Below are 1,153,433 nucleotides of genomic sequence, written 5' to 3'. Positions count from 1 at the left end.
GACCCCATGGACTGCAGCCCACCAGGCTCCTCCGTCCATGAATTTTCCAGGCAAGAGTAATGGTGTGGGGTGCCATCACCTTCTCTGAAAGGTATCACTCCCTTACAATTCAAGGCTTTGCTTGTACTTTCCAACATCAATATTTTAAAAGTATAAGCTTAATACTTTTAAAGCTTGGAGGAGCTGTGCTTGTGTTTGTGTGTTTGGGCGTGTGATATATGTGATACATTTACATATGTATCATATATATGTGATACAGACATACATATGCCTCTGTCAATTTTGAAACTATTCTCATTGTTTGAAGAAGAGCTCATATTCAGACTACATTCATAAGGGAACAAACATCTGTTTAATATAGGGCATGCAGCCACAGTAGTATTGTTAATAAACATGTAGATGTTTCTTGTTAAGGACTAGCATATTGAGTTCTATATTTTAATTATTTTACCAAGAATATTACATACATTGTATTATTTTATACATTTATTAAATCATTTAACAAAATTTTATTATGTGTCTGTTTTGTGCCAGGCAGTGTTCTTGAGGCTAGAAATAAAATGATGAACTGTGGTACTGAATAAATTTCACTCATCTAGGTTTCCTTTTGAAAACAGAAATGTCATGGGTATAATTAAATGATTTATTATTATTTATCTTTATATGTGTTTATAGTTATGCTTATATTAAAGTTGTTGTTTATTTGCTAAGTCGTGTCCAGCTCTTTGCAACCCCATGGACTGTAGCCTGCCAGACTCCTCTGTCCATGGGATTTCCCAGGCAAGAATATTGGAGAATATTGAATGTTGGAGTTTGCCATTTTCTTCTCCCGGGGATCTTCCCCATCCAGGGAGCGAGCCTACATCTCCTATGTCTCCTGCAGGCAGATTCTTTACCCACGGAGCCATTACAATACTAAAACCAGTAGGAGTGTTGTTTTGTTACATGAATTCTGTTGCCATTGTTGGAATGACTTGTTATACAGTGACACTGGAAGCACAAAGAAAGCCTGGCAAATGTTTGTGACATTAAGTTGGTAGTCAGGATTTCCAGGGGCAGCAAGTCACAGACACTATGTTTCCTGCTCTTTTAATCCAATTTCCCATAAAGACCATTGAATAAAGTTCACCGTGTATATCATTTGGCAAATAACTGGATTGGCTCTGTGATAATCTGCTTGATTCTTCTTGTGTCTATTTTTTAATCTGTAGTGTTTAGTGTTGATATTTGTTAGTTATTAATTTTAGAGTTGTATGGAAAAGTAAATACTATATGAGGGCTTCCCAGGTGGTGCTAGTGGAAAAGAAGCCACCTGCCAATGCAGGAGACGCAACAGATGCGGGTTCAATCCCTGGGTCAGGAAGATCCTCTGGAGGAGGGCACAGCAACCGACTCCAGTGTTCTTGCCTGGAGAATTCCATATACAGAGTAATTTGGCAGGCTACAGTCCATGGGGTCGCAAAGAGTCAGGTATAAATACTCATATACATTTTTATATCCTTGGTCATAGCTATAATGTGTATACACATTAACTGACAAAAGTAAGTACTGTACAATGTCCTATGGGAGTGGTGGCATGTTTTATAGGAATTATATGTATATTCTGCAAACACACTTTTTTTCCTGAACTTTATGAGGTAAACTACAAGTTATATTATACATTATGGCTCTTTTAATATTGTGAATTTTCTAACATGATTACAGAAGTTATACAGTTCACAAATTTACATGGATAATCTACCATTTGTTTAGTAATTTCATTAGTTTTTGATCTTAAACTTTTCTTGCATATTTATGTGTATATACTTTAAATAATTTTTAAATAAAAGAACTTTCTCATTATGTTAAGTAACTGCCTTAAACATGTTATGTTCAAGTAGTACACTGTATTTTGTGTAAATAAGAACCAACTAGATTCAGTTTAAAAAAATAACTGGTTTTAGGAGGCATTTGGCTATGTGCTCAGTTGTGTCAGCTCTTTGTGACCCTGTGGACTGCAGCCCACCAGGTTCCTCTGTCTGTGGAATTTTCCAGGTGAGAAATACTGGAGTGGGTTGCCATTTCCTTCTCCAGGGGATCATCCCAACCCGGGAATCAAACCCACATCTCTTGCGTCTCTTGCATGGCAGACAGATTCTTTACCACCTGTGCTGCTGGGGGAGTCTGATATTATGAGAGCCCTAAAAAATAACTCAGAAAACACTAATTGGAGAAGAAGGTTCAGTTTATCCTTTTCATGTCCACATGAACTCTGCGGCTGTTTTTTCTTTTTACTTTTCTTCTACCGTATGAGGATAGTAAAAATAATAGCTTCCAAACAAGGTGACCGAGGTTTTCCCTTCCCTTCCTTTCCTCTGTTGAAGAGATTGAATGGAACCACAGTGACCACAGTGACTGCCAGCTGCCTGGAGACAGGTGCTCAGGGACTCACTCTGGCCCTGAACCTTGAGAACAAATGTCAGGAAATGCTTTTTTTAATGTCAAGATTCTGGTTGTATGGATAAAAGTAAGTATTGTGTGATTTGGTAAAGGCTTGCACCTACGTAGTCGTTCATTGTGAAAGGAAACCCTAATTTATTGTTTCATGTTTAATACAAGGCATTTTAATGAGTACTTTTTGGTAATAATACCCAGGAGCAGAAAATCATTGGCAAAATTAAGTTGAAACAGGCCAGATATGATCTTTTTTCTTGTTCAAGTAAAATGCAATTTAGTCCGTTTAAGCTTGAGGGATATCTTCCCTGTCGACTGCTGTCCCCTCAAAGCCAGGCAAACAAGTCCAACTTAACCTACTCCCCTCTGCTTCCTCCCTACCCCAGCTCCAGTGACAGAATTTATAATAAAACACACTGCAGCTGTTTGGAAGTCTGATCGGAGTATTTCTCCAGAACTTCTCCTCTCCACAAACCTTTATTCTAATCCATTTAGAATGGATTACATGTGTGTGTGTGTGTCCCTGGCTTTTATCCTTTTGGCTTCATATCTAGATTTTTAAATCTCTGTACTTCCTTTTGATTGAATAGACAGCCCACTTCTCTACTGAAGTCCTAAGTTGAATGACGTTCCATATTCAGCACAGCCTCCTAGCCGAAAAGGATATCCTAGGATATCCTAGGAGTTATGTCAGTAGATATCTTCCTAGACACCAACAGGATATCCCAGCCCAACCTAGGTCTCAGGACTCCAGACCACTCTGTTATTTTATCTGAAAAATGGACTTTCAGCTGCTAGGCCTGAAGCCTTCAAGTTTTAACCAGTAGTACACTAATTCATCTTGTTGGCAGAGGACTTCAATTGCAGAAGCAACCTTTTGTACTAATCTCTACAGTCAATCAACAAATATTTGCTAAGTGACTACAGTAAGTCAGGTATTGTGCGATGTGTAGGAATTCAAGAGAGCCAAATAAATAAGAACTTCTTCCTCCCTGCCTGAATTCTGAATAATTTAAGAAAAAAACCAGCACAGCAGATAGAAATAAAAATATCACCTCTGTTCTCATAGAGCAGGAATGAAGGCATAGATTCATGAGAGAATCAAGTGGGCTGATGAACTGAATCTCAGAATTAGAAATACCTATTCGCATGGTCCCTCCAGTCCTAGACCAGGACAGAGCTTTCCTGCTCAGGAACTTATGTCCTAGAGGGGAAGTGAAAAACGCCCTCTTGCATGCAGGCAGCTCCCAAGAGAGAAAACAGTACAACTGAGAATGCCCAATTGTTCTTCCCAGTTTTCATTTCTCTTACACAAGTGCACACTCAGTCGCTAACTCATGTCTGACTCTTGTGACCCCATGGACCGTAGCCTGCCAGGTTCCTCTATCCATGTGCTTCCCAAGCAAGAATACTGGAGTGGGTAGTCATTTCCTTCTCTAGGGGATCTTCCCAACCCAGGCATCAACCCCATGTCTCCTGAATTGCAGGCAGATTCTTTACTGCTGAGCCACCTGGGAAAGTCCTCTCTTACATGAGGGATGTGAAAAGGGACAGAGAGATGCCATAATTGTGCACGGGGAACTATATCTCCAAGTCATCCAGGAGTGGAGTAATGGAATTCCCTTCTGACCAAATGCACTGTGGATACAGTGGTGTACAGATGTGGTCCGTCCCCTCATGGAGTTTATAATCCAGTGGGGGAAGGCAGATATTAAACATGCAATTACAAATAATGAAGAAGGATGGAATATTTTTTTCCTTTACCAGTTCTTTTGTCTCTCTTATCTGATTAAGACTGGGTAAATACTCCAACCTTAAGATTTTCTTTTGTGTTCTTTAGTCTAAATATCCTGTTGCTATTCATAGTCTTTCCTTACATTAGACACAGTGCAACTGATTGTCTCATTTCACTAAATTATAGGCACTTTTCCAGGTGGCGCTGCCTGCCAATGCTGCAGACGTAAGAGACACGGTTCAATCCCTGGGTCAGGAAGCCACCCCAATATGCTTGCCTGGAGAATCCCATGGCCAGAGGAGCCTGGTGGGCTACAGTCCATAGGGTCACAAAGAGTTGGACACGACTGAAGCAACACAGCACACATGCATAACCACTTTTCTGACATCCTGGAGATTACACCCAGGAGTGCTGTGTGTTCCAAACTTTTCAGCTTTGTATTTGCAATCTCTTAATTTCCCCTTAATTTTGGGAGCTCATTATATTCATTGTGTGTGGATTTTTACAAGTTTAAAACATAGATTTGTTTTCTTTAGTTTAAAATTTGTGGGCAGCCCTTGATGGAAACCAAGTAGATTTTCAGAAATAACTAATCTTTATCAGTTTGTATTGAAGATATATGATTAATTTGTAAAGGATCAATGATTAAATGGTTTATACTGTAAAGAAAGACAAGGCACATAGGAAATGTTATCAAAGCTGTAAGTTGAAGGAAGTGACACTGCTGAAGTCAGTCATAGGGCTTTTAAAATTTTTTTTAAAAATTTCACCAGGTGTGAGGAAATCCTTTGGAAAGCTTTGGTCATTTCTGATAACTGAATGATTTTAAAATGGTAGATTAACAATAGTTGTTAGAATGGTAAAAATGATCAGCAGTGATTGGTAGATTAAAATGGTTGAATGTTGTTGTTTAGTTGCTAAGTTGTGTGTGATTCTTTGAGACCCAGTGGAGCCCACTAGGTTCCTCCATCCATGGGATTTCCCAGGCAAGAATACAGGAGTGGGTTGTCGTTTCAAATAGGAATTTGCCAGTTGTTTCTGCATTGGCTAATCAGCAGAATATTTGGTGATATTCTATTCATTAATTACAGAAATATTTATGTTACACTGAAACATATTTTAATTTAAAATTGAGAAAGATAAGTAGTAAAGTGTATGGAGATCAAAATATGAACGATTTTGTTTTTATGTACTTTAAAATTCCAATAAATTCTACTATGCCGGTGCTATGCCCAAAAGCATTACACGTATAAGAAAACAATTTAGATGTAATTATTTGGAAATCTGTTTTTCCTTCTGTTTAGGTGGATATTGTTAAAACTTTAGTGTTTTCTTTTAGTACATGTGTGCATGACAGTTTCTTGAGCGACTTAAACTTTGCAAGATGCGTTGTTGGAATTTTATGAACCATTCATAAATAAAAAACAAGTATTTATTATTATCCCATGCTTTCCATCCTATAGTCAACAAATCTGTTGTCTCCACATTCAGAATGTGTTCTGAATCCAACCACTTCTCTTCTTAACTGCCTTTACTCTCTTCATTCAACTCACCATCACCTCTTAGCTCAACTAATAATGAAGAAAGTGAAGTTGCTCAGTCGTGTCCAGTTCTTTGCGACCCCGTGGACTGTAGCCCACCAGGCTCCTCTGTCCATGGGATTCTCCAGGCAAGAATACTGGAGTGGGTTGCCATTTCCTTCTCCAGGGGATCTTCCTGACCCAGGGATAGAACCCAGGTCTCCTGCATTGCAGGCAGATGCTTTAACCTCTGAGCCACCTGGGAAGCCAAGGAAAAGTTAAAATTTTACATGACCTCCTTCTCCTTCTGCCTCTGTAACTCAGCTTGCCCCTTGCAAAGTCTAGATCATGTAGGTCACGTAGTCTCAGAAAGTGGGGACCTGCAATGCTAGGAGCTGGAGCTTATCTCACTCATCCTTGTCCTACTCTTTGCAATTGTCCAGCCCCTGCAAACCTGCTTAGTCATGCCTGTCCATGTAAAGGTCAGGAATCCCCCTCCGCATCTTGACTACTGTTCCTGTGCGCATGAAACCCCTTAGTTTAAACCAGCCTATTAACAGCTAGTGTTGCCCACTACAGTCTGTCTATGAAAACTCTGTAATCCCTTTGTTCGGGGCTCAGAGCTTGGAGTGTTAACTCCTCTGGGCCTGCTGGCATAATAAACCTGAGTTCTCCAGCTCTCTGAGTGTGGTTCTTGGTTTCTCGAATACTGGTTTCTGCAACAATAACATCCTAATTTCTTTTTTTAATTGGAAGATAATTGCTTTACAAAGTCATGTTAGTTTCTGCTGTACAATGAAGTGAATCAAGTATATGCATACATATATCCCCTCCCTCTTAGACCTTCCTTCCGCTCCCATCCTACCCTACTAAGTCATCACAGCGCACTGAGCTGAGCTCCCTGTGCCGCACAGCAGCTTCCCACTAGCTATCTGTTTTATACATAGTAGTGTTTATACGCCAGTTCTGATATCCTAATTCATTTCATCCTCTCCTGTGTCCACCCCACCTGTGTCCATTCTGTATGTCCATATCTCTATTCCTGCCTAATTTGTTTCTTTGTCTCTTGCTTTTTCCATTTACACTGTAAAGTGAAAGTGAAAGTCACTCAGTTGTGACCCCATGGACTATACAGTCCATGGAATTCTCCAGGCCAGAATACTGGAGTGGGTAGCCTTTCCATTCTCCAGGGGGTCTTCCCAACCCAGGGATCGAACCCAGGTCTCCTGCACTGGAGGTGGATTCTTTACCAGCTGATCCACAAGAGAAGCCCATTTACACTGTGGTCTCCACATATTTCCTGCTCCCAGAATGATCTGCAGATGTGAGCCAGGGTCTGTCAAATCCTGGCTTTCAGTTCTGCAGCACTTCCCATTACACAGAAGACAATTCAAAGCCCCTAGCACACCTCCCAGCTACCCCTCTGGCCTCATTTCCTACTGTTCTTGCTTTCTTTCCAGGCTTCCTTGCTGTTTTTTGAATATATCATGTTCTGTCTTAACATATGGTTCTTCCACTGGTTATTCTTTCTGCCTTGAATATGCAAAGTTCTTTGCTTAAAGGCCTCTCTGTTCTGTCCCTGCAGATGGAATATAGCCTTTATGTAGCAGGAACTTCTTGCTATTTTCCAGCTCCTGGTATAGGAGTCACTCGATAAAAACTGCTAAATGGATAAACAGGCTGATGACAAAATCAAAGCCAACATTCTATACTGTAGAGATGGCCCAGATAAAAGACAGTAATGGTGATGTGTAAGGAGAGCTTTCATGCTCTTCAATGCTTGTAATGTTTAAGTGTACTGTAGAAACTAGTGAGTGCTAAATAGTCCGTGAAGCTTTGGGATATAATGATGAAAGAAATGATGTGCTTTAGGTTGTTTAGAAATGAGAGCAAAGAGATGTGAAGATGAAAAATTAATCAAAGAAGATAAACCAGGCCATTTAGTTCTTTACAATTATTACGCACTTTAGTCATAGGTATTCCCTCTTTTGCCTTTCAACTCTATGTAAGGTACAATATGTCATGTCTTTTTATGATTGTCTAAGTTTTCTTAGAAAACTTAAAAATCATTTATATTCTTGGTACTTCCCCCAACTCTTTGTAATGGTACTTAAATTTTTTTAAAAGTAAATTTTCTGTATCTTCCTCCTATATTAAATCTATGTTTAAAGGATAACATACAGTCAAAGAAGGGAATACTTACTATTTTATTCTTTATTGAAAGCAAGCAAAATTTCATGGTTTTGAAGTCATATATAGATGGTGATTGCAGCCATGAAATTAAAAGACGCTTACTCCTTGGAAGGAAAGTTATGACCAACCTAGACAGCATATTCAAAAGCAGAGACATTACTTTGCCAACAAAGGTCCATCTAGTCAAGGCTATGGTTTTTTCAGTGGTCATGTATGGATGTGAGAGTTGGACTGTGAAGAAAGCTGAGTACCAAAGAATTGATGCTTTTGAACTGTGGTGTTGGAGAAGACTCTTGAGAGTCCCTTGGACTGCAAGGGTATCCAACCAGTCCATCCTAAAGGAGATCAGTCCTGGGTGTTCATTGGAAGGACTGATGCTAAAGCTGAAACTCCAATACTTTGGCCACCTCATGTGAAGAGTTGACTCATTGGAAAAGACTCTGATGCTGGGAGGGATTGGGGGCAGGAGGAGAAGGGGACGACAGAGAATGAGATGGCTGAATGGCATCACCGACTCGATGGACATAAGTTTGAGTGAACTCCGGGAGTTGGTGATGGACAAGGAGGCCTGGTGTGCTGCGATTCATGGGGTCACAAAGAGCTGGACACGACTGAGCGACTGAACTGAACTGAATAGGTGTTTTAACTCATTTATTTGTGGTTAATGGTTCATCTTGAGTTGACATAAAAGTACAATGTTTATTGGGTCACATCTAGATCATATTCTTCTGAAATTAATAAATGTTGCTCTTCCAACATTAAGATGTTCTATGGAAAAATGTAAAATTAAAAAACCAGGAAGGGAGTTGAGTTTATCAATTATTTATCAACCTGCCCATCGTATGTCAAATGGAAAAAGAGGCTCAAAGAATTAGTAAGAGAACAGGTGGTGAGGTTCTAGCCTTGCCTGAACAAAGCTTGCTCCCTCGGACAGCAGGGAGATCCTGACAGCCATTGTTGCCACAATGCACAGACAGACCTTTGGAAGACTAAAGGATTTGCCACTTGCTGGCCACTTGGCCTAGAGTAAATACACAATACCTCTTTTTTTTTTTTTTTTCAGCTGAAGATTTTTTATTTAAAAGTGATAGAAATTTCCTGAGGGTTCTTACAGTTAGAAACGATTATTATGGGATACTACTAGATTATTAGACTCAATATAAATATTAAGAACATTTAGTAAAATACATTTAAGTGGATTAATGTGTTACAAAGTCAGGTGTTGTGTACTAAAAAGCTAGAATTTTAAAAATCAACCTTGCTAAACTTCAAGTTTCTAAGATGCAGTATGGCAGTGGATAAGGTTTTATTTGTCTTGAGGAGTTATTTTATTTGTTTGTATTTTTAGGCATTGTGAAGTGGAAAGAACTTCGACGTCAGGAGGCCTGGGTTTTATTTCTGACATTTGCTCACTGGGGAGCCATAGGCAAGGCATTTATTTATTTATTTATTTTTTCCAGTGAATATATTTTATTTTATTTTTTTTATAGTTTTTTATTTTTTTAATTTTAAAATCTTTAATTCTTACATGTGTTCCCAAACATGAACCTCCCTCCCACCTCCCTCCCCATAACATCTCTGTGGGTCATCCCCATGCACCAGCCCCAAGCATGCTGTATCCTGCGTCAGACATAGACTAGATCACTTTCTAACACCGCACACAAAAATAAACTCAAAATGGATTAAAGATCTAAATGTAAGACCAGAAACTATAAAACTCCTAGAGGAGAACATAGGCAAAACACTCTCAGACATAAATCACAGCAGGATCCTCTATGATCCACCTCCCAGAATTCTGGAAATAAAAGCAAAAATAAACAAATGGGATCTAATTAAAATTAAAAGCTTCTGCACAACAAAGGAAAATATAAGTAAGGTGAAAAGACAGCCTTCTGAATGGGAGAAAATAATAGCAAATGAAACAACTGACAAACAACTAATCTCAAAAATATACAAGCAACTTATGCAGCTCAATTCCAGAAAAATAAACGACCCAATCAAAAAATGGGCCAAAGAACTAAATAGACATTTCTCCAAAGAAGACATACGGATGGCTAACAAACACATGAAAAGATGCTCAACATCACTCATTATCAGAGAAATGCAAATCAAAACCACAATGAGGTACCACTTCACACCAGTCAGAATGGCTGCGATCCAAAAATCTGCAAGCAATAAATGCTGGAGAGGGTGTGGAGAAAAGGGAACCCTCCTACACTGTTGGTGGGAATGCAAACTAGTACAGCCACTATGGAGAACAGTGTGGAGATTCCTTAAAAAATTGCAAATAGAACTGCCTTATGACCCAGCAATCCCACTGCTGGGCATACACACCGAGGAAACCAGAATTGAAAGAGACACATGTACCCCAATGTTCATCGCAGCACTGTTTATAATAGCCAGGACATGGAAACAACCTAGATGTCCATCAGCAGATGAATGGATAAGAAAGCTGTGGTACATATACACAATGGAGTATTACTCAGCCGTTAAAAAGAATTCATTTGAATCAGTTCTGATGAGATGGATGAAACTGGAGCCAATTATACAGAGTGAAGTAAGCCAGAAAGAAAAACACCAATACAGTATACTAACACATATATATGGAATTTAGAAAGATGGCAATGATGACCCTGTATGCAAGACAGGAAAAAAGACACAGCTGTGTATAACGGACTTTTGGACTCAGAGGGAGAGGGAGAGGGTGGGATGATTTGGGAGAATGGCATTCTATCATGTATACTATCATGTAAGAATTGAATCGCCAGTCTACACAATACCTCTTAAGGGAGCAGTTTGTTAGAAGAAGGATGGACTCTTTCAGTCTTGTACCCAAAGGGAAGAAAAGTAAAAGAACAAGACTTCATGGAAAGGAAGCCTAACGTATGTCTGAGACTGCATTTATTTTATATATATATATATATATATATATATATATATATATATATATATCTTCTGAGCACTTAAAAAAATCTTAACTCAATTCTTATAACCACAAAAATTTTTTTCAATGATTTTATGAAGTATGTAGTATTGAAAGAGTCAATTCCTAGGCAGGTTGATAAGAAGTCCGGGGTCCCTGAGGAGGAGAAAGATGTCTGGAGCTCTCAAAGTGAGATAGGGGTCTGGAATTCTCAAGAAGGAGGAAAGGACAAACATCTTTTTTTTTTTTTTTCCCTCCATTCCTTAGTCTTAGTCACATAAAACTTTTTTTTCTTTAAGCCTGGAACTGATGATTACACCACACACTCAGTTTAAACTCTGTACTAAGAATTATATAACAACAACATATCCTGCTTGAGGAAAGTTTCTCCTTCCTGAAAACCTTCTGGCTAATCCTGTTGTCTTAAAATGTAAATTATGGGAGTGGGTCTAGTAAGATCTTTACAACCTTGAGACATTCTTTTGATCTATTGTAATAACTAATTTAAAAAGTATATAACTCCCTTGCTCACACTAGCGAGGGGGGCATGCTCGATTCCCCTTCTGATGTCAATGTCAGAAACTTTCTCTGTCCCTTTTTCACTTTAATAAAACTCTGCTACACAAAAGCTCTTGAGAGATCAAGCCTGGTCCCTGGTCCCTGGTCCCTGTTCCCGAAGCTAAATCTTCTTCGGATATCACGAATCCAATACCGTTCACCATAAGCTACCAGTATCATTATTCTTATTTTACTGATGAGAAAGCTAAAGCACAGAGAAGTTAAGCAGTCTGTTCAAGGTCACACAGCAAGTAAGAAGTAGAAGAAGCAGGGATTTGAGCCTAGGCAATCTGTCTCTGGATTCATGCCCTTAATGCTACTCTCTGCTGCTTCCCACACTGACCTAAAAGTGTGTTTCTCTGACATCAGCCAGCAGCAGAATCACCAGGCAGAAATTAAATGGGTCACAGTCTCCAATGGAACTTATGCCTGTCTTTTGGTAGTGATAACCCAAGGACTTTGTACTGCTAAGTTGCTGCTGTTGTTCAGTTGCCCAGTCATGTCCGACTCTTTGTGACCGCATAGACTGCAGTACACCAGGCCTCCCTGTCCCTCACCATCTCTCAGAGTTTGCGTGAGTTCATGTCCATTGTACCGGTGATGCCATCCAGCCATCTCATCCTCTGACGCCATCTTATCCTTCTGCCCTCAATCTTTCCCAGCATTAGGGACTTTTCCAATGAGTTGGCTCTTCGCATCAGGTGACCAAAATATTGGAGCTTCAGATTCAGCATCGGTCCTTCCAATGAGTATTCAACATTCATTTCCCTTAAGATTGATTCGTTTAATCTCCTTGCTGACCAAGGAGGGACTTCTCCAGCACCATGAAGGCATCAGTTCTTTGGTGCTCTGCCTTCTTCACAGTCCAGCTCTCACAACCATATGTGACCACTGGGAATACCATAGCCTTTACCTTTGTTGGCAAAGTAATATCTCTGCTTTTTAACACACTATCTAGGTTTGCCATAGCTTTCCTTGTACTGCTATAGATACTGCTTATTTTTATTTCTGTATTTTGAGTGATCGTATTTATTTATATATTTGCTTACTTTTTGCTTTTTAAAACTTTTATTTCTGTAGTAAAAGATACCTAACATAAAATATACCATTTTAACCATTTAAAATTCAATAGTGTTAAGTATATTACATTGCTGTGCAATCTCCAGAACTTTTTCATTTTGCAAAACTGAAACTCTATGCTCATTAAACAACTCCCCATCACCCCCTTCCTCCAGGCCCTGGCAACCACCATTGTACTTTATGTCTCTATGAATGTGATTAATCTAGGTGCCTCATATAAATAGAACCATATAGAATTTTCCCTTTTGTGACTGGCTTGTTTCACTTAGCATAATGTCCTCAAGATTCATCCATAATGTAACGTGTCAGAATTTTCTTCCATTGTAAGGCTGAATAATATTCATCATATGTATACGAAAGTGAAAGTTGCTCACTCATGTCTGACTCTTTGCTTTGACCCCTAAACTATACAGTCCATGGAATTCTCCAGGCCAGAATACTGGAGTGGGTAGCTATTCCCTTCTCCAGGGGCTCTTCCCAACCCAGGGATCAAACCCAGGTCTTCTGCATTGCAGGCAGATTCTTTACCAGCTGAGCCACCAGGGAAGCTATGCCACATTTTGTTGATCCATTAATTTGCTGATAGACCTGTGGCTTCCTTCCATCTTCTGACTACTGTGATCAATGCTTCTATGAATGTGAGTATGCAAGTGAGTTTATTCATTTTAAACATTGTTTTCATTTTTATTAACTAGGTTACTGTGCCCAATAACTACTTTTTATTTCTACCTTTTAAGTTTTTCTCTGTTTAAAATATTTTTATAGTCCAAATTATATTTGTTATAGAAATTTTGCATTCTTTTTGTGAATACTTTTGTTATTAATTTGCTGGTTTTGTCTGTCTCATTAGTTTAACTTAGTTTCACGTATAAAATAAGGAAGCTCTACTGGGTAAGAGATTTTTATGTTTTTTGTGAACTTGAGGTAAGAGATGTTTGAATATTTGAGTCAAATTTTATTTCTTGACTCTATTTGAAATATATTTTGTTTGTTTACCTATGAGAATACCCAAATGTGATCCAAAACAAATTTAAGCTAACAAAAACCTCTTAGCACATTAACATATGCTGTCAAGTTGGCACACTCATCATAATTCAATTATTCATCATATGTTTATTGAGCTCCAACTTTATGCCACCACTGTGCTAGGTGACAGGTGAATTAGCAGTCATGGCCCATATCCTCAGAAGGGCTTTGGTCCACAGGTGAGACACATATTAAAAATAAACAGACACATAGAATACATTATTGCAAGCTGTGATAAGGTCTGAGGGGAAAGAACAGGGAAGAGTTAGTTAGAATAATGAGTGAGAGTTTTATTTAACAAGTGGAGGGCTGGCTAGGAAAGGGCTTTCACTAGGTAAAAGTGGGAGCTCAATACCAGGTCAGGTTAATGCAGAGCAAAGAGTTGGGCCAACTGTCTTTTGTTTGCCCTTCCAGATCCATCCTCCCCCTTTCTCTGCCTCTCTCTTTGCTCTGGGCAGCTGACCTGAACAGACTACAATAGGTAGTTGGACTTCAGTGGTTCTCACCTGGGGAGTGATTTTGATCCCCAGGGGGCATTAGACAGTGTCTGTAGACATCTTTAGTTGTTGCGATATCTCATGGAACGCTGCTAAACACCCAGCAATGCACAAGGCTGCCCTGCTTCTCCATGTAGAATTACTGGCCCAAAATGATGCCTTAGTTCCACGGTAGAGAAACCCAGAGGAGGGAGGAGAGTAATTGTATTCTGAGGGATTTTGTTCCACTCGCTCCTTCCTGCAGAGTCTTCAGTTGGCTGTATCTCTTGCCTGAAGGTACCTGCTCCTTATGAAGGCGAGCCTCTGACTGACTCTCCTTGTTACTGAGTCTAGGAGTGCTAAGCACTAACCCCTGTGGTTCCTCTGTGGTTTAGTTGCTCAGTTGTGTCCAACTCTTTGTGACCCCATGGACTGTAGCCCACCAGAGTCCTCTATGGGATATTCCAAGCAAGAATACTGGAACGGGTTGCCATTTCCTTCTTCAAGTTGCTCTGTACCTCTATCTTTGTATATAATCCCTTTGCAAATAAACTCACTTTGAATTATTCTTTTCAAATGTGCCATCTCCTTGTTGGGACCCCATGGCTATTTCTAATAGAAGAAAGGACCTGTGTGAAGACTTCAGGAGATAGAGTCATGGGAGGGAGATGCTCCTGTTAGAGTTGCTGCACAAGGCGGAGAGGAGGGACACATAAGCATTGGCTTTTCCTTTTAACCCTCATCTGACCTCCTGTAGTGCCGCCCCCTTGGCTATCTCAGTCAGAAGACAGCTAATAGGAGTGTCCAGAAAATGCAGACTACACGAGGCAGGGAAGGATAAGGAATGGATCCAAGGCAAATACAACACAAATAGGCTTGCACAGGGAGGGTAGGCCCAGAATAAGAACATGTAGGAGGTTACTGCAGTGGTCCACAGGGAGCTTGACGGTGTCCTGGATTGGGGTAATGGGGTAGAGTGATAGTGTAGAGACAGAGAGAAGGGAAACAGCTTCTCCCAACATCTTTGGATGCATAGTTCAGGGAGCACAAATGTAATTGCTATAGGACCCCTAAGGGTATGGAGTAGAAGATTGTGTGTGTGTGTGTGTAAGCCTATCTGGAAACAGCAAACCATCTAAAGAAGTAGTTGTAGGCAGGAATACGATCTTTGCAGATTCTCAGAGATTTCAAGAGAAATCAGAAATCCAGATATTTTTATATCTACAAAAAATATTTGTGTATTTCATAAATTAATAAATAGCATGCTTACTTAAATCTACCAGAATTTTGTAAAGGTTTCAGAGAACAATAGATAAAATTTTCTTACACTGCAACAATTTCAGGGAAAAAAATAGCTCTCCAATGCCATGAATGCAAACTAAACGGACAAGTCTTTCTGAAATAATGTCAATATAAGAGCACAAGAAAATGCACAAATAAACATAAGATATAATTGAAAGTGAGCTCTGAAATGGCACACTTAAGATTTTGTGCCATCTAAGAAATGCAACAGATTTTTACCATACTTTAGGTGACCTACCCTGCTGCTGCTGCTGCTGCTGCTAAGTTGCTTCAGTCATGTCCGACTCTGTGTGACCCCATAGATGGCAGCCCACCAGGCTCCCCCGTCCCTGGGATTCTCCAGGCAAGAACACTGGAGTGGGTTGCCATTTCCTTTTCCAATGCATGAAAGTGAAAAGTGAAAATGAAGTTGCTCAGTTGTGTCTGACTCTTCTCGACCCCATGGACTGCAGCCCACCAGGCTCCTCCATCAATGGGATTTTCCAGGCAAGAGTACTGGAGTGGGGTGCCATCGCTTTCTTTGGACCTACCCTAATGCTCTCTAATTCTTATTTTTGTTTTTAATTTTTTAATCAATTATTTTAATTGGAAGATAATTTCTTTACAATATTGTGGTGGGTTTTTGTCATATATCGACAGGAATCAGCCGCAAGTGCACGTTTACCCCCATCCTGAACCCCCTCCCACCTTCCTCCCCAGCCCATCCCTCTGGGTTGTCCCAGAGCAACGGCTTTGAGTTTGATGCCTCATGCATCGAACTTGCACTGGTCATCTGTTTTACATATGGTAATATTCACATTTCAATGCTGTTCTCTCAAGTCATTTCACCCTCGCCTTCTCCCACAGAGTGAAAAAGTCTGTTCTTTATATCTGTGTGTCTTTTGCTGCCTTGCATATAGGATCATCATTACCATCTTTCTAAATTCCATATATATGCATTAATATACTGTATTGGGGTTTCTCTTTCTGACTTATTTCACTGTATAATAGGTTCCAGTTTCATCCAACTCATTAGAACTAATTCAAATGCATCCTTTTTTTTTTTATAACTGAGTAATATTCCATTTTGTATATGTACCACAACTTCCTTATCCATTCGTCTGCAGATGGACATCTAGGTTGCTTCCATGTCCTAGCTCTTGTAAACAGTGCTGCAGTGAACATTGGGGTACATGTGTCTCTTTCAATTCTGGTTTCCTCAGTGTGTATGCCCAGCAGTGGGATTGCTGGGTCATATGGCACTTGTATTTCCAGTTTTCTAAGGAATCTCTACACGGTTCTCCATAACGGCTGTACTAGCGTGCATTCCCACTAGCAGTGTAAGAGAGTTCCCTTTTCTCCACACCCTCTCCTCTCCAGCAAGAAACACAGATTTTTAAGTCAACTCTTTCAGTTTGTAAACAAAGGCAATTAATTAAAAAACATACTATGAACTAAACGGAACTAAACTGGAGTCTAGATTGATGAGTTTACAACATCCAATGTACAACTTACATAAACTAATTGTATTCTATAAATGAGACATAGGATAAAGTTTCTAGCTCTGCTTTGATTGCTCTCAGAATCTATGAGTCAGTTTCAGAAAAGAAATGTATTAAAAAACTATATATATATATATACATATATATATATATATATATATACATATACAGAACCAGATTTCCTGATGGTAATAACAGGTCCATGGCTGTCTTCCATCAGTCAGGATTGAAAATATCTGATTCATCAAAAAAGCCGTGTTGCATTCACCAATCATTTTTACTATAAACAAATGGTACAAACTTAAATCTGCATAACGTATTTGTAATGAATTAAACATTGCCGTACAGATTTTATACACTGGACTCTGTGTGAGATTTTGCTTAGAAAAAGAAAAAAGGATTTCATTAAGAAAATAAAAAACAAGTTAGACTAGATAAATGCACTAAGGGTTTGTGATTGGAAAACTGACAACCAGAAGGCCTGAAGCTCAGGGCTGAAATGGTTAGAAAAACCAATTTGTTAGCAGCAGTCCTTATGTGTGACTGGCCTGTTCTCTTTGTTAAAACTGGGACTAAAGCACAGTTGAGGGCTAAATTACTCCAAGCAAAATCAACAAATAATTGTGACATGCTGTCTCCAGAGAAGTGTTGATGCCAGGGAAATCAGACCTACATAGAGAAGTAGCAATTACAAAACTGGAGACTCTAAGCCAACAGGTAATAGACCTTGACCAAACCGCACTTTAATAGAAAATAAAAAGAAACCAATAACCCCAAAGTTCCCATCTCTAACAAATCAAATTGCTCGCATGCATTTTTGTTCCTTTTTAGCTGTTATTCCAAAGCAATTTTTGCAATACGGTAGATGCTGGTCCAGTAGTCATGTGTGGATGTGAGAGTTGGACCTAAAGAAGGCTGAGTGCTGCAGAATTGATGCTTTTGAACTGTGATGGTGGAGAAGACTCTTGAGAGTCCATTGGATTGCAAGGAGATCAAACCACACAATCCTAAAGGAAATCAACCCTGAATACTCATTGAAAGGACTGTTGCTGAAGATGAATCTCCAATACCTTGGCTACCTGATGTAAAGAACTGACTCAGTGGAAAAGACCCTGATGTTGGGAAAGACTGAAGGCAGAAGGAAAAGGGGATGACAGAGGATGAGATGATTGGATGGCATCACTGACTTGATAGAGATGAGTTTGAGCAAGCTCTGGGAGTTGGTGATGGACAGGGAAGCCTGGTGTGTTGCAGTCCATGGGGTTGCAAAGAGTCGGACATTACTTAGTGACTGAACAACAACAACAAATGCTGGTCGTTAGAGTTGTGATACGTGTTGTTAGAAATTTAGGTTTCTTGCCTGGAGAATCCCATGGACAGAGGAGCCTGGTGGGCCACAGTCGTTGGGGCTGCAAACAGTCAGACACGACTTAGCAACTAAGCAACAACAACAAGAACAAATGCTGGTAGGAGAGTTGTGTGATCCCTTTCAGACTCTAAACTAGTATTGTGTCCTCTGGGCTGGGTCTTAGGAAAATTCTTTGGGCCCTAGGATAAACTCCCAATTTCTTAAAATGGGAAATAAGCTATCTGTCCCCTGCTTTTCCATTGAACATCAACTCTAACCATGTCAGCACTGGGCTCTTGTGCCCATGAGCTCTTGTGCTCCAACAATACTTCAGTACTTTCTGTCATCAGAATCCGCCAGTCTGGCCCATGCTATCTTGGGCATGATTATGGGGCCTCTTTTATACTGAAAGTTCTTTTAAGCCTACATTCACCTGTTACTTACTCCAAGAAGCCTTTCGTACCTGCCAGGTAGGACTGATTGTTTTCTCCTTTGTAACTCATGGAACATGCTTCTATTTCTTGCCAAGCTTCTCAAGGGCTCGGTCCATGACGGATGTATATGTATCTCTCCTGTGTCTATTCCAGTTCCAGCTGCAAAAGTGCCAGGTAGATGTTTAGTGACTGAGTGATATCTCCTTTTTATAGACTTCAATGATGTCAGAGCATCCTCGTGTGTGTAAAATTATTACATTCAGTCTTTCACCACATAATTATTGAGTGTACCTACTATGTGTCAGGCACTGTTCTGGGTGCTGAGGATACAAATGTATCCTCAAATGTAAATAAAACATTGTCTCCATCCTCAAACATTTTAAAGAAGACAGAAAATGGACACATTAACACTGAATATATCAGGAAGCAGTAACTGCAGTACAGCCACCGAATAAGGGATAAATGTACTGTGGGTTGCTATTTTAGGCAGGTTTATCAAAAAGTCCTCTCTTGAAGCCCTTCCTATGAGGTCTGAATGAACTGAGGTACAGATAATACACATATTAAGGAATAGAGTCTTAGAGAGGATGAACAGCAAATGGGAAAGTTATGAGATGGAAGCATTCTTGACTATTTCGAGAAACAGTAAAGAGGCTGGAAGGACAAGGGAGGGAAGGAAAGAAGGGTAGAGAATGAGGTCAGCGAGGGAGCCAGGAGTCAGAGCCTGGTGGACCACGATAAGGAATTTGCATTGTGTTCTCAGCGTGGTGGAAGCTATTGTGTATTTTGTGTGGTGAAGAGACGTGGTATAATTGATCACGGTGGTTGCTCTGGGGAGAACAGACAGGACAGGAGCAGGGAGAAGCTGGAGGATTGTTTAGTTTGCTAGGGCTGCTGAAGTAAAAAATACCACCAGGTGGGTGGCTTAAACCATAGAAATGTACTGTCTCACAGTTCCGGAAGCTTCAAGTCCAAGGTCAAGGTGTGGGCAGGACTGGTTCCTTCTGAGGCTGTCAGGAAACAATCTGTCCCAGGCCTCCCTCCTTGGCTTGCAGATAGCCCTTTTTTCCTGGGGCCATTTCCCATCACCTTCATTCAGTGCATGTCTGCCTGTGTATGGATTTCCCCTTTTTATAAGGACAGCTTGTCTTTAATGGATTAAAGTGCTAGTTGCTCAGTCATGTCCGACTCTTTGCGACTCCATGGACTGTAGCCCTCTAGGCTTCTCTGTCCATGGAATTCTCCAAGCAAGAATATTGGAGTGAGTAGCCATTCCTTTCTCCAGGGGACCTCCCTGACCCAGGGATTGAACTCCGGTCTCCTGCATTGCAGGCAGATTCTGCACTGGGAGTGTGGCGTCTTAGTTACAGGACCACAGATCAGGAAGTCCCTGATCACATCTTAACTAATTGTATCTGCAAATTATCTGGACTGTATTTCCAAATATAAGATCACATTCTAAGGTACTGGGGGGGTGGTTAACATTTCAATGCATCTTTTTTGAGGGGAGCACAATTCAATCCATGATAGAAACTTTAAAACATCTGCTCCTTGTACTGTTCATGCTTGATTGTTTCATTGATTCATTGTTTTTCATTCACTTTAAAAATGTCCATTAAATGTTTCCCAGGAACTCTTCTAGCTATGTAGGATATCGACACAAATAGAAAACATTCCTGCCCTAATGAAATGTGCCCTCTAAGATACATATTCCCTCCTCCTCCCAGTAAGAGTTTAGGTCATCTGGCCCTTGGTTTGGAGAAGGCAATAGCAACCCACTCCAGTACTCTTGGCTGGAAAATCCCAAGGACAGTGGAGGTGGGTGGGCTGCCGTCTTTGGGGTTGCATAGAGTCGGACACGACTGAAGTGACTTAGCAGCAGCAGCATCAGCCCTTGGTTCTGGTCCCTCTCTCTCCAAGGCCTGCAGCTCAATTGCCAACTCCTGACAGCAGAGGCTCTTTGGGAGGCTCTGTAGGTAGCTGTTGAAGAGTTAAAGTGAAGTCGCTCAGTCATGTCCAGCTCTTTGGGACCCCATGGACTGTAGCCTATCAGGCTCCTCTGTGCATAGGATTTTCCAAGGAAGAATACTGGAGTGGATTGCCATTTCCTTCTCCAGAGGATCTTCCCAACCCAGGAATTGAACCCGGGTCTCCCACGTTGTAGACAGATGCTTTACCATCTGAGCCACCAGGGAAATCCCAGGTAGGTAGCTGTAGTTGATCACTAGTCTCATTGTTAGGTCAGCTTCTCTCCAGGACTTGGGAGAATCACCTTCTCCTCTTCTGGAAATCTGAGTCTTCTGGGTTATGGAGTAATGCAGCTCGGCTGGGAGTTGTTGCAATTGTGAACATCTGTCTTCAGAGATTTGTATAAGAGTGGCTTTAAGTCAAGGAGAATCTGGATGGCCTTCACCTTCAGAGTGCTAGTGCCAACCCAATGGGAAGACAGTTACTAGGAAGTGGAGAAGCTTCATCAAAAGCCTCCGCAATCTCTTTAAGGTAGCTACTTTACAGGGAATGACTGGCTGCCATAGAATTCTGAAGAGTCCATGGGCTTTAGTTATTTATGATATGGACACTCAGCCTTGGAAATGGGTTCCTGCTGTAAAGCCATCACATTTCTCATCACCTTTGATGGGCTACTCTGGAGCAGAAAACCCCAGCAAGGGTAGAAAGAACCTAAGAGAAGAATTTCCCACAGGAAGTTTGTCTCCAGAAGTCATCTTCACTCTTGTGGTCCACTTGTGTTTAATTTAAATTATTTTCTCTGTTTTCAAAAGACATGGCAGAGTATGTTCTCCAAAATATTTGTTTGAGAGATTCTGCATTAGTTTTGGGGAAGTGCATGGTTGTTTCTTAGCATATCGGATGCTAGGAACTTTAGGCAACTGTCTTAAAAAGGGTATGTTTAATTATATAAGTCCTCAAGTAAATATGATTTCTCCCACCCCCTTTTTTTCTACCAAGCTCTATATTAGCTACTGGGGATGATGGGATGTCTGGGACACGGTCTCAATAAGCATTCTGTCTAGTTGAGGAGGTAATCTTAACAGCGGACTTAGGCATGTACTTTAGGCAAGAATTGGACTGTCATAGTTCCTTTTCATGAAGTCTGAATATGGTGAATTGGATTACTCATTTTTAGGAAGTTTTTTGTTGGGTTTTACTGTGTTTACTTAGCTTTAGGGCTCCATTTTTTGATGCCTGCATTTCCAGCTGTAAAATCAGGTTTCTCTTATGCTATTCACTTAGCTAAGATAATGACTTATTGTATGTGTGTTGTTGTTCAGTTGCTAAGCCATGTCCAACTCTTTGCAATCCCATGGACTGCAGCAGGTCAGAGTTACTTGTCCTTCACCACCTCCCAGAGTTTGCTCAAGCTCATATCCATTGAGTCAGTGATACCACCCAACCAACTCATCTTCTTTCGTCTAGGGTGTTGTATGTGGTGGGCTGCAGTCCATGAGGTCGCACAGAGTCAGACATGACTGAAGCGACTTAGCAGCAGCAGCATGTGTGTTTTTTGATGTTATGGAATGTATTTTGACCAGATTTTGAGTTGGCAGTAAACAAGTTAAAAACATTTTGTATAACACTATCTGACTAGACTGAAAGATGAAGTCCTGAGACTATCTAAGGAGGAACAGAAGGGAATAACTTCTTTGATTTTGGAATGTTTGCCTTTATTTTGAATGCTCACTGGAGTTTGAGTAGGCAAATCTCAATCCTTCTTACCAAGTGAGTGTGAATTATGTTTCATCAGTAGGATAGGATAAGGCAGGATTTCCTTGGTGGTCCAGGGCTGAAGAATCCACTTGTCAAAGCAGAGGACGTGGGTTCGATCCCTGGTCCAGGAAGATTCCACCTGCTTCAGGGCAACAAAGCTCAGGAGCCACAACTTCTGGGCCTGCGTGCTGCAACCACCAAAGCCTGTGCACTCTAGACCCCATGCTCCGCAACAAGAGGAGCCACCACAGTGAGAAGCACACTGCAGCTGGAAAGCGTAACCCCCTGCTTGCTGTAACTAGAGCAAGCCTGGGCAGCAATGAAGATGCAGTGCAGTTAATAATAATAATAACAGCAGCAATAACAATGATAAACAGAGGAATGGGATAAGGCCCAGAATAGAGGAATAAGTGTGAAAGCCCATAGTACAATGCTTGGCGTACTGCAGACACTGTTTTGTGTTAAACTGTTGTGGGATTGAGGGAATTAATTTGTACTTATATCTATTGCATTAGAATGACAATACGTTCGCAGAATTCATCACAGAAAATCGTCTGAGGTTCACACAGGAGGTAAGGGAATACTTAAACACACTGGATTGAGAGAGTGTTTTCTACTGGACTGTTAAATTTCTTGCAAATTGAATCTAGTTCCCACTGAATTTTTATTGGTCTTGTAACTTGAACTTCATTTCTGGTTTGTCTCTCCCAAATGCATCACTAGAAGCGGTTGCAGTCTCTTGGTGTTGTTTGTGACAGTGAGTAACCTAGCCCATTTCTGCGTTTCAAGTATTCCTACTGGTGTTCTATATATCTTTAGTCAGCAGTCTCTTCATTACTCTAAGCTAGTTTCTTCTCTATATCCCTACAAATTTCCCGCAAACTACATTGCTGACTACGCTTATGTATGTTGTGCACAGGTGTGTTTGAAGGAAAACTTACTTCTGTTTTCCTCTGCACATGCTCACCACAATTTTGAATCATTGGTGTAACTTTGTGTCTCTGACCAGTGCGGCACTGGTGTCACTTCTGATAATGTGTGGATTTGCCTAAAACCTTTGCTGAAAAAAAAAAGCCTGTCACCTTCCTTACAGAGGAACTCCAGGTATTCTATTAGCTACTGCTGTTTCTCAGCAGTTCACAGCCATATCATATATTTTAAAAGCTGTTTTTACCCAGTTACACTACATCTTTGAAGGGCTTCTTCTACCTTCCTGTTTAGGGGTTTCTCTGCTTCTGCTCATAAGGTTTTACTGCCCTGACAATTTTCCATGTGTACCATGTGAGGCCAAAGGACTGATGCTTTCAAACTGTGGTGCTGGAGAAGACTCTTGAGAGTCCCTTGGACAGTAAGAAGATCAAATTAGTCAGTCTTAAAGGAAATAAACCCTGAATGTTCATTGGAAGGCCTGATGCTGAAGCTGACTCTCCAATACTTTGGCCACCTGATGTGAAGAGACAACTCATTGGAAAAGACCCTGATGCTGGGAAAGACTGAGGGCAGGAGGAGAAGGGGACGAAAGAAGATGAGTTGGTTGGGTGGTATCACTGACTCAATGGATATGAGCTTGAGCAAACTCTGGGAGGTGGTGAAGGACAAGTAAGTCTGACCTGCTGCAGTCCATGGGATTGCAAAGAGCTGGACATGACTTAGCAACTGAGCAACAACAAACCATACAAGGCAACAGTAACAACGGGACATGATTAGTGCCCCTATTCTGAATGTGTGCAGACTTTCTCTTTGAAGGATACTACTTTTATAATTAAAGCTCATTAGCATTTCCCTTCTTACTCTCTCAATGTAGGAACTTCAATCAGATAGGCATGTATTTAAATCCTGATGCATCTAGTTATTAGCTGTGTGATCCTGGACTAATGACTTCAAGTCTTAGTTTTCTTGTCTATAAAGTAGGGGCAAGAATCCTACCTACTGATGGGATAGTAGTGAGGACTATGGTCACGGAGCATGGACTCAAGCACACAGTGGCTTATCGAGAAATGTTGGTGAGACGTGTGCTCAGTTGCTCAGTCATGTCCGACTTTTTGCGATGCCATGAATTCCTCTGTCCATGGAATTCTCCAGGCAAGAATACTGGAGGCGGTTGCCATTCCTTTCTCCAGGGGATCTTCCCGATCCAGGGATAGAGCCTGTGTCTCTTGCATCCCCTGTGTTGGCAGGCAGGTCCTTTATCAGTAGCACCTCCTGGGAAGCACCTGTTAGTGAGACACTGATCAAGAAATGCTGTGTGATTGGAAGTGATGTCTGTAAATTTAACCTAGCTCTTGAGACAAAAGTATGTTCTTAAAAGATAGCAGCAAAAATAACTGTAAAGATGTTTGTGAAGATATTAGGATAAAATGATAAAAACTATGAATTATTGTTGTCAAATAATGTTTTTTAATGACTCAAAAAGCCAGAACTGACTTCAGCCATGGATCCTCTTGTCTCTGCCTTACATTTTCATTTGTAATACAAATGTTTGATTTGCATCTTTGCCTTGTAAGACCATCTGGTTGAAGATTTTCTGTTTCTCCCACCACTTTCCTACTCTCTTCAACCAGGGAAGTATTATATCTTTACTCTCGTCTAAATGTGATATGTTTTCCCTCGCTTTTAAGCTCATTGTCCTTAAATCTCCAACTGTCCAAATTCTATTCATTGCTCGAGAATCATCTTAAGGCTCTTTCTTTCATTTTGCTGAAGAACTATAATTATCATATTTTATAAAAGAGGAAACTGAAATCTGGAGAGCATCTGCCTGCCCAGCACCTTCTAGATGGTTCATCATAGTGGAATTAGAACTTAGATCTCTGTTTTTATTGGACCATGCTTCTTCTGAATACACACAGGATTTGAGGTCTATGCTTTTAGCATAGAGCCCCATGTTAAGGTCTTCCCTCTTCTAACAAGAGCGTCCACTGTTTTATCCTATATTTAAGGACTTAGAGGTTTTTTTTTTTTTTTAATCTAGTGGGTCAGTCTTGACTCTACAATAAGATCATGAGTTTCTTTTTAATGGGTACCACATCTTGCACTTCTTTTCCAAATCTCCAACACAGGGTTTTGTATTTGTATGTTACTCAGTGATTTGCTAATTGAATGGACTTTAATTAAATTATAGAAATGTCAAGCAGTTCCAACAGCTGTGCTTTTTTTTTTTTTTTTTGCTTAGTTTTCTTGATCTGGTTCTCTATTTCTTGTGAAAGAGTATATCTCTGAATATCTGCTGACCAAGTAGCTGAATTTTCTCTGGGAAATTTCCAGGGAGAATTGCTGATGTCCTGAATAGCTTCTCAAGTGTAGACTGGCAGGTAGGCTCAAATTCCTTCAAGTTTATTATTAGTTCCATAGTGCTGCCTCAACACCGCCAAGTAGCACATGGTCAACTACACCTCCTCTTGTGTATCTACTTTAAGAATATTATCTAGCAATAGAAGATGAATGCTCCTGGGGCACTGGACAGTGTTCATAACTTACAAAGTCATAGCAGGAAAATTTTTAAACTTTTTATTTTATATTGGAATATAGCTGATTAAAAATATTGTGATGGTTTCAGGTGCCCAGCAAAGTGACCCAGCCATAGAAAATGGCAGACCACTCCAGTATTCTTGCCTGGAAAATTCCATGGATAGAGGAGCCTGGTGGATTACAGTCCATGGGGTTGCAAAAAGTTGGACATGACTGAGCGTGCACACACATAACTGATAACAATGTTGTGATGGTTTCAGGTGCACAGCAAAGTGAGTCAGCCATACACATACATGCATCCATTCTCCCCCAGACTCCTCTCCCATCCAGGCAGTCACATAATGTTGAGCGGACTTCCCTGTGCTATACAGTAGGTCCTTGTTGCATACCAGGACATTTAAATTTAACTGTGGGTTACATATATCTTATTGTGAATAGATTCAGTTGACTATTTCTTGACTGTCATGTGCCAAGGGTTGCCAGGCACTGTAATATACATTATTTAATTTGATTATCACAAAAATTCTGTGAAGGCAATGTTATTACACCCATTATGTCAATGCTTAAATTAAGAAGTAGAGAGGCTGTGTGGTCTGTGCAACTCACACAGATAGGAAATAGGATGTCTATTTGAACAATAGATTAAAGCAAAATCTGTTGGTGAATCCAATACTCTTTTCACTATCCAGTATTTCAAATGAACTTTAAAAAGTATTTACACTTTATTTTGTAATTTAAAAAATGTCTTCAGCATAGATCCACAAGACGTTCAGCATAGATACACAAGATGTTCATTTAATTTATACTGTCATCATTGCTCTTTGTGAATTTAGATAATTTTCAAAATTGGATTCTTATTTCCCCCTCTCTCTCTTGAATATACTATTTCAATAAAGGTTGAATGGCATCTTTAGGAAATTCCTACAGATGTGCAAGGATGGAAGTGTGGACTCATTTTTGGTTAATAATTTGAAAATGTAGCAAGTGTAAGCTATATATATAAGTTAATATTGATGACTATTGGTTTAAAAATATAAGACCAAAGAGATCAAATCCTGTATTATATTACTAACTCTGGTTACTATTCTTTTGATTGCTAGGATACTCTTACCATGCATTACTATTATGTAGCCTGTTGCTCTATCTCACAGACCCAGAATTCACTCACTAATTTTGTGGTTAAAAAAGTCTTCTTACATCAGTGTTTAAAAATAGGCTCTCCAATATTAGGAAATTTCATTTAGTGGTGATAGAAGATCTATATTTATAAAAAGGATATGCTAACATTTTATCTTAAATTTGATTACAAAAATTTGAGCTTGCATTTTGTCTCTTGGCCTGTGTCAATGACTATTTGCTTTTTGAGTACTGTGGTGGCAAGTCAGAGTCAGTGGTGAGAACAGCCTTTGTAGAAAGCTTGCCGTTTATGACAATAAGGGTGGACCTTGAGGGCTTTATGCTCAGTGAAATAAGCCAGACAGAGAAAGACAAATACTGCATGATAGTGCTTATATGTGGAACCTGAAAAAAAGTGAACTTACAGAATTGAGCTATTACAGAAACAGAATAGAAAAGTGATTTCCAGGGACTGGAGGCTGGGGGAAATAGGCAGAGCTTGGTAAAAGAGTATGCACTTTCAAAAATAAGATGAATAAATTCTGAGGATCTCATGTATAACATGCTAACTGCAGCGGAGAACGCTATATTGTAGAGTTGAAATTTGCTAAGAGAGTAGATCTTAAACGTTCTCATTAAAAATAAAACACAAATATGTTGCGTTAGGTGATGGATATGATAATTAAATTCAGTGGGGAGAATATTTTCACAATGTACACATATATCAAATCTGCACATTGTATACCTTAAATATCTTACAATTTTGTCAATTATACCTCAGTGAAGCTGGAAAAAAAGAATAGTCCTTTTAATAAAGATATGAATTGCGACAGAGTTGTAAGAAGTTCAATTTCTAGGCCAGACTCGAATATAATCCATGCTATCTCCATGCTTTTGTTGTGCTTTGGGGGCACTGCAGTAAAGCAGGGATAAGGAAAATTGAAATTCCTACAGATGTGCATGGATGGAAGTGTGGATAAACCTGAGGCTGTCTGGGAAGAATAGCTCTTTCTTTATCTCATACACCAGCTTCTGTTGGGATCTAAGGACCGGCAATTTTCTGTTAGCATTATTGTTCAAGAGACAAATGCTCTAATTAGATTTTTAAAGCTGTTGCTTAAAACTACCTGAGGAAGTTTAAGCTAGTTTGCTATTTTTTAGAAATAGAATCCCATAATTATTGTAAACTAAATCCAGATGTTCGAAAAAGTCTATCAGGCTACTGAAAAGTGGCCTATAACTACTATTTTCCAAGCAGCAGGTATTCTCCATTTATAATCAAAGTGTGTTTAACCACAGAGGGACATAATTTGGCTAGTTATGGGTGTTCCCACTGAAAAAAAAATCGGTGCTTTTATAAGCTTAATAAAAATTGGTTCAAGGTACATTTCCTGCCACTGAAGCCGTGCAATAATTCCCTGTCCAGTAGGAAAAAACTTCAGCAGACCAATATCTACTTCCTTTTGATATGAAAACTATTGTTTCCTGAATGCAAATTTGACTCCTAAGCAGGAAGAAAATTAAAAGTGAATGCAATCTGTAGAATTGCTCAGTTGTGTCCAACTCTTTGAGACTCTTTGAACTGTAGACCACCAGACTCCTCTGTCCATGGGATTCTTCAAGTAAGAATACCAGAGTGGGCTGCCATTTCCTCCTCCAGGGCATCTTCCTAACCCAGGGATCGAACTTGTGTCTCCTGCATTGCACACATATTCTTTACTTGCTGAGCCATCTGGTAAGCCCATAAGACAAACAGTGAACTCTGATATAAATTATGGGTTCTGTGAATGATAATGTATTAACATTGGTTCATCAGCTGTGACAAATTTACCACATTGATGCAAAATGTTAATAATGGCAGAAACTGCATGGAGAGGGAAGCAGGGTATTTCGGATTTTCTGTATTTCTCTGTACAATATTCTTATAAACCTAAAACTACTTTAAAATAATAAAGTCTGTTCATTAAGAAGAAAAAGGCATCCACAGGTAGATTCTTTCTCTTTTTTGACATTGAAAAGTCACAAAATTTACTCTTTTAAAATAAATTAGTGTTCAATTTTTTTTAGATATTAAGAAGGGGTGGCAAGAATACAAAGAACTATACAAAAAAAGATCTTAATGACCCTGATAATCACAATGGTGCGATCACTCACCTAGCACCAAACATCCTGGAGTGGGAAGTCAGGTGATCCTTAGGAAATATCACTACGAACAAAGCTGGTGGAGGTGAAGGAATTCCAGCTGAGGTATTTCAAATCCTAAAAGATGATGCTGTGAAAGTGCTGCACTCAATATACCAGCATATTTGGAAAACTCAGCAGTGGCCACAGGACTGGAAAAGGTCAGCTTTCGTTCCAATCCCAAAGAAAGGCAATGCCAGAGAATGTTCAAACTACCACTCAACTGTACTCATTTCACATGCAAGCAAAGTAATGCTCAAGATTCTCCAAGCAAGGCTTCAATAGCATGTGAACCAAGAACTTCCAGATGTTCAAGCTGGATTTAGAAAAGGCAGAGGAACCAGAGATCAGATTGCCAACATCCACTGGATCATAGAAAAAGCAAGAGAATTGCAGAAAAGCATCTACTTCTGCTTCATTAACTACCCTAAAGCCTTTGACTGTGTGAATCACGACAAACGGTGGAAAATTCTTAAAGAGATGGGAGTACCAGAACCCCTTACTGCCTCCAGAGAAACTGGTATGCAGGTCAAGAAGCAACAGTTAGAACCAAACATGGAACAATGGATTGGTTCCAAATTGGGAAAGGAGTATGTCAAGGCTATATATTGTCACCCTGCTTATTTAACTTCTATGCACACTACATCATGCAAAATTCTGGGCTGGATGAAGCACAAGCTGGAATCAAGATTGCAGGGAGAAATATCAGTAACTTTAGATATGCAGATGACACCACCCTTATAACAGAAAGTGAACAGGAACTGAGGAGCCTCTTGATGAAGGTGAAAGAGAAGAGTGAAAAAGCTGGCTTAAAACTCAACATTCAGAAAATGAAGATAATGTCATCTAGTCCCATCACTTCATGGCAGATAGATGGGGAAACTGTGGAAACAGTGGCAGACTTTACTTTTTGGGCTCCAAAATCACTGCAGATGGTGACTACAGCCATGAAATCAAAAGACGCTTACTCCTTGGAAGAAAACCTGTGACCAACCTAGATAGCATATTAAAAAGTAGAGACATTACATTACCGACAAAGGTCCGTCTAGTCAAGGCTATGGTTTTTCCAGTGATCATGTATGGATGTGAGAGTTGGACCATAAAGAAGGCTGAGGGTCAAAGAATTGATGCTTTTGAACTGTGGTGTTGGAGAAGACTCTTGAGAGTCCCTTGGACTGCAAGGAGATCCAACCAGTCCATCCTAAAGGAAATCAATCCTGAATATTCATTGAAAGGACTGAAGCTAAAACTTCAATACTTTGGCCACTTGATATGATGAACTGACTCTTTAGAAAAGACCCTGATGCTGGGAAAGATTGAAGGCAGAAGAATAAGGGGACAACTGAGGATGAGATGATTGGATGGTATCCCTGACTCAATGGACATGAGTTTGAACAAGCTCCGGGAGATGGTGAAGGACAGTGAAGCCTGGTGTGCTGCAGTCCATGGGGTCGCAAAGAGTCAGAAACAACTGACTGAGTGAACAACAACAACAACAACAACAACAACAACAACAACAACAACAACAAAGATATGATGGCCACCCACTTCAGCATTCCTTCCTGGAAAATTCCATGGACAGAGGAGCCTGGTGGGCTGTAGTCCATGAGGTCGCAAAAGACCCAGACACAGCTGAGCACAGATGGCACAGCCCCTGCTTTTGGCAATCTAGTCTCGGCACCTGTGAGCTGTTTTTGTTTTTTCATTTGTTTAGTTTAGATTCCACATATAAGTGAGATCATGTGTATTTTCTTTCTTATTTCACTTAGCGTGATTCCTTCAAGGTCCATCCATGTTGTAAAAAATGGCAATATTTCATTCTTTTTATGGCTGAATAATATTCTGTTGTATGTGATTCTATATATATATATATATATATATATATATATATATATACACACTATATATGTGTGTGTTAGCTGCTCAGTTGTGTCTGACTCTTTGAGACCCCACAGACTGTAGCCCGCCAGGCTCCTCTGTCAATGGAATTCTCTAGGCAAGAATACTGGAGTATGTTGCCATTTCCTTCTCCAGGGGATCTTCCCAACTCGGGAATCAAACCCAGGTCTCCTACTTTGCAGGCAGATCTTTTTACCATCTAAGCCACCAGAGGAACCCTGGGGATCTTCCCAACCTAGGGATCAAACCCGGGTCTCCTGCATTACAGGCAGATTCATAACATCTGAGCCACCAGTAAATATGTGTGTGTGCATATATGCACACTATGTGTACACCATATCTTCTTTATACATTTATCTATCAGTGGATACTTAAGTTGCTTCCGTATCTTAGCTGTTGTAAATAATGCTGCAATGAATATGGAGGTGCATGTGTCTTTTCAATTTAATATTTTTGTTTCTTTCAGAAAAATATCCAGAAATGAAACTGGATCACATGAGGGACCATTAATACTTTAACACAGTATTGATCGGGAAATTTTTGCAGAAATTAACACCCGAGGCATTAGTATATCTCTGGTCAATAATGTGTTACATTCCACTGAAGATTATTATGGCCATGGTAAGATGTTGGCCATGTGTTTCCTATCCAAGTAGAATGATAAAATATATTAATTAAAATTACTTTCAAAAAGATATTTTGTGATATAAATTTTGATTTAATTTTAAGAAATTTAAATAGTTGTTTTTAACCTCAATTTTTCTCAGTGCTTTTATTATATTTTATTTGAACTTTTTAGTTTGTTTTGGGGTTAATGTTAACTGGTCAATAGCTGGTTAACAATGTTGTGATAGGTGAACAGCGAAGGGACTCATCCCTAAACAGATATGTATCCATTCTCCCCCAAACTCCCCTCCCGTCCAGGCTGCCAGATAACATTGAGCAGAGTTCCATGTGCTGTACAGTAGGTCCTTGTTGGTTATCCATTTAAAATATAGCAGTGTGGACGTATCTCTCCCAAACTCCCTAACTATTCCTTCCCCCACCCTTCCCCCCAGCAACCATAAATTCATTCTCTAAGTTTATGAATCTGTTTCTGTTTTGTAAGTAAGTTCATTTGTATCATTTCTTTGCAGGTGGGACCTTTAATTCTCATCTGAGGGTTCAAGTCCATTCTAAATTCTGGAATAGGGAAGTCAGCCTTCCCTGTTTGCCTAAGCCTGAGGGATTTCCTGGCATGTGGACTTGCTAAAACCTGGGAAGGCCCTGGCAAATGAGAACCAGTTAATCTCTGCTCTGGGACCAGTTTTGGTAAGAGACCTTCCTTCCTTGAAAGTTGGTCACTCGTGTCCGAATCTTTGCGACCCCATGGACTACATGGTTCATGGAATTCTCCAGGCCAGAATACTGGAGGGGGTATCCTTTCCCTTCTCCAGGAGATCTTCCCAACCCAGGGATCAAACCCACATCTCCCATATCGCAGGCGGATTCTTTAACAGCTGATCCACAAGGGAAGCCCAAAAGACCTTAGTACAGTAATTGGTTTTACCGTTATCCCCCAGACTTAGATTTAGAAATTAAATTCCTACTTGGAAGTCCAATCTCACTTGATTCCTTTATGTTCTCCTATCCCTGAGGTCTTTGCCATTTATTGTTCAGAAAACCAGGTATTGACCACCTTCATTTCCTTCAGTTTTATTCCTGTGGCTGAATAATAATCCCTACAGAGCAACCTGGGAATTTAGTTCTTGCCAGGCATCTCTTAAAAATCTCTTTTTAAACATCTCATTTCTTGTTTGTCAGGCAAATCTCCATCAATTGTTTTCCTCACTTCAGAGGGATTGCTCTGTCTCTTAAGATCCTGGTGACCCGGAGTCTAGCTGTTTCTATTTCTTGGTCAGCTTTGCTGTGTTGTCCAGTTGCTCAGTCATGTCTGATTCTTTGCAACCCCACCGACTGCAGCACATCAGGCTGCCTTGTTCTTCACCATCTCCCGGAGCTTCCTCAAATTCATGTCCATTGAATCAGTGATGCCATCCAACCAACTTGTCCTCTGCTGTCCCCTTCTACTCCTGCTCTCAATCTTTCCCAGCCTCAGGGTCTTTTCCAATGAGTCGACTCTTCTCATCAGGTGGCCAAAGTATCAGAGCTTCAGCTTTAGTATCAGTCCTTAAAATGAATATTCAAGATTGATTTCTTTTAGGATTGACCAGTTTGATCTCCTTGCAGTCTAAGAGACTCTCAAGAATCTTCTTCAATACCACAGTTTGAAGGCACCAGTTCTTTGGCACTCAGCTCTTTTTATGGTCTAGTTGTCACATGCATACATGACTATTGAAAAAACACATAGCTTTGACTATATGGACCTTCGTTGGAAAGTAACACCTCTATTTCTTAATATGCTGTCTAGGTTTGTCATAGCTTTTTTTTCCAAGGAGAGATAGCAACCCACTCCAGTATTCATGCCTATAAAATCCCATAGACTGAGGAGCCTGCGGGGCTACAGTCCATGGGGTTGCAAAGAGTCAGACATGACTGAGTGACTTCACTTCTCTTCACTTCAAGCATCCTTTAATTTCATGATTTCCGTCACCATCTGCAGCAATTTTGGAGCTCAAGAAAATAAAGTTTGTCACTGTTTCCTTTGTTTCCCCATCTATTTGCCATGAAGTGATGGGACCAGATGCCATGATCTTCGTTTTTTGAATGTTGAGTTTTAAGCCAGTTTTTTCACTCTCCCCTTTCACCTTCATCAAGAGGCTCTTTAGTTCTTCTTCACTTCCTGCCATAAGGATGGTGTCATCTGCATATCTGTGGTTACTGATATTTCCCCCTGCAATCTTAATTTCAGCTTGTGCTTCATCCAGCCCAGCATTTTGCATGATGTATTCTGCTTAGACATAAAATGAGCAGGGTGACAATATACAGCCTTGACAAACTCCTTTCCCAATTTGGAACCAGTCCATTGTTCCATGTTTGGTTCTAACTGTTGCTTCTTGACCTGCATACAGGTTTAGCAGGAGGCAGGTAAGGTGTTCTGGTATTCCCATCTCTTTAAGAATGTTCCACAGTTTGTTGTGATCCACACAGTCAAAGGCTTTAGGGTAGTCAATGAAGCAGAAGTTATTCTGCAGTTCTCTTGCTTTTTCTATGATCCAATGGATATTGGCAATTTGATCTCTGGTTCCTCTGCCTTTTCTAAATCCAGCTTGAACATCTGGAAGTTCCTGGTTTATATCCTGAGCATCACTTTGAATGCTCAGATGTAATTGCAAGATTACTGAGAATCTTGAGCATTACTTTACTACCATGTGAAACGAGCACAATTGTTTGGTAGTTTGAATATTCTTTGGCACTGCCTTTCTTTGGGATTGGAATGAAAACTGATGTTTTTCAGTCCTGTGGCCACTGCTGAGTTTTAGAGTGCAGCACTTTCACAGCATCATCTTTTAGGATTTAAAATAGCTTAGCTAGAATTCCATCACCTCTACTAGCTTTGTTCGTAGTGATGTTTTCTAAGGTCCACCTGACTTTGCACTCCAAGATGTCTGGCTCTAGGTGAGTGATCACACCATTGTGGTTATCTGGGACATTAAGATCATTTTTGTATAGATCGGTGTATTCTTGCCAGCTCTTCCTAGTATCTTCTGCTACTGCTGCTGCTGCTGCTGCTGTTAAGTCACTTCAGTCGTGTCCGACTCTGTGCGACCTCATAGATGGCAGCCTACCAGGCTCCCCTGTCCCTGGGATTCTCCAGGCAAGAACACTGGAGTGGGTTGCCATTTCCTTCTCTAATGCATGAAAGTGAAAGCGAAAAGTGAAAGTGAAGTCGCTCATTCGTGTCTGACTGTTAGTGACCCCATGGCAGTCCATACCATTTCTGTCCTTTATTGTGCCCATCTTTGCATGAAATGTTCCCTTGGTATCTCTAATTTTCTTTTTTTTTCAAATTATTTTTTTTAAATTTTTTAAAATATAAATTTATTTCTTTTAATTAGAGGTTAATTACTTTACAATATTGTATTGGTTTTGCCATACATCAACATGAATCCGCCACATCTCTCGTATTTTCCATTCTGTTATTTTCCTCTATTGGTCTGCTGGGGTTTGTAAAGTCAGGACTCAGGTATAGGACCAGATTTGTAGGTTTAGGCACTCTAACTTATTGTTCATTTAGCAATTTTCTTCTTGGGAATTGACTTTAATTTTTTGAAAACAGCAACTTAATTTACACTGAGTGAATGCACTGATCTTAAGAGTTAGAAGTTGAAAAGTTTTGACAAATGCTTACATCTACATAATAACTAACACCTCTATTGAGATGTCGAATATTTTCATCACTACATAAATTTCCTTCAGCTGTGTGGCTCCCTCAATCATAGTTCTGATTTCTGTCACCATAGAATATTTCTGTCTGTTTTAGAGCTTTATGTAAACGGATTTATATACTAAACACTCTTTTGTCTAATTTTTTTTAACATAGCATATTTTTGAGATTCATTTATATTGTTGCATATTTCCATAGTTCATTCTCAAAATGTGATATTCTCTTACTGAGGACTTTTTTTTTTTTTTACTGAGGACTTTAAATGAAGAGTTTTGGTTTTATCCAATAAGGAATGAAATATATTTAAGTGTTAAAAATTAGCTTGTATTAGACGATCTAATTTTAGGAAATTATTTTTTTTCTATGCTGTATAGAATAGACTTAAAAGAACATTTTAATCATCTAAATATTACTGAAATGAATAGGTGGAGCATTAAAGCCCTAGTAAAATATACCTCAGTGCAATGTTGGCATCTACCACTGTCATTTGTGAAATCAAGAATTAACACCTAATAGAAGAAATATGAATAGGTTTTAACCTATTCATAGTTATCATTCTTTTTTTATTGCTGAAACAGTATGTTATTATATGAATATACCATAGTTTGCTTACCCATTCTTCCGTTGATATACTTTGGGTTGTTTCCAGTTTTTACCAATTATAAATAAAGCTGGAATAAACATTTAAGTGTAACTTTTTTTGATAGACAAATATTTCTGTTCTCTTAGGTGACTATGAATAGAATTGTTGAGTCATACTGTAGGTATATGCTTATCTTTAAAAACCACCAAACCATTTCCCAAAGTAGTTTTACCATTTAATATTCCCACAAGTAATGCAAGAGAGCTCTGATTTCCATACCCTACTCAGGACTTAGTGTTGTTAGTCATTTCAATTTTAGCCAATTTTTTTTGTGAGTGTGAAATGGCATTTATGCAGTTTTAATTTGCATTTCTCTGATGACCAATTCTGTTGAATACTTTTTAATATACATATTGACCATATATATCTTTGTTTGTCAAATGCCTGCTCAAGACTTTTGCCCATTAAACAAAATTGTTTTTATCATTGAGCTGTGGGATATTTTTTTAAAAATCTAGAAATTGTGAATATCAAGAGTATTTTCAGACATGTTTATCAAGAATATTTTCTTCTAGCCTGAGGCTATCTATTCATTTTCTTAATGGTTATTTTGGAAGCTTTTGATTTTGATGAAGTCTATTTTTTTTCTCCTATCATGGTGAGTACTTTCTGTGTCCTAAGAAATCTTTGCCTGCTCTGAGAACAGACAGCTGTTTTTTCTTCTGAAAGATACATTTTATTCTAATAGCTTTACATAGTTTGGCTTTCATGCTTCAGTGTAAATTTACCTTGAATTAATTTTTGTGTTTGCAGTGTGTGGTAGGAGTTGAAGTTCATTTTTTCCTCATTGATATACAGTTATTAAGAGTTAACTTTTGATATCAAAACTTAGAATAAAGTAAATTAAAAGCTTGAGTGCCAATTATATTGTGCTATAAAGTCGTTTGGCTAGTTAATACATATTTTTCTTGAGACAAAGTTGTCTTGTAGGTTCATTGCCAAGACTAAAAATTAATAATCAACTGCTTCTTGTTGAACTTGAAATTAGAACAAAGCAATATCCAAAAACTTGTCCAATGGATGAAAAAGAAAACACACAAGACTTTTTTCCCCCCTTGATTCCCTCCTAAAATGAGGCAATCTGATGAGGTCCCATATGGTTTTATGATGTGTTTCAGTGGATCAATCATTGCTTAATTTGTATCTGTTGCAAGTTGTATCTTTTCTGTTAACATATGGAAGAAGCTCCTTATTCATGTATGTATGCTAGTTCTAAAACATAGTGTCAAGTGGTATAAAGCTCAGTCTTACTTGGTTGCAATACACAGAAACTCACCTCAAAGTTATTTAAGCAAAAAAGGAATCTGATTCAATTATGTAACCTGAGATGCCCAAGGGTTGAGCCTGGTTAGGCCAGATATGTATTGAAAATTTTACTTATGTAAAAAATATTTTTAAACAGGTTAAAAAAAAGAGATAATTAAAAAAAGTGGGAGTATTCCATTATTCTGAACTCTCACTCTAGAAACCTAATATTTACAGATTACTGCTCTAGATTTCATAATCTATGACATCTATATTTAAGCACCTATATTTAACATTTAACAAACTATTAATATATGGAGACAAAAATATACTCTGACAGTCAAAGATAGGGCAAATTACTTAAATAAAATTGAGATATCTGCCCCAAATAGTAATAATGCAATTTGTATACATTTTCTAAAGAATTATCCAATTAAAAAAAAAAGAATCCAGATTTGGTAACTCAGATTATCAGTATTTTCTTTCTAAATTCAAGCTGCAATCTCAGAATTAGTTTGCTGACTTTGGTTTAGTTGGTATTTATTTAGGATTTCTCTGAAAGATAAGGAAACAGATAAGAGGGATTGTGACATTTCAAATGTGGGACCCAAACGCTCCCTTGGCCTCCGAGGTTATTACCATCCTTGTTTGCTTTGACACTTAGAGGCACGACATGCCTTTGTGCTGTTTGCAAAAAGCTGGGTGAGTTGAAAAGCATAGATTGAGTACATTTCCAATGGTGTTTGGGTCTGCAAGCATTTGTTTTCTGAGCGCTGCCGAGTGCTGGGCCAGGGCTGCATGGAGAGAGCTGTTTCCGTTGCGCAGACTGGCTGCCTGATATCCTAGGTGCTGGTAGCGGCCGCCAACGAACCCTGCTCCTTTCCATTTTGCCAGGTCCTCATTTCATCGGAAAACACGGTAGCTGCAGACGCACAGAGACTTTTTCCTCTTCTTTCCCCCCTCTGCCCCCTCCCTAGACCTCTCTGGGCCTTGACGTCACGTGTGCTCCTTTTGGTTGCCATAGCAACCCCATTCCCCAAGCCCTCTGTCCTCTCCTCTGGTCGGTTCCACAATGGTACAGGCAGCATCGCGCTGCACAATGGTTTCCAGGCAGTGAGAGAGGGTGATTCAGCAAGCCACTCTTCGTCTTCTTTTTTTTTTTTAAACCTCCCCTTCTCTTTTTAGTTTTATGGGGGTGGTTGGTGCTTGTTCCGTACTTACCTTTTTTCTTTCCTTTTTCATTTTTACAGTATTCCATTTTTCTCCTCACCCCTCAATTCCTAGGGGCTCGAGTGACTTTACGTTTGGGTTTTCTTGGCAATCACCTGTCCATCATTAATTTTAAACAATTTCCCCACCTCCAAACAATCTATTCCTTATTACAGTTTGGAATGTGGTTAATGAGAGACAAGTAGGGAGGATTTCTGGGGCAAACACTGCTGGATCAGGATCGTAGTTCTCAAGCACGGAATGGTAGGTGGCTCTTTGCTCATTCTGGGTTCTAACCGGTTTTTTGGAGGGTGGTGTGATGTCTATTGATTGCTCCTGGTGGGGCGGGAGAGTGAGCATGGGAGAGGGGGGCAGAGATGGGGTGGATAGGAGATTAATGAAGTGAACTACCTCTGAGGCAAGAAGCCACCAGCCTTTCCTTCTGTGCCGAGCATCTCTCCTAGGACTTGGGCGTGTTGAAACCTTTCTGTTTGGAGTAAGGGTTGGCAGAGGGTGGGAGGGAGAATTTTTATTGTGACCAGGGGTTTTTTAGACCAATGCAGAACTGCAAAAAGGAAGAGAAAATTAGAGAGAGAGCGAAACAGCTGTGCTTGTTAGAAGTGCTTGCCTTAGTCCCATATTTAAGAAATGCTGTGGGCTCCATAAAACATTAAAAAATCACATCTTTAAGTTATGCGTTTATGCTTACTTCATGAGATGTTGCGCTTAAAGAGATATTTGGGGGCATATTTACAGATTTTAGTTAGGGAATGGTATTTTTTTATCTTGTAGTTGCAAAACTAACAGCATTACTCTTGCAGAGAGACCCGAGGCTAAATCTGAGCTGGGGAGAGGAACATAGAATGGGAAGTGGCGGGGGGGTCAGGTTAAAGATAAGAGGAAACATTGGCACTGCAGTCATACAGGTAAAGGGTTCCTTTAAGAAAGTGATCTAGTCAACAGCAGGCAGCATTTTTTTCTTTATGGCATGGTTCCCAGGTACTCTGTACTGGGATACTGTGTCCCCTAGAAATGTCAGAGCCCATTTGGGAGAAAAAGATCTATCATCAGAAAGGACCAGGGCAGTATATTTAGCAGAAATGATGTCTTTGTGCCTGCAGCAAAATAAATGTGATTTATAGGAAGATCTTCAAGAAAATCAAGACTAGAGCCATTTCAAGAAAATTACAGGCATGTTTCTTCCCCCCCCTCCTCTCCATTTAAATCTAGAGACCAAGTCTCTGCTTTTACCCCCTTAAATGCATGCATTCCTAGGGTACTGCAATTTAACCACAGCAGAAGAACGGCTTATCCCATGGCAGCTGGCGCTGAGGCAGTCACAAGGTTGTTTACACGGGCTGTCTTTGCTGCAGAGCTCCACAGCGTCTGCACAGCCACCCTCCCTGCCTTGGTGTGTTGACAGTAACTTTTATGAACGGACCCAACAGAGGCAGGCTGAGTCCTATGGGACAGGCCACAGTTTAGACGGAAGGAAATTGGGTCTAAGCACACCAGGCATTGCCAGTCCGAGGTCCGATTTCTCCCTCTGACCCTCGTCTGCCAGTTGTCAGACCCTGGAAGATCTCACAGAACGCTGATGCATGTGTTAAAATGGTTGCAGGAAGGCCCATGACTCTCAGAGAGGCTTCTGTAAATTTCTGCCTTAGGTGAGTGTTTGTGTTGTACATCTAGACAGTGATGCTCACGCTCATGGATGAGCTCGCCAGCTTCCGACTCCACTTTGGAGCCATCGGATTATAGGGGTCAGACAGTTTGGATGTAGCAGTTTTGCCATCTCTGGGTTTGTATTCCTTCCACCACCTTGATCTCACTCTTAAAATTGACACAAAGTACTAAGTTAGCTTATTTGATCACACAAAGCACACTGGGTTTTCTCGCCCTGACAACTGAACTGGAAAATCCAGTGACAAAGGTGGTATGACCTTAGATATTAAAAGAGTCTTCTTGCTTCCTCATTTGCGCATCACTCCCTCTCGTTGTTGCAAGGTGTCTTTAATCTGACAATCTCCTGGTGTTATAAAATCTTCACAGTGTGGGTGAAAAGACTCTTGATGATGAGACAGTAAGAAATGATACGTCCAGTGGGAAAGACCAGGTGCTGCCTCCAGCTTCCTGCTTGTCTACCCCAGAACAGCATCTGCTGTGGGGAGGAGCGTGTTTGCCAGGCTGGAAGGGGATGTTCACGAACGGATCCCAGAGGGACCAACTGTGTTTTTGCTGTCATTGTCTGGTATGTCTGCAGCTATTAGTGTTTAATGGTTTCATAGTGTGTGGTCAATATTTTTCAAGGCTGAAATGAACTGAGAATGGATGGTGGATGCCCTAAAATATGTGTATATTTAAAAATTACAGGAAAATTCATAGGATTTCCCTTGTTACTATATCCTATAGGAATATCATAAGCAAAAGGAATCTGCCTAGTTTTTAAGTAATGTGATAAAGCCTCCCATATTTAAAGGGAGGGCTTTTTGTTTTTGTTTGTTTGTTTTTTGTGTGTGTATGACTTTATGTAAGTGAATCTTAGTCTTTGAATACAGATGATCAGGGAAAGAAGGCAAATTTGGTGTCTCTTGTTAAGCATGAGGGCAGATGCTCTGCCCTCCTGATCTAGTTCTGGCTGCAGGTCCCATTTGTAGCTATACGACTTTACATGGGATTGGTGTGCTTAAGTCAAATGATTGCTTGGTTGCTAGTGAGAATAATGAACTCAAAGCAAGAGAGACTTGCTTCACTTAGAATAAGAAGTGATAAATTGACATTTTAAATTCTTTCTCCATTGCCCCTGTTTTGTCTTGTAGTCTCTTTTATGCTTTTGGTTGGACGTTGCAACACTTATGCAAAAAAGAGGCACAAAGTGTCTAAGGATGACACAAAGAGGTATAGTGCCTTATTTGCTATAGGCTGAGGGTTTCCTTCCTACCATACTTGCATCTCTTACAGCTTCTTCCGAGGACTAAGGACTTGTGGGAAAAGTTGGGCCCATAGACTGCAGGGGGAGATGCTTATTGATAAAGAACAGAATCCATTTGCTTCTTTAGCATATGAGAGATATTTATTGCATTGCATAAGTCTGAAATAAGACACTGTTGCTGATTCAGATACAAGATCATGCTGCAAATTGATTGAAAATTTAATTTGGATCTGGAGCCTGGATTTTCAGAAATGTACCTGTCTGTACATATTTTCATAGCAGACTTGTAAGGGTTTTGACTAAAGATATTTCAGTTTGAGTACATTTTATCCTTATAAGAAAATCAAGGCAAAGAGGGAAAAGTGGAAAGCCTGTATGTTTTGGGTTCTGTTTCCCCCCACTATTTAATGAAAGAGAAGTCTGTTTCTTAATTGTGAATCTTGGTAGAAACTCTAAATGGAGACTTCAGGTGATATTTGAAAATTCTTAAATTAAAAGAAACATTTTTTAGTTTAAAAAGTGGACTGCAAGTTTCTAATTATTTTTGATAAAGGATTTTCTAGTTGAATTGACATTTTAGATTTATAACAAGCCTTTCTCACTGGTCTTATCCCTGGTGACTGTGAGATGTGAAACTCATAGGCTTATAGAACTAATGCTCCTAGGAATGGAAATTAAATTTTGAGTGGAGAAAGAAAGAACTGAAGTTTCCTTAGAAGCATTCCTAACCCATAGCTGCTCTAAAACCTCACATGGCACACAGGTATAAAATGAAATTCTTCTCCAGGGCAATTAGGCATTTGCAGAGTGGCCTGCATAATAACAAACAAGACTTCTGCTACATTGTGTGTGTGTGTGTGTGTGTGTGTGTGTGTGTGTGTGTGTGTATGAGTAAGTAGGAAAACAAACACATAACCCAGTACTGACTTGTCTTCATAGATGTAAAACCCCCTTCTGGGTTTTGGATGTTAACCTGCTTGGGTGCTTCATGTATTTTGTGAAAATGAGTTTCTTAAAGTAATCATCCTCTTCTCATACATTGGAAATAGGATCTGAAAGCCCGGATAGAGAAGTCAGGCTGGTGTGTCTGTTATTTGGCAGTGTTCATTCAGCGTCTGTGCTTCCTCCGTCATAGCACTTATCCTGGAGCACAGTAATTGCTGCTTCCTGGGCTTCACGTATTCACTACTCAGTTATAATCTCTGTCAGGCACTGACTGTGTCTGCCTGGTGCATAGTAGGGGCACAATCACTATTCCATGAATGAAGGTATCCCATGCACAGAGTTATCTAAGTACTATGGGTGACAGAGTTTGAAACTGTAACACAGCTTCTGGGCTTCCCTGGTGGCTGAGGTGGTAAAGCACCGGCCTGCCATGCAGGAGACCTGGGTTTGATCCCTGGGTCAGGAAGATCCCTTGGAGAAGGGAATGGTTACCCACTCCAGTATTTTCCCTTGGGAAATCCCATGGACAGAGGAGTTCATGGACTCTCAAAGAGTTAGACATGACTGAGCAACTAACACACACACATACAACATAACTTCTGCCATTAGGGAGCTTATAGTCATTTAGGGAGCTGAGGTTAAATAACAAATGTGGTATATGAGCAAGTGTCCCTATTCAACAAATGCAATAGGGATTCACAGGAGAAAGAAATTCACCCCTTCTGAAATGGTGGTAGGCCATGTTGGGATGGGGAGGGCAGGAAGATGTGGTGGAGAAGTCCAACAACAGTCCTAAGTACTTGGCCTGGAAGGGAACTCTTGCTTGGAACAAGTGTGTGTGTGCTCAGTCATGTCTGACTTTTTGCAACCCCGTGGACTGGAGTCCGCCAGGCTCCTCTATCCATGGGATTTTCCAGGCAAGAATACTGGAGTGGGGTGCCATTTCCTCCTCCAGGGGTTCTTCCTGATTCAGGGACTTAACCTGCATCTCCTACCTTGGCAGGTGGGTTCCTTACCACTGAGCTACATGGGAAGCCCTGCTGCTGCTGCTGCTAAGTCACTTCAGTCGTGTCCGGCTCTGTGAGACCCCACAGACGGCAGCCCACCTGGCTCCCCCGCCCCTGGGGTTCTCCAGGCAAGAACACTGGAGTGGGTTGCCATTTCCTTCACCCAGGGAAGCCCTAGAACATAGAAACTGGCCCAGTCCTGAGATTTTTTTCCAATACGAAGTCAAAAAGTAACAGTGACAGACTGAAGTTACAAACCTACTTCTGTAGCTGGATCAGATTATGGAAAAATGTGCATAAGGCCTCTTTCTAGCTTTACACCAGCTTCAGTTTTTAACATTTTAATTTATTTTTTGCCTTCTTTATTAAATAATTTTTGTTGGAGTATGGTTGCTCAAATTCAGTTTAGTTTCATTTTATTTCACACAGTTCAGAAAATTTTCCAACTTCTCCTTTATCGATGACTCTGTAATGCATTTTTCCATATGAACCCATTGTTCTTTATGAGGAGCAGACTGTGCAGACATGTAACAGGGAGCTTATAGTTGAAGCTGAATAGGGTGCCTCCTATCACAAACTCAAATCCATGTCGACCAAGGTAACAATTACTAATTGGGCTTATGTTCAGATTTTAAAATATCCAGCTACTCTGGTGATGGCCACACCAGAGTTCTAGTGTTTGATAAATTTGAACAGAGCGAACTACGTTGAGATTTTATTCCTTCCCCTTGTGTGCTCACTACCCATCCCCCAACGTCTTTGTTAGTCTTTTGATTTTTCTAAATGCTGGTGAAATCCCCACTGAAATGGTAAAATCAAACTTGATTGTGTTTTTGCTTTGATTTTAGGCTAGCGTGAGAAACACCCACGGCAACACCATCTCAGATCTCTGTTATGGCGACTCAGGCAAGAAGCTGTTGAATTAGACCCATTTCCTGTAGATGAGAAACCGTACAAGCAGTGGTGAGTTGCAAACTTAAAAATATTCCTTAGCAGGAAACATGTGATCTATATAACCAATTTAAATATTGCATATGATTTAGTGTGTGGATCTGAAGAAATACTGCTCCCAAATCATGTCAACTAAAGAGGTGAAAATCAGTGTTTAACTGATGCTGTGGTGCTATGCTATTAATACCACGTGAAGGAGCTTGAGGTCTTTAGGTGCATAAGTGCGTCATACAGCACCATGATGCTACCACCCTGGATGATGCTAGTCTAAGTAAGATGATTGCAGTGAGCAATTTCCTGTGGCTGCATAACAGTTGGATATTTACATAACAGTATTTTTCGGTGGCATTTATTATCTGCAACATAATTCTACATTTTACTGCTTCATCTTCTCTAGTAGAATATTGGTTCTGATCTAAATTCTAACACTTAATTCCTTTCAGGAACTTATATGCTTGTATATGGGGCTTCTCAGGTGGTGCTAGTGGTAAAGAACCCACCTGCTAATGCAGGAGACACAAGAGATGCTGAAGACACAGGAGACGCTGGTTTGATCTCTGGGTTGGGAAGATCCCCTGGAGGAGGCCATAGCAACCCACTCCAGTATTCTTGCCTGGAGAATCCCATGGACAGAGGAGCCTGGTGGGCTACAGTCCATATAGGGTTGCAAAGAGTCGGACATGACTGAAGCAACTTAGCATACACACAGCATGCGTGTACATATATATGTGTATATAAGATATATGTGATATATATTAACATAACATTTAGATCTTTAGACATAAGGGAAGAGAAACCACATCATAGTTTTATAAAACTCCATTTGTGGACATTATAGTCTACAAATTCTTTGCTTAATAAAGATAGTATTAAAAATAGATCCAGCTGCTTTGCTATTTGGAATCATTTTAAAATCTTATTATTTTATAAAAATACCAGCTCACATAGGCAAAATATATTTTTTAATCAAATACTTGATGCTTCATAGTTGCCAGTGTCAATAATCAATAGACTCCAATGGAGATGAACCAGGTATAATCTGTCAAAAAACATCTCTGAGAAATAGATTATGACAGTGATGCTTGTAAGACTCCAAAAGAAGCTGTTCTGAACGGGGGATCAATATCTCTCTTTCATTTGCTCAGTGGCTTATATAACTCTGGGTATATAGGCTGCCCTATGAATCAATGCATAACCCATAACTGTGGAGTATTAATGAAATTAACCTTGTACTTTTTTCACATCATGATTCTCATTACAGTCTGATTATGATTACATTGAGGAAGCAGATATAATAGTCATCACTTTGCTGTACTTAATCAATATGTGTTAAATGAGTGTTTTTTATGACTGAGAAACATATGTAATTGCCAGTAATCAACCATTTTGATTTCAAACAAGGGTGATTATTTTTATGGCTGAAGTTAATCTTTTGAGTTACAGGTCACTCCCAGTGATGTCGAAAATATATATTGCCCCCTCTTAAACATGTATTCATTAAGCAAACATTTACTGAGAATCTGCAGTATAGATATCATCCTTTGCACTTGGGATAGATGAAAAAGACAGCACATGCTTTAAAGGAGCTGTGTTTAAAGTATGTGACACTTATGATAAAGTATGTCATTAAAAAAGGGAGTGATTTCTAAAGAGTGGGGTACTTATCCACTGCTATTAAATGGGTAGCCATCCAGTGCTGAAGGAAGTGCCGTAGAGGAGAGTCTAAGACAGATGGGATGGGGGTTTGGAAGGGAAGGCTTCCCAGAGGGAGCAAGATTTTAGCTGAATGTTAAGGGCAATAAGAGGTTAGCTAGAAGAAGGGGAACAGTGAGAACATTTTTCAAGGGCCTAGAGACTTGAGGGAGTATGACTGATGGGGGGAGCTAGATGTCATTTACTGTGCTGGGGCATAAATGGGTATGGTAAAGATAAAGCTGAAGAAAGGTACAGGAGATATAACATGAAAGGGTTTTAAAGACAAAGCTAAGGAGTTTGTATTTTATTCCACAATAAAGAACCTTTGAAAGATTTTAAGTAGAATGATGCGATGAAACTTATTTTTTAGAAAATACCATGTACTCTAGATCCCATGGACGGAGGAGCCTGGTAGGCTGCAGTCCATGGGGTCGCTGAGGGTGAGACACGACTGAGCGACTTCACTTTCACTTTTCACTTTCATGCATTGGAGAAGGAAGTGGCAACCCACTCCAGTGTTCTTGCCTGGAGAATCCCAGGGATGGGGGAGCCTGGTGGGCTGCCATCTATGGGGTCGCGCAGAGTTGGACACGACTGAAGCAACTTAGCAGCAGCAGAAGAGTACATAAAACAAATTCAGTTAAAGAATAATTACAAAGCAAACCTTGTATAACCAGCAACCCACTTCAGTGTTCTTGCCTGGAGAATCCCAGGGACGGGGAGCCTGATGGGCTGCCATCTATGGGGTCGCACAGAGTCGGACACGACTGAGCGACTTAGCAGCAGCAGCAGACTCCCAGTAAGCCCTTTGTGCTCCTTTAAGACCTCGTGCTTTTCCTTCCAGAGGTAACTACTACTTTGCCTTTTGTCACTTCTCCCCTTGCCTTTCTTTGTAGGTTTTCAATCTTGTAATCGTGGTGAAAGAAAGTGACAGTTGCTCAGTCATATCTGACCCTTTGTGACCCCATGAACCACAGCCCATCAGGTTCTTCTTCCCATGGAATTCTTTGGGCAAGAATGCTGGAGTGGGTTGCCATTCCCTTCTCAAGGGTATCTTCATGACCCAGGGATTGAACCTGGGTCTCCTGCATTGCAGGCATATTCTTTACTGTCTGAGCCACCAGGGAAGGCCATGGTAGTGTGTGTGTGTGTATATATATATATATATATATATATATATATATATATATGTATATATATATATTCTTAATCACTTGATTTTGTGAAACCCTCTAGTGAAAGTGAAAGTTTCTCAGTCGTGTCTGACTCTTGTGACCCAGTGGAAAGTGGAATTCTCCAGGCAAGAATACTGGAGTAGGTCAAACCCACATTGTAGGCAGATTCTTTACTAGCTGAGCCACCAGGGAAGCCCAAGAATACTGGAGTGGGTAGCCTATCCCTTCTCCAGCGGATCTGCCCAACCCAGGAATCAAACTGGGGTCTCCTGCATTGCAGGTGGATTCTTTACCAACTGAGCTATCAGGGAAACCTGTGAAATACTGTAAGGCTCATGTTAATGTATGTAGTTTATTCAAGTAACTTAAGTAGTATTTGACTCTATGACTACATCAAAATTTACTTATCCATTTCACCGTTGATAGACATTTGGATTGTTTCTATATTACTTATGTGTGTCTGTCTATGTATGTTGTTGTGTTCAGTTATTAAGTCCAGCTATTTGCGACCCTATGAACTACAGCATCCCAGGCTTCCCTGTCCTTCACTATCTCCTGGAGTTTGCTCAGATTCATGTCCATTGTGTCCACGATGCTATCTAACCATCTCATCCTCTGTCATTTTCTTCTCCTTTTGCCTTCAAACTTTCTCAACAACAGGGTCTTTTCCAATGAGTCAGCTCTTTGCATCAGGTGGCCAAAGTATTGGAGATTCAGCTTCAGTATCAGTCCTTCCAATGAATGTTCAGGGTTGATTTCCTTCTGTCAATCCAAAAGGAAATCAACCCTAATTATTAACCTGAGTTATTTATATATAAATGTACTAAGTAAATTTTAATAACTACACATATTTATATAACATTAAGTATACATATGGTACTTTTATGCACATATATTGTTGCTCATAGATTCTAGAGTACATGTATAAGAACTTCTCTAGGATACATATCAAGGAAAGGAACTCTTGAGTTTTGGGGTTTGTGCACATTAGGTTTTTCTGCTGCTGCTGCTGCTGCTAAGTTGCTTCAGTAGTGTCTGACTCTGTGCGACCCCATAGACGGCAGCCCACCAGGCTCCCCCGTCCCTGGGATTCTCCAGGCAAGAACACTGGAGTGGGTTGCCATTTCCTTCTCCAATGCATGAAAGTGAAAAGTGAAAGTGAAGTCACTCAGTCATGTCCAACTCTTCGCAACCCCATGGACTGCAGCCCACCAGGCTCCTCCGTCCATGGGATTTTCCAGGCAAGAGTACTGGAGTGCATTGCCACTGCCTTCTCCAAGTTTTTCTAAATAATGCCAAATATTTTTCTCAATTGATTGCATGAATTTACATCCCCATCAGCAGTATATAAAAAGCTCTATATCCTCACCAACGCTTCATTTTTAAGTTCTCAAAATTTGCTGATCAGGTGGATACCTAATTGTACTTCATGCCACTCATGAAGTAGTAGTTTGCATTTGCTGACTACTAAAGAAGAAGAATTGTTTTAATTTTTATTGGCCATTTGCTCTTCTGTTGTGAAGTGCCTGCTCAAGTCTTTATGAGACTAGTCTTTCCGAATGACAACTAGCACTTATGGAGTTCTTGCTGTGTAATAATCACTGTGCTAAGCACTTTACAAACATTTAATTCTCATATCATCCCTATGATTTATAGATAAGGAAACTCAGGTTTAGAGAGGTTAAATAAGTTGCTAGCAATCACGTAACCAAGAAGCAGAGGATTTAGCATTTAAGCCCAGGTCCTTCTGACTCTGGAGTTCTTCAGTTTCTTTTTTTTTAATTTATATATTTTTGGTTGCTGTGGGTCTTCATTGCTGCAGTTGCTTCGTTTTCTCCAGTTGTGGTGAGCGGGGCTACTCTCTAGCTGTGTTGCGTGGGTTTCTCACTGGAGTTGTCTTCTCTTGTGCAGCTCAGGCTCTGAGTGTTCAGGCTCCAGTAGCTGCAATATGTGGGCTCAGTAAAGACTTGTGGGCTTGAGGGTGAGGGCTCAGCAGCTGTGGGGCACGGGCTCAGCTCCTCCATGCATGTGGGGTTTTCCCGGATCAGGGATTGAACCCGTGTCTTCTGCATGGCAGGCGGATTCCTTACCACTGAGCTACCAATCAGTTTCTTGAATCATGTTTGCAAGGGGTTTAGATTAGAGCCAGGGGACTTATCAGCTACTATGGCAGGAGCTCAGCTAAAGAATAATAAGGGCATAAACCAAAGAATCATCAGTAGGACACAAGCGCAAATTAATTGAGCCCAATAATGAATGTCATAGGTGAAGAGGGAGGATTTTAAGTCTCAAATTTTCAGACCTGCTGGCTACGTAGCTTCAAAGTTAGTAATACAATGTATATTTAAATATATTCTAGGTCTTGTGATAGGCTTTAAGAATATATTTGATGGTTGCACTATTCACTGAGAGATGAATTTAATTCATAGGATTATAAAGTTTAGGGTTTAAAGAGACCACAGTGTTTATTTGGGTCAACTCTTTACTGTTTTAAAATGTGAAACCTAGTGTGAAAAGAAGTTAAGTGTCTTGTTCAAGATCACAGGTTACTGTCAGATTAAGAATAGACACCTGGATGACAAAGAATGCAAAGAAATAGCAACTTTTTTGATTTTTTTAAAATCAATAAGTTAAAATAAATTGATCTACTTTATCTCCTAAACATTTCTCACATCCATTCCCTTTGAAATAAATCTATTGCTAACAGCACAAATTAGGGCCTCATCATCACTGTGAGCAGTTTTATTTAAAGTAGTCTAGCATATTATCTTCTTGCTCATGATTCTGCCAATGAAACCTCCAGATCTGATGTGCAGTTTTTACTGTGTAACAACCCAGCTTACTTAGATATGCTCCATTGCCTATGTAATAAATTCCCCTCTGCTTAAAATATACCATACTCCTGTCTACCTCCAATTTAGCAGTGAATATCTCTCCAATTACCTGGGGACACCAATGCGCTTCAGTTTCATCACACACTCAAGTGTATTTCTTCCGTAATTTACTTCATATTGTCTCTTCCGCCTGTATTCACTCTCTCCATCCTTTACTTAGTCATTGGCCATTTTTAAAGACCTTTGCAATTCGAAGAATGATCTGGGGACCAACAGCTCAAACACTGTCTGGAGCTTGATTAGAATCACAGCATCTCAAGTCTCTCCTACATCTACTGATTCAGAATTTTTCCCACAAGATTCTCAGGTGGTTTTGTGTTCGAGAGGCGCTGCTTAGACTCACATTAGACTTCATCAGATGTTATCTCCTTCCAGAAACCCTTCCTGAATCCTTCCATAAGGCTGAGGTGTTCTCACTGCAGCCTATGCATGTCTGTCTCACTGCATTTTGTTGTTCAATTGCTCAGTCACATCCACCTGCTTGTGACCCCATGAACAGCAGCGCGCCAGGCTTCCCTGTCCTTCACTGTCTCTCAGAGTTTGCTCAAACTCATGTCTGTTGAGTTGGTGATGCCATCCAACCATCTCATCCTCTGTCTCCCCCTTCTCCTGCCTTTAGTCTTCCTGAGCATCAGGGTCTTTTCCAATGAGTTGGCTCTTCCCATCAGGTGGCCAAAAGATTGGAGCTTCTCACTGCATTACTACAGTGTTTTATTAATTGTTTAATGTCTATCTCTCCACCTTAGCCTGTGAGTAATTTGAGCCAGATCTAATTATCTTTGACTTGTCTATGCCTAGCACAGTGCCTGATACTTGTTAGTACTGCATGAATATATGTTGACTGGTTGATAAAGCAAAGAAGGCTGTTAGGCTGCTTTCCAGATTGTACAATTTCCAAATTATATCCAGAGGTACAAATTTTGATGCATTTTTTGGTAGTCTAGTTATTTTTCTACAAGTACCTTGGGCTATATTTTTTCTGCTTGTTATTTTCTTTCTCCTTCCTCTGTTTCTTTTTCTTTCTTTCTTTCTATTTATATATCTATCCATATCCATACATATATAGAGAGAGAGCTTCTCTTCCCAGGTGGCTCAGTGGTAAAGAATCCCCCTGCAATGCAGGAGATGCAGGAGACGCTGTGTTGAGCCCTGGGTTGGGAAGATCCCTAGAGGAGGGCATAGCAACCCACTCCAGTGTTTTTGCCTGGTGAACCCCATGGACAGAGGAGCCTGGCAGGCTGCTCTCCACATTGTTGCAAAGAGTCGTACATGACCGAAGCTACTGAGCATGCACACACCATGTGTATATATTTCTCTATGACTTTGTGTCATGATTTAAGGAGCCAGAATGTCCTCTGGTTCTCAGTTCTCATGTTTCTGACCCTGATATAATGTGTGAGTTTCCCACTTACTCCTTTGGTTGAAGACTGTTCCTATTACAATAGAAATCTGATGAGAATTCCCTGGTGGTCCAGCGGTTAGAACTTGGTATTTTCACTCCTGGGGTCTGGAGAATTGGTTGGAGAACTAAGATGCCACAAGCTATGCTGTGAGGCCCCCCAATATTATGAGGTAAAGTGGCTGGAGAACTAAGCTGATAAACTAACCTCAGTTAAAGTATGATTGACTTTAATGGTTTGAATATAGAAAAAATTCATGGTTGGTTAACTGTCTTACTACATTAACAGAAGACTATGTTAAGGAAATGGAATATGTAGGAAAAGTTATTACGTGGAGAGGGAATTAAGAGTGGTTTGAAACAGAGTGCTTTGTCAGGGGTCTAGCAGATTATTTAAAATTTTTCATTACATTATTTCTGGAAAAGGAAGAGAACTTGATGTTAGATTCTCACTGCAGCTTTGTCATGAATTAATACCTGTTGGGTCAAGTCTTAACCTGGTTGAGTTTCAATTGTGTATGAGGGAGTTGTGATAGATGATGTTTAACTTTCTTTCTGACTATAAAAATTATATGGATTAAATTGTACAGAGTGAATTAAAGCATAGATTAATGCCCCGGAGGCCAGGCCAAGTGGAGTACCTTGGTGAGGGTGGCCTTGGTCAGTGAAGGGACTTCATGGGGATGACAAGCAGCGTCACGGGCAGCTGAAGGGGAAGAATAGGCCAGAGAGAGATTTAGAGGACCTTGAAGATAGACTTGCCTATGCCCAATTTTGCTTTGACCCATCCCCATTTATTATCTTTGGCTTAATTCTACCCATTCTCACTCTAAATCTAGGGATAAAGTATTTTAACTATAGAAAGTCCCCTCTAATTATTGCGATTTTATTATCTGTAAGGAAGATAACTTATGCATACACAACCAAATTGACTGCATCTCTTTTCCTAATTTGTATCTTTCCTTATTTTAAAATTATCCTCTGATATTGAAGGATTAGTGTGCGTAAATGTTTGTTCATTTATTTATGAGAAGATTCTTTAAAACTTGGTCTTTAAAATCATGGTTTCTAAGCTGTATTTGGGATGTACCAACATATCAGATAAGACTACTGGCATCTTAATCACCTTAGAAATCATATCAATGTGACACATTTACTTAAAGGTTAATGATTTCAGTGGACAGATTACTGTGGTAGAATTTTTGAAGAATGAAGGAGACACATCTCCTTTTCCCTCCTTCCTTCCTGTTTCCCTTCCTCTCTCCATCCCATCCTCTCTTCCCCTCCTTCCTTCCTTCTTTCCTTTCTCTCTCAAGTATTTATTAGCTGCCTCTGTGCTAGGTGCTCCAGCTTCAATAATAAATTCATCTCACATGTAGGATGAATAGTTGCTTTAACAGAGGACAAGTTCGGGAACAGTGCAATTACAAATCACTCAACTAATCACTCAGACCTTCTTGACTGGGGCTCCACAGAAACACATGAGTCCCTGCTCTCTAAGGTAGCCGTTCTCAAGCTTTGTGGCCTCAGGATTCCTTTACACGCTCGATAGTTGTTGAAAAACCTGAGGAAGTTTTGTTCATGTGCGTTATATCCATTGGTATTTGTGTGCAGGCCCAGTCACTCAATCGTGTCTGACTCTTTGCGACTCCATGGACTATGGCCAGCCAGGCTCCTCTGTCCATGGGATTTCTCAGGCAAGAATACTGGAGTGGGTTGCCATTCCTTTCCCCAAGGGATCTTCCTGACCCAGACATTGAACCCACATCTCCTGTGGCTCCTGAATTGGCAGGTGGATTCTTTACTGCTGTACCACCTGGGAAGCCTCCCCCTACCATTGGTATTTACAGTATCAGAAATTAAGATATCAGTTTGAAATACTTCAGTAAGTAAAATGTAACAGTTATGTTAGATATGTTAGATATGTTAAATAAAAGTAATGTATCTTTGAATGAAAACTGCCTTTTACAAACCAAAAATAAGTTAGCAACAAGCTTGGTATTGCATTTTTGTTTATCTGTTTAATGACTGGCTTAATGGAAGACAGCTGAATTCTCTTATCTACCTATGCCTTCAGTCTGTGTTATATCACACACCATGCATTCTCTGGAGGACTGTATCACAAATCTGAGAGAAAAATAAGAGTGAAATGGCAAACTGTGTCTTAAGATTATTTGGAGTTAGTTTTGACCTCAGGGGCCCCTCTGAAAAAGGCTTGAGGACCTTCAGGACATCTATATATGATACTTTCCTGGAGTAGGAAATGGCAGCCCACTCCTGGAAAATCGCATGGACAGAGGAGCCTGGCGGGCTACAGTCTATGGGGCCGCAAAGAGTTGGGCGTGACTGAGCACATGTATAATACTTGGAGAGCTACTTTTTAAAAAAAGTATTTATTTACTTATATTTGGCTGTGCTGGGTCTTCATTGCTGCAGGCAGGCTTTCTTTAGTTGCTGTGAGTGGCGGCTTCTTACTGCGGTGGCTTCTCTTGTTGCAGAGCCCAGGCTCTAGGGTGTGTGGGCTTCAGTAGTTGTAGCACATGGGCCCGGTAGTTGCGGCTCGAGGCTCTAGAGTGTGGGCTCAGAAGTTACCGTGCACCGGCTCAGTTGCCCACACAGCATACGGAATCTTCCCAGACTGGGGATTGAACCCATGTCCCTTGCATTGGCAGGCAGATTCTTAAGCACTGAACCACCACGGAAGTCTGGAGAACCACTTCTAAAAAGCATCTGTTGTATGCAATGAGTTAACATCTCTTTTATGACCTAGAATGGCATCTTTCGTGGAGGAACAGAAACTGTATAGTGTGTTCGGTCATTCAAAGGAGAAACTCGGGATGAGAAATCCTGTAAGATTGTAACCTCTGTGAAGGCAGAGATCTATGTCTCTTGTTTCACCTATTAGCTGTCACAGGGCCTGACACCTTGTTGACTCTGTGAATCTCAGTGATAGAACATTCTAAGATAGCTATATACCTTTATAAGTCACAGTAGCCCCAGGTGGAATTCAGCGAGTGCAACAAATAAAGGTTAAATGGGTATTGTGGAGTTGGAGGGAGCAGCCGTTTTTAACTGAGGCGTTGCCAGGAGGGATTCATGAGGAGATGGCATCAGAGTGGAAGTGGGAAGGTAATTTTAGCAGTCAGCGTTGGAGTTAGAAAGGTTACTTCTAGAAGAGGCAATAGAATGAGTAAAGAAAAGAGTGAGCTTGGGGTTCTTAAGTTTAGGCTTATGTGATACAGGCACAGAGGAGATTGAAGTCAAACACGGCTGGGAAAAAGTGTGGGGCCAGATTAAGGGAGCTCGTGAATGATCTCTGAAGGAATTGGGTCTGTTTTCCATAGACCAAGAAGAGCTACCGCTGTTTTCTGAGCAGAAGAAAATGAATCTGGCAGCAAGACTGAGAATGGTTTGAGGAGGAGAGAGGATGGAGGTGAGCTGAGCTGCTACAGGGAGGGAAGGAATGAGAATTGAAGAGGAGGTGGTAAGAATGGGCAGGAAAGATCCAGTAGATAGAGAAGGTACCCATGTCCAGATAATTTGGAGTAAGAAAGGCTTCCATCAGTGAAAAAGGGGAATGCCAGGTTCCTTTTGATTCATTGTAGACACAGCCACAGTATTAGTAAGCAGTTATAAAAAGGTCCTTGGGCTTTGGTTTTTCCATATGTAAAAACGCAGAAATGGATTTCTTGTCTGTCTGTGTCACGAGAGTCCATGGAAGCATTAGTGAACTCCTTCATAGAAAAGTGCTCCACTAATCTAAGCCATCAATAATAAAAATGAGAATGTTTGCCAGGTGCTTTTGCTCCTCTGTTGAAGGCTTGCTATGCAAATATGAAATATTGCCTGGAACTATTGTCATTGTTAATAATAGTAAAGTCATTATCACGAAATGCCTACACAGCAAACTGATTCTCTGTCAATTCCAAAGTGAGATGACAAAGCCAGGCATTGAAGTCCCTTCTGTTTTGTTGGTTATGAATCTTGCTTATTGTAAACTATTTTCCTGGTTAGGGAAGACATCCTTTTAACAGCATTTGAATCTCATTGTATCTCATTACTTCCATCATTCTATTCTGCTCAGGTTTCTTATCGCTATCGGGAGCCTCATTATCCTGAATTTTCTCTCTGCAGATAGAGGTGTACAGCAGTGGATGTGTCTGGTACTTGCATCTGTGCTCTTGTTAATTGTGGCTACTTCCATTAATTTAACACTCAGCTGTATAGCATGGTGCTCAAGTATATAAACTCCAAAGTTTAAACCATCTGGTTTTAAACCCAAATTCTATTACCTCATGTGAATGATCCTGGTTAAATCACATAATCTCTTAAGCTTCAGTTTTCTTATTTGTAAAATGGTACTATTAATAATAATGCTACTGATCTCATACAATTATTGTAAGGGTGAAGTGAAGTGAAGTGAAGTTGCTCAGTCGTGTCCGACTCTTTGCAACCCCATGGACTGTAGCCTACCAGGCTCCTCTGTCTGTGGGATTCTCCAGGCAAGAATACTGGAGTGGGTTGCCATTTCCTTCTCCAATGCATGAAAGTCAAAAGTGAAAGTGAAGTCACTTAGTCGTGACCAACTCTTCGTGACGCCATGGACTGTAGCCTACCAGGCTCCTCTGTCCGTGGGATTCTCCAGGCAAGAGTCCTGGAGTGGGTTGCCATTTCCTTCTCCAGGGGATTTTCCTGACCCAGGGATCGAATCCGGGTCTCCTGCATTGCAGGCAGATGCTTTACCGTCTGAGCCACCAGGGAAGCTGTATGTAAAATACATGAAGTGCTCAGTAACTGCCGGGTTTTGTTTTAGTTTTAGTCAAATTTATTACTATTATCATCAACATGTCTTCTTTTTTAAATCAGGTTCTTTTTGTGTGTTTTGTTAATTCATTATTTGTTTACTGAGTTAATTTGTGACCACACAATTGATCATCAACCTTTTCTTTGCTGAGAATAACATTCTGAAGAATGCCCCGAATCTTAAAAATGTTTCATTATTTTGTGTGTATATATATTCATAGTGGGCTTTCTTTTTGCCTAGCAAATCAGGTGTGTTTAACTGTGCAGTGAATAAAGAGATCTGATGACTTGTTCTAATCACCTGACTGGTATTATTCCTCATGGCACAGTGTTGTCTTCCTACACAATCTTTCTATAAAAAAATTTGTTAACCATCCTCCTTCTGAACTTTTGTGTCTTATTCAGTCTGTTCCCAAGATCTGTAACAGTATGTTTCCATCCTGGCTGTGCATCGTGTCTCTCGGGACTTCTAAAGGCACCCTCCCGTATGAGCTCGCATGCATTGAGATCCATTTGAAACATACACCAGACCCTTTGTTCATACTGTTGAGGCTTAGTGAGTTGTTTGGGCTACAATGAAACCTTGGCTCTGTTCACCAAACCAGGGCTTATTTTTATAATTTGCTTAAATAGTTCAAGAGTTATAGGATTACTGTGGTCCTGCTCAGCACCCAATCAGTTGTTATCCATTACAACTGATGCTTATCAGTTCTCCTCTTGTCATAGCTGTGTAGACTGAATAGTCATCCACTATCTCTCTCTCTAGACTGCCTGTTAACTTCTATGGGACAGGAGATGCATGAAGGTAATGGTCCTGCTTCCTATGAAAAGTTGATCCTTATTCGCTAATAGTGAATCTATTCAAACTGTAGAGGATAGAACGAAAATGACTACTGAAAATAGCTGCTATTAGAGGTGGGAAGATGATGGAGTAGTAAGGCAAATCAGAATAAATTAGCATTTAATCAGTTCCTTCTTTTATGATTCCAACATTGAGTATCTGTCTTAATCGTTCTGGCTCAGAAATTGTTCAGATGGATATACTAGGAAGGTTTTGGATATACTAGGAAGGTTTTCTTTTTGAAAATTGTGATGCTCAATCTGATATTGTTGTTGTTCAGTCACTAAATTGTGTCTGCATCTTTGTGGCCCTGTGGACTGTAGATCACTGAAATTTAAATCTAGCACCTCAGCTCTCCCCACCTTTCAGTAGGAGCTGCACTTACTTTAGCCATCTGCCAGTTGTGTGATCTTGGCCATGTAACCTAATGCCTGGCTTCTTGGTTTTCTCATTTGTAAAACAGGCACAATAAATGCATCTGTCCCATAAGGTAGTTTTGAGAATTTTACTTAATTTTCACAAGAGATATAAGGTATTCTGTAGGAGATTTAAAGTTATTAGAACAAAGCCTGGCACAGAGCAAAACTTCAGTAGCTATTAGCAAATATTATTACCCATCTGAAATAACATGATGGTTTAGAACCTGATTCTGGAATCAGACTTACTTGACTTGAGTCCCAGTCCTGGCACTTAACTGCTTGGCTAATTTGCAGTTCAGTTCAGTTCAGTCACTCAATCGTGTCCAACTCTTCGCAACCCCATGGACTGCAGCATGCCAGGCCTCCCTGTCCATCACCAACTCCCAGAGTTCACTCAAACTCATGTCCATTGAGTCGATGAATCCATTCAACCATCTCATCCTCTGTCATCCCCTTCTCCTCCCGCCTTCAATCTTTCCCAGCATTAGGGTCTTTTCAGATGAGTCAGTTCTTCGCATCAGGTAGCCAAAGTATTGGAGTTTCAGCTTCAGCATCAGTCCTTCCAATGAACACCCAGGGCTGATCTCCTTTAGGATGGACTGGTTGGATCTCCTTGCAGTCCAAGGGACTCTCAAGAGTCTTCTCCAACACCACAGTTCAAAAGAATATATTCTTTGGCGCTCAGCTTTTTTCATAGTCCAACTCTCACATCCATACATGACTACTGGAAAAACCATGGCTTTGACTAGACGGACCTTTGTTGGCAAAGTAATGTTTTTGCTTTTTAATATGCTGTCTAGGTTGGTCATAACTTTTTTCCCAAGGAGCAAGCGTCTTTTAATTTCATGGGTGCAGTCACCATTAGTAGTGATTTTAGAACTCAAAAAATAAAGTTAATTTTGTTTAATTTTGGACTCCTCTATAACCTCTCTGAGCCTCTGTTTCATTGTTAATTGGGACAGTGGTAGCATCTCCTTCACAAGATTCATGGGAGGAATAGACAGAAATCACATTGCATCTTTCATTGAATATTAGGCATCATTTTTGTAATTCTTATGACACACGCATTATGTAGTAATTGTAATAGTAAATGCTCATAGAGCACTTACTCTGAGCCAGGCAACATCTCAAGTATTATTATCTCGCATCATATTAATATCATCGCATGTATTATCTCATTTATTCTTCCCAATACCTTAGAGTGAGGCAGGCTCTATTACTGTGCTCCTTTTACAGATGAATAAATTGCGGCACAGAGAGGTCAAGCAACACGTTCAAGATCCCATAGTTGCTGAAGGTGGAGCACAATCTGAACACTATGCATTGCACTTTATTGTCTCTTATGACAATAAAGAAACAAGTCGACTACAGTGTCTGGAGGGTGAAGTTACACCGTTAGGCTAATGACTGAGGCTCTCCCTGTGTCCCCCCTCTTTCAAACCCTACCTCTATTCATATGGCCAGATAAACCTGACCAAAATGAAGATTGATAAGTAGCACTGTGAAGACGAGGGGCTTCCTGGGTGGCACAGTGGTAAAGAGTCTGCCTGCCAATGAGGAGACTCAAGAATTGTGGGCTTGATCTTTGGGTTGGGAAGATCCCCTGGAGGAGGGCATGGCAACCCACTCCAGTATTCTTGCCTGGGAAATCCCATGGACAGAGGAACCTTGCGGGCTACAGTCCGTGGGGTTGCAAAAGAGTTTTACGTGACTGAGTGACTGAGAGCGCGCGCACGCGCACGCACACACACACACACACACACACACACACACACACACACGGAAGATGAGAAGGTGAGGCAGTTCATAAAAGGGGGACCTGAATTCTCTGTGGTTGAATCTAGAAGGAAAGCCTCCAGACCTCCTTGCGCCAGATAAACTCTCCTGTCCTGGGTTGAGGTGGGAGGGCAGGTTTACTGAAGATTCTCATCTTGTTTAGCTCCAGCCTGTCCCCTTTCTCTGCTGCTGCCTTAGTCACTGCATGACTGTCTGAAGCCCCAGGCAATCACATACATTTCCTATTTACATATTGATAAGGAAAATCAATATTATTTATTGTCCTTTGTCCTCTGTATGTTCCTGGCAATGGTTGAAGTGACTTTGCCCTGTGCTGTAGACGCCCTTAAACTCTGTATAACAGAATAATGCCTGACCGCAGAGTGTGAGCCAAAGGGCTTGGGCTTTCAAGTCCTACAGATCTGGTCCAAATTTCCAATCTGACACTAGGAAATTAGTTAACAATCTTAAGACTGACTTTCCTCATCTATAAAATGGTTATGTTTTACATATTCCATAGTTTTTGAGAGAACTGAATGTAAAACTTTTTTAGTATAATGTCTTGCTACAGCAGAGAATTGCATTTTGTTATTGCTATTATAACACTAAAACTTTTAAAAAGATTGGCTTGCTTTGGATCATTGCCAAGCAGTTTCATTATTGAAATAACTAAAGAAACTCAGTTGTTATCATGGCAAATGCCCTGAGGTACTTTCAATAAAATAAAATAATTTTATTTTCATCCTTATTAGCATGCATGCTCTGGGTGACCCTACTAGGTTTGGGAAAAGTAAGCTGTGAAAAGGGTTTAGGGTTGTAAAGTACAAGAAAAAAGTGAGTCTATAAAATAGTACTCTGCTGTTTATTTATCTAAGTGAAATAATGTATACAGACACATTTTGTAGATTCTTAAATCCTTTGCAAATGTAAGATTAAAAAATAATTTCCATAGGAATTCTAACAAGAAGAAAAGAGTGGAATTAATTAGCCTAAGAAGGCAGGGTGAAGAGGAGATCTTAAATTATATGTTAAGGAAAATCAGTTCAGTTCAGTTCAGTCACTCAGTCATGTCCGACTCTTTGTGACCCCATGGACTGCAGCATGCCAGGCCTCTCTGTCCATCACCAACTCCCAGAGATTATTCAAACTCATGTCCATTGAGTTGGTGATGCCATTCAACCATTTCATCCTCTGTCATCCTCCTCTCCTGCCTTCAGTCTTCCCTAGCATCAGTGTTTTTTCAAATGAATCAGTTCTTCTCATCAGGTGGCCAAAGTATTGGAGTTTCAGCTTCAGTATCAGTCCTTCCAATGAATATTCAGGACTGATTTCCTTTAGGAAGGACTGGTTGGATCACCTTGCAGTGCAAGGGACTCTCAGGAGTCTTCTCCAACACCACAATTCAAGGAAACCAGAATTTGAGCAGTTGGACACTTGCTGACTCTTTTGCGACCCCATGGACTGCAGCCCACCAGGCTCCTCTTGTCCATGGGATTTTCCCTGCAAGAATACTGGAGTGGGCTGCCATTTCCTTCTCCAGGGTATCTTGCGACCCATAGAAAAAGGCAACTAGGTAAATCTTGAGAAAGCATATATGATAAGCATAAAACTAACTGGTCTGTTAGTATTTGAATATTTGGGCAGATGAATGGGAGCTTGCATGCCAGGTAGAGGATTCTGGATGATACTTTAGCCTCAGTGCATTCCCAGCATCAGTGCTTGGTCCCACAGACTGGTTCATCTGGTGATCGAGGGAAGTAGAGAGCATTTTCTTTCATTATATGTGGACTGACAATTGCAGATAAAGTGGGTGCTCTGTGTCAGCTCTCTCTCTTTTTTTATTGGAGGATAATTGATTTACAATGTTGTGTGTCTCTGCTGTACCACAAAGTGAATCAGGTATAAGTATACACACACCCCCTCCCTCTTGAGCCTCCTCCCACCTCCCCCTCCATCCCACCCCTCTAGGTCATCATAGGGCACTGAGCTGAGCTCCCTGTGTAGTATCCAGCAGCTTCCCAGTAGCCATCTGCTTTACACGTGGTGGTGTGTGTATGTTAATGCTACTCTCCCAATTTGACCCACCGTTCCCTTCCGCACCTGCTTTGTGCCCACATGTCATTCTCTCTGTCTTCTGCACCAGCTCCTGACTGATGTGCTGATATAATGACTAGTTGCAATAGTCCCTCTTCTTGGGTTGCAAACTTGCTGGATTATACAATCGTGTCTGATGCAGATGTCCACCATCTTATGGACTCAGAATTTTTACCACTTCCTATTTCCTCATCCTCTCTGTGGTGTGAGGCAGTTTCTTTTTTCTGACTCTCAAACACCAAGGGGCTTATAACCCACTTTGTTCTAGACAACCACTCATGAGAGTGTAGACAGAGGCCTTGAGCAGCACCTGAAGTATCCATCTGAAGAGATTCAGGTATGATTTGCCTTTCTTGGGTGATCAAAGTAATTATCAACCTCTATCCCAAGTGCAGAAAACTGCTTCCAAATTTAATCTATGAACTTCCAGATGTTCAAGCTGGATTTAGAAAAGGCAGAGGAACCAGAGATCAAATTGCTGACATCCATTGGATCATAGAAAAAGCAAGAGAATTCCAGAAAAACATCTACTTTGCTTTATTGACTATGCCAAAGCCTTTGTGTGGATCACAACAAACTGGAAAGTTCTTAAAGAGATAGGAATACCAGAGCACCTGACCTGCCTGCTGAGCAATCTGTATGCAGGTCAAGACAAGAAGAAACAGTTAGAACTGGACATGGAACAACAGACTGGTTCCCAATAGGGAAAGGAGTGCGTCAAGCCTATATATTGTCACCCTGCTTATTTAACTTCTATGCAGAGTACATCAGGCAAAATGCTGGGCTGGATGAAGCACAAGCTAGAATCAAGATTGCCAGGAGAAATATCGATAACCTCAGATATGCAGATGACACTACCCTCATGGTGGAAAGCGAAGAAGAACTAAAGAGCCTCTTGATGAAAGTCAAAGAGGGAGTGAAAAAGGTGGCTTAAAACTCAACATTCTGAAAACTCGGATCATGACATCTGTTCCCATCACTTCATGGCAAATATATGGGGAAACAATGGAAACAGTGAGAGACTTTATAATTTTGGGGGGCTCCAAAATCACTGCTAATGGTGACTGCAGCCATGAAATTAAAAGATGGTTGCTCCTTGGAAGAAAAGCTATGACCAACCTAGACAGCATATTAAAAAGCAGAGACATGACTTTGCCAACAAAGGTCCATCTAGTCAAAGCTATGATTTTTCCAGTGGTCATGTATGGATGTGAGAGTTGGACTGTGAAGAAAGCCGAGCGCCAAAGAATTGATGTGTTTGAACTGTGGTGTTGGAGAAGACTCTGGAGGGTCCCTTCCACTGCAAGGAGATCCAACCAGTCCTTCCTAAAATAAATCAGTCCTGAATATTCATTGGAAGGACTGATGCTGAAGCTGAAACTCCAATACTTTGGCTACATGATGGGAAGAACTGACTCATTGCAAAGGACCCTGATGCTGGGAAAGATTGAAGGAGGGAGGAGAAGGGGATGACAGAGGATGAGATGGTTGGATGGCATCACCAACTCTATGGACGTGAGTTTGAGTAATCTCTGGGAGTTGGTGACGGACAGGGAGGCCTGGCGTGCTGTAGTCCATGGGGTCACAAAGAGTTGGACACGACTGAGCAACTGAACTGAACTGAAACTTCTTGCTACATTAAACTAACCATGTGGAGGTAAAGGTAATCTGGATGCACCATGAATTGCCCTGTGATTTACCATAAGTTACCATAGGATAGGGTTATTCACTCAGCAAATATTTACTGAGCACTACTGCATGCCAGGTCCTCTTCTAGGTGTGAGGATACAGTGATGAATGCAGTGGACTAAAAATCGTCTCTGACTTTATGACCTTATGTTCTGGATGAAGGAGACAGAGAGTAAACCAGAAGAATGAATACAATATATTTTGTATCACATGTTGGAAATGGTCAAGGAGAATATTAAAGCAGGGAAGTGGATTGGATAGTGTGGTGGAGGGTTACAATTTTAGGCAGGGTGACTAGTGAAGGCTCCCTGGAGTGTTATTGAACACAGACTTCTTTTGGTATGTCCACAGGAGCATATTTCCTCTCTGTGTGTGATTCTATATTTGTCCCTCCCAAAACTGTATACTTCATAAAAGTGGAAGCATTTCCTGGGTAAGTTCTCTACATGTTATCTTCCTGGATAATACCATCTATCCAAGGGTTTGCGGGTGCCTCTAATTTTTTGCTAGACCCTTCAGACAAGTTCTCAAGAATCACTTATAGGAGAAAGTAGAGTTGTCAAGCTTTAGTTAAAACATTCAGTTCTGCTTAAGCTGGGTTTCAAACAGTTAAGACCAGGTTCTAGAGTTAGTCACAATGGTTTAGCTCTCCCAAAATACACAGATCACTAAAAGAAAGCAATTTAAACTTTAAAAATTATCTCTCTTCCATGAAATTGATTCTGCCCTGACTTAGAAATTATCTGACATTAATTTATAAAAGTAATTTCATGTTCTAGTTGTTTTCTAAAGGTTATTGTATGGCATTTTTTTGTTCGTACATTTATTATTTGCTCTTACACTGGTTTCAACAGAAATTATGCTTGTCTTTTTATGTTAGAAATTTTTTGATATGCGTTTGATTTCTTTTGACAATTTCCTACTCAGGGGGCGTCTCTGACATTTTATGACTTGTGTAAGGTATTATCTAGTGCAGAGAGAGACAGAGATAGAGAAGAAAAAGAAGAAAAGAGTGAGAGGAAAAGAGAACAAGAAGATAAAAAGCAAAATGATTTAAAAAAAATCCCAACTTATTTTTTAGCCTGTCACTTCTATCTGTAGGAATATTATCTGGTTCTTTGTTACCTTATACTCTAGGGCAGGTTTTAAATTTGAAAAATCATTTTTCACATAGTGTTTATATACCATTGTTTTCAACATATTTGCTGCAAATGGTTTTTAGCTTTAGCTTCTAACAGTTTTGTGATCTTTTAATTTGAAAAGACTTCTACACTTCAGATAGTCTATCACATACAGACAATTATTAATAACTGTTGAAGGGCTTTCCAGGTAGCGCTAGTGGTAAAGAATCTGACTGTCAATGCAAGAGACTCAAGAGACACATGTTCGATCCCTGGGTCAGGAAGATGCCCTGGAGTAGGAAATGGCAACCCACTCCAGTATTCTTGCCTGGGAAATTCCATGGGCAGAGGAGCCTGGTGGACTCGCAAAGAGTTGGACACAACTAACCAACTGAGCATGCACGATCAAATCAAAGCATGTGTCAAACTTTATCCCAGGCGTGAGTTACCTTTCACTGGGTCAGTTATTGAGATGACATTGGAGGTGCAGGGTTGATGTGTGGAGACTGGCAGTGACAGGAAGTGCTGTAGAGAAGCTGATTTTCTACCTGTACAGGTGAGTGCACGTAGAAAATCGAACTATCTTTTCTCCTCTGCCCTCTTATTTCTTTCTGTTAGTAATGATCTCTCTGTGTATACACAGGCTTCCCTGGTGGCTCAAATGGTAAAGAATCTGCCTGCCAATACAGGAGACCCAGGTTCGATCCCTGGGTTGGGAAGATCCCCTGGAGAAGGGAATGGCAACCCACTCCGGTATTCTTGCCTGGAGAATTTCATGAGCAGAGAAGCCTGGTGGGTTACAGTCCATGGGGTCACATAGAGTCAGACACGACTGAATGACTAACATACACATATATATCTATACATATATACATATACACATACACATTTGAATGCCTGTTATTATAGACATTGAGCTCAGAGAAGGTCTTGTCCTTGTAAGATCAGAGTTTGTGAGGGACACAAACAGTTCACTTCATAGCATGTATCACATTTTGTAAATATATAAATTATATAATTTATTTGAATATTAACTTTAAATATTTATATAAATATAAATATTACTGGGAGGAGGGCTGAAGCATTTTTTGTGAGCATATTACAAAAGTACTGAATATAGTTTAGGTGTCAGAGAACATCTCCTTGAGTAAAGTTGGCTGGGTAGGAATTATCCAGATAAAGGAAGGAGGTTGGTGAAGTGGGAGAAGGTTTTAGACTGAGGCAACAGCATCTGTGAGAGTCTAGCAGTGACAAAGATTTGAAGAGAGCTGCTGTTGCTGCTGCTAAGTCGCTTCAGTCGTGTCTGACTCTGTGCGACTCCATAGACGGCAGCCCACCAGGCTCCCCTGTCCGTGGGATTCTCCAGGCAAGAAGACTGGAGTGGGTTGCCATTTCCATCTCCAATGCATGAAAGTGAAAAGTGAACGTGAAGTTGCTCAGTCGTGTCCAACTCTTCACAACCCCATGGACTGTAGCTCACCAGGTTCCTCCGTCCATAGGATTTTTTAGGCAAGAGTACTGGAGTGGGTTGCAGTTGCCTTCTCCCTTGAAGAGAGAGAAGAATGCAAATGAGACTTAAGAAACATGCAGGTTCCAGGTTCTATCATGAAGAGCCTTACGTGCCATATTCATTATGATGATAGAAGAGCTGGAAGTGAAGGGTTGGAGGCATGATCAGATTTGAGGGTTAGAAGAAAGCTGCCTTTGCCATATTGGAAAATGTTTAGAGGAGGGTAAGTTCAATGGTGAAGAGACAAGAAGGCTGTTGCAATGGTCCAGAGAAACATAGTGCCTGGACTAGGCGCTGTTAGAAGACAAGAGGATGGTTGTGTTTAAGGGATATTTAGGAGGAAGATAGAATCTGTAGGACTTGTCTGCATTTGGAAGATGAGGGAATGACAGAGGCAGACACGATCCCTGGTTTCTGGCTTGAATGACTGTGTAGTTGGTGGTTGCTGTTTTAGAGAACGGGAACACTGGAGGAGGAACAGGCCTGGAAGAAATATGAATTCATTTGTGGATGTGTTGAATTTGAGATATCCGGTAGGCAGCTGCATATGGACGCTTAAAGTTTAAGAACTAGGTGTGGGCTGGAGATGACTTTCAGGCTTTATCAGCAAGTAGCAAGACCCTGTAGCTGGTGGGGGGAAGGAGAGAATCTAGGAACAAACCTTGATAAACACAAACAAACAGGGACCAGAAAAGTAGGAAGAAAACTCTAATAAAAAATGATAAAATCTAAAATCTATATGGCAATTCCTGTGTGTGTGTGTAAGTGTGTGTGAGTGTGTTGGTCGCTCAGTCATGTCCTACCCTTTGTGACCCCAGGAACTGAAGCCTGCTGGCTCCTCTGCCTATGGGGTTCCCATGCCAGAGTACTGGAGTGGGTAGCCATTCCCTTTTCCACGGGATCTTCCTGACCTGGGGATTGAACCCAGGTCTCCCTAATTGCAGGCAGTTTCTTTACCGTCTGAGCCATCCGGGAAGCCCCCTAGTTACTGTGGGCCAGGCATTATTTTACGTGCTGTTTCATATATTAAATCAATTTCGTCATCTTGACAGTTTGGTGCTACTGCTATCCTTCATTTTATGGATGAAAAATATGTGTGGAGTCCATATGAGGTTGTGTGCCTTACAGATTGTCACAGAGCTGGTGTCTGTCAGAGCTGATTTAAGCACGGGTGATCTGATTTCAGTGATGTGGGCTCTTTCTCTGTGTCTTTATGTTCTGCTGAATGCCGTGGAGTTGTGTTGCACAGAAACTCTGGGCAGAGAGGGAATCTAGAGCCATGTCACTGCCTAGAGGCCAAGGAAGATCAGGGCTGAAAATTGTCCATTACGTTTAATGACATTTGTCACTAACAAGAGTTTGTTTACTGTTGAGATGGCCTGAGAAGGTAGATCATAGGCTGAGGATCTTGTGGGAGATGAGGGGGAAAAGACAGCAAGTGTGGAGGGTGTTGTCCAGCAGTTTGACAGGGAAGGTGAGGAGAGAGGTGTTAGGAAGTTCTAGATGGCAGACTTGGAATAGGAAAAGAAGTTGCAGAAAGAACTTGCTTTTGGAGTAGAGCAGCGGGGGGTTCTTTATGATGGGAATACATTTGAGAAGCATTGCTTTTTCTAGAAGGCTTCTCAGATGGCTCAGTGGTAAAGAATCTGCCTGGCAATGCAGGGGATGCAGGAGACTTGGGATCGATCCCTGGGTCAGGAAGATCCCCTGGAAGAGAAAATGGCAACCCATTCCGGTATTCTTGACTAGAAAATCCCGTGGACAGAGGGGCCTGGCAGGCTGCAGTCCATAGGGTCACGAAGAGTTGGATGTGACTGAATGTGCATGCTTTTTCTAGAAGGAGGCAGGTATGACCTAAAATAATCATCAGGCAATCCTTGATTATAAATTAGAGTTCTGCTGCTTTTTAAAAATCTTCACAGCCACACCGTAATTAGTTGATTGTCATTATCCATCAGTCGGCAGCATTAAATTTGGATGCAAAACCTATGGCCTTCTCTCTTGAGAACCTTGGAAACAAATACAGGATACAATTGTAACCAGACATAAATAGAGTGCTCTCACCTAGGACAAATGACAATTATATTTTAGTGCATTTCACTCCACTTGTTTGCTTCTTTCCATTTATTACAGATGGCAAGAATTGCCTTGGGGAAGTTTCCCTAAAAATTGCTTTTCCTTACTAGCTTCAAATCAGGTTTGGTTTTGACCCTTGGCTTTTGTCTTTGAAGGTCAGTTGGACCATCATCTCTGCTATGACCTCCAGGCCAATAAGGAGCTCTTGTGAAAGATTTTGGGGAAAGTTACAGGATGAAGTGGCCTATTTGTCTATGGGAGAATAGGGCACAGAGAAATGTCACAAATGACAGAGTGGTACTATGTTGTATCAAACCACAGCAGTGCCTTCATAATAAAGGTAGGACGGAACGTGTTCTTTAATGTTCTATGGAATTTCACGGGTGGTATTTCCTTATTCCATTATGCACGCGTGCTAAGTCACCTCAGTCATGTCCAACTCTTTGCGACCCTATGGATTGTAGCCTGCCAGACTCCTCTGTCCATGGGATTCTCCAGACAAGAATACTGAAGTGGGTTGGCATGCCCTTTTCCAGGGAATCTTCCTGACCCAGGGATCGAACCTGTGTCTCTTATGTCTCCTGCATTGGCAGGTGTGTTCTTTACCACTGCCACTACCTCGGAAGCTCTTTTCCATGATAGCTGAATTATAGAATTTTTTTTAAAACTGAATCTCAAGAATGTATTTATTCCACAAGTTTTTCCCCCTATCTAAAATCCACAACATGAATTTGATGAGTCTGTGAAACTTTAGAATAATTTAAAAAAAATCTTCGCAATGGGGGAGAATGATTTATGAAATGATGCATTTAAGTGGGAGCCTTCTCCGGTGGCGCAGGGGTAAAGAATATGCCTGCCAAAGCACGAGACACAAGATACATGGGCTTGATCCCTTGGTCTGAAAGATCCCCTGCAGGAGGAAATGGCAACCCACTCCAGTATTCTTGCTGAGGTAATCCAGTGGACAGAGGAGTATGAAGGGCTACTGTCCAAGGGATTGCAAAGAGTCGGACACAACTGAGTAAGTAAGTACTAGCACAAGCATTTCAGTATAAGTTGTATTTAATGTAAAGTTTTATTTAAAATAAAGCTTATTTAAGGCTTTTAAAAGTTTATTTAAATGGAAAATGTGTTTAAGTGTGGTTTTATTATCTTAACACTTTAATTTTGTTGTGTTTGTGTTGTTTTAAACATCTATAGTACATTTGCATATTATTTAAAGGAAAAAATAGTGGGCCATAAGTAGAGTCTTGCTACAAGGGTGTACCTTTTTAGGAAAAAATGTAAGGTTGTCAGTTAAATCATTTCAGATGCTAAAATGGATCCCAAGGGAAAAAGAAAGTAAGATTAATGACAAGAAAGACATAGTCAAGGATTAAGTGAATTTCAGTTATAAATCCAGGAAAAGCATAGGCAAAGTCAGTTAGAGAGTCCTTTTTTCTTTAGTAGTAGGTAGTATTTTTTTCCTTCCAAACAGGCTTTGTAGATAATTATACTTGCTGAATCATGTGTCACACTGAGCATTTCCTCATAACTATGAAATGTCTTTCATGAGGTCCATTTCATGATTGAGTTGTTGCTCTTAAGGAAAAAATGCTTGAGCCTTTCCCTGTTGAAAAGCCTTCAATGACTGTTTACTTGAGGAAATTCTCGATACCCAGTCTTTGTCGGAGGAAAAACACGCGATGAAGCCAGCTGAGAACATTTTTCTTTTCGGTTCAGCGAGGTCGTGAGAAGGAAGGAAGGCCTGTGCTTTCAGGTGGCGCCTCTTAGAGTCCTTTTCTGAGAATCATAAACAGAAGTGGCTCTTTTCCCCCGTGTTTGGTTTATGCTGATGAGACTCTGTTCTTGAGTTTACAGGCTGATAGAAGGGTCCAGAGGGGACTCTGTAATCACATTCAAACTGGAACTTGGCCACACATCATGTTTGAGAAATTTCCTGTATTCAGAGAAAAGTGCGGAGTCTGCCCCGTGTTCTGTGTCTTGCCCGTGTGCTGTTAAGCGAGGGGAACGACATTCCTTCTCTGCTACTGTTGCTGTCTGCCTTGAATGCAATTATCTACACCTTTGGAAAAGCCTGTTTTTCTGGCTCCTGCTTTGATGAACTTGAGGAAAGCTATAGATTGTCTTTGATCTCAAGATCTTTCCTGGTAGATTAAGTCAGCCTTGAGAGAGGAAGGCATTGTTCCTATTGTCTTCACACTTCATTTTCTAGCTTCCTTGTAAAGATGAGTTTTTAGCTCAGGTGTTTATATATATACGTGAAAGTAAAAGTTGCTCAGCCGTGTCCAGCTGTTTGCAACCCCATGGACTATAAAGCCCATGGAATTCTCCAGGCCAGAATACTGGAGTGGGTAGCCATTCCTTTCTCCAGTGGATCTTCCCAACCCAGGGATTGAACCCAGGTCTCCTGCATTGCAGGTGGATTCTTTGCCAGCTGAACTATTGTATTATATATCTCTCTCTCTATATATATATATATATACACACATATACATATACATACATTTTATATATACTGACCAGGGCTTCCCTGGTGGTTCAGATAGTAAAGAATCTGCTTGTGATGTGGGAGACCTGGGTTTGATCCCTGGGTTGGGAAGATCCCCTGGAGAAGAAAATGGCAACCCACTCTGGTATTCTTGCTTGGAGAATCCATGGACAGAGAAGCCTGGTGGGCTACAGACCATGGGGCTGCAAAGAGTTGGACATGACTGAAGGACTTACATTTTCTTTCTTTCACTTTCATAGTGACCCGAACTCTCTGAGTTTGTAGATTTATTTGCAAGCCATTCACAATAATGGTAAACCACTTGCCAGTATTTCTGTTTTCTCTTTGGTAATTTTTTCAAACTTTTTTTTTTAATTCAACAAATACTTATTGAGTAGCTAGACATTGTGCTATAACTCTAGGATGAAAATGAGTAGTATACAGTTTCTACACGTGATCTCTTGGTATCCAGAAAGAACACCAACAAGCGTGTTTAACATATTTAATTAGCTTAATATTTTGACAAAAAGATTCAGACTTCTACCCATCATTATGACTGTGTTGAGTTAACATAGAAATGGAAGCAGCCCGCTTAGTAGTGATCCCTGTAGCTCCTGAGTCGCTCCTGGAGTTTCATTCAGGTGTGGAAGAGTGGATAGAGAAACACAGTGACAAAGATGTAGTTTATTTGGGAGCCTCCTGCGTGCATCTGTTTTTGATTCACTTGTGCGTAGTTTGTGAATTCCATTAGGGCGAGGAGTTTAGCTAGCAGGTGCCTGAGGTTCTCATGAACTTCTGCTTGAATACAAGGAAACTGAAATAAGTGCCATATTATTATTGTATCAGTTCCCATAGAAAGATACTGATTATTCGGAGCAACACAAAACAATACACATTTATGTGAAATCTTATATATGTAGACGCTCATTTTCAGGGAGAAGGACACCTCTGTACACATATGCACAGCAGGGTACACATATGTTCTTCTGTGCTGTCTCTGGTGACCCCTCATAACTGAACTTTCCTGAATTAGGGATATAAAAATCTACTAAATGGAAAGTCTAGGAAATAGTTGCCTCTGTCAGTCCTTATCCAAGCAAGATTTGTTTTACTGTCTTCACTGCTTATGAGATTTATCACTTTGGACACAGCTGCATTTGAAAACAGTAGAAGACTTTCTTAAAATAAGAGTTTTTCCAAAAAGGTTCATTCTTCCTACCTCCTTCCCTCTCTGTTTCCTTCCTCCCTCCCTCGCTTCCTTCCTTCCTTTCTTCATTCACTCATTTTGGGCAGGTAGAAATGAGGTGACCTGTAGAGACCAGAGAGGGAGGTTATTCAGCAAAACTAGGGGAAGAAGCTGAGCGCCGAAGAATTGATGCGTTTGAACTGTGGTGTTGGAGAAGACTCTTGAGAGGCCCTTGGACTGCAAGGAGATCCAACCAGTCCATTCTGAAGGAGATCAGCCCTGGGATTTCTTTGGAAGGAATGATGCTAAAGCTGAAACTCCAGTACTTTGGCCACCTCATGCAAAGAGTTGACTCATTGGAAAAGACTCTGATGCTGGGAGGGATTGGGGGCAGCAGGAGAAGGGGACGACAGAGGATGAGATGGCTAGATAGCATCACTGACTCGATGGACGCGTGTCTGAGTGAACTCCGGGGGTTAGTGATGGACAGGGAGGCCTGGCGTGCTGCGATTCATGGGGTCGCAGAGACTCAGACACGACTGAGTGACTGAACTGAACTGAGGGAAAGAAGACAAATTGATGACTTGGGATCTTTGCAAAGGGGTCTGACAGGAGGTGCAGTGAAGAACGAAGTGATGAAAATAGGCCTGGAGAAGAGAAGTCACGGTGTCGTAAGCCCCAGACAAGGATCTCTTTTTGCTGAGCCTGTCCTTGCCCATGGTAACAGGCTGTGGATATTAAAAGGCATCTTCCTCTTTATTACACAGTGCTGGTTTCCTGCTTAAATAAAAGGGTAATATAATAGTGTAGTTCAGTATCAAGATTAATTGCGTTCTTAAAAATCTCTGTAGTAGTAATAATCTAAAAAGGGGTAGAACTAGGAGATCAGTGAATTAAAAACATGTTCATTTATCTAGCTGGTTATGATATGTTTAGCTATGTTTATATTTGTGGAGTGTGTTTGATTGCAAATAGAATTTATAACAATAAACATTAAATAAATATTGAGAGTTTAGAAAAAGTAGCATTTAAAAATGTACAGTGTTATGCTACTTAATGAAGCATTGTGTAAGACATTGCAATCATGTTGTCCTTCAAAGGACAGTATTCAATGCAAGAGTGAAACTTGTAAATATTTAAGCATTTGTAAAAGAAAATAGGGCTATCAGTAACTCAGGGAAAAGTGTCAAACACTATAAAGTAGAATTCTTTAGGATTTTAGTGGTTAAAGTTGCATGTTGGCACTGACTAAAGGAAAAAATTTATATTTTTTAAACTTCAGCATGAGATCATTTTTTAAACCCTGAGGTGGGATAAACTATGTGAAAGTCAAAAACAAAAATCATGGTACTGTGTATTTGGTAAACGTTTCTTGGAATACTCAAGGTTTCCAAGATTTGTAAAATTTAATGAAGTATTTGACTTTCAACCAGATGGATTAGATACCATGTGAAATAGAAAGATGCCTCCTTGTACATCTACTCCCTCTGCACAGTTATAAAAAGGTTCTTAAAATAGATTTAAGAATGCTGAAAGTAATATAATAAGGAACAAGGTGGTTAAATACTTACACAGTGAAGATTTAAAATCAAGTAACTGTATATATTTCCTGTGCTCCCAGGCACACTTATATAATTGTTAGCATAAATAGTTTGCTCCATATTTCTTTAGTGATTTTATCTCCCTACTGAATGTGGTTTTCTTTTAGTTCTATTATTTGTTATTGCTTAATTTCTTTTCCAGTGGCAAAGAGAGCTGTAGACTTGTTCTTGGTAGATTTTTCAGCTAAAAATCTAGTGTGAGCTGACCATGTTTAACTCCAGAGGTGTACTACTCTAAAAGGAATTTAGGCTACTATATAGCGGGCTTCCTTTTTCAGTGTTTAGGAGGAGTTGCAGGGGGAAGGGAGAAGCTATGAGAAGCCTTCTCTCCATTAAATGTCCTCTTAACCACGGCTGCCTCAGCTCAGCCCCAAACCACTGCAATTACCTCCCTCCCAGACTCTGCCTCAGCTCTGTCAGAGTGAATTTTTGAAAAAAGATTAGACATGTCTCATCCCTGCTGACATGTATCCAGTGATTTTCTCCCATAAAGTCCAAATTTCTTACCATGGTAACCAAGTCTCTTCATATTCTTGCCTGCCACGTTTCCTGATTTCCCGGCCTGTGTGAATCTAAGACTCTGGTTGTTCCCTGAACAAGCCATATCCTTTCTTTCTTTTTTTGGCTGTGCCATGCAGCATGTGTGGGATCTTAGATCCCTGACCAGGGATCGAACCCATGCCCTCTGCATCGGAAGCAAGGAGTCTTAACCACTGGACAGATAGGGAAGTCCCCCATCTTTTTTCCTTGTTGCCATGTCCTTTCATGCATTTCCTTCTGACTGGAGTCTTCTGTGCAGCTAATTTCAGTCTCTGCCTGGGTAAGTCACATTTATTTTGCAGTGTCCCTGTCTCTGTGAAGGCCTTTCTGGGCATTTTTACACTCAGCAAAAATAGTACTCCCTTTTCTTGTTCCTCATAGCTGTTTTGAGGGAGACATCCTCAGAGACAGGGCTGTTTTCTTCGTACAGTCCTCTGCGCATGCTATCTGAACATGCTAAGTGCTCAGTTAATTCTGCTTGACAAAGGAATAAATTCTATATAGACTTTTTGATTTATAAATTCTTTATGTATTCTTTTCTCAGCGATGATTTACCCACTTGATACTGGTTAGATATGTACTAGGAATCTTAATCAAACAATTGTTTAAACTAAGGAATCAAGGTGAAGTGAATTAACGTGCAGCATTTTACATTAAATTGTAAAAATTGGCAGGTTTTTTTGGCACTTCTTGGCACTTCTTTACATTGCAGCTATAATGAAAATTACAGTGTTTTTATATATGTATTTTGCAACTTTAAAATATATACTATAATATTACTGACTATAGTCACCAGGCTATATGGTACATCCCTTTATTTATTTTGTAACTGGAAGATTGATGTCTTAATCTCCTTCACCCATTTCGCTGCCCCAACCCAACCCTTTTCCTGCTGGTGACCGCCCTTTTGTCTTCTGTGAATTTTGTTTTGCTTGTTTTTTTTCTTTACATTTCATACAGAGGTGAGATCATATGGTATTTGTCTTTTACTTAGCATAATATCTGCAGGTCTAGCCATGTTATTGCACATGGCAATATGCCCTCCTTTTGTATGGCTAGTAGTATTCCATTGTGTGTGTGTATATCACATCTTCTTTATCTATTCATCCATCAATGGACACTTAGGTTGATTTCATATCTTAGTTATTGTAAATTTTGCTGCAGTGAACATAGGGCTGTGTATATCTTTTCAAATTAGTTTTTCCATTTTCTTCAGATTAATATCCAGAAATGGAATTTCTGGATCATATGGTAGTTCTCATTTTAATTTTTGAGGAATCCCCAAACTGTTTTTCATAGTGGCAGCACCAGTTTACTCTTCCCCCATCTTTTATGTTTTTGAAGTCGCATTTTACCTCCTTTTTATTTTGTGTTATAACTTAACTGATTATTTTAGTTATAATTATTTTTAGTATTTTTTGTCTTTTAACCTTTGTACTATCTTCCTAAGTGATTAATTCACTACCTTTACTATGTATATTGGCCTCTACACAAGGGATTTATACTTTCATATGTTGTCAACTAATTAATGTTCTTTTTTTTAATTTAAAGAAGTTCCTTTAACATTTCTTGTAAGGCTTGTTTAGTGGCAATGAGTTCTTTCAGCTTTTACTTGTCTGGAAAATGCTTTATTTTCTTTCAGTTTTAAATGATAACCTTGCTAGCTAGAATATTTTTGGTTAGTATTTTTTCTGTTCAGCACTTTGAAAATATTGTTCTGTTCTCTTTTGGCTTGCAAAGTTTTTGCTGAAAAATCTGCTGGTAGTCTTATGGGGGTTCCCTTGTACGTAACAAGCTGTTTTTCTCTTGATGCTTTAAAGATTCTCTCTTTATTTTTAGCTGTCGACATTTTAATATGTCTTGGTGTGGATCTTTTGGGATTCATCTTATTTAGATATTTCTAGATTTCCTGAAATTGGGTATCAGTTTTGTGCCCCAGGTTAGAAAAGTTTTCAGCCATTATTTCTTCAGAGTCCCGAGTGCTAACCGTTACACTATGGAATCCACAGCTGTTATTTTTTCAAATATGTTTTCTGCCCTCTTCTCTCTTTTCACCTTCTGGAACTCCTATAATGCAAATGTCATCTGCTTGATGTTGTTCCACATGTCTCTTAAGCGATCTTCATTTTCAAGAATTATTTGCTCCTTTTTTCTGCTCTCTCTGTGTAAATGTCACTGCTCTGTCTTCTAGATCACTAATCCTTTCTTCAGATTCATCTAGTAGAGTCTGCTGTTGAACCCTTCTAGTGTATTTCTCAGTTCACTTAGTGTATTCCTCAGCTCTGTGACTTCTGCTTATGACTATTACTTGGAACTATTTATCGGGGAAATTGCTTATCTCTGTCTCATTAAGATTTTTTCCCCTGAGGTTTTTTTTTTTTTTTTTTTTAACTTGGAATATATTCCCCAGTTTCCTTATTTTGCTTGACTCTCTGTGTTTGTTTTTGCATGTTAGGTGAGCGAGCTTCCTCTCCTAGTCCTAACAAAGTGGCTCTGTATAGGAGATGTATCTTTCAACTTTGAACTAGCTCTTGGGTGTCTCTTGATCCGTTGTGATTGTCTAAGAAGCCTGATTTATTCCTGAGAGGTCTCAGTTGTTGAGGGTGTGCCAAAACCTGTCAGTATTCCAAAGAGAGGGATTACAGTTTGCACCTAGTTTCAGGCTGTTTGGAAGCCTGGCTTTTAAAGTGTGCAAACATATATAGTCCCATTTGGGGGACTTCCCTGGTGGCTAAGATGGTAAAAAAAAAAATCTGCCTACAATGCAGGAGATCCGGGTTTGATCCCTGAGTAGAGAAGATCGCCTTGAGACAGGGATGACAACCCAACTCCAGTATTCTTGCCTGGGGAATTCCATGGACAGAGGAGCCTGGCAGGCTACAGTTTACAGTCCCCGGGTTCACAAAGAGTCAAACTTGACTGAGGGACTAACACTTTCACACTTTCATGGGATTACAGTTATAAACCCTGTTTGCTCCAGACCAAGTGATCTGGCGGCTGACCCCTGGGCAACAATTGCAGAACTTGGGGTTTCAGATGAGTGTCTCCACTCCTTTCTGAGACATTCTAGTGAACTTCTGAGAACTCTCCTGGTGAGTTCTAGTGAGGTAGAAGAAGAGTGCAAAGCTGCTGTCACCTGGCCTACATTCCCTAAGAGCATTTCCGTACCCTGTAGGTAGATGCGTGGCGTGCCTGAAGTCTGCCCCTCAGGCTGAAGCTCCAAGACAAGTAGACAGGCTTTTTTCCACAGAAAGACTGAGGATGTATTTCAGTCTGTAGTTTGTGCAGTGCCCTGGGACTGGTAGCCTGCTAAGAACTGTCTCTCCAGTTATTTAAAGTCCTGTAGGACCCAGGCACAGAAGTCCCCCAGTCACCAGAGCCACATGATCAAGGAGCCTCTTCTTTGTGTGCTCCTCCCAGCTTTGGCACGGCAGCAGGAGAGTGTAGGGCCGGGGCGCACCTCCTGGATGTGTGCATTGCTGGGAGAGCGCAGGGCTACTGAGTGCCCACTGGTTCTTGCCAGGCCATGGGAAGGTGCAGGCTGCATGCCTGCTGGCAATATCAGGGTGGAGGGAGAATGCAAAAATGATCCCTTGTGATGCCTTTGTCCCCAGAGAGGGTCCCAGCAGGGTCCCAGCAGGCCCCCATCCCTCTGGCAGACATGAAGATTAGCAAATAAATCTCTTTCACATAGAGTCCAGGTGCTTTCCAAACTGCTGCATTTTCATTGGTCCCTGGGGTGAGTGAGTCCACTTGCAAGCCCTTTAGGAGGAGTATCTCAGTTCTCTCCATCCCTTTAGGTCACCCGGACATGAACCTCATTGGTTTTCAAAGCCAGATGTTTTGAGGGCTTGTTTCCCTGATGCAGATCCCAGTGGCTAGGATTCTTGATATGGGGCCCAAATCCCTTTCTCTTCAGGGAGGGGCTCTGGATTTGTGAGACCCCTTCTGATCCTGAGTTGCTGTGCTGGGGGGGGGGGGGGTTCTCTTTTGTGAGAGACTGTGTCTTTGCCTCTCTTACTCCTCTCAATGTGGCCCTTTAACCAACTGTGACTTCTTCAGTTTTACTTTTCAGGTCTTTTTCAGAGGAAATTGTTCCATACATAGCTGGAGATTTAGTGTGTCCATGAGAGGATATGAGTTCAGAATCTTCCTATGTCACCATCTTGGACTGCCCCTTAAATTTTATTTAAACACTAGGATACAATTGCATCTTTTTGAAATATATTTGAGTTCCTAGATCTAAGCATGTGCAATTTATAATAATAAACACTCATAAGTAATGAAGGCTGTGTCTTATAAAATTTAAGACATTTCTAACACCACATTCATGTCTAAGATTCTTTAGTAGTACTATTTGTTGATAATGCTAATTCAATAAATGAAATATGGAAAACAGCAGAGTATAGTGGTTAAGCAAAGTAGCCTTAGAGGCAAACTGTTGAAATATTGGCTACACCAATTACTACTTGAATAACTTTAAGATGTTACTGTGCTTAAATTTCTTTTTCCTTTAAATGGAGACAATATTGGTGAGACATCGCTTTGCCGACAAAGGTCTGTATAGTAAAAGCTATGGTTTTTCCAGTAATCATGTACGGATGTGAGAGTTGGACCATAAAGAAGGCTGAGAGCTGAAGAATTGATGCTTTTGAATTGCGGTGCTGGGGAAGACTCTTGAGAGTCCCTTGGACAGCAAGGAGATCAAATCAGTCAATCCTAAAGGAAATCAGTCCTGAATATTCATTGGAAGGACTGATGCTGAAACTGAAATTCCAATACTTTGGCCACCTGAAGCAAAGAGCAGACTCATTGGAAAAGACCCTGATGCTGAGAAAGATGGAAGGCAGGAGGAAAAGGGGGCAGCAGAGAATGAGATGGTTACATAGTATCACTGACTCAATAGACATGAGTTTGAGCAAACACCTGGAGATAGTGAGGAACAGGGGAGCTTGGGATGCTGAGTCCATGGGGTCGCAAAGAGTTAGAAACAACTTAGCAACTGAACAACAATTGGTAACTTTCCTTATATGATGATTTTGTGAATGAAGTGAGTTATTTCATTTAAAAGTAACTAGGTTCCCAGTACAGGTCAATAAGTGTTAGCTGTTATTAATATTCCTCAATTACTTCACCGCCTGCTCTTCCTCTGTACTCTGTCGAACCTCACTTATTTAATTATTGGTTTAGGGTGTATTTAGGAGTATTTTCCATTTCAAATTGCAACTGTTGGGAGCTTACAGGGACAGAAGGCTGCACTAAAATGACGACAAAGGGAGAGATAGGAATTAGAAACTAAATCAAACTCCTCATTTCCTTTGTGCAAATGTTGTCTGAAACAATATGCAGGTTAGAACACTGTGCACAGAGTGCAGTGGCTTTAGTATGAGAGTTTACAGAGGCTATAAACCAGAGAAAGAATTTTAAAATGCACAGTTTTTGCTATGAAGGGCAAATTTTGTGAATGTGTGTGTGTGTGTGTGAATAAAGATATATGTTTTAGGGGGTGCTCAGACTTATGAGTAGGTAGAAGAAATTCATAGATGAGAATTCCTCAAAAGAGGAGTGACTAAAAAATGAGGGGAATACAGGCTCATTAGTGATGCTCTTTATGATGAAATTTTTGCAGTAGATGTTATAGGCAATGCAAATTTCTTTCATTTATAGAGATGGAATATATTGTTCTATCTATAACAGTTTATTTGGCTATTACATGCTCAAAATGAACAGAAGATAATTCCTCAGAGGAAGGAGAGATAAACTCAAATAAATGACACTCAGTATTTTCCCAGCTTGAATCATACCTCTGCCTAAATGTCATCTTCTTTACTGAATATCTCTTTTTAGTAACTGTCTGAAAGGCGTGAGTGCATGCTCAGTCGTGTCCAACTCTTTGCCACTCCAGGGACTGTAGCCCATCAGGCTCCTCTGTCCATGGGATTTTCCAGGCAAGAATACTGGAGTGGCTTGCCATTTCCTCCTCCAGGGGATCTTCCTGACCCAGGGATCGAACCTGTGTCTCTTGCGTCTCTGGCATTGGCAGGCGGATTCCTTACCACTAGGGCCACCAGGGAACCAAATATTATGAAGATGATATGGTGTAAGGAATCTGAAAACAAACTGCTACTTGTGTTCAAATCTTTTTTTAAAGCATTTCAGTTTTTTTTAAAAACAGGTTTATTCACGTATGTATGTATTTTTGGCTGTGTGGACTCTTCTAGTTGTGAGTAGGGGTTACTCTCTAGCTGCTGGTGTGCAGGCTTCTCACTGCAGTGGCTTCCCCTCGTGCGGAGCACAGATTCTATAGTGCTCTGCCTTCAGTCGTGACACATCCACTCAGCAGTTGTGACTCCGGGCTCCAAAGCACAGGCTCAACAGCGGTGGCACACAGGCTTAGCTGCTCTGAGCCACGTGGGTTCTTCCTGAACCAGGGATCAAACCTGTGTCTCCTGCATTGGAAAGCAAATTCTTCACCACTGAGCCACCAGGGAAGGCTGTGTTCAAATCTTAATTCTGCCTTTTACAAGTTTTGTGATTTGGGTATGTTTTGACCACATCAAACCTCCACTTCCTCTACAAAATGGAGATAAAATTAATAGTACATAAGAGACAGTGTTGTTGTGAGGACAGAGATGATGAATGTGTGGTTCTAGTATTTGGCATACAATAAGTGAGCAAAAATATTAGTTATTTGGTCCTCAGGAGCCTCCCAGGTGGCTCAGACAGTAAAGAATCCACATGCCAAAGCAGGAGACCCAGGTTTGATCCCTGGGTCTGGAAGATCCCCTGGAGAAGGAAATGGCAACCCACTCCAGTAGTCTTGCCTGGAAAATTCCATGGACAGAGGAGCCTAGCGGGCAATAGTCCATGGGGTTGCAAAGAGTCGGACACACAACTGAGCTACTAACACTTTCACTTTTCACATTGAGCGTGTAGTGTGGCCCTTCTTTTAGGCCCAGATGTTGGTACTGCTTCTTCTAAATCTTTACTGGGAACTTTCCACCTCAAACGAAGAGAACCTGTACAATATTTTCAATTTTACCACTTAGAATTGGTCTATAAAAGACTATGTAATAGTTCAATCCTGCAATCTAGTGATGGCAAAGAAATACCCCTGTAACCTCACTTGGATTTCTTAGAAGGAAGATTATTTCTCTTTAGATTAAGATAAGCATTATTTTCATGCAGGTTTTTCAATGTATATTGTCTTTGGTGGTTTGACTCTCTTGATCATCCCTAAATCAACTTATGCATCCTGTTCATAACAAATAATACCCTGCTGAATGTAATGGTAAAATATTTTTTGATAATTTTATTGTATAGCACCTTCTGACCGGGCACCGATGCCACGGAGACTCTGACAGGGAACTTTATATGTTATTAGAATTCTTTTCTATTATTCTCCCTAGAATTTTCAGTTATGTTTGGTCTGCTAGAGGAGAAATTATGATTGTAAAATCTGATAGATCTGGTTTCAGCTTTGATTCTGACACTTACTTATTGTATAATCTTGGACAAGTTAGTTTTCCAAGGCACTCAGGATGATTTGGTGAAGTTTAAATGTGATTACATACATAAAACACTTAGTTTAATGTCCGACACAGTGTTGGCAAACATTATTTCTAGTTTATTTTGATTTGTGCCATGTCTGGCCTGCCCTGCATTTATAATAAAAATGAAACATGAGACCACATTGAGAGATTAAGAGATTACACAGATTTGCTCCTGAGGGATCATAAGGAAGAGAGAAGGGAGAAAGTTTGCCTTTCATTACCAGCATTTTCTTTGCAACATATATGGTGGATTTCTGCTGTATCTCCTACGATAGGTGCTTAGTTGCTCAGTCATGTCCAGCTCTCTGCAACCCTTTGAACTGTAGCCCACCAGGCTCCTCTGTCCCTGGGAATTTTCAGGCAAGAATTCTGGAGTGGATTGCCATTTCCCTCTGCAGGAGATCCTCCTGTGTCTCCTGCATTTCAGGTATATTCTTTATGCCTTGAGCCATCAAGTCCACCTCCTGCCATAAATAAATGCTATTTTTCAAAATGAACTCATTTTTCCTCTGAAATCTGAAAATTAAAATTTGCCTCTTTCCTGACCTGAATATTTCAGATTTTGAATGAGCTTGGGGAGCATTCAAACCATAATTACTAACTTTTAAATTCCCCAGGAAAGAGAATGGGACTTCTCTGGGTCCAAGGCAAAGTCTCTAATGAGGTGCTGTGGTTGTACTGGGGGTAATTCTTATTTGATATAAACTTTCTGTGACAAGCAATAACCTGTGGCTGGAGCTGCTGACATCTCAGAACAAGGTAGTCAGTCATATGAGCACGTGTGGACTTGAATTCTGCCATAGGAGTGATCCCCAGTTACTGACTTTTCCTTCCTTTTAAGCTCTGTAAGGAGGTCAGACTCGAGTAGAAGGCTCTTAGACTTCTGCATAGGCATTATTCAGGTTGGTTTGCCTCCTCCCTGCCAATTAATTTGTGTTAGAATTCATAACTTCACATCTTTTTGGAGCTGCCTTGTTCTCTGAGTTCCATAAATAGAAGCTCTGCAGAATGTGTGGTGGCTGACTAGATTATGTTCTGAAATATTTCATGTATAGGGGACGTATTCTCCTGAGATGTGAGAAGCTGAATCAGAAATTTCAAGGACAAACAGATGCAACTTTTGCCATGATTTTTCTGATCTGTAAACAAAAATTGTTAAAAGCTGTTCCTTAAATAGTTTCTCATGACTCAAAACATGCTGTAGCACTGTTTAAACGTGTGCAGTAGTTTGAGGCTATATTTTAGCTATTATGGATGAAGGTAGATGATTTTATGGAATTATGAACTTCCAATAGAATTTGACTTCCAATAGAATTTAATATTTATCTGATAACTCTTTCCAGAGTTTCATTTGAAAAGGATAAATTATAAATGAGACAGAACATACCTGTCTTAGAATTACAGAACAAGTTTACAATTAGAATGCTTAGTAAACCAACCCATATAGATTCTTTATTACCCAAAACGCTATGGCAATGGTGCTATTCTTTCTGGCAACAAATATAGATATTCTACTTGATTTGATATTAGACTGTTTGGGAACTTGGACCAGAAATAAGTACCAACACTGAAAATGTGAATCAAATTAAATCACCGCAGGTTCTCATTCAAGTTCGAAATGTAATAGACTATGGGTTTCCCAGGTGGCGCTGGTGGTAAAGAAGCTTCCTGCCAGTGCAGGTAGACAGAGGAGAAACGGGTTTGACCCCTGGGTCGAAAAGATCCCCTGGAAGAGGAAATGGCAAGCCACTCCAGTACTCCTGCCTGGGGAATCCAATGGACAGAGGACCCTGGTGGGCTATAGTCCATGGGGTTACTAAGAATCAGACACCACTGAAGCAACTTATCATGTATGCATGCACGTACACACAGAAATGAGCAAATGCCACATATCAGAGGATTTTGTTCCCCTGAAGAGCCAGTTTTCAAGCATTTGTTAGCACTCCACAGTCTCTAATCTATGTTCACATACCTGTCAGAGACTTTATAACCCACAGGGCTACTCATGACCATGTGATCAACTTCTCAGAAGGCATTAAGGCAACACCAAATGCAAACATTAAAAACGAAGAGTAGGTGCCCGCACAGAAGTCTCAAGTGTGCAACTTTTATTGCCGTGGGGAAGAAACTGATATTTTATTTTATTTTTTTAATATATATCAGAAGTTATTAATTTTTTATTTTAATTTTTTAAAATAAATCTAGGTGAAGAAGCTTTAATGTAACTCTGCATTTGAGGCTGAGTGATTTCTATCCACTTCATTTTGGTTATTTGATATTATCTCTCTCAGCATCAAGAATTTATGACTTTACGAAAGTTAGACCATTTCTCTACTTACCTTAGAAAGCAATTTTATACATAAACATAAATAAAACTAACAGGCAAAAAATATTCTGGTATAACATTCTTGGAAGGTAATTTGATAATGACAATGTGGTATTAGCAAGTTAACAGTGTAAAGTTTACATTGTGAGATTTAGTAATTCACTTCTAGAATTTGTGTGTATAATCAAAAACTATATAAGGATATTCATTCAGTGTAATTTACAATAGCAAAGGTTATGTGCAGCCTACTAGGAAGTAAAGAGCCTCCATGTGCTTATTGTTATATGTATGGAAGAAACTCTGGACTATTGGATCTCTCTGCAAAAGGGAAGAGGAGAAATTGGCATCATTTAGCAAAAAAATGTAGTCACAATCTTAAAGTCTCATGTGCTCTCTGCAAGATAAAAAAATTCTTAGTGGCAGTGTTGGAGATGGAGGTCCTCAAACTCCATGCAAGAATTATCCTGAAGGTCCTATAATGTAAGGTCAGTGCCATTTAAAAAATGCTTGCAGCCATAGCATAGAAAAGATAATGATTCACCTAGGATTACCTATAAAAACCAATGTGTGTGTGTTAGTCGCTCAGTAATGCCCAACTCTTTGTGACCCCACGGACCGTACCTCACCAGGCTCCTCTGTCCGTGGAATTCTCCAGGCAAGAGTACCCTAGTGGATTGCCATTCCCTTCTCCAGAGGAACTTACCAACCCAGGGATCGAACTCCGGTCTCCTGACTTGCAGGCAGATTCTTTACGGTTTGAGCTACAGGGAAGTTATAAAAAAACCAATATGTAAGATAATAGTGAGCCTAAGATTTCCATCTTATAACTTTTTTCTGCTTAATATTATTTTATCTTTAAGCTTCTTAATGCTCAGCCATTTTTGTTGTTCTTAACACATTTATACTATTCAAGCAGTAAAAACATGTTGTATTGCTATCATGTTAGCAGAACTGTTTGCTTTTGAGGACAAATATGTGAAGTGCTTCTTATTGTGTGTGTGTATGTGTAACTTAAAACTGTGTATCATATGAAAGTGATAGGTGAAGGTCGCTCAGTCATGTCTGACTCTTTGTGACCCCCATGGACTATACAGTCCCTGGAATTCTCCAGGCCAGAATACTGGAGTGGGTAGCCTTTCCCTTCTCCAAGGGATCTTCACAACCCAGGGATCAAACCCAGGTCTCCTGCATTGCAGGCAGATTCTTTACCAGCTGAGCCACAAGTATATCATATAGTGCTTGGGAATTGACTTCCTGATACTGTTTGTCTCTGGGCCTCTTTCTGACTCGAGCTCTCACAAGAAACCTATGTAACAGCCCGTATTAAAAGTAATGTGACTTGTGCCACAGTAGGAGGTATGGAGTAAACAATTAAAGCTGCTTTCATGAAAAGCATTCCACAGCAGGAAAGGAATGAAGAATCTTCTTTGTGAAGAAAAGCACTAAATCACACAGGGAGAAATTAGGGAAACAAAACCCAGCAGAGAGCAAGCCATCATAAATAGTGCCTTGAGGAAGTGAACAATGTTTTAAAAACAGGACTCAAGCTTACGAAGCTGAAAATTTGAGTGGATTTTTGGGTTGCCAGCAATTTTAGAATCAACTCCCTTAACATTATATTGGCATCATATCTATGTTGCTTGTAAGGAAGTTAGTAATAGAGGAGCCCACGGCTATCAGAAGCCTTCACACTTTATCAAGTCACTTAGTCATATATTGGGCTTCCCAGGTGGTGCTAGTGGTAAAGAATCCACTTGCCAATGCAGGAGACAGGAGTCACAGTTTCGATCCCTGGATCAGGAGGATCCCCTGGAGGAGGAAACAACAACCCACTTCAGTATTCTTGTCTGGAGAGTCCATGGGGTCTCAAGGAATCAGACATGACTGAGCGACTAACACTTTCACTTCAGCAGTCAAATATTACTTGGTATATAAATGGAGGGGCTTCCCTGATGGCTCTGTGGTAGAGTCCGCCTGCAATGCAGGAGACATGATCTGATCCCTGGGTAGGGGAGATCCCCTGAGAAGGGAAATGGTGACCCACTCCAGTTTTCTTTCCTGGGAGATCCCAAGGACAGGGGAGCCTGGGGGGCTACAGTCCATGGGATCACAAAGAGTCGTACCCAGCTTAGCAACTAAACAACAATAATAAATGGAGCCCCATACCTAAGAAATATATTCCCTGTATTTTTGAATGGAAGCCAAAACAGAGGGTATTAATGGATGTGCTCAGGGTGTTACCAGCAGACTCCAACAGTTCAGAATTGAGTGGTGCAGCAGCGAATCCCAAGGCCAGCACGTGGCCTGGCACACAGCCTTGCCAGCTTAAGTTCCATCTAGTAAGCACTTAGTGTGTGCCAGGCACTGCTCGGATCTCTCCACATGTCTTAACTCATTGGCTCTTAACAGTTCCATGAAGAAGATTCTATCAATATCACATAGTCACTGGCAGGGAGAGAGGTTGGGAACTTGCCCAAGGTCTCACATTTGGAATTTACTGGAATTTGAATACAGACCAACTGTCTCTGGGTCCGGTTTTAACCATTACAAATGATTTCCAGCTCATGGCCAGGAAAGGGAAGGTCCCAGTGGTTGGGTTTAAATTTACATCAGTGTGGCTGGAAGAATCTCCTTTACGAAGCTCTCCTGCAGACTGTTGAATGCAGATGGTAGGTATGTGAAGGCACTGTGGCCTTGGTCCTTGACTTCTGAGCAAAGGCCCCCTTCACCTATGACACCGATGTGACATTTATGCATGGAGGCGACAAGATATCTGCAAGCCAGAGTTCATCTGACCATAATCTGCCTGTGGCAGTGGTGTAGATGTGGCCATTGACTAGCATCAGTGGAGAGTGTGGGACTGCACTTGAGCCTCAATTGTTTTTCATTTTAGTTACAGAGTTTCTAAATTAGAAAGCAAGTTACAAAATAAACAGCAAAAAACTAAATTAGAGGGCAGATTCCAGGGCCAACAGAGAATACTCACCTGCAAGATTTTGGATTTGAAATGATTCCGTTTCACTTTAACATGAGGAGTATGGTAATTTTTTTCAATTTTATAAATGGAAGAAATTTTAACATCCAAGGTTTTCAGCTACTGCTCAGCATTATATGGCTGCTGCAGCAGCTAATGACCATACCAGTGCTTAAATAACACCTGACTATGTGGCAGGCAGTATTCTAAGGACTTTACATATGCTAACTCAATCATCATCCACTTTGTTTCCAGTGTTATGAAATGAAGTCCGCTGAGTACAATTTAAATATTGTTTAATTGAATGGCAGTTGTTTTAGCAAAATTAGCAGAGAAGGTAGATGGTGTTTCTTCTTCAGTGGTATGTTTTCTTTCGAATCCCAGATAGGTTTGAAAAATCTTCTCCTTGGTCAGGACAGCAGGTGCATTATTCCCCCTGCCTATTCTAAAGTAAGCTAAAGGCTTGACAGCTCATCAGGTAAGTAGCTTGTGAGTACGATTTTTGTATAGATCACCTAAACAGGCTATTTATAATTTAACTAAATCATGCCGTGAGACGTATCCTCACTTACAAAAAGGGGGATGACCTCTAGAAATTCATGCCAGAGTAGAAGCACAGAAGTATTATATTGCATACAACCATGTCCTCTTACCAGTCTATTGTCTTTCCCCTCCTTTTTTCCCTTTTCTCTCTGTAATTTTCAAGTTAAGACAGCAATTCAGCAAAGAAAGAAGACTACTTATTTGAAGCTGTATGCAGAAATATTGGATACTAATGTCAGATATTTCATCTCTTTGGAATAAAATGTAATGATAAAATCAATCTGTTTTCTTTCCCATAAGAAACTCATTCTTATCTTTTTCTTCCCCTTGAGGTTTAAGATGTTAAAGAGATATCTCAAGATGGCAATAAATGAGACTTAGATCCTATTCTAATGCCTACTTGACCTCTAGTCTGAAATTCACAATGTTGAACAACTTCTTTCTTCCAAATCAATTCATTTCCTCTTTGTACTTTCCTATTACTATTAATAGGATCACTATTTCCCTAATGGTTTAGGGGCAGAATCAGAGTCATTTTTGAGAGGTCTTTCTTAAGCATTATATTCACCTGTTGGTACGTCATATAGACTCTTACCTGGAAAACGACTTGTGTCTCCGTAACTCCAGTTTATGACTCATTCATTCTTTGCTTCCTGCCTCAACTGAAATAGCAGAAAGTTTGTTGTTGTTGTTTAGTTGCTCAGTAATGTCCCACTCTTTGTGACCCCATAGACTGGAGCCTGCCAGGCTCCTCTGTCCGTGGGATTTCCCAGGCAAGAATACTGGAGTGGGTTGCCACTTCCTTTCCAGAGGATCTTCCAAACCCAGGGATCAAACCCACAACTCCTGCAAGTCTCCTGCATTGCAAGTGGATTCTTTATCTCTGAGCCGCTGAGGAAGCCCTAACAGACAGTTACTGATGTTTTACTTCCCTTCTCCAATCCACCTGATGCCTGACTCTCCGATCACTACTTAACATTTTTTTAGAAATTATTTCCTCTTGCCTCCAAAATGAACTATAGACTTTTAGACCAGGAATTCAAGGATCTTTACAATAAGGCACCATCATTCTACTGTTCCTGTTTGACTTCTCCTATTTATGCCCAACAAGTCTTATCCTCCAACCAAACTGGGCTCTTCGCCATTTCATGAACATGAATCATGTTTCTATTTCCTGTCTTTGTTTTTTTTTTAACCCATTCCTCCCCTGCCGCCCCAGGATAACCTCTCTTTCTATGTCTACTTTTTGAAGTCATATCTGCCTGTTTGTCTGTGTCCATCACCTCCAACTCTCTCTCATTTTCCCAACCTAAAGTCCTCCCTAAACACTGGACTGGAAGAAACAGAAGCTGGAATCAAGACTGCCGGGAGAAATATCAATAACCTCAGATATGCAGATGACACCACCCTTATGGCAGAAAGTGAAGAAGAACTAAAAAGCCTCTTGATGAAAGTGAAAGAGGAGAGTGAAAAAGTTGGCCTAAAGCTCAACATTCAGAAAACGAAGATCACGGCATCTGGTCGCATCACTTCATGGGAAATAGATGGGGAAACAATGGAAACAGTGTCAGACTATTTTTTTGGGCTCCAAAATCGCTGCAGATGGTGACTGCAGCCATGAAATTAAAAGACGCTTACTCCTTGGAAGAAAAGTTACGACCAACCTAGATAGCGTATTGAACAGCAGAGACATTACTTTGCCTACAAAGGTCCATCTAGTCAAGGCTATGGTTTTTCCAGTGGTCATGTATGGATGTGAGAGTTGGACTGTGAAGAAAGCTTCTTGAGTGCTGAAGAACTGATGCTTTTGAACTGTGGTGTTGGAGAAGACTCTTGAGAGTACCTTGGACTGCAAGGACATCCAATCAGTCCATTCTGAAGGAGGTCAGCCCTGGGATTTCTTTGGAGGGAATGATGCTGAAGCTGAAACTCCAGTACTTTGGCCACCTCATGTGAAGAGTCGACTCATTGGAAAAGACTCTGATGCTGGGGGGGATTGGGGGCAGGAGGAGAAGAGGACGACAGAGGATGAGATGGCTGGATGGCATCACTGACTCGATGGACGTGAGTCTGAGTGAACTCTGGGAGTTGGTGATGGACAGGGAGGCCTGGCGTGCTGCGATTCATGGGGTCACAAAGAGTCGGACTTGACTGAGTGACTGAACTGAAGTCCTCCCTTGTCTCTATGAATCCCCATAGCCCTCTGTGAAAGTGAAAGTGAAGTGAAAGTTGCTCAGTTGTGTCCGACTCTTTGCGACCCCATGGACTATATATTCCATGGAATTCTCCAGACCACAATACTGAAATAGGTAGCCTTTCCCTTCTCCAGGGGATCTTCCCAACCCAGGGATTGAACCCAGGTCTCTCACATTGCAGGTGGATTCTTTACCAGCTGAGCGACAAGGGAAGCCCATAGCCCTCTGTACTTCTCTTAAAATTCTTTGTATTATAATCAGTGCTGCATTTCCCAGCACACTTCCAACTCCCTAGCCCCACACACATTCATATGTATAAGGGTTTCTTATAAAAAATATTAGGCCATTTAAATGGAACTGGGGTACTATCACCCTAGGTAGCTCTCAGTTACATGTTGGTAAGACTCAAAGATCTGCATTTAACCTATTGAAAAGACAGTCTGAAACTGTGTGCAGTGTGAACCCATGGACTCTTTCTATCACAAGGTAGATGATGTAAGGATGTATTTATTTTCTAATTAATGGAACTGTTGAAAATTTCTTAAAATTTAGCTTGATTTTTACCATTGTCGGTCAGCTGAAGATTTTTTTTTGCCCTAGTAGATGACACTAGTTATGCTTCATTATCTTTTCTGGCCATCCTTATGGCACATGGTTTATGAGTAGAATGACTGCACAGACTCAGAAGGTTATTAGACCCATGCTTGAATGATAGACTTGAAGATGGCTCAGTAGTAAAGAATCCACTTGCCAATGTAGGAGATACCGGTTCAATCCCTGAGTCAGGAAGATTCCCCTGGAGGAGGAAATGACAACCCACTCCAGTATTCTTGTCTAGAAAATTCCACAGACAGCAGAGCCTGGCAGGCAACAGTCCATGGGGTCACAAAAAGTCAGACATGACTAAGCACGCACGCACGCAGCATACATATATCCCCTCCCTTGTGAGCCTCCCTTCCACCTTCTCATCCAGCCCTTCTAGGTCATCACAGAGCACCAAAACCACTGCCGTTCTCTTCACGCATCTTGGAGGAAAACACAGTTATCTTGTGAAAATGCATTATTTGTATTAATATTTAATGGATTTATTATGGCTATTTGAACCAATAGACATATAAAACATTTATTAGTTTTTCTTTCTAAACTGGTAAATCTGATAGACCTAATGATCATAAGCAGAAGTTCTTTGGAGTTCTCAGTTATTTTTAAGAGCGTCTGGAGAAAAAGTTTGATAATTATATTCATGTATATAAAATAAAGTCCCAATATTATCAAGCAGATTGTTTTTGTTTATGATAACTATTACATTGACCTTTGAACCACAAGGCTTTGAACTGCATGGGTCCACTTTTATTTGGCTTTTCTTCAATAAATTCAGTACTATAGAATCTGTAGTTGAATCCACAAATGAAAAACCATGGATATGGAGAGCCAAGTGTACAGTTATATGTGGAATTTCCACTGTGCTAAGGGTGGATGACCCTAATCCATGTTGGTCAAGGGTCAACTGTATTTTAAATTGTGGTGATATTAGGCATGAAAATTGACTTTACTTCCTTGATTTTTAAAAATAATGGGTATTAATAGAGATTCTTTCTTGCCTTAAAAAGAAAATGAAGTGTCAGTTTTTATTTTATTTTAATTTTTATTGAAGCCCTAAGTAAGTAGTAACAATAAAATCATGTATTTTTCCTCTTGCTTTACCATATTTCAGGATTACCTTTTCTTTAATTCTTAATTATTTTAATTTTAGTATGTGACTATCATTTAGTTACTGAAAATGATCTTTATATTCTTATATAATGGAAGTATAAGCTTTCTTGAGGGAGTAATCTTACAATAATTCAGTGATAATTTCTTAAGTTCCAGAGTCTACATGGCTTTTTCCTAAGGTAGCATTTATGGAAGGAAATATGGATAGAAATAGAAACTTTTTTGGGAGACATTTTTAAAATTTAGAAAACAGGAAAAAATTAAATATTGGATTAAGAAACACTCCAAAACAAGCCATGTATGCAGAAATTGCAGATTTGAATAAATTTAGAGTCATTAGTAAGGAAACAGAAAACATCTTTTAATTTAACACTTTGTGTCAAATCCTTCAATGGCTTTCCACCATTTGAGAGCCAAATCTAAACTCTTTAGCAAGGCTTGTGAGATCCTTCATAATTTGACTCCAAGATCCCAGTTCCAGTGTGGGTCTTTTCCTCATGGCTCAGATGGTAAAGAATCTGCCTGCAGTACAGGAGATGTGGGTTTGATTCGTGGGTCAGGAGGATCCCTTGGAGAAGGGAATGGCTACCCACTCTAGTATTCTTGCCTGGAAAGTTCCATGGGCAGAGAAACCTGGTGGGCTATAGTCCATGGGGTTGCAAAGAGTCAGAAACAACTGAGTGACTGAGCTTGCACATATGAATTTTATATATGGCGGGGAGTAATATTTTTAACTTTTGGAAAAGTATATTTTAGTATCTGCCCCTTCAACTTCTATGTATAAACTCCCAATTATTCTTTAAGATGGGGCTCTGTGGTGGCTCAGTGGTAAAGAATCCACCTGCCAGCACAGGAGACTCTGACTCCATCTCTGGGTTGGGAAGATTCTCTGGAGAAGAAAATGTCAACCCATGCCAGTATTCTTTCTTTTTTTAATTTATTTTTTAATTAAAGGATAATTGCTTTACAGAATTTTGTTGTTTTCTGTCAAAACTTAACCTGAATCAGCCATAAGTATACATATATCCCCTCCCTTTTGAACTTCCCTCTCATCTTCCTCCCCATCCCACCCCTCTGGGTTGATACAGAGCCCCTGTTTGAGTTTCCTGAGCCATACAGCAAATTCCCATTGGCTATCTATTTTTACACATGATGACGTAAGTTTCCATGTTACTCTTTTCCATACATCTCACCCTCTCCTCCCCTCTCCCCATGTCCGTAAGTCTGTTCTCTATGTCTGTTTCTCCATTTGTAAATAAGCTGTTTTAAATAAGTTGTTTATAGTAAATAAATTGTTCAGTACCATTTTTCTAGATTCCATGTATATGTGTTAGAATACGATATTTATCTTTCTCTTTCTGTCTTAATTTACTCTGTATAATCAATTCTAGGTTTATCCACCTCATTAGAACTGACTCAAATGTGTTCCTTTTTATGGCTGAGTAATATTCCATTGTGTATATGTACCACAACTTCTTTATCCATTCATCTGTTGATGGACATCTAGGTTGATTCCATGTTCTGGCGATTGTAAATAGTGCTGCAGTGAACAATGGGATACATGTGTCTTTTTCAGTTTTGGTTTCCTCAGGGTATATGCCTAGGAGTGGGACTGCTGGGTCATATGGTGGTTTTAGTCCTTGTTTTTTAAGGAATCTCCATACTGTCTTCCATAGTGGCTGTATCAATTTACATTCCCACCAACAGTTCAAGAGGGTTCCCTTTTCTCCACACCGTCTCCAGCATTTATTGTTCGAAGACTTTGGTGATGGCCATTCTGACCAGTGTGAGGTGATTTCTCATTGTAGTTTTGATTTGCATTTCTCTAATAATGAGCTATGTTGAGCATCTTTTCATCACTCCAGTATTCTTGCCTAGGAAATCCCATGGACAGAGGAGCCTGGTGAGCTGCAGTCCATGGTATTACAAAGAGTTATAAGTGACTGAGCGACTGAGCAACACAACATTTCTTTACAATACGATGAAAGTACCTTCATAGTAGGTCCTTTCCTATTTCTGTTAGCAAAATTAACATTTTTACCTCATAATGCTCCCATCGCACTTTTAATCTACTTAAATCTATTTTAATCTACTTCGACCACAGCTCTTACCAAATTGGAGTCTATCCATCTATATTTCTGTTTTCCCCACTAGACTAGCTCTTCAAAAGCAAAAAACATGCTTTATTCATCTTTGTATCATCTACTTTTTTGCCAAGCATTATACCATACAACATATAGACATTTGCTTGGTAAATGTTTATTGATGAATGAAAGTAGAAATCACAGAAGAGGGTGATGGGCATGTTTTAGCATTTGTTGATGAGGGGGAATAGGCTTCTCAAGGCAAAGTCCCAAATAACTCTTTTATCTGTAGATTTTATGGGAAAATATAATTCAGCATGAAATTGAAAAGAGTTGAAAGAAGATGCTCAATGAAGCCAGAATGACCTAGAAGAAATATGGATTAAGAAAACTGAGACTTAGAGGCTTGCATTATGGCTTTTTTCCTTGATTGCTGCAGTCCAGACATTTTTTTTTCTGTCATATTTTATATATCTGTAAACTAGGGAGAATAATTATCATAATTATCAAGAGAGGAATTTCCAGAAGGGGATATTTGAGTGAAAAGTGGGCAAGAGGCAGTCTAAGCTCATTTCTTATAAGTGAGAATGAAAGAAACTTAAAATAAATATGACTTCTTTTTTTACAATTTGAAATATGGAGCTATGGGTTGAATAAAATTAAAAAGTGACTTGATTCTTTATCCTGAATTTAGAAAAGTCTTTAGGATTCCCAGTTTTGCATTTTTAGGAGCCAGTTTTTGGCCAAATAAGCAACCGTTAGAATGAAGAGATAGACTTTTTTTTGTCAGATATTTTGCATAATTGAATTTAATTGTGTTTGGATACCTTAAGATATTTTTATGAATGTTTGGATATTTCTTCTGAAGCAAAGAGTGATTTCTCTTATTTACTTCATAAGTAGTTCACTTACAAATAGTAGACTTAAAATTCAGCAGTAAATTCTGAATTTATGTCCTGGCAGGTAAGAGAACCCAAACTATTTACTAACACAGCTCACTGCTGTTTCCATAGCAACGGGGGCCAGTTACTGTCAGCCCAGTCTCTTTGACGGTTGACTTCCGCCATGAACTCTGTGTGCTGCTGCCAAATGTCTGGCTTCTGTGTTTCCTGTTCCAAGCAATTGTTTCTTATTCTGAATACTAATGACCTGTCTATAAAGGCTATGTGGTTCAATTCCCCTGAAGATGGGCCTGTGAGGATATGTGGAAAAGTAGTGAGCTTTTTGCCTGTAGTGGATTAAATACTGTATGTAATTGGATTGTATGTTTCCAAACCAGCTATGCAAGTAATTTATTAATAATGGTACCTTGCTATTATTAGGCAGCTGGGCCTCAATGAGAAATGACAGTACATCAGTCATCATTGTGTCAAAGACATTTTCAGGAAGTTTCACAGACCCAGGCTGGTCAGCATCGACATGTGAATCCAAACGATTGTGCCCATGGTTGCCAGTAGAAAAATACATTTGCAACTGAAGTGCTTTTTTTTTTTTTTTTGCTGTTTAACATGTTCATATATTGATTGCTCTGAAATGGAGAAAAAGCAGCTGCCTGAAATGCCAGTGAAATGGTTGAGAAATTTAAAATGAGAGGGGGAAAAAAATAGAGCATTTGAATAGAGAAACAAGCTAAGCAGTTTTTGCTCTTTAAAAATGAAGCGTACTATGATTTTGAAATTTTATTTATGTGGTGGTTATCAGCGTAGGGAACTGGAATCCTTTTTGGCTACCCCAACCCTATACTGGGAATCTGAAGACCAGATCTGTCTTAATTATGTTTCTCTCTAGAGCCTAAGTTCCTTGAGGGTAGACTGTTTCCATCACTGCATTCCTGACAGTCGGCACAGGGCCTGACACACACTGTGTGTGCATTCGTGCGTGCTCAGTCACTCAGTTGTGCCTGATTCTTTTGTGACCCCGAGGACTGTAGCACGCCAGGCTCCTCTGTCCATGGAATTCTCCAGGCAAGAATATTGAAGTGGTTTACCATTTCCTACTTCAGGGGATTGTCCTGGCCCAGGGATTGAACCCGCATCTCCTGAGTTTCCTACCTTGGCAGGCAGATTTTTTTTTTTTTTTTTTTTTACTGCTTAGCCACTTGGGAAGCCCACAACACAACGGAGTGCTCAATAAATATTTAATGAGTTAGATGGAACTCAGTGAAACCCCTGCAAGAAATTTCTGGTATTTAAGCCGGTCAGGTTTCCTAGAAGACGCTGTTGGACTCTTCCTTTCATTGAAGAGCCTATAGCCGCCTATCATGATCCTCGCTTTCGGGTATCAGCTGTGGTGCTTCCATAGTCAGGTACTTAGGGCTGTGGCCCAAGTGTCTGTTCCCAACAGACACCACTCAAAGGCAGCTCTTACCATCAGCACTCTCCCTGCCCCCATCCACCCTCCCCACCCCCAGTTAATGGAGCCAATTAGTCACAGATTTTGGTGGCATCATTTGTCATTTCTGACTCTTTGGCCACCTCTTCTTATCACAGAACTCCCAGGAGCTGTTTTATACAGGTACTTCCAAGGGTGTTTTTGTGCCAAATTCTGTCCCTAGTTTTCCACTGAGGATTATTTTGTCTCAGCCTCCTTTCCCCTAGTTCCCTGCACCTCCCCTCCAGCCCCGCTGCCCTGAGGACATTGGGTGGTATCTGGAATTGTTTTTTGGTTGTCCCATGTGGCAGAGGATGGGGTCGGATGAGGAGTGCTACCAGCATTTAGTAAGTAGAGGCTAAGGATGCTGCTAGACATCCTACAATGCACAGGACAGCTCTCCAAACCAAGACCTTTGGGGCATGAAATGTCAGTATTGCCAAAGCTGAGAAATCCTGCTCTGATGCTTCAAGCTCTTTCATGGACCGTGTTCAGAACCCTTCCGAATTATGCCTTCTTCATCTCCATCCCCCTCCCCCATGTTTTATCCCTTTCATGAACATCCATGCTTAGTTGAGTCACACTCTTTGTGACCTCATGAACTGTAGCCCGCCAGACTCCTCTATCCATGGAATTTTCCAGGCAAAAATATTGGAGTGCATTGCCATTTCCTTCTCCAGGGGATCTTCCCAACCCAGGGACTGAACCCACGTCTCCTGCATTGGCAGACATATTCTTTACCACGGTGCCACCCGAGAAGCTTTTCCCCCTTAAGTCTGGCTTATTTTCTTTTTCTTTAGAATAGCAACTTTATTGCAATAATTTATTACAAACATTGTAACAGCCTCAATTCTTTAATATCCTTGATTCTTTACTAAATCTACTTGCTCCCCACTATTGAATAAAAATATGTGATGTACTTTCTTCAGGGCCTATTAAAAAAATACATACTGCAACAAGTAACTGTTAGCATTGTTTGTGGAGTCTCACTTGTATACAGATTCTTTCAGGGGAGGACAAATAGGACTAAGGATTTAATAAAACATTAGGCTGAATCAGTTATCGTGGGATTTAAATCTTCAATAGTTTTTTATAGATGTGGGTGATAATCACATTTGCTGGGCATTTTTTTTTAAACATCTTTTCTTTCAGAAAAAAAAGAATAGCAACATACTGTCAGATATTCTTAAAGTTCTGTACTAATTCTAATTCTTGTTGGCTTATTTTCTTATACTTAAAAAATTTTTTCTTTACCTCAAGAGGTTACCATGGAAACAGAGACTCTTACAGAGACTCTTGTTTGCTACCAGAGTCTGAACTCAGATACGTGGTTATCTTACCAGTAGCTCCAAATTCCAGAGAGTAAAAAGGCAAATATGCAAATTGAGTGCCAGGAATAATCAATCCTGAATATCCCATTGCTTTTAAGAGAAACATAAAAAACAAAGCTCTACAAATATGCCACATAGAGTTTTGAAGCTGCTATAAATAATAAATATTTTATATTATTCTAAATCTTTTCTCACTGCAGAAAAATTTAAAATTGGGTATTTGTGTATTACATGAGATTCTGAAATGTAAATGTGGTTCAGTAATCTTAATAACATCATTTTTAGGTTGGGCACTTTTTGTCTTTGAAAACTCTAAATTGAACTGAATGATATTATTGGTAAGTTGCTCAATCATGTCCGACTCTTTGCAACCCCATGGACTGCAGCATGCTAGGCTTCCCTGTCCTTCACCATCTCCCAGAGTGTGCTCAAACTCATGTCCTTTGAGTTGGTGATGGCAACCAACCATATCATCCTCTGTCATCCCCTTCTCCTCCCGCCTTCAATCCTTTCCTGCCTCAGGGTCTTTGCTAAAAAGTCAGCTCTTCACATCAGGTGGCTAGAGTATTGGAGCTTCAGCTTCAGCGTCAGTCCTTCCAATGAATATTCAGGACTGATTTCCTTTAGGATAGACTGGTTGGATCTCCTTGCAGTCCTAGGGACTCTCAAGAGTATTCTGTAACACCACAGTTAAAAAGCATCAGTTCTTCACTGCTCAGTTTTCTTTATGGTCCAACTTTCACATCCATACATGAGCACTGGAAAAACCATAGCTTTGACTAGACAGACCTTTGTTGGCAAAGAAATGTCTCTGCTTTTTAATATGCTATCTAGGTTGGTCATAGCTTTTCTTCCAAGGGGCAAGCATCTTTTAATTTCATGGCTGCAGTCACCATCTGCAGTGATTTTGGAATCTAAGAAAATAAAGTCTGTCACTGTTCCCATTATTTCCCCATCTATTTCCCATGAAGTGATGGGACTGGGTGCCATGATCTTCATTTTTTGAATGTTAAATTTTAAGCCAACTTTTTCACTCTCCTCTTTCACTTTAATCAAGAAGCTCTTTAGTTTCCCTTTGTTTTCCGCCGTGAGGGTGGTGTCATCTGCATATCTGAGGTTATTGATATTTCTGGCCATCTTGATTCCAGCTTGTGCTTCATCCAGCCTGGCTTTTTGCATGATGTACTGTGCATATAAGTTAAATAAACAGGGTGACAATATACAACCTTGAACTGTTCCTTTTCCAATTTGGAACCAGTCTTTTGTTCCATGTTCAGTTCTAACTGTTCTTCTGTTTTAAAAAGAACTGATCACTTTTATTCATGGATATGGGGCTAAAGGAGTTCTCAGGTGGCGCAAGTGGTAAAGAACCCACCTGCCAATGCAGGAGACATGAGTTCAATTCCTGGGTTGGGAAGATCCCCTCCAGGAAGGCATGGCAACCCACTCCAGAATTCTTGCCTGGAGAATTCCATGGACGGAGAAGCCTGGTGGGCTACAGTCCACAGGGTTGCAAAGAGTAAGACATAACTGAAGCAACTTAGCACACATGCATGGGGTTCAAATTTCGGTTCTAACGTGGAAAAGAGATAATTGCCCAGTACTGGATAAACCTTTCCAAAGTTTAAGAAGGGGATATTGATTGTCATTGTTTAGTGATTTCAGTGACATTTAAAGGGAAGGAAGCTTTTTATTTTAAAATTCTTTATGTGTGTTAACTATTTAATCCTCGCAAACTTCTTATAATAAGACACGTATAATATCTCTTTTGAAAGATCTGAACATTGTTTACCATATAATATGCTAATTTAGCAAATACATGAACAGTGATTAAGGGTAGTGTATCTGCTCTCAAATACTATAATTAAATCCTTTTTCCAGATGCTTTCTTTGTAAATAGTAAAACATAGTAATTTCTAGTTTTTGTCTTTAACCACCTAGTCTTGATGGTTTAAAAGAAAGGAAATCTGGAAAATAAATTTATAAAGTATTTGGATAAAATAATATTAATATTATATTATCATATCTATGTGCTGCCAAAATCAAGTCTGTAAACTCTTCTACTTTTAATTTTTATTTAAAATACTTAAACAGTTCTCTTCCATAAAGATTCACATACTTAAAGTTGCACAATAAATAAGGTTTTATTATTACAACTTTTATTCTGAAAAACTAACTTTTTTGTTTTTGGCTAATTACTGTTTATTGTACTAATAAATTGATTCAAGTTATAGATACATAACAAGGAGGTCATATCTCACAAGTACTCAAACAAACAGTAGGCCCTTCAGGTTTCTTTTTCACAAGTTGAAAGCTAGAGGTTGTGTTAGCACTGACTATTAATATTGGCTTCAAAGGGGGAAAAAAACAGAAAATATCTTTCTACTTTTCTTGCCCTCTTTGTCCAAATCCAGTTCTCATGCTTCCTACCCTCTTCTCTCCATAAAGAAAAATAGAGAACTAAATCAAAACCATTCCACCCATCATCTGCCTTACATTTTAAAGTTGAGTACAAAGGAAGAAGAAAGCAAAAACAAAAAGGAAAGTGATGGAGAGTGAAAGTATGTTTGAGTCAGTCCCTGAGCATTCAGGAAATATCCAGTTGGCTGTCTGAATTAACTTTGATCGTATACTAATGACCAGACATGGGTTCCCCTGGTGGCTCAGTAGTAAGGAATTTGTCTGCTAATGCAGGAGATGTGGGTTTGATCCCTGGGTTGGGAAGATCCCCTGGAGAAGGAAATGGCAACCCACTCCAGTATTCTTGCCTGGGAAATACTGTGGACAGAGGAGCCTGGTGGGCTACAGTCCATGGGGTTACAAAAGAGTCAGACACGAATTAGTGACTAACCAACAACAATGACCAGAAATAAGGCTTATCAGTAACCATGATTAGGTTACAATAAGCAACCAATGTTTACTAAGCATTTACAATGTGCCTGGCACCGGGATGCAGTGGAACACAGTTTCTACCTTTGTGAAGCTTCCAGAATAGGAGATAGTGGAGTAGTTCCTAGTTCAAGCATGTGGGTAAGTATTTAGTGTCTGCAAGGAGTGAAGGCATGATCAGGGAAGGGCTTCAGGTATTTACTACGGCTCAGCACTCCAGTCTTCCTGCTGGCTGGAGGAGGGTCTCCGTGGTGGTTAATGGGACGGTGGCTTGGCTCATTAAGATTCAGACCTATTTATTCTATCATTGAGTTTCATTCTTATATTTTAGAAAGTTTACTTAGTCCATTCTGTACACCAAAATTTTGAGAGGCATTCAATAATATTAATATTGATACAGCTCTGGAAAAATCTGCAAACTCTTGGCAGAATGCAAATAAGAAAATAGAACATGATAATTGAGTGTGACTATGATGAATATTGCTATGGGTAATCTAGAGTGCTCTGGAAGAGGTCAGCAAAAAACTTAGAGAGGAATTGATATCTAAGCTGAATCTTACAAAAACATGGAATTAAGTAAGTCCAGTGAAATTATGGGAATAGCATTTTGGGCAGATGGAACAGCTCAGACAAATGAGAACAAACATTTGATTCAAGTAAGAACACATACAGAGAATCACTAGTGGTTCAAGTGACTATGGGTAGAGGCAAGGAGATGTAAGCCTCGAGTCTGGAGAGATAAGAAGGGGCCAGGACATGAAGACATTCTGTGTCACCTTAGGGAACTTAGGGTTTATCCAGATGAAAAGAGGGAGCCATTGAAAAGTGTATCAGAGGGAAGGGTCATTAAAAGATTTATATTTTACGTCTGTCACTCTGGCTGCAATGAAAGGAATAGAGTTGAGGCAAGATTAGATATAAGAAAGGTGCTTAACATCTATGGAAACAATTACAGGATCAAAGTTCTCATCAATAAATATTTTTAAATAAAATTATTCATATGTGTGGTGGTGGGTTAGTTGCTAAGTCATGTCCGACTCTTGCGACCCCATGGACTGTAGCCCACCAGTCTCCTCTACCTGGGTATTCCTAAGCAGGAATACTGCAGCAGGTTGCCATTTCTTTCTCTGGGGATCTTCCTAACCAGGGATCCAATCCACATTTCCTGCAATGCAGGCAGACTCCTGCATTGCAGGCGAATTCTTTACTGACTGAGCTGTGACGGAAGCTATTCAAATGTGTACACATATAAAACTCTATATAACGTCTATGTGTTTACAATTTTTATATAACTATAAAGCCAGCAGATTTACAAATGAAACATGAACCAAATTAAAAAATATTAAGGTTTGAATGAGCCGTATTAAATGAACAAGACAGATGGTGTGATTTTGCTGAAAATAGATCCCTGGTATTAAGTGTTAGGATAGGAAGTTGTGTTGGTTTTTTTTAATTTCTGTGTTTTGCTTATTTACGTGATTCTTTGAGTATGATTATTTGAGTCCTCATTATAGTTACTGGTTTCTTTTTCCTCTTTTAGAAATAAATCATTTTAAAATGACAATCTCTTATTTTGATAACCCCAAAATGTAATAGTATCTCACAAAGTATAATACTAAAAAGTTAAAAGTACTGTTTAATATGACATATTCTTCACTGCATCTTCTTGTTATTGACCAACTATTGCATACAAATATGGCATCTGCTCAAAAACTTTAACTTAAAACAAATGTTTGATGATGATCCAGCCCAGGATTTTTTGTTTTCAGTGTTTATTATGTTGCTGTATGTGATGTGAAGTCTTAAGTATTTGCACCCCACTTTCCTTTTTTGGCTTTTGAACTACTGTGAAATATGATGCCAGAAACCATGATATCATTTAGCCTTTCATTGACTTGAGTTACTAATTTATCTATCAGTTCAACTTTCCCATTAGGTTAAGATAATTAAAGTAAGTATTTTAACACCTGTGTTTTTTATGGCGTAGAATAAAAGCCTTAACTTATTAAATAACACAGAAAGCTAAATCTTATTCTATAATGTCTATTTCATTTACAAGATATGTTCGTAAAATAGAAGTTTGCCTTTATAACTGGTAAAAAATTCATATGGATATGATAATACCTGATGATTTTCATATGACTTTAGAAACAAGCCAATCTCATTCATCCAACAAAGGTCTACTGAGAGCTCACCATGTGCCAGCAACTTGTATTGCAAGTTGTACAAGAGACAAAGCAGATAACGGAAGCCAGAAACGCTTATAACTCTTTAATTAAAACGTTTAGTCAGTGGCTCTTAAACTGAAGTACCTGGACCAGTGCATCGACATCATCTAGGAGTTTGTCAAAACTGCAGATGCTCAGGCCTCATCTTGGGCTTATGAGTCAGAACCTCTGAGAGTGGGGTCCACATTCAGTCTTTAACAAGCCCTCTAATGGATTCCCATGCTCACTGAAGGTTAATAACCAAGACTTTGGCAGGTTGAGATTGATCTCTTTTAATACTAAGAATACAATAAGTCATTTTTTCTAAAGGCAGAGGTCCTAGGAATAAAATTTACAAAGAATGTCTTAAGAAATAATTAGAATTGCATATGCAGGGTCATCAAATGACTAAGATGTAAGAAATTCTCATTATTAAAGAAGAACTCGTAGTAGAAACTATTAAAAATTCTAACTTTAATGAGAATTTGATTGTGCTTTTCTTCTTAGAGTGGATTAGGTCCCTTCTGTAATCCAAGTCTTTGGCATGTGGTTCCTTGTGCCATTAAATAGTTTATAGGCAAAGAAAATCATGTTTGCATTCCAGTCCTAGGTTCACCAGTCAGTGCTGCTCTTTATTAATAATCTTTTCTCATTTAAAGAAAAATCTCATCAAATAGGGAAATTCTTACCGGGCCCTGTCTGGCTCTACTTTATCTGAAGGGTGAAGCATTTCTTCACATCCTGACTCACAAAAAAGTGTCCATCTCTCCTTTAAGGGTTCAGTGTCCAGTGTAGGACCACTCAAGGTTGGTTTCTTAATGCTCCTCAGATGGTTCTGTTCTCCCTTCCCACTCCTGAGACCTTAGCCCTACCTTCTTTTTCAGTTAGTCACCGCTGAACTTTCCTCTCCTCTCCTCTCCAATATGGCCTTAACTCATCTATGTAGGGCTCCTAATGTATGTAATCTTTAAGAGCAGGAAATAAAAAAAAGTTTGCATTGCTACCAAATTTTTCTGTTTTGTATTTCTGTTAGAACCTTAGAGTGTTTTGGTTTCTGTGTTGATCAGGGGAGGGAAAAAATAGTCTTTGGTTTACTAACAAGAGAGAAAAGGAGCAGGGAAATGCTGAGAACATACAGTTACAAATATGAAGATATATAGTGATGTCAGAAGATATAATACCAAAAGATGTGTCACGTTTTTATAAAACTTTATTTTCGATTTCTTTTGTGTTGTGATAGACTGTCAGTGTACATTGGAGCCAGAGTTATTTTTCTAAAATATTCACTTGACATATATTCTTTGACCACTTATGATGTGCCAAGAACTGAAATACCTGTTAGGGAGACAGCAAATGCAGGGGAAAATAAAAGTCTGCCCTCATGAAGATTATAGTTTAGTGAGGAAAATTGACCAAAGCCCACCAGAAGAAAGACCACACACATTAAAAGTGCATGTTAAGTTGCTTCCATCATGTCCGACTCTTTTTGACCCTGTGGACTGGGCCCGCCAGGCTCCTCTGTCCATGGGATTCTCCAGGCAAGAATACTGGAGTGGGTTGCCATTCTCTTCTCCAGGGGATCTTCCCAACCCAGGGATGGAAACCAAGTCTCTTATGTCTTCTTCATTGGTGGGCGGGTTCTTTACCACAAGCAGAAGCAAGGAATATGGTGAAATATTCTATGGAGAGGTTCCCCAATGGCTCAGTGGGTAAAGAATCAGTCTGCAGTTCAGGAGACGCAGAAGACGTGGGTTCAGTCCCTGGGTCAGGAACATTCCCTGGAGGAGGAAATGGCAACCCACTCTAGTATTCTTGCCTGGAGAATTTCATGGACAGAGGAACCTGGTGGGTTATAGTCCATGTCCATGGGGTCACAAAGAGTCACACAACTGAGTGACTAAGCACAGCATTCTATGGAGAAAAATAAAGCAGGCAAAGAGGCTGAGAAGTAAGTTGGAGAATAGGGCTTTAAATGGGATAGGCAGGGAGGCCCTCCCGGAGATGGGGACATCAGAGCAGAGACCTGAGGGAGTGAGGGAGCAAGTCAGACACAATCTGGGCTCCTGGCAGAGGCATCAGCCAGTACAAAGTCCCTGAGGCCTGGGGCCAGAGGGGGATGTAGTGGGTGAAATCCTACTGGCTCGGTGAAGGCTTTGTCATTCTTTGCAATTTCTCCTTTCAGACATTCAGACATTCATAATCAAAAGTTCCATTTGGAACTTTTAATGTCTCTCTTTTAATGTCTCCCGTTTCTCTCCCTATTATGTACATACCTTCTCTACACTCTTGAGCCCATTTAAGGTCCTTGTCTGTTCATTTCACCTTTTCTGCCATTCTTGGGTCTGTTTCTGTTAACTGATATTTCCCCTCCTGCTTAGGAGTCATATTTTTTTCTGCTGCTTTACATACCTGGTAACTTTTACTGGATGTAGAATTCTTTGAACATTGTGCTGTTTTATTCTTTGATGATGTAGGCATGCAAGCCAAGGGGATAGACGTGTTGGGCTTGGTTTTAGTGCACAGTTAAGCTACTTTAGATCACACTGACCTTTTCAAATCTTGCTTTTATGTTTTATTTTGGCAGGTCCACAGCAGCTTTGGGGACTTCTCTGGTGGGTCAGTTGGTTAAAAATCTGCCTGCAGTGCAGGAGACCCAGGTTCAATCCCTGGGCTGGAAAGATCCCCTTGAGGAGGAAATGACATCCCACTTCAGTGTTCTTGCCTAGGAAATCCCATGGACAGAGGAACCTGGTGGGCTACAGTCCATGAGGTCAGAAGAGTCAGATACAACTTAGAGACTAAACCACCACCACCACAGCAGCTTTTAATCTAGGGCTAATTTAACTGATTACTCAGGTGACAGCTTTCTGAGGACTCTATCCAAGTTCCATGGATTATCAATTTTTTCCTCTCTGGTGCATGAAGAGGCAAACTCCTAATCTGATTTGATCTCCGAGAGTTTCCTCAGGAGGATTTTTTCCATGGTTGTGTGGAGTGTTGATCAGCATCCTGAAAAATCTCATTTCAGAAGAGAAATCTCTTCTCTGCAGCTCGCCCCTTTCTGGCTGCCTCAGCCCTCTTGAATTCCTCTGCTGCAGGAGACAGTGAGATCCTGAGCTTCCTGTGCTCAGTTGCTCAGTCGTGTCTGACTCTTTGCGACCGCTTGGACTGTAGCCCACCAGGCTCCTCTGTCCATAGAATCCTCCAGGCAAGAATACTGGAGTGGGTTGCCATTTCCTCCTCCAGGGGATCTTCCCGACCTGGGGATTGAACCCACATCTCCTGCATCTCCTGGGAAGGCAGGTGGGTTCTTTACCACTTGTGCCACCTGGGAAGCCCCGGGGAACTTCCTTAGGCTTCTCCCTCGTGGCTCTAGAGTTGCCTCTAGGCAATAACTTAGAGAAAGTATAAAGATCACTTCAGTTGTTTTTCTCCTCTTACGGGTCACAGTCTTGCTCTGGCTGTTGTCCAATGTGGGAAAACACCAACAACTTATTTTCACAGATAAATTTAATTTTTTTAAAGAAGGAGAGCAATCCTCTTGGCTCTTAATCCCTCACGGGGAAAAAGTTATATGAAGTCCCAGTATAACTTCTGATTGCCCAACACATGGGCCAATTAAAAGCTTCTCAGAGTCTAACCTGTTTATATATTTATAATGTGAACTCTGAGCCACACTTAAAAATCTGTGTGAGAGAGTAGCATTGAAACATATACGTTACCATAGGTAAAATTAGATAGCCAGTGGGAATTTGCAGGGAGCTCAAATCCAGCGCTCTGTAACAACCTAGAGGAGTGGGATGGGGTGGGGGGTGGGAGAGGACACCTGTATACCTATGGCTGATTCATGTTGATATGGCTGAAACCCACATAATACTGTAAAGCAATTATCCTTCAATTAAAATAAATAAAGAAAACCTGTGTACAGTGGAAGCATAAATTCTGCCATGTATTTCAGATTGGGTTATCTCAGAATAAACCCAGAGATAGTGACTTACATGCAGAGTGGTTCGTTTGGGAGGTGGTCCCAAGAAACACACATGGAAGAGTGGGAGCAGGGGAAGAAGACACTAAATGGGGTGTTATCAACTCACTCACCAGATTTGGCAATGGACTCGGGCCTGCAGAAGTGGAATAGATACATCACGCCTCAGAGCTATCAAAGCCGGGGAGGAAGAAAGCTGGGTATATTTCTCTGGACTCCTCATCTATCATTTGTTGAGAAGCACTTCTGTGGGTGTTGACTGCATGCCCAGTTTTTTCTCTGTGTGGTTGAGCACATTCCCTGTGGCCAGAAGGAATGTCATATATTGAAATCATAGACATAATTGCCTTTGTAGGTGTAGAGAGAAGGAAATAGTTGGGAACCTCCGAAGTGGCTCTTTTGACAAAACATATCCTGTCAACTTAGTTTTATGCATCTGTACCTTTCTCATGAGAGGAGATGGAGAAAGCAATGGCACCCCACTCCAGTACTCTTGCCTGGAAAATCCCATGGATGGAAGAGCCTGGTAGGCTGCAGTCCATGGGGTCGCTAGGAATCGGATACGACTGAGCGACTTCACTTTCACTTTTCACTTTCATGCATTGGAAGAGGAAATGGCAACCCACTCAAGTATTCTTGCCTGGAGAATCCCAGGGATGGGGGAGCCTGGTGGGCTGCTGTCTATGGGGTCGCACAGAGTCGGACATGACTGAAGCGACTTAGCAGCAGCAGCAGCATGAGAGGAGGAGTATAGCTTGACAGCCTGGACAGGAAAACAATACTAGTGAGTTATGTGAAAAATAGTTATAAGATCACCGATACCATAGTCTTCTCTGAGGTGATTTCATTACCCCTCCCACCCCTGAATTATCTCCTTTGGCTTGTCAGCACTGTTCAACATGTCTATTATTACTGCTACACTGCAAACACACTTGACCCCGGGAATCTCTCCATTCATTTACTTAAATGCTTTTTCCTCCAATACGTTATTGACAGAATTAAATGAGGATTATGCTTTGACAGTTTAAGAATTTGTGCTGGAGGTGTGGAGGGAAGGATTGTATTTTCTTAATAGTCATAGAAGTCAATGTCATATTACTCTTTTCTTGGACAACAGTTGCACACATTTCTGTATATTCTTCTGAAGTTTTCATTAGAAATAGATTACTAGATGCCATTTTTTAAAAAAGAGAATTCTAACTTTAATCATTAGAAAATATTGATGGTTGCATGGTTCCTGATTAATTGGTCAGCTTCCTTATAAACACTCTTCAGACTCAGAAACCTTGTTAAATCTGAGAAATTTCTCTCTCCATGGGTTCTGTGGTTCTGTTAGTGAATGGCCATGGCAGCTTAGGAGGATTTGAGAAATGCTCTGATGTAATGGTGGTCTTGTCTGAGGGAAGCATGATTGCCTCAAGTTTTTTCCCCCACTAATGGATAGACATTTCTACTTATAAAAAGTTTATACTATAAGTATAAAATTATTAATAAAAATTACATAACCATGTAAATACTTATTTGCATTTGACTTCCAACTGTTTTATAAGAATTTGTAGCATTAACCCTTGAAAATTAATTTGTTTTCCCTTCTCCTGCTGTAAGCCAGGGCATGGGGTTCCTTGGAATCTTTTCAGTTTGGAAATTGGCAAGTGCAATGGAATATCATACAGAAAGTGGCCAGTACTTAGAAATAAATTATCTGAAAACCTAAAAAAAAATGCCGAAATGTTGTAATTTACAAGATTTTCATCCCAGCATCTAGCCTTCCAGCGCCACATCTCAGTTCGAAATGCCAAAGCTAAATGTATTTCTTTAAAAAAAAAATGTATATAGCTCCACTGTCCCCCTTTGCTCAAATAAAACCTTGTACTTTTTCTGTAATTACTGGGCCAGTGATGAGGTGTGCTTGGATGTTTTCACTAAGAACCATTCATCAGACCATCACATCTGCTTCTTCAGTGTAGGCTGGTGAGATGTGTAATTCAGCTACTTAGAATTGGTTGACTGAGGACCTTTAAAGCATTTTAACAGCTACTTTTTTGAAGCACTGCTTTCACGCAGATAGATCATAACCCCTGCTAGATCACATTCTTTAAGGGAAGTGGCTGTGTTCATTTTGCTTATTGTATCCCTGGTGTCTAACATGGTGCTGAGATGTCAATGAATATTCAGTGAACAGATGACTCAAGTCTCAGACTTTTTCTGGCATTGTGCTCCCCATCATGCATGGGTAGAGTCTGACCCAATTCTCCAGCTGTCTGGAGACACAGTGCAAAAACAGGTAAAACCAACAGAAGCTTAATAAAAGTGAAGGGTCAGGAAGATCCTCTGGAGAAGGTCTAGGCTACCCACCCCAGTATTCTTGGGCTGCCCTGTGGCTCAGCTGGTAAAGAATCTGCCTGCAATGTGGGAGACCTGGGTTGGATCCCTGGGTTGGGATCATCCCCTGGAGAAGGGAAAGGCTACCCTCTCCAGTATTCTGGCCTGGAGAATTCCATGAACTATACAGTCCATGGGGTCTCACAGAGTCAGACACGACTGAGCGACTTTCAGTTTCATTTCTTCATTGGTTTTACCTGTGTTTGTACTTACGGCAATATTGTTCATAGCTTTCCTGTTTACAAGCCTTCTATCACCATCATACTGAATGTTCCTTGAGAGTGGCCACCCTACCTTATATATCTTTTCATTATCAAGTCTATACAATGGTTTACATAGTATCTGGTAAACTTTTAACAAGCTAGTGTTTCAACATTTTCAAGAAATATGCAAGTATCTCTTCCTTTATGTATTTGCTTTTCACTAAAGGAAGATAGGTCTGTGCCCAAAGGTAAGCTTTGATTTGAAAAGAAAGGAAAAAAGGCCAAATTTGTAGAGCTCCTAGATCTGATGTAGTAATTGATGGATTTGTCATTCATTCAATCAATATTTACTAAGTGCTTAGTGTCAGCTGGATACCAGGCACTGTTCTATGTCTAAGGAAACAGCAATGAATAAAAAAGAAATTCCAGTCTTTTCTAATGGATTTATTCTTGTTGAAAGATAAACTGCCCATGTTAAAAATTTTAAGCACTTATTTAAACAAAAAATTGATTTTATTTGGGCAACATCTAATCTGGTAGATAGAAAGGAGCTCCAAAAAATGCTTGTTCCCTAAGTTGTGTCTGATTCTTTTGTGATGTTATGGACTATAGCCCACCAGGCTCCTCTGTCCTTGGGATTTCCCAGGCAAGATTACTGGAGTGGGTTGCCATCTCCTCCTTTAGGGGATCTTCATGACCCAGGGATCAAACCCATGTCTCCTGCATTGGCACGTAGATTCTTACTTCTGAGCCATCTTGGAAGCCAGGGAGCTCCCAGGAGCTGTACTAAGTGAAAGACTTTTATCAGCAGAAGGGAAGGGGAACAAGGAAGTTATCCTAGGTGAAAAGTAGGTGGGTTATAGCAAGGTTACTTGCCTTTAGGGAAGGGCAGGGATCTATCAGGCAGATTACCTACCTAGTGCTAAACAGCCTGTTCCTGATGGACTGGGTTTGAGATTTTATTTCTGGAAGAGCTGAAACTGTAATTAAGTAAAGTCTCAGTTTGGTGGCCTGGGGCTTGGCCTAAGTGACTCTATTTTGTGTCTATTGCTTGTTCTTTAAAATTCTAAGGAAGAAAATGGACAATAAGTAGAACATCTAGTCTATTACATAGTGAAAAATTGCTAAGGAAAAGAAATAAAGTGGAGTAAGGGGATACAAGTAACTGGGAGAGTGGGTTGACATTACTGATGGTGTGGCCATTGCCAACATCATCAAGAAGGTACTTTTGGGTAAAGACTTGAAGAGATTGACAGCAGTGTGGCCATCTGGAACAGTGTTCCAAGAAGAACAGCTTGTTAAGTCCAATGAGCAGTTCTTCAGTTCTTATGACTTCTCCTTCTTAGCAGCACTCCACGCAGTAGACCACTCTGCTACCATGATGCCACTCTTCTCTTCTCTTAATCAGTAATCTCCTTTGCTGGTTTCTCCTCATGATTTGGAAATGTTGGGGTACTTTGTAGCTCAATCATCATAATTCTATTCTTCTTTTTCCACTTCTTGTATCAGCTCATCCACTCCTGTGGCTTACTACACACGATACATCTAAATTTGTGTTTCCAACTCTGACTTTTCTGACCACTTTATCCAGACCTTGATATCTCACTGCTTACTTGACATCTCATCTACATTCATCCCAAACTTAGTATGTCCAAAATAAAACTTTTGATTCTCAGCGCTGCTTCCCAAACCTTCACCTTCACCTTTTTTTTTTTTTTTTGCCATCTCAGTAAACGGTATCATTGCTCATATTGTTGCTCGAGCCAAAACTTAAGAGTCTTCCACAAGCCTTTTCTTCTCTCACCTCTCATAGAAAATCCACTGGCAGGTCCTGTTGGATCTAACTCTGTATGAAAATATATAAAATATGTTTGATTTACTGATACTCTTGGTATGTAAGAATGTTTTTGTATCATTATAAAATAATAAATTGTGTATATATGTGATTTACATAATCATTATAATATAAATATGGAAATATAATTTATGACATTATTTATTAATATAACCCATGATATAGTGACATAAGCATACATGTATGTGTATCAGTTCAGTTCAGTTCAGTTGCTCAGTCATGTCCGACTCTTTGCGACCCCATGAATCGCAGCACGCCAGGCCTCCCTGTCCATCACCAACTCCCGGAGTTCAGTCAGATTCACGTCCATCGAGTCAGTGATGCCATCCAGCCATCTCATCCTCCGTCATCCCCTTTTCCTCCTGCCCCCAATCCCTCCCAGCATCAGAGTCTTTTCCAATGAGTCAACTCTTCGCATGAGGTGGCCAAAGTACTGGAATTTCAGCTTTAGCATCATTCCTTCCAAAGAAATCCCAGGACTGATCTCCTTCAGAATGGACTGGTTGGATCTCCTTGCAGTCCAAGGGACTCTCAAGAGTCTTCTCCACCACCACAGTTCAAAAGCATCAATTCTTCGGCACTCAGCTTTCTTCACAGTCCAACTCTCACATCCATACATGACCACAGGAAAAACCATAGCCTTGACTAGATGGACATTTGTTGGCAAAGTAATGTCTCTGCTTTTCAATATGCTGTCTAGGTTGGTCATAACTTTTCTTCCAAGGAGTAAGCGTCTTTTAATTTCATGGCTGCAGTCACCATCTGCAGTGATTTTGAAGCCCCCCAAAATAAAGTCTGACACTGTTTCCACTGTTTCCCCATCTATTTGCCATGAAGTGATGGGACCAGATGCCATGATCTTCATTTTCTGAATGTTGAGCTTTAAGCCAACTTTTTCACTCTCCTCTTTCACTTTCATCAAGAGGCTTTTTAGTTCCTCTTCACTTTCTGCCATAAGGGTGGTGTCTTCTGCATATCTGAGGTTATTGATATTTCTCCCAGCAGTCTTGATTCCAGCTTGTGTTTCTTCCAGCCCAGCGTTTCTCATGATGTCCTCTGCATAGAAGTTAAATAAGCAGGGTGACAATATACAGACTTGATGTCCTCCTTTTCCTATTTGGAACCAGTCTGTTGTTCCATGTCCAGTTCTAACTGTTGCTTCCTGACCTGCATATAGATTTCTCAAGAGGCAGGTCAGGTATGTGTATAGTAACATGAATACAAAAAATTATCTTCTAATTTTTTTCTCTCTGCTTCAACTCTTGTTCTCTGCCTCTGCCTCTTCATAGTAGATTCTCTATACAGCATCTAGAATCATCCTTAAAAACAAAAAATGTGATCATGTCAATCTTTGACTCAAAAACCTTCAGTGGCTTTGTATCCTCCCAGAAGCCAATCCAGGCTCCTTATCATATCCCACTGGCTCTACATAATTTAGCAGCCTTTTATCTCTATAGCCTTCCTTGTCACTTTCTACTTTTCTGTGGATGCTCCCTTTGCCTGGAACATTCACCTGAATATGCTTAATGTCCTTTCACTTCATTCATGTCTGCCTAAATGTCACGTCAACACAGAGACAATCCCTGACACTAGCTAAACGTGGAACACTGTCTATCTAAACATGGAATCCTCCACCAGTCTACATTCCCATGTCTTATTTTACTGTTTTTTATAACCTTCTTTGGAAGGACTGATGCTGAAGCTGAAGCTCCAATATTTTGACCATCTGATGTGAAGAGCCTAATGTTTGGAGGAAAGCCTAATGTTTGGAAAAGACCCTGATGGTGGGAAAGATTGAAGACAAGAGAAGAGGGGGGCAACAGAGGATGAGATGGTTGGATGGCATCACTGACTCAATGGAGATGAGTCTGAACAAGCTCAGGGAGATAGTGAAGGACAGGAAAGCCTGGCATGCTACAGTTCATGGGATCACAAAGAGTCGAACATGATTTAGTGATTCAATAACAAATAACCTTCATCATTATATGGCAATATGAAAGTGAAAGTGAAAGTCGCTCAGTCATGTCTGACTCTTTGCGACCGCATCAACTATATAGTCCATGAAATTCTCCAGGCCAGAATACTTGAGTGGGTAGCCTTTCCCTTCTCCAGGGGATCTTCCCAACCCAGGGATTGCATCCACGTCTCCTGCATTGCAGGTGGATTCTTTACTAGCTGAGCCACAAGGGAAACATGTGGCAATATAGTACATATTTATTTGAATTTTTAATTTATTTTGAATTTTAGCTTCTATAGCCCCCCCCCCCCCCCCCCCCCGGTTTATAGCCCTATCATAGCATTTTAAAAACTGTATCTTAGTTGGAAGTTAATTTTTTCATTTATTGGATTGTAGACCCTTGGAAGGAAGTGGCGTTAACATTCATCTCTGGTTTGCCAATGTTTAGAAAAGAACTGGGCACATACGGGTGCTACAAGTGTATTGATGAATTAATGATTACTTAGTATCATTGTTTCCTAAAGAAGCAATTCAGAGAATCTCTGGTGTTTCCTCCAAACATTAGGCTAGTAGCATTGTTATGATCAACAGCCTTGCACTGGGTTAAATGCAGCTTATTTCTGGTTTAGAAAATGGTTAAATGATGTTCTGAGGCTATATGAAATTTTAGATTATATTTTTTAAATGTATGCAGTTTTCCACCTGACAAAGATGCAGAGTTTGTCAACATTAAGGCAGCAAATGCAGAGTTAGGAATCTCTGATTTTGTAGAATTCAACATGGTGATCATCTAATCCAATGCCTTATTTTATACACAATGAAGCTGAAGGCCAGAACTCTGGAGGTGACAAAACTAAGCCGAAAGCTATAGTTGGGATGTCTGGATCATAGTCCAGTTCTTTCCTCACTGTGCCATTCTTCCATCCGTACTCAATGTCCTTGATCTTGGTGCTCACATCTCCAGTGGTAACCTCAGAAACCAGCATATATCCAGCCTCTTCATACTATTGTTTTTATTTTCTTTTTCATATTTATAGGAGCCCCAGTGACCCAACTCAGTGACTCAAACTTTTTATCACAAGAATATGAACAAGGCAGACACAGATCTGATTTTTAGATAAATTCCAAGCTATAGCTTGGTTCTAGATACCATCAATATTATTGAAGACCATTCTTAACTTGAATTATTTCTGGTAGTGATTGCTGTTCAGTCGCTTAGTCATGTTTTTGCAACCCCAGGGACTGCAGCATGCCAGGCTTCCATGTCCTTCACTGTCTCCCAGAGTTTGCTTGAACTCACATCCACTGAGTTGGTGATGCCGTCCAACCATCTCAAACTGTTGCCCTGTTCTCTTCCTGCCATCAATCTTTTCCAGCATCAAGGTCTTTTCCAGTGAGTGGGCTCGTCTCATCAGGTGGCCAGAGTATTGGAACTTCAGCTTCAGCATCAACATCTGGTAGTGATTAGGCTTTTGTTTAAAAAGATATTAGGTATATTTATGCAGTGGTGTGCAATTTATGGATTAGTGGGGATAATTTTAAAGTAAGCATTTAAACAATGAAAATCACATTATGCCTCAAATATTTAGGGACAATAAAAGTAACTTGACTCTCTTGAGACTTTTTTTAGAACACCTGATGCTAAGAGATGTAGAATAAACTGTTACTCATGACTCTTTTCTGAAAGAATAGCATCTGTGTTTCCTATTTGGTGATGCATATTCCTAAGATTAAAATATAGAAAAGGGCAAGAGTATATTTAGACAGCATGTAGAGTTCATATGGCCCATTTTTTGGTTAAAAAAAGAGACCCCCAAACCCCAAACCCACAAAACAACAAAAAACAAAACCCAAAAAAGTTCATGCATAAGACATTTTGACAGAAATAGTTCATGATTAATAGATGCTTAGAAAACTGAAAACTAGAATCACTCTAGTACAGTCTGCAATGCTTCTGTTTAACTGTGATAAATATAGACAACATTAAAAAAACATTTTTATTGATGGATTGTAAAAGGAAATACTGGATTTATGGGTCTGTAATCCTAGAAAATGGGTTCAACTATTTTAAGCTTTCCTTGATGATCCTTTTTCCTCCCCCAGCTGGGTAAGTGCTCCTCCTTTGTCCTTCTGAACACCTGGAGCAAATCATACTACTTTCTTCATTGAATTGAAATGGTGCATTTATACTCTGGTCTTTCATGAATGCAACTGAGGGTCCCTGAAGGCAGATCTGATTCTCTATTTCTGTTAACAGTGTATTTTACCAAACAGGCTCTAACTCGCTCTCCATCCATCAGTTTGCAAATCCTGTTGGTTCAGCCTTTAAGATTTCTTTCCCATCAGTCTTTTCTGACACTGAAAAGTATAGTCAACCAGCAAACCGAGTTACCATGCCTAAGGCTACTCTTAGGTGGGTAGCTCAAAGGGGGAGCAGGCTCTAGAGATGACAACCTTCCTGCCCACCCCATCTCTCATGGACCTAAGGAATTCCACAGCACCCTCATTCAGCACAGCCTGAGATTAAGAGCAAGAGCTCTGGAGCCAGGCCACCTGGATTTGAATCTCTGCCGTGTCGTTTACTAGCTCTGCCACTTGGCTGTGTGACTTTGGGTGAATTTCTTCACTTCTCTCTGCCTCAGTTTCCTTATCTGTAAAACAAAGATAATAATAATGCTAACTCATGTATTTACTATGAAGGATGAAGTTAAATGAGTTTACACACACACACACACACACACACACACACACACTTGTTCTTGTTCAGTCACTAAGTCGCATCTGACTCTTTGTGACTCCACGGACTGTAGCCTGCCAGACTCCTCTGTCCATGGATTTTCCAGGCAAGAAATACTGGAGTGGGTTGCCGTTTCCTTCTCCAATACACACACACATCTAAAGGTATATATATATGAAGGTCTTCCTAGGTGGGTCAGCGGTAATGAATCTCTCTCCCAATGCAGGAGATGCAGGAGACACGGATTTGATCCCTGTGTCAGGGAGATCCTCTGGAGGAGGAAATGGCAACCCACTCCAGTATTCTTGCCTGGAAAATTCCATGGATAGAGGAGCCTGGTGGGCTACAGTCCATGAAGCCACAAAGAATCCGACAAGACTGAGCAACTGAGCTCACAGCACACACACACACACACACAGACACACACACACAGACACACAGACACACAGACACACACACAGGCACACACACACACACAGACACACACACAGACACACAGACACACACACAGGCACACACACACAGACACACACACACACACACACACACACATACATATGAAGTGCTTAAAACACTGCCTGATACAGAGTAAACACTGTAAGTGTTAGTTGTTGTAATTGTTATTATTTATTACTTTTCAGTAATACTACTTCTCTGGGCAGTGATGGGAAAGAACAATAATAGGATCTCTATGAGAATGAGGTGGTAAGACCATGTCACCAAAGCCCTGTTGAGACACACTGCTTTAGGTTGGAAGGCCAGTGCTGCCCAGGCACTGAAAGTCAGCTTCAGATGGAAAGCACGGGAAGCAGTCCAGTTACCATCTACTGCTGTATGGATCAAGGGATTCATGCTAACCGTGATGTGGTTTAAGCTTTCAAGGTTCTTTCACAGTTCTTTCAAATATTAGGCCTCTCTGAAACTCATGAATGAGAATGACAACTGATATAACCACTGATATAACTGATATAACCACTCTCTTCAAATAAGACAATTTCCTTGAGTTTTAAGTAACTGGAAAGAAATCTCAGTGTTTTTAGAGGATGCAAACTTTGTTGAAGACTATCTTTTAAAAGCAAAATTCCATGATTTGGTTAAAAATAACATCTCACTGGCTTTCTCTAATACATTCATTTCCATTTTCTAACTTAAATGTCTATAAAAACAGATGGAAACACAAAAAAATCACAATAGGAAAGAAAACAGGGATTGGCAGTTTATTTTTTCTAGATTCCAAGGGACTTTCTACTTATTGCAAGGCCATAGAGACTAGACTGGGTAGTCTCCATTGCAAGAGAGAAAAAAGCTTGCTCTTCTGAAGGAAGGTGTGAAGACCCTTTGTTTCTTAGTCACTTCATACCCCAAGTAGTTGAATGCCATCATCCTTCTGTTATCCATGTGATGTTCTCTATACCCACATGGACGCTGACTCTGCGTCTGAATCAATGAGGAAAACAATAACAATAATATAAATAATAGTGGTGATCATCATTGTTAGTATTCACCAAGCTCTTGCTGCACACGCTGCTGCTCAAAAGATTGTTCACTTCAGGTCTTTGTTTATGCCTCACAGTAACCTGTGAGGCAGGTGGTGTCATTCCTGTTCTCTAGATGAGTAAACAGAGGCACAGTGTGCCACAGAAGACACGCTTGAGAACCACTGACAAAATGCAGAGGGAAGGGACAATGAAATCACAACTGCGCAGCTGATGGATATGGAAACCAGGGAATGTAACGCTAACCAGCCATGGAGTAGAAGTCATTCAGAGGAGTGAATGAGACCTGTAGACTTAAAAAATATTCACAACCTAAAAGTTGAGAGTTATGTTTTATTCGGTGGGAATTTCTAGGACTTAAGCCTGAGAGGTGGCATCTCAAATAACTCTGAGAGAACTACTCTGAGGAGGTGAGATGGGGGAGCCAGGGTTACAGAAAAGTTTTGCAACAAAGGATAGGCAGTCTGAACATCAAAAGCTTATTGTAAATTAAAGAAAACCAGTTATCCCAAGTTAAAGCATTTAGCCCTTTCTATGTATGAGAAGATGCAAGAATCTGGGCTCCCTGAAATCATTCCTTTAATATGCATCTCGGCTGTCTGGGGCCAGTATCCTGTGTTTTCACAACCTGAGCTTCCTCAGGGCTCACCGTGGGGAGTGGCTGTAGTCTGAAGGCTACTAGATGGGCGGGTAGTCTTTCCTTCCTGAGTTCCCTCAGGGCTCACCAGCTCACCATTTTTGGCAATGACAATTGCTGATGACTGTGACATCCTTTGTTTACTGATATGGCAGGAAATATCCCATTTCTCAAAACACTTGAAATGGAAGCAGTAACTTTCCCTGGTAATAAATGCTCTGAGCAGACACAACTCTCTGCTAAGGAAGGAGAGGCAGCTGAGCAAAGTCACTGGGGCCAGGCTGTCTAGATTCAAGTTCTTCCTCTACCACAGGCTGGGTAATCTTGGGCCAGTTACTCAGCCCTTCTAAGCTTCAGTTTCTTCATTTGTAAAATGGAGATGATAATGATAGCATGTTCCTCATATGGTTTTTATGAGGATTAGATGAATCTTAATGTAAAGTAGTACACAAAACTGTGACACAGAGTAAGTCTCCGATAAGTGAGAGCTATCATCATCATCATTATCACTGAATGGGTAAAAATGAAAGGGAGGCGAATCCACAGTCAAATAATTTTGGGAGTTCTCATTAATTGGGTTTGTTTACTGCATGTCTGGGGTTCCCAGGTGGCGCTAGTGGTAAAGAACCCGCCTGCCAATGCAGGAGAGAAAAAGAGACGAGTGTTTGATCCCTGGTTGGGGAAGATCCCCTAGAGGAGGGCATGGAAAGGCACTCCAGTATTCTTGCCTGGAAAATCCCATGGACAGAGGAGCCTGGCAGGCTACAGTCCATAGGGCTGCAAAGAGTCAGACACAACTGAAGCGACTTAGCACGCATGTACTGTATATGTCCTCGTAGCCTTTCATATGATTACCTAGATCCTAAAACTTCAAGAGGGGGATTTTCTGAGTTATTTGATCACAGAACCTCTTCCCCCTTCCTCCTCCTTTTTTTCCTCATGCAGTATTGCCGCGGCCAGCACAAGCAAGAGTTGCACCTGCACAGGGAGAGAACGGAGCGTCCCCGCTAAGAAAAATAAGAGATAGAGACAAAAGATGGGGTTGAGAGGATCAGACCACAAATGGCTGATGCCTTTTTTTATTAGGCTACAATATTTATAGGATAAAATACGTGACTTAAGACATGCACAGGATTATTTTTTAACCTCAGGATACAATCACCAGACCCTTACCATTGTGTACAGAGCACTATAAGATTATCTATCTTACATGTTGCAGAAACAAGACATCTTGGGGCCTTAAGGGCTATAAAAATTCTTGAGGGTGGCGGGACAGGGAGCTTAGGAACGTGCCTAAGGCTCTGCATATCTGCCGAGCAGCTCCCAAGACTTAACCCTTTACGGGCGGTCCCCCGCAGCTCCCCTCTCTTTATTATTTTTTAAAAGCTCCATAAGATGTCGGTGTTGCAACATGTTTTTATGTATCAGAATTTTCACATGTAAAAATTTTTTAACAATACTACGAATAAAACAAGGAGCCAAACAAATCACGATAAGTACAACAGTCAAAACCACGCCCACAGCAATTATGCTTTGCCACAGTGAATGCAGGCTAGGGAAGTTAGAAAATAAATTTTGTAAAAAATTGTTGACAGTATCAGCTATATTTAAAGTAGCCTTAGGAGAATTTTCAATATTAAGGATTTCATTATGTAATTGCAATAGATCTAGAGAAACATTAGTATTAAACCAAATTCCTTGTAGATGTTTCTTCACCTTATCCCACGGAAAGTCAGATGCATTATAGGCCTTTTTAGTAACACAAATCCATTTATAATTAGCATGACATTGAATTTTCATACGAAAGTTAATGCTCTGAACTTGTTCCCCTAGAACTCTAACCACATCATATAAAGCTGATAATCTATCTTCTATTTTTTTATCTATATCTTCTTGTGTTCCCATTACTTTAGTAACGTTATATGACAAGGAATCTACAGTATGAGCAGCTTGAATGTATTGTGCTAGAGATACAGAAGCGGTAACAGCAGTTGCTATAAGGGTGATTAAAGATACTATACCCAGAACAATCAGGCTTACACTTCTTTTAGGGCGGCTAAGAGCCGTGTTAATGCGTTGTAGCAATTTTAAAGCAGTCTCGTCATACCAAGCTTCAGTTATTTTAACTGGTAACATTACAAAAGCAGGTTGTTTTACTATTATAACTTGTTCTCCTTTTTTAACACCTCTTATGCAATTGGTAAGTATGCAATTAGAACAATTTAAATGATAAGTATTCAATGACAATGTTATTTCTATATGGCCTTGTATCAACATGAATGGGTAAGGGACACAAGCTCGGGGATATAAATACCCCGTAACTCCTACATTACCATATTTACTCCCACTGATATTGGGTTGCAAATATAGACTATTACCATGACCAAAGGCAGCCAAAAGTTTCCACAGTTCTGTTTGATATACATTAGCAGTGTTTACAGAGAGAATGGGTGGATGCTGTCCTCGATTTTCAGGAAAATCAGGTTTTCCCCCAGGTGCCCAATCTCACAAAAAGGTGGTATTTGCATTGTTGATGTTGTACACCGAGGCAACCCGGGCTCGACATAAAGTCCAAGGAGTGTCTATTCCTATGCGGATGCTTAGATGTTTGTCACAAAACGGAGTGTCGAGAGGTCCAGTTCCGTCACGGTGCGATCTTTTTCCGGTTTTTTCATCAATGTCAGAAATAGTCACTCGAGGATAGGATATATCAGCTGACACCTGTATACAGTGAGGATGTTGTAATTGATAAGAAAAGCACATAGGATATTGCGTAGTAAGACCATAAAAGGAGATATTGGCTTGCTGAGGGGAAATATGAGTGTCTGATTTTCCTCCTAAAAGACTTGTGTCGTTGACATAGACAGGTACTATTTCTTTATCCCATCCTAATGATTGAATCATAGGCGGGTCAGGAATGTATGCCCAAAAAGCCGTAGCCTCTCCGTTTTGTATCCGCTGTAACAATAATAATAACATGATCAATATATTTGTAGGTGTCACTGGAGGTTTGTATACCTTGCTGCCGATTAACATCGGCTATATGAGCACACTGTTTAAAATATTCAGATTTCCACAATAAATAATCTCCCCCCGAAAGACAAGCTCTAGCTATTTGTTTTTAATCATTTGGGGGTAGATTTTGAGTACCCAAATTTTTTATCATAGCAACAGTGAATGGAGCGGTAGGACCGTATTGTGAGCAAGCAATCTTTAACTCTTTTAATTGTTTGAAAGGCAGCGCTTCATAGAAACGCTGGTTGTTATGTTCAAAGACAGGAAAAGCAAGAGAAAAATTGGAGACAACCTCACCAAGTCGTTGTGCTTGTCTTAATGCCTTTTGTAGCGGAGACACAATTTCAGATGGCGGAGGAGGAGGAGGCCCCGGAGGGGGATCGAGACCCGCAACAACAGAAGGAGCATAGGCAGGGGGAAGAGGTGGAGCAGAAGCGGATTTTAAATTGTTATTAGGAAACTTAATTCCTGAGTTCTGTAAAGCAACAGTGAGATTTTTTAAACATTCAACCAATTTATCTTTAGATGTTAACGCCCCCTTTTCTTGTGCTAAAAAACCCCAGTCTTCTTGATGGTATTTAGCAGCCCCTTCGTCTAATTTCACCTCATCTGTGGAGGAAAGTGAATCATCATTATCCGAAGGACGCGATAAGTTACAAAATGGAGGGTCACCTTCAATTCCCTCGGGAACAGCATACTTGGGCTCCGAATCAGGAACATGAAGAGGATTTTCTTCCTGTTTTAAAAAATTTTCTAAACGTTTTAATTCATCATTATCAAAGTCCAAGCAATCACGAATTAGTGTCCAAAAAGATAAAGTTTCTACAGGAACCTTTTCAGGGCCATGTAAAGTATAATGAGTCCGAATTTGTTCCCCTACCTTTTTCCACGTCTCTAAACTTACTGTGCCTTCTCTGGGGAACCAAGGGCAGACTTCTTCAATAAATGAAAGAAAATTGATTAATTTAGGTTTGGAAATAGTAATTCCCCGGTGTTTTAACATTACAGATAACATATGTGCAAACAATTGACGACTATGCGTCTGTCCCATATTTATACTCTCAACTATATACCTTACTACTCCTCCTTAATTTAAATCACTTGTATACTTATATACTCACTCTTTTCAGCTTAATAAGAGTAGTGGCGAGGAAAACTGTCGATCTGCCCCACGTTGGGCGCCACCTGCCGCGGCCAGCACAAGCAAGAGTTGCACCTGCACAGGGAGAGAACGGAGCGTCCCCGCTAAGAAAAATAAGAGATAGAGACAAAAGATGGGGTTGAGAGGATCAGACCACAAATGGCTGATGCCTTTTTTTATTAGGCTACAATATTTATAGGATAAAATACGTGACTTAAGACATGCACAGGATTATTTTTTAACCTCAGGATACAATCACCAGACCCTTACCATTGTGTACAGAGCACTATAAGATTATCTATCTTACATGTTGCAGAAACAAGACATCTTGGGGCCTTAAGGGCTATAAAAATTCTTGAGGGTGGCGGGACAGGGAGCTTAGGAACGTGCCTAAGGCTCTGCATATCTGCCGAGCAGCTCCCAAGACTTAACCCTTTACGGGCGGTCCCCCGCACAGTATAAATGATGTCTTGTGGGGGATTGGTGTTATACAGAACAGAGTCTGGGAAATTTTCTCTGAAAGTGAAAGTGAACAGTGAAAACGTTAGTCACTATTTGCCATCCCATGGACTGTAGCCTGCCAGGTTCCTCTCTCCATGGGATTCTCCAGGCAAGAATACTGGAGTGGGTTGCCATTTCCTCTTCCAAGGGATCTTCCTGACCCAGGGATTGAACCCGAGTCTCCTGCATTGCAGGCAGTTTATTTACTGTCTGTGCCACTATTTGGAAAACCCAACTGGAAGCCCAGTTTTCTTTATTTCATACTTATTATGCAGAAGAATAGAAAAACAGAGGAGAGAATGTCTTTCAGTGATCACCTGCACTGTAAACAACTAGCCATCAAAGGCCTTTTAAGCTTTATGAAGCACCGTGAATGCCTTCTTTATCCAGCGTACAAAACCATGTATCTAAGCTCTCAAGCCTTGCCAACATCATCACCTTTAACACTGAAAGTTTTCTCAGCACATTTACAGAACATTGTAAAAAAAAAAATGTGTCAAAATTGGCATGGCTCCAGCCATCTCCAGTCTGGAGGTTTATTTTGTGAGTGCAGGCTAAGTCGCTTCAATTATGTCTTATTCTTTGTGACCTTATGGACTGTCCTTGGGATTCTCCAGGCAAAAATACTGGAGTGGGTTGCCATGCTGTCCTCCAGGGATCTTCCTGACCAGGATTCGAACCCACATCGTCTATGCCTCCTGCATTGCAGGCGGATTCTTTACCACTAGTGCCACCTGGGAAGCCCAGAGGTATCACCCTATTATAATTCCCTTAAAGTGTTTGTGGTCCATTGCTCATTATCATGTCGTAAAGACCCTATTCCCTTATATGTTGGAATTATATTTCTCTAGTGCACTCTGCTTTTATATTAACATTAAAAAATACACTATTCAAAAGTCTTATTTTATTTTTTGCCCCTAGAACTGCTGGCAGCTTATATTGATCAGTTGGTGTTCTATTTAATATTTCTGTATCTGATGACATATCTTACATGGCTTTCAAGGACTGGGCATGAGTTTATTCAGAGAGAAGTCAACTAGTTTCTATAGGAATTATTCCCACTGTACCCTATTAAGACTAATCTGGATTGGGGAAATATAATTAGAAATGAAATCTCCTGACATTCCAATGAATCTTCTCTATGTAGAAAAGAAGGAAAAAGTTTTATTATTGAATAAATATTAAATCAGGCTGAGATGCACATCACAGGCAATCTGCTAACGACACTGCAAATGGAGAAACAAACCTCACCCTGTTATACAGCTAGGCAGATACAATCCACTGCATACATGTTAATTGTCTTTATCAAAAATAAAACCCAAAACTTCTTGTATCTTTATGACAAGCAGGAAGTGGTGTTGCAGGGAAAAGTAAATTGTGACTCCCTGTTGGAATTATTTCTTTGACATGCTTTCTGTGGCTTTTGTTATTATAATCATACATAATGGCCTGCCTCAGAGAATTCTGCCCTTCCGCCTGAGTGTTAAACTAAAGTGCCTTTCTTCAGAATCCTGCCTACCTTTAGAAGGCAGGAAGGAAGAAATGAACATATCCCCCACCAGAGTTTTGCCGTTCTAGGAGAAATTTGCAAGATTACTGTCCTTTTGGCTTTGCTTCCTCACCTCCCCCCTCTCCCCCCACCCCATCTCTGTTCTATAAAAGAACTTGGCGTGCAGACTCTGAGAAGATGGTTTTTTTCTGTAAGACTTAAGTCTTCCATCTTCCCAGTCAGCTGGCTTTCCGAATAAAGTCCTGTTTCTTGCCTCAACACCTTGTCTCCGATTCATTGGCCCGTCACGCGGTGAGTAAAACGAACTTGGACTCGGTAACAGTACCATCATGAAAGTGAACACCTAGGCTTAAATTCCCTCATAGGCAGAGAGCCAAGTGCCATCCATCCTCCTAGAAGTTCACATTTCAAAGAAATGATTCTGAGCCCTCTAAGAAATACATTCCTGAGATGCAAAACTGACTTAAAGCTTTTCAAGCTTTTTTAAAGATTTATATACATCTCTAGAAGACAGAGAAAGCAGTTTCAATTTCAAGTTTTCTAAGGAAGATGCTAAAGCGAGAGGGAGAAGTACTCTTCCTTTTTGGCACTAGGGAAAATTTAAAATAAAGTGTTTTTTTAGATCTGTATTTACCATCGCAATTTCCCATTTCGTTACTATTTTATAGTTGCAGTACAGTTTTAAAATTATCTCCAAGACTGTTTCTACTTTTTGCAGTTGTATAAATATGAAGCAAGTCTACAGTAAAATGCCAAACCATACAGTTGTTAGAATTACAATAGAATGAATTAAAAAAATTAATGCAATATTCACCTTGAGGGAATATCTTTAAATATATCATATTAATGGTATGATTCTTGACTAGACTTCCTGATTCTTAATTAGCAACATGTAACATTCTTGTTATACATTCATCCACAAACCATTGTGTAGATTTTCCTTTGTACTTTCAAATGCTTAACTAATTGAGTGCTATTTTGAGTTTCTTGTGAAATATTACCCAATCTGAGCCTAAAAGTGTGTGAAATTGTTAATCGTTCAGTTATGTCTGACTCTTTGTGACCCCATGAACTGTAGCCTGCCAGGCTCTTCTGTCCATGGAATTTTCCAGGAAAGAATACTGGAGTGGGAAGCCCTTCCCTTCTCCAGGGGATCTTCAGGAATCAAGGGTTGAATTCAGGTCTCCTGCATTGCAGGCAGATTCTTTACCAGCTGAGCCACTAATTGGATATTCTAAAATTCTAATTAACAGTTTTTTGTGAGACAAATACATTTCTTTGGAGTTCTTATCAATCACTTAAGCAACATTGCATTTACATGGTAATCTAGGCACCTCAGTAATTATTCCATCTTCTCAAATAACTTTTCCCACATGCAAAACAGGATGATAGCCATAGCCACTCTCTAGTACAGAGTTTTGTTATGAAGCATCCACTAAAGATACAGATTGAAATTTTACTGTTTAACATATAATGCGTTGTCCAGAGAACAAACTCAAGCCTAGGGGTCATTTCCTCTATTGGTTCAATCAATAGTTGTATCCTTATTTGTTGTTGTTCTTCAGTTGCTAAGTTGTGTCTGATTCTTTGCTACCCCATGGACTGCAGCATGCCAGGCTGCCCTGTCCTTCACTATCTCCTGGAGTTTGCTCAAACTCATGTCCACTGAGTCAGTGATGCTATCTAATCACCTCATCCTCTGCCACCCTCTTCTTTGCCTTCAGTCTTTGCCAGCTTCAGGGTCTTTTCCACTGAGCTGGCTTTTCGCATCAGGTGGTCAAAGTATTGGAGTTTCAGCTTCAGCATCAGTCCTTCCAATGAATATTCAGGATTGATTTCCTTTAGGATTGACTGATTTGATCTCCTTTCAGTCCAAGGGACTCTCAAGAGTCTTGCCCAGCACCATACTTCAAAAGCACCAGTTCTTTGGTGCTTAGCCTTCTTTATGGTCCAATTCTTACATCTGTACATGAATACTGGTAAAACCATAGTTTTGACTATATTGACCTTTGTTGGCAAAGTGATGTCTCTGCTTTTTAATATGCTGTCTAGGTCTGTCATAACTTTCCTCCCAAGAAGCAAGCATCCTTTAATTTCCTGAGTAGTCACTGTCCACAGTGATTTTGGAGCCCCCAAAATAAAATCTGTCACTGCTTCCACTTTTTCCCCTTTCTATTTGCCATGAAGTTATGGAACCAGATGCCATGATCTTAGTTTTTTGAATGTTTAGTTTTAAGCCAGCTTTTTCACTCTCCTCTTTCACCCTCATCAAGAGGTTCTTTAGTTCCTCTTTGCTTTCTGCCATTAGACTGGTATCGTCTGCATATCTGAGGTTGTTGATATTTCTTCTGACAATCTTGATTCCAGCCTGTGATTCATCCAGCCTGGCATTTTCCAAGATGTACTCTGCATATAAGTTAAGTAAGCAGGGTGACAATGTACAGCCTTGTTGTACTCTTTTCCCAATTTGGGACCAGTCCATTGTTCCATGTCCTGGTTCTAACTGTTGGTTCTTGACCTGCATACAGGTTTCTCCGGATACAGTTAAGGTGGTCTCTTTAAGAATTTTCTACAGTTTGTTGTGATCCACAGAATTAAAGGCTTTAGTGTAGTGAATAAAGCAGGAAGTAGATGTTTTTTCTGGAATTCCTTTACTTTCTCTATGATCCAACGAATATTGACAATTTGATCTCTGGTTCCTCTGCTTAGGGCTTCCTAGTGGCGCTAGTGGTAAAAAATCCACCTGTCAATGCAAGAGACCATGCAGGTTCGACCCCTGGGTCAGAAAGATCCCCTGAAGTAGGAAATGGCAACCTGCTCCAGTATTCTTGCCTGGAAAAATCCCATGGACAGAGGACCCTGGTGGGCTACCTTCCATGGGGTTGCAAAGAGTTGGAAATGACTGAAGCACTGCGCCTTTCCTCAAGGAGCCTACATTCTAACGCGATTTCCTCTTCAATTTATTGTCTCAAACACCAACTCAACAAACTTCATTTCTTTTCAAAGTATGATTTAAGAACATTTGATATGTAAGGGCACTTCTCCTCCCACAGTTTAGGAATTGGATAACAGTATCTGAACACACACACAGTACCAGGGCATGCACCCAGCATGTTTGTGGTTGGCTGCAAGTATTAGAAAACAACAATTGCCAAGTTGAGCAGCAGAAGGAAGGGCTTGGGATGGCTCACAGAGCAGCAGCTGCTTTGGAGAACCAGGATGGGAAGATGACCAGGAAGCCAAAAGGTAGTCAGTTGAGAGTCCATCTAGGGAGGGTTTGTTTAGATGTCACGACTGGGAATTTTCTGCCCTTTGACATGTTATTCTTTCTGAAGTGAAAATTCCAGTCAGCGATATTAGGTTAGATGAGTCAAATTCTAGTAATATTGGCTGCATTAGAGCAAAGGCGAAAAGGGAGGGAAAGTTATTCCATTTTGCTTTTGTTGGGAGAAGGAATTTTCCTTTATTCTTCGTGGGTTCTTTTGGCTGGTCTAATAATCAAATTGACATGAGACAGATTAACAGGAGAAAAACAAATTTAATCTTGTACGTACAGAAACCTCCAAATATATGAGGGGTTCAAAGACAGGGTAAAAAGGAGTAGATACGCCATCCTGAGCTAAGAAATGAGAAAAGGATTGAGGCTTCAACTGGAAGGAGGGTAATTAACAGCATAACAAGAAAAAGAAGAGATGCTTGATAATTAGATGTTTGCTCCCTGATTCTGGGAAAGATTGAAGGCAGGAGGAGAACGGGACAACAGAGGATGAGTTGGTTGAATGGCATCACCAACTCCATGAGTCTGAATAAACTCCGGGAGTTGGTGATGGACAGGGAAGCCTGGCGTGCTGCAGTCCATGTGGTCGCAAATAGTCAGACATGACTGAGTGACTGAACTGAATTGAACTGCCATGCAGATGAGTCACTCACATAAAATTAATCTCTGGCAATAATTTCCATTCTGGGAAAGACTCCCACCCCTCAATTTAAATTCTTTAGATAGTTAGGGAGGGACAGAAGTCTTTCTTGAGCCCACAGGGTCTGGATTACTTTTAGCTTAAAATGATCTACTTGCCAAGCTGGTCCATTTTATGGAGGCTCATTCTGAACCCCTTCTCTGTCCAGATTGGGAGACATCACTGCTTCCAGACTGTTTTGATGTTTCTGTCGAATGGTGCTTACTTTTGCACACACTGTTCTGTGCTTTGCACATTATTTCATTTATTCTCACAACAACTTGATTTGGCAGATATTATTCTTCCCATCTGTACAACAAAGGAACTGGGCACAGGAAGTTCATTTATTTGCCCCAAATCACACATTAAATGATAGAGATAGAATCTGAATATATGCCTTTTTCCACGTTCCTCAGTCTTGCAAAGACAAGTGTTCAGAGACTTAGTATCAAAAAGAAAGAAAGAGAAAATGATAGATCAGCAATCAACAACTGTCTCTTTCATTTGATGATAAAATATATGCTTTCTATTTTTTCTTTATTTTGTATATTGTAATTCCATGTAACTTTTTAAACTTGTAATGTTTGTATAATGTTATATTTTACAGAAGATTTGAAAAGATAGTACAAACAGTTCCCATGTATAGTCGTAGCCTCTCTAAGGTTAACACATCAGATAACCATGGCACAATGAGACAAGCAAAGAAATTAGCATTGACACATCATTATTAACAAACTACAGACTTTGGGGCAGGCGGGGGATAATTTAGGAGTTTGGGATTAATATGTATACACTACTATATAAAATGAAGGTAAATGACAATTATTAATATATAGGACAGGGAGCTATACTCAATATTTTGTAATAACCTATAATGGAAAAGAATCTGTATAGCTAAATCATTTTGCTGTACACCTGAAACTAACACAGTATTATAAATTAACTATATTTCAATTTTAAAAAATGCTTAAAAAAGAACCGCAGACTTTAATTCTATTTTCTTAGCCTTTCTACTAACATTGCTTCTCTGCTCCAAAAGCCAATCCTAGGACCCTACATGGCATTTACTTACCATATCTCTTTAATCACTTTCAATCTGCCCCAGAGCCTTTGTCTTTCGTTTTGTTTTTTCTTTAGTTCTCTATGACTTTGGTACTTTAAGTACTTTCAAAATACTACAAAGTATTAGAGTATTGTTTTGGATCTTGTGTGATCGTTCTTATAAGTAAATTGAAGTTATACATTTAGAGAAATAATGCCCTTTTTAGTGCATTCATTCAGGGAGTTTGTAATATCAATGTGTTCATTACTGCTAGTGATGTTCAATATTGCTCAATTAAGGTGACATGAATTTGAGCAAACTCTGGGAGACAGTGAAGGACAGGGAAGCCTGGCATGCTGCAATCTGTGGGGTTGCAAAGAGACATGACTTTAGAGGCTGAACAGTGACAACAAGATGACTATATTTAACTTTTTAATCATGTTTCTTTTCCTTTTAATAAACTGCTAAATTAACTTTTTTTTTGAAACTTAGGTTGGATTAACATTTTCAATTTTAGCAAATTTTATTTATTTTTCTTATTAGGTTTTGTTATACTGTGGCACCTCTAACCATATGGATTCCTGGATCAATAATGCATTCTTGCCTTTCAGTGTCTAAGTTTCTGTGATATAAAACATAATCTGTTCCTTAAGCCACATGTAACTAAATGCTCTATCTGGTGTGTAATAAGCTAAGTGAAAGATGAGTAAGTACTCTGCTCTGTTCACACTTTGGAGTGGATGCCACAGCCAAAGGTAATCTTTATTCTGAAACGAAATGTAGTACCACACTAGGGAGTTAGGGAATTATAGTCAAATCTGTCCATTTGATGAGTATCCAAGCCATTTCTTTTGCTGTTTTTGAAAGCTACATTTATTAGTAAGGCCTTCAGGCCAATTTGGCTATTAGCCTAGGTTTTATGATACTGTGTATAGCTCATTAAAACAATCCTCCATACGTAAAATTGTGCATCTGTCTTTTGATATGAGTAAAACATTCGCCAAAAGAGTGATATGAATTATTCTGGAAGAAAATAATTTTGCAGTCATCTGTTTATAATTTGTTTGTTTTGGTTATAATTTTAAAAGTACCCATTTAAAAACCATCATAATTTTATACTTTTGTGTTTAATATCTATAATAAATTTATACACATGTAAGTTTTTCTCATGTTAGCGAAACAATCTTTAAGCGCTCCTTAGTTTTTTGCAATCTTAGGAGTATTATTATGTGTTGTTTGTGTGTGTTTGTTTCCTCTTAAAAATAAATAGTGACATCTGCTCCAGTTCTCCAACAGATACAGAAAATTTTTGATGTTTGGTAAACCATTTCCTGCCAATTATATTTAGATGAGTGATAGTGAAGTTGTGGCTAAATGTAGAAAAAATAAAATTATATACTTGTTATAAGCCACTATTTTGTATGCTAGCAATGCTTTTATATTTATCAACTCAGGACACAGGAATGTTGGTTATTCAGCATTGCATTCTGGTATACATTGCTTTTGCAAAAAACGTTAGCATTTTTTGTTTTTAGGTAGAAAAGAATAGCTTTATTACTTTGCCAGGCAAAGGGGAGTATAGGGGCTTCTGCCCTTGAAAACTGTGTGTCCCCCCACAAAATTAGCATTTTTAAAAGTTACATTCTGCTGTGTCATCTAATAGCATAATCACTAGCTTTTATTTCAATGCTTAAGTACTTTAAAAAGCATGTTAGTAATCTTAGTATTAAATTTAAGTTTGTCATATGATTTCTTTTAAACAATTTTATTAGTTTGTTACTACCAAGACTTAGGATCCCCAGAAAACTGGCTTTCAACCTTAATATTTGCGAAGTCTTAAAAATGAAAAAATAACAGTTTACTTCCCAGGATTTGCCACAGATGATATACCTATACACTATTATTTCCTTTTCCTTTTTCTTTTCAGTGAGTGATGGGGAAGTGGAAAAAGCCATTTGGCAACAGGGAGCTAGACCGAAAATTAAATGTCCTTGTAGATCATTTTAGGTTTCTGGGCAGATTAAAGAGCCCTGACTCAGAGTGTGCAGTAGTGGTGTGCTGAAGCTGCCTTGTCACCAGCTTCAGCTGGTTCTAAGAACCAATTGTTAAATTCTAAGGAGTTTTGTCATCCAGTTATGAAACACAGTCATTATTAAAAATTAAATTGTATAAACACACAAAAAGTACGATTCATAACAAATTAAAAGTTCAAGACATCATTTCCTGGTTTCTAAAATTACTTTTTACTATTATTGTGTTATTGGTGTTCTTGAGGTTATTTGTCTTTGAAATACTCTCTAATACTGTGGCACTGCACGTCTCTGCCCAGCTCTGTATGCAGGGCGTTCACATTGGTAGTTTGATAAGCTCATGATTAACAATATGAGTGTGTACTTCCATTGTTGTTTGCCCAGTCACGTCCGACTGTTTGCGACTCCATGGACTGCAGCACGCCAGGCCTGCCTGTCCCTAACTGTCTCCCAGAGTTTACCCAAGTTCATGTCCATTGAATTGGTGATGCACTTTCATAAAGAAAATGAGATATACTGGAAGACTATGTGATTTGAAGACCATACCCATCTCCTATTATTAGTGACTTTTTTCCACCAGTCAAGCACGCTATGCTCATATCTTTCTCAGGTTATCTGAGTTTCCTGTTGTATTCTTTCTACCCAGAATGCTTTTCCCTCAAATATACCCTGTCTCTTTTTCCCATCTGAATTTATATGTTGTCCCTTCAGAAAGACTTTATCTGATTGTCCTATCTAAAATAGCCCACCCTTGCCTGTGAGAGACAAATTCAAAATAATTAAAAATTATTTAAACAAACAAACAAAAATAGCCCACCTTGTCCTGTCTACCCCTTGACCTGACACATTTGCATTTCATCACCCTGTCTCTACTTTTGTTAAAACTTTTACTACTTGTTAAAACTTTTACTAGTACTTTGTTTGTTTACTGTTTTTCTCCCTTACTCTAATATAAGCTACTTAAGGGGAGGAATCTTCTATGATCCTTTTATTTCTGATTTTCAATGCCTAAAACAGGACTGAACACACAGTAAATGACCAACATTTTTGTTTTTTAAAAATAATTTAAGATTTGGATAGACTATATCAGTAAAAGGCATCTAAATTAAGATGAGGATTGGGAAATAGAATTCCATGGACAGAGGAGCCTGGTGGGCTGCAGTCCATGGGGTTGCGAAGAGTCAGACACGGTTGAATGACTAAGCACAGCACACAGCGTGTTAAAATTCTAGTTGGAGATGGAGTTTGTACATTGCATTAATTATGCTGTACTTATCCACAGAAATAATGCTTCCAAAGCAACACTAATTACATGAATGAGAGAGGGTTTTATTTTAGGGAACAGCAGCATATTCAGATTTTTTTTGTGGCATTTCTCCAGCTCCAGAAGCTAGCTGTCAAGAACTCTTTTCTTTCCCAGAAGACTTTTGTAAGGTGGAAGCTGAGGCTGCAATTCTATCACAAGCTGAACTTTGTATAAAATGAGCAAATAAAATGCAAAAGAGCATTTTCAGTGACTTTGATGATGGTTGCTATTTCTAATATTTTAGAGCCCAGTCAGGTTTATTGCTGACTAAAAAGTGTGACCTGGAGATAGATAGCCTCTCAGTAACCCATAATGTCCTGGAACATTTGGTTCATAAACTGAGGAGGAAAGGGTAAGCTGTTGCTAAGAGGAGTGGTGTGAAGATTGGCAAATATTTGGGCAAAGACCTTTATTTGTTATTTCCTTAGAATCCCGTGGACGGAGGAGCCTGGTAGGTTACAGTCTATGGGGTCGCAAAGAGTCGGACACGACTGAGCGACTTCACTTTCACTTTACTTATACCACGAATAGGTTTTAAGCACTGATTTTGTGTCAGGCTGTGTTTTAGGTTGCTAGGGACACAATGAAAAAAACATTTTCTATTCTCAAACGCTCTAACGGGGCAGTAAGGCAAACAGACCATTGCAATACAGGGTGATCAGTGCTAAGGTGATCAAGTTTGAAGCCTTTGAAGACCACAGGAAAGAACCAACTAGCCCAGATTTCTAAAGTCTGTGAAGTTGATCACATGATCATGATGTAGCATTATGGATTATAAAGTCTTTGGTATATGAACATAGATTGGAGACAGTGGTGTGCTAACAAATGCTTGAAAAGTGGCTCTTCAGAGGAATGAAAGCCTCTGATGTGTGGAGCTTGTCCATTTCTGTGGTGTACATATTTCCACTATGCTGATTTGAAAGCTACCCATATGATGTCCCTGGGCTTCTCAAGTGGCACTAGTGGTAAAGAACCTGCCTGCCAACGCAGGACACGTGAGACACAGGTTTGATCCCTGGATCAGGAAGATCCCCTGGAGGAAGGCATGGCCATGCACTCCAGTATTGTGGCCTGGAGAATCCCATGGAAAGAGGAGCCTGGCAGGCTACAGTCCATAGGGTTGCAGAGAGTCAGAAATGACTGAAGTGACTTAGCACCTGTGATGTCACTAAATGTGAAGATAAGAAGGGATAAACAGTTTGCTTTAATGGACTGATAAGAGCAGGTTTTCTAGTAATTTGATATGAGAATATCTCTGGCTGGAGAAGACAGAGTTGAGGTTTAGAGACTAGTTAGAGGCCACTATATTAAACCTGGCAGATTATGTGATCCAGACTATGTTGGTGAGATCTGAGCAGGTTGGAGAAACTTTTAAGGGATAAGGAAGCAGTTTAGAGGAATAGCTGAGGGTTAAGGCCATATATTAAGAACCAAATTTCCAGTCCAAATCCTGGTCATTGCCCTGAATTAGCACTGTGATGCTAATTCACTGTGATACTAGGATGCTAGTCATCCTAGCCACCCGAGTTTCAGTGTCTCATTTAAAAATTGTGATAGAGATAGTACCAGATACTTTGGGTCATTAAGAGGAATAATAGAGTCAGGACACATGAAGTGCTTCAATCAATAAATGTTATCTTTGATCAATAAAGCTTATCTTTAGCAGTAGAGGAGATATTGGTAAGTAATGAGTAGTGTGTTAGTTTGTGGGCCAAAGGAGAAAAGAGGAGTCAAGATTGACTTGTAGTTTTCTAGCCCAAATGAATAGGTAGATAGAGATGTAATTTCCATAATCTCCCAAGTGGACTACTAAGGATGGAAACAGAATTGGGTGTATAAATAGGTGAGGAAGTACATTCTAGGGAGTTCCAAACTGGGTAAGTTTAAGATCATCTGGGGCTTTATGAATATAGATTCTACACCATGCTGGGTTTTCTGAATTGACTTTCTCCAAGAGAAGACCTAGGTATCTGAATTTTTAGAGTGTTCCCGAGGTAATTCTGGTGAAGGCAGTTCATAGAACAGCATATCGCTCTACTTCTGAGGAATATTTCAAGAATTTAAATTTATAAAGGGCATTATAGAAGAAAATAGCTCAAGGAAATTAAAGAATGAAAACAGGAGAGAGCTAAACATGTAATTCTGATGGGGAGAAGTGAGCAGACACAGGGTATTTTGAAGTTGCAGAAGAGAGTAAATGATAGAGGAAGCTCCTGGACGATGAAATAGGATAGATTCAAGATGAAAGGAGGCTGGTCAGATGCTCCACTAACCAAAGGACATCAGAAGGAATGAGTGTGGATGCAGCTACATTTTTTTTGTGGCTTTTGGTTAGGGTTAGAGTTATGATTTATGGAGCTAATTTGAAAAATTCCTGTCTACTGGTTTGATGGATGCTAAATTGCCTCTGGTATTAATTTCCCTTGTATTCTTATTAGAAATAGAATCCTCCTTAATTTTAGCAAGGCACATAGCCTCCCTTACAGCTAATTGTGTTCTGTGATCATATTTGGGCTCATGGGATGTGACTGGAACAATGTGTGAATCTTCTGGGGAAGATAAAGGGGCTTGTTTCTTCCTACTCACCTCCACCTGGTTGAAATGGAAGTCAGTCTTGGACATTTTCGTCATGTAGGGTCATGAGTCAACATTTGGGGTCCTGGCGGTTATCCTGAGCAGAACCTAGATTGTCTGCCCATTTACTTTTGCATATTATGTCAGAAGCAAATAAGCATTTGTCTTATTGAAATGCTGAGTTTTACTGCTAATCCTTGGTTGTGGCAACATATACTGTTGCAGAGACAAACTCTGTATTCTGTGTGAGTGAGATGACATTATTTTCTGAGAATGAAGAATTGATGGAAAAGGGTATGAAGTTTGAAAAGAATGAAATTAGTTTGAAATAATGGTAAGTGGGAGATGGAATAAAAGAGACAGGTACTAGGAAAATATGGAAACATTGCCTGGTCATCTTGAGAAACTAGAAGATCATTGATTATGGAAAAATATGAGTTAATTAAATAACTGAACAAAACAAGGGAAAAACTCTTACAAAGAGTTTTCATATAGGCCCCAAATTTCTATCAGAAAGGTTCACAAGACTTAAAAAAATATTTCATGAAACCAAAATATCAAAAGTATATTTTCAGTGTTAACAATACTCATTGAACAAACCTATACAGATATCGCTGATAGGCTTGCTTGACACTGAAGTCAAATAGGCCTTGAGTACTAGCGACATTTAAATGCCAAATCAAATATGAATGAAGTGTTAGGAAAGTTGAAATTAAGTAGATGGAAATGCTTTAACCTAATCATGAGAAGTTTTGTGAAGGGGATGGCTTTTTAGTTAAAACTCAAAATTCATATATCTTTATACTTTGGAAACCAGAGCACATATTTTTATTCTATACTTCTTGTACACCTTTTCTAGAGGCAATAAAACCATATTTGACTTCAGGATCTTTTAGGTCTGGACTGATATAGCACGATGGGGATCTTTCATAAGTTGAAACTTTCTTGGGTATCTACTATCTTTTGGGCCTTCACATCTGATAAAATGTGATTTTAAATGTGATGGTCCCAGTATGGACCATGTAGAATTAAGTATATGGAGTTGCTCATTAGAAGTAGACTCTATCATTTTTTTTGGTCACAGATTTCACTTTTATCTTATCTGAAAAGTTACATAGATTATTTTAAGTTGTGACTTTTAAAATATTCTAGCAAGGGTTATAAACCTAGCAGCCCTATGTTTTACGTAAAATTAGCTAGACTCTTATTCTTTACGTATTGGGTTGGCCAAAATGTTCGTTTTTCCATAACACTGTATGGGAAAACCCAAACAAATTTTTGACCAACCCAATAGACATGGAGATAAGGGTTTTAATATTTTTGCTTATCTATCAGGCAGTATAATTGAAAGTGATCTCTTTAAGCATCCATTAGATCAGAATTGTATGTTTATTTTGTGAAAAAGCTGGTCCACGTTCACCTAGTAACTGTACCAAATGATTACCATTTGTTTAATTTTTTTTAATCAAGACCCTTTGTTTCGGAAAAGTGGAGAAAGTTTATAATGCCAGTAAAGTCAGTTTTGAAGAGGAATAAGATGTGTCTGTACATGTAAAGCCTTAGAGAGGCTTGGTGTACCCTGGGAACATGTTTTAATTTGGGAGACAGAGCCCTAAGCCAAATTCCTTAGTATCGTCAATTTAATTGAGAAAATTGCTTAACCTCAGTCTTTCTGTCAAGTTTGACTGACAGATGACTACTATCTGGAGGTGCACTGGAATGCTGAGTACCTTAAAATACCTTGAGACTTTTCAGAAAGAGGAGATGTGTATGTAACAGGGACAGAAGATATCAGTGTGTGAGGAGACATGTTTTTCTCTATTCCCCTGCCTAACCAAGTTACTATGCACATTCGCATAATCTTTAGAGGCTGAACAATAGAATTAGGGATAAGTATTTGCATGAAGGTATTGCCTTGAGAAAAAAGAGAATAGCAGAGGATAACAAGGAAGCAGGGAAAGGAAAGGGAAGTTCCCATCAAGAGACAGAAAGGGAAGGAGGTTTAGGAAAAAGAGTAGAAAGTGAGTGTAGGGAGAGTTTAGGAGTGGGAGAAAAGGGCAATCAACAGGAATGAGAAAGAAAGGGAAGATTTTAAGAAAACGGGTTGTAAATTGACTCCCTTTTAATAGTTTTCAAAGGGTCCACTGGGAATTGAAGTTACTTTTAATTACTTTTGGTTGCTGCTTTCTCTTTCTTTGAATATGACACTTTGTACCAGGTATTTGAGGGCTTCCCTGGTGGTTTAGCAACAAAGAATCTGCCTGCCAATGCAGGAGATGAAGAAGACACCAGTTTGATCCCTGGGTCAGGAAGATCCCCTGGAGAAAGAAATGGCAACCTGCTCCAGGATTCTTACCTGGGAAATCCCATGGACAGAGGACCCTAGCAGGCTACAGTCCATGGGGTTGCAAAGGAGTCAGACACTACTTAACAACTAAACAACACCACCCAGGTATTTGAATTTTATATAAAAATCACAGAAGTTATAAATTCAGTTCTTATTTTGAAATACTTTAGAAGGGTGCCATATCAAAATCAAATACGGTGAAGGCAAAAATTTTTATACAGTATTAATATCTGATTGCTCAGAGAGTCAGACTTGGTGACTTTTGGCAAAAAATCAGATTCTCTGGAGATCATAGACACCACTACAAAACTGTGTTAGTTTCTGCTAAAGTGGTTTCTGGACTTAGTGACCATGAGCTAGTTAATGTCTGTGTTAGAAAAGTACAAGTGAAACATGTTAACTCTTCTCCCTTGGTTGACTTTATTAACAGGATTTTGGAAAAGGAAGAAATGTGAACTGTTATTTTGAGAGATTTTGGAACTCTGTTAGTAGGTGCAGCTTATGTCTTGGCTTTGTTAACACCTCAGGAGCAACTGTCTTACTTTTGTTTGGCCTTAGGCAAATTAATTTTGTGCTCATACAGCTTTTATTTTCTTTTTATTACAGTAGAGCTGCGGTTTTCCTAAGGTCAGAATGCTGGTGTATACCTTATTGTAAATAAAAATGGCATATTTTGTATTCCTGTGGCTGATTCATGGTGGGCTTCCCTTCTGGCTCCCTTGATAAAGAATCCGCCTGCAATGCAGGAGACCCCAGTTAAATTCCTGGAGAAGGGATAGGCTACCCACTCCAGTATTTTGGGGCTTCCCTTCTGGCTCAGTGGGTAAAGAATCCACCTATAATGCAGGGAGACCTATTTTTGATTCTTGGGTTGGGAAGATTCCCTGGAGAGGGGAACGGCTACCCACTCCGGTACTCTGGCCTGGAGAATTCCATAGTCCATGGGGTCGCAAAGAATCAGGGTGATGTGTGGCAGAAACCAACACAATATTTATTCCTCCAATTAAATAAAAATTTTAATAAAATAATGAGATCTCATAATTAGATATGTTGAAGTGTTAGGTTTTACTTCGTTATTTTATTTTGTAGAATTTTTAAAAGCCCGTCCGAATAGCATTGTGTTATCTTTATTAAAAAGAGATCTGGCAGTTAACTTAGTCTTTAGTCCCATGGCCAGGTAGCAACTGCATGACTGCATGTTTTGGTAGATTTCTGGGTAGAAGTTCAAATCATTTGTCAATGTCATGCATTTCATAAGAACAGCAGCTGATGTAATCCACTCAATATGCATGTTGACTGAGGATATGTGAGACCTTCTAACAAAACTCCTGAGCTTGAGCCATCCAGAAAATATCCTCAGAAAAGGTAGAGTTTGGCCAGAAGCAAATGGCAAAAGCAGTTTGCCCTCTCCAGACCCATGAACCTTCTTAGTCTGCTTCTGTTTGGACTATTCTTGTGCAGACAGAAGCTATATTAAAAGCAACAACAACATTAAAAAGAAATCTGGCAAAATGTAAAAGGGAAAAAAAGTAAGTGCTGATGTTAGGTATATGTGTTTTTATGTTTCTCACCTAAAATTTTAATTTAAAATTAATAATGAATATAAATATATGGAAAAAATAAATCTCAAACTCTATTTCACATCATATAGACATTAATTTGAAGCGATTATTGATTTAAACAATAAGCTAAAGCCTTAAAACTTCTGCAAAAAATTTTAAAAATACATTTTACACCTTGTGGATAGATATAGCTTTTTAGATAGGTACCAGAAAGCATTAATGATAAAAAAATAATGGTGGAAAAAAAGAGGATAAATTCTGCTTGCCCATAGATAACTGCTAGGAAAATGAAAGGGTAAGTAAGCCACATACTGGATGGAAATACTTGCAATACAAAATCTGACAAAGGGCTTGTTCCCAGAGTATATTTTTAAAAATTATTATGAATCAATAATAAAATGACAAACAGGCCAGTTGAAGAAATTGGGCAAAAATTGGAATAGACAAAAAAAGAAGATATAGGAAGGGCCAAGAAGCACTTGAAAAGGTGTTAACATTGTTGGTCATCAGGTAAATGCAAATTAAACCACAATGAAATACCATATTATGTCTGCTTGAATATCTATCACTGAAAAGCTGACTACACCAAATGGGTTATGCGGACAACAAAATGGGTCATCTTTGAAAAGCAGTTTGTTAGTTTATTAAAAAGTTAACATAGATATACCTATCTCAGTTCAGTTCAGTAGCTCAGTCGTGTCTGACTCTTTGCGACCCCATGAGTTGCAGCACGCCAGGCCTCACTGTCCGTCACCAACTCCCGGAGTTCACTCAGACTCATGTCCATTGAGTCAGTGATGCCATCCAGCTATCTCATCCTCGGTCGTCCCCTTCTGCTCCTGCCCCCAATCCCTCCCAGCATCAGAGTCTTTTCCAATGAGTCAACTCTTCGCATGAGGTATCCAAAGTACTGGAGTTTCAGCTTTAGCATCATACCTTCCAAAGAAATCCCAGGGCTGATCTTCTTTAGGATGGACTAGTTGGATCTCCTTGCGGTCCAAGGGACTCTCAAGAGTCTTCTCCAACACCACAGTTCAAAAGCATCAATTCATCTTATCTATTAACCAGTAATTCCTCTCCTAGATGTTTTTTAACAAAGAGACATGAAACATTTTTCCACAAAGAGACCTGTGCTGAGTGTTCAAAGGAGCTTTATTCATAATTGCTCCAACCTGGAAACAACCCAGGAATTTCAACAACAGCTTGAATGGATAAACAAATGGTGATTTATTCATTCAGAGGAATAATACCCATGAATAAAAAAGAATCGACTATCGATGGATATCACAACAGGCATAAATCTTAAAAACATAATTCTGAGAAGTATCCACCAGGCACAAAACATTATACACTACATGTTTTCATATTCTGAAGCACAGGAAGAGACAACACTCATCTATGGTGATAGAATTCAAGACAGTGGTTGCTGAAAAGATGTGGGGTGGTCTAGAAATGAGATGATGGAACTTTATGGGATATGAGAGACATTCTGTATTTTTATTGGAGTAGTGGTTGCAGGATGTAAATATGTATCCAAAAGCATTAAATTATGCACTTAACGGTATTGTTTAAAAATTGAGGTATAGTTGTTTCACAATATTGTATTAGTCTTTGCTGGACAATCAAGTGAGTCAGCTATGTTGTTTAGTCACATATGTGTACATTTATCCCTTGCTTGGACCTCCCTCTCACCCCACCCCATTCCACCCCACTAGGTCATCATTGACCACTGAGCTGAGTTCCTTGTGCTGAACAACAGGTTCTCACTAGCCATCTATTTTACATATGGAAATGTATGTATGTCAGTCTCAATCTCACCGTCATTTTTATCTCAATTAAGATTTTAATTCTTAATTATCATAGTGTTTCCTAAGTTGTACAGGAAAATGGGTCAAAGGAATAAGTATGAATAATATCTGGTCTTGAAGTCAAAGGTACGTAAAAGTCATTTGATTTAATCTTCTGTTTTATCAGTATGAGTCAAGGAGTATAAGCCTTTGGGACTTAGTAGGACCTGGATTTTCCCTCTTAATTTCATGTATTTTACAACTATCTGGATTCCAGAAATTTTCAGTTAGCATTTCCATATCCTTCTGCACACAACATTCTAGTTACCTAAATTTAAATTGCAACTGCAAATAGTGGTTTCTTATTTTTGCTCATATCTCACTTTGCTTCATCCTTTCTTGTTTTAGGCAAAAAGTAAATAAAAAAATTCTCTCTTAAGAAATACACTAAAATGTTGAGAATCCAAGTTAATTGTCTCATTTTATGAGTTAAAATCCTGAGCAACTTTAGAACAGTAAGATCCTAAATTTCTAGTTGGAATTTTTCTATATTATGTTTGCTTTCCATTTCTGTACCCAAATGGGTGCTGTATAAATTGGTCCATTGCTTTTAAAATATTTTGATTTTCTTGAACAGTTTTTAAGATATTTTATAAGCACTGCATTTTTCTTATTTAAAGTTGTAAGCTTTCTCTTATAAATCGATGTAGTAATATGTTTATAATATTCTTCATGATCTTTGCATTATAATATGCAATGATTCATAAGACAGTTTCTGAGTAACATATTTTACTTTAAAATTTAGGCTACATTGATATATAAATATCTTTTAATTTGAGTTTCCTTGTTAAATATTTTTACTACTACTTTACAGGATTCTTGCTATTATATGACCTTAAGGACACCAGATATTGAATTTTGCTCATATCATAGCAACTGTATTAGAATGAACTTTAATTGCTTTCTGATAATCTTTATTTTGTTATCTAGGGTTTTGTTATTAATCAGTCTGAGCCTGGGTTTGGGTGAGCAGGTGTTGGCAAGGAGTGTAGTACTTGACGTAGAAGTGCTCTCTGAATAGGAGTAGACACATGGAGGGAAAAATATGAATTAATAACTGGGCTGCATAGAGGCAAGACAGTAGGAACTGAGATGCAGGGCCTTGAGTGCTGAGATAGGATGTACAGACTCAGTGTGTTCGTAAGCACTCAAGCGCTTTCTGAATTGAATTATTAAGACCTAGGAAGCGAGAGGAAGAACTTGAGTGCAGTGAGGTAGTCATGGTGATAAAAAGGGAAGATTTTAAAAGACCAGATTTGCATTAACTGGAAGAGGAGATTTGAAGCGTTGAGGCTAGCAAAGAGAAAGTTGAATTTGTCAAAATGACAGGAACCAAAAACATTAAGCAGTGCAGGCAAACGTCATAATGACAGAGCGGCATACTCACTATACAGCCTAATAGCTCACGCTGCATTAAAATAATTTATGTAGTTTGTATTTAGGAAGTTTGGAGAGAAATGCAGAGAATGTCACATTACATTGCTGAAATTTATTTATTTATCTATCTTTTTCTCTCATAATATGGGTATTTTATTACTTTCACCTTTGTATAGCCTCCGTATTTTGAACAGAGAAAAGTACATTTTAGCTATTGGGTAAAGAAGTGTAGGTGGCTCAGTGATCAAGAACCCACCTGCAATGCAGGAGATGCAGGTTCGATCCCTGGGTCAGGAAGACCCCTTGGAGAAGGAAATGGCAACTCACTCCAGTATTCTAGCCTGGGAAATCCCAGACAGAGGAATCTGGTGGGCTATAGTCCATGGGGTTGCCAAAGAGTTGGACATGATTGAGAGACTAAAAAACAACAAATTCTGGTAGACATTATGAAGTCAGTAATTAAATCATGACTGTATGTATAATACCACATACCACTCCCTATGGTAGACGCTGCAAATATAATGGAGAACCACATAGAAGTAGTCAGGTCCCTCAAAGAGTTTACATCCTGAAGGCAATGGCACCCCACTCCAGTACTCTTGCCTGGAAAATCCCATGGATGGAGGAGCCTGGTAGGCTGCAGTCCATGGGGTCGCGAAGAGTCGGACACGACCAAGCGACTTCCCTTTCACTTTTTACTTTCATGCATTGGAGAAGGAAATGGCAACCCACTCCAGTGTTCTTGCCTGGAGAGTCCCAGGGATGGGGGAGCCTGGTGGGCTGCCGTCTATGGGGTCGCACAGGGTCGGACATGACTAAAGTGACTTAGCAGCAGGAATAAGACAGTAGAGGAGACAATGACATGTAATTCACTCATTCACCTACTGATAAGTTCTACAAAACATTAAACATTTGGGTAATGTATAGAAAAAGGGAGGGATTGGCCAGTAACTCTGTCTAGAGCTGGCAGGGAAAGCCCATGGGAGGATGAAATATTTCCGTTAAGACCTGAAATGTAAGGGGAAAGCAGCCATAATGAAGACCTAGAGAAGGAGTTATTCGAGGAGAAGGAACATCGAAAGCAAATAAACAAAGGTGGAGATGATCTTTGCATGTCTAAGAAAGGGAAAGAAAGCCCACCTGATAGGAGTGCGGTGGAGGATGGAGGGAATGAGATCCGAGAGGCAGCCCAGGCATTAATGAAGCACCTGTGGGCTGCAGTGATGATGTTAGATCTTCTTCCAGCTGTAATGAGAAGCCAGAGAGGTGGGGAAGGGATGTACTCTGAACTTATGCTTCAGAACTATCACTTGGTTGTTGGGTGGACATCAAGACTGGGGCAGAAAGCTGTTGTAGTGGTCCAGGTGGAAGTTCCTAAAGGCTTGGGATAGAATTATGGCAGTAAATATGATTAGAAAGTGGCCCAAGGTGGAATTGATTTTTATGGTGGCTTAATGTGGGCATGGCTTCCTGAAGAATTGTATGTGGGGTCTGAGGGCAAGGTGGGACTAAAGATGACAACATAGGCTTTTCACTTGAGCAGTTGGGGGAATAATGGAGCTATTTAGAGAGATGGCAAATTTGGTGGAGGATGTAGTGTGTGTGTGTGTGTGTGTGTGTGACTGGTTCTATTTTGGCTATGTTGCTGTTTTGATGAGTTAATTTCAAGAAATATTTTCTGAGCATGTTATAGATTCCATTCACCATTCCAGATGCTGGGAAAAGAGCCAGAAGGAAGTAAAGACTGTCCTCCATAGAGATTACATTGTAAGATATTGTTGTGTGTGTGTGTCTGTTAGTCACTCAGTCGTGTCTGACTCTTTGTGACCCCACGAACTATAGCCCACCAATCTTCTCTGTCCATGGAATTCTCCAGGCAAGGATACTGGATTGGATTGCCATTCCCTTCTCCAGAGGATCTTCCCGACCCAGGGATCAAACCCTGGTCTCTTGCATCGCAGGCAGATTCTTTACCGTTTGAGCTACAGGGAAGTCCAAGATATGGAAAGATATGGATAAATATAAAAACAGAACGGGGATGAGAGCACTGAAGGTGGAGGTAGCCTTGCAATTTTTTAGTGTGATCACGGAAGGTCATTTTAATAAGGTGATATTTGACCAGGCGTTTTAAGAAAGCGAGGGTACCAGCCATGTGGATATCTAGGGTAAAAGAGTTTCAGGTAGAGAGAACAGAAAATACAGAGGCCATGAAACAGGTGTGTTTTGACTTCTTAGAGAAATGGCATTGAAGGCAATGTGGAATGAAGAGGGGATGGAAGGATAGTAGTTGATGCTTCCAGGAGAGGCCAGGCACCCCAGGATGTGGGGGACCATGGACCATTGTAAGGACTGCTTTTGACTCTGAGTGAGAATCTAATGGTGGATTTTGAGCAGAGGAATGCAGATTCTTTAAAAGCAGTCTATGTCCGATGCAGGATACAGCATGCCTGGGGCTGGTGCATGGGGATGACCCAGAGGGATGTTGTGGGGAGGGAGGTGGGAGGGGGGTTCATGTTTGGGAATGCATGTACACCCGTGGTGGATTCATGTCAATGTATGGCAAAACCAATACAGTATTGTAAAGTAAAATAAAGTAAAAATAAAAATTAAAAAAAATAATAAAATAAAAAAATAAAAGCACCACTTTGGTCGTCATGTTGTATGCAGTGCCTGGGGAGGCAAGGACTGAGGCAGAGATTAAGAGGCTATTTTGATCATTTAGGCCTGAAGTATAGGATTAGGAAGGTAGTAGGCAGGATGATGACAGGTGATTAAATTATGGAAAAGCAGAGCAGATAGTATTTGTTGACAGACTGGATTTGGGTAAGTAAGAGAAGAATCAATGGCTGCAAGGTTTTGGAAAAATGAAATTGCTGTTTACAGAAATGGGGAAGACCTCAGGGTAGGTAAGTTTTTAGAAGAAAAGCAAGTATCAGTTTTCTGGGCTTTTTTTGAGACATCTTTAAACACATAAAATGTGATGTGGAGCATGTGTATGCAAGCACACATGCCCACACACACATCCTCTAGACTTCAGTGGCGAAATCCTGACTTCAACTATAGATCCAAATGTGGGAGTGATCAGCATTAGATGATATTTATAGAAGAAACAGAACGAGGTACCTTAGGAAGGAGAGGAAAGGTCTGAGGACTGAGGTCCAGGCACTTCAATGTCTGCAAGTCAGGAGGTGAGGAAACTGAGGAGATACCAGTTAGGCAGAGAACAAAGAAGCCAAGTGAAGAAATTCTTTCAAGAAGGAGAAAATGATCAACTGTGTCAAATGATGCTGATAGATCAGGCAGGTTTGGGGTCTGACATTTTAGCATTAGATGTGGTAACATGGAATCACTAAAATTTGACAAGATCTGTTTCAATGGGTGGTAAGGGCAAAAGCCCAACTGATATTGGTTCAAGAGGAAAGGGGAAAAGGAATTTGAAGACAAGAAATGGAGACTTTCAAGGATTTTTGTTGTGAAAGTACACAGAGAAATGGGATGGTAGCTAGAAGGGGACATGAGTTCAACAGACACTTTTGTTTTGTTCTATTTTTAAGTTGGGTAATGTTAACACACATTTGTATGCTGGTGAAAGGATTCAGCAGAGCATGAGAAGTCGCCATTGGAAAGGCCTTTGAGAAAATGAGAGCATAATAGAGCAAGTGTTGGAACACAGAGGAAGGGTTGGCAGATATCTGAGCAGCAATTCTTCTGGCAGTAGAGCAAGAGGAAAGGCAGAGAGAATGAGCAAGAATTTTTGATGGAAAGATGGGGTAGGTCTTTGATTATGTTTGTTTTCTTGAATTATGATATAAGACTATTAGGTGAGAGTGGAGCAGAAGAGGTTTTTTTGTGTTTTTGTTTTTTTGAAGATTTCAGAAGAATAAGAAGAAGGAATGAAAATCATCTGGGAGAATGGAAATTGACTTTTTAAGAGAAGAATCATGAATTATTTCTGGCAATACCAAGAAATGTGGATTCCAGTTTGAAGTGCAACTAATCAAGGTGGTCAGGATTTTTTCCAAAAGTGTTCATTTGTTCAGGTTCTGGCAAGAATGATCGGATAGTTGTGTTTAACAGAGGCCAAGGTTTCTCCAGGCAGATGTGATAAAGGAAGAGTCTTCCCAATTTCAGTAAACAGCAACTCTATCCTTCCCTAACCTTGGAGCCATTGTTTATTCTCCTCTCTTCCTTTTCCATTCCGAATCCAATCTGTCAGCAAATCCTATCAGAGAGGGATTATGGTTCTGGACCATGGATGAGATGCTGAATAAAGGAGAGCCAAGATTATGGTGGAAGGGTTGGAAATGAAATGCCAGAGGGGTAATGGATTGGAGATCCTGAGTGAGAATGGGAAAGTACTGGTAAGGATTGCTAGATGAGTGGTTTCGAGGCAAAAGTGGTATTTTGAAATTGAGATTTGGAGGTTCTGTAAGTATTGATGATGGGTAATCCGTGGCTCAGTGGTAAAAGAATCTGCCTGCCAATGCAGGAAATGTGGGTTCAATTCCTGGGTCAGGAAGATCCCTGGAGTAGGAAATGGCAACCCACTCTAGTATTCTTGCCTGGAAAACTCCATGGACAGAGAACCTGGCAGGCTACAGAGTCCATGGTGTCGCAGAGTCAGACATGACTGAGCAGACATGCTCAGTCCTTGAGAGTAGAGCTTTGTGCGATTGGTGGAGAAAAAGTCACTGGAATTAAGGGAGACAAGGAACTGAGAGACCAGAAGATTCGTTGGTGGATGTTGAAGTCACTGAGAATGGTGACAGAAAACAGTGGGCAAGAGTGAAACAATGAGTTAAATGCTAAGATAATTAGTAAATAGAAGAGAATGACTGAGAGTTGGATTTGTGACCCCCAAAAGAAATGAAAGTAGACTATAATGAAACAGGCTTCAGAGACTTAAGATTTTGAAGGACAAAGAGGGAAAATACTCAGAAAAAGTTCTGAGAAGGAAGGAGCAAACTAACTTTACCTGAAATCTTTGAGAAACATGGGATGTGAAACAAACTAAATCTACCACTTGAGAGCACTGTAAGGGAAACCCCGAGGTCAGTCACAGCAGGAAGGTGGAAAATTGTCTGAGGTCACAGGAGGGAGATAAAAGGCTGAATTGCAGAGAGCAAGGTGGAGGGGCGTCGGTGCGTAAGGCCAGGTTAGGGCATGTCCAGGGCAGAATGGGGATCAACCTCCTTGAGAGAGAGAATTCTGGGAATTCCAGTGGCTACTGAAGGAAACAGGGACATGATGAGATTTGTCCTGCAAGCCTCAAAGCAAGTGGTATTTGAAGACCTCAAGAGGCTGACCTCTTCCTTGAGGAAAAGAAGTAGCTGACAGGAGTACTCAGAGAATTAAGATCTCAGGACATCTTGAGACACTGGCAAGAAGAAAAAGGATGTGATGGAATAATTACATTTATGTGGCTTTTGATTCAGGTGCTCTGTTAGAATTTTTCTTTTGTCTACTTATCAAAAGTCAGAGGGCAATTTTATCTTTGCAGAAGCAAATTACAGCATTTGAGGGGGAAAAAAAATCTATACTAAAATAATAACTTCTATGGGCTTTTTCATTCAGGACAGCATTTTTCTTGTAATTATGAATCCATTTCTGGCTGATTGCACCCATTTATGCTTGAATTACACACCTGTTAATTTGTTTCATCTAATATTCAGCAGAGCAGCCTGGGGTTGGAGACTAAAATGGTCCAACCAACTTGGTTGCTCACAGAAATCCGAACTTTGATATAAAAAAAAGTGTGGTACATAATACATACCCACGTCCCCAATGATGGATCTGATCAGGATTGAAATTAAAAAACTTATACTTTGGGGGGGGCATGCTACTTTTTGCTTTGTGTTTTTAGTATTTTGTGTTATCTAGGTCTGATTCTATAGAGGCAGACAGTATTCAATTAAAACTCTAGAGGATTAAGTGAATTTCAGAGTTGCAAACAGAATGAAGCTTCTCAAAATCCTGGTCCATTTATGATTCATGAAGATTTTATTCACACATACTAGTCCATCAGGAAGCAAATATAAAAGCTTCTTTTTTTATTTTACATAATTTGAATAGATATTTATATGGTATATGCCAGTTGCTACTCTAATTGATTTAGGGTGGTAGAGAAAGTAGGAAGATGTTTATTAGGCTTAGAGAATGCTACTTAATCTGTTTCCAGATGTTTCTGATGTCATCAACCTATGGGTACAAATGGGATGAAATTCAAACGCTCAAATGTTTGTCATTATTATTGTTACTATTCTAACCATCTGCATGTATAAACCCTTGAAATCTCTCAGCAGTAATGTGAAGTAGGGACTGTTATGATGTCTGTTTTACTCATGAAGAAACCAAAGCACTGTTTATTAAATAACATGCCCAAGGCTATACAGCTGTAAGTGCTAGGCCAGCATTTAAATCTGGGGGCTGACTGCAGAGCTCAGCATCTTATTACAGTATTGCTGTATTATTTCACATACCATGGCAGTTCTCAGCTTGGTACCTGCTGAAAGAGGACCCCATCTTCCAGTTACTAGACATCTCTTCTCTTTTCTTTGGGTGTTTTGTATGCCCAGCCAATGTTAAAGGAAGCTCCACAAAGTTCCTCAGATGTTGTCTTGAACCAATCTGCCAACACTTTTTTATAACATTTCTTTTTTTAATTTCCACCTTCCCTTTATCCTTCTCTTTATTTATGAAGCTGTCTTGTTTTCAGATGTGAAAATGCTGAGTTAAAGATGTTGTCCCTTGCTGCCCAGGAAACCAGCAATCCTCAAGGTCAGAGCAAGCTTGGCATTCATGCAGAAGGGGTAATGAACCTTGCCTCAACTCTGGGTGGCACATTGACAGTAAAACAGCACTGCTTGTGGGCATCATTCAAAACAAAAACAAAAACAAAAGATTTCTTGAAAATAGTTTCTGCAGTATCTATCTCTAATGCCTCTCTCCATTTCTGCTCCAGGTAAGGGGTGGAAAGAGAATTCAAGCATTCTCCTAATCTTTTTTCATATATCCTCCTTCAGTGCCCATGTATCATAAACAAAATGAAAACAAAATGAAATGATAACCCATACATGTTGTTTTCCCGTCACCAAAGCCAATCCATTCTTTAGATTCTATCAGTGGATACTCAAGGGAGTGGCCCATGAATTCCACAGCCTGGCAGGCCACCTTTGGGCATAGTCATTTCAGCTCAGTTGCTCAGTCGTGTCCGACTCTTTGTGACCCCATGGACGGCAGCATGCCAGACTTTCCTGTCCATCAATTCCCAGAGCTTGCTCAAACCCATGTCCATTGAGTCGGTGATGCCATCCAACCATCTCTTTGTCTGTCGTCTCCTCCTCCTGCCTTCAATCTTTCCCAGCATCAGGGTCTTTTCCAATGAGTCAGTTGGGCATAGAAGGGGCTTTGAATTCCTTTACTTTATGACAGAATATTTTTTAGGTTTTTGGGTGAAGAAATGCTTCTGATTGGGCTCAGAATCTCCATGACCCTTAACTCCATGACCATCAAAAGCTAAGAGAAGGGGGACTGACTTAAGAGGAAAGAAGCACAGTAAGAAATTCTATTCAACTCTTGAAGATCTGGGTGTAGGGCCAGCCTGAGGCACAAATGTGAATTAGGTGATGTTTATTTTCAATGCTCCCAGCCCCATCCTCTCAACCATTCAGTTCCTTCCTTGTTGTAAATCTTTATTAGAATCAGGAAAAAACAAAAGCAAATATAGCTAGACATTTCAATTTAATGACTTTTTGAATTTTAAAGTTATCTCTAGTTATGAGAGGATAGACTTCTGTATTGTCAGAGGAATTTCAGACATCATTGAAGGGGATTAGAATGAAGGGCAGAAGATTTTAAAAAATCCTTTTGGCAGCCTTAAAATGATAATTTGCAACCTACCAGCTCTTCTGACTTTAAGGCTGATATAGTAGTGGGACTTTTAAAAGCTTTTTCTAATGCAGACCAAGAAGTTAAAGAGAAGTATCTTGTTTTCTCATGTTCTTGTGTGGTGTGAAACTCATTTGGCTTGGAAAATTTTTTACTCTTTGAATGTTTGCACTTGAAAGACCATATTCTTAATTTGGACTGGCAACTATGCCAAACATCTTGGCAACTTTACAAAAAATAAAGCTTTAATGTTAAAGGAAAATCATACACTATGAAGCCTGTCATAATATGTTACACTGATAGGGGAAAATGGAATTAATATGGTATTTCTTGTTAACTTCAAATTTCAAAATTTTTTATTATAAGCCAGAAGTAGAAGTCTTGGATACATAACTTTTCTTCTGTTTAGTCTGGAGCAACTAGAGGCAATAGAATATTTACCTTCTCTAAGCAACAATTATAATCAGTAATTGTAATCATTTGATATTGTGAGTTTATATGAGAGAAATAGGCAGTGAAGGATTTTTGCACCTAAAAGCAAAATTTCAAAATCTCTGTATGAAGAATTGATGCTTTCAAATTGTGGTGCTGGAGAAGACTCTTGCGAGTCCTTTGGACTGCAAGGAGATCAAATCAGTCAATCCTAAAGAAAACAACCCTGAATATTCATTGGGAGGACTGATGCTGAAGCTTCAATACTTTGCCCACGTGACGCAAAGAGTTTACTCATTGGAAAAGACCCTGATGCTGGAAAAAATTGAAAGCCAAAGAAGTAGGGGGCGGCAGAGGATGAGATGGTTAGATAGCATCACTGACTCAATGGACGTGAATTTGAGCAAACTCAGAGAGTGGAGGACAGGAGCCTGGCGTGCTGTAGTCCACGGAGTTGCAGAGTCAGTCAAGACTTAACAATGGAACAACAACAAATATAGCTGAATGGATCTTTGAAAACGATCCCTTTGTTGGCATGAGCTTTATAATAGGTCTTGGGTTTTAAATATGTTGCAATAATAACATAATCTACCCCCTTTTTTCAGTGCATGTTACCTTTTAATATCAATGTACATCATCTTCAGTGTTTGTTCAAATCTTGCAAAATAGGTCTCATTCTCTCTGATTTCCAGAAGAAATGGGAGCTCAGATAGTTCTCTTGACTTGCTCAGGCACCAGCGAAGTGCCACAATGAATATTCAAGCCTTCGTCTATCTGGACCTAAATCCTTGGCTCTTTCAACTATATCCAGCTATGTCTCCAAAGCAAAAATTAATCCCTGACTACTTGTCATAACAATATATAAGGGGGAGTGGCTATAAGGGCATAGGCAGTTAGTTTGGGCCCAGAAAAATACAGTGAGGTCTTGAGGGGTTGGGTAAGTAAACATCAAGGGTTAGCATTGATTGCAGCTAGATTAGACCAAGTTTGGAAATATGGGAGCACTCAAGGTAGGTCATGACTGGTGGCTGAAGCAGGTGGATACATTAAGAGCAGGAAAATTATTATAAGAAATCTGAAAAATAGCAGAAGCAATGGTGATTCAGTCAGAGTCCTGCAAGACAGTGTACTCACATTTGGTGTTTTGTGGATATTTAAACAGAGACTAATTTAAACATATGGACATAGTGTAGAAAAATAATGAGATGGTATGATCTCCTGAGGAAAGTAGACAGGGAGCTATGACCATGCCTAAGCCTAAAGGGGTTCAGTTCAGTTCAGTCGCTCAGTCGTGTCCAACTCTTTGGGACCCCGCGGACTGCAGCACATCAGGCCTCCCTGTCCATCACCAACTCCCAGAGTACACCCAGACCCATGTCCATCCAGTCAGTGATGCCATCCAACCATCTCATCCTCTGTCGGCCCCTTCTCCTCCTGCCCTCAATCTTTCCCAGCATCAGGGTTTTTTCAAATGAGTCAGCTCTTCGCATCAGGTGGCGGAAGTATTGGAGTTTCAGCTTCAACATCAGTCCTTCCAATGAACACCCAGGACTGATCTCCTTTAGGATGGACTGGTTGGATCTCCTTGCAGTCCAAGGGACTCTCAAGAGTCTTCTCCAACACCACAGTTCAAAAGCATCAATTCTTCGCTGCTCAGCTTTCTTTATGGTCCAACTCTCACTCTCTACTAAAGGGGTTAGGGGTTGGTGGCTCCTGAAACCTGGAAATGTGACCTTTACAGTAGTAGCTTCATAGTAGCTGTGACTTTTACAGCCACTCAGTGATGACTGTGACAATGGCCTCCTCATGATGTGCTCCACAAGGCAGGAGTTGGTGAAAAAAATATCCCAACCTCCGGTTTTGCGAATGTCAATAAGTTGTGTCTGACTCTTTTGCGACTCCATGAATTTTAGCCCACCAGGCTCCTCTGTTCATGGGATTTCCCAGGCAAGACTTCTGGAGTGGGTTTCCATTTCCTTCTCCAGGGGAACTTCCTGACCCAGGAATTGAACCTGCATCAAATTGAACCTGTACTGAGCCACCAGGGAAGGCAACTTTACCCTCCCTCTAATCTCTGTGGTGCTCCTTAGCAGTTCAACAGGAAGCAGCTGGGCAAGGCAGTGAATGAAGTGCACCCTGGCCATCCTCCTGGACACAGGGCAGATGGAGGAAACTGGAGAGGAACTACAGAAGTGCAGGTAGAAGTTCCCCAGTGCAAGAGGTCAGGCAGAGGATCAATAAGTGGATTGAAGATCAAGGAGACAGTCGAGCTATGACAACTGAGTTAGGATCACTCAGTTTTCCTCAGTTAGGAAAACTGAGTTAGGATCAAATGGGGCTTGAGAGCTGAGGCTCTAATTTCTTTCAGTCATTGCATTGGTGAGAATCATTAACTCATTCACTCATTTATCTATTTATTCACTTACTCAACAATCTTCAGTTTCTATTAGATGTCAGGCATATGGTTATTGTGTTAGGTAGAGTACACAGTATGAGTCCAGTTAATGAAGTATGTTATAAAGGGCAATCAGAAGCATCTTCCTGGTGTGTTTATTCATTATTTATGTGTTGTTCTGTTATCTGCCATTACTTTACTTTAAGCTCTCAAGGCAAGGCCACGGCTTTTTTTTTTTTTAAGTTCCACTGAAGAATCAGATTCATAAGATGACCATAAATCATCCATGGCATCAAATTCACTTAGAAGGGCATGGGCCAGGAACGCCAGCTGGGCAGCAGGGCAACATCAGATATTGCTCTTTTGTGAGACCAGCCCTTGCAGAAATTCCTGAAGTCTGTACAACAGTTTGAACTGTACCATTTGATTTCCCAGGTGACAGCTCAGGTTTGAAAGAATGATTCTCAGATGGAGCAGGTGTCAAAGTTCTCTTGTCTTTAAAGCCCCCTGTTCCACAGGAGCCAATATCTCTAGTAACAACTCCTTAGGCAGGGCTCCTCCAGCCTTTGCAAAAGACATGCCAGTTACAAGAGTCTAAAACTGTCAGGCATTTATCATTCATTTATAGTTTTTCCCAACCCAGATGCAATTGACCAAGCATAGATTATTTTTACCATAAGCAATGCTACCTGGTAACTTAGTTGATATATCTCCTCTATCAGGTTGCCAAGGTAACAGATCTAAAAAGTGAATTGAATGTCAAATTCGAAGAGAGAAAGAAAAAGAGATTTTGTTAACCCTTTGCCCCACATATTATGCTTCTAATTAGTGAGAAAGATGTGAAAAAGGGCAGGAGACAAGGTTCTTAACTGGGCTAAGGTTTCAAACATCAGAAGACCTATTCAGCTCCTGTTACAAAAAAGAAAGCCCACATTCCATTTTGTAACAGCAGATGATTTTAAATAGCCAGTGAGCCAACAGGGTCTTCCAAAGAGATGGTTCATGATGGAACATGATGAATTATTGTTTTGACTATTATTATAAGAAGAGCATTGAGCAACAGCTAGTTCTGTATTCAGGCAGCCCCTTGAATTAGTTGATATCGTAATGCTTAGTTTGCAAAGTGTGTGTGTTAGTTGCTTGGTTGTGTCTGACTCTGTGATCCCATGGATTATAGCTCACCAGACTCCTCTGTCCATGGAATTCTCCAGGAAAGAATACTGGAGTGGGTTGCCATTTCCTTCTCCAGGTTTGCAAAGTGAAAAGATATGAAAAAGATGATGTGTTTTTTTCTGTGCCCTAAAAAATGTGCTAATGTGAAATAAGTCAGAAAGAGGAAAACAAATATTGGATATTAATGCATATATGTGGAATCTAGAAAAATGGTACAAATGAACCTAGTAGCAGGGAAGGAAGAGAGATGCAGATGAAGAGACCAAACATGTGGGCTGGAGGGGGCAGGGGTATGAATTGGGAGCCTGGGAGAGTGTATATATGACATATATACACTAATGTGTAAAATAGATAGCTAGTAGGAACCTGCTACAAAGCACAGGAAGCTCAGCTCAGGGCTCAGTGGTGACCTAAATGGGTAAGATGGCGAGAGGGCCAAGAAGGGAGGGATTTATGTATACATATAGCTGATTCTCTTCATTGTATAACACTGGAAAGCAACTATACCCCGATTTAAAATATACTGTCATATTGCCTTCCAAACAATGTATTAGCATGGCCTTTCATATATGTGCCACATGTCTCATGGCCTCTCCTGTCCTAAACCATACTATACTTCTCATCATGTTGCATTATAATACTTTTGTGGAAAAATTTGAGCTACTGGACAATAACCCTGTGAAGACAGTAGTCTTATCCGTCTCATCATTGCATCTGTGACATCTAATGCAGTGGCCTGGTAAATACTCAGTAAAGTGCATGGTAAATACTCAGTAAAGTTTGTTGAATGGATGAGTGAATAAATGAAAGACCATAACGGCAATGCATGCTATAGTGGATTAAAACTTTGGACCAAATTTTTCTTATGGGCAAGTGCCTTTGTTAAATGGCATTAAAACTTGATTTTCGTAGATTTTTTTTTTTTTTTTTTTTTAGAGAGAGCCAGTTATATCTGTTTCCTTTTAAGGATGACAGATGAAAATTTATCCATTAAGTTGGTGAGGAATGCAAATAAGATTTGAGCTGTGTGTTTTTCTTTAGTGCACTACTATAAGAATATTTGTCAGGATGCCTGAGAGCTCTCCTCTGAATATTAGTAGACTTTCAATGTTATCTCTAAGGTCCCTGCAGAGTAACTCTTAAGACTCAACAATGAAATTCAAATCAGAGAATCCACTACATGAAGGAAATAGCTCCTCAAATCCATTTAGGCAGTGATGCAGTACAAATCCTAACTAAAGAAAGAAACCACTTCTTGGAGTTTATCATTTACTAGATTAATAATTTTATTTTATTTTTGTTTATTTACTTTTGCTAATTTTTATTGGAGTATAGTTGGTTTGCAATGTTAATTTATGCTGTACAGCAGAGTGAATCATCTATCTGTTGTTGTTCAGTTGCTAAGTTGTGTCTGACTCTTTGTGACCCCATGGAATGCAGCACGCCAGGCTTCCCTGTTCTCACCATCTCCTGGAGTTTGCTCAAACTCGTGTCCATTGAGTTGGTGATGCTATCCAGCCATCTCATCCTCGGCCACTTCCTTCTTTTCCTGTCTTCAGTCTTTCCCAGCATCAGTGTCTTTACCAATGAGTCCAGTCTTTGCATGATGTGACCAAAGTATTGGAGCTTCAGCAACAGTCCTTCCAATGAATATTCAGGGTTGACTTTCTTGAGAACTGACTGATTTTATCTCCTTGCAGACCAAGGACTCTCAAGAGTCTTCTCCAGCACCACAGTTCAAAAGCATCATTCTTTGGCTCTCATCCTGCTTTATGGTCCAACTCTCACATCTGTACATAACTACTGGAAAAACCATAGCTTTGACCATACAGACCTTTGTTGGTGAAGCAATGTCTCTGCTTTTTAATATGCTGTCTAGCTTTATCAGCTATACGTTTGCATATATCCCCTCTTTTTTAGATTTCCTTCCTGTTTAGGTCACCGCAGGGCATTGAGTAGAGTTCCCTGTGCTATAGGGTAGTTTCTCAATAGTTATTTATTTTATACATAGTATCAATAGTGTATATGTATCAATCTCAGTCGTCCAGTTCATCCCACGCCCCCCTTTCCCCTTGGTGTCTGTATATTTGTTCTCTACACCTGTGTCTCTATAGACTAGTAATTTTATATCTTACATTTGAGAGTATTTTAAAACCTGCAAAAAGACGTTTTTACATGCTATCTTAACTAAACCTTGATTTTTGATATGAAACCTCTATTTTATAAATGGCAAACCCTCAAAACACAATTTGGGCCCTGGAACTAAACAACCTAGATTTGAAACACGAATGCCAGCTACAAAGTGTGATCTTGGATAAGTTACTTCTACATTCCTCGGTTTCTTCATCTGGAAATTGAGAAACACGATGGTGCCTGTTGTGTAGGGTTGTCATGAAAATTGAAAAATGCAAAACTATTAGAAAAGTAAACAGCATATAGTAAGTACTCAGTATGTATTCACTATTACTGACTCGCTTGAAGCCAAACAATTAAGTAGAAGTAAACTTTGAACCCAAGTCATCAGTTTTTAACTTTAGTACTCTTTCCCCCAGTCCACAGTATATGTATGTTATTTATTTAAAATTTATTTAGAATAGGGTATGCTTTGCCCATGTCACACTTTTCTGGTGTTTGGAGATCATGCTACATGGTTTTAATTATATGTTTTGCTTCTGAAATGCGATCATCTTGGTTAAATTTATTAGATAATGGTTGCTAGTTTATGGCTTTCATTTGTAGACACAAATGCCTTGGAGGGTAAATTAAAAAATTTTTTTTTCTCTATAAGTACTTGTAACAGGAAATTCAGTATACTGAGTCATTATTTTCCTGATTATCAGAATTATAGATAAAATATCACTGACAGTTGAGACCAAAGGTTTCTTTGATCTACCCATAAATATTTCCCTTTCATACAATTAGAATTCTAAATCTCTAGATGTGGTTTGATCACTTCCTGGTTAAATAAAACATAGGTTCAATTTCACATCCAGAGTATCATTCACCTCCACCATGAGATTTTAGGTAAAATATTGTGCTTAACTTAGAAATGATACTTTACAGAAGACATGTAAATACATAGCTGGTGAAGGGTTGTAGTAGGTTGGAGTTTGAACATGTTGAGTTTGAGTTCCCTATGGGAACTTGAAGTGTAGATGTGTAGGAAGAAGTGAGATACATGGGTCTGAATTCAGGAGAAAGATATGGACTCGAAATACAGGTATTTCATGTTTAACATAAGGGAAGTAGCTCAGATCCTAACAGTGGCTGAGATCTCGCAGGGGAATATGAGAAAGGGGCCTATGGACGGAAGACTAAAAGTTAAAGAGTGCATAGAGGGGGTTGCAAAGGAAATGAGAAAGACAAATCCAAAATTCATGAGAAAAACCGAGAGAGACTTTTGTCCTGGAAACCAAGAGACCGATTCTTTCTACAAATAGTTTTTGAGTTATTACTTTGTGTGAGATGCTGAGATAAATCGGGGAACACAGCAGATAAATTTCTTTGTTGCTAGGGAGAGATAGACGAAAATATAATAAATAAGTAGATTCTATATTTTGTTGAAAGATGAAAATGCAATAAAACAAAATAAAGCAAAATGTAAGGGGGGCCGAGAGTGCAGGGGTCAGTGTTGACATTTTAAAATCAGGTAACCTAGGTAGGTAGATAAGAAAGTGGCATCTGAGTAAAGACTTGACGGAAGTTAAGGGAGAGAGATATAATTTCTAAAAGGATACAGTAGTCCATATGTTTCAGAAGGTTAAGTAAGGTAGTAGTTGAAAAGTTTCCATTTGATTTTTAGAGTCAATGTTACCTGGACAAAAGGAAGTGTGGAAGCATGGGGAGAAGGTAGAAGGTAGATTGCCTTGGTAGAATAAATGTAAGGTGAAGGATGTGAGGGAAAGCACGTGATCCTCTCTTTCTAGTGGTATAATTATGAAGGGAAAGGAAAAACAAAGTGGTATTCAGACATGTAGGTTAGTAAATATTTTGTTTAAGAAAAATCTTGTTGTATTATTAGAGGAAAGACTTGAACATAATTATAGACAAAGAGAGGGTGAAACCAGAATAGAAGAGATTAAAAATCCAGTTGGGCAAGATGGTGTGAATTTATAGGAAGAGATATCTATATACATGGGAAATGAGGGGAAGAGAATGGACTCTAATGGGTTGGCCAAAACGTTTGTTTGAATTTTTCTGTAACATACTATGTTGTTATTTGGTTGCTGAGTCATGTTGGATTCTTTGTGACCCCATGAACTATAGCATGCCAGGCTTCCCTGTCCTTTCCTATCTCCCAGAGTTTGCTCAAACTCATGTCCATTGAGTCACTAATGCCATCCAATCATCTCATCCTCTGTAAGATGGTATGGAAAACCCCAAACTAACATACCTCCCACTCAATACATGGAGAAAGATCTCTTCTGCTGGGACAAAAATGAATAAGGAAGTGTTGTTCAATCACTGCTGCTGCTGCTGTTGCTGCTAAGTCGCTTCAGTCGTGTCTGACTCTGTGCGACCCCACAGCCCACCAGGCTCCCCCGTCTCTGGGATTCTCCAGGCAAGAACACTGGAGTGGGTTGCCATTTCCTTCTCCAACGCATGAAAGTGAAAAGTGAAAGTGAAGTCGCTCAGTCGTGTCCGACAATCACTAAGTTGTGTCTAACTTTGCAACCCCAAGGAAATATTGAGTTGCTTATAAATAATTTAGTGTTGAGGGGAGGCAAATGACAACTTTAGTTTTTTCTTGGAAGTAGGGAATCAATGCTGTTTGTTAAAAATGATAAAGTAGGGTAGAAGCGTGGGATGATTTCACACAGCCACTGTGGGACAAGGAATACGATGACAAGAAATGCAGAACAATTTTGAAGGTACAGTTGAAGCTGGCCTCCATGAATTTTTCATACGCTTCTTCTTCCTGATTGTGCATTCTGTCTTTTCTGTAGTACGCCTTATCAGTCTAGGCATAGAGGAGGAATAAATAGGCAGCCAAATTGATCCAGGCTTGAGGTTTTGCTTGGTACGTGTGATGAATTGATTGAGAGAATGGGAGTTAAGGGGTTTGGTGAGATTGAATTTAAAATGATGCTTAGGTTGCTCAGAAAGAAGAGAGAAAATAAATAGGAGTAGACTGATGAATTAGAACCAGTTGGAGAGATTAAAGGGCAGAAAATATGGAGTGGTGTGAAGGAACTGGAGATATGAGAGGATGTGTAGTTCAGTGGATTTGACATCGGAAAATGGGGCAGTTTTGACTGATACAAATGCTTCAGATGAAGATGCCTAAAGCAAAGTGGAGGTGGGTAGTAAATGGAACCGAGAAGGACAAAGAACTGGGATGCAAGTCTACTGGATGGTTAGCAGTGTGAGGATCGAATTCACCCAGCACAGCTGCAGGGGTTAAGAGGGAGTCTGTGAACCTGTATGAAGTTATTGCTGACTCAGTGGAAAATTGCAATCAGTAAAAAAGAGGGAGGTGATATATGGATCACATAAGCCCTGTAGAATGAGTTCATGAGATTTAAGACATTCTGTGGGACTCAGAAAGACTGCCTGGGAAATTCACTGTCAGTGGGTATGATATGTAGATTCGGTATCTGTCCTTTCTAGTAGCAAATTAAGCCTCAGTTGATCATAATCCAAACCAACCTAAAACGATCCATTAATTAGTTGGGCTTTGCTTCTTCTTCCTTTTTGGGTGAGATAAAATCGTAAGAAAATAAATTATTATTAGGGTTAATAAAAATACCAATTTATTCGTCATGTATAGTTGAGAATATATTCATGCTTGCATCCTATCTTTTCTGTAATTCTTTAAAATAGTACAGTGAAACATGATATGCACAAAAAAGGCAGAGTAATATAGCACATGGCCAGTTACCTGATATAAAGACCTAGTGCAACCATTATCAGTGGAATATAGTACATAAAGCTTCAGATATCCAATGATATATATTTGAAAAGAATGTGGTTATTTGCTCAGAAGAAATATAGGTACTTATTAAATAAATTGAAATATTTGTTCATTTTGCAATATATATCCTGTTCCTATGAAAATAAAAGAAGGAAAATTATCTAATTTTATGGAAATATTCAGTTTTCAGAATAAGCAAAATGGAAACATAATGTAATTTTGGCCAATTTCAAAACAGGAGTGGAAACTTTTATAATATGATTTTACAGCTATAATTTCCTCATTGTAACTAACTCCCTAAGTTTCTGATTATTGGCAATTAAAGTAAACAGGCAAATTTTAGTTAAATGTATATTTCCACTCTCCTCTGAAGAGGATATTCAAGCTGTGGACACAGTTATGGCTTTTTAAAGGCACCAGATCAGTCTGTCTCTATGTAGGAACATTGGTTGATTGGAGAGATGAAAGCCATTGATAATGTTAAATAAAGCACAGTAAAAATTATTTGTGAGAAAGAATGGGGACAATTTCTTGGCTCTTATGTGCTTGCTGTATGTGAGGTTCCCAGATGCAGAAACTTTTGTCCAGTACCTATAAATGTGTAACTCAGCTTACTTACCTGATACCTGGACTCCCTCCTTTCCATTTGTCTTCTCCATTCTCTTTCTTTGTATCTTCTGGCAAATTTTCTGTTGAGGGATTATATATTGTAAAAGTCACTCAGTGATGTCAGACTTTTTACGACTCCATGGGCTATTCAGTATATGGAATTCTCCAGGCCAGAATACTGGAGTGGGTAGCCTTTCCCTTCTCCAGGGGATCTTCCCAACCCAGGGATCAAACCCAGGTCTTGTGCACTGCAGGTGGATTCTTTACCAGGGAAGCCCAAGAATACTGGACTGGGTAGCCTATCCGTTCTCCAGCAGATCTTCCTGACCCAGGAATTGAACTGGGGTCACCTGCATCACAGGTGAATTCTTTACCAGCTAAGCTGACAGGGAAGCCTGGTGTCTATCATGTGCTAAGTATATGTTGGTGTTCCCAGGGGCACTAGTGGTAAAGAACCCAGTTGCCAATGCAGGAGACATAAGACATAGGTTTGATCCCTGGGTCAGGAAGATCCCCTGGAAGAGGGCGTGGCAACCCACTCCAGCATTCTTGCCTGGAGAATCCCATGGACAGAAGAGCCTGATGGGATACAACCCCCACATCTCTTCCCCCAGAAAAAGAAAATTCAGTTTGTATCAACTTCTCTCAAATTTTGCAATCAAAAAAAGCAGAGAGAATCATGATTTCTAAAATATTTCAGTATTCAGATGTAAAAGCCATCATTCAAGACCAGATTGTGGTTTTAATTAGATCTAAACGCAGGTCTCCAAAGTCCTTTCCCTGTTGCATATAAGAGCAGATGCAGTGGAAAATGTCTTAAGGCGGCATTTATGTGTTGATAAAGGAAGAGCGTTCTTCCATTTGAGACTATCGCCTTCTGCCGCAGCATCCTATCTAGATGAAGCTATTATGCAGGGCAGGAATAGAGACGAAGAGGTAGAGAACGGACATATAGACCCAGTGGGGGAAGAAGAGGGATGAGTTGAGAGCAGCATTGGCTTATGCACGCTACCAGGTATGGGATAGGCAGCTGGTGGGAAGCTGCTGCATAGCACAAGGAGCGCAGCTTGGTGCCTGTGATGACCTGGAGGGGTGGGATGGGGGAACTGGGAGGGAGGCTCACGGGGGAGGGGAGGTATGTATACATATGGCCGATTCAAGTTGTTCGGCAGAAACCAACGCAACATTGTAAAGCAATCATACTCAAATAAAACCAAAGTATATACAGACTAAAACTAAAATGTTACATGCATTGAAGAAGAAGTCAGGAAGAGTGAGACATGTTATAGACTGAAAACCTCGATATCAAATTCCGTTCATGTTCTTCATTCACTGACACCAAGAAATGCATTTTGAAAAACTATACATTAAAAAAGCAGGTGCACTAATTTTTCTAATTTTTTAAACTGGGAAGTAGTGATAGTCCCAGGCGAAACCAAACCAGAACACCTTCTCACCCACTTCCATCCTCTATCCTATTCAGGCTTCCATTTTAGTCGTTTTTGTTTTTGTTTTTTTTTTTTTTTCTGTAATGAGAGTCTCTTTATCATTGTTTATCTTCAGAAAATAGGATTTCAAAAATACATTACTCTGATTAACATATTAATTATATTAATTAAGCAGATTGGTCGACTCAGTGATATCACTCATATATTGCATCCTTGTAGAGGAGCTGTATTTGTATGTTAGTTTATCTTCTTTTGAAAAATAAGCATTATTTTAAGCATTTTGATACTTTGGGGAAAATATTTTATTTTTTTAATTTTATGTTTATTGTAAAGTTTTTTTAAAAAAGATGTTTACTTAACATTGAGAATTGTAGATTGCTGTCTTTGCTCAGTGATTTGAAGAACCAGAATCTTTCTTAGACTTTGAGCAATTATTTGTTGTGATGGGTAACTCCTTCACTTCTAGGGGTTGCTCCCTGAAGTTTTACTTCAGTGAGAAAATTATTGGTCAGTTGGTTGAAAACAACACTTTAACTGCATGATTGAGCTTACTTCTTCCCAGCTATGATTTCAACAGTTACAGCATTGGTCACAGAGGAAAAATAATAGTTTCCTCCAACACTCAATCTGTCATGTCCCCTGGCTGTGTTGTGGCTCATGACTGCTTGTGAAATTAATCAGCTTGGCTCTTTGAAAACATGTTTCCTGGACACTAGTACATCGTTAAGGCCCCAGGAAGCTTGTCCATGACTTGTTTACAGCAGTGACTGCATTTCCAGAAATTGTGTAATTGACTATTTATTCTTTCTTTGCTACTTTCTCTATTCCATAACAAGGAAATTTAAAGACAGGGGATGTCAAATGACTCCCCTATAAAATTTAGACTTAATTTAATTAAAATTTAAGAAATAAACTTGATTCTTTATTTCAAAATTGGGTAAATATTGCCTCTTTCTAATTTTTTTCACCCTGAAAGTCTCTAGGCTTTCAGTCGGTTTTAACAGCAGAAACATGGTTCACTAGGAATAACAGCTATTTTTATGATACACTTATCTTGAGACTGTATAATCTCCTTCTGCTAACGTTGTTTAAAATAGAACATAGAATAGAGCTCGTCTGTCTGAGATCTTTTAAAACCTCTGATGAGAATACTTAAGATGACCACAAGTACAGTACAAGGATTGCTAGGAAATCAGTCGCTTGCCTCTGCGATTGAGTGAGCGTAGTCCTTCAGTCATGTCCGACTCTTTGTGACCCCATGGGCTGTAGCCTCCAGGCTCCTCTGTCCTTGGGGTTTTCCAGGCAAGCATACTGGAGTGGGTTGCTATTTCCTTCTCCAGGGGATCTTCCCGATGCAGGGACTGAACCCTGGTCTCCTGCATTACAGGCAGATTCTATACTATCTGAGTCACCAGGGAAGCCTCTGTGATTATTGGACAGAAATGTTTATTTCAAAGCTCTGTAGGATAGACAAACAAATGTATTTAACTAATGGCCACAGCTCCGTGGGCCTGACAAATTCCTTTCAGAAAGTCTGTAAAGATCGTCATTCCTGTGAGCATAACTGGATAATTTACTACATGCTTCTGTGTGCTCAGTCATGTCTGACTCTGTGACTCCATGGGCTTTAACCCGCCAGGCTCTTCTGTCAGTGGGATTCTCCAGGCAAGAATACTGGAGTGTGTTGCCATTTCCTCCTCCAGGGTATCTTCCCAACCTAGGGATTGAACACAAGTCTCCTGCGGCGCCGGGGTCCAGCCCCCGCAGGATCCAGGGAAACCCGAAGGAGAAACAGCTTCGGCGATTGCGATTGATTTAGAGAGAGAGATAAGGAAAGAATGTTGAAGATACGAAAATAGAGGAGAGAAAGAGGCTGATATTCCTTGGTTTACATAGAAAGCCAATAAAACTCTGAGACAAGAAGTTTGCCCTGTTCACGGAGGCCACAGGTGCCCTCCCGGTCTCCCGAGGGAATGAAGATACAGAACGTCTTCCCGTTCAGGTCTTAGAAACCTGGGCAGATAAGTGAACGCAGGGAGCCTCTATGCTCCAAGGGATCAGCCTGAAAAAGAGAGGGAGAGGGAGAGAAAGAGAGAGAGAGAGAAAGAAAGATAGAAGAAAAAACATGGGGTGACCAAGCTGTTTTGATGAGCGAGGCCCAAAAGCTTTATTTTTCAAAAGGTACTTTTATACCTTGCCTTATACATAGAGGGAAATGAAAGATGCAAGGTCATACAGAGTCAGCCCAAACATTCCAGCAGTTTTGCCCTTATCGAAAGCAGGATTTTTTTCTGCATACCTTTCCCACAAATGATGTTGTGTACAGTATCTTCTGGCCTTGGAGGCCTGTGAACATTTTACGACCGACCGTCTTTTGATAAAGGCTGCTCAACCATAAAACTTATTTACCCTCAAAGTGTTTTTTCTTCATATTTCTAGTCTATGTCAGCCTCAGAAAATGCCAAAGAGAGTTACGTTTTTCACAGAGCAAAGGTGCAGTGAGTTACAAGAAAGAACCAATTAGCGCAAAGATCTAATGTGGTTAATTTCAAGGCTACAGTTGTTTTTCTTACATTCTCACTATGTTAACTAATGCATTCCCAGGGGCACAGTGGATAAGAGATATGGGAACTTAGCAACAAGCATTGGCCCAATAATGAAATCCTACATCAGCACTACTCTAATAACTTTTAACTGTTTCAAAGGCTCTATGTTTTAGGCTTTCCGTGCCTCTCACAGTTGGAGGCTGTAAATAATCACATGCATAGCTGTAAGAGTCTGGATATACCTGCCGAGCAAGCTAGAATGCTAACAGAGGGGGTTCGATTTGAAATATTCCTCTCATGTCCAGGAGACTTATTAGCTATAGCCCTAAGTTGATTTTCTCCAGAGAAAGGTGGTCAGGGTTAGCCCCCTGTTAATGTCAGAGGAGTTGGTGAAAGTCATGAAATAGTAAAACAGACAGATTCTGGTTTTGGGGTAGATACTCGAGGAAGCCTAGAGAGCCCCTTGAGTCCTGAAGCTTTGCCTAACAGTTCTCTTCCATGTGACCCTGTCATGGGGGTGATCTCCCGTGGCGGCTCCCAGCACTGCGACTCCTGCATTGCAGGCGGATTCTTCACCTGCTGAGCCATGGAGGAAGCCCACAGTTTTACCATGGAAAGACCTTAAAAGGTCAGTTAGCCAATCTTCCTGCTTTTGGATAAAGACAAATGATAAGAAATAGTCAAAGGTACTATTCTTAGCTGCCCTACTTTTGTGCACGTGTTCTGACCTCACTTCATGTGATTTCCTCCTTTTTAGACATGAAGCTTTTTTTAGTGCAGTCACTTAATATCCTTATTTAACATTCCCATTAGGGTTCAATGATGTGTAGGCTATACAGTCAGGAGTGAGTTTGTTAAGGCTTCATTGTATAATCATAATGTTTTCTCAGATTATTCCCTCAGGTATAAACCTCTTGGCTGAATTTGTCTTTAGAGTGCCCACTTGGTCAAGAAATCTCTCTTAAAAATATCTGAAAAGACTCTTTAGTGTGGGATTCAGTGTCAATGATTTGTTGGCATTGGTCAAACCCACTATATGGCCAAAAAGCTGTATCCCACCATACTGATCAATGCGTTTGCAGGCTGACCTGGTTCAGACTGACCTGCAGTCCTTTCCAATCCTTTTTCTCTCTTGCTTTCATCTTTCACTATAGAGGCTGGAAAAGGTTTCTAAAAAATTCTCTCTCCCGCCTCTTTTGCTAAAAGGGGCCACCCCTGGGACACAGTTCTGCCCAAGTGGAAGTCTGCTAAGACTGTGTCTCAGAAAATGTCACTTTTTAAGTTAACAGGGACTGACTTGGCGAGTCCGGTCCTCCACTGCTTGTTTTAGCAGCTAACAAGGATGAGCCTAGAGTTACAGCAACCATCTTGGGATGGTTCCATTCCACCCAGCACAGGGGAATCACAGAAACAAGGGTGTTACATAACTGAGCTTCTAGATCAATGCCAGCAACCACCTACCTCCAGATGGCTTTTTAAGTGACAAAAATAAATTTCTATTTAATTTCAGCCACTGTTTCATTATATGTACCTGAAAGTATACGGTATATGTATACATACATATATATACTTATAATGTATAAATATAACAAAGTTCTGGGTTTCTATCAGTTTATCCTCACTAGGGATCTGATAAGAAGCTGGAGGTTGAAATGGCAAAGAGATTTTTCTTGGACCCAGTCAGATTTCTTCTCTTTTGTTATTTTTGTTTGCTGACTCAAATTAGTGTCATAATTGCCTGTGCTAAATTCTACTTTTTAAAACAATTTCAGAACATTCTAAGTCTTTCAGAATTAATTCAAAATTTAGATTTTGAACAGAATCTTTACTGACAGCATTTCTGTCTCCTCACCATTGTGATACCGAAATTTATGATTTGTTCTTTGAAATATTTAATCAGATTGACAATTCAGCTGCTCTTTCATCTAAAAATAATGGCGTTGCTGCTTGGGGGGTCGTCACTAGTCTGCTTCACTGTTGCCTCTCACTGTGAGAGAGAGTGAATCTTCGCAGTTGACCCCAAATTACATTGAATGGAGATCTCAACCTAGGTAGGAAAGAAGAGTTGCTTGGTGGGGTCATGCACTCTATGAAATTTCCTCTGTGGTACCATCAGAAATATTTTCTGGCTACCGCCACTTGAGATTTTATTATTTAACCATTTCCTGTGGACTTAGTTCTAAAGCTACATTTGAATAAAAATCTGCAGTGCTTATTATGCATTTATTAGGTGCCCAGTAAAAATATAGTATTTATATGCTAAGTGACAAAATTGAGATTAAAAGAAACTTTACTGATTTCTCTTGTTTGACTCTCTTGACTCATTTAGAATATAGTTTGTATATAAGTTAAGGTTGTGAGTCAGCTTTACAGGAAGAAGTTAGCAAATTAACATTGTAATTGAAATAGCCAGAAAATTTCAAAGAATACATCAAAACTAATTGTGGAAGAAAAGTTTAGGAAAATTAGTAAAGTAACATGTTCAGTTCAGTTCAGTCGCTCAGTCATGTCTGACTTTTCAACCCATGAATCGCAGCACGCCAGGCCTCCCTGTCCATCACCAATTCCTGCAGTTCACTCAAACTCACGTCCATCGAGTCAGTGATGCCATCCAACCATCTCATCCTCTGTCGTCCCCTTCTCCTCCGGCCCCCAATCCCTCCCAGCATCAGAGTCTTGTCCAATGAGTCAACTCTTCTCATGAGGTGGCCAAAGTACTGGAGTTTCAGCTTTAGCATCTTTCCTTCCAAAGAACACCCAGGGCTGATCTCTTTCAGAATGGACTGGTTGGATCTCCTTGCAGTCCAAGGGACTCTCAAGAGTCTTCTCCAACACCACAGTTCAAAAGCATCAATTCTTCGGCACTCAGCTTTCTTCATAGTTCAACTCTCACATCCATACATGACCACTGGAAAAACCATAGCCTTGACTAGACGGACCTTTGTTGGCAAAGTAATGTCTCTGCTTTTCTATATGCTATCTAGGTTGCTCATAACTTTCCTTCCAAGGAGTAAGTATCTTTTAATTTAATGGCTGCAGTCACCATCTGCAGTGATTTTAGAGCCCCCCCCAAATAACATGAAGCACTAACAAATTATGATTTTCAAGAAAGTAATACCAGAGATTTACAAATCACTATTAGGGTCTCACAAATGCTGTACTGGTAATTAAATACATCTCTTGAGCTTTTTGCATCTGGTCTTGGATGGAGGACTAGAAAAGCCAGAGAAACACAGCTTTGACTTTTTTGTTGTTGTTCAGTCACTCGGTCATGTCTTACTATTTGCAACTCTGTGGACTGCAGCATGCCAGCCTTCCCTGTCCTTCACTATTTCCCGGACATTGCTCAAACTCATGTCCATTGAGTCAATGATACCATCCAAACACCTCATCCTCTGTCTCCCAATTCTATTCTTGCCCTTAATCTTTCTCTGCATTAGGGTCTTTCCCAATGAGTCAGCTCTTCACATCAGGTGGCCAAAGTATTGGAGCTTAACCTTTTGTTTGGCTGTATTAATTCAACTGAGGGTAATGCAGCTTAAGTGAAGTAAAGTATGAGAATAAAAAACCAGAAAGACCTTTGAGACTAAGCCAGGGCTGGAGCCCTAGAACTTGGCCCTTTTCTTACTTTTTTGAAGCACAACATCACTTGGAACTTTCTGCCATTCTCAAACCTTCCCAGCACTTGTAGTCATAGGCTTCTGATCAGATGCTTCCCCTAGAAGTCCTTTTCTCTGCTGTAAAACTCCTAGTCAAGGATAAAATGTTAAGCCTTCTGCAAAACATTCATAAAGACTTCAAAACATTTTGATTTCTATCCTGTATGCTCTCAGGGCACCTGCACAGCTTGTGTACACATGCAGAGTTTATATATTCTAACACCATCACATATTATGGTAATTTGTTGATTTATATGTCTTTCTCCCTTCCTAGATATTAATTCTGTGAGAGTAGGAGCTGTGACTCATTTATCTCCCTAAACCAGGACCTCACAATGCCTGAGACAGAGTAAGTGTGCAATAAATCTTTGTCAAGTTGATGAGTCTCCTAGAAAGGGAATGACTCAGCAGTAATTTCAGTGGCGGTAACATAAATGTTGCATTACCACAGGTCTTAGGATCAGGGTAGGGGGAAAATCAGTTCAGATTAAATAATGATTTTTAGCAATTTAGAACTTGTGCATGCATACTTAGTCACTCAGTTGTGTCTGACTCTTTGCGGCCCCATGGACTGTAGCCAACCAGGCTCCGCTGTCAATGGGATTTCTCAGGTAAGAATACTGGAATGGGTTGCCATTTCCTCCTCCAGGGGATCTTCCTGACTTAGGGATCAAAACCCTGTGTCTTCTGTATTGTAAGCAGATTCTTTATCTGCTGAACCATCAAGGGAGCCCCTAGAATTTGTTTATAAGGTGCTTAATCATGCCAATATTTATCAGCTACCTTCAGGTGTAAGAAAGAGACATCTTGATTCAAGTTGGCTCAGACAATAAGGGAACTTGTTGTCCAAACAAAAGAAAGTACTGAGACAGAGCAGGCTGAGAGTGGAATGAAATCAGGACTCCAGCTTCATGACTTCAGGATTCTTTTGGCTCCTCCTCCTTCCTTCCTCTGGGCTTTGACCTCAGACTGGCTTTCTTCATCATTGGCAGGTGGCTGCCAGCAGCATGGGCAGTAACACACATTCTTTTCTGGAGTAGACCTCCCTTCTTATCACAGAGCAAATACTCCTCCCTTTAGGCTGATTGGTTCCACTTAAAGTGAAAGAAAATCAAGTTGCTTAGATGTGTCCGACTCTTTGTGACCCCACGGACTGCAGCCTACCAGGCTCCTCTGTCCATGGGATTTTCCAGGCAAGAGTACTGGAGTGGGTTTCCATTGTCTTCTCCAGGGGATCTTCCCAACTCAGGGATTGAACCCAGGTCTCCTGCATTGCAGGCAGACACTTTACCATCTGAGCCACCAGGGAAGTCCTTAAGTTCCACTTAAGTTGTGCATTAGCCCTGACTATTATGATATTATGATTGCAATGTAGCCCTGGTTTCTTTAAAAATATTTTCTGTAATTCATTTGCATATAGGATTATTTTAGTAGGTAGCATCAGGGCCTCAGTAGAAGGCCTTGTCCTGTGAAATATTCTCCAGCACATCTACTCCCATCCTTAATATTCACAGTATTTGAATGAAGCAAAGATGAGATGCTTTCCACGGTGGGATGGAAGCTGGTTTGGGAAGCAGTCTCTAGGAAGACTCAGCCAATGACTCTTCTCACCTGCCAATCGGATGTGTTCAGATGGGAGTCTTAGTCAGGGACATGGTCACTAATGCCACCTGGCAGGTTCCTGAGAAAAAGAGTGAGGACTTCCTTTCTGCAAACTGCTCTATGGTATGAAAGAGGTACTAAATGGGATGCATTTAGCTCCTGTGAAAAGTAACTCTGGCAGTGAGAGAAGGTGAATTCTCCCCAGCTAATTACGGTCATTTTGTGAATACCATGTCACTTCCTGGAAATATATTGGTTGGCCCAAAAGTTTGTTCGGGTTTTTCCATGAAATGTTACAAAAAACCCAAATGAACTTTGGGGCCAACCCTATAGTAAATATGGAGAAGAGTGTGGCACCCCACTCCAGTATTCTTGCCTGGAGAATCCTGTGGATGGAAGAGCCTGGTGGGCTGCTGTCCATGGGGTCACACAGAGTTGGACACGACTGAAGCGACTTAGCGTTAGCATTATGATTGACAAGGAAAGCCATTTAATGAACCCAGGTGGCACTAGTGGTAAAGAACCCACCTGCCAGTGCAGGAGAAATAAGAGACACGGGTTCCATCCCTGGGTCAGGAAGAGCCCGTGGAGGAGGTGATGGCAACCTACTCCAGTATCCTTGCCTGGAGAATCCCATGGACAGAGGAGCCTGGTGGGCTATAGTCCATGGGGTCACAAAGAGTTGGACATGACTGAAGTGACTTGAATGCATGCAATATAGTTGGAATGACTGTGATTGGCTTACTAGTCTGGAGACTCTCTTGAAATTGTAGGAAATTAACTTCCCCCAACCAAGCAGGCTGAGCGTGGGAAGGTGTGAAGGCTAAGAGCACAGACAGCCCCACTGCCTGCATTCAGATTTCTGCCTCTTCTGCTTACCTGCTCTGTGAATTAGCACAAGCTAACTCTAACTCAGATTCTTCATTTTTAGTAGGAGTGATAACAGTACTTACTTCATAAAGTTACCCTGAGGTTTAGTGTGTCATTAGATGTAAATTATTAAGAAACAGAGAAGGCACTACTGAAGTGTTAGCTCTCACTTTTTGATTATTTAACCAAAATTGGTGTTATATTAAAAAGGTGAAAGCAATGAATAGATTCTATGTAGGCAAGCGGCAATGGTCATTACGTAAGTTTTTGTGTTCTTTATCAAGTTAGCTGTTGGGCCAGTGTGTGTTCTGTAATTTATTGTTTAGAGCCATGTACACAGTTATACTGAGAAAATCAGTGTCTTCAAAGCAACTCGAATATAAGATGTAAAAAGAACTCTTACAGGGACTTCCCTGGTGGTCCAGTGGTTAAGAATCCACCTTGCAGTGCAGGGGACTCAAATTTGATCCCTGGTCAGGCAACAAAGATCCCACAAGTCACAGAGCAATTAAGCTTGTGAACCACAACTACTGAACCTACACACGACAACTAAAAAGTCCCTGTGCTGCAACAAAAGATCCCAAATGATGCAACAAAGATTCCATGTGCTTCAACTAAGACCTGATGCAGCCAAATAAATAAATAAAAATATTAAAGAGCTCTTACAGTTAGTATTATGTCATACACACAGGATTGAAAGAGATAGGTTACGCAAGCAATTGGATATCCTAAGAAGAGATTGTGTCAGTGTCCAAGGATTAGGGAGTCTTCTAGAGTTTCCCAAATTTCAGTGTTAAGTTTGACAAGAAAATTTCTTAGGCTCAAAGAGACCACATGATGCCATTCAAAATAGAAAAGCCAGGGACACTTAGGCTCAGCCCTTTGATTATCCCTCTGAAAGTTACCTTTTAAACTGGTTGCTGTCATTTTATTGCTCTCCAACACGTCTTCTGGGAACCACAAAATGCACATATGCACTCTGTATGGTACTTGATAGTCCCTCCCGGATGTTCGCAGGAAGTGTCATAAGCCACATTATGGTTCTTAAAGGACACTGTATTTATTAGAGTTGCTTCTAAGCTGGCACTTCACTTATTAATGCTGAAAGGTGTTATTAAGGACTATTGTGAATTCAACCACTAGAAATGACCTTTTGTTTGATGTATATTAAAGAGAAGCATAAGATCCAGTAAGTATTCAGTTCAGTTCAGTTGCTCAGTCGTGTCCGACCCTTTGCGACCCCATGAATCGCAGCACGTCAAGCCTCCCTGTCCATCACCATCTCCTGGAGTTCACTCAGACTCACATCCATTGAGTCCGTGATGCCATCCAGCCATCTCATCCTTGGTCATCTCCTTCTCCTCCTGCCCGCAATCCCTCCCAGCATCAGAGTCTTTTCCAATGAGTCAACTCTTCGCATGAGGTATCCAAAGTACTGGAGTTTCAGCTTTAGCATCATTCCTTCCAAAGAAATCCCAGGGCTGATCTCCTTCAGAATGGACTGGTTGGATCTCCTTGCAGTCCAAGGGACTCTCAAGAGTCTTCTCCAACACCACACTTCAAAAGCATCAATTCTTCGGCACTCAGCCTTCTTCACAGTCCAACTCTCACATCCATACATGACCACAGGAAAAACCATAGCCTTGACTAGACGGATCTTAGTCAGCGAAGTAATGTCTCTGCTTTTCAATATGCTATCTAGGTTGGTCATAACTTTTCTTCCAAGGAGTAAGCATCTTTTAATTTCATGGCTGCAGTCACCATCTGCAGTGATTTTGGAGCCCCCAAAAATAAAGTCTGACACTGTTTCCACTGTTTCCCCATCTATTTCCCATGAAGTGATGGGACCAGATGCCATGATCTTCGTTTTCTGAATGTTGAGCTTTAAGCCAACTTTTTCACTCTCCTCTTTCACTTTCATCAAGAGGCTTTTTAGCTCCTCTTCACTTTCTGCCATAAGGGTGGTGTCATCTGCATATCTGAGGTTATTGATATTTCTCCCGGCAATCTTGATTCCAGCTTGTGTTTTTTCCAACCCAGCGTTTCTCATGATGTACTCTGCATAGAAGTTAAATAAGCAGGGTGACAATATACAGCCTTGACGTACTCCTTTTCCTATTTGGAACCAGTCTGTTGTTCCATGTCCAGTTCTGACTGTTGCTTCCTGACCTGCATATAGATTTCTCAAGAGGCAGGTTAGGTGGTCTGGTATTCCCATCTCTTTCAGAATTTTCCACAGCTGATTGTGATGAAATTGCAGGTGTCTCAAATATAAGAAGCTTTACCTTTTGCATAACCCTTGTTGCAGTGTCTTCTCCGATTTCATGTTGTCATTCATTAAAAATGATTCTACGTGGATGTGTTGTAGTGTCACAGATTATTAAGATGCACAAAATGGTTGGCATTATTTTTCTAAATGTTTTAAAAAAGTATGTAATACTTCTCTTTTTCATACAGATTTTCTCCCCTAAGCTTTATGCTTCTTTAGTTGTAATGTAAGAATTATAAAGAACACCTGGAAAAGTGTGTATCTGTATAGCACTGTGGATGTCCTAGTATAGGTCTCTACTTATGTGACTTTAAAAAATATAGCTGTGTTGGGTCTTAGTTGTGTCAAGTGGGATCTTTGCTGTAGCGCGCTGGCTCAGTAGTTGCAGAGTGTAAGGTTAGTTGTCCCACAGCATGGCACGTGGATATTAGTTCCCTGACCAGGGATGGAACCTGCATCCCCTGCACTGGAAAGTGGATTCTTAATCTCTAGACCACCAGGGAAGTCCCCACTTATGTGACTCTTAAATACATGCTTCCATTTGGTCCTCTTTGCACTCCAGCATTAATCAGGAAACGAATATTTATTGAGTTGCTACTACCTGCCAGGTAGTGTTCCCTGTATAGCAGTGAATCGAAAGTCACACCTGCCATTGTGAAACTCACTACATTCTCGTGGGTTCAGGAGGAAGTTAGGCTTACAGGGGAGGACAGACAGTAAACAAGCCAAGAAAGAAACTGTAAGTTTGCAAAGAACAGGGCCATGGACTGAGCAAAGCAGGAAATAGGGATTCAGAGTACTAGGGCTGGCAGGTAATCACTTCATTACCTAGGTGATCAGGGAAGATGTCAGTGGGCATGTGATGTTTGAACCAAGACTGGAAGCACCCTAAGGCAGGAGATACAAGAGAGTTTCAGATGGAGCGAAGAATGTGTGCAAAGGTCCTGAGGTGGGAGTGTGCCTAAGGTATCTGGGGAGCTACTAAGAGTGTCTGGAGTGGAACAGGTGAGGTAAGGAAGAGTAGAGAACAAGCTTAGAGACTCTGAGGGTGCCAGACTATCTACCCTGATAGAGAGGATTTGGGATTTGACTCTGAATGCATTTGGAGTCATTTGGGGTTTTGACCAGGGAAGAAAGCATGGTTTCTCTGGTGACTGCGTATTGAATAGACCAAATGTGCATGCTAAGTTGCTTCAGTCATGTCCAACTCTTTGCAGTCCAGGCTTCTCTGTCCATGGGATTCTCCAGGCAAGAATACTGCAGTGGGTTGCCATGCCATCCCCAGAGGATCTTCCACCTCAGAGATCAAACGTGTGTCTCCTGCACTAGTAGGCAGATTCTTTATGACTGAGCCACCTGGGAAGCCTGAGGTTATGCAGAACGTTAAAGTATTTTAAAAAATACACATCAGATCACATCACTCTTCTGCTTTAAATTCCTCTGTGTTTCATTTTGTGATATGAACTTTCTACCTTGGCAGTTGACCTTGATGGCTACTCCATTTCTTCCAAGGGATTCTTGCCCACAGTAGTAAATATAATGGTCATCTGAGTTTAATTCACCCATTCCAGTCCATTTTAGTTCACTGATTCATAAAATGTCAATCTTTTCTCTTGCCATCTCCTGTTTGACCACTTCCAGTTTGCCTTGATACATGGACCTAACATTCCAGGTTCCTATGCAATTTTTCCTATTGCTCTTCATAGCATCAGACTTTGCTTCTATCACCAGTCACATCCACAACTGGGTGTTGTTTTTGCTTTGGCTCCATCTCTCCATTCTTTCTGGATTTATTTCTCCACTGCTCTCCAGTAGCATATTGGACACCTACTGACCTGGGGAGTTCATCTTTCAGTGTCCTATCTTTTCGCCTTTTCATACTGTTCATGGGGTTCTCAAGGCAAGAATACTGAAGTGGTTTGCCATTCCCTTCTCCAATGGAGCACGTTTTGTCAGAACTCTCCACCATGACCTGTTCATCTTAGGTGGCCCTACGCAGCATGGCTCATAGTTTCAATGAGTTAGACAAGGCTGTGGTCCATGTGATCAGATTGGTTAGTTTTCTGTGCTTGTGGTTTTCAGTCTGTCTGCCCTCTGATGGAGAAGGTTAAGACCCTTATGGCAGAAAGCGAAGAATAACTAAAGAGCCTCTTGTTGAAAGTGAAAGAGGAGAGTGAAAAAGTTGGCTTAAAACTCAACATTAAGAAGATTAAGATCATGGCATCTGGTCCCATCACTTCATGGCAAATAGATGGTGAAACAGTGGAAACAATGACAGACTTTATTTTTTGGGGCTCCAAAATCACTGCAGATGGTGACTGCAGCCATGAAATTAAAAGAGACTTGCTCTTTGAAAGAAAAGTTATGACCAACATAGACAGCATATTAAAAAGCAGAGACATTACTTTGTCAACAAAGGTCCGTCTAGTCAAAGCTATGGTTTTTCCAGTACTCATGTATGGACGTGAGAGTTGGACTATAAAGAAAGCTGAGTGCCGAAGAATTGATGCTTTTGAACTGTGGTGTTGGAGAAGACTCCTGAGAGTCCCTTGGACTGCAAGGAAATCCAACCTAAAGGAAATCAGTCCTGAATATTCATTGGAAGGACTGATGCTGAAACTGAAACTCCAATCCTTTGGCCACCTGATTCGAAGAACTGACTCATTTGAAAAGACCCTGATGCTGGGAAAGATTGAAGGCAGGAGGAGAAGGGGACGACAGAGGATGAGATGGTTGGATGGCATCACCGACTCAATGGACATGAGTTTGAGTAAACTCTGGGAGTTGATAATGGACAGGGAGGCCTGGTGTGCTGCGGTCCATGGGGTCACTAAGAGTCAGACACGACTGAGCAACTGAACTGAACTGACGACCTTGGCAGTATTAATCACATTATAATCTGACCTACGTTTCTATCTGTCCTTATCAAAGGCCTCAAGACTTGACTCCCTTTGCCAGGCATATTCTTTTCTCTCTTTTCCAGTTGGCTCACATCTACTCATCTTTCAGGACATGTGGTAAACTGAATAATGTTCTCTCACTCCAAATATCTACATCCAGATTTCCAGAACTCATGACAATGATACCTTACATAGTAAAACACTTTGCAGGTGTGATTGAATTTAGACTCTTGCCATCAGGCTGTTACCCTGTATTATTCAGGTGGACTCAGTGTAACCACAAGAGTCCCTATGAATTGGGGAGGAGGGTCAGAGTCAGGAGAAAGAGATTTGGTAACTGAAGCAGAGATCAGAAGGAGAGAGATTTGAAAGTCCTACATTGCTATTGACTTTGAAGATGCAGGAAGGTGGTCACGATCCAAGGAGTGTAGGAGGCCCTAGAAGCTGGTCAAGGCAGCTGATGCTCCCTCAGAGCCTCCAAGGGGAGCTATCTCAGCCAACACTTTGACTTTAGCCTGGGGGAACTGACTGTGGACTTGACCTCCAGGAACTGTTGTTCAGTTGCTCAGTCGTGTTCGACTCTTTTCAACCCTGTGGAGTGCAGCACAACACCCTTCCCTGTCTTTCACTGTTTCCTGGAGATTGCTCAAACTCTTGTCCATTAAGTTGATGATGCCATCCAACCATCTCATCCCCTGTTGCCCCCTTTCCTCCTGCCCCCAATCTTTCCCAGCATCAGGGTCTTTTCCAATGAGTTGCTTCTTTGTGTCAGATGGCCAAAGTATTGGAGCTTCAGCATCAGTCCTTACAGTGAATACTCAGGGTTGATTTCCTTTAGAATTGACTGGTTTGATCTCCTTGCTGTTCAAGGGACTTTCAAGAGCCTTTTCTAGTACCACAACTCAAAAGCATCAGTTCTTCAACACTCAGCCTTCTTTGTGGTCCAACTCTCACATCCGTACATGACTACTGGAAAAACCATAGCTTTGACCACAAAGACCTTTGTAGGCAAAATAATGCCTCTGCTTTTTAGTACGCTGTCTATATTTGTCATAGCTTTTGTTCCAAGGAGTACGCATCTTGTAATTTCATGGCTGCAGTCACTGCCCACAGTGATTTTGGAGCCCAAGAAAATAAAATCTGTCACTATTTACATTTTTTCCCCCTATTTATTTGCCATGATGTGATGGGACTGGATGCCATGGTCTTTGTTTTTTGAATGTTGAGTTTTAAGCCAGATTTTTCACTCTCCTCTTTCACCTTCATCAAGAGGCTGTTTAGATCCTCTTTGTTTTCTGCCATTAGGGTGGTGTCATCCACATATCAGAGGTTATTGATATTTCTGCCAGCAGTCTTTAAGGTATTATGCTTGTAATAATTTGTTGTAGCAGCAGTGGGAAATTAATAGGGGACATAAATCTCTCTCTCTCTCTCTTTTGTAGTGAAACAAGGAGGGAAAAGAGTACACTACATATGACTAGACACGCAGGTGCTCTCAGAGAGAGTTACATATTCATAGCAGTTTGAATCACCTATGTGGGGCATTTCTTCTGGGATTCCTTTGGCCAGTCAGTTTGATTTGGCTTATTCTAAGTCTGTGTTGGGCTTATCTCAGGATCCTCCCATGTGCAGGCATGCATTGCTCAGCCGAGATGGATTCCAGCAAAGAGGCCTATGGGTAGCTTTGGCATCACTCCCCTTTTGACCTTCAAGGAGCTTTCTAGTCAAGAAGGTCTCCCTGACTTTGAGAATGAGAAATATGTGGTCTCTTTGCTGGGCAGGGCCCAGCCTCCTCTCTCAGTTGTCCTGTTGATATTTCAGAGTTTCTGTCCTCAGAGAATGAACTCCAGGGCTCACCTGGGGTGGGAGGGGCATCTTCTCTTTCTGAAACTTGTCCTCAGCACTGTTCACCTCCAGCCCTGCTGACTCAGGTGCTGGAGTCCAGCAGCGCCTCGTCTACTCAGCTATCAGCACTTTGCTCACCACTTTGCAACTGTTTACTTGTCTGTCTTTCTCTGGACTGTGAAAGATGCTTGAGGGAAGTGGTTTTTGTTTTTGTTTTTTTAACCTCATTTATCTTTATATTTTCAGTACAAATCACTGAACTTGGCAAATAGTGGATATTCAATAAAAGATGAGTGACTTTCCATTACTATGTGATATATGTCAATTACCACTAACAGAGAGTAGAAATGCATCTTACTACATTTTAATGAAATATAACAAGTATATTGAGAAGTGTACAGAGCCCAAGTGTGCAGTATGATGGATTTTCATGAGGTGAACACATCCACATCATTAGCCAGATCAAGAAATGAAACATTGTGGGCACCCAGGAGCCCTCCTTGTGTCCCACCCCTGTCCTGACCTCTAATACCAGGGAGTCTGTGCAAACAAAACATATTTTTGATAGGAATTAGGAATATTGAATTTCAAAATGAATTTCCCTTTTGATCAAGTAAGGGTGGTCAACAGAAATGTTTGAGACTCAGATAAAAATCTTTCCTTCTAAGGCCTCAGTTTCTTCATCTAGAAAGCAAGGGGGTGCCCAGTAATCTCAGTTCATTTCTGTGTGTGAGTCTAAGAATTGGTTTCTGTTATGTCTGGGTGAATTTGATAATGCAGGAAAATTGGATTTTATCATTAAAGCTTGTATGTTATTAAATTATAGGAGTAATATGATATAATCCAGATTCTTTACCTGGAAAATGAATGTAGCACCAGAGTAGAGGAGCAGTGACTGGTTATGATTTTTATTTTTCTTGGTTCCTCTCTTTCTGCCTAATCTGCTGTTGCATGCTTTTAGTAAATGCATGAAGGCATCTGCCTACTTTATTAAGTAAATAAGATGGTTAAAATTTTTCTTACAAAGACATGGACTTCCTGAAAAGGTCTTAGAGATTGCTGATTTCAGTCTAATATTATAACTTCCCCCTTAATGTACAGGACAGTGTTTCTAGAGTATTCTAAACTTTGAGAGCTAGAGGATTAACCCTGGGGTCAGTGAGTAAAAATCCATGTTAATAAGGAAACTGACAATGATGATATTAAATAGAAAAGTTGATTTGTTCAATTGTTTAGAAAAGAAAACAAATTCTCTTTACTTGTTAATAGATTTGTCAGAGGATCACTCATTTATTTTACTAAAGTGTTTTGTGTTGAAGATTTGGGCTAGGTATTCATGGTTTAAATGAAAGTAGTCAAGATACTATTTTAAAGAAAATGAAAGTGAAAACCAAATATCTAACAAAGACATAAAAAGAAAATGGTTCTTATTTTGTAAGTAGCATTATAATTTATATCAAATTCAACTCAGAATTTTGAATATAACCTATCCTGAATTTTGGAATATATTTTTGTAAGAATATTATTGTCTATTACTCAAAGGATGATAGAAAAAGTACTACTTATTGAACAAATAATATATATCAGAATTTTTACATTAATTTCTTATTTTTATGACTCCATATGTCAACCCTGAAACAGAGATACTATTTTTCCCATTTTATGTATAAGTTAATGGAAGCACTGAAAGATCAAATTCAAGGTCACATAGTTAGTTCACTGTGAGTCCTGCATTTTAGTACAGAGACACTGACTCTATAGTTTCATTTTTTTAAATTTTCTTCATGCTAGGCAGCTTCACTCTGATACATATTATGATTGAGAAGACAGTCATTTTACATATGATTCTTGGTTTTAAAGGAAAAGCCTTGGCCTATTATCTTTTTTCCTCTTCTTTCATCTAAAATCAGTGTCACCTAGAATGTGTAACTTGGAAAGCACACAACCTTGGGAAACACAATACCGTATCCTGGGCTTCTGAGCATCTCTTCTTGGTTCTTGCAATGACTGCCACAAGGATGGGTAGGTTAAGAGAACCTGATCAAAGTGAAATGGTCAGAAAAATCTGTGGTTGCTTTAGAAGGTGCCTAGGGTAGAAAGGTGCTAAACCAAAGGGGTGAGAAATAGTTCTTTCCAGCCTGCTGTACAAGGTGGTACCTTTCCACTTTTTTTCAGACTCAGGGGGTAAGGATAGCCTTGAAAATCCACCACCAAAATGTTAGTTAGAAGAAATCAAGCGTTGAAAAACATCATGCTCTTTTATTCCCATTAATAGAATAGAAGGATAAGTTGTGGTTTATTTACTCAATGAAATCTTTTACAATAGTAAAAATGATACATTGAGTGGCATGCACCAGCATGGATGAATTTGGGGAGTATAATGTTGAGTGAAAGGAAAATTTCAAAGATTGTATATAATATGATTCTAGACTGCCAAGCACTTGCTTGTCACTGGTGTGTCAACTTTCAAAGGATGCTCTCTGGGGAGGGAGATTCATGCCTGGAAGAAGCAAAATAGCTGAGACATACCTATTCAGCCAAATCTTTGTGGCAGTCACTCAGAAAATTTATTTTCCCTAGAATGTTTTTAAACTAGTTCTTCCCCATACTATGAAAGTGAAAAATGAAAGCCAAAGTCATTCAGTCGTGTCTGACTCTGCAACCCTACGGACTATAGAGTCCATGGAATTCTCCAGGGCAGAATATTGGAGTGGGTAGCCTTTCTCTTCTCCAGGGTGTCTTCCAAACCCAGGAATCAAAGCCAGGTCTCCTGCATTGGAGGCAGATTCTTTACCAGCTGAGCCACAAGGGAAGCCCAAGAATACTGGAGTGGATAGCTTTAACTTCCAGTTATTCCTATAACTAGGCCTTATGTAACCATCAGTTATTCTGACTTTACTGAGTACTTAGATTCTGTATTATAACATATGTATTCCTGAATTACCCAAATTAGTTAAATGTATGGTTTTGCTCCTTGGGTCTTTGTGCTTGCTGCTTTGTCTATAGTTGACTACTGGCTGCTCAAAAACAAGGGCCATGACTACTTTGTGCACTTTCTGTGAAACCAAGAGCTCAGAAGATTGGAACATAAGCCTGACCTTTCTATTTCTGACATGATTCTTGGAAGATATTTAACCTCTTTGGGTCTTAGTTTCCTTAGCTTCAAAATGGGAATAGTAACTCACCTATTTACTATTAAGGGGCTTGCATTATGTAAAAAGAAAACTCTTGGAACCCCAAGAAGGGCTTTGAGGCTTGTATACATGAACAGTTTTCAGCCCTGCATGGCCTGTCATGTAGCCACCACTCCAGAAAGGACAGACCAGGAGTCACTTGTCTATGCTTTTCTTCATGTTTTTTCCTTTGGCTTTTTTTTTTAAACCAATAAAGAGGCATATGAAAGTAAATAAAAATTAAATAGAAGAGGAAGATAAAGGGAACTTTTATTACATTTCTTATTATGCATTCCCTAATACACATTTTTAGAGTATCTAGTACTCTTGCCTGGAAAATTCCATGGATGGAGGAGCCTGGAAGGCTGCAGTCCATGGGGTTGCTGAGGGTCGGACATGACTGAACGACTTCACTTTCACTTTTCACTTTCATGCATTGGAGAAGGAAATGGCAACCCACTCCAGTGTTCTTGCCTGGAGAATCCCAGGGACGGGGGAGCCTGGTGGGCTGCCGTCTATGGGGTCGCACAGAGTCGGACACGACTGAAGCGACTTAGCAGCAGCAGCAGAAGACTGAGGCAGTGGTTTGAGTAAATTACATGGTTGCATTTAGTGTGAAGATACATACTTAATAAACTCTGTTATCTATTTTTGCAAAATTGTTTTAATGTCTTGTGGAAATGAGTATAATCCAAATGTCTACCTTAGGTGTTATATTTGTGTAGACTGTGAACAGATCTAACCGATAAATTTGCTCATGTTTGTAGTACAGTCTAGCGGTCAGCGAACAATAGACCATGGGTCAATTTGGTCCACAGCTCCTTTGTAAAAATAAAGCTTTATTGGAACACAGCTATGCACTTTTGTTTATGTACAGCAGAGTTAATAGTTGTGACAGAAACTGCCTGGCCTAAAAGCCTAAAATATTTACTAATACTTTGTGATCCTTTATAGATGAAGTTCGGTGACCCCTGGTATAGACCAGTTCCAGTTAAAAATGGCCCCATTTGTTTCTCTGTAATGTAAGAGTACTTGATTCAGATATAACCTAATGTCTGGGATGCTAAACTTCTACGAATGGGACTGGCTTCATGGATACTTGGCTTAAGACTCTATTGCTGCCATCTTGAAATAATAATAAATTTTGAAAGGGGGCCTGTGTTTACATTTTGAAGGGAGCCCCACACCTTATGTAGCTAGTCCTGTCTAAAAACATGTATTTTTATAACGTTTAGAGTCAAAAACATGAGGGGAAATGATTAGTATCCCTCTACTTGGGATTCCAGGTGGCTCTGGGGTAAAGAATCCACCTGCCAATGCAGGACACGCAGGAGACACTGGTTTGATCCCTGAATTAGGAAGAGTCCCTGCAGGAGGGAATGGCAACATTCCAGTATTTTTGCCTAAAAAATCCCATGGACAGAAGAGCCTGGCAGACTACAGTCCATGGGATTGCAAAGAGTCAGATATGACTGAGTGACTGAGCACATCCCTCTAATTACTTCAACAGAAGTTGCAAGATTTAGCTAATAAAAATACAAATGCCCAATTAAATTAGAATTTCAAATAACGACCAATAAATAAGCTTTTTAGTATAAGTGTGTCTCAAATATTGCAGGTATTTTATTTGGATGTTCAACTTCTACACAACTGGTAAAATCTCTCTAGGGATGATAATAAATATGTATCTTAAATATCTACAGCGCAATTATGGGATATACTACAAAAATCATTTTAATAACCAGGGTAATATATTAGGCTATTAAAAGTCCCCTCCTTGCATTTTGACTTTCTTGTCATCATTAGTCTTGGGTGAAGATTCTAATGCTTATCAGTTCATCTTTTCTGACAAAATATTCAGCTGGAACTAAAATTGTAATATTCCTTCAATGTGTCTTTTCTAGTTATCTCAGCTTTAGATTTTTTATATTAATTTATCTTAATTGGAGGCTAATTACTTTACAATATTGTTGTGGTTTTTGCCATACATAGACATGAATCAGCCATGGGTGCACATGTGTCCCCCATCCTGAACCCCCTCCCACCTCCCTCCCCACCCCATCTCCCTGGGTTGTCCCAGAGCACCAGCTCTGAGTGCTCTGCTTCATGCATCAAACTTGCACTTGTCATCTATTTTATATATGGTAATATACATGCTTCAATGACCACTTTTTCCAGGACTGTTAAATTGCCTTTCATATCTGAGCAGATAAAAAAGGTAATTAATAAAACAAAAAGTAGCCTGAACAAGTATTTAAAAGTGCCAAGATTTTATAATTTCCAATAAAACTAGAGATGATAAAAATGTTGACTAGATGTTAGGCAATATTTTAGGATTAAAATCATTGCGGCAGTAACATTTTGCTGAAATTCAAATTGTACAAAAATAAAGGTGAACAAATCAAGGGTGGTTTTAAAGAATTAATTTATAAATTAGTTCTACAGTAGGGAGTTAGTAAGGTGAGCTTGTACAAGTACAGTTTCCTTAGTACAGAGGTACTGTATTAACTTTGATGTATTTAAATATTAGGCTTATAAGTGATATGAATCAATAATTCCAATAATCCTCTTGATTCCTCACTTTCATAGAAAGTAGAATATTCACAAAAATAATTCTGAGATAAAATTAGTAGAGATAGTTTATTTCAAAAATTAGCAGCGAACAGTAGGCTGTCATGATAGGCAAAGGTACTTCATAGTCTTTTTGAATGTTTTCTTAGAAATGAGTAAGGGAAGCTCTCTTTATATGTTACATGTTATTTTCTTTAAGTGGTAAAATTTAAAATCATATGGTAATTCATGCAGTGACATTTCACATGCTTAATCTCCCATTTAAGAAAGAAATTAATAACCTTCAAAAAGAAATACAGTCCTGAATGGGAAATATATTTTGGAATCAACCTAACTGTGTTATTTTGGTTTTTTAAATAATCACTTATATATAAAAACTGAGAAACACTTTTTCCCAAACTGTGATTGATTATTTTCAGTTCTGATAATTCAGAATTATTCTCTGAGCATGTCATTTTAATTTTGTCAGAAAATTATATTATGCATGTGGTTTTCATAAAATAAAATCCAAAAAAGTTACATTTATCATCTTGCAAAAAGTAATAAAGTTCCTATATATTTCATGTTTTTAATCTGGTCTTCAATGAAAAGCCAGTTATTTCTCTGCATTTTAAAAAATTAATTTCTTTGATGTGGACCATCTTAAAAGCCTGTATTGAATTTGTTGCAATATTACTTGTGTTTTATGTTTTTTTTTGGCCCTAAGTCTTGTGGGATCTTAGATTCCTGACCAGGGATCGAACCTGCACCCCCTGCATTGGAAGTCAAAGTCTTAATCACTGGACCACCAGGGAAGTCCCGTCCTTGCATTTTTGTTGTTCAGCTGCTCAGTCATGTCCGACTCTTTGTGACACCATGGATTGCAACACACCAGGCTTCCTTGTCCTTCACTGTCTCCGGGAGTTTGCTCAAACTCAAGTCCACTGAGCTGATGATGCCATGCAACCAGCTCATCCTCTGTCGCCCTCTTCTCCTCCTGCCCTCAGTCTTTCCCACCATGAGGGTCTTTTCGAACGAGTCAGCTCTTCGCATCAGGTGGCCAAAGTCTTGGAGCTTCAACTTCAGCATCAATCCTTCCAGTGAATATTCAGGGTTGATTTCCTTTAGGACTGAGTAGTTTGATCTCCTTGTCCAAGGGTCTCTCAAGAGTCTTCTCCAGGACCATAGTTCAAAAGCATCAATTCTTCAGTGCTTGGCCTTCTTTATGGTCCAACTCTCACATCCCTACACAACTACAGGGAAAACCATAGCTTTGAATAGATGGACCTTTGTCAGCAAAGTGATGTCTCTGTTTTTTAATATGCTGTCTAGGTTTGTCATAGCTTTTCTTCCAAGGAGCAAGCGTTGTTTAATTTCATGGCTGAAGTCACTGAATTTTTGATGAATATCAAAATATGAATAATTTTCTTCACAACAATATATCAGTTTCTCCTGATGGATAGTGTTTGGAGAGTGTTTACCTACAAAGACAAGTGCTGGAGAAAAGAGTTTTGTAAGTCATTTCTATATGATTAATCCTTGATAAACATTGACTAATATGCTAGGGCTTTCCCTTTTAGGTGTGGGTATTAGGTAGATTAATCTTGATGGCTCTGCATGCATATTGCTGCCATATGGTCTTTTCACAGTGACTAGTTTATTATTTTATTATAACCAAATTTTAGCTCATTGAAGATATTTTAATGATCCATAATTCATATATCTGGGAGTGTAGGCAGTAGATATGAACAAATTAGACTTCATATGGCTCCTGGAGTGTGAATGGGTCCTTTGTTCTTCCCATTAGGATTTAACTGGGATTTTTATGTTTAAACTTTACAGAAGTTCAGTGGGGTATTGGTGGACAATCTTTAGCTGCCTTGCAAACTCAAAAAGGAGGTTGAAAATGTCAATATATGGAGAATTTATTTAAAGTTTTGATTTTTGCTTTCTCTCAAAAGGCAAATTTAGAGGTGCTGTAGAATTTTAATTGCTGCATGTTTAGAACCATGCATAGTCTTGTTTCTTAATAAAATGAGTATCATTGAAGCATGGACTCAACCTGTAATTTGTAGTCATTGTTATTCATGACGGATTCAAATTAAGACATAAAGATAGGTTGACTGAAACCATACCTTACCAGGAGTCAGTATTCATTTATTCAGCAAATATGTATTGTGTGTCTACCATTGTGTCTGGTCCTGTGTAAGGTGCTAGGTATACAAACACGAATAAGAGGTATCCTCTTTTTCCAGATGCCCATTGTACAGTGAGTAGCAGACATTGTAATTCTAAGGTAAAGAGAGTGGCAGAAATATACCTGTGGTATCTTATCGTTGTTGCGGTTTAGTCACTAAGTTGTGTCTGATCCTTTTGTAGCCGCGTGGAGTGTAGCCTGCCAGGCTCCTCCGCTGTCCATGGGATTTTCCAGGTACCTTGGGAGCATAGTTTTCCTAGTCTAGATCTGGTAGGAGTGGTCTGATGAGGCTTCTAAGATGAATTTATATCTTCAGTGAAAGAAAGTATAAAAATAAAACAGAAGTGTGTGAGAGAAGGATTTCAGGCAGAAGAAATTGCATGAGGAAAGGAGAAGGGAGACAGAACATGGTATTATATGATATCAGAAGCAGTTTAAGGTTGTTAAAGCAAAATGTGAGGTGAGGATGGGAAGGAGGTATGTCTACAGAGGTGGACAGTGTCCAGTCTGAGGATCAGAGAAGGGAAGGTGGAAAGATCCATATCATTATTACTTTTTGTTTCTTTTTTACCTATTCATGTAAGAATAACATTTTTTGAGAGTCTCTGAAGATTTTTGGTTTGGCCATACATAATCTCCAAGGGTGGTCTAAGTGTCTTTTAGGACAACCCCTATCTTATAATCAATTTTGCTGACAGATGGAAAAATAATCTTAAAAACCTGAGAATAATACCATCTACGTGTCTTTTTTCAAATAGTTTTTGGTGTTCTGCAAAGAAGATATTTACATTTTGCTACCACCAGAACAAATATGGGAGGAACAGTGTGAGAAAGGCCCTTTCTCAATTTTGGTTCATTGTGGGTTTTATATTATCATGAGTGATAAGATGAATTGTGACATTCACAATGTGTTATTATTGGACATAAAATGTTTTTTTCAAAAATCAGGTAAAATAATGCATCAAGTATATTGAAAATGTGCTACCAAGTTTAGCCAGATAAATTGAATTTACAAAGCCTTGTGAGTGCACATTTCTCACATGGAGGACTTATGCTCATTTGACACGATATTGGTAAAAGTTGAAGGACAGCCATATCAGACTCTTATGGAATTACTTCTCACTATGGAAATGGTCTTCAGTTATACTTGTAATATAAAACACAGAATTCTCAAATATATTGTGCTAACATGAAATAGAAAATTAAACACCTGGCACATCTGTCATTTCTTGTTTTCTGGAACTATTTTTAAAATTCTTGAGGAGAAATCAAAGTGATAGCTTCCTCCTGGATTCTTCCATCAAGGATCACTCATTCTGAAACTGACTGAAATAATATTCGATTACAGGACTGAATCAAAATCTTAAAAGAAAAAATACGGTTTCATGCTCTTTACTAACCCGTGTGTCCAATAAAGAAGTTTCAAAATATCTTTACATTCTGGCATAATGTACTATTAATATAATGATGGGCACTAAAATAATAATCTTTCAACCTATCACTAATAATGTGCTTTTTTCTTCTATTTTAAGATTTAATTACACCTGAAATGAACACCACATTGTAAATCAACTATACCTCAATAAAAAGTTAATTTTAAAAATGTAATTACATTTGTCCCCATTGTATCTGACAGCATCTAAGGACTCTAAAATGTACCACGATCTTAAAATTGCTCTCTGAAAGTCTGGTAAAGTCTGGCTTTACATGGGGAGTAAGCCTTGGATATTTAGACACCCAGGTGATAGAAACTTGCCTGATAATTATCATGTGGACCCCTACAAACTTAGATTATTTTTTCATGAAATCATGCCTGTTTGCCAAGCTCACCTCAGTTAGAAGCAAGTGTGTGAGACAAGCTGAAAGCCAGAAAGCCCCAGGTAGTGAAAAGTATTTTTTACCTTAAAAAAAATGAAATTCCATGTTTATTTAGTGCAGTATAAGGACCGCTTGCATTACACTGTCACAAGTAAAAGGGCTTTCTTGGTCTACTCTCAGAGAAATCTGTTGTTAGGAGTCTCTCTTCTTTCCCTTTTGAAATATGCGTATATGTATGCGTATGTCTGTCTTATCTAGATCTGTTTGTATCCACATATGTCTGTGTTTGCGTGCTCAGTCGCCCAATAGTGGCTGACTTTTTGTGATCCCACGGACTGTAACCTTCCAGCTTCCTCTGTCCGTGAAATTTTCCAGGCAATAATACTGGAGTGGATTGACATTTCTTATTCCAGGAAATCTTCCTGATCCAGGGATTGAGCTTGCATCAACTGTGTCTTCTGCATTGCAGGCAGCTTTTTACTGCTGAGCCACCAGGGAAACCCCTATGTATATATATATATATCTAACAGACTGTATATGTGGGCTCAGTTGCTTCAATCCTGTCCCACTCGTTGCCACCTATAGCCCGCCAGGCTCCTCCGTCCATGGGAGTCTCCAGACAAGAACAGTGGAGTGGGTTGTCATGCCTTCCTCCAGGGAAGCTTCCAGATCTAGGAATTGAATTCGTGTCTCTTGCATTGCAGGCAGATTCTTTACCCACTGAGTCACCTGGGAAGACCAACAGAGTATATATCCATGGAAAAATTTGTAGAGAATATATAGGAGAGAAACTTAACTATGATGCTTAGATCAGTAGGCACCAGGAATACAGAATCTTCTAGAAATGGTTATTACTTTTAAATATGACTAGGCAAATCATATGTTAATATTTTATTAAAAATTATGAAGTATAAGAATTCCAAAATAGGAATAAATGATATATTTGTTCATTCCTATTATTTTACTGATAAAATAAGGAAACTGTGTCAGGGTCACAAGACTGTTGTCAGGTTTGGAGATGGATTCAGGGACTCATAGGACTGAGTATAGCCATACTCACAGCCAAGATTTATTAGAGTGAAAGGAAGCAAGGCAGGGTCAGCAAAAGAAACAGACAGGTGGGCTGACGTCTGAGGGGAATCACATTCCAGCTTCCTAAGTCTTGCTTCTTCCAGCAGAGTCTCAGAGGACCTGACTAATCCCTCCAGCAAAAAATTGTGACAACATGGCTACTGGGGAAGCTCACTGAAGACTCACTGCCCAAGAAGTCTAGTCACATTGTCCTGTTTGCCTGGTATGTACCAATACTGAGAGTCTCAGAAGGAAAGCACGTGTTCGGCCAAAACCACATTGTGTGTACACACAATTTTGGCATGGCCAGTTCTAGTAATGGTGGAAATGTGCCTCAAATACAAGTTCCCATACTTCAGCCAATGGCCCAACTTTCATGCAAGCCTTTTTAGGATTAGCAGTCTCAAGCCTGCTATTGGATTCCCAGTTGGCACTAGTGGTAAAAAACCCACTTGCCAATTCAGGAGACGTAAAAGACATGGGTTTGATCCCTGGGTCAGGAAGATCCCCTGGAAGAGGACATGACAACCCACTCCAGGATTCTTGCTTGGAGAATCCCATGAACAGAGGAGCCAGGCAGGCTTTGGTTCACAGGATCACAGAGAGTCAGACATGACATGACCGAAGTGACTTAGTATGCACACACGGCCTGCTACTGACTGTTTCCTCCACAGAAACCAAATGTATTAAACTATTTAGATTCTTGTGTGGGTATTTAAACTGTTTTTCCCTCTAGGGTATTAATATACTTTAGCAGTTGAATTTCCACACTAATTGGGAACAGTCAGCTTCAAGGTTTCTTTAGGCCAACTAAACATCTGCTGTCTGTAAGTTTTAGATTACTGCAAAATAAACGAGGCTTAATTTTCATTGCTATAGAGAGTCATATTTAAGATATTACTTCTATAAATGGTGAAGGCATTAATTGTGAGTAATTTTTCCTTAAATGTCCATTTCAGAAGATGAAGTTCTCTGAACTTAACCTAAACTTAGAAGAAAACACAAACTGAGGTATATACCATCCTCTGCAGTGATTACTGGTATTTGGTTATTGACACTTGATCTTCTACTACTCAACCTTCTTCAATTCATTCTTCCTGCTGACTCCGAGTGATCATTCAAAAACACAAGTCTGCTTATGTTTTGCTTACCCTGAAACCATTTGATGGCATTGACTGCTCTGAGTTTCAGGCCCTCAGATTTCCCTAAGCTCCCCCTGTCCTGTGTTAGTCCTGCCTGGAATTCTCATCACTATCTACTAGTTCACTTCTCATTCTTCAGCTTTCAGCACAGATATCAGTTCCTTAAACTTCCTGTCTAGGATTGATCCCATCCATTATAACAGACAGGTCCACCCAGTATCATCGACTTTTCTTCCCTGGAACTTGTCACAATTGAAAATTAGCATTTCCTGAAATGGCTTTGGTCTGTTTATGTAGTATATATTCAATAAATGTTTTGTAGTATGTATTCAATAAATGTTATTTTTTTAATATTTATTTATTTGGCTGCCTCAGATCTTAGCTGTGGCACATGGGATCTTCATTTCTTGTGTGGGATCTTCCTTTGCAGTGCAAAGGTGCATGGGCTTAGTTGCTCCACTGCATGTGGGATCCTAGGTCCCCCAAACAGGGACTGAACTAGCATTTCCTGCATCTCAAGGTGGATTCTTAACCACTGGGCCACCAGGGATGTTCCACAAATGTTTGTTACATGAAAGCTCAGGGAAAGCTTTGTTTCTATATGTACTCAGATCATCAGAATTGAAAAATGAAAAGTGAAAGTGTTTGTCTCTCAGTTGTGTTGACTCTTTGTGATCCCATGGACTGTAGCCCATCAGGCTCTTCTGTCCATGGAATTTCCCAGGCAATGATGGTGGAATGGGTTGCCATTCCTTTCTTCAGGGGATCTTCCCAACCCAGGGATCAAACCCAGGTTTCCTGCATTGTAGGCAGATACTTTACCATCTGAGCCACCAGGGAAGCTCATCAGAATTGAGGTAGAGATCTAATTCTTACAAATGGAATTTTGGGTATTACAAAATGTTAAGTAAGCCATAGTTCAAAAAAGTTTTAAAATAAAAACTGTGGCATGTTTAACCCATTAATGTAGAGGGGTGTTGTGCTCAGCCTGCAGAGGGAGGCTGTACACCCACCCCAAATTTGGTTCTTATGTTGAGTAATGATGCTACACATGTACTGAGAGGGTACGAAAAGGCTTATTGCTCATATAATGGAATTGTTGGGGGACAGCAGGGTATGTTCCTAAGCAGGTTCAAAAATGGCATGAGAAAGCACGGGAAAGAGACTGGCTTGGGGTTTCTTTATGGTTGGGGGTGAGAGTTTCTTTATGCATGGTACAGAGGTTGTGTGATCCAAATGTCCTGCTGGTGCCAAATCAGGGAGCATCTGGTGCTTTCTTATCAGCTTGCCTGGAAGTGGAAAGGGGGTGAGGGGTGAGGGTGGAATAGGGTGGGCCACTTCCTCCTGCAGGGAAGTGATAAGGGGCCCGGGTTTGACGCAGTTCTGTAGCAAGGAGGCCTCAGTGGTGATGCGATTCTTGCAGGTTGTGCTTCCATGACTCAAGGCAGCTGAGTGTGGAGGATCTTGGACTCAGACCCTGTGAGAGCGCCTCTTTTCAGAAGAGTACTGAATACAAGCAGCAAATGCCACTCTGATGGAATGTAACTGAGGAGGGCAGTGTCTTGTGCCACAGTCCATGGGCAATTCCTGTCCATCACAAGTGGTCCAGAGATTCCAGGAAATGAGATTAAAAAATTACTGAAGTCTTTGCACTGAAGAAATCTCAAGAAAGCAGGGGGCACTAGTGGGAAGACCTTCTGTATTGCAATTTGGATAGATTTTAGAGCCTTTTTTTGGGAGGTCCCATTCTAGATGGGCTTATTTGTAAATAACAGCATAAATGGGTTTGAAAGTGAAAGTGTTAGTTGCTCAGTCATGTCTGACTCTTTGCAACCCTGTGGCTGCCAGGCTCCTCTGTCTATGGAATTCTCCAGGCAAGAATACTGGAGTGGGTTGCCATTCCCTTCTTCGTGGGGTCTTCCCAACTCAGGAATTGAACCCAGGACTCCTGCATTGCAGGCAGATTCTTTAGGAGAGCCCTAAATGGGCTTAAGTAAAAGTGAGGCATATAGTGTGTCCTGAACCCAGAAAGGCATAAAAGATGCTGGGCTTGTTTAACACTGAGTGCTGAGGGTTAACAACTGTTTCTTGATAGAGATATAGTGAAACTTGGCTTACCAAATAATTTTCAGGAATTTAACTGAGATGGTGGGAACTTCTACTTTGTGTGGGGCATCCCGTTTTTTTTGTGAGCTTGTTTGTAAATGTTTGTATGTCTTGACTAAGTGTTTCAACTGAATCTCTTTGGAGAAAAATGTCATCAGTGTGATATAACACTTGCCCCTGGAGAAAGCTGGATAAAGTTTAGACTTTGCCACAAACACTGTATGTCATGGCAGGACAGTTGAAGTATTCAACCATGGGTAGCCAGGATGTGTGTTCTGTCCCTTCAAAGGTGAAGGCAAGCTGTAAACTGTGACTGAGAGGCTGTTGAAATAGGCACTGAAGACAGCATATTAACCAAATCTATAACACCAAAATATGCACCAATAGCTGATTGGATTCATCCAATCAATAATTTTAATAGTATTGGGTGTGGAGACCTTAAATGGGTAAGACTGTGGTATTAGGTAATAGTAATAGTAAATATTAGTAATCCACCCTGAGGTGCTATTCATTCATTCAGATTTAAGAAAAACCCAAATCTGGCTGTTGATGAAGGAATAGGGGTCATTATCACCCTTTTCCTAAATAGGTCTTATAATAGTCCTCTAAGGGGAAGGTCCATGGAGTTCCTTTTTAAGAAGCCAGTTGCGAGTACCAAAGACTTAATTTAATTTGGTTCAGAGTATCCATGACCTCTGGAAGATATTTTAGAGCAGTGGACATCATGTGTGCATTTGTGCTAAGTTGTTTCAGTTGTGTCTGACTCTTTGTGACCCTATGGACTGTAGCCCACCAGGCTTCTCTGTCCATGGGATTCTCCAGGCAAGAATACTAGAATCAGTTGCCATGGCTTCCTCCATGGGGTCTTCATGGCTATGTGAAATTTAGGCAAAGAATAGTTCTGGTGGTTAAGATGAGAATGGATTCTATCTCTATTTTATATCTTATAACTTTCCTGTGAGTATAAAAAATACTTTGTATAAGTTTAGTAGATGCCCTGCTGCTTCTGCTGCTAAGTCACTCCAGTTGTGTCCGACTCTGTGTGACCCCATAGACGGCAGCCCACCAGGTTCCCCCGTTCCTGGGATTCTCCAGGCAAGAACACTGGAGTGGGTTGCCATTTCCTTCTCCAATGTATGAAAGTGAAAAGTGAAAGAGAAGTCGCGTAGTCATGTCCATCTCTTCGCGACCGCATGGACTGCAGCCTACCAGGCTCCTCCATCCATGCAATTTTCCGGGAAAGAGTAATGGAGTGGGGTGCCATCGCCCTCATTTAAATTAATTTGAGTCCCCAAATTGATGGAGCCTCATTTAAATTAATTTGAGTCCCCAAATTGATGGAGGTCGTGAGAGTCTTTGAAAAACAAGGAAATCAAAAAAAAAAAAAAAAAAAAAAAAAAAAAGGAAAGAAAAACAAGGAAATCAAACCAGCCAATCCTAAAGGAACTCAACCCTGAGTATTCATTGCAAGGCTGCACTTTGCTGGAGCAGCTGTGAAGAGAGACTCCATGTCCAAGGTAAGTGAAACCCAAGTAAGACGGTAGGCACTGAGAGAGGGGATCAGACGGCAGACAGACTGAAACTACAATCGCAGACAACAAGCCAATCTGATCACATGGACCACAGCCTTGTCTAACTCAGTGAAACTATGAGCCATGCCATATGGGGCTACCCAAGATGGACGGGTCATGGTGGAGAGGCCTGACAGAATGTGGTCCACTGGAGAAGGGAATGGTAAACCACGTCAGTATTCTTGCCTTAAGAACCCCATGAACAGTTTGAAAAGGCAAAAAGATAGGACACTGAAAGATGAACTCCCCAGCTCGGTAGGTGCCCAATATGCTACTGGAGATCAGTGGAGAAATAACTCCAGAAAGAATGAAGAGATGGAGCCAAAGCAAAAACAACATCCAGTTGTGAATGGAACGGGTGATAGAAGCAAGGTTCAATGCTGTAAAGAGCAATATTGCATAGCAACCTGGAATGTTAGGTCTGTGAGTCAAGGCAAATTGGAAGTGGTCAAACAGGAGATGGCAAGAATGAACGTTGACATTTTAGGAATCAGAGAACTGAAATGGACTGGAATGGGTGAATTTAACTCAGATGAACATTATATCTACTATTGTGGACAGGAATCCCTCAGAAGAGATGGAGTAGCCATCATGGTCAACAAGAGTCCGAAATGCAGTACTTGGATGCAATCTCAAAAGCTACAGAATGATCTCTATTCATTTTCAAGGCAAACCATTCAATATCATGGTAATCCAAGTCTATACTTGACCAGTAATGCTGAAAAGCTGAAGTTGAACAGTTCTATGAAGACCTACAAGACCTTCTGGAACTAACACCCCAAAAAGATGTCCTTTTCATTATAGGGGGCTGGAATGCAAAAGTAGGAAGTCAAAAAACACCTGGAATAACAGGCAAATTTGGCCTTGGAGTACAGAATGAAGCAGGGCAAAGGCTAATAGAGTTCTACCAAGAGAACGCACTGGTCATAGCAAACACCCTCTTCCAACAACACAAGAGAAGACTCCACACATGGACATCACCAGATGGCCAACACTGAAATCAGATTTATTATATTCTTTGTAGCCAAAGATGGAGAAGCTCTATACAGTCATCAAAAACAAGACCTGGAGCTGACTGTGGTTCGGATCATGAACTCCTTATTGCCAAATTCAGACTGGAATTGAAAAAAGTGGAGAAAACCACTAGACCTGTCAGGTATGACCTAAATCAAATCTCTTCTGACTATACAATAGAAGTGAGAAATAGATTTAAGGACTAGATCTGATAGACAGAGTGCCTGATGAACTATGTATGGAGGTTCGTGACATTGTACAGGAGACAGGAATCAAGACCATCCTCAAGAAAAATAAATGTAAAAAAAGCAAAATGGCTGGCTGGGGAGGCATTACAAATAGCTGTGAAAAGAAGAGAAGTGAAAAGCAAAGGAGAAAAGGAAAAATATACCCATCTGAAGGCAGAGTTCCAAAGAATAGCAAGAAGAGATAAGAAAGCCTTCTTCAGTGATCAATGCAAAGAAATAGAGGAAAACAATAGAATGGGAAAGACTAGAGATCTCTTCAAGAATATTAGAGATACCAAGGGAACATTTCATGCAAAGATGGGCTCGATAAAGGACAGAAATGGTATGGACCTAACATAAGCAGAAGATATTAAGAAGAGGTGGCAAGAATACACAGAAGAACTATACAAAAAAGATCTTCAGGACCCAGATAACCACGATGGTGTGATCACTCAGCTAGAGCCAAATATCCTGGAATGTGAAGTCAAGTGGGCATTAGAAGGCATCACTACGAAGAAAGCTAGTGGAGACGATGGAATTCCAGTTGAGCTATTTCAAATCGTGAAAGATGATGCTGTGAAAGTGCTGCACTCAATATGCCAGCAAATTTGGAAAGCTCAGCAATGGTCACAGGACTGGAAAAGTCAGTTTTCATTCCAATCCCAAAGACAGGCAATGCCAAAGAATGCTCAAACGACTGCACAATTGCACTCATCTCACATGCTAGTAAAGTAATGCTCAAAATTCTCCAAGCCAGGCTTCAGCAATACGTGAACCGTGAACTTCCAGATATTCAAGCTGGTTTTAGAAAAGGCAGAGGAACCAGAGATCAAATTGCCAACATCCACTGGATCATCAAAAAAGAGAATTCCAAAAAATATATCTATTTCTGCTTTATTGACTATGCCAAAGTCTTTGACTGTGTGGATCACAATAAACTGTGGAAAATTCTGAGAGAGATGGGCATACCAGACCACCTGACATGCCTTTTGAGAAACCTGTATGCAGGTCAGGAAGCAAGAGTTAGAACTGGAGATGGAACAACAGACTGGTTCCAAATAGGAAAAGGAATACGTCAAGGCTGTATATTGTCACCCTGCTTATTTAACTTCTATGCAGAGTACATCATGAGAAATGCTGGGCTGGAAGAAGCACAAGCTGGAATCAAGATTGCCAGGAGAAATATCAATAACCTCAGATATGCAGATGACACCACCCTTATAGCAGAAAGTGAAGAAGAACTAAAGAGCCTCTTGATGAGTGAAAGAGGAGAGTGAAAAAGTTAGCTTAAAACTCAACATTCAGAAAACGAAGATCATGGCATCCGGTCCCATCACTTCATGGCAAATAGATGGGGAAACAATGGAACAAGTGGCTGACTTTATTTTTTGGGGCTCCAAAATCACTGCAGATGGTGATTGCCGCCATGAAATTAAAAGACGCTTACTCCTTGGAAGGAAAGTTATGATCAACCTAGACAGCACATTAAAAAGCAGAGACATTACTTTCCCAACAAAGGTCCATCTAGTCAAGGCTATGGTTTTTCCAGTGGTCATGTGTGGATGTGAGAGTTGGACTATAAAGAAAGCTGAGCGCCGAAGCATTGATGTTTTTGAACTGTGATGTTGGAGAAGACTCTTGAGAGTCCCTTGGACTGGAAGGAGATCCATCCAGTCCATCCTAAAGAAGATCAGTCCTGGGTGTTCTTTGGAAGGACTGCTATAGAAGCTGAAACTCCAATATTTTAGCCACCTGATGTGAAGAGTTGACTCATTTGAAAAGACCCTGATGCTGGGAAAGATTGAAAGCAGGAAGAGAAGGGGATGACAGAGGTTGAGATGGTTGGATGGCATCACCGACTCGATGGACATGGGTTTGGGTGGACTCCGGGAGTTGGTGATGGACAGGGAGGCCTGACGTCCTGTTTTCATGAGGTCTCAATGAGTCGGACATGACCTAGCGACTGAACTGAACTGAACTGATGCTGAAACTGAAACTCCAATACTTTTGCCACCTGATGCAAAGAGCTGACTCATTGGGAAAGACCCTAATGCTGGGAAAAATTGAGGTCAGGAGGAGAAGGGGTGATAGTGGATGAGATGTTGAATGGTATCACTGACTCAATGAACATGAGTTTGAGCAAACTTCGCTGGATAGTGAAGGACAGGGAATCCGGGCGTGCTGCAGTCCATGAGGTTGTTAAGCATCAGATATGACTTAGTGATTGAACAACGTGAGAATTTGACAGTTGGTGCATTTCAATATTTGTTAAAATTGATTCAGAACCAACATTGTAAAGGCATGAAAGCTAATTATTTTCCTTTTATCTTTTTGTTGTATAAATTTTCTTTTTAGTAAAATTTGGTGTTCCAGTTAGTCAAGGTATGGACCTCTGTTTCATTTTTTGTTTGTTTGTTTCCATCTCCTGTATTAGTTTTCTCTTTATGGTTGTTGTGTTCAGTATACCTCAATGGAAAGGTGGTCCTCTATACACTTCATATTTGTGTTTCTTCTTTCAGAAGCCTCAAATCAGTATCTGAAAGATTAGAGTTCTCCTCCATGTCAATGGTTACTTTGTGGAATTTAAGAAATCCAGGTTGATGTTGTGTTTGGGTTAACCCTTGGCTGTGTCATGGGGCGGGGCATGGGGGGGCGTGGGGGGAGCGTGGCTGTTTTTCTTGGTAATCCTAAGGTAAAGACATTTATTGTTGACAGAGGTATAGGCAACAGCATTAGCAAAGGCAGTTAATAGTGTCCTAGTTTCAGCCATCTGTTCTTAGCATGGAACCTTAGAGTGGAACCTTAGCATGCCACATAGTAACTGCTTTTCCTCCACACAAGAGATCAGCCAGGGGGCCCATCCCTTGTACAGGATATTGGTCTTTCTCCTGAGCACTCTACAGCAGGGGTCCCCGAACCCTGGGTCAGTACCACGTGTACTTGTTAGGAACTGGGTTGCACCACAGAGGGTGAACAGCAGGTGAGTGAGTGAAGCTTCATCTGTACTGACAGCTGTTCCTCTTCACTCGCTTGACCCCCTGAGCTCCGCTTCCTTTCAGATCAGCAGCAACATTAGATTATCACAAGAGCATGAACCCTAAATGTGCTTCAGTCCTTCCCAAACCATACCCCTTGTCCCGTTTGTAAAAAAAAAAAAAAAAAAAAAAAAAATTGTCTTCCACGATACCCAAAAGACTGAGGACTGCTGCTCTAAAAAAGGGCCAGTTCCTCAGTGAGACACACACTCTGAGTCTAGCATCAGTGGCATTGTGTGCTGGAATCAAGACACTCACAGATAGGTCCAGGGTGAGACACATGATCACAGTCATTTTAAGGTGGGCCCCAATTCCATACTCCTGTCCTAAGTGCCAAAGAGTGAAATTTCTGGTGCAGGTCAGTTGAATCCACAACAGAAGCTTGAGCAGGGACTCAGCAAATGCAGCAAAGAGAGGCACAGCTCAAAGCACAAGCTAGTCCACAGGCAGCAGAGCTAGTTAGCAAGCCTAAGCAAGAGGAGAAAGACCTCCCCCAACCTTCCTGACCCTACCATCGCTGGTTGATTATCATTTGGACGTGCCTGCTGGGTCAGTTGTTCTGGTCACCCTGAAGAGGAGAGATGGATCTCTCACCCGATATTTGCTTCAGATGTTAAGACTGATGATACCATACTTGCTTCAAAAAGCTGTGCAAAGTTTTGTATGCATACTAAGTTGCTTCAGTTGTGTCTAGCTCTTTGTAACCCTGTGGACCAGGACTTGAGTATTTTGAACTTCCTGACATCACCAAGAGAGGGGGCATCTGAGCTTTCTTCTCAGTTTTCCTACATGTGGGGCAGGAGGGGAGGGGAAAGGGGAAAACTGGATAAGTGTCAGCAATCAAGCATCAGAAATGGAATCAGACTCTGTTACATGCGTGGGAAAGAGCTGCATGTATATTTCTGAGTCGCCTGTTTTGGTATTAGAGGTATGTACCTTTATAAGGAAATGTTGGGTGTCTCATTTTTATGTAAATGCTACTTTTACTTTTGTTCAAAACCATGCTGAGATAACCTTTTTTGCTCTTTTTTAACTCAAATTTTATATTATCTGATATAGAAATTTAATAATACTGATTTACTAAGTCTGTTATTAGCACTGCAGACTTTAATTACTATTCTGTAAGTCCAGTTCGAAATCATGAATTCCATCTGAATTTTATTATATTCTCATACAGAATTCATCTGGGAAGTCAGCCAACCAGAATGGGCATGTGCATATAAGTTTCTCATTTTGGACAGTCATTATAATTTATGACTTACTATGCCCACACTGTGTGAATAGTTCTTAGAAAGGTCAAACATAGAATTCCAACAGTGGGCACATTTAGGGAGAGTTCTCATAAGTATTCTCTTTTTCAATTATGTGGATGAACTTGGTCAGCTCTGGCCATGCAGTTTGAAGTTGTGGTTTGGCATCATTCTTCTAGAAGCTGTCTATTGGTATGGATCTTGTACTGCACCACATTAATTTTTTTCAATTGTCTTGTACAAATAGAATGCAAATTCAGTGAAGGCAGGAATTCTTTCATTGTTTGATTGATTCATTGTTACATCTTCAGTGCCTAGAACCATGCAATAATAGCTGCTGAATGAATATTTATAATTGAGTTCCTTGATAAGCACTCTGTCCCTCTTTGATAATTAAAAATGCTTAATTGTGATTTTGGTAAATTATAAGCTCAATTTCAAGTTCAACATCATGGTGTTCCTCAAACCAAGAGTACAATGGTAATTAAAAAAATATATATATGGAAAGTACTTTTTTTGGTGACTGTTCAAATTTATATTAGGACAGGGTAGAAGGACTCATAAGTAGAACAATTTGTTGAGCACATAGAAGTGTATGTATCAATTATGTTTACTTGGCACATTTGACTTTGAGGATTTAGAAATCTTACATAAGCCCAAGGAGAGGATGTATATTGTAGTCAATCTTTTGGGGACTAGATATACAAGATTCTTGCTTTAGATTGTCTTTCCTTTTCAGGAAAGGACATGATCTTTTCTTATGGTTTTTTAGTTGCCATTTTCTTATATAACTGGCAGGATTGTACAGTGGATAAGTATAAGAAAGAAATATGGATTCAGATACTCATGTTCTATACTAATTCTGGTTTTACACAAATATTTGACTTTGGGCAAATTACTTACCCTCTCTGTGACTCAGTTTGCTACTCTGTAAATTGTGACTAAAAAGAATATCTATTACATAGGGTTATCATTAAGATTGGAGAAGGCAATGGCACCCCACTCCAGTACTCTTGCCTGGAAAATCCCATGGATGGAGGAGCCTGGTAGGCTGCAGTCCATGCTAAGGGTTGGACACGACTGAGCGACTTCACTTTCACTTTTCACTTTCATGCATTAGAGAAGGAAATGGCAACCCACTCCAGTGTTCTTGCCTGGAGAATCCCAGGGATGGGGGAGCCTGGTGGGCTGCCATCTATGGGGTCGCACAGAGTCGGACACGACTGAAGTGACTTAGCATCATTAAGATTACATGAGATGATGCATGTAACATATTTAGCATAGTTTTGGGCACATAGGATAAGCACTCAGTTCAGTTCAGTTCATTTTAGTCACTCAGCCATGTCTGACTCTTTGCAGTCCCATGGACTGCAGCACGCCAAGCTTCCCTGTCCATCACCAACTCCCGAAGCCTACTCAAACTCACGTCCACTGAGTTGGTGATGCCATTCAAACATCTCATCTTCTGTTGTCCCCTTCTCCTCCCAACTTCAGTCTTTCAAAACTTCAGAGTCTTTTCCAATGAGTTGGTTCTTTGCATCAAGAGGACGAGGTATTGGATTTTCAGCTTCAGCATCAGTCCTTCCAATGAATATTCAGGACTGATTTCCTTTAGGATGGACTGGTTGGATCTCCTTCCAGTCCAAGGGACTCTCACGAGTCTTTTCCAACGCCATAGTTCAAAATCATCAATTCTTCTGTGCTCAGATTTCTTTATAGTCCAACTCTCACATCTATACCTGACTACTGGAAAAACTGTAGCTTTGACTAGATGAACCTGTTTTGGTAAAGTAATGTCTCTGCTTTTTAATATGCTGTCTAGGGGTCATAACTTTTCTACCAAGGAGCAAGTGTCTTAATTTCATGGCTGCAGTCAACATCTGCAGTGATTTTGGAGCCCCCCAAAAATAAAGTCAGCCACTTGTTCCACTGTTTCCCCATCTATTTGCCATGAAGTGATGGGACCAGATGCCATGATCTTAGTTTTCTGAATGTTGAGTTTTAAGCCAACTTTTTCACTCTTCTCTTTCACTTCCATCAAGAGGCTCTTTAGTTCTTCTTCGCTTTCTACCATAAGGGTGGGGTCATCTCTGTATCTGAGATTATTGATATTTCTCCTGGAAATCTTGATACCAGGTTGTGTTTCATCCAACCTGGCATTTCTCATGATGTACTCTGCATATAAGTTAAATAAGCATGGTGACAATATATAGCCTTGACGTACTCCTTTCCAGTTTGGAACCATTCTGTTGTTCCATGTCCAGTTCTAACTGTTGCTTCTTGACCTGCATACAGATTCCCAGGAGACAGTTCAGGTGGTCTGGTATTCCCATCTCTTGAAGAATTTTCCACAGTTTGTTGTGATCCACACAGTCAAAGGCTTTGGTGTAGTCAATAAAGCCAAAGTAGATGTTATTCTGGAACTCTTGCGTTTTCGATGATCTAACAGTTATTGGTAATTTGATCTCTGGTTCCTCTGCCTTTTCTAAATCCAGCTTGAACATCTGAAAGTTCATGGTTCACATAGTGTTGTACTGTTGAAGCCTGGCTTGGAGAATTTTGAGCATTACTTTGCTACCATGTGAGATGAGTGCAATTGTGCAGTAGTTTGAGTATTCTTTGGCATTGCCTTTCTTTCAGATTGGAATGAAAACTGACCTTTTCTAGTCCTATGGCCACTGCTGACTTTTCCAAATTTGCTGGCATATTGAGTGCAGCACTTTCACAGCATCATCTTTTAGGATTTGAAATAGCTCAACTGGAATTCCATCATCTCCACTAGCTTTGTTTGTAGTGATGCTTCCTAAGGCCCACTTGACTTTGCATTCCAGGATATCTGGCTCTAGGTGAGTGATCACACCATTGTGGTTATCTGGGTCATGAAGATCTTTCTTGTATAGTTCTTCTGTGTATTCTTGCCACCTCTTCTTAATATCTTCTGCTTCTGTTAGGTCCATACCATTTCTGTCCTTTATTGTGCCTATGTTTGCATGAAATGTTCCCTTGGTGTCTCTAATTTTCTTGAAGAGATCTCTAGTCTTTTCCATTTTATTGTTTTCCTCTATTTCTTTGCATTGATTACTGAGGAAGGTTTTCTTATCTCTCTGTGCTCTTCTTTGGAACTCTACATTCAAATGCGTATATCTTTCCTTTTCTCCCTTGCCTTTGGCTTCTCTTCTTTCTATCTGTAAGGCCTCCTCAGACAACCATTTTGCCTGTTTGCATTTCTTTTTCTTGGGGATAGTCTTGATCCCTGACTCCTATACAATGTCACAAACCTCTGTCCATAGTTCTTCAGGCACTCTGTCTATCACATCTAATCCCTTAAATCTATTTGTCACTTCCACTGTATAATCATAAGGGATTTGATATAGGTCATACCCCAATGGTCTGGTGGTTTTCCCTACTTTCTTCAATTTAAGTGTGAATTTGGCAATAAGGATTTCATGATCTAAGCCACAGGCAGCTCCCGGTCCTGTTTTTGAGAGTCGGACATGACTGAAGCAACTAGCAGCAGCAGCCCTCTGATGGATAAAGATAAAATGTTTATGGAAGCTTCCTGATGGGAGAGACTGACTTAGGGGGAAACTGGGTCTTATTCTGATGGGCTGGGCCATGTTCAGTAAATCTTTAATCCAATTTTCTGTTGATGGGCAGGCCTGTGTTCCTTCCCTGTAGTTTGACCTGAGGCCAAACTATGATGGAGGTAATGAAGATAATGGGGACCTCCTTCCAAATGTCCCATGCACACATGACTGCACTCAGTGACTGACCCTGAAGCAGGCCACCACCAACCCATGCCTCTGCCGGAGACTCCTGGAGACTCATGGTCCTGTCTAGGTCAGTTTCTTGTGGGCACTGCTCCTTTCTCCTGGGTCCTGGTGCACACAAGGTCTTGTTTGTGTCCTCCAAGAGTCTGTTTCCCCCAGTCCCGTACAGGTTCTGATGGTTCTATGGTGGGCTTAATGGTGACCTCCTCCAAGAAGGCTTGTGCCGTACTCAGGTCTGCTGCACCCAGAGCCCCTGCCCCTGTGACAGGCCACTGCTGACCCTTATCTTCACAAGAGACACTCAGACACAGTTCTGGCTCAGTCTCTGTGGGTTGGGTGTGCATTTTGTGCCCTTCCCAGGTCTGAGCAGCTCAGGTGACCAGGTTCTTGGCGAGCATACTGACCCAGGTGGACCATGTGTCTTAATCACCTCCCTGGTCCAGGCCGCGCAGTTTCCTGGGTGTGTCATGAGAGCACCATCTCAGGTGCACTGTATGTCTCTTCTAGAGAGCTGATCTCAGACTATGACCCTCCTGGCAGATGTCAACCATCCAGGATCTCAGGAAGACCTGGTTAGCAGCTGGGAGCCTGCTCACAGTGTGGTGGAAGGTGCCATCTCTGTGACTGAGATGGCAGCAGCCTGTTGCCTTCTGGCTCTGACTGTAGGAAGCCTGCCTCTCTGCCTCCAGGTGGGGAGGGGCTGGTATGCAGCTCTCCTTTGGTATTTGCTCAATCCTTTGTTCTGTGAGTGGGTTAGAGCCTATCAAGGGAAAGTTCTCTTTCTGCAATTAGGTATGTATTCAGTGGGTTTTTTTGTTTGTTTTATTTGTTTGTTTTATGTTGCCTTCTGAGATTTGAAAACTCCCCACAGACCTGCCTGTGAGAGGGCTTCCTACTGTGTGGAAACTTTTTCACAACTCCTTCTGCAGAACAGTTCTCCATCCCTAACTCTTTTGTCTTCTTTTTTGTCTTTTATATTTTGTCCTACCTCCTGCTATGCTTTAATTTTAACTGATGTGTATTGTTAAAGTAGCATGTGCTTTCTTCTTACACTTCCATAGCCTCATTTTAAAGCACAACTTATTCTTTCATTTAATTTGTACAGTCTCTTAATTTTCCTGTTTCAAATTTCAAGGAAAAATATAGTTGACCCAAATCACAATTTTGAGCCAGAACACAAGAGGTTTGATGTAGCTCTCTACCCTAGGTCAGCCCAGTCCAGTCAGCTGTGATGGTAGGGTTGGTGCAAAAAGGTGCAGAATATGGCTGCTTAGACAGTAGGAGCTATGGACCTAAGGACCAACATAGGTAGTTTAGTAACACATATGCCATTATACACATCTACAAATACTCATGTATATGTACTGCTTGTTTTTAAATAATTGCCTGGATAAAATATATAATATCAATTAAACCACTTTATTGATGGAAATTATGATTATTTAATGATGTAAAATATATTTATACAATTGGTTTATGTAAAAAAAAATTGTGTTTTTTTCCACATTTGGGAATACTTAATCCATTTGATTTTGAAAGTATTTCAAAATTGAAATAATATTTATATTAATAGAGGTTGAAGCTTATTTGGGAATATTTTTATATTTATTTATGCAACTAATTCATTAACATACAGATTTTAACAAATAAAAAGCATAATTGAAAAGAGATTAAATGTGGCTTAAGATAAAGAGGGTGTGAATATCTTAGATTTGTTTTGCCAATTCAGGCTAATGTTGTTGTCTTTAACTGTTGTGTCTTTGATAAAATACATTTTTATGGCAATTTTATTCTGTTTGTATTTTGCAGCTGAATATTTCCATATATTTGTAGCTTAGGGTAACATTTCTTAGTACTAGGACTATCTAATTTGAACTAAAATTATCTCAAGACAAGTAAAGAAGATCTTCTCTTGTACATTTCTAGTTCTGTTCATCTGGATAACATATTATTGGACTTAATTATCCAGTCAAGATATCTATATGTGAAAAAAAAAAAAAAACAAACACACTAGAAGTCTTCAACTCAGGATGTTATGAGAATGATGATAAAATTTGTTGAGAATGTCAAACCAATTTTCCTAATGAGATCAACATATAATTGAATATAAAGAAGTAAATAGATTCCGGCAGTTATCTCCACTTCCTCTCCATTAAGGAGCTAGTGATAATCTTTAACCATTGACTGAGAAAGTCCTTGTATTGGACCTAATTGTAACTTTCCTAGGTACCATGTAGTTGGTTTTTTTTTTTTTTTTCTATATAGTTTCTACCCTGCAAAGATATCTTTTTTGCTCTTGCTAGTTTAAGCAGAAGAATTCGGTAAAAGGGCATTAGGTGGCTTATCTTATGGATGACTGGAGGACCAGTCAAGAACCAAAGGTGATGAGCAGAGGCAAAAAGCCAAAGAAAGGGATGTTTCTGGACTCTGGTGCTTCTGAACACCTGCTACCACTGCCCTCTCTCGTTTCCAATACTGCCCAGCAATAATCTCCATCTGATGCATAGCTCTGAATTACTTCCTTACGATGACTGTGCTTAGATCACTGACCACATTCCATCTTACAGGAGGCAGGCAAAAGAAATATTTTCCCCCTTTCCACTTTAGTAGGAAAAAGTTGGACCCATTTTCTATGCCAGGGATCTTCCAGACCCAGGGATTGAACCTACATCTCCTACACTATAGGCAGATTCTTTTCCACTGAACCACTAGGGAAACCCCAAAGTTTGTACGGGATTGGCCAAGAAGTTCCGTAGGGTTTTTCTGTAACACAGAAAAACTTTTTGGCCAACCCAGTAGATATGCATAAGTGAACAGAACAACATGCATGTCACGTTTTTACCCAGTTTTTTCGAATGAGCATGATTAAGGCAAGCTTTGAAGTGTCTCCCATTGAGTTACTTACAAGGACAGTCTCATGCAGTTGACATTGTAGTGATATATTATGCAGTAAGAAACTTGATAAGTCATTTTGGCTAAATTTCTCTACTGAGTTTTTTTTACCCTGTCTTTTCAACTTTGATTTATGAGATAGTTTAGATAAAATGATTGTCGACAAAGTCTTTAAATTTATCCGAAATAAATGCAAATTCTTTGTGCAATAATAGTATCTCATTATCCATATAGCAATAGATTATCAAGAATGTTCTAGACTTTTCCTTGGAGTGTGAACACTGCAGGCAGTTGGCATCTCCCTGTCCCTTTTTCCTCAGTGGTCTCTATCCCAGCAGAGCTATCCAAGGTCTGCTTTTAAGTCAAGGAAAGGGAGAACTTTCTTAAACATGTTCAATCGAGAGGAAAGTGGTACAAAATGCTAATCCTTAGGCATATCAAATTGTTCCTTCACAAGTATCTTATGTTGTCAGATAATTAAGATACAGCTGAATCTATGACCATATTCAAAGGTTATAGAGAGCCTAGAGATTAAGACAGAAATAAATTAGGTAAAATAAACAAAAAGAGAGATATTTGCCTTGATCCAAACATTAGAATCCTAGATAGAAATGCCATAACAAACACAATATACTAGGCTGAAAATGTCACTAGAAGAAACATTAGCTACTGTTTTTTATTCAGAAGTAATTGCAAAAATTTGAACTTGCTTTTCTAACTTTAAACTCAAATGGAGTTTAATATGTATACATACATTTGCTTCTAGATACTAACCAGTTAATTATATGATCAATGTATATAAAAGAAGAAAATAAAATATTCCTCTGTCACTTTTCATACGTTAAGACGAAACGGAACTTACAGAAGATTCATGGCACCACTGCCTTTTCTTTCCTGACCCCACCCATCCACTTATCAAAGTGTTATTACTTTCAGAAAGAGAGTGGATATAATTCATGATTCATATCTTCTTTTGAAATCATATTACTCCTATAATGATCTTATATTTTACCACATTACCCATTGTTAAAATAAAAAACATATAGGTTCAAAATGTTAGTATCTTGTGAAACTTGAATTTTTGTTTTTGTTCTTTTTATTTAACTGTGAATGAAACATTCAACCTGAGTAGCTCTCATAAGTGGGGCTTCCCAGGTGGTGCTAGTGGTAAAGAATCTGCCTGCCAATACAAGAGATTCAAGAGATGCAGGTTCTATCCCAGGGTCTGGAAGATCCCCTACAGTAGGAAATGGCAACCCACTCAAGTTTTCTTTTCTGGAAAATGCCATGGACAGAGGAGCCTGGCTGGCTATTGCCCCTGTCCATGGGGCCGCAGACTGCTGGACATGACTAAGCACATACACAGCTCTTGCAAGTGATGGCTAAATACAGGTCAGCTTTCTAATAGTGCTTTTTTGAACTTTGTTTTTTGTTGTGACATTTCAACTAATCATGAAATATCATAGATGAAATTAAAGCAAACTAAATGTGTATGGCATAACATTTTATTTTGTCATCAGTCATATTAAAATACCTTTTTGTTTGATTCAGTTCAGTTCAGTTCAGTCGCTCAGTTGTGTCTGACTCTGTGTGACCCCTTGAACTGCAGCACACCAGGCCTCCCTGTCCATCGCCAACTCTCACATTTCACCCAAACCCATGTCCATTGAGTTGGTGATGCCATCCAACCACCTCATCCTCTGTCGTCCCCTTCTCCTCCCGCCTTCAATCTTTCCCAGCATCAGGGTCTTTTCAAATGAGTCAGTTCTTTGCATGAGGTGGCCAAAGTATTGGAGTTTCAGCTTTAGCATCAGTCCTTCCAATGAACACCCAGCACTAATCTCTTTAGAATAGACTGGTTGGATTGCCTTGCAGTCTAAGGGACTCTCAAGAGTCTTCTCCAACACCACAGTTCAAAAGCATCAGTTCTTCTGCGCTCAGCTTTCTTTATAGTCCAATTCTCACATCCATACATGACCACTGGAAAAACCATAGCCTTGACTAGATGGACCTTAGTCAGCAAAGTAATGCCTCTGCTTTTTAATATGCTGTCTAGGTAGGTTGGTGTTCTTTGGAAGGAATGATGCTAAAGCTGAAACTCCAGTACTTTGGCCACCTCATGCGAAGAGTTGATTCATTGGAAAAGACTTTCATGCTGGTAGGGATTGGGGGCAAGAGGAGAAGGGGACAACAGAGGATGAGATGGCTGGATGGCATCACTGACTCCATGGATGTGAGTCTGAGTGAACTCCGGGAGTTGGTGATGGACAGGGAGGCCTGGTGTGCTGAGATTCATGGGGTCGCAAAGAGTCGGACATGACTGAGCAACTGAACTGAACTGAGGCTGGTCATAACTTTCCTTTCAAGGAGTAAGCATCTTTTAATTTCATGGCTGCAGTCACCATCTGCAGTGATTTTGGAGCCCAGAAAAATAAAGTCAGCCACTGTTTCCACTGCTTCCCCATCTATATGCCATGAAGTGATGATTACACATTTTTTAAAACAAATAGTTTGTTGGCATTTATGTAGTGTACATTTTAAAATAGTTTTTTCTGTGCAACTTAGTATATCATAATTTATTTAGATTGGATAGAGATAAGATTTCTAAACATAAGCTTTGCAGAAGCATGTGCAGGTTTATGCTGTAAGATTAGGAGATACACTGTTGTTCATATATGTATTTCTGAAAAAATATTAAACAATTAATTATTTTAAAAAGCAGTTAGCAGGGAACTCTCTCTGTAGATGATTTTCAGTAGATGTTTTTTGCCTTCTCTTTACTTCATTTCATAATCTATGGGTTACACTGCTGCTGCTGCTAATTCGCTTCAGTCGTGTCCGACTCTGTGCAACCCCATAGACAGCAGCCCACCAGACTCCCCCGTCCCTGGGATTCTCCAGGGAAGAACACTGGAGTGGGTTGCCGTTTCCTTCTCCAATGCATGAAAGTGAAAAGTGAAAGTGAAAGTGAAGTCGTGTCTGACTCTTAGCGACCCCATGGACTGCAGCCTACCAGGCTCCTCCATCCATGGGATTCTCCAGGCAAGAGTACTGGAGTGGGGTGCCATTGCCTTCTCTGATGGGTTACACTAGCAGGTAATTAAAACAATTTGAATGCAAGAAAATAAATATTCTACTTAAAGAATATAAAATATTTTTTCTATGAAATAATTATCTAAAGAAAAAAATCTTCAAATTGTCTCCTAATTTAATTATTATTAAAGAAAATACTTTTTCTAAAAGGTTAAGGATTATTTGGTTAAACCTGCTGCAATCTTTGTAATAACCACAAGACAATATCACAGTATATTACTACATTTCCTAAAATTACAGACATAGTGTTCTTATACTTGGAGGAGGAAATAGCAATCCACTCCAGGAGTCTTGCCTGAAAAATTCCATGAACCGAGGAGCCTGACGGGCTACAGTCATGGCGTTGCAAGAGTCAGGCCCAACTGAATGACTAAGCACACACATTGTTCTTATAAGAAACATACTTTTAAAATACACGCTCTAAGAAATTAATTTAAAAGAATAAATTGAGGAACATTTGATCTCATGTGAATTTATGATTTATTCTGCTGGAATAAATGGGTTGTGATATGAGTTTGTGTTGGTCATATCCCAAGTATCCTCCTTTTCTTTCTTTAATATAAAGAAATATGTTACTAAATGAAATGAATAGCTGTTTATATTTTTGATTCCTTAAATTTTTGGTTTATATTTTAAATTAATTTTCATTGGATTATCAGTCAGTTCAGTTGCTCAGTCATGTCCGACTCTTTGCGATCCCAAGGACTGAAGCATGCCAGGCTTCCCTGTCTATCCCCAACTCCTGAAGCTTGCTCAAACTCATGTCCATCGAGTTGGTGATGCCATCTAACCATCTCATCCTCTTTCGTCCCTATTCTCCTCCTGCCTTCAATCTTGTCTGGCATCTTTTCCAATGAGTCAGTTTTTCGCATCAGGAGCGACTTCACTTTGACTTTTCACTTTCATGCATTGGAGAAGGAAATGGCAAGCCACTCCAGTGTTCTTGCCTGGAGAATCCCAGGGACGGGGGAGCCTGGTGCGCTGCCATCTCTGGGGTGGCACAGAGTCGGACACGACTGAAGCGACTTAGCAGCAGCAGCAGCAGCAGCCAAAGTATAGTTGCAGTATAGTTGTTTTAAAATATTGTGTTTTTACTGTACTGCAAAGTAAATCAGCTATAGGTATACATCTATTTTGTAAATCAGCTATAGGTATACATATATTCCATCTTTTTTGGATTTCTTTCCCATTTAGGTCACCACTGTGCATTAAGTAGAGTTCCCTGTGCTACACAGTACTTCTCACTAGTTATTTATTTTGTGCATAGTATCAAAAGTGTATATCTGTCAGTCTAAGCACCACCTTGGTATCCATATATTTGTTCTCTACCTCTGTGTCTGCGTCATCTTTCTAGATTCCACGTATGTGCTTCCCAGGTGCCAATGCAGGAGACATAAGAGAAGTGGGTTCAGTCCCTGGGTTGGGAAGATCCTCTGGAGAAGGAAATGGCAACCCACCCCAGTATTCTTGCTTAGGAAATCCCATGGACAAAGGATTCTAGTGGGCTAAGGTCTCATAGGGTCTCAAAGAGTCGGACACTCATGGAGCAATTTAGTATATGATATTTATTTTTCTCTTTCTGACTTCACTGTTTGATGCTAAGTCTATCTGGGCTGTGCTTTACTTTAGAATTTAAAAAGATTTGGCTCTGCGAGATAGGATGTGTGCTAATTGTGCCTGCAGCAAGAGGCTAGTCAGAGGAATCTGTCCTGCAAACCCGAGGTGGAAGGAGGGCATGAAGAAGACAAAGAACATGGCTTTAGTTTTGCGCGCGCGCGCGCGTGTGTGTGTGTGTGTGTGTGTGTGTGAAGCAGAGCAGTAGAAAGAAGTTGGTGGGGACAGAGGGATGTATGAATAAAAAGAAAGGGTGGTAAGCCTTATCTCTGGGGCTTTGTGTGATGATAAATGAATATGTTCCTACTAGGAGAGCTGGCTTGAAGTCCTGGGTAAAAACTGCTTCCTCTGTACTAATCTCTGCTTCAGAGTTTATGGTTAATTATTTTTACAAATCATTTCCCTCTTGCCCTCTTCACTCCAATTCAGCTGCTAAGTGACTGGAAGATAAAGTGACCTCTGAATTTATTCTTCTCATTACATTGTTAGATTTTTTTCCGCATCACTTAAAGGATGGATTTGTTCGTTGTAAGTTCAACACCTCTCAAAGATTCAAGTTGACATTTCACCTAATTAATAGCCCCTGTTGGCCTAGTTATTCTGCGGATGCATAATTAAGGCAATAATGCTACTTGTTCAGTGGAATTGGATTTTATTTTGCCTTTTAAATGGATTGCCCAAAGGTTTATTGCTTTTTCTGCCTTAATGCCTATTATTATGCCCATCTGTGTTAAAATAAACATCCTTAGAAAATTCCATCCTTAGAAAAATTTTTTAAATTACTCTAATGGAAAATTTTGAACTCTGAGGATTAAAAAAATATATGTATATGAACAGTATTTTAATTTAATGGGAACTCATTAAAGGCACTGATTTTTACTTCTTATCTTTGTGTTTTTTTTTTTTTTTTTACCTCTTATCTTTGAATTGTTCACTTTCGTACTTGGAGTCCTCTCTGTAGCACCTGACAGAGTGGATACTGGATATATACATATATTATTCATTGACTTCATGTGCTAAGAATTCAAATTTTCCTTTTAAAGTGAAGTTAGTATAAAAATGGTTGTACATATCATAAGTAATTCTGACTAAAAATCAAAATAAAACTACAAACATTGTTTTTATTTTTACTCTTTGGGACTTGTAGTCTGTATGTATTATCCTCTGTGATGTGAAATGTTATTTACTTATCAAATCAAATATATATATAAAGATCCATAGTTAACTCTTACTATATAAAAAACATTCTGCTCCATGCTTTACAAATATTGTTAATGTGGAATCACTAAGGAAAAAAAAATCATCTTTTCCCTTACCTGGGGCTTCCCTCGTGGCTCAGAAGGTAAGGAATCTGCCTGCAATGCAGGTATTCAATCCCTGGGTCGGGAAGATGCCTTGGAGAAGGGAATGGCTACCCACTCCAATATTCTTGCCTGGAGGATTCCATGGACAGAGGAGCCTGGCAGGCTGCAGTCCATGGAATTTCAGAGTCAGACACAACTTTCTTTTCTCTTTACCTCAGGTAACTATTTAGAAAAAAAGACCACCTGTAGTTCACACTTGTACATACACACAAACCTACAAATGACTGTGGGTGAATGGAGCATGCAGATGTCAGATGCTGAGTTTTCTGTGAATATGATGATGGCTGTGGTGGTGGGAGGTACATAGGTTTCTTGCAGTAACTGAGGAGCCGAGCTTTACATTTCTTGATATTTAGATGGAAAATGTCATGACAAACAAGATATAACCAGGCAAAAAAAAAAAAAAATAGTAGTTTAGATCTCATACCTAGACAAAGTAAGTTTTGTGATAATGAGATCTGAAATGGAGGTATCTGTTAAACCCACTAGAACCAATTCAAGAAATATTTTATTAGATTTATAAATTATGAGGATAATGAAAAATCTTGTTTCTCTGTGTTAATGTAATTGTATGTGGGATAGTTTAGAAAAATAAGTAAAACACTTGTGTCTGGGTGCAAGCCCCATATACATGAATTTTAGGAACATTTAGAAGAGGAAAAAAATCAGTTGCTCAGAGGCTATTTTTGTTGTTGTTTAGCCGGGTCCAACTTTTTTGCAACCCTATGGACTTTAGCCTGCTAGGTTCCTCCCTCCACGGAATTCTCCAGGCAAGAATACTGGAGGGGGGTTGCCATTTCCTTCTCCAGGGGATCCTCCCAACACAGAGATCAAAGCCTGCAGGGATCAATCTCCTGCATCGGCAGGTGTGTTCTTTACCGTTAAGCCATCTCAGAAGCCTCAGAGGCCATCACTGGTATATTTAAAATGTTTGCCAGCCAACATTTAGAGGAATCTTAACCTGTGTTTACTGCATAGCATTTGGGACATTTGGGTTAGAGTCCTTATTGCCTCGCTGATGAGGTATATGAATTTGGAAGATTTAGTAACTGTTTACCATTAGGCCTCAGTTTCTCATCTGTGAAAAGAAGTTGCTTAGATGCTTGCTCTGTTTTATTTTGCTTCAAAAGCTTTGCATCTGTTATTTTACCATATCCTGTAATAACATTTTTCCTTATTAAAAAGAGGTAGTCTTCATTGTAGAAACTGGAAAATACATAAAAGCACAAAGCACATTTCTAGCTCTGTAAAGTTATATTCATATCTATCCATATCCATTTAGTTTTTAAAAGATTGAAGTTGTTGCTGTTTAGTCACCAAATAGCATCTGACTTTTTGCGACCCCATGGACTGTAGCCCACCAGGTTCCTCTGTTCATGGGATTTCTGAGGCAGGAATACTGGAGTGGGTTGCCTTTTCCTCCTACAGGGGATCTTCCCCACCCAGGAATCGAACCTTTGTCTCCAGCATTGGCAGGCATATTATTTACCACTGGGCCATCAGGGATGCCCAAAAGACTGAGGACATATTGTCATATATTCTGTTATGTTTTTCTACTTTATAATATATTGTGAACATTCATCCATCTTATAATTTATAAATGCTTAAATGGAATTATGATATATGCTTTTACAGTAATTATTTTATTAACCCATTTTACTGAACACTTTAATTTGCAATTATTTCACTATATATAGTGCTATAGTGAACATTTTTGGAGATTAATATTTGTAAGATATTTGATTATATCTTTAGCACAAATTCTTAGGTATAGAATTATTTGTCTTAAATGCATTTTTAAGCAATTGAATACCTGTTGTCAAGCTACCCCCATAGTGAATGGATATACTCAACAAGTATTTATTTAATGCTTATTTTATATTGGGTAAATATGAACAAAGTATTGAGGAAAATGAATGTTTGGGAAGAGGAGAGCAGGGTAACTCTGTTTCTTTGCATTTAATATTGTTTCATCAAAAAAAAAATTCTTTGATTTGGTGAGTAAAGAGTGAAAAGTGAAACTGTTAGTCACTCAGTTTGTGTTTGACTTTTTGAGATTCCCATGGACTGCAGCCTGCTAGGCTCCTCTATCCATGAGATTCTCCAGGCAAGAATACTGGAGTGGGTAAACATTCATTTTTTCCAGGGGATCTTCCTAACCCAGAGATGAACCTGGGTCTCCTGCTTTGCAGGCGGATTCTTTACGATCTGAGCCACCAGGGAAGCCCTGGGTGAATAAAATGCTATCTTATTTTTTATTTCTTCATTATAAAGATCAAAACCCTTTAAAAATTATTTTGGTAGCCATTTTTGTATTGGGATTTTCTGCTGTACTTACTACCTTGCTTGGTGTCTGTATCTCTCTTTGGTGAAGGAGGAAGATGATCTCCAATATTATTTAGTTCTCTTTCAACTGGTTGCCAATCATACTATGTCTTATCATCAAAATTAGAATTTTTCTTATCAACATTAGAGCACTTCTCTTTCTATTATATGTTGGTGATAAACTGATCTCTTTTGTTTGTATGTTTTATTATTCTCATTATGTTAGTTCTATAGTGTGTTTTAATTGGTTTATTTCTAAAACATCATTTTTCCTACCCACTTTATTTTATGCCCATCTGTCTTCCTTCAGTCCAATCATTATTTTCAGGGGATTCTGACTCCTTTCTCTAATTGTTTTTAAGATTTTATCACTGTGTTGGCTGTTCTACAGTTGGTCATGCTATTTCTAGGCATGGATTTATCCTTATCTATCCTGCTAAGCACTTCATTATGTTTTTCAGTTTTTAAGAATTAAATTCAGGTTATTACTTCATTATTACTTCAGATATTACCCCTTTGTATTTTCTATGTATTTGCTTTGTTCTCTCTGGAACTCCCATTATATTTATTTTTGACCTTATATTGCATATGTCTCTCAATCTTTCATATTTTTCATCTCTTTATTATTCTGTCACAGATTTCTGTGAATGTCCTACCAGTTCATTAGCTCAACTGTTTCAATTTAACCTGTTTAATCTATAAGGCTTTTAATTTAAAAGCTACATTTTTCACAATTTCTATTTAGTTCATTTTCAAATCTATCCATTCTTTTCTCTTTTATCATATCAGTAGCTTATTTCTTATGACATTTATTTTGAATCTTTAATTATTTTGCTCATTCCTACATATGGTCTTTCTGTTTTTTTCTGTCATGTCTGAAATTCTTGTGGTGGTAATATGTCTTTTATAGTATCTGACGATTCTCGCTTGTGATGTTTGCTTTCCTCATGATATTTATAGAAAATATATGATTCCTCTTTTAGTGTTTTTTTCTTTTCTCTATCATTTTCGGTACCTGGTAGCTTCCAGTGGTGTGTTAGTAAATGTTTAATTATAAGCTTTTTGAGAAACAGTGCTCAGGTTTGTAGCATCTCCCTAGCATAGCCAATTTTAAACGACTGAAGTAGTGTCATTGAGCATGGAGGTGGGAAGAGATGTGCTCACTCAGATTTTGTAAGCTTATTAACTTCAACATCACTGGCAGTTTTCCTTTTTTACTACAAATTTAGCTGTCTGTTAATTTTTTGTTATATTTTACCCAGCACATGTAGAGTTTTATGATATGAGTTTCCATTAGCTAACTTTACCAGCTTTCCAGGACTGGAAGCAATGCTCTATGTCCAAAATTCAAAAAGCTAAAAAATGTTTGTACGTGTTATAATTCTTGAGTTGGTGAATTTCACCATTTCTACATCTTTTATTTGATATGTTCTGTCTCTTAATACTCCACTCCATTTCTTCTTCTTTTGCCTCTTTCCCCCATCTCTGGTTGCAAAACAGTCAGACACGACTTAGCAACTAAACAACAACAAAATCCCATCAACCTGTCAATCCCAACAACAACCCATCTCTTACATTTCAGTCTCTGTTGCTTTATTTCTGCTAAATAAGCTTATCAGAGGACTTCTGTGGAAGGAATCATCTTGTTATATAAACAGTATTTTAAGAGATACTTAGCTTTTAGAGGTAGACAAGCACTGATTCCTTGAAAGGAGATAGCATATTTCCTGAAGTTAATTATGTTCTCCTAGATGTTTGTGGGAAGAGTGCTCTCATCAGAGGCAATCATTTTTGTAAATGGTGAGATGGTAAATATTTTATACTTTGCAGGCCGTATATTCCCTCCCCCAGTTCCTCAGCTCTGCCACTACAGTGTGAAAGCAGCCTTAGATAATATGTAAATGAATCAATGGGCTGTGTTCCAATAAAACTTTATTTATAAGCAGGTAGTGAGTTGAATTTGGTCCATGGACTACAGCCTTGCTGAGCCTTGCTCTAAATGATAGTCCATGGATGTAAAGACTTAATAATATTTTAAAGTGAACATATAAACAGTTGTTAATAGAAAATTAAGTTTAATTTCATTTTCTATATCAGTACTTGGAAAGATAATTACTAGTTTTAAGATATAATTACTTTTTTTCTGCATATAGTTGGGAGAATTGTTTTGGGCATAGAAGAGGCAGTGTTTTTTGTAATTAACAGGGACTTTGTATTTTAATATTGTACATATGCTTGCAGGCTATTAGTCATTTATAATAAATGTGAGATGTATGAAATACAAAAATTATTTACAAACAATGAATTTGTTGTGTACCAACTCAACTTGGCAACTGCTGGACCTTAGGCTATTTTTGGAATCAGTAGTTCATTTTGTTTTCCCCTGTGTATATTGCATTTCAGTGACAAACCATGGGAGCCTGGAGCTGCCCAGAACAATTTGATTTTTTCATCTGCAAAGATTCTTAAGCTTCCTGTGGTTTAGCTGGCACATCTCGCATACAAAAGAATTTAGGTATTGATCTAAGCTATTAAAACACATCATAGTTACATTCTTTTATAGCAACTGCTGTGCACCAGTTTAGCCTAATGAATTCTCAAATGTATCTCATTCATACAATTTGGTCTACTGTTCTGCTCAGAGTAGCCATTAACTCCTATAGCCATGTAATGAGGAGGAACTCAGTAGAGTACATGGCAAGAAATGAACATATGGGGGTTTTCCCAAAAGAACAACCCAGTAATTGAAAGCACTAAACTCCCCCAGTTATCATCCCCTCCCTTTTCAAGCTATTCATAGATACCAAGATGCTCTCACTAATTCCACTGCAGACTAATGTCAGGATAATGCCCTGGCCATTTATGCTGTTTCTATGTAATGGTGCCAGATGTTCTCTACCATGCTATCAGGAAATATAATTACCAAACTAGCTTTCTGTAATTCACTAGAATTATCATACTGAGTGTCCTTTTTCCTTTAATGTCCCTTTGTAGAACAAGAAGCTTCTGCCTTGATTTAGTGACTTGGTCATAGGTGCTATTAATACATTTGGAATCTTTATAATGCAAACCAGGAAAGGCCAAGATGCTTGCTTTTCATAGAAAGATTATTCATTCATTAAAAATTAAAATACATTGTTCATTTTAGGTGGGTGGGCTGGATGTTATTATTTCCCACATGTCCAGTTCAGCAGTACAGAACAAAAACATTCCTGCTTGGTAAGATTTCTGAGGTTGTCTTTGCTAGGCTCTTTCATACTTTCACTACTGCAGACTCCTTGTTACTAATTTGTTTGCATCAGGTTTACTGAAAATTCACGGGTCTCAATATGAGAAGATAGTGAAAATACTTAGATTTGTGGTAGAGAAGGAAAGAAGTTGTTTTCCTTTGTTTTTTTTTTTAATTCAATAAACATTTATTTGACATCAACTACACACTAAGAGTGGAGAAGGCAATGGCACCCCATTGCAGTACTCTTGCCTGGAAAATCCCACGGACGGAGGAGCTTGGTAGGCTGCAGTCCATGGGGTCGCTAGAAGTCCATGGGGTCGCTAGAAGTCGGACACGACTGAGTGACTTCACTTTCACTTTTATGCATTGAAGAAGGAAATGGCAACCCACTCCAGTGTTCTTGCCTGGAGAATCCCAGGGACGGGGGAGCCTGGTGGGCTGCTGTCTATGGGGTCGCACAGAGTCGGACACGACTGAAGCGACTTGGCAGCAGCAGCAGCATACACTGAGTAGTGCTCTGTCCTGGTGGTGTGAGCATGAATAAAACATAATCATTTTCCCTAAAGGTCATAGTATAGTATGGAGCAAACATATGAACAGTTACAGTATTAGAAGATACTCATAATAAAAGTATGAACAAAGTGCTGTGAGAAGAAGGATAAGACTGAGTGGCCGGGAGAACATTTCCCAATTTAATGCCCTCTACGGGAAGATCCCCTGGAGGAGGAAATGGCAACTCACTCCAGTATTTGTGTTTGGAAAATCCCGTGGACAGAGGAGCCTGTCAGGCTACAGTTCAAAACGTCACAAAGAGTGGACAAGACTGAGTGAGCACGCGCGCACACACGAAGTAGTGAAACAGCAATGGAACAACCCTTTGTTTTTTTTTTTGATGTAGAACATTTTTAAAGTCTTTATTGAATTTGTTACAATATTACTTCTGTTCTATGTTTTGGGTTTTTGGCCCCAAGGCATGTGGGATCTTATCTCCTTGACCAAAAATCGAACCCACACCCCCTGCATTGGAAAGTGAAGTCTTAACCACTGGACCACCAGGAAAGTCTTGGAAAATCATGTTTTAAATGCTGAAAATGAGCATTTAGAAAATGGAAATGAAATAAAAATGCCATTTATAATAACATGAAAATATAAGAATATAAGTGCTTAAGAATAAACTTAGAGGCATGAAAGGACTACACATATAGAATATATGATTAAATATAAAGTACTTTTCATTGTAAATTCTTAATTTCTTTAAAACAGAATGACTTAAGCAAAGGAAAAATAATAGCAATGTGCTGTAGGGTTTATAAAATATGTATAAATAAAACATATGATAATAATACCTTAAAGGACTAGAGGTGAAAATTGAAGCATACTATTGTTAAGTTTTTAAAACTACGTGTGTGGAGTAGAATAACATTATTTGACTCTAATTTACTAAAAATTAAAAATGAAGATTGCAAACTCTAGAACAACACTGATTAAAAAAAGAAAAAGAAGTATAACTAATAAGTTATTATGTAAAATGAAATGGGAAACAAAACAATAGTCAATTCTTACAGAAAAGCTCTTCCAGAAAATTGGGATAAAAGAATAAATACAAAACTAATGGCTTCCCAGGTGGCACTAGTGGTAAATAACCCGCCTGCCAAGCGGGAGACATAAAAGATGTGGTTTTGATCCCCAGGGAAGATTCCCCTGGAGGAGGGCATTACTACCCAGTCCAGTATTCTTGCCTGGAGAATTTCATGGACAGAGGAGACTGACAGGCTACAGTCTATAGAGTCTCAGAGTTGAAACAGACTGACACGACTTAGCACACACACATTCAAAACTAATTGTATGATGATGGACTTAACATTCATAATTACTTTAAATGAAAATGGATACGTGGATCTGTTAAAAGGCAGAGATTATCAGCAAGTCATCACTTCTATTCAATGTTGTTTCAGAGGCAGAACAATTAGGTGAAAAAAAAAAAGGCATACTGGAAAGGAGAAAGCAAAAACTGCCTTCAATGAAGACATTTTTGTGTGTAAAGAAACTCCTAAACTATCAGCAAAATATTTACTAGATTTAGGTGACTCAGACAGGAAAGAATTCACCTGCAATGTAGGAGACCTGAGTTCAATCCCTGGATCAAGAAGATTCCCTGGAGAAGGAAATGGCAACCCACTCCAGTATTCTTGCCTGGAGAATTCAATGGACTGAAGAGCCTGGCAGGCTACAATCTGTGGGGTACCAAGAGTCGGACATGACTGAGTGACTAACACACACATAATAAGTGAATTTAGCAACCCTCTAAATATAAGGTCGCTTACAAAAATTGACTTTATTTTTAGAAGTGAGTGTTTAGAAAGTGAAAATGAAAAGGTCATTTATAATTGCATCAAAAATATAAATGTTTAAGAGTAAACTTAAAAAACATATAAGGTATATTTATATACTGTAAACTGTAAAATATTACCAAGATAAAGTAAAGAGTACTCTAGTCAATGGAAAAATATACTATGATTGTGGTGGATAGAACACTCAACATTAAGATATCTGTTCTTCCCAATGCAATCCAAAACAACATTTTAGAAGTTTTTCTTTTTTAATTTATTAATATTTTGAAACACTAGGCTGATTTTAAAATTAACGTGGAAATGCAGAGACCTCGACTAGTCTCCCAAATAAAAACAAAAATTTGAAGTATTTATCTAATTTTAAGACTATTATAAATCTACAGTAATCAAGACAGGATGGTGTTGGGTTAAAGACAGACAACAGATAAATGGAATAGAATGGAGTGCTGAAACAGACTTACACTGGTACGGTCAATTGAACCAAGGCAGCAAGGCAACTCAATATGGAAAGGAAAGTCTTTTCACCAAGAATGTTTGAGCTGCTGGGTATCATTAAGGAAATAAAAGTGAATCTCAACATGTACATCATAGCATGAATTGAAATTTATTGGAGAGGTATCACAGACCTAAAAATAAAAAAAACCGTGTCAAGCTTCATGAAGAAAATGTGCAGGAAAATCCTAATAAACTTGGGGTGGCCAAAGATCCCTAACAAAACCAAGAAAACACTAATAATTAAAGGAAAATAAATTGTAAAATAAATTTCATAAAATTATTATTTACTGAAAAACAACATTAATAACCTGAATATGTAAGCTACAGACTGAAAGAAAATATTCATAATACATGTAAGTAATAGTAAACTTATACCCGAAATAGAGAATTTCTAAAATTTCTATAAAAAGACAAGCCCCTTCCCCCATCTACAATCCCACCAAATGGACAAAGTACTTGAAAAGGCACTTCACCAAATAAGATAAATAAATGGCCAATAAACACATGAAAAAGTTGTGAACACTATTAGTCATCAGGGAAGTAAAAATAAAACTAATAGTGAAATAATACTAAACACTCACTAGAATGATTAAAATTAAGAAAACTGATAACTCCAATTGTTGGCAAGGATGTAAAGCAACTGAATTTTTATGCATTGCTACAGTGGGTAGACAATGCGTCTAACAGTTTTTAATAAGTTAAATATATCCTTATCCAATGACCCAACAATTCTTTCTTTAGATATTTTCCCCAAAGAAATGAAAACATATTTGTGCAAAAATACATGTACATAAATGTTCATGCAACATTATTGATATCCAAAATATAGTAACACCTCTAATGTCTAAAAGTAGAATAGATAAATGCACTGATACATTTGACTCAGCAACAAATGTAACTATTATTGATATTTATGCCAACACAGATATATTTAAAAGCATTTTGCTGAGCAAAAGAAGCCCAATCAAAGAAAAAAGAAACTACATACTGTAGGATTTCTTTTCATTTGTTTCGTATGCTTATGATATTGTGTCACCTTGATGCTTGTTTCTTTGAACAACCATTTCATTGCTTTGTACTCAATGAATTTACCATAGTTTACTTATTCATTGGTCTTTCTATGATTATTTGTTTTTTCCTAGTATTAGTTTTTATTATTTATTTTACCATTACAAAAGTATTCTCATGAACTGTCTTTTATATGTATCCTGGTAGCAAAACACAAGAGTGTCTCTGGAAATATGTGTAGAAATAGAATTGCTGGGTGGTAGGGTATGCAGAAGTTTATTTCATAGTGCTATTTTGCCCCTAAAATTGGTTATTCCAACTGCCAGTTGTGTATAACTATCAGCAGTGTATAAACATCCCCATCTGAGCAACTGCTTTGTAAAAACTGAACATCATCATACTTTTCAGTTTTTATCAGTTTGATAGGTATAAAAGAGTATCTCAATGTGGCTTAAAATTATACGTATATTTATGAAAGCTTTTATATTTCTTTTTCTATGAAATGTAATCCATGTTTTATTGTCCATTCTTCTTGTGGATTCTCTGCCTTTTTATTCTTATATTTTAGGAGCTCTTTATAGAGGGTAAATCTTCTTCTGGTTATGTGTCTGTCAAATATCTTTTCTGAATTTACAGGCTACTTTTTTACCCTGTCACATTTTTTCATAAACAGAAATGATATAAGTAGTCTGTTTTGTCAACAGTTTCCTTTATAAGGTAGGAACTTACATATTTTTTTAAAATTTTATTTCAATTGAGGATAATTGCTTTACAGTAGTGTGATGGTTTCTGCCATACGTCAACATGAATCAGCCACAGGTATACATATATGCCCTCCCTCTTGAACTTCCCTCCCAACTCCTACCAGCAACTTGCATATTATTTATGATGTATTTTTCAGACATTCAACTACATTTCCTTCCATATTATTTAAAGTTTGGACTTTCTTGAACAATTGTATCCATCTGGAATTGTGTTTTGCATACAACGTGCAGTAGAGATTGTCAAGAACTTTTAACAGTCTAAGACGTTACTCTACCTGCAAGCTAACAAGGTAGCCTGCCAGAGGATGCTGGGGCAGAAGAAACGCAATTCCCGAGTCAGGTGAAAAGTTCTTTACTACTCACATTAATGGCAGGAGCTACAGTGCCAGTTTCTCAAACCCAGTTCCCGCACGGTGACTCAAGGAAGGTCAGATGACTACCGCACATACAGTGAGTTGTGCTACAGAAGAGGGTTACCCAAATCTCTTGTAGTGGGAGGTTAGCATGCTTTACCTTTAACCTAGAGGGTCACCTTGTCTATATTATATTGGATAATAAATAGTAATAAAACCTGCCTTATACTCCAGAGAGTGGCATCTTTTGCTTCCAAGGCTGTTTTTTCTGTAACTATCCTTGAGAACATAGTCTGGAATAAAGGCAGCCAGCGCCTCTGCCTGTAAGACTTGCCCAAATAAGAGAAGCAACTCTCTCTTAGCAAAGGGTGTACGTCCTTTCTCCCCTTGCCCCAATATTCATGACTAATTGTCTCTGCATGGTTTAATGCACAGTTTCATCTTTCCCCATGTATGTTTAATATGATCAGGTTGAAACATCTACATTAACATAACATTATCCTTTTGATTCCATGTATGTAAGCATCTGTTTCTGGGCTCTCTGATCTATTAATCAGGCTTCTCTGATAGCTCAGCTGGTAAAGAATCTGCCTGCAATGCAGGAGACCCCAGTTTGATTCTGGGTTGGGAAGATCCTCTGGAGAAGGGTTAAGCTTACCCACTCCACTATTCTTGGGCTTCCCTGGTTGGCTCAGCTGACAAAGAATCTGCCCACAATATAGGCGACCCCTGCTCCATTCCTGGGTTGGGAAGATCGCCTGGAGAAGGGAACAACTACCCACTCCAGTAATCTGGCCTGAAGAATGCCATGGACTGTATAGTCCATGGGATTGCAAAGAGTCAGACAAGACTGAGACTTTCACTTCCACTTTCACTTTCTTTCCCTGGTGGCTCAGATGTTAAAGAATCTGCCTGCAATGCAGGAGGCCCCAGTTGGATCTCTGGGTCGGGTAAATCCCCCGGAGAAGAGAATGGCTACCCACTCTGGTATTCTTGCCTGGAGAATCCCATGGACAGAGGAGCCTGGTGGGCTACAGTCCATGGAGCCACAAAGAGTCAGACATGAATGAGCAACTGTCTCAGCATCAACACCATATAGCTTTACAAACTACAAGTGAAGTGAAGTCTCTCAGTCATGTCCAACTCTTTGCAACCCCATGGACTATAGCCTACAATGCTCCTCCGTCCATGAGATTTTCCAGGCAAGAGTACTGGAGTGGGTTGCCATTTCCTTCTCCAGATTATATACTACAGCTTTATATTAAATCTTATTGTCTGGTAGAGCAATTCTCTCCCAACCCCCTAAAATATCCACCTTGTTCTTCAGAAATGTCTTATGTATTCTACTCCTTCCATTCTTCTTTGTATTTAAAAAAATCTACACACATTCCAATGTAAAAGATAAATCTGTGTGTGTGTGTGTGTGTGTGTGTGTGTGTGTGTGTGTGTGTGTGTGTATTTGCAATTCTGAACTTCTGGAATTATTTTGCTTGTTTCAGAGTTTTGTTTGAAACTTCTTGTAGTAAATGTTATGCAGGTGTTTCCGGTATGACTACCCGTCACAGATCAGCTCCAAGCTTTGGCTTCTTGCCTGCTGCCCTCTAAAAGCTAAGGTTCTGATCTTCAGACATCAGCAGATGGTCTGAGCACAAGTGACAGGTTCAGCTCATTTACTTCTCTGCGTGGATCCTTTCACTTTGTTTTCAGTCTCGCAGAATTCTTCTTACCTTTTTTTCTCGAGCAGCTCAGCTATGCATTTAAAAAAAATATTTTGTCTCTTTCATCTAACCTTTTTAACAATTTTGCACTGAAAGTGGTTTTCAGGATATCTAGCCATTCATATTGCCTGAAACAGATGTCTTTGTCAATAGTGGTTTTAAAATTGTTTAATCACAGAATTGTATCATTTGCATAATAAATATTCAATAAAGTGTGTTTAATTGAACTGAATAAGATTTCAGTTGGATTTTTGTGATGCTGCCTCATCATTTCCAAATAATCAACACCTAATTTGGCACTTCCACCATTAGATTATTATCCTCTCCTTAAAACTTTAGGAGTTTTAAGAAACATACAGAAAATAATACACTTGAAATCTTTTCTTACCACCACGATTAAACACATGTTAATATAGTATCTTTTTTACTCTATGGTTATATGGTTAGATAACAAAGCAATTTATATTATTTTATATACTTCAAAATTTTACACTAATAATGATATTGATACTTTTTTGAAAGATACTTTTTCCCCATTCAGCATCAAGTTTGAAATATTTATCTATGGTGATACCCTAAGCTCTGATTCAATTACTCCAAGTCCTGTCTGTAGTTTTATTATAAATTAAATTTTATTTGAGTGTATGCTCAGTTGCTTCAGTCCCGTCTGACTCTTTGCGACTGTATGGACTATCGCCCACCAGGTTCTGTCCACGGGATTATCTAGGTAAAAAAACTGGAGTGGGTTGTCTTTTCCTTCTCCAGGGGATCTTCCGGACCCAGAAACTGAACCAGGGTCTCCTGCCTCTTCTGCATTGCAGGCAGATTCTCTACTGCTGAACCATTGGAGAAGCCCTTAATTCTACAATAAATATTCTTATATATATTTTCTTGAGCATATATTTGATATTTTTAAGAATTAGAAGCCTAGAACTGCAAGTGCTCTGTGATAAGATGTGCTTAACTTTGACCCCATGGACTATAACCTACCAGGCTCCTCTGTCCATGGGATTCTCCAGGCAAGCACACTGGAGCAGGTAGCCATTCATTTCTCCAGGGGAATCTTCCTGACCTAAGGTTCTAACCTGGGTCTCCTGGATTGCAGGCAGATTCTTTACCATCTGAGCCACCAGGAAAGTCCAGAACTGAAAGTGCTCTGTGATAGGATGTAGTTAACTTTAACATATTCAGTTCAGTTCACTTCAGTCGCTCAGTTGTGTCCGACTCTTTGCGACCCTATGAATTGCAGCACACCAGGCCTCCCTGTTGATCACCATCTCCCGGAGTTCACTCAGACTCACGTCCATCGAGTCCGTGATGCCATCCAGCCATCTCATCCTCAGTCATCACCTTCTCTTCCTGCCCCCAATCCCTCCCAGCATCAGAGTCTTTTCCAATGAGTCAACTCTTCGCATGAGGTGGCCAAGTACTGGAGTTTCAGCTTTAGCATCGTGCCTTCCAAAGAAATCCCAGGGTTGATGTCCTTCAAAATGGACTGGTTGGATCTCCTTGCAGTCCAAGGGACTCTCAAGAGTCTTCTCCGACACCACAGTTCAAAAGCATCAATTCTTCGGCGCTCAGCCTTCTTCACAGTCCAACTCTCACATCCATACATGACCACAGGAAAAACCATAGCCTTGACTAGACGGACCTTAGTTGGCAAAGTAACGTCTTTGCTTTTGAATATACTATCTAGGTTGGTCATAACTTTTCTTCCAAGGAGGAAGCGTCTTTTAATTTCATGGCTGCAGTCACCATCTGCAGTGATTTTGGAGCCCCCCAAAATAAAGTTTGACACTGTTTCCACTGTTTCTCCATCTATTTGCCATGAAGTGATGGGACCAGATGCCATGATCTTCAGTTTCTGAATGTTGAGCTTTAAGCCAACTTTTTTGCTCTCCTCTTTCACTTTCATCAAGAGGCTTTTTAGCTCCTCTTCACTTTCTGCCATAAGGGTGGTGTCATCTGCATATCTGAGGTTATTGATATTTCTCCCGGCAATCTTGATTCCAGCTTGTGTTTCTTCCAGTCCAGCGTTTCTCATGATGTACTCTGCATATAAGTTAAACAAGCAGGGTGACAATATACAGCCTTGACATACTCCTTTTCCTATTTGGAACCAGTCTGTTGTTCCATGTCCAGTTCTAACTGTTGCTTCCTGACCTGCATACAGATTTCTGAAGAGGCAGGTTAGGTGGTCTGGTATTCCCATCTCTTTCAGAATTTTCCACAGTTTATTGTGATTTAACATATTAGGTATATTCAATTTCTTATATCTAGTCTTTATGATTGTGATGATATCCATCAGTATAGATGATAAGCCCTTTTTTACCTTATTTCATTTAATATTTGCAATTTGTGAAAAGTACCTAGCACTGGTCTGAAAAGGATTATGCCAAATATATGTTGTGCATGACACCTTGTGTATAATTCAAATTATGCTAAATTTTATAACTGTTAAATAACAAATGATTAGGTGAGTTAGCAATTCATGCCCCCCTTTTTTTCTGTAGGTATTTATGAGCCTCCATTTATTGTACTACTGCTGTGAACCAACCTTGGATGTGAAAATTGCCTTTTGTCAGGTGTGTGTTCCTTACAGGTAAAACAAGGTACAGTATATTCCCTTGTATTTCCATTTTGCCATTTCATCTTGCACATTTCACACTAAAGTTAGTGTTTATGTAGAATTAAAAGTAGCCTACGGAGTAGAATTGGATGCCTAGATTTTTTTCCGCTAGTTCATTTATCCTCGAATAGGAATGAAGAGAATTCTTTTTAATGATTGTAAATATTGTACTTAATCTCTGTATAAAGTGATTTCTTACTATATTTAACACCATTAATATGTCTTTTTCAAATCCTTAAAATGTGGTTTAAATAATCAAAATAGCTGAAATAAATGATGTTATTTTTCATCCAATGACTGATGAGCCCCAAGTAGAGTGTCTCCAGTACTCAAATATAACAGTATGTAGTTAGTGCTTAGTTTGGGCTTCCCTGGTGGCGCTAGTGGTAAAGAATCCACCTGCCAATGCAGACGACACAAGAGACAGGGTTGTGGTTCCTGATTGGGAAGATCCCCTGGAGAAGGGAATGGCAACCCACTCCAGTATTCTTGCTGGGAAAATTCCATGGAAGAGAGTCTCATGGGCTACAGTCCATGAGGCCGCAAAGAGTCAGACACAACTGAGCACACACACATAGCCCTTAGTCTGTTTTTCAATGCCCTGTTCTAGCCAGTAGTTGGGAGAAAATAAGACTAGCAGCAATAACGACAAATAAAGATATCTCTAACCTACTAGTGACAAGGTAGTATACACGGACAATAGAAGGTCTGCACTCTTGTATTCATACAAATGATATTCTTAAGAAAAAGTCTACCTGAGGCACTGGTACCTACTCTAAGTATGTTTAGGTCATTCTGACTTAAGACTGTGGTCATTGTATCATTAATAGAGCTCAGTTTTACACTAGGAATTGTTATGTGGCTGGTAAATTTTATAGTAGCTCTAATCATACTCCAAGCAGAGAGCACTTCCATTTTTTCTGTAATGATTTTTGCTGTATTTTCTCATTGAGATGGGTTGTATACACAGAATGACATATGTCCCTTGGAAGGCAGTTTAAAAAATAACTCAAAATAATATTATTTTAATACAATATTTTCTAATTCTAGAAGTAACATGCTTATTATAGAAAATATAGAAAAGTACAAAGGAAGCAAAACACTGGTAAATCTACTCTCTACGCTGAGCGTAGTTAGAATTTCTACAGAAAAATAAAATGCATTATGTTCTATGAGTAGGATTTACTGATCTATTTTATCTTCCTGGCCTCTAAATTGTTGTAGTGCCAAACATTTCCAGGCTTTCAGATGATTTCTCTAATAAGAACTCTGGATCTGGAGTGAAGTAGGTCAGAAAGAGAAAAACCAATACAGTGTATTAACATATATATATATGGAATTTAGAGAGACAGTAATGACGATCCTATATGCAAGGCAGCAAAAGAGACACAGATGTAAAGAACAGACTTTTGGAATACGTGGGAGAAGATGAGGGTGGGATGATTTGAGAGCATAGCATTGAAACATGTATATTACCATATGTAAAATAGATGACCAGTGCAAGTTCCATGCATGAAGAAGAGCACTCAGAGCTGGTGCTCTGGGACAACCCAGGGGGATGGGGTGGGAGAGGGGTTCAGGATGGGGGACACCTGTGCACCCATGACTGATTCACGTCGATGTATGGCAAAAACCACCACAATATTGTAAAGTAATTATCCTCCTTTAATTAAAATTGAAAAAAAACATCTCTGAATCTGAGCAGCTTGGGCTAGAAATTCTAAATCTGCCACTTACTTAGCCATTCACTTCTGAGTTTGGGCAAGTTAGTTAACCTTACTGTGCTTTGGTTAATAAAAAGGGAAGAGGTAATAGGTTTATAAGAATCAAGCAAGTTCATACTTGCAGAGCACTGAGAATATGTTTTTGTTAAGTAGTTAACTAAATCTTCACTAAATTCATGCTCTCTCTTGTGGGGCTGTCATTTGAATCCTAGTGTTTTAAATATTATCAATACCATGAATACTCCCCAGTTATACCTCTAGCAAAAGCTTTCCCTGAAACTTGGCTCATATACCCAATTGCTTGTTCTACATCTCAGCTCAGATGTCTAATAGGTGTAGAAAATGACACATATACCAAACCAAATCCTTGATCTTTCCTTCAAAACTGCTCTGCTCTAATTCAGTAAATGCTAAACTCCTCTTTCCAGTTGCTTAGAGCAAAATCTTCAGAATAAGCTTTTGGACAACACTTTGCATCCAATCTGTCAGTAAATTCTGTTGGCTCCCCTTTAAAAGTATATCTAGAATCTTACCAATTTCTCCATTACCACTTTGATCCATTCTGATGGTAAGACTAGAGATCCCTTCAAGAAAATTAGAGATACCAAGGGAACATTTCATGCAAAGATGGGCCCAATAAAGGACAGAAATGGTAGGGACCTAACAGAAGCAGAAGATATTAAGAAGAGGTGGCAAGAATACAAAGAAGAACTGTACAAAAAAGATCTTCACGACCCAGATAATCACAATGGTGTGATCACTCACCTAGGGCCAGACATCATGGAATGCAAAGTCAAGTGGGCCTTAGGAAGCATTACTGTGAACAAAGCTAGTGGAGGTGATGGAACTCCAGTTGAGCGATTTCAAATACTAAAAGATGATGCTGTGAAAGTGCTGCACTCAATATGTCAGCAAATTTGGAAAACTCAGCAGTGGCCATAGGACCGGAAAAAGTCAGTTTTCATTCCAATCCCAAAGAAAGGCAATCCCAAAGAAAGGCAATGCCAAAGAATGCTCAAATGACTGCACAATTGCACTCATCTCACACACTAGTAAAGTAATGCTCAAAATTCTCCAAGCCAGGCTTCAGCAATACATGAACCATGAACTTCCAGATGTTCAAGCTGGTTTTAGAAAAGGCAGAGGAACCAGAGATCAAATTGCCAACATCCGCTGGATCATCGAAAAAGAGAGTTCCAGAAAAACATTGATTTCTGCTTTATTGACTGTGCCAAAGCCTTTGACTGTGTGGATCACAATAAACTGTGGAAAATTCTGAAAGAGATGGGAATACCAGACCACCTGACCTGCCTCTTGAGAAACCTATATGCAGGTCAGGAAGCAACAGTCAGAACTGGACATAAAACAACAGACTGGTTCCAAATAGGAAAAGGAGTACGTCAAGGCTGTATATTGTCACCCTGCTTATTTAACTTCTGTGCAGAGTATATCATGAGAAACACTAGGCTGGAAGAAGCACAAGCTGGAATCAAGATTGCCGGGAGAAATATCAATAACCTCAGATATGCAGATGACACTGCCCTTATGGCAGAGAAAGTGAGAACTAAAGAGCCTCTTGATGAAAGTGAAAGAGGAGAGTGAAAAAGTTGGCTTAAAGCTCAACATTCAGAAAACGAAGATCATGACATCTGGTCCCATAACTTCGTGGTGAATAGATGGGGAAACAGTGAAACCAGTGGCTGACTTTATTTTGGGGGGCTCCAAAATCACTGCAGATGGTAACTGCAGCCATGAAATTAAAAGACACTCCTTGGAAGGAAAGTTATGACCAACCTAGACAGCATATTAAAAAGCAGAGACATTACTTTGCCAACAAGGGTCTGTCTAGTCAAGGCTATGGTTTTTCCAGTAGTTATGTATGGGTGTGAGAGTTGGACTATAAAGAAAGCTGAGCACCAAAGAATTGATGCTTTTGAACTGTGGTGGTTGAACTGTGGAGAAGACTCTTGAGAGTCCCTTGGACTGCAAGGAGATCCAACCAGTCCATTCTAAAGGAAATCAGTCCTGGGTGTTCATTGGAAGGACTGATGTTGAAGCTGAAACTCCGATACTTTGGCCACCTGATGCGAAGAGCTGACTCATTTGAAAAGACCCTGATGCTGGGAAAGATTGAGGGCAGGAGAAGGGGATGACAGAGGATGAGATGGTGGGATGGCATCACCAACTCAATGGACAGGAATTTGGGTAAACTCCGGGAGTTGGTGACGGACAGGGGGACCTGGAGTGCTGTGGTTCATGGGGTCGCAAAGAGTCAAACACTACTGAGCGACTGAACTGAACTGAACTGATTCTGATCCAAGCCTGGGTTATTGCAGGAGCTTAAGGGGTTTACTCTCAAAACTTCATCAAGAGATATATTTGAAAAATATAAGTGAGATCACGTCACTCCTTGGTTACAAACAAAACAAACAAAACAGAAAAACCATTTGGTCAGTGAGATGTCTTCCCACCTCACTAATGGTAAAAATTCTTAAAATAAATACCTAGCCCATTTGCCTTGGGTATTGCCACCTAGACACGCTTCCTTAAAATGCTCTTCCTTTATTATCCACTTGGCTCACTCATTCACTATCTTCAGAAGTTGGCTCAAATATTCATTTTTAAAGGAGTCTTTCCTGCTTATCTATCTAAAATTACCCCTTCCTACTCCACACTGCCTATCTCACACTTCCTACCCAACTTCTTTGTCTTCTATTTTGTCCCCTCCATGACAGCTTTTGATATATGTGACTTGCATGTTGTTTCTCTCTGCTGGAATACATTTTTCGCTTGGGCGTGGAAGTTTTTCAGTGATGTGCTGTGAGCTGCCACAGGCTGACAAGGCTCACAAGCATTGAGCGTGCACACCTCTTCCCTGCTCTAAGTTCAGTGATGTTGGGTTGGTAGATGTGTCATGATAGGAATATGTACATTATGTAAATAAACAATTGGTACAGATGAGTCCTCTTCCCTCCCCCAACCCCAGCCAGTTGTTGAATAATTATAGCACATAGTTGGGATTTTGTCTCTTCTGCACACAGCTGTGTTGTAGTGCTAACAATAATATCTGGCAGAGGGTGGGCTCTCACCAAATATTTGCATAATGAATGAATGACTGATACATGTTTGGTTAATGCAGTCAATTGCAGCTGTGATAGTGCCCTGGTGGAAAACGAGCAGGCCTGAATTTCTGGTTAGAATATCTGGACCATTTGCAAGCTTTATGATTGTAAGCCATTTCCTTAGTGTCCATGATCCTAGTCATTTATCATGGGCATTAGCCCTTAAGAACCAAACCAAAAACAAACAAAAAAAGTTTATTTTTTTACATATTTTGAGATTAATCTGAATTTAAGAAATTATCAAAAAAATCTTAAAACTTCAGCCATTATTTTTAATCCAAAAAGTTTCTGTGTAGGTTGAAGTTATTTTTAAATCATCTCCCCAAATTTGCGTACAGATTCAGAATGTCTATTTCTAGGAAGAGTTCTTAAAGAGTTTAAAGCAAAGGAATAAAGAGAAGAAATGAAGCATGAACTTTTTTAATGGCTCTGATTTTTTTTTTTTGCTTACTGTGAACTTTTAATACCTAGAAAATATACATGTGTATTCTATAACTTAAACCCTAAAAATATCATAGCAAGCAGGATATTTCTAGGTGTGACTCAGAGTGCTTAATTTACTTTCCATGTAGAATTTTAATGTGATGATGTTTATTTTTTCTTTCCTGTAGCTGTGTGCCTCATTTACTATTCCAGCAATTTAAAGAAAATGGTGTATTTATTTTCTCTAAATGAATACAGAATTTATTTATTTGAGTTTTATTTATTTATTTGCTTGAGTTTTCTTTCAAACTGTGTGCTTTGGAAGCTTCTCATTTTATGAGACATCTCATGGATCCCTGGTATGCAGCGACATTTAACACCATGTACAGTAGGGTTAGCTTGTTCCCAACTTCTTGCCTCACAGGTGGTATGTGAACAACTTTAAGTAACTTCTCAACAATTAGGGATCGAGTATATCCCAAATGGAGTGCTTCCCAGGTGGCTCAGTGGTAAAAGAATCTGCCTGTCAATGCAGGAGGCATGGGCTCCATCCCTAAGTGGGAAGAGTCCCTGGAGAAGGAAATGACAAGGCACTCCAGGATTCTTGCCTGGGAAATCTCACAGACAGAGGAGCCTGGCAAGCTACAGTTCATGGGGTCACAAAAAGTCGGATGCAGCTTAGTGACTAAACAATATCCAGAATCTAGGTCTCTTGAATCTTAACCTCTGGCTTTAAAAAATTATATCATATTTCCAGGTTTCTCACTGTTATAAGAAAGAAATCACAGAAAATATAGAAAATAAAATTGCCCAGGTAGTTATCAACAGTAAATATGTCAGTTAACTGTAGTAATAACCTTATTTCTTTGTTAAATTATTTGAAGAACATGAGATTCATTGAATTTTTAAGCTACTCCTATTCATTTCTTCTTTTTTTTTTTTTTCTTTAAAAACATCAAGCAGCTTTTGTAGACAGGAGGTTTCTTGCTCTATTATGGGGAGAAATTTGTCATAGACAATAAAAAACAATCTTAAGTTTGCCCTTGTATAAATCATTTACAAAATGTAGACCAATAGGGAATTGAAAGTGCCAGAACTCTTGATTCTCCAGAGATGTAGGTAAGCCTTCTTAGCCTTCTTTTCTCAATTGAATAGAAAAGTGAAGAACTGTTAAATTTCACTCTATGAATTAAGAAAAAAATCTGTGAAAATTGCTGTTTTTGAAACTCTGGTGTACTGAATAGATGAGTCATGGTTTTAACCAAGAAAGATATGCACAGAGAGATAATGTACATTGGAAACCACATGCACACCCACTGGTGTCTGCAGCATTCACCACATCCCAGTTTGTGTTACCATTGGATGTACAGGTTTATGCTTTCCCAGCTCAATGGTGATGGCCTCTAGCGTAGGGCCAGGCATCCTTATCCTTGTCTGCCAAGCCCAGACTTCTACCTTAATTCAGGAAATGCTCAATAAGTGCTTTTTGAATAAGAAAGGGTAAATAAAAACTCAGAAAAGCACTAGTAGAAATTTGCTCACCTTTGAAAATCAAGTCAATTTCTCAACATCTTAACATCTTGATAAGTGCATATCAGTTCAGTTCAGTCCAGTCACTCAGTCGTGTCTGACTCTTTGCGACCCCATGAACTCTAGCACGCCAGGCCTCCCTGTCCATCACCAACACCTGGAGTCCACCCCAACCCATGTCCGTTGAGTTGGTGATGCCATCCAATCATCTCATCCTCTGTCATCCCCTTCTCCTCCTGCCCTCAATCTTTCCCAGTATCAGGGTCTTTTAAAATGAGTCAGCTCTTCACATCAGGTGGCCAAAGTATTGGTTTCAGCTTCAACATCAGTCCTACCAATGAACATCCAGGGCTGATCTCCTTTAGAATGGACTGGCTGGATCTCCTTGCAGTCCAAGGGACTCTCAAGAGTCTTCTCTAAAACCACAGTGCAAAAGCATCAATTCTTTGGTGCTCAGCTTTCTTTATGGTCCAACTCTCACATCCATACATGGCCACTGGAAAAACCATAGCCTTGACTAGATGGACCTTTGTTGACAAAGTAATGTCTGCTTTTTAATATGCTGTCTAGGTTGTTCATAACTTTCCTTCCAAGGAGTAAGTGTCTTTTAATTTCATGGCTGCAATCACCATCTGCAGTGATTTTGGAGCCCCCCAAAATAAAGTCAGCCACTGTTTCCACTCTTTAACCATCTAATTGCCATGAAGTGATGGGATTGGAATATATTTAATTTGTATTTTGGTTAATTTGTTAATCACAAGTGTTAATCTAACATTTATCTAACAATTTATCAACTTATTGCCCTATCCTATTATTGATGCTCGAGTTGGTTACAAATCATTTAAAATGATTTCTTGATTTTCCAAAAGCCTTAAGAGACAGGAGGTTCATGTTAGTGAGTCAACAATTATGGTTTTATGTAACAGTGGAAATAAAGAGACTGAGCTCAGTGATCTGCTTTTTTGCTGTGACACAGAAACTCTTTGGGCTTTCTTCGCATGGAGACATCTACACATCGAATGATTATTGATTGGAGACACCTACATATTGAATGATTATTGATTGGCTCCATCATTCATTTATTCAACACATCTTTATTGAGTGGGGTTCCCTGGTGGCTTAGATGGTAAAGAATCTGCCTCCAATGCAGGAGACCCATGTTTGATAACTGGGTCAGGAAGATCCTCTGGAGAAGGGAATAGCTACCCACTCCAGTATTTCTTGCCTGGAGAATTCCACAGACAGAGGAACCTGGAGGGCTACAGTCCGTGGGGTTGTAAAGGGTCAGACACAACTAAGCGACTAACACACTTCTTTACTGAGTAGCTCTAATATGAACCTATAACTTGTAGAAATTAGGGGTACAGGGTGGGTCTTGTTACTCTCCTCAAAGAACACACCATCTAGTCTAAAGCACAGTAGAGAGTAGCTTGGCTTAAAATATAAAGAAAACTTCTTCCACTTTGAATTAAAACCTCAGTGATAACTATGGGCTGAACGATAACAGGTCAGAAAAGGAAACACCTCAATACTTATCAGATGCTTACTATCTGTGAGGACTACATTAAGACTTTATCTCATTTAATCTTTACAATGCCACTAACTACCAAGACAGAATTCAATTATGTTTTATTCTGGGGTTGGAAACCTGAACCATTTTACTAGAATGTCTTTATCCAGTCTCATCATGGAATTTTGACATCTTCTATTGGTTATACAGAATTTTAACTGAACTGAGTAGCAACTAGGACTCAGAACCAAAATACTATAATTAATTGCAAAGAAGCCTAAGATACTATTGGTCACCAGTGGGAAAAAAAGAAGACTTTTGTATAAATTCCAAAGGATAGTAGTGATGTATAAGGTCTAAAATATTACTGGGTAATGACATAAATAGCAGTCTCTTTCTAGAGTTCTTAATGTCAAAATTGTTTTCAGTGTCTTCAGAAGTTAGTGCTTTTTGGTATAGCCCCTTGTTAGATATAATGGCCAAGACTGAGCATGCTGAATTTTCTAGTTAAAGCAATGCTTTTCTTAATAGATATAAAATATTACAAGATGACTAGGTAACTAAATTTTATTTTGCTACTCTATGTCTGGATAACGAATGTGCTATGTGTGTATATATAGTAATAATAATTTTCCTAGCCACAAATGGTGGCTGTTCTAAATAAATGAAAACTTAACTTTTAAACAGATTTCAAAAGAATGACTTTAGTGTTACATTTATGTCTTATATCTTGGGCAGGCTTTTTTACAGAAATTTATTAAGTAATTATTCCAGTTAGTAAGTAGACTCCGTTATGCTACTAAATATTATCTAACACAAATATATAGATCCTACCTAAGATTTGGTTCTGTAATGATAAACTTCTCTATTGGTTTATGTGAGTATGTGTTTGGTTTGCTTGAAGCATGTAAAAGTTCAGGCTTGACTTCTTGTTGAATGATCTTAACCTGAATGTAAATGTAGCTCAATATTATGAGAGCAATTATGGTTGAGGTAGTAATCAGATTAAATGAAGTTATTGCTTATATCTGACAAAATAATTGTGCTGTAAAAGGTCCCAGAATTATCTGTGGTTTTCAGTGTATGGTTAATAATGCTCTGTCAGTTAGGTTCACTTGAGTTCAGTCGCTCAGTCATGTCCGACTCTTTGCAACCCCATGAATCGCACCGTGCCAGGCCTCCCTGTCTATCACCAGCTCCCGGAGTTCACTCAGACTCATGTCCATCGAGTCAGTGATGCCATCCAGCCATCTCATCCTCCATCATCCCCTTCTCCTCCTGCCCCCAATCCCTCCCAGCATCAGAGCCTTTTCCAATGAGTCAACTCTTCGCATGAGGTGGCCAAAGTACTGGAGTTTCAGGTTCAGCATCATTCCCTCCAATGAAATCCCAGGGCTGATTTCCTTTAGGATGGACTAGTTGGATCTCCTTGCAGTCCAAGGGACTCTCAACAGTCTTCTCCAACACCACAGTTCAAAAGCATCAATTCTTTGGCACTCAGCTTTCTTCACAGTCCAACTCTCACATCCATACATGACTACTGGAAAAACCATATCCTTGACTAGATGGACCTTTGTTGACAAAATAATGTCTCTGCTTTTTAATATGCTATCTAGGTTGGTCATAACTTTTCTTCCAAGGAGTAAGCATCTTTTTATTTCATGGCTGCAATCACCATCTGCAGTGATTTTGGAGCCCTCAAAAATAAAGTCTGACATTGTTTCCCCATCTATTTGTCATGAAGTGATGGGCCCAGATGCCATGATCTTAGTTTTCTGAATGTTGAGTTTTAAGCCAACTTTTTCACTCTCCTCTTTCACTTTCATCAAGAGGCTCTTTAGTTCTTCTTCACTTTCTGCCATAAAGGTGGTGTCATCTGCATACCTGTGGTTATTGATATTTCTCCCAGCAATCTTGATTCCAGCTTGTGTTTCTTGCAGTCCAGCGTTTCTCATGATGTACTCTGCATATAAGTTAAATAAGCAGGATGATAATATACAGCCTTGACATACTCCTTTTCCTATTTGGAACCAGTCTGTTGTTCCATGTCCAGTTCTAACTGTTGCTTCTTGACCTGCATACAGGTTTCTCAAGAGGCAGGTGAGGTGGTCTGGTATCCCCATCTCTTTCAGAATTTTCCACAGTTTGCTGTGATCCACACAGTCAAAGACTTTGGCATAGTCAATAAAGCAGAAATGGATGTTTTTTTTGGAACTCTCTTGCTTTTTCAAAGATCCAACGGATGTTGGCAATTTGATCTCTGGTTCCTCTGCCTTTTCTAAAACCAGCTTGAACATCTGGCAGTTCATGTATTGCTGAAGCCTGGCTTGGAGAATTTTGAGCATTACTTAATGCTCTGTCAGAAAAGCACCAATTTGTGGATTCCACTGTAATCTATATAAGTGTTCCTAAGAAATCAACTAATTAGTGGGTAGATATTCTGTTCTCCAGGGGATCTTCCCTACCCTGGGATTGAGCCTGAGGCTCTTGCATTACAGGTAGATTCTTTACCATGTGAGCACCAGGGAAACCCAATTCCTTAAATACAGTATTTTAATTTCATTGCCTTTCTGGTGTAAGACTTCAAAAAATAAATTAAGTGACAGTTTTGCTCTTCTGCAAAGCTATTATTGAGGTTGGGGTTCAAAGGCTAAAATTTTAGCAAAGGTGAAATTTTTCAGTAGGTTAAGAAGAGTAATGTCCATTTTCTTTCTGAGTTCTAAAAACAGTACTAATCAGGAATATGTTATTCAACTATTCTTTTTTTATCTTCTCTAAAGGTAAATATTTATCTGGTTATATACTCGATACATCTCTAACTCATTCTGAAAAAGCTCAAGATACCTACAAAATGCATTAGGTGGCATCTGCCACTTCTGTTTGTAATCCCTTGGCCAGAAATGCCCCAGTTGAATTGCAAGGGAGGCTGGGAAATGTAGTAGAGCACATGAGTATCCACAGAGAACTGAACTGTCTCCACCACAAATGATAGAAAAATATTTTATTCCCTGGCCATTCTGAAACCTGTTGGCTGTACGCTGATTTTATAGCAGTGTCTTGAGACACTTTTAAATTAAAAGCTAGAAATGATTAAGCTTGGTGAGGAAGTCATTATAAGCTGAAAGTGAAAGTGAAAATTGCTCAGTTGTGTCCAACTCTTTGTGACCCCTTGGACTATGCTCTCAGGTCAAACTGTATTCTCAGGTCAGACTGTATTCTCCAGGTCAAAATACTGGGGTGGGTAACCTTTCTCTTCTCCAGGGGATCTTTCCAACCCAGGGATCAAACCCAGGTCTCCTGCATTGCAGGCGGATTCTTTACCAGATGAGCCACAAGGGAAGCCCAAGAATACTGGAGTGGGTAGCCTATCCCTTCTCCAGGGGATCTTCCCAACCCAGGAATCAAACCAGGGTCTCCTGCATTGCAGGTGGATTCTTTACCATCTGAGCTATGAGGGAAGTCCATTATAAGCTGAAATCAGCCAGAAGTTAGGCTTCTTTTGCCAAAAAGTTAGCCAAGTTGTGAATGCAAAGGAAAAGTTCTTGAAGGAAATTAAAATCACTACTCCAGTGAACACATGAATGATAAGAAAATGAAACGTCTTTATTTCTGGTATGGAAGAAGTTTTACTGGTCTGGATAGAAGATTTAGCCATCCACAACATTCCCTGAAGCCAAAACCTAATCCAGAGCAAGGTCTTAAGTTCCTTCAATTCTACAAACGCTGAGAGAAATGAGGAAACTGCCAAACAGTCAGTCAATTCAGTTCAGTCACTCAATCGTGTCCAACTCTTTGCTACCCCATGGACTACAGCATGCCAGGCTTTCCTGTCCATCACCAACTCCTGAAGCTTGCTCAAACTCATGTCCATTGAGTCAGTGATGCCATCCAGCCATCTCATCCTCTGTCATCCCCTTCTCCTCCTGCCTTCAATTTTTCCCAGCATCAGGGTCTTTTCCAAGGAGTCAGTTCTTCACATCAGGTGGACAAAGTATTGGATTTTCAGCTTCAACATCAGTCCACCCAATGAATATTCAGGAATGATTTCCTTTTGGATTGACTGGCTTGATCTCCTTGCAGTCCAAGGGACTTTCAAGAGTCTTCACCAACACCACAGTTCAAATACATCAGTTATTCGGCACTCATCTTTCTTTATAGTCCAACTCTCACATCCATACGTGACTACTCAAAAAAATCATAGCTTTGACTAGATGGACCTTTGTTGGCAAAGTAATGTCTCTGTTTTTCAATATGTTGTCTAGGTTGGTCATAGCTTTTCTTCCAAGGAGCAAGGGTCTTTTAATTTCATGGCCGCAGTCACCATCTGCGGTGATTTTTGAGCCCCCCCAAAATAAAGTCTGCCACTGTTTCCACTCTTGCCCATTTATTTGCCATGAAGTGATGTGACCAGATGCCATGATCTTATTTTTCTGAATTTTGAGTTTTAAGCCAACTTTTTCACTCTCTTCTTTTACTTTCATCAAGAGGCTTTTTAGTTCTTCTTTGCTTTCTGCCATAAGGGTGGTGTCATCTGTGTATCTGAGGTTATTGATATTTTTCCCAGCTATCTTGATTCCAGCTTCTGCTTTATCTAGCTTGGTATTTCGCATGATGTACTCTGCATATAAGTTAAATAGTTTGATGGTAGCACAGGTAGGTTCATAAGGTTTAAGAAAAGATGCCATCATCTTAACATAAAAGTGCAAGGTCAAGTAGCAAGTACTGAAGTAGAAGCTGCAGAAAGTTATCCAGATGACCTAACTAAGATGATTAATGAAGGTGGTAACACTGAGCAACAGATTTCTGGCATTGTCAAAGCAGCCTTCTATTAGAAGAAGATTCCATTTAGGATTTTCATAGCTAAAGAGGAGAAGTCAATGCCTGACTTCAAAGCTTCAAAGGACAGCCTAACTGTCTTGTTAGGGGTTAATATACCCAGTGACTTTAAGTTGAAACCAATGCTTGTTTATCATTCTGGAAATCCTGGGGCCCTTTAGAATGATGCTAAATCTACTCTGCTTGTGCTCTCTATATGAAAAAAAAAAAAGCCTAGATGGCAGCACATCTATTCATGATATGGTTTACTAAATAATTTAAGCCCACTGTTGAGACCTAGTGCTCAAAAAAGATTCCTTTTGACATATTACTGCTCATTGACAAGCTCACCCAAGAGCTCTGATGGAGATGTACAGTGAAATTGATGTTGTTTTCATGCCTGCTAGCACAGCATCCATTATGGAGGTCATGGACTGAGGAATGATTTCCACTTTCAAGTCTTATTATTTAAGAGATTTTGAAAGGACAGAGCTGCCATAAACAGTGATTTTTCTGGTGGATCTCGGAAAAGTAGATTGAAAACCTTATGGAAAGGATTCACTATTCTAGTTGTCATTAAGAATATTTGTGATTCATGGGGCAAGGTCAGAATATCAATTAAACAGGAGTTTAGAGGAAGTTGATTCTAACCCTCCTGGATAACTTTGAAGAGTTTGAGACTTCAGTGGAGGGAGGAACTGCAGATTCTTGCAGTGAAAAAGCAGGAGAATTAGAATTAGAAGTGAAGCCTGAAGATGTGACTGAATTGCTACCATCTCATGATAAAACTTTAACAGATGAGGAATTGCTTCTTAAGGATGAGCAAAAAAAGTAGTTTCTTGAGAAGGTAGCTACTCCTGGTGATTTTCTTTGAAGAATGTTGAAATGGCAACAAAGGATTTAGAATATAATGTAAAAATAGTTTACATTCAATATCACAGTAATCCAAGTCTATGCCCTAACCATTAATGCTGAAGAAGGTGAAGTTGAATGATTCTATGAATACCTATAAGACCTTCGAGAACTAACACCTCGCAAAGATGTCCTTTTCATTATAGGGGAATGGAATGCAATGGTGGGAAGTCAAGAAACACCTGGAGTAACAGGCAAATTTGGCTTTGGAGTACAAAATGAAGCAAGGCAAAGACTAATAGAGTTTTGTCAAGAGAACACACTGGTCATAACAAACACCCTTTACCAACAACAAAAGAGAAGACTCTGTACATGGACATCACCAGATGGTCAATAATGAAATCAGATTGATTATATTCTTTGCAGCCAAAGATGGAGAAGCTCCATACAATTAGCAAAAACAAGACTGGGAGCTGACTATGGCTCAGATCAGGGAACTCCTTATTGCCAAATTCACACTTAAATTGAAGAAAGTAGGGAAAACCACTAGGCCATTCAGGTATGACCTAAATAAAGTCCCTTATGATTATATAGTGGAAGTGACAAATAGATTCAAGGTACTAGATCTGATAGACAGAATGCCCGAAGAACTATGGGGTGAGGTTCATGGCATTGTACAGGAGGCAGGGATTAAGACCATCCCCGAGGAAAAAAAAATGCAAAAAGGCAAGATGGTTGTCTGAGAAGGCCTTACAAATAGCTGAAAAAAGAAAAGAAATGAAAGGCAAAGGAGAAAAGGAAAGATATACCCATTTGAATGAATGCAGAGTTCCAAAGACTAGCAAGGAGAGATAAGAAAGCCTTCCTCAGCAATCAATGCAAAGAAATAGAGGAAAACAATAGAATGGGAAAGACTAGATATCTCTTCAAGAAAATTAGCGATACCAAGGGAACATTTCATGCAAAGGTGGGCACAATAAAGGACAGAAATTGTATGGACCTAACAGAAGCACAAGATATTAAGAAGAGGTGGCAAGAATATATAGAAGAACTATACAAAAAAGATACTCATGACCCAGATAACCACAATGTGAACCCTGGCCTAGAGTCAGACATCCTGGAATGCAAAGTCAAGTGGGCCTTAGGAAGCATCACTGAGAACAAAGCTAGTGGAGGTGATGGAATTCCAGTTGAGCGATTTCAAATCCTAAAAGATGATGCTGTGAAAGTGCTGCACTCAATATGTCAGCAAATTTGGAAAACTCATCAGTGGCCACAGGACTGGAAAAGGTCAGTTTTCATTCTAATCTCAAAGAAAGGCAATGGGAAAGAATGCTCAAACTACCCCACAATTGCACTCATCTCAGATGATAGCAAAGTAATGCTCAAAATTCTCCAACCCAGACTTCAATAGTATGTGAACCATGAACTTTCAGATGTTCAAGCTGGATTTACAAAAGGCAGAGGAATCAGAGATCAAATTTCCAGCTTCCGCTGGATCATAGAAAAAGCAAGAGAGTTTCAGAAAAACTTCTACTTCTGCTTTATTGACTATGCCAAAGCCTTTGACTGTGTGGATCACAGCAAAGTGTGGAAAATTCTTCAAGTGATGGGAATACCAGACCCCATGGCCTGCCTCCTGAGAAATCTGTATGGAGATCAGGGAGCAACAGTTAGAGCTGGACATGGAACAACAGACTGGTTCCAAATAGGGAAAGGCGTATGTTGAGGTTGTATATTGTCACTCTGTTTACTTAAATTATATGAAGGATATATCATGCGAAATGGCAGGCTGGATAAAGCACAAGGTGTAATTAAGATTGCTGGGAAAAATATCAATAACCTCAGATATGCAGATAACACCACCCTTACGGCAGAAATCAGAGAACTAAAGAGCCTCTTGATGAAAGTGAAAGAAGAGAGTGAAAAAGTTGGCTTAAAACTCAACATTCAGAAAATAAAGATCATTGCATCTTGTCCCATCACTTCATGGAAAATAGATGGGGAAACAATGGAAACAGTGACAAACTTTATTTTTGGGGGCTCCTAAATCACTGCAGATGGTGATTGCAGCCATGAAATTAAAAGACCTTTGCTCCTTGGAGGAAAAGCTATGACCAACCTAGACAGCATATTAAGAAGCAGAAACATTACTTTGCCAACAAAGGTTTGTCTAGTCAAAGCTATGGTTTTTTGAGTAGTCATGTATGGATGTGAGATTTGGACTATAAAGAAAGATGAGTGCCAAAGAATTGATGCTTTTGAACTGTGGTGTTGTCCCTTGGACTTCAAGGAGATACAAGCAGTCCATCCAAAAGGAAATCATTCCTGAATATTCATTGAAAGGGCTGATCCTGAAGGTGAAAATCCAATAATTTGGCCACCTGATGTGAAGAACTGACTCCTTGGAAAAGACCCTGATGCTGGGAAAGATTGATGGCAGGAGGACAAGGGGATGACAGAAGATGAGATGGTTGGATGGCATCACCGACTCGACATGAGTTTAATCAAGCTTCGGGAGTTGTGATGGACAGGGAAGCCTGGTGTGCTACAGTCCATGGGGTAGCAAAGAGGCGGACACGACTGAGTGACTGAACTGAAGTGTAAACTTAGTTGATAAGGCAGAGGCAGTGTTAGAGAGGATTGACTCCAATTTTGAAAGAAGTTTTACTGTGGGTTAAATGTTATGAAACTGCTTTGTATGCTACGAATAAATCATTTGTGAAAGGAAGTCTGTTGATGTGGCAAACTTCATTGTTGTCTTACTTTGAGAAATTTCCACAGCCCCTCAATCTTCAGCAGCCACCACCCTGAGCAGTCAGCAGTCATCAATGTCAAGATAAGAGCTTCCACCAGCTAAAAGACTATGATTCACTTCATGATCGTTGGAGTTAGCATTTTTTAGCACTAAAATATTTTAAAATTGAGATATTTATTTTTAGATACAATACTATTGCACACTTAGGAGACTACAGTATAGTGTAAACACAACTTTTATATGCACTGGGAAGCCAGAAAAATCTGTGTGACTCTTTGTTTTATTATTATTTTTTTTAAATTATGGTGAACTGGAATGAAACTTACACTATTGCCAAGATATGCATGTGTTGCCGGCGTTCCATATAAAAGGACTAAGGCTAAGATTGTTAAAAGCTTGCCCAAGGTCTCACAGTAATGATTCTTAGATAAAAGTTGTACTGTTACCCTTTGCTGAAGTATTCAGTCTAGGATTTCTCAAGTGCAAAATGAAAATACTTAAATCTTTTGTGTGTGTTTTGTGCTGATTTATTATACACTTAACACAGCATCTGGTCCTAATATAAGCATGATACTTAGTAGGTATTCAAGCAGTATTAGTTATCTTCCTTTATATACAAGGAACAGGCAGGCATAAGCCATGCCTGTCCTGTTATTGATTACTATTATATGCTTTTTCACATAAGTGAAAATAGTGATTAAATAAAATTTAAGTCTTAAGAGTTTTTATTGCATTACTGATTTGTAACAAGCCATTGATTCCACAGAGTAAGAGTCTCTGGGAAAGTGATATAGATTCCATACTTCAGTCTTCCTCTTAAAGTGGAAACACTTCAAGAAGTTGAATGGGGAAAATATGCTCTGGACAGAACAAAATTTATTTCAGTTCAGTTCAGTTCAGTCGCTCAGTCGTGTCCGACTCTCTGCGGTCCCATGAATCGCAGCACACCAGGCCTCCCTGTCCATCAGCAACTCCTGGAGTTCACTCAGACTCACGTCCATCGAGTCCGTGATGCCATCCAACCATCTCATCCTCTGTTGTCCCATTCTCCTCCTGCCTCCAATCCCTCCCAGCATCAGGGTCTTTTCCAATGAGTCAACTCTTTGCATGAGGTGGCCAAAGTATTGGAGTTTCAGCTTCAGCATTAGTCCTTCCAAAGAACACCCAGGGCTGATATCCTTTAGGATGAACGGGTTGGATCTCCCTGCAGTCCAAGGGACTCTGAAGAGTCTTCTCCAACACCACAGTTCAAAAGCATCAATTCTTCGGCGCTCAGCTTTCTTCACAGTACAACTCTCACATCCATACATGACCACAGGAAAAACCATAGCCTTGACTAGACAGACCTTTGTTGGCAAAGTAATGTCTCTGCTTTTGAATATACTATCTAGGTTGGTCATAACTTTCCTTCCAAGGAGTAAGCATCTTTTAATTTCATGGCTGCAGTCACTATCTGCAGTGATTTTGGAGCCCCCCAAAATAAAGTCTGACACTGTTTCCACTGTTTCCCCATCTATTTCCCATGAAGTGATGGTTAATGCAAAAATAATTCTGCTTTTACATTTTGGACTTTGCTGTTAGATACTGAAATGCATTCTTAAATAAATATTATGCTGTATATCATTTTAATGTGCATTTCTCACTTTGTTATTTATTTATTTTTTTTGCTAATGACTTATTACTTGCTGTTTCTTTTATATTTATTTTTAACTAGGGGAATAATGTAGGCCAAAAGCAAATTCAAGTGATTTTCTTATTAGAATTCAAAATGGGTCAACTCGCAACATCCGTAAGGCATTTGGCCCAGGAACTGCTAATGAAAGTACAGTGCAGTGGTACTTCAAGAAGTTTTGCAAAAGAGATGAAAACCTTGAAGATGAGGAGTGTGTTGGCTGGCCATCAGAAGGTGATAGCAACCAACCGAGAGGATCATTAATGTGATCCTCTTATAACTACACAAGAAGTTGCTGAAGAACTCACTGTTGGCTGTTCTATGGTTGTTCAGCATTTAAAGCAAATTGAAAAGGTGAAAAACCTCAAATACGTGGGTGCCTCGTGTTGTTGCTCAGTTGCTAAGTTGTGTCTGATTATTTGTGACCCCATGGACTGTAGCACTCCAGGCTTCCTTGTCCTTCACCACCTCCTGGAAGTTTGCTCAAACTCATATCCAGTGAGTCATCCAACCCTCTCATTATCTGTCATCCCCTTCTCCTCCTGTCTTCAATCTTTGCTGACTGAAAATCCAAAAATTTGTTCTTTTGAAATGTTATCTTTTCTTATCCTACGCAAAAGCAATGAACCATTTCTTGATCAGATTGTGACATGCCACTAAAAGTGGATTTTATACAACAGCTGGCAATGGCCAGTTCAGTGGTTGGACCAAGAAGAAGCTCTAAAGCACTTCCCAAAGCCAACCTTGCACCCCCCAAAAAAGGTCATGGTTACTGTTTCGTGCTCTGCTGCCCATCCGATCCACTACAGCTTTCTGAATCTTGGTGAAGCCACTACATCTGAGAAGTATGCTCAGCAAATCGATGAGATGCACCAGAAACTGCGACTCCTGTGGCTGGCATTGGTCAACAGAAAAGGCCTGATTGTTCTCCACAATGACGCCTGACCACATGTCACACAACCAATGCTTCAAAAGTTGAATGAATTGGGCTTTGAAGTTTCGCCTCAGTCACCATATTCACCTGACCTCTTGCCAACTAACTACCACTTCTTCAAGCATCTTGAGAACTTTTTGCAGGGAAAATGCTTCCATAACCAGCGGGATGCAGAAAATGCTTTCTAAGAGTTCATTGAATCCCAAAGCAAGGGTTTTAATGCTTCGGGAATAAGCAAACATATTCCATGTTGGCAGAAATATGTTGATTGTAATGGTTCCTTTTTTGACTAATAAAGATGTTTTTGAGCCTAGTTTTAATGATTTAAAATTCATGGTCCAAAACCACAATTAGTCTTTTAGCAACCTTAATCATCCTTAATGTCATTAAAGATTATCTCAAATCTCCCCTTTAAAACTCATATGTAGACTATGTGATTCAGATTTTAAATGGATTCAACACATGCCTTTCTGGCATAACAAACAGAGTAGCAGGCATTGTTCCTGCTGACTTTATATTGCAATCATGGAGGGACATCATGAGCAATTCAATATATTGGTCATAACTAGAAGACTAAAGAGCTCATTATCACTTGTGTCAAAAGCAGAATCATCACTTTTGGCAGATAGTTTTCAGTATCCAAATATCAATGCTAAAATACTATCCAACTGATTGACCCGTTCTTTTTCTGGAGATGTGTTTTGTAGTGGACTCATCTTGGCTATCCTATTGAGCTAGATCGACATCACATCCAGAGCATCTTCAATAGTGCCTGGCACAAAGCATTTAACACCCACTCCAGTATTCCTGGGCTTCCCTGTGGCTCAGCTGGTAAAGAATCCGCATGCAATGCAGGAGACCTGGGTTTGATCCCTGGGTTGGAAAGATCCCCTGGAGAAGGGAAAGGCTACCCACTCCAGTATTCTGGCCTGGAGAATTCCATGGACTGTATAGTCCATGGGGTAGCAAAGAGTCAGACATGACTGAGCGACTTTCACTTTCACTTCAAGCATTTAACAAATACATTTTCTGGGCAGCTCTGAAAATCCGGATTTCCATCACAGCACAAGGCTGTCTACTTCAATCCTGAACTTCAGTCACCAACACAGGACTGTCTACTTCAATCCTGAACTGTTCAATGAACTTCAAACTCCAGACTGAGACAATTGATCAGTGAAAGAGTAGGATGTGTTACTCATTCATCTCTCTTAAGCTCTGTTCCTACAGCTCAGTTTTTCATAAGAAAATGACATCACCATTCTAAGTTATTTTAGCTGAACAAATGAATAGTAAAAGAAAAGCACATGTTTTGGATTTGGACAAACTTCAATTCATATTAATTGGTACAACTATTAATAATTAATAGTTTCAAGACTTTGAGCCAATTAATAACTCTATATGCCACTTCCCCCACCTGTTGTTAGTGCTGAATATAGTATTTAACAGAATATGAAGTCCACCTTTACTTGGTAAGTGATTAATGCTGGTTCATCTTTCTCCCCCTGCCTTATTGAGAACTGATATCATATGGCTTGTATGGAGCAGAGTTCCATGTCTTTGATGAAAAAATGTTATATCTACTGCCTATTTGTTGATTCCAGGGTTATATAAAGAACTGTTGAATATTTTTTCCCTTACAGTTGAGTGCTGGAGAAATTTTGCTTTTGCTATGAACTATTGTATGATATACTTCATGAAATTAACAAATCAAAACTTGCCACTCACTGTGGTTGTGTTGTTGTCATGCTTTTCTTTGGCATGCTGTAAGCATGACACTAACTTCCGTGTTCCAGACAGTAGGCATTTGTAACTTAAGTCTTCTGGTAAAACTGTCATCTCTCAGCCTGCTTTATTTGACATTTGCTCTTAAAAGTGGATTTCATGGTTTTATTGCTTCTATATCTTTTATGGTGAACTGCACAAATCCTTTTTGAAACCACACAGAATATAAATAATAAATGAATGAAAGAATAAAATTGCTTGGTTTTATAGATATTAAGTGCAGAATTAATCCAGGCCTGATGGTCTTTTCAGTTATATCATTCAAGAGAAACAAAAGAAACTTAACATCTAAAAATTCTTAAACCTTAATGCTTCCTGCTCAGGAAATGACTGGCAGTAACATTGGCCAGCCATGCACAAATGAAAATGGGGAGGGGATGGCATACGAGTTATTAAATTTGAGAAAAATGCAACCAAAGCTTTGGACATTTGCAAGATAGGATCAGTAACGTGGGACTTTTTTTTTTGCAAACTCCGAAGCAATATGCTAGCCATTGAACTGATGATGGGCAATCATGAAACAAGGCCCCCCTCCCTTTTTTTTATAGTTCTCTGTAATATGCAGTCTTTTCACAGAACAGGTTCTATTCAGATTTCCTTTCTGCCTACCAAACTACCAAACTGCTAGTAACAAAAAGTCTTCTTTTAATTTAGCTTAAATATTTTTTTTTTTTTTTTTTGGCAGATGGGGGACAGGGAGGAAATGAGTTTGTTTTGAATTTTCTCAAAGAAAATTTTATTAGGTCTGTATCAAGTAAATTGTCAAGTCATTTAAATATAAGATTAGTATTTGGTGAAAGAATGAGTTAAGTACTCTTAAAAATAATTTAAGTCAATAATAGAATAGACTATCCTAAACCTGTAGTTATTTTGAGCTGTATTGATCTCCAAATGTTATCACTGTGATATTTATCATTTTTAATGTAATATTTCTTATTTATAATTAATTTCAACATCTTAGCTTCTTCTCTGAAAGAGACTTTTCATTTTGATGAGCATGTATGAATAGTTGTGAATTTCATACATTCCTCCCATGTTTTATATAAATTTAATATGAATAGGTCATGGAATGTTTATTTCCATGAGATAAATGAGGTAAAGTTGACTGAGCACTATATTGCACCTGTGAGGTAGGAGAACATATCCTAGGGAATACGACATCCGGGCCTGTTATAGGGGTGCTGGTACCAAGGAAAGTCATCTTGGCATTATTTTCAACTTCCATATCCTTTGTTTACTTGGGTTGACCTGCATTTCTTTGAGTTTTGGCCTCTCCAACTGGCCCTCTTTGAGTGGTGAGATCTCTTACATCTACTGTTCTTCAAAATAGTGGTTCTTGAAGTTTGTGAAGCTTGTTAGAAATACAAACTCTTGGTTTTGTCTTAGTCCCACTGAATCAGAAAATTTTCAGTGGGACTCAGCAGTCTGTTTTATAAGCTCCTCAGGAAGTTCTGATCTATATTAAAACATCAGAATCTCTGCCTTAATCTATTGGCCTTAAACTAAAGTCATACCTTTCCAATGGGCTTTCTGGGTGGTGCAGTGTTAAAGAATCTGCCTGCCAATGCAGGAGACTCAGGGGATGTGGGCTCTATCCCTGGCACAGGAAGATCCCCTGGAGTAGGAAATGGCAATCCACTTCAGTATTCTTGCCTGAGAAATCCCGTGGACAGAGGAGCCCGGTGGGCTACAGTCCATGGAGTCACAAAGAGTCAGATATGACTGAACGTGCACTCATGCCTTTCTAATATGAGTTTTTGGTTCTTTTCCTTCTTGGGTTCAAATCATCAGTTCTGGGATATGAACCAAGAATATATTAAAATATACAACTGGTGAAAAATCTCTTCATCACTGATCATATTTTCTATAGTGTGCTTAATAGCATATTTTCATAGGCACATTTTTAAAGAAGAGTTTATATTTGACCTTTATAGTCATGACAAAAGAGACTGCATGGAAATTAAGGAAAGTGTGTGTGTGTGTGTGTGTGAATTCACAAACTTCACAATGATGATTTTCAATCTTATTGTTAGAAATTATATTCTCTGAAATGAATAAAAAAGGTCACTGAGTAATTTTTATTTTAGAAAATGTGTCAGGGCATTAGGTATTTCATTTGAATACCTTTTATTTGTTTCTTTTTGACAAGGAATACTTTTGTAGCTAAAATTTTGCTCTTAGTCTAAACTCTTTGATTGTTTTAAACATTTTACCAAACTACCACTAAGTCCATTTATAGCTTCCCCTTTATGTGAAAAGTCCTGCTCCAGGCACGCACTGGGAAAAATTATAGGGTACTTCTCAGGTGGGTCAGTTGCTGGGATGAAATGATAAACTCCATTACATAGAACTTGGCCAGCTGGTGACCTGTCTGAGTACCAAGACTTTGTTAGTCCTTGAGTCTGGAGCAGTGGGTCTCTTTCAAATACTTGAATCTGAGATACAGGATAAATCCTTGTCCTAACTAGGCATTCTGGTTGCTAGTTTGTGCTTGCCATGGACAATGGAATTTGGCAATATGTAAAGACACAGAGTGTGTTCCTTGATGTAGATGCAGAAATATTATTTCTGCTGTGTAATAAGTGTTTCACTTTGCCAATATCTCAGGCAGAGCTGTATGATCTGTTTCACAGGCTTCAGGCAGTCCTTCTCTCCAGGGTGTGATTCTAAATATCCATCAGAACACTTAAAGGGCTTATTAAAGCAAGATGTTGGACCTCAGAGTTCCTGATTCAATAGGATTGGGGTGGGAGTGAGGCAGTCGTAGTGCTAAACAAGCCTGCAGGTGATGCCAATATGGATGCTCCAAGGAGGACACTGTGAGAATGATGTTCTAACGCTGCCTTTCTCAAAGTCAGATCCTCAAATCAGAACCCCCTGGACTGCCTGCTAATCTCCCAACCCTCAGGACTATCGTGATGGCCTGAATTCAAATCTCTGAGGTGTTATGTCAGTGATTTGTATTTGATCAAGTACCCCAGGTGGTCCAGACACACATTCACATCTGAGAACCAGTTAGAGGGGGAGGACTGGGAATAAGGTTAGCCAGAGAAAACCCAAATCAAGTCTTCTTTTCAACATAACCAATTTTAAACCATGGCTTGGCATTTGTGGTTGTTTTATACGTAGTAGTTGAATGAATTAATGGTAATGAATGTAGGCAGGCACAATTAGTTGCTACTCTGTTTGCTCCCAGCATCTTTTCTTTATTCTGCTGTAAGCTACATCATCCACATTTTAACTCCCTGCTTCTTTGACTGTCTTCATTTAGGCGGGGACTTTATCTTTCTGTTCTGTCTCTAGTGTCACAGGTCTGGAACAAAAGGATCATTACATAGGATCTCTACACACGTAGAGTGCCGTTGGAATAAGTGACATTCCAGAGGTGAAGAGAATACATGGGGGAAGAAGAAAATAGATTACTTAGGTTTGATGAGACTAGTGTATGCTAAGAATTTTGTGGGTGGTCAGAAATAGAATAGTAAAGAATGTAAATGACAAATGGCAAGTCAGGCATTTCTTCCCAAATAACCTTGATGGGGGGCGCTTCCCCTGTGGCTCGGTGATAAAGAATTCACGTGCCAATGCAGGAGACATAAGAGAGGCAGGTTTGATCCCTAGGTCGGGAAGATCCCCTGGAGGAGGGGATGGCAATCTGCACCAGTATTCTTGCCTGGAGAGTCCCATGGACAGAGAAGCCTGGTGGGTTATGGTGCATAGGGTCACAAAGAGTCAGACATGACTGAAGTGACGTAGCACGCATGTACAACCATGACAGATGAAATTCGTTTGTTAGTCGAATTACGATTTATTTAACCTTTCCTAGTTGAGAGGAAAAATGACTTTATTAGGGTTACTTTGCCAATATGTAAAAAAAAAATCTAGAGTAAAAATAGGTTATAGATGTGGAGAAGAGTTCCTGATACTGTGGTTGAAATAAAGGGTTGTCATAATGTCCTTGTATCTGTTATTGTCCACACCCATTGTCTAAATTATAAACTCTATTTAGTCTCCCGTGAATGGGCTTACAGTGCTCTGATTCTTAATAGTCTTGTTTAATTTTCTGTTCTCTGCTTCATAGACTACCTCCTGAATTTCAAACCTCTCATCACTGTATTTGTAAATGACTTGAATTTTCAGTCTCTGTCCGAACAACCTAAATTCCTAACATAGTCCACTCTGTTCTTTGAGGTCTGTGTGCATTGGTACTGGATTGTTTCTAGCACATGCATCCCAATCATAGACTGCTTCTGTCACGAGTATTCAGTCTCAAGTCTGTCTGCGGTCTTAATATTCTTGCACCAGATTCATGGATTTTGCCACCATGTCCGCACATTCCCCACTGTATTCTCCTCATTTGCATCATTGATGCTGCTTGCCCCTCTTCCAATAGCATACTAGGGCAAATTAGTTTGTACTTCCATTTCAATTTTTTAATTAGAAATGAAATGCCAAAAATGTCTAGGGATATATGCAATGGAATATTACTCGGCCACAAAAAGGAATGCATTTGAGTCAGTTCTAGTGAGATGGAGGAAGCTAGAGCCTGTTAAACAGAGTGAAGAAAGTCAGAAAGAGAAAAAACAAATTTGGTATATTAAGGCATATATATGGAGTCTAGAAAAACGATACTGATGAACCTATTTACAAGGCAGGAATAGAGACACAGACATAGAGAACAGATTTTAGACTCAGCCAGGGAAGGAGAGGGTGGGACAAATTGAGAGGGTAGCATTGACATGTATGCACCACCATATGGAAAACAGATAACTAGTGGGAAGTTTTGTACAGGAACAGGGAGCTCAACCCAGTGCTCGGTGACAATTTAGAGGAGTGGGGTGGGGTGGGAGTGGGGGAGAGGTTCAAGAGAGAGGGGGCACATGTATTCTTATGGCTGATTCATGTTGATGTATGGCGGAAGTCAACACAATATTGTAAAGCAATTATCCTCCAATTTAAAAATATTTTTTAAATGTCTAGGGAAATGATTTTATTATCAACTAGAATTTCAGAGCCTGAGAAGGTTTAACTTTTCTTTCATATTATGTGAGAATTAGATTTTCTGAGGTCAGTGTAAAAACTGTACAAAGACCTTTAGTTTAGATTCTGGGCTCAGAATATTAAAGCCAGTTTTGTTTTATTTTTCACTAGTTAAAACTTTGGCATGCTCAAAAATTATAAAGGACATAGAAAATTATTCACTGTGCAGGAATGTCCCATTCATTATGAGTGGGGAATGTCCCATTCATAGACCACTAGTACTGGTTGATAAGCCACATCTCCTATTATTGTGGCAACCAAAATATGCCCACAGGTCTCCCAAATGCCTGCTAAGGGTTGGCACCACCTCTAAAGAGAACCATTGGTTTAGATTGTTCAGTTGTCAAGTGCTGGAACTTGGAAGGAACCCATGGGTCATGTGCGTGCTCAAAACCTGAACAACATCAGCAAAAAGGAAATGAATGACTTTTTGGATAGGCATCCACCAATGTGTGCCGCAAGGAAAAGGATGGATAATATTCTGTAACGTCCCTTCTCACTAGAGAATCCAAACTACTTAAAGTCATAGAAAGCAATGTAAGATCATTTATGCATAAACAATAATCATGGATAATGGATATTTACATTATATATGTTCATAAATCATGATTCAAAATAGCAATTTCTTCAATTGCTAAATATAATTAATAGAATTTCTCTTAATGATAAATGAAAGATATAACAATTGAGATACTTAAAATCTAAACTTGAAATAAATAAAAAAGCTGTCATGTGGTATTTTAGAACAGTGATAGTGACTAAAATCTCTCAATGCAGGACAGTACCACTTTTGGTATTATTGAGAGCAAAAGAAGTCAACACTATTTAATTCAAATTTTCCAAATTAAAATTGTGCATTATTTTGTATCTCATTTCTTTCTGAGAAAAGGATGTATATACAACCTTTTTCTAAGGCAAATTAGCCCTCATTGCTCTTTTTCTAAAAATTTAGTTTATTTATTTGGCTGTGCCAGGTCTTAGTGGTGACATGTGAGATCTTTACTTGTGGGATGCCAACTCTTTGTTGCAGCATCTAAGAGTAGTTCCCTGACCAGGGATTGAACCTGGACCCCCTGCATTGAGAGCACAGAGTCTTAGCCACTGGACCACTAGGAAAGACCTAAATACATTCTTTTGTTCTTCTTCATATGGCTGTTACAACAGATGATCAGGGAGCATCTTTGAAGTATTAATATCTAACATAGTCTCTGGGGCCAGTATATGTTTGGTAGGTGTTTGCTGCATAAATAAATGGTTTCAGTGAAACATTTCAGAAAAGATGATGCAGATCTAAGAATATTTTATCATAAATAGTTTTAACATTGAAAACAAATTTTTCTTTGCACATTTCTAAGCTCTTTTACTCCAGATTATCATGTGTGGGCTAATAGATATTTTTTCCTGTGTGAAATGTGGGCTTATATAATGATCACAGATGACAAAGTATTAGTAATCACTGAAAGAACAGGCTTCTCTGCAGCTCATTGCCATTCTGGCTGTTCACTTGTCTCACGTTTTCGTTGTTCTTTTCCACAGGGATTCGATAAACAAGTGGATGTGTCATATATTGCCAAACATTACAACATGAGCAAAAGCAAGGTTGACAACCAGTTCTATAGTGTGGAAGTGGGGGACTCAACGTTTACGGTTCTCAAACGCTACCAGAATCTAAAGCCTATTGGCTCTGGGGCTCAGGGAATAGTCTGGTAAGTACGATGGATTTAACTTCTATTTTTAGAGGGAACCAGCTGCAAACACACGTATACAAATAAATAGTACGACTTGAGATGCGAAATATCCATTCTACCAAAGCAAAATAAGTTTATGAACATTATTAGAAATGTATTGACCCATTGGTTAACAATATGTACATCTTTGCTTGTGATTAGCTTTTTCCTAGTTAAAATAAAAAATCCATTAGACAACAACCATAGAAGAACCAAGAAAACCAGAGTTTTTGCTAAAGCATTTCAAAAATCTTATTTGGATGTTCTCACAGCCAGAAATGAGGAAATATGTGTTCAGATAACCAGAAAATAAAATTATCTACTCTGAAGAAGTATAAATGAGATCTCAAATGTTTCAGTGACTTTTAAAGTTTAATGTTCAAAATTCAGTTGCCTATTAGAAAAGAGGTATTTAAAAAATGTTTGTTGAGTATTTCCAAAATGGAAAGATTTGGGGCTCCTTGGTAACCATTCTTTTTGTGACATTTTGAGTGGCAAATTGAAATGATGACAAATCAGGATTTAACTTACTGATTATAAAACTCTTGCAAAAGTGATGATATCAGATTAGTAAGCATTTTTTTTATAGTTTTAACTTGTAATTTAGCAACCAAATATATTTAGTGTGAACTTCTTAATGTAATGTTCAATTTTGTGGCTCGCAACTATAAGTAAAAATTTAGGACAATGCATTATAAGTATACATGTATATTGATATTTATTTATAAGGGATATTTACTTATAACAATATATTTATTTGTTGTATAACATATTAGGGATATCTGTTTAAAAACACAAATATCCCTTTTAAGAGATGAATAAGATGAAGGTGAAATAAACATTATTTTAAAATAGGTAGGTTTTTAAAAATAATTTTATGCATTTTATGATTTATTTTTGGCGGTTCTGGGTCTTTGTTGCTACGGAGGCTTTCCCCTCATTGCAGCGAGTAGGGGCTACTCTGTAGTAGTGGTGTGTGGCTCACTGTGTGGCTTGTCTTGTTATGGAACATGTGCTCTAGAGCTTAGGCTCAATAGTTGTGGCACACAGGCTTAGCTGCTCCACAGCATGTGGGATCTTCCTTAGTCAGGGATTGAAACTGTCTCTCCTGGATTGGCAGGAGGATTCTTTGCCATAGAGCCACCAGGGAAGCTCTCAATTTTGTTTTGAAAATCCTTTCTCCCCGTCTCGTTTGATATATGTATTTTTTTTCATATTTCATAAGATGATCATAAAATCTGATTCACTTCACTCTTTTAAAAATGTATTTTTAAGACTATTTTTAAGAGTAGTTTTAGATTCACAGCAAAATCAAGAGGATGATTCAGATATTTCCCATAGATCCCTAGCTCGTACGCATGCATAGTATCCCCTGAATCAACATCCTTCACAAGAGTGGTACATTTATTACAACTGACGAACCTGCACTCACATGTCATAATCACCAAAGCCCATAGTTTGCAGCAGGGTTCACTCTTGGTGTCATACGTGCTATGGCTTTGGATAGATGTAAAATGATATGTATCCATTTTTATGGTATCCTATAGAGTATTTCCACTGCCCTGCCAATCCAATATACTCCACCTGTTTATTTCTCTCTATATCCTCAACCACTGGCAACAGTTGATCTTTTTACTGTTTTCATAGTTTGCCTTTTTCGGAATGTATAGTTGGAGTCCAACAGAATATTGGATTGGCTATTCAGATTGTCTTCTTTCACTTAGTAATATACACTTAAGTTTATGCCATGTCTCATTTATTTTTAGCAGTGAATAATATTCTATTGTCTGGGTGTACCATAGTTTATGTATTCATTCACCTACTCTTAAGACATCTTGGTTGCTTTTGTTTTGGCAAATATAAGTAAAGCTGCCTTAAACATTTGTGTGCAGTTTTCATGTGGATATAAGTTTTAATTGTTCACTTCATGTTGACAACACATTTTAAGCTCACTCTCAATGCTTCAGTTCAGTTCACTTCAGTCGCTCAGTCATGTCCGACTCTTTGTGACTCCGTGAATTGCAGCACGCCAGGCCTCCCTGTCCATCACCAACTCCAGGAGTTCACTCAGACTCACGTCCATTGAGTCAGTGATGCCATCCAGCCATCTCATCCTCTGTCGTCCCCTTCGTCTCCTGCCCCCAACCCCTCCCAGCATCAGAGTCTTTTCCAATGAGTCAGCTCTTCGCATGAGGTGGCCAAAGTACTGGAGTTTCAGCTTTAGCACCATTCCTTGCAAAGAAATCCCAGGGCTGATCTCCTTCAGAATGGACTGGTTGGATCTGCTTGCAGTCCAAGGGACTCTCAAGAGTCTTCTCCAACACCACAGTTCAAAAGCATCAATTCTTTGGTGCTCAGCCTTCTTTACAGTCCAACTCTCACACCCATACATGACCACAGGAAAAACCATAGCCTTGACTAGATGGACCTTAGTCGGCAAAGTAATGTCTCTGCTTTTGAATATGCTATCTAGGTTGGTCATAACTTTTCTTCCAAGGAGTAAGCGTCTTTTAATCTCAGTGCTTAGTCAATGCAAATGGCAGAAGTGCCTGGCTGGTATACTACTAAATCATTTACTAGCACTTAAACTTCATTTATCAAATATACCAAAATTTTTATTGAAATTCACCCAGGGAATTTCAGTCTTTGCCAATGTCAATCAGTAGCTGTTTTTGCGATTTGAAGATGGAATATTTTAATATTTTAAAATAATGGGCCAAAACTTCATTGTGCAGATATTTTAAAAGTTAGGTAATTTTTTATTTTTAACATTTATTTATTATGGTGCAAGGTTCCAGGTCAACATCTTTGTGACACAAAATGTCACAGGTGGCACAGTGGTAAAGAATCACCTGCCAATGCAGGAGATATAAGAGATGTGGGTTTGATCCCTGAATCAGGAAGATTCCCTGGAAAAGCAAACAGCTCAGAGCTCAGTATTCTTGCCTGGAAAGTCCCATGCACAGAGGCGGCTGGCAGGCCATTGTCCATGAGGTTACAAAGAGTTGGACACAACTGAGTGACTGAGCACACACACACACACACACACTAGGTTGCAGGTGAACTTCTGTATCACACAAAACAATTTCAAAGTGTGGCAGACAGAATAATGGTTCTTCAAATAATCCCCAGAATTCTTAGTATGTTATCTTATTTGGCAAAAGGAACTTTTGCCATATAACTTTAAGATGAATGGGGCGTTAAAATGGGGGGATTGATTATCTTAGAATATCAAGGTGGGACCATTGTAATCACATGAATTCTTAAAAATGGAAATGGAAGACAGAAGGATGGATAAGAGAGATGAAAGGAGAGAGAAGGGAATAGATATTCAAAACATGACAGGGGCTTGCCTTGTTGCTGGTTTTGAAGTCAGAGGAAAAGTGTCATGAGACAAAGAGTAGGGCAGCTTCTGGAAGCTGGGAATAGCCCTCAGTTGCCAATTAGCAAGACAATGGAGATCACAGTGATACAACCATGAGGAACTGAAATTTGCCAGCAATACCCAAATGAGCAAGGAAACAGATTGTTCTCCAGAAAGGAACTCAGCCAGCTGATGTCTTGACTTTGTCCCTGAGGGACTCATGTAGGACCTCTGACCTGAAGAACTGTAAGATAATAAATTTATGTTCTTTGAGTAGCTAAGTTTGTGGTGATTTGTTGTGGCATTAACACTAATACATACTTTATAATATTCTACTATTAAGATGATTGCTATAAATCTCCTGAAAAGCAGACACACCGAACTATTATTTTCAAAGGAAGGAGTTCAGAGTGCCTTTGTCAACTGTCCCCAAACTGTGAAATTCCTTTTTTCCTTCCAAGTTGCATCTTTTACCCTAGATTATATATGACCAATGTGAGGAGGATAAAATGTGCTTGGGAGAAACCAATATTAATTGTTCAGTTCAGTTCAGTCGCTTAGTTGTGTCTGACTCTTTGTGATCCCATGAACCGCAGCATGCCAGGCCTCCCTGTCCATCACCAACTCCCAGAGTCCACCCAAACTCTTATGCATTGACTCAGTGATGCCATCCAACCATTTCATCCTTTGTCGTCCCCTTTTCCTCCTGCCTTCAATCTTTCCCAGCTTCAGGGTCTTTTCAGATGAGTCAGCTCTTCATATCAGGTGGCCAAAATATTGTAGCTTCAGCTTCAACATCAGTCCTTCCAATGAACAGCCAGGACTGATCTCCTTTAGGATGGACTGGTTGAATCTCCTTGCAGTCCAAGGGACTCTCAAGAGTCTTCTCCAACACCACAGTTCAAAAGCATCAATTCTTTGGTGCTCAGCTTTCTTTATAGTCCAACTCTCACATCCATACATGACTACTGGAAAAACCATAGCTTTGACTAGATGGACCTTTGCTGGCAAAGCATTATCTCTGCTTTTTAATATGCTGTTGGAGTTGTTCATAACTTTCCTTCCAAGGAGTAAGAGTCTTTTAATTTCATGGCTGCAATCACCATCTACAGTGATTTTGGAGCCCCCCAAAATAAAGTCAGCCACTGTTTCTACTGTTTCCCCATCTATTTGCCATGAAGTGATGGGACCAGATGCCATGATCTTCGCTTTTAGAATGTTGAGCTTTAAGCCAATTTTGTCACTCTCCTCTTGCACTTTCATCAAGAGGCTCTTTAGTTCTTCACTTTCTGCCATAAGGGCGGTGTCATCTGCATATCTGAGGTTATTGATATTTCTCCCGGCAATCTTGATTCCAGCTTGTGCTTCCTCCAGCCCAGTGTTTCTCATAATGTACTCTGCATATAAGTTAAATAATCAGGGTGACAAGATACAGCCTTGACATACTCCTTTTCCTATTTGGACCCAGTCTTTTGTTCCATGCCCAGTTCTAACTGTTGTTTCCTGAGCTGCATACAAGTTTCTCAAGAAGCAGGTCAGGTGGTCTGGTATTCCCATCTCTTTCAGAACTTTCCACAGTTTATTAATTATTAGTAAGGCTTAATTTGGGCTTCCTTGTGGTTCAGCAGTAAAGAATCCGCTTGGAATGCAGGAGCCACAGGAGATGTGGGTTCGATCCCTGGGTCAGGAAGATCCTTTGGAGGCATTGTGTCAACACACGGCAGTGTTCTTGCCTGGACAATCCCATGGACAGAGCATCCTGGTGGGTTATGGTCCATAGGATTGCAGAGAGTCGGACACCACTAAAGCAACGTAACAGCACAAGGTTTAATTTATTTTTTAGATTACATGTTTATGGTTTCTCCTACATTCTACTGTGTGGTTTGGATACCACTTGGAGAGTAGGAACCCCATTTAAGAGGTAACTGCATCCATGAAGAATTTTCAAAGTAAAATAGAAAATAAAACAGAAACAAAAATTCCTGTGAAGGAGGAGAAATAGCAGATGGAGAAAGTAGAATGATTCCTGGATACCTTTTTAAAATGGAAAGTTGTAGAACATGAGAAAATTTTCCCAAGACCCTCAGTTTGGATGCTCCAATCTTCATTGGTATCATTTCATTTTCTTTCAAATAAAACTACCACAAAAATCAGGAGTAGTATTAAGAGGAAGTTAATAGATTTTTAAAGATTAAAAAATAGACCCAAAGCACCATTTTGCTCAAGAAGTTAACAGATTGTCCCAGAAACATTTGAAAATCTATTAGAACTAGTACTCTTGCCTGGAAAATCCCATGGAAGGAGGAGCCTGGTAAGCTGCAGTCCATGGGGTCACTAAGAGTCGGACACGACTGAGCGACTTCACTTTCACTTTTCACTTTCATGCATTGGAGAAGGAAATGGCAACCCACTCCACTGTTCTTGCCTGGAGAATCCCAGGGACGGGGGAGCCTGGTGGGCTGCCGTCTATGGGATCACACAGAGTCGGACACGACTGAAGCGACTTAGCAGCAGCAGCAGCAGCAGCTAGTTGCTAGTGTTAGTCACTCAGTCGTGTCCAACTCTTTGCAACCCCATGGACTGTAGTCTACCAGGCTCCTCTGTCCATGGAATTCTCCAGGCAAGAATACTGGACTGGGTAGCCATACCTTTCTCCAGAAGATCTTCCCTACCCAGGGATTGAACCTGGGTCTGGTACATTGCAGGCAGATTCTTTATCATCTGACCCACCTGGGAAGCCCTTTATAGGGTACATTGGGCCTCTGTTTCTCCTTGTACAGAAATGAAATCATACAAGGTCTTAAGTATAGTAATTGAAACAAATTTCAGTAAATAAAATGCCCTTGAGTACAATTTTTACTCCAGTAAAATCAGTAAAATTGATGATAGCTTTATCAGCAAACTTGTCAATAAAAGGACACCTGAATTCCAAAATATTAGCCTTGGAATTTCCTGAGATTAGAGGAAAATAAAAGTAGCGAAGACGAAGATGAAGGGGCAGAAATGGGATAATGTATTCCTCTCCATCATCTTCCAGTACCGTCCTACCACATGCACAGACATGATCCCAGCACATTCCCTTCTGTATATGTATAGAGTTGCCTCTTCCTTGTCCCTCTTCCTCACCCTGACTTTGAGTTATCTCTGTGTACTTATTATAATTTGGGTTTGTGATGTGCTCTTTTTCTGGAAGATCTACTTTTGTATTAATTTGTCCTATCTACCTTCTTTATATTTAATTGTTTTTTCTGTTGCCTTTTGTCAATGGTGAGTTCATCCACTTCTCTACGCCAAAAACACATTTATTCCCAACATGCTTGCAAAATCCACACCTTTCCTCTGTTCATGGAAATTCAGATTTGCGTATTTTGAATGTCCCACGTAGGGTTGCAAAGAGTCAGAAATGACTGAAGAGACTTAGCACACACACATGCATGATCCTGAGTAGACTAAGTGGGAGAAACTGGAAACTGGGAGTGTCTGGGGTCCCCAGAAGGAGGTGGAGGGCAGACAATGTGAAGCAGATGATTTATTTTATTTTAATTAGAGCAGGAATAAGACATGGAGGAACCAATTCCTCCTCCTCCAAATAGGAAATTCATCATCAATTTTTTTTTATTTTGGCATACATCACTATAAAATTCTCTGTATATGTATAAGAAGGATTTTGCTTTTCAAGTGATCTATTGATATATTAATACTTATGTCACAGAATCTCCATTCTCCTAACTTGTTTAAAATGGACTATCTTTTCTCCTGTTCCTGTTACCTTCAACTTTTTTTCTTATATGTTATTTCCTCCCTTTGAATGGCTTCATTGCTTACTTACTATCAGGAAAATAAATAGGCAATAACTAAAGTATTTTCAAAAGGAACTCACCATTACCATGCTATTTTTCATTCACCATAGATAATAGACCAAATATATCATTATTTAGAATCATTAAATAAAATCTAATATAAAATCTTTAGAATAAATGAAAAATTTCTTTCTACCACTGAGGAAAATATATTATCCATTGAAACAAAAAGAAACTGATGACTTTCCTTCTCCATGTGAACAAAGAAGTCTTCTGTGCCTTCCTAGGTGGGGAATCATAAAGTGATCTATAAAATGTGGTTTTAACAACAGTAGTCAGGAGCCAGATGAACAAATCATTTCAGAACATCTTTTCAATCATCAGAAGAGGATCTCATTAGCACTGTGTCTGCTACCAGCTCCAGAACAAAAACTGAACGTAGGAAGAAATCAACAGCAGGGAGTTCATTATCTTCTCTTACTTCAGTTCTGCTGTTGCTTGTCAAACCCAGAAAACATTTCTATTTTCTCAGTTCTTTCTGCAAAGATGATTTAAAGTGACAGTGAAATGGTGGCAAAATTCAGGTCAGTCAAGTTCAGCAGAGAAGACTTGCCAAGTTTGATCTGCCCCTTAATCGAAAAGAATTGGTTATACAGTTTTAAATGACAGGAAGTATTTTAAATGACATTTTCTTTCCTTCTTGAGGTTGTGCTATTTATTATCTGTGCATGTATGCTAGGTCACTTCAGTTGTGTCTGATTCTCTGTGACCCCATGGACTGTAACCCACCAGGCTCCTCTGTCCATGGAATTCTTCAGGCAAGAATACTGGAGTGGGTTGCCATTCCCTTCTCCAGGGGATCTTCCCAACTCGGACTGAACCCACACCTCCTGCATTGGCAGGCAGGTTCTTTATCGCTAGTGCCACCTGGGAAGCCCCTCTTTATTATCTACATGTAATCAAATTGTAAGCAGTCCCAATGTAATTTTGCAAGATGATATGTTACAGGATATTTGTGTCAAAGATGTAAGCTGAATGCTGAAAAAGTAGAGACTTATAGTGGCTTATTATAAAAAATGTGTACTTAGAAAATTAAATATTTATTATACACTGTGTATTAACTAAACTTTACTGAAATTCCAATTAGAACAGGAGAACATAGAGATAGAAGTAATTGTAGTCATAAGATGCCCTGGTAATAATGCAGTGAGTTAATCAATTTTAAATTAGATACATATCCATATGTGTATATACAAAATGAAGAACACTGGAGTGGGTTGCCATTTCCTTCTCCAATGCATGAAAGTGAAAAATGAAAGTGAAGTCGCTCAGTCGTGTCCGACTCTTAGCAACCCCATGGACTGCAGCCTACCAGGCTCCTCCGTCCATGGGATTTTCCAGGCAAGAGTACTGGAGTGGGGTGCCCTTGCCTTCTCCATATAACAAATACATAATTTATAACATATTGCATATGTATATGTTAATATAATTTACATAATTTACAAAAATGTAAAAAATCATTTCTGGTGATTGTCCTTCAATCAGAGGTCTATAGCAATAAGCTCCCGTGCAGATAAACAATCTAAGATTTAAGTTGCCAAACATGTTCAGCAGAACATCGTGTGTTCATGTATTCTTATTTCATCACCTTCCTTTGATAAGTGGACACTGGTGAGTACAGTGAGCCTGCCTAGCAATGTCCTATCACCCTGGTCAGGTTATGGATCCGGGAGACGGTGAAGTACAGGGAAGCCTGGCGTGCTGCCGTCCACAGGATCACAAAGAGTTGGACACGACTGAGTGACTGAACTGAACGGAGACTGAAAAATTGTCTAGAGTTCCTGTACTTGTGGCTTTTTAAATCTGTTTAGTATGGGTGTGATCTACATGGAAGGAGGACAGGGATAGAAAACATTCTGTAAGAAACTCTGTGATGCAGAAAACTAAGTCAGTTACGGCATTTTATCTCATGGGCCCATTCTTGGCTCAGCATCTGAAACTGTAGTTATATAATTTTGGTACCTGTATACAGATACATATGTGTTGGAACCTTGTTTACCCTCAAATAGGATTTAAAGTGATGAGGCCATACTATTGCACGGGAAGCTCTACTTAATGCAACATGGTGATCTGAGTGGGAAGGAAATCCAAAAAGCAGGAGATACGTGTATATGTTGGCTGATTCATTTTGCTATACTGTAGAAATTAACACAGCATTGTGAAGCAACTATACTCCAATAAAAATTAAAAAGAAAAAAAAGTGGTGGAAAAGATAGATGTGACTTAGTATCCATCTAACCTTTAGGGAAGATGGTCACCATATGCCTCAAAGTAGAATCTCCTTAAGGGTGATGATATAATAAGGCATACAACCTGAGTTGATTGAAGACCTCCCCTGTGCTTTAGTAGGGATAAAAGGAAAAGGGGTTTTCTTCATGGTTTGTTTTTCTAATTGTGGAACATAGTTTGTTTAGATGGTTTTCTTCATGGCTTTTTAAAATTGTGGAACACAGTTTGAATCTTTGCCATCCTATTTTCACATAGTACTTATAATAATAATAATAATGAGTTGTATCCTCAGTGCTCAGCATGTCTAACTCTGTGACCGCATGGGCTGTGGCCCACCAGGCTCCTCTGTCCATGGAATTCTCCAGGCAAGAATACTGGAATGGGTTGTCATTTCCTCCTCCAGGAAGTCTTCCCAACCCAGGGACTGAATCTGTGCCTCCTGCATTGACAGGCGCTATCTGGGAAACCCGTAGTAAACAGAGTTACTGTGGGTAGGCCAGAGCTCTATCAAAAACCAAACCAAGACAACCAAGAACCAGCCCCCCTAAGAATTTCTGAATTTGTTCAAATGCTCAAAATAATTACTGACAATCATCAAATCACATTATTAGAGCATCAAAATCCTTGAATTTTCTTCAAATTATAGTAGTTTCTATGTGCTTTAAAAAGTGAGTTATGGGAAGTCTCCCCCTTTAGATGTTCATTTTTATTAAAAAAGATATTATTGGCTCACTGATGCTTTTAGCAGCTTCTCTCATCTTGATGATGAATTGGAGCTCTTTTATCTAGGCTCTGATTTAATCACCCTTGAAATTATGGCACACATTTACAAAATGACTGGCAAAGGTTAAGGAATATCTGTAGATATACACCAAAATAAAGGAGTTTTAACCTTGTCAAGGTTAGGCTGTATGATGGAAAGATATTCAATATATGTTTATTGCTGATTGAGATTGGGATGGAAGTTAAGTAAATTATCTGAATTCTATAAAATATTTGTATATTTAAATACTCTTGATTCAATTAAAGATTTTTTTTTTGTTTGTGTGTGTATGTGCTCAGTCATGTCTGACTCCAACTCTTTGCAACCCCAGGGACTGTAGTCAACTAGGCTTCTCTGTCCATGGAATTTTCCAGGCAAGAATATGGGAGTGGGTTGCTATTTTCTCCTCCAGGGGATCTTCCTGACTCAGGGATCGAAGCCTCATTTCCTGCATCTCCTGCATTGCAGGTGGACTGTTTACTGCTGAGCAATCCAGGAAGCCCTACACATATTTTAAGATACCTCATATTATCATGCTCAGTCATTATAATTATATTTCAGAATAATTGAATTTCCCATTGTGCTTTATCAGTGATAGAATTTATCATTCAGTCTTTCAGAACTCATCTGTACTCAACTGTGAAATGGAGACATTGGTATCTCAGAGGACTCAAACAGCATAAAACAAATTAGATATATGAGATTGCTTTATAAATCTGATGTTGTCATGAATTTTAGTAGATTTCAAGGAAGGTAGACAATGTTACTCTTCTGTCAATGGAAAATTGCAGAAAGTCAACACATATAACCCAAGACGGCTGATTGTAACAGTTGCTTAGACTGTGCATATTGTTTGCCTATTGTAGTTGAGAATATGGGATGCAAAAAATAACTTATGTAATGCTCCATAATGGAGTCAAGAAAAGCCTCTGAACCTTTTCATTCCTATCTTTCTGAGTTTCAATTAACCAAGGATATTTACAATATTTACACAAATTTTAAATATTAGTTTTTAAATTTGCAACATGGTGACACAGAGTCAGCTAACCATCTTGAAGCACGGAATTTGGATAGAAATGTTTTATGGTAATTAGGTTGATGGTATGAAGTGAGACCATCCAGAGGGTGATTAGGCTTCCTGCATAACACAAAAGGGGACTGATCAGTGGGTCCCAGATGATGGTTTTATTTTGCTTCTGGAAACATCACTTTTGATCCTGTAGTGCATTTTTCTTCTGAGAGTTCCTAATGAGCCATTATACTAAACAATGCAGCATTACTCACACATTTCCATTTAGCCTCTGACTAGGGGACATGATTGCCTTCTGATCCACATCTGGAATATCAGCACACTTTTGTGTCTCTGTTATTTTCCATTATTTTTACATTTTAGACCCTTAATTGCAAACTTCTTTTTTATTTTTTAATTAAAAAATTTCCATTATAGTTTATTACAGGATACTGAATATAGTCTCCTGTGTGTAGTGGTTTTTTTGTTTTTTGTTTTTTTTTAAATCACAACCTTCTTGGTATAAGGAGCATTGAGCTTCAAATATTGCCTTTTGTATTGGTAAGACAGTTGAGGTTGTGATGGTACAATACGACAGAATTAGACACTGTATTCTCCTGCTGTATTTCAGTTTTTCTTGGCCTTGTTGCCTAGCATAAGCCCTAAATATTTACTTGCTCTTTTACTCGACTAGTGATTAAGACTTATACACATTACCTTCTTTCCCTTCACTGAGAAAAGGTGGACTTTGAGAAACCATGGGTAGAGGAGTTTCGTAGCAGCATGCTTTTAGAGAAAACATTATACAAGTTCCATATTTCTGTGTGTTAACCATAAAGTACATGTGTCCATACTTGTAAATATATAATTGCCAGTGCAATAAATGATGGCATAGCTTGTACATAATCTTAAAACTATGTTTGATTTTGCAATGTGTTATGGACATTTATTCTGAATCCTGTCTTTCTTTAATAAACTTGCAATTAATTTATATCCCTGTTGTTAAAATGGACAGTGAGAGTTTGTAGCTGAGAAACATTTTTATTGGCAGAAGGGATAAGTAGTTATTTAAATTCCATAGATATTTATTCACTTATGCATGAATGAATCTTCTCTGTAAATCAGTTTTTGATATAAATGCTAATGTCCTATCAGGAGAACTATTAATAATAAACAAATGAACTATTTTTTTTCAGTTTCTACTTCAATTCCAAAGATTAAGAGTTTAAGTGACACTAATTCTTATTTCTTTTAGGATCTGTCTTCTAGGGCATCAATAGGTATTTTCATTGCAAAGCTAAAATTAGTTTATGGTTCATGTACTCCTTTGCTAGATACATTCTGATTGTTTGGATTAGAGGGCATTCACAGTTTTATATATAAACTATAACCTAAATATAAGTGAAAAAGTGAAGGGGCTCAGTCATGTCAGACTTTTTGTGACTCCATGGACTATTGCCTTCCAGGCGAGAATACTGGAATGGGTTGCTATTTCCTTCTCCAGCAGATCTTCCAAACACAGGGATCAAAGCCCTGTCTCCTGCACTGCAAGCAGACTCTTTGCTGTGTGAGCCACCAGGGAATCCCTAAAAGATTAATCTTGTACTATCTTGCATGTTCAGAAAGAAACATCATTCTTCATAGAAAGGAGACAATGTCTTCAGTTAAATTAAATTATGCTCAATATAGATGGGCTTCCCAGGTTGGCTCAGTGGTAAAGAATCTGCCTGCTACCAGGAGACACAGGTTTGATCCCTGGGTCAGGAGAATCAGCTGGGGAAGGAAAGACAATCCACTCCCATAATCTTGCCTGGAAAAGCTCATGGACAGAGGAGCCTGGTGTGCTGCAGTCCATGGGGTTGCAAGGAGTCGGACACAATTTAGAGGCTGAACAACAACAAATAACAGATGGCAATTGCTGTTCCTCAGATTTCATAGATTATGCTGAGTTATTGGTCTTAGAGATCTTTCCATTCTATCTGTAGATTAATATGACTTTAAAAGAAAAAGGAGAGCAGGTAGGTGTTATAAATTTGGTAACTAAAAATACTAAGGCTGCAAGGAGCTTTTTATAAAGCTTGGCCCCCTCTCTTCTGCAGAGTCATGCTTCTGGCCCATTCCAGCATCCTATTCTGTTTATAGAGTTTGAGCTGTCTTGCTAATCACGGATTTGAGTATGGAAGCTGAGGACAAAGGAAGACATCTTTTAGAAGTCTGAGAGACAGCCCTGTCATTCCCTGGTTCCGCTCTCTGTTCCTGGACTCGTTAAATGTATTTGAAATACTTGACCTTGTCAAGCGACTTGCACTTTACGTGTCCAACATTTTGAATCCAGCACTGAACCATTGAATTTTAAGCTTCTCGATATGATGGGGTAGTCAGTCACCATCAGAGAGGGAATTTAGCCACTTCATATGACATGGGGCTTCTTTCGTTTAAAGACATGTACTTTAGAGACCTCTTAGCTATGCTCCTCTTTGTCTATGTTCACCTTTACTTTTTATCATTAAAAATGTTTTCCACGGAAGATTTCATACATCCGTTCATAAAATCAAGATTGTACTCCCAATCCAGAGAGCTACAATGCTGAATATATTTTACACATTTTTTCACTGGGCTCACTTGGGACTGGAAAATATAGCTGGGGAAGGATGCCCTGCACAACTGCACACAGATGAGGGAAAAGTGTAGGGGATGAAACCCAGGCTGCTCTTCATCCTCCCAGCAGTGTGCCCCTTGGGGGAGGTCCCCTGTACCCCAAGGAGTTGCCTGCTCCTTAGTCACACACCACACCTGAGCTGCTATTGAATGAATGAACTTTGGATTTCAGGTGATCCATGAGGGAAACATTGAAAGACTGAGAGCAAGAGGGAAAAGAGGCAAAGATCGAGGGCAAGAGGAGAAGGAGGCCACAGAGGATGAGACGGTTGGATGACTCAGTGGACATGAGTTTGAGCAAACTCTGGGAGATAGTGCAGGTCAAGGAAGCCCGGCGTGCTGCAGTGCATTGGGTTGCAAAGCGTTGGGCATGACTTAACTACTGAACAGCAACGAATGAGAGAGGCTCAATTTGCCTAGCAAAAATAGAAGTTGAAGAGTGAGTAGTATGCAGTGGACATCTAGTAAATTTAGGAGGTGAAATAATTCCCTGGTGGGGAAATGGAAGAAAATGGCGAGAAATAGGGAGCAGAGGGAAATTAAAAGTCAAATTGTTGTTGCTCCCTATGCTGTTCCTTCTCGTACCTTCTTTCTCTCCCTGTATGTCCTTACAGATGTCAGTCTCTCAAGGTTTCCCTGTTCTCTGAGTCTGTCACCCTCCTGCTAGATTAACATTTTTCCTATTAAGTCTGGAGCCATGAAAATAATTTCAAAGACTGTATAGGAGGCTGTCTATTTTCTTCCCTCTCTGTCTCCTGCAGCTCTCTGTTTTCCAAACCCTCATCCTGGACAGCCCCACAAGCTGTTTTCCTCCTGCCAAAGCCTGAGCCCAGCTGGAGAAAACACATAATCACGCTGATTTCCTCCATTATAAGTTTATGAGCTTCATCCTCAGCTGGGCCCTTGATGCTGCTTAGCAATCCTTTTACTTACATGTCTCATCAGCCCCCTATCCCATTTCCCATGGTGACCCTTACCATCCTTTTATGACTGTTATTGCAAGCTCCTGGTTCCACTTCACCCACGCTATTCTTGGTGGAAGGCTTGCCTCCTACTTCCTGGAGAAAACAGATGGCCTCAGTCAGGCATGTGAGCTCTCAATTTCCCCTTCCACCTCCTAACTCTGTCTGCAGTCTTCTCTCCCAATTTGTTCCTCTGTGAGGAGCTCTGGAGGTGGGCGCCCACCAGGGTTCTTAATTTCATTCCTTGCCTCTGGGGTCTGCCAGTAGTTCCCTGTCTCGCTTCAACTATCTCTTCTCTAGTAGCTTCTTCTGCCCCAGACCCTCGAAGACCTCCCACTTGATTCTCATGTAAAAAACGTTATTTAGAATGTGCCTAATTTCTGCTTCTTGACTCTCTTTTCGTCATCGTCAATCTTCTGGATAAAATACTCTACATTTAGGGACTCACATACTGTTTAAATTCTCATGCCACAGACAGCCCCAGTTATAGTACCATCACACCCTCAGATGGAGTAGGATGCTATAGAGAAGGCTACTGTTGACCCCTAAATAGTTAATAAGCCACCAACTTCTTTTTCAGCCCTCGTTTCTTTACTTCTCTTTAATGTTTGGAAATAGTAAGTATTCATTTAATTCTTCTTGAGTGTTGTCTTACTTTGATTGTCAAACTGGGAATTTTCAAAATCTGCCCTTTGGAATTGGATGAACAGAGCAGCGCGTGAAGTGCAGAGTGGTGGTTAAGAAAGCAGACTCGAGCCAGACCGCCTGATGGGGATCTTGGCTCGGTCTTACCCATGTGTGACCTCAGTTACTTCATCTGAAGATGGGGACAGCAGAAATATGCATGTATAGGGTTGTTGTTAAAACAAGTTAAATTAGTTAACAGAGTGTTTGACTTTAGTAAGTAGCCAATACATGTTGGTTTTCATTAGTGTTGGCTGGTCTGGGTCACGGCCAGTTGCTAAGGGACTGGCTGGATGGAGAACTGTATTTGATAGTGTAATGCTCAGAAAGATAGGAAAAGAAAAATCAATCCAAAGTTCCCGAAGGCAGATTGGAATCAGGAGCCAGAGCAAAATGAGCAAAAAGGCAGGTACTAATTCTAAATCCTATGGAGAGGGAGATTCTAAAGGGGGAATGGAGGCAAATGCCAAAACCGGTATGAAGCTGGATCAAAATGGGAGAAGTTTGGAAAGAATGGAGTGAATCTCGGACAAGTGTCATGAATATTATTGGCTGGTGGGTGAGTGGTTGTGATGTTAAACTGGGTTGAAGCCAACTGTTTCCTGGTCCCTTCCTTCTTCTCTAACGAAGAATTATCTATCTCTTTTATAAGTAATTTTTCTCTACTTTTCAAATATTTGTGTGCTTTAAATGTTCGTCCAACCTTGGCTTTTCATTTCCTCTGACAGTTCAATCCCTAATGTTTTCCACGTTTATATTGTTCTGGCTACCCCTTGTTTCTTTTTTATTGATATAATGTATATTTAGTCATCTACTTCAAATATACATTTTTATTGAGGTATGATTGTCATTAGTTTCAGGTATATAGCATAGTGATTCTATATTTGTGTATATTTAGCAATGATCATCACAATAAGTCTAGTTAATATCTGTCACCATTCATTGTTACAAAAATGTTTTTCTTGTGATGAGAACTTATAAGATCTACTCTCTTAGCAACTTTCAAATATGCAATACAGTATTATTAATTATAGTTTAAAATGTGAGTCATCTATTCAGTGATCAGAGGAGCCAGGCTGGTGAAGGCTCTGTCATATTCATCCTGTGGCCTCTAAGGTCTCCAGACAACAGCAGGGGATAAAGCATGGAATTACTCTTATTGCACAGGCCCAGAAGTGGTGTGTTTTCCTCTGTTTACAGTCCAGTGACCAGAGCTCAGTTACATGGCTGTTTAGGAGGCTGAAAATATCATCTAGCCATGTGCCCAAGAAGAGGAGGGGGACTAGGATTTGAAGTCTTTACCTTATTTTATTGTTTTTATTATTTTTTTAAAAAATATAAATATAGCTTAAACAACAGGTATATTATTGCTGGGTATATCATTTCCAAGATTGATTCATTCAGAGGCCCAACAAATGTCATCAAGCACCCAACCTAGGTGCTTTCTGCCTTTTCCCTTTACCATCCACAGAATGTAGGTTTTCACTCTCAGAGTTGTCCCTCATGGTCACAAGATGGCTGCCATAGCACCATAAATTGTATCTGCAGATAATTTCATCTAAAGATAGAAAAAGGAACATTTCTCATCATGCCCCCTGCATCCACCCTAAATGTCTATCACCCACCTGAATCCAGTGTCAGTGCCTCTCTGATATGCTTCCACACCACTCCATGTTTCTTTGATCAAATCATCATCATGCCGGATTTATGTTGTTTCTTTGTAGTGTTGTATTTCCCACTTGACTGTAGAAGCTCTTACAGGCAGAGACTGGCAAACTTGATCCCAGCTGTATTTCTAAAACCTACCACAGCCCTGGCTTAGAGTAGACACTTAAAAAGTATTTATTGCTGTTTTCTCTTCTTCATCTCCTGTTCACTCCCCAGCTCACTGGAATCCACTTCTGTGCACACTGCTCTGTGGGAACTGCTTTTGCTAAGTTCCCAGTAACCAAATGACAAAGATGGCAAGTACTCGTGGGTCTCTTCCTCTTTGGTTTGGCACTTGCTACTTCATTTTGGCACTCTCTTATTAAAGGTTTATCTTTGAGTTTTTCAGCTTTACCTTCTCAATTCTTATGTGGATTCCTTTCCCCTAAAATTTGCTTGCAAAGGAGCACTCTTGAGTATTCAATGCTTGCTTTACACAGATCAAGGGAAGAGTGTATTTTTAAATACAGGAAAGTCTGTGTACCCCATCTGATGGGAAATGCTGGATGCTGGAGAGTGAGTGTGTGGAGAGGAAGGTGGGTAGCAGAGAGACAAGTCTAGAGAAGTAAGAGAAGACAGAGACAGATGTAGAAACAGAAATAGTGAGAGAGAAACCAGCGACAGATGCACAAAAGGAAGAGTGAAGATGGAGAGATGTGGGGGCACAAAGAGGTGGCTGAGAGACCCCCAGAGAACAGAGAGAGGCAGAGAGCCCGAGGATACCAGCAAGTGAAAACAAATCTGTTAGAGAACCATTTCTGAGGAAACAAGACGATGCTAATGGGATTAGCTTTAAACAGAGATAATAATTCTTCGTGAAAGAGCGAAAGTGAGAAAAATGCTTTTTTCTTGCGTTTATAGAGAAGCGTCTTCGATATATTGTGTAACATTTCCTCCCTAACGTTGCTTTACTCTCAAATAGAGGTAGAGATCTGAATGGACAAAGAAGTCTTTTGACCATGCAGCTACATATGAAAAGGCAATTGAAAGAAAAAGTGGGACAAAAGAGAATAGCATTAGTCACAAAGCGGTTCTTATAAAATTGCCACTGACTCAATGGACATGAATCTGAGCAAACTCCAGGGGAGATAGTGAAGGACAGGGAAGCCTAGTGTGCTGCAGTCCATGGAGTAGCAAAGAGTAGGACACAACTTAGCGACCGGACAACTGTTTCTTTGCCCTTTGAGGAGGATGAAGCTTATTAGTTGAAGTGCATTATGATTAATAGCTTTTCTTTTGGTGAATAGGATAATAGGTAGGGAATGGAAACAGACTCTGCGACCATGTCCATGACTTATCTGATGATGTTCATAGATCTCTGCTTCTTTTACACCTCATTCCAAGTTTTTAACATCTATATTAATTTATCTTGTCCTGAAAGCAAACAAGAAGTTTCTAGATCTGATGCAGAATATTGTTACTTATAGCAACAACTGCATCGGTTACCCACGTCCCCTTTCAGGGTTAAGCTATAAAAGCCAAATATTACCCTGGATATGCAGATGGGTTTGTGAAAACAAGAAGAAATTATGAATCTTAGAGTTTGTATAGGAAACGCGACACAGCTGCAGCCTTCTCCTTCTAAGACAGAGGGTGGGAAGTGGGGAGGGCAGGAGAAAGTGAGCGAGAGATCTAATGTCCCTAATATGAAGAATCTTCTCCAGGAAGAGAAAGGAAAAGTCTCTATTTAACAGTCCTTTGGAATGTAAAGGATGGTTCTGATTTTCACTTGCTTTGAAATAAAACACATTTTTTCTTGGGAAGTCTCTATTTATTTACTTTTTAATTTTCAAGGTCTGTGCTTGATCAAATTATTCCCTCCAAGTTCACATATTTCTTTGGCATCACGATTTGAGTTCCTTTTATCACCCACCTGAAGTTCCCTTCTTTTTGAATGACAGTTTTTAGATAAAAAGTAAAACACCAAAGGAATCTGGGTTTAAAATCTGCCTGAACTGGCACAACATCATCCCCATATATATTAGCTGAGTGACTGTACACAGATTACTTACAATCTCTGATCCTTGTTTTCAGTGTCAGTAGAGGAGCATAAAAAGTGCCAGGCACAATCTTTGGGTGCATAGTAGATAGTTAATTCCTGAAATTCCATCCTTAACTATGGCAAAAAATTATGAGAAAGAAAATGAACTTCCTCTAAAAACTAAAGGAACTAGCCATATTTTTCTTTTTTCTCTCCCAGGAAAAGAAAAATCCTACAGCTGAATTTGAGAAAACAATGATATTCAATGAAGTAACTAACAGTAGCACATATGTCATTTATCATGTTAATTGATTTTTTTGGTTGGAATCTTTAACAATTTTGAGAACTGAAACAGATGGAGAAACAACACTTCCAGCAGTATATTTCAGACTTGACCTATCCTTGGGTTTCAAAAGGGCAGGATTGGTAAGAGTCTCTGGAAGCAATTGATCTGCCAAATATGGACAGTTTATATTTATATTTGGGTCCGCCTATTGATGCTTCAAAACATTGACCTAATTAGGAGTTCTAAAACAAAAGATAATCTAGCTATATTATCTGGGTCATCAGAAGGATGAAGTTTGTATTATTTTCTTGATAGCTTGCTTGCAACCCTTTCATAATTGAGTTTTGTTTTTTCCCATGGGACAATTAAATCCCAGCTGGCTAGCTTCCCTTTGTCCTTGTTCTGTGTCAGAAACTGCAACTGATTTAGAACGGAGTGAAAACTTATGAGCAAGAAGATCTGGATGACTAAATTCACTGCTACAGCTTTCTGATTTGAGGTCTGTCTTGGTCATCTCAGGCTGCTATTACAAAATACTGTAAACTGGCTGGCTTACAAACACCAGGAATTTATTTCCCACAGTTCTGGAGAGTGGAAGTCCAAGGTCAGTTTGTCTGCATTGGTGAGGGTTCAGTGTCTTATGAGACCTTATTTCCTAGTTCACAGATGGCTCTCTCCTCAGTGTTATCACCTGATGAAAGAGGAAGCAAGGTCCCTCCAGACTCTTGGAAGGACACTAATCCCATTTATGAGGTCATCCCTCATGGTTTCACTGAATTGTCCTTACCTCCCAAAAATCTCACTTCTTAACATCATGACATTAGGGGGTAGGGTTTCAATGCATGGATTTGGGGGATACCAAACATTCAGTCATAGCAAGTCCGTGGTGGATACACACTGATGTAATCCCCAATGAGTCAAACCCTTGTATAACCTTCCCCTCTTGGGAGCAGATGGAACCTGTGTCTTATGTCTAGTCACTTAAGTATGACAATGGTGATAGATAGGATCATCGCTTCCTTGATTAGGTTGTAAGACAGTCTTAGGAGACTGAGTGAGATGTTTTCCTGCTGGCTTTGAAGGAATGAGCCATTATCTGGTAAGTGGGTAATGAGCCTCTGACTTGGAGGTGGCATCTAGAAGCTGATAGGAGCCTCTGACTGACAGCTAGCAAGAAAGTAAGGACCTCTGTCTTACAGCCACAGAAGAGTGAGTTCTTCCAAAAACTACGTGAGCTCAGAAGAGAATCTTGAGATCTAGAAAACTCCTTCAGCTCTCCGACATCTTGATTTCAGCTTTGTGAGATCCTGAGCAAAGGGTCCAGCTAGGCTATGCATGCCTGGAATCCTGACCCAGGAAACCCCTGAGATGATAAATTTTTTGTTATTTTAAACCATTAAGTTTGGGGTAATTATTATGCAGCATGTAAAACTAATTCAAAGTCATCTCGTTTGCCCTCTGAGGATTATTCAGTTAATCCTCATAAGTGGATGAGATTCTTGGAAGGATGATATCTTAGAAATGCGTCAAACATACCTACATTCCTGCGTGTGGAGGATTTTACACAAATGGCTACTGACTCATTCATTTTCTAGTGCTGGAAGTAGGTTTTACACTGTTAAACTTTGCTGCAATCAGGAATTCTACAGCTATTTTACTTAAATATGCACCTTACAGGTTAATGTGGAGGAAAGTGAAAGTGTTAGTCACTCAGTCGTGTCCAACCCCATGGACTGTAGCCTGCCAGACTTCTCTGTCCATGGATTTCTCCAGGCAGGAATACTGGAGTGGGTTGCGATTTCCTTCTGCATGGGATCTTCCTGACCTAGAAGATAAACCTGGGTCTCCTGTATTACAGCCGGACTCTTTACAGTCTGAACCACCAGGAGTCACTTACTTACAAAGAGCATGTTTAAAGGGAAATAAGCCTTGTCTGACAGAGTTTTCCAAAGAATACTGACTCCCTGGTTTTGACCTTCCTCTCACTACTAGGGAGTTCTCAGTGAAGATATTTAGATGCAACAGAATTGTTAGTTTGTTATGGGGTGGTCTGATGGTTGTATATAACTAAATGAGAATGACCAAGTCCACACTGAAAAAATAAAAAAGATAAGTACTTCAGCATGTAATTAATATAACATCAATTGAATGATTATAGACTTTAATATTCAGCATATATAGATTTCAGCCTAGCTGCTGCCGCTTCTTAGCAATATGACCTGAAGCCCCAGAACTTCTTTCCTTTTTTGCAAAATGAGATAGTAATACCTACATCACAGGATTATGTGAGGGTATGTAAGGATTAAAATGTATAATATAAGTAAAACACAACATGCATTATGTGACACAGATGCTCAACAAATTCTGGTTCTGTCCCTTCCTAGGCCCAAACTGACACACACACACGCACATACACACATGCACACACACTCAGACTCACAAACATGTGCATACCCACACCACAGATACATAAAAGAACTCTTTGATCTGGATTGAAAATTATTTTCTATTCTGGCCCAATCTTGATACTTCATTTTGTCTTACTAAATGTGAATTGTGCTTATCTGTTTTTATTACATCAATATTATAGTAAAAGATGCTTTTCTTTAGCACTGCCCTATTAGATTGTTCAAAGTGCATTTTAAAAAGTCTAATCTATATCAGTAAATTCTACAGAGATTTGTTTTGTTTGTATTGAACACAGAATTCTCCCTGCTCCTTACTCCCAATGAAGAGATAGACCTTATGACAGTTTCCTCGCGTTCAGGGATCGATTATCTTGTGTCACAACACCTGTGGTGTGAGCTGCACCGCTTAGCATCTTGTTCAGTGGACAAGTATCTCATGTTCACTGTGGACTTAATTTCTTGTAAGATACTAGCAAGGCTTCCTAGGTGGCGCTAGTGGTAAAGAATCCGCCTGTCAATGCAGGAGACACAGAGACACAGGTTCAATCCCTCAGTCATCCCCTGGAGTAGGAAGTAACCCACTGCAGTATTCTTGGAAAATTCCTGGAAAATTTCATGGACAGAGGAGCCTGGTTGTCTACAGTCCACGGGGTTGCAAAGAGTTGGGTACTAGCATCATTTTTTGTAAATGGTATCTTTTTTATAAGATGGTTTCATGGTTCCTTAACTCAGTCTTGGTCATTAACCATGCTGAGCCTGACTTGTATGTTTTAGTACAGCTGAATCTTTAGAACATAACACAGAATCTTGTAGAACTGATGTTGCAAATAAGCCATGTATCTTTGGGTAAGTCAGTTGTCTTCCTTAGGCCTTGATTTCCTCTTTATAAACAAAATGGATTCAATGATTAGAAGTCTTGCTAGCTAGAAATTAAGTCTTGCTATGTAGCCCATTTGCTGTTTATGGAAATGTACAATATGCTTTTTCTTTCCTTTTGAAAACTGCTGCTGACAAGCACAGTGCTTTTAGCACTTAGGAAAGTATTTATTGTACATCTGTTAGGAACCTTGGCTTGGGAGCATGGGAAGTAATTGCCAAGTCTCAAGCCTCTGCAGCCAATAGTTTGTGTCTATGTATGTATACTTGAGTGTGTATCTGTCTGCCCATACTCATGCCCACATGTGTTGTGTACATTGCAGCCAGTAGGAATCTGAATGTGTACATAAATTTCCTTTCCTCTAAATGATGAGTAGAATATATAGTCTTATTGCCAAAGGTAAAATTTCTTTCATTTTCATGGCTTCTTATTCTTTGGAAAATCTGAAACACTTGAATGTTATCATCAGCTTGCAGATCAAATACAAGTAATAGACCAAAAAAATGTGTGTGTTTGTGTGTGTGCGTGTGTGTGTGATGGCAGTGGGATAGAGGGGATGGGGTAGAGACTGATGTTGTTTTGCAACATTTGATTACTAATTGCTATTAAGAGAGTTGGACTGCGAAGAAAGCTGAGCACCGAAGAATTGATGCTTTTGAACTGTGGTGTTGGAGAAGACTCTTGAGAGTCCCTTGGACTGCAAGGAGATCCAACCAGTCCATTCTGAAGGAGATCAGCCCTGGGATTTCTTTGCAAGGAATGGTGCTAAAGGAGAAACTCTAGTACTTTGGCCATCTCGTGTGAAGAGTTGACTCATTGGAAAAGACTCTGATGCTGGGAGGGATTGGGGCCAGGAGGAAAAGGGGATGACAGAGGATGAGATGGCTGGATGGCATCACTAACTCGATGGATGTGAGTTTGAGTGAACTCCGGGAGCTGGTGATGGACAGGGAGGCCTGGTGTGCTGCAATTCATGGGGTTGCAAAGAGTCCGACATGACTGAGCGACTGAACTGAATTGAACTGAAGGGGCGTCCCTGGTGGCTCAGACAGTAAAGAATCCACCTGCAATGCAGGAGATAAGGGTTCGATCCCTGGGTTGGGAAGATCCTCTGGAGAAGGGAAAGGCTGCCCACTCCAGTATTCTTGCCTGGAGATTTCCACAGACTGTATAGTCTATGTGGTCACAAAGAGTCGGACATGACTGAATGACTCACTTTCATTCTCTCTTACACATAGGAAAGGTATGGTTGTTGAATCTAGAGCTAGAAATACTTAATTTGGCGAGAGGTTGACTTTTCAGGGAGATAGAAAATATCTTCAAATATTTGAAGATACCTGTGTCCATAAATCAGTAATGTACTCCATTTGACTCCAGAGAACATATATAGGGATTAAGAGGAGTTGAATTTGGTTTTAAGAAAGAACTTTATCAGAGTCAGAACCATTCATCAATGGGCTGTCTTCTTTGTGAAGATGTAAGCAATTGGTTACTGATAGTATTTAAGCAAAAGCTGGCAGGATGAATCTCTCTCTTTTTATTGAAGTATAATTGATTTATAATATATTAGTTTCAAGTGTGCAATATAGTGATTCAATATTTTATAGATTATACTTCATTTAAAGTTATTATAAAATAATGGCTATTTTTTCTGTGCTATGCATCATATCCTTATAACTTATTTATTTTATACATAGTAATTTGTGTCTCTTAATCCCATATCCCTATCTCACTCTGCCTCTGTCCCCTCTCCCTACTGGTAATCACTGGTTTGTTCTCCCTATCTGTGAGTCTGCTTCTTTTTAGTTATATTCACTACTTTGTTGTATTTTTTAGATTCCATATATAAGTAATATCATATAATATTTATCTTTATCTGACATTTCACTAAGCATAATACTCTGTAGGTCCATACACATTGTTGCAAGTGGTAGAATTTCATTTTTTATGGCTAAGTAATATTCATATATATATGAATATTACATACATGAATATATATGAATATTGATATGTATATATATATGAATATATACATATACCCCCATCTTATTTATCCATTCATTTGTTGATGGGCATTTGGGTTGCTTCCATATCCTGACTATTGTAAATAATGCTGTTATGAATGTTAGAATGCATATTTCTTTTCAAGTTAGTGTTTTCATTTTTTTTCAGATATATACCCAGCAATGGAGTTGTTGGATCATATGGTGGTTCTGTTTTTAGCTTTTTTGAAAAACCTCCATTCTGTTTTTCATAGTGAGTGCACCAAATTACAATTCCACCTCTCTTGGTCTGTGTGTGGGTTGGAAAATAATTTCCAGACATGAGGCATAATGAGAGCAGAGGAGAGTTTACTAGAATGAGAGACACTGTTAGAACAGTGGAGAGGCTCAGGGGAGAGCTGACTGTTAAGAACAGTGGGCTAGCTGAAGGGAGAGCTGACCTTTTCATGGGTCAGTAGCCAATTTTTATAATCTCAAGACTAAGAAAATTCCTGCTGGAAGAGTGGCATTAGGTGACTGGTTAGGGTGGGTGTTTTTACCTAATATGGGATTATGGATCTGGCTGGTTAGATCAGGGGTGCTCATAGCAATGGTTGTTATGGTGCTTGGTCAGTTCCATAGATGACACTGGTGCAGGGCTCTGCACCTGTGTCCTTGGTATAGGGCTCCACACCACTGACGATATACTAGGGTTCCTTTTTCTCCCTGTCCTCACCAACACTTGTTATTTCTTTTTTTATAATAGCCATTCTGACAGGTGTGAGGTGATATTCATTTTGATTTTGACTTGCATTCTTTGATGATTCATGATTTTGAGCATTTTTTTCTTATGCCTGTTGGTCACCTGTATATCTTCTTTGGGAAAATGTCTATTCAGTTCTTCTGCTCTCATATTTAGTTGGGTTGATTTTTTTCTTTGATATTGCATTGTATGAGATGTTTGTATATTTTGGATATTAACATCTTATTGATCATATCATTTACAAATATTTTATCCCATTGAATAGGTTGTCTTTTTGTTCTGGATTTGTTTATTTTTACCTTTATTTCCTTTGCCTTAGGAGATAGATTTTTAAAAAATGTCTACAGTTTAGGTCAGCATGTTCTACTTATGTTCTCTTCTAGGTTTTATGGTTAATTTTTTATGGCTTTCAGCTTGCAGTTGGTCCTTAATCCATTTTGAGCTTATTTTTGTATGCGGTGTGAGGAAATGTCCTAATCTCACTTTTTACGTGTATCAAGAGCTGTCTACCTTCCCCAGCACCAGTTATTGAAGAGATTATCTTTTCCATTGTATATTCTTGTCTCTTTTGTTGTAGACTAATTGACTGTAAGGGTATGGTTTCATTTCTGGGCTCCCTATTCTGTTTTTGGTCTATAATTCTACTTTTGGACCAATACCATGCTATTTGGAAGAGAAAATGCCAACCCGCTCCAGTATTCTTGCCTGGAAAATTCCATGGAGGGGAGCCTGGCGGTCTATGGTCCATAAGGTTTCAAAGAGTTGGACACGGACATGACTGAGCGCACATTCACGCACCATGCTATTTGGACGACTATCTCTTAAGGATATTCTATTCCACATAAAATTTCTTCTTTTGGTGGACTGTTGGATTAAGTGGGTTAGTTTTCTTCCCATTCTAAGTTTGTGTAGATTTTTTGTTACCTTAGAGACATTATTTGTAAGCTATCAGTGTTTTTAAGTAGAGAATCTGCTCCTAGAAGATGGTTAAGGTAGTGCTATGTTTAGCTCTGGAGCAGGGTATATCCTCACTTCATGCACCACATAGTTGGTAATGGCTGAATATCAGATTGAGTTGCAGTGAAGATGTCTTGACTGTACACCCAAAGTCTGAACCTAAAATTCCGTCCAGAATGTTAAATTCATATGTTTAACACCCACAGAAAGAATTACTTATTCAGATTTTCTCAAATACAAAACTGTAGACACATGTTTCAGTTTTTTCCAGCTGGTGTAACAAAATGCCATAAACTGTGTGGCTTAGACACAACAGAAATTTATTTCTCACAGTTATGGGAAGTTCAACTTGCCTGATGGCTCAATGGTAAAGAATCTGCCTGCAAGGCAGGGTGGGGGAGATCCCCTGGAAAAGGAAAAGGCAACCCATTCCAGTACTGTTGACTAAAAAATCCAATCAACAGAGTATTCTGGGGGGTCTACCGTCCATTGGGTTGCAAAGAGCATACATGACTGAGCATGCATGCAAACTAATGGAAATTTCAGAATTGAGATGCCAGAGGATTTTGTGTCTGGTGGAAGTTTGTCTTCTGGTTCATAATTGGTATCTTTTAGTGACAACCTTACATGGCAGATGGCAGAGGGAATTTCTCTGGGGACTCTTTTATAAAAGCATTAATCCAGTGTATGAGGGCTCTGCTTTCAGGACACAATTACCCCCTAATGGCCCCACCTCCAATCAGCATCACGTAGGCATTAGAATCTCAAGATATGAATTTGGAGGAAAGTGAAAGTGAAGTGTTAGTTGCTCAGTCATGTCCGACTCTTTGTGACACCATGGACGGTAGCCCACCACCTGCACTGGGTGAAGCCTGATACATTTGACACTAACACCCAAAAGATGAAGTGGGGCTTTATGCTGCCCACCCAGAATCTCTTTATTACTGCCCAGATTTCCCCAGTGACCCATTGGTTGAGGCTCTGTGTTCCCAATGCAGGGGGCATGGGTTCAGTCCCTGGTTGGGGAAGATCTGCATGTTATGCAGCCAAGAAACAAAACAAAAAGTATCTAAACTTTCCACATTTGGGCTTCCCTGGTGACTCAGACAGTGAAGAACCTGCCTGAAATGCGGGAGACCTGGGTTCGATCTCTGGGTTGGGAAGATCCCCTGGAGAATGGAATGGCAACCCACTCCAGTATTCTTGCCTGGAGAATTCCACAGACAGAGGAGCCTGTGAGCTACAGTCCATGGGGTCACAATGAGTTGGACACGACTGAGCGACTAACACACACACATGCAGTGACTCGAGCTCTCTGAGTTTTACTTATTGGGGCCTCTCAGGTGGCACTAGTGGTAAAGAACCTGCCAGCCAATGCAAGAGATCAGATGTGAGTTCCATCCTTGAGCTGGGAAGATCCCCTGGAAGAGGGCATGGCAACCCATTCCAGTATTCTTGCCTGGAGAATCCCATGGGCAGAGGAGACTGACAGGCTGCAGTCCATAGGGTCACATAGAGTTGGACATGACTGAAGCAACTTAGCACTCAGCACTCAGAAACTCTAGCCCATTACATTTCTACCACTATAGGTGACAATTTTATTCCTTTTTCTGCCCTCAAAACTCGAACACCACTTTTCCTATTCTTTCTTTTAGCAGATGATCTTGCTTCCTGTTTCACTTCAAAATTAAAAGCCAGTAGAAATGAACATTGGCAAGTTCTTCACCAATGTACTGTCATCTAAACCTATTCAGGTTACTTTTCTGGGTGATGCTGTACAGCATTTTTCCTGTATAAATTAATCCCTACACTTGTATAAACTAGTCCTGTGTAAACTGGATCTCACATCATTTTATCATCTTTAGCAATTGTCCTTTTGCCATCTTCCTTAAAACTAGACTTTTCCATCTGTGTATTGTATTTTCTTCTCTTGTTTTTTAGCTAATATTTTCAGTTTGTATTTTATTCCTGTATTAGGTCATCCCTAATATGTCACAGTGCTTTGAGTATAAGAAACTGAGCTTGTATACTTTTTTGTATATATCACAATAAATCATTGCAAGATTTTGCTTAATTTTCTACCTGGCAGAATTTAACCTTCTTCTCTGAAGTTTTTTATTTTATCCAAATAAAAATATCTAATAAATAAAAACAGAAACTTGACAGATTAGTAAACTTATGTTGAGTGAATAAAGAGATAGTCCTGCAACAATTTTAAATTAACTTGATTTTAAAAACTGTTAGGTCAAATTAAAAAGAAATGTTACAATGGAATTCCATTTCCTTATTGTGTGTACCCAAAGGACAAAGAGAGGTATTGTTTTTAATAATCCTAGAGGATGTAGAATTTGTGTTCACATAGTTTCATCTATATTAAGGTGTCCCAGAATAGATGATTAATACAAATGCATATGTATGTGTGTGCGCTTGTGTACACATGCATACACGCAGGCATATATACATACACAATGCTTTAATCTTTACCGGTGACACAGAAAGAACCTTTGCAAGAAGAGAATTTTTGTTATTGTTAAAGTGACTCTTGTACATTCTGAACTCAGACTGCATCACAAAAAGAATACATAAATAAATCTCTTTTCCATTTTGGTGCTTTATGAGTGTTGGGTGTCTTGGGTTCCTAAATTGAGCACACATAAAACCGTAAAAGCAGGATGCAGTGGGAGTGCTGTTAACACCAGCTCATCAGGAAACCCATTTGGGGTCAGTAAGCAGATTGCTAATGATACCAACTAACAGGAAGAAGGTGGAGATGGCAAGAGGCAGGCAATCATTTAGAAGTAAAATCAATACTTGTACTTGATAGGTGTGTTCCTTTTTGGGTAGTTCTGCAAAGAAATTCCAATGTAGAGTCTTAAAGGGCCAATTCTCTATCACTGTTTAACATTTTTAGGAAGATAGGTTTTGTGAGAAGAATACCTGATAGACCAAACCTATGCTGAACAATCTTCTTGTTTGTTTAAAGCAAACAGAAACAACTAACCCCAGCAGAATTTGCTAGCCATTTATCTGATTTTACCATGTTTCTCAAAGGAATTGATCACATCAAAAATTCGTTATTTAAAAATATGCTTTTGGTATTTCCTGGAAGCTCAGTTTTCATTTCTTTTCAAGGAGTAAAGCTTTAATGGGGAGCAGTTTATCCCCAGTTCACTCATGTGCTAATTATTTCATGAGCAAGTTCTTTAACCATTCTGAGTCTCAGTTTCCTTAGCTCCACTAGTTTGCCAATGTTCTGTAAAAATATGGCAAGTTCACTAACATCTGTCCAGATGAGAAATGTAAATTTTAGTTACTATCACGAAGTGATTTTTCAAGGTTCTTTCAATTATCTAAATAAATATTAACTATCTGTTGATTGAATGTATACATGAATGAAGAATGAACTAATTGTGAAGTAAGAATCAGACATCTTAGAGTAATGGCTTGCAAATGTTTGTAGTTTTGACTTTAACAATAGAGATAGTAAAGGGAACCTAGAAAATTCTAATAAGAAGAACTGGAGGAAAATTAAGAGAGCTCACAATGTTGCGGTCATATAACATCAGTTACATTTTTATTTTTCAAATGTGTGCTGTATTTCTATATATTTATAATAATGATGTCAAATTTTTATTTTGAAATGATTTTAAAGTTGCAGGAATAGCAAAAATAACCATATAAGATCATAATAATACTTCATAAAATTTTGGTGAGGATCAAATGCGCTAGTAAATAGAAAGTTTTAAGAACTTTAGAAGAAAATAAACTGGGAGGAAAACTGCTTGAAGCTGATAAACGCTGGTTGTTATCATTAAGTTTCAGTTTTGTCATGTCAATGATGGTGGTAATAAGAGTGCCTTTTTTATAAGATTATTACACGCATAATACTTAGCAACCTGGGGTTTTTCCTGCCTAAGTTAGTGACAACCTGTGCTTTATAGATAATAAAACTTATTGTAAGAAACCCCATTTGAGTTTCTATGATTACTTAAATAACATCCCCCTAAAATTGAACTGCCTATGCATAGTTTTTTGTTTTGTTTTTTTTTTTTTACCTAGAGTTAACACTTACATCAAGTCTTCACATTTCAGATTTACCTAGGCTTCCCATCAGTATCTGTCAATGTGAGGATGAACCTCGTTGATCTTTCCTAAAGTGCATCTGGTAAATTATTTGACATTAGGAAAAGGTTTACCGGTGGAAGAAACTTCAGTCACCTTATTGTTGTCTAGAAATGCTAATCAAATTTTGGTGGAAAGAAAACAGCCTAGATGTTACTCTCCCATTTTCGAACTTTGTGGTTCAGGGTAAGGGGCTGCTTGGGGAGGGATACTGATGCAGCTTGGCAGGAATGCTCAGAGCCCCATGATAAATATGGCAGGCCTGCCTGGAACTCAGATTTAATGTAAAGACTGAAGTATTAATGAAGAAGTGAAATTTTATATTAAATATGGATATATATGGGATTAAAATACTATATGAATTTTAAAGATGAAACATATGACTTCAAGAATATCTATAAGTTAGTTGACTCTTGTTTTTATAAATCTGAGATCAATAATTCATTTTGCTCTACTATTAGGAGTATTTCAATCAGCAATTAGGTTACTTGTTGAAAAATACATGCCAGACACTGTGCTATGCTCTCAATGCAAACAAAGGTGAGCACGTCTCATTGCAGCATTACTTACCAAATACCTAAGTTTCATTTGGCTCAGCTGATAAAGAATACACCTGCAATGCGGGAGAGCTGGGTTCGATCCCTAAGTTGGGATGATTCCCCTGGAGGAGGGCATGACAACCTTCTCCAGTATTCTTGCCTGGAGAATCCCATGGACAGAAGACACTGGTGGGCTATAGTCCATGGGGTCACAAAGACTGACTGACATGGACACGACTGAGTGACTAAGCACACAGCACCTAATTGATGGATGAATTGATAAAGAAAATGTGGTATCTATACACACATACACACACAATGGAATATTATCCATCCATAAAAAGAAGGGAATTCTGCCATTTGTGTCAACATAGATGGACCTTGTTAACAAGGTCAGAGAAAAACGAATACTGTATGATCACACTTATATGTAGAATCTAAAAAAATTGAACTCATAGAGACAGAAACAGATTGACGGTTGCCAGAGATGGGTTTAAGGGTGGGAAGAGGGACTGTTGAAGGTGGTCAAAAGGTATAAACTTCTAGTTATAAAATAAATCATGAGAAGTAACACACAGCATGGTATCTATAGTTAACAATATTGTATTATATTTTGCAAGTTGCTGAGACTAAGTCTCACCATAAGAAAAATTTGTAACTAAGTCAGGTGATGAGATGAAGAGAGATCTCTAGTCTTTCCCATTCAATTGTTTTCCTCTATTTCTTTGCATTGATCGCTGAGGAAGGCTGTCTGTCTCTCCTTGCTATTCTTTGGAGTTCTGCATTCAATGGGTATATCTTTCCTTTTCTCCTTTGCTTTTCACTTCCCTTCTTTCCACAACTATTTGTAAGGCCTCCTCAGACAGCCATTTTGCTTTTTTTTTCTTGGGGATGGTCTTGATTTCTGTCTCCTGTACAATATACTGAACCTCCATCCATAGTTCATCAGGCACTCTATCTGTCAGATCTAGTCCCTTAAATCTATTTCTCACTTCCACTGTATCATCATAAGGGATTTGATTTAGGTCATACCTGATAGGTCTAGTGGTTTTCTCCACTTTCTTCAATTTAAGTCTGAATTTGGCAAGAAGGAGTTCATGATCTGAGCCGCAGTCAGCTCCTGGTCTTGTTTTTGATGACTGTATAGAGCTTCTCCATCTTTGACTGCAAAGAATATAATCAATCTGATTTCAGTGTTGACCATCAGATGATGTCCATGTGTAGAGTCTTCTCTTGTGTTGTTGGAAGAGGGCATTTGCTATGACCAACGTGTTCTCTTGGCAAAACTCTATTAGCCTTTGCTCTGCTTCATTCTGTACTCCAAGGCCAAATTTGCCTGTTACTCCAGGTGTTTCTTGACTTCCTACTTTTGCATTCCAGTCCCCTATAATAAAAAGGACATCTTTTTTGGGGTGTTAGTTCTAAAAGGTCTTGTAGGTCTTGATAGAACTGTTCAACTTCAGCTTTTCAGCATTACTGGTCAGGCATAGACTTGGATTACTGTAATATTGAATGGTTTGCCTTGGAGATGAACAGAGATCATTCTGTCGTTTTTGAGATTGCAGTCAAGTACTGCATTTCGGACTCTTTTGTTGACCATGATGGCTACTCCATTTCTTCTGAGGGATTCCTGCCCACAGTAGTAGATATAATGGTCATCTGAGTTAAATTCACCCATTCCAGTCCATCTTAGTTTGCTCATTCCTAGAGTAGATGTTTACTCTTGTCATCTCTTGTTTGACCACTTCTAATTTGCCTTGATTCATGGATCTAACATTCCAGATTCCTATGCAATATTGCTCTTTACAGCATCAAACCTTGCTTCTACCACCAGTCTCATCCACAACTGGGTGTTGTTTTTGCTTTGGCTCCATCCCTCCATTCTTTCTGGAATTATTTCTCCACTGATCTCCAGTAGTATATTGGGGACCTACTGACCTGGGGAGTTCATCTTTCAGTGTCCTATCTTTTTGCCTTTTCATACTGTTCATGGGGTTCTCAAGGCAAGAATACTGAAGTGGTTTGCCATTCCCCTCTCCAGTGGACCACATTCTGTCAGACCTCTCCACCATGACCCATCCGTCTTGGATGGCCCCACACGGCAAGACTAGAGATCTCTTCAAGAAAACTAGAGACACCAAGGGAACATTTCATACAAAGATGGGCTCAATAAAGGACAGAAATGGTAGGGACCTAACAGAAGCAGAAGATATTAAGAAGAGGTGGCGAGAATACACAGAAGAACTGTACAAAAAAGATCATCACGACCCAGATAATCACGATGGTATAAACACTCACCTAGAGCCAGACATCCTGGAATGTGAAGTCAAGTGGGCCTTAGGAAGCATCACTAAGAACAAAGCTAGTGGAGGTGATGCAATTCCAGTAGAGCTATTTCAAATCCTGAAAGACGATGCCGTGAAGGTGCTGCACTCAGTATGCCAGCAAATTTGGAAAACTCAGCAGTGGCCACAGGACTGGAAAAGGTCAGTTTTCATTCCAATCCTTAAGAAAGGCAATGCCAAAGAATGCTCAAATTACAACACATTTGCACTCATCTCACATGCTAGTAAAGTAATGCTTAAAATTCTTCAAGCCAGGCTTCAGCAATACGTGAACCATGAACTTCCTGATGTTCAAGCTGGTTTCAGAAAAGGCAGAGAAACCAAAGATCAAATTGCCAACATCCGCTAGATCATCAAAAAAGTAAGAGAGTTCCAGAAAAACATCTGTATCTGCTTTATTGACTGTGCCAAAGCCTTTGACTGTGTTGATCACAATAAACTGTGGAAAATTCTGAGAGAGATGAGCATAGCAGACCACCTGACCTGCTTCTTAAGAAACCTATATGCAGGTCAGGAAGCAACAGTTAGAACTGGACATGGAACAACAGAATGGTTCCAAATAGGAAAAGAAGTACATCAAGGCTGTATATTGTCACCCTGCTTATTTAACTTATATGCAGAGTGCATCATGAGAAACTCTGGACTGGAGTAAGCACAAGCTGGAATCAAAGATTGCTGGGAGAAATATCAGTAACCTCAGATATGCAGATGACACCACCCTTATAGCAGAAAGTGAAGAAGAGCTAAAAAGCCTCTTGATGAAAGTGAAAGAGGAGAGTGAAAAAGTTGGCTTAAAGCTCAACATTCAGAAAATGAAGATCATGGCATGTGGTCCCATCACTTCATGGGAAATAGATAGGGAAACAGTGGAAACAGGGGCTGACTTTATCTTTCTGGGCTCCAAAATCACTGCAGATGGTGGTTGCTGTCATGAAATTGAAAAGACGTTTACTCCTTGGAAGCACAGTTATGACCAACCTAGTTAGCATATTGAAAAGCAGAGACATTACTTTCTCAACAAAGGTCCATCTAGTCAAGGCTACGATTTTTCCAGTGGTAATGCATGGATGTGAGAGTTGGACTATAAAGAAAACTGAGCACCAAAGAATTAATGCTTTTGAACTGTGGTGTTGGAGAAGACTCGAGAGTTCCTTGGACTGCAAGTGGGATCCAACCAATCCACCCTAAAGGAGATCAGTCCTGGGTGTTCATTGGAAGGACTGATGTTGAAGCTGCAACTCCAATACTTTGGCCACCTGATATGAAGAGCTGACTCATTTGAAAAGACCCTGATGCTGGGAAAGATTGAGGGCAGGAGGAGAAGGGGATGACAGAAGATGAAATGGTTGGATGTCCTCACTGACTCGATGGACATGGGTTTGAGTAGACTCCGGGAGTTGGTGATGGACAGGGAGGCCTGGTGTGCTGCGGTTCATGGGGTCACAATAGTTGGACAAGACTGAGTGACTGAACTGAAGTGAACTGATGAGACGAATGTCAGTTAAACTTACTGTGGTGATGATTTTGCAATATAAACATGTATCAAGTCATTTTGCTGTACACTTTGGACTAATACAGTGTTATCTGTCAATTATATCCCAGTGAAACATTCAGAAAATGAAGATCATGGCATCCGGTCCCATCACTTCATGGGAAATAGATGGGGGAAACGGTGGAAACAGTGTCAGACTTTATTTTTTTGGGTTCCAAAATCACTGCAGATGCTGACTGAAGCTATGAAATTAAAAGACGCTTACTCCTTGGAAGAAAAGGTATGACCAACCTAGATAGCATATTGAAAAGCAGAGACATTACTTTGCCAACAAAGGTCCATCTAGTCAAGGCTATGGTTTTTCCAGTAGTCATGTATGGATGTGAGAGTTGGACTGTGAAGAAGTTTGAGTGCCGAAGAATTGATGCTTTTGAACTGTGGTGTTGGAGAAGACTCTTGAGAGTCCCTTGGACTGCAAGGAGATCCAACCAGTCCATTCTGAAGGAGATCAGCCCTGGGATTTCTTTGGAGGGAATGATGCTAAAGCTGAAGCTCCAGTACTTTGGCCACCTCGTGTGAAGACTTGACCCATTGGAAAAGACTCTGATGCTGGGAGGGATTGGGGGCAGGAGAAGAAGGGGACGACTGAGGATGAGATGGTTGGATGGCATCACTGACTTGATGGATGTGAGTCTGAGTGCACTCTGGGAGTTGGTGATGGACAGAGAGGCCTGGCGTGCTGCAATTCATGGGGTCGCAAAGAGTCGGACACGACTGAGCGACTGAACTGAACTGAAAACTCAAGTAAAAAGGTGATCAAAATTCAGGTGGCTCCTGCCCTCAGTGGACTTTAAAGCAAGCAGCGTGGCAGATTTTTTTTTTAAGTCAAGCTAACAATTTTTGTAACAATTTATGAGGTTCTATCAGTTATTTTATTAATTCTGTGTTACTTCAAGTCATTTTCTTGATAAGTACTAAAAACGAGCAGGATTCTCAGAAACAAAGTAGTGTGGCAGGGACAGCCCCATTTACATAAAATGAGACTATGCAGGTGGGGAGTTGCAGGTTGTTGAGAAGCAAGAGTTAATCTAAGGAGACCATTTAAGGGGAGTCTCTGCACTACATGTAGCACATTATAGTGGACATGGAGTTAGAGTTAAGTGGATTAATTTGAAAATTTTTATTGGAATTAAATACAGACCTTCATGAATTGGGTATGCAGAGGAGATGAGAAGAGAAAAATCAAGATGACTTCTATTTTGAATAAATGGTGTTTAAAAGAGAAACAGATGAAGAGAAAAATCAGAGGTTTCTTCAGTTTATGGGCATATTAATTTTCAGATAATTCTTAGACTTTTAATTAGGGGTGTACAGTAGGTAGCTGTATATGTGAGTCAGGAGCTTTGCGACAGACATCTTAGCTAGAGATAATATCTTGGCATCTTGAGTAACCAGCATTAAATTAAAATATGCTGCTTGGTTTATTTGAACTTTTGTTCTTAACTTATACAGTGCTATCTTCCTAACATCTTTAAACCTCTAGACATAAAAAATTAGCAACAGCAAATATAATTCCATGCAACAAACATGTAGGGTATACAGAGCTAAATCCCTCAAGATTTTGACCATTAAGAAGCACAACAACTCTGAGGATAGCAAGAAATATATTAGAAGGTAATGTATGATAATTATACCATAATGATCATACAAGTAAACTGTTGCAGATACAGAAGTCAGTTTCATAAAGATCAGCCAAATGTCAGAGTCAGGGAAGTGAATTAAAAAAGATAAATAGTAGACAAAGAGGAACAGGACCATAACAAAGGAAAGAAGTCCAGGGACCGTAAAAAATAGCTAAGACACCTTTTCAGAGTCAAGAGATGCTGGGGGTCATCCATAGTTGACAATGCTGTGCCAGTCGTCAGACTATGGAGGGCAGTCATAAAGCCAGAAATGCTGTGCTGGGCCAGGCACAGAAGAAGAGAGAGTAGGCCCATGGGCTGGGCAGTGAAGCTTATTCCTGACATAATTATATATCCTGTGTGCAGGAACCATTTGCGAGTCCTGTGGGTCACCTAATGGATCTCATTAAGCTGCAGGTGTCAAGAAATAGTACCAACCTCTGAGCCATAGGAACATCCTACTGTCTTTAGTTACATTAGTTTTAGACATAGCACATTTTTTATTATAAGGCCAATCTGAGAGGTGGCATTTCAGAGTAGAGTTACTTGCACAAATAAAAATGATGTGCTCAGTAAATGCTCAGTCCTTAGCTAACTCTGCCATCATCTAGGTTCTGACACTCACCTAACCTATATGCACTTAAAACTATTAAGTAGAAATCAGACTTCAAATTTTATTGCCAGGAAACAGCCAAAGATAAGAATGTAACAATAATCCTGGAAGAGCAATTCCTTGCTTCTGTCTCTTCCATCTTGTGGAAGCAGCCTGCAAAAGCCTCTTCAACAAGAAGCACAGTGGCCATCAGTAGCAGGGGACCATATCATTTATCTCTAAATGGGGAAATTTTTGGCAGTGAGAAGGCACTCTACAATACATTAGTGGATGTCAAAGAATTGTGGTTGCTGGAGAAGACTCTTGAGATTCCCTTGGATAGCAAGGAGATCAAACCAGTTAGTCCTGAAGGAAATCAGTCCTGAATATTCACTGGAAGGACTGATGCTGAAACTGAAGCTCCAGTACTTTGGCTACCTGATGCAAAGAACTGACTCATTGAAATAGACCCTGATGCTGAGAAAGAGTGAAGGCAAAAGAAGAATGGGGTGGCAGAGGATGAGATGGTTGGCTGGCATCACTGACTCAATGGATATGAGTTTGAGCAAACTGGGAGATGTTGAAGGACAGGGAAGCATGCTGCAATCTATGAAGTCTCAAAGAGTTGGACACAACTTAGTGACTAAATAACAACTTTAACATTAGAGCTGTTTGTTCTAAATTACTTAAAATAATACAAATAAAAATTTAATATGTGTTTATATTGATAACCTAAATATTAAAAATATAACATGAGAAGAATGATTATTCTTCATTTATTCTCATGTGCTTTTATCAACTGAAAATTCATTGCCCTCTCTGTCTCTTATACAATTTCACTGGTATTTTTCTGAAGGAAACTTTTTTCAAATATGATTTTATTATTTGATTTGTTCAATTTCTTTCTTGCGTCAGTTCCTTTCACCACATTTCAGTGTGGTTCTATTTACATGTATTATTTGTTTATATTAATAGCTGTTTCCTGAAATTTCAAGAGGTGAAGTATAGGGATGCTCCATTTACTGAGTACTATCGTTAAAGATTTCTAAGTGATTGTGAAAAACAATCTGAAACTTAAGAATTATTTACTAAAAGTTGTTTTTCAACCAGAATCATAAGGGTTGCTAAGAAAATGCCAACTGCCTTCCAGAAGCATCTGTATTTTTTCATTCAACATCAGCTTTTTCTCCAAAATTTTGTAATAAAGTTATTTTAACCATTTATACATTCTATTTTCAAATCTTGGCACATACGCAAATTTTATTTTGATTCATAGAATATTTCAATTTGCTTGAACTCAAATGTGAATTGTTTTTATATCACAACCACTGTTCTATAGAAAATCAAGCTAAACTATAGTATAGTTTCTAATATACTATATAAAATCCAACTATTATTGAAAAGTTCTGATTTTATATTTGAAGCATTTGGCATAAAGCAGATAAAATGATGTAAAGCAGACATAATTTAAATGCCTTAAGAATTATTTTTCTGTGGCAACACATTAATAAACTTTTGCTTAATTTTTTGTACATATCCAAAAATACACCTTGATATAGAAAATAAGCAAAATCAATTTAAAATTGTCATTTGACCTAAATGAAAAGTCATAGTTGAAATGCATTTTAGGTGCATGTGTTAAATCATTGTCTTTGGGCATGGCCTTAAAATAATTACTAATTTTTGAAATAGATACTGATGTTTCTTTAGGAAAATTATTTTCTAGTTTTCATTTAGTTATGCCCAAGAAAACATGAGAAATGAAAATTCAGCATATGGTATTTTAATTAAACATGCAGTCTCAATTTTATTTACTTTTGTCAAAAGGGTTTTATTGCAAAGTTAAAAAAGCTTTTACTAAACACTAAAAGATAAATAGTTATCAATTGATGCCACACACATGGCAAAGTCAATGTAGCACAGTTATTCTGACTAATCTCTATAACCTCATTATAGGCTTTATAGCAGGCTGATCAGCCTCTTTACTCCCAGATATTTCTTATCAAGCTAAACTGTAATTTTAAACTAAACTCTTTCCTACTGAGTTTATCAAAGAGTGGCACGGTAGCTCTGTGAATTTTGTAGGTTAAGTCATGGACCGGATCACATATGGTGGTGCACTTAGTGGTCACTAAGGGCAGCAGAGTGGGCATGAGACAACTTGTTACAAAGATAAAAGAAAAGCAAGAGAAGCAGCACCTATCATTCCCTCTCACTGAGATGAAGCAGCTTCTAATCGGGAGCCTTCAGTTCTTCTCCAACGCCATCATCTCAATTTCCGAGAATATTGTTGCCTTGTGCTTAAGACAGTCATCCTCTTCACGTTCATCTATTTTTGGTGGTGATGAGTTTGTTTAGCTAGTCCCCCATTCTTCATCCATGTGGTAACTCTTTATGTGATCTCCCACAACACTCGTTTGCAGGGAGCTGTAAAGTTCTAGTTCAGTATCTAGTGTTTGGAAGAGCTGCTGCTTTTCGTCCTGTCTTTGAGGGTTTGGCTTCTGAGCCCTTTGCTGTTTATGCTTCGACTCTGTTGTCCATCAAGTGCAAAGTGTATTTTTTACATTTGCTTTTATGGCACAGAGTTGCCTGCAAGGAGATCCAACCTGTCAATCCTAAAGGAAATCAATCCTGAATATTCATTGGAAGGACTGATGCTGAAGCTGAAACTCCAGTACTTTGACCACCAGATGCAATGAGCTGACTCATTGGAAAAGACCCTGAGGCTGAGAAAGATTGAAGGCAGGAGGAGAAGGGGACGACAGAGGATGAGATGGTTGGATGGCATCACCGACTCGAGGGACATGAGTTTGACTGAACTCCAGGCGTTGGGGACAGACAGGGAAGCCTAGTGTGCTGCAATCCATGGGGCCACAAAGAGTTGGACATGACTGAGCGACTGAACTGAACTGAACTGCCTTACAATGTTGTCTTTTTCTCTACTGTACAGCAAAATGAACCAGCCATTGTTGTTCAGTTGCTCAGTTGTGTCGAACTCTGCAAACTCATGAACTGCAGCACTCCAAGCTTCCCTGTCCTTCACTGTTTCCTGGAGTTTCCCCAAATTCATGTTCATTGAGTCGGTGATGCTACCTAACCATCTCATCTTCTGCTGTATGGCAAAATGAATCAGGCATACAAATACATGTATTTCTTCCTTTTTGAGCTTCCATCCCATGCAAGTTTATCACAGTGCATTAAGGAGAGTTCCCTGTGCTATACAATCAGTTCTCATTTTCTATTTTATGGGGGGAGAAAAAAAAGTAAAAGAGAAAGTCGCTCGGTCTTGTCCAACTCTTTGCGATCCCATGGACTATACAGTCCATGACATTCTCTAGGCCAGAATACTGGAGTGGGTAGCCTTTCCCTTCTCCACGGGATCTTCCCAACCCAGGGATCGAACGCAGGCCTCCCACATTGCAGGCGGATCCTTTACCAGCTGAACCACAGGGAAGCCCAAGAATACTGGAATTGGTAGCCTATCCCTTCTCCAGTGGATCTTCCCAACCCAGGAATCAAACTGCGGTCTCCTGCATTGCAGTGGATTCTTTACCAACTGAGCTATCGGGGAAGTTTTATACATAGTATCAAAATTGGGTGCGTGTCAATTCCAGTCTCCCAGTTCCTCCCACCCCTTATTCACCCCTTGGTATCCATATATTTGTTCTCTATGTCTGTCTCTATTTCTGCTTTGCAGATATGATCATTTTTACCATTTTCTATGTTCATGTATGCATTAATATACTATATTTGTTTTTCCCTTTCTGACTTCACTCCGTATGACGACACTCTCTAGGTCCATCCACATCTCTGCAAACAACCCATGTAGATAATAAGGCTTGGTCATCTAGGTTCAGGTCAGTTCAGTTCAGTCGCTCAGTCGTGTCCGACTCTTTGCGACCCCATGAATCGCAGCACACCAGGCCTCCCTGTCCATCACTAACTCCCGGAGTTCACTCAGACTCGCTTCCATCGAGTCAGTGATGCCATCCAGCCATCTCATCCTTGGTCACCCCCTTCTTCTCCTGCCCTCAATTCCTCCCAGCATCAGAGTCTTTTCCAATGAGTCAGCTCTTTGCATGATGTGGCCAAAGTACTGGAGTTTCAGCTTTAGCATCATTCTTTCCAAAGAGATCCTAGGGTTGATGTCCTTGAGAATGGACTGGTTGGATCTCCTTTGTTGCATATGAAGTGGCTTTCTTGGTGTTGAGCTTTGAGCCCAGACACCTTCATCTGCAATGGGGCACTGCCTTTTGCTTAGAAAAAGATCCTGACAAATGCCACAGCTTATTGCTCTATTTGACCATGAGTTACTACTAATCTAGAGCCAGACATCTTGGAATGTGAAGTCAAGTGGGCCTTAGAAAGCATCACTATGAACAAAGCTAGTGGAGGTGATGGAATTCCAGTTGAGCTGTTTCACATCCTGAAAGATGATGCTGTGAAAGTGCTGCACTCAATATGCCAGCAAATTTGGAAAACTCAGCCGTGGCCACAGGACTGGAAAAGATCAGTTTTCTTTCCAATTCCAAAGAAAGGCAATTCCAAAGAATGCTCAAACTACTGCACAATTGCACTCATCTCACATGCTAGTAAAGTAATGCTCAGAATTCTCCAAGCCAGGCTTCAGCAATACGTGAACCGTGAACTTCCTGATGTTCAAGCTGGTTGCAGAAAAGGCAGAGGAACCAGAGATCAAATTGCCAACATCCGCTGGATCATGGAAAAAGTAAGAGAGTTCCAGAAAAACATCTATATCTGCTTTATTGACTATGCCAAAGCCTTTAACTGTGTGGATCACAATAAACTGTGGAAAATTCTGAAAGAGATGGGAGTACCAGACCACCTAACCTGCCTCTTGAGAAATCTGTATGCAGGTCAGGAACCAACAGTTAGAACTGGGCATGGAACAACAGACTGGTTCCAAATAGGAAAAGGAGTATGTCAAGGCTGTATATTGTCACCCTGCTTATTTAACTTCTATGCAGAGTACATCATGAGAAACACTGGACTGGAAGAAACACAAGCTGGAATCAAGATTGCCAGGAGAAATACCAATAACCTCAGATATGCAGATGATACCACCCTTATGGCAAAAAGTGAAGAGGAGCTAAAAAGCCTCTTGATGAAAGTGAAAGAGGAGAGCAAAAAATTTGGCTTAAAGCTCAACATTCAGAAAACGAAAATCATGGCATCTGGTCCCATCACTTCATGGGAAATACAAAATCACTGCAGATGGTGGCTGCAGCCATGAAATTAAAAGACGCTTACTCCTTGGAAGAAAAGTTATGACCAACCTAGATAGCATATTCAAAAGCAGAGACATTACTTTGCCGACTAAGGTCCGTCTAGTCAAGGCTATGGTTTTTCCTGTGGTCATGTATGGATGTGAGAGTTGGACTGTGAAGAAGGCTGAGCGCCAAAGAATTGATGCTTTTGAACTGTGGTGTTGGAGAAGACTCTTGAGAGTGCCTTGGACTGCAAGGAGATCCAACCAATACATTCTGAAGGAGATCAACCCTGGGATTTCTTTGGAAGGAATGATGCTAAAGCTGAAGCTCCAGTACTTTGGCCACCTCATGCGAAGAGTTGACTCGTTAGAAAAGACTCTGATGCTGGGAGGGATTGGGGGCAGGAGGAGAAGGGGATGACCGAGGATGACGTGGCTGGTTGGCATCACGGACTCCATGGACGTGAGTCTGAGTGAACTCTGAGAGATGGTGATGGCCAGGGAGGCCTGGCGTGCTGTGATTCATGGGGTCGCAAAGAGTTGGATACGAATGAGCGACTGAACTGAACTGAATTACTGCTTGTCAAATGTTGTGTTCCCCAGAAAATACACTTAGAGATGGTGATCACATGCAGGAGATTTATTAGTGAGTGTTTTGGGGATTTACAGCAGTGGAAAGGAAGGGAAAAAACAGAGGCAGAAGTTCAGCTGCAATGGAAACTCATTGGAAGCCTCTGCTGACCCTACTGGGAATTCTGAAGAGGGAATGAGCCTTCTTTGCTCTCCCGAGTTGGCGCAAGATGGCCATGCTTTCATAATCCTGGATTTGTTAGTTGCTGATTGCAGGCTGCCAAAGAAGAGAGTGTAACTTTGATTAGGCAGCTCTTTTCAGCTGAGGTTACAACCAGAGAGGACTAAGAGCTGCAGGGCTGTGTGCCAGCAGTGTTCCCAGCAGTTGGATACAAACAAAGTCCTTTGTTCCTTAAGGGGCGTCTTAGTGGTTCATGGCAACACCTACACTTCCCTTGGAAGAACTAATGGATTTCTGTTATTGGCTTCCGTTTTCAACATGTTTAGAAGCAGAAAACCAGAAATCAAAAGTGTCTATGGCCCATGAGAGTTATAATGTAGTCCTGAAACCTGGACATGCCTATTTTTAGAATTTCTGTTACATGATATAATGAATACATTTAATAATTAAGTCACTGTTGGTCATAATTCTATTGCTCGCTATCTAAAGTGGTGATATAGACAATCTTATTTATAAAACAGAAATAAAGGTAGAGAACAAACATATGAATACCAAGGGGAAAAGGAGGGCAATGGGATGAATTGGGAGATTGGGACAGATGTACATATACTATTGATACTGTCTATAAAATAGATAACTAACGAGAACCTACTGTATAGCAAGGAAATCTTCTCAGTGCTCTGTGGTGACCTAAATGGGAAGGAAAACAAAAAAAGAGAGAATATATATACATAGCTAATTCACTTTGCTGTACAGTAGAAACTAGCACAGCATTGTAAAGCAACTATATGCCAATAAAATGTTTTAAAAAAAATACTTCTATGAGTTTAAAACTTTTTAAAATTTTATTTTATTTATATATTTATGTCTGTGTGTCTGCCTGCATTAAGATATGAATGCAAATAAGCCAAGATGACCATGAGCAGAAAAAAGTGTCTCTAACAAAATATAATCAAAATGATATAGCCAAGCAATTCAATGACAAATTAATCAATCAAAAAATATCAACTGCTGACTTTTGATAAGAGGGTTAGGGAAAGCCTGTACTGAGGAGGTGATGTTTAGGCTGAAACCTGAATCATAAGATGGAGTCAGGCTAGTGGGGATGTGGGAAGAGCATTTCTGGCAGGAAAGAACAAAAGCCCTGATGCAGAGGTGATTTTGTAGGCTGGCCTATGCATTTTTCTGTGGTGGAATCAGTGTCTTGATAGCATGGCTAGGAACTCTAAAGTTTGGGTGTAAAAGAGATATTTGAGGGTACTGGGTAGAGACTTTTTGATAGTTTTCAATTAAAGTCCAGGCCTTTGGTAAAAGCCAAAGTGAGAACATAATAGTAACACGGGGACAGAGCAGTGAAGGGTGCAGAGTAGGGTGCAGTGTGTATTCCGGGACAGAATTTGGCTTCCCAGCTGTGGCTTGAGAATCTTAAGATGCTCCAATGATAAGGTGTTTTTAATTTTTATTTTATTAAGACATAAAGCTCTTTTCATCCTGCCTAGGGATTTTTGGTTTATTCTTTTTAATTTTCTGTGCACTAACATATTAATATTGATCAAGAACATTTTAAATGTGATAGGGAAGGGGAACAAGAGAAATTATCAAATAAATAATGATGACTTAGGAAGAAGAAAATTTTGCGAAAGGTCGTCTACAGTTGCTAGAAGGAAAACTGATTTTATGTTTAAAACAGACTTGGCTACAAGGATGTGTGTGTGTGTGTGTGTGTGTGTGTGTTTGTTTAAATATATTCAAGGAGGTAGACATAACTTTATTGCATCATAAAACTGGATTAAATAACAGGAGCATACCAACAGAAGGCTATATCTTTCTTTTATGAATAAACCTGGTAGAAGTGGAGGTGAGATAGTACTGTGTGTCAAGAAATTTCTTGAGAATTTTCAGTAAAGTTACCAGAAAGTTGCTAGAAGTTGTTGGAAAACCTTTATAAAGATTTATCTCTTTTTCACCTACATGAAGAAAAAAGAAAAACTACTGAAAGAAATAAAGTAATATTTTATAGACCAAGATTCAAAAAAAGGAGGACTTAAGAGTAATGGAAAACTTTCAGACATTAATTTATGACTATGCAGCATCAGTGATGCCAACTTGCAGATATATTTGCTAAACTGCTGCCAGTAATCACTGAGAAATTACAGAAAATGGAAAGATAGTAGCGTCAGCCAAGGTTCATAGCAGGAGACAGAAATACTGTAAATAAGCAAAGATTTAATTCAGTAAATTGGGTGCATTGGAAAGCCTGGAGAAGTGGACTCTAGTCTGGGCTTCCTGGAATGGCTTCCAGACATAAGAGAGCTTAATCACCAGGGGAGCGCCAACCCTGAGATTATCCTAGAAAACTTGAACTTCCAGAGTACATGATGTAACCAAGATTTGAAAATCACAGAGCTGGAACTGTGTGCTCATTATTACCATCATTGCTACTCCATCAGGCTGGTGACTGGAAACCAGTGGCTTGGTGGCCGGACCCTTAAGAGCAGTAATGCCTCTGCTTCAAATGCTCCCCTCCCCCAGGAACCTGGTGCATGGCATGAATTTTCACTGCTTCAGAAGAAAATTTCAGGTCTTCTTGAGACCAGGCCTGCCAACTGAGAGGTGATGGAAGATGACCACCCTTGCTTTTGCCTTACGAATCTCCCATGATTGCATCTGCGTGGCAGGACCATATTGGAATCCAGAATACCAGCTGCAAAAGCTTCTGGGAATAGTATGTGTGTCTTTCAAGTCTCTTCAGTAGAGGAAAGCATGATACATGGGGTTAAGTGGAAGCTCAGTGAGCCAAACTACCATGTTCCATACAACTGTAGATAGGCAAACATTCTTATTTCTCTAGAAGGAAGAAAGAACACATAAAAGACATCTGCTGAACTTGACATTGGCCCTAGCATTAGTTAGAAAAGAAAACCTGTGACCCATTGAGAAAGGATGTAGTGATCACTGAGAATAGGAGTTTCATTAAAAAGAGATCACAGCAAATAGCTTATTAAAGTGGTAGCTAATGGAACTGTATGGCTATGATGTATCTGGATTTTAAAAAAGCTTTGGTCCCAGACTTTTATATCGTCGGACAAACTTGTGAAATGTGGTCAAGATGGTAGTATAACTGATTTGTAATTAGTAGAAAGATTAAAAATTGCTAATTAGTAGATATTATATCTATCCAATTATAACACATAAATATAAAAAAGAATCTCTATATATTTTATCCTACCCTACATCATACAATGACTCTAGCAAGGATATTACCAAGTCCAGGCTTACTTTGCTCACTTCATGACAGGCTAATAAAATTGGGAGATGAGGTGTTGAGGCAAGGAATAGCAATTTTGTTCAGAAAGCCAGCAGACTGAGAAGATGGCAGACTAGTGTCTCAAAATAAATAACTGTCTTGTCAGGGGCCTGGATGCCAGTTTCTTTTATAGAAGGGAAAGGTGGAGGAGGTTAGGAAGTAAAGTAAAAAGGCCCAAAGTCTTTTAAATATCTCCTGGAATAGCCTGCCTTGGGGAGGGGATGTGTTAATTTCTTCTTTCCTGTAGCCATTCACAGGTCAGGAATGGGTCAGCTATTCCTAGACACTTTGGTTTAACCTTCAGGCGGAGGGGCAGGGTTCCCTGAGGCAGGCCATTATATATAGACAGTATCCTTTTAGTAAATAAAAGCAATGGGAAGCAAAGGTTAAAGTAAAAGAAACAGATCCAGCATGGAGTCAGATTTTGTTCCTCCATGTAACAAAGACATTGACTTGAAAAGCAGTAATAGTCATTGTTTATTGAGTGCACACTCTAGGCGAGGCACTGTAGATACATCACCACCTCATTTACTCCTTATAGCAATCTTATCAGATTGTTATTATCTCCATTTTTAAGTATGAGGACATTGATACCAGAAAGTGTAAGTGGCTTGCTCATACTTCACATCTGTTAAGCAGTAGTGCTGATTCAGACCTAGAATTGTTTCAAAAAGAGGCACCAGATGGAGAGAGAACTTTACAACACTTCTAGGAGAAACTGGCCAGAACCTGCCCAGATCCCCAGAAGGTGACATTTTCTCGGTCATCCCACATGGGCCTATGGTGTTGCAGGATCTGTTCAGTATCTCAGGGACTCAAACGCACATTGATGAGCTTTACTAAAGGCTCACACATAAAACCAGATGCCAATATTTTAAATTACAAGAAATTCAGTAGTCAAGCTAATCAAATATGGGTGGATTTCTTGCATGTAGGAGTCTGAAGGAGAGCCTGATGAGCAGAATTTCAACTGCAGAGGATAGAATCAGCCTATGGAGACAGACTAGATTGCTAACTGGCCTAGGTCTGTGACTTCTACAGTGCGGATGTCCACCTGGCTGACTGGATGGCTGGACCAACATCAGTCAGTCAGTGTTAGTCGCTCAGTCATGTGCCGGGGTCCAGCCCCGGTGGATCCAGGGAATTCGAAGGGTGGACGGAGTCGGCAAGGAAAACTTATTTATTTATTAATATAAGATTGGATTAGGAAGAAATAGTGTAATAGGAAGATTAAGTGGAGAGAAGAGGCTGATTAACTTGGGTTACGTGGAAAACCAATAAAGTTCCAGACAAGGAGCCTGCACCATCTACGTTAGGCCGCTGGGCCCTTTGAATATTGGAGAGTGCCCCGCCTTGGGCTCTCTTCTCTTATGGATCTTAAAAGCCGGGACAAGTAAGTAGACATAGGGAGCCTCCACGCCCCAGATGGGAATTCAGCCTGAAATTAGAGTAAACAGGAGACACGGGAAACCAGTCCAGCGACTGGCTCTCCTTCTATTGTCCTTCAAGGCCTTTTATACTTTTGATTATACATAGAGATCAATGGGTAATACAAAATTATGTAGCGTTCGCAGCCCAGACTCTTTCTGTATATCTTTTTGTATACAAAAGGTCTCAGGTGATTTACATTATCTTCTGGCCAAGAGGCTTGTTAACACTTTTTGGCTCTTTAATGAATGTTAATTTCATTTCCCCTGAAGTGTTTTTCTTTAATTTGCATCTCCTTAAAGCACTGAAGTTACATCTCTATAGAACAAAGGTGCAGTGGGTTATAACAAAGAAGGTACTTAACTCAAAGATCTAATGTTGCTAATACCAGGTCTACTACTTGTTTTTCTATATACCAACTGTATCTAAAAATAAAGGATATGAAAATTTAGCAGCAAGTATTGGCTCAACAAATGAAACTTTTAATCAGTCCTATTCTAATGACTTTGACTCCTCGGAGGCCCCTACATTCCTAGGATGTTTTAAGCTTCCTGTGCCTCCTGCGGTTAGGAGGCCTCAAACAATCACACGCGCAGCTGTACAGTCCTGCAGGCAGGCTAGAAAGCCATCAGAGGGGTTTTTGGATTGAAACACTCTTTCAAATGCAGAAGACTAAAGCCCTGAATTGACTTTTTCCAGAGAATGTCAGAAGAGTGGAAAAGCAGGCAGATTCTTATTTTTTGGAGGGTGGATGCTCAAGAAATTCCAGGGGGGAAACCTGAGGTCTGATTAGCCTTGCCATCAGAGCTCTGCCGCATGACCTTGTCACGAGTGGAATTCCTCACGCTGGCTCCCGGCAGTCATGTCTGACTCTTTGAGACCCAATGGACTATAACCCACTAGGGTCTTCTGTCCATGGTATTCTCCAGGCAAGAATACTGAAGTAGCTTGCCATTTCCTTCTCCAGGAGATCTTCCCAATCCAGAGATCAAACCCCAGTCTCCCACACTGCAGGCAGAATCTTTACCATCTGTGCCACCAGAGCCCAACATCAGAAGGCATTATTTTGCCAGGCAGTACCAGAATTTGCCTCTCTTACTCCTTCCCTGGAATGTTAGGTCCATGAATCAAGGCAAATTGGAAGTGGTCATACAGGACATGGCAAGAGTGAATGTCGACATTCTAAGAATCAGTGAACTGATGGACTGGAATGGATGAATTTAACTCAGATGACCATTATATCTACTACTGCGGGCAGGAATCCCTCAGAAGAAATGGAGTAGCCATCACGGTCAACAAAAGAGTCTGAAATGCAGTACTTGACTGCAATCTCAAAAATGACAGAATGATCTCTGTTCATCTCCAAGGCAAACCATTCAATATTACGGTAATCCAAGTCTATGCCTGACCAGTAACGCTGAAAAGCTGAAGTTGAACAGTTCTATCAAGACCTACAAGACCTTTTAGAACTAACACCCCCAAAAAGATGTCCTTTTTATTATAGGGGACTGGAATGCAAAAGTAGGAAGTCAAGAAACACCTGGAGTAACAGGCAAATTTGGCCTTGGAGTACAGAATGAAGCAGGGCAAAGGCTAATAGAGTTTTGCCAAGAGAACACACTGGTCATAGCAAACGCCCTCTTCCAACAACACAAGAGAACACTCTACACATGGACATCACCTGATGGTCAACACTGAAATCAGACTGATTATATTCTTTGCAGTCAAAGATGGAGAAGCTCTATACAGTCATCAAAAACAAGACCAGGAGCTGACTGCGGCTCAGATCATGAACTCCTTATTACCAAATTCAGACTTAAATTGAAGAAAATAGGGAAAACTACTAGACCATTCAGGTATGACATAGATCAAATCCCTTCTGACTATACAGTGGAAATGAGAAATAGATTTAAGGGATTAGATTTGATAGACAGAGTGCCTAATGACCTACGGATGGAGGTTCATGACACTGTACAGGAGACAGAAATCAAGACCATCCACAAGAAAAAGAAATGCAAAAAAAGCAAAATGGCTGTCTGAGGAGGTCTTACAGATAGCTGTGAAAAGAAGGGAAGTGAAAAGCAAAGGAGAAAAGGAAAGATATAAGCATCTGAATGCAGAGTTCCAAAGAATAGCAAAGAGAGATAAGAAAGCCTTCCTCAGCCATCAATGCAAAGAAATAGAGGAAAAGAACAGAATGGGAAAGACTAGAGATCTCTGCAAGAAAATTAAAGATACCAAGGGAACATTTCATGCAAAGATGGGCTCGATAAAGGACAGAAATGGTCTGGACCTAACAGAAGCAGAAGATATTAAGAAGATGTGGCAAGAATACACAGAACTGTACAAAAAAGATGTTTATGACTAAGATAATCACAATGGTGTGATCACTCACCTAGAGTCAGAATCCTGGAATGTGAAATCAAGTGGGCCTTAGAAAGCATCACTATGAATAAAGCTAGTGGAGGTGATGGCATTCCAGTAGAGTTATTTCAAATCCTGAAAGATGATGCTGTGAAAGTGCTGCACTCAATATGCCAACAAATTTGGAAAACTCAGCAGTGGCCACAGGACTGGAAAAGGTCAGTTTTCATTCCAATTCCAAAGAAAGGCAATGCCAAAGAATGCTCAAACTACCACACAATTGCACTCATCTCACATGCTAGTAAAGTAATGCTCAGAATTCTCCAAGCCAGGCTTCAGCAGTATGTGAACCGTGAACTTTCAGGTGTTCAAGCCAGTTTTAGAAAAGGCAGAGGAACCAGAGATCAAATTGCCAACATCTGCTAGATCATCGAAAAAGCAAAAAGTTCCAGAAAAATAACTATTTCTGCTTTATTGACTATGCCAAAGCCTTTGACTGTGTGGATCACAATCAACTGTGGAAAATTCTGAAAGAGATGGGAATACCAGACCACCTGACATGCCTCTTGGGAAACCTGTATGCAGATCAGGAAGCCACAGTTAGAACTGGACATGGAACAACAGACTGGTTCCAAATAGGAAAAGGAGTACGTCAAGGCTGTATATTGTCACTCTGCTTATTTAACTTATATGCAGAGTACATCATGAGATGCGCTGGACTGGAAGAAACACAAGCTGGAATCAAGATTGCCGGGAGAAATGTCAATAACCTCAGATAGGCAGATGACACCACCCTATGGCAGAAAGTGAAGAGGAACTAAAAAGCCTCTTGATGAAAGTGAAAGAGGAGAGTGAAAAAGTTGGCTTAAAGCTCAACATTCAGAAAACAAAGATCATGGCATCTGGTCCCATCACTTCATGGGAAATAGATGGGGAAACAGTGGAACCAGTGGCTGCCTTTATTTTCTGGGGCTCCAAAATCACTGCAGATGGTGATTGCAGCCTTGAAATTATAAGACTCTTACTCCTTTGAAGGAAAGTTATGACCAACCTAGTTAGCATATTAAAAAGCAGAGACATTACTTTGCCAACACAGATCCTTCTAGTGAATGCTATGGTTTTTCCAGTAGTCATGTATGGATGTGAGAGTTGGACTGTGAAGAAAGCTGAGCACCGAAGAATTGATGCTTTTGAACTTTGGTGTTGGAGAAGACTCTTGAGAGTCCCTTGGACTGTAAGGAGATCCAACCAGTCCATCCTAAAGGAAATCAGTCCTGGGTGTTCTTTGGAAGGACTGATGCTGAAGCTGAAACTGCAATACTCTGGCCACCTCATGTGAAGAGTTGACTCATTTGAAAAGTTCCTGATGCTGGGAAGGATTGCTGGCAGGAGGAGAAGGGGACGACAGAGGATGAGATGGCTGGATGGCATTACCAACTCGATGGACATGAGTTTGGATAAACTCCAGGAGTTGTTGATGGGCAGGGAGGCCTGACATACTACGATTCATGGGGTCGCAAAGAGTTGGACATGACTGAGCAACTGAATTGAACTGAACTGAACTCCTTCATAGGCTGACATAACTAATTGCTATTCTTTATTTAGATATTTTAATGACTTGATCTTAGTTATTTTTACTTTAAATTTAGTCTTTCTCTTTAAGGTGACTGTTCTGATCAGTTTCCTCCTGATACAATTTCTTATCTGCAGGAAGCAATTTCACTTCCTCTATTTCCAGACTCATTGTTACCCTTATACACTACATATAAGATGAAGGCCCATTTGACTCTTTCCTTTCCTTGTGCTGCCATTGGTAGGTTAACAAGATCAAACACAAGAATAGAAGTGCCAGTGTTGAAAGACAGAGTCAAATAGCAGCATAAGATTTTAAGAAGACAGTATTTCTAATTAGCATAGGTTCACTGTGAATCAATAGTGTGTGATACATTTATCAGTGGAGCTAGGACAGATTCAACTGTTATATTAACTGTCAACAGAATGAATGAGCAAGTGAATGTATGAAGGAGTTAGCCTTTCTCTGCTCGTCACTGATATGACATGCTTAGAGGAACAATGTCACTTTCAGAGATCGACAGACTGGAATATATTCAGCAGAAACTGACCAGATGGCAGTAGGACTTGAAATCACATTCAGACAAATGGAGTAGGACATTGGTGATATTTAGCTCAAGAAAGAAAATACTTGGCGGGGGGGTGGGGGGGGGGCGGGGGAAGGCGGGTGGGTGGGGGGCGGTAAGGAAAGCTAGGAGTTATTGAGTGCTTACTGAGTGCTGATAGATTAGGCCAGAGATTGAGTAGAGTCTTCAGTGGATTTCAGTCATTATAGGTCTGTCAGGATGAAAAGTCCTGGAGGAGGGCACAGCAACCCACTCCAGTATTCTTTTCTGGAGAATTCCATGCACAGAGGAGCCTGGTGGGCTACAGTCCACAGGGTCTCAAAGAGTCGGGATCAGCTGAGCAACTAAGCACAACACCACACAACATGATGAAAAGGGAGGACTTTATTTTGAGTTGCCCTGGAAGGCAAGGCTGAACGTAGTTATTAGAAATCAAAGAGACCATTCTGTTCATTAGAATGATGATGTTTCTAACCCTTGAAATTGTCCAGCGACAAAGTGGGTTGCCCTTTTGTCTAGGAGTCCAGGTGTTTGAAGCTGCACAAGCAGAGACAGGTCAAAATTTGATGAAGATATTTTGGAGAGGAATAAATATATATGCAGGCATGGACCAGATGAACTCTAAGGCTGTGTCCAAACTTATCTTGTAAGTCTGTCATCCTGTAACACAGCAATCATTTTCTTTATCTTTTAGTATAGAGAATGGAACTCTACATGGTTAATGTCATTTTCAATACAATATATCAGTAGGATACTGGTTACTGCCTTCCTTCCTGGAAACTAAGACAAAATCTAGTACAGTGCAAATTTGCAGGGATGGAAAAAACTTTGTAAGTGGGCTAATTAGATGTAATAGCAAGAAGAGACTCACTTCCTCATTGACCCCTAGACCCATATACTTTGCTTATGGCAAAAACATTAAGCAAGGTAAATTATTCTTAAATGGTTTGAAAGCTTCAAATGTTAGTAGCATTCATTTCTGTCTTTGTATTTAAATGCAGTTATTTATGCTTCTGAAATTCTCTCTGATTACATTCTGTATTTCAAGCTCTGTTATCATTAATGAGTGTACTTGGAACATCAGCCCACCTGTGCATTCAAGGCAATTAGCATCATGCCTTAAAAACTGGTTCCTGTGAATGGGGAAAAATGAATGTCTACTTAAAATAATCAAAGAACAATAAAGTTTTATAGCTAAATATCACGTATTAATAGATGAGAAATTCAAGCCCCTTGAGATTAAATGCCTTGCCACAGTCACGTGGCTAGTGGGAAATTTTCTTTTCTTCTTTTGTCCCCAACTCATTGATGCAATTACATGCTGTTTTCTTAGCAAGATACCCTTTTTTTTTTTCCTAGCGAGTAGAAGGTTTCTATACTAATCACTCTTATGTCTTTATTTACAGTTGATTGACATGTGCCTTGAGAAGCAGGTATTTGAGTAGGATTCTAAACTGATGTTTTCCTTATCCATACCCTTAGCTGGGTAGGTAGGAACTGTAAGGGCTCCTTTGTTCTTAAATCTGGATTGCTCTTGGATCTCTGCAGCGCTGCATATGATGCTGTTCTTGACAGAAATGTGGCCATTAAGAAGCTCAGCAGACCCTTTCAGAACCAAACGCATGCCAAGAGAGCCTACCGGGAGCTGGTCCTCATGAAGTGTGTGAATCATAAAAACGTGAGTTGGTATTTTAAACTGCTGGCGGTGGGAGGTGGTGAGATTGGGAAGAGAAGATCAGTATGCCAACTTGAGTGGGAAAAGCTTTCTTTACTTTCCAATTTTTGCCTCTTAAGACTGTTTATCCTGCCCATATGCTACATTTGCTTTCATTGTCCTCACAGTAGCTTTCTGCTTAAAAATCATCTGAAAACCATATGGCATGGAAGGACTGAATTGGGTAGATATTTCCCTGTTAAGAAATTAACCATTGGATGCATGAAACAGGGCACTCAAAGTCAGTGCATTGGGAAAACACAGAGGGATGGGATAGGGAGGGCAGTGGGAGGGGGGTTCGGGATAGGGGACACATGTACACCAGTGGCTGATTCATGTCAATGTATGGCAAAAACCACCACAATATTGTAAAGTAATTAGCCTCCAATTAAAATAAATTAATTAATTTTAAAAATTAATATTTGGTTTTCTTACTCCAGATTAACCAGAAAACTTCATGCATTTCCAGAAAAAAAAAAAACCCTCCAGAAAAAGCAAACAAAAACCAAAAATATCTTAAAGAACAATATGCTATATTTCTTTACAACAATTTAAATTTAATTATTAACAGGTGAAGATTTTTATCTCCTTTTACTTTTAGCTATAGTCTGGCAGTGGCTGCCAACTGTTCCGTGTACACACTGTGCTTTGGCATCTTGCTTTTGGTAGGATGGGGCAAAGGTGCAGAGACATCTGCAAAGCATTCAGAACAGGTTTGTTCAAGAACATTGCTCAGGGACTTCTTTGGAGGTCAAGTGGTTAAGACTCTGTGCTTCCACTGCAGTGAAGAACTAAGATCCCACATGTCTGGCAGTGCAGCCACAAAAAATAAAAGCATTTTGCATTGAAACTCAGTAGGGAGCACCATTACAGAGCTTTCTTCACTTCAGAGTATAATCTTCAACCACAAGTAAAGGCCTCTAGAATTCTTCCTGTGCTCCTGTTCTTCTTAGTAAGGATGAATGGGAGATAATTCTTCTTTTAATAAAGACAATATTAATAAATAAATCATAATAAATATAGTATATATTTTGTTGCATATAAACATGTAATAAAATAGATTACTATAAAACTGTAATATTAACTGCTTACAAAGTTCTTCTTGAATATGAATCAAATCACAGAATATATGAAATTATGAGTACACTTTTATAAATAGGTGAATTTGTCATAAGGTGCTAAGTAGAAGCAAATATATGAGTGTATATAGTTGAAAGATATTTGAAATAAAAATAGAAGGATTTAGGCCCAATGATAGTGTTTCTTTTTCCTCAATTTCTCTACTCTAATGAGTTTTTAGTTCAGTTACTTGACAAATACTTGTTAACTGAATAAAAGTGCCAGGTATAGATTGCACTCTAGATGCTAAGAATACAGCAGTGAAGATAAGAGAGACCAGTCACTGCCCAAGTGATTCTCATGTTCTACTGAGCAGAGAAAGGCAGTCTGCAAAATAGGCCTATCTATGTATAGAATGTCTATCAGGTAAAACAAAGCAAAGAAGGAAGAGAAAAACTACTGGTCAGTGCAGAGTGGATAGGGTAACTCTTTTATAAATAGGTTGAGCAGGAAAGGCCTTACTAAGAAAGAGAAATTTTATGAAGTGTAAGCTCATCTCTAGTTTGGCCAGGCAAGGAACATGATACTACTAGGAAGGAATATAAAAATGACAGAAAGGATGATTCCTAAGAAAAATCATTCTACTAACATAAGTTCTTCTTTGAGTACGATAAGTAAAGGCAGGAGCAAGATTAACCACATGATCAAGGCAATCTATTTTTATGATAGCAAAGAGGATGAGAAATACCACAGGCAGTGGAAGATGGATAGACAGAAATGATGAAGCAACTACATGGGAAGTTTTGATGGTTTTTGTTTTCATATATTTATATTTCCCTAACCCTTCTTCCAGCCCTTATAATGCAATAAAGACATTGTGGAGAAAGTCCTGCTTACTTTGCCAATTTGAGGGACTCATATTCCCCAATCTTGACTGGACTATGGGGGTTCATGTTTATGATATTGGAAAAGGATTTCCAAATTGAAATAATGATTTTAAATGGCATCTGATATGCTACTCCATTTATCTGTGTATGTATATAGGTTTGTATATATGTATGTATATAAGCCTATGGAAATAAATTTCTAGAACTTGTTACTAGTGAGGAAGTTCACTTACAACTAAACGTAAATTCTACATTAGTGCTTATAATACTAACTAAAAGCAGTCAGAATGCAGAACTCTGTTAATGCTGTGGAAAGTAATGTAAAATATTGAAATTATGCCAATTAAATGTTTAATAATAAAGAAGACAATCTGTTTAGAAAATGAACACTCTTCTAGGAAGTGATTGCTGGTATGATAGTGGGGTCATTGATTCATATCTGTGCAGCTTAAGATGCTAGCATAAAAAGGAACCAAATCACATTCCTGCCTGAAAACTGTCAAACTAAAATGGAAGTACCTGTGATGATCTGTTTCTAAAGACAAGATTTTTAATTGGTTATTAATAAGAATTAGGATTTACAAGGGATCAAAGGAAGAACAGAGGAGAAATTCTAAAGGAAAATCAAACACAATGAAGATGTTACAACAAGGGCATGGTAAAAAGGAATACAATAATATATAGTTGGGAGTTTACCTTTTAAAGTAATAAACCTTGATTTATTTAAAATTTTAATGCTATTTTCTATAAATTTAGATTACCTAGATTCTCTATTCACCAGATAATATCGATTAGCACTTTTTCATCTTTAAGAGTTGTTTGTATGTTTGTGTGTGTGTGTCCTATACACAGTCACTAATGTTTTCATTTGAACAAATATCAAAATAAATTGATTGGGAAAATCCCCTGGAGGAGGGCATGGCAACCCACTTCAGGATTCTTGCTTGGAGAATCCCATGTACAGAGGAGCCTGGTGAGCTATAGTTTATAGGGTCACAAAGAATCTGACATGACTGAAGCAACTTGGCGCACACGCAAAATAAATTACTTTCTAAGATTGATGAAGTAATATAAAAACAGGCTCACAATATATGTTCCAAAGAGATCTGGAGACGTTTTTCAACACAAACCATAACTAAGTATACAGAATAGCAAAGCACTTTAATCACAAGTTTGAAAATATTTTGAAACAAACAGTTTTATTTCTATGTGCATATTCCATACTGCAAGGTTGCTTCAGAATAGATCGTCTTGTTTTTTGATACAACCATCGCCATGTACATATACCTGTGCATGTGTGCTAACTCGCTTCGGTCATGTCCGACTCTTGGCAACCCCATGGACTGTAGACCACCAGGTTCTCTCTCTCTCTATATATATATATGCATTGAATAGTATTGTGATTTTTTTTCAGTAGTTTATCAACAAATGAAAACTACTGAAGACCTAAATCATTCCCTAAATTGACTGCGTTCCTCAGATGTTGAAAATGATTTTGTTTATTGCTTCTTGTTTGTGTACCACTTATGAACTTTATTGAAATTCATTAGTTCATGTTTTGCTGCTGCTACTGCTGCTAAGTCGCTTCAGTCGTGTCTGACTCTGTGTGACCCCATAGATGGCAGCCCACCAGGCTCCCCCGTCCCTGGGATTCTCCAGGCAAGAACACTGGTGTGGGTTGCCATTTCCTTCTCCAATGCATGAAAGTGAGAAGTGAAAGTAAAGTCGCTCAGTTGTGTCCGACTCCTAGTGACCCCAAAGATGTATAAATCTTCCACTTATTTTTGTTAAATGGTTGCGTCCATTTTATGAGTAGAGTGTTGCTTTCTATGTTTTCATTTTTATTTCCCACTGGCACATTAATACAGAATATTTAGCTGAAAGAAAATTTTGAGTAACTTGTGTATGCAATTGAGTTGCATAAGACTAAGGTTTTTTCCTTTTAAAGTTTACTTATTCTGTTTACTATCTAATATATTAAATAACTAAAGCAGGAGAACAAAAAAGTTCAAAAACCAGAATTTTAATAACTTTAAAAAATACATTTGCCTTTATTTATTTTTTTTTTCACAACAAGTGTTTTATTATTTCTCGTTTCTGTATTTTTATGTAGCATCAATTTATTTTTATAATACTTTATTTCTTTTTTTTTAAGTTTTTTATTTTTTTAATTTTAAAATCTTTTACATTTGCCTTTAAATTCATCATTGATATCACGTAAGACATACCTTTCCCCACACATACCATTGGAGTTTTAGTTTAAATAGTACTGGAGTGTGAATGAAGTAGGCGCAAAAGAAACTAAAGTAACAACACACGAAAAATCTTGACTTAGAATACCTCCTGACTTAGAACATCTCCTTGACGTAGAAAGCAAACTTTTCATTTGGAGGAAGACATGGGCTTCCCAGGTAGCACTAGTGGTAAAGAACCCGTAAGAGATGCTGGTTCGATCCATGGGTCGGGAAGATCCCCTGGAGTAGGATGGCAACCCACTCCAGTATTCATGCCTGAAGAATCCCATGGACAGAGGAGCCTGGCAGGCTACAGGCCATGGGGTCACAGAGAGTTGGACACCACTGAAGCAATTTAGCACGCACAACCCTTTCACATAGCCTTGCCATGTCCTGCTGGGTATTTCACTGATGCTTAACTTTCCTTACATGGTTTTTTCTCCTTTTTTGTTTAATTGTATTATCACCTTGTATTTACCAAGGAGAACCACACTCTAGAGCAATATCACAACTATGTACCTTCTCTGACTCTTCTGCTTAAGAATTTGAGCTTTTTAATCACATTTTACCGAAGACAGATCATATATCCTTTCTGAGTACATTTTTCTATGAGACAGTTCTAGAAAAATTTTCCAACTTTTCTATTTCCATCATAGTACTAATATGTGACTTTGAATGGAATAAGTCCTTGTTTAAACATGCTTTTCAAATAATTATTTTTCTCCCTTTTTCTCTCTCTCCTCCCATCCCACTGTCTCTTCTCAGATTATTAGTTTATTAAATGTCTTCACACCCCAGAAAACATTGGAGGAGTTCCAAGATGTGTAAGTAACACAACTCATGAAGGAAGCGGGAGTATAACATCCAAATAACACAAGTGACATTGCCAGGAGTCAAATGAATGAAATCCCTTAAGAACTGCCAGCAAATGAAAGGGATCCCGCAAATCTCATTTTCTGGTGTTTCTTCCTGGAAAGACGGTTCTGCTATTTTCTGGCCTTCGGATTCTTAGTGTTTTGTTGTCCCATGTTCTTGGTTCAATCAGAAGCAAGGAAGGCTTACTATTTATTCTTTATTTTTATTTATTTTTAATGTATTTTGTGAGCTTTCTAGAATGAGTCACTTCACTTTGAGAAATATTAATGGTGGACATGATAAAAAAAATCATCCTTAATCTATTTTTGTGGTGTCTTGGATTTTGTGCAAAAAAAATTACCAGGAATATAGTGACTATAAGTGAATCACAGCATGTTGTCTTTTCTTTTAACACAGATACACTGCATTTAATGGAAAATTCTATTCTGAAATTTTTTTCTTATTTGTAATATTAATACTCAGGAAAGAGTTCAGGGAATTCAGGGTAAAGTTGAGAACAAAATGAAGAGAGAAACTACACAAATAGCAACCACACACCCGTAAATGCTACCTCTATTAGCACCTTGGTGGTAGAGTTACCACGGCTATCACGCATGCAATACTTGCGCGTTTTTTGTATTCTTAATTCGGTCAGAGGTTGAGCTGGGAAGTTTGGGAGACTTCGAGATTTAGGAGAGGATTCCGACTTGTTTGAAGGACTCCGTGGGTCTTGTGATTTGAAACTAACGATGTGGATTTACCTTCCAGTTACTTAGTGATGGAACTGATGGATGCTAACTTGTGTCAGGTCATTCAGATGGAGTTAGACCACGAGCGAATGTCATACCTACTATACCAAATGTTGTGTGGCATCAAGCACCTTCACTCTGCTGGGATTATCCACAGGGTAAGAACACAGTCCAGAATTATAATGAAGGTGCTTGTGGAGAAGACAAAGAGCAACTGTAGGTTACGTTCTTTAGGTAGGGGAGCTTGGTTAAATATAATGTACTTCATTTATTTTACTACAGAATAAGCATATAGCTCACTAACGTGTAGGAGGAAACATGTAGCAAGCACACTGTAGCTGATTTTGTTTAATGTTTTGTTTCAGCTCACTGAAAGTCAGCTTATGAGACTTCTCAGAAATTCTGATTGGCAGAGGTCATATGTGCAGCTGAAACAAGACAACTCCTTTCCACTGTTTGTTCCTGGTCCCATAAAGACAGCTGCCCTGATCTGCTCTTCTGTCAGGCCTAGAAATGAAATATAAACTAAAAGGCTTATGTTGCTGTAAAGAGAAACTTAACAGATGACAATCGATGATTCTTTTTTTCCTAAAAACTTCTTCCCAAGATGAGCCAAAAATTGTAAAAATGATGCAATTATCTTCTGGGTTTAAAAAACTTTCTGAGGATATTAAAACAAAAAATCCCAGACCTAATTTTAAGCTTCCTTGGGGCAGTACTGTTTGGCTTTACATAGGGCTCTACAGCCAGTGGGGAGGCCCATCAGTGCTATTGCAAGACTGCCATGTTGATTGAGTAGATGGACATCACATGTGCCATTTGATGTTAGTTTTTAATTTCTTCTCTTGTTCTTATTGTCAGGACTTAAAACCAAGTAACATTGTAGTCAAGTCTGATTGTACATTGAAAATCCTAGACTTTGGGCTGGCCAGAACAGCAGGCACAAGCTTCATGATGACTCCCTATGTGGTAACACGTTATTACCGGGCCCCCGAGGTCATTCTGGGAATGGGCTACAAGGAGAACGGTAAGGATGCCTCTGAGTAGCAGCCACAGAAACTGTAAAGAAACTAAGTATGTCAAGAGAGAGAGTGTTCTCTCTCATGTATATGAATTTTTTAAAATAGGGCTACTGGCCTTCATAGTCAGAAGTTTTCAAAAATTACTACTAAGAAGAATCAACATGAAGGATGCTTCTAAGGAGCATGCATAACTAGAAGAACATTGACATGTTATAACTTGAAAGAATGAAAAATAGAGTCTGATTAAACAGTCGTATGGATACTGATGAGCACGCATGCTGTAGATATTCAGAAACACTGATATTTAGAAGGCAGCTGAGCTCAGCTCAGCTTCAATGTATGAAGAAGTATACATTCTTCATATTTAAACAGGAAGAAATCCATCTATTGCATTTTACCATTTGGCTTTATGTCATGTCTTAAACTGATGTCTCTAGTCCTAGGAAAAGACAAACAAAAAGATACCACAAATCCTCGGAGCAAGAATCTTCACACATGCTCAATGCATAGTCATTTTATAATAATCCAAATTGTTCAAGTTGGATACATACTGTTCTGTAAGTAATAGTTAAGGTAGTAATTACCTGGTAAGCTTTTATAAATTCTGAAACCATACAGAGAGAAAAATATTAAATTTTACACTGCTGCTTTCATAAAGAAAATCTAGTATTCATAAACACTTGCAAAGAAAAGGTAGAAAGAATCTTCAAAATATAGTACAATTTGATTTTATTAAAATGAAGATTTATAAAAATACTTATTAGAAAGCACTGCACTATATTATTTTGAAAGAATAGTCCTAACAAGTAATGAGGTGTATTAAAAAAAATCCAACATATTCAGGAAATAAAACTTTTAAAGTAGAATTGTATATGTATACTTAATATACCTTTCATGCTTATTTTGATATTTTATTCTATTAAGTTATTGGAAAGCTGTAAGCTCTATAGAAATAATTATCATTGTATTTTTATGTGTAGGTGCTACAGAGTACTTTTATGAAAATTCCCTGGCCACCAAAATTTTGAAAAATTTCTCGTGCTCCTTCCAGATTAGAGGAGAGCCAGTACTTTTGTGCATTTGTGCAGAGGAAGGGGAAAAGTTCTCAGGAAGGTCAGGCTTACTGTGGTGAACAGTGGCAGAGTTCTGTTTCCTTTTGACTTGGAGGAGGAAAAAAATCTAATCCTGTTCCAAGGCAATACTACATCTAACTTATTTGGAAAAGCAGATAGTTGTATACATTCTTCATATTTAAAAAAATATCAAAGTGGGAACTAATTTTAAAAATTCAAGAATCTACAAAAATCTGTAGAGAAGTCTGAATTTGCTATTAATGATTTTCAGATCTTTGCTGAACACAGATGGCATGTGATTGCATCCCTTGTCCTTCCCTCACTAGAAAGGATTGCAAGTTTCTGCCTCCATTTTTTGGCTTCTCTGGATCTGTGGAGAAAGCATACCTACCACCCTTGTGCTGCTCTCACCCACGTGTGGGATGAGGGTTATCATGCACAAAATCCCGCTTGCTCCCACATCAGGCATGCCAGCTCTCCTGTGCACCGAACCCTGCCTTCCTTCCTCAAGGAGCGTTTTAGCCTAATGTTTTTGCCCAATTCCCTTCATCCTTACTAAAAAGCGAGTTGGAAGAGGGTAAAGATTAGTAAGAGAAGGTGAAGTATGTTTCATTAACAAGCATGGCAACGGAAACCAACATATGTGCATAACAACTTTTTAACACCATTAATACTCTGTTTCCTTCATGACTCCTTTATACATGTGCAAATTAATTATATGTCTTTTTTCTTGAGATATATCAGAAAGGAACTCAAACTGATATTTATAAGAATAACTTCTGAAGGAAAAATTAAGTCCTGAATATTAGGACTTAATCAAATTTTCAGTGTTTTTTTTATTCTTCTTAAATTATTTTATTATCTATAATTCAAAATAGCAGTGTTGTTTTTCATAAATAAGAGAGGCCAACATTTCTCAAGTGATTAAAATACATTTCAAATTAGTAAAAGAAGTCACTAATACTTCTGCCTTTAAACCATAGTTTCAGCCATTTCCTAGTTTCTTGGATTTGGCAGCATGTACCTTATTTTGGACCAAAAAAAGATGATCTCTAGTTGCCTTATTCCATGTAATTGGGTAGAATAGAAAATGGAAATAGCCACCCCTAAGAGCTGATTGAGAGTATTTTCTCTTCCTCCAGAGAATGACATTGAAAACCCTTTGGTGGCTTTGAGCTGTCACCTGACATGGAGATAAGTTTGGTTGAGCTGGTGCTGGTCCACATTACCACTTTATGGCACTGAAGGGTGATCTAAGACACTCACAAAGCAATTTTTAAAACTCGAGTTCTTCTACTAGACATGGTTTATGTCATATTACAGTGCTGGTTTTAATTCACCTGTTTGGCCAACTTTTGGTGGGAGACAAAAATTTGTACCTTCTAATCAAACTGTTCTTTTTCCTCCTCCTTCAGAGATCAATTATCTTAGTTAACTTTACTTTCCTCCCTTTTCTTCACCTCCCTCTCTCCTGTTCTAGTGGATATATGGTCTGTGGGATGCATTATGGGAGAAATGGTGCGCCACAAAATCCTGTTTCCAGGAAGGGACTGTATCCTTGTACCTTTTGCTGCAGCTTTACCTGTTTTGTTCTCTCTCCCTTTAAACACATAATGATTTTACCAGGAGAGTAAAGATAGAAGCAAAAAGTTGGGTAAGTGGTGTAACTGTGATTAAAAAAAAATGATTATTTCTATAATCTGACCAGTACTGAAGACTACCTATCTCAATAGTTTAATTACATTTTTGATGGTTTTTTTTTTTTCTTAAATTATTTTATCTATAACTCAGAATAGCAGTGCTCTTTTTCATAAATAAGAGAGGCCAACATATCTCAAGTGATTAAAATATATTTCAAATTAGCAAAAGAAATCACTATTTTCAAGTATTACCCATCTTTTTTCTAAATCCATTTTATGCTTCTACAAATTTAGGCATGATCATTTCTCTTCTTGCCAACATCTTCAGCTTCTGTCCACACCTTTATTGGTTTGAATTACTCTCAAAACTATATCCTGTCTTAAGGCATATCTTCCTTAAAACATGAACTTCCACATTTAAAAATCATAATTTTAGTCAACTTGCTGGAGGCCAGGTAGGTTTATAATAGGCTTTCCTTATTTGACTTGGAGATGTGACTTAGACATAGATAATTGCTTTTCCAGTGAAATTTAGAATCAAAGAAATGAAATGTACAATGTGGAGGATGTAGTCAATTAAAAAAAAGCTGTGTTGCTTTGCTTTATACCACTGAGTCTTTAGCTAGATTTCATTGGGGATTTTTTTTGACAGATATCTCTGATTTGGAATTATTAAATGAGCTGGTGATATGAAATATGATAAGGAGCCCAAGTATAGATGTGAAAGTCAGTGGGGAAGCTACATAAAGATAGTATGTCTTGCTTAAGTTAAATTTTACTTAAATATGGGTAAATGATTTCCACATGAAATATGCTGAAATTAGTTCATTTTCCTATAATTAAAATTATAATTTAATGCCAGTCGTGACCATATTTAAAAATTAAACTAAACCATAGAAATCCTTATTGAACAATGGATTATATACACTCTGTGTTTTTGGGTGAAATTGTTTCATTAATCTTTATATGAAATTAATCATTTTGTAATTAGAGCTTACTACCAGTAATAAAGGGATCAGAACACTGAAGTAACTTCACTAGACCATGATGATCAGACACAAGTTTGGGGGCTGATGGAGCTTATTTATGGGGAGAAGACTCATATCAATATTTTAGCATAATGAAATGATTTCAGCATTTACTGGAAGTAATATCAAAGTTTCAGTTCAGTTCAGTTCAGTCTCTCAGTCGGGTCCAACTCTTTGCGACCCCATGAATTGCAGCATGGCAGGCCTCCCTGTCCATCACCAACTCCTGGAGTACACTCAAACCCATGTCCATTGTGTTGATGATGCCATCAAGCCATCTCATCCTCTGGCGTCCCCTTCTCCTCCTGCCCCCAATCCCTCCCAGCATCAGAGTCTTTTCCAATGAGCCAACTCTTCGCATGAGGTGGCCAAAGTACTATCAAAGTCTAGTATATGCTAATTTATACCTTGACTACTTCCAAGATTCTTCACAGACAAAACAAAAAAACAATCTAAGTGAATAATTCATTTAGAATTATTCAGAGTGATTTCCGGTGAATTTCTCTGAGGCTGAAAAATGATGTTATAGTACTCTGTCATCATAATCAAAGTTATTCTTCTCTCTGAACAAAACTTTTTAATGTTCCTTTTAAAAAAATCTGTATTCTAAGTGAAAATATTAAAACACCTTGAAAAATTGGGAGCTCTTAGGAAATTACCATTCACAACTGAAGTTTTGGCTATTTCTCTGTGTTAAAATTGTTTTTTCACTTTGAGGAACATTGTGTGGGTTTCTTGACTATTGACACGACCCAGATGATATCACAAGGTAGTTTCTTGATGATTAAATTAAAGTGTTGGCAAAATACATACATACATATTTACTTTTCCATTCATTAGTTTGCTAGCTTTTGTAGTATCCAAAGAAACATCTAGAAAGTATTTGTTTTTATTGTGTAAATAGTTTCTTAATATTATATAAACATGCACTATTATATACTCAATTTTCATTTGTGGTTTTTTGATTAAAACCTGCATATAGGTTGACATAATAATAGTATTACTAATAATTCTTCAGTCTATGATGAATTTCAAGTTAGAGAACAATAAATATGCCAAGTCACTTATTTTCTATTTTCTTTACATAGTCCAATGATCATATGAGGCATCAAAGACTACATTTCATTAAGATCTTGTTTCTATTAATAATAGCTTATAGTACAGCAGTTTTATGATACTTTCTTGGAAGTTTGTTTGTCTGTTGTTTGTTTTTTTTTCAAAGAACTATCTAGTCACTGACTCCTTCCACAGCCCAACCAGGGCATGGTATTTTTTTTGATTACCATAGTCTCATATAATATCAGTATAGTTTATATATACTCTAATATCAGTTCTTTCCTTAAACCTGCATCTTTTTTTAATTAAACTTTTTATTTTGTGTTGGAGTACAGCTGATTAACAATGTTGTGATTGTTTCAGGTGGGACTGTTCTGAAAAAATGGGACTCAGCCATACATACACATGTGTCCATTCTCCTCCAAACTCCCCTCCCATCCAGGCTGCCACATAACACTGAGCAGAGTTCCCTCTGTTATACAGAAGGACCTTGTTGGTTATCCACTTTTAATAGATATGCTCTTTCTACCTTTTTATTTCTATTCTACTTCAAATGGTTGCACCTTTTTTGAACAAGGTCAGGTGATATTCCTTTATTTTGAGCTCTGGCTAGAGTTCTCTGGATCTGGGGAATAATATAAATAGGCACACCATATTCATTTGAAACTTCTAGACCTCAGGCATATTATGTCTGATTAAAGCTGACAGTTGAGCTGCTAAAACACTGTTTCTTGCCTTTCCCTCTGAGGACATGAGAAATTTCAGTTAGAAAGAAAAGAGTATATATATAATCTTCCCAAGAAAACAGGTTATTAAGGAAGAGGGAATGATTTACCATAATATTATATATTTGAAGAAATAAAGAAAATATCCTCAGATTAACTAAATATCACATCTTTCTAAGCTTGAAGAAATGAAAATTAGGGATAATCAAGGTAAGGTGAACAAAAATTGGAGATTGTGGATTATTATATCCATCTAGTACAGATAGATACTTTTAATCCTTCTTCCCTCTTTGAAATAACTTTGCTTATTTCCTAATAATCTTTTGCAACTAATAAATTTTGTTATAGTCTGAGTCTTCTACCTAATATTACAGTAATATAACATTATCTCAAACAATACATACTTTATAGTCAGGGTTTAAAAATAGTCATTCTTCACATTCATAAACAAATTGCCAATAATCACAGACCTTTGAAAAAATAAGATTTAACTTCTTTTTCTTTGTATTTGCTTAAGAGAATATTTTTCACTGTGAATTTGTTAATACACTTCCCTTTACTACTTTAAGAAAATCTGAGTAAGCTGAAGATTCTGAGATGATCTGAACAGATGGAAGAAAAACAGAGTTAAGAGGAAAATTCTTCTCCCAGGAAATTTAGAGGAGGCCAGAGTATTCTAGGGGCTTCCCTGGTGGCTCAGAGGGTAAAGCGTCTGCCTGCAATGCAGGAGACCTGGGTTCGATCCCTGGGTCAGGAAGATCCTCTGGAGACGGAAATGGCAACCCACTCCAGTATTCTTGCCTGGAGAATCCCATGGACAGAGGAGCCTGGTGGGCTACAGTCCACAGGGTCGCAAAGAGTCAGACATGACTGAGCGACTTCACTTTCACTTTCACTTTCAGAGTATTCTAGAGTGGGGGGGGGGGGGGGGGGGGTCTCAAACCTCCAGGATCTAAAGCCTGATGATCTCAGGTGGAGTTAGTGTAATAATAATAGAAATAAAGTGCGTAATAAATGTAATGTGCTTGAATCATCCTGAAACCATCCTCCTCCCCATCCCAGGTCCATGGAAAAATGGTCTCCCATGAAACCAGTCCCTGGTGCCAGTAAGGTTGAGAACCACTGTACTAGAGGGCAGGATAAGGCATAAATGGGATAAAAGAAGGTCAGAAGGCTATATTGAGAGGGGGCAGAAAGTAAGGGAGGACACAGCGAACCAGCTTTGGTGGTAGAACAGGAAAAAATAAATTGAGGTGATGGACCTCAATGACTTGGAGAGAAGCATTTGGGTGACCGTGCACATAGCTCCACCAGGACTGCCATTTCCCCCAGGAGCCCCTATCCCCCAGAAATAGATATCAGTGCATTTCAGTTCAGTCACTCAGTCATTCCGACTCTGCAACCCCATGAATTGCAGCATGCCAGGCCTCCCTGTCCATCACCAACTCCCAGAGTTCACTCAAACTCATGTCCATCGAGTTGGTGATGCCATCCAGCCATCTCATCCTCTGTCATCCCCTTCTCCTCCTGGCCCCAATCCCTCCCAGCATCAGAGTCTTTTCCAATGAGTCAACTCTTTGCATGAGGTGGCCAAAGTATTGGAGTTTCAGCTTTAGCATCAGTCCTTCCAATGAACACCCCAGACTGATCTCCTTTAGGATTGACCGGTTGGATCTCCTTGCAGTCCAAGGGACTCTCAAGAGTCTTCTCCAACACCACAGTTCAAAAGTATCAATTCTTTGATGCTCAGCCTTCTTTATAGTCCAACTCTCACATCCATACATGACCACTGGAGAAACCATAGCCTTGACTAGATGGACCTTTGTTGGCAAAGTAATGTTTCTGCTTTTGAATATGCTGTCTAGTTAGGTCATAATGTGAACTTACAGATGTTCAAGCTGGATTTAGAAAAGGCAGAGGAACCAGAGATCAAATTGCCAACATCCACTGGATCATTGATAAAGCAACAGAGTTCCAGAAAAACATCTATTTCTGATTTATTGACTATGCCAAAGCCTTTGACTGTGTGGATCACAATATACTGTGGAAAATTCTGAAAGAGATGGGAATACCAGACCACCTGACCTGCCTCTTGACAAACCTATATGCAGGTCAGGAAGCAACAGTTAGAACTGGACATGGAACAACAGACTGGTTGCAAGTAGGAAAAGGAGTACGTCAAGGCTGTATATTGTGAGCCTGCTTATTTAACTTCTATGCAGAGTACATCATGGGAAACGCTGGGCTGGAGGAAGCACAAGCTGGAATCAAGATTTCTGGGAGAAATATCAATAACCTCAGATATGCAGATGACACCACCCTTATGGCAGAAAGTGAAGAGGAACTAAAAAGCCTCTTGATGAAAGTGAAAGAGGAGAGAAATAGATATAGAAAGGTTTAAAAGCATATTGCTTTTCCTTATCCCTCTACAGTTCTGTAGACAGAGTACTGGAAGGTCTTTAAAAATAAACTGAACTAATTGACAGAGTAAAACTACAACAACCAAACAGATTCTTTAGTCATTACTGTGCTATTCCATTCCAACTGCCCTTAGCCTGATTGGCTCTTAGGACGAAATGCATGAATAATGATAACTTATTGTGGGACTCTCTCCCTTCAGCAGTCAGATGAGACTCCAGAGCATAATGGTTCCAAGAGCTGGCTCTGGTCCTCTTCATTTTAGTCATAAATGATCTCCTAGGAGTTTCAATGTATTTTGTATAATACCTCCTTTGCCAGCCTTACAGAATTGCTGTGATGATATTATATATATATATTATATAGTATATATATTTTATATCATCATTAGATGTTTAGATGTTTACAAACATACATATTTTGCGTGCTAAGTTGCTTCAGTCATGTCTGACTTTGCGACTCTATGGACTGTAGCCCACCAGTCTCCTCAGTCCATGGAATTCTCCAGGCAAGAATACTGGAGTGGGTAGCCATACCTCCTTGAGGGGATCGTCCTGACCCAGGGATTGAACTGGTGTCCCTTATATTTCCTGCATTGGTAGGTGCATTCTTTACCACTAGCGCCACCTGGGAAGCCCCTTACAAACATACACATATCTGTAAATAACTTGAAAATACAAAGAACTCCAATTTTTATGGCATGGAATTAGTTTAGGGGCACCTTAGCCCAAATATAACCTTCAAATTGAATTAGATAAACTATTAAAAAATAGAAATAACCAAAAGACCGCCTAGAAAAAAAATTCTCAAGTGATGAGAAACCAAAATTATATGTGAATTAGACAGTAAAAGGAAAGAAAATGAGTAGTTCATCAGTTACTGAAGCACTTCTGCAAGTTGATGTGTAAAATGAAATGAGGATAATTACCCCAATCTTCAGGGAACTTGTATTTAATTTGGTGATAATGTGAAACATTCAGAACCAAGAATTTACTCTGTGTTCATCAAAACATGAAAAGTTTAAAGAAAAAAATTATTTTTTCAGCATTAGGATTTCTTCAGATTCCTCATTTATATACACTGCAGAATTATAGAGATTTTACAGATGACAATTTAAAATATTTTGGTGCAATAAAAAATGACTTAAGCCTTTTTATGGCAGAGTATTTTGAAAATTATTAGTCTACAGTTTTATTTATAATTTAACATAAAGCTAAAGTTTTTCTTCTTTATAGTAAGTTTCAATGGATTTTATTCTGTTTCATTAAAAAAGAAAATCAATGGTATAACATCTATAAAAAAACATTAAAAATTAATATGATGCCATAGAAGTTATAAAGGAAGAAAAACAAGTTGAATAGCTAGATCCAAGGAGAAAAATCTTCCTCTGTTTCCTGGAACTAGAATATTTAGCATTGTGTTCCATGAATGTTTTTTATTTTTCTTAGTTAGATCCACAGGTGCAAAATAGGTACATTCACAGTTTATACATATTGGTAGTTTTTCATAATTCTATCTTTGCACTAAAGTTTAAAACAATGTGTTTTTGTAAAATATCTAATTAAATTTTGAACTTTTAAAGCAAACATTTTAAAGAAATGGTGTTCTGATTTTAGAAAACCATATTAAATCTTCTATTGTACTTTGAAGTGCTTGTTGAAAGATTTATCAAAACCCATTGTCTGAATCCTATGCTAAATGAAGATATAATTAGGTTAAAGAGAAAAGCAGTGTGGTCTCATAATTGTGTTACCAGAACCGCATAATCTCCTAGACAGGAAACATTTGTCAGGTTGCTGGATAGAAGCTGAAAAAATATAGTCCAAAAATATTTCATATAGTCCAAAAAATATTTCATCATAAATCACAAATCAAGCCACTGGGGTGTGGGAGTAGCAATAAAGTGCTCTCTATATTTAGATTTAAACTGATACAACCTTGTTGTTAAGTCATGTCTTACTCTTTGCAACCGCATGGACCATAGCCCACCAGGCTTCTCTGTCTATGGGCTTTCCCAAGCAAAAATACTGGAGTGGGTTGCCATTTTCTTCACTAGAGGCTTCCCTGGTAGATCAGTGGTAAAGAATTGCCTGCAAATGCAGGAGATGCAGATTTGATCCCCAGGTCAGGAAGATCCCCTTGAGAAGGAAATGGAAACCCACGCCAGTATTCTTGCCTGGGAAAGCCTATGGACAGAGGAGCCTGACAGGCTACAGCCCATGGGGTCACAAAAGAATCAGACATGATTAAACAACAACAACAATTTAGATTTAAACTGTTATGACCTATATTATTTTATTTCTATCTCTTGACTAGAGTAGAAAAATGATAATTTAGCATAATCTAATGCCTGACAAATGATACACGTGAGATTTTCTCCCTTAGAAAACTGATAACCATATTTTAGTAACATCAAAACTTACTAAACATTCCTTTTAAGGAAAGTAAATCAGTTTCTGTGTGCCACAATTGCAAATGAATCTGCTTTCTCTGGAAATACTGATGATGAGAGGAAGGTAATGATCAGAATCATGGAAGGAACTAGAATTCTGCCTGGATGGCATTAGTGTACAAAAATCTTATGGAGACTCACATACCATATCAGACTGTCTCAGAGAGCAACAAAATCCAGTTTCCAACTGTGATTGAATTTGCCAGTTTCTTCTAAGGTCTATGCACAGTCGGTATTCATTGGAATATCTTGAAATTTTCATAAAATAATCCAGTCTTATCTTGATAAGCATATAGATGTATTAGTTGAGGGAGGGCTATCACCCCTCATCCCCAAAGGATTTAAAAAGATCTAGTACCAAATTCTTTTATTCCCTATTTCTTGTTTTAGTTATGATGACTAATTAATAAAATCCCTCGCTGGTGGCTGTTGCAATGACATTCTCTTGAAATTTCATCCTGTCTTGAGTAATAAAAATCTATATAAACTCATATGCATCTACTCCCCTTTTGTAATTTGTAATGGTGGTGGTGGTTTAGTCATTAAGCCACGGCCGACTCTTGCAACCCCACGTACTCTAACCCACCAGGCTCCTCTGTCCATGGGATTTCCCAGACAAGAATACTAGAGTCGGTTGCCATTTCCTCTTCCAGGGATCTTCCTGACCCAGGGATTGATCCCTGAACCTGGGTCTGCTGCCTTGCAGGTGGTCTCCTGCATTGCAGGTAGATTCTTTACCAATTTAGTTTCCAGGCCAGCCATAAAAAAAAAAAAAAAAGTGAAATCGCTCAGTCGTGTCCAACTCTTTGCAACCCCATGGACACCAGGCTCCTCCGTCCATGGGACTTTCTAGGCAAGAGTACTGGAGTGGGTTGCCGTTTCCTTCTCCAGGGAACTTCCTGACCCAGGGATCGAACTCAGGTCTCCCACATTGCAGACAGACGCTTTCTGTCTGAGCCACCACTTGATCTTAGCCAAAAGGCCAAGGCTTAGCATTTCTGTGGCATAAGCATGGAGAGTCTATAGGAATAGTGAATTGTGAGGAAAGTTAAATGGAAACTGGAATTTGGAGAGGTTTCCAGGGTATTATAACTCCGAAAAGGTACATTAAATAAAGCAAGTGGAATTCAGTATTTTCATCAGGAGTTCAGATCTTGAGTTTGTATCTCTGCATTATTTTCACACAAAGGCTTTGTGATCTATTAAGTCTATGTAGCTTCTATCATGAAGATATATTTCCAAAAATGTTCTGCTTTTACTTTAGAATATCTGTATCCTGCAGAGCCGCATAAGTGAGAACTGGGAGACACAGTAGTTATTAAACCAACAACTATCTAGAGCCAAGTGAGACTGAAGTAACCCCAGGACTGAGACTTCCTGTAGGGCATCTGTTGGTACTATCGTTGCTGTTTAACAGCGTTAGGTGAGGGAGAAGAAAACACAAGGGATTCTAGTCTGAAAGAGGAAAATTTGTCAGTTTTGCAAGAGTGGTCAGGGGTCACAGATTCTATTTTAAGATTATTATTTGTATTAGAGAACAAGATAATTCCGATTTAGATAATGGAGAGAAATTCCATGGAGTCAACTGTGATTTAATACGTGGAGTGCCTTTCAAAGTGGTTTCAACAGTGAAAAGGATTGCCCAGTGAGTGGTATACTTCCCTCATTGGAAAAATTTCTTAATTATGATATTAATATAAGATATAGTATAATAGTATATAAATATTAAATGAATAAGCCTTCTCTATGTATATTTAATTCTAATATATATATAATACATGATACATAACAAACATTTATTGACAACTTACTATATGCCAGTCAATATGGAAGGATCTTTACCAGGCATAATCCTTTTAAGTCAAAAAATTTTTACATGATAAATGCCATCCATGTTTTAGAGGATGAAAAGAGAGAGTCAGTAACTTGGCCAAGTTGATACATTTAGAAGGCTTCCCTGGTGGCTCAGACAGACACAACACAGAAGATCTGAGTTTGATTCCTGGGTCAGGAAGATCTGCTGGAGGAGGAAATGGCAACCCACTCCGGTATTCTTGCCTGGAGAATCCCATGGACAGAGGAGCCTGGCAGGCTACAGACCATGGGATCACGAAAAGTTGTACATGACCAAGTGACTAACACACACACATACGGTTAGAAAGCAATGGCACTGGTTCTGCAGCAGAAAAAAAAATGAATATCTGCCAGAGATAACATAAAAGAGACATTTTTTCATTACATAAATAAAGAAATAGATGGTTTTTAACTAGCAGATAGGTTTGGGGCAGAAATAACCTTTTTCCAAATGTTTAAATTGATGCAGGCAAGAGAAAACCTTGCTTACTGAGCCTTTAGCTCTATCTCTTTTTTTAAAAAAAATCTATCTCTCCCACAATATCTCTAAAAAATAGATACATGGTAAATAACAACTTAGACTGGTCACTTTGATGATAAGAATATTTGCAATTCAAAAGCAAATTTTGTTTAAGAGAATTTTTTTGCCCTTTAATCAAAGTGCTCACAATACCAACCTCTTGTGAGACATATTATCTTGAATTCTAAATGTATTAATAATAAAGGGATGCACAACTGTTTGCTCTATCTTTTCCTGATCTTTTTGCATGTCACTTGCTTTCCTAAAATGGAAGCAAGACAAATTTGCTTCTCTGGGTATGCTTGTCACCTTCATAGCCATAACCGTTTCTTTGCAGTGATAACTCTGTTTAGGTATTTGGTCAAACTTTGCATTTAACCTGAGTGAGACCTTCACCTGGGAAAGAATCTCGAGGAAATCTGTAAGGTCACTGCCAAATTACAATATATAATTGGAAGAATAAGTGGAGCAAAATTCTAGTGTGCTATCTTAATGTCTTTCCCTATTTGTTCCCCCTCAACTTCCCTTATTCTTCCAGGTTAATTTTCCTCATAAGAATGACCTATCTTTCTTTCTGAGTTTTCAGTAGGAACACGTGAGTAACCAAGGACAGTTAGAAAGCAATTGTTTTTATGAGACTAAGACAAACCTTCCTGTTTAAAAACATATTTCTTTGGTGGGAGTCAATGAAACTGAACCAGCCTATTCAAAAACACTCATTGTTGAACTGGCATTTCACTTCCGGAAATTTATTCATATTTATAAATAACAGTAAGTGTGTTTTATAAAAGAAACCCTTTCTTCTGAGGTTGCAGGCAGCTCAATCTTTCTTTTTTTTCTTTCTCCAAGTATGGTATACAAAAGAATGAAAGAGAAACCAATTTGCATGTTTCCCACATTAACACAATCTAGAATAATTTACAATACAAATCAGTAGGATTCTAGGAGATGAATGCAAATCAGACCTTTTAAATCAGAACCTAAATTAATCATTGCATTATAATTGCAAAGTAATATTATCATACATTAGGTGGCATTGAATGGCATGGTTAGTTCAGCTGCATAGCAGAAAGGGCCCTGACATTCTTGTGTTCTTCCCACCCCACTGTTTTAAAGCACTCTTAAGTGTTTTAAAGCGCTGTTATCCAGTCAGCAAAAGGTCAGACCATTGCTCCAAGGCCTGGGTAGTGAAGTGTTTTTGTTTATTTGCTGTTCTATTCCTGTCTTCTTGTTTATCTTCATTTCATTTTTGTTTTCAGTTGACATGTGGTCAGTAGGGTGCATCATGGGAGAAATGATAAAAGGTGCAGTGCTGTTTCCTGGCACTGATCGTATCCTTCTTAGAAGCCAGGGGTCTCTATGGGTAATGTTTTCAATCAATTCCATTAGGTCTCCAGTATAATACTATTGATGGTATATCCTCACTGCCCTTAGAGGGGTTCTATGAAACTCCAATGTTAAATATTTACCAGCTGGCATCATGGTAGAGTAACCTTGTCTCCTAGCAAGATTGTATGTAGATAATATTGTAACACATATGAAACATTCAATTACTATCAAAAGATCTGCCTTAATTCAGTCTTATGAAGCTAATAACAATAATATACTCTATTAGGTTTTACTGTTTTTTGTTGTGAAAGTGTTAGTCACTCAGTTGTGTCAGTTATATCCATAGATAGATAATAAATGACAAAATCTTTAAGTTTTAGACTAAAGATTTATGCTTTTATACCATAAGAAATATTCATTTGGCATGGAAATCTTTTATCAGTTAAATTTATGTTCACTCATAAATGCAATCAGTTTATTATTAACACATATTCAGAGAACATTCATATGAATTTCCTTTTAAAAATGATCTTCTAAAATAATTTTTCTCATTTCCTTAATGTCTAGGAATAATAACTCCATTACTGCTTTTATTCTCTCCACCTTATCAACAAGTACAATGATTAAAACCTCATTAATTAATAATGATTATATGAAATATCAAAGAAAACAAATGTATATCACTTGGTTAAGTAAAAGTGATCTCTTAAGCAGCTAATAATTAGCATGTAAATGTTCTATAGGCTTTGCAGTATTAAAAAAATATGGAGAGTGTGATTTAGTGTATGGGTTTGTAATAACTTATTTTATTTAGTCAGTTAAGTATCCTACTCAAAAAATATTATGTCACAAAAATATTATGTCATTATCATACTAAAGATAAAATGATCATTAATGATCACCATTCAAAAACAAAATTGAGCCTATAATAATGGGGTTTTAATGTATAAAGTAAATCTAATTAATAAAATTGTAGCCTAACCATGTAATTAGCCATTTACTTTGAAGATTAATATGTAACATATATTAAGTTGCATGCATATATTCTCTGTATTAGTGGACAAATTTACAAACTGACTGAATTAGGCACTCAGTTTTTGTGGATAAGAAGCCTAACATGAAATGTTTAATTTAGTTAAAAATAAAACTACACTACTTTTAACTCTATTCTTACTAAAAATATTTTTTTAGTTTTATATGACACACATTTATTTCTAAAAAATTTATGCCTGTTTTGCAGAATTGTCTTCTGCGTATACATTTTGCTAAATAGTATCTATAAATTTACCACATTCATGTTTATGTTAATACTCTTTAAAAGTATGTTAGCATGATAAAAACTGAATTCCTTCAGATTGAAAAAAAAAAACAAGATTTCTCTGATACCCTGTGGATAATAAACTTGAATTTGGACTTTGAACGTGAATATGAAACAGTTAATGCCTAATTTTTAGACATTTGATAAAAACAGACTCAACTTTGTACTCTTTGATATTTTAGAAGTTCATTTTGCTTGAATAATTGATGATTGAAATGAATTATTTGCCACCTATAAATTAAAATGATTAATTTTCATTACTTTTCTTATGATTTTTATTAAAGAAAATCAAATCAGATTTCCACAACTGAGTTATTAAAACAGATGAACATTTCTTAAAATCCACTTTTTTTTTAAGTTGCTTGGTTATCATTTCTTAACTTGATACCAAAATCCCTTATAAGTAAACCTTTGGGTTGCTGCTAATGTTAAAAAGTCTCAGACTGTCCTTTCAATACTTGAGCTTGGTATTTTTATTTTTGGTTATTTATGGAGCTCTTGTATAGGGATATATTTGTAAATTTTGGGAAAGGCAAATGGTAATTATTAACTAAAGCATCTCCTCTGAATGTCAGATGTGGTCTTTTCATAATTTTAAACATGTTGGTAATTTCAAATCAGAATTTTTCAGGCAAACAAATTATGAACACTCATTATTATAATGTTAAACTCTTAAAATACAAGACAGATTACTTATTTTTTGAAATGCCCTATTATTAAACATGACATCTGAAAGTGGCAATAAAATTATATTTAATCTACTAGATATATAGTATGTGTAGTATACATCTATACAATACATTGTAAGCAGTCATATTATTTTTATTTAACATATCATTTATATGAAGACATTCTCAAAATAAATGATTGATAAAAGTCAGTGCAATATGAGCTATACATGTCTTCTTAATATATAAAATAACAATAAAACTTAAAAATATGGTCTTATACCCTTTATTTTTTATACCTAAACAAATTCACATTATTTTAAGCCTTGAGAAATTTAGATAACCAAAAGCAGTTCTTAAAATTTAATGCATTTTTATGCTACTTTATTCATAGCTATATTTTTGTGTTGTGTGCTTAGTCACATAGTCGTGCCTGATTTTTTGCGACCCCATGAACTGTAGCCCACCAGGCTCCGCTGTCCATGGGATTTTCCAGGCAAGAATACTGCAGTGTGTTGCCATATCCTTCTCTAGGGGATCTTCTCAGCCCAGGGATTGAACCCAGGTTTCCTGCATTGGAGGTGGATTTTTTACTGTCTGAGTCACCAGGAAAACCCTTTATTAGTAGCTGTATTTTGATATATTTTAATTAAATTTTTATTCAAATCAAACATATTTAACTTTCTACAGAAAAATCAGAATTCAACTACTGAGATACTTTTCTATTAGGAGGTCTCCTAATGAACTTCACCCTGGCAGACACTTTTACTTTGAAATTACAAGATATATTATGCAAGTGAATTAGAAGACTATTAAATTCATAGCTTTTGAAAAGATCAATAAAATGAACACACATATATTACCACTCAGGTTATAAAACTAGAACATTATCAATACCTATGAACTTTTTGTGTGTGCTCCTGGTCAGTTATATCCTCTCTTCCCCAGAGGTCACCCCATTCCTAAAGGCATGTTTTTAAAATCTCTTGGACTTTCCTTATATTTTTATCACATACATATTTATCCCTAAACAACATATCATTTCAGTTCAGTTCAGTTGTTCAGTCTTGTCCAACTCTGCAACCCCATGAACCACAGCATGCCAGGCCTCCCTGTCCATCACCAGTTCCTGGAGTTCACGCAGACTCACGTCCATCAAGTCGGTGATGCCATCCAGCCATTTTATCCTCTGTCATCCCCTTCTCCTCCTGCCCCCAATCCCTCCCAAAAGATCAGGGTCTTTTGCAATGAGTCAACTCTTCACATGAGGTGGCCAGAGTATTGGAGTTTCAGCTTTAGCATCAGTCTTTCCAATGAACACCCAGGATTGATCTCCTTTAGGATGGACTGGTTGGATCTCCTTGCAGTCCAAGGGACTCTCAAGAGTCTTCTCCAACACCACAGTTCAAAAGCATCAATTCTTCGGCTCTCAGCTTTCTTCACAGTCCAACTCTCACATCCATACATGACCACAGGAAAAACCATAGCCTTGACTAGACAGACCTTTGTTGGCAAAGTAATGTCTCTGCTTTTTAATAAGCTGTCTAGGTTGGTCATAACTTTCCTTCCATTTAATTTTATCCATTTTACATATTGTGCTATTATTATTTCGTGACTTGCTTTTTTTTTGGACAGCAAGCTTTTTTTGAAGTTAGCATTATATTTTTAAGATTTATCCATGTTGATACATCAGAAATAGTTCATTCATTTTCATTGCTGTATAGCAGTCCTGTATATGAATGTTCTATTAATACAATAAATCTGTCTGTCTATAAATAGACTTTGGAATATATTGAGTTTTTGTTTTTACTTTTATAAACAATGAATATATGTTTCTAGGAGCACATGGACAAGATCCTTAATGATGAATGCCTGGGATCATTGTTTTTTAGTTGCTGAGCCATGTACCATGCCGCTCTGTAGGATTTCCCAGCAGCAATAAGAGTAGATTGCCATTTCCTTCTCCAGGCGATCTTTTCCACCCAGGAATTGAACCTGAGTCTCCTACTTGGCAGGTGGATTCTTTACCACTGAACCATCTGGGAAGTCACACCAGAACTCATAGGTGTGCTCATTTTAAGCTTGACTGTGTGTTGATAACATCAGATTGATTTCCAGAGTAACAGTATATATATATATAAATAACTGTCTACTCCACACCAAACCCACTCTTGATATCATCAGATTTGTTTCTAAAGTTGTTAGCAATCTCTTGGATGTAAAATCCTATTCACTGGAGCTTTTATTTATATTTTCTTTGCAAGCATTTTTCCTATTTACTGGCCATTAGTATTTCCTCCTGGTTATATATCTTTTGTTTTCTACTACAAATTTTTTTTAATTTTTAAAAACTAATTTGTAAGAATTCTTTATTTATTGTGGTACCTTTGTCTATTTTATGTGTTGAAAATATGCTTTCCCTTATTTAGAATATTTTGCCATTTTATTTTATATTGATTTTGAAATTTGCTTTTTTATAGTTCATTTATTTATATGTCATTCTTAAGAATCCTTTGATGCATTATATTTTCTTTTAGTTTTGGTGTGAATATTTTAAAGTTTAATCTTTTATATTTAAGCTTCTAGTTCACTTGGAAATGATTTTTGTGTATGGTGTGAAAGAGGAATTTCATTTCCAGTTACTGACTGAGGAAGAATAGCTAATTCTTTCTTCATTGTTCTATAATGCTGTCTTTGTCATAAGTTTTCACATTTAGGGGGAAAGGGTGTTAGATTCTTGGCTCTGTATTCTGTTTCATTATGAGGTGTTTTTTTTTTTTTTGTCTATCTCTATACCACAACTACCCTTTCTTAATGAATACAAGTGTATACTACACACATATCAGATAAGATAAATATCTTCCTTCTTTGTCTTCTTCTGAAGTACCTTAGCTATTAATGAGCCATTGCTTTTCCTCAAATATTTTAGAATTGGCTTGCTAACTTCTATAAAATGATCCCTATTTGCATTTATTTTGGAATTGTATTGAATCTATAGTTCAGTTTGTGGAGAATTTCTGTTTTAATTCAGATAATTTTTATCTCTCTCCTGAATACACAAGGATCCTACCACATACTAATAATTTAGATCATTACTGTACCAATTTAAATATGCTATCTATGCTCAGTATTTTAGTTTTTTTCTTTGAACCTCATAAATTGACATTATCATTTGGTTATGTAAAGAGTTTGTTTAGATTTACCCTTATGATTATAATTTTCTTGGCTTATCAGTATTTCTTGCAATTTGACCATTTACTTTGGAATTATTTTCTTTCCTTCTGAAGTACATCCTTTAGAAGTTCTTTAGAAGTCTTTGATGATAAAGCTGTTTTCTGATTGTATTCCCTACTAGAAAGATAGTTTTGTTGGATATAGAATTTTAGATTGAGAGTTATTTCTTTCAGCATTTTAGAAGTGTTTTTCCACTGGCTTTTTCTTTTTAATATTAATGTTGAATAATTAGCTGTCAGTGTGATAGTCATCTTTGCACATACTCTGTCTTTTATCCCTTCTTTCATTTAGGAATTTTTTTTCTTGATCTTTGGTTAGTTGCTGTTTCTCTCCCAAGTAACTAGGTCTCAATTTCTTTTTATTTACCTCTCAGAATTCCCTTTGTTACTTAAATTTCAACCTTTCTCCAATTCCTGGAATTTCTCAATTGTTGTTTCTTTGAATACTTTATCTCCCTATTCTTCAAGTTATCTCCTTGAAAAACTCTAATTGAACATAAAATAGACATTTATTTATTCAACAAATATTTTGAGCACTTTCTATGTGCTTATACCTAGGGATATACATGTAAAGAAAACTGATAAAAATCCTTGTCATCATGAAATTTAAAGTAAAAGGCATGGTATACTAGAGGGTGTTAACAACTAAGGGAAAAGAGGGATCAAAGTGCTAGGATGGAGGAGGCAGGGATTTTCTCCTTTCTTTTTGAATTGAAACATAAAAGGTTTTGTCAAGTATGCCTCATATAGCATATTTTCTTTACCTCATATAAACTTCATTGTCCCTTCTAAACCTTTTTCTTACATAGTGTTATATCCAGAAATGAGTGTAATCTTTCAGAGAGGTTTTCACAGAACAGAGTAGAGAGTTACCAAACTGTTAAATAGAATTTTGTATTTCTTTTAGTGTTGGGAGCTGTTTGTATCAGCTACTTTGCTTAAAGTCATCTTACTTACCAATTTTAAAACATCTCAACATTTTTCAGCTATAAAATACAGATGTCAATTTAAATGATTTCCAAGACATCTTTCAGTTTCAAAATGCAGGTAGAGTCAGATCTAGTCTTCATGAGGCCAGAATATAATGCAGTTGGAGGAAGCTGTTACGTAAAGAAAAAATTAATATTACAAATACAAAACTAGGCATAGAATTTTGCAAGGGACCTGTACAAATGAGTAGCCCTAAGGATTAACCCTCAATAGTTTAATGAAAATTCTACATTGTGATACATATTAACATATATTGAATTTGCTTATATGTGAAATGTCTCTTCAATATTTTTTGCTTTGTAAATAAATATAGATTACAATGATAAATAGATTTATTAGATGAAATAGATTATGCTGAAATGCATATATATCATGCTTCAAATATCAGCCTCTGGATATTTCTTGTTCCACAGTATTCCATGAGCAATCAGCTTCCAGTGATTGACAAATAGCCTTTTAATCAAACTGTCAGCTTTGACTTTTTCAAAGTGTTATTAGCTTATAATATTTCCCCTTCCTGTGCTCATTTATAATGAAAACAGATGTTAGTTATAATTTTTCATTGTCACTTATTCATATTTCTAGAATTTGAGGGGGACTATCAAGATGAAAATAACACTTTTCAAATGAAAAAAAGTAAAAATGTCTTTAAAGTAACAAAAAACTCAAGACAGAACCATGAAAATCTGAATCCAGACCTTTGTCATATGAATATAGATATATTTCTAGCCTGAATTTTACAATGTCCTCAGAAGTGAGAGTTCTTTGAGAAAAATTTTATCATAGAAAATTATGGAGTAATTACTGAAAAATAGTAAAATAGTTTGAACTTATGTTGAATAGCTTTTATGCTTCCTATGAATAGCACTCCATATAACATGATATCAACCTGCATTTTTATGATGGCAACATGTAATTCCAGTCCTTCTATAGGTGTTCATGAGGAGAACCCCTTTTTCCCTGCATAGAGCTATGTGTGACACATGTCATAATTTCTCATGGTCTTTTCGGGAAAGTGACATGCGGAAAGGGAACAAATATTAGGATTTTTCTTTCCTTGTCATGTTTCCATGTGAACAACCCCTAAGTTTTCCATAGCAAAAGGTGTGGAATAATATTTTGGTGAAATTGACCCTAAACTAATCTGTGTCATAAAACTGAAACAGGTTAGTACTTTATTCTTAGATCTGGACTTACTTTTTCACAAGATATTGTCAGTATTTCTCAAATATACCAGGGGCCACCTGGATTGCAATTACTGTGATGTTTCTTAATGATATCATCTCAAACATATGCATTCAGAATCTTGTAGATCAATGGGGAGAGGGGAGTGATCTATATTTTTAAAAGTTCCCTAAGTTATGAATATTCAGTTTGGAAGCTGCAGTTTTTTATCATGATGCCTAACACGTGGCATGCATACCTCCACCCCCTAATGCACATTCGTTGAAGGGCTAACATAAAGCCACCCAATAATACACAACACAGTGCCAACCAGGTAGCTGCTTGTCTTGCAAGAAAAAGTAGTCACTCCTGGAACTTTTCTAAAGACAGTACTCTTATACAATATTATCTTTAAAAACATAGTTAAGAATTTGGGGACAGACACTGATATTCTTTAGGTTGTGAAGAGATGTCAACATTTTTGCACAGAATACTGAATATAAGGCTTAGAGCAGAGTAAAAAGCAAATCTGAATTCACAAAGATGTCAACTCTGGAAACCATATTCATCATAAGAAAAAGTAATCAATGGAAAAACAAAATGGAGATAAAATAATTCAAAGGGCATAGAAGAATGAAGCTACTAACAACTCTTTATGATCCCACTTGAAAGAAAAAGTGAAGTCATTAAGTCACATCTGACTTTTTGTGACCCCATGGACCCCATGGACCTACCAGCCTCCTCTGTCCATGGGATTTTCCAGCCAAGGGTGCTGGAGTGGGCTGCCGTTTCCTTCTCCAGGGGATCTTCCCAGACCAGGGATTGAACCCGGGTCTCCCGCATTGCAGGCAGATGCTTTACCATTTGAGTCACCAGGGAAGCCACTTGATCCCACTTGGTAGCCTCTGAAAGCTTAAATGTACATGGTATAAATTATGACCCCAAATTTTCAGAAAATATTAAGGCATTATTCATACATTAGGCTCAAGGCAGTTTGTTACATATTTCAGAAAGTTTCTCAACCAAGGAAGTTAATGTAAAAGAAGGACATTAAATGTAAGTTCTTGGCTAACTGACAAAAATTAGCTGGAATGATTTCCAAACTTAGGATTTCAAATAATCACTTTTACAATCCATACTTTGTTTCTTTCATCTATTACAATACTACTTATTGAAGACATTAGTAGTAGTCAATAGTTGTACATTATCTTATCGTACTCTATTTAAAAAAACAAACTTTTTAGTGTAGTGAATTTAGAACTAGATGAGAATATTGTCAAATAATTCCTACTAGATGACATTTGAAAATTTTTATTAAATACATTTGATAATTATGTTGTATGATGATTTCTGAACTAGTAGATCAAAAATATATATGTTTTGCTTTTTTGATGACTGCACATGCTGGAATCTATAGGTACTCACATAGTAGAAAAATGATGATCTATTAGTGTCCTAAAACAGAAATTGTTTTACAAAAGTTTTTTGGTCATTCTTTTAAAAAATATTTACTATTTTAAATTAACACATAATCATAAAAACCTAGTTAATATTTTCTGTATTTTTAAAAGTATAATCATTGTGGAAATCTGATGATTAAAAAGTTCTTTTAAAATATATCACCTTATTTTCTATTTAAGTATTAATAAAATTAGTTGTTTTACGTGAGTAAGTTGGCCTAATAGATTAAGAAAGCAGTTTCAGAGGCATTCTTTAAGAGGGATTGCCTGTGACAAACTTACGATCAATTTTATGGCAAAATTAAAGTAATATTTACTACATCAGTTCCAGACTTGGTCTTTTTTCTATTGAAATCCTTGGGACAAGACCTGGATTACTATTTCTAGTATTGGGTTGTATTTGTTTAATTATGATTATAGAGAAAACTCACATGGTTAACTAAGCACATAGTTGTTAATGTACAACTAAGCACATAGTTGCTTAGTTAACAACCACATAGTACAAATACAACCACATAGTACAAATACAACCACATAGTTGTTAATGTACAACTATGTGGTTAATGTACAACTAAGCACATAGTTGTTAATGTACAACTATGTGGTTAATGTACAACTAAGCACATAGTTGCTTAGTTAACAACCACATAGTACAAATACAACCACATAGTACAAATACAACCACATAGTACAAATACAACCACATAGTATTGGGTTGTATTTGTTTAATTATGATTATAGAGAAAACTCACATGGTTAACTAAACACATAGTTGTTAATGATGTAACCCTGTGAACACCTGTAAAACATGTACTTAGTGCTTAAATGTACTAGTCATGTTTTGGGGAAGAAAGAGCTTGAAATGGATTGGTTAAAATAAAGGGCACACACTTTTAAAGATCACTATACCACATATTTACAGTTAGAACAATCAAGTATTTCATTGCCAATAATAAAGATTAGTGTTTCTTTTTGGTAAACCATTACATCAAGGACCATAACAGTATTTCATCTAAAGAGCAATCTAACATAGGAAGATGTGCTGAATGCTTCTAGAGACTTTAATTATAACTTTTAATAATAAACATTTTAATAGTTCTTGTTTAATTAATTCCAGGACGTTTGACTCTCCTTAAACTTCCCTGGTGGCTCGGCTGGTAAAGAATCTGCCTGCAACGTGGGAGACATGGGTTCAATCCCTGGGTTGGGAAGATCCTCTGGAGAAGGGAACGGCTATCCACTCCAGTATTCTGACCTGGAGAATTCCATGGACTATATCGTCCATGGGGTTGCAAAATGTCAGACACGATTAAGTGACTTTCACTTTTTCTGAAAGTTTATTGTAAAAAGGCCATGCAATTGTTTTGGAAATGTTACTTTATTTATTTATTTTTATTTTTGCCATTATCATCCTTCTTTATTATATAATGTGTAGATAGTATTTAAAATTTCACAATATGCCTTTATCTTAATTAATGTAAATAGCTAAATGACAAGGATAGCAAGGCAGAAATTACATCCTCTATGTTTCCATATGAAAGAATAAAAGCAATTCACTTTTTAATTAAATAACTGTATCAAGTGTTTGTTACTCAGTAGTGTCTGACTCTTTGTGACCCCATGGACTGTAACCTGTCAGGCTCTTCTGTTTGTGTAATTCTCCAGGTAAGAATACCAGAGTGGGTAGCCATTCCCTTCTCCAGGGGATCTTCTTACCCACAGATCAAACCTGGGCCTCCTGCATTATAGGCAAATTATTTACCATCTGAGCCACCATACTGTAGCTAAATATAATTATACTAGTGTATTGGGAGTATTTTGCTAACTTTGTTAGAAGATTCCTTTACAGAAAATCTGATAACTTCTCTGCCCTGATCAAATCTTTAGAACTCTCCGGAAGTTTGATCACTGATTAAATTATGTCTTGTTAGGACGTGATAACTGAACAGTATTAAAAAGTAGATCTCTTTTCATAATTTACAGTGTAAGCATTGAGGTTTATTTAACTGTATTAATGTTTTCTATTTAAAATATATCTAAGTAAATCTAGCTTACCTATTATCAATAGTACTAACATAAGTTTTTGTCTGAATAACTTTTAACTCTAATCTTTTGCATTTTTTTACTTTATTCCTAATGATTCTCATTTACTACTATATATTCTCATATACATGGTAACTGAGATGAATTTTTATTGAGAGATGTTCTTGTTTAGTTATTTCTGTCATTTTGTAAAGGAATATTCTTCAGTTTTCCCCACTCTTATTTCATTTCTTGATATTACACAATCATACATTTTTTCATCTTAGTAACTGAGAGGATATATAATTTAAATTTTATTCAGTAGATTATAAGAGAAATAAATAGAAGAGCATTTGCAAATTAGCATGGTTTTACCTTTGTTCAGTCACCTATCTACATTGTATTATATATTTATTTTTGTTAAATATAGTTAATTTTGTCAGGACTGTCCATCATTTTTAGTCCAATGCTATAGAAAAACTAGGGGCAACGATTTTACAAATCTTAATTAAATAATATTATAGTAACATTCCCTGAACTGTCACAAATTGCATTAGCAGAAATGAATTAACTTTACACTAAAGATAGAGTTATAGAATTAGCAACATTGGAGACAACACTGCCTATGGTATTGGATTTGAGAATTTCTAAGGCCTCTGTCTTTCATTGACACATGGCATGGAAATCTATTTGAAATCAACTTCTTCCAGTTGACTATTCAGAGTTTTCATGCGTGGTATTTATTGTTCCCAAGCTCTAACATATCAAATATCTATGAAAGATGAAAAAAAAAAATCTCAGTCAGTGGGTGTGCATGTCAAAGACCCCCAGTTTTGGAAGTATTAGTTTTCATAGAGAGGTAATGCTTTTCTTATAAAATTCCCCATGTTTAACATGCTTTTGAAACACAGGCATTTGGATGAAATCTGTCTTGAATTGAACATCCTATGTTTACCTTCATATTTCATTGAATATTACAATATTCAGGATATAAGGCACTATTATCAGAAGTAAGAAAATGGGTATGAAACTGCAACTGCTTTGATAAACAGAATCTTTTAAGTCTTTGATGAAGAGTTAATAAGTTATTATCATACTGATTCTATTTGTAATGTGCATGAGTTGAAAAAATTAACAGATGAGGAAATTTCCCATTTTGTAGAGAACAAGAGGAAAAAAGAATCTTATAAAGAATTTAAGAAAAATATAGATGAATCTTATAAAATATTTATTCATCTGTCATTTTTAGAAAATAAATGGAATAATTTCATGATAATATTATTATATGTCATTATAATTTTTCTCTTCCAAACTACATGGCTATATAGAAGTTTAACTCAAAAAAAGAAATTCTTGTGTTATTTAAATACCTTTCCATTGACACAACCCAAAGACTCTTTCATGATATCATATTTTGTTAAGTAATGCTAATTCCTCAAAAGTGTATGTGTTCTCAAAGTGAATTTAAAATTCCAAGAGGATTCACTGCCTGACAATTTGATTTTATATGTTTGTCCGTTGTTGTTTTTTAGAACTTCTTTTGTGTTATCGACTGTTCAGAGTTCTGAGAAGCAGTTAGTCTCCCAACTAGTGAAAGGCAAGAGCTGGTGTCCTGCACTTGTTTTTGCCCTTAACTATTCAATTCTCAGATATTGACCAGTGGAATAAGGTTATTGAGCAACTAGGAACACCATGTCCAGAGTTCATGAAGAAATTGCAACCCACCGTAAGAAACTATGTGGAGAATCGGCCCAAGTATGCAGGACTCACCTTCCCCAAGCTCTTTCCAGATTCCCTCTTCCCAGCGGACTCTGAGCACAATAAACTCAAAGGTAAGCCCTTCAGGGATAACTTCAGAAACCCCACGTGGGTGATGCAGACCATAGACACACTTCTCCCAGTGCTGGGAAAATTGAGCGCAGGAGGAGAAGGAGGAGACAGGGGATGAGATGGTTGGATGGCATCACTGACTCAATAGACAGGAGTTTGAGCAAACTTAGGGAGATAGTTAAGGATAGGAAAACCTGGCATGCTGCAATCCATGAGGTCGCAAAGAGTCGAACACGACTTAGCAACTGAACAACAACCTTAATTTAAGAAGAGGTATTTTTAAAAGATCCTCATTACAAAGGGAGCGTAATCAAGGATTTTAAAATTTTCTGGATATCTAGAGAGAAGACTAGTAATAAAGTGTGTGACAGTGGTATGGGTTAACTATTCACATATTTAGAACCTAAAATTACTTTGCAATGTTAATGCTAAAAGAACAACATTATATAGACATTGAAGCAATTGTTCCAGTTATTTTTATATTCTGGAAAATATTTTCAACATAAGATTTTCATTGTAAAATCTTGAAACTATAGATGTTTGAGTTTTATTTGTATTTTACTAAATGCTTAACCGTTTTTTATTTTAGAGTGACAAATGAGATTTTTACTTTCACATTTTGTTTTCAACATAAAGACTTTCATTAATAAGTAATTTTTTCTACTACTGTGTCTGCCATTATGAACTTTAGTAATGAATCTTAATTTCTTACCCACAAAATGGGGATCATAACGGCTTCTTTATAGGATTCAAGACATAGAATAAATTTGGCAAGGTATGAAGTATAAGTAATATTTTAATTCTTATTCTAACTTATGACATTTCAGAAATTGGAGATATGAAGCAAATCTGATTTTTTTCCTTTGCTGGGGGAAGGAATCCTATCCCTTAAAATCTGTGTGAACCTGGGCGAGTTATCTAATCTTTTTGTATCTTCTTTAACAAACTAAAGCAAGAAATGTCTATCTTATAGGATCATTGGGAGGATTAATTGAATAATTGGTCAAGCACTTAAAACACTGGCTGTCTCACACTAAATGCTCAGTAACTGTTAGATATAAAAAATAATAAACCTTTATTAATAATAAAATGAATATTTCCAGGGGATCTATGTTGTTGTGTAGTTGTTATGTTGTCTGACTCTTTGTGACCCCATGGACTGTAGCACACCAGGCTCCTCTGTCCTCCTCTGTCTCCTGGAATTTGCTCAGATTCACACCCATTGAGTCAGTGATGCTATCTAACCACCTTTTCCTCTGCTCATCTTATTCCTCATCTTATCTTTTCCTTTTGCCTTCAATCTTTCAGAGCATCAGGGTCTTTTCCAATGAGCTGGCTCTTCACATCAGGTGGTCAAAGTATTGGAACTTCAGCTTCCCCTGTGACCCCATGGACTTTACAGTCCATGGAATTTTCCAGGCCAGAATACTGGAGTGGGTAACCTTTCCCTTCTCCAGGGGATCTTCCCAACCCAGGTATCAAACCCAGGTCTCCCACATTGCAGGCGGATTCTTTACCATCTGAGCCACAGGGGAAGCCCAAGAATACTGGAGTGAGTAGCTTATCCCTTCTCCAGAAGATCTTCCTGACCCAGGAATCGAACCAGGATCTCCTGCATTGCAGGTGGATTCTTTACCAACTGAGCTATTAGGGAATCCCCCCCACCCCGCCCCGCCCCGCAAAAGGACACACACTCGTGAGATTTTACTGCAAATTGTTCAGTGGACAATTAATTAGTTACAGATTAAATGTACAGACTTAATTTATAGTTAATATAGAATTAAATGAGGTGGAGAAGCCAAAATATAGTGTTACAACTTCCCAGGGTCATATTATCTTCTCTAGACTTCCATCTTGTGGTTTTTAAATTAAGTACAGTGTTGTTTCTGTGTCTGTGACACTTTCGTTGCACAGTTGGGTTTCTCCCTTCAGCTACCTGTACTACTCTCTGAATTTTATAATTATTGAATTATAATTATAACGCAAAATCAGCGAATTATAAAGAATTACACAAATAATCAAAGGGAACAATTTATTCTACTATTGTTTAAGAGTGTAAGACATTTACTTGCAAACAAAAGAATGAAAGATGAAGAATTAAAATCTTTTCCTCTTCCTCATTTTGTTCCCTACAAGCAGTAGTGATCATTGTTTCTTAGTGAGGTGATTTGGTGTTCCAGTGGTTCATTCTTCCATAGATGAGGAGACCACCCCAACCCCTACTCTTCCAAGAACAGAAATGTGGGTGACATGAGAACCCGTGGAGTGTGTGAGTCTGGATCAAAGAGGTCTTGAGCCAATGAAATAGACACAGACCTATTAGGTTATCAGTCAGAGAAACTAATACTGAAAATCATTGTATATTTCTGTAGTTTTGTCACTCTTGTCAACTTCAAAGTGTCAATTTGGAAGTAGCAGAAATTAAGTGTTTGGAATTGAGATCCCCAGAAAAATGACTAATAGAAATAAAAAATCTTCCAGTAATTTAGTGATTTTTAAAAGATATATAATTAGTATAAATAAATGTGAATATTTTATTAAAATGTAATAATACAAGAAATACAAATGCTGTAGATGTGAAAATTAGATTGCCACTTTTTTTTTTTTAACAGTGACAGACTATTATCTTGGGCTCCCAAATCACTGTGGACATTCACTGCAGCCCTGAAATTAAAAGACGCTTGCTCCTCGGAAGGAAAGCTATGAGACATTTTAACTGTAGTATAATCAAAATTATGAAACAGTACATAAAACTAGAAGGGAATACATTAATAATAAGAATGATTGCTTCCAGATGGTGGGGAAGGTTGGCTTTTCTGGATTTTATGTTTAATGTAATTTCAAAATTTTATAATTAACCATATTTCATTAATAATAAACAATTGCTAATTAAAATTGGTACATATTCATGAATTCAAACACACTGCCTTTTTCCTAATTTAGCAAACCAGTTTTAGATTTTCCTTTCTTTAATTTGAAGTTTTACCATGTTTGGAATAAATTGAATATTTTCACCATAAAAATTTCCAAATCAGTTTGGATCCTTATTTTCTGAAACATTTTTTGTATTTTCGGATATGTTTAGAGCATCCTTTAGAAAAGTTAGGGACTTCCCTGGTGGCTCAGATGGTACAGAATCCACCTCCAATGCAGGAGAGCATGGTTCGATCCCTGGGTTGGGAAGATCCTCTGGAGAAGGGAGGGGCTACCCACTCCAGTGTTCTTGCCTGGAAAATCCCATGCTCGGAGAAACCTGATGGCTACAGTCCATGGGGTCACACACACACGATCAGACCTGACTGAGCAACTAATACACTTCACTCAGCAATGTTATTAAATAAATACATTTACTGATTATCACTGTGCAAAATTTTTGTATCCCTAGCATCTGAAACTGTACCTGGCACACAGTAGATGATGTATATTGAATAAATTGAATATTGAATAAAGAAACAAGATTCCCTGCATCAATTTGTTTACTAAATCTTGTGGATTTTTTTTCTCAGAGTTGGCCCCTTCTCTCAATCCTTGAAGCTTCTGCTTCCATTAAAGTCCTCATTATCTCTCCCATTCTCCAAGTCACCTCTAACTTCCTTGCCTCCCTCCAGATACTGCTTTGTCCTTTTTTGCAGCTCTGAAGTTTTCAAATGAGTGGTGTACACTCACTTTGTTTCCTTTTAAAAAACAATTCTTTAAACTTTATTTTTAATTATGCAAGCAATACATGTACGAATTTTCTTCCTCTCAGAGGTACCTATGATTTTCAGTTTGTCTATGATCCTTGCAGAATTTTTCTATGCATTTATAACCTTAAATAAAGAGAGAGAGAAATGTTTGTTGTTTTATTGGGAAGAGGCAGATTTATACAGTGGCATCAGGATCTATGGGTCATTCTGCATTTGTTTTTTTCACTTAATACTATGTCCATGTGAATACATCTGAAAGTGAAAGTTGCTCAGTCGTGTCTGACACTTTGCGACCCCATGGACTGTAGCCTGCCATGCTTAAAACTGCCAAACTTACTTGGTACAGGTGGATGACTCTTGAGAGTCCTTTGGACTACAAGGAGATCAAACCAGTCGATCCTAAAGGAAAGTGAAAATGAAGTCGCTCAGTCGGGTCTGACTCTTTGCAACCCCGTGGACTGTAGCCTACCAGGCTCCTCCCTCCATGGGATTCTCCAGGCAAGAGTACTGGAATGGGTTGCCATTTCCTTCTCCAGGGGATCTTCCCGACCCAGGGATTGAACCCGGGTCTCCCACATTGTAGACAGACACTTTACCGTCTGAGCCACCAGGGAAGTCCCTAAAGGAAAGCAGCCCCAAACATTCATTGGAAGGACTGATACTGAAGCTCCAATACTTTGACCACCTGGTGAGAAGAGCTAACTCATTGGAAAAGACCCTGATGCTGGGAAAGATAGAAGGCAAAAGGAGAAGGGGGTGGCAGAGGATGAGATGGTTAGATAGCATCACCAACTCAATGGACATGAATTTGAGCAAACTCCAGGAGATAGCGAAGGAGAGGGAAGTCTGGTGTGCTGCAGTCCATGGTGTTGCAAAGAGCTGAACATAGTGACTGAACAACAGCAACATTTAGATTGTTTAAAATCTTTAATCTTTGACCAATGCTGCAGTGAGCATCCTTTCTGGATGCTTTTCCTGAACATGTACAATTGTTTCTCTAGACTGTATACCTAAAAGTAGAACTGTTGGGTCATAAGATATTCACATTTAAAATTTTAAAAGATACCCCCAAATGTGCCCTCTAAAAAAGCCTTTATCAATTTACACTGCAACCAACATGAATGAGATTATTGAATATTATGCCATGTTTTGTGTGTATTTGATGGATAAAAAATATTTCATTGTTTCATTTTGCATTTCCCTAAACACTTGGTGAAGTTAGCTGATGTTTGGAAGGAAGGTGCTAACCGACTTTTTAAAAAATATTTTTCCCTCCAAAAAATGTCCTTGCCAAAATCAAAATTTAACAAATTTTTTTCTTCATTCATTTTTTTCAGCCAGCCAAGCCAGAGACTTGCTGTCAAAGATGCTAGTGATTGACCCAGCGAAAAGGATATCAGTGGATGACGCCTTACAACATCCATACATCAATGTCTGGTATGACCCTGCTGAAGTGGAGGCGGTAAGGTTTAGGTTTATTTTATTTTCTTTCCACAAACAAATCATAGTAACTGGGTGCTCCATGGTGTGCACTGAAAGAGAGTTAGAATCCAAAAGAATTCTCAAAGGGCCTTCATAAAATTGCTAAGTCACAAAGCTACTACCTTCCCTTCTAAAAGTTATTTTCTTCAACTTATGTTTTGAGTTGCATTTCTTTTTCAGGATTTCCTATGTGAGATGGTGATTCAATCCAACACCTTGGCTATTCATGACATGCTTCCACTAGTTTTTGTTAAATTATTAATACCACCAGTATCTCCTTATGTTTAATGATCAGTCTCTCTTGATGCAAACTAAGTAACAAAAAATGTAATAGAGGATAAGTCTCTTTGCCTCTCTTCCAATCAGGTGCCTGGTTTTAATAAACTGTGGTACTAAGAACATTTATTCTTTTTAATTAACTTATTTATTTTAATTGAAGGATAATTAATTTATAATACCATGATGCTTTTGCCATACATCCATGTGAATCAGTCACAGGTGTACATGTGTTCCCCTATCTTGACCCCCGCTCCCACATCACTCCCCACCCCATCCCTCTCGGTTATCCCAGAGCACTGGCTTTGGGTGCCCTGCTTCATGCATCGAACTTGTACTTGTCATCTGTATTACATATGGTAATGTACATGTTTCAATGCTGTTCTCTCAAATCATCCCACCCTTCCCTTCTCCCACTGAGTCAAAAAGTCTGTTCTTAACATCTGTGTTTCCTTTGCTGCCTGGTGTGTAGGATCATCATTATTGTCTTTCTAAATTCCATATATTTGTGTTAATATACAGTATTTGTCTTTCTCTTTCTGACTTACTTCACTCTATATAATAGAGTTTCATCCACCTCATTAGAACTGATTCAAATAGATTCCTTTTTATAGCTGAGTAATATTCCATTGTGTATATGTACCACAACTTCCTTATCCATTCATCTGCCGATGGACATATAGATTGGTTCCATGTCCTAGCTATTTTAAAAAGTGTTGCAATGAACAATGGGGGTACATGTGTCTCTTTCAGTTCTGGTTTCCTCAGGGTGTATGCCCAATAGTGGGATTGCTGGATCATATGGCAGTTCTATTTCCAGTTTTTTTAGGAATCTCCACACTGTTCTCTCAAGTGGCTGTACCAGATTGCCTTCCCACCAACAGTGTAAGAGGGTTCCCTTTTCTCCACACCTTCTTCAGCATTAACTGTTTGTAGCCTTTTCGATGATGGCCTTTCTGATCGGCATGAGATGATACCTCATTGTGGTTTTGATTTGTATTTCCCTAGCTGAGCACTGAAGAATTGATGCTTTTGAACTGTGGTGTTGGAGAAGACTCTTGAGAGTCCCTTGGACTGACAGAATTATGAGTGATGTTGAGCATCTTTTTCATGTGTTTATTAGCCATCTGCATATCTCCTTTGGAGAAATGTCTGTTTAAGTCTTTTGCCCACTTTTTGATTGGGTTGTTTGATTTCCTGGTCTTGAGCTGCACAAGCTCCCTTGTATATTTTGGAGATTAATTCTTTGTCAGTTGTTTCATTTACTGTTGTTTTCTCCCATTCTGAAGGCTTTCTTTTCACTTTGACTATAGTTTCCTTCATTGTGCAAAAGCAAAACATTTAGATTATAAAGTTTTTACTAGGCCACTGGTGCCCTCGTGAAGCTTTGCATAAATTATATGAGAAAAAATGGGTATTTCAATAAGGCCACTGTCTCAGGTTGGTTCTAAGTGGACTGCCATAGGAAGGTATATCTCCATACTTTCCATCGAGACATAGTATAAGAATCTTCTCAGAAGCATAACTCTGTAATTTTTTGCCTATCTCCTTTTCTCTGAGTAGATCCAGGGCTGCTCAGGAAACAGGGCTATTGTTTTGCCCATGTGGGTTCAATAGGCCTCCCAATAGGAATGTCCTTCTGTCCCTCTTTTAAACTTTACTACCAACAGTTTTTACCTTCTCCCATCAAAATCTCACATTCTTTGAAAACTTATGCTAAATGATCTCATTTCCCTTTAGTACCTTTCATAGTACCTTCAAATTACTTTGTTTGAGTTGGTCATTTATTTTCCATTTGAAATACTCTTTCTATTTGTTTTCTTGTGAACTTCACTATACACAAAGATATTCTGGCCCAGCTAAAGCTTGCTTTTTTTGGCTTTTTTTGTTCTGCTTCACTGTGTCAGAGATGCTAGGTTCAAGCTGGCATTAATTCTCATCCCTTCTTCATTGGGCAATTGAGAGCTGAAGGATGAGAATAAACATCAGATAGAATCGAACTTTATAGACATGATATTAAAAAAGCAACTTTTCATAGTAACCCAGTTCTTAAGCATTACAAAATTTCTGAGAAAATAATTCAGTGATAAATGACTTTCCTGTATGGGAACTGAGATATAACATTCTAACATTTTCTTAAGACCTTCTTTCTTAAGCAGCTTTACAATGATGATGAAATTTTAATTTGCTTCAAATTAATTTTAGTCACTTTACAAAATTTTGTTGTTGTTCAGTCAGTCAGATGTGTCCAACTCTTTGCAACCCTATGGACTGCAGCATACCAGGCTTCCCTGTCCTTCACCTTCTCTCAGAGCTTGTTGAAACTCATGTACATCGAGTTGGTGATGCCATCCAATCATCTCATCCTTTGTAATCCCCTTCTCCTCTGGCCTGTATTTCTATTTTACATGTTTTCTAAAGGATGCATGAGCTTCCCTGGTAGTTCAGCTGGTAAAGAATCTGCCTGCAATGCAGAAGACCCTGGTTTGATTCCTGGGTTGGGAAGATCCCCTGGAGGAGGGCAAGGTAACCCACTCCAGAGAATCCCTATGAACAGAGGAGTCTGGCAGGCTACAGTCCATGGGGTTGCAAAGAGTCGGACATGACTGAATAACTAAGCACGGCACAGCACAAATGATACACAGCCATACAGTTTGATGAGTAAAACCAATACTATAGCCTCAACACTTGGAAGCAAATCTTTTCTCCTAAACTCATAATGTAAGAATCATTGCAATCACTGCAGATGGTGATTGCAGCCATGAAATTAAAAGATGCTTACTCCTTGGAAGAAAAGTTATGACCAACCTAGATAGTATATTCAAAAGCAGAGACATTACTTTGCCGACTAAGGTCCGTCTAGTCAAGGCTATGGTTTTTCCAGTGGTCATGTATGGATGTGAGAGTTGGACTGTGAAGAAGGCTGAGCACCAAAGAATTGATGCTTTTGAACTGTGGTGTTGGAGAAGACTCTTGAGAGTCCCTTGGACTGCAAGGAGATCCAACCAGTCCATTCTGAAGGAGATCAGCCCTGGGATTTCTTTGGAGGGAATGATGCTGAAGCTGAAACTCCAGTACTTTGGCCACCTTGTGTGAAGAGTTGACTCATTGGAAAAGACTCTGATGCTGGGAGGGTTTGGGGGCAGGAGAAGGAGGGGACGACAGAGGATGAGATGGCTGGATGGCATCACCGACTCGACGGACGTGAGTCTGAGTGAACTCCGGGAGTTGGTGATGGACAGGGAGGCCTGGCGTGCTGAGATTAATGGGGTTGCAAAGAGTCGGACACGACTGAGCAACTGAACTGAACTGAACTCAAAGAGTTTTAAAGATGTGTACACAGAATGTAGCAAATGAACCCTTGATACTACCTATTTATTTCCAATTTATTCTTATGTGAATTTGCAGTTGATTTTTTTCTAGACTTTCAACTCAGTTTAGTTCAGTTCAGTTCAGTTGCATAGTCATCTGACTCTTTGCAACCCCATGGACTTCCCTGTGCATAACCTACTCCCCGAGTTTGCTCAAACTCATGTCCACCAAGTCAATGATGCCATCCAACCATCTTGTCCTCTGTTGTCCCCTTCTCCTCCTGATTTCAACCTTTCCCAGCATCAGGGTCTTTTCTAAAGAGTCAGTTCTTTGCATCAGATGGCCAAAGTATTGGAACTTCAGCTTCAGATCAGTCCTTCCAATGCATATTCAGGACTGATTTTCTTTAGGATTGACTAGTTTGATCTCCTTGCAGTCCAAGAGACTCTCAGAAGTCTTTTCCAACTCCACAGTTCAAAATCATCAATTCTTCAGTGCTCAGCTTTCTTTATGGTCCAACTCTCACATCTGTACATGACTATTGGAGAAACCATAGCTTTGACTTAGATAGACCTTTGTTGGTAAAGTAATGTCTATGCTTTTTAATATGCTGTCTAGGTTGGTCATAGCTGTTCTTCCAAAGAGCAAGCGTCTTTTAATTTCATGGTTGCAGTCACCATCTGCAGTGATTTTGGAACCCAAGAAAATAAAGTCTCTCACTTTTTCCATTGTTTCCACATCTATTTGCCATGGAATAATGGGACCAGAGGCCATGATCATCGTTTTTTGATTGTTGAGTTTTAAGCCAGCTTTTTCACTCTCCTCTTTCACCTTCATTAAGAGGCTCTTTAGTTCCTGCTTGCTTTCTGCCATTAGGGTGGAATCATCTGCATACCTGAGGTTACTGACATTCCTTCCTGGCAATCTTGATTCCAGCTGATGCTTCATCCAGCCTGGCATTTCTCATGATGGACTCTGCATATAAGTTCAATAAGCAGAGGGTTAATATACAGCCTTGACGTAGTCCTTTCCCAGTTTTGAACCAGTCCAGGTTTCCCTCTGGTTCTAACTGTTGCTTCTTGACCTGCATACAGGTTTTGCAGGAGGCAGGTAGGGGGTCTGGTATTCCCATCTCTTAAAGAATTTTCCACAGTTTGTTGTAACCCACACAGTCAAAGGCTTTAGCGTAGTCAGTGAAACAGAAGTAGATGTTTTTATGGAATCCTCTTGCTTTTTCTATGACCCAACAGGTGTTGGCAATTTTATCTCTGGTTCTTCTGCCTTTTCTAAGTAAAATCCCTAAAATTAAATATTCTCAGTTTAATTCTAATGCTCTTAAAACGGAAAAAAAACTAGTGTTCTTACAACTAAAAACTAGAATCTCTTCCAATCTCTCATTCTTGGGAAATACTTCAAATATATTCCTGGCATAGAATGAAATAATGAAATAAATAAGAGAAAGTATGATGTAGATATATGTGAAAATTAAGCATGAGTTTTTTCTCTGATGATTTTTGAGGTTATGCTGATGAAATTTTAGATAAACATAAATTATTTGAAATTACTGCTCAGTTATTTTGATAGCTGGAATCATGTTGCATATATATTTTTCCTTATATGTAATGTAATGTGTATAATAGGTTTTTAATGGATTGTGGCCTAGAGTTTAATTGGAGTCATAAAGTCTGTATTTGTAATTCACTTGTAATTATGTTGCCTATAAAAGAGACAGTTGCTTAGAATCTATAACAGTATATTAATGAATAGTTTCAATGGGTTTTTAAATTAATTTTATCTTCTTATGAAAAATTCCTCTCAAGTATAGAAAGATCAAATTTAGGGTACTTATAAGGCTAGAATCTTTTTCTCAGTCATTTCAATATTGCCAAAGTAAGCATCTTTGGAGGAAAAGAGGGGCAAGTAGAGGGAAATAAAGGAGAAAGTGCAAAAGAATATGATGTCTTCAGGAAAAATAGAGGTAGAGAAATGCTACGTGTATTAATCAGTTAATCATACTACAAGCTATCTTATCACATTTCCAAAAGTGCCAAACTACCAAACTGAAAAGCAGAGTGCATATGAATGCTGTCATAATGCGAAGAGAGAAAATTATTCATGTAACAATGAAGTTGAAAGTGTAAAAAGGTGAATGTCAAGGTTAATATTCATTTCTTTGTATAACAGAACATCAAATTTGAAGTCAGATCTGTTCAGATTATTAGCAAGTTCTTATTCAAGTAATGTTCAGAGCAACAGAAATATGTTCCTCAAACACAAAGGGCACACTTACTGTCAATACTTTTTCAGGAAACGATTGGGAGGTATTCTCGCTTTCAGTATTCATTAAGAAGAGTTCAGTATCAGACATAAATGCCATTTAGTTGAGTTGTTTGCATCATCACAGATGTGGAAAGATGCATTAGGTTTAAATTCCTGTTCTGTCACTTACAAGCTGGGCTAGTTTAAGTTTCTTGTCTCAACTCTGTTTTCTTAACTAGGAATGGAGAACAATCATACATATTGTAGCATGTTCTTCAGGAATTTAGAGTTAATGTAGATAAAGTACTTTGTACAGTGCTTGGTAGCCAGTAAATATCACACAAATTCTTATTCTCATAATCATTACTATTAGTATTATGATTTTTACTTGCATGCCTTTGCTATGTGTGGGGTGTGTGTGTGTGTGTGTGTGTGTGTGTGTGTGTTAGTCACTCAGTCGTGTCCAACTCTGCAGCCCCATAGACTGTAGGCTGGCAAACTCCTCTGTCCATGGGATTCTCCAGGCAAGAATACTGGAGTGAGTTGCCATTTCCTTCTCCAGGGGATCTTCCCGACTCAGGGGTCGAACCCAGGTCTCCTGCATTGCAGGCAGATTCTTTACTGGCTGAGCCATCAGGGAAGCCTGCTCAAGCCTTTGCTACCTTTTGATATTCAGAAAAATAGATATATTTGGTGAAAAAGAGGAGCTGTTCAAGAAACTATAGAAATACTCTACATTTTAAGAAAATCACTAAAATCCATCTAGTTCCTGTAAGATTTTAAATAGTTGGCTTTTATTTCTTTCTTTATTTTGCTGAGGTAGACCTTCCAAGTGTAAGAAAATCCAATGCCATTAATTTAAGCCAACATAAAGACAAATTATGGGGCTTCCCAGGTGACTAGGTGATAAAGAATTCACCTGCCATTGCAGAAGATGCTGGTTCAGTCCCTGGGTGAGAAGATTTCCCTGGAGTAGGAAATGGCAACTCACTCCAGTATTATTGCCTTGAAAATTCCATGGACAGAGGAGCCTGGTGGGCTACAGTCCATGGGGTCACAAAGAGTCAGACACAACTGAGAATGCAAGCATGCATGCAAAGATAAATTACATTGTTTACAAATATTCATTATAACTATTGGTATCTTTAAGAAACTAGCATATAGTCAGGGCAATTTTAGGGAATCAGCTTGACATTTTCTCTGTGCTCTGTTGGAGGGAAATACAGAGACAGTAGGGATCAGCTGCCTTGTTTCTTATCCGATTCCTGAGTTTAGAGACCCTGCTAGGATATAAGGTGACTCTCCTTGCAACCCCTGAGAATAGGCATATGGATACACGTTAGGAGGACTTTTGTGAACTGCAAGCTAAGGAGGAGTCAATTAACTCTGTCTCAGGGTATATAAAAAAGTAACTTAAGAAGAGGATGAAATGTGACCTTTTTTTTTTTAAACATAGTTTTAACTTTTTCAGAAACTTCTGAGCACCCTATGGAAGCTCATGAGTATAGGAAACTTACTAAGGGCTTCTGTAATTCTTCTGTGTTTGGAGGAGGGATGGGAGGAAGGAGGGAGGGGGAGGACGATGCAGGGGAGGAAGAAGGGAGGAAGAAATGTTTGGCCACCAAACCAAAGACATCCAAACTCAAAGGCATCATCATAGGACTTCCCTGGTGGTCCAGTGGCTAAGACTCCATGTTCACAATGCAGGGGGCCCAGGTTCGATCACTGCTCAGGGAGCTAGATCCCACATGCTGCAACTAAGAGTTCACATGCCACAACAAAGATCCCAGAGGAGCCAAATAAATAAATACTCAAAGTAATCATCATGAGGATCTCAATTAGGAAATTACCATGTTAGAGAAGGACATCCATTTCTCAATTCATGATAAAAAGGAAGGCTTCTGACCTGATACTAGAACTGTTGTCTCAGGGGGTACTGCTCCTGGGGGCCAGGCTCATGGCCAACCGTGATCAGGCCCACTGTTGGAAGGCTCTGTCTCTGAGAAGCCCAGATACAGTCCTAAATGGTCAAAACATCACTCTGGGAATCTGGACAGAGGGACAGGTTGAACCAGTCAGGCAGCTGGTATCTGAGAATTCTGCCCTCCAGTTGGCAAGCCACAGATACTTGACCATATAGAGGAGGAGTGGCAGGCAACCCAAACCTTCTGCCTGGAGATTGAGTCAAAGTGACAGGAGAAAATGCTGGAACAGAGGCTTGAAACATGGGCCTCAGCTGAGGATGGACTAGAGAGAGAGGTTGGGAATACAAATATACCTGCCATCCATATAGAGATCAAGGGGAAAGGTGTGGCTAATCCAATCCAGTGTCAGTGGAGTGTGATTAGGGAAGCAAAGCCAGTGCTGAGATTATTTGTTACTTCTTATCTAATTCAAGATTAATTTGGGAATTGGGACAAGGCTGTGTGGGAATTTAATCTACCTATATAGACTCTAAGTTAAACAACCTGGTTGTCAGCTCTCCAGCGAGAGAATAACCTGGGAAACAGAGTAATACTTACATGTATTAGTGCTGAAGTTCAATTAAAATAAGCATGGTGAAAATGTAAGCCCAGAATAGTCAGTACTGTTACAAATTTACTGTTTATAACATAAGGTAATTAATAGAGCATTAAATGTTTTATTAATATTTACTATTACATTGCTCTAGGGATTATGTTATTTTTGTGAGCAGTGAAAGTATAGGAACAAGCTAACCTGACTATTATAAACTCTTTTACTGCAAGACCATCATAGATATCATGCTCTTTGAGCAGTGTTCAGCTCAGTTCAGTTCAGTCGCTCAGTCGTGTCTGACTCTTTGCGACCCCATGAATCGCAGCACACCAGGCCTCCCTGTCCATCACCAACTCCTGCAGTTCACTCAAACTCATGTCCATCGAGTCAGTGATGCCATCCAATCATCTCATCCTCTGTCATCCCCTTCTCCTCCTGCCTCCAATCCCTCCCAGCATCAGAGTCTTTTCCAATGAGTCAACTCTTTGCATAAGGTGGCCAAAGTACTGGAGTTTCAGCTTCAGCATCATTCCCTCAAAAGAAATCCCAGGGCTGATCTCCTTCAGCATGGACTGGCTGGATCTCCTTCCAGTCCAAGGGGCTCTCAAGAGTCTTCTCCAACACCACAGTTCAAAAGCATCAATTCTTCGGCACTCAGCTTCCTTCACAGTCCAACTGTCACATCCATACATGACCACTGGAAAAACCATAGCCTTGACTAGACGGACCTTAGTCGGCAAAGTAATGTCTCTGCTTTTGAATATACTATCTAGGTTGGTCATAACTTTTCTTCCAAGGAGTAAGTGTCTTTTAATTTCATGGCTGCAGTCGCATCTGCAGTGTTACTCTCTGACATTGTTTTATTTATCTTGTCTGCCTTTGTATCTTATTGGTCATTACCAAAGTGAGCACATGGAAGAGATGACCAACCATACAGGAAATATGCACTCTTTTTAATCTTTTTGTGACATAGATATGTAAATTTTAATGTTGTATATGTCTAGAAATTTATTCAAGGTAAATCTTAATTGAGAGCTTAAAGGTCATTGTAGAATGTTTTCATGCTACAGTTCATCCAATAGCAGCATCCAGAATATCAACTCTACAATTACAAACAGCGACAGGCACACAGATCAGAAACCATGAGGAGGAGAGTAGAATAGGGCTAGGTATGGAATCAGAAAGCATTGAAAAGAGAATCAGAAGCCTGTGTTAAAGTAGCACAGATTCCAGAGCTTGGTGTGAGGGCTGGCTTAGATGTGAACAAATCACCTAGGGCAGGGCAGGCACATCAGACCACTTCAGGAGAAACATGTACTCTAAGGTCAGAGGTCTGAGCAGATACCACCCTACAGGGCATTTATACAGAGGTAAAGATAAGAACATTTTCTGATCATAGGGCAAAAGTCAAGAGCAGATATGCTTTTCTCTCTCTCTCTCCTTTTAAATTGTAACCATATTTAACTGTACAGTTCAGTGGCACCAAGTACATTCACATTGTTGTACAACTCTCACCATCATCTATCTCCCGAATTTGTCACCTTCCTACACTGCAACTCTGTCTCCATTAAAGATTAACTCCTCATCTCCCTCACCCTCCCCACTCCAACTCCACCTTCTGGTCCCGGGCATCTACCAATGTGCTTCCTGACTCTATGAATTTGACTTTCTGTCATTGTTCAGTCACTTAGTCATGTCCGACTTTTTGTGATCCCATGGATGGCAGCACTCCAGGCTTCCATGTCTTTCACCATGTCCCAGAGTTTGTTCAAACTCATGTCAGGATGGATGGCATCACTGACTCGATGGACATGAGTCTGAGCAAACTCCAGGAGTTGGTGATGGACAGGGAAGCTTGGCATGCTGCAGTCCATGGGGTTGCAAAAAGTCGGACATGACTGAGCAACTGAAATGAACTGAACTGAACATGTCCATTGAGTTGGTGATGTCATCCAACCATCTCATCCTGTGTTGTTCCCTTCTCCTTCTGCCTTCAATATTTCCCAGCATCAGGGTCTTTTCCAGTGAGTTGACTGTTCGCATCTGGTAGCCAAATTATTGGAGCTTCAGCTTCAACATCAGTCCTTCCAATGAATATTCAGAGATGATTTCCTTTAGGATTGACTGGCTTGATCTTGCAGTCCAACGGACACTCATGAGTTTTTTCCAGCACTATATAGTCCCATCACTTCATGGGAAATAGATGGGGAAACAGTGGAAACAGTGTCAGACTTTATTTTTGGGGGCTCCAAAATCACTGCAGATGGTGACTGCAGCCATGAAATTAAAAGACGCTTACTCCTTGGAAGGAAAGTTATGACCAACCTAGAGAGCATATTCAAAAGCAGAGACATTATTTTGCCGACTAAGGTCTGTCTAGTCAAGGCTATGATTTTTCCAGTGGTCATGTATGGATGTGAGAGTTGGACTGTGAAGGAAGCTGAGTGCCGAAGAATTGATGCTTTTGAACTGTGGTGTTGGAGAAGACTCTTGAGAGTCCCTTGGACTGGAAGAAGATTCAGCCAGTCCATGCTGAAGGAGATCAGCCCTGGGATTTCTTTTGAGGGAATGATGCTGAAGCTGAAATTCCAGTACTTTGGCCACCTCATGCGAAGAGTTGACTCATTGGAAAAGACTCTGATGCTGGGAGGGATTGAGGGCAGGAGGAGAAGGGGATGACAGAGGATGAGATGGCTGGATGGCATCACTGACTCAATGAACGTGAGACTGAGTGAACTCTGGGAATTGGTGATGGACAGGGAGGCCTGGCGCGCTGCGATTCATGGGGTCGCAAAGAGTCAGACACGACTGAGCAACTGAACTGAACTGATATAGTTTGAAGGCATCAATTCTTCAACACTCAGCCGTCTTTATTATGGTCCAACTCTCACATCCATGCATGACCATTGGAAAAACCATAGCTTTGACTGTATACACCTTTGTCAGCAAAATAACACCTCTGTTTTTTAATATGTTGTCTGGATTTGTCATAGCTTTTCTTAAAAGGCCACATTGGGTTTGCCCCTGCTCACGGCGTGTGTGCTTTCCATGTCTACACTGCTTAGGTGCTAGGTTGCTCTGCCAGGAACTGTCTGAGGCCAGCCCTGGGTTGTATGCACTTTCCAGGTCTAAGCTGCTCAGGTTCAGGTAGTTGGGTAGTCCTCAGAGGCACAGACTCGGTTGTGCCTGCGTTTTGTGCCCTTCCCAGATCCAAGCAGCTCAGGTGACCAGGTGTTCGGCGAGCGCAGTCTCTGCGACTTATCACCTCCCCTGTCCCTGCCGCTTGTTTTTCTGGGTGTACAACCAGCGCACCTTCTCAGGCGGATGTTGACTGTCCAGAATCCCAAGAAGTCTTGGTTAGTAACGAAGCCTGCTTGCAGTTTGGTAGATGATGCCTCTCTGGGGCCGCGACTGCCCCCTTCCAGCTCTGGCTGCCCTCTCCTGCCCGTCACTGGAGGGGGATGGCTGGTCTGCAGCCGACTAGCTCTGCTCAGTCCTTTGTTTTGTGAGTGGGCCTGATGGTGTCTTAGGTTAGGGCTTTTCACGTGGTAGTTATCCCACAGTCTGGTTTGCTAGCCCAAGCAACCTTATTTCCCTCAGGTTGCCCTCGGGGCATTCAGGCCGGGTCCTTACTCTAAGCAATGCAGCTCGCACCTCCCTGCCCAGACCCCGCTTGCTAGTGGCGGATGCAGGCATCAGCACTGCTTCTCCACTGGGGGAGTTACTATTGGGCACAGTAATCTGTGGGTTTTAATTATTTATTTATTTTTCCTCCCAGGTATGTTGACCTCTGTTGTTCCAAGGCTCGCCACAGACTCGGCATTGAGAGTGTTTCCTGGTGTTTGGAAACTTCTCTCTTTTTTAAGACTCCCTTCCCAGGATGGAGCTCTGTCCCTACCTCTTTTGTCTTTTTATCTTTTATATTTTTTCCTACCTCCTTTTGAAGACAACAGGCTGCTTTTCTGGGTGCCTGATGTCCTCTGCCGGCATTCAGAAGTTGTTTTGTGGAATTTTCTCAATGTTCAAATGTTCTTTTGATGAATTTGTGGGGGAGAAAGTGGTCTCCCTATCCTATTCCTCTGCCATCTTAGGACCACCCCCCCCATTTTTTGAATGTTGAGTTTTAAGCTAGCTTTTTCACTCTCCTCTTTCACTTTCATCAAGAGGCTCTTCAGTTCCTTTTCATTTTCTGCCATTAGGGTGGTATCACCTGCATATCTGAAGTTACTGATATGTCTCCTGGCATTCTTGATTCCAGCTTGGGCTTCATCCAGCCAGGCATTTCACATTATGTATTCTGCATATAAGTTAAATAAGAAAGGTGACAATATGCAGCCTTGATGTACTCCTTTTCCAATTTAGAACCAGTCCATGGTTCCATGTCTGATTCTAACTGTTGCTTCTTGATCTGCATACAGGTTTTGCAGGAGGCAGGTAAGGAGGTCTGGTATTACCATCTCTTAAAGAATTTTCCAGTTTGTTGTGATCCATACAGTGAAAGGCTTTAGCATAGTCAGTGAAGCAGAAGTACATGTTTTTCTGGAACTCTCTCGATTTTCCTATGATCCAATGTTTGTTGGCAATTTGATATCTGGTTCCTCTGCCTTTTATAAATCTAGCTTGTAAATCTGGAAGTTCCCCATTCACTAGGAGTCAGCTTGAAGGATTTTGAGCATTACCTTGCTACCATGTGAAATGATTGCAGTTGTGCTGTAGTTTGAACATTCTTTGATGTTGCCTTTCTTTGGGATTGGAATGAAAACTGATTTTTTTCCAGACTTGTGGCCAGTGTTGAGTTTTCCAGATTTGCTGGCATATTGAGTGCAGCACTTTAACAACATCATCTTTTAGAGTTTAAAATAGCTTAGCTGGAATTCCATCATCTCCACCAGCTTTGTTCATAATGATGCTTCCTAAGGTTCACTTGACTTCGCACTCCAGGATGTCTGGCTCTAGGTGAGTGATCACACCATTTGGTTATCTGGGCCATTAAGATCTTTTTTGTATAGTTCTACTATGTAATCTTGCCACCTCTTCTTCATATCTTCTGCTTCTGTTAGGTCCGTATCATTTCTGTCCTTTATTTTGCCCATCTTTGCATGAAATACGCCCTTGGTATCTCTAATTTTCTTGAAGAGATCTCTGGTCTTTCCCATTCTATTGTTTTTCTCTATTTCTTTGCATTGATCACTTAGGAAAGCTCTTTTATCTCTCCTTGCTATTCTCTGGAACTTAGCATTCAGATGGATATACTTTTCCTTTTCTCCTCTGCCTTCTACTTCTTTTTTTTTTCTCAGCTATTTGTAAGACCTCCTCAGAAGCTTTTTTGCATTTCTTTGATTAGGCACACTTATACTGCAGAGGAGAAGACTCTGGCTTCTTACCAGGAAATCATGAATACTATGCCAACCTGAGTGTCTTGGCAAGAGAGCATTTCTCATTGGGTTTTCAACAGAATATGTGTACTCCCTTGTGTACGTTGGTATCACTTTTTAGTTGTTTGTTGTGTGGCTGAGGAGGAGCCTGCAGTTTGTGGAGCCAACGCTAGACAGCCCATGCATGGGGACATGAGGGACTCAGCCATCTGTTTTCCTTTAGGTTGTTTTCATGCTACCTTTTTGTTGCCAAGCAGGTAAAACACACCAAAAAAGGCCACTCTGTCATTCTTTCTTCTCATTCTCTTCTTGGTTGGTTCTTTGTTCTTTGTCTTTTCTTCTCTTATTAGCCCGTTTTCTTTATCCAGCTCCTACAGAGTTATTCACATTTGTTTTGATTATTTATTAACAATTTAGTATTTATTCACTCTGTAAATATTTATTAAGCCCAAACTGTGTGTCCCTCACTGACCTAGCTTCTGGTGATTCAGCAGTGAATTAAAAACAAAACAAAACAAAAATAGTGCCTGCTTTTACTGATCTTCTATTTCTCTTAAATATATCTTGAATATTCATTTAATAGCTAATGAAGATTTTTATTGATTGGGAATTTTATAACTTATCATCTCTGGACCTGAATGACTCCAAATGTGGGTTATCTACCTTACTTGACTATTTAACTTGTTTAGTATGTAAGATTCTGAATGCAAGAAGAATCTGTAATAGTTGTCCTTCAACGTTAATCAGGAATAACTAGATAGCAATGACCATCTTCCAATCCTTGACCTGATGTGCGTCAGTTACTTTGAAACCTGTTTAACAAATTATGATAGTCTATCTCTAGCTATGATATTAAAAAAACTATTTGACTTTGAATACAAATCAGTGTCCAATGTATGTTTTAGTAACTGTAACACATAGATTATTATTGAATAATCAAAGAATCCTGAAGTTGTCATACTAAGTAAAGACTTCATGTGTAGTTTAAAGGTTCATCTATAAATATATTGGCTATCTGGGGCCTTCCAAACAATTCAAGTTATTGAGGATGATGGTGGGAAATTATTCTCCTTTTCTACTTCTAATTCTCCTGAATATATAGTAAAAGCTAGTATTATTTGATTACAAATATCATGTATTAACTTTTTCTATTACTTACTTCATGAATGAGTTGTTGTTCATATTATCTTTATCTTCACTAACTATGGTTTAACCAGCTATCTTCTACCAAATTCTCTTGAGTCCATAAACGTTCCTAAAACAATGTGGTAAAGAATAGGCTTATAAATATTTTCATTTATAAATGCATTAAATGCATTCTGCAAGACTCAGAATGAATGTAAATTTAGGAATGAGAAAAATGTGAGCCACTGTGAATATGAACTTGATGCGCCTCATGTTCAAAGAGTCCCTCAACAGTTTACATTTTGGTGATAAACCACTGAATAAGAGGTATATGTGTTTGCTTCAAATATTTTACAATCTCTTTACTAATTCAGTGAGTCTAACACCATTAAACATGAAGTATCTAGAAGAGATGATATAAAAGAGTTATAAATGAAAACAACTCTCTATATAGGCTGTGTCTCTCCTATTGAGGGGAAAGGAGATTAAAGTCTTTGTAACTGACATTTCTCTTTGGTGAGTAATATCAAAAGGTTAGGCCATATCTTCAAGACAGCTTCTGAATAAGTAATCAATCTGAAATTCAGAAACCACTGTTTTTTGTTTCCTGATTTTGCCTGGGGAATATAGACACATGCTTAAAGGGTTAATGGGTGTTACTTTTTTTTTTGCCTTTAGTGTGCCTGAAATAGAAGCCAGTTTGAATATGAAGTTTATGATATAAAATTTAATAAAAACTCTCCACTATTAATACAAAGAAAGAACTTTTACGTATATAAGTAAACATGCGTGCATGTTTGGTTGCTTCAGTAGTGTTTGATTCTTTGAAATCCTATGGACTGTAGCCCACCAGGCTCCTCTTTCCATGGGATTGTCCAGGCAAGAATACTAGAGTGGGTTGCCATGCCCTCCTCCAGGGGATTTTCCTGACCCAGTGATCAAACCCGCATCTCTTACATCTCCTGCACCAATGTAATAAGATAACTAGTGTCTCTTAACATTTAATGGACAAAAAGCCTTCAGTGCTTTTCTTTAAAGGAAAAAAGACTATACGACACTATGTCTCTGACTATGACCTGGGATTTTACTGGTGATATTATTACTAGTTTGCTTCTTGATGTTAGGTACACTCACTTTTGGTATGAAAAAAAAAAATCCTTTTACTTTTCTTTAGATAATTTCAATCATGTTGTTGTCTCCCCTTGGATTAAAATTTGGAAAACTTATAGAGTTTTTCTTTTCTTATTTGCAACTAGACATAGTGCTATATGTAATAAAGAATATAAATTGAATTTTCCATGAAAGTCCTGGGAGATTGTATAAAGGAAATTGTTCTCAAAAAAGATTTTCACATTGTCTCTAGCATTTTAAGAATATCAAAAATGATAAGTTCTCTTAAATATGTTCATAAGTAGGGTAAACTGCCATTTCAGAGGGAGGAAAGAATAATTTACAATGGTTCCTCAAATGCCTAACATCATGGGTTTCATTTCCTTAGTATGTTAGCATGCATTATGTGTTTTAAGTGTGACAATCAGTCTAAATGCTTCCCAAGCATTTGTCACTAGTCTGGTCTATAATTTGGGTTCAGGTCACTTGTGACCTTTTGCTGTTTTTTGTTTTTACTGTGTGATGTTGTAAGGTGAAACATTTTTATTCTATTCATTCCATTCTAAAATTGCCATCATTTAAATTCTTTTTTTTCCAGACTAAATGTTCCTCTGAATTCTTTTCAATATGATTTATTCTACTCACAGGGAGTTATTAAATTGGCTGAATCCTTCTCTCAGCTGTTCTCTCCATCTGTCCTGACACAAGGACTACCTCTTTCAGTCTTATGATTTCTTATTATTGCAGCAGGCATCACGCTGGGAAAAAGCTAGTGCGACTCCCTGGCAAGCTAATTTGAGAAATAGTTTAGTGCCATCTATCTGGCACAGAAAACCCTTTTGTTGTGGAGTTGAACTCTGAGTAGGTCTGTTATACAGAGAATGTATATAAATTTAGAAATAAGAAGGAAGAAACATGAGCTTACAATGGATATGAATCTGATGTACTCTGATGACGTATTTAATTATAGAAAGAGTGACGTGTATTTTTGGATTCTCGTTTGCTTGGTGAAAGTTAAATCAACGTCTCTAATTCCTAATATCTGCCATTTGTGGAATTCTGCATTTCCATCTGTTCATGCTGGTGTAGTCTTTTCAGCAGCAAAATGTGAGCAGTTTACTAATTGCCTGCTGGAGAAAAATATAACTTACAGTTCATGTGCCCAGTGCCTCAGCTGTTAAAGTGAAGATATCTTTTGAATCACATTGGGATTGTTTTGATGCCATGCTGGTGGGAGCTTGTCAAAATGTTTGTTGTAGATAGATTTAGCCACCTGCTCTTAGAGGCCCCTCTCCCTACATGACTTACAAGAAGAATATATACTTCACTCAAACACTAATTCATTCATCTCTAATTTTAGCAAATGGTTCTACAGAAGAAAAGCCTTCTTGACTTCAAATCATTGGGAGATTCAGAGTTCACTGAATGTATATAGTTCTCAGGTGTCAAAACTGGAGTGGTTGGAGAGTTTTTTCTCAGGAGATACCTGTTTTGCTGACTGGTAGAGTCTGGAATCAGGCTTTTCTTTTCATACGTTACTTTGAACACTTTTGTTGTTGTTCTGCCCCTGTCGTGTCTGACTCTTTGTGACCCACACAGACTGCAGCATGCCAGGCTCCTCTGTCCTGCAGTATCTCCCAGAGTTTGCTCAAACTCATGTCCGTTGAATGAGTGATCCCATCCAACCATCTCATCCTTTGCTGCTCCTCTGTGGGGCCCTTTAGGCAGTGAATATTTTTAATTTCTTGAATAGACCACTGGAGGAGAATTCTTTTAAAACAAGGAAAGGGAACAGAAAGTATCTTTCTAGAACATTCCACAGCCAGTGATCTCTGAAAGCCTGAGTTACAATGTCCATGTCAGCTTCTCCCAAATCTACATTTTTTTGTTTGTTTGTTTGTTTTCTCCCAGATGACTTTAGTTATTGTGAGATCCACCCACTTCACTCACAGGAGTAAGCATTTATGAGAGCATATTTTATTTTCTTAATATGTTCATCCTAGAAAGAAAGATTCGGAGAAGGCAATGGCACCCCACTCCAGTAGTCTTGCCTGGAGAATCCCATGGACGGAGGAGCCTCGTAGGCTATAGTCCATGGGGTTGCTGAGTCGGACACGACTGAGCGACTTCACTTTCACTTTTCACTTTCACGCATTGGAGAAGGAAATGGCAGCCCACTCCAGTGTTCTTGCCTGGAGAATCCCAGGGACAGAGGACCCTGGTGGGCTTCTGTCTATGGGGTCGCACAGAGTTGGACACGACTGATGCGACTTAGCAGCAGCGGCAGCAGAAAGAAAGATTATTCACTGTGGCAGATGCCACAGTTCAGTTCAGTCACTCAGTCATGTCCGACTCTTTGTGACCCCATGAATCGCAGCACGCCAGGCATCCCTGTCCATCACCAATTCCCGGAGTTCACTCAGACTCATGTCCATCAAGTCCATGATGCCATCCAGCCATCTCATCTTCTGTCGTCCCCTTCTCCTCCTGCCCCCAATCCCTCCCAGCATCAGAGTCTTTTCCAATGAGTCAACTCTTCGCATGAGGTGGCCAAAGTACTGGAGTTTCAGCTTTAGCATCATTCCTTCCACAGAAATCCCAGGGCTGATCTCCTTCAGAATGGACTGGTTGGATCTCCTTGCAGTCCAAGGGACTCTCAAGAGTCTTCTCCAACACCACAGTTCAAAAGCATCAATTCTTCGGCGCTCAGCCTTCTTCACAATCCAACTCTCACATCCATACATGACCACAGGAAAAACCATAGCCTTGACTAGACGGACCTTTGTTGACAAAGATGCCACAAGGTAGTATAATTCACAAGCTATGAGAGAATAAAAACTAAATTGTTTACACTTTCAGAGCTGCCTATAAGAGATAAGCAAATAAGTTAATATTGGAACTTGTAAGGTTTTCTGTCAGTGAAAACTTACCAAATTTTGTAGTAAGAGGAAGACTAAAGAGGAAGAAAGAAAGGCCAGTCAGAAGAGAGAATCTCTGCTGGACAGCTTTGCCTTGAGATAAGTAGAAGTCATAAAAATCACTCATCCCTAGGAAACCTAACTTACTTGGTAATTTGCATTCCGGCTTTGTTTAACTACCCACTGTGTTACTGAAATAATCAAACTAGGCTGTTTCTTTTCCACAGATTTTTGTCTGTGCTAAAAGAATATCCTCTAAACTACTGTGTTTATAAGTTCAAGTGCAGCTGTGAGGCATTCCTGCCCACCCTCATATCATTATGAGTGCTTTCAATATAGAATCTTTGTTGATAAAGAAACTTCTACTGCTGTGCAGAGTTGGGGATATTTTCTGCAAGGCACACATGTTAATGATTACATAAAACATATATGAATTACATCTAAATTAAATTACATATATAAATCAGTATGTATGTAATTTAAAGACCACCTATGTTCTATTTGGGCTTCCCTGATAGCTCAGTTGGTGAAGAATCTGCCTGCAATTCAGGAGACCCTGGTTTGATTTCTGGGTCAGGAAGATCCTCTGGAGAAGGGATAGGCTACCCACTCCACTATTCTTGGGCTTCTCTTGTGACTCAGCTGGTAAAGAATCCACCTGCAATGCAGGAGACCTGGGTTCGATCCCTGGGTTGGGAAGATACCCTGGAGAAGGGAAAGGCTACCCACTCCAGTACTCTGGCCTGGAGAATTCCATGGACGTATAGCCTATGGGGTCTCCAAAGAATCGGATACAACTGAGGGATTTTCACTTTTACTTTCTGTTCTATTTCTAGCAGTAATGCTTATTTGGTGGGTTGTTTGTTGCTAAGTCATGTCTGACTCTTTTGTGACCTCAGGGACTGTAGCCTACCAGACTCCTCTGTCCATGGGATTTCCCAGGCAAGAATACTGGAGTGGGTTGCTATTTCCTTCTCCAGGGAATCTTCCCAACCCAGGGATTAAACCCACATCTCCTGCATGGGCAGGCAAGTTCTTCACCACTGAGCCACCAGGGAAGCCCATTTGGTGGGTAGCCCTGTTCAAGTTTCTAAACCTGTTCTGGTTTGCTACTTAAAAAAACTTTTTCTTTGTCCTGTGTCTACCAGATCCAAGGAAGTTTATTTGTATGATGAACTTTTAAAAAGTATATTCTCCTTAAAAAAAAATCCCTTAATACACACATGCCAGCATGCACAATTCAATGTAACAAATTATTTGTACAAGTGTTCTATGTTAAGCACCATTCCATAGTTAAAGAGGCACAAATGAGGGAAACATTTTTCTACTCTCCTGAGCTCATGATCTAGCCCTAAGCTCTCTTATTCTGGCATTCATTTATCCCTAGAGGTTCCTTGGATGAGCCTCAGAGGGCTGGTGCAAAACATACTGAAATTATATGCCTATAATTATGTGTGTACATCTTCCTAGGGATATAGTTCATGAGTTTTATGAGATTTTAGAGTTTTTACCTTCAATGTTTTTAAAAAACATTAGTCTGATTCAGAAAGCTTTGGATGAGGGAGCCACAAAAATATGTGTAATTGACTATTAGATTTGGCTATCAGCCATAGCTGTAGCCAAAAGAGTTAATGCCCTTCTTAAAAAAAATCTCAGGTTGTGCCCTTGAGGTAATTTTTATTTGTATAGAAAGACCCTTCATCTACAAACGTTCTACTTTTTTTAGGTGGGTGTTCATGGGAGAAAGGATAGGTAAATATAAGCACTATGCTTGCAAATTTTATTATGATATTTTAAGTTTATTGAAGATATGAAAAGGTTTTCTGTGTTTTTAAGCAAGTTAAAAATGACATTTTTTTTCTAAGTAGAATTAATAGCCAATGTCTACTTTCCAAGTAGCTAGCTCTTTTCTTGTGCTATGGAACTTTCAGAGGTTCAGTTAGCAGTTTGGTATATAGCTTCATGATGGCATTGTTCTGCAATGAAGAACAGATCTCCTGAGAATGAGCCATTCAGTTTTCTCCATACTTTGCTTCCATTTTTTTTTTTTTCCTCCTAATTAAAGACTTCCTTCCTTTGCACTATCTATTTTTCTCCCACCATGTTTGTCTCCAAAGATTTTTGGAATTTTGCTTATTTTCTAAGAAAGTGGATATGTTGTTTATTGCAACATAAAAGAGAAATAAACAAATGAACAGCTAAAACACATAAAAAGGCCTAATTTCTTCAGTATGCAGGGGGCACCATAGGGTCAAGTTAGTCAATCATCTTGTTTTAAAATTCATGCTTAAATTTGGTTATGCAATCAAGGTAATGGGCTTCCCTGGTGACTCAGTGAGTGGTAAAGAATATGCCTGCAGTGCAGGAGATCTCCTGAAATGCAGGAGCTGCAAGTTCGATCCCTGCGTCAGGAAGATCCCCTGGAGAAGGAAAAGGAAACAGCAACCCACTCCAGTATTCTTGCCTGGAAAATTCTATGAACAGAGGAGCCTGTCAGGCTATGGTCCATGGATTCACAAGTCAGACATGACGTAGAGACTAAACAACACCACATGCTATCAAGGTTAGGAGATAAATTGAGAAATTTCACATTGTAGGGAAATAATAAGAAACTATAATCCTTAATGGTCCTGAAAACAATTGTGTGGTGCTGTGAGAACAAAGCTATTAAACCTGAATGATGTTTAGTTTGGCTTTTTTAGCCCCAAATGAAAGCTATAGAGATGAAGTCAGCAGAACTCTTCTAAGACCAGAAGACTATAGTCTGGAAATCTGAGGAGCTGTAGAATCAGAAAAAGGGCGGCCGGGAAGCACTCTTGAGTGCTAAATCATGGTAACCTTCAAATTCAGGGAAAAGACTGGATCTGAACATTTTCTTCTCACATGTGGAACCATTGCTTAGGCCCTGGGGCATCCATCTTGCATGAGGAGAGGGTGGAATGGATTCACCCAAGGATGACACAGAATACTGAAAAGGTTATACTCCCTTTTTATAAGTCTATTAAAAGTTTATGGTCTTTCACAGAGTATGTAGTATAATAAAATTATTATGTCCCTTTCTAATGGCAAGACAGTCTGAAGAATGATAAAAACCACTTCTATTACTTGCTGCAGGTTTAATTTGGGATTTACAGTGTCATTTGTGGAATATTCACCCACAACATGTTGTAAAAGAATGAAATTTATTGTTTATGCAAATGCTTTTAATTGATAACCAAGAGACATTCCCCACAGTTTCTAATTCCAGGGAGGATATTATTTCCATCTTTATGTACTTTTTGAAAACTGAACTCCTCACGTTCCTCTGAAAGTAGCAAGGGATAAAATAGCTATGCTTTGGGCACTTTTTCTGAAAATTTCTTATTTTAAGATGTTTGTTACTATGGACTAAATCTAGCCAAAGCGTTTTTGGTGACTTCTTTTCATGACATATGCACCAGAATGCTGTTATCATGTTACAGCAATCTGTTACCATTTCTTTTTCTGAAGCAAGCTTGCTCGTGTTCCCGGCTCCATTGCCTTGGACCTCCTATATAATTTCAAAGAAAAGTTTATCCCTGGCCAGAATTCTCACACATACGCTCACAGAGAAGTTCTTAAGTATTGAGTAGCTTCCCCACAAATAGAAAAATGAAAGTGAAAGTCACTCAGTCGTGTCTGACTCTTTGTGACCCCATGGACTGTATCAGTTCAGTTCAGTTCAGTCGAATTGCTCAGTCGTGTCTGACTCTTTGCGACCCCGTGAATCACAGCACGCTTAGAATTCTCCAGGTGGAAATACTAGAGTCTTTCACTTCTCCAGGGGATCTTCCCAACCCAGGATCGAACCCAGGTCTCCCACATTGCAGGCGGATTCTTTACCAGGTGAGCCACAAGGGCAGCCCAAGAATACTGAAGTGGGTAGCCTATCCTTTCTCCAACAGATCTTCCCAAAACCTGGGAATTGAACTGGGGTCTCCTGCATTGCAGGTGGATTCTTTACCAACTGAGCTATCTGGGAAGCCCCCCCACAAATAGAAGGCTTAGCAAAAATATAAACAAACAAGAACAAAAAAAGATTTGCAATGAGTTAATTTATAATATTGAGGCATATAACCTAACTTCATCAAACCAAGGGGTTCTAGGCAATGGGAGGAAACAAGGAGTTACAGAGTGTGGAGACCAAAGTCATTATCTGGGGGATAGCAGAGCACAGTGGAAACCACTCATAGTCCACAATTAGACCTGGACTCAAGACTTTATGTTACCTTTAATTCCCTAAGTTTTCGTTGAGTTTCAATCACATATAGTCATTGAGGGTTCATTAATTATAATTATAAAATTACTTAATTCTTATTACTTAGTTTCTTATAATATAGTAGTGTTGATAGACAAGTAAATTAGAAATTTTGACCTCTCTGGTAAATTATATTAAAAAGAAAGACAAAGCACTACAGAAGCCAAAAGAACAATGAATTTGTTGTTGTTCAGTTGCTAAGTCAAGTCTGACTCTTTGGGACCCCATGGACTGTAGCATACCAGGCTCCTCTATCCTCCATTCTATCTTCGAGTTTGCTCAAATTTATGTCCATTAGATGCTGTCTAGCCATCTCATCCTCTGCCGCCCCCTTCTCCTTTTGCTTTCAATCTTTCCCAGCATTAGGGTCCTTTCCAGGGAGTTGGCTCCTGGTATCAGGTAGCTAAAGTATTGGGGCTTCAGCTTCACCATCAATCCTTCCAATGAATATTTCCTTTAGAATTGACTGGTTTGATCTCCTTGCTGTCCAAGGGACTCTCAAGAGTCTTCTCCAGCACCACAATTCAAAAGCATCAGTTCTTTGGCACTCAGCCTTGTTTATGGTCCAAGTCACGTTTCTGTACGTGACTACTGTGAAAGCCACAGCTTTGACTATACGCACATTTGTTGGTAAAGTAATATCTCCATTTTTTAATACACTGTCTAGATTTCTCATAGTTGTCCTTCCAGGGAGCAAGCATCTTTTAATTTCATGGCTGCACTCACTGTCTGCAGTGGTTTTGGAGTCCCCCCAAATAAAATCTGTCACTGCTTCCACTTTTTTCTCTTCTATTTGCTATGAAGTGATGGGACTGGATGCCTTGGTCTTAGTTTTTTGAATGTTGAGTTTTAAGCCAGGTTTTTCACTCTCCTCTTTCACCCTCATCAAGAGGCTCTTTAATTCCTCTTCACTTTCTGCCATTAGAGTTGTATCATCTGCATATCTGAGATTGTTGATATTTCTCATGACAATCTTGACTCCAGTTTGTGAGACTTTCAGAAGGAAAGAAAGTCTTAAATGGATCAGAAAGGATGGGGAAGTGTTAGCCAAATGAAACAGAGATTGAAGTGTAGAATCTTCTATTCAAAGGAATCAACCTGTTCAAAGACCAAGAGAGAAAAAACATTTTCTTACAGTTCTTCTCAGGTAATTCAGTGTGACCAAGGAAGGGACCAGGTCAGGAAGCACCTTTAAGTCATTTTTAGAGAGAACCCACACTGAAAACAGAAAGAATGCCTATAGGAATATTGATCAGAGATGTCTGTTGGGTTGACCATTCTTTCTGACTGGTGAGGTGGTGACTATTATCAGAAAGAACAGTTAGAAAGCTGGTGAAGTAGTTGATATAAAAGATGATGATAAAATGAACTTCAGTGGCAGTGAGGATGAAAAAAGAATGATAGATTCTGGATGTTTTTGGTGGTATAATTGTCACAACTGATCTTTATCTATGAATTTTCCTATCTAACAATGTCAGTAGATAAGTATTATATGTGAAAATGCTCAATAAATTTGAAAATACATGATGTTACTAAAGAGGGACTGTTTAGTTTGTGAGTGTAGTAAAAATAGTTTCAACCTAATGGTCTTAACCTTTATGACATAAGGGAAATGAAAATGCATTTGTGTCTTATTAACAAAAAGCTTAATTATAATTTTCTTTTTCATATTTCATTACTGAATGAAAAGGCATGCTCTTTTTTTAAAAATAAAATCTATTATGTGAAATGTTTTAAGAGGAAAAATAGGGACAATAGTTGTGCCTTATATTAGGTCATAGTTCTCTATGATTGTGTTTGTAAGGAGGAAACTTGTGTTCTCAACCTGTATCTTCCACAGTGTACCTGAGAAACAATCATCAAGTCATCAACATGCAATAAGACAATTAATATCATTTTCTTGTCTGTGCTCTAAGACTTGGAGGATCTCAGTTCCCTGACCAGGGATTGGTCACAGCAGAGAAACCTGGAATCCTAACCACTAGGCTATCAGGGAAATCCCAAGGCAATAATTCTTTATGGGATGTGTGGGGTATGCTAGAATCTTGTGAGCAAATCAATAGGAAATAATCCTTCATCATTAGGTGATTCTGTTCCTTAGCCAATCACCTACCCACCCACCCCAGCATCCTGTTCCCACCGTATGTATATACATTAGAAATGATTGCTCTAGGAACAATTTGAAGACAATGGTTTTGTCTCTTTCAATTGCATCATCTGTGCAACTACTTGTTCTTAGCACACTGCAAGTTCTCAGAATAATTAATTAAGGAAGTGTTTTAATCACCTTCATATTGACTACTTTATTTAATCTTCCCATCTATATTCCTGTTACCCCCGGCAAAAGAACCCCTACCACTATTTCTGGGTACCATTATTCCCATTTGACAAAATTTAGAAATGACTTTTACACAGTCCACAGCTAAAAACCTTGGTTCTAAACCAGTGGTTGTTGCACTATGTCATGATTTTCTTTAAAAACATCTATCATTCAAAAATAAATTTAAAAAAATAAAAAAATAAAAACATCTATTATTCTTCATAAAGGAAATTCTTTAATAATATTTGTATTGATGAAATTTAGAATAGAAATGAAATTACAATATTTGCTACTTTTTTCCTGATAACCATCTTGTGTTTATAAAACGATACATGAACATTTACTTATATAATGTACCAAGTGTATTGAATATAGATGGGTCATGTGCATGTGTGTTAGTTGCTCAGACATGTCTGACTCTTTGTGACCCCAAGGACTGTAGACCGCCAAGCTCCTCTGTTCATGGAATTCTCCAGGCAAGAATCCTGGAGTGGGTTGCCATTTCCTTCTCCAGGGGATCTTCTCCATCCAGGGATCAAAGCTGTGTCTCCTGCATTGCAGGCAGATTCTGTACCAGTGAGCCACCAGGGAAACCCAAGGTAGGTAGAAGAAATAGTAATTACTAGATTAGCAGAACTCTTTATACATGATTGAAAATTTTCACTAATCCCAAATCTTTATGTCATGTTCTTGGGCTCCCCTTGTAGCTCAGTCAGTAAAGAATCTGCCTGCCTGCAGGAGACACTGCCTGCCAATGCCTGAGACACAGTAGATTTAGGTTTGATTGCTGGGTCGGGAAGATCCCCTGGAGAAGGCAATGGCAACCCACTCTAGTATTCTTGCCTGGAAAATCCCATGGACAGAAGAGCCTGGTAGGTTCACAGTCCATGGGGTCACAAGAATTGGACATGACTTAGAGACTAAACCACCACCACCAAGATTTTTCAGAGAGATCACTACTAGGAAAGACAGAAAAGCAGAAACTTGTAATTTGAAAAAATGTATACTTTAATAAAACTATTTTGTAATAGGAAAAAGATGAATTTTTATGTTAAAATACAATAGCATTCTTTTAATGGCAGTAAAGAATAGGCACATCAGTTTTCCTTAATAGAGTTTCTAACTATGTTTCTTTATTCATTGTGGATTCCTACTGGGGCTGCTCTACTCATTTATGCTCACTAGAGGAGTGTGGTTTTCTCTGGTAAATGTCTCTAGAATGAGTTGCTATTGAGTCATGTCACTGATAGGGAAGTGCTGAAAGGCTTTTATCCCCTTGTTCCTTTTGCTTTTGCTTTGTGACTGTCCAACAGAGGTGCAAATGGCATGTGACCTTAAGAGGCTGACTCTTTATATTTATGTTCGATGTGTTGACTTTTCACCCAGGATGTTTTCCTATCTCCTTAATTTTGTCCTATAACATATGATGGGGGTTAATATGGCCTTTTGCCTGTGGTAAGCCTTGCAGTAAAAGCTGTTGCTTCTCAGAATTTTAAGTTAACGCTGTTTTTCTTTAGAACCCTCCACATGCCATCATCATATCAAGTACAATGCTGAAATGGTCCATTTTTAGATCTGTCTCCCCAACTCCACAGCTCTAATGCTCGCTGTGAGCACTTTTTGATTTACTACTAAGTGTTTCTGTCTGGTGTTTTTGTCACATACTTATGACCACTAGCCAACTTTGCCACTGAAGGCAAATGAGTGGTTGATAGGTTGATTTGATAATTTGGTTTCAATGCCAGTTACAGGTAACAGAGGTGACTAGTAATTCACAAAAGTCTTTGAGAGCATTGATTACCAATTATTTAGCTGATTCAGATAAAACAACTTGTTCTCAAAGGTATCTTAACCAAATTTATTGCACAATATTTGAAGATGGAGGCAAAAGGAGAATCAAGATCCTTCCATCTCTCTCCAACCCTAAATGGTTACCTGATTCATGACGACTGTAAATTTCCTGAAAATGGTGACTTTTTTTTGTTGTCTGATAGTGGAGAATGTGACATTGGACAAGTGAAGTCGCTCTGTTGTGTCCGACTCTTTGCGACCCCGTGGACTGTAGCCTACCAAGCTCCTCTCCATCCATGGGATTTTCCAGGCAATAATATGGAGTGGGTTGCCATTTCCTTCTCCAGGGGATCTTCCCGACCCAGGGATCGAACCCGGGTCTCCTGCATTGTAGGCAGACACTTTACCATCTGAGCCACCAGGGAAGTGATGTTGGAGAAAGCAATGGCAACCCACTCCAGTACTCTTGCCTGGATAATCCCATGGATGGAGGAGCCTGGTAGGCTGAAGTCTATGGGGTTGCTAGGAGTTGCAACTTCACTTTCACTTTTCACTTTCATGCATTGGAAAAGGAAATGGCAACCTGCTCCCGTGTTCTTGCCTGGAGAATCCCAGGAATGGGGGAGCCTGGTGGGCTGCCGTCTATGGGTTTGCGCAGAGTGGGACACGACTGAAGCGACTTAGCAGCAGCAGCAGCAGCAGCAGCAGTGGAGAATGTGATGTAGATTGAATTTGGGGATTTGGCACAGAATCTGACTTAGATGGTTTGGTGAAGTATAAGGACTGGGCATGTGATGGGACACTTAAATGTAGTCCAGATGTGTAGCACCAGTTACACACGTTACATGGATTTATTGATAAGAACTAGCATCATTCCTTGTCTGTTTTTTTTTTTTTACTTCCAGGGAAATCTGAAGAGACTTACAGCAGATTTTTTTTTTTTTATCATAAAACAAATCCACATGGTTTCCCTCCATTATTTAATTTAGTCCTTTGCTTAAATGTCTTCTCAAAGAAACCTTGTTGTATCTGTTATATGCTGAGTACAATGTTTGGCTCTGGTGAATGAAGATACAATCTTTATCCTCCAGACTTTGTCCCCACAATCTAGTGAGAAATAAAACCACTAAGCATTAAGTGACCAGTAGTCCAAATTTTAAGCTTACTGAAGCACATTGAAAAAACTCAACTCAAAATGTGAATTAGGGAAGGCTCTTTGGGTGATTTTACATGAAATTTAGGTGATTAATATCTAAATAGATGTATGAAAAATAAAGCAGAAGTCATCCAAATGAAAGAAAGGTAGAAGAAAATGTTGGCAAAAAAACTCAGTCGAGAGAGGGTTGGGAGAACCGCATATCTTTGGGGGTGACTTGGTGGAAAAGGTTGAGAAACAATCGGGGCTGATAAACAGGGACCAGACAAGGAAGAAACACGTCATGGGGGAGCGTGTGCTCTATCCTAAGGGTGAAGGGGAGCCATTCAAAACTACTATGTATAAAATAAATAAGCTACAAGGATGTATTGTACACCACCAGGGAATATGGCCAATATTTTCTAAAACTGTAAATGGAGTATAATCTATGAAAATTATGAATCACTGTGTTGTACACTTGAAACTAATATAACATTGTAAATCAACTATTCTTAAAAAAAGAAAGCTAGCAAGCAGAACACTAACATTATCTTATTTGAACTTCTGCAAGTTCACTCTCAGAGGATGAGATGGTTGGATGGCATCACCAATTCAATGGACATGAACTCAGGCAAATTTCAGGAGATGGTGAGGAGCAGGGAAGCCTGGCATGCTGCAGTTCATGGGGTCACAAAGAGTTGAATAGGACTTGGCGACTGAACCACAAAGTCCCTCTGTACACAATGTGAGACTCGAGGAGAGAAAAGGGAGTTGGAAGGTTGGAGGATAAATCTGTAATAACATAGGTTAGAACTAATGGCAGCCTGAGAATAGACATGAGCAAAATATTTTTTAAATTTTGTTTAAAACAATTTTACTGAAGTATAGTTGCTTTATGTTGTGTTAGTTTCTGCTGTATAGCAATGTGAATCACTTATGCATATACATATATTCCCTCTTTTTTGGATGTCCTTCCCATTTAGGTCACCACAGAGCATTGAGTAGAGTTCCCTGTGCTATACAGTAGGTTTTTATTAGTTATCTCTTTTATACATCAGTTCAGTTCAGTCACTCAGTCATGTCCAAATCCTTGTGACTCCATGGACTGGAGCATGCCAGGTTTACCTGTCCATCACCAACTCCTGGAGCCTACTCAAACTCATGTCCATTGTATTGATGATGCCATCCAACCATCTCATCCTCTGTCGTCCCCTTCTCCTCCTGCCTTCAGTCTTTCACAGCATCAGGGTCTTTTCAAATGAGTCAGTTCTTTGCATCAGGTGGCCAAAGGATTGGAGCTTCAGCTTCAGCATCAGTCCTTCCAATGAATATTCAGGAATGATTTCCGTTAGGATTGACTGGTTGGATATCCTTGCAGTCCAAGGGACTCTCAAGAGTCTTCTCCAACACCACAGTTCAAAAGCATCAATTCTTTGGCATTCAGCTTTCTTTATAGTCCAGCTCTCACATCTGTACATGACTACTGGAAAAATCATAGCCTTGACTAGACGGACCTTTGTTGGTAAAGTAATGTCTCTGCTTTGTAATATGCTGTCTAGGTTGGTCATGGCTTTTCTTCCAAGGAGCAAGCATCTTTTAATTTCATGGCTGCAGTCACCATCTGCAGTGATTTTGGAGCCCCCCAAAAATAAAGTCTGACACTGTTTCTACTGTTTCCCCATCTATTTGCCATGAAGTGATGGGACCAGATGATGTGATCTTAGTTTTCTGAATGTTGAGCTTTAAGCCAACTTTTTCACTCTCCTCTTTCACTTTCATCAAGAGGCTCGTTAGTTCTTCTTCACTTTCTGCCATTAGAGTGGTGACATCTGTGTATCTGAGGTTATTGATATTTCTCCCAGCAGTCTTGACTCCAGCTCATGCTTCATCCAGCCTGGCATTTTGCATGTTGTACTCTGCATATAAGTCAAATAAGCAGGGTGACAATATACTCCTTTTCCTATTTGGAACCTGTCTAACTGTTGCTTCTTGACCTGCATACAGATTTCTTAGGAGGCAGGTCAGGTGGTCTGGTATTCCCATCTCTCAGAATTTTCCACAGTTTATTGTGATCCACACAGTCAAAGGCTTTGGTGTAGTCAATAAAGAAAAAGTAGATGTTTTTGTGGAACTCTCTTGCTTTTTCCATGATCCAGCGGATGTTGGCAATTTGATCTCTGGTTCCTCTGCCTTTTCTAAATCCAGCTTGAACATCTGGAAGTTCACAGTTCATGTACTGTTGAAGCCTGGTTTGGAGAATTTTGAGCATTAGTTTACTAGCATGTGAGATGAGTGCAATTGTGTGGTACTTTGAACATTTTATATATATATACTTTTAATTTTACTTTATTATATCTATATTTACATATATATGTTTTATATGTAGTAGTGTATATATCACTCCCAATCTCCCAATTCATCCCACCCTCCCCTATTTCTCCCTAGGTATCGTAAATTTGCTGTCTGCCTCTGTATCTGCATTTCTGCTGTGCAAAGAAATTGATCTGTACCATTTTCCTGGATTCCATGTATATGTGGTCATATATGATATTTGTTTTTCCCTGACTTATTTCAGTCTGCATGGAGGTCATTAGGTCTATCCCCAGCTCATATTCATTGTAAATATGTATCATGTCTTCTTTATTCATCCCTCTGTTGGTGGACATTTAGAGTGCTTTCGTGTCCTGGCCATTGTAAACAGTGCGTCAATGAATGCTGAGCTGCATGTATCTTTTTGACTCATGATTTTCTCTGTGTATTTCCCAGGCAAAAGATTCAAGACACTTTTAGAAGCTAACAATAAACATGACTTGTAAATGATTAGATTTGAGGTATAGGATGGTAGGATTCAAGAGGGCATACATATAGTAGTTGATTAATAAATATGTGTTAAATGAACAAATGACAATAATTTATGACTTGGATACTGAGTGATTCATTGTGCAATGACTTGGTCTTTATGATTAAAGAACCATAGAAAAATTTAGCTTCCAAGGAATAGTAAAGAGAATTTCCACTTTCAAGACATGATTAAACTTTTTAATGGGTGTAAAGCTAATGAAGTTGTGACCTAACATCTGAGAAAGCTCTAGAATAAAAATAAATAAATAAAACTGAATTTAACTTCCTTATCAAGCCACTGGAATGTTGTTAAATTAAGTTTCAAAATTACACTCAGTTTGCATTATAGTTACAGTTTGCACTATTAGCTTTTAAAATTTCCTCTGGTCACTTAGTGCTCTGGTGTCTCTGAACAACAGTCGTGCTTTCTGTATGTAACACATTATATATAATACCAAGCTTTGCACAGTGCAAGTTCTCAAGAGAGGTGTGCTGAATTGCCTGTTATGCATGTGAAAGTAGTCTCCTCTTGAATAAAGCAGTATATGAAACTCTTTACAGGTAATTAAGACATGGTAAGCTAGGTGATTTGCCCAAGCTCACTTGTCTTCCTAGTAACAGAGTCAAGGTTTCTCTGAGCCCTGTGCACTTTCCAATGTTCCTGTGAGTTCTGTGACTGTCAGCAAAGACTGAACCTGATTAAGAGATACAAATCTGGGGTCCATTTTGATTACAATCCACAAATCTCTGTTCCTGTTCTTCAAAACCATAGCACATGATGATTTCTGTTCACAAAACATTTTTTTCTCCCAAGAAATAGATATCTTTGAAGGCTAAGAGGAAAGCACTTACTTTCTCTTGAATATTTTCTCTTCAGTTCAGCCGCTCAGTCCTGTCCGACTCTTTGCGACCCCATAGACTGCAGCACGCCAGGCCTCCCTGTCCATCACCAACTCCCAGAGTTTACTCAAACTCATGTCCATTGAGTCGGTGATGCCATCCAACCATCTCATCCTCTGTTGTCCCCTTCTCCTCCTGCCTTCAATCTTTTCCAGCATCAGGGTCTTTTCAAATGAGTCAGCATTTTGCATCAGGTGGCCAAAGTATTGGAGTTTCAGCTTCAACATCAGTCCTTCCAATGAGTATTCAGAACTGATTTCTTTTAGGATGGACCTGTTGGATCTCCTTGCAGTCCAAGGGACTCTTGCATCTATACAAATGAGGCCCACGTAAGCAAATAACAAAACTTGCCTTGATTACTGTGTAAGGATTTAGAACAGAGGTCCTAATCTTGGCTACTTGTTAGAATTACTCCAGGAGCTTTGAAATATCCTGGTGCTAAGATCTCACTCCAGGCCAATCATATGAAAACCTCTGGGGGTGGGATTAAGGAATCAGCATTTTTAAAGTTCCCAGTTGATTTCAACATGGAACCGAAGTTGAGAGCCCCTGGTGTGAGAGCAATTTGATAAAAATGTTGAACTCGGGCTTTTAGTTAATGTTTGCTTTTTGTTTTTTACAACCACAAGGTGGCAGTATGACAATACAGTGCACATACAGGTCCTTCTGTTGCAGGGACTTAAAAATTTGAATCAGTAATGCTAATTAATAGCATTTTGAGGGTTCCTCCAACTAGAGACAGCATTGACTTTTTTCCCCTGTTGTTCTCTCTTGCTTTGGTTGGTTAAGAAAACTTTTAAACAGAAAACTTTGTTTCAACAGGTTAAATTAGCACGAACTGTTCTTTACCGTCTGATCCACCAGGGAAGCTCCATATAATAAGCTATAGTTGAGTGGAAAATGCAAAAAAGAAAACCCAAACAGATTTTACATTCAGATAGACTTGGGTTTAATGCTGCCTGTGCTGCTTACCGATAGACTGTTTAATCTCTTTGTGCTTTAATTGTATGCCTAGATACGGAGGACTGTTACTTGGACGAAATGAGGTAATATGTGAAAATCAACTCTATGTGAATGGTACTAGGATGGGGATGATGTCGAGCATGGCAATGAGAAAGCTGTGATAGAGTCAGTTGCACAAAGTCCAGAAAAGCTCAGGATATGGCGCTTTCTCACGTATGGTCTTTTTCTGCACGGGCATTTCTTTTGTGGTGTGTGTCCCATCTTTTACTTTCCTCTGGCAATTATACTAATACAAATAAACATGCTCCAGCTGCCTTCATTTAAAGAATAAAGAACCAGTCATTATTTTTTTAAAATACACCATTAGCAATGGAAGTATCTTCCACCAATTTATAGTGAAGTTTCTGTAAAAAATTAGACTTTGTTCACAATTACTCTGGTTCACGTCTCAAACCTTAAAATTGATGCTTTTGAACTGTGGTGTTGGAGAAGACTCTTGAGAGTCCCTTGGACTGCAAGGAGATCCAACCAGTCAATCCTAAAGGAAATCAGTCCTGAATATTCATTGGAAGGACTGATGCTAAAGCTCCAATATATTGGCCACCTGATGCAAAGAACTGACTCATTTGAAAAGACCCTGATGCTGTGAAAGATTGAAGGCAGGAGGAGAAGGGGACTACAATGGATGAGATGGTTGGGTGGCATCACCAGCTCTATGGACATGAGTTTAAACAAGCTCAGGGTATTGGTGATGGACAGGGAGGCCTGGTGTGCTACAGGCCATGGGGTCGCATAGAATTGGACAGGACTGAGCAAGTGAACTGAAGATCACCAATGACTTCCTAAGGGCCAAGTCCAAAGAAAATTGGCAGCTTGTGCATCTTTGACATTTGAATAGACTATAAACACCCTCCTTCCTGATACATTCCCCACGGATCACTGTGATGACACCCTTCCTATTCTCCAGTCACCACTGCTGTCTGAGTTCTTTGCTCTTCCCTTGAACTGGGGATCCCAGGAGTCCTCTCCCATAGCCCTAACTTCTTTTCTCCAGGGGAATCTTTGGCTTCCTTGCCCACCACATGAATTTTAATTACTATGAATGACTGTCAAATCTATGCATTGTTACACATGGCTGTCCTGAACTCCAGATCTATAAATCTAGCTGTGGATTTAGATTGGCATTTAGACTGGCAACACAAAATTCACATGTCGAATTTTGAGCTGGACCTAGCCCCTGTCACCCCAAACTGATTCCTCTTTCTTCCTGACTTCACACCTTTCAATCCACGGTGTTACTTTCCACCCAGGTGATTGAACCAAATCCCTAGGAGTCACTGTACACGTCTCCCTCTTCAAATCCAAATTGTCAGAAGTTTCTCAGTTTTTTACCACCTCCTGCAAAATACTTTGCAACAGTGTTATTCAGTCTCAGAAGTCTTCACTTCTTACTTCACACTTAACGCTTTCACACATATCAGTCTGACTTCTGCACCAACACAACTCTTGTTAAGGTCACTAACTGTTGTCATTCATTCTTCCCTGTTCATCATCCACCCCTCCCTTACAGGATGCTCCCTGAGAGCACATCTTCAAATGATCATCTGCTCATGAATCCCCTTCTCAGCGCCTCCTTGAGGACCCAGTGCCGTGGGTCTTAAAAAAGAATTAATCAGATTGGTTTCCGGAGACAGATTTTACTAACCTTTTTTCCCTCACAGTAGAGTACTTTCAACTCATCAGACTTTTAAAGGGCATTTACTTCATCTGTAGTATTAGAATGTTTAATTTCTATTTAAGAGCACAGACGTACTTCCTCAAACTTGTCTAAGCAATTTAAAAAATCAGCTGGTAAGTATTACAAGCTGCCATTTGTCTACTTGGGCTTTCTGGTGGCTCAGATGGTAAAGAATCTGCCTGCAATGCAGGAGACCTGGATTGGATCCCTGGGTTGTGAAGATCCCCAGGAGAAGGGAGTGGCTAACCATTCTAGTATTTTTGGCTGGAGAATTCCATGGGCAGAGAAGCCTGGTGGGCTAAGAGTACATGGGGTTGAAAAGAGTCGGACACGATCAAGTGACTAACACTTTCACTTCACTTCATTTGTCTATCTACTTTTCAAAGGCCAAGTGCTGTGCTCCGTCATATCTGACTCCTTGCACCCCTATGGACTGTAGCCCACCAGGCTCCTCTGTCCGTGGGATTTTTCCCAGCAAGAATACAGGAGTGGGTAGCCATTTCCTTCTCCAGGGGATCTTCCTAATCCAGGGACTGAACCCATGTCGCTTCCTCCTCCATCTCCTACATTGCAGGCAGATTCCTTACCGCTGAGCCGCTGGGTTGTCTACTTTTGGAGGCAATTATATTTTTGGTGATTGGACACCACATCATTGTTTATTGCATAGACAGGTCACAAAATAGAGAAACACTGTGAATCTCAAAAATAACTATGTTTAGTCATTTTTTAATAGTTGTCATAGTGCTGTTATACTTTTATTAATGTGGTAAATTTTATAAGACTATTAGAGGGACATTGAATTTCATTGTGGATAACGAACTGTTCTTGGTACTACAGGGAATATAAAGTTTTCAGAAAAAAGTTTGTTTAGTCGCTAAGTTGTGGCTGCATTTTTGAGACCTCATGGACTGTAGCCCACCGGGCTTCTCTGCCCATGGGACTTTCCAGACAAGAATACTGGAATGGGTTGCCATTTCCTTCTCCAGAGGATCTTTCTGATCTAGGAATCGAACCCAAGGCTCATAGAACATATCAAACACTGTCATTAGCCAAAGAAACAAACATATCATTTAGTGCTGTGTAAAAATTATTCAATATAAATGTTTATTTCCAGTCAAGAGGCTAAAATTTTAAGAAGTTATATTCTTCAAAATTTTTAAATACATTTGGAAAGCTTACCTCTGTATGTGTTGAGTCAAGGAAATTTAAAAGCAAAATTTTCACATTTCTTTTAACAGTTTTTCTGATTTCATTTTGTACTAAAATACATTTATCTTGGTTGAAGCCTTACCGTAAATCATGCATGCCTTGGTAGTGCTCAGACTGCAAAGGTTAATAAGAAAAAACAAAGCATATTTCACTAGGACAGAATATAAGTTTCTTTGATCCAGCTACTGAATTAATAGAGAGAGCATACATAGAAAGACAATTCTATTTAAAGCTTTCATTGGCATTTTCAACAAGAGAGCAAACACACACGGAGAAAAAAGGTCGAACAAAACCATCCTGTATGCTGAAATAGGATAAAATAAGCAAAAAAACAAACACCAGCATCTTCATGATTGTCATATGGTCAGAACATGACTGATATGGAAAAAATGTTAATTCAGGGCTTAAAGATGACTACAAAGAACAACTTAGTGCAATTTAGCTCTTTCATATCTGGATTCATGTGTGGAGAGACCCTGATGTTGGCCAGGGTATTGTAACAAAAAGCCTTTTGGAATATGTATTGACTACTCAGGTGGTAGCTGCCAGATCCAGTTACATGTATAGACTGACAGAAAATGGGAACAGAAATCAGAGTGGCATCCTTAAATTTGTCATTAATGAAAATGTTCTGTGGCTGTTGAATTACTCTGTTTAACATTTCTTCAACCCTAAGAATTCTTCATTCTATTTTTTCTTTTAAGAGATAATATATTTTATTTGTAACTCTGCCACTAATGAACTCTATTCAGTTCATTTCAGTCCCTCAGTTGGGTCCAACTCTTTGCAACAGCAGGGACTGCAGCACACCAGGCTTCCCTATCCATCACCAACTCCAGGAGCTTGTGATGCCATCCAATCATCTCATCCTCTGTTAACTGTATGACCATGGACAAATCACTTATGACCACCAAGTTTTCATATTCTCATTTGCAAATTAAATGAAGGTGGCACTAGATAATCTCTCAACCCTCTTCCATCACTAGCTTTCTATGATGCTGTTGATAACAAAATTATCTTCAAGATTAAGGAAAGAAGAATTCATACATTTTACTCAGTTAAGAAAAGTGAAAGTCGCTCATTCATGTCTGACTCTTAGGGACCATATGGACTGTCCATGGAATTCTCCAGGTCAGAATACTGGAATGGGTAGCCTTTCTCTTCTCCAGGGTATCTTCCCAACCCAGGAATCAAAGCCAGGTCTCCTGCATTGTAGGCAGATTCTTTACCAACTGAGCTCTCAGGGAAGCCCTACTCAGTTAAGAACTATTACTTAAACGTATGATATAAAACCTTGAATCTGTCACACAGAGTGAAGTAAGTCAGAAAAAGGAAAACAAATATTGTATATTAGCACATATATATGGGATCTGAGGGCTTCCCAGGTATCTCAGTGGTAAAGAATCCCCCTGCAATGCAGGAGACGTAGGTTTGATCCCTGGGTCAGGAATATACCCTAGAGAAGGAAATGGCAACCCATTCCAGTGTTCTTGCCGGGGAAATCCCAAAGACAGAGGAGACTGGCAGGCTACAGTTCGTGGGGCTACAGAGTCAGGCATGATTTAGCCACTAAACAGCAGCAGCAGCATATAGAATCTAAAAGATGGGCTAGATGTACAGATGAATCTGTTTACAAGAATAGAGACACAGATGTAGAAAATGGGCACGTGGACACAGAAGGGGAAGTGATGTGGGAGAGGGGCTGGGGGAGTAAGACTGACGTATACGCACTGCCATGTGTGAGATAGGCAGCTAGTGCGAAGCTGCTGTGAGCACAGGGAGCTCAGCTCGGTGCTCAGTGATGATGGGTGGGAATGGGGGGTGTGGGGGAGGGAGCTTCAAGAGGGAGGGGATATATGTATACTTATTGCTGATTCTTTTGAACTGTGGTGTTGGAAAAGACTCTTGAGAGTCCCTTGGACTGCAAGGAGATCCAACCAATCCATTCTAAAGGAAATCAGTCTATTATTCATTGGAAAGACTGATGCTAAAGCTGAAACTCCAATACTTTGGCCACATGATGGAAAGAAATGACTCACTGGAAAAAGACCCTGATTCTGGGAAGGGTGGAAGACAGGAGGAGAAGGGGATGACAGAGAATGAGATGGTTGGATGGCATCACTGACTCAATGGACATGAGTTTGAGCAAGCTCGGGGAGTTGGTGATGGACAGGGAAGCCTGGTGTGCTGCAGTCCATGGGGTCGCAAGGAGTCGGACATGACTGAGTGACTGAACTGATAGCTGATTCACATTGTTGTATAGCAGAAACCAAGACAACATTATAAAGCAATTATATTCCAATTAAAAAAATGAAGTTGCAAGAGAGAGCAACTTGTACCTTAGGAGAATCAACTAGGAATTTAAATAGATGCTGATTAAAAAGATCTCTTCAGCAAGAAATCATGCCCAGCCATAAGAACTCAAGAGATTGCCCCTCAAATCCATATTCCTTAATTTTAATCTTATTATGTAGAAATGTACTCTTTTATATACTGTCTGGCAGTACTAATATCTGAGTTTCAAATTCCCCAAAATGCAGAAAATGATAGAAAATGCTGACTTGTTGTCCTTGAGCAGGAAAGGGTACAACTGCAAGTGTTGAGACTCCAGTGGTAGAAAAACGTTGCAGTTCAGTTATTTTCTCCACCCTCCCAATTGCAGTATCCCTGACATCCCTAATAGGCATATTTCAGCATTGCCAAGTAGGCTGCTCACATAATTGTCCTCCAAGCACTTATGAGAGTGAAGGAGCTGAGGGCTATTAATAACTCTGAGGACAGCAAGCACACACGGTGACTGTGTTGCGCAAGTTGAGAAGTATAATCCTATGTATGCTTCATACAAAAACCCTCTGTACTTAGGTTTCTATTTTGTTTTACAAAGATCTTAATTTAAATATTGTTTAGATATTGTTTCATTAATCCTTATTTTAGTTTCATCTCAATTACTATTTGCTCTGAATCATTCTTCATATTCTTAAACTTTTAATCAAAAGTCTATCATTAATTAAATTTGTAACTTCAAGATATTTTTTAAAAACTTTTTTGAATCCTAGTTTCCTGATTCGAGGATTATTACACTGTATATAAAAGCCTAGTGTATGGTATCTTCAGAGAAGGCAATGGCACCCCACTCCAGTACTCTTGCCTGGAAAATCCTATGGACAGAGGAGCCTGGTAGACTGCAGTCCATGGGGTCGCTAAGAGTCGGACACGACTGAGCGACTTCACTTTCATTTTTCACTTTCATGCATTGGAGAAGGAAATGGCAACCCACTCCAGCGTTCTTGCCTGGAGAATCTCAGGGACGAGGGAGCCTGGTGGGCTGCTGTCTATAGGGTTGCACAGAGTTGGACACGACTGAAGTGACTTAGCAGTACGGTATCTTCTCAGAAAAAGAAATATGACTTCCCTTATTTAGATATAGAAGAGACAGAATTCAATATAGAAGAGATAGAATTAGATATAGAAGAGTGATATTCATTTATGAAGCCCTGCCTCCCAGGTGGTGCTATTGGAAAAGAACCCACTTGCCAATGTAGGAGACATAAGAGTTCGATCCCTGGGTTGGGAAGATTCCCTGGAGAAGGGCATGGCAATCCACTTCACTATTCTTGACTGGAGAATCCCATGGTTAGAGGAGCCTGGCAGGCTATAGTCCATGGGTTTGCAAAGAGTTGGACACGACTGAAGTAACTTAGCACATACAAAGATGGTTAGGGGAGCAGATCTAAGAGCATTGTAACTTTTCTTTAGTGTCACAATGTCACAATCTATTCTGCAGTTCCTTTATGTCTTATTCTTATACCATATCCATGTTAGCATTGAAGGCATTTCTTCTATATTGTTCCTGTCTTTTAGGTGCTAGCTCGTATTAATGTTCCCCACCAAGAATCTATCTGGATCTTTCTGAGCATGATGGCAATTTTGAAGTTTGGAAACCCTGATGGGTTTCACAGGCATGCTTTCTATCATGCCTTTCTGGTGTTTTCAAAGCCAAAATCTTTACTTTATTTATAAGAAACTTCCAATTACTTCTTTTCTTTTTTTTTGAAACTCTCTGGTCACTTCACCTCTATAGCAATATTCTCATTCTCCAAGTATTTCTGTAAATGTTCCTTTCCCCTCGTCTTGTTTCCCCCACCTCCTCCTTCTTTAACTCCTCTTCCTCTGGCCAAACTTTAAATTTTGGTGTCTGACAGGGGCCCATTTTGGCCCTTTACTCTTTCTCCCTGCCTTGACTTCAGCAAACTCTTCTTGCTGATAGTCTCAAATAAATATGTCTCTAGCCAATGGCATTTCTGTGAACATCATATTATATGTTTGATTATCAAATAACCATCTCTGCCCACATAACACTAAGGCTCATTTCTCCATCAATCTCATTTTCCATTTTTTTTACTCTCTATATTTTCAGTTGACTCCACCAATATTGCCATTGTCTAGCTACTGTGCTTAGAAATCAGTCATTCTTTCCCATCACACACATTCCATCGAAAACAAAATTCTAGCAATTTGATTTATTAATATTTAGTAAGGATTCTTTTTTAATTTGATTTACAGAATTTTGTTGTTTACTGTCAAACCTCAACATGAATCAGCCATAGGTATACATATATCTCCTCCCTTTTGAACCTCCCTACCAATTCCCTCCCCATCCCACCCCAAGAACTAAGGATTCTTGAATCCATGTTTTCTATCTATTTTTACCTTCTCCACCCCAGCCAGACCTTTTAATGTTTTTTTCCAGATGGTACAGCAGCTCCCTGACTCTTCTGTGTGATTTTAGTTGTGTCTTTCTAGATTCTGGCCATAGATTTGGCCATGCTGTTCTCTTTCATTCTTTGGTGGGTTCTCCCCCATTAGAAAAACATCTTCATTTCAGTCATGGTACCTGAAACCGTTCTTGATCCAGCCTTTCTCTGACCCGTCTGTTTTTCTAGGCATGGCCCTCTTGTCCCTTCTGACCACATAAGTTATAGTTTATGACCACAGATGCCTCTGGTTCTCTTGCTGTGTGTGTGAAGCTGAGCAGAGAAACATACACACACCACCACCACCATTCTCAGCACCACCGTCCTCACTACCATCATCATTCTGTTTTCTAGATTCTGTGGCCTAGAGTCATCTTTTTCTTTTCCTCACTTTACCTTGTCAATATCCAAGATATCTTTTCGCTCACTGAACTAGTACAAGTGTCATCTACTCCAAGAAGAAAAGGTTTCACTTAGGGTTTCTTCACTCTGCTCCCATATACCACCTACGTATTTCCTTTATTTTTCATGTTGTATGTTAATTACCTGTTTTGCATAAGTCTTACCCTGCTAAATTCTGAGTTCCTTGAAGTCAGCAGTCACATTATTCACTTTCAAAATATCGATTTCTAATATAGCCTAGCATACATATACTGGGTGCCCCAAACCTTTATTGAATGAATGAATTTAATAAATGAGTAAGTCAATCCCAATATCTACTAACTCACAGTTACTTGTATTTGGCCATGTGTTTATCTAATTTAACTGAAACCATTTGTACCTGTATACATGGTGTCATTAATATAAAACATATCTAATCCATATTAACTTATGATATGCAAGCTATATGAATTCCTAAAAGAATTTAAAATAGGTAAGCAGAGTTCAAATCTTCAAGAGGAAAGAAATCATCAGTCTCTTGAAGAATATGCAAAAGCATGCATGGTATAAGCCCTAATAACTCTCCATAGATTATTCTTAATTTCTTCTCATCCTTAATTTTCTCACATCTCAATTTGTTCAAATCTACTGCACTTTCTTAAAATACTCTCTGGGGCACTTCTCAGGATACCCACTCCTCATTTCCTTTTTATTTAGAATGTTACTTGGGAAGAGAGAATCCTTCCTGTTTAGTAAGCTGGGGAAAGGGAACAACAGAGCAATAGACCCCTAGCTTCATCTAACAGGGAAATGCAGGGAGTGTATGGACCACTGCATGCTGACAATAGCTGTCTGAACACATGCATATGTATGCTGGAATATGACATTACTCTTTTTGGATTATTGGTCAGTTACTATTTTATATTGCTATGTAGAAACATCTTTATGTGAAGTACGCTACCATTGCAGGTGATCGAATCCCCTATTTTAAAACAGACAAACAAACAAACGTGTTGCTCTTTCAACCATAGCGCTAATGCAGGTGTGTTGAAAGCGGTCCTTTTGATTTGTTGAAGGGTAACATCTTGGACTCAGTACTCTGCTTTCTTTCTTTGTAGTTTGTAATTGGAGCGTAATACTTCGTGCTTTCTACATCAGCAACAGCGGTCTGCTGTAGCTCCAAGGAAAACCTCCCTCAAACAGTTTAGTTGCAAAGAGAATATGGCATTCATGAGCTTTGGCAGAAAATAACACTCTTGAGCCATGTTCCGTTTTGAAACTTGAAAAATCCACTGCTTGGAGAAGTCAGCCACAAAGCATCCTGAGCTGAGTCTGTTGTTAGAGGAGGCACTAACAGTGCACAGAGATCAGGAGTGCGGGTAGAGGGGGAGTGGGGGGCTCTGGGAGCTTGTGTGCCTCCCTGCTGGGGAGCCTGGACAGGGCTCACTTAGAGAAGACCTCACTATGGCTTTATATAAGCTCAGTAAGAGGCAAAGCAGAAAACCTGCCACTTGGGAAAAGTGTCTTTCCATAACCAGAGTTTGACTTTGTGTTAGCTTACTTAGATGACATTTTCACAAATTATAAAAAATAACCTTATTTTACTCATGCACTCATTAAATCATCATATTTCTATGACTGGTGCATGTGTGCTTAGTCGCTCGGTGGTGTCTGACTCTTTGTGACCCCATGGACTGTAGCTCATCAGTGTTCTCTGTCCATGGGAATTCTCCAGGCAAGAATACTGGAGTGGGTTGCTATGACCTCCTCCTGGGGATCTTCCCAACCCAGGGATCAAACCCAGGTCTCTCGCATTGCAGGAGGATTCTTTACTGTGTGAACCACCAAGGAATCACAGTCGCTGGTTTAAAACTTTCTGTCCCAGTAGCAATCGTAGATTTTGAAGGAATGTCTGACCTCATCAGTAGCTGTTTCTCAGTAATTCCATATGGTGTTAAGCTGCCCCACAACAACTGGTCAAAGTCTTTCATTTTCATATCCAACTCCTTCTGTGATATGTGACACTGGCCCAGCATGCTAAGACTAAGGGGAGTGTTCCTGTCTGTTATGATGCAGGCTGCCAGAAATTCTGCACACAGTAAAGAAGAACCATGATACTAGGGTGCTGCCCACAGGTCAAAGACCTTCCCACGGAAGCCAGAAACTTTCTCTGAAGATCTTGTCCAAAGTCTTCCTGTGATAGCCATTGTGAAGGAGGCTGTCCTCAAAATGAACAGGCTTCACAGGTGGCTCAGCAGTAAAGAATCTGCCTGCCAATGCAGGAGACGCAGGAGATGTGCATTCAAACCCTGGGTGGAGCAGATCCCCTCAAGTAGGAAATGGCAACCCATTCCAGTATTCTTACCTGGAAAATTCCATGAACAGAGGAGCCTAGTGGGCTATAGTCCATGGGGTCCCAAACAGATATAACTGAGCAACTGAGTGTGCACACACATCCTAATAGACCTGAGTCACTTTATTGAGCAACTGTTAGTTTCTTATAAAAAACTGCTGCTTTTGGAGCTTTGGACAGCATGAATTCTGGGGCCCCTGTCTCATGACACCAGACGTTTGCTGCTCTTTTTATTTTCACTGAAGCCGTTTTTGGCCAAGATACCTCCTTCTCTCTCATCCCTTTCTTTCTCCAAGAGATTTTTTTTTTCGTTTACCTCTTCCTTGAGCTGAATTGGAGCTACCATGTCACCATGATAGAATTCCCTAGGTCCAAGATTTGGGAGGAGAAGGTTAAGGAACCTGTCTGAGATCTCCTTCCTAAAAGGCACATCAATTTGTGAAAATTTCTCCTTTTCCATATCCAAATTCCTCAGAGCAAGAGGAATGCATATGTTAGGCCAAAAGTTCCGTCATATCCTTTTCCTCGAGTGGGTTAACTCGGACCACTCAGAAGTCCAAGGTGAGTGAACCTTGAACCCCTCTAGAGAACTGGCCGTTGCTTCTGAGGGGAGGAAATATCCTAAACCATTTAAATATAGGGCACCAAGCTATGTCTAAAATGTCTTATGATGCTTCAAAAAAATAAAAATTGATTAGGTCTAAATATTCCTTTATGATGGAGGCTACTACTAAGGTCTGTTGAGAGGCATTGAAGACTCTTCTTCACAAGGGTCTAAAAATGGAACAGAATCTTATCAGTCTGATAATTTTAGCAGGGTTCTGTTAGAGGCTAGTGAATGGACAAAATGCAACTGCTGCGTCCTTGTTATCAAGTGTCTTGTTTGCTTTCTAAATAGAGTGAGTGCATGCCTGCTCCATTGTTTCCAGCTCTTTGCGACCTCATGAGGCTCCTCTGTAAAGAGGGTTTTCCCAGCAAGATACTGGAGCAGGTTGCCATTTCCAAACCGAACATTAATTGGTAACACTTAAGTTCTGAATCAGATTTTGGAAAGTGAGCTCTCGGGTTTTGGATTCTGCTGCCTTATTTGTTAGCAGCAAATATTGGCATATAAATGAATCCTTCATAAGTTTGTTGGGGCAATTTAAACTTCTTCACCACTGTAATTACTCCACAATTTATATGAGATTCTGATCATCCCTAAAATCAGTGAATAGCAAGATATTCTCCTTCACTGTAAGAGTTTATTTTTAGGCTATTATAGAAAGCTTATTGTCTGTTTTTTTTTCTCCCCACAGCCCCCACCTCAGATATATGACAAACAGCTTGATGAGAGAGAACACACCATTGAAGAATGGAAAGGTGATTCTACTGCTTAATTAAGTGTACTTTTTCTTTTCTTTAAACTCAGAAAATATTTTTAAGTCTTTTCCTTTTAAAATGCTTTAGTAACTCCTTCTGTGATATGGTTTTCTAAGGGCTATCCTCTTAGACCATTTTCAAAACTCCTAAACTTCATCTGTCTTTTCTTACTAATAACAATATTACATTTACTCAAGAATGAAAGGAATTAATTACTGATGCATTTTAAAAAATAGTACTGATTGTCAAAATATTTGTCACAGTGAAAGTCAAGCTTTAATTTAAAATTTCAGAATTAAACATTCTAAGTTTGTACATAAAATTATCACATTAAATGGATAATGTTATGCCTGAGATGGTTTTAGGCATTATAAAATAAAAGAGTGAATATGTGAATTCACTCACTCAATTTATAGGACTTGAGATTTTAAATGAAAATGTATGTGTTCAAGCAACTTATTTCTCATTTAAAGTAAGAAAACAGTGAGTGAATATATTAATTACCTTTTTTTTTCAACAAAACTTTCCCAAACACATACTATATGGTCAAGATCATACTCAGGATGAAACAAAGCAGAGAAGAATTGCTAAACTAATATAAATAACCACAGAGTAGAATAAATATGAAAAAAACAAATTCAGTTTATAACAAATGATTAGCTCAAAATGAGGAGGAAGAGAAAGAGTGCATCAGAAAGAAAGAAATGTTTGAGCTACCTTGAAAGAATTAGTAATTCTAAGTTGGGAAAATAAAAAATAGAGGAAAATACTAGAATGAAAATATAAGAGGAAACCAAAGGGTAAGAATGAGCAAAATGTGCTATAAAGATAGTAAGCAGAATCCACTGTTCAAGAGATCATATTGAAGAGTATGGAAAAATGAGCTCATGTAAACAGTAGATCAGATTTTAAAAAATGATGAGAATGATAGACAGAAAAAGACTTGATCTAAATAAGGACCAGAGCGCACTCAAAGGTTCTTGATTAGGTAAGTGATAGGGTGTAAATATCACTCAAGGAGGATAGACTCAATTCTGAAAACTGGAGGAAAACCTATAAAGGATGGTGATTGTGTTAACTGTGAGCCACTGCAAAGCAGGAATGAATTGCACAGAGTAATTTTTAGCTAAAAGGGATAAAGTAAAAAGAAATGAATATATACACATTTTTATCTCTAGCAATGAAAAAGCCAGAAATGGATGCCAGTTTGGAAATGAGGGTAATAATTTTTTTAAATGTTGGATTTTAGGCAAGTTTAGTTTTACAAATCCAAAATTTGAGTCTGGAAAAAAAGATGAAGTAAGAGTTGGAAATAGATAGAAAGTAATAATTTCAAGTCACGAGAATATGTGCATCTCTTAGGGAGAGAACATAAAAGAGAAATGGATGTTCAAACTGAGGCATTAAAATCCATAAGAGATAAAGTCAGAATGCATCAGAAATTCCCCACAGAATTCAGAAAATAAGTAATGTGTATTCTACATACATTGATTTGGTCAAATGCACTGTTGAACACCTATGTTTGCCAGGCTCTGTGCTTTTGCAAGAAAATGGGGCTTCCTAGGTGGCTCAGTGGTAAGGAATCCACCTGCCAATGCAGGGGACTCAGGTTCAATTCCTGGGTTGGAAAGATTCCTTAGAGGAGGAAATGGCAATCCACTTCAGTACTCTTGCCTGGAAAATTCCATGGACAGAGGAGCCTGGCAGGCTACAGTTCATGGGGTCGCAAGGAGTTGGACACGACTGAGCACGTAAAAATAGAAGAGTAAGAAATTCCACTTGATTTGTAATTGACTCAATCCCATCAAAATGTTATTATTTGTTATTAATGACTTTTTCTTTGGGAGAGGAGAAAACTGATTTTCATAACACTGATAACTTTGTTGCAGAACTTATCTATAAGGAAGTAATGAACTCGGAAGAAAAGACTAAGAATGGCGTTGTGAAAGGACAGCCTTCTCCTTCAGGTACTCACTCTCAATGAATAACTAATAAACCAGTCCTTGCATATTTTTTTGGCCTTAAGGAGAGATTGCAGTCAATAATATTGCTTATCAAGCATATGAACCAGTGTCACCTGTTTCCCTCTAATGATTTCAGTCTCGTTACTTTTGATGGTTAGTGTGGCATTTATTCTGACTATAATGATTTAGCATGCGTTCTTTCAGAACTTTAAAATACCAAGGAATCTTAAAAAAAATATTAGCATAAGCTGATTAAAGAGTGGCTTGGCAGCAGCAGCAGCTCCTCATCAAAATTCAGAGCCATAATGCCCTCCTGATCACCAAATCAGTGTGGAGTTCAGGAATCCCTCCAGCCAAAACCTTTTCCTTCATTCACTCTAATGTTTACTCTTCCTAAGGTTGATGTGACAGTAGTTGAAGCCTTAACCACAATGGGGTCCACTTAAAGTCAGTACAGAAAAATCTTTCCATTTGTAATCTACAAAATATAACACACATTGGTACATATGCGTGGGCTTCCCAGTGGTAAAAAAATCAAAAACAAAAACAAAACCTGCCTGCCAACATGGGAGACATAAGAGACACGGGTTCAATCCCTGGATTGGGACGATCCCCTGGAGGAGGGCATGACAACCCACTCCCTATCCTTGCCTGGAGAATCCCATTGACAGAGGAGCCTGGTGGGCCACAGTCCATAGGGTAACAAAGAGTTGTATACAACTGAAGCAACTTAGCGTACACACATGTAATACACATATTTTCCTGAGCTCACCAATGAGCTTTAGGATGACTTGAGATAATTTACTTACACTTTTTAATGCCAATATATTTTTCCTAAGACCCATGAAAGAGAATATAGAAATAGTTTTAAATAATGTAATGACTTTATCATCAGCTTTAAACAACACTCAGATCATGCTGGCAAAACCGTAGGCTGCAAATTATTACCTTAGAGAAAAGTAGATTTGGTGTCCTACTTTTGATATATAATTTTTCCCATGCAATTTAAATCATTTCAGGAAACAAAATAGGATGAGTGAATCAATTCCTCCTGCTGATATTACTCTTTAAGTTTGCAACCCACAACTACTATGATACCCAAACTGATGCTGTTCTGTTATGACATGTTTTTCTCACTTCTAGACTTAGGGAAATGTCCAATTCTATGTCAAGTCTTTCCTTTCATCAAAGAAGGTTAAAGGAATCATCGAAGTTGGTTGTCTGCCCACCCTATTTATTCAACTCAACCTCTACATTGATACAAGTCTGTAGAAGCTGCTTCTTACTTACCTGCCTGTTCTATCTGCTGCTGACTAAAGAGCCCAGAGACTGAATCCAACAGCAAGATGCCACCTGCTAAGGCATAAAGACTCCCTAACTTAAGAATTATCATTATGATCAGAATATGTTTTCCTATAATCATTAAGATGTTGAAATACCAGAATCCAGTGAAGGGTGACTTAGCATTTCAGGAAGTGTTGAAAGTGAAAGTGTTAGTTGCTCAGTTGTGTCCGACTCTTTGCAATCCTATGGACTGTAGCCTGCCAGGCCTCTTTATCCATGGAATTCTCCAGGCAATATGGGAGTGAGTTGCCATTCTCCTCTCCAGGGGATCTTTCTGGCCCAGGGATTGAACCCATTTCTCCTGCATTGCAAGCAGGTTCAGATTCTTTCTCTACCTCTAGCACCATCTAGGAAGCCCTATTTCAAGATGTGAAAGTGAAAGTTGCCTAGTTGTGTCTGACTGTTTGCAATCCCATGGACTGTAGCACACTAGGCTTCTCTGTCCCTGGAATTCTCCAGGCAAGAATACTGGAGTGGATTGCCATTTCCTTCTCAGGGGATCTTTCCAAGCCAGGGCTTGAACCTGGGTCTCCTGAATTGCAGGCAGATTCTTTACCACTGAGGCACCAGGGAAGCCCCATTTCAAGATGGGACAGGACAAATTTCACAGTTTCTTCTATTTATCTTTCTTTTTTCTTTTTTTGAAACGGTAAGGCACATTTTGTTTTATTTTTACTTTACAATATTGTATTGGTTTTGTCATACATCAACATGAATTCGCCACAGGTATACTCGTGTTCCCCATCCTGAACCCCCCTCCCTCCTCCCTCCCTGTACCATTCCTCTGGGTCATCTCAGTGCACCAGCCCCAAGCATCCAGTATCCTGCATCGAACCTGGACTGGCGATTCATTTCATATATGATATTATACATGTTTGAATGCCATTCTCCCAAATCATCCCACCCTCTCCCTCTCCCACAGAGTCCAAAAGACTGTTCTATACATCTGTGTCTCTTTTGCTGTCTCACATACAGGGTTATTGTTATGGTCTTTCTAAATTCCATATATATGCATTAGTATACTGTATTGGTGTTTTTCTTTCTGGCTTACTTCACTCTGTATAATCAGCTCCAGTTTCATCCACCTCATTAGAACTGATTCAAATGTATTCTTTTTAATGGCTGAGTAATACTCCATTGTGTATATGTACCACAGCTTTCTTATCCATTCGTCTGTTGATGGACATCTAGGTTGCTTCCATGTCCTGGTTATTATAAACAGTGCTGTGATGAACACTGGGGTACACGAGTCTCTTTCAATTTTGGTTTCCTCGGTGTGTATGCCCAGCAGTGGGATTGCTGGGTCATAAGGCAGTTCTATTTGCAAACTTTTAAGGAATCTCCACACTGTTCTCCATAGTGGCTGTACTAGTTTGCATTCCCACCAACAGTGTAAGAGGGTTCCCTTTTCTCCACACCCTCTCCAGCATTTATTGCTTGTAGACTTTTGGATCGCAGCCATTCTGACTGGCGTGAGATGGTACCTCACTGTGGTCTTGATTTTCATTTCTCTGATAATGAGTGATGTTGAGCATCTTTTCATGTGTTTGTTAGCCATCTGTATGTCTTCTTTGGAGAAATGTCTATTTAGTTCTTTGGCCCATTTTTTGATTGGGTCGTTTATTTTTCTGGAATTGAGCTGCATGAGTTGCTTGTCTATTTTTGAGATTAGTTGTTTGTCAGTTGCTTCATTTGCTATTATTTTCTCCCATTCTGAAGGCTTTCTTTTCACCTTGCTTATAGTTTACTTTGTTGTGCAGAAGCTTTTAATTTTAATTAGGTCCCATTTGTTTATTTTTGCTTTTATTTCCAGTATTCTGGGAGGTGGGTCATGGAGGATCCTGCTGTGATTTATGTCGGAGAGTGTTTTGCCTATGTTCTCCACTGTTTTATAGTTTCTGGTCTTACATTTAGATCTTTAATCCATTTTGAGTTTATTTTTGTGTATGGTGTTAGAAAGTGATCTAGTTTCATTCTTTTACAAGTGGTTGACCAGTTTTCCCAGCATCACTTGTTAAAGAGATTGTCTTTAGTCCATTGTATATTCTTGCCTCCTTTGTCGAAGATAAGGTGTCCATAGGTGTGTGGATTTATCTCTGGGCTTTCTATATTGTTCCATTGATCTATATTTCTGTCTTTGTGCCAGTACCATACTGTCTTGATGACTGTGGCTTTGTAGTAGAGCCTGAAGTCAGGCAGGTTGATTCCTCCAGTTCCATTCTTCTTTCTCAAGATTGCTTTGGTTATTCGAGGTTTTTTGTATTTCCATACAAATTGTGAAATTATTTGTTCTAGCTCTGTGAAAAATACCACTGGTAGCTTGATAGGGATTGCATTGAATCTATAGATTGCTTTGGGTAGTGTACTCATTTTCACTATATTGATTCTTCTGATCCATGTACATTGTATATTTCTCCATCTATTAGTGTCCTCTTTGATTTATTTCACCAGTGTTTTATAGTTTTATATATATAGGTCTTTAGTTTCTTTAGGTAGCTATATTCCTAAGTATTTTATTCTTTTTGTTGCAATAGTGAATGGAATTGTTTCCTTAATTTCTTTTTCTATTTTCTCATTATTAGTGTATAGAAATGCAAGGGATTTCTGTGTGTTGATTTTATATCCTGCAACTTTACTATATTCATTGATTAGCTCTAGTAATTTTCTGGTAGAGTCTTTAGGGTTTTCTTTGTAGAGGATCATGTCATCTGCAAACAGTGAGAGTTTTACTTCTTCTTTTCCAATTTGGATTCCTTTTATTTCTTTTTCTGCTCTGATTGCTGTGGCCAAAACTTCCAGAACTATGTTGAATAGTAGCGGTGAAAGTGGGCATCCTTGTCTTGTTCCTGACTTTAGGGGAAATGCTTTCAGTTTTTCACCATTGAGGATAATGTTTGCTGTGGGTTTGTCATATATAGCTTTTATTATGTTGAGGTATGTTCCTTCTATTCCTACTTTCTGGAGAGTTTTTATCATAAATGGATATTGAATTTTGTCAAAGGCTTTCTCTGCATCTATTGAGATAATCATATGACTTTTATTTTTCAATTTGTTAATGTGGTGAATTACATTGATTGATTTGTGGATATTGAAGAATCCTTGCATCCCTGGGATAAAGCCCACTTGGTCATGGTGTATGATCTTTTTAATGTGTTGTTGGATTCTGATTGCTAGAATTTTGTTAAGGATTTTTGCATCTAGGTTCATCAGTGATATTGGCCTGTAGTTTTCCTTTTTTGTGGCATTTTGTCAGGTTTTGGTATTAGGGTGATGGTGGCCTCATAGAATGAGTTTGGAAGTTTACCTTCCTCTGCAATTTTCTGGAAGAGTTAGAGTAGGATAGGTGTTAGCTCTTCCTAAATTTTTGGTAAAATTCAGCTGTGAAGCTGTCTGGACCTGGGCTTTTGTTTGCTGGAAGATTTCTGATTGCAGTTTCAATTTCCGTGCTTGTGATGGGTCTGTTAAGATTTTCTATTTCTTCCTGGCTCAGTTTTGGAAAGTTGTACTTTTCTGAGAATTTGTCCATTTCTTCCACGTTGTCCATTTTATTGGCATATAATTGCTGATAGTAGTCTCTTATGATCCTTTGTATTTCTGTGTTGTCTGCTGTGATCTCTCCATTTTCATTTCTAATTTTATTGATTTGATTTTTCTCCCTTTGTTTCTTGATGAGTCTGGCTAATGGTCTGTCAATTTTATTTATCCTCTCAAAGAACCAGCTTTTGGCTTTGTTGATTTTTGCTATGGTCTCTTTTGTTTCTTTTGCATTTATTTCTGCCCTAATTTTTTTTAATAGTTTTTAATTTTTTTAATTTTAAAATCTTTAATTTTTACATGTGTTCCCAAACATGAACCCCCCTCCCACCTCCCTCCCCATAACATCTCTGTGGGTCATCCCCATGCACCAGCCCCAAGCATGCTGTATCCTGCGTCAGGCATAGACTGGCGATTCAATTCTTACATGATAGTATACATGATAGAATGCCATTCTCCCAAATCATCCCACTCTCTCCCTCTCCCTCTGAGTCCAAAAGTCCATTATACACAGCTGTGTCTTTTTTCCTGTCTTGCATACAGGGTCGTCATTGCCATCTTTCTAAATTCCATATATATGTGTTAGTATACTGTATTGGTGTTTTTCTTTCTGGCTTACTTCACTCTGTATAATCGGCTCCAGTTTCATCCATCTCATCAGAACTGATTCAAATGAATTCTTTTTAATGGCTGAGTAATACTCCATTGTGTATATGTACCACAGCTTTCTTATCCATTCATCTGCTGATGGACATCTAGGTTGTTTCCATGTCCTGGCTATTATAAACAGTGCTGCAATGAACATTGGGGTACATGTGTCTCTTTCAATTCTGGTTTCCTCGGTGTGTATGCCCAGCAGTGGGATTGCTGGGTCATAAGGCAGTTCTATTTGCAATTTTTTAAGGAATCTCCACACTGTTCTCCATAGTGGCTGTACTAGTTTGCATTCCCACCAACAGTGTAGGAGGGTTCCCTTTTCTCCACACCCTCTCCAAGATTTATTGCTTGCAGATTTTTGGATCGCAGACATTCTGACTGGTGTGAAGTGGTACCTCATTGTGGTTTTGATTTTCATTTCTCTGATAATGAGTGATGTTGAGCATCTTTTCATGTGTTTGTTAGCCATCCGTATGTCTTCTTTGGAGAAATGTCTATTTAGTTCTTCGGCCCATTTTTTGACTGGGTGGTTTATTTTTCTGGAATTGAGCTGCATAAGTTGCTTGTCTATTTTTGAGATTAGTTGTTTGTCAGTTGCTTCATTTGCTATTATTTTCTCCCATTCAGAAGATTTCTTTCCTTCTACTAACCCTTGGGTTCTCCATTTCTTCCTTTTCTAGTTGCTTTAGGTGTAGAGTTAGGTTTTTTATTTAACTCTGTGCTTGTTTCTTGAGGTATGCCTGTATTGCTATGAACTTTCCCCTTAGCACTGCTTTTACAGTGTCTCACAGGTTTTGGGTTGTTGTGTTTTTATTTTCATTCATTTCTATGCATATTTTGATTTCTTTTTTGATTTCTTCTGTGATTTGTTGGTTATTCAGAAGCGTGTTGTTCAGCCCCCATGTGTTGGAATTTTTAATAGTTTTGGTTCTGTAATGGAAATCTAATCTTACTGCATTATGGTCAGAAAAGATGCTTGGAATGATTTCAAATTTTTGAATTCATCAATGTTAGATTTATGGCCCAGGATGTGATCTATCCTGGAGAAGTTTCCGTGTGCACTTGAAAAAAAGGTGAAATTCATTGTTTTGGGGTGAAATGTCCTATAGATATCAATAAGGTCTAACTGGTATATTGTATCATTTAAAGTTTGTGTTTCTTTGTTAATTTTCTGTTTAGTTGATCTATCCATAGGTGTGAGTGGGGTATTAAAGTCTCCCACTATTATTGTGTTATTGTTAATTTCCCCTTTCATACTTATTAGCATTTGTCTTACATATTGCAGTGCTCCTATGTTGGGTGCATATATATTTATAATTGTTATATCTTCTTGGATTGATCCTTTTATCATTATGTATTGTCCTTCTTTATCTCTTTTCACAGCCTTTGTTTTAAAGTCTATTTTATCTGATATGAGTATTGCTACTCCTGCTTTCTTTTGATCTCTATTTGCGTGGAATATCTTTTCCCAGCCCTTCACTTTCAGGCTGTATGTGTCCCTTGTTTTGAGGTGGGTCTCTTGTAGACAACATATATAGCGGTCTTGTTTTTGTATCCATTCAGCCAGTCTTTGTCTTTTGGTTGGGGCATTCAACCCATTTACGTTTAAGGTAATAATTGATAAGCATGATCCCGTTGCCATTTACTTTATTGTTTGGGGTTCGGGTTTATACACCCTTTTTGTGTTTCCTGTCTAGAGAGTATCCTTTAGCATTTGTTGGAGAGCTGGTTTGGTGGTGCTGAATTCTCTCAGCTTTTTCTTGTCTGTAAAGCTTTTGATTTCTCCTTCATATTTGAATGAAATCCTTGCTGAGTACAGTAATCTGGGATGTAAGTTATTTTCTTTCATCACTTTAAGTATGTCTTGCCATTCCATCCTCACCTGAAGAGTTTCTATTGAAAGATCAGCTGTTATCCTTATGGGAATCCCCTTGTGTGTTATTTGTTATTTTTCCCTTGTTGCTTTTAATATTTGTTCTTTGTATTTGATCTTTGTTAATTTGATTAATATGTGTCTTGGGGTGTTTTGCCTTGAGTTTATCCTGTTTGGGACTCTCTGGGTTTCTTGGACTTGGGTGAGTATTTCCTTTCCCACTTTAGGGAAGTTTTCAACTATTACCTCCTCAAGTATTTTCTCATGGTCTTTCTTTTTGTCTTCTTCTTCTGGGACTCCTATGATTCACATATTGGAGCATTTCATATTGTCCTGGAGGTCTCTGAGATTGTCCTCATTTCTTTTAATTCATTTTTCTTTTTTCCTCTCTGATTCATTTATTTCTACCATTCTATCTTCTACTTCACTAATCCTATCTTCTGCCTCCATTCAGTTCAGTTCAATTCAGTTCAGTCGCTCAGTCATGTCCAACTCTTTGCAACCCCATGAATCGCAGCATGCCAGGCCTCCCTGTCCATCACCAGCTCCCGGAGTTCACTCAGACTCACATCCATCGAGTCAGTGATGCCATCCAGCCATCTCATCCTCTGTCGTCCTCCCGCCCCCAATCCCTCTCAGCATCAAAGTCTTTTCCAATGAGTCAACTCTTCTCATGAGGTGGCCAAAGTACTAGAGTTTCAGCTTTAGCATCATTCCTTCCAAAGAAATCCCAGGGTTGATCTCCTTCAGAATGGACTGGTTGGATCTCCTTGCAGTCCAAGGGACTCTCAAGAGTTCAAAAGCATCAATTCTTCGGCGCTCAGCCTTCTTCAGAGTCCAACTCTCACATCTATACATGACCACTAGAAAAATCATAGCCTTGACTAGACGGACCTTAGTCAGCAAAGTAATGTCTCTGCTTTTGAATATGCTATCTAGGTTGGTCATAACTTTTCTTCCAAGGAGGAACCGTCTTTTAATTTAATGGCTGCAATCGCCATCTGCAGTGATTTTGGAGCCCCAAAAAATAAAGTCTGACACTGTTTTCACTGTTTCCCCATCTATTTCCCATGAAGTGATGGGACCGGATGCCATGATCTTCATTTTCTGAATGTTGAGCTTTAAGCCAACTTTTTCACTCTCCTCTTTTACTTTCATCAAGAGGCTTTTTAGTTCCTCTTCACTTTCTGCCATAAGGGTGGTGTCATCTGCATATCTGAGGTTATTGATATTTCTCCTGGCAATCTTGATTCCAGCTTGTGTTTCTTGCAGTCCAGCATTTCTCATGATCTACCCTGCATATAAATTAAATAAGCAGGGTGACATTATACAGCCTTGATGTACTCCTTGTCCTATTTGGAACCAGTCTGTTGTTCCATGTCCAGTTCTAACTGTTGCTTCCTGGCCTGCATACAGATTTCTCAAGAGGCAGGTCAGGTGGTCTGGTTTTCCCATCTCTTTCAGAATTTTCCACAGTTGATTGTGATCCACACAGTCAAAGGCTTTGGCATAGTCAATAAAGCAGAAATAGATGTTTTTCTGGAACTCTCTTGCCTTTTCCATGATTCTTCTATTTGTTGCCTCCAGAGTGTTTTTTTTTATCTCATTTATTGCATTATTCATTATATATTAACTCTTTTTTATTTCTTCTAGGTCCTTGTTAAACCTTTCTTGCATCTTCTCAATCCTTGTTTCCAGGCTATTTATCTGTGATTCCATTTTTATTTCAAAATTTTGGATCATTTTCACTATCATTATTTGGAATTCTTTATCAGGTAGATTCCCTATCTCTTCCTCTTTTGTTTGGTTTGGTGGGCATTTATCCTGTTCCTTTACCTGTTGGGTATTCCTCTGTCTCTTCATCTTGTTTATATTGCTGCATTTTGGGTGGCCTTTCTGTATTCTGGCAGTTTGTGGAGTCCTCTTTATTGGGGAGTTTCCTCACTGTGGGTGGGGTTGTACGGGTGGCTTGTCAAGGTTTCTTGGTTAGGGAAGCTTGTGTTGGTGTTCTGGTGTGTGGAACTGGATTCTTCTCTCTGAAGTGCAATGAAGTGTCCAGTAATAAGTTATGAGATATCAGTGGTTTTGGGGTAACTTTGGGCAGCCTGTATATTGAAGCTCAGGGCTGTGTTCCTGTGTTGCTGGAGAATTTGCATGGTATGTCTTGCTCTGGAACTTGTTGGCCCTTGGGTGGTGCTTGGTTTCAGTGTAGGCATGGAGGCATTTGATGAGCTCCTGTCGATTAATGTTCCCTGGAGTCAGGAGTTCTCTGATGTTCTCAGGATTTGGACTTAAGCCTCCTGCTTCTGGTTTTCAGTCTTATTTTTACAGTAGTCTCAAGACTTCTCCTTCTATACAGCAACCATTGATAAAACATCAAGGTTAAAGATGAAAAGTTTCTCCACAGTGAGGGACACCCAGAGAAGTTCACAGAGTTACATGGAGAGGAGAAGAGGGAGGAGGGAGTTAGAGGTGACCTGGATGAGATGAGGTGGAATCAAAAGAGGAGAGAGCAAGCTAGCCAGTAGTCACTTCCTTATGTGCTCTCCACAGTCTGGACCGCTCAGAGATGTTCATGGAGATATACAGAGAAGAGAAGAGGGAGGAAGGAGACAGCGGTGGCTAGGAGGATACAAGGGGGAAAGGAAAAGGAGAGAGACAGATCCAGTCAGTAATCAGTTCCCTAAGTGTTTGCCACTGTCTGGAACACACAGAGATTCACAGAGTGGGTAAAGAGAAGGGGGAGGGAGGAGACAGAGGCGACCTGATGGAGAAAAAGGAGAGTCCAAAGGAGGAGAGAGCAGTCAGGCCAGTAATCTCACTCCCAAGTAAAAATGGGTACTGAAGATTGGGTTTTTAAAGGTACAAAATTGATAAAAACTACCAAAAAGCAAGGATTAAAAATCTAGAGTAGAGGTTGGATTTTCAAAAATACAATATTATAGAAAAGAAGAAGAAGAAAAAAAAACAAAGTCACAAAAAATTATTAAATATATATATATGAAGTTTGCTTTAAAAATAGAGTCTTAAAAAATAAATAAAAATAGTCTTTTCTTGAAAAGTAATAGTAGGTTATAAAAATGAAAATTAAAGGAGTAATAGAGGACTTAAAAATTATAAAAAGTTAAAAAAAAAGAACAAGAAGAAAAAAGAATGATCGTAAAAATAGTAAAGATATATCTAGGACTTTCTCTGGTGTTGTTGTGGGCAGTGTGGGCTTAGTTCATTTTGGATAGTTCCTTGGTCCGGCTTATATTTCTCAAGGTCTATGGGCCCCTTCCTATGTAGTCGGTACTAAGGACAGGGTTTTAATCTATTGCACCTGTCACTTCCAAGGCGGTTCCCTCTGTTTTAGCTTCTTCTGTTTGCTGGTCTCTTCAGTGCCTGATTTCCACCCTGACACAAGGGGGGCGGTGGGTGGACACTTTTTTTAGGCTCACTTGTTTAGTCGCGCTGTGGGGAGGGAGGGACGGTGCAAACAAATAACACTGACGTGTGCTCGCAGTGTCTCAGCCACGCTGGGCCTGCCCCCGCTCATGGCGCACACAGCTCAGGCCCTAGGTTGCTCCGCTGGGAACCCTCTGAGGCCGGCCCCGGGCTGCATTCACCTCCCAGGTCTAAGCCGCTCAGGCTCAAGCACTCAGGGAGTCCTCTGAGGTGCAGACTCAGTTGGGCCTGCGTTTCGTGCCCTTTCCAGGTTCAAGTATGATAACCCACTCCAGTATTCTTGCCTGGAAAATTCCATGGACAGAGAAGCCTGGTAGTCTACTGTCCATGGGGTCGCAAAGAGTCAGACACGACTGAGCAACTTCACTTTCACTTTCCAGGTCCGAGTAGCTCAGGTGTTCGGCAAGCGTGGTCTCTGCGATTTATTGCCTCTCCTGTCCCTGCTGCTTGGTTTTCTGGGTGTACAACTGGTGCACCTTCTCAGGTGGATGATGACTGTCCAGAACCCCAAGAAGTCTTAGTTAGCAAAGGAGCCTGCTTGCTGTTTGGTAGATAATGTCTCTCTGGGGCTGCAATTGCCCCCTTGCGGCCCTTCCAGCTCTGGCGGCCTGTCACCAGAGGGGGATGGTCTGCAGCAGGCTAATTCTGTTCCATCCTTTGTTCTGTGCGCGGTCTTGGCGGTGTCTTATGTTCGAGCTTTTCACGTGGTAGCTATCCCACAGTCTGGTTTGCTAGCCCAAGTTAGTTCGCTCTGATTACACTCCGGGCATTCAGGCCCGATCCTTACTCTAAGCACTGCAGCCGCGCCTCCCTGCCCAGCCCCCGCTTGCTAGTGGCGGATGCAGGCATCAGCGCTGCTTCTCTGCTGGGGGAGTTACCATTGGGCAAGTAATCTGTGGGTTTTAATTATTTATTTATTTTTCCTCCCTGTTATGTTGGCCTCTGTGCTTCCAAGGCTCGCCACAGAGTTGGCAGTGAGAGTGTTTCCTGGTGTTTGGAAACTTCTCTCTTTTCAAGACTCCCTTCCCAGGATGGAACTCCCTTCCCGGGACGGAGCTCCCTCCCTACCTCTTTTGTCTCTTTTTTTGTCTTTTATATTTTTTCCTACCTCTTTTCGAGGACAATGGGCTGCTTTTCTGGGTGCCTGATGTCCTCTACCGGCATTCAGAAGTTGTTTTGTGGAATTTACTCAGCGTTTAAATGTTCTTTTGATGAATTTGTGGGGAGAAAGTGGTCTCCCCGTCTTATTCCTCCACCATCTTAGGACCACCTCCCCACTACATGATTTTAAAGGAAAATATTCCTGGCTTGATTTTGAGACATCATATGTGTGATACATATTATACAACATATTTGTGTTTGGTGTTTTTATTCTTTTATTTATTTAGCTAGCTATTATTTATTTTTGGCTGCAGTGGGTCTTCATTGATGCCCATGGGCTTTCTCTAGTTGCAGTGAGTGGGGGACTACTCTCTAGTTGCAGTGCATGGGATTCTCATTGAGGTGGCTTCTCTTGTTGTGCAGCATGGATTCTAGGGTGCACGCACTTCATTAACTGTGGCATGAGTGCTCAGTAGTTGTGGCACATGAGCTTAGTTGCTCCGAGGCATGTGGAATCTTCCTGGAACAGGGACTGAACCTGTGCCCCTGCATTGGCAGGTGGATTCTCAACCACTGGACCACCAAGGAAGTCCCTGTGTTTGATATATTTCCGTGCCTTATGCGGAGACATAGGACACCCATGTGCTGGAGCAATTATTCTAGCTCATGAGAGCCACATGTGTACATCTGAGTTTTTTGACCTCATATTGTAGCTTGAAATCCACCATGCAATATTTAAGATATAGAAATTGGCTGACTCTCCAAATAAAGGCATTCTTAACCCCCCTGAAGAGCCAATTGCTAAATTTTTATTGGCACACCACTGTGTGTGTGTGCATGTGTGTGTGTGTGTGTGCATGTGTGTGCATGTGTGTGTGTGCATGGTGTGTGTGTGTGTATATATATACATACTCCGGTATCCTTGCCTGGAAAATCCATGAACTAAGGAGCCTAATGGGCTACAGTTCATGGGGTTGCAAAGTGTTGGACATGACTGAGCAATTAACACACACGCACAGATACACGTGCAGTAAATTATGCTGGAAAGAGAAAGCTATTACTTAGGAAACTTTTGAAGATTCAGCCTTATTGCATTCCTCATTATAATCACCTTTTCTCAGGAATGTTGCGTATCACATTTTATTTTGTAAATAGCTGAGATGAAATAATATTACAACATAGACTCCCTTAATATTCAGTCATGGCAACACTGGAAACCCAGCAGCAAGGGAATAAGTTAATGCAGTTTTTCAGTGACAAAATTGTTCTAATACCCAAACTCATGTTTTAGTGATGCTTTTAAAATGTAAATAGAAAGTTAAATGTGCATTTGCAGAATAATACAGAAGCTTGAAATTTACTGATGGAATTGTTGTGTATCAACAAGAAATAAATCTAACCCCCAGATACACTTCTAAATAAATAATTGTATTCCCTTCTACTATCTGATTTCACTTGCATAGTGATTTATTTTCAAGAATAGCATGAGTGCTTGCTTTCTGAATTGATTTGTAAAGATTGTTGAGGGAATAACAGCCCATGAATAGAAATTAATTTTCTTCTAAAAGCATTTACTATAGAATGTCAGGGCAAGAACAAACTAGAAGGTCATCTAATACAAAGACTCTCAGTCTGTTCACCACCCTGTTGCCTGAGACGTAAACCTCCCGGAAGTGACAATGACTCACTGAGCTAGGGATGCTTAGCATCAGGATGGGTAGAGATTTCTAAGAATCTCTAAATGGAAGATAAAGCTTTTCCAGTGATTTTAATATATAGCCCCTCCTTCTCCTCTACACCTTATGGGAGTGTGTTCCTCCCAATTAGTTGCAGATCTATCCCAATAACTTTTTCTATTTAAAAACCTCAGCCCCTAAACCAACTGAAGCTGATGGCCATGAATACAGAGAAGGAATACATCTCAGTGGTTACAAAAAATCTAGTGGTTCTCATAGCACTTTGTGTCTCTTTTTATGTTTGGATGGGTTAAGAAAATAATTTTATTTAAAAAAGAAGAACAATATTTTCCTTGAGACTATGAATGCCTTTGGCTAGATAACTTCTAGGCTTCCCAGGTGGCTCAGTGGTAAAGAATCTGCCTGCTGGTGCAGGAGATGCAGAAGATGTGGGTTTGATCCGTCGGTTGGGAAGATTCCCTGGAGAAAGGAATGGCAACCCACTCTAGTATTCTTGCCTGGAAAACCCCACAGACAGAGGAATCTGGTGGGCTACAGTCCATGGGGTTGCAAAGAGTCAGACACAATGGAGTGACTGAGTGTGTGCACGCAGATACACACACAAATTTTAGCTGGTAAATTTTTGTAAGTTCATCTCAGTTCAGTCACTCAGTCATGTCTGATCCTTTGGGACCCCATGGACTGTAGCACCCCAGGCCTCCTTGTCCATCACCAACTCCTGGAGCTTGCTCAGACTCATATCCATTGAGTCGGCGATGCCATCCAGCCATCTCATCCTCTGTCATCCCCTTCTCCTCCTGCCTTCAATCTTGCCCAGGATCAGGGTCTTTTCCAATGAGTCACTTCTTCCCATCAGGTGGCCAAAGTATTGGAGCTTCAGCTTCAGCATCAGTCCTTCCGATGAATATTCAGGGTTGATTTCCTTTAGGATTGACTGGTTTCATCTCCCTTCAGTCCAAGGGACTCTCAAGAGTCTTCTCCAACACCACAATTTAAAAGTATCAATTCTTCAGTTCTAAGCTTTCTTTATAGTCCAACTTTCACATCCATAAATAACTACTGGAAAAAAAAATAGCTTTGACTAGATGGACCTTTGTTGGTAAAGTAATGTCTCTGCTTTTTAATATGCTGTCTAGGTTGGTCATAGCTTTTCTTCCAAGGAGCAAGTGTCTTTTAATTTCATGGCTGCAGTCACCATCTGTAGTGATTTTGGAGCCCCCCAAAATAAAGTCTGTCATTGTTTTTATTGTTTCCCCATCTATTTACCATGAATTTATGGGGCCGGATGCCATGATCTTTATTTTTTGAATGTTGAGTTTTAAGCCAGCTGTTTCACTCTCCTTTTCACTTTCATCAAGAGTCTCTTTAGTTCTTCTTCACTTTCTGCCATAAAGGTGGTGTCATCTGCATATCTGAGGTTATCATGTCTTTCCATAAAACCTAAATTTTTTTCAGGTAATTTTGCAAGTAATTACTATTTTTTATCTGTAACTCTACTAGTATTTTCAGTTAATTTAAATGACATATTTATTGACAAAAATTTATAATGCTTTACTAACAAAAAATGTTTTATAAAAAAGTATGTATTTTACTGGTTTCTCTGAAAACAAAAAAGGAAGAGTGGTATTTATCACATTGCTAGGATATCCTGGGCAATGATAAGTCCAATTTAGTTCAATTTAACATGTTGTCCCAAACTGTTTGGCAGTAAACTAACAACTTGAAGCCAAAATATTTGTCTGGAACCTTCTAATTTTGTTTGGTTTTATGGTTTAAAAATTTATTTATTGTTTACGTAGAAAAGAGACTTGAGAGGATCATTCAGTAAAGCCAGAGATGGATACAGTTGAGAAGGCATATAGTATAGTGCAATAGAAAAAAATCAAACAGAAGCAAAAGTTTTCTTTTTTTAATAACAGTGTGGGGTTTAATTTTTAATAATGATAGGGTTTGATCCCTGAGTGAGGAAGATCCCTGGAGAAGGGAATGGCTACCCACTCCAGTATTCTTGCCTGGAGATTTCCATAGACAGAGGAGTCTGGCTGGCTACAGTCCATAGGGCCGCAAAGAGTTGGACACGACTGAGCAAATGAGCATGCATGCATGCAAGCAACCATCTCTTTAAAAAAGATGGACTGATTGTAGAAATAACTAATTTCTATTGACTGCAGCCATGAAATTAAAAGACGCTTACTCCTTGGAAGATAAGTTATGACCAACCTAGACAGCATATTCAAAAGCAGAGACATTGCTTTGTCAACAAAGGTCCATCTAGTCAAGGCTATGGTTTTTCTAGTGGTCATGTATGGATGTGAGAGTTGGACTGTGAAGAAAGCTGAATGCCGAAGAATTGATGCTTTTGAACTGTGGTGTTGGAGAAGACTCTTGAGAGTCCCTTGGACTGCAAGGAGATCCAACCAGTCCATTCTGAAGGAGATCAGCCCTGGGATTTCCTTGGAAGGAATGATGCTAAAGCTGAAACTCCACTACTTTGGCCACGTCATGGGAAGAATTGACTCATTGGAAAAGACTCTGGTGCTGGGAGGGATTGGGGGCAGGAGGAGAAGGGGACGACAGAGGATGAGATGGCTGGATGGCATCACTGACTCGATGGATGTGAGTCTGAGTGAACTCCGGGAGCTGGTGATGGACAGGGATGCCTGGCGTGCTGCGATTCATGGGGTCGCAAAGAGTCAGACACAACTGAGCAACTGAACTGAACTGAAGTGATTATGTGATCAATTTCAAGCTACTGATATGTCATCTATGAAGGCAAAATTGGAAAGAAATGCCAATAATTGACTCTCAAAAGCCACTAAAGCCACTGCAGCATGCTGCTAGACAGTACACAAGATTCCCACCACCCCCCATAGCACTATATAGAGAAACTCTTTACATACAACATGAGAATGTAATGGGGAGTTTATAGAGGGACTCTTAGAAGAGAGAACCTCTTTTTAATGCATTTGTGCTACACAGAGTCAGCAACAACAATTTATGGAAGCCTAGAAATATGATTGATAAAGATTCTGAGAAATGAAAATCAAAACTACAATGAGATATCTCCTCACACCAGTCAGAGTGGCTATTATAAAAAAGTCTACAAGCAGTAAGTGCTGCTGAGGTTATGGGTTAAAGGGAACCCTCCTACACTGTTGGTGGGAATGTAAATTGGTACAACTACTATGAAGAATAGTATGGAGGCTCCTTAAAAACTAAAAATACAACTACCATAAGATCTAGCAGTCCCAATCCTGGGAGTATGTCCAGAGAAAAACATGGTTTGAAAGGATACATGCATGTCCATATTCATTGCAACACTGTTTACAATAGCCAAGACAGAAAGCAACATAAAGATCCATCTACAGATGGATGCATGAAGAAGATTTGGTACACATATACAATGGAATGTTACTCAGCCTTTAAAAAAAAATGAAATAATGCCTTCTGCAGCAACATGGATGGACCTGGAGATTATCATACTAACTGGAGGGAGTCAGAGAAAGAGAAATATCATATGATATTATCTAATAAATAGATAAAAGGGATGTATTCATACAGTAAAATATTGTCATAAAAATAAGTGAAGTATTGATACAAATGAATCTTTTGAAAATATTAAGCTGTGTGAAAGAAACTAGTCACAAAAGACACATATTGTATGATCCCATTTATCTGATATGTTCAGAACACACAATTTTATAAAGACAGAAAGTAAGTTACTCATGGCCTAGGGTTGGGTGGTAAGAAATAGATTATAGGATTTCTTTTGTGGTGATGAAAACTCTACAAAACTGATTGTTGTAATGATTGCACAACTATGTGAATATGCTAAAAATATTGAATTATACAAATTAGATTTGTGAATCATGTCTCAGTGAAGCTGTTACGAAAGGCATATGGGCAATATTTTATATTTCAAATTAAAACTAAATCTAAACTCTAGTACTGTGATTTGAAAATCATCCATAGTATAAGAATATATCATTCAGGAGATGAATAGACAGTAATCTCAGTCTGTCAGCCCATTCTTTGATCAAGCCTTTATTAAAATCCTGCATCTAGTTTTAATCTCTACCCTTTAATAATTATGTGGAAAAATTAAAGATGTTTCTGAGAAGCCCATCGCGGTAATGCTCAGTTATTAGAGACCATTGCTGATGAAAGAATATGAGGATGTTGGTATAATTTAATCTAAAATCAAAGGAAAAAAACAGAGCTGGGCCGTTGGGTTGTTTAATCAAGGGTTGTCTGCTGGCCTTTGAAATCTACTAGTATATGTCACGAGAGGAAATGAAGTAGCTCTGCACCATATCTGTAAAGGATATAATCAAATAAAGCTGGAATGAATTGAAGCCAGATAATTTTACGTTACTTGTGTGCTTACTGAGCAACTAAGCACACATTAGGTGGCCAAAGTATTGCCACCTGATGCGAAGTACTGACTCATTGGAAAAGCCCCTGATGCTGGGCAAAATTGAAGGCAGAAGAAGGGGAAGACAGAGGGTGAGATGGTTGGATGGCATCAGCGACTTGATGGAAATGAGTTTGAGCAAGCTTCGGGAGTTGGTGATGGACAGGGAGGCCTGGCGTGCTACAGTCCATGGAGTTGCAAAAAGTCAGACATGATTGAGCGACTGAGCTGAACTGAACTGAACTTTACGTTATATATTTTTATGATAATAAGAGTAAAAGTATTTACAAGAAGATGTTAATAAGACAGATTTAAAAATATAGAGACATTTAAGATTGGGGGAACTGATACTTTTAAGAGTTTAAATAACATGAAATATTGCATAGGTTTTTTGGATAAGAAAATACAGGATACAAAAGGATATATATGAAATGATTATACTTAGAGTTCCTAGCAAAAAGACTAGAAAGTAAAATATCAAAAGTTTAATAGTTCTTATCATTAATTTGAGGATCAGTGCATATTGCTGTCTTTTTTCCTATATTTTTTATATTTCTCATAATTTGCATAAATATGGTTATAATCAACAAAGAACAATTTTAAAAGGATCCATATAATTTGCCTTAGTTTAAGTATGTGTATCCTCTCCAGTTACTGCCACATTTTAATCACCTACCTACTCCAGGAACAAGGAGATTGTATTAAGTTCTCTACTTCATTAGATTTTTTCCCTAACGTATTAGATGTATTTGATAATACTACTGTGACTTATTCACAGGGATATATGATTTTCACCAAATACATCTCACTTTATTAGATGCTTATACTTCATATATTTTTAATAGTGAACTATTTCACAAAACATGCATTTCACCACCCGTATCACTTGAATATAAAGGCTCTATAAATAGAAAAAGTGATTGGACTTTCCGGGGTGCTCTGGTTTAATTCAGTTTTATGATCTCCCCTGTGTGGTTCTTAAAACTACTATAGCTCAGTAAGTATTTATTGAGTGATTACCACGAGCAAGTTTCCCCTCAGAGTTTCAAAATCTTTGTATTCCTACATAGCAGATCAATTAAAAATTTTTTGTAGTTCTTGTTTGGAGATTCCCAGGTAAGCAAGCCTGATGAAAAGTAAACACACTCAAGAGGCTGACTGTGGTTCTGACTTCTGTTCTTTTTAACTTTCATCCACAGTCCTACCTGGATTTGCCTATATGGATTTTAAGTTTGATGTCAAATTAATGATGGTGTAATAATATTTACTTAATATACCTTGCTTTCTTAAAACTGTAGCCTCAAAGTAATTTTGATCTCTGGGAATTACCTCAGCCTACTATTTCTGGGATAAGAGGCTTATATGTGTTTGTTTTAAAAGTTGCCTGAGGGAGTTCCCTGGCAGGCCAGTGGTTAAGACTCTGTGATTCCAGTTCCTGGAGTGTGGTTTGATTCCTGGTCAGTAACTAAAATCCCACCTGCTGCCTTATGCAGGGGAAAAAAAAAAAAAAAACACCTCTTCCTGAATTGAAACCATCCAGGTTCAGGTGATTACTTTAAAGGTGTTCACTTATTTGCCCTCTTTATAGAACTGTGGTCTTCAGCCTTTAACATCAGTCTCTGGGAGCTTTTGAAAAATGCAAATGCCTTGACTCTACCCAAGACCAGAAGCATTACAATATGGGAGGTGCAAAGGGTGAACGGGGTGTTTAGTGGAGTTGTTTTTTTTTTTTTTCCTTTTAGAAGCATTAGAGGTGATTTCTAGGGTAGAGCCAGACGCATTACAATATAGGAGGTGCGAAGGGTGAATGGGGTGTATAGTGGAGTTTTTTTTCCTTTTAGAAGCATTACAGGTGATTTCTAGGGTAGAGCAGAATTTGACAGTTATTGCATTGTTGTTATTTAGTCACTCAGTCATGTCCCACTCTCTGCAATACCAAGGACTGCAGCACAACAGGCTTCCCTGTCCTTCACGATCTCCCAGAGCTTGCTCGAGTTCATGTCAGTGATGCCATCCAACCATTTCATCCTCTGTCATCCCCTTCTCCTGCCTTCAATCTTTCCCAGCATCAGGATCTTTTCCAATGAGTCAGTTCTTCCCATCAGGTGGCAAAGTATTGGAGCTTCAGCTTCAGCATCAGTCCTTCCAATGAATATTCAGGGTTGATTTCCTTTAGGATTGACTAGTTGGATCTCCTTGCAGGGACTCTCAAGAGTCGTCTCCAGCACCACAGTTCAAAAGCATCAGTTATTCGGTGCTCAACCTTCTTTATGGTCCACCTCTTACCACCATACATGACTACTGGGAAAACCATAGCTTTGACTATGTCTCTCCTTTTTAATATGCTGTCTAGGTTGGCCATAGTTTTTCCTCCAAGGGACAAGTGTCTTTTATTTTCATGCTGCAGTCACAATCTTCAGTGACTCTGGGACCCCAAAAATAAAGTCTGTCACTGTTTCCATTCTTTCCCCATCTATTTGCCACGAAATGATGGGTCCAGATGCCATGATCTTCACTGTTTGAATGTTGAGTTTTAAGCCAGCTTGTTCACTCTCCTCTTTCACCTCCATCAGGAGGCTTTTTAGTTTCTCTTTACTTTCTGCCATAAGGGTGGTGTCATCTGCATATCTGAGGTTATTGATATTTCTCGCAGCAACACTGATTCCAGCTTGTGCTTCATCCAGCCCAGCGTTTCTCATGATGTACTCCACATATTATAAGTTAAATAAGCAGGGTGACAATATACAGCCTTGATGTACTTCTTTCCCAATTTTGAATTACTGCATTAACCCTTGAATAACTTGTGACCAGGGACACTGTGTTGTTATCCTCGTGTTCACAGTCTAATGTACTGCTCTGTGTTAGTGGTTCTATGAGGACTTGTCGAATGAATGATGGAGCAGACATCCCCTATCTAGGGTCCCCAACCTTCAGGGTCTAATAATGCCTGATGATCTGAGGTGGAGCTGATGTAATAATAATAGAAATAAAATGCACAGTAAAGGCAAGGCACGTGAATCATCCCCAAACCATCCCCCCTTACTGCTCTAAAAGGTTGGGGACCACTGCCTTATCATACGTGCACACACTTGGCCGCTGAGTGACATCCAGCTGAGTCTAGTTCCAGGTTTAGTCATGTCGGTCTTCGTTTTCTTAGCACAGGTGCAGCCGTGAACAGCAGTGAGAGTCTCCCTCCTTCCTCATCCGTCAACGACATCTCCTCCATGTCCACCGACCAGACCCTGGCATCTGACACTGACAGCAGCCTGGAAGCCTCGGCAGGACCCCTGGGTTGTTGCAGGTGACTAGCCGCCTGCCTGCGAAACCCAGCGTTCTTCAGGAGATGATGTGATGGAACACACACGCAGACACTCACGCACACACGCAAACGCAGACACACAACGACAAGAACGTGGCAAGGGAGAGAATCCGAGTCTAAAATTGAAACACATCTTTCAGCCTGCTTCTTCTCCAGAGTTCTGTATTGCAGCTAAGCCAAATGTATATTTAACTCCTAGTTGCTCTTGCTTTGGTATTCTTCCAATGATGCTTTTACTACAGAAAGCAAATCAAACACAATTAGAGAAGCCTTCTCCATAAAGTGTAATTTTAATGGCTGCAGAACCAGTGACCTGTAACTGCCCTTTCAAATGGCATGATAAGGTGTGCAGTGGCCCCATCCAGCATGTGTGTGTCTCTATCTTGCATCTACCTGCTCCTATTGGCCTAGTCAGATGGATGTAGATACAGATCCGCATGTGTCTGTATTCATACAGCACCACTTACTTAGAGATGCTACTGTCAGTGTCCTCAGGGCTCTCCCAAAACATCACGCACTGGGGTACCACATGGTCCATTTCATGTGATCTATTACTCTGACATAAACCCATCTGTAATATATTGCCAGTATATAAGCTATTTAGTTTGTTAATTGATTAAGCTGTATGTCTTATAAGAAAATGTGTAAAGGGTGGAATATGGGGAGGGAGTGAGTTCTCTTGGACCCTTGAAGATGTAGCTTCCAAATCTGAACTGATTAAATGGCACCTGTAAACCAATTTGTAGAAAGAACATATGTGATGCTTATGTACAGTGCGGGGTGGGAGAGGGTAACAGTTTCCAGGTACTGAATGGTTTGACCTTTCGAAGGAAGGTAGGCATAACAGCTGAGGGTCTTTTCTCTGATAGTGAGTGGGTAGGAGAGGCTAGGGTAGTGTGGCCACGTGGGAGGAAGAGCTAAAGGAAGTATGACCCAGATTCTAGGAGACGCCGACATTCCTGTTTTAGAAAGGAGACCCTCATTTGTTGTTTGCAAATTATGTGTCACAACTGAGAAGAGATTGGCAGCTAGTGAGGCAGGGTTAGTGTGTCCATATCTGATGGGAACCCTTCTCTGAAATAGAGGGGGGCTGCCTCTACATGGTATCCCTAACAAAAAATGAGTTTGCCTAGGCTATTTTTAGATTGTGGGTTGTGTTTTCCATGACTGTGCTATTTTCCGTGTTTATACCTTGTCAAGGTTTTATTTTGAGAAGAAATATTACTTCCCTCTTCTGGAATTAAAAAAAAAATTACTTAAAAAAAATACCCAAAGCCCAGGGCGATCCTCAGGTTAGCATTTGAAAACATCCACAGACATTCCTCAGGGGTTTCCCCGACTCCTTAACGTGGCCAATGTCTCATGTTTATTTTTTCATAAATTTCACCAATTCAAGAAGGGCTGATCATCTGAGTTTTGTACCACAAGTTGACGTGACAGCAATAACTCTGCCCATAAGTTACTGCTGCTAAATAGCTTTAGCAATAGAGTGTCTTAAAAGCCATGAAGCATTGATGTCAATGTTTAGCAAAATCTCCTGAACTTAGCTCAAAAATAAATGAAAGTGCTTTCCCAGGCACTTGAAGGAGGCACTGTGAAACATCCTGGTTCCATACAAGGCGATACCAGGATAACTTCTCAGCAATAACAGGACCAGGTCGACCCTTCTCCTCTTATTCACTCTAGTGAAGTATCCATCACAACTGTTTGCACTCTGACCATTTTGGTGCTCACCAATGTGGTAGTATTTCAGCTGAAGAAGAAGCGAAACACACAGGATGGTTGGTTGAGTGTGAGATGACGGGCAAAAGGAATCCCTCTGAAAACAGAGCAGACAGGAATGCCAGTGCTCTGAAAACTGCCTTAAACACAATGATAAGGAAGCCGTATCTCTTCCTAAGCAATAGAATCGACTCCCACCATTGCCACGGGAGCAATGCTGCCATTTACCAGGGATTGCTTAGCACCATAGATTTCATGACAAGAGGTCATTTGTTCAAAATGGAGAGAAAAATTATTAGACTGTGCAGCTTGTCCCCTGGAATAGAAGTGGCCCAGTGTCTCTATCTTGCTGCCCTTGCTTTTGGTTAATGTTGCAGACAATCTTATTGGGAAAATGCTTCCACATTCACATGAGTTCTCTCAATTTTCTTTGTGTCACACTCTCTCAACCCTCCCTCTTAGTCCCCCTCCCCCTTTAAGGTTTCTCTTCTCTGCTTTCCTTTTTGTTTGTTTATCTCCTTTCTCTGTGCTCTTGCTATACTTGCGGCGTCTCCCCTCCTGGCCCTTTAACCACATGAGATTAAGTGCAGAGAGCACGAAGCTGTTGAAAGAGAGTGAATCCCAGGGAGAATTTCATCAGCCACAAAACAACACCAGGAGACAAAAGGAAATCTCCAGCCAGTGTCTTCAAACCACTCGACAGTTAGACTCTCATGTATGTGGAAGTGATTTTTTTTTTTTCCACTCAGATGAAACCAGGCAAGAACTACCTAAAGTCCCCCTCCTTTACTTGCTACTTCCACTTGCTACTTACTTACTTCTCTAAACTCGACTAGTCTGGCCTCTCTTGTTGTCTCTTGGAAACGGGTTACCTTTAGCCAGAACTCCCTCCAGTCAAGGAAAAATGGAACAACCTTTATATTGAGATATCATGTATTACAAAGCAAGCTAAGGGTTAGCTTCTTGACAGCTTCTACAATTAATTTTCCTAGATTATCAAAGCAACAGGCGATAGGCCAACAGAAAGAACCATCATTGCAGAAGTCCATCCACCCTTCACAATCTTGGGTCCATTTTATTAGAGTCACTTCAGGAGGTGATTATGTTGTTACCAGATCCACAGAATATACTATGTTCTGCACTGAATCTTCTTTTCTTGAAAAAACAATTATTTCTGGTGCAGTCACCCATTCCTTCAAAAGGCGTCTGTTTTTCAGGTGGGGGGGGGGGGGGTGTCAGGTCACTCAGGAAAAGTGAGATTCCTGCCTATGGTTGGGGTTCCTTTCAGAATGCGAAGTTGGCCTGACCTTCCTTAAAGGGCAAGTAGTTTCATAGTGATCCTTCAAGAAATGTTTTGTAGTATTTTACAGGAGGGATAGCTACATGCCCATGTGCAGGAGAAACTAGATTTTTGAGAGAGCTTGGCAAAACCACCACCACCACTTTGATATTTCTATATATATTCTGTTGGCCAATGTGTCCAAAAGAGATACACTGGCCTAATAACCAAATTTCTTCTTGTGGAATAAAAACTGATAATAATCTTGCATCTTTAAGAATCTGATAACTGAGCTTTGAGAGAATGTACCCCATAGGTGGACCAGGGCCTGGTCTATTACCTCCACTTGGAGTAAACTATTTAATTGAAGGCCAGGGAGCTGTATAGTTTTTTCTCAGTCTGTTATCATTATCAGAAAACTATCACCTAAGGATGCTGATAGCAGCTGACTGGTAAATCAGAAAATAGGCCTTGACAAATAGAATAAGTAGAATAGGTGAGTTTAGATAAATCCTTTTTATGACTTGCCAGGGAAGGGGTGGGGGGCAGAATGAGCAAAATGGACTTTAAAATTTTAAATAGTCATTGCAAAATCTAAATTATTCCAAATCTATTTCTGTGTAATTCTCAACATACGATAATCTAAATCTTAGAAGCATCATGCTCTGTGATGAATGCTATCAACCAGGTTAGCTGAAGAGAATTTATCTTGTATAGCTCAGAGAAAGGGATTAAATAGACTGAGGAATCTTTGATTCCAACCACTTTGGGTCTGAAGAGAAATCTCCACCCTCTACCCTGCTCACAATGCACAACGTGCGTATTTTCCACAGAGATTATTGAACCCAGAATGGAAACTCTTTCTCTAAGAACAACAATCAACTGATAATGTACATAGTTACACTAATTATTTTCCATGTGATTAAAATATAAGATTTTATCTCTTTTAGCACTTGGACAGTTTTTTGGCTGTCTGAAATGGCTCACTTTGACTCATTTCCTTGGTCAACAAGCTGAAATGGAAGATCTCTGTATATGAACTCCTGTACATCTAACTTTTGATTATGTGGGACCAATGGCCAGTATATCCTAATGGACAGAAATCTCCCACCCCTAGTTAGCACTGAACTGTTCACCTTGCCATGTATATCTTGCAACAAGACCTAACTTACACCTGCCTGTTACTCTGCATGATTGGACTCCAAAGACCATTACAAATGATGAGAATTGTCCTGTGTCTGTGTTTATGAAATGAACTTAAAACACACACACACATTCATACACATCTCACCTTTATAGTTCTAGATCAACACCGGGAAGCAAAACTACGCACATCCAGTTTCTTTGCAAGGTCTTAATGGTGAGAATTGAAAGTCAGCCTGATAGATCAAATGCACTTCAGTGATGTTTAATAAGGATTGAAATTATTTAAATCATTTATGTCCTTTCTCTTTTTCATTTTGTGTGTTTTTTTTTTTTCCCTTTTTTATTTTCAAGATGTTGGTGAAACAAGAGGATGAATGGGGGGAGAACTTTGGCTTTTTTGAACTCTTTGTGGGTGGATATGAAGTTGATACATTGTGATTTCTGTTTCTTATGAACTATTAAAAAACAGAGCAAATCTGCTTCTAGTAACATAAAACCAAATCCAAACCCAGACTGTTGGAGTTTGCCTGTTGCTAACTATTGTTGTGCTGCTCATTGTCTTGGGTTTTATGTCCTGACAGTAGCTCTGAAGCATATCACATGATTTCATTGTGCAGTCTGATTGTGCCAGGGAATAAATGAGAAATGAGGAGTGACCTACTTTCTCACTTTGGGTAATGAGTGTGTAATACATATGTGACCATGTAGAAAGCTCTACTTTCATTTGAGATTAGTTTCTTCTAATCTCATTACTCAAGAGAGAGGTCAAAGTTGTTGTCTGTGTGTGTGTGTGTCTACATGGTAGTTAACCTTACTCCTCAGTGAATTTATGATTTTATGTCTTGATAAGGTCACCAAACCCATGTCAAGCTGGAAACATCTGAAAAATTGAGGAATGGCCTTTTATTTCTGTAAATACAATGTTTTATTTAACCAGCTAACCATTACAAAGAAAATCTGGAAGATAAACATACCTATTCTTTTGAGTTAACACAGTTTAGTTTGGGTGAACTCCGGGAGTTGATGATGGATGGGGAGGGCTGGCGTGCTGCGATTCATGGGGTCGCAAAGAGTTGGACACGACTGAGTGACTGAATTGAACTGAACTGAACCTTTTATATATGAGAAAAATAGAAACCAAAAGCCATTTGTTATCTCTGGCATAGCTTCAATTTTAAATCACATATCTTTACTCTGTTAATAAAATAAGTTTAAAAGTGGCCAAGTATAGGTACCTGAAAATACAATATTAAGAAGGGGAATCACATTCCATAAGACTGCTTATGGAGAAAAAGGATCAGAAGGAGTTATTGGTGCATACCAGGTGCCATGAAAAGTTACCAAATATGTGGGTCATTTTGACTGCATTTACAGTGAGAATAAAAATATCTTGAAAACTACCTTTCTTGCTTGTGCAACAGCCATTCTAGAAGGAGGATTCTGTTTGCTCAGCAGTTGCACTGGGTTACACTCAAGGTGGACCTCCCTGGTGGCTCAGATGGTAAAGCGTCTATCTACAATATGAGAGACCTGGGTTCAGGAAGATCCCCTGAAGAAGGCAATGGTAACCCACTCCAGTACTCTTGCCTGGGAAATCCCATGGACAGAGGAGCCTGGTAGGCTGCAGTCCATGGGGTCACTAAGAGTCGGACACAACTGAGCGACTTCACTTTCACTTATACTCAAGGTAGAGGTTTTTGACCTTATGGATTTATCAGAAAGCTACTTGTTGCATCCCTTTCCTCTCCGAAGTTTGAAAGGCATACCTGGAAGGCATTTGCAAGTAGGGAAACACACTGAAAATGCTATTGTCTCAGATCAGTTCACGTCGGGGACCGCTGAACATGGTGAGTCATCTCCCCAGGTCCAGACTGAATTCGGTCTGTTCATCCTTTTAGATCAGTGTCTTCTCTTTTGTTACTGAAACAAACTGTAGACATGTACAGTTCCTAAGCACGTGAAGTGTGATGGTACATACACAAGAATCAAACCTCACTTTGGAATTTCCCATCCTCTCTTGTTATATATTAAAGACTTGTTTATCATAGTATAAAACTTAATGTAAAATAAGTCTGAAATGCCATTGAAAAGATTCAAATTTTACTCCATGGTTCACTTCCTTGACACTGAACTTCTGGTTCTGCCCTTCTTTTTCTTATTTTTGCCCAGTGATCCATGTTGTCTGCAACTCAAAAGCAGATATAAAATGTTATTCATCTTAAAAACTCTCCACACTCTTCCTAGAAAAGTGTATCTCTCACAATTTGCTTTCATGAACACTTTTATATTTGCATTTGTCAAAGGGTTATTTATGAACAACTAACTATACACAAAATCAATTTTTATAAACCAAATAATATCTTACATGGACTGAGGAAACTATTGATATTAAAGTGCTTCTTTTATAAAAGGAAGACTTTCAAAAAGCAATTGCTTATTTCTTAATGTTAGTATTTTGCAAACTTGGATTTGGTGCAAATCAAGCTCTCAGAAAATTGCTCTAAATTTCTAATTTAAATTCTGAGTTACATTCGTAAGTGGCACATTCATTCACTCCAAAGCCATTTGTTGAACATCTCTCTATGTGTCCTTGGTAGGAGATGAATACAACATAGTTCTTATCCTCACAACTTCAGAGTAAATAAAGCTTAACAGTTTAAAAAAAAGTGGTTGAAGCAAAATATCTTTAACTCATCTATTACTTTCTTTGAAAATAATAATGTGTTCAAATTAGTGGCATGATTTGAATGATTCCATTTTTATTATTCTCTTAAAGCAAATGAAACACAGAATCTGCTTCTTTAGATGTTATCATTTTGTCTAATTGTACATAATTACAATTAATGAAGGGCTTCCCTGGTGACTCAGCAGTAAAGAATTCTGCCTGCCAATGCAGATGTGGGTTGGATCCCTGGGTTGGGAAGATCTCCTGGAGAAGGAAATGTCAACCCACTCTAGTATTCTTGCCTGGGAAAACCCATGGACAGAGGAGCCTGGGCACAGTCCATGGGGTGCCAAAAAGTTGGACAAGACTTAACAACTAAACAACAACAAACAAATTTCAGTCTTCAGAAAAAAGGAGAAATGTGATGGCATTTTGATACCTTACCAATGACTTGTGATATTTGTATCCTGAGGGACAAATAGATAAGAGGTTCAGAGGCTAAAAAACAACAACAAAAATAGCATGGATGCTTTTTTCTACATAATATAAAATTCATTTTGATACATGTTTCTTTCGAGAGCTATTGGGCCTGAATGCTGAGCTTGAGGCTCATATTTCAAAATATCCAAGTGAGTAAATAACATCACAGCAGATACTGGAGTCTCTCTGCACTGATGTTCTCATAGGAAGCCAAATCTTTGAAATTTGTTCAGTCTGTGAGGGTCGTTGGGGCCCTAAAATAAGGTAGAGTTTAGTCATTTGTTACTTTCTGTTAGAAACTCCAACTCAGAACATCACGGAATATGTGAACCAGAAACTTGACATTGAACTCTGAACATTCACTCACTGACCCATGCCACAGATATTGATTAAGTACTTCAGTCTTCTCATGATTGTTCTATGCACACTGAAAAAGTGAAAGTGAAAGTCATTCAGTCATGTCCGACTCTTTGCGACCCCATAGACTATATAGTCCATGGGATTCTCCAGGCCAGAATACTGGAGTGGATAGCCTTTCCCTTCTCCAGGGGATCTTCCCAGCCCAGGGATCAAACCCAGGTTTCCCTCAATGCCGATGGATTCTTTACCGGCTGAGCCACAAGGGAAGCCCAAGAATACTGGAGTGGGTATCCTATCCCTTCTCCAGCGGATCTTCCTGACCCAGGAATCGAACCGGGGTCTCCTGCATTGCAGGCAGATTCTTTACCAACTGAGCAATGAGGGATGCTCAAGGTCCTGTATAGCACTAAGAGAACAAAGTAGTTAAAGGATAAGGCATGATAAGGGGTATCATTTAGATGAGGTGATCAGGGCAAGGTTCTCAGGTGATATTTGAGCAGAGACCTGAATAAAGTGAGGGAATGAGTTATATTAGTATCTGAGGGACAAGCAAGTTCAGAGGCCTTGGAGTAAGAGCTTGTTTGTAGATATAAAGAATGGGTCTTGTGAGTAAAAGGCTTCCCCAGTGACTACTCAGTGGTAAAGAATCTGCCTGGCCAGTTCAGGAGACTGGGGAGATGTGGGTTTGATCCCTGGATCGGGAAAATCCCTAGGAGGAGGAAATGGCAGCCCACTCCAGTATTCTTGGCAGGAAAATTCCACGGACAGGGGAGCCCAGTGGGCTGCAGTCTAGGGGATCTCAAAGTGTCAGACAAAACTGAGCACACACTACCTCTTGTGAATAAAGCAGAATGGACAAGAGAAGTGTGATAATAAATGAAATTGAAGAGGTAGAAAGAGTAAGAGCATGACAAGATCCTGGGATTTGATCTATCGTGGGAAGATGACGGATAGAGTTGAGCATGGAAATGCCATAGTATTTCTTTTTAAAAAGTATCTCCCTTGCTGCTGAGTAGAGAGAGGAGGTTAAGAAAAAAGACCAGAATGGAAACAAAGAATCCATTGTAAGGTGTATCAGGAGTCCAGAAAAGCATGATGGAACTTGGGCTAAGAAGAGCTGGTGCTGAGAAGGAGTTGGAGTCAGAGTCTAATTAAGGATACGTTGTGAAGGCAGAGTTGACAAGATCTGCTGATGGATTGAAATGTGATACGGAAGAAAGAGATGAAGGAATGATTGTATTTTTAAGAAATCTAAGCTGCAAGGTAAATGATGGTGCGGTTGACTGAGAACGATGGGCTAGGAACATATTTGTGAAGAAATTCATATTTCTTGTTGGAAATGTCAGTTCATTAGATACTCATATGAAGTAGCCGGAGTTTCTACGAGGTTGGAGGTAAGAAAGAAGTTGAACGGAAACATAAATTTGAGAGTCATAAGTGTCGATTGAAACAAGGAGATTATAAGAGGCTTAAGAGGTTGAGGGTAGATGAAGGAGAGTCCAAAGATGAATGTTTCTCTTGTTCCAACATACAGAGGTCAGGAACAGGAGGGTGTTCTAAAGAATGTCTAGTAAAGCAGAGGGAAAGCCAGGAACATGTGCTGTCCTGGAAGCCAAACAAAGTGTTTCAAAAATGAGGGAGTGGACACCACAGACAATGTCACTGAACAGCTAAGATGGAGACGGAAGATAGACAATTGGACTTGATTTTATGAAGGCCATGGCTGACCTTGACTACGGTAGTTTCTCTGCAATTTTGAGCAAGAAAGCATGATTCCACTGAGTTCAAGAGAACATGGGAAACAAGAAGTTAGAAATGAGGTCAGAAAATTCAAGTTGTTTTTTTTTTTTTTTTTTCTGAAGAGTGAAGCAGAAGAATGATGTTGAAATTAGACATATGTATATATAGATAAGATGAAAGGATTCTTTAAAGTTACCAAAATGTAAGTATGTATGGATGGGCTTAATAGTTAAGAGCAAAACATCTAATGCAAGAGAAAGAGTATCTATTTGAAGGAGCGATATTCTGGAATAGGAGAGGTGTGCTCTCAAAGAGGAATCATTGGCCTGGGTGGAGCAGGCAGCACGGTTTTGGGAACAAGAGCTAAGATGGGTGTACAGTGCAGGTGTAGTTTGTCTGGTAGATATGACGATGAAACATTAAAACAGGGACTTCCCTAGTCGTCCAGAGGTAAAAAACTTCACCTTCCAATGCAGGGAGTGTGGGTTTGATCCCTGGTTGGGGAGCTAAAATCTCATGTGCTTTGTGGATTTTTTTTCCCCCTCAGTAAAAAGAGGCCATCGGTAAGTAAGGTTATATAAGTAAGATTATCAGCTGAATATGAGGATAGAAAGAGCTCATGGGGCTTATGAAGTGTGAAATAGATCTTTAAAATTACAAAAATAAGTTATTGGACAACAATGAGAGGGAAATGAGCCATTTTTATATAAGGTAGACAAGTCAGTCAGTGGTCTTTGCTCTTCAGCCACGTTTAGTTTTTTAGATGAAGGTTAGGAGGAAGCAGAAATTGAATTTAGCCAAAGTTGAGTTCTTTTCTTTGCTTCCCAGGTGAGTGGAGTGGTGGAAGAGAAGGTGAAGGGATTTGAGAGTGGAGTGTGTGAGCGCATACTCAGTTATGTCTGACTCTTTGGCACCCCACGAGCTGTAAACCACCAGGTTCCTTGGTCCATGGAATTTCCCAGGCAGGAATACTGGGACGGGTTTCCATTTCCTACTCCAAGGAATAAATATGATGGAGAGCCACAGAAGCTAAGTTGGTCAAGAAGGGAAGTGATGCCATGAGGGATGGCATGAGGGGATAATAATTTGGGAAAATTTAGGCAAGTCCATGGCTCTGAGATACTTTGGGAGTATTCAAGAGTTGTTGGAGTGATGGTGCAAAAAGGAGTGATCTAGAAAGAGAAGAGGTGATAATCAGAGATTGGATGCTTGGTGACATTTTGGTGATGGTGCAGTTATTTTTAGGCTGTATATTATCACCTCACTTGTTTAATTTGTATGCAGAGGACATCATATGAAATGCTAGGCTTGAGAGTCCCTTGGACTGCAAGGAGATCAAACCAGTCAATCCTAAAGGAATCAGCTCTGAATAGTCACTGGAAGGACTGATGCTGAAGCTGAAACTCCAATAATTTGACCATCTGATGCAAGAGCCGACTCATTAGAAAAGACTCCAATGCTGGGAAAGATTGAGGGCAGGAGGAGAAGGGGATGACAGAGGATGAGATGGTTAGAGAACATCACCGAGTCAGTGGATTTGATCAAACTTTGGGAGATAGTGAAGGACAAGGAAGCTTGGCATGCTGCAGTTCATGGGGTAACTGTATCGGACACGACTTAGCGACCCAAGAACAGCAACAACTTTTTGTAACGCCATGGTGTGAGGTCAACCTTGGGCATAGGTGGCTGATGTTTGGGCAGAGGAGAGTAAGATTTTTCAGGACCGAGTAGGTTGAGGACCTGTTTGGCCAGAAGTGAAGACAAACAGCTGATTGAATGCTAAAAATACTCTTTCATGTGACATGTACTTCCAAGAAGGTTCTTAGGGAGGTGAGAGGATCAACGCTCCAAAAGGAGCTATAAAAAGCAAAGAGAGACCTTCCTCTCCGTCAGGCTAATGATAATTGTGGGAATTATCATTTGTGTTGAATTGTGTTGTGGGAAGGAAAAATAGGCCATCCTGGAGAGGGCTGCAGGACAGCCATGTCTTTAGGACATAGCTGCTTCAGGAAAGATGTAGAGGGGACGCTGGCAGATCTAGAAGGTGTGATGGAAAGGTTGGGAGATGGGGGAGGGATCAGAGTTTGAAGCAAATGTGAGAATGTGTTGAGCAAGACGGGGATGAGCTCACAGGCAGAGACAAGCGACATGGGCCATTAGCTACTTCGATGAAAAGTAACAGAGGGTGAGGGCTTCCCAGGTGGCCCAGCAGCATCCATCTGCCAATGCAGGAGTTATGGGTCGATCCCTGGGTCAGGAAGATCCCCTGAAAAGGAAATGGCAACCCACTCCAAGAATTCTTGCCTGGGAAATCCCATGGGCAGAGGAACCTGGCAGGCTATAGTCCATAGGGTCACGAAAGAGTCAGACATGACTGGGCAACTAAATGGCAACATCAACAGAGGGTGAAGTGTTCTTCACTTCTATTAGCCTGTTCTATTCAATTAGCCTGTTCTAATTGGCTAAGAGTCGTTAGCCAATTCTAATGACTCTTGTGGAGGCAGGGAACGTGTATGTTGGGAGGAAAGGGCTAGGATGGACTTCGTGTTTTCACAGATTCTTTAAGGGCTCCCCTCAGAGCCAAGAGATAGCTTTGCTCCAAGCAAATAGTCCAACTTGACTCTTCACTCAGACAATTCAGTGGTTATCCTGTTACCTGTACTCTCCACTTAAGAAAGGGACCCCTAAGATAAAACAAAAGGGCTTCTACCCGTGTGGGCTGGTCTCACCTGGGCTTGAGCCTCAAGGGGCTATGATGACAGCAGGTACACATAGTCCATAAATAAAGAGTGTCATTCAGCCCTGGACCTGAGCCATAAATGGGATGTTAAACAACACACTTTTCATTGGCTAAACTTTCCGCTCAAAGCTCTAGAGTAGGTTCAGTAAAGTCAGGCTGCCTGGGAAACTGTTCGTTATCCAAGTCACTTGGCAACAAGAGGCCGTTCAGCTGGGCAGTGCTAACACTTGGCTCATTTCCCACTGGTCCCATTAAGAAGACTATAAAGAGAATAATGAAAGAGACCTCCAGGAGCCAGCGATCCAGCACTCTTTCCCTGTGGTTTGTGAATTCAAACAAGGCAAAACACTTCGCACCCTGGCTGCTTCCTTTGAATAAAAGGGTAGAAGCCGCCTGGGACCTAAGTGTGTTTTCAAGTCTCACAGGGTGCAAGAAGGTTGTTAGGTAGAAGGCCACCTCGACGGCACAGGCTGGATAGGTCATCTTGTGTATTTGAAAAGGCCCCCTCCCTAGAGTCTGTAGCACAAGCACCTTCATACATGCTGTTCCATGTGTGCTCCAGGGAGGTCCTGGCTCCAAGCTGCCCCCTGTCTGATTACCTCCAACCCATCCTTTAGGGCTCATGTCATAGCCATGGCTCTCCAGTGCCTTGCCCAGCCTCACCTCTGTGATCTTTTCACATCTGCAATACTTCTCATGTGGAAATTATTGTAAATTAGGCTGAGCACCGAAGAAATGATGCTTTTGAACTGTGGTGCTGGAAAAGACTCTTGAGAGTTCCTGGGACTGCAAGTAGATCAAACTAATCAGTCCTAAAGGAAATCAACCCTGAATAGTCATTTAGAAGAGCTGTTGCTGAAGCTCTGATACTTTGGCCACCTAATGCAAACAGCTGATTCATTGGAAAAAACTCTGATGCTGGAAAAGATTGAAGGTAAAAGGAGAAGGGGGTGGCAGAAGATGAGATGGTTAGATAGCCATCACTGACTCAAGGGACATGTTGTTGTTCAGTCACTAAGTTGCATCTGACTCTTTGCAACGCCATGAACTGCAACACGCCAGGCATTCCTGTCCTTCAATATCTCCTCGGATTTGCTCAGATTCATGTGAATGAATCTGTGAATGATTCATGTGAATCTGAGCAAACTTAGCCTCCTGCTAGTCTAGAATGTGGAATCCTTCAACGAATATTCACTAAAGGTGATGCTAATATGACTGTAGGCATGTTCACTGGCCCACATCCTTAGGCACTTTCACCGTATTTTACCTATACCTTTAATGCCCATTGTCTTCCTCTGTGTCCACATAGACAAAATTGGTGGACAGTTAGTTAGAGGTGGTTCTTTAGATTTTATTCCCAGATCATGAATGTAATTGTATTAATTGCAAATAGAAAGGATGCTTTCGGCATGCCTCTTTCTTGTCATCAATCTCAGCAGGTCATCTGAGAAAAGGTAAAATTAGAGTCTTTGAGACAGGGTCGCAATTACACCCTCTGCTGCTGTGCATACTAGTGTTTCATTGCTGGTCAGTTTTCCAAGGCCAGAACCTGGCTATGAGCTCCAGAAGCATCCTTTTAACAGGAGTAATTCGGGGGCCAACAGCTACCATTTATAGAACACTTAATATATGCCAAATACTGTGCTAATCACTTATTCATGCCTCAAAAAAATCTAATAAGGAAAAGATAGTATTATTATCCCAATTTTACATAAAAATGGACAGGCTTGCAAACTTGACATAACTACTAAGCTGCAAAGCTGGAATTATGATCCAGGTCTCTGAATGCAAAAGTTCATGCCTTTTCTCTTCTAGGGTGCTACACCAAGAGGGCACAAATCTGCAATGTAAGGAACACTGGGGTTTGTGGTTGGCTCCCTGGGGCTTCCTTGGTGGCTCAGCAGTAAGGAATCCACCTGCCAATGCAGGAGGCATGGGTTTGATCCCTGGGTCCATGAGGTGCCCTGGAGAAGGAAACGGCAACTCACTCCAGTATTCTTGCCTGGAGAATCCCATGAACAGAGGAGCCTGGTGGGCTACAGTTCACGGGGTTGGAAACGACTTAACAACAACCCCAGTCTAGGCTGAGCACCGAAGAATCAATGCTTTCAAACTGTGGTGCTGGAAAAGACTCTTTGAGAGTTCCTAAGACTGCAAGTAGATCAAACCAAACAGTTCTAAAGGAAATCAACTAAACAACAACCCCAATCTTTAATCCGCTCCTGCATTTCCAATGAGAGATAATTATATCATTAAAATTATGGTGCTACTAATTATATGAATTAATTTTATAATATTATATCATATTAACTATATCGTTACAAAGAGATTTAAACTCTTACCTAGCATTGATCTAACTTTGTAAAAGGAATCCTCAGCGTGTGAATAAATTGGAATGACATTATTTAAATTCCACTTGGAGTTTTTAGTCACTTCATGATAAATTTACATATGAAATCTACACTTTAGTTAGCTTGATGGCATGGGCATTTCTATTTTAAATGTTCATTAAAGGATACACAGCCATATAGTTTGATAAGTCAAACCAGTACTATAGACTCACTTGGAAGCAAGTCTTTTTTCCTGAGCCCGTAATGTAAAAATCATCACAGTTGTCTAAAGAGTTTTAAAGAAATGTATACAGAATGCAGCAAATGAACCCTCAACACTACCTGTATATTTCCAATTTATTCTTATGTCAATTTGCATTGATATTTTTCTAGGCTTTCAGCTGAATTAATATAAAAACCAATAGAAATCCAGATGGACATTGCTCACAGCATGCATTGACTAAAGATTGTCATCCCTGAGATTTATAATTAAAATTAATAACAGTATCCCTCATAAAGCAAAGACAAAATTTACTGCTAACTCTCCATGCTGATAGTCTGTGGCATAATAATGGTGGAGTGTGTGTGCTCAGTCTTGTCTAACTGTTTGTGACCCCATGGACTGTAACCCACCAGGCTCCTCTGTACATAAAATTTTCCAGGCAAGAATACCGGAGCGGTTTGCCATTTCCTGCTCTAGGGGGTCTTTCCAACCCAGGGATGAGATCTGCATCTCTTGCATCTTCTGCATTGGCAGGCAGAATTCTTTACCATTGCTTCACCTGGGAAGCCAGTGATGATGGAGGAGGAGGCACTTAAAATCAATAAGATATCTTTCTGGTGCCTTAAGAAACTCCATTTATCAATAGAGTTATCAATCAAGTTACGTGGCAGGCACTTGGATATGCCCAGGGCACATCACCTCAAAGTAAGGGAGTTATTGTCTTCACTTTACAGATGAAAAAACTAAGGCTCAAAGGTTGAATAACTTATCATTATTTTGCATCTTGCCTAAGGTATATTCAGTCCAGTTCAGTTCAGCTGCTTAGTCATGTCTGCCTCTTTGCGACCCCATGGACTGGAGCTCGCCAGGCTTCCTTGTTCATCACCAACTCTGGGAGCTTGCTCAAACTCTTGTCCATCGAGCCAGTGATGCCATCCAACCATCTCATCCTCTAGCATCCCCTTCTCCTCCCACCTTCAATCTTTCCCAGCATCAGGAGCTTTCCCAATGAGTCAGTTCTTTGAATCAGATGGCCAAAATATTGGAGCTTCAGTTTCAGCATCAGTCCCTACAATGAATATCCAGGACTGATTTCCTTTAGTATGGAATGGTTTAATCTTCTTGTAGTCCAAGGGACTCACAAGACTCTGCTCCAACACCACAGTTCAAAAGCATCAATTCTATGGTGCTTAGCTCTCTTTATGGTCCAACTCTCACATCCATATGTGACTACTGGAAAGACCATAGCTTTGACTAGATGGACAAAGATTTGACTATGTGGACAAAGTAATGTCTCTGCTTTTTAACATGCTGTCTAGGTTGGTCATAGCTTTTCTTCCAAGGAGCAAGCATGTTTTAATTTCATGGCTGCAGTCACCATATGCAGTGATTTTGGAGCCCAAGAAAACAGCCCACTGTCTCCATTGTTTCCCCATCTATTTGCCATGAAGTGATGGGACTGGATGCCATGATCTTAGTTTTCTGAATGCCAAGTTTTAAGCCAGCTTTTTAATTCTCCTCTTTTACCTTCATCAAGAGGCTCTTTCATTTCTCTTTGCTTTTTGCCATAAAGTTGGTGTCATCTGCATATCTGAGGTTAGTGATATTTCTCTGGTAATCTGGATTTCAGCCTGTGCTTCATCCAGCCTGCATGTACTCTGCATATAAGTTAAATAAGCAGGGTGACAATATACAGCCTTGACGTACTCCTTTCCCAATTTCCAACCAGTCCATTGTTCCATGTCCTGTTCTAACTATTAAGATGCTTACTTTTGTATGGTTCTCAGCTTCCTGCAATTACCATTCCACTTTGCTGCTTCCTAAATTACTTTTTAACTTGGTGAAGAAAACAATCAGACATGGAAAAGGGTAAAAGAGAGATATATATAAATAGGGAGCACAAAACACAACTAACCTTCCATTGAGATCTTAGGAAGCTTTAAAGGGGAGCTGACATTTGATGGGAAATGCTGGGCTGGATGAAGCACAACCTGGAATCAAGATTGCCAGGAGAAATATCAGTAACCTCAGATATGCAGATGACACCACCCTTATGACAGAAAGCAAAGAACTAAAGAGACTCTTGATGAAAGTGAAAGAGGAGAGTGAAAAAGTTGGCTTAAAGCTCAGCATTCAGAAAATGAAGATCATGGCATCTGGTCCCATCAGTTCATGGCAAATAGAAGGGGAAACAGTGGAAACAGTGGCTGACTTTATTTTTGGGGGCTCCAAAATCACTGCAGATGGCGATTGCAGCCATGAAATTAAAAGACGCTTACTCCTTGGAAGAAAAGTTATGACCAACCTAGACAGCATATTAAAAAGCAGAGACATTACTTTTGCCAACAAAGGTTCATCTAGTCAAGGCTATGGTTTTTCCAGTAGTCATGTATGGATGTGTGAGTTGAACAATAGAGCTGAGCGCTGAAGAATTGATGCTTTTGAAATGTGGTGTTGAAGAAGACTGTTGAGAGCCACTTGGACTGCAAGGAAATGCAACCAGTCCATCCTAAAGGAAATCAGTCCTGAATATTCATTAGAAGGATGGATGCTGAAACTGAAACTCCAATACTTTGGCCACCTGATGGGAAGAACTGACTCATTTGAAAAGACCTTGATGCTGGGAAAGATTGAAGGCAGGAGGAGAAGGAGACGACAGAGGATAAGATGGTTGGATGGCATCACCGACTCGATGGACATGAGTTTGAGTAAACTCTGGGAGTTGATGATGGACAGGGAGGCCTGGCATGCTGCAGTCCATGGGGTCACACGACTGAGCGCCTGAACTGAACTGAACTGACATTTGATTTGGCAAAAAACAAAAACAAAAAAATACACGGTTGGTGTGTGCCAGATAGAAGGAAGGCAGTCAAGATGCGCACAATGATAAAAGGTGGAGGGACTTTGCGGGTGGTCCAGTGTTAAGATTTTCCTTTCAATGCAGGGGGTGCAGGTTGGATCCCTGGTAAGGAATCTAAGATCCCATCTGCCTTATGACCCCAAAACAAAACAAAAACAGAAACAATTTTGTAAAAACTCAATAAAGACTTTAAAAATGGTCCATATCAAAAAAAATATTAAAGATAAAGAAGGTGGAACGTTTCAGAGGCATGAGATAGCATTGCAGGTATGGGGGGAAGTGGCAGGATCTGAGACTGAAACTGCAGGTTAGAGTCATATATACTGTGTGAGGGGCATTTGAATGTTATTAACAAGGCTACAATGGTCAGAAGGATGACTTAGAAAGAGCAGTCTGAAAATGAAATACCAAAACACAAGGGGCTGGGTAAGATGATTTCATCAAGAGATGGGCAGAATTGATCAAAGCGAGCAGATGAAAAAGGTGAGGATGGGTGGACTAGACAGTACTTGATGAGTGAATGTTAACATGAAGAAGAGGGTAGAGTAGAGATAAATTCTAGTTAACAGTGATGGAGTCCTTCTTGTATACTAGGTATTGTCCTCAACCTGATATAAGCTACCTTGCTGAAACCACATAAGTCTATGAGAGCAGTGTTTTTATTATGCCCAGCCATTCTACAGATGAAAAAAGAGATGCACAGAAGATTTAGTAACAGCTGGACAATTGGAAAAAATTTGAACATGGGCAGTTTGCATAATCTTTGATTTTTACTGTTGTAACATACAGCTTCCTATGAGTCTGTGGTTTTTGTTAACTAAGGCAGGGACTTGGGAAAAGATAAGAGATCATTTTTGCACATATTGCATTTGAATTTTCTATAGGATATCCAGGTAGGAGTATCTTGCTACAGAATTGAAGAAAGAGAGAAAAGGGAACTAAAAGGAACTATTGCTTTAGAGACAGTGGTTAATACCAAAGGACCACATAAGCTTGCTCAGTGTAAGTTTATAAACAAAGGCAGCACAGTGACAAGAACAGAGGTTGTAAAGGTTAGTGTCCTCTTGAAAATAAATACACACAGAAAACCTCCAAACAACGCAAATCCCATAAACTCAAGTAGTATTTATTTCTAATTATGCCTTTTGTGACTTTGTCTTCTAGTCTGAGAAAGATTTATTCACTTTGCTTCTCAAAATCATTGTCTTATTTAATTGTGAAGAATTTTTCTCTCCAATCTCCAGCTCCAGAGAGTCCTAGAGAGTCTGGAAAGTTATCATTAGCGATGCTCACAAATTTATCACCATCGGACTTTTAAAGATTCACATTTTAAAATTATTGTGAATAACTATGCTTTAATAGGGAAGGACAATATTGTAAAAAAAACAAATTAGAAGCTAGATAGTTTCTTCCAAACTGTCTCCTCCTTCTCCTGGTCCCTTTTCCCTCCATCACCTCCCTCTGGCTTCAAACTACCTTTGCCAGCTCTCGTTCGGAAAGGATCCTAGATGGTAACAGAACAGTCAGCCTGAGCAAAAGAAGAATATAAGGCACATACTCCAGCAGTTTAACTGAGAGAGACGGTAATACTATTTCACTGTTTGCATTTCCAGAGAGCAGTTCAGGGTAGGGCGAGGTTGGTAGGGATGGGGGTGGAGTAGAGGACGGGTGCTCAACGTGGACACCATAATTAGCAAACATTGTTTCTCAATTTCCCAATGGCAGAAAGAATTTTCTCTCATAACCATCCAGCAGAAAGAGTAATTCAAGGCATGACTACTTAAATGCTTTCTTCTTTTTTTTTTTTTTTTAATGATTTTCCCCCCTCTAAAGTGCATCCTGCATAGGAGACATGCGTCTATGGCATGGGCAAGACAGACCAGGGGACTTAAGAAGGAGACCTTTTTACTTAATCTAAAAGTTCCTGTGTCAAACCATCTCACCAAGAAAACTGAGCAGTGTCAAGGGCAGAATTCATAGAGTGATTCAAAGTTTCCTGGGGATTCCATCATATTTTATAAAATTATTTATATTTCTCTTTTTGGTCACGGAAAGGTCTATTGGCACAAACAGCACAGCCACAAAGTATTCTTTTGATTTTAATAACTCATCTCATATATATTCTTATATATTTATATATCTGCTTATCTTCGTTTCCTCAGCAAAGGGGGAAATAAAAATATTGATCTATAAAATAAGCTGATGATAACACAATGCCAAAAATAGCTTATGTTAAGTGCAAGGGGTGAAGCTTGAAAGCAAGCTAAATTGCAATGACATACTGATTTAACATTTTAAATACAAGACTGGCAATAAAATAATTCTTGAGATATGCTTCTTGTTTTTAGTTTACTTTTTAAAAACTACTCTATATACACATATCCAGTTTTAACACTTAACAGTAGCATTATGGGACATGATACAACTTTGGTACACATTGAAGATATGGGTAGGTAATGTCTATAAATGATATGCCCTCCCCAGCTAGAACTCTGTACAGCCAGGTGACCAGCCACCTGGTCCCATATAATCTTCCCACCAGAATCCCCAGCGTCCTTCCCAGGGCCGCTCGAGACAGCGGGAGAGAGCACCCCTCACTGGATCCATATCGTGTTTCCTCTCTCGGTTCTCCTGGGTTCCACTGTCAGCTCCCCAAACGTGGAAAAAAACTGCTCCATCTCTTTCTGAAGCATGTCATTTCTTTTCTCTGCATCTTCTTTTGCCCGTTCGGCATTTCGCATTTTGATTTCTATCATTGTGAACTTTTTCCTTTCTTGATCCAGTTCATCGTGGAGGCTCATCATTTCTGTTTCCAAAGTCAAGTTTCGCTGTTCTAAGCTGCACAGGGTGGAGAAGGAATAAGAGATAAAGTAATTTTTTTTTGAAATGTAAAAAAGTTTAAAAAAATATTTCCTAAACTCTGTCTCTGCAATGCTTCAGAAACTGGAACGAGCCCTTTCAAATCAGAGAATCAAGGTCCACTGATTAATACATACATATATATATATTCTTCTTTTTCTTTTTTTTTACTATTTTGTAACATGATTCACTATCATTTCTGCCAGACCCCAAGACCTCTCTTGGAAGTACTTCGTTGTCATTTGATAGTGAATGAGTGAATTTCAGCACAAAGAAGCCAGAGACCAGGGTCATCGTGCAGCACAGAATTTGGCAGAAGCAGGAGGCAGCCCAAACTACAAAGCTTCCTGAGTCATTAAATGTAAATTTGTCTTCACTAAAAGAAAGGGGAAAGTCTGATAAAGTTGTAAAGAAAAGAGGGCCATCAAATTTGCTTTCTACCAAAGGAAAAAGAGTGACAGTGAAAATGTCATTGCTAGAGAGAGTAAGTCCACACGGCATCCCTCTTATAAAAGTGGTTCTAAAAGTAGCCACCTTACATTAACAAGAGAAGCAGAACTTACATGTGTTGAATAAGTAATTCACCTGACATTTAGAGTCCACTTAAATAGCCTGTTAGCTACAATTCTGTCTTCCAAGTTAACATATCTTAAGATCACTATACAGTAAGTTCCCTCCATACAAATGAGTTCTGTTCCAAGAGCACATTTGCAAATCCAATTTGCTTGTAAGTCCAAGAAACAAAGTTAGCTGAGGTATCCAACTAACACAACTGACTATATAGTACTGTACTATAATCAGTTTATCATACTTTTCACAAAAATAAGACATTAAAAATAGAAAAAAACCCATTTTTAACCCTACAGTATAGTAGCTTGAAAAGTACAATAATACAGTACAACAGCTGGCATGCAGGGTCTGGAATCAAGTAAACAGGCAAGAAGAATTATTGACTGGAGGAGAGACAGGAGGTAGAAGATGGTAGAGCTGAAGGATCACCAGCAATAGGAGACAGAGGGCAAGCTGCAATTTTACTCACACCTGACATTAATGGAATGCACATCTGCATCTTTGAAAGTTTACAACTGCAAGGTTCCTATACAGGGGACTGGGGCTTCCCTAGTGGCTCAGAGATAAAGAATATGCCTGCAATGCAGGAGACCCAGGTTCAGTCCCTGGGTTGGGAAGATCCCCTGGAGGAGGGCATGGTAACCCACTCCAATATTCTTGCCTGGAGAATTCCATGGACAGAGGAGCCTGGTGGGCTACAGTCCATAGTGTTGCACAAGAATGGGAAACGACTGAAGTGCAGAGTTCCGAAGAATAGCAAGAAGAGATAAGAAAGCCTTCTTCAGCGATCAATGCAAAGAAATAGAGGAAAAGAACAGAATGGGAAAGGCTAGAGATCTCTTCAAGAAAATTAGAGATACCAAGGGAACATTTCATGCAAAGATGGGCTCGATAAAGGACAGAAATGGTATGGACTAAACAGAAGCAGAAGATATTAAGAAGAGGTGGAAAGAATACGCAGAAGAACCGTACAAAAAAGATCTTCATGACCCAGATAATCACGATGGTGTGATCACTCATCTAGAGCCAGACATCCTGGAATGTCAAGTCAAGTGGGCCTTAGAAAGCATCACTACGAACAAAGCTAGTGGAGGTGATGGCATTCCAGTTGAGCTATTTCAAATCCTGAAAGATGATGCTGTGAAAGTGCTGCACGCAATATGCCAGCAAACTTGGAAAACTTAGCAGTGGCCACAGGACTGGAAAAGGTCAGTTTTCATTCCAATCCCAAAGAAAGGCAATGCCAACGAATGCTCCAACTACTGCACAATTGCACTCATCTCACATGCTAGTAAAGTCATGCTCAAAATTCTCCAAGCCAGGCTTCAGCAATACGTGAACGGTGAACTTCCAGATGTTCAAGCTGGTTTTAATAAAGGCAGAGGAACCAGAGATCAAATTGCCAACATCCGCTGGATCATGGAAAAAGCAAACGAGTTCCAGAAAAACACTTATTTCTGCTTTATTGACTATGCCAAAGCCTTTGACTGTGTGGATCACAATCAACTGTGGAAAATTCTGAAAGAGATGGGAATACCAGATCACCTGACCTGCCTCTTGAGAAACCTGTATGCAGGTCAGGAAGCAACAGTTAGAACTGGACATGGAACAACAGAATGGTTCCAAATAGGAAAAGGAGTATGTCAAGGCTGTATATTGTCACCCTGCTTATTTAACTTATATGCAGAGTAGATCATGAAAAACACTGGACTGGAGGAAACACAAGCTGGAATCAAGATTGCCAGGAGAAATATCAATAACCTCAGATATGCAGATGACACCACCCTTATGGCAGAAAATGAAGAGGAACTAAAAAGCCTCTTGATGAAAGTGAAAGTGGAGAGAGAAAAAGTTGGCTTAAAGCTCAACATTCAGAAAACGAAGATCATGGCATCCGGTCCCATCACTTCATGGGAAATAGATGGGGAAACAGTGGAAACAGTGTCAGACTTTATTTTGGGGGGCTCCAAAATCACTGCAGATGGTGATTGCAGCCATGAAATTAAAAGACGCTTCCTCCTTGGAAGAAAAGTTATGACCAACCTAGATAGTATATTCAAAAGCAGAGACATTACTTTGCCAACAAAGGTCCGTCTAGTCAAGGCTATGGTTTTTCCAGTGGTCATGTATGGATGTGAGAGTTGGACTGTGAAGAAGGCTGAGCGCTGAAGAATTGATGCTTTTGAACTGTGGTGTTGGAGAAGACTCTTGAGAGTTCCTTGGACTGCAAGGAGATCCAACCAGTCCATTCTGAAGGAGATCAGCCCTGGGATTTCTTTGGAAGGAATGATGCTAAAGCTGAGGCTCCAGTACTTTGGCCACCTCATGCGAAGAGTTGACTTATTGGAAAAGACTCTGATGCTGGGAGGGATTGGGGGCAGGAGGAGAAGGGGACGACAGAGGATGAGATGGCTGGATGGCATCACTGACTCGGACGTGAATCTGAGTGAACTCTGGGAGTTGGTGATGGACAGGGAAGCCTGGCGTGCTGCGATTCATGGGGTCGCAAAAAGTTGGACACGACTGAGCGACTGAACTGAAACTGAACTGAAGTGACTACGCAGCAGCAGCAGCAGCATGTAGCACACTTGCTGTATTCTATATATTAATAGCTGTATTTTATATATTGATAGCTGTATTTTATACATTGATAACTGTATTTTTTTAGATGGCTATATTATTTTAGATAATTTCCTAAAAAATAGAGTTTTCTCCATAATCACTAAGTTCCAAAACACAACTTATTATTTCTGTTGTTCAAGGAGGAACATTAAGCACTTCTTTATTAGATGATATGTCTTAGTAATAGCTGGCATCTTAATTTCTCCTGTTATGAGTGGAAGTTGCAAGTGTATGCTTGAATTTGCCATGCTACTGAAATGTGAGAGGCTAATGCACACTTTGCACTCAAAAATCTGATTATTCTAATAATTTTCAAATTAAAATCTCAATTATTTTTCTGCTCTGAAATAATGAGTCCCATATGTTATTTCATCCAGATAATCATAAGAACATTTAAAGATGAATCTGCTCTCCCTTTGTAAGCAACTAAGATATTTTTTTAAAAAAAGATCACATTCTTTAATGAATTTAGAAGGCCATTTTCATCACATGATCATGTGTTTTACATAAAAACCTGGTAGTGTGCTGGTTCTCACCCAGAACTATTTCCCAATATATTCTCTTTATATGCTTTGTAAAGTTATTTGTTTTAGAAATAGAAAAAGTTGGAAGAAACTCAACCTTTAATATCAAGGAAGACTATCCTTTAAAAATATACTAATGCATTTGTACATATCAGGCACCTGTATGAAACTTCCTGGAATCTAATGGCTGAGTTGAAAATAGAAGAAACCCCTCCCATTGCAAGCACAGACTAATGTTGGAAAAATATGTTAGAGAAGTATTTTTAAAATACAAAGTTAAAAAAATAAAAAGAGCATCTTCAGGTATCAGAACCAAGGAAGAAACAAGTTTAGAACAGCAAGTGAAAGCACATGAAGGGTATTTGTCTCAGACAGAAGCCCTAGAAGCTGCAACTAGGTTTTTACTTTTCACATGGGGAAGAGGAGATCTCCAGTGTAAGAGAAACAGAAGGCTGAAAGTGACTCAACCAAGAGTTTGGAACATCAATAGTCTTTATGGCAAAGAGACTACAAAAACTCTACTCATGGGCTGAGTGAAGTGACAGAATTGAATCAGAAGAGGAAATAAATAAATGAGAAAACAGCTTTGAGAAAAACTACCTCATGGAATGAAATGCCTCATGGAATGAAAAAAGATGAAAATTTAATATAAGAAAGAGAAATTAACCAAGATGGAGAGGGAGAATGGACTAAGAAGGTCCAACCTACTTTAGTAAGGGTTATAGAGAGAAAATTCAGAAAATGAGGGAGATGAAATAAACAAAAGAGGAGATGGATAAATGTACTCCAGGATTGAAAAAATATGTCTTCAAATAATGATACACAAAACTTGAAACAATGGAAAATATATAGCAAGGAGTTATTAATCAAAATAGAAATTATATAGGAATATTAACATCAGAAAAATATTTTGGGCAAAAAGTACTATTATTATTATTTTATGATAAAAGGATCAATTCATTAGGGGGATATAAACAATTCTGAACTTGTATTCATCTAGTTCTATAGCCCCAAGTTACTCAATACAAAATATAACAAAATTATAAACAGATAAATCCACAAGAATTAGGAAATTTTAAGAAACCTTTGTTAGAAATTATAGATATAGCAAATAAAATTTAGGAGAAATGCAAAATATTTGAACAGCTTGATTAACAGATTTGATCTATTGGTTATATATATAATCTCAAACCAATAATAAGATAATACTTCTTACCAGACCAAACGACTGATATCTATAAATGAATTGATCTGACCACAGTATGATAAAGGTAGAAACTAATTTGAGGGAGGGAAGAGCATTAAACTCATATGTTTAAAAACTAAAAATCATATATATATCAATGATTGATAAACTAATATCTATTTATTTCTCCATGATCTAGCTGTCTATCTATCTAGGGATGTATGTATATATGTACACACATATCTATCTATCTAGTCTCAATACTTGTAGAGTTAAAAAGGAATTGAAAGAGAAATATATAACTTTAAACAGTAATGATCAATAATTAGAACAATTACTTCTTATACTTCCTGGCTTGGTCATATGGCAGATCCTCTATCCTGTTTTATCATGGACCTCTTCCTTTGCTTGTCAAGTCAGTAAAAATGCCAGTGAAAGAGGCCAATGAGATGACATTCTGTTGAAACATTCTTTTATTTCATCAAAGTCTCTGAAATGCACCACAGACTCAGAACATAAATGTAACACCAATGTTCTCATAAATGAATGTGTACATTTGCAGCTGTTCAGAATAATGTATGTTCTATCTTAATGTAAGTTTCAAGCGTCATCTCTTGCTTTCCACTGCTAAGTGCTAATTTACCATCATGCATTGGCAGCAATTCAGAGATTTGGTAGCCATTGGTTCCATAAACTACATTCAGAAAGAAGAGTAGCCTTATAAGATGATAACTCTATTTTTTCTTCTTATTTAAGTCTCCTGTCACTTGGCATTATTTAGAAAAATTCGAACCAAGCTTCTGTTTCCAATAAAGTAATTTTTCAATCTAACATGTAAGTATTTTTATTTATTTTTCCATAGCTCTTAAAAATATGTATCTTTTGGCTTGATAATTGATAAATGGATGGGAAACATTAAAATACATGAAGGTCAACTTTATATATAAAGAAAACAACCATGTGTGGTTTAGGGTCATGGAAGCTGTTGAACAGGACAAAGACATTCACGTACCATGAGGATCTTAGAACACGAAGGGGTCTACCAACCAAGGCACAGCCTGGGACTGGGGCTGAGGCCCCTAGAGGGGCTACTTCAGGCTGAACTGAGCCTCAGACCTGCTCTTAAGAGTGCGCGTCCTTCCCCTATACTACACTGAAAGGTGAACAGAAAAACAATCAGTTTTGTAATTCCTGTAACCCTGGTGAAACTGTGGAGTGTGTTGATATTCAGGTTTCCAGCACAAGACTGTACTTGTGGGGCAGCGGCTCCATTTTCTGTATAGCTGCCCCTCAAGACCTAGGAGCATCTGATAGTCAGGGGCATTGTCAAGGCAGTATGCTCGGCCAATGCCCCTTATCTTTCCCAGGTTACCTCCTTGAAGTTGCTAAGCCAACTCTTCTCTTGGATATTTTATGAGAAGATGTCAACTGGTATCACTTAGGTTTCAGCACAATGGTTTCCTTATAAATCATATTTTTTTGCTTCCCATTCAGGTTACAAGTTTCCTGTCTATATGAATATACTTCATGCTATCACGTTTCTCACCAACTTCCCTGGATTCCAATCTCAGAGTAAAAGCCAAAGATTAAGATGATTTTGAAGGTTCTATGGTACCTCTCTGAACTCCTTGTCCATCCCACCTCAGGGCATTTCCACTTCTGCTGGATATCTGCATCATTGCCTCCCTACACTTAGAATTACACTCAGCAACACTTCTCACCCCTCTTCCCTGCTTTAATCTTCTACTTAGCATAGGATCAGTTAACTTATTTATCTGTCTCTTCCAGGGGACTGTAAGCCTGTTTCACAAGGGCTGAATTTTTGTCTTCTTTACTCACTGCTGAATCCTTGTGGCCTGGTCTGAGCCTGGGAGAGAGCATACAAGCATTCACCCCAAGCATTCAAACATGGAAATAATGAACAACAGAGATCTGTTTATTTTCCAACTTTTCTTTGCTCTCATTTCATCCTCTTCCTGTGATAACAGACTCCTTGTTCACCAGACATCCCTTACCACTCCTCTCCCCAGCTTTTGAACCTAAATCCATGCTTTTACTAATAACAAGAGGTAGAATTACTGAGCATCTGCTCTGTCCTGGGGACAATGTGTAATGATTTCTTAACATGATTTTGAGGTTGGTAAAGAATATGCCTGCAACGCAGGAGACCCGGGTTGGATCCCTGGGTTGGGAAGATCCCCTGAAGACATAAATGGCAACCCACTCCAGTATTCTTGCCTGGAGAATCCCCATGAATGAAGAGTTGGTCACATCTGAGCAATTTTCACCTTGAGGTAGATTACTACTAGAATTTTAAAATTTTCACATTGGGAAGCTGAGACTCACAGAGATGAAGTGAACTTTCCCTGAGTCTCACTGCTTACAAATGGCGAAGGTAGGACCTGAACCCAGGTCTCTGACTGGAGTTAGCGGATTTAACCCAGGCGAGCCTGTCTCACAGGAGGCTGTCGCACCCTCTCTGGCCACTAGGGGCTCCAGGTTTTCCTCACCTCTTTATCCTGGACTCATACTCTATCTTCTGTTTGGTCATTTCCTGTTTCAGGCTGGACACTAAGCTGTGCAGGGCGCTGTGGTTGCTGGTGTTGTTGCTAACGAAGGTCTCACTGTTGTCGCTGCTGCTGGTGGCCCGACTACTGCGGCCGCCCACACTCCTCCGGTCGCTTTTGTTTTCATAGTCCGTGGGGTGGGAGAGGTCGTCCTGCGGGGGCCCATCCAAAACGGGGTCCTCAAAGTTCCCACCGTAAAAGTCTTGCTCCGGGCAGGTGGTGGTGGAGGAGCGGCAGGAGGTGGAGTTCTCAGGCAGGGAGATCTCACAGGAGGAAGTAGACCAGGTGGCGCTGTCGACGCTCTGCTTGTCGTCGAGGCTCATCGCCGAGAACTGCTGGTGGACGTTATCGTAGGTGGAGAGCCTGTTGTGCTGGCCCGACTCTCCTGCTTGCTCTTTCTGCTTATTATCCCTCAGGGTCACGTAGCCATTGGGCAGCCAGCTCATGCTGCGGCCATTCCCGGGGTTCCCCAGGGTATCAGAGTTCAAGATGCCCATGCGCACGGTTCCATTCTGCACACTGTGGGTGCCCATTTTGGTACCAGACCCCTTCAGGGAAGAGGTCCTTCTGGTCTGTAAGCTCCCATTGGGAGTGGTCTGGGCTTTCTCGAGTGCTTCAGCATTACTGCTGCTGAAGGACCCATTGGTGACAATCCCACTGCCCTTGTTGAAGGCAGGATTCTTTTTGACCATGAGAGGGGGGCTTCTAGAGACATCCAGCTTGTGGATGCTGTTCCTGGGGCTGTTGGTTTTGCTGCCTGGCAGAGCTGTGGGGGATCCATTATCCATGCTGCTTCTTTGGGGAGACTCAGGCTTGTCCCAAGAGCACCGCCTTACGGGACTGTCCTTGGTATTATTGTTCTCCTTGTTCTGTAGCTGCCCCATGACAGCTTTCTTCTGAAGGTCATTGTTGTTGTTGCTCACGCCATCCTGGGGCTTGCTTTGCAGCTCTGCATCTTTGGGGAAGAGGCGATCATGTTTGCCAATCATCACTGACATCAGCTGTTGGACCACCACAGTGCCTGGAATTGCGAAGAAAGCGAAGGAGTATGAGCAAAACAGTTTTGACTTATCTCCTATTTTGAAAGTGACTTTTAAAGAGCCATATTTAGGTGCACATTCGGCATTATTATTAGCAGTGCCAAACTATGTTTTTAATGATGACAATAACAATTATTGTTGTTGTTTGGTCACTAAGTAGTGTCCACTGTTTTGTGACCCCATGGAATGTAGTCCACCAGTCTCCTCTGTCCCCGGATTTTCCAGGCAACAATGCTGGAGTGGGTTGCCATTTCCTTCTCCAGGTTAGGGAGACAATAGCAATTGCAGCTAAAAACTTCTTGAACATTTAACATGAACTGTATTAAGCACTTTACTTTTGTTAGTTTAGTCGGATTTTTTTAAAATTTTATGAATAGATACTGTTATTATCACTATCTAATAAAGGTTAAGTAACTTGACCAATGTCCCAAGCTATGAAGGAGAGAAAGAAGAGGTTAAAACCAGAATTAACTAGTTCCAAAGAACAGGCTCTTAATTGGCACACACCATTTCTTGTAAGTTTGACATTTAATTACGAAAAATCTTTCTAAAGAAGTCACTGTGATCTCTCATCTAACTGCCTCAAAATATCAAGGTAGTTTAATGGCACCTTGAAGTGGAACCTTCTACAATCCCTAGTGGATATGTGGTCTGTCTTCATAATATAGCAAGTAAATGAAACTCCATAAAACTCTTGCTCAGCATTCAAAAGTTTCAGGGCATTTTAAGTGACATTAGCCAAAATGGTGTAATAAAGATGTACGAGAATCCTCTCTTCCATAAAAGTAACTGACAAAAATGTTCCCAGTCAATATATTAGAAATTTGGAAATTAATGAAAGGCTTGCTGTAATCTGGAGAGTGTTAATTTAAAAAAAAAATGTTGACTCTTGGTAAAGAACAGCAAGCTCTGTAGTGTTTTAACTCACCCTATTCCCATCCTCCTTTTTGCAGTAGCCTTGAAAACCAACAACCCTCAATTTTAGTGGGAACCAGAAGTGAAGCAGCCACTGGAATGGAAAAAGCTGGTTTGGAACTCCTTCAAAGCCCCCTTCCCAAAGAATTGTAATTTGACTTGTTTGGTGGTTCCCTGGAAGACCCCACTCAAGAGGCTTGTCTTCATTTTGTCTGACTAAGGAGTTGACTAGAATGAACAACATTTCTCAGGGGCATTTGTCAAAAACAATTAGGGGCTTTTTCATTTAAAAGCATGTTTGCCTGAAGCAACTGGATAACAGTTGAAGACAAAACAGGCTAAACAAAAAGCTTAGAAGGAAAATCTGAAGAGATTTCCATAGGAGGTGTTGAAAGCTCTGTTATATACTTGAAGATTCAGAAGATTATGTACATGTATGTATAGGGTTCTGTGTATACCTAGGGCTGTGTGCACACTCGGGAAAGAACTGAGAAGACCCCAAGGTCTTATTTCCAGTTGATCCTGGAGCTCTGCACAAGCAGGACCAGAATGCTAAAGCAAAGTTGTAAACTGCCTGGCTGAATGTCAAAAGTCCGGCCCAACAAGCACACGGGGCCCCTTGGTAAAGAATGGGAGACTTACTGGCCTAACTCTAATTCTGAATAGGAAGAAATGTGTTATATCCATCTATATCCTGCACATTTCTGTCATGATTCAAAACTTCTAACATATTTAGATCAGGAATCAGCAATGTGTCAGGTCTGATGCTGGCTAGTGCTGCTCAAACGTAAGTGTTCATAAAAATTATCTGGAGATTTTGTTAAAATGTAGATATTGAGTAGGGCATGAGATTTTATGTTTCTAACCAGCCCCCTGGAGAAGGCAATGGCACCCCACCCCAGTACTCTTGCCTGGAAAATCCCATGGACCGAGGTGCCTGGTGGGCTGCAGTCCATGGGGTCGCTAAGATCGGACATGACTGAGCGACTTCACTTTCACTTTCCACTGTCATGCATTGGAGAAGGAAATGGCAGCCCACTCCAGTGTTCTTGCCTGGAGAATCCCAGGGACAGGGGAGCCTGGTAGGCTGCTGTCTATGGGGTCTCACAGAGTCGGACACGATGGAAGTGACTTAGCAGCAGCAGCAGCAGCAACCAGCCCCCAGATGATAAGACAACAGTGATAACAGAATAGTAGCCTTGGTATTGCCTAGTGGGCTGCACACAGACCTTCTGAATCATAATTTGCATGTCAACAATATCCCTAGGTGGTTCCTGTGTGTGTTAGAGTTTGAGAAACTGTGTTAGGTGGAAATGTTTCACTTAAACATCTTCTAAGTTAATATTCTCATAAGGCTTTGAGATGGCTTCGGGTGGCACTAGTGGTAAAGAACCTGCTCCCACTGCAGGAGACATAAGAGACATGGGTTTGATCCCTAGGTCAGGAAGATCCCCTGGAGGCGGGCATGGCAACCCACTCCAGTATTCTTGGCTGGAGAATCCCATGGACAGAGGAGCCTGGCAGGCTATAGTCTATAGGCTTTCAAAGAGTCAGACATGAGTGACTTAGCATGCATGCAAGGCTCTGTGATAAGACTTCATGTTTTTCAAATGAGAAAATTGAGATTCGGAGAGGTGATGTATAAAATTATATGAGTTCAGAGTGGTTGTGATCACCAGGCCAATCTGAAGGATCCATGCAGATTTGGGAGTCCCCCTGGACTACATGTTTCAACAGTTCCCCCAGGCTCATGTAATTTTATACAGGTTGAATTTAAATACCATACTACAAGCACTTGTGTCTTCATAAGAAATGGATAAGAATTCAGTTTTCCTTCAAAGGTACCTAGGTACTTTGATATATATGCGGGAGACCTGGGTCCAATCCCTGGGTTGGGAAGATCCCTTGGAGAAGGGCATGGCAACCAACTCCAGCATTCTTGCCTGGAGAATCCCATGGATAGAGAAGCCTGGCCGTCTACAGTCTATGCGGTCGCAAAGAGTTGGACACAACTGAATGACTAAACAAATAAATACGCACACACACACACAGCATTCTAAAATGTAGTTTCAATGTGTATTTTTTGCAGTGAATTACTTTGCACATGTATCCTTCAGTACATGTACAAGATATCTGTGAGGTATATGATCAGTTTTGACAAACGACAGTCCTGGAAACACTATCTAACCATTTTATAGATAGTCCCCTTGTGTCCTTTTGTAGCCAATCGCCTACCCATGGCAACCACTGATCTGCTTTCTGTCACTATACTTTTCTTCTTTTCTGGAATTTCATATAAACACAATTATAGAGTCAGGTCTTTTATCACTTAGCATAATGCTTTTGTCATCTTCCCATATTGTTATTCATGTATCAGTAGTTCATCGTTTTCATTGCTGAGTGTGCCTTAGTCACTCAGTCATGCCTGACTCTTTGTGACTCCATGGACTGGAGCCCACCATGGAATTCTCCAGGCAAAAACGCTGGAGTGGGTAGCCATTCCCTTCTCCAGGGGATCTTCCTGACCCAGGGGTTGAACCCAGGTCTCTTGCATTGCAGGCAAATCCTTTGCCATCTGAGGGAAGCCCAGTTTTAGTTTCCATTGATGAACCAATATTGATATATTATGATTATTAACTAAGGTCTATAGTTTATATCAGGCTTCCCTGGTGGCTTAGCAGTAAAGAACCTGCCTACAATGCAGGAGTTGTACAAGATGCAGGTTCGATCCCTGGGTCAGGAAGATCCCCTGGAGGAAGGCATGGCAACCCACTCCAGTATTCTTGTCTGGAGAATCCCATGGACAGAGGAGCCTGGCAGGCTGCAGTCCATAGGGTTGCAAAGAGTCAGACACAATGAAGCAACTTAGCATGCATGTATGCGGAGTTTATATTAAAATCACTCTCTGTGTGATCTGGGTTTTGACACATGCACAGTGTCATATATCCACTATTACAGTATCACACTGAATAGTTTCATAGCCCTGAAAACCTTTTGTGCTCCAATGATTCCTCCTTCTTTTCTTCCTCAATCCTCTATTGAATCATTAGGATTTCTTTTAAAAGCTTTGTAGAGCTTGGTCCATAACTTTTAACATTATCACCAAGGTAAGACCCTCTTGAGGACTCTATGCAATGCCTAGATGTCAGGATTTTCTACTCTGGTTGTGGGAAATACAGTTATTTCAGGCTTGGTGTGAGGCCCAGGAAAGCCTCAGACAACTGATTTCTGGCACTCTTCCCCATAAAGTAGCACGGAGTCCCCTCCTGCAAGCAAAAATCAATTCTTAGGTAAAGACTTAAGGGATATCCTCTTCAGATCTCAGAATAATATCTGTGTCTAGTTTTCTCTTTTTTGCTGCTTACTTGAGTTTCCCATCCTCTAATCTTACTCTCAAAGCTCGCCAAGACCGGCACATCAGTGCTACTACTAATGCCCACAAGAAGGAATGGTACTCTAGCAGGGAAACCTACTGAAAATAAATAGAAGTAACTTTTCATTGTGATAAATAATTTGAGGTATCTTGTAATATAGAAAACAAGAAATTCTTCATGTTTCAACCCAAAGTAAATAAGCAGCATTATCTTAGAGGCCCATGTTTTCTGCCTCTTGAAGTCAGTCCAATAAAACCAGAACTAATAAAAATATATTAACTTAGAAGCATAACTATTTGAAGTTTCAGAAAATTGCATCAAACTCAGAAAGTGAAGTAGCCTTTTCCAGTTCTTGTGTGATATTTTACAGATGATTTATGAAAGTTCTGTTAATTTTTCTCATGAAAATATGGAGGAAATGTTTAGTAACTTATGTTTAGTAAACTCCTCAAAAAATGCCTGGCTCTCAAACATAAGATTTTACATTTGAAGAACTTGAGTCCATAAATGAAATTACCATGGATTCACTTATTTCCTTTGTTTCCTCACAGGAGAATAGGTTCAGGACAATCAAGAGACAACTGACTGTTCTTCTGATGATGATATATGATAGTAATTCACTTACCCTCCATAATGGTCAAGGGATCTTCCACTTTGGGACGCAGGATGTTAGGGCCAAAGACAGTGGCCAAGTTCTGCACACTCATTTTGTTAATTCCTGAATAGGACTGCACTTCATCCAAGAACCTGTTGAGTAGAACAGTATGAACAAAACACAATGGGGTCAAATTTGTCAGTGGAAAAAAAATGGGTTATCGGGAAATTTATGAACTGGAGTCTGTTCAAAGACAATAATGGACACACAGTCACTTAGAAATTCAAACATTCTCTGCCAGATGTGAAGAATATATATTGCAAATTTTTAAGTATCAGAATCATAAGGGATCATATAAAATATCTGCTCTGGCCTGGCTTGGTTTCCCCTGTCAGTCACAGGAATGAGTGTGTTTGGATAATGCTAATGTGGACTTGAGATTCAAGAATATGAATTTCTTTCTTATCTCTAAGTAAATATCCAATTTATATACATATTTAATTGGAGAACTATAAAAATAAGCTTGGCTGGTACAATCTCTTATTTCTGAGAAGAGGAATCAATCCCCCTTTGTGGGTCAATTTGTGAGCCTCAAATTTATAGTCTATTAAAAAGTGACATCAAACATGATTTAAATTAAAACCTCGGTTCTACTGATATGAGAAATTGCAAACACAAATTGTTTTAACTTGTTAGGTGCTAAAGAATAAGAGCCATGAAATAGCCCTTTCCTGGAATGATTTTAGTAGCAGAGATTGTTTCTGCAATCTTTCAGCTTTTGTTCATTTCCCATCCCCTCTTCATTACTACAAGAGCTTCTATTAATTCATGGCTTATTGATTATACCAATGAGACAAAAAAGAAGCAAGAAAAATATTTTTAGAAAACTTACTTTGTGTGTTATTTAAAATAATGTATTTCATTCTGTGCCAGTCATTGTGCTAACTTATTAAATTCTCATAGCATCTCTGTGTGAGCTAAATACTATTATTATCTCCATTTTACTGATGAGACACATGAGGCACCAGAGAGGTTAAGAAACTTTTCCAAAGACACAGAGTTAATAAGTGGCAGAACTGAGACCTGAACCCAGGTGATCTTACCCTAGAGTCTGGGCTGTTGACTACTATCTCATGAGTTTCTAAAAAGGTGCCTATTTCCACATGTTCATGACTCTTATACATCCTAAATTACAGAAAAATCAAAGGGCAAAAAGTCAAACTACCATTTATTATTTGAAATAGATGAAATTAGTAGTGTTGTGTGCTCACTCAGTCATGTCCAACTCTTTGCGACCCCATGGACTGTAGCCTGTCAGGTTTCTCTGTCCATGGAATTTTCTAGGCAAGAATACTGGAGTGGGGTGCCATCGCCTTCTCCAGGGGATCTTCCTGATCTTGCGCTTCCTGTTGTCTGGCACATCTTTTACCACTGTGCCACCTGGGAAGCCTTATTGATCATTAATCCCTTTGTTTAAATTTAATATGCTTCATGTATTTCAACTATACTCCAATAACATTTTAAAAATAAATTCAATGTGTTTCAATCATATATATTTGATTTCTTAAGTAGCAGCACAGACATGGGACATGCCATCCCTGGCCTTACACATGGTCATTGACAGAGAGTATTTCGAGGCACAATTAGTGTTCTAGCAAAATTGAGTTACAATGTTTTCTTCAGTGAGTCTTGAGAGAAATGGGAAAAAATAATATATATTAACATTCATCATATGTATAAATATATATGCATATAAAATTTTTAAAAATTTATTGGAGTATAGTTGCTTTACAATATTGTAATAGTTTCTGCTGTATAGCAAAGTGAATCAGCTGTACATATACATATATATGCCCTCTGTTTTGGATCTCCTGCCCGTTTAGGTCACCACAGAGGACTGAGTACAGTTCCCTGTGTTACACAGTAGGTTCTCATTACTTATCTATACGTAGTCTCAATAGTGTAATATGCTTCATGTTTAAAACAATCATGTGAAATGTGTGCTTTCACTACCCTTTTATCTATTAGGATGCGTAGTCTCAAAGAGGAGAAGAAAGTTGCATAAAAACACGTAAGTAGTCAGAGGTAGAATCTGGACTCTTAGACAAATGATTCTCATGCAGGCTCCTACAAACAACTTTGATGGAAGTTCAAAGCAACATATCTTTAATATGTAGAGGTCAGAGAGACTTGAGAAACAACAGATTAGAAAATCAAGCAATTTTAGTGCTCAGAGAAACCTTTGAGAGCACCTTGTCAAACTTCTTAATTTTACAGAGGCCAACACTGTAGCCCAGGGCAGTTAAGTGATTTTTGTTGTTTTGTTATTTTAGTCACTAAGTCATGTCCAACTCTTTGTGACCCCATGAACTGCAGCCTGTCAAGCTCCTCTGGTCATGGGCTTATCTGGGAAAGAATACTGAAGTGGGTTGCCATTTCCTCCTCCAGGGGAATCTTCCTAACCCAGGGACTGAACCTGCGTCTCCTGCATCTCCTGAGTTGGCAGGCGGATTCTTTACCAGTAAGCCACCAGGGAAACCCAACTAATTTTTATTCATTGTCAAAATGAACTATTGTCAGTATAAATACAGTCTTTTTAAATTCCATTTTGTCTTTAGGACAATTCTTACCTGCAAATATACTTGAGAAGGTTGTAATTGACCACTGGCAAACTCTTCACTTGCTTCGCTAATTCTTTAACACCCTGAGTATAAAGAAGAGAATGTGTGTTATCTAAGTGTTGACCTTGGAATGAAAGTACATGGGAAATGGGCATGCAGTTTTTTGTTTTGTTTTGTTCTTGTTAGTTTCACCTATTACCAGTGATGGATCCTGTCTTAAAAACTTGCCACTATCACAGAGAGCATTTCAGAAATATTTTCAAAAGATGTGAAAGCATTTCAAATATCTCTGTGAGTACTATTTGTGGAGAAACAGATTAAACATTTTTAACATTTGTTCACAACTGACTGAAAAGGAAAAATAGACTTATTTATAGTTAGGTTACTTGGGGATCCTTGGTGGCTCAGAGGTTAAAGTGTCTGCCTGGAATGCAGGAGACCTGGGCTTGATCCCTGGGTTGGGAAGATCCCTGGAGAAGGAAATGGTAACCCACTCCAGTACTCTTGCCTGGAGAATCCCATGGAGGGAGGAGCCTGGTAGGCTACAGTCCCTGGGGTCGCAAAGAGTTGGACACGACTGAGCGACTTCACTTAGCAAACCACAAAACTTAAACTTAGTAGCCTTAATATAGTGAGAGTCCTTCCAATTTTTAGCATTTAGGGGGCAGTGTGGCAAGGAGTGCTGATTTCATTTGTTCAGCTCTACTTTCCCTTTTGATGAGAGAGAGGATTGTAAATGGGACCTGTGTTAGTGAAAGTGAAGGTTACTCAGTTGCATCCAACTCTTTGCAACCCTATGGACTATACAGTCCATGAAATTGTCCAGGCCAGAATTCTGGAGCGGGTAGCCTTTGCCTTCTGCAGGGTATCTTCCCAACCCAGAGATCGAACCCTGGTCTCCCGCATTGCAGGCAGATTCTTTATCAGCTGAGCTACTAGGGAAGCCCAAGTGTAAAAATCTAACTGTGTAAAAATCTAACAAGTATAATAATCTAACTTTGTGTAATGTCAATATTTAGCATAGTGGAAAACAATCCAAACACAGGGCAAAGGAAAATTTACAGGTTAAAGATAAGGAACACTGACAAAACCCCCAAATAATAGCATTTTAAGAAATTGCTGCATCGACTTACAGCTTCCTCTTCTTTGCTGAGCAGTTTGGCACAAGACAAGAAGTCTTCATACTTGGCATAAGGAATAACCGGTTCTGGGAGTTCTCGGAGATACAGTTTAAGAAGTGATGCCACTGTGTGTACATCTGTGTTGCTGTGGGGATAGAAGTATGAAGATTTTTTTGGAGTGAACTTTATACGATTTGATTAATGTTTCATCAAATATACATCTAAGAGTCAGACTTCTGTATTCTGTTGGCAATTAAATTAGTCAATGCAGCTTTCAAGAGGCACATAGTTAGGTAACGCCTATTAGATGCTACCACAGGTGGGGAAGAGAGGGACCTAGAGGGACTTGGAATCCTCAGTGGGGTTTGAAAATATTAAAAAGTGTAAACACTCATCTTTTGTGTGTATCTGATGTTAAACAAGAATGTTACTTTCATAAAACAATGAGAATATATGTACCAGATTTTAAATAAAATGTAATGAAGCATACCCCAAATGCCCAATCTCCATATGTATGTGATCAGTTGTCTCCAACTCTTTGAGATCCCTGTCCCAACAGGCTCCTCTGTCCATGGAATTTTCCAGGCAAGAATACTAGCATGGGGTGCCATTTCCTACTCCAGGGGATCTTCCTGACCCAGAGATCAAAGCTGTCTCTACATCTCCTGTATTGCAGGCAGATTCTTTACCCCTGAGCCACTGGGAAAGCCCTACGTGTATATTAATTAATACAAAATAAATTATCTCTGGATCCTAAATTCATTTCTTATTCTCTAGAATACATTGGTGATTGGTTATAGACACATGAAGTTTAGTAAGGCATGTTCTAACCTTTTAAGAAAGGCTCATTTTAAAGATGGTTCTCAGCATGATTGCTTGTCTAATAATCTAAGATAGCTGGGAATCCTTGGAGTCTTTTAGAAAGCAAAGGGAGGTGCTACAAAAATAAGCACTGAAAACTCAACGTGTCCTTTGTGTAATGTGCAAAATTTATTTTTATTTTCTGCTGAATACAAGAGTAACAGGATAATCTGGTGAAATATTAATTTGTATTTTGTTCTCTGTATCCCCTGTTAATCCATGAAGACGGCTGACAGCAGAGATAGGAAGAGGCAGTTGTTTGTTTTGGGGATTTTTTGGGTTTCCTTTTCCTTTGTTTCTTGGGGGCTGGTGGGGAGAAGGAGCATGGGAAGGAGAGGTGGTGGTCAGGGGGAGGGTGAAAGGTCAATTGATTCCCAGGAAGTGGGAAGAGCAGTGGTGAGCAAGACCAGGGATTCTGTAAGCTGTGGGAACAAACACTCCACTCCCTGACTGCTTCGGGAAGTGATGAGTCGCTGAAAGGTCTTTCAGAAGCTGGGATCCAGGCACTGGGACTTCCTGCCTCCGTGGCTATTCTCTTGCCCCAAGGGTGACACAGAAGCAGAGTTGACTTCACAGTTCCACAGGGACTGAAACAATGGGCATCTCAGTTCTCAACTTTGGACTCTCAGTTTGATTTCCTCAACTATTTCCCCCGCATCTATTCTGTAGTGGAAATTACAGAAAACACAATGGCTAGGACCCTAAGGAATATTCTAGCCTGCTCATAATTTATAATCTGGTGGGGGCAGGAGACAGAAAGTAGAGAACACAGGTGATGCAGGCTAAGTACCTTCAGCTGTGTCCGACTCGTCACAACCCAAAGGATCAAAGCCCGCCAGGCTCCTCTGTCCACGGGATTCTCCAGGCAAGAATACTAGAGGGGGTTGCCATGCCCTCCTCCAGGGGATCTTCCCTACCCAGGGATCAAACCCGTGTCTCTTTTGTCTCCTGCATTGCAGATGGGTTCTTTCCTGCTAGTGCCACCTGGAAAGCCCTAATAAAAACAAGCCAGTCAGTCAGTTCAGTCGCTCAGTTGTGTCCGGCTCTTTGTGATCCCATGAACCGCAGCACACCAGGCCTCCCAGTCCATCACCAACTCCCAGAGTTTACCCAAACCCATGTGCATTGAGTCGGTGATGCCATCCAACCATCTCATCCTCTGTCATCCCCTTCTCCTCCCACCTTCAATCTTTCTGAGCATCATGGTCTTTTCAAATGAGTCAGCTTTTCACATCAGGTGGCCAAAGTATTGGAGTTTAAGCTTCAACATCAGTCCTTCCAATGAACACCCAGGACTGATCTTTAGGATGGACTGGTTGGATCTCCTTGCGGTCCAAGGGACTCTCAAGAGTCTTCTCCAACACCACAGTTCAAAAACATCAATTCTTTGGTGCTCAGCTTTCTTTATAGTCCAACTCTCACAGCCATACATGACCACTGGAAAAACCATAGCCTTGACTATACAGACCTTTGCTGACAAAGTGATGTGTCTGCTTTTTAATATGCTGTCTAGGTTGGTCATAACTTTCCTTCCAAGGAGTAAGCATCTTAATTTCATGGCTGCAATCACCATCTGCAGTGATTTTGGAGCCCAGAAAAATAAAGTCAATAACACAAGTATCTAACTGCAAGTGTGTGAATGATAATATGGAAAAGTATTGGGTGCCATCTAATAGCAAAAATGACTAATTCAGGAGTTGAAGTGATGCTTAGGCTAAGATGTGAAGGAGTGTAAGAATGAACTGAGAATGAAGAATAAAAGAAGCCATTCTGATTAAAGCAAGGCAGGTAAACAGAGCCCAAAGTGGGAAACTGACAACACGCTAAGGGAGAACAGACGTCAGAGGATGAAGTCTGAGCAGAAGGGAGCATCTTCAAAGACCATGGGACTTCATCTACCTCAGAATTACACAGGGCAAGGGCTGAGGTTTTCCATTTTAACATCAGAGCTGGTTGGGGCTGGTAGGATATACTGTCAACCATTTTACAGATGCTAAAATGATGGGGGTGTTCTCATAGGACCTATCTTCAACCAACTTTATTCTTTTTACAATTACAGAAATGAATTTTTTTCTATTATGTTTCTAATAGACAATATAGAAACCATCTTAAAGGCTAGTAAAGAAAATAAAAATCATGTTTCTGGGACATCTTAAATACTGTGTTCAAGTTCACGTATTCCTAAAAATACTTTCCAAAATATTTTTTGAAAAGATAGACATAAAATAATCTTAATGGTAAAGCAAAATAAAAGATACTAGTGTTTTTTTTTCTTTTCTGGTAAGTTACTCGGTTTCATACAGTCCACAGCCCCTCTGTGTTTCTCTAGATATGCAGTAAAGCACCAGCCCCTTGAAAGCACAGTCATGAGCAATAACAGCACCACAACCTGCAGGATATGCAGCACCATCTATTATTGCAATGAAGCATTTCCATTTTTTGATTCCATTCATACCTAGTCCACTCTAATCCAATCCAATCTGTGACTAGGTTGTTGGGTTGTGTTGCCTTCAAAGTTAAGGATCCTTCTAGATCCTTAGAGAAATGATGTAAAATGAATATAACTTCAATGGGGCTTCCCAGGTAGCTCAATGGTAAAGAGTCCATCTGCTAGTGAAGGAGACATAAAAGACTTGGATTTGATTCCTGGGTACAGAAGATCCCCTGGAGAAGGAAACGGCAACCCACTCCAATATACTTGCCTGGGTAATTCCATGAACAGAGGAGCCTGGGGGGCTACAGTCTATGAGGTCGGAAAGAGGTGGACACACCTGAGCCACTGAGCACACGTGTGTAATTTCAATATATGGAGTATATCAAGTATAATTTATAGGCTCATATAAATAGAATATATAAAATGTGAATTAAATGCAATAAATAAATGAGACAATAATGATAAATAAGAAATATATATTGAAGAAATCTGTTTGTGTTTCCAAGATGAACTATTCATTTCATTGCCTGTCCCCAGGCACACTGTTTTTAAGGTAGCTTGCCTGTTGTCATTGTTTAGTTGCCAAATTGTGTCTGACTTTTGCGCTCCCATGGACTGTAGCCTGTCAGGTTCCTGTCCATGGGTCTTTCCAGGGAAGAATACTAGAGAGGGTGGCCACTTCCTTCTCCAGGGGATCTTCCCCACCCAGGGACTGAATCCGTTTTTCTTTATCTGCTCCTCTGGCAGGTGGATTCTTTGCTACTGAGCCACCTGGGAAGCCCAGCTGACCTGTTATTTCCTGTATTATTTTGCTTCTAATGAAGTTGAGCTGTAGTAGTGAGGACCTTTGAACAGTAGGTGGCGCGAAAGCAAAGTTAGACTAATGGCAATGCTGTGAAAACTGAGGGATGAGAGAGTGCAGAATCATTCTTCACCCACTAGCAATTTTCTTAGCACCAAAGCTGCAGGAATGCTCCAGGAATAGAAATATCTGAGCTATGAATCAAGATAAGAGATGTGAACCGGGATAACTATTTTATTCCTTCCCTACAGTGATACATTAATTAGTTTCCAGCATTATAAGTATATACCTGTACTCTGCTGGTTATATAAAAATGGTAAGAAAAAAATGACAAATATGTTATTTTTTATTTCAGTTAGTAAAGGCTATTACTTTTTTTTGCTTAAAGGCAACAACTTAAAAATTTATGACTTTTTGAGATGCTTTGCTAAATTTAGGTTATTTTGTAGAAATAGAGACTTCCTTTGCCTTGTGCTCTCATTTTTAGCTTTGTCCTTTTCCCACTGAACTTCCCTTGTGGCTCAGCTGGTAAAGAATCCGCCTGCCATGCGGGAGACCTGCGTTCGATCCCTGGGTTGGGATGATCCCCTGGAGAAGGGAAAGGCTACCCACTCCAGTATTCTGGCCTGGAGAATTCGATAGACTGTATAGTCCATGGAGTCTCCAAGAGCTGGACACGACTGAACGACTTTCACTTTCCCACTGAATGGAAGAAAACAATTGTTTCAGGAAGACTGGAACGTGTTTGTCAGTTCCGGTTCACCTCAAGAGGAGCCCAGTCCATCCTCCCTACTTGCCAGTAGGCTACTCACTGCAACGGGAAATCTGATGCTCTGAAAGATCTCTTTGTATATCCATTCTAAAAAATAGCTACCTCCCGCATCTAACTCTACAGCCTTGTATCTCTTACTGAAAACCCACTATTTTGCCTAATTAATATTTGCTTTAATATGTACAGTCAATTAAGTACATATCCATGGTATGCATTAATTGCTCAAAGTATCTTATGCGATACGCTCTTTGCCTTAGAGAAATATGTTCTACAACAAAGTGAATTGACTGTATTAGAATAAGAGTCAATATACGATGGGGAGTTAAAATCCCTAAACTGGTTAATAGTAGTAGTAGTAGTAACAATAATAGTAACAATAGCAGCAGCACACACTTATACACATCCGTCCCTGTCTCAGGTCCTCAGAGTAGTCCAGTGAATCTCTTTAAACTCCACTTGGGGAAACAAACAGGAAACTGCACAGAAAGCAAATTGGGGCTAATCACTGAGATATGAGGGGTTTTGGATTTTTTTTAAGAAGCTCTTTTGAAAAAATATTTTATTTATTTTTGGCTGCCTGGTATCTCACTGCTGCACGTGAGCTTCCTCTAGTTGTGGCGAGCAGGGGCTACTCTCGTTGCAGCGCTCAGGCTTCGCACTGCGGAGGCTTTCTCGTTGCTTTAGAGTTCCGGCTTTGGAGTTTGGGCTTCAGTAACTGTGGCACATGGGCTTAGTTGCTCTGCGGCACGTGGGATCTTCTCCCACCAGGGATCGAACCCACATCTTCCACAATGGCAAGTTCATTTTTTTACTGGACCACTAAGAAAGTCCCAAGATGGGGGTCTGGGTGGTTTAAAAAATCGCACTCTTCGTAGAAATTCAAAACTATCTGCTAATGTAAATTCATTACCCAGACCTCAGGTCTCTTTCACTCACCTGGTAGTAAAATCTGTTTTCAGAAACTAAGTTAAAAATTGTGCACGTCGTATCCAGTGAGAGCAAAAAGACCACGGCAGGCCCAGGGATCCCGAGTGAAAGAGCTGTCAGGCCAGAAGATGCTAGCGTATGTCCCTTAATTGTTCAACAGATGGAGTTTGTTTCACCTTAGATTGGACTTGGACTTTAACTCTGGATTCTGTGGCGTTTTTTAAAATCAAGCCTGATTTCCATGCAACTTTCTATAAATGCCCCAATTTTACATTCTTGCAGGGTCTTCCTTTGGTCATTTTGAGATTGTTCTATCATTCACTCACCAAATAGTTCTTGAACACCTACAGTGTCTACTGCCTTTCACCCATCCTAGGTACAACAGACATGAATAACATAGATCTTTTTTGTCCCCCTTGGGCTTGTGTTGCTAACCCATCACCATCAACTTCCCTGATAGCTTAGTTGGTAAAGAATCCAGCTGCAATGCAGGAGATCCTGGTTCGATTCCTGGGTTGGGAAGGTCTGCTGGAGAAGGGATAGGCTACCCACTCTCTTATTCTTGGGCTTCCCTGGTGGCTCAGCTGGTAAAGAATCTGCCCGCAGTGAGGGAGACCTGGATTCAATCTCTGCATTGGGAAGATCCCCTGGAGAAGGGAAAGGCCACCCACTCCAGTATTCTAGCCTGGAGAATTCCATGGACTGTATAATCCATGGGGTCACAAAGAATCAGACACGACTGAGCGACTTCCGCTTTTCACTTTCATCACCATCAACACATTTCCATACCATGCTTCATTTGTTTGACTTAAACTTCTTCTGTATATACCAGGTGGAAAGTCCCTGCCAGGTGTGTGGTTGTAAGAAGTATTTTATACTTTCCAGAAGTTGCTTATTTATAATCTATGTACAATATAGGCCTCTGACTAATCCGTGATAAAGGAATCTGACAACAATCCCTCTTGCTCATCCTCTAACCCCACTTCCACCTTCCCTGGTAAACAGACTCACGCATATAGATGAGGAGAATGCCACAGTGATTACAAGTATAATACCACACAGATCAAAACCTTAAAAATTTTAAGCCTCAAAATCAGAAGTGGGAATTTTTCACTGTGGATACTATGTACAGAACACACCATAATCCGTTGATTTAAGTGACTAAAGTGAATTTCCAGTGTACCAAACAGTAAATTTATTAAAGTTATTGCAAAGTTCTTTGCAACACATACAATGAGATGACCTAAGATCTGCTTGGAATTAATAAAAAATAATGTAATAACCATCAAATCGCAGGGAGACTGTATATGAGACTGAAAAGTTCAGGAGCATTACCAAGATGAAGCCTGCCAATAAACTGTCTAAAACTACACGCTGTTCTGTGTGCCAAATTCACCAAGACATAGAAAAGTGAGTCCAAAGTCAGTAGGCAGTTCCAAACTAAACATTTACAAGATAAGTCTGGTTCTGTTCTAGCTTTTCTTTTCTTTTTTAATGTATCTGTCATAACCAGATACCAGTACACTTTTTGGCAGTAAAATCTGAATCTGGTTAGACTGTCTCGCCTCACTGTAGTTATGTAAGAGTCACTGCTGAATTACATACAACACCAAAGGACAGTTTTATCCGTCTGGACCACACTGAATTAGTGCTTGTCTCCAAGAAGCCTCCAGGCTTAACAGCGGTGATGGCAGAGAACTATATGATGACCCTTGCTATGGACTGAACACCTGTTTCCCCCAAATTCATATGTTGAAATCTCAGCCTCCTATGTGATGATGTTTCGAAATGGGACTTTGGGGAGGTAATTAGGGTTAGACGAAGTCATGAGGGTGGGACTCTGGTTTGATGGGATTAGGGTCTTTATAATAAAAGGCACAGGTAAGCTTGCTTCCTCCTCCACTTGCTCTTGTGCACATGCAAGAGGAAAGGCCAGGTGAGTACAGGGTGAGAATGTGGCCATCTAAGAGCCAAAAAGAAGGTCTTTACCAGAGTCCACTCATGCTGGTATCCTGGTCTTAGACTTTCAGCCTCCAGAGCTGTGAGAAAATAAATTTTTGTTGCTTAAATCACCCAGTGTGTGGTGTTCTATTAAGGCAGCCTGCGTGCATGCATGCCTGCTCAGTGTCTCAGCTGTGTCCGACTGGAAGAAGCACAAGCTGGAATCAAGATTGCTGGGAGAAATATCAATAATCTCAGATATGCAGATGACATCACCCTTATGGCAGAAAGCGAAGAACTAAAGTGCCTCTTCATGAAAGTGAGGAGACAGAAAAAGCTGGCTTAAAGCTCAACATTCTAAAAGCTAAGATCATGGCATCTGGTCCCATGGCAAATAGGTGGAGAGACAGTGGAAACAGTGGCAGACTTTATTTTTTGGGGCTCCACAATCACTGCAGATAGTGATTGCAGCCATGAAATTAAAAGATGCTTACTTCTTGGAGGGAAAGCTATGACCAACCTAGACAGCATATTAGAAAGCAGAGACATTACTTTGCCAACAAAGGTCTGTCTAGTCAAGGCTATGGTTTTTCCAGTGGTCATGTATGGATGTGAGAGTTGGACTGTGAAGAGAGCTGAGTGCCGAAGAATTGATGCTTTTGAACTGTGGTGTTAGAGAAGACTCTTGAGAGTCCCTTGAACTGCAAGGAGATCCAACCAGTCCATCCTAAAGGAGATCAGTCCTGGGTGTTCATTGGAAGGACCGATGCTGAAGCTGAAACTCCAATACTTTGGCCACCTGATGTGAAGAGCTGACTCATTTGAAAAGACCCTGATGCTGGGAAAGATTGAAGGCGGGAGGAGAAGGGGGCGACAGAGGATGAGATGGTTGGATGTCATCACCGACTCAATGGACATGGGTTTGGGTGGACTCTGGGAGTTGGTGATGGACAGGGAGGCCTGGCGTGCTGTGGTTCACGGGGTCGCAAAGAGTCGGGCACGACTGAGTGACTGCACTGAGCTGACCCAGTGAGGTGCTAGGGAACACTACAACAGCAATCATGCAGTGACATATATGTTGTGGGCTCCCCAGGTGGCACTAGGGGTAAAGGCCCCCCTGCCAATACAGGAGACACGTGAGACAAGGGTTCAGTCCCCCGGTCAGGAAGATCCCCTGGAGGAGGACACGGCAACCCACTCCAGTATTCTTGCCTGGAGAGCCCCATGGACAGAGGGACCTGGCGGGCTACAGTCTATGGGACTGCAAAGAGTTGGACACTATTGAAGCAACTTAGCGCACACACACACACACACACACACACACACACACGCACACACATCTATGTTACATTGAACAAACACTGCATGCCTTAAACTTACACAATGTTTTACGTCAATTACATCTCAATAAAAATAAATTTTAAAAAGTTTTTTCAGTTACAAATTAATCAACATATAGTAAAATGAGTTAATATGGTCCTTATGACTTGGGATCCAAGGTCCAATGTTATGTCCAAAGTTAACTTGGAAGTAACACTCACACTCATGGTGCATCATTTTACTATAAATAACATTTTGTGTGTGTGTGTGTGCATGCGCGTGCTCAATCACGTCCAACTTTTTGTGATCCCACAGACTGTGGGTCACCAGACTCTTCTGTCCATGGAATTTTCCAGGCAAGAATACTGGAGGGGGTTGCCATTTTCTTCTGCAGAGAATCTTCCTGAACCAGGTATCAAATGCACGTCTGTTGCATCTCATGCACTGGCGGGTGGATTCTTTACCACTGTGCCACCTGGGAAGCCTCATAAATGACATTAATACCATACAAACTTGTCGTATGCTATGAAAAAAAATTTCCCATAAATTTTCCCCATAGAAAATAAACCTGAGGTCAAAAAGTCACAAAGATTTTATTAAACTAAGACTCTATTCATATTTATAGTGTATATAATTCCTTAGAATAAGCATAAACCTAAAGAATTATTTGAAGGTCACCAATGATATGATTAGAGATAGTCTGTTTGCAAACCACAGAGATTCTGCCTGTGTATTTACATATTATATATACTATATATATATATACACACATATATATACATACTAATACACATTAAGGTACTACAAATGCAAATAAGCAACATGTAAAACCAGTCGGTGTTGAAGACATTAATAAGGAAACAAAGTTATGTTAAAGAAACTTTGGTGGTTAGTTTTCAATAACTAGAAAAATTATTTGTTATACTTAACTCTGAGTTGCAAGGAATTAGGCATGATTGAGCACACACACACACACACACAATATTAAAAGTATGCACTATGTGTGTTTGAATGTTACTTCTAAGTTAAATTTGGATATAACATTGAACCTTGAATCCCAAGTCACCAGGGCCATATTAATTCATTTTAATATCCATGTTGATTAATTTTGTAACTGAAGCATATTTGTTTACTTTATTTTTAGTGAGATATACTTGACATATAACATTGTGTTAGTGTAAGGTGTTATTCATAGAGTTTTTGACGATGTATCCAATTGGTTTTATGGTGTGAAGAAAACGAATCAAGACTCTCCCTGATTGACTTGCATGTTGGACTTTGTTTTCTCTCAGTGCCAGAAGAATTTTATTATATTTATTCAGAATTGTCTCAGGAGAAAGCTCTACTCTTTGACATTGCACAGAGTATCTATTGTTGCCAATGGAAGAAGTAGCTAGTTTGCTACGATTTTTAATAAACATAGGCATTTCTAATATAGGTTGGGAGTCACGATGGAGTAATATCCACACGTTAATACTTTCTCTGGCTGTTCTGTGAACTATGATTTCCTAAATTCATGAAGTGTGAAATATATGCCAGGAAATGCATGAATGATTTAAAAAATTAGAAAATTATTGTCAATTCAGATGACCTATTTTCAGGTGGATATAAAGAAACCACTCATAGTAAGTGACACAAGAAAACTCATCGACAGATATTTTAAAATTATATTTAACAGATTGCACTTATTATTCATTGGATTATGTGACTACAGTTTGAGAGAAGCGGACTAAGATACTTCTTGTTCACTTCACATTTACCCCAGTAATGGCTCAGGAAAAAAAAAACTGGAAAGAATAATATATATTTGCTAAGCAAGACCATCCCAAAGAAAATGAAATGCAAAAAAAGCAAAATAGCTGACTGAGGAGGCCTTACAAATAGCTGTGAAAAGAAGAGAAGTGAAAAGCAGGGGAGAAAAGGAAAGATATACCCATTTGAATGCAAAGTTCCAAAGAACAGCAAGGAGAGATAAAAAAAGTCTTCCTCAGCGATCAGTGCAAAGAACAGAGGAAAAGAACAGAATGGGAAAGACTAGAGATCTCTTCAAGAAAATTAGAGATACCAAGGGAACATTTCATGCAAAGATGGGCTCAATAAAGGACAGAAATGATATGGACCTAACAGAAGCAGAAGATATTATAAAAGATGGTAAGAATACACAGTAGAACTATACAAAAGAGATCTTAATGGCCCACTCACCTAGAACCAGGCATCTTGGAAAGTAAAGTAAAGTATGCCTTAGGAAGCATCACTAAGAACAAAGCTAGTGCACATGATGGAATTCCAGTTGAGCTATTTCAAATCCTGAAATATGATGCTGTGAAAGTGCTGCATTCAATATGCCAGCAAATTTGGAAAACTCAGAAGTGGCCACAGGACTGGAAAATATCAGTTTTCATTTCATTGCCTAACAAACGCAAAGAATGCTCAAACTACCGCACAATGGCACTAATTTCATACACTAGTAAAATAATGCTCAAAATTTTCCAAGCCAGGCTTCAACAATACATGAACTGCAAACTTCCAGATATTCACGCGGGTTTTAGAAAAGGCAGAGGAACCAGAGATCAAATTGCCAACATTCGCTGGATCATTGAAAAAGCAAGAGAGTTCCAGAAAAGCATCAATTTCTGCTTTACTGACTATGCCAAAGCCTTTGACTGTGTGGATCATAATAAAGTGTGGAAAATTCTGAAAGAGATGGGAATACCAGATCACCTGACCTGCCTCTTGAGAAATCTGTATGCAGGTGAGGAAGCAACAGTTAGAACTGGACATGGAACAACAGACTGGTTTCAAATAGGAAAAGGAGTACGTCAAGGCTGTATATTGTCACCCTGCTTATTTAACTTATAAGCAGAGTACATTGAGAAATGCTGGGCTGGAAGAAGCACAAGCTGGAATCAAGATTGCCGGGAGAAATATCAATAACCTCAGATATGCAGATGACACCACCCTTATGGCAGAAAGTGAAGAGGAACTAAAGAGCCTCTTGATGAAACTGAAAGAGGAGAGAGAAAAAGTTGGCTTAAAGGTCAACATTCAGAAAACTAAGATCATGGCATCCGGTCCCATCACTTCATGGCAAATAGATGGAGAAACAGTGGAAACATTGTCAGATTTTATTTTTTTGGGCTCCACAATCACTTCAGATGGTGACTGCAGCCACGAAATTAAAAGATGCTTACTCCTTGGAAGGGAAGTTAAGACCAACCTAGACAGCATATTAAAAAGCAGAGACATTACTTTGCCAGAAAAGGTCTGTCTACTTAAGGCTATGGTTTTTCCAGTGGTCATGTATGGATGTGAGAGTTGGACTACAAAGAAAGCTGAGCACCGAAGAATTTATGCTTTTGAACTGTGGTGTTAGAGAAGACTCTTGAGAGTCCCTTGGACTGCAAGGAGATCCAACCAGTCCGTTCTAAAGGAAATCAGTCCTGGGTGTTCATTGGAAGGACTGATGCTGAAGCTGAAACTCCAATACTTTGGCCACTTGATGTGAAGAGCTGACTCATTTGAAAAGACCAGGATGCTCAGAAAGATTGAAGGTGGGAGGAGAATGGGATGACAGAGGATGAGATGGTTGGATGGCATCACTGACTCAATGGACATGAGTTTGAGTAAATTCTGGGAGTTGGTGATGGACAGGGAGGCCTGACATGCTGTAATCCATGAGGTCGCAAAGAGTTGGACCTGACTGACTGAGCGATTGAACTGAACTAAAGTACACTATGATTATGTAATTATCCAGTGAGATGTGAATGATGATCTTTCACATTTTTTGTTTATAATGAGGTATGCCATCTTTCCTAACATCTGACTCCTCATGTACAGACATGAAATATTCTTTCATAGAGGCTTTATACAACTCTACCAGCATTCATATCTTGACATTAGTAACTCTATGTACCTGAGACTGTCACATAGCTCCTGCTGGCTTCAATTGTACCCAGCACTTGAAACATTATGAGTTGTAATTTCACTTTCATGTGGTCTTTGAAATCCTGGCAAACAGTTAATGAACGTGGCTTAGCTAAGACAGAGAAGTTACAGCTGTGTTTAGTTACTTTACAATTTTATGTTGTCTGCCTACATATTTTTCCCTTTACTAAACTCCACAGATGGAATTTCAGGAGAAACAAAGGAAATGTCATCATCATAATACATTCAACAATTAATCTTTTTTTTTTTTTTCTGAGAGATTTCAGATTATGCAACCAAGAATGTTCCAGAGAAGCATTGTTGATGTTCTGATGCTGATGGGCATATGCTAAAAATATCTTTTAAAATTCCCCCAACAGCATTTAAAACCCACGTACATAATTTAATATTTTCATTTAAAAAAAAAAACAGAACTAAGTATCATGCATAATTTTTCTACTTATTGAAAACTAAATAGCAACCAAAGTTTCCTTACTATACCTTTTTTTCTTATTAATGTGTATTCAACACTGACTCTTTTGCGTGTTGCTCATTTATTTTTGTAACCATCAGAAGTTTGGGAATTTTTGGAGGAGGGGGTGCTGAGTGGCAATGCATGTGGGATCTCAGTTTCCAACTGTGTTCCAACACATGCACGGGAAGCACAGAAGGTTAGTTAACCACTGAACCACCAGGAAAATCAAAATTTTGGAAGATTTTGATTATCTGACTCTAGGATAAACAATACAGGAGGCAAACATTCTTTTCCAGAATACTTATTTTCTTCTAATAAAGTCCATAATGTAGGGAAAAAAATCTTTGTAAAGATTTACAAAGGAGATGGATAAAGGTTTAGTTTTACATTGCTGAATCTATAATTCATAGTCCTAAAAGGAATTTAAATGGATTTTCTGGTATATCCATGTGACTCTACAAAATCAACACTGAAAGTGTTCAAATCCACTCAAAACTTGTCCCTCCTTTGGACACTTCAGTGGTCTTTTATTACAACACAAAAGCATTCTCCACATGTGAGCTAAATGATACCATCCCAGTTGGGGCTTCCCAGGTAGCTCAGTGGTAAAGAATTTACCTGCCAAGGCAGGAGATGCAGGAGATGCAGGTTTGATCCCTGGATCAGGAAGATCCCTTGGAGGAGGAAATGGCAACCCACACCAATATTTTTGCCTGGAAAATTCCATGGAGAGCAGAGGCCAACATTACAGTCCATGGGGTTGCAAAAAGTCAGATATGACTGAGTGACTGATCACACATGTATATATTGAGGGAAAGAAGAAAAAGTTTTAAAAGAATCCAATTATATACTTATTGTGGATCTCACACCAAAATGTTGTTCAGCTCTTTGTTGGAAAGGATACTTTACTACCACATATACAGTAAATCCCCTATATTACAGCTCTTCGAGTTGTGAACTTTCAAAGATGCAAACACATATTCCATCCATGTCAGTGTGTGCCTGATAAGTAGTGTTCAACTCTTTGTGACCTCATGGACTGTAACCTGCCAGGCTCTGCTGTCCAAGAATTCTCCAGGCAAAAATATTGGAGAGGGTTGCCACTTCCTCCTCCAGGGGATCTTCCCAACCCAGGGATCAAACACACATCTCTTGCATTGCCAGGCAGATTCTTTACCACTGAGCCACCTTGGAAGCCCAATGTCAGGCATGACAGAAATCACAGCTTGTCCTCCATTTCCTATTGCTGATAATCCTTCGGCTCTACCATCTCCCACCCCCTTCTCCCTCCCCCAGTCAGTAACTCTTCTTGCCTGTTCACTCAACACCAGTCCCTGTAGGCCAGCTGTTATAGTGTACTACTGAACTTGTCAAGGTACTGTACCGTAAGATTAAAAATGTTTTATTTTTGTGTGTGTGTGTTTTTAAAGTATTATTTGTGTTAAAAGTATTATAAACTTATTACACTATAGTACAGTATTTGTGTTAGTTGGGTACCTAGGCTAGGGCAGGAGGAGAAGAGGGTGACAGAGGATGAAATATTTGGATGGCATCATCAACTTAATGGACAAGAGTTTGAACAAACTCCAGGAGATAGTGAAGGACAAAGATTTATTGAATGTCTACATTGTGTCAGACACTGTTGTAGGTATTAGGGGAAAAAAGATGATCAAGAGTCTTAAAATTCTCTACTTTCTTTGAGCTCATGTTTTAGCTACACATGCAGAGCTTTGCTTTACAAATATAGATTTTTAAGTGAATATCAACAGTGAGATCCTCATGAGTGTGTATATGTAGGCTTTCAATAGTTCACAGATGTTTACCTTAATTCCCATAATACAATTGATTCTTTAGCAATTTTTCAACCATTTCCTTATAATAAATTATCAAGATAATCAGAAAATAAAAAACGATATGCCTTCTAAGATGTATTTAAGAATGGCTCATACGCATATAAAATGATACACAGAATCAGTGACATCAAGGAAATGCAAACTACAACAATGAGATACCATTCCACATTCACTAGAATGTCTAGGATTAAAAAAAGAAACACTCATACATTGCTAGTAGAAATAGAAAATGTTACAGTCATTTTGGAAAACAGTTTGGCCATTACCCAAATGTTCAATACAGATAAAGCCTAGCAATTTCACTTGTAGGTGTGCACCAAAGAGAAATGAAAACATGTCCACGCAAAATGCATATTCACAATATTATTTCTAAAAGCCAAAAAAGCAGAAGCAACTGAAATATCTACCAACCAATAAATGAATAAACAAACTTTAGTATATCCACAAACTGAAGTTCTATTCATGAATGCGAAGCAACAAACTACTGATATTTGCTGAAATATGGATGAAGTTCAAAAGCATTATGCTTAAGTGAAAAAAGCTGGATGCAAGAGACCATATATTGAATAATTCTATCTATACAAAATGTCCCAAAAAGGGAAAATCTATATAGAGAGAAAGTACATTAGTGACTGCTGGGGAGGAAGGGCTGCTACGAATAACAATAAAGGGTACAAGAGATGCTATTTGAGTGATCAGAATGTTCTAAAACTGATACATGGTAAGAGCTGCATAATGTGGGAAGTCTTTTATAACGTGGGAAATCTGTTAAAAATCACTGCCTTGAAATGGGCAAATTGTATGATATGTAAAACGTAACTCAATACATTTATTTCACAAAATATATACTTTTAAGGGATGTACTTTCACCAAACTCCTGCAAGAATATTTGCAATCTGACTTACAAGACACACAAAAACATATTTTCAGAATATAAGACCTTATAGGTATCTTATCTGTTTCAGTAGGAATTGCTATAGAGATTTCAAAACTGAAAAGAAGATATTCTGTATTAAAACACCGAAGAATTCATAGTTAAGCACAATTTCTGTATCTATGTGTTCAGGCATATTACTTTTCCTTGTCACGCATGCATGCTATGATGCTAAGTCACTTCAGTTGTGTCCAACTCTTCGCGACCCCATGGACCACAGCCCGCTAGGCTCCTCTGTCTATGGAATTCTGCAGGCAAGAATACTGGAGTGGATCGCCATGCCCTCCTCCAGGGGATCTTCTTGACCCAGAGATCAAAACTGTGTCTCTTATGTCTCCTGCATTGGCAGGAGGGTTCTTAACCACTCATGCCACCTGGGAAGCCCAAAATGTTAAAACCATCATCATCAATGTCATGATACTCAAATGACAATAAATAAGCTAAGTGCCTTCTTCACATTGTACCATTTATTCCACTTTCGTTTTGGTTTTGTTCCACAATGGTTTTGTTCCACGTTCGTATATTTTTAAGTGCATGAATACAATTGAGGGGGTTCTTAGGGATTATTTCCATTTTACATACAAGGACACTAGGAATTTGGAGAAGTTAAGTAACTAGTCTCATATTGTTAACATGTGAAGTAAATGGTGCCTGCTTCTCATCAAAGTCTGAACTCTTATTCCACCACTGTTTCTTACAAATAAGTACACAGATGCCAACTGACAGATATGCCACATACTGGGAAAGTTCTTGGTTAATTGGCTATTTTTTTTTTTTTCCATCACTCAATCAGGTTAGTGGAAATGAGCTTAAATTTATTCAAAATTAAACTGAAAGGAAAGAGAAATTCAGGTCCCCCACTTCAGATGTATTGAATTGCTAGTCTATGTCTGACGCAGGATACAGCATGCTTGGGGCTGGTGCATGGGGATGACCCACAGAGATGTTTTGGGGAGGGAGGTGGGAGAGGGGTTCATGTTTGGGAACACATGTAAGAATTAAAGATTTAAAAAAAAAAATACATTACCAAGAGAGTAAGCATAATGGAACATGACAGATTTCCAGCTAACAATCTGTCTTACATAAAGTATTTAGTAAGTATTCATTTGAGCAAGTATTTTCCACATATGAAATATTTTCCCTGAAGCTCATTAATTTTTCAGACCTTGGTATGTTTACAAGAGGGTTTCATGAGACTCTTGCAAGTTACACCCATGGTTCAAATTAGATATGAAGCCAAACATTCAAGGAAGTAGGCCTGTCAGTACTGGCACAGAGTGGACTGTACTCCCCAAAGTATGGTTGTTGTCCAGTCACTAAGTCATGTCAGACTCTGCAACACCGTGGACTGAAACACACCAGGCTTCCCTGTTCTTCATTATCTCCGAGAGTTTGCGCAAACTCCTGTCCATTAAATCCGTGATGCCATCCAACCATCTCATCCTCTGTCACCCCCTTCTCCTCCTACCTTCAGTCTTTCTCAGCATCAGGGTTTTTTCCAAGGTCCTGGCTCTTCACATCAGATGGCCAAAGTATTGGAGCTTCAGCTTCAGCATCAGTCCTTCCAATAAATATTCAGGGTTGATTTCCTTTAGGATGGACTGGTTTGATCTCCTGGCAATCCCAAGGGACTCTCAAGAGTCTTCTCTAGCACCACATTCAAAAACATTGGTTCTTTGGTACTCAGCCTTTTTCATGGTCCAATTCTCACATCCGTACATGACAATGGGAAAAATCATAGCTATGACTATATAGACCTTTCTTGGCAATGTGATATCTTTGCTTTTTAATATTCTGTTTAGGTTTGTCTTTTCTTCCAAGGAGCAAGCATCTTTTAATTTCACAGCTGAAGTCATTATCCATAATGATTTTGGAACCCAAGAAAATAAAATTTGTCACTGTTTCCACTTTTCCCCCATCTATTTGCCATGAAATGAAGGGACCAGATGCCATGGTCATAGCTTTTTGAATGTTGAGTTTTAAGCCAGCTTTTTCACTCTCCCTTTTCACCCTCATCAAGAGGCACTTCCAAATCAAGTGCCACATGGACAGGACATTAAGTGATAACAAATGACACAGTAGCAACACTAGTCCATTTTTGATTTGCTATTCCTGATTATTATATCAAGTAGGAAGTACCAGTTGGGGTTGAGAAGTTCTCAAGTGCTTCTGCCACCTGCCAATCTTCACTTTCATCAAATAAACAGAGCTTCCAAGGGTCAGAGTTTTCCCAAAGCAGCTATATTCAGATAGCAATTAATAATATGCTTTGTGGCCTTTGCACTTGTACTATATTAACCTTGTATTTATGGCAAGTGATGCTGTTTTTAGGGGGAAAATATCAAGTTTCTTTTACAATGAAATTGATCAAAAATAAAAACAGTGAAAAAAATTTAAGGAAAAACATCAGAAAATCAAGCACAGGTGTTATAAGAATATGGTCAAAGTCAGGATAGTCCTATGTCATTCAACAGACATTTGAAAAGTACTCTAAAACAATGGTTATCAGTCTTGTCAAGCCACCATAATATATAAGAACTGCATCAAAATATAGAAGTGTTAGGAGCTACCATAGCTAAATAGATGCCCAGAACTTTGGAGGACTGACTTCCTTCTGGACTTGGGAAAATCACTCAGTTGCTGAAAATAAGTAGCTAATTTGCTGTATATAAGTTCAGAGCTTGCTTTAGGTGAACTCCTGAGTCTGTTCTTTGCTTTTCCAACTCTACCTGTTCTTATGCCCTCAAGCTACTATTTTCTTTCTTCACTTTCCACAATTAGGCTCAGCAAGATCTTTGATTTACACTATGATACAAATGCTTTATGTCTGTAGTATGTCATCCAACTCCACAGTGCTTCAGTTTTCACATGGATCGAAATACTGTTGTTCAGTTGCTAAATTACATCTTACTCTTTGTCACATCATGGACTGCAGCACACCAGGCTTCCCTGTCTTTTACTGTCTCCTGGAGTTTGCTCAAACTCATGTCCATCGAGTTGGTGATGCCATCCAACCATCTCATCCTCTGTCGTCCCCTTCTCCTGCCTTCAAAATCTTTCCCAGAATCAAAGTCTTTGCCAATGAGTTGTCTCTTCCCATCACGTGGCCAAAGTATTGGAGATTCAGCTTCAGCATCAGTCCTTTCAATAAATATTCAGAGTTGATTTCTTTTAGGATTGACTGGTTTGAGCTCCTTGCTGTTCAAGGGACTCTCAAGAGTTTTCTTGACATCAAAGCAAAAGTATAGGGATGTACTTTTTAGGCTGTTGTACAATTTCAGACCCATTTTAGCAGATAGGAAATATTTTATTTTACACATAAAATGTATTCCCCAGAAAGTAATTTATCTTTCACGACAGTGTAAGTAAGACCTGTTTAGCCGAATCAGAACTAATACACTGCTCCCCGTAGTGCTTGATGTTAATATTTGCCTCCATTTCCTATATTAGAAAACTGAGGCACCTCACTATAAAGAAACAATTTTCCTCCAACCCACACTTCTGCAGCCCACTGTCTGTCTACCATGTCCCAAGTTGTGGTTAGAACATCATGTGTATAAGAATGTATATAAACATTATCTGAGGATTTGCCTGAAATGCAGATTCCTAGGTATCCTCAATCCTTTTAAATCAGAATGAGAGCCACTGGGGTCTGGGCATCTGGACCTTGAGATTTCTCTCTGGGTCATTCTTTTCCAAAATAATGTTTGAGAATCTGTAGTGTATCCTTTTCAAGTTCACTTTTTATAACTCAGGTCAGTAAGGCTAAAAATTATATGGCTACCCAGAGGGTAAAATTAAAATGGGTCTGGTTTTTCTTTCTCCTAAACTTTAGGTTATTTATTTATTTATTTTCATTTTCATCTGTAGACTTGAAGTTTGTTTAGTGATCCTGAATCAGTCACGAACACAAATGAAACAAAACAGAAGAGTAGGAGGGATGAAGGCAGAATGAGCTCAGTATAAGCCGGAGGGCAGTTGGGATACCTCGGACAGCAGCTGTCTTATGGGATTCTTGGACAGAGTGTGTAAAATTGCAGGCTTCTGCAGCCTTCTGTCTTAGCTCTTAAAGGTGGTGGTATAAGTGTGTAGTTATTTTGTTGCTGAGCAATTAATGCTACAATGTGACACCCACATGGCCATTTTTGACCCTATCTTCCCAGCTCTTCCAAACTGCATCTTCTTTAACAGCTGATACCATCTGGAGAGCTTTGGAAACAAAATAGCACTTGGCTCCTAATCTGGTTTCACACATTCTGCATTTCATTTTTGTCCCTTCAATGTGGGGAAGTTTAACATAAAATGTTATATTTTGATTTGTTTCACTATGAAACAGAAATAATTAAGAAAAGAATGGTTAGGAACTCCAACATCTGTTGTTTTTTACAGTTGACATAAACTGATTAAATACAAATTCTTTCAGGTCAGTGAAAGTGTCCTTTCTCACAGACTTCCCTTTGGTCAAGGAGTCTGTGGAAATACCTCATTTAAATGTAGGAACAAGTCATTCATACATAAGGTCTCAAACCTGGACCTCAGAACTGGGAAAATAGCATTTGATACCATTAAAGAAGAGCAGAAAGCGCCTGGTCTCATAAAAGCTGGCACATGCACATGCAATTTCTAAATTCAAGCAGTCTATGTTCTAAGTTTCTCTTTCTCAAACCATCTTTTTTTTTCTCTTATAACACAAGATATTTCCTTTCATTCAAATATGAAATATTAACTTCCAAATGGATCCACAGCTTCAAAAGCACAGGCTGATTTATGGACATAGATGCTTAGCAGTGTACGACTGATGTAGGCAAAACACTGAACACAACAACAAAGGAGAATGAGACAAGCCCAAATGATGGTAGGAGGAATTACTATCAGTTCAGCTCGGCCGCGCAGTCGTGCCCAACTCTTTGCAACCCCATGGGCTATGAATTATTATATTATCCCTAAAATTGTGTTTATGAAAATTACTTAGTGACATGGAAAGTTTTTTATGATACAGTGTTAGCATGAAAAGGCAAAATGCAAAAACTGTGTGATTCCAGTATTTATGTGTGTGTGTATATATATATATATATCTGCATTTAGATAAATCTTTATTTTTATTTAGTACATATCAACTTATATATATATAAAACAAGATCTCTCTGGGTTTTTTTGTTTTAAAATATTCATCTTTCTTTCTTATATGCGTCTATATTGTATACAAAATGTTATAATTTAAAATGTGATTTTAATAATGTTTATATTAAATTTTAATAGCATTATACTTTTATAAGTATAAAATGTTATCTAAAAAGCTTACTTTAAAACTCAAATTTTTGAGCTTAATATTAGAGCTATAAGGTGATGGCACCCCACTCCAGTACTCTTGCCTGGAAAATCCCATGGACAGAGGAGCCTGGTGGGCTGCCATCTACGGGGTCGCACAGAGTCGGACACGACTGAAGTGACTTAGCAGCATAGTACTATTAGGCCTTAATATTAAAATTAGAGATGGTCTTTGCAGAATTCCTGTGAGATTTTCTTTCCAGATTTTAATAAAGATAAAGATGAAAGCTAAATCCGGTTGACTCTTTAGCAAAATATAAGCTTTGTTAGAATAAACAGGGGATACTGTTTATTCATTCTTATTCTTTAACATAATTCACAAAGAAAAATTTCTGTACTTTGCTTTATATACTAATATCTAGTCAAAACATTGCACAAGATCTGTATTTTTAAACATATTCTTTTTTAGATCACTTTGATGATGAACACTGGTGAGAATAACTTGAACTAGTAAATGTTCCCAAGCAGTTTGCCTTCACATCCCCCCAAACTGAAACCTGATCACATGAAATTTTAAACTCAGCCAGTTCACTAAAAAATCTGATGGGCTGAATACTGTACTTGAACACATTTCCAAAAGTAATTCACTCTCCTTGGAAAATTATGGATTATTTATTCCCAAAGAATATAGTTTACAATTACACTTGGTTATAAACATGTTACTCTTTTTATTTCATGGTCCATGTATCTGGGAATTCTTTTTTTTTTTTTTTATCAGCAGCAATTTGCATATCTGCCTCCCTATGACTGAGGGACACAAGCTTAACAATTTACTTATCAAAACAAGCATATTCAGATTGCTAGAGTGTGATAATATGATCTCTTTTGATTTTCATCCCTAGCTCCTGATCAGAGCTCCTAAAACCCTTGTAATTTCCTAAATTATAAGAATATAGAAGCATCTTTTGTTATTTTCTTTTTATCCCCGGTTCCTAAAATAGTTCTGGAATGAGGAAAGAGAAAGGAAAAATTCTTCGTTATTCCTACCAAGTTCTTTCAACTGTGTCTGAACTTACTTAAGGCATCCTTGAGAAAGTTCTTGAGGAGGATGAAGGGTGGAGTGGGTGAAGGGTGGTTGCCAGAGAAACCAATCAGGTGAATAGAGGGTTGGAACCTTAGCCCCAGTGATTAATCAATCATTCCTATGGCAAGAATACTGGAGTGGGTTGCCATTTCCTTCTCCAGTGGATCTTCCCAACCCAGAGATTGAACCCATGTCTCTTGAGTCTCCTGCATTGGTAGGTGGATTCTTTACCACTGTGCCACCTAGGACTGAAATCCCTGTGTAACGAAGTCTTCATAAAAATTTCCTCACTGAAGGGGTTCAGAAAACTTCTAGGTTAGTGAACATGTCCAAGTGTGAGGAAGGTGGTATAAGTGGGGAGGGTGTGACTGTTCCGAGCCCCTCTGCCATCCCTGCCCTATGCCTCTCTTTCATCTGTGTTCCTGAACTGTATCCTTCTATCACAAACAAGTAATCTAGTAAATGGACTGTTTTCCTGAATTCTGTGAGCTCTTCTAGCAAATGGTTGAACTTGAGGACTCTCAGATTTATGGCTGGTTGGTCAGAAGTACAGGTGATAACCTGGTGGGACTCATGATTGATGCCTGAAGTGGGTGGGGGGTGGTGAGACAGTCTTGTGGAAACGAGCCCTTAACCTGTGGGGTCTGAGCTAACTCTGGGTAGTTATTGTCAGAACTGATTAACTCATAGGATGGACAGTGGGTGTCCATCAAGAACTGGAGAATTTGCTTGTTGTGGAAAACCCACACATGTGGTGCCAGAAGTGCTCTGTGAGTAGATTAGTAGAAAATATTAGTTTTCTCTCACAGAGTGATTTTTTTCTTTCTAACATGTAAATAAAATCTTTCCATTGGTTTGTTAAGTGTCTTTCAATGGATTTCCATTTCACTTAGAATAAAAATGACATTTCTTATTATAACCTACTGCATTGTTCAGGATCAAACTCTTTCACCTCATCTCCAAGGACGTCATTGGTAAATATTACCCAAGATACATGGAGGAAATAATACAACCTACATCTACTTTTTTTCTGAAAATAGAGGTTGAAGGACTACTTTCCAGCTACTTTTGAGACCAGAATTTCTTTGATAACAGAAGTAGTCAAATGCATTACAAGAAAAGAAACTGCTGAGTCAGCAACCATGATGCAGATGGGTTCAAAAATCCTCAGCAAGTTGTTTCCAAGTCAGGTACAGCAAAATATTAAGAGTAATACATCACATCCAAACGTGGTTTATTCTAGGAGTGCAAAGATGGCTTAACATTTGAAATCCACCTCATTAACATAATTCAACAGAAGAATCATAGAATTTCTACAGTAAATATGGGAAAAGTGGACTTGATAAAATTCAGTTGTCAGTCATTATTAAAACTTAGCAAATCAGAAATAAAAGAGCATTTTCAAACATGATAAAGGGCAACTACACAGAACTTATAGCTACCATCATGAACAATAGCAAAAAACTAACAACTTCTCTCTATATATAAGAAACATGTTCACTCACCATTCTAGTAGAATAGTTTTTAGCAAGGACAAAAAGTCAAGAAAAAGGAATACAAAGCATATCAAAAAAGAATAAATAAAACTCTCATTATCTACAGTCAATAAGGTCATGTATAGAGAAAATCATAAGATCTAAAAAAAAAAATCCTCTAGCATTTATAAATAAATTTGTCAAGTTCATAGGAAAAAATCTCTCTATAAAAATCATATTTATATAATCTAGCAGAAGAAATTAGAAAATTAAACATAAAAAGCAATGGTATATATCAGAGCATTAAGGATGAATGTAACAAAATAGAGCAAAATCTTACAGTGAAAATTACAAAATACTGCTGAAATATGAAAAGTCCTAATGATACATTGAGATGGGCTATGTTCAAGGATTAGAAGATTTCATATTTTTACACTGTCATTTTTCTCCTAATTGATTTCTAGAGTAATGAAATATCTATCAAAATCATATAGGCATTTTTTTTTTGTAAAAATTGACAAACTTACACTAAATTTTTTAGAGATATGCTAATGTTCTAGAATATACAAAGCAGTCTTTTTTTTTTTATTTTATTTATTTATTTTTTTAAAATTTATTTATTTATTTTTTTTAAATTTTAAAATCTTTAATTCAAAAGCAGTCTTGTAAAGAACAAAGTTGGGGAACTTACTCCACTTTATTTCTAGATTTTAAAGCTACAGCGATTTTCTCTTAAAATAACATCCCCCAAATTCTTCCTTTCCTGAACATGTGTGCCCCTTCTGTCCACTCTGGAGTTTATTTCCCTTCCCTGAAATCTAGGCTGCCCCTGTTTCGTGACTTGCTTTGACCAATGCGGTGCTTATAAGCTTCCATATTCGCTCTCTTAGAAGCCTGAGCCATATTTCACTGAGTCTGATTAATCTGATAGAGATAAAAGTTGCATGAAGAGACGCTCTACTGGATGTGAGACTTCAAAGAGAGAGAGAGGACCATGCAGCCTCCAGCAATCTTCTGTGTATGCTAAGTTGCTTCAGTCGTTTCTGACTCTTTGAGACCCCATGGACTGTAGCCCTCCCAGCTCCTCTGTCCACAGGATTCTCTGGGCAAGAATATTGGAGTGGGTTGCCATGTCCTCCTCCAGGGGATCTTCCCTACCCAGGGACTGAACCCATGTCTCTTACGTCTGCTGTGTTGGCAGGAGGGTTCTTAACCACTGGCGCCAGCTTGGAAGCCCAGCTAGCTTAGTCCTCTCAGATAATGCTCCACACATGTGAGTGATGCCTTCTTACATCCTTCAGACTTAACTGATCTATATTAACCAACACCACATGTTGGAGAAATGAGCACATCTTCATCAAGTCCTGCCTGAATTGCTGATTTACGAACAAGTGATTGGTTGTTCTTGCTGATGCCACAAAATTTTGGGGTCAGTTCATATACCAGGGTAGAAATCTGACTGAGCAAATGAGTGACACTCCTTTTTCTCAAAGCAGGCTAGTAACATCATCATATCATGCCTTATGCTGAAATATTCTCTATAAGTCTCTTCTACATATTTTCCAGGGAACAGGCGGTTTCTGTAGATACACTTCAGAAATTAGAAGATAAGGACATTTTTGTGCAGCATGAAATTAACTGAAAGACCTTTCGGATTAAATTTCTGATTATAAAAGTTAAGGTTTACTGAATTTATAGTATAAAAAAGAGGAGTACATTCCTCATCATTACACAAAATTAATGTTTATCTTTTTTATATTTTCTTTAGTCTCAGTGCATTGATGCATTTTATGAAAAAATGCATTTTTTGCAATTGGGATCATATTTTATATAAAGTTTATTGTTAGCCTATAGTTATCAGGAAATAATTGCTTACAGGGCACATCTCTTCTTAGAACTACCCTAAGACATAAAATAGACCCTTATTCTCACATTTAGCAAAGATCTGTTATCAGAAACAAACTTCAGATACTTAGGAGAATTTTTAATAAATACACTTTACTATTAAGGTCATCTGCATGTACTGAGATGATTACATAAATACAAAGAAAAAGGCCATTGAAATGTATCAATGTCACATGAAGTTCATTGTACAGAATATTGTTTTCTCATAATGTGTTATTTTATATGAGAATCCCACTGATAAACTTTTTTCTAATTTTAGCACAAAACTTTACATTTCTCCTAGATGAACCATTGTTTATGTATTCTAAACAGGCCTGAACTATGGAACCACTGAACTTTGGTTTTTTTCAAAGTATAGACTAAGACATGAGGCTCCCCTACCAAAAGTATATCTGCATTTTTGAAATGTATTCTCTGACCTTAGTTTTGAATTCATTTCCTTACCTCTCCATTTAATTTTCTATCAGGGAGGATTTATGAATCTTTATAAACTGTGATACTTTTTGTAAAATTAATTTACCTGTCTTATTTTTCCATTTATCATTATATAATTAGCATTTTCTAAACATTTCAATAACTAAGCAACATTTTATTATAGTAATCATGGTACAGCTAGAGATAATAGATTGGTGTTCATTCTTCGGTATTATAGAAATTATAAGAAACAACTCTGCACTTCAATTTTTTCACAAATTTGTTTTTTTTCTAGGATTAGGCTTTCCTTAAGGGGTCTTGAAATATATTACCAAATTTCTTTAGAAAGATTACAATGATCTCTACTCTAATCATGAGGGTGCATACCTCAGCACACCTTGCAATCATTGAGTAGTATTATTGTTCAGGATTTTGTTAATGTGACCAGTAAAAGGATATCAAATGAGTTAACATGATTTATTATTATTATTATTAGCAAAAACCCATACTCTCAATGATGCTTCCCTTACCTTGTATCAAGTATTCAAGAGTCTTTTGGTCTATTTGTTCTATAGACCTGTGTCTATCCATCTGATAATTCTATACTTTCAAAGAGAAAGTATACTACACGATTACCTCTAACAGTGGGAAGTCACAATATAAATGTTCAACATTACTGAAGTAGTTATATGTGACATAGCTGCAGAGTGAAATGATTATTACAAATTATGCTTACAGAGTTTGCCAATGATCAGATGTTAAATTAGAATATGTTGGCATAAGGGCATTTCTCAACTATCGATATGAAAAGAAAAACTTGTTTCTGTTGAATTTAAAAAAATGAAGAGGTAATTAACAAAATATTTTCAGTGTTCAACTCAATTAGTGGAGTTATGGGTGTTTTATGCATTCTTCACTATAACTTTCATTGTTTTCTAAATTGTACCAAGCTATATACTTTTCCTTGCTTCCTTGCAAATCTATTCTAGATTAGGGTGGGGCTATATATTTAAGACACAATGCTTTTAATTACATTGTCAATATCCCAAGCTGTTGATCAACACTTTAAATATTCTTTATCTGAAAGAATTCAAAGAAACATCAAACAAGAGAAGACTGCTATTTTAAAAATTCACTTTTCCAATGTGAAAGTTTAATATTTGATTTGAGAGCAAAGGAAAAGAATAAATAATAATGTTTTAAGGGGGGAAAAGCATAGCAGAGAAAGACACCTAATACCACATTTTTGATTCTGTAACTTAATAAACACAATCCATCTTTGTGAGGCCATATAATTCATCTTCTAAACTGTGAGAATATCAATTCAAGTTACACCATTTCAGCTCACAGCAATCTTTCAGGTTAGTTAGTGTCTCAGTGAAGGATGATTAGTAAAATCTTGAAGTCTACCTGTCAAATGACGGCTTCTCTCCACAGTCAAAAGCATCCTGAAGTTCCTTCACGAGGTTAGCCTGGCCTGGCAGTCGGAAGAGACCCTCTTCCTTCAGCCCCCTTTGTCGGATGAAGTCCACACACTGCTCCACCAACATTGGAGCCAGGCGGTTCCCATATCTCTTCTCATAGCGAACAGTATCTTCCAATTTCTGTCCAAAAATGCCTGGAGAAATAAAGGATCACAATGAATTCAAGAAATTCATCTGTTCCTAATATATAAGTTTAAGCAGCCTCTGGGAGATAGTGAAGGACAGGGAGACCTGGCTCTCTGCAGTCTATAGGGTGGCAAAGAGCTGGACATGACTCAGCGACTGAACAACTGCTACTACTTCTTTGTTCTAACTGCTGGACCACAAGAGAATTCCCCTCTCTTCACTTTTGTTTTCTTTTTCTTTTTTTAAATAAAAGGGCACCTTTTGTTTTCAATCAAGTGATGATGCCATGATTATAATCAAGGTGATAAACCATGAAAAGAGACACAGAATTTTCACCCATATAAAATATTTCAGGCAGTGTCTGCTTTTTAAAATCTTAAACTATTAATTTACTGGAAAGAAAAAAAAAAATTGAATTATGAAGCTCTGTGTTCCAAAAGTGAGGAGACAGGGTCATGGTGGTTTTTCCTAACAGGAATGAGTATCTGATTACATATTGTCTAGAATTAGCAGCACATGGGGGTAATAAAAATCAAAACCATTTTGACCAATTTTATTCATTATTTTTAAATACTTACAAATGATGCATTTCTTTGTGCATGCATTTGGGGCTGAATATCCCCACTCTTAATCCTTGGTACCCCACTGATTAAGAAACAATGCCTCTAAAATATACTAATATGAGTTGGAACTTGGAAAAATAACCAACCAATGAGAACAGAGGAAGAAAAGGAGCCAAAGCAAATATGATTCCAATGTTCCCAGATGGGATGAATATTACTGAAAGGTTTTAATGGCCTAATGAGTTTCATAAAGGGGGAAGAAAAATTAGTTGTGCATGTTGAAACTATGTAAGACTCCGGAATGTTTGGGGAATTATTTCAAAACCGTTAAGTTCAGGATTTAACAATAAGAACATATGCTTTACTTCTCTATCGGTAAAATAATTAATGCAAGGATTCAGTAAAGTAAAACCATCACATTCCATGCAATAAACACTTGCTACCAAAGAGAATATTCTTAGCCTAGGCAGGAAGAAAAACACAACGAATGAAACTATTCTCCACCTGGTATCAAGTTTAGCACTAACAGATTCCTTTTAAGAAAAAGGGTTGAATGATCTGATATTAATATTTAAGTGCATATAAAACAACTGGAAATTAGCTGAGATTGTAGACTTTACAAGAAGTTTCTCGATAATGGTATGTTAAACTTGGAATCCCTGATCTCTGGGTTTTCTGTTACTTGAAGCAGTGTCCGATACTTTATGAAGTGGTGATAATGATTTGAAACTATTTTAGTATTTTAATAACAAAGCTTAAAAATTGATTATGAATGAAGAACACTGACTCTTTCTCTATGGAGCACTTTCATGCTTTCTTGCTTGGAATGTTTGGATTCTATCCCAAATTAAGGAGATAGCCTTTCAGAGGCACTTATAAATTAAATTTAAAAAAATAATGTTAACATTAGGGAATAAATCTTCTCTATATGATTTTTCACTTTTTTTTTTTTTTTTGGACTGACACATTATTAACACATAAGGTATCTCCCTAAATCCAGCAGAAAATCTATTAAAGATGTTCCAGTTCAACCTCAATGTGTGCTACAAATGAGAACCAAACTTCCAAGATTTAGTTTTACACAGTAATGAAAAACAGTCAAGCATGCTTTTCTAATCAGGGTTCCTTTATTCCCCCAAAACTCAGGGAGGTGATAAAGGATACAGTAAGTTTTGCTTTAGATGGGTATTCTGGTTTTCTTTTTCTCCCCCTGTTACACATAGGCTTGCCTGTATGATAAGAATTTTCTTAAGTAGAGCAACAAACTAAAAGCCAAGAGCCCCCAACATTCATTCATGCATTAAGTACCTAACATGCACTAAGTTGTTGACATGTATTCTCTTATTTCCATAATAAATATACATGGTAGCTATATCATACCTGATGAAACTGAGAGAGATTAAATACATAAGGTTAGTTACACAGCCGGAGAAGACAATGGCACCCCACTCCAGTACTCTTGCCTGGAAAATCCCATGGATGAAGGAGCCTGGTAGGATGCAGTCCATGGGCTCACGAAGAGTTGGACACGACTGAGCGACTTCACTTTCACTTTTCACTTTCATGCATTGGAGAAGGAAATGGCAACCCACTCCAGTGTTCTTGCCTGGAGAATCCCAGGGATGCGGAGCCTGGTGGGCTGCCGTCTATGGGGTCGCCCAGAGTCGGACACAACTGAAGCGACTTAGCAGCAGCAGCAGCAGTTACACAGCACCAAGTCGCAGAATGGAAATCCTTATCTAGACTTAGCCTTACAAATCTTTGCTTGTCTCTGAATACTTGTCCTCTTCCTCTTTATTTAACTCAATTATCATGTGTTCTCATTTTCTAGTAATTTAAAATATTAATAAATTCTAAAAGTGAAGAAAACAGTGTATCTTTTCTGTGCTCTGAAATATGGTAATAGCTAGGCTGTATTTATGTATGCCAGGCATGGGTACAAGCAGTTTATCTGTACTTCTGTTACTTAAAACTCACAGCATTCTAGGAGGTAGGCACCACCATTTACTAAGGAGGAGGCTAAGCACAGAACAATTAAGTAACTTGCTGAATGTCACAAGGTAAAAGGTGGAACCAGGATTTGATCAAGGCTGTTGAATTTCAGAGGGACTGTGTGGGCATAAAGGATAAAAATTGAGTTACAGAGGAAGAGCCAACTCATCAGGAAAAGACCCTGATGCTTGAAAAGATTGAGGGTAGGAGGAGAAGGAGGGCAGAGGATGAGATGATTGGATGGCATCACCAAATCAATGGATATGAATTTGAACAAACTTTGGGAGACGGTGAAGAACAGGGAAGCCTGGAGTGTTGTAGTCCATGGGGTCACAAAGAGTTGGACACGACTTAGTGACTGATCAACAATAGAGGAAGTAACCTGCCTTTTACTAGTTTTCTGGCCTCAATACCTGTCATCATATTAAGGGTGGGGGAGGAGATTTCTGTTGAGAAAATGAAAATCTGGGGGAAAGGCGGAAGAAAGGAGAAGGAAAAATTCAGCATCCTGGCCAACAAAATGATTTCCTTAATATAAAGAGCTATACCCATTTAGCAACAGAATATGTAAAAGAGTTTTAGAATGTAGACAATATGTACACATGCTTAGAATAAAAACAGTAATTTTCTGCTGTTTATCTGGTCTTGCAAAGATTTAGGTAATGATTAGTTGTATACCCCCAGTCTGTAGCATTAGAAATAGAATGTTCCAAAGGTCTCTGACTTACAAAGGTAGATGGTGAATCAACTTCTGTATAAGAATTTTTTGTTTTTGGTGTGGAAGCCAGGGAGAAATTGTGTGCTTAGTCACTCACTCATGTACGACTCTTTGCGAGTCATGGACTGAAGCCTGCCAGGCCATTTGTCCATGGAGATTCTCCAGGCCAGAATACTGGAGTAGGTTGCCATGCCCTTCTCAAGGGGATCTGCCCAACCAAGGGGTGGAACTCAAGTCTCCCTCATTGCAGGTGGATTCTTTACCATCTGAACCACCAAGGAAGCACAGGGGAAAACTTGAGTTGCAGAAATAGAGAATGGAGCTAAGGGCACAGGTAGAGAGGGAAAGGGAAGGAGCAATGAATGGACAGATTGGGACTGACATATATACACAACCATATCTAAAATAGATAGCTAGTGGGACCCGCGGAGAAGGTGATGGCACCCCACTCCAGTACTCTTGCCTGGAAAGTCCCGTGGATGGAGGAACCTGGTGGGCTGCAGTCCATGGGGTCGCTAAGAGTCGGACACGACTGAGCAACTTCACTTTCACTTTTCACTTTCATGCACTGGAGAAGGAAATGGCAACCCACTCCAGTGTTCTTGCCTGGAGAATCCCAGGGATGGCGGAGCCTGGTGGGCTGCCATCTATGGGGTCGCACAGAGTCAGACACAACTAAAGCGACTTAGCAGCAGCAGCAGCAGCAGCGGGAACCTGCTGTATAGCAAAGGGGGCTCAGCTCTGTACTCTGCGGAGACTTAGAGAGGTGAGACTGGGGGTAGGGTGGGAGGGAAGCTCAAGAGGGAGGGGATAAATGTATACATATGGCTGATTCACTTCATTTACAGCAGAAACTAACACAGCATTGTAAAGCAATTATACTCCAATAAAAGAAGCTGTTTAGCTAGAACTTGAACATTTAAACTTCAAATTTTAAAATTAACAACAACAAAAAAGCACAAAGGTCGTGAGCTATCCCCAACTACTAGCATGAAGAAGAGGACACACTGATTAGTAGATTATTAACAAGAATATTCCCTGTAGTGTGAGTCTTGCAAGCAGTTCCAGATATGCCCATGTAAATTCTCAGAGAGATTTCACATTCCCTAACAAAAGCATCCTTGGAATTTCTGGGTGACAACAGCACGTTATGCGTATTTCCCCCTGAAGTACATTGATGGTGTCATAAAGCATCATTCAGGACGTGACTTTCCACTAGACTGAGAAAGTAAATCACACAGGTGATTTTATTATATCTTTGGGAGGCTGTTTCAGCTGGAGGGAGACACAGAGAGGAAAAAAAATATGAAGAAAATCTAAATAGCTTCAGGATTTGTGAGGTTCTTCCTTTACATGTAAATTATATACTCCATAGCTAGAGGCAGCCTGCGGCATTACTGAATGTGATCAGAAAAGTATATTCAAATTCTACTTATTGCATAAATAAGTAAATAAAATACAAAGCCAAACATCTCTGGACTCCTCATGCTTTGTAATTATTCAGTCTGTTCCTAGATTCTGAACTAAGTATAACACTGGCTCCATTTCATCACTTCCTGCCTTCTTGCTGATCTGTTACAATACGGCGTCTGACACCGTCATTTCACTAAAAGAGCTTTCAGAATAATTACCAATAACTACCTAGTTGCAAAATCATTGACAGATATATTTTTTGCAGTACTTTATGGTTCACTCCCTTTAAAACCATCAATCTCACTCTTCTTACTGATACTTCTCACATCTTATGGAATTCTTGCCTTCCAGAACATTCTTTTCAGTCTCCTTCTTGACTATGCAATCTACTACACCCTTCTTATAAGTTTGCTGGTTGTCTGGATTCTGTCCACAGCTTAGTTTTCACCTCATTTTACACAATTTCTTTGTTGGATTACACTCAATCTCACAGTGTAACAATTGTTCCCAGATTTGTATCTCAATCTGGGCCCCTCTTGCACTGGATTTCCAAGTGTCTATTAGACCCCTAAACATGAGTATCTCAAAACATTGGCAAACTCAAAATTTTTAAAACTGTGTGAATTCTTTTTCTTCAAAACCTGACATACTTCCTATAATCCTGATTTTGGTTCTCAGAACCAGTGATCCCCCCCAAATATTTGAAGGGCCATCTGAGAATGGACCTAGATTGCACCTTCCTTCACAACCCTCATTTAATGGCCACATCAGTCCCTTCCAAACTCATTGCCATTAGATGCTGAATACTTCTTAACTGACTTTTATAGAGCCAAGTTCCCAAGTCAGGCAAGTGTTGCCATAGTGATAGTCATAATATTTAAATCAGATCATGCCACTTTTTTTGTTTAATTTCTTCCAATGGTACCCACTGGCTAGCCAAGCTCCTTTTCATGAAATGGGTGTGTGCTCAGTCGTGTCCGACTCTGTGCAAACCCATGGGCTGTGGCTCAACAGGATCCTCTGTTAATGGGATTTTTCAGGCAAGAATACTGGAGCAGGTTGCCATTTCATCTTCCAGGGGATCTTTCTGACCCAGGGATGGAACCTGCATCTCCTGCATTGGCAGGTGGATTCTTTACCACTGAGCCACCTGGAAGCCCTTTCATGAAATATAGTCTCTGTAATCCAGTCTCTGCCGCTTCATCAACAATCCAATCAATAGGCATTTAGGTAGCACCCTTTCCATGCTGGGTGCTGGGCCATATTCACCCTCATTACTGCTGCTCCCTCAAAAACAACCTACTCAGTAACTATATTGAACTATTTATTGTTTCCTATGTGTGTTATGACTTATTATATCTTTGGGTGTCTTGGTACAACATAAGTCTTATTGTCAAGAGTCAGCCTAGGAAAACTTATCCTGAAAAAGTCAACTCATATAATCTCCTATGTTAAGTCCTTATAAACATTCCCTCATACCCATCCCAGTCACAAACTTGTTCTGTTTCTTTCTTTGATTTCTTAACATATCACTTTCTAATTATTTATTTAGGTCCTTATCCACATTGGACTAGTTCCCTACCAGTCAAAAATGGATTGTTTAAAAAATAAAAAAGGATTATACTTTCACAATTATTATAAGAAGACAATAGTCTACATTTATTACTATTAAAAATGATGCTTATACAGTTTATACTACTATTTATTTTATAAACTGAAAGGGAATTTGAGTAAATTTCTTAAGGTTCTGCAGACACAAGGACTGAACTGGGATTTGTGACAGATATGAAGGACTCCAAGGCTCATAGTTCATTCTATCATCGTGTCCTGGTATGAATGTTTGTGTCCCTTTCAAGTTTCTATGTTGAAAATCTAATTCCTATGGGAACGACTTTTGGAGGCAGGGCCTTTGAGAGATGATTAGGTCATGAGTATCACTTCCCCTTGGTGGCTCAGATGGTAAAGAATCTGCCTGCAGTGCAGGAGACCCAGGTTCAATCCCTGGATCGGGAAGATCCCCTGGAGAAGGGAATGACAACCCACACCAGTATTCCTGCCTGGAGAATTCCATGGACAGAGGAGCCTGGTGAGCTACAGTCCATGGGGTCAAAAAGAGTCAGACATGACTGAGTTACTAACCCTTTCACCTTTCACCCTAGGTCATGAGTAAAAAGTTCTCATAAGTGGGATCAGCATTGGGTTGGCCAAAAAGTTAGCTTGAGTTTTGACATAAGATGTTATGAAAGACTTGAATGAACTACTTGGCCAACCCAAACACCTTTATGAAAAGGACCCCAGAGAGCTTTTTCTTTCTACTCCTTGAGAATGTAACAAGTAGACAGTCTGCAATCCAGAAGAGGGCTCTCATTGGAACCCAGTCATGCTGGCTTTATCTCAGTCTTTGAACCTTCATAACCATAAGAAATAAATTTCTGTTGTTTAGAAGCCACCCAGGCTGTGGCATTTTGTTATAGCAGCTTGAATGGACTTAGGCACATTCTCTTGTTCCCTGGAACTCAATACCAAAGTGGATAAGGATTGAGTGTTCCATTAAACATCTGTGGAATTAATGTAGGCATTAAAACAAAATATTCACCCCCTCAATTAAAGGAAATAAATGAATAACTCCAAGGTAAAATGAAACTTATCAAGACTTCACAGGTTGTGGTACTGATTTCTACAAAAACTTGAAAACCAAAAAAGTCTTTGTTGATGGAAAAGGTACAAGTTAGCGAATTTCTTGGTCATTACATAAATGTTCTACTATCAACTATTTTTTAGAGTTCCCTGACCCTCCCATTCCATAGATTACCACCAAGTCATACAGAGAATTTGCTTTTACTTATATTTGTGCTTACTGCAACCCTGCTAGCAGAATAAGACTTGGCGTGACCAGGATTGTAGTAATTTTCAATTAAAAATGAACATATGCCCATGGTAAATGGACAAATCAAAATAAAAGAAATAGTACAGAACTAAGAAGCAAAGTCAGCCAAAGCTTAGTTTGGTCTCTCACCAGTAGTTTCCAAGTAGCCAACAAACCTTACATGAAAAGAAACCTTTGAATTCAAGAAGCTCAGAATCTATATAACCACCAATGAATTTGGTAAAAGCTTGATTCTCCTTGTCAGAATGGGGAAGAAGGGAGAAAAATAAAGTTTTGAAATAATTAAGAAAGTGTAACAATGTGAAAATAGTGACCTGGTAGCATTGGTCTTAGACCAGCAGAATAATTAGCAGAATAATTAAACTCATCATTTACATCCAGGTACCAAGCCACAGAATTTACATGCATTTTCTTATTTGACACTCACAGACATTCTCAAGGGCATCTCCCTTCTATAAACAGACTCAGAGATACAAGGTTACCTAAAGTCATACATACAGAAAGCAGTAGATCTGAGATATAAACACAGGCCTATATGATTGTAAAAGTCTTCCTCTTCTACTGGATTATATTAATTCAATTCAGACATACATTTTTTCCCCCCACAGGAACACTGACTACTCTCTTAGGATCATGTAGTAGAAAATGTCTTTCCATAACTTCCAAAGATCAAATCTGGTTTCACGTGGTTCATATGAATCATTGCCTTTCCAGATGAACCCATAGTGAGTCTTCTTATTCATAAGCTCCTCAGAATTCACACATAATTTGTTATAGTGCTTTTTACAGATTAAACAATTACTTTTATTTATGCTTCCTTATCCTCAAGGAGGGTGTGAGCTCATAGATTCCAGGCAGCCTGTTTTGTTTGCTTTCTCACCCCCAGAATCACTCGGTAGGTGATTCTGTAAAACTGTGATGTGTGAATTGATGAGCTATTAAGCACCACTGAAATTATATGGATTTAAATAGCAGCATTCTGTTGGACAAATCAATTTCCAAAATGTGATTATAACTTCCAAAATATACAATTAACTTAAAAAATTATTGGTTGTATTCATTATTACTATAAAGATCTTCTATTCTGTTATTGCCTGTGAACTAGTAGGTTATAATACTGTACATCACCGTAAATAAATAAATCTTAAATCGTGGATTGAAAAGACCTATCGCTATTTTTAACTTTCAGAAGAAATAAACAAATACATATATAATATATATGTCAACACACACATACACATATACATATGTACACACACACATATATATATATCTTATCACAAATGTGTTTAACAGCACTTGAAGATAGATATGAAGATAAAATGGCCTGATGGCAGCATGCAAGACATATATGGGAGGTACAGTAGATAAGAATCCACCTACCAATGCTGGAGATATGAGTTCGATCCCTGGTCCAGGAAGATTCCACATGCTACTGAGCAACGAAGCCCGTGTGCCCCAACTATTGAGCCTGTGCTCTAGAGAAAGGAAGCTGCTACTACTAAGCCCACGTGCCGCAACTACTGAAGCCTGAGCGCTAAAGCCTCTGGTTTGAAACAAGAGAGGCCACCACAGTCAGAAGTCCACGCACCACAAGTAGAGAGCAGCCTCCACTCCCTACAACTGGAGAAAAGCCCACGCAGCAATGAAGATTCAGTGCAATCAAAAATAAATAAATTTAAAACAGTAGATATAAGGACTACAGAGTAAAGAATACAAGAGGTGAACAGAGACAGCCTGATGAAGAAGTGAGAGCCAACAATGACTTGAAGAAAGTGTGGACAGACTGCAGAGGAGGGACAATGGACAGAAGCAAAGCAGTAAGAGATAGGTTCAGGGAGGAAAGTGGGGCCTGTCTGGGGAAGTGGGAACAGTTGCAATTGCTTAGAAGGCCTTGATAATTACATGAAATAGTCAGGACAACCTCCTGGGAGCAACAGGAACTCATAAAACATTTCTGAGCTGTGGAACACTGCATAACAGTACTGTTTCAGGAATATCAGTTGGATGTCCCTTAGCAAATTAACTGTATGAAACGTGTGAACAATATTGAGGGTAAAAAGAGGTGAGGAAGGATGCTGCCTTGAAGAGCCACTTTTAAGGTTAAAATCAGTTTTGTGCTTCTAAGATGCTTGTTCCTTGGAAGAAAAGCTATGACAAACCTAGACAGCATATTAAAAAGCAGAGACGTCACTTTGCTAACAAAAATCCATCTAGTCAAAGCTATAATATTTCCAGTAGTCAGTCAGGTATGGATGTGAGAGTTGGGCCATAAAGAAGACTGAGAACTGAATAATTGATGCTTTCAAATTGTGGTGCTGGAGAAGACGCTTGAGAGTTGCTTGGACTGCAAGACCAAACCAGTCAATCCTAAAGGAAATAATACTGAATATTCATCGGAAGGACTTGTGCTGACGTTGAAGTTACAACACTTTGGCCACCTGATGTGAAAAGTGGACTCATTGGAAAAGACCCTGATGCTGGGAAAGATTGAGGGCAAGAGGAGAAGGGGACAACAGAGGATGAGATGGTTGGATGGCATCACTGACTCAAGGAACATGAGTTTGAGCAAACTCTGGGAGATGGTGAAGGACAGGGAAGCCTGGCGTGCTCTAGTCCACGGGGTGGCAGAGTCAGACACAACTTAGCAACTGAACCACAACAACTTACAATAGCCAATAGATGGAAGCAACCTAGATGACCATTAATAGATGAATGGGCATAAAGAAGATGTGGTGCACATATATTAATGCAATGAAATATTATTCAGCCATAAAAAGGAAGAATCAGAGTCAGTTCTAGTGAGCTGGATGAAACTAGAGTCTGTTATACCAGTGTAGTAAGTCGGAAAGAGAAAAATATCATATATTAATGCATATATATGGAATCTAGAAAAATGGTATTGATGAACCTATTTGTAAGGCAGCAGTAGAGACGCAGACATAGAGAACAGACTTATGGACACAACGGGATACGGAGAGTGTGAAATGAACTGAGAGAGAAGCATTGAAACATATACCACAATATGTAAAACAGACAGCCAGTGGGAATTTGCTACATGACCCAGGGAGCTCTGTGAGTCCTAGCAGGGTTGGATGGGGTGGGAGGTTGGAGGGAGGTTCAAGAGGAGGGGATATATATAAATACATATGGCTGATTCGTGTTGATGAATCAGAGGACAATGCTAAAACCAACACAACATTGTAAAGCAGTTATCCTGCAATGAAAAATAAATGAAAATTTAAAAAGTCAGTTGTGTGCTGGAAACAACAAAGGCACAAACAACCAAGGTGATGGAAACAGAAATGAAGCTGAAAGTATATAAAAAAGGAAAAAGCAATAGATTGCTGTTAAGTTGCTAAGTTGTGTCCAACTCTTTGTGACCCCACAAACTGCAGCCCTCCAGGTGCCTCTGTCCATGGAATTTTCCAGGTAAGAATACTGGAGTGGGTTACCATCTCCTTCTCCAGGGGGTCTTCCCAATCCAGGGATCTCATTCATCTCCTACATTGGCAGATGGATTCTTTACCACTAGTGCTACCTGGGAAGCCCACAGAAGCAATATGGCATGACCACTAAATAGTTATTGGAGATGGAAATGGCAATCCATTCCAGTATTCCTCCCTGGGAAATTTCATTGACAGAGAAGCTTGGTGGGCTACACTCCATGGAGTTGCAAAGAACTGGGCATGGTTTAGATACTAAAGAGCAATAACTAAATGGCTATGGTATGTGTCGGGGGAACAACTGGGGAATTAATGATGACTTATTTCCAAGAAGAGAGCAACTCGAGAAATAGACAGGATAAAGTTAGGGCTTAAAATTGTACTTTAGTATGTCCTGTGATCACAACAATTGTAAACTAGCCAGCCCTTTCTAACTAGAAATTTCACTGACATCAGGACCCAAAATGTTACGCACCCCCAGGTAATCAAAAGATCAGTTATGCTCTGTATATTCAATATTAGTCTTATGGAGGCAAAATAATAAAGTTTCAAATAACAAAAAATACATTCTCACGTTTATCTCAGCAGAACATAAATCCAGCAAAGCACCACTCTCCCCAACTTCCTGCCCAATAGATGGTTCACATTCCCTCGATTTTTAAAACCACTGGGAAAGTAAGTTCTGAGAACCTTGTGTGTGTGCGTGTGCGTGTGCGTGTGTGTGTGTGTGTGTGTGTGTATGTGCGTGCACGTGTGCTCAGTCGCTCAGTTGTGTCCAACTCTATGTGACCCTTTGGATTTTCCCCACCAGGCTCCTCTGTCCATGAGGATTTTCCAGGCAAGAATACTAGAGTGGGTTGCCATATCCTCCTCCAGGGGATCTTCCTGACCCAGGAATGGAACCCATGTCTTCTGCGTTGGCAGGCAGATTCTTTACCACTGTACCACCTGGGGAGACCCTTATTAGTACCTAAAGAAAGAAACAGAGATGGAAAGAATAGTAAAGGACAGAAGAGGTCTGAAAGAGAAAGGATGGCTGAGCAGTGAGTTCCACTGGCTCAGTACAGAAGCTGCAATCCCCCCAGACCTCTGGAAACTTCAGTCCAACTCCCCTCTGCATTCTGAAAGCCTTTCCATTCTGTCAGCCTAGCCAGGACAACAGAGAGAATATGTTTAAAATGTGGATCAGGAAAAGCAGACATGTCACCATTTTTCACTTCTGGATGCGTTCCCATGATTCCTGAAAGGATTTCAGGGGATGCTTTCTAAGAGGCTTGAGAGAGGAACTCTGAAACCCCCATCCACTTCTAGAACTCCCAGAGCACCCAGGGGATGACACAAAGAACAAAACGACACTCTTTTCTTAAGGTAGCGTGGCTTGGGAACCTGGGATTGAAAGAAAAGTTCATTCTTTTCAGTGCAGGACCTTGAATAAAGATCTAACTCTCTGCTGGACGCTGCTGCTGAAGGGCCTGGCTAGTGCAGCACAGAAACAGTCTCAGCCACAGCCTGGCACTTTTTCCCCCAAAGCCCCACTGCCTATCAGGCTGAGCAGTGACCTGGGAGAGGCTGGTATGCAGGGCTCAGCAGAAGGGGAGAGGGAACTTAAAAAACAGCTGAAGGCTTCCGGTACCTCTCCTCTGACAGTGACCAGAATGCAGCTTTGTCAATTAAAAATCTGTTAATCCTTGACTCAAATGCTGAACATTCCTCAGATTACTAAGACTTCGCAGAGGCAAGGACAATCCTTTAAAAATAGCCCACGGGAGATGATAAATGGACGCCATTCCCACCCTGTGGCTGCCCTTTGCTAGCCTACCCCTTTTTTTTTTTTTTTTTTTCAGCATTGCCTTCCCTTGCTGATGTTTCAGGAGAGAGGGAAGAGGGCATAATGAATAGCAGGGCTAGCCAGGATTCTTGGAGAAGTGCTATAGCTCATGACAAGACAGAAAGTGCAAAACATAAAAAAAAAAAAAAAAAAAAACTTTGTGTTTCAAAGATAAAGTAATTGCTCCCCAGAACATTCCATGTTACAAATGAGCAGCGATAACCTGGAAATTAGACCTTCTCTCCCTGTTTGGATAAACCGAATTTAATTGCTGATGGGTGGAGGGACCAGAAGAGGGGATGTCCTTGAAGCAATGAATTCCTAGCTTTTTTCAGTTTCATTGTCAATTTCTCTATCAATGATGCAATCTTACAGTAACCACAAGATCTCTAGAGATCTGTAAAATATGAGACGTATCTCTCATTTAATTGTCTTTGTGGATGAGAGAGCAATATACATTAACACCCAATTCCTTGCTTATAATATATGATAATGATCACAACCAGATACTAACTGCTCAAAGGAAAAGATTCAGAAGGAACGAAGGTTTAGTTTTTAAAAGTTACCACTATATCCTGCTTTAAATACAGCTTTTTTCTTCTATTTTGTGTTAATTCCTAGATAGAGAATGTTAATCAATGGGCAAATCAAAGAAAAAAGGGGAGAAGGAACAACATTAGATGTTACTCAAATCAGCTCCTGATTAAGTTATTAACTTAGCATACATGACTTTAAAATTTTAATAACCTAGCCCCAAGTTAAATAATAATTTGATTTAATTACTCCCATTTTTAAGTCAAAGGAAATTTTAAAATATTTTGATACATAAACATTTTCTAGAAACATTCTTTATATATATTTTGTATCCTCTAACTCCCCCTATGCAAGTCATTTCGGAAACAGTTTCTTTTACTGATCATAAACTTATATTTTCCCACTCCTGTTTCTGATCGTTCATATCTTTGCCCTCTCCCAATGCCACCTTCTGATATATTTGGAAAGTCAAGGTGACCCCTATTTCTAATCAGTGTTAATCAATATGATTGAAAGCCTCCTGAAAAAGAGTCACTACAGATAGTGATTACTAAAATTTTCTCTTAAGGGAAGGTGAGGCAAGGGCAGGCAGACAGAATCAAAACGATCTGATGGGAGCACAGGACAGGGACTTGACAGGGACTCATTTCAAGGGGGAACAACAGGGCTGCTGGGTGTGGGTCTGGGAACAGCCCAAGGCAGCCTTGCGGCCTCCCCTCAGCATGGTGGGGCCAGCTTGCTTGTTCTCCGGCTGTCAAGGTGATCCCATAGGACCACCGTTCTTTAAGCCCCGCCCACCCGGCCCATTCACAGACAGTAACAAACAAATCAATAGGCGCCTCCAGAAATCAGTGCAGACAAGCAAAACCACCTATAAACCACTCTCGCGCAGTTTTAAACTCTTGGTTTCCAAACTCTCATTTTATCTGAGCATAAACTGACCTTAAAGCATCAGAAAATATCTGTATCTTTTCTTTTTTAAGGACATGAACATATTATCTACCTACCTTTCCGAAAACTAAAACACCGTTTGATTCTTCGGTATGTAGTTTTAGGAATGAAAGAAGTAGACGCCAAGGCACCCGAGGGGTGCTCCCCAGTATTTCGGTCTTCAGGCATCATACAGGCCCAAAGTTCTGAACCCGGTTCAGGCTTCCTTTAAAACCTGCCTCTGGGCGACCTCAGGACCCCAAAGCCACTCCACCTCATGTTTGTTAGGTTTGAAGTGCGGTTTCTTAGAACTTGAAGATTTTGATCAGCCAGGTCTTGAATGGGGGATAAGTTACCCCCTCTCATTTCCTTCTTTTTTGGCCCCCCAAAATAATAATAATAATTTCCTTTTCTCTTGCCTAATCCCGAGAGTTCTGGAGGCTGTTTCTTTTTAAAGTTTCTGCAGACATTCCAAAATGTCACGGCAAAAAGAACCACAGCAAGCAAGCTGCACCTTCCATTCAGACAGCAGGATTGTTTAATTTTTTTTTTTTTTATTTTTTAATTGAGAACTGGCTTCTCAGCTGGAATTGGGCGGGGGGGTACTGAGATTCCTCTGGAAAGGTCAGCAAATAGCCATGAGCAGGGGGCGAGAGGAACAATGACCACAAGGCCCCTGAGGGATATACTTCAGGACGGTCCTTGCCGGCTCCTTTCATCTGAGCAAAAGGGGAGGCTGATAATGGCACCTTCTCCAGAAGGCATTTCGATGCATGAGAGATTCTTTTGAAAGAACTCCCTTGGTCCTTTTACAGCACCCCTCAGCCTTTGATGCTCTCGGCGGGCTTCTCCCTTCTGTTTTTAAACTCCCGGAGCTCTTCAGGGAACTGCCACGTCAGAACAGTCGAGTGCCCAATTCCAGGAAAGCTCCTCGGAGGATCCCTGTTGGAGGCAGCTGCTTCCCCTCGTCCCGCTCCTGGTCCCCCTTTCTCAGTGAGAGCTGGGCGGGAGCTGGCAGGGCTGCAGCCGCCGTGACCGCGCCGTGGCTGCGGCTGCCTACAGTGCCCGCGGTCACATGCAGCAGGTGCAGTCACAACAGTGGGAGGGGGAGGAGGGGATGCCACGCGGCGTGTGAACCCCTGGCTTCTCCCTCTGACTTTGCCGCTGCCTCCCCTGGCGGCTCTGTTCCTCTACATACCTTTACAGCTGGCTGCCTCAGCCCCAAACCATCCCCACGGGGGGTCAACTTTTTGACCCTTCCTTTCTGCATTTATTCCGTTCCTACACAATATTTTTTTTCCAGGATTCTTTGCCACTGAGCCTATTTCTGAGTGCTGATCTCAGTGTGCGTATCATTAAAACCTACAGGTGTAGGGACTTCCCTGGCGGTACAGTGGTTGAGACTCACCTTTCAACCCAGGGGGTTTGGGTCCCATCCCTGGGCAGTGAACTAGGATCCCACATGCCTTGTGGCCAAAAAAAACACAGAACATAAATAACAGCAGCAATATGATAACAAAGCCAATGAAGACTTTAAAAATGGCCCACGTCAAAAAAATGAATAAATAAATCTTCAAGAAAGCAAAAACTATGTGTGTGTTTATATACACGTGTGTGTGAAACAGAAAAATATTCAAAACGTATCAACAAGTAATCTGCTAGTATAACCACAAAACAAGTTAACTCCTTTACATATATATATTTATTTCTAACTAAAACATGTTCTTATGTGTTTATACATTTATATATTTATTTCTCTGCCTGTGGTTTGAAAATTGATCCTGTTTTTATATTTTCCCCAGCTCTTGCATGCACCCACAGCACCCCAGCCCCCACATCTACCAACCCCCTTGGTCCTAGTCACTGAACAATTGACTGGCTAGGTTAATCATTCATCCACCTGGCTGTTCCATGAGCAGATTTGGAATGCTAGTGCTTTAACCCCAAATGACCCCTCAGGCCTCTGGGTGCCTTCTGAGCCTTTCAGCAAGAGTGTTAAAAAAGCTGTGAGGAATACTACACAAAGGTCCTCCCTTGAGAAACTTCATTATCATTACTCTGATGAGCATGCCTAGATAGGAAAACTTCTGTTGGAAATCATTATTATTTCTGTCCTGTGGTTCAAACATTGTTTCTGTTTTCTCCGTCACAGCAGCATGCTAGGAAAATAAGGAACCGTGATGTACAGAACTCTGTCCACCAAGACAGTGGCAGTGCTGGAGGCAGGCACCTAGGTGCCTGAAAGCATCCCTCCTCTGAGCCTTGGTATGGAGGGAACGCATGTAATCATAGGACTTTGGAGTTGGACTGAATCTTAGTTGAAACATTTTTCTCCAGTGTTATTTCACAAGTATGGAAACTAGAGGTGGGAGTAACACCACTTTTGGGAAACCACACAGTGGTCTGTGTCAGAGGCAGGACCACAGAGCTTCTTAATTAACCCCTGCTTGCCCACATGCTAGTTATTCATCATGAGGATTACATTCAATATTTTTACTGCCTTGATACATCTCTGACTCAAGTCTTTTCGTAAGGAGACAGAAATAAACAGGAAGAACCTGTTTTAGTTAGTAGCTAAAATTAGGCTCTGCATTCAGGTCTAATGAACAGCTAATGGAATTCTCACTCTCCCCAGATCCCAGGGTATGTACCTCCATATACACTGCCTCAAAAACAGTGAAAAAGGAACCCAGAGAAAAAAGACAAAAACAAACCAACAAGACAAAAACAAAACCCTAAAGTTTTCCAAAGTTAAATATATGTTTTGACATCCCAACTTTTGGATTTGACTTTTAAGCAGATACCATGTACTTCTCAGTGAGCAATACGAATAGGGAAGCAACTGTTTATGAGGGGAAGCTAATCAGGTAACAGAAAGTAGAAGTATCTAGATTCAATATTGAACTAGGTTATCAGGTTTGGTTGTTAAGAGAGGATGTGTCCTTTTTGCATTTCCACTGGTTCCTTTCCTTCATCTCAGTATTCATCATAAGTTTGTTGTATTTCATAGGAAGAAACACCAAAGTCCTATATTTTATGATTTTCACTTAGTTTTTAATTTCTAAATATTGAAAAGCAAGGCAACTTCCTCAGGTGTTGCCTATATTTTAATTAAAAGTCCAATATAAAAACCTTAAAGAAGAAATATTTTACATGTAAAAACAACCTGAACAAGGTGAGCTCCAGTGCCTCATGAAAAACTGTAACTGTTTAAAAACACAGGCTGTCAAACTGCAGTTACAGACATTGAATTGTCATAATTGCTTTTCATTGGAGAATACATTGCCCTTTCCTATTTTCATCATAGAATCCAAGATTATTAATCCCAAATAAATACCTGTTGGCTTCCAATCTCCTTCCCACTGCTCGAAGATGGTTGCTGTCATTGATTAAATGGCATCCATAAAGACTTTTGGAAGGTGACTTTTTACCCTGATTTATCATAGTCTATGTAGTACCTTTGGATACATCTTCAATGTATTTATTGCAAAGAAGACATTTCATTGTCTATAATTGCAGTTCCCCCATCCCAGCCCTAAGCAATTAGTAATCTACTTTCTGTCTCTATAGATTTCTCTATCCTGTACTTTCATATAAATAGGACTATAGTTCAGCAGTAAAGATTTGGCCTGTAATCCAGGAGACGCAAGAGATGTAGGTTTCATACCCACGTTGAGAAGATCCCCTGGAGAAAGGCATGGCAACCCACTCTAGTATGCTTGTCTGGAAAATTTCATGGACAAAGAAGCCTGCTGGGCTATGGTCCATAGTGTTGCAAAGAGTTGGATTAACTGAGCATGCATGCACATACACATACAGTTCCTTCTGACTCGCTTCTTCCACCTAGCACGTTTTCAAGGTTCAATTGCACCTCATTTTTTCTATGGTTGACTAATCCATTGTATGAACATACCACTTTCTGTTTATCCCTTAGTGCATTTCCACTTTTTGGCATTTAGGAATAATGCTGCTGTAAATATTGATGTACAAGCTTCCCAGGTGGCACAATGGTAAAAAATCTGCCTGCCAATGCCTGAGACACAGTAGATTTAGGTTTGATCGCTGGGTCAGGAAGATCTCCTGGAGTAGGAAATGGCAACCCACTCTAGAATTCTTGCCTAGAAAATCCCATGGACAGAGGAGCCTAGTAAGAATTGGAGACAACTGAATGACTGAGTACACCAATATTGATGTACAATTTTCCGTGTGGACATACATTTTCATTTCTTTTGGGTATACACCTAAGATTACAAATGTTGGGCCATATGGTAACTCTATGTTTAATCATTTGAGAAACTGCCCAACTTTTCCAAAACAGCTACATTTTACAGGAAAATAGGGAGGTTTCAATTCCTCCACATCCTCACCAATACTTGTTATTATTGAACTTACTGATTCCAGGAATCCTACCGTGTATGAAACAATATCTCATTGTGCTTTTGATTTTTATTTCCTTGATGACTAATAACGCTGTGCATCTTTTCATGTGCTTATTTGGATATTTGGATATTTTCCTTGCAGAAATGTTTATTCAGATTCTTTGCCCAATTTTAAATTAATTCTAATTGAGTCAAAATTTTGATTTGCCTTTAGTTTTGAGTTGTAAGAGTTATATATGTATTCTAGATACAAGTGCAAAATCAGATTTATGATCTGGAAATACTTCCTCCCATTCTATGGGTTGTCTTTTCACTTACTTGATGGCATTAATTCAGATTTCTTGAAGGACTCAACTATACTCATTCTACTTATCACACTTTTAAACACTCTTGTTTTTTATGTACTGAATAATATACTATCAATAAAACAGGGACTTGTAATTGTGGGCTTCCTAGGTGGTACTAGTGGCAAAGAACATGTTTGCCAATGCAGGAGACATAAGAGACGCTGGTTTGATTCCTGGGTTGGGAAGACCCCCTGGAGGAGGGCATGGCAATCCACTCTGGTATACTTGCCTAGAGAATTCCATGGACAGAGGAACCTGGTGGGCAATAGTCCATACGGTCACAAAGAGTCGGACATGATTGAAGAGACAGCACACGGTCCCACAGTAAAAGTAACAGATCACACGATTGTGCAATAAAGCAGGAAGCTCACTAGTCAGAAGACACAAGGTTTCTTCCTACTTATATCACTCATGATATGAAACTTGAAAGTCATTCTTTCTCTCTGGGTCTTAATGACCTAATCTACAAAACGTGAGGTTGAACTAATGGGGTGATTTTAAAATATTCTTAATCAGTGAAAAACTCAACTTATTTTCAAAGAAGTACTAAGTAGAACCCATATATATATATAGGATAAAGGAATTCTCAGTCACATAAATTTATTGTTTATTGTCCAAATTTATCATATTTCTTTAAAAATAAATCAGTAAGTATAGAGGAGCCATATTAATACAAACACTTGAAACAAGATTTTTGGTAACAGTTGCAACCTTCTATCAGGAGTTTGGTTCTACATGCTGTAATAACTTTAGAAAATTCTGACTTTAAGATGAGTCACAAAAGATTTCTTGCAAATTGAATGAGTAAGAGCTTGGTGTGCAATCTCTTAACACTTTTCAATTAAACAAAGAGGGTAAGAGAAGATTTATTCTTCAGACTATGGTTTCTATTCTAAGTGCTCTATGTTAAAATAGATCTCTTTAAAAGTAAATTTGAATCAAGCATTTGCAAAATTTCTGGAGCATATCCCATAGGATAAAGAATGTAAACCAATCAACTACTAGAGTTCCAGGTTCATAAATTTGAAGATTAATACTTAAGAACCAAGAGTATTTGTGATACCCCTCTGCTGACAGGACTTGTTGTGGCCACCGATTTGGTGAAGTAAACTGGATCTCATTCATTTTCCTTATGAAAAGGACAGATGGAAGAGGAGGAAAGGGAGAAAGTAACACACTTGATGGAAATAATCCCCCAACAAAAGTACCATTTTCTACAGATATTAAGAATCCTCCTGAACTCAGGAGCCCCAAAAATCTGATAATGGAGGGGAGAAGAATGTCTTTAGGAACAACACAAACTGAAAATACATATCCTTAGTATTCCCCATAAATCCTTGACCCTGAAGGTAACAGCACATGTATCTCTCATGAATAATCATGAAGACACCTCTGCTAAGGGATGCAGTCTTAGCCCACCAGCCTCCTCAAACATTTTGAAGTCACTTATTAGCCATTTTAGTATATGAATAGGGTGACCACACAAATTGCCATCCAAACTAGGACACCATGAGAGCGAGAGGCAGCACTATCAATAATTAGCCTGGGACAACAGTTGTAAACCACACTGTTACCAGGCAAACTGGGGTGAATGGTCAGCCTCTCCTTTTCCCACATCATGCTAAAGGACCAACAATTTTCAGAGATGTACCATCGCTTTTATAAAATATCAACACATCTTCCATGAATCTTCACTATTTTAACTTTAACCTAACTTTTCAACTTTTTAAACGAAATTTTTGAAGTTATTTTAAAATATAATGAGGTCAGTCATTAAGAAGCATTGATATGTTAAGGGAAAAACATTTCACATATGAATTCAGGGTGCTGACAATACACAAAAGAGAATATAAAATAAATACAAAAGTTGCAGTTGCTTTATTAAATATGCATTTGATTTATGCCATCTATTTTAACTACATCAACATAAAATAATTAGGTTTTACTGTCTTAGAAATACATGTTAGTTATAGATGAATATTTTGGGGTCCTTATTTCTTTGGTTCCATTTACTGAATTTTCTGTTGAAATATGTTTTTCTGTTTATATCATTTTATTTTATAACACTTGACAGAAAAATCACATCTTTTATCCTTCCTTCTTTTAGCTCTGTTCATAGCACCATATACCTTATTCTTCAAATATGTATTCTTTATACTGCATAAATAAGATTAAAAAAAAACACCACACATTATCCAATCCACAAATGCTTTCCTGATTTCAAAGATTTTTTTTTAACTCTGTTAATTAGCAGATTCTCATTCAATGCTTTGCCACTTCTATTTGATACCACCGAGCATCTGGGGGCTGAAATCTCATCCAAAACTAACAGTCAAAATGGTTTTTGCCCTGTATCTACATGCTATTAACTAATCCACATTTATGGTATCAGGGTCATATATATTGTTAGTACAATATAAGAAGGAACAATCTAAAACAAAAGAAAAATATCATATCTTTTTATAATTCAAAGTATTCATGAAAGAAATTTGGTTACTAATGATATTTGATCCAAATTCCCAGGTGGTGCTGGTGGTAGAGAGCCTGCCTTCCAATGCAGAAGACATAAGAGACGTGGGTTTGATCCCTGGGTTAGGATGATCCCCTGGAGTAGGAAAGGGCTCCCCACTCCAATATTCTTGCCCAGAGAATCCCATGGACAGAGGAACCTGGTAGACTACAGTCCATGGGGTCACAAAAGAGTTGGACACCACTGAAGCTACTCAGCACACATGCAAGCATCTAGAAGTTACTTAGAGATGTGTCTAAAAACAAATAAGTAGTTTACTACTTACTTTAACATTCATTCATATGAAAATAGGAGTTGATAGTGACACTGGCTTGGGGAAAGGATGAACAGGTTTGGCCAACCTTCCTGTTTTTCCATGATTTTAAAATATACTCACCTCCTCCAAATGGTCCCCAGATGACTCGGCGGATGGACTTGACCCAGTCTTCCATATCATTCTGGGTACTCGCCATAAGGAGATAGCTCTCATGATTGGCTGTCATTCGATCTCGATCGCCTCCTGTAAAAAGACAGGAACAGTTACACATGAGTGTGTGCTCAGCCAAAGTTTCCTCATCAGCTGCCTCCGATGAATCCCTGAAACATAAACTGTACCTAATGCAGCTAGCACTAGGTTCAACCCAATGAATTGAAAATATTTACCATGGTTTCAGCATGGGGAAAAAAAAAGAATCTGCTTAAAAGGGAAAGGCTCTTATGTTTCCAAGAGAAAGCCAGCAAACAAATGTCATTCCCCAAACAAAGCCTAGCTTTTTGTCCTAGCAACAGCCCATAGGCCTGCATTAACTCAGAATCCAGTCTATTCACACTGCACTGCTGAATAAGGAAAAATAGCCAAAGCAAAATGAAAGATGGAGAAGTGGTCCACAGAGCCTGAGCTTTCATTCCAAGCAGGAACTGAATGGTCTGCCTTTGCTCGGCACACACAGGGAGGCCACCAGGACATCATGGCTGAGAACAAGAGTCCCAGGAGAGGGAAAGAGCCACAAGTGAAAATCTGACCCAGAGGTTTTGCCTCTATTTTTCTCTCCTGGAAAGGGGAGCCTCTTCTTGATCACACTTTCAGGGAGACAAACAAAAGAAAACAGAAGCCTGGCCAGTCACAATGGCCAAATCAACATCCCAAATGGCCCTCCCACCTAAGAGTGAGCTTTAGGAAACCTCAGCAGTTAACTGCTTGCTTGTTGTTGTTCAGGTGCTAAGTTGTGTTTGACTCTTTGCAATCCCATGAACTGCAGCATGTCAGGCTTTCCTGTCCTTCAATATCTCCTGGAGTTTGCTCAAACTCATGTCCGCTGAGTTGGTGATGCCCTTCAACCATCTCATCCTCTTCGCCCCCTTCTCTTTCTGCCTTCAATCTTTCCCAGGGTTTTTCCAGTGAGTTGGCTCTTCGCATCAGGTGGCCAAAGAATAGCTTAAGCTTCAGCATCAGTCCTTCCAATGACTACTCATGGTTGCTTTCCTTTAGGATTGACTGGTTGGATCTCCTTGCAGTCCAAGGGACCCTCAAGAGTCTTCTCCAAACCACAGTTCCAAAGCATCAAGTCTTTGCCTCTCAGCCTTCTTTATGGTCCAGTTCTCACATCCGTACATAACTGTTTGTTGGTTTCTCTTATTTCCTCCTCCCCCTCTCGGAAAGACAACACATACACTTTGAAACCTGTATAATCTTTGAAATCAATCTTGAAATGCTAGTGGTCTCTGAAACATTTTTATGCTTAAAGGAGTATTTCTGAAAACAAGTATCTGAGACTGAACTGCTTCACTCTCTTTTCTCATGACTAGCATTGTTCACAGAAGGAATAATTAAGAAATTGGATCACTAAATACTTAATTCTGAATTCTGATAATACATCAGTATTATTCGATTTCTAAGGTGCTCCAACTATCTATGCACAATTTAATTTTCACGAAGTGCTGGAAAGGTGTAGCCTTGGTTTGGATGAATTCATACCCAGTGTTATATTTGTTTAAGACGTTGTCATTTGTTTGTAAGTGATCAGAGCCGATACCAACTGTTTTAATTCACAGCCCTTTAGTCCTGAGAGCTGGCTATCACACCTTGCAACTGAAGGAGCTCAAAAACAGCTTCTTTATGAGGAGCTTGAGGCTCCAATTTACAAATCCCATCACTCCCTGTTCCTGCACATCCAGCCTCATATGCAAAGCTCTGAAAACTAGAATTTTAGTTTGTGTTCTCTGAGTTTTATACAAATGTCCTGGGTTGAGAAATATGATGTTTCTAGCATGATGCAAGTTAACAGAATAGGTGAGAGGTTAGAGAAATGAAATAACTTTAAGCCAGTCAGTAGAAATGCCAGCATTGGTGTTTTACATTTCAATACAATTGAATTAGGGGGTGTGTGTTGGGGGGGGTGAGGGACAACATCGAATGTTTCCTAAAGTTTTTAAATCTCTTGAATAAACAAGAGGAGCCTTTTCACTTTGAAGAGAACAGCTCACTATTAGGGAAACAATGACCCCCTTACACTTCTAGGTCTATCCTAGGTCAATCCTCACTTTAAGTTACTTGTATCTGAAAAAGTATAGTTCAGGATATCAGAGAAAACCCTGCTGAAACTGCAGTTATATTTTCTACTAGCAGTGTATCTTCTGGGAAATCACATAACTTCTGGAAACTCAGTATTTTCAGTCATGCTTTAGAAATAATAGTCTCTAATAAATTTTTTTGTGAAAATCAAATGAAACAAAGTTAAAATACTAGTACTGTGAGGCTGAAAGAGAAATTCTGAAAATATTCATTCATTCTCATTTAATTGCCTCCTGTATCTACAAATGCAAAAAGGACATAGTACATCTAATTTGTCCTCAGAGATACACAAGTTGAGTATACTACTAAGGGCTTAGGAACAATTAGTCAATAATACACATACACAGGGGCTTTTTTTTTAGAAGGCTTTCTTTGACACATAATAATGCACATTAAAATTGTCTACGTGGGAAAATTTGATAAGTCACTTCAGTCGTGCCTGAGTCTTTGTGACCCCATGGGCTGTAGCCCGCCAGGCTCCTCTGTCCATGGGCTTCTCCAAGCAAGAATACTGGAGTGGGTTGTCAAGCCCTTCTCCAGGGGATCTTCCCTGCAGGAAAGTTTACCGCACATTAATATGCATTTGCATGACTGTGTGACATAAGTAGCAGAAAGAACTAAATGACAAAAGAAAAAGATGCTTCATTTGGCATGGCATAGTACTAAAACTTCATTCTGTATCTGATCCACTTATAAAAAACATTACCATATTGAAATCAAAATATTTTAATTATTGTCTTTGCCTGGAGGATGCTTAGCAATTCAGACAGCAATATCCTGCTGTGTCACTCCCAACCCTGGCAGAGAAAGTCCTAGTAATGAGAGTGAGCAAAAGCCACTGGGGTGTGTTTCTGCCTGAAAACAGGGAAATAAAAGAGAATGATAAGCACTACTGGCCATTATCGCCTGACTTTTCATTTGATTCTGTGTCTCTGCCAATGATACTGCGTGTCTGACCCTGAATCTCATTTTGACTGTCAATCACAGATGTAAAATCCCACCTGTGAATTTCACCCATGGATATAGATCTTGATTCTTCAGTTGAATTAGCAGAAGAGGGGGAAGAAGATTTAGAAAGACTTTTCTCTATGGGTCTCAGTGGAAATAAAAGACTCATTGCTAAGAATGTGATTAAAACAATTGGAGACATTTATATAGACATGAACTAAATTCTCTGCACCAAAGGTATGTGATTTCTAACTGGAGAAGCCATCTGTTCCTAATTCATGATCCTTCAATTCTGAGAGTATTGTGTTCTGAGAGTACACAGTTCTGGTACAGTGCCTTGCCATTGCAGGGACTCAAAGACAATTTATTAAATGTATGATTTGATAAATGAATAAGCTCAATGTTGACTTTCAAGGATTTGGATCAAGTTTCACTCTTAATGTTCCATTTAACTATTTAACCTAAAATTCTTCAAAAGGTGAAATTTTAAAATGCAGCCTTAAGATGTAACTATCACCAGAGTGATAGTTTGATAATCATCTTCAACCCATGTATATGTGTATATATATGGATATATATTATAATATAACTGGTGTACATTTTCCATTCATAAACTCTGCTTGAACATAAATATTTATATGGTGCTATTTTTATTTTTTAAAACTACTTTTTAGATATTAACTTGGGTTGGTAGCAGTGCTTTGGTGCTAGTGTTAACAGTTCAAGCATTTGATTTTAAATTAACCAAGTAGGTCACATAATTCAGTTTTACTTGTTTATATGTAATTGAAAGCATGTGTACATTTCATTGGGATCTTCTGAATATTTGCATTTAATATGAAGTTTTTCCCTTCCCCCAAATAAAATAAATTCTCCAAAATAAAATAATTGGCATGATTAACTTTTGCAAAAATTAAAAAGTAGATTAAGAAAAGCCTAATGAACTTAATAGATTAAGAAAAAGCTTAATGTAAAATTCAAGTGTGTGTGTGTGTTAGTTGCTCAGTCACGTGCAACTCTTTGTGACCCCACGGACTGTAGCCCACCAGACTTCTCTGGGATTTTTTCCAGGCAAGAATACTGGAGTGGGCTGCCAATTCCTCCTCCAATGGATCTTCCCTACCCAGAGAGAGAACCCACATCTCCTATGTCTCTTTATTACAGGTGGATTCTTTACCCCTGAGCCATGAGGGAAGCCCAAAGTAGATGTACAGTTATTCAATAAATAAATACAAATATTTACTACATGGAAACTTCAGCCCCTCTTATAATGACAAAATAGTAATTTAAAAGATAATACTTTTGATGAAAACCTCTGTGAAGAGGTTAAGAGAAATATTGGGAATGGTATACTGAGATATATATGCTCACTGTTGATAGGAATATGGGTAATATTTCTTTTGATGAAATCACTAAAATAAGATTTTGAAGAATATTTATTAATATGAACTTTTAATACACAAGAGAATGTGCAAATTATATATATACACATATGATATCTCTATTTTCATATAGATAGAAAGCCAGATAAATAAGATACTAGATTGAAATGCACAATAATTTTAATGATGATTATCTGTGAATGCTAGGATTGGAAAAATTTTGCTCTCTCTTCTGTACTGTAATACAGAAAATATAGTACTTCTCTGTATTTTCTAGATGTTCAGCCATGTGTTATTTTATAATACATACATTACTTCAGATGTTCTACCATGTATTATTTTATCGTCAGAAAGAAATTATTGCAAAGAAGAAATGATAAGAATTGTATGCTCATGAATTAATCAGCAAAAATTCCAGGTGAGCTGGAAGGTAATTATGACTAACTTCATTTAGTGCTGCTTAAAATTGTTCAATTTTGAATTTTCAGAATTCTCAGTAGGTTATTTACCTGTAATCTCTTTCCCTATTTCCCAAAATACATCCCTGAGTATATTCCCAAGAGAGGATTTGGGACAGCAGATCAACATTGCTCAAAGTATAGGCTGCGTCATGTAACTAGGACTTTCTCAGTAAAATAGACTGCTACCTTTCTTAAAGATTATATTTAAAGAAATATTTCGCTGAATTTATTGTGTGGAAATTTCCAAAAGCAGCCACCAAAGTAGGTTATTTTCCCTTGGAGAATTAACTGTAAATTGTTAAAATTATGAACTTGAAAAGCAAAATGATCAAAGTGAAATATTTTATGTGTATCAGCTCAAGTAAACAAACTTTTAAAGATACACAGTGAACTACTTCTTTGTGTTTAAACTTTAAAACAACTTGCTCAAGGGAAACATTTGGGTTCAGTTTCCAAGCAGAGTTCATGGTACAGACCTGAGGACATTTTAGTGAACACCTCTGATACTGTTAATAATTTCAAGGGCAAAATGTTTCCTCATTCCCAATTACAGATCAGTTCAGACTGAGACCTAGTGTACTACCCATTTAATTAGAGCTTACAGAAAATATTTTAAGTGTTTCAAGTAGGGTTATTAATTTTTATACATATGACTCCAAGGTCTTAATTTTTTAAGCATTATTTTCTTCAACACTCAGTCTGAGTCTTCAGTAGTAGTAGAACTCTAATGATAAATTGCAAGATAAAAAGTAAATTATGAAGCACATCAGTGGAAAGTTACTGAAATAGAAAGACATTTCTTCCCTTTTATAGAGAATGACATTTGGAAAACAACCAGTGTCCTGTGAACTACAAGCAACAAATTGTAGGTTTCTATGGATACAATCATCTCAATAAACAACAACAAAAGAATAATAAAATAGCATGTAATTTACAAAATAAGGCCAGAGAACAAATTGGACTCACATTCAATATCATTTTTATTTTTTCATGTGTATTATAGAGACATTGTTCTCTGAAAATTAAGAGTTTTGGTATGTTTTACTAATCATAATTTTTACAAGTATTTTTTCCTCCAAGGTTAATTTCAAAAATATCAGAGTGGTAAAATTTCAATGCATTTTGTCAACAGAAACTTTACATTAATCTTTAATGAGATCTTCAAAATGTTAATACTCTTAAACAAGAAAATGAGAATTACTCAAACGCCGAAGGCTGTACCATCACTCTGTTTGTAGTCTGCTGCCAGGACACGGCAAATACATTACTAAATGTCTTACATTATAATAAAATGAATGTGACATTTTAATTTCATGACTACTTTATAATATTGTTTTACATACTTCTTATACTCCTTACTAGATCATATTCTCTTTGGAAGAAGGAATCATCCTATCACTTATAGCTACATTATGTGTAAGCCAAAAACAGCTGTAAATGCACATTTATTAACCGACTATGATTGGTATTTATTATTTATGGTACACTTCTAAATTTTTCTAATAATATTTAAAAATGATTTATTTCGAGAGTCTGTCTATACTTGGCTAGTTGTGGTTGTTCAGTCACAAAGTCATGTCCAACTTTGTGCAACCCCACAGACTGCAGCACACCAGGCCTCCCTGTCCTTCACTATCTCCTGGAATTTGCTCAAATTCATGTTCATTGAGTCTGTGATGATATCTAACCATCTCATCCTCTGTCATCCCCTTTTCCTTTTTGCCGTCAATCTTTCCCAGCATTAAGGTCTTTTCCAGTGAGTTGGCTCTTTGCATCAGGTGGCCAAAGTATTGGAGCTTCAGCTTCAGCATCAGTCCTCCCAGTGAATATTCAGGGTTGATTTTCTTCAGGATTGACTGATTTGATATCCTTGCTGTCCAAGGGACTCTCAAGTGTCTGTCTTCAGCACATTTCTAAAGCATCAATTCTTCAGCCCTCAGCCTTCTTTATGGTCCAACTCTCACATCCATACATGACTACTGGAAAAACCATAGCTTTGACTAGACAGACCTTTGTCAGTAAGGTGATGTCTCTGCTTTTTAATATGCTGTCTAGGTTTGTCACAGTTTTCCTTCCGAGTAAGCATCTTTAATTTCATGGCTGCAATCACCACCTGCAGTGACTTTGGAGTCCAAGAAAATAAAATCTGTCATCACTGACACTTTTTCCCTATTTGCCGTGAGGTGATGGGACCAGATGCCATGGTCCTAGTTTTGTTTTCTTTTTAAATGTCGAGTTTTAACCCAGCTGTTTCACTCTCCTCTTTCACCTTCATCAAGAGGCTCTTTAGTTCCTTTTTGCTTTCTGTCATTAGGGTGGTGTCATCTATATATCTGAGGTTATTGATATCTCTCCCTGCAATCTTGATTCCAGTTTGTGATTCATCCAGCCTGGCATTTTGTATGATGTACTCTGCATATAAATTAAATAAGCAGGGTGATAATATACAGCCTTGACATACTCCTTTCCCAATTTGGAACCAGTTTGTTGTTCCATGTCTGGTTGTAACTATTGCTTCTTGACCTTCATGCAGGTTTCTCAGGAGGCAGGTAAGTTGGTCTGGTATTCCCATCTCTAAGAATTTTCACAACAGTTTGTTGTGTGGAGACACAGTCAAAGGCTTTAGCATAGTTAATGAAGCAGAAGTAGATATTTTCCTGAAATTCCCTTGCTTTCTCTATGATCCAACGGATGTTGCAATTTGATCTCTGGTTCTTCTGCCTTTTATAAATCCAAAGTGTACACCTGGGAGTTCTTGATTCATGTACTGTTGAAGCCAAGTTTGAAAGATTTTGAGCATAACCTTACTTGCATGTAAAATGAGTGCAATTGTCCAGTAGTTTGAAATTCTGTGACATTGCCCTTCTTTGGGACTGGAATGAAAACTGAACTTTGCCAGTCCTGTGGCCATTGCTGGGTTTTCTAAACTTGCTGACATATTGAATACAACACTTTAATAGCATCATCTTTTAGGATTTTATATAACTAGCCTGGAATTCCATCACCTGCTAGCTTTGTTTGTAGTAATATTTCCTAAGGCATACTTGACTTCACAGTCCAGGATGTTTGGCTCTAAGTGAGTGATCACACCATCATGGTTATCCAGCTACAGATATAGAAAGTATTGACCTAAAAATTCTATACCGTACAAATGATTTCTGATTACCTTTCTACAGGCTTCACTCTAAAAAATGTCCAAATATGTGATTATCAGAGCAAAAGTGATGCCTGGATCAAATTGCAAAGACAGATAATGTGCTTATGAAGAAGTACTGAAAAGTGGTTAAGAGTTAAGACAAAGAAGCCGGATTCAAGTTCAAATTACTGACTAGCTATGAGATCCCTCAGCTTTAACTGAGGGTGATGAGTACCTGCTTCTTAGCATTATTGTGAATTAATCAGATAAGTAATACCACAAAATATGTTGTATAGTGTTTGGGATGTAGAATACCCTGCTGTTATGACTGCCATGTATCATTGCACGCCTGCTTAGTCATGTTTGACTCTTTGTAACCCTATGGACTGTAGCCTGCTAGACTCCTCTATCCATGGAATTTCCCAGCAAGAATACTGGAGTGGTTCTCCAGGGGATCTTCCCTGATCCAGGATTTGAACCTGCATCTCTTATGTCTCTTGCACTGGCCAGCAGATTCTTTACCAACTGCACTACCTGGGAAGCCCCACTGCCATGTAAAATTCAAACAAAGTTTTTTGATAAATTAATTAAATATTTATAATTTTAATCCTTTAAAATGCAGGAAAGTAGATTACTTTTGAAAAGTATACATATATTCTGACTAAAGCTATGTCAAAGCTATGGTGTTTCCAGAAGTCATGTATGGATGTAAGAGCTGGACAATAAAAAAGGTGGAGCATCGAAGAAATGATGCCTTCGAACTATGGTGTTGGAGAAGACTCTTGAGAGTCCCTTGGACAGCAAAGAGATCAAATCAGTCAATCCTAAAGGAAATCAACCCTGAATATTTATTGGAAGGACTGATGCTGAAGCTGAAGCTCCAATACTTTGGCCACCTGATGCGAAGAACTGACTCATTGGAAAAGACCCTGATGAGGGAAAGACTGAAGGCAGGAAAAGAAGGGGATGACAGAGGATGAGATAGCTGGATGGCATCACCGACTCAGTGGACATGAGTTTGAGCAGACTCCAGGAGATGGTGAAGGACAGAGAAGCCTGGCATGCTTCAGTCCATGGGGAAATAAATGGCAACCCACTCCATTAAGAGTACTGGAGTGGGTTGCCATTTATTTCTCTAGGGAATCTTCCCAACCCAGGGATCGAACACTGGTCTCCCTCACTGCAGGCAGACGCTTTACTGTCTGAGCCACCAGGAAAGCAACTTAAGGAAAGTCCTTTTATAAGAAAGTAACCATTGATTTACCTTTTAGGGAAATGTTAATTTTCATATTGGTCATGTTTTAAAAGTACAATTGTGATATATTTACTTTCAAATGATTAATTAAAATTTTAAAAACTTATATAGACATAATTCATATTTCCTCTAATTTTCCACATTGCTTGGACTCATTCTTTCAAAAACCTACTATTTGTGCTGAGTACATTAATTATAAAAAGTGATACAATTTTTTTACATTTTGGGTAGCTATTTTCCAGATTGCATTGAGCTGTCAATAGAAGCTCAATTTAAATCCAACAATATATTTTGACTCACTTGTGTCAAAGATTCAGGATCTAGTCACTTTCTTCACAGTATCTAATTAAATTCTGGTGATGAAAACTTCTGAGAAATTAAAGTAGAACATTTCTTTGGAAGAACCAAAATATGTAGACATTTGCCTTTTAATTTAGCTTGGCTTACTTTGGGAGATCAGTGAATTAAAAATCTTATCTGATTGACATAGAAGGCAGGCAACGCACCGAGAATAAATGACATGTGTATTCGGATCAGAGTTACTCTGACAGTGGTGATACAGATGGGAGTTACAAATGAAAGCAAGTCCTGATGCAATAATCTACAAGTCGTAGCAAATGAAATGCCATTCACGGTTTAAAAAGCAAGGCAGAGAGGTTTTGCCTTGAATGAATCTAAAATGAAAAGTGTTCTTCAATAGGGAGGTCCCTTAACAGTATAATTGATGACTTTAATATTGGGGAATATTGAGAAATTTTGGAGAAATGTTTTGGAGTTATATTGAATTTTATATTCTATATGAACATAACAATAAACTTTTTATTGCAGCATTTCTCAAAGTGTAATGAAACTCGTATCCGTCCAAGAGAATAATAGGAAACAACTGAGAACTTGTTAGACACGCAAATACTTGGTCCCAAGCCCAACTGAATGAGAAACAGTGGTGGGACCCAGTAACCTGTGTTGTAAGGTGCTTGCCAGAAGATTTTGTTGCACCATAAAGTTTAAAGATATCAACCATGAATATTCATTGGAAGGACTGATACTGAAGCTGAAGATCCAATACTTTGCCACCTAATGCAAAAAGCCAACTCATTGGAAAAGACCCTGATGCTCGGAAAGATGGAAAGCAAAAGAGGAAGGAGGCAGCAGAGGATGAGGTTCGGTAGCATCACCAACTCAATGGACATGAGTTTGAGCAAACTCCAGGTGATAGTGGAGGACAGGGGAGCCTGGAGTGCTGCACTCCATGGGATTGCAAAGAGCCAGACATGACTTAGTGACTGAGAGGCAAGAGAATTTGTTATAACAGGCAGAACGTATAATTTTAGAATTGATGCGTTTCAACTGCATTCATTGTATTAGCTTGCATCCACGTCTTATTCTTTCATTGACAGCCAGTAAGCCAAAAAGTGTTAAGCTTTAAAGCTATGAATCACATAACTTATCTAATTGCTTATTTGCATTGTAAATGATTAACACTCTGCAACTAGTTTTGCAAGGACCTGTCATTCAAGTTGGAATTACTGAGTCTATCAAATTTGTGGGCCTCATGCATTAAAGATACTATGCTTTTATCAGAGTAAACATTAGAGCTTTTATTTTTTTCACTTGAATACAGATTCATTATACCTCTTTCCTTGGTTCTCAGAGTCTGAAGAATGAAACAGAACATTGAATCTGGGGTAACATACCATTTTTGAAAATCTAGATTTGAACCTTGAAAAAATTATAAAAATCCTCTCATCTTGTTGTTTAGTCACTCAGTTGTGTCTGACTCTTTTGTGACCCCATGGACTGTTGCTCCCCAGTCTCCTCTGTCCATGGGATTCTCCAGGCAAGAATACTGGAGTGGGTGACTGTTTCCTCCTCCAGGGGATCTTCCTGACCCAGGGATTCAACTCACATCTCTGTATTTCCTGCATTGCAGGCAGAGTCTTTACTGCTGAGCCATTGGGTAAGCACCACCCCCCAACCCAAATCCTCTCATATCCTACTGATATCATTTTTTGAATAGTGCAAAAATGCAGGATGAATAATATTATGACAATTTCAAGGTAAATTACCTTTATCTCCCGATTTTACTTGGTTTCTACAACTACCCTAAGAAATGAAACAGACCATTCATTCATTTATTCTATTAATATTGATCGAGCACCTGTACTGTGTCACTCTTCTGAGGATATAGCAGGGGACAAAACAAAGGCTGGAGTTCATGGGAAAGATCTGGACTGAAGATACAGATTTGGAAGAGTCATCAATGTGATAATATAAAAAGACATAGAACTGGATGAGGTCCCCAGGGAATACTGTACCTAGACTAGAGCAAAAAAGTTCAAGTGAGCTCCAACTTTTAGAGATTAAGAAAAGGAATCAGATTGAGATGATGGGAAGAGAAACAAGAGAGGCTGAGTAAAGAAAGTGATCAGGTGAGTCAAACGTTGTCGAGGGCATTCAAGAAGATGAGGAGTTAAGTATAGACCACTAAATTAGGGGAAGCAGGGGTCACAGATTAGACAGCATGGAGCTTATTGGTGACCTTGAAAGATCAACTAGGCCAACAAAAATAAAATCACCATTGGAATGTGTTCATCAGATCATGGAAGAAATTGACATGTACAAAGTGCTATATTTAAAATTGATAACCAGAGAATTCTCTGGTTGTCCAGTGGTCAGGACTCTGGGCTTTCGTTGTCAAGAAGCTGGGTTGAGTCTTTGATCAGGGAAATAAGATCCCATAATCCAGTGGTACGTCCATAAATAAATAAATAAAAATGAGGAAACCAACAAGGACCCACTGCATGGCAGCACAGGGAACTGTGCTCAGTATTCTGAAATAACCTAAATGGGAAAAGAATTTGAAAAAGAAACTCCCGGTGGTGCAGTGGTAAAGAATCTGACTGTCAGTGCAGGAGACACAAGAGACATGGGTTTGATCCTTGAGTCAGGAAGACCTTCTGGAGAAGGAAATGGCAATAAATTCCAGTATTCTTGCCTGGAGAATTCCATAGACGGAGGAGCCTGGTGGGCTACAGTCCATTAGAGTCGCAAAGATTCGGACATGACTGAGGGACTAACACTATGGGAGACAGAAAACAGAAATGGCCAATATAAACAAGTCTTCTAGGCATTTTAATGTATAGAGGAGCAGAGAAATAGGGGTGGTGATGGGTGAGCAGGAGAGTTGTGAGGATTAAAGGGATTTAAAAGGAGAAATATTTCAGAATATTATATTCTTACTGGAATTATTCACTGGAGAGGGAAAATTGATGATGTAACAGAGAAGAGGTTTAAAGACTTATCTATATTTCTTTAAAGCTGTGTTCAAAATTTCTCATCATCTCTATGACAAACTCTAGGTCCATCCACGTCTCTACAAGTCCCAATTTCATTCCTTTTAATGGCTGAATAACACTCTGTTGTGTATTATGTACCACACTGTCTTTGTCCACTCATCTGTCCATGGATATTTGGTTGCTTTCATGTCCTGGCTATTGTAAACAGTGCTGCAATGAACACTGGGGTGCATGTGTCCTTCTGAATTATGGTTTTCTCAGAGTGTATGCCCAGTAGTGGGACTGCTGGGTCATATGATAGTTCTATTTTTTAGTTTCCTAATGAATTTCCATACTTTTCTCCATAGTGGCTGTATAGAGTGAAATAAGTCAGAAAGAGAAAAATGATATATTAATGCACATACATGGAATCTAGAAAAATGGTACAGATGAACCTGGGCAGGGCATAGAGATTGCAGGGCAGGGATAGAGATGCGGATGCAGAGAACAGAGGTGTAGACACGGAGGTGGGAGGAGGAGGGGTGAGTTGGGGATTGGGACTGACATATATACACCACCATGTGTGAAATAGCTAACTCATGGGAAGCTGCTTACATCACAGGGAGCTCAGCGCGGGGCTCTGTGCTGACCTAGAGGGTGGGATGGGGGTGGGGGGCGGTGGGAAGGTGGTCCAAGAGGGAAGGGATATGTGTACACAAATATCTGATTCACGTCATTGTACACTGCAAACGAACACAACATTATAAAGCAACTACACTCTCATAAAAAATGAAAATAAAAATTTCTCACTCTTTATGAATCTCTAATAAGGTTTGAAAATTGATATAATGCGTTTTCCCCCAAAGTGTATTAATTTCAAAATATATAAAACATCTAGGAGAGAACCACTGAAAGAAAAGAAGTGACAGAGGAGCTGTTTTACTCACATTTCTGCCTGAGAGCAGCATAAGGAGGGACTAAGCTTATGTGGAAAAGTCATTTTTTAAAGTTAAATTTTACTATCTTTATTGGGACACAATTTTCAGCTTATTTGCTCAATAGGAAATTTCTGGCAACTTAATTGGGATGATATCCTTCATACTCTATTAGTTTTAATTGCCACAGATGCTAACTGCCCAACTTTATATAGCAGTGATTACATAAAATGTGTTTTGATACAAACAAAAGAATTGATATCTTAAAATGCGATGATGCATAACTCAAAATTAAATTATTTAATTCAACAAATGACAATGAGTAATCTTGGTGATAGTGTAAAATTAAGAATAACTCTGATTTAGGTTTTAATGTTGTTCTCTTAAGCAGCTAACATTAACTTTGTGATCAGAAGAGCTCAACTGTACATCGTGCTTTATTTCCCACAGTTTATGAATTTTCTGTTTTCATGAGGTTTCATGTATACATGCTTGGGAGGGTAAGATAAAAAATTTGTCTTAAGGATCTGGAATTTGAACCTAGGCTTTCAGGTAAAGACACTACTTCAAAGAGCACACATTTGTATAATGTGTCAAAAGCCTAAACAGACAAGATCATTTGTATTCTGAAACTATTTTCACTTCCATTGGCAAGGATACCTGGGAATAATTTCCTAATTCACTTGATATAAATATTTTTGTTGTTGCTTAGTTGCTCAGTCGTGTTCAACACTTTGTGACCCCATGGACTGAAGCCCATCTGACTCCTCTATCCATGGGATTCTCCAGGCAAGAATCCTGGAGTAGGTTGACATTTCCTTCTCCAGGGGATCTTCCTGACCCAGGAACCAAGCCCACATCCCCTGCACTGCAGGCAGATTCTTTACCACTGAGCCATAAATATATTACACATTAATTATGTGGTTTCCTTAAGTTTAAGCAGTTTCCACAATGAATGGCGAAAAGATTCTGTATGTTCACACAGTGTCTGGGGTTAGGGGTGTCATCTAATAGTCCCATTCTAATTAAAATAATTCCATGATCCTACAGAAGACTTCCCCGGTGGCTCAGACTGTAAAGCATCTGCCTACAATGCAGGAACCCTGGGTTGGATCCCTGGGTTGGGAAAATCTCCTGGAGAAGGATATGGCAACCCACTCTAGTATTCTTGCCTGGAAATCCCATGGATGGAGGAACCTGGTAGGCTACAGTCCATGGGGTCGCAAAGAGTTGGACACGACTGAGCAACATTTACTTTACTTACAGAAGGAGTAGGGACAGAAAGACACTATTGCTCCCAAACTGACTACAGACATCGGAGTTTCTATAAAGAATACTCTTCCATATCTGCTTCTTAGTCCAAATTTAGAATGGTTAATACTATCAGAAGGGCTATGCAACACAGAATTTCACTTTTAGTTTTCATATTGGTGACATGAACACATTTTAGGATGATTTCTTTCAAAAGAAACACATATGAATATACTCATAACTGCACTCAGGTTGATTATAGATCATTTAATCTAGTCTTTAAAATTTAACTCCTTGCAGGCAAGGCTTCATAGTAATTCAGTTTTACACATTTCAAAAAGTTGAATTTCCTTTCATATTCTCTAGAATTAAAAATGTTCACTGCTTACGATATGTTGAAAGTGAAAGTTGCTCAGTCATGTCCGACTCTTTCCGACCCCATGGACTGTATAGTCCATGGAATTCTCCAGGCCAAAATACTGGAGTGGGCAGCCTTTCCCTTCTCCAGGGGATCTTCCCAACTCAGGGATCAAACCCAGGTCTCCCGCATTGCAGGCAGAGTCTTTACCAGCTGAGCCACAAGGGAAGCTCAAGAATACTGGAGTGAGTAGCCTATCCCTTCTTCAGTGGATCTTCCCAACCCAGGAATTTAACTGGGGTCTCCTGCATTGCAGGCAGATACTTTACCAACTAAGCTATCAGAGAAGCCCTATGATAGGTCAGCATATCAGTTGTCAATATAATCAATATAATGATCATTACAGTCAGGATTAATAAGTCAGGTAGGAAATTTTATTATTAAAGGAAGGTGTAGGATCACTTCAAAGTAAATCAGTTGGTGAAGAGATGATTTAAAGCCAAGTAGAGTATGTGCTGGCAGAATTTAAGAATCCCAGGGATGGGGGAGCCTGGTGGGCTGCCGTCTCTGGGGTCGCACAGAGTTGGACATGACTGAAACCACTTAGCAGCAGCAGCAAGAGTATGTGCTGGCAGAATTTAACTAACTTCAGAATTTTTGAAAGGAAAATATTTATGGAATCCAAATGCTTAAATATAATAGGTTGGCAAGTATTCATTATCTACTTGGAAAGATTTTGGTAGATCTCTATGATTGCCTTGGGAGGTGACCAGAAGTATTAATTACTAATGAGAATTAAATATATTGTACAATTTAAAATGATACAGGGATTTCAAGTAGTATCTTTTGTTATTGTTGTTCAGTCTCTCAGTCATGTCCTGACTCTTTGACAATGTGTATTTCAGTTCAGTTCAGTTGCTCAGTTGTGTCTGACTCCTTGTAACCCCATGAAGAGCAGCAGAAATCTAATTTGTCAAATTCGTGTTTATTGAGCTTTAAGCAAAAACATATAAAAGTTATTTTTAATCATAACATAATTTATTAGATTTATATGTAAAATAGGAAAAACTGGAACTACAACTGAAGGCTCAGAAAACTCTAGGGTTCTACATCTTTAATTAATGGAAAACTAATTTAAATACAATTATTCTTGCCTTGTAGCTCACATGATAAAGAATTTGCCTGCAATGCAGGACACCCAGGTTCAATCCCTGGGTTGGGAAGATCCCCTGGAGAAGGAAATGGCAACCCACTCCAGTATTCTTGGGAGAATCCCATGGACAGAGAAGCCTTGGTGGGCTACAATCCATGGGTTGCAATAATCGGACATGACTTAGAAACTTAAGTATACCACCATAGTATTGAGGAATGTTTGCCTGAGAAAAAGCAAAAGTGTTAGTCGCTCAGTCTTGTGTGACTCTTTGTGACTTCATGAACTGTAGCCTGCCAGGCTCTTCTGTCCCTGGAACTCTCCAGGCAAGAATACTGTAGTGAGTCTCCATTCCCTTCTCCAGGGGATCTTCCCGACCCAGGAACTGAACCTGGGTCCTGCACTGCAGGTGGTTTCTTTACTCTCTGAGTCACCAGGGAAGCCCAGCACCCCTCTTAAATGATTTCTTTTTTTTAAGTCTTGCGTGAACACTAATTTTAAAGCTCAGAAACACATCAAATCTATCTTACTAAAATAGTAAACTTTCTGTTTACTCCAAATTAGATTGAATCTGGCTAATTATATCAGAATTATTATAGAAAGGTTTTCTTGGGCTTCTTAAAAAGTCAGTTTTATAGTTTTCAATATCATTAAGTTAGCAAAAAAATGAAAATCTGAAAGTCTCCTTTAAAACTATGGCTCCCATAAACATTTGCAGGCTGAAACATAAATATGGAGTCTTATACCACTTATAACAAATGAGAACCATCTTGAAAGAACCATCATAAAGCCAAAATAACTTAGAATATTTCAAGAATTCCTTCCTACTTCTCAAAATAATCTGTAACTACTTCCAAAACCTTAAAAAACAGTGACTAGCCTTAGCAAAGAGAAGTAAAATGTTCACTTAGGACAACCGCAGAATGTTCCAAGTTCTCATAATTATTCACTAATCTACTATGTTAAAAAGTAAAAAAAAGAAAAAGTACCACCTCACTTTTGCATGAATTTTGGATAACTGAGTCCAAATGAGAATTTAAAGAGGAACAAAGGCAAGGAAAAGCCCCTAGAAAAAACTCTCAGATCTTTCACATTGCATTCATTTTTTTGTTATATATTATCTTTCATATCTAATACAATATCCACTTCTTTGAATTCTTAAAGCTCTACAATTTTCTAGACACACGCAATAAATTAAAATTGATCCTGCCTGCTGATAGATTGATGCTATGCATCTCATAATTTTAAATTGAAGAGCAGTGAGCCAGAATCCATAAGTCAATTCAACTCAGCATACCATTATTAATTAACGTTTAATGAATACCCTCGGGTGTCTGCAGTAGCATTTGAAGTCAGTAAACCAGTTGCTGTTTGGGGGCATGTAGTCTAAATCATATATAATTACCAACCTAAATCTGGCTAAACTCTGAATACAGATTGGCAGATCGATGGGTATACTGTTAAACTAGAGGGAAGGTTCCAAAAAAAAAAGAAAGAAAGAAAGAAAGAAAGAAAAATGAGAAAATAGTATTTTTTCAAATATAATGTATGAAAGTCACCAAAGAGGTAATAGATATATGCTATATATCCTGATCTTTTGTGTGGTAGGTGGGGTATCAGAGCAAGAGAATAAAATGAATGGACAGATACACATCTCTTTATACATATACATCAAGACAGAAAAAGAAAAGGGATATAAAGCCAGTTATTTACTGAAGAAGAAAGTTTCATAGTTGAAAGCAAGACTAAATCAAGGTCACTGAGTTTCTCTTCAGTGTTAGGAGAAGGCAATGGCACCCCACTCCAATACTCTTGCCTGGAGAATCCCACGGATGGAGGAGCCTGGTAGGCTGCAGTCCATGGGGTCTCGAAGAGTCAGACACGACTGAGAGACTTCACTTTCACTTTTCACTTTCCTGCATTGGTGAAGGAAATGGCAACCCACTCCAGTGTTCCTGCCTGGAGAATCCCAGGGATGAGGGAGCCTGGTGGATTGCCATCTATGGGGTTGCACAGAGTCGGACATGACTGAAGTGACTTAGCAGCAGCAGCAGAGTTCATTAACACTTCAAAGTTAGCAAATTCCATATTCTAGATAATGGAAAAATCTGACCCTTTTCAGAAGATGTGAAGAAAGTAAGCGAGAACTAGCTATGAGAGTTGTTGAAAGATCTTTCTTGAATAACATAATAGAAGATTAGAGACTTACATGACTCCATTCACTGAACATTATCATTTATTACTCTTTAATATGCATGTAGGGGCTTCCCAGTTGGTGCTAGTGGTAAAGAACCTGTCTGCCAATGCAGGAGACTTATGAGACATGGGTTCAATCCCTGGGTTGGTCAGATCCCCTGGAGGAGGGCATGGTGACAGTTTTCCTGCCTGAAAAACCCCATGGACAAAGGAGCCTGGCAGGCTACAGTCCATAGGGTCACAAAGACTTGGACACAACAGAAGCAACCTAGCACACATTCGTGCGTGCACAATATGCATACAAGCTTGACCTAGAGTATATTGAAACCCACCATGAAGACTTCTTTACGGTTTACAACATATTTAAAAGGAATAAATGAGAAAAAATGGGGAAATTATTCAGTACCCAAATTATCATTAGAGGCCAGCAGAGAACAACCATACACGAGACATGGTGGAATAACTTACCGACTATTGTGTAAGTGATCCACCACCCAAGCCGAAGTTACCATGTGAATCCAAGTTACAAAGTTATTTTGTTGATGATTCGTTTGTTTGCCCTTTAAAAAATTTTTAACTAGTTGAAGTACAATATTGTGGTTATTTTCACATGTACAGCTTCATCTTCTTTTCCATTACAGATTATTACAAGATACCGAAAATAATTCCCTGTACTATATGGTAAATTCTTGTTGCTTATTGGTTTGTTTGCCTTTTTATCTATAGTTTCTCAGCCTAATAACAGGTTATTATTTTGTAATCTAGAATAAGAATTTGGACAGGGGAGCCTGGTGGGCTGCCATCTATGGGCTCGTGCAGAGTCAGACACGACTGAAGCGACTTAGCAGCAGTAGCAGCAGCAGTCTCTGTGGCTAAAGGGAGTACTTCTAACAATTAAATATAACTATTGGTACTTTTCACACATTGTCTCATTTAATCAATAAAAGTAACCTGTGAGGTAAGAATTACTATGTCTCTTTTACAGATGATAAAAAATGAGCATCAGAGAGGTTTTGTTCATTTACCAGCTGCTAATAAATAGAGCTGGGGTTTGAACTGCTTTCAGTTTAGCTCCAAAAGCCAATTTTCTTTTCCTATTATTCTTGATTTCTTCAGAATCATGCTATGCTCTTTCAGAAATCACCTTGTCCTCTCTGCATAGTATCTCCTTCCTCTTTTCTTCATTAGAACAATGAGAGATCTTACCCAAAGGAGAAACCCTGCTGCCTTTCCAAATAAAGTTGATTCCTCACTCCCTGACTTCCACAGCACTCCAAATGTATCTACTGGAGAAGGAAATGGCAACCCACTCCAGTACTCTTGCCAGGAAAATCCCACTGATGGAGGAGCATGGTAGGTTACAGTCCATGGGGTCGAAAAGAGTTGGACATGACTGAGCGACTTCACTTTCTTTCTTTCTGGCATAGTACATGTAACATTTTGTTATTAAAGTTGAATGGCATCACACAAACATTTGACTTAACTGAATTAAAAGTCTGTGTTTACTATTAATTTTTAAAGAAAATATTACTCTTGGTGGTAAAAATTTTCAAGTATCAGGGCAGGCTCCATTAAGAGATGATGTGCCAGATATTGTCTATGAGTCCCTTCAGATACACTCTGCACTTTTCCATCCAGACTTCTGCCCAGAGAGACTAACTTGCATGGATAATAGAACTAGGTTCCAATCCTTATAGTTTTCCCATTGGATTAGGCCAAAATAAAGAGCTAACTCAATGCAACCCCAGAGCTAAGGAATCAGGGAGATAAATACTCTGATCTCACACTTCTATCTCACCTCCAATCTGTCTCCTGCCATGGCTGCCTGTTGGCCAAAACTGATACTGCCATCTTTTTCCAGGCTCACTATTTGCAAATAACTACTCCATGATTGGAAGATTCCTGAGATAAACGAGAAGCAGCTAAGCATCACTTTTTGGATAAGTTCATCATCAGCAACAGGACATGACATGGCAAGCACCAAATTACTTAAGGCCATTGACACAAAGATGATTGTCACAATTGTTCGGAAGTAGTATGCCTTCGAATAGGAGAAATTAAAAAAGTATATGACTCTCCACTTTCTGTTCCCAATAAAAGCAGGGGCATTGTGGGCAAATACAATGATTACACATATACAAATGCATACATACACTCATATATACGCTGGCTCACACAAAGGCACTTTTGCTGGTAACCTTGTATCAGGCAGGAATTCATTTGCACATAAGCTTATAATGAAGAGAAAATATATAATATTAAAATCATTCAGGGAATCAATTTCAACGAGTGTGTAGAAGTGCAAGATTTTTGATAACTATGAAGATAATATTTCTTTTCATTTAATTCATCTGGACAGATCTACTTAGGTTTCATAAAGGGATTCATGTGGGTAAAATATATTGAACATTTAAATATATGCATAATTTTAAATAAAATAAACAGATTTATTTGGCTATCCATGTTTGAGTTGACATGGGAATTCCAAACGCTAACTTGGCCACAGCGGGGCTATTACTTTTTCTTAGAATCTGAGAACATATTAACACTAGGAATATATTAACAACTGCAAAGAAGAAAGGTGGTAAAATGAAAATCCAATTCAGAGGTTCAGAGTTCGGTCAAGACTGAATCATTATTCCACTGAAAGATGTCTGAGCAAGCAAAATGTCATGCAAATCATATTTAATTTTCATTTTGCGTCTACGATTTAGATTTAGTAATCAGAAGATTTAATAATCAGTTAGTTCCTTGCATATTCAGTCTCCTTTTTCACCCATATGTACCTTCCTGCCAGGATTTTAACTTTCTCCTTTAGTCAAAATAGAAATAATAATAATATCTTTCTGATTTATCAAGAATAGCAGAAACTGGTAGGTGAGAGACTCTTCCTTGACTAGGATCCCTATTTAAATATAGAAAACATAAATTTCATATAACTCAGCCACATCTCTTTTATCCTGCCCCTCATGAAATTTTGGCAGTGAATCAGTCTATTATCATCATCTTCCAATGATGTTGAGAACTTTACTGTCCAATATTATGCACTAAAAAGTTCCAAATGCTACCAATGACGAAACTTTGGGATCTATTGTTTAGTTACATGAAATATGGGGTCAGTATGGTGATGTTTTTTCTACAATTTTCCATAAATTTTTTCAGTTTTCTGCTTATGTTAGTTTGTACAGCAAAAATTTTAATGGTACAAAATTCAAGGAGCATCAAAGTACATAGTAATCAACATAAAACACTTCACAGAAACAAATTAATATTTTAAAAACCCATCATGAATGAAATATCAAAATAAAGACACCATCACTATTACTGATTTTTCCTTTTGCCTTAGGTTCCAATATCAGTATTATTGATCCTAGCCCAATTAGTTTGAATGTTATCAATCCCAACTATTACCTTATTTCTAAACTCCCATTTCTGCTAACCGAGCATACTCCCTGCCTTCCATATGACAAACCCTTTATTTGACTCTGAGAATCAGCAGAGAGAGATATAATCAGCTTTGTTATAAAAATGATGGGCTTCCCAACTGGCTCAGATGGTAAAGAACCTGTCTGCAATGCAGGAGACACAGGAGACGGAGGTTCAGTTCCTGGGTCAGGAAGAACCCTGGAAGAAAGGAATGGCCATCCACTCCAGTATTCTTGTCTGGAGAATTCCATGGACAGAAGAGCCTGGTGGGCTACCATTCATGGGGTTGCAAAGAGTCAGACATGGCTGAGTGACTAACACTTATGTAAATGATAAGCTTTAGTATGCTGGAAAAATCTATAATATGCACCTTGTGTGCTGGTAGCAGTTACCATCATTCTGAAATGTTTGTGATAGGTTTTCACTGTCTTTCTTCTGGAAGAAGACTGAAAAAGCAAGACAATTCCTGCATAGTCTGTCTTTATTGTAAACTCCTGCATACAATACAGTTCCTGGGCTAAACAATGTCTTTGGCCTCTAGCACCAGGTTAAATACAGCTTAGCAGTAACCTTGGTGTCAAGATGAAATGAGCCGATGGCCTTATTTCAGCTCCTTCTTGGCAGATGTCCAGTGTGCTAATTGGCACCCAGGTGACAGCATCATGACACCAACCAAGGTGAACTGAATGTGTAAAGTAACCCATGGATACAATTGTAGGTCATCTACAAACTTGAAATCAGACATACGAAGTTTTATTTTTGCTTCACTAAATGTAAGGGGAAAACTGACTGCTTTCTGACAATCCTGCTAGCATTATAATTTTAAGCAGAAGATTCTTTATATGTATTGAGGATAAGGTACAATGATGAGCTTATGATCCAAGGAAGATTGATGCTCAGTGCAAACCAAAGGCAAAGGGAAGCATCTCTTCACACAGAACACATCTCAGGACTCTTCACTTACTTTCTTAATATTTTACATCAGATTTACTGTATAAAAAGCACAGAGTTGTTTAATACAGTGGAAGAAAGAACTGGAACAAAACAGGGCAGGGCAGATAAAGGAATAATAGAGAAAGGAGATAAACAGTGTGAATACAGATATAATACCCAAGTCCATTATCTCACACACACACCATTATCACAATTTTTTTAAAGAAATTCTAAGCAACAGATGATGTTGTCTGTAAATATAAGAGGATTTGAATAAAATTTCTTCTACTTCTACTCAGTGTGTCTAGCTTAGTGACTGGTCCATGTGAAGTGAAAAGACACTGATTAACAAATCACCACCCTTTTTTCTCCCTTTTTCTAGAGGTAAAACTAATGATAACATTTTCCAATGTTATGGAAATGCTTCCTTTCTTAGAATTGTGACCATATGTCTACCTCCAAACCCAAAACGTCTCTAATATCTTTCCCTAGTGGAAGAAAAATACAATTATAATTCAAACTTCTTCTGAACATGTTCAGTTCAGTTCAGTCGCTCAGTCGTGTCCGACTCTTTGTGACCCCATGAATCACAGCACGCCAGGCCTCCCTGTCCATCACCAACTCCCGGAGTTCACTCAGACTCATGTCCATTGAGTCGGTGATTCCATCCAACCATCTCATCCTCTGTCATCCCATTCTCCTCCTGCACCCAATCCCTCCCAGCATCAGAGTCTTTTCCAATGAGTCAACTCTTCGCATCAGGTGGCCAAAGTACTGGAGCCTCAGCTTTAGCATCATTCCTTCCAAAGAAATCCCAGGGTTGATCTCCTTCACAATGGACTGGTTGGATCTCCTTGCAGTCCAAGGGATTCTCAAGAGTCTTCTCCAACACCACAGTTCAAATGCATCAATTCTTCGGTGCTCAGCCTTCTTCACAGTCCAACTCTCACATCCATACATGACCACTGGAAAAACCATAGCCTTGACTAGACGGACCTTTGTTGGCAAAGTAATGTCTCTGCTTTTCAGCATGTTATCTAGTTTGGTCATAACTTTTCTTCCAAGAAGTAAGCATCTTTTAATTGCATGGCTGCAGTCACCATCTGCAGTGATTTTGGAGCCCAAAAAAATAAAGTCTGACACTGTTTCCACTGTTTCCCCATCTATTTCCCATGAAGTGATGAGACCAGATGCCATGATCTTTGTTTTCTGAATGTTGAGCTTTAAGCCAACTTTTTCACTCTCCTCTTTCACTTTCATCAAGAGGCTTTTGAGTTCCTCTTCACTTTCTGCCATAAGGGTGGTGTCATCTGCATATCTAAGGTTATTGATATTTCTCCCAGCAATCTTGATTCCAGCTTGTGCTTCTTCCAGCCCAGATTACAATAAATTAAAAACTCAAGCAACCAATTTTGACAAATTCTCTGTCCCCAACCTCTGACCATAATTTTAGATTCTATTCTCTAATTAAAGGCAATAATTTTTAAAATTATTTATTTTAATTAGAAGATAATTACTTTACAATATTATGATGATTTTTGCCATTCATCAACATGAGTTGGCCATAAGCATACGTGTGTCTCCCATCCTGAATCCTCTCTCCATCCTATCCCTCTCTGTGGTCACAGAGCACTGGCTTTGGATGCCCTGATTCATGCATCAAACTCTCATCTGGCCATCTGTTTTACATATGGCAATGTATATATTTCAATGATATTCACTCAAATCACCCCACTAAAGGCAATAAATAAGCATTTGTAATTTGTGTTTTTACCAGTCTATTTGTAAAGCCTTGTGATATGAAAAGGAGCACTCACCAACAAAGTGTTTTTGTTTCTAAACTTCAATTCAGCAGATATCTAATAATATGGTGACAAGAGCACTTTTAGTAGTTTAGCTCCACAGAACCATTATTCTATTCAGGGAACAGGCACTTAAGCCACTGAAACAAAACACTCATATGTACTTATTTGCTTTCTTCCCGATTATTTCATGCAGTCAGAAAATAAATCATACAAATGTTGACTTAAAAAAAGAATCACAACCTAAAAGTTGAGTTATGCTTTATTTAGTGAGAATTTTTAGAACTTCAAGCCTGGGAGACACCATCTGAAATAACCCAGAGAGAACCGTTTTGAGGAGGCAGTGGGGAGGGGTTAGCTTATACTGAAATTTGCAACAAGGAGTAGATAGTCTGAACATCAAAACATTATGATGTAAGCTGGTGCTCTGGGACAAGCCAGAGGGATGGGGTGGGGAGGGAAGTGGGTGGGTGGGTTCAGGATGGGGGGACACAGGTGTGCCCGTGGTCAATTCATGTCGCTGTATGGCAAAAACCACTACAATATTGTAAAGTAGTTATCCTCTGATTAAAATCAATTAATCAAAAAAGGATAATTGTTAATTAAGGAAACCAGATATCTCAAATTAAGAAATTTAGTGCTTTTCTATGTATGCAAGATGCAACAATCTGATGTTCAACCAGAAATCACTGAAATCATTCCTTTCATGTGCATCTCAGCTGTCTGGGGCCAGCATCCTGAGATTTGATTTTTCACATCCTTAGTTCCTCCCTCACCGTAGGTAGTGGCAGCAGCTCACTGTGGCAGCTCACCGGCTGCCACATAGCAGGCACTATTCTTCCTGGGCTCAGAAATTCATATTTGGAGGGCCGGAATCCCTAAGGGCTGTGACATCGTTGTTTATTGATATGGCAGGATATACTCCATTTCACACAAAAGTAATGTGACTCTTCAGTATTTAATTTTTAGACACCAGTTAGGCAATAGAAACATTCCATTCATAGGTCTAAGTGGAGGTAAACTGTTTTCAATAGCTTTGAATGTGGCACATTCTCAAATATGTTATAATCATATGGCATTAGAAAGCAGTACTGATATAAACAACAATTTGGATCTTTTCCAATTTTATTCAGCAGCATTTCTCAAAGGACATTCTGGAGAAAATAGATTTCACAGTCTAGTTTTATACTCAATATTTTGTAATAACCAATAAGGGAAAAGGACCTGAAAAAATACATAGGTGTATATATATATTTTATAGCTGAATCACTATGCTGTACACCTAAAACTAACACAACATTGTAAATCAACTATGCCTTAGTTGATTTAAAATATAAAGTACCATTGACAGAAAAAAAAAATTATCCAGGATCAAATCCATCTGAGAAACTACAGGTTACACTAAGGTAAATAGAGTTAATTTCTGCAGGATTTCCCAGAACCTCAATATTTAAAAATGTTTTACAAAAATGCCAAGAAAAGATGATATGCAGATGATACCTCACATCTTGATATTTGAGGATATGGCCACAAATTTGTATTTTTAAAAAAGCTCCTAGAGTAATTTTGATGTTTTAAAAACCCTATGTTTTTGTTTGTTTGCTTTTGTTTTGTTTGGTTTTAGTTTTTCAGGAATACTTCAAACTGTCAGCAGTTTTAAGTCTTGAGGTGGTACTTCACATTACAAACAGTGGAAGTTTTCAAATATATCTCTCTATAGAGTTAACTTAGTAAAATTTTTACACTTATTGAACTATATTCTGGAAGGAGAACACCAAAATATTATGGCTATCCAGCACAAGAATCCTGAGGTGAACCAACTATAAGATTTTTAATAAGAACCAAAACTAAAAGCTCATTTTTAAGTTGTAATAGCCTAGCTTCAGTAAAATCAAACGTAGTATATATATCAGTGCTTTTAGCATTGCCATAGGTCCAGCATATATCAGAAGAATTTTAGATTTTAGATGCTTTTGACCAAAGATCAAAATATTCAGTTAACTAGAAAAATTCTTTGACCTTGCTCTCCTCTCTTACATGCAATCTAGAAGTATACAAAGTTTCTCATTTAAGAAAAAGTTAAACATAGTGTTTTTGATATTTTCAATAAATTCAAAAGAGAAATATTTTTCAGTGTACTTTCAGTTACATCCTCAGTTGATTATTTTTAAATCATACATGAAAATACCCTGTTTACTAGAGACAAAACAAAAAAAACACAACAAAAACTGAGGTGTGGGACAGAACAATTAAACCTTTCACCAAAGTGCGGGTCAGTTTCAACTAGAAACTTTTATGTTTTCATCAAATTTCAAAACTCTGGTCACATCTGATTAATATTTTGTTCCAGACAGGATTGATCTGCTTTTTAAAGTAGATCTGTGACTCAAGCCAAGGGGAACATGTTACAAACAAGGGCAACCTATGATTACCAGACCATGATTACCAGACCATGGATGTTTTATTTTCTGCTCTCAGCCAACCTTAAAAACGAGTGGCCAGTTAAAAGCTGAAAGGTTATTTGAGACAGAGAACTGTGATGTTGTATCAACCTACATTGGAATGTACAAGTATAAAGACACTAGATCCCCTCAATGTGATCATTTGGAAACCAAACTTCCTGGGAAAGAAAATATCATAATCTCTAAATTAGATGGACCAGTAGGCTTCATTTGTTAACTCTGTGTGCTGCCTGGGTTAATAGAGACTTTAAAATCTTCAAGAGTCTCCACCACAATGGAAGTGTTACACATTAAATATACCCTGAAGAGTATGATGCAGTCAACATAACCCAAATGCCATATATAGTTTGGTAAACAAAGAGTATTGTTGCCTGGAGAATCCCATGGACAGAGGAGCCTGGTGGGCTACAGTCCATGGGGTTGCAAAGAGTCAGACACGGCTGAAGCGACTACACAGACACGCACAGAGAGACTGCCAACAGAATGAACCATCTCTTACGATCAGTAAATCTACAATAAATATTTACTCTCTGTTTGGCAAACAAATAACTTCTTGGCTGCTAACTGAGATTCTTGAAGGAGCAGGAGTACAATAAAGTTGCTAATGCAACTACTGTATTATTTGGCTTAATTACTTTCCCATGAAAGTTTTCAAGTTACTTGCTGAGTAAATAAAACGTGCTTTTCAAGGAGGCAAACTATCACCTAGCAAACATTATCAATCCTATAATATAATGTCTTCTGCCTAGGATTCTAAAACAGCAGGTAAAAATCTGTTCACCCATCAAATGGTCTGCCGAGTCTGCTCCATCTAGTCTGCTATGTGACAGGTAATCGAAATGTAAGAAAGATTTCTTACAGTTTCAAGGTTCTTTTCAGTTATTTTTTGCTCTATGATTTCCCATAATGGATCCTGACAAGAAACAAACCATTACAACTTTCTATTTCTCCTCTTTCAATATGAAGGAATGAAGTTAAATTGAAGAGAGATCTCCGTAACATAAATAATTGCCTTTGATGATGGGCAACTCAGGTTGGTAAATCATTTATTTTTCTTATTTTTTCTGACATATTTCTAGAACCCAAAACAAATGAGAAAATATGACTAACCTAGAAGAAGTTAAGTAATCGGTCTTGGAAAGATTTCTTCAACCAAGAGAAAAACAAGGTGACTGCACTTCATATGTTAAAGCTGCCATGAAAGTGAGAGCTGCTCAGTCGTGTCTGACTCTTTGTGACACCATGGACTATACAGTCCATGGAATTCTCCAGGCCAGAAAACTGGAGTGTGTAGTCGTTCCCTTCTTCAGGGGATCTTCCCAACTCAGGGATCGAACCAGGGTCTCTTGCATTGGAAGCGGATTCTTTACCAGCTGAGCCACCAGGGAAGCCCATAACATATTAAGATATGTATAAATAGTAAAAGGTTAACTTTGCCTTTAAGAATGAAGGTCACTGTCGGCACTGAGAGGTCATATGGTGAGTGTAATCAAAAGGGAAAAGTCATATTTATTGTACACCAACTATATGCCAGCCAAAGCACTGTGTTTGGCATTTTTACACATTTTACTGTATTTAATTCTCCCAATAATTCTGCAATAAAGGTTTTATAATGTCTATTATACAGATGAGATTGAAGTTCAGAAACATTGAGTACCTTTTTGACATCCAAGAGTCACTTGTTACTGGGAAAAGTACTTATGTTCACTATGCTCAGCTGGCACAAAATAGTCTTACCTAAAACAGTCTGACCATAAAATACACTTGCTTGAATAATACCACCAAAATTGTCCTTAGATAATTTGATAGGAGATGACTGTTTAAGTTATCATGATTTTGTATCAACAAAACATGATGTTGCAGAAGTTTAGAATGATGTAAGAATACTCTTCTTCCTACTGGGAGCAAAATTGACTCTATTTTCTCTAGATTAGCAACATCTTTCCTTTGAGTACACCCCAGAAGATAAACAACATTTCTAAGGCCTGAAGGCTTAACCTTGAAAATTAAAAATGTACTCATAGGTGAAATTTTTTTTTTTTTGCCAAATGTGGTTAGAAAAAGAATAAAGGAGAAAGAAAAGAGACATGACAGATAGAACCTTGAGGACAGTTGTATGCCATACAGAAGAGAGTGATTTTAGAGTATTTATTCTGCAGTTTATGGATGAGGACAACTTTATATTTATATATATATAAAGAAATACCTATATAGGATGTAGAATTTTCATAAGCTTGGCATAATAAATAATATATAAGAGAGTTTCTTCACTAGCTTCCCTTGGTGTCTTGGGTAACCAATGTTCTCCATTTCCCTCTATAAAACAGATTCATTTTTCCTCACAGGACTTGAATAAGTTTTGTGGCTGGCTTCCTTCTTGTAGATCTGTCTAATTCTGCTTCCATCAGCTGGGTAAATTGTGTTTCTTGCAAGTCAGACTTGTTGCAAATGCCAGGGAAAAGTTATTCAGTCAGGAAACTTGCATAACTTGCTATAGCATTTCATAAATTTATTTGACCTAAAAACATTTACTTCACTCTAATACTTACAGAAAAATGGTCTGATGTACTCCGTTTCATAAATATTACTGTGTAGTATATGTAACCTGAAGCGATCAAACATGGAGGCAAAAAACAAAGAGAGGTGGTCCTATGAAAATGAGTTTAAGGATTTGTTGTATAAGACTGACATAAAGTCATTATTAAGTTAGATGTGATGGACGTGAGTCTGAGTGAACTCCGGGAGTTGGTGATGGACAGGGAGGCCTGGCGTGCTGCCATTCATGGGGTCGCAAAGAGTTGGACACGACTGAGCAACTGAACTGAACTGAACTGAGCAATACCAAAGTAATAATTGGTTTTTTCTTAAAAAAAATCACACCTCAATATATTGACCTGACTTTAAAAACAAATCATAGAAATCTAGGAAGATTCTGAGCTTATATTACTTTGTAAAGAAACTGAACATGAAAATTGCAAGTGCTAAATTTTGCAAGTGATGAAAAGACAAGAAGAAAACCAGTCATTATGTTCCTATTCAAAGAGCCCAGTCTCACATCAAAATTGGGAACTGCATATACACTTAAATGTTTTAAATTGATACAATCGTGTATGTCCTGTTTCACAGTTCCCTACTTTAGCCAACATTTTCAGTGGATTAATTAACTGAACATCTTCTACTCCAAACATAGTGGTAAAGAGAGTTTCAACTGTATGGCCATGATACTCTACAAATTTATCTTACAGATACCCGCTCTTCTTTCTAAAGGAAGCTGTCCTTTTCTATTGCAAGAGAAAATCAGCAGTGTAGAGTTCAAGCATGAGTGGAATTTGGAAGACTGATTTTGTTCAATGGAAAGGCATCAGGTCTGGAAGCCCGCGCTCAGCATTTCTGGGACCCCAGCAGAATCTCGTGACCCTGTGGTGCCAGGAACACTCTTTCTTCTGTATGAAGAAAGTTTTGGTATTAAAAGTGATCTGCAGGATAAGACAACTTTAAATTCCTCGTATTACTTAGCTTTGCATATAAATGAATATTAATTGCATTTGCTGCATACTTTATTCCTTCTCAGACTCAGCCAAAATGATCGGCCAATCCATCCTGAATAGTTAAGAGAAGAAAATATGCTGATAGGAAGGATGCATTTGATATTGTGTGTGTTAGTCACTCAGTCGTGTCCAACTCTGCGACCCCATGGCCTACTTTAGCCCACCAGGCTCCTCTGTCCATGGAATTCTCCAGGCAAGAATACTGGAGTGGGTTGCCATTTCCTCCTCCAGGGATCTTCCTGACCCAGGGATCGAATCGGGTCTCCTGCACTGCAGGTAGATTCTTTACTGTCTGATTCTTTCCCACCAGGGAAGCCCCATGTGATATTGAAAGTGAAGTTGCTCAGTCATGTCCAACTCTTTGCGACCCCATGGACTGTAGCCTACCAGGCTTCTCAGTCCATGGGATTTTCCAGGCAAGAGTACTGGAGTGGGTTACCATTCCCTTCTCCAGGGGATCTTCCCTACCCAGGGATTGAACCCAGGTCTCCTGCATTGTAGGCAGACACTTTACCCTCTAAGCCACCAGGGAAGCCCTCATGTGATATTGAGAACATGTAAATATATAGATTAGCAGGTGGACATTGTCAAACAGCTGTTAGAAATAGCTAGACTATGTTTTTTTGTTCAATAATTTCTGTGTTTGCTCCAATTTTGCTTTGCACCACAGGCTGGACGCATAAGCACTTTAAAGCACACATTCTTTTTGTTCTTCTGGTTTCTTTATCATGTTAGCCATTTTAATGTTGCAGAACTTAGTAGACATTGCTCCATTGATAATTTTATAATCTTCATTATTCTGTGAATATCTTTATCATGTGAGGCTTGTTACAGTTTAAAAATATTATCTTAATGGATATGGACTACTTTAAATAGTATTATATATTACAGATGGCGATCTGAAGTTCAAAGGTGTTTTGGAATTTTGAAGAGTATTGAAATTAGACTTAATTTACTGTTTGGTTTAAATTTAATTTTTCCTGGAAGCTGACCAGATGATATCTCAAAGTAGATTTTGTTTCCAGAACTTAAATTATTTTCCCCACATAATCTCAGCCTTATGTCTTTATCACTGGCTACTATCTTACTACCTTTTCACCTTTAAAGAATAATTTCTCCATCTTCCTTTTCCTTGTTGATTTTACCTCTGCATAATGGAAGTCGTCATACAAAAAGTAAAGAAAAGAAACAGTGACCTCTGAAAGTGTGCAGATGAAGTGAAGATAGGAACTGAAAGGTCCTCCTGAACAGTGCCTGTAACACAGCCAATCCAATTACTGATTAACTGACCTTGTCCCCAGAGCAAAGGAGGTACACTGCTATTTTAGTTACCAATATAGTCTTGTTCTTTTCTTATTTACATTCTATAAGTAAATTTCAAGCAATCTATGTAGTAGAGAAATTCTTATTCCCTCTAAAGATTTTTTTTTTCTTCACAAAACAGTGATTTCCCCAAAACAGAGAAAAAGAGTAGTTTTAACTTTAGACATTTTACTAACAAGCTGCTGCTTTAAGAATTTCCAGAAAAGTTATCTGATTATATTTTTTAATATAGGATCCATCAGTTTTTCTTTAAGCCACTAAAAATCTTAAACACATATTCAATCCCAGTAAGACTGATTTGATTAACTCTTTTACATCTTGCTAGCTGTTTGTATTTTCTTAGGAAATGTGGTGAACCACTGAGATCCTAATGCTGCCAGTTGATCAACTATCCTGGTTTGATTTTTTTGAAAATGCATCAGTCTTTATTCATGTTCACATCCTGATAATTTTCTTTGTAAATGCACTTTTTAATATTACATGTATCCTAGACTAAACTACTCAGAAAGGACATCTCATCAACTCCAGCCTGAGGCAGTCATCTTGTTCTATAATCAATGAACAGGGTGTGACCATGTGGGTACAAATGCATACCTAAGAGGGTATATGCACCCACGTTTAGGCACGAAGCTGATAGTGCTCTGTGCAAAGTGCCTTGGAATACAATACTATTGGTAATTCAAGCAAATCATGTTGAAGTTTTATCTAGAGTTCTGGACCCGGCATTCATGTAGTCATGTGCCACTTGCTGAAACTCCTTGGGCCCATTTTCTTCATGTGTAAGAAGGAGATGACATTTTTCTATTGATAGTTCCTCAAACAAGAGTATAATCATTGGCCTCAGAAGAAGAACAACAATAGTTTTTAAAAAGGCATTTCAAGACAGAGAGTAACAGTTTAATATTTTGAGGCTCAATTTCATTTAGAGATCTTTCCTAAAACCAAAATGAACAAACCAAACCAAATCCCAATCCCTCCCATGAAAAAGTTCCCCTAAAGGACAAACAAAACATCTAACCAAAAAAAAATGAGCAGTAAATTGCTATATAGGAAACATTTCTTATGCCTCGTCCATCTGAACCCCTGAGTCAACTAAGAGTGGATACACGTGTGTGCACGCGTGCATGCGCACGTGCGCGCGCGCGCGCGCACACACACACACACACACACACAATGTTATCTTCCCCCACTGCTGAGCGTTTCTTTTCCTTCCTCACTTGTCTTGCTCTTCCTCTCAATTTAACCACTCTTCAAGTTGAAAAAAGAAAAGAAGAAAACTGGAAAACCATAGGAAGAAGAATAGATGATGAGAAAGTATCATAAAGGATGAAAAAGATAAATGAGAAAGAAAAAATATAAGAATGGATGGAGAGGAAAGTAAAGGAATAAGAAAAGCAGTAAGATGAGAGTTATGGGGAGAGAAAAGTGGGAAACTGTTGGTTTCATGTTAATACTGGTGATAACATTAATTTGTGTATCCGGACCCCAAAATGCAGGGCTTCCAGCAGCCTGGCCCAGGTCACAAATCAGAATGAACTCAGCACACCCTTACGGAAATACCTCACTGTCATAGAAATCTAACACCAATCACAACCCTCCAAATCAGCTTACTCTAGACAATGGGACCTGCCAGCCTTATAAGGAAACCCTTGACCTCCTAGCTAATCGTGTCCTGCTCCAGCATGACAGTTTCTCCAGCTCCTAAAACAGGTTCCTGCCATGACCCTCACGAATACTGTTCCACCATTGTGGGGCGCTATGCTCTCCCAATCCATGGGTTGATTCCCCTCGCATAAAGAACATCAGACTCATTACTAAATTGCTGTAGCTTTGTTATTTGCCATTGGTTAATCACCCTTCTGAGTCCCTGTGAAATTTTTCTCTCCATATCTTTAGATGTCTGCGTGTGTGCTAAGTCACTGCAGTCGTGTCCGACTCTTTGTGATCCCATGGACTGTAGCCCGTCAGGCTCCTCCACTCCAGGCAAGAATACTGGAGTGGGTTGCCATGCTCTCCTCCAGGGGAGCTTCCTGACCCAGGGATCTCTTATGTCTCCTGCATTAGCAGGTGGGTTCTTTACCTAAATTACCGCATTTGTTGCCATAAAATCAGTTACTTTTTTTTTTAATATTAGAAATAAGAACAATAATCCATCATTCCTTAACACTAGAGTTTAAACAGATAACTGAACCTAATAATATCTTGGGGTCACATTTACCACTATGATCAATGTTAGTGAAGAAAAGCTGGTGTATGTATTCCTTAAATAACGCATATAATGCACAACTGAATAAGAAAAAAAAATCTGATTACATGCAGTATTTAGAGTGGTTTCCCTCACACATGTCTTTTGAATGAATATTGATTTGAAGTGGGTGGTGCTTCTGCCTGAAAATTGATCTGTGTTCACACTAGCATTCAAACTGAGAGTATGGTGGAATGGGGATTGATTTGGCGTGTGACTCTGCATCCTTCCAAGAAAGAACTCAACCTGTGGGGAAAAAGATTGAGACATCCATGTGTCCCGCAGGAGTGGATAACTGCTAAAGAGGAGAAAGGGTCAGGTGATACAGCACCCGTTTCCTTTTAATCATATCTTCCTCAGTTTGGTTCATATAGCACATCTAAGGCAGAGGGTTTGAATAAAGTCTACAAGAGATGTTAAAACCAAACTGCATGAAAGGTTTTGAGAGTTCAAAGAAGCGCATCCTGAGCTCATGGGGAACGAAGTCTTCACTCTAACACTGGGGCGTGATAGGTCCTGCAAAGGATATTACGTCTTGAGCAGCGTTGCAGACAACTCTGTATTTCAATAGAGAAATGAGAAAGAACATTGCAATTAAGTGACATTCAAAAGAGATACCCAGAGCAGAAGCAGACAATTGCAACACTGGGATCTGGAAGGATGGTTGAGAGAGCAAACATGCAACACTGTCAGGACCTCTGAGCATCAGGAGAAGACAGAGAAAGTGAAGGGGCAAAAGGTACTGGGATAAAGGAACTTAATCTCTATGACCCTCAAACAAGCAAAGAAATACACTGCTTGCTCTGGAAGTGAAACTTTAAGAAGAGGAATCTGGTACCCACTTCTAAACACATTCTAGATATGAGCCACTTCTACACAGAAATTCTATAACAACATTATTGGGGAAACTTCAGGAGGCGAGAATTTCCTGCATGAGGTTGCAGAAGGTGCTTGTCCTTAGTCACTCAGCCGTGTCCCACTCTTTGTGACCCCTTGGACGGTAGCCTGCCAGGCTTCTCTGTCCATGGGATTTCCCAGTCAAGAATACTGGAGTGGGTTGCCATTTTATTCTCCAGGGGAATCTTCCCAACCCAGGGATCGAACCTACATCTCCTGCCTGGCAGGTGGCTCCCCTGAGCCACCTGGGAAGCCCAATGTTAACAAAATAAATTACAGAAAATATTCCTGTTATATTTCTACCACTTCATTAATACAGATAAATTTGGTTTAAATATCATATCAAATATTTTATTTATTTAGCTACACCTGATATCAAGAGGCACATACTTCCTTAGGAGTGGGAGCTCTTTTGTTCCTGCATTTTTGTTTCAATAAGGTAATTATTCTCATGAATTTAGTCACAGAAGCCATTAATGTTACATTGAAGTATACTCTACTATGGAATTAAGGTAATCTATCACTATAGACTGTGAGATCTATATACAACCATTGGAAGAGAGAAATGGCCTATAAATCTTTCAGAAAGATTGTGGGAACCAGTATTAAATTTCCATATTATCAGGCAGGTAGGCTAGAAAGAATATCAAAATACAAAGAAATAAGAACGATCTAGCACTTAGCTTTTGAAAGTTATTTTGTTGATCATTTACCTCCCATAAGTCTGTCAAGCAACATTTCCATATAATACTCTTCATTCGTACGTTGCACCGTTTGTGTTTAGAATCAATGCTGACTTCAAAGATGGCACACACCGAAGTCAGACTGGATACATTTAAGGAATTAGGATTTAGAAATATGAATTATGTCATAAAACATTGATGCAGAACATACCACATCAGTAGTTACAAAAAATAAAAACCAAAAAAGAAAAAATCTCCCCTGCAAAGAGTTTTCTCAGGAAAACAAATACAAAATGGAAAATCCAGATGCTCAGAGAGCATGGGATGGATTCCTGGTTACTTATATGTGATTCTTCATGAGTGTTTTGTTGCCTGGAGCCCAGGGGAATTAAGGGATGACTGTCTTTAACGTGAGAAACTGGTCATAGTCCAGAAAAATTTCCACAGGCTTCGACAGTTCTGGTTCTAAACTCACTAGTGTAACCTTCTCCCTGGCAAACCACAGAAGTTGGCAACAATAAATAAGTAAATTATGTCCTTCATTTTCATCCCTTTACCAATTCTCTGTTTTGTCTCCTGCCTGTTAAATATTTTCAAGAATAATGTGGGGTTTGGTCACCTACTGTCATTAAATTCCTAAGTGATTCAACTTGGCCTAGAGTTGACAGAAGATGAGCAAAATTTCCACCATCAGTCATGTTTCATGCTGAATGCTGTGGATGTGAAACACAGCAGGACCTAGGGTCCTTGCCCTCCGTCTCCTCAGTCTGCCTTTTGTCTGTGGAAAAACTTTAGCCAAGAAATAAGTTTAATCTGAGAAGTGAGAAAATGCAGAAACAAAGAAAAACAGACCAACAAGACTGAAAAATAATAGTTTAGTCATTAAGCATAGTGAGGACCTTCAGCTTCTCTCCAAGGGCTATAGATAGTATCCTGCCGCATTTCCTTTTTGCTGTTTTATAGATACCAACACCCCCGCCAGGTGGGAGAAGTTAACTACACCATGATCAGAGTAGTCCTAACATAAGCTGCCACAATGCTGAGAGCTGATCTCAGAAAAATGGGAACAAACTGACCCTGGAACTGAAGATCAGCTGTACTTAAAACAATCAAGATGATGCTGGACAGACCACCACATGACCAATTTCACCGCATGACTATCAGAGCTGACTGTGCTGTTTCTACACTTAGCCCCCTCCTTCCATCTATAAAAGCTCATGCCCACTGATTGTCAGTGTGTGTGTGTGTCGGGGGTGGGGGTTGACTTTTGGTCAGGAGTCCACTCTCCCTACCTCCCCAGGGTTGCTGGCCTTGGAAATAAACTTTCCATCCACCTTGCCTCTTTACTGGCTTCAGAGAGCTAAGCAGGAAGACCCCTACTTTCAGTAACAGACAAGCCTGTTGTATCTTCAAAAACCAAGAGAAGAATGTTATTCATAGAGGAGGAGAAGAGGAGAGAGCAGACAACCTACACTTTCCCTGGAACTGCTTTCTTTTTTTTTTTTTTTGGTTGTGTCTCCTCCTCCTCTCCTGTCAGAGAACTTTCATTATCTTCCCTATGAATAGTGACCTTCTGGTGTGAGGCTTTTCCTGAGGAATCTCATTTGCTTCTGCCAGCTTGGTTATTAACACTGGGGTGATGGTTCCTAATTTTACTTCTCCATCTCTTATGTAGATGAGAAACGTACTCTACTGAATGCAAACATAAAGTATACCCAAATAAGAATCTGTAGAAGGAAATGGCAAACCACTCCAGTATTCTTGCCTGGAAAATCCCATGGACAGAGAAGCCTGGAGGGCTATAGTCCATGGCATTGCAAGAGTTGGACACAACTTAGCGACTAAACCACCACCAAATAAGAGTCATCCATTTCACCCCCAAATCTGCATTTTCTCTTGCCTTTCTTATCTTATTTGGAAGTTACTTTAGTCCTATTGCAGAATGCTTCAATCTCCCCGCTGATGTTCCAGACTTTATCAGTCACTGAGCCCTGTTAATATTGTTGCTCAGTTGCTATGTCCAACTCTTTGTGACCCCACGGACTGTAGCCTGCCAGGCTCCTCTGTCCATGGGATTTCCCAGGCAAGAATACTGGAGTGGGTGCTCATTTCCTTCTCCAGGGGATCTTCCTGACCCAGGGATGGAACCCGCATCCCCTGCATTGGCAGGTCTTTATCACTGAGCCCCCAGGGAAGCCCTGAGCCCCGTCAATATTATGTCCAAAGTCATTTCACCTCTCCAGTTCACAGTTCTCATCAAAGCAACACCTGTTTCTCTAGCTCAGGCTGTCATCATCTCTCACCTAGATCACGACACTGTCTCCTCACCACGTCCCATCTCTGATATCTCCCATTAGCAATTCCACTGTCACACTGACCCTCTGCAATCTTTAGGACAGACATTGGCTAACTGTGTACTTACTGATGCCTGCCAACTCTGTAAAGTTCCTGTCCTAATGGATTTTGTGTGCTGCGGTGATAGATTTCATTTGATGATTCTTCAGATTAAAAATCCATCATTAGAGAATAAGGTCTCCGGTGTTAGAGGTACACAACGCTCTTAACACTCTGACTTTAGGGAACTTGACTCAATGCTCTGTGGTCACTAAATGGGAAGGAAATCGAAAAAAGAGGGGATATAGGTATATGAATAACTAATTCACTTTGCTGTACCATAGGAACTAACACAACATTGTAAAACAACTATGCTCCCATAAAAATGAAAGAAAAAAAAATCCAATCTGACTTCAGAAATAGTTCTAGTCCTCTTTTCAATCACAACTTCACTCTTTTCACCCTGTTTCCTTTTTTAAATTCTAGCTGCTATTACCGAATATGTTTCTATTAATGTATTTCCTCCTGACTCATTTATTTGCAAAATTTCTATTAGAGCTTTAAGACCCTCGCTAGAAAATTTCACTTTCAGTGAAGTTACCCTTGTCGTCCTAACCAGATTTCACTGATGCTTCTTTCATGTCTATGTTTGTTCATGCTTCTATCACTGATCATATTCACAGAATATTATAATTCATTGCTTGCACCTGTATGCCTACCTCTAGGCTGTAAGTCCTTTCATTGCAAAAATGATGTAGTCATCTTTGAATCTTGAGTCCCTATCAAAGCAAAATTTCTACCATGATAAGAACATGGTAAGGATGTGTTTAAGGACCAAAACCAGAAACAAAACAGGAAAATAAAGGGAAGAGGGAAAGAAAGAGAAGAGTGAGCAGAAAGTTGGGGCATGCTCTGCGATGCCCTAGAGGAATGGAATGAAGAAGGAGGAGGAAGGCTCAATAGGGAAGGGATATATATATATATATATATCTGATTCACATTGTTGTACGGCAGAAAACAATGCAACATTGCACAGCAATTTCCCACCAATTATAAGAGAGAAAAAGACCAAAATAAGAAAATTAGTAATTTATTGTATTTCCAAGTTTTATAGATTTCCAAATAATTAAAAAAAAAAAAACAAGAATACAACATACAACAGAGTAGGGGAAAATGAATTTAGTTCCAACTAATCTTAAATGTTAGTTTCATCTAATTAAAAAAAAAAGCCAAAGTTTAAGAAGCTACAACAAAAAAAAGAAAGTTGGGGGAAGGGAAGTTTTCAGGTTAAAAGTATGGGTGATAAAATGGTTAAGGACCTTTATTTTACACTCAGTAAATGCTAAGGATTAGGTGTCATTGTTAACTGACAGCTAAGAGGAAAGACACTGATTGTCCCCAGCAGACCTTTCATCATTCTAATGATTCATTTGCTTCAGTTGGCTCTTCATAACAGAGAAGCTTTTCTTTCCTGCAACCCTGACAGCATGCTGGGGAAGAAACTATATATACATCATTCACAAGAAAATGAAAACTATAACCCTCTTTTCAGCTCGTGGATTTAGGAAATAAAGAAGAAGAAGAAGAAAGAAGAGGCAATAAAAAATGAATGAAGTGGCAATAAAAGTCTTGGAGGGTCAAGACAAGATTCTGCCAGGGTGCAGATGATTTATACATGCATAAGGCATTGGGAGGATTAAGAAATATTGTGCTGGGGCTGCTCTTGCTACTAGAAGCTGTAAATGATAAAAATACCAGGAAGCATGGCATTATTTATAGAAGAGGCCATTTCAATTGCTGTGTAAACTCTGGGAGATTGAATGTGCATTACCTTAACCAGATACTGAGTGTTTTCTCTTGACTTTCCATCCATTTTGCTCTGTAAACACCAGTACACAAGCAGCTAAACAGTCACTGAAGGAAGATGTGTGGTTATCAAAGTTCTCTGACATATCCACTGCAGAACCACTGTGTATACTATTGGGTTGGCCAAAAAGTTCTTCAGGCTTTTCATCAGCTGTTATGAAAAACCTGAATGAAATTTGTGGCCAACCCAATATTATACTGTATGACTAAGCCTAGCAAACAACAGAATAAAAGGTGTTTTACTTTCATTCTAATTTCATGAGGTTTTATACTAAAAAGGAAACAGTGATTCCTTTGAGATTTCTCCCTAAGCATTTGTTTTATCAAGAAATGCTAATGTTAATTACAATTTTGCTAAGTAGGAAGACATAAATTTGCAGTTTACCTGCAGTTAGCACAAAGAGCTGACACACTGAATAAATATGAGAATTCTGCCTCTCTTACCACCTTGCAGGTGACTATTAATGTAAACACTTTCTCAGCAGGAATGGGAAACTAAGCTCCTGTTACAGTACAACTCTATGCCCAAATAGAATTTACTTTTTGTTTAATTACATCTCTGACATTTTCTGGATGAATTGGGTTAGGATATTCATCCACTTGAAATAATTACCTAATAAAGTTTAAAAGACAGACTTAATAAAGTTTTTGACTGCTGTAAAAATTGCTGCTCAGAATAATTAATGCAATATAAAATATATCTGAAGCTATAAACATCACAAGTAAACAGTAAAAATAGAATTTTCTTAAATCCAGATCACTGAAACATGCCAAAAATTTCAAACAAGAGCCTTAGAAGCAAAAGATCACAAATACATGAAATTTGTTTAATTGTATTCAGGGGTAGTGATTTTTAAAAACACATTATATGCCAATTTTTAAATAAAGAATGAGATGCATAGCTTTAAGTGAGGGCTTCTCATTCTAGGCAGTGCATTAATTATCCAGGATTTTGCTCTCTGAGGCATAAAAGACATTAGATGAAATATCAACCAACATAATTTACCCTCTCTAATTCTAGCTTTAGATAATTAAGGAGCCCAGATGTTAAGAGAAATGACCCCTGTACTAACCATAACAACCTGCTGTTTTAGTTTTCCATATGGTTTCACGAATGAGAGATTATCAAATGTTTGGAAGCATATGGAAGACCTAAGAAGAACTACTGTCTTCTTATTTTATTAGAGAAAGCTCAAAAAGAAATTAATAGGTATTAAACACTTATTGCATTGCCTCTTATTTTACAATTTAAACTATACAGTGCATGATCAAACAGTGCTTTTGATATATTCGAAATTCCTATATTTCAGAGACACTGAATAACCTTCCAAAATGTCCTTGAAAATTCTAAAAATGCATTATTACATTCTCTGAGAAAGTTAATACCACCCTCAAACTGGACTTGTTAGTTACTTACAGGTTTATAAAGAAAACGTACTATGAATTCAGCATTTGTAAAAATGGTCTTTACTTGAAGACCACAATTAAAAAGGAGTATAAATAAAAACGTATACTTAAAAATCTACACATAGACACTAAGTTACCAGAGGAAATATAAACCTAAATTAGGCTATCCATGTAAATTACAAAACTAAAAGCCTAGGGGAGTTATATTGCATTTAAGACACTATAATTGAAGCCACATACACAAACAGTAAACTCTGCAAAAGGAATCACAATGAACCTAATATGTACTGCAAAGACACTAAATCCTAAAATGTCTTCTTAAAATTTATTGGCTAATAGTGAATAAATATAAAAAAAAAAGGCTGTTTGCCTTAAATAAGAAAAATATTCTCAAGTCTCACTTTTTCCCCTGTTTGCTTCTATCTGGTGACTTCAGGCCATTCTTGAAGTCTATTTGAATTTCTTGACAGACGTAAAGAACCTATACAATCAAAAAATTTCTGAACCCATTTTTACCATATTCACACATACAAAGTAGCAAATGTTAGAGATTATATTTATACACACCATTTACATATGAAGACAGCAGAAAATAAACTGAAATAATAAATCTTTAAAACAACTATTTTAGTTGACACAATAATGTCTTTCTGCCCTCAAACCCCAACCTCCATCCTCTACATTTCTTTATTGAAGCTTCTATATATTTCTGAAAAGGAAAAAAAAAATCAATGATTTTTACCTTCCATATTTTCTAGAACGAAGTCAAACATGCCACAACTTGACAGTTTCAAATTCAGTCTTCCCTCACTAGAAGTGTGCTTGTGGATAGTGGGTTCATTTCTAGACCCTCCAGAAGAAAACTAACTCAGACTAGAGGTTTGCTGACTTGACACTCATCCCTCCTTTTATCAACTAAGGGTGAGAGACCAGTGACCACACATAATAGTTCCGTAACTCCCCCTTAACAAATGTTTAGAAAGCTTGTCTTGACAGAAACTGATTACAGGGATAAAAATCACACCCCCTTGTCCCCTCACAACAAAGAGCTCAACAATGAGAAGATTAAAAGACAGGCTTTGAAGTGGCTTACTGTCCCCCTGGTCTTTAAACCCAAAAGAGACACAAAGTTTTTCCCTCATTAACTTTTCAGCATCTTCTTATTTGAATGAACTGAAATCTTCTAAGATCAGATAGTACTTAAAAGGATTTGCCTGAGAAAGCTTGAGCAAAATGTCTTTGAAAAATAGGGTATAGAAAATAAATTGGAATTGCCAATTCCCTAAGTAATGATTAGGTAAGTTGAGAGTGTTAATAAAATGAATACTAAGTCATGTATTATTGATTACAACTTAACCTACAGGTTTTTGCCCAAGATTTAACCACTTTTTGCTATTTTTTTTTTTTTTTTTTTGAGAACAGATGCTGTAAATAAAATTTTTGCATAGTTGTCCTCAAAACAACCTCAGGAGTTTTCAGTGAACAAGTTTTGTTTTTTAAATCTCTATTTTGTAAATAAAGAATTTGAGATGTAGGGTGTTTTTCACTAAATGTACATGAAAAACTATAGCTCAACACACAATAAAACTAGAACAAATAGTTTTAGTGTATTTCGTAATCACGGTGGCTCAGTGGTAAACAATCCACGTGCCAAGCAAGAGATACAGATTTGATCTCTGGGCCAAGAAGATTCCCTGGAGAAGAAAATGGCAAATCACTCCAGGATCTTGGCCTGGAAAAGTCCATGGACAGAAGAGCCTGGCAGGCTACAGTCCATAGGGTCACAAAAGAGTTGGACACAGCTTAGAGACGGAAACAACAACAAATAATCATATACGACCAAAATGCAGGAAAAATAGATTGAATGCCTTCTCAGTGTCTTATATTTTCCTGACTTCTATCTGTGTGTTTGGGTTTTCACTATGCAGCCATATTTCTCCAGAAACTCTCATCAGACTTGGCTCCCAGAACTTGTACTATCTTGATTCCTTCATTTCTCCTAGCTTAGCTAATTATTCACGGTTTTGTCATGTCATGTCTCTTTGTTTGCGTCAGTTCAGTTCAGTTCAGCCACTCAGTCGTGTCTGACTGTTCGTGTAATGATGTATTATTTTCCTCTCCCTCAATGTAACACGCCAGCAAGTTCTCCCAGCACTTGCACTAGCAAGGCTGGATGACTCTGGCCCCCAAATAAACTCTGTTCTTTCCTTTGGGTCTTTGCTAATGGCACTCCCACTGGTTGGAACAGTCTCCCAAGAGCATTTCTTCAACCTCAGTTGCATATTAGAATCACCGAGAAAGGAGAGGAACCATGCCATATTTATAAGCCAATTCAGGTGATTTCAATAGTCAACTTAGGTGAAAAACCACACAAATCTATCAAAATTCTGATCTCTTCAAACCTTGCTTATAAACCTTTCAGCCATATTGAAGTTTCTCCTGCAAATTTCCAAGAATCTTTGCCAAATTCGTCTTTGTATGCAGACAAAGGCTCTTTGTATGCAGAGGGCTCTTCTCTGAGCCCTCCTTCTTAATGATAAGCTTAGAAAAGGGGACAAGTGACAGTCTTCCTCACAGCTCTACCTTTGTATCTGTTTGTTCCCTAGATCTGTTCCTGCTGATTAGCTTGATACAGACCATTCAAACCCAGAAAGGAAGTATTTAGATATTCTCAATGTCTTTCCTCACCAATCTGGGTCAGTCCAGCAAGATCCTACTCCATCTCCAAGATGGCAGCTGCAGGGCAGGGCATTCTGTGCTGTGGATTGCTGAGTTGTGTCTTGCACAGGACTCTGGTCTTCAGTCTGCTCTGGGCAAATCTTGCTTTGGTTCTTGTTTGACTCTCATTGGAGACTCTAGTTATATCCCAGGACCTCATTCCAATCACTGGGGTTTGGACAATCATATGCTGATTCTGGCCTGCCATTTGACACCTGCATTTTCCCTTTACATTCTCTGTTGCTACATTCTAATCAGCATCTATTAGAAACCTCCTCCATCCTCAGAAAATCTTTGCAGAATGCTTCCTGGATCCCTTGGCCATGTAGACAGTACATCGTGATTGACTCACTAAGCTGGCGGTCAGTTGGACCTGCCTTGTGTGGCTCCAATTGTAAGAATTATGTTGGGTCCCGGATCTGTTCTCACTCACCCAATGTGTTTTTGGCTCTTAGAAACTGTCAGGCATTACACTGGAGCCCTCATGTAGATAAGAACAGCGTCTTACTTATCTTTTGCTGTTATATTTCACAAAGTGCCTGGCACTTGTTCAAACTGTTTTGCACATTTTATTTATTTTCAAAAGATTTTTTTTTAATGTAGACCACATTTAAAGTCTTTATTGAATTTGTTACAATATTGCTTCTGTTTTTAGTTTTGGTTTTTTGGCCCCGAGGCATGTGGGATCTTGGCTCCCTGACCAGGGATTGAATCTTACTCGTTACTTTGGAAGAGGAAATCTTAACCACTGAACTGCCAGGGAAGTACCTGCACATTTTATTAGGGAAAAAAATTCATAAGCTTAATTTTAAAAAATGAACCTTATTTAAATTTTCTATCATTCTCATCCTTGTTCATTGCACTCAAATATTTCAACATATAGAATTAAAAAATAGAATTCAGAAGAACCACAAAGATTATTGTGTTCATATTTTTCACTTTATAGATCAGGAATTAAGGAATTCTATAAGGAATTCCTTAATCTGACCTATAAGGAATTAATTAAGGAATAGAAGGGCTTAATGAACTGGCCAATGTTGTGCAAATAGTTAGTAGCAGAGATGGAGTTGGATAGCCTAACTTCTAATGCTGTCATCTTAATTATCAGGAGGGTCTAAAGATGAACATAGCATCATGGATAAAAAATGGGAGAAAAAGACCACTGATTAAGCATTTGTTGTTTCATGTCCTACTCTTTTGCAACCCCATGGACTGTGTCCTGCAAGGCTTTCCTTGGGATTTCCCAGGCAAGAAATCCATGGGATTATCCAGGCAAGAATACTGGAGTAGGTTGCCATTTCCTCCTCCAGGAGATCTTTCTGATCCAAGGATCAAGACTGCATCTCCCGTATCTTCTGCATTGGCAGGAGGATTCTTTACCACTGAGCCACCTGGGAAGCCAAGTTCAAACTTACAATTTTTCCTTCTTCAAAGTATCCAATGGTGACTTCAAGACCCAAGGAAAACTTCCAAGAGAATTTAGACCTCATTAGAAACTGTGCACTAGGAATCATTATTTCAAGATTTCATCAAGCTTTTATATGCCTTTAGAAAATCAACAAAGTAAATTTTTATTTACATATCATTTAGATCACTGGGGTTTCCCTCGTAGCTCATTTGGTAAAGAATCTGCCTCCAGTGCAGGAGACCTGGGTTTGATCCCTAGGTCAGGAACATCCCCCGGAGAAGGAATTGGCAATCCACTCCAGCATTCTTGCCTGGAGAATCCCATGGACTGAGGAGCCTGGTAGGCTGCAGTCCATGGGGTTGCAAAGAGTAGGGCATGACTGAGTGACTAACACTAATCCTTATATACTACTCAGAAGATATATTTTGAAGGACAAAGTTTTTACATAATAATAAGTGCATAATTCTTTTGATTTGGGCCTAAAAGCTGACCTAAAATTGCCAAAATAAACTATTCTGAATTATGTTTAAGGGGAAAAGAGTGAACACTAAATTTTGCAACAATTTATTACAGGCCTTAAAACATGTAGCCTTGTGTGCTCATCCAAGTCTACAGTCTTTTATGTTTTCTCTGACTGAAAAGTTATCAAAGTATTTATGATGCTGATTATATTCAGCAGAATTTATTCCCCCATTCGGACATTAATGTGTGTTTGGAGGCAGGTGGTCACTGTTGGGAAAGACCACCACGTTTAAGTAAGTGTTGTGTGCTATCTTGCCACCAGCCAGCTCTGATTTTCACAGAATCAAACTCCTCAGAAAATCAGTTAAATAGGGGAGATTTTAACTTACCAGAATGTATTACTCATGGTCACAGACAATTACAAAGAAACTATCTTGTCAACATAGGTCCCTGCTCATTAAAAATGTACTGTTTTGGTGAGCAATGTTGGTAATGAGGTAGGTTAGGCATGTGCACAGAGGGAAGGGCAAATGGGACTCTACCTTTATCTTCATTTTTTTGTAAAACTACTCTAAAAAATAAAGTCTTTATATATATATATACACACACACACATATATATTTAAGTGGCTCAGATGGTAAAGGATTCATGTAATGCAGGAGACCCAGGTTCAATCCCTGGGTCTGGAAGATCCCCTGGAGAAGGGAAAGGAAACACTATTCCAGTATTCTTGCCTAGAGAATTCCATAGACAGGGGAGCCTGGCAGACTACACAGTTCATGGGGTCACAGAGAGTCGGAATGACTGAGGAACTAACACTTTTTTCACTTTTTCAGAAAAAAAAAAAAAGAAAGAAACTACCAGAAACTGGTACATACAGTGAAAGGAGAAATAAAGCTTTACACCAGCTTATCACATACTGTGTTATACAGCGGAGCTTCTAGCAGAGAAATGGAGTCCGGAGCTACAGAGTTGCTCAGGGTGTTCAGGACACAGAACTGCCAGCTTGTTTCCCCAGGTAGTTCAATATATGCTCATCGAGTTGAAGGTACAAGCATCACTGATTTGCATGGTTTGATAAAAATAGACAATTCTGACCAAATAGACAATTCAACAGTCTCACTGTGGTCTAACCGAGACTTGAGGAGATGAAAGAAAACTTACCCCAGAGATTAAGATAAACCATGTAAAAATCCCTGCACAAGCCACTCATTCTCCACTGTTTATTTTAATGAACAAAAAGCATGGCAAGGTTAACATTACAAAATAAATAAAACATACAAATGTTGCCTCCCCATATCATTTAATTTTATTATTCTCTTTGCTATTATGGTTACTATTCTTAGCACAAAATACTATTTTATGCTATTTTTAAATTATTATAATAGTAATTAGTATTTATATTTTAAAAACACGTTTATTTTCAACAGCTCATAGTTTCACGAGATGGAAAACATAATTTAATCTAAGGAATGACAGTAACATCTTTAAGAGGATAAAAGCAAACCAAAATGATTATTGAACTATTTATATTTTATTAATGCTATTGGAACCAAATGATAATTTCCCTAACTGATCTGTAAATGTACATTTTTCTTGATCACTATCATTTGTTGCATTTATATAAATATATAACAGCTAAATGGTGATCATAGAAAAGTCTTCAAGACACATAAAGATAGGCAATGTGTTGGACAGAAATAAATTGTATCTCACTGTAATGCAAAAAAAAAAAAAATCCCAAAGAGTAATTTTCAGAATTAACCTAATACAATTGATATGTGCATGGAACACAATTTTACTGATTATGTTGTCTTAGAGAAAATTCATAGAACAAGATCATAATGTTGCTATTTTATGCAAAAAAAGTCAAATAAAACAGTATCCTCATTACTAGTCATAGTTACTATGCTTCAATAAAATATATGCTGCTGCTGCTCCTACGTCGCTTCAGTCGTGTCTGACTCTGTGCACCCCCAGAGATGGCAGCCCACCAGGCTCTGCCATCCCTGTGGTTCTCCAGGAAAGAACACTGGAGTGGGTTGCCATTTCCTTCTCCAATGCATGAAAGTGAAAAGTCAAAGTGAAGTCGCTCAGTCGTGTCCGACTCTTCGGGACCCCATGGACTGCAGCCCACCAGGCTCCTCCGTCCATGGGATTTTCCAGGCAAGAGTACTGGAGTGGAGTGCCATTGCCTTCTCTGAATAAAATATATACAGGTCTTCTATTTCTTAATATTTTAGAGATAAAAATTCCATATGTCTTTATTCAGCAGCTAGCCTCTGTAGTATTTCCACAAGCACTGAAACATTTGGTATTGGACTCAGCTGAATTGCTTACTGGAGATTGAGTGCCATGCCAATTTTTCATACCATGTTTTTACAGTTACTTCAATGCTTTCATAAAGGTGATATCTTATAAAGCTTGGCCAAAGAGAAAAATTCAATGTTGTAGAGAAAATGGACATAATGTAAGAGAAATATTATATCAGAGATAAGGGGGGAAAACTTAACATTGCTTTTTTATTAATCTCTTAAGGGATATAACTGGAGGAGCTTCAAGAGAGTAAGATTCTCTGTGCTAACAAATACTATGCCCTTTTATAATGAAACAAATGGATTACACAAGATCAAAAATGACAAGATTTTCATATTTTATTTCAAATAAGAGATAAAAGACATGAACATAGGATCTAAAAAATGTATATATAATTAAATGCTGCTTCAAAATTGACTGGAAATATCACCTGGGTCTGGCTTAATTTTCATCTGTTAATGAACACTAATTATTATTGTTTATTAATAGGGGTCTTAATGTAGAATTTTTCTCCTGTCTTAAAAGATGATGGAAACATTAGCAATTAATATTAATTGTAACTTTAGAAAATTAACTATCTCTTATAGAGCATACATAAATGTGGGCTATACTATGGTTGTTCCTACCTTTTTAAAATACCTGAACACATAGTCTTCCTGAAATCTTTATCAAGGAATTATCTCATTGCACACAGTATTCACTTTCTACTAAAAATGATGTAAGTTGGTCTTTTAGAATAATTTACAGCATCCAAAACACACATATACACATATCTGTCTATATATGTGCCTGCTTGAAAATTAAAGGGATAAAATAAGCTTTTTTGAGTACTTGCAATTAACTGAAATAATGGACTTGATAGATAACAGGATAATTTAGCTAGATATTACAAAGATATTTTCTCTTTTATGAATTCCATTTTTATTAGCTACAAAATAGGGTTATTTCCTAACTATTTTAACATCAAATAAAGACTATAAAACTCTGAGGTGTGCATTAATTTAATATTTAATTAACTATCAATTCCTGTAACTGTATTTTCTACATATTATTTTATTCTCATAATCATGTACAAAATTTTTCTTTTACTAGTAAATATAAATGTATTAAACTCCATATTGTTTGGGCACATTTAATAAGTTTTCTTAAACAATTTATGAAACACCTAATTAAGTCTTTATCAAACATAAAAACATTCTGAATAGTTTGCCCCTACTTAATTTCATAATTTTATCTAGGATGAAATGCACCCTTATGTTCTTATACTTTTATTTCAAAACAGATATCTACATTCATTATTCATTTTTGCTTTTTCTATACCACCCTGCATTAAATAATAAATATACAATAGGAATGAAACATACAAAACAACAACAGAAATCTAGCTGACTGAAAACCAGAAATCTAACAGACTGCAAATACTTAAAACATTTTAAATTAGCTACCATATTTTGTAACAGCCTCAAGGAAACAAAAAGAGAGATGATAGATAAATATAGAAAGTTAGAGCTGGAATACAGAAATGATATTTATAACTGAAGATTTACATGAAAACTGAATTTAATAATAATGTCATAGTTAAGAAAGCACATCAATTTCAAACTCATGTTAGCCTTAGTCTGTTATCTTTTTAATAGATAAAAGGAAAAGTCTGATGAAGAAGGGTAGAATTAGATTGACTGCAAACTATCCAAGAATCTCTTTTTGATCAAACCTATTCAGGTTCCTCTGAACTCTCTTTTCAACTATATCTTGACTCTTGAATTTCTGCTTGTCTTTGCATTATCCAATTTTAGCAAGAATCTTGCTGAGTCAGTTTAGCTAGAATCCCCAACCTTGGTATCTGATGGGGTTCCTCATGCCCTAGTAACCCCACATGATGATCACCCTGGCCTTCCTTTAGCAAGAGTCCTGTTAGGTTGGTTTAGCCAGAATTTCCCCTTGCCCTTGATGTTTCCTCTTAGTAATATTCTATTCACTGACCCCTACCTTCTTCCTTGGCTATAAATTCCCACTTTTCCTTGTTATATTCAGAGCTGAGTCCAATTTCTCTCCTCCACTGCAAAACCCCAGTGAAGTGGTCCCCATATCTAATGAAACGGTCCCCTGGAATAAAATCTGCCATTGTTTAGTTGTTAAGTTGTGTCTGACTCTTTTGCGACCCCAGGGACTGTAGCCTGCCATGCTTCTCTGTCCACAGAATTTTCTAGGCAAGAATACTAGAGTGGGTTGCCATTTCCTTCTCCAAAATCTGCCTTGTGCTGTGCTGTGCTAAGTCACTTGTCACGTTGAACTGTTTGTGACCTTATGGACTGTAGCCCACCAGGCTCCTCTGTTCATGGGACCCGCCTGCTCTGTCCAGGCAGGAATTCTGGAGTGGGTTGTCATGCCCTCCTCTAGGGGATCTTTCCAACTCAGGACTGAACCTGCATTGCTTGGGTCTTCTGCATTGGTAGGTGGGTTCTTTACCACTAGCTCCAAATCTGCCTTATTAGTCTTTAATTCATGGGGCTTCCCAGGTGGCTCAGTGGGTAAAGACTCTATCTGCAATACAAGAGATGTCAGTTTGATGCCTGGATTGGGAAGATCCCCTGGAGGAGGGCATGGCAACCCATGACAATATTCTTGCCTGGAGAATCCCATGGATAGAGGAACCTGGCGGGCTATAGTCTGTAGGGTTGCAAAGTGTTGGACACAGCTGTAGCAACTGAGCATAGCACAGAACAGTCTTTAATTCATACCATGAATAATATTTTTAACCAAAAAAGCACACAAATATTATCTTAGTGCCAAAAGAACCTTATAACACAAAGTTGTCATGCAATTGTAAAACAAGGGCACCAATTGGGAGTTTTTACAGGAGGTGAAGCACCAGTGAGGTTATATTGAATTCTATCACATTCAGAGCTGATGGTCAGAGGGGTTGAGTATGATAATCCACTGGGTGCTGGAAGGAAATATTACAACTTGATCTGATCTTATTTTCATAGATGAAAAGAAAGAGATCCAATGTTAAAGGTGTTTTACATGCAATTGAACCTGAGACTTTCACAGAGTGCAGAGGTCAGACAATCAGTTTTGCTTACTGAAGATGAAGATTCTTGAAGGAAGAGGAGGGGTTTCACAAGGAAGTGAAAGCAGCAGCTGCTGCTGCTAAGTCGCTTCAGTCGTGTCTGACTCTGTGCAACCCCATAGACGGAAGCCCACCAGGCTCCCCCATCCCTGGGATTCTCCAGGCAAGAACACTGGAGTGGGTTGCCATTTCCTTCTCCAATGCATGAAAGTGAAAAGTGAAAGTGAAGTCGCAGAGATCTCACAATTGTATTTGAGCTTTGAGAATACTAAATATATTGTACTTTACAGGCATGTGCTTCAGTGAAGTAATGGATCAGAGCCTCCATTTTAAGAAACTAGTCCTCATGAAATGAACAGATGGCTTACAAATATTCCTTCCAAGAAACCAAGAATCAAAGACAATGCTGGTAATTCAAGCACAAGTCAATTCCATCAGGTAAATCACAAGATGAAACAATATAACTGGTGTGAAGAAAAGCAGTCCAAAAGTGGTGAAAATATAAGATTATTTGAAACATAAGTATATCTGCTATTTTGGTTGACAGACTTTGCCTTGGGCGTATGCTGATTGCCCAGAATGTATATTCTGCCCTTGTGGGACAATTTATTTCAGTTATAATAGTCAGCAAAATAATAACTTCTATAAAGATTATGAGAGAGACCATATATTAAAGGTATCTTTCATTTAAGATATTTTGTATTAGTCATAAATGAAGTTTTTTTAAAACACGATCTCTTCTGCTCTGTGTTTCTTTGACATGAACATCGTCATGTGTGATTGTACATAGAGGAATAATTCCAGTAGGATGTAATAGTAGTTTAGGTTCATATGTGACTTTTTATTAGAATGTTAATGTTTTGAAGAAATCAGGTGCAATCTTTATCATAATCAAAGAGAAAGCCTTAGCGATATTTGAAAACCTTAATAATGGAGCTGAAGATCTACAGAGGGGCCTTCTTCCAATAGTGGGTCATTTAGGAATTTTAAGAACTTCTCATCTCTCTAATAGGTTAAGGTGCAAGTGTAGTTGTATAAACTCCATAAGACACATACTCTCACTTAAATGGTGGATTAATGAGAAAGACCACACTTGGGGTGAGATTTTTCATTTTGATGAAAATGGTGTCTATTAAAGCAAGTTTACTTCCATACCTACATCTCAAAGGAAGAAGTCAAGTCCAAGATTCAAGTCTGCAAAGGCTTGACTGTCTGACAGTGAGGTTTGGGCCAGTTTCTATGGAAATTTAACAGCGTTAATGTTTATATGCAGACATTTCTCACTTTCGTTTGTGCTCTACTTTCAAATTGCTCTAGGTTTCAAGTGATCTCTTCTTAATTCTATGGGAAAACTCAAGCCTTAATATTCTTATTAAGTAATTTTGCAAGACAGAATTTTTATGAACTCATAGGGAGCTTAATAGGAGAATGCCTAATTTAATCATCCAATCTTAAATTTTTTCTGCATGTTTTAAAAATACATTAATAAAAACATATACAAGAAAATAAATACCTTATTTACACTGGAATGCATAGTCTATTTATTCTATTTTTTTTAAATTGTGGGTACTACTCCAATTTTTTTATTACCCTCCATGGAAAAAAGTGAATAAAAGCAGACATCAGCTTCAATGTGGAGAATGAAAGTGAGGAACTCTGAATGAACGGGTGAGGTAACAGAAACCCAAGACGGATGGATATACTGAAATAGAAATGCATGAAATGATGTCGCATGAAATGAATGCTTGGAAATAAAAGCAAGACAGAACTCAGTCATGCAGCAGACAAGAAAGGGATCTCTCATTCTGAACATTCTGAACACCCTGTGGCAATGCTTATCACATTACATTCTGGTTAGTTTTTGCTGTCCCCACTCCTGGGACAGGGCACCATGTCTTATTCAGCTTTAAAAACCCTCTGCATTTGGCAAACGCCTTGGTGTGCACGGCTTCTCTGGTGGCTCAGAAAGTCAACAATCCACCTGCAATGCAGGAGACCCGGATGTGGTCCAGGTTCCACCTGGGTTGGGAAGATCCCCTGGAGAAGGAAATTGTTACCTACCCCAGTATTCTCACCTGGAGAATTCCATGGACCGAAGAGCCTGGGAGGCTCCAGTCCATGGGGGTCACAAACAGTGGGATACAACCGCACAATTAACACTTTCATTTTCCTTTGGTATGATTACAAGCGTTTGCTGAATGAATAAAATGATTTATGAAAAAAGCTGTGGCTTCACTTGGAAAGGAAATAGGGTGAAAAGCAAGAAAATGGATAAGAGAATTAATATTTATCAAAGTCACCTATGTGTTAGAAGGAGAGTCAAGTACTTTATTACTCTAAGTTGTTCTTACAGCTCACCTATTCCCATTTATAGAGCAGAAGCTGAAGATGAGAAGTTAATTTGTTCCCCCAAAACAGATATAGCTAGTAAATTGCTGGATCAGAATCTGCAATAGGATCTACCTGGGAGTTATACTATCATCTTCCTTATGTTGCCAATAAGGGGTAGGGCCTCTGTTAATTGCTTGCTTAGTGGCTCAGTTGTTGTCTGACTCTTTGGGACCCCATGAACTGTAGCATGTCAGTTTCTTCTGTCCATGGGATTCCCTGGGCAAGAATATTGGAGTGGGTGGCCATTCCCTTCTCTAGGGGATCTTTCCGACCCGGGAATCGAACCCAGGTCTCCGGTATTGCTAGCAGATTCTTTATGGTCTGAGCCACCAGATTGAAGTTACCATCATAAACCTTTTTAGGCATAAGTAACATGGATACCAGCTTCAGAGTTCTGTAAAGTGCAGAATGAATTTCATAATCAGGGAAGAATAATCAGCCATTAAAACTTACCTTTTCTTTATAGTTCAATTCCAATGGATTTGTTTTTGTTTGTATAAGATATGGTTTAAGACTTAGACTGATTTCTATAATATATTAATGTGTTGATTGATTCTGTCTCCTAATGTGAAATATAAGACAGGAAATTCAAATGTTCTTGTGAAAGATAAAAAATTTCATAAGTTCAAGGTCGCCAGCCTATAATCAAAACACAACCTATTAGACAAAAACAAACACTCATTCAGCCTGTTTGAAGTATGTGAATAAATAATTCATGTATATTTTTGCAGTCCTTCCTATAAGTACACTGGCAATTTAGACTTAATATGTGATGCACACTAGACTTTGGTTAAATATCTAGTTTAAAGAGCAAATAAACTTTTAAAGCTAGTGGCTGTAATCATTATTTTTTGATGAAAACAATTTCTTTTTTTACCCGCATCTTAGCATAATAATGTCATCCAATAATTAAGAGTCTTCAGGAGAATAAAACACATGGACAATACAATGCCGCTCTTTGATGGTGAAAGGAAGGGTCAGTTTGCTCTCACTCCTTTGTCCCTCAAGCAGAGGAGAATTAATTTTGGAACAAATGAAGCTTAAGTTTCAAGGCTCCTCAACTGCACAGCCCTCATCCAAGGTCCTGCAGGGGTTATGTCAAGCTGCTCATATGGTCATGTATTTTTGTAAAATTCTCAAAATTAAGATGCTTTAGCCATAGTCTAGTAAACCCCCTGTTTCCAACCATCGTACCTCCCTTGGGTCTGTTAACACTGGAATGGCCACCAGCATTTTTTGTATCCAGATAAGAAGACGTACTGAGGATACATCTAGCTCAGGTTCCCTGGTAGCTCAGCTGGTAAAGAATCTTTCTGCAATGCAGGAGACCGGGGTTTGATTCCTGGGTTGGGAAGATCCCCTGGAGAAGGGACTCACTCCACTATTTCTGAGTCAGACACAACTGAGCAACTTTCGCTTTTTTTCACTTTAGTGGAATATATGCATGTGGTTCGAGGAAAGGCTGAATTATCTTTTCACTCTTTCTGTTGAAAGTGATATTACAACATAGTTGTCAAAAGGTAATCAGAGAGTACTCTGTCAATTAAGGTAGGGCAGAAGGTGTTTTAGGCTTTCTATAAGTAACAATCCTGTTATTTTTCTGGATTTGTGATTCTTGTGGGTATTTGGCTGCTGTCATACATTTGGAATTTGTTGTGAATTCTTTTTCATTCTGAAATCATAGTTGATTTCTTATTCATAATTTTGTACTCTTTCTCTTAAACACGACTCCCACATGGTCTAAGTTTTAGATCCCTCAATCATTATAGAGTAATCTGAAATATTTATGGAGACATTTATATACTTTTAAAATATATTATACATTTTATATACTTTCTTTGGAATAGACAAGAAAGTCAACAGCTTTCTTCCAACTAGGAATTATTTAAGAGGTATTTATTCAAAAAAGAGAATAAATAAGAATAAAAGTCTAGCCGGTCTACTTAATAATTCCTCCCCTTGTTTCAACATTACCATGGTGAGCAAGTAGAAATACAGTTGTACCATTTAGCAGGTACTATTCAGTGCAAAGAAACGAAGTAGATTTGTGAAACAGTAAACAATAAAATAGAGAACATGCCATCTTTAAAACAAAGCAGGTTTTATTCTTTCCTTATCTCCTCTAATCTCTGTGATATGTGTGAAAAAAATGTTTCCTTTGTAAATATTTACTATCAAAGGAAAGGGCTTCAAAACCTTTGCTAGATAATTAAATGTTGTTATACAATGGGAGTGGACTTTAAGTGTGCCCAGACCACAAAGTAAAACCCTTAGAGACATCTGTCCCAATGTACAAAACACCACAGTCACCAAGAACCCTCTGTTCATATCACCCATAAATATGTGAGTTCATGGAAAGAGAAAGTCTCTAATAATTAGTGGACTTTACTTCTGAAGAAGTTAACCCATAAGTGTTGGGGCAATCTGGATAATAAGCTACCATACACAGACAGACAAATGAGAGTCTTCACTGACGAGTGAGGAAAGCTCAGCAGAGTACACTGGATTTATATTTCTTCCTGAAAAGCAGAATTAACAACTGAAGTCAATTTGCTTTATAGGCATGCCTAATGAATGACTTCTATGGTTTAAATTTCATCTTTGAAATAAAATATAGACATACATCTGAAAGTCTTAACAATACAGGTAGGACGTAGACTTGTATTTCTAGACATGATTGGCAATGCTTACAGCTGGGGAAAAAGAAAAAAAGGTAAGTTATGCACAGTATATGATAATATAAATTATGAAGCCTCTTATATTGCTCTCCTGTAACTGTGACGCTACTAATAATGATCATAATAACAGCTAACATGTATTAAGTGTTAGGCACTGTTGTAAGGGCTCCACATGCATTAATTCATTAATCCACACAGCATCTCAGCTAGCTACTATTACTATCATTCCTATTTTTCATATGATGAAATTAAGGTACAAAAGCACTGAGATACTAATCAAAGGCATGCAGCCACAGTCCTGACAGAGCAGGGGTTCAAACCCAGGCAGTGTGGATGCCTAGCCCAAGCTTTGCACTCTTATGTCATATATACCATGAGCTGACTTCTCTCTTCTGAATAATTCTAATTTCAAATATTCTCCCTTAATCCCTAATAAAAATTCTCCTATTTCTCTGATATATGCCTCAACTTCAGTTTCAGAAAACAGTTCCCCAAAATGCAGTATAATCAGCTCCTTTACCAAGAGGCTTCTCTTAATCTACAAAGGAAAAACAAATTGATTATGGAAATATATGGGGAAAAAAAAGCTTTTCCTTTCCCACAAGTTGGTGTAATAAAATAGGCTCCTTTATTTTATTTGACATCTGATTGGAGAACAATTGGTGAGCTGAAACTTTCTCAAGTTTGCACTTTGCTTTTTTTTTTCTTCCCCAGAACAGGACTGTAGTATCTTAGAGTTAGATGATAATAGAAGACACCAGGCAAACGCAGCTGGAAGCATCATCTCATAAAAACGACTAGGAATCAGAGCTAATGGAAGTGAAACGCCAGAGTTCCCTGTAAGGAATGATAGAAACGGAAGAGAAGTAGGATCTTCTTGAAATGACAGATATGGACAACTGGGTGTACCAACAACCACTCCCAATCCTCACCTCCCTGTTGAGTTTCTGTACAGACTGAAATTCAGTCATGTATCTGTAATAGGCAGCAATGTTGTACCATGTAATAGCTCACCTATTTTGTACTTTGGGTTACAATCCAATACTTATTTATTTATTTATTTATTATTTTTTTACATTTTTCCAGTTTTTTCTATTGGGAGCTCTTCCAGGTGGTTGTTTTGTTCCTTTGACATATCCCCGTAACTATGTTTCTGTTTTTCCACAATACCTCTTTAGCTCTGGCCCTACAGAATGCTGCAGGTTCATCTTGTATATTTCCTGCCCCAGACCTAGAATCAGACAGTTTTTTTCCAGGAGACCTGATTCTTTGTTGGATAATAGTATTAGAAACCAAGATCCGGGTGCTTGGTGTATGACTGACATTACAAAAAATATTCCGTAGAGTGTTTCATTAATTTTCTCAAATTTAAAAGTGACTGCTTTTTCAGATCATATCCTTTCCCTATAATTTGCTCCCTTTTATTCTCCCTTAACATCCATCCTTTTTTCACAATATTCCTAAGTGGCCACTATATTCTTTTCTCACCATCGTCAATGGGGTAAGTGTGAATGCCCTACAGTTCAAGATTTCCAGTTATATGGTGAGCCAGATTAAAACAAAATCACAACAGAAAGAAAACTTCATCCTACCATCTGAATTCTAATCACCATTTCTATGCTCGTGCTCAGTGAGTGTACACTTTTGGCTGACAATGACCCCTGGACAAGGTTATCTTGGTTGTCATATATCATAATATCCACTATCCATATATAAACTCCTAAGAATTTAAATATAGAAATTTTAGATCACCTAGATCACTACTGCCTGATAATAATAGCACTAGGATTGAGAATTGAATATAAAAATAGGATTCTAAAAACAGGGGGAGCTGTAACTTCCAGGCACTACTGTGTTTCCATATTTTTCTCTCTCAAAAAAAAAAAAGCACAGTAATTTATTGGGCAAGCTAAATGATCTGTGCTATTTTGAGGAAAAGAGGATACCTCAGCAAAAAATAAAAAGAAGGAAATCATATGTTTATTATTGCTTATTCCCTCATCAACTACAGTTCTGTCAGCATCCTCCAATCTCTGGACTGCTGGAAAGCCAAATATTTTCTACATTAGCTATTTGGCTAATGAACATAGGTCTGATGTTCTTTTAAGTCTGACATCAGTTGTAAATTCAGTAGAATCCATGACAATGAGGCCCAAATTATACTTAGATGTGTTAAAGATGGAGCATAGAGTATAAATAACCATGACATTTTAGAAGAAAATAGAGCTCTTCAGTCAGCATTACATTTAAAAAAAAGAAAGAGAGAAAGAAAGAAAGAAAGAAAATGACTGGTACGGGCCAGGTGCTTTATGTAAACATAAATTATTTCATGTAGTCCTTTTAGTCCTCCTTATATATTTAAAAAATAAAGGTTAAGTAATTTGTCCAAACATCCATGAAGCATGCAGTAGAATCCAGATTTAAAGATATGCCATTTTTTCTGACTGAGATTCACACAGAGTGTAAGAACCACTTACACACTGTGTCTATCAGGATACAAGCAGGAAACAGCCCATACAGATTAGGATAATTGGTGGAGGGATTAATGAAAAGACCACTACTAAAGACACAGGTAGGCAACAGGGAAACCACAAGGCACTTCCGCAGGCTGGGCACAGTAGAGTCGTACCCTCCCCCAGGGTACAGCCAGCCAGACACGACCCACCCAGCCCGCCACCCACAGTGAAGGAGTCAGGCCAACAGACACGGTTTTTCTCCCCTCATCACCCGATGCCCTGGTTAGGTCCTCTGTGAGCCAACTCCAACCAAAAGGCACAGGACAAGAGAGAGAGGGGGTGGTCCTCCTAGTTCTGCCTACTGGAGTGGAGAGCAGGAAAGGGGTGGGGACAGTGGTGGGAGAGGGAATCACAAGAGTTCAGCGAATGCTGACATTTCTCTAACCATTGGTTTAAGCATAGAACAACATAGGATTCACATTCATTTAAATATGCTAAGTATTTATTCTCTTGAAAATAAACTTGAAAAACAGCAGGAAAAAATTTTGCATTGAATCTTTCTAAATGTGGACGGATCAAAGGTGAGTTTGTTCAAGTGGAAAAAACAAATCCATAGAAAAATCATAGAAACCATGGCCAAGGCTCAAGTAGAGCATTTGCTGGTTGACAAGGTGAACCAAAGCAATGTCTTATAAGCCAGGACTCTGTCCATGGGACTCTGTCCGTATTTCTTGTGTCTCCTGTGCGTGCGCACGCACACACACACACACACACACACAGACATACACACACACACACACACACGATTCTCCAGGCAACACTTACTGCTCAGTGAAGAGATTCTGAATCATGAGAAGTTATCCCAGAAGAACTGAGGCTCTAGTTCCATTACTGAGTGGTTGAAAATTCTTAGACAAGTGACTTCGTAACATTGCTTTGCCTCAGTTACTTTCTCTATCTCTATTTCAATACCTAATATATATTCAAACAGTTATCAAATTAATATTGCATAAGATCAGCATAGAGTGAATCACATTGTCAAAGATGTTTCCAATAACCACTTCTCTGCTCATTTTAACTGATTTTTGTTGATTTTCTTTTCATTGTTTTGTTTTTCAGTGTGAATTATCCAAAACATATATAAATGTACAAGGAATAGTTTCTTAATAAAGACAAGTAATAAATATTTAAGCTAACTTTTAAAATTCAAAAAACCAATAATCTTTTGAATGTACTATAGATGCCTTTGACAGAAGAATCCAATTGGAAGTCTTTTTGAATATGTTATGCTAATTGAAATGAATAATCCCTTTTCTTTGTTTATTTTGATTTCAATATTCCAGACTTATTTCTGCAGTAAATTACATAATCAGTTCTGGAAAACATAAATAAAATATAATATACTCCCTGATCAGCATTGGTGATTTATTTAAAGTGAATAAGTGATTTCACCTCAATAATCTTAGGATTTAATTTGATCACAATAATTATTGACCTAGAAAATCAAGAATTAGCTTAAAAAGCTTTTTGCTTTTAAAATGAAGTTGAATAGCACTGTGAAGAAATAAATAAGAATTCTGAAACTCATCCTAACAGGAAAGCCTAGAAGGAAAATTGTTCTCTAAGAGGATTTAGCAAATTTTATCAAGTCATTTCTCCACCTATATATCTCAAGAAATCTGACTTGCCTCCTAACGAGTGTTAGATGGGAAATCAGGGCCATGATACCACATGAAAGAGGGAGATGGGTGTAGCATATGAAATTTATTTTTTCAGGGTGACAGAGTTTAGTCATTTCAAATGTATGTACATTCTCAAGATGTTATTATAAATGGTTTACTTCAAAGACATTTTAGTAAAAAACTTCAGAGCGCTTCTATTTCTCTAAAACACATGAACAGAAAAATCAAAAGTTTACCCTGCCTAAACGCTGCGCATTTCTGCGCATTTCTTACTGCTCTCATTCATTGCCAGTGGGCCTGGCTCATGATCTCACCTCTGAAGGATTCTTCTTTCTTTCTCATGCTATCGTTTACATTCCCTGCTTCCTACCCCAGCTGATATTTGGGGTCTGTTAGTCCAAAAAAAAAAAAAAAAAAAACACCACACAAACTAATTTTCTTCCTTTTCAGAAAATTACCTGTCCATCTAAGTTTGGACTCAAAGTTTTCGTACAGATGTCTTTGACATGCCAGAAGAGAATAACTTTGTTTTTCTTAGGACATACTGAATTTAAGATAAATCTGTGCCAAATTTTACATGGCTATTCAAGCCTCTTATACGACTATATTGTTTTTTTTGGCAGGGCTCTACTAAAAGTCATACTAAGAGGTCCCTAAAACCATTCAGATTTGTATTCAAGGAGCAATGAGCTGTTGTCTCGCAAATGTACTCCACCACCACACCCCGTACACTTAATTTGACATTTCAAAGTTCCTATTTCAAAAACATTAACAATAAAAATTTTACTGAAGTCCAAGTATATGTAGGATACTTTTATAGACATTAGGGAAGCAAATGTTATAAGAAAAAACTCTGCAACAGTGATGAGTAATAATATTAAGGAATGGAAAATATCCTGTGCCCCCAAAGTAGTGTTCGTTCATTTAACTATGTTCACAGCATCTACTGTCACCTAAAACAGTGGGGCTAGAAACACAAAGATAAATGAGTAGATCTAATCCTTGACTTCACCGACCTTACATTATAGTGTTAGTGAGAGATGATTTTTTTTTTTAAAAAAAGGTCTATAAAGTTGGACTATAAAGAAAGCTGAGCACCAAAGAATTGATGCTTTTGAACTGTGGTGTTAGAGAAGACTCTTGAGAGTCTCTTGGACTGCAAGGAGATCAAACTAGTCAGTCCTAAAGGAAATCAGATATTCATTGGAAGGACTGATGCTGAAGCTGAAACTCCAGTACTTTGGCCACCTGATGTGAAGAGCTGACTCATGTGAAAAGACCTTGATGTTGGGAAAGATTGAAGGTGGGAGGAAAAGGGGATGACAGAGGATGAGACGGTTGGATGGCATCACTGACTCAATGGACATGAGTTTCAGCAAGCTCTGGGAGTTGGTGATGGACAGGGAGGTCTGGTGTGCTGCAGTCCATGGAGTCGCAAAGAGTCAGATATGACTAAGTGACTGAACTGAACTGATAATATAAAGTAAATATATAAATGTCTAAATAATAGAGATTGCAGTAAATGCTGTGAAAGAAAAAATATAGAGTTTGGTGATAGAAGATACTGGAGTGGCAGCCTACACTATTTAGGGGTGGTTAATAAAGGCCTCTCAAGTTTAAGCTGAGACTTGAATGAGCAGCCAGTCAGTTAAGTGAAACAGGCTGCTGGAGAGGAGAGATGGATTTAAGTTAGAAGCCTAAATTAAAAAAGAAAAAAAAATCCTGGTGGTGTATGTAGTAGTCACTGGAAGCCAAGATGGCTAGAACATACATCTGGAGAGAGTGGCCCAAAAGAAGGTTAGTGATGTACCTCGTCATGCTAAGTCTATAGGTCACGGTGAAACACGTGGACCATTCCAAGCAGGCAAGTGACAGGATCTGTTCTCAGCAGGGATCTCTGTTGGGCCCTGGAATCTTTGTTTTAAGCAGGGACCAAACAGTATTTGTTTGCTTTAATGGCTATTTTGTGGAGAATGTGTTTGAGTGGAAAAGAGATATTTTCGGAGACCCTTGCAGTAGTTCAAGTTATCGTGGCTTGTGCTAGAGTGATAGCAAGAAACATAAAGATAAGTCCAAAGACGTGAAACATACCTTGGGAGTAGAACTGATAAGACTGCAAATGAACTGAATGTGAGACATGAGGAAAATGGGACCCTACCCAGTATTAGATGAATTATGTTGCCACTTACTGAGCTAGGAAAGGATGGAAAAGGGACTGGTGGTGGCAGGGGAGTGTATATACAGTGGCATTTTGGACAGTTTAACTTTTAGATCATAATAACCACGAGTTAGTTATGTGAGTCCTTGCATCAAGGGAGAGGGCCAGGGCAGGAATTCAGAAGAGGCTAGCCCTGGTGGAAGAGCTGAGACTCTAGTTGGGACTTGAAGGAACAGTCAGCCTTGGAGAATTAGAAAAAGAAGATCCCATTCAAGGTACTGAGAAGCCTGGGTTGATCTAACTGTGGAACAATAAGAAGTTTAGCCGCAGTAGAGATTTCTTGTAGGAATCCACTAGAAGAAAAAATGTTGGAGAAATAAGTAGGAGTCAGATTAAGAGAGCTTCTAAACTCCAAGTTTATGACTTTTTTTTTTGGCCTAATTTTAAGGAGCCATCTGAGCTTCCCAGGCGGCTCTAGTGGTAAAGAACCTCCCTGCCAATGCAGGAGACTAAGAGACGTGGGTTTGGTCCCTGGGTTGGGAAGACCCGCGGGAGGAGGGCATAGCAACCCACTCCAGTATTCTTGCCTGGGGGATCCCATAGACAGAGGAGCCTGGCAGGCTACAGTCCATGGGGTTGCAAAGAGACAGACACAACTGAAGCAACTTAGCACACAGCTCGGGCAGACATCCAGGGTAACTGAGATGCAGAGTGGGAGGTGTTGTGTCAGTGAAAGTGAAAGTGTTAGTTGCTCAATCATGTCTGACTTTTTTGTGACCCCGAGGACTATAGCCCACCAGGCTCCTCTGTCCATAGAATTCTCCAGGTAAGAATACTGGAGTGGGTTGCCATTCCTTTCTCCAGGGTATCTTCCTGACCCAGACCAGGGATCGAACCCAGGTCTCCTGCAATGCAAGCAGATTCTTTACCATCTGAGCCAAAAGGGTGAGTGAAGCGTATTATGAAAACAGTGACTATTTGTGTACGATTTGGGGAGGTACGGAAAGCATTAGGCTGATGTGATGGTCTCTCAGGACACCATTTAATTAATTGTGGTGTGAATGGACAAGTGTTTGTGCTAAGATCATGGGCCCAGAAACAGAAAGGAAGAGAAGGATAAAGTAACATTAAAAAATATTTGGTGCCCGAGACATCAAGAGGGGAGGCGAAATAGAGGAAATAATTTGGTAAATACCATTCAGCCTTTTTTCCTTCCTTAACTAACCACTATACTTTGGCCACGTGCCTAAGCAGTGTGTATTACGTATGTCTTGCTTCATGCTGGAATGGCTGACTCTGATCTACAAAGCCATAGTGGGAGACATCAGGACAAAACTGGTTATCGCTGGGCCAGACAATTTCCAGCACAGAAATAAGGAATGCTGAAGGGTTTGATGAATATCTGCAAAATCTACACTTTCAGCAAAAAAACATGCGCAACAACACATGCTTTGCAGGCCTCACAGCATTTAATCTTTTCTTATCCTACTTCATATAAGGCTTTTTATTTTATGGGAAGGGGGGATCACCGCTATGTAAATTTTGCAAAAGTACACCAAATAAACAAGGGGAAAAATACTGTCACCAGCAAGAGCTAGCTGAATGCCAAGACAGATTACACAGTCCGCTTTGTGTTTAACTTTGACATTCTTATTTTTGTTATGTTGTTAAAACAGTATCTGGCCTTGGGCAATTCTTTCCCTTTTTGTGTCCTGGTTTTACCATCTACAAAAGGAAATCACTTAATCTAGTGAAGTGGGAGAGAGTTGTATTTGAGATCATGTGTGTGCATGCAGAATAATATATATTTTTAAAAGGCACCTAGAAAATATGGAGGCATAAAATAGATGTTAAATACTGACAAATGGGTCTGAGCAAAACAATATTAAGCATAATGCATTCCTTCCAAAGCATTTTATTCAAACCAGCCAGGAAAGATTTAATAATATTAATAAGCAACCTGCTCACAAAATATGATGAGTAGGGAGAGTGACTCTCATGATTCATTTTAATAACAAAAGAAAAGATAAAATGGATGCCAGCAATTGCCTTCCGTAATGCCCACCTTCATTCCACTGGTGATTGACAAAGTATTTTGTATTGTGCCTAGAGTACAATATTAAATCTACTCCTAACCGTTCATCATTTTATGGCTGTCCTGTCCTCAGGAACTCCAGTTATGTTTAATGCCTACTTTCCTGCTGTAATTGGTGCTTCACTCCAAGTGAAGTCATCTATTCTAAGCCCATCTTGGGTCTTGCAGAGACACATGGAATGAAAGCCTCCAGATAGTTCAGAATACTACGTTGGTGATTCTATCATAATGGATCCTGCAATAAATGGCTGAAGAGTTGTCCCTGCCTAAGGGGGGGCTGACAAGTTGAATATTAAACCATAATGAAGAGCTGTCACAAAAATATCGTGTGTACCCAATATCTGGTCTTTGGAGAGACCATCTCTATAAATCGCAATTCTTTCAAGGCGTTGTCCATGTTTTCTTTGGATCATATGTCAACGTGCTCTCACAGGACACCATATTTCAACAGGTCACCCTGCTTGTTCCCACCTCTCTACACACTTGCTTTTTATATTCTCCATAAATAGCACTTAGTCCTATAATTCATCTTCCATGCCTCATTCATTCTAAATCTTAGCTTCTTGGCCCTGTTTCTGCCATATTAAAATACTTCCCATAGCAAGCTCATGTTTAAAAGGAAAATCAATTGTTCTGATTTATCTGACGTGAGCTTCTGGGTGTTTTTATAATTTATTGTTCACTCAGGTCAATATCTCTCCGATACCATCATTAAATATAAAGGATGCTTAAGGGTACTATGCTTATCAGAAAGCTCTGCCCTGTTATTATAATATTGGCGGAAAGGATACTCTCCCTCTAGGGAGAATGCTTCACTTTTTTAAAACTGCAAGCTCTTAAACTTGGGTCTGCCACTTTGATATGGTGGTAAAGAGATTAAAAGATAACCAGGAAAGTTCAAAAGGACGGTCATCGTCTGTTGCCCCCTCTTCCCGCCTGCTACAAAAATGGCCTCATTAGTAGGCGTAGGCCCTTAAATGAAATTGAAAGCTAGAACTCCAGGGTAGAGCATGCTGGGAGAATCTGTCAGTAAAAATAGTCCACACACATATGTATATGAACCCACTTACTGGAAAGTCCAGACATCTTACCCCTGGCCTGGAAACATCACTTGTCACCATAATCCTACCTATTAGCATGGGTCTGTGGAGACACTAAGACCTAAATCTTTCTTAAAACATCTGAAAAAAAAAAAAAAAAACCCACATGGAACTATAATTCCTAGTTATAAAGAGAGAGTATTTCAGCAGTTAGGGTGCAAAGTTTATCATGAATTTAAACAACTGATTTGTAATTACTAAAACATGCCTGTACTTACTAAGTACTTTCATTTTTATCTGCCAAGATGATTTATCATTCTATCACCATTTTCTATCTTTGCTCCATAAGTGAACGTTCTTTAAGTAAATCTCTTTAAGGTTTTGATGTCAAACGTCCATGAAATAATTCTTAAGGGATGTCTGAAGGAATGTCCAGTCCTTCATAGCTCATGGTGGAGGAACTGACTGTGTTAGTGCACAAAACCCAAGCTGTTCTCAATTAAGGCATAAAGACAAGGGCATTGTGTGTGTGCATGTGTGTGTGTGCACGCACGTGCACATGTGCCATGAGGTAGATATCAGATCTCCACCCCTCACTTTTTTCCAATGGTAAGAGGTCTAAGTTTTAATGACCACACAGACCTGCAGTAATGTGTGAAAGAAGGAGATATTACTCATCTAATGTGAGTTCAGATATCTGCAGACTGACTAATGTACCCCTGTTGCCTTGCTCTTGTTTCATAAACGTTAGAGTTGTCTCCTTAGCTCCCCAAAGCTTAGTCCAGTGCTTTGTACAACAGTATTATTTCTTGAAATTGCATGAATGAGTATCTTATCCAAGAGGAGCATGCATCTATGTGTCTGTTCTAATTATTCTCTGTTTCTCACCACTCTTGTGGTATGGAAGAACTTATTCTGTGGTGAGAAGTGAAGTTGCTCAGTCATGTGTGACTCTTTGCAATCCCATGGACTGTAGCTTACCAGGCTCTTCTGTCCATGGAATTTTCCAGGCAAGAGTACTGGAGTGGGTTGCCATTTCCTTCTCCAGAGGAACTTCCCGACCTGGGGATTGAACCTGGTCTCCAACATGGCAGGCAGACACTTTACCCACTGAGCCACCAGGGAAGTGCCTATTTTGTGGTAGGTACTGAAGAAAAAGTTAAAAGCATCATCTGTTCCACTTAAAGATCTAAATTGAAAGCAAAAGAGATTTTTTTAATGATTAATTTAATCAAAAGCATAATTATTAAAGTTATGAGCTCAGAATCAATGAGAGGCTAAGGGTCAGGCTTCAGAGTGTCAGAGGGCTAGAAAAGTAATTAAATAAAATAAAAAGCAGGGTCCAGAGGCACAGAACTCAGCCTACCACAGTAACTTACCAGTTACGGTGTCTTTTGCAATTACTATTCAGATGTGAACTTTCCAACCATTTCTCTCTATCCTGTGTAGCTTACAACTGAGAGAAAGCACCAAACTGGTCAAAATAAATCCATGTGCTATTCTCTGCCTCTACTGGACTGAGGCAATAAGGATCCAGTGTCTTCTGCTTCTTTCAGATAAGGTGTAAGCCTAGATTTTTTCCTACCATTAAAACTTCACAGAGATAACTTTTGAATAGGAAATGAAGCATTATGAGGGAGAGTAAATGGATTCCAGGAGTAGGAGATGGCAACCCACTCCAGTATTCTTGCCTGGAAAATTCCATGCACAGAGGAGACTGGTGGGATACAGTCCACGGGGTCGCAAAGAGCCGGACACGACTGAGTGACTAAACACACAAACAGGAAATAAAAAATATATGTGTGTGTGTATATATATATATATATATATATAATAACATATACGTAATAACTGATCATGATGATTAACTTGAATTTGTAACCCATGCTTTTCTTATTCCTAAATAAACAAACAGTGGGAAATGGGGTATATGCAATACACCCAATGTTTCCAAAGAATATTCTATTCTGATACTTTTATTCTAGTAACCTTATTGCTACATTATGCATTTAATTTATATTCATGACAAGCTTCTTTTTCCTTGTGGTTTGTGAAATGAAAATAAATATTTATGAAATCACCTTTGTTCTGCTTTCCCCACAGTGTTTGAAATAGCAAGGAAGTTTGTTCCTGCTAATAGTTTTTTTTATTATCCTGTACTAGTAAATTCCTCAACAGCAAAAAGTTTGCTTTGCTCACTACTGTACACTCAATGTCTAGAACAGAGCTTGGCACAAATGCTCAATAAATACTTGCTGAATGTTGATTTCTTAAACGTGTTCATTCCAGAATGCTAATTGAGCCACTGCTTATAACAACACAACAAAAATGGGAACAGCCTATGTATCCAGCAGAAGGGGAATAATAAATATTGTTTGATGGATAAAAATCTATGAGATGTGCATGATATGTCAAATTTTTAAAAAAATGAGTTACCAAATGAAGAACAATATATCATAGTTTTTAAATATTAAGAATATACATAAAAGTAGTGATAGAAAAAATGTATTAAAATGTTAAGACAGCTTAGTATTAAGAGTGGGTTTGGAAGGAAAGAATAAGAAAACTACTTTCACTTCTTATTTTACATAATTTCTTTAAAAAATACTTTTATTATTACAATAGCATGACACGTGCTTTGTAAAAAGTAAGTGCTGATAAGGAGGACTAAAAAAATTAAAACATCTTTATCTTTTAAAATTTAAAACATAGATCTTTATCACTGGGCATCCATCTACATAAAGATATTTTTTTAACCAAAATGAAATCATTCTGCACATAAGGCTTTTCTAGTAAATAACACCTATATTTTCATTTCAGTAAATTCTCATCTGATCTAATACAGAAGAAATGTTTGTAATTGTCTTCATCAAAATTAAACTTCTGTTCTTAGAAAGACATACCTAAGTAAAACAAAAAGGCAAGCTCTGTGCTGATAGAAAATATTCACGATACATACATTTATCTGACAAAAACCTTCTATCCATAATATATAAGGAATTCTTACTACACATTAATAAGAAGATAACAAACCCCTTAAAATAAACTAGCAAAATATGTGAACAGTAAACCAAAGAAAATATATAAAAGGCCAAAAAGTATATAAAGAGATACCAATGTCATTAGCCATGAGAAAATCAAATTAAAACCACAATGAAATTCCACTAAGTTCTACCTACTAGAGTAACCAAAATTAAAAAAGAAAAAATTACTGACATTACCAAACAGTAGCCAAGATGTGAAGCAAGTGAAACTATCATATATACTAGTGAGAATATAAAATGGTACAAATCATTTGGAAAAGAGTTGGTCAATTTCTCATACAGTTAAAAATGCATTTTGCAAATTACTCAGCCATTCTTCTCCCAGGTTTCCCTCAAGAGAAATCTAAACTCATGTCCAAAAAAGATTTGTGTATGATGTTTATAGAGGCTTTATTTATAAGAGCCCCAAACTTGACCCAATGGTATTAAAAATTGATTTTATATGGAAAATAGCACATCACTTATAGAGGGCAACTCCAAAGCCAGTCTGAGGCAATGAGGGACTTCTCAGTATCCTGCTTTTCCAGATAGAATGGAAACATCATGGGAGTCTCAGCCTTCATGTAGGCTATCAGACTGTCTAACTAAGCCTAGACTTGGTGGTCCTGTCTGAGCCCTCTCACTCAAATGTAGGATTAGAATGTCTAGGTTTAATTTCACAGAGCCTTTTCTCTGTGTAACCCAGTCATGTTTTGTTCCACTTCAGATTTAGATTTCTGTGGTGTAGAGAAGAGAGAGTAGATTTAGAGTCTGAAAAACTTAGTTTCTCTTTGGCTTAGTGTCTCTCACGTTCTTATACACAGACATACACGCAAATAATGTTTGGCTGCACTGGACTGGTAATCTAATACAAACAAACTCACAGGGCTAGTGTGAATACTACATGAGATAAACCACAAAAAAATTGTTTTTCAAAATGGAAAGAGCTCCACCAGTATTCGATCTTAGCTGCAATCCTCAGGAGTGATGGTGGTAGGCTTCATACAAAGTAGATTGCACCTGGCTACCTGACATTCTGCTATAGGAACAAAACAAAGTTAACATGAAGCTAGGACTTTGAAAAGTATAAGGTCTAGAAAATAGCCTCTTGTTCTTAAGGCAACCCCAGGAGTTTAAAGGTACCAAGTGTTGTTTTTCTTTTGGAAATGCTGCCCGTTAGGTGTTGGAACTAATGACACGCATGGCTAAGGATCTATTTCCTATATTGTGAAGTCATCCCTGAAAATACCATTTCAAGTGGCAGAACTCCAGGGACCAAGGGCATATGAGATTTCTGAGCTCACTCACTAGCTCAGCATAACCCGTGGTTTCACTTTAGACCTAGTGGGAGAAACATGGTCACTGAACTGTGAGGTTTGGAGCTTTCTAGGCTAAAGGAAAAGAGAAAAGTAAAAAGAGCAATAAAGAGATGGATTCATGGAAATTTGGAACTTTCCATAAGACACCTTAAAGATGTAGAGATAATGTTTTAGAACACCTTCAATTTATAAGAAAAGTGGGAAAGTTGGGAAAAGGGAAGAAATAACTTCCCCAAGACAAAGCTGACCAACACGTTAGTCTTAGTACTTTCCTCCTCATCATTGTTGATGTTGTTGAATTTTCACCAGCTAACAATACACCAGCACCAATATCTAAAAAGGCATTGAGTCTAAATAGTGAAATCAATTTTCTAGTTTCTCAGTTCTGTAAATTCAAAATGCCATTTGTCAAGTGTGTTGAAAATGAGGACCATTCTATATTGCCTCTGTGATTTCAGTTCATGTGGACAAGATTTCTGCGGCAGTCATCATTTTATGCACTATCTTTCCATATGTAAATATACAGTTTGGATATTTTATATCTCATATTAACAAATTGACAAATGGGAGACATTTCATTGGTCAGCTCACTTGTTTCTGCTTTGAGGTACAGAAATGGACATAGTAGATTTATCCCATGCGGAGACAGTGAGGTGAACTGGGAGAAAAATAAAGAACACAGAGGCTACCAGCTCTGCCATTTACCATGTATTCAGGTATAACACGAGCTTCCCAGGTGACTGAGTGGTAAAGAGTCTGCCTGCCAATGCAGGAGACGTGGGTTTGATCCTTGAGTCAGGAAGAGCCCCTGGAGAAGGAAATAGCAACTCACTCCAGTATTCTTGCCTGGGAAATCCCATGGACAGAGGAGACTGGCAAACTACAGTCCAAGAGTTGGGCATGACTTAGCAACTAAACAACAACAAATCAGGTATAGCATACCCAGATTCACTTATTGTGAGATGTTTTCATTTGAAAAACAAGCCTAAGTCTTCTGCAGCATTGAGATGCATTACACTACTAAACCGGCAACCTGAGCGATTGATGATTGGGTCCTTAACAGTGTTGACCCACCAAATATCACCACATTCTGAACCCTAATGTTGTGAAGATCAGATCATCATTTACTTAGCCAATGAGGACTTCATGCATGTCTGAATCTGATCTCATCTGCTCCTTAAGCAGGTCTCCTAGCAGTTCCTCCAACAAGCCAGGTACACTCCCACATCTGAACCTATCCATCTGTGGTTTCCTCTGTTTGGACAGCTTGTTACACAGCAACCTCCCTTTGGCTTTGGCTCACAATTCACTACCTAGAGGTGTGTCTTGAAAATCCTACATAAAATAGTGCCCGGCTCCACTCACTCTTTGGTCTCTTTCTCTAATTACTCTGCTCTATCTTTCTTATAGCCTTTACTGCCTGGCAAGCTTTACATTTATTTTACTAAGCACTATCCATACATAATGCAATATTATTATATATCTTCTGGTATCTAAAATGTAAGATTATCAAGGACAAAGAGCCTGTCAGTTTGACTCACTGCTATATTCCCAGTATTCAGAATAGTACTTATCACATAATTTCACATTAACAAGTATTTGTTGAATGAATGAAAAAATAAATCAGGCAAATTTTCTGGGGGTTCAAAATGCTCAGGTGATATTTAAAATTTTCTTATTATAAGTTTATTGCAGACCAAGTGAAGAGTTGATAGACATTGAAGTATTATAATGTTATAAATACGTGAACCGTGAACTTCCTGATGTTCAAGCTGGTTTTAGAAAAGGCAGAGGAACCAGAGATCAAATTGCCGACATCCACTGGATCATCGAAAAAGCAAGAGAGTTCCAGAGAAACATCTATTTCTGCTTTATTGACTAGGCCAAAGCCTTTGACTGTGTGGCTCACAATCAGCTGTGGAAAATTCTGAAAGAGATGGGAATACCAGACCACCTGACCTGCCTCCTGAGAAATCTGTATGCAGGTCAGGAAGCAACAGTTAGACCTGGACATGGAACAACAGACTGGTTCCAAATAGGAAAAGGAGTAGGTCAAGGCTGTATATTGTCACCCTGCTCATTTAACTTATATGCAGAGTACATCATGAGAAATGCTGGACTGGAAGAAACACAAGCTGGAATCAAGATTGCCAAGAGAAATATCAATAACCTCAGATATGCAGATGACACCACCCTTATGGCAGAAAGTGAAGAGGAACTGAAAAGCTTCTTGATGAAAGTGAAAGTGGAGAGTGAAAAAGTTGGCCTAAAGCTCAACATTCAAAAAACGAAGATCATGGCATCTGGTCCCATCACTTCATGGGAAATAGATGGGGAAACAGTGGAAACAGTGTCAGACTTTATTTTTTGGGCTCCAAAATCACTGCAGATGGTGACTGCAGCCATGAAATTAAAAGACGCTTACTCCTTGGAAGAAAAGTTATGACCAACCTAGATAGTATATTCAAAAGTAGAGACATTACTCTGCTGACTAAGGTCCGTCTAGTCAAGGCTATTGTTTTTCCTGTGGTCATGTATGGATGTGAGAGTTGGATTGTGAAGAAGGCTGAGCGCGAAAGAATTGATGCTTTTGAACTGTGGTGTTGGAGAAGACTCTTGAGAGTCCCTTGGACTGCAAGGAGATCCAACCAGTCCATTCTGAAGGAGATCAGCCCTGGGATTTCTTTGGAAGGAATGATGCTAAAGCTGAAACTCTAGTACTTTGGCCACCTCATGCGAAGAGTTGACTCATTGGAAAAGACTCTGATACTGGGAGGGATTGGGGACAGGAGCAGAAGGGGACGACCAAGGATGAGATGGCTGGATGGCATCACGGACTCAATGGACGTGAGTCTGAGTGAACTCCGGGAGTTGGTGATGGACAGGTAGGGCTGGCATGCTGCGATTCATGGGGTCGCAAAGAGTCGGACACGACTGAGCAACTGAACTGAACTGAAAAATGTACTGGACGAAGTTTTTGCATGTACTCCAGAAAGTTTTAGCAGAAATATGATGTTTAGAAATTCCCAACAGAGTTCATAAATGGATGTGCCCTCAAAATTCCCCCTTTTATTTCTAGAGCCAGCTGGCATCTAAGATCTTTTGAAAGAATGTATGAATTTGGATTTATTTTGGCTAAATTATATTCTAGCCTTTGCAAGAACTGAGCTATGAAATGGTGGCAAAACTATTGTAAATCTCGCTATGACATCTTACCCTGAAATATGCATAATCAAATAGTTCTAAAGGTGGTCCTCTGACTGAAGCATAACTTTCTATAACTATATTTTAGATATCAAACTTTGTGAACTTGTTCCTTTATTGCTTTTCTTAACTAAAAGGCCAGAAATCAGTTTTTCTGAGACCCTTCTCATGGTGATTAAAACAGTACTGGAATTCAGACAAATTATTTTTTATCAAGGTAACAGGGCAGAGTGAAAGTTGGGTTAATAACCACATCGTGAGGTGTGAGAATTACCCTATTACGATTAGGTGAGAATTAATTGATTGTTTTATAGTTATTCCAATAGGAAATGTAAAAGTGTTGACTTCAAAAAAGCACTTACCTAATCCTAATGATGGATAGTAACTGATCTATGATGTATGTCTACATACTCATTCTACCAGAGAAGCAGAATTAAGATATTAAAGTACTATCTCAATATAAAGCATCATTGATCAAAAATCCTGACTTGATTGTGAAATGCTGAGTTCTCCAATCTCTTACTTCGCTGGGAGCAGAGCAGAGAGTGAAGACAAGCTGCTACAAGAGGACAGCTTTGTTTGTTTTGCCTTCTACCAATGCCTAACATTCCATAGAAAAGCAGTAATAACCAGAAATACTTAAAAAAGATCTTTTTGCTTTAAAAAGAATAATCACCAGTAAATCTTCTTAGTAGCTAAATAAACCTTTCTATCGACTTTGAAATCTTTGCTATTAAGAAAAAGTGAGTCCTAGTCTAACCTTCTCAGTACCCACTAATGGAAACTGTTTTTTTAACTTAATTTTCCTTAATCCTATTAACATAAGTGGAAGCTCCCAATTCATAATTCATCATTTATTATTTATTAAACTTAGAAGGTTTTCCCTAAATGTAATAGATGCTGATGAGAAATACGGCAATGTCTTGTACGTTCTAAGTAAAACATATTGAAAGGAGAGGGAATAATAAGAGAGGGAAAAAATCCTAAGGAAGCAAATGCAAAAACTGTATTAAATTCAAAAATATATACACAGATATACAGTAATGCATTACATGACTGCATACATTAATGTTTCTGTAGTTTGAGAGGGAGACACACGAGTAAGAATGGGATTTTTCCACTTACTACCCATGTGACTTTAGCAGGAGGAGCTAAAAAGCCTCTTGATGAAAGTGAAAGAGGACAGTGAAAAAGTTGGCTTAAAGCTCAGCATTCAGAAAATGAAGATCATGGCATTTGGTCCCATCACTTCATGGGAAATAGATGGGGAAACAGTGGAAACAGTGTCAGACTTTATTTTTGGGGGCTCCAAAATCACTGCAGATGGTGACTGCAGCCATGAAATTAAAAGACGCTTACTCCTTGGAAGAAAAGTTATGACCAACCTAGATAGTATATTCAAAAGTAGAGACATTACTCTGCTGACTAAGGTCCGTCTAGTCAAGGCTATGGTTTTTCCTGTGGTCACGTATGGATGTGAGAGTTGGATTGTGAAGAAGGCTGAGCGCCGAAGAATTGATGCTTTTGGACTGTGGTGTTGGAGAAGGCTCTTGAGGGTTCCTTGGATTGCAAGGAGATCCAACCAGTCCATTCTGAAGGAGATCAGCCCTGGGATTTCTTTGGAAGGAATGATGTTAAAGCTGAAGCTCCAGTACTTTGGCCACCTCATGCGAAGAGTTGACTCATTGGAAAAGACTCTGATACTGGGAGGGATTGGAGGCAGGAGGAGAAGGGGATGACCAAGGATGAGATGGCTGGATGGCATCACGGACTCGATGGACGTGAGTCTGAGTGAACTCCGGGAGATGGTGATGGACAGGGAGGCCTGGTGTGCTGCGATTCATAGGGTCGCAGAGAGTCGGACACGACTGAGCGACTGAACTGAGCTGACCTGAACTAATCTCTATTGGTCATAGTTTTTTTAAATCTTAACATGCTAAGTTCAATATACATGTAATCTAATAAAATAGAATGTTTCATCCTTTCTTTAAAATTCATTACCTGTCTACACATCCCTTGTTCCATCCTGCTCAAACATAACTTGCACGACAGTTGTATACACACATTTACACACTCATGTGTACATGTGTACACTCACATACACATCTATGTCCACTGTAGGAAAGGAAAACAATGTGGAAAAATATTTATCCTGCAAACAACTGAATTTTACTCTAGTTACAGTTGCATATTTTTTCAATCTAATGACACTATAACATCTTCCATGTCATGTTCAGTATTGTACTATTAATTCTACAGAACAAAGAATGTTAAAAATTTTTCCTGAGAACTAACAAAAATCACATGAAAAATGACTCGTGAGAAAGGTTTAGCTTTGAATGAACAAACTTTCCATAAACTGCCTCTCCATGAATATATACAAATTTATATTTGTCAGAAATTATGTTAAATTATAATATTGGATATAGAGAATCATTATTTCTTATATTTTTATTATGCACCAATCTCTAAATTCAGATTTATCCTATCAGTTGGAATGAATGTTTAAGGAATATTGGTATATTTTGGTTTAAATATGATTATCCTATTAGCTTAGCTAAGAAACTGTACATTATTTATAGAAACCACATATTCATGGTGGTTTCTATGAATCTGCCTTCTAATCTACAATGGATGAGTTAAAAGACTTCAAGTCTAAAGTTATGAATCTATGTTTCTTATCATGAGTCTCCTTTGGATCTTCTGTTACTTGCATCTTGAATATGGATATGAGCTTTACCACTTACTAGCTGTTAAACTTTTCCTTACCTGTAAATCTCAGAAAATAATATAACATAGAACTAGAATGCAGGTTTCCTGATAAATGGTGCAGTTTTGATTCTGTTAATCTATTTTATGTTATGAGAGAGAGAAAATAAAAGAGCTATCTAACTAATCTAGCATTTTAATGGCAGTATTAACCTAATAGAAAATCTTACTGTACCATCAATCTAATATTTTAAAAATGTAAAGGCAATATAAAAATTCTAATGGTAACTTGTATATTTGACTCAATAATAATGACAAATTTATTACTCTGCCCATGAGCTCATCTCTTATGGATAATTATAAGAAAAAAGTATAGTATACTTCATACCCTATGCATTTTAGTTTTTTTCACACATTTAAAACTTATTAATTTAATACATAATTTTCATCCCTTCCACATTTTTCCATTTTTACATTAGTAATAAGGAAAAAATATGAAAAATTACAAAGAGAGAGAAAAAAATTGAACTGAAATATGCAAGAAGCTTTTGAGTAAATTTTGGAAGGGAAAAAAACTGGAGACCATTTATAAATGAATATTTGTTGATTATACAATTTTCAAATATCTTAATGTGAATGTGGTATTTCCTCATGTGAAGTTTTTTATTTTTACTGCTAACTCCACCTGGTCAACGATGAATCTACTTGGCATTATCAAGGGCAGTCAGTGGTCATAGAAAACAAACATAATCACCAAAGGAGAAAGAGAAAGGAGTGATAAATTAGGCAATTAGGATTAGCAGATACAAACTGTTACTTCTAAAATAGATAAACAACAAGGTCCTACTATTTAGCTTACTGTGGGGAACTATATTCAACAACTGTGAAAACCATAATGGAAAAGAACATGAAAAATAATATATATGTATGCACTTGGCTGTATACCAGAAACTAACCCAACACTGTAAATTGACTATGCTTCAATTAAAAAAAAAAAAAAGCAGTCAATGGCATGGCCTGACTGACTTTGAAGTCAGAATACCATTTGCTCCTGGTGGGTTTTTGGCTGGCTTATCTGACCTCCCTAAGTCTATCTATCTTCCATGTGTACATCAGGGGCATTGATATCACCCTACCAATGAGCTGGGAGAACCAAACGAGACAAGTTACACAACACACTTGGCACAGAGAGTCGCTCAAACAACATGAGTTCCCTTCCTCTTCCCCTAATGCCAGCTGGCTGGCAGGCCACATTAAACAAAAAAGGAAGCTGTGTTCTCCTTTTTCCAGACAGCTGGTAACCCAGACATCACAGGCCTTTACAAACAATGTTGACTTATTTTTGCCACAGCTGATGTGTATATAACGTGCGTTGCCAGTTCTCCTCATGGGTTGAGTTCATGACCATGGAATAATTGACTTGTTTTTTCTTTATTGTTCCTCATTTTATGGGACCCAATTGAGGTAAAGTGGCAGTTTCATTATGTTTTGTACATTTCACAGACCTGGAGGACTTCGTTTATTGTCTTGTAATAACACCAACAAAAATGTTTTATACTGTTTTGTCCCCATCCCAGCCCTCTAATGTATCTCCTGTTAAGCCTTCCAATCTGTGGATGCAGGTACTGGGAAACACGGGTTCAATAACTTGCCCAGCATCACCTGGGTAAAAGGGACAGAGTTGGGATTTGAACTGATACATTCTGATCACAGAGGCTATGCTCTAAATTCATGGAAGTGAAAATGAGAGAGCTTGATGCTCCCATGGAGTGAACACAGGCTTTAAACTCCCATCTGCTTTCCACTGCACAGAGGTCAGGGTATAGAACATACCACTGAATACCAGAATGATGGCAATTATGCACTTATTTAAAAAGAAAAACTCTGGAATTTCCTCTTGAGTGATACATATGCATCTCCTCATTTTTTAAAAAAAATATTTATTTGGCTGTGCCAGGTCTTAGTTGTAGCATGTGTGGTTTTCAATCTTTATTGTGGTGTGTGAGATTTTTTTTTTTTAACTTGTGGTACAATCTAGTTCCCTGATCAGGGTTTGAACCCAGACTCCCTACATTGGGAGCATGGAGTCTTAGCCACTGGACCACCACAGAAGTCCTTGCATCTCCTTTTATACCACTTAAGTAGAGTGCATGTTTAACAGGCAACATAGTTTAGAAGTGGTCAACAGAGGATGAGATGGTTGGATGGTATCACTGACTCAATGGACATGAGTTTGAGCAACCTCTGGGAGATAGAGAAGGATGGGGAAGCCTGGCATGCTCCAGTCCATGGGGTCGCAGAGAGTCGGACACAACTGAGTGACTGAACAGCAACAACAAAAATATTCAGTGGTTTCAGAGGCACATTCCTCCTCTTTTGGGTCTCTGCTACCTATGGGGAAAGGGTAGCATAAGCTGGCTTGTGTTGTAAGTGCTTAGACTAGTGCCTGGTACACAGTGGGAACTATATTAATTATTTACTATTTTGTTAACATTTTAATGTTATTATTATCATTTACAACCCAGAGGCTGCATAACATAGTGTTTAAGAGCCCAGATTTGTGAACCACGCTGGCTGGGTTCTGACTTCAAATGCACTCTTAACTAGCCAAGACCATGGCTAAGTTGTTACTTAACCTCTTCATTTTCCTTACTGATGAAATGAGAATAATAGAGCTTATTGCATAACCATAAGAATTACTGGGAATAGTTCCTGGTTTACATAAGTCCCATATGTGTATTATATTTTATTACTGTTATCATCATCAATTTTATCTATCTTACTATAGGAATAGTTTTGTTTGTTCATTTGTTTTCCTTTGTTTGTTGTTTTTTTGGGTATTCTGGGCCCTGATGTCTAGTTGGTGGAACTTAGTTCCCTGACTAGGGATCAAACTTGTGCCTGCTCCAGTGAAAGCATGAAGTCCTAATCGCTGTACCACCAGGAAAGTCTCAATTTTTGTTTTTACTAGAATTATTTCTTCAAATGAAACTGGACACAAAAGTCCAATATACATAAAGCAGATTTTATATTGTATGGCAATGTGCATAAAGCCAACACTGTCTGGATAAATGGGGGTAAGAATTTCTTCCTCTGACCTCACCCTAGCACACCTGCACAAAAGGCAACATTCCGGGAGCACATTTCATTCAGCAGTGTTAAACAGTCCTGGGCACCAGCAGGGTGCTCCTTGGCAGGCTATAAAGTTGAATTGAGGAGGGTTGATTAAGCAACAACTTAAGAGCTCCTGGCCTCTTTTGACTTGAGGCTAATTGAGTTTGGACCCGACTCGGCTATTTGATAGTTGGGAAGTAATTCCATCCCTTTAACACTCAGTTGTTTCCTCCTTTGCTGTGAGATGGAAATGACCCTATGACCACTTCATAGGGTTGTATCTGGATAAATAAAAATTTAGTGTAAGTATTTATATCATCTCAATGACACACAAGCCCCAAATTATTGGTGTTCAAATAATCTAAAAAGAATTCTTCCATCACTGCTTCCTCTTTGAACACTTGTCCTCAAAAAAAAAAAAAAATGAAATTATATGAAAGGATTGTACTTTTATAATAACATCTTCTACTTTTACCCATCTGGTAGAAATAGGAAACTAATGTACTGCATTTGTTTAAAATAGGAGTTATCAGCAGTTGATTTTGGAGTTTCAAAATCTGCCCATACTTCCTATTTTAAGTAAACAACCTAATTTGGATACATCAAAATTTGCACTGAAAAGCAAGCAGGTACACATTTTGAAAACTACATATTTTAACCAAATATATACCAATGTTGAAAACCGTGTGTGTGTGTTTTAACAGAGCTTAAAATTATACCTTTTGAATATTTAAAACTATCTCTCATTCATATTAACTAAATCTCAGTTGCTTAAACCTGGTCTGACATTAATTACAATAGAAAGCTTCATTATGCACTCTCCCTCAAGAATAGGAAGCAACATGAAATAAAAAGATACATATTAGAGTGACTGAATTCACTAGGAAAAAGAAGAGAAACACAAGATCTCTACCCCCTTTCACATCTGAAAAGCATTTTAGAAGTTGAAAAGAAAGTTCCTATTCACAGAATTTATACAGTTTTCAATCACTAGCCCTGAAATATGAACTTGAATTAGAATAAATGAATGCAAGATTTCTAGTCTGACAATATCATCAGAAAGCCTTCCCAATAAGAAGACAAAATATAACAAGAAACTGAGGGAAACTATCAGTGTGGCCAATGCAAACAAAGAATTGTGCCCTGTTATGTGGCTCCATCCTATTTGATGTTCAGTGAATCCTTTCACACTATTTTTTTAAAAAACAAAAAAACCGCAAAGGATCCTCCCTGTCTCTTAGAAGCTGTATTAATAGAGACTCAACCGAACCCATTTCGAGAGTAAGGATTTACAAGCTGCAGGGGACTCCAATATGGGCTTCCCTGGTGACTCAGAGGGTGAAGAATCTTCATGCCAATGTAGGAGACATGGGTTCGATCCCTAAGTTGGGAATATCCCCTGGACTAGGAAATGGCAACCTACTACAGTATTCTTGCCTGGAAAAATCCCACAGACAGAGGAGCCTGGCAGGCTACAGTCTAGGGGGTTGCAAAGGGTTGGACATGGCTTAGTGACTAAACAACAACGAAAGAAAGAGACTACAGTGTACTTTGTCTCTCTTTGTTCAGTTACTTGAAAAATCAATTGTGGTAGAAGTTTCCTCTTTTATTTGGTCTTTGATCACAGATTATCTGCTAAAAAAGGTGAAAATATGTAGACATTCAAATGAGTTGATGGACACATCACCTACTTATACTTCTATTGTCACAGTTTCATGAGAGTGTTTTTCATCATGAGTCACTAAATTTTGAAAATGCATACTGTGCTGATCATACAGAAATAGGCCCTATTGAATGAAAATATTCTATTGAACTGTCATTCTAGATTCAATTTAAAATGATTCCCCATGTCCCTTGAGTACTTTTGAATTTAACATTAGTTTTCCTAAATAATTTTTTTATCAAAGTTTACTTCTGTTTATTCTGTCATGCGTTTTTCATTTTTGCTTTTTCTTATTTTTTTTTTTCCCCCAGCCAGATACGGGTTTCTTAAGAAAGGTACTTTTTACCTTTTAAGTTAATTTCAGGTAAATTAGTATTTATTTTGCATCTGCTTTGGTCAACAGATTGGAATTATTTTATCTCAAAATTATTTTATTCTCAAAAATGTTAGAATTACAATCAGAGATGTGTATATTTAGTGCTTTATCTGTAGTGATAAAGAAATTCTGTGTGAACTGTTATCAGGGATTCAAATTTGAGAAAATATTGATAAAAGGTATGAACCACTAGAAAATATCTATCCTCTGATATTCAAATTTTAATCAATATAGACACTTTCCTCTCTGAGAAAGATACTTGGAAGCAAGAACCATGTTAAGTAATACCAGTTTACAAATTGCTGTTTTTCATGTTTAGAGATAATTTGTGTGATTATTTCTGTTGAGTTCATTCTGTTTCATTACAATTTCCCAAAGCTGTGGGTGTAGCTAATATTTCATTGCCCTTGTGTGTTTCCTCTTCCCTCTGGAATTAAGTATACATCAAACATGTATTGCTTCCCAGGTGGCAAAGTGGTAAAGAATCCACCTGTCAATGCAGGAGACACAGGAGATGGAGACACAGATTCGATCCCTGGGTCAGGAAGATTCCCCTGGAGCAGGAAATGGCAACCCACTCCAGTGTTCTTGCCTGGAGAATCGCATCGACAGAAGAGTCTGGCAGGCTACAGGCCATGGACTCACAAAGGATCGGACATGACTGAGTATGCACATGCATTTATTAGCTGCGATGTAAGGCAATTAGTTGTTCATGAGAATGCCATTGACAATACTCAGGTTGTGGCAACTGACCTATGTTTTTTCATTAGAACTACATTTAGACCAGAACATCAGCAAAAAAATAAAAACAAGGAACTCAGTTCAGCCAGAGGCAGATGCAAGGAGAGGAAGAGCAGACATCATCCTCATGTGGATGATGAAGACAACAGGTGCACAGAGACAGCAGGTAAATGGAGGGGGTGTGGAATGAGTGACGAAGAGGTGAGGTATGGAAAGCATTTTTTTTGGTGTATGGATGAAAAGGAAATGTGCCTGAAGGATCACAGACCCAAATACTTTTTCCCCAGTACTAGCAGATTTTGTTTTTCCCTCAATGGACCTTATTTTAGTATTAAGTTGTATAACTCAGCTAGCTGAGTTAACTTAAACTATAGACCAGGTTGGCAGAAAAAAAAGCAACGTATACAAGCAAAGGAAATGTAGGAGAAAACATATGAGCACTCTCTGTATATAGTGATCTGAGTTTACTCCTAAGGGATAAGCTACAATGAAGTAAATTAATGATAATTGAAGTTTAACTTCTAAAGATATCCCCAGAGATAAACATTCCCTTAAAAATTAATTGCCATAGCTGTGCTGGAATAATAGCCTATACTTGCTGAGTACACATATTAACGGGGCTTCTGCATATAAACATTATTCTTTTTTCTTCTCCTCCTTGGCATTTGCAGGTTGTGCTTCTATTCTATGAGCTAGAATAGCTCCTCTCAATCTTTACTGTATAAATAAAACATGAGGTTTTAGGTAAAGACGCAGAGTTTGATTCAGTGGACCCTTAGATGAGGCTGAAGGTTCTGTATTCCTAACCAGCTCGGAGGTGATACTGATGCTGCCAATCCATTGACCACACTTTGGACAGCACTGACATAATAAAACAGCTGGTCCTATTCTCTGAATTCTCCCTGGTTTTCTTTTTGAATTATTTATTTATTTATTTGGCTGCACCAGGTCTGAGTTGCGGCACGTGGAACCTTTTAGTCGTGGCAGTTGCAGCATGTGGGTTCAGTTCCTTGAACAGTGATCGAACCCGGGGCCCTTTCTTTGGAAACACAGAGTTTCAGCCATTGAACCAGTGGGGACGTCCCTTGTCATCACCTCACTTGAGCCAATGTTATGAGCTGAATTGTGTCTACCCACCCCCCCCGCCAAAGAAAGATATGATGAAGTTCTAACCCCTGGTATCTCACATTATAAACTTATTTGGAAATAGAAACAGTCTCTACAAAGATAATTAAGTCAGTAGAGTAGGCCCTCATCTAATATGACTGGTGTCCTTACAAAGAGGGGAACTTTGGACCCAGACACAGAGACCCGCAGAAGGAAGATGATGTAAAGACACAAGGATAAGATGGCTACATACAAGCCAAAGAGAGAGGCCTGGAACCGATCCATTCCCAGTAGCCTTCAGAAAGAACACTGACCTGCCAGCAGCTTGACTTTAGACTTCCAGCCTCCTGAAGTATGAGACGGTACATTTCTGTTGTTTAAGCCACCCAGTTTGTGGAATTTTGTTATGGCAGCCTTAGGAAAGTAGTACAGATTAGTATTAACAGCTTTTCCCTGACACCTTTCTCCTCTGTGACACTTATGAACCATTTCAGCACACCACTAAACTTAGTACATCGTCAAGAATGGGAGGGCGACACTCCACACACAGATAAGGTAACACAGAGAGGTAGGTCACGTTTCTCAGGTCTGCCCAAGACAAAAGCTTGGATTGGCCCTAGAGTTGTTGCAGGCGTTAATCATGGAACTGGTTAAATCTACTGTCTGGGTTAGTTCCCCTTGTGTGTGTGTGCCTGCTAAGTTGCTACAGTCATGTCCGACTCTGCGACCCCATGGACTGTAACCTGCCAGGCTTCCCAGGCTTCCATGTGATTCTCCAGGCAAAATAAACTAGAGTGGATTGCCATGCACTTCTCCAGGGGATCTTCCCGACTGAGGGATCAAACCTGCATCTCTTTCGTCTCCTGCATCAGCAAGCGGGTTCTTTACCACTACCACCACCTAACACTCAAAGGACATAGCCTCAGACTTTTGTGAATCTCTAAATTCTCAAATGCTTCTATAGAGAATAATTTCCTTCAGAAAATGAAACTTGGAGTGGCCCTTTAATAATCCTATATGCATAGACCTAAAATAAATTATAAAGGCACTGAAATGGTTTTATACATCATTTTGTTGTTGTTGCTCTTGCTATTTAGCACATCTGGTGGACTTCTTTTTACTTAGATCATTGATACTGCCAAATTTGCACTCCATCATTTATTCAAAATTGCCCTTGTCTATGAATTCCCACTTGTTTCTACCTCTTCACATTGTGCTTCATACCCTACAAAGGGCTTTTCTTTTTGAAGCCACTTTTCTGCAATGAACCAAAGCTGTTCTATTTTTGTTTTTAAATCACACTATGAAAGTTACTAAGTTTGCAGTGAATACAAGTGGAAAGAACAATCCATATAGATTTTTATGTGAAAAGAGTAGGAAAGAATGGGGTAAACTGATCTTACTCAGTAGCTAAATGATGGGTCTGGACAAATCAGTCTCACTCCAAACATGATTCACATATATTCCTCAGCAAAGTGACAAATTACTCAAGATCTTTGCATTCACTTTAAAACAGTAAAACATAAGCTTCCAACGTCTGTGAAAGTCAAGGGTGGGGAGTTCTTGATTTTGGTACTTAGCCATGTCTGAATATAGTTCATCTCATTTTTTAAGCTCTCCGTGGTTCCCAACTGGGGGTGGTACCACTCCCTGAAGGGATGTATGGAAAAGTGTAGGAGCGTTTGAGTTTTCACAAGAAATGGAGGGAGTTATTGGCATTTAATGGGCAAGGCCTGGGGAAACTAAATAAAGCAAAGCAAGAGATAATAAATCTTTGCCCCTCACCAAACGCCTATAGCTTCTCTATGTTGAGGTCCTCCACCCATTTGGACATTTCTTTAAGATTAATGGTCTTGCCAGTTTGGGCTCTGGGTTCACCTCTTGACTTCTACCAGAAACCATGCTGACTTCACAGGTTTCTTTGTCTCTGATTTAACAGGTGTGTCATTCCTTTGCATGTTCAAAGAATGCTGGTTTCTCACCCCCTTCACTTATGGGCTGTAATAAAGAACATACTGTGTAACTAACACATCTGTTCTGGATTGCTGCTGTTGTTTTAGCATTATAGACAAATCTAACACTGTATTTCAGACAGGATATCTTGAAGATGTTTTTAAGCATTCTTTTTACAACCATCCAGCTCTCTCCACTATTACAGTTATGGTCTCATTTCCTCCTTTTTTACTTCTTTCTTCAAACACAAATAAGCACCTGCTCTAAGACATGGTGTTAAGACTCATGGAAGAAGGTTACATATAATGATAATCAGATCTTCCTTCCAGTATAGTCAGATTTACCATCTTTTATTTCTCATTATTTATTTTCCTATTCTCCCTGATAACTTTTCCCAACTTTGAGCTTTTGTCTGATCTGAAAAAAAAAACGCTCCTCCACAAAACTGTGGCAATTATATTTGCTAAAATATCTCCTTTCACATCTATATTGATTAGCTTTTTAATGATTTTTCCCACCAAAAAACAAGTCTACATACATATTTTATCATTTTAACCTTAAAATTTGTAATGTATGCTAACGTCAGAGATGTTACAAGCTGAAGCTTAAAAGGTTAAACAACTTTCCCACAGTAAAACAACTTGTTCATGGATTTCAAAACAGGTCTAACAGCCCCTAATGCCTGTGTTCTTAATGAATATAAAATATTCCTGATAATTAAAATCACCTTCTTGTGACTGCTAGTGAACTTTATATGCCCTACTTTTAAATCTCAGCATAGACGCACTTGACCTTCATTCTCAGTGCCTTGGCTAAATTCATCACGACTGTTTTAGAAAAGCGGTTATACTTTCCAAGTTTCTATTAAAAATAAAAAAAAAATAGTTTAAAAACTTCCCTGGGTTTCTTAGCTAATACAAAACCACAGAGCAGAAGTTCCAAATATAACTAGGTAGTCCTCTGTGATTTTTCAATGTCTGAAGCTTTTGAAGTGCTGTGAATGTGCCTTAATCTGTTGCTAGGAACACTGCACACTGCTCCAAACAGCCTGCCAGTCTGAGAAACCTAGCGTGAATGACATAAGTGTTTCTTTCATCCAGGTCAGAGGATGGTGTACGGCGTTATGGGAGGTCAGAGGAGGGGAGGAATTCAGGATCGAGAAAGGAACTAGAGGAAAAGGAGAAGAAAGAAGCCACAGACCCTAAAGGAAAAGCTTTCCAACTGAAGCTCTTGTGCTCTTACCAAGCACACTCCCCTTGAGAGCTTTTGGAGTTGGTTCAATCTCGTCTGACAACAGCTCAGAAGGGCAGGGACACAGCTGACAATGTTTCGTTCCCTTGTCACCCCATGGAAATCACAGATGAGAAACCTGCTGATCCCACAGACAGTGAAGCCACTTTGAGACCTCAGTCACGTGTCAGATTTGGGAATCAGGAGAGTTCAGAGCAGAAATCAGCCTCATTTTTTCCCGATACTGGTCTGGTCCCAGGATAAAACACAGAGCATCTGCTTTGGAATGAAAACAAGAAATTAGTGACTTACACGTATCCCTTTCTTTGCCTCCCTTCATCTCAGGATCTTTGGTGTCTGAAAGACACGGAGAATGATGGGGAAGGTGTGTGGAGAAGGAATACTTAGAACACCTCCCTTCTGCTATAACCATCGCAATTGCCACCAAGCCCTGGCACCTCTCAAGCAGCGGGCTGTCACTTCTACTCCTGTTCTTGGCTGCTTAGTGATTCGGTCACTGTAGCATCTTCTCTGTGCAAATCAGTACATCAAAGCCTTCTTCGAGTATGCATGTATTTTCATATTTTACATCTAAATCTTTGACTCGTCTAGAATTTACTTTGGGGTAAAAGATAAGCCCTTTTCACCCTCAGATGGCTATCTTGTTGTACCCAGTTGTGCTCAGTTGCTCTTTGCGACCCCCTGGACTGTAGCTTGCGAAGCGCCTCTGTCTGTGAGATTTCCCAAGCAAGAGTACTGGAGTGGATTGCCATTTCCTGCTGCAGGGGATCTTCCCAACCCAGGGATCAGAACCAAGTCTCCTGCACCTCCTGCATTTGGCAGGCAGGTTCTTTACCACTGTGCCACTGGGAAGCCAGTGGTACCAATACCTGTTGTCAACTCAGTTATCCTTCCCCCACCGTTTCGAAGTTCCATGTTTATCACACAATAAATTCCCATGGGAAATTCCAGCAACTGGAATGGAGAACCTACATAGGGAGAGGAAGAAAATTCTCTTTCCACTGAAACACCATATGTATGCTGTCTCCTTTCCTTCATGTCCAAAAACGACGAAACAGAAATATTACGAGGTAAAACGCCACATTTCTAAGGCATCGTCTTCCTCGATTACAGGTTATTTCTCGCACAGGTTGGTCTATCCTAATTTGATAAATTAGCTATCCTATTCATCTGCTAAATGTTCTTGATCCCTCTGTGCATTACTGCTGACTCAAGGAGTAGGGCGTTATGAATGGCAGTTTTGCCAGTTCAGCTGAAACAGAATCGTTACGCAATTCATATATGCCCCTTGCCACATTTTATGCTTCTTTATACTGGCAGCTCGTCGTGGATATTTTTGTGACAAGAGACTCATCTTTTTTTGAGCAGAATAATCAACATCATTTGCTCTTCTTTCCTCAATTTCCTTATTATGAAAATCATACTGGAAACAATGCAAAAGGCTCTTAGGGAATCTGAAGAAAATTCTGCCAATGAGCTCAGGTGACTGAATCATTTATTTATCCATTAAGCAATTATTTCTTAACTTGTGTGTGCCAGGAGTTGGTTCCAACCAAAGGTGAATGGTGAGTGCATAAAGTTAAACTTTCTTTAATAATTACAGCCTATTTAAGGATTTTAACACAGCTCTAATGTGGAAGCAGTTATTGTTAGACTCCAACTCGAATAATATACTTGTCCGCTGTGTAGGACAAGTAAAATGTGCCTAGTTTTTCAATAAAGAGGATTTAGCTATTTTCGACCTTTGTGTTGTTTTAAAGTATTGAATTTAAAAAACAAAACCAACTGAACCAAAACCTTTCTGGAGTTTACTGGCAGAGGTCATGGAATTGATGAAGAGGTACATTTCATGGCAAGAGATTATTGTCCATAGCGGACCAACCAGGTGAATACCAAATTTGGCAAAATGATAATAGTAATCAATATATTTCTGTTTGGGTGTGTTAGTGTGTATTAGCAATGCCTTTTAATTTTCAGTATTTCTTAAATTTTTTTTTTTTTTTTACTGGAGTATAGTTGCTTTACAATGTTGTGCTAGTTTCTGTTGTACAGCAAAGTCAATCAGCTATATGTATACATATATGCCCTCTCCTTTGGATTTCCTATCTGGAATCTAGAAAAATGGTATGCTGCTGCTGCTGCTAAGTCGCTTCAGTCGTGTCCAACTCTGTGCGACCCCATAGACGGCAGCCCACCTTTTGCAGCGTAGAAATAGAGACAGAGACATAGAGGACAAATGTATGAACACCAAGTGGGGAAATAGGAGATGGAATGAATTGGGAGATTGGGATTGATACATATACTCTGCTCTGCATAAAATAGACAACTAATGAGAACCTACTGTATAGCACAGGGCACCTACTCAGTGCTCTGTGGGGACCTAAATCTTCTGTATTTCAAATGTTTTGGCATCTGGGCTTTGTTGACCATAAACAAGCTGCCCTTTCTGCTGCTGCTGCTGCTGCTAAGTCGCTTCAGTCACGTCCGACTCTGTGCGACCCCAGAGACAGCAGCCCATCAGGCTCCGCTGTCCCTGGGATTCTCCGGGCAAGAACACTGGAGTGGGTTGCCATTTCCTTCTCCAATGCATGAATGTGAAAAATGAAAGTGAAGTCATTCAGCTGTGTCAGACTCTTCGCGACAGGGCAAGCCAATTCCTAAAGATAGGAAAGACTAACCCAGAGCATGCCTTTTAATGCAAATAAATCAGTTCTGAGCCCTGACCCCAATCAGGTCCTTTATCTGACTCTCATAAGGCACTCATACTCTGGGCTAATATCCATTTGCCCTAAGCATCTCAGGACCAGGTACGTAGACAACTAGAGACTCTTGATGCCCCAGAGACTGCTGAAATTATTCCAACGATCCAAGCCTAAGGTTGCTTACCCTACTTTGTCTGTTCTTCCCCAGTTCAGTTCAGTTGCTCAGTCACGTCCAACTCTTTGTGACCTCATGAACTGCAGCACGCCAGGCCTCCCTGTCCATCACCAACTCCCGGAGTTTACCCAAACTCGTATCAATTGAGTCAGTAATGCAATCTAATTATCTCATCCTCTGTCCCCTTCTCCTCTTGCCCTCAATCTTTCCCAGCATCAGGGTCTTTTCAAATGAGTCAGCTCTTCGCATCAGGTGACCAAAGTATGTGTTCTTCCCCAAGGAAAGCACAATAAAGGCTCTTGCCCATGCTTTCCTCTTTCTCTATGCCTTCTGACCAACCCTGGGGCTTCCCTGTGTGGCCCTTCAAGACACGATGTGTCCAGCCTTCTACTTTGCAATAGCAATCATCTCCTGATCTGTTGTTCTCACTCTATATCTAAATAATAATAGACCCAACATTTTAATTATTTCTTTAATTTTTGAAATCTTTACTTAGTTTTGTTTTTAAATTTTTGACCACACCACATGGCATGTGGGATCTTCGTTTCCCGACCAGGGATTGAAAACTTTCCCCATACGTTGGAAACAGAATCTTAACCACTGGGCTCCCAGGGAAATCTCCAAAGCCTATATTTTAAAGTTGAGTTCTTATATTAACTTATAAAGGAAAGGAGATACTTCCTTATGGCTACAAAAAAATTCCTCTTAATACATTGACGTGTTCTGATAAGAGTTATTCAATATGCAAATCCCACACTACAGGAGAACAGGAGTGAGAGAAGGGATAGGCTCTAGTGTGTTTTATACTTTATCATAAAATATATTTCTAAGCAGGCTGATCTTGAAAATACTCCATCACAAAAGAACATCTAAGAGTCACTTTGTATTGACTTTGGAGTGTTGGAATAGAATTCTTGAACATTCCCTTACAATCCAAAATGTTTGTAACAGGAAACTCTGCAATAATTTTTTGGTGATGGTTTCTTGGACTTTAGAGATATCTGGAAATTGTAATTTTATTCTCTTGAAGTATTATTCAAATTACATATGGATGAAAATTGTTTGGCTATTAAAATGTAAGGAGCTTAATTGGCTGTTAGCATTTCTTAAAGATTATTTGTTTTGTGTGGTAGAGGGTAGCTATTGGAGGGTCTGGTTAAACATTGGGGTCAGGTTTGAAGCCTGCCCAATGGGGCTTCCCAGTTGGCCCTAGTGGTAAAGAATCCCCCTGCCAATGCAGGAGATGTCAGAGACTTGGGTTCGATCCCTGAGTTGGGATGATCCCTTGAAGGAGGGCATGGCAACCCACTCCAGTATTCTTTCCTGGAGAATCCCATGGACGGAAGAGCCTGGTGGGCTACAGTCCATGGGGCTGCAAAGAGTCAGACATGACTAAAGCAACTTAAGCATGTGCTAGTAGAAATAATTTAAGAGTTGTAAAAACAGAACTTATACTGGTTGTAAAAACGTGTAAAAAATATGGCGATGCGTTTTGTGTGGAGGTCTGTCACAATCTGGGCCCACCTGCTAGCAACCAGACTCTGCCCATCCTGTTTACTTAGAAGACACACTGGATTCAAGACAGATGAGGCAGACCTCTTGAGAAGACTTGTAGAAATGTTTTTCATCACGGTCTCCAGTGGAGAACTACCTGCAGCCACCTGCTCCTCCAGCAGCTGCCAGGGTCTTGCAGCCCAGGGGTCCACTAAGCAGTCCAGAGATTATCTGGGCACTCTATAGCCTCAGGGGGACATCTACCAGAAAAACAGATCACACACCCTGCCTTCCATTTTTCTTGTCCGGAAACAATCTGGGCCTACTTTAGGGAATCTTGAAATAATAATTAAAAGTTGTGTGAATGCTCATGGCTTCACCTGAATGTACAGTACTTCATGAGGAATTAATAGGCAAAATAGAACTTAATTACCTTAATGCTAAGCTGGTGGCTCAGATGGTAAAGCGTCTGACTGCAATGCGGGAGACCTGGGTTCGATCCCCGGGTCAGGGAGATCCCCTGGAGAAGGCAATGGCAACCCACCCCAGTACTCTTGCCTGGAAAATCCCATGGATGGAGGAGCCTGGTAGGGTACAGTCCATGTGGTCACAAAGGGTCGGACACAACTGAGCGACTTCACTTTAAGGTAAAAAAGACAACCGATACTAGTTTAAATGAATCCCATACACTACAAATCATATTTAATCTCAATTTACCAAGAGTCTTCATGACAGGGTAACTATGTTGCTATGTGCCAACATTTCTTGATAAAGGTTTCAAAGCCCAGTAGCAGACTAGATGGCTAAGAGCATGAATAGCAGAAACACTAAGTGAGATAGACATGGTCATTGCCTGCCTGGGAGCCATTTATCAATCCATTATTTCCCAGTGATCTTCACACTTCCTGCTCAGAGAGGGAACATATGTCTCTTGATCTCAGGGAGGTGGGTCTTCCTCCAGGAGGTAAATCATAAATTGCTTTCTTAGAGATTGAGTGTAGGTCAAAAGAAAGAAGGTTCAGTAAATTAAGGATTTACCAAGTTTAAAGTCTAGAATCAGGTATAAAGCTAAAAGAAGAAAGGAAGAAAGAATACAATGTGTTAAGAAAATTAAGCTTTAAAAGAAAAAATAGAGATAATCATCAAACACATAAATAAAGCCTAATCTTTTCCTTTAACTAGGAGTACTTAATTGCATAGACATAAATGTGTTTGTACAGACTAGCATGTGCTTTGAGGTCAGTACCTATAATCTCTAAATCTTTTTAACCTTCTTTGTATGCTATGGTAAGCTAGTTATCTAAAGAATAAATGTGGACACTACTTAAGGCATTTCTTGGCTGCTTACACTGATTGTGGTTCATCAAAGAGATGACAAATTTTCTAAGGTGGAAAGTGACCACGGGTACAGATGGACACACCACATTCAAACATATCAGACTGTGCTCATCATAGAGACAGGACTTCTCTGGTGGCTCAGCGGCCAAGAATCTGCCTCCAAAGCAGGAGACGCAGGAGACACAGGTTCAATCCCTGTATTGGGAAGATCCCCTGAAAAAGGAAATGGCAACCCACTCTAGTTGCCTGGGAAATCCCAGGGACAGAGGAGCCTAGCAGGCTATAGTCTATGGGGTCGCATGAGTCAGGCAGGACTTAGCAACTAAACCACAACCACCACCATCATAGAGACACGGATACTCTCGTGTTTATAAAACAATGATAAGAGGTCCTCCACTACTTCTTTTCAGTCCTGGTGATAATGCTATGTTACACCCTTTTAAAGAAGCAGTCAGATTTTAGATGGAGGCAGCTGAAAAGTCAAGGTATTAATAGTACAGATTCTAAACTAATCATGAATTCTTTGTACACCTCAGATTTCCTATCTATCATATGAAAATATTTCTGTCCTAAACGCATAGAAAGCCAGACAATGTTAGATTCAAGCGTTTTCTGCTCACCATTCCACAGTAACGAAGCCTAAAAGCAAGAAACTGTGAAGAGTGGATCCATGGGGCTCAGCAGTTCAAGTGTATGTAGCGACAGCTGACGTTCTAGTTTAGAAGATCAGTGTCTGACATAATTCAAAAGTGGGACAAAAATTTTTCATATTGTATATTGTTTGTTAAGTGTTTTGAACAATTTCAATGTTTACTGCACTTTAATACATCTTATGTTACTTTATTAGCTTTCCAAATCTACCTAAATGAAAATAAATTTTAAATAAAAATTTTAAATCTATATTTTTAAACAAATTCTAATTTTATCAATCTAGGCAACAGAATTCAACTTGATTAAGACAAATAAGTATATTCCACAGGTAGGCTGAAACCATGTCTTATTAAGAAATTTTGCTCTGGGCTTCATTTCTGCACACTGTGAATTTCCTTAAATACGCTATTGTTCTTTCATTAGACTTCTAAATTTGAGCAGTTGAAGTACTTTTCATATCCCAGTGCACTTACTCCTCATTTTAACATATTGTTTTCCTCTCCCTATAAAATTTGATAGCTTTTCAAACTTTTGCTCGTCCTATTTTCACTACCCAATTCCCAAGAGCTTTCTCTTTTAGAGCATGTGTTTTACTAATACAAATCTCCTATATATTTATTTAGATATAATAATACACTGTATCTCCTTTACATTTTGCATAAGTCCGTTAGGCAGCTAACACACAAAACTGGTGCAGCATTAAGGCCTGTCAGCTTAGGCAAGGGTACATTTTGGATTCCTGTTTTATTCCTAGTAAGCACATACTCCATGTCCCCACATGCCTTCACAAACACACACTGCAGTTATATTGTCCTTGTGCACACAAAATGCAAACTTCCAAAATTTTAAATATGCTGCTAACAAAAGCTTTAGGAGCTCATTAAATTAATAAGTACATCAAAATATAGCTAAGCAAAATTTGTCTTTCTTTTGATTCTCAGTTTCTTTTTTAAAAATTATACCCTCCCCCCACCACACACACACCATTGGCCAAGCATAAGTTTACATTTCCACAAGCAAAAACACAGAAAACTCCCATGTTACTTTTATCACCAGATCAGACCCTAAGGCACTCTGCTTTCTCCAAAGTTTCACCTACTAAATATGAGCAAAGAATACACCCCAGCAAGTACTCCAAAAAACAGCAATCAGGATTTCTATCGGAAGCAGTTCTCACAGGCTTTCAAATCAGCGCTGGAATCCCGTCTATGAACAGCTCTATCATTTGGCAGCAGCGATCAATGAAAAAATCCAAGCAAACGGCACCAAACTGTTCACATGGCAGGCTAAGAAAAGCAGTTCGTCCAATCTGTTGCCATAATTTGGACACCGTGCAGCAAATGGATCACGACAGAAAACAATAAATAAAACCACAGACAGTCTAGGTCCTGAATTTGCAGCGACAGAAACCTCCCCAAATGAGCAAACACAATCGACAGCAATACCTGGCAAGTTGTCTCCAAAGTAATGAGAAAGCACCCAGCTCTCACCTTGCACAAACACACACTTGAGTGGTCAGTGACAAATGCAGGCTGCGCTTGCAGGCTGGGAGAGGGAGCCAGCTGCTCCGTCCTGAGCCGCTTAAACAGTTCAGCCCTGCTGCCGCTCGGGTGCTACTCTCTGTTGCTTTCCGACAGTTTCTCCCATGACTCCATCACGCAGGAATGGAAACCAACCGCTGCCCTTGCCCCAGCACTAGCAAGCTCCCCGGGTACTGAGCTCAGGTAAAAATGCTGAGTCGTGCAAGGTCATTGCAAGGTGAACGGGGGCAAAAGGAATGAACAGGGGAAAGGGAGCGACCATCAAGGAAATACTGTAAACTTAAGACACCTTGCTTTTCAAGAGATTTTGAACTCCATAAATCAGAGCTGCAGCAATAGTCAGAGAAGCAGTAAATCTGAGAAGCCCCAAATGGCTCAGTGCCAATCTGCTAAGCCAGAGGCACTCTTGAGTAATCTCTCTCTCTCTCCCCCCTTCCCTCTCTTTATCTGTGTGTGTCATACACACACACACACACACACACACGCACACACACACACATACACACACACACGGACTTCAGTGTAGCTATTCTACTAGATCAGACATCCTTTTCAAGCCAAAAAGTTTTTTGTATACCCTTTTAGTGTGGTTGCTGCCCAGTCACTAAGTCATGTCCTACTCTTTGTGGTAACACAGCTTAAGGAAAGATCTTAGAAAATTAAAGTACTTGCCAAAATCAAAATAAAAGAATTCTTTTCAGAATAAAATCATTTCTGCTCCACAAACTAATTCACATTAATGAAGTCTTGCTCTGGGAACCCATATTTGAATTATGTAAATCCTCCATATTAAAAAGACCATAAAGATACATCTATTTCAGAGATGACTGGGAAAATCAACTAAAACTTCTCATAAAAATTCTTGCCATCTTTTTCAAGATTAGTCTTGACTGATGCACATTTTAATTTGGAGAGATTTCAGAAAGGTGTTTCTGGCCTAAAATATAATCATTCTGCATGTAGATGTTCTAGGCAGATACAAACATGTTTATAAACGTTTCCCTGTAAAGTCTGTCTAGGTGTTTTTTAAAATTGGGGTACAGTTGCCTTATAGTGTTGTATAACCAAATGAAGCACGTATATGTGTGTGTGCGTATATATATATATATATATATCCCCTCACTTGTGGCCCCCTCGCATTCCACCCCATCCCACCCATCTAGATCATCAGAGAACACCGACTGAGCTGAGCTCTCTGCCCTATATAGCAGGCTTTTATTTATCTTATTTTGGTTTTCCTATCTGAAGTGGAGAAGAAACAGTTTTTAAGCTTGCAAAAACATTATAAAACATTATTTCTCTTTGTTTTCTTTTTTATTCTTACAGGTAAACCATTATTCACTGAAGATTAGATTGATCGCATTAACAGGAAATCACTCTTACTCTTCAACCACTTTCCTCTCCCCTCCTTTTCCAACCATGTAATATGAGCAACTATCCAACCTCCTAAACATTGGGTTTATAATCTATAAAATGGGGATTTACTGCCAACGTCTGCTTTGGCTCCCTGCTGGGTCAATATGAGGATGAAATGAGATAGCACATAGGAGCAAATCTTTATAAACTGCAGAGGGCTAGAAAAAAAAATGTACTTACTGCATTTTCCACCCTTCTGTTGCCCTAGTTTGGTACTGGGACTAGTGAGTTACTTTCTGTGTACTCAAGGAGGACTCCTCAGACTTCATGGGAGAGTGTTTGTTTCAAGTAGGCTATAAATAGGGTTCAAGATTTTATTGAACTGCTGTCCTCCTGGTGGCGGATCTTGACGGCAGTGACCACGTGGCCAGAGTCAGCCCACTGTGAACAACATAAGATCTGTCTGGTCTTTGAGGACAAATGAGACCAGCTGAAAGCCTGGTAGAAAACGCTCTCGTGCATGACTGGTTTCACGGTTTCTGGTGTCTAGGAGTAAGACTGTGTTTAAGGATGTTGCCCAGGAGGATTAATGAAGGGGAAAGTTTGGGGAGAGAATGCCAAGTTCACCGCTGAGTTAATTCAGTAACAAATGCATCAGGCCATTCATGCATTATTCATGCATTATTTGGAAATTAGGTTGAGGGAGGGTAAAGGAAGGAGACCAATGGGAAACAGGAAAGGAGTTAACCTATGAACATCTGTCTCCTGAGACACACAGGGCTGGGGGCTTCACAAATGTTATCTCAGTTAATCCTCATAGATGCTATGAGGTAATTGGTGTTATTCTCACTGTATTTTTTTTTAATTTAAATTTATTTATTTTGATTGGAGGCTAATTACTTTACAATATTGTATTGGTTTTGCCACACATCAACATGAATCCGCCGCGGGTGTACATGTGTTCCCAATCCTGAATCTCCCTCCCATCTCCCTCCCCACGGTATTGCTGTTGTTCAGTCGATCAGTTGGGTCCGACTCTTCGTGACCCCATGGATTGCAGCATGCCAGGTTTCCCTGTCCTTCACCATCTCCCAGAGTTAGCTTAAACTCATGTCCATTGAGTGGATGATGCCATTCTATCCCATTTTATCAATGAGAATAATTTGCCTGAACCCTGTTACTGGTGAGTAGTGGGGCTTGAACTATAATCATGGTCTGCCTGGCCTTGAACTTGGAGGAAATCTGTTGATTTATAACTTTCTCAAAAGAATAACAGAAATAAAATATGCTTTATAAATAGAGGGAATAGAGAAGACAAGAATGCAATTATCACAAAACCTTGAGAGTATCTGCCAGGCAAGTTAGCTTTTACAAAGAGCACAGAAATATGTAGAAAAAGTTTTTTTTCTTTTTTTTTTAAAGGAAGTTGATGTAGGATACAGACAAAAAAATAATAGTTTTTGCTAATATGTGCCTATAATTCTTTTTTTTTAATGGATCTGGCTTGTCTTCAAGCTGAAGATGAATGTTTATTTTTTCTTTTACAGAAAGGAACAGAATATGTATTTATTTTAAATCAATTTTTATTGGTGTACAGTAGCTTTACAATGTTGTATTAGTTTCTACTGTACAGCAAAATGAGTCAGCCATACATAGACACACATTCTCTCCCATTTGGACTTCTTTCCCATTTAGGTCGCCACAGTGCATTACGTAGAGTTCCCAGCTGCAGTGGTAAAGAATCTGCCTGCCAACGCAGGCATGGGTTTGATCCCTGGGTTGGGAGGATCCTCTGAAGAAGGAAATGGCAACCCATTCCAATATTCTTACCTGGAGAATTCCATGGACAGAGGAGCCTGGTGGGCTACAGTCTATGAGATTGCAGAGTCAGACAGGACTGAGCAACTGAGCACACATCCATATGCTACACAGTATATTCTGAAGCTGTGAGTTTAGAGGTGCTTCTATATAGTAGACTCCCGCTCTGTTTTTTAGTATTGTTTTATTTTAATTTGCTTAAATTACAAGATCCTTAGAAATGCCCACTAGGGAGCAAGGCAATCTCTTACCCTTAAATATAGCAGACAAGGCATTTTTTTCAACTACAGTTTGGAGTACTGTATCAGAGTCACAATTTTCAGTTTCCTGAGTCTGAGGCTGTTAATAAAACACCAGTTCTTTCTACTAGTTTTATTGGAATGCTAGAAGCAGAGCCTGAAATGCAGCCCTGCATGGTATGTATTTCTGCTCTCCTCATTTTAAGTGGCACTGCCAGCTGAAAGAGAAACCTTGAAATTATATCTGCAAGCCAGCAGGGCAATTCACACCAAATCCTTCACATAGGGTAACTGTTCCTGCCTTCAATCTCCCTTTCCCATATTTTTACAATCTTTTCTGAGAATGCCACTGGCTGATGATACTTTGCCTCTGCTTTTAATACTCTCATCTGCAAACTGCACCATCCAACATCACTTCATAAAACCAGCCTCTTTATCCTTGCCAAATTTAGCCTTAAAAAGAAAACTAAATTTCAAAATCTTGGAGCTAGAATCAGTGTGTTGCAGATATTTTCTTTAAAGAGATAAATATAACTGGGCCACTGATTAAACTAGTAATCAGTCAAAATAAATAGCAGAGAAAAATAATAAAAACAGGGACTTAAATATTTTTTTTAAGTTAAATTCTGAATAAAAAAAACAAAAGCACTAACATAATCCTGAATAGCCAATCAGCCCACATAAAAGAAGGTAAAAGGCTTCCAGCTATTTGGCCTTCATTCCATCGCTATTTTTTGCTCAGAATACACATTGTGACACTTACTACAACCCTCTTGTTCTATGGCACCATATTTAACTAAAGAGCAAGTAAAAAATGTTACTCTATAGGGAAGCCTATGATGACATATATGGTGGTGGTGGTTTAGTCGCTAAAGTCATGTCTGATTCTTGCGACCCATGGACTGTAGCATGCCACTCTCCTTTGTCCATAGGATTTCCCTGGCAAGAATCCTGGACTGAGTTGCCATTTTCTTCTCCAGGTTAGCTTCCTGCCCTAGGGACTGAACCCAGGTCTCCTGCCTTGCAGGCAGATTTTTACCAATAAAACCACCATGCAGCAAAGTGAAACAGCTGCTTTCTCTTATTCCCAAACTCATTTTATTCCTGAAGAAAGGCTAAAAACACCACCACATCAGAATTATTATTATTATTTTTTTAATTTAGAAACTACTGCAGTGATCTTTTACCAAAATAAAAATAGACTGGCAAAGTTTTCAATTCTCTCTCAAATCAAAAATAATGTAAAAGGAAACAAATTTCTGGCATTTTCTGCCAATTGTTATACTGTCCCATTAAAGTATTTGGTTTTTCAAACACTTCAGCTAATGTTTTCCTGAGCACATTGCATTCTCTCTTTCTTTGTCTCAGAAACTTCATTTCAAGATCCTGATTTCAAATAATGTAATACCATAAAAAAGGCTGAGCTCCAAAGAACTGATGCTTTCAAAATGTGGTGCTGGGGAAAACTCTTGAAAGTCCCTTGGTCTGAAAGATCAAACCAGTCAGTCATAAAGGAAATCAATCTTGAACATTCTTTGGAAGGACTGATGCTGATACTGAAGCTTCAACACTTTGGCCACCTGAGGCAAAGAGCCAACTTATTAGAAAAGACTCTGCTACTGGGAAAGATTGAAGGCAGGAGGAGAAGGGGATAAAACGGGATGAGGTGTTTGGAAGGCATCACTGACTCAATAGCCACGAGTCTGAGCAAACTCCAGGAGATAGTGAAGGACAGGGAAGACTGGAATGCTGCAGTCCATGGGGTCAAAAGAGTCGAACATGACTCAGCAACTGAATAACAACAACAACAAATGAAAAGAAACTTGTATTAAAGTTTAAGTAAATAAAGAAAGTGTTTGGAAGCATGGGCCACTATTTGCAATGGGTAAAAGGGCAAATAAGATGGTTTGGTTTTCTGCTTGGTTCTTGCTTCCTTTCCCAATGATGATACCTTCCTGATGTATCCCACTGGCAGTGTTTAACTTCACACAGATATGAAAGGAGGTCTGGCCTGCAATCCTTAGAATCTTTCCATTTAGGGTGGAACTGGGTTCCTAAATGAGTAGAATTTGGTTGTTTCTAGTTTGTAATCTAATGAGAAAAATGATTTTTCTAACACATTTTCCCCTGCCACTCCCTTCGATTTAATTCCTTTTCTTGGGCCTTAGAAAAAATACCACATGATAATAACTATTATTAGTGATGGAGAGCAAATATTGTTAAAACATTGAAGGTCATTTAGGGAAAAACTTAAAGTAATCTGAAATGTGTAAGCTTTTAGATTGTCAATCATTTTATGTGGATGCTTAAAGATATATATGTCAGGTCTCCTAATGTATATACAGTCAAAATCATGAAACTGAACACTTCCTGAATAGTAAAAATTTACTGTATCTTGAAACATAATTTTATTTTGTATTGAAGACATTTTTCCCCTGAAGGCAAAAAGATGTTTCTGTTCATATCTCTCTATGCTGTAAATAATCACTGTTCTGATTTTACTGAAAGTTTTCCTAAATATGTTCAAGTGGTTTTAGAAAAAAATACTTAGGAGTATAAATTAGGAGAGAAAAAAGTCTGAAGGTTATCATTCTGTGAACCCAGGGAAAGGAATTTCTGGGTATTTAAAGTTGCTTTAAAATGTGCAATCAGGTGCATTGGACATATTTGAAATTTTCATAAAAATATTGTCTTGCAATATAATTGTCACCCACGTACAGTATGACAGGCCATTATAGTCAGGTGGTCTGAGGAAAAGCTTTCAGTCACCTGGCAACCTGGGCTAGGTGATTATAGCCTCAGATGCTGTTCCATCAATATCCTTCAGTAAGGGCTCCTTTTGGAAGCCTGGGACCCTCTGGGACCTGGGTACTTCTGTTTTCTACAAAGTAGGTCCTTGAGGGAAAAACCTTCAAAACATCAGTGTCAATGTCCCTTGAAAGTAAAAGTGTCAGTCACTCAGTCATGTCCAACTCTTTGGGACCCATGGACTCTAGCTCACCAGGTTCCTCTATACATGGAGGGGCTTCCAAGGTGGCTCAGTGGTAGAGAATCCATCTGCCAATGCAGGAGACTTGGGTTCGAGCCCTGGGTCAGGAAGATCCCCTGGATAATGAAATGGCAACTAACTCCAGTATTCTTGCCCAGAGAATCCCATGGACAGAGGAACCCAGTGGGCTACAGTCCATGGAGTCACAAAGAATTGGACATGACTTATCCACTAAACAGCAACATTAACAGCAGTGAGACAACAGCAACAGTTTTATTTTTGATCTTTTTCTGTTTTCTAAATATTCTGCAACAATCATTACTACCATGTAGTAAAAAGAAAGAAAAGAAAGGAAGATAGAAAAAAGAAGAAAAAAAACCCCAATAACTCTAGATCATAATATTTGAGAATCATTTTTGAAAAAAAATTTCAAACTAACTCACCCATGTTTATAATCTCCGCAAGTGGAAACACTCAGTCTTTATATCTGTCATTATCATTTCTCTTACCAACTGTATTAAGTGTGTCTGTGTGTGCATACAGAGAGAAAGAACATGACGCATATCTAAGGACTCGTGAATACATGACCAGAGTTTTGGAATCACTGTGCTGTGCTTAGTCACTGAGTCATGTCCGACTCTTTGCAACCCCATGGATTGTACCTGCCAGGCTCCTCTGTCCATGGGGAAAGAATACTGGAGTGGGTTGCCATGCCCTCCAGGGGATCTTCCCAACCAAGGATTGAACCCAGGTCTCCTGCAATGCAGGCGGATTCTTTACCATCTGAACCACCAGGGAACCCTTTGGTTGTTCAGTTGCTCAGTCATGTCTGACTCTTTGTAACCCCATGGACTGCAGAATGTCAGGCTTCTTTGTCCTTCACCATCTCCCAAAGCTTGCTCAAATTCATGTCCATTGAGTCTATGATGCCATCCAATCATCTTACCCTCTGTCCCCTTCTCCTCCCAACTTCAGTCTTTCCTAGCATCAGCGGCTTTTCCAGTGAATCAGTTCTTCACAGATTAGTGGAGTTTCAGCTTCAGCATCAGTCCTTCCAATGAGAATAGTCAGGATTGATTTCCTTTAGGATTGACTGGTGTGATCTCCCTGCAGTCCAGGGGACCCTTAAGAGTCTTTCAATACCACAGTTCAAAAGCATCCTTCAGCACTCAGCATTCTTTATGGTCTTACTCTCACACCCATACATGACCATTGGAAAAACCATAGCTTTGACTATACAGACCTTTGTTTGCAAAGTAATGTCTTAATCCCTACTTATTCCTAAAAGGGGAATGATGAACTAACAGTATATACAATCAAGAAAATCCATTGTCTTCTAAAAAAAGAGCTTGCTTTAGTGCATATTTTATAGAGCTCTGTTCTATAAAGTCAATATAAATTTATTTGGGAGTAAGCAGGGTGCCTCAACTCACTCCAGTTTTCTTGCCTGGAAAAAATCCCATGGACAGAGGAGCCTGGTGGACTACAGTCCATGGAGCTGTAAGGAGTCAGACACGACTGAGCACTTGTCAGCAGCGCAAGCAGGGTGCCTAGGGGAGAGACTGCGTTGCTGAAGTCACTTGGGCCTTACTTGCACTTTTGTTTGTGTTCTATATATCTTCTGACCTAACTAGGAACCAGCTGGTAGAGAACACAGGAGTTACAAGAAAATAAATAAACATCAGCCAGTTAATTAAACGGCAGACTCAGGTCCTCAATGTATGCGTTTCTTGGGACCAGCTGTGTTGAGCATAAAGGTCTTAAGGCCAGTCAGGAGTATTTGGACTCAGGTTAAAATGCATTCACCTACTACTGTTTTGTTTGTGGGTTGCCTAAATAATATTTGAGGAACTGGAGAAATAGAAAGACCGAATTCATGCATATTGAGCATCTTAATTGTCAATAGTTAAGTCATAGACATATGTTTTCCTTTTTAAATTGAATAAAAATTTTCTAACATGCTCATAAGGAGAAATGGGTTCATTAGGTAAGCAGGAAGGGGATGGGTTTTGCTCTTTAAACAAAAAGTCAACACAATTAAACTGAAAGAACACTATGTTTTTCAGATATTACTGAGCTAGAAGATCAAAAACATAAAGGTGTGATGTTCTCAAAACAACAATCTCCAACAGACTTTAAGAAAAACAGTAAATTCTTCTACTTATTTATATCTTTGTTTGGACTGTGACTAAACAAATGTGTGTGTTTGGATTATTCCTACTCTATAGTTGGGATACTATTAGAACTCCAGGGTTATTTTTTGAAGCTAAATAAAGTTTGAATACACTTAAATTATATATTTATGGAATAAATTTCATCTTGGTTGGCTAAAAATTTGAGAAATATGATTTATTCATTCATATAGAAATTATAGTAAAAGATGTGTTCTGCGGATTCTATTTGATTCCATTCTATCGAGAAAAAAGACAATGTTTTTTAGTTTAATCTATTCAAGAGGAATAATCACATTTCATCTTCTGTTTAAAATTTAGAACGTTTGTGTTAAGTTAAATATCTTAATATTAAAGAAAATGATATATATATATAGCTCCCTCAACTATATACTGTATGTGTGTGTCTATCTCTATCTATCTACATAATACATACACACACATTCCAATCTTTATCCATATGTAGCATTTTATGTGGTTATTGTCATAGTTCACTTATAAGTTTTTAAATACTATTTCACTTTGAATATTTTATAAGCATTTTCCTTGTATCAAGAATCATCAAATGAGATACTGCAAAAAAAAGCCAAAAAAGCAAAACTTGTAAAATATATAAATAAAATTATTATTTCATTTGCTCTTTTCAATGTCTGAATAATATTATATTGCATGGTATAACACAGGTTATTTATATGTTACTCTATTTGGAGGCATAAAGTTTTCAGGATTTTCTTTTTTAGTAAATTGTACTACCCACTACTAGGAATATTTCTGTTTTTCTGTAGATTTCTTTTTTCAAAGCCTTAGAATGAATTTCTAGGAAAAAGGATTGCTATGTTAAAAAGGCTAATCTAATTGGGAGCTTTATTCTGATGGCAAAAAATTAGCATATATTAATTTTAAAGTACCTCTTTTGGGGACAGAATGTGAGTGAATGAGCACATTTATAAGTATTTGTTATAAATTATTTTGGATACTTTATCTATCAATTTTTTGTGTTCTGATGGTTCAAGTTGTTTGTACAAATTTTGTAACCAGGCTTATTTTTATCCATAGAACAAGGACAGACATTTATCCCAATAAAACATTAGGTACAAGCTGGCGCTGATCTCCTGTTTCATTTATACATGAGGATAAGTTCTAAGTGACTTCTTATACATTCTGGTTACCATACATCTATGTCACCCAAAGAAACCACTGCAATTTTTATTTGATAAATTCCATGTGTGGATCCTTTGAAGGGCTCAAAGCACATCTTGCAATATGAAAAATATCATTAAAATTAATGATGGAAGAGAACAGCCATTGTTTCCAGGTTGCAATTCATCAATCACTTATTCACAGTAAGAGGCATATTTAAATTTATTCACATTTTACATTTTAATAGTTGCTTTAAAACTGTATCTTGATATTCATTCAATATGTTCACATAATCTCCATATTATTTAATCTAGAAACAATAGAGTACATTATAATAGTGAAAACAAATTTGTTAGTCATACATAATTTTATTAAATTGAACTTATCCAACTATATCAATAGAGCATTTTTAAGGAATTATACTTAAATATGAGGCAGGAGTTTCATCCTATTAGCCTACAATAAAACACATTAGAAGTATATAAAATAGGAGGATTAATTTTGCACTGACATCTTTTTCTTATTCACTTTTCTTGTCTCCACCATTGCAAATTTTGACAAGGGAAACTAGAGAAATAAGAAGAATCTTAGAACCACCAAGAATTAGCAGCAAATGGACAGGTGTCCTTGTCTGGTAGAAAGAGAACTGGAATGGGAGGCAGGGGAACTCTGCTACTTGTTGCTGCAAACCTGGGCACATCACTTTCCCTCTCCAGGTCTCAATTTCCTTACCTGTCTAACGACACTCCAATCAGACAATGGATGCTGAGATGTCATGTAAACTGAGAATCTAAGGAGTTCCTATCAGATGTTAATCTGTACTTAATTTTATGAATTTGGTTTTGGATTTTTGTTGATTTTAAAATGAGCTCCATGGCTTTTACTGCTAGGCAACTATAAATAATAACACAATATAAAGGTCTATTACAAACCTTTCAGTTCATACCAACAGTCATTTATAAAGCAAAAGATCAACAGATGATGCAGACAAACTGAAGTCACAAGCATTTCCATGAAGCTTTTCAAACTGGCTAAACGGCGGTTGTCAAAATATTTCTTCTGATAACTACTACCCTTCACATGTCCCATGACATTTCCCATTAAAACAACAACAAAAAAGGAATCTTTATAGCAACAAACAATCTGTTGTGATGAGGCTATTGTGACATTTTGAAAAGGAGGGGAAGACGAGAATAAACAAGTACACACAGGCAATAGTGGAGGTAATAAACACCTCTCCCACAACAGGAGATCAATAATGTTAACCAGCTGGAGAGAAGAAAACAACCAAAAGAAGGATTTCACGGAGGAGGAAGAGGGCTCAGCATAGGGAAGAAACCTGGAACAGGAGACCTATTTCTCTCTAATGAAAAGTTATAAGTTACCTAAAACTAGTTTTCACTTTCTCACACAGTTGTCAATGCTAAGGTCATAATATTAGAAAGAAAAAGGGATCTGCTGACATCTAATTGAGGCTCTTTTGATGATAAAACCAATCACCTTTGTGGTGGTATTGAATGTCTCTTTTTCTGATTTACATAGCAACCCAGTTAGGCTAACTCCTAGAGAAGGAAATGCCAACCCACTCCAGTATTCTTGCCTGGAAAAAAACCCCATGGACAGAGGAGCCTGGTGTTTGTGAAGAGTCAGACACCATGACTGAGCAACTAAGCACAAGCATGAAATTAGGCTAAAACAAACAAGAACGTGAAAAGAGCCCACGTGACACCAGAAGTTTGTGCTTTGCCTGCTTCATCATGTTTCTGAGAAAAAAGAAACTAATTAGAGAATAAAGACTTAATGCATATAATCATTTCCATTTTACAGATAAGGAAAATGTAGCTTAGGAGATCAATACCACTCTGTCATAATATTGATATCACCCAGCCAGCGGTCAATAATTCTACACTTTCTTAGGTCTGAATCAAGGAAGGATATAGGCACTTGGATTTTAATAGCCAAGATAATGGGAATATCAAACGCAAATCATGCTAAGAATTTAAACAAAGAAACTAGCCAACTGGGACAGATCTCAACCTAGAACCAGAATCTGGGGTACAGGGCCGTGATTTTGTATTAAATATCTCAGAAAAGTCTCTACATTAAAAGGATTATTTTCACTGTACTATTTATACCTGGCTTTAGTCCCATGATAACATGTGAAACTCTTAATTCCAATAAAATGATGTGCGAAACCTCTAAATTATTACTTCTTATTTATCAAATAAATGATTCAATAAATTTTCACACCTACATTCTGTGATGACTTCTAACTTCCATCTACCTACTTCTCTCTTAAGGATACAATGGACACCTATCACGCAGGATCTGCTTTACTATTTCGGTAACTTTCACTTTAAGGAATTGACCATGAGGCATAGATATGAAAAAGACTGTAGGAATTTTACAACTGAGGACACTGACACCTTCAAATAAAAAGTCTCTTGCTCAAAGTCCCATAAATACTGAGCATTTGACTCTGGCATAGGAAACAGCATGGGATTCTTCATTTGATTGTTATTCCTACTTTACTACAAAGTTTTGTTTCATGATTTTTACTCAAGTAGTTAGGTCTTTTTTCCCTATTGTTACAGATCCACTGCTCCAGATGGTCAAAAAGAGGCGGTTTATGGAGATATCTAAACAGACTCATTCCCTGTTGCTCCTGTCCTCTCCTCCCATGTGAATGTTAGACTCATTGAGGTGTACCAAAGTGAAAGTGTCAGTCGCTCAGTCATGTCCAGCTCTTTGCAAACCCACCAGGCTCCTCTGTCCATGGAATTCTCCAGGCAAGATTAGTGGAGTGTGTATCCATTTCCTTCTCCAGAGGATCTCCCTGACCCAGGGATCGAACCCAGGTCTCCTGCATTGCAGGCAGATTCTTTACCATCTGAGCCACCAGGGAAGTCCAAGGTATACCAAGGTGATTACTATTCTGTCATGGACTTTGCAGTGAAGACCAACCATGGCTATTAATTCATCCTGATATGAAGTAGTTGTACTAAAAAGAAAATGAAGCAAGAAGAAGGCTCTCAAAGAGTAGAAGAAGCAGATTTTTCTGGCATTCTGACTAAGGTCTAAGTTGAGAGGAACATGGAAAATGCCTAGCAAGTCAGTTTTTGACTGATAGGTCATAAGATAGAGCTTTGAGACATAAGATAGAACTTTGAGACAGAAAACGGCCCATGCTGGAACTGAAGCCAGTCTCCCTGGAGAACAGGTGATTCATGGCACAAAACCACGTGTGTGTGCTTAGTTGCTCAGTCGTGTTCGACTCTCTGTGGCCCGATGGACTGTAGCACACCAGGCTCCTTTGCCATGGGGATTCTCCTGACAAGAATACTGGAATGGGTTGCCATGCCCTCCTCCAGGGATCTTCCCAACCCAGGAATCAAACCCAGGCCTTCTGCATTGCAGCAGGATTCTTTACTGTCTGAGCCACCAGGGAAATAATTGCTTGTTATTTTCCTTTATTTTCTCTGGGATCCTTGTGAGAATCGAGCCTTGCATCAGGTGTTTTATTTGGCTGTAACTGGACTGGCTGTACTGATAAATTATGAAAGCAAAAGGCTCTATGAAGTCATCATGGGATGATTGCATATAGCTAATAGAAACAAATCTCCTGAAGGGAAAAAACACTACAGGAAGTCAGGGGAAGGGAATGGGAGTCACACGTCTCCATGTGAGACTCTCTGACATCTTAAAGATCATGGGTTTTATTGTTAGGGCTGGGGATAATTTTCTTAAGGTAAACGAAGATATTTTTGGCTGGGGGGAAAAATCAGTTTCAAGTTCCAAATTTTCTGTTAGTTTTATCTAGATTCTGAAGAAAGTGTGAATTAGTTTTTTGTAACTTAATAGATGTCATAGAAAATAATCTTAAGTTCAAGATACTGCTTTCAAACTTAAAAATCCCCTGAACCGACATCTGATGGAACAGCCAGGTTTACTTTATATAGCTATTACTATCCAACAATCATGTTATGAAGATATATGAAAATGATTTTTTGAAAAGGTGAGAAATTCTCACTTGAAGCTGTGATCCTTATTATTAAAAATACAATTATTATAAAAGAAAATGCTAATTATGTCACCAGCTGTTATTTCTCTAGACAGAAAGTAATATGAAAATATCACAGAAGTGATATGAAAATATTTGAAAAAAATGCTAAAATCAATTTTGCATTAATGCATGTATTGATTTTTCTCTAGCTCTTCCTAAAGATTTTGAACTTATTCGTGTGATAATAAAAGATGTAAAGATTTTCTCCTTAATCAGTAAGTTGTGCTCTTAGTTGCGGCTAAATCTTCATCATTAAAATTTTCTACTTTTACTATAATTATCATTGGGATAAAATGACAAATATTTAATTAATGTAATAAGAAAAAATAAATTTTAGGCTAAAGGCAACCTAGAAATTTTGTTCTATAGATGAAGTAGCATGACTATAAGAAGGAGTGGAGATGGCTGATAATAGGGTAACATCCTTGCCTGTGAAGCCAGTGTGGACTGGGAATTTCAGGTTTCTGACTAGGATTCTCTATGCTTCAAGCATGGACATCACCAGATGGTCAATAGGGAAATCAGACTGACTATGTCTTTGCAGTCAAAGATGTGTCTGTGTATGGTCAGTAAAAACAAGACCTGCAGCTGACTGTGGCTAAGATCATAAGCTTCTTATTGCAAAAGTGCATGTACGTTTGCTCAGTCGTGCCTTACTCGCTGCGATCCCCTGGACTGCGGCTCGACATGATCCTCTGCCCATGAGATTTTCCAGGTGAGAATACTGAAGTGGGCTGCCATTTCTTCCTCCAGAGGATCTTGCCAACCCAGAGATCAAACGTGTGTCTCCTGCATCTCCTTGGAGATATCAGGAGAACATTTCATGTAATGATGGGCACAATAAAGGACAGAAGCAGTAAGGACCTAGTGGAAGCAGAAGATATGAAGAAGAGGTGGCAAGAATACACAGAAGAACTAAACAAAAAAGGTCTTAATGACACAGATAATCACGATGATGTGGTCATTCACCTAGAACCAGACATTAGTGATCAGCGCAAATAAATGGAGGAAAACAATAGAATGGGAAAGACTAGAGATCTCTTCAAGAAAATTAGAGACAGCAAGGGAAGAAAATTAGAGACACCAAAGGACAGAAATGGTCTGGACCTAACAGAAGCTGCAGACATTAAGAAGAAGTGGCAAGAATACACAGAAGAAGTATCCAAAAATATCATCACCATCCAGATAATCACGATGGTATGATCACTCACCTAGAGCCAGACATCCTGGAATGTGAATTCAAGTGGGCCTTAGGAAGCATCACTACAGACAAATTTAGTGGAGGTGATGAAATTCCAGTTGAGCTATTTCAAATCCTAAAAGATGATGCTGTGAAAGTGCTGCACTCAACATGCCAGCAAATTTGGAAAACTCAGCAGTGGCAACAGGACTGGAAAAGGTCAGTTTTCATTCCAATCCCAAAGAAAGGCAATGCCAAAGAATGCTCAAACTACTGCACAATTGCACTCATCTCACACACTAGCAAAGTAATGCTCAAAATTCTCCAAGCCACATTTCAGCAGTATGTGAACCCTGTACTTCCGGCTGTTCAAGCTGGTTTTAGAAAAGGCAGAGGAACCAGAGATCAAATTGCCAAGATCCGTTCGATTATCAAAAAAGCAAGAGATTGCCAGAAAAACATCTACTTCTGCTTTATTGACTATGCCAAAGCCTTTGACTGTGTGGATCACAAACTATGGAAAATTCTTCAAGAGATAGGCATACCAGACCACCTGACCTGCCTCTTGAGAAATCTGTATGCAGGTCAGGAAGCAACAGTTAGAACTGGACATGGAACAAGAGACTGGTTCCAAACTGGGAAAGGAGTACGTCAAGGCTGTATATTGTCACCCTGATTATTTAACTTATATGCAGAGTACATCATGAGAAATGCTGGGCTGGATGAAGCACAAGCTGGAATGAAGATTGCTGGGAGAAATATCAATAATCTCAGATATCAATAACCTCACACCACCCTTATGGCAGAAAGTGAAGAAGAACTAAAGAGCCTCTTGATGAAAGTGAAAGAGGAGAGTGAAAAAGTTGGCTTAGAGCTCAATATTCAGAAAACTAAGATCATGGTATCTGGTCCCATCAGATGGGCAAATAGCTGGGGAAACAGTGGAAACAGCAACAGACTTTATTTTGGGGGGGCTCCAAAATCTCTGCAGATGGTGACTGCAGCCATGAAATTAAAAGACACTTAACTCCTTGGAAGAAAAGTTATGACCAACCTAGACAGCATATTAAAAAGCAGAGACATTACTTTGCTGACTAAGGTCCATCTAGTCAAGGCTACGGTTTTTCCAGTAGTCATGTATGGATATGAGAGTTGGACTATAATGAAAGCTGAGCACCGACAAATTGATACTTTTGAACTGTGGTGTTGGAGAAGATTCTTGAGAGTCCCTCGGACTGCAAGGAGATCCAACCAGTTCATCCTAAAGGAAATCAGTCCTGAATATTCATTGGAAGGACTGATGCTGAAGCTGAAACTCCAATACTTTGGCTACCTCATGCGAAGAACTGAATCATTTGAAAAGACCCTGATGCTGGAAAAGACTGAAGGTGGGAGGAGAAGGGGATGATAGAGGATGAGATGATTGGATGGCATCACTGACTCAATGGACATGAGTTTGGGTAAACTCGGGGATGATGATGGTGATGTTTGGTGATGGATAGGGAAGCCTGGCGTGCTGCAGTCCATGGGGTCACAAAGGGTCAGACACAACTGAGGGACTGAACTGAACTGAACAAGGTAATGCACAAAATCCTTCAAGTTATGCTTTAACAGTATGTGAACGGAGAAATTCTAGATGTACAAACTGGATTTAGAAAAGATAGGAGAACCAGAAATTAAACTGCCAACATTCACTGGATCATAGAGAAAGCAAAGGAACTCCAGAAAACAATCTACTTTTGCTTCACTGACAACCCTAAAGCTTTTGACTCTGTGGATCACAACAAACTGTGGAAATTTCTTAAAGAGATAGAATACCAGACCGCCTTATCTGCCTCCTAAGAAACCTGTATGCAGGTTAAGCAGCAACAGTTAGAATCAGACGTGGAACAACTGACTGGTTCCTAACTGGAAAAGGAGTACATCAAGGCTGCATATTGTCATGCTGTTTATTTAACTTCTACGCACAATACCTCATGTGAAATGCTGGTCTGGATGAATCACAAGCTGGAGTCAACATTACTGGGGAAATGTAACAACCTCAGACATACAAATGATACTATTCTAGTGGCAGAAATTGAAGAGGAACTAAACAGCCTCTTGATGAGGGTGAAAGAGGAGGTTGAAAAAACTGGCCTAAAACTCAGCATTCAAAAAACTGAGACCATGGCATCTGCTCACATTCCTTCACGGCAAATAGAAGGGGAAAAGTGGAAATAATGACAGATTTTATTTTCTTGGCCTCCAGAATCAGTGAGATGGTTACTGCAGCCATGAAATTAAGACACTTGCTTCTTGGAAAGAAAGCTATAACAAACCTAGACAGCATATTAAAAAGCAGGGATATCACTTTGCTGACAAAGTTCCTTATAGTCAAAGCTATTTCCAGTAGTCATGTATGAATGTGAAAGTTGGACCATAAAGAAAGCTGAGTACTAAAGAACTGATGCTTTTGATCTGTGGTATTGGAGAAGACTCTTGAGGGTCTTTTGGACTGAAAGGAGGTGAAGTCAGTCCTAAAGGAAATCAACCCTGAATATTTATCGGAAGAACTGATGCTGAAGTTGAAGCTCCAATACTTTGGCCACCTGATGTGAAGAGTCCAGTTCAGTTCAATCACTTAGTCATGTCTGACTCTTCAGGACCCCATGGACTTCAGCATGCCAGGTTTCCCTGTCCATCACCAATTATCGGATCTTGTTCAAACTCATGTCCATTGAGTCAGTGATGCCATCCAACCATCTTATCCTTTGTTGTCCCCTTCTCCTCCTGCCATCAGTCTTTACAGCATTAGGGTCTTTTCCAATGAGTCAGTTCTTTACACAAGCCCAACCCTGGTGCTGGGAAAGATTGAATGCAAAAGAAGGGGCCAACAGAGGATGAGGCAGTTAGATACCATCACCAATTCAATGGACATGAGTTTGAGCAATATCTGGGAGATAATAGAAGACAGAGGAGCCTGGCGTGCTGCAGTTCATAGGGTCATAAAGAGCTGGAGATGACTTAGCCACCGAACAACAACAAGTATATGCATCAACCATATAAACCAGCAGCCAGATCTCACATCTGGGTAAACTCTCCTCTAGGATGAGGAACAATGTAGTAACATATGCTAAAGGAAAGGGAAGCTTTCAAATTTACATAATTTAAAAATTTTTATTAAAATATTTTATAGCATTTGCATTCATGTTTGGGAACTCATGTACTCATGTGGTGGATTCATGTCAATGTATGGCAAAACCAATACAGTATTGTAAAGTAAAATAATGTAAAAATAAAAATAAATATTGTATAGCATTTGCAATTTAATATCTTAATACTATGCCTTTTTGATCCACACTAGTTACAACTCTAGACATCATTTCAAGCGTTACTATTTTTAATTACCATTCACATTCCAAGAAATACATACATATCAAAGGATCTCATAATTAGAGAAAATGCCAGTGGCCCTGTAGTTCAAATTTGTAAAGTGAAAGTGTTAGTCGCTCAGCAGTATCTGACTGTTTGCAGTCCCATGGACTGTAGCCTGCCAGGCTTCGCTGTCCATGGAATTCTCTAGGCAAGAATACTGGAGTGGGTTGCCATTCTTTTCCCCAAGGGTTCTTCCCAACCCAGGGACTGAGCCTGAGTCTCCTGTACTGTAGGCAGATTCTTTCACCATGTGAAGCACCAAATTCCTCCTTACTGTTACTTTTAAAGTATGGCTTGAACAATATTTTTTTCTTGCTCATTATAACAGACCCTTAATATTAGAAAGGTTCCAAAGCTTTTATGAATATGGAAATGTTTACACTGATACTATATATCATGAAAATGCACTCATGAATAGGAAAACCCACCAAGTAAATACTGAGAAGGTATTGATTAATAAATACATTACCTTCATACTTCCTCTTCTGTGTTAATAATTATAATAGCACACATTTCTGTATGACAGTTTCTCAAATTACTAGTGAATTATTTGTTACAGTTTCATAGCTCTATAACTAAAAGAGACATGACATTCTAGAACATTTTTGTCTGACTGGGGTGAGAGAATGAAGTGCTGGTGTTTAGCCAGCTTGTGGTAAAACAATGTAACACTTTCATTAAACTATTTATCACATATGGAAAGCAGAGCGCCAGTAGGATAGATGAGGTAATAGAGATTTGAGGACAAATGATTTTCTCTATATCATTAGAAAATTGAGTTGTGCAAAGAAAATCTATAAAATGGAAAAAAAAAATGAGGCATAAAACAGCTGCCTGACCTGCCCAGAACATTCAGCTACATTAAGCAGGGGAACCGTGAGAAGTAACACAGGCCATGTTACCCTACAGTCCATGCTGCTGACGCCAGTGCTGTGTTGGATTATGCATTTTGCAGCATATTGATGCATATGCCTCTTGCTTTAATTATGAGCAAGAAGAAAATGGATAGCAGGCTATTAGCACCATGACCTTGGAGGACTCGAGCATTCCTCAAGATATTACCCCTGTTATTTCACGTGTGAAGAAACTGAATCATACAAAGGTTAAGGGCATTGCTCAAAGTCAAAAAGCTATTTTGTGCTGAAAAATAAAGACAAAGGAGATATTATCTAACAAAATTGGTAATTTAGTTATATAAAAGGCAAGGCTGACATTTTTAGAATAAGTGCAGTCATAATGTCTGCCATTTATTGAGTGTTGATTATTTTTCACTTTTCACTTTCATGCATTGGAGAAGGAAATGGCAACCCATTCCAGTGTTCTTGCCTGGAGAATCCCAGGGATGGGGGAGCCTGGTGGGCTGCCGTCTATGGGGTTGCACAGAGTCGGACACGACTGAAGCGACTTAGCAGCAGCATGTACATTTTTATTATTCTCCCAACAGCCCTGAAAGGTAGATGCTCATTTCACGATATAATCCTCATGTTACAGATGAGGAAATTGAGTCTCAAAAACGTAAATAGCTTGCTTGCCCCAGATTACACACATACGTAGCAGATGATGAATTCGGATTTGACTCTGAAGACCACACTATTTTCAAATATAACTTTGGGGGACTCCAGTTGATATTTCCATGCCAGAGGTTGACTACAGAAAGAAATCCCATAGCTGGGCACATCAGTTCCTTACCATCTGTCTCGCCTCACCTCATTTTGCTGATCCTGTTCTACGTCTTATCAGTCCTCAGGTTTGGAAAACCCCATCATGTCATTTCACTAAAATCTTCATTTATCTTCTAAGCTTGCCTCATCAGACTATTTTGTGGGCCAGAAAATATACACAAAAAAGAATGTTAGAACTATGTACTGAAAGTCCTGAAGTAGATTTTATGCCTGAAACAGGGGAGGGGAGTGCTAGAGAATGTTAAATAAACTTTTACATGTATAAGTATATTCAGTTCCATTGAATATATGGAACTATATATTCATGTGCTAAATCACCTTAGTTGTGTCCGACTCTTTTTGACCCCATGGACTTCAGCCCACAGGTTCTCTGTCCATGGAACTCTCCAGGCAAGAATAATAGAGTGGGTTGCCATTTCTTTTTCCAGGGGATCTTCCCTACCCAGGGATCGAAACTGAGTCTCCTTCAGCTCCTGCACTGCAGGCAGATTCTTTATTGCTGAGCCATCAAGGGAATGTTTTGGAAATGACTAACCCTTGAATGGAATAAGGTAACTCTTTATCTTATCTGGGATATTTATTTGATGAATCATATGAATAACTCATTTACTGGCTTTGCCATTAATACTTCGATATGACTCTCTATATAACTAGCCATATATGATTACTTCTTCTCTTAATTTTATATATTTATTCTCAACTCTATTAAAATGGAAGTACTTTTTTTTGAGGTTAAAACTTATAAGCAGAAACTAAGGTATAAAGCCAAGAGTTGAACTGGAGAAGACTCTTGAGAGTCTCTTGGAGTGCAAGGAGATGAAACTAGTCAATCCTAAAGGAAATCAACCTGAATATTCAATGGAAGGACTGATGCTAATGCTGAAGCTCTAATACTTTTGCCACCTGATATGAAGAGCTGACTCACTGGAAAAAATTCTGAGGCTGGGAAAGACTGAAGGCAAAAAGAGAAGAGGGTGGCAGAGGATGAGATGGTTAGATAGTATCATCAACTCAATGGACATGAATCCGAGCAAACTCAGGGGGATGGTGAAGGACAAGGAATCCTAGCATGCTGCAGTCCATAGGGTCGGAAAGAGTGGGACATGACTTAGAGACTGAATAACAACAATAACCAGCAGAAAATAAGGGGTAAAGCCAAGGCTTGACCACATGACCGCCTGTCCCCAAGGCTACTTCCCTCCATTCTGCTATGATGCTTCCATGACATACACTGAGTAAGTGTCTCTTGTGTAGGCTCTATCGTGTCAAATCACCTCTCTCCAATTTCAGCTATTATCTGAGCAAGCAAACAAAACTCCTTGGCTCTTATTTTCTCTGAACACGATGTAAGGGGATAGGTTACAGAGATGAAAAAATATTTAAAAAATTACCTCACTCTGTACTTTTATTTGCTGTACATACACTGCAAAATGATATTTTATATAATTATCTCTTTCATAATTGTCTTTTGGGCATTAATATTCTTTTAAAAGAATTTTAATGCCTTTTGTTCATTATCTTTGAATTAAGAATACATTTTCCATAACTTTTTTCTATTATCTATCCTTTAGTAAACAAAAAATCTCAACTGTTAATATATTCCTCTTATAAAAAAATGATAAATCTTTAAGTGGTTCATTAAACAGATATAAAATGCTCCTTTTAGCTGTTTCTTCTCTTTTTGGAATATGTTGCTTATAAAATGCTTTTAAATGATCAGTTTTGTTGACTGTACAATATTTACCCTTGAGGTGTGTGATGGTTTGGTTATGTGGACTGGCTTGTTGTTATTCATTTAAACTCCTTTCAATGCCTAATTGAGATATACCAAATTATTAATGATGTTGTCAATGGTGGCTAAATATGTCAAGAAATGTTTACAGTAATGACTGAAGAAACTGTTTTCTATCTTGCTTGTAAAGATATTAATGGAATGCCCTTCTGTCCTAAACCAATTAACCCTGGGGCTGGTATTTCCCAAAACTTCAACAAGGTATCAGTAATGACTTTCTATCCAAGGCTTATGAAAGATACTCACCTTTGCTGTAGGTGGGAGGAGTTGTAGGAATGATTCTGCAATGATCTTCCCTATGACTTCCAGGAAAGCACAGCCTTTACTTCATGTGTAACAAGAGCTTGTTCTATGTCCACAGATTAATCTTCCAAATCACCTATCTTCCCTCATCATACAAAACTTTTCCTTTTTTTTTTTTTTTTTCGCTTTACTCACTGTTTTTCCTTCTGGATCTTTTTCTCTCATAATTAATGCAGATGATTACTACCATATGGACATTTGAATGACAGAACAGGGATGGAAAGTATCATTCAAAAATCTCAAACAAGACTTAAGAAGAGCTGCTGTATGAGGGCCAACTTTCTTTCATTCTAGACTTAAAAGTTCGCATTCTCTAGAGGATTTCTCTTGAGCTTCCTTCTCTCTGATAATTTTCAGAAAATAAAATATGAACAGAGGCAGAGGGCAGATGGAGTGCAGTTAATACCTTCGAATGTCTGGACATCTAGTTTCAGACCGCCCCTCTCTGGGGAAGGCTAAGGAAAGCTGGCTACTAACAACATACTACTTTTTTACCTGGAAAAAAAAAAACACCTCAAAATACTTTTATCTGAGGCAACTGAAGTAGCATCAGAGACAAGAAAGTGTAACTGATGGGTTCACATTAAACCAAAACACATTGATGGGGAGGAGGGGTTTAAACAGCTGAATGGAAGCTGACCTAGAGAAGAGCACTACTGCTCAGAGATGAATTTCATCACCTGCCTAGATACAGTCTTGGAATGGCAGGGTGCGAAAACACCCAGTCACCCCTAGGGCCTAACAGTGGGAATTCTGCCTTATATTGATGCCTGCTACACAATTTTACTGGAAAGATCATATTGAGGGGCTTTCCTGGTGGTTCAGTGGTAAAGAATCTACCTGTCAATGGAGGAGACATGAGTTCAATCCCTGGTCTGGGACGATCCCACACACTGTGGAGCAACTAAGCCAGTACACTGCAACTTTTGAGCCCGTGCTCTAGAGTCCACACACCACCACTACTAAAGCCCACGTGCCTTAGAGCCTGTGCTTCACAACAAGAGAAGGCACCACAATGAGAAGCCTGTGCAGGGCAACTAGAGTAGCCCCCACTCACTGCAACTAGGCAAAAGCCAGTGCAGCAAGGAAGACCCAGTGGTGCCAAAAGAAAATAAATAAACAAAATTACAAAAAGATCATGTGGAAATAAACAGCATAGTTTGGGGACTGGAGGAAAAATACAAAAATGCTGGCACGTCCAGTTTCATTCATTATAAGAAGAAACAAACAACTATATAAAACTATCAACAACTAAATAAAAATATGCATTAGTTAGGAAAAAGTCCTTCTGCTCCCAAGAAAGACAGATCATCATTGTGTTTATAAATGTCCACAGAGGGGAAAATTGAAAATCTTCCAGGGGTGCTGGGACGGGGTTGGGAGGGAAGGAAGGGGTGATGTGAAGAGAGACAGAGATTAAGAGAAGGACTTAGGGGCTTCCCAGGTGGCGCTAGTGGTAAAGAAACCCCCTGCCAAAGAAGGAGATATAAGAGACACGGGTTCAGTCCCTGAGTCGGGAAGATCCCCTGGAGCAGGAAACGGCAACCCACTCCAGTACTCTTGCCTGGAGAATCCCATGGACAGAGGAGCCTGGCGGGCTACAGTCCAAAGGGTTGCAAAGAGTCGGACACAACTGAAGCAACCTAGATTAGAGGGATAGGGACCCATGTGCTGACCTCAGAGTAAGAAATAGCCATTGGAATCGTGGGGTTTGAAATACCCCATGGAGATAAGAGGACCAGAGGAGAATGGTGACTTAGCAAAGCTCTGGCTCCAAGGTTGGACAAAGCCACCAGTGACCTTGGCACAGAAGCAACAGAATCATCCATCATCAGGACATTGTGTGGCTTGGGCATTGATCATTTCAGCCTGATGTAGTTGTTAACGTTCTGAAAATCCTTTCTCTGAAATTTTAACACAGCCCCTGTTTGGAGGTGGGAAAGATGAGAGGAAGAGGAAACATAATGGCTAAGGTTGAATTTATATTTCTTCACTATTCTGGTGACTTGAATTTCAGAGTTTAGTTTAAGATCGTGAGAGAAACAATGAACTGTTAGGCACTGAGTCAGTTGTGGGGTAAAAATTATACTGTGACAAATATTTGTACAATCTTACAAAATACAAAAGGCTTTCTGGCTTGAAGATACTGGTTATTACTTGGAAATATCTTTCTGACACCAGGCCTCTCTGATTTGGGTAAAACGGTAACTATAGCTGTTCTGCTAAGTCACTTCAGTCGTGTCCGACTCTGTGCGACCCCATAGACGGCAGCCCACCAGGCTTCCCCATCCCTGGGATTCTCCAGGCAAGAACACTGGAGTGGGTTGCCATTTCCTTCTCCAATGCATGAAAGTGAAAAGTGAAAGTGAAGTCGCTCAGTCGTGTCCGACTCCTAGTGACCCCATGGACTGCAGCCTACCAGGCTCCTCCGCCCATGGGATTTTCCAGGCAAGAGTACTGGAGTGGGGTGCCATTGCCTTCTAGAACAGGCAAATATAGACCTTCTGTCAAGTTAAACAGTGTATCACAAATGTTTTTCTCTGCCACCTGAAAAATGCTTTATTCAGATTGATGCAAAGATAATTAAAATTGGCAAAAAGCTATATGTAGCAAAAGCTACCTATTTTGAGACTGTCATGAGCTTTCTCTTAATTATCTAATTCTTGAGTTCCATTGTATCCCCATTTTACAAATGGAAAATTAGAACTAGAGATCGTGTGTGTGTGTGTGTGTGTGTGTGTGTGTGTGTGTTAGTCACTCAGTTGTGTCTCTCTGCTACTCCATGGACTATAGGCCGCCAGGCTCCTCTGTGCATAGAATTCTCCAGGCAAGAATACTGGAGTGAATTGCCGTCTTCTTCTCCAGGGGATCTTCCCAACCCAGGGATTGACCCTGGGTCTCCTTCATTGCAGGCAGATTCTTTACCACCTGAGCCACTAATGAAGACTCAACAAGAGATTATCAAAGCAAATTTATGAACATAATTATCATTTAAAGAGAGAACTGGTGAAAAATCTTTATTTCTTAATTCCCATTTTTGTGTCTGTCTTAAGAGATAGCAAGGGGTTATGTAGCAACCTTCTCTTGAATTCCTAAACCATCCCCCAGAAAAAAACAAAAGTTACATCCGTAGGGAACAACTGTTACACAATAGATAATGTCATCTGTCTCAGGCATGTTAGATTGTTTCCTAAAGCCTTCTCTCGAAAGAAATGAGAAATAGAGTGCATAATTTTAGACTGCATGTCATGATTTTCTAACACTACTGCCGAATGCAAAATGTTTTCAATAGTGACCCTGTCACACACTCTAAGCTGCAATGAACTTTAGCTTTATTGGCAGAAAGCATTGCTTCCTTGCTAAGAAGCGTGTGACAGAGTCCCCTAGATGCACCTTATCTCTGAATCTACACTTCAGGCTTCTCCTGGACTCCTCACCTTAGATCCGAGGTAACCAAGACGGATAACGTGCAACTGGTTTAATCTATCACTCTTTCCAGTCTGTAGGGAAACTTACTTAATTGGGAACCATTAAACTGAACCATATTGGAACAAGTTTAGTTTCTAAATCCAGAGTTCCTGTTTGCTGAAGTGTTAAAGTGTTAGTGTGTTAAATCACTCAGTCATGTCCAGCTCTTTGCAATCCCATGAATTGTAGCCTGCCAGACTCCTCTACGCATGGAATTTTCCAGGCAAGAATACTGGAATGGGTTTCCATTCCCTTTTCCAGGGGGTCTTCCCAACCCAGGGATCAAACCCGGGTCTCCTGCATTGCAGGCAGGTTCTTCACCCACTGAGCCACCTGGGAAGCTGAAGAACCAAGTCAAACAGGTTCTTAAAAATCTAGTCAAATAAAGCAACTAAATGGGGTAGGCTGCTGGTATGAAACAGAGGCAATGTTACATGTACAGAAGATAGTAACAGTGTGTCTGATGAACACATATTTACTCTGGTATTTATGGATTTAGCATGAATTTCCCAGGTGGCTCAGTGAGTAAAGAATCTGCCTGTGATGCAGGACCCTCAGGAGACAGGGGTTCAATTTCTGGATCAAGAAGATCCCCTGGAAGAGGGCATGGCAACCCACTCCAGTATTCTTGCCTGGAGAATCCCATGGACAGAGGAGCCTGGTGGGCTACGGTTCACAGGGTCACAAAGAGTCGGACACGACTGAAGTGACTGGGCAAGTACACATGGTCTTCAAAGAGTCTATGATGCCTTGCCTGAAATTGGATCCAAAAGTCTATGATTATCTGCACAAGTGAATTTTTCTAGGGAGATTACCCTGACTAAATTTCCAGATAGGTTTGTTGAGGACAGCTGTCAAGGGTTTGACACTGCTAGGTTGTGGCTGACCTCTTCTTGAAGCTCAAAGCTGATCAATGTGACTCTACGTGGAGCAGGCAAAGTTAATGAGCACTAATGGGGCATTAACAAAAGGCCAAAGGAAAAAATCTCAAACTCAGGAAATTTACATTTTAATGCAGTGGCACACCTGAGCAAAGTATCTCAAATCATAAAGCCTTCACTATTAACCCTACACAGCAGGGGAATCATCTGTGATCAAGACAAATTTTAATATAATCCCTAATCAACACAGCAGAGGAGAGAATTTCACCTCTCTATTCCAGATGGTGCCATTTTATCAGAGCTTCACTTCTTGGTATGCTCAGTTAATTGAAGTCCTTACTGTTTGTTAATGGCAGATTTGTGCAGCAAAAATGACTCTGGAACAGATGTCCGCAAATTTGTCAAAGTGGCTGGATAATCATCCTGACTGCTCTGAAGGACCATTCCATTTCACCCACACCCAGACTTGCAGGAGTCAAATTTCACCTTTGTCTTTACTGCTTTGAAAACGGAGCAAGGGGAAGGGGTAATGGTGGAAAGGGGAAGAACAGCCAGACCCTTGGTCAAAGTCATTCACTTTGCAAGGAATGATCAGTAACGAAGGCATTTTGGCAGACAGTTTCAAATGCAAACGCATCAAGATGATATATTTTTATGAGACTCTGCCTACAAGTTTCACTGCAGGCTCCCTAATCACCTTGCATGCACACTTGCTATAAACTTGCAGCTCAAATAAACTTTTATTTCTTATCTTTGTTCTTGTTTTGTCAGCCTATGTCTGCAACTATAATGGCAGCCTATTATAACCAGAGATTAAAGGAAAAGGGAATAAGGAGAAGCCAGTGATTAACACAAAAATCAGCCAAAGCTACGGCAGGTAACTTGTCTCTCCTCTAAAGCTCTATGGTTCTTTGAACTCAAAATTGCAGAAGGGGAGTTTGGAATATTGTTTGTCCTTTGACGATTTTCAGAGCACTGAATATAGTGAACGCTTTCAATAGGAAAACACAAGAAAGGGTTAGAAAACACAGCGTCATTACAATAAGAGAAAATAAAACAGAAAAATATAAAGCCCTGTACAAGATGCCACATCTTTTAAAAAATTAATTAATTCTGGTCTCTCAGAAAGAGATCATTTATGACATAATAGATAATGATGAAAAAAATCTTTATCTGGCCTAGTAATTTCATTTGCATTTCTGAGCTGCCTAATCCAAGTGCACAGGCGTGTGAGTGTAAGTGTGTGTGTTTTAAATAAACCAAAATCACTTATATACTGTTTGGTAGTATTACCTAGTTCTTTTAAAGAAAAAAACAAGTTATCTTTTTTATGTTAAATTATAATGTGTTTTTTTGTGATTCATTAAATTTTTGCTTTATATAGAATTTTATATCTAAATTTTGCATATTTCAGTATATAGTTAGTAAAATTATTGATGGATATACAGGAAAGATGTTATATAAGACCTATTGTGAAGATGAGAAAGAGCTGCCTTGAAGAAACATGGAATCATTTGTCAAAGTTATTGGGGCTGAACAAAAACCAGGACTCAAGTGGCTTCCATATCAAGCTTTTCTATTTTTTTTTTTTTATTATATAGCACATCATAATAAACTCCACAAAACTTTAAAAAAAATTCATTAACTCTAACAGTACATATAGTCCCATTCCATAACATCCTATTTAAATAATTTACCTATATATAAAAATATTGGGTTGGCCAAAAAGTTTGTTTGAGTTTTCTGTAAGCTATTTCTTCCTGGGATTGGGAATAGAGTATTTACATTTATTATAGATGAAAATGTTTGAAAGTAGTAGGAGCCTCTTCAATAAAATTATGCAAAGAGTCATGGCCCACTGTTTTCAAAGTTACTTTACATGGTCCCACAGTAGAGGGCACAGTGAATCTCCCAGAAAAAAGGTGAGAACTGCCTTTCAAATAACCAGCCTGAGCAAATGGCAGAGGGATATTGTGGCTATACATTTGAGAAACAGAAAAATCTCAACTTTTAAAAAGTTTTGGGGGCAAATTAAACTTCAAGTCCATGAAACAAAAGGAAATATATGCAAACACAAAGATTAAAAATGTAAAGGGAAAAAGGCAAAATGAGCATCATAAAAAAGATACACAAATTGTTCCAAAGTGCAGGTCTGAAAGTATTAGCCTAGTTCTTTGATCTAGTGAAGATTTCCTACCTTTCCTCCCTTTCACCCCAACAATGGGGAGGAGATCCGTCATCCATCTGTCATAGACAATAGATAAGCTCTATTTTAGTTAGGAAAATGTTATTAGCCATTAAGCACACTTTCCCATAGTTCTAGCATTGTCTAGTATTTAGAAAATTCTGCTCATGGAAAGCTCTGCCAGTAGAGAAGGTGACCATTGGCAACCATGGACTCCCATGTAAGCTTCACTCAAGCACAGAGCCAGACCTAGATGTTTCATCTTAGTATTCTGAGTTTACAAAGTATAGGGCTAAGAACTGTATGTCAGCACTGTGCATCAGACAATTTATTCGTCTTAACATATAACTTGTTTTTATCTTAACCCAGTATTTTTCCTAATTATTGTTTTGCAAATGCAGAAGCAGAAATGCATAAGTGCTAAAATAACTTCCACGAACTTTGCTAAAGATCTGGGAACTCCAAAGCAAGTTAAACCAATTCAGACCCCTGCCCTTTTCATTTCAATGTGTTGCCTATTAAAACTATCTTGACTTTCCATAAAAAAAAATATTTTTCAAACTGAACATTAACTACTTTAAATCTAATTGTCTTGATTTTTTTTCTATTTAAAATTAAGTATTATTATTTTTTATTTACCATTGATAAGTCAATAATCATAATGTTTGACTATTTCTCTGGACATTTCCACACTCAAGTCTTAAGTTGAACTCTTTTAAGTTTCCTATTGCTTGGAGTTGAGCATACGAAAAGCCATTCCTTAGCTCAAAACTCTTTCTAGCTTTAAAACATATAGGCAGTGGACTAAGAGGAAATTATCTTATTTGAAAATCTTTCAGTTCAGTTCAGTTCAGTCGCTCAGTCATGTCCGACTCTTTGCGACCCCATGAATCACAGCACGCCAGGTTTCCCTGTCCATCACCAACTCCCGGAATCCACCCAAACCCATGTCCACTGTGTCGGTGATGCCATCCAGCTATCTCATCCTTGGTCATCCCCTTCTCCTCCTGCCCGCAATCCCTCCCAGCATCAGAGTCTTTTCCAGTGAGTCAACTCTTCGCATGAGGTGGCCAAAGTACTGGAATTTCAGCTTTAGCATCATTCCTTCCAATGAACACCCAGGACTGATCTCCTTTAGAATGGACTGGTTGGATCTCCTTGCAGTCCAAGGGATTCTCAAGAGTCTTCTCCAACACCACAGTTCAAAAGCATCAATTCTTTGGCACTCTGCCTTCTTCATAGTCCAACTCTCACATCCATACATGACCACAGGAAAAACCATAGCCTTGACTAGATGGACCTTAGTCGGCAAAGTAATGTCTCTGCTTTTGAATATGCTATCTAGGTTGGTTATAACTTTCTTTCCCAAGAGTAAGCGTCTTTTAATTTCATGGCTGCAGTCACCATCTGCAGTGATTTTGGAGCCCCCCAAAATAAAGGCTGACACTGTTTCCACTGTTTCCCCATCTGTTCACCATGAAGTGATAGGACCAGATGCCATGATCTTCATTTTCTGAATGTTGAGCTTTAAGCCAACTTTTAAACTCTCCTCTTTCAAAACATAGGCTTCCCTGGTGGTTCAGTAGTAAAGAATCCACCTACCAATGCAGGAGACTCAGGTTCAATCGCTGGGTCAGAAGATCTCCTGGAGAAGGAGATGGTAACCCACTCCAGTATCCTTGCCTGGGAAATCCCATGGACAGAGAAGCCTGGCTGGCTGCAGTCCATGGGATCACAAAAGAGTTGGGCACGAATTAGCAACTAAACAACAACATTCAATACATATAAATGTTATCTTAACTGGTCTTTACAACAACCTTTAAGAAAAAGTATTAGGAGGTCCTGAGAAGTTAAGTTATTTGTTTAGGTATGTATAACTACTGGTGGAAATCCTTGGAAGACATGGAACTAATACTATCAGTTCTCATCCAAAGATTGTCTACAAAAGGGTCCTAGTTAATGGATTTCAGTTATTTCAATCTACCACCAAGTTTATCCCTATTGTGAATGGCTCAGTCTGATTATTAGACTTGTTACATAGAATGTCGATTCTTCAGATTCCAGGCTCACCTTTCATTGTCATCTAGACTTCTTATATATCTTAACTGCATGGAACATAGACAATGATTTTACTGATGAGAGGAATCCAGCTCAAGTAAAATCGGGGCTGGGGTTCTGGTCTTCTCTATCATTCTCTTGAGCTTGGATAATGTCAATAATCTATGATACAAGAATACACTAATAATGAGCTCACAGAATCTGAGTAATGTATTGCTATGGTAAGGAATGTCTCCTTGAGATAGCTGGCTCATCTCTAGTTTCTGCCCATGCAAGTACAAGGTTTATTCCACAGGGAACACTTCAACAATATTCAAAGGATTTATACAGTATAGAGAAATATAACAGTCCCAAAGATACTCTGGTTACTCCTATTTCATTTAGAATATATCACGACACCATCATTTCATATGCTTCATATGAAGGAAGAAACTATAAATATATTTCAATTTTTACCTGGGAACAAAATTCCTATAGCATAAAAACTCATCTTTCACGAGAGCGAGAAGTCATATTTTAAAATTAACTACATAGAAAATTTGATATAATGTTTAGTTAATTAAAGCTAGACTTGGTAACTTTTCCCAGACTTTTTACTTAAAGTAAAAGTAGACCAAATTCAAAATATAAATGACCAAAATAAAACTACTTCCTGGGCACAGATTCTCATTAATCAGGAAGTCATTATAATAGGAATATATGAGGAAACAGTAAAATACAAGTTTAGAAATTTATCACCCAATTAATTGTTACTTGTATGTATTTTAAAATTGCTGTCCTTGAAGAACAAAAAAGAAAGAAAAACGTGGAAACCTATAAAAATGCACATAGTTGAAAATGACTGACCGTGAATGACTGAGACACAACCATCTCTACATCATCTGTCCTTCGCTGTATTCATCTTAAAGCTGTATGTCCTTCAGAAGTTATGAGTCATTTATAAATTTAATAAAGAAAAAAAGATACTGTGTTAAAAAAAAAGAGAAAAAAAGATACTGTGTTTAAATAATTTCTTAATGTGAATTGCCTTTTTCTCTTACTGAAAAATTTTAACTGGAAATATTAAGTCAACTGGATATATTCCCCTTGTGAATATCTAGGTTATAATCTACCTGTGCTATAGTTTTCTTGCATAATATAAGGCAACCTTTAAAATTCTGCCTGATTTCTAACATTGAAGGAAAATAAGAAGACTATAAGATTATGAGCATTTTTTCCATATAGCCTGGTTCAGTTGCTCTGTGTCCAAAAGTTCCAGCCTTTTGATATTGCTTCATAAAATAAATGAAATTTATATTTCAATAGCTAATTCTAAAAGCAAGAACAGCTTATGCTTGGGCATTTATATATATATATAGGTTTTTTTTTCTCCTCTTCCTCTTTCTCCTCCTCTTTTTCCCTCTCCTTCTTCTGATTCCTATCTTTGTACTACAGTGGTTTGGGATGTTATTATTTTAACATTTGGAGCCTACTTCAGCCTGGGATCCATCTTCCGCTTGGCTCAATCTGAGCAAATCTATGCTCCTACAAGAGCCAAGAGCTGGTAGGAACCAGCCATCAGTCATTAGCACAATCCTGATCTAGTACTTAGGGTTCATTCTAACTTTTCTTTTTCCTCACTTATATGTTTTGATATTGTTTTTGTTGCATTTTCCCCTGATATTATTAAAATATCTGATTTTGGGAATAAATAGCATGAGTACCTATTTTCTTTTTATTTCTTATATATATCCCAACAGGATATTTATACTTAATGTATATTAATATTAATACTTAATTTTGCTTACTGTGAAGAAATCAAAAATTGAAAGGGAACTGATTTTTGATTCCCTGGTTCATTATCAGAAATCCAGCCTCACTTTACTACCAATATTACTTTTAATCATAATTTTAAATAATTTTACTCTTGTATATAAAGTTGCCAAAAAAAAAAATACCACACAGATTTCCTATGTACCCTCTACCCCGATTCCTCTAAAGATAAACATATTTGAAAATCATAGAATTGTGATCAAAACCAGAAAAGTAACATTTGTACAATACCATTAATAAAAAAACAGATTTTACTGGTGCTTTGTTAATTTTTACATGCATTCAGTGTGGGTTGGGGATTATAGTATAGTTTGTCGTCCTTTAGGCACTCAGTCATGTCCAACTCTGTGACCTCATGGACTGTAGCCCACCAGACTCCTCTGTCCACGGGATTCTCCAGGCAAGAATACTGGAGTAAGCTGCCATTTCCTTCTCCAGGGGATCCTCCTGATCCAAGGATCGAACTCAAGTCTCCTGCATCTCCTGTATTGGCAAGGTGGCTTCTTTACCATGAGCCACCAAGGAAGCCCATAGCATAGTTAGTTCTATGAAATGTATCACATGTATTGATTTGTGGAGCTATCACGGTAATCGGGATGCAGAGCTGTCCCATCACCGCAAAGAAACACTCATGGTACACTTTTAAAGTCACAGCCTCCCAAACTTCAACTCCCGCAATTGCAGCTTAGTTCTCCATCAATACAATTTTGTAATACATTTCAAGAATGACTTAGAAAATTGAATCATACTGTAGGCAGTCTTTTGAGATATGTTTTTTTTTTTTCAGCACAATGCCTTTAAAATCCACCCAAATTTTTGTTTATAGTAATAGTCTGTTTCCCTTTTTGCTGAATTATATTAGATGTTGCATATACACTGCTATTATGGAGAAAAATGTTTTGATAAGTATATCCATCCTCTCATCTTTGAAAAAAAGTTATTTTTATACATTGTTTTCATTCTGTTTTAACAAAAATCCCAAGTTCAAAACTTAATTCAGACACTAGCATTTTTCCTTTGTAGTTTTTCCTTTCAGTATAAACTCAATGGATTTGATTAAGCTAGATGGTCTAAATTGTATTCAAGATCTAAAATCTTGTAAAAAAAATTATGTAAGACAATGAATAAGCTCAAAGGGGCATAAGGAACATCTTTAAGGTATGCAAGAAATTCTGAAGTTTCACTCCTTAGGCCATGCTCCTATTCATCCAAAAGTGTTTTGGCCTATCCAGTGCAACCCTCCTCATAGTCTGGTGATGTCAATGCAATGAGGGTAAGGGTAAGGAAGCAGAAACATAATGCCATGGGATTTCCCTGGTGGTCCAGTGGTTAAGAATACACGTTTCAATGCAGGGGACATGGGTTTGATTCCTGGTTGGGGAACTAAGATTCCATATGCCTTGGGGCAACCAAGACCATGGGTCACAACTACTGAGTCCGCTCACTCTAGCGCCTGAGCTCTGTACCTAGAGACAGTTCACACACTGAGATGAGGAATCTATACGATCAAAAAAAGGAAAAGAAAAACATAATGACAGATGAGGGAACACATGCACGCATGCACGCATGCACACACACACACACACACACACACACACACACACAGCAGCCACACTGATTTGAAGATGGCTAACATCAGACAAATCACTGCAGATGGTGACTGCAGCCATAAAATTAAAAGACGCTTACTCCTTGGAAGAAAAGTTATGACCAACCTAGATAGCATATTGAAAAGCAGAGACATTACTTTGCCAACAAAGGTCCATCTAGTCAAGGCTATAGTTTTTCCTGTGGTCATGTATGGATGTGAGAGTTGGACTGTGAAGAAGGCTGAGCGCCAAAGAATTGATGCGTTTGAACTGTGGTGTTGGAGAAGACTCTTGAGGGTCCCTTGGACTGCAAGGAGATCCAACCAGTCCGTTCTGAAGGAGATCAACCCTGGGATTTCTTTGGAAGGAATGATGCTAAAGCTGAAACTCCAGTACTTTGGCCACCTCATGCGAAGAGTTGACTCACTGGAAAAGACTCTGATGCTGGGAGGGATTGCGGGCAGGAGGAGAAGGGGATGACCAAGGATGAGATAGCTGGATGGCATCACGGACTCGATGGACATGAGTCTGAGTGAACTCCAGGAGTTGGTGATGGACAGGGAGGCCTGGCATGCTGTGATTCATGGGGTCGCAAAGAGTCAGACACGACTGAGCAACTGAACTGAACTGAACTGAACTGAAAGTCAGACAAATCTGAATTAACAGTACACCAGTACTCCATAACAGGAGTTTTATTACAACTGCCAAGCAGAAAAGCTCTTTGACTGCTAAGTTCTTGAATTCATCCTGCCACGATATGGATGCAGTCAGCCTAGGAAGAAGCCACCCAAAGGAAAGAAATACAGAGAATCAGAAAATAAGCAACATTTTTGAGATGTTGACATCATTTGAGATTTCACTTGCGATCTCACTACATTTACTCTGCATCCATCCTTCTCCCCTGCTCTGTGAAAATGGCACACACATATGTGCTCAGTCCAACTTTGTGCGAGCCCAGGCAAGGATACTGGAGTGGGTTGTCATTTCCTCCTCCAGGGAATCTTCCCAACTCAAGGATCAAACCTGGACCCTTCCCGACCCCAGGGATCAAACTGGCATCTCCTGCGGCTACTTCATTGTCAGGTAGATGCTTTACCGCTTGTGTCTCCTGGGAAGGTTAGGTTCTATCTAAAAATGCTTCCTTTGCCAGTTGGCACCGTGTTAAAACTCGGCCAGTAGAGGGCGTATGAGAGACACTGCAGAGGAAAGTAGGTGTTGCTTCCTGGTTCCTGTCTGTTGTCTCTACAGGTTCTCCAGCTTCCAGCCCTTCCAGGGTACAGAGGCCCTCTCAGTGCCCAGCAACGGCAGCTCTGGCAGCTTCTTTGGCATCAAGCATCTTCAGTGCATCCTGGCCCTAATAGTCAGTGGCCAGCAGTTTCCCCCACACCTCCTCAGGCCCTTTGGTAACAAGCATCTCCAGTGAGACAACTCTCTGTGAGTTTTCTGACACCCTGGACAGTACATTTCAGCCATGTTCCAAAGGAAAGACTTTGAGAAAGTTCTGCCAGTGCCGTACCACAGTGATACTTGGCCATTTAGTGAGCTAAGGTTGTACCCTGTCCAAAGGTTTCTGGATTTTAGAAGGGTGGGAGGGGTGGGAATTTCATTGGGCAATCAATCACACCTCTAGGAGTCATGGCTGCTCTTTATATCTGTAATATGTATATCCTTTGGAATTCTTTTACTTCTTATTAGCCTCTTATGTAAAGAGGTTGCCAACATATGATAAAATAGGAAAAAAAACAAAAAACTATAGAAAAGAAGGCTTCCCTGGTGGCTCAGATGGTAAAGCATCTGCCTGCAACGCAGGAGACCTGGGTTCAGTCCCTGGGTTGGGAAGATCTTCCTGGAGCAGGAAATGGCAACCCACTCCAGTACTCTTGCCTGGAAAATTCCATGGATGGAGGAGCCTGGTAGGCTACAGTCGGACATGGCTGAGCAACCTCTCCAGCCATTCTCCTACTTCCTATGTGTGTGCGTGCTAAGGCACTTCAGTCATGTCCAACTCTTTGGAACCCTATGGGCTGTAACCCGCCAGGCTCCTCTGTCCATGGGGGTTCTCCAGGCAAGAATACTGGAGTGAGTTGCCATGCCCTCTTCCATGTACTAGTCAATTACTTATACACTAATCCTCTATTACAGTTAATAATTCTTTATACTAAACTTCCCCTGTTCAAATTACTATGTGGTTTCTCTTTCCTGATTGGATCCAAATGGGTATACCATGCCTGAAGGCTGAGCTACCCTTGGATTTCTCAATTTTGTGATCTAATAAATTCCATTTCTTGTGGATGTTGGCTGTAGTTACAACTGAAACTGGAAAAGTTCTAATACAAATAAGGTCCATAAAATTAATAAAAAGAATACTACAGAGAAAATGGTCTTAGAAAGTTCCATACACATATTTTTTAAAAAGTAGACAAGAATAGTCAGACTTAATTAACACAGATTCCAATTCTAGAAAACTTCTAATATACACAGGAATGGTATTATAGTGATACTTTGGAATATGGTTAAAAATTTTTTTTTTAAACTTATGAGTAAACTTCACATCTTTAATTCTGGACATTAGTAGAAGGGATCAGATTTATGTTATATGCCTTGTTGCATGCAAAAGGGAAACCATTTCTCAAGAAATTGACACTAAACCCTCTCTGGTGGTGAATTAATGTAACTAAGTAAACATTAAGTAGTTAATGCACTTATGCACATCCAACTACTATCCAAGATGAACACGTGTTCATCTGAATGAAAACTGAGTGAGATAGATACAGTAAGCTGAGTGTCCTTAAGTGAAGAAATATTATAAATTATTTTTACTTTTAGTTTTGTGCTTTTAAATTATTTTATGTGTATACAGAAGTTGATTCTTCACAAGTTTTTTCCACCATACCTCATTCATTGAAAACATCTCTTCTTTTTTGGAATAGATATAAATTGTGTAGTCAAATTACAGAGAATGCTAAAATAACAAAACCTGGATGGTTCTTAAAAGATACTTTCTGAGTAAGAAAATAGCACACAAATAAATAGCCTGTTTCAGATTCTGACTGCCAAAAAGTAGGAAATGCTGCAATGATTTGGATAAGAATATTTAATGATTGTTGCCTATCTACAAATTTCCAATGAACTAAGATACGACAAACAGAAATATTCTAGATAGGATCTGCCACTAGAGTCAGATCAATAAATATTTCAAAACTTAAAGAAAAATTGACCAAAACACAAACAAGTACAATGTCAAACTTTGGTTAACAAGCTTCCAGTGTCTACTGTCAATAATATGTGGGTAGGAGGGGTTGCCAGATTTTAAGGGTCTCAGCCCAAACTGTGTTCCTTTAATTGCTTTAAATGAGATAAAGACCCTTATATGACCAAGAGTTAATGACACTTGACTACCCTTTCTCAGCCTGTCATCTCTTCCAAAGCTGTATAAAGGTACAAGAGATTCTAAATTATTTGGATTAGAGGTCTTGTCACTAGAGTTTAGGGTAGGGTAAGGCAATGGCATCCCACTCCAGTACTCTTGCCTGGGAAATCCCATGGATGGAGGAGCCTGGTAGGCCGCAGTCCATGGGTTTGCACAGAGTCGGACACGACAGAGTGACTTCACTTTCACTTTTCACTTTCATGCATTGGAGAAGGAAATGGCAACCCACTCCAGTGTTCTTGCCTGGAGAATCCCAGGGACGGGGGAGCCTGGCAGGCTGCCGTCTATGGGGTCGCACAGAGTCGGACACAACTGCAGTGACTTAGCAGCAGCAGCAGCAGGGGTTGAAATATTACAGAGATTTGATGTTTTCTTGACTAATGTGGTATTTTTAACAAGTGACTTGATTGAGTTCTAACATTAATATGTTTGAAATGTATAGATATTCAGAAAGAAGTCATTCATTCTTAGCTTACAAATTCTTTTTGATGTTTTCAAGAAAAGGCTAAATTGATATTTAAAGTGAAGTTCTGGATACTAAAACTTGGCTTTTATTACTTAGAAACAAATGAATTCGAAGTAGTTTTCTTTTTCACTGAGTTGAGAATATATTAACTTGTCTCATAGCGCTATACATAGAAGAATAATCTTTTTGTTTCGGTTAGTGTCTTGTCTGTTTTTCCTTTGAAGCCCACATACTCTAACAATAACAAAATGAGGGTTATATGAGGGAAGATGGGAAAATAAAATAAGGAGTTCCAGCAGAATAAAACAAGGAGTTCCAAAGGTGCCCTAGTGGGCACCCCAAACACGGGAAGAGGGACCCAATTATTATTTACTACACATACATTTTTTTTACTATAAACTTTACATGAGCTGTTTCATTAGACTTCACAATAGTCTTGTGAAAATGGCATCATTATTCTCCTGTGGAGAAAAAAAACAAACAAAACTGAAAGCCAAAATAGTCTACTCTAGCAGACTCTAGTTCAAGCCCTAATTTGTTGGAATCCACAGCCCATGGTCTCTCTAATAAACCATATTGCCTTTCAGTGGGAGAAAGAGGAAGAGAATAGAAAATAGAGCTGAGACAGAGAATGAGGAAGAACAAGTCATTAGGTTATTACCATATATATATATTTTTATAAACATCTGGGTAAGGTTGACTCCTTTGTGTGAACTTTGTGTGAATTTCTATATCAAAGTATATGTCAATTCTCAGACAAATGCCAATTTCAAAATATTAAAATGTGAAAAAGTGTAATGTGGAATGAAGGAAATATGATAGTGAGAGGTGACATTTTCTCTATACTTGATAGAGCTTCCTTGACCCTGGATGTTGACAACTACTCATGAAAATGCCCTTGAGCTAATTAAACAATGTTTCTCCCTTTCATTCCTAATACCTCTCAGGCTGTCCTTTGAGGAGAAAAACCCAGTAGGTGCAAGAGGGTAGATTTTTATCAGTTGCAGAACACATCAGATGAAGCCACTGGTGAGATGAAACAGAGGGACGAACGTCATTACAGGCTCAGTATTACTCATTTGAAAGATCACATAACTGAAATTTTCTGAGATGCTCAAGATAATGTTTAAGTAAAAGACTCTGCAATAATACTTTGAAGATAGCATATTTTAAAAGCATCATATACTATGATAATATTTAGGTATTATTTTTTCTCTGCTTGTATTTTATTAACTATCCCACTGACTTCATAACTAATGTCACAAAAAGGGCACTGAAAACATCTGCAGAATAATCTTCAGTGGCATATGGTATCTCTTTTTCACTCTACCACTTCATTATGTCAATAGAATTTAGACACCCTCTTGACAGATGTAAATTGCATTATGAAAGTCTCACACTTCAGTAGACTCAAACGACCTAAAAGCAACAGAAATGGTCATAGAAAACTGACATTCCATTAAAACTAAAGGTAAAAGTGTATTTTTCCTCAAAATTCAAGAACGTATGACTTTATCCCCTCTCTATGATATTCATTTAGATCGTCTCCTTAAACTATTAAGCATGCCTTTCCCCCTCAACATAAGGAATATAGTTTCCTAAAGAAACTGACAAGAGTTATACACTAACTCTTCCTAATCATTACCTCATAATGCTAAATAAATCAAAACATTTTCTTCTCAAGTGAAACCTCAGTAAATTTCCTTCAAAAATCTTATTTATACCCCCATCACTTTGCTATTCTTTTTCTTGTAGGATACATGCTGACAATGAGTCATAAATTTGCAAAAAAAAAAAGGTACTGCTTCTGTGTGTGTGTGTGTGTGTGTGTTGGGCAACACCTACTGTGCTGTGGACAGTGGATTAATAATGAAAAGGATTTTCTTAGGGACTATTAATCTCTTCTTTTCAAAGAATACACAACGGCATTCTACTTTACCGTGACAGGAAATAGCTTAATCTCGTTCCATCACATATTTTATCTAAGATTAAAAAAAAGAGTATATACAAACTGAGGGTCATAAATTTAAAGCTTTGAAGACTTGTTTAAAAACAGAATGTGATGGAAAAGTTTACCAGGTACCATAAACAGAACTAAAAGACGAAGGACTAGCCTATCTTTGGATTATTCTGTGGGAAATAGGTTTAAAATTTCTTCTCACCTCATTTTCATCTATCTGGGCTATCGTTTGCAAGCTATGTATCCACCCAGTTCCTGTATTTTTAAAAAACCATGTCCCCAAATCAAAGCAGATTATCTCTAAGTAGTCACCCACTTAAGGAGACATATAACTTGCTTAACTTTGTTTCTTTAAGGACTCCTCACCACAGAAATTTATTGTAAATGAGAACTTAAGAGTTATTGCTGGCAGTTGCTTGAAGTATACATTTCAGAGATATTTCATACTCAACAAAGTTCATCAAACTTATTACCTAGACAAAGTTAAAGCTCACCTATTCTGTACTACATAATGTTCACAGATGTAGGGGGTAGTGCAGTTGTATGCTGCAACACTTAATGACCTCCAGCTAGGACAAAATTTCATTCTTTAAAAATTTATTAGTGTTATATAACTGGGAGCTAACTTTGCTTCCTTTATATCTGTCAACTCTCTATTTATCTTACTGCCTCTAATTTATGGGGCCAGGAAAAATATTCTTCCATTTCAACTAGAATTTTCTAAGTACAGAAAAACAGTGAGTTCTCTGCCTACAGCGACAGTTTTGAGCCTAATTAAACAATGACAGTGAGTTAAATCCAAATATTAGTTGATGGGAGCAATTTGTTCATGCACTTCAATGGTGCATGACAATGAAGTCTGACAGAGCTTTAAACTGTACTATCATAAATCAACTTGATGATTCTGCATTTCTGAAACAGGAAACATAGAAGCTCTTTGAGATCAGATATTTCCTAAGAAAATAAAGTCAAACAGGGATACTGTTGGGGAGAAAGACATACTGGAAATGTTTTTTGAGCGATTAGCATTTTAGAACATTATCCATAAATTGTTACACTGTGCTGTGTGTACTGAGTTGCTCAGTTGTGTGTCAAGCTGATTGTGACCCCCACAGACAGTAGCTTACCGGGCTCCTCTGTCCATGGGATTTTCCAGGCAAGAATACTGGAGTGGATTGCCATATCCCTCTCCAGGGGATCCTCCCAACTCAGGGATCAAACCCAGGTCTCCCGTATTGCATGTGGATTCTTTACTGACTGAACTACCAGGGAAGTCCAAAGCAGGAAGAAGGGATTTTAAAAAGATTTTTTTTTAAATGAGGGGGCACAGACTAGTTTCAGGGTTAAAAAAAAATTGTGAGTGTTCAGATTAACTTTGGGAACAACTGCAAAAAATCAGAGAATTTTTGAGATAATGCAATGAGTCAACAAGTAGAACATACTCTAACATACTTAAAGTTTACTGGAATTAAAAATTATATTTACAGTTAATGGGCAAGTTTCTTCAAAGCAATCTATGCTATTGAGTAGACCATGTGCACTTTGGCTTTTATATAGGTAAAATATAATACTCCATTTCCTTCCAAATCCTTGATTTTGGGTTCTTTTTCAGCATCAACATATTCTTAATTCTCTTAATGCTGATCACCATATTTTATCTGCAGGATACAGGATGCTTGGGGCTGGTACACTGGGATGACCCAGAGGGATGGTATGGGGAGGGAGGTGGGAGGGGGGTTCAGGATTGGGAACACGTGTACACCCGTGGCAGATTCATGTTGATGTATGGCAAAACCAATACAATATTGTAAAGTAAAAAAAATAAAATAAAATAAAAAATAAAACACAGTTTTAAAAATTGCTCAAACTTTAGATTTTTAATGGGGAATGACAGCAAATTTTTCCATATTTGTATTTTAAAATATAAATTTGTTTCAAGCTCAAATAAAAATTTAAATTGTTGAACGAAAAGTAGTATCTCTATCACATGCACTTTGGTTTTTAATTTTCAAATGTTATCACTGTTGAGAGTTTTATTGTACATTACTTCTCATTAATGTATATATAAATGAACACAACGTTTCACTATTAATTTTAGTTCTTTGAAATTCAGCTCTGACTCCAAAATTAAATAAGCATGCTTCTTTCTTTCCGTCATACTCCTTTAAGGGATATACAATACACACATGTACATTATTGACAACCTCTATCTTTACGTTTTTACTTGTGAAACCCTCATTTTCTATTAAAATATTCGAAGCATTTTTTGTTGTTGTCTTGTCTCCATGTTTATAGCTTTACTAGTCAGGATAGACTAAATGATGCTCCACTAACAACCAGTTCTACAGGAGAAATTATGTCTGATTTATACTATTGTCCATTGTGGGTCAGCAGGAGCTGCAGCTCATCATGTTCATTCAAAGACCCTGATAAGCACCCCTATGTTCCTACAGCATCAGGAAGATCACGCAGTATTCTGGACACTGGCGCCTAAAACTTCCAGCCGGAAGTAAGACGCATCACTTCTATCCATCTTTCATTGGCTAAGGAAAGTTACATGGCCCATGGCTCACTTCAGAAATGGGAAATATAACTCTTTTATGTGACCCAAGAGCAGAGAGCTGAAAATATTTGGAGAACACAATTCGTGACTCTGTATTTTCATACACGTAATCTCTTTTCTGAGGTCATCTCTCAAATCCTAACCATTTTTTGGAAGATAGCAATATTTTATAGTATTAGTATCTATCTTTACCCTCAAAAATGTATTCAAGGTCTACCTGAACAAGCTACAGCAGCAGAATTTATTTATTTTTTAAAGTTTTTTAATGTGGACCATTTTTGAAGACTTTATTGAATTTGTTACAGTATTGCTTCTGTTTCATACTTTGGTGTTTTGGCCTCGAGGCATGTGGGATTTCAAATCCCCGATTAGGGATCAAACCCTGCGCTCCTTGCACTGGCAGGCGAAGTCTTAACCACTGGTCCAACAGGGAAGCTCCCAGCAGCAGCAGAATTTAAAGCACTGAGAAACTGGTAAGGCTACTATAAAAAAAAAAAAAAAGTAAGACTGCACACATTCTCAAAATAAGAACATTTATTTCCAGTTGTATCTGCTTTTTTAAATTTTGGGACAACTTACTGTATACACAGTTTCATGGAGTTCCTTCTTTTCTGTGATTCCTTCTTTTCTTTGTTGGGTTAGAAAAGGTAAACACAGAAGACTTTTGACCAGCCTGGCCTGGCAATACGTGGCATGAGCCTGCTACATAGATCTTACAGACCCCAGTTATAACAAATGTTTACTGATTAGTGGTTAAATGCCTGATATATTTATTTTTAGACCAAGTTTTCATTTTTTCCAATCCAGCTCACGAAGTACGAAATCATATGTGAAACAGTCACACTAAACTTGGCCTAAAACAAAAGGCTATGAGTACAGTGCCTGGAAGAATGCTTATTCATTACTCCCTAGACTAGCATATTTCTCAGCAGAGAGAAGAGCATATACTGTAGCCATGGAAAATCTGGGGAACTGGAACTCTTGAAAATACCATTTATGCTACATCAAACTTGAGCCCACTCAGGCAATGTAAATCTTTCCATATGTGATGAGTGCTTGCTGCCCAGCTTCCAATTCTGAAAGAGACACTGAAAATATCCCAAATACTCTTTTTTAATTTATACCAAGAGTCTCCATCTGTCTTTATGCTTTGAGTTAAAAAACGGTTCTCTAATAAACTAGAAAGAGAGGAGAGCACAGAGATACTAACTCATATTTCAGGTATAAATTGAAACCATCTTCATATCCCAGAATAGATCTACATTTCAATAAAAATTAATTGCCCCTTCAATTGTAGATAACAACAAAACTAAAGACAGCCAAAACACAATTTATCTTGAATTTTGAATTGTATCCTAAAACTCTCAATGTTTTGGCCCAGGATAATATTATGGGGACCGTTTTCTTAATCCAAAATCAAGACATATGGTGTGATAAGGAATGGTTTGTGCTGTTATATGGGGAGCAAGAGATAGTCTGAGAGCTGTAATAGAGCCAATAAATTGCCAAAATCCCTAAGGTATTTAGATGACTTAAAGCAGTGCTTTTCAAGTGTGACCCATGGACCACCTGCATCATTATCACCTGGAGTTTTTGTTAAAATACCTATTTCAGGGCCTTGAGCTAGACTAACTGAATCAGACACTCTGGACAAAGGCTCAGAAATCTGCTTTTTAGGTTCTTCAGGTGATTTTTACACCTGCTAGAGGAAATGTTATACTCCAAGAGTTCCTGAGAGAAAACAAGATAATGGAGTTTTAACATCAGGGCATTGGAGGACAGGCCAGGAACTCAGACAAGAAAACATCCTTATTTGATCTTAAAGCAAGATATAGCAATCTTGGAAGAGAAAGTATCAGGCTGATGCCACTTTAACAGGACTTCCCAAGGGGATTTAGAAGAATCCTTGACATTGTACCTAAGGAAGGTGTGTAATCATAATCTCCAGGAACAGCCTCTATAGGGAATGCATTGAAGTAGCTGCACTAACTTCCCCATCCCCTATAACTTTCTGGTAGTCAATCACAAACATCAGAAGCCCAGAACAGGCGTTGTTGTTTAGTCGCGAAGTCCTGTCTGACTCTTTGTAACCCCATAGACTGGTGCCTGCCAGGCTCCTCTGTCCATGGGATTTCCCAGATAAGGATCCTGGAGGGGGTTGCTGTTTCCTTCTCCAGGGGATCTTCCTGACCCAGGGATCGAACTTGCGTCGCCTGCGTTGGCAGGCAGATTCTTTACCACTAAGCCACCAGGGGAGCCTTAGAATAGACAAAGCCCTACAGAATATCTGGTTTTCTCTGATCACTAATACTGGTCATATGCTTCTCTCTACTACCATGTGACTCACGGCTAGCCCTGCCCCAAAGATTTGAGATCTCCCATTGTAACATGAGTTCTTACTAATTTTTGGTGTCTCAGTTCCTAAGTCTAGTCCCCAGGTGCTTAAGGAGCCTGCATCCTACTTTACATTTTACTCTTAAGAAGAGTCCTCTTTATGAACTCCAGTCAATCTGCTGACCGATTTCCCTGAAAACACAAGGCTGCTTGACCTGTTCGGCATCCCTCTTTGATTGCCTGCCATCTGATTTCTCTTTGACTGACCGGACCTCATTTGCCATATTCTGGTAGCCCTGATGCTGACTGCTTCTCCAGGTTATACCCCAATGCTGCTTAACCTGGTGGATGCAGTGTCTGGCCTTTCAGAAAAGATTATTGTTCACAGCCTGCATTTGACTGTGCATGGAGGGTTAATCTCTTGCCCCACCCATGCACACAAGTCTACTTCTGCACACCACTCTCTTCTGTCTGCACAATGAAAGTAAGAAGCTGGGCCATACATAGGCAGTTATCGAATTTTGGCTAAGAAATCCCGTACATGTCCCAGAAGACCAGTGAAGACCTACACAGATATGAGTTAGAAAATTCTCCCATCAGTAAGTTGCATTACGAACTCCTCAGGGAGGCTCAAGAGGGAGGGTGTATATATATACTTACAGCTGATTCATGTTGCTGTATGGGAGAAACCAACACAATATTGTAAAGCAATTATCCTCCAATTAAAAGGAAAAAAGAACTCCTCAGGACTTAGATCTTTACAAGGAACTTCTTGGCAAGTACAGATTCAGCCTTTACTCTTTGAGTAAACCGTAAACTACTCAGAAAGCCAGTCAGTGTCTTTTTTTTCCTTTCTCTATGGAGCCCACAGACTTGGAGCAGATTTTTTTTTTTTTTTTCTAGCTTAGCTGTGTTTTAAGAACTTGGATAAGGATCACTCATTACCAGTATGGACTCAGTTTATAAGGCACTTTTTGACAGGCAACAATCCTGAGCACTTAACTAAAATTTCAGCATTTGCTCTGTGTCCCTTAAGAGAACACCAATAAGAAACAGAAAGATAACAGATGTTTCCAGTCCTTAGAGATCAGAATCTGAATGAGATGGAAACTAAAATATGAAGCTCTATGAAGCTGTCTCATGTAGAGATTCTCCTATAAGATTGTTCTTTTCATTCCCTAATCCTCTCACCTCTCTGCAGAGCTCAAGACCTACAATGGTCACATCCTATACTTTGTCTTTCCAACCTTGATCTCCCTCCCACTTCACAGAAAAACAAGTACAGTTTAGACTTTTAAAATGACAACAAACATTATTTCCACACTAGTATTTTTTATAGTAACATAGACGAGAAAGAGCAATTGGTTTAAAAAATGATTTCTGTAGAAGGAAGGAATGGGAGTTCTATAAAATCCAGTGCACGACGTAAAACTTCTTTATTCTTTGTTACTGTCAAGTGGTTAATCTAGGATCTCCCCTTTCCTAGGAGCCATATGATGCTGTGGACATTTAGGGTTCCATGTCTGGGACGAGGGAGAGTGGGGACGTGGTCCACGGTCACCATGCACTGCTCACACAGGCTGCTCTGAGGTGCTGGTTTCCTCCTTTCTTGTCTGTGGCTGGAGGTCAGTCCACACACCCTGGGACTAAGTCCTCTTTGTCCTGACTCCTGACATCATGGTGCTCCTCTTGGCCTCTTGGCTGCATTTACAGCATAAGGATCAGCTGGGAGAATGTTTTGGACACGTCTGCCTAAATACTCATGTCTAATGACCTGGCACCAGGCAGAATAGCACTAACACTGGTTCCAGTTTTATACTTCCATGCACTTCATATAGGAAGTAATTTACAGATTCCACTGCTCCCGTTCAGTCTAACTCTTTTGCGACCCCATGGACTATAGCTTGCCAGGCTCCTTCTGTCAATGCGATTTCCCACGCAAGAATACTGGAGTAGGTTGCCATTTCCTTCTCCAGGGGATCTTCCCAACCCAGGGATTGAACAGGTGTCTCTTATGTCTCCTGCATTGGAAGGTGCATTCTTTATCACTAGTGCAACCTGGGAAGCCCTCTCTTACATTTCCCCAATATGATCCAGGTTTTCAGGTCTGTCTCCAAGGTACCTGGTTCAGGGAGTGAGAGAGAGGATGCTAGAGCATGGAGCCCTTAAGTGGGTGAACCCACATCTTCCAAGCATCTGAGGTCCCTCTGCTTTCCTTTAATTTTTTCCTTTGGTCCCACTACCATGGGAATCATTATCTGCTCTTGGGGATGGGATAAAAGATCTGCTTTATTTATTTATTTTTTTGTCATTATTTTGATTCTGAGGATTTAAGAAGTTACTTTTTGAAACTCAAAAGCTGTCACTAACAAAGATATCTAAAACACTTCTTTCCGAATTAGGCCTTTCCTGAGGCAATATTTGTCATAAAACAAATGAGATTTGAGCAAGTACAAGAGAACAGACCATGAATGAATATCTCAAAATATTTCTTGAATGTTAACACTAAGTCTAAGCTTCCATCATATATAGGGATTGCTGAAACTCTGACAAAAGGTGAAGAAGCTAAAATTTTAAAAGTTTAATGAAACTATCCTTGACCCTAACCTGAGTGGCAAAAATGGTCATCAACTTTATCATAAAATCTGAGTAAATGTGGAATAAAATATATTTAGAGGAAAAACCTGGAATAATATACCCAGAGGGAAAAAGAAGCAATCTCATGGTCTTTTGCCTATGTCTTTTTATTTTCCAATGGACAGACCAGATGTCTAGAGGGACAGGCTGGCCCAGCCTTTCCATACCATTGTATGGGAAAACCTTACACAAGATTTATGTTCCTTGGTAACAAGAAGACTAGAGCAATACCAAGCCCCAAAATTTGGCATCTGTGCATCAGGCAATGTGCTGCACACTGGCCAGACAATCTATAAAACAAAAGCCTCCAGGAGCTTATGATTCAGTGGAGCTAGGAAGTAAGCTAGCAAATAAGAAGTTAAAATGCAAAGCAATGGAAGTCAATGAAGAGGGCTGTGGAGTTGAAGTGCAAGGACGGGGTAAGGGAGAAAATCTCAGAAGAGGGAGGTACTGATTTCTGGAAAGACAAGACTGACCAACTATCTTTCTAGGCTGAAAGACCCCACCTTGTGTAGAATATAACACAGAGGGGAGGCTGCAGAGATGCTAATGCCAGGTGCATATATGAGAAAGTGTCAGAGATGGAGACAAACCTGCGGGGAGGGAGGGAAACAATCATTCTTATCAAGTCGATCATCTTGAGTCTTTTCTCCCAGTCTCTGTGTGTGTTCGTAAGAGACTGGTTTTTCATAAATTTTTGCTCCAGTATTACTTAAAAAGAAAATTATTGGAGTATAGTTGCTTTACAATGTCATGTCAGTTTCTTCTGTACAGCAAAGTGAATCAGTCAAACGTAAACGTATACATATATCCCCACTTTTTGGATTTTCTTCCCTTTTAGGTCACTATAGAACACTGAGTGGAGTCCCCTGTGCTATATAAAGTAGTCTCTCGTTAGTTATCTATTTTACACATCGCATCAACAGTGTATATATGTCAACCCCAGTCTCCCAATCCATTCTACCTGCTGGTTTGTCATATTTCAAAACTGTATAACATAAAGTTCATACGTTCTGAAATGTATGAGTTTATCTCTGGCATAGAGCCTGACTTCAGAGAGGACTGTGGAGCTTTGGGAGTTGCACTTTGCAGATAATTCACAAAAATTTCATTATTTTATTTGCTATACATATATCACCCATTCTCATTTCAGGAGTTGAAGAAGTTGAAAGTCAAGCATATGGAAGGCTTTCTTTACCAAAAAGCAGCTCCTATGAATGAAAAAGAGATGGATCTTAATATACATACTGGATGCTAACAATTCCTGCTGACTCAGAAAGAGAGAAAAGGGGAGAGAAGAGTCAGGCTTATTCTTTGTGAGTTTGAGACTATTTGTTTCAATCAATATTCCAAGAAGTTGCCAGTATAAATGCAAGGTAGATGTTCTTCTGGAAGAAACATGTTGTGGACTTGCTTTATGATCATGGAAAAGTCACTTAGCCTACTTTGAACTGTTTTGGTCATTTGAAATATGTGTGGGCTCAATGACAAGATCTTTAAGATCCCATCCAACTTCCTTATTGTATGATTTGTGCAACTTCCATTTAGAAGTAATTAATGAGCTGATTAAGGAAATGAAATAAACCAAAGAACCCTTTGATGTTAAGAAAGAGCCTAAGTCCTCTGACAGAAATAATTTCACAGTCTCTAGGGGAAAACCCTAAAGGAGACACTAGCATAGCTTTTAAAAAAACTTTTAATATTTGACACAAGGGCAAATGGTCAGTGTGTCTACCCAAAGAGACAGGCATGTATCAATTTGGAAAACCCACATTACTCCATTGCTCTAGGTTAAAATTATAGTGAAATAATATTCCTCGAAGACACCTGAAAACCCTTAACCATTACTGTGGAGTATTTCCGCTAAAATTTGACTGTGTCCCTACATGGATTCTTAAATTCAAAGAAAGATAAGCAGTAAGCTGGATTTAGAAAAGGCAAAGGAACCAGAGATAAAATTGCCAACATCTGCTGGATCATCAAAAAAGCAAGAGAGTTCCAGAAAAACATCTACTTTTGCTTTATTGACTACACCAAAGTCTTTGACTGTGTGGATCACAACAAACTGTGGAAAATTCTGAAAGAGATGGGAATACCAGATCACCTGACCTGTCTCCTGAGAAATCTGTATGCAGGACAAGAAGCAACAGTTAGAACCGGACATGGAACAACAGACTGGTTGCAAATCAGGAAAGAAGTACATCAAGGCTGTATATTGTCACCCTGCTTATTTAACTTTTATGCAGAATACATCATGCAAAATGCCAGGCTGGATGAAGCACAAGCTGAAATCAAGATTGCCGGGAGAAATATCAATAACCTCAGGTACGCAGATGACACCACCCTCATGGCAAAAAGTGAAGAAGAACTAAAGAGCCTCTAGATGAAAGTGAAAGAGGAGAGTGAAAAAAGATGAGATGGTTGGATGGCATCACCGATGTGATGGATGTGGGTTTGAGTAGGCTCTGGGAGTTGGTGATGGACAGGGAGGCCTGGCGTGCTGCAGTTCTTGGGGTCGCAAAGAGTCAGACTGAGCGACTGAACTGAACTGAACTGATGCAAATGAGGCAGGAAATTTATTATCAAAAATCCTGGGTAGACTTCTGGTTATTCCACTTGTTTGCTTTGTGACTATAAGGTTGAGTTGTAGAGAATAAAGAAAACCACATAGCAATATAAAAGTATTTATTTGCACCATGTAGTTTATAGTTATCAAAAAGGGGAAAATAATTGTTAAACTTTTCTTGTTCTCCTTTCTTAAAAGGAAAAAGTGAGGCCAGAACGCCTTTGTCTCAAAACGAAATGACACACTCATCACCACTGGCAATTAGACTAAGGTCATTGGTGTTATTTGGGTCTGACTTCAGTGTTGGGCTGTGGTTCAGTCACTCAGTTGTGTCTGACTCTTTGTGACACCATGGCCTAGGCTTCCCTGTCCTTCACTATCTCCCAGAGTCTGCTCAAACTCATGCCCGTTGAATTGGTGATGCCATTAGAGCATCTCATCCTCTGTTGTCCCCTTCTCCTCTTGGCCTCAATCTTTCTTAGCATCAGTGTCTTTCTTTTGCAACTTTAGTGCAGGTTTCTTCATTAAGCCAAATGAACTCACGAAGAATGAACAAGCCAGTCTCTTTAAGATTAATTGGATTTCACCTTTTAAGAACGTTCAATATAAATCTAATAAAATCTGCTCCTTTGAATAGGAAATGAAGGAAGGAATGTATGGGAAGTGTATAAAGCACTAGCTAGAACACAGACCTGTTATTCATCATCGGAACTTTATTTTATGTGAGAAAATGAAAGCTTAGAAATATTAAGTAGCTGGCATAGGATAGTACATGTAAAGTGTACCAGAGCTGGGGCCTCAAATCCTGAAATTCAACTCCATAGCCTTTGCTCTTAATCTTCTAAGAACTCACTGAAAAATTAGTTGGGGGAAAGACTATATATAGGTATGTCCTTTAAATTGCCAGTGGTGCAGATTGGAATAGCGAAGGACTGCAGAAATAATTAAATTCCAAAGAAGATGGTGGCTGTGAGAACAATGCAAAGAAAATGCTGAGAATGTGCATTTTTGAATACTGTGATCACCACCACCTGGCTGTATAGGAGGTGAGGAAGAAGATAAAGATGAAGGACTCATTTGAGTGGAGGAAAGACATTGAGTTCGAAACACTAGAATATCTGAGACAGGTGTTGTATAGGGGGCTCTGACCAGCGGGGCAACTACTTAAGAAATAATATATAGGTGAAATGGCATGGCTGTGTTCCAAGAAAACTTTATCAAAACAGGCAGAGGGCCAGATTTGGCCTATGGACTATAGTTTACCAACCCTCATCCTAGATAGCTCAAAGTAAGAGGGAATATTATGGCCATTTTGCTCATATTAGCCAACATGCCTATAGGCCCATCTGTCACTGGCCAGGAGTGAAGATGTCGTATACAGGCACTGGCACAGGAATGGGGGTAGTGGGTTATAATAGCAAACCTCAGAGTCTAGTATGGGAAAGAAACAGAAGTAGGAATTCCCAGCTTGGTCCCCAACTCATTAAAAATGACTGAGTCTACATACAAAATATACCTTTCCAACATGAAAATACCTTTTTCGATACTATGTATAGTCAATTTGGGACTAAAATACATCCCAGTTCCCTGCCAAGACAAAGCATTGTGAATCCAGAGGAAGGGGGCCTTTAAAACAACTTGTACAAAGTGTGAGTTGGAACAGATCTTGCTGACCTGATCTCTAGATTGGGCTTTAAGATGAAGCCATGAGACTGGATGCAGTCCTCTGAGGAAGAAAGTATAATAGGGGGAAATCAAACAATAAAACAAACACAGAACCAGGAAGTGGCAAGAAGACAGGACACCTCTGAAGACAATGAAGAAAAAAGGGATGGAAGTACAGGCCAGTATCAGATCCCTAATACACCAGGGAAGAAGTATTTCGAGAAGAGAGCACAAAGGTAAATAGTATAAATGGCAGCAAGGGGGAGGTGGGTGCAAAGATAAGAAGCTGTTGGATTTAACCATTAAGTCAGCCATCATTAGCAACCTCTGAGAGATTCTCAGTATAGTGATAGAAATAAATGTCCAATTGCAAAGAGTTATATAGACTCAGAAACTCCAATAGTTTGGCCACCTAATGTGAAGAGCTGACTCATTTGAAAAGACCCTGATGTTGAGAAAGATTGAGGGCAGGAGGAGAAGGGGACGACAGAGGATGAGATGGCTGGATGGCATCATCGACTCAATGGACATGGGTTTGGGTGAACTCTGGGAGTTGGTGATGGACAAGGAGGCCTGGCATGCTGCGGTTCATGGGGTCATAAAGAGTCAGACACGACTGAGCAACAGAACCGAACTGATAGAGACAGAGGGAGGCGAGGAAGCAAAGACAGAAAATACAAATTTTTCTTGGCACCAAAAAGAGAAAACTTGGTTGAGAAAGCTGAGTGTGTGTTTGTTCAGTGTAACAGAGGCCTGAACATCGGTTGTGCCCTGAGGAAAAGCAAAGAACAGGTAAAAGGACATAATTTATGAGGCAAGGCCTGGTTTCATCTTCATAAATATTTTGTTTAAAAGTTCCATAAACAGCAGTGGCCCAGGAAATGCTTCAGCAAATACTCATTAATGAAACGACAGCTATTTAAAAATGTTCCCATAGCTGTTATATGTTTATCACCCCTTGTGTAATAAAGACTTCTGGCATGGAATTTTGAGTTCTTTCTTTAGTATGAGAACGCTTCCGTTCCCTGAGGATTTTCAGAGAATAGGGTACATGGTTGACCTCTTACTCAGACAGAAGGAAATTATGCTTTCACCTCTTGCCCCTGAATAAATTTATCATCCAGTCATTACTTCTTCTGGATGAAGATAGAAATTAGACTGAAAGCCAGAAGCCTGGATGCTAAATGAGTAATATTTCCGGACTTAGTTCCCCTACTCTGTAAAATGAAGGATTTAGACTTGCTCATTGCTAAGTCATCACAGCTCAGAAAGAACCAAATGAACAGAAAAGACATATGTAAATCAATGCTTATTCTTATTTTATTTATCACAGAACATGCTGAAACAATGCAGGTCCCTAACAGTGTGTGTGGGGGGGTGTATTTTATTATGTATGGTATAGCCATAGAACAGAGGATTAGACCCTTGTCAATTATTTGTTTTCCAAGGCGTTCTGAAGATACAGAAAAAGTTGCCAATAAAATGTTACATGAAAAAGGTGGAATCCAAATTTGCAGTGTGAAGCCAATTTTGTAAAAATAAGGTGAGACAGAATATTGGTACCATATTATGAACACAGATACAGAAGGAAATCTAACGATAGGAATTTCTCTACTAAGAGAGTGAAATTCGAGACAATTTATTTTCCCTTTATATTATCATTCTCTTTATAATCCTTGTAATAGTCAACTCCCTTGTGAGTTAGGAAAGGTATTTTACGTTTGAGGTTTACAGGAAGGTCACTTTCATTTCCATTGTACTCAACTGTACTTTACATGTTTTTAAGTGGGGAGGAGGACCACTGGGTGCTAACTTTCCTGATGGACTAGCCCTGCGCCCTGGAGAAGGACTACAGAAGATATGCTTGATATTAAACATATTCAAAAGTAAGTTGGTTGGAGATAGAAGATACAGACAAATGAAAACTGCCCCTCAGAATTATTATTATTTTCTTGTTAATTTGGAAGTGAAGTGAAGTCGCTCAGTCGTGTCCGACTCTTTGCGACCCCATGGACAGTAGCCTACCAGGCTCCGCCATCCGTGGGATTTTCCAGGCAAGAATACTGGAGTGGTTTGCATTTCCTTCTCCAGGGGATCTCCCCAACCCAGGGATCGAACCTGGGTCTCCTGCATTGCAGACAGATGCTTTACCATCTGAGCCACCAGGGAAGCCCTGTTAATTTGGAAAGATGTCAGTATTTTACCTAGATCTTCGTAACATCTAATCTTTATTTGTTTAAAGCTTACCAAAATAATATTTGGCTTTTACAATTGTCTTAGACTCAGCCATTTTTATTTATTCTTCTGTTTCCACCCACCCTTCTCAACTATTAATACAGCAAATGCTAGCAGCATCTTCCTGTAGCAAATGCAGTATCAGTTCCACAATGCTTTCAGCGAAATCAACAAACCAGAAAGGGGTATTGGAAAATGGCTGATACCTCCATGTCCTCCAACTCTACTTTTTAAATTATTACTGACAATAGGCACCTGATGCTCTTTCTTCATAGCAATTTACAGTTCCAAATTACTCATTGCTAACAGCAATTTCATAATTTGTTAAATGGCATTATAAAATGAAATTTTCATGTTTTAGCATGCTCCAGCAGTGAACTAAATAACAAACACTTTGATAATAAAATATGAAGTAAAACATATATTTTTTTGGATCATGTATTTGTTAACAACCTTTTAAGTTATATTCACTTAACAAACACTTAGATCTGCTGCTGCTCAGTTGTATCTGACTCTTTTCAACCCCATGGAATGTAGCCCGCCAGGCTCCTCTGTCCATGAGATTTCCCAGGCAAGAATACTGGAGTGGATTGCCATTTCCTTCTCCAGGGGATCTTCCCAATCGAGGGACTGAACCCATGTCAACGGTGTCTCCTGCATTGCAGGCAGGTTCTTTACCTGCTGAGCCACCTGGGAAACCACTTATTGCACTAAAATGTACCAAAAGAATCTCGGTCTTTAACCACATCACCTCTTCAACTGTCTAGAAGTATTGATTTAGTTCATCAAAAAAGGCCAGTATATAAGGATATAGTTCCGTGGTTTGAGCATCTTTTCTTTCCTGAGAGGCTACAATTGAAAATAAGCTAAATGCAGATTTTTATCAGAACAAATCAATTATTTCTCTGTTCACCAACTGAAGAAATATCAGTAGCTTCTCTCTCTAGTTCACATCCTACAGCATTAAGCTTGACAGCCTCTTGGAAAGTATACATCTTGCTCACTGAATTCCAGTTCAAGAGGGGCTAGCTTCTGAAGACTTCTGAAGAATTCTCACAAGGTTGTGCAAAAAAAAAAAAAAGATACTTATAAGGCACTGTGGGCTTCCCAGGTGGCACAGTGGTGAAGAATCTGCCTGCCAGTGCTGGAGACTCAGGAGATGCAGGTTCAATTCCTGGGTCAGGAAGATCCCCTGGAGCAGGAAATGGCAACCCACTCCATTATTGCTGCCTGGAGAATCCCATGGATAGAGAATCCTGGTGGGCTACAGTCTAGAACGTTGCAAAGAGTCGGATACAACTGGGCATGCAGGCAGACACATAAGATATTATCAGTGAACACTGTCACATGTTAATTTATTTCAAATTTTTCTTTCTTTACTAGTTTGAAAAGTCATTTTCTAAATAGCAGCCTTCTCAAGTGTGCATTTCTAACGACACTGAGTTTTCAGTGATTTAAAGTTTAGGTGTTGTGGTAATATAGTTCTCACGTAAAATATACCTCATGTGTCAAATTTTCTAAATAGGTATGAATGTGAAAATTAAATTTTAATTAACCTCAAATAGTCAAGTAGAGAAAACTTTTACTGAATTTACACAGTATCCTTTCCATGTGAAAATAACTCATCCCATTTAACTGACAGTAGGGGGCAAAAATAAGCAAAATTTGCACTTTTTAGATAATGTTTCTACATTTATGCAGACCCTAAATCCACTGTTGCAAACAAAAGATAGTCCCTAGTTCACTGTTTCAAACAGAAAGAGTTTGTCATATATATCACAAAATGCTTTTACACCTAGGACCAATTTCTGCAGTGACTAGGTGAACCTTTTTTTTTTTTTTTTTAATAGTTTCAGTTTGAAAAGGGCCTTCAATACAAAAGACCTCACACCATAATTCTTTATAAAGCTCTATGATCAAGGAATTAGCAGTGGATTCTTATTAAAGCTGGAATGTAGAACTACCCTGGACTCAATTTATAGCTTCATGTATTGTCTAACATATCCAGTTTTAATTTCTTTCTTGTGTCAAACAGAATTAATGATCAAGATCATTGAGAAACCAGTGATCCATTTTGCTCTGAAATGCACTACATAAAAAGTGTGGGAAGATAAGAAAACATACATTCAGCTACTAAATTCAATGTTTTATGGCATTTTCAGCTTAGAAAAAGCTGTAAGTAAGAGAAAGATGCAGTTTTTAAAAACCAAGATATAATGGAGACAGTTAGCTTTAATTTCCTCTTTTTTTCCCTAAAGTTTCATCAGCACACAGAAGAACTGCATAGATTAGATGACAATGATCATTTTTCCTTTTCTCTCTTTTCTACCAAGCAGTATGCTATTTCTCAGACACACATGCATGTGAACAGCATATGTGTGAATGGGGCTAAAATAGTGTACTTAGTACTTGCCCACTCATGCACGCTCAGTTGTGTCCAACTCATTGTGACCCTGTAGATGGACTGTAACCTGCCAGGCTCCTCTGTCCATGGAATTCTCCAGGTTAGAATGTTGGAGTGGGTTTCCATTTCCTTCTCCAGGGGATCTTCCCAATCCAGGGATCAAACTCTCATCTCCTTATCTCCTGCATGGCAGGCAGATTCTTTGCCACTGTGCCACCTGGGAAGCCCAGTATTCGATTAATACTAATTAATATTATAGTCCCCTTGAAATTGGTTAGTCACTGATTCCTTGACACATGCCTCCGGTAATTGTGTAAAAAGGAAAACAAACAGCACTTTCTGTATCTGATGTAGGAATGAGGTGGTTATCCCAGAGCCACTTCCATGGCAACTTCTACAGAACACAACTAAGAGTTTGGACACAAACCAAAAGCCTCCTAAGCACCTAAAATAGATGTCACTATGTCTGTGCGCTTTGGCTCTGCACTTTGCTCATAAAAGATTTTCTTGGGTCTTTGGATAAAGTTATAGCCTCTCATTCCTTCCATATTTTTTTTTTATAAACTTGTTTATTTTCTGGTTCTCTTGTGCACAGCACAAATGACATGATCATTACAAAGAGATGGTTGAAGCTGAAGAGAGTTATTAGAGGAATACAAATTGTCCACACGAGCAGGTAAAGAAATCACAGTCCCAAATGGATGATGAACACAAGAAAAAAAAGTCCCATAAAAATAATACAATTTTTTAAAGCACAGTAATTATGTGACCTTATGACGTAAAAGGGATGGCCTTACACACCACAGAATAGACCCCGCAAGTATTATTATGTTATAGAATAAGTCTATGATGTGTATTCATGACGACAATACTGAGAAACTCACAAAACTTTGAATTTAGTCCTCTCCAGAGAGAGAGTAAAATATCTAAGGCTTCCCAGGTGGCTCAATCGTAAAGAATCCGCTTGCCAATGCAGGAGACTTGGGTTCTATCTCTGGGTTGGGAAGATCCCTTGGAAGAGGAAATGGCAACCCAATCCAGTATTCTTGCCTGGGAAATCCCATGAACAGAGGAGCCTGGTGGGCTACAGTCCATGGGGCTGCAAAGATTTGGATACAACTGAGCACATACACAATATTATAGTAGATTTTAGAAAGATAACTCTCCAAAAAATGGCTAACTTCTCTCTAAACTTTTGGAGTTTTCAGTAGTAAACTTCTAAGCTTTCCTTTCTGGAAAGTCCATAGATAGAAAACTCCTTAGTTCTCTGTTACTTGTTTACTGACCAGCAGCAAATACTATATATAGTATTAGTTAACCAGGCCTCTGGGGCAAGAGGGACTTCTCAGATGACAGTGGTACATGGGGTCTTATCTGTCTGCTCCACTGCCAGGTGGGCTCTTCTGCTCTGAAAACCCCTTCAGAGCTCAGTTATTTGAACTCTTATAGCAAACATCACCCTTGGAAATGCTGTCCCTTTAAGGTGGATGAACTTAATAAGATAAACTTCATCCAAAAATTTAAAAAAAAAAAAAAAGAAAGTTTCCCAGAATTTGTAAAACTAAATGGGGGTAAAGGGAAGGAAGGGTTAAAATGAACAAGTATAGAAACAAACTAAAGATAAAACTCCAGTTTAAAAACTCATGTTTTCCAGGTCAGATACACCAAGCTGTGATGAGGTCAGGGAGACTTGACCCAGATAGTTAAAGGGCCTGGGCTTGCCCTATGCTGGTTCCCTTATCTGATTGACTCTATAGGTTCTGCAGTTCAAGCTGACAATGGATTAACCAATCTCTGCCCCTCTTCCCCAAGTCAAGAGCATTCTGTACATTCTATAATATTAAAGCATATCCTGCTTTATTCAACTGGAACAATAAAACATAAAAGCCATCCATGACAAGACTCAACAAAGGACAAAACTAAACTAAGATTCAATATAAAATAACAACAATTATTAGTTTCCTAAAAGCAAAACAAGATCTTAGCAGCTTCAACCAACAACAGCTACAAAACAATAGTGAAATGCTCAAGAGCTAAGATATTTTAAGAGTGTGTTTTCTCTCAGAATAGAGGCAGAGTGGAAGAAAAGGGTCAGATGATCACAGAATACTTGTGGCTGAAAGAAATGAACCTTGAAGGAGATTTCTATGAGTTAAAAAACAGTACCTTATAAGCAACTGGTCTGGTCTACTCACAGCTGTTTCCAGTGTCGACTCTTGTTTAACTGTCTACTGACTTCAGTTTAAAGTTGTTGGCAAAAAAGTACAGAGCTTGTCTGGAAAGTGCTGTTGGGACATAAACCATTCCTTTCAAAGCGGTGGTAGCTGTATTAAGTTTTCTTGTAGAGGGGGATAGAAATCCTTCCTGTAGCAAATCTTCTTCCTCCTTCCCCTCAGACTTAGTCAGTATCCTCCTATCCCTTATATTGAAGAAAGAGACAGAGAGGGAAGAAAAAAAAAAAAAAAAACCTGCCAGGAAATATACCTTAAATAATGTAGTATTTGAGCATTTAGAAATAGACCAAAAAAAGGGGGGGGGGGGGTTAAAAATGAGAACCAGAGAAAGCACATCAGGATCTTAAATATAATTTAGCCCAATGCCTTCACTTTGTAAATGATGTAAGTGATGCCTAGAGAAAATATGATTTGTGCAAAGTCACTCACGAAGCTCATATGTGTCAGCTAAGAATAGTTATTGGATTTCACAACTCCCAGTTCAAGGCTTTTTCTATTACGCTATTGTACCCGAGGGGAAATGGTTTACCTTTTTCCTCTGCATCCTTATAGAATACCCGCATGAGCTGGCAGGGAGAAGTAATACAATGTCAGAACCACCTGTTCTCACAAAAAAAAATTTCCCTCCACTTCACAGTCCTTAATACTGAACATCTCTGTCTCTAATGTCTAATTTCTTCTATATTTAGGAAATAATATTTTCCTCTGCTGATTTTCCAGAATATTTTTTATGTCTTGCCATTTTTCAGGGGGTCTGAAGATCCCTTAGTCCTTACAGAGGACTCCTGTAAAGGACGGAGCTGTGACAGTTGGTTAGAGTAAGTAGTTGTTACTTGGCTCTTGAATCAGAAGTACATTATCATTACCAAAAATCTCTGCTTCTAAATTGTCAAAAAAAATTTCACCATATATACAAGTTTATTTTTTAATCACTTTTGTAAAAGATCTTTTTGATGGGGACCATTTTTAGTCTTTACTGAATTTGTTACAATACTGCTTCCTTTTTTATATTTTTGGCCATGAGGCATGTGGGATCTTACCTCCCCCACCAGGGATCAAACCAACCCACTCTACATTGGAAGATGAATTCTTAACCACTGGACCACCAGGGAAGTCTGCTATTCTTGACTATGACTTTTCATATATTTTGTTAAAGATAAGATAAACATCACAATAATTTTTATTTGGTACTGTCACATCACTTTTTCTACTTATATATGAGAAATTATTTTTCTTGAACTGAAGGGATGATTTCTTTATTATAACTTTTAAAAAAAGTTTCCTTTTGAAATAATTCATTCACTTACTAAACAAATATTAATTGAATATTTATAAACCTACCTCATCCTTCCCTTGTGGAATATAATAACTGACAAGCAATAGCTTTTTCAGAAAAGTGCATAAGTTTCAAATAAAATCAAAGGGTTTAGATGGGAAGTAAGGCCAGTTTTCTATAACGTATGTTTTTCTTCATTCCCACACATCAACCATGTGCCCAACATTTACTTACATTCTACCCATTGAGTCATTCACTCTCAGAAACATCCATTCTAGGATCAGATAAGCCAAAATATGAAGTGGCCAGGCTAAAATTGCTCTGGTCACTACTGATCTTTCTATTTGATGTGACTTCTTAAAATATTAATGTCCAATCAACTTTACATGCTATGACTCAAGGACACAATTAACTAAATTCTCACATCATTAAAGACCATTTTCAAACTTTTACTCATTCCTTATCTCAGAAATTCACTGTTTCATTTTGATATTTCTTGTCCACTTTTAAGATTCCATTTATCTATGCTTGTCCTGGTCTTTGGCAGAAAGCAATGTAATTGTGAACAAATACCTATGAAAGTATACTTTTTAAAATAAAAATTGGATTAGATTTTTAAAAACATTTTCCAAAGTGTTGAGTAATTAACACATACCGTATAAATCTTCCAACCTTGACAAATAAACAGTTGATATTCAGAACATGTAAATGTTGAGAGAGAGATCTTGTAATATTATACTCTGTGCTTCTTGACACAATGGTAGATACTATTTTCCCTTTGTTCTTAATTAATCTTGCTTGATTGAGCTCTAAGAAAATGAAAACCCCACAGACATTAACATCTAATCTACATTTATACCTGACACTAATATGTCAAATACAACAAGAGTTTGACACACAGATGTGTACTCCTTGGGTTTACTAAAATTTTTCCATATTTTTCCTTTACTTCTTAAGCTTTTACTCTTTATTTGAACATTTGGCCTTTTGGATGTTAGAAGGGGCAGGAAGGAAGTGTGAGTAAAACCTTAAAAGAGAAGTAGGCTGTGAGAAGACACAGAGATTCAGATGGAATGACTGACGTCAGGGTGATTCAGGGCTGTTGAGTAGACTCAGGGGAATAAAAAGGTGTAGAGAGAAGTCACGTATCAGCAGGTTATTTAGAACAGAAGTGGGTTGAGTCACAGACAATAGATTATAGGTACTGATTTCAGGAACCAAAGTCTCTCAAAATAGGGTAAGCAAAGAAAGAACCGGCAATTTTGGTGACCAGTGCAAGCAACAGGAAATTGGCCCTCAAACTTACTTTGTAATTCATAACTCTGTTCCTTTCTCCCCATTGAGAGGAAAGCAGTTGCTGTCAATATGTGAAATTTAGCACCATCTAAAATAACACAGTGGTACACAATCATTTAAAAAAATCCTACCTCTTTATATTTAGGTCTCTTGGACTTACTCCAGGTTGCCCTACTCTGGGCATGCTCTGAATTTCAGAATCCCTAGGTAAGTTTAGAGGGGAAGAATTACTGTGTTATGAAGATGGAATCTATGGAGTTGAATTCCACTGATGGGAGTAGCACTTAGAGCAGAGGTGAACTCCAGGGCAGATTGTATTAACACAGCAAGGCCGTCGGAATTCTCCAACTTTCAGTCTCGTCCTCTCAATTTTCAGGTTTACAGTACGGTTTGTACTAAAGAATCCCAGAGAGCAGTTTTGTGATAGCAGGGAAGGGAAGTGATCACGTGAACAGCTGTTAGATTATTTTGTGTTCGGGAAGAGTTTTCATAGGTGGACATTTTTAACTGTCCCAGGAGACTGACGCACATAAAAATCTCAAGCATCATCAGCTCTCTTAAACTAGTTCAAGCTCCTGCTTGCCCTGTTGCCTTCTCTGTTCACAGTCCAGTCTCCTCACAGCAGCCAGAGTCACCGTTCCCCTCTTCATCTCCTCTGTTGGTTTTCATCATCTCCTGCTTTATATCATCCAACGGGTTCCCATCATCTCTCTCCTTCATTCCTTTCAGTTTCCCATTATCCTCTGGTTCACACTGTTCAATCATTTGCCATTATTCCTCACTTCATCCCTACAATGGTTTCCCATTATCCTCTGGTTCACACTGTCCAAAAATTTCCCTTCATTCTCTGCTTCATCCCTATCATGATATCAGTATGGCCAAAATCAATGGCCCTCGGTATAAATCCAGCCTAGCCACAGCCTCCTAGGCTCTTCATCATTTTGCCCCCATTTATCTTTCCTACTTTCCTAAATTCTGTTCCATTTGTCTAGAAAGTGCCTCCCTCATATCTTCACAGAACTATTCTCTTCTCAGCATTCAGAGCTCATTATAAATGTTTCCTCTCCAGAAAAAGAATATCCTGACCACTCTGGTTAACCATCCTCCCGACCACATACACACACTCTTTCTACCTCGTTTCTCTACTTTGGTTTTTCTTCACAGCACTTACCACTATCCAAAATTATCTTTGGTTCTTTTTTAGTTATTCATTCATTTAATTAGTTTAAATATGTTCACTGTATTTCTTCTAGAATAAGCTGCTATATAATGCAGGGAGCACACTCTGGTGCTCTGTGATGACCTAGATGGGTGGGAAGAAGGGAGGGGATATCTATATACATATGTATAGTTACGTGTATATATATATATATATATATATATACATGTGTGACTGATGTTATGTGTATACATATACACATGTATGATTGATTCAAGTTGCTGTTTGGAAGAAACAAATAATATTTTGTGAAGAAATTATGGGCTGATTTAAAACAAATAGAATAAGTTTTATAAACTTAATTATAAAATATTATCAGAAATGTATCAGTTCACTTCAGTTCAGTTGCTCAATCGTGTTCGACTCTTTGTGACCCCATGAATAGCAGCACACCAGGCCTCCCTGTCCACCACCAACTCCAGGAGTTCACTCAAACTCACGTCCATCGAGTCAGTGATGCCATCCAACCATCTCATCCTCGGTCGTCCCCTTCTCCTCCTGCCCCCAATCCCTCCCAGCATCAGAGTCTTTTCCAATGAGTCAACTCTTCGCATGAGGTGGCCAAAGTACTGGAGTTTCAGCTTCAGCATCATTCCTTCCACAGAAATCCCAGGGCTGATCTCCTTCAGAATGAACTGGTTGGATCTCCTTGCAGTCCAAGGAACTCTCAAGAGTCTTCTCCAACACCACAGTTCAAAAGCATCAATTCTTTGGTACTCAGCCTTCTTCACAGTCCAATTCTCACATCCATACATAACCACAGGAAAAACCAGAGCCTTGACTAGATGGACCTTAGTCGGCAAAGTAATGTCTCTGCTTTTGAATATACTATCTAGGTTGGTCATAACTTTTCTTCCAAGGAGTAAGTGTCTTTTAATTTCATGGCTGCAGTCACCATCTGCAGTGATTTTGGAGCCCCCAAAAATAAAGTCTGACACTGTTTCCACTGTTTCCCCATCTATTTCCCATGAAGTGATGGGACCGGATGCCATGATCTTCGTTTTCTGAATGTTGAGCATTAAGCCAACTTTTTCACTCTCCTCTTTCACTTTCATCAAGAGGCTTTTGAGTTCCTCTTCACTTTCTGCCATAAGGGTGGTGTCATCTGCATACCTGAGGTTATTGATATTTCTCCCAGCAATCTTGATTCAAGCTTGTGTTTCTTCCAGTCCAGCGTTTCTCATGATGTACTCTGCATATAAATTAAATAAGCAGAGTGAGGGTGACAATATACAGCCTTGACGTACTCCTTTTCCTATTTGGAACCAGTCTGTTGTTCTATGTCCAGTTCTAACTGCTGCTTCCTGAGCTGCATATAGGTTTCCCAAGAGGCAGGTTAGGTGGTCTGGTATTCCCATCTCTTTCAGAATGTTCCAATTTATTATGATCCACACAGTCAAAGGCTTTGGCATAGTCAATAAAGCAGAAATAGATGTTTTTCTGGCGCTCTCTTGCTTTTTTGATAATCAAACAGATGTTGTCCATTTGATCTCTGGTTCCTCTGCCTTTTCTAAAACCAGCTTGAACGTCTGGAAGTTCACCATTCATGTATTGCTAAAGCCTGGCTTGGAGAATTTTGAGCATGACTTTACTAGCATGTGAGATGAGTGCAATTGTGCGGTAGTTGGAGCATTCGTTGGCATTGCCTTTCTTTGGGATTGGAATGAAAATTGGACTTTTCCAATCCTGTGGCCACTGCTGAGTTTTCCAAATTTGTTGGCATATTGAGTGCAGCACTTTCACAGCATCATCTTTCAGGATTTGAAATAGCTCAACTGGAATTCCATCATCTCCACTAGCTTTGTTTGTAGTGATGCTTTCTAAGGCCCACTTGACTTCACACTCCAGGATGTCTGGCTCTAGGTGAGTGATCACACCATCGTGATTATCCAGGTCATGAAGATCTTTTTTGTACAGTTCTTCTGTGTATTCTTGCCACCTCTTCTTAATATCTTCTGCTTCTGTTAGGTCCATACAATTTCTGTCCTTTATTGAGCCCACCTTTGCATGAAATGTTCCCTTGGTATCTCTAATTTTCTTGAAGAGATCTCTAGTCTTTCCCATTCAATTGTTTTCCTCTATTTCTTGGCATTGATCACTGAAGAAGGCTTTCTTATCTCTCCTTGCTATTCTTTGGAACTCTGCATTTAGACACTTATATCTTTTCTTTTCTCCTTTGCTTTTCGCTTCTCTTCTATTCACAGCTATTTGTAAGGCCTCCCCAGACAGCCATTTTGCTTTTTTTCATTTCTTTTCCATGGGAATGGTCTTGGTCCCTGTCTCCTGTATGATGTCACGAACCTCCGTCCGTAGTTCATCAGGCACTCTATCTATCAGATCTAGGCCCTTAAATCTATTTCTCACTTCCACTGTATAATCATAAGGGATGTGAATTTGGTCATACCTGAATGGTCTAGCGGTTTTCCCTACTTTCTTCAATTTAAGTCTGAATTTGGTAATAAGGAGTTCATGATCTGAGCCACAGTCAGCTCCTGGTCTTGTTTTTGTTGACTGTATAGAGCTTCTCCATCTTTGGCTACAAAGAATATGATCAGTCTGATTTTGGTGTTGACCATCTGGTGATGTCCATGTGTAGAGTCTTCTCTTGTGTTGTTGGAAGAGGGTGTTTGCTATGACCAGTGCATTTTCTTGGCAAAACTCTATTAATCTTTGCCCTGCTTCATTCTGCATTCCAAGGCCAAATTTGCCTGTTACTCCAGGTGTTTCTTGACTTCCTACTTTTGCGTTCCAGTCCCCTATGATGAAAAGGACATCTTTTTTGGGTGTTAGTTCTAAAAGGTCTTGTAGGTCTTCATAGAACCGTTCAACTTCAGCTTCTTCAGCGTTACTGGTTGGGGCATAGACTTGGATTACAGTGCTATTGAATAGTTTGCCTTGGAGATGAACAGAGATCATTCTGTCGTTTTTGAGACTGCATCCAAGTACTGCATTTTGGACTCTTTTGTTGACCATGATGGCTACTCCATTTCTTCTGAGGGATTCCTGCCCGCAGTAGTAGATATAATGGTCATCTGAGTTAAATTCACCCATTCCAGTCCATTTTAATTCGCTGATTACTAGAATGTCGACGTTCACTCTTGCCATCTCCTGTTTGACCACTTCCAATTTGCCTTGATTCATGGACCTGACATTCCAGGTTCGTATGCAATATTGCTCTTTACAGCATCACACCTTGCTTCTATCACCAGTCACATCCACAGCCAGGCATTGTTTTTGCTTTGGCTCCATCGCTTCATTCTTTCTAGAGTTATTTCTCCACTGATCTCCAGTAGCATATTGGGCACCTAATGACCTGGGGAGTTCCTCTTTCAGTATCCTATCATTTTGCCTTTTCCTACTGTTCATGGGGTTCTCAAGGCAAGAATACTGAAGTGGTTTGCCATTCCCTTCTCCAGTGGACCACATTCTGTCAGACCTCTCAACCATGACCTGCCCATCTTGGGTTGCCCCACGGGCATGGCTTAGTTTCATTGAGTTAGACAAGGCTGTGGTCCTAGTGTGATTAGATTGACTAGTTTTCTGTGAGTATGGTTTCAGTGTGTCTGCCCTCTGATGCCCTCTTGCAATACCTACCATCTTACTTGGGTTTCTCTTACCTTGGGCAGAAGTTACAAATAAGATCAGAAAGATAAGATTTAGGCTCTTTTTAAACCTCATCATTCCCAGTGTTCAGAACAGTGTCAACTCTAAAATAAGTCTTTGATCAACACTTCTTGAATGAATTATTTGTTGTCCCACCTGGGTTACTACTCTTCATTCAACAAGCATCTAACCTAAGTCCACAAGCATGAGGGCAAAGACTAACCCACCTTTACAACTGATGGAATCCTGAAAATCTCTTCGTGGCTCAGCAGCTAGGCATCTCAGAAATAAAGAGCCCCTGTTGGACTCTAGGTATGTAACTGTACCTACACAAGGGGACTCTAAGCCCTTAAATTTTCCTAACACAAAGGCCAGAGTATACCTTTGACTTGCCAGAATATCCTTTATGGATACATGCACCAAACTAGGTATGGGATTATATTTGCTAGAAGGTCCTGAGAGCTTCCGGGTATTTCCTTTGTTTCCTAAACTCTACAGTAACTGCCTTTATTTAAACAGCAGATATATCCAACAACAAATTCTATCCTTTCCAGGTGGTTTCGAGAAACTGCTCTCCGCTGCCAACTCTTCAGGAGAAGAAGCTAAATCTTTGCATTCACAACATATGTTTTCTAAATGAAAAGGGGGAAGACTAAGTAATTTTAGAGAGGTGAGCTCACAGATAATCTCATCCACCACCTCAGTCCTCCTCCACACGGATTCAGAGCTCTCCAGTGAGCTGTAAATTGGATTGCCTCCATCTCCTGTCCTGCTGCTTCCTAATCACCTGTTCTAGTGAGTCAGCCTCTGGGTCCTGGGGCTCAGATGCACTGTGGGACGATGAGACTGGCTCAACACACGCTGGGTCCAGTCACATCAGAAAGGTACTGAAAGGGAAACTTCCCTGATGGTCCAGTGGGTAAGACTCTGCCTTCCAATGTACGGGGTGTGGGTTCAGTTCCTGACTGGGGACTTAGATCCCACATGCCTCATGGCTCCGCCCCCAAAAAAACATAAAAAAGAAGTTAAATAAATAAATAAGAAGCAATATTGTAACAGATTCAATAACAAATTTTACAAAATGGTCCACATCAAAAAATTTCTTTAAAAAAGAAACATGCTAATGTGATGGTGGGCAAACACAGGGGGATTCTTTGTTAGGAAGAAAATGACTTTTCCCAAGCACACACACACAGCAGTTGTCCCCTAGGACACAATGATGTAGAGAAAATCCCTTGCCAAAACATTGTTGCCGCTAAATGGAAAATAGCATCATATAAAATAATGCTGGAAAATAATGTTGGGAAAAAAATGCCCTTTTCTTATGTACTAAGATTAAATATTACTCTAAATACATAGATGCCACTTATTTAGTTAATAAATCAAGGCTGCAAATGTTTTTTTATTGCTTTCTATGGACAAGGTTTTGGGCTAAGTCATGAGGTCTCTCATCCTGGAGTCTGAAGTCAAGTCTGCCTTAGGAAACATCACTATGAACAAAGCTAGTGGAGGTGATGGAATTCCAGTTGAACTATTTCAAATCCTAAAAGATGATGAAAGTACTGTACTCAATACGCCAGCAAATTTGGAAAACTCAGCAGTGGCCACAGGACTGGAAAAGATCAGTTTTAATTCCAATCCCCAAAAAAGGGAATGCCAAAGAATATTCAAACTACTGCAAAATTGCATTCATCTCACATGCTAGCAAAGTAGTGCTCAAAATCCTCCAAGCCAGGCTTCAACAGTATTAGAACCAAGAACTTCCAGATGTTCAAGCTGGTTTTAGAAAAGGCAGAGGAACCAGAGATCAAATGGCCAACATCAGTTGGATCATAGAAAAAGCAAGAGTATTAAAAAAAAATGTACTTCTGCTTTATTGACAATGCCAAAGCCTTTGACTGTGTGGATCACAACAAACTGTAGAAAATTCTCCAACAGATGGGAATACCAGACCATCTTACCTGCCTCCTGAGAAATCTGTATGCAGGTCAAGAAGCAACAGTTAGAACCAGACATGGAACAATGGACTGGTTACAAATTGGGAAAGGAGTACCTTAAGGCTGTGTATTGTCACCCTGCTTATTTAACTTACATGCAGAGTACATTATGTGAAATGCTGGACTGGATGAAGCACAAGCTGGAATCAAGATTGCCAGGAGAAACATCAATAACCTCAGATACTCAGACACCACTCTTACGGCAGAAAGTGAAGAAGAAATAAACAGCCTCTTGATGAAAGTGAAAGAGGAGACTGAAAAAGCTGGCTTAAAACTCAACATTCAGAAAACTAAGATCTTGACATCTGGTCCCATCACTTCATGGCAAATAGATGGGGAAACAATGCAAACAGTGACAAACTTTATTTTCTTGGGCTCCAAAATCACTGCAAATGGTGATTCCAGCCATGAAATTAAAAGACACTTGCTCCTTGGAAGAAAAGCCATGACAAACCTAGACAGCATATTAAAAAGCAGAGACAGTCCTTTTCTGACAAAGGTCCTTCTAGTCAAAGCCATGGTTTTTCCTGTAGTCACGTATGAATGTGAGTGTTGAACCATAAAGAAATGTGAGCATCAAAGAATTGATACTTTTGAACTGTGGTGTTGGAGAAGACTCTTGAGAGTCCCTTGGACTGCAAGGAGATGCAAACAGTCCACCCTAAAGGAAATCAGTCCTGAACATTCATCGGAAGGACTGATGCTAAAGCTGAAGCTCCAATACTTTGTCCACCTGATGCGAAAAACTGCTGCTGCTGCTAAGTCGTTTCAGTTGTGTCCGACTCTGTGCGACCCCATAGACGGCAGCCCACCAGGCTCCCCTATCCCTGGGATTCTCCAGGCAACTGACTCATTGGAAAAGATGCTAATGCTGTGAAAGATTGAAAGAGGGAGGAGAAGGGGATGACAGAGGATGAGATGGTGGGATGGTATCACCAACTCATTGGATATGAGTTTGAGCAAGCTCCGGGAGTTGGTGATGGACAGGGAAGCCTAGCATGCTGCAGTCCGTGGGGTCACAAAGTTGGACACAACTGAGTAACTGAACTGAACTGATGAGGTCTCTATAATAATCCCTTGTTATATCGTGGGATGATAATATTTCTGTATCTAGAATACAAAATTCCCTAGGGAAATATGTTCTCCCTTCCTTTCTTTACCTCTTTATTTTCTTCAGTTTATTGAAGCCTGTATTTATTAAGCTCATATAATGTGCAATGTTTGAGTAAAAAGAAAAATACAAAATCCAACATAGGGGATCTTGGAGGTGAAAGAAGTCTACTGACTATTGGGGAAATCAACACTGAATTATAAGAGAACACAATGGAAGGCTTCCCTGATGGCTCGGTAGTTAAAAAATAATCCACCTGCAGGATATACAGGATCCTGTATCCTGCAGGGATACAGCAGATGCTGATTTGACCCCTGGGTTAGGAAGATCCCCTGGAGAAGGAAATGGAAACCCACTGCAGTATCGTGGCTGCAAAATCCCATAGGGAGAGGAACCTGGTGGGCTACAGTCCATGGAGTCTCAAAGAGTTGCACATGACTGAGTGACTGAACACACACACATGTGGCACTGTAAGAGGGGACGTGACCGAAGAAGGCTTCCATGAGGAGGTGCAACCAAGAAACACTTTGAGTGCAGCAGGAAAGGAAAAGGACTACCATTTCAGGCAGGAGATGAGGACAGACTTGGGCCACTTCAAGCAGTTCTGCAGAGCTGGAAGGTAGAATGAATGACATACAGTAATGGGTAAAACATGCAGAAAGAAATACAGGCAACGGCCAGAGTCAAGAACCTAGGATTTATCCTGAAGATTATGGGTAGCTACTAAAGGATTTTAAACATTGGCTATTTTGGCTTTAGACTGCTAAGTAGAAAAAGAATTTAGGAACAAGTGGTCTAAAGGATGACTTAAGAGGATGCTACTATACCAATGTAAGACATTGTGATGGTCTGGAGGGACAGAAATACAGAGATGATCTCAAAAGATATTGAAATTGTTCCATAGGTAGGAAGATATAGGACAGACAAACTTACTTCCAAAATGTCCATAAAATCATTACAGAAAAATGTATATAGTGTTAGATGTGCATGAAAATGTAAATCCTTATTATATAAAAAACATTTTCCATAAATTCTATCCATTTGCTGATTAAGAAGCCGAGGCAGCAAACTTAAAAGAGTGATAGCAGAATTTGAACTCATGTTCTCATGGCTACAATATCATATTTTTTACACTGAATTGTCCATCCCTTTTAGGAGATCATAGATTTTGGACACCTTTTTGAACTTTGGTGACTAGGATTGAAGAAACTGGAATATAATTTGGCAGGATCTTAAAAGATTCCTTACTTAGGCAGACTGTTTAGATTTTTCAGGTATAAGCATGTTTAGATTTGAAATTCAACACAAACAATGGGCTTCCCCAATAGCTCAATAGGGTGAAGAACCCGCCTGCAATAGAGGAGACATGGGTTCAACCCCTGGTTCAGGAATATCCCTTAGAGAATGAAATGGCAACCCACTCCAGTATTCTCGTCTGAAAAATGCTATGGACAGCATAGCCTGAGGGCTACAGTCCAAAGAGCTTTAGGAAGTCGGTGAGTGAATAAACACACAAACAATTGTATTTGCATTGTGTCTATGAAACTGTATGTTTTGCTCCCTGCAAAAGCACAAACCCTTCATCAAATTCCTCTTGATAATCTAATCATTTTAAGCCTGAAAGATTTATTCCCACTCTATAGAAGGATAGCCAGTTGAAACCAAAATGAAAGTCGACTTGGCAGATATCCTAGTTCAATCAAGTCAAATACTGAGTTTTGAGTAGAATGCAGTTTGAAAGACAAATCAGCTTCAATGAGTCTAGGAAGGGAAGATGCAAAACTCTTGAGACACTGAAAACAGAAAGGGGCAGACAGCTCAAACAGGAAAAAAAATGCTGAGATTTGCCTTAGAGTTGGAGGAGGGAATTCCTTCTCTAGCATATTTTGCAGCTACTACAGGTAGGATAACCATAGAGTTCACTATCCAAAACTTGACTCGTTTAGATTAAAAAGAGGCACTGATTAATTACAGTGGGATAGCAGATAAAAACTAGGGCTCTTATAGAAAAACCAGGATATGCACCATCCTACCTAGAGGTTTGCATTAAACCTGTCTTTCAGATGATGATATTATCAAAAATGAGGTCATTGGTTTTAAAGTAACTGGCTCTTAAAGTGAGTCAGGATTGAAAAAAAAAAAGAATTTTTATACAACTTGGACAAGGTATTCAAATACATATACAAGGGTCAGATCAACTGAACCATTTGGGATGTAATAATCCTTTTAGTTCCATAGTTTATTGTATTAAAAATGATGTGGAACAATAAGAAATGACACTTCACTTTAAGACAGTAATATACAGCAAGTATACAGTGTCTAGTAATAGTAGTGTTAGTTGCTCAGTTGTGTACAACTTTGAAACCCCATGGATCGTAACCCACCAGGCTCCTCTCTCCATGGAATTCTCTAGGCAAGAATACTGTTGTAGGTAGCCTTCCCTTCTCCAGGGGATCTTCCCAACCCAGGGATCAAACCCAGGTCTCCTGTATTGCAGGTGGATTCTTAACCATCTAAGTATCTGGTATCCCATAAAAAGTAATGTATTCACATACACATTTTGGCTATAAAATATAAAGATAGTCTAGATGGGTACCCTGAGCTATTTTGATTGTTTCAAAATAAGCACAGGCCTTATCTTTCAATGCATTAACTATAACAGTCAATAACACCAAACTGAGTAGAATCTCAATCCACTCTCCTGCCCCACTTTTAGATTTTTTTTTCCTTAGATGAAAATATCCTTTCTTATATGGCAAAGTTCCTTACTAAGCTGGACAAAAGGAAGGATGAGCATAGCACAGGAAGAAACATTCTCAGGTACAGACAGGAGATATCAGCCACAATTAATTAGGTTTCCAACCTTGCACAAAACAATGGACTTCACTGGGGCTTAGTTTTCTCCTGTTTAAAAAATGAGAGGGTTTAGTTAGAACACATCAGGGGTTACTTCAGATGTGAAGCTGGACTATCCTCTGAGATAATTATCTCCCATATGTTTTATATTTGTTTAAGGTTTATTCACCTATGAGGGCTAAAGATCTGTTGCATCATAAAAATACTAAAACAGCCAGTTATTGAAGAAACAACTGCGCTGGTAACCACAATTGCGATTTTTTAAAAGATTTTCCAGAATAAAAACATAGACAGTGGGGAAACATTTAATTTTTTAGGGTATAATAGGAGGACTGTTAGGATTTTCTTCTGGGAAAAGTCATCAGATACAAAATGCCGAACCACCTAGAGCTTAATATTTTTAAGATATTAAGCTTCTTTGGGCTCCCCAAACCACTGAATTTATACAGAAAAACAGATTTTTCTCAGAAGCGTGGAGTTGCTTCCTGACACTGCCATTTTTAACAAGGAAAGAATGAATCCACATTTACAAGACAGTGTTGGAAATAAATAGAGAAGGCTCCTCCCTGCGCTGTAGTCCTTGACAAGTTCCTAGATACATGAGCATGGTTCAGAAAATTATAAAAACAAAGTGCCCATCAATTCTTTGACACTGGACCTCAAGATTCAAGGCCAACAAATACAAGGAAGTCAGACTTTCCCCCCATATTATTTTGATTCCTTTCCAATGCATAAATAACATATTTCCTTATATATCAATGATTACTAATGATCAATGCAAAGAAATAGAGGAAAAGAACAGAATGGGAAAGGCTAGAGATCTCTTCAAGAAAATTAGAGATAACAAGGGACTATTTCATGCAAAGATAGGCTCAATAAAGGAAAGAAACAGTACGGACCTAACAGAAGCAGAAGATATTAAGAAGAGGTGGCAAGAATACACAGAAGAACTATACAAAAAAGATCTTAATGACCCAGATAGCCACAATGGCGTGATCACTCACTGAGAGCCAGACATCCTGGAGTGCGAAGTCAAATGTGGCTTAGGAAGAATCACTACCAACAAAGCTAGAGGAGGTTATGGAATTCCAGTTGAGCTATTTCAGATCCTAAAAGATGATGCAGTTAAAGTGCTGCACTCAATATGCCAGCAAATTTGGAAAACTCATCAGTGGCCACAGGACTGGAAAAGGTCAGTTTTCATTCTAATCCCAAAGAAAGGGAATGCCAAAGAATGTTCAAACTACTGTACAGTTGCACTCAATCACACACTAGCAAAGTAATGCTCAAAATTTTCCAAGTGAGGCTTCAACAGTATGTGAACTCAGAACTTCCAGATGTTCAAGCTGTATTTAGAAAAGGCAGAAGAACCAGAGATCAAATTTCCAACATCCACTGGATCATGGAAAAAGCAAGGAAATTCCAGATAAATATCTACTTCTGCTTCATTGACTATGCTAAAGCCTTTGACTGTGTGGATCACGACAAACTGTGGAAAATTTTTCAACAGATGGGAATACCAGACCACCTAACCTGCCTCCTGAGAAATCTGTACACAGGTCAAGAAACAACAGTTAGAACAAGACATGGAACAATGGACTGGTTCAAAACTGGGAAAAGGGTATGCAAAGGCTGAATACTGTCACCCTGCTTATTTAACTTATACAGAGTACATCATGCAAAATTCCAGGCTGGATGAAGTACAAGCTGGAATCAAGATTGACAGGAGAAATATCAATAAGCTCACCATATGCAGATGACACCACCCTTATAGGAGAATGTGAAGAGGAACTAAAGAGCCTCTTGATGAAAGTGAAAGAGGAGAGTTAAAAAGCTGCTTAAAACTTAACATTCAGAAAACAAAGGTTATGGCATCCAGTCCCATCCCTTCATGGAAAATAGATGGAAACAGTGAGAGACTTTAATTTTGGGGGGGCTCCAAAATCACTGCAGATGGTCACTATAGGCAGAAAATGAAAAGACGCTTGCTCCTTGGAAGAAAAGCTATGACAAACCTAGACAACATATTAAAAAGCAGAGACATTACTTTGCCAACAAAAGTCTGTATAGTCAAAGCTATGGTTTTTTCATTAGTCATGTATGGATGTGAGAGTTGGGCTATAAAGAAAGCTGAGCATCAAAGAATTGATGCTTTTGAACTGTGGTGTTGGAGAAGACTCTTGAAAGTCCCTTGGACTGCAAGGAGATCAAACCAGTCAATCCTAAAGGAAATCAGTGCTGAATATTCATTGGAAGGACTGATGCTGAAGCTGAATCTCCAATACTTTGTCCATCTGATGAGAAGAACTGACTCGTTGGAGAGGGCCCTGATGCCGGGAAAGACTGAAAGAAGGAGGAAAAGGGGATGACAGAGGATGAGATTGTTGGATGGCATCACCAACTAGATGGACATGAGTTTGAATAAGCTACGGGCGTTGGTGATGGACAGGAAAGCCTGGAAGGCTGCCATCCATGGGGTCCCAAAGAGTTGGACATGACTAAGCGACTGAACTGAACAAAAAATAATGAAGATGAATATAATGTAAAATTTAATGTTTCTACCATCTTAACCCTCACAAATTCTATTATTAAGGATCAAAAGTTGTAGTACATCCACCCAGATGGTCTATTCATTCGTCCATACAACTATCTACATCTGCTCACATACATGTATATTTGTACACATAAATACATATGTATATCTACAAATCTGGTTTTCAAAAGGTAAACACTTTCCTTATTTGCCTCAATTTTTGAAATTATTAAAATGTGTTTACCTTTAGAGACAAGCAAGCAAACATAATTACACATATGTCTTCTTTAATCATCATAAATTTCTCTCCTCCATTCTTAATAACTTGAACTTACACAACTTCTCAGGTGGCTACAAAAAATAAATGCAATGACATTTTACTGGCAGTCAAGAAGCTTAACAAAATGAGTACCTAACAAACGTTTACCGACTTGAATGAATCACACCACGGATCCTAACCTCATCAATGTGGAAGAAGCTGCCATTAAACAATCTCATGTGAATTGACTTCCTTACTATCCATTTCCTCTGTTTTGAAAGTGTTCAAGAATTGCTTATTTGAATACTTCTTAAGCATTGCTTTTGTGTGAGGATTTGTCTGTTTCAAATATGAATACTGTATTTTTCATCACCATATGACCACTAAGCATTAAAAAACCATACTTGAATTAGATCCATCTTCATAAAAAATTGTTCCCTGCAATTTCCTTCATTTTAGTCAACACATTGTTGAATCTATTAATCCCAGCATTCTTATTTGAGATTACAAACGTCAATGAGTATCCCCCATAGTTCTAGGGTGAAAAAGTAGTCCCACAGGCCAGTTTAGCCAGTGATTATTGAACTGGTAAGATAATTACTGGCAGTTTTAGCTTACTGAGAAAATAATTTTATTTTTCTAATCTTAGTCAGTAGATTCTTTGCAACCCCATGGACTGCAGCCTACCAGGCTCCTCTGTCCATGGGATTTTCCAGGCAAGAGTACTGGAGTGGGTTGCCATTGTCTTAGATTCCTTTAATTTGGAACACATCCTCAATCTTTGTCTTTATACATCTTAAAATTTTTAAGGGTACAGCAAATTATTTTATAGACTGTCTCCCAGCTTGCATTTGCCTCACATTTCCTCAGTATTAGACTCAGGTTATACATTCTTGGCAGAAATGTCAGGGAAGTGATGTTTTCAACGTGTAATAGCAAGAGGCACATAATGGGAAGAAAATTCAACAAAGAAGAGATACATGCATACATATAGCCGATTCACTTTGCTGTACAATAGAAATGAAAACATTCTAAAACAACTATACTCCGAAAAAAAAGAAAAAAGAATCACATGACATCAGGTGGCACTGAAATTGATGAAATTTGGTCCGTTTTCTTATCATACTCTTACCCAGCAGTTTTTAGCACCCATTGATTATTTCTATAATTATTAGCTGTCATTTTATTGTAAAAGAGAGCTTTCCCATCCCATCTATGTATGTATGTATTTACTTGTTTATATTAAAATAAACTCATGGATTTTTATTTTATTCAATTATTTATTATATATTTTAATATCAAAATTATTTCAAATGTGGCCAGTAGGAGCCCTTTCAGCCGAGATCCTCTGTCCTTTTTCATGGCACTATAATTCTTTGAGCACGTTCTTATTTCTGGGACAAACTATTTCAGGGTTAGCTATATGTTCCCTGCCCGAGACTCAAATGAGTCTTCTCTCCTTGATTTGTCTTAATGGAAAACAGCATTTAGAAACCATATGCCATGGGACTTCCCTAGTGGACCAATGGTTAAGACTTCATCTTCCAATGCAGGGAGTGCAAGTTCAATTCCTAGCCAGGGAACTAAGATCCCACATGACTTGTGGCCAAAAAAAACCAAAATGTAAAACAGAAACAAAATTGTAAAAGTTCAATAAAGATTTTAAAAATGGTCCACATCAAGAAAAACTCTTGAAAAAAACAAACATGCCAAACACTCATACCATTGTTTCTACTGTCTTGCCAGACATAGCTAGGGGAAAAAATTAAAGATACAGTATATATGCACACACACAGAGTATATATTTTATTTATTTAATCATATATTTCAATTTCTCACAACATAATTGGACTCGCAGGTTTAAAATTATGGGCAATTATTACTTACACTTCCATCGCCTTTCCCATCTTTTTCCACATTTTTAAGTACATATAAATATCTCAAAAATAGTAAGAATGATGCAATATCTACCTTCTGTTCTATAACTGTGTGTGTGTGCATGTGTGTGTGTGTGTGCACATGTGTGTGTTCAGTTGCTCAGTCATGTCCAAATCTTTGCAATCCCATGGACTGTACCCCACCAGGCTCCTTTGTCCACGGGTTTTGCCAGGCAAGAATACTGGAGTGGGTTGCCATTTTCTTCTCCAGGGGGATCTTCCCGACCCAGAGATCAAACACATGTCTCCTGCTTAGCAGCAGATTCTCTACCACTGAGCCCTAGCCCTTCCCGCTTGGGAAGCCCTAGTCCTAGAGTTAAATTAATTCAGTGTCACTGTGAGAATTTTATCATACATTCCCATTCTTGAGTTTTGATTTTGGTTTCACAAAATCCACACTTGAGTAATTTTTTTTTCCAGGAAGGCAGATAGGTATTATATCTTTGAGAATATACTCCTACAGCAGCTTGATGGATATATTTTCATTGGTATCACTTATTATCCTCCAGTATCTCCTGGCACTCACAATTTCTATGATGTCAGAGGTAAGCCTGTATTGTTTGTTTTTCCCTTTCTATGCAACTTGATTTTATTTTATCATCTGGATGACAGTAGAATTCTTCTTTTTCCCTTAACACTAGATAACAGGTTATGTTTGGATATCCTGTTTTATGTCAACTTGATGGACCCACTCATTGAATCTGCAGACCCAGATACTCTTATTCTTTTCTTCTTTCAATATGTTTTAAAATATTTTCCTTTCCATTCATTGGTTTTCACCCTTCAGAGATACCCATTTTTCCTTCTTTCTATCATCTTTTTGCTAATTATTCTAATTTCTGTATCTTCCCTCTCCTTTTGCCACAATTATTTCAAGCATTTCCTTCATGCCAGTGATCTCATCTGTAATTCTGTCTTTCTTGATTCCAATTTATCTGTTAGATTTATAAGAGTCTTGTTAAAGTTCTCAGTTTGCCTCCTCAGCTCTGAGCATTTTTTTTTTCTGTTGTTTTATCATTGCGTTCACATCTATGGAATTCATGGTTTTTCTTTAGATAATGTATTTTCTTTCATAATGCATAACATTGAGTACTCATGGAGGACTTCAGATTTCTATCTCATTTTTATCTTATCTTAGGTAATTTTTTCAATCTATATTTGACAGGCTAGTTTCATTTGTTTTCATCTTCCTTCCTTTGTTTTTAATTATTTACTTTTTTACTGTTACTATTTTGCTAGAGCATGTTTGCAGGTTGTCATGCCAACTCATTTCACTGTGCTCATGGTTAACAAAACCTGCACATCTAAACAATCTCTTTTCTCTGAGCCTGTGAGCATGAATCTCTTTGACACTCTTCCTACCTTGTAAGAACACTGTTTATCTTTCCTTCAAAGCAAAGATGTCCGGACATTTCTTTAGGAGTCGGTATGTTTCTTTGATTGTACCCACAGAAATGTCTTAAGATTTTCAAATTTAGACCAATTCCTTTCCTCAACAGTACTTCCAAGGGCCTAGTTATAAACAAAAGTTGATAATGTAAGCACTGCAGCCTTATATATACAAACATGGACTGTATTCTCCAGTTCACACATCAGAGAATCATTTGCCAAACAAAAACAAGGATAACAGAAATTTAATTCCTACCAAGCATGTCATAGTTTGGGAAGAGCCTCTCTTTCTCTCCCCAATCATATCTGACATTTGTTAGCAACAGCTAGAAATGTTACAACTGCTGTGGCTAAAGCATAATACTAAAATTTGAAAATATGTTTTCTTTCTTCTGTAATAACTTGCCCTGCCTTGCAGTCGACTGGCTGAAAAGCAGACGCCCCTTTTCTTCCTCCCTCTCAGGTACTCCAGTTGGTTTTGTTGTTGTTGAGATGCCCTAAGTCTCCAGGGCTTTCAGCCGATGCAAATAAACCTTCTTCCTCGTCCATGGGCTTCCCTGATAGCTCAGTTGGTAAAGAATCCACCTGCAATGCCGGAGACCCCGGTTTGATTCCTGGGTTGGGCAGATCTGCTGGAGAAGGGATAGGTTATCCACTCCAGTCCTCTTGGGTTTCCCCTTGTGGCTCAGCTGGTAAAGAATCCTCCTGCAATTTGGGAGACCTCGGTTTGATCCCTGAGTTGGGAAGATCCCCTGGAGAAGGGAAAGGCTACCCACTCCAGTATCCTGGCCTGGAGAATTCCATGGACTGTAGAGTCCATGAGGTCACAAAGAGTCGGACACGACTGAGCGACTTTCACTTTCACTTTTCTCCTCCATAGGAATGACAGAAGCTGTATAGTCTTACATCACATAATGAAGAGGATGAAGCATTCATATGAATGTGCTTATGCATCACGTGTGTTTATATAACCTGGTCACATAACACATACATTACCAACACACATATGAAAATTCAAAAGAAAATAAAGCACCTATATTCAAAAGCAGAGACATTACTTTGCCGACTAAGGTCCATCTAGTCAAGGCTATGGTTTTTCCTGTGGTCATGTATGGATGTGAGAGTTGGACTGTAAAGAAGGCTGAGCGCCAAAGAATTGATGCTTTTGAACTGTGGTGTTGGAGAAGACTCTTGAGAGTCCCTTGGACTGCAAGGAGATCCAACCAGTCCATTCTGAAGGAGATCAGCCCTGGGTGTTCTTTGGAAGGAATGATGCTAAAGCTGAAGCTCCAGTACTTTGGCCACCTCATGCGAAGAGTTGACTCATTGGAAAAGACTCTGATGCTGGGAGGGATTGCGGGCAGGAGGAGAAGGGGATGACCGAGGATGAGATGGCTGGATGGCATCACGGACTTGATGGGCATGAGTCTGAGTAAACTTCAGGAGTTGGTGATGGACAGGGAGGCCTGGCGTGCTGCGATTCATGGGGTCGCAAAGAGTCGACACGACTGAGCGACTGAACTGAACTGAACTGAACATGGAAGGGGCTTCCCAGGTGGCTCTAGTAATAAGAACTGCCTGCCAATGCAGGAGACACAATAGACATGGGTTTGATCCCTGGGTTGAGAAGATCCCCTGGAGGAGGGCATGGAAACCCACTCCAATATTCTTGCCTGGAGAATCCCATGGGCAGAGAACCCTGGTGGGTTATAGTCCACAGGGTCGCCCAGAGTTGGACACGACTGAAGCAACTTAGCATGCATGGACACATCTACATGGAAATAGAGAGTTGGAAGTAGTGCAACCTAGAGAAAAAAATTCACTGAAAGCCAAAACATTAAAATATTATTACCTGAAGACTTGAGCTGGCAAGGAGAAACACACCATTTAAGATTATTTATTAAACATGAAAGTTATGAGAAAGTTTTTCGTTTGATGTTGAGAAGCCGAAAAAGACAAGCAAATCCCACACGGTTTGTTTTTTTCAAGTTAGAGCTAATGAATGACCTTAGGGACACGGGAAGTCTTAGTCTAGCGGGAAGCACTTGGCATAAGCGGAGAATTTTATGTTTTCTATGATTTATGCTTTCATCCTGGGAGATTTTTCTTCTGTTTTTCACATGCTGTGTTTCTCTGTTTGTGGTCTCTGGTTACAAAGGGACAAGTGTACACTCTGCCAGTAGATGCTGGGCCAGCCATGGCTGTTCTTCTCAATCTTAGCAACATATGATCACCTGCAGATCTGCCTGAAAATACAGATTCTGATTCTTGCCCTAGGGAGAAGGTGGAAACCTGAGAATCTGATTTTCTTACACATCCCAGTTGATGCTGCTGGTCAGAGGGTTATACTTTGAGGGGCAAGGATCTGCACACTACTGATTTAAAAGGTATGATTCTGTTTAAATGACCAAGAGATACTGTAAGGGCCAAGGAGCAAGGGGTTCTTTCAGTGTTAAACTGCACTCCTGACATTTACATGCATGCTAAGTCACTTCAGTTGTGTCCAGCTTTTTGCGACCCTGTGGACTCTGTAGCCCGCCAGGCTCCTCTGTCCAGGGGGATTCTCCAGGCAAGAATACTGGAGTGGGTTGCCAGGCCCTCCTCCAGGGGATCATCCTGACCCAGGAATCGAACCCAAATCTCTTATGCCTCTTGCATTGGCAGGCAGGTTCTTTATCACTAGTGCTACCTGGGAAGCTCCCAGACATTTGAACAAGTGCAATCAATTCCAAAACCTTCTTCTAATAATTTTATTATTCACTCCTTTCTTGTCTTTCTTTATCTCTATTGACTTTTCCAGTTCCCAGCTCCTAGCTCCTTCTCCATTTCCTTCTTTTATATATAGAAGGATGGATGAATCACAATATTCAAAATTAAGAAATGGGGACATTATTTAGATGGATTCTCCCTTCAGGGCTTTAAGTATTTTGATCCTGCATTTCCATTGTTGATATTATTTTAGGCTGAAAATAGGTTGCAAAGAACAAGACATCTGACTCAACAGTAAAGTACAGCAAATCAATGTGTTTATTGTTTGCACAAACTGTAATCCGTAAGTCATTAAGGGTGGGAAAAAAACAAGCTTATACTGACAGAAATAAAAGTTACCCCAAGACTAAAAACAACCCTGTGCCCTTGAGTGTAAAACTATCTCTTGTCTGTTCTTAACGTTTCATCATTAAAGGACTATGCTGTCCATGATATTTCACGTTTTCAATGACGGTGGCCACTGATTTTTTAAAAATGTACTTAATATTTGAAAAACTGGTTTCTCTCTTGACACCTAGAATTAAATTTTCAATTTTCAAATCTCTTCTTACTGTCTATTTCCATGATCTTTCATAGTTATTTTGCTAGGTTTTTTCCCTATGAAACTACAAACACGTAGTAATTTTTAAACTCAATTGCATGTTTTTAATATATAAGAAGCTTGCTAATAATAATTTAAAAAAAGAAACAGCAGATGCCCATAGCTCTTTATTTAAACCATGATTGTATTTGGAGACCTAAGAGAATATGAAAATTTTCTTACCCCTAAGAATTTTTCTATTCCTTCCTCAAAAATCTTTGCACATCCATACCTTAAAAAAACCTCTTGATTCATTTTTTTTTCTAGCATTTACTTGCTAAATATTAATTATTCATCCTGAATCCATACATTGCACTTAGGTGCTCTGAAGTTAGTGAACAAATCAATCAAACTTCATAATTCCACTCACAAGCATATTCTAATATTGTACTCACTACACAATCAAACTCATAAACCATAAACAGAATTATTCTCACATCAGTATCACCAAATTAAGTTAAAAAGCACATTTTAATCCATAGCAAGTTTTCCCTAAACTTCTCTTCATCTAGAATGTATTGTGCATTCAACTTAAGAGTGGACTTTCATTTAAACATTAGCTCAGGAATTAAAACTTAATGCTTGATTCCTGATCAGTCATTCATTAAACGGTCAATCAAATATTCTATCTTTATGATATGGAAGCAGATGCAGATGAAACCTTTCAAAAATAGTCAGGCATTTGTGCCAAAGACAAAAATCTCCAGATCCTCCCCCATGATGATGCCTTTTACAGGACAACAATTAAGTGTACCTGGATTGTTTAAATGTAAACACATGTAGGAGTACTGTAGGTTTCCTGAATTGAAAAATGGGAAGCTGCTGTAGAGCTCAGGAGCTCAGCTCAGTGTTCTGTGGTGACTTAGAAGGATGGGATGCTTTGCCTGATGCTGGGAAAGACTGAAGGCAGGAGGAGAAGGGGACAACAGAGGACGAGATGGTTGGATGGCATCGCCGACGCAATAGGCATGAGGTTGAGCAAGCTCTGGAAGTTGGTGATGGACAGGGAAGCCTGGCGTGCTGCAGTCCATGGGGTTGCAAAGAGAAAGAGTCAGACATGATTGAGCGACTGAACAACAACAACAAGAGGGGTGATGTAGGGGTTGGTGTGGGAGGGAGATTCAATAGGAAGGCTGTATAGGCATACATATAGCTGATTCATTTAGCTGTGCAGCAGAAACTAACACAACATTGTAAAGCAATTATACTCCAATGCAAAATAAAAATAAAGGATCTTAGCCTAAGGAAAAAGAAAGAAAAGTTTTAACGAGGATAAATATCATGAGATATCTTTGAAAATAATACAACAGAAGAGGGTTGCACTTATATCACACTAATGCCTCTATCCTTCTCAACAGCCAGACACTGCTCTGTCACTAAAGTAGCTTTCTGTGTAGATAGCAAAAGACCAGACATAAGAAAATGTCCTTGGTTTCTCCTCTTTGTTAGCTGCTGGTAAAAAAAAAAAAACACACACAATTACTTCAGAGACTGGAGAAAAGAAGTGAGAGGAATGTACCTCTTGTCTCTGTAAACAGCTCGACACTAACAAAATCTCAGCTCTTGCTTCGCAATCAATACCAAGCTCTGTGCTTAAAAGCGCAGCATCAAAGCAGGATTTCATCTCATTAATGATATCAATGAAGGTTATCTCTACATGGAATGAAAAGGTCACTAATCAAATTGCAGTGCCTCCCTCACATGATTGTTGCTTGGGAATGCATTTCATTGATTGTTTAAGTTTCCTTGCGTGGAATCTCTTTCTTTTTAATGTATTGATTATGGCAGGGGAGGACAATCATACAATGTTGTCTTGTAAAGTTTTCACTTCATAGTAAATAGAAAAGTGGATTTCTTCATAATATCTCTCTATGATAATGCTCCAAAATAAAGCAAGAGGAAGTACAAATTAAAGGAAAGCTGGAGAAAAGAAAATTTGCTTAGAATTTTTGGCATGAGAATAATTAAAAAGCTGTCAATAAACTTTTCAAGAAACTGTCAGTGTTGTAAACTGCACACCATTCAGCATGACATGTGATGCTCAGTTCTATGCTTTTACAAAATATGTTGATCTGTTTCAACGCAGATCTGAACATTTATTAGGAGAGACAGAAAATGAACATTTCTAAAAAATGAAGTGTGATATATATTTTAATATGGAAAAAAAATGCTGACTTCTGGTGTTTATATGCAGTGTTAACCATGCAATATTAATGTAAATATCAATCCTGTTTATTTTCTTTTGCATTCTGTATAAAGGCATTTTATATAGAAGATGCTTTCTCAATCCTGGTAAGAAAGCATGCTTATGATAGATTCAGTTGAGTACAATTCAGTCGCTCACTCAGTCATGTCCGACTCTCTGCGACCCCATGAATCACAGCACGCCAGGCCTCCCTGTTCATCACCAACGGCTGGAGTTCACTTTGAGTCGGTGATGCTATCCAGCCATCTCATCCTCTGTCGTCCCCTTCTCCTCCTGCCCCCAATCCCTCCCAGCATCAGGGTCTTTTCCAATGAGTCAACTCTTCACATGAGGTGGCCAAAGTATTGGAGCTTCAGCTTCAGCATCAGTCCTTCCAATGAACACCCAGGACTGATCTCCCTTAGGATGGATTTGTTGGATCTCCTTGAAGTCCAAGGGACTCGGAAGAGTCTTCTCCAGCACCACAGCAAAAGCATCAATTCTTCACTGCTCAGCTTTCTTCACAGTCCAATTCTCACATCCATACATGAAGCAACAGTTAGAACTGGACATGGAACAACAGACTGGTTCCAAATAGGAAAAGGAGTACATCAAGGCTGTATATTGTCACCCTGCTTATTTAACTTATATGCAGAGTACATCATGAGAAACACTGAGCTGGAAGAATCACAATCTGGAATCAAGATTGCCGGGAGAAATATCAGTAACCTCAGATATGCAGATGACACCACCCTTATGGCAGAAAGTGAAGAGGAACTCAAAAGCCTTTTGATGAAAGTGAAAGAGGAGAGTGAAAAAGTTGGTTTAAAGCTCAACATTCAGAAAACGAAGATCATGGCATCTGGTCCCATCACTTCATGGGAAATAGATGGGGAAACAGTGGAAACAGTGTCAGACTTTATTTTGGGGGGCTCCAAAATCACTGCAGACGGTGACTGCAGCCATGAAATTAAAAGACACTTACTCCTTGGAGGAAAAGTTATGACCAACCTAGATAGTATATTCAAAAGCAAAGACATTACTTTGCCGACTAAGGTCCATCTAGTCAAGGCTATGGTTTTTCCTGTGGTCATGTATGGATGTGAGAGTTGGACTGTGAAGAAGGCAGAGTGCTGAAGAATTGATGCTTTTGAACTGTGGTGTTGGAGAAGACTCTTGAGAGTCCCTTGGACTGCAAGGAGATCCAACCAGTCCATTCTGAAGGAGATCAGCCCTGGGTGTTCTTTGGAAGGAATGATGCTAAAGCTGAAGCTCCAGTACTTTGGCCACCTCATGCGAAGAGTTGACTCATTGGAAAAGACTCTGATGCTGTGAGGGATTGCGGGCAGGAGGAGAAGGGGATGACCGAGGATGAGATGGCTGGATGGCATCACGGACTCAATGGACGTGAATCTGAGTAAACTCCGGGAGCTGGTGATGGACAGGGAGGCCTGGCGTGCTGCGATTCATGGGGTCGCAAAGAGTCGGACATGACTGAGCGATTGAACTGAAATGAACTGAACTGAACTGATACATGAACACTGGAAAAACCATAGCCTTGACTAGATGGACCTTTATTGGCAAAGTAATATCTCTGCTTTTTAATATTCTATCTAGTTGGTCAAAACTTTCCTTCCAAGGAGTAAGCGTCTTTTAATTTCATGGCTGCAATCACCATAAGCAGTGATTTTGGAGCCCCCAAAAACAAAGTCTGACACTGTTTCCACTCTTTGCCCATCTATTTGCCATGAAGTGATGGGACCAGATGCCATGATCTTTGTTTTCTGAATGTTGAGCTTTAAACCAACTTTTTCACTCTTCTCTTTCACTTTCATCAAGAGGCTTTTGAGTTCCTCTTCACTTTCTGCCATAAGGGTGGTGTCATCTGCATATCTGAGGTTACTGATATTTCTCCCGGCAATCTTGATTCCAGATTGTGATTCTTCCAGCTCAGTGTTTCTCATGATGTACTCTGCATATAAGTTAAATAAGCAGGGTGACAATATACAGCCTTGACGTACTCCTTGTCCTATTTGGAACCAGTCTGTTGTTCCATGTCCAGTTCTGACTGTTGTTTCCTGACCTGCATATAGCTTAGAGGGGAGTTTAAGTATGTCATAGACTTCAGAAAGTTTGGAGACTGTAATAATTCAGGAGGGTAAAAGAGAACTATTTAAGACATGCTCTCCCTTTGAAATAAGAAATCAATGAACAGCGCCGAGAATAAATGACTAATTAATTCTATACTCCTCCCTCTGTGACACTGAAGCCTCTGGGTTCCTCCCCTTTCTCCCTGACTAGCTCGTGGTTAAGTACTGACCCAGGCCTCTTTCTTGGCTCCTGCCCTCCACCTTAGGTTGTTGGTAGGTGTACCCTACCCAAGGGGCATCACTTATTCCAGTGGCACTGAGATGGAGCTAATAGATTTTCTGTAAATTGCCAAACTAACAGGTTTTATCACCTGGAAAATACAAGAAACAGCTGCTTATGCAAGTGCCCTAGGCACCTTAGTTAATAGTTCTCGCAAATAATATGACACGGGCTATAATTCTGGTTGGCTACACTCAGTGTTTTTCTTAATACAAGAAAATAATGGTCTGGTGACCATAGCAGCATGTCAGTGATTTATCACAGCGGAGTGCTGTATACTGCCTGCTTTTTCAGAACAAAATAACTTCCAAATCATTCCACTTGAGGCACTGCTGCTGCTACTGCTAAGTCACTTCAGTCGTGTCTGACTCTGTGCGACCCCATAGACAGCAGCCCACCAGGTTCCCCCGTCCCTGGGATTCTCCAGGCAAGAACACTGGAGTGGGTTGCCATTTCCTTCTCCAGTGCATGAAAGTGAAAAGTGAAAGGGAAGTTGCTCATTCGTGTCCAACTCTTCGGGACCCCATAGACTGGAGCCCACCAGGCTCCTCCATCCATGGGATTCTCCAGGCAAGAGTACTGGAGTGGGGTGCCATCACCAGTACTAAGTTCCTGCAATTATAAAATACCAGAATGTGGCAGTGGATATATTGGGACCAATTGCCATGATCTTAGTTTGCAAGATGCCACATTTACACTTAGAATTATTTTATTTTCGATATTAAAAGGAAAATCAGTCATTTGAAAGAAGACAAGCTATTATGTCATGAAATTTTAAACATGCACTTAAAAAGCCATAGAAACTCCAAGTTTTATAACATGCCATCTTGGTTTTCCTTTCTTTAAAAGAAAGCATTTCTGAACTCATCGATTCTTCACAGTTCTGCTAATTAAACCAATGATACAGAGTAAATGTTTTGTTTTAGGCAGAGTAGAATTCTTCACATAAGTGTAACAGAAAATTAATGAGGAGCTTGTGGCTATAAGGAAAGGCAGCAGACTCTAAATGCTAAAGCATGGGTTAGACAGACCTGGACCAATCCTAGCTCATTCCACCACGGGCTACATGACCTTGGGCATTAGCCTTTCAAACTTTTGGGTCCTTCACTTTCATAATTTGTACAAGGGAGATAATAATGTATCTCCTGGAATTGTCTAAAGGAATGATTCAGATAAAATATGCAAAGTAATTAGCAGTGCGATCTTTAAAGAAACCATAGTTTTATGAATTATACTACTTGTTCATTTACGTTAATTAGATTTGGTACAGAGAAGGTTAGAAAAGTGGAAGGCTGGCAGTAGGTTATCATGTTTTCTCTCTTGGATCCATCTTATTTTATTACTGTTCAGTTCAGTTCAGTCCAGTCAGTCTTATCTGACTCTTTGAGACCCGATGGAGTGCAGCACGCCAGGCTTCCCTATATGTCCATCAGTAACTCCTGGAGGTTGCTCAAAGTCATGACCATCGAGTTGGTGATGCCATCCAACCATCTCATTCTCTTTTGTCCCCTTCTCCTCCTGCCTTCAGTCTTTTCCAGCATCAGGGTCTTTTCAAATGAGTCAGTTCTTAATATCAGGTGGACAAAGTATTGGAGTTTCAGCTTCAACATCAGTCCTTCCAATGAATATTCAGGACTGATTTCCTTTAGGATTCACTGGTTTCATATCCTTGCAGTCCAAGGGACTCTCAAGAGTCTTCTCCAACACCACAGTTCAAAAGCATCGATTCTTTGGTGCTCAGCTTTCTTTATAGTACAACTCTCACATCCATACATGACTACTGCAAAAACCATAGCTTTGACTAGACAGACCTTTGTTGGCAAAGTAACGTCTCTGCTTTTTAATATGTTGTCTAGGTTGGTCATAGCTTTTCTTCCAAGGAGGATTTTTTAAATTCCATGGCTGCTGTCATCATCTGCAGTGATTTTAGAGCCCCGCAAAATAAAGTCTCTCATTGTTTCCATTGTTTCCCCATCTATTTGCCATGAATTGCCATGATCTTAGCTTTTCGAATGCCTATTATTATTTTTGAATGTTTATTAGTATTATTTGAATATTATTATTTTTTTCATTTTTTAACTGGAGGATAATTGCTATACAATGTGGTGTTAGTTTCTGCTGTGCCATAACATCAGTCAGTTATACATGTACATATATCCTCTCCCTCTTGAGCCTCCGTCCTGCTCACCTCCATCCCACCCCTCACACACAGCACTGAGCTGAGCTCCCTGCGCTATTTGGCAACTTCCCACCAGCTATTTTATACATGCTAGTGTATATATGTCAACATGACTTTCTCAATTCACCCTAACATCTCCTTCCCCTGCTGTGTCCACAAGGCTGTTCTCTATGTCTGCATCTCTGTTCCTGCCCTGCAAATAAATCCATCAGTACCACTTTTCTAGACTCCAAATAAATGTGTTAATAAATGATATTTGTTTTTCTTTTTGGATCCATCTTCTTACAACCTTCTTCCCTTTTCATTCTCTTGGAAAATGCACCGTATGATTTTCTGGATATGAGACAAATGCTCAGAATCAAATATTAGGCTTAAGTGTGATTGCATGCTATGTTGTTGATGTTGTCTAGTCCCTAAGTTGTGCCTGACTCTTTTGTGGCCCCTTGGAGTATACCCTGCCAGACTACTGTTTATGGGATTTCCCAGGCAAGAGCACTGGTTGGGTTACCATTTCCTTCTCCAGAGGATTTTTCATGACACAGGGATCAAACCCTCGTCTCCTACATCTCCTGAACTGGCAGGCAGATTCCTTACCACTGAGCCACGAGAGGAGCCCAATTGCGTGTGCATATAGTTTTTACATAAAACAATCAAATTTCTTCATGATACTGATAATTGTTCTGTAACATAGCATAGTGTTTGGACACTCTTTTGAGCAGTTCATTTTTTCTTAAATACTGTTCCCTAATTCACCCAAAACCATATAACATTTCAAATGGAAAGCTGAGTTTAAGCAGAATGCTGAAAGATGCATCCACTGATGGGATGTATTTATACTCACCAGCAATGAAAATTTTACTGTGGCCCCCAGCCAACTGGCTCTGTTCTCAGAAAGACAATATAAAGGCTGCGAGACATAAACAGGAACTTTGGGGAAGAAACAAAATAGCACTGTTGATCATAATACAGCCGTTACTATGGACTCGGTCTTTAATCTACCAAAACACCTTCAATCCCTTTGTTGGTTCACTGAGAGTTAAGCTCTCCTTGAGAAAGGAAGAGTCAACATCCATAAGGTTAAGTCCTCAGTGATGCTAAAGTAGAAAGATATCATCTCTGCTGCCTGCTCCCTGGTGTGTGTGCTTCTGAAACTTTCAACATCATTCCATCCCACAGAGAGAATGTATTGTAGGCATATTTTGGCTTCATCCGAAACTCCAGCCCCTTCTCATACCATATTCATTCTTCACTGGGCCCATGCATCAAGACTTTATTTTCTCTTCCTTTCAAAATATCCTCTTTCTACATTGGTAGATGCCATGGACTGGAGGGTTAGGGGTGAGGAGGGGGGATAGGGAGGTAGTGTTTATTGAGGACAGGCTTTCAATTTAGGAAGGCAAAAAATTTGGAAGATGGATGATGGTGAGACTTCCACAGCAATGTGAATGCACTTAGAGCCACTGAACTGTATAGTTAAATATGGTTAAAATAGCATGTTTTATATTATGTGACTTTACCACAATAAAAAAAGGCATTAAAAAATCTTCTACTCAGGCTTCCAAATATAATTTGGAATACAATTTCCAAATATAATTTCCACTGGTCTCCCTTTAACTCTTTCTCTCAGTTCTACCATTCACCTTCTTTGGATCACAACTTCCGGCTTAGAGGAAATAACATGAGAATTCACTCATATAAATAAATGACCAATAAAAACCCATGTGTTCCCAGCGTGGCTCTTTTAGGGTGGGATACACGTGATCGCTGGGGAGTTCTGGTGAGAACCTTGTCAGCTGCTCAGAGGTACAAACAGATGCTGAGACTAAAGAGGAATCATCCCCAGGCTTGGAGAAAAAAAATCTCTAGAACTATTTTGGCTGCACTGATAAGGTTTGGGTACACCAGTTGGCTCAGTGGTAAAGAATCTACCTGTCAAAGCAGGAGACTCAGGGATTTGATCTCTGGGTCAGGAAGATCTCCTGGAGAAGGATGTGGCAACCCACTCCAGTATTCTTGCCAGAGAATTCAATGGACAGAGGAGCCTGGTGGGCCACAGTCCATAGCATCACAAAGAATAGAACATGACTGAGGGATTAGGCCATGCATGCACATTCATCTCTTTAAGTTTGATAAAGCACAGAATAACAAGAGAGAATCAAATTACAAAGAACTCCAGCAATCTCCATGCTGTTGTGATCCAAAGCACTGCTGAGGCAGATAATTGCAGCTTCAGCACCACCAGGAAAGCGTGTGATTGTAACCCTCCTAAAATAATCGGACTAATGTTTTCCTCATTACCGTGTCTTCATTTTTCCTGTTGACACTGTAATGCCTACAGAGATCCCATTACTGTTGTTTTCCAAATTTTTGCCTTAAATTATTGATAAGCTGTTAGCAACACTGATCCATAGCTGAAAATAGGTGGAGGCAGGGAGCTAAGAAATGTATTTTAGAGAGCAATTGGAACACAACAAATTCACATCTGTCAAAACTGGAAAGCAGAAAATGTACATAAGATACAGCTGGACTGCTCAATTTGTGAGCTACTTGGGGCAAGTCAGATCTCTTCTGAGTACAATGTGTAAGAATCACTAATGTGACAGGCCTTGAACTCTTCCAAGTTCTGTCCTTCTTGGCTCCAGGGCCTTCTCTTCTTCCTGCATCTCATTACACTAACAATTATAGTCCAAACAAAATCATATGGCAATGATTGAATCGGCTTCAATTCTTGCTCCAAAGGTAAGTGTCATGGGCACTTTTGGTCCTATTCCCTGTTTTTCCTGTTTGGAAGCAGATTATTCAAATAGCAGAAAGAAAATGTCACTTCTATTGCCATATGGGAAACTCTAAGCTACAGTTAAAGAAAGTTCAAATAGGAAATTTTAAGTTTCCCAGATTTGCCTGTAAGACTCCATTGCAATATAAAGGAATGACATTTCATAGGATTGAAGCATTGATTAAATATGAAGTATTACTATAAAAGCAAATTTCAAGTTAATGAGCTCATTATAACTGCTGAATACTATTCTAGTAGTAAAATAAATATTAAAATAATGCAATCCTGAACCACATACATTTGCCTTGACTTCACTTATCCCAAAGTTTAAATGTTGTTTATCATCATTTGGGGTTAAAATCAGATGTCCCCTTATTGAAATAATCTTGCCAACATTTACTCAAACAAGTAAATAGCATTAAACATGGTAGGATGTAATTCAGTAAACCTGAACCAGAAAGAATAAGAAAGAAAAGTTTATCTTCATTTGGCTAAATGAAGCCCTATCTACCTGCAACAGTTTGGAACGCTCAGGTGTCGGGAGCCGTGTTAGGCATTACTGATAAAATGGAGGCACGGTCCCCAGCCCCTTCTCATTCCGTAGGCATGGATCCCGGGATGAAGGAGTTAGACATTGTAATCCTGACTTGTTTTTTCCTCTCCTCGGCTGAGTTGACTGAAAAGGAATATTAAGGTGCTTATTGTTCTTGAGAGGAGCATGAGAAGGCACAAAGCCTTCTGCAGCATTGCTCAGAAAATAATTCATAAAGTTAATCATAGAGATTTGTTCAAGGGCTTTTACAAACGAGTGTTCCAGGATGAGCACCTAGGCTGTAGCTTGAGGCCATGGGAGGGATTGATATCTAAAGCCTATTTGTGAGGAGAATGTTGATGGCAAAGGAGTTTACTGAATTTAGGGCTTAGAAATTATTAAAACAGTTAGAAGTTAAAGATTTAAGCAATGTTGTAAAGTTATCATATTTTACTATAGCTTATAGAAGTTAGGAATTTTTAGAGACACTATAGCTAGAAGCCTTTTTAAGAGATAGTGAGCTCAGGATGTTAGGCGCAAACAGGATTTAGGAAGATAAGTAGTAAACTGAGGAATGTGGCATGAGTTACAATGTAATCACAAGTTAACTATAGGACACATTAGAAGAGGTAGATACTAGATGATAAGGCTGATTCCGAGAGAATCACTGAAGCAGGAACTCTGTTTGAAGAGCAACAGGGATTTATGGAGATAATAAATCTGGGAGAGGGGGATCTGAAAATGTCAAACCTCTGACCTAATGTTTTTGTAAAAGTATAAAAGAGAATGTTAAACTTGGAATAAACAGGCAGTCCATAGAAAAATGAGAGGCTGTCTCATCGCCGACACCATTCACCTTTTCAGGTTGAATCCCTGGCTGCTGGAGTTGGACTCCAGCACTCAGGTATCCAAACACATTTTCCCCTTGTCTTTACCACTTTGCTTCTCTGAATCAACTGCTGAATCTCGAAAATAGAGGTGGATTGTCTTTGGCCACACCCTAACTGATGCACGATTACAACATACAACATTGTTGAAGACAAAGCCCCTTCCTTGGACTTCCTTGGTGGTCCAGAGGATAAGAATTCACCTGGCAATGCAGGAGACAGCTTCAATCCCTGGACTGGAAAGACTTCACATGCTATGGAACGACTCAGCCTGTGTGCCACAACTACTGAGCCGGGAAGCTGCCGCTACTGAAGCCCGCATGCCTAGAGCCCAGCTCTCCACGTGAGCGGCCACCGCAGTGAGAGGCCCACATACCACAAATGGAGACCAGTCCCCGCTCTGCAACTAGAGAAAGCCCATGCACAGCAACAAAGGCCCAGCACAACCAAACATAAAATAAAACATGAATAAAATTTAAAAAGCCCCTTCCTCATTCCAAGAACTGATGAAGCACATTTAAACAAATGAAAGGTAAACAGCCAACCTCTTCCCTCCTTAAGATCTGTTCTATTCACTCCTTCCTTCCATTCCCACAGCTCTAGCCCTACTTCACAGACTCGTGTCTTCAAACCCGGTCACTTTCTTCTACTTCCTAACATGTCTTTGCTTTCAGTCTTTGCCCCAGGCCTACAGAAAGAGAAGCTGTCCGCGAGTGCCATTCTGATTATGTAGCTCTGTGCCGACACCTGCTGAAGTGACCTCAGCATACATTTCAAACTTCTTAGTACTCTGCGGAAAGCCTTTTATGAGCTGGGTTCAACCTCTGTGCCAGCATTTCAATCATCAGCCTCTCTTTACCAGCCAGGGCTTCCCTGGTGACTGAAATGGTAAAGGATTTGCCTGCCATGCAGGACACCTGGGTTTGATCCCTGGGTTTGGAAGATTCCCTGGAGAAGGGAATGGCAACCCACTCTAGTATTCTTGCCTGGAAAATCCCATGGACAGAGGAGCCTGGTGGGCTACAGTCCATGGGGTCGCAAAGAGTTGGACTTGACTGAATGACTAACACGTTTTTTTCACTTCATTAGCCAAGCAGGTATCAATTAATTATTCTGTTACTTTTGCTAGAATGTTATTCCGACTATTTTCCCTGTAAAGAATCTTAATATGTTTTGAGACTGTGTTCAAATGCCATTTCCCCATTAAATCTTCCCAGAGTCTTCTGGCACCGAAAGTAATTTCTCTGCTTTTTATGTTACCTTAACATTTGGTTATATCTTTCTCCTATAGTTCTTATTAAATTATCCTACTTAAAATTGTTAGTATATCGGAATCAGTTCTAATACAGAGAGTCCCCAGTTGACACATAGAGAAAAACAGAGATTGGGATTTAAATTTTCCCAGTGATATTCAAATTATAAGCAAAATTTTATACTAGTAGGTTATATTAAGTTGGCCAAAAATTTCGTTCTAGTTTTCAGTAAGATATTATAGAAAAACCCAAACGAACTTCTTGGGCAACCAATATTTATGCTAAGTGAACATCTGAGAGTGAAATTTGGAGATGAAAGTGCAATCATTTCTATAAATTGAGAACTTAGTTGTACAGTTCATGCCATCCTATGAGATAAAATGGAAGGAGTACAGTAGTAATAAGAGGATATTGAAAGTAATTAATTCATAATAACAATGAAATGGTAATGAAAATAATTTTTATGTTCAAGTCTCACTAGTGAAATTATAGAACTTCCTGTACCTTAATCCTCTCTTTTGCTTAGAAGGGTCCTGGGGTGACTCATGCATCATGTTCCTTGACAGCGTTATGTGTTTCCATTCAGAGACTGCGGTTCCTGTGTTTCACGCTTACTGCGTGGTGCACAATGGCTCAAATCTTTCTCTCTTTTGTTTCCCCTCATCCTTGTCACCATCCACAAAATTAGTTGTTCCCCCTCGAGGTGTTTCATAAAGTCATTCCACTGTCAACCTGCTCACTTCCCTCCCAGTAATGTGCCATGTGCACTGAGGAACTGGGATCCTCTCTCACAGCATAAAACTGCAAAACGAGATGCTCACACCCCTTTCTCAAATTCCCTTAGGATGCTGCATTGGAAAATAGTGTGAGTGGCTGTCCTTGCAAACATACCACCTAGATGAAGCCAGGACCCTTGGCTCATTACTGAATGGAGAGGAATATCCCTTCCCCTGCTATCCTTTGTCTCCTGTTGCCCCGCTCTTTGGAGAGGTCCATTCGTTGCCCATCACTTCTCACTCCTGGACTCCAGGCCTGCTCCTTCACTCTCAAACTGTGGCTTGACTCTCAGCATGGACACAGAGAACAGTCCTTTGGGGATCCATACCCCCACAGGTATACAACTGTCTCAAGTTAAGTGTAGCTGATGAATGCCTCGGAACTGACAGATTTCTTGCATTAAAATATCCGGCTTATGATAGAAACAAAAGCAAAAAGAACCAAATGGAACCTAATTAAAATGATAAGCTTTTGCCTAGCAAAGGAAACTGTAAACAATATGAAAAAAACAACCTACAGAATGGAAGAAAACATTTGCAAATGATATGACCAACAAGGTCTTAATTTCCAAGTTACACAAACAGTTCATACAACTCAGCAACAAAACAGCAAACAATCCAATTGAAGAAATGAGCAGAACACCTAAATAGACGTGTCTCTAAAGGAGAGATATACGTGGCCAATAGGCACATGATAAGATGCTCAGCGTCTCTAATTACTAAGGAAATGCAAATCAAAATTACTATGAGGTACATCTCACACCAGTCAGAACAGCCATCATTAACGTCTCTACAAATAACAAATGCTGGAGAGGATGTGGAGAAAAGCAAACCTTCCTACATTGTTGGTTAGAATGCAAGCTGGTGCAGCCACTATGGAAAAGAGCATGGAGGTTCCTCAGAAAACTAAAAATAGAGCTACCATATAATAAAGCAATTCCACTCCTGGGCATGTATCCAGAAAAAAACACTAATTGAAAAAGATACATGCACTCCCTGTGTTCATAGAAGCGCTGTTCACAACAGGCGAGACATGGAAACAACCTGAACGTCCATCCACAGATGAACAGATAAAGAAGACGTGTCACATACATACAATGGAATATCACTCAGCCATAAAAAGAAGGAAATAATGCCATCTGCAGCAACATGGATACAACTAGAGATTATTATACTAAGTGAAGGAAGCCAGGAAGAGAAAGATAAATACCACATGATATCACTTTTATGTGGAATCTAAATAGGACACAAATGAACCTATCGATAAAACAGAAACAGACTCAAAACCTAGAGAAAAGACTTGTGGTTGCCAAGGAGGAGAGGCAAAGGGGAGGGATGGAGTGAGTTCAAGGCTGGAGTTCACAGATGTAAACAGTTACATGTGAAATGGATAAACAAGGTCCTACTGTATAGCCCAGAGAACTATATTCAAGATCCTTCGATAAATCATAATGAAACTGAATCACTTTGCTGTACAGCAGAAATTAACACAACATTGTAAATCAACTGTAATTAAAAAAAAAAAACAAGGTTATCTTTTACTTTTATTCAAGTTTTTGTGAAACAAACACACTCACATGAATAAATTATTGATGCCATTGCCTTTTATAATGAAAGTAGCTTCCCTGGTGGCTCAGCTGGTAAAGAATCCGCCTGCAGGGCAGGAGACCTGGGTTCTATTGCTGGGTTGGGAAGATCCCTTGGAGGAGGGCATGGCAACCCACTCCAGTATAGTTGCCTGGAGAATCCCCATGGACAGAGGAGCCTGGCGGGCTGCCGTCCATGGGGTCGCAGAGTCAGACACAACTGAATGACTAAGCAAAGCACAGCAGTAAATAAACTTAAAAACTATTAGACTTTTTTTTTTCAAAGCACATGATGCACTCTAGCAAATTCCTAAACAACTGGTTCCACTGACCCCCTGCCGCCCTCTAGTGAGTGTCTGGTATAGTCCCCTTGGGTTCCAATCAGGAAGAAAGTAGGAGAACTGGGAGAAAGAGGGAGGTAGTCTGACCCAAAAATGCTCTAACTGATTCATTCCAGGCTCAGAAAGACCATCTGATCTCAGAGAAGAGGTTGATGCCAGGAACTTTCAGACAACTGTGCTGCTCTGGTCAGAAGACAAACAAGAAAGCACACAAAAATAACTTTGGAACATAGTTAAGATTACTCAGGGGCCCAGTAATACCCTGAAATGAATTTATTCCTGCATCATTGCTATGGAATTAGAGCCAGTGCAGCCACTGGGGGATCCCTCATATTCTAGTCCTAATTCAAACCCCACAGTCATCAGGGGGCTTAGGAATTATACTACCATTTAGTAAACAGGTTTTGAATCCTGGAGGTCAATAAAATACAGCCAACTGAGGAAAAGGAAATACCTTCTATAGCAAGCCCCTGTCCTGGTGGCTCAGACGGTAAAGAATCAGCCTGCACTGCAGGGGACCTGGGTTCAGTCTCTGGGTTGGGAAGATCTCCTGGAGGAGGGAATGGAGACCCACTCCAGTACTGCTGCCTGGAGAATGTCCACGGACAGAAGAGCCTGGCGGACTACAGTACATGGGGTCACAAAGAGATGGACACGACTGAGCAACTAAGCACACACGTAGCAAGCCCCAAGTGAACAACAGCTGGCAAAGGGGCTGGCACTGTCTTGTGTGATTTATGAGACTTTTTCTCTATAACAGTATGAAGACTTCCTTTACGCCAAGTTATTGTAAGTCATTGAAAAGTTTCCAGTCGTTGAAAAAAGAAAAGTAAGACGACAGCCTATCCGGTACCTCAAAATATTTGTTCAAGACCCTTCCCTCTGATTCTTATCATTTTTGGAAATGAGGAACTAGGCTCAGTAAGTTCTTTCCCAATAAAAATAAGGGAATATTCATTAACAATACCATAAAATTATATTATAATGGAAAAGTCTTGAGATTGGAATTTCAACCTTTGAAATCAGATATAAAATGTGAAGGTTCTAATTTTTAGAAGGTGAGTTCGGTATGGGTCATAATGTTCATTCCCTAAAAATGCCTAATTTTATTAAATGTATAGAATAACTTAAATACTTGCTTGTGTGCTCAGTCATTTCTGACTTTGAATATCCCGCCAGGCCCCTCTGTCCATGGGATTTTTCAGTCAAGAATACTGGAGTGGGTTGCCATTCCTCCTCCTGGAGCTATTCTCGACCCAGGGATTGAACCCATGTCTCCTGCATCTCCTGCACTGGCAGGCAAATTCTTTACCCCTGAGCCACCTAGGAAGCCTAGAATAGCTGAAGTCCTTGCAATCATTTTGTAGGTGTACAGACTTGTAGTTTAATAAGTACATGTATTAATTATTAAAAACCAATTTGATGGGTATGGATATATTGTATAGTCGGTTGGCTGTTGCAGTCTCCAGCATTACTGATGTCTTTGCATTTTATCTTTTGCTAGAAGGGGCCGTGAACAATGCTCAACTCAATGTAACCAGTCATAATTGATAGAAAATAATAGAAGCTTCTCAGGGCAATGTTTTTCCCCACAGGTCAGTAGCTGAAGCAGTGCTGATCCATGAAAGAATATGTTTACTTTCCAATATAATTAAATAAGAAAACATACTATTCACTCAGTGAAGAATTCAGGGGTATGAAACCAACGTGTTGGTATTATTATTTTTTCATGTGTTGTAACACTCAGTACCATACAAACTTTGACGTGTCTGCATTCTGATCTCTGACATCAGATACACATAGAAATACAACACCCTGAAGTTGGACTTCTCCTCAAGAAACTTCCACCCACTGAGTTTAAAGGCTCGTAGCACGTAAGCAAGGTAACTCACATGAAGGGAGAATTGTCCCCGTAAGTAGATTAAGATGATAAGCAAAAAAAAAAAAGAAAAAAGTTACATGTTATCATTCTGGAAAAAATGCAAAATAAACAACCTCATGGAAAATCACAATGGGAGAATCACCTCCCTTCATTCATTTGTTCAGGACTTAATGTAGAGCTCATGACCCCAAGATACAGTCTGTTCACAAAAAGCTTACAGAACTTAAACTAGAGGCAATCCAAACCAAAGAAAGACATCTGAAGAGCACAGTATAGTTAAAAATCTCCTTCACGCATCTTCTAATCTGATTCTTGTAACAACCATATGACGTATATAGGACAGCAATAATCACCCCAGCTTTACAGACTCGTGAACAGAGGAACCAAAAATGTAAGTGGTTCGTTCAGTGTTGCACGATTCACAAAGTCTCAATCAGGACTAAATACACTTCTAAGCTTAGTGCCCTTTTCCCTATATTCTGATTGATTTCATTACTTGGCAAACATTAAAGTTTCTTACCAATTGCTCATCCTTATTTTTAAAAATTTTCAAGAGGCAAGCCTACACATCACTTGCTCACAAGAACTTAAAGTTCAATGCGTACTCTATTTGAACCTGAGTCTCTTATTTAGTGCCATCTGGGAAGCCCCTCCCTAACTATGCCGTATTAAATTCTCCATAAATTCACAAACTTTTAAGTGGTAACCTACCATATATCTCCTTGGAGGATAATTCCAATCTGATCTTTTCCAGGGAATAAGATGAGAACCTAAATATCACTGAAGTTACTCTAATAAGGATAATACATGAGAAAAATCTGCTGTTTATTGTCAATGGAAGTTATAATCTGAAAGTTAAAACAAAGTGAAAGTTAATGCTTAGTAAGAAAGATAATGATAAATAAGCATATTTCCAGGAAATCTGTTGCTTGTTCAGAAAAATAATTGTTGATCTGAAAATGAGTCAGAGAAGGAAGGAAACATACCTCTTTTAAAAACCAATTTAACAGAGAAGTATTTGAGGAAGCCATCAGCTGGTGCATGAAGGCTCATGTGGGGGTCCACAAACTGCTCTATTGAAATGTCAGCTATAAACACTATTCTGAAGCATGTGCAGATTCAAAGGCTGGAGTGATACTCTGGCATCAAGGGAAAGGTTTATTAGCCACTGCTGCATGTGCTCATGAGACTTTGAAATAAAAGTCTCACAAAATGACTACCTTACTATCCGAGAACTCTAAATACTGGAGGCTCTTACCCTTTCTAGGGTTAAGCCCTATGGAAATTGGTGATTTTCCAATGATACCAAGTCCACTATGCCAAGAAGACAGAATAAGGAAAACAGAAGATAGAAAAGCAACCTTGCAATTATCAGAACATTATCCCACCACTGGAACATCTCCATGTAACTCAAATCGGTGGTCTTCATTCTGTAAGGGGCTTTGTGATCAGTTTAGCCATCGTTTCAAAAAGACACATTCTTTCTCTTCTTCTACACCAGTGACAAGGAGGTGTCAGAAGAAACCTTATCTGCTCATCCTCTTACACCCATTGAAAACTTTTCCCAAATTAAACATTAACTGGGCAACTAAAAAAAAAGTTGAGTCCTATTTATGAAAAGACTATTTTAATCAATGCTGCCAAAATGTACACTGCTTTATTCCTGGCAAGACAGAACCTCTACGGTGCTGAAATTCTGACAGTGATTAGAGGCAGTATCTCTAGTCACAGATAAGTATAGAGAATCATAAATCAGGGTGAACATTTATTGAATATTTAAATATCAAGGCTTCCTTGTGGCATGCAAGGTGTCAGGGACTTTGCATATATTTTTTCAAGTAATACATATGAAACACAACCCAGCTATTTTAATGGGAGTTTTTAACCCATTTACCCATTTTACAGAAAACTGATGCTCAGAAACAGAGCAGTTTGCTCACAGAATGAAGATACTGAGTGCCAGTGTCAGATTTGAAACTCAGGCTGTCCCTTTCCAACTCCCATGCAAGTCCCTCCACAACGCCAAACTGTAAGCACGGGGTCTCTCTTTGCTCATCTGTAATGGAGCAACAGGCCTTGATATTTAATGCCAAGTGATCAACTCTGAATGAGAGCCCAGCCAGAGTCTGGAGCTGTATCTGGGTTTCTTGAGTTAACAAAGAGAATAAACACAAAGGTGGTTCAGCAGACACAATGACTCTGAGGCAGAAATCTGTACTTCCCAGAGTTGAAGCTGAGAGTGCAGTGATTTACACTGAGAGAAGCCTGTGAAACGGGGCAGTGATGCTTCCTGGTGGGCACGGAGCATTTTGCAAGGGGTAGAAAGCAATGCTGGGAAAGCTGTGTTTATCTACTGATCTCCCCAGTAACTGCACTCGGTGGTCTGGAGAGGCGCTCTCTTCTACATGGCCTTGTAGTCTGGAGATTCAAAGTGAAGGAGAGAGAAAGGGAAGGAGAGATGGGGGAAGGAAAGGAGGAAGAAAGATGTGGTTTATGAGTAAATAAATCTTTGCTTAAGAATTTAGAGTCAAATATTGTGTTGAGCAGTGCTTCAGTAAGAATTATGTCATTTATTTTTAAGGCATGTATATCGGTATGTATTACTGGAATCTAAAGGTTAACAGTTTACCAAATTTCATTCTAGAGCCAGCCTCGTCCATAATTTCTCTTTTCAGCTACCTAATTCTCTATATAGCTACCTAATTCCCTCAATAAATGACTCTGTCTCTGGCACTAGAAGGAACAGGAAGGCAGTCACCTGGGAACATTCCTGAATGGAAATGTGGGTCTAGTTAACAGGAAACTATGATTTTGTAATGATAACAATCCATATAGTTTTCTCACTTGATCTAACAGAGCATAGCATCCAAGACAATTCCTCTCTGTTTTGACAGCTGCTAGAAATTAAAAATAAACAAAGTTGGGCCAAAAGCCTTGAGAGGAAATTTACCATTAGGTCAATCCAGATAAAATTGCCAATATTTGACCATTTTTTACTTACAGACTCCAGAATTTATTTGGTTAACCTAATATATAAATTTAATATACACACAGCATTTGAGACAGCTAGTATGCCAAGATATATATGTGTGTTTGTGTGTGTATATATATATATATTTTTTGGAGTACAGTTGATTTGCAATACGGTGCTAGTTTCAGGGTACAGCAGTGATTCAGGTATATGTGTGTGTGTAAATATATATGTATATACAAATGTTTTTCAGATTATTTTTTCTTATAGATTATTATAAGATTGAATATATTTCCCTGTGCTGTGCAGTAAATTCTTCCTGCTTTTCTATATTATGTATGGTAGTTTGTATCTGTTAATTCCATACTCCATCCCCTTTGGTAACCATAAGTTTGTTTCTTTATGTCTGTGAGTCTGTTTCTGCTTTGTAAACAAGTTCACTTGCATTATACTTTAGATTTCACATATAAGTGATGTCATATAACATTTGCCAAGACATACATGAAAAGATGCTCAACATTGCTAATCCTCAGAAAAATGCAAATCAAAAGTACAGTGAGGTATTACTTCACACCAGTCAGGATGGCCGTCATCAAAATGTCTACAAATAATCAATACTGGAGAGGGTATGGGAAAAAAGGGCCTTTCCCACACTTTTGGTGGAAATGTATATTGATGAAGCCACTATGGAGAACAGTAAGGAAATTCCTTTGAAAACTAAAGAGAATTGCATGAAAGTGAAAGTCGCTCAGTTGTGTTGGACTCTTTGCGACCCCATGGACTATACAGTCCATGGAATTCTCCAGACCAGAATACTGCAGTGGGTAGCCTTTCCCTTCTCCAGGGGATCTTTGCAGCCCAGGGATCGAACCGGGGTCCCCAGCATTGCAGGTGGATTCTTTACCAGCTGAGCCACCAGGGAAGCCCATGAATACTGGAGTGGGCAGCTGTTCCCTTCTCCAGGGGATTCCTGACTCAGGAGTCGAACTGGGGTCTCTTGCTCTGCAGGTGCATTCTTTACCTGCTGAGCTATCAGGGGAGCCCAAAGAGAGCTGCCGTAGGATCCAGCAATCTCACTCTTGTGCATACATCTGGACAAGATGAAAACTCTAATTCTAAAAGATACATGGACTCCAGTGTTCACAGTGGCACTATACACAATAGCCAAAATCTAGAAACAAAAACCTAAATGTTCATTAATAAGAAAGTGTTAAGTGTCCATGGATAAAGAAGATGTGGTACAAATATACATATTACTCAATCATAAAAAAGAATGAAATAATGCCATTTGTAGCAACATGGATGGACCTGGAGCTTATCATGCTAAGTAAAGTAAGTCAGAGAAATACAAATATCATGACATCACTTAGATGTGGAATCTAAAGTATGATACAAACGAACTTAATGACAAAGCAGAAACAGACTCACAGACAGAGAGAACAAATTTATGGTTACCAAAGAGGAAAATGGGAGTGTGGGAGAGATAAATTAGAAATTTGGTATTAGCAGAGATTAATACAAACCACTATATAAAAAATAAACAACATGGTCCTATTGTATAACACAGGGAACTCTATTCAATAGCTTTTATTGACCTATAATGGAAAGTAATATGAAAAAAAATATATACATACATATATATATAACTGAATGGTTTTGCTGTATAACAGAAATTAATACAACATTAGAAGTCAACTATACTTCAATTTAAAAAAATGCCAAGATATATTTATGAGGTTACAGTTTTGTTTGCAACAGTAAATACTGTAGCAGCCTAAATATCTATTAAAATCTGGATAAAAATTTTATTTATTTTGCATCTGTACAATGCAATGCTATGCAGCTACTAATGTGTTCTGACAGAAAAAGATATCAAAAATAAATTCTAAGTTTAAAAAATATACAGAACAAGAATGAACACTATCTCCAATAAATTCACAAGAGAATGGCTAAATTATCTTATTTACAAATAAACACATACATCTATTATTTGCATACACATTCATGTATATAAATATAGGCAGGGAGACTGATGATTTGAAATGTGTAATTCATGAAAACATAAGTTCATGTAGTGCTTTAAGAATGATTATAAAAAGGCAAAGAAAACATATTTTGAAAACCACAACCAGAACTGTGTAGAAGGGAGGAGAGCTGTCTGGATTTCGGCCCTGCAGTAGAATGGGGAAGGGGGAAATCTCTGAGTGGAAGAAACAGGGAGGAGATAGGAAGGAGTCTTCCCTGGCGGCTCAGATGGTAAAGAATCTGTCTGCAATATGGGAGACCTGGGCTCGATCCCTTGGTTGGGAAGATCTCCTGGAGAAGGGCGTGGCAACCCACTCAGTATTCTTGCCTGGAGAAGTTCATAAACAGAGGAGGCTGGCGGGCTACAGTGCATGGGATCACAGAGTTGGACAGGGGTGAGCAACTAACTGAGGAAGGAGCCAAGTTAATTCCCTGTGCTCTCGATAGAGGGCGAGCAAGAGCCATTTAAGGATTAAGTGGATCTGCTGGGACAAGGTGGTGACAAGATCATGTTGACCCTCTCAGTCCCCGGAATTCCTCACCTTCCTGCTAGAATCCTCTGTCCTGGTTCTAGAACCACAGCTGCTAAAGTTTAGAAATCTCTGATCTCATTGTCCAGTTAAAGAGACTTCCCAGTCACTCCATATCCCAAGTCCTTGTTTTATTTTTCTTGAAAACCATAGCACTTGGGTTTCCCTGGTGGCGCTAGTGCTAAAGAACCCATCTTTCCATGCAGGAGAACGAAGAGACATGGAGTTTAGACAGTGTATAAGAACACTGAGATTTTAACTCATTCTGATTTTCCAATTATGCACCAGGAAATACCACCTTTCCACATCATTATTTGGGGAATAAAACATATTTCTTCCTTCAGACATTTTTATTTTCATGTCTTTTTGCAAAGCTTTTATATATTACAGCATTTAACTGTTAGTTTCTTGTAGCCTCTCATTTGCATCTATAATTAAAAAATATATCCACATCTCATTTAAACACCAAAATTTTTGTCACAAGCTAGTTTGAATTATATATTCTTTCTACTTATTTTTAATTATTGAGGACAACTGAGTTTAATCTACTAACTTTCCTCTGCTACAGAAAAAAAAAAACAAAAACATATGACTATAAGGCAGCATCATTATTTTTATTCTTAAACTGTTCCTGGATTTTATATCGCTCACTGTCTTTCTGGTATATCAGACTACTTTCTTAATTCTGGTATGATATATTATGTGTGTGAGAAAAGAGGGTGTGTATCGCCAACCTTATCAATGTGTGAAAATCTTTTAAGAAATGTGGATAGTGCACATTTTAATAAACAACACAGATCATGCAGCTGTTTTAGAGGATTTGACTTCTATACATGTTCATCATGCACAGAGGTAGGGGGATGGCCCAGGTTGCTTACTGTTAAGACTGACATCAGAGCTAAACACACATGAAGTCATCCATGTAAGTTAAGTTCAAGGTTCATTCTAGCCATGCACACACTTGAAGACAAGTGGCTGTCTTACAGAGGAACTGCAGAGGGCAGTATTGCTGTGTGTTTTGCACATAATGATTAAGAAACTATTACTACCGAGCCAAACCACCCAGGCACCAACAAAAATAGGTGTGCTAGGTTAAGAGTCTAATCAGCTTTTTTTTTTTTTTTTAACAGTACATAGCTTTTTACTTTTATTTGAAAACCACTGACAAAATTTTAAAACATTAAAAGTCTACTCTTGTACCCACACCAAAATTCTCTCAATTTATTTACAACACAATTTTTATTAACTGTTCTGTCCTAATGATTATATTTTTAAAACATTAAAAATTATATCATTTTGGGTTCTAAATATAAAAGAGAGATGATCACTTTTTGACTGTTTTAAAGTCATGTTATAGTTGGTTTTCTCCTTTTGCTTGTTTTATGCTTGGGGCTTCTTTTTGCACAGTTGGAGTTCAAATCATATCCTCCAAGGTTACCTCTCAAACAAGATTTTTTTTTTTTTCTTAGTACTCTTGCCGGGAAAATCCCACAGACAGAGGAGCCTGGTAGGCTACAGTCCATGGGGTCGCAAAGAGTTGGACACGACTGAGCGACTTTACTTACTTACTTGGACCTTTTATATTTTGGAAGTATTTTAATAGTTACATTTTAAAAATGTAACCAAAATCCAAACTGACATAAAAGCAAAAAATGAAAGAGCTTATGTTTAAAGAAAGCTTTGCTCATGTTGTTTCAGGCATTTACCTAAGAGTGAGGGAAAAAAAAGTTTTTTCTAATGCTGCTCATAATGACTTTACATGACAGAAAGAAACAGCTATTCTCAATATATATTGGTACTGACTGGCAATGGGATCCAAGCCATGGTTTGTGTGTATAGGTGTGTGTATGTGCGTGTGTGTGTGTGCACATGCACCCTCAGTCGTATCTGACTCTTTTCAACCCCATGGACTGTAGCCTGTTGGGTTCCTCTGTCCATGGAATTTTTCAGGCAAGAATACTGGAGCAGGTTGCCATTTCCCACTCCAGGGGATCTTTCTGACCCAGGGATGGAACCCATGTATTGTGTCTCCTGCATTGGCAGGCAGATTCTTTACCACTAGTGCCATCTGGGAAGCTGTGGTTTGGTCACACACAGATAAGGGCCAGCCATGCGAGCAAGTGGAGTGCCTCTCCTATCCAGGCACGTTGCTAAGGGATATACACAGAGATAAAAAATATAGCCCCTGCCCCAAGTAATTCACACTTTATTTTAAAGGTCAGGGTATGAAATAAAAGCTTAAAAACTTGAAATTATATTGAGGAAAAAATAACAAATATAAGAAATATCAGAAGAAAAAAATGTATCTGTCATGACTTAGTGGTTTAGTGGTTCTGGGACTGGTTATTGTGAGATTTACTGGAAGAGGAGCTGGAAAAACACATTGAATTTGAAAACATACAAATTCTAGCCTCCCATCTACTCCAACTGATGGGAATTCTCCCTTCAATGAACTCCTCCAGTACTTTCTTCTGCACAGAGAACTTCCTTACATGTAATACATAATTTTTTTTTTTTTTTTTTTTGGTACTCTGGCTTCCCAGGTGAAGGTAAAGAATCTGTCAGCCAATACAGGAGACATAAGAGACAAGGGTTCGATCCCCAGGTTGGGAAGATCCCCTGGAGGAGGAAATGGCAACCCACTCCAATATTCTTGCCTAGAGAATCTCATGGACAGAGAAGAATGGCAAGCTATGGTCCATAGGGTCACCAAGAGTCAGACACAGCTGAAGTGACTTAGCACACATGCACTCAATCAATCAGATTAAATATGTCTTGAGTTTATGTCATCAACTATTTTATCCATTTTTTAATGTCTTCCATACAAACAGGAAAAGGAGTACGTCAAGGCTGTATATTGTCACCCTGCTTATTTAACTTATATGCAGAGTACATCATGAGAAACGCTGGACTGGAAGGAGCACAAGCTGGAATCAAGATTGCCGGGAGAAATATCAATAACCTCAGATATGCAGATGACACCACCCTTGCGGCAGAAAGTGAAGAGGAACTCAAAAGCCTCTTGATGAAAGTGAAAGAGGAGAGTGAAAAAGTTGGCTTAAAGCTCAACATTCAGAAAACGAAGATCATGGCATCTGGTCCCATCACTTCATGGGAAACAGATGGGGAAGCAGTGCAAACAGTGGCAGACTTTATTTTTTGGGGGGCTCCAAAATCACTGTAGATGGTGACTGCAGCCATGAAATTAAAAGACGCTTACTCCTTGGAAGAAAAGTTATGACCAACCTAGATAGCATATTGAAAAGCAGAGACATTACTTTGCCAACAAAGGTCCGTCTAGTCAAGGCTATGGTTTTGCCAGTGGTCATGTATGGATGTGAGAGTTGGACTGTGAAGAAGGCTGAGCACCAAAGAATTGATGCTTTTGAACTGTGGTGTTGGAGAAGACTCTTGAAAGTCCCTTGGACTGCAAGGAGATCCAACTGGTCCATTCTGAAAGAGATCAGCCCTGGGTGTTCTTTGGAAGGAACGATGCTAAAGCTGAAACTCCAGTACTTTGGCCACCTCATGCGAAGAGTTGACTCATTGGAAAAGACTCTGATGCTGGGAGGGATTGGCGGCAGGAGGAAAAGGGGACGACAGAGGATGAGATGGCTGGATGGCATCACGGACTCGATGGACATGAGTCTGAGTGAACTCCGGGAGTTGGTGATGGACAGGGAGGCCTGGCGTGCTGCAATTCATGGGGCCGCAAAGAGTCGGACATGACTGAGGGACTAAACTGTACTGATACTGTGTAGTGTGCAAGTAGATACATGATAGATACTTGTTGAATTTATAAGATTTTCCTCTTTTCACCTTTTCCTGGCACCAATTCACATATATCTGACAATAACGACTTCTTTGAAGATAAAAGCATCTCGCTTTAACCTCACATCCATATTTAAACATTGTTTAGAATGAATAATGGAGAGTATTGAGACTAGATTAAGATCTAGGAGGTTTCTGAATATGGAGGGCATATTTCGACTTGTCTGGCTGTGGATGGAGCCTTGTATATGATCCTCTGCACCACCTGGCTAATTCCCTCTGACTATTCCCCCAGTACCTATTAAGAATTCTCTGAAATATGGGCTTATTGAAGGATATTTATGGGGACAGATATATTTTTAAATCACTCAAGAACCATTCAAATCAAAGCAGCACTACATAATGGAAAATATCCCTGAACTAATACGAAAGATGATTCAACACAAGCAGCCCTTGTGTTACAAGTTGCTCTGGAGTTCTGTCAGTCAGGAATGTCATAACTACCTGTGTACGCAGTCACTTCTAACTCTTGGTGACCTCACGGCGTGTAGCCAGCCAGCTTCCTCTGTTCTTAGGATTTTTCCAGGCAAGAATATTGGAGTGGGTTGCCATTTCCTCCTCCAGGGGATCTTCCTGATCCAGGGATTGAACCTGCATCTCTAACATCTCCTGCATTGACAGGCAGGCTCTTTACCAGTAGCGCCACCTGCGAAGCCCCAGAAATGCCAATGCTACAAGCAACCGCCTGGTGTGTCTCTAACTGCGTTGTGGGGATGGTAGGGTTTACTAGAAACCTTGGCAATCTCAGTCCCAAGTACTCTCTCTCCCTCTCACCCTATCTTTCTCTTCTTAACATGTGGAGTAGCCTTTAATAACCAGATGCCAAAGGTACATTCTCATTACATTCTTACTCAGAGGACTCACTTTTATGCTCATGTAGGAAATTTCAGCGACTCAGGCCTCATATCTTTCTCACACATACAGCGTAAGGATGCAACTGAGATTTAAAACAGAATTCTAAAAATTCATAGATTCAGGGGCCATGGGGTTTGAAATCAAGCAAATAATCATTCCAGGGAACAGAAACCAGGTCCCCTGCCTCTCCAGGGTGTAAGCTTAATGCCAAACACGTTTGAATTATTGTGTTACTAGTGAAGGGCTCTGGGGTCTTACACAATGAAAAGCATTTTTCAAATGGAAAGTGGCTTCCATTTTTTTTTCCTATGAATATTTGGAAAACACTGAATGCATGTACGGTAATCAAAACAAACACAGCAGAACCACTGGAAAAAAGATTTATTCACAGATAGATGGATTCCTTAAAAGAAATGCTTTAAAAAAAAAATCCTGAAAATGAAAATCACCGACTGAACAACAATTTAGTAACTCTTAGTGAAACCATCAGTAAATCATAGGATTTGAGATTTGGAAAGTCCCGAGAAGTTACATACTCAAGTAGTTTTCAGCTTCAGTGGATGCTGCTCTGTTATGAGCTACGTTTTGCAATTTAGGAGTAGCTAATGACGAAAATAATGACATTGGCAAATCTACTGATTTGCTTATTTATGATTAAAGTTATTTAACGTTACTTTCACTTGAGTTTGGGGGTGCTTCCTTGAGTGGGAAAGCAAGAGGCAGAATTACAGTGACTGCTCTCTCCTGCTAACTTGTAGTGAGTCTCAGCTGGCCTGGGGGCGGGGGGAGGTCTCAGAGGAAACAGGAAGAAAGACTGGGAACTGCCCCTCCAGGGAAGCACCAACGCTTCTATTCTCTGTGTCTTTGGTTTCTTTCACTCTTTCAAACACTTGACTGACTTCCCTTAGTCTTTTTCCCTATTTCTCCTCCAAGGTCACAGATGTTTTACAGGTTCCTAAATATCATAATGACAGTGATGTATTCTAGCTTCCATATAAGTTCTGATTTTTTTCCCCTCTTTTCCAGCCAAGTAACTGTATACAGTAATCTAACAACATGGTCTTCCTTTATTTTCAATTTCTTCCTGGAGAATCTGAATTTCAAAATCATTCACGACTGCTCAGAGATCCAGATTTTTGTGCTCCAAGGGTCCTGATAATCCATGGAAATTTCAAATATGCTGTGATTATCTAAGACTTCAGTACCTGGGTCTCATGTAAGCTATGAGGTTTACATCATTTTAACAAAATTAGGGACTCCATGTGAAATTTCAGACATACTTTACCATAAAATATCTATGTTCTGACAAGTTTAAACAGTATTCTAAAGGTCATAAAATGATTATTCATTGCTTATTAACTATGTGCAAGATGGCATTGGGATAAAACAAAGTTAGGGCAATGTTTTGGCCCCCTAAGAGAAGTATAAGCTAGCTAGTGATATTTTAAAAATAAAAAATGAAACTTGAAACCATTAACAGTGAAGAATATACAAACATCAGATACAGCACATGCTTTGGAGTTATACAAACCAAAAACTAAAATTTATCACAAACCTCAGTTTCTACATCTATAAACTAGACTCAATCAAAGAACCTACCTTCATGATATCATTGTGAAATTTACATCATATTTCTTTGCCTGGTATAGAGCAGGAATCAATGAATTATTTCAACTTGCATTTAATCAATGAATTATTTCAACTTGCATTTATATCTATATCTATCTATAGCTACACATAGATATCTGCATGTCTTCGCACACACTTATCATTCTCATCTTTCCTCCTTGTTTTGTTTAGTGGTTAAGTCGTATCCAACTCTTTGCGACCCCATGGACTGCAGCACACCAGGGTCCTCTGTCCATGAGATTTCCCAGACAAGCATACTGAAGTGGGTTGCCATTTCCTCTTTCAGGGGATCTTTCTGACCAGGGATCAAACCTGAGTCTTCCGTATTGGCAGGCAGATTCTTTACTGCTGAGCTACTGGGGAAGCCAACCTTTCCTCCCATTCTTTTAGCACTTTGGTAATTCTGTTATTTACTGATTCAGAAATGCAGGTTTCCTACTCCATTCAGTGAGCAAAATCAATTCTCGATCTCAGCTGAACAGATGTGCACAGTTAATCAGTATTCTTTTTTTCCACTTTCCTCCCTCCACTGTCTTGTGCCTTCCCTCATTTTCTCCATTTCTATGTTGCAGGATATGAGAGAGACACCATCACTATCTCAGGTCAATGACTGTCTATCTCTCTAGGAGAAAGCAGACTGTTGGGTCAGCTGCCAGCTTCTGCCTCCAAAGCCAAGCACAATCGCCCACTCTGTGCCCTGGTGACCAAATCCTGCCAACTGGTGGCAGATGGCGTCTTCCCCGTCTAAGAGTCACATGGCAATTGGCTTGTTCACTCCACCCAACTTTTCCATTCCCTTCCCCACTTTGGCAAACAGAACATAGACTTTGAAAACACTGTCCTGTTCTCCATAATCCTTTCAGTGGAAACAAGAGTTTTTAAAGAGCAAATCGTTTTAGCTGGTGGAGTGGTGTCTGCTGCCACATAAAACATGAAGGCAAAGCACCAAGGCCTGCAAAAGAAGTTACCTCCTGGGGACACTTCTTGCCTCTCCCACACTCATGGAACAGAGCTGAGAGTTCGTAAAACCATGCACCGAAATGTCACTGACAAATCTAGTTTCCCTCTCAATTTTCAGTCAGTTTTATTATCACTGCCCTTCTTCCAGTTCCAAGGGAGGAAAACAGCCCACACCCAGGTAAGGGGAGGCAGAACCTGGCCACAGTCCTTGCAACCATTCACCAGGCATTGGGCTTCCCTGTCTATCTCCAAACCATGCGCAGGTTCAATTGGATCAAACTGAATCTGAAACAATAAATAACAGACAGCAAGAAGCTTCACACATTTAATGACACCACTCTCAGACTACTGCATTCAGAGATATTTCTGAAAATGAAAACAAAACCCCTTTCTGTCTTAAAAAATTCTTTTCCTGTACTTGAGTCATTTAATAAGATATCACCATTGACATTTCCAAGTAGTCTTCATTTTTCTCCCTGATAACAAAGGCCATTCAGGTACCATCATCCCTCTTGATCCAGTGTTTTTTCTACAGTGCCTTTCCTCTCTTGCCTAGAGGGATGTACACATCCACCTGTCTGATGCTGAAGGGGGAAAAAAAACCTGTTAGCATTTAGTCTCCTAAGCTGTTTCTGAAAGAAGCACAAAATGGTTGCATGAAAGAGACCCTGGCTCTGCCACTTTACCTGCAGACCTTGGACAAGGGACTTTACCTTGAGCGTCCTCTTCTTTGTAAAATGATAATAAAAATAGCAGCTACTTTACAGTATGGTTAAATTAAAAAGGAATTCAAATGTAACGAACGGAATAAATGCTCATAGAAGCTAGTGTTTTACTCTTGTTTTTTTGTGCCCCAGGAATCTATGGTTTAGGAGAGTGTGGGGTTAGTGAGGAGCAGCTACAACTGGCATTAAATTTGAAAATATCCCTGAGCAGAGGACATGGTGGGTAAGGTGGGTGCTTGGCTGGTGATAAGCTAAGCCATCGCCTAAAATATGCAAAGAATGACATCTCCTTTCACTCACTGGATATGAAGGAACCAGGAGCAAGAAGAGGGAAGAAAGAGAATGATGAGAGAGTGTCCTTGTATTTGATTGATTGTTCAAGTCTGCCAAATATGACCTGAACACACAGAATACAATGATGAATAAAACATTAAAAATTAAATGTCATTAAATTCAGAATGCAAAGCCTTGTGACAGATATGAACAAGATGACTAGTAACAAATACTATTATCGGAGAAAATATTTGCAAATGATACAACCAATAAGGGATTAATACCGACATGTATTAGTAGCTCATACAACTCAACATGGAACTAAAACAAACCATACAACTCAATTAAAAAATGGGCAGAACTGAATAGACATTTTTCCAAAGAGGAAATGCAGAAGAATAGCAGGCACATGAAAAGATGTTCAGTATCTCTAATCCCTGGGGAAATGCAAATCAGAACCACAATTAGCTATCATCTCACACCTGTCAGAACAGCTATCATCAAAAAGAACACAAGTAACAAATGCTGATGTGGGTGTGGAGAAAAGGAGCACTCCCACTGTTGGTGGGATGTAAATGGTGTAGCCACTCTGGAAAACAGCATGGTGTTTCTAAAAACAGAATCACCACACGACCTAGTAATTCCACTCCTAGGTATATATTCCCTGGGCCCAGCGAAGGGACCAAGTTTCCAGAGCCTTGAAGACAAGGGGTAACACCCCAAAATACAGACTCATTTTCCACTCTACCTTCCGTGGCCAAGCAGCTGCCAAGAACAAAGGTCGTGTCTCCTGATACCTGGCAAACAAATGCAGTACTGCCTCATGAATCGATTGCTTCTCTGAGGTGCGCACCAGTGTCTTTGGGGAGAAGCTTCGAGAATAAGTTGAGGAGCGGCTGTCCTTCCATGAGACTGGAGAGATTCCCCCGAAAGAATCTGGATGTCATGAAGCAGGCAATGGTTCAGGCAGAGGAAGCAGCTGCCAAGATTACGAAGATGCTCGAGAAACAGGAGAAGAAACGCTTGAAGAAGGAAAAGAAAAGGCTGGCTGCAGTTGCCCTGGCTTCTTCAGAAAATAGTAGTGCCCCGGAGGGGACAGAGGAGACAAGTGAAAGATCCAAAATGAAGAAAAAGCAATGGCTCAGGAGGCTCTTCAGGAGAATGGAATGGAAGACCCATCTGTCTCTTTTTCCAAACCCAAGAAAAAGAAATCGTTTTTCTTTTTTTAATTTAAATTTATTTATTTTAATTGGAGGCTAATTACTTTACAATATTGTATTGGTTTTGCCATACATCAACATGAATCTGCCACAGGTATACACGTGTTCCCCATCCTGAACCTCCCTGCCTCCTCCCTCCCCATACCATCTCTCTGGGTCATCCCAGTGCACCAGCCCCAAGCATCCTGTATCCTGCATCAAACCTGGACTGGCAATTTGTTTCTTATATGATATTATACATGTTTCAATGCCATTCTCCCAAATCATCCCACCCTCGCCCTCTCCCACAGAGTCCAAAACACTGTTCTATACATCTGTGTCTCTTTTGCTGTCTCACATACAGGGTTATCATTACCATCTTTCTAAATTCCATATATATGTGTTAGTATACTGTATTGGGTTTTTTTTTTTTTTCTGGCTTACTTCACTCTGTATAATAGGCTCCAGTTTCATCCACCTCATTTCAAGGAAGAGCTAGTTAGTAGTGATCTTGAAGAGAGAGTTGGCACTGGAAGTCTTCCCAAGAGGAAAAAATCTTTCCCAAAGAGAAACCAGTTATTGACCCTGATGAGTCAGAAAACAAGAGGGTCCCCAAGAAAAAGCGGAAATTGTCTTCCAAGGAGGAGCCACTCAGTAGTGGACCTGAAGAGGCTGCTGTCAGCAAGAGCAGCGGCTCAAAGAAAAATAAAAAGCTCCAAAAGCGATTCCAGGAAAATTAGAAAGGACGTCTTCCTAGTGGGGCATAACTTACAGAGGTATTCCCCATCCCATCCCCTACAGCCCAATAAAAATAAAAACAAAAAACAAAAACATGAATTAGAAAACATACATGTGCCCCACTATTCATAGCAGCATTACTAACAAGTATCAAGGTACAGAAGCAAGCGAAGTGCCCACCAACAGATGACTGGATAAAAACGATATGGTATATGCACACACACACACACGCACAATGGAATACTACTTAGCCAAATTTTTTTTATGTATGGCAAAAAAACCAAAATTTTACCATTCACAGCAACATGGATGGACTTGGAGGTCATTATGCTAAGTGAAATAAGTCAGACACAGAAAGACAAATAGTGTATGATGTCACTTATGTGTGTGTGCTAAAGTCATTTCAGTTGTGTCTGACTCTTTGCGACCTTATGGACTGTAGTCTGCCAGGCTCCTCCGTCCATGGGATTCTCCAGGCAAGCATACTGGAGTGGGTTGCCATGCTCTACTCTAGGGGATCTTCCAGACCCAAGGACGGAACCTGAGTCTCCTGTGTCTCCTGTATTGGCAGGCAGGTTCTTTACCACTAGAGCCACCTTGGAAGTCCCACTGTCATTTAAATGTAGAATCTAAAAAATAGAACAAACTAGAGAATATAACAAAAAAGAAGCAGACTCCCAGATACAGAGAACAAACTGGTGGTTACAACAGAGAGAGGGAGGAGGGGCAGGATAGGGGTAATGAATTAAGAAGTAGAAACCATTAGGTACAAAATAGCCTACGAGGATGTACTGTATTTAATACAGCCTGGGGAACACAGTTGATATTTTCTAATAACTATAAATGGAGTATCATCTTATGACTCACTATATTATGACCTGGAACAGATAATATTGTACATCAACTACACTTCAATATAAAAAAAAAGAATATTAGGTTGGAGGTAGTTACCTTCACTAGGAATCTCCTTTGAGAAGACATTTAAATTGAGACTTGAATGATGAGAAATACCCAGAAACAAACAAGGCAAACAAAAACCTGGGGCAAGAGCATTACAATGAGGGAGTTCAACATGCTTAAAGTGAAGCGAAGTGAAAGTCACTCAGTTGTGTCCTACTCTTTGCAACCCCATGGACCATACATCCCATGGAATTCTCCAGACCAGAATACTGGAGTGAGTAGCAGTTCCTTTCTCCAGGGGATCATCCCAACCCAGGGACTGAACCCAGGTCTCCCACATTGCATGTGGATTCTTTACCAGCTGAGCCACCAGGGAAGCCCAGGAACACTGGAGTGGGTAGCCTATCCCTTCTCCAGAGGATCTTCTCAACCCAGGAATTGAACTGGGGTCTCTTGCATTGCAGGTGGATTCTTTACCAGCTGAGCTACCAGGGAAGCCCAACATGCATAAAGGCTTTATATTTGAAAAGCCTGAGATTTCTCATGAACTCTAAGGCAAGCTGGTACGGCTGGAGCATGGTGAGCAAGAGGTGGGAGCTGATCCTGCAGGGCCATGACCAGGAGTCTAGATGACATGCTAAGTGCCATGGGAAGCTGTTGAAGCCTTCACACAGCTGGGGACTTAGTTCAACTTATGTTAAAATGATCCTTCTGGAATCTGGGAGGAAAATAGAGTTCGGAAGTCTAGGAGAGAGATGATATGGCCAAACAGGAATGAGAAGGAGGTGATGAAGGAAAGAGGACAAAGTGGAGATAAATGTTGGAACTATAGTCAGCATCTCTGATGGTTGGGACGTCAAGGATGAGGAAGACATAAGATTTAAGGATCATGTCCTGAGTGATTTGAAAGTCCAGAGTTTTTCATTCAATGAAATGCATATTGGCAACCTGGGGATGGACACCAGAGGAGAAGTCCAGGCAGATTCCAATTATCCAGACCCAGGGCTGTGGGATGGCAGGAGGGAAGGAGGCACGTGAGAGGGGAGCCACGTGGGGAACCCAGGCAGTTCCTCTAGCCTGAAGATAGAAAAGGGCTGGTGGTCACATGAAGAGAAGCCGTCAACAGAGCAAGCCAGATGAGGCACAGTCGCTAAATGCTCCTTTTCTTTTCAAGGTTTTAATAACATCACAAGGCAATCTATGGTGATCCCACATAAGAACTCGAGCATCTTCCCTGGGGCTAAAGTAGATGGCAGGCAGCAGACAAGAGAATGATTAAAAATGAAAGAATGAGACTCTTTAAAAAACATGCCTGGTCTCGTGTTATCTGCAGCTGAATCAACCAGAGGGAGAAAATCTCATAACTTAATGAATCAAAAATAGTGCCAAGACAGTCCTACAGGGAAAATGCCCCTTTCAACACATGGTGTTAGAAAAACAAGGTATACATGTGCAAAAAAAAAAAAAAAGCTAGACTGTTTCCTTACACCATACACAAAACCTGAACTCAAAATGAATCATAGACTTAAATGTAAGAGTAAACTATAATAAAATCTTGAGGAATAAAACTTCATGACCGTGATTTAGGCAAAGTCATCTTTGATAGGATACAAAATGATAGGAATGTAAAAACAATGCAGTCACTTTGGGAAACAGTTTGGCAATCCCTCAAAATGTTAAACATGGAGTTACAATGTGACTTAGCAATTCCACTCCTAGGTATATACTCAAAAGAACTGAAAATATATGTCCACAAAAGACTTGTACATGGAGATTCAAAATAGCCAAAATGTAGAAGAAAAGCAAAATATTCATCAACAGATTAAATAATAAATACAAGTATGGTATGTCAATATAATGAAATATTATTAATCAGTGAAAAGGACTTCAAGCTACAACATGGATAAACCTTGAACATGTGTTAAGTGAAAGAAATAAGTTATGAAGATCACATATTGTATAGCTCCATTCGTATGAAACGTCCAGAATAGGCAAATCTGCATGGCTAGAAAGTAGATTAATGGTGGCCTGATGTTTGAAGCTTGGGTGAAGTAGAAATGAGGCAATGAGTATGAGGTTTCTTTCTTGGGGTAATGAACATGTTCTAAATTTGATTATGGTGATGACTGAACCTCTCCATGAATATAATAAAAACTATTAAACTGTATACTTTAAAGGGGTGAATTGTTTGGTACAAGAATTCTATCTGAATCAAATTGTTAAGATCATTCTTTCTGATAGAATAGTTACAAAACTACAAGTTAATTAACATGTTTGCCCAGATGGCTCAGAAGGTAAAGAATCCACCTGCACTGCAGAACACCCATGTTGACTTCATGGGTCGGGTAGATCCCCTGGAGAAAGGAATGGCAACCCACTCCAGTATTCTTGCCGGGAAAAATCGCACAGACAGAGGAGCCAGACAGGCTACAGTCCATGTGGTTGCAAAGAGTCAGACACGATTGAGTGACTAACACTCACTTCACTTTCCCATAGACAAGTTATCAAATAATATATTGCCTTTAAACAAGCCCTCAAATTTTGCCAGTTTACATTGATTTGCTTACTTGGACTGCAAGGAGATCAACCAGTCAATCCTAAAGGAAATCAGTCCTGAATATTCATTGGAAGGACTGATCCTGAAACTGAAACTCTAATACTTTGGCCATCTGATGTGAAGAACTGACTCCTTGGAAAAGACCCTGATGCTGGGAAAAAGATTGAAGGCAGGAGAACAAGGGGACTGCAAGGGATGAGATGGTTGGATGGCATCACTGACTCGATGGGCATGAGTTTGAGCAAGCTCCGGGAGCTGGTGATGGACAGGGAAGCCTGGCGTGCTGCAGTTCATGGGGTTACAAAGAGTAGGACATGACCGAGTGACTGAATTGAAGGTAAATATTCAAGAAACACTGCCCAACGCACTGAAATCTTACAGATGATAAACAGTTGGCATAACAAGGTGGTTCAACATCATGTCACACTGTTGGATAAACTGTTGGATAAATCTTCTCTCCTTCCATATGGCATTTTCATGACTTTTAGTCCATTTCTTAAATTAGATTTGCATGAAAGTATTTACAATCTTATTTTTAATACACTTATGCATACACCCTTAACAAACTACTGAGAAGATCAAAAAGTTTTCCTATCACTCCATATCCTGCCTCCCTTTTGACAATGGACAACACTCTGTCCACAAATGTATATAGGGCAGGATAGGGGGCGGAAGGCTTCCTAATTCTTCATCTGCCTTGGGACATAGATATAGTTACTTCGGTGTCTCTCCCTCAACAAGCATGCAGGATTGAGGCCCCCACCCTTACAGAAGATGTGTAACAGCTGAGAGCAATGGTTGGCGGTTTCGTCACTAAGTCCTGTCCAACTTTTTGCAACTCCATGGACTGTAGCCCAACAGGTTCCTCTGTCCATGGGATTTCCCAGTCAAGAATACTGGAGTGGGTTGCCATTTCCTTCTCCAAGGGATCTTTCTGACCCAGGGTTCAAGACAAACTCAAATCTTGCTGTTTAGAGGAAGCATCCTTTTAAAATCTAACCCAGACATTGAATGGTAAATTAGCCAGGGCGGGGGTGGGGGTGTGCAGGAGACATTGTTATCAAACATGGAAGCTGTTTCCTAATCACATGATGTATGAAAATAACATAAATTTTCATCAGTAAGATATATTGAGAGTTAACTACAGCTACCGTGTTCTAGAGATCTAATGAGACAACTCAGCATTTTTACTAGAGGAAAAATTTTAATTTCTCTGATCATTTTCTATTTCTCATCCTAGGTAAATCAACTTTGATCTGAACTCTGTACCACAAATTTAGTTCTGCGATCTTGGAAACCTTCTGAATGTAACATCACCACATGAGAAAACAATATTTAACTCATAATGATGGCAAAAATTAAATAAAATAATGTATAAAGAGAACCTAACACTATACTTAGCACTTAAAGTACATCAAACAGTAGCTATTATGATGATTACTAAACTGTCATCTCTGTACTACCTGAATCAAGCAGACTAGAAGTACTCTTGCTACTTAAATTTAAGAAATCAAGGAACTTTAATACCAATTTAATCAACAGATATGGAAGAGCAGAAAGACTACTTAACTGGGAATATGGGCATTTATACAAGGTTGTTGTTCACAATAACCTCTCAGAAAGCCATAATCCTCACCATGAAATGAACACAACAGTCTTTGAGGTTCCTTACAGCTTCTATAAAATAAGAGAAAGGGACTCATTGAATTTCATTTTCCTTAAAATATTCTTTACAATATTGTTTTTGTCTTAGTTTCAGACTCAAACTAATTTCTTTTAAAGACAATTCATGTTTAGAATAGAAGGATGGAAAACATAATAGAAAATCACACAAAAACTAGTGAATATAATCTTTTAACACATTTAAATCTATAATCTTGGGAATACATAAAAAAGCCACACTCACCTATCCCTTCATTAGAAGAAACACTTTAACTGTCTGGAGTTTACATGAGTGAACAAACTTGTAGAGCCCTAAAAAGCAAGGGATCTTATCTGAGCCAGACTCCAGATTTATCAAAAATGGGAAAAACATTCTAGTCTTCCTATTGCTGTTCTAACCACGTGTAAGTAAACAGTTACTTGTCCCTCACTAAAGAGGTTGGTCTTTACCATTTCTGTTATGGGAGATAGTTTCTATCTAATGTATGTGACCAATATTGAGAAATGCCAAGAAACTACTTCTTCATTGTTATTATTTTTTAATGGAAAAGTCTTAACTCTAATTTGGAACACATTTTTACTTCAAACAATCCTTTCAAAAGTAACATCTATGATGCATATTGTAAGAAGACATTTATTTTAAATCTTGAGATTCTAAAAGAAAACTATATTCCCCCATTTGATTATTATTATAATTTTTTTTGCAGTGGTGTTGGAGAAGACTCTTGAGAGTCCCTTGAACTGCAAGGAGATCCAACCAGTCCATCCTAAAGGAAATCAGTCCTGAGTGTTCATTGGAAGGACTGATGTTTAAGCTGAAACTCCAATATTTTGGCCACCTGATGTGAAGAGCTGACTCACTGGAAAAGACCCTGATGTTGGGAAAGATTGAAGGCAGGAGGAGAAGGGGATGACAGAGGATAAAATGGTTAGATGCATCACTGACTCATGGACATGAGTTTGAGTAAACTCCAGGAGTTGGTGATGGACAGGGAGGCGTGGTGTGCTGCAGTTCATGGGGTCCCAAAGAGTCGGACACAACTGAGCGACTGAACTGAACTGAAAGATAAGATCTGATGTTATTAGGTGAATCTTAGGTCTCATTTAGAAGTAATCTTTGATATTAACTTTGCCCAAAAAATCCTAAAGATTCAAGATTTGCTGGAAAGGTGGGACTCTGATTGTTGATTGCCTCAAAGATGGTGTTTTCTGGAGCTTGAGCCCAAGGTGGTGGTTTATTCACACAGGGCTCAAGTCTTATGTAAAGCAAGCCAAGCTGCTGCTCTGTGAGAGCCATCTTCTTTCCTTTTACTGTGGACTCTTTGCTCTGACCCTTTCAGTATAATTTATTTTACATTGGTGGTAGTTGTCAAGATGATATGCTTTTTCATATGTTTAAAAAGACAACCTAAAGGTGAATATGAATTTGCAAATGCTGTGAAAGTGAGAACATGTAAAAGCTTCAAATTTAAATATTTAAAAATGAGATCTCCAATTAGTTTGAAGAGCAAGGAGATGCTAATACTGCACTTTGAATCAGATGGTGTTTTCAGCCACTGTTAATATACTAAGTCATGATGCCATGATGCCTGGCCTTTCTGCATCATTCGGTCAGTTACCAATAAGCTGACCATATAATGTAACGCACTTCCCATGCACGGTCAGTCCCATCACTAGGAGTACCATCAGTAGTATCATTTAAGCCCTTGAGGCTTTGTGCTCCAGGAAACTAATGAAGTGCTATCTCCCAGGAAGTGAAGGAGACATTCACCTCAAAAGAAGCAGCAATTAAATCCACTGGGGTCCATGGATTAACAGCAAAGCGGGAACAGAATGGGTAGGTTTAACACTTGGTTGTTAGGTCATATTGGCCAAGGACAGGAGTCATTTGTGACAGATCTAGATTTTCAGCATTTTGAGAGGGAGTGGAACACAACTGCATTCCACTGTTTACACAGGCACACAGATCATCCCATTCTTTTTTCACTGACTTCTTTTGCACAATTTGAGTTTTACACATCATATCAACTAGAGGAGACATTGATAGAGGATGGTGTTATTAAGACTTCTCACTGGATTACAACACATTAGAAATAAGGAGGTGCCTCTAAAGAGAAGAGGGCTGAGGACAAGTCAGACATGCATATGATGGAAAGATTAATGGGACCAAATGATGCTCACTGGGTGACCACAATTTGCAGACACTGACATCCACAGTCTCATCTGGTAAGTCCATGGGGCAATGTCTATTTCACTGATGAGGAAATGGACGCACAGCAATTAGAGAACTTGTCTAAGACACAGAGTAGAAGTCTCATTTCACCCACCTATTAGTTCTGTGAACTCTGGACTGCTTCACAAATGGGTTTAATCAGTGTTTTCCAGAGGGTTCAGTGGAACTCCATCACTAAAGGGATGTTTTCTGGGATGACAAACCATGACTGCTTGAGAATAAGAACTTGCTACATAACATCTGGCTCATAGTTGATTCTTACTAATGTTTGTTGAACTAACCAAACCTTGAGTGTGAAATGAGTAACAGAATTAGTGTTATACTCAAGGCTCCTGATGATCAATTCCAGAACCTACCCATTTCTAGATTATACCGACTTCCTATATCTCCCTTCCCTCTTCTTTCTCACCCTTTCTTCTGAGTTCTTCTCTCCCTCTCTCCCTTCTTTTCTTCCACAAATATTTGTTGAATGGCCACGATGTGTTGGGTAGTTTGCTATGTGCTAGAGATAATGAGCCAAAATACAGAGATCTAGTTTCATGCAATTTACATTTTTGTGAGGACACTTACATTTTAATGAGCAAAAAACCCAAAGATATAGCTCTCATGAAACTGACATTTTTTGTGTTAATAAATCACTCATATTATTTATGTAAGAAAAATGGGTCATGGGTCTTCAGTCATGAGTTAAGAAAGACTGGGATAGAGAATCAAGCTCAGGGATAGCTGAAGAAGATAACTGATTAGGCACTATCTGAGAATTGAGTAGGAGTTAGCTCAGGAATCTTGGAATGATGGGAAGGCTAATTTTTTAAAAATAGAACAGCATAGAAACTCTCTGCGGCTAGAGTGAAGCATGACACATTTGAGAAAGTGGAAGAAAACCAATGTGGTTAGAGGCCAGAGGGCAAGAAAGAGACGAAATACACTGGATGGTCTGTGTGGAGGCCTAATTAATGCTTTTGAACTGTGGTGTTGGAGACGACTCTTGAGAGTCCCTTGGACTGCAAGGAGATCCAACCAGTCCATCCTAAAGGAGAGCAGTCTTGAATGTTCGTTGGAAGGACTGATATTGAAGCTGAAACTCCAATATTTTGGCCACCTGATTGGAAGAACTGACTCACTGGAAAAGACCCTAATGCTGGGAAAGATTGAAGGCAGGAGGGGAAGGGGACGGCAGAGGATGAGATGGTTGGATGACGTCACCGACTCAATGGACATGAGTTTGAGTAAACTCCAGGAATTGGTGATGGACAGGGAGGCCTGGAGTGCTGTAGTCCATGGGGTCGCAAAGAGTCAGACATGACTGAATGACTGAACTGAACTGAACTGATGGGCTGTGATATGGTTATTAAATAAGAGATAACTTGATTGGATTTGAATATCAAAATCATCACTCTGTATAAGGGACCTCTGTACTTTCTGCACAATTTTTGTTTTTAATAAATCTAAAACTTCTCTAAAGAATAAACTTTATTTTAAAATATCACCCTGGCTACACTGTATGGAATAAAACAGAATGACAGGAAGAGTGGAGTCTCCTAGCTCTCCTCTGAGTGAGCTAGGAGAAAATTAGAGATCTCTGAGACATAGATGAACAGACACAGAGCCCAAGGTTCCTCTTCCATGAAAAGGTTACGCAGACAAGGAAGAACAAGCAGTGGTGACTGAGAAGACAAGGGCAGTGAAGTAGGAAGAAAACCAGGAAAGTGTGGCCCTGAAGCCAAGTGAAGAATGTGTGTCAAGAGAGAGGTCGTGATTGATTATGTCAAGTGGTCTTATCAGCAATTTTTATTATGAGACCTGAAACGTAATTGTTGCATTTAAGAAAATTAGGGCCCTGTTAATGACAATAATAAGAAAAAGTCAAGTGAAGTCGGTTGGGGGACAAATGGATTGGGCCAAAGAGAGGAACTGGAGAGAGTGTAGTAAAGAATACAGAGCAGTTTTATTGCAAAAAGAAACGAAATATATGATGTAGTGGGAGGAGTGTGGCCAAGAGGTTTTTTTTTTTTTTTTTAATCAGAGGACTAATAACATGATTGTATGCTCATATTTTTAAAACTTTAGTATGCATATGATTAACTGGCTTTTTAAAATAAAAATGCCAGTTCCCAGGCTACCCCTGTGAGCCCATGGGACTAATTCAATTTAGAGGACAAAGTTACATAACAAGATGCAAACAGTACAATCAGTAGATTAAGAGAGGCTCCTGAAAAGGTGAGAGTGGGTGGAATTCAATGACAGATGCTAGATTGGATTTAGGGAGGAAAAGAGACCAGTGCTCTGCTGTAACAGAGGGGAAGAAGATCAAATGGCAGATGTAAGCAGTTTTGTATATTTAGTATCAGGAAATTGAGGTAATTTCCATAAAATTAAGTTGGCAATAAGGTTCTCCGTGGGAGGGAGAGGCTATACAAAGAAAAATATAAAATAAATCATCTCTTCAAATGAGATTTGATTTGCACCAGTTATAGCCATATGGGAATGAGCTGTCCCTCAATCAAAGAACCCATTATGACAGATCAGAGCCCCTGCATTCGAGCCAAAGAGCCCTGAAGCACAGATCTGGCATCATCTCCCCTGTGATTCCTGTAAGCCAGTGACACATCAGAAGTAGTGAGTCATGAGAAAGACAGTGCGATTGGTGCTGGAGAAGCGAACCCTACCTCGTGGCATGCCCCTGCACTAATCATTTTCCAGAAGCCTTAATTGCCTGCCTTGATACTGTTTGCTGCTCTACACCCTGAGTGACAAGTTAGTAACTCACTGCGGAAGGCTTGAGCAACCAGATGAGATCGATCGAGGGTTTCTTTGGCTTTCTCCCCTGACTAGACACATCACAGTAGTACGTAATGCATTCGTGTACCACTTTTGGAAAGGAGTTTGCTCCCAAATAAAATTGAACCTGGACTTTAAAAAAAAAGCCCAAAGACACTGACTACTAACAATGACACAGGGCTACATGCCTGGTCGATTTCCTTTAGGCAAAGTGATAAAAGCAAAGGACAACAACAAAAACAAGCCATGGAACAAAATTAAGAAGTTTAAATCCAAGGACAATTTGCAGGAAAGACTAGCTAGATATAAAATATCAGCTCTTTCTCTGGGCAGCCTCCATTTCTTTTTCACACGTAGTTTTGTTAATACTTTGGCTGATAAATCACTCAGGTTTTCCAACCTTTATGAAAGAGATGAATGGAATTCTGAATTGTGACCTGGTGTTCTGAATGGTGTACAAACAGCAAGGCTTGAATTTGTGCTTATTCCCTTGAAGAATATGGCTCAAATAGTAAATGTGAGAGTTTGCCCCATAAAAAGAGAGGCCTCTGGAAGAACAGTAATATCTCACCTTTTTTACTCTGTCATGATGTGAGTTGTGCTCTTCCAAAATACAGACGTTGGAGATCTAACCTCTAGCACCTCAGAATCTGACCCTATTTGGAAAGAGGGTTTTAAAGAGGTGTTTAAGTTAAAATTAGATCATTAGAGGAGGCTCTAATCCAGTATTGTGCTGTGCTTAGTTGCTTAGTCCTGTTAGACTCTTTGCGACCTCATGGGCTATAGCCCACGAGGCTCCTCTGTCCATGGAATTCTCCAAGCAAGAGTACTGGAGTGGACTGCCATGTACTCCAGGGGATCTTCCCAACCCAGGGATCGAACCTCAGTCTCCTGAATTGCAGGCAGATTCCTTATCATCTGAGCCACCAGGGAATCCCAATTCAATATTACTAGTGTCCTTACAGAAAGAAAAATTAGGACACAGACATACACGCAGGGAAGTGTGTGAAGACAGGGAAAAGGCAGCCATCTACAAGGCAAACAGAGAGGTCTCAGAAGAAATCAGTCTTACTGACACCTTGATCTTGGACTTTTAGCCTCCAGACTGTGAGAAAATAAATTTCTGCTGTTTAAGTCTCCCAGTCTGTGGTCCTTTGTAATGGCAGCCCTAAGCAGAATAATAAGCACTCTCTACTCCTCCGTATTTCTTGTCACAGATACACAAACATGTAGTTTAAAACTACTGCTGGGCTTCCCAGGTGGATCAGTGGTAAAGAATCTGCCTGCAGTGCAGGAGACACAGGAGATGCAGGTCTGATCCCTGGGTCAGGAAGATCCCCTGGTGGAGGATATGGCACCCCACTCCAGTATCCTTGCCTGGAGAATCCCATGGACAGAGGAGCCTGGTGGGCTATAGTCCATGGAGTCACAAAGAGTCATGCACGACTAAGCGACTTAGCAGGCACAAGCATGCATGCACGGCTGTCTGACAGGGAGGTCCGATACCTTCTCTTCCTACCCTGGCCTCCAGGGAGGCCTTCACAGCTTTCTTTGCTCACCTTGTCTTCTCCCCCTATGCATCTCTTCTCCTAGGTCCTAGGTTTCTTCTACTCTCATATATCTAAAGCAAAGAGCTTTGTAGTTACCAAAGTATTTAGCAAATCCCCTGGAATAAATAGCGGTTTTATAACTCCTAGTTGGCTTTACTTCAAGTTACTAGTTTTCTTATTTAGGGTGGAGGGATTTTAGCAGGTAGGACTACACATTTCTGCTGAATCAGGATCTCTCCAGACTTCCACCTGGGCCTTTCTAGGCCTCAGGTCATGGGGCTGTGAAGACGGACAGTTCTCAAGAAAGGAGGCATTTGAAAAACAGACAGGGCCAAGGGACCCACAAATCAATAGACAAAGATAACAATCTTTTTAAAGTCAGGATGCCACCCGGGCCCCAGGATGCAGATGGTCCTTGAGGTTTAACTTTTGGAAACATTCAAGACCAGTTCAGCTCAGTTTTATACTGAAAATCAGAATGAAAAAAAGAAGAAAAATGAAAAAGGCTACCATGGTTCCGTGAGAGTTGGCACAGGACGTGGAGACATGCCGGTTCCATCCTTGCTGCCAGCTTATTTCCCACCCTAATTATCAGCAGCTGCTGTGCAGCACGCTCATCCTGATATGCTGCATTTTCTGTGAGATACTTCTTTCTCAGTCCCACATCACTTCTAACCTACAGTTGTTCTCCTCACTGACAATTGCCTCATTCAGACACACTCCTCTGTGACACAGCTCAAGGAAGCCCTATCGCAGAAAAAGAGGACAAATCCTCTTTTCCTAGTAACAGCCGCTGATGTTCCTTTAGCCCTGAATTGTCTGTTTTCTGAGCTTGATTAGATTGCAAAGGCCTTTATGATTATTGGATAAAAAACGACAGGTGAACACAAACAGCCTGCAAGGACATAATCAAAAGTAGGTCACAGAGAACAACAAAGGGGAAGGGATCACATTTATCCCAGCAGATAACTTGTTCATCAACAGCTTCTATCATTGAAGTACTAAATGACACAATTGGTGTTGAGTAGTTATGAAGGACTGAAGGGAGAGGCAATGCAGATTGCTTTTAAAGAGCAGCGAGTCAGTGAAGTTAATGAACTTCTTCAAGCTCCAGTCTCCTAAGGCATAGAGACAAAGAAAGGTGATGAAATTAAATACCTCAGAGCTGCAAGGCTCTTTTCATTTTAGCTAACCCAATGAAATCCAATGAAATCATTCTCTGAACGATAAAACTGAGGTCTAGTCTATTCAATAATTCAGCGAACATACATTGAGCATATACTACAAGTGAAGTAAGTCATAAAGAAGAAAACAAATATTGTTTGTCTTTTTAATGCATATATATGAAATCTAGAAAAATGGTACAGATGAACCTATGTCTCAGGGCCGAAATAGAGACTCAGACATAGAGACTGGACATGTGGAGGAGAAGGGGAGGGTGGGGCAAATTGGGATGGTAGCATTGACATATATACACCACTATGTGTAAAATAGATAGCAAGTGGGAAGCTGGCGCGTAATCCAGGGAGCTCAGCTCAGTGCTCTGTGATGGCCTAGAGCGGTGGGATGGGGCTGGGGAGGTCCAAGAGGGGGCGGGTATATGTATACATACAGGTCATTCACTTTGTTATAAGGCAGAAACTAAAGCAACATTATAAAGTAATTATACTCCACTTAAAAAAATTAACAATAGTTATATTTTTTAAAAGTATCACATCTGATGGAGAAGGAAGAGACTACAGATAACACAAGAAACATGAGTCACATGGAGAGAAGGAAATGCAGATTATACTAACGCTGAAATCCCTAACCTCATTTCTTCATCTGTCGTCCTTATTTTTCCTAATTCTGGGATATCTGGCTCTGTGGGAGCTAGTATGTGTGTGTTCAGTTGCTCGGTCGTGTCCAACTTTTTGTGACCCGATGGACTGCAGCCTGCCAGGCTCCTTGGGATTTCCCAGGCAAGGAGAGTGGAAGGGGTTGCCATTTTCTTCTCCAGGGGATTTTCCTGACCCAGGGATCAAATCCGTGTATTTTTGTAGCTCCTGCATTGGCAGACAGGTTCTTTACCACTGAACCACCTGGGAGGCCCTAAAATAAATCTATTCATATTCTCATTAGTACAAGAAAGCTGCAGCATGTGGTGGTTTTGTGGGCTCAGATGAGTATGAAGCCCAGTTCTAGCATTTATTAGGAATGTGAATTTGTACCACTGTCGACCAGTGGAGGGGATGACATCTATCACAATTGTATTTATATTAAATGAACTGTTGTATTTAAAACCTGACATACATGAGTACAGGGACTGATTCATAATTCAGTAAACATGAGCTCTAAAAATTATGGAAGTGTTTCTCACACTGACGTTAAAGGGAAACTGGTGGGATAGTAGTAGAGATATGCTCATAAATGAGAGGTAGGGATAATGGCACCCCACTCCAGTATTCTTGCCTGGAAAATCCCATGGATGGAGGAGCCTGGTGGGCTGCAGTCCATGGGGTCGCTAAGAGTCAGACATGACTGAGTGACTTCACGTTCACTTTTCACTTTCATGCATTGGAGAAGGAAATGGCAACCCACTCCAGTGTTCTTGCCTGGAGAATCCCAGGGATGGGAGAGCCTGGTGGGCTGCCGTCTATGGGGTCGCACAGAGTCGGACACGATTGAAGTAACTTAGCAGCAGCAGGGATGAAAACAAACAGGGCCCTGTGGGGCTTCTAGGCACAGAGGTCTTTTTTGTCCTTCATTTCTTATAGGCAAGATTCTAGCCTCCACAGCCTTCCTTGAATTCCAAAAGGGTAAATTAAAACAATCAAACAAACCCTGGCTAATCAAGGGAGGGACAGCCAAGAAACCACCTAGGGCAAGATTAAACAAACCAGAGAGGCTCATCAAGATTAGGAGACCCATATTCAGAGACCTAAAATATGACCAAACACTTTGCAGCCCTATGGACTGCAGTATGCCAGGCTTCCCTGTCCTTTACTATCCCCTGGAGCTTGTTCAAATCCATGTCTGTTGAGTCAATGATGCCATCCAACCATTTCATCCTCTGCTGTCCTCCTGCCTTCAATCTTTCCCAGCATCAGGGTCCTTGACAATGAGTTGTCTCTTCACATCAGGTAACCAAAGTATTGGAGCTTCTGTTTCAGCATCAGTCATTCTAACAAATATGAAGGATTGATTTCTTCCAGGATTGACAAGGGCTTCCCTGATAACTCAGTTGGTAAAGAATCTGTGTACAGTTCAGGAAACATTGGTTCAATTCCTGGGTCGGGAAGACCCTCTGGAGAAGGGATAGGCTACCCATTCCAGTATTCTTGCCTAGAGAATCCCCAAGGACAAAGGAGCCTGGTGGGCTACAGGCCATGGGTCACAGAGTTGGACACAAGTGAGGACTAAGCACAGCACACACACTTAGAGCTTTAATATGCTAATGTACATTGGGAAGAGGAGAGTTTAGGAGAAACATCAAGTTTATTTCATCTTTCAAGGGATGCTTCTATCTCAGAATACTAATGAATATCATCCCAAATGTGTGTGGACTGAACAAAGTGTGGGGAATGTTTTTCATGCTGCTGCTGCTAAGTCACTTCAGCTGTGTCCAACTCTGTGTGACCTCATAGACGGCAGCCCGCCAGGCTCCCCCATCCCTGGGACTCTCCAGGCAAGAACATTGGAGTGGGTTGCCATTTCCTTCTCCAACGCATACAAGTGAAAAGTGAAAGGGAAGTCGCTCAGTCATGTCTGACTCTTAGCGACCCCATGGACTGCAGCCTACCAGGATCCTCCGTCCATGGGATTTTCCAGGCAAGAGTAGTGGAGTGGGGTGCCATTGCCTTCTCCCCAATCTCCTATTAATGGTATTCATTGCTTCAAAAGCACATCACAGATTTCAGCTCTGATCAGATCGTAGAGTTCTGAAGGACCTAAGACAGAATTTAAAGTGAGAATGTCAGTTTGGTCACTAAAACGTTTTGGATTCATCATGATTGGTGGGAGGAGAAAAAAGACATTATTCCAAGATGGAGCTTCTAACTATACATATTGGCAAAAAGCTCCCAGATCATAATGTTGAAGCAGTGGCTAATGCCATGGCCTGGGGAGGCAGGCTGTCTCAGAGTTCTAATTTTGGCTCTGGTGGCACCAGTGGGGATTAGTGATTTATAACAGTATCTTCCTGCTCCTTTTCATAGATTTGCTGTTTTTAATCTAGCACAAGAGTTGGCTAGTTATGGCCCATGGGCCAAATCTGGCTCACTGTCTACATTTTTAACTGATTAGAGAGCAAAAATCCAAAGAAGATAACATTTGATATTTGAAAATTATATAAAATCCAAATTTCGGTATTCATTCTGCTGTGCAAAGACTTTCTCTAGTTTTGGTGATCTAGTTGCCAGGCCAGGCCTTCTCATCAAGGGTTTTATGGAGCACATGCTTTAGGTAAGTGGGCTCAGTTGCCTCACATGGGGAAATCTTCCTGGACCAGGGACTGAACAGGTGTCCTTTGCATTGCAAGGCAAATGCTTAACCATTGGACCACCAGGGAAGCCCAATAAAGTTTTGTTGGAACACAGCCATACCATTTGTTTATGCTACAGTGACAGAGTTGAATGGTTGTAACAGAAACTTTATGGCCAGCAAAGCCTAAAATACTTGTTTTCTTGTTCTTTCTGGAAACGTTTTTTGACCCTTGAAGTAGGATATAAAATGAATGATAGAATTAAATGTGAGTAGGTCAACATGTCTACAAACACTGTCAGACAATCCTCCTCATATGGACACTTCTCATAAGTGGATCTTAAGATCGGTTTATAAAGTGCTCCAAATGTCTTTTGGTTGACAGGGGAGTAGCTGGAATATCAAGAAATTACAAACATTTAAAAATGCCCCTTGTGTTATTTTAATGACCTCTTTTAAATGTATATTTTAAAGCATTCTAAGTCGGAAGGGAATTTTAGAAGTAAACGTCTCAAATACTTTTTTTTTAATAGAAGAATAGACAGTAGTTAAAGCATGCTGATTTTCAATGCATTTATTTAAGTCATGTTCAGAACTACTTGTGTATATAGAAATATGTTTTCATACCATAAACAGTTCCTACTCACATTCTTAAAATGATTTGCACACATTAACCAAGCAAAGGGAAAAAAAAAATACAAGCTTCAGGGCTGCCTACAGACTTAGGCAGACAAAAAAAGAGATTGTCATATTTGCCTTTGGGTAACAAATTCAATTACATGGATTTCAACTTACAGTACTAACACAAAAGGGATAAAATAAAGGGAGTATTGTAAATTAAATGCCTTAGCAGCATATTTAACCAGTAATCAAGAAAATAACCAATTTCTATACTAAAATACTATTAAAACATCTCCACATTTTCATATAAAGTAGATGCCAAATACTGGTTTACATTTAGAATGATGGCAAATTAATTTATCCAATAGCATTATTTGATCACCCTAGAAGGAGCTGCAAAACAGATATGGATGAAAACCTTTCCTCACTGATGTCACATAATTATCTCAAAAACTTAAAAAAACAGCTACACTTTTTTCTTTCTCAGAGACACCCATGGATATCTCTCAGAATTATGTATTTCTCAAATGGCCATTGCACAGCTATACAGCAGAGCTGCACTGACGACCTAAATAGTTCAAGTTTTGGTGAATTAAAAATTTTATAGCCTCCAGAGCCATGAAATATTCTATCTAGAAAGTTTTTTTTTTTTTTTTTTTTTGGTAAATATATAAAATAGGTCTGTTAGAGCTATACCATCATAGAACCAGAGCGGGAAAAACTCACAAGTGAATCAGGGTGGTAAAAGTGAAAAACTGATACTACCACACCTTTGTACCCTACATAGTTACAAATAATAGGAAAATAAATGTCATGTTTATGGAATACGTGTCTAGATGAAATAGATGATGAATAGGAACATAGAGACAAATACCTAAACATAGAGACAGAGATAAAGATCAATAACATCTCAGGTCCCTAAATTCAAGGTACAGCTCTAAAGCTGGAATCCACATTGGGTTTCAGGGACTCTCTGAAGCCCCCTAAAGTGTTTGCAACTGTGGTAGGTAAACACGTTTTTGGTTTTTTTGTTTTGTTTTTTTAGCAAGAAGATTCATAATTCATCTATTGGACTCTCTAGGCATCTATATTTTCTAACTTTTCAGTTAGCCCCTGAAAATCCTTCTGGAAAAGAGTTAAAATGGAAATATTTTTCTTTAAAATTTACATAAGTAGTATGTAATTATCTAAGGATATTTAATAATTAATATATTCCTGGCTAAAGGTGAGATTAAATGATACCTTCTCCTTTGTTGAAGGATTAATTTCATTCCCAGGCAGATAAAAATCACTTCAAATTACCCTTCCAATTTTCTCTTTTTTTCTTTGTTCCCATAGTTGCCTCTTCATCTTTCACCCCCACTTTCTCCTGTGTTCACCTCTTCTTTTTTCTTTCCGTGGGAAGGACGAAGAGAGGAAACCTCCAAGTTTTAGTCATTATTGATTTGGAGCACTGGGCTGAGATTGGGCTTTGGAAATCTGCAATATTGGTAATTGCCCTGAAAACTTGTAATGAGTCTCTGCTTGGACAACACTGTGCAGGTCACTGGACTGATTCCCAATAAAGGAACAGTATTAGGGTCTGCTTATCAGCGGCTAGACTGTGAATGATACGTTGGCCAGGGTGTGGAGGGGTCTAGTGAAGAAGTGAGAACAATTTCAGCAGTCTGAGTTCTGTCATGAACGGTATTGAATCCCAGTGCACAACAATTTTCTGAAGGAAAAAAATTACAGGTTCAGATTTTTCCTTTGATACAGTTATTCATATACATGAAAGTGCACTGCAGATGTGTGGTTTCCTTCCCTCTTTTTCATGAGAGTAGAATTGTGGCCTTCTACCTTTAAGTCAACATCTTTACCCAAGATGCTCCTTGGAAGAAAAGCTATGACCAACCTAGACAGTGTATTAAAAAGCAGAGACATCACTTTCCCAACAAAGGTCCATATAGTTAAAGCTATGGTCTTTCCAGTATTATGTATGGCTATGAGAGCTGGATCATAACAAAGGCTGAGCACCGAAGAATGGATGCTTTCGAACTGTGGTGCTGGAGAAGGCTCTTGAGAGTTACTTGGACAGCAAGAAGATCAAGTCAGTCAATCCTAAAGGACATCAACCCTGAATATTCACTGGAATGTTTGATGCTGAAGCTGAAGCTCCAAAACTTCGGCTACCTGATGCAAAGAGTCAACTCATTGGAAAAGACATTGATGCTGGGAAAGACTGAGGGCAAGAGGAAAAGGCGGCGATAGAGGATGAGATGGTTGGATAGCATCACTGACTCAATGGACTTAAGTTTGAGCAAACTCATGGAGATAGTGAAGGACAGGGAAGCCTGGTGTGCTGCAGTTCATAGGGTCGCAAAGAGTCGGATATGACTTAGCGACTGAAAAACCACAACAAAAACACTTTTCTGATAGGCTTACAGATATAAATAGTTGCCTGTAAATGAAAAAACCTATTCTTACTTCAAGTGCCCAAATTCTCATCCTTAAGCTAAGAGATACAAGTCTATCCACTTCACTGACTACTAATAAAAAGAGTTCACAAGTTCATTATTTCAAAAACTAGGCTCCAGCCTCTAAATACTCTATCTCATATGTTAAGCCAGAATATATATGTATATACATAAAGTCAGTAATAAATTTTATATATATATACACACACACACACACACACACACACATACATACATTTACTAGCTAGTGTTAGTTATTTGACCTTGATCAAACTACTTCTCTGTTCCTGTTTCTTGATCTGGAAATGGATATAATAATAGAGTTGAGGATTAAACAATAATGTAGTGAGGGTTAATTGATACATTTAAAAAGTGTGCAATAAAAAAAGAAGGGCAAAACAAACCAAAATATAAAAGCCTGTAACATCGTCTTGGATACAGAAAGCTGGATACAAGTAAAGCTATATAGATACTGTAACGGATTGTGTGACGCTTTGTCTAGTTTCTAGAGGTTGTTATATTGGCTGGTGTGGCTCACAGAGACCCTCATAGAAACTTCTCTCCATTGTAATGCAGAACTGCTTCACCTGGGTTTATTTGTCTCATCTCCTCGCAGTGATTGACTTTATTAGCTGATGCCAGGAAACAAAGGCTTGGAAACTCAGGTTAAGGTTAGAGCAACTCTAAGAAGTGTCCAAGCTCCAGAGCTCCCCACAGCATCAGCTGAGACTTCAGGTGTCATGGTGCAGCAGGCCAGCTGCTGCTTCTGCCTGACCCTGCCTTCCTCACTTCCTTGGAGATGGAGTATCTCCAGAGAGAACCCTCAGTAAATGTCCCAACATAACTGTTCATCTGTGCGTTTATTTGGAATTCAATGTAAGATTACAGACGGACAAAAAGTTATCTTTCCATTATCCTGAAATTGCTAAAATCTAAATCTGAAAAGTGCTAAAATCTTACTTAAAACAAAAATCAGTGGAAGTTATGGCTGGCCACTTCCCTGTAGGAGAAAATGCATTTCAGAGAAGGAACCCAAATGCCATCTCTCTGCCCCTGACTGTTACCAGAGAAAGACTAGAAAAGAGGACATGCCACTTGGATATAACAGTGTTCAAGACCAACACGATTTTTTTTTTTTTTTTTTGAGGAGAAAGGAAAGAATTTCTCTCAACCATCAGAACAAGTCAGGGAAGCACAAGCGAGTAGGTCATTAGTTTTGAAGCTAGAACTGTCACCCAGCCCTTCCCCAAGTTGAAGACTTTCATGAGGCATGAAACCGCTGAACTGCTGGGCATGAAGCTCATGCTTCATGGGGAATGGGGTGAGATGGCAGTACTGAGGGAAACAGTTTTCATTACCCTTTCTTAGCAGATCAGGATACATGAGTTTCCGGGTCACTGAATAAGCTCAAAGAAAGCAGTTGGCCTTTAAGCCATTTTGTTGCTATGCCACCAGGACCATGCTCAAGGCAGAGGCTCCTACCACATGGTGTGCCTTTCCAGTTCTGGGGACATTACATGATCTACAAATGCATCAGACAATAGAGGCAGCTTTTGAAGCGGGATGCAACAGCGTTTAGGGTTTCCCAGGTGATGCTGGTGGTAAAGAACCCGCCTGCCAATGCAGGAGACCTAAGGGAAGCAGTTTCCATCCCTGAGTCAGGAAGATCCCCAGGAGAAGGAAATGGCAACCCACTGCAGTATTCTTGCCTGGAGAATCTCATGGACAGAGAAGCCTGGTGGGCTACAGCGCATAGGGTTGCAGAGTCAGAAATGACTGAAGCAACTTAGCATGCAAGTAATAGGCAGTCAGTGTTAAGAGGCGATACCACAGGGGTAGCTTCTCTGGAGGAAGATCTCTATCGTCTTCCATCTTTCTCTTGGTATCATTACCAGAGAGGAAGGCAGAAGAATAAGAAACAGGATCTGAGGAGCTTCCCTCTACTTCAGGCACTAGAGCCCCAAAGAGGTCTTTGCTGCATCAAGAGGTGCAAGGATCCCACAGAGGAGGAAGTAAGCCTTCCACACAGCCAAGGCAAGTAGTTACTGCCAACGATAAACCTATTTCATATGCTTGAGTTTCCTCTGTAAATCTGGTAAATACATACACTTCGTTTCCCCCATAAACCTGGTAAATATATACACTTCAGTAAGTACTTGGCGCCTTGTGTTACACTTCCAGGTGTTAGGGATACAGTAACGAGAAGAAAGCCGTGGTTCTTTAACTAGATAAAGTACCTACTTCCTCGTCTCTTTTTACCTGTCTCTGAATTACTACTCCTTTTTCTCCCTCTGGCAGAATATTCTTCTAAGCAAAGACATCATCATTCCATCAATTACTCTATTTATTTTGTTTGAACATCACAAGGGAAACATGCACAGAACACATTTGGAGAAGCAACGAAACCAACTGCGTTTTCTTTCTTCAAGTACTATACAGGACAGTCTGCCAACATTCCTTGCTCAACCACATTTCCCCAAAGCTTAGCACTTGGCTATAAAAGTTCTCTCCAGCCTACAATTTGGCATGTCTGACAGCAAAGTCTTCAAATTTGCCAATTTGGCTAACGTCTCCTTTTTGAGTAGCAAGCAGATAAATAGGAAGCAATTGGAGCAAAATGCTATAAATCATGACATAATTCAGAGAGACAATTCATTTCATGGGATAGTAGTCTATAAGAAATTAACCCTAAATTATGGTAGTTTTTTTTTTTTTTTCACATAGATTCTTTTTTTCTGCTTTTCTTTTTTTAACTTTACAATACTGTATTGGTTTTGCCATACACTGACATGAATCCACCACGGGTGTACATGAGTTCCCAATTCTGAACCTCACTCCCACCTCCCTCCCCATATCATCTCTCTGGGTCATTCCAGTGCACCAGCCCCAAGCATCCTGTATCCTGTATCGAACCTAGACTGGCAATTCATTTCTTACATGATAGTATACATGTTTCAATGCCATTCTCCCAAATCATCCCACCCTCTCCCTCTCCCACAGAGTCCAAAAGTCTGTTCTATACATCTGTGTCTCTTTTGCTGTCTCGCATATACGGTTATCATTACCATCTTTCTAAATTCCATATATATGTGTTAGTATACTGTATCGGTGTTTTTCTTTCTGGCTTACTTCACTCTGTATAATTGGCTCGGCCTTTTGGCTAAGATCAAGTGTAGTATCTGTTCACATAGATTTTTTATAGAAGTCTAAAATCTGCATAGAAATGCAATACCAAACAAATGTAATTAAATACTATACAAAGACAGGAAACTCTTAATTCTGTTGAAAAATCTTGTTTTTTCTCTCAAGGTTACACATGATTATTATTTAATTCCACAGGACACTTCAGACTAATGCAAAAACAAAAATGAAACAAAGCAAAACTCTGACCTACGTAATATATATCGATAAATTATAAAGGTATAACTTTATAGGTGCTAATGATATATAAATAATATAAATATGCATGTTTTATTTTATATGTATAGATATATATGTGTATATATGTGTGTGTGTGTGTGTACTCACCATTTTATACACACATTCATACACAAATGTGTGTGTATGTATATAGTGCTAGAATATTTGGCAGAGCCTTCTGGAGATATTTGTCATTTTTACTGAAAATCATTACAAGCAGGTATGATTAAAGAATTTAATCCTATTCATTGACTGTAACTTGGATAGTTGGGCTTAAGACATTTGTCCATAAAGACAGAATTGTGCTGGATATGTAAGTATTATTTGCAGGATGAATTTTCAGAAGTGGTGATCGAGAGAATTCCACAGAGAAAGCCAGTGTAGAATAAATATGTGTTATGAGGATCTGCAGACAGGCAGTCCTGCAGAAGATTCTATATAAGACATTGATCACATTTCTCCACTCCTTCCTGTCTCCTGCATTTTCTGACAAATGAAAACACTCTTGCAGCTTTCCAGATTCGCAACATCCAACTGTCACACAATTGAAATAATTAGAAAATAGTATCTTGTCATTCTAACTTACAAAGATAAATCAAATGCCCTGCTATTTTTAAGCAATCTTGATTTTTGCAAAAACTGGTTAAAATCATGTGATACTGATCCCTCCATTCCAATACATGTACAGAAGCATTTGCCTGGAAATTCCATCCTAATGTAGGGGCATACCCAAAAGTTCTGATGACCAAGACTAAGGATACTAGTGCAGCCATTGTATTTTTTCAACGCTTTCTTTAAAGAAGCATTTGGCACAAGTCTCTTGTTACTGCCAAAGATGATTCAGAATTAAACCTAATTTAGAAGCTACTACATATTGCATTAATTATTCAGGAAGCATCTTCTCAAATGAGCTATGGGCATAGTATGTTTATTTCCATAACTACTGCAGCCATCCTGAACTTCCCTGAAAAAGAATTCTTTTTTGAAACTACAGCTTTCAGATTCCACACCACACATTTTTAGACTCCTTAAGCTTTGCTCATCAGAAGCCATTCTGTCTTACGCGTTGCGCGTCAAACACATACCCTAGAACTGCAACCTTGGAAAGGAGTTTTGTGACTTTCTGGGTTTGAAGACACAGCTCTTTCTAGAACAGTGTATGTGAGAACATCTTCACCAGAAAGTGTAATCTCTACACAAATGGGAGACTGCATGAGAAAGTAGACCTTTACTATGATCGGAGATGAAGAATCAAAGCTGCCAGTTTAATACCATGCTCATTTCAATGCTAACAGGCCTAATGTTTGAGAATAAATTGTGAAATTTCCTCTACTGATACTTCAAAGACTTTGCAACATCTGGAATTTGGTTCCATATAGGGTATTTCACTAAGAAGTAAGTATAACAAGATTTTAATAGAGCAAACAAGATTCAGGTTTCCTACAATATGTTTTCCCTGGGGGGAAACAAATAACACAATGCATCTGACTAACCTTTCTGCACTTGAGCTGCATTAATTAACATTTAGTCATGGATTCCACTGTGAGCCAGATGAACTCAGAGCTACAGCTGTTTTCACTGAGGGAGGAAAACATGCTTTTGCATTTTAGATTCCCAGCATTTACAAATCTGGGGAAAATGTTATACTGACTGCCTCTGCACCAGCATTATTGCTATGCATTACATATTAGTCACACAAATAAATTCACACTCACCCTAAGCTGTGATGAAATCCATGTTAATATCACATCAGCTGGGTCAGTCAGAACCAAAGATATAAAAACACATTCCTAACTCCCTTTTTCTTATGGCAAGAGTTAAAGAAGTGGTAAGGAACCGACCAAGGAAGTAGGTCATGACCTTGAAGAAAGTGTTGCTGGGTGACTCAAAGACTTAAGTGCAGATGAGGTATTCTGAGAGGGGTGGATGCAAATGACTAAAAGAAAAAAAAAAAAGTGAATAGATGTTGAAGACTGAAGACATGGAACTCCAGGATCTGATCACTTGGCAGAGATGTCCTCAAATGCTCTAAGCCAAACATGTGGAAGTGGTTGGTTGTGAGCAAAACTGATGTGACTGATCCTTTGTTAGTCATTGAAGGATGGCTTTTGTTCTTTTTTGATTTTATAGCCGAGGCTCCTTAAAGATGAAATTTTGTGAGGGAACCTGACGGTGAATCAGCTGGGCAAGGCATTCTACCTGGAGCACCTGGTCAAATCTTATACTGCAAGAGGACTGCCGAATCACCTTTGTCCCCAGTAGTCCCCATACGAAGGCTGTGTCATGACTTCTGGTCCACTCTGGAGTCTCATGGACAAATGGAAATCCAGTAGTCATGTGGGTAAATGCATGTGTGTAGGTGTGTTCATTTGCACCAGTGTACAAACCTGGACTCATTAGTCTTTGTGTGAATACCAACCAAATTTGACACTTGCCTCTTCAAATGAATGTTCATAGCCATGACTTGAGAAGAATAAAGGCTGTCTGACCTGTCTTTACTAACATGGAACAGCAATTCTTGAATCAAAGCAGAAAAATATCTTACCTGGAACTACTTCGAAAAGAAACTTCCCTGGGCTCTCTTCATTGCAGGGATGTTCAAGCACTTTATTTCCAGGCAGGAAAATTGTACCCTGTGAACACAAATGTCCTAAATATCAACATCATCAGATGGCAAATATCATCATCAGTGAACATCCAAGGTGTGTCTGTAACCCAGTATTCAGTGATATGCATCTGACTCATTTATATTCCCAGCTAATCAAAAATCACATAACAGCATCATATACATTCAACATTTAACAAATATTTGTTGAGCACCTCATAGATATAAAACACTGTGTGAGGTGCTGAGTACTTTTTTTGTGTGTGTAAATTAATTTTTTTTATTTTAATAGGAGGCTAATTACAATACTGTAGTGGTTTTTGCCATACATTCACATGAATCAGCCATGGATGTACATGTGTCCTCCATCCTGAACCCCCCACCCCCCACCCCATCCCTCAGGATCATCCCAATGTGCCGGCCCTGAGCGCCCTGTCTCATGCATTGAACCTGGACTGGTGATCTATTTCACATATGATAATACATATGTTTCAGTGCTATTCTCTCAAATGATCCCACCCTTGCCTTCTCCCACAGAGTCCCAAAGTCTGTTCTTTACATCTGTGTCTCTTTTGCTGTCTCGCATATAGGGTTATTGTTATCATCTTTCTAAATTCCATATACATGTGTTATTATACTATATTAGTGTTTTTCTTCCTGACTTACTTCACTCTGTATAATATGTTCCAGTTTCATCCACCTCATTAGGACTGATTCAAATGCATTCTTTTTAATAGCTAAGTAATATTCCATTGTGTGTATGTACCACAGTGGAGATTCCTTAAAAAACTGGAAATAGAACTGCCATATGACCCAGCAATCCCACTGCTGGGCATACACACTGAGGAAACCAGAATTGAAAGAGACACATGTACCCCAATGTTCATTGCAGCACTGTTTGTGAATAGCTAGGACATGGAAGCAACCTAGATGTCCATTGGAAGATGAATGGATAAGAAAGCTGTGGTGCTCTTTTAAGCATCAATTTAGTAAATGTATTCTGTGTGCCAAAACCTTTTACTGAGCTTTCAACCAGCATAATATTATTTGTTAGAAAAATATTATAAGGTGGGTATTATATATCCCCATTTTATAGCTGCAGAAACCAAGGCAGAAGCATTCAATAACATAGCCAATGCTCCCATAGCCTTCTCTTCATTATCTTCTCTCTTTTCTATTAAATTTTCTTTTCTTTAGTGGATCATTTCTGTCAGTTCTGAGAAATATTTTTAAAACTACTTTTTTGACTCCATCTTCCCCTCCAGTTCTCATTTCACTTTTTTTCCCCTTGTCTAGCAATGAACTGTCTACACTGAATCCATTTATTCACATGGATCCACTGCAGCTTGGTAAATTTTCAATCCTCTGTGAACTTGACTTCTCAGGAGCATTCAGCACTATTAACTACTCTTTCCTGATGTCTTTCTTACCTTGCTGTCTTAGTTTCTCCAGGTTTTCCTTTTATTTTCCTGTTGACTGAGTCTCTCTTGCTGGTTATAACTGGATTTTAAATGTTAGAGTTTTCCAGAGATTTATCCAATGCTTCCTTCTCCTCTGACTTTATACACTCTTTCTCTAAGCTATCTCATCCATGCCTATGACTTAAATAACCAACTAGAATCCAAAGAATATCAAGTTAATATTTCTATCAAGGACTATCTGACCTCTAGACATTTTTATCCAAGAGCTTATTTGACATTTCCATTTGGATATTTAAAATGCATCTCCAACTAAACTTAGCAAAATTCAAATGCAGTTAATTCAGGTCCTGTTTATATATTCCCTAAAAGGTCCGTATAGACAAAGCTATGGTTTTTCCTGTAGTCATGTACGGATGTGAGAGCTGGACCATAAAGAAGGCTGAGCACTGATGAATTGATGCTTATGAACTGTGGTGCTGGAGAAGACTCTTGAGAGTCCCTTGGACTTCAAGGAGATTAAACTGGTCAATCCTAAAGGAAATCAACCCTGAATATTAATTGGAAGGACTGGGAAAGACTGAAGGCAAAAGGAGAAAGGGGCAGTAGAGGATGACACAGGTGAATGGCATCATGGACTCAATGGACATGTCTTTGAGCAAACTCTAGGAGATAGTGAAGGACAATGGAAACTGGCATGCTGCAGCCCAGGGGTTGCAAAGAATAGGACATGACTTAGTGACTGAACAACAACTTAGCACCACCTTCCAATCAGTTGCAAAAGCCAGAAACAGAGGAGTCATTGTCTCTATGGTGTCTCTACTACCACCACGCCCTAGTCCAAGAGACTGTATCTCTTATCTGGAATGTGTCAAATACCCCTTCACTGAATTTCTCACACTACTCAAACATCTTTTAATTATTATTTTTTCTTAACATGGTCAGAGTGATCTTTAGAAACATAAATTTGAACTTGCAACTTTCTTGCTTAAAAGTGTCCTAAGGCTTTCCTTTGTCTTAAAATAAAGCTCTGGGTGGGCTTCCCAGCTGGTGCAGTGGTAAAGAATCTGCCAGTCAATACAGAAGACACAAGAGACATGGGTTGGAAAAGCCCCTGATGCTAGAAACATTGAAGACAAAAGGAGAAGGAGGCAGCATAGGATGAGATGGTTAGATAGCATCATTGACCCAATGGACATGAATTTGAGCAAGTCCAGGAGAGAGTGGAGGACAGAGGAGCCTGTGGTTCTATAGTCCATGAGGTCACAAAGAGCTGGACAGGACTGTGGCTGAATGAAAATAACAACCAAGCTCTGGGTGGCCTGGCTCCATCTACCCCTCCAAACTAATTTTCCCACACTTACACTTTTAGTACTTTCTATAATCCAGCCAACTGCCCTTCTATAAATGGCACCATGTTCTCACTTACTGTAGGACTTCATTCTCTCTTTGTTGTTTTATACCCATCTTTCAGACTGACTACATATAAAATATACTTGCGTAATTTCCTGAATGTTCCTTAGACTAATTTACCACTGTATGTAATTATGTTATTTGTAAAATTATTTGATTAATGTCTGTCTTCATCATTAAACTCTAAAAGAGCAAATACAGTATGCTTCTTAAATTTTTTATTTATTGACTTATTTTTATCTTATATTTATTTTTATCCTCAAGGTATGTGGGATCTTGGCTTCCCAACCAGGGATCAAACCCATACTCCCTACACTGGCATTGTGGAGTTTTAACCACTGGACCACCAGGGAAGTCCCAACAATGTATGTTTTGTACCTTAAGCTACCGGCAAAGCCTAGCACTTCGCATGGCAAAAGGTTAACGCTTTAAAAAAGGGTATGGGTGAGTCAATGAGTACTGTTAGTGCAATAAAACCAGTATTCAAAATAAAGCACACTGGGATTCAAAAGCCTATACTCTTGTCCACCATATTATATTGTCCATTTTCCCAGCTTGAAGCAATATTTAGCTCAAATACTTTACACAACTTTCATTCTACCTTGTTTAGCACAGAAAATTATAGTCATCTTATTGGTCCCTCCATCTGAGCTTAGAGTGATAATGGATAACACTGTCTAACTAAAACCCAAGGAATTAGAGGTTAGAAGGGTCCCTCCCTGTCTGTACTTTACAAAGTGAGGTATTGGAGGCAGTGCCTTTGTTTACCTCCTCCAGAGAGTAAAATGTTTTAGTTCTCATCACATCTACTGTTCCTTTGCCTATGGATTTCGTTTTACTTTCTAATATTTTTTTTATCAATTTAAGACTTTGAAATATTCATGGTAATTAAGATCATTATAGAGAGGTTTATATAGAGTACTAAAATCAATTGTTTCGATTACTAGTAAGATTTTACTTACTGCAATGATTTTGTGAAATAATTAAATGTGTGATTTAGCCCAACTTTAGAATATACTAACTTTCAACATAGATACAGCATTCATTTCTGATTGAATATGCATTTGTATGCATGTATATATGACTCATTTAATTCTATGTCTTCAGGTTCTATACAGAATCTTAAACTGTAGGTGTGCCCTATGTTACATTCAAGCCACTTCTCTGCATAAATTATTCCCCTCCATGAAATCCCAATCCACCTTGCTTGGTAATTAAAAGATACAGTAATGCTGTCCTTTGTTGTCTCTTTCATAGATGAGAAATAACTACTTCTGGCTGAAATTTTCAATTTCATGTTCAAATTTGATATTATACAAGTTTTATATTTTGACAGTTTTCCAAACAAAATTATGTGAAATTGTGATGTAAAAATTATAGTTTATTTACCAGTAGGCAATGTTTAGGACAGGGTATACTATAATTGACAAATATTTACTGTAGTTACTTCATTCAGTCATTCAATAAGTAAAATAAAGTCCTTTAATTAAAATGCCTAATTTGATCACCTTGTATAAAAACCAAGCAGTTAAAAGCTATAACTAAGGGAAAGGTATTAGCTGTGATAGTTACCTTCTAAATATTTTGTAAAGTATATAGTCAGAAAATGCACATAACCAAACACAAAAAAATCTATAATTTATCCATCACCATAGACAACCAATATTAAAACAATACACATCTCTCCATTTGTATTTGTATATAAATATATATGTGTATTAAATACACAGTATTTAAAAAAAACAGTCAAAATATTTATCGTGTACTTCAAAACTTAGGTCATATGTTGTTATTATGCTAATTTAATAATCTACATCATTTTTTAAAACTAGTACAGTATAGTACTTACTCAAATATACATACTTTCACATCCTCTATTCTTATAAGTCTAATTTTTGGTGTTATATATAACGTTTTCGTGAACATCCATGAAGCTAAATCTCTGACCTTTTCCTTAACTTGTTCTTTAGGACAAATAGAGAAATTATTAATCGTACTCAAACATATGCACTGTTCATGTGGGATTGGTTAATTCTTCCAGAGTTGCTCTAAACTATCTAACCAAATGAATAACTAATAAGTATATATAATTCAAGTGCTGGTGGCTCAGATGGTAAAGAACCTGCCTGCAATGCGGGAGACCTGGGTTTGATCCCTGGGTTGGGAGGATCCCCTGGAGGAGGGCATGGCTACCCACTCCAGGATTCTTGCCTGGAGAATCTCATGGACAGAGGAGCCTGGCAGGCTATAGATCACAGGATCACAAAGAGTCAGATACGACTGAGCAACTAAGCACAGAGCAGCAGAGCACATATTATTAAAACACAATGTATTGAGATACAACCAGATGTCAGACACTATTTCTAGAACTATCTCAGGTGATGTCAGATATGTGAAATAAATAAACTCTACTTTCAATAGAAGATTAACACAGTATATAACTGCAGAACTAGTAAGTGCAAAAGTATATTGAAAAACAAAAAGAAACATAATAAAAGTTTAAGAAGAGAGTGCCATAAGAGCAATCTGATTAGTTAGGAAAGATAATAGGAAATAATTTTTTCTTTTTTTTTTAAGAAGTTAAGGCTTTAAGATTTAATGAGCAAGGGATCAGTTCAGTTCAGTTTAGTTCAGTCTCTCAGTCATGTCCAACTCTTAGCAACCCCATGGACTGCAGCACACTAGACTTCCCTGTTCATCACCAACTCCCTGAGCTTACTCAAACTCATGTCCATTGAGTCAGTGATGCCATCCAACCATCTCATCCTCTCTTGTCCCCTTCTCCTCCTGCCTTCAATCTTTCCCGGCATCAAAGTCTTCTCCAATGAGTCAGTTCTTTGCATCAGGTGTCAAAGTATTGGAGTTTCAGCTTCAGCATCAGTCCTTCCAATGAATATTTAGGACTTATTTCCTTTAGGATGGACCGGTTGGATTTCCTTACAGTCCAAAGGACTCGCAAGAGTCTTCTCCAACATCACAGTTCGAAAGCATCAGTTCTTCGGTGTTCAGCTTTATTTATAGTCCAACTCTCACATCCATACATGATTACTGGAAAAACCATAGATTTGACCTTAGATGGACTTCGTCAGCAAAGTAATGTCTCTGTTTTTTAATATGCTATCTAGATTGGTCAAGGCTATGCGAAGAGCCTGATGTGAAGAGCTGACTTATTTGAAAAGACCCTGATGCTGGGAAAGATTGAGGGCAGGAGGAGAAGGGAATGAGAGAGGAAGAGGTTGGATGGCATCACTGACTCGATGGACATGGGTTTGGGTGGACTCCGGAAGTTGTCGATGGACAGGGAGGCCTGGCGTGCCTGGGGTTGCAAAGAGTCGGACCCAACTGAGTGACCGAACTGAACTGAGGTTGGTCATAGCTTTTCTTCCAAGGGGCAAGCGTCTTTTAACTTTATGGCTGTAGTCACCATCTGCAGTGATTTGGAGCCCAAGAAAAGAAAATCTGTTTCTGTTTTCATTTTTTCCCCATCTATTTGCCATGAAGTGATGGGACCGGATGCTATGATCTTCATTTTTAGAACACTGAGTTTTAAGCCAACGTTTAAGAGAGGCCTGGCGTGCTACAGTTCATGGGGTCGCAAAAAGTAGGACATGACTGAGTGACTGAACTGACTGACTGAAGGATTGTTAGTGACGTGGAGGACATGCTGTAGGAAATATAAGCCTTAGCAGAGGATGTTGCAGTTTACGTCCATGACAGCTGAGACCCACAGAAGGTTCTTGAGCAAAGCACCGGAGATTTAAAAATACCAGCCTCTTAGCAGTTTGCTGCTAAGTAGTTGCTGCTAAGTCACTTCAGTTGTGTCTGACTCCATGCGACCCCATAGACAGCAACCCACCAGGCTCCCCCATTCCTGGGATTCTCCAGGCAAGAACACTGGAGTGGGTTGCCATTTCCTTCTCCAATGCATGAAAGTGAAAAGTGAAAGTGAATTCGCTCAGTCATGTCCAACCCTCAGCAACCCCATGGACTACAGCTTTCCAGGCTCCTCTGTCCATGGGATTTTCCAGGCAAGAGTGCTGGAGTGGGATACCATAAAGCAATTAATTTGACATAAAATGGCAAAGTCAAGCTATAAATGTGTTAGCAGTAGAAATGTGCATTAGAGATGAATTATTGGAGATCTACGTCACCCTGTTTATTTAACTTATATGCAGAGTACATCATGAGAAACGCTGGACTTGAAGAAACACAAGCTGGAATCAAGATTGCCGGGAGAAATATCAATAACCTCAGATATGCAGATGACACCACCCCTATGGCAGAAAGTGAAGAGGAGCTAAAAAGCCTCTTGATGAAAGTGAAAGATGAGAGTGAAAAAGTTGGCTTCAAGCTCAACATTCAGAAAACGAAGATCATGGCATCCGGTCCCATCACCTCATGGGAAATAGATGGGGAAACAGTGGAAACAGTATCAGACTTTATTTTTGGGGGCTCCAAAATCACTGCAGATGGTGATTGCAGCCATGAAATTAAAAGAGGCTTACTCCTTGGAAGAAAAGTTATGACCAACCTAGAGAGCATATTCAAAAGCAGAGACATTACTTTGCCGACTAAGGTCCATCTAGTCAAGGCTATGGTTTTTCCTGTGGTCATGTATGGATGTGAGAGTTGGACTGTGAAGAAGGCTGAGTACGAAAGAATTGATGCTTTTGAACTGTGGTGTTGGAGAAGACTCTTGAGAGTCCCTTGAACTGCAAGGAGATCCAACCAGTCCATTCTGAAGGAGATCAGCCCTGGGTGTTCTTTGGAAGGAATGATGCTAAAGCTGAAACTCCAGTACTTTGGCCACCTCATGCGAAGAGTTGACTCATTGGAAAAGACTCTGATGCTGGGAGGGATTGGAGGCAGGAGGAGAAGGGGACGACCGAGGATGAGATGGCTGGATGGCATCACTGCCTCGATGGACATGAATCTGAGTGAACTCCGGGAGACGGTGATGGACAGGGAGGCCTGGCGTGCTGCGATTCATGGGTTCGCAAAGAGTCAGACACGACTGAGTGACTAAACTGAACTGAACTGATTATGAAGAAATATGAAAGAAACTGGTTATAATTTTAACTCAGAGGATGAAGAAGGAAGAGTCAAAGATGACTTCAGTTTTTCTCTTCTGCATATTTGAAAGAAAGGTGTTACCTCTTGTTAGAAATGAGGAGTTAGGAAGAGTCCAGCTCCATGAAGCCCATGCTCTTGAGCCCAAATTATGTGATATTCTTTCATTTTCTTTTAGAAGCTATGTTGGGTATTCTCTATTTGCCCTCCAGATCTATCCATCAGTCTGTTCTGTATCCCAGGAGACTAACCTCTATAAATTGCATAAACCAGGCTCTCTTGATGTCTGACTTCAGACTGGGTTTGAGAGGCCATAGCACGTGGTCAGAAGACCACCAGAATCAAATCAAGATAACCATTGATCTATGTCACTCCATGTTAGGCAGCGTTTGATGCCTGTTGTACTGATTACCTTAGTCCACAAGTTCTAAACCTGCAGGTTCTCTGGCGTTTCCAGTGAACACATGGTGGTTTAGTCACTAAGTTGTGTCTGACTCTTGCGACCCCATGGGCTGTAGCCCACCCGGTTCCTCTGTCCATGGGATTTCCCAGCCAAGAATGGGTTGCCATTTCCTTCTCTAGGGGATCTTTCCAACCCAGCGATTGAACCTCGGTCTCCTGCATTGCAGGTGTATTCTTTACCTACTCAGCTAACCAGGGAAGACTAGAGAGGTAATGGGTTCCTCCCTGTTTTTAGCCCCAGGGCTTTTTCACTATCAGTTGGTTTCCTTTAGCCTTCCCAAAACTTTATAAATGATTTCTTTATCACACACCCTTCAATTACACCTTTTGAAGCAGAGCTATCAACTTTTTGCCAGGGATCTTGAGAAAATAACCGGGGTACAAATATTCTAGATTTTTTTTTTTTTTTAAGAAAGAGTATATTAACCTAAACCATGGTGTTCAACATGCCTCATTGCAAATTTTGGATGATCAGAGAGAAGAGGCTCAAGAACAAAAAAGGGAATGTAATCTTTTTGACAGGAGTTCACTACATATGGCAATAATCAGCATATTCAGAATGGAATTATACTTAGTTTTCTCCCCTCTAGGGACTATCCCTTTATAAGGAATCTTTAACTTTCAAATGGGATAATATGTTATTTATATAATATATATATTACAATATGTTATAATGTTATAATATGTTATTTATATATATATTTGACAGCTAAGAGTTGGCAAAAGAAACACAATTCAGAACCACACTAGTATTTTGCTATCAGCTAAAATTGCTATTAGAAAAGCAGCTCATCTCTAGTTAATAACAGATCTGCTGACAAGTGCTCCCTCTGATCTTTGAAATCCCATGGACTGTAGCCCACCAGGCTCCTCTGTCCATGTGATTTTTCCAGGCAAGAATACTGGAGTGGTTTGCCATTTCCTTCTCCAAATATCAGATCACTGAGCCCAAACCACAAGATGTAAGGCTAGATGCTGTTGAAAACAAACATGGTATTTCTTATTCTCTGGGATTTGGACTGGAAAAAATACAGGCATGTGCTTTATCTTTGTTAGTTTCATAAGTACTATAGCAAATTCTCTTTTTTCCCCAGTATGAACAATGATCATGAGCATCACAAGAAACAAGGTGAAGTCTCAGCTTGACAATATATATGAATTTTTAATGTGACCAGTCAGAGGTTTGAAAATGATATCAAGGGAGGGAGGCTCCAGAAGGAGGAGATATATATATATGAGTATGACTGATTTGAATTGATGTATGGCAGAGACCATCACAACATTGTAAAGCAATTATCCTCCAAGTAAAAAAAAAAAAAAAAGAAAGTGATATCAAGGTGAAATAAATATTACTCAACAATTTTTATTAGAGTATAATAGAGAAGGTTTGAGTAGAGTAGATTGGTATAATTTGCTTCTTTGTAGCAAGTAACTTCATTAATTCATTCAACAGTTATTAAATAACACATAGCATGTGCTAGGTCCTGTCTTAAGCACAAAGAAACGTAATGCTAGAAAGTCCTATAATGTCTTTATACTCCTGGATCTGAGAATCACTCAGGGAAGACAGAAAATAAAAAATAAAAAAACAGAAAAACAATTACAGACAAGCCCCTGTCACAAAAAGGAAATAGGATACTCAGTTCAGTTCAGTCGCTCAGTTGTGTCTGACTCTGCAACCCTGTGGACTGCAGCACACCAGGCTTCCCATACTGTATGCTTATAAAAGACATAAATTGTATCCACAAGTGCTCCAACCATATCCCAATCTACTGATGGCAATGAAGTCAGTGGTTAAGTAAATCTATTCTGGAGTCAAGCTGCCTCGTTTCAGATACCCACACATCAGCCAAGTGATTTTAGGCAAGACACTTATCCTCTCTATTCCTCATGTTCTTCATCCTTAAAATGGGATAAAAATAGAACCTTCTTCATAACTGTGAACTAACATATGTGTGGTTTGTAGAAAAATGCCTGGTACACAGTATTTTTTGCTGCTTTTAATATTTTTTTAAAAGTCTTTCTTATATCCCAGAAGCCTCAAAGATATTTTGGGCCCATATTTTGCTAACCCTCCAATAATGAGATGATTCTAATAAAGGTTCAAAATGCATCTACTAGTATCATCTAGTTGAATGAACAGGGAGGTGAACTAATTAGAAAATTTGAAGTTAGTTTTTTACTATCATGTCTGTAAGACTAGATTAAAACCAACAAACCTCCAATTGGCAATTATAGGACAAACAGCACAACAGAAAAGATGTTGATAACGATGATTGCTAATGTTTCTTGATCATCTATTACTTTGCTCAGCAAATATGTATGCTACTTATATCATTAATTTGCCTAGTGACTCTATCATAAGTGTCTCCCATTTTATACATGAGGCAAATAAAGCCCGGAGGCACCAAGGGAAGAGGCTGGCAGAGTAGATTCCAAATACTTATTTGCATTAATTATTAACCCAATTTATGTTCTTAGCTCTAATCAATCACTTTTACTTAAAGCAGTTTGAAGAATTTTTATCAATAATTATCAAGTTTCTCCTTCGTCTGTGAAATTAGTTACACTGCTTTCTGGGTGCTGCCAGGGAGATAAGAGAAGGAGAGATTTTCCAGTTGGTTCAAATTTAGGATCTACCTAAGTAATTCCAGTGTGCAAACTGTTTGGGGAACACTTACTCAAGCATTGCTATGAATTCTCTAATAGAAAAAATATACATGTTTCAATGCCATTCTCCAGGTTTGACGCATGATACAGGATGCTTGGGGCTGGTGCACTGGGATGACCCAGAGGGATGGTATGGGGAGGAAGGTGGGAGGGGGGTTCAGGATGGGGAACACATGTACACCCGTGGCGGATTCACATCAACGTATGGCAAAACCAATACAGTATTGAAAAGTAATTAGCCTCCAATTAAAATTAAGTAAATTTATATTTAAAACATAAAGATTTTTCCAGATTAAAAAAAATGAAAAAATAGCATAATGTTAAAAACGCTATACACTCTGTACAATGTACTATTTTTTCTTAGCTAACAAAACTCATCAAAGCAAGTAAGACATATAATGTTTCCAAACCATTACTTAAATTAACAATGATAGACACAATAGCATGAGGCCATTTTATGATTATGGATTTATGGAAAGAAATTCTCTATACAGAATTCTCACCTTGAGGCTTTATATTCTAAACTGCATATTTAGCACTTGAGAAGCACTGTCATTCTGGGTTCACTTTAATTTTAGCACAGCATTTACAAAACATTATTACATATGTTCAAATCCTAGAAGGCTACCAAGAGCATTAATTGTGATAGAAAAAAACTGTGCAGTGTTTTAATGTGATTTTTTTTTATTTTTTAAATTTAAATTTATTTATTTTATTTGGAGGCTAATTACTTTACAATATTGTATTGGTTTTGCCATACATCAACATGAATCCACCACGGATGTACACATGTTCCCAATCCTGAACCCCCCTCCCACCTCCCTCCCCATATTTTTATTTAAAAGTTTTTAAGGACTTCTCAAGTGGTCCAATGGTTAAAACTCTGTGCTACCAATACAGGGGGTCTGGGTTCAATCTCTGGTCAGGAAATTAGATCCCAAATGCCACAACTAAAGATACCGAGTGCCACAACTAAGACACAGTTAAATATAGATGCACATACGTGTGTGTGTGCGTGTGTGTGTGTGTGCATTTGAAGGCATTAGAGTATGACATACAATAAACTCTATAAATATTAGCTGCTATTATTGTCGTAAGAAATGCAAAAAAGCAAAATGGCTGTCTGGGGAGGCCTTACAAATAGCTGTGAAAAGAAGAGAGGTGAAAAGCAAAGGAGAAAAGGAAAGATACAAGCATCTGAATGCAGAGTTCTAAAGACTAGCAAGGAGAGATAAGAAAGCCTTCTTCAGCGATCAATGCAAAGAAATAGAGGAAAAGAACAGATGGGAAAGACTAGAGATCTCTCCAAGAAAATTAGAGATACTAAGGGAACATTTCATGCAAAGATGGGCTCGATAAAGGACAGAAATGGTCTGGACCTGAAGAGGTGGCAAGAATACACGGAAGAACTGTACAAAAAAGATCTTCACGACCCAATAATCATGATGATGAGATCACTAATCTAGAGCCAGACACCTTGGAATGTGAAGTCAAGTGGGCCTTAGAAAGCATCATTATGAACAAAGCTAGTGGAGGTGAGCTGTTCCAGTTGAGCTATTTCAAATCCTGAAAGATGATGCTGTGGAAGTGCTGCACTTAATATGCCAGCAAATTTGGAAAACTCAGCAGTGGCCACAGGACTGGAAAAGGTCTGTTTTCATTCCAATCCCAAAGAAAGGCAATGCCAAAGAATGCTCAAACTACCGCACAATTGTACTCATCTCCCATGCTAGTAAAGTAATGCTCAAAATTCTCCAGGCCAGGCTTCAGCAATACATGAACCGTGAACTCCCTGATGTTCAAGCTGGTTTTAGAAAAGGCAGAGGAACCAGAGATCAAATTGCCAACATCTGCTGGATCATGGAAAAAGCAAGAGAGTTCCAGAAAATCATCTATTTCTGCTCTATTGACTATGCCAAAGCCTTTGACCGTGTGGATCACAAGAAACTGTGGAAAATTCTTCAAGAGATGGGAATACCAGACCACCTGACCTGCCTCTTGAGAAACCTACATGCAGGTCAGGAAGCAACAGTTAGAACTGGACATGGAACAACAGACTGGTTCCAAATAGGAAAAGGAGTATGTCAAGGCTGTACATTGTCACCCTGCTTATTTAACTTCTATGCAGAGTACATCATGAGAAACGCTGGACTGGAAGAAACACAAGCTGGAATCAAGATTGCTGGGAGAAATATCAATAACCTCAGATATGCAGATGACACCACCCGTACGGCAGAAAGTGAAGAGGAACTAAAAAGCCTCTTGATGAAAGTGAAAGAGGAGAGTGAAAAAGTTGGCTTAAAGCTCAACATTCAGAAAACGAAGATCATGGCATCCGGTCCCATCACTTCATGGCAAATAGATGGGGAAACAGTGGAAACAGTATCAGACTTTATTTTTTGGGGCTCCAAAATCACTGCAGATGGTGACTGCAGCCATGAAATTAAAAGAGGCTTACTCCTTGGAAGAAAAGTTATGACCAACCTAGATAGCATATTCAAAAGCAGAGACATTACTTTGCCGACTAAGGTCTGTCTAGTCAAGGCTATGGTTTTTCCTGTGGTCATGTATGGATGTGAGAGTTGGACTGTGAAGAAGGCTGAGCACCGAAGAATTGATGCTTTTGAACTGTGGTGTTGGAGAAGACTCTTGAGAGTCCCTTGGACTGCAAGGAGATCCAACCAGTCCATTCTGAAGGAGATCAGCCCTGGGATTCCTTTGGAAGGAATGATGCTAAAGCTGAAGCTCCAGTACTTTGGCCACCTGAGAAGAGTTGACTCATTGGAAAAGACTCTGATGCTGGGAGGGATTGGGGGCAGGAGGAGAAGGGGACAACAGAGGATGAGATGGCTGGATGGCATCACAGACTCGATGGACGTGAGTCTGAGTGAACTCCGGAAGTTGGTGATGGACAGGGAGGCCTGGCATGCTGAGATTCATGGGGTCGCAAAGAGTCGGACACGACTGAGCGACTGAACTAACTATTGTTGTCATAATGATTGTTGTCTGAATGCCCCAACTAAGACCCAGGGAAAGGAAATAAACAAATATATGTAGTTTTTAAATAAAAGCTTTTAAATCGGTTTTTTTTTTTTTTTTCAGACACAAGGATCCCTGCCCCATGTGAACTCCTCCTCTGGACATAACAGGGGAAGTCCATTAATTTCTTCCCTAATAGCATCCTTCTAAATGAACATTCTCCCTGGAAACACCGCCATTATACTTCAGGCTCTCTTTAGGTCACTCATATCTCTCCACATGGGCTTCCCTGGTGGCTCAGTGGTAGAGAATCTGCCTTCTGTGCAGGAGATGCAGGAGACTCGGGTTCTATCCCTGGGCTGGGAAAATCCCCTGGAGGAGGGCATGGTAGCCCACTACAATATCCTTGCCTGAAGAATCCCATGCACAGAGGAGACCTGTGGGCTACAGTCCATAGAGTGGGAAAGAGTGGGACATGACTGAAGCGACTGAGCATGCCTGCATCTGTCTACATGTTTTTAATTCATTGGAAATTGGAGAAATTCCTTGGCTACAGAGGGGAAAACAGATTGGAAATGTGGAAAAAGGAAGACATCATTATTTTAAACCTAAAATTCTACAATTACACTCTCAAAATTCATAGTCATTTTTCTCATACTTATCTAATAGATGAATCCCTTTGTGATAATCACAGGCATATAGAATTTTCCCACAACATCTAACATTTCTTAAGGTGCCCCAAGCCATTTTCAAAAGATGGTGCTGCTGCGATGTGCTCAGTCCTGTCTGACTCTTTGCAGCCCTATGGACTGTAGCCCACCAGGCTCCTCTGTCCATGGAGTTTTCCAGGCAAGAATACTGGAGTGGGTTGCCATTGCCTACTTTAGGGGATCAAACCAGTCTCTCGTGTCTCCTGCCTTGGCAGGTGGATTTTTACCAACGCGCCAGCTGGGAAGCCCCTAGAAAGACTGCAATTGCAAGAAAAAAATCCAGCTATTGACACAAAATCTATCCCCCCAAAGTTTCTACTCCAAATTCTTCCCTTCAGAGTGAATCTTCTTTTTCCATCTTGCATCTTTACAGCTAACCATCCACTGAGATTTACTGTATACACAGCTGCACATTTTAATCTTATAAAACACTGTATGTGGAGGTACAATTACCATGGTCCATTTCATAGAAGGAAGGCCAAAGTATAAATAAACTGAGGTGAGCAGGTGGTGAAGTGCAGAGTTGCAGTTCGACCTTCTATAAACCCAAACTCCACTTCCTTAACCAGTTTTCTTTTTATGATAGAAAGCTGTAGCATGATTTACAAGGCCATTCACTTACTTGTTTATTCATCAAACACATATTTACTTTGTACTATGGTGTATGCCAAAATGTTTATAAAAATGGAATGTTAATATGAGCTATCTTCAGATAGTCAGGTCATAGATAATTTTTATTTTACTAAGTTATTTTTACCTTTTTAAAAAATTAAAATGATGAGCACATATTACTGTATACTAAGAAAAAAATATACAAATATATATTTTAAAGCAAAAAAAGTGACAGTACAAGGTAGGGTTGAATAGGAGCATTTTGGAGTCTCAAAGTTAGGCTTCTGCCTTGAAATAAGGACTATGGAAGTAGTTCTTTTACCAATCAAAATATAGTCCAATACTCTGAATATTGGCCATCCACAGATATCAGGTCCTAATTCCTGGCACCTGGGAATATTATCTTGTTAGGAAAAAGATCTTTGTAGATATGATTAAGTTAAGGATCTTAAGAGACAGAACTGTCCTGAATTACATGCGTGGACCTTAAATTCAGTCAGAAGTGTTTTGATACGAACCGACAGAGAGAGATTCAGTGCACCCACATAGGAGAAGGTGATGAGAAAAGGGAGACACAGATTGGAACCAAGAAATGCTTCGATGGTGGCTCAGTGGCAAAGAATCTACCTGCAATGCAGGAGACTGGGTTCGATCCCTGGGTCGGGAAGATCCCTTGGAGAAGGAAATGACAACCCACTCCAGTATTCTTGCCTGGAAAATTCCATGGACAGAGGAGCATGGTGGGCTATAGTCCATGGGCTGGCAAAGAGTCGGACACGATTTAGCAACCAAACCACCACTACCAGCATCATAAGCTGGAGGAATTTAGTCCTAGAGCCTCTGAAGGGAGTTTGGCCTTGCCAACATCTTGAGTTTCGACTTCTGGACTCCAAAACTGTGGGAGAATAAACCTCTGTTGCTTTAAGCCACTAAGCCTGTGGTGATTTGTTATGTCAGTCAAAGGAAACAAATATGGATAAAGACATTGAAACAAACTTTCTGAGGACCCCTGTGAATGTGCTAAGTTGCTTCAGTCCTGTCTGATTCTTTGCAACTCCAGGGACTGTAGGCCACCAGGCTCCTCCATACATGGGATTCTCTGGGCAAAAATACTGGAGTGGGTTGCCATGCCCTCCCCCTGGGGATCTTCCTGACCCAGGGATTGAACCTGCATCTCTTATGTCTGCTGCACTGGCAGGCGGGTTCTTTACCACTAGTGCCACCTGGGAAGCCCAGTGGGGTGGAGCTTATAAACATCTGACATTTTGAAAGGAGTCCTCTGCTAATTCTCAATTGCTAGTAAGTGGTGCCTAAATTTTAATGAGCTCTGGTTTAGGGGGAGAATTCACAGTGTGCAAGGCACTCAAATAGGTGGTGGCTAAAGAAAATCCTTCCTCATCCAACCCTCAACTCTCAGTAGGAGGAACTGATGACACTGGTGTGGCTTCACGTTCTTGGGATCCCAGGGCAGAATATCTGTGGCAAGATTAAGACTTCTTATTTGAAAATGACCAAGTTCAGCTGCTAACCCTTCTCAGTTAGTTACTGGGACTTTGACCTTTTATTTCATGTCCAACTGTATATGCTATTTTGCAACCTTTATTATTTCTCAATTAGAAAAAGAAATGTAAGCTGCTCAAGGGGTGGTAAATGCCAGGGGTTTGAGATAAAGCCTATATCAGGGGAAGAAAAAGGAAAGAACTGATTTTAAAGTTTGTGTTTCACTGTGAAAGAGAAATATAAAGAAGAAAACAGACATAACTATATAATGCTTATTATGGGAAAATCTGGAACCCTAAAGAGAGGGGTCCAATAAGCCATTATCAATGGATCAGAAAGTTGTTAATAATTAAAACTTCTATTTAACCCTTTAACTAATCAATTCTTTGTATGTTTAAAAACAAAGTAGAAAAGACCTAGGTTTAATCTTGGAAGAAACTATATAATAGCTAAATCCATAATACCAAAATAAGTGCTGTATTAAGGAATGTGGAAAAAGTGTTCTTGCTAATTTTTTGACAACAGAGTGAAATGAGTTTAGAGTTGGTATGAGAACTTTCTGGGCTTCCCAGGTGGTGCTAGTGGTAAAGAATTGCCTGATTATGCCGGAGACTTGAGAGATGTGGTTCAATCCCTGGGTCAGGAAGATCCCCTGGAGTAGGAAATGGCAACCCACTCCAGTATTCTTGTCTAGATAATTCCATGGACAGAGGAGCCTGGCAGGCTACAGTCCATGTAGTCACAAAGGGCCAGACATGACTGAGGACACATGCACACATAAGAACTTTCCAAATATTTGAATCTCAAAACTGAAAACTTTAACCGAGAGGAAAAAAGTCATCAGCAGGAAAAAGTCAATGCAGGACTTAAGCACACAGCTGCTTCTGACATTCTGAACTTTAGGAAAAAAATAAATCACCTTTGGCTTACTGTACACCTATTTTTCTTGGCATGCCTCTACTTCTTTGACCTACAATTAACCATATTCTATGTAATCCTTAAAATATGGTCCTGAATTTGGAAGTACAGTGTGATATTTACTTCTGTAAAGGTAATATGCTTTTGCAAAATTAAAGATGCTTAACAACATATTCTGTTGCTAAGGAAAACAGTACTCTCATCCACTGGTGGCAAAATGGTAACATTTTTACAAAGGGCACGTTGGTACTATTTATCACACCCACACGCACAAGAAATAGCTTATGTGCATAGTCCTTTGCTTTCCAAACAGCGTTACGTGTAATAACAGGATTAGAAACAAATCAAGTGTCCATCAATGAAAAATTGGCTAAATAAACAATGAAATATCTGTGTAATGGAATATTATGTGGCCATAAAAATAAAATAAGCCTTATCTATTAAAGAATACATACAAGAATACATATATTAGTAGTTCTCTATGGGATATATTATCAACATAAAGGGTAACTTGATTTAGGAATAAGCATTCATTTATTTTAAAATGTTTTATTCAGATTTATAAATTCGAGATTTTTAAATTACTGCAAAAAAATTCAGTCACACCTAATGATTTATTAACAGAATGTAATGGTGGTGTATTGGGCTTCCCTGGTGGCTCAAACAGTAAAGAATCCACCTGCAATGCGGGAGACCTGTGTTTGATCCCTGGATTGGGAAAATCCCCTGGAAGAGGGCATGGTAACACACTTCAGTATTCTCTAAATAGAAATCCTGCCAATGTGCCATAATAAGTTGTCTATTAGCTTAAGGAAAATCACTTTAGGGCATGACACAGTATCACAAATTACCGTAGGGATATTTTGCAAGAACTTATTCAAACTTGATAATTCTGCAGCACTTAAAAATGTAATGAATATTTTAAATAAGGAAGAAACAATGACAAGAATATAGATTTGTATTTGCCACACACACACACACACACACACACACACACACAATGGAGAACTACTCAGCCATAGAAAAGAATAAAATTTCGCCATTTGCAACAATATGCATGGACTTGGAGAATATTATATTTAGTGAAATAAAAGAGCCAGAAAAAGACAAATACTGTATGTTATCACTTACAGGTAGAATCCAGAAAATGTAAGAAGAGCACAACAAAACAGAAACAGACTCACAGGTATAAAAAAAAGTTAGTGGTTACCAGTGAAGAGATGGCAGAGGAGAGGGACAGGCTGGGGCTAGGAGACTAAGAGGAACAAACCACTGAGTAGAAAAATGGAGCATAATCCATAAAAATATTGAATTGCCATGCTATATACTTGAAACTAATATAATATTGTAAATAAGCTATACTTCAGTTACAAAAAGTAGTTATCTAGGGACTTCCTTGGAGGTCCAGTGGTTAAGACTCCATGCTTCCAATGCAGGGGGCACAGGTTTGAATCCTGGTCAGGGAAATAAGATCCCATATGCCACACAGAACAGACCCAAAATAAAAAATATATACATTTTTATTTACAGCAAGAGTGTGTTTATGGAGGGGAAAATAAGAATAAACAGGGTGTAAGACTTTTCAATGTAAACATTTAATACAGTTTTGATTGTGAAATTATTTGAATGTTTTTATCTACTCAGAAATTAAATTGCTAATGAAAATAACATGCAGAGAAAAAAGTTGCACAAAAATACTAACACCTTCTATGGCTAAAATTTTAAGTATTCTTTATACATTTTTTCCAGAATTTTCTACATTGCAAGAATACTACGTTTTTTTGGATATAAAAATTTTTACGTCTGAGTTAATTCACTCAGTGTTACAGATGAAGTTGATGGCTTCTATATGTGTCATTCTAGATGAGCTAAGACAACTTGGAATTTAGAAACTTCAGGAAGTATGAGCCTAGGGGTAATTTTCTAGGAAAAATTTTTCGTATCTAAGTTTCTTTGATGATGTATGTGAATATTTATTTTATTTTATTTTTATTAATTCTGTCCTTCCTTGGCAAACAAATACTCTTCTTGTTTAGTAAAATAATCTCAGGGGAAAAAGTCTGTGACTAAAGTTCTGGACTCAATAGTCTAATATCTTTTTATCTCAGACGTTCCATTGATTTACCAGTTGTTCTCACACAAAATTACACCATTTGTTTGTTCCTGGCTCCTGCCCCATGCTACTCAGATGGCATTGATTTGTTTCTCTATCTTAAAAATACTGACTTGGCTTCTATAATTAAGAGGCCACGTGCTTCAACTCTACGTATTCATTTTCACCATGCCTCTGTCACACTGACTAGAGACAATGCAGTCATCCAATTAAAATCTGGTTTAATTTGCAACAGCTAAAATTAATATAACACAGTCTTTTCATTTCTAAAACACATTAAGGAGAAACTGTTGAAGTTGTTTTCTTGATAAGTGTTTTAAGAGGCATCAATTTTCCTACACAAAGAAAGCACTGTAACAAAACACAAGTAGGGAGAATGGCCAGATATCAAGATAATGATACTCTCATAACACAACATGAATTGTTACTGCATTTCTTTCATCGGAGGATGCTCTGCATGCCAAAAATATAGCAACATATGAAGTAGATATGGCTTTGGGAGATGGTGATGGACAGGGACGCCTGGCATGCTGCGGTCCATGGGGTCACAAAGAGTCAGACACAACTGAGTGACGGAAGGACTGATGGAGTAGATGATGTCCCTCTTCTCAGGAAGCTCACCTTTTAATGAAGGAAGAAACGCATAAATTCACCTATACATAAATAATTTTGAATCACAAGGGAATTATGGATGATGTAAAGTACTGCACAGTTAATTAAAAAAGGATGTTCTATGTGAAAGTGCCTGTGTGTGGCTACTTTGGAAAGATTGTTCAGAGAAGATTTTTCTGATCAGATGACATTGTAGCTGAGATCTGAATCCCAAGAAATGGCCATCCAAGTGAAGATGAAGGAGAGAGCAGCAATGTCTGAAAGGAAGGCAGGGGTGATCAGGTTCTACTTTATAAGCTAAGGTGGAGTGTTTGGATTTTTGTTGTGAGTGCAGTGAGATGCCACTGAAGGATTTTGAACGTAGTATCCAAATTCACTGCAGATGGTGACTGCAGCCATGAAATTAAAAGACATTTGCTCCTTGAAAGGAAAGCTATGACCAACCTAGACAGCATAATAAAAAGCAGAGACATTACTTTCCCAACAAAGTTCTATCTAGTCAAAGCTATGGTTTTTCCAGTAATCGTGTATGGATGTGAGAATTGGACTACAAAGAAAGCTGAGCACTGAAGAATTGATACTTTTTTAACTGTGGTGTTGGAGAAGACTCTTGACAGTCCCTTGGACTGCAAGGAGATTGAACCAGTCCATCCTAAAGGAAATCAGTCCTGAATATTCATTGGAAGGACTGATGCTCAAGCTGAAACTCCGATACTTTGGCCACCTGATGTGAAGAACTGACTCACTGGAAAAGACTCTGATGCTGGGAAAGATGGAAGACAGGAAGAGAAGCAGGTAAGAGAAGATGAGATGGTTGGATGGCATCACTGACTCAATGGACATGAGCTTGAGCAAGCTCTGGGAGTTGGTGATGGACAGGGAAGCCTGGTGTGCTGCAGTCCATGGGGTTGCAAAGAGTCAGATATGACTGAGCGACTGAACTGAACTGAACTGATCATCTGCTTTAGGGTTTCCCTCATGGCTCAGTGGTAAAGAATCTGCCTGCCAATGGAGAAGTTACAGGTTCAATCCCTGGGTCAGGAAGCTTCCACTGGAGAATGAAATGGCAACCCACTCTCCTGTATTCTTGCCTGGAAAATCCCATGGACAGAGGAGCCTGATGGGTTACAGTTCATGGGGTTGCAAATGAGACATGACTTAGCGACTAACCAACAACATCTGATTTGTATTTTCAAAAGAATACACTGGCTATTGGCTAGAAAAAGGATCACAGCGGGATAAGAATGAAGGAGACACACAGACTATCAAGATAGTGAAGACCAGTACCCATTAATAAAAAGAAAACTGATGGTATTTAGATTATGTCTTAGAGCTAAACAGCAGTTGGTAATGTGTTGGGTGTGGGGCTTAAGGGAAGAGAAGAAACAACCACTGGAGCACTGGATGGTTTCACATGGAGAAGATAGAAGAGGGGAGAAATAGGATTTGGGGAGAAATCAAGAGTTCAGCTTAGGCAGTATTCAGTTTGAAATGCACACTATACATACAGGAAAATGAGAAGTAGGAAGTTGGTTATATAAGCCTTAATTTCCAGAAAGAGATATAGCTAGAGAAAATTATTATAAATATTTGTATTTGATTCCTCACTAGGAAAATGGATCTAAAAAGGAGCTTTCTATAGAGCATTGTTTATAGGTTTAAATAAAATTATGCCTATAAAGAGTTTAGCATAGCACCTGATATATGGTTAGTCATCAGTAAATAGAAGCCATTATTAAGATGGCTTCTCATCTAAGTCTAATGGGGTGATTCATTGGGTACAGAAGAGAGTTTTAGCCCAATAAATGTTTTCTATTATTATTTACATGTATAGTGTAATAGAACAAAACACATATTGGAAAGTGCCCACACATATACACAGATAATGTTACTCAAAATAACATATATTGAAGAATAAATGAGACCTGAGAAAGATACTGCTTGATACATCTGTGAGTTTTCAGGTTCATTTTCCCAGGAGTTTTAATTTGGCAAATTAGGAAATGAAAACCAGCAAGCCTGTGACTTGGAATTAGTCTCAGTCCTAAACAATAACTTCTCAGCTCACTTAGACCATTAAGCCAACTATTAACAACAAGCAGGTGGGGATTAGGAAAAAAAAAAATGACTATTTCCTTTTTTTCCCTAAAAATAATTACAAAATTAACAATTAATTTAAGCTAAATCAGATAGGCAGAACTCAGGGTGCAACAGTCATGCTGGTCTCCTTTTCATTCCAGGTTGAGTTAATCAATTTTCATTCTTGTACCACAGGTCCTGCTGACTTAGTTTCTGGATAAGACAAAAAACAGTCCAACTTTATTAAGGATCTTTAGATTTTCTTTCTTTTCTTTTCTTTTTTTTTTTTTTAAGTAAATATAGCCTGTGTCCTTTACATATGTTCAAAGGGCAGAAACTATTTTTCAACTATTTCTATTTTTAATACAAAATAAAAATCTGTAGGGGATCACTGTTTGTAATTACCTATATGTTCATCCAGTACTTTCTGAGGGCTAAAATCTGAATTTAAATCCAGCTATATTTTATGATTATTATAACCACTGATGTATTAAAAAACCTTATTGGAAATATTTTTCTAGACAGAGTGAAAATAAAAGTTAAAGAGATTACAGTTACCTCCTAGATAGTCAAAATAAAATACTAATTCAGGAATCATACAGAAGGATTCCAAATGTCTCTTGTAAGGAAAAGAAAAAACGTTCCCCAAAATCATTTGTATTTCTGCATTTTCCTTAACCATATATTCTGGTAAAATATTTCCTTGTATGGATGTATAACAATGGTATTAAGCAAGAAATTTGAATTTTTAAAAAACAATCAAAAAAAGATACTCCTAATATCTCAACTTTTAAAAATTAATGATTGTTAATTACAGAAAAATACTGAATTAAAAGTAGATTCTATACTAGAGTTCTTCACTATAACAGGTGAATTTTAGTAAGCAAGGTGAAATTTTACATTAGCATTTATTGTTAACTGGTAAATTTCACAGTATGTTCAAATATTTCTATTTAATAGTCAAGAAAATACATTTTGTTAAATTGTCTTTAAAATATACCTAGTGATTCAACACATGTAGAATTTGACAGATTTGGAATCTATCAGGGAAATAATTTTTCTAATGGGAATCAGAGAGGTAATCTGCCCTATAAACTAATTTTATATCTACATATCATATAATCTTAGAGTTGGAAAGTTATTCAGTTCATTCTACTAAAAAATACCTTGATTCTGTCTTCATCCATTTTCCGTGAACAATCCAATGAAAAGGCACTTACTATCCCTTGAGGAAGTTCTTTCCATAATGGTAGCCTCTGGTCCTTCCCAAGATTTGCTTCATAGCCAACTACAACCCGACACTCGAGAATCTCTGCCTCTGCCAAATATTTGATTGATAATGTCCTTTGATCCTCGATGTCTTTAATGACTTATGTCCACACTAAGTCTTATATTTTGTTCATTCATTCAGAAAAATTAATGTCAAATCACCTCATCATCCACACAAACTGTTTTGTATCCCAGCTAGTTTGTCATTAACTGTTGGAGTATGGTGCCCTGAACCCAGTGCTCCAAATGAAGAGCCACTGACTAGGAGCTGAGAGCATACATTCTGGAATCACTGTTTTTGCTTACATGTAAGCTCTGTGCCTAGTTAGAAATATCTAGGGCAAGTTTCTGACTCTATCTGTGCCTCTTTTCTATCCATAAAACCAGCAGTTGACTTACAGAACTGTTAGCAGCCTACCACAATGCCTTCACATGGTAAGTAGACAAAAAACATGCTCATTTTTAAAAGCACAGGACTATAAACTAATAACCTTCTCTACCCAGACAATGCAATTCATTCAAAAGTGTTTAAAATTTTTCTAATACTTCAGGTGTTCTGATGACATTATTGCTTCCAGAGAGTATATGATCACTTTTCATGTGAACTTCTTTATACACACAACTACTAATTTTACATGCATTAGAGTAATGATTTATCCTAAATATATAAAGTAAAAATAAAAATTAAAACAAAATAAATATATATATATATCCTAAATATCCTATATATATATACACACACACATATATATAACTGAAAGTGTTAGTCACTCAGTCGTGTCTGACTCTTTTGGGACCCCAGGGACTGTAGCCTACCAGGCTCCTCTGTCTATGGGATTCTCCAGGCAAGAATACTGGAATGGGCTTCCCTGGTGGCTCAGACAGTAAAAAATCTGCTTGCAATGCAGGAGACGTGGGTTTAATCCCTGGGTTGGGAAGATCCCCTGGAAAAGGGAATGGCAACCCACTCCAGCATTCTTGCCTGGCAAATCCTATGGACAGAGGAAATTGGCAGGCAAGAGTCCATGTGATTGCAAAGAGTCAGGCATGACTGAGCAGCGAAGCAGGCATGAGTGGTATACAGGTGGTCCCTGACTCACTATAGTTGAGCATGTAGTTGTCATACTATCATCTCAAGATTGATTGGGAGGATTTAATAAAGCAACAAAAAACTGCTCAGAAATTGTTAGCTGCAATCGTGTGCATGCTCAGTTGCTTTTCAGTTCAGTTCAGTCACTCAGTCGTGTCTGACTCTTTGCGACCCCATGAATTGCAGCACGCCAGGCCTCCCTGTCCATCACCAACTCCTGGAGCTCACTCAAGCTCATGTCCATCAAGTCGGTGATGCCATCCAGCCATCTCATCCTCGGTCGTCCCCTTCTTCTCCTGCCCCCAATCCCTCCCAGCATCAGAGTCTTTTCCAATGAGTCAACTCTTCGCATGAGGTGGCCAAAGTACTGGAGTTTCAGCTTCAGCATCAGTCCTTCCAAAGAACAACCAGAATTGATCTCCTTTACAATGGACTGGTTGGATCTCCTTGCAGTTCAAGGGACTCTCAAGAGTCTTCTCCAACACCACAGTTCAAAAGCATCAATTCTTCAGTGCTCAGCTTTCTTCACAGTCCAACTCTCACATCCATACATGACCACAGGAAAAACCATAGCCTTGACTAGACAGACCTTAGTCGGCAAAGTAATGTCTCTGCTTTTGAATATGCTGTCTAGGTTGGTCGTAACTTTCCTTCCAAGGAGTAAGCGTCTTTTAATTTCATGGCTGCAATCACCATCTGCAGTGATTTTGGAGCCCCCCAAAATAAAGTCTGACACTGTTTCCACTGTTTTCCCATATATCTGCCATGAAGTGATGGGACCAGATGCCATGATCTTCGTTTTCTGAATGTTGAGCTTTAAGCCAACTTTTTCTCAGCAATAATAATAAAAAAAAAAAGGAGCTACTGAAAACACAGAACAGCATAGTTGAATTCCCAATGCATTATATTTAATGAATGAAACATGGATCAATGGCTATATGCCATAGATTGCATTTATACTTAGAATAGATAAAACTATAGGAACAGAAAAGAAAAAAAAAAAAAATCTGTTAACCAGGGGCTGAGGGTAAGGGAAGGAAAAACTGTGAAGGGGCAGGAGAGAAATTTTGTGTTGTGATATAACAAATCAGTGTCACGGATGCTCTAAGGGGTTGGAGGGATTCACAGTGCTGCCAGCCAGTCAACCCAAAACAGTACTTTATCCTTTCAACTACAAATTGACACTTGCCATCTACCTCTACAAGGACTGAATCATGTGCTGCTGCAGCTGCTGATTTTCCACACCCCAGTGAAAGAAGTACAGCATGGAGAGCAAAAATGAGCTACTCTATGCTCTGCAAAAAACTGGCAGAACTAGTCTTCAGATAGCTGGATATTTTCAGGAGCCAATTTTATGAGTCCAATTCTTATCTCCCCTCACATCTGCTGCTGCTGCTGCTGCTGCTAAGTCACTTCAGTCGTGTCTGACTCTGTGCGACCCCATAGATGGCAGCTCACCAGGCTCCCCTTGTCCCTGGGATTCTCCAGGCAAGAACACTGGAGTGGGTTGCCATTTCCTTCTCCAATGCATAAAAGTGAAAAGTGAAAGCGAAGTCGCTCAGTCGTGTCCGACTCTTAGCAAACCCATGGACTGCAGCCTACCAGGCTCCTCCACCCATGGGATTTTCCAGGCAAGAGTATTGGAGTAGGTTGCAATTGCCTTCTCCGCCTCTCATATCCTGAAAAGCATTAATCATAGAAAAAGCAAGAGAATTTCAGAAGAACATGTACTCTGCTTCACTGACTACATTAAAGCCTTTGACTGTGTGGATCACAACAAACTTTGGAAAATTCTCCAAGACATGGGAATACCAGACTGCCTTACCTGCCTCCTGAGAAATCTGTATGCCAGTCAAGAAGCAACAGATAGAACCAAACATGGAACAATAGATTGGTTCTAAATTGGGAAAGGAGTATGTCAATGCTGTATATTGTCCCCCTGCTTATTTAACTTTATGCAGAGTAAATCATGTGAAATGCTGGACTGGATGAAGCACAAGCAGGAATCAAGATTGCAGGGAGAAATATCAATAACCTCACATATGCAGATGACACCACCCTTATGGCAGGAAGCCAAGAGGAAGTAACGAGTCTCTTGATGAAGGTAAAAGAGGAGAGTGAAAAAGCTAGCTTAAAACTCAACATTCAATAAATGAAGATCAAAGAATCCAGTCCCATCACTTCATGGCAAGTAGATGGGGAAACAATGGAAACAGTGAGAGACTTTCTTTTCTTGGGCTCCAAAAATCACTGCAGATGATGACTGTAGCCATGAAATTAAAAGCTTCCTCCTTGGAAGAAAAGCTATGACCAACCTAGACAGCATAATAAAAAGCAGAGACGTTACTTTACCGACAAAAGTCCATCTAGTCAAAGCTATGGTTTTTCCAGTGGTCATGTATGAATGTGAGAGCTGGACCATAAAAAAAGCTGAGCACCGAAAAATTGATGCTTTTGAACTGTGGTGTTGGAGAAGACTCTTTAGAGTCCCTTGGCCTGAAGGGAGATCAAGCCAGTCAATCCTAACGAAAATCAGTCCTGAATATTCATTGGAAGGACTGAAGCTGAAGCTGAAGCTCCGTACTTTGGCCACCTGATGTGAAGAACTGACTCATTGGAAAAGACCCTGATGCTGGGAAAGATTGAGGGCAGGAGGAGAAGGGGACAACAGAGGATGAAATGGTTGGATGGCATCACCAACTCGAGGGATATGAGTTTGTGCGGGCTCCAGGAGTTGGTGGTGGATAGGAAGCCTGGTATGCTGTAGTCGATGGGGTTGCAAAGAGTCGGACACGACAAAGTGACTGAACTGAATCCTACACAGTGAAGATGACTACTCATGACTAGCACAAATCTGTAAGAAATATGTGCTTGATTGCATGTACTCCCCCTTCACCAAAATCACATATACACTCACTTTCTTCCCCACTACCTTTTTGCAGCAGTCTCTCATGAGTTATCTGAGGTGTTGTCTCCGAGGCTATAGTCCTCATTTTTTCCCCAAATAAAACTTAACTCAAAACTCTCACTTAGTGCACTTTTTAAAGTTGACAATATTTATCTAGGTGTTCAGGCCCACCTACAGTCTCACCTCACTGACCCTGAACTCCTCATCCTGTGGCATCCTCTCCACACACTACTCCAGGCAGACTGATTGATCCTATGCCCCATGCAATAGTCCTGTGAAGTTATCCTAGCAAGAATGCCCAATTCCTCTTTTACTCTTTATCCTCATGTTAGTAACATGCTCAAAGACAGGAGTTAATGGCATGATGTATTTTTTGCAAGCCTTTCCACAATATCACACTCCACGCAGAGAAATTATAGTATCTTTGAAATGATAAGTACTCAAAAATATTTGTAGAATGAGTAAATAAATAAATAAATAAGTAAGCATGTGAATGAATTCCCTATATAGCAAAGGCTCTTGGTGACCAGGCAACTTTTCATTTGAATTAGTCAAATAGAATAAGCCATGAGACGATCTGTTTTTAATGTCAACAAAAGATTAAATTGCCTACATTTTTGTCAACAATGACCTGATTGCCTCAGTCATTATCTTGATAGGATCTTTATTTGTTTTATTCATTTTTTCCCCTCATCCTGTCAGTGTGAAGACTTCTCCTTTTCCCCCCACATGTGATCTTTCGTTTCACATGGGTCCCTGTGATTCTCTTACTGGCAGTTTCTGACCCACATTTCTCTCTACTCACAACCAAACTGGTCTTAGGCAGAGCAAAGGTCTTCTTCATCATCACACTGAGTACATCTTACCACTTTTCAGACCTAGACTGTAGCCTTCAAGGATCACCTATATGAAGTTAATATTTGACTTATGCTTATTCACAGGCTGTTAATGAAGCTGGGTGGGTGGGGGACTGAAGGTACTTGAACTTCAATACACAAATACACAGAGCAAAGTCACATCAAAGTAAGCATCATCTACATTTTCACAATAATGAAAGTCAAGTTTAATTGTTCAAAACTACACAAGTAATGCTGTGAATTAAACATGAAACTTATCATTACAACCTGCTTATGGACTCTGAAAACAATCTCAATTAGAGTACATCGAAACTCACAAGCCCCCTGAGGCAAACAAAATAAACAGTAAACATTTGTCTTTTTGCTTTTAGTATTACACTGAATAACTCACTGACAATTTGGGTAAGAAAACTATTACAAAATTAAAAAGGATTAATTATTTTTATTGTGTCTTAAAAATGTATCTTTTCCTATAATAATTTAAAATCTATAAAACACTAATATATAAATGAATATTGAAGTATTTCAGTTAAAATAATTGAAGAAATATATATCATTAAAACAGATATTAATAAATTATTAATAAGGTTGACATCTATTTAATATTGTGCTAGAAAGCAACCTGTAATAATCATTTTAATATATGCATAATTCTAATTTTATCAAAACTACACTTGTGCAAATATAATGCACATTTGTTTCTCTTAGCCATAAAAAGGGAAGTCCATGTTAAAAACTTGTTTCACTTCTCTATTTCATTCTGTCTTTTCACCAAAATATTAAAGTATACTTCCCTTTTTAACTTCCTCTTCAAGGTTCATCTTATCTTTATCCTCATGTATAAAAGTCCTAAAGGAGAAAGCTTTATTACACATGGGTATGTACATTTTATACACATATATAGTGTAGCCAGAAAGAGAGGGGGGAAATACAAGAGAAAGAGACATACATTCACAGGCCAACTGGAGTTTAGTAGAGATGAAATAACCTTTCAGAAGGAGAAATATGCACCATGGGACTGATGGGTTTTTGAATGGCCTTCTTTTGACTGAGGAACTAGGTCCAAACCTCTGGTTATTTTGTTCTCTCAGACGAGACACGAAGGAAGTGTGATCTTACCACAGTACAGATGGTTTGAATGATCAACTTTCAAAAAAAGAATTTTATTAAATCCACTCGCCACATGTTTCCAGTCAGCTGGAGCCCTCATTATAGTATACACATACATACAGTACGCATCTGTGAGTACATGACTTTATATGGATCTTGATGTCGCCACACTATAGTTTGTGCTAATACAAGGGTTTACAAGTTTCCTGAACATCTGTCAGGACCACCCAAGAAATTCTCAATTTTAAAAAGAGAAAATTGCAGTCAACCCAAATCTGACCAGATAAGATAGGAACTACAAGGACAGACATTTCCTTTAATGACAGCTGTTTTAAATTCTTGATTTATTGATGTTATTTATTTTACAGTAGGATGCAGTCATGCAGAAAGTACAATTTTTTTTAAAGATGCAACAAATACGACAAAAAAAGTAGCTAGTGGTTATTAGACAAAGGCGATCAAACCAGTCAATCCTAAAGGAAAGCAATCCTGAATATTCACTGGAAGGACAGATACTGAATGCTAAAGTTCCGATACTTTGGCACCTGATGCGAAGAGCCAAGTCATTGGAAAAGACCTCGATGCTGGGAAAGATTAAAGGCAAAAGGAGAAGGAGGTGGCAGAGGATGAGACAATTAGATAGCACTGCTGACTCAACAGACATGAATCTGAGCAAACTCCAGGAGACAGTGGAGGACAGAGGAGCCTGCTGTGCTACACTCCATGCGTGCATGCTAAGTTGCTCCAGTTATGTCTGACTCTTTGCGACCCTATGGACTGTGGCCCATAAGGTTCCTCTGTCCTTGGGATTCTCCAGGCAAGAATACTGGAGTGTGTCATGCCCTTCTCCAGGGGATCTTCCCGAACTGGGGATTGAACAAGCATCTCTTTCATCTCCTGCATTGGCAGGTGGGTCTTTACCACTAGCACCACCTGGGAAACCCTGTACTACAGTTGCCAAGAGTCAGACAAACCACCACCACCACCTTTGAGGGATAATTAATACATGAGGGTTGGGCCCTGGTCTGATGGAATTAGTGGCGGCACCCTGATCTCAGACTTCCAGCCTCCAGAGCTGTGAGAGAAGAAATGTCTGTTGTTTAAGTCACCTAGTTGATGGTTTTTGTTAACTAGTCTGATGGCAGCCCCAGCAGACTAAGGCAACTCCACAGTGCTAAATGTGGAAACTTTGAACTGATGACACCACAACGGATATTAAGAGAAGTGTCATGTTCCAACACAGTTTCTAGCACCTCACACATGGTGAGACATTTAACATTCAATTAATCCCATGAAATCTTGCTAATTCTCTCTCAGAAGAATTTCTGGAATCTGCTTACTTTTTCATTTTCTACAGCTATGCCCCTGTAATAGCCTCCTACATGGTCTGCCAGCCACCCTTCCAACCTCCTCTGGCAGCTATGGTCAGAGAAACCTTATTAACCCTCTACACATCCATCAGTTCATCAAATAATTAAACACAAACATTTCCTGTTAAGAGTCCTAGTTTCAGACTGACAAAGGTTTTGAAACATCTGTACACCTGAACTCACTGAGTTTTATTTCAAACTGTCACAATGGGCAGAACCATTAGGAAATTTTAGTGAGAGCTTGGTTATATAGATACTGCTGGCTGGCTGCCCCTCCCACTTTTCTGTTCCACACTCACACTCCCATTAAACATACCACTTGCTTAATCATGCTTTATAAATGACACTATATGCACGTGCTAAGTCACTTCAATTGTATCCCCCTCTTTGCAACCACATGGACTGTAGACTGACTGCCAGGCTCCTCTGTCTTTGGAATTCTCCAGACAATACTGGAGTGGGTTGCCCTGCCCTTCTCCAGGGGATCTTCCCAACCCAGGGATTGAACCCTGGCCTTTTGCATCTCCTGCATTGGCAGATGGGTTCTTTACCAGCTGAGCCTCCTGGGAAGCCCCAAATAACACTATAATGTGACATTACATTATATGTAAATATTAAATGTTACATTAATATGTAAACATTAAAAATAAAACAGGGATTTCCCTGGAGTTCAGGTGGTTAAAATTTAGCCTTTCAATACAGTGGGTCTGGGTTTGATCCCTCGTTGGGGAGCTAAGATTCCACATGCCTCATGAACAGAAAAAAACAAAACATTAATCAGAAATGAGATTGTAAGAAATTAAATAAAAACTAAAAGAAAATTTTTGTAAAGGACTCAACATTTTTATCAAGTTTTGTAGCTTTTCAACTTGGGCTCTTCCAACGTTTTTTTAAGATTTTTTTTTTTTTTTGAGGACCATTTTTAAAGTCTTTATTGATCTGTTATAACATTATTTCTGTATTTCTTTTCTTTTTTTCAACACGAAGCACATGGAATCTTAGCTCCCTGACCAGGGATTGAACCCACACCTCCTGCAATGGAAAAGAAATTCTTAACTACTGGGCTGCCAGGGAAGTGCTCAAGGCTCTGTCGATTTTGATTTTAATTTCTCTCCAGCATCTACTATCACCTCTGGTCAGGGCACCCGTCCTTTTTCAGCTTGCCTCCACCTTCTCCACCCTCCGCCACCTATTTTCACCTTCTGTGCTTTACTCATGCTCTTTACTCAACCTGGGATGCACTTCCTCTCATTTTCTATTTTCAACATTTGACCCATCTTAAAGCTCAGACTCAATCTTCTTCACCATTCCTTTCCTCAGATACTAAGCCCCATTGATTCCCATTTTACCTAATTTATTAGTCTCTCTTTTAGAACATAGGAACATATGTATATTATCTTATCTGCTGTCTATCATACAATGAGTTTCCCAGGTGGGTCGGTGGTAAAGAATCTGCCTGCCACTGCAGGAGACACAGGTTCAATCCCTGGGTCAGGGAGATCCCCTGTAGCAGGAAATGGCAACACTCTCCAGTATTGTTACCTGGAGAATCCCATAGACAGAGGAACCTATTGCACAATTGAGCTATTTTCATAGCAGTGTGTTATGTTGTCCAAGTAATGGTCACTGGTTTTATGCCTGTCTTTTTTTTTTTTTTTGCACACAACTAGATTGTTTTTTATGTTGACCATTTTTAAATTATTTACTGAACTTGTTACAATATTGCTTCTCTTTTATGTTTTGTTTTATTTTGTCCCTGAGTTATGTGGGATCTTAGTTCCCAGACCAGGGATTGAATCTTCACCCTCTGCATTGGAAGGCAAAGTCTTAACCACTGGACCACCAGGGAAGTCCCTACACAACTAGACATTTAAGCTCCTTGAGTATAGAGGCAGTGGACATTATTGTTTAAAACTGCTTTAGAGCATATCCCAATGCTAAGGACAAAGTAGTTCACTGTGTATAATAATCAATAAAACTTTGTTAGCATGACAAATGCATGGTGGTTGATTAATCAAGTTGGAAAACAACATAAAACTATAAGATCCTTTCCTCACTAGCTGATCTTGATTTATCTCCCAATGATCTTCTGTGGCTCAAAGGGAGTATTTCTTATGCTTCCAACTGTAGCACAATCATTATCCATTGATATTATCATCCTAGCCTACATCTGAACTGCACTCCAAATACATCCAACTAGGAAAAATTCTTCTGTCATTACCCAGTCCTCTCACTGCTTCTTTTTCCACTGGCAGGAAGAGAAGGTCCTCAACAACTTGATAAGTGCTCTGTTTGAGTCATCATTTCTGCATGGTGTCCTTTTATATAAGTCAACAACGGAGTCAGGCAACTCCTGCTTCTGCCTAGCTGACAGAGCAGCCCCTCTCCTGCCTTAACCGTGAGGATGATCGGCTGGGCACGTTTATTTACAATGAGCATAATCCAGTTCTGAGTTCAGTTGAAAGAATTTGCTTCAGAAATAAAGTACTTGCACATGTGATGTCAGTGAATCCTTTTCAACAAACTAAGCTGACATTTAATGCAGGCTTTAAAACATATAAAAGGATACCTAACTTGAAGTAAAACAAAACCACTACAGGCATTAAAAGTGAAGTCAGAAAGATTAGCAAAGGAAAGGAAACAAATCATGAATCTGAAATAATTCAGATAAATCATTCAGCCTTATTGGGTTCTAGGCAGGGTTGGTATTTCTTGAATATACTCCTGCCTTTTTCTTATTTAATTGGTAAAAATATGGTGTAAATGTTTTTCTTCCTATTATTTCCTTGCTAAGTTATCAATCTGAATTCTGCTGCTGCTGCTAAGTCACTTTAGTCATGTCCAACTCTATGCGACCCCATAGATGGCAGCCCACCAGGCTTCCCTGTCCCTGGGATTCTCCAGGCAGGCAAGAACTCTGTAGTGGGTTGCCATTTCCTTCTCCAATGCATGAAAGTGAAAAGTGAAAGTGAACCACTCAGTCATGTCCGACTCTTAGAGACTAGATCTTAGTAAAAACTGATGATGGAACGGGGCGGGGGAGGGGGGGGGAACCTGTTAATCCATAGCACTCAAGTTCAATTAACAAAAAAAAAAACAAACAAAAAAAAACTGTTGGGTCCCAAATGAGACCCATCACTCTCAACTTAATTCATATGTTCAGAAAAATTAAAACCATCCTAAGCTCTGGCAATGTTAGTCTTTCTCTAAAATGCTACCTCATCTTCATCATCTTTTATCTGTACATGACTAAATAGAAATAAAAAGGAAACTGCCCATACCTCTGATTGGCTTAAACTATTTGTAACTGTGTCAACATATTTCCTTCAGGAAGATAAATTCAAGTTATACGCTATCAGTATATTTACCCCATGGAACTGTATATGCTTTCGAGCAACATATGTGTCAGAGACGAGAGGTTGGGACAGGCAAACACTGTGGAATACATTTTATCAATTAATTTGGTCTCTTTCAAATAAAACTGACTAAGAAGAAATTAACTGGATTTACTCTAATGAATATTAACTAACATCAGTTAATTTGAAAACAGTCATCTCTAATTTATTTGACTTCCTGCTGTTATAGACCATCAAATGACTTAGGTGGGCTTTACTCAGCTTCAGAATTTTAACATATTAATGTCAATATTTCAGAGTCAGTGATGATCAAAGAGACCACAAATCCTTCATTAACAATCACACTTGCTATAGCAATGGGGCTTTAGTTCAAAATAGAAGGTTGCCAGTTTAAAAAGAGGCACTTCAGACAAGAATTCCCTTCTTTTTCATCTACGGGGATGACTGGGCATTCTGATGACACTAAGAAGGTATGTTTCAGTTTTATTTTTAAGCTCTTTCAAATGGATAAATGAAGCAGAAGTAGCTAAACTCTTTCCCCATGCCCACGTTATGGACAAACATCCTAAGTGAACGAAAACCCTGTCTTCACTATGTTGTCCCCCATGCCCTAGGAGATATGAGCCAAGGTCTTTTGAGGGGGGCAGAGAAATAGCATAGTCCTGTATCAGCATCATTTCATTTATTTTTGGAGAGATTGATACATATGGAATCAAAATAGTGTTCTACTTTGCTTTTCACTGTGGGAAGTACAAAATAAGTGAAAAAATACATATATTAAAGGTTTACAGTGGAGATGACATCTTGGGGTTTGGATCCTTCTAAAACCCCAAATAAAAATGCTTAAAATAGATCTTGGGGTCCTAAGGGTATCATTTCACCTTCACATCAATTGTTTTCCTAACTGAACTAAACATGACTTTGTATTTAGTTTCTTATCCTTAATAACTTCTATAAAACTTGAAAACTCAGTGCATGATGTATGGGGCTATTTCATTCCTTGAAGAGATTTATTTATGAAAAGACTCATAACTGAATAACTACATTGAGATGAAGATACATCTATATAATTAGGAAAGAAAATTCTCTAATATTTACATACAGTGGTCTAATATATTCTTTCTTTGTAGGCCAACCACCTGACCTGCCTCTTGAGAAACCTATATGCAGGTCAGGAAGCAACAGTTAGAAGTGAACATGGAACAACAAACTGGTTCCAAATAGGAAAAGGAGTACGTCAAGGCTGTATATTGTCACCCTGCTATTTAACTTCTGTGTAAAGTGCATCATGAGAAACGCTGGGCTGGAGGAAGCACAAGCTGGAATCCAGATTGCTGGGAGAAATATCAATAACCTCAGATATGCAGATGACACCACACTTACAGCAGAAAGTGAAGAAGAACTAAAGAGCCTCTTGATGAAAGTGAAAGAGGAGAATGAAAAAGTTGGCTTAAAGCTCAACATTCAGAAAACGAAGATCATGGTATCTGGTCCCATCACTTCATGGGAAATAGACGGGGAACCAATGGAAACAGTGACAGACTATTTTGGGGGCTCCAAAATCACTGCAGATGGTGACTGCAGCTATGAAATTAAAAGATGCTTGCTCCTTGAAATAAAAGCTATGACCAACCTAGAAAGCATATTAAAAAGCAGAGACATTACTTTCCCAACAAAGGTCCATCTAGTCAAAGCTATGGTTTTTCCAGTAGCCATGTATGGACATGAGGGTTGGACTATAAAGAAAGCTGACCACTGCGGTGAAGAATTGATGCTTTTGAACTGTGGTGTTAAAGAAGACTCTTGAGAGTCCCTTGGACTGCAAGGAGCTCCAACCAGTCCATCCTAAAGGAAAACAGCCCTGAATATTCATTGGAAGGACTGATGCTGAAGCTGAAAGTCCAAAACTTTGGCCACCTGATGCAAAGGACTGACCCATTGGAAAAGACCCTGATGCTGGGAAAGACTGAAGGCAGGAGGAGAAGGGTACAACAGAGGATGAGATGGTTGGATGGCATCACCAACTCAGTGGACATGAGTTTGAGTAAACTCCAGTAGTTGGTGATGGACAGGGCGGCCTGGTGTGCTGCAGTCTGTGGGGTCGCAAAGAGTCGAACATGACTGAGTAACTGAACTGCACTGAACTGAACTGAGGCTAAAAGCTAAAGTAAACTGGAAAAAAATGCATAGTTATTAAGTTGTTGTTGTTCAGTTGCTAAGTAGTATCTGATTCTGTGATCCCATGGACAATAGTACTCCAGGCTTCCCTGTCCTTCACTATCTCCATGAGTTTGCTCAAACTCATGTGCACTGAGTCAGTGATGCTATCTAACTATCTTATTCTCTACCACTGCCTTCTCCTTTTGCCTCCTTTCCCAGCATCAGGGTCTTTTCCAATGAGCTGGCTCTTTGCATCAGGTGGACAAAGTATTGGAGCTTCAGCTTCAGCATCAGTCCTTCCAATAAATATTTAGGGTTGATTTCCTTCAGTATTGACCAATTTGCTCCCCTTGAAGTCCAGGGGACTCTCAAGAGTCTTCACCAGCTCCACAGTTTGAAAGCATCAGTTTTTTGGTGCTCAGTCTTCTTTATGGTCCAATTCTCACATTCATACAGGACTACTAGAAAATCCATAGCTTTGACTATAATGGCCCTTTGTTGGCAAAGTGATGTCTCTGCTTTTCAATATGCTATGTTTGTCATAGCTTTTCTTCCAAAGAGCAAGCATCTTTTAATTCATTAGTAGTGCTATAATCTTCCGTCAGAAAAGGAAAACTTTCATTCAAAAAGCAGTTGTACTGCTCCAGCCACCAGGCACACCATTGGTGAAAAAGATGGATAGAGCTCCTATTTCACTGCAACTTATGATTGGCATAATCACTGGGTTCTGACTTGTGCTCCTGATACCCTGACTCCAGGTCCCCTGTTCTTTCAAGGGAAGAATAGGGGATCTCTGAGTAGATCTCTCAGTCCCTCTTGCATTAACAGCCAAAGATTCTCTACTGTGTCAGCAATCTCATAATTTCCCAGAACTGAAAGAAAAACGAAAGCTATGTACAAAGAAACAAACCAAGTAGGACAGGGAGGCCTGGTGTGCTGCGATTCATGGGGTCGCAAAGAGTCGGACACGACTGAGCGACTGAACTGAACTGAATTAAACTGAGGGCACCAATCATCTCTTTTCCAAACTCAGTAACTTCTTTGCAAATTTTCAAAACTTCTTCCTATTGATTTCTCCCTAAACAGAAATCTTAATTAAAATGATCAACCTATCTATATATCCATCTATAATCTATATAGTTAGAATTTGGAAAATCATTCTAGAAGTTGATAAATGTATGGTCATTTCCTCTCGTCCCATCTCTACATTGACACGAACACTTGGTAAGGATGCAAAAAGTTAGTGGCAAGGGTTCTTTCACCTACTTTCTAGTAAAATATCTTCTGAAAATATTTGTAATGCTGATGTTTGGTGGCCAAATGTCTGAAGCAGAGAAAACTAATTGACTGATACAATAACTTTGTTAAAAATTTATCCTCTTCTTTCAAAGTGCTTCTTGCTCTTGCAACTGGGTGTAACCTTATACTTTAAGATACTAGACAATAGAAGTATGTTCAAATTTTGCAAGTACATTTGGATTTCAAAGATAGGCACTCTTTTTCAATAAGCAATCAGGCTTAAGGATGCATTTAATGTCTGAAGAGGATTCTTCACAAAGAGAAGCATGAGGGCAGCTCACACACACAGACACACAAATTCTCTCTCTCTCTCTCTCACTCACACACACACACACACAGCTCTCTAGCCTGTCAGTAGTGTTGCAAGATATTCTGAGTAACCTTTCCAATACTACATACCTGCCTAAAAGTTAACTTGGAAGCTTTCATTAAAAGTCTCATCAATACAAATCATCACCAGGGGCTCAGTTTTCTTGGTGAACACTTCTTTGTCATGACTCACTCTGGAAAAATATAAGTAAAGTTCCTAAGCTTATATATATTTGTTACCTTAAAGAGGTTTGATAATGGAGCATATTAGCTTCATGCCCTGAATTTAATACATTTTTAGATTATAAATTAATAGTGACTTTTTCTCTAGCAAATATTTGCTCCATTTCCTTTATTCCTACTGACTCATTATTTCTTATACTATCATTTGGAGTCGTAAATATGGGTACAACTTTTACGACACTCTTCCCATCAAGTGATGAAATGTTTGGTCTTTCCCTCAAATATAGATGGACCCTATGACTGCTTTGAATTTGTGAGAACACTGCCTACTGGGACATACACTGGGAGTCCTTATTCTCTACAAAAACCTACCAGGTATTTAGAGGTACCTCTGCTAGAGAGTTCACATATAGGTGTGTCAAAACTGTCCAAATTTCCGATCCAGGAAACCATAAGATATAGTCAAATGATTATTATCCTAAGCCTCTGAATTTTGGGATAGTTTGCAGTGGTACATGATAGAAGCATAACATGGTATGGAGAATTCAGTGGCTATTGTTAACAAAAACCTACAACATGTAGTATGGTCTTTGGCTGAAGCCAGAAGGGCTTCAGAGAGACTTCTGTTAGGGGTTGGGGACATGAAAGACAGTGAGGCAATTAGAAGCTGGAGAAAAGATAGCCCTAGGTATGCAGTGGCAGAGTGTTTGGCAACACTGTACCATCGATAAGGTATAAAAATATATATACGTAATGAACTGGTCAATTTCACTAAGATATTCAGGCAGAATGTTGAAAGTGCCAACTGCTTTCTTTTATCTACACATGACAATGTATAACTAGAAAATGAGAAACTAAACAAAACAAACATACCATAAAAGGGCCTTAAAATATATAAAGAAGACAAAACTTACTCATCAAACTGTTTTTATAATGCTCTAGGCAACCTAAGAGCACAACATAAGAGCAAACAGCAAATCCAGAACACCACCAGTCAAGTGGTAATCATTTCAAAAGTATGGCTGTAAGACCCCTTGCTGAGACCTCAGATCGCTTCTAAGGGACTGCAGTAAAGCCTCTGAAAATCTCAGGGACATGACACTCAGACCCTTTTTTTTTTTTTTTTTTTTTTGTAGTTAAAAGAGCCTCTAAAAATCATAAGGCTTTACCTTGTAGACCACTAATAAACAAAAACTCTTCTAAGAAGCTTAGGGCAATATTCGCCAGCACTTTGACTCTCCATCCAAGATATAGAAAGGCCTAGTTCAGAAAAAAAATGTGGTGTAGCTTTTGTCTAATTAAATGTATTATAACATTATACACTGAAGGCCCATGCAGTCCAGTGGGTCACAAAGAGTTGAAAATGACTAAAGCGACTCAGCCCGCACTCACACTGAAGGGCTACAACATTTTTGAAGAAACTATAGCAACTTGGGGGCTTCCCTGGTAGCTCAGACGGTAGAGAATCTGCCTGCAATGCGGAGGCCAGGGTTCAATCCCGGGCTGGGAAGATCCCCTGGAGGAGGGCATGGCAGCCCCCTCCAGTGTGCTTGCCTGGAGAATTCCCCAGGGACAGAGGAGCCTGGCGGGCTACAGTCCATGGGGTTGCAAAGGGGCAGACATAACTGAGCGACTAGGCACAGCAGCTTGGATGGACAAGGATGTGCTATAGCACAAAATAAAATGAGACCTATTATTGTCAACCTTCTGCAGCACAGGAAGCAGTCTAGAAGGCCATTTCCAGGAGCACACAGAACATTTCTTATGTCAAAGAATGAATGACTTTGGAGAATAGAGATATATAGATATGGGATTTATTCTCTGGATGTGATTATAATTTTTAAAAAGTTAAACATAATGTTTTATCACTAATCATCAGGGAAATGTCAATCAGAACCACATGAGCTATCACCTTACAGTTGTTAGAATAACTCTTACTGAAAAAAAAAAAAAACGAAAACAAGCATTGAAGAAGTGGAAAACTTGGAGTCCTTGTGCAGTTGCACTGTTGGTAAAATGGAAAATGGTATAGTCACTGTGGAAAAGAGTTCAAAGATTTCTCAAAAATTAAAAACACTGTATGATCCAATGACTCCAATTCTGTGTATTTATCCAAAACAACTGAAAACAGTATATCAAAGAGATGCTTGTACTCATTATTTACAATAGCTAAGAGGTGGAAATAACCTAAGTGTTCATCAATGGCTAAATGGGTAAAGAAAATGTGATAGATATGTACAATGGATTATTATCCAGCCTTGGAAATCTTGATATACGCTTCAACATGCATGAACCTGGAGGACATTATGCTAATGGACATAAGTCAATCACAGAAAGACAAATACTGCATGATTCCACTTACATGAGGTATTTAAAGTAATTAAGGGCTTCCCAGGTGGCTCAGTCATAAAAAAAAAAAAAAAAAAAAACCTGTAAATGCAGGAGACATGGATTTGATCCCTGGGTCAGGAAGAGTCCCTGGAGAAGAAAATAGAAACCCACTCAAGTATTCTTGCCTGGGAAATCCCATGGAAAGAGAAGCCTGGCAGGCTGAAGTCCATGGGGTCAAAAGAGAGTTGAACATGACTTAGCAACTAACCATCAGCAACAAAGTAGTCAAAGTCTTAGAAGCGGAAAGTAAAATGGTGGTTGCCAGGAGCAGGAAGAGTGGGGATTGGGGAGCTGCTATTTACCAGGTGTAGTGTTTCAGTTATACCAGATGAGAAAGTTCTAGAGATAACTTTGTGCTGCAAAACACTGTGCAAAGAGTTAATAACTGTACTATACAGTTCAAAATTTGTTGAGAGTAGATCTCATCTTATGCATTTTTATCACAATAAAAAGCTTTTCTAAAATGTGTATATTTCCTATGTTTGAAACTAGAACATTTTCTAACACCATACACACACACAAATCTCAAAATGGATTAAAGATCTAAATATAAGACCAGAAACTATAAAACTCTTAGAGGAAAACATAGGCAGAACACTCTCTGACATAAATCACAGCAAGATCCTCTATGACCCACCTCCCAGAGAAACGGAAATAGAAACAAAAATAAACAAGTGGGACCTTATTAAACTTAAAGGCTTTTGCACAAGGAAGGAAACTATAATCAAGGTGAAAAGGCAACCTTTAGAATGGGAGAAAATAATAGCAAATGAAACAACTGACAAAGAATTAATCACTAAAATATACAAGCAGCTCAGGCAGCTCAATACCAGAAAAATGAACAACCCAATCAAAAAGTGGGTCAAAGAACTAAACAGACATTTCTCCAAAGAAGATATACATATGGCTAATGAACACATGAAAAGATGCTTAACATTACTCCTTATTAGAGAAATGCAAATCAAAACCTCAGTGAGGTATCATCTCATGCTGGTCAGAATGGCCACCATCAAAAAGTCTACAAACAATAAATGTTGGAGAGGTTGTGGAGGGAAGGGAACCCTCTTACTCTGTTGGTGGGAATGCAACCTGGTACAGCCACTATGAGAACAGTGTGGAGATAAAACTGGAAAAAAAAACCTTAAAAAACTGGAAATAAAACTGCCATATGACCCAGCAATCCTGCTGCTGGGCATACACATGGAGGAAACCAGAACTGAAAGAGACACTGTTTATAATGGCTAGGACATGGAAGCAACCTAGATGTCCATCGGCAGACAAATGGATAAGGAAGTTGTGGTACATATATACAATGGAATATTACTGAGCTATAAAAAGGAACACATTTGAGTCAATTCTAATGAGGTGGATGAAACTGGAGCCTATTACACAAATTGCAGTAAGTCAGAAAGAGAAACAACAATACTGTATATTAATGCACATATATGGAATTTAGAAAGATGGTAATGACGATCCTATATGCAAGGCAGCAAAAGAGACACAGATATAAAGAACAGACTTTTGGACTCTGTGGGAGAAGGCGAGAGTGGGATGATTTGAGAGAACAGCATTGAAACATGTATATTACCATATGTAAAATAAATGACCAGTGCAGGTTGGATGCATGAAACTGGGCACTCAAAGCCAGTGCTCTGGGACAACCCAGAAGGATGGGTGGGGGGGGGGGGGAAGGCAGGCAGGTTGAGGATGGGGGGACACATGTGCACCTATGGCTAATTCATGTTGATGTATGGCAAAAACCATCACGATATTGTAAAGTAATTATCCTCCAATTAAAAATTAATTAAAAAATAAAAAGGTACTATGTTTGAATATTACAAAGTGTGACAAGTTCAAAATACTTAATAATAATCCAAGGCACCTATTATCACAAAGGTCATGTTTTAGTTTAAAAACCAGCTCTAATGATTAGCTCAAATATTTTTTGGATGAGTAGATGAGTTAAAAATTAAATGATCAATCCAACAATTAGAAGATTATGGCTCAGGTTTTTGCATAGACCTGTCTATAAAATGAGGTTTTTAAAAGCAGGTTTTGTTTTTTTTTTAAATCATCATGAAGCAAGGATAGAATTTCACAATTCCACATCATTACAATGTGTGGGAGAATTTATACAAGCACGTGCTGACAGATGGGAAGTTTCTAATGGACAGGTTCCAACCCCTGTCATTCTCTTTTGCATATCTCAAGTTATAGGAACTGCCATTTTTTTTCTATCAAGACTCATTGTTTCCTGTTTATCTCAATCTCTGTCTCAGTCTCTCAGTTTGTTCACACACAAACACATGCAAAACTGAGGGAGGTGAGAACTGGTAATGAAGTCAGGGAAAGTGAAGGGTGGAGGGTTTGGTTCATTGAAGTTCTGAACCCAAACCTACGGACCAGCATAGGTAGAGAGGCCTATAATTTCCCTCATTTCTTGGAACACAGCAGGCAGAGAAGGGAGAGAGATCTTTCTGGCAATGGGACATTCATGAGCAAAATTAATACATATTACATATCTTTAGAGTGTTTAGCTATTAGATAAGCATGAGATCCATTGGCTACGTTGGTCAGAAACACAAGCAATGCTACTTCTTGAAGGAGTGGTTCTTGAAGGAAAAGCTTCTCTCTATTCTGTCCCCTTCACCCAAGCCCAATACTGTTAAGGTAATCAATGTAGACTTCATAGTGCCTGCTTCTGAAGGTCTATCATTGCATGTGTGTGTGCTCAGTCACTTTAGTCATGTCCGACTTATGTGACCCTATGGACTGTAGCCCTCCAGCCTCCTCTGTCCATGGAATTCTCCAGGCAAGAACGCTGGAGTGGGTTTCCCTGCCCTCCTCTAGCGATCTTCCCGATCCAGGTATCGAACCTCCATCTCCTGCACTGCAGGTGCATTCGTTACCACTGAGCCACTGGGGAAGACCCAAGAGGAGGTAAATGTGCTATGCAAGCAAGGTTCAAAGAACCAGATAAAGTGGCAGGAATATTTTCCTCTCAACTATTCAACCCGAGCCCTGAGCTTCTGCAATCCTTGAAGGTAAGTAACTCCTTGAGTTCTGTTCCTGGAGGCTAAACTGATGACTATGCATTTCCACAGTACTCCTAGCCTCTGACTACTTGCTGGTTCCCAAAACAATGCAATTTGGTTTACATGGTGGCCGTGTGAGAAGTCCAGTTGAGGTGAAAAATCAAAATAGCTGCCTGCAATTTCCCTCCGCTTATTCTCTAGGGTTCACAAGATGAAGCCTTATTGCCTTTGCTTTGTAAGAATGCGTTAAGTCTGAGGCAACGCAAACCACTGTTCCTCCCATACAAGCAAGATACTAGGGCTTTCTGGTTATGATAAATGAGCATGTATTTTCAAATTGCAGCACTCTGTTGAATTAACTGTAAAGCCACACAATGTAAGTAATCAGGGATATTGTCTATCTGTGGCTGTTACATTTCTGTACATTTTTACATTTTAATGCTGTGACAGTAGACCACTGCTATGGGCACTTAGAGGACACTGCCTTACTCATCGTGGTGATGCTTCCTGAAACAGACCCTCTTTCAGGGCAGAGTGAAACACTGTGGTTAAGAGCCCAAACTTGAGTCAGACAGACTGATGTGAATTAGGCTCCATAGTAGTTTCTGACCCTAAGCCATTTAAGTTTGCCCTAGTTTTCATCTATAAAAGGAGAATCACAGTGCTACCTACATTCTACAGGTATTTTAAGAATTAAAAAATATACTCCATATACATTCTTTTGAACGACAGCCAACACATAGTAAGTGCTCAATAAATCTTAAGCTACAATATTTCATTTATCTTCCTCTTCTACAAGGAAGCTTTGAAAATACCATTAATATGGAAATGAAGGCATGACTAATAAATACATACTAATAAGGCTGATCTATAACTTCTTCCCAACTTGGCCAGTTCCATTTCCTCCATGACAATCATGAAAAGCTGTTACCTGTTGTTATGTTGCATATGGGATCTGAACACACTAATTTTTCTGAATTATTACATTTAAGTTTCATACATATACTGCTTTGGCCTCCTTCCCAGGAAAAGTGGGCACTCTCTGGGGTGAGGCTGTGATTTCCAGATTTATTCAGAGAACTCAATGAAGCTGTTATCTCTCACTGACCAGCCATGTCTGGCTCCAACGGTCAAAACAGGAAAAAGTCCTAGGAGGAAGTGGACAGCTGAATGTCATGTGAGTTAGCAAGAGCTTTCTTGAGCTTACATCATGTTTAATTGTATCAAATGCTGTTTCATTATGTGGTTAGGTTTGTGGTGCTTCTTGAAGGAAGGAACATGGAAAAAAATTACTGGCATCTGAAACAAAACCAGAAATCTCTGTTCATTGGGAACCTCAAATTAGACTTGAGTCATAGGATCGTCAAGCTGTTCAGGCTGGAGTCAGCTGGGGTAACTGACTTCTTAGAGCACAATGCATATATTCTTGTTAAATCTCATTGTCTAAAAAAAAGAAAGAGTCTCAGAAAACAAGATGTGGGAAGAATTAGGACGCCGTTTTAGTTTCAAGCCTTAAAATGAGTTGACAGAAAATTCTATGGTAATTCTTAAATAAAAGCTCTGGTGTATTCGTGTAAGACACACTCCTGGATGTCAGGACCAACCTTGCAACAAGACAAGGTCTAAGATTCCTCTCTATAGTATTTTTCCCTTTATCTTTAGGAAAGTCTTAGAGAAATATAAACAGAAAGACTCATCACTGAGATTTTTTTCAGGCTCATTAGTCAGTTCAGTTCAGTTCAGTTCAGTTGCTCAGTCGTGTCTGACTGTTTGCGACTCCATGAGTCACAGCACACCAGGCTTCCCTGTCCATCACCAACTCCCAGAGTTCACTCAGACTCACGTCCATCGAGTCGGTGATGCCATCCAGCCATCTCATTCTCTGTCGCCCCCTTTTCGTCCTGCCCCTAATCCTTCCCAGCATCATTAGAAGCACTTTAGAGGGGACTTTAAAGCTTTGGGGAGCTTGTGAAACTCAAAGTAAAGTTATACTTCCTAACTCATGATATATACAGTGTTATATCTATACAAACAATGAGGAGGAGACAGTTATCCATGCATAGGACTTCAGGATACTTCAATTTTCTTTCACCTCTGCCACTTCACTGCATGACTCTAGGTTGATTACTTAACCCCTCTGAATCTCAACTTACTCTGAAATATGTCAAAACAACACTTATCTTTCAAATTTCAAGTACTGCACAAGTACATACTAGGAGTACGATTCTGGAGTATGATGCTATTGTTGGAATGAAGAAGCCACAGCCCTTATCCCCAGATCTCAGTGTAGGACCATCAAAAGTTGAAAGAGAGAAGACACATGAAGCTACTGTGGTACATTTTAGCTCTCAGTATTAATTGGTTTCGATTTAGTAATAAAATTCCAAATCTGTATTTACTTCGGTACTAGGGTATTTGATGAAATGTTAATTATGCATTGGGTAGTAGGTAGGGCTTTTAAAAAATCTTTCTAAACTGTGTTTCAGCTAATTAGACGCTGAGCCATGGATAGGCATGGAGGAAAAAAAAGAACATCCACAGGGAAATATATTTCAGTAATGAAAAAAAGAAAAATTTTAAACATTAATGAGGGTTGTTCACAGACAGAAAGGGAAACTGTGGGTTGTCAGTAGTTTCTCATCAATGAGCCTGCTTACACAGAGGCCAGACAGCCATCTGGTGATGCTCATGTCAACCAGATTCATAGTGTTGGAGATCAAGATCACTGTGCCTGGATGATCAGTGTGCCTTGATGATACACTTTTCCTGAGCGCCCTCATTTGGGCCACTAGAAGGACTCTTTCATCTCCTTGGAGGGGAGAAGAGTCAGAGAGACAGAACTTCAGATAAGCAGCAAAGTTTCAAAGCTTCAGGTCAAGAACATGACAGAAAGTTTCAATTAGGCAGAACCCATATATTTCCTTGTATCTGCTCCTTATTTCCACTAGGTTAAAAAGAATACGAACTTGGACCTGTAATGGGAGAAAAAAACTGAAGGAGAAACAAGAGAGAGAGATACCAGTCAGACTCTCATAGAAAGGACCCTGTGTCCTGACATCCCTGAGCTGACCTCAAGGTCAGTTTGTCTGGAAAACAGGTGATATGCTTTCTCACCCCATCTCATTTCATGGGGCAGTATGTGCAGAGCATGGATTCAGGGAGCAAGGAGGAAGAGTTTAATCTTCCTGCATCTTCAAGGAAGGCACTGGAGTTAGCTGAGAATGAAGAGGGTCCAATATGCGGATGAGAAAGAAAGAAAATTTATGAACTGAGGATCAGAGACAGGAAGACACAGGACATTATCACAGAAGATACAAGCGTTATTGTTGTTCAGCCACTAGGTTGGGTCCGACTCTGTCCCTATGGACTGCAGCACGCCAGGTTTCCCTGTCCTTCACTGTCTCCTGGAGTTTGCCCAAACTGATGTCCAGAATCAAATATGTAGAGCTGACTTCTCTGGAGGAATGATTTCCATTGCAGTGGATGCCAACACCTCTTTAGATGCTCTGATGACGTGTATTGGGTTGGCCAAAAAGTTTGTTTGGATTTTTCATTAGATGTTACAGAAAACCTGACTGGACTTTTTAATCAACCCAGTGCTTTCTAGAACCTAGGGCTTTTTCTGGACACAAGGAAAAATGAAATCCTGTTTCGACTGACTGTAAATGTGAAAATAGCTAAGAATTGTGTGAATCATGCTTTGACTATAATTCAGAATAGAAATTTAAAATTCAGACTAGCATGAAGTATATGGTTTCCCAGGTGGCGCTAGTGGTAAAGAATCTGCCTGCCAATGCAGGAGACAGGAGAGACACAGGTTCAATCCCTGGGTCAGGAAGATCCCCTAGAGAAGGAAATGGCAACCCACTCCAGTAGTCTTGCCTAGAAAATCCCATGGATAGAGGAGCCTGGTGGGCTACAGTCCATGGAGTCACAAAGAGTCAGACACAATTGAGCATACACATACATACCCACATATCAAGTGTAGTTACATTTTATTTAACACTGGGTTTGTAGTCTGAGAGACTGATACTACCCAATTTCACAGTCCTTTGCAACTCTGAGTATCTAAAATTATAGTCTAAATAAGACTCAGCTTTCTGGTATTAATTGTACTCCTCCACCTACCTTTATTATTTGGCTCTCGTTTTAATGTTTTGTGCCTCTTATTAAATATCTCTTCTAAATTCTTTCTGAGAGCATTATAAATAAAAACAAATTTGGGCACTGGACCCAAATCTCTTGCTGATTATGCTGAACTCTGATACTGATTTTCACATGAAAATAACCCCTTCAAAATAATTTAGCAAAAAATAGCCTACAAAATTGAAAAATAATACATAATACCAACACATAGTTGGTTCAAGTTTGTTTTCCTGACAGTTGATGAAATGTGTCTCCCTGACTTAAACAGACTATGTGTGCCCACGGCATCACTTGACTAGCAAACCTGGGCTTTATTCCTTTTGAGGGATCATTATTAAAAGCAATGAGAAGATCAAAGGGATTTTTTTTTTTAATAAAAAGTTTGTTTTTATTATTTTTTCTTTCTTTCTTTTCTTTTCTTTTTTTTTTTTTTTTAACTTTACAATACTATTGTATTGGTTTTGCCATTCATCAACATGAATCTGCCATGGGTGTACATAAGTTCCCACTCCTGAACCCCCCTCCCACTTCCCTCCCCATACCATCCCTCTGGGTTATTCCAGTGCACCAGCCCCAAGCGTCCTGTATCCTGCATCGAACCTAGACTGGCGATTCATTTCTTATATGATATTATACATGATTTTACCCTTGAAATGTCATCAGAGGACACACAACAAACAGTTCATGGTTAAAAACTCACTTCACCATCAAGAACAGCGGCAGGAATGGATGCATCCTTAATGACTTGCCAGGTCAAAAGGCTAGATAAAAAATATATTCTGAATGTGAAATTGGCTAATTAAGCCCATTGTTCCCAGGCTGTCACCCTGAGGGACAGCAGGGAGGTATAAGCTGTGTGCCTAACTACGTTGAGTGGCAAACCTGAACCCCCTCCGCCTCCCAAAGGTGCATATAAAACATGGACCGCCTGCCAAGGTCAGGAGTACAAGCTAGATCTCTGTGTATAAACATGCTAACATAAAAATGGAGGATTAAAAGCTCATTAAGATGTTGTGAGGAGGATAAAAAGACTGCAGCAGAAGGTAAAGCAATGACCCACATGTGTGTCTTTTGCTAATGCCCTTTATTTAATCAAAGCTCAGAATTCACAGGTTATCCAAGCTGCTCAGGAGCACACTGCGTGGTGTAAAATGCCTGCGCAAAATCACCATTTCCCTGCAGCATGAATGCTCTGCTCTGCCCCAGGAAGGGTCCCTCCTTCCTGTGTGGCTGAGCCTCCTTTCTTTGAGTCTCCAGGAGGCAGAAGCTCTGTTTGCTTCTTTCCAACTCTGCCCTTTTTCTGGGTCCTGGTACCTGTGTCATTTAAGGACCCAGGGATAGGAAATACAGGAATCCTTTCCTTATACTTCAAAATAACTACTTCATCTGACTGAACTAAAGAGCAGTACATTTAGGGAGGGCTTCCCCGGTGGCTCAGCGGTAGAGTCTATCTGCCTGCAATGTAGGAGATGAGGGTCCCATCCCTGGGTGGGGAAGATGCCCTGGAGAAAGGCTTGCAACCCACTTCAGGATTCCTGCCTAGAGGCCTCTATGGACAGAGGAGCCTGGCAGGCTACAGTCCATAGGGCCACAAAAAGTCGGACATGACAGAAGCAATTTAGCACACACGCACGCATGCATGCACATTTAGGGAACGAGACAATACTGCTCTGTTTGCTTTGGTAAGACTTTCACAGGTGAACGAGGGGAACTTGGCCCCCTCCAGAATACACTGTTTGTTCATTCCCATAATACTGCCCCTCACTCTTCTCCACTCCAGACCTATGACACACTGTCCTTTCCAACAGTGGATCCAGAGGAGCTGAAAGGCCACCAGGTAACAGCAGGAAAACCAAGCACTACGGTTTCTTGGCTCGTTGCCCAGTGCTCTTTTTCCATTTCCCTGAAATTCTGACCACTCACCCACCACTCTTTAACTCTGCCCCTAGCCCCCCAACACCAAGTCCCAATTGACATGCAGATGTAAACACAAATCTGGGGGAGCTGGCTTAACACTCATTGCTGAATTCTAAAGGAAAAACTCAGTGATATCCGTTTAGAGAATCTTGCAAGATGATCTCTCAGAGTGCCTGGAATATGAAAGGCAGCAGCAGAGAAAAATGTCAGAGCTAATTTGCTGTGGCTTTTGGTTGAATGCAGAATGGCTCATTAAAACCTTAAACAGGTGGCAGGTTTGGCAGCCCACTGTGTACATGCTCTGGACAGATTGATTATGCCTTTCATTTTCAAATATTTATGCAAAAACAGACTTCATGAGATAAATGATCACGTTCACAAGAGCATTCTGTTCAAGGCTGCTATGATAACTGCCATATCAATCAAATTATGCAATGAAAACTTACCATCGATTTTACAATCATCATCAATTATTTGTAACTTAGGAAACTCTTTTCATTACTTTTCCATTTTAGTTTTGCAACCTTCCAGACAGTTTTTACCTAACAGCAGGAGACAGGGCCACAAAATGCGAACTATCTGCAGGTATCACCCCATATGCCAAGGTTCAGAGTAGGCATCTGATATGCATTTCAAAGCAAACATAATTCCGTGTGAAGAGCATTGGCTCCAAGGATGCTGTGTAATGACTGCAGGTAGAAAGGAACATGTAAATATTAGGGGCAACTTCAAACATGGAGGCAGCTCTGTTTCATCAAATGAGTTGTTCCATAAGCCTGTTGAAGCTCAGCATTATGTCAAGCAAAGCAAAGCACACACTTCAGAGTCACTATTGAGTCCTTAATGTTGTTATTCAGTTGCTAAGTAGCGTCCGACTCTTTGCAACCACATGGACGATAGCATGCCAGGCTTCCCTGCCCTTCACTCTCTCCTGGAGTTTGTTCATATGCATGTCCATTGAGTCAGTGATGCCATCTAACCATCTCATCCTCTGCATCCCCCTTCTCCTCCTGCCTTCAACCTTTCTCAGCATCAAGTTCTTTTCCAGTGAGTCAGCTCTTTGCATCAGGTGGCCAAAATATTGGAGCCTCAGCTTTAGCATCAGTCCTTTCAATGAATGCTCAGGGTTGATTTCCTTTAGGATTGTCTGGTTTGATCTCCTTGCAATCCAAGGAACTCTCAAAAGTCTGCTCCAGCACCACAGTTCGAAAGTATCAATTCTTTGGTGCTTAGCCTTCTTTATGGTCCAGCTCTCACATCGATACATGACTACTGGAAAAACCATAGATTTGACTAGATGGACCTTTGTGAGCAGAGTGATGACTCCTTAAATAACTGCAATAACCCCCTAGCCTCACTGTGATCACTTTTCCAGGAGCTGATAGTTTCTACTAGTGGCAGCTGCCATTTGCAGAAGGTTGATTTCATGAAGTAAGCCAGAAAGAAAAACACCAATACAGTATACTAACACATATATATGGAATTTAGAAAGATGGTAATGATGACCCTGTATGCGAGACAGCAAAAGAGACACAGATGTGTAGAGCAGACTTTCAGACTCTGAGGAAGAGGAAGAGGGTGGGATGATTTGGGAGAATGGCATTGAAATATGTATACTATCATGTAAGAAACGAATTGCCAGTCTATGTTTGATGCAGGATACAGGATGCTTGGGGCTGGTGCACAGGGAAGATCCAGAGAGATGATATGGGGTGGGAGGTGGGAGGGGGGTTCATGTTTGGGAACTCATGTACACCCGTGGTGGATTCATGTCAATGTATGGCAAAACCAATACAGTATTGTAAAGTAAAATAAAGTAAAAATAAAAATAAATGAATGTTATATAAATGGAAAAACAAAAACAAAAACAAAAACCCTACAGGAAATTTTCTGCTAGGATATCCAGAAATGAATCCCCTCAATCCACTCTCACAGAACTTTCCAGATTCTTTTGACCATGCAATGTCTGAAATTTCACACAGACTGACCAACGCAACATGCTGCCAGCTAATTTCTTGTCATCTTGATGTACTAATCTCACTTCTCACAGTTGCAGGATACGTGCCCAATCTCTTTATAAACACACATTCCCATAGAGAACATTCAGAGAGGACTAGTAAGGGGGACAATACAGCTTCCATTTGTTCTTCCATTAAGGAAACTCTGATTTTTTTTTTTTTTTGAGCTTTTTATTTTGTATTGGATTCTGTGTGTGCTCAGTTGCTTCAGCGTGTCCAACTCTTTGTGACTCCATGGACTGCAGCCTACCAGGCTCTTTTGTCTGTAGGATTCTCCTGGCAAGAATACTAGAGTGGGTTGCCATGCTCTCCTCCAGGGGATTTTCCTGACCCAGAGATTGAACCCACATTTCCTGCATCTCCTGCTTTGCAGGCAGAATCTTTACTGCTGAGCCACTAGGGAAGCTCCGTATTGGAGTACAGCCAATTAACAGTACTGTGACAGTCTCAGGTGGAAAGCAAAGGAACTCAGCCATATGTATACATGTATCCATTCTCCCCAATACTCCTCTTCCATCCAGGCTGCCACATAACATTGAGTAGAATTCCCTGAGCTAAATAGCAGGTTCTTAGGAAACCCTGGATATATTCTCTGCTGTTTTAGCTGAGCATCTCAGGGACACATGCATCTTAGTTTTTCAACTGGCTTCTAACACAAAATTGTATCTTTGCATCTTCACTCCTGCCAAGAAGGCTTACCAGTCTTTACTTCTTTTTTTTCTCACTAAAAGTGCTCTCCTTTCTATTGCAAACCACATCATGAATCTTCTTTTCAAAACACTTCTCAAGAATAACCTCTATGAAGATTTTTCAGCCTTAATTCTCTGATTTCACATTGTTGCAGCTTCTCTCTTAGCACCTGTGAATAGGTCTGTACAACTCTAATTGGCTAGATGTATATTTACTTGTGGCCATTTTTGGTTTATATATTCATCCCCATCATCTATTAGGAACTCTCAAACACTAAGAAAAAGCCTACCTCAAGGCAGATCCTTCAGGTCAATTCAAGAGTCCTAAAATGTGAACAGTTAGTTCAAGGTGTACAGGGTTAGTCTGCATATATCCTGCATAGGCAATATTATGCAGGCTGACATGTCTTTTATGACAATGAAGGGTGCCATTAGCTCATAGGATTTCACTATTAGGCTGTCAGAAGAATGTAAGATTATTCTGAGAAATACTAAGTTCTAATCCCTGCTGTCTCTGCACTTACTAGCTTTGTGATTTCAAGTCATATAATACTCTCAGACTAGAATCAGCTTTCTAATCTATAAAATGTGCAAAACAGCATTGCTCTGGAAACTTTTATTTTATTTTATTTTTGGTGCCGTGACTCGGATACGAACCGAGGTTGCTGCTCTGGAAACTTTTAAAGGAACATTGACTTAGATGAGGCATATATGCATTTATTTACGAAACTATAAAGAAAGATATAGTATTATTGTTATAACCACATATTAAAGAGATTTTTTTATTATTTTGGGATAAGTGATAAAATGCCACAATTGATATAACAGTCTTGAAAAGATAAGTATACCTTTGACAGTAGATGATAAATAATCTTAATTTAATATTGAGATGGGTGGTTCAGCAAGACTAGTTGAATTTGCCTGCTTAATTCCTTTTAATTAGTCTAGTGATAACAGAAATAAACCCTGCTACTTCCCCTAGAGCAGTGGTTCTTAGAGCAGGTCACTGGTCTTGCAGCAACAATAGCATCTGGGAATAGTCTTAGAAATGCAAATTATGGGGCTTCATCCCAGACCAACTGAATCCGCATTCCAGCTGATGAATGCCAAACACTGAGAACCACTGTCTCAATCAGTAGGCTGTTAGTTCAGATACCACTAACTTGTCCAGTAAGCTTGGAGGCCAAGCTGGGATAAGAAGACATTATGAGAGTCTGTATATGAACATCAACTAATTTTTTCTGATTTTCAATCAATGCAGATTTCTTGTGATATTATTATTTTCATGGAATATAAGCTAGGCAACAAAATGGGACTTTGTCAGCCTTGATAAGTCTTTTTTTTTCTTTAAATAATAAATTCACATATATTATTTTTAAAAAGAGCATGGCAGAATGGCATTCTATCATGTATACTATCATGCAAGACTTGAATCGCCAGTCTATGTCTGACACAGGATACAGCATGCTTGGGGCTGGTGCATGGGGATGACCCACAGAGATGTTATGGGGAGGGAGGTGGGAGGGGGTTTCATGTTTGGGAACACATGTAAGAATTAAAGATTTTAAAATTTAAAAAAAAAAAAAAAAGAGCATGGCCAGATCAGGGAACCAGAGTTGAGGGTTCTAAAAATATGGCTTCTGAAGTTACAAGGGAAAAGTCTCTGACTTTAGGCGACTAAGGGCATGAGACCAAGTTTAGCCATCAGCTTTAGAGTAACACAAGGCAGTGCTGAGGTGATCCTGCTTGTAAAGTGAAACGGTTGTACTAAAACATTCTCTAAGAACTCAATCAGCTCTCCCCGTTCTAAACTGGAGTCTTCTTCCTATTTTTCTCTTTCACTCACATTCTAAAAATTGGTTTCTTAGAAGAGAAGCCATGAAGGAAAGTCCTGAGAGAGAAACCCTGAGAAGTTTCATTTGCCATACCATGAAGTAATTGAAATAAAGTCATAAGAACTAATTAAAATTCAGCTGTGATATAAGTAAGGCCACCTAGGGAATACTTTTAAAGTAACTTCTTCACCTCCCCCATTAGAGATAACAGTTTTCATAATTTATATGATTACTTTCATATATGAGTTTATACCATATACTTGCAAGTTCATAAATGATACACAACATTATCAACTGTTTTTTCATTTTATATAAATGACAGCAGTTTGGCACTTATTTAAAACTCATTCATTTTAACTCCAGTACAGTGCACTGACTAATACCCTTCAATTTATTTATCCTTAGTCTTATTAATGGATGTAAGTGTTTCTGAGTATTCTTAATTACAAACAGAACTGAATCAATATTCAAGTATTTCTCTCCATGAGCATATGTCCAGGAGCTCTTTAGAATAAGGCTGGTGGTAGAACTGCTATGTAGTATTACATTTCACAGCTTTGTCATTTCATATCTCACCAATAATCCAGGAGAGTTATCTTATTCCTGCACCCTCATTTGATAGAGTCTGTCTTAATTTTATCAATCTCATGTGTATGAAGTACTATATTTTCATTTGCCTGCTTCTGAGCCTTTACTCTTTGAGATGGATCACCTTTTCATATTTCATTTTTATTAAGGTTTTCTTTTATGAGTTGCCATTCTAATTATTTGATGTATTTGTTGACCTTTGCCTTGAATACTTTTCAAATATTAACTTTTTCCAGTCAAATATATCTATATATATACATATATATATAAATGATATAAAAATAAATACATCTTCCTAAAAAAATTCAGCTGTGAAAAGAATATGAAACAGTACCAAGTTTTAAGAATTACACAATCAATTATGCCTATCCTTTAAAAGGAGCCTGCATATAGGTGAGTGGGAATGCCTTGAGGACTCTTTGTATCATGATAAAGTGGGATGAGGAGCTGCCCCAAACAAGGTACAAATGTACACAAAGGTGTATAGCATGGAATCTTCAAATCTAGGACACTGAGACCCTGATGCTGGGAAAGGTTGAAGGCAGGAGGAGAAGGGGACGACAGAGGCTGAGATGGTTGGATGGCATCACCAACTCCATGGACATGAGTTTGAGCAAGCTGTGGGAGTTGGGGATGGACAGGGAAGCCTGGCGTGTTTCAGTCCATAGGGTTGCAAAGAGTCAGACACGACTGAGCGGTTGAACTGAACTGAACTGAAGGGGAGGGAGAACTTAAGCAAAAAGAAGGGCAGAGGTCAACACAACTGCTACAGACTGAGCGTGTTTCCTGTCAAGGCTCATCTTTGTCTTATTGAAGGAAAATCTCTTCTACAAGCTTATTCTATCAAAAACATGCCCACAGCCACTGGAAAGCTTAGCGAAGGTGAAACTCACACTCCTCTGAGTACAGAACTTAATGCCTACCAAAACAAAACAAAACTCCAGTGCTCTTAGTGAAAGGATGACACAGATTCAATGTATTATTCAAGATAGCATGCTATTATACCATTATGGTTACAGAACATCAAATTATCAGACATGGAAAAAGAAGTATTCAGTGGGGGAGATAGTTAATTATACAGAGACAGCTGACCTCTGAATACTAGAATTTAGTATTTTACATTTCCACTTTCAAATGTCTTTAAATAAAGTTTTCCCTGAATCCCCATCCTGACTGAGACTCAGCAGCACATGTTTCCTTGCCATGGAGAGATCCACACAGCCAGCTTCTTCCTGACCACTGGAGCCCAGCTGGAACCAGAAGCCTGCCTCTCTTTTTTCTTGGCACCAGAACTCAGAGCTGACTGATTAGCCAGCTCTGCTGCTGATACTGAGCAATAATGAAGCTGATGATGAACAAACGTCTACCTAACTCACTGCCAAGACCAGTCTCTGCAACTCCAACTGAGGATGGGCTGGGTGGGGTAGGTCGGGAGAAGATACTCAAGTACAGTCTCTCCCACTTGAAGCCTCTGCATTGCCTTCTCCGTCTATCCTGTGCCATGACTGGAACAAAGTTATGAGGTCCCAGAGAGTTGAGAAACCATTCGTGCACTTCTAAAGGGCAACCATTCCCCTGTGTTCAAGCTCAGTCGTGTCTGACTCTTTGTGACCCCATGGACTGTAACCCACCAGGCTCCTTCTGTCCATGGGATTTCCCAAGCAAGAATACTTGAGTGGGGTGGCATTTCTTTCTCCATGGGGATCTTCCCAACCCAGAGATCAAACCCTATTCTCCTACATTGCCAGGTGGATTCTTTACCACTGCACCACCTAGACTTCCACTTTTAAAGGGAGGCTGGACTAAAAGGATAAAAGGAAATGTACAAGCAAGGGAGGTTTGTAGCCGGAAATCGACAACTCTCATCTTGCCACCACATGTCTTAACTGGACTTCTCTCCCTACTTCATTTCTACTCCACTCAAATTCTCTCCCAGTGCTTTTGTCTTTACGCACAAGGCTAAGTAAGTTTAAGAGAAATTCAATCTGCATGGTTTATGATTCATTTATACACATAAAACACATCAGAAAGGTGACAGAAGGGCTCCTGATGTGCACAACTTTCCTGAGCCTGCTTCCTCATTAGGAATGGAAAACTGTGCTGTGTTCATATTAAACCCATTCATCTTTTCACAGGTTAAAAGTTTCACTAAAAAGCTTGGCTCCCAAAAGGAAGGAGTAAGTTAAAAATTGATAACTCTGCTCCATAAATGGGGGAAAAGCACTGACCTCAGACCTCAGGTCTTTTGAGAATTCTCTAAGAAAAAGCTTAGAGATTTCCCTGCATTTGCTCACTGATATATGCAACATATTCTGCCATTTAGTAGAGGCTTCAGCAGGTATTCATTTTTACAGGCAACCTGAGTCATCAGTGATAATTTTCCAACCTCAGAAGTCAGAATAAGAAAACTTTTACAGAGAGCTCTGCTTTCAAACAGCTTTCCTGGTGGCTCACATGGTAAAGAATCTGCCTGCAATGTGGGAGACCCAGGTTCAATCCCTGGGTGGGGAAAATCCCCTGGAGAAGGGCATGGCAACCCACCCCAGCATTCTTGCCTGGAGAATTCCATGAACAGAGGAGCCTGGCGGACTACAGTCCATGGGGTTGCAAACAGTCGGACACAACTGAGCGACTAAGCACAATATCTGTTTTCAAACACATAAACGTACTGGAGCATGGAAACAGTGGTTTCCAGAAGAAAAAGAAATGTCTTCTTAACAGAAATAGATGCCTGTACTCACAGATCCAACATGAAAGGCTGGAGCACAACCTCTGTTTATATTGGGTTGGTCAAAATGCTCATTTGGGTTTTCCCACATGATGTTACAGAAAAACTCAAATGTAATTTTTGGTCAATCCAATATATAGGTCGCAGCTTCCTCATGAACAAGCTTTGTGGGGTCTTTTCTATTCATTCTTATATTTATTAGATTATTCACATTTTCATTTGACAAATACTTATTTCACTACCCACTTGAAGCCAAGTGTTTGGAATATGGAAATGCAAATTTTTTTGAATTTCTTGGAAGGAAAGATGAAAGCAAATATAATAAGTTTTATAGTGGGCCTGTGGACAAAATGGGCTTCCCAGCTGGTATTAGTGGTAAAGAACCCACCTGCAAATGCAGGTGACATATGAGAGGTGAGTTCAATCCCTGGGTCAAGAAGATCCCCTAGAGGAAGGAATGGCAACCCATTCCAGTATTCTTGCCTAGAGAATCTCATGCACAGAGAAGGCTGGCAGGCTTTAGTCCATAGGGTTGCAAAGAGTTAGAAATGACTGAAGCTACTCAGCATGCATGAACAAAACACAGAGGGAATATAAAGAAAACTGAACATTTAGTTCTTGCTGGGAAGGACAGAAAGGTTTAGAGAAGGCACAGGTAGACAGATAGGACAATTCAAGGAAAGGGAGGTCTGCTGCTGCTGCTAAGTCACTTCAGTCGTGTCCGACTCTGTGCAACCCCACAGACGGCAGCCCACCAGGCTCCCCCATCCCTGGGATTCTCCAGGCCTAGTCAGAGGGAATGTCAGTGCAAAGGCACTGAGGTAGAAACGAAAAAGCATATTCCCCAAACTAAAGGGAGTTCAGTATTGATGAAGCAAAAATATTGTGACATCTGAGAATGAGTCAGGGGACAGATAATGAAGGGCTCTGTATGCCATGCAAAGAACTTTAGATTGCATTTTGTAGGACAGTTGTTCTTAACTGGGTATATCCTAGAGATTCTATTCCAAACACATGCCCTGACTCAAGAGATTCCATTTTCATAGGTCTTGAGTGAAGCCTTTCATGTACCTTTTCTTTTTTTTAATATAAATTTATTTATTTTAATTGGAGGTTAATTGTTTTACAATATTGTATTGGTTTTGCCATACATCAACATGAATCCGCCACAGGTATACATGTGTTCCCCATCCTGAACCCCCCTCCCTCCTCCCTCCCCATACCATCCCTCTGGGTAGTCCCAGTGTACCAGCCCCAAGCATCCAGTATCATGCATTGAACCTGGACTGGTGATTCGTTTCATATATGATATTATACATGTTTCAATGCCATTCTCCCAATTCATCCCACCCTCTCCCTCTCTCACAGAGTGTGAAAGCGTGTTCTATACATCTGTGTCTCTTTTGCTGTCTTGCATACAGGGTTATCGTTACCATCTTTCTAAATTCCATATATATGCGTTAGTATACTGTATTGGTGTTTTTCTTTCTGGCTTACTTCACTCTGTATAATAGGCTCCAGTTTCATCCACTTCATTAGAACTGATTCAAATGAATTTTTTCATGGCTGAGTAATACTCCATTGTGTGTATGTACCACAGCTTTCTTATCCATTCATCTGCTGATGGACACCTAGGTTGCTTCCATGTCCTGGCTATTATAAACAGTGCTGCGATGAACATTGGGGTCATGCACATTTTCTTAACCATTCACAAATCATGCTGCATGTCCCTGGTCTAGGTTTTAGGAATCACTTAAAGGACTATAGGCATGGGAAAGCCATTCTGCTTGAGGGTTGGTAAGTCTCTCTGTGGGGAATGTGGTGGAAATTTTGCAAGTGATAAAAAGACATACCAGGCAAAGAATCGTTTGAGAGGAAATGCAAACTTTCAGGCAAGAATGCTGTGTTAGAATGTGGCAGGCAGCAAGGCAAGTGCATCTGAAAGAAATGATGGGAATCAGATCAGTAGGAATTGATGACCTAAAATGACATTTGCTCTCTTCTTTATGCCTTGGTGACACCATTCTCCAAGAAGGGAGACATGAGGTGGAAGAGAGGAGGATGAGGAAGTGAATTCAAGTTCTCATCTGTTTAGTTGACTGGGTTCAGGATATAAATTATATAGGAGACTGAGAAGGTATTAATTTAATATTCCCTGGCATTTTCTCATCTGTTTGCCGTACTGGTGATTTGGGAGTGGTTTTATTTGAGTTGGCTAACACAGCACTTATTAAGGTTTCACAGTTCCAAACACCATGGGCAAGTTGCAATTCTAACAATTTATGTCAAGTAAATGTCATATAGAATCACCCTACCTTCCTGTAAAGGTTGGGAGGACACTAAGTAGGCAACCTCAAAGAATGTCCCCCACCTTCCAATCTTCTCTCTTCCTCTGCTGGAACATCTGGGTACCGTGGTCTATGTTCAGCTTCTTTATTCATCCAAACAAGCTTAAGAGCTTATTGGATTAAAAAAAAAAAAAGTGGCTGAGTTATGTAATATTCAAGTAAGAGAAATTATTCTTGGGATAGAATCAGGTTTGCAGTCATCTCATCCCAACTCAGACAAAAATTACTTTTCACAGCTTCACATTCCTTCTTTCCTCCTTCTACTTTTCCTGGCTCCCTTCCAAGAGTCAGTGCTCTGGAGATCTGTTCTGCAGCTCCACTATAGGGTGTTGACATACTTTCCTATACAAGTGAAGAACTTAGCTTGCCAAAATCCTGTGTTTGTTTTTCCTGAATTACTGAAAAGATCTACATATTTGATTGTGTTTTTTGTTACAATTTTGTGTGCAGGAGTAGATGCATTAAAAGATTTTTCTACCACTATCTTCTGTGGAAAGTTCCGTCCACTAAAATATATATGATTAGACTGAAATGTCTGACATATCTCATAGAAACCTATCTTCTGCATGTTTGAAAGTACAGGGTCAATGCAGTTTACTTTTTAATATATATATAGATCTATCTATATTAACATATATTTATATCTATAGATATATAATATATATCTATATATCTATATTTATATCATAGATAGATAGATAGATAGATAGATAGATCTGTATCTAAGAATTGAAGTGAAAGTTGTTCAGTCGTATCTGACTCTTTATGACTCCATGGACTAATATGATCCATGGAATTCTCCAGGCCAGAATACTGGAGTGGGTAGCCTTTCCCTTCTCCAGGAAATCTTCCCAACCTAGGGACTGAACCCAGGTCTCCCTCATTGCAGGCAGATTCTTTACCAGCTGAGCCACATATTAAAAGGTAGATTGCATTGACCCTGTACTTCAAACAAATATATATATTCAGTGTCAAATATATATATATATATATTGTAGTGTCATTGATTTTGGAGTAGTTTTATTTGAATTGGCTAAATAGCACTTGTTGAGATTTCATAATTCCACACACCATGGGCAAGTTGCAGTTCTAACAAGTTATGTCAACTATGCACATGTGTATATTAAAATATGCAAATTAAACACATTATATGTAGTACATATGTATTTGCATGCATGCTAAGTTGCTTTAGTCATGTATGACTCTTTGAGACCCTATGGACTGTAGCCTGCCAGGCTCCTCTGTCCATGGGATTCTGCAGGCAAGAATATTAGAGTGGGCTGCCATGCCCTTCTCCAGGGGAACTTCCCAACCCAGGGATCAAATCCACATTTCCTGCATCTCCTAAATTGCAGGTGGATTCTTTACCCACTGAGCCACCTGGGAAGCCCAAGTATATATGTATATATACAAACACACATATATTTACATATATATTTTTTTATTGGTGGTTATTTTGAATGGTATTTCCTGCTATCAAACATTATCTTTCACTTCTTTTTCTAACTTCCTCTTCTCATTTACAGCAAAATGTAAAGTGTGACTGTCCTGGAGAGATTAAGATGGGCCTCTTTACCTGCTATCATACCTATTTTCCAAATAATACATTATGAATTTTTCATTATATGTGTTGCCACAATATGTTGACAGTATGGCCTTGACATCTGAATTAGGTGAAATGTCAGATTAGGGTCAGACTTCCTCAATTGTATAACAACATGCTGTTTCTCTAGGCAATTTGCTTTGGAAGTGAAAGCTGAATTTTGAGGCACTTCTCCCTGGGTGTCAGTATAACAGGTGGATTTTGAAGGCTCAACATTCTTCAACTTTTTGCACTCAACAGTGAACTGGGAAAATGGTCACTGAGTTAGAAGCTGCAACCACCAAGCTTTCCAGAGCAAATCCTGTCACTTGTTGATGAAATGGCTGCTAAGAAAACCACAGGAAAGGCATGATACAAATGGCAATGTTAGAAATTCTAACACAATGTAAAATTTAGATGCATCCAACCTAAGAGTGTACCTTGGCTCAGACCATGACAACTCTCTCCTTGGTTTTTTCAGACTCCTAACTGATGGTCTTAACTTTGGTCTTCCCTTCTCCCTTCTCTTCTCCAAAACCAGAGGCATAGCAATCCTTCTGCAGTGAATATCCAACACTTGAGTTTACAAGCTTAAAACCCTATGTTGTTCTCTGGGTCAACTTCCAGTTCTTTACTGTGGATTGGATCCCAAGGCCCATCATGAAGGACTGTTTTCCCTATGCATGCGCGTGTACTCAGTCATGTCCACCTCTTTGTGGCCCCATGGACTGTAGGCCACCAGGCTCTTCCATCCATGGGATTCTCCAGTCAAGAATAATAAAGTGAGTTGCCATTTCCTACTCCAGGGGATCTTCCCAATCCAGGGATCAAACCCATGTCTATTATTGTCTCCTGCATTGGCAGGTGGGTTCTTTACCACTAGCGCCATCTTGGAAGCCCTGTTTTCCCTATATCCATAAGTGCTGGAGAAGGCAATGGCACCCCACTCCAGTACTCTTGCCTGGAAAATCCCATGGATGGAGGAGCCTGGTGGGCTATAGTCCATGGGGTCGCGAAGAGTCAGACATGGCTGAGCAACTTCACTTTAACTTTTCACTTTCATGCACTGGAGAAGGAAATGGCAACCCACTCCAGTGTTCTTGCCTGGAGAATCCCAGGGATGGCGGAGCCTGGTGGGCTGCCATCTATGGGGCTGCACAGAGTTGGACATGACTGATGGACTTCACAGCGTAAGTGCTATTTCCTGAGGCTCTTATTTCTGAAATGCAGACAAAACACGATATGCAAAATCCCATGCTCTTTGCAAGGGCAATCTCTTCTTTTCTCATTCTAGTTAACTCTCATTCATCTTTTGATCTCAGATTAGAGGTTATTTCTTCTAGGAAAAAGCCTTTAGTTGCTTCTATGTGCTGCTATTCTAGCCTGTACTTGTCTGTATTTAGTTAGCACTTTACAAGTGCACTATAATTGTCTATCAACTTTCCTGCTCTTTCATTTTCTCCATCAGCTCCACCATTTTCTCCATCAGAGCTTCTCCTGTTTTCCTAGAGGCCCCTGTGGCTTCCTCCCTGCCTGCACATAGTAGGTTCTCAGTTACCAGCTGTAGCATAGATGAATAAATGGAATAAAACTGAACACTATTTCTGTTTTGTTGTAATGGTCTTTGACTTGATGACAGAGAAATTACAAACTACAAGTCTGCTGAAAGTCTATGAACAAAGGATTAGGGTATGACAATCAAAACACTGAAGAGAAAATGGGCCAAGCACTTTAGTAAGACACCATTATACTTTGAATCCTGTAATTTTTTCTTTTTATCAGTCTATCAAGAGTACTGGGGCTTCCCTGATGGCTCAGTGGTAATGAATCTGCCTGTCAATGCAGGAGATGTGGGTTCAATTCCTGGGTTGGGAAGATCCCCTGAAGAAGGAAATGGCAACCCACTCCTGTATTCTTGCCTGGGAAATCCCATGGACAGAGGAGTCTGGAGGCTACAGCCCACGGGGTCACAAAAGAGTCGGACATGATTTAGAAACTAAAAAAAATAACAAAAAATCAAGAGTACTATAAAGAAGGCACCTCAGTGCCTTCAGTGTCAGTTCAGTTCAGTTCAGTCGCTCACTAGTGTCCGACTCTTTGCGACCCATGAATTGCAGCACGCCAGGCTTCCCTGTCCATTATCAACTCCCAGAGTTCACTCAAACTCACATCCATCAAGTCAGTGATGCCATCCAGCCATCTCATCCTCTGTTGTCCCCTCCTCCTGCCCCCAATCCCTCCCAGCATCAGAGTCGTTTCCAATGAGTCAACTCTTTGCATGAGGTGGCCAAAGTACTGGAGCTTCAGCTTTAGCATCATACCTTCCAAAGAAATCCCAGGGTTGATCTCCTTCAGAATGGACTGGTTGAATCTCCTTGCAGTCCAAGGGACTCTCAAGAGCCTTCTCCAACACCACAGTTCAAAAGCATCAATTCTTCGGCACTCAGCCTTCTTCACAGTCCAACTCTCACATCCATACATGACCACAGGAAAAACCATAGCCTTGACTAGACGAACTTTGGTCGGCAAAGTAATGTCTCTGCTTTTGAATATACTATCTAGGTTAGTCATAACTTTTCTTCCAAGGAGTAAGTGTCTTTTAATTTCATGGCTGCAGTCACCATCTGCAGTGATTTTGGAGCTCAAAAAAATAAAGTCTGACACTGTTCCCACTGTTTCCCCATCTATTTCCCATGAAGTGATGGGACCAGATGCCATGATCTTTGTTTTCTGAATGCTGATGCCAACTTTTTCACTCTCCACTTTCACTTTCATCAAGAGGCTTTTGAGTTCCTCTTCACTTTCTGCCATAAGGTTGGTGTCATCTGCATATCTGAGGTTGTTGATATTTCTCCTGGCAATCTTGATTCCAGCTTGTGTTTCTTTCAGTTCAGCGTTTCTCATGATGTACTCTGCATAGAAGTTAAATAAGCAGGGTGACAATATACAGCCTTGACGTACTCCTTTTCCTATTTGGAACCAGTCTGTTGTTCCATGTCCAGTTCTAACTGCTGCTTCCTCACCTGCATACAGGTTTGTCAAGAGGCAGGTCAGGTGGTCTGGTATTCCCATCTCTTTCAGAATTTTCCACAGTTTATTGTGATCCACACAGTCAAAGGCTTTGGCATAGTCAAGAAAGCAGAAATAATGTTTTTCTGGAACTCTCTTGCTTTTTCCATGATCCAGCAGATGTTGGAAATTTGATCTCTGGTTCCTCCCCCTTTTCTAAAACCAGCTTGAACATCTGGAAGTTCAAGGTTCATGTATTGCTGAAGCCTGGCTTGGAGAATTTTGAGCATTACTTTACTAGCATGTGGGATGAGTGCAACTGTGCGGTAGTTTGAACATTCTTTGGCATTGCCTTTCTTTGGGATTGGAATGAAAACAGACCTTTTCCAGTCCTGTGGCCACTGCTGAGTTTTCCAGATTTGCTGGCATATTGAGTGCAGCACTTTCAAAACATCATCTTTCAGAATTTGAAACAGCTCAACTGGAATTCCATCACCTCCACTAGCTTTGTTCATAGTGATGCTTTCCAAGGCCCACTTGACTTCACATTACAGGATGTGTGGCTCTGATTAGTGATCACACCATCATGATTATCTGGGTCATAAAGATCTTTTTTGTACAGTTCTTCTGTGTATTCTTAGGTCCAGACCATTTCTGTCCTTTATCGAGCCCATCTTTGCACGAAATGTTCCCTTGGTATCTCTAATTTTCTTGAAGAGATCTCTAGTCTTTCCCATTCTGTTCTTTTCCTTTATGTCTTTGCATTGATCGCTGAAGAAGGTTTTCTTATCTCTTCTTGCTATTCTCTGGAACTCTGCATTCAGATGCTTATATCTTTCCTTTTCTCCTTTGTTTTTCGCCTCTCTTCTTTTCACAGCTATTAACTAGCATCTAAATAAGCCTTCAGATGCCTACAATTTTCACACTTAACAGATCTTTAGAATATTTCACTCAACCACTTAAGGAAGCCTTTGTATTTGTTTATTTAGTACAAATGCTTACTACAAATGCTTCTAGATGCTACCAAACTCTTTAACTTCAATTTAGGTGTTTCCCTATTCTTTGTTTCTAGAAATAGATGGGGGGAAAAAAGCAGTAGCTAAAAGACTGTAAACCCCAAGAGAATCAGACAACAAACCAATAAGAGATTTAAGAAATTCTCTTCTACCTTTCTGGTCAATTGCTTTTCATCTTACGTGTTAACATTTGATTCTTTAGGACACTGAATACAGAAAAACACAAATATTAACTTACTCGTATAGAATTCAGTAATATAATTTATGGGTCTTATGAGAAGAGCGTAGAATGAATGACAACATTAAACAGGACCTACATATGTGATAAATTAAATTGAGCTTTTTGTGTAACTTGTAGTTTCTGAAAGCTTACAAGATTAGAGAAAGTAAAGAAAGACCTGTGATGATCTGATTAGCAAGCTATAATAGACCAAGCCTGTAGGCTATTTCCTTTTGACGACCAAAGAAAAAGTTAAACCAGAAGAGTTTGGAAATGGAGTTGCCCTGCTCCTTCCCTGGTACTTTAGAAAGTTTCACTCCTCAATTACTTAATTGTAGTTAACTGTACTACTTTTCTTCCTTGCCAATTATGAAGCAGTCACAATCTGTATTTTATACTTCTGACATTACCTATTCATTACATTTAATTTCAGGAAGATGCCCCTACACATCAATTTTGCGACAAAACCTATTTACAGCAAGATCCATGCAGTGTTCCTAATGACTTTTCTAGGTTTGTAACATGTATCAGTCATCCTTGTAATACTCCTAATCAAATGTCTGGATTTAAGTATGTTAGTAAGAAAATGGAAGCCACATGCATCAAGGTATTTGTCTATGACTTTCTATTTCTGAAGTCTTAATAAAGGTGGTATAAGATGAATTGAAACTCCAGTACTTAGGCCACCTCATGTGAAGAATTGACTCATTGGAAAAGACTCTGATGCTGGGAGGGATTGGGGGCAGGAGGAGAAGGGGACGACAGAGGATGAGATGGCTGGATGGCATCACAGACTCGATGGACGTGAGTCTGAGTGAACTCTGGGAGTTGGTGATGGACAGGGAGGCCTGGCGTGCTGCTATTCATGGGGTCGCAAAGAGTTGGACACAACTGAGTGACTGAACTGAACTGAACTGAAGATGAATTGAAACTCTCAAAATACCAAATGGACTAGAAATTGAAACTCTAAAAATAACAGAGAAAATTTTGCCTAACAATAGCTTTCTAAAGAATCCCCAGGTACAGATTCTCTTTTAAATTAATTCAGCCAAGTCCCCTCCCCTTGCTGTGTTTCTGACCATTTCATTCCTTGCCCTCCTGGACATCTGAGTTATAAAACCAGTAGTTGTGAATGAATGATCTGGCTGCTTTGTTATATTTACATGGAAGGTGCATTTTAAAGCTAGTTTAACAGATTATTTGAAAAGGAAAATTGACATTTTGGAAACAAAAAAAAAATGAGAAATACTGAGCAACACTAACTAAAGTGTGAGAATTAATTCAAACACTAGCATCTACATTTTCCCTGCTTTGTGGCTGGTGGGTAGGTCTAAGGTATTTACTGATTGACTTCTTTCTCTAGAGAAAAATAATGCACATAAGGAGAGAATGAGAGAGGGAGTCACAACTAAGTTAATTATAAAATTAAATTTTAGGTAATCTACTACAAAGTTAAAAGCCTTTAAAATCTTAGGCTAAGCAGATTTCATTTTTTCCACATAACCCACCAAGGTTGACTGAGAAGTAATAAGGCCAATTTCCCCTAGCAACAAGTCAGGCTGCCCTTGTAGCTGCTTGTGCAGCTGCCAAGCATTCTGAACTTTAAGGAAAAAGGAAGCTATTTTGAAGAACTAACAGGTAAAAAGAAACCAATTATTTTTAGGTATGGCCTCAAAAGAATGTCTTCTAAGCTATCAGAAGTGCTGTTTAGAGAACTGAGTGGTACTAGGGATCCAAAACAAGGGAAAAAATGTAAATAGCAAAGATCCCTATATAATCTCTCTTTTTATAAAGTCCTTCTATCATGAAGATTTCCTTTTCATAAAAATCAGAATGAGTAAGAGGATAAAAGAACTATAACATATTAGGAAACATATTAATAACCTCGCTGTACTTTAGCTATAAAAATGTTTATCAAAATGAGACAATTCTGTAACATGTCTAATATGTAATATATTATATCTGGCATATCGTTTCAAATAATGTAATAGAATTGGCAGGGAGACAATTAACATGGCCACTCTATACATCTGAAATACTCGAACCTATGTCCCGCCTTGTCTCAAACACAGGCATAGTTTGAGATACTACTGTTATTCTATAGGAATTTAATTAAAAAAATAAAAAACATTTAAAATCAGATAAACTTCTTCATTTTTATTTTATGACATTGTAATGTTTGAAATCAGCCTTTTGAAAATCTAAGAGGCAGAATTCCTGGTTTCACTTCCCCAAACCACTCCATTAGCAGCCTCCTCATTCTGTTACTGGCAACTCCATCCCTTCAGTTGTTCTGCCCAAAATTTTCAGTCCAAAGTTTCATTTCTCAATGTCAACATCATTGACACTTGGGGCTGGAATGTGCTCCTTTGGAGAGAGCTGTTCTGTGCATCATGGGATGTTTAGCAGTATCTCTGGCCTCTGTCTGCTTGGCACACAGCATCTTCCCCAGCTAGGATACCCAACATGTGACCAGACATTGCCCAGTGTTCCATCCCCAGCTGAAAACCACTGCCTGAGCATCATGATTGACGTGGATGTCGCTCACACCCCATATAAATCTCCTAGCAAATCCTATTGGCTCTGCTTCAAAACATGCTGAAAATACAAGGACTCCTCACACCTCCACTGCTTCTGCCTTGATCCAAGCTGTCATCATCCAAATCCTAGATGACTCCAAAGGCCTCCTAGCCTATCTCTTTGCTTCCACCCTTGGCCACTTTTATTCCCAACACACCAGTCAGGCAGATACTATTAAACTATTATAAACTTCTCTACACGAAATCTTCCAATAATTTCCCTCTTACAAAGAGTAAAGCCAAAGTTCTTAAAATGGCTTTTCTGATGTTATCTCATTCTACTCCAATCACACTGGCCTCCTTGCTCTTTCTAGTACGTTTCAGGCAGGATGCTGCTCTGGGTACCCACTAAATCCTCTGTCTGGCAGGCTTATTCCCTCAAGTCTTTGCTTAAATGTCACCCTCCCTGCTCAGTGAAGCCATCCCTGACAACTAGATTTGAAAGGGCACTTCTCTCTACCCCAACTCTCCAAAGTACTTACCAGCTTACTGTATCATACATTTATTAATATTGTTCATTATCTGGTTCTTCTCACTAGGTTGTATGTTCTACAATGATAACATTTTCTACTTAAAAAAATTTTTTTTTTATTTTACTAATTTATCTTCAGGGCCAAAAATAGTTCCTGGCACATTATTGAAAGGCTCTGAATCAAAATGAATGGAATGAATGGTCTCTGAAGGATTACTACTGGATACTCTCAAAGGGACTTTTTAGGATTTTCAAACCATTTATTTAGATTTGGTTTTTCAGTTTAGAGAATGAAAATGTAAATATTTTATTTGTGATAGTTTCAAATTTTTGAAACTATTCTGAAGTCTCAGAACAACTTTTCTTATAGTGCCCTTGAATTTGAAGAGCAAGGTGATACAAATTTTTGCCCTTAATGCTTATAGAACTTCAAGGAAATATTTTTAGATTTTCTTATGCTTGTTAGTTAAAACTAAACAAATCTTTAGCAAAACTGATTTAGTCAAATTGAATCATAATATTTTTAACACAACCTAGAGCCACAAATTTCTTCAGTGCTTCATTCAACCTATATCAATTTTTAAATCTCAACTATGCATAAAAGTATATAGCTTGATTTTGCCAAATAATTCATCTTACAATTCAAGAAAATTTACTCAATATCTTGTAATAGCCTATAATGCAAAATAATCTGAAACAGAATATATATATGTATACACATACATACACATATAAATATATATGTATAACTGAATAATTTTCTTATACACTTGAAACTAATACAACATTGTAAATTGATTATACTTCAATAAAAAGAAAGAAAGAAAGAAACTCAACTCCATTTTCGACTAGGAAGTTTTTTCCCTTGCTTTGTCTGGATGACCTCAGCTCATAGCAATGCTACTGTCTACCTTGGGACCATTCTCTGTTAATTCTTTTTATAAATCAAAATAACCACTCAGAAAATATCCTCAATTGCTTGAATGTTGAAAACACATGGGAACAGCTTAATTTTTCAGGTGGTTTGTTTATGAGGGCCTGTATTTACTTTTGATTACTTTTACTCTTAATTTTCTTTTGTGAGTATCACATATGAGAGGCTGAACGGCTTGAATATCTCTGCTTACCTCCCTGGCAGGGTGAGCCTGCCTTTCCCATGTGTCTTTGCCAACATCATACTCACAGGGCCAGTTAAAAGGAGCTCTAAGACTTGGCCAACCATAGAGGAAACAAATGGCTTCAAAGATTCCCATGGCCCACATTTGCGACTAATCTGTGTGAGAACATGCCAACATTGCTATGAAGATGGTCCTGGGAAAATGAACGTAAATGTTATGATGCTGAACCAAATTCAGAATCAAATTTAGTCTCATGTAATGGAATACTTAAAAATTCAGAAAACCAATGCAAAGCAAGTATTTTTTGAGTGCTTATTATATGGTCAATTCTGTACACAGTACCATTTCATTGCAATAACTTGGGGTTCAAATAATGTTTATCAAAATATTTCTATTTGGTCCAGCAAACAGCAGGTTGATAATAGTAGTTCTTTTCATTGGTTTTCATGGCAAGAAAACCAATGAGTACTGAACTTTGTCTCAGAGTCTCAGATAAGGAATTCCACAGAATGATCAATTACATATTCCTTCAAATTTAATAATCTTGCTTTGTTTACTGATAAAGAGGAGATAGTAGATCCAAGAGTCCCAATATTGGGAGCTTGATTTTTTTAAAATTATTTAAAATATACTTTATAGACATTTATACAAGAGCAGTGTAAAGGAAAAGAAAAATGTTCCTTCTATTGTCAGGGGCAAAAAGAAATTCTTGACAAATTGGTCAGTGAGAATGTGATTATAAGTGAAGAATAATTAGAGCTGTGACACTGGTAAAACTTGCATTTTGTAGTCATTAGCTACCCCTGAAGTATTTGTACTTTGCCAACCAAATGAGAATATTTTTTCCTTGTGAAAGTGCCTAGAGGATAAAGTCATTAATTTCTCTAATACCCCATCCCTGTGGGAGAGCAGGCAAGCATGAAGCATTTTAAAGATTCCTGTTTTGACTGCTTTACCTCCCAGATTTCATTATTTCAGTTTATTTTTTAAGACCCAATTTTATTTATTTTTTTATTTTAACTTTTGGCTGCATGGCATGTGGGGTCTTAGTTCCTCAACCAGGGATCGAACCCGTGTCCCCTGCATTGGAAGGTGAGGTCCTAACCACTGGATCACCAGTGAAGTGCCCCAGATTTTTTAGATACCAGTGGAAACTTTCATCACTGGCTAGATATTAAAGATTCATTGCTAATTTCAGTACACAAGTTCTGAGAAGGAAGGGTTAAAAGAGAAGAAGGTATTTCTCCTTTCCTTGCAGAATTCCTTCTTACACTTTACGGAACTCTAAAGGAAGAACAAAAGTAGGCCATTCAGAATGCATTACCTTTTCTCCAAAGGTTTTAGTGTGCCTGACAGCACTTCATTAAAACCCAATCATGAGTAGGTTCCAAGAAATTAGTTTTCCAATTATACAGCTTACATAAATTGAGGCTTGGAAAGATGGAGAAATTTAGCCATATCCTCCCCCACTCTCCAAAAATCAGAAGGTTAAGGAGGAAACAAAATCCAGCAATACTTACATCAAAAAAATGAGGATAAAATAAAAACAAGACAAAAATTCTTTTTTTGTTTTATTCAATAGAAAAGTGTTTCAAAATATCATTGAAATATGAGATCTGTATTGCTTATATCCTTATTTTGACCTTATTTTGCACTATTCTAAGAAAATTAGAGATACCAAGGGAATATTTCATGCAAAGATGGGCTCAGTAAAGGACAGAAATGGTATGGACCTAAGAGAAGTAGAAGATATTAAGAAGAGGTGGCAAGAATACACAGAAGAACTGTACAAAAAAGAGCTTCATGAGCCAGATAATCACGATGGTGTGATCACTCACTTAGAGCAGAAATCCTGGAATGTGAAGTCAAGTGGGCCTTAGAAAGCATCATCACGAACAAAGCTAGTGGAGGTGATAGAATTCAAGTTGAGCTATCTCAAATCCTAAAAGATGATGCTCTTAAATTGCTGCACTCAATATGTCAGCAAATTTGGAAAACTCAGCAGAGGCCACAGGACTGGAAAAGGTCAGATTTCATTCCAATCCCAGAGAAAGGCAATGCCAAAGAATGCTCAAACTAACACACAATTGCACTCATTTCACACGCTAGTAAAGTAATGCTCAAAATTCTCCAAGCCAGTCTTCATTAGTACGTGAACTGTGAACTTCCAGATGTTCAAGCTGGTTTTAGAAAAGGCAGAGGAACCAGAGATCAAATTGCCAACATCTGCTGGATCATGGAAAAAGCAAGAGAGTTCCAGAAAAACATCTATTTCTGCTTTATTGACTATGCCAAAACCTTTGACTGTGTGGATCACAACAAACTGGAAAATTCTGAAAGAGATGGGACTACCAGACTGCCTGATCTGCCTCTTGAGAAACATGTATGCAGGTCAGGAAGCAACAGTTAGAACTGGACATGGAACAACAGACTGGTTCCAAATAGGAAAAGGAGTATGTGAAGGCTGTATATTGTCACCCTGCTTATTTAACTTCTATGCAGAGTACATCATGAGAAATGCTGGGCTGGAAGAAGCACAAGCTGGAATCAAGATTTCTGGGAGAAATATCAATAACCTCAGATATGCAGATGACACCACCCTTATGGCAGAAAGTGAAGAAGAACTAAAGAGACTCTTGATGAAAGTGAAAGAGGAGAGTGAAAAGTTTGGCTTAAAGCTCAACATTCAGAAAACGAAGATCATGGCATCTGGTCCCGTAACTTCTTGCCAAATAGCTTTGACAGACTTTATTCTGGGGGCTCCAAAATCACTGCAGATGGTGAGTGCAGCCATGAAATTAAAAGATGCTTACTCCTAGGAGGAAAAGTTATGACCAACCTAGATAGCATATTCAAAAGCAGAGACATTACTTTGCCAACAAAGGTCTGTCTAGTCAAGGCTATGGTTTTTCCAGTAGTCATGTATGGATGTGAGAGTTGGACTATAAAGAAAGTTGAGCACTGAAGAATTGATGCTTTTGAACTGTGGTGTTGGAGAAGACTGTTGAGAGTCCCTTGGACTGCAAGGAGATCCAACCAGTCCATCCTTAAGATCAGCCCTGGGTGTTCATTGGAAGGACTGATGTTGAAGCTGAAACTCCAATACTTTGGCCACATGTTGTGAAGAACTGACTCATCTGAAAAGACCCTGAGGGGAAAGATTGAAGGCAGGAGGTGAAGGGGATGACAGAAGATGAAATGGTTGGATGGCATCACTGACTCGATGGAGATGAGTTTGGGTAAATTCTGGGTGTTGGTGATGGACAGGTTGGCCTGGCATGCTGCAGTCCATGGGGTCACAAACAGTCAGACATGACTGAGGGACTGAACTGAACCGAACTGAACATATATTGTTGCAAACTTTTTCATCAACCTATATTCTGGTCAAGAATAAGTCTAAATGAACTATGAAAGGAGCAAGGTTTAGTCAATACTAGCACTATTAGGCCACTTCTGTGAAACTCACATGACAGCTATGTTTAAACATGGCCACAGGCCATGATTATGATGCCTGCATTTTTAAAAAGCTGATTACTTAAAATTAAGATTAGTAAATCATTCATATGAGATAAACTAATTGATTCTAAAATACTCTACATCTTTCTGCTGTTATACATGATGCAGTATTTTTATGCTTAAACATTTTAGGCTAAAGGAAAAATCCTCACTTTCTTATAGTGTCATTAAATTTTTAACTATAATTTCAAATTCAGTGGTTGCATAGATTGTTTCTCGTTCTCATCTTAGACAGTACTTTGAAACACATTTCAGAATTGCCTCTGAAGAATAAGAATATTAAGTGGTCTTATGTTTATGATTACCATCTTTTCTTAGTAATAGTAAATAATTCACAAACATATTTTGACCTGAGAATATAGGATTATAAGTGTCCATGCAAGATGCAATAGCTGTAGGCAAATTCTAAAACAGCAGGGGGGAGGGGGTGCGTAAAAAAGAAAAAAAAATAAATAAATAAAACTGGAGTGTGCAATTTGAATTTATCCAGCAGTCAAGGAAATAGCATATTTCTTCTATTGGGAAACAACCCAGTAAAAGGAGACTTCTCATCAGCTACTGAGTGAAATTGTTTTATTTTATTCTGATAAAAATTTTGAATATTTTCTTCAAGTGTACAGTACACTTATTCTTTCAAGGCACAGTCTAATGAAACTTCATTTTAAAGCTTCGATATCTATGATCAATAGTTATGCATAAAAATTTCCTCTGGCAGTTATTAGACTGAATAAGTTATTAAAATGAATATGAATTAAAATTTTCTATTCAGCTCACTTGATATGAAAGTTATTTTGCAGGAGCATGTCTCTAAAGGACATTACTCAATAACAATACTGAAATAATACAACTGTGTAATAAACCTGGTAAAAAGTCCACAAGAGTATTCATGGAAAACAGTTACCTAATTGAGGCTATTTTCACCCTACCACCTTTGAACATAGACAGTTCTCACAATCGAACCACAAGTAAACCTAGACAGAATACTGTGTTCTAGCAAAGAACATTCACATCTCCATTTAGGCTTAAAAACATTCACCAAAAAAGTTATATTCTATTAATGAAAAGTATCTAAAATACAAGAAATATTTTTAAAATAACCATTTTTAATTGAGCAATAAATCCTTTTGAGCAAGTAAATGAGAGAAAGAAAATTAAAACAGAGCACCTTATAAATCTACAGGTATTTTTCTATATATTCAATTTATTATCAACTCTGTATGAATTATAATATAGGCAAATTTTTCTTATATTCAAAACTTTGTCTCTGGTCTTAAGTTACTAATTCTAAGCTAACATACAAAGTACACATGTACACATGCATGTGTTTATGTAATGTTATATCAACTGTCATGACTGACAATTTATATAACATTGTCATGCATGACATGTCATGACATTGTCAATTCATGAAAATTGTCATAAATCTGACAAAATATAAATATATTTTTTAAAGTGTCAATAGCTAGATTTGAATCTATGACCAAGTTCATCCCAATCCTGCTCTTGTTCTGTAGAATATAGATTTCCATAAGCTACATAAAGAGCCTCAGATTTTTCATTTGCAAAATGCAGATGAATGAATTTATTTTTATTCATGAATTCATTTACACTAAAAGTATATGCATACAAAGATCATGGCATACAAAATGAGGGCCTTCCTTGGTGGCTCAGTGGTAAAGAATCCTTTTACAATGCAGGAGACATGGGTTTGATCCCTGGGTCAGGAGGATCCCCTGGAGAAGGAAATGGCAATCCACTCTAGTATTCTTGCCTGGGAAATCCCATGAACAAATGAGCCTGGCTGTCCATTGGGTCACAAAAGTCAGACACAAGTTAGCTACTAAACAACAACACCGCATGAGAGGCCTGGATTTGAGTCCTATCTCTATCAACCACTAACTATCATCGTGATAGTTTCCTCATGTGTAGAATAATAAGACTAATATTGTAAGATTGTTTTAATCATCGAAAATATATATGTTAAAATGAACATTTTCTGATATATACTCTGGGATCAAAATGCTACTTCTATTTCTAATTATGCACTAAGTTGTCAGTCAAGTCTGACTCCTTGTGACCCCATGGACTATACCCCGCAAGACTCCTCTGTCCATGAGATATTCCAGGCAAAAAACTGGAGGGAGTTATTTCCTACTCCAAGGGATCTTCCTGACTCGGGGATCAAACTTGTAACTCTTGCATTTCCTGCACTGGCAGGCAGATTCTTTACCACTGGGCCACTTAAGAAGCCCACATCTCATTATAACCTTTATTAATAATAAAATAAAAATGAGGGAACATGTATAAGTTGCACCTAGAGCAGCAATGTCCAACAGAATGTTCCGCCATGATGAAAATATTCTATAATCCATGTTGTCCAATATGGTAGTTGTTAGGCAGACATGACTACTGAGCATTCGAAATGTAGATAGTACAACTGGAGAACTGAGTTCTTATTTTAAATTAACTTATGTTTAAATAAACACATGTGGCCGATAGTTACTGTACTGGAAAGCACAAATTTAAAGTGCCTACATCTACACAAGTGGATTTCATCTTGTTTAGATTTTCAAAGTTTTTCTACCACATATTATACAGATTTCTCAAGACCCCTTTGCCTAACTATATAATTAGTATAGAAAATCCTCCAGTGACTCTGTAATTATTCATATGCAGCATAAAATGACTTTTCTGTCTACAACAGTAATGTGTTCCTGTTTAATCTGGTTCTGTGTAATCAAAGGTCACATATTTAAACACAGTAATGTTTCATTGCATATTATTACTTTGGGGTTGGAAATTTTACCAGCCTCTCCCTTGACTTTTGGACATAACTTAGTCTTGCCTTTAAGTCACAGGTTCATCATTTTGAATATCATTTTAGGGGGGAAAAGCATTTAAAACTATCATAAGTTTATAATACATCTCAAGAGCTCACAACATCTTGAGGCAAAATTAAAATTCAAGGAAAACCAACACAAAAACAAATAGTAACAAGGAAAACAAACCTATGTCCAACTCAAAAAATAAAGAAAATCATTGGTTACAATCATCATATATATACATGAGTTCTTTCAAAATTACTCTACCAACCAATCAAGACAGATCAACTGCAGAACAATTGCATATGTAATGGAAGGGCACCGAAAACACCACCTCCATTGACTTTCCTAAAATCTATAGTTTTTATATCCTTCTAACAGCAGTATATCTTCTGTTTTATTTGTGATACATTACTGATTGATGGAAAGGTGAATTACACCTCATATCTACAAGAATTGGTGCTAGAATGACTCAGGAAGTTTTTACTACAAAGTTTGAAAATTTTCCTTCTTCATTTTCACCATCAGTAAACACTAATGAGAACTTTCGCTATGCTTTAAAAAAATTGCCTTGATAAGAACTCTAGGCACAAGAAACGCACATGCTAGTATTAACGGGAATGCTAACAATTATGTCCTTGAAAACCTAACTTGTAATATGGATCAACTTCTCAAGGATTTCTTCAATACATGGAATTTTATGTTCTGAATTATATCCTTTATCATAGAGTGAATCAGTAAAGGATTATTGTGAAATAGGACAGGTATTACTAATTAGTAACTCTATTTCCTTATATAGAGTATTCTATCACTTTTGATTAACCAAGCTGAAATCACAGAATGACTTCTTATCTCAATATGAAATAAGAAGTAAATGTAGAAAAACTCTGAATCTCTAATATGAACATGAATCATTAATTTTTCATTGTAATATATCATGAAGCATAGAGTCGTGTTTTGCTCTAACACTGAAAAATACCTATTGAAATGAGCAAGCAAAATGATGGAGTAGTTTCACCAGCATTTTAAAATTCTCAAACTATAAACTGTACCAAGAAATGAATTTTCTGAGGAAGACATTAAATTGTTAACTATCAGAGGTTTCTGAACAATTTTCATATCTCTAAGTCCACTTGTTAATAATTATGTCAAATTCTGAAAGATCAAAAACATCCTTTTAAAAATCAGATCAAGTTTAGTCAATATTTTTCATTAATCTTAATGAAATAACTAATAATGGAAGATGGTTAATATAATTAAAAAGCTGACCTTGAGGAAATATATATGCAGGCATTCATCAAAATTATTAAATTATATAGAGATGCATAATAATAGAAGAACACTTATGAGCTATTCTTCAGTGAAAACAAAAAAAATTCAACTACATGTCTACTAGATTTCAGTTCAGTTCAGTTCAGTTGCTCAGTTGTGTCTGACTCTTTGCAACCCCATGAACTGCAGCACACCAGGCCTCTCTGGCCATCACCGACTCCCGGAGTTCACTCAAACTCACGTCCAGCCAGTCCGTGATGCCACCCAGCCATCCCATCCTCTGTTGTCCCCTTTTCCTCCTGCCTCTAATCTCTCCCAGCATCAGGGTCTTTTCCAATAAGTCAACTCTTCACATGAGGTGGCCAAAGTACTGGAGTTTCAGCTTTAGTATCATTCCTTCCAAAGAACACCCAGGGCTGATCTTCAGAATGGACTGGTTGGATCTCCTTGCAGTCCAAGGGACTCTCAAGAGTCTTCTCCAACACCACAGTTCAAAAGCATCCATTATTTGGTGCTCAGCTTTCTTCACAGTCCAACTCTTACATCCATACATGACCACTGGAAAAACCATAGCCTTGACTAGACGGACCTTTGTTGGCAAAGTAATGTCTGCTTTTGAATATGCTATCTAGGTTGGTCATAACTTTCCTTCCAAGGAGTAAGCGTCTTTTAATTTCATGGCTGCAATCACCATCTGTAGTGATTTGGGAGCCCCCCAAAATAAAGTCTGATACTGTTTCCACTGTTTCCCCATCTATTTCTCATGAAGTGATGGGACCAGATGCCATAATCTTTGTTTTCTGAATGTTGAGCTTTAAGCCAACTTTTTCACTCTCCTCTTTCCCTTTCATCAAGAGGCTTTTGAGTTCCTCTTCACTTTCTGCCATAAGGGTGGTGTCATGCATATCTGAGGTTATTGATATTTCTCCCGACAATCTTGATTCCAGCTTGTGCTTCTTCCAGCCCAGCGTTTCTCATGATGTACTCTGCATATAAGTTAAATAAGCAGGGTGACAATATACAGCCTTGACATACTCCTTTTCCTATTTGGAACCAGTCTGTTGTTAAAACTATTCAGTTCAGTTCATTGTGTCATTGTGTGTGACTCTGCGGCCCGATGGACTGAAGCATGCCCGGCCCCCCTGTCTGTCCATCATCAGCTCCCGCAGTTTACTCAAACTCATGTCCATTGAGTCGGTGATGCCATCTACCCATCTCATTTTTTGTCGTTCCCTTCCTCCCCTGCCCTCAATCTTTTCCAGCATCAGGGTCTTTTCCAATGAGTCAGTTCTTTGCATCAGATGGCCAAACATTGGAGCTTCAGCTTCAGCATCAATCCTTCCAATGAATATTCAGGACTGATTTCCTTTAGGATGGATACGTTGGATCTCCTTGCTGTCCAAGGGACTCTCAAGAGTATTCTCCAGCACTACAGTTCAAAAGCATCAATTCAGTTTTCCAGATTCCTCTGTGGCCCATGCATCTCATGTCCAATTCAAACCACCAGCAAGCCCTGTCATTTCTGCTGCTAAACCTTCACAAATCCATCCATGTTTTCACCCCTGGACTGATGAATGTCTCTTAATGGTTCTCCTAGGGTGATTCTGATTAACTCAGAGGAGGAGGCTCAGATCCTCCACGGAAAAACCTTCACACTGTGACCAACACCAGTGAGGATCTCCTGACCAGCCCTTGCTCAGAGGATGATGAATGGCTCAAAATTACAAGTTCTGAACAAAGTAAACTTTTTTTTTTTCCTGGAAGGCATTAATAAGTTTCAAAAGCAGTTCCTTTCATAATATGTCTGCATCAGAAACAAAAATTAGAATTATAAAACATAAAAAATTTCTCTTTTGGCCACGCTGTGTGACTACTGGGATTTTAGTTCCCCAACCAGGGACTGAACCCACATCCCCAGGAGTGGAAGCACAGAGTCCTAAACCACTGAACCACAAAGGAAGTCCCTATAAAGCATTCAGAATAGTGCAATACCACATGTCCTCCCTGAGAGTGCAGAATTGCTATTCTTTCTTTGTAGGCATGCTGCATGGGATTGACACAATGGAACAGTATTTGCATTTGTACTGTCCTAGAATATAATTTAGCTTGTATGTTGCCTATGAATCTGTGGATAAAAGAGGGTTTCCTCACTCATTTTTCTCTCTAGGTTCCTGACAGGGAGGGGAGTACCCATCTGCTTCTACCCCTTTCTATTGCTCTAACCCCATCTGTTGGGGGCATCAGCTTCATCTGTCACTGAGAGAAAGCAAAACCCAGTGCAAGATTATCATACAGCTCTAAAAAAGGCTTGCTTTCTCTGTGATCCAGTGTCCAATTTGAAAATACCTATCCAGTGATCACATACAGATATGAGAGTTGCACCATAAAGAAGGCTGACCACCGAAGACTTGATGGTTTTGAACTGTGGTACTGGAGAAGACTTTTTAGAGTCCCCTGGACAGCAAGAGATCAAATCAGTCAATCCTAAAGGAAATCAATCCTGAATATTCATTGGAAGGCCTGATGCTGAAGCTGAAGCTTCAATACTCTGGCCACATGATGCGAACAGCCAATTTATTGGAAAAGATGCTGATGCTGGGAAAGGTCGAGGGCAAGAGGAAAAGGGCACAACAGAGGACGAGGTGGCTGGATGGCATCACCAACTCAAAGGACATGAGTTTGAGCAAACTCTGGGAGATAGTGAAGGACAGGGAAGCCTGGCATGCTGCAGTCCACGGGGCCACAAAGAGTTGGATCTGACTAATCGACTGAAAAGGAACAACAACATACAGTTTCAATGACAATTCTCCCAGGATAAAGTTCAAACAGGATCAGCAAGTTTTATAATTGTCACTCCTCATGGTCAAACAGCAGTTCAAATAAGAGTATGGTTACTGAGTGGGGAAAAACTCTCATACTATATACTATACCCTAAGCTTTCCCTTAGACATCCTGGAATGTGAAGTCAAGTGGGCCTTAGAAAGCATCACTATGAACAAAGCTAGCGGAGGTGATGGAATTCCAGTTGAGCTGTTTCAAATCCTGAAAGATGATGCTGTGAAAGTGCTGCACTCAATATGCCAGCAAATCTGGAAAACTCAGCAGTGGCCACAAGACTGGAAAAGTCCAATTTTCATTCCAATCCCAAAGAAAGGCAATGCCAAAGAATGCTCAAACTACTGCACAGTTGCACTCGTCTCACATGCTAGTAAAGTAATGCTCAAAATTCTCCAAGCCAGGCTTCAGCAACACGTGAACCGTGAACTTCCAGATGTTCAAGCTGGTTTTAGAAAAGGCAGAGGAACCAGAGATCAAATTGCCAACATCCGCTGGATCATGGAAAAAGCAAGAGAGTTCCAGAAAACCATTTATTTCTGCTCTATTGACTACGCCAAAGCCTTTGACTGTGTGGATCCCAATAAACTGTGGAAAATTCTGAAAGAGATGGGAATACCAGACCTCCTGACCTGCCTCTTGAGAAACCTATATGCAGGTGAGGAAGCAACAGTTGGAACTAGACATGGAACAACAGACTGGTTCCAAATAGGAAAAGGAGTACGTCAAGGCTGTATATTGTCACACTGCTTATATAACTTCTATGCAGAGTACATCATGAGAAACGCTGGGCTGGAAGAAGCACAAGCTGGAATCAAGATTGTCGGGAGAAATATCAATAACCTCAGATATGCAGATGACACCACCCTTATGGCAGAAAGTGAAGAGGAACTTAAAAGCCTCTTGATGAAAGGGAACGAGGAGAGTGAAAAAGTTGGCTTAAAACTCAACATTCAGAAAACGAAGATCATGGCATCTGGTCCCATCAATTCATGGCAAATAGATGGGGATACAGTGGAAACAGTATCAGACTTTATTTTGGGGGGCTCCCAAATCACTACAGATGGTGATTGCAGCCATGAAATTAAAAGACACTTACTCCTTGGAAGGAAAGTTATGACTAACCTAAATAGCATGTTGAATAGCAGAGACATTACTTTCCCAACAAAGGTCCGTCTAGTCAAGGCTCAATGGACGTGAGTCTGAGTGAACTCTGGGAGTTGGTGATGGCCAGGGAGGCCTGGTGTGCTGCAATTCATGGGGTTGCAAAGAGTCGGACATGACTGAGCGACTGAACTGAACTGAAGCTTTCCCTGTCCCCCACGTCTTTCCTCTCTACTCAACAGCAGACTATTCTTGTACTTAAAACCTTTTAATATATTTTTCATTACTTTTAGAGAAAGCTCAAACATTTTTTTCCAGAAACGTCCAAGAACCTATGTGTTCCCAGGTCTGTCTATCCCTCCATCTTCCTCTTCTGTCATTTTCCCTCTTGCTCCCTAAGTTCCAAGTACATGGATTTTTTCCTAACCTCAATATCTTTGCATGTGCTATTTCCTCCACCTAGAAAGTTGTCTGCACACATCAAGAAATGTTTCTACAAGAGTAACTTCTGCTTAAACTTCAAGTGGTTAATGATCACCTTACCTAAAGTCAGTCCAAAAAAAAAAAAATGTTATCTGGAAAATTTAGAATTTTTATTTAGAGTCTGTCTAGTCAAGGCTATGGTTTTTCCAGTAGTCATGTATGGATGTGATAGTTGGACTGTGAAGAAGGCTGAGCACCGAAGAATTGATGCTTTTGAACTGTGGTGTTGGAGAAGACTCTTGAGAGTCTCTTGGACTGCAAGGAGATCCAACCCATCTATTCTAAAGATCAGTCCTGGGTGTTCTTTGGAAGGAATGATGCTAAAGCTGAAACTCCAGTAATTTGGCCACCTCATGCGAAGAGCTGACTCATTGGAAAAGACTCTGATGCTGGGAGGGATTGGAGCCAGGAGGAGAAGGGGACGACTGAGGATGAGATGGCTGGATGGCATCGCTGACTCAATGGACGTGAGTCTGAGTGAACTCCGGGAGCTGGTGATGGACAGGGAGGCCTGGCGTGCTGCGATTCTTGGGGACTCAAAGAGTTGGACATGACTGAGAGAATGAACTGAACTGAACTGAGGGAATTCTTAACTTCACAGCTAATAGTTAATGCTCAATTTCCACTTGACTAAGGATCTTGACCTGGGATATGTATTACTAGAAGAAAAGGCCTCCTTAAGGATTAACCCTTTCAAGGTATTCATCTTCTCAACTGGAACCCGACCTCTTTCATGCAGTCTTCTCTGACACAGGATGGAATTCCTCAACCTTATTGTAATTATACTTTCCCATAATTCACTGTAGAGAGCATTAACAATAATGAATTATTCTGTTACAATAACATATCATAGCTAGTGCTTACATGGGCTTCTCTGGTGTATCAGCGGTAAAGAATGTCTGCCAATGCAGGAGACACAGGTTCAATTCTTGGGTCAGGAAAATCCCCTGGAGAAGAAAATGGCAACCCACTCTAGCACTCTTGCCTGGGAAATCCCATGGACACAGGAGCCCAGCAGGCCACAGTTCATGGAGTTGCAAAGAGTCAGACACAGTTTACAAACCAATCAACAACAGTTTTTATATAAAGTTTACTACCAGAGCCAGGCAACTGCTCTAAGTAATTGATGTATATTAATCCATTGAGTGATGTGAAGACTGGGCACAACAACCTAGTAAGATGGGCACTCTTACTATCCACACGGCACAGATGAGAAAGCTGGAAGTTTATAGATTGTTGATGAAGTTTTTATTCAGCTAGTGATGAAGGTGTGTCTCACACTCAAGGAATCTGCTGCTAGTGATATGCTAAATACACACTCAATACCGAAAGAACAACAGAATGAAATAATTGATCATTTCTTTGAGGTAATTCTCATCTTTAGATGATTTTGCATGGAAATTTTTGAACTGATTTTTCAAAGGCATTGCCCAAGTGTGCCCTAGCTTCTTTGGGGACACTAAATAACCGCTAAATTGTATTGATTACTCTGCTAAATGGTTCATTTCTAAAATCCCCTCTCTTTTGCTTTATGGGTAACAATTTCTCTCGTGGTACAAGCTTTCAAAGCAAAATGTGGATTATTTTACCTCAAATCACTGCTGCATAGCATTATGGAAAGACCATACACTTCTTTTATTTATACTGTATAGCTGAGTATAACGTCTCTGATTGTGTAAGTAAGAAACATGGGAGGTAATGTAGTGGAAAGACTACATGATTTGGAGCCAGAAAGTCTGGGTATTTTTGTCCTTTTTTTCTTCATTGCTAGTCACATGACTTTCAGTGTCTGCTTTGATATCTTTGAGCTCAATTTACTCACATATAAAAAGAGGAAAACAATGCCTGACATTTAAGGTACTATAAAGGGTAAAGAATATCAAAGAAATACAAACAAAGCATTTTCTTTGTTGAAGCTACTGAATATATGCAAGATATTACATGATGCTGAAAGACAGTCCACATGTACTTAATTTCTTATCCAATGAATGACAGAGGAGGAAAGATGAATAGACTGTCAGAAAAGTTGTCCTGGTTTTGTTGGACTAGCATTGTTCCACAATTAGAATATATCAAAATTTGAGACTAACTCTCAAGTTCTGTGGATCAGGAATGTTTATGACAGACCATGATAAGAGTCATTGATTTCTTAACCATGTATTAAAGCAATCTGGATACCAATAACAAAAGAATACTTTACATTATATTAAAGAATACCACATCATTAAGGAAGGGACATGTGTCTAGTACAATAAGCCCTAGACCTAGAATCAGAATGCCTAGGTTTGAATTCAGGTTGTGAGATTAATAGCTGTGAGAATTTCATCTAAAAATTGAACACCTCTGAAACTATTTCCTTAGCTCTAACATATTTACCCAAAGGATTATTATGGCTACTAAATGCGATCGTGAATTTTAAAACACAATACCTGGTTAATATGCTAAATGAGTCAGCCAAGATTAAGGAAACTGTCTACTAAACTGAAGCCATTCCATGACTAAGGAGTTGGATTGGTCTCATAAAACGCAGAGCTCTTGTCATGCTTGGATGTTTAGTTAATACCATGGAGTTGAAGCCCACCACACTGAAATTTCCTTCCATGATATTTGCCCATTATCTAGTTCATTTGTAGCCATTGTTAGCACCTTAGTTTCAGAAACAGAATATAGATATAATATTTTTCATAATACAGAGTTCTGAATGCACATATGTGACATGGCTGTGAATTCTTTTTAGGAAGGATAATTTCTACTGGCGATTTTTTAAATACACAAAATTTTAATACGTTCTACTTTAGAACATTGCAATTGGGTGTACTGTTTAAAAAAAACAACAGGCTTTATAGAAGGAAATCGAGTGGCAGATACTGGAAAGCTCCCCCACGGACACAATAATTAAGTTCTAGGAGGCAAGGGTGACTACAATTTCCAGAAATAAAAAAATAATTTTTAAAATAGTTAAAATATATCAAACTGGCATGAATCTCATAAGCTGAGACATAATTATTTTTCTAGTTCATAAATAACGAGCTATATCCTTCTTGTTAAAATTTTAGAGGATACAATAACAGTTTTCACTTCCATAACATACTTGGTTTTAGGATTTATGGTAGTAAATGGCAATGTTACATTTTTGGCCTTGATTGATTTAAAGTCATCCATTCTGTCATTGATTGTGAATCTAATGTATCTATTTGCAAAACCCCAGTGTAAAACACATATTTTGATATTCTTATCATTTTCACTCTCAAAGAACACACAGCACAATTCATTTTACCTGTGTGCATCTTTTCATTTGTTCCCAAGTTAGTTTTAAGCAAATAATGTGACCACGTATCTAAAAGCTCAGTACAAAATTTATGAAACTAAATTTAAACTATAACTGATTACCTGAGAATAGCATGCACTATTACAATAAAACGTCAGAGTGTCAGAGAGAAAGGTACCTTGTTCAAGGCTTTTCGGGGACCTCTGTGAGACACAACTGACAAAAAGTTACCTATCCTTAATCTACATGGCATGGGATCAGGACTTTGTTTAGAATCAGTTCAGTTCAGTTCAGTCGCTCAGTCATTTCCAACTCTTTGTGACCCCATGGACTGCAGCACACCAGGCTTCCCTGTCCATCACCAACTCCCGGAGCTTGCTCAAACTCATGTCCATCAAGTTGGTGATGCCATTCAACCATCTCATCCTCTGTTGTCTCCTTCTCCTTCTGCCTTCAATCTTTCCCAGCATCAGGGTCTTTTTCAAAGAGTTAGTTCTTTGCTTCAGGTGGCCAAAGTATTAGAGTTTCAGCTTCAGCATCAGACCTTCCAACGAATATTCAGGATAATGAGATTTCTGAAGAAAATCTGTAAATGCTTACATATTGCCTTGGATAGGTATTAACAAGTCAGTGTGAAGCATATATAGCTGACTACATTAGCTGACCTCCCTAGCAGCATCTGGGCATTCATTCTATCCAAAATATATATATATATATATATTCAAACAATGACGGTCACTTTTCTATGCATTAGTGATACAGCAGTGAACAAAGTAGAATTACATCCCCCACTCACACAGCTTACATTCTGGTTGTGGAAAACATATTAAATAAATAAGTAAAATGAATGGCATAACAGATGGTGACAAGTTCCATGGACAAAAATAAAGCAGAAATGAATGGGGTTTAGTTGCAGGAAGAGGACTACAATTTCTAAAAGCTTTGTCCAATCCAGTTGACTGAGACGACATTTGAGCAAAGATTACTGACATCTGAGTATTCAGTGTATCATCATTGTACCAACCACCGCCAATAAAGGCAACATCTTTATTATCAATTTTTATAAAGTCATTACAATTAAAACGCATCTTTACAACCAATACTGGATTTATTCTTTGAGGTAAATATTCTTTCCCATTAATTTTATATGTGGAAATAATGAAGTGACAAGTGTTTAAATAACCTGTTCAAAGTCAGTCTCTTGTGACAGGTTAACTAGGATTGGACCTCAACCCCAAGTTGTTTGAGCCCTCCACTTGTACAATTACTATTTGTGAACCGGGCTTCCCAGGTGGCTCTAGTGGTAAAGAATCCACCTGCCAGTGCAGGAGATGCAAGAGATGTGGGTTCGATCCCTGGGTTGGGAAGATCCCCTGGAGGAGGAAATGGCAACTCACTCCAGTATTCTTGCTTGGAAATTCCATGGACAGAGGAGCCTGGCGGGCTATAGGATCGCAAAGAGTCGAACACGACTGAGCCACACACATGGTGAATATGGAGGTGGGTCACTACAGCCTAATGTGAGTGAGTAGTAAGTGCCAAAGTCAGTGTCCAATGTGCTGTTTTGCTGTGATTTGGTTGTACTGCGTTTCATGAGTGTCTCAGTAACTCAGTAGAGATTATGCAAAATATACTTCATAAAATGTAAATTATAGTATTAAATCAAATTTCACAGCTGTTTCTTGCACTGTTCACCCAACCTGGGGACCGTGGACCTAACCAGATTGCCTGTCTCCTCCTACCTTGCCCCCACTTCACTTATTAGAGAAATGGCTTTCAAATGTAGACATCTAGCTCTAATCCTGTATCATGTAATTTCTTCCCAATTCCTCAGTTTCAGTTAGAATTCATTTCTCTCACCTTTATACTCTCAACCTAGTTGCTTAACTTATGAGATTTTAATGTATGAGATTTTAATTCTACTGAGCTAAGAATATTTATATGGCAGGTTCAATGTTTTTTTGTTTATTTTGCTTTGTTTTATAAGCTATTGGATTTTTAAACATTATTTTATTATTCTTATTCTTATTTTATTTATTTTTATTTTTTTGGCCATGTCACACAGCATGTGGGGTATTAGTTGCCTAAGCAGGGATCAAACCCGCACTCCCACATGGAAAGTAGTGAGTGTGAACCACTGGACAACCAGATAACTCCCAGGTTCAATTTTTTTTCATCTGTGCTTGCTACATAGATCTGAATGAAGTTGCTTGAATTGAAATCCAAAAGCAAACAACCTCATTTCCCCAACTAGACTCTAAAATGCATAGCAATATGACCAGATCACTGTCTACTTGTTTACCATATAGTTTTTGCAGCAACTAACAAGCATACATAGAAGACAAATAAATAAAATAAAATTTAAAAAAAGTTCATGATATTTAAAATTATAAACTAGTCAATTAGTGACATCTGCACATGGTTTATACAATGAAGGTCTATGAGTTTATAATTGTTTAATCCTAAAATGATGCATCTTTGAAAAATGAATTTTGAAATAAAAAGAAATATAGCTTTAACTTGAAATAGTATAAGAAATAATGGACTTATTCCAATAACAGACTTATTCCAAATCCATATAATCAAAAGATGTATGGCATAAATTAACACAACATTTTAAAGCAAGTATCCCTCAATTAAAAATAAATAAATTTTATAAAAAGAGAGGAAAACTGAACAAGGGGTACAAATCTGTGGCTTATCTTTTTTCCATACCTTAATGAGTGTTACAATTAAATAAAACCTTTGAAAATATGTGTGCAGTGAGATACAACTCACATCTATGGTTTAATATACGGACAACCAAACATTAACACATTCCTCAGTAATACAGCTTCATGATATATTCTGAAATCTTCATAGAACTAGGCTGATCATTTCAAAGTCATTTAAAATCTGTCTCATATAGATTCTTCAAAATGCTCTTAGTGAGATTGTCAGTTTCTTCTTGTGAGCTTCAAAATTCTGCCATAAAAAAAGCTTCTTTGAGAAATATTTACTGAGAGTCAACATGTTTTCCTCAATATGTGCTTTTATTCAGAGTTAAAATGAAATATACTAAGCCAAGACATTTACCACAAGAAAGCACACAGTTTTGGTGTCCATTTACCAGTGCCAACAGCGAAGACACTTGCTTTTTTCAAGACAGTCTACTTTATACAAAGACTACTTTCATACTCAGAAAGCATTTTCTAGTATTAAGGTAAATCTTCATATTCTTCTATCTATATATAGTTCCTTTATAACCAAATCTGCACTTCAGTGTTCCTCTTGATTATCATACAGACTCTTTCGTTCTTAACCACAGAGCAATGATATTAATATTGCATGCAATCAAGACTTTTAACAAAACAGAACCTAAAGAAAGTGTTCAAGGACCAAATTCCATTACTAAAACCACCACGACTCTGTCTTGTTTATTCTGCAAGTTTATCTTATGAAATAATGTTTAAATTAAACGTGCCAATGACCAGAGCATGAAAATAATTTTGTTATGTGGAAATTTTGATGAAGGCATTTGTTTTCAATGATAGACTTACTCTTTATTATTAAACTACCTGGAATTTTAATCTTGAGCTACAAGAAAAACAAACTCTACAGTATAAAAATAAGCAGATGTCCATGGACCATAGCTAGAATTTATCCAAGAGAAAACTGCTTAAATATAATTTTATTATCTAGGTTACTTTTACTTCTACTGGTAATTTTTTTAAAGTAACAGATCGTTTTCGGGACCATCATTTTAAGACCTGATCTTTACAAAAACTGTAAGAAATAAGTTTCTCATTCCTCTTGCCATCATCTAGTTTGGTGGCTCATGAGTTCCTATTTATCAAACGAAACTCTGACAGTTTAATGAGATTTTGCCACATCTTGCAAAATCCATATATAATTGTCATATACAGTACAATGAATGCTACACATAGGCCTGCAATATTCCCTCAAGGAAAAGTTAACTACAAAAGAACGAGAGTAGGTGCTTATCTACATCATTCAAAAGCTTATATTGTTTATCTGTGAAATGCCTCATGCATGTGTCATCTTCATTAACTAGCATTTTTGAAGTCTTGTGGTGCCTTTGTAAGGCCAAAAGTTATTTTAATAGCAAACAAAAATTAAGATAACAAATTCTAATGGTTGAGTCATCTCTAATTTATCTAGAGAGTAAATTTCCTACAGAAATAAGTTACTTATTTGATAAATGGCTCTAAGGAACTATTCCATTATCATCAGAGAATTACAGGCTGTTAGAACTAGAATAGGTCTTAGATGCAATCTGGTACTATTTTTTGTTTTCAAATACAGTCTTGCTTATCTTACACAAATGTTACTGATGAAGTCAAACTTAGATCTCTTAACTGATATCTTTCAATTAAATAAAGCTACCTTCCCACAGTAATAATTATACTAACATCTGATGATTATCAAGCAATTCCTATATGCCAAGTCCTATTCTAAGCTATTTACTCATTTAATATTCACAATAACTTATTTCTATTCCTAAGTATTCTGAGTTTTACTATTTTATATATGAAGAAACTCAGACAGCACAGTTTAAGTCATTGCTCTTAACGTAACTTGGTAAGACATTGAGCTGTTGTGGCTGCAGAGCCCTTGTTCTAAACCATGCTATATGATTGTAAATACTTTGCAGATAGACAACTTTCTCCTATGAACTGTACCAAAAGTGAAGTGAATAGCTTTCATCTTTTACTTAGACTAACCTCCAATCTGCACTTCCCAGGTGGCACAGTAGTAAAGAATCCACCTGCCAGTGCAGGAGATACAAGAGACACGGGTCTGATTCTTGCACTGGGAAGATTCCCTGGAGGAAGGTATGACAACCCATTCCAGTATTCATGCCTGGAGAATCCCATGGACAGAGGAACCTGGCAGACTGTAGTCCATAGAGTCACACAGAGTTGGACATGACTGAATTGACTTAGCATGCATGTACTACAAATGATCATGCCAGTTCACATTTGTTACTTTATTCATTTGTTCATTCTATCAACAAATATTTAGCAAGAGCCTACTATCACTAGACACTCTTTCACAGAATAAAAGAAAAATTTCTGCTCTCATAAACTCACACTCCTGTGCAGAAAAAAGACAATAAAGAATAAGCATAATAAACACACATTTTATAGTATATTAGACATTAACAAAGACTATGGACAACAATAATAAATAAATAAAAGAGTAAAAGCAGAAGAAAAACAGAAGACTCTTCAGAGTCCCTTGGACAGCAAGGAGATCAAACCAGTCAATCCTAAAGGAAATCAGCCCTGGATATTCATTGGCAAGACTGAAGCTGGAACTGAAGCTCCAATACTTTGGCCACCTGATGAGAACAGCTGACTCATTGGAAAACACCCTGATTCTGGGAAAGACTGAAGGTAGGAGGAGAAGGGGTCGACAGAGGATGAGATGGTTGGATGTCATCATTGACTCAATGGACATGAACTTGGGCAAACTCTAGGAGATGGTGAGGGACAGGGAAGCCTGGCATGCTGCAGTCCATGGAGTCACAGAGTCAGACATACCTTAGTGACTGAAGAATAACAAAAACAAAGAAGCAGGTTTGGTCTTATTTGAAGTGTAGAAGGGAAGGTAGTTTGCAATTCTAATTAGTATGATCCAAATAAGCCTCCTAGAGAAAGTGTCATTTGAATAAAGACTTAATGAAGAGTTAACCATGGAACTGTTTGGAAGAAAGGCATTTGAAGACAAGGGAAGAGATCTTGCAAAGGCCACAAATGAGACTGTCACTGAGGTTTTGATCCAACATTAAGGGGAGTGGTCAATGAAGAGAGAAGTGGAAGATTCAGTCAGAGAGACACCAAGACACCAGATGGTGAAGGGTCACCAGATGGTGAAGGGTCACCAGATGGTGAAGGGTCACCAGATGGTGAAGGCCAAGGCACCATTACCTGTGCCCTGGCCTTTGTTCTAAGCACCGTGGGGAATAATGCTGGGTTCTAAGCAAAGGAGTGACACCTAAGAAGGATCACTCTGGCAGTTACATTGAAAATGAACTGCAGTGAGACAAAAATAGAAACAGGAAGACAAGCCAAAGGATTTGGGAGTAAATTAGCTATGAAATAACAGTGGCTCGGACCATGGAGATAGTAGTAGAGATGTAAAAAGTGATAAAGAAGTAAACAGTGAGAAATAAAGAGGCTGCGTGACCTGAATATCAAGTGAAGAAAATTAATCAATTGTGCAAATTCTGTTCAAAGCTCTAGTAAGAGAAGGAATAAAAACTGACCACTGGACTTAGCATCATTGAAATACAGGTCACTTTGACCATTAGTGGAATGGCAATAGGTAGAAGTAGGAAAAAAAAAGCTGGATTCTAGTATTAAATATTTTATTCTAGTCATTCTCATTATTAATTTCTTTGTCACTTCTCCTTATCAATTTGGGGGCTTATGGAGGAAGAGGTCATAGTTATTTATCTTGATAGATTTCAGGTTTGATAGTTTCTGATCAATATCAAGTATTCAAGTACTTTTTCCTGTTCAAGGAATGAAAAAAAAAATATATAAGACAAAATTTTATCTTTACTGTAACTTAACTATATAGCTGGACAAACAAAAGTCTGGTTAAGACCAAAACTTCTGAAGCTGTTTAGAGGAAGGAGTACTCTTTGAGGACTGGGGGATCAATCAGAAAAATAGGGAGATTTCAGATAGACTTTGGAGAAGTGTGTCAGTGTGCACACAAGCACTATTACTCTGAAAGACTGTCTGCACTGTCACTTTGTTTGATGGCAATGACACTTCTCTCTTAAATGAAGAAGGAAGAGGAGTTGAATTGTGTCACCACCCCACAAAAAAAATTCATGTTGTAGTCCTAAAACTCGATACCTCAGAATTTCACTGCATTTGAAGATAGGATCTTCAAAAGGAGTCTTGCATTAAAACAAGGTCATACTAACCCAGTACAACTGGTATCCTTATAAGAAGAGGACTTTTGGACACAGACACATACAGAGGGAAGAGCATGTGTAGAGAAGGAAAAGATGGCCATCAATAAGCCAGAGAGAGGCACGAAATAGATCCCCCCTCACATGCTTCAGAAGGAAATAACCCTGCTAGCACTTTGATCTCATACTTCTAGGCTTCAGAACAGTAAGAAAATTAATTTCTATAGTTTAAGCTGAACAATCTGTGGTACTTTGTTACAGCAGCCCCAGAAAACTAATACAGAATATAAAGTTAAAATGGCTCATCCTTTATACTCCATCTGCAAAAGGATAGGAAGATTCCCCAAGAGCATGAATGGTAAACTAAGAAGTTATGAAATTTCTTCTGAGTTTGCAGTGACATCTATATGCTTGAGTGCTACAATCTTGACTGACCCCACATCCAACTATAGAAGTAAACACTGCTTCTATAATTCAATCAATATAAATAACATTATATTATATTTTAATAATCCCTCAATTGGTCTATACAACTCTATAGCTCTCTGTCTGTCTCAGACAATCAAATCTTGACTATATTTATGCCAATGTTATGTGCTAAGTCGCTTCAGTCATGTCTGACTCTTTGCAACCCTATGCACTATAGCCCCGGAGAAGGCAATGGCACCCCACTCCAGTACCCTTGCCTGGAAAATCCCATGGATGGAGGAGCCTGGTGGGCTGCAGTCCATGGGGTCGCTAAGAGTCGGACACGACGGAGCGACTTCACTTTCACTTTTCACTTTCATTCATTGGAGAAGGAAATGGCAACGCACTCCAGTATTCTTGCTTGGAGAATCCCAGGGATGGGGGAGCCTGGCGGGCTTCCGTCTATGGGGTCGCACAGAGTCGGACATGACTGAAGCGGCTTAGCAGCAGCAATAGCAGCACTATAGCCCACCAGGCTTCTCTTGTCCATGGGATTCTCCAGGCAAGAATACTGGAGTGGGTTGCCATGCCTTCCTCCAGGGGATCTTCTCTACCCAGGAATCGAACCAGCATCTCCTATGGTCCCTGCATTGCAGGCAGATTCTTCACTGCTGAGCCACCAGGGCAGCGCATACTCCAGTAATTAAATGCAAACTGTAATTTAAGTTTTAAAAAAAAAGCTTCAGGCGATTTCTTGCTATCACTGATCCAGTTTGACAAGGTGCCCCACACATTGTGGGAGTGCATGTATACAGGCTCATGTGAGCACACGCGCGTGTGCACACACACAGAAAATGAAAATCTATGTTAATATTAGAGGAGAAGAAAAAGGAAAACCACATTTTGTATTAAGTTGACAGTCATGGACTGACTTGTTCAGGATGAAGACAAATTGGTATCACTATGGAATTTCTCTTTCCATAACTATTAGAGGGTCTGAAGAAATCACATGCCAGTTGATGAATGCATCCTTTCAGTTTTTTAAGTGTTGCCAAACGGTGTTAAGAGAGAAGACTATTAAATTGCACCAGGCTCTTCTCTAAATTCGTTGGAACAGCTGAATTAAAACCACTAAGTCAAGCAGAATCTTACTCAGCAGAAGGTGTATCTTATTACATGTGGAAGCCTACTAAACATCATTAAATGTGGTATTTGGTTCTAAAATAAAATACCAGAAGACTAGTATAAAATTATTTCTCTCACTAAATCATTGCTATAGTTCTTCTTAAATCTGGGCTAAGCTAGAGGTTTGAATGTGCAGGATCGTGCTGATCGGTGAGAAGAAGATAAGACAGGTTATTACAAAGCTATGCCACATTCCTGGCCTGCATGGTACTGGTTACTAAGGATAAAGAGTATCCTGTGACTGGGGTGGTGTGTGGTATAGAAGAAGCTTCTGCTCAGGAGCTGTGGCAAAGGGAGTGTAGATTTTGGATAGAGCCTCATAGGAATGCACACCACAGTCCTGGTTCTGGGCAACAGTCTTCTGTGTTAATACCTGCTCCTATTTTAAAGAACAACCTCGACTATCTCTTTGATATAGATCAGTGCTGTGTAATAGACATACATAAACCAAATACTTAACATCATCTAGCAACTACACCAGTTAAAGTAAAAAGAAAAAAGAAAAACAAGAAAGTGTTTCATAGAAAAACAAGAGAGTGCCAGAAAAACATGTACTTCTGCTTTATTGACAATGCCAAAGCCTTTGATTGTGTGGATCACAATAAACTGTGGAAAATTCTTCAACAGATGGGAATACCAGACCACCTTACCTGCCTCCTGAGAAATCTGTATGCAGGTCAAGAAGAAACAGTTAGAACTGAACAACAGACTGGTTTCAAATTGGGAAAGGAGTACATCAAGGCTGTATGTTGTCACCCTGCTTATTTAACTTATATGCAGAGTACATCATGAGAAATGCCAGGCTGGATGAAGCACAAGCCGGAATCAAGATTGCCAGGAGAAATATCAATAACCTCAGATATACAGATGACACCACCCTTATGGCAGAAAGTGAAGAGAAATTTAAAAGCCTCTTGATGAAAGAGAGAGGAGAGTGAAAAATCTGAGTTAAAACTCAACATTCAAAAAAACAAAGATCATGGCATCTGGTCCCATTATTTCATGGCAAATAGATGGAAAACAATGGAACGGTGACAGACTTTATTTTCTTGGGCTCCAAAAAGCACTGCAGGTGGTGACTGCAGCCATGAAATTAAAAGATGTTTGCTTCTTGGAAGAAAAGCTATGACCAATCTAGACAGCATATTAAAAAGCAGAAACATCACTCTGCTGACAAAGGTCCATATAGTCAAAGCTATGGTTTTTCCAGTGGTCATGACATATGTGAGAGTTGGATCATAAAGAAAGCTGAATGCCAAACAACTGATGCTTTTGAACTGTGGTGTTGGAGAAGATCTTGAGAGTCCCATGGACTGCAAGGAGATCAAACCAGTCCATCCTAAAGGAAAACAGTCCTGATATTCATTGGAAGGACTGATGCTCAAGCTGAAGCTCCAGTACTTTGGCCACCTGATGCAAAGAACTGACTCATTTGAAAAGACCCTGATGCTGGGAAAGATTGAAGGCAGGAGGAGAAGGGGACATCAGAGAATGAGATGGTTAGATTGCATCACCAATGCTATGGACATGAGTTTGAGCAAGCTCTGAGAGTTGGTGATGGACAGGGAAGCCTGAAGTGTTGCATGTAGTCCATGGGGTTGCAAAGAGTCAGACATGACTGAGCAACTGAACTGACCTGAGTTGAGTGACCAGAAAGTTTATGTAAAAGATCTTTAGACTGAAACCTTGACTCACTTCGGTTTCTTTGCCAGTGAGTCTGAACTATGATTAGACTTTAGGGATGAATAAGGAGTAGATTATATTTATTTGAATCATAGGAGAAGAGATTTTCTTCTTCAAGGAAAGTAGACAAGAGCCATAGAGTTGTGATAATTATGAGAATCTGAAGGGTCTGTCACTGAAAAGGTATTTTGGCCCAGTGCACTCAAACCTGAGATATGGGACAAAGATAATCAAGGAAAAAAATAAAACTTGCAGGTATTGGCATTGGAAGTTTCACTGAGGATGGGAGAATCCTAGGGACACAGGTCAAGTCTGCCACCACTGGGCATTGACAGTGGTACTGATGCTTAAGCAAGTATGAACAGAAGGGCCTTCTCTGGATGTCTGTAAAAATTAGGTGTAGAAGATGAAGCAATGATAAATGTGAGGGGAAGAAACCAATGACTGATTTGGAAGCCAAAGGGAATAACTCAGTGAGCACATAGTAGACGTCATCTGATAACAGACACTAGTCTCGAGATGCATTTAAAGATGCATTTAAAGTCCCTGAACAGTAAGAAAAAACTGAACCAGATAAATCCTATATTTGACCATTATCATGATCTCAATTTGCCTCCAGCTGGAAATTAAAAATAGAGAAATCAAGTATTAGTGATAATTTGAGGCAGGACAAATTTTTTGGACTAACTCTTGAGAATATTTAGAATACTGAACTCATAAATTCTTGAAACAAAGCTGCTCATACTGAGACAAGGTATCTTTTAATTTTTTCATTGCTTATTAAATACATCAATATATAATATTAACTCACTGATTAAAAGATGGCTAAATCATTTGTGAAAAAAATTTTTTATTCCCTTAGTTAAATAGGGCAGATAATTACAACATGCAAAATACCAGTTGCATAAAAAGGAAACAGCAAGCCATTCTAGTATTCTTGCCTGGAGAATCCTGTGGACAGAGGAGCCTAGTGGGCTGCTGTCCATGGGGTCGCACAGAGTCGGACATGACTGAAGCAACTTAGCATGCAATTACATTCAAGTGTCATGTCAAGTTATTTAAATAAAATAGTAATCATTATCTTCAGAGGAAGGAGTGTTTCTGCAGAATGTAGCTGGAAAAACAATTAAGGACCTAACCTATGACAAATACCAAAGCAACATTTACTGGGGAAAAGAAAATCATGCTGATTGCCAGCAGCAGAACCAGAAGCATCTGCTTACCAAGCCAATCTAAAATGCAGAGTTTAGCTTCAGAGAGAAAGAAACGGGCTCCTAAAATATTTTAGGAAGTACACAACAATCACACCTATTCTAAAAGTGTATCTTAGGACTTATTGATTTACAACTGTTCATTAAAAGGGAATAAAAACTAAAGTCTTAATCTAAAATCTCTCTCTACTTTCCTAAATCTTGATGCATAAGGTAAAGATGTAAGATAAATGGTTGTAAATATCACTCTGCTAGAAGAACTTCTTGGCAAGAAACTGTGCTATTTTACAAAAGGCAAAATAAATTTAGAGGTCACTCTAAGGAGCAATTTACACTAAATTCTTAGGACTCTGCAGATGCATAGAGGTATAAGAAATTGCCTAGTTTAAACCATGGTAACATAGTTCTATACTCATAGAAGATACTGAGTAAATACTTCTACCCATTCCAATATTCTTGCCTGGAAAATTCTACGAACAGTGGAGCCTCGTAGGCCACAGTCCATGGAGTCGCAGAGAGTCCGACGCGACTGAGCAACTGAGCACAAGCAAAGACTAGACTACATGCTCATTTGTCAAAATCATTTATAGCGGGTAACTTTCTAAGCATTCTTATATAATCCAACGAAGGGTAAGCTATCATTAAAAAACATATGCCTTTCCCATGTGTGTAATTTATAATAAGATTGACAGATAACCAAAAAAATACACATCACGAGGAAAAGAGACTTCGACAGCCAAAGAAATGCCAGACAGTGAGAAAAGCAAAGGAAAACACAGACAGCCATTCAGATGAACTGTTCGTAAGAGACGTGCCAAGGTTTCCATATGGGCAACGTGGTAACACTATATGTAGACATATACCAAGCATTTTAATAGGCAGGTTTCACTAGGAGCTGAAAACAGTAGGTGTTAGGCAACCATTTGCTCATTATTATGTTTCCTTTGGGCCAAACATACATATAAAGGAAAAAAAAATGCTATCCATTGGAACAAATCCAAAAGGAAAATTTTTTAATGAGCCTAATATATTCTAAGTAAATGATACTGTTCCTAGGGTAATTAGTGTCCTAGAGCATTTGTTATCTCGCCAGGGAAAATAAAACCTAATTTTAACTCCTGACACTCTAAAACGTTTAGAAATCTGCAAATGATACCCTCATGCCATGAAGAAACATACAGGCCAGGGTAATTTAATTGCAAAGCTCAGTGGAGCTTGGAGAGGCAAGCATTTCTTCGGACACTGCTATTAGACATGAATTTGCTATTAATTAAAGCAGATTTGGCAGCTGAACTACCTACCTATTAACAGAAAGTGGAATTTTAAATTATCACTGTATACATGTGATATAAAAGGCATAAAACACAGTGAGACCACAAAAATGCTTCATTTTCTATTTTCTTTAATAACATGTATAGCCTACCTTAGGTTTTGTTATGTAAAATCTAGTGAGATGGAGTTCTGAGGACTTACACAAGGAGAATGCAAGAAAATATGTCCTGACTCAAACAGATTTCTTCTCTTATGAATAAAAGAATGGTAATTCTTCAGGCAATACATGTTTCCTCCTCCCCAGTTATGTGACACATAGCTTAGAACAAGAAAAAATTCTCTATGGAAGGTCAACCTTTACTTGTGGCAGAAACTGCCAATTGTCTCCCAATATATGTGTTTCCTAATTGTTTTAAATAGGAATATAAGCCAAATATTTATATGGGCACATGACTATATGAGAGGCCAGAGAATATATACTGAGAAAACAAAAACAGATGAATCTGATAAAGGCTGATAAATTTCAGGAAAGTAGTAGGAAAAAATGCAAATATCTGAGAAATAAAGAAAAGATAAGACAATATTAGAGCAGACTAAATTATAAGACACAGGTGTGCCCGAAAACATGAAAGAAAAAAGTTTAAAAGAGTTAAATGAGTTTAATAAAATGATGGATATGGAAATCAGATGAAGGAACATGCAAAATATTAAAGTATAAATTACAAGGACACTTTCCAAACTAAGGAATAATCAGATCTAAGGATACAGAAGATATACCCTATAGTAGGACCATTTCACAATGAGATGTATCCCAGGTACATTACTGCATTTATTAGCCAATGAAAAAATTCTTTGGGTGGCCAGGCATGATTAAATCACTTTCAAGCAGTTAAAACTTGGTCTGATCTCAGTTTTCGCCACCACAATATTCAACTTAAAAAAAAAAAAAGTAAAAAATAAAAAGGTGACAAAGTCCTCAAAGACATAAAATTTGACCTAATAATTTTCCACTCATATTTTTCAACAAGCAAAGCCAAACTCATATTGCTATGACCTCATCTTGAAGAAGTGACTTGTGTAATAAATAATTTTTGCCAAAGATGAAAGAATGGGAAAAACTATAGCAAAATGAGATGATGTGAACATTGAATCTATTTAACTAAAACATATGGGGAGCAGGGTTATAGCACTTCTATATATGTTATACATCCTGATGGTGTGATAATCTAACACAATGGGCAGGAGAAGAAAGAGAAAAGATTGGAAATTTTATAATGTACTTTCGAGTTACTTTTTCTCTTATACCTAGCTGAAAAGCTATTACTTAAAACTGATAACTTGGAGAAGTTTCAGTTTACTTAATAGCATATAGGTATGCATTAAGATATACAACATTGTCAAACTGGGTGTGGACAAAAACAGCCAATGGCAGAAATATGACAATATAATCATTGTTCTTTCTAGGGAGCAAACAGATATTTGTGCCAAATACGGAGAATTAAGAATTTTATATAAATTGGCTAAGTTTAGACATACCTCCGAGAGTTGGACTGTGAAGAAGGCTGAGAGCCAAAGAATTGATGCTTTTGAACTGTGGTGTTGGAGAAGACTCTTGAGAGTCCCTTGGACTGCAAGGAGATCCAACCAGTCCATTCTGAAGGAGATTAGCCCTGGGATTTCTTTGGAAGGAATGATGCTAAAGCTGAAGCTCCAGTAATTTGGCCACCTCATGTGAAGAGCTGACTCATTGGAAAAGACTCTGGTGGTGGGAGGGATTGGGGGCAGGAGGAGAAGGGGACGACAGAGGATGAGATGGCTGGATGGCATCACTGACTCGATGGACGTGAGTCTGAGTGAACTCTGGGAGTTGGTGATGGACAGGGAGGCCTGGCGTGCTGTGATTCATGGGGTCACAAACTTGAGTCGGACACAACTGAGCGACTGAACTGAACTGAACTGAACTGAGACATACCTCCTTATGTAAAAGTAATTTTTTCCCATATTATCAGAAGAAACACATGCAAATCAAAGGAAACAGAAGTCCCAAAAACCAAATACTGAAAAAATAAATATATTATACAAAGTAAAAGCGTACTGTATTGTAAAAGAACATGAGATAATTATCATATTAATCATAACAACATATTGTAAATGGAATAAACTCAACTATTTTTTATAAAAGAAACTAACAAATTGGAAAAATGCAGTGAAACCTGATTATCTGTTGAATGTAAGAGATGAACTAGAAAAAACTAAGCTTAAAAACTAAATCACTTGAATGAAAATTTTCAATATATTCCAAAAGAGTAGAATAAGCATAAATATCTTCTGATAATCACTTAATAAAATTAGGAATTAACAAGAATAAGAAAAAAGAGCTAAGAAATTGACAATTTTTAAAAATTAAACTAACTTTGTCTTCAAAAACATGAGTCAACAATGAAATCAAAGCTAAAATTTTAACATATGGATAAAAATAATAGACTAAAATAACTAGCTGGCAAAGCTTAAGGAAGAGAACTAAATGGAGCCTAGAAAAATATCTCAACTTTAAACATTCATATTAATCTAGCAAAATGAAATAAAATGTTAACACATAAAGAACTTTGAAAGAGTAAACAAAAGATCAGGGAAGGCCAACTGAGGAATTAAAATAAGAAAAATATAACAATATTATAAATTATTAGAAATAGTAATAAAATAATAAACCATTAGCTAAATAAAGTTTAAAAAACAGATTCATAAGAAATTATGTAGCTCAAATTTTATGAAAATACATTTTAAAACATAGATGTAGTGTTTGATAGTCTAGATAATGTAATTTATCAAATATCCAAAAATGTAGGAAATTTCAACCACTCAATTTACAAGTTTGGAGACATTTTTTTTATTGTAGTGATTGTATGAGTGGGTACTAATAGTATCTGGTAGGTAGAGATGCTGCTAAATATCCTTTTTTTAGGTCAGTGTTGTAAAACTGTCCAGAAATGTTAATAGTATTGAAATTCCAGGTATTGCTAATTATGCTGGTTTGTAGACTCTGCTTTGAGTAGCACTGTTATAGAGCAGGAGTCAATAGGTTTTTTTCTCTAAAGAGTCAGAGAACATACATTTTTAGTCTTTGTGGACCATACACAATCACTGTTGCACATTCAGTGTTTATTTATACAACCCTTTAATATATATGTGAAGCTATAAAGAAAGCTGAGCGCCGAGGAATTAATGCTTTGAACTTTGGGAGCACTCTTGAGAGTCCCCTGGACTGCAGGGAGATTGAACCAGTCAATCATAAAGGAAATCAGTCCTGAATGTTCATTGGAAGGACTGATGCTGAAGCTGAACCTCCAGTAATTTGGCCACCTGATATGAAGAATTGACTCACTGGAAAAGACCCTGATGCTGGGAAAGATTGAAGGCAGGAGGAGAAGGGTGTGACAGAGGATGAGATGGTTGGATGGTATCACCTACACAATGGACATGAGTTTGAGAAAGCTCCGGGAGCTTTATATATATATATATATATATATATACTATTCTTAGCTCATTGTTGTTTTTGTTAAGTTGCTAAGTCGTGTCTAACTCTTTTGTGACCTCATGGACTGTAGCCTACCAGGCTTTTCTGTCCACAGGATTTCCCAGACAAGAATACTGGAGTGGGTTGCCATTTCCATTCCAAGAGATCTTCCTGACCCAGGGATCGAACCCACCTTTCCTACCTTGGCAAGTGGGTTCTTTACCATGGAGCCACCAGGGAAGCCCATCTTAGCTCACAGACCTTACCAAAATAGACCCTTTCATAAATAATAGGATTATATATTTGTTGTGGAGTAGTACAAATACAAAGAATATAAATTCTTCCTGAACATGATAAAATATATCATTCTTAGTCCTAAAACTAACCCTCAAAAGTAATGACAAATTCTAGCAGGTCATTAATTTCAGGGACAAGTAGAGGATCTTCAGTATTACCACTATTGCTTCACACCTTTTAGTGATGACTGTCAATACAGTTATACAAAATAAATAAATTGTTCTGCTAAAGGTTGTCAAGCAGAAGCATAGTAGAAACCAGCTATATGATCACCGTGTCTACTTTTTTTTTTTTTTTTAGTTTGAAAGTGTTAGTTGCTCAGTCGTGCCTAACTCTTTGAGACCCCAGGGACTGTAGCCCACCAGGCTCCTCTGTCCATGGAATCCTCCAGGCAAGAACACTGGAGTGGGTAGCCATCTCTTCTCCAGGATATCATCCCAACCCAGGGATTGAACCCTGGTTTCCTGCATTACAGACAGATTCTTTACCATCTGAGCCACCAGGGAAGACTGGATACATATAGAAACTAAATTTCCCAACAAGCAAGGCCATATATGAATTCTACAAGACAAAAGCAGAAGTGAGGTATACTAATTCCAAGTCTGTCTAACAAAAGCATTCCAGGTGACCCAGGTTCTCTCTTCCCACATGTGCCAGCTGGATACTAAGAATCCTATGTAGAAATCTGAAACCCAAGAACAGGGCTTGGTTGGCAAACCTGCTCAAGAGCCAATGCTGGCCCACCACCTGGTTTTGTAAATTAGGTTTTATTGCGGTCATACTTACTCATTTACATATTGTCGATGACCGCCTTCAAGCCACAGCTGAGCTGTTGTGAGAGAGACTGTAGAGTCAGTAAATCATAAAATATTCATGGTCTGGCCCTGTACAGAAAAATATTTGACAATCTTTGCCCTAAGATGATGGAAATAGAAAATGCGTCTTCAGTCTCTCAGTCGTGTCCAACTCTTCTCAAATCTATGGACTGTAGCCTGCCAGACTCCTCTATCCATGGGATTCTCCAGGCAAGAATACTGGAGTGGGTTGCCATTTCCTCCTCCAGAGGATCTTCCTGACTCAGGGTAATAGAAGACAGAAGAAACTTATATCTCTGAGTTATTCCTGGGGTAGAGCCACCCCACTCCATTATACTGTATCCAACTGTATCCTAAAATAAAGCTTTATTTGTTTAAGCCTTTGAGATTTAGTGCTTACTGGCTAGGGCTGGTTATATTGGGAAGGTAAAATTATGATCAGATATGACGAGTACATGTAATATCCAAGGAAAGCAATTCTGAAAATGTGTGCATAAGGGGAACAGAGTATATAAAGGCAGCTGGGTTCAAAATTAATTAAAAGGATTAATGTATCTATATAAATAAATAATCACCAGTAATCATTTAATAAAAGACTTGGCTATTAAGTTGTAGCAAAAATAAGAAATACTTGAATTTAAACCTGAAAGGTGGGAAATCTATCTGAATAAAACTCTAAAACCTTACTTGGACATACCAAAGAAACATATCATACCTTGATGGGAATATTTAAATTATAAAGATGTCAGTTTTCACCAAGTTGATAGAAAATTTTAACTTCTTCAAAAAAAAAGAGCCATAAGATTTATTTCCTCAATTAGACAACCTTATTTTATATTTTATGAATAAATAGCAACATGCAAAGTAGCTAGGATCTATATATCACAGTTCAGTTCAGTTCAGTTCAGTCGCTCAGTCGTGCCCGACTCTTTGCGACCCCATGAACTGCAGCACACCAGGCCTCCTTGTCCATCTCCAAATCCTGGAGTGGACCCAAACTCATGTGCATCGAGTTGGTGATGCCATCCAACCATCTCATCCTCTGTTGTCCCCTTCTCCTCCTGTTCCCAATCCCTCCCAGCATCAGGGTCTTTTCCAATGAGTCAACTCTTTGCATGAGGTGGCCAAAGTATTGGAGTTTCAGCCTCAGCTTCGGTCCTTCCAATGAATACCCAGGACTGGTCACCTTTAGGATGGACTGGTTGGATCTCCTTGCAGTTCAAGGGACTCTCAAGAGTCTTCTCCAACACCACAGTTCAAAAGCATCAATTCTTTGGCTCTCAACCTTCTTCACAGTCCAACTCTCACATCCATGCATGACCAATGGAAAAACCATAGCCTTGACTAGCTGGACTTTTGCTGGCAAAGTAATATCTCTGCTTTTCAATATATCAAAACTTCAGTTCAGTTCAGTCACTCAGTCGTGTCTGACTCTTTGCAACCACATGAATTGCAGCACACCAGGCCTCCCTGTCCATCACCAACTCCTGGAGTTCACTCAAACTCATGTACATTGAGGCAGTGATGCCATCCAGCCATCTCATCCTCTGTCATCCCCTTGTTCTCCTGCCCCCAATCCCTCCCAGCATCAAAGCCTTTTCCAAAGAGTCAGCTCTTCACATGAGATGGCCAAAGTACTGGAGTTTCAGCTTCAACATCAGTCCTTCCAATGAACACCCAGAACTGATCTCCTTTAGAATGAACTGGTTGGATCTCCTTGCAGCCCAAGGGACTCAAGAGTCTTCTCCAACACCACAGTTCAAAAGCATCAATTCTTTGGCACTCAGCCTTCTTCACAGTCCAACTCTCACATCCATACATGACCACTGGAAAAACCATAGCCTTAACTAGACAGAACTTCATTGGCAAAGTAATGTCTCTGCTTTTGAATATGCTATCTAGGTTGGTCATAACTTTCCTTCCAAGGAGTAAGCGTCTTTTAATTTCATGGCTCCAATCACCATCTGCAGTGATTTTGGAACCCCAAAAAATAAAGTCTGACAGTGTTTCCACTGTTTCCCCATCTATTTCCCATGAAGTGATGGGACCAGATGCCATGATCTTTGTTTTCTGAATGTTGAGCTTTAAGCCAACTTTTTCACTCTCCTCTTTCACTTTCATCAAGAGGTTTTTTAGTTCCTCTTCACTTTTTGCCATAAGGGTGGTGTCATCTGCATATCTGAGGTTATTGATATTTCTCCGGGCAATCTTGATTCCAGCTTGTGTTTCTTCCAGTCCAGCATTTCTCATGATGTACTCTACATAGAAGTTAAATAAGCAGGGTGACAATATACAGCCTTGATGTACTCCTTTTCCTATTTGGAACCAGTCTGTTGTTCCATGTCCAGTTTTAACTGTTGCTTCCTGACCTGTATATAGGTTTCTCAAGAGGCAGGTCAGGTGGTTTAGTATTCCCATCTCTTTCAGAATTTTCCACAGTTTATTGTGATCCACACAGTCAAAGGCTTTGGCACAGTCATTAAAGCAGAAATAGATGCTTTTCTGGAACTCTCTTCCTTTTTCCATGATCCACTGGATGTTGGCAATTTGATCTCTGGTTCTTCTGCCTTTTCTAAAACCAGCTTGAACATCTGGAAGTTCACAGTTAATGTATTGCTGAAGCCTGGCTGGGAGAATTTTGAGCAGTACTTTACTATATCACTCTTTGCACTAAAATAAATGACATATGAATCAGTGAAAATGACTTTATCACTAAAATAAATGACATATGAATCAGTGAAATTAAAGTGAAAGAATAAAACATAAAAGTACTAGAAGTAATCAAGGGAAATTTATTTTAATAATCTCAGAGTGTGGAAGAAGTTCCTAAGTATGATGCAACACCCAGAATCCATTATTTTAAAAAAGATTAAAAATTCCATGTCTATAAATTCCACCAATAACTCTCTCTCATATAAACATGTGCAGATACATACACAGGGCACACAGAGACACACACGCACATATATATATGCACACACTTGCATATATGGGCTTCCCTGATGACTCAGCAAGTAAAGAATCCACCTGCAATGAAAGAAACACAGGTTCGATCCCTGGGTTGGGAAGATCCCCTGAAGAAGGAAATGGCAACCCACTCCAGTACTCTCACCTAGAAAATCTCATGGACAGAGGAGCCTGGTGGGCTACATTCCACAGGGTCACAAAGAGTTGGACACAACTGAGCACGATGTAAGACCAAGACATGTATATATAAATACACATACACACATATACATGTGTATATATACAGCTGTGTATGTGTTTTTAGTGATTAGAATAAGCACTGTCAAATGTAAAGAAATATCTTAAATTTTTTTTTCAGCAATCAGATTGCCAAAAATAAAAAGTTTGACAACACATAATGTTAGAGAATGTCTGAATAAAAAGATACTTGTAATACCTTGCTAGCAGGGATGTAAGTTGGTGAAATTCCCATAAGTGACCATTTGCAAATGTCTACTCAATGGTAAAGAATCTTCCTGCCAATGCAGAAGAAAAAGGAGATGCGGGTTTGATCCCTGGGTGCAAAAGATACCCTGGAGAGGAAATGGCAATCCACTCCAGTATTCTTGCCTGGGAAATCCCAAGGACAGAGGAGCCTGGAGGGCTACATTCTATGAAGTCGCGAAGAGTTGGACATGACTGCACAAATACAGCAAAGATCCCTATTGTGGATATATGGATACATTCAACATTTAGATATATTTAGCATATGGTTATACAATTTATATATATATATATATATATATATATATATATATATATAAAACATGGTATATTTAACAGATATTAGGTGCATGAAAAATTGTTATGCTTTTCTACCACTCATTGGTATGTTCAGTTCAGTTCAGTCACTCAGTCGTGTCCAACTCTTTGTGACCCCATGAATTGCAGCATGCCAGGCCTCCCTGTCCATCACCAACTCCCGGAGTTCACCCAAACTCATGCCAACTAGCCATCTAATCCTCTGTCGTCCCCTTCTCCTTCTGCCCTCAATCTGTCCCAGCATCAGAGTCTTTTCTAATGAGTCAACTCTTCGCATCAGGTATATATGCAAATATTTGCATCTTATAACCTGGAGTTTAGAGAAAGACTATTTGTAAAAGAGAGTAAAAGAACAAATAAGCAAAAAAGAAGGCATTTGTAAAACTGGGCATAAAGAACAAAAATATAAAAAATTAATCTGATACCTTCTATAACATCTATTTTTATAGACTGTATAATTTACACAAAGTCATGACCAACAAGAGAACCTGAATGGATGATTAGAGCCCTCAAACATCAGAAATATCTAAAATATTGTAAATAAGAGTCATCATAAGAAATCATCACAAACTGTTAAAATTAGTGATTTTTCAAAGGTCAGACATTATAAAAACAAGAAATCTCAATAAAGGTAGAATTCACAAATTCATATAGACTAGGATTTCCATAACTGTCTGTCAGCTATTCTAATCGCAGTATTAACTACTTGGAAATTTCAGGAAGGCTGTTACTAAAATAGCTTCAAATATTTTATTTTAAATATGCCCCTCAGCTGCTGGATTAATATAGTTTTGCACCTTTGGTTTTCAGGCTGGAAAATGAGATGAAGAACTCAATGATGCAGAAAAGGCATAAAAGTTTCTCTTCCTTTAAAGGTAGCAGTTTGTGGTTATTAAAACTCTGAGTTCTCCTTGAGTCAGATTGGCTTTAAGGCACATAATTCAAATACACATCCTTCCAGCATCAGAGAAACACAAATACACGAAATTTTGTCCATAACCAACTGAAGACGCTGTTTTGGGATAGGCACTCTAAAAGCTATTTTTTTCCTAGAGAAATAATGCATGCAAGACTCTGAACGACCACAGCTCTTTTATCATGGTCACATGAGTTAAAACTCTATTTAACTAATAAAGTAGGTCCTTTCAACTAAGTGTTTCACTAGTTCCTTGTAAGAGGGATCCCCATGTTAATTATTAATGAACAATTAATACAGAAGCTGTGCAGTCACTGGTCTGCTCTCTACAAGTTTATATTTGCTTAAAATTTTCACAACATAATTAACATAATTAATCCTACACCATGGGCTTATTCTTGATTAACTTTTTTGTTATCAAAAATAACATCTAGCAATTTTAAAGATGGATGTGAGCATGATTCATGTCTGAAGTTATCTGACAACTGGAGAAAAGAATCTGGCACCCTGGGCATGCAGACCACACTTGCAGCAACCCTTGTAAAACAGTATCCTGGTAAGCTTCATTTACTCCTGCTCAGGTGAGCTTCATATTAAAGTACTGAAGATCAAGCAAATTAATCTCTCAGTGACTATTATTTTTTCCAGTCACCAGTCATAAAATTAATTTTTATCTTTGTTTTAAGAAGGGTTTAAACTGAGACATGCTTTACAGATAAAAATCTAGCACAAAATAAAATAAATACAAGTAAAATAAAGCAATAAAACTGAGGTGGAAGGAAAACAAAATGAAGTATGGAAGGAGATTAGTATATACATTGTAATTGCATGCCCTAAATCCTGTGTAAGCAGCCCGAACCGAGGGATCAATGTTCTCAAAAACTGACAGTTGTTCTCTGGGCTGGGAGTATCCCTGGAGAAGGAAATGGCAACCCCCTCCAGTATTCTTGCCTGGGAAATCCCATGGACAGAGGGGCCTGATGGGCTACAGTCCATGTGGTCACAGAAGAGTCAGACATGACTGAGTGACGGAGCACGCACATAGGCATCTGACTCTTTGATGGTTTAGTCTAATCACAGGATCTATGAGAAAATTTTAATAATGATAAGGTTATATAGGATTAATCTCCTAATATATGATGTCATGAAAAGGAGTTACTGTGACATTTATGTACTTTAAAGTCATGGAAACTTCACCCTTGGACATTATATAGTAGACAGCAATGCATAATTTGCTCTATGGTTGGTGCCTAGGCTCAGGATCAGTCCACCTGCGTTCTAGCTCCTGGCTGGCCCAGAATGGATCATCCTAAGAAAATGAGAACTCTGCTGGAAGCAGTACAAAGCAACCTCCTAGGGTAGATCAGCATAATTCTGGTCAACATCGAGTCAAGATTTAGGGAACATGATAAAGATGTCTGGACTTTGGAGCACTACTTATCCTGAAAAGTCCTCTATAGTAGCTTGTCAATGGTTATTTGCCTGCTTTTTGGGGGGGTGGGGGCTGTGTTTGGTCTTAGTTGTTGCACACCGGCTCTTCAGTGCAGTGCACAGGCTTAACTGCTCCATGACATGTGAGATCTTAACCCCCTGACCAGGGATGGAACCCATGTCCCTGCATTGGATAGCGTCTCTCAACCACTAGACCAACAGTGAGTCCCAGTCTTCTTATATAAGGCTATTTGTCCTCTTTTTAAACATTTTCAACATCTTTAATGAGATATAATTCATCTAAGGTGTACTGTTAAGTGGTTTTTAGTATTCAGTCATGCAGCTATCTGTATAACTTCAGAACATTTTCACCATGCTTCAAAGGAACTCCCTACTTCAAACTCCATACCCACAGTAGTCAAGCCCAGTCTAATGCCCAGTTGTTGCCTAGGTGGGTCTTCTGAAAGTGGGAGCACATTATGGGTTCTTTACCAGTGAGCCACCTGGGAATCCCAAAGAGCCACATAGACGCTTATTAATAGATGGCCCTCCTTCCTCACCACAGCATTGTTTTTATTGGATTGTAATTTGACTTGATGTCACATGCCTACACCTAGAAGTATCATAAGATAAAGGCCTGTGAAAACTAACTTGTCACTTATCCTAAGGATGTTTTCTATCATATTATAGTGTTATTCTCAAAATCATCCACAAAAGAAACTGAGTCTTTATAGATTTGCCTGTTCTGAGCATTCCATGTAAATGGAATATACAATATGTGCTTTTTTGCAACTAGCTTCTTTCATTTAGCATAATGTTCTTTTTTTTGACATAACATTTTTTTATATTAGAGTATAGTTGATTAACAGCATTGTGTTATTTTCAGGTGTACAGCAAAGTGGCTTAGATAGACATGCATATATATATATATATATATATATATATATATATATATCCTTTTTTAGATTCTTTTCCCATATAGGTTATTATAGAGTACTGAGTAGAGTTTCCTGTGCTACAGAGTAGGTCCTTGTTGATTATTTTTACATATGGTAGTGTTTATATGTCAATAACAAACTCCTAATTTATCCCTCCCCACTTCCCCTTTGTTAACCATAAGTTTGCTTTCTAAGTCCATAAGACTGTGTTCTTCTTTTTATGTGCACCTAAACCGTCCGTCTAGTCAAAGCTATGGTTTTTCCAGTGGTCATGTATGGATGTGAGAGTTGGACTGTGAAGAAAACTGAGCGCCGAAGAATTGATGCTTTTGAGCTGTGGTGTTGGAGAAGACTCTTGAGAGTCCCTTGGACTGCAAGGAGATCCAACCAGTCCATTCTGAAGGAGATCAGCCCTGGGATTTCTTTGGAAGGACTGATGCTAAAGCTGAAACTCCAGTACTTTGGCCACCTCATGCAAAGAGTTTACTCATTGGAAAAGACTCTGGTGCTGGAAGGGGTTGGGGGCAGGAGGAGAAGGGGATGACATAGGATGAGATGGCTGGATAGCATCACTGACTCGATGGACGCGAGTTTGAGTGAACTCCGGGAGATGGTGATGGACAGGGAGGCCTGGCGTGCTGCGTTTCATGGGGTAGCAGAGAGTCGGACACAACTGAGCGACTGAACTGAACTAAAACAATACACTGTTCATTTTAATCATCATTGAGATCAAGTTTACATGCAGTAAAATGCATCCATTTTAAGTCTGATCATGTGATGTGCTAACTTGCTTCAGGTATGTCCAACTCTTTGCTACCCTGTGGACTGTAGCCCTCCAGGCTCCTCTGTCCATAGGATTTCCCAGGCAAGAACACTGGAGTGGGTTTCCATGCCCTCCTCCAGGGGTTGTCAAGACCCAGGATGGAACCCGCATCTCTTAGGTCTCTTGCATTGGCAGGCAGCTTCTTTACCACTAGCACTGCTGAATTTTCACAAATAGGGACATCAATTTAATTAGTACCATCAGTACAAGCTATATTTGACTGAATAAAGTATACTCAGCTGCTTCATATGTCAGGTAATAACAAACTCAGCTAAATTTGAATTTCATTTTTTTTTTCCCAAGGGAAAGAAAAGTATACAGGCATCTATTTGGTAGTCTACTAGTTTACATAGGATTCATAGCATCAGCTCTTCAGCACACAAAATCATTACATGTAACTGATTCACTTTGCTGTGCAGCAGAAACTAATACAACATTTTGTAAAACAACTATACTCCAGTAAAGTCAGTTTAAAAAATAAAATTTCAATAGTAACCACAACAACAAAAAGAAATCAACCTTAAAGATCTGCAGGTATTCTGATATGCCCCCTTCACCAGAATAAGTGCAGTTGACCTCTTGGTATACAGTTGACCTCTGAACAGCATCTCTGAATTGCTTGCGTCCACTTAGAGATTTTTCCAAATGGTAAACAACATATTATTGCACAATCTGTGGTTGGTTGAATCTGTAGTTACAGAACCACAAACATGGAGGACTTATTCTAAATTATATGCAAGTTTTTGAATTTGGGGGGCTGGTGCTTGGCACTACTAACCTCTGCCTCATTCAAAGGTCAACTGTACTTAGGTAATCCTATCAGATCCCACTGATTCAGTTCAATTCAGTCACTCAGTTGTGTCTGATTCTTTGCTACCCAATGGACTGCAGCATGCCAGGTTTCCCTGGTCATCACCAACTTCCGCAACCTATTCAAACTCATCATGTTCATCACGTTGGTGATGCCATCCAACTTTCTCATCCTCTGTCTTCCCCTTCTCCTCCTGCCTTCAGTCTTTCCCAGCATCAGGGTCTTTTCCAATGAGTTAGTTCTTCGCATCAGGTGCCAAAGTATTGGGGTTTCAGCTTCAGCATCAGTCCTTCCAATGAATAGTCAGGACTGATTTCCTTTAGGACGGACTGGTTGGATCTCCTTGCAGTCCAAGGGACTCTCAAGAGTCTTCTCCAACACCACAGTTTAAAAGCATAAATTATTTGGCAGTCATCTTTCTATAGAGTCCAACTCTCATATTCATACATAACTACTGGAAAAACCATAGCTTTGACTAGACAGAGCTTTGTTGGTAAAGTAATGTCTCTGCCTTTTATTTTTTAATATAAATTTATTTATTTTAATTGGAGGTTAATTACTTTACAATATTGTATTGGTTTTGCCATACATAAACATGAATCTGCCACAGGTATACATGTGTTCCCCATCCTGAACCCCCCCTCCCTCCTCTCTCCTCATACCATCATGGCAAATAGATGGGGAAACAATGGAAACAGTGAGAGACTTTATTTTGGGGGGCTCCAAAATCACTGCAGATGGTGACTGCAGCCATGAAATTAAAAGAAGCTTGCTCCTTGGAGGAAAAACTATGACCAACCTAGACAGCATATTAAAAAGCAGAGACATTACTTTGTCAACAAAGGTCTGTCTAGTCAAGGCTATGGTTTTTCCAGTGGTCATGTATGGATATGAGAGTTGGACTGTGAAGAAAGCTGAGCGCCGAAGAATTGATACTTTTGAACTGTGGTGTTGGAGAAGACTCTTGAGAGTGCCTTGGACTGCAAGGAGATCCAACTAGTCAATCCTAAAGGAAATCAACTCTGAATATTCATTGGAAGGACTGATGCTGAAGCTGAAGCACATAGTTAGCATTTAAATAATGTTAGTTGAAACCCACTCCAGTGTTATGTCAAATCTCAAAAATATACAAGCAACTTATGCAGCTCAATTCCAGAAAAATAAACGATCCAATCAAAAAATGGGCCAAAGAACTAAATAGATACTTCTCCAAAGAAGACATACGGATGGCTAACAAACACATGAAAAGATGCTCAACATCACTCATTATTAGAGAAATGCAAATCAAAACTACAGTGAGGTACCACTTCACACCAGTCAGAATGTCTGCGATCCAAAAGTCTATAAGCAATAAATGCTGGAGAGGGTGTGGAGAAAAGGGAACCCTCCCTCTTACACTGTTGGTGGGAATGCAAACTAGTACAGCCACTAGGGAGAACAGTGTGGAGATTCCTTAAAAAATTGCAAATAGAACTGCCTTATGACCCAGCAATCCCACTGCTGGGCATACACACCAAGGAAACCAGAATTGAAAGAGACACGTGTACCCCAATGTTCATCAGAGCACTGTTTATAATAGCCAGGACATGGAAGCAACCTAGATGTCCATCAGCAGATGAATGGATAAGAAAGCTGTGGTACATATACACAATGGAGTATTACTCAGCCATTAAAAAGAATACATTTGAATCAGTTCTAATGAGGTGGATGAAACTGGAGCCTATTATACAGATTGAAGTAAGCCAGAAAGAAAAACACCAATACAGTATACTAAAACATATAAATGGAATTTAGAAAGATGGTAATGATGACCCTGTATGCGAGACAGCAAAAGAGACACAGATGTGTAGAACGGACTTTTGGACGAGAGGGAGAGGGTGGGATGATTTGGGAGAATGGCATTGAAACATGTATACTATCAATGTAAGAAACGAATCGCCAGTCTATGTCTGATGCAGGATACAGCATGCTTGGGGCTGGTGCACGGGGATGACCCAGAGAGATATTATGGGGAGGGAGGTGGGAGGGGGGTTCATGTTTGGGAACACATGTATACCCATGGTGGATTCATGTCAATGTATGGCAAAACCAATACAGTATTGTAAAGTAAAATAAAGTAAAAAAAAAAAGAACATTATGCTAAATGAAAGAAGCTAGTTGCAAAAAAGCACATATTGTATATTCCATTTACATGGAATGCTCAGAACAGGCAAATCTATAAAGACTCAGTTTCTTTTGTGGATGATTTTGAGAATAACACTATAATATGATAGAAAAGTTTTCACAGGCCTTTATCTTATGATACTTCTAGGTGTAGGCATGTGACATCAAGTCAAATTACAATCCAATAAAAACAATGCTGTGGTGAGGAAGGAGGGCCATCTATTAATAAGCATCTATATGACTCTTTGGGATTCCCAGGTGGCTCACTGGTAAAGAATCCATAATGTGCTCCCACTTTCAGAAGACCCACCTAGGCAACAACTGGGCATTAGACTGGGCTTGACTACTGTGGGTATGGAGTTTGAAGTAGGGCGTTTCTTTGAGGCATGGTGAAAATGTTCTGAAGTTATACAGATAGCTGCATGACTGAATACTAAAAACCACTAAACAGTACACCTTAGATGAATTATATCTCAATGAAGATGTTAAAAATGTTTAAAAAAGGACAAATAGCCTTATATAAGAAGACTGGGACTCACTGTTGGTCTAGTGGTTGAGAAACGCTATCCAATGCAGGGACATGGGTTCCATCCCTGGTCGGGGGGTTAAGATCCCACATGTCATGGAGCAGTTAAGCCTGTGCACTGCATTGAAGAGCTGGTGTGCAACAGTGACCACTGGAAAAACCATAGCCTTGACTAGATGGACCTTTGTTGGCAAAAAGTAATGTCTCTGCTTTTCAATATACTATCTAGGTTGGTCATAACTTTCCTTCTAAGGAGTAAGCGTCTTTTAATTTCATGGCTGCAGTCACCATATGCAGTGATTTTGGAGCCCAAAAAATAAAGTCTGACACTGTTCCCACTGTTTCCCCATCTATTTCCCATGAAGTGATGGGACCAGATGCCATGATCTTCGTTTTCTGAATGTTGAGTTTTTGTGTTTTTTTGTTTGTTTTCACTTTATCAAAATAAGTTTATAGAGTCTAAATTTCAGGCATACAATTTATTAAAGTTAACAAAGAGGATAACAGAAGAGATTTCTGGAGGAAAAGTAAAAGAATGGAGAAATTAAATTTATATTACTACAATAGGGAATATGTTTTCTGAGAATTTATCTAGTGAAATAAACTTTTAAATTCTAAAATAGCTATTTCTAACATCTAAACAACATATATGGAATCATAATATCCTGTAAATATATCAACGTTCCTATATAGATATGCTATTTCCATATTGTTGAGTTTTAACCCAGCTTTTTCACTCTCCTCTTTCACTTTCATCAACAAGCTCTTTAGTTCTTCACTTTCTGCCCTAAGTGTGGTGTCATCTGTGTGTCTGAGGTTATTGATATTTCTCCCGATTAGTTGTCTGTAAATACTCAGTGCTTCATTTCCACAAGCATGCCTTGTGCTTTCCTGTTTACAACACAGCACTAATCATTGCCTTTCCTATCAAAGAAGACATGTAGGGGCTGAAGATGCTTTCTGTTTCCTTCCTGAAGACTTTTTGTGAACAGATAGGACAGAATTCTTTATCTACTGCTTCACCTAAGTTTCATCAATATAATCTGATTACATATTTTCCATTAAGTTTTAAAGAAGAGTGGCATGCTTAAATACATATGAAAATGAAAATCCACTCTTCTTATTCTAACTGCAAACTTGATCTGTTTGTCTTTTCTATCTTGATTTTCTTTTTGCCCCAAATGTATAATGATGCTTATCTCCTCTGATTCTTACTAAACAGAGGTGAAGGTAAACTGATTCTATAGCTGTGTGTGTCTAATTTTTGCATTAAAAATTGCATTATTTTTCTTATTTCTTTTCTCTTCTCTCTGCACATTCTTTGCCATGAAGCTCTCAGTACTCTTCCCTGCCCTGTTGACCTTAGACTTTAATCAACAGGATGTTAGTGGACACGATGCAAACAGAGGCTTGAGGTACACTTGTATTACTGAGTTTTCCCTCTTGAGCCTCTGTGATTACCAAGAAAAAGTCAAGCTACAAGTAGTGCATGGGCCAAGGAAGAGAAAAGCCATGTGGAGCAGATCTGGATTCAATCTGCAGCTTATAATTCAACTCAGCTAAGCTCAACCTAGATCAACCTGTCTATAACTGTGAAAATCTAATGTGAAACCAAAAACAATTGATGTTTTTTATGACACTGAGTATCAAAAGGTTTTTTAGGCATTATTATGGCAAAAGGTAAATGATAAAGAAATTGGTACCTAGAATTAAGGTACTACTGTGCCAAAATCCAATGTGCATAGCATTGACTTTCAGACCAAGTGGGGAATGATAATAAACTATTACAGGAGGCCAGAAAAACAGGGAATAATTTCATGTAATGGTAAAATATTTGGTACAACTGTTGCCTGTGTTACCTTGGAGATGGAAAAAAATACCTAACAAACTTGTGAACTTAGGAAAGCAGGTTTTCACCTGGGATATTAGAAGCATGAGCAGGCTTCTAGTAGATGTATCTGCCAAGGTGCTACAAGAAATAAGTTCAGCGAATAGCTGACTGGTTTGCAAACAGAACTGAGAAGACATATAGTGAGTTCAGAAATGCTAGGTTTTGCTGGGCAGAAAAATGAAAGTTTCTCATTTCTAACTCTATCAGTTAGTAAAACATCATCAAATTACAGTTTAATCTGGGGGTAAAAATCATACACCATATATATATTCTAACCTTATCATTTTTGCCCCCAGATTAAACCTTAATATATATATATATATATATATATATATATATATATATGTATGTGTGTGTGTGTGTGTGTGTGTGTGTGTATATATATCACAGTGCCTGACACTTGGAGGCATTCTATAAATTTAAGATCTCATATAACATGACTGGTTTCATGCAGTGAAATATTATAGAGCAGTTCAAATTAATGAACTAGATACTAAATATTGATATGGATAAATTTTTAAATATAATGCTGCGTGATAAAAGCAAACTACAAAAAGCAGTTAAAGATTATGATGAGATTTATTAAACTTTTAAAACATTTGCTGAGTGTATATTGTTTATAAATATCCACATATATAAAATTGTGCGAAAGCATGCATGAACACTAAACATACCAACTTCAGGAGTAGTTAAGTCTACTATAAAGGTGAGGGGGAAAGATAGGGCTTTCCTTAAGTTTACAACATTTTGTTTCTTTACAAAAACATTACCTGAAAAACTATGGCAAAATGTTAATTCTGTTAAGTGTATGTGGTGCATACACAATTAACTCTTAAATCAGTTTTTTTTTTTTAATTAAAGCTAAAAATAATACTAAATGGAAAAGAAATAGAAATTACTCCTTTGAGTATACAGCTTTAGGCCAGTTCTTCAGAGATGAAAATAATATGATATTTAAATACTAAAACACACATTTTGCTACTTGGATCATTTTAGTCTTAAAATACAATTTTCACACCTGAGAAGAAGGTCTAGAAATTGGCATATCACCTCTTGCATCATGCATGTGTGTGTATATATATGAATTTAATGAGAAAGAATCCAATTTATACATGTACATGCCTGGCTAGCCATCAAAGAAGAAATAAAACCTTAATTATTTGCATCAGTTATTTTTTAAGGGTTCCTTGCCAGTGCATGGACTCAATTACAACAAACCCACTGGTACTAACTATGGAGAAACCCACTGATACTAACCTGGAGAAAAGTACTGGTCAAGTTAGGGGATTATAATTAAATACCTGGATGAAGAAAGAAATGGTGTGCCTACCACATAAAGTCAGGTGAGAGTTGGAAAATAAGCCAGTTGCTATGCTCACATTTTTCCTGCATACCCCATCAAGGTTCAACAAGTAGGTAGTACAGATTTTCATCAGACTTCTGTAATCTACTCAGAGAATAATCATAATTTCCAACTGTACTCTGCATTATCTGAGAGAGACCCATGTGTCTGAACTGCTTTTGTTAGTAAAGAACATTGTGAAAAGATGGGATCAGGTCATGGAAAGAGGAAGAGAAAGTGGGACCACCAATGACCAGCTCAGGTAATGAGTTACTGATTCTTGCAGTTCTAATGAATAAATCCAAATGTTTCCAGAAACAACAGTTTTTCAAAGAGGAAGAGCTAAACACAATTTGTAAAGCCCTAAAAACACAGACACTTGAAAGCCATCTTTTTCCTTAGGTGGATAATTGTCTTGGTATCCAATGGAGATGCATGTTTATTATTACACACAGATTTTCACTTCTCTAACAGAGTGACAAATGTGTTTCTCGCCTATTAGTTTACTCACATAATAACATTAGGCGAGTCCTTTTTATCCGAAAATTTATTGTCCAGGTCCCTACATTTATGACATCATACCAAACAGCAAAGGCTTTGATAATACAAAATTTTCACTTATAACTAACCTATAAGATTAGTCCCCATGCAAACATTCTTCCCAGTTTATCCCATAACCATAGCACAAACTGGCAATTATAACTTGTTTATATTAAATGAAATACAATTATTTGCATGACTGTATTTTCAAGACAAATCCTAGTAAAACTTTATTACTTATGATGCAAATAGGTGCTCTGTTTAAATGGATTCACTTCTTTTCTATTTCCAGTTTTCTTTAATAATAATGAGCATTCTCTGTTCTACTCTGACCACAGTTTTTAGATGAATATACTAATGTTAAAAGGCAGTCTTTCTCAATTTCTTTCATATCCATAGAACACCACCCCAAGAGCGTAGACAATTCCAGGTCTAACTTATGTTAAAGTTCATGCTTTCACCCATTATGCAGTCTAACTTTCTAAGAGAAAATAATAAGAGCCACCATATTTGAGATGTGACTTTAAGGAGTCATAGAGAAACAGTGAAAGAGACAGTAGAAGATTCTTAATAAATTCTTAATAAATGTGAATGAAACCTTGGGAGCTTCTAACACATAAGACCTTTGAAACTGGCAACCCTGCTCACCATGATAGCCACAATCACTGAACATGAGAAATGGGCATGTCAGGGACCGTTTTCCCTGACATAGACCCTCAGGGACCGGAAACCAACTTGACAGACTTATTTCTGATACACTCCAATGCACCTTCACCTGTCTCAGAGCCTTTGCATCTGATCGATTTCTGTTGATGATACTGAGCCAAATCCATTAAAATGAATCAGTTTGGCTCCATAACCCATGAGTGCTCTCTAAGGAAAACATGCCTGAGAGCATAGCATTCTATGTCACTCCTTCAATTCAATTCACCAGTACAAACCCTCTACTAGACCTGGGGAGTGAAGAATTGGTTCAGATTTGATCCACACTCCCAAGGTGCTCACTTGGATAAACAATAATCATTAAATTGCCCTATGCCCCAATCACCAGGTAGTCTAAAACTATCCATTGCCAAGTGGATAAACGTAAGTTCCTGCAGATACAGTGCAGTTTGATGACATTTAAAACCTCCATAGTGCTAAGTATAAAGAATCTCTTTTACAATTCACAATCTAACCAAAACTTCCCCACCCCCCAAAATGGGAATGCATTGGGTTGCCCTCCTCACTGTTGTAATAAAAGCAACAGAGAAGGCATGGTAAAATAAACACCCGTGATAGAAAACAAGTGAAAGCATTCCCAGATTAGTTTAAAAATGTAAGGGCATGCAGTTTGCAGAACATGTCAAAGGAGAATAAACTTGCCATGCTGCTGCTGCTGCTAAGTTGCTTCAGTCGTGTCCGACTCTGTGCGACCCCATAGACGGCAGCCCACAAGGCTCCTTCGTCCCTGGGATTTTCCAGGCAAGAATACTGGAGTGAGTTGCCATTTCCTTCTCCAATGCATGAAAGTGAAAAGTGAAAGTGAAGTTGCTCAAGTCATGCCCGACTCTTAGCGACCCTGTGGACAGCAACCAACCACGCTCCTCCGTCCATGAGGTTTTCCAGGCAAGAGTACTGCAGTGGGGTGCCACTGAGAGAAAGGGATAAACACTGGACTGACAGTGAACCTGGAGCATTCACAGAAGCAGGGACAAAAAGTTAGTCTTGCAACAAAGTTAGCACTTGTATCTGAAGATACAAGTGAGTGTGGGGCACATCGAATGGGATCAGCTGGACTAGGACACCATAAAGCGTCCTAGACAAGAATAGAAATAATGCCTGCTGGCTAATGATGTTCATCAATTTCTTAATGACAAGAAAATTCAGTTGATAGAAGCACCCAGTATATACTATTAATATTATTCAGCTTACCCTTAGGAGTAGGAAATGTCAACCCACTCCAGTATTCCTGCCTGGAGAATTCCATGGACAGAGGAGCCTGGCGGGCTCTAGTCCACGGGGTTGCAGAGAGTGGGACATGACTGAGGACCTCCACCCACTCACTTAACAAAATAGATGATTGTATAGAGTTTCATTTCAGAGTATGGATTTAATTCCTAATTAAATAATAGCAAGCATTATTCTAGCCAACAAAGGCCCATCTAGTCAAACCTATGGCTTTTCCAGTGGTCATGTATGGATGTGAGAGTTGGACTATAAAGAAAGCTGAACACCGAAGAACTGATGCTTTTGAACTGTGGTATTGGAGAAGACTCTTGAGAGTCCCTTGGACTGCAAGGAGATCAAGCCAGTCCACCTGAATGAAATCAGTCCTGAATATTCATTGGAAGGACTGATGCTGAAGCTGAAACTCTAATACTTTGGCCACCTGATGCAAAGAACTGACTCATTGAAAAAGACCATGATGCTGGGAAAGATTGAAGGGAGGAGGAGAAGGGGATGTCAGAGAATGAGATGATTGGATGGCATCATCAGCTTGATGGACATGAGTTTGAGCAAGGTCCAGGAGTTGGTGATGGACAGGGAAGCCTGGCATGCTGCAGTCCATGGGGTCACAAAGTCGGACACGACTGAGCAACTGAACTGAGCTGATTATTCTAGCACTTACTATTACTTTAGCACTTTTGTAAGCATTTTATACACACAATTTATTTTATCATCATCATAAACTTTGCCAGAGGCAATATTATTATTCTCAGTTTACAGATGGAAAATCTGAGTGACAGAAAGTTCAAGCAGCAAACGTCCTACAGATAGTAAGTAGAAGAGCCTGGTTCAAACTATGCAGTCTGACTCCAGAATTCATCTCAGCACTGGGCTGCCTCTCCAAAGAAAATCCTCAGGTTTGATTATATTAACAAACTCATGGGAAAGAATATTTATTCAGTACTGTCAACCAGATGCTATGTTGACCATATGGCTTACAGAGATGAATACCATTGCATACATGTTTATATGTAAATTATGAACACAAAAGGTCTCCTAGAGACTAGGTTATATATGACATTAGTGCAGGGCATAAAGAAAGGAGTGGTCAGTATTTTATACATGACTATTTGTCCTAACTATAGCACTCATTTCTTGTTGCCTCTACTGACAAAAACAGGGAATTATTAAGTAATCAACATCCTTTTAAGATTTTTATATTAATATGTCTTAAGTGTGTTAGGGCTTCCCTGATAGCTCAGTTGATAAAGAATCCACCTTCAAATGCAGAAGACCCCAGTTTACTCCTGGGTCAGGAATATCCGCTGGAGAATTAATATGTGTTATGTCTTAAAGCGTTACATATTTCAAGTCTCCTTTCCTTCCTCCTCTGTTTGGTCTCTCCCTTCCTTTTTTCGTTCCTTCTTAAATTCAATTCACACTTTTTTGAGCATATAATAGAACAAGACACTTCCTGCAATAGAATCAGTTAAAGACCAAAAGGGATCCTGTATAGAAGGCATCTTTAAGTAGAGTTTGGAAAATTTCATTTCATTCTTAGTTTCCCACTAACACATTTTACAGCTTCCTTTGTATAACTGCAGACCCACAGACAGTCAGAGACACACCTGCCTCACCAGCAGCCCCCAGAGCTTTGAGCTGGTCTGCAGCCAGCTCCAGGCCTCCTGTACGCTCGTATTCCATCTCACGTGAGCCCCATCAACACCTGAGGAAAAGCAGGAGACCCAGGGACTCAGCCCTGAGAAACCTGGTGCAGGGTGGCCTCTGCTCCAACACCTGGACTGAATGAGGAAGTATCTGAGTTACTGTGTGACCAACCAAAGACACTTTCCTTTTCCTTCCTAATGATTTAAAATTCATCCCAGAGTGGCTATGTTATATGTTGAAATAGACACATCCACAGAGAAAAGTCTAGGAGAGATTAAAATGGATTGAAATTATCAAAGAGATTAGGGAAGGGGTGAAGAGACAGCTGAGCTGTGAATTCCTTAGTAATACTGAATGACTTGATTGACACCAGTGAACTTAGACTGTGTGGTGCCTTTTTTTTTTTTTTTTTGGCCAATTTTAAGTTATTTGGAGAATCTTTGTGCTTAAAATAAAATGAACTTAAGTGGATTTAATGCAGAGTGCAAAGCTCTTAATAGGGAATGCTGTAATCTATATTTTGTTAGTTCTGCTAAAGCAGAATGGAAATCATCTGACAATTCTAGCCCTGAGAGAGATTTTATTTTTCTCATTCCATTTATTTATATGATCTATTCCAGCTCCAAAGGGAGAATGCCCTGAAGTGGATGGAGTGAACTCATGCCCCCTCTTACAAAAGGACTCCACAGAACTCTAGCTGCATGATATTGAAGATATCCTTCTACACTACAAAGCCTGCTTGCATAGGTCTAACAGCCCACTGAAGGAAGTAAAGCATTTGTTATTAGTATCTCTCATATTCTTTAAGATATTTTCAAATAATGCCTTATCTGTCTTTCTTTGGCAATTTCTTATAAAACAACAATCATTTCCCACCTTACCCTCCAGCTTTTCCTCTTCCCTTGCTAGTTCAAGTTTTCACCAAAATGTTTAACTCTGTCTGGAATATTATGTATTTATATATTGTCAGTTTCAATCTAGTAGAATGCAAAGCTTTGTTTTGTTCACTTGTCTACCCTGTAACTTGGAAAAGTGCCGGTCCGATGTAGTCAGTATCTGTTGAATGAGTAAATAAATGAATAAACAAATGAGCATAACGTCTCAGAAGAATACAACTTGCTCAATTTATACAGCTAATTGGTGGTAATCTCTAGAGTTACACTTTCAACCTTGCAAATCTATATCTATTGTGCTTTCTGTAAAAATCTTAAAAGTCCCTTTGAGGCCTGATATCTGAAAAAGTAATTTCCCAAGTTGTTTGGCACATGTAGTAGATACTCAATAAATTTTGTTGCATCTGAATCTGAAAAAAATATTAATATACTACACCACATAAATGGGCTTCCCTGGTGGCTCAGATGGTAAAGAATATGCCTGCAATGCAGGCGACCTGGGATTGATCCCTGGGTTGGGAAAATCCCCTGGAGAAGGAAATGGCAACCCACTCCAGTATTCTTACCTGGAAAATCTCATGGACACAGGAGCCTGGGAGGCTACAGTTCATGGGGTTGCAAAGAGTCAGACACAACTGAGGGACTAACACTTTCACTTTTCACTTCACCACATAAATGGTATGATTTTCCACATTCCTGAAAGTCTTTGAAAGAACTCTACTGGGAGAAAGGGAGAAGTAGACAGTTCCTGAGATTTCAAGGAGAATAAGCAAAACAGGTCAGCTACTAAACATAAACTATAATTCTTCAAGGAATCCACTGCAATCCTCATCAACACTTTGGTTACTCCACACACCCTCAAGCCTATTCTCCCCACTAATCTCTTCAGGGTGAAATGTATCTTTTTGGTGTTGAACTTAATGCATGCTCTTTGTAGAAATTTAGAAATGCACAGAACAACACATGGAAGAAAACATAAATCTGTACTTCTACTGTTCATAAAAATAATTATAATATGCCTCTGCATATATTTTCATATCTACCATATGCATGTATGCATATTGTGTATTATAAATAGCTGAGATTCTAGTGTACATACTATTTCTCTATCTGCTTTTTAAAACTTTAAATATGAATCATAGGCATTTCCCATTTCATTGGTTATTCTTAAAACATGAGTTTAAATGACTTTTTCTATGAATGCAATAGAATTTGTTTAACCATTCCCATATTTGATCCTAATCATTTATTATTATAAACAAAGACCATGAAAATATCATATAAATGAATATTTGTAAACGTTTATGATTATTTTTTAGAATACATCCCTTTTTGTGGAATCTCTCAGTCTAGAACGCACATTCATTTTTTCATTTCATGTTTAAACCTTGATTTCCTCATGTATAGTTTCCTCAAACTATAGACATTTTATGTTTTTTATTCCATTCCATCTTTATTTTATTTTTTTAAATTATTATTTATTTATTTTACTTTACAATATTGTATTGGTTTTGCCATACTTCAACATGAAACTGCCATGACCCAGAGGGATGGTATGGGGAGGGAGGTGGGAGGGGGGTTCAGGATTGGGAACACGTATACACCCATGACATTTTATGTTTTGAAGAGTGTTGTGGACCTTCCCTCTCGGTAGGCTATATTAGATTAAACTCTCTTAGCAATATATTTCTGTAAAGTTTTGTCAACATCTTATGATTAAGAATTTCATAGACAAATTAAATTGCTCATTTTCTATAATTTTATTTTATGACAAAAATAGTATATATTCATTACATAAAATATGTAAATCTAGACATAAAGCAGAATAAAAGAAAAATCACCCACATTCCATCAAATGCAAAACTTAACACTTTCATGTACTTTCAGCTTTGGTTCTTGGTGTATATTATGAATGACCATAGTATTATATCTAAAAATAATTAAAAATTTTAAAAAGTAGGATGAAACATATATTTTTAACTAAAAATATGAACATTTTCTGCTTTTTATTAGTTATTCATCTATAAAAATATCTTAATGGCTTCTTGGTGTTCCAACATATGAATAAAATTTTTCTCAAGTCCCTTATTTTTGGTTATAAAGGTTAATTTCAATCATATTACTTCAAGCCTATTGAATAATGAGACATATATTTATTAACCATGGGTAATTCTTTCAATTCGTCTCACAGATCTTTTTTTTTTTTTTTTTTTTCAAAAGATATAGGCTTAGCTTTCTTTCCATCATTGGACAGCTGGGGATTTTTACAGCAGGCAAGATAAGCAACCAGCCAAGGAAGTGCTTCTCATTTCAACATGCAGAGAAGAACATCTCTGTAGTCACCCCAGTTCAAAGCATCTTTATTCAAGCCTAATGAGTCATCTAAGCCTGTTACTGGAAAACAGGAAGTCTCAAGTTCCAGTCCAGTTTTGACATCATCTGTGCAACAGTCTAAGGCAACAGCTTGTTCTGCAGGCTGGATTCTGACTGCAGACATGATATTTACTGAGTTGTCTTACAAGCATTTGCAAAGATGTGTATGGCAGAAAGTGAAGAGAAACTAAAAATTCTCTTGATGAAAGTGAAAGAGGAGAGTGAAAAAGTTGGCTTAAAGCTCAACATGAAAACTAAGATCAGAAAACTAAGATCATGGCATCTTGTCCCATCACTTTATGAGAAATAGATGAGGAAACAGTGGAAATAGTGTCAGACTTTATTTTTCTGGGCTCCAAAATCACTGCAGATGGTGACTGCAGCCATGAAATTAAAAGACACTTAATCCTTGGAAGAAAAGTTATGACCAACCTAGATAGCATATTGAAAAGCAAAGCTATTACTTTGCCAACAAAGGTCCGTCTAGTCAAGGCTATGGTTTTTCCAGTGGTCATGTATGGATGTGAGAGTTGGACTGTGAAGAAAGCTGAGCACCAAAGAATTGATGCTTTTGAACTGTGGTGTTGGAGAAGACTCTTGAGAGTCCCTTGGACTGCAAGGAGATCCAACCAGTCCATTCTGAAGAAGATCAGCCCTGGGATTTCTTTGGAAGGACTGATACTGAAGCTGCAACTCCAATACTTTGGTCACCTCATGTGAAGAGTTGCCTCATTGGAAAAGACTCTGATGCTGGGAGGGATTGGGGGCAGGAGGAGAAGGGGACGACAGAGGATGAGATGGCTGGGTGGCATCACCAACTCGATGGACATGAGTTTGAATGAACTCCAGGAATTGGTGATGGACAGGGAGGCCTGGCGTGCTGTGATTCACGAGGTTGCAATGAGTCGGACATGACTGAGTGACTGAACTGAACTGAACTGTACCACCTTTTAAACAATTCTAAAAATACGAGAGGGGCTAATGAGGCTCCTTTTTGGTCAGAGTATTGCCAGGCAGCAACTTGAGTAATAATGAGAGATGCTGTTGTCCAAATGAAAGCTCTGACTTTGAAAGTAGAACTTATATGGGTGCTTAATTGATTCAGAGTGTCTAGTCCATCATCCATCAGTAAGCTAACTATCTAACTATAAAAGGGTCCTTTGAAACACATAAGGAGCATTTTTATAACTAAAATATTTTTAATTAAAAATTTTGACATGAACTATTTTTTAAAAATTTTATTAAATTTGTTACAAAATTGCTTCTGTTTTATTTCAGTCATTTGGCATGAGGCATGTGAGATCTTAACTCCCCAATCAGAGATCAAACCCACACCACCTCCACCGCCCCAACCTGCACTGGAAGGCAAAATCTGGACCACTGGACCACCAAGGAAATCCCTTAAAATATTATTAAAGGCCAAAGTTAATAAGCTATTGGATGGTGGAAGGTGCCAAGGATGATAAATGAGAAGCATGTGAGCTGCAATTGTCAGCAGCAGACAAGAGCCCAAAGGAAGAATTGTCCCTGCACAGATGCATTTCCAAATGCATGGTCTTAAATATTCAAATGAATACACCTAATCATGGTCTTAAATATTCAAATGAATGACCATACTGAAGACAACTTAATGTGCATTTTCTTATACCCCAAATTAATAGAGAACAAAAAGCCATGTTAATTAAGTAAAATTTTAACTTTAGTTTCTTCTGAAAGTGAAAAACATTAGTTTGCCTACAATGATTAAGCAGTTTATTTCCTCACAGTGCCATGAGGTGTAACAAGATAAATGGGCTGGTGCATTGAAGAAAGCAGCATCTTTGCTCATAAATGTCACTGAAAGTAGGTTTTTATGAACTTGAAATATAAAATAATCCCTAACACAGGTGACATTAAAACAGGGAAGCTAATGCAGAGAAGCGGTAATGATTAATCAAAGATAATTTTCTCTGGGTCATCACAAAATATGCACTGGAAGATTTTGCTCTGAAATGTAATAATGTTGGACCTGAGATGAAAGTCCCTTTTACCAAGGACTGAGGGTCAGAATGGAAAGCCCAGAGATAAACATTCAGAACTTGCTATGGCAGGAAAGGAGAGGCCACTGTTTGATTCTCCAAATCAGTTGAATTAAAACCTCCAGTGAGAATTTAATATAAGACAGTCTATTACATAATTTTGGACTTGTTTGTGCACCACTGCTTTATTTGCTTCCATTCATAATCTCTTAGTTTGGAATCCTATTATTAAATTATTTTGAATATTCATGTATGCTGCTGCTGCTGCTAAGTCGCTTTAGTCGTGTCCGATTCTGTGCGACCCCATAAACAGCAGCCCACCAGGCTTCCCCATCCCTGGGATTCTTCAGGCAAGAATACTGGAGTGGGTTGCCATTTCCTTCTCCAATGCATGAAAGTGAAAAGTCAGAGTGAAGTCTCTCAGTCGTGTCCAACTCTATATAATATTTGAAATGTGTGTGTGCACACGCTCAGCTACTTCCAACTCTTTGCAACCCCATAGATAGCACCCTGCCAGGATCCTCTGTCCATGGGATTCTCCAGGCAAGAATACTGGAGTGGACTGTCATTTCCTACCCCAGGAGATCTTCCAGACCCAAGGATTGAACCTGTGTCTCTTGCATCTCCAGCATTGGTAGGCAGAATCTTTACCAGTGCACCACCTAGGAAGCCCCTAACATGTGAAATACACATGTTTAAAAGATGGCATAGTGACAAGCAGGGAGGAAGGCAGTAATATCACTAAATTTTTGTGATAAAATGGATTCTTTGAGTACCCTGACATTTCTACTGCTTCCTTCTAAAATAGGATTATGCTTTCTTGCCTTATCACATTAGCAAACTTGTTTTTATAAAACAAAACATTTCATGAAGGATGATTAAAATCACTCTGTGGCTCTCAAGAAGTTTCTACTGACACCCAATCCTTCCCTTAAATGTTTTGTGTTTCTTCAAAAAAGCAGAGCCTCATTATAAACTATATGCTCATTTGCTTTAAATATTATATTTTGCCTTGCAAATTCTGTGAGATATGATATTTTTTTCAATACTGCTTCCTTTTCAATGTTCAATGCAGAGGTTTTTTTTTTGTTTGTTTTCTTATACATTTTTATTTTTATTTTTTTTGAAGTTTAATGGATAAGAACGCTGTGGTACATATACACAATGGAGTATTACTCAGCCATTACAAAGAATACATTTGAATCAGTTCTAATGAGGTGGATGAAAGTGGAGCCAATTATACAGAATGAAATAAGCCAGAAAGAAAAACACCAATACAGTATACTAATGCACAATGCAGAGTTTTATCTGTATCATAGCTTAGGTTTGAGAAATAAAAAAAAAAAGATACAATTCTGGGGATAATAATGCAGACCTCTCACTAAATGCTCTATCACACAGAAAAAGTCTGGCTATCTTGCCATATTCAATAAAGCCCTGCTTCCCAACTGGATTTATGCACTCAATACTATCCCATTCAGAAGCCCAGCAAGTTATTTTTCAAGTATCTACAAACGGATTCTAAAGTTTATGTGAGAGGCAAAAGAACCAGAATAGCCAACACATTATTGAAACAAAAGAACAAAGTCAAGAACTGGCACCACCCACCTTTAAGACTTACAAAAAAGCAACAGGAATGGAGACAGTGTGAGGTTGACAAAAGAACAGACAGAGAGTTCAGTGGAGTGCAGCACAGAGTCCAGAAGTAGACCCACATATCAGAAATACGCTCAACTGATCGTTGACAAAAGAGTCTCTCCAACAAATGGCTTTGGAATAACCAGACACCAAAATGAAAGAGAGAGAGAACCTAGAACAGACCTTAATATCCTTCACAAAATTAATTCCAAATGGATAATAGACACAATTAAAACAAAAAACTATAAAACAGAAGATCATTGGAGAAAACCTAGATGGCTTTGGGTATGATATTTTAAAATATAAACACCACCAAAAAACGATCCATAAAAGAAGACAAATGATTGATAAGTTGGACCTCATTAAAATGTAAAACTTCTGCTCCATGAAAGAATGTCAAGAAAACAAGAGGACAAGCCATAGACTGGGAGAAAACACTTATGAAAGGCACATCTGATAATGGCTGGTTTTCCAAAATATAAGCAAGGTGAAAAGACAGCCTTCAGAATGGGAGAAAATAATAGCAAGTGAAGCAACTGACAAACAACTAATCTCAAAAATATACAAGCAACTTATGCAGCTCAATTCCAGAAAAATAAACAACCCAATCAAAAAATGGGCCAAAGAACTAAACAGACATTTCTCCAAAGAAGATATACAGATGGCTAACAAACACATGAAAAGATGCTCAACATCACTCATTATTAGAGAAATGCAAATCAAAACCACAATGAGGTACCATTTCACGCCAGTCAGAATGGCTGCTATTGAAAAGTCTACAAGCAATAAATGCTGGAGAGGGTGTGGAGAAAAGGGAACCCTCTTACACTGTTGGTGGGAATGCAAACTAGTACAGCCACTATGGAGAACAGTGTGGAGATTCCTTAAAAAACTGGAAATAGAACTGCCTAATGACCCAGCAATCCCACTGCTGGGCACACACACCGAGGAAACCAGAATTGAAAGAGACACATGTACCCCAATGTTCATCGCAGCACTGTTTATAATAGCCAGGATATGGAAGCAACGTAGATGTCCATCAGCAGATGAATGGATAAGGAAGCTGTGGTACATATACACAATGGAGTATTACTCAGCCATTAAAAAGAATTCATTTGAATCAGTTCTGATGAAGTGGATGAAACTGGAGCCTATTATACAGAGTGAAATAAGCCAGAAAGAAAAACACCAATATAGTATACTAACGCATATATATGGATTCATGTCAATGTATGGCAAAACCAATACAGTATTGTAAAGTAAAATAAAGTAAAAATAAAAATTTAATAAAAAAAAAATAGAAAGATGGTAATGATAACCCTGTATGCGAGACAACAAAAGAGACACAGATGTATAAAACAGGCTTTTGGACTTTGTGGGAGAGGGAGAGGGTGGGATGAGTTGGGAGAATGGCACTGAAACATGTATAATATCATATATGAAATGAATCGCCAGTCCAGGTTTGATGCATGATACTGGATGCTTGGGGCTGGTGCACTGGGACGACCCAGAGGGATGGTACAGGGAGGGAGGAGGGAGGGGGGTTCAGGATGGGGAACACGTGTATACCTGTGGTGGATACATGTTGATGTATGGCAAAACCAATACAATATTGTAAAGTAAATAAATAAATAAATAACAACAACAACAAAAAGAACTCTTAAGAACTGTGTGTTCTTTGTTGATCTCTATGAATTAACAGTTTTAAAGAATCTGTGACTCCTTGAAGTAGTTTTTCTACATGGACCAAAGGAGATTATATCCATTTCTTTTTACTTTCTTCATAAATTATTCTATAAAATTTCAAAATAAAACATTCCACACAGAAATACCAAAATTCGGCATTCAATACTTCAGAACCTAAGCAGTTCCACCACTGGCATTTGTATACTGTACAAAGAACTTTTTATTGGTTCTCAACTGGGGACATCTGGCAATGTCTTCAGGCATTCTGAATTGTTAAAACTTGGAGAGGGCGTGTTATTGGCATCTAGTGGATAGAGGACAGCGATGCTGCCAAACATCCTGTAATTCACAAGACATACACACAAGGAATTCAGTCAGTTCAGTTCAGTTCAGTCGCTCAGTCCTGTCCAACTCTTTGCGACCCCATGAATCGCAGCACGCCAAGCCTCCCTGTCCATCACCAACTCCCGGAGTTCACTGAAACTCATGTCCATCGAGTCAGTGATGCCATCCAGCCATCTCATCCTCTGTCGTCCCCTTCTCCTCCTGCCCCCAATCCCTCCCAGCATCAGAGTCTTTTCCGATGAGTTAACTCTTCGCGTGAGGTGGCCAAAATTTGGTCAGCCTCTAATGTCAATAGAGTTGATGTTGAAAAACCCTACTTTTGAGTTAAAGGAAAGATTCAAATAAAGAGGTTGCTACCAATACATGTACCACTGGACAAAAAGTTATCTCTCAAATGAGTTTTGATACAATAGAAATAATAGAGTTTATTTCTGAGTGTTCATTCAGCCATTCATTTACCTAACATTTATTGAGCACCTGTTGTATGCCAAGAACTATTATACATGAATTCCTAAAGATACAGCCTTAAATCGAACAGAATACAATTTCATTTCCACAGCAGTGACATCTTAGTTGAGAAATAGATTACAAAACAATAAACTGAAAAGTAAAGACTGTGGTGAATGGTACAAAGGAAAGGAACAAAAGGGGCTCATATAGTGCTGAAAATTCATAACATTCTTAAAAAATGAATAAAATCATAACATGTCATAACATTACTGAAGTGTTTGGACAAAATGAATATAATCTTTTGTGCTGTAAAAACCACCCTAAGAGCATATTCAAATTTTATCCATCACTTAGGAAAAAAGTCTTATTTGAGCATTTATTTCTTACATTCTTTTGTAAGAGATGACCAGAATGCAAACCTAAAAAGGCTTCTCAAGGCATGCATGAATTTTAATATATTGCCCCAGGAATTTTTTTTTTAAGTTTATGTGGGAGCTGTTAACAGAGTTGAATAATTATAGAATATTACATGCTGCTGCTGCTCCTGCTAAGTCGCTTCAGTCGTGTCCTACTCTGTGCGACCCCATAGACGGCAGCCCACCAGACTCCTCTGTCCCTGGGATTCTCCAGGCAAGAATCCTGGAGTGGGTTGCCATTTCCTTCTCCAGTGCATGCATGCTACCCCATAGATGGCAGCTCACCAGGCTCCTCCATCCCTGGCTTTCTCCAGGCAAGAATCCTGGAGTGGGGTGCCATTTCCTTCTCCAATATTACATGCATGTTGCATGAAAAGCGTATTGATGGAAACCACATCAGAAAGGAGAAGCAGCGCAAATTCTTCAACTGAGTAGCTCAGCTCAGAAGTTCCTGAACTATGAAAATACTTTTCCATATCTGATCTAAAATTTGCTTTGGAGTTACAGCCTTCCAAAGGAAGATAAGTGATCTCTCTAAGCCACTGTAAGAGAAGTTTAATAATATGCTCAGATGCTCAGTCAGGTCTGACTCTGCAACCCCATGGACTGCAGCCTGCCAGGCTCCTCTGTTCATGGGGTTCTCCAGGCAAGAATACTGGAGTGGGTTGCCATGCTCCAAGGCATCTTCCCAATCCGGGGATTGAACCCAATTCTCTTATGCCTCCTGCATTGGCAGGTCGGTTCTTTACCACTAGTGCTACCTGACAAAATACACATCTGAATTTGCTGTGCCTTCTAGATCTTTTTCTCTGATAGATGAACACTTCATTTCCTCTCTCCTCACTTGACGTACAGAAAGTTCTATTTTCCTAGTTTCTTTCTTGCTCTTCTGAAAATACTTTCCCCTAAGAGATACATGTGAATTACTATTCAATTGGATGCATTAAATTTTAGTTTTGTATTACATCTACCATGAGTCCTACATGTAAAATTCAAGTGTAAATGGAAATGACTCTACTATTTATATGTTGCATGTTATATTATGACCTTAAATCAGCACCATACTTGTAGTAATTACAGATGTTATATAAATTGTAGTCTGCAAAGATAATACTTTTCAAACAAAATGAATTAATTTGACATTGTTTATTTGTTCATTCAGTTAATATATATTTAACACTTACTTTATACTCAACAACCTGTTATATACTGGGACTAAAATTGAGGATAAGGTGGCATGGTTTCAGCTTTATGGAACCAATGTTTTATTTGGGAATACAAACAATAAATATGTCACAAAAAAGAATATATAGTTATAAATCACAATAAGTGCTGTATATAGAAAAAAGAAACCAGTGTGCTGAAATAGAGAATTGGGAGATGGCGTAGCAGATTTCCTCTCTAGAGAGGTCTACAGTGGTAGAGGGGAATGGCAGGTGCTAAGGCACTGGCTAGAAAAGAGCTGGGTATGTTATAGACAAAGAAAAAAAAGGCACTGCGACTGAGGCAGTCATGAAGTGAGAGAGGACAGGAGATTCTGGAGCTATAGGCATGTCCAGATAATACAAGCCTCTGTTGAGGACATTTACCCTTCTCAGCCTCAGTTTCTGTATAAATGAACTGAAGGGTGGCTTTTAGGAAGAATGACAATTAGCTACCATAATTGTGATATGCCTAAATATGAATAGTTAGAACTGGATATAGCTGTAGAATGTGAGAATAGCTCCATGTTAGTGCCTAGTGAATTCAGACTCTCAGTAGCTCTGGATTTTGTATTCACTTATTAATCAGACAGAACACAGCTAAATTTTTACCTCATTTAAAAAAGAAAATAAATAAATTTCAAAACTAACAAGATGAATTGATATCAAATTGATCCTCTGAGAAGTCATAAAATTTCTAATTTTTGCTTTATAATGGGCTCCAAAATCACTGCAGTTGGTGACTGCAGCCATGAAATTAAAAGACGCTTACTCCTTGGAAGAAAAGTTATGACCAATCTAGATAGTACATTCAAAAGCAGAGACATTACTTTGCCGACTAAGGTCCGTCTAGTCAAGGCTATGGTTTTTCCTGTGGTCATGTATGGATGTGAGAGTTGGACTGTGAAGAAGGCTGAGTGCCGAAGAATTGATGCTTTTGAACTGTGGTGTTGGAGAAGACTCTTGAGGGTCCCTTGGACTGCAAGGAGATCCAACCAGTCCATTCTGAAGGAGATCAGCCCTGGGATTCCTTTGGAAGGAATGATGCTAAAGCTGAAACTCCAGTACTTTGGCCACCTCATGCGAAGAGTTGACTCATTGGAAAAGACTCTGATGCTGGGAGGGATTGAGGGCAGGAGGAGAAGGGGACGACCGAGGATGAGATGGCTGGATGGCATCACAGACTCAATGGACGTGAGTCTGAGTGAACTCTGGGAGATGGTGATGGACAGGGAGGCCTGGTGTGCTGCGATTCATGGGGTCACAGAGAGTCAGACATGACTGAGCGACTGAACTGAACTGAACTGAATGTGCTACATAAAGAATAAGGATTCTTGTGACATATTAAACTTTAACATATCTATCCCTCAGGATAAGCTTGAAGTCATCCTCCAAGTTAAAATGAAGGATGAAAGGCACGCTTGATAATCTCCCAAGTGTCATCTCAGTTGTCACATGCTATCATCCATTATAATTATGAATTCACAAGTCTTCAGATATATTCACCAATATTTTAATTGGGAAATTTGTTTGCTTAATTTCATGTTATAACCAATTTACTATAGGCTCAACTGATAGATAGCGTCACTGACTCAATGGACATGAATTTCAGCAAACTCCAGGAGATAATGGAGGATAGAGGAACGGTGCTACAGTCCACGGGGTTGCAAAGAGTTGGACATGACTCAGCTACTAAACAACAACAATTGAGAATATTATGAAAGTCAAGTTTTATTTATTAAGACTCTATTTATTAATCTGTTAAGGAGGCAGCCTTTCCAGATGGAAATTATCAAGGTATTTATAATAACAGTTTTAATAAAATGTCCACATCCATGTATATATATATACATATATAAATATCTCATTAAGCAAACATCTATTTAAGGCCTTCCCACATATCAATGTCTACATTGAGAAAGACGCAGGCACTGGCCAAAGGAGCATAAAGTTTACATTTTTAAAGAGATTTTATACAAACTTACTTGCAAGATCTTTGTGGGAGTCATATGACTAGAGGTAAAGAACCAATGCATACATAAAGTTGAGGAATAGGTCATATGTTTTTCTACTCCTTACCCCTTTAAGCAATTCCTACCCGCCCTGCTGCTGCTGCTGCTGCTAAGTCGCTTCAGTCTTGTCTGACTCTGTGCGACCCCATAGACGGCATCCCACCAGGCTCCCCTGTCCCTGGGATTCTCCAGGCAAGAACACTGGAGTGGGTTGCCATTTCCTTCTCCAATGCATGAAAGTGAAAAGCGAAAGTGAAATCGCTCAGTCGTGCCCAACTCTTAGCGACCCCATGGACTGGAGCCTACCAGGCTCCTCCGTCCTTGGGATTTTCCAGGCAAGAGTACTGGAGTGGGGTGCCATTGCCTTCTCCACCTGCCCTGCTAGGAACCACTTTTCTCTCCTCCAATAAGGACTTGATTTTCTCCAGAAACTTGGTTTTCTAGAGTAATTTCTCCTTTATTTAGCTCGTATTACTCTCAACTAATATTATTTAAGTGCTAACTATGTGCTTCAGCATCAGCATCAGTCCTTCCAATGAATATTCAGGACTGATTTCCTTTAGGATTGACTGGGGATTCTCAAGAGTCTTCAACACCATGGTTCAAAAGCTGAAGCTCCAATACTTCAGCCACTTGATGCAAAGAACTGACTCATTGGACAAGACCCTAATGCTGGGAAAGATTGAAGGCAGGAGGAGAAGGAGATGATAGAGGATGAGATGGTCAGATGGCATCACCGACTCAATGGACAAGAGTTTGAGCAAGCTCCCTGAGCTGGTGATGGACAGGGAAGCTTGGTGTGCTGCAGTCCATGGGGTCGCAAAGAGTCAGACACGACTGAGTGACTGAACTGAACTGACTGAACTATGTGCTAGGCAATGGGAACACATAAATAAGACTTTATAGCTTTCCTCATAAAGTACATAGCCTAATTAATAACTATATTTAAAGCAAGGAACTCACATATCAAAAATGTAAGTATTGAGTTGTGAGGTTTTATGCACAATGAAAGTTGTTGAGTATTTAATTGAAAAAATAATTTGTCCACTTCCCTTCAAATGAAGAAAAGGAAAAAAATCTATATTTTTTTAAATTACCAGTTTATACCAATAATGCCTTCCACATTAAGATCAGGTAAAAAATATCTTCTAAACATTATTTCAAACTGTAATTTATTCATGAAAGTGCATGCTCAGTGACTTAGTCATCTCCAACTCTTGTGACTGCATGGAGTGAAGCCCACCAGGCTTCTCTGTCCATGGGATTCTCCAGGCAAGAATACTGGAGTGGGTTGCCATTCTCTTCTCCAGGGGATCTTCCTGACCCAGGGATTAAACCCACATCTCCTGTGTCTCCTGCACTGTTGGGTGGATTCTTTACCACTGAACCACTTAAGAAGCCCCATTCATGAAAGTAGTGTCTACATAAAATGTATATTTAAATACTAATGGTTACAATGAAAAGTGAAAACTTTGTTTTAAAAAAAGCTATTTTTCAATGACAGACTGAGTGCTTTGTATAAATCTGCTAGTCATTGTTCCTTTAACATGAACATCTTTTCTTTGACAAATGATTACTTTATATATTTTTAAAATTTTATTTTATTTCAAATGATACTTGGACTTAAGAATATTATGTTATCTCTAGTTAAAGAGGAGGTAAGCAATGGATATTTAGAATGCTACTGAAAAACACTAATGGTAAACTTGAAGATGGACTCTTTGCTCCTCATTATAGTAAAAGAAGTTCTAGCCATTAAAGCCATACAACTTTTATCTTTTTTGTTTCTTAGAACACCTGAGAAATCTGTATGTAGGTCAAGAAGCAACAGCTAGAACCAGATATGACAAGAGACTGGCTCCAAATTGGGAAAGGAGTACATCAAGGCTGTATATTGTCACCCTGCTTATTCATCTTATATATGCAGAGTACATCATGTGAAATTCCAGGCTGGATAAAGCACCAGATGGAATCAAGATTGCCAGGAGAAATATCAATAACCTCACATATGCAGATGACACGACCCTTATGGCAGAAAGCGAAGAACTAAAGAGCCTCTTGATGAAGGTGAAAGGAGAGAGTGAAAAAGATGGCTTAAAATTCAACCTTCAAAAAACAAAGATCATGGCATCCAGTCCCATCACTTCCTGGCAAATAGATGGGGAAACAATGGAAACAATGCGAGATTTTATTTCTTGGGCTCCAAAATCACTGCAGATGATGACTGCAGCCATGAAATTAAGAGACACTTGCTCTTTGGAAGAAAAGTTATGACCAACCTAGACAGCATATTAAAAAGGAGAGACATTATTTTGCCAACAAACGTCCATCTAGCCAAAGTTATGGTTTTTCCGGTAGTCATATATGGATGTGAGAGATGGACCATAAGGAAAGCTGAACACTGAAGAATTGATGCTTTTGAACTGTGGTGTTGGAGAAGACTCTTGAGACTCCTGTTTACTGCAAGGAGATCCAACGAGTCAATCTAAAGGAAATCAATCCTGAATATTCATTGGAAGGACTGATGCTGAAGCTGAAACTCCAATACTTTGGCCACCTGATGCGAAAAACAACTAATTTGAAAAGACCCTTATGCTGGGAAAGATTGAAGGCAGGAGGAGAAGGGGAAGAGAGAGGATAAGATGGTTGGATGACTCCACTGACTTGATAGACATGAGTTTGAGCAAGTTCTGAGAGTTGGTGATGGACAGGAAAGCCTGGTGTGCTGCAGTCCATGGGGTCAAAAAGACTCTGACACAACTGAGCAACTGAATTGAACTGAACTGAACTGTGAACACCTAGGGCAAATGAAGCATATTATGTTGAACTGTTTTATGTATAAATTCTATTCCATTTGTATTTCAGTAGAATATTCCCAATTTCATCCCCTTGAATATGGCCTTTTTTATTTTAGAAAAGCTGGTCTTAAAACTGAGAGACAAGTAAGATTACAGAAAGAAAGTAATGCAGGATTTTAACTGTCCTCCTCTTAACCACAAGCATGTCCAGTTAAACCAGAAGAGAATTCCTTAAGTCGCTGAAAAGGTTCCATCTCCCTTCTCTTCTCTTAACTCATCCAACTTTTATCTGAACATCACTAGGAAAGTAATATTTTCTATGGAAGATAAATAAAAACTGGAAAATGCTCACTCTGAAGTTGTTATTACAACTTTATTATAAGTCTCAGGACCTTGACTCCTGATCATTCTGCCTGCCCACTCTCTACTGAATATTAACTTTCAATGCTGGCACAATTTTGGCTCCATACCCCAAAGCACAAAAGACTGCAGGCACGTAACCAGTAGAATCCTTAGGATAAAACTGGACTCATAAATATTTATCACAGTTTTCTTCATAGAAAGTGAAAGCACTTTTCCAGGAATTATTTGGTTTCTGCTTGTCATATCCCATTCTATCTATACCAAAAGATTTTAAACACCAATTGTGATTCTGGTTAGGTAGAAAAAAAGTAAGTTTTCATGTGCAAAATGATTTTTTTTGCATATATAGGTGTTTATTATTATACCGGTAAATCAGTTCAGTTCAGTCGCTCAGTCGTGTCTGACTCTTTGCGACCCTATGAATCGCAGCACGCCAGGCCTCCCTGTTCATCACCCATCTCCTGGAGTTTAATCAGACTCACGTCTGAGTATATATCGGTAAATAAGAAACCAAAAATAAAGTATACTAGTTCCTTTGGAGAAACTATCATCCTAGGTATTGCTGAGTGAGAAAAGCAGGATGGAGAAAAGTTGGCATGTATGACACAATGCTTTTAAAAGAGCATATTCTCCTATTTTGCAAGTAAAGGTAACTATGAATATTCATGTATATGTATATTTCCTATAATTATATGTATATGAAAAATATAGAGGGAAAATTACTAGGTTGTTAACATGGGACATTTTTCTTTGGGGAGAAAATAAGGAAGAAAAGAGGCTCAGAAAAATGTCAAAAAAAATGTTGCACTGAAAAAACCAACAACATACTCCCAAGGGTTGGAGAATGAACATAGAGAGGGTTGCTAGGTGAAGACAGATGTCTGGCAATGGCAGAATGAAGAGTCCATCTCTATTAATTAAGTAAAATTATGTATGCATACATATTTATAGAAACTTAATGTGATAAAATATATTAAATTTGGTCATTTTGTTAAACATTTCAGCAATGCCTTCATTGAACTACCAGTGATTTCAAACCAGTGAGTCATTTCCAGTGCATTAATCATTCTCCTTTTAAAAAAAATCATACATTTTATAATTCATTTTTAAACAATTGATAAACATCCAATAATGTAATCCAACTAACTGAGTTAGGCTGTCATCCAGTACTATTAACAAAAAATTGAGATACTTTGAGCACTGAATTTAAATCTGAAATGTTCTGTTAATGAGATATTACATAGTATCTTTCTTTATTTGATTTCTCATTGAACTGTTATGAAATAATATGTGATACATGATGAAAAGAGGAAATTAGATAAAAATTAAAGAGGAGAATACAACATACATTGATAGTAACAAGTATCTGGAGAATAAGAGCATCAGGAAGCAGTCATTTTGTAATTAGCAAAAGGAAAATGTCAAGATAAAGAATGTGATGAGATGTATATCAGTGGCACCCTTCTCCTTTATTGAGATCTTTATGTCCTTAGGCAACTTCAAGTGACTGCCTCTTGCCCTATCACTGCATCTTGCAGGATTCCCTGGACCATTTCTTGGAGGGCAGATCTAGTGATAACGAACTCCCTCAGCTTTCTTCTTTCAGGGAACACCTTACTTCCTCCCTGTGTTCTGAAGGCTAGTTTTGCTGGATACAAAATTCCTGAAGAGGTTTTCTTTTCTCTCTCTCTTTTAGCACTGAAGATTTTGGCCCGATGCCTCTGGCCTCTACAGTTTCTGATAAGAAATCTGTTGATAACCTTATTGTGAATCTCTTGTGTGGGACAAGTTACTTACGTCTTGCTGTTTTGAAAATTCTTTTTGTCTTTGACTTTTGATTGTTTGATTATAGTGTGTCTTGGCATGGTTCTCTTTGGGTTTGTACTTCATCACTGAGTTTCTTTGGTGTTTACATTCACATCTTTCATGAAAGTTGGTAAGGTTTCAGCCATTATTTCTTCAAATATTCCCTCTGCCTCTTTCTCTCCTCTCCTTCCAGGATTCCCCCAATGCTTATGTTGGTCTATTTGATACGGCACAGATCCCTTAAGCTCTGTTCACATTTTTGTAATGATTTTCCTTTGTTCTTCAGGCTCAGTAATTTCCATTCTTATATTTAAGCTCACTGATTATTTCTTCTATCTGCTCAAATCTGCCTTTGAATGACTCTGGATTTTTAATTCATTTTATTATTTTAGTTCCAAATTTTCTTGTTGGCTTCTTTGCAGGTTTTCTATCACATGCTAGCAAAGTAATGCTTAAAATTCTCCAAGCGAGGCTTCAACAGTACATGAACCATGAAATTCCAGATGTTAAAACTGGATTTAGAAAAGGCAGAAGAACCAGAGATCAAATTGCCAACATCCTTTGGATCATTGAAAAAGCAACAGAGTTCCAGACAAACATCTACTTCTGCTTTATTGACTATGCCAAAGCATTTGACTGTGTGGATCACAACAAACTGTGGAAAATTCTGAAAGACCACCTGACCTGCCTCCTGAGAAATCTGTATGCAGGTCAAGTAGCAACAGTTAGAACTAGACATGGAAAAACATGGTTCCAAATCGGGAAAGGAGTATGTCAAGACTGTATAATGTCATCCTCCTTATTTAACTTATATATGCAGAGTACATCATGTGAAATGCCAGGCTGGATGAAGCACAAGCTGGAATCAAGATTGACAGGAGAAATATCAATAACCTCAGATATGCAAATGACACCACCCTTATGGCAGAAAGTGAAGAAGAACTAAAAAGCCTCTTGATGAAAGTGAAAGAGGAGAGTGAAAAAGATGGCTTAAAGCTCAACATTCAGAAAACGAAGATCATGGCATCTGGTCCCATCCCTTCATGGCAAATAGATGGGGAAACAATGGTAACAGTGACAGACTTTCTTTTGTGGGGGACTCCAAAATCACTGTAGATGGTGACTGTAGCCATGAAATTAAAAAACGTCTGATCCTTGGAAGAAAAGGACCAACCTGCTGCTGCTAAGTTGCTTCAGTCATGTCCGACTCTGTGCGACCCCATAGATGGCACCACACTAGGCTCCCCCATACCTGGGATTCTCCAGGCAAGAACACTGGAGTGGGTTGCCATTTCCTTCTCCAATACATGAAAGTGAAAAGTGAAAAGTGAAAGTGAAGTCACTCAGTTGTGTCCGACTCTTAGTGACCCCATGGACTGCAGCCCACCAGGCTCCTCCGTCTATGGGGTTTTCCAGGCAAGAGTACTGGAGTAGAGTGCCATTGCCTTCTCCAACCTAGACAACATATTAAAATGCGGAGACATTACTTTGCTGACTAAGGTCCGTCTAGTTAAAGCTATGGTTTTTCCAGTAGTCATGTATGGATGTGCGAGTTGGACCACAAAGAAAGCTGAACACTGAAGAATCAATGCTTTTGAACTGTGGTGTTGGAGAAACTGTTGAGACTCCCTTGGACTGCAAGGAGATCCAACCACTCAATCCTAAAGGAAATCAGTCCTCAATATTCATTGGAAGGACTGATGCTGAAGGTGAAACTCCAACACTTTGGCCACCTGATGGGAAGAATTGACTCATTGGAAAAGACCCTGATGCTGGGAAAGATTGAAGGCAGGATGAGAAGGGGTGACAGAGGATGAGATGGTTGGATGGCATCACCAACTCAATGGACATGAGTTTGAGCAAGCTCTGGAAGACAGTAAAGGACAGGGAAGCCTGGCGTGCTCCATCCATGGGGTCACAAAACGTCGGACATGACTGAGTGACTGAATTGAACTATCTCTTTATCGATATTTCCATTTTGTTCCTATATCATTTTCTTTAGTTTCTCCACATCTTCCCTTAGTTCTCTGCACATCTTTAAGACAGTTGTTTTAAACTGCTTTTTTCTAGTAGATGTGTCATTTGTTCTTTTTCAGTGATAGATTCTCTTGATTTATTTTTTCCTTTAAATGGTCCATACTTCCCTGTTTCTTTAAATGTCTTGTGGATTTGTTGTTGTTGTTGCAAACTGGACATTTGAATGTGATCATGTAGTAACTCTGGAAATCAAATCCTCATCTTTCCCCAGAACTTGCTGTTTTTGTTTATTGTCTGTTTGTTTGTTTTATTGTTGTAGGCTGTCTCTGTGCCAAGAATCACCCTGAGTTGTAAACTGAAGGTCTTCTCATATCTTTTCTGAGCCTGTGATTTTCCCTTGGCATGGGTCCTCATTTTCTAATTTTCTTCCTAAATACAGTTACGTTTCAATATTCTAGTTTTTAACATCTGCCTTCCAAAAAGGAATAAGAGAAGCTAAGGGTAAGGGGTGGGAACAAAAGGATACAGGCCCTTTAAATACCCTGGAAGTCACTTCAGCTGAGAGATTTGCAGCAATCGTGGGAGATGAAAAAACAATGGATGCCTGCTTCTTTGAACTTCTGTGATCAGAAAAAGCAATCAGTGATCAGAGAACAGATGCCCCAAATTTGGAGAACAGGGTCATTTTTTGCACACCCTGGCTTCCATAAATTCTATACAAGTTGTTTCTGCAACATGTGCATAACTTCCTGCCATGTGCCTGGGGGTGGGTGATGGGTAGCTGCTACTCTGCTAGGAGCTAAAACTGATCAAGATTATATTCATGGTCATTTATACTGGCCATACCTTCCCCTAGAATTACAAGCTTCAGAGTTTCAAAATAGTTACATCAGACAGATTCTGCCAGCACAATTGCTGTCTAGGTGGGGAGACAAATTTCTGATGCTTCCTATTCCACTATCTTCCCAGAATCCTCCAAAATAATATTGATTTTTAACTAAAAAGACAGTGTCATCAGTTTCCTAATGGAAGTAGTTATATACAGGCTAGGCACTGGCATTCAGAAAGGAGTTGGAGACTGGGACACAGTTCTTAATAGTAAATGAGAGCAAGGCATCTTTCTTCTATTTGTCAGATCATCATTACTAAGTCAGGCTTCCCAGGTGCTCAGTGGTAAAGAACCCACCTGCCAATGCAGGAGACGCAGGAGACACAGGTTTGATGCCTGGGTCAGGAAGCTCCCCTGGCGGAGGGCATGACAACCTCTCCAGTATTCTTGCCTGGAGAATCCCAGGGACAGAGGAGCCTGGCAGGCTACAGTCAATAGGGTCGCAAAGAGCTGGGCAGAACTGAGCACGCATGTACACATTACTAAAGTCAACCTTAGGTCAAAGTAAAAGTGAAAGTGAAGTCGCTCAGTCATGTCCGACTCTTTGCGACCCCATGGACTGCAGCCCACCAGGCTCCTCCATCCATGGGATTTTCCAGGCAACAGTACTGGAATGGGTTGCCATTTCCTTCTCCAGGGGATCTTCCCGACCCAGGGATTGAACCTGGGTCTCTCGCATTGTAGGCAGACGCTTTTACCGTCTGAGCTACCAGGGAAGTCCTTAACATTGTATTAATTATTCTAGTATGACCAAACACACTGTGATGCCTACACTTTACATTACTGGACCTCTTGGAAAATGAATACACTGTATAAAATCATATTATTCACAAGCTACACTTGTCTTTGTAATGTTACTTTTTCAGTTATTTCAATCTCTGAAACCATATTGTGAGGCTTGTTTTCGTTTTCCCCTTTTGTTTTACACTTCTTTCATAGCCCTCATTTGTACGTCTCCACCTAACCATTGATTTAACAGCAGCTTTTCATTATGTTCCCCAAAGTCTTTTTACATAAACCACACAGGAAAAGAAGGTACCAATTTTCTAATTCAGCAGGGTTATTTGCATTTACAAGCAAATGCTAAACACTGAAATTCAGTGAGAAAATTAAACCATGAATCTCAACCTAAGTAAGTCTGGTTTAGTTCTTCAAAAGGAACTTTGAGACTTTGCCTACACCTACTAGGTAACTATAAATACCATCTAATTTGTTTACTGTTAGGTGCTTTATGCTATCACTTTCTAGGTACAAAATGCACTAGGCAAAATAAACAATGTGTCTATGGTTGCCAGAGAGAGATTTATTTCTAGTGAAATCTTCATATATTGGATATCTGAAAGGAAAGGAGCTTCCCATTTCCTGATGTGCTCCATAAACCTGAGAAAGGGGTTATTCCCTTGTTGTGTTTGGGTTAATAGTTCAGTTTGTACCATTTATTGGAGTAGAGGAAAGTTTTCAGGTTCTGCAATGCCCCCTTTCTTTCAGGTTCATTAATGTCCCTTGGACAAATAATGCCCAAGTCTGAGTGAAAAAGGAGGTGGAGTTGGTTGTAGCGAGCGTGGACATATTTGGCAGATTGGGGTCAACAGAAGAGAACAAAAGCAGAAAGACGTTGTTGTATAAAAAAAAAAAGGAAAGTATATAGGATTGCAGTGTTTGTCGGCTGAGTCTCTTCTTTTTCTCTTTTAAAAGATTTTTATTTGATGTGGACCATTTTTAAAGTCTTTATTGAATTTTTTACTACCTCTGCTTTAGCTTTTATTATTTTTTTTTTTTTGGCTGTGAGATATGTGGGGTCTTAGCTCTCCAACCAGGGATCAAACCCACATCCCCTGCATTACAAAAGTGAAAGTGAAATCGCTCAGTCGTGTCCGACTCTTTGCGACCCCATGGACTGTAGCCTACCAGGCTCCTCTGTCCATGAGATTTTCCAGACAATAGTACTGGAGTGGATTGCCATTTCCTTCTCCTGGGGATCTTCCCAACCTAGGGATCAAACCCAGGTCTCCCGCATTATAGACAGACGCTTTACCATCTGAGCCATACAAGGTGAAGTCTTAACCACTGGACCATCAGGGAAGTCCCTAAACTCACTTTTCCACATTGACTACATGATTACCTTTCATATGAATGAATCAAAGAATGGATTTTGTGTTCCACTTAGACTCTTTTTTGTACCTGTATGCAGTTAAGTAAATTTTAAGTAATGTTTTCATTTCGTTTTGTTAACTAACTGACATTGGTGAATGGATTGGAAAATGATTTTGTGGGGTCACAAAATACTTGCTTGCCATATATTTTAGAGAGAATAAGCCACTACTGGCTTCCCCCAATGGCTCGAGTGATAAAGAATCTGCTTTCAATGCAGGAGACACAGGAGATGCGGGTTCAACCCCTGGGTCAGGAAGATTCCCCTGGAGGAGGAAGTGGCAACCCACTCCAGTATTCTCGCCTGGAAAATCCCATGGACAGAGAAGTGTGGCAGGCTGCAGTCCATAAGAGTAGCTCTTGTCCAAAGAGCTGGACAAGACTGACCGTGAGTATTGATGATAATGATGAATTCTAATGAGTTCTTGACATTCTTATGCTTGTATTCAGAAGAGATGGAAGTTACTTTAGTAAGTACCCTGAGACAGAAAATAAGATTCCTTTCTTTACATATGGATTAGAGGGCCAATTCAATAGCCATTCAATCTAAGGCAAGGCTGGTAGATAGATTTCATCTATCCTGAAAACCCTGAATGACTTTTTGTGGCTGCCTGGAATGCTATATTAAGAAAGATTTCAATGCATTTACCAGCCTAGTGAGAAAGGAGTGCTGGGATGGAGTGGATAAGTCTGACTTGAAGATAGAAAAGAAAAGGACCCACTTCTGACAAACCAAGCCTAAGATCATTGTACATTACACTGTATGTTAGGCGAGAGGTTTTCAAACTTATTTTTGCTTCTGCTATGATGTAAGTAATTGGTAGTAAAGCTAATAATAATGTATGCTTGTCTTTGTGGATATTGGTTGTTCATGGTCTAGAAATACTATTAACTAACATACACTAAGTATTTCCTACATGCCATATACCGTGCTAAATACCTTATAGGTAGCAGCTCACAACTATTATTTAGTGCTCACACCAATCCTTTAACAAAGTTATACTTAAAGTCAACTCTTAGAGCCTTATTTGCAGTTCCACCCTTTTCTCTTTTCATGAAAAGTGTCAGAATGCCAGTAGTACAGAGACTATGTTGAACGCACTGAAATATTTGAAAAAGTGAAATTTTCTCAAGCTTTAATAGTTTAATTAATGACTTGTGACACACCTCCTAGCTTATTGACACAGGAGCATAGCAACACTCAAGTTGAGCCCTCTGATAGTCCCCCTAAAGTGCTATCAAATCAGTTACAACTGCAAATACTACAGGTTAGTGGTGCTACAAGGGAAGGGCAGTATAACCTACTTTAGTTAACCCTTTCATTTTACAAATGTGAAAACTAAGACCAAGGAGTTTTATTTATATTTCACTCCTCTTTAACTTTTTCCCATACATATTTTAAGAACTGTGGCAAATGTACTGAAAAAAGTGAGGGTGTTAATGTTAAATTTTACATATACCCTTAGGTCTACTTTTGTGTGCACTGATAATTTTGATAAAGGCTGTAGGGAGTAAAACTTGATCTACTATATTATTTGGGAGGGCAAATATGCCAGATGGCAGGCACTCAATGAGGGTTTATTTTAATTGAAGACAGAAGACAAGGAGGAAGTGAGAGAAAGAAGAAAGCAACGAGAAAGAAAGGGAGGAAAGAAGGAAGCTTTCCCATTCTAAATGAATTAAAATCTCATCTACATTAAATAGTCATGTTCTAAATATTAGCATCTCTGGGCTAACAATTCATTCTCTAGCACTCACATATTAAGCACTGCTTTCACAGGGACTTCTCCTTCCTTCTTGAAAAGGAGATAATCAAACTGAACATGCAAAAAAATACTATAGTAAAGTGAAAGTGAAGTCGCTCAGTCGTGTCTGACTCTTTGCGACCCCACGGGCTGTAGCCTACCAGGTTTCTCTGTCCATGGGATTGTCCAGGCAAGGATACTTGAGTGGGATGCCATTTCCTTCTCCAGGGGAATCTTCCCGACCTAGGGATTGAACCCGAGTCTCCCGCATTGCAGGCAGATGCTTTACCCTCTGAGCCACAGATGAATCACTGGTACACAAATATGGCATGGTATGGAAATTTACAAAATGGCTTTGAAAAATATTTAACTTCTGGACTTAAAAGGGAAACATCTGAAAAATTAAAATCTACATTCTATTTTAAACTCTTGAATTTACTTTAAAAGCATTCTGTAGCATACTGGATTAGTATATACTATGTATTTCTAGCAAAGTATTTTGAGGGTAAGATATCTCAAACTAAAAAAGGCACCAAAACCACAAAATGTAAAATTTCTCTCAAAATTCACACAATATCCTTTACTTTTGTTGTAAAAGATAAGGTTTCTTTGTGATACATTTAACAAAGAAGATCTGTCAAGCTGACTTCTCTGAAGCACAGCAGGTCTCCACTCTAACCAACTCAATACAAAGATATGGCTCTAGCTACATTCAAAGAGGAATTATAAGGCTCAAAAGACCCACAGAGATGCTATGGGGAGGGAGGTGGGAGGGGGGTTCATGTTTGGGAACACATGTAAGAATTAAAGATTTTAAAATTAAAAAAATAAATAAATAAATAAAAAATTAAAAAAAAAAAAAAAAGAGGATCAGAAATGAGAATAGCTTGATATTGAGAACCAAAGAAAATGAAAGGTGCATACATCTGTTACTAATGGATTAGCCTGAGGTGTAGAAGTTGTTAGTAAGAACCAGATTCATTATCTGGTAAGTTTTCAGACATGCCTCCAAAGTGGTCATTATCATAATTATATGATAAAAAGAGCTTGCTCCAAAATTAAACATAAAAAATAAAAATGTATTTTCCCTAGTCATGTTTGCTGCTGCTGCTGCTGCTGCTGCTAAGTCGCTTCAGTCGTGTCCAACTCTGTGCGACCCCATAGACGACAGCCCACCAGGCTCCCCCGTCCCTGGGATTCTCCAGGCAAGAATACTGGAGTGGGTTGACATTTCCTTCTCCAATACATGAAGGTGAAAAGAGAAAGTGAAGTCGCTCAGTTGTGTCTGACTCTTAGCGACCCCATGGACTGCAGCCTACCAGGCTCCTCCACCCATGGGATTTGCCAGGCAAGAGTACTGGAGTGGGGTGCCATTGCCTTCTCTCTAGTCATGTTTACTAGTGCTATAATGTTCTGTCCTCCGGCTTTTTTTTTTGTATTGGGTAAAAGAATTTTGGAACATTAATAAAAGATGCATTTCAACAGTTATTAAAATTTCAAGCTAAAAATACATTAGACATCGTCTAGCACAATCTTCTGTTTTTTGTTTTGTTTCCTTTTAAGATGAGCAAATGAGTCTCCAGATTAATTGTTTAGGTTTTTAGTAAGCAGAGTTAAGATTAAATTCAGGTTCTCTGATCCTTGCTAGACCCCAGTCCCATTTGTTATCAAATGTAATTCCCGCCAACGCAAATGCCCACAGAAGCTAAAAGGAGGTGGTAGAGTTTACAGAACCTCTATCCATCATATGCCCAGTGCAATTTCGTTTACAAAGTTGTCTTCAACTGCAAGCTTTATTTTGCAGGTGATTTACCTCTAAGAATATCACCTGATGGACTTTCGAGAAGAGACAACTTCTCATGTTTTTCCATTTTAAATCAGCTCACTATTAAAAGAAAACTTTATGGGTCAGAAAGAAAGACTAAGTATTCATGATACAAAGACTTCAACTATCACTGCCTTTATAACTCCCTCTCAAGCATTAGTTAGAAACTTTCATGGACAATAAAATATAGGGCTAATGTTTTTGCAAACTTAGACCAAAAAAAACACACACAGATTTAATCCCCATTACGAACTTAAAACAATCTCAGGTAAGAGTGTCATCACTTGAAAAATGTGTACTCTTCCATAATGATTTTTTATAACCATACACTTTGAAGAGTTAGATATTCATGTTGAACTCAAGTTTATGATACTGATAGGGACAGAGTAAAGAGATGAAGTAGGTGGTTAAATAGTTAATCCCTCAAGAGACTGTAGTCATTATAAAGAAAAAATGTATGGGAGACCACCGTAAGTTAAGGATCACTCAAGAAAGCAGGTTTGCTTAACCACAAAGCCAAGCAACAAATCCAGGCAGCAGAAGACTGAGACATGACATGCCACCAAACAATAAAACAATGATAGTGCGAGACCCACACCTTGTCCAATGAGTTCAGTAAGTTAATGACTCCTAGGATATGCTCCTCTGTGCACACTCTGAGACATAAAGAATCAGAGCTCCTCGGAGTCCTCCCAACACATTTCAGCATCATTATTATCTGTCTGTGTGTTCTTGCCTGGAGAATCCCAGGGATGGGGGAGCCTGGTGGGCTTCCGTCTATGGGGTCACACAGAGTCGGACATGAGTGAAGTGACTTAGCAGCAGCAGCAGCATGTATCTATTCATTCCCTTCATAGCTCTTTACTATGTTACTATTACATGTTACAAGGTTGTCTCCCTTAGTATAACCAATTGTCATTATAAATTATCAACACTAATGTGATCTACTAGATGATGGTATTTTTTAAATTATCACTGGCAACATGAATTAGGTACTAAATGCTCTAGCATGGGGAATATCTAGAAGGAAAAAGAGCCAATTATCTCTTTATCTTTTGCATCTAGTTTGTTCTTGGCCCAATATATAAAAGACCTGATCCTCATCCCTCACTGGAGAAACAGTTTATGACTCCCTGAATTTCTCTGAGCTTCTTTTTTTTGTCTCTGCACCTCTGTCTTGCTGTTTTCTCATTCTCCATTCTGCTTTTACAGTGTTACATTCCAGGGATTCTCATGGTTGGGAAGAGGGGATGGGGAGTGAAAGGGGGATGAGGAATAATGTCTGCAAATGCTCCAGATTATTCTTTTTAACCCATTAGTGGGAACCACCACTAACACGATGACCAGTGAAAATGCCCTCAGTGGGCAATGGTTTTGACAGGCTAGTACATGTTATCCCCAGTTCCCTGTCTCATGCCTAAGAAAACAGTCTGTGGTACATTTCCTGATTAGCCATTTCCATTTTACAGAGAGTAATTTAGTGAACAGTCATCAGCTACTGCTTGGTATCACATTTGTCTTGCATCAGAAACAGAATACATCACATCTGTTTGTTGTCCATGAATTCCCTTCATTGTATGAGTTTGTAAAGACAGCCAGAAATAAAACGCAGGTTTATGTCAGGTGGTGTTAATGGATCTGAGCAGGATAATATGAAATAACTAGAAGTAGGGACCACCTGGAAATGCCTACACAGCTAACAGAGGTTCCTTTCATGAATGACTGTAAAACCTTAGTACTGAATGTAGGCAGGTGGGTTTTAGCAGGGTCTTTATCCCATCTTGGCTGCACACTCTGAGGACATGTCCTAAGCTGCAAGGTATCAATCTACAGAAGCTAATATCTCCTATCCTAAGACATCTCAGCAGAAATTAAGTTATTAACCTAATTCCTAGAACTCAAGGATGCCTCTAAATTGTCATTATTTAAAATGATGGGTTCTTCATCAGGATTCCATGCAAGCTACATTCCTATTTATCCATTTCTTTTTTTTTCTCCTTTATTTGATAAATAAACCTACTCAAAAACATCTCAACTCTAGTTTAGAACCCGCTTGCCTCCTAAGAACAATTTTTTTTTTCCTTTCTGACCTTCTTTTATTATTTATTTCACTGTTCTGCCCAGTTCTGCCACTTGTTATCTTTGGAACATAGATTATTTTAACCCTTATGAAGCTCAGTCTTACACAGAAAAAAAACTGTATAGAGTATAATAGTACTATGAGAATTAATGAGATAATAATATAAATAGGATAATGAACAAAGACACAACACATAACCATTCACCAAAAAAAAAAAAAATGCCTCCTTTCATCTTCCTGGAAAGCTACAGTAGAGTCAGATTATCTGTTAAAAATATCTTCAATTTTTATTACCTGAAATTATTTTTAATTGCCTCTTTAATAAAATATTTGAAATTGAGGAATTGGGGCTTGATTTTGTTCCACTTTAAAATAAAAAAGCTAATTACTATATTAGTTCCTGAGCATTTAGCAAAATTGCTAATAAAATTCATAAGAGAAAATCTGAGATTTTCAGTGAGACATCAAAAGTTAGAAAAATATCAATTATATGGAATGCTACCAAATACAAGCCCTCAAGGATAGCATTGTGCTCAGTCATATCCTACACCTTGTGATTTCCTGAACTGAAGCCCACCAGGCTCTTCTATCCGTGTGACTTTCCAGGCAAGAATACTGAAGTGGGTTGTCATTCCCATCCTGACCCAAGGATGGAACCTACCACGTCTCCTGCATTGGCAGGCAGATTCTTTATTACTGAACTACTTGAGATAGCATATTCCTATTTCCCAATCATAAGAGGGGAGAACAGGTCAGAAATAAAAATGTAATTTCTATTAAAATAACTGATCAGAGATGTGTAAACCTGGAAAGGCAACAAATATTGCTTCTGCCAATAATTATTTCTATGATCAAATCAAATTATGTGATTCATAATGTCTTAATTACAGTATATTGCAACTTTCAGTTCATATTATGTATTTTGACAGATATGTATTTGAGTTTCCTTACCCAGTAATATTATGATGTGTTACAAGATTTATAAATGAATACCTGATATTTAATTGACCTCCCCTCTGTAAGTGTTTTGGACAAGGACACAAAGAATGTCACAGTCTCTGCTTTGAAAAAGGAATTCATTGATAGAATCTCAAACAGTAAACAACAATATGATGAATGATTTATGCATATTTGAAAACCCAGCCAAGTTTTCTGTTTCATGAGTTTTGCATCTCATAATTTTGGAAGGAAAAGGCTTTGGAGAGAGCAAAAGAATTGTTTATATCTTTAAAACATGCTCAATCATTTTTAAAGAGTTAAAAAGAGAAAAATGTTTTAAATAAACATTGTATTTTTATCACAGTTGCATATGAAATGATGATATCTCAAAGAGGAAATTTTGAAAACTGAGTATTTTAGATGTGGAATTATGTTATACCTGCGATAATGACTAAAACTGCCTTCAGTGAAGATTTTTGTTTAAATATTCAAGATGCAAACTAACAAAGAACACTTGGAACATTTGTGAAATCTTTGCCTAATTGGAAAATGGACTGCTCATTTTCCCCCAGTATGCTAAAAGGTAAAGTGCCCCAATTCTAAAATATCTGTGGCTATTCCATGAATATTTAGTAGGCAAATGTAAAGATTTTGGAAAAAAATAAAAGGGTTAGTTCAGTGGCAGAATTATGAAAGTTTAATTTCTAGAAAGCAGCTGCATTTGTGGGACTAAGAAAACTTCTAGAAACCGAGAATCAAAGAACAGCTCTGAAGCCATTAGCTTCATCTGCTCATTTAACAGAGGAAGTCCTGAGAAAACTGACTGTCAGGATGATATGCTGCATAAAATGGAAGAATTAAGTCCATAACACAGGAGGAACCTTTGGCTCCTGCAGCACTATGTGTTTTGTAAAACACAGAAATTTACAGGATGTCAACTTTCTCATTAAGATCTAAAGGAAAATGTAGGTCTTAAGTCTAGTCACTAAAAAAATTAAAACTAGGAAGAAAGGTTCAAAAATAGAAACAGGAATTTTGGCACTGCAAAACTGTCTGAAAATGTATCAGAGTCTTACAGCTGATGTTTCAATGCTAAGTAACACAGTCAAGTTACGGTTAGGTTCAGTTCAGTTCAGTCACTCTGTCGTGTCCAACTCTTTGCGACCCCATGAACCGCAGCATGCCAGGCCTTCCTGTCCATCACCAACTCCCGGAGTCAACCCAAACCCATGTCCACTGAGTGGGTGATGCCATCCAACCATCTTATCCTCTGTCATCCCCTTCTTCTCCTGCCCTCAATCTTTCCCAGCATCAGAGTCTTTTCAAACAAGTCAGCTCTTCACGTCAGGTGGTCAAAGTACTGGAGTTTCAGCTTCAGCATCAGTCCTTCCATGAACACCCAGGACTGATCTCCTTTAGGATGGAATGGTTGGATCTCCTTGCAGTCCAAGGGACTCTGAAGAGTCTTCTCCAACACCACAGTTCAAAAGCATGTATTCTTTGGTGCTCAGCTTTCTTTATAGTCCAACTTTCACATAAATACATGACTACTGGAAAAACCATACCCTTGACTAGATGGACCTTTGTCAGCAAAGTAATGTCTTTGCTTTTTAATATGCTATCTAGATTGGTCATAACTTTCCTTCCAAGGAGTAAGTGTCTTTTAATTTCATGGCTGCAATCACCAACTGCAGTGATCTTGGAGCCCCCAAAAATAAAGTCAGCCACTGGTTCCACTGCTTCCCCATCTATTTGCCATGAAGTGATGGGACCAGATGCCATGATCTCAGTTTTCTGAATGTTGAGCTTTAAGCCAACCTTTTCACTCTCCTCTTTCACTTTCATCAAGAGGCTGCTTAGTTCTTCACTTTCTGCCATAAGGGTATGTCATCTGCATATCTGAGGTTATTGATATTTCTCCCAGCAATCTTGATTCCAGCTTGTGCTTCATCCAGCCCAGCATTTCTCATGATGTACTCTGCATATAAGTTAAATAAGCAGAGTGACAATAGACAGCCTTGACGTACTCCTTTCCCTATTTGGAACCAGACTGTTGTTCATGTCCAGTTCTAACTGTTGCTTCCTGACCTGCATATAGGTTTCTCAAGAGGCAGGTCAGGTGGTCTGGTATTCCCATCTCCTTCAGAATTTTCCAGTTTATTGTGATGTACACAGTCAAAGGCTTTGGCATAGTCAATAAAGCAGAAACAGATGTTTTTCTGGAATTCCCTTGCTTTTTTGATGATCCAGTGGATGCTGGCAATTTATGTTGGTTTATTCAAATAATCAGTGTCCATGCCGAGTAAGGTCAGGACTATTGCATATTCAACCCATATCTGGGTCAGTGAGCTCACATCTACAGATTCAGTTCTTTATTCTAGTCATCCACTTGACAGTTTCTCAAAACTGACCACAAGGTAGGCCAAATAGAAGATGTGCATCTTCTTATCTGAACTATCTTTTTTTTTTTTTTTAATTTCAATGAGGGATGAAACTTAGTTAGGCGTGTGTGACCCCATACTTAAAAAAATAAATTTAAGTAGGAATACAGGTTCATTGGAAGGACTGATGCTGAAGCTCAAATTCTAACACTTTGGCCACCTGATGCAAAGAACTGAGTCATTTGAAAAAGACCCTGATGCTGGAAAAGATTGAAGGCGGAAGGAGAAGGGGACGACAGAGGATGAAATGGTTGGATGGCATCACCGATTCAATGGACATGAGTTTGAGCAAGCTCCGGGAGTTGGTGATGGACAGGGAGGCCTGGAGTGCTGCAGTCCATGGGTTTGCAAAGAGTCAGACACGACTGAGTGACTGAACTGAATGGAACAGGTTCACAAAGCTGAGCTGAGGGTTTTGCTGATGCACTGAATGGATTCCATCAAGGTCTTCTATGACTATGATACAAACAGGAACAAAGAGTTTGAAAGAAATAATTTAGCACAGTTAAACTATATTGGGGAGCCAAAAAGGTGGCTTGTGTTTTTCTATAACATGTTATAGAAATCCCTGAACTTATTGGTCAGGATGATCATGCCTTTCAGGAGCTCAAGTTCAAGCAGGGAAGGCGGGTGGCCTGGTAATGAGCTCTTAGGAGCAAGAAGCTGTGGGTGTACTGCCTGTGAAAGCTAAAGGGTTAAAAAAAAAGAGAACAAGATGAAGCCCCATGTCCGACATCCTGGGTAGCCGAGACGGTCATAAACAGCCACATGTTAGCCAGAGAAACAAGAATAACCAAGATGGACCTGTAGTCTCCTGACAGTCGTAGGCTCTTAGGCAGAGATGAGTTTGTCCTTTTTTATTCTTCCTCCCTGCCAGTCCAGAAATGTCAAAGAGAAGAAAAAGGTACCCAATCCATGGTCCTCACACATGTGTAGACACACACACACATCCCCCCAGTGCTGGAGAGGGGGGAGGAAAAGTGTCCCTGTGCTTCCTCTCTGTGTGAGGTAAGCCATCAAGGCTGGCAAGCACTGGGGTATGGTATGTTGTTACTGTTTAGTTGCTAAGTGACGTCTGACTCTTTTGTGACCCCAGGGGCTCCTCTGTCCATGGGATTTCCTAGGCAAGAATACTGGAGTGGGTTGCCATTTCTTTCTCCAGGGGATCTTCCTAACCCAGGGAAAAATCCCCCCTCTCCTGCATTGGCAGGCTGATTCTTAGAGGAACATACATGAGATTTAAATCAAGCATGAGGCCTGAGTTTTAAATTAGGTTGGAATTTAATCATTAAAAAATGGTAGTATTTCCTCAAAAGGTTAAACACAGAGTTACTATATATCCCATCAAACCCACTATTATGTATATAAGCAAGAGAAATGAAAATGTATGACTACACAAAACCTTGTACATGCTCACAGCAGTGTTATTCATAAATGCCCCAGAGTGGGAAACAACCCAGATGTTTGTCAACTGAAGAATGGATATAGATAAAATGTGGTATATCATTACAATGGACTATTATTAGGCCATATAAGGAAATGAAGTGCTAATACAGATACAACATGGATTAACCTTGAGAATATTATGCTAAGGAAAACCAAAATTCAGAAGGCAAGAATAATAATTCAAGCAACCAGGATTGCTTCCTTTTACACAAAAATTGATACAAAATGTTTCATAAATCATAATTTACAATTGACAGTCACTGAATAAGTAAACATATGGAAATAACATTGGAAAACAGAGACCATCTGAATTTATGCAGAATAAATCTAAAGAAGAAGGGACAGAAAGATTGAGTGCTCAATAGAAATCTGAAAGAAAATAAATAGCAAATAGCTATGAAATACTTTATATACCGGGGGGGAGGGGGGAAGTAACCCTTTAAAATATATTACTCTAAACACTAAAAATATAAACATTGAAATTATGTTTCCAACTATTAATTTTTCCCCTAAATTCTCTTCTCCATTAGTTAGAGTGATGGAAATAAACCTAAGTTTATGCTGATGGTTCTACTTATTGAATTCCATCACAAACACAAAAGCCTTCAGTCAATAAGTAAATGTTAGAAGCAGAACTCAAGGGATTCAACTCCAGTAGTTATCTCTCCAAATTGTTCTTCAGAATAAGTGCTGTGAGTGAGATGAGAAAGTTAGGGCTGCCTCCCTCTGGGTTGGTCCAGTTTTGCAAAGAGAATACTTTAAGCCTCCTCAGCTGTCATCAAAATCATTTGGTAAGCTCTGAAGGGGCCCCAGAAGTAATTTAAACAAACAGAAAAGACATACTACAGAATTTAGCATTAGCTGTTTTTTTTTTTGAGAATCCATTTAAATTCAGTGTATTGACAGCACAGATCACAAGAGAAAACAAGTTATCTTCTGCTCTGATGTTAGCATTACTTACAAGGGCTGATCATCTACCATTTCCATTTTGTTATACAATAAATAAGGTGTTTATTATAGATACTGATTTCTAAACTGCTGTGTCAGAGTATTCTGATGGTAAACGATGATGAAAATGATGGCGATGATGTTGACTATGGCAGTGGTGGCAGAAGCAACAACAGTTGGTAGCACAGTGGTAAAGAATCCATCTGCCAGTGCAGGAAACATAGGAGACATGGGTTTGACCCTGGGTCAGGAGGATCCTCTGGAGTAGGAAATGGCAACCCGCTCCAGAATTCTTGCCTAGAAAATTCCATGGACAGAGGAGTTTGGTGGCCTACAGTCCATGGGGTCACAGAGATGGACACGACCGAGCGATTGATTACACACACACACAGATTGAGAGATTAATATGTGGCCAGGTACTGTATAAGTATTCTAGAAACATCATTTCATGTATGCTAACAACTGCTTATGAGATAGGTATTATTATTACTCATAGTTTACAGATGTGTAACTTATCCAAGTAAACAACAAGTAACTTACCACAGGCCCATCACTAGTGATATAATCTAGGCTGAACACAGGCAGTCTGATCCAAGAAACTATATACAAAACAACTGGGCTCAACCACTTTCCAGAGAAATGCCTACACTGGACAAAGTCAATTCTAGAGGACAGTATGAGGATTAAATTTTCTCTCACACTTATCCCTCTGCCCACCATGCCCATCCATCAATTTCCCTTCATCCAAGACATCCTTTGCTGCTCTTTCACCCCAAGTATCCTTTCCAGCAGCAACAGATTTTCTCTACTCTTCCTCTTATAGTCAAAAGTGACCTGATGGGATTCATGGTTAGGTAATAACAGATCCTGCTGCTGCTGCTGCTGCTGCTGCTAAGTTGCTTCAGTCGTGTCCGACTCTGTGCAACCCCATAGCCAGCAGCCCACCAGGCTCCCCCATCCCTGGGATTCTCCAGGCAAGAACACTAGAGTGGGTTGCCATTTCTTTCTCCAATGCATGAAAGTGAAAAGTGAAAAGGAAGTCACTGAGTCATGACCAACTCTTCATGATGCCATGGACTATAGCCTTCCAGGCTCCTCTGCCCATGGGATTTCCAGGCAAGAGTACTGGAGTGGGTTGCCATTGCCTTCTCCGAATAATGGATGATAGAAGGCCAAGTGTTTGTGGCATAGTTTCTTTTCAATAATTTTTCGACATATTATTGCACCACACAAAATAATAAACAATACAAACAGACAGAATTGCAAAACTGTTGCAGGAGGCCTTTTTGGATAGGTGAACATTTTGGCTTCCTTAACAGTGAGATGCACATAAAATAAGCCCTGTTTTCACTGTTTGGCTCTAAATCCAATAAACCAAGAAAAATATGCACATAAAAGCAAGGGGAAATTGTAAGATCTCAGAATAAAATAAACAATCTCTAGCACTGCTTACTGGACTTGTAACAGACTTGTCTGTGTTTACGTCTCCAAATTCATCTCTTATCCCTGCTTGTCTCCTTTCTAAGGTGCTGAAATACTTAACTATTATTATGGTTATCAAATCATCAACGATCTACCAAAGGGTCATGACCTACACTTTAATTCTGCCACATATATCAACCAAACCGCTTATAATAATGTTATGTTCTCCTTTATTTCTGAGGTGAAATATATCTTCTTTAGAAAAACTCTCCCTGAACCTTGAAGTCGTTATAGATGTCCCCTTTCTGTTGCTTCCTAAGTATTCTCTATACTTTCTTTATTTAAGTACTCATTATATTGACTATAACAGCCACTGGAACTGAGTACCATCTTTATGGATATGTTTGAGTATTAATTGATCATCTGTGGCAGTGACAGCTAGCTCTTTTTCCATACCCGTGTTCTCCTCTGACCCAGGATAAAGCGGGTACATGCCCAGCCTCCTGTGCTGTTAGGCATGATCATGTGACTCAGTCCCAACTACTGGAATATGAAGAGAAGTGATAAGAGGCACTTCCACACTGAATAGTCTCTCTAATCCTTCTATGCAGTAGTCTATTCTATACTCTTTCTAGATTACTGGAAAGGAAATGATCCTATGATAAATTTCAAAGCCAAAAGTTAAAACTGCAAAATCGCCAGAAGCTAAAGTTTCTAAACAGTTATCTGAAGCAGACCTCCTCACTTACTGAGAATCACTGGAATTTCACCTGAGAAAGAAAGAAATTTCATTTTAAATCCTTGTATGTTTGTTTGTTTGGGGAGGTCTATCTTTTTATAGTAACAGTTATATCATCTTTTGTTCTAGAGTCTAGCATAATAACTGCAGGAACATTAGAAATCTATAAATATATGTTGAAAAAAACCAAGTGAAAGAATGGTGAGTATGACCATCTCAAGAAATAAATTCTTTTTTATTTAAAAACTAATGTTATAAAAATAGCAAACATTTATTTTATATTTACTATATGCTACTGCTTTCTAAAATTCTTTACATAAATTATCTCACATAAACCTCTTAACAATGTTATGCTGCTAAGTCACGTCAGTCGTGTCCGACTCTGTGCGACCCCATAGACGGCAGCCCACCAGGCTCCCTCGTCCCTGGGATTTTCCAGGCAAGCATACTGGAGTGCATTGCCATTTCCTTCTCCAGTGCATGAAAGTGAAAAGTGAAAGTGAAGTTGCTCAGTCCTGTCCAACTCTTCGCGACCCCATGGACTGCAGCCTACCAGGCTCCTCCGTCCATGGGATTTCCCAGGCAAGAGTACTGGAGTGGGTTGCCATTGCCTTCTCCGAATAATGTTATAGGTAGGTACTAATCTTTTCCCATTGTACAGATTAGTGAATTGAAGTTTAAACCAGCTTATTCAGTCTAATATATCATAGTTATTTGGTAGACAAATCAAGATTCAACCCAAATAAAGTGACTCAAAAGCCTGTGTTTTAAACCACAATGAAACAAAATGCCATGCCTAGATGACTTCTATAAGCAATAAAAAATTATTCAACCAATAGCAGAATAAAACTGTATTCACTATTAATAACACCACCTTGACATGATTTCTAGGAAAGAGGTAAGAGTTCCTAAAAATTTATGATGACACACAAATCCTTCTTATGTGTCTTTTAAGATGCCAAGAGACTTAGATGCCACATTGGAAGTCAGTTGGGCTCCCCTGGTAGCTCAGGTGGTTAAAAAAAAAAACCCCACCTGCCAATGTAGGAGACATAAGAAATGTGGGTTCAATCCCTGGGTCAGGAAGATCTTGCCTGGACAATTCCATGGACAGAGGAGCCTGGCGGGCTACAGTCCATGGGTTCGCAAAGAGTCAGACATGACTGGGCGACTAACACACACACACACACACACACATACAGAAAGTCAGTTATGTGTGTTTCCAGCATTATTTTACACACATAATCAGCACTTTGGCTGCTTCTGGCTCATATACTTTAACAGAGAACACCAATTACCTTAGAGATTTCTAGATTTCATTAACTCACGTTTCATTAGATATATAAAATTAGAGTTTACTCTTAAATCAGTAATCAATTCTTGCACATTTAGAAGTCAGGATTCAGGTTATAATTCATTTAAAATCACTTTGTTCTTTAAGGTAAGAAAATCCATTGTGATCTAATACAGTGTCATCTTCATCAGGTCCAGAAAAAACCTTCCCACACAACTGGATCAATATCTGCTGAAGGAAGTCTAGACTAGATTAATTGGGTTAGTGCCTGTTTGGATTTCAGTCGTTTTATCAAGAGTCCCAGGTTGGCTTCTAAAAATCAATGCTTTCCAGGGTATGTCAAGTTCTAGTACCCAAGGTATATCAGAGATATTCACTAATACGACCCAACTTGAGACTCAGCAGTTGTTTAAGTAATAATATACTTCAGGATAGAAGTAAAGCAAATTGTTCCCAAAAAGCACTAGGAATTTATCACTAGATTCATTTAACAAAATCTATATAACTACTTTATTTTTAAGATAATTATAATAATCACATTTTATCTAAGATTCAGCTTCATCTTCTCTGTTATAATATCTATAAGGCCACAGTCATTTGTCATGGTTATTAATGAAAAATAGCCATACAGATATTGTTACAAGCTTAGTTTAAAATATGTATTTGTAAACAAAGACAAATGTTGCTTTAAGACGTAATTATAATTAGGGATAGTATATGGATGTGATACTTGATATTTTTTAAGATAAACTTGTTTGCTTTTGTGTATTATACCTTAAAACTTTTTTTTAAATGTATTTTTATGGTTTCACCAAAAAAAAAAAAAATTTTTTCATAGCTAGCCAGAACTCCTAGGGGTACCCAAGGTAGATGAAAGATTTCTTTTTAAATAAATTATTATGTACAGTATAATTTTAGACTTTTTTCTATGTATAAATAGGACTTTAAAAAGTACTAAACAAATATTTTTAAAAATACAGAATTATAAAATGCTTACAACAGTGGACTACGAGTAACAGAAATTATGGATACATTGGTGTACGTTCAAACATTGGCTACATACATCACTACTCTGTTGGTTTTTTTCAGAAACAACAGAATCAACTTTATTTTTTAAATCTGTTCTAAATAAAATCTGTTTCCATGATAATTGCAAACACTGGAGTTTCTGGAGTGAGTTTGGGCCAAGACGAACTAAAGTTTCATCTTAAAACTATAGGATACTAAAGATTTTAGCTTGATGTATTTTAAATATAAAACACTTACACTTTGAGGTAGAACTCCAGGGGAACCCTGGCTACAGGCTGGAAAGTCTCATTTACAAAAAGGTACTGTCCCCAGAGAAAGGAGAACCTAGAGGGGCTTTTGCCTTTGCTCAAGAAGAAAATACACGGTCAGTTTAGAGACTTTCTAAGTTCCCAGACTTGCCCAGATTGTGGAATATTTAGGAAGCAAAGTGCAACCCGAATAAGAACACGGTACATCAATGTTAAGTGATTAAGTCTTTAATGAAATCAGATATACTAGGTTCCAGTAGACATGAAAATTGACTGTACAGATGGAAGAAAAATTTAACTGAGAAAGGTATATTCATTAACATAGGTTTTCAACATATTAGGTGTTATGGATTGAATTGTGCCCACCCTTCCACCCGCCACCATTTACATTAAAGTCCTAATCCTCCATGTGGCTAGGACTTTATGTGAATTATGGAGGGGGGCACAATTCAATCCATAACACCGAATATGTTGAAAACCTATGTTAATGAATATACCGTCACAATCGTAATTCTATTTACATGTTTCCCCCAACAGATGTGTAGTTTTTAATAACAAGGATAATGATGGAGCTTGACTCTCTTTATTGACTTGAGAAACTCAGAGAAAGTTTCACTAAAATAAACTGATAGGCTTTTTCTAGTATAGGAGGGACATATACTTCAAGGATTTTAGTACTTTCATTTTAGAACTACTATTAAGAAAGAGGAAAACCAATTCAGATTAAGTTTATTGAAATTTTTCAGCTGGTTAGGAATGCTCAGAAGAGTATATTTTTTCATTTCATTAGTGATGTTTCCTCCAGTATTATTGAAATAGCCCTCAGCAAAAAAAATACAAAGGCCAAGGGCATTCTTAGGCTTGGAGGTGCCCATATTGAAAATAGGCCTTCTGACTGAAAACAAATCTAAAGAAAAGCTGAGGCTTTGTGAGCAGGCAAAAGGCTAAGTTGAAGGAACATTGGATCAGGAGCAGGGAAATTTGATTTTCAGTTTGTTATTTGCTACTCACCAATAATATCTCTTGGCTGATACACTCTCTCTCTCTCTGTCTCACACACACATATACACACACACAAACACACATGCATCCTTTATCTATAAAGTGAGGAGTTTTATGACATTTTTTCCCTGTTTTAACATTTTCCCAAGGTTTTCAATTGCTACTTATTGAATTTTTTAGAGTTTCTCTATGATATGTCACTAAGGATTTTTAAAATGTGATTTAAACCTCATTGTTTGAAAAAGAGGTTATGATTTTGATATATGAAGCTGAGGATAGTCCATGTTACAGCACCTGGTCCTGGCCCAACCCTGCTTGGCTACAGATATCATTTATTGACTCACCAACTCATCCAAAAATGTGCCTTGCACTTACAATGTGTCAGGCAGGCATCTATTTCTGATTTAAAATTTTCACTTTAAAGTAAGGAATTAATCCATTCATGGACAAATACACAGTCCTTTCAAATTACAAACTGTCCTCTGACATAGACATTGCTGTTTTCATCTGATTCTGTGTGTACATGTCTAAACATCAGTGCAAAATATTAAAATTTAAAAGTACAATGTCAAAATTCCTGGTGCTTACATGAAAGATTGTCCAAAAATGAATAATAATTCAAAGTTATTCATCCCAAATTATCATACTTTATTAACAGCAAATCTTTAACAAATAATAATTAGGAAGAAAAATATGAAAACTTTTTATGGAGGAATAATGGTAATCTATGTTTCGTTTGTATAAGAATTAGCATTTTCTTATCAAAACTCTATTTTGTTAGTTTCACATATTATGTCTACAAATACTAGTAACATACTAATAGCAAAATACTGCTTATCTTAGAAATGCTATGAATTAAATTAATTTTCACTTTGAGGCAATTTCATTTGAATTGATCAGAAGTTTTTGCATTTCTTATTTAAATTTCCAACTTTTTATCAAAATAACTACATTGCACAGAATACTGTGACTCTGTCGATCTTCTGAGAAACCCCACAGAGGACAATAACCAAGGCAATTTGATAATATCCTCTTTGAACAGTTTACGGGGTTCATGTACATATCCTCTGACATCTGCAAGTTCTCAAACTTTAGAAACATTGAGCTCAATCTTGGCCTATTGTAGCCAATCTTCATTACTAGAAGGTATGTTGAACTCACCCAAGAGTCAGAACGATTGTTTAGTCTGCTTCCAGTTCTCCAGTCCCTCAGCTCCTAAAACCTCCATTTGCTCCCCTAATGCTTTGTTTAGATTCTAGATGAGACCTAATTAATTATTTAATTTGTACTCATTCTGGTTAACGACCCAGCCCATCCAAAATACGCCAGAACAAAAGTCCATAGGATAAAATATTGAATGTTACTCATCCTTCTCCTGTATTCAACATGGTCCTCCATATCAAAGTTTCCATAATGAATGCCCCATGTTCTACTTTTTTTCACATTAACCTGAGTTTGGTAAAAATAATTTTATGTTCAAGATAATACCTTACTGTATTACATAGTATAAAAAAAGGTTCAATGAGAAAAGAACGCTAGCGTATAAGATAACAAACAAAAGACTCCTTTGCCTCTGATCTCTATATGATGGTGCTTATCTCAGCCACAGTTTCTTCATTTGTAATAATAACTCCCACATTCCCCACTGTTTGGCCATTATGAAAGGAATGTCATTGCTGTTGTTCAGTTGCTCAGTCATGTCCAACTCTTTGTGACCCCATGGACTGCAGCATGCCAGACTTCCCTGTCCTTATGGAAATGCCTTATAGCAGTCATGACAAAAATACAGGATATCCTTATTAATTTATTTATGAGATCTTTGAATGAGAGCATATGAACTTGGACTTAACTAGAGGCAAACATGGCACTACTATCTAACTCTGGATAATATGCTTTATACCTAAGCATTGATTTCTTCATACATGAGGCTAATCCTACCTCGCAGGATTATTTTAAGCATTTCATAACATATATATACCAATTCTTAGTCAAATGCTTGGCCTTGGTAAAGGTATGCTAAAAAATAGAAATTTCAAAAAATGAGTGGAGAATGCAATTTCACTGCTACTTTTATGTATTAATAATTCAGTTAGACTAATGAGAAGTTTGTTAAATTATGTCTGAGGAATTTAAAATACTAAAGCAGAGCCTTGATCCAACTTCCTAATTAAGTTCTCAAATTTTAATACAAGGAAAATAGCTCCAAGAATATACCGTTAGGGATGTTTATGTAAACCACTCTAAAACATTTTTTCTCTTACTTATGTATTTTATAGATGTAGATGAAGGAAAAACACAGAGGGAATGCCTCCATTCCCATTTTCTTTTATCAGTTGATAAGCAATGATCACAACTAAGAAAGCTTGTTGTCGCTACAGGGAAGGATGGAGAATTTTTCGTCTCTAATTGCAACCCAGAGATCTGTGGCTGAGGAAATGAGAAGTAAACAAGCAACTAAAAGACCACTAAGAAACCACAAAGAAACACAGAAACTATTCCTGGGGGATTATATTGTGTATGCTGGCTGGATTTAGCACTACATCCATATTTTATATGAGTTAAAGCAGACAGAAGCCCCCAGAGAACAGATATTGACAGTGTCTCATAAATTAAAGTTGCACTTACAGTTTTCCTTCAAGTCTTTCAACTTGCGTCTGAGAAAAGGAAAGGTGCTTTGGCTACAATAGATATATCTTCTAACAGAGGTCCATTAATATTTTCATACGATAACCCCCATGTCCCCTATTGGTTCGCTATGATGAAATCAGTAATAAGTATGGAAACTTATTATGATTTGATATCAATATGAAATATTCTTTTTATGAGTACCTCTCCAAGATATTCTTATTAATTTATTTATGAGATCTCTGGAACTCAGATGTTTTGGTCCAGCTTAGTAAAAGTCAAAATTACTATTCAACAAGTATAATTTGCCTCTGGGCCTCGATTAGCAAGTTTATCCTCCTGAACCAAAGTAAACCATGAGTAAAAGTGTGAAAGCTGCCAGTGAACCGAAGGAGACCAGGGAGATGGAGATGACATCAGTCTCCAACAGTTTCTAGCAAACCCCACCACTTCTTAGGCTACTAAGCACTACAGTGCTTTTTATTTTCTCCTACTTACCAAGGGCTTGGTTTCATCTTCGTCTTTGAAGTAATAAAGCTGATCACCCTTGAGCACAAACCAACGGGTATGCCAGGTCTTGACAAAGCCTCCTTGCTTCCTCAGCCACCCACACTTCACAGCGTTGTTCCTCCCTGGGCCTTGCGGGGAGTTCTCCATGGAGTCATTGGTCTCCTCCATTATGAAGCTGATGGACTTTCCTATGTAGCAAACAAAAAACAACAAAAATAAGGTGCTCTGATATAGCCAACCCCCTCTTAAATTACCTGTCCCTTAAAAAAAAAAAAAAAGCTGGAGGAATAGTGAAAAATATATATCAACTCACATTCCAAATTTCTGGAAGCAAACCACAAATGTGACAACAATATTCCTGGAGAAAACTTGGACAGAGTTCCTCATGTTTTCCCTAAATGAGCTAGTCAACTATGTGATAATATCTTTTTCCAAAGTAGAATTAAAGAATAGGAAAGTTCTAGATGTGATGTGTTAAGAAGTTGGAGGAGGCAGCTATGCTCACCACTACACCACGGTCACAAGAGGCAATATTTGAAGACAAACTAAAAACCATCTTAAAAAAATAAAGTCAGGACTCTCGTGATAATGGGCCTCCGTGTCTGGTGTGCAGTGATTGGAGCCTGCTAGTGCAAGCCTGTGATTATTTGAGCAAACTTAGTCTGACACATGTTAAAGTTTAGAGGGACTATTTTAAAAACCTCAATGGAAGGCATTTGTTTTACATATGTGAGAATTTCTCAAGCTGTCTCTGCCTCCCTCTCCCAGAGCATCCCCTTGAGAGTTTCTTTGGCTGGTCAAGAATTAGTGCAGCTGAAAAAGTTGAGGAAAAATGCAAACAAATGAAAAATAGCCCAGCTTGGCCAGTGAGTCTCCTTCAGACTTCTGGAGTGGTGGTATGATCCAGTCAACTGCATGATGAAGAAAATTTCAAGGTTATGCGGGAAGGAACACAAGGCCACACACACTGTACATATCAAGCATATAAGTTTATCTTAGAGCCAATATTAATCTACAGGTGAGATGCTAAGCTGCCACAGTAAGAAGCTGGTTTTCTGGAAGAGCCAGGGAAAAGTAGTTAAGAACAAAAGACATTTTCCTATCCCAAAGGCTTCCTGCAGGCTTTTGCTAATGTTTATTCCTAAGCATTTTTCATGAAGTGAAAACTGCACTCTGACTCTTGTGTCTTTCTTGAGGATATAAGGATACAGATTAATTAATAAAACATAGAATAATTCTGTGCTGGCATATCCATGCCAAAGCTTCTAATTTTTCAGCTTAATTCCAGAAAATAAGTTGTCTTTCTATCTAGTCTTTATTTTCACCACAAATTTTTCAATTAATTTGTATATATACAAGTCTAGTATACTCCACGAAGTTTCAATTGTCAGCCTTCAACTATCTACATTTTTTCCTTGAAGGTACAAGGATCAACCCTTCCATCATTGGACCTCTATAACTGAAGCACTATGAGAAACGCTTTAGCTTCTATGCTACGACGCGCATGGAGGAGAAGGCTATGGAGATGGTGGGGAAATGCCCGGACAAATATTTCCAGCATCTCTGTGATGACCTGGAGGTATATGCTGCTCATGCTGGCCCCAAGATGTGAGGTCAGAGGACCTGAAGCTGCTGATGCCAAGGCAGGACCTAGTCACTGACCAAGTCTCCCCGCATGTGCTCATGGAACAGCACCTGCCCCTGGGGTGCTGGCTGCTACTCATCCCTTGTACATTCTGTCTTCCCTGCCCAGTAGTGGCCAGGCCTCAACACCTGCCCTGTCCTGGTTTCTTTCCTTTTTCTTCCCATTTTATTTGTTTCTTTTTAATTGGAGTACAATTGGTTTGCAATGCTGTGTTAGTTTCTTCCGTACAACAACATGAATCAGCTTTGTGCATGGTTCCCTGGGGGGCTCAGACAGTAAAGAATCCACCTGCAATGCAGGAGACCTGGATTCAATCCCTGGGTCGGGAGGATCCCCGGGAGAAGGGAATGGCAATCCACTTCAGGATTCTTGCCTGGAGAATCCCATGGACAGAGGAACCTGGTGCAGGCTACAGTCCATGGGGTCACAAAGAGTCAGACACAACTGAATAACTAACACTCAACATGCATATATCCCCTCCCTCTTGAGCCTCTCTCTCACCCCCTGCCTTCATCCAACCCCTCTAAGTCATCACAGAGCGAAGTTCCCTGTGCTATACAGCAGCTTCCCAATAGCTATCTGTTTTACACATAGTAGCGTATGTATGTCAATGCTATTCTCCCAGTTTGGCCCACCCTCCCCTTCCCCGCTCCCTGTGTCACCTGTTCAATTTCTACATGTGCATCTCTATTTTTGCCCTGCAAATAGGTTCATCAGTACCATTTATCTAGACTCCATATATATATTATATTATATAAAATATGTGTAATACATAACATCGTACTAATATTTATTAATTATAATTACAACTATCAATCATATACATAATATACATATATTAATATATAATTATATCTTTGAATTCAGTCCTGCCATTCCAGTTACAGGGGCTGAAGAAGAGCTCTGGTTCTAAATACTTCTTATTTTGATCATTTCAACCATCCTCTAAGGAGTTCTGCCCCTACCATATGTACTCCAATCTAGTTCCAGCCTTGCTTTCTATCTTCATCTCCTCAAACTACTTTTAAGCCTCATGTAGGTCATTTGACTGCCATCTGTTTCATTTAGTACCCACTTTTCCCTTTCGTATCCTGAAACACCTTCCAGATGAACAGGCTCTCATCTCTACAAAACATCTAGAAACTTCCTTTGCTCCATAGGGCTTTCCCTTGGCAATCACCACTCCCAGCAAGAAACAGTCTCCCATCATGTGTGTGCATGTTGTGTGAGCAGCCTGGATCATGCCTGATGCTTCCAGTTTGTTCTGCCCTTAGGGCAGGATCTTTCATCCCTTTTCTTTCATAGTATTTGACCTAGTGTAAATAGCCAAGTAAACCTCACTCTAAATGAACAATGAATGCTGTAACTTAATATAGATAATAAGTAAGCTCCTTGGAAGGAAAGCTACAACAGACATATGCAGCATGTTAAAAAGCAGAGATATCACTTTGCCAGCAAAGGTTTGTGTAGTCAAAGCTCTGGTTTTTCCAGTAGTCATGTACGAATGTTAGAGTTGAACCATAAAGAAGGCTGAGTGCCTAAGAATGGATGTTTTCAAATTGTGGTGCTGAAGAAGGCTCTTGAAAGTTCCTTGGACTGCAAGGAGATCAAGCCAACCAATCCTAAATGAAATCAACCCTGAGTATTCATTGGAAGGACTGATGCTGAAGCTCCAGTATTTAAGCCACCTGATGTGAAGAGCCGACTCACTGGAAAAGACTCTGATGCTGGAAAAGACTGAAGGCAAAAAGAGAAGAGGGTGGCAGAGGATGAGATGATTAGATAGCATCACTGACTCAATGCACATGAATCTGAGTCAACTTCAGGAGATAGTGAAAGGCAGGGGAAACCTGGCATGCTGCAGTCCACAGGGTCACAAAGAGTTGAACATGACTTAGTTACTGAACAACGGCAATGCATATTTAGACCACCCTAAATAATCTTTTTTCATTTCCTGGCATTTAAACCGTTCACATCTATACAGCTTGCTATTTCATCATCACCTATTAATTATTTAACCAAATATCATAATGTACAAATGAATAAGTCCTTAAAACAAACATTTCAACACACACACCCTCATGCACACATAAAAATCTAGAATTCATTGCACAAGTTTTTTTTTCTTTCCAGCCCTTTATTTCTTTTTCATGTTAATACTTTCTGTTTAATTTGAAAAATCTCCTCTGAAATGCTTCAAGATAATTAGCAACCTACCATCAATAATATAAAAAATAGAAGTGCCCAATTCCACATTTGTCTCCTATTAATCCTTAGTAAAAAATGTGTGCACATTTGAATGTGGTTTATTCTTCTTCTTGCATATGTTGTTTATAAGCTAGTCAAACCAATGATAGCATCTCTCACTGAACCCCTGGCTACAGTGCCCAAATTTTCATGACTTCAGATTGCATCAGAAAGTATTTCAATGGTACTAATTGTAACAATCATTAAAACAGAAATGAAAACAGATTGTATCATATCCCTAAGGGAAAATAATACCACAGTTATTTTGATTGAATGAAGTTAAGTTTTACTAAGATAACGATAATTTTTATAGAGGAGTCTTGATATTTCTGCAAAAATCAAAAGCTTCAAATTCTACCCTTCATCTTTAAAATAAGGATGTTGGACTGGATGATTTCCAGCTATGGCCCCTTCTTGCACTCTGAAATCTACCATCTCTGTAATTCCATAAGCATAAGGACACCAGATATTCTCAATACTTAGTATAACATCTGACATATGGTGAAGCTCAATCAATGTTTGATGAATTAATAAATTTTGCAATAGGCTTGGTGCTAGATATCTAAGAGTGAATATGATCTCCTTCTGAAACCTGATCTTGCTCAAAACCTGATCTTAGTAAAGGCTACCATGATATGCCCAGATAGGAAAAAAAAAAGTGATCATTTTAGATTCCTGATTCCTCTTCACCCTGAACATCAAATGTATCTGTAAATTCAGAAAGTTATACATCCAAAAGATATTTCAAATCTATCCAGTTGATTCCATCTCTATCTCCATTCTATAACCCAAGCCACCACTGTCTTTTATTAGATGATTCTAATAGCCCAGCAACCAGGCTCATTGCTTCCATTTTTAACCACAAACATGAGCACATAGGCACATGCTCACACATTTCCTTCTCCACAAAACAGCCAAAGTGAGCTCTGAAAAATTAAATAGACAATGATTCTCTACATGTAAAATTTTGATTTGTTCTTACTGTACTTATTTTAAAATCTGGAGTCGTAAACATGGTATAGAAGGTTCTGAATCATCTGGCACGTGTTTACCAACGTAATCTAATCTCATTCTACCTCCTTCACACTTCCCCCCATAACATACACATTTTAAAGCTCTGAACAGTATAGTAACACCAGCTTACTTTCAGTTCTGAAAACACAGAAGCTCCTTTAATGCCTTGAGTTTTAATGATTGCTGATCTCCACCTAGGCTGCTCTGCCTCATTCTCTTAACTTTACATGGTCCATCTCTTCTCATCCTTTAAGTTTCAGCCTGAAACCTACTTCCTCCAACTGTCACTACTAATCACCTAGCGAATCAGCTTCCTTCTTGTTATTCTCTGCTTCTCAGGTGGCTCAGACGATAAGGAATCTGCCTGCAATGCAGGAGGCCTGGATCTGATCCCTGGGTTGGGAAGAGCCCCTGGAAAAGGGAATGGCTCCCCACTCCAGTGTTCTTGCCTGGAGAATCCCATGGACAGAGGAGCCTGGTGGGATACAGTCCATGGGGGTCGCAGAGTTGGACACGACTGGAAGACTAACACTTGCTCTTTGTTATTGTCTCTCCCTGAACTCTGTCTTCTGTCTTCCTGACACTTCTCTAAATTGCTGTTTCTTTAGCTGTTTACTGCTGATCACCCCTTCAGGATCCCATAAACTTCATCAACTCAAGCACTTCCTTCTTCTCACTGCAATATATCCAGTGCTTACTTGCTATTCAGTAAACTACTGTCCAGTCAAGGAGTGAAGCCATGTAACAATCACAATAGAATTCCTACAAAGAGTATTTCAGAAAGTTGTAAATTTGCATTTAATGCCTTAAAGAATATGGTCTACTTTAAGAACTTAATTTTTTCCCCCCCTTGGACACAGGAGACTTCCATTAGTATGAAAATTGTACTTAAACACAATGTCAAAATCATCAAACTGAAGTGAACCTGAAATTGCCCTTACTAAAGAAATTCAAAACTTCCTTTTCCTTGGCAGGAAATACATGTAATCATTCTGGTTTTGCATGAAGGAACGTATGGTTCACTCACTCGGACTCTGAGAATGTTTAAATGAATCTGCACTGGGAAAGTATTTTTCTTGTGGTCAGGCTATGGCAGCTGGGTAGTACATGAGATTTCCAGTAGGACCAATGACCTCAGTGTTTAGCAAAGTAACATAACAATAATATAAATAAATGGTTACCCTAAACTAAAACAAAAAACATAATTAAGTTAACTTGTATCTTTACAACCTTAATGATAGCTACTGTACCATGCTGGGGCTTAAAAAAAATCCCCTCATATGATGGGATCACAGCTTTAAATTATTTTCCAGCAGTGGAAACTGGTTTGTGTATCTACTTGTATGGTTCTTTTTGCAATCAGATGGACTAGGAACACATGAAAATGTTACATGAAGCAATCAGAGATAAATTTCATGCTCTTAACAGAATTTTCTAGATGCCAATAGCCACACACATAGGTATTTATATTTGTAACTTTGTTTCAACAAAGAATATATATATATATATATGAATGCACACATAAACAAAGATGTTTATAAATAGAATGCCATATGATATAGAGTTGCAATGTGTTTGAATTTACCTACAAGACTAGTTCAGGAAACACAAGAGAATAGCAGAACAGAAGGAAGCTAGAGGAAAAGAGAGAACATGTGCTCCCACGTGTGTGGGACAGACAGGAGGTGCATTTTCACAGCAAGTGTCAGCTCCCTGAGCTCTGGTGGGGAGAGTGTGTCACAGTGCACGCGTGATCCCAGGGCCTCTGAATACATAAATTTCATACCACATGGCTGCTCAACACCAACTCCCCACTGTTGTTCAAAAAAATAGGGATCTGTTCCATTGCTATGAGAACAAACAAATGAACAAACAGATATAAAACTGGCAAAGTTGGCAAAGTACTATAATTTGTGAGTGATTTGTGTGACTTTTGAGAGTTGTTTTGTTCATATCCAATTGTCATCATTTGTGTTGATATTGGAACCTAACACCTTTGTAAAATGAATGTGATTGCACTCTACAGGAAGTATAACTACAGAGGACCAATATTTATCTGAGTTCTAACCTTTCTTATTAAAAAAAAAATGTCTTGTAGCTGTTGCTAACATGCTGGTTTGTCAAGCGGTAGTACATTTTATTGAGCTGTATGCCTAAATGCTGGACTTCCTTGGTGATTCAGTGGTAAAGAACATGCCTGCCAATGCAGGAGATATGGGTTCAATCCCTAGGTTGGGAAGATCCCTTGGAAATGGCGACACACTCCGGTATTCTTGCCTGGACAATTCCATGGGCAGAGGAAGCCTGGCAGGCTGAGTCCATGTTATCGCAAAGAGATGGACATGACTTAGGGATTAAACAACAACATGCCTAAATGCTAACATATAACCTTTCTATAGGTAATGGTTCACACAACAAAAACACACAGAATAAACATATGATGTGTATATACTCACATACACGCATATATGCATGTGCTCACACACATGTGTGCATACACATATGCATGCCTACGAATACATACATACCAATACACACATCTACACATGCTATTTACAATGTACATGTACATTACTTTTGTATTCCAATCCTCTATGATGAAAAGGACTTCTTTTGTGTGTGTGTGTGCTTAGTTCTAGAAGGTCTAGTGGGTCTTCATAGAACTGTTCAACTGAAGCTTCTTCAGTATTAACAGTTGGGGCATAGACTTGGATTACTGTGATGTTGAATGGTTTGCCTTGGAAACGAACTGAGATCATTACATTTACAAAGAATGTGCAAAAAACAATTTAAAGAATTAAATCTTAGTAGCCTAAGTAACTGCTAACTAAAGAAAACTGATGAATGAAAAACAGTTCACTTTCTGCCCCTCACCCTCTACCACTCCACCAGAAAACTAAATCAAACTGTGATACCTACAAGGCAATCAGCACTCTAAGTCCCATATTACAATGGATCTAATGGAGATTGTTTTAGATTCGAGATAAATTCCAGGAGGCCAAATCTGTTTTTAAGGAAGTAATTGAATTTTTTCTAAAAATCTCTTGAAAGGACCTTGGGTTTCATACATGGTTGTTTTCACTTAACTTCTCTCCATCCCTCAGCTCCTCTAGAAAGGCTCCCCTAGAGCTACTGCTGTCCCCAGTCTGATTTTTCCCTTCCATGAGTTTCCATGTCACTCTGGACTGAGCCTTTATCACATGCGGCCATATGCTTATTACTGTTCAGTCCCCTACAGCATAACTCATGGAAGATATGGGCTCCCTGAAACCTTCCCCCCCACCACTCCTCTAAATACTAATTAGAATATGCTAAATACTCAAAGGTTTGTTGAATAAATGTAAGTGAATGAAGAAATAAAGAAATCAATCCATCAGTCAGTTTTGGGGGCCTAACTGAATGGACCTCAGAGCCCTCAAGGTTCCCCAGAGTGTAGTGCAAAAATCCTAAACTTTTTGATATTATTATATATGTCAATGAAGGGGCTTCCCTGATGGCTCAGACAGTAAACAATCTGCCTACAATGTGGAAGACCTGGGTTCAATCCCTGGGTTAGAAGATCCCCTGGAGAAAAGACCAGCAACCCACTCTAGTATTCTTGCTTGGAGAATCCCATTGACAGAGGAGCCTAGAGGGCTGTAGTCCATGGGGTCACAAAGAGTTGGACACAACTGAGCTACTAACACTTCCACACCAATGAAAGGGCTCCAGTCCAAATTCCTTCACCTAAGATTTTAGTGGCTTAAAGCTAAAACAAACTTCAGAAATTGTTGAGCAAAGGGAACTCCCATTTTTTTCTCACTGGATGTTACCCATAAGTATAACTCAAGTTAAAAATAAAGAAATATTTCTTCTTAAAACTGAAGAGTCTAAGTGTGAAGAAAGCAGGGGAATTGAATAATGTACAACAGTCATGAATACAAAGTTTAAAATAGTCACCAGAAGAGCACACCAGGGGAAAATTTAGCAGTAATAATTTTGTAAATGTGCAGTTATTTTCCTGAAGAAACACTAAATATCCTGCTCCTTGATTCATTTGAAATTAAATTGTCCAAAACAACAGAGAACAGACAAAAATAGAAAATTATGTGCCTGTTGGTGTGGATCAGAATGTCAATCTATGTTTTATATTTTAAGCTTCAATGTTTCCATATTCACTTGAAAAAAAAGTTTAAATATTTACTTTGCGTTTATTGTATGTTTAATGACATACTTTGTAGAGAGAATCTGCTACCTCTTAAGGAGGTTTTCATTCAGTTGGGAGAAAAACATTCTAATATATATTTAGATGTGTTCCTACTGACACATCAATCTCCAAGGAATTAGAAGGAAAAAAAAAAAAAGTAGAGAACCACTGGAATTCCCAAGGGTGAGCAGAAACAAAAATCAAATTAAAACAAATGCTTTACCGCTGATAGAACCAAGAGAAAAGGCAGATACACGGCAACTATATTGCTACTCTTAAGCTCATGAAAGACATTATTAATTAGTCACAATTCTCTTCCTGAGGAACCTAGATGCACTTCCAGATGCTTTCTCAATTCAGCACTCTAGACAGTCACAACCAATCAATCACATACAAAAAGGAGAGAGAGACTCTTTGTTACTTTGATTCTATAAATAAACCAAGAACTGATAATATCCCTCCAACAGAAAATAGAAACTCAGGTGTCCCCCAAGAGAGAATGCCATTTGAAATGAGAAAAGATAAGAAAATCAACTTACTTTTTCTTTTTTAATTGAGGTCTAATTGATAGAACATATTAGTCTCTGTTGTACAAAATCAATATTTGTAAAGATTGCAAAATGATAACTGTAAGAAATCAAGTTAACATCAACCTTAATATATAGTTACAAATTTATTTTTCTTGTGATAAAGTAAAGTCACTCAGTTGTGTCCGACTCTTTGTGACCCCATGGACTGCAGCCCACCAGGGGATTTTCCAGGCAAGAGTACTGGAGTGAGTTGCCATTTCCTTCTCCAGAGGATCTTTCCAACCCAAGGATCGAACCTGGGTCTCCCACATTGTAGGCAGACACTTTTTCAAATATGTAATACAGTATTATCAGCTCTCATCATCATCCTATACGTTACATAAAAATACTAAACACCTCACAAATTTGCAGGGGCCATGTAGCATTCCAATTTTAGTAAACATGCTGCGGAAACAAGCAAGGAAGTCAACTTCTTTTAATGGAAAAAACTTAGAGCACTCTGAGATGAGAGTTCTAATATGGCAAGTAGTATTGCATCATATGGCCACAAAAACAAAGCAAACAGATCTAAGCAGGGAACAGAAAACAGGAGTTGAATGTCCTTTGTTTTACATTAACTAACTCCGTCTTTGACAAGACTCTTAAATAAAGGATCAGAAAGCAAATTTTATAAACATCTCAATTTTTAGGACTTTGTGTGTCCTTCCCCTCCCTTACTCCTATTTTAGTTTTTATTAGTAAAACTTTATTTTGAAAAACAGTCTCAGGGAACAAAGAAAAGAAACTTTCCCTCTAAATCTAAAAAGCAATGGGATTATAAATCTAGAGGATGGGGGAACAATGGCTGCAATACAGGTGAGCTTTCATATACAGTGGGCAGAGGGAAGAGAGCAAAGCTGAAGCAAATGGGATGCTGAGAAAGACAGGCTAAGGCCAGGAGAATGCCCCAGCTGCGTCTTCCCCTCACAAGAGGGAAATAACCTCTGGGCAGAGTTCCTCCATCTCTGTCTCCTGATGGCCACATTTTTATACTTAGAGAAAAGCCTGTCTAAAAAATACTTCTGATGTCAGACTTCTTTACTGAAGTCAACCCAGGAAAATCAGAAATGCTGTCGACTGCCTTATCATATCAAGGCTCTCTATGGGGGGCAGCTTTTAATTTAATCACACTTCAAAGAAAATACTATACAAGTAGCCAACTTTGCCTGATATAGTCATTGTCTACAATGAACTCTCAATGGTTTTCCTTCAAATGCAAGCCTTGAGGTGCTTAATGAGTTCCAGTAAGAACCATTTCATTTTTTTTTTTTTTTTTTTTTTTGGGTCAAGTAACGCTGAAGGTCAGGAAGGGTGGCAGTAAGGAGATACCCCTCATCCAAGGTAAGGAGCAGCAGCTGTGCTTTGCTGGAGCAGCCCTGAAGAGATAACCCACGCCCAAGGTAAGAGAAACCCAAGTAAGACGGCAGGTGTTGTAAGAGGGCATCAGAGGGCAGACACACTGAAACCATTCTCACAGAAAACTAGTCAATCTAATCACACTAGGACCACAGCCTTGTCTAACTCAATGAAACCAAGCCATGCCCCCGGGGCAACCCAAGATGGGCGGGTCATGGTGGAGAGATCTGACAGAATGTGGTCCACTGGAGAAGGGAATGGCAAACCACTTCAGTATTCTTGCCTTGAGAACTCCATGAACAGTATGAAAAGGCAAAATGATAGGATACTGAAAGAGGAACTCCGCAGGTCAGTAGGTGCCCAATATGCTACTGGAGATCAGTGGAGAAATAACTCTAGAAAGAATGAAGGGATGGAGCCAAAGCAGAAACAATACCCAGCTGTGGATGTGACTGGTGATAGAAGCAAGATCCGATGCTGTAAAGAGCAATATTGCATAGGAACCTGGAATGTCAGGTCCATGAATCAAGGCAAATTGGAAGTGGTCAAACAGGAGATGGCAAGGGTGAACGTCAACATTCTAGGAATCAGCAAACTAAAATGGACTGGAATGGGTGAATTTAACTCAGATGACCATTATATCTACTACTGCGGCCAGGAATCCCTCAGAAGAAATGGAGTAGCCATCATGGTCAACAAAAGAATCCGAAATGCAGTACTTGGATGCAATCTCAAAAACGACAGAATGATCTCTGTTTGTCTCCGAGGCAAACCATTCAATATCACAGTTATCCAAGTCTATACCCCAACCAGTAACGCTGAAGAAACTGAAGTTGAACGGTTCTATGAAGACCTACAAGACCTTTTAGAACGAACATGCAAAAAAGATGTCCTTTTCATTATAGGGGACTGGAATGCAAAAGTAGGAAGTCAAGAAACACCTGGAGTAACAGGCAAATTTGGCCTTGGAATGCGGAATGAAGCAGGGCAAAGACTAATAGTTTTGCCAAGAAAATGCACTGGTCACAGCAAACACCCTCTTCCAACAACACAAGAGAAGACTCTACACATGGACATCACCAGATGGTCGACACCGATATCAGATTGACTATATTCTTTGCAGCCAAAGATGGAGAAGCTCTATACAGCCAACAAAAACAAGACCAGGAGCTGACTGTGGCTCAGATCATGAACTCCTTATTACCAAATTCAGACTCAAATTGAAGTAAGTAGGGAAAACCACTAGACCATTCAGGTATGGCCTAAATCAAATCCCTTATGATTATACAGTAGAAGTGAGAAATAGATTTAAGGGCCTAGATCTGATAGAGTGCCTGATGAACTATGGACTGAGGTTCGTGATACTGTACAGGAGACAGGGATCAAGACCATCCCCATGGAAAAGAAATGCAAAAAGTAAAATGGCTGTCTGGGGAAGCCTTACAAATAGCTGAAAAGAAGAGAAGCAAAAAACAAAGGAGAAAAGGAAAGATACAAGCATCTGAATGCAGAGTTCCAAAGAATAGTAAGAAGAGATAAGAAAGCCTTCTTCAGTGATTATTGCAAAGAAATAGAGGAAAAGAACAGAATGGGAAAGACTAGAGAGCTCTTCAAGAAAATTAGAGATACCAAGGGAACATTTCATGCAAAGATGGGCTCGATAAAGGACAGAAATGGTCTGGACCTAACAGAATCAGAAGATATTAAGAAGAGGCGGCAAGAATACACAGAAGAACTGGACAAAAAAGATGTTCATGACCTAGATAATCATGATGGTGTGATCTCTAATCTAGAGCCAGACATCCTGGAATGTGAAGTCAAGTGGGCCTTAGAAAGCATCACTATGAACAAAGCTAGTGGAGGTGATGGAATTCCAGTTGAGCTGTTTCAAATCCTGAAAGATGATGCTGTGAAACTACTGCACTCAATATGCCAGCAAATTTGGAAAACTCATCAGTGGCCACAGGACTGGAAAAGGTCAGTTTTCATTCCAATGCCAAAGAAAGGTAATGCCAAAGAATGCTCAAACTACTGCACAATTGCACTCATATCACATGCTAGTAAAGTAATGCTCAAAATTTTCCAAGCCAGGCTTCAGCAATACGTGAACCGTGAACTTCCAGATGTTCAAGCTGGTTTTAGAAGAGGCAAAGGAATCAGAGATCAAATTGCCAACACCCGCTGGATCATGGAAAAAGCAAGAGAGTTCCAGAAAACCATCTATTTCTGCTTTATTGACTATGCCAAAGCCTTTGACTGTGTGGATCACAATAAACTGTGGAAAATTCTGAAAGAGATGGGAATACCAGACCGCCTGACCTGCCGCTTGAGAAACCTATATGCAGGTTAGGAAGCCACAGCTGGAACTGGACATGGAACAACAGACTGGTTCCAAATAGGAAAAGGAGTACGTCAAGGCTGTATATTGTCACCCTGCTTATTTAACTTATATGCAGAGTACATCATGAGAAACGCTGGGCTGGAAGAAACACAAGCTGGAATCAAGATTGTCGGGAGAAATATCAATAACCTCAGATATGCAGATGACACCACCCTTATGGCAGAAAGTGAAGAGGAACTTAAAAGCCTCTTGATGAAAGTGAAAGAGGAGAGTGAAAAAGTTGGCTTAAAGCTCAACATTCAGAAAATGAAGATCATGGCATCCGGTTCCATCGTTTCATGGGAAATAGAAGGGGAAACAGTGGAAACAGTGTCAGACTTCAATTTTTTGGGCTCCAAATCACTGCAGATGGTGATTGCAGCCATGAAATTAAAAGACGATTGCTCCTTGGAAGGAAAGTTATGACCAACCTAGATAGCATATTCAAAAGCAGAGACATTACTTTGCTGACTAAGGTCAGTCTAGTCAAGGCTATGGTTTTTCCTGTGGTCATGTATGGATGCGAGAGTTGGACTGTGAAGAAGGCTGAGCACTGAAGAATTGATGCTTTTGAACTGTGGTATTGGAGAAGACTCTTGAGAGTCCCTTGGACTGCAAGGAGATCAATCCAGTCCATTCTGAAGGAGATCAGTCCTGGGATTTCCTTGGAAGAAATGGTGCTAAAGCTGAAACTCCAGTACTTTGGCCAACTCATGAGAAGAGTTGACTCATTGGAAAAGACTCTGATGCTGGGAGGGATTGGGGGCAGGAGGAGAAGGGGACAACAGAGGATGAGATGGCTGGATGGCATCACTGACTTGATGGACATGAGTCTGAGTGAACTCCGGGAGATGGCGAAGGACAGGGAGGCCTGGCGTGCTGTGATTCATGGGGTTGCAAAGAGTTGGACATGACTGAGCGACTGAACTGAACTGAATCCTGTGGATTGAACATCAACCTAGAGATTTAAAGTTCTGGAAAAATACTGGGCACTCTAAGTGTATAAATCTTGCCCTAATCACTGAATCACAGTTTCTCTCCCAGTAGTTTATTTTATTGAGGTATTAACAATCCAACTTTTTCATTTTAATCTGAGGAAATTGGGGACATGTTAGAATGAAAATATCTGACTGCTCTTCCACTTTGTTCAGCATCATTCACACCATGATGGACCTTGATGTATTAAACTTTACTCTTCCAGGAGGTACCATTAGTCTCATATGATTTGAACACATTTGAGTTCTTCATTTGCAAAGAACTCATTGAGTTCACATTTGAGTATCTAATTAATTCACACTTCAGTTTTAGATGAGTAGAACAGAAATCTAGCTTTACTGCACCTGAATATATTTGGGTTTCATGAAAGATAAATGAATCAGTTCAGTTCAGTCGCTCAGTCATGTCCAACTCTTTGAGACCCCATGAATCGCAGCACGCCAGGCCTCCCTGTTCATCACCATTTCCTGGAGTTCATTCAGACTCACGTCCATTGAATCAGTGATGGCCATCCAGCCATCTCATCCTCGGTCGTCCCCTTCTCCTCCTGCCCCCAATCCCTCCCAGCATCAGAGTCTTTTCCAATGAGTCAACTCTTCGCATGAGGTGGCCAAAGTACTGGAGTTTCAGCTTGAGCATCATTCATTCCAAAGAAATCCCAGGACTGATCTCCTTCAGAATGGACTGGTTTGATCTCCTTGCAGTCCAAGGGACTCTCAAGAGTCTTCTCCAACACCAAAGTTCAAAAGCATTTAAAAAGCCATTTTTTAAACTTAATTTTCATTTTATACATTGCAAAAAACCATTTTTTAAAGTAGGAATCTTGGTGGGTCATATGATATTTGGAATGTGCAGAAGCCTGTCCTTGGGGAGCCCTCTGTCCCTCATTCCATGTTGTCTCAGACGGCAGCACCATCCTACGGCCACATGCTGGCCTAGACTTGACTATGCCTAGGTCTGGAGCTCCCTAGCAACAGTGACCACCCCAGGAAGGGAGTGTGTGACTAAAGCACTGCCAAGTCAAGTTCTTCTTTAGAACAACTTTAGTGACACTGAAAGCATGAGCATCTGGGATGAATGAGGCTGAAATCATTTATCTCCCCTGGCCTTAGAAGACAGTGGTCTTCACAATGAAATGATGCAGAGATAAGCAGATGTGAGAAAAGCCTAGAGAGAGCCCTGGAATACCCATCCTAATCCAGCTCCTGAAGTCTTGGCCCTTGTGTATCTTCCTCTAATCCTATGAGATATGTCTTAGCCTTCCCAGCAAAGTGAGCAGATAAATTCCCATTTACCTACTCTATCTTGATGGACAGGGAAGCCTGGAGTGCTGAAGTCCACGGGGTCATAAAGAGTCGGAAACAACTGAGTGACTGAATGGAACTGAACTCTAGCTTGAGTTGGTTTTAATCACTTCTATGCCAAAAAGTTTTTCTTAATATCCAAAAAACATTCTTTACCAAGTGAACCACCAGGGAAGCCCAACTAAGCACAGCACAGCATCCCAAGAAGTTTTTCTTAATAGCCAAAAAACATTTAATGATAATACATATGGGAAACCTTTCTTTAAAGTAATAAAAATCTAGACTTACAACAAAGAGCTTTCCCTGCCTCGTATTATACACCAAACTTAATTCAAAATGAATATTAGGCCTAAATTTAAAAGCTAACACTTCTAGAAGAAAACACAGGAGAATAAATTCACAACCTGGGATTGAAGTTTTTTTAGAAAGCATATAAAAATAACAACCATAAAAATGTATAATTTAGAAATTATTAAAAGTAAAACCTTCTTCTCATCAGAAGACATCATTTATAAAAAGAATAGACAAGCCAGATATTGTTTGAAATGTTTACAAAAATATATCTGCCAAAAGACATACATCCATAATATGTAAGGATTTCTACAACTCACTAACAAACAGACCAAAAAAATTAGAAAATGAAAATAAATTAAATAAATCCTTTACAAAGAAGATATACAGATCTCCAATAGTCTTACAGAAAGTCCCATAACCATCAGTTATCAAAGAAATAGGTACTAAAATCAAATGAAATATCATTACATAAACATTTGAATGGCTACATTTGAAGACAGCTGATGACACCAAATGTTGGTCAGGATATGGAGCCGTATCTCTGAAAAACCAGAATTTTCAGACATTGCTGGTAAGAGCATAAATAAAACAACCACTTTGATAGAAAGTTTGGCAATTTCTTATAAAGTTAAACATAATTTTATCTACAATTTACCAGTTCTGATCCCTAAAGCTTAACCAAGAGAACTGAAATCCATATGTTCACAAAACTATTTGTACAAAAATGCTTATAACTGTTTCATTTATGTTAACCTCAATTAGAAATAACCTGATGCTCATCAACAAGTGAGTAGATAAAGAAATCATGTGGTAAAATACCATTAGCAATAACAAGAAAAACTGTACGTATACATAAAAACATAGATGAATTTCATAGTTATTATAATGAGTAAATGAAACCAGATACAGGAATATACACTTCATGATTCCATTTATACAAAGTTCTAGAATAGGCCAAGCCAGTCTATGGTGATAGAAATCAGAAAAATGACTACTCTGAAGGGGATGGGAAGGGGCACAGAGACTTTCTAAGGTGATAGAAATGACATATCTTTATGGAATATGAGTTACATGGGTGTAGACATCTGTCTAAACTCATGAACTGTACACTTGAAATTTATGCACGATCTCTGCTGTTCTAATTAGACATGATAACTCAACACAGTGCTTGAGCCTGGCTTGAATTCTGAGTCAAAACAAAATACAGAGAGAAGGCATATTATTAGGAAAATTGATAAAACATTAAATATAAACTGTGGATTAGATATTATTTTATCAAATTAAAATGTTCTCATTTTGATCATTGATAATTATGTTATTAATGCAGTTATGTGACTTGTTTTTAGGAAATACAAATCAAGTATTTTAAAAGGTATAAGATGTCTTCAATTTATTTTCAAACAATTCAGAAATAATCATGAACACACACATATATATGTGTATGTATACACACACACACATACACACACACACATACAGAAAGAATGATAAATGAAACAGAATGTAAACAATTGGTGACTTGGGGTTAAGGGTGTTAGGAATTCCTAGTACTATGCTTATAACTTTTTGGTAAATGTGAAAGTACATCAAAACAAAAAGTTATACAACCCATATGCCTTACTGAGTGCTGACTCAAAAGAGGAGCAGATTTTGTTCTTCACTGGATCACCATGAGTAAATTTCAAGTATGCTGCTGTAGTTGAAAAGGCACTACACTAGAACTTAGTAAGCATGTCTTTCAAATTACATAGCTACCTGACCTTGAGAAAGGCATTTGATTTTCTCAGCCTCAGTCCTCTAAGCCCCCAAATAAAGACATTGAGTGAACTATTCAGTATCTAAGATTTCTGCTAATTCTATTAATACAATGTTGTGAGTCTTGGAAATGGTCTTTTGACGGCATTATACTTCTAAAGGTAAAAGGATTAGTAGGAAAACTGTTCTAGTTCATTTACCGCTAAGACTTCTAAATGAAAAAAGACAGTAAATAGAGTAGAACTCTTGTTCTATTACTGGCCCTCTATATTGAATTGCTATACATTTTATCATTGTATCATTTGATTTTTTGAAAATGGCATACCTTAATTTAGAAGACTATAAAAACAACTACCACTGAAATATACATGATATTTTCTCTGCTTTTTTATAGAAATGTGATTTTACTTGTTTATGAAACAATATATGGAGCCAAAGTGAAAGTCACTCAGTTGTGTCTGACTCTTTGCGACCCCATGGACTATACTGTCCATGGAATTCTCCAGGCCAGAATACTGGAGTGGGTAGCCTTTCCCTTCTTCAGGGGATCTTACCAAACCAGGGATTGACCCCAGGTCTCCCACATTGCAGGTGAATTCTTTACCAGCTTGAGTCACCAGGGAAGCCCAAACAATATATAGCATTTACTATATGCTGACTATTCTAAGTAATATGTGTACATATATATGTATATGTATGTATACACTTATTTCACCCTCACAACAGTTCTATGAAGCATGATTATTATTTCTACTTTACAGATAGGGAACCTAAAGTACTAAAAAGTACCTAGAATTCTATTGCTAACGAGTGGCTCTTTGAAAACAGCCATGCAATCAAACCTAGGCAGTGAGGCTATCGATTGAGTCTTAATCACAGTTGGGCTGTGATTACATATGGGCTGAAATATTACATAAAAATAAGTTTTACATCAAATATTTCATAAAAATAAGCTCTAGCATAGAATACTACACATATTTTTAAAATTCTATGAGAAAAACTGGTCTGAGTCATAAAACTTTGTTATAAGAATAAATACACATATGTGTATGTATAATATATATACACAAATTATGTTCTTCAATTATATACATAAATGTCTATATAGATGAAGACTTATTTTCCAGATTTATCAGTACTATATTTTTACCTTGATATTTATGCACAGATATTTCATTCTGAGTTAAAATTCTAATACTTGGCAGACACTTCCATGTGAACTTCTTGCCACATTGATTTGTTGCTCTTTCCCCGTTAGCAGATTGAAGGCAGTCAGTTGAAAACCTGAGAAGTTACAGGTTGTCTGTTCTTTGCAGAGGGCCGGAAATAAAGATGCCCTGCCTTGTTCGGCACACTCTTAACCCAGGGGAACAAAAATGAAGCCTGTGTGCTTGGTCCTTCATGAGAAAATCAGCAGTGGAAAGGACAAGTGACGTTTTGCTTTATAAAAAAGAAACTATGGAGTGCTGTGTCATTTCAGTTGGAAAAGTACAAACTTAAGTCCTGAAAATTTTATTATAGCTTGACTAACATCTGCTGCCTCACTCCAGGTGCCAATATCTGTAGTCACCTGCTTAGCTCAGTAAGGCTCCCCTAGATGCTGGAAAATTATTTATGCAAATCCCAAATTCACCTTTCATGAGATCTAGGGTAGGGGAAAATGCAAAGCTGAATAACTCAAGCAAGGGTACATTTATTTAAATGGCAGTGGAATGAACTGAGAGACAGAAAAGCCAGGGAGTGACAACTGTAAGAACTGGAACCCATAATGATTTAACATGTCTGACACATTACCTTGCAAAAAATACTAATAATTACTAATATATATAAAGGCCTCTCATAAATTCCATATAATCTGAAATTCATACTTTTCCTATGTTTTTAATATGGACCATTTTAAAGTCTTTATTTAAATTTTTACAGTGGCGCTTCTGCTTTATGTTTTGGTTTTTTGGCTGTGTGGCATTTGCAGTCTTAGTTCCCTAGCCAGGAATTGAACCTGCACTCTCTGCACTGGAAGGTAAAGTCTTAACCACTGGACCACCAGAGAAGCCCTTTCCATAGATTCTTTATAGTCCATATAATTCCATATGATCCCTTAAAATATAGAGCTGATGTTCATACAATATATAGGATCCAAACGGCCAAGGTGACTTGCTTCAGCCATAAACCTAGCAAATCTGAGAGAGAAAACGAAAGTCATTCAGCCGTGTCCAAATTTTTGTGACCCACGGACTGTAGCCCACCAGACTCCTCTCTCCATGGAATTCTCCAGGCAAGAATACTGGAGTGGGTAGCCATCCCCTTCTCCAGGGAATCTCCCTGACCCAGGGGTCAAACCCTGGGTCTAGATTCTTTACCAACTGAGCCACCAGGGAAGCTCAGCAAGTATCTGAGCAGATATTATTTTACTCTGGATCCTAAGGCTGTTCTCTTTTCCTTTTATTTTTCCCCAACGAACTACAGTGCTTCCTACTAACACCATCACTTTATACAGACCACAGTGTATACTTACTAGCTTTCCTCAAAACCGAAGAGACAAATACAGCAATAACAGAACAAAGAGTGAGCGCTTAAATATTTATTACATCATAGTTGGTGCCTGTGTATGTTATTCGTTTAGTCGTGTCCAACTCTTTGCAACACCATGGACTGTAGCCTGCCGGCTCCTCTGTCCATGGAATTCTCCAGGCAAGAACACTGGAGTGGGTGGCCATTCCCTTCTCCAGGGGATCCTTCTGACCCAGGGATCAAACCCAGGTTTCCTGCACTGCAGGCAGATTCTTTACTGTCTGAGTCAGGAAAGCCCCATCATAGTTTACCACTGTCTTAAAAATGTATCAGATAAAATTAACAAGACTATTGAGGAAATAGTCTAACAGTATTGACTTTTCATTGAGCTGCTTTAGGATTTCAGAATTTAAACATAAAAAGGAGACATTACATGAAGAGTCACTTATAAAAATTCAAGTATCAGCACAACTTCAATTACAATCAGAGTAAGAAGGAAAATGAAACATGCTTTAAGGGCTGCAGACAAATTCTGCCTTTCAACATGGTTATGAAATGTAACCCTTGGGTTAATTAAATATGAAGTCTAGTAATATCTTTTATATATTTATATTTTATATATATTTATCTTTTATATCTAGTAATATCTTCACTTTCACTTTTGCTTTTATGCATTAGAGAAAGAAATGGCAACCCACTCCAGTGTTCTTGCCTGGAGAATCCCAGGGATGGGGGAGCCTGGTGGGTGGCAGTCTATGGGGTCACACAGAGTCGGACACAACTGAAGTGACTTAGCAGCAATATCTTTTAAAACAAGGACAGATGGTCAACTTCCAATTAATTAGAAAAATAATATTAATACTTATCATCAAAACTATAATAAACACAATTCAGTCTTGCTTTGAGATTGAGAAGCCATTCAGAATCTTGTAATAGTATAAAGGTCAGTTTTATCATTAACAGATCACTAAATAATCCAGATTCAGTATCATTTTCTCCTGCCCAGCTAAAGAAGTGAAAAGTGAAAGTGTTAGCCACTTAGTTGTATCCAACTCTTTCTGACCACATGGACTGTAGCCCACCAGGCAGCTCTATCCATGGGATTCTCCAGGCGAGAATACTGGAGTGGGTTGCTGTGCCCTCCTCCAGGGGAATCTTCCCACCCCAGGGATCCAACCCAAGTCTCATGTCTCCTGCATTGGCAGGTGGGTTCTTTATCACTAGCGCCACCTGGGAAGCCCTTGCCCAGCTAAACTAACAGTTAACATAGTATTCTTTCCCACAACTAGAAGATCCTTTTTTCCCAGCTTCCTCATTCTCTTTATTCTAACTAGCTGAGCTCTACCCTCACTACCACCCCTTTGCCTCATGTCTATATGACTTCATTCTAAACCCTAGTCTAATTTGATGCTTCTAAGGACTTTCTCTCAGTGCTACTGTCAGACTGGTCATTCTTAAACATGTATTTTATATAGTCCAGAACCTTCAATTGCTTCCAACTGTATGGCACATTATGTTTAAATTTAACCTCATTTTCAAAGTATCATAATCTAACCCATTTTACCTTTCCAATTTATTGTTCATTGCCCCTCAATAAGCACTCTATGAAACAGTTATCCAAATCTGTGACTCAACTTAACACAAACACACAGTGCTTATTCTTACCTCCTTCTTCTTGGAACCTACTACAACTAAAATAATCTTTCTTCTTCATCAACACAACAACAGCAAACACATAATTCTTACTATGCACCAGGTGATATCATAAGTTTATCACACTTGTTGGTTTATGTAATTCTCACAATAACCTTGAAAAATAGATACCGTTGTTATTATCTTCATATTACAGAAAGTATAAAGCAATCAAGGAACTCATGCAAGCTGACAAAGCTAGTATAGCAGAGCAACAATTCAAACCAGGCAGTTTGGTTCCAGATTTTACCTTCAACCACTATCTATATACTTCTGGATTACTAATTAATAAATGCACTCATTGTCAGTGAAATAATTAGTTACTAATTATTTCACATATGCTACTCTTATCTCTTTCATTATGAAATTATACCAAGAATTTTTTTCAAAGGGCTCCTTCACATAAGATATACAGTGAGCTCCAAACATGTGTTTCTAAGGGAAATAATTTTAATCAAAGAATCAAGGCAAAGACCTAAGAATTATGGTCAGTCAGAATATATAGAACTAGAAATACTGTCATCAACAGTCCTCTGAATCAGGACTTGTCTGGCAAGAGTACTGAGAGGGTGGAGTCTAGAACATGGGCTGGTAGCAGCTGCTTGGGGGGTTCTACATTGGAGAGAATGCAGGTCAGCTTTCTGCTTGTATGAAAGACTAGAGATTCAGGAAAACTTGCTTTGAAGCTCCAGTTGCCAAACAAGTACACTTATTGGGATTGTAGGTTGTAAATCAATAAAAATAGGAACATGTCCTAAAGATGCTCTTACTTTTTCTTCACATAACATTGCTGTTGCTAAGTCGCGTCAGTCGTGTCCGACTCTGTGTGACCCCATAGACGGCAGCCTACAAGGCTCCGCCATTCCTGGGATTCTCCAGGCATCACTAGAGTGGGTTGCCATTTCCTTCTCCAATGCATGGAAGTGAAAAGTGAAAGTGAAGTCACTGTCATGTCTGACTCAGCGACCCCATGGACTACGAGGCTCCTCTGTCCATGGGATTTTCCAGGCAAGAGTACTGGAGTGGGGTACCATTGCCTTTTCCGCACATAACATTGGGAAAACATACATAACCCATGTTAAATTATCATTGATTAATATGGCAGGGTGGCTAGCGCCCCAATAACCCCTGAAAATTTTGTAGGGCCATGAGTGACTGCTCAGGCTGATGACCTGAATGAAGAGTTAAGTAAAGCCTGGACAACACTTAGAAACAACAGGGTCACTTCCCTCACTTTCAAATGAAGCATACAACTTTTTGAAACAAAAAAGAAAATTCTTATTCACTGTTACATATAAAATGCCAAGATGAGACACTTGAGTAGAGCTCTAGTATTTTTTTTTTCCTAAAAGGTCAATAGGTCAGGTTTCTATACTCTCAAGATTAGAGACTCATTCTTCAAGGTCCAGCTCAAGTGTCAACCCACGTGTAAGATTTCCTTTTGCATAATTAATCACTGCTTCTTCTGTGTTATAACAGCATTTTATAAATATCTCTATTGGATTACATATAATGACTGTTTAGAAAAGGTGTGGACTTTGACTTTCTAGACTACCAATCCAAATGTACATCAACAAATGGACAGATAAGCAAATTTGATATAATCATGCAATTAGTACAACTCAGCAATGAAAAAATACTAATTATTAACTTGTAAAACAACATGGGTAATTCTAAAAAACATTAAGCTAAAGAAACAGTGAAAGGTTTTAATTTCTTGGGCTCCAAAATCACTGTGGATGGTGACTGCAAACACAAAATTAAAAGACACTTGGTCCTTGAGAAAAAAGCTATGACAAACTTAGAGTATTAAAAAGCAGAGCCATTACTTTGCTAACAAAGGTCTGTATTCTCAAAGCTATGTTTTTTCCAGTACTCGTGTATGGATGTGAGAGCTGGACCATACAGAAGGCTGAAAGTAAAATCTCTCAGTCATGTCTGACTCTTTGCGACTCCATGGACTGTAGCCTGCCAGGGTCCTCTCTCCATGGAATTCCCCAAGCAAAAATACTGGAGTGGGTTACCATGCCCTTCTCCAGGGGATCTTCCCAACCCAGGGATAGAACCCAGGTCTCCTGAATTGCAGGCAGATTCTTCATCATTTTAGCTACACGGGAAACCCCACCAAAGAATTGATACTTTTGAACTGTGATGCTGGAGAAGACTCTTTAAGAGTCCCATTGACACCAAGGAGATTAAACCAGTCAGTCCAAAAGGACATCAACCCTGGATATTCATTGGAAGGACTGATGCTGAAGAAGAAGCTCCAATACTTTGGCCACCTGATGCGAAGAGCTCACTCATCAGAAAAGACCCTGATGCTACAAAAGATTGAGGGCAGAAGGAGAAGAGGAGAACAGAGAACGAGATGGCTGGATGGCATCACTGACTCAACTGACGTCTGATAGATGGTGAAGGACAGGGAAGCCTGGGGTTCTGCAGTCCGTAGGGTCACAAAACGTTAGACACAACTTAGTGAACAACAACAAAGAAACCAGACACAAAAGAATAAATCCTAGTGTCGAGAACTGTGAAGGATCTGAGATGTTACTCAATGTGTCAGCTTATAAGTTTCAGGCAGGCTGGCAGAAGACGCACTCTCGGGTCACAGACAAAGGACTTTGTTACTCACAGCGATGGGAATACCTAGAGTACAACATCTGCCCAAACAGTGGGTTGTATTACAGGAGATGAACCTGGGAGATTTAGGAGCCTGCATCTATTTCAGTGGACAGTTAAGCCACTTGATTTTGCCACAGGGAGACACTTTATCTCTATTGCACTGCACAATAACACATTTTGCTCTTTTTTCAGAAGAAGGGGCTTCCCAGGTGGCTCAGTGGTAAAGAATCCGCCTGTCAATGCAAGAGAAGCCAGTTCAATTGCTAGGTCAAGAAGATCCCCTGGAGAAGGAAATGGCAAACCACTCCAGTATTCTTGCCTGGGAAATCCCATGGACAGAGGAGCCTGGAGGACTACAGTCCATGGGGTTGTGAAAGAGTCACACATGACTTAGCAACTAAATAACAACAATAACAACATGATTACTGAGATGAAATTAGCCAACTGAATATTCTTAGTAAGTTCTCATAAAGGCTGGTTGCACTAAATTAATTTTTTTAATTATCAATAATGCTTAAAATGGGCTTTGGTGTATACTACTTTGTCCTACATTTATTTGAAATTTCATCATATTAAATTTTTAGAAACTATTTGATTGTGTCTATTTATAAATACTAATACATGTGAATATCAATGAACATTTTATGCTCATCAAATCAAATCAAATTTGCATTTTTTAAAATAAAATTTTTAAATACGAACATGTTGATGCAGGTTGGTTTTAATAATGTGACAGTTTCTGTTAGGAAAATTTTTGCTAATCATAATTAGGTTGTTTCCATATTATAGACCCAGTTGACTAACTCATTTAAAAACACAATACTTTTCAAATCAATCTTCAGAATGAAGACAGAAAAATATTTGAAATTCGAAAGTCACAGCAACTGTTTATGATTTTCCTTTCATTTAACCAATTACATTGAAATAAAATATCTGTTATCTATTAAGTAGTAATTTAGGCTACCAAAACCTAAAAAAAAAAAAAAAAGTTACGGCTTCAGTATTCCATATACAACAGAATATTCAAAACTTTTTTTAAAATATATACTGTAGTGTAATCTTATAATTTATTTTATAGATGATGACTATTTTTTCAAAGAATATACTAATTTGCATTAAATAATTCCCCTAACCCACATTAAAGTATCCTTTGAAAACGTTAAGACAGTAGATCTAAGTGAAGTTGTAAAATCGTTTGTTACCTTAGTATATAATAACTGCAAGTTAAAAAAAAAGTCTTACTCTTACGTTTTATCATGTTTTCTGACTAAATATTGTAGTTAAGCATACTATGTTATGCTAAGAGTTAGTCACAATCCTGAAGAAAGTTTTCCACAATTCTAGATGCCTACAAGAAGGCCTCCCTCAATGATCAGTGCAAAGAACTAGAGGAAAACAACAGAATGAGAAAGACTAGAGAGCTCTTCAAGAAAATTAGAGATACCAAGGGAACATTTCATGCAAAGACGGGCTTGATAAAGGACAGAAATGGTATGGACCTAACAGAAGCAGAAGATATTAAGAAGAGGTGGCAGGAATACACAGAAGAACTGTACAGAAAAGATCTTCATGACCAAGATCATCACGATGGTGTGATCACTCACCTAGAGCCAGACATCCTGGAATGTGAAATCAAGTGGGCCTTAGAAAGCATCATTATAAACAAAGCTAGTGGAGGTGATGGAATTCCAGTTGAGCTGTTTCAAATCCTGAAAGATGCTGCTGTGAAACTACTGCACTCAAAATGCCAGCAAATTTGGAAAACTCAGAAGTGGCCACAGGACTGGAAAAGGTCAGTTTTCATTCCAATCCCAAAGAAAGGCAATGACAAAGAATGCTCAAACTACTGGATAATTGCACTCATCTCACACGCTAGTAATGTAATGTTCAAAATTCTCCAAGCCAGGCTTCAACAATACATGAACCGTGAACTTCCAGATGTTCAAGCTGGTTTTAGAAAAGGCAGAGGAACCAGAGATCAAATTGCCAACATCTACTGGATCATGGAAAAAGCAAGAGAGTTCTAGAAAAACATCTATTTCTGTTTTATTGACTATGCCAAAGCCTTTGACTGTGTGGATCCCAATAAACTGTGGAAAATTCTGAAAGAGATGGGAATACCAGACCGCCTGACCTGCCGCTTGAGAAACCTATATGCAGGTTAGGAAGCCACAGCTGGAACTGGACATGGAACAACAGACTGGCTCCAAATCGGGAAAGACGTACATCAAGGCTGCATATTGTCACCCTGCTTATTTAACTTATATGCAGAGTACATCATCAGAAATGCTGGGCTGGAAGAAGCACAAGCTGCAATCAAGATTGCTGGGACAAAGATAAATAACCTCAGATATGCAGATGACACCACCCTTATGGCAGAAAGTGAAGAGGAACTAAAAAGCCTCTTGATGAAAGTGAAAGTGGAGAGTGAAAAAGTTGGCTTAAAGCTCAACATTCAGAAAACAAAGATCATGGCATCTGGTCCCATCACTTCATGGCAAATAGATGGGAAAACAAGGGAAACAGTGTCAGACTTTATTTTTGGGGGCTCCAAAATCACTGCAGATGATGACTGCAGCCATGAAATTAAGACACTCACTCCTTGGAAGTAAAGTTATGACCAACCTAGATAGCATATTGAAAAGCAGAGACATTACTTTGCCAACAAAGGTCCATCTAGTCAAGGCTATGGTTTTTCCTGTGGTCATGTATGGATGCGAGAGTTGGACTGTGAAGAAGGCTGAGTGCCGAAGAATTGATGCTTTTGAACTGTGGTGTTGGAGAAGACTCTTGAGAGTCCCTTGGACTGCAAGGAGATCCAACCAGTCCATTCTGAAGGAGATCAGCCCTGGGTGTTCTTTGGAAGGAATGATGCTAAAGCTGAAACTCCAGTACTTTGGCCACCTCATGCAAAGAGTTGACTCATTGGAAAAGACTCTGATGCTGGGAGGAATTGGGGGCAGGAGGAGAAGGGGACGACAGAGGATGAGATGGCTGGATGGCATCACTGACTCGATGGACGTGAGTCTGTGTGAACTCCAGGAGTTGGTGATGGACAGTGAGGCCTGGTGTGCTGCGATTCATGGGGTCGCAGAGTCGGACATGACTGAGCGACAGAACTTAACTGAATTGAGCTTACAGGTAAACATAGACAAAAGAAGTTTTAAAGCTTAAATAAGGAAAACTTTTTCTAAATATCAAGACTCAGCTTACCCTAGAGAATAACTTTCAAAATTTAGCAGGAAGAATATTCTTTTTTCCCTATGGGAATCTCTTGGCTCTATATGAGTTTTTACAGTTGAATTGTTTTTTCCTCACATTCTTTCACACTAAAGTTTTATGTTTTCATTGCTCAAAATAGACCCCTTCTGCCCTGGCCTAGAGCCAATAGTCAAAAGAGAAAAAGAAAGAATATTAAAGTATGCATAGCTGGGCATAAGAGTGGGACCTTGCATTAGTAGTTGATGTCTTTTCCTTTAATTGTATCTTAGGCTGATCTTTATCTTACCAACCAGATGGGGAAAACTTCTCAAAGTCAAGGGTTGTGTTTTATAATTTCCTCATGCACAGCCCAGAATTGAACATGAAGTGGGTACTCAATAGGTGCTGGTTTATTGATTGAAATGCAAATGATAGAGTATTAAAAAAAAAAAACAACAGTAGTTATACAGAGTATCTAAAGGTTGTAAGGATAATTTTCCTTCTCTGGATTAATTTTTCTTTGAATAAACTGGGAAAGAAATTAAGGCTCTTTCTCCCAAAAATGTGCTTGCAGTCATGACCTCCAATACCTTTTATAGTAGGAATGCAGTAAATTCTTGTGGCTTTGAATATTGATTTTTGATAAACCACCGTATAAAATTACCTCAACTTAAAATGTTCATAAGATACATATATATGTTTTTTTTTACTGAAAACATAAATATTCATGTATTTTTAAAGTATACATTTTTGTTACAAAAAGGCACTATTTTTCAAATCACATCAGCCAAGTTAATAAATTAATGGTTATTTAACATTGACAGTTTTATGAAAAGGGATTCTTCATCACTCTTCCTCATCTTTCTTCAAAATCTGTAGTTAATATAAGTTCAAAAGATGTACCCAAAGTCTTTTATTATAAAGAAATATTGCTTGTCATAGACTGACCACTTATTTATTTGGTAAAATACCCAAAACTTTTGGCATCTGAACATTAAATATCCTTTGTGATCCAAAGGCCTCATACCTTCTGTTTACCAGTGAAAGCACCAAATTAGCAATCTACTATGATTAGATAGATATTTTGAACAATGTATAATAAAAAAGTATTTGGAACAGAGTTGAAAACAAAATATAAGGGACCGTTCAAGATATGAGTGCATTTTAATCACTGTACAGTGTATTTTCAGTGATATGTTATTGTTCAGTCACTCAGTCATGTCTGACTGTTTGTGACCCCATGAACTGCAGCATGCCAGGCTTCCCTATCCTTCACTGTCTCCTGGAGTTTGCTCGAACTCATGCCCACTGAGTCAGTGATGCCATCCAACCATCATCCTTTGTCTCCCCCTTCTCCTCCTGCCCTCAATCTTTCCCAGCATCAGGATCTTTTCCAATGAGGAGGCCCTTGTAGTAATTAGTAATTATATCAGTGATATGTACTTAAATCTAAAGAAAAAAGGTCCAGTAATATATTTCTATCCATATTCGATATGTGTGCATGGTCTGATTCTTATGTTGAGAATGCTTAACAAAAATATAATGTGGCATATTATATGATATATCTTCATGCCCTACACTAGGGATATATTATAGGGATCTTATGTAAGGGATCTTATGTTAAGGGGTTGGGGGCAGGATCTTCTGTTAAGGGATCTTATGTTAAGGGATTGGGGGCAGGAGGAGAAGGGGACGACCGAGGATGAGATGGCTGGATGGCATCACGGAAGCGATGGACATGAGTCTGAGTGAACTCCAGGAGTTGGTGATGGACAGGGAGGCCTGGCATGCTGCTATTCATGGGGTCGCAAAGAGTCAGACACGACTGAGCGACTGAACTCAACTGAACTGAAGACCATATGCCTCTCTTCTGTGGCAGTTGCCACAAATATAATTCTGTATTTGTCTGTGAGGCTCCCTCATTAATATTTATTCATCTGAGTAGACCCTATGTTCTCTGAGAATACCGAGTCAGCAGCAGCAGGGTCATAATTATATCACTTCAATGGATACTGTGCCTAGCACATGAGACAGTCAATAAATACTCTTGAATTTGTTGAATGAATGAAACACAGGTGAACACTGAACACTAGAGATGTAACCTGTGTCACGATATTTGTTGTCACAATTAATATCAAGATACACAAACGATCACCAACTAGGAATACTGAAAATAGAGCCCTTTGTGTTTTCAACACTTCAGAGGTGAGCAACGGAGAATGTATGGAAGAGATGGCTAAGGAAATGTCTGAACCATCAGTGTTTAGGATAGGGTGAAGGAAGTGGAAGAGAAAAAAAAAAAAAAAAAAAAACTGTAAGAATGAGTGATGTACCGAGAAAGAAGCATCAAGGCTCAGTAGATGGGAAACTGAAGACGCAGCATTGAGTTTAGAGATTGGAGGTGACTACAGAGTTCAACTGATTGATTATATTCTTTGCAGCCAAAGATGGAGAAGCTCTATACAGTCAGCAAAAACAAGACCAGGAGCTGACTGTGGCTCGGATCAAGAACCCCTTATTGCCAAAATCATACTTAAATTGAAGAAAGTAGGGAAAACTGCTAGACCATTTAGGAATGACCAAAATCAAATCCCTTATGATTATACAGTGGAAGTGAGAAATAAATTTAAGGGCCTAGATCTGATAGATAGAGTGCCTGATGAACTATGGACTGAGGTTTGTGACACTGTACAGGAGACAGGGATCAAGACCATTCCCATGGAAAAGAAATGCAAAAAAGCAAAATGGCTGTCTGGGGAGGCCTCACAAATAGCTGTGAAAAGAAGAGAAGCGAAAAGCAAAGGAGAAAAGGAAAGATATAAGCATCTGAATGCAGAGTTCCAAAGAACAGCAAGAAGAGATAAGAAAGCCTTCCTCAGCAATCTATGCAAAGACATAGAGGAAAAGAACAGAATGGGAAAGACTAGAGAGCTCTTCAAGAAAATTAGAGATACCAAGGGAACATTTCATGCAAAGATGGGCTTGATAAAGGACAGAAATGGTATGGACCTAACAGAAGCAGAAGATATTAAGAAGAGGTGGCAAGAATACACAGAAGAACTGTACAAAAATGATCTTCACGACCTGGATAATCACGATGGTGTGATCACTCACCTAGAGCCAGACATCCTGGAATGTGAAGTCAAGTGGGCCTTAGAAAGCATCACTACAAACAAAGCTAGTGGAAGTGATGGCATTCCAGTTGAGCTATTTCAAATCCTGAAAGATGCTGCTGTGAAAGTGCTAAACTCAATATGCCAGCAAATTTGGAAAACTCAGCAGTGGCCACAGGACTGGAAAAGGTCAGTTTTCATTCCAATCCCAAAGAAAGGCAATGCCAAAGAATGCTCAAACTACCAAACAATTGCACTCATCTCACATGCTAGTAAAGTAATGCTCAAAATTCTCCAAGCCAGGCTTCAGCAATACGTGAACTGTGAACTTCCAGATGTTCAAGCTGGTTTTAGAACAGGCAGAGGAACCAGAGATTGCCAACATCTACTGGATCATTGAAAAGGCAAGAGAGTTCTAGAAAAACATCTATTTCTGCTTTATTGACTATGCCAAAGCCTTTGACTGTATGGATCACAATAAACTGTGGAAAATTCTGAGAGAGATGGGAATACCAGACACCTGACCTGCCTCTTGAGAAATCTGTATGCAGGTTAGGAAGCAACAGTTAGAACTGGACATGGAACAACAGACTGGTTCCAAATAGGAAAAGGAGTGTGTCAAGGCTGTATATTGTCACCCTGCTTATTTGCAATATATAATACTTATATGCATAGTACATCATGAGAAACGCTGGACTGGAAGAAACACAAGCTGGAATCAAGATTGCCAGGAGAAATATCAGTAACCTCAGATATGCAGATGACACCACCCTTATGGCAGAAAGTGAAGAGGAACTAAAGAGCCTCTTGATGAAAGTGAAAGTGGAGAGTGAAAAAATTGGCTAAAGCTCCATATTCAGAAAACGAAGATCATGGCATCTGGTCCCATCACTTCATGGGAAATAGATGGGCAAACAGTGGAAACAGTGTCAGACTTTATTTTGGGGGGCTCCAAAATCACTGCAGATGGTGACTGCAGCCATGAAATTAAAAGACGCTTACTCCTTGGAAGGAAAGTTATGACCAACCTAGATAGCATATTCAAAAGCAAAGATATTACTTTGCCGACTAAGGTCTGTCTAGTCAAGGCTACGGTTTTTCCAGTGGTCATGTATGGATGTGAGAGTTGGACTGTGAAGAAGGCTAAGTGCTGAAGAATTGATGCTTTTGAACTGTGATGTTGGAGAAGACTCTTGAGAGTCCCTTGGATGGCAAGGAGATCCAACCGGTCTATTTTGAAGGAGATCAGCCCTGGGTGTTCTTTGGAAGGAATGATGCTAAAGCTGAAGCTTCAGTTCTTTGGCCACCTCATGCGAAGAGTTGACTCATTGGAAAAGACTGATGCTGGGAGGGATTGGGGGCAGGTGGAGAAGGGAACGACATCAGATGAGATGGTTGGGTGGCATCACCCACTCAATGGACATGAGTCTGAGTGAACTCCGGGACTTGGTGATGGACAGGGAGGCCTAGCATGCTGTGATTCACGGGGTCGCAAAGAGTCGGACAAGACTGAGTGACTGAACTGAACTGATATTGTCACGTATTTACCATATAGCTGACTCCCTCATTTCAATTAGTAGTGTTAAATTTATTGACCTGGATGCATGTCCTTCATACATAAGTAGGATATTTTGTGTTTGTTTTACAATAGCGAGGACTAGTTCTGGATATAATGGCCATTTTTCTTTCAGTCTTTTACTTTTAACTTCTTCCCCTTTAACAGAAAGGTGCAATTTATTTACCACCTATTAAAAAGTAGGACAAATGAAGCTCCATACATAATACAGGTTTGTGCCTCTAACATCAATGAAAAAACTATCAACTAAATTTGAGGTATTTTACAATTATATTTTGATGTCACATACATCTGATTGGCAACTGGAGGCTTTGTATTATACAATTAACCTTATGCATAACTAAGTATTAGCATAATATGGGGACTAGCTATTACACCCTCCATTTCATTCAACTGATCCAGGGTTTTCAGAAGTCACTAATTTCACCATCCTTCTTCTAACCCTCATATGTTTCCATCCACTTTAATCTTCTCCAACTACCTTCCCTCCCAGTAAACAGACCAACATACTCTACCTGTAACCAGGCCAATGTGTCACCAAACTGGCTGCATTTGCTATCTCAACTACATCCTTATGTTAGAGGATGTGGCAAGACAGTAGACCTTAGTGGTCCAACAGACAAATCTAGATGAAAAGCCCAGCCCAGCTACCTCCTAGCTCTGCAAACTTCAGGCAGTTACCGACAATAACCAACTATGAATAACTTAGAGAATGATATTAATTATTCATAACTCACGGAAGTTATTTACAAACACCAAACTTGCTGATTATTGTGTGATTAGCATAAAACTGGCTGTGCATGCAAGCTAAAGCACTTCAGTCATGTCCTTCTCTGTGCGACCCTATGAACTGTAGCCTGCCGGGCTCCCCTGTCCATGGGATTCTCCAGGCAAGAATATTGGAGTGGGTTGCCATGCCCTTCTCCAGCAGATTTTCCTGACCCAGGGATCGAACCCCAGTCTTCCACATTGCAGGCAGGTTTTTTACCATCTGAGCCACCAGGAAGCCCCCAAACTGGCTGTATCAAGAGCCAAATGAAGAGACAGCACCCAAAAACCCTAACTTGTCACCCTTTCCCTTGTGTCTTTTTCAAGTTGCCACAAATTTACTTTTCCTTACTGGTAATGCTTTTCATTTCTATGTGTAATTTTTATATATAAGACATGTGCTATGTGTTTAGTCTCTCACTGGTGTCCAGCTCTTTGCGACCCCTTGGACTGTAGTCTGCCAGGCTCCTCTGTCCATGGGATTTCCCAGGCAAGAATACTGGAGTGGGTTGCTATTTCCTACTCCAGGGGATCTTCCCAACCCAGGGGTCGAAACTGCGTCTCCTGCACCTTCTGTATTGGCAGGCAGATTCCTTACCACTGGGCCACCTGGTATACACAGACACACATCAGTTGTAAGCTTTATTCTAGAGTTACCACTGGGCCACCTGGTATACACAGACACACATCAGTTGTAAGCTTCATTCTAGAGTCAGTGCTTCACAGGCATCCCCACGCTAGTTCTGTTTGCCTCAGCTCACTCCACTCACTTATTCCCATCTCCAGGACTTGCAGATTTCTCATTCCCTAATCACTGAGCCCTCATGCACACCCTGGGCCAAGCTGAGTGATGTATAGGTGAAAGTTTCTCAGCTAAGGTTATAATGTTCCTGTGAGTCCTCTGTGTCTTGGGAAGAGAATAACTTAACATAAGCTAGTTATTTCGTTAAAATCTTTCTCAGTTTTAAATTAGTGATTATCATAGTGTGTTCTCTGGAGAAGGGAAAGGCTACCCACTCCAGTGTTCTGGCCTGGAGAAATCCATGGACTGTATAGCCCATGGGGTTGCAAAGGGTAGAACACGACTGAGTGACTTTCACTCACTCTAATGTGTTCTAGCACATTTAATAGGGTTTCATTGTATTTGAGTGTGCACTGATTTTATAGTTGCAATATTTATAATCACATAATAACCATATCCACAAAAACACAAAATCTCCTAAGGAGTGCATCTTTATGTTTGGCATTTGACAACTGAGACAGAGGTTGAAAGGTATATTTCAGATTCTGTAAATAGCACCCTAGATCTAAAAGTACATTCTACCCCTACCTGTGAAACAGGATACCCCTTTTTCTATGCTGTAAATCATGCAGAACACTTTTACCTGTAAAGCTGATTAGGCACTGAAAACCACATTCTCAAAGGTGTAGAACAGGAGAGAGTTCATTTTAGAGAATATTTTCATTCAGACTTTAATTGCTAAATGCATATCCCATAAAAAAATACAATGCAACTTTACTGCCAGAACAATGTAAATTTAAGATCAAAAATAAAAATAATTAAAAGGAAGATGTAGGAAAAGCACTGAGTGTATTTAAGTAAAGTATACTTGCCTAGCTTGAAAAGTAGGACAAAACTAATAGTTAAAACAGTCACAGCAAAAGAACAGGGTTAATATGGAAGTTAATTAACCTCTCTCCCTCAAGAAGAGAGTTAATATGGAAGTTTTTTGATCAATAGGAAACATCTCATTTGAGAACTAATACTATAAGCCCACTCACAAACATGTCTAGCAGCTACTATTTCTAACTCTCTACTAAACACTCCTGCTATATATTTTATCTCAGATGGTTACAACATTTTTTAGACTTTTATAACCTCTCATATTTTGAAAGCGAAATACAAAACCATGACCTTGAAGGTGACTTTGTTTCAGGTGTCACCCCACGCTCATAGCAGAGAGGTTTCCTCTCCCAAGTCAATGCTTTTGTTGACAGAACTGGCTTTTGTCTATTGAGAGCTGCCACTGATCGGTGACTAGAACGGACTCAGGAACTCAGAAGTTTTCCATCACTGACAGTGAAAAATATAAAAATAGCGTTATACACTAAGGATTTGTTGAGGCTTCCTAGCAGTGACAGGATTACAGTGGTCATAGCACACTTTTGTTTTGTTTTGTTTTTTCATACAGCAAGACCAGGAAATAGCAGAAGATTCATAGAAAATAATATGCCATTAGGAGTAACCATTGTTAGATGCTAACTGATATTCAAATGTTCACAGTATTTGTAGTTTGTCTTTTCAATGACAATACAACATTTGGTATTAAATATTTTCAGTCTTTCATAGAGAGACCAAATTCTGCAGGGTCAAATTGTAGATAAAGGATGTTTTTATAATCCCAAATATATTCTCCAATTGAACCATATACTCTCTATTAAAAAAAATTACATAGACAGTCATGATTATAGATAGAGATAATGTTTCAAAACTTATTTATCCAATCCTCAATCCACAGTGTTTCCATTTGTCATCTACAGCCCTCATTCCTGGAGGATTGTTCAGTTTTTCCCTGTCCTGATAAGGAATTTGGGCTTCCCTCATGGCTCAGACAATAAAGAATCTGCCTGAAATGCAAACGACCCAGGTTAAATCCCTGAGCTGGGAAGATCCCCTGGAGGAGGGAATGTATATCCACTCCAGTATTCTCACCTGGATAATTCCATGGACGGAGGAGCCTGGGACTATAGTCAATGGAGTCACAAAGAGTTGGACATGACTAACAAATTAATTCCTTAAAATATCTTCATTTCATCCATCTAGGGTGAACTTTATTTTCCCATGAGGACCCTAAGTGAAATACTATCACTCACAAAAAGACAAAATGAAAGTCAATGAAATGTCCTACTACATACAGTAAGTTCCCTACAAATGAACCTTAAAGTTGAGAACTCTGAAAGAAGCAAATGTGGATTCGCATATTTGATCACGTATGTTAGCTCACATGTCTGATGTACATTATGATGCACATGTATCATCTACAAGTGGTTGTGCATTTGTGTACAGTAGCTGTGCTATGTAACACAAAGAGCTTACTGATGAAGACCAGATGGAACAGGAGGCCCAGAGAAAGGACAAAGAGAGACAAGAGGAAGAAGTAACCGAAGACCAAAGATTCATAATGCAGGAAAGGGCAAGGGGATTTTCTTTATCTGAGGAGGCACTGTTAGTTTTTGAGGCATGGGACCTGAATGTTGAACAATACACGAAGGTCGCAGCAGCTGTTCCCAGAATGCTACGCAATGCTACCATGAAATCTATGAAGAGAAGAGATGAGCTATGACCCAGACATCACTGGACTGTTTCTTCAAGAGGGTAGATAGAACTGAGTCTAGCAAGGAACCAGAGCCTCTACCATCAACGTCAAGCATGAGGAAATTGCAGCTGGCCTTCCATCTCCCATTGCTGCCAGTCCTTCAGATCTATCACCTCCCGTCTCCTCTCCCTCCTCCAGTCAGTAACTTTCCCGGTCTGTTCACTTGCTGCCAGCCCCTGTATGCCAGCTGTTGTACTGTGCTACTGTACTTTTCAAGGTCCTGTTCTGTAAGATTAAAATGTTCTCTATTCTTTGTGCTTTTTATATATTATTTGTGTGAAAATTATTATAAACCTATTACGGTACAGTACCATATAGCCAACTGTGTTAGTTGGATACCTAGGCTAACTTTGTTGGGCTTATAAACAAATTGAACTTATGAACACACTTTCAGAACAGAACTCGTTCATCGGTAAGGGACTTACTGTACTTCTAAATTTTTAAATCCCAATTCATTTCACATTATGACCTTAATATTGATTCATGAAAACCATGACATTCATCATCTCCATTATCACTTCATGTGGCTAGGTTGCTACTATAACTTGATAAACATTTGTGCTTTGCAATACTACTGTATATCCCAAAGAACCCTGAAAGACTCAGCACTCTAAAGTTAATAGATAGTGATGCCAGAGAAGACTCTTGAGAGTCACTTGGGCTGCAAGGAGGTCATACCAATCAGTCCTAAAGGAAATCAATCCCTGAATATTCATTGGAAGGACTGATGCTGAAGCTGAAGCTCCAATACTTTGGCCACCTGGTGCAAAAAGCAGATTTACTAGAAAAGATCCTGATACTGGGAAAGATTGAAGGCAAAAGGAGAAGGGGGGCAACAGAGGAGGAGATGGTTAGATAGCATCACCGACTCAATGGACATGACTGAGCAAACTCCGGGAGACAGTGAAGGACAGGGAAGCCTGGCATGCTGCAGTCCATGGGGTTGCAAAGAGTCGGACATGCCTGAGCCACTGAACAACAACAAGGAGAGGCAAAGGAACTGGTTCCTGATCACCATGATACAGAAAGTAGACAGATTTTTTGAAATAAGAAGCTTAAGGATGAAGGTAGTATGTACAAGTCAGTTTTACAAGCTTCACTTTTAAGTAGAAAAAATAAAAGCTCATTTTATAGGACTGCTGTGAGAATAAAAACAAACCACAAATATGAATATTTAATGAAAAAGCAAATATACTCAACATAATGATTATCTTATATTTAAAGAAAAGAGAGTTGAAATACCTATATGAAGGATTTGATAAAACATAAGTTGCAAGGTCAGTAATAAAATATTATGTATTGAGATGCTTCTCTTTTCTTACAGTGATCAGCCTAAAATCAAAGTGGTTTAGAGAAGCTGCAAATTAGATAGACCTGAAAAGTCATTTTTGAAGTATGTAGTAATACATTCCTCCTCCATCTAACACATCCATACATGTTCGTCCAAGTCCTATGCTTGGATAACGCGTGTTCTTTGGTACCACTAATGTACTCATTCACTAAACAAGTACTTACTGATGGTTTCCTGTGCTCCAGACAGTGTTCTAAGGATTGCAGACAGAGCAGTGAACAAAACATATCATCAATTACCTGGAACTATCACAACCTTGTTAATCAACTATATTCCAATATAAAATTAAAACTTAAAAAAATGCCATCATTGTATTTTGCCAACAATAATGTCATCTCCCAGAATTTGGTATGTATTTCTTTCATTGAAATCTTCATTTTTATCTTCTCTTGGTCCTGTATTTTTTAACCTCTAGATCAGGCCAGCTGCTGAACTCATGGGCCTTAGTCAAAGAGCTGGTACACAAGGTCCTATCGATTAATGCTTAACATATATACCCTAAGAAAGACAGAATTTTATCCAGAAAGGGAAGCCAATCAGCTGGTCTTTGTAATTTGTGTTGCTAGAAAATTATAGAATTTTCTACCACACTGCATGAATGCTATTCTTAAAACCAAACTGTATAAAAGCTAGTCTTAAAACCCCATATTATCTTGATTATGGAAAACAATCCTTGTACTTATGCAAATAAAAAACCTAAGGCCCAATACTCATTTACTCATTAATTAGTTCTTTGGACAAAACCTACTAAGTGCCAACTCTGTCTCAACATTTAGTACCAGTTTCCTAAGGATTCTTGAATAACTATTAATATATACACAAAATAGTATCATTCAGGAAGAGAATCCACATTAGCTGAGTGAATTCTGCCTCTATTCTTATACTAGAGAATGTTAAAGAATGTCAGAGGTAATTTCTAATTATAGACAGTTTACAATCTATTTGGAGAGGTAAAATACTACATATGGAACAATTAGTAAAGCCAGTATTAAATATGCCAGTGTTATATTTCTCAATAAAGTATTATTTGAGCACTTATTGGAAAATCACAATCTAGAATTGCATTGCAAGAACCCTTGTCCAGAAAATGAGGACAATTAAAATGTACAATATGGAGACATGATGCATTGTGTTCTTGGAGATTTGCAAAGTAACAAGGACTAGTAAAGAAAATATTTTTATGAAAGTATCACAGTGAAACAATTCAGAGCAAATACTTACATAAGAGAAGTTCTCATGATAAAACATATACTGTGAAGATGAACAAACAGCTTATCATGACTCTCATGCATTTGGAAAATGAAGTATACATTTGTTAGAACTTCATTGGCTTCATATTTAATCATCTTTCATGATTTTTCTACCCACTAGATCCCTCCTTTTTTTTAAAATATAAATTTATTTATTTTAATTGGAGGTTAATTACTTTACAATATTGTATTGGTTTTGCCATACATCAACATGAATCCGCCACAGGAATACACGTGTTCCCCATCCTGAACCCCTCTCCCTCCCTTTTGATTATAACGAAAAGTAATTCAGAAATGTTCACCTGTTAAGTAGGCCTGGAGGAGTACATGGCCCTTACTTATTTTTCTTTTTTTTTTTTTAATTAAAAAGTAGATCCCTGTTGTAAGGGAATTGAATAGCAATTCTTTTACAATAGATATACATGAGAATGAGGCCCATTTTTTCATTTTATACATTCAAATATTCAAAAAACTTAATTGAACTTTAGTTCTTGGCATTGTTAATTTCATATGAATAGATTTAAATTAACCAATTCTCAGAAGAAGCAAAAAAAAGTTGCAAAGTTTTTTTTTTAATAGTACAACATTCATATGGCCAAATACAGAAATTAAGAAATTAGCTTTATAGTCAACCAGATAGCATATCAGGTTTTGCCTGGCATAAACTTCATAAGCAGGATACCTAAAACAGTAATCTAGTAAAATAATTTGGAATAAAATACTGGTAACATATTTGGGAAAACCCCAGAGATAAATTTGCTGCATTGAAGGTTATTTAAAAACCTGAAATTATTGAGTTGAACCCTGAGCAGCTTGATATTCCAGATATGGGGTTCAGGAAAACTGCATCCTTTTAGTGTTTGTTATCATTCAAACAGCAAAGGCATTCACTTCACCCACAAAGGTCCACACTGTTAAAGCTATGGTTTTTCCAGTAATCATGTATGTATGGGACAGCTGGACCATAAAGAAGCTGAGCACCAGGATGCTTGGGGCTGGTGCACTGGGATGGCCCAGAGGGATGGTACGGGGAGGAAGGTGGGAGGGGGGTTCAGGATGAGGAACACGTGTACACCCGTGGTGGATTCATGTTGATGCATGGCAAAATAAATACAATATTGTAAAATTAAAAAAAAAGAAGCTGAGCACCACAGAGTTGAAGCTTTCAGGTTGTGGTGCTGGAGAAGACTCTCAGGAGTCCCCTGAACTGTAAAGAGATCAAACTAGTCAATCCTAAAGGAAATCAACCCTGAATATTCACTGGAAGGACTGACACTGAAGCTGAAGCTCCAATACTTGGGCCACCTAATGAGAAGAGCTGACTCACTGGAAAAGACCCTGATTCTCAAAAAGACTGAAGGCAAAAGGAAAAGGGGGTTGCAGAAGATGAAATGGTTAGATAGCATCAATGACTCAATGAACATGAATTTGAGTAAACTCCGGGAGACAGGAAAGGACAGGGAAACCTGGTGTACTGCAGTCCACGGGGTTGCAAAAAGTCAGACATGACTTAGTGACTAAAAAGAACAATGAAAATCATCCTTTAGAACAGTTATTCTCAGCTGATCCCTACCCCAACACCACTGAAGACACTCTGCAACATTGGGAGGTATGTTTGCTTGTTAAAATTGGAGGAAAGTGATTCCCCTGGACCTAGAGGGGTAAAAGTCAGGATGCTGGTAAACATTTCACAATATACAGGAGAACTCCCACAACAAAATATTATCTGACCAAGAATGTCAATAATTCTGAGGTTGAGAAACCTTGATATGTATGTGTGCTCAGTTGTGTCCAACTCTTTGCGACCCCATGGACTGTAGCCCCAGGCTCGTCTCTCCATAAAATTCTCCAGGCAAGAATACTGGAGACAGTGCCATTTCCTACTTCAAGGGATCCTCCCGACCCATGTATCAAACCCACCACATCTCTTGAGTCTCCTGCATTAGCAGGTGGTTCTTTACCATTAGCTCCACCACTGAGCGGCTTCCCTTTCACTTTTCACTTTCATGCATTGGAGAAGGAAATGGCAACCCACTCCAGTGTTCTTGCCTGGAGAATCCCAGAGACGGCGGAGCCTGGTGGGCTGCCGTCTCTGGGGTTGCACAGAGTTGGACACAACCGAAGGAACTTAGCAGCAGTAGCAGTAGCAGCCACCTGGGAAGCCACAAGAAACCTTGATATAAAATATTTAAATGGTGATGAAAAGCCAAAAAAAAAAGAGTGATCCAAAAGGTTTCAGACCAACTGAACTTGAGTAAGTCCTCTGACAGGCTCTACTAATATTTTGTTCTCAAGCAGCAATAATCTTACACTTAAAATCAGAAGACTAGACCAAGTCAAGCATGTCTTTTCATAGTCCAAAATTAAATAAAAATTGATGATAAAATTCAATTATAAGCAGGTGCTCTATTTAATCAAACATAGGAATTGTATGCCATAAAATTACGCATCACAATGTACTTGCAAAAATCTATGATTTGATATATGACTGGTTCATCTAGAACACTGTAGTTCATGAACTTTCCTTGGAAATAAATTTGAGTTCCAATAGGATACTTGATGACAACAACAAAATCCTTTTATAGTTATGTGCACATAACCTTTAAAAGATGTGTGCTCCAGATATACTACAATGACTATTATATGTACAAAGGGATTTGCTGTCATTGACAATAACCACCTGAAGAGCAGTAAAGGTGTTATTATGTATTTGACTCAGAAGACCAACACTTGTCTTTACCTTTAATGGTATTAAATAGACAAGTATCAATTGAGTATTATGATAGCTGAAATCAACTGAAAAGAACAGCTCTTTATTGCTGTCTGTGCAGAGCAAATGACATAAACATAGACACAATTCATCTCTAATTATAACAATCTAGGACTCATGAATATGCAAAAGACATACAAGCAATATTCATCTGTTTGAATTTTGTTTAACAAACACATAGCACTAACAAGGCACTCTTATAAGAGCTTTGAAAATGTTAATTCATTTAATCCTCTTGAAAATCCTATGAATTAGATGTTATTATAATCCTGATATTTACAGATGAGGAAATGGATACAGAGAGGTAAGTCTCAAACCCAAGTTATTAGTACCTAATTACACTTTACCTATATTATTGTTACAATTGTCAACTGATCTTCTACCTCTAAATCTTTCTCCTTCCAATTCCTATTCTAAACCATTTTTCTGTAGCATACTTACTGATTAATTTTGCTGCTTAAAAGTCTCCAGGGACACCTGATTTCTTACTGGATTATTATGATTATAAATAAGAAAGTATTTTTAGCACAGACAGCTAATATTTTTTCCTTGCCTTCTGTGTATAAAGTCCTCCATTTAATCACTTTACATGTAACATCTTGTTTAAACCCAGCTGTCATGATATGGAACACAGGGTATACCACAATCTGACGCAAATTTCCACCCCCTTCCTCACTTCTACACCTTTGTATGGACTGGTTCCTTCTTTTAGTGACTTTCTCTCTCTTTTCTTGCTGGGGAGTCCTATTCTTCAGTCCTTCCAGAGCTAGGTCGTCTGTTCTTGTGTTCGTAATACATCTCACACAGACACTGCTATTGCAACACTAACTGTGTCACACTGTATGGCACTGTTCATACACCTGTATCCTTTATCCATTTGATAAATTCACTCCAGATACATTTATGTTTCTGCCACACAAAAGGTACTAAACAAACATATTGAATATGTCTCAGGAAATCACCGAAATAAACTGGGTGTTTGTTATCAATGTTGAACAGCAGAAAAAATTCCATATCCACTGTTCTGATCAAATCAAAAGATTTGGCACACAAGGTAAAATTTCAACAGTCATTCAAAAGAAGAAAAAAAAAAGTAGCAGGTTTTTGAGAGAGTATTTTTGCTTTCAGAGTCATGCTTGGGAAGCAGCATAAGAATGAGGGTATCTAAAAAGCATTAAGTTCCTCTGCCTTGAACAAGAAGAAAACTAAATTATGAAAGAAGAGATGAGTGGAACAGTTCATCACACTCAGGCAAAATTTTCCACATGCAAAACAAGGATCCCTGAGTGGATGAGTTTGGCAATGGGAGACATTCAGAAGAAGAGGGGCTTCTTCAAGCTAGAAATGGCCTTATCATATCTAAACTTCTCTAACATTTTTATGGAAACCCCATGGCTCAGCACTTAATTTCAGAGACATGGAAGGACCTGTAGTCCACAATAGAAAGGGAAGTAAGCTGGAAAGAGAAAAAGCAAACATTGTACATTGATGCATATATATGGAATCTAGAAAAATGATTTAAGTGATTTATTTGCAAAACTGCAATAGAGACACAGACATACAGGACAAATTATGGACACCAAGGGGGAAGGGAGGCTGGAATGGATTGGGAGATGGGGGTTGACATATACACACTGCTGCTGCTCTTGCTCTGCGGTGTCCGACTCCTTGGGACCCCATGGACTGTAGCCCACAAGCCTCCTCTGTCCATGGGATTCTCCAGGAAAGAATACTGGAGTGGGCTGCCGTTTCCTACTCCACATAGACAGACTACTATGCATAAAACGGATAGCTAAGGAGAAGCTACTGTGGAGCACAGGGAACCCTACTCAGTGCTCTGTGGTGACTAAACGGGAAAGGAATCCAAACAGAAGGGGATCTATGTATATGTATAGCTGATTCACTTTGCTGTACAGCAGGAACACACACCACATTGCAAAGAAACTACACTGCAACAAAAATTAATTTAATAAATAGTTTATTTAAAAAACTTTTAATTTTGCTTTTTTGAATGAATAATATGTAGCTCTCACCTTCCCAAATAGGAAATATGCCCTGCTTATCATAATACTCCATACCCTCGTGCAACATTTGACACATAATGAATGTCCCAAATGGGTCTGCTAATTGAATAGAAATCACAAGTGAAGCCTAGGAGGAGGTAGTGAAAACACGCTGGAGCTAGACTGAATGTCAGAAATGCAAAATTACTTTGAATTCTAAACTATAATGAATTATTAATAAGTGACAGCCTCAGGAAAGACAGCAATGTCCCCTGAAACTCTTCCCACTTCAGCTTTCTGTACCATCATGTAACTTACCATTTCTATCACACCTTTCTCTAGCACTCTGAGGGCTATACACACTCCATCGATCTGTCCCGCATCTCCTGAGAGAAGAAAATGTGCTGACCCACAACAGGAGAAGCAGTGAGCGAATTTTAAATAAGACTGAAGAATAAAATCACTGCCTGAACGCCTCAGAAATCAGTTACAAAATAAATGTACAAATGATGTGTAATAATCCTAAAAGTTAAACATCAGCACAAAATAATAGAATTGTTCCATATGTGTATGTCTAAATAAATGAGCTGAGAGCTATTTATCTTTAAAAATGATGGGAGGATACATTCCCTCATGTATATTTTCTAAATAAGGGACTCATAAATTTATTACTGACAGTTATTTAACAAGAATGATTAACGTGGCATTTGCACTCAAAATTTCAGTAGCTATCTAAAGCAATCTCCAATAGAATCCTAAGAAAGAGAACAGATAAAAGTGAGTTTGTTAAACAGTTACAATCAGGAAAAAATGTCCTATGACTTGTTCTTCTCTCTTCAACAGGTAGAACTTCTGGTCCTCAGTAGCAGCTTCAAAGTAGGGCCAATAGCATTGGTGTAGGAGAAGGCAATGGCACCCCACTCCAGCACTCTTGCCTGGAAAATCCCATGGATGGAGGAGCCTGGAAGGCTGCAGTCCATGGGGTCGCTGAGGGTCAGACACGACTGAGCGACTTCACTTTCACTTTTCACTTTCATGCATTGGAGAAGGAAATGGCAACCCACTCCAGTGTTCTTGCCTGGAGAATCCCAGGGACAGGGGAGCCTGGTGGGCTGCCGTCTATGGGGTCGCAGAGTCGGACACAACTGAAGCGACTTAGCAGCAGCAGCATGCTGAGTGCTACGTTGCTTCAGTCATGTCCGAATCCTTGTGATTCCTATGGACTGTAGCCCTCCAGGCTCCTCTGTCCACGGGATTCTCCACGTAAGAAAACTGGAGTGGGTTGCCACACCCTCCTCTGGAAGATATTCCTGACCCAGGGATCAAACCCTTGTCTCTGGTGTCTTCTGCCTTGGCAGGTGGGCTCTTTACCACTAGTGCCACCTGAGAAGCCCCATATCATTGGTATCTAACACTTAAAATCATCAAGGTTTCCCCTCCCATAATCTGGTTTCAAGAAAGCTATGTTGAGGTGTGAAAAAACCCTTTAAAACATAGTTCATTCTCCATTCAGTTCAAGTTAGTGTTCATCAATACAAATTCATCAAAACAAACTCTGAATTCATTAGGTCCATAATCACCGTTTCAAAGGAAGGAAACAGAACCGAGTGTTTAAAAGCCTATTGTGCATTGTGTGTGTGCTCAGTCATGTCCGAGTCTCTGCGCCCCATGGACTGTAGCCCGCCAGTTTCCTCTGTCCATGGAATTTTCCCAGCAAGAATACTGGAGCAGGTTGTCATTTCCTTCTCCAGGGGATCTTCCCCACCCAGGGATTGAACCCGGGTCTTTTGCATCTCCTGCATTGGCAGGTGGATTCTTTACCATAAGCCTCAGAGAAAAGGCACTCCTGAAGGGGTATAAACATTCCTGCAAAAGACCTGATTCTATTTTTCTACCATAAGGGAAAATAAAACGGTGTCTCTCTAAAAACAACAGGAACCCAGAGAATACCCACCATAGCCCTCTAGGAATCCCAGGCTGTGGATCCTTGTGTAGATGAGGCCAATGCACTAATAGTAAAATATCTACTGGGGTGCTTCTTACCAAGAAAGGTTACAAGTCTGCCCTGAAGCAGCAACAGTATATCACCTATTCCTCTGGAAAGCAAACTCTAAAAGACTGACTTCAGTGATTAAATTTAATGAGCTAAAAACATGCAAAGAACCTAGGACAGGACGTGACACAGTAGGAGCATAATAATTAGTATGGCTTATTTATAGAATGAGGAGAGCATGGAAACACACTCTGGTATTCTTGTCTGGAGAAACCCATGGATAGAGGAGCCTGGTGGGCTACAGTCCAGAGGGTTGCAGAGAGTCAGACACAACTGAAGCGTACTTAGCACGCATTTATAGATAATCCTTGGCTCAAAAAGCTACAGTATGCTCTGAAGACTTAACCATGGTTTTTATCTAAAAAATTAATGGCTTTTCATGCTGGCTGGGTTTTTTTTTTTTTTTCCAGAACATTTATCAGAATTGTGGAAGCTGATTTTTTTAATGGAAAAGTTAAAACATTTCCTGATTTTTCTGAGATGCATCTTAGTGCAGAGAATAAAGCTTGAATCAAATAGAGTTAGATCTTAAAAGTAAGCTAAAAGTATGAATATGACATAAATGTGTAACATGAGCCCAAAGCTTTAACTATATTTTTAATGCTAATAATACATGGGCATGTAAAAATACTAACAAAAATACAACTATAGGAAAAAGTCCAATTAGATCTTGAATAGTTTACAAACACTACTACAGCTTGGTATCAAAAATGTAGTAATTTGGATATTAATAAAATAGTGGATACAGTATAGATGTAAATGAAATCAAATCAAACTATATTAGGCTGGCGCTAAAAGGTTCAGATCTCATATAGATGGCCTCCCTCACAACACAGGAATGTAAAGACACAGCATTTCATAGGAATCCCAGAGGAAATCAAAATAAATTGACTGAGTTGGACAATCAATAAGCCATCTCCTTGCTTTCCCTTCTCTTCACCCGTCACATTTCTAAGATTTTAAGTCTGCTAACATGTCTTTGTGTGTTTATAAGATATTAAGCCTAAAATATAGAGTCTCAGAACTATCTCACTAAAAGCAGCTCATTGCACACAGGTGTCTGGTGGAGAGGGGCAATCTACCTCAGGTTAAGCTTAGGTACTGTAGCATGAGCTGCACCCTTCCTTCCAAAGGATGAAGAGACCTTTTCTGCTTCATATGAAGGTGCCATGTGAACTTGAGGTGCCCTTGTGCATTGCTACAAATTCATAAACGAGGAACCTGCCACAGTGATTCCAGTATAGTCTTTGGACTAAGCCACACTTGGGTTGAATTCCCAGTGCCATCCCTTACTAAAAGTAAGGCCTTATCCTTAAGCTCTCTCGCCTGTCTCTTACCTGTAAAGTGGGAATAATATCAACCACCATGCCAGGCTGTTGTGAGAGTTGAAGATCCTGAATGGCCATGAAACAGCAATTCTTGTTCATACGTTCAATATGTGATAAAGACACTGCTATGATTAACTCTACAGATCTGCAATAGAAACTAACTAAATTACACTCCTATTCATTAAATGTTACAATATTATACAGTGTATTAAAATCTTAACCAATAAATGGTTATCTCTCACAGAATAATCTTACATATCAAAGAACAGTTATGCCTAAAATATGGATATTAAATATCAAATGCTTAAGATCACTCAAGAAAGTGGTAAAAATGTAGTTTTTAACCAAAGATTCTAATCCAAAATGAGGGAGGGAGGGAAGTGTCAGGATTCTGCATCAAAATTCCCCAGGTAATTCTGTAATAGACAAACCATATTTAGCCAACCTGTACTACATATAGAGAGTATTGTATCTTTAAATGAGCCTGTGATTATCCAATCTCCAAAAGACTAGCTAGATGTACAAATATAAACCAAGAATATTGTAAGCAATATTGGTTACTATATTGTAACTATATTGGGTTGTTCATCCCCACCTCTATACACAAAAGACCAATATCATCTATATAATAATTAATCCCATCACAGTATAGTCATGTCACGAATAGGTTTTAGGGTCCACAATATGCATTTACTAGTATGCTTGTTTCCTATAAAATTATAATTCTGAAGTAGGAAAGTCAAAAGAATCAAATTCTTTAAATACTCCATCTCATCTTGTTTAACCAAGAAACTTTCTTCCGCAGAGGAGGAAAATAACCTTTCTTCCTTCCAACTCATTTATAAGGCATTTATTCATTTATAAGCTAAGTGACCACAGTTACTACCTGTATTTACATATTCTGAGTGATAATTCCACTTAGAAATTTAATATGCTCTTTTAAACATGCTAAAAAAATCCCTAAGATAACATTTTCAACTTTATGCCTTCAGATTGTTCCAAATTACACAATTACCTTTGGCTTACTAAGTGCAAAATTTTCATAATTATGACATTTTCCCACCATTTACCCTTAAGGTAAGAAGAAAAGTGTTTCTGAGTTGTTTTGTATTTTGTCTTTATAAAGTAATTTTGGAATTCTAAAAGATAGAGACAATCTTTTAGACTAGATAGGAAATAACAATTCAATTTTGGCTTGGTTTGAAAATGTCACTACATCAAAGACAACTCATGCCAAGAGCATCCACAGCCCACACAGAAATTCTAAGGATGAACAGTACTGTGACAGTGGTCAAATTAATGAGTATTTTGAGATATCGCGCTTTATTCCCAATCTTCAGTGTGTTACTATATTGCATCACAAGGAGAGAAACATTACATACATAAACTCAGTACATCCCCCAAATAGTATTTATTGAGAACCCAAGCAGCTACATAATCAGGCCAAAGCACGGATCTCTGAATTCCAATAATGCATATGATCTGGAAAGACCTTCAACACCTTCATGCAACGGCTACAGTGCAATTCGTGACTCAACTGGTAGTCTTGGCTATAACTGCTTTATGAATTAAGACTAAAAAAAAGAATAAATGAAGTTTAGTATCATGAGGAAACATCTCATTCATGTTAACGAGGCTGTCAATAGCACAAATAACAAACATATTTGTTTAAGAAGTACTACTACTCTAATCAGACTTTAATTAAGTCACGTCTAAAATTGGTTTGAGTTCATCTGAGACCATAGCAACAGACGGCAATGAGGAGGTGCTCTGGGGCATATCTATTCACAAGCTATAATTGTTAGTTATTTTTTAAAATGGGGTATCTAGGAGTCACACACAGTACTTTATTCTAGCTATCCTGAAAAGAAAATGTGACTTAATACATTATTTTCATCTTAGAGTTAATGGTGAAATTAGATGACACATGGGAAAATGTTAGACATATAATAAGCATCCTTAAATAGTAGAGGCTTTCCTTACTGTCTGAGAAAAGAACATGGTCTCCATCTATGTATGGGCCTTTGTTCCCAGTACTGAATAGCTAACATTATCCGAATACACCGGATACCATTCCACCACGTGAAAGACTGGCAGAGCCACCTGGATGTGTGTCAGCCGCCAAAGGGCCAAATGACCAGTCCATCTGGCATGTGGTCATGTGACCAGCAGTCTATTTACATACACACATCAGACAAGGATATAAAAGCAGCCAATTATTTGAATAAGCAGGAGGAAAGGCAAGTCAAGACAGGGTAAGAGACTCTAGTTCCACATACCTCTTAGGCTGACCCCAAAGGAAAAAGAAACTCATGTGACTGTACAATCCCCTTACTCTGTATCCTGTGGAATACTAAAACAGGATCCCAGGACAGCACAGTGTACTACGACATGCAGGAATTTTGGAGCCAGGGGTCTGAGCTCAAATCCTGGCTGTAAGACCTTGGCTGTATTACCTAAACTCTTTGAGCAGGAGTCTCTACACCTACAAAGCTGGGATAGGACCATCTACTCAGTTAAGTTTTTGTGTTGTTTACAAATAGTCCTCATAAAATATTTAGAAAGGTACTTGAGTAAATGAGAATGTGAATAAATGGTGAGGAAGGCGTGAAGGGAGAGACAGAGAGTAGTGGATAACAACACGTCGCCTGTATCAACCATCACCACGGACTTCAGCTCTGCTGCTGCTGATACTTGGAGAAGGAAATGGCACCCCACGCCAGTGTTCTTGCCTGGAGAATCCTGGGGACGGCGGAGCCTGGTGGGCTGCCGTCTATGGGGTCGCACAGAGTCGGACACGACTGAAGCGACTTAGCAGTAGCAGCAGCTGCTGATACTACTTCTACTACTACTGATGCCACACCAACACTTATAATTATACAATATTACAGAGAGCATGTTGTGAACTAAAACAACTTACAGCAATCTAAGTATGTGATATTTTGGAGTTTTATTAGCTGAGTTTATGACTTAAACCAAAACACAAAGGAAAAAAGAAAAAAGATCCAGGATGTCAGTCAAAGGCTAAAGCTATCAAATTATTAAACCGTCATTCTCTAAATCATTGACATGTCTGATGTTTGTTTTATAGAGTCTGACAGCTCAGACAGTAAAGACTCTGCCCGCAGTATAGGAGACCTGGGTTCAGTCCCTGGCTTGCGGAGATTCCCCTGGAAAAGGGAATGGCTACCCACTCCAGTATTCTTCCCTGGAGAATCCCTTGGACAGAGGAGCCTAGCAGGCTATGGTCCATGGGGTCTCAAAGGGTTGGACAGGACTGTGACTAACACTAACCCTTGTAGAATCTTCGGAGAAGTTTAAAGAAAATAGGAAACAATATTTACCTTAAGGTACTATAATCTTTTCCCCACTCCTCCAACATACTCTCTACTTGAGTAACTGTCATCTACCCAAGTATTTTCTAAGTACGCCATACCTTCTTGCCAACGTCATTGGTCAAATCATTAATCTTGTCTAACATTCCTTTTTGCCAAAATTTGCCCATTCAAGTCCAATCAATGATAACCATGCCTCTATCCTCAAGATTTCCTGCACCAAGCATTTCACATGTTCAACTGATTACCCTCTGAATCAACACTGGTAAAACTGAGCACTGCATGACTTGGGAAGAGGGGAGGGATAAATTGGGAGATTAGGATTAACACATATAAACTACTATACATAAATTAGATCACTAGTAAAGACCTACTGTATAGTACAGGGAACTCTACTCAATAATCCGTAATGTCCTATATGGGAAAAGAAACTAAAAATGAGTGGATATATGTATACATATAACTGATTCACTTTGCTTTACAGCAGATATTAATACAACACTGTAAATCAACTATAATAAATGTTTATAAGATAAAAGTGACCTGAAAGTGAAAGTGTTAGTCACTCAGTCATGTCCAATTCTTTGCCACTCCATGGACTGTAGCTTGCCAGGCTTCTCTGTCCATGGAATTTTCCAGGCAAGAATATTGGAGTGGGTATCCATTCCCTTCTCCAGGAGATCTTTCTGATCCAAGAATCAAACCTGGGTCTCCTGCATTGCAGGCAGATTCTTAGTTCAATACCTTGTATATAAGAGAAAAGTCAGAGGTATTTTAGTGTAAATTAGAAGATGGGATGTGGAATATGTTTATACTTGCAAATAGTTACCACTGATTGAGAATTCACTGTGGTTTTATTAATGCAATAATTAAGCATTATTGCAGGCTTGTGACAGAACTGGCATTCTCAGAGGGAACATTCTTTACGTTCATCCTCTTTGTTAAGGATCTCCTATATTAAAGGAAATCAAAAGAGACAGATAAGGTAGCTCAGTTTTGACATTTTCTGTGTTCCCTGAGAAAACGCTATTGTAATCTAAGGAATTCATCAATGTCTCTACTGATTTATCCCCATCTCTCCTCCTTCACCTGGGTTCTCAGATTTATGGATCATTTGAAAAGTCCTTGACAGTCTTTTCACCCTTTGTATCACAAAACTGCATAAATCTTACCTGTTTTCCTACATTCAATGTAGGTATTAAACCCCTTTTTTACATACTGTTTGTCTTGTTTGGCTAGTTTAATGGTGAGAAAGAAGGCCAAAGATTTTTTTGAAGCAATAAGTCATTGAGTATAAAGGAGGAGCGTGCCAATGGCTTCATCTTACTAGGTAAGCATGTTTCTAAAGAAGACAACAGTTGATGGATATGAAAAGTGTAAAAGTGACTTAAAAAAAAAATCACCTCCACAAAAACATTTTTGCAAGATGGAATGTAGAAAATGATGTAGAACATTTGATAGCAAACCACAGACAGGGAGGGCTTTGAAGACAGACAAAAAGCATTCTTTCATTTCTTCATTTCTCTCTTTAATCAACAAGACTAAGAAACTGCCAGTCCCAGTAAAGAATTCAGTGGAAGGAAGGATGAAAACCTATCTAACGCATGACTATAAAGTGCCTTGATCCTAGAGTCAGCTTATGAGAGTGGTATTCCTTCAAAGACAAGAACATTCAGAGCCTAGAATAATCTAATTGCTGCCTTGAAAAGGCTTCCAGGCTGACTCTGTTGCTCTGGGAAAGGCAACTAAAATGGACTTTAAAATCCTCTTAAGGTCTTTTGTCATATGTATGTCCTGTTTCTCCAACAAAGTTGCAAACCATGTCGCCCTCACTCCCAACTTTTCATTATTAATAATTGATAATTGAAATAATTATCTGATTTACTTGGGAAACAGTGAATCAAATCTAGGCATGACACAGTGCCAGACATCATGAGAAAATAATTAGCCACGTGGAGAGAACCAGACAATACTGGGTTCAAAATCAACCTTGGAAACGAGCATAACCTCCCCAAGCCTTCATTTCCTCCCTGGGAAAGCGAGGGTGGGTTTAACAATAAGTATACAGAAAAATGGCACTCAGCTGGCATTCAGTGCCTATTAATACATGGCATTAAAGGGGATTGAGGAATAAACCAAGATCATTATTTTCCATGTGTTTAGAATCTAGGAAGCCATATAAAACAGGTGACAAATTTTTATAAAATGTCATCTAATTGGTACCCCTGGGAACAAGTTATTCTTCATAGCCAATTTACCTGGTTGGCTATGAATATTATGCCTAAAGACCTTTTAAAAAATTATTTGAATCAGAAATATTTCTAAAAATATTTATTTCTTTGCTTTTTCTCCATGATATCCTGTAAATCATTTGATATTTTCATAACTGTATATCACTTTTATGAACATCAGTTAAGGGCACTTTAATGTTTCTTTGTTCTACCTTCAATGGACTTAGACTGTTACTATGTTCAGGATTTGTGTGTAATATTTTTAGAAAGCCTTTTGTCCTTTCATCAAATGTCACTTTTTAAAGCTGTCAAAATTCTCACCTTTAATATTGCTTCTGCCTTCTAATTTACTGCTTCAAAACAGGGAAGAATGTCACTGAGGAAGTTAAGACTATTCCTTTATTTTGGATAAATTTAATGTATTCATTTAAAATTATAAAGACACATCAGCCCTATGAGTAAGAAATAATTTTAGAACTGACTAATTAAATAATAATGGAGAAGGAAATGGCAACCCACTCCAGTGTGTTTGCCTGGAAATCCCATGGACAGAGGAACCTGGTGAGCCAAGGTCCATGGGGTTTCAAAGAGTTGGACACGACTGAGCGACTAAACAATGAAATAATACAAAACAAATAATAATACACAGCTTTTCAACCTAAAGTTTAAAATATCAGCCTGATAAAACACAAATAACATTAAAAATTTAATAAACTGGACGAGCATTGCAGTATGATTGATGAAGAGTAATACCTTTACATGCAAATTCATATAAATCAATAAGAGAACACTGAAATAAAACCAAGATGGAAAGTAAGTCACAAAAGAGAAATGATAACTAGTGAATGAACATAAAGGAAAATGTTTAACCTTTTTAACATTCTCAGTTTAGTTCAGTTCAGCCGCTCAGTCGTGTCCGACTCACTGTGACCCTGTGGACTGCAGCACACCAGGCTTCCCTGTCCATCACCAGCTCCTGGAGCTTGCTCAAACTCATGTCTATCGAGTCAGTGATGCCATCCAACCATCTTATCTTCTGTCATCCCCTCCTTCTCCTGCCTTCAATCTTTTCCAGCATCAGGGTCTTTTCCAAGGACTCAGTTCACATCAGGTGGCCGAACTGTGGGAATTTCAGCTTCAGCATCAGTCCTTTCAATGAATATTCAGGACTGATTTCCTTTACGATTTTAACGATCTAAGAAATGCAAATTAGCCTTTTATCTATAAAGTAATGACTTTAAATTTTAAAATTCTAAATATTGTGACAACTAATGGTTATTCTATTTTTAGAAAGCAATTTTGCCATCTGCACAAGGAAAACTATAATGGCCACAACTGTATAACATTTGAAAAAGCTGTATGGGCAAGAGACTACTCATTGGAAAAGACCTTGATGCTGGGAAGGACTGAGGGCAGGAGGAGAAGAGGGTGAAAGAGGATGAGATGGTTGGACGTCATCACTAACTCAATGGATGTGAGTTTGAGCAAGCTCTGGGAGAGGGTGATGGATAGAGAAGCCTGGAGTGCTGCAGTCCATGGAGTCACAAAGAGTTGGAAATGGCTGAGAGACTGAACAACAACAATATAGGCAAAGATAACATGATAATGATACATTTGCTGCTAAAACTGAAGGAAAAATCCTAGTTGTCCAAAAATAAGGAATAGGAGAAGGAAATCTGTTTTATTAAGTCAAATGTAGTTAGGTGGTGGTGAATGACCTAAACCTGCTAAAAAATACAGGCTGAAACAGACTGTGAAGCTTCTAGGTTTAAAAGAGTGAGGTACTGGCTCATGTATAGACACAAGACTAACGGAGCAGAACAGAAAATTCAGAAACAGACCCAAGTAGCATGGAAATGTGTTACATGATAAAAGTGTCATCTCAAATTACTGGAGAAAAGAATGGGTTTTTTAATTAATTAATTATTTATTTTTTTTTACTTTACAATACTGTATTGGTTTTGCCATACATTGACATGAATCCACCACAGGTGTACATGAGTTCCAAACCCTGACATTTCTCCAAAGAAGACATACGGATGGCTAACAAACACATGAAAAGATGCTCAATATCACTCATTATCAGAGAAATGCAAATCATGACCACAATGAGGTACCACTTCACACCAGTCAGAATGGCTGCGATCCAAAAGTCTATAAACAATAAATGCTGGACAGGGTGTGTATACCTCACACCTCTTACACTGTTGGTGGGAATGCAAACTAGTACAGCCACTAAGGAGAACAGTGTGGAGATTTCTTAAAAAACTGCAAATAGAACTGCCTTATGACTCAGCAATCCCACTGCTGGGCATATACACCGAGGAAACCAGAATTGAAAGAGACACATGTACCCCAATGTTCATCGCAGCACTGTTTATTTATTTTACTTTACAATATTGTATTGGTTTTGCCATACATCAACGTGAATCTGCCACGGGTGTACACGTGTTCCCAATCCTGAACCCCCCTCCTACCTCCCTCCCCATACCATCCCTCTGGGTCATCCCAGTGCACCAGCCCCAAGCATCCTGTATTCTGCATCCAACCTAGACTGGCGATTTGTTTCTTATATGATATTATACATGTTTCAGTGCCATTCTCCCAAATCATCCCACCCTCTGCCTCTCCATATGCGAGACAGCAAAAGAGACACAGATGTAAAGAATGGATTTTTTAAAATACTGGGGTTTGGGAGCCTGGATAACTATATAAAAAAAAAAAAAAAACCATAAAAGTAGATTTTACCTCACACCATATACCAAGGTAATCTCCAAGAGCAATAGATACATAAATGTCAAAATAAAACAAAACTAAATAAAAAGAACAACAAAAAAAATCAAAATCATACAAGTACTAGAAGAAGGCATAGGTATAGAGAAAGTTTAGGTTTTACTTAAAGTCCAGATCAAATCAAAGTTTGACAAATTAAATAATATAAAATTAAGGGAAGAAATCCTCTGCATGATTTTCTTAAAAAGCAAAGTCAAAAGACTAATGACAGAGAAAATATTTACAGTGTGTATCACAAAGACTAAATCCATGAAAGCTCTTGGAAATTAAGGAATGACAAAAACAAAATCCCAGTAGAAAAAAATACAAAAATACAAAGTTTATCCAAATATGATATCTAAATTTCCTGGCTTACGAAAACAAGGAAAGATGGGATTTCCCAAATAAGAGAAATTCAAATTATAATTATGCATATCGGATAGACAAAAGTGCTGTTTGACAGACAGCACACTCCACTGGCAAAGCCAAGCAGAAATAGACATTGTATAACCGTACGGATAGGAATATGGCAACATCTTTTAAAAACTACACTGCATTCACCCTTTGACCAAGCAATACTATTAATACTTCTTAAATTTTACCCTAAAAATAAACCTCTAAAATTATGAAATAACTTGTGCTCATTGTTTCCACCACACAACAACATGAATCATCAAAGTCACACTAGCTGCATAAACTTGTTTGGTTAAATATCTTATTTTGAGCCTCTGATCTTGTTTGCCTGAAAGAGGGATTTTCTGCTTTTACTTTTTTTTTTAACTATGCCTATAAACACCAGGGGAGAAGGCAATGGCACCCCACTCCAGTACTCTTGCCTGGAAAATCCCATGGACGGAGGAGCCTGGAAGGCTGCAGTCCATGGGCTCGCTGAGGGTCAGACACGACTGAGCGACTTCACTTTCACTTTTCACTTTCATGCATTGGAGAAGGAAATGGCAACCCACTCCAGTGTTCTTGCCTGGAGAATCCCAGGGATGGCAGAGCCTGGTGGGCTGCCGTCTGTGGGGTCGCACAGAGTCGGACACGACTGAAGTGACTTAGTAGTAGTAGTAGTATAAACACCAGGGTTTGGCATTATTTGGAGATGGGGGAGACAATATATTTTACTATTAATTAAATTTCCTTCATGGTTATTGATTAATCATAATTTTCATTTTTTCCAGGCTAGGTTAATAACCTATGTTTTGCTAGAAAATTACCCATATCGTCTAAAATGCTAAACTGATTGCTACACTATCGTCATGCAACTCTTCTATGAACTTTAAAGTCTCTTTTGTATTTGTAACTTTAATTCATCTTCATTCCCAATGTGATTGCTTTGTGCTGTCTCCTTTTTTCTCATTTTCCTATCTCTGGATGGCAGTTTCTCCTGCAGTAGCCTGCAAGTGGCTTTATGCCACAGTTAAATCCTCCTGTGGAAAAGGATATGAGAAGGCATTTGAAAGAGAAGTAAAAAGTCAAACTACCTGAATGAGGATGCTCCTCCTAGCACAGAGAGACGATGTGACATGATGTAGAAAAAAATAAGAGTTCAGTTATTTGAATAGATATATCTGCAGCACAGTCTATTGAAGTCACCCTCTATAAATTAGCCTCTATGAATATGAAAAGAATAATATAATAGTACCTTTGTGAACCATCTAACTCCATAATTTATTTTGCACATTCATATTCATAAAGTGTTACTGATGTGAGAATTTTAGACAATATAAATCTACTTATGTAATAACTGAGTCACTTGCATAAGCAAAGATAAAATTGTAGATGATACTTAGTATGTTGCTACAAAAGGCAATCCAAATATGCATCTCATTCTTAAGATTACTAAGAAATAAATGGATGATCTATTGTAGAAGTGTTGGAGATATGGTTAGTTACTGAATGTGTAAAAGGTGATCAATACATCAAGGAACAAATACACAAAAAAGGAAAAAGCATACACTATGTGTACAGAATTATGTTGACAGGGAAGAATTTGAGTCATTATAGAATAAAGTCTGCAGGAATGACATTAAAATAAACCATTTCACAAAGACTTTCAATAAGACTGATGAGAAGCTAATTTCCAGAGACAGAGAAGAGGAATGCAGATTTTTAATAAGAGAAAACATTGAGATGAAGTCAACATACACACTTTAGGAGCCTGTCATGACAGTTCTCCAGGTAGAGCAAGTAAGACACTGTAACTGCGACTTAGATCAAACCTCTAAGATAAACACCAAAATTACAGACAAACCAGAATCAGGCAATCTGAAGAGTGGAGAAAAAAATCTATCACAATAGGAAAAAGTCATGGGGAAATAAAATCAAGCAGTAGATAAGAAAATATTTCATAGTATCAGATACAGTGGACATTTATTACATATTCTAGGAGTCAAATATCAGCTATTCCTTTGAGAAATTACCCTCAGTGTCCCTGACTATGAGTCCCACTCCACTGGCTAAAAAGTACATAGATTCTATTGAGCTGAGTTAACCAGAGCCTATTGAGGAGACTGATCAATATTGTACTAGGAGAAGAGAACTTGTTTCTTTTCTTATTATCAGGCTGTAGTGATTTGAACAAGGTCTTCCTGCAGAAGGTTCCCTCACCGGAGGAGAACATAGCCTCAGTGAAATAAGCCATCACCACACAGAGAAAGAAGGTAAATGGAGAGAATCCTGACATGTGTCAACCCCGAGCTTAGGTTAGCCCTAAAGTGAGCTACACACTAACCCTCCCTACAGTTGCTTATATGAGGAATAAATTCCTCACATTAAAACTATTTCACACTGGTTTTCTATCTGTAGTAGACAAAGACTCATGACTAACAGATCAACACACGTGAACAATGAAGTTATTTTTTAAAAAAAGAAAGAAAAAGAGACTGGACAGAATTGCAAATTGAACGAAAGTTAATGTTTCTTTTTAAATGTGGTGTGCTATGACTTCCAAAGCTTACTGTTTTTGTAAGTGGGATACAAATTATGGTTAGCAGACAGGAAAGGGTATATTGGTAGTCCCAGAAGCCAAAATGAACACTAAAAGTAGGAATCCCCATGTGGTCAAACATGGAGGAAAGAGGAAAAAGATTCACGTTTCTTCCAGGGGCTGATTTTGCTCAAGAATTCCTGTTTCCCTTTTATTCAAGTAGTCCACTGGAGGTTTGTTGGCAACTTCTAAGTGACAGTTCCAAATAAACCTCTTTCCTAGTCCTCATTTGGAGTTAGACAGCAAATTCCCTGTAGATGGTGATTTCTCAAGATGGCAAGTCACCTCTTGACTGAGATGTTCTGGTGAACAAGGGAAGGTCCAGTAGCTATTATCCTTCTTTGTGTATACAGCAGGAGAGACACAGAAGAAGTGCCCAAGATCCATAAAGCAGAGACAAATTCAAAATAAGAGGCAGGAAACACAACCCATGGCCAAACATTCATCAAGATAGCTCACGCACCTATCTTGGAGAGCATGCTCAAAACCCTTCTAGGGACACTGTCCTCTGGAGTATGAACAATTGATGGAGTACTAATTTTAGTTAGCCTCTAATTTATTTGAAAGTCTTTTGGACCATGAGGAGTAATTCAACCTCTTTCAGTCTCTCTTAATTCTTTATCCAAGAGTGGTTCATTGTTATCATACAATAGCCAGTATTCTTAGTTCTGTATTTGTTGCATGTAAATCAAATAAGCTTCATCTTAAAAACAAAAACTGTTTTGCAACAAGTTACAGAGAAATCTGACTCAGGCTCTTAAAATTCAGTTCCTTTCATCAGTTATGATCCACAGTGCTAAGTTATCTAGGGATCCCCTACACTTCTAAACAATCCCAAAAGATATGGTAAATTAACTCCTTAGCTCCAGTTGGCAAACCTTTAGTAAAATATAGCAACCTCAATCACTCCATAGATGACTATTTTTAAAGCATTTTCATCATCAACAGTACACTAATTATAATGACCCCGAGTGACTGCAATTTAATTATACTGACCCAAAGTAACAAATTTAACATTCAATAAGCAAATGGATCAGGTACTAAGTTAGGATGTGTCTCACAACAACAGCAATAAACATAAGCTAAATAATAACCACAAGTATAGCTAATATTTACTTAAACTTATCATGTGCCAGACATTTTGCTTAGCATTATCTCATTTATTTCATACAATACAGCACTATGAGGTAGGAACAACATGTAATCACCTACATGTAACAGTTGAGGCTCAGTGAAGCTAAGTAGTTTGCCAAAGTTCACACGATTAATTGATGGAATAATGAGATGAGAACCCAGACCTTCTGATATAGATTAAATTGTGCTTCCCTCTCAAAAAGACACATCAAAGTCCTAACCCCCACTACCTCAGAACATGACTTTATTTGGAAATATGGTTGCTGCTGCTATAATGAGTTATGATGAAGTCATACTGCAGTATTGTGGTTCTCGATCCAACATGATGGTGTCTTCATAAGAAGATGGCCATGACTATACGGAGACACAGAGAGAACACATGTGTCAATAAAGGAAGAGATTAAAGTGATGCAGCTACAACCCAAGGGACACCAATACTGCAGGGAAGCCACCAGTAGCTGGGATATGGCAAAGGAGGATTCTGCTACAAATTTCAGAGAGGGCACGGCTGTGCTAACACCTTCATTCCAGACTCCTAGCTTCCAGAATTATGAGCAAATAAATTTCTGTTGTTTTAAACTACCCAGTCTATGGTACTTTGTTACAACAGACTTAAACACCTGATATGATCCATGAATCTGCTTCTGTTTTGTAAATAAGTTCATCTGTATCATTTTATTAGATTCTACATATAAGTGATATCATATGATATTTGTCTTTCTCTGACTTACTTTGTATGATAACCTCCTGTGTGCTTAGTTGCTCAGTTTATGTCTGACTCTGTGACCCACTGGACTATAGACCACCATGCTCCGCTGTCCATGGGATTTTCCAGGCAAGAATACTGGAGTGGGTTGCCATTTCCTTCTCCAGGAGATCTTCCCAACCCAGGGATCAAGCCAGAATCTTCTGTTTCTCCCGCACTGAAGGCAGATTCTTCACTCGCTGAGCCACTGGGGAAGCCTTACAATAACCTCTAGGCGTATCCATGCTGCTGCACACGGCATTATTTTATTCCTTTCTTTTATGGTTGACCAATATTCCATTGTGTATAGGAAACACAAATTCTTTATGAAATCAAACTCATGGTTACCAAAGGGGAAATACAGGGGGAAGTGATAAATTCAGAGATTGGGATTAACATATACACACTATTATACTACACATAAGATGGATAACTAGTAAGAACCTACTGTATAGCACGGGGAACTCTACTCAATATTATGTAGTAACCCATATGGGAAAAGAATATGAAAAAAATGGATATATGTATATGTACAACTGATTGACTTTGCTGTACACCTAAAATTAATGCAACATTGTAAATCAACTATATTCCAATATTTTTTTAAAAAACTAATTTTGATATCTATATAGTATATTTTGAGTGTGTAGTTGTAACTCTAAAGCCTTCAGAGTGCCAAGTTTCATTATCATATCAGCTTGAAGTCTTTGCAGGATGATTTAAAAAAAAAACATTGAATTACATGTAAAATAGATAAATTTTTTCAATTTTATTAAATTATAGCTGCATTAAAATCTACATAGACAGGTCTTTCTTTTAATCAGAATCCCCATTCTCTCCATCAGCTTTGGTAAACATAGCTTTTAGTAACTTATTTTTAAATATTTTATAAAATAGCTTCACTCTTTCAATTTTTCACCATTGAGGATAATGTTTGCTGTGGGTTTGTCATATATAGCTTTTATTATGTTGAGGTATGTTCCTTCTATTCCTGCTTTCTGGAGAGTTTTTATCATAAATGGATGTTGAATTTTGTCAAAGGCCTTCTCTGCATCTATTGAGATAATCATATGGTTTTTATTTTTCAATTTGTTAATGTGGTGAATTACATTGATTGATTTGCGGATATTGAAGAATCCTTGCATCCCTGGGATAAAGCCCACTTGGTCATGGTGTATGATCTTTTTAATGTGTTGTTGGATTCTGATTGCTAGAATTTTGTTGAGGATTTTTGCATCTATGTTCATCAGTGATATTGGCCTGTAGTTTTCTTTTTTTGTGACATCTTTGTCAGGTTTTGGTATTAGGGTGATGGTGGCCTCATAGAATGAGTTTGGAAGTTTACCTTCCTCTGCAATTTTCTGGAAGAGTTTGAGTAGGATAGGTGTTAGCTCTTCTAGAAATTTTTGGTAGAATTCAGCTGTGAAGCCGTCTGGACCTGGGCTTTTGTTTGCTGGAAGATTTCTGATTACAGTTTCAATTTCCGTGCTTGTGATGGGTCTGTTAAGATTTTCTATTTCTTCCTGGTTCAGTTTTGGAAAATTGTACTTTTCTAAGAATTTGTCCATTTCTTCCATGTTGTCCATTTTATTGGCATACAACTGCTGATAGTAGTCTCTTATGATCCTTTGTATTTCTGTGTTGTCTGTTGTGATCTCTCCATTTTCATTTCTAATTTTATTGATTTGATTTTTCTCTCTTTGCTTCTTGATGAGTCTGGCTAGTAGTTTGTCAATTTTATTTATCCTTTCAAAGAACCAGCTTTTGGCTTTGTTGGTTTTTGCTATGGTCTCTTTTGTTTCTTTTGCATTTATTTCTGCCCTAATTTTTAAGATTTCTTTCCTTCTACTAACTCTGGGGTTCTCCAATTCTTCCTTTTCTAGTTGCTTTAGTTGTAGAGTTAGGTTATTTATTTGGCTGTTTTCTTGTTTCTTGAGGTATGCCTGTATTGCTATGAACTTTCCTCTTAGCACTGCTTTTATAGTGTCCCACAGGTTTTGGGTTGTTGTGTTTTCATTTTCATTAGTTTCTATGCATATTTTGATTTCTTTTTTGATTTCTTCTGTGATTTGTTGGTTATTCAGAAGTGTGTTGTTCAACCTCCATATGTTGGAATTTTTAGTAGTTTTTCTCCTGTAATTGAGATCTAATCTTAATGCATTATGGTCAGAAAAGATGCTTGGAGTGATTTCGATTTTTTTGAATTTATCAAGTTTAGATTTATGGCCCAGGATGTGATCCATCCTGGAGAAGGTTCCATGAGCACTTGAAAAAAAGGTGAAATTCATTGTTTTGGGGTGAAATGTCCTGTAGATATCAATTAGGTCTAATTGATCTAATGTAACATTATCCTCAATGGTGAAAAATTGAAAGCATTTCCCCTAAAGTCAGGAACAAGACAAGGGTGTCCACTTTCACCGCTACTATTCAACATAGTTCTGGAAGTTTTGGCCACAGCAATCAGAGCAGAAAAAGAAATAAAAGGAATCCAAATTGGAAAAGAAGAAGTAAAACTCTCACTGTTTGCAGATGACATGATCCTCTACATGGAAAACCCTAAAGACTCCACCAGAAAATTACTAGAGCTCATCAATGAATATAGTAAAGTTGCAGGATATAAAATCAACACACAGAAATCCCTTGCATTCCTATACACCAATAATGAGAAAGTAGAAAAAGAAATTAAGGAAACAATTCCATTCACCATTGCAACGAAAAGAATAAAATACTTAGGAATATATCTACCCAAAGAAACTAAAGACCTATATATAGAAAACTATAAAACACTGATGAAAGAAATCAAAGAGGACACTAATAGATGGAGAAATATACCATGTTCATGGATCGGAAGAATCAATATACTGAAAATGAGTATACTACCCAAAGCAATTTACAAATTCAATGCAATCCCTATCAAGCTGCCAGCCATATTTTTCACAGAACTAGAACAAATAATTTCAAGATTTGTATGGAAATACAAAAAACCTCGAATTGCCAAAGCAATCTTGAGAAAGAAGAATGGAACTGGAGGAATCAACTTGCCTGACTTCAGGCTCTACTACAAAGCCACAGTCATCAAAACAGTATGGTACTGGCACAAAGACAGACATATAGATCAATGGAACAAAATAGAAAGCCCAGAGATAAATCCACACACATATGGACACCTTATCTTTGACAAAGGAGGCAAGAATATACAATGGAGTAAAGACAATCTCTTTAACAAGTGGTGCTGGGAAAACTGGTCAACCACTTGTAAAAGAATGAAACTAGATCACTTTCTAACACCGCACACAAAAATAAACTCAAAATGGATTACAGGTCTAAATGTAAGACCAGAAACTATAAAACTCCTAGAGGAGAACATAGGCAAAACACTCTCAGACATAAATCACAGCAGGATCCTCTATGATCCACCTCCCAGAAATCTGGAAATAAAAGCAAAAATAAACAAATGGGATCTAATTAAAATTAAAAGCTTCTGCACAACAAAGGAAAATATCAGCAAGGTGAAAAGACAGCCTTCTGAATGGAAGAAAATAATAGCAAATGAAGCAACTGACAAACAACTAATCTCAAAAATATACAAGCAACTTATGCAGCTCAATTCCAGAAAAATAAACGACCCAATCAAAAAATGGGCCAAAGAACTGAATAGACATTTCTCCAAAGAAGACATACGGATGGCTAACAAACACATGAAAAGATGCTCAACATCACTCATTATCAGAGAAATGCAAATCAAAACCACAATGAGGTATCACTTCACACCAGTCAGAATGGCTGCGATCCAAAAATCTGCAAGCAATAAATGCTGGAGAGGGTGTGGAGAAAAGGGAACCCTCCTACACTGTTGGTGGGAATGCAAACTAGTACAGCCACTATGGAGAACAGTGTGGAGATTCCTTAAAAAATTGCAAATAGAACTCCCTTATGACCCAGCAATCCCACTGCTGGGCATACACACCGAGGAAACCAGAACTGAAAGAGACACATGTACCCCAATGTTCATCGCAGCACTGTTTATAATAGCCAGGACATGGAAACAACCTAGATGTCCATCAGCAGATGAATGGATAAGAAAGCTGTGGTACATATACACAATGGAGTACTACTCAGCCATTAAAAAGAATTCATTTGAATCAGTTCTGATGAGATGGACGAAACTGGAGCTGATTATACAGAGTGAAGTAAGCCAGAAAGAAAAACACCAATACAGTATACTAACACATATATATGGAATTTAGAAAGATGGCAATGACGACCCTGTATGCAAGACAGGAAAAAAGACGCAGCTGTCTATAACGGACTTTTGGACTCAGAGGGAGAGGGAGAGGGTGGGATGATATGGGAGAATGGCATTCTATCATGTATACTATCATGTAAGGATTGAATCGCTAGTCTATGCCTGACGCAGGATACAGCATGCTTGGGGCTGGTGCATGGGGATGACCCACAGAGATGTTATGGGGAGGGAGGTGGGAGGGGGGTTCATGTTTGGGAACACATGTAAGAATTAAAGATTTTAAAATTAGAAAAAAAAATGAAAAAAAAAATATATATATAAAAAAAGAAAAGAAAAAAAAAAAAGCTTCACTCTACTCTTTTAACTTATTGGAATAGCCAACATCTATCCTGAAGCAATTCTCATCTTCAAAAAGGATTCTTTGTCTTTTGTGGGGGGATATTAGGCTTTTATTTGAATTACCACACTCTAAGAACTCATCTAGAAAAGAAAAAAAACAGACAGTCAGGCAAACAAGACAACTTTATACAATACATGGATTCTACACAGCCAATACTTTTCTGGAAAAAAGACATGGGTTTTCCTTGCAAAAGAAAAAGAAATGGTAGAATAGAGACTCAAAGGAGAGAGAGGAAAGATATAGTGAATCTACAGTGTCATGGATGTGATAGAGAATGAGATGGACATAATAGCTAGGCAGAGGAGGAAAAATGAGCCTGAAGATAGGAAAGGAGGCATGATGCAGGAACCTAAAAAGGAGCCTGGGAGAAAGAGAGAGAGAAGGGGAGGTCCAGAAGGAGAATGGAGGGCGGAACATGAACTGGATGCCCCTGAAGCTTTGAACTCTCTTCTTTGTCCACTGATACTCAAGGAAGACATTGTCTTCAGGGTCCTAGAGCCAGCTGAAACTGAAAGAAATGCACACATTCCATGGCACTTTTTCATAATGATAAGTATCCAGTCAGAAACCCACAGGAGGAAAATATTCTTATAAACTGTCATTTTTTTAATACCTTGGCAAGGTCTTTTCTCTGAAACAAAAGAGCAGTGTACATTCCTATCACTTTATTTTGAAGAGGCCCTTTTAAGAGCTGCCGTGTCACATGCAATATTTGATCACCATCAAAGCCCAAGTTTTCTAGTGCCAAGAGCCAGTGTGTTGTGGTTTGATCTTTGAAAAATATTTCTGGATAGTCAAGATTAAGGGCCATAAATATGGAGCCACAGCTTGTCACCATTCTATCTTTGTGCTCTTAGAATGTATTTATTAGGGAGGGGGCTTTACCAAAAAAACTGTGCCAGTAAAAGATACAATTATAGCAGCTCATAATACAAAAGCAGCATTTTAATGGGTTATATTTGATTTATAAAAATACATAATAATTAATATATTTACTATCTATATCATTTAAAATTTCATGAAAATCCTCAGAGTTCAAAGTGAAAAAACAACAACAACAACAACAACAACCTCACCTTTTAATATAATCAGACCTGGAAAAATATCAAGAAAAAGGAGGTCATCAGAATTACAGCTGCAGGTTCCAAACCAGGTTTTTATTATGCTTTAAGAATAAACATGCTACCAGGTTAGAGGAGATGAGTCTTTCAAAATACAGGGATAAAGAAAGAGTTCCTCAAAGCAAAAGTGTTCTGCAGGTACTGCTTCAACGTTCTGTGCTAAAGCATATTTCTCTATTTAATACATTGATAATTTTGTCATCCTCTGTAACACACTGCATGTTTTTAAATGTGTGTGATTTTTTTATAATCTAGACATCCCTTTTTCTTGCAGTTTTTTAAAACGCAATTAAGATTTTTCCAGTGAGGAGGTATACGTGAAAAATAATACCAGAAAGTCACATTTTATTTGTTGTTGTTCAGTCACTCAGCCATGTCCGACTCTTTGCTACCCCATGGACAGCAGCAAGCTGGGTTTCCCTGTCCTTCACCATCTCTAGGAGTTTGCTCAAACTCATGTCCATCGAGTCAGTGGTGCCATCCAGCCATCTCATCCTCTGTCATCCCCTTCTCCTCCTGCCCTCAATCTTTCCCAGCATCAGGGTCTTTTCCAGTGAGTCAGCTCTTCACATCAGATGGCCAAAGTATTGAAGCTTTAGTTTCAGCATCAGTCAAATTTTACAAATGAAGAAAATCAATTGTAGCCAGAGTTCTCTAAAACTGAAGACAATGGAGTGATCATTCAGTGCTGGAACAGACTGGAGGAAGCTTTCATAGAAAGAAAGGACAGAAGCCAGCCCTGACAAGAGTCAGACAAGGAGAGAGAAGGGAACTCCAGGCAGGGAAAGGAGCAGTGGAATGCGAGAGGATGAAAGAAAAAACAGTCGATGGGGAAGAACAGACAGAGAAATAAGATTGCCTGGGTCAATTCGAACAGGAAAGTCCCATCAAGAGGAGACCAATTCGTGGACAGAAGAGAGACATGAAGACTGAACTGGCATGGTATCAAAGATGGACTTAATTGTAGCAAAGGCCAAAGATAAATAAGCTAAACTGTTGCAAAACAATAGCAATAACCCAGGTATCAAATGGTGAGGGCCTAGGGAAGAGTCACAACAGTGGGAACGGAAGGAAAGAATATTAACCTGGACACATTATCAGAGCTTGGAGAGTGCTGGAGTTTTATCTTTAGGATCTGTATTGCGTTTCTCTTGTGGCTGGCAGTGACAAAATTTTTCTAAGTCATTTTAGCCTTAGGTCAGATACTTAGGAATCAGTGAGAGAAACATTCTTTCTTTCCCCCAGCTTCACTGAGGTAAAATTGACAAAATTATAAGATACTGAAAGTGTACATCCCAGAGAAACACTCCTTGAAGGCCATAATGTATGAATGGAAGATCAGCCCTGTAACCTTAGAAATAAACCACTGAGTTCTACATATATTTCTCTGAGGATAGCACTGCCTATTTTTAAAGTTAGCATTTTTAATGCACCATTTCCTTAATAATGACCTTATCCTTGTCACTTCCAAATTATTTCCTTTGGGTATATTTGATTCAGAATTCCAGAAAATATTTTTCATTTGTTTGTTTTCCCCAACTGCTTTACATTAGAGAACCTGTATGAGCCATGTGAAAGTATATTTTACTGAGATATGCTTTCTCTACAGTGGAAAAACTCAATCCTCGGGGCATATATCCGGAAACCTCAAAAATCTGCATCAATGTCAGCTACTTAGCAATAGCAAAAAAAATTAGTAATGCTGAAAAGACAGAAGAGATGTGAAAATATTAAAAGGTTCATGGATTTGCACATATCAGTTTTCTTCATCAGTAAAGACTTCAAGCTTCTTCTCAAAGTTTAATCAGAATTTAATGATTCTTCTAATTAGAGTGGTTACCTGAAATTTCAGGTAGATGGAAAATAGATATACAAACAGCGGCAAGGATAGGGACCTCCCATTCATTCTTTGACTCATTTATTAAGTAATTACTTATTGAATATTTCTATGCAATAAGTTCAAAGATGAATAAGAACCTGGCCCAAAGACCAAGAGGGGTGCAATAGGGGAGGGGTGGTAGGGAAGCTCAAGAGGGAGGGATATCTGTATGTGTGCTCAGTCGCTCAGTCATGTCTGACTCTTTGCAACCCCATGGAGCATGTATATTTATGGCTAATTTGCATCACTGTATGGCAGAAACCAACTCAATATTGTAAAGCAATTATCCTCCAGTTAAAAATTTTTAAAAAGAAACTCTCTAAAGCTGAATAAAGTGAAATCTCAGATTTTTATAGTTCATCATGGTTTATCTAGTCCATTCACTTACTATGTGAACACTTCTAACAACCTTGGGAAACAGGAACCATTTATATATCTTTAGATCAGAATATGGAACTATAAAAGTGTGTTGCTACCCAAATCTCATAATGCTCATACCCATCACTATTTCTTTGCTTATTTTCTTTCTTCTTAGGAGGATGCTCTCATCTATTCATTCAAATATTGATATATCAGTCATAAATATAACCGAACACCAGCTATGTGCACCAAAGTCTTTACGTTGGGAAAGGTGAGATAAATAGAATCTCTGTCCTCAAGGAGTTCACGTCTTGGTGAGTAAAGAGGCAGGTAAGTTACAGAAAACTGATCAGAGACCCTAAGTGTGCCTGCATGTGTGTGCTCAGATCAGTTCAGTTCAGTCGCTCAGTCGTGTCTCTTTCTGACCCCATGGACTGCAGGATGCCAGGCCTCCCTGTCCATCACCAGCTCCTGGAGTTTACTCAAACTCATGTCCATTGAGTTGGTGATGCCATCCAACCATCTCATCCTCTGCCGTCCCCTTCTCCTCCTGCCTTCAATCTTTCCCATCATCAGGGTCTTTTGAAATGAATCAGCTCTCCTCATCAGCTGGCCAAAGTATTGGAGTTTCAGCTCCAGCATCAGTCCTTCCAATGAATATTCAGGGCTGATTTCCTTTAGGATGAACTGGTTGGATCTCCTTGCAGTCCAAGGGACTCTTAAATGTCTTCTCCAATACCACAGTTCAAAAGCATCAATTCTTTGGCACTGAGCTTTCTTCACAATCCAACTCTCACATCCACATGTGACTACTGGAAAAACCATAACTTAGACTAGACAGACCTTTGTTGGCAAAGTAATGTCTTTGCTTTTTAATATGCTATCTAGGTTGGTCATAACTTTTCTTCTAAGGCACAAGTGTCTTTTAATTTCATGGCTGCAATCACCATCTGCAGTGATCTTGGGGCCCAAGAAAATAAACTCTGTCACTTTTTCCACTGTTTGCCCTTGTGTTTGCCATGAAGTGATGGGACCATATGCATGATATTAGTTTTCTGAATGTTGAGCTTTAAGCCAACTTTTTCACTCTCCTCTTTCACTTTCATCAAGAGGCTCTTTAGTTCTTTGTTTTCTGCCATAAATGTGGTGTCAGCTGCATATCTGAGGTTATTGATATTTCTCCCAGCAATCTTGATTCCAGCTTGTGCTTCATTCAGTCCAGCGTTTCTCATGATGTACCTTGCATATAAGTTAAATAAGCAGGGTGACAATATACAGCCTTGACATACTCCTTACCCAATTTGGAATCAGTCTGTTGTTCCATGTCCAGTTCTAACTGTTGCTTCTTGACCTGCATACAGATATCTCAGGAGGCAGTATTCTGATATTCCCATCTCTTTCAGAATTTTCCACAATTTGTTATGATCCACACAGTCAAAGGCTTTGGCATAGTCAATAAAGCAGGAGTAGATATTTTTCTGGAACTCTCTTGCTTTTTCAATGATCCAATGGATGTTGGCAATTTGATCTCTGGTTCCTCTGGCTTTTCTAAATTCAATTTGAATATATGGAAGTTTACAGTTCATGTACTATTGAAGCCTGGCTTGGATTATTTTGAGAATTACTTTGCTGGCATGGGAGATGACTGCAATTGTGCAGTAGTTTTAACATTGCTTAGCATTGACTTTCTTTGGGATGGAATGAAAACTGACATTTTCCAGTCCTGTGGCCACTGATGAGTTTTCCAAATTGGCTGGCATATTCAGTGCAGCACTTTCACAGCATCATCTTTTAGGATGTGAAATAGCTCAACTGGAATCCCATCATCTCCCCCAGCTTTGTTTGTAGTGATGCTTCCTAAGGCCCACTTGACTTCATATTCCAAGATGTCTGGCTCTAGGTGAGTGATCACACCATTGTGATTATCTGGGTCGTGAAGATCATTTTTGTACAGTTCTTCTGTGTATTCTTGCCACCTCTTCTTAATATCTTCTGCTTCTGTTAGGTCCAGACCATTTCTGTCCTTTATTGTGCCCATCTTTGCATGAAATGTTCCCTTGGTATCTCTAATTTTCTTGAAGAGATCTCTAGTCTTTCCCATTCTATTGTTTTCCTCTATTTCTTTGCATTGATCACTGAGGAAGGCTTTCTTATCTCTCCTTGCTATTCTTTGGAACTCTGCACTCAGGTGGATGTATCTTTCCTTTTCTCCTTTACCTTTAGCCTCTCTTCCTTTTTCAGCTATTTGTAAAGCCTCCTCAGACAAGCATTTTGCCTTTTTGCATTTCTTTTTCTTGGGGATGGTCTTGATCCCTGTCTCCTGTATAATGTCATGAACCTCTGTCCATAGTTCTTCAGCCATTCTGTCTATCAGATCTAATCCCTTGGATCTATTTTTCACTTCCACTGTATAATCATAAGGGACTTGATTTAGGTCATACCTGAATTGTCTAGTGATTTTCCCTACTTTCTTCAATTTAAGTCTGAATTTGGCAATAAAGAATTCATGATCTGAGCCACAATCTGCTCCCAGTCTTGTTTTTGCTGACTGTATAGGGCTTCTCCATTTTTGGCTGCAAAGCATATAATCAATCTGATCTCGGTATTGACCACCTGATGATGTCCCTGTGTAGAATCATCTCTTGTGTTTTTGGGAGGTTGTTTGCTATGACCAGTGCATTCTCTTGGCAAAACTCTGTTAACCTTTGCCCTGCTTTATTCTGTACTCCAAGGCCAAATTTGCCTCTTACTCCCGGGGTTTCGTGTGCGTGCTCTGTCATGTCTGATTCTTTGTGACCCCATGGGCGGGCTCCTCTGTTCTCACATTTTCCAGGCAGGAATATTGGAGTGGGTTGCTATTTCCTGCTCCAGGGCATCTTCTCAATCCAGGGGTGTAACTTGCATCTCTTGTGTCTCCTGCACTGGCTTGTGGATTCTTACCCCGGGTGCCATCTGGTGAGCCCCTAGTGACCCTAAAGTAAGCCCAATATGTGAACATTCAGATCTTCAGAAGCTCTACCCCCCAGACCATGCAAATCTGACCACCCAAGCTCAAGTCTCGCCTTCACTGTACAGCATTACGTAATCTCAGTTCACATTTGCTTGGTTTTCCCCCACATTCCCAAACAATTAGAATCTACCAAATTTAGTCCTTTATTATATAGGCTGATGCTTTCAAAATGTGGAGAAGCCTCTTGAGAGTCCCTTGGACTTCAAGGAGACTCAACCAGTCCATCCTAAAGGAAATCAACCCTGAATCTTCATTGGAAGGACTGATGCTGAAGATCAAACTCCAATACTTTGGCCACCTGACGCGAAGAACCAACTCATTAGAAAAGACCCTGATGCTAGGAAAGATTGAGGGCAGGAGAAGAAGGAGACGACAGAGGATGAGATGGTTGGATGGCATCACCACTGAATGAACATGAGTTTGAGTAAAGTCCAGGAGTTGGTGATGGACAGGGAGGCCTGGCATGCTGCAGTCCATGGAGTCACAAAGAGTCAGACATGACTGAGAGACTGAACAATGATATATGTTTTTTATTTTACCAAATTTTAAAAATATGCTTCTTAGCTTCTCAGGTTTCTAAATTCCCCACAGGCGAAGAAAAGGCTTTTGAGCTTTTGCATTTTACTGAGACCAGGGGCAGGTAAGTCTGATAAGGTAAGACAGGGGCATTGTAAGTCTGATGTGATGATTCATAAATATTTATTGTTTGATTTATGCAACATGTAATATATTTGGAAGAATATATTTTGCTTAGCTAATTTTGACTAAGATAAATCTCTTTGAAAGTTGTGGCAAGGAAATCTGGAATAAGAAAAAATTTTGGTCAACATTTATTCAGGCCTCACTCTAAATATTTCTAGTTGTTTCTGAGTCACAAAGTGGTCAGATTACTTCCAAAAGTCATAAAATCATTTATTGTCATAACCCAATAATACAGATTTAGTCCCTGTTAGAGTATGGGCTTAATATAAACGCCATGGAACACTGGAGTTCTCAGTACCCAATACTATGGACTTTGGGGATTGTCATAAATATCTGCATCAGGTTTGCCTCACAGAAATATAATGGAAGCCACATATAAAATTTTCTACTCTCTACATTAAAAAAGTAAAGGGGAACAGGTAAAATTAATTCTAATAATGTATTTTAACCCAATATATCAAAAAAAAAAAAAATCCGGAGAAGGCAATGGCACCCCACTCCAGTACTCTTGCCTGGAAAATCCCATGGACGGAGGAGCCTGGAAGGGTCGCTGAGGGTCGGACACGACTGAGCAACTTCACTTTCACTTTTCATTTCCATGCATTGGAGAAGGAAATGGCAACCCACTCCAGTGTTCTTGCCTGGAGAATCCCAGGGACGGGGGAGCCTGGTGGGCTGCCATCTGTGGGGTCACACAGTCGGACACAACTGAAGTGACTTACCAGCATATCCAGAAATGTATCATTTCAACATACAACCAATATTTTTAAAATATATTTTATATTCTTTTTACTAAGTCTTAGAAATCCACTGTGTATTTTATACTTATAGCAATCTCAAGTTGGAGGCTAAATTGTTATCTGAAATATTTTATTGGTATTAGGTTTTATAAAACTACAATTTTATAAAACTTACAATTTAAAAAACAGACTCCCAGGACCAAGTTATTCCCCAAAACACTTATTTTTTCCAGTGATTCAAAAATACTTAAGCTTTTTTAATTTAAACATCAGTTAATAAAAATTAAATAAAATTAGATACAAGTTAAAAGCTCAGTTTCTCAGTCATACTAGACTCATTATATACATTCAAGAGCTGTAGCTACCATATTGAATAGCACAGACAGCTCTATTTCTATCCATATTTCTTTTTCAGCAGTAATATTTAAGCCATGTTTCTTTGTCTTATTTCAGTTTGTTCTTTGTTATTGAATGAGATCCTCCTTTAAGATATGATAGTGGGAGATAATCATAGGAGCTAATATAATGAATGAAAGGGTCAATCTTGGGTGGGAACTAACTAGGACTGGAAAAGAATCTGCCTGCAATGCAGGAGACCCAGGGAAGATCCACTGGAGAAGGGATAGGCCACCCACTCCAGTATTCTTCGGCTTTTTTTGTGGCTCAACTGGTAAGGAATGCACCTGCAATGTAGGAGACCTGGGTTTGATCCCTGGGTTGAGAAGATCTCCTGGAGAAGGAAACAGCTACCCATGCCAGTATTCAGGCCTGGAGAATTCCATGGATTGGAGGGATAGTCCATGGGGTCACAAAGAATTGGATGTGACTGAGCAACTTTCATTTTAGTTGGACCCCTCGAGAATTCTCCTTAATTTTTCATGGTTTCAAATATGTAGACGTGAGTCATCACTATAGGCAAGAAGAAAAGAGGAAGTGAAGGAGCGGTAAAGGTTTTCTAGTCTTCCAGATACTTCCCTCCCACTCAAAGTCGTGTGAGTACATGTCAATGAGAGTATCTGCTATCTTCTGAATGATTCTAAAACACAGCATTTTATTAATTTTAAATTCAAATATAAGCTAGATTATAAAACTATAGGCTTAAAAGTCTAATAGATACACCGAACTTTACTTACATCTCCAACCTATCTTTACATTCTTTTAAATCTAGTCAATTTAGATATCTTAATGATGCTTTACCTACCAAAATATATGTTGATATATTCTTTCAAATATCACTGTTGGCATGTATTCTAACTCTAAAACAATAGAACTAAGATAGAAGTCATTCTGAGCAAGATCTAATAAGTAAATAATAACACTGAACTAAGAACAGCTAAACAAATGATAATAGGCTGATCATGAATAAAAATAAGCTGTGGATAAATGTGAGGCACTTAACAGCAAGGTTTCTTCTCTGATCTCCTGAATGGCACTAGTTAATCTAGTGAAATTCTAAGTTGCCTGAAGCAAATAAAAGAAAATGTAATGCAATATTTGAAAAGAATGAGTTCTTAGTGATTTGTTCTTTGCTCTCTCAGAGGTAGCTTTCATGTTCTTAGAAATGTGAATAAGTGCTTATTAGTTATACATGGCTGCATTTTTGTTTTTCAGCGACGGGCCAGAGTAGGAGATGGACATTTTAGTAAATATACTTCAACTTTGGTGTACAGAAAACTCACTTCAGGGATTTGTTGGAATGTAGATTTCAGAGCCCTTTTCCAAAGATTCTAATTCTTCTCTAGGTTTTGCTTTCTTGTACTCATGATAGCATATCAGGCCTGTGGATTTCCCCACTTTGGACATGGGGGGTTTAACAAGAGGCTCTGCCCTGACTCTGCCCTGACTCATTTGAAAAAACTCTGATGCTGGGAAAGATTGAAGGTGGGAGGGGAAGGGGACGACAGAGGATGAGATGGTTGGATGGCATCACCAACTCAATGGACCTGAGTTTGAGTAAGCTCCGGGAGTTGGTGATGGACAGGGAAGCCTGATGTGCTGCAGTCCATGGGGTTGCAAAGAGCTGGACATGACTGAGTGAGTGAACTGAATTGCCCACAGAATGAGCCACAGAATCATTCTGTCCTAGGGCTCTTTTCCTTTTCTAACCCAGTAAATGAATCATAGGAAAAATAATAACACAAGTCCTTTGAGGTGCTTTCTATCTAGTATTGGGTTAAGAAGCAAGGCTGATTCTACAGAACTTGCATGAGGCCTGCCCAGGCTCACTAGGGTGCAAGTCACATCAAAATTTGGTACTGTGAGCCAAACCAGGTATCAAGGATGCCCTTTATTATCCTGTGTCCTTAGTTCCCCTGGAGTAGGTGTCTGGATGAGATTCAAGATGTTAGTCACCTTTGACACATTAACACTGATTCTTTGCAACAAGGATTTTATTTCGCCACCAAAATCTTCTTGTTCCTGTCACCAAAGCAAAGAAAACAAACTATCAGCCTGCCTCACGGCTTGTGCATTTATTTTACTTCGATGAAAGGACCGCACACTTTTCATTAATCAACTTCAGAGAAAAAGAACTCAACCATAACTGTCTCTTGGTTCATTTAGATTAGAAATTTAAAAGATAAAGGGAACCAAATGCTGGGGAAACCCAAGTCCATGGCAAAACTGTGGTGTTGTCTGGAGATTGCTACAACAGTGCAAGTGAAAAATTAAGGACGCAGTGTTACGTTTTTTAATTTAGGGTAGACAAACTGATTTTGCAAACATACATTTTTAATGTTGACGATTACTAGCAATGAGCAAAGGATAACAATACATTTTGTATTTATGGTCATTACTAAGTGACTTCTCTCCTCCAATTAGTCTCTATAAAATCTCTGAGAAGTATTATTTTCCTGAATTTCAAACAAGTAAAAGTTATTTTTCCAAGGTTGTACATATGATTGAAAGAGTTGAGACATGGAACTATACTTTTAGGTTTCACAAAAACTTTAAAAAGCACATGATTTAATACCCTAATTGAGCTATTCAGAAATGAATGGGGCAAAGTGAGACAGTCACTAATATCTGTGACTTACGCTCAGTTGGTTTGGGTATTTCCAACCCCCTTCTTACTAACCTCCTTCCGTCAATTAGTCACAAAGTCTATTCATTGTAACCCTTTCATAATTCTTGACTTCATTTTTTCCTCTTTATCAGCAGTTTCCAAATTTATCCTAAACTCCTGGACATTTACCAAACACCTCCTAGTAGTCTCACCACAATATTGTTTCTTTGTACTTGGGTTTCTCTCTGCCTAAAATGACTTCTTTTCTTCCTTGTACACCTGTAAACTTCAGAATATTCCTTCCTGCTTTGTCAACTCATAAAATTCATATTCATCCTTCAATATTCTCTTTAGGAGGTTTTTCTCAGGAAGGAGAAGCTTTCACCAAAAACATTTGGGAAATAGCAATTTCCCCAAAGTTTTCAACTTCTAACCAAAATAGGGACACTAATGTTTACAGCTGTATGTGTGTGTGTGTGTGTGTGTGTGTGTGTGTGTGTGTGTGTGCGTGCGCACGCAAGCGCGCTCAGTTCTGTCTTACTCTTTGCAACCCTGTGGAAGCCCCAGGCTCACTGTCCATGGAATTTTCCAGGCAAGAATACTGGAGTGGGTTGCCATTTCCTTCTCTAGGGGCTCTTTCTGACCCAGAGATCGAACTGGCCAACTCAAGTCTCCTGCATTGGCAGGCGGCTTCTTTACCACTGCGCCACCTGGAGAAATCTACAAAACTCTCTTTAAGATGTGGCACCAATTACGAGCCATGGAACACCTGTTAAATGTTAAAAATTTAACAAAAGGCTGTGCTTTTCTAACACTACAACTGAAGATACCCTGGAGCTCATGTATGTTTGTCTTCACATTGCTGCATGTCCATTTTTATGAATAGGCTGTTGAACTTTACCCTTGTGATTCAAACCTGTTCAAAATGACATGACATATATTTGTGCTCAAAAGATCAATAAATCATGCAAAAGATCACAATCTTCTCAAAAGTCAGAGGAGAAATAGACTTCTTCAAGGAAGGAGTTCTTTAGGCTATAAAAAGTAAACAAATAAACATTCCCACCATACCAAGGATTCCCTGACTTAAATCAACAGTGACTGTAATGAGCCAGTTTGTGCTGCTGTTGGCCCAGCCACATGGTGATACTCTCAAGCTATTACTGTTTTATAACTGCTAAACCAGAAAGGCACATGCAACCGAAAGATTTCCTAGATCTCTACAAAGTATGACAATAGCATATCAATGACTCTCTTATTCAGTTCAGTTCAGTTCAGTCGCTCAGTTGTGTCCAATTCTTTATGACCCCATGGACCAAAGCACGCCAGGCTTCCCTGTCCATCACCAACTCCTAGAGCTTACTCAAACTCATGTCCATCGTGTTGGTGATGCCATTCAACCATCTCATCCCCTTCCCTTCCCACCTTCAACCTTTCCCAGCATCAGGGTCTTTTCAAATAAGTCAGTTCTTCACATCAGGTGGCCAAAGACGCTCTTATTAAACCTCAGTAAATAAACACCAATGGTATCTTCCTTTTCATGGTTCTCAGAAACTCTAAACACATACCCTTCATAAGCCAAGCATTTACCAAAAGGTTGGCATTTGTATGAAAGAAAACAGAATTTTGTAACCGCTAATGATGGGAAATGCAGTCACTAAAAGAAAGAGTTCACTGTGCTATTTAAGATAAAGATAGAAATCTCACATCAAGAATAACAGTAGCCTAACTGCTTCATTCATTCTCGAGAGTTTGGAAGCTATATAATCAAAATGAGATGCAAATATACACACAATAAAGAGTAGCATTGAAAGATTGAAATTTTCTTTCTCTATCCAAGAGACATAATCTGGACATTCATAAATCACAGCTAAGAAAAGAAATTCAAGCACTGGCTCGTTATCATACCTCTATCGAGGCATCGGAAATGCTTGCAACATCTATTATGTTATAGAGCACTAAATTCTGACACATTATTAAAGACAGGCATCCTAAAAGAAATCAACTTGCCCTCATATATGTTAATTCCTGATTAATAACAATAACCATTTTCTGTATCTAAGTTATTTGGTTTGGGCTCAGTTCAGTTCAGTCACTCAGTCATGTCCGATTCTTTGCGACCCCATGAATCACAGCACACCAGGCCTCCCTGTCCATCACCAACTCCCAGAGTTCACTCAAACTCATGTACATCGAGTCAGTAATGTCATCCAGCCATCTCATCCTCTGTCGTCCCCTTCTCCTCCTGCCCCCAATCCCTCCCAGCATCAGAGTCTTTTCCAATGAATCAACTCTTCACATGAGGTGGCCAAAGTATCGGAGTTTCAGCCTCAGCATCAGTCCTTTCAATGAATACCCAGGATTGATCTCCTTGCAGTCCAAGGGACTCGCAAGAGTCTTCTCCAACACCACAGTTCAAAAGCATCAATTTTAGGTGCTCAGCTATCTTCACAGTTCAACTCTCACATCCATACATGACTACTGGAAAAACCATAGCCTTGACTAGACGGACCTTTGTTGGCAAAGTAATATCTCTCCTTTTCAATATACTATCTAGGTTGGTCATAACTTTCCAAGGAGTAAGTGTCTTTTAATTTCATGGCTGCACTCATCATCTGCAGTGATTTTGGAGCCCCCAAAAATAAAGTCTGAAGTGTCAGACTTTCCCCATCTATTTGCCATGAAGTGATGGGAACAGATGCCATGATCTTAGTTTTCTGAATGTTGAGTTTTAAGCCAACTTTTTCACTCTCCTCTTTCATCAAGAGGCTTTTTAGTTCCTCTTTACTTTCTGCCCTCTTTCTGCCCTCTTCACTTTCTGGTTTGGGCTATCTCCTCTTTTTAGCATTTCCTATCCATCTCCCAACCCCTTTCAGCTGACTTTCCTTTTCACTGACCCCAGAGACAAAGCAGAAAAAGAGACTGTAGTTTGCAGGTCTCGTCTTTCCAAAAAACAAAATTGCTTGTCAGAATGGAGTATCTAGGCTTAGATCACTGCTTATCTTGAGACTTTTCATGAAATTTTGTCTTAATGTACTCAATAAGACAGGCTGTTTTCGGTTACTTTATTTCATATGTGAGAGATAAATCAATATTAAAGATATTAAGATAGCAAAAACATACAGTAATATTATATCAATTACTCTTTTGTTTCATCCTTACCTAATATCTACTCTTGACTCATTTTAAGGCAGAAATAACTATTTCTGCTCTTTATTGTGAGCCTTCCCTGGTGGCTCAGTCGTAAAGAATCCACCTGCCAGTGCAGCAGACATGGGTTCAATCTCTGGGTTGGGAAGATCCCCTGGAGAAGAAAATGGCAATGCACTCCAGTATTCTTATCTGGGAAATCCTATGGACAGAGGAGCCTGGGGGGCTACAGTGCATGGGGTCACAAAACAGTTGGAAAGACATAGCGACTAAACACGGAGAAGGCAATGGCACCCCACTCCAGAGCTCGTGCCTGGAAAATCCATGGACGGAGGAGCCTGGTGGGCTGCAGTCCATGGGGTTGCTAAGAGTTGGACAGGACTGAGCGACTTCACTTTCACTTTTCACTTTCATGCACTGGAGAAGGAAATGGCAACCCACTCCAGTATTCTTGCCTGGAGAATCCCAGGGACGTGGGAGCCTGGTGGGTTGCCATCTCTGGGGTCGCACAGAGTCGGAAACGACTGAAGCGACTTAGCAGCAGCAGCAGCAGCAACTAAACAATGAAAATGAGAGTTAAAGAGACTTGAAACAATACTATAAATAAACTATTTTTTATTCTAGTTTCTAAACAAAGTATAGCAAAAGCTTTAAAAATTAATTAAAAACTTCCAATATAATGAAATGCAGTTTCCATGGGCTTTTACATTTTCCTAATTGTAAGCAGCATGTTTATCCAAATTCCACAATGCCTGGAAACAGAAATATGAGACTTCCTTTGTATGTTGGTAACAAAGCATGTTGGAAATTAGTTTATTAAAGAAAATAACACATTGGTTTGTAGGTTACTTGGTTAAGTATTAAAATATTCAAATCAAAACAATATCTCTATAGTTTTCCTTGTATGCTGTTGTGCTTTTACTCTATAAGACTAAAGAAAAATATAATTTTTAATACAAAAATATAAGTCACAAGCATTGTACTTTAGTTAGCAAATTTCTTTTTCACAGAGATATGAATTAGCAATTTTGAAAGTATTGCATGCGTATTGATGGAATGAGGAAATTAGTGAATATATCGTAGGAGAAATTAGATCATTATTTTGTCAATGAGCACATCTAATACTCAGATCTTGGTTTCTAAACACCATTTTTCAACAAAAGAAATCTGGGCTCCTTGTATGGCTGCTCCAGTGGCTGGATCAGAAAAAAGTATAAGATAAACATGGAGAAACTCGTGGTACCAGATAGTAAGAAGGATTCTAAAACCGCTTATGATATGAAGAAAAGATACAGTTTGAAGATTGGCCAAATGACCAAATCCTGGACAATTTAAGCAACAAAATAAATACTAGTTATAATGTGTTATGGGGCTTCCCAGGTGGCCCTGGTAGTAAAGAACCCATCTGCTAATGCAGGAGACTTAAGAGGTGCAGGTTCCTACCATGGGTCAGGAAGATCCCCTGGAGGAGGGCATGGCAACCCACTCCAGTATTCTTGCCTGGAGAATCCCATGGGCAGAGGAGCCTGGTGGGCTACTATTCACAGGGTCACAAAGAGTCAGATACGACTGAAGCAGCTGAGCACATAATGGATTATAACTCACAGATTGAAACAAATATCCACAAGTCCATGTGGATATAAATAAATAAATGAATAAGGAGCAGGGAAAATTCTTTATAACAGAAGAATTTTACTTAACAAATGTAGAAGATAAAAAAAAATTACCATTTGGAAAATACCACAGTGACAATTGTTTCAACATGAAATCATCATTGAATGCTAAATTTTGTGATTGAAAGTATGATGAAAAACTAGTCATTTACATAGTCTCAAGGTACCTCCCCACAAGATGCTTACTAATTACAAAAAGGAAACTAGCAACTTAACAATCGAAAAACCTGGCAGACCTCAACTGAGAAATCAAAGTTAACATCATGAATAATTAGACATACTGACATCATAGCCTCATTTATTCAATGGTATTTTCCCAAAAATGCCTAATCTGAATTTAATCACGAGAAAACATCAGAAAACCAAAACTGAGAGGCTCCAAAATAATGGTTGCTACTCTTCAAAAGTGTCAAGATCATGTAGGACAAAGAGGACTGAGGAACTCTCTCAGTTTGGGGGAGACTAATATTAATAGACATGACAACTAAATATATGTGTGATTTCTGTTGCATCCCGGTCCAGGAAAGGAACACTGGTAGTGCAATATACTGGTGTGTATATATATATATATATATATATATATATATTTAGGTATATGTTAGCTAATACTATCATGTCAAAGTTAATTTCCTGGTTTTGATATTTTTAAGATATTAATATCTAGAAAAAGGGTTTATAACCATTCATTGCATTCTGTTTGTAAAATTTTATTTTTCTGAAACTATATCAAAATAAAAAGTTAAAAAATATACATATATAAATTTGAAAATGTCCTATGATATTGAATGGTGACCCTCTTCATTAGTAATTCTCAGTAACAATAATTCATTTTTGTACTGTTAACTGCTGTCAACTACATCATTTCATTTGATTATCATCCCTGTTTTACTAAATATTTGAAGTGACTTGCCACAGCTAATATGCAAGTCAGGAGGCAACAGTTAGAACTGGACATGGAACAACAGACTGGTTCCAAATAAGAAAAGGAGTATGTCAAGGCTGTATATTGTCACCCTGCTTATTTAACTTATATGCAGAGTACATCATGAAAAATGCTGGGCTGGAAGAACCACAAGCTGGAATCAAGATTGCCGGGAGAAATATCAATAACCTCAGATATGCAGATGACACCACCCTTATGGCAGAAAGCAAAGAAGAACTAAAGAGACTCTTGATGAAAGTGAAAGAGGAGAGTGAAAAAGTTGGCTTAAAACTCAACATTCAGAAAACTAAGATCATGGCATCTGGTCCCATCACTTCATGGCAAATAGATGAGGAAACAGTGGAAACAGTGTCAGACTTTATTTTTCTGGGTTCCAAAATCACTGCAGATGGTGATTGCAGCCATGAAATTAAAAGACGCTTACTCCTTGGAAGAAAAGTTATGACCAACCTAGATAGCATATTGAAAAGCAGAGACATTACTTTGCCAACAAAGGTCCATCTTGTCAAGGCTATGGTTTTTCCACTGGTCATGTATGGATGTGAGAATTAGACTGTGAAGAAAGCTGAGCACCGAAGAATTGATGCTTTTGAATTGTGGTGTTGGAGAAGACTCTTGAGAGTCCCTTGGACTGCAAGGAGATCCAACCAGTCCATTCTGAAGGAGATCAGTCCTGAGTGTTCTTTGGAAGGAATGATGCTAAAGCTGAAATTCCAGTACTTTGGCCACCTCATGCAAAGAGCTGATTCATTGGAAAAGACTCTGGTGCTGGGAGGGATTGGGGGCAGGAGGAGAAGGGGACGACAGAGGATGAGATGGCTGGATAGCATCACCGACTCAATGGACGTGAGTTTGAGTGAACTCCAGGAGATGGTGATGGACAGGGAGGCCTGGCATGCTGCAGTCCATGGGGTCGCAAACAGTCAGACATGACTGAGCAACTAAATTGAACTGAACTGAATGAATATCAAAACTGACTCTCAAATCCAAAGTATTTTGAACCAAGAACCAGTGTAATATTTGCTACATCAGCTGCTTACCTGGTTTTACACTTCCATGAAAGCTTTCTGGGGGTGGGAACAAAAGGAAGGAGCTGACAACAGTAGGCATATGATAGTGTGTTGAAGCAATTTGGGGCAAAATGGAATACCTAGAGTGTGGATTCATTCAAGGAGACAAAAATAATGATCGATGCAGTGCATCCTGAAAATGTGTAACTGAACAAGAAAGGAGGCCAGATAAACACCATGGACAATAACAATGAGAAGCAATATGGGAAGAAAATAGGACACTGATATGACAAAGTTCTAGGATAATAAAGAGATAAAGCAAAGAAACAAAGGGAATTGAAGTGAAAGAAAGAGTAAAGAAAGAAAAAAAGTGGTTAGAGAAAGGATAGAAACCTTGAACTTCAAAGAGGAGTTGTCACTCTGAACTGGAATGGAAGTGACCAGAGTGTTGAGGCAGTGGTTGACTCACAGCTGTCACCTGCTCAGTACAGTTTCAAATTCATCAGAATTCAGAACATGAAGCAGCAGAAACTGCTGCTAAGAGAACAGAAACTGTTGCTAAGAGAACAGTTCTCTCTGTTTCTAAGAGAACTGAAGGTTAAAGGAAGTGAAGTGAAAGTCACTCAGTCGTGTCTGACTCTTTGTGATGGACTATACAGTACATGGAATTCTCCAGACCAGGATACTGGAGTGGGTAGCCTTTCCCTTCTCCAGAGGATCTTCCCAACCCAGGGATCAAACTCAAGTCTCCTGCATTGCATGAAGATTCTTTACCAGCTGAGCCCGAACGGAAGCCCAAGTCTAAGGGAACTCAAGGTTAATTCTTCTGAAGTGGCATTACAGACACCCAAAATCAGTGAAGCAGTCATCACAGAACAAAATCTGGGGTGTGCTGGTCAACAGTGTACTCTAGCCAGTGCCCTCCTTGAATCAAGAAGCAGGGGTAGATTCATGGCAAAAGTCTAGACGACAAACAGTGGCTCCAAGACCCCAGTAAGTACGTAATCCTCTCTGACCACTTCTCTGGACCTTTGCCCAGCATCAGTGTTCTCTTCAGTCTGGTTTCCAGTCATGTGGGTGTGAACAGACCCCAGGAGGTCTGGTGATTTCTAGGTAACACTTGAGCTGAAAATGGGGCCTATCTGCCTTAACACAGAACAGTGAAAAAGCCACAGAACAGTAAGGGGTAATTAGTAGTAGAAGAACAAATTTCCATTACCTACTTTTGTAGTTATAATTTCTGAGTCTGATATTTCAAGTCAGACATAAAAATTAGCAGGAGAAATGAAAGGGAACAAAACCATTGCTTTCTTGAGGGATCGCTTGAAATGGAAAAAATGTACCATACTAGCTATAATGAACTTAAAAATAAACAATTACAATCCAAAAACAATCATCAATAATGAAAAAAGTCATCAATTTAAAACTAGCCTAAGAAAGCATTATTTTGTGTGATAAGTTGCAAGACATTTAATATCATGCCTGATTTAGTCATAACTTTGAAGACAATAAAGAGAATAATAGGATAATTGATCAACCCAGAATACCAAGTTTTACACTAACTCTTTAAGTACCACTCATTTATATACTATTACTATTACCAGGTGAAAAAAAGTCAGTCATGCTTGAATATCAGAAACGCATCAAACTAAAAAACTTATTAATAAAAAATATATACTGGAGTCTGCAAATAGACACACTTGTGTTGGATAAAAAAATACAAAGATTAAAAAATCTGAGACTCAAAATTATATGAGATGGTCTCTATGGGGAAAAATTCATTACTCAGTTTTACAATAATGAAGCTTTTATGGTATTGTGCCTGTTTAAAAAAAAATTCAAACAAACTATCAAATACTAGTTAGTGGCAACTTGTTACCACAAGTGTTACCCTTGTATATTGTAAAGTAATTAACCTCCAATTAAAATAAATAAACATAAAAAAATAAATAAATAAAATAAAGTACTGAAACTTTGGGAAAAAAACCAAAAACTCCAGAGGTAAATGCATTTGTCTAATAGGAGTTGAGCTGCCAAACAGACATTCTATGGCTAAATTGTTTGCTACAATTCTGAGCATTCAAAAATTAAAGGTGCTTCCCTCTCTCTGACTAAAATCAATTACAGCGCCAAGTTCAGTGTCTCAGAAAGCAGGCAGGTACACTGGTTCCTGTGTGAACTAATTCTAGAGAGAATTCTCTGGAAACTTCACACTGGAATAACAGGAAATTGCAAGGCAGAGGAACCACCAACTCAAGAAAAAAGCAGTTAATACCTTTGTTTCAAATCAAAGCTCAGATTTGAGATAGAAATTTTAACCCTGGTCCTTTGGAAATAAGTTAAGCAGAGGGCTTTGCTGTCTGCCCCCAAGTCGGTAAGTACAGCCCTAGTTACTTGCTACAATTTATGACTCCCCATGGTATTAGGAATCAATTTCAAATCTCTTTTAAGCAGTCCCAGGATCTGTTCCCTGACAGTATTGACAAACAGCAACACTAGCTGTAACTCAATGCATCCTACGCTCCTAGGAGAGATCACCAGCGAGTCCAGCACTTTCCACTTAATATCATACATATATTTACCAATTCTCTCCTCCCTACCTACCTCTCTCTCTCTCTTCTCCTCTTTACAACTCCCCTCCATCCCCACTTTCTCCAGGCTCATGCTAATATGACCTTTACAAGTCAATTGCTCTCCCTGGATTATTTCAGCCTTTCACGTTAATAATACAGCATATAAATGATATCATACACAAGTTGCTTGGCATTTCTATAAAGCAGTTCAATATAATTTGATTGTCTTAATGGCTCTTTCTAAGACATTAAGAATATCTTTATTACATCAAACAGACAGACAACAGCAATAACATCAGCCCACTATTGTTATCATCAGGCATTTGGTCAGAGTGTGATTTGCTAAACAAATAAGGACTAACCCTCATAAGCCATTAGGATCCTATTCTTGCTTGAAAGTATTATTAGAAGCAGAGTCCCAATGTGACACCATTGAGCTGCTTGCAAACATCTGAAGGAAGTCTAAGCATTCAGTATTGTCTCTTTTGTGATACAGAAATAACCCTGGTTTTCTAAGATAGCATCCCACACTTTTCAAAGCTGCCTGAAAAGGTGCCCAGAGCTGCAGGCTCTGCGTCCCACAGCTCAGTAGCACAAAGGTCTCACCTTGCTCCCCGACGAGGAGTCCAGCTCAACCAGCTGAGCCATGTGCCCCACACCCAACTTGCACTACTGGTCCTCCCGTGTCTCAGACAGGATTCCCACAAAGTCTTCAAGCCCTAGTCCCAGGCTGATCTCAGGGAAGCTAAGGCTACTCCCTGGAATGCTCCACAAATTAAACAGTAGTGGACGGGACTGCAAACAGAGAGATAATAAAAGCAGTGCACAGAAGAAAGCTCTCCTTGATTCTCAGCGTTACACAGCAGTTACTATGAGCTAAAGCCTCTTTTTCTCCCTTCTCCATTCTTGCACTCTTCAATGATTATTTGACTGGTCGAGGCAGTGCTTAAAGAACACCTGCTGTTTTCTTCTTTTTAATTTCTGTTTTTGTTTTCTGCATGAAATCTCTTAGCTGTTGATATACCATCAGGCTTATTTATATGCTTCCTTTTCAAGAATATGGAAAACATAACAGAACCATTGTACAATTGTATTGTGGTTTGAAGACTAAATTGAATGAAAATCTACAGTGTATTGAGAACATTCATATGAATGGATTCAAAATCTTATTATTGGGCTTTTCTGGTGGCTCAGATGGTAAAGAATCTGCCTGCAATGTGGGGGACTTGGGTTTGATCCCTGAGTCGGGAAGATTCCCTGGAGAAGGGAATGACAACCCACTCCTGTATTCTTGCCTGGAGAATTCCATGCACAGAGGAGCCTGGGGGGCTACAGTCCATGGGGTCACAAAGAGTCAGACACAACTGAGCAACTAACACTTAGATTTAAATATTATTACAAGGAATTAGGTTAAACATGTAACCCAAAACAGAAAGTATCACACCTTGAATTTAATATGCTATATTTTTCAGCTGTCTTTAGGGTTACTCTGGGCTCAGTAAAAATGCCTTTTAAAACATTACAGATTCACTTGCTCCTTTCTCAGTCATGAGTCCTCATCTTGGGCTTCCCTCATGGCTGAGCTGGTAAAGAATCCGCCTGTAATGTGGGAGACCTGGGTTCGATCCCTGGGTTGGGGAGGTACCCTGGAGAAAGGAAAGGCTACCCAACCCCTTGAACTGTGTAGTCCATGGGATTGCAGAGTCAAATACGACTGAGCAACTTTCACAAGTCCTTATCTAATCGATAGAACACAGAAGATCAGGAGTGACAGTTTTGCCAAATGGTACTTACCAAGGACCCTTGTAGTTGAAGAGCAAAGGAAGTAATTCATTATATGCAGTGATGCCACAGGCTAGCATGTGGGTTTGATTATCTTCAGGAACTCAGAGGTGAGAAGAGCCTCTGAGAAATGGGGTAGTGGGGTAGAAACATAAATCACTAAAAATCAAGAGCCTGGTCTGCCTCTCTTGACTCGGTATTCTGGGACAAAACACCTGGATCAGGGGTCCCCAACCTCCGGGCTGCAGACCAGTACCTCCTGTCACATCAGCAGCAGCGTTACATTCCAGAGTCACCTGGTTTACAGTCTACGGGAACTTGAATAGAATCTGTAACTGACTGTTGTGTGAAAATGGTATAAATCTTAATTATGTTGAATTGGTTCACCGTGCTTTTCAGGTCTGCCATATCCTTCTACTTCTCTGCATACCCATTACATTAACTTTTGAGAGTTTGCTATTGAAACTCCAACTAAAAATCTTAATTTGTCTATTTTTTTAAAAAATTGTAATACATAGTAGAACTATATGTAAACTTGTTCTGTATTTTCCAAGTCTCCTGTAAAGGTGTTTTTATACTTTCATAATTTAAAAAAATAAAAATTCAAACTAAAAGACGGCACACAACAAATGTAATGTGCTTGAATCATCCCCAAACCAATCCGCCTGCCCTACCTCCAGTCCATAGAAAAACTGTCTTCCATGAAATCGGTCCCTGGTGCCAGAAACGTTGGGGATCACTGGCCTAGATCACTTTGAACTCATTTTCCATATTAAAAGACTGAGATAAGGTGGCTATAGCTATTTTTCTAAATGTGCTTTTATTTTGATGTACAATGAATTCATTCTAAAGAGAATGCAGCATGTAATTTATAATTTATTAACTGCAGAGGCCAAGCATAGATAATTAACATGAAAGACTCCCCAAAATATATATGTATATACATATTTTAAATTCTGTAGTTTCAACCCTCTCCTGAAATCTAAAATTTTACCAAATTTACAGGAAAAAAGCTATATATTTCAATTTCACCTCTGTTTGCCTCTTCTCCTGCTCAGTTATTGAGGCCTAAATTCACCAAATAAAGCAGAAGCAGGGGTTCCTTTTCACTCCTGGAAAATATTGTTGACTTTTATTCACTAGGCAACAATTTTATCCGTACATGTGTGTGTGCTCAGATGTGTCTGACTCTTTGTGACCTCAGTGACTGTAGCCCACCAGGCTCCTCTGTCCATGAAATTTTCCAGGCAAGAATACTGGAGTGTGATGCCATTCCCTCCTGCAGGGGACCTAAGGGACCCAGGGATCGAACCTGCATTTCCTGAATCTCCTGCATTGACAGGTGGATTCTTTATCACTGAGCCACACATTAACAGAGCAAGGAGTCCACAAACACAAAAAGAAAGATGGAAGAGAGAAAAAAAAAAAAAGGAAAGAAAATGATCCTGTGACTTTAATGATTCCAAAGCAAAGTTCATGTCAAATTTGAAAATGTTACCAGAATCTTTGGGGCGGCCCCAGGGGAGTCACTTTGCTGAGTGGGCTCTATCCTTAACCTGACCCAGAATCTACGAGGGCAACACAAGGGCAGAGGAGGCCAGAGAAGGAAGAGTTCATGTCACTCACCATCATGTGCAGAACTATTAAGCAAGTAGTATTTCTTATCACAGAGAATCAAATCTACATATTGATCCTGGCACTATGTATTGATCCTTCATCCTGGCACTATTTGAACCCAAGAAATGTCCAGTTGCATTGAATGGAAACTTCTGCAAGTGATTTGGCAGAAGAAAACCTATATGCAGATCAGGAAGCAATGGTTAGAACTGGACATGGAACAACAGACTGGTTCCAAATAGGAAAAGGAGTATGTCAAGGCTGTATATTGTCACCCTGCTTATTTAATTTATATGCAGAGTATATATCATGGGAAACACTCAGCTGGAAGAAGCACAAACTGGAATCAAGATTGCCAGGAGAAATAATAATAACCTCAGATATGCAGATGACACCACCCTTATGGCAGAAAGTGAAGAGGAACTAAAAAGCCTCTTGATGAAAGTGAAAGAGGAGAGTGAAAAAGTTGACTTAAAGCTCAACATTCAGAAAACGAAGATCATGGCATCTGGTCCCATCACTTCATGGGAAACAGATGGGGAAACAGTGGAAACAGTGTCAGACTTAATTTGGGGGGCTCCAAAATCACTGCAGATGGTGACTGCAGCCATGAAATTAAAAGACGCTTACTCCTTGGAAGAAAAGTTATGACCAACCTAGACAGCATATTCAAAAGCAGAGACATTACTTTGCCAACAAAGGTCCGTCTAGTCAAGGCTATGGTTTTTCCAGTGGTCTTGTGTGGATGTGAGAGTTGGACTGTGAAGAAAGCTGAGTGCCGAAGAATTGATGCTTTTGAACTGTGGTGCTGGAGAAGACTCTTGAGAGTCCCTTGGACTGCAAGGAGATCCAACCAGTCCATTCTGAAGGAGATCAGCCCTGGGTGTGGGTGTTCTTTGGAAGGAATGATGCTAAAGCTGAAACTCCAGTACTTTGGCCATCTCATGCGAAGAGTTGACTCATTGGAAAAGACTCTGGTGCTGGGAGGGATTGGGGGCAAGAGGAAAAGGGGACAACAGAGGATGAGATGGCTGGATGGCATCACCGACTCGTTGGACGTGAGTCTGAGTGAACTCCGGGAGGTGGTGATGGACAGGGAGGCCTGGCGTGCTGCAATTCACGGGGTCGCAAAGAGTTGGACACGACTGAATGACTGAACTGAACTGAACTTCACACTCAAAGAAACTATTCCTAGTATGTCTTCAAGTTATATTTGCACTCTGTACTAACAGAACTGAGATGTTGCTGCTTTTCCTATTGCATTGTCAATATATAGAGCTTCGAACTGAAGGCTGTTCTCTGCCATGCATCATAAACACCGTTGTCATCTAACAATAGCCAGGGTTTGCATTTGTGTTATAGCAAAAAGTATACAACAACTTCATTACAATTTCCCAGTTGACTTTATAAAATATGGAGTTACAGCTCAATCTTTTTACTTTATTTGCTGGGGTTTTGCAGTGGATGTTTTTGGCATTTCAGGAAAGAAAATTCTTTGCAGTGAGGGACTGTCACACTGTAAGACATATAGCATTCTTGACCCCTGGGCAACGACTACCAGTAGCTTCACCCAGTCATTGTTATAACCAAACATACTCTCATACATTCTCAAAAGCCTCCTACTGAGTAGTGCCACCCATGGTAAAAACTAGCTCACTGGCACAAGGAAAGGTCAGGCTAAACTTTATCATGTAATCTAGGGACTTCCAGATCCTCACTCCTCCATAAAGGCAACATCCGATTTTCAGAGCCCTGGAAATGACACACACAGCTATACTCTTATCAAAATTGTTTCAAAGAAGCATACTACCATTTAGCCACAGAGGCTTTTTCGAAGCTGGAACAATCTTAGAAAGCGTTTACTCTAACACCTTTATTTTACAGATAAGGAGACTAAAGTCTAGAAAAAGGAAATGATTTGCCTGAGTTCACAGATGCTAATTAATACCAGAAGTAGGACCAGAGCCACCTCATTCTAGCCCCTTCCCGTTCAATCTTCCCTAATCATAGATTACAAAGCAAAGAAGGATCTTTTGAAACATCTCTCAAGCCATTGTTTTTATTTTGTTTTGTTTTTAATTGGAGGATGGTTTCTGCCACACATCAACATGAATCAGCCATAGGTATGGTTTCAATATAAAATCTTACCTGCAGTGAGCCGGAGGTAGACGTTCTTACCCCTGAAACTGATTCTTTCTGACAATTCTCTCCTACAAACATTTTCACACACTACAGAAGTGTGAATACCGAGGGTGGAAGAGGTGGACGAGTTGGGAGAGTGGGATTAACACATATACACTACTGATACTACGTACAAAATAGATAACTAATGAGCCTACTGTGCAGCGCAGGGAACTCCACTCAGTGCTCTGTGGGGACCTGAATGGGAGAGAAATCCAAGAAAGAGGGCATCATGCATACATATAGCTGATTCACTTTTCTGTACAGTAGAATATAACACAATATTGTTATATCCTCCAATAACAATGTAAGATAAAATAAAAATATAAAAGTTAATATATATTTATTAAAAAGTAGTGGGAACGTATGTACACCCATGGCGGATTCATGTTGATGTATGGCAAAACCAATACAGTACTGTAAAGTAAAAAAATAAAATAAAATTAGAAAAAAAAAGAGAACACAAAGCAAAAAATAAAAATAAAATAAAAATGTAAAAAAATAGTGGTTTTTAAAAAATCCAAGGAAATGCTCATTTAAAGAAATGGAAAAGAAAATCCTCAAACTTTTTCTAGTGAACCTGAATGCTGTATTTTCAAACATAATTCTTCCACGTCTTAAAGTAAATACACCCCCCAACCGAAGGGCTTCCCTGGTGGCTCAGGATGTAAAGAATCCACCTGCCAGTACAGGAGACTGGGGTTCAATTCCTGGGCCAGGAAGATCCCCAGAGAAAGGAATGCCTACCCACTCCAGTGTTCTTGCCTAAGAAATTCCATGGACAGAGGAGCCTGGTAGGTTACAGTTCATGGGGTCAGAAAGAGTCAGACACGATTGACCAACTAACACTTTCACCTTGACCTTCCAACCGAAAATCAAACACAACAGTAAACACAAAAAAAATGAACAAAAACTAGTCAATTCAATATTACCTGCTGTCTCTTCAAAGTAATGACATACAGTCAATAAATATCTTAAACACATTCATTGTTTTCATTATTAGGAAAAACATCTCTTTATAAAAATTTATATGACTTCCATTTTTACCAGAATAGATTTTTGTTGTTGCTGTTTGTCATCAGTATTAGTACTGCATTAACTAGATTGCCAGTCTCTGCCTGCGTGTACTTTTCAAAATAAATATCTCAGTAAAATACTGAATGCAGTTTTTTATGAGTTCTTAATTCAATTCCCAGTTTCACAGCTGTTCAGGCATCTGGACTATTATCATTAAAATGTTTCAAATTGAATACAACTTAGATATTCAGGGCTCTGGGCTACTCCCAAAGAATATTAAGCTTTTATCTTGTAGTTCTAGAAGAAAGTACAGATCTAACTACTCAATGTCCTTCTATATATAAAAGGATTGACTTCTGTGGGACTCAGCCACCTGAACCATGAGAGGACAGCATAGAAAAAATAGGAGAAAAGACTACACAAAACTAAAGTCACCAGACACAGAAAAGCATTTTATAGAGAATTAACAGCTACAGTCCATATAAAACAATATGTTCTTCTAACTGCTCTTCAGTAATTTAGATATATCCTTACCTAATTTTATCATGATTTCCCAGCACCACTTTTAAATAAGTAATAGTCTTTAATCATCTGAGGTTCTTGTTAAAACTCAAATGGCTGGGTTCAGGTAGGTCTCAGTAATTGCATTTCTAATAAGATCCCAGGTGAAACTGATGCTTTTGGTCTTGAGATCACACTCTGAACTGCTACTTTAAAGGATTTTTAAAATACTTTATCTTGACAGTTATTAATAATAATAAGTACATTTTTCATTTTTACCCAGAGCGTGAGATACTTACACCCACATTTTAAAAACTGAATATTAAAACGTGTGAATTCTTACTTTTACTATACATAATGAACCCTGATTTTTCCATTCCATTCCATCCTGTTCTATCCCTTTTCATTGAAAAGTGGTCATGAACCACTGATGCATCAAGATCTATATTTTGAAAAATACTGCTCTAGAATCCCATGTTCATCATGAAATTTAATAATATTATAATAACTGTTGACATGTATTGACATTTACCAAATGCTAGATACCCTTCCAGTATCTTACAGGCAATGCTCAAGCTCACTTCATAAATTAAAAGCCTATAACAACACTATGGAGTAGATATTATTAAATGCCCATTTCACAGAGAGGGAATCTGTGGTTCACAGAGGTTAACACAACTTGCCCAAGGTCATAGGGCTTTGTGTAATTCCAGAACATAGTGATAAAGTATGGTATAATATCTCACAGTAAGATACTTTAGTTTTGAATCCCACATCTACCACTTAGTGGCTGTATGACTTTGGTAAATTACAAAGACTTTCCAAGTTTCAGTTTTTGTTTCTTTTTTTTAATGTTTGATTTTTTTTATGAGGACCATTTTTAAAGCCTCTCCTGAATTTGTTACAATACTGTTTTCTGTTTTGATTTTTTCACCATGAGACATAGGGGATCTCCCTGACCAGGGATGAAACTCACAACCTCTGCACTGAAGGTGAAGTCTTAACCACAGGACCACCAAAGAAGTTCCAAGTTCCAGTTTTAACCCACCTATAAAAGATAATAATAGCTCCTATTCATGTGGGAGCTTGAAGATAAAAGGCGATAACCCATGGAAGAGCTTGGCATAACTAGCACATAGTAAGGCTTTAATAATTGCTATCTATTATTAAACACAGAGATTCATTCTTGTTTGTCACACCATATGCTGACTCCCTGCCCTCGAATTTTAGTTTCCAGCACTGTCTCTGGATTTGCCTTTTCTCCTGAGTCTTTGATTTCTGACACTTATCATCCTGTGACCTTGCTTCTGCCCTTCTCCCATCCATCCTCCTCCAGCAGCTCCCTCTGTTGAGAGGGAGTCCTCAGAGCTCCTTCCCCAGATAATTCCTCACAACCCCCACCTGTTTCTAGGCATCAGTGTCCAAGGCTCCCCCACAGACCCTGTCAACTCAAACCTAACCCTACAAACACAGAAAAGTTACTCCATGATGAAAGTATAAGTTGTTACCAAAGTATGAAATCTCTAATCAATAAATCATGAACGTGAGAGGGCTAGTCCTGTATACCCATAATTGCCTTTGTATAACATTGCCGGCATTGCACTTGACCATTTCACAGTAATAAACCATGTGCATGCATGTGTGCCTGCTAAGTCACTTTAATCGTGTCCGAATCTTTGCGACCCTATGGACTATAGTCCACCAGGCTCCTCTGTCCATGGGATTCTCGAGGCAAGAAAACTGGAGTGGGTTGCCATGCAACCCTCCACAGGATTTCCTAACCCAGGGATCAAGCCTATGTCTCTTATGTCTCCTGTGTTGGCAGATGGGTTCTTAACCACTGGTGCCACCTGGGAAGCCCTGTAATAAACCACTGCTGCTGCTGCTGCTAAGTCGCTTCAGTTGTGTCCGACTTTGTGCGACTCTACAGACGGCAGCCCACGAGGCTCCCCCATCCCTGGGATTCTCCAGGCATTAAACCACAATGGGATAAAAAAACCAAAAAGGAATTCTAAAGGCAGTACTCCTGTGGCTAAATCCTGCTTTTATGCAATTAGATGCAACAAGATAACATCAAGCTCCTTTGGCTCCCCTAGGTCATCTTTTCCTCCTAGAAGTTTCTTCATAGAAGAAATTTTAAAACCAGATATTCCCTGCACAATAGAACAATCAAAAATGACACCTCAAGGGAGTTGAAGAATTTTTTTCTCTATATCATTAAAAACAGGAGTGACATGCCCTCCAACAGTTTCTGGGATAAACGCTCCTATCTTGAGAAAGACTAGCTTTGAAATTACTTTCCCTGCAGTCCATTTCATTTCAGTGTGTCCAGTGAATACTGTCACCAAGAACTCAACCTTTCTCCCCTTCTCAGTTGCTACACCCAAAGAAATAATCCCTTCTTTCTGTATTTCAGCTTTTTCTGATCTTGGTTTTCATCAAAATATAGTCTATTTATGATAGAAAGTTTCAGTTTTATATCATAGTGAATTCTACTTTTATAGATTATACTCCATTTAAACATATTATAAAATACTGTCTATATTCACCATGCTGTACATTATATCATTGTATCTTATTTATTTTATACCTAGTAGACTGTACCTCTTAATCCTTTTCCCCTATCTGGCCTCACTCCCACTCCCCCAATGGTAACCACTAGCTTGTTCTCTATCTGTGAATCTATTTCTGTTTTGTTATATTTCTTCATTTGTTTTACTTGTTTAGATTCCATATATAACTGAAAACATATGGTATTTGTCTTACTTCAATAAGCATAATACCCTCCAGGTCTATCCATGTTGTTGTAAATGACAAAAAATTCATTCTTTACTAATGGCTGTATAATATTCCATTGTGTATAGATGCCCCATCTCTTTATCCATTCATCTGTTGATGGATACCTAGGTTCCTTCCATGAGCTTCCCAGGTCATGCTAGTGGTAAAGAATCCACCTCCCAATGCAGGAGACACAAAGAGATGCAGTTCATTCCCTGGGTTTGGAAGATTCCCTGGAGTAGAAAATGGCACCCTACTCCATTACTCTTGCCTGGAAAATTCCATGGGGCCACAAAGAGTCAAAGATGACTGAGCGACTGAGAATGCGACACAGGTTCCTTCCATACCTTGACTATTGTAAGTAATGCTGCTATGAACGTTGGTGTGCATAATCTATCTTTTCGTATTCATGTTCTTGCCTACTTCAGATGTGTACCCAGGTATATAAAGAAATCACCCTGTATCTCATGCTGGTGCTCAGTCCTGACTGACTCTTTGTGACCCCATGGACTACTACCCACAGGCTCCTCTGTCCATGGGACTTTCCAGGCAAGAATACTGGAATGGGTTGCCTTTTCTTTCTGCAGAGGATCTTCCTGACTTAGGGATCAAACCCATGTCTCTTGCATCTCCTGCAGTGCAGGCAGGTTCTTTACCACAGCACCTCCTGGGAAGCCCAAAGAGCTTGTACAACTCCATATAAAAAATGATTTTAAAATGGACAGAAGGCCCAGAGAAACATTTCTCCAAAGAAAACATTCAGATGGTTAACAAGCACATGAAAAAGTGTTCACTCAACATAACTAATCATCAGGGAAATACAAACCAAAACCATAATAAGACATTACCCCACATTGGTCAAAATGACTGTCATCAAAAAAATAATAATAATAAATGTTGGTGAGTATGTGGAGAAAAGGGAACCCTAGTGGTGGGAATGTAAATTTGTAAAGCCACTATGGAGAACAATATGGAGGTTCCTGAAAATATATATTATTTCAGCTTTTTCAAGTTGAGTCCCTAGTCCTCAACCCTAGGACCACCTACCTCTTCTCTCCCCACTGCCTCCGTCTGTTTCTCACAGTATTCCAGGGATACACTTAACAGTGGATATAAGCTTGGTTTACTATAATAGAGTACACTGTTCATGAAAATATTATAGAAGGCCTGCACCTTTAGAATCACATCTTTAATATAATTTGATGAACTAGTATTAAAAGTAGATATATGAGAAGTTTCACCTGAAAAAAAAGAAGACCTCCCCTTACCTGAGTTTCCTGGGATTATTTCACACATAAATCTCTTGCCCTAAGGGCAAAAGTCTGGGAATTAAGCAATAAGGATAAATCACTGGTTTTATCCTACATGGTTTTTCCAGTAGTCATGCATGGATGTGAGAGTTGGACCGTAAAGAAGGCTGAATGCCAAAGAATTGATGCTTCTGAACTGTGGTGTTGGAGAAGACTCTTGAGCGTGCCTTGGACTGCAAGGAGATCAAATCACTCCATCCTAAAGGAAATCAGTCCTGAATATTCATTGGAAGGACTGATGCTGAAGCTGAAACTCTAATATTTTGGCCACCTGATGTGAAGAGCGGACTCATTGGAAAAGATGCTGATGCTGGGAAAGATTGAAGGCAGGAGGAGAAGGGGACAACAGAGGATGAGATGGTTGGATGGCATCACTGACTCAGTGGACATGAGTTTGAAGAAAGCTCTGGGAGATGGTGAAGGACAGGGAAGGCTGGCGTGCTGCAGTCCATGGGGTCACAAAGAGTTGGACACGACTGAGTGACTGAACAACAAATAAATCATTGGAGTTACACGGACCATATCTTTGCTGTTCACCTCTCACCAGAAGATAAAATCTGGTCAAGCCAATTACTATGAGTGAACCTTAGTGGCAATCCAACCCACGGGCCCCAACCCATCAGCATAACACTGTCATCTGAAAGATCTGTGGAGAACTTCAAGGCCAGTTCTTTGAGACCATATTGGGACCAGGGTCTGCACTATATGTCAAGCACATTGAAACACAGATTATCATTCTAAAATTAATAGAGAGAAAAGCACTGAGAAGGTGACATATTAGAAAAATGACAGGGTATTTGGATTCAGAGAGATCTGGTTTTCTCAACTCTATTACCTCGTATTAACAATAATAGCTTGAGTAAGTTTTACCTGTTTGAACCTAAACATACTCACAGAGTGGGAATAACATATCTGAATTAGATATAACATAGCTTACTTCTAGAATTACTAATTATTTCTAACTATATCTAGAATTAGAAGCAGTATATTGAAAAAATAAATAAAACTCCCATGGAGTGCTTGGCACTTAGCAGGTACTTGATTAGTTAGCGTGATTATTATTACGAGTCTGTGTGACTTAAAGAGGCAGAAAAACTCAAGACAAAATGAGAGCTATTTCGCCTCCATGGGAAATTTGAGAAATTACTTTCTTTAACTGAAAACTCAATTTGATGGGCAGAATACAGCCCTAATTACAGATCTTAATTATGACTTTTACTTCAATCTATTGATAGATCTTACTTGTAAGAAAAAGAAATATGCTTCTCAGAGATATTCCTGAGGGCACTCTTCTATACAATTACAATATGCATATTGAAAAGAACTCACATGTTTGCTCTGAAGTATTTGCTTTCAAAATTACTCAGACATGATTTTCTTTCTAAGGTCTTCAAGAAATATCGTATTTCAGGCAAGGCCATTTTATCTATCAGGGAGTATAAAAACAGTACTTAGAATGATTCAAGAAACTACAAAAAATAATCTGGAAAAATTATTGGCTCTGAAATACTAAACTGAAGCTAGAAAATAAAATTTTATACATATTTAACTACATGTCTAAAAAAAAGTTATGCTTCCCAGGTTGCACAGTGGTCAAGAATTCATCTGCCAATGCAGGGGACACAGGAGATGCAGGATTCATCCCTGGGTTGGGAAGATCCCCTGGAGTAGGAGATGGCAACCCATTGCAGTATTCTTGCCTGGAAAACCCCATGGAGAGAGGGGCGTGAGGGGCTACAGTCTATGGGGCCTCAAAAGAGTCAGACACAACTTAGCCAACTAAACAACAACATACTAAAAAAAGTAAAATGGAGGAAATTTGGCCTATTTCCATAATGCATTTAAGCTAACTTTTAAAAGTTATGGGTATTTTAAGATCATTAAAGTAGGCTAAAAGGATGTGAACCACATTATTAGAAAACCTCAACTAAGGTATAATTGTGCATGAAATTTAATGCTGAGTTCTTGGATGACAAACTAAAATGATAAACATGGTGATTTTTAGCCTCTGTTCTTCTAAGAAAAGAAGCAACACTAGCTAATCAGAAGAGACACATTTTCTAAAGCAGTAAAAGCAAAGATGGATTTGTAGAGATCTTTACATAAGGGATATTGAAATATATAACAAAAAGCACCAAGATATTTTCCATGGAGCCCATCTCTTTTCAACTGACTCCCTGCAAAAAGTAAAAAGTATTATATTAAACCACAGTGAATGAAGACAATGTAATAAAAAGGAGTTGTAACATGATTAGGAAGGGTAAATTTTCAATTTGATAAAAATAGAGAGCATGGAAGATTTAGAAAGCTGAGTAGACTATTACTTTTAAATATCAATGGTTGCTTGTCCAGTCTCCTCAGAGATACTATATAAAGAGCAACATGAACTATATATGGTCCCTGGATAGTGCCTGAAACATAAGTATTATGCATTCTTTATTGAAAAATTATCCACGTGTTAAATGGCAAGTATACAAGTGACAAAAGTATCACAGTTCTGAAAATAAAATAAACCCATTTGTATTTCGGCTCAAAGCACATATACCTCCCCCCTTCTACATGTTAGTCAGTATAAATAATTGTAGACAAATTCTTTCAGGAAGGAACTTTGAGCATAAATGATCAAAGGAGATAGAAATAAAACCAATATAATTTTAAAAATCAGCAAAAGGAAGGAAGGTGCCTTTCTGAATTTCCTCCTCTCCATCCACCTTCACATTCTACTTTAATTAAATTTGATTCCCTCAAGCACTAGCATTCAAGATAATTATTAAATAGCCCAAATGAGTACTTCTATTTTGTTTTATTAATTAAGATTATTACCCAGTCCATAGGCAACAGGATCTCCAATTCAACTCCATTATTAGTCCTCACAGCTAAATCCAGGACCTCCCATTGGGATACAGCAGATTAGAGATTTTACAGTATAATATAAAAAATAATTGTGGGAGATGTTTATTTATTCTAACAGTTTCTACTCTCTTTAAACTCAAGAGTATTTTGTAATTTCAAAGAGGAAAAAATAAATTGGTTCCACTCTAGATTTTGTTTTGTTTTGCTTTTACTTTAGAATAGTAAAAACACAATATTTCATCTATTACAGAAATAAAATAGGCTTGTGTGAGCCAGTCTGGAAAGTGAACTATATTTGGTAGCATTATTACCTTTAGAAAATGAACTCTGAGTCCAAATAGACATTTTTTCAAATGAACTTCGGGGAAATAACTACCTGCATAAATTAGAGTCTACCACTGCTTTCTTCATTCATGTCTTTGCTTGCTCATTTACTAAGGAAACATTAATAGATGTCTACTACACTTCATACTCTGTTCTAGGAGCTAGATACAGGTATTCCCACCACCACCAATACACCCATTAAGGAACCCACTGTAGCTGGCTGGGGAAGGGTACATAAAAATTATTAAAATAATCATTCATGGTATGTTTAAGACATTATGGAAGCAGATAAGATGACATGATAAACTCTTCCTGCATGGAACTGGGCAAGTCTTCCAAAGGAAGATCCAGTTGAAGTGGACCACTGATAATCAACAGGGGCTTTCCAGGCAGAAGACATTTCAGGAGAATGAAATCCAGAAGCAAGAAATAAGAAGTATAAAGAGTGAGGGTCTTTGGTGTAGGCAGACACAGCTAAAAATCAAGGGCTTTGAAGAGCTTTTAGTCCCTGTACTAAGGCATTTAGAGTTGCTGTTATAGGTCTCTGGGGTCTATCAAAGGTTTTGGAACACGGGGCTTACACAATTAGATCTGTACTTTATAAAGATTAATTGTGGCAATGCCACAGTAGAATGGAGATACTGCTTAAAACACACATGTGCACAGTATCCTCTGAAAACTGAACATTGACTTCATCACAATAATCCCTCCACTTCCAAATGGGCTTTTATTTAGTGCTGAAACCATCATAATCTTGTAAAGTTTGAGTTTATATAGCAAAGACAGATGGGTTACCATTCCAGACTCAATTTGAAAGCCCAACTCTTCCCATGAAGAACATTAACTTCATGGCTAAGTGGCCTATTTATGACTTTAATTTTAAATACCTTTCTCCATCCGGGAGAAATATTACTCATTTAATCACAAATTTAAGTGTAAACAGGCATCTTTTTTATTTTAAATCTCTTCCACTTTTTTCCTCAGTAAAAGGTGATCAGGATAGAATGGCTGCCTCAGGTTCTTGTTATTATCAAGCTTCTCCACACTTATATGTGACCAACTGGGTGGCTGTCCCTCCCTACTGAGGGGTTTCCCAGGTGGCAGTAGTGGTAAAGAACCCTCCTGCCAATGCAGGAGATGTAGACACTAGGGATCGATACCTGGGTCCGGAAGATGCCCTGGAGAAGGGCATGGCAACCTACTCTAAAATTCTTGCCTGGAGAATCCCATGGACAGAGGAGCCTGGTGGGCTATGGTCCATGGGGTCGCAAACACTCTGCCATGACTGAAGTGACTTTGCTTGCATACATGCTCTCCTTACCGGGCTCCAAGCTGGGCCTCCACCCACCTCTTCCATTTTATTTTTCCAAGGCATTCAGCTTTACCAAAAAATTGAAACATGGCAGAAAGAAGGAAACAGCATTGCATAAGCTTAACTCGTGGGAAAAGAACCCTTCAACATTGGCCATAAAAGAAACCACAGGAGAACAACCACAGGTAACAAAGAGGTTCCTACAGCACTGCAAACATGAAGAACAAGAACCAGATGTATCGCCAGGACCTTGCAGCAGCACTATGTACTTTCAGCCCTGAGAAACCAATCAGGACACTAACAGAACCAGAAAGAAAACACACTTCAGGGGGCCAGTAGGTCACAGCCAAACTATTCAGAGCACTGTTGGTAAACAACAAACTAGGCTTTGACCAAGACAGCAAAATAAACAGACTCAAGCCACTCATTACCACCTGCTGCACATTCCTAGCCCTTCCTGCCCCACCCCGCCCCCACTTCCCTAACCCTCTCCCTTCACCCTGAAGAATCCAAGATCACATAATCAATGAGACCCTGACCATAAGAACCCTCTGAGTTTTGACCACTGCTCTCCTGAGCAAAACCTGAAAGGATTTCACTGGGAATTACAGTCCAGAACACTTTCTACTTTTACACTGAAGTTTACACTCTTGTCTAAAAGGGTGCATCACTATTTGTTCTGCGCTGACTTTGTTTTTTCTTGAGAACACAGTTCTCACCCCCGCTTATTATCAAATCTGTATGTTCAAAATTGTTCAAATTCACTATATATACAGCCCACAAGAACATAACTGAGAAACCATCCTCCTCTCAAACCCAAGCCCCTGTGATTAAGTAATAAAACCAAACAACACAGTTGAAAGCCAAGGACAAGACTGAGTTTCAGCAGGCTTTCCCACATAGAAAGGACCACAGAGTCTCCTTCTTTTAATCACTCTAGCTGTGTATTCCTTACACAAACCTCAAACTAAAGTCCAGATCTGAAGAAGTTCAGTTTTCCCCTTACTCCCACTTAAAGGTCTTCCACCAAGAAGACATCCTCTCTGAAGAGTAAGAGGATTTTATTTATCTTAAGGTTTTGTCAGCATCTCCATCCTCCAAGATGTCTAAGGGAAATTCTCTGACAACTCAGTAATGGCTCTAAAGAGAACAGATTTCTCCGCTTGCTACCTGAAGGTCAGGCACCCAGGGAAGACAAAAAGGGGAATTGTATTATTGGGCTTTCTTAGAGGTTGAAATATCCCCAGAGAAGAGGAAGTATTAAGAAATTTAAAAGGGAGAGTGAGGTCTTAATAAGTCTAATGTGGTCTTTATATTTGTTTTCTTTTTCTAATATATTAACTGTGTGTGTTTTATATTTTATGATGCCCAGCCTAATACCAACACCCATTCTTGCCCTTAATGGTTGGTTTCGAGGTCTAATTAGAAGCAGGAGACAGATTGTTTATATTTAATCTGTCCATCTTCTTCTCAGTAATTGAGTAAAGCTCTTAACTCTACTGTAAATATCCCTGGGTTTCAATTAATTTGTTCGACTTAATAGACATAGCAACACACACTGTTTTACTTATGGATAAGCAGACACTTTGCAACTTTTATACTTCAAATACACATGATTTATTTACTTCCTCATTTTAGAAAGAGATGAGATAATAATGTCCTTCTAGATTTACCAAAAAAACAGTAAGCTATGATGGAAACAGAAATATATTGGAAACGATATTTTAAATGAATTAATATATGCATAGAGTACAAGGCAGTCTGGGTTCCCTATTACTAGCTGGTATTGAAAACCTAACACTCTAAGGAATCCAGAGTAATATTATCTACCCTTATATTTGAGGACTTGTACAAGAAACGCAGTCTGAAGTATTTTTTTTTAATGATAACATAATATATATCTCTATCCTCAAAAGCGGTCAGATAACTTCCTTAAAAAGTTTCCTTTTAAAAAATCTAAACAAATTATATTGGGTGACTGAAAACTCACCAAATATTCCCAAAGGCTTTGTTTACAATTACAGTATTTACTATTAAAATATACCTTTGAATAGTTATTATCTAGAAAACTCTCCTGATATAAGACACTAACAGAGACGAGCAGCGAAGGGGGCAGATAGATAGTGAGGGAAGTAAACTGCGGAGTCTATATTCCTTCCTTCTATTTTTAAGCCTAGAAACGCGTACTATCAGCTTGCTCTGTTTTCTTCCTTTTAAAAATAATAATAAAGGAGCATTGTTCCCCATCATCTACATGCACGCGTACGCGCGCGCGCGCACACACACACACACACACACACACACACACACACACACACACACACACACACACACACACACACACACACACACACACACACACACTGCACCAGCACGGGATTCCTGCGGTCCCTCCTCGCCCCCTGCAGCCCCCACCCGGGTCTCCCGCAGCTGCGCCCGCAGCCCCCCGGGGCGCAGGCGAGGCCAGGTCCCAGCCCCTCGAGGTCACCCCGGAGCACATCACTCCCCCCCACGCCCCAAACCAGGTCACTTACCCTGCTCGGAGCGCACGGCAGAAGAGGGACGGCGACTGCTCCGAAGAAAAAGACCCCCAGGACGAGCAGGAAAAAATAAATAATAAAGCGAGGAGGGCAGTCTCCTTACTTCCCACAACAAGGGGAAGTATTGCGCCCCATGCACTGGGTAGCTCCGCAGCCGCGGTTTCGGAGGAAATGCGCGGCGGCAGAAGAAGCTGCGGCTGGGTTGGAAAGTTGGGGGTGGTTCCCCCCAGCCGCCCGCGCCTCAATCCGCTCCGGTCCCCGCCGCAGTCTTGACAGCTCCCCCGGCCTTTGATACCCTCCGAAGCCCCGCCGCCGGTTTCCACCCGGAGCTGGGCTGAGTTGCCACATGCACTTGAGAGATCCTAGCAGTTGCGCACAGAAGAGTCCCAGAAGTTAGAAAGAGTGATTGTGTGTGAATGTGTAAATATACAGTACAAGAGGCTGGAACAACTGAGCGGGGCCAACCCTCAGACGCAGCCCGGGGTTTCAGATTTCATTTGGCAACTGGCAGCTTCAGAAGATTCGAGCCGCACGACGGGGGAGGCAAGAGGAGCCCGGTCCTCGCCCAGCGCCTCTCTGCTGGGTTATCTTAGAGCCTGCGTGACACTGGGTGGGGGGTGGGGGGGCGGTCCCCGGACCCTCGACAGCCAGACTGAGCCCTGCTTCGGTACCCCCGAGGCTTACTTGACCCGTTTATTTCCTTCGTATCACAGACACACGTTGGTGTGAATCTGGGGCTGTGCGTGCGGAGAAGGGATGTATGCCGAATACATAGCCCTTTGCCCCCTAGAAGCTCAGCATGTCTTTGGCCAAACCTCACAAGGTTTTACTTGCTTCTGTCAGCTCTCTGTATAAAATCTTATTTCTCCAATCAGAATTACCTGGGTCATTAAACCTGTATTCCTAAAAATGTTTATTTAGATGAATACTCTCTAGTTAGATCTTTAGAGAAATTTAAAGCATAATTACTTCCTTATCATGGTTTAAGAGCTCTCAAAATTACACAGTATAAAAGAAAGAGGATGGAGTAGTAAACATTTTGCTGATGCAGTCCCCTCTCCTCCCATCACCAAAGAAAAAAGAATTTCAGATCTAGATATTAGATATTATAGTACTAATTACCTGGAATGCCAACTCAACTATTCAAATATATATATATATATATATATATATGCTTTAAAGTATTTAAAAACCATCACTATGGATCTCCAGTGATATGGAAGAGCACACATTTAAATTTAGAAACACCAAAAATAAAAGTCTGTGTGGACACATGTGTTTCTTTTTTTTTTTTTCTTTTATCTTTCTTTTTCTGGTTTCTTGTAGTCTTTCTTTCTGGTGATCTGTCTCATCCTGGCTTGATGTCCCACTAGAAAATTGGTTTTCTGGTGGAAGAATTCTCAACCATCTAATTAAGCTTGGCAGGGAAAAAAATCTTTGGGTATTTCTTTTTAAAAGTGTGTGTTGAATTCCTACCCAGAAGCAGTGTAACTTATTTTCTAATTGGTAGAAATAAATGACCTTCATGGCTTTACATATTCTACCTGCAGCCTGGCAGGTACGTGCCAATGGGCGGTTTTAGATGAAAGCTGGAAAATAATGAAATTAACCAAAATGAAATCTGCACACACTTGAGGGTCCCAAGAGCCTCAGGAAGATGTGTCAATGATTCAAGATTCTGACATTTAGAAAAGACAAGGAAGCTATCATGTTGGTAACCTAATTCAGGATAAAACAACTACTACCACAAGCAACTTAGAATCAAGACAATACAAAATTGAACTCAACATGATTACCGGATATTCCCTAATCCAAACGGTTAAGACATGCCTCTGTGACACACCCTCACATCTAAGATCTTTGCTTTCACATCTCCTGACCTCTGTCTCCATCCCTTCCAGTTCAGTTAAGTCATTCAGTCGCGTCCAACGCTTTGCGAAGCCATGGACTGCAGCACACCAGACTTTCCTGTCCATCACCAAGTCCCACGTCCATTGAGTCAGTGATGCCATCCAACTATCTCATTCTCCATTGTCCCCTTCTTCTCCTGCCTTCAATCTTTCCCAGCATCAAAGTCTTTTCTAAAGAGTCAGTTCTTCGCATCAAGTGGCCAAAGTATTGGAGTTTCAGCTTCAACATCAGTCCTTCCAATGAACACCCAGGACTGATCTCCTTTAGGATGGACTTGTTGGATCTCCTTGCAGTCCAAGGGACTCTTAAGAGTCTTCTCCAACACCACAGTTCACAAGCATCAATTCTTCAGTGCTCAGCTTTCTTTATGGTCCAAATCTCACATCCATACATGACTACTGGAAAAACCATAGCTTTTGGTTTTGACTAGATGGACTTTTGCTGTCAAAGTCATGTCTCTACTTTTTAACATGTTGTCTAGGTTGGTCATAGCTTTTTTTCCAAGGAACAAGTGTCTTTTAATTTCATCTCTGCAGTCACTATTTGCAGTGATTTTGGAGCCCAAGAAAAGAAAGTCTCTGTTTCCACCATCTATTTGCCATGAAGTGATGAGAATGGATGCCATGATCTTAGTTATTTGAATGTTGAATTTTAAGCAAGCGTTTTCACTCTCCTCTTCCACTTTCATCAAAAGGCTCTTCAGTTCCTCTTTGCCTTCTGCCATAAGGGTGGTATCATCTGCATATCTGAGGTTATTGATATTTCTCCCAGAAATCTTGATTCCAGCTTGTGGTTCATCCAGTCTGGCTCTGCATATAAGTTAAATAATCAGGGTAACTATATACAGCCTTGACGTACTCCTTTGGCAGTTGGAACCAGTCTGTTGTTCCATGTCCAGTTCTAACTGTTGCTTCTCGACCTGCACACAGATTTCTCAGGAGGCAGGTCAGGTGGTCTGGTATTCCCTCTTCCACCTGACATCATTTCATTGATGTGTATGATGTATGCGATTATCTTAAGCTAGACAGTACAACTGAAAAATGGGGAGACTGTCACTTGAGGATTAAGCAGCAGGGAAGGTATATCTACCAAAACCCTGTCTTCCCCTATCATTTCTCTGCAGAAACAAAAGTGCCATTGTATTTGTTTTCTAGAAGCTCCTTAGGGATTTAGCAAAGATCTTTGTTACCAATCATATAAATTGAACTAGAAAATGCTTGATTGTCCACAGGACTTAAGTATGTTGTTGTTGTTGTTCAGTTGCTCAGTCGTGTCCGATTCTTTGCGACCCCATGGACTGCAGCACGCCAGGCTTCCCTGTCCTTCACCGTCTCCTGGAGTTCACTCAGACTCATGTCCATTGAGTCGGTTATGCCATTCAACCATCTCATCCTCGGTCACCCCCTTCTCCTCCTGCCATCTTACTTTTCTCTCATTTGTGGATTAATTAGGACTAGGAGACATCTCTCATGAAGATTCTAGCAACTTTAAAGGAGAAATAAATTTGAAAAGAGGAGACTTCAAAGGTTCTGACCAGGGGAGGATGCCAATATGATAGATACAGACTCCAGGGGGCGTGGTGTCTGTCATTCAGTTCCCAAGGTCTCTGGTGAGAGAGACCTGGGTTTCACTTAAAGCTGGATTTTGCCAGTCTACTCAATTCAGAGTTAAAGGCATTTCTTTTTCAGACCAATTCTACAAACCCCACAAATGCTTCAAAGGTAAAAGCTAAGTTTCCAGGATTCTAAGTCATATCCTCAGAAGGAGTATAAAAGGTATGCAAGGTTTGAGAAGCTTTACAAGGAGATTTACAGGGGGATGTATGATACTTTTAAGACCGGAGAGAGTTCAGGAATCTAGAAAAGAAATAGAAGGAGACAGAGGAGGAGAAGTATGTGGAGGAGGAGAGAGAGGAAGAGGAGAGAAAGCAGATAATGGCCTTATTATACTTGGTCAAGTTGTTTGGATATCAGTATTGCCAGACTTGAGGACAGAAAAATATCCATAGACAAAGCCCCCTAGACACTATTTCTGTCTTGTCACTTAGTTTAGAATTTAATTAGAGAAACCTTAGCAAGAATTTGTACAATCACTTTAATATTTCAAGTATGTGGGGCCAATAGTACTATAAAACAAGTATGGATTAAAAATGTGTTTTAATTGCACTTTACTAATCTAAAAATTGTAAGATTTTCCACAAGATTCCTTGCCAGATTCTTTGAAGATCTTCACATAGAGTAATGTATTGTCATGTTACCCACTGTCCATTAATAGCAGATACTGGGGCTATTTAATTATGTTTTCTTTGGGGAAAACATAAATTCCTAAGAGGGCAAAAAACACAGTAACAGAACTGAATAGTCAAGAATTGCCAAAATCCTAACATTTCCTTCGGGTTGTCACCAACAATGCAGAATTTGTGTGGGTACTGGAATATGCCAAGATATGATTGCAGAATTAAGAGAGAAGGCTGTGCTATAGTGCAAGTCTGTTTCAAACCTTCAGTGTTCAGGTTGTCTTTTTATTTCCTAGGGGAAGTTTTATTTTCTTTTTGGCGGGGTGGGGGGGAGTGTGAAATCCAGTTTTTTTGAGTCTGTATCTATCACTTTGGCATCCAACCCTGGTTAGAACCTTTCAAGTCTCCTGTTTGCAAATTTATTTCTCTAAAATTGCTAGAATCTGCATGAGAGATGTCTTATAGTCCCAATTAACCCACAAATGAGAGAAAAGTAAGGTGGCAGGAGGAGAAGGGAGTGTCTTAGCTAAATAAAGTATGGAAAGATTAAGGGAGTTTTGTGCCCACCCTCATCCTAATATTTTGGATCACATGATCTAGGAAAAGGTGTAGGGCTACTACTATTAAAATGTTGGGGCCAAAAAATCCAACCAAATCCCCATGAGTAAGGAGAGAAAGTGCAAAACACAGACAGGCACCTGTGGTGGTGGAGTCCTTCCTACCCCTGTAATTTCATCACGGGTCTGCTCTCAGTTAAGGGCCTTCAAATTGAAGCAACAAGCATGCAATACTCCTATGTAGATCCTGAATGGACTAGAGTATCAACCATTATTATAAACTTTTATCTAATGGATTTATTTTTGGTTCCAGCCAGTATCATACTCCATTGTCCCCTATGTGTTAGTCACTGAGTCATATCCAACTCTTTGCGACCCCATGAACTCTACCCTGCCAGGCTCCTCTGTCCACAGCATTCTTCAGGCAAGAATACTGGAGTGGGTAGCCATTCTCTTCTCCAGGGAATCTTCCTGACCAAGGGAACAAACCTAGGTCTCCCACATTGCAGGCAGATTCTTTACCATCTGAGCCACTAGGAAAGCCCTAGGTCTTCAAATTAGATGGTATACACACACACACACACACACACACACACACACACAATAATCCATGATTACATTCATTTTCAAAATAGTGTTTTTTGTCTAATTACAAAATTAATATATGTTCAACTCAGGAAATTGGGGAGCTGCAAAAAAGCATAAAAGAAGAAATCAAAAATTGCCATGATCTCACCATACAGAGAAAAAGTATTATTAACATTCTGAGTATATCTAAATGTTTATTCACCTCTGTGTGCACGCACATGTGTGTGTGTGTGTGTGTGTGTGTGTGTGTTAAATAATGGTTTGGTTCACATTATCAACCAAAGCAAGATTGTCTTTGCATGGGCTGCAAATGGAAACCTCAGTTTCCAATTAAAATGGTTTTCTTTTATTCTGTTTAGAGCCAGACTGTGGAATTTACTGGATTATGTTAAAGAACCAAACTCTCCCCTCCAAGATATGCAGACTCCCTCCAGTGAGCTCCCAGAAAAATTCCCTGCTTTATGCTTTCATATTTTTTAAGTGGCCATTTCTTAATTTCTCCCTTTCTAGGATTTCTTTGACCTTGTTGACTCAAAATTTCTCTAAGATAGTCTTTATGTTCCTGTCCTTCACATTCCAGCTCTTCTTTCTCTTCCTGAGTACAAATATACATGCACGCACCCCCCAACACACCCACCATATACACAGACATGCATGTGCACACCCACAGAGTGAAACGTTCCCCCAGACATGAGACTTTCCACTCGCAGACTCAGCTCTTAATGTTAAAAACTAACATGAAACTTAAAATATTTCAAAATCTAATTCCATCTGAGTAATACCAAGATGGGCTTAGACTCAAGATACATACCTTTTTGTAGATTTCAAGCTCATTCTCATGTTGGAATCGTCTCATTAAGTTTGTGTTCATTCAAAAATTAAACACTGCCATTGAAATAAAACCATCTGCTCCTAAGAATTATTTACTTGTAGGCTACCTAAATTATGTGTGACTTATAAGTGGTTTCCATTTTTAAGCAGATAGAAAGTAAGTGATAAGTTAGTTCTTTACATGTGTTTAAATCCAGTGTCATATATTCTAAGCCTTATCATTTGTTCAGAATACCCTCATTTCATCCTATTTTCATCATATTCCAAGCTCTTTCAATAATGCATGTACTTTTTGCCTACTTTTCCATTTTTCCTTCCTCAGAATTGCCTGCTTTATATAGTTTCAGATAATTTGAAATAAAAAAAAAAAGAAAAACGTTTACCTCATTATGGATTCTTGTCCCAATGATGGGAAATATACAGTCTAGATTCAAAGTTGAGCTGTTAAGACTATTAATGGGTTTGGATATTAGGCACAATTGATCCCATTCTTGAGTAAATATTATTTATCTTGTTTGGGCTGTTAACTAGAGACTTGGAGGTCGACATTAAGTAACTTAAAACTAGTGAGGTTTAATAAAATAAAATGTTTTCTCATTACAGAGTGGAGACATAATCATCAATTTTTTAAACCATCCTGCTTGAAAACTAAATAAGAAAGTGTCAATGAATCAAAATAATTCATTCAAACACATTACTAATGATGACAATAATAATAATGATTATAATTGTAAAGTAATAGGAGTATTCCTTAGAGTTTTTGAAGTGTCTTTCTATATGTGATATCTTTTCATTGCAGCAGCCCTATGAAAAATCTGTTATTGCTTACTCTTTACACAAGAAAGATCAGAGAGAAGCACTGTATACACCTTGTTCAGGATCATATAAGCTAATGGAGGGTGAAGAGAAGACCTGAATTCAGGCCATTTGAGTACAAATTGTGGATTCTTTTCATTCAGGTGTTAGCGGCGGCATCTCCCTATACAAAAGACAGCACAATTCCCCTTTCACACATCACTTATACTGGTCAAGTGCTTGACAATAATTGTATCATTACATTCTTCTATGAGAAGGGAAAACTATCATTCTCTTGCAGACCAATTTTAAGTCCTACTTCAGGTATTAATTTTAGTGTCCTTTCCTACCAAACCTTTTATTCACGTTTCCAAAAAAAATGACAAAAATAACTCTTCTCCCTCTTTCTCTCTTGGCTCATCATTTGCTGAAGGTGTTAATGAACAGTGAATTGGCCACAAAACAGGCAGAGATATCAGGAAAAACAGCAGGCAATTTAGATAATTCACAAACTTGAAAATTACTTCCTAAGAAATGACTCTTGGTTTTAAGATCTTGCAGTAAAACTGAGAAAAATTTGAAATTAGAAGTCTGTTTAAGACAGAAAAGATAGCTGTCGATTACATAAAGAACAGAGATGGAGATAACTAGCTCTTCAATATTTGAAAAATTACTAAACATAAACTTCCTTGGGAAATCAACAAAAATAATGCAATTTCTGAAAGATTTTCAAAGTAATATTCCATAGTAGTAACCAAAGGGCAGTTAAAGATGCGGGCTATTAAGCAGACAAAACAAAACAAAAACCAAACCAAACACACAAAAAAACAAACAATGAAACCAAATAGGACTGAAAAATTATTATCCTCTCCTTTTCTGTTCTCAAATTTCTCAATTTCTTTCAAAGTTTAGAAATGCTAGCAAGCAAGCTTTTTGCAGGCTTGCTTTGCAAAAGTGGAGAGGTTGGGCTGGGAGTAAGGAATGAGCTGTAAGGGTAAGGGTTGAGGCTGAGGAGACGAGGTGGTGAAGTTTCTAAATGCTGAGCAGTCTGTCTGTCTTAGATGACTTCAATGGAAGACACTCTATCTGGTATGTTTTACTCAAGAATGGACAGACCAGTGAAAGAGGCTTCTATATGGCTCTTGTTGGGAAAATGTCCAATGAGATAGAAACAGAGCACCAAGACTTCAACCCAAGACTAATGCATTTTCAAGGAAGAAAGATGCTTATAGATGGGACATCAAATGAGCCATTCTCTTGAACTTGGGGAAGGTGATTCCAAATTCTTAAAGAAAGAGGTTTTCAAAAAAAATTAAACAAAAGTCAGAAAATGAGACCAACCTTTGGGGAGCCCAATAAAATAATTTTAAGATTCACTTAGAGAAATCCTCTCCTATCTGGGTTGGAGAAGGTGCTCAGCATCTGTGAAAGCATCAGCAGCAAGTACAAGATCAGACCCAGCTGTGCCTTCGAGGTCCAACACTGGAGCAGACTCAGCCACCAGGAAAGAGAGTGGACGGCAGAACTGAGATCTACAGCTGAGAAATATCAATAACTCCCAAAGAGAGGACCTCCAGACCCTGTCAGGGGAAGGTGAGAGGCCCAGGGGGATGGCGGTTTCCACTGATCCTTCTGGGTAGACTCAGAGCCGAAGTCTAAAGCTTAGACTACAGTCATGTAAACATTCACTATCAATGTAAATGTTTACCCATGTTCCTGCCTAAGTCCTTTTAAATGTTGTGGATACTCAAATTCTAACACAAGGAATTAGAAATTCAGTGTAGTTAAGCCCAATATTGGAAATTCTATGAAGAAAAATAATATTGGGAGAATGAGAAATTCAAAAATATAGATATTAACAGTTGCTATGTACATGGGTGCTTTGTTTGTATGGTTGAAAGCATTAAGAGTTGGGTTCCTCAGTCATGTCTGAATCTTTGCAATCCCATGGACTGCAGCACTCCAGGCTTCCTTGTCCATCACCAACTCCCATAGCTTGCTCAAACTCATGTCCATTGAGTCAGTGATGCCATCCAACCATCTCATCCTCTGTCATCCCCTTCTCCTCCTGCCTTCAATCTTTCCCAGCATCAGGGTCTTTTCCAATAAGTCAGCTCTTTGCATCAGGTGGCCAAAGTATTGGAGTTTCAACTTTAGCATCAGTCCTTCCAATGAATATTCAGGATTTCCTTTAGGATTGGCTGGTTTAATTATGCAGTCTAAGGGACTGTCAAGAGTTTTCTCTAACACCACAGTTCAAAAGTAGCAATTCTTCAGCATTCAGCTTTCTTTATGGACCAACTCTCACATCCATACTTGACTACTGGAAAAACCATAGCTTTGACTGGACAGACCTTTGTTGCAAAGTAATGTCTCTGCTTTTTAATATGCTGTCTATGTTGGTCATAGCTTTTCTTTCAAGGAGCAAGTGTCTTTTAATTTCATGGCTGCAGTCACTATCTGCAGTGATTTTGGAGCCCAAACAAATGAAGTTTCTCACTGTTTCCATTGTTTCCCCATCTATTTGAAAGCATTAAACTCTTCCCAAATGTGAGACCTGGGCAGAATGCAAAGTCAATTCAGGCCTTATCTGTGCCTTCATGAAATTCATATTCAATCACTGAGAAGGAGTGAACCTAAAAGTTTAAAGTAAATGTTTCCTTTTCCTTGAAGTTCAGGCAGAAATGATGCTACAATACATTTATTCTTGGCTCAGATCAAGCCTCAGAAAGTTGCTGGCATCGTCTTCAGAGGCGAACAAAAGGCTTATTCTTTCATATGATAATGTTACACCATTATTTTAGACAGACGCTAGCCTTCACTTTAACTGGTATACGAAGACGTCTTGACGTACTTTATATTTTTTCTCATTTGTTCTCTAAATTCTCAATGCATTACCTTATAGACCAGAAGACAATGAATGTATTTAATGTGAAAACTGTCCAGGTACTTACCAGGTGGGTTTTTCTTAACATGCATTACACTGTGCATGAATAGACAATAATAGAAAAAGCACTCACTATTTATAAACAAATAACAGAAATTTAGTGATAATATCAAATGCTTGAAAATCAGTTTACAAACATTAAAATAGTTCCTGAGTTGAACATTCCATGAGGAAAGCATAAAGTAACAACAAATTCCTTTTATCTTAACCATTAGCTTTAATCGCTTATCAAATTCTGGCAACCCCCTCCAGTATTCTTGCCTAGGAAATCCCATGGACAGGGGAACCTGATGGGCTACAGTCCTTGGGGTTGTAAAGGTCTGACATGACTAAGCACACATACACACACACACTACATTTGGCTTGAAATTTCCCATACTTACTTAACCCAGACTTGACAAGATTTAGATCAATGTAATCTGTAGGTTAAAAGTAATTCAAAAGTTGCCCTTTTTCTCCTGTGTCTGCTTTTCTTTTAGAGGATCATTGTTAAAATATCTATTTCATTAGGCCTGTTATAAAATTAATATTATAAAGCAAACATTTAAGTTTAAGCTACCTGCCATGTGTAAAATGACTTATTAATTTCTCATGATGTGCTTCATTGGGTTTTAAGAATAGAATCAAATGGTTATCTAAAATAATCATATATTTTTCACACAAAGATTATATTAATTAAAAATTTTTGAGACTAAGGATTTATGTTATTTCAATGAAAGGAAGATTATAGCAATGTCAATCTTCATTTTTAATGAAAAACTTAACTTTAGAACTAAAATGTTTGTCTAAATGTAGGCTTTTCTGCACACAGCTCCTTTTAATAGGTTGTCATATTCAGAAGTTATTTTGCAAGGAAAATCATCTAAACATAAAGTCCAGTAAGCCAAAAATTCAGTACTCTTAGCACATAAGAAACTCTTTCTGCTGCCTTCTGATGCGTACATCTATGTTTCTCGTCAAGATTCCTGGGAGAAATATCAATAACCTCAGATGTGCAGATGACACTACCCTTGTGGCAGAAAGCGAAGAAGAACTAAAGAGCATCTTGATAAAAGTGAAAGAGGAGAGTGAAAAAGTTGGCTTAAAGCTCAACATTCAGAAAACTTAGATCATGGCATCCAGTCCCATCACTTCATGGCAAATAGATGGAGAAATAATGGAAACAGAGAGAGACTTTATTTTCTTGGGCTCCAAATTCACTGCAGATGGTGACTGCAGCCATGAAATTAAAAGATGCTTGCTCCTTGGAAGAAAAGCTATGACCAACCTAGACAGCATATTAAAAAACAGAGACATCACTTTGCCAACAAAGGTCCGTCTAGTCAAAGCTATGGTGTTTCCAGTAGTCATGTATGGATGTGAGAGTTGGACTGTGAAGAAAGCTGAGTGCCGAAGAACTGATGCTTTTGAACTGTGGTGTTGGAGAAGACTCTTGAGAGTCCCTTGGACTGCAAGGAGATCCAACCAGTCCATCCTAAAGGAAATAAGTCCTGAATAGTCACTGGAAAGAATGATGTTGAAGCTGAAACTCCAACACTTTGACCACCTGATGCAAAGAACTGACTCACTGGAAAAGACCCTGATGTTGGGAAAGATTGAAGGCAGGAGGAGAAGGGGATGACAGAGGATGAGATGGTCAGATGGCATCACCAACTCGATGGACATGAGTTTGAGCAAGCTCTGGGAGTTGGTGATGGACAGGGAAGGCTGGCCAGCTGCAGACCATTGAGTTGCGAAGAGTTGGACATGACCGAATGACTGATCTGAACTGAACTGAATGCACATAAGGTATTACTTGACCCATGTTGACTTTGTAATTACTATTTGTATTTCTGAAATACTATTTAATTTTGTATAATAACTGTAGATAGATATATTAATAATTAAAATTTTGCATTTGCACTTTATTGAGGTAAGATTAATGACCTTATGATTGCATTTATATTTAATAGCTGCAGAAATACCCCTTGAAAATAGCCATTTCCAGGGAGAAGCCACTATGCTCAATGCAAGCTAATAGTCCAAGAACACAGAGCTTTGTGATAACCTAGGACAGCATGACAAATTTATGTGATTAATAATAATAATCACAGTAAATAAATAAAAATAAATATATAAAACAACTAATGAACTTTAATAAGTCAATCTATAGATATTTATCAGTAATCTGTGTGGGTTTTGAGCAGTCATGAAGCTTTAATTTAAAAAGTGAAGTATTTACTTAAAAGCCTGATATAAGATTATAAATTACCTACACTGAGTGATGTTTACTAATATCATTGGTCATTCTTAAACATAATAAAGTTGAGATTTATTTACCTGTATAAATGGCTTTTTAAGTATTCATGACATAAAGTCTCAATATTCAAAGATTAGGGATGAAGAGTAAGTATCCAGCTTCATTCTTGATTTAGTTTATATTTTCTTCCAAATGGAAACACACACACACACACACACAAATAAAACTTTGTGATAAGTTAAAGGCAAAACCTTCTTATAAAAAGAGAAGGCAGATGGCAGATGTGTTGATATCTACATAGTAACCCCGTCTCCTTTTTCCTAACCTCCTGTTCACATTGACATCCCAAGAAATTGCAGAAACATGGGAGCCTATCTCATTTCACTCCAGATTTCCAATACCAAAGGCCTTATCCTGGGGGAGAGAAAGAAAGGGAAGGACAAAAATAGAGCAGCTTTGTCTCAGAACTAAAATATCATAGCCTCAAACAAAGTCTCACTAATACTTCCTCTATTTATATAGAAGAGTCGGACACAACTGAGCGACTGAACTGAACTGAACTGTGACTAACAAAATGCAAATTGCTGCTGAAACCATAACACTTTGTGTCATGATGCCTTTTATTAATCAATAGGATTCTAAAAATACAACCACTTATACGTAAGGAGACTTAAATATTTTCATGTTTATAGAGTCCCCAGTTGTTGGAAAAAGACTGGGGACTCTCACCTTAGAATGTTCCCTCTTTCTTAGTGTCACCATTGTTCTTTGGAAGAATTGTGCAGAGAGAGATAACACACATGGATGGTAACTATTCTTCTCAAATACCACACAGAGCATTAATTCATAACACAATTCATTGCAGAGCATATTTAGAGTCCACAGTCTAAATTTCCTGCTACTACAGTTTTACAAACAGGGACATGAAAGAAATGTGCATAATAGATTTCTTATGAAAATTATTGAGCTGGTTTCAAAATAACTTAATTATTATTGCTACCTTTAATGGAACTCATTAAAATGGCTGTCATGAGTCTATCGAGATGGTTCCACTATAATTCAGTTTTAATTAACTTGATCATTATTTTTAACTATGCTAATAAACAAGCTATGCTACAATCTCATCTTAACCTTGGGTCTTTCAGCACAGAATTTAGAGATTTAAACCCTTTTCTCTCTGTTTTAAATTGCTGTAGTGATACTGAACAAATTACATTATTAAAATCGACTGCTTCCTGTTATCATCAATTAGTCTTTCATTAGCAACCTTCAATATATTTATGTTCCAAGAAGATTTCAACTGCTCTCCTGCCTGGCCTCCACTAGCTTTATATTGCAGGACACAAGGGATCTGACATGAACAGTGCATATATTGATGTTTGTGTCGTGTAAGTAAAAAACTTCAAACATTTTAAAGTATATCATGGACCTGTCATGCATTCGAGGTATTTTGGAGATAATGAAAGTATTTTTCATTGTTTAAAAATGAAAGTATTCAAGTCTCATAGTTCAATATACAATGCCGCCTGTGTGTGTGTGTTTAGTTGTTAGGTCATGTCTGACCCTGCAGTCCCATGGACTGCAGCATGCCTGGCTCCCTTATCCTTTACTATATCCTGGAGTTTGCTCAAATTCATGTCCATTGAGTTAGTCACGCTATCTAACCATCTCATCCTCTGCCACCCCCTTCTCCTTTTGCCATCAATCTTTCTCAGCATCAGGCGGGTCTTTTCCAATAAGTAGGCTCTTCACATTAGGTGGCCAAAGTATTAGAGCTTCACCTAGACTACTATTAATAATATGATTCTATGAGATTGTCACCCTTCTTGTTTAACTTATATACAGAGCATATCATGAGAAATGCTGGGCTGGAAGAAGCACAAGCTGGAATCAAGATTGCCAGGAGAAATATCAGTAACTTCAGATATGCAGATGACACACCGTTATGGCAGAAAGTGAAGAACAACTAAAGAGCCTCTTGGTGAAAGTGAAAGAGGAGAGTGAAAAAGTTGGCTTAAAACTCAACATTCAGAAAATGAAGATCGTGGTATCTGGTCCCATCACTTCATGGCCAATAGATGGGGAAACAGTGGAAACAGTGACAGACTTTATTTTTGGGGGCTCCAAAATCACTGCAGATGGTGACTGCAGCCATGAAATTAAAAGACACTTGCTCCTTGGAAGGAAAGTTATGACCAACCTAGACAGCATATTTAAAAGCAGGCATATTTAAAAGCAGACATTTTACTTTGCTGACAAAGGTCCATGTAGTCAAAGCTATGGTTTTTCCAGGAGTCATGTATGGATATGGGAGGTGGACTCTAAAGAAAGCTGAGTGCCGAAGAATTGACGCTTTTGAACTGTGGTGTTGGAGAAGACTCTTGAGAGGTCCTTGGACTGCAAAGAGATCAAACCAGTCAATCCTAAAGGACATCAGCCCTGAATATTCATTGGAAGGACTGATGCTGAGGCTGAAACTCCAATGTTTTGGCCACCTGATACAAAGAACTGACTCATTTGAAAAGACCCTGATGCTGGGAAAGATTGAAGGCAGAAGGAGGGGACGACAGAGGATGAGATGGTTGGATGGCATCACTCAACTCATGACTCAATGGACATGAGTTTGAGTAAGCTCTGGGAATTGGTGATGGACAGGGAAGCCTGGCATAGCGCAGTCTATGGGGTTGCAAAGAGTCAGACACGACTGAGTGACTGAACTGAACTGATGAGATTGGGAAAACTACACACATCTTCACAGGTGCTTTACTCAATGGAATTGTAAAGGGTGGAGCCAAGAGGCTAGAAAAAGATACTGCAAAAATGCCATCCATTAAGTCAAGTGACTTCCTAGAAACTCCTAACAGGAAGCCAACCCACTTATTCTATAACAACCATGGATTTTCCCTGAAGATCCTTATTTTTTGTTAATTTTGGCATCAGTTTCTTCATAAGTCTTTTCCTCACTTGCTGGCTGACCTCCTGCCACTATATATAACCACTATATATGACCTCCTGCCACCATACATACACACATACACACACACACACACACACATATATATATAAAATATACACACACACACATATATATATAATGCTCTAGTAACAGATACAAGTCTTGTTTGGTCCTTATTAAATGGCATTCTTCTCACCAGAGATTTACTGATGAAATATCAGCTCCTGTCCCTCTGCCCATTCATCCCATAGGTGTGTGTTCTTCAGCTGGGAGTCATTAGCGTCGTGATGGTACTTCACAGAACACAAAACATGGATATAAAATGAATTATTGCATGTGAACCAAAAAGCATAGTGCCTGACATAGTTAACAAATAAGAGGTCTTAGTATTCCTACAAGTCAGACTTGGTCATCTTCCATCGAGTCTCTGCCATCTTTACCCACAGCAAACCCTCATGAATGAGCACTCATCCCCAGTGCTCTCTGAGACCTTGACCCTCATGACTCCCACAGATGTGACATTACAGAATCAAGATGGCCACTCCATTCAATATGAACATTTGTGGTAAACACTGGGAAAGATGAAGATTTCAGACAAAAAAGTCAGGAAGATATTCTCTGGAAAGCTGACAAGTTGAGTCAAATAACACATATCTAGTCTGAAAAAAAAAAAAAAAAAAAAAACCATGATGTTATCCAGCTTTCCAATTAGCTGTCTAGCCAAATTGCTAATTTAGAATTTCCCATCCTATCCTTGGAATTCCTTTACTTTCCTTTTTTGTTGATCTTTTCTCTATCACTTATCTCTGTTTTATACACAATCAAAATAACCTAGAGCAAGTTTACAGAGCCAGGCAAAGGATTGCTGAAGACAAAGGGGAAACAAGATGGCAGTCCTGTCTCCTCCTCTCCTTCTTGAGCCTCTCTCAGAGACTTCCCACTTTCACAATAGAATGCCCACTCTGACTTCTGGATGGAATGTCTAGGATGGTTTTCTTTATGAAAACTGATTCTGTCTTCACTCTTAAATGAAGATGAGTTTTAATTCAGCCTGTTATGTACCTAAAACCTAATGTGAGCAATGGCTGTGGCCACAATCCCAACCCAATAACTTCAGAGGTGGGTCTGACTGATGCAGAAATAGAGCACAGGTTCTTCCCTGAGAGTAAGAGTGAGAGGGCCAGAACTAGACCTGAAAAGGCGATTTTTCCCAGCCAGTCTTCCATTTTTGCTAAAAACAAAAACACAAGCTTATCCACTAATTTCAGAGACAAAGGATAAAGACCAAAGTTGCAGAGACTTTGCTGTGTCCCAGTCCACAGGGAAGAAGAGAAATCCTGGCTGAAAGGAAAGGCTATTTGTGGTTACAAAGAAAAAGCAAAGATCAACAGAGAGCAGGAAAACAAGGTAGGAAGCAAGCCCAAAATGCAGCAGGATCCTGGGTGACACTGACTTGGCTCCGGGTTGCTTCTCCTCTGGCCAGCTCACAGCTGGAAGAGCCCTCAGCTCAAATACTTAGTAGCCAGAGGGCTAGGATGACTGGAAGCAAGCTAACCTGGAGCCCTCTTACAGCAGCGGGTAATATATCCCTAACAACTTTGATTGAACTTATGGTACCTTTTCATATAACTATTTTTCACATGGTGGATAGGTCTTAGAGCATTTCTGTTAGATGGGATTGTATTTATATGATGAGATACTACCTTTGAAATACTAATAAATGCATTTTTATTTCTAGGATTCTCTTTTCCCCTGTGCCTTCAATGTATCAGTTCACTTGTTTTAGGCAAAGGGCAGCACAGGGAAAATGATAAAAAAACAGCAGAAACCAAAAAAAAAAAAAAAATATATATATATATATATATATATATAGAGAGAGAGAGGTATAGATTAAATGGGAAGGAAATCTAAGGAAGAGGGGATATATGTATAGGTGTGGGTGATTCACTTTGCTGTACAGCAGAAACTAATACAACATTGCAAAGCAACTATACTCTTGTTTTTTTTTTTAGTTTTTTATTTTTTTAATTTTAAAATCTTTAATTCTTACATGTGTTCCCAAACATGAACCCCCCTCCCACCTCCCTCCCCATAACATCTCTGTGGGTCATCCCCATGCACCAGCCCCAAGCATGCTGTATCCTGCGTCAGACATAGACTGGCGATTCAATTCTTACATGATAGTATACATGTTAGAATGCCATTCTCCCAAATCATCCCACTCTCTCCCTCTCCCTCTGAGTCCAAAAGTCCGTTATACACATCTGTGTCTTTTTTCCTGTCTTGCATACAGGGTCGTCATTGCCATCTTTCTAAATTCCATATATATGTGTTAGTATACTGTATTGGTGTTTTTCTTTCTGCCTTACTTCACTCTGTATAATCGGCTCCAGTTTCATCCATCTCATCAGAACTGATTCAAATGAATTCTTTTTAACGGCAACCTAGATGTCCATCAACAGATGAGTGGATAAGAAAGCTGTGGTACATATACACAATGGAGTATTACTCAACTATACTCTTAAAAAAAAAAGTCTATGGCTTAAGCCAGGCCATAGGCTTCAACTGGCATAGGACTGGTTCAGTTCAGTTTAGTTCACTTGCTCAGTCGTGTCCTACTCTTTGCGACCCCATGGACCGCAGCACACCAGGCCTCCCTGTCCATCACTAACTCCCTGAGTTTTATGAATAGGCAATAGACTTGGTGAGAATACCTTGTGATTTAGAGACAGCTTCTTCCCTGGTGGCTCAGCTCATAAAGAATTCGCCTACAGTGCAGGAGACCTGGGTTTGATCCCTGGGTTGGAAAGATCCCCTGAAGAAGGGAAAGGCTAACCACTCCAGTGTTCTGGCCTGGAGTGTTCCAGGGAATGTATAGTTCATGGAGTTGCAAAGAGTCAGACACGACTGTGTGACTTTCACCCTTCACTCTAGTCTAGAAAGAAGTTCTCGATGTGGAGAAATAGAGCGGATGAAGGAGATGTGTTAAGAGGGTGAGAGACAAAGGAAGGAGACGTAGAGCAACACACAGACTTGGGCAGAGACATGCTCTGAGACCTCCGAGCATGCACCTAAGTGATCACGTCCACTGCTTCCATCCAGGAGTTGTGTGGGGAAGTGAGCCATAGAAGGTCCAGCATCCACCCCGGTAAACAAAGGATACCGTGCATGCAGAGAAGCTGCGCTAATCTCTCCCTTAGATAGCCCATCAGCCCCTATCCTTCCAACAGAAAAATTGACCGTCTGTATAAGAGTTTGCTTAGTTCCTGTGTTGTCTTATATTACTTTCCAGATAGGCAATCTCCTTTCAACCCTAGACTTGTCAATAGGCAACAAGGGCCACACTAAAAGGTAAAAGTGTCCTGGAAAATTGAAGAGGAGTGCTAAGAGGGAGTGCCCTCCCAAACTGACGCAACATTATCTTTAGTTACCTTCACGGGTAAAGTCAGATAGTGTGATTATGCTAAGTTTTGTTTTCATTCTAAGAGTTTTTACTTCGTTCTGGGATACTGAGGGGTATAAGCAAGAAATCAACATGGTCAAAGTTGTTTACAGAGCAGCAGCCATGTAAAGAACGGAGAAAGGATGTGGGTTACTAACATTTATTATTATGAAGGAAACATTTCAGTCTAACAATCTTAGTAGACATTTTGTGTATATTGTCTCACTTGATTGTTTAACCAAAGGTATGAAATTGAGAGATGTAAGTGACATGTCTTAAGTTACTTAGGGAATAAGCAAAACCTTCTGGGTTGAGAAACTAAATCTACCTAATCGCTAGCATTATTTCTTTTAGTTCTTGTCTTATTCAAATTTCCCCAAACCTGATTTAGAAACAGCTGTTAATATCACAAAATTGGGGCTTGGATGTCATGCACATCAGTCATACTATTCTTTGTTTCCAGTTTTAAATGAAACCCCTTAAATCCTATTTCTTGTTACCAACAATGATCAAATCAGTAGTGAATTCTTATAGCACAGGGAATTCTGCTCAATGTTATGTGGAAGCTAGATGGGAGAAAGTTTAGGGGAAAATGGATATATATATATATATGGAGCTGAGTCTCTTTGCTGTCTACCTGAAACTATCACAACGATGTTAATCGGCTATACTCCAATACAAAATTAAAAGTTGTAAAAAAATAAAGCACATATGCTTGAACCTTAAGGCAAAAAAGGTAGTGAGATATTATATGGTAATGTCTTCTCATACCCAAATCCAGCACTCTTCAAATTATGAAACAGATACACAAAAGACTGAAATCCACATGATGAAATGCCATAGAGAAAACTGCAGCAGGCAGCCATACCCACAAGGAAAGACCAATGTTACAAAGATCCTCTTGAAGAGGATACAGTCATCACAGGCAGACAATTCTGACATTTAACTGCCTGAAAAGGAAACTTGCTCTCTGTATTTATGAGTGGCAGCAGATAAAGGATTAGGGTTTTGCGACCAGGAAGCAGTCTCCATGTGAACTGTGAACAAAAAAAGTAGGCAGCAGGTAAGTCCAAATTCAAGTAAGCAAACATCCAAGAGCAGAGGATGTAAGAAGTTCAAAGTCCATACAAACAATAAGCACTCAGGAGATCCCTATGAGTGGACTGGGCAGTTAAATGCATGAAGTCAACGAGCCAGGAAAGGGAAGAATTCATGTGGCATTGCAGGAGGCAGAAACTAGCAGGCAGAATAGAGGCCCAGCCCTTGACATGGAGAAAATGCTTTGAGAAAGGGACAGCTGGCCCTCTCCCCTTCATCCTGAAATTCTCCATGTAAGCCTGGAAACGGTCACTGGAGATGGGGTCCTTGAGAGCATAGAATGAAGACAATAGGCATGCAGAATATAAGGGAAGACCATTTACTGAGCTTGAAATAGTCAATAAAACGTTGTCAGTGAGGGCTAGACTACCTGTCACAATATTCCAACATCATCACCTGCATATGAAAGGTTCAATAAATAGATGTTCACACTGCATATTGCATAGTTTTGTGGTTAATTCTAGACCCATCTGCAAACCTTCATTTTTTAAAAAATTTATTTGGAGAGACAGGACTGGAAACCTAACCTAGGAAGAGAGAAAGTATTATTTAGTACTCACTACTGCTTACTCCTTGAAAGAAAAGTTATGACCAACCTAGATAGCATATTGAAAAGCAGAGACATTACTTTGCCAACAAAGGTCCGTTTAGTCAAGGCTATGGTTTTTCCAGTGGTCATGTATGGATGCGAGAGTTGGAGTGTGAAGAAAGCTGAGTGCTGAAGAATTGATGCTTTTGAACTGTGGTGTGGGAGAAGACTCTTGAGAGGCCCTTGGACTGCAAGGAGATCCACCCAGTCCATTCTAAAGGAGATCAGTCCTGGGTGTTCTTTGGAAGGAATGATGCTAAAGCTGGAACTCCATTACTTTGGCCACCTCATGCGAAGAGTTGACTCATTTGAAAAGACTCTGATGCTGGGAGGGATTGGGGGCAGGAGGAGAAGGGGGCAACAGAGGATGAGATGGCTGGATGGCATCACCGACTCGATGGACGTGAGTTTGAGTGAACTCCAGGAGATGGTGATGGACAGGGAGGCCTGGCATGCTGCGATTCATGGGGTCGCAAAGAGTCGGACACGACTGAGCAATTGAACTGAACTGCCTATAAACCAGGCATCCCAGTGGCCGTAGTGGTAAAGAACCCACCTGCCAACGTAGAAGACATAAGAGACACAGATTCAATCTTTGGGTTGGGAAGATCCCCTGGGTAAGATCCCCTACCCATTCCAGTAGTCTTGTCTGAACAACCCCATGGACAGAGGAGCCTGGCAGGCTACAGTCCATAGGGTGGCAAAGAGTTGGGCATGACTGTAGCAATTTAGCACACCTATAAATCAGTTGTGTGGTAGGCAAGAGGTTCTAAGGAGAAGTTTGAAGTGAGTTCCCATTGTGTATGGTACATGCTGGAGAGGCTTAAAATAAGCAAAGGCTTGATTTTATCTGTCGGTGTCTGTTCTTCAGAGGAGAATGTTGTTCACATTGCCAGGTTCCCAGTACCGGAAAACAAGATCATCTCCAATGACCACAAGGCCAAAAGGCAGGGAGCAGGTGAGAGGGAAACCAGCTAGTTGCGGGGGGTGTGCTTCACACATGTTTCAGCCTAAAGAAGGGTCTGTGGTCAACGCAGCTCTAAGATATGGAAGGTTAGCTCAGATATATTTTTTTCACCTTTTGATAGCATCCTTAGAATTGGAAAACTTTACTTTCCTGCTGGAGCCAAAAGAGCAAAGGGAAGAACTAGCTTTGAACAATAATGTGTTATTCATGACTAACAAGACCCTTGTCCTGCACTTGCTCTGCAACACTTTCTGCCTTCTCCTCCTATCACAGACAGCACCACTGCGGATAAACCACCCAACAAGATAGCAGGATCTGTTGTTCAGTTCAGTTGCTCAGCAGTGTGTGACTCTTTGTGACCCGATGGACTGCAGCACACCAGGCTTCCCTGTCCATCACCAACTCCCAGAGCTTGCTCAGACTCACGTCCTTCAGATTGGTGATGCCGTCCAACCATCTCATCCTCTGTCATCCCCTTCTCCTCCTGCCTTGAATCTTTCCCAGCATCAGGGTCTTCTCCAGGATTTGTTGTGGTTTATGTGAGAAGGGATTTTTTGTTGTATGATTGGCCTGGAGAAAGTGGGAGTGTGACACAGAATAAAATGGCAGAAGTGGCCATACACAGGAAGACAACAACGCCAACTGAGAAAGCGTCAGGGTCTGATTGATTTTAGTTCCCTCTCTCAGAGCTTCTCGTGCTGGGAGCTTTTCTCTACCCCTGTGCTGGAGTGGAGGAATGTGTGTTTTGGACAAAAGGGCCAGTCCATTCACACAAACTTAACTTTTGTCTCAACAAGACTAAAATACCTCCTTAAAGACAATGGCATTGACACATTTGTTCTGAGGCCTCTACCTGCCTATCAAAATTATGACTACACACAATTATGAGTGCACACAATTTTGAGTACACACAATTATGAGCACACAGTTGGCTCTCTACTGTAAAGTCATGGGTGACTGATGTCATGCATGAGTGTACTAATGCCTGAGAGTGGTAGAGAGGGGTATATAATTCTTTCAACCTTCCATGAAATATATGGGCCCTTAAAAGTTAATGCATGCAAATAAGCTCATCAGTACCATTTTTCTAGATTCTGTATATATGTGTTAATATATGATTTTTTTTTTCTCCTTCTGATTTACTTCACTCTGTATGACAGACTCTAGGTTCATCCACATCACGACAAAGAGCCCGTTTCATTCTTTTTCATGGCTGAGTAATACTACCTTGTGTATATGTGCTGCCCCTTCTTTATCCATTTATCTGTCGGTGGGCATCTGGGTTGCAGGAATAGAGACGCAGCCACAGAGGACAGGCTTGTGGATGAGCAGGGGAAAGGGAGGGTGGGGTGAATTGGGAGAGTGCTGTATGTAACACAGACAGCTAGTGAGAAGATTCTGTGTATATAGGGAGCTCAGCTCAATGCTCTGTGATGACCTATAGGGGTGGGGACGGAGGTTCAAGAGGGAGAGGGTACCGGTATACACATAGCTAATTCACATTGCTGTACAGCAGAAATTAACACAACATTGTAAAGCAATTATTCTCCAATTAAAAATAATTATTTTAAAAGGTGAATGCATGCTATAGTGGATAATATGACCAAAAAAAAAAAAAATAGCAGCACAGTAATGCAGGTAAATCAATGAGTTTAGCTGGTGACCCTTAGGAGGGAAGAAATCAGGAAGGGAGGATCAGAGCTGATTACCTATTTTTTTCCAGGGAATTAATATGGTTCCATTTCTCTTAGGAAGGGAGGCCATGTGAATAGCACAGCTTCCAAGTTCAGGAGTGCTGGAGCAAGAAGTCAGATGGAGGGCAAGTCAGAGGAGGGTGCACCAATAGCTCAGAACCACACAGGAGCACCAGGGCCAACATGAGATCACACTGGAGCATGTCAGGCTGCTGGGAATTTGGCAAAATCAGAGCTCTAAGTAGAGAAACAAAAAGCAAACAGGGAGTAAACAACACCAATGCAGCTAAAGGAAGTCATTCTTTTTGTGAGATCTTAACTATGAATACAAAGTTGTTGCGGACTAATATGCTTTGAAACAATCTAGACATTTTCCTACTTTCTAAAGATGGGGTTCCCTGGTGGCTCAGTGGTAAAGAATCCACCTGTAGTGCAGGAGATACAGGAAACATGGGTTCCATGCCGGGGTCAGGAAGATCTCCTGGATGAGGAAATTACAACCCACTCCAGTATTCTTGCCTGGAAAATCCCAAGGACAGAGGAGCCTGATGGCCTACAGTCCATGGCGTCACAAAGAGTCAGATACAACTGAGCGCTCATGCAAAGTGGTCATGGTTTCCCAGGGACCAGCCCCAGGTTAGCTTGATCTCTGCAAGGAGATCAAACCAAAAAAATAAAAAATAAAGAAAATGAATCCTGAATATTTGTTGGAAGGACTGATGCTGAAGCTGAAACTCCAATACTTTGGCCACCTGATGTGAAGAACTGACTCATTGGAAAAGACCCTGATGCTGGGAAAGATTGAGGGCAGAAGGAGAAGGGGATGACAGAGGATGAGATGTATAGATTTTAATAGCATCACTGATTCAATGGACGTGAATAAGCAAACTCCGAGAGATAACAAAGGACAGGGGAGCCTGGTGTGCTGCAGTCTGTAGGGTTGCAAAGAGTCAGACACAACTTAGCGACAGAACAATAATAACAAGCCCCAGGTTTGATTTTGACAGTTCCCTAATAACTTTTCTAGCTAATGATAGAAAAAACTTTCATTTGCCTCCTGACCCTACCCTCTTGTGTTTCTTCCCACAGTGCCCCAGTTCTTACTTCTAAGAACAATGTTACTGTCAGTGAGCCCAGCCTGGGGGACAAGTGTGCAGAGCATACAGGTCTTTTGGATTCCTTGTCAGAAACATAGAACCCTACTCTCTTGAAAGTCTTAAGTCCTTTTTTCCCCAAATGATATCCTAAGGGAAATTCTGTTATTAGTTTATTCTATGACTAGGGATTCAAATAGCCTGAGTGCCTTAAGAGATCATTATTTGAAATGCATGGTATGTCTTTAAAGACTTAAAAATTTTAACTACAATGTTTATTATTATGAACAATATATACCATATTACAGTTCAAATCATAGTTATTTACTTTCACTTTGTCTACTTCCTTTTACATGTCACTTTCTGTTCAAATATCCTTCCTTTATTTCAAGAAGCACACACTACTATTGCTCTTTCTTCTCTCTTTCTCTTATCCTCTTTGAATTACTCTGAACAAGGAATGCAAATGAATAAGCGAAAAAAAACCTGCATAAAAAACCTAGATAAGGTCACACTCATTCCAAAATAAAATCTATGAGACTACAAAACATAATACACAAAGTAGGATGATAAAAGATCACACAGTTGATAACATATTTTAAAATAATCCATAGCAGATATATAAGATCTAATACATTAAAGACTAAACAGACAAAAACAACCACATGAAATTAATCAAAGAGCAATTTTAGGTAAGCCTAAACTTCAGAAAATTCAGTGTCAGTTAACAACATAAGAATTTCTCTATGAGGAAGAAACAATACTTTTTAAAAATTATTCTCTTTTAGAAAAGCTAATATCAAAACAATTAAAAACCCTAGTTTGAAATTGTTTCAGTATTGGGGTAAACAGAGGAGTGGAATATTTGAACACAAATGATATACAGAAATCAGATGGAATAGAGCTGTTTCCTAGAATCAATTCTCTGTGATGGTTAGAATTCACAGAGCCAGAATGGTTCTGACTCTGAAATTGACTTAGGATTGCTGTCGTTTATTCCCACTCACTGCTGTTAATAAGAACAAATAGTAAGACTGCACAGTTGCTATTTTGAACTTTGGGAATTTCTGGTACTAGTCATCAGTCACATCTGTATTCACTGCAGTTCACATCTTCCTCCTTTTGATCTCTCTTTACGATCCCAGTCTGGAAATGTGTGTATGTATTGGGTTGGCTAAAAAATTGGTTTGGGTTTTTTTGTAAGATGTTTTGGACCCAAACGAACTTTTTGGCCAACCCTATATATAGTGAGAAGTCAGTATGTGAGAAAGATCATTGAAAGCATTTGCTCTGTTTGGAGAACTCTGACATTTAGAAAGAAGAGTGCTTCATACTCACAAAGAAAGATCTGCCCAGTGGCGTTCCTGTTCTGTCAGCCATTCTCCAATATTTTCATTTACCTGCTCACCAAAGAGAAAGCCTGGGAAACCAGCATTTCTAAAAAGTACTTCTCTCATCTCTTAGATCAAGGGCATCAGCTGCTGAACACACCTTACACTATGGCTCTCAAACCAGTGTACCCTGCTCATTCCTTTCAAAACGGAGCAGTTTATTGGCATCAGAAAATCAAAGAACATAAAAAGCTATCCAGAATTAAAAATCAAAGTCTGTCTGAAAGAGTGGAATTTTAGCATTTGGGGGGTTTGTTCAAAATGCATCCATACGAGACTCACTGCAACCAAATGCTATGGGTAAACACTCATGCTGTCTCAGTAGGTTTGCGTGAGAGAAATGCCTTCTTCTCCACTTCCTTGGAGACCACAAGATCCATCACCCAGATTTCAAAAGCAAACAGAAAAGGGGTTACTCCAGCGTGAAAGACTGTATTATGTCCCTGATCACTCATTAAGAGGTTGGCAAATATTATTCAACATGCAGCATTGACCTGAGTATTCTTGACATACAGGAGGTTAGAAATGGCAGGCTAGGGGACTTCCCTGGTGGGTCAGTGGTTAAGAATCCACCTTTCAATACAGAGCACGTGGGCTTGACCCTTGGTCTGGAATCTAAGATCCCACATGCTGTAGAGTAACTAAGCCCAGGAACTGCAACTACTGAGTCACTGAACCACAGTTAGAGAGTCTGTGAGCCACAGTGAAGATCCCACTTGCCAACACAGTGAAACGAATAAAGAGAGAAAGAAAAGAATGAAAGAAGGAAGGAAGAGGCAGGCTAGAAGTTGCAATCAAAGCAGAATGAAGGAGGAATAAATGGATTCAGGAAAGTTTGAGAAAAGGTAATCAACGAAGACAAAAAAAGAAGCAATAGCTCTGGGCCCTATTTTATTGCTGTAACTAAACAATTAAAACATATACAATGAATAAACAGTATCACTGGACCACATTATAATTTGTGTTTGTGACGTTACAAACATACACATAAAAAATCCAGAAATTTCCTCTAAGAAGTCAGAAAACTTTCCTCATAGTGGATAAAATAGGCAAAGGATAGGAGAGAGATAAGATCCAAGTGTTTGGAGCGTGATCTGATGTTAAGAATCTGGATACTGAATGAATGTCACTAAATCTCAAGGAGGAATTAAATGCTCTGCTATGCCCTGCTTGCTATTTGTGAGTATGAACAGGCTTCCTCTCTCCCCCTTGATTTCTTCATCCTAAAATTACTGAGATAGAATACTCAGCTTGCTTTTAGTTCTAAAATTTTTCAGTGACATGATTTTATTTCTGATAAGCAATGTCTTTATAAAATTAGTTCTCTTTAAAAACCAATTTTTATTGCAGTATATTTGCTTGTCAAAGTCATGATTTTTCCAGTAGTCATGTACAGATGTGAGAGTTGGACCGTAAAGAAGGCTGAGCACCAAAGAATTTATGCTTTGTAACTGTGGTACTGGAGAAGACTCTGGAGAGTCCCTTGGACTGCAAGGAGATCAAATCAATCAATCAAAGGAAATCAACCTTGAATATTCATTGGAAAGACTGTTGCTAAAGCTCCAGTAGTTTGGCCACCTGATGTGAAGAGCTGACTCATTGGAAAAGACCCTGATGCTGGGAAAGATTGAGGGCAGGAGAAGAGGGTGGCAGAGGATAAGATGGTTAGATAGTATCACCATCTCAATGGACATGAATCTGAGCAAACTCCTGGAGACAGTGGAGGACAGGAAAGCTTGGCGTGCTATAGTCCACAGGGAGGAAAAGAGTCAGACATGACTTAGCGAATGAATAGCAACAACAAATAGTTGTTTTACAACGTTGTGCTAGCTTTACTGTGCAGCAAAATGAATCATCCATACATGTACATATATCCCCTCCTTTTTAGATTTCCTTCCCATTCAGGTCACCAGAGTACTTTAAATAGAGTGTCCTGTGCTTTACAGTAGGTTCTCACTAGTTATCTATTTTATACATAGTTTCAATAGTGTCTTACTTCTTCAGTCAGTTCAGTTCAGTCGCTCAGTCGTGTCCGACTCTTTGCCAACCCACGGACTACAGCTCGCCAGGCCTTCCTGCCCATCGCCAATTCCCGGAGTTTACTCAAACTCATGTCCATTGAGTCGGTGATGTCATCCAATCTCTCATCCTCTGTCATCCCCTTCTCCTCCCACCTTCAATCTTTCTCAGCATTAGGGTCTTTTCAAATGAGTCAGTTCTTTGCATCAGGTGGCCAAAGTATTGGAGTTTCAGCTTCAGTATCAGTCCTTCTAATGAATATTCAGGACTGATTTCCTTTAGGATGGACTGGTTGGAGCTCCTTTCAGTGTTACTTCTTAATGCACTGCAAATTTTGAGTAAAACGTCTCAGACACAGTCTGTAACAAAAACCCATGTGAGCCCTGGTCTAACACTAAAGCACTGTGGAAGAATCCTGCATAATTGTTTCTGCGGAAGTCTCGGGTCAAATAGCTCTTTATCTGCCACAGAATATATGTAAACATCCTAAAAACAGTTCACAAGACAAATGTAAGAGTATCAACGAAGAGGGAAATAAAAAGGCAGCTTTAATATAAGCCTGAAAAACATGCTGCAAGTTTAGCAAGTAGAAAACAAAAGCCATTTAAAGAATGAAAAAGATGAAGACGAGTGTCTGAGGACTCTTTGGGTTAATCACAGTGGTAAGTTATTTCTTGGGGCCCAGCTGGTTCTTTTTTCTCAGGGGAAGGGAGAAGGACTGGCTGTACTTATCTGATAAAAACAGTTGATGTGGGCAATTATGTAGTTCTCAGCAGAAACAAAGCTCTGTCACAGAACTAGCCGCCCTTGCATGTTACTATGACCTGAAAATACTAGAAAAGATTCTTCTTGAGAAAGAGAGTTTGCCCCTATCTAGAAGCCTAGGGCTTAAAACTTTCAAACAGTGAGGAAAAAACTGCCCAAGAAAAATGCCAGCAGAGAAATTAAAATCAAGATGAATAAACTGAGACCGGTTCAGTGAATGAAGAAGACCATTACGTACATGAATGACGCAGGTTCGATCTGAGTAGCAAGTGCTTATTTTCTCCAAAAAGTCAGCAAAGACTTGGAACTTGCATAGTTAAAGGAACTTTACTTGACAAGGAAAATGGAAACAAAGCCAAGGAATTTTAAAATAGATGCAAATGGTGAGGGTAGCAAGGAAGTAGAAGGAAAGTTCCACCATTGGAGGAACCTGGAAACCCAGTGTACCACTGGAGAGTAGCTGTAGGTATCGAGTATTAACAAAGATATTTTAGATAGGCGAATCTGAAGATGGAGGAGATTTGAGAAGAAAATGTGAACTGAGACTCTAAAAACATCAAAAAAGTAAGGGGAAAAGCTGATAGGAAAATTTGAGTCAAGACAATTTATAGAATTCATTTTCAAAAATACTAAGTTGGGGCTTTTGCTTGAGAAGGCAAGTATAAAGAGATATTATTAAAAAAGAAGTCAAGCTCCAAAGGGGAAGTGGAAAAGGGGAGAAATCCCTCTGTCTGAATGTAACACTGATTGTCTGTTATGATTGCCTGAATGACAAAAAGTTGGTCTGGAAGATATTATGGTTTTACAGCTCTGTTCTCAACTCCTTCTGAAAACAATTTTCTGTCTATACAGCTATTAGCCCATCTCCTCTCTTTAGGAATAGAAATGAGACAGAGTACAGCTGTACAAGGTATTAGGTGCTTCCAGGAATGTGCAGAAGAAGACTGGGATCTCTCTTCTGAACATCACAAGATCACACACCTGGACCTGTGCGATTCTCTATAAAACCAAGATACACACCTCTGTGATGGCCACAGTCTGTTCCTACTGAGACCGGGAAAACCCTCATGACTGACTGACGTAGCACTGTGGTTGTTACATGTCATGTCTCTTTACTAAATGCTGATGGTCACAGCCCCTAGTCCACTGCCTCTGAGAATTTTACTCAATGGAAAGGGTGTGTCACCACCAGAAACACTAATCCAAGAGTAAACAGTCAAGCTCCAGGTTAGGCCAGTTTTTATCATGATGGATGATGACATAAAAACAGCCATCTAGAGAAATAGCCATAGATTTGAGAAGGAGAAAAATTGCAACCTGGAGCAATTTTCCTTAAAGGAGTAAGCACTTCAGGCATGACAAAATTTTAATATGATACTGTTGACATATAAAAGAATGTCAGAGAACTCAAGATCATTAAGTTATAAGAATGTCATCTGATTCGTGTTTCAGAACTCCCAGGTTCTTTGCTCATTTCTCTGCAGCCACAGACCAAAGGGCAGTCATTCAACTATTTATCAGGGCTCATCCTGAAAAGACACTGAGAAAAATGAACACACGAGCAGAGGGTTTTGTGCAGCACTTTTTTTTTTTTTTTTTTAAAGGTAGATTAGTGAGGGAAAAGAGTTGCTGATTTAGCATTCTCTGGGATTCTAATGAAATCGCCTTGACCCTAGAGGCCACATTAGCTGGTTTGGGAATTTACCTAACAAGAAAGCAGATTTTCTCATCTAAAATAGATCTAACCAACAGGCCTGTATATTCATCGATCCATGAACAGTCTCACTCCAGGAAGTCTCCTTAGATCCTTGTTAAATTTCTATAGATGACTCCCTGTCCTCCTCTAAAGCTAGCTCTGACCATTCCTTCTGGACATTCCACTTACTTGTCCAAAGTGTAATAAACACACCTCAAGATCAGCTTTCTCCTGTAAACCTGCCAGTTGTTTTTTATTCAAACTGAGTGTCTGCACTTTGTTCCCCTAGATTTTTTTCCCCAAGGATCCTTAGTTCCTCAGGCAAATAGATACATGAGAATAGCCTTTACTAGGCTCTTGGACATGCTGAGACATAAACCAAATCCTGGAGTAAACAACACAGTTTAGTCTCCAGCTGGAGCTTCTGCTGCACTTGGCTTTCAGTAACTTTTATGTTTTAATTATATAGCATCAAGTACATTACTACCTGAAGATTTGGCCTCAATATAAATCGGCGATAGTCCAGCTTTAGGCTGTACCTCCCAGAGACTACAATTATATTCCAGGATGATGGTGATCTCGCCAAGAATTTAAAGGTTAGCTTTAGCTTAATTGACTTTTAAAATAAATTATATATTAGATACCGATTGAAGAGAAAAGAAAACTCCCCTTAAAACAAAATTTTCTTTTATACTCAGTGACTGACATTTATTTAGTGCATACAATGGGCCAAGCATTAGATTGAGCATTTTACAAGATTTTGTCACATGACCTTCACAACAAATCCTGAGACAAGTATCATGATTATTCCCATTTTGCAGATGAACAACCTGAGGCTCAACATGGCTAAGCAACAAGGTCATGGTTATTCATTGTAGAAAATTTAGAAACTCTTGTAGGGAAAAAGAAAAAAAAAGGAACTCACCCCAAATCTACTTCCCAACACTTCCTGGTATTAAATTCGATAGCTATACTGTAATGTACCTACAGGATCCTATTGTTGGATATTTAGGGTGCTTATAGAGTCTTAAAAGCCCAAAAGAGGACTGTGTACTTTAGTTCTTTCCCAAACCTGTGATATACTTGAAAATACCTAGTTTCAACAGAAGGGTTCACAGAAGTGTTTGTGGATAACTTGATGTGATACTTTAGTCAAGTCATTTAACCATTTGAAATCTGTTTTCTCACCTGTAAAAGAGATTATTACTTACTGTTCTCAGTTATTGAAAAGAATAGAGATAATCCTGGCCGAGTGTCTGATATCTTTATCACTAACACTATGTGCATTCCCACTGACCTTACCTCTCCAGGTCTACAGGAGTATTTTATTAACTGATCTCCATGGACTAATTACTTGATTATTGGAAAAATAAACCTCTGTGATTTGAAGTTTCTGTTTGGAGACTTTAGAAATTATCTAATCCAAGGAGAGCAAACCAGTCAATCCTAAAGGAAATCAACCCTGAATATTCATTAGAAGCACTGATACTGAAGCTGAAGCTCCAATACTCTGGCCACCTGATGCAAAGAGTCAACTCACTGGAAAAGACCCTGATGCTGGGAAAGGTTGAAGGAAGGAGGAGAAGGGGACAGCAGAGGATAAAATGGTTAGATGACATCAACAACTCAATGGACATGAATTTGACCAAACTCCAGGTGAGAATCGGAGAAAGCAATGGCACCCTACTCCAGTACTCTTGCCTGGAAAATCCCATGGATGGAGGAGCCAGGTGGGCTGCAGTCCATGGGGTCTCGAAGAGTCGGACACGACTGAGTGACTTCACTTTCACTTTTCACTTTCATGCATTGGAGAAGGAAATGGCAACCCACTCCAATGTTCTTGCCTGGAGAATCCCAGGGACGGCAGAGCCTGGTGGGCTGCCATCTATGGGGTCACACAGAGTCGGACACAACTGAAGTGACTGAAGGAGTGAAGGACAGGGGAGTGTGAAGGACAGGGGAGCCTGATGTGCTGCAGCTCATGGGGTCACAAAGAGTCGGTCACAACTTAGCGACTGAACAACAGCAATCCAGCCCTAACTTGGAAAGACACTGCTAGGTTTACAAGTAGAACCAGGTCTTCTAGCCCCTCCCTAGTTATGCTCCTGCTGCTAACAAGCTTCGCCTCATGGCTGTGTGTGGAGCAATCAGCAGGAAACTGGACTACTTCTGTGAGTGGCCTGTGGAGTGAGTGGCTTAAACATTTGCAGTGTGGTGATGCATTGCCATGCATATAACTGGTGATGTGGTGCTTCTAATAGTTAAAAGGGCAACATTTTCAAAAGAATCATGAATAGTAAGTAATACAGTGGATTCACATGTATCTATCCTGTTGTGATTTCCAGTCTTCTTCTATTCCATTGGGTTATGCTTCTTTCATGAGAAGAGGTGGAGTTAAATTGTGCCCTGGAGTTATTGCTGCTCTGTCCAGACTTTTTTCACCTGGATATTCCATCTTTGGGATATTCAGTTCAGTTGCTCAGTAGTGTCCAACTCTTTGTGACCCCATGAACTGTAGCACGCCAGGCCTCCCTGTCTATCACCAACCCCCGAAGTTTACCCAAACCCATGTCCATTGAGTCGGTGATGCCATCCAACCATCTTATCCTCTGTCGTCCCCTTCTCCTCATGCCTTCAATCTTTCCCAGCATCAGGGTCTTTTCCAATGAGTCAACTCTTTGCATCAGGTGGCCAAAGTATTGGAATTTCAACTTTAGCATCAGTCCTTCCAAAGAACACCCAGGACTGATCTCCTTTAGAATGGACTGGTTGGATCTCCTTGCAGTCCAAGGGACTCTCCAGAGACTTCTCCAACACCACAGTTCAAAAACATCAATTCTTTGGCCTCAGCTTTTTTCACAGTCCAATTCTTACATACATACATGACCACTGGAAAAACCATAGCCTTGACCAGACAGACCTTTGTTGACAAAGTAATGTCTCTGCTTTTTAATATGTTGTCTAGGTTGGTCATAACCTTCCTTCCAAGGAGGAAGCATCTTTTAATTTCATGGCTGCAATCACCATCTGCTGTGATTTTGGCATCCAGAAAAATAAAGTCAGCCACTGTTTCCAGTTTCCCCATCTATTTGCCATAAAGTGATGGGACCAGATGCCATGATCTTAGTTTTCTGAATGTTGAGTTTTAAGCCAACTTTTTCACTCTCCTCTTTCACGTTCATCAAGAGGCTCTTTATTTCTTCTTCACTTTCTGCCATAAGGGTGGTGTCATTTCCATATCTGAGGTTACTGATATTTCTCCCAGCAATCTTGATTCCAGCTTGTGCTTCCTCCAGCCCAGCATTTCTCATGATGTACTCTGCATATAAGTTAAATTCATTGGCATGTAGAATCCCTCACTCACATGGGTCAGAGAAGGGAAGAGATAGAGAACTAGGGGGTGAGAGTACTAGACTGAGGCAATTGCTGTTCTTCTTTAGTCACTATGATGTGTCCAACTCTTTGTGACCCCCCATGGACTGTAGCCCTCCAGGCTCCTCCCTCCATGGGATTCCCCAGGCAAGAATGCTAAAGTGGATTGCCATTTCCTCCTCCAGGGAATCTTCCCGACCCAGGGATCAAACCTGCATCTTCTGCATTGGCAGGTGCATTGAGCCACCAGGGAAGCCCAAACTGAGTTAAATCTTGTGTTTAATACCAAATAGCTTTACCTGTTCTCTGACCTGGGCTCTCCAAGCAGTTCTGGCTCCTTCAGGTGAGCACTACAGTGACTATAGAGAGACTATAGATAGATTGGTGCAAATCCATTACCCATAAAAGAGGAATCCCAAGGAACCTATGTCTTACCATAGCATTGTGTTGGACCAAAAGTTCTTTCGAGTTTTTCATAGCATCTAACAGAAAAATCTGAACGAGCATTTTAGCCTACCTAGTACTTTGTTCCTAGATGAAGGTCTTTTGGCGACCCCATGGACTGCAGCCTACCAGGCTCCTCCATCCATGGGATTTTCCAGGCAAGAGTACTGGAGTGGGGTGCCATTGCCTTCTCTAAGATGAAGGTCAGCCTGTTGATATCTGTATTTCTGAACCCAAAATACCTTTAACTGGTTACCATTTTACTACTTTTTATAAAACACTAACTTATGCTGTACTCAGGTTTCTGATGGCATCTCAACCATAAATTTGCCTGTAGATAGAATAACTATGCAATTAAATTCAATGATACATGAATACTTGCCAATGTCTTCCTTGTATTAGAAGTTTTTGTTTGTTTATCTTAGATTGTTAATTGCAAGTCTCTTGAAGTCAGAGACCTTGTTCTTCCTAAGTGTTCTCATTTACATTTTATTTTAAATGAAGTTATCTAATAAAAATAATTGAATAAGTGAAAAAACAAACCTTCAAGGGATCATGATGATTTCAATAATGACAAAAAAACTCAAAGCTTTTTTACCTGAATTTTCCAAAATATCAGTTAATATCAACAATTTTAACCTTTGACAATTTGAGAAATAAAGTATGATTCTCCTTATAACTGACATTTAACAAAGGCTGAAACATTTGTCATTTAAAAATATTTTAAAAATAAGACACTTGTTTATGTATTAATGTTTGAATGGAAAATACTGTAAACTTCAAATGGTTGAGCATACCCACAGGAGAAGATCACGGCTTTTAAACAGCTGCAAAAAATGAGGAAGTGAATACTTGGCTGTTTATTTTTGCAGATTTGTGATCTTTCTGGTACTGAGGTTTGAGGATAAAAAATGATCAAAAATCAATACTCCTAGGGTACAAATTAGCCTATTTTTGTTGGTAAAGGGACTTGTTGATGACAGCAAAAAGTGGATTTTCTGAAGCTTCCTTTGATTAGACAGCAGACTGGAGTTTATAAAGATGACAGTGCAGTGTAGGGAAGTGGAAAAAAAAAATCTCACACCTGCAGTTTGTTTCGTGTAACCCCGAAAGAAAGTTCCAGCACAATTTAATGAAATCATGTTCCATGCCAGAAGAATGTGTTTGCAAAGCTGATGAAAATCTGATGGGCACTCTGCCTGGAAGATTGTAAGGAAATGAACAAATGTTTTCCACTGTGATTATCAAGTCAGCAAAGCTCTAACCATGGTTTACAGAAGAATCTACAGAATATTGACACCATTGGTAACTTGTAGGGTATTGCATTAAATCAGCCATCAATCAGGATAAATATCTCAGAATAGCAGTAGACTTTCAGTTTAAAAAAAAGTCATGGAAGAGAAATTCTGTCCTTTTGCAGTTCCAGTGCCATTTTTAATATAGGTTTCCATGTTTTGTTAAGTCTAAATCTAATCCCTCTCTTTTTGGGTTCCATTTTTCCTCTAACTCTTGGAAAAATTGTGAGCAGACAAAATCCTGCAACCCTAGTACTATTTTTCTATTGATGCATTTAGTATAGATTGTCTGAATAGCTTTTATGTTGCACTGGAAATACACAAAGATATTAACATTTAGTATATATCCTCAAAGAGTTTAGTCTTATCTCCCTTGAAATTACTCCTCTTCCTCAAATATCTTTGTTAGGTATATTTTGATCTTAGACCATTAAACATTTCCCACTAAAGTATCCCATGAATTATGTAAGAAAATATTTGTGAATGATGTTGACATTGATCATCATCTGGTAGGTACTCAATAAATAACTGTCTCTTTGCCCTTGACAGCTAAGGTATCAATAACCAATACAATGGATATTTTCCTCTTACCAAAGACTCTTAAATACCCAAGGTAATGTAACTCTTAACATGAAATGGCAGACGGGTAGATAATATCTGGATCAGGGAACAGAATGCTGTGGGTATTCTTTCCAGGTCTCATTTATCAGCCAATATACACATTCCAGCTGTAGTGAGTCTGACTGCAATGGTGCACAGCTGCCTCTGTTCTCCAGAGAATTGTCTTCACTCAAAATCTGACCATCTGCCTGTGTTCTAGAACCCACAAGCTGCAACTACTGAGCCTGTGTGCCACAACTACTGAAGCCCTCGTGCCCTAGAGCTTGTGCCCTGCAACAAGAGAAGCCACCGCAACTCGCCCCTGCTTGCCACAACTAGAGAAAGCCTACGCAGAGCAACACAGACCCAGCACAAACCAAAATTTAAAAAAAATCTGAATATCGCTGGGCTGACAAGGTTGTCCCAGTTCTCCAGGTGGGCCTATGGATGCTCTCTGCGGTGCTATGGATGTTCCCAAGCTCCCTATGGAGCAGACTGAAGCTAGAGTCCTCCTGAGAACACATCATTGCTTAGCCTCTTCTTTTGTCCAAGCTGACTTCCTGCACTCCCTTTCTCCTGGGTGCACTCGCTCAAGAATCATGTGTTTCCAAAACCCTAATGCAGGCTCTGACCCAAGGCAGCTCCTCAAATGATCCTATGTAGCCAGTAACCTATAGGGCATATTCTTCCTGCTCTAATATCAGCAAGAAACAAAAAAGACAAGGATGCATGAGTCAAGCAAGATTATCAAATTTCTTAAGAAATCCAAGTTATTCATTATGAAAATGTTTACATGGTGAGCAAAATGTCAACCCCATAATAACATTAAAATCACTTCTGATATGTAAATATTCCAAAAATAATAAAAATAATATTTCTTACATTGAATGCTTAGTCAAGCAACACTATAAACTTGTTTTCATCATTTGTTCTATGAGAAATCATGAATAAGCCATGAATTTACAAGTAAGTGAAGGAACAAAACAGTAATAATGATAACAAGAAACCTTTGCTCTTTGGATATTTTGAAGTGGCTTTTCTTACTTTATACACTGACCCTGAAACACAGGCAAAGCTGATCAAGGGATACAGAAATCTTCTGTCATTGTGCCTAATCATCATTAATTTTATAGTATTTTATGTTTTAAATGATAAAATATGTTATTTCTATTGATTTTCACAATAATCCCAGGATATAAAGAAGTTTAGTACTTTTCTTTTCAATCATACTGAAACCCAAATAATCTATCAACTCTGACAGCTCACTAGAATCAACAAAGGGAGCTTTCAAAAAATGTGAAGTGAAGTGAAGTGAAGTCACTCAGTCGTGTCTGACTCTTTGCGACCCTATGGACTGTAGCCTACCAGGCTCCTCCGTCTGTGGGATTCTCCAGGCAAGAATACTGGAGTGGGTTGCCATTTCCTTCTCCAGGAGATCTTCCCAACCCAGGGATAGAACCCGGGTCTCCCGCATTGCAGGCAGATGCTTTACCATCTGAGCCACCAGGGAATGTGGATGCCTAAAAGACACAGAAGCATTCTAAATGGCCATCAACAGATGCATGAATAAAGAAGATTCCATTATATATGCATATAAGGGGATATTACTCAGCCCTAAAAAAGAATGAAATGTTGTCATTTGCAGAAGCATGGATGGACCTATATGATAGAAAGTATTACACAAGTGAAGTCAGACAGAGAAAGATAAATATTATATGATATCACTTATATGTGAAATCTAAAAAAAAAAAAATTCAAATAAATTTATTTATAAAACAGAAATAGACTCACAGACATGGAAAACAAACTTATGGCTCCCAAATGGGGAAGGGGAGAGAGAAGGACAGATTAGAAGTGATGGATTAACAGATACACACCACTATATATAGAATAGATGGACAGCAAAGGTTTCCTATATAGCACGTGGAACTATATACAGTATGTTGTACCTATAAAGAAAAACAATCTGAAGGTATACACCTGAAACTAACACAATATTATATATAAACTATAGCTATACAATTTTTTAAAAGACAATAAGAATATGGAGGTCTAGAATTCATGAAAAATTATTTAAACTCAAATCTGGGATAACAATATTTTATGGAGACCTGGGTAATCATATTTTAAAGCTTCTGAGTGTTTCTAACTTGTAGTCAGGTTGAGAAATATCAAATTAAGTAATATGGCCAAATCTCTCAAGCACACAGCTGGTCAGTTCTAGAGTCCTATCTCCAGGCCAGAATAGTAGAGTAGGTAGCCTTTCCCTTGTCCAGGGAGTCTTCCCAACCCAGGAATGAAACTATGGTCTCCTGCATTGTAGTTGGATTTTTTTTTTACCAGCGGAGCTATCAGGGAAGCCCCATTTGAACCTAGGTTTCCTCAGCCCCATAGGACTTCCTTCCAGTGATTCCACTTCACTGGAAATTCTGAATTTTAACTGAAATTAAAGAATGTGACGTATGCAGGTCAAGAACCAACATTTAGAACTGGACATGGAACAACAGACTGGTTCCAAATCGGGAAAGGAATACGTCAAGGCTGTATACTGTCACCCTGCTTATTTAACTTATATGCAGAGTACATCATGAGAAATGCTGGTCTGGATGAAGCACAAGCTGGAATCAAGATTGCCGGGAGAAATATCAATAACCTCAGATATGCAGATGACACCACCCTTATGGCAAAAAGTGTAGAGGAGCTAAAAAGCCTCTTGATGAAAGTGAAAGAGGAGAGTGAAAAAGTTGGCTTAAAGCTCAACATTCGGAAAACTAAGATCATGACGTCTGGCCTCATCACTTCATGTCAAATAGATAGGGAAACAGTGGAAACAGTGACAGACTATTTTTGCGGGCTCCAAAATCACTACAGATGGTAACTGCAGCCAGGAAATTAAAAGACGCTTGCTCCTCTGGAGAAAAGTTATGACCAACCTAGAAAGCATATTAAAAACAGAGACATTACTTTGCCAACAAACCTCTGTCTAGTCAGAGCTTTGGTTTTTCCAGTAGTCATGTATGGATGTGAGAGTTGGACTATAAAGAAAGCTAAGCACTGAAGAACTGATACTTTTGAACTGTAGTGTTGGAGAAGACTCTTAAGAGTCCCTTGGACAGCAAAGAGGTCCTACCAGTCCATCATAAAGGAAATCAGCCCTGAATATTCACTGGAAGGACTGTTGCTGAAGCTGAAACTCCAATACTTTGGCCACCTGATACAAAGAACTGACTCATTTGAAAAAACCCTGACATTGGGAATGATTGAAGGCGGGAGGAGAAGGGGATGACAGAGGATGAGATGGTGGATGGCATCACTGCTTCGATGGACATGAGTTTACGTAAGCTCCAGGAGTTGGTGATGGACAAGGAAGCCTGGTGTCCATGGAGTTGCAAAGAGTCAGATACAACTGAGCGACTGAACTGAACTGAACTGAAAGAACGTGAAATAAGACTGCATCTTACTGGAAGGCAAAGGATATGAAAAAAATATATAAACAGCCTTGAATTTGAGTAGATTTTCACAAACAAATTTTAGATGAATAAACCATTTAAATATGTATAAATTAAAGTTTTCAAACATCAGTGGATTTATAAATGACAGAAACTGTTCAACAAAGCGTAAACAAAGTTTTAATGTTCCCCAAGTGCTTGTAAAACACAGTAGTTGAGTTTCTTTTGCCTAAAATGTGCCCCTATCAACACAATTCATGAAGACAGCACTAATTTCTCAGAAGACAACAGGAGAATAGAGAAGAAAGTCTAAAACTGACACACAGCTATCTCACTGGTAGATCTATCAATTAGACATTTGACCATTTTCCCTATCAAATAGTGTTGAATCTGTATTTATATAAAACTTAGTTTTTAGAACATAATATCAACCACTTATAATGGTGAGAAATTCAACGTGTACAACAAGGTTTTTTAAAGCTGCTTGTGGAGTTGGGTGTTCTACAGTGAATGTGCGTGTTGTCAGGGAGACAGGGATTGAAAGCATGTTAAATTAAGGACCTGAGGACCTGAGAAACTACTGAACTCCAAGGTCCTATTTGACTCTTACAGGGCTGGTTCCCTGCTAGAAGTAGAATTCAGCTCTTGTCTCAAGCCTAATTGAATGGAGCACTGAGCCCCAGCCAAAACCTACCAGTCCCAAAACTCTGGATCAGGCTTTCTTAGACATTTTGTGCTGTGGCAGTCTGATAAAGCCTGTGGAATCCTTCTCAGATTCCTCAGGATTGTAAAGGAAACTAGTTACACTGAGAAACTTTCCAACTCAAGCTTGAGAGTTGGGATGAAAAATCACCCCTAAAAATATAACCATGGTGTTCATTTTGCCCTGAAAACCACAGCATTCTAGGAGTCTTTGCTTTGATGTATGATGCTTTGAACTCTTAATGTGAACTGCTGGAGCTACAAAGATGGAAGGCAGCCTTCTGGTAGGCTCAGATATTGCCTGCTCCCAGCCTCCAGAAAATCTGCAAATTCTGAGCATATACCCTGAGATGAGGCCACGGAACTTAGGATTCGGCTGACCATCTGAGGCTGGGTTGGGTCATACTGCGATCTGCATTCTGAAAAAGTGATCAAGTTAGAGGTTTGTTTCCTTCGAAGGTGCTGGCTCTGTGATGAAGAGGAAGATGGGCTCTTTAATTTTTAAAAATTACACGTAAGGACTTGATACTTCATATTTCCTTTCTCATTGGAGTATGGCTGCTTTACAATGTTGTGCTAGTTTCTACTGTACAGAAAAATGAATCAGCCATACATGTTCATAAATACCCTCCCTTTGGATTTTTTTCCCATTCAAGTCACCACAGTGCCTTAAGCACTGTTCGCTGCGCTATACAGCATGTTCTCATTAGTTATCTCTTTCGTACATAATATAGACGATCCTGTGTGCAAAGCACATTCCCTTTCTCTTATGGATACAGATATCACTGTTTGAGTGCCTTCCATCACCACTAAGAAAGCACACAACTGATTCCAGCCCCCATTATTTAAATCATTTTTTGTGATCATTAATTTATGTTAATTGACTATGTACTATCTTTTTCATTATATACCTTCCCCAGAAGTTACTCTTAACTCATGTTGCAAACTGTAAAGCAGGTGTCTTAAATCATTTTGGGAAACAGCAGCAAAATAGAAAGTATCTTTTATTTTTTAGCGTAGAAATTAGGAATTTTCTCTTCTCATTGATACTCACTGAATATTTAACAATCATCCATTGCATTGATAACATTTCTACATCATTCATTCAAGAACTCTTTCTCGAAACATTTATTGAGCAAATACTTTTTTTCTGCTGGGAGCAGAAATAGCCATAATCTTTTATAAAGAGAAAAGGTTCAGGACTTCCCTAGTGGTCCAGTGGCTAAGACTCTGGGTTCCAAATGCAGGGGGCCCTGGTTGGATCCCTGGTCAGGGAACCAGACCCCCAGGCTGCAACTAAAGATCCCACATGCCACAAAAGATGGAAAATGCCAGTGCTGCACTTAAGACCCAGTGCAGCCAAATAAATAAACATTTTAAGAAAGAAAGAAACAGAAGGTCCAAGGCTGTAAAACATTTAAGGAAGCAACTTCTCAAATTACTTGCATATTAATCACTGACTGTAAGTTCTTCCCAGCTGATACAAGGCTGAAATTACCAGAATAATGCTATTAAAATCCACCTTGGGCTAGCTGAGATAAGATAAAGATAATATTTTCAAAAATGGAACGGTTACATGCTTTGGAACTACAGCTTATTGTTGATAGCAAGTTTTGGATCCTCATGTTTTGAGGAAGAAAATTTAGGCTGTCAAATAATTCAATAAAAATCTTTATTTGACCTTTGTTAAATGTAATATTAATGCTTTTTTCCAGTGTAATTGCTTATGCTTTGATAGAGAAACAGATGTAAAGAACAAATGTGTGGATACCAAATGGGAATGGAGCAGTGAGATGAACTGGGAGATTGAGATTGACATATATACACTATTGATACTATGTATAAAATAGATAACTACTGAGAACCTACTATACAGCATAAGGAACCCTACCCAATGCTCTGTGGTGACCTACATAGGAAGGAAATCCAAGGAAAAGGGGGTATATATATGTTATGCATGGTTGATTCACTTTGCTATATGGCAGATAGTAACACAGCATTGCAGAATAACTCTACTTCAATAAAAAATAATAATTGATCTACTTGGTAAATTTCACATAGATAGGACTCATGCCTCTCAGAGAAAGACCAAGAACAAGAGAAAGCCTAGTCACCAGTGTTCTGAGTTTAACTGTGTACTAGTTATGGCAAAGTAGAAGCTACAGACCCCAGCTTTATGGCTTAAATAAGGGAGACATTAAGTCCCTTCCATGAAACAGTCCAGGAACATAGGGCAGCTCCATTCCAGAATGCTTTCCAGAATGAAGAAGTGACCTTGCTATCTTAAAATGAACCTTGCAAATATGGTTTGGTGGTCACCATGCCACAGAGGGAAGGGGGAGGGAGTCAGAAAAAGTGCAAGCGCAGCGCTTTAAGGACAAGACTGAAAGTGGCACCCTCACTTCTGCTTGTGTACCACTGGTAGGGACATCGTCATATGCCAAGCTATTAACGCAAGGAGGGGGAGATGGCAGTTCTAGGTGGGCAGCTGTGTACCCAGGAACAATTCTTGTTGATAAGGAAAATGGAGAGAATTAATTTATGAAAGAAAAAAGTGAAAGTGGAAGTGAACGTGTTAGTTGCTCAGTCGTGTCTAGCTCTGCGACCCCCTGGACTGTAGCCCACCAGGCTCCTCTGTCCATGGGATTCTCCAGGCAAGAGTACTAGAGAGGGTTGCCATTTCCTTCTCCAGGGGATCTTCCCAACCCAGGGATAGACCCCAGATCTCCTGCACTGAGACAGATTCTATACCACCTGAGCCGCCAGGGAAGGCCAATTTTCAACATTGTCACAAATCTAACACCAGCCTGATTTGCATTTCTGTTTACACTTTCTATTTTCAATTATAAACTAGACTTTATCAAATATGGTAACTCATCCTGGCAATAGGTCACATAACCTTTCCATTTGCAAGACTTAAGTAAAGTGGCTCTTGTATGCAAATTATGTATTTTAGTGTTTAGACTCTTTTAAAAAGTCTTCTAGTTTTCTATGCACAAAATATAGGGAGAATTTCAATTTTTTATTTTTGACATGTGTTCAAAAATGTCCCACATTTTCAAATTTACATTTTCAACAATTACAGAGTTATGAATACATTAAATCCCCTAGAATTACACGTGTAAAATGCTTTAAGTTATAAAATATATATTAACCACAACCATCTATGAAGTTCTACTGCTTGGGTTAGGTTCATTACATACATTATTATACCTCAGAAACTGTTCCTTAAAATGCAGGCACAATTCACCCAGTTTTGCTGATCAGAACACTTAGACAGAAAGAGTTGAGATAACTTGGCCAAGTTCCTAAGTGTTAAAGCAGGGATTTGAAACCAGAGCTGTCTGATTCTGAAGGGTTTTCTACTCATCATCTCACTTAATCCTCATAACAATTCTTTGAAGTAGGCAGCTGGTCTTTGCCTCATTTAATACAGTAGAAAGCAAAGATCAAAAATGTTAATGGCTTGCCAAATAAACACAGTTACTAAGTAATGAAATGAAAGTTTTTGAATCAAGAAATCTTTGCTCTTTGAATAACTGTCCTTGAAGTTGCACTGTATTTACAATAACAAGCCCATTCACTCAAAATAACAGACATTATCTTCTATTTTGGTGAGGTTGGGCAAGCTATGTAGGTTCCCAATATTCCAAGAATAACAGTAGGTATCTCAAAGTGCCGTTGTAGGAATTAAATACGTTTCTGTAAAGTGCATGCAAGGAACTCAACGACAGTAGGTGCTCACTCTATAATTTTTAGCGATTTCTCTCTGAATCTGAATTAAGTGTGTCTTTAGACAGACTATATAGCCACATTTAGAACCAGAAATGTGGAATAGAAAATGGATCTCTTCGAAGTAATATTAACTAACAGACCTTAGGATTCTGTTCAGTTATAAAGATTTAGGAGTACTGGAAGAAGCCATTGATGCCAATACAAGAAAGCATTTCTTCACAAACTTAATTTAGTAGGTACAAAATAGAACTGTCATTAACTCGTATCTCAAAGAGAAAACTGGGGACAAATTAAGTCTTTCCCAAGGAGTCCTATAACATCATTTTCTCACCGAATTATCTTTTGAACCCTTTAAGATAAAGCCTTATATTTAATAAAGCAAAAGATTTAGGGAATTATCCCTCTACATCCTTCTTATTCATTAGCGCCTTTTTTTTTTTTTAATGTAGACTATTTTCAAAGTCTTTGTTGAATTTGTTACAATATTGCTTCTGTTTGTTTTTTGGATTTTTGCCAGGAGGCACGTGGAATCTTAGGTCCCTGACCAGGGATCAAACCCACATCCCATCCTCTGTAAATCAAAGTCTTAACCACAGGACCACCAGGAAGTCCCCTCATTAGTGTTCTTGATATACAAGATTTCCTTCTGTTTATCTCTGTTTATTTTCTTTATGTTATTGAGTCCTGTGGTTTCAGGAGAAGAGTCACATTTATGTCATATAATATGAGTAATAAAGCTAATGTAATGATTAATAATCACAGTAGTATTATTTATTTAACAATTTCCTAGGTACATTTTGTCTGATAATTCTTTTAATGTATAAGAACATTATTAGGTAGGTACTTATTATCTCTGTTTTGCATTTGGAAAAATGAAGCACACAGAGATTAAGAAGCTTATCCCTGGTCCCATGGTTAGTAAGAAATGGGTGAGGTTTCAGACCATGAAATCCAGCACCAGTCTGTGCCAGTAACCACCGCACAATCCTGCCTCTGTATGAGCTAACATGATCTTACTTGTTAAAGAAAAAAAAAAAAGTTAGTGGCTTCTAGTACCCTTTTTAAACTATTCCTTTCTGGTAGAGAATTAATATCACTATATTATCTTAAAAATTCTTTCATGGAAGAGTCAAATCAATTAATTTGTAAAATTCTTCTTTTTGTTTCTGTTCCTCAGTCACTGTCATGTCCAACTCTTTGTGACCCCATGGACTGCAGCACGCCAGGCTTCTCTGTCCTTCACTATCTCCCAGAATTTACTCAAACTCACGTCCATTGAGTCAACGATACCATCCAACTACCTCATCATCTGCCACTGCCTTCTCCTCCTGCCTTCAATCGGGAAAGATCTTTTCCAATGAACTGGCTCTTCTCATCAGCTGGCAAAGTGTTGAGGCTTAGCTTTAAATTCTTCTTTAAGATGTCAAAAAATCTGATGTAACTATTTTCAAGACTGTATGCATTTAACTCCCTTTTCTATATGCAAGATCAAACTTCTTTTTTTTTTTTTTTTTTTTTTGCTGTTGCCAAATTATGACCATTGAGAATGGAATCTCCCATTTGTTACAATGAGTGGGTCTGGCCTGACAATGCTGAGTTTATGAATTCTTACAGTTTTAGAAAGTAAATATTAGTTGTTACACAAGTAGTTCTCCCTGCAGAATAATTTCATATTAATAGTGCATAAACATAAAGAGTAAAAAATACAAAGAAAAGAAAACCTCAACTCAAAGTGTTTTTCTGGCTTCACCTTCTGTTCTTCCGAAGACGTGATGGTAGAAACACCTCAGAATCAGTTGTTTGGTTATTGACAGATTTGTCTCAGGTCTTATGTTCATCCCATTAGGTCTCAGCTGGGCAGCATGTCTAAATCTCAGCCATAGGAGATGAAAGAGACTAATGCAGAATCCTGCAGAGTGTACTGAGTTCACCTTCTAGGCTGGACTTGGCTCCCCAGTGAAGACCAAAGTGCCTTCTCTCTCCATACTAGGCTGCCGAGTTTAGTCACTGCGACGTTCCCTCTCATAGCCCAAGGCCTTTAAAAGCCCTCACAGCTGAGCTCCTAAATCCAGATAAACAACTCTGCTTCGAGCTCTGTCCAAGTTGTTTCATCCAAAGTCATTTTCACTTTTATATGAAAGACAGTGGGGAGACTTAAACAACTTCACCTGTACTCTAATCTATTTTTGGCCCTTCTGTCACTTGGATTCAGTAAGGACTATCTTAGAAAAATATGATTGCATGTTTCCCATGACTTCTCAAATGTTGGTCTGAGGCAACTTTTAAGCCTTTTGGTTTCTACAAGACTATATCTTGTCAGGGTCTAATGCCTTCACTGATTGCAACTGCATAAGAAGCTTCTTTAATTGATCCTATAGGGTTTGATGGGCTTCCCAGGTGGAGCTAGTGACAAAGAACCAGCCAATATGGGAGACATAAAAGATGCAGGTTTAGTCCCTGGGCCCAGAATATCCCCTGGAGAAGGACATGGCAGCTCATTCAATTCTTGCCTGGAGAATCCCATGGACAGAGGAGCCTGGCGGGCTACAGTCCAGGCAACCATGGGGCTGCAAAGAGTCGGACATGCAGCAACTTAGCATACACACATGCACACATAGAGTTTGAAGTATATATTGGTTTGAGAGTCAAGAAAAGGCTGGAAATAGTTGTTTTAGGATTTCAGTGTACTTGTCTCCCACCTTTGTTTTCTTTTTCTTCACAGCACGATCACCCGAAGTTACAACAAGCATTAACAGTAACTTGTTTGCATTGCTGTCTACCTTGGCTGCTAGAAGGTAAGCTCCACGAGAGCAAGGACTTCATCTGCTTTGCTCACTGATGTGTTCCCAGGGCTTATGTAGTGTTTGGTGCCTGGTGGGCCCCTGTTGGAATAAACGAATGCACGCATGATGCATGTGTGAATGTGTGCATGGTTTCTATCACAGAAATGGTCATTTAACACCCAGGATTAATAAGACTGAGTTGCAAAAACAAAGCAGAGTCCATAAAGCCACCAGGACATTGAAAGCTGTAACAGCAACAGTGAATAGTGAGAATTTTGGCTGTGATGGCAACACCTCCAGTGTCCTTGATATTAAACATCAGGGAATCGGGGTAGAAATGTTGGCTTCCTTGGCTTTGGGTATTGGCAGCTCCAGTAGAACAATAATGCCTTCAGCTTTGCCACTTTGGGGCACTAGTAGTAAGTGGGCATTGTCATAATGTGTCAGAGGAGAGGAAAAGGAAAGGCATTGATTCTAGACTCCCAACTCTGACCATCCTAAATTTCCCTTAGGCCAATCTGGAAGGAATTCCAGACAATGCAGAGTTTCTTCAGAATGCGGGGATCAGAGTAATAGAAACACTATTTTGTGTTTTTATGACTATAATTGTATAATAACTATTTTTACAAACTGCCTGAAAGTACAACTATAATAGTATGTTTTCTAAATGGAGTGAAGGGAGAAATATTTAAGGACCAAGTAGGCAGAAATTACTCTGGGGTAAAAAAAATAACCAAATGGGACCAAGGAATAGTTTTTCTTTGGAGAGGCAGGTAATACAACCCAACAAAAGTAAGAAAGATAAGAGGGAAGACAGAAATCTTCAGGAAACTGGCACCAGGAGGCAGAGCCTAGGCATCTGTGGGGTTGAGCACAACTTATTGGAATGGGCTCCAAAATCACTGCAGATGGTGACTGCAACCATGAAATTAAAAGACACTAGCTGCTTGGAAGGAAAGCTATGACAAATTTAGACAGCATATTAAAAAGCAGAGACACCACTTTGCCAACAAAGGTCCATATAGTCAAAGCTATGGTTTTTTCCAGTAGCCATGTACAGATGTGAGAGTTGGACCATAAAGAAAGCTGAGTTCTTTGAAATTTTTTGAAAGCACCAAAGAATTGATGCTTACAGATTGTGGTGCTGGAGAAGATTCTTGAGAATCTCTTGGACTGCAAGCAAGTCAAACCAGCCAATGCTAAAGGAAATCAACCCTGAATATTCATTGGAAAGACTGATGCCAAAGCTGAAGCTCCAATATTTTGGCCACCTGATGTGAAGGGCTGACTCATTAGAAAAGACCCTGATGCTGGGAAAGATTGAAGGCAAAAGGAGAAGAGGGTGGCAGAGGTTGAGGTGGTTAGATAGCATCACCAACTCAATGGATATGAATCTGAGCAAACTCTGGGATAGAGTGGAGGACAGAGGAGGCTGGCATGCTGCATGCAGTCCATGGGAGTTGGAAACGACTTATCGACTGAACAACAATAACAACATGGGCAAAGGAAATGGCCCGTGATGTACTCTCAGGAGGGTGTCCAAGTGCAAAATTTAGCTGCTGTCTCGGAGACCACTGAAATCAATAGGCAGTTTCTTGCTAGAATAGACTAAAGGAATTAGAAAATAGTAGATGAGGTCAGAGAGGTTTGGGTTGGGGAGGCAGGTTTTATTGGAGCAGGGGTTTGGGGGTGATAATAAAAACTGGGGGGTTTATTCTGTTTAAGTGAGAAGCTCTGAGGAGTTTCAAGGAGAGTTGTGACTGTTTAAAGGATCGATAACATTTTACAAGAATCACTGAGACCACCATGGAAGGACAAGTGTATAAGCAGAGAGCCTGTGATAATTACACAAGCAACAATCTCTGACTTAGTGACTAAAGACAACAACAGCAACAAACCTGTGATTAGGGTAGTAGCAGTCAGCAGTGAAAAGGAGTTAGACTTCTGGAAGCCTTTTGAAGATACAGAAAACAAAACTTGCTGATGGTTTAGATGCATAGTACAAAAGAAATAGCAGAGAGGATGACACCAAAGAAGTTTATTTATTGGACCTGAGTAACTGAAGGATAGAGCTGCCATTTGCTGTGATGGAAAAGAGACAATCAGAGCAAAGTGGAAAGTGAAAGTCACTCAGTCATGTCTGACTCTTTGTGACCCCATGGACTATACAGTTCATGGAATTTTCTAGGCCAGAACACTGGAGTGGGTAGACTTTTCCTTCTCCAGGTGATCTCCCCAACACAGGGGTCAAACCCAGGTCTTCCACATTGCAGAAAGATTATTTACCAGCTGAACCACCAGGGAAGCCCAAGAATACTGGAGTGGATAGCCTATCTCTTCTCTAGCGATCTTTCCTACCCAGGAATCAAACTGGGGTCCCCTGCACTGCAGGTGGATTCTTTACCAACTAAGCTATTAGAGCAAATCAGGACGTAACAAAAATCAGCTCCTTTTTGGCATGCCTTTTTGGCATCTAATCAGAAATGCCAAGTAGTACTTGAATATATGTGACTGAAATTCAGGGTGAATTAAGCTAAAGTCTTCACCATATAGGTGGGATTTAAAGCCATAGGACTAGATGAAATAACTTTGGAAGTGGCTATAAATGAAGATGTCTGATGACTGATTTATGAGAACACTAATATCTAGAGTCAGAAAGACATTCTGGGTGATCCAAAAGAGAAAACTGAAAGCAAATAGCCAGAGTGTAGAAGGAGAACTTTATAGGATCATTTAGATACATAAACAAGCACACATAGCAAGACAGAGACGTAGGGGAACAAGAAAGGAAGGAAGGAGGTTCGGTAGGAAAGAAGAAGAAAAGAAGCAACCAAATCAAGAAGGCAACAGCAGTTCTCAAGGAAGGAGGACTGTGTTAGTCGTTCACTCATGCCCAACTCTTTGCAATCCCATGGACTGTAGCTGGCCAGGCTTCTCTATCCATGGAATTCTCCAGGCAAGAGTACTGGAATGGGTAGCCCTCCCCTTTTCCAGTACAGTAGGACTGTAGGCATTTTCGTCTTTGTGCTCTCTGATTTATCTTTCTTTTTGCTTTGTTTTTCAAACTTCCCCTGGAGAACATTTTTTTTGGAAATAAGAATTTGTAGTATAAAATTAAAGAACATGTTGGTTTTACGTATTTAAAATGCTTTAACAGATGAAAATTGGAACTTACGAGGATTAGATGGTTACTGTCTTAAACCTGTTGACATATACATTACATTCCTGAAAAGAAGGGACTGAGGGCCAGCTGTTGGGGGCAGGACCCTTAAGCTGGGCTGCAAGAGCTGATGAAGCCATGAAGAGCCTAGCAGCCTTCTTAGAAAGAAAGACAGGCTGGAAGCCAACAAGAAAAAAATAAAAAGAGAGAGAATCTAAAGTGATCTCTAGAGTAGAAGGAGCTGAGAGAAATGCCATTAAGAGGATTTAGACTCGAGGAGAAGAGAGAGGGTTTACAGAGTGAAAAAGGAAGAGGTTAGGGCAGCAACACTGATCGTGCATCTACTGTGTTGCCACAAGCTTTGAGACAAGAAATTAGGGCCTTGAACCCCCAGGGAGCTGAGAAGAAAGCCTACACGGCACAAGAGAAACTTCCAAGAAAAACTTCATTCTGTCTGCATCTTTAGAACTACAAGATCAAGCCAGAACCAAGGTTATCCCTGGATTTTTCAGCTATCAGCTAATACACCTCCTTTTTGTGTTTTAGTGAGTTTGAATTGGGTCTTCTACCATTTGCTAACACAAAAATCCTGACTGATAGAATAACGACATTAAAATCTAAGCTGATATCTTCAAGCAATAAACATTTTTAAAGGAACCTTAAGTTCTGAAGTAAGGCACAAAGGTGAAGTTATTTATCTGACACCATATGTCAGACTTGTTTCCAAGTATTTTACAGATTTTATCTCATTTAATCTTCCCAACAACCCCATAAGAAAGGTGCTATTGTTAATTTCACTTCACAAGTGAGAAGCTTGAGAGAAATGAAGAAGTGTGCTCAAGTACCACACCAAGTAAATGACAGATGACCAACAAGAGAAATTCTCTGCAAGTTCAAAGACGAGTTTATTCTTGAGTGGCAGCTTGTACCTTCTTGGTCTTTGATTTATCCTCAGGATTTAATAATGCCTCTAGGTCATGTGACACTATATTTGAGACAATAAATTTTAATCTCCAGGCAACTTAGCTGTCTTCCTAAAACCTGTCATTTTACTTAGGTTTTAGTAAAATGGGAAGAAGAAAGAACCTCTCACGTTTCATCCATTCCAGCCAGATTCTTCAGTGAAAGTTCAAATTAATGGCATAAGGAATTTTCCTTTTTGATTTCTCAAAACCATTTGCTCTCAAGCTGACACCAAAAATGGGGTATTTCTCGAGTTTATAACGGGAAATTTGTAGAAGCTATGACTCTTTCTTTCATGAGTGGTTTTGTGAAAGCACGAATCATGGTTCTTTGTAGAAGCGCCAAAAGAACTTTCCAGATGGACAAGGCGTGACTTTCACTCCTTCCATTTAAATCCATTTTCTCTTCTCAGCTTTCTTATAAACCTGAACGAAACATCAACTTCCAACAAAAGTGTGTAAAACTTTGTTTGGCTCTTAGTTTAAAATGTTTCACCAGAGACTTCACAGGGTCGATATGAAGAGAGTGTTCGCCTGAACTATGGATCAGAGTTAATTAACATCCGTGTGTTTTTATTAGCCTGGCTGAAAATGGCTTTTGTGTTTATGAATTTATTTGCAAAGCCTCAGAAACTATGCCCTTTGCTTTAAGTTGCTTCAGGGCACAGATACACATAAAAATTCATTAATTAACAGAGTAAACTACCAAGGTCACAAATAAAAAGCTAGTAGTAATACTGATGATTAAATACAGTCAGCTAAGAAATCAGGGTCTCCAAGCAGAGTTGGTCAGGAGAGAAGTACAATCTTTTTTTTTTTTTTTTTAATTTTACTGTAGCTTCCCAAGGAAAATCTTGGAAAGATTTGAAAAGGTAGAGAGAAATAGGATCATATTGTATATAATCAGAGGTTCAAACCATTTCCAGACTGAAATCTGTAGACTAACATGAACTGCATAGACAACAGATGCAGTCAGAGTTTCTTTGAGGCTGCAAACCTCTGAATTGCTTCAGCCGGGGATAATATGGGGCTTCCCAGGTGGCTCTAGTGGTAAAGAACCCGCCGGCCAATGCAGGAGATGTAAGAGATAACGGTTCAATCCCTGGGTCGGGAAGATCCCCTGGAAAAGGGCATGGCAACTCACTCCAGTATTCTTGCCTAGAGAATGCCATGAGCAGAGGAGACTGGCGGGCTATACAGTCCATAGGTCACAAAGAGTGGGACACAACTGAAGTTACTTAGCACTGGATAATATGAGATATAAATCTAGGATTTGGTTGAGGGGGGTGGACAAATGTATGTACAAATATGTACAAATTTGAGAGTTATCAGCATATAGGTAGTATGTAGAACTGGATATTATCTATAAAGTCAGTAAGAGAGAAAAGGAGCCTAGAAAAGAGAAAGGGGAAGGAAAAGGTTGGGGGAGAGAAGAGAGGAGAGAGTACAGGGAAAAACCCTGGAGCTATATAACCAGTGGGATTATCACAGCAGTGATTCAGATCCTGTCTGTTCGTATTAAATGAACTCCAAAAATAATTATTCAGATTCTCTATAGCAACCCCTTTATTTTCAAAATGGTGGTACTGAGTATAACAGCTTTTAAAAGCAGTTTGCAGCTTAACTAAATTTAACTATTCTTTAAATCAGTTCAAGTGTATTGATGACCATGCTAATGTTCACAGCAGGCAAAAGCTTTGAAACATTAAGAAATATCTTCTGTTCAATGCAGAGTAAACAACACTAATTGCTGAATTTATTTGCCTCACAAACTGGTCCAGGAATACAGCAGAGTTGGTTTTAATTATATATATTTTTTCCATTTAGCAAATAAGCTTCAATCCCATTAGTCCTCTTGTTCACACCAGAGATCCAACTCAATCACTATTCCCATCTGAGGTTAATAACTAACATTTAGTCCTTTGAATTAAAATGCAGAGAGAAGAACAAGAAATAAATCTTAAATGCTTTTCATTTTTACTATTTTATGTCAGTTAAAGCTTTGTCCTATTTTTTTACTAGAATATAATTGCTTTACAGTGTTGTGTTAGTTTTTGCTGTACACCAAAGTCAATCAGCCACATGTATACATATATCCCCTCCCTCTTGGACTGTCCTCCCACCCCACACCCCATTCCACTCCTCCAGGTCATCACAGAGCACCCAGCTGAGCTCCCTGTGCTATACAGCAGCTTCCCACTATCTATATTACCTATGGTTTTATATATATATATGTTGACATATATATATATGTCAATGCTACCCTCTCAATTCATCAAGATATGGATGTACCGAGAGCCTGTCATACAGAGTGAAATAAGTCAGAAAGAGAAAAACCAATATCATATATTAACTCACACATGTGGAATCTAGAAAAATGGTACAGATGAACCTAATTCCAGGGCAAGAACAGAGATGCAGATGTAGAGAACAAACATTTGTGTCTTATTTTCACAGCCTTGACACAACTAAAACCTGCATCTAACAACCACGCTGGTTGACTTGGTTTCTTAACGCTACTAGGAAATTTATTTTCACACCTACTTGTCATTTTCTCTTTCTTCTTCCACTGGCATTCAGTGGCTTACAAATTATTGTCAATTTTAGTTTCAAAATAGCTCTTGGTCTTTTGCATTTTTAGTCCCACTGCTACTACTATATTTTTAATATATTTAAATCTTAGTTTAATGCATAATTCATAAATACTATAATATTTAGGTTCTAAGTGTACAGTTTGGTGAGTTTTAGTCTATTAGTAAGCAAACTGAGTAATCTCCCCCTCAATCAAGAGATAGAACAGTCCCGTCATCCCTTGTAGAATCTTCATATCCATTTCCAGATAATCTCACCCTTGGCCTCATTCATGAGGCAGCTACTATTCTCATTTTCCTCACCATAGATTAGCTTCAAACAAATTAAATCATATACTCTTATTTCTTTCTGTCTAATTTTCTTCATTTAACAGAATGTTTTGAAGTTCATTCATGCTCTACTAGTATTATAAATTTATTCCTTTCTATTGGTAGGCTGTGTTCCATTATGAATACACCACAGATTCTTTATCCAACCTCCTAGTGATGGACACTTGGACTTCCCAAGTGGTGCTAGTGGTTAAGAACCCACCTGCCAATACAGGAGACATAAGAGATGTAGGTTCAATCCCTGGGTTAGGAAGATACCCTGGAGGAGGAAATGGCAACCCACTCCAGTATCCTTGCCTGGAGAATCCCATGGACAGAGAAGCCTGGCAGGATACTTAAAGTGTCTTCAGTTTGGAGCTGATAAATAAGCTGCCACAAGCACTTTTGTTGACATGCGTCTTTACTTCTCCTCCCACTCTATGGTAGACAACAAGTCCCCTTAAAGATATCCATGCCCTGAATAGCCAAATCAGTCTTGCAAAAGAAGAATGGAGCTGGAGGAATCAACCTTCCTGACTTCAGATTATACAACAAAGCTACAGTCATCAAGACAGTCTGGTACTGGCACAAAAACAGAAATATAGACCAATGTAACAAGATAGAGAGCCCAGGAATAAACCCATGCACCTATGGTTACCTTGTTTTTGACAAAGGAGGCAAGAATATACAATGGGGCAAAGACAGACTCTTCAATAAATGGTCCTGGGAAAACTGGACAGCTACATATAAGAATGAAATTAGAACACTTCCTAATACCATACACAAACATAAACTCAAAATGGATTAAAGACCTAAATGTAAGACCAGAAACTATAAAACTCTTAGAGGAAAACATAGCCAGAAAACTCAATGACATAAATCAAAGCAAGATCCTCTATGTCCCACCTCCTAGAGTAATGGAAATAAAAACAAAGTAAACAAGTGGGACACGATTAAACTTAAAAGCTTTTGCACAGCAAAGGAAACTATAAGCAAGGTGCAAAGACAGGGAAAATAATAGGAAATGAAACAAGTGACAAAGGATTAATTTCCAAAATATACAAACAGCTTATACAACTCAAAGCAAGAAAAACAAAGAGCCCAATCAAAAAGTGGGAAAAAGACCTAAACATACATTTCTCCAAAGAAGACATACAGATGGCTAACAAACACATGAAAAGATACTCAACATCGCTCATTACTAGACAAATGCAAATCAAAACTACAATGAGATATCACATCACACCAGACAGAATAGCCATCCTCAAAAAGTTTACAAACAATAAATGCTGGAGAGGGTGAGGAGAGAAAGAAACACTCTTGCACTGTCGGTGGGAATGTAAATTGATATAGCCACTATGAAAGACGGTATGGAGATTCCTTTAAAAAAAAAAAACGAGAAATAAAACCACCCTGTGACCCAGCAATCCCACTGCTAGGCATTTACCCTGAGGAAACAAGAGTCGAAAAAGACACATGTATTCAATTGTTCACTGCAGCATTATTTACAATAGCTAGAACATGGAAGCCACCTAGATGTCCATTGACAGATGAATGGATAAAGAAGTTGTAGTACATAAGCACAATGGAATATTACTCAGACATAAAAAGGAACTCATTTGAGTCAGTTCTGCTGAGGTGGATGAACCTATTATACAGAGTGAAATGAGTCATAAAGAGAAAGATAAATATCATATTCTAACACGTATATTGGAAGAAATGATGCTGAAGCTGAAACTCCAGTACTTTGGCCACCTCATGAGAAGAGTTGACTCATTGGAAAAGACTCTGATGCTGGGAGGGATTGGGGGCAGGAGGAGAAGGGGACAACAGAGGATGAGATGGCTGGATGGCATCACAGACTTGATGGACATGAGTCTGAGTGAACTCCAGGAGATGGTGATGGACAGGGAGGCCTGGCGTGCTGTGATTCATGGGGTCGCAAAGAGTCGGACATGACTGAGCGACTGAACTGGCAACTGGAACTGGAACACATATGTATGGAATCCAGAAGAATGGTACAGAAGAACTTATTTACCAGGCAGCAATGGAAAAACTCAAGGCAAATTGGAAGTGGTCAAACAGGAGATGACAAGAGTGAACATCGACCTTCTAGGAATCAGTGAACTAAGATGGACTGGAATGGGTGAATTTAACTCAGATGACCATTATATCTGCTACTGTGGGCAGGAATCCCTTAGAAGAAATGGAGTAGCCATCATGGTCAACAAAAGAGTCAGAAATGCAGTACTTGGATGCAATTTCAAAAATAACAGAATGATCTCTGTTCATTTCCAAGGCAAAACATTCAATATCATGATAATCCAAGTCTATGCCCCAACCCGTAACGCTGAAGAAGCTGAAGTTGAACAGTTCTATGAAGACCTACAAGACCTTCTAAGACAAACACCCAAAAAAGATGTCCTTTTCATTATAGGGACTGGAATGCAAAAGTAGAAAGTCAAGAAACACCTGGAGTAACAGGCAAATTTGGCCTTGGAGTACAGAATGAAGCAGGGCAAAGGCTAATAGAGTTCTGCCAAGAGAACGCACTGGTCATAGCAAACACCCTCCTCCAACAACACAAGACTCTATACATGGACATCAGCAGATGGTCGACACTGAAATCAGATTGATTATATTCTTTGCAGCCAAAGATGGAGAAGCTCTATACAGTCAGCAAAAACAAGACCAGGAGCTGACTGTGGCTCAGACCATGAACTCCTTATTGCAAAATTCAGACTGAAATTGAAGAGAGTGGAGAAAACCACTAGACCATTCAGATATGACCTAAATCAAATCCCTTATGACTATACAATGGAAGTGAGAAATAGATTTAAGGGACTAGATCTGATAAACAGAGTGCCTGATGAACTATGGATGGAGGTTTATGACATTGTACAGGAGACAGGAATTAAGACCATCCCCAAGAAAAAGAAATGCAAAAAAGCAAAATGGCTGTCTGAGGAGACCTTACAAATAGCTGTGGAAAGAAGGGAAGTGAAAAGCAAAGGAGAAAAGGAAAGGTATACCCATTTGAATGCAAAGTTTCAAAGAATAGCAAGGAGAGATAAGAAAGCCTTCCTCAGCAATCAGTGCAAAGAAAGAGAGGAAAAGAACACAATGGGAAAGACCAGAGATCTCTTCAAGAAAATTAGAGATACCAAGGGAACATTTCATGCAAAGATGGGCTCAATAAAGGACAGAAATAGTAGGGACCTAACTGAAACAGAAGATATTAAAAAGAGGTGGCAAGAATACACAGAAGAACTGTACAAAAAGATCTTCATGACCCAGATAATCATGATGGTGTTATCACTCACCTAGAGCCAGACATCCTGGAATGTGAAGTCAAGTGGGCCTTAGAAGCATCACTACGAACAAAGCTAGTGGAGGTGATGGAATTCCAGTAGAGCTATTTCAAATCCTGAAAGATGATGCTGTGAAAGTGCTGCACTCAATATGCCAACAAATTTGGAAAACTCAGCAGTGGCCACAGGACTGGAAAAGGTCAGTTTTCATTCCAATCTCAAAGAAAGGCAATGCCAAAGAATTCTCAAACTACCTCACAATTGCATTCATCTCACATGCTAGTAAAGTGACGCTTAAAATTCTCCAAGCCAGGCTTCAGCAATACGTGAACTGTGAGCTTCCAGATGTTCCAGCTGGTTTTGGAAAAGGCAGAGGAAACAGAGATCAAATTGCCAACATCTGCTGGATCATTGAAAAAGCAAGAGAGTTCCAGAAAAACATCTATTTCTGCTTTATTGACTATGCCAAAGCCTTTGACTGTGTGGATCACAATAAATGTGGAAAATTCTGAAAGAGATGGGGATACCAGACCACCTGATCTGCCTCTTGAGAAACATGTATGCAGGTCAGGAAGCAACAGTTAGAACTGGACGTGGAATAACAGACTGTTTCTAAATAGGAAAAGGAGCATGTCAAGGCTGTATATTGTCACCCTGCTTATTTAACTTATATGCAGAGTACATCATGAGAAACGATGGGCTGTATGAAGCACAAACTGGAATCAAGTTTGCCAGGAGAAATATCAATAACCTCAGATATGCACATGGCACCAGCCCTATGGCAGAAGGTGAAGAAGAACTAAGGAGCCTCTTGATGAAAGTGAAAGAGGAGAGTGAAAAAGTTGGCTCAAAGCTCAACATTCAGAAAACGAAGATCATGGCATCTGGTCTCATCACTTCATAGCATATAGATGGGGAAACAGTGGCTGACTTTATTTTTCTGGGCTCCAGAATCACTGCAGATGGTGATTGCAGCCATGAAATTAAGATGCTTACAACTTGGAAGGAAAGTTATGACCAACCTAGACAGCATATTAAAAAGCAGAGACATTACTTTGTCAACAAAGGTCTGTCTAGTCAAGTCTATGGTTTTTCCAGTGGTCATGTACGGATGTGAGTTGGACTATAAAGAAAGCTGAGCAGTGAAAAATTGATGCTTTTGAATTGTGGTGTTAGAGATGGCTGTTGAGAGTCCCTTGGACTGCAAGGAGATCCAACCAGTCCATCCTAAAGATCAGTCCTGGTAGTTCATTGGAGGTACCGATGTTGAAGGTGAAACGCCAATACTTAGGCCACCTGATGTGAAGAGCTGACTCATTGAAAAGACCCTGTGCTGGGTAAGATTGAGGGAAGGATGAGAAGAGGATGACAGAGGATAAGATGGTTGGATGGCATCACTGACTCAATGGACATGGGTTTGGTTGGACTCCAGGAGTTGGTGATGGACAGGGAGGCCTGGCATGCTGCCGTTCATGGGGTCGCAAAGAGTCGGACATGACTGATCAACTGTACTGAACTGAATGAAAATACAGACATAAAGAAACTAGAACACTTTCTAACACCATACACAAAAATAAACTCAAAATGGATTAAAGATCTAAACGTAAGGTCAGAAACTATAAAACTCCTAGAGGAGAACATAGGCAAAACACTCTCTGACATAAATCATAGAAGGATCCTCTATGACCCACCTCCCAGAATATTGGAAATAAAAGCAAAAATAAACAAATGGGACCTAATTAAACTTCCCAACCCAGGGATCAAACTCAGGTCTCCCGCATTGTAGGTAGACACTTTACCGTCTGAGCTACCAGGGAAGCCTCACCTAAAAGCTTCTACACAACAAAGGAAACTATAAGCAAGGTGAAAAGACAGCCTTCGGAATGGGAGAAAATAATAGCAAATGAAGCAACTGACAAACAACTGATCTCAAAAATATACAAGCAACTCCTGCAGCTCAATTCCAGAAAAATAAACAACCCAATCAAAAAATGGGTCAAAGAACTAAATAGACATTTCTCCAAAGAAGACATACAGATGGCTAACAAACACATGAAAAGATGCTCAACATCACTTATTATCAGAGAAATGCAAATCAAAACCACAATGAGGTACCATTTCACACCAGTCAGAATGGCTGTGATCAAAAAGTCTACAAGCAATAAATGCTGGGAGGGTGTAGAGAAAAGTGAACCCTCTTACACTGGTGGGAAGGAAACTAGTATAGCCACTATGGAGAACAGTGTGGAGATTCCTTAAAAAACTGGAAATAGAACTGCCTTATGACCTAGCAATCCCACTGCTGGGCATATACACCGAGGAAACCAGAATTGAAAGAGACACGTGTACCCCAATGTTCATCAGAGCACTGTTTATAATTGCCAGGACATGGAAGCAACCTAGATGTTCATCAGCAGATGAATGGATAAGAAAGCTGTGGTCCATATACACAATGGAGTATTACTCAGCCATTAAAAAGAATACATTTGAATCAGTTCTAATGAGGTGGATGAAACTGGAGCCTATTATACAGAGTGAAGTAAGCCAGAAAGAAAAACACCAATACAGTATACCAAGGCATATATATGGAATTTAGAAAGATGGTAACGATAACCCTGTATGCGAGACAGCAAAAGAGACACAGATGTATAGAACAGTCTTTTGGACTCTGTGGGAGAGGGAGACGGTGGGATGATTTGGGAGAACAGCATTGAAACATGTATATCATATATGAAATGGATCGCCAGTCCAGATTCGATGCATGATACTGGATGCTTGGGGTGTGTGCACTGGGATGACCTAGAGGGATGGTATGGGGAGGGAGGAGGGAGGGGATTCAGGATGGGGAACATGTGTTTACCTGTGGCGGATTCATGTTGATGTATGGCAAAACCAATGCAATATTGTAAAGTAATTAACCTCCAATTAAAATAAATAAATTTATATTTTTAAAAATAGAAAATAAAATAATTTAAGAAAAAAAAGAATAGACTTATGGACATGGGGAGAGGGGAGGAGAGTGTGAGATGTATGGAAAGAGTAGCATGGAATCTTACATTGCCGTATGTAAAATAGATAGCCAACAGCTATTTGTTGTATAGCTCAGGAAACTCAGACAGGGGCTCTGTAGCAACGTAGAGGGGTCAGGATGGAGATGGGAGGGAGGTTCAACAGGGAGGGGATATATGTATACCTATGGCTGATTCATGTTGAGATTTGACAGAAAACAACAAAATTCTGTAAAGCAATCACCCTTCAATAAAATAATAAGTAATAATAATTAAAAAAAAGATGTCCGTGCCTAAATCTCAGGAAACTATGCATGTGTTACCTTTCATGGCAAAATGGACTTTGCAGGCATAATTAAATGAAGAATATTGAAATGGGGAGATTATCCTAGAGTATCCAAGTGGACTCAATGTGCTCACAAGAGTCCTTTAAAGAGGGAAGTGTGTGTGTGTGTGTGTGTGAGAGAGAGAGAGAGAGAGAGAGAGAGAGAGAGAGAGAGAGAGAAAGACTGAGGTTTGAAGATACTACAAAGATACTACACTGGCTTTGAACAAAGATGGAGGAAGGGGCCATGAGTCAAGGAATGCAGGCAGCCTCTAGAAGCTGATAAAGACAAAGGAGCCAATTTGCCCATGAAGCCTGCAGAGGGCAAGTGGTCCTGCCAGCATTTTAATTTTAGGGCTTCTGACCTTCCGAACTGTAAGCAATACATTTGCATCATTTTAAACCCCAGACTTGGTAGTAAACTCTTATGGCAGCAATGGAAGACTAATTCACACTTCCTATACCCTTCCTGTTCATTCTGTCTGCCAACAGGAAGATCATATTTTTATTTGAAAATTGGATTTTATTATTCTGCTTAACTTCTTTCTTCAGGATTAAATAAAAACTAGTATATTACAAGAAGTTCCGTAATCTCAGCCCCAACCTGTCTAACCAGACTCATCAGCCACCACTCTACCTAAGAGGACTCTGCTCTTTATTTAGTATGCCATTCTTGATTTCCCCACATGTCATACCCTTTCTAAAATCTGTGACTTCTGCCTCAATGGTTCATCCCCTAATTATTCAGCAAGCAAATATCTATCCTTTCCTAGTGCCTAAAATGTTCTGTGAAGGCTTCCTTTACTTTTTCAGCCAAAATATAAACCCTTTATTTGAAGGTCATAAAACCTCTATCATGACATACATCATATTACAATTGTTTCCTTGTAGTTGGATCTGACTCCAACTAGCGTGTAAGGTTTTTGAGGGCAAGGATCATATCTTTCTGTGACTCCCACTACCTAGTATAGTAAATGCTCAGAGTTATTGAATGCATGGATATACATAAAACTTGTATACTCATCATACCAATAGAATTTTAGGTAACATACATATTTTTATCATTTAAACCTTGCTGATATTCTCATTTATCATTTTTTATTCTTTAATGCATTCTTACATGTTTTAAAGCAATTATTATTTTTTTTAATAATCAATAAAATACTAACAAAGAGATTTCTCTTTACGGAAAAAAAAAAGTGTATTCTCAAAATGAAATGTTTCCAACCATAAATTTAAAATAAAAACAACTCTCTGAAATGAAAATACAACAATACATACACAGTACTCTTATGCACATTTTGTGTCATGGTCTACAAGCTTGTGAAGTTCACTCTATAATTATAGATGCTCATTTAACATCTCTTGGGAGATGGCTTTGGATGAAGGGTACTTCTGACACTAACAATAATTCTGATTCAATGAATGATTCCTTACTTGGTCAGTAAAATCCATATAGTTCCAAATTTGACACGATGAAATTCTTCTGCCTAGAAAACAGTTCTGAGCGAAGTTGTTTCTTGAGGCTCGGTTATGAAGTGCTGACTCCGAGTGCTGGGGCCCCCATATCTTTTGTTCATTTTACACACAACACTAAAACCCAGTGCCTGAGACTCAAATCTTTGTCGATTTAATAAATGAAAAAATTCTATAGGATGCCTTGGAGCTAGACTGGGCAGAGAGAATTCTCAGGTTATTACTTGAGCTAAAATTCACAGTTGGCCCAATAACTAAAATCATCATTTTTAGGTCTTTACTCCCCCATAGATCTCTCTAAGCAGGATTTTCTCTCTGGCACTCACCACAAGCCTGCTCTTATTTCTCTATTTCCTTCACTGTATGAAAATCCCAAAGAAGTTCATTATTTTCATCCCCAGTGAGCAACTTCTTTCCATCTTTGCCTGCAAGCACTAAGTAGATGGTCACTTCCTCTTAATTTTACAAATAAGCATTGCAGGAAAATATTGAAAGAAAGGAACATGGATCAAGGAGAGCAGAAAGAAAAATACATGCTCATTTGTTGCCAGTCCCAGACCCTTGTGAGCTGAGCCAAAGACCTTCCATCTCTGCTTGCCTGCTCACATTTCCCAGGGACGAGGCAGTGCAGAGAGACTCCAGTGGTTCCAGGGTTCTCTCTCCGCCGTCGGCAGATCCCAACTGTGCTACAGAAACACTCTGCCGTTACCCCCAGAGCAATTCTACTCGCTCTGCTGTATGCCTGCTGTTGCCAGTGGTTTTCTCTCTCGCTCCTGACAGTCTTGATATTTCTCTACGCACCGTTGGGCTTCCTCCAAGAATGCTGAATGAATGGACAGCAGCTGGGAAGACATCAGGAAATTGGACCCTGTAATCCCACTGTCACAGAGAGCAGAGTCCTCCCAGTGACTTGAAGACCCAGACCTATGAGAGTGGATAGAGCTACAGGTTCCTGAGCTGGCATATCATTTGACGCTCTCAACACCAAATATCTGAAATGCTCAGGCATGGAGTGTTGTTCATTTTTGGTAATCTCATGCTAAATATCTCGCTATAGAAGATTTCCTTATACTTAGCTCACTTTTTTAACACATACAAAGCAATACGTTCCTTTTAAAACAGGAAACCCTTTTTTTCTGGCTTTAAAACAGAATAGAATATAATTGCTTTACAATGTTGTGTTAGTTTCTGCTGTACAACGAAGTGAATCAACTATCTGCATACATGTATCCCCTTCCTCTTGGACCTCCCTCCCACCCGTCTAGGTCACCACAGAGTGCTGTCCTGAGTTCCCTGTGCTATACAGCAGCTTCACTCGCTATCTATTTTACACATGGTAGTGTATATATGGGCTTCTCTGATAGCTCAGCTGGTGAAGAATCTGCCTGCAAGGCAGGAAACCCCAGTTTGATTCCCGGGTCAGGAAGATCCCCTGGAGAAGGGCTAGGCTACCCGCTCCAGTATTTTTGGGCTTCCCTGGTGGCTCAGATGGTAAAGAATCCACCTGCAATGTGGGAGACCTGGGTTCGATCCCTGAGTTGGGAAGATCCCCCGGAGGAGGGCATGGCAACCCACTCCAGTATTCTTGCCTGGAGAATCCTCATGGACAGAGGAGCCTGGCGGGCTACAGTCCATGGGCTCGCAGAGTCGGACACACAACTGAGCAATGAGTGGCTAGGCACAGCACTCTGTGTGTGTGTGTCTGTGTGTGTCTGTGTGTATGTGTATCTCCCAATTTGTCCCACCCTCCCTTTCCCTCACTGTGCTGCCCACTTGTCTGTTCTCTATGTCTCTGTCTCTATTCCTTTCCTGCACATAGGTTCATCTGTACCATTTTTCTAGATCCCATATATACGCGTTAGTATATGACATTTGTTTTTCTTTATGACTTAATTCACTCTAAAACAATAAATTCTTTTAAAATAAGTTTTGATCAGTTATTACATTCTAGGGAATCTTCCTGAACCAGGGATCTAACCTGCATCTATTGCATCTCCTGAATTGACAAGTGGATTCTTTACCACTGTGCCACTTGGGAAGCCAGCTTTTAAAATGCACCTAGAATAAATTTTTAACTCTTTATCACAGATTATATGAAAAGTCTCTCTTTTTTCTCTCCAACTGCTGTCTCCAATCTCTCCAACCACTTCCTCCCTAACAGCTTCAGTTCAGTCAGTTCAGTTCAGTCACTCAGTCTTGTCTGACTCTTTGTGACCCCATGGACTGCAGCACACCAGGTTCCCTTGTCCATCACCAACACCCGGAGCTTGCTCAAACTCATGTCCATCAAGTCAGAGATGCCATCCAACCATCTCATCCTCTGTTATCCCCTTCTCCTCCTGCCTTCAATCTTTCCCAACATCAGGGTCTTTTCAAATGAGCCAATTCTTTGCATCAAGTGGCCAAAGTATTGGAGTTTCACCTTCAGCATCAGTCCTTCCAATGAATATTCAGAACTGATTTCCTTTAGGATTGACTGGTTGGATCCCTTTGCAGTCCAAGGGACTCTCAAGAGTTTTCTCCACACCACAGTTAAAAAACATCAATTCTTTGGTGCTCAGCTTTCATTATGGTCCAATACTCACATCCATACATGACTATTGGAAACACCATGGCTTTGACTAGATGGGACCTTTGTCAGCAAAGCAATGTCTCTGCTTTTTAATATGCTGTCTAGGTTGGTCATAGCTTTTCTTCTAAGGAGAAAGCGTCTTTTAATTTCATGGCTGCAGTCACCATCAGCAGTGATTTTGGAGCCCAAGAAAATAAAGTCTCTCATTGTTTTCCCATCTATTTGCCACGAAGTGATGGGACCAGAGGCCAAGATCTTAGCTTTCTAAATGTGGAGTTTGAAGCCAAATTTTTCACACTCCTCCTTCACTTTCTTCAAGAGGCTCTTTAGTTCTTCTTTCGTTTCTGTCATAAGAGTGGTATAATCTGCGCATCTGAGCTCATTGATATTTCTCCCAGCATCTTGATTCCAGTTTGTGCTTTATCCAGCCCAGCATTTCACATGATATACTCCGCATAAAAGTTAAATAAGCAGGGTGACAACATACAGACTTGACGTACTCCTTTGCCAGTTTGGAACCTTTCCATTGTTCCATGTCCAGTTCTAACTGTTGCTTCTTGATCTGCATACAGATTTCTCAGGAGGCAGGTCAGGTGGTCTGGTAGTCCCATCTCTTGAAGAATTTTCCACAATTTGTTGTAATCCACACAGTCAAAGACTTTGGCATAGTCAATAAAGCAAATGTTTTTCTGGAGCTCACTTGCTTTTTCAATGATCCAACAGATGTTGGCAATTATATCTCTGGTTCCTCTCCCTTTTCTAAATCCAGCTTAAACATCTGTAAGTTCAGAGTTCATGTACTGTTGAAACCTGGCTCGGAGAATTTTGAGCATTACTTTGCTAGCAAGTGAGATGAGTGCAATTGTGTGGTAGTTTGAGCATTCTTTGGCATTGCCTTTCTTTTACATTGGAATGAAAACTGACCTTTTGCAGTCCTGTGGCCACTGCTGAGTTTTCCAAATTTGCTGGCACATTTAGTGCAGCACTTTAGTAACATCATCCTTTAGGATCTGAATTAGCTCAACCAGGATTCCATCACCCCACTAGCTTTATTCATAGTGATGCTTCCTAAGGACCACTTGACCTCACATTCCAGGATATCTGGCTCAAGGTATGTGATCACACCATCGTGGTTATCTGGGTCATGAAGATCTTTTGTGTATAGCTGTTCTTTGTATTCTTGCCACTTTTTAATATCTTCTGCTTCTGTTAGGTCCATACTATTTCTGTCCTTTATTGTGCCCAATTTATACAAAATGTTCCTTTGTCATCTTTGATTTTCTTGAAGAGACCTCTAGTCTTTCCCATTCTATTGTTTTCCTCTATTTCCCTGCACTGATCACTGAGGAAGGCTTTCTTATCTCTCACTGCTATTCTTTGGAACTCTGCATTCACATGGGTATATCTTTCCTTTTCTCCTTTGCCTTTAGCTTCTCTTCTTTTCTCAGCTATCCATAAGGCCTGCTCAGACAACCATTTTGCCCTAGCAGCTTACGTGCACACAAACATACACACATATATCTTACATGCCTGACTTCTTTCAAATCTCCCACAGCACCAGTACTCAGAGAAAACTGTGACAGACAGAATAATGGTGCTTCAAAGATGTCTACAGCCTAACCCCTGAAACCAGTAAACAGGTTACATGGCAAAAGAGAATTATGGCTGCAGATAGATTAAGGTTGTTAATCAGCTGGTTTAAAATAAGAATATTATCCTGGATTATCTTGATGTTTCCACTGCAATCACAAGAGTCTGCAAAAGTGGAAAAGGAAGCTAGGACTATGGAAGACAGAACCCTAGAGATGGCAATATGAGAAGGACTCAGCATCTGTGAAGATGGTACAAAAGAGCTGTGAGCCAGGAATGGAGTTGCCTGCAAGCTAGAAAAGGAGGAGGAAAGAGATTCTCCTCTGAGGTCTCCAGGAGAGTTGTAGCCTCCTGACACTTTGATTTTAGCTAAGACCCTATTTTCATATTTCAGAACAATCAAGGTGTCACCTAATACATTTGTATAGCTTAAATCAAGCCATTAGGTTTGTGGTAGTTTATTACAGCAGCAGTAAGATACTGATACACGCTTCTTCTCAGATTACACCACTAATCCAACCCCCTCCTGTTATTTGCTGGGTTTAGTCAACTAATTTTATTAGTGCAGACTCTGGGTATCAGATTCTTTTGTTGCTCCTGCAGATGCACCCAGTGAACAAATAGATGGAAATCCCTTCCCTTAGTTTGTTTTACAATCTAACACGTAAGTCCCATTTTTTTTTATCACAATTTGGGCTTTTTTCATAATTCATTCATCCATTTATTCACTCATTACAATACACTTTGGGGGCTAGCATAAAAAAACAAGACATAGTCCATGCACATGAAGAATTTATAATCCCAAGGCGCCTTTTCACCCATTTATTCATTCCACACTTGCTGATCATGTTCTCAGGTGTTCTCACTTGCAGAATGCTCTGGTCAGAATGACCTGCAGAGCTTTTAAAAATTAGTATCACTCAGGCCTTACCCTACTTAGAACGGCTGGACATCTGCTTTGTTTTAAAGTTTCATGGATGATTCTGGTGTTCAGCTAGAATGAGAAGCATAGTTCATTGTTTCAGTCAGCACACATCTCCTGTAAATAAAATACAGGATAATTGTATTTTATTTAGTATGTTTTCTAAGTCATTCTTTGTGATGTTCTGAGTATGAATCTTAGCTACTATAATGCCTGTAGGCTCAGTAGCTCTAACACCGAAATTATGTTGAAATAACCTGTTTTTTTTTTTTTTTAATGTAGTACTTTGCAAACTGTTTTGGTTTTTGTTTGGGGATTTTTTTACTTGACACTCCCCTGATAGAGACCATTTCTATCTAGCTGATCACTACACAAATCCAATAGGGTCTGACACATAATGTTTCCTTCTCCAGGGGGATCTTACCAACCTAGGGATTGAACCCGGGTCTCCTGCATTGCAGGCAGATTCTTACTGAGTTACAAAGGAAGCCCTAATAGAGTATTTACTGAGCAGTTACTATCTTGCCATCCTCAGGTGGCAACATCCTGCTGTCTAAGGAAATGCTTTTTATTAAGTTGATATCCTAAGAAAAGTTTCTATCTGGCCTGTAGACTATCTCAACTCTGGTGCCAGGGACCCTTAGGTAGAAATGAGGGCTGAAGGACAGTTATGATGGAAGATCAGGGTAGAGGGCCATGATCAAAGGCACAGAGAAGACGTTAACAGAAGAAAGAGATGAGATAAAGATTGCAATGTTTATAAATCCCCCTAAAATGATCAAAAATGGATTCCTTCTTATAAATGCAAGTCATATGAGGATATATTCAAGAATGATTTCCTTAAAATGAAAATCAGTTGCTTGCACATATGGGATATATATTTTTAGCCTTTCCTAACCTTTCACATATTTATTTTTCATTTTAAAGACAGGAATAATACAAACATGGTTGTAAAGGAAACTGCGTATTTAGTGGACTATTGTTTCCTTTCATGAAACTTCCTCAGTTCATTCCTATTTTTAGAATACTATTCCTTTAATTTCTCCATTCATTTGGGTTCAAAAAACCTTCATAATTAATAGTTTTTCTGTTCTCTCTTAGAAAATATTTAAACTTTTAGATAAAATATTTAAAATATTAAATATTCAAACATTAACACAGGCATACTAATAATAAAAACCTCAAGTCTGAATTTTTTTCAACTCACCCTAGCACTTGAATATTTACAATCTGATGATTACATTAGGATTGCAAAGTCTCTGTTAGGTTAAGGATACACTTCAAAATCGTTAGCAGAAGCAAATGAAAATTAAGATGCCAGGACTTCCCTGGTGGGGAAGACTTCCCCCAGTGGTTAAGAATTTCCCTGCGAATAGAGGGGACACAAATTCTATTCCTGGTCTGATAAGATTCCACGTGCCATGGGGCAACTAAGCCAGTGCACCGTACCTGCTGAGCCTGCTCTCCGCAACAGGAGATTGTCCTCCACTGGATTGTCCTCCACTGTGAGGACAATCTGAGCACCACAGCTAGAGAGTAGCTCCCACTCACTGCAACTAGAGAAAGCCTGTGCAGCAACAAAGACCCAGCACAGCCAGAAACAGATAAATAAAAACGTTAAGATGCAGAGAAAACTTTATTTACTAAGAATGAAGACTATTCTTAATGTCATAAGATCATGAATTATATACTGAATTCAAGAAGCAGGGCTTTTTATTTAGCAAAAGCAGTAGTGCTTTCTGTCCATGCTGCTTAAGAGATACCGTTTGATGTCTAAAGACATTTATTTTCCCAAGACGCTGAACCCTAAGAACACCTATTTTTCTCTTTCCTCATACCACCTCATTGGAGTTCTTGTTTTTCAACCCACTTTGAGCAATAGTTTGGGGACAAATGTACCTTCATGCTTCTCTATTAAGAAAAATCTGTCATTGCTAAATAGTGTAGTGGTGAATAGTGGTGATTGCAGGGAACAAAGGGGATGATTACTCAATAGCAGGTCCTGTTAATGTTCACATCTCTGAGTGGTACAGAGTATTTTGACAGAAAAGACTGATAAAGATCCTGTGTAGTCTAGTCATGGATGCCTCAGGTTCTCGCTGCCTATAAGAATGAATTAATCCAAAGCTCTTTTTCTGTAAGGAAGTCCTTCTCAACTGCAGATACATTCCTAAACATGTTATTGCTTAGCTAACTAGATATGCTTTGTAAGTAACATATGTGTAAAAATATTAAGCAAAAATATTAAGCATAATATTTAAGAATATTGAATGTGATTTTTGGTATACGAGTTTTGAGAGTCAGATTATTAGTAGGAAGGAATACTAAAATCTGGATGCTGGTGGCTACACAAATCAAAGAGATGCTGTAGGAAATCATGAGTTTATAGTGTATGAGAACTCAGTTGACTAAAGCCTGGCTTTACTGATGCCAAGGTCACTGGCCCCACCCCTACAGAGGAAGAGGTTGCTAATTAAGGAAATGCTGGTCCTTAAACTGAAATGTCTGCTGTTGGTCACAAATGAGACAGCATGAACATTTTAATGAGTTTCATAATCCCAGTGGAAAAACAAATCAAGCACATTATTGAAAATCAATAGCATTATTTTTTCTGATCGTATACAAAAGAAAAGGAGCTGTTTCAAAATGAAAACATAAACAGGCTAACCACGCTCAGCATGTGAGCCAGTAATGAATTTAAACACAAAGTGTGGCTTTGAATCTGTTATGACACTTATTAGCAGGTATCACTGGACAAGATATTTAACACACTCTGTCTTAATTTCAGCATATAGTACCCTCTCCTGATCTCCCCAACACACACACACACACACACACACACACACACACACACACACACACACACACACAGAGTTGTTGTCAGGTCTACAGATCCTGTATATGAAAAGTACTTAGCAAAAAACAGTACTCAATTAAAGGGAGCGCATTTCCTTCATGTGTTGTTTACTTTCCATCAGTAATTACTACCCCACTGGGCAGAGGTTCATAAGCAAGGGACCTTTCAATTGCTCTAATTTGCCAGCACCAGGCAATCCAATTCAGTTTAAATCAACACATGTTTACTGTGACCTTATTCTAATGTAAGTGTAGTATCATATACTGAGGATTCAAAGGCATTCAACGGAAAACGGGGTCAGTCCTTAAGGATTTCAAACTAGTAAAAGATTCACAGACAACTCATAGTAAACGCTCTGTAACACCGATTGAATGAATAGATGGATAATGGTGAATAGACAAGGAATGACTGCTATTACATCATTTCAGCCTGTCTAAGGTTTCTACCCTTCAATATTGAAACACAAAGCCACAGCATATTTACTGTCATTGATACTTCTGGCTAAATTAATCAGCTAGTGAATGCTACAATAATTTAAGATGCACTATAAGTTAACTCCATGTGTTTCAGTCACTCCAAAATGACTGTAATGACAAGTTCATAAACTAAGTGCCAGAAAACCAAGGTGGGTATTTATTGACAATGAAGGGAGTAATATATTCAATATTCAAGAATAGTCAAGTCTTTCTTACTCTTCTGTTCCCAGCAGCAAGCTAAAGAAAACACAAAGATGTACTCTGAATTAATGATCTCAAAAACACACTGAGTAAAGTTATTTTCTGTGATAAATACTATTTTAATACCTAGCTGTGGATTTAATTTTAATATACCTCTTCATGATGAAAACAGCAAAATAATTTTTTAAAATCTAGAAGAGTAGAAATAAAACATAACCACTAAAATGTTTTGCTATTTTTGTGTTTCCTCTATATTCAAAGATATTTTCTATAGTTTAAGTACAGTTGTCTTTAAAACATGGATTCTGCTTTTAACTTTATAGTTGTTTGAGATGCACTGTTTTCTTCTGATCATGTACTATATACCATCAATCCCACTTCAATTAATCCTTCTACATGGTCATTGCATAAACAGTGGTCTTCTCTTGATCCTGCTTCAAAGGTATGATTGGTAAGTCTAGAAGAGGGCACCAGAGCAGGACCAATGCGGGTCTTCATAGAAATCTAAGTTTGATATCAAAAGTGAAAATCAGACTAGTTTCTTCCCATTGGCTAGAGCTATACATTGTTAAAAACATATCTGGAAAGACTTTCTTATGTGGAGAGAAGGAGTGTGTCAGTATAGATTGATACACACACACACACACACACATAAAATCTGCTTTCACAATCAAGATGAGATGTCCTCAGACAAGTTTCACTTGTTCTCAAGTTTCATTCTTCTTCCTGTCTTTGAGCTCCATGTATTTTCACTGCACCCTTAGAGTAAATTAAACTATTTGCTTAAATTGACTCAATTTTGGTTTCTGTCACTTATAATTTAACAGGTTCTTTTTTTTAATTGGAGAATAATTGTTTTACAATGCTGTGTTGGTTTCTGCCATACGATATGGCAAATCAGTTATTTGCCACATATATATATATATATATATATATATAAAATCACCTTCCTCTTAAGCCTCCCTCTCCTCCCCCCACACAAGTTCTAACACAACATTATATTAGTGTTTTTCCATTTAAAACACAGAAGGATCAAATTTAAGTTAAAAATGTTAAGATTCAATCTTAGAAGAGAAGAAAGACTAAATTAAAAAAAATAATTGTGAAAGCAATGGAGATGGCCTTTAATAGGAGAATGGATAAACAAACTGTGGTACATCCATACAATAGAATATTGTTCAGCAATAAAAATAAATGAACTATCAAACCACAGAAAGACTTGGGGGAACTTTATATGTATATTATTGAGAGAAAAGAGCCAATTTGAAGAGGCTACAAATTATATGATGGCAAGTATATGGCATTGTAGAAAAGGCAAAATTATGGAGTCAGTAGAAAGATCAGTGTTTTCCAGGGCAAGGGGGAAGGAGGAATGAATAAGCAGAGCACAGAAGACCTTTAGATCAAGGAAACTGCTCTATGATAGTGTAATGGTGGGTACTTGACATTATACATAGGTCAAAACCCATAGAATGTGTAAAATATAAAGTGAACCTTAAGAGACTCTATAGTTCATTATCATATAACGACACTGGCTCATCAATTGTAACAAAGACGCAGTGCTAATGTAAGACGTTAATAATGGCAGAAATTGAGTTAGGTGAACAGATTTATGGGAACTCTGTACTTTCACTCAATTTTTCTGTAAATTGCTAAAAAAACAATTTTCACCTTCTAATCTATCTCTGCCCCTCTGGAAGCACATTTTCAAGTACCACAATACATTTCCAATAACAAAAATTTTATGTTTATATTTTTTAATTATACATTGTCAGTCACCTTAGAATAGGATTAGTGTCTTACAAAGCTTCATAATTTGCTTGTAATTTGAGGCAAAGTAATTATATGTGGGAGGAACACAATAAATATTTGATAAATAGCAGATGAAAAGACAAATATACTGTCAACAAGCTGGTGTGTAACCTTCAATGATCAAATATTGAAATAGCATTTTTAATTAACTCTTGGTTTCTTTCTTCTGCATCTATAAACCATTCGCATAGCAAGTATAATATTTCTCATATGTCTAAGCATATAACTCAATTTAAATTGGCTTTCAAGTTACAGTTTTGTTTAAAAATAAAAAAAGCAAACAAACAAACATAATGTTCCCAATTTGAGAGAACTCCATTTCCTTTTAATTTAGAATTTAGTCTCCTGGGGGCAAATACTCACTAAATTCGGAGTTCCCCTTTTATTCCCTTGTTTCTTAAGATCATTTAAATTATTAAAAGGCTTACGTGTCATTCTCGGAAGAAAACTGGATGCTGACCTTTGCCTTCATTAGACCACAATGAGGCTTAGTTATCCTCACCTATAGCCATGGCTGTAAGACTGTCTCCTCTGAATCTGCACCACTGGCATCAGAAGGACCTCTAATTGGTAGGCATATGCCTCTGCAGCCTCCTATTTTCAACCTCCTGCTCTCTCCTGGACCACCAGCCCATGGCCAGCTTACCTTGCCTTTTCGGGGATATATGGGCACTTCAGATGTTTTCTGTAATACTTGTAGGTACTCTGGACTCTCAGTTTTATGTTCCAGCCACTGAAAACCTTAGACCTAAGACATCTGGACGGACTCTTCCCTCTGTGTGGAGAACACCCCTGCAAGATATCCACATGGCTCTCCATGAGGCTCACCTGGTTCTTTGTTAAAATGTTTTCTTCCTAATAAGCCAATTTCAATCACCCTTTAAACTTTAACATCCTCCTGCACTCTTGATTCCATCTGCTATTTTTTCATACTGCTTTGTTCCATAGTTAAGTATCACTTTTCAAGGTATTTCCATTTTTTTTTTGCTGTTAATTGTTTATGGTCTGTTCCTACTACCCACCCCAAATGTAAACTTTATAACACATCCTTTCTTCCTCCTTTATTGATGAAAAATCCCAAGTGCCTAGAGTTTAACCTCTAATATAGTAAATGCTTAGTAAATATATTTTTAATCACTACATCTCTGGCTTTTTAAATAAAACTGATCCTCCCTGCAATATAGAACACGTTTTCCATACGAGCCGTATGGAATAATGTCTGTCCTTGTCATTCACACACATTTTACAGCCCCACCCATCCCACTTCTCTGTTTGTCTGTTTCCTTGCTCTATAGTTATCCCTACCTCTCTGATCTCAGAGCCTATTTTCACATGTTCAAGACCTTATTTTCGTCTTCCTCTTTCACTGGTGACCCCTTTAGCTTATCTGCCTTGCCTCCCCCTTAAATTATGGATCTGTAAACTGTCTTAGGTTAGGCATTTTTTTTTTTTTTACCAGTTCTCATAATGGATCTATGCCTTCAACTATCACTCAGTCTGCTTCAGACAGTAAGGCTGGTGACTCACGCCATGGGAGTGAACACAACTCTTTAAAGAGAGTGTTGTTATCCAACACTAAGTCCTGTCTGACTCTCTGCAACCCCAAGGACTGAAGCAGTCAGGCTTCCCTGCCATTCACTATCTCCCAGAGTTTGCTCAGATTCATGTCCATTGAGTCAGTGATACTATCTAACCATCTCATCATCTGCCACCCCCTTCTCCTTTTGCCTTCAGCCTTTCCCTAGCATCAGGGTCTTTTCTAGTGAGCCAGCTCTTCTAATCAGGTGGCCAAAGTATTGAAGCTAGAGTGAGACAAGTTTGAAGTGTGGAGCCCTGGGAAGAACTAGTATTTAAGGACTGAGAAAAGTAGAGTAACTGAGAGGACATTAAAACCATTAAAACTGAAGAAATTAAGAACTCTTGGAAGCCAATGGAGGAAAAGTTATTTCGCAAATATAGAGGCCATCATTAGTACCAAGGCTGAAGGACAGTCAAGTAGGACTAGACCTAAAACCCTCCCTTGGTTTTATCAATTAAGTTGGTCGTTTTGTTCTTAGTAGGATCAGCTTCTGTGGAATTGGGGAAGGGTGGAGCCGAGACACCAGGCAATAATGAGCTGAAGCAAAGGGATGAGAATGTCATGTCTGGAGCCCATCGCCAGGCAGGGAGCCCATCTGAGACCAGAGAACTGCTCAGTCAAACCCACCTACAGGCTCACGTGCTGAATAAATGGTGCTAAGTTACTGCATTCGGGGTGGACTTTCGTGTAGCAAAATTGATATGCAAGCAAACCTATGTCATATAAAACAAATAAATGAGAAGCTGCTCTGGAAGGGAGAGTCTGAGAATTCGGAAAAGAGATAACAAAGCAAGGCATAACACAGGGTGTGAAAGAGTGGAATTTCAATCGGTGTGGAGGAACAGATGTAGACAGAATGAGTTTATATGTAAGGAGACAGGAGATTAAGGGGGAGAATTCACAGCCTGGAGACTCAGATTCACAATGCAGAGATGAGTCAGGGACTTGAAGACAGTGGCAAAGCTTCGATTGATTCCTTCTTAAGTAACCCTGTTGCTAAGAGACTCTATGTCCAGTCACACCTCTTTTATCACCACATTCTTCCCTCTCCATCCATTTCTGAATTACCTAATGATAAATATCACACATAATTTAAATAACTGCTTCCTCAGTAACTTTGCTATGCAATGATAATCCAGTTATAGCAATTCTGGAAATTCATCAAAATAAGTGAACAGGAGACTACATCCATCATTGGAAATTCAAATGATTACTATCTTCTTGTCAGTATCTTGAAGAATTAAAAATAAAACTACCGACATAGAGAACAAATATATGGACACCAGCTGGGGAAGAGGGCGATGAATTCGGAAATTGGGATTGACATATATGCACTGAAGGCAAAACCGTTAGTTGCTCAATTATGTCTGACTCTTTGCGACCATGTACACTACTATGTATAAAATATATAACTAATGAGAACCTGCTGTTTCGTTCAAGGAACTCTACTCATGGCTATGTGGTGGCTTAAATGAGAAGAAAATTCAAAAAAGAGGGGATATATGTATATGTATAACTGATTTATTTTGCTGTACAGTAGAAACTAACACAGCATAGTAAAGCAACTATATTCCAATAAAAATGAACTTTAAAAATCACTACACGATTGTAAAGTAATTAACCTCCAATTAAAATAAATAAATTCATATTAAAAAAATAAAAATAAAAATAACTACATGCCACAGGACCATGATTTGAAGTTGAAACAAAACGTGCACAAGGTACACTCAGTGGTGTCTGACTCTTTGTGATGCCATTGACTGTAATCCTCCAAGCTCCTCTGTCCATGGAATTTTCCAGGCAAGAATATTAGAGTCAGTCGCCATTTCCTACTCCAGGGGATCTTCCCGACCCAAGGATCACACCTGCACCTCTTGCGTATCCTGCATTGTCAGGGAGGTTCTTTACCATGACACTACTTGGGAAGCTCTGAAACAAAATACTTCAAAACAAATCTGATTTAATCAAATAGCAAAAAACAAAAATTATTTTTATTTGGGAAATAAAAATGTGTGAGCTGAATTGTATTGTCTCACAATCCCTATGTTGAAGCCTTACCCCCTATAGCTCAGAATAGGACTGTTTGGGTATAGTACCTTTGAAGAGGCAATTAAGTTTAAGAAGGAGTCAATAGAGTAGACCCTACTCTACTATGACTATGAATGAACTTATAAGGATGGGAAATGAGGACACAGACAACACAAACAGAGAGACAAAGGTGTGAGGATGCAGCAAGAAGGTGGAGATCTGCAAACCAAGAAGAGAGGCCTCAGAAGAAATCAACCATGCCGTCACGTGATCTCAAACTTCTAGCCTGCAGCACTGTGAGAAAATAAGTCTCTTCCGTTTAAGTCACTCCATTTGTGTTATTTTGTTATGGTACTGGCATCCCACTCCAGTACTTTTGCCTGGAAAATCCCATGGTTGGAGGAGCCTGGTAGGCTACAGTCCATGGGGTCGCTAAGAGTCGGGCACGACTGAACGACTTCACTTTCGCTTTTCACTTTCATGCATTGGAGAAGGAAATGGCAATCCACTCCAGTTTTCTTGCCTGGAGAATCCCAGAGACAGAGGAGCCTAGCGGGCTGCTGTCTATGGGGTCACACCGAGTCGGACATGATTGAAGCGACTTAGCAGCAGTAGCAGCAGCCATACCAAAGTTATACATAGGGGATTTTGTTTTTTGTTTAAAAGTAGAATAAGGAAACAAAAGTCAATATTTTATAAACACACATCAACAGAAACATCAGCAATATAGACTGGTGAATGAGAGAATGAAGCCACAACCTAGAGGCAACAGACTAGGGGTAAATACTAGAGATAACCAAGCCTGGTGAAGGACTAACCTCCAACTGCATCAATGAGTAATCCAGCATAGGACATCTAAAGTGTGACCAAGAGACCCATCTTCAACAAAGAAGAGGCCCAGTCTAAAATGTGGAGAACCTCAGCATTGGCAGAGTCACAATCATGGGATGATGCTAACAGTCAGGTGGGTGGGATCCTATTCATGATGCGAGATATACAAAGTAGACTATGTCTATCTGTAGGTATGGAGAAGTGTCCAGTTCCTGGGGCAGAAGAGGACTTGAAAAGCCAGCAAGGATAAGAGTTTCAACCAAGCTGACCAGTGTCCCCGTAGATAGTCAAACCCCACATGGAAACCAGAAGGCTCAGTCACACAAACAGCTCGATCATTGGACGACTGAGTTGAGTCAGCAGAAAGGAGGTTGTGGGAAAGCAGTCATTTCACAGCAAATGCAGGCTGATTGACCTTGCTGGGACATGACTAACTCTATAGCCCCACCTGCTGGTAGACGTGGGAGGTTGTAACCATAGGGCCTATATTGCCGGAGCTGTCTCAGGAACTGCCTTCACCCAAGCTGGTCAGAGGCAGGAAGTGACAATGTTTTTAATTAAAAGACTAGCAATGTCTACTGTAGAGATAAAGACATAGCATAGAAGCAGCAAGCTATTCTAAAACGACAAATCGCATTATATAGTTCAAACTGTCCTTTTTTACATCCTGAAAAAGAATTTAAAACATTACTGCACATTTCTGCATTCTCGTGCGTGCTAAGTCACTCAGCCATGTCCGACTCTGTGCAACCCCATGGACCGTAGCCTGCCAGGCTCCTCTGTCCATGGGATTTCCCAGGCAAGAATACTGGAACGGGTTGCCATGCCCTGCTCTAGGGGATATTCCTGACCCTGAGATCAAACCCATGTCTCCTTTGTCTCCTGTCTTGGCAGGCAGGTTCTGCATTCTTAGTGCTCAGGTATCTAAAGTAACAGATCTTAGTCTGCATTTCCAAATCAATATGTCAGGCACTACCCTGAGACTGAAAATACCATTTTAAAATTGTGAGAGTGAGAACAAGTAATCATTCAAATAAGCATTCTTGCTTTTTTCTCTGAAACTCATCTCAACACAGGGATACTTCCAAATGAAACGCAAACCCTACCCCCCAAAAACCTTTACTGAAATCTTATAGAGGTAACCTCACCACATATATTTAGATATGTGCATTGCTATTTACCAACTTCATAGAAACATTAGTTCAAAATGGAAAATGATGATCTAGATATATTAGCCAGCCACGAAAATGCTATCTAAATCATAACTCTCCAAAAATCTCAACGGCTAACAACAGCAGACATTTATTTCTCTCTTGTTGGTCATCAGATGGGCCAGGATGCATCTGCTTCAAGCTGCTGGTCAAGTTCAGTTTCACATCTGCTCCACATGGCTCTCCTACTGGGACCAGTGGTTTCCCAGACCATCTAGATGGCAGAAGGACAAGAAACCACACCTAACCATGCAAACGCATTTGGAACTTCAGTTTATGTAACATCTGCTAACATTTCGCCAGCCAAAACGTCATGTCACCAAACCTAAAGTCAGTGGGGTGCGGGTGTACACCCCTCCCACTCTATGGGGAGGTACTTCAAGGGCTGTGAATAATTCAAACCATCAGAACAGTTTGTCAGTGGTTGTAGCTACAGAATCTTCAAGAGTCCTGAAGATCAATGGTGAATTTCTTGTCTTGTTGCTCCAGTTTCTAGGGGCGTGTAGCAATATGTGACTTCTATAAATATGGATTTGTACCTCCTGGTCAATTCTGTCTTTGTAGCAAGGTATGTGACTCATCAAAGGCAAAATGTCTGCATTCTTTTCTTTTAGGTGATTGAACTATAACATAAAATGATTCCTTTGGCTTTTGTTAAGAGTTTTTCTTAACTTAATAAAGTAAGCATCTGTGTCAGCAGGGCAGTTAAATTATCGCCACCTGGCCAGTGCAACATAACTGAAATTCACAACACTATCTCTGAGGGCCATTACCATATGTTGTTTTAGTTCTTAGATGATGTGTGAGAGCTCAGTAATGTACGACTCTTTGCAGCCCTGTGGACTGTGGCCCACCAGGCTATTCTGCCCATGGAATTTTCCAGGCAAGAATACTGGAGAGGCTGCCATTTCCTCCTCCAAGGGATCTTCCTGATCCAGGGATTGAACCTGTGTCTCTTGTGTCTCCTGCATTGACAGGCAGATTCCCAGGTAGTGCTAGCAGTAAAGAATCGGCCTGTTAATGCAGGGGACACAGCCTATAGTCCATGGGGCTGCAAAGAGTCAGACACAACTGAGCGACTGAACACATTAGCACAGTGTGTGAGGTCACCATTAAATTTGCTTTGATCAGTGATCAGTAAGAAAGAGGTCTCAGATGTAGAGTTAATGGCATGGCAAGGAATCTAAGGCTTAGACAGAAAGATCAAGCCTTCCAGTACTGTTACAGTGCTGTACCCTGCCTAGATTTTGAACTATACTCTGAGCTCTTTCAAAATGATCATCTCCCACTAGCTTAAGCAGAAGCGATCACTGAAATTTGCATAGTCCTTTGTGAAGAAGTAGAAGACATCAGGACACTGTCCATTCACTTGTGATCTTCTCTGGTAGATATTCTTTGCTTAACTAGTTGCCTAGGTTAGTGGTTTACTAATGTGAAAGCAACCTTGGCCCATTTATAGATGGAGTCATTTTCCACTGTAGCGTTCACACCTTGACCAATTCTAGAACCATATTATTTGAAAGAAGGAGACCTTTTATCAAGAGATTAACAAAAATTGATGTATTATCAGAATATATTAGAAAAAAATAAAAAATACAAAGTAAAAAATACCAGAAGCTATTTAAGAGTCTAGAAATTAAGGAGCTTGCAGTTTGTACACTTGAATCATGAAGATGCTTGTTCCTTGAAAGAAAAGCTCTGACAAACCTAAAGAGTGTATTAAAAAGCAGAGACAACACTTTGCTGACAAAGGTCTGTATAATCAAAGCTATGATTTTTCCAGTAAGTCATGTATGGATGTGAGAGTTGAACCATAAAGAAGGCTGAGCATCAAAGAATTGAGGCTTTTGAATTGTGGTGTTGAAGAAGACTCTTGAGAGTCCCCTGAACAGCAAGATCAAACCAATCAATCCTAAAGGAAATCAATGCTGAATATTCACTGTAAGGACTGATGCTGAAGCTGAAGCTCCAATACTTTGCCATCTGATGCAAAAAACCGACTCACTGGAAAAGACCCTGATGCTGGGAAAGACTGAGGGTAAAAGGAGAAGGGGGCAGCAGAGGATGAGCTGGTTTGATAGCATCACTGACTCAAATGACATGAATTTGAACAAACTCCGGGAGGCAATGAAGGACAGGGAAGCCTGGCATGCTACAGTCCGTTGGATCACTAAGAATCAGACACAACTTAGCGACTTAACAACAAATCAATAATGGACAGGGCAAGAATAGAGACACTGTCCAGGCTCTTTCCTAGGTGCCACGACCGCCCCCTCCCATGGTACTCTGACTACAGGGAATAAAATCGTGGTGTGAAAATGGTAAAGCAAACATCCTGATAAACCTCGAGCCACGGGTATCCTACAGTGCACAGAGCCCTCCACTATTAGGGCTCCGAGCTCCCAGCTGGATGGACTGTGGTCTGTCTAGCCTTTAAGCTCTTAAAATAACTGTTGTTTCTGCTGCTGCCTTTGTTTGCTTGCTTGCCAACTTGCTTACTTGGTCATTTCTTTAATCTCAGAGATTGATGAGGGCAGATATTCTAAAATTATAACTAAAAATATTTCCTGAGTTTCCCTCCATTATGTGGGTTGCACTTTCATGTTTTCTAATTCTGATGATTAAAAGCAAGAACAATGACGGCTTACATTCACGGAGGGTCTATTCTGAGGCACTATGCTGCCTCTTTACATGGATTTCCTCATTCCATCCTCACAGAACTTCCAGTGATTAGGTACCATGATGGCAAACCCTCTCCAGTATTCTTGCCTGGAAAATCCCAGGGACAAAGAAGGCTGGCAGGCTACAGTCCATGGGGTCACAAAGAGTCAGACACGACTGAGCATGCACTCAAGCAATTAGTCATGCAAGGCAGGTCAGTTAGCAATTAGAGGTACCCTGGATTTTTGGAATCCAGGCAGTAGACTTGGGAGGTGGCACTCTGGAGGTGTCCCCATAAGGATGTGGGCAAAGCCACTGCAGCTGTTTCCAATTCAGTTCACCCTCTGCCACAAGGAGCTCATCTGCTGAAGCACTTGGAGTCTGAACACTTCAGCTACAAGAAAGCAGTGGAACTCTTTTCTGACATTCTTACTCACTCTCAAGCTACACTTGAATGCTAGCAGTGCCTTATAAATTATAATCTATAATAACAGAGGATTACCCTTTCCGCCATTAGTATTATTAATCTGATCCTGAACTGGCCCAGCCAGTATACTCAAACTCTGCTTAGCCCCCATCTCTTCTACTGGCAAAGAACAGAGGACTTACCCCTGCAATCATCATGCCCTCATTTGCATTTCATCTCACATAGTGGATCTATTAAACAAGTCATTTGTAATGTATCCTTGTCAAACAGATTAAATGTAGACGGTCTCACACAAATGCATAAATTGCTTTCAAAATTTTCCCAATTTCAGCAACCAACAAAGAGCTAATGTTTTGGCAAAGGAACATGTCCTCATCTAACACAGAAACTGGGAGCCTTTCCATGGAGGTTTTATTGTCATGCACAGAACTGAAAACTGAAATATCAATTCGCAAGCCAGCTTTTGTTTTTTTTACACAGCACAGCATCCCCTTCTGCAGGGCTGTGTCTTTCTAAAAGGAAAGCTGTAATTTAGAAATAGAACCTGTGAAAACAGTGTCGGGTAAAAACCTAAGACAGATAGCAGGTGCTGATGGCTGACGCTGAATAATCCTTAATTTCAGGTGGCACATGCGAGAAAATGAATCAATTTAACTCAAGACATCACAAGACTAAAGCACATAAATAAAGTGAAATTTATGCACTACACTTCTGCTAGAATTTTCATTTACTTTCAAAAGATTTTGCTTTCTCCCATGGATAATTTTTATTCAGAAAAGGAAAAGGTCACCTCAAAAATTCCTTTGCAAAGATAACTCTTGCAACTGGAAATTTAATCACAGTCCTCTGAGACCTGATTCCTTCCAATAAGCAGTTCATTATCTTCTATAATATCTTCCTCTCTCTGGCAGCTCCCATTTTTTTCAACTTATTTGAACATATCCAGATACCCTCTTTTGTATAAAAAAAGTGAAACCACTTATAACAGTATTATCTCTCATATTTATTAGAAAAACAGTCTATGCTTGGAGTTTCCACTTCCCCTATTCATTCATTAATCTATTCATGCATTCATCTATCCATTCATTAATTCAGCAAATATTTATTAAGCATATACTATATATAATGCATGTATTAAGTGCTGTTGAGAAAAATACTTAAATAATCATGTTCTGTATTTATGCCATCACTTATTTGCCACAAAAAATATTTATTAAAACCAAATCATTAAAATTTTCAATAATCAATGGCACAACTTTTTTCCCAGAGATTTTCATGCTTTAAGTTTGTTCAAAGCTATCATTTAACTTCTAATGATGGAATTTCAGGTACCAGAAAAGAACATATTTTGAAAGGGATCCCTGCTTCTGTCTGTGTTAGGGTTAGGTGGAAAGCTAGCTGAGAGGCTAACCAATACGAGGAAATTAGATGGAGGTGATTGAAAAGAGGGAGACAGAAAGAGGTATAGCAAATTGAAGCAGGATTTCAACGAGGCAAGATTTTGATTCTCAGAAGACATTTGGCAATATCTGCAGACATTTTGGTTGTTAAACAGAGTGGCAATCTAGTAGGTAAAGGGCAAGGATGCTGTTAAACATTCTTCAATAGGCTGGATGGTCCCCATAAAAAAGAACTATATAGCTCCATATGTCAACACTGCCTAAATTGAGAAAATCAGGATTAGAAGAATAAGTATGAATTATTTCCATTTTTCCTTGCATACTACAGCAGTGATGATCAGAAAGTAACTTGTAAATGACCGGGGCTGGCCAACTTGACTGTATAAGACAAATCTTGAAAACATTTTGTCAATGTGCAGGAAACAGCATAATTGTCTCCATACAGAGGAGGCGTCATAAGACCTAGTGGGAAGGGGAGCAAAGAGCCTCACTGTTGAGAAGAGAGTCTGAGCTGCTTCACAGGACACCTGAGTTTGAATCTAGGTTCACATTTACACAACTCTGTAATCTGGCCAAGTCACTAAAACGTCGCTTAGTTTCCTCATCTGTTAAAACAATCTGACAGGGTGGTTAAAGGACTAGAACAGATAATGCCCAACCAAATAAATAACACATTCTAACAATTACATGGCTTATATTTCAGGGCCTCTTATTATCTGTCTGGGTGTTCTAAGCACTTTTAATGTATTAACTGAGTTAATCCTCATAGCAAATTCCAGGTAGGTGAGTGTTGTCATCTGTTTCATCAGATAAGGACTTTTAAGCTAAGTTAAGCAACTTGTTCAAGGTTAAACAACTGGTAAGTGGTTGTTCCAGGCTCTAGAACCTAAGTGCTAGCTCACTAAGCTTTTCTGAAGTGTTGGTGAGTCATACACCTCAGATACTGGAGATAATGAAGTCTGAGGTAGGCTATTCAGTTAACAAATCATTTTTAAGTGTCTATAGTGCCACTTACTAAAGATGGAATGGTGTGCAAAAGAGAAATTACACCTGCCCACATGGATCTCACAGTATCAGCCAGTGTGCACAAAAGAAAAGCTTGTCAAAGATATGGATTCTCAGGCTCATCTCTGAGAGTCCAGGTTGGTTGATCCAAGGTGGTGTTCAGAATTCTGCATTTCCAACAAACACACCAAGTACCTGATACTAATGGTATGATGACAACCCTTTGCAGAATACTTGGTCAGTCACAGGTTTTGTACTGTGTGTCACTGGGTTGAAATGGGAGCACATAAGTTCATTACAACTCAATACCACCTAATGGGAAAGCAATTCAAAATATAAACCACATGCTAGTCACAAAGTCAAGCCAATGAGGACAGAGAGAGTGTCAGGGCAGCACTTAAAGAGGTGAGGTTGTCTGATGGGCACTAACTCAACAACAACAGCAAGAACCAGACATGGAACAACAGTTAGAACCAGAAATGGAACAATAGACTAATTCCAAGTTGGGAAAGGAGTACGTCAAGGCTGTATATTGCCACTCTGCTTATTTAACTTCTATGCAGAGTACATCATGCAAAATGCTGGGCTGGATGAAGCACAGGCTGGAATCAAGATTGCCAGGAGAAATATCAATAATCTCAGATATGCAGATGATACCACCCTTATGGCAGAAAGTGAAGAACTAAAGAGTCTCTTGATGAAAGTCAAAGAGGAAAGTGAAAAAGATGGCTTAAAACTCATCATTCAAATAACTAAGATCATGGCATCTGGTCCCATAACTGCATGGCAAATAGATGGAGAAACAATGGAAACAGTGAGAGACTTTATTTTCTTGGGCTCCAAAATCACAGCAGATAGTGACTGCAGCCATGAAATTAAAAGGTGTTTGCTCCTTGGAAGAAAAGCTATGACAAACCTAGAGAGCATAGACATTACTTTGCCAACAAAGGTCCGTCTAGTCAAAGCTATGGTTTTTCCAGTAGTCATGTATGGATGTGAGAGCTGGACCACAAAGAAAGCTGAACACCGAAGAATTTGAACTGTGGTGTTGGGGAAGACTCTTGAGAATCCCTTGGACTGCAGGAAATCAAACCAGTCTATCCTAAAGGAAATCAGTCCTGAATATTCATGGGAAGGACTGATGCTGAAGCTGAAACTCCAACACTATGGCCACCTGATGCAAAGAAATGACTCACTGGAAAAGACCCTGATGCTGAGCAAGACTGAAGGCAGGAAAAGAAGAGGATGACAGAGGATGAGATGGTCAGATGGCATTACCGACTTGATGGACACGAGCTTGCGCAAGCTCTGAGAGTTGGTGATGGACAGGGAAGCCTGGTGTGCTGCAGTCCATCAGGTCACAAAGAGTCAGGCATGACTGAGCGACTGCACTGAACTGAACTGAACTGAACTCCTAACAAGACACCAGGTAGGAGTCAAGAATGTTCAAAGCCTCTTTCCTAAGGGAAGGCCTTTTGCTACTCACATAAAAGATATCCTCTAGCTAATTCTTCTTAAGGCCATGCAGGGCAGCGATTCTACTCACTGTAGAATCAAGAAAGTCCAACGACAGTGATGAACAAAAAAGCCAAAATTCAAGCTAAGAGTAGCTCCCAAGTTCATTCCTCTTAAGGAGCCTCTGCCTGTTCTTTCTTTACAAGCATACTAAAAGTGAGTGATTTTGCATATATAATTATTATTGCATTTTAAATTATGCAAATAATTTTATTTGCATATAAAATTAATGCCCTACATTAATAATTATATACCAGTATTGAGAACAGATCACATCCAGAAAAAGAAAAAGATCTGGGTTCTGGGCTGACCTGTCCATTTGTTGTTGTTTAGTCACTAAGTCTGGGCTTCCCAGGTGGCACTAATGTTAATGAGCCTGCTAGCCAATGCAGGAGAACTTAATAGACACAGGTTCGATCCCTGCATCGGGAAGATCCCCTGGAAGAGGGCACAGCAACCCAGTCCAGTATTCTTGCCAGAAGAATCCCATGGACAGAGGAGCCTGGTGGGCTACAGTCCATAGGGTCACAAACAGTCAGACCTGACTTAGGTCACTTAGCACAGCACAGTCACTAAGTCTGATTCTTCTGCAACCCCACAGACTTTAGCCAACCACACTGCTCTGTCCATGAGATTTCCCAGACAAGAATAATGGAATGGAGTTACCATTTCCTTCTCCAGGGGATTTTCCCAACCCAAGGTTTGAATCTATATCTTCTGCAGTGGCAGGCGGATTCTTTACCACTGACTACCAGGGACCCCTATCCATAGAGTATGAAAAATTCACTTAATTTCTAGGACTCATTTCTTCTATAAGATGAAAGGCTATTCAAGCTGATCTATAATAATATTTTACAATATCATATGGAATATAAAATTAATTCAAGCTTGGGCCTGGTGCACTGGGATGACCCAGAGGGATGGTATGGGGAGGGAGGTGGGAGGGAGGTTCAGGATGGGGAACACATGTACACCAGTGGTGGATTCATGTTGACGTATGGCAAAACTAATACAATATTGTAAAGGAATCAGCCTCCAATTAAAATAAATAAATTTAAATTAAAAAATAAATAAAAATAAAATTAATTCAGTGAGTCAAGACTAATATTCTGGACTGGATAATTCCATGGACTGTATAGACCATGGGGTTGCAAAGAGCCAGACAAGACTGAGCAACTTTCACTTTTTTTAACAATAGAATAGAGAATAAGTGCTTCCCTGCGGTAAATGCAACTATCATTATTTTTTTTGTACGTGTATGTGTGTGAAACTTGTTTCAGACATGCATATATAGATACTGAGTCGTGATGTAAAATGAATTCTTTATTGCAGGTTTTCGTTAACATAGCCAGAAACCCACTGACTTAAAACCTCTTCTCGTTCCAAAGTGCTCTAATTCTGTAATTTCACCTGACTTGCTATTGACCTTGAAAGTCACCACATGATGCTAACTAATCCAGATTTGCTCCTGCTTTACCACAGCTTCAAGCACCAAATGTGTTCCTTCTCAGCATATTCTGAAGAATATGTACGCTTCCAGAAGGTCACTGCCCCATCTCCCGTGGCCTCTTCTTCTCTCGTGAGCCGATTTTAGCGTTTTCTACTGACCACATAGCCAAGGTAACACTGGACTACACATGTAGCTACAGCTATATTCTCTAAAATAACAGGAAAAAACACAATTGAAGAGGTTAAAAAATCATCACACTAACCACTCTTACAGAATGAGAAAAATATAAAAGCCCACCTGAGACATGATCTCAGAAAGCTGACGGGTATATAATTAAATCACGATGTTTGGAGGAGCCGGATGAGAGAACATAATAAAAGTAGGATAAACTAAAACCCTGAAGAAATAATAAGCAAAGGTTTCCCAGGCTCTTATTCCTCAAATCTCTCACACCCATTCTAAGAATTCTGTTGTGCTGATTTTAATCCATGCCCAAGAGTAATTAAGTTAGGCACATTACGTTATAACTTGAGATTTATAATGCACCCTTTCCATGACAGTGATTTGGGGGGAACTGGAAGGAGGGGCCTCCTGCCTCAATACTCACACCTCTTCATTTCTACCCTCTCTGTCTTCACATAAAGTTGTATCAGGGTCATAGGAGGAATCTTTTCAATTACATCTGTCCACACACAGATTTAAAGAATCAAAGTCAATAAATGCTCACTATTTCACATATAAAGGCCATTCCAGCAGAGTTGGAATTTTTGACTTATATAATCCCTTTGCATCACATTTCTCCTCAAACCCACACCTAGATGCATCAGTTGATTTACACAAATGTTGAGGAACTCCTGACATTGTAGATAAATGTGTCTAGAAAACTGAGGACTAGGCAAACAGAAGTCAAATTTCAAGTGGGGTGTGTAGGGGTTTGAGAGAGAATTGAAAGTGAAAGTCGTTCAGTCATGTCCGACTCTTTGTGACCCCATGGACTATAAAGTCAACGGAATTCTCCAGGCCAGAATACTGGAGTGGGTAGCCTTTCCCTTCTCCAGGGGATCTTTCCAACCCAGGGATCAAACCCAGGTCTTCTGCACTGCAGGCAGATTCTTTACCAGCTGAGCCACCAGGGAAGCCCAAGAATACTGGAGTGGGTAGCCTATCCCTTCTCCAGCAGACCTTCCCAATCCAGGAATTGAACAACTGAGCTATCAGGGAAGCTCTGAGAGAGAACTAATCTCAAAGAAAAGATATGAAAAGGCTGAGAATTTGCACATGGTTTGAGGGACAGAGGAGAGGTGTGGTCCCATGTATGTGTGTGTGTGTGTGTGTGTGTGTGTGTGTGTGTGTGCAAGCTCAGTTGCTCAGTCCTGTCTGACACTTTATGACGTGCCAGGTTCCTATGTCCATAGGATTTTCCCTTCAAGACTGCTGGAGTGGGTTGCCATTTCCTCCTCCAGGGTATCTTCCCAACCCAGAGATTGAACGCACATCTCTGGCATCTTCTGCATTGGCAGGTGGATTCTTTACCACTGAGCCACCTGAAAAGCATAGATCCTTCTACACAACTAATACTAGAACCTCTTCCCACCTAGATTCTGGGTTGGTTTGTATACACCCTAAAGAGAAAGGGGCTAATTTTGCTAACTAAAGGAAGAATTTCACAAACTCTTAACATCTTGAGGTCCTTGCTAAGGAATCCCTGTAATCAATTACATTTTGGAGGAAGGATACCATCCCCATGTCCACTCTAAGTAGAGGAACTGACCCTGGGATGGATGAGAGCACTGGTGACCCAAGTCATCAGCCTGGCTGCCCACACTGGCAGTGGGTGCTGCTCAGTGGAGGAGAGGGTTACCACACTGCCCAGAAAACAAAGCAGTGGATGTATACCTCCAGTTCAGAGAACACCAGTGATAACAGATTCCTGGCCTTGACAACAGAAGCAAGGATTTTGTTTATAAAATCCTGGATGAAGAAGGCTGAGCACTGAAGAACTGATGCTTTCAAATTGTGGTGCTAGGAAAGACTCTTGAGAGTCCCTTGGACTGCAGGAGATCAAACCAGTTAATCCTAAAGGAAATCAACCCTGAATATTCATTGGAAGGGCTGATGCTGAAGCTGAAGCTCCAATATTTGGACACTTGATTGGAAGAGCCAACTCATTAGAAAAGACCCTGATGCTGGGAAAGACCAAGGGCAAGAGGAAAAGGGGGTGACAGAGAATGAGATGATTGGATGGCGTCACTGACTCAATGGACATGAGTTTGAGCAAACTCCTGGAGATATAAGAACAGGGAAGACTGGCATGCTGCAGTCCGCAAAGAGCTGGACACGACTCTTTGTTGCTGACTGAACAACGGCAACGACAAATCAATGGCATGGATGGTGTATATCCATGTCTACAGACAAGCCACAGAAAGCCACCAGCAGCAGCACCATCAATTAGCAGTGCTAATTTTAGTGGAAACAAAAAATTCCTATGAAGAGTCTTGGGTATATTTGGGAAAACTTGGCAAGCTTGGAAAAGTCTGGTACACATGGTAAACTTCTAGTAAAATTTGAATTAGATTGCTCTAGGGACATTGGGCTTCTGTGGTGGCTCAGACGGTAAAGCATTTGCCTGCCATGCTGGAGACTGGGTTCGATCCCTGAGTCAGAAAGATCCCCTAGAGAAGGAAACGGCAACCCACTACAGTACTCTTCCCTGAAAAATTCCATGGACTGAGGAGCCTGGTAGGCTACAGTCCGTGGGGTCACAAAGAGTTGGACACGACTGAACAACTTCACTTCATTTCTTCAGAACATTATCACGAAAGGGTGATGGGTATAAGTGTTTGCACTGGATACATAAGGAAATAACTTCATTTTAAACAACCCTAAACAGAAATCACTAAAGCCATTTCTAAGACAAGAGCATTGAACATTTACGGTCATCTTTGTAGGCAGAATAATTACAAAGAAACATTACACATAATTACAGGATCAATAAGAATGATAACAATGGGGTGTCCTACCAGTTAGGTGATATTTATCCATCACTTACAAGGTATGCTACACCATGCAAAGTTTGGGAAAATGAAAGTGAAAGTGAAACTGAAGTCGTTCAGTCGTGTCCAACTCTTTGCAACCCCACTTTCCAGGCAAGAATACTGGAGTGGGTTGCCATTTCCTTCTCCAGAATATCTTCCTGACCCAGGGATTGAACCCGGGTCTCCCGCATTGTAGGCAGACATTTTACCATCTGAGTCACAAGGGAAGTCCAAAGTATGCGAAGGGAGTAGAAATTCACCCATTAGGCTTTATGTGCTCATTAGCATCTTCTGGTCTATCTGACTTAAATTCCTCTAAGTGTTAAAAGCATAGTTGTTTATAGAGAATTCAATGAGAATCAGAATTTTCTCTAAACTTAACAAAAGTGAAAATAATGATCTCAATAAGCTTTCCTAGGCGCTTTTTTAAAATAAGCAAAATGTCATTGATTAACTTGAAACACGTTTACTTTGTGAACTGCAAAACAAATTTCTCAGATTTTGTTGAATATCAACTCCAGACTTAGTCCTTCATTCAGTGAGAATAGATTGGATCCGACACTGCCTCAGGCATTTGGGCGTAGCATTAAACACTGCATTGGATAAAAACAGGGCTGAAAAGGCACCACTTAGTTCTTTGAGAATCTAACATCTGGCTGAGAAGGCAAATTATACAAAATTAAACAAATTAAAATGACAACTTCCAGAATATTACTTTGCTCTTTCTGTGGAAGCTCTATGAAATCCCATAAATGCTTCATTCTCACACAATATCATGTGAGTGAGTGTTCTTGAAAGAATTATTTGCTATACCCAGGAACATAGAAAAGAAAATAGATGATTGATATGAACAGTGTATGTGAAGGGGGAGAATCCATTTTGGACAAATAACTTCAGCATTTGTTGATTTTTGTAGTTCAGATTCAAAAATGTGCCCATGAGTTTGTTAAAGACCACATTATTAAAAAAAAAAAAAGTAAAGATAGTAGAATTTACTTATAGAAAACAGTCAGAAAAAGAAAGTGGGAAATTGGGCAATGTCTATTAAAATAAGCCTAAATAAGGCAGTAATTTTGGGGGTAACAAAGAGCTCGTGGATAACATCCACTTTATAGATAGAGATATAGGCAAGATATTATAAAACACACTCAGTTGTTACATTTAAAAAAATAAAAATCACTTCTCCAAATAACTATTGTGTTCATCAAGAAATCAAACTAATAAAGTCTCTGGATTAGAAAAAAAATAACAAGTTCTCTTCTTTGAACCTCCACCACAAAATTAAAACCTCTATGTTTATTGCTGTCATTGCTCAGTCGCTAAATCATGTCTTCACAACGCTAAGAACAGCAGCAGGCCAGGCTGCTGTCATTCACTAACTCCCGCAGTTTGCTCAGATTCACGTGCATTGAGTCATTGATGCTATCTAACCACTCATCCTCTGTCTCCCTCTTCTCCTTTTGCCTTCAGTATTTCCCAGCATCAGGGTCTTTTCCAGTGAGTCAGCTCTACTTACTGTTTTCAGTTCAGTTCAGTTGCTCAGTCGTGTCCAATTCTTTGCAACCCCATGGACTGTGTGCACCACTCCAGGCTTCCCTGTCCATCACCAACTCCTGGAGCTTGCTCAAACTGATGTCTATCAAGTTGGTGGTGCCATCCAACCTTCTCATCCTCTGTCGTCCCCTTCAATCTTTCCCAGCATGAGGGTCTTTTCTAATGAGTTAGTTCTTCACATCAGGTGGCCAAAGTATTGGAGCTTCAGCTCAGTATCAGTCCTTCCAATGAATATTCAGGACTGATTTCCTTTAGGATTGACTGGCTAGATCTGCTTGCAGTCCAAGGGACTCTCAAGAGTCTTCTCCAACAACACAGTCCAAAAGCATCAATTCAAATAAACAATTTATTAGATGCAATTCTAAAAATTTATTGTTTTAGCAAGTGTTTGTCTCTTCAGCCACTGGCTGGATTGCTCTATGGAGAATTCACTGGTTCCAAGAACTCAGATGCAAACTGACACTTCTTTACCCTCTTCTTTATTACTGACAGTATCCAGTATAAACATTATCAATAAAAATACCACTTGTAGACAACTCATCACCCTCAATTCACTGTTGTGTTTCATTTAAATGAAGAACTATTGGGGGAGGGTGTCTAGGAAGATCCTGATTTTATCTCCTCCCATGGACACAATAAATCTACAAACACTTATGAAATAACTCCCTTGGAAAGGGATCTGAAAACTGGATGAACAAAACCTCCACAGCAAAGTTTACAAAGGCAGCATTAGGATGGGTAGAGAGGCAGAGAAACAGTCTCTTCAAAAAAATAAAAAAGCACTCCCTGGAAGATCCGCCGGAGAAGGTAATGGCTATCCACTCCAGTATTCTTGCCTGGAGAATCCCATGGACAGAGGAGCCTGTCGGGCTACAGTCCTTGGGGTGGCAAAGACTGAGCCACTAACACTTTCAGCGGCAGCAGTCCACAACTGGAAGGGGTCACAAAGTTGCAGAAGGGATGTTTTCCCTGAGGAGCAAGAGATTCGAACTCCAGGCCAGGCACCTCAACCTTTAAATTCTACAAGGGAGAGACAAGCATTCAAAACACTCGGCTTTGAAAACGAATGGGGAGTATATCCAAAAAAAAAAAAAGCAAAAAACTATACTTGCATGAAACAGAATTGAGACTAATTCTGCTGCATGCATGAACCACAGTAGTCAACAGCTTAATTTCATTCAAAAGGCTCGGTGATGACCTAGTGGGGTGAGATGGGAGAGTGGGAGGGAGGTTTTAGAAGGAGCGGTTATATGTATACTTATAGCTGATTCATGTTGTCGTACAGCAGAAACCAATACATTGTAAAGCAATTATCCTCCAATTAAAAAAATTATTTTTAAATCTACCAGAAGCCATCCTTACTGTATTATATGGTAATATAGAGCTGTGTTACATGGCAGGGAAGAGCAACACTGCATTGATCCATCCAAATATTTCTGTTCTTTACATTCTGGAGGGATCTCTTTGAGAGTCTCTTTATTACACAGACTTCACAGACTATTTGCCTGTAACTTAGGAAGTTTTGACTTGAAGGTGGGGGAGGTGATATCGAGTGTCTTCTCTTTGCTCCTCCCAGCCATCCCGCCTGCCTTTCCCCATCCTGGTCTACTGGCCTGCACAGATTGTCCGGGGAGTTATCTTGCCCTCCAGGGTACAGTGAGGCGGCCCCTGGCATACAGAACAGGCAACGGCAGATGCAAAGGAAGGGAAGAGAGGAAGGTCAGGGATTTGTGCCTCCGGTTGGCTGCATCTTTCTTCCAGAGGCCCCCTCTTGCCTTTCCGCTGTCTCTGCAGTTTCAGCACCCGGGGAGCCCCAATGGCTCTCAAATGTCACTACCCATGGTCCTGAGTCTCCCTTGTTCCTTTACCTAAGTTGAGCCCACATCTTTGCAAATAGTCCCTTTGTTAAACTCCCCTTAGATTACCTAATTCTGATTGGTACAGGTGACTCCAGAATACACCTGTGTCTGGTTTGGAGTGACTAGACCGGCGTTTCCCAAAGGTTGTTTTCTGAACCAGAAATTAAAATGTTCCGATGTTCAATGAGTTTGACAGGCTGGATTTAGCAAAATTAAGCCACATTCTTATTTTAGCATCTCACACATCCTTGGTGTGTAAACAAATGTTCACTCAGAATCACTAAGAGGAGAAAATGTATGAGCAGTATTCCATACATTTTGTTTCGCCCACCCCCCAGAGGAGTGGCTAGAACTACAAGGATAGGGTCCAGACAGGACTGTTGGAGAGTAATAACGGAGGTGGCGATGCTGAGGCTCTGCTGGGAACTGAAGCTGTCAAGCGACCACAGGCTGCTGTTGGGTGCTGGGTGGACCACCTGGAGTGGAAAATAGGGTGATGGTGTCACTAGAGGCTGAGCACTGCTTGCCGGCACAGTAAGTAAGCTCTGGCTGCTGGATTCAACTGATATTTCCTCTGCCTCCTCCCTCATGACGACCTCTGATACTGCCTGCCACTTCTCATCACGGTTCCTCATGACTAGTCATTGTTTCCTTCTCTCTTCTGGCCATATTGCACTTGCAAAGAGATTAGCCAGTTGACTTTCTGAGACAAACTAATGTATGGATATTTCCAAGTACACTTTCATCAATCTCTTCACTGTTTACTATGTTACTTCTCCAGGTCTTCTGGGCTTTGGTGTCAATGGGAACTGAGTTTTAGTGTAATCACTTGTTGCAGATATAATGCTTTTCCTTTTTGCCATTAAATGTTCTGAAATGTGTTATGAGCTATTTTTATTGCTTTGGATTATTAGCCTTTTTGCTTATTTTCATGTTCCTTGTTGTTTTGGAAACTTAATGGTGCCAGAAAGCTGAAAGTCAGATGACCGCTCAGCTGAAAAATGCTACTTTTATTTTGTTCCTTCTGTTTGACACAGTTCAGTTCATTTTACTAACATATAACAGTTTTTTGAAGTATTTTGACACTCCAGTTGGTTTTGAATGGCACTAGTTGCTGTCTTCATTCAGTAGTGTATTTTATCATTCTTACATGGATATGTCTATTTACAAAGGACAAGTAAATTTACAGCTTTCAACTTAGATATGGCAATAGCCCTCCTCTTGACTTCTTGGCCATGTGGTCCTTCATCCCTCCCATGGCTAGAGAGTCTTAACCTCAAAAACTGGATTCAATCCAGGCCTCCGATGTAGGACCAGTCTTAGATGTTAGTCCTAGATTAAAGCACCAGTAATTCAGCAGCAAAACAGCTTGCTCTTGATCCCACACTAATCCTGAATACCAGTTGTTATCATCTCACTCTTGCCTTATTCCTCCTCAACGGTCCCATGTCTCTTCCTCTGATTATTCCCCACAGTGGAGCATGGCACTCTCTGACCTTGGCCATGAGACTTGTAATGTGTGGTGTGACTGGTGAGGGCCTTAGAGTCCAGTTGCTTGGGTTTAAGTCTCTGCTCCCTGCAATTGCCAGATTTCTGTGCTCCAGGTTCTTTGCCTAATGAAGCTAGTAATAGTTTCTACCTCCTAGTTTTGCTGTGAGGTCTAAACAAACACACACTAATGGCTTAACATGGGTCAGCATGCTCAGTCACTTCAGTCGTGTCTGACTGCGACAGAAGCCTGCCAGGATCCTCTTTCCAAGGGATTCTCCAAGTAAGAATACTGGAGTGGATTGCCATGCCCTCTTCCAGGGGTTCTTGCCAATCGAGGAATCAAACCTGTGTCTCCTCTGTCTCCTGCCTTACAGGACAAGACACCTGGGAAGCTCAATGGCTTAATGAATGTTGGCTATTTTCTTGGATCCTTTGAAACTAGGGTCCCATCTTTCTTTTCTAGTTCTATCAGTCAGAGAATCAGTAGGAAATAGAAACGGACTCAAAATAATTAAGAGACTTATTTAGTCACTAAGTCCTGTCAGACTCTTTGGGGATCCCTTAGACTGTAGCTGACCAGTCTCCTCTGTCCATGGGATTTCCCAGGCTAAAATACTGTGGGTTGCCATTTCTTTCTCCAGGAGATGTTCCCGACCCAGGGATTGAACCCACATCTCCTGCATTGCAGGTGGAGTCTTTACTGCTGAGCCACTGGAGAATCCATAAGCAAAATGAATGAAGTTCAACTTAAAAAGCAGTGGGCACAAGTTAAGATAATCACTGTGAGGTTTTGAGGCACCTGAAGACTAACAGCAGTGGGAAGCCATTACCACCTAGTTCTGAAACCCCAGAATTCAGTGAAAACTGGAGCTGTGGAGGAAGGGTTCTTAAAAGGTCCTGGGGCTGCGCTTATGGAAGGTCTGAGTCACTGCCAGATACATGGCCCAAGAAGGGCATGGAAAAGAAATCCCCTACCTTCCCTCCCCTCCAACCTTCAGTCACTACTGGTGCCTCCCAGTGAGAGCCGGTTAGCAAGGGATTCTGGGTAATGCAGTGCCAAGACACTTACAACTGACAGAATGGCCACAAAGGAAGGGAAGTGGGCGTAGGGTCAAGGCCAAGCAGAGAGAACTAGGAAGCCAGTCCTTAAGACGTTTTTCTTCTAATCCAGTTCCCTCGATTAGTTATAGCTGCCAAACTTGCCAATGCTCAGCTAACTCTTTTGACTCAAGTGTTTGTTCTTGAACTACAGTGGGGCCCTGAGGCCTCAGATCTGACTATCCTACTGTGGCTTTCCCCCTAGTCAGGCAGTCAGGTTTTACTTTTCTCCCTCAAGCCTTGGTTCTGAGGGAAAGACTTTTCTAGTAGGGATTTTTGGAACTTGTTTTCGATGAATGTCAATACAAATGATCAGGTCAGCTGTAAAATGGATCCAAACTGACTACGGAACTAACAGACTGGACATTTTCCTCTGTTGGTTTTGGTCATAAATGCAAGGTGATAGTATAGCATGAGTATCGGGAAGGAGAAAAAATACCAATAAATAGAAAGTGTAGAAGAAAACTGGGCTTCCCTGGTGGTTCAGGTGGTGAAGAATCTGCCTACAATGCAGGAAGACCTGGGCTCAATCTGTGAAATGAAAATATCTCCTGCCATATCAATAAACAAGAAATGTCACAGCCATCAGCAATTTCTGGCCTCCAAATGTGAATGAGAGCTCACAAAACAGATGCAGCAGATGCTGCCCCCCACCCCCATGTTGACTGCTGAGGAGCTGGGGGAATGCAAGAAGCAAGGTGAATAAGAAAACAGGATTGGCCCCAGACACGAGAGATGCATATGAAAGGGATGAATCAATGAGCCCAGAGACGTGCATCTTCCCATACACTTCAGTTCAGTGCAGCTGCTCAGTCATGTCCAATTATTTGCGACCCCATGGACTGCAGGACGCCAGGCCTCCCTGTCCATCACCAACTCGCGGAGCCTACTCAAACTCATGTCCATCCCATCAGTGATGCCATCCAGCCATTTCATCCTCTGTCGTCCCCTGATCCTCCTGACTTCAATCTTTCCCAGCATCAGGGTCTTTTAAATGAGTCAGTTCTTTGCATCAGGTGGCCAAAGTACTGGAGCTTCAGCTTCAGCGTCAGTGCTCCCAATGAATATTCAGATCTGATTTCCTTTAGTGAATGGTTGAAGCTCCTTGCAGTCCAAGGGACTCTCAAGAGTTTTCTCCACACCACAGTTCAAAAGAATCAATTCTTCGGCACTCAGCTTTCTTTATAGTCCACCTCTCACATCCATACATGACCAGTGGAAAAACCATAGCCTTGACTAGACGGACCTTTATTGGTAAAGTAATGTCTCTGCTTTTCAATATGCTGTCTAGGTTGGTCATAACTTTTCTTCCAAGGAGCAAGCATCTTTTAATTTCAAGGCTACAGTCGCCATCTACTGTGATTTTGGAGCCAAAAAAAATAAAGTCTCTCACTGTTTCCATTGTTTCCCCATCTATTTGCCATGAAGTGATGGCATCAGATGCCATGATTTTGGTTTTCTGAATGTTGAGTTTTAAGCCAACTTTTTCACTCTCCTCTTTCACTTTCATCAAGAGGCTCTTTAGTTCTTCACATTCTGCCATAAGGGTGGTGTCATCTGCATATCTGAGGTTATTGATATTTCTCCCAGCAATCTTGATTCCAGCTTGTGCTTCATCCAGCCCACCGTTTCACATGATATACTCTGCATATAAGTTAAATAAGCAGGGTGACAATATACAGCCTTGACCTACTCCTTTGCCAGACTGGAACCTGTCTGTGGTTCCATGTCTGATTCTAACTGTTGTTTATTGACCTGAATACAGATTTTTCAGGAGGCAGGTCAGGTGGTCAGGTATTCCCATCTCTTTAAGAATTTTACACAGTTTATTGTGATCCACACAGTCAAAGGCTTTGGCATAGTCAATAAAGCAGAAGTAGATGTTTTTCTGGAACTCTCTTGCTTTTTCGATGATCCAGCAGATGTTGGCAATTTGATCTCTGGTTCCTCTGCCTCTTCTGAATCCATCTTGAACATCTGGAAGTTCACAGATCATGTACTGTTGTAGCCTGGCTTGCAGAACTTTGAGCATTACTTTGCTAGCGTGTGAGATGAGTGCCATTGTGTGGTAGTTTGAACATTTTTTGGCATTGCCTTTCTTTAGGATTGGAATGAAAACTGACCTTTTCCAGTCCTGTGGCCTCTGCTGAGTTTTCCAAATTTGCTTGCAGACTGAGTGCAGCACTTTTGCAGCATCATCTTTTAGGATTTGAACTAGCTCAACTGGAATTTCTTCACCTCCACTAGCTTTGTTCATAGTGATGCTTCCTAAGGCCCACTTGACTTTGAATTCCAAGATGTCTAGCCCTAGGTGAGAGATCATACCATTGCAGTTATCTGGGTCATGAAGATCTTTTCTGTATAATTCTTCTGTGTATTCTTGCCACCTCTTCTTAATATCTTCTGCTTCTGGTAGGTCCATACCATTTTTGTCCTTTATTGTGCCCATCTTTACATGAAATGTTCCCTTGGTATCTCTAATTTTCTTGAAGAGATCTCTAGTCTTTCCCATTCTATTGTTTTCCTCTATTTCTTTGCATTGATCACTGAGGAAGGCTTTCTTAACTCTCCTTGCTATTCTTTGGAACTCTGCATTCAAATCGGTATATCTTTCCTTTTCTCCTTTACCTTTAGCTTCTTTTCTTTTCTCAGCTATTTGTAAGGTCTCCTCAGACAACCATTTTACCATTTTGCATTTGTTTTTCTTGGGGATGTTCTTGATCACCGCCTCCTGTACAATGTCATGAACCTCCATGGTTCATAGCCCATAGTTCATCATGCAATCTATCAGATCTAATCCCTTGGATCTATTTCTCATTTCCACTGTATAATTGTAAGGAATTTGACTTAGGTCATACCTAAATGGTCTAGTGGTTTTCCCTACTTTCTTTAATTTAAGTCTGAATTTGGTAATAAGGAGTTCATGAACTGAGCCACGGTCAGCTCCTTGTCTTGTTTTTGCTGACTGTATAGAGCTTCTCCATCTTTGGCTTCAAACAGTATAATCAATCTGATTTCAGTAGTGACCAACTGGTGATATCCATGTGTAGGGTGTTCTCTTGTGTTGTTGCAAGAGGGTATTTGCTATGACCACTGTCTTCTCCTGGCAAAACTCTATTATACTTTGCCCTGCTTCATCTGTACTCCAAGGCCAAATCTGCCTCTTATTCCAGGTATCTCTTGACTTCCTACTTTTGCATTCCTGTCCCCTATAATGAAAAGGACATCTTTTCTGGGTGTTAGTTCTAGAAAGTCTTGTAGGTCTTCATAGAACCGTTCAACTTCAGCTTCTTCAGCATTACTGGTCAGGGCATAGACTTGGATTACTGTGCTATTGAATGGTTTGCCTTGGAAACGAACGAGATCACTCTCATTTTTGAGGTTGCATCCGAGTACTGCATTTCAGACTTTTGTTGACTATGAGGGCTACTCCATTTCTTCTATGGTATTCTCGCCCACAGTAGTAGATATAACAGTCATCTGAGTTAAACTTGTCCATTCCAGTCCAGTTTAGTTCACTGATTCCTAAAATGTCTTTGTTTACTCTTGCCATCTCCTGTTTGACCCCTTCCAATTTGCCTTGATTCGTGGACCTAACATTCCAGGTTCCTATGCAATATTGCTCTTTACAGCATCAGATGTTACTTCCATCACCTGTCACATCCACAACTGATGCTGAATTCCATACGTAAATTCCTTACTTAGATGTGGCATATGTCAGCAAAATTCCCTTAGGGTGAAAAATCATAATAGGAAACACAAGCCACGAGTCATACTCATGCAAAGAACGATCTCATCGGATCCAGAAGACTTAATTCTTTATCTGCTACCATTCTTGCTTTTCTAGCTCACATCATCGTTTTAGAAGCACTAGCAACAAAAACCAATGTTCTGAACTATGAAGGAAGTATTCACAAGCACAGGGCTTTAGTGGATCTTGAACCACAGTGGAACTGAGCATCCCGACTTGGGGGTAGTGGGTTGTGAGGGTGTGGGAAGGAAGGCGACCTGCCCAGCTTTAACTTTCCAGATAAACACATGCCCCCACAGTCAACCTTGTATGTGGGAAATTAACCAAAAGACAACAGAGTGTTTTAGGCAAGTCCCCAGTTCTCCTAAAATCTGAACCAAAAGTGGAAATGCTGTAATTTGTGACTCATTCATTTGTAGTAAGTATCGCCTGCTGACTATGTTTTTATAAAACTGCTATAAATGTTTCCATCTCCAAGAAAAATAGTCTAATAACGTTACACATGGGAGCTCTAGAGCAGCATGAGAGAACTGGATACCTGTGGTAAAAGGGAGGAAGATTAAAAACGAATGGGTATAAAATGAAGAAAAGTAAGCCCAATGTACTGGAGACATTAGCTATCTATGAAATCAAAATGGCTCATGCCTTGCCTTTTCATTTTGTTTATGGTTTCTTTCGGTGACATTTGCAGAGATGTGGATAGACCTAGAGAATGTCATACAGAGAGAAGTCAGAAAAACAAATATCATCTAATATCACTTAAATGTGGAATCTAGAAAAATGGTACAGATGAACTTTTTGTAAAGCAGAAATAGAGATACAAATGTTAAGAACAAACTTATGGATATCAGGGTATGAAAGAGGGGATGGGGCAATTTGGCAGATTGGTACTGACATACATACACTACTATGTATAAAATAGATAGCTGATAAGAACTTACTATATATATATATAGCTCAGGGAACTCAACTCAGGCCTCTGTGGCAACCTAAAGGAGAAGGAAATCTTACATACAACTGCTTCACTTTGCCATACAGTAGAAACCAACACAATGTAACAACTGTGTTCTTATTCATTCTCTAAGTGGTGCCCGGTTCTTTGCAACTCCATGAACTGCAGCACACCAGGCTTCCTTGCCCTTCACTGTCTCCCGAAATCTGCTCAAACTCATGTCCATTAATCAGTAAAACTAAAACAATATTGTAAAGCAACTATACTCCAATTAAATTTTTTTTTAATGGCTCATGCCTCCTCATGGTGCCTCAGGAGAGTCTAGTCAAGAAAGCAGCATGATGTAATGAAAATAGCAAAGGTTTTGGATCTAGAGTTAGCAACATAGGATTGCAATCCTAGTTTCCTTCTTCTAAGCTATGTGACCTTAAGAAAGATACTTAATGTATCTGAGCTTAAGTTTCTTGATCCACACACACAAAAACCATCTTTTAAAAATACTTGCTATAAAAGATTATTGAAAACATAGAATGATAGAATAGATCAGCAAGTGGAACTTGTTAGCATTCTCTAAATGTCAGTGGATGTTATTTTTTAATTAGCATCATTAATCACTACACTATACTGTCCAGAACATAATTAATAGATGTCAGTTTACCCAAGTTAAATCAGATTTAAGTGATGTGCTTGACTGCATAAACAGACAAATTCTTTACACTTGGATATTGATTCTCAAATAATCAGAGTCAAGTGATAGTGAACGAAGTTCCTGAGAGAAAAAGAATGTATATATTTTTACAAAAAGTATGATTAATATACCTATTGTTTTTACAACATAAATGATAGAAATTAACATATGACAAATTGTCTTGTAGGTCAACAGTCTGAAGAAGATAAAAGGACTGCAGAAATACAATAGCATGGGCTAAAAATGGTGGCTTAGAGAACAAATATGAGCCTTGGAACTGGAAACCAGAAGCCCTTCATTCCCACAAACTTAATAAAGAAATGCAATTTCTTTATTTTTTTTTCTGTGCCAAATTTCCTTGTTTAACACAAACAACTAGTTCAGGTTATCCACTTATCAAACTTAAAGGAACAGACACATTTATTAGATCCAAGATAGTGTAAAATTTCCAGGTGGAGAGGTCACCTCCAGGCCCAACCTAATCAGAAAATTCTGGCTCACATCTACCCACATGGATCCACTTTCCAGCCTACTTCATGGAAATTATCTGGACCAAGGGATTGCAATTTCTCTCTTGCCACAAACAAGCTATGGAGACTCTACAGGTTAATGAAAGACCAGTGCTATAGATGTGAGGAATGGTGGTTGGTTTTTAAGCCAAGCTCTTCTAGCTGATTCACAAGTTGTAGCCCATTAAGTGTCTCAGCAAGGGGCTTCTTGGGAGAGGAGTATCTGTTTGTTCTTCTTTATGGAGTCTAAATGTTAGTATTCATAAAACAGATGTCTTCAAAGCAGTGTCAGTCAGCTTAAACACAAATATGATATTAGCCATTTGTAAAGCAGATACACATATTTCTCTAATGGGTTGCAAGACTCTAACTTTGAGTACTAATTCATGATTTAATACATTGCTAGTTGCTCTTGAGGTAACTTTTCACCCAAGCATTAGGGTCTATTTTGGGCTCACTGGACTATTAATTTTGGGTACCAAACAAAATCTTATGAGAGATGGGATTTTTTAAAAATATTGTCCTTTAAGTTACACAAAGAAGCAAAAATTCCCTCCAGGAAATTAATACTCTAATTATAAACTTTCTGGTTGAGAAAGTCTTAAAAAGCTTTGTGTCTTCTATGAAGTCAAAAGTCTTTGGCTTGGCTTCACTTAATTTTTCCTGTTCAGAACATATGGGAATATTCCCAAAACATCAGAGCAGCTGGTCCTTTTGAAATCAGAAAAAAAACTTTTCTTTCTAATGCTACTTACATTATAGAAAAAGGAATCCACACTGCTGGCAAAACAGCTGTTCTTATTTCTGAAGGATATTGCAATGGCTAAGGCAACATGTTTTCCTGCTTAAATTACAGTTTTGGAAATGAGAAAGATCAATCATTGTTTATAAACTGAGTTGTAATAATATCAGTTCCCTTCTTTCAACTTACCCCATTTAGAATGTTTCCAAATATGGGGCAGATTATCACACAGCCCAAAGGGTCACATTTTTGACTGACTTCCTCAGTTTACATTGAACAGTTGATATTTTATAGTAGATACAGCTTTTCTGAAAGTTATGACACTGAATTTTTTTCTCCTAATATTTACAGTTGTACATGCAAGACATCAAGAAATTATTTGTAGGGAAAAGAGACAATTGAACAAATCAAAAAAGTATCTTCAGAAGTTTAAATAATATCATAAGTTATATATGCCCTCAGTAACAAAATAGACTTTAATAGGCTGCTCCGTGCTCTCCTGGTTCAGTGGACACAAGACTATATCAAACCTCAAATGTTCTTTCAATAACTCTCACCTTTCTTACACTAAGGTGGCAAACTTACTGTGTAAACTGTTCACAATTCAAAACTGAATCTATAGAAGCATTCACTCATCATTATTTGGGTAGAAATTTATACTTCTTAGCAGAAATGAGTAAAGGTTAAAAGAAAAATTGTTTTCCTGGATTTCAAAAGAACAGAAGCTTAACAAATATTTGATTTAAAAATTTATTCAAGACCAGAGCAATCCCTTGACTAATATGATCTGTACAGTAAAATAGTACTTGCTACCGATCAGTAAATTCTTTAGGTCAGATTTCCTAGTTATTGCTTTAGCAACAAAATGGAGGCTATTTTCTTCATAAAACCACTTAATTCATGTTATTTTGAAGGCAAAATAACCAACTACTTTTAAGTTCCAACTATATGCCAGAAATGGAGCTCAATGCTTTACAGACATGATTTAATCTTTGAATTATGCGTGTGGTGTTAGTGAAATTAATCCAATAAGAAATAAGAAATTTACAGTAGGGCAAGTCAACTTAGGGAGTTTTATATTATCTCTCATTTATCTTAAAATTCTTTAGATTGGACACTGTGATATATACATATACAAATATACATATATATATATATATATATATAGCTTTGATATATAGTTTTATTTTATTCCCTACAGTGATTAGTAAACATCTGAAGTACCTAATTGGGCAAACATTGCAGGGTTACTTAGCACATTGCAAGACTAATTGAAAGCCACAATCTACAGACTGACACTCTAATTTTTTCATCTATCTTTGAAAAAAACTTAACAGAGCTTTTGTTAATTGGCAATATGGAGGATATTAACATTTACCAAAGAATTGCAAGTAATCAAATTGGTTTAAATCAGTTCACAAGACTGATTACATAACTTGCTCAAAATGGTATAGTTGAGATTTAGACACAAACCCTCCTCATTCAAAAACCCTTGCTTTGAACCACAGTGTGTACTACCTCCACTCTTACCTTCCCTCGACACAGGACAGAATATTAGTCTGGTTAAATTCTTGATTGGTACCTGAATGATATACAAGAAAATAAGGACAGAAGGGAAAAGGCAAGAGTTCTCCTCCCACAACTGGCACAAGGGACTCCCCCCCCACATAATTCTTATCCTGGTGAATCAAGGTCATAGGCCCTTCTCCACTCTCCCATATTGGACATCTGTTTTAGGCTGATAAGGCTTCCATGACAATAGACCACAGACAGGGTGGATTAAACAACAGAAATTTATTCTCACAGTTTCAGAAACCAAAGGTCCAAGATCAAGGTGTCAGCAAAGCTGGCTTCCCCTGAGACCCCTCTCCTTGGTTTGCAGATGGCCGCCTTCTCTCTGTGTGCTCACGTGGGATTCCTCTGCATTCCTGGCGTCTCTCATATGTTCTCATCTCCTTATCTTCTTGGGACACCATTCAGATTGGATTAGGACCCACCATAATGGCTCTCATTTTAACTTGTCTCTTTAAAGATGTACACAGTCACATTCCGAGGTATCTGGGTTAGGGCTTCAACATATAAATTTTGAGAGGAGCACAATTCAATCCATAATAGAGAAACAGTAGTTTCTTTCCAATGCAAGCTGAGCACAATCTCACAGTATTATTATTTTAAAATGACATAGCAAGCCAAAACAAAAGTTTTAGGCTCTCTACATCAGACATGACTGTCCTACTATGTAGTTGATTTTCTAGGCTGCACTGATCAAGATACCACCCAGCTTAAAACCCTGGATGTATACCCATTGCCTGTGGTTGAAACTGAACTTTATGCCAGGTGCATGCAAACTCTGCGTGCTTTTTCTCACCTCCCCTACCTTACTCACTTACACTTGCAGTTTACCCAATGCATGCAGCTCCCTGCACATGACAAAAGACATCCTTCCCCATCTCTGCTCATGTCATCCCACTGAACTTCTCTTCTTTTTCCCTTTCCAGACTCAAGTTTTTCTATTTAAAACTTTGACCAGATATTGCTTGCTCTAGCCTCATTGCTTGACCTTTGCCTGCATTACCTGTCTTCAACAAAGTGGGATTTGCTTCCATTCCAAAGTGTTTCTCCATACATCCTTCTTTAATGCTGCTTTAGTCACTAAGTCACGTCCAACTCTTGTGACCCCATGAGAGAGGAGCCTGGCAGGCTACAGTCCATGGGATTCTCCAGGAAGGAATACTGGAGTGGGTTGCCATTTCCTTCTCCAGGGTATCTTCCCAACCCAGGAGTTGAACCAGGTCTCCTGCATTGTAGGTGGATTCTTTACCAACTGAGCTACAAGGGAAGCCCCCTTCTTTAATAGCAGCTGTCATTTTTAAATTAATTTTATTGGCATATACTTGCTTTACAACGTTGTGTTAGCTTCTACCGCATAGCAAAGTGAACCAGCTACACATATACATATATCCCGTGCCTTTTGGATTTCCTTCCCATTTAGGTCAACACAGTGCAGTATGTTCCCATCAGTTCTCACCAGTCCCAATCTTCCAGTTCTTCCTCTTTGCTCCTTGGTACTGACAGATTTGTTTTCTATGTCAATAACAGTTGTCACATAATTATGACTTCATTTATCTACCTTGTGAATTTCTGGCAGCAGGATTTATTCTTGTTAATTGTCATGTCCTGAGTGTCACATACAGAATCCAGCTCTAGTAGGATCTTAATAGATAACTATTAACTGAATGAAAGTTACCTATTAAGGGATAAAATATGAACTATAATAATTTCTCCTATATTACAGCTTCTATAAAATTGTTCAGCTTCTACCACAAAGATAAGCAGTATGGATTTGAGACATGTCTGTTTGTTTTTTGTCATCTTATCATTTTTTGAGAAACTGAATAAAGTATTAATTTTGTGGATCTCAATACATGTGTGATGATTGCTCTGAGTCTGGGCTGACAGAATTTGATACCTGAAATATACCAAAGAATATTTCATATGATCTAAAAGACCCAATAAACCTGTTCCTGAACTTTTAAATCTAGCCCTATTACATATAAGTAACTAACCTTACAAGGGATTTTTTTCTTTGGTCTTTTAGTTATTTTTTTTAACTCCTGAGTGAAAAAAAAAAAAAAAAGACTCCCTTTGGCACTGAATCGTCAGTGCCTTTGAAGACAAATTTTACGCAGCAAGATCATGTTAAGGACAGAGGCTTGTTTTGAGACACACTGCCTGTGGGATGGTTTATTTTAAGGCATGATACTATGATATTAGCAAGTTGTTATTCATGGAGGCATTGATTAATATGCTTTTTCTCCTGACAGCATCAAAGCACCAGCCCATTCATTTCTCCCCGCTGAGTCCTTGGCACATAATATATTATAAAGACCCAATGAAGGGTTCTTTCAGTCTCTGTAAGACTGTACTGAGCGCAGGTTTTTTTATTCAGTGAAAGGAAAACATATCGCTACAAAATATTTGTAAATTGTCTTAGTAGTTTATCCAGAGTAAAAAGAAACTCTGCAGGCTATCAGTGTTAAAATTGAAAAGTAAAGCAAATTCTGTTAGCAAAGAGTTGATAAAGTCGCATAGGGAAAAATGGCAGATTGGAGTGATGATCCCTTGAAAGACAGAGTATTTCCCGTAGGAACCACATTTGTTTGTTCATCAACCAAATACTCATCAACCTAACTGGCAGCATTCAAAAATTAATAAATTTCACACAATCTTGCTACCATGATGAATAACAGAAAGCAAATTTAATGATTTTATGAAATGAGCTACATTTTTAGTTAACTGTAAAGCCTAATCATCAAGGTACAATGAGAGGACTCCTTTATTTTTTTTTTTTAATTTTTTATTTTTTTTAATTTTAAAATCTTAAATTCTTACATGTGTTCCCAAACATGAACCCCCCTCCCACCTCCCTCCCCATAACATCTCTGTGGGTCATCCTTTAAAACACAGCTGCTCTGCACTATTTACAATAGCCAAGACATGGGAGCAACCTAAATGTCCACTTTAGGAATGGATAAAGAAGACGTGGTACACATATACGATGGAATATTACTCAGCCATCAAAAGAAAGAAATAATGATGTTTGCAACAACATGGATGGACCTAGAGATTGTCATACTGAGTAAGTCAGACTGAGAAGCAGAAATTTTGCATGGCATCCCTTATATGTGAAATCTAAAAAGACATGATACACACAAACTTACTCACAAAACAAAAACAGACTCACCGGCTCAGAGAATGAACTTATGATTGCTGGAGGGAAGGATGGGGAGAAGGGATAGTCAGCTAGTTTTGGATGGACAGCTAACACTGCTATATTTAAAACAGATAACTAACAAGGACCTACTGTATAGCACAGGGAAATCTGCTCAATATTATTTGGCAGCCTGGATGGGAAGGGAGCTTGAGGGAGAATGGATATATATATGTGTGTGGCTGAGTCCCTGTGCTGTCCACCTGAAACTATGACAATATTGTTAATCAGCTACACTCCAAAACAAAATTAAAAATTTAATTAAAAAATGGAAAAAAAAAAGCTGCTCAAAGTAGGAATTTTTAAACATAAAGCATCCAGAGACAATAATACTGACCTTCTCCAACCCAAGAACTGCACATAGAGGGTCTAAAGAATAGAAAAATTTTAGCTTCCCTTGTGGCTCAGCTGGTAAAGTTATATACATAGACTATAATATTCAGTTAGTAATGTTTTGAAGAGTGGTGGCTCATATAGTAAAAAACCTGCCTGTAGTGCAGGAGACCCAGTTTCAATCCCTGGGTTGGGAAGATTCCCTCAGAGAAGAGAATGGCTACCCACTCCAGTGTTCTTGCCTGGAGAATCCCTTGGACAGAGGAGCCTGGTGGGTCACAGTTCGTGGGGTCGCAAAGAGTCGGACATGACTAGCAACTAACCCTAACCCCAAAGAATCTCATCTCTAGATCCTTATTTCAGTAGCTTCTACAAATACCCTATTCTGAAGTTCTCGATGGACATATATTTTGGAGGGCCACCAATGAAACCACTCTATGACCCCAAAGTGTTACCTTGCTTTCAAAGTGAAAAAGCACCTTTCATTTGCATGTCTAGGTGGATGTATATATCACATCTAGCTTTAAACAAGTTAATCTTCACAAAGTGAAAAGTGGATCAAACTTTTTCAGCTAAAAAAACCAACAGATTAAGCATAAGAATTACATAACCCCATTGAAAAAAATCAAGAATATAGAAAGATACTTCTTCCATCCTTTGTATGAGTTCTTTATCAGCCACAGAAAACTACAGTAACATAATCTTACCTAACACAACCAAAGTAGACCAAAATTGTTAAAATCACCAGGAAGTTAATGGATTGACATCCGCTAACATCAACAATAAATCTTTGAGACTTTCTTTAATTTTGGTATGATATCATCACAATTAGTAATTCATTTTAAAATTAAACACTCAACATAGAGACAAAACTCCACAATTTTTTCAGTCATGTTTAAAAATCATCTTAATTTTACAACATTACTCAGTCACACAATAGACATAAAATCACCTTTGGAAGTTTTTCACGATGAGAAAAAAGTTTTAAAGCCACATAAAATCTTTGTTCATTTTCTGGGTAAAAATTAGCAGAACATACACACACACACCACACAAAATGGAAACTAATGTACCTGCTAGTATACCTAATAAGCCTTTTTATGAGTAAATCATTTTGGAAGATGTATAGAACATGTTGGTGACTCAGATAGTAAAGAGTCTGCCTGCAATTCAGGAGACCTGTGTTTGATACCAGGACCAGGAATATTTCCCAGAGAGGGAATGTCTACCCACTCCAGTATTCTTGCCTGGAGAATCCTATGGACAGAGGAGGCTGGCAGGCTGCAGTCCATGGGGTGGCAAAAAGTCAGACACAACAGAGTGTCTAATACTTTCACTTTTCATAGAAACATGCAACTGAAGACTGGAAGAAACAAGAAGTGGAATGACAATCTGCACATGATGATATGTTTTCCCTAAAGCTGGAGGAAAATATTGATATTTATCAATTGGAAATATCAATATTTCTAATATAATTCATTCTGCTTGGTAGATTCTGTTTCAAAAATAAGATATATTAAAACTAACTTTTTGCACATGATGATATTGAAGATGTATCATAAAAGACATACTGTTGGCAGTGAGCTCTTTAATTTTTAAAAAATAATGTTTTTTTCCCGACAATATTTACATTAAAACATTAATGGAGCAATTATTTTGGCTAAAGACTAAAGAGAAGATTATAAGGAGAAATCACTGGAATGGGGCCATGTTTTGAATCCATTCACGTCATCCTTCATAAGCAAACTACAGCAGCAAAATAAATGATAGAAGTACACAGAGTACTTCAGGAAGTCAGGGATGCAATTCATTTTTTAAAAGACCTTGAAAATCCAATAGAGTTCGTATAAAATCTCAGTGTAATGAGGTGGGGAATACACAAGAGAAGCTGCTGCACAGCCCAGACGTGTATTTGTTGCTGTGGTGGTTTAGTCACTAAGTCGTGTGCAGCTCATGCACTGTGCTCGCTATCTTGCATCAAAACTTCGAAAAGTCGTTGAACTGAAGATGAGCAGTGCATTTTTCTGTTAAAAGAAGACACGTGTTCTATTTTTAGTTTATTAAGGAACTGCCATTGGAGAAGGAAATAGCAACCCCTTCCAGTATTCTTGCCTGGGAAATCCCATGGACAGAGGAGCCTGGTGGGCTACAGTCCATAGGGTCACAAGAGTCAGACACGATTTAGTGAGTAAACCACCACCACCACCAAGGAACTTCCATACTGTTCTCTACAGTGGCTGTATCAGTTTACACTCCCATCAACAGTGCGTGAAGCTTGCCTTTTCTTCATACTCTGTGCAGCATCTACTGTCTGTAGATTCGTTTTTTTTTGATGATGGCCATTTGACCAATGTGAGATGATACCTCATTGTTACTTTGATTTGCATTTCTGCAGAGCAGAAACAGACACAGATGTAGAGAACAAATGGGTGGAAACCAAGGTGGGAAGGAAGGGGTGGGAGGAATTGGGAATTTGTGATTTACAAATATACACTATTGATTGTTGTTTAGTTGCTAAGTCATGTCCAACTCTTTTGTGACCCCATGAACTGCAGCCTGCCAGGTTCCTCTGTCCATGGGATTTCCCAGACAAGAATACAGGAGTGGGTTACCATTTCTTCCTTCAGGGGATCTTCCCAGACCAGGGATCAAACTTGCATCTCCTGCTTGGCAGGCAGATTCTTCAAACTGCGCCACCAGGGAAGCCCATGCACTCTTGGTACTATGCATAAAACAGATAACTAATAAGAATATACTGTATACCACAGGGAACTCTACTTAATGACATGAATGGAAAGGAAATCCAGAAGGGAGAGGATACATATATATGTATGGCGGTTTCACTTTGCTGAACATAGAAACACAACATTGTAAAGCAACTATAACTCCAATAAAAATCAATTTTTTAAAAAAGTGTTTAAACGTGCTGACCTGGTCCATGGAACATGAAGCCCTTGGTAGTATAACCTCTAACAGAAAATTTCAAAAAATAATGATAACTGTACATAACCTGTCCATTCCACTTAAAAGTGAAGCTTCAATAATGAAAAATAAAAAGATGTTTTTTAAGAGCGGTGAAAAGAGAATTGTTAAAATGACTGTTCTTAAATATTTCTACACTTATGTGCATTTGCTACAAAGAAATATGATTTGTACCATCTAGAAAAACTTATATCTGAACACTTTTAAAATTGGGAACATTCTTTCAAATAACTGACTAGTATTCCTCAAATCTGCCAAAGTCATCAAAAATGAAGAAGGTCTGAGAAAACAAGGAAAGTTAACTGTCACAGTCTGGAGAGCCTGAGGAGTCACATCCTATTCTGAAATAGAAAAAGGACATTAGGTAAAGACAAAGGAAATCAGAAAAAGTTTGGACTATAGTTAATAGTAATATATTAACATTGGTTCATTAGTTGTGACTAATGTACCTGCTAGTGTAAGATGATAACAGTTAGGAAACCAGGGCTATGCTACATGAGAACTCAGTGTACTCTGCATCATTTCTGTAACTTAAAATATTCTAAAGTTTATTTTAAAAAAACATGTAATCAGAATTTTTTAACCCATTTATAAATCTTTCAAATGAAATATGGCAGTGGACTCATACACTAAATATACAAACTGCATCATCCTCCAAGTAATTTGAAAGAAAACTTAATAATGAATATCAGGGAATTTACTAGCCAGAGGCTTTAATAAAAAACATTAGTGTGATCAGCATCTGGGATGAAAATGAAAGTCATGGTTTAGTAAGTATAGCTAACACCATATTCCCTCCATTTGCATCTGGTTATCTTGGTGAGGTATCTCTAACCTGTGAAAGATGTTAAAAACAAATATTCAAATAAAAGGAACCAGATCTTCAAATCTCTGTATGAAAATCTGTAAGCCAAAAGTTTTCAAATAATGCAATATTCAATCACATTGTTAGTCACTCAGTAGTGTCCGACTCATTGTGATCCTATGGACTGTATAGCCCACCAGGCTCCTCTGTCCATGGACTTCTCCATGCAAGAATACTGGAGTGGATGGACATTGCCTTCTCCAGGGGATCTTCCCCACACAGGGATCGAACCCATGACTCCCGCATTGCAGACAGATTCTTTACCATCTGAGCCACCAGGGAAGCTAAAGAGGGCCTGCAGGATGATGATAATTCTCACCCCATTGCTATTAAGCTTAGCCAGATGACTCCCTTTGACCAATGAAATGGAAGTAAAAGTGGAATGCACCACTTTAGAAGAGAAGCTTTAAGGAAATCATATGCTTCTAAAATCTCTTCTTCTGTTATAAGTGCAGCAATCCTCCCACCCCCAGGAAGAAGCAGCTTCAAAGTAGCCCAGTTCCCTGAGTAAGGAGTCAAAGGTGACCCACAGCACACATTTAAGTCAGAAACAAACTTTTATTGCATTCCATACTGAGACTTTGAAATTGTTTGGTGTTATAGCACAACTAGGCAAAGCTGGCTGCCATGAGCAAAATTAAGGGCCCACTTAAAGGTACCATCATGAAGGTACAGTAAGGCTTCTTGGCATGGCTATGGGTTTATTCCCAACCACATTCATCTGCATGGAGGCAGGCATGGCATGTGTGTAGAGCTAGATTTAAGCAGGATTGTGAATCATTAAACTGTATAAAGAGGAAATTAGCAAGAGATTTTGAATGTTACAAAGAAGTACTTATCATAATTAAGCATGACATTGAAGTAAGAAATAAGGACTTGAGGGCACTAAGGAAGAGTGAAACAGTATTAGGGAAACAGATTGAAAGTCTTGGTTGGGAGTCAAAGGATTTTTGGAGTTGAGTTACTGGAGAGAGTGAAATGAAAAAATAAGAGGCTGTGGCCAGAGCATGGATGCTCCCTCTATGCAAGAATGGCTGTTTGTGGTGACAAGATCTAGAGCAGAGCCCCTCAAAGCGATATCAAAATCTGTGAGCCTCGTATGGGTCCACAATAAGATAATTGCAGAAACTGGGAATAAAAAGTAGAAACCTTGACAGCTTGACAGTGTCGTGGCGCCTCTGCACGACATTTAACTGTGGCTTTGCATCCTTTGCATCTACATACTTTTTAACAGTTTTAAAATTTTCCAAAAGCATCAGTTCACGATAAGTTAGACATTACGAAACAACAAAAACCAACAATATAGAATGAGGGTTTCAACTTCCTAGACAGTTTCACACAGTACTTCTCAACTTTTTGATTTCTGGACCCTTTTACACTCTTAAAACTTATTGACGGCAAAAGCATTTTATAGAGTTTATATCAGTTAATATTCATTGTATTAATAGGAATTATTAAAATATTTAATTCCATTAAAATGTAATAAACCCGTTTAATGTTAACATGTCTATTTTTTATTAAAAAAATAACTGTTTTCCAAAACAAAATATGCAAAGAGTGGCATTGTTTTACATTTATCCAAATCTCTCTAATATCGTCCCAAATAGCAGACAGATGGATTCTTGAATCTGCTTCTACATTTAACTTATTTTTACATTATAGGTCATGCAGCCTCTGGAAAATATACTATATTTATGAGAGAATGAGAGAGAGAGTAACATTTTAGCAATATTATGAAAATAGTTCTTTTTATAAAATTTATTTAATTGGAGATTAATTACTTTACAATATTGTATTGGTTTTGCCATACATCGACATGAATCCGCCACAGGTATACACATGTTCCCCATCCTGAACCCCCCTCCCTCCTCCCTCCTCCCTCCCCGTACCTTGGGCCCCTAGAAAGTGTCTGGGCACCTCAGGGTACTTTGGACCACACTTTGAGAACTGCTGGTTTAGAGCATAGACAATGGAATGTCTGAGGCAGGATGTAAGACAAAATGGTTGGAGGAAAGAAGCTGAAAAAAAATGAGAGGCCAGAGTATTGGAAATCACTGATAATTATAGTAGGACTTGGGTAAAGAGAATGGTTGTATGTAGAAGAGCTAAAAATATACAAAGCCGGGGCGAGTGAAACAGAGAAGGGATAAGTTTCCTGGATGGCAGAACACGTGAGTGGTGACTTGTAGAGTCTTCCTTTAGGAGTTACAAAATTTAAACAAAGTTGTTAAGAGAAAGTGTTCAGTTTAAGAAAAATCAGGCAAGTTAGTTATTTCAACTCTTCACAGAGCGTTAAATATGATGAGGCCATAAGAGATATAGGGATTAAAATGCTTTTGTTCCTTTCCCTGGTGTGATTCTGGTCATTTATATTTAATTGGTAGTTATTAATTGTAATGACTTTATTACCAGCAGGTCTGAATGATGCTAGCCAGCCACAGTTGTTGTGTTTTGGCACTCTATAAATCTCCTCCTATGATACAACAGGCCAATAAAATAAGCATCACAATCCTTCAAGAAACAGTCAATAGTTTATAAAATCTAGGCAATGATTGACATGTCTGGTTTTATTCTCTGCCAGCTATTAGTAGCAAAGGTCAAAACAGAACAATAAGTCAACTGAAACTTCAAATGAGCTTACATCTCTCTTTTTCAGACAAATGAGACCCATACCCCTAGGAATGTGCAGCTCAGAAATCAAAATGACATCTTTGGCTGAGCTACAGGAGGATAGAATTGGGAATTTCAAGTAGACTTAAATGCCACATTTAGGAAGGTTTTAAACTAACTCACATCTAAATCCCAGACCCCAATTAAAAGGCTGTTACTCTTGTTGAGTTTTGGCATTTCTAAAAAGATCTTAGGGCAGAGGAAGGAGGAATGAATAGAGGACTAAGGACGAGAAAACAGAGTCCAGGGACCTCCTAGGCTCACCAATGAAAACATTATTTAACAGAATAGGAATGATTTGTCAAGGCGACATTCACATGCCCAGCGTAATTAATTTTCATTCCCATCATTGAGCATGAAGAATTAGAAAGTACACGAAGCAGAGAATTATAAATGTTCCCGGGTGAAAAATAAGAAGTACTTGTCAGTATTGGTATTATTTAATGCTCACTGAGCACCAGAAAGGGGCCGGCCTGGCATGGTCCTGAACAAGGCAGTAACATGCCATAAAGTCCTGAGAATGGCTGTGATAAGCCAAAGCCCTTATGTTTCATCAGTACTACTATCTGTCAACCTGGATTCAGTAGCAATTTAAATTCTGGCCATTGTTTGCAAATGCTTTGTCATATCTTTTTTTAGAACTACACCACTCTCATAAAGCCAACTTAGCAACTGCTTGATTGATTATGTTCCTATTTAGGATATCTTCACTTTGATTCATGATATCTGTATTCTGTGTACCCAGAAGGAGATGAGCTGAAGTCACAATTTACAAATTGACAAGCAGTTTACCGCTTCTCATCTGCCCAACCTACGGTACTCTGAAGGAGTGTAAAATGTGTTTACTAAAAAGAAATGGCAAAAAGAAAAGCAGATTCATAAATGTTTGTGGGGAAAGAACTCAAAAGACATTTACCTTTTCTGTACATATACCTCAAATGGTACTCTTTATTTTTTAATTTTTTATTGAAGAATTATTGATTTGGGGCTTCACAGGTAGCTCAGCTGGTAAAGAATCTGCCTGCAATGCAGGAGACCCCAGTTCAATTCCAGGGCCAGGAAGTTCCCCTGGAGAAGGAATAGGCTACCCAGCCCTGGAAAAGGGAGAGGCTACCCACTCCAGTATTCTTGGGCTTCCCTGGTGGCTCAGATGGTAAAGACTCTGCCTGCAATGTGGGAGACCTGGGTTCGATCCAATCCCTAGGTTAGGAAGATCCCCTGAAGGAGGGCATGGCAACCCATTCCAGTATTCTTGCCTAGAGAATCCGCATGGACAGAGGAGCCTGGCAGTCCCCAGTCTATTGGGTTGCAAAGAGTTTAACACAACTGAGCAACTAAGCACCCACATTACTGATTTACAATGCAGTGTGAGTTTCAGGTATACAGCAGCAAAATGATTCGGATATATATTTTCTTCAGATTCTTTTCCATTATAGGCTATTGTAAGATACTGAATATAGTTCCCTGTGCTATATAATAGGGCCTTGTTGTTTATCTATTTTATACATAGGAGTATGTACCTGTTAATCCCAACTCCTAAATTATCCCACTTCCACCTTTTCCCCTTTGGTAACCATGTTTATTTTCTATGAAAATACATTAACCTCTATCCAATACCCATTCCTTACATACTCATCTGTACCCCAGATATGCCCTGCAATGTTGAGTCTTCTTCCCTGGCAAAATCAAGAAGAGCATTTAAGGCATCACATGCTCTTTGTTTCTCCATGCCACATGAGTGTATGCTAGCTAAAACACTTCAGTTATGTCTGACTCTTTGAAACCCTATTGACCATAGCCTGCCAGGCTCCTCTGTCCATGGGGTTCTCCAGGCAAGAATACTGGAGTGGACTGCCATTCCCTTCCCTGGGGACCTTCCAGACCCACGGATCGAACTGGCATGTCCAACGTCTAACCGGCATTGGCAGGCGGGTTCTTTACCACAAGCAGCTTCTGAGAGTAGCAACGCACGATTTAGAGAGCTTAGTACAAAAATGATCAAATGGTAGAGTATTAAGAGGTTAAAGGAAATCATGGATTCAAGCATAACCGTAGCTAGTATCACAATCTTAAAGAAGGAAAAGAGTCACGACACATGCTTGCAATTCCTTTCCAGAATTCCAGATAAACACAGAGAAGCCAGCTGTGTCACTTCTGTGTGATCGTGGACTCATCAAAAAGAATTTGGGATGTATTCTTTCACCTGTGCTACCTCTTTCCTCAGGACTAATATGTTGCTTCTACAACGTAGCTTATATCACTCTGACCCGATCTAAACAAGCATGCCCCTTTTAAACAGTGCTTCAAAGGGAGCAAACTAAAAGCCTTTTATCCATTCTGCTCTTCTCAGCCTGTAATATTTTATATTTTAATGCAGAATCCTCACAGCATTTTCCAGTTTATCCCTCTTAACTCTTAAAATAAAGCTTTGCAACTGGATTGCTGACTAGAGATTCACTCGAAGAAGGTACCAAGCTGTTTTGGTAAATGGCCAACTATTGATAATAAGATTACATTAAGTCCCTTTCATGTTACGTTTAGCATTGCTTTGGTAAGGATCTAACAACAGAAGCATTTTCATAGGTGCATAGGTTTTCTGTAACATTTCATCCCATTTAATGCATTAATATCTGTTAATGATTGTGCATGCCCAAGGTCACTGTGTTTATTTCATTTATGTCATGTTCAAAACGACACAGATTTAGTTCAGACTCTGATCATAAATTTTAGGTGATGCCAAAATTTAGGTGTTTTGGTGATACTACTAATTACAAACCAGCCCAACTTTAATTTCTTCACAGATGTAGATCTTATGCAACCTGGGCCGAAAAAAGAAGTGATGACAAGGGAACTAATCGAGTGTAAGAGAAGATTAACACCAAAGACAATAACGTCAAGCAAATTCTCTCATCTAGATAACCTAGCCTATATTTAAACAAGTGACATATTTCTAAACTGAGCTGCTTGATGTTACAGTTAAGCAAAGGGATAAAGCAGGGAGTAATTCCACTCCATAGTCAGCCAGAATGCTTTTGTGTCTAGAACTCTCTCAACTTGGCAGAAATAATGAGTTTTGTGGCTTTTTGAAATTTTTTTCAAAGACCATTCATTTCTATTATTTCATTCTCATCACCACCTTACAAAGACAGTACAACGGATACTTTCATCACATTTGACAGAAGACATTGAAGCAAAGATTTGTCCAGAGTCCAAGTTAAGTAAAAAATCAAACATAAGAACTTAGTTCTCCTGGTCCCTGGATGTGGGAAATTGGGGTATAGTCATTTCTCTACCTTTGGCTTAGTGAGTAGACAAGATGCTCAGGAGTGTTCCAGGACAGGATCTGTCAACCTCAACACTAATCCTATTTTGGACAGGATTTATTCTTTGTCTTGGGCTTCCCAGGTTGTTCAGTGGTAAAGAATCAGCCTGCCAATGTAGGAGATGCAGGTTTAATCCCTGGGTTAGGAAGATCCCCTGGAGAAGGAAATGGCAACCACTCTATTTTTCTTGCCTGGAGAATTCCATGGACAGAGGAGCCTGGGGGGGCTATAGTCCAGGGGTTGCAAAAGAGTTGAACACACACATTCTTTGTTGTGGGGCAGAAGAAGGACTGTTCTGAACACTGGAGGATGTTTAGAAACATCCATGTCCTCTACGTGGGCTTCCCTGGTGGCTCAGATGGTAAAGACTCTGCCTGCAATGTGGGAGACCTGGGCTCAATCCGATTCCTGGGTTAGGAAGATTCCCTGGAGGAGGGCATGGTGACCTACTCCAGTATTCTTGCCTAGAGAATCTCCACGGACAGAGGAGCCTGGTGGATCCCAATCCATGAGGTTGCAAAGAGACACGACTGAGTGACTAAGCACACATGTGCCCTGTACCCACTAGACAGGAGTAACATCTCCTTTCCAGTTGTGACACCAAAAACGTTTCTCAGTTCAGTTCAGTCGCACAGTCATGTCTGACTCTTTGTGACCCCATGAATTGCAGCACGCCAGGCTTCCCTGTCCATCACCAACTCCCGGAGTTCACTCAGACTCACGTCCATTGAAAATGTTTCTAGACATAACAAATATTCCCTGAGGGGCAAAATTTTCCAACTTGAGAACCACTGGCCTAAAGATGACTTCAAAGAAGTCATGTGACTCCCTTGCTCTCAGTAGCCAAGGGAAATAACTGATTTGGAGAGTTTTACCATTCAGAGCTATAAGAGAGGGTCTGTAAGAGATTGCTTTCAGCATAACGCAGGGTTTTGGGAGCAACAATCTTTCCTCCACCCTTTTCCCCTCATGTCAGAAGCAAGGAATTCAACGTCACTTACTATAAGGTGGTCGGTACACTAACATGCTTGTGTGTCCCACTCTTTGCAACACCATGGACTGTGGCCCACCAAGGCTCCTCTGTCTGTGGAATTTTCCAGGCAAGAATACTGGAGCCAGTTGCCATTTCTTCCTCTAGGGGATCTTCCCAACCCAGGATTGAACCTGTGTCTCTGGCATTGGCAGGTGGATTCTTTACCACTGCACCACCTGGGAAGCTCACTAACAGCCTTCACCTATAGTGACCTTGCTGGTGAGAGAAATCAGCTTGTATCTTGAGAGTGCTGAGCCACAGGGCTTGGGAGATGAACAGCAAATCTCAGGACTGCCATGTGTGAGCATCAAGGCTGCGCCCCGCACAAGAACACCTAGTTGAGGTAGCAAACAAGAACTGAAACACAAGCTACAGTCCAAAGTCAAGCTGTGAGCTTTGGTCTGGCACAGAGAAACATCTCTCAAAGAAAGAGAAACATAGTTGTATTTTTTCCAATTTAGATGGAAAAATTTTTTTCCAATTCAGTTGGATTTTTTTTCCTAATTCAATTTTTTTTTTTTACAATTCATTTAAAGGCACCATTTGAGTTAGTGGTTCTACTGGGACATGGTCAAAGGATGAGGAAAGAGAGAGAAAAATGAGGAATCTAGGAAGATGTCAACACTACCTCCAGTTGGCCATGAATCATGCCATGGATTCAATGGTCTCCTGGAGAAGTCAAGTTCAGACATAACCCTTATATGGGTCACAAGCTAGGCACTGGGACTCCTGCAGTAAGAGGCTATGTAATGAACTGATTGGGTCAAGGCATATAAATGAATGTGGGTTATTATACACTGAAGAGAATTACAAGGCGTGAACTACCCACCATGAACTACTTGAAGAACTAACATATATTGTTAGACAGAGATGCAATGTCTAAAAGACAGACATGAGAGAGAACGTTACCATCACTGACAGCCAACTCACCAGACCATCTTCTAGGAAATATTCTCTATCTTCTGTGTGCTCTTACACTAAGGTTCACACACAGAATGAGAGAGTGTGAAAAGGTCTTACTACTCCAACATGCTAGAACTAGAAGTCTGCCTGTGCATGAACCAATAAGCACTGTGAATTAAATATGAGATAAGAATTTGGAAATAAGCAGGACTACATTTCAAAACAATCATAAGACTGGTATAATAATTAAGGGTAACCCATAGCTCAGTTGGTAAGGAATCTGCATGCAGTGCAGAAGACCCCTGTTCGATTCCTTGTATGGATGTGAGAGTGGGACTATAAAGAAAGCTGAGCACAGAAGAATTGATGCTTTTGAACTGTGATGTTGGCGAAGACTCTTGAGAGTCCCTTGGATGGCAAGGAGATCCAACCAGTCAATCCTAAAGGGAATCAGTCCTGAATATTCATTGGAAGGACTGATGCTGAAGCTGAAACTCCAATACTTTGGCCACCTGATGCGAAGAACTGACTCATCGGAAAAGACCCTGATGCTGGGAAAGACTGAAGGCGGGAGGAGAAGGAGATGACAGAGGATGAGATGGTTGGATGGCATCACCGACTTGATGGAATTGAGTTTGAGTAAGCTCCAGGAGTTGGTGATGGACAGGGAAGACTGGCGTGCTGCAGTCCATGGGGTCACAAAGAGTCGGACATGACTGACTGAACTGAACTGAACAGCCAGCCAGCTTTGCAATTCTCAGGATTTTACTCTCCCTGCCTCTCCCTCTGTCCCCACCCAGGCTGGTATTTTCCATACAGATATTATTTCTAATATCTAATTTCAAAAAAATCTTGACACATTTCCAAAAATTTTAAGAAATATATAAATAAAGAATTTGCATATTCTTCTACCTCTTAGCTTCTTTACTTATGTATCCAGAGACAATGGTATTTACTAAATGGAAGAAAACAGACAGGAGGAGCTTAGGGGTCTTATCAAAGACTCAAAAATTGTGTGCTCAGTCATGTGCAGCTCTTTGAGAACCCATGGACTGTAGCCCACCAGGCTCCTCTGTTCATGGGATTTCCCAGGCAAAAATATTGGAGGCGGCTGCCATTTCCTTCTGCAGGGGATCTTCTGGACCCAGGAATCGAATCCATGTCTCTTGTATCCCCTGCACTAGCAGGCAGAATCTTTTAACACTGTGACACCTGGGAAGTCCCAGTCAAAGGCTCTGAAAATATAAATAAAACAGTGGTCTCTGCATTGGTGCCAGAAACACAACCAGTCTGCAAATTTCTCCCTCCTCATCCAGGGCTCCCAGATTGGAGTTTCTCTATAACCCATCCTCCTTCCAGTGCTGTTTCCCTTGCAAAAGCTCAGCTCTAGACAAATCTAAATATTCAGCTTCCCTATTCCATGTCCATGTCATTAAGCACTAGTGAGGCCATAATTCTATGATGAATCAACCTTTGTTGCTGCCTGGATGCCTAAGCACAGACATTTTGTTTACTCACACATTCCAACTCTGTTGTTTGTGTTGTCCAACTCTAGTCATTATTAAATTGATCTGAAGTCTCTATCAGGATTGCCCTTGCACATTATTCTCCATCTAGTCTTCCCAGCCTTAGGAGTCAGTGTAGTCCCCTCACCTTTGAGAAATTTTGCTTGACTTCTTCAGCCATGATAGGTTATTTGCCTCTAGGTTTGCATGCAGACTTTTAATACAGTTATCACAGCATTTCCCTACTGTTCTATAATTGAGGATTTTACATTGCTGACTTCCACAAGAGAATATGAAACCCTTAAAGGAAATGATTTTGTATTGCTAATACCTAGCATTATGTCTCGGAGAAGGCAATGGCACCCCACTCCAGTACTCTTGCCTGGGAAATCCCATGGGTGGAGGAGCCTGGTAGGCTACAGTCCATGGGGTCACTAAGAGTCGGACACGACTGAGCGACTTCACTTTCACTTTTCACTTTCATGCATTGGGGAAGGAAATGGCAACCCACTCCAGTGTTCTTGCCTGGAGAATCCCAGGGACAGAGGAGCCTGGTGGGCTTCCGTCTATGGGGTCGCACAGAGTCGGACACGACCAACGCGACTTAGCAGCAGCAGCAGCAGCATTATGTCTAGCACATATATGTTCAATAAGTGGCATTTCAAAAAGAGACGAAGAGAGGAAAGGAAGGAAGAAGGGAAGAAGGAAGGAAGGCAGGGAGAAAAGGGGGAAAGAAAGAAGGAAGAAAGGGAGGAGGGGAAGAGGGAAGGGGGAGGGAGGGTGAAAGACACTATGAAGGCACTGGGAATTTTCTCGGAAGACAGATTCAGGCATCCATTTTTTAAGCCTTCCCAAACATAACCCCTACTTCTCAATTTGCTACTGACCTTTTTATCCACACAAGCTCTTCCTGTCACATTGCTGTAGTACAATCCTGTCATATTGTTGAGTTTCTCCTTTGCTATTCTCTAAAGAACAATTGTGGAAGGATGTGAGTGTGAATGAAATATATAAAACCTTAAGCCTAGAAGCCTTGTGTTCCCTTCCTAACACACCTATCATGATACACCCCTTTCATTTGACTCTTGAATGTGCCTCACTATTCCACTGGGAATGTGCCTCTAGGAATCTGTCACTGATTCCCTGGGACAGAGCCAGAGGTTCAGTGATGCTTCATTGCTATGTCTAAAATTCTCTCTCCTCATTGATCCCCAACTAGAATAGCCCCCAAAGCTTGAGTGAGTTGACTCTTTTCTGTCGATAGGCTCATCACACTGTTAGACAGATTAAGGGCAGCTCTTGTGATCTAATCACTTAGGGGATTCAGTGTAGGGTCACAGAGGCAGCAGCCATTGGGCTCCAATATGTCCAGTCTTCTCTTTTTACACAATCAAAATGAAATCTTGATAACTAGGTCATCAGCTCCTCCAATAAACTAAGTCACAAGTGTTTTCAAGTTTAGACCCTTGCCTTGTTGCCCTCATTCTATCAAGAATTTGGAAGAGGCTGAAGTTGACAAACACTTCTACAAAGTTTTCCCTCATGAAGAGGTGCTTGAATATGTTTTATGTCAGAATAAAAAGTGAAGGCTAAAACCTTCAAATTTTTATTGCTACAACTCTAATCGGGGTGTACAGTTCATTGTTGTGTATATGAAAGAGACACAGAAACAAACTCAATTTGAATAAAACTCAGTTGGCATGCACTTTGCATTTCCTTCTAGAAAAAAAAATTTTTGATAGAAACAATATAAGCTAATGATTAGAATTAGTTTGGTAGTTGTTCAATTAATAGTTGACTTATTATAGAAAATTTGACTTTAATCATAATTTAAGCTCCATTTTGTTGTGCTATTTAACCATAATTTTATATTGCCTCTTAGTTGAGTTTAACGGAGAAGGCAACGGCAACCCACTCCAGTACTCTTGCCTGGAAAATCCCATGGATGGAGGAGCCTGGTAGGCTTCAGTCCATGGGGTCGCGAAGTTGGACACGACTGAGCGACTTCACTTTCACTTTTCACTTTCATGCATTGGAGAAGGAAATGGCAACCCACTCCAGTGTTCTTGCCTGGAGAATCCCAGGGACGGGGGAGCCTGGTGGGCTGCCTTCTATGGGGTCGCACAGAGTCGGACACAACTGAAGTGACTTAGCAGTAGCAGTAGCAGTTGAGTTTAAAATTATGGTGGACAAGTGAAAATTTCCTATAAATAATTGAAAAGAAAAACTAGAATATAGTTAGGTGGCCATGATCAGAGAAATTTGGATTAAGAAGTTATTCATAGAGGTGATAACTGAGTAAAAGCATTGATTATGGGGACTTCCCAGGTGGCGTTAGTGGTAAAGAACCCACCTGCCAATGTAGGAGATGTAAGAGACAAGGATTTGATTCTTGGGTCAGCAAGATCCCCTGGAGGAGGGCATGGAAACCTACTCTAGTATTCTTGCCTTGAGACGCTTATGGACAGAGTAGCCTGGCAGGCTACATTCCATAGGTTGCAAAGTCAGACACAACTGAAGCAACTTAGCATGCATGTATGCATTGATTATAGAGAATAAGAAAACAGAGCATTGAAAAAGATTGCTATTCATAAACAAATCAAAAGAATGAAAAGCCATGAAAAGACAAATCTACCATGAGGAGGATTAAGGCCAAAAAGTATCTGTCTTCTTTTTTCAAGTATCCAGAGTGCCTGACACTGAGTTCTCTGTAAGTATTATATGTGTGTGTATAGGTACATATGTGTGTAGTAACATCTCTGTAAATACTTGATGACTAAATAAGTAACAGGGTGTTAAATCAGATACTAAAGCTGAAGTATATTCTACATTTAGGTGCTAACTACAGATAAAATTAAAAGTTAAAATGTCCAATCTTAAAAGGATTTTAAGATGAAAATTGTATACACATGAACTTTGGGATGAAGAACTAGAGATCAGTGGTGACTGATGTTAACCCAACTCATTGTGGCATATCATTTCACAACAGATACCTAATTGGGATGGACATGTATACACTGCTATATATAAAATGGATAACTGACAAGGACCTACTCTGTAGCACAAGGAACTCTGCTCAATGTTATGCGGCAGCCTGGATGGGAGGGGAGTTTGGGGGAGAATGGATACGTGTATACATACAGCTGAGTTCCTTTGCTGTCCACCTGAAACTCACAACATTGTTAATCAGCAATGTGTGCATGTGTGCGTGTTCAGTCACTTCGGTCGTGTCCAACTCTGCAACCCTTTGGACTGTAGCCCACCAGGCTCCTCTGTTCATGGGATTCTCCAGGCAAGAATACTGGAGTAGGTTGCCAAGCCCTCCTCCAGGAAATCAGTACTCCAATATAAAATAAAAAGGTTAAAAAAAAGTTATAATGTTCAAATACAATAGAAGTTGACTTCTCTTTCATTTAAAATGCCAATTGTGTATTCCTGGTCAGTTTTTTTCTTTCAAGTGCTGACCCAAGAATTCAGACTCACTGTGTCTCACGGCTCTGCCATCTTTATAACCTGGCTTCCAATATGGGGAATACCTGACTGTGCTCATCTACAGAAAACTGCCCAAAGAAGAATTTGGCAGATTTCATTCCCCCTCATATTCCATTGGCAAGAACCAATGTTACGGACCCGCTTAGACATAAAAGGACTGAGAAATATACCCTTTACTGGGCATTTCTCTCAGAGAACTACAGCATGAGAGAAAGTACAACTTTTTCGCAGGATGATTAATCACCTCTGAAATGAATCAGGAGATTTGTTTTGCTTTGTTTGTACAATCACTAAGTTTAGAAGAATTAACTTGATATAAAGTGTCATCAGAGGAGATGAAAGGAGAGACACTATAGATTCAAATGAAGACTTAAATGATAACTACATTCTGGGACAAGACATACCAATTAAATGGCATAAAATCAAACAAATTTTTAGTCTCATCTCGAGTGGAGTTAAAACTTCCGTCCCTTGACCCTGATACTACTAATAAAAGTGAAATAAATGTTCATCTTTTGAAGTAGAGGTAGCAATTTCAGTTCATTGTAGCTGTAAAGCTGCTGAAAGTTGTTTTCCTCTTCCAGCTGGGGGGAGAGGTTTGCCCCGAGTGGAGGAGGGCAGGATGAGGAAGAGGTGGTTACAGGCCTATCATTAAAATGCTTTGTTTTTCAGGCAGAAAGAAGTTGTGAGTGATAAACGGAGTACTACAGTGTAAATGCCTGACATTCAGCTGCTGATTGTCAAGGCATTCAATTCAAAACACACATAGGAATAAACACTTAGCCAGTTATGAGACACAGCTACTAGCAAACTAAGTGAGTAAAGAACAAGGCTACCCACACCCACAAAGTTGCCCTTTCAGAAGACCCTGGGCAACATAGATAATTGACTGTTTGAGTGACCCTGCCTTCACTCTCTTGCACCAAATAGCCAATAAGGAGTTCAGTTCAGTTCATTCAGTCGTGTCCGACTCTTTGCAACCCCATGGACTGCAGCATGCCAGGCCTCCCTGTCCATCACCAACCCCCGGAGCTTACTCAAACTCAGTTCCATCGAGTCGGTGATGCCATCCAACCATCTCATCCTCTGTCATCTCCTCCTCCTGCCTTCAGTCTTTCCCAGCATCAGGGTCTTTTCCAATGAGTCAGTTCTTCGCATCAGGTGGCCAAAGTATTGGAGTTTCAGCTTCAGCATCAGTCCTTCCAATGAATATTCAGGACTGATTTCCTTTGGGATGGACTGGTTGGATCCTCTTGCAGTCCAAGGGACTCTCAAGAGTCTTCTCCAATACTGCAGTTCAAAAGCCAATAAGGAATGACCCTGCAAAACCCTAGACATCCAACTCAGACCCTGATAAGAGCAGAGCATGAAGTCCTTCCTCTTATATACCTGTGACCATATTGCATGGCTTTCCAGTATGCCCCATACCTTCCAGGATATGAATATTTAACGTTGTTCTTCCAAGTTCCCTGATGGTTTTTTGCTGAAGTGTGCCCCGAGGTCATAATTATTAGAAACACAAGCCCTGACTCAGCCACAACGCTGGCCCCAGTGTGATAATGTCTATAGAGCCTGGTGGGAACAGTGCAGCCCTGGCAGTGCCTTAAGCATTTCTAGCTGAGAGCCCTGCTGTCAGTCGGCTGGGACCAATGCAAGCACTGTGATGGAGACAGTACTGAATTACTTTTTTTCTAATAATAAAATAAACCTTGTATAACATGAACAAATAAAACTTGGGGTTTTTTCCCCTCTGTCTGGGTTAAATTCAGCTCTGTGTGTGTGTGTGTGTTCAGTTGTGTCTGACTCTATGTGACTCTCTGGGTCACAGTCTACCAGGTTCCTTTGTCCATGGGATTTCCCAGGCAAGAATACTGGAATGGGTTGCCATTTCCTTCTCCAGGGGCACTTCCAGATCCAGGGATTGAACCCAGGTCTTCTGTATCTCCTGCACCGGCAGGTGGATTCTTTACCACTGAGCCACCTGGAAAGCCCAAATTTTGCTATAACATCTATCAAAGATTAGTGATCAATCAAAAAAAATGAATAATTACATATTAATAAGGTGTATTTCCCAAAATCAAGGGGGAAAAAACTTTTGGAACATAAGGCACTTTGTTCTGGGGGCCAATATGATAAACTTACAACAACAACAAAAAAGACAACTCTTCAACTAAATAGAGATTTTTTTGAATAAATGAGAAGCAGGGTACTTTAATACCAGGTATTTTGGTTTTAATGAATTTATTGAAATTTAGTGAAAATTTGAAAATAAAATTTAGAAATTTGATACATTCAGAAATTAACTTTAGAAAAATTAAATACAGAGTTGAATATTCCTTGTCATCCAATGCCAAGTAACAAATTTCTATGTAAAAGAAAATTTGGTGAAACAGTATACATAGGAAGATGAAAGTAGTCTTTAGTCAATAATACAGTGTTTACTCTGGGAGAACATTTTCCACTTGGTTATGGAAATAATGTGGTGTTGATGATGATAATGGTGGTGGCAGTGATCATGAAATACTAGTGGAGGAACACACATGCCAAACTCATTTATGCAGTCCAGAAGTTCTGTATCTTTCAGTCTGCTATTTTCCTCTTTTCAAATTAGGTCCTTCCCTAGACATTGTCACACTGAGTGAAGTCAGATAAAGACAAATATCATATGATATTACTTATATGAGGAATCTAAAACAAAGGTTGCAAATGAACTTATTTACAAAACAGAAATTGAGTCACAGGTGTATAAAACAAATTTATGGTTGCTGGGAAAAGGGCTGCTGCTGCTGCTAAGTCGCTTCAGTCATGTCCAACTCTGTGCGACCCCATAGACGGCCTCCCACCAGGCTCCCCTGTCCCTGGGATTCTCCAGGCAAGAACACTGGAGTGGGTTGCCATTTCCTTCTTCCAATCCATGAAAGTGAAAGTGAAGTCGCTCAGTAGTGTCTGACTCTTAGCGACCCCATGGACTGCAGCCTACCAGGCTCCTCCATCCATGGGATTTTCCAGGCAAGAGTACTGGAGTGGGGTGCCATTGCCTTCTTCAGGGAAAAGGGTAGGGAGGGATAAATTAAGAGACTGGGTTTGACATATACACACTAATATACATAAAATAGATAACTAATAAGAACCTACTGTATAGCACAGGAAGCTCTACTCAGTACTCTGTAATGATCTATATGGGAAAGGAATCTAAAAAAGAGTGGATATATGTATATGTGTAATATGTGTAACTGATTGACTTTACTGTACACCTGAAACTAACACAATCTTTTAAATCAACTATACTCCAATACAGAAAGGCAATGCCAAAGAATACTCAAACTACTGCACAATTGCACTCATCTCACATGCTAGAAAAGTAATGCTCAAAATTCTCCAAGCCAGGCTTCAGCAAGACATGAACTGTGAAATTCCAGATGTTCAAGCTGGTTTAGGAAAGGCAGAGGAACCAGAGATCAAATTGCCAACATCCGTTTGATCATCGAAAAAACAAGAGTTCCAGAAAAACATCTATTTCTGCTTTATTGACTATGCCAAAGCTTTTGACTCTGTGGATCACAATAAACTGTGGAAAATTCTGAAAGAGATGGGAATACCAGACCACCTGACCTGCCTCTTGAGAAACCTATATGCAGGCCAGGAAGCAACAGTTAGAACTGGACATGGAACAACAGACTGGTTCCAAATAGGAAAAGGAGTACGACAAGGCTATATATTGTCACCCTGCTTATTTAACTTATATGCAGAGTACATCATGAGAAACGCTGGACTGGAAGAAGCACAAGCTGGAATCAAGATTGCCGGGAGAAATATCAATAACCTCAGATATGCAGATGACTCCACCCTTATGGCAGAAAGTGAAGAAGAACTAAAGAGACTCTTGATGAAAGTGAAAGAGGAGAGTGAAAAAGTTGGCTTCAAGCTCAACATTCAGAAAACAAAGATCATTGCATCTGGTGCCATCACTTCATGGGAAATAGATGGAGAAACAGTGGAAACAGTGTCAGACTTTATTTTTTGGGCCCCAAAATCACTGCAAATGGTGACTGCAGCCATGAAATTAAAAGACACTTACTCCTTGGAAGGAAAGTTATGACCAACCTAGATAGCATATTGAAAAGCAGAGATATTACTTTGCCAACAAAGGTCTGTCTAGTCAAGGCTATGGTTTTTCCAGTAGTCATGTATGGATGTGAGAGTTGGACTGTGAAGAAAGCTGAGTGCTGAAGAATTGATGCTTTTGAACTGTGGTGTTGGAGAAGACTCTTGAGAGTCCCTTGGACTGCAAGGAGATCCAACCAGTCCATTCTAAAGGAGATCAGTCCTGGGTGTTCATTGGAAGGACTGATGCTGAAGCTGAAACTCCAATACTTTGGCCACCTCATGTGAAGAGTTGACTCATTGGAAAAGACCCTGATGCTGAGAGGGATTGGGGGCAGGAGGAGAAGGGTATGACAGAGGATGAGATGGCTGGATAGCATCACCAACTCAATGGACATGAGTTTGAGTAAACTCTGGTGGTTGGTGATGGACAGGGAGGCCTGGCATGCTGTGATTCATGGGGTCGCAAAGAATCGGACACAACTGAGCAACTGAACTGAACTGATGCCTCAGTTTACACACCTGTAAAATGAGGATAATAATAATACTAGTAGTCATCTCACAGTTTATAAAATATTTACATAAAATGAAATATATTATGCAATTAGTATGTTGCAAATACAATAGTACAGAATAACCAGAGTAGTATTTGCCCTAACTGCCACATTCATTGAGACTTGGACACTGTGCCTCATAAATCTCAAATTGCCTAAAAGAATCGCCAGATACTAGTCATTATAAGAACAAAAATATATAAAGCCAAATAATTACTTACTTAGCACTGAGGGATATTTCCTGCCTGAGATGCGGCTTGATCTAAGATGATACCATTATTAAACTCACTCAACTAAGAAGCCTTAACTGAACAATATATTGGTGAGTTGATTTATCAGTAATGAGTTGCTTTACTTAGGAAGGTCTTGAAACTAAGTGATTTTTGTCTGGATATGTAGGATAGCCTATAACAAGCACAAAAACAAACAAACAAACAACAAAAAAAGAGCTTTTACTTGGGACTTTGAAGTTCAGAATCACAGGCCCATATCAAATAAAAACCATAGATTCTTTAGCTCTTAGTTATGTCTAGTGGGCATATTGAGGTCAGTCACACAGGTTAATGTGTAATGCAGTAAGTTAATCAAAAGCAATATATAGATGACAGAATTCTCAGTAAAAGTTATACTCTCAATACATGGTGACTGATGAGCCAATGATGACAGAGACAATTCCTGAATCAACCAATCAATTACTGTGAGGAGAGTGATGTCAGCATCATGGCGGTTTGAGTCATTCATTTTGTCTCTCCTCTCCCCTCTCCAGTACTCTTGCCTGGAAAATCCCATGGATGGAGGAGCCTGGTAGGCTGCAGTCCATGGGGTCGCGAAGAGTCAGACACGACTGAGCGACTTCACTTTGACTTTTCACTTTCATGCATTGGAGAAGGAAATGGCAGCCCACTCCAGTGTTCTTGCCTAGAGAATCCCGGGGACGGGGGAGCCTGTGGGCAGCCGTCTATGGGGTCGCACAGAGTCGGACACGACTAAAGCGACTTAGCAGCAGCAGCAGACATCCACAACTAGGGGAGTCGAGGGGAAAGGGGAAAGAAACAGCACAGTATACCAGGATGCCCAAGATATTCGTTCTCTGTCGGAAGGAGGTAGATTGGACCACACAGCAAATGGAGCCTGCCCCAAGAGAGGCTGCCACAGCCGAAAAGCAGGTAGACCGCTAGCCAGGACAACTTTACTGGCAGAGGAACCCAAAGGTGAAGGCGGTGAGGGAGTGTCTGGCCACAAATTCAGTAGCTGGAGAGACCAGTTATTCTATCAAAAGGAGAACTGGAGTGACTGGAGGAAGGGAAAGGGAAATAGGCAGACACAGAGGGCTGCTCTCTGTCCCCTGGAGGCAACAGGACTGCCCACAGTCCTCTGGGACTCCCTCATTTGATGATCCCCCTCGTGCCGAAGAATTGATGCTTTTGAACTGTGGTGTTGGAGAAGACTCTTGAGAGTCCCTTGGACTGCAAGGAGATCCAACCAGTCCATTCTGAAGGCGATCAGCCCTGGGATTTCTTTGGAAGGAATGATGCTAAAGCTGAAACTCCAGTACTTTGGCCACCCCATGGGAAGAGTTGACTCATTGGAAAAGACTCTGATGCTGGGAAGGATTGGGGGCAGGAGGAGAAGGGGACGACAGAGGATGAGATGGCTGGATGGCATCACTGACTCGATGCACGTGAGTCTGAGTGAATTCCGGGAGTTGGTGATGGACAGGGAGGCCTGGCGTGCTGCGATTCATGGGGTCGCAGAGTCGGACACAACTGAGCGACTGAACTGAACTGAACTGAACTATCAGGCCATGGGTACATCCAAAGACCTAAGTGCTAAGTACACACCTCCCCATACCCTCTCCCTCCACTCTGCTGCCACCCTTATTTTTGTTTTTCAATGTTCAGCTTCCCAAAGTTAGCGCCTAAGAGAAACCAAAAATGTGTGCTATAGCGCCACCTTCTGGAAAACAAAAGGCTCCTAACTACCAACCTACTGAATTACTCGGAGAAAGCAATGGCACCCCACTCCAGTACTCTTGCCTGGAAAATTCCATGGACGGAGGAGCCTGGTAGGCTGTAGTCCATGGGGTCGCTGACAGTCAGACATGATTGAGCGACTTCACTTTCACTTTTCACTTTCATGCATTGGAGAAGGAAATGGCAACCCACTCCAGTGTTCTTGCCTGGAGAATCCTAGGGACGGGGGAGCCTGGTGCGCTGCTGTCCATGAATTACTAAAATTGTATTCAATAAAACCTTGTCTAAATAAGTATTTACTATTTCAAATGTGATGGTAGAGGTACTTTTCATTAAACACCATGAAAAATCACAATAATAAGCTATCATACAAAAAAATGACAATTTTCTAGCAATTACTATTATGAAGAAATTAAAAGAGCTATGAGAAAACTTGGGAAGGCAATGCAATACTCTCAGGGATGAAATTAATGAACAGAAGGAGTACTTTACTATAGAATTTGAAATCCCAATAAAGAACCAAATAGAAATTCTGCTGCTGAAGAACTCACAAGATGACATGAAGAATGCATTAGAAATAAAGCAGGTCACATCGTTGATTGATATTGTTGTACAGTGGATACCAGTACAACATGGTACAGTAGTTATCCTCCATTTAAAATTAAAAAGTAATTTTAAAAAAGAAGTAATAACTGAGAATTTTGAAACCTGTGGAGGCAACTGGATATACAAGTCCATGAAGATACTAGAACACCCTATTAATGCAAAAAGACCTTCCCCAAGACATATTATATTAAAACTGTCAAAAGTAAGTAATAAAGAAAGAATTTTAAAAGCAGTCAGGGGAAAAAAATAGTAACTTGAGAAGATAACCCCATTAGGTTATCAGAGATTTCTCAGCAAAAATTCTATAGGCCAGGAGAGAATAAAATGACATATTCAAAATATTGAAAGATAAAAACTGACCTCTAAGAATACTCTAAAGAGCCCAGAATTAAACTCTTCCATATATAGTCAACTAATCTTCAACAAGGGAGCCAAGAACATTTCACTGGGAAAAGACAGTCTCAGCTCATGATGCTGAGAAAACTGGAGAAACACATGCAGAACAATTAAATCAGATTCTGATTTCATACCACTCACAAAATTTAACTTAAAATGGATCAAAGATTTAAACATAAAACCTGAAACTATGTAACTCCTAGAAAAAAATTAAAGAGGAATAAGCTCATTCATATCCATCTCGGCAGTAATTTTATGTGCATGACACCAAAAACAGAAACAATGAAAGAAAAAAAAATTAACAGATGAGATTATACCAAACTCAAAAACTTAAAAAGCAAAAGAAACAATTAGCAAAATGATCATAATGGTAAAATTTTGCACACCATATATTGGTAAGTGATTGATATCCAAAATATAAAGAATTCAGTCAAATCCACAACAAAAAACAAGCAACTCAATTTTTTAAATGGGCATAAGAATTAAATAGACACTTCTCCAAAAAAGACATCAAAGTGGTGAACAGATACATGGAAAGATACTCAACTTTAACTATTAGTGAAATGCAAAATAAAACCACATTAAGAAATCACCTCACACATGTTAGAATGACTATCCTCAACACAAGAGACAACAGGTACTGATGAAGATGTGGTAAATAAGGAATTTTTATATATTGCTGACAAGCATCATGAGCTGAGACTGTCTTTTCCCAGTGAAATGTTCTTGGCTCCCTTGTTGAGAATGTTGGAAATGTAAATTGGTCCAAGCACTATGGAAAAAAATATAGTTTCCTCCAAAAGTTAAACATAGATCTATCATACAATCCAGCAATTCCAGCTCTGGGTGTATACTCAATGCAAATGAAAATTGGATTCAATGAGATATATACACTTCCATGTTGATGGTAGGTTTATTCACAATAACCAAGAAATGAAAACAAACGAAATGCACTTCAACAGGTGAATGGACAAAAAAGATGTGATACATATACTCTGTGGAATATTATTCAGTCAGGAGAAAGGAATATGTCTTTCCATTTGTGATACTGTGATGGACCTTGAGCATATTACACTAAGTGAGATGAGTCAGAGAAAGACAAGTACTGGATAATGTCACTTACATGTGGAACCTAAAAAAGTTAAATGTGTAAAAACCAAAGCAAAATGGTGGTTTCCACAGATGGGTAGTGGGGGTAAGACTGACGATATTAAGGGTACATACTTGTAGCAAGTAGTAAATAAGCCATAGAGATCTAATGTGCAGTGCAATGAATATAGGAAATCATATTGTACTATCATTATATAATGTGACAAATATTGCTACACTGGGAATTATATTACAATATATAAAAGTATCAAAGTAAAAAAAAAAAATTACTATTGTAAATCCCTCCCCAGAGTTCACCTCCTCTAGGTAAGTTTCTCAAGTTCTCTAAATAGAGTTAGCCATAGTCTCTTAGGACTTGCCCGGTGGCTCAGCAGTAAAGAATCTGCCTGCGATGCAGAAGACTCAGGAGACCTGGGTTCAGTTCCTGTGTGGTGAAGATCCCCTGTGGAAGGGCATGGCAATCCACTCCAGTACTCTTGCCTGGAGAATCCCATGGACAGAGGAGCCTGGCGGGCTACAGTCCACAGGGTCACAGAGTCGGAAAGGACTGAAGGAATTGAGCATGAGCACATGGTCACTTATCTTTATTTTTACCTAAACAAAATTTAAAATATGATCTAACTTACCTTCCATCTTTTCTTCTACCTGACAGTGATCAATGTGACTGGTCAATATTTGACATTCCAATACTTAATAGAATATTTTACTTGCTTACTCTGTGCTAAGAAAAGAACTAAGTAGCTGCTGATTTTAGAATTTGCCTTAATTGCTTTCTTCAGCTACTGTAGTAGGTGAGTTAAAATGCTGTTGGCTTCTTTTTAATCTTTTTATTCATTTGTCCTATTATAAAATAGGACAATAATTTCCTGACCTTCAGATTTCACTGACGCCTAAAGTTTTCCCCCATAAACCAACATTTTTTCCACTTCACTTTGGAACACTGGAACCCTTGTTACTGACTAGCATTGTCTTTGGACCAGCACTTGGGAGACAATGGTTCATGGAATAATGCTAAAACTCTTTCCAGTGGTCGTGTATGGATGTGAGAGTTGGATCATAAAGAAGGGTCAAAGAATTGATACTTTTGAACTGTGGTGCTGGAGAAGACTCTTGAGAGTCCCTTGGACTGCAAGGGGATCAAAACAGTCAATCCTCAAGGAAATCAACCCTGAATATTCACTGGAAGGACTGATGCTGAAGCTGAAACCCCAATACTTTGGCCACCTGATGCAAAAAGCCAGCTCATTGGAAAAGACCCTGATTCTGGGAAAGATTGGGGGCAGGAGAAGAAGGGGATGACAGAGGATGAGATGGTTGAATGGCGTCACTGACTTGATGGACATGAGTTTGAGCAAACTCCAGGAGATGGTGAAGGACAGGGAAGCCTGGTGTGCTAGTCCATGGGGGTCACAAAGAGTCAGACATGACTAAATGACTGAACAAATAGCCATCCTGAGCCTGTGATGTTACTCCAGAAATAAGGCCTTGGTCTTACTGATACCAAGAGGAAAAATTCCAACAAATGCACATGAGCCCAGAGACCAAAAGATCTATGTTTCTGAGCCTTTGGTCTCAAAAGATGGCTAACATTAACCAACTGACAAACTGCAAATTCTTAGTGGTATTCATAACTTGCACCATTCTCTCAGTAAGTGTCCCTCATCCTACCATTCCTAGGACGCCCCAGCCATTGATAAACAAGGGAAATGTCTCACATGGTTTGGGAAGGCAGATATTCTGGGCCATGTGGAAGCCACCTGCAGAGATATTTTTAAGAGACATTCAGGCACTGACTCTCTTTTCCATCTCTAGTTGCTAGTTCTGAAGCTGTTTCGTGAACCAGAAGAACCTGGTGTATTTAAACAATCTCCTAGACACAGATGTAGAGAACAAACATATGGACGCCAGGGGGAGAAAGGGGAGGGTAGGATGAATTGGGAGGTTGGGATAGACATATATATGGTAGTCATTCAGTCATGTCTGACTCTTTACAACCCTATGGACTGTAGCCTGCCAGCCAGGCTCTGGTGTCCACGGAATTTTCAGGCAAGAATACTTGAGTGGGTGTCATTTCCTTCTCCAAGAGGATCTTCCCAACCCAATGATCAAACCCCAGTCTCCTGTATTGCAGGTAGATTCTTGACCGACTAATCCACCAGGGAAGCCCAATATATATATATATATATATATATATATATATATATATATATATATATATACACACACACACACAAATATATGTAGATAGATATATAATAGATATAAATAATAAAATAAAATAGATAAGTAATAAAAGACCTACTCTATAGCTCAGGAAGCTCTACTCAGTGCTCTGTGGTGATCTAAATGGGAAAGAAACCTTAAAAAGAGGGGATAGATGATTCGCTTTGCTGATTCCCTTTGCTGTACAGAAGAAACAACATTGTAAAGAAACTATGCTCCAATAAAAAGTAATAAATAAAGTGTGGTCACCACAGAAAATTTTTTAATAAAAAATAAACAATCTTTACGAAAGCTATGAAAAACCTAGGCAGTTATTAAAAAGCAGAGACACCATTTTGCTAAGGTCCATATAGTCAAAGCTACATTTTTTTCAGTAGTCATATATGGATGTGAGAGTTGGACCATAAAGATGACTGAGCACCAAAGAATTGATGCTTTTGAATTGTGGTGCTAGAGAAGACTCTTGAGAGTCCTTTGGACAGCAAGGATATTGAACCAGTCAATCCTAAAGGAAATCAGTCCTGAGTATTCATTGGGAAGACTGATGCTGAAGCTGAAGCTCCAATCACTTTGGACACCTAATGTGAAGAGCCTCACTGGAAAAGACTCTGATGCTGCAAAACATTGGGAGCAAGAGAAAGAGGCAACAAAGGATAAGATGGTTTGATAGCATCACCGACTCAATGGACAGGAGTTTGAGCATACTCTGGGAGATGGTGAAGGACAGGGAAACCTGGTATGCTGCAGTCCATGGCGTCGCAGAGTCAGACACTACTTAGTGATTGAACAACAACAAACAATCCTTTATACAGAAGCATGTAGATTACGTCTGTCAATAATGAGATGTAAACTTAAGTAGAAAAGAGCAGGGAGTTAGTAAGAATTCAGCCTCTTTCCCAACCCTAGCAGGATCCCCAAAGTCCAAGAATGTCAGAAGCATAAAGAATCTAGAGTCAGGAGAAAAATCTTACTAAAAATATTGCCCTCATTTTTGCTCTGTGTAGCTATCTCATTTCATTTAGGTCCCATATCCTGGGTGGTAATTAGAGACACAGAGAGAGATAAGGAGATAAATAGATAGATAGATATTGAGCAAGAAGTTCTGTCCCTGTCAATCTCCAGCCCAATCTGTACATAACACCTTAGCTATAAAATGAGAGTTACATTTCTTGGCAAGTCACTGAATTCTGTGACCATTCTGCAAAACACATAGGAATCATATTTTACCATTTAAGGATACAGGCATTCAGAATGCAGGTGGACCCTTATTTCCAGCAGAAAATTTGATAATGTAGAATTACATCACCTAATTAATAATAATCAGATCTCTGAACATTTAGTAATGCCACAGGTGCATAACTGTTCTACTTTAGCCTGAGGTCTAGAAAGACATGAAGCAAACACTAGAATAGCTGTGCTCTGGTTTCTCTGCCCTGACAGTGAAATAAGAACTGTGTGGCTAAATGACGATGTATCTAGACCCCATATGTGCTACACGGTCCATTTTGAACTGAAAATAGTAGACAAACTATAATAACCATATTCAAATATGATGAGCAAATGTAATGTTCTTAACACAGAGTCTCTTGCAACCATTTTAACCATTCTTCTCAAGAGAAGGCAAACTGTATTTGGGGTTTAAGGTAGAGCTTGTGAAATGTGAAGTTTTTAAAATCTGCAGTTTAAGACTTTGGTTTTGCAGTTCCTTTAGGGAACATTTATTTTAATGGCCCTTTCTGATTTTTTTAACATAATAGGAATTGGAAGGGTGTCATACAGCTTGTGGCTCAGCTGGTAAAGAATCTACCTGCAATGTGGGAGACCTGGGCTCAATCCCTGGGTTGGGGAGATCCCCTGGAGAAGGGAAAGGCTACCCACTCCAGTATTTGGGCCTGGAGAATTTCATGGACTGTATAGTCTGTGGGATCACAAAGAGTCAGACACGACTGAGAGACTTTCACTTCACTTCCATTCATACGAAGAAAAAATGAAATAGGAAGACTCTATGTGGAACAAAATCATCCATAAGAAAAACCTTTTGAGTCAAAGGAGATGAAAGGCAATGATGAACAGGAAGGAAAAAGAGTTAAATTACGTTGCTGAGCTATGTACCAGATACTGAACTCAGTGCATTCTAAGTTACTTCATTTAATCCTCAAAAATACTAGTATTTGAGAGATGCAGAAATAGACACAAACACATGGATGCCAAGCGGGGTGGGATGAGTTGGGACATTGGGATTGACATATATACACTGTTATGTATAAAAATAGATAACTAATGAGAATTGATTGTGCTACTGTATAGTACGGGGGGGAAAAGAGAAGGTACAATCTGTTTGATGCATTAAATTAACCCTAAAAATGCAATCCAATATATATTGGGTGCAGAAAAATACTGTTTGATTCCACTTATACTAGGTACCTAGATTAGTCAAATTCATAGAGTCAGAAAGTACATTGGTAGATGTCAAGGGGTGGGGTTTGGGGAAGGCGGAGGGAATGGGGAGTTCATGTTTAATGGGGACAGAGTTTCAGTTTAGGAAGGTGAAAATTTTGGGAGATGGTTGATGGTGAGAGTTATACAACAATGTGAATGTACTTAGTGCCGCTGAGCTGTAGAGTTAAATGTGGTTAAAATAGCATATTTCATATTACATGACTTTTATCACAATAAAAAACACATTTAAAAATGCTAAACAAGATGAAAAGGCAGCCTTCAGAATAGGAGAAAATAATAGCAAATGAATCAGCTGACAAAGAATTAATCTCCAAAATATACAAGCAGCCCGTACAGCTCAATACCAGAAAAAAAAAGAAAACAATAAAAAAGTGGGCCAAAGAACTAAACAGGCATTTCTCCAAAGAAGACATATAGATGTCTAATAAACACATGAAAAGATGCTCAACATCATTCATTATCAGAGAAATGCAAATCAAAACCACAGTGAGGTATCAACTCACAGCAGTCAGAATGGCTGCCATCAAAAAGTCTACAAACAAATGCTGGAGAGGGTGTGGAGAAAAAGAAACCCTCTTACACTGTTAGTGGGATGCAAACTGGTACAGCAACTATGGAGAAGAGCATAGAGATTCCTTAAAAAACTGGAAATACAACTGCCATATGACCCAACAGTCCCACTGCTAAGCATACACACCCAGGAGACCAGAATTGAAAAAGACACATGTACCCCAATGTTCATTGCAGCACTGTTTATAATAGCCAGGACATGGAAGCAACCTAGATGTCCATCAGCAGACAAATGGATAAGGAAGTTGTGGTACCTATACACAATGAAATATTACTCAGATATAAAAAAGAACACATTTGAGTCACTTCTAAAGAGGTAGATGAAACTAGAGCCTATTATACAGAGTGAAGTAAGTCAGAAAGAGAAACACCAATACAGTATATTAATGCATATAGATGGAAGTTAGAAAGACTGTAACAACAATCCTATATGCAAGGTAGCAAAAGAGACACAGATATATAGAGCAAACGTTTGGACTGTGTGGGAGAAGGCGAGGGTGGGATGATACGAGAGAATAGCATTGAAACATGTATATTACCATTTGTAAAATAAATGACCAGTGCCTGGAGAATCCCAGGGACAGGGGAGCCTCGTGGGCTGCCGTCTATGGGGTCGCACAGACTCGGACACGACTGAAGCAACTTTGCAGCAGCAGCAGCAGTGCAAGTTTGATACATGGAGCAGAACACTCAAAGCCGGTGTTCTGGGACAACCCAATGGGATGGGGGGCAGAGGGGAGGGAGTTGTGTGGGGAGGGAGTTGGGAGGGGGGTTCAGGATGAAGGGTGAATGTGTACCTGTGGCTGATTGGTGTCAATGTGTGGCAGGGGACACCACAGTGTTGTGAAGTGATTGTCCTCCAACTACAATAAGTAAATAAAATTTTTTAAAAAGCTTGATGAAATAAATAAGCAATAAACAACAAAGGATTTCAGGGGAAAAAAAATGCTAGTGTTTGGTCATTATTGTCCACCTTATAGATGAGGAAATGGATTCAAAGAGTCAAGGTCACTCATCCAAGTTGGTAAGTGGTAGAGTGAGGTTTTGAACCCAAACTCATACATGCTTTATAAAATGCATACTTGGCTTATTCCAGTTTACTTAGGAATCTGAGGGCCACTCACAATATCAGTGAATTCCCTCCTGTGTCTTCTCCAAATTGCTTTTATGGTGTACTTGATGGACTACATTTCTGATGAACTTTGCTTTGATGTTCCCAGACTCCAGTTTTTTCTTCCTTGTGTGAAATTCTAGATCATTCATTTATTCCACACTAATACATCCTACATCACATGCTACCTGGTTTACTAGTCAACTTCTACACATGATTTATGTTCTTGATTATTCACCTGAAGGTGGAGATGATATCTCAAAGACCTTTGGGTTCCTCATTGTACAGAGCTGCAAAACACATTTCTTCTTTCCTACCAACTGTGAGCAATTAGTATTGCTGCCTAGAGTGTCACATTGAACAACCTGCTTGCACATTGTACAATCCGCTTCCTGTCTCAGCAAAATCCAATTTTTTTTTATTAATTGGTGATTGTGTGTTGGGTATGATTGTGGAATTATGAAAACAGAAGTTAGAGGAGGGGCAGAAAATGATAGTACTTATGTGTATGTGTGCTGAACCTGCCAGAGTACTTCAATAGAACTTTGTACATTTTAGAGTTCCATGTTCAATGAAAATAACTCATATAAGTGAAAATAATTTGTTTAAATTTACATCAAAATTACAAACCACTAATTAAAGTGATTTTTTAATTCAGGTTAAACATGCAGAGGAAATGAAGACTTTTAATCTTGTTCCAACAAATTCCTATCCACAAAGAATCCCTGTGGTTGACCCTCTGCATGCACGTTTATCCTCAGTCAAATCCCAACTCTTCATGATCCCATGGATTATAGCCCACCAGTCTCATCTATATATGGGATTTTCCAGGCAAGAGTACTGGAAGGGGTTGCCATTTCCTACCCCAGGGGATCTTCCTGACCCAGGGATCAAACCTGCATCTCTTGAGTCTCCTGCATTTGCAGGTGGATTTTTTCACCACTGAGCCACCTGGGGAGCCCCTTTAGTTGACCCTGGCTTGATCCTCTCAGTTCAGTTCAGTTGCTCAGTTATGTCCGACTCTTTGCGATCCCATGAACTGCAGCACCCCAGGCCTCCCTGTCCATCACCAACTCCTGGAGTTCACTCAAACTCATGTCCATTGAGTCGGTGATGCCATCCAGCCATCTCATCCTCTGTTGTCCCCTTCTCCTCCTGCCCCCAACCCCTCCCAGCATCAGAGTCTTCTCCAATTAGTCAGCTCTTCCCATGAGGTGGCCAAAGTACTGGAGTTTCAGCTTCAGCATCATTCCCTCCAAAGAAATCCCAGGGCTGATCTCCTTCAGAATGGACTGGTTGGATCTCCTTGCAGTCCAACGGATTCTCAAGAGTCTTCTCCAACACCACAGTTCAAAAGCATCAATTCTTCGGGTTAAAGCAATAGATTAGGGATTAAATCGTATTTGGTTCATTTTCTCTGGATAATATTTCTCAGTGCCTCTAATATTCTCCTCTTCCTTCAAACTTCCTAAGGAATCTTCATAGGTAGAGAAAGAAGGGTGGAATGTAGAACACAGATGTCCTTGAAGGCATTATGGGCCCCGCTGCCTCCAAAGCATAGATAGAAATGATGACATGCTAATTCTCAGATGTGTGCTCCCTGCTGTGCACTGTCCTAAAGGGCTATGATGGCCTTCATCCACCTTAACATTATGAGCCCTCTGTGTGTGTGTGTTTGTGTGTGTGTGTGTGAGTCGCTCAGTCATATCCGACTCTGTGATCCCATGGACTGTAACCCACCAGGCTCCTCTGTCCAAGGGATTCCCCAGGCAAGAGTACTACCTGCCTCTTTCGCTGCAGTTTAGAGTTAATAATTCATGATTCAGTGTTTTGACTCTAGAAGCTCTCATACACAGCATCAGTCATTCGTTATTCAGTCTGTTTTGAGTCCTTGACGGCTGCACCTCCTGAGTTTAAAGCTCCTCCTTCACCTGGCCCCAGGCAGAGTGCTTCGCTCTATCTGGTGCTGTTGGGATCACCTTGCCTCCTGAAGTGGTCCTGATTCTTAGCCCAGAATTTTTAAACTTTAAAGTATCCATCTGATCAATAGTGTTCCCCAGCTTTAATGTGTGTAGCCTCATTCTGGAGACCCAGATAAGTACTAGTTCAAGAGCCCTAATTTTCTTAAGCTCCCTAATCTTCGCGATGCCCCAAGTTAACTACAACCAAAGCCCCAGAAAGAAACTGAGACATACACAGCTAAATGCTTTAGCATCTTCTTTTCTTTCCAAACTTCTTATACAAATACCTGGGCCAATCTTAATGGGAAAGAGATTTCTCCTGTTTCCCTTATATCATATCTTCCTCCTATCAAGAACACCTGTCATAGAAGGATAGAGTGTATTCTTTACACTGTTAGAGAAAACTGTGAAGAGAGTCCTTGAAACTTAATTTGCTAAAGCAGGGAATAAAGAATTTGGAAAACTCATTTTCAAGGCTACAGCAAGATCTGAAAGGCTAACATGTGGTATGATTTTTATTTTGCATATCAAAAAGGTGAATATCAACTAAATCTTTCTCCTTGTATTCTACACCATCCATTCCTAAAATAGTTCCGGGCAATGTCTACCCCTGGGGAACTAGGGCAAAAGTCTTATATTCAAAAAGGTAAAAGAAAAAAGCACAGTAGTCATTTTCAAACTACATTCTCATTTTACCTCAATGTCAGTAATACATAAAATAACTAGTGCCTGGTGTTCTCTGTTATCCGGAGAAGGCAATGGCACCCCACTCCAGTACTCTTGCCTGGAAAATCCCATGGACGGAGGAGCCTGGCGGGCTGCAGTCCATGGGGTGGCTAAGAGTCAGACACGACTGAGTGACTTCACTTTCACTCTTCACTTTCATGCATTGGAGAAGGAAATGGCAACGCACTCCAGTGTTCTTGCCTGGAGAATACCAGGGACGGGGGAACCTGGTGGGCTGCTGTCTATGGGGTAACACAGAGTCGGACACGACTGAAGCGACTTAGCAGCAGTAGCATACTCTGTTATCAGAGGCTGAAGTCAACTGTCTGACTTCCTGAAAGTCCAGTTCATTTCAGTAGTTTATGGTTAAGTGCTAAACTCTAACGTTAGGCTATCATTCTATAACTGCTTATTACTAGTCACAAAAGGGAATAGACAATCTGGTATGAATAAGTAGTATAAATTTCACCATAATTCAAAATCATGATTGAAAAATATATATGCCCTCATGATGTTAATCATCAGTTTCATTTTTTATAATACTTCATTGAATCAACTGAGATGTTAATATTCTGAGCCCACAAAATAATGTGGCAGTGTTCCACTTTCAGAGCATACTGATCTCAGTTCTTCTCCCCACTCCTAACTGAGGCCTACTGTTAAAATTATATAAAATTGTATTGCATAAATCCAACCAGATTAGGAGTTTTCCTGGGTCTTTATTCATGTACTATTTATGAAGGTGAAGAGGCAGAAAGTCAAGAGCCTCTTAATGAGGATGAAAGAGGAGAGTGGAACAGTTGGCTTAAAACTCAGCATTCAAAAAACTAAGATCATGGCATCAGTTCATGGCAAATACATGGGGAAAAAGTGGAAACAGTGGCAGATTTCTTTTCTTGGGCTCCAGAATCACTGGGGATGGTGATTGCAGCCACAAAATTAAAAGACACTTCCTCCTTGGAAGGAAAGCTATGACAAATCTAGACAGCATATTAAAAAGCAGAGACATCATTTTGCCTACAGAGGTCCATATAGTCAAAGCTATGGTTTTTCCAATAGTCATGAGGTTGTGAAATCTGGATCATAAAGAAGGCTGAGCACTGAAGATTTGATGTTCTCAAACTGTGGTGCTGTAGAAGACTCCTGAAAGTCTCTTGGACAAGTCCAAGTCTCTTGGACTATTGGAGATAGTCAATCCTAAAGGAAATCAACCCTGAGTATTCATTGGAAGGACTGATACTGATGCTGAGCTGAAGCTCCAATACTTTGGCCACCTGACGCAAAGAGCCAATTCATTGGAAAAGACCCTAATGATGGGAAAGATTGAGGACAGGAGAAGACAGCAACAGAGGATGAGATGGTTGGATAGCATCAGCAACTCAATGGAATTGAGTTTGAACAAACTCCAGGAGATGGTAAAGGACAGGGAAGCCTGGTATGCTGAAGTCCATGGGATTGCAAAGAGTCAGACATGACTTAGCAACTGAACAACAGCAATTTATGAAGGTGCAAACTAATGATGTTCAAATAAATCTAAAGTGTTTGGTGCTCAGTCATGTCTGACTCTTTGTGACTCCATGAACTGCCCACCAGACTCCTCTGTCTATGGGGTTTCCCAGGCAAGAGTACTGGAGTGGGTTGCTGTTTCCTTCTCCAGGGGATCTTCCTGACCCAGGGATCGAACCCAGGTCTCCTACATTGTGGGCAAATTCTTTACCTCTGAGCCAACAGGGAAGTCCTAAATAAATCTAACTAGATTTTAAATATATATATGAGTCAAAACTCTTTTATTATTTTTTTAAATGCCTGGATCTTTAAGTAAATATATAGCCAGTTCTTAAGGGATCTCAGTCATGTTTCTAAGCCTTGTCATTTGACCAAACTGGCTTTGGATTCAGTGACTGTCCAACTGATGAATGGATGCCTATTGATGGCCTCTTTCAAATAAGAAGGCACATATTGCTCCTCAGCTAGAAAAAACTACCCAGCGCTTTATTCATTCATGCTGTGTTTCACTAACTTCATCCAAAGAGGGCTGGATCAGACATCGTGCTTCACTCAGTTGGTTTAAACAACAAAAGTAGGGCACTAGATTTCTGCCTACCTAATGGAAAAGCAGGCAAATATAAATGACCAGTAAACGTTTGAAAATATGTTCAAAATTATTTGCCTTCAGAGAAATGCAGGTTTAAAAACACAATAATATATCACTACTTATTAGAATAACTGAAATTTAAAATATTGGTAATTTTAAATATTGTGAAGGAGGTGAAGCAGCTGGAACTTTCACACATTTCTGGAAGCATAAAATGGTACAGTTATAAAATTACTTTAGAAAATAATAAACATTTTTTTCATAAGATTAAGCACCAGGTATTTACTCAAGACAAATAAAACCTTGTGTCCATGCAAAGAATTATATAGGCATATAATATAGGAGGTTTATTTGCAAAGGTAAACTTGAAGTAACCCAAATATGCATCAATATGAACTAGTGTATAGGTTAACAAATTTCAGCACAGCCATAAAATTGAATACCACCCAACAATAAACAGGAAGAAGCTATTGATTCACACATGGATGATTCTCAAAAATAGGCCAAGAAAAAGAAGCTGGACACAAAAGAGAGTGGACTCTATGGTCCCATTTAAAGAGAATTCTACAAAAGGTAAATTTAATCTATAGCGATTAGTTATAGTGGTTGACTAGAGCTGAAAGCAGAAATATAACTGAAAATGTTCATGAAAGAATGAGGTGATGTAAATGTTCTCTAGGCTGATTTTGGTGGTGGATGCACAAGTGTAAGCATTTTTCACTCATCTAATCATGAACTTAAAATTAGTGGATTTTATTGTGTATATAAATTATATCTTTAAAAAGTTGATTTTAAAAAAATCAAAGGGAAAAAGTAATTCACTACCTTTTTTGTGCATTTTCTGAGTCATATTGTACATTCAAATCATTAGATATTTGTTCAACCTTGAATATGATACCCTGCTAGTCTATAATTAATAGAAATCTACACATAACACTACTATTCCTTTAAATCATTGCCCTGTGAACTCTATTCAGGTGATATCTTCTAATAGGATCACCAGCTTCTAGACTGTTTTGAAACTGCCTTAAAATGATGACATTAGCACTGTCAAATGAGAGCCATAGGCAGATCAGTAAAAGACCTGCAATTAGCTATGAGCTCTATTGCATAGCTATGGAGAATTACTTAGGATACAATAAATGATGCAATAATGAATTTGCCACTTTTTACTTAGTGTTTGCTGTAAGTAAAACTCTGGAAAATGGAGACAGGATAAAAACATAACTGTAACTCCCTAACTACTTACTCCAGAAATGAATAAAATTTTATAACTTCATCTTGGCAAAGAAGTTTGTAGGATTCTTATTGACTGTGCATTACTAAAACCAAGAAATGCAAGTAGCAGTGTCAAGCTGTTAGTACAATAGTCAGTAGGAAGGAGATGAATTATCTTTCTTGTATTAGAGATCTAAGAGATTTGGCAAACAATAATTTCTTCTTCAAGGAAAAAAAAAGCAAATGTTTTAAAGTTAAAATTAAAAAATCCCCTTGAATATATTTGAACTTATTAAATTAACATATTTAATTAGAAGCTATCAACATCGTTGGGACAATAACATTGAAACATGTATAATATCATATATGAAATGAGTCCCCAGTACAGGTTTGATGCATGATACTGGATGCTTCAAGCTGGTGCACTGAGATGACCCAGAGGGATGGTATGGGGAGGGAGGAGGGAGATGGGTTCAGGATGGGGAACACGTGTATACCTGTGGCAGATTCATGTTGATGTATGGCAAAATCAATACAATATTGTAAAGTAATTAACCTCCAATTAAAATAAATAAATTTATTTTAAAATTTTTAAAAATTTAAAAAACTGTATTTACACGTGTTCAGTTCAGTTCAGTCACTCAGTCGTGTCTGACTCTTTGCGACCCCATGAATCGCAGCACACCAAGCCTCCCTGTCCATCACCAACTCCCAGAGTTCACTCAAACTCACGTCCATCGAGTCGCTGATGCCATCCAGCCATCTCATCCTCTGTCGTCCCCTTCTTCTCCTGCCCCCAATCCCTCCCAGCATCAGAGTCTTTTCCAATGAGTCAACTCTTCCCATGAGGTGGCCAAAGTACTGGAGTTTCAGCTTCAGCATCAGTCCTTCCAGTGAACACCCAGGACTGATCTCCTTTAGAATGGACTGGTTGGATCTCCTTGCAGTCCAAGGGACTCTCAAGAGTCTTCTCCAATACCACAGTTCAAAAGCATCAATTCTTTAGCACTACGCTTTCTTCACAGTCCAACTCTCACATCCATACATGACCACTGGAAAAACCATAAGCCTTGACTAGATGGACCTTTGTTGGCAAAATAATGTCTCTGCTTTTTAATATGCTGTCTAGGTTGGTCATAACTTTCCTTCCAAGGAGTAAGCGTCTTTTAATTTCATGGCTGCAATCACCATCTGCAGTGATTTTGGAGCCCAGAAAAATAAAGTCTGACACTGTTTCCCCTGTTTCTCCATCTATTTCCCATGAAGTGATGGGACCAGATGCAATGATCTTCGTTTTCTGAATGTTGAGCTCTAAGCCAACTTTTTCACTCTCTTCTTTCACTTTCAGCAAGAGGATCTTTCTTTAGTTCCTCCTCACTTTCTGTCATAAGGGTGGTGTCATCTGCATATCTGAGGTTATTGATATTTCTCCCGGCAATCTTGATTCCAGCTTGTGCTTCTTCCAGCCTCGTGTTTCTCATGATATACTCTGCATATAAGTTAAGTAAGCAGGGTAACAATATACAGCCTTGGCGTACTCCTTTTCCTATTTGGAACCAGTCTGTTGTTCCATGTCCAGTTCTAACTGTTGCTTGCCGGGAGCCAGCACGGGAGATCCCACCCATGACAAGGTCATGTGGAGAGACCTAATGGGCAAGGTGAATCAGGTCTCAAGGGGTCCTCTGCCTGAGCTGCTGCTGCTGCTGCATCTACCCCCCAAAACCAGAGTCTGCCTGCCTTATTGTACTGTGCTTTCCACTCTTTTGCCTCTAATAGAAATTAACTTAGGGCTCCAGTTAACAGTCTCCTGCATATGAAAGGAATGTTTCAGCTCAAACCCCCTTTGATAGCTCTCTAACTTGCCTGACAGGTTCCCCCAGAACTTTTACAACTTGTGAGTTGCTTACAGCCCCCCAACCATGAGAGGCACAAAGCTTAAAGCATCTCAAAGATACAGAGCCTTTTCTAAAGAGCTAAAAATTATATTGGTGACAGGTTTCACTGTTGAGTCAATGACTGCTGCCAGACCTCCATATCCTTTATCTTTTAGGCACCTGGGAGGATATTAAATCAATGTAAATGGGATGCAAAAATAGGAATATAGTAGTTTTGATGTTAGCAACACTAGACTTTTGAGCTAATTACTTTTCTTTTGTTATAAATCACTGTACTTCTTTTCATTGTTATAAATTGTTATATCCTTGCTATGTAAGAATGTAACTTTATTTAGTGCTTTCTGAGAGTGGCACCAGACTTTGGGAAGAACAACACAAATAAGTCTTCTGGTTGACAAATCCTTATTAGAAAAGGGTCGTAAAATGTTAATTGGCCTTCTGGCCGGAAGATGATGTAAATCACCTAAGACTTGTGTATACAACTAGGTATGCAGAAAGAAAGCCTGGTTTTGATAAGAGTCAGGGCTGCTGACGCTGCATAATTTTATATTATCCATTGATCTCTATGTACAAAGAAAGGTATAAAAGTCCTTTCTGGACAATAGAGGAGGGACCAGTCACTGGACTGGTTTCCCCTGTATCTTTACTCTATTTTCTGGCTGAATTCCCATCTGGGGCTTGGAGGCTCACCATGTCTCCTTACTTGCCCCAGCTTTTAAGATCCACGCAAGAGGGAGCCCAATGCGGGGCACCCCCTGCTATTCAAGAGGACACCGGTGGCCTAAAGTAGATGGTGCAAGTTCCTTGTCTTGGAACTTTATTGGTTTTCCACATAAACCAAGTTATTCAGCCTCTTTTATCCACTAAATTTTTCTACTATACTATTTTTTCCTAATCTAATCTTATATTTTTAAATAAATAAGTTTTTCCTCACCACGCTGTCCCCGCTTCGAATTACCCTGGATCCACCGGGGCTGGACCCCAGCAGTTGCTTCCTGATCTGCATATAGGTTTCTCAAGAGGCAGGTCAGGTGGTCTGGGATTCCCATCTCTTTCAGAATTTTCCAGTTTATTGTGATCCACACAGTTGAAGACATGAGTAAAATGATCTTAAATGATCTTTTCAAACACAGCCTGCAAAAAGTACCCTATCTTTCTCTTTGACAGTTTAAATATGAAAAATATTTTTCTGAAACAAGCATGGCTACCTTCAGTATCTGAGAGGTATTATGGGAAAAATTTCAGTTAATTCTCTACAATTTGAATTTTCTTTTTCATAAATTATTACATGATAAGATACTTCTACGGTCTTCCCACTGCCTCTAGGGTAAGTTTTAAATTTTTGCTATGGCAGTACATGACCATTTATATTCTAACTCCATCCTAATTTTATGTCATTTTTGTTAATCATCAAGTTGTTTCCAACTCTTTGTGACCCCATGGACTGTAGCCTGCCAGGCTCCTCTGTCCTTGGGATTTCCCAGGCAGGAATATTGGAGTGGGTTGCCATTTCCTTCTCCAGGGGGATCTTCCAAAACCAGGAATCGAACCAGCATCTCCTGCTTTGGCAGGCGGGTTCTTTATCACCGAGCCACCAGGGAAACTCATCCTACTTTACCATCCACGTATTTCATTACCCAATTAACCTCTGCTTTCCCTAAAAACTGGGCCAACCCTCATTCACAAAAATCCAGTGTGCGCTGCATCTCTATCCTTTGTACATATTATTCCCTTTTTGTATCTGTTCTTGGTATGTGTCATTCTGCAAGGCTAAGCTCAAATACTGCCTCCTGGAAAGCCTAACTTGGTTCTCTGTGGTTCTCCAGGTCCCTGGTAAGTAACTTTATTACAGAAGGTATCACAAGACACTCTTAATTTTTTGTGCTAGCCTCATTAACTGCATTAGAAAAAATTTTTTCAGAGCCAGAACTATAGTCTATTAATTCTTATTACTTTGTTTCTTAATTATTACATACTCTATTCCTTGTATAGTCACTGTGAAGAGTAGAAACACAAAAAAGTCTAAAGGATTTAACTTTACTGGTCTTTTATGTTTTTTTATTTTTGCTATAAATGAAGTTTTTTGGTGTGTTTCCTTTTTGTTTGTTTTTCCTCTCTCACCTCACTCATTCCTCTTTAGTGTTATGGGATGTTTTTTGCTTGTTTTGTTTTAATTTAAAAAAAAATTTATTGACGTAGAGTTGATTTATAATGTTGTGCCAATCTGTCCTGAACAGAACAGTAATTCAGTTATACACATATATGTTTCATTTTTTATATTCTTTTCTGTTATGGTTTATCACAGGAGACTGAATGTAGTTCCCTGCGCTATACAGCAGGACCTTGTTGTTTATCCATCCCACATATAATAGTTTACATCTGCTAACTCCAAACTCCCAGTCATTTCTTCCTCTACCCCCTCTCCTCGTGTTTTTCAAGGCTGATAAAATATGCTTAATTTTAAAACTAAGGGTTTTAAGACCTTCTGAGAAAGAAAAAAAGTCCTTACTTGCAAAGTAGTGATAAAGAGGCTTAGATAATTACTACCATGAGAAATTCCTCAAAGGGCATGTACCTTGGAGAAAGGGTCAACATAATTAAAAGGCAATGTTCTATGTATAAAATGCTAAGTATGCAATATCTCCAGTAGTTTTTCCTCATGCCTCAGACTTTACAGCATGTTTCCCCCCAGATTTAAGAAGTTTCCACTAATTTTACAAAGTTGTTACATCCTTACATAAGAGTCTTTTTTTACACATTCAGCCTTCTCAATATTTTGTACATAGAGTAACATAAGATTACACTGATAATTGCAATCACATAAAATTTTCCCAAACAGCTTGATTCTCTAAAGTGAAACTGAAAGTTGCTCAGTCACGTCTGACTCTTTGCGACCCCATGGACTATTCAGTCCATGGAATTCTCCAGGTCAGAATACTGGAGTGGGTAGCCTTTCCCTTCTCTAAGAGATCTTGCCAACCCAGGGATTGAACCCAGGTCTCCTACACTGCAGGTGGATTCTTTACCAGTTGAGCCACAAGGGAAGCCCAGTATGGTCTACAGCCATACCACCC

General features: G+C 39.1%; 2 protein-coding genes across 7 annotated transcripts; one reads left to right on the top strand and one right to left on the bottom strand.

Moving 5' to 3' along the window:
- The first annotated feature begins 225,314 nt into the window (after positions 1-225,314).
- Positions 225,315-414,512, top strand: MAPK10 (mitogen-activated protein kinase 10). The gene is made up of 12 exons (XM_052641892.1): positions 225,315-225,380; positions 253,123-253,292; positions 307,342-307,471; positions 312,453-312,511; positions 313,311-313,449; positions 314,153-314,318; positions 328,339-328,410; positions 340,913-341,095; positions 346,117-346,241; positions 391,113-391,176; positions 393,066-393,143; positions 414,370-414,512. Exons 1-12 carry the CDS (start codon positions 225,315-225,317, stop codon positions 414,510-414,512), a joined length of 1,395 nt encoding a protein of 464 aa, XP_052497852.1.
- Positions 414,513-434,157: 19,645 nt separating this feature from the next.
- Positions 434,158-900,499, bottom strand: ARHGAP24 (Rho GTPase activating protein 24). 6 transcript variants are annotated; one of them, XM_052641698.1, is made up of 9 exons: positions 900,320-900,499; positions 735,442-735,529; positions 502,008-502,130; positions 479,865-480,072; positions 452,078-452,210; positions 450,954-451,027; positions 448,354-448,475; positions 442,343-443,420; positions 434,158-434,909 (listed from the first exon to the last, which is right to left on the bottom strand). In XM_052641698.1, the coding sequence occupies exons 1-9, from the start codon at positions 900,497-900,499 to the stop codon at positions 434,666-434,668; spliced, it is 2,250 nt and encodes a 749-aa protein (XP_052497658.1). In that variant the 3' UTR covers positions 434,158-434,665. The 6 variants fall into 6 exon arrangements, with proteins under 6 accessions (XP_052497658.1, XP_052497660.1, XP_052497662.1 ...); XM_052641700.1 differs by lacking the exons at positions 735,442-735,529; positions 900,320-900,499 and adding an exon at positions 654,860-655,146; XM_052641702.1 differs by lacking the exons at positions 735,442-735,529; positions 900,320-900,499 and adding an exon at positions 654,889-655,146.
- Between the last annotated feature and the right edge of the window lie 252,934 nt (positions 900,500-1,153,433).

Source organism: Budorcas taxicolor, chromosome 6 (assembly GCF_023091745.1).
Source record: "Budorcas taxicolor isolate Tak-1 chromosome 6, Takin1.1, whole genome shotgun sequence".
NCBI classification, from domain to species: domain Eukaryota; kingdom Metazoa; phylum Chordata; class Mammalia; order Artiodactyla; family Bovidae; genus Budorcas; species Budorcas taxicolor.
The sequence above is the reverse complement of the archived record's forward strand: the minus strand, read 5'-3'. Positions and strand labels throughout refer to the sequence as shown.

Excerpts from the sequence above, each read along its gene's own strand:
- ARHGAP24 (XM_052641698.1), bottom strand. The coding sequence starts at position 900,499 with ATGGAGGAGACCAATGACTCCATGGAGAACTCCCCGCAAGGCCCAGGG. Across the intron at positions 502,131-735,441 it reads TCTTTTCGAAGTAGTTCCAG|GAGGCGATCGAGATCGAATG; the intron begins GTAAGATATTTT and ends GTCTTTTTACAG. Across the intron at positions 480,073-502,007 it reads CTGGGGACCATTTGGAGGAG|GCATTTTTGGACAGAAATTG; the intron begins GTGAGTATATTT and ends TTATTTCTCCAG.
- MAPK10 (XM_052641892.1), top strand. The coding sequence starts at position 225,315 with ATGAGCCTCCATTTATTGTACTACTGCTGTGAACCAACCTTGGATGTG. Across the intron at positions 225,381-253,122 it reads TGAAAATTGCCTTTTGTCAG|GGATTCGATAAACAAGTGGA; the intron begins GTGTGTGTTCCT and ends TCTTTTCCACAG. Across the intron at positions 391,177-393,065 it reads CACCATTGAAGAATGGAAAG|AACTTATCTATAAGGAAGTA; the intron begins GTGATTCTACTG and ends ACTTTGTTGCAG.